A 1,073,712-nucleotide genomic window follows, 5' to 3' on the forward strand; every position below is an offset into this window, starting at 1 on the left:
TTGTAAAATATCACAAAAAATAGGTATGGTCACAATTGAATAACATAATAACTTTGATTCAGAATTTTTATGTGTTATGTACGACTGCTAAAACAATAGTCTGTTGATTGACATCTCTCAGTTTCTCAGACATCTTAGCCTTTGTAAATCAAGACAATGTGAAATTCATTTTAATATAACATTCACATAATTTACCAAGCCACATATTCTTTTAATTAAATATATGCTATTAATGGCCAGGCTTATGACAGAGCCTGTGGAAATAAAAAAAAAAAAAACAAATATATACAGATATAAATACATATTATACATACATACATATCAGGCAGAAAAGACTTAAAAATTCTGTGAGAATAGTAGCTTGCTCATTAGCACACTGACTAGCCCAACACTTGTCAATTCAGTTCAGCGTGGTTAAGTTCATCCTTAGGGTACAATGTAGATTTTTTTTTTTAACTCATTAACCTATAGCTTTCAACACACCATCACCATTCCATTTCTTTACTTAGAGAACATTCCTAGATCCCAGGTAACAAAAAACTGAGGGACGTATTTTTCTTTTTGAGGACAGCAGAACTTCCTAAAATTTAGCAGCAATTTGTCCCGGTAAAAACAAACAAAACCCTACTGTCTATATACTAATTCATCTGTTCTACTCTTGTAAGAAATATAAAAGAAGTTCATGACGTGGTAATTTGTTTGTTTAAATACACAAACAAAAAACTTCTTTAAAGACTTTCACACAGTGCCAGGACAAAGTGCACACAATTCTTACCTTGCCCATTTTGGGGGACAGCTGATAGAAGATTCATTTCATGAAACTTTATTACTTTCTCTATCATGGAAGTAATAATAATAGCAGGTAATGTTTAGAAAGTTCTTCAAATGTTCTAGGCACTGTCTTAGAGTATACAATGTCACATTGAGACATCAAGATTTTCAGTGTTTCATTGAGTTCAGACAACAATTCTGTGAAGACTGGTACAATCATTCCCATTTGACAAATAAGGAAACAAAGATATAGGTTAAGTAACTTACCCAAAGACACATACTTAAGGCAGAAGTGGGAGGCAATGCAAAGAGAAAAAATGAAATTCTCAAAATAAATCAGCAAACCAACACAGAGTTTCTCACTAAAAATCAAAAGAATGCGATAAAACTTTTAGGTGAGTACATTATTCCTTTTGTGCATAACTAATGCTGACCAGTGTGGATTGAAATCACTTGAGTAGACACCTGGTGGATCTTCTACATAGCTAAATGTGTGGCAAATATTAGGAATTAGTAGATTTTTGTTTGTTTGAAAGAATAAATGAATACATGAATCAATAGAAGTATAAATTTGGTTAAACTTTTAGGAAAGAAAATTGTCAACCTGCATTAAAAGTCACTAAAATCTTCATATTCTTTAGTCTAGAAGCTATTGCAAGTAAATAATCCAAAATATGAAAAATGTTATTTACAGTAAGATATTTATCATTTACAAAAGAGAAAAGTGGAGAATATAAATATTCTACAATAGGCAGATTCATAAGCATTATATGGTAGAATATCTCATAGCCACTAGAAATGAAAGTTATGAAAAAAGTAAATTGCAAGATGGAAAAATGCTTACGATCAAATGTTGGGTAAAATCATCAGAAGACAATACAGAGGTTCAGTTTAGAAAGATAAAAAAAGTTCTGGAGAGGGATGGTGGTAATGGTTGCCTAACAACATGAATGGACTCAATGCCACCAAATTATATACTCAAAAATTGTTAAAATGATCAAGTTTATGCTATGTATATTTTACAGCAATAAAAACAGAAGACAAAAGTGTACTATGATCAAGAAAAAAAGGCTAAAAAAATTACAAAACATAATATTAATATAGTTAGCAATAGATGTAGTATACTAAAATTTTATGGCAGCTCTTCTCTATTTTCCTATTGTTTTGGCATATGGTTACAGTATTTCTTTTAAAAGAGGACAGCTTTGTGTTCTGATTGCAGATCTACCACACACTAACTCCAATCATCTTAGATCTGCATTTGGCAAGTGTTTTCTGTAGAATCCCAGTTCTATCAGATTTAAATAAGTATAATTCAAAAATACAGTCTCAAGATTAAATTAGCTTGGAGAACTCTGGACTGAGCAGAGTTTAACAGATTTCTTCAATATAGCAAGCTTCTTTATTATAGGATCTTTCCCATGGTTCCCAATATGGTGTCATACACTCTAAGTCTGTTGGAGAAGGAAAAAGAATGCATTGTTTCTCAAAGTTTTGGACCACAGAACCCTTTAATAGAGGAGTAGGTCTCAGGACCAGGGTTCCAGGGAACAGAATTTGGGAACATTGCCTTAAACAACATTTAATACCACCGTATCTTAATTTCCTTTGTGTGAAAATGAAGTAATAATAATTTTATAGGATTAAATTGTATATATATATTTTTTTTTCTTGTAGAGCTGCAGATTTGCTTGTAAGTATAGACATGAGGCCAGGCACGGTGGCTCACGCCTGTAATCCCAGCACTTTGGGAGGTCGAGGCGGGCGGATCACGAGGTCAGGAGATCAAAACCATGCTGGCCAACATGGTGAAACCCCGTCTCTACTAAAAATACAAAAATTAACTGGGCATGGTGGCATGCACCTGTTGTCCCAGCTACTCGGGAGGCTGAGGCAGGAGAATCACTTGAACCCAGGAAGTGGAAGTTGCAGTGAGCCAAAATCGTGCCACTGCACTCCAGCCTGGCAACAGAGCGAGACTCCATCTCAAAAAAAAATTAAAAAAAAAAAAAAAGCATAGACATGAAAGGGCCTGGTTGATAACAGCTGCTAAATGTTGTTTTCCTTGTCTTGTTCACTAAAGGACTACACACAAACTTGTATTGAGCGGAAGCAAGGTTTTATTTACCCAGTGGCAGATCGTGAGTGTACACACAGCATGTATTTATAAGCAATTAGATAATATTCTCAGCTTGTTAATAATAACTGCTTATATTATGCTTTTTAGTTTGTAAAGCATATTCACCCACATGAATATGATAGATCATGATCTATCCTCATTCCAACTCTGAAGGAGGCAAGGCAGGTATGATTAATTTCACTTAACTGAGGAAGAAAACCAAAGCTTAGAGCAATTAAAATACTTGCCCAAGGTTATGCTGCTAGCTAATAGCAGGATTGTAACTCTGACCTGGGTCTTCGGATTCTAAGTCTCATTTTCTTCCAATTCCTATGTACCTAATTCTTATCTCTAAAAATTTTTATTTGAGTCAGGTGTCCAAATCCTCAAGCCAATTCTTCTTGCAGAGCCTCTTGACCTGGTAAGTGGAAATAAGCTTCTATTTTCTCTTTGAAAGAAGAAAAACACACCTATAAGCACTTTCTTACAGGAAACTTCTTGCATGGGTACGTGTGTTGTCAAGACAATCCCTGGGGACAAGAGGGACAGGGAATTTCTGACAATAAAGCCCATGAATAGAGCAGGGACTTCCAGAGTGGAAAAATTTGCTTTTCATACCCTTAAAAGCTATCACCCTAGATGGGCATTGGGGCCTTGGATTGTAGAACAAAGCCTAACTCCTCCCTGGAGTTGCACTGTGACCTGTCCAGTTAGCTCAGCTCTTAGACCTTGACAACAGAGTATTCAGGAATAAGAGGAATAGTGATGCCTGCATGTCTCAAGAAATTCTCTCTATATGGTCTTAGGCAATTTCTGATCAGATGGAAAGACATACACTGTATTCACGACCAGAGTTATTTTGCAATTCCCTTGAACCCTTAAAATATCCATAACTGAGGATTAGTTCAGAAACACTAGTCAAGAAAATGCATGCTCCAAAGGTTTTATCAAGGGAAGCAGAAAATGTGAGCAGCTTGAGAGCTCAGTATTGCCAATTTGGAAGAGCAATTTGCCTACAGCTGGATATAATTAACAAGCATGGGTCAAAAAGGAAGCCAATCATAAAAGTGTGAATTGGATTGAGGTGGAGGGGTGGGACAGTGACAGTCACTTCCAGAGCTGGTAGGTTCTCACTGGTGAGCCTCTCCCCATTTTCAAAAAGCCTAGTCTAATGATGTTAATAGAAGAATAAACTCTGAGGGAAAAAATGCTTGGTCTTCACAGTAACCCAGTATGTGTTTGACAAATTTTTTTTTCTGGGACAATAAATGGTGCCTTATTCTCCCTTTATGCTAGTGAGTATTTTCTATGCCCACCAAAATGTATGATGTTTTTCACGGCTCAGTATAAAGAGATATAAAGGTACTGGCTAAACAGCCTCCCATTGAATCCTGTTTGAATTCTTTTGGTCTGAATGCATAAATTATCATGGAGTTTTTTTGTTGTTGTTTGTTATTTTAGTAAAACCCAGGAAAGAGGATAACTTAAAACTAAATACATCATGCATTCAATAATAAATATATCTTGTGGGGTTAAGATCTCGAACGCAAAGTTGCAGCCTGATGAGAATTAACAGAGCTGAATAATAAATTCTCTAATGATTATGCTCCTTTCCTCCTCCCACCTACTTCTGAGGGGGGCTGGGGAACTGGCTTCACATATGGAACCCTGTGGATCTTGCCATCTTTCTTCTGTGCTTATTGTGGTCTGGAGACAGAAAGAAATAGAAGTCTGAACACAAGATGCGCTGCTTCCAAAGCTTTGGAGATTTTTCTAATCCTCCAAATGTTCTCCAATAAAATCCTCCCTTTATACTGCTGATGCTGCCACAGCATTCATAACCAGGGGAAGTCAGACAAGAAAATGAACCATTAAAACCTACACACAAACATAGGGGCTCATTTCCATGCTGAAGTCATCTTTAACTAAAGCCAAGAATTCGTTTTGTCATTTGCAAGCATTTATTAAGTGCACAACACAGTGCTAGTTACTCTGTGGGGGATACAGGAGAATTAGTAGTTTACATATGAGTTTAACAGGCAGAAAAAAAAAAAAAGAGACAACAAACCACTTGAGGGAAGAGGAAGATGAATAAATAAATAAATATATATACATATATGTATTTATATATATGTCTGTATATGCGTGTGTGCAAATATATGTACCCTAAATGTGAAGGAGTAGAAAGCAAAGTATTAAGTGGGGAAGAAACTTTGGGATATGGCTAGTTTTGAGCTAGATCTGAAAGAAAGTGATAGTTGTTGCAGGCAGGGAAAAAAGAAAAAAAAAATGGCCTGAGGCGTAAACCACTTTGTGAAGCTTGAACTTCTTCATTGAACAGGCTGTCTGGGAAGTAGCTGGCTGTCAGTATCTGACCAAAGTGTGCCTCTCATTGACTGAACACTTGTTCATCCTGGGGATGAATTCTCATTTTTATTGATAAATGTTTGATAAATGTTTTAAATCATCTAAGAAGCCTTGTTGGAAGATGCATAAAGTACACAACAGATTTCTCATAACATCAGTTTATAAGCATTTAAAGCTTCACAACTGTCTAAATAAGCCCAGAGAAGAGTTCATTAAGAAATAGCTGCACGAGCACAAGTGGAGTATTAAAATCACATGCAATTTCTTTAGGGCCATAATGAAATAGTCAATTAACTTTTTTACTTGTTGACAACTACAGCTGATATAAACTAATGGTCCACTGATCTGAGCAGAAAGTCAAAGAACAACAAGTTAAAACAGTCTGAGAAAAGAATCAGAGGCTGAATTGGTCAAAACATAGTTTTATTTCAGTTTCCACATGATGTAAAATAGCCACTTAACTGTTTCAGATACACGTTAGAGAAGCTTGGTGAACAATGTGAACGTACATAATAAATAATATTAGCTAATATTTAAAAATACTTTACAGGGGTGGTAGGCAGAATAATAACAACATTCCCCACCTCCACTCTCAAAAAGATATCCATGATGTAATCCCTGGAAGCTGTGAATATGTCACCTCACAGGCCAAAGAAACTTTGCAGATGTTATCAAGTTAAGGATCTCGCAACAGCAATAATATCCTGGACTTTTGCATGGGTTCAGTGTAATCCACAAGAGTCCTTACAAGAGGGAGGCAATAGAGTTGGAGTTAGAGAGAGTAGATGTAAGGATAGAAGAGAGGAAATGCTACACTGCTTATTTGAAAAATGGAGAAGGGGGCCATAAGCCAGGGAATACAAGTGTTTTTCAGAAGGTGGATAAGTCAAGAGAATGGATTCTCCCCTACAGCCTCCAGATGGAACACAGCCCTGCTGACTCCTTGACTGTAGTCTAGCAAAATCCATTTCTGACTTCTGACCTCCAGAACTGAAAGACAACAAATTTGTGTAGTTTTAAGCCACTAAATTTGCAGTAATTTGTTAAAATAGCAATCCAAAGCTAATATGCATGGATCACCTCATTTGATCCTTAAAATATAGCCACTTCACAGATGTGAAAACTCTTGCTCAAATAGGTTAAGCAGTTTGCTTAAGTAAATGGTGGAGCTAAACTACAAATCCAGGTGCTCTGACTCCAGAGTGTGTACCCTTAAAAAATACACTTTTAAAAAACACTAATTTAGAATGGCAAGAATATATTGTATTACTCCATAAAGGTAAACTGTGATAGCAAATTTATAAAAAAGATATTGAATATGTTTTCAATCTTCTCTGTACTCACAGTGAATACAATTCTTAATATTCTATTATAGTTCCTTTGCTATGAATGCTAGCAATCTTATATTAGTTTGACATTATATTACTTCATCAGAGGAAGACATAAAATAGGAGATAACCTTTGTCAGTAGTTACCTTGATCATTAGTCATCATTTACATTTGGCATATTTCTTGTCATAACTCTCATTATGATGTTTTCTATAGATTGTAAGCTATTAGATTGTAAGCTGAGACTGTATTTCCTCTATGTTTTACAAGGACCACAGCCCATGTCATTCCATGTACAAGTTTGCATGTGTAGGTCATAATGAGTCTGTTGGTCATTAATGCTGAGGATCATTGCCTCTTTAAGAATCAAACTTTTGTTTCATTGGTTCTGGGCTATCATTCTAATGTCGTGGAAGTTGAGGATTCTGTATTGTTTGTCATTATAACTGCCCATAAAACAGTGGTCATATTAGTTGTCCAGTTAACTGTAGTTGAGAAATGAATGCATGAGCAGACTTTTTAAAGCCAAGTAGCTTTGGAGAAGTCTGGCAGGAGAAGATGTTGAATTTTAAGAAAATGAAGGAAGAAATCCCTTGAAAGAAGGCTTAAGAATGATTGAACAGAGAAAGAAAATCTTAATTTCTACGGCCATTTGAATAGTTTAAAAGTATCATTCTGATTCAAGATGCTGAAGTCCATGTTTTCCTTTATTCTATTTCTAATATTTTTCTTGTTTTATGGCTCTAATACTGATGAAGAATGCAGACTTACTAGTTTTCTTCCTTTTGTATTCTTCCTGCTGTCTGAATATGAAATATTTTCATTCATGCGTAACAAACAGCCATTAACATCATTCATTTACACCTAGAGATATTGAAGACTTATTTTCATAAATCATTGTGTGATACTCAGAACTCAGTATCTGCTGGAGCAATGAGAGTTTTGAGTCTAAATCCAAGGCATCAGGGGCTGGGCGCGGTGGCTCATGCCTGTAATCCCAGCACTTTGAGAGGCCAAGCTGGGCAGATTGCTGGAGCCCAGGAGTTTGGGACCAGCCTGGGAAACACAGCAAAACCCTATCTCTACCAAAATAAATAAATAAATAAATAAATAAATAAATAAACAAACAAACAAACAAACAAAAATTAGCCAGGCATGGCTACAGTTCCAGCTACTTGGGAGGTCGAGGTGGGAAGATTGCTTGAGCCAGGGAGGTAGAGACTACAGTGAGCCAAGATCGCACCACTGCACTACAGCCTGGGTGACACAGCAAGAAAGATCCTGTCTCCATAATAAATAAATAAATACATGATAAATAAATAAATAAATCCAAGGCATCCAGGATAAAGTGAGATTGCATACTAAAACAGTTTAGGGTGGTTTACGTCATCTTAGATCTCAGAGTATTTGAGGTTTTCCCTTTCCTAGATAGCTTCAAGAAGGGAAAGCTAAGTTCACGTCTCTTATTCACTATGCTGTCTTTCAATGGTAAAATACCTTAGCAAACAAATCATGATCAGATTGATGGCCCTAGGATTCAGTTACTGGTTATACACTCTTATTTCAGGGTGGTTTGACTGAGATATGTCTCCTGCCAGCCTGCCCCACACAACCTTATTTCTTCATTTATTTGGCAAATATTCACTGTGTGCCTAACAGGTGCCAGGTACTATTCTAGTTACTGCTTGCATAACAGGGCACCAAGTAGACAAAAATCTTTGCTTGCAGTTACATTCTAGTGGAGGGAGACAGACAATAAACAAATAAGTAAAACCTATAAATGGTTTAGAAAGAATAATTGCTATCATTACAATTAATATTGCAATATCTGAAAAATATCAGAAAAAAGAGGGACTTTTATTGTATTTGCTCCCAAATCAAGATTAGATTCAATGTAACAATGTTATCAAAAGTAACATTTTAACTCAGTATAAGAAAAGAATGTGTTATTAATACATTAAAAATATTTTTTTCGTCCAGTCGCAGTGGCTCACGCCTGTAATCCCAGCACTCTGGGAGACTGAGGTGGGTGGATCACGAGGTCAGGAGATTTAGACCATCCTGGCTAACACGGTGAAACCCCGTCTCTACTAAAAATACAAAAAAAAAAAAAAAATTAGCCGAGCGTGGTGGCGGGTGCCTGTAGTCCCAGCTACTCGGGAGGCTGATGCAGGAGAATGGCTTGAACCCAGGAAGCAGAGCTTGCAGTGGGTCGAGACCGCACCTGGGCGACAGAGTGAGACTTCGCCTCAAAAAAAAAAAAAAAAATTTCTTCTAAATCTTGGGTGCTTATATTTTATAAATTATAGCGTAACTATCTGGGTTTCCTTTTTTACTTTGGGTGTTAGGACATTCAGATCTAAATTTGTAGTCACAGTAATTGCGCACAACTTACTGGTCTGCATTGTTATATACTGAACTTCCAATGGTATTATATTACTATTCTGCCCTCGTTTTTCTTTCATTTTGATTTCTCTATTTATTTGTATTTTAATGTATTGCTTTCATTTTTGCTCACCAAGAACTAAGTCTACTGACCGATAATGAAAACTACCCCAAGAAAACAGGTACTTCAGTTTTTTGTTTTGAGATGGAGTCTCGCTCTGTTGCCCAGGCTGGACTGCTGTGGTGTGATCTCGGCTCACTGCAACCTCCTCCTCCCGAGTTCAAGCAATTCTCCTACTCAGCCTCCTGAGTTGTTGAGATTACAGGCGCCCACCACGCCCAGCTAATTTTTATGTATTTTTAGTAGAGACGGGGTTTCACCATGTTGGCCAGGCTGTTCTCGAACTCCTGACATTGTGATTCACCTGCCTCGGCCTCCCAAAGTGCTGGGATTACAGGTGTAAGTCGGCGAGCCTGGCTGGTACTTCAGTTTTATACATTCACAGAATTAATCGAGAGATTCTGCCTTCCTACTTCTTAAATCTTTTTGGCTGAAAAATGCCAGGTCACAGGAGGGTAGGATGTCTTATCTAAGATTTCAGAGTGAATCCTTAAGCATGGCTTATTAACTACCTGTTAAACAAGTGGCTCATTAACAACTTAGGGTGAAATGGGAGCAAGAGTGGTTTCTGCATTTTGAAGGCTATTGGTTAAAATGTAATCAAAGCTTATTCAGCTCTAACTCACAAAATGATACTAGCTTTTAAGTTTCTATCTGTTCTATGTGACATTCTGCCATTTATCTTTGAGTTCTGATGAGAGAAAGAGATTAGAATGACCAACTGGTTTGGTCATTCTAATTTTTACCAAAACTGTGAATAAGAATAAAATGTAGATACAGAACCTATAAATCATAGCGCATGGATATGCTTGAGAAGACTAGGTATGCCATCAGAAATGCCTTTAAATTATTGCAGCATACTCCTGCATTTAAAAGATATTAATTATGTGATTTAAATCCAAAGGTATGATTTTTCAAAGAAGACAAATGATATCTGAGTTGGTGGTAAGTGACAAGACCTATCACAGAGATATTTTGTCCAGTAGCAACCCAGCTGCTGATCAGTTTACTAAAAAGCCCAAGGGGCAGATTAATTATTTAGCAGTGGAATAAATTGCAAAGTTGGCCTTAATGACTTCAATACAAATTGAAGCACCAGATTCTGCAAAACTCTCAGCAATAATCACAGAAAATATGAGTGAATTTGAAACCAGGTTTTGCAAATGGTCTGACATCATCATCTCCTTTTCTTTTCTCTTAACCCTCAACCTCCATTTTCCCATACTCCAGCTCATCCAATTACCCACTTTCCCCCAACCCCCACTTCCACTAACATTGTACTAACCCATACCTTTCTAGTATGGCAATTCCTCTCTGCATCTTCCATCCCTTCCTTCCTATTCATAATGCTCTATATTGGGCATTGCCTGTACCCCCCTGTACCAAGATAGCATGCAGCATATCATCCTCCAAAAGCATAAGTTACCATCTAATGGCTAGTACAGCAAACATGGAGAATGCTATGTAAAAAAAAACTGGGAATAAATGCAAAAATGATAGGCACAATGGAGGTACAAACAACCTGCTGTGAAAACACAGATGAAGAGGCAATTAATTCCTGTCATTTTCTAGCATGAGTGGGTGACAAATATCTTCACTCTGCGTATTCCCCTCCCATCTGTTTCTCTCACTTCTAATGGGGACAATTTGGGATCTGGGTTGTCAGTTTCTGCTACTGAAATGTGAAACTGGAGGATGAAATTTATTCTGATGTCAACCACAGAAGCTGCTGTATTTAACTTAATATAGTGAAGGAGCAGTTTAGTGACCAATTCTCTATAAGACACAACCAGCCTACATCCCTGTTGTCAATTACTGCTTTAGGACTCCCAATACTAATTGTTTTCAGCCAGGTTTTCTCATTTCTCCCTCTCTCCTCCAACTTCCCAATCTCTTCCCAGGATTTCCCCATGTTTTCCTTTTGCGAACTCACTAGTTTCTCGTACCAGGCTATTCTAGCTGCCTTATACTTCAAGTATAGACCAGTCTGTGTACCAAGATGACCCGTTTGCCTACGTATTATGAGTTTAGAGGCACTCTCCAGAGTCACTTTGCTTAAAATGCCAACACTTTATGTGTCTTAGACATCCAAATGTCCCCGTGAGGACAAAGCAGAAGGTCCATCAGTCATTTACACCTCAGTTAAAATTATTTCATCATATCACTTTTCTTTAAATAACTAGCAGAGATGAGCTACCCTGGGGAGGCTAGTTCACTCATTCAGCCACTATCTACTTAGCATCCTGTTATATGTTAACTTGTTTCTAAAATGAATAAGACTTGCCTGACTCATATGCTGGTTGGGGGAAGAAATACAATTGTAATTTTAATAAGTGATAATTGCATGGAGGAACCGCCAACACTGCCCTGGGCATTGGGTAAAGGCTTAAAAGAGGACCAAAGATTTTAGGTAAATCTTGAAGTGTAATTTGGAGTTGGCCAGAGTGAGGGAAGCAGGGAAAAATAACTAGAATTATGAACACTCTGAAATGGAAAGGGTTTGAGTGAGAGCTGAGGTAAAGATTTCAAGCAACCAAGAATAGCATAAGACATTATGGATAGGTGAGAAGAGGTAGATTCAGTATTTGGAAGAAAATGTCTAAAGGGAGAATGGGATATGGGAGAATTATAAGACGGACTATAATGTTTCAAATTTTTGCCATTAAGAACTTGTTTTAAGAGGCAAAGAAACAACGCAATTAGGATCAGATTAATAGGATAAATCAGAGTACGAATAATGAAACTGACAGTGCATGAATTGTCAACATTCCTTTTAATCAATTCTTTCTCCCAGTCCCTCAGGTCTGTATTTGTTACACATAAACATATTGAAAAGCACAGGCGTCTTGGTTCTATCATTAACTAACTACTCGCAAGTCCTGGTTCTATCATTAACTAACTACTCGCAAGTACCCTAAACACCAAGCAATCCAATTTACATATTTCACAGGAAAGCACCAGAAAAGATGATCCTTAAGATCTCTTTTAGTTCTAAAGACTATTATTATTTTTATATCTTGGAAGAATTGCAGTGTGTATAGCACTATCTAAGTAGACACTATCTCCTCCTACTAGAAGCCTAAGCAGTACCAGATCATTGACATTAAAGAACTCAGGGTTTTATTATTTGAAATTTTAAAAATAACTCTTTTTCTTATTATAAAAGTAATGCCTGTTCATTACAGAAAAATTAGAAAATAAAATTGTAAAACATCAAAACTCCTACACGCTCAGACACAACCATGGTTAATACTTGGTATATAACCTTACTAAGAAGATTATTATTTCATGTAAGATTATATTAAATAATGGTAAATTATTCTCTACTAGAAAAAGGTTGTTGTTTGCTCATTTTTTTTTTTTTTTTTTTTTTTTTTTGAGACAGAGTCTCGCTCCGTCACCCAGACTGGAGTGCAGTGGCGCAGTCTCGGCTCACTGCAAACTCCGCCTCCCGGGTTCACGCCATTCTCCTGCCTCAGCCTCTCCGAGTAGCTGGGACTACAGGCGCCCGCCAACACGCCCGGCTAATTTTTTTGTATTTTTAGTAGAGACGGGGTTTCACCGTGGTCTCGATCTCCTGACCTCGTGATCCGCCCGCCTCGGCCTCCCAAAGTGCTGGGATTACAAGCGTGAGCCACCGCGCCCGGCCTGTTGTTTGCTTATTATAGAGCCAAGTAATTTTCATACAAATAACTATTGAAGATTGCATGGGGTTCAATGAATCTAGGCAGATTTCTTTCTCCCTACAAAGTCAGTCAACACACATTAAGTAAAAATGAATAGAATTACAACTCAGTATAAATGTCTTCCCTGTGGCTTCAGATTTATGCCTCCTAAGGCCATTTCAAATAACACACTCAAACATTAATAGGAGGGGAATTATGGAGTATGTACTAGGCACTGTACAAGGTACTTTCTATGTGCTAACTTGGACCTCATAATAATACTCTAGAGCGGGTTTTTTGATCACAGTTTTACAGATAAGATTCAGTGGCTTAGAGAGGTTAATTGACTTTATTACAGCTACATTGCTAGTAAAGATCTCAAACAAGATTTGAACCCAAAACTGCCTGGTGCCAAATCTCATGTTTTTACCACTATACCAGCATTCACTGAACTGTTTTCCAAATAATACTAGTATTGAGTGAGATAATGTTCCATGAAAAAAAGGGTCCATTGTCAACTATGTTTGGGAAACATATCATTGCAGGAAAGAAATATGTTTTCTCAGTTTAACACTTATTTCTTATTTGACAGTGAAAATTCCTTTTTTTCCTAAAGGCATGAAGTTGGTTATGAAGGACTTGAAAATCTTCCCCACTTCCCACCAACAATACAGAGATAATGAAAAAATACAGCATCTCTTGAGGAAGATCTTTTACAGATTCAACTCCATGGCTTGGAGTTATTGTGGACTGAAAGGAAGGATCTGGAGACCAAAATAAAGTTACTGTTTACCTTTAATTCAAGGGTGATTACAGGTTGCTGAGCCAGATGTAAATCTGTAAAAATGTCTCACAGGGCAATATTTTTCCTAACTGAATGAGCTTCAGACTCCTTGTCTGTAAAATAGGGTGGATGATGTTAATACATAATTAATATTAATCACGGGAGAAAGGTACCAGATTGTAGGACGATCTTAACCGCTTTAAATTCCAAGACAAGAAATGTAGACTTGGCTGCTAAACAACAGGAAGTCATCACACTTTTTTCAAAGCAGGTTAGTTTTAAGAAAATTAGTGTGATGGCAGTGTGCAGCAGAGATTAGAGGAGGTTACTATTTCTGTACCTACAATTCGGGGAGTCTGACAGTACGCCAACTGCCTTCCTCCACTTCAGTGCCACTGACCAGTAGATCACCACTTTTTATTTCAGGATACTCAATTATTGTTTGTCACAAGAATTTAATTCATTGGCTCAAAGCTTACATCCTCACGTTTCACTTTACTGTGCCAGAGAACTTAAAATTTGATGATGTTGTGACTACAATTTTCAGTTGTTTCATAAAGGGGAAGATAAAATGGTCTAGACCAGGAAACTTGAAGTGAGTATCTTTAGAGGTAGCAAGTCCTGTCAATACGAAAGAGCTGGAGGAGAAGGAAAGTTGGTCTTGGCTTTTGGACCCCTTTCCAAAACTCTGGGAAAGCCCTAACAATGTCTTTGTATGATCATATACTTTTGGTAAAATTTGCAAATAAAGATATTGTACCTACAAAAAGACTTTGTCTCTTTCCTCATCAAGTTGTCCTGTGCCATATTTAAGTATGGGAATAGTGGTGGGCATTTTTGATATTTAATTTATCAGATGAGGTGAGACTGTAGTGAGATTTGTATAATATAGTAGTTCTCAACCGAGGGTGATTTTGCCCCCGGGGAGACATTTAGCAATGTCTGGAGAAATTTTGGGGGGTCACAACCAGGGCAGTGGTCAGGGGAGCTACTCGCTTCTAGTGGGTAGAGGACAGGGAGGCTGTAAAACATCCTGGAATTCACAGAATGACTCCTCCTTCAACAAAGAATTCTCTGGCCTTAATGGTCAGTAGTTCCAGGTTGAGAAACCTCAGTTTAATGGAAAGAATTTTAATGGTTTGCAAACAATTTTAGGTGTACTTAAATTTCTGGTTGTCTGGATACAGAAATGTTTACCAGAAATACTCTGTGCTGACTTACCCAATGTCATGATCTGAAGATAGAAGACCAGAGATTGTATCATTATATGCACTTGCTCTACAGTAATTAGCACTAGAGGTCTAATGATGGTGGAGAAAGATTTGAAATGAGCCAGGACCTAGTCTGTGATTATTTTTCCAAACATTAAACGTGTAAAATTAAAGGGAAGATAACTATTCCAAATAGAAGTCCTCTTCTGTCAGGAAAATGCAGCATGTACAATTGTAAATGAACCACATTTTTTTTTCATTTTTGAGATGGAAATTATGCAAAATAGAATTTATGGAACTCTTGCAATGATAGGATACAAATCTATAGCAGTACATTGAACACCACGTATGTCTGTTTTTAAAGTTACATATTTTATGCATGCCAACATATAGAGGAGTCTTGATGTGATTGATATTACCGAAAATGGATTGTGAAGTTGCAAGAAAGTTTTCTAAAGTATCATTTGTTTAAAACATATTTTGATCTATCAGGCTAGAAGACAGACTGAATTATCTTTCTATTGCTGCTATAGAAAATACAAGATTGTCATATAATAAAGTGACCAAAGGTATGCAACGAAAAATGCCATCAAAAAAGTATTAAAGAAGTATATTAGGCAATTAATTAATAAAAACATTATATTATTCTTGATTTTTTGTAATGTTCATTTTGTTGGCTTTAAAAAATGTTTAATGTATTATGATTTCTTTTATCAATTTAAATACTATTAATCTCATTTTGAATTTGTAACTTTAATTTCTTTTTCTTAAAAAGGATCCACAAATTTGTATAAATTTCAGGCTTCACAGAACCTGGATATTCTCCTATATATACATTTTATTTTGAAATGAAGTATTGAACTGAGATTTTCTTTATTTCTTTAAAGACAATGTTTGTTTCCTGCTCATGGCTCATTTCAAAAAGCAGCCCCACTGAGAAATCCATTTTTTCTCTCTTCTGCGCTGTCTTTCTAGGACTAAAATATTCTCTTCCATTTCCCTTACTTACTGGAAAATGAAGAGGCAAGAAAAAAAAATCCTATTACCTCCGTGAAGCCTGCTGCCCTAAAGTCACAAACATAATTTATGGATTCTAGCCATGCTTGCATTCCTTGACATGCCAATAAAGTTTATTGAAATTGGAATTAGAATTTAAAAGCTTAAACCGAAAGAACCAGTCTAGGAATTGGAAAAATATATGTATGTAGCTTATACCCAAATCAGAATATTGTTCTACCCCCAGCCAGACTGTAAAGCAAGTTAGCAAAAAGTAGTCTGTTTGATTTTTAAGCCAATCTAATCATGTTAACATTGAAGAAAATTTTCATTTTGATTTAATATTTTATGATCTAAGACTTGTCATTCCATATTAGAATTAGGGTCCAAGAAAAAGAGCACTTTTTGCCTTATGGTTCAGAGTCCTGGGACTTTAAGATTTAGAGAGAACATGACAAAAAATATCTATGGTAAGACTAAAATTACTAGTCAGGGTGAACATTATAAAACTGTAAGTAAAAATGAATTTAAAAGTGATATGAGTACATTGAATTGGTTGAAACGTAAAATCCTACAGAGAAGTATTTGAGGATTGCTGCAGGAAATCTACATTAAAGTACATTATTTCATGCAGAGAGAATCTGACTGAAATTATAAAGTACTCCTATGGCAAAAAGGAAAGAACAACCCACAGCTTTACAGCAGCAGTCAGAGTAACAGCACACATCTCAAAATAAATCCCTCACACTTTCTGAGGAATAACTACTGCTAATCAAATGTCCCAAAACATCTGGGCACTACTTGCAGTTGCCTGAACATTCTGGCCAAAGAGACAGAAATATAGGTTGCAATAGGGCATAATAATATTTCAAAGACTCTGCTTCCTAAGCATTTCCAACTTCATTCAGTCTCAGAAAGCCCCAGACTAACAGGGAGACAGAAAGGTGATGGGCATCAAGAACCCCCGATTGCAGATGAGGGAATATTTAAAGCTAAAATCCACTTAGAAGGCTGGCTGTGTGTAGATAATCGCACAGATGAAGTGTTTGAGCTCCTCATTCAACTTCCTGTACTCTACTTTGTACAGCTCTGGAATAATCAGATAGGCTTGTTGTCTGAAACCTTTAGGGAGTATCTGTATACTTTGAGTTTTTAGTGGAGAATTTAGTTGAGAATTCTACCAATTGCCTAAGAAAAATATCTAGATGACTCTATACCCTTAATATTTTACAGAATAAAGAAAAAAGAAAGTAGCTTGATACAAAGAAAAAGCTACCAATCCAGAGACAGAGAAACTGTGCATGACTGTAACCTGGCTACATTTCTTAAACTTATCTGCAAAATATTTAAGAGTACACATCTGAGGAATGGTGATGAAGATTAAATAATAGTAATATTATACTGATAATATAATAACATGGGGCCTGGAATAAAGTTGTTTTATTGTTGCTGTGGTTTTAATAGTAATCCTTCCCTTTTTATTTATTTATTTTTCTTTCTTGAGACGGAGTTTCGCTCTTATTGCCCAGGCTGGAGTGCAATGGCACAATCTCGGCTCACCACAACCTCCGCCTACTGGGTTCAAGCAATTCTCCCTGCCTCACCCTCCCAAGTAGCTGGGACTACAGGCATGCGCCCCCACACCCGGCTAATTTTGTATTTTTAGTAGAGACGGGATTTCTCCATGTTGGTCAGGCTGGTCTCGAACTCCCGACCTCAGGTAATCCGCCCGACTTGGCCTCCAAAAGTGCTGGGATTACAGGCGTGAGCCACCACGCCGGGCTCGGCTCCTCTCTTCCTTTCTCCACCCCAACTATTAATGCTTAGGTAATGATGCTTGAGAGAAAGCTGTTTGTCTACTACATTTTGAAGTTAATCATAATTATTTTGTTTCTTCATATGGGTAAATATTTTGAAATTTGAGGGAAAGAATGTTAACAAAATGAGGAGAAAGGTCTGGTTATTAGATGATTCACAGGATATCCTGAGTTCTTATTTGCTGAGAAGTAGGAATAGGAATGCAACATTCTAAAAATACCTTACCTTTATAAATACCCGATCTCTGGCTCACCTCAACCCTTGCCTCCCAGGTTCAAGTGATTCTCATGCCTCAGCCACCCAAATAGCTGAGATTACAGGCCTGCGCCACCATGCCCAGCTAATTTTTGTATTTTTAGTAGAGACTGGGTTTTACCATGTTGGCCAGGCTGGTCTCAAACTCCTGGCCTCAAGTGATCCACCCTCTTCGACCTCTCAAAGTACTGGGATTACAGGTGTAAGGCACCGTGCCTGGACACTCAAACTACTTTGTGTACCCAATATTTCTTTTTTATCATTTTTTTAAAAACAATATTACATATGAAAACCATGCTAAAATTAAGTCAAACTATTGAAAAAATAGGTGCATATTTTAATTTAAGGGAAACTTGGGCTAACAATTTCTACCATCATACATGGAAATGTCTGGTACATTATTCATCAGAATGAAAAACACTTGGATTTCTTTCTTCTTTATTTTATTAACAGGTTTCTGACGGAACAGAAGGCAGTTGGGGCTCAATACAGTGTACTAAGTTTTAGACCTAAAAGATTTCAGTATAATAGCCTTATCTGTAAGGTTGTCCTACACAGACCCTAATCAGAGCATCAAAAGGAGATTCCAATGTAAAAGAAACATAGTATGCTATCTTAAATATAGTGTAGAAAGTATACGTAAAAGTATTCTTAAATATACTATCTGAAATGTTATATTACATTTCTTACAATTCTGCCTAACACACCACTATTCATAATTCTTGAAAGGTTTTCTCTAAAAATAGCAGCACTGGTAGACAGACACTAATTCATCTATATTCTTTGTTGTCTGGTTCCCCTTCAAACCACTAACTAGGCCAGGTGTTATTTGATTTTAATTGTTAATTTAAAATGCACAAAGTAACCAGGAATGGTAGCATATGCCCATAGCCCCAACTACATACGAGACTGAAACAGGAGGATTATTTGAGCACAGGAATTTCAGGCCAGCCTGGGCAACATAGTGAGACCATGTCTCTAAAAAATAAATAATAAATAATAACAAAATATACAAAATATAAACATTGGTTTCATAAATCCATGGCTACGCTTTTCAGAAACTACATGGCCATTCTGGAAAAACGCTGGAAAAACAAAATTGAAACATGATAGTGAAACTCTTAGCTATAATTCTAAATTATTAGAACTTTTAAAGTTAAAAGAATCTGTTGAAATGCGTACATTTTCAAAAAAGGTTTAAACTTTTCCAGTTTTATGCTATGGCTTTCTTCTCTTCTTAAGGTATTAAAATTATAGGTCCACAAAGCCTTATTTGCAAATCTGTAATCCAAAATGATATGAATACTAAATTTTTTCTGAAACTCATTTGATGGCAAACCTGCCATGGCTAAACAGTAGGTTATTTCTAATCTCTTATTTAGCATAGTTATGGGTAACGATGGATGTATATAATCTACAGTATGTGTACAACACTGTTTTAAAATTCTAAAAATTCTTAACTTTGATACACACCTAGACCCATGGAGTTCAGGAGAGATTGTAGATTTGGATTTCCTTTAGAATTGCTCTTGTTTCAACTCAACTTTTTTTCTTTATTTCTACTTTTAAAGATTCAGTAATTTTAATTTCATTAAAAGTCAGCTTTACTTAGAAATTGATCAAGAGTTAATAATTCAGGACATCTTGTGAATTATTACAAGTAGAATTGAAGTTATTTCTGTCAGAGAGGAAGGGCAAACACCAGATACCAAACAGGAGTATCCATTTGAAAACAAACAAAAAGATAAGATTGCTTATCACTGAAGGAAACAGGATGCTAAATGTACGAGTTTTATTTTGTCAACACATCTCAAAAAGCAGATGCCTGTCACTGTATACTAACTGCTAAAAGTCCTGGGCTTTTCTACCATAATCCAACTGTTTTTAAAGTTTTTGATAGATGGCCCTCACTGCTTTGCCATCCTGCTCTATGAATCATGTAATTGTTTACTGTCCCAGTCCATTTAACTCCTATTTAGGACCATACCTCATACATATCTAGAGCGTTTATATTTCCTTTCTTGATCATAAAAGAAAACATTTTATGTTTTCTACATATAGGATTTCAGAAGTCAAGTTATTACTGCAATAAAGTACGTTTTTGGATCTATATTAGAGCTCTCCCTTCCTTCCTTCCTTCCTTCCTTCCTTCCTTCCTCCCTTCCTTCCTTCCTTCCTTCCTTCCTCCCTTCCTCCCTTCCTTCCCTCCTTCCTCCCTTCCTCCCTTCTTTCCTTCCTCCCTCTCTCCCTGCCTCCCTTCCTTTCATTCTCTCTCCCTGCCTCCCTTCCTTCCTTCCTTCCTTCCTTCCTTCCTTCCTTCCTTCCTTCCTTCCTTCTTCCTTTCCTTCCTTCCTCCCTGCCTCCCTCTCTTTCATTCTCCCTTCCTTCCTTCCTGTCTTCCTTCCTCCCTCCCTTCCTCCCTCTCTTTCATTCTTCCTTCCTTCCTTCAAATGAGTAGTATCTTTAAGGAACTTAGATGCATATGGAGCCCTTCTCTTGAAATACAATGCTTTTTTCCCACATGGAAGTTACACGTACATAAATATTGCCCTATTTAAAACAGTTGTAACGAACTTTTGTCTTTATTATGGAAATGCTATAAGAATAGCCCTGGATCTAGTGATAATATGATTATATCAATTAAGCAAATGGAGATCATGTGTTAATAACATTTGGTATGGAAGGAAAAAATAGGAATTTGAAAGAGAACCTTTCTATCTTGGTATAATTTCCAAATTAACTCAGAGAAATGATAAAATATTGCTCAATAAACTGCACAAATTTAAAGTTAGCAATTTCAGAAATGTTGACATATGTATATACCTGTGAAAACATCAACACAATCAAGATCATGAACATATTTATCACCCCCAAAAGTTTCTTCAATATTCAGAATCTTGATTCTCCCATCCCTCCTGGCTCTTTTCCACATCTTGTCCCCAGGCAGCTACTGATCTGCTTTCTGTCCACTATAGAATACTTGGCATTTTCTAGAATTTTATGTAAATGGAATTATACAGTGTATACTTCTGGTTTTTTACTGACTCCATTTGGTATAATTATTTTGAGATCCATCCATGCATTGAGTGCATTGGGAATTTATTTCTTTGTGATGCTGGGTGGTATTACATTTATGGATATGCTACAATTTCTTTATCCATGTACTTATTCATGAATCAATTAGGGTATATTCGGTTTTTGATATTACGAATAAAACTACTGTGAACATTTCTATATAAGGACACATGTTTAAGTAAATATCTTGGAGTAGAACAGATGTATCATATGGTAAGTGTATATTTAACTTTCCAAGAGCCTGCCACACTGCTTTTCAAAGCAGACCATTTTACATTCCCATGAGGAGTCTATGAAACTTCCAGTTAGTCTACATCTTCAACAACATTTGGTATGGTCAGCCTTTTAGTTGGGGACATTCAAATAAGTATATAGTAGTATCTAATTATAGTTTTTATTTATGTTTTTCTAATGACTAATGATGTGTGGATCTTTTTATGTGACTGTTTTACATCTATATATCTTTTTTTGGAGATGCGTCTATTCAAATTTTATACCCATTCCTTAAAAATATACTTTATTTTTTAGAATAGTTTTAGATTTACAGAAAAACTGAGAATACAGTACAAAGAGTTCTCATATATCCTGCACCTAGTTTCCTTTAACATCTTACATTACTATGGTACATTTGTTCTAATTAATGAATCAATATTGATATTTTATCATTAGCTAAAATCTATACTCTATTCATATTTCTTTAGTTTTTACCTGATTTTCTATATTGTTTTCAGGATCCCATCTGGGATACCATATTACACTTAGTCGTTTCTCCATAGGCACCCCTTGTCTGTAACAGCTTCTCAGACTCTGTTTTTGGTGATGATGGCACTGGCAAGTTTTGAGAAGTACAGATCGGGTGTTTTGTAGAATGCTTCTCTAATTGAGTTTGTCTGGTATTTTTCTAATAGTTATACTGGGATTACAGTTGTTTGGGAGGAAGACCACAATGGCAAAGTTCCATTTTCATCGTATCATATTAAGAATTTATACTATCTATTTGACATATCACTGTCAATATGAACATTGATCACTCAATTAAGGTAGTATTTGTCAAGTTTGTCCACTGTAAAGTTACCCTCCTCATTTTTTCTTTCCATAATGTTCTTCTTGTAAAGAAGTCGCTATGTGCATTCCACACCTAATGAATGGGAAGTTATGCACCCCCTCCCTGAGGGTGAAGTAATTACATAAATTATTTGGAATTCTTCTGCACGGGAGTGTTATCATCTCTTTTCCTCTATTATTTATTTGATCATTTATTCATATCAATAGAAACTGATAGATAAAATTTTATTTTACACTCTGGATTATATTTCTTTAAATAATCTAATTTGTTGTTGTTGTTAATACTCAAATTGTTCCAGCTTTACTACTTAGAGCTCTTTCAGTTGGTTCCTGTTTTTCTTTGACACAATTCCATCAATAAAGGATTGTGTTTTGTTTTTGAACACCTTCTTCATTTCTTGTATAAAAGATGTTCCAGCCTTATTTTGCTTACATCTATTTTTAATATGGTTGTTGTTTCCTTATTTATGACATTTGATGACTACATATTCTGTATAGAAGCCCTTTATTAAATATATAATATGCATATATATTCTTGAAGTCTTTGATTTGTCTTTTCATTCTCTTAACAGTGCCATTTGAAGAGCAGAAGTCTTTAATTTGATAAACTCCCATTTTTAATTTTTGTGTTTTGCTTTATGGATGATGCTGTCAGTGTTGAATCTGAGAAATCTTTGTCTAACCCATTGTCACAAATTTTCTACCATGTCTCGTTAGAATTTTTATACTTTTGGGTTTTATATATAGGCCTGTGATTTTCTTTTCATATATGGGATGAGGTGTGGATTGAGGTTAACGTATAATATCATATGGGTATCCAATTGTTTCAACACCATTTGATGAAGAGAGTACAGTAATACCCCCTTATCCACACTTTTGTTTTCTGAAGTTTCAGTTACCCACAGTAAACCAAGTTCCAAAAACAGGTGAGTATGGTATAATAGGATATTTTGACAGAGAGAGATAGAGACCACATTCACATGAATTTTATTACAGTATATTGTTATAACTGTTCTATGTTATTATTCATTATTGTTGTTAATTTCTTACTTTGCCTAATTTATAAATTAAAACTTCATTATAGGTATGTATATATAGGAAAAAACAGTATATATTGGGTTTGGCACTATCCATGCATTTAGGCATCCACTTGGAGTCTTAAAATGTATCTCCTGTGGATAAAGGGGGACTAGTGTATGCTTTCTCCATTAAATTCCTTTTGCATGTTTGCTGAAACACAATTGGTCATATCTATGTGTATTTATTTGCAGACTCTGTATTCTCTTCATTTGATCTATTTTTCTATCTTTATCTCACTGTCTTGATTATTATATCTTTATATTGTCTGGAAATCAGGTGATATAGTTCTCCCAAATTTGTTCTTCTTTCTCAAAATTGTTTTGACTATTCCACGTTCTGTGAATTTCCAGATACATTTTGGAATCAATTTGTCAATTTTTACAAAACGAAGATTGCTGTACCTTTTATTAGAATTGCAATGAATCTATATCTAGATGTGGCGAGTATTGACATCTTAATAATATTAAGCTTCTGATCCATGAACATAGTATATCTTTTCATTTGTGTTGGTCTTTAATTTCACTCAGCAATATTTTGAAGTTTTCAGTGTACAGGTCTTGCATGACTTTTGTCAAATGTATTCCTTATTCTTTTTTATATTTCATCTTATTGTTCATGGTATTTTACAACTTCAACTTCTGATTGTTCATTATTAGCATGTAGAAAAACAATTGTTTATGTATATTGAATTTGTATACCAAATATTTGCTAATCTAACTTATTAGTTCTACTAGATTTTAGAATAAATTTCAAAATATTTCTTCCATATGACCACATCACCTGAGTATAAAGATAATTGTACTTTTTCCTTTCCACACTGGATGCCTTTAATTTTTTGTGCATTACTGTTCTAACTAAAACCTTCAGTATAATATTGAATAGAAGCCATGAGAAGAAGCATCGTAGCCTTGTTTCTGATCTTAGGGAGAAGGAATTCTGTCTTTCTCCATTTAGTATAGTGTTATCATTTTATATTTTAATCAGAAAGCATTCAATGTTTTACTTTAAGTAGCTGTAGGTTAATTGTACATTGTAGTCACCATCAGAAGATTTTTCTCCTTTTGGGAGTGAGGAACAGGGTCTTGTTATGTTGCCCAGGCTAGCCTCAAACTCCTGGGCTCAGGCGATCCTCCTGCCTTAACCTCTCAAGTAGCTGGGATTACAGGCTTGCACTACTGCCCCCAGCAAAACTTTCCCTTCTATTCCAAGTTAATTGAGAGGTTTTATCAGGAATGGATGTTGGATTTTGGCAAATGCTTTTTTTTGTATTTATTGAGATGTTCACAGAGTTTTTCATTTTTAGTCTGTTAATATAGTGAATTACATTAATTTTTATTTACATGTTATTGATTTCAATTTCACTAACATTTATTAAGAATTATTTTATCTATGTCTATCATAAATATTTATCTGGCTGTTATTTACATAGTATTGCTAGAATAGAATGACTTGGAAAGTATTCCTTCTTCTTCAATTTTCTAGGAGATTCTGTGGACAATTGATTTTTTTTCTTCACTTTTGTTTTAAGTTCAAGGGTATATGTACAGGATATATGAGTTTTTTACATAGGTAAATGTGTGCCATGGTGGTTTGCTGCGTAGATTATCCCATCACTTAAGAATTAAGCCCAGCATCCATTAGCTATTCTTCCAACAACTGATATTATATCTTCATTAAAGGTTTAATGGAATTCACCAGTGAAGACATCAAGCACTTGTGCTTTCTTTGTCAGAAAGTTTTTGACTATAAATTAAATTTTTAAAGTAGACATAGGTGACCCAAGAGGATGAGTGAAATCTGACAAGGACAAACCCAAAGAAATTCAGACAAAGCCACATCAATGTCAAACATAGGAAAACTAAAGAAAAAAGAAAAATTTTTGAAGGCAGAGAGAAAGAAATTATAGCTTAACTGTAGGGAAAAAAATTCAAACAAGAGTAGATTTATCTTCAGAAACCATGAAAACCACAGGAAGTAACACAACATTTTTCAAGTGTTAAAGAAGAGGATTGTCAACCAGAAATTCTGTATTCAGCAAAAATATCCTTCAAGGATAAAGTGGAAATAAGGTCATGCTCAGGTAAAGAAAAACTAAGATTTTTTTTTTTCCAGGAGACTTATGCCCAAATAATGGCTAACAACTTTCCTAACAGGAAGGAAATGAAAAATGACAAATCTTAAATATCAGCAAGGAAGAAAGAACAATGTACAGAGAATGTTTAATGGTAATAATTTTTCTTCTCCTCTTGAGTTTTTAAATTGTGTTTGACAGTTAAAGCAATAATTATTATACTGCCTGATGTGGTTTCAAATGTACGTAGAGAAAATACTTAAGACAAGTGTATTATAAATGGGTGAAGGGTTGTTAAGAGAGGTAAAGTTTCTACACTTCATTCAATCAAGTAAAATATCAACACTAGTAAGCTGTGGTAAGTTATAAATATATAATGTGATACCTATCATGGTCACTAAGAAAAATGAATAAAGAAATACACTGAAAAATGTCATACATAAATCAAAATCGATTTTTAAAAAATGTTCAAGCAATCTGCAGAGATAGGAAAAGAAAACAGAGAAATGAAAAAGAGAGAATAAAAAGCAAAGAAAAACTAAAATGGCCAGCTGAAACCCTATTATATTGATAATTACATGAAATTTAAGTTATATACATAAACAGAGGACAGATATTGGCAGAATACATAAAAAGATATGGCCTAACTATACTGTCTACAAGAAACTCATTTCAAATACAGTGATATAGGTGGGTTGGAAAAAAGGATAGAAAAAAATATACCATATAAATCAATTTTTTAAAAAGCAAGAGTAGCTGTATTAACATCAGATAGACTCCAGAGCAAAGAAAGTTACTAGAGATGGAGGAGGACATTATATAATGATAAAACAGTCAATCTACCAAAAGACACAAGAATCTTAATGCACTGAAGAGTGAGCTGCAAAATATGTGAAGCAAATACTCATAGAACTGAAAGGATATACATAATCATAATTAAATTTGGAGTTTTTGACCCCCTCTATCAATAACTTATAGAAAAACTAGGTGGGATTTGGAAAAACTTGACAACACACCCAATCAGTAAGATCAAATTGAGATTTATAGGTCATTCTACCCAACAACAGCAGAATATACACTTTTTACAAATGCCACAGAACATATACCAAAGTATGCCATATCCTGGGCCATAAAACAAACCTCAACAAATTAAAAATAATTGAAACCATATAGAGTATGTTCTCTGACAACAACCAACTCAAACTAGAAATTTTTTTTTTTTTTTAATTATACTTTAGGGTTTTAGGGTACATGTGCACAATGTGCAGGTTTGTTACATATGTATCCATGTGCCATGTTGATTTCCTGCACCCATTAACTCGTCATTTAGCATTAGGTGTATCTCCTAATGCTGTCCCTCCCCCCTCCCCCCACCCCACAACAGTCCCCGGAGAGTGATGTTCCCCTTCCTGTGTCCATGAGTTCTCATTGTTCAATTCCCACCTATGAGTGAGAACATGAGGTGTTTGGCTTTTTGTCCTTGTGATAGTTTACTGAGAATGATGTTTTCCAGTTTCATCCATGTCCCTACAAAGGACACGAACTCATCAGTTTTTATGGCTGCATAGTATTCCATGGTGTATATGTGCCACATTTTCTTAATCCAGTCTATCGTTGTTGGACATTTGGGTTGGTTCCAACTCTTTGCTATTGTGAATAGTGCCGCAATAAACATACGTGTGCATGTGTCTTTATAGCAGCATGATTTATAGTCCTTTGGGTATGTACCCAGTAATGGGATGGCTGGGTCAAATGGTATTTCTAGTTCAAGATCCCTGAGGAATCGCCACACTGACTTCCACAATGGTTGAACTAGTTTACAGTCCCACCAACAATGTAAAAGTGTTCCTATTTATCCACATCCTCTCCAGCACCTGTTGTTTCCAGATTTTTTAATGATGGCCATTCTAACTGGTGTGAGATGGTATCTCACTGTGGTTTTGATTTGCATTTCTCTGATGGCCAGTGATGATGAGCATTTCTTCATGTGTTTTTTGGCTGCATAAATGTCTTCTTTTGAGAAGTGTCTGTTCATGTCCTCTGCCCACTTTTTGATGGGGTTGTTTGTTTTTTTCTTGTAAATTTGTTTGAGTTCATTGTAGATTCTGGATATTAGCCCTTTGTCAGATGAGTAGGTTGCAAAAATTTTCTCCCATTCTGTAGGTTGTCTGTTCACTCTGATGATAGTTTCTTTTGCTGTGCAGAAGCTCTTTAGTTTAATGAGATCCCATTTGTCGATTTTGGCTTTTGTTGCCATTGCTTTTGGTGTTTTAGACATGAAGTCCTTGCCCACGCCTATGTCCTGAATGGTATTGCCTAGGTTTTCTTGTAGGATTTTAATGGTTTTAGGTCTAACATATAAGTCTTTAATCCATCTTGAATTAATTTTTGTATAAGGTGTAAGGAAGGGATCCAGTTTCAGCTTTCTACATATGGCTAGCCAGTTTTCCCAGCACCATTTATTAAATAGGGAATCCTTTCCCCATTTCTTGTTTTTGTCAGGTTTGTCAAAGATCAGATAGTTGTAGCTATGCGGCATCATTTCTGAGGGCTCTGTTCTGTTCCATTGATCTATGTCTCTGTTGTGGTAGCAGTACCATGCTGTTTTGGCTACTGTAGCCTTGTAGTATCGTTTAAAGTCAGGTAGCGTGATGCCTCCAGCTTTGTTCTTTTGGCTTAGGATTGACTTGGCGATGCGGGCTCTTTTTTGGTTCCATATGAACTTTAAAGTAGTTTTTTCCAATTCTGTGAAGAAAGTCACTGGTAGCTTGATGGGGATGGCATTGAATCTATAAATTACCTTGGGCAGTATGGCCATTTTCACGATATTGATTCTTCCAACCTCAAACTAGAAATTAATTACAAAAGAAATTATAAGAAAACCTTCAAAAACTTGAAACTAAACAACACACATTCTACATAATTCATGAGTTGAAGATAAGTCTCATGGGAAATAAAAAATACATGGAACTGAATGAAAATAAAAAACACAACATTTCAAAATGTATGGGACACAGGTAAAGCAGTGTTAAGAGGGAAATTGATAGCAATAAATGCTTATGCAGTTACAGCCTGCCCTTCATATTCATGGGTTCCAAATCTTCGGATTCAACCAACCTTGGATCCAAACTATTTGGGGGGGAAGAAAATGATGGTTGTATCTGTACTGAGCATGTACAGACTTTTTTTTCTTGTCATTATTTCCTAAACGATACAGTATAACATTTACATAGCATTTACATTATATTTTGTATTGTCAGTAATCTATAAATGATTTAAAGGATTTGGGAGAATGTGCGTATGTTATATGCAAATACTATACCATTTTATAAAAGGGACTTGAGTATCTGTGGATTTGGGTATCTATAGGGGGTCCTGGAAACAATCCCCCATGGATACTTAGTGATGATGGTATTAGAAAAAAAGAAAAAGCCTCAAATTAATAATCTAAACTTCTACCTCAAGAACCTAGAAAAAGAGAAAAAATATGCTCAAAGCAAGCAAAAGGAAGGAAATAAGAAAAAATAAAAGATAATAATGAGAAGAACATAAACCAATGAAATTAAAAATATAAAAATAACAGAAAAAGTAAGTGCAGAAAAATCTAGTTCTTTGAAGAGAGCAATCCATTTGACAATATTTGCAGGCTAAGAAGAAATATCATGCAATTTTATCAATTGATACAGTAAATATTTAACAACATTCAACACCTATTCATTATGAAAAGTCTCTGAGAAGTTAGAGTACAAGGGAACATCTTCAAATCGATAAAAAGACATCCATAGAAGACCTACAACAAACATCATATTTAATGGGTGAAAAACTGAATGTTTTTCTCCTAAAATTAGCAACAAGGCAATTATGTCTGCTCTCACCATTGCTATTGAATATGGTGCTGCAAGTTCTAGCCAGGGCAATACATTAAGAAAAGGAAATTTAGCGGCCAGGCGCAGTGGCTCACGCCTGTAATCCCAGCACTTTGGGAGGCCGAGGGGGGCGGATCACGAGGTCAGCAGATCGAGACCATCCCGTCTCTATTAAAAATACAAAAAAATTAGCTGGGCGTGGTGGCGGGCGCCTGTAGTCCCAAACTACTCAGGAGGCTGAGGCAGGAGAATGGCATGGACCCGGGAGGCGGAGCTTGCAGTGAGCCGAGATCGCACCACTGCACTCCAGCCTGGGCGACAGAGCGAGACTCCATCAAAAAGAAGAGGAAATTTAAAACGTACAAATAAAAAATGAATAAATAAATTTTTCATATTCGCAGATGCTATGATGTTCTACATAAAAAGATGAAATGATGACTATATGGACATCGAAATTAGAAATCCATCTTTACAATCACTAAAAATATTAGGTATAAACATAACAAAACATGAACAGGACTTGTATGCCAAAAACTACAAAATGAAGGGAAGAAATTTTTAAAGTTCTAAATAAATGGAGAGATATAATCTGTTCATAGATTGAGTCTTAACACAGTATAGACATTAATTTTCCCAAACAGATGTTCAAATACAACACAATTCCCATCAAAATCCTGTCTTATCAGGATTTGCTTTTGAAGACAAGATTATTCTAAATTCATATGGAAAGGCAAAGAAGCTAAAACAATTTTGAAAAAAAAAAGAATAAAATGGGAGAAATCTCTTTTCCCAATTTCAAGATATATATAACTACATTAATCAAGACTGCATAGTGTCAGTGGAGGGACAGACATATATATCAATAGCATAGAATTGAGAATCCATGCATAGCCCTAACAAGTATGGCCAAACGATTTTTTATAAAAACACAAAAACAATTAAATGAAGGAATGATAGTCTTTTTCACAAATGTTACTGAAGCATTGTCAAAAAAGGTTTCACAGCTTATTGGAAAACTATATGCACTTATCATACATCCTAGTAATTGCACTCCTGGGTATTTATCCCAAAGAAATGAAAATTATGTGCACGTAGAACCTGTACATGATTGTTTATAGCAGCTTTATTTGTAATAGCCCCAAACTGGAAACAACCAAAATGTCTCTCAATAGTTGAATGGTTAAACACACTGTGGTATATCCATTTCACAGAATATTCCTCAGAAATAAAAACGAATAAACCATAGATGCATATGACACTCTAGATGAGTCCCAGAAATATTATGCTGAGTTTAAAGAGCCAAACTGAAAGGTCACATAGCACGTGATCCCATTTATCTAACATTCTCAAAATGAAGAATTATAGAAGCAAAAAGTAAATTAATGGTTACCAAGGACTACGGATGGTAAGGAGATGGAAGTGAATGTGACTATTAAGAGAAAGCAGGAGGGAAATCTTTAAAGTGAGGAAATAGTTCTGTATCTTGATTAAATGATGATTACATGAATCTACATATACAATAAAATGGCATGGACATGTACACACACTTTACACCAATGTCAAGTTCCTAGTTGATACTGTACTACAGTTGTGTTAGAAGTAACCACGAGGAAATTATGTGAATGGTGCACGGGATCTCCCTGTTCTCTCTTTGCAACTTCCTGTGAATCCATAATTGTTTCAAAATTTCAAAAAGTTTTTTAAAGATAGAGACAGTAAGTTTATTTCTGCTATTTGTCATGTTGGCAAGAGTATAGGCTTGTTGAATTTTCTTCTTACAAGGTTTGTAGGTTTTAACCTCCTGAGTTTTAAAATTATTTTCATTGAGACCAAAAGTGAAAATATAAGTAAACAATTACATAGAACATAGGAAAAAATACATTTTGAGCCCAATGAGGAAGGGCTAAATTACCTAATAAATGATATTGAAAAATGGGCTATATTAAAAAGTAAAATATACATAAAAAGTAAATTTGAAATGCGTCAAATTATAACACTATTTGGAGGAATATAAGAAAATATTTGATATAGTGTTGGTGTGGAAAATTGCTAGGTGTTTTTTTCCTTTTAGCAGTACCCACAAGAAAAACAACTTCAGACACTTGATGGACAAATTTGAATACCAAAAAATTAGTTGTCCAAACAGCAATAAACCAACTAATTTGCCAGTATCGAAGTTCAGAAAACAAACAATGGATTGGAGAATAAGACGAATAACTCATATTTCAGAGAATGCAAGGTACTAAAAGCAGAGACTGGAGCCAAATCAACTGGGTTCGGATCGCACCTGTACCACTTTATTGCTTATTAGGCTTTGGATGATTGACATAAACACTCTGCTTCAATCCTTTTTCTAAAAAACTAGTAGTAAGAATACTTTGTAGGACTATGTAGGAGTTAGCTTTTGATACTATGATTTTTATTATGAAGGATATACTAAGTATACCCATTATAGAATTCTCAAAGTTTTGGGAAATCTATTGGAAAGATGACTAATCCACTTGTAAAAAGGGACAAAGAGCATTTAAAAAGCAAATCAGGGAGTAAGGAATACAAATAATAAAAACAAAAAATGCCTCACGTCATTAATAATCTACAAAATTAACATTTGTGAAATAAGATATTTTTCAACTCCTGAAAGAAAAACCATTTTAAATAATTACAAATATCCAAAATTGAAGAGGGCATGGGAAAAAACAGGCATTACCATATGCTCCTGGTGAGAGGGTAAATGGTCAAACTTTGTGTTTTGTTCTCTGTGTTAAATGTTGGAGGTTTTTCCTCAAATGTGTTGGGATTTAATGCTGGTGCTCTTGGACACTGGCAATGGAAGAATTGGTGGTTAGTGAGGTGGGAGTTAGAACTATTCAGCATTTAGCCTTTCACTTAATTGATTTTATTTTTCATCCAATGCCTTCATTTCAATGACTAAACCTAAGGTTTTCTGCTGCCATGGAGGCAGTAATCTGAGTGCCAGCAGGTTCCATGGCATACTGTGGACTGCACCAGTACTGCAGACCTCAATGTTCCTAGTCTTTCTGGGATTCTGAAGAGTGAATCAGCTAGCTCCTTTTTAGTATTCTCCTTTGCAGGTCTTAGATTTCATCTTGCTCCGACAATTTGATTACCACTCTTCCACCTGCTTTTCACATCTCTTGCCAATTAACTACCAGTAGTTCTAAGAAAATGTTAAAATTTGTTCAAATATCTTGCCCACTGTTATCTTGTCCTTGTCCTATCTATCTCTAATTCTCTTGTCCTTATGCTTTTATTCTTTTATTAGCATTATTTTCTATTACTTTCATTTCTAGGGGGAGTGGAAGTAAATGGAAGAGTTCAATCTACCATGCTTGAGTGAAACCTGTTTCCTAAAATTACCACAAGGAATATGATTTGATTTAAAACTTTAAAATGTTATTTTAATATGAATGCTGAATTTGACAGGTAAGACAAGCTCTCTGTGTATATTTCTATGATCCTATAATTAGTCCTGAATAAAACACAAGTAAATTGATTGCCTTACAATGCCCACATCCCATATATTCAACAGAGCTCTATCAAGCATGATATTTTTACAGTTCTCTTTCTGGTTATAGGTTTGATTCTTAATGTGCTGAACGGTTGTTTATATTTGATGCATGCCGGATGTCTGTAGAGTACTTGCATATTGAGGAACTGTCAGCACCTTCGGAAAGAAATCTTCAGGGCTAGATTCAGGGAATGTTTGTCTAGTTTGTATTTTTTAAAGTCCAAATTATGGATGTATTTATGAAATAAATAACTTATTAACCAAATTAGAAATATAAAAGCCAGGAGCAGTGGCTCATGCCTGTAATCCCAGTTGTTTGGAAGGCCAAGGTAGGAGGATCACTTGAGCCAAGACTGCCAGGCTGCCATGAGCTGTGATAAGGCCACTGCAGTTCAGCCTGCGTGAGAGAGTGAGACCTTATCTCAAAAAGAAGAAGGAAGGAAGGAAGGAAGGAAGGAAGGAAGGAAGGAAGGAAGGAAGGGACAAACAGAAAGAAAGAAAAAAGAGAAAGAAAGAAGAAAGGAAAAGAAAACAGAAAAGAAATGTAAAAAAGCCAGATAACTATTAGTAGTTCTAAGAAAATGTTAATTGTAATAATAATTATTTTGAAAAGTCCCTTGACCTATGTATGATGTTGCTGATTTGTTAGCTTGGGTCAGCTTTCACAGAACCTGAGTTGCATTACTTTGTTTCCTACAAAATTTAAAAATTGAAATTAAGTTGAACTAGTGTCATCTGATGTGTAAATGCCTACCTTATATATGTATTTGTCAGTTCTTATCTCTTCATGGACTATAATACAGGACTTTCAATGAAAAGCTTGATCTTTTCTGCTCTATAATTGATTTCATTTCCATTAAAAGAGAAAGGCACAGATAATAGATAGAATGAAAGCATGCAATCTACGTTATGTCAGTAAATCTTTGATTTCTATTAAAACCCCACCTAAACTTGCAATTCCTTTGACAGAGCACGTAGGAAGGCCTTTCTCCAGCTGCTGTTTTTGCTGATGAGATGCCAAGTGTCTTTACAGATACGTCTTCAAAGACAGAGAGAGAGAGAAGGACAAGAGATAGAGATAGAGAGAGTGAGAGAAAGAAAGAGAGAGGTATGGGAATGCAATTACAGAAACTCTGCTTTTAAAAGAAGTGGTTCAGAAAAGGTGAGTGATTTTATTTTATTTTATTTTATTTTATTTTTTTGAGAAGGAGTCTCGCTCTTTCACCCAGGCTGGAGTGCAGTGGCGCGATCTCGGCTCACTGCAGGCTCCGCCCCCCGGGGTTCACGCCATTCTCCTACCTCAGCCTCCCGAGTAGCTGGGACTACAGGCGCCCCGCTACCTCGCTCGGCTAATTTTTTGTATTTTTAGTAGAGACGGGGCTTCACCGTGTTAGCCAGGATGGTCTCGATCTCCTGACCTCGTGATCCGCCCGCCTCGGCCTCCCAAAGTGCTGGGATTACAGGCGTGAGCCACCGCGCCCGGCCAGGTGAGTGATTTTATATTTACTAGATCACCATAAAAGGATGATTTTAAATGATGTTCATTAGCAATAAAGGATAATTTTATCTGATTTTAAACCATTAGTTTATAGCTAATAAATAATGTGTGAAATATCCATCATCTGCCTATGTGGTGCATTATTCCGTCATACTTTTTTCATTAAAAAAACTTTGCAATTTTAAACTTTGTACATTCTTTACATTTACCAGGAATTCCATTTATTTTTACACATCCATATTCCTGAGCTATACTCTGCAGACATGTTGAATATAGAGGCACTTAATGTGTACATATTATTTATTTTCAGGTATATTTCATTTTTACATAAAATAAGGTAACAAGGGAGTAGTGTGGTGTTAAAAATATAAATTCTATAGTTTGAAACATAAATTTCAAAAAATTTCCATTTTCAACTATAAAAATCCAAATAAGTTTCATTACTCCTGCTTCTCATACTACCAACCTTTCAAAGAACTTTCTCCTTATATACAAGGGGTGCTGGTTTGCACCAATATTCATATATGTGAACATATTATTAGCATTAATAGTCTTTGATGAGGATTAGCACATAAAAACTTCTAACTTCACACTTGGGATTTTGGAAGTATTTATTGTTTGTTTATTCCTATATTCTGTAGGAGTTTACAATCAGAGTTATAACAGTACAGTTATGGCACAATAAATAAAAATCTTAACAAAGAGTAAAACGAAATAACAATGTTCCCCATTACTGGTTTTCTTTCTTCTCTTCCTTTTCTGTCTTTCTCTCCCTCTTCTCTTCCTCCCATCCTCCTTTTCCCTCTCTTGTTTTTTTTCTGTAATAGTAAACACAGCAAATTGAGTTCACAGCTATTTGAGATTGGATGATCTTTCTTATTCATCACTTTCTAAGTTAGATTATACATCTGTTCTTCAAAGCATCAAATTGTTACAAAACTGTGTATAAAAAATAAAACTGCCTTTGAGGCCGGGTGATACATTTTTAGTGTTCTTGAATATAGGTGTAAATTGAAATGGAATAAAACAAGTAAGAGCAAACAGGGTAAGAATTAAAAACACTTTATCTTTGTTCTTTCATTTCCTTTACTACGGAGTACAATCAATACTTTACAACAGGGTTAATACACAGTCTTCAAACATGTTATTATTCTCACACAAGAGCACAATAACTTTATTAGTTATGCTGTCTGCAATCTTCCAAAGTGACAGAACTGAGTGGGCGTGCTGATCACAAGCAATTCTTGGTGCCCTCTGTTGGAGTATTTTCAGTGTACACCAACAATAGCAACAAGCACAATACAGCTGCAGGTAATTTTAATGGTAGTAGTTCTAATTTTAATTAGCATAATTAATGGAAAAAATAAAAGAGAGGCTTACCCTTTCTACTCATTGGTTATTGAATATTCAGATCTTACATCTGCTCTCCATTCAAGGGAAATCTGAGTTACATTACTTTGTTTCAAAGCAGTCTTAATTCATTTGAAGATAATAACTAACTTCCAGATATTTTAGCGAGTTCAGTGTAACTTTTTGTAAGTAACAGTCATACATGAGTTGTTGTGTTTCCAAAAATATATTTAAAATAAAAGTGAAATTATTATTTGAGCAACTTATAAGACTTCATTACTAAAATATGTATTTCAACTTGTGTTTTACAGATGAAAGCAGAATAGCCTTTCTCTCTGATGATTATTATTACCATTACTATCAAATGACTAATATTAAAAAGCATTATAAGTATAGCAAGTGAAATCAAATACTTTGAATTAAACATCAATGGTGTATGTAACATCATATTAGATAATTCATCACTGTGATTTCAAATGAAAAAAAAAGGAAAGAAACTTGTTATGAGTTGAATTGTGTCACCAAAAAAGATATGTTGAAGTCCTAATCTTGATACCTACTAACGTGACCTTATTTGGAAACAGGATCTTTGCAGATGTAATCAAGTTAAGATGAGGTTGTATTGATTAGAGGAGACTCTGATCCCAATGCTAGAGTCCTTATAAGGATAAAAAACAGAGACACAGAGACACAGGAATAAGGCTATGAATAGACGGAGACAGAGATTAGAGTTATTTTACCACAAGCCAAGGAAACCCAAGGATAGCCAACTACCACCAGAATCTAGGAAGGGGCAAGAAAGGACCCTTCCCTACAGCCTTCAGAGGTAGCATGGCCCTGCTGACTTCTTAATTTTAGACTTCTAGCCTCCAGAGCTATGAGACAATAAATTTCTGTTGTTTTAAGCCACAAAATTTGTGGTATTTGTTATGGAATACCTAGAAAACTAGTTAAGTATCCTCTGGCCAAGTGAGATTACTCCTACCCAAGAAAGATTCTGTTGTATATTAAGGTCCTTAGAGCCCTAATACTACACAATTTGGCTGGGTGTTCAGGCAATGCTGAGAGAACAGTTTGTAGAAGAGACATATCAACTACTTTTGTGTTAGATTCAAGAGGATAATTACCCAGCACCCAATTATTAAAGTTAATAAATGGTACCACAATAAGAGGGCTCATTCCGACTTTCCTCAAATACTGAGATTCGGAAAAGACAAATTGCAACATGTGCATCATCACTGATACGGTTTGGATGTGTGTCCCCTTCGAATCGCATATTGAAATATGATCTCCATTGTTGGAGATGGGCCTAGTGGGAGGTGTTAGGGTTTTGGGGGCAGATCCCTCATGAATGGCTTGGTGTCCTCCCTTTGGTAATGAGTTCAGGTGAGAGCTGGTTGTTTGGTAGTTCTCTTGCTCCCTCTCATCCCATGTGACACATCTGCTCCCCCTTGGCCTTCCACCATGAGTAAAAGCTTTCTGGGCCTCACCAGAAGCCAAGAAGATGTTGGTGCCATGCTTGTACAACCTGCAGAACCATAAGCCAAATAAACCTCTTCTCTTTATAAATTACCCAGTCTTAGCTATTCCTTGGCAATGCAAACAGACTAACACAATCACCTTATCAACTACTTAGCACAACTGGTGTTCTCTTTTAAAAGCATTCTTTGAGCAATTATCAAAGTAGAGAATCATCAGATATAAAACAGACCATTGAGTGAAAGCTTCAAATAATTTTAGGGCTGGAAATCTTAGAACCAATCCTGTTAACTTATTAACCTGCTTGGCCTTTTTCCCTAGCGGTTGCTCTTTTGCATTCTTACCCTGGCCTATTACAATCCAGAGTCGGCTTGCAGTGTTATCAGGTTGGTGCAAAAGTAATTGGGGTTTTGTCATTACTTTTAATGGCAAAAACCACAATTGCTTTTGCAGCAACCTACTTGTAACTACTAGGAATTCCCTAATATTGAGAGAGCAAAACATAGATAATCCAGAGAGGATCATGGATTAGACTGAGAGAATAGGGGAAGAAGACAGAAACAGAACCTTGTAATTAAAAGATGGTACACTACTTCAAGGAGAGGGAATCAACACTGGAAAAAAGCAGGAGAAAGAAAGAATCAGAAACAGTGTCCTGGAAAAATAGAAGAGATTGAAACTATATTAGCAGCAGAAAAAAAAATCAACCTAAACTGCATTTGAGAGCAATATTTTAGAATAATATATAGGATTATAACTTCACAAATATCTTTAAGAAAGTGATCATTTAATTCCAAACAATTTAATAATTATGTATATGTAGTTTATTTTTAAAAATCAGATGCATTGTTGGAGAGGTATAAAATAGAGAATTGATGTTTAGAGGTCACAACACTATTTGAAATTAGTATTTTACATATACTTGTCAAATCTCAGGATTTGTAGGTTCACTCTATTGTTTCTCTTTAGATATTGTTAGGAGGAGCTTCTGTGATATTTAACTCATGAGTGTTTATAAAATACTCTAATCAATTTCACAAACTATTATCTGAATTTTGTGTATGTGCTGTGTGTGTACACATGTGTGGGATAGTATCCACCAATAAGCAATACAGCACCTTTTTTGCAGAAAGTCTTATTTGCTCAAATAATGTTCACACTCAATTACTCATGTGATGGGAACAAGCTTATCTGCGTTTGTGAACAGATAAGAGGCACAAAGTATGCAACAAGAGAATGGAGTGGGAGAAACGTTTTACAGTTTCTGCTGTCAGTAAGTTATTTTAAAAAACATAAACATTATTATTACAAGACCATTTCATCTCTGTTTGCTTTTCTACCAGCTATGCTGTTTTCCCGTTTGTTCCAATTATTTTCCATTTTCTACATTTTGATAGTTAACTAAACCCTCAAAATCATTAAGTTTCTAAAATGCTGTTAGCCTGGAAAATGTATATTCTCTCTACCCACATTGATCTATTCTACCACATCTCCCCCTTTTAGTCATTTTTTTCCTGCTTCCTAGAAAACTGTCCATCATGTCAGAATTCTTCCTGCTATGTATAATTCCACAAGGTAAGGGCATATCTTTAATTTTATGATAAACAAATCAGGAATGTGGAGTGATGAGGGATGAGAAATCTTAGATTTAATTAAAATCTCTTCAAATTCCTCTACATTATAGGGATATAAAATATTCCTTTGGAAGGGCATGGCAAATACATATTTTTTTTGGGGGGGGGACAGGGTCTCACTCTGTCTCCCAGGCTGCAGTGGCATGATCACAGCTCACTGCAACCTCAGCCTCCCCAGCTGAAACGATCCTCCTACCTCAGCCTCCCAAGTAACTGGGACTACAGGCACATGACACCATGCCCGGCTAATTTTTTTTTCTTTATTTTTTGTAGAGATGGGGTTTTGCCATGTTGCCCAGGCTGGTCTTAAAATCCTGGCTCAAGTGATCCGCCTGCCTTAGCCTCCCAGATTGCTGGGATTACAGGTCAGAGCCACCAAACCCTGGGAGGCTGAGGCAGGTGGATCATTTGAGGTCAGGAGTTCGAGATCAGCCTCACAAACATGGTGAAACCTCGTCTCTACTAAAATACAAAAATTAGCCAGGCCTGGTGGCGGTCACCTGTAATCCCAGCTACTCGGGACGCTGAGGCAGGAGAATCACTTGAACCCGGGAGGCGGAGGTTGCAGTGAGCCAAGATCTTGCCACTGCACTCCAGCATGGGTGACAGAATGAGACTCTTATCTCAAAAAAAAAAAAAAAAAAAAAAAAAAAGCATAAACCTACATATAATCAACTTGCTTAAAGTAAGTGATAAAGAGAAAATCTTAAAAGAAATCAGAGCAAAAATAAGATATTACAACTGAGAAACAAAGATAAGGATGCTAGAAGACTTTGCATTGGCAAATCTGAGAGGATAGTAGAGCAGCATCATTAAAGAATTACGGGAAAAAATAAATGTGTGCACCAGGTGTTCTATGATTAGCAAAAATATATTTCAAAAATAATGTGAAAATACAGATTTTTCAGATTATCTAGGCACAAGAATGAAGAAAACCACAAATAACACTGTAGGTACATATAAAATAATTTTTCTTCTCATCAATATCTCTTCAAAAGATAATTGATGGTTTGAAAAGTTATACCATGCTTTTGGGGGATTTATAACATAGCCATAATTAAAATGCATGTCATCAATTGCATAAAGGTGGAGAGGGAACACATGGAAATATAAGAGCATAAGAGTGTTATATGTAAAGTGGTAAAATATTGCTGGAAGTAGGCTGTAATAAGATAGAAAAAGGCTCAGCTAAAACATAATAACAATCAAAGGTTGGGCATAATGTCGATTAAGAAAAGCAGATGTAGGTATCTTAGGACCAGATAAAATAACATTGAATCATTAGAGATAAAGAGGAGCACTCCATAATGATACAGGCTTTTAAAACATGCTTATACTTAATACAATAGTTTCCAATTATATGAAGCAAAAATCCATTAAAATGCTACAGAAATAAACTGATAAATCCAACATCAAAATGAGAAATTTTAATACACCCCTTTAATTTTTAGTTGGTCAAAGTGAAGAAAATAAAAGCCAGTATATAAAAGAGATGAAAATAAAATCAACAAAGTTGACTTAATCAACACACATGCAATTCTGCATACCACAATTGCAGAATACACGTTGTTCTATTGAAGACACAGAAAGCATATAATAGGCCCTTAAAAAGCCATGCTCTTTCACAAGACAATTAAGTTAAAAGTTGGTAACAAAAACAATAAATTACTAGAAATTAAGAACATTTCAAGAATTTTCTAAGCTTGTAGCTTCGGTGCAAATAAAGCATATTTTGTTTGAAATTTTATAAACAGTGTTTCACCATTTTGGAAAATGACGTCACAATGTCACATTAACTATGTTAACAGTGCGTGAATTAGGGTGAGGCAAGTGAGGCAACAAAGGTGCAAAATTCAAGGAATCAACCACCCATGGAATCATGTAAATACCTCTTTATGTATTTTTGTCCCAGGAGCTTCCTAGGTTTACCCCAGTTCTGGCCCTGGTATTTGAGTCATCTCAACAAGTCACTTGTGTTGGTCTACACTTGTAGCTGTTGCATATAAATATGTTAAATAGGAGATTTGTGGCTCATTTTTAACAGATTTAGAATATCATTAAATTAACAGTGAAACAGCAAAGTCAGGGATGCTATTACATCTCACTAGTAAAGATAACTTTAAAAATATTTCATATTTTTTAACCTACGTATTTTTTATTTATTCTGGAATCCACTGATAAATTAATCTGCTGTGAAAAGAGCACAGTGAAATTATTTATGTAATTTGGGGTTGGCAGTCTTTTTCAAACTAACTCAGATAAATGTCATGGAGGATAATTTTACAATTTCTCTATAGATTCTTATTTTATAGTTGGGCTGTTTGTATATTTTATATTTCCTCTTAATCCATCCTTTCTTCTCCATCTTCAATAGATATACTTCAAGATTTAAGCACCAAAGCCTAATATATGCTTTGACAAGTAGTAGGCTTTCCAGAGATGAGATATGCCTTCTGTCATGATACGTTACTGTCTCATTCCAGGCAGTGATATAAGGAAATATTTTGACTTTATAAAGCTCAGCTCATTTGTGAGGGTATTATATTTTATTTTCCTCCCCTATGTCACTTTGTCATTTGTCTTGACTTATCATCCCTACTTCAGTTAAGGTTATGTCCCACTTTCTTTTATCACAGAAGTAATACTAGTCTGTTTTACTTATTGCATCAATTTTTTTTTATTGCTGCTGTAACAAATATTCACAAACTTGGCTTGAAACAGCAAACATTTATGATCTGATAGTTCTGCAGGTTAGAAGTCTGACACAGGTCTCACTGGGCTAAAATCAAGGTTTTGACAGGACAATGTTCCTTTCTAGAGGCTCTAGGGATGAATCTGTTTCCTTGTGTTTCCTCTAGAGGCTGCCAGCATGCCTTAACGCATGGCCTCCTCCATCCACGAAGCCAGCAAAGGTGAGTCACACCCTTCTCTCATCTGCAGCACTCTCACCTGGCTTCTCTCTCCGCATTTCTTTCTCTGGCTCTGAGTCTCTCTTCCACTTTTAATGACCCTCGTGATTACATGAGGCCCACCCAGACAATCCAGAAGAATCTTTCTTTTTAAGGTCAGCCAATTAACAATCTTAATTCCACCTGTGCAACCTTAAATTCTCTTGGCAGGTAACATAATATATTCACACGTTCCAAGGATTCGGATGTGGATATTTTTTGGTAGGGGCATTATTCTACCTGTAATACATTTTTTCGAACACCAGTTGCTGTTCTAGTGTTCGTGCCCATGTTTGTTGTTTCATTTTCCTAGGCTTCTACAAAAGAGTTCACCTCACTTGTCACAAATTGTATCTTATTCGTTTCCTGTAGGCACATGCGTTTGAAACTTTTATACATCTTCTGGTGTATACAAGTCCTTACATGATGAAATGTAAATTATTTTAAATTATTTTCCTATTATGGCTCTAAAATTGTATAGTTAGGGCAGCCTCCCTCCCTCCCTTCCCCCCTTCCTTGCTTCCTCCCTTGAAATTATGTGTGTTGGTAGGTTGCATTAATCATCAGTTTTATTTCAGGGTCATAAAACGAGTGTAACAAAATAAGTATAATAAAAAAGGAGTGTTGGATATGTTATGACTGAGAGGCACCTTAGCAGAAGCCAAAAGTTGACTCCTTGGACTGTAAGAGAAGCCTCTTCAAGGAAAATTGAAGTGCTCTGTCCATAAAGAACTGTGTAAACACTACCTACCCCCACCTCCAAATACTTTGGATATTCAGGCAGACCCAGAGCTACTGTCAGTGGAAATATTGACCTTAGTATGTCATTTAATTATCTGAGCTCTATCAAGAAACTTGTAGAGCTGTGAGTAGAATATGAAATAGAGCTTCCCTCCTATAGTTTGATAAGAGCTCCACAGAGCCACGGTGGAAAATTAAGCAAATTCCTGGACAATTTCAATAAAATGGTCTATTTTTAAAGTTATTCTAAATAAAAATTAAAAATTTGTGTTAACCTTATTTTGGTTACTAAATGATAATGAGCATACCTTTTCAAAATTAAAATAAAGTTTACATTCTTCTTCTGGAGACACTTTTAATTTCTGCTTAGGTGATTTATAATGGAATTCATTAACAAAAGTTTATTTAATTATATGATGGTAGTTTATATATAAATTAGAAAGTTTTAGGCTGGGCACAGTGGCTCGTGCCTGTAATCCCAGCACTTTGGTAGGCCGAGGAGGGTGGATCATTTGAGGTCAGAAGTTTGAGATCAGCCTGACTAACATGATGACACCCCGCCTCTACTAAAAATACAAAAATTAGCCAGGTGTGGTGGCAATGTGCCTGTAGTCCCAGCTACTTGGAGGGAGGCTGAGGCAGGAGAATCACTTGAGCCTGGGAGGTGGAGGCTGCAGTGAGCCGAAATCACACCACTACACTGCAACCTGGGTGACAGGGGGAGACTCTTTCCCAAAAAAAAAAAAAAAAAAAAAAAAAAAGAAGGTTTTAGGTTTAATTTTTTTTTTTTTTTTTTTTTTTTGAGATGGAGTCTCACTCTGTCACCCAGGCTGGAGTGCAGTGGCACGATCTTGGCTCAGCGCAAGCTCCATCTCCCGGGTTCACACCATTCTCCTGCCTCAGCTAATTTTTTGTACTTTTAGTAGAGACAGGGTTTCACTGTGTTAGCCAGGATGGTCTCGATCTCCTGACTTCGTGATCTGTCTGACTTGGCCTCCGAAAGTGCTGGGATTACAGGTATGAGCCACTGTGCCTGGCCTTAATACTTTTTTTTTAATTCTTTACATTTTCCAATGGAGTAATTATATCCCTGAGTTACAAGTCAAATAGGAGCCTCCATCAGATTTCTTGGCTCCCTTCCTAAAGACAACAGAGCAACTCATTACTCTGCTTCAGAATTTTTCTCCCAACCTTTACGCTTCTCTAGCTATGTAGTGATGGTAGGAGATGTGGTGGTAGGGTGGAGTTGGGCACAAATTCCTATTCCTTTCATGACTGTTTTACAGTTGCTTCCTTGCAGAGACATGCTACAGAAAGAAGACACTACAGGATCCAGAAAGAGTTAAATAAAGATAATTTGTGGAAATCTTATCCCTTAACTATCTTCAGGGAGAAGTATCCTCAGCAATTTCTTCTTTCTATAGGCAAATCATGGCTGGGTAGGTGGTGGTCTTCTGCTTCCAAGAAACTGGCAATCAACAACTCAAGTTGCCTCACTTCTCATATACAAGTCCCAGCAAGAGCCTAGATGGATTCACTAATGCACTTCATCCTCCTGCCCTCTTCCTGGTTTAGGCAATAATAACCATAGATTGCCATTGTCAATTCTTTTTTGTTAGACATGATGCTTTTTAACATTATTTCATCTAATGCTCACGGAATCTCTATGTGGTTAGAAATACTATTACTTTACAAATGAAAGAATGCACAATAATTGAGGGATGTAAATAACTCTCTCGAGATAATGCAGTAAACAAAGGGTAATATCATTTGGCTGTGTCCCCACCCAAATCTCATCTTGAATTGTAGCTCCTATAATTCCACGTGTTGTGGGAGGGACCTGGTAGGAGATAATTAGATTCTGGGGGTGGTTTCCCCTATACTGTTCTTGTGGTAGTGAATAAGTCTTAGGAGACCTGATTGTTTTATAGGGGTTTTCCTCTTTTGCTTGGCTCTCATTTTCTCTCTTGTCTGCTGCCATGTAAGATGTGCCTTTCACCTTTGGCCATGGTTGTAAGGTCTTTCCAGCCATGTGGAACTGTGAGTCCATTAAGCCTCTTTTTCTTTATAAATTACCCTGTCTTGGGTATGCCTTTATTAGCAGTGTGAAAATGGACTAATATAAATGGCAAGGCCCATAAATGAACTCTATTCTCTTTAACACCAGTGTGTATCGTTCATTCATTCAACAAAATAATTCAGTCATTTAATATGTGTCAAGCAGTGAGTTAGGTATTGAAAAGGCAATGATTAACAAGACAGAAGGTACCTTTCTCCTGGGAGGTTCAATTTTACCGAAGGAAATAGAGGGAAGCAAGGAAATAAATTAAGTAGTTACAATATGTAATAATTTTGATGAAGACATCACATAGGGATCCCCAGGAGGGCAGAAAGTTATTTCAAGCAGAAAGTTCAAGGAAGGTCTCTCTGAGTAATGACCATTTAAGCTAAGAAGTCTTTAGGAAGACAAAGGGTGTGGCCCAGAGAGGCTGGTGGGGGCAGAAAGAGCATTCCAGAGATGCACACCAGCCAGTGTAGAGGATGACTCACATGCAGTTTGGTAAAGCTTGAAGGGGTCATAAAAGTAAAGCATTTTTTTGGAGTGTAATTTGGCAATAGCCATCCACATTTTAAGTATATTTAAATTTTCTTTGGGTGCATCAGTTTCTTTTCTTGTGGGCTTTAAAATAAGTGTTGCATATGTGAACTAAGTCACACAATCAGGTAGACATTACACTTTCCTAAGGGGCAGGAAGACATGGGATCTCAGGTTTTTCTTGCTGTTTTCTTTTTTTAATCTTTTCTTCCTCTTCTTGTTTTAATCTTCTGGGCTATAAGTTATAACGCTCCTTTTAGACTTTTTTTTCCTACCCTGCAGGCAGTCACCTGATAGAGAGCTTTCCTGGAATAATAATAGGAAAATAATGCACAGCAAAGCTGACACACCACATGCCGAGCTGTACTGAAGGCACAATCATAACTTTTAATAACAAAAGTTTATTTTGGTAAAATAATATCTTTCCAGCTGTCTTAACAGATAATAATGTGATATGCTCCCTTGGGACAGAATGGTGGAGAGAAGTCACCCCAGTTCCAGAGGGGCATGCCCTTGGTGCAGAACCTCAGAGCACTAACATAATGTAGTACTAAGATTGCAGCGACACCAGTAAAACCTGCTCTGTAGGACTGCACCAGGTTACATTTTTTTTATTTGTGCTTTCGTTTTCTTGTAAATCACTTTTGAGTTTGTTTCTCAAGTCTGGAAGCAGTAGGTGTGTAATTTTGGCAGAACTTTTCCCAGCCATTATCTAGTGGTTTATTGTTTATTTAGAGTGTGGGGGTGAGTTATAATAAAGAGATTGGCCCTGTGGGTTAAGACTGGGCACATTTCTACTTACAGTCCTACCAGGTCTTCACATTCTAGGCAAAACGAAAGCTTAAGCCAGTTATCCAAATAGTTCAGGTGAAAAGGTAAACACAAAGAGAGGATGATTTAGCACTGTCCCACCTCTGGCTTATGCTACTAAGGTAACAACCACAGGGTTCTGCTTTGGTTTGGCAATGGAAATCTGAGTTCTCCTGGCTGTGACTTGTGTTAGGAACATAGACTCTGTCCAGCTCGGTGGCTGTGACATAGAAAACACATGAAGTTAACTTGGGCATAGAGATGGACATGATCCAATTCCCGGTTCAAAACTTACCCCCTATTGCCTTGTTTCTTTTCCTTTTGTGTGCTCTTACATCTCTAGTGAAGTTTGCCATCAATATATTTAGTTCTATTAAAAATTCTCCAGGTTCAGTTAATGCGGCCATTTTGGGTAGACTGTGACATATATCTGCATGGATTTGATCTCCCTCCCTCCCTTCTTTCCCCGCTTCGTTGCTCCCTTATTTCTTTTCTTCCTTTCTTCCTCCCTTCACTCATCACTTCCTTCCTTTCTTCCGCATTTATTTAATGTCTATAACCAGAACCCATGCATCATATTCAAGAAACAAAGTCAAACAAAGCATACATTTATTTTCTAATAAACTAACAGTGTAGTTGTTGGGGAAAAAGAAAAGTAAATGAAAAATTGTAATATTTTGGTTAAAATATACATTGGAAGCTGCTGGAAAATAATTCATGAATACAACTTAGTTGTTTTTAGTTTTACAGAAAGTGAACCTGACATACAAGTATTGGTGGTCTAGAAATACAGATGAACTGGATAAAATAATTTTGAAAACGAGGTTTAATCTTTCTCACTGAAAGTCCATTACAGTATGGAGCATATTTATTTCTTCTTTGAATTATATACATTTCCTAACACATGATAGATGCTTAAATAAAATGTTTGAAAGAAAGGAGATGTAAATGTCACAACTTTAAAAAGTAATGATTTGGCTGGGCACAGTGGCTCATGCCTGTAATCTCAGCACTTTGGGAGGCTGAGATGGGAGGATCGTTCGAGCCCAGGAATTTGAGACCAGCCTGGGCAACAAAGTGAGACCTCGTGTCTACAAAAACAAAAGAATAAAAATAAAAAGTACCCAGGCACAGTGGCTCATTCCTGTAGTCCCAGGTACTCAGGAAACTGAGGCAGGAGGGTTTCTTTCTTTTTTCTTTCTCTTTCTTTCTTTCTTTCTTTCTCTTTATTTCTCTCTCTCTCTTTTTTTTTTTTTTTTTTTTTTGATGGAGTTTTGCTCTTGTCACCAGGCTGGAGTGCAATGGCACCATCTTGGCTCACTGCAACCTCCACCTCCTGGGTTCAAGTGATTCTTCCGCCTCAGCATCCTGAGTAGCTGCCTGCCACCATGCCCAGCTAATTTTTGTATTTTTAGTAGAGACTTGGTTTCACCATGTTGGCCAGGCTGGTCTTGATTTTCCGACCTCAGGTGATCCGCCTGCCTTGGCCTCCCAAAGGGCTAGGATTACAGGCGTGAGCCACCGTGCCTGGCCCCAGGGCTTTTTCAAAGTGTATTTCATAATAACAAGAATGCCTATTCATTAAGGATTTTATAAGATTTTGCAATTGACAATGCTCTTTTAGAGAGTACAATCTCATTGGAATTTCACAGTAACTTGTAAGATACATAGGATAGGTGTTATTATTGTTTTTTTGTAGTGTGCAGATGCAGAACCTGGGTTTAGACAGAATAAATTAGTTCTCAAGATCCCACAGGTGTAAGTAGCAGAGCTAATGCTTGAGTTTAGAATATTTAAAAATTCCAAAACTACCTTAGTACTTTTAAATTTGGAAAATGTTTTTATATTTATTATTTTGTTTGTTCTTCAAAATGATCTGCGTGGTAATTACTGATTCGTTTCTAATCTTCGTACCTGATGATGTGGAATTGTTGCATTATCTGCCCAGATTTATCTAGCTGGTAATGGTAGAACTGAAAATCCAACTATGTTCATTGAAAAAATCAACTGTGGATGCTGAACACAAATATTTTCTTTAATCTTTCTATATTCTTATAGGCAAATGGAATTTTAAAAATTTATTATAAATATGAGATTTTTAAATGCTTTATAAATTAATTTCCCATGAAGTTAATTTTTCTCGTAACATTATATATTCTAAATAACACCCAGGTATACAGTTTGAACAATGAGGTGATGGTGGCAGGCAATAAAATCATAAAACTATTACCTGACACATTCTGCTTTTCAGAGTATTTTCTACAATTTTCTTAAGTCAACCTGTCATTCAGACAAGGTTTAAAAAAGTACATTTCAGCTTCCAAAATAAGGTTAAAACAACTAGAAAAACAAAACAAAACAGAGCTCTAGCACCCCTCCTTGTATGTATAATACATACCTTGTAAATATAGAGCTGGAAATGTACATTATTTTTGACAGATAGAGCTTTCAATAGTGAGGGTTTTATTACATAAAAGACAGCAGGAATGGTATATGCAAAAGCTGTTAAAGTCTTCCTTTCCTTCTTAAACTCAGCAGTTTGTGATTATTACTATTTGGCAAGCAGGAGTAAATTGGACCACAATTTCAACGGCCTTGTAGAAGTATTCCAGGAGACAGTTTTGATAAATGAGTCCTAGAATGCCATATAATTTTCCTGCAGTTTCATTGTTTGATGACTTACTTTTCATGGACACACTCTGCCCTCAGGTTTCATGTCCTGCTGCCAAATGTGAAAGCTGTTTGTCAGAAATCAACGGGCTCAAGTGGCCCATCAAAAGCTTCTGCCTTTTTGTTAATAGGAAACACTTTGTATAGGAATCTCCTTTCTAGAGAACTCATTGCTACCCCTTTTGTATATACCTGAACCTTGTCCTGGCTATTTTTATGGTTTCCTTTGCCAGGGGATTCCCCAGTGAAGGGTGCTCTGCCCAATACTGCTTGGGATACCCTCAAGATGACAACCCCTCCAATACAGCAATGACTGCAAAGCTCCTATGGACAATAGGATTCAGAGTGTCTTCTTCCATCAAAAGCCTGAGCTAAATGTAGCCTAAATATAGCTTTTTGTATTTTGTTCTAGGGGGTCATTGATGTATTTAGAGTAAGGGATAGATAGGTAATTTTCATAGATTGTGAATCTATTATGTAGCAGTCACTGAGGTGCTTCCCATGTTGCTATCTTGTTAAATTGTCACATGAAAACTCTCTGTAAATTATATATTATCCCCATTTTACAGATGAGCAATCTGCTACTCAAGAAAGATAGTATTTGCTGAAAGGCAAATAACAGAGTTGGGATTTCAAATTCAGTTTTATCTCACTCCCAAGATCATGCTCTTTCTGCTTAGCATTTGGTTAACCGGGTTTAATTTGCACTAAGACCAAACGATAGCGAAAGAATTTCTCTTCTGATAGGCAAACTGACACATCAAATCTATGTTTTTGAAAAGTCTGTTACTTCCCATGACTCTGTTTTTTGTTTGTTTTCTATTGGTGAGAATAGAGTACATCAAGTCAAAAGTAAATCTGGTTAAGGTGGGATTTTGAAAGTTGGGTGGAAGTTAAGTGTCTGACTAGTTTTGTCCACTCTTTGTCCCAAATCTCCATTGTGATAGGTAGGATCTCCTCAGTCCAGGTGTCTGTATGTGACAATAGGTTAGAAAGATTCTTGTACTTGAGGCTTTATGAAGTTGACCAAAAGACATTAAGAATGACTAAGTGGGCCAGGTGTGGTGGCTCACACCTGTAATCCTGGTACTTTCAGAGGTCAAGGCAGGCAGATAGCTTGAGGCCAGGAGTTCGAGACCAACCTGGCCAACATGAAGAATCCCTTTCTGTACTAAAAAATACAAAAATACAGGCACATACCTGTATTCCCAGCTACTCAGGAGGCTGAAGCATGAGAATCACCTGAACCCAGGAGGTGGAGGTTGCAGTGAGCCAAGATTGCACCACAGCACTCCAGCCTGGGTAACAGAGTGAGGTTCCATCGAAAAAAAAAAAAAAAAAAAGAATGACTAACTGCACTTAGGAATGGGGACTACATTCATTTTCTGTATAGATACTGGAGGTCTTACTAGGGGGTTGTGGGATTAGTTTCCATATGTAATTGTTCTAAATGCTTTGCAGCCTCACAGTTTTGAGTCTTTTGATCCCTTTGGTGGTTTATCCAGGCTTTACTACCTGGAACTGCCGATATTTGGTTCCAGAACTCTTATTAGCAAGATCTTGGTTAGTCCTTGCATCTACAAATAGCTAAAGTTCACTTTAAGTAGAAAGCTTATCAATAGGTCTCTGTGGAGACTGTGGATCCCTCCAATACGCTTGTGGCTTGATTTATTTACTAGCTCTCATCTCTTCTTGGCTTTATCTCTGCTTGTTTAAGTAGGAGTTTGTTTTCTCTTTTGTTTGTTTTATTTTTTGGTTAAAGCAGCAGAGAACCCAACTCAAATTGGCTTAAAAAGTGAAAGTGATTAAAGTTTTCATGGTATTGTGGGCTTCAGCTTTTAATCTATGAAGAATCTGGCTCTATTTCTCTGCTATCCTTTTGGCTCTGGTTTTGCAGTTGTAGCTTTGCCCTAAGTCTGGCTTGTCCTATGGTTATAAAACGGCTGCCAGCAACTTCTGAAGTGACCCGTTTCTCCATTCAGGTTTATAGAAAAGAAAGAGAGAATTGCTTCTCAAGCCATTGAATTGAAGTTCTAAATTTTTCTCTGAAGGAATCAATCATGGATGCTTGGGGTAAATGAGATTAATCTGATTTATTCTAATCAAGGTGCACCCCTGGATGAGGTCAACTCTTCCAGCAAATGCACGGTTTCTATACAATGAAGAGTGACAAAGACTTGTTTGGAGGTAATCAAAATGCCCACTGCATTCCACCGAACCTAAATATTAAATTTGTCTTCATTTTTTTGTTGTCTGTTTCACGACTAGCAATGGAGCAGAGAAAGTTGGAGGAAGGTTATTGGGATCTTTTTGAAGAGCAAATCACATTCTCATTGGTAACCATGATGAAAACATATTTTCTTCCTTGTGTGGGTCTGAGACAGTGTCATAAACTGCTTTCAGCAATAGTTAGTATGGTCTGAGTGGTTCTCAATCAGTTCTAATCAGTGGCTCTTTCTCCCAGGCCAGCAGCATCAGCATCTCCTGGAAATGTTTAGAAATGCAAATATTGAAACGGAAACTCTGGGGATGGGGCAAATCTGGGTTTCAGTGAACACTGCCGTTGATTCTGATCATGCTGAAGTTTAGAAAACACTGGTCTGATGCTTATTTGCACTATTATACTGTGATTTACATATGGGCTTGACAGGTCCATTTACTTTCATTTACTTGCTATTTGAGATTTTGTCTGGCCAGACAACTGAGCCTCAGATAAATTATTTTCTTACTATATTCTGGTAAATACCAATAAAACCTTGAATACAACCAACATAGGACAGTCAGTTCTGCTATAATGATTTTTAAAATGGGAATTTGTTTCAATACAATTAATATATTGGGAAACAAATTTAGCATAAGGCAAATTTTGTATTTATTTGTGCACTACTTCATCTGCTAGACCAACTAGGTGAATGCAGGAAACCATGAACAGCTGAGCTGAGTCTCATAGGAACACACAAAACACACACACACCTCACAAGGACAATCAGTGGCCTAGACCCATGCACATCTACTGTTACAACTTCTTGTCCATTTCCACCACTTCACTATTATTAATACAAGCTGCAACTCTTCCACAAACAAACTTCAGGTGGTTTTCAAGATAAAGTGCCATATTGCTTGTGGTATTTATGTATTTTTTAATCATTTAATGAATGTAAAACTATGCTACCATTTATTAGCTGCTTCTTTTTAAAAATGTTCCACCGACAAATGTTTTGAGTATTATGCCCCAAGGCCTATGCTTTTTATTGTGTCCTTTTGCATTGCACAGAGATTTTTAGCAATCCCTATGTTGCATTAAAGCAGACTTGAGACTAATTTGAGCAAAACTTAGCAACTTATAACTGTTACAATCCTTATTTCAGGGCAAACTTTTCATTTTATAATCATAATTATTTTGTTTCGTCTTGAGTAGCACACACACACACACAAATCTAAGGTATTCACTATCACAGAATAATAGCCTTTAAAATGTTTACCAGTTTTCATATTGATAAATTTTGTTTGACTCTGTCATTCGGGCTTTAAGTACTAAAATATATTAGTCTTTTTCAGAAAACATTCCAAGAAAAATGTTGAGTTCCTACCTAGTTTCCTCTCTCTTTGATAACCTATTGTCATAGTAATATACAAATACCTGAAAATTGCCCAGATTATTCTTTTCTTCTTGGAACACAGATTTGTTGATAAGTGCCAAAGGATTTTTACGAAAACATGAGAAGTTTGACATCACAGTAAGATTTAAAAGGAAAGGCTGTTTATTGTTATTATCATCATTGCTACTACTATTTCCTTTAGTATATATTTCTTTGTCTTATTTGTCCTTTTCCGAAAGATTTTTGTTCTTATATTTTTAATTAACTCTTTAAAGAAATCAAGAACTGCTGGTTGATTATAGTCATCCTTATTGTATAAAGAAGGAGAAGTTCTTTGGTAATTAGCTGTGTATATGTGCTGTTCAAACAATTGGCTCAAGTGAGGTTGTACAGAAATAACTCTTGTATTTTTTTATTTTTCAGTATATTCTCCACTTCATCACACCTCTTTTTCCAAAGATGCAGTGCAAAGACAGTATAATCTCTGGAGTAATTAAAGCTCAGTGAGGAAATGATATCACCTGATGGCCCTATGAAGCATTCAGCAATAAAAGGTGAGTTGTCCAAAATGAATTTACCCTGAACAGGAATACAATGAAACTACCAAGTTTTATCTTTATAATGATTCGTTGCTTGTTACTTTGTTGTTTGTATATGTTCTGTTTCCCACATCAGTGTTGTCTTAGATTATTATCTGTCTTGACTTAGACTCTGTTTTCTAAATTGCTCTGTGCAATTAAATGCTTTGTGATCATGATAAAAAGCATCATGATAACTTTCAGACTAGAGGTTTCCACACAAAGCTGTATCCCATGGAGAGCAGCTACTGGCACTGAACAATGGCTAGAGACACTCTACATAGGGAAGGGGCTGACAATTATTCAGTTTAAATCAATCACTTGTGCATATATCTCAATAGAACACTAGGCTAGTTTGTTTTGTGTGTGTGCATGCATGTGTGTGTATGTATGTAATTCACTGCTTACTCTGTAACAGAGAGAATACCAATTAAATTGGGCCATATAGGAAGATTGATTAATATATTTGTTAACTGAGGAACTTTTGATGGCCTTGTTGATCTCCTATGGTTTGATCTTTAAATCTGTAGTGTTTATTAGACTCACTATAGACTCTCAGTAAATCATAAGACATTTACATCTATAAATGCATTTTAAAATATCAAAATTTAAATTTTGCAGCACTAAAATGTGTCAGACAATATTCTCAATTAACTTGCATTAATATTTGCTTAGTGTCTGATAAATCACTAGACAAAATTTCCCACATAGTCAATAAAATACTCCTCCAAAATTAAACATAATATTTGTTAAGATGGTCACTTTAAAAAAAAAAAAAGAACACTACTACACAAATCAAGCCAATGAGCCCCAGTCAGTTGACAGAAGTACATATTTGGGACTCCTTCTCTAAATCTTTTATAAAAGCACCTGAAGAAGATGAATAGTCATTTGCTTTCTTATTTTTAAAAGACCTGTCCCCCTAACAAAGTTTTTAATCTTCTACTTGTTACCAAATACAAACTGGACGTTAAAAAGGAGAGGGGGAAAAAAACAGGCACCAATATTTCATTCGTGAATGTAAACTTTGGTTTTTTGGTTTTCTTTTCTTTTTTTGGGGTGGGGGGGGGGACAGGGTCTCACTCTGTCACCTAAGCCGGAGTGCAGTGGAACGATCTCAGCTCACTCACTGCAACCTCCACCTCCCAGCTCAAGCCATCCTCTCACCTCAACCTCCCAAGTAATTGGGACTACAGGCGCAGCCACCACGCCTGGCTATTTTTAGTAGAGAGAGGGTCCACGTTGCCCAAGCTGATCTCTAACTCCTGGGCTCAAGTGATTCACCCACCTCAGCCTCCCAAAGTGCTGGGATTACACATCGCACCTGGCTAAACTTCTGAAATTAATAAACTGCTCCTAAATGAATGAACATCTTGAATGGCAAATTAAGTTTCAAGTGACATATAAGCCAACAAATATTTCTAAATGTCTAAAATAAATTTCCAAATTTGAAGTTATTCTTTCCTTTCTTTTTTTTTTTTGCCGGTCTGTTTTTAATCGTGGCAGCGACTCACACACACATTCAGGGTTGAGATCTTGTTCAAAGCTGTGATGTCGACACTCTGCACGTGCTCCTCAAACTTGGTGATCTCCTCCTCCAGCAAGTCTGTCCCCACCTTGTCGTCCTCCACCACACACTGAATCTGCATCTTCCCGATACCATAGCCCACGGGCACCAGCTTGGAGGTCCCGCTCACCAGCCCATCCAGCTGGATGGAGCGCATGCATGCCTCCAGCTGGGTCATGTCCGTCTCATTGTCCCAAGGCTTGATATCCAGCAGGATGGAGGACTTGGCCACCAGCGAGGGATTCTTGGCCTTCTTGGCGTACAGCCGCAGCCGCTCCTCCCGCAACCGCCTTGCCTCCTTGTCTTCCTCCTTATTGTCGCTGCCAACAGATCAATGTCATCGTCCTCGTTATCCTCTGCTTCTTGGCCGGGGACGTAGTTGGGGGGGGTGGGGCTCTCCACTCGGCGCATGGGAGACACGTGCTGCGTCTGCAGGACTGTGGACCATGGCCGGGCGAGCTCTTCTCTCTTCTCCAGCATGTTCAGCCGGGCCTCCAGGTTGGAGACGGCCTGCTGCAGCTCCTGCACCATGCCGCGCAGGCTCTGGTTCTCCACTTCCAGGCTGGCGATCCGGAGGACGAGCTCGCTGTGGTTTCCGCTGGGGCCGAGCTCTGGCGGGAAGCGCTGGCCACAGGCCCATTCATCCGCTCGTAGAATTTCCTTTCTGTATCTTCATATTTGAATTTATCGAGCCAGATCTTCTCATGTACTAGGAAGTTTGTAGCCATTTTTCTGACGCCAGTCAAGAATGCGGCTACCAGAAATGAGGAATAGATGGACGCGGGATGCCTAAGGGCGAAGTTACTCTTTCATAATGTAGAAAACCCTTAAGTCTTCAACAGAAAGTACTTTTTTTATTTAAAAGAAAATCCTGCAGTTTGCAAATAAAAGTTTGTATTTCAGAGAGTTGGTGAGGAAATAATCCATTAAAGATTGATTTTATAAACATAAACTGCTGGGAATAAAGTAAGATTTTTAAAAGACAATGAAAACATTCTGACATCTCAGCAGGAGTTAGCCTGATGAATCCATCTCATACCAGAAGTCTTTGTTTTCTATTTCTGGCTCCTTCAGGAGCTCAAGGTTTGACCTTGGACAAGTCATTTCATCTCTCAGAGCCTTGTTTCTCTTAAGCCAAAGGAAGACGCTTGTCTGTAAAATCTTTGAAGTTCTTCTTTTTCTCAAATATAAAATTATCATTCAGATAGTCATGGTATAATATTTAAAAATTATTTAAATGTTTACAGAAAAATGTTTTGAATATTTTTCTATATACTGAGCTGCTATGTTGAGAAATCCCAGAGGTATCATTTCAGTGTACTATTGCTCTGATGGCCAGCTACCACTGGAGAAGGGTACTATTTCTTCCTTAAAACTTGTATATTCACCTCAAATACTGATGGAGGAAAAAGTACATGAATCTTTATAGTAAAAGACAATTAGATATAATTGATCTTAATAGATCTGTAGATAATAAGGGCCATTAGCTACAGATCATTTGTTAAATTTAATGCCTTCTAGCGCTGAGCTAAACTAATTGTATTGTGTATGTATATATCTTAAGCAAAGTTTGTTTCATAGATCAGTGCCCCTGGGCTAGACAGGAAAATGTCAAAGCTCTTAAACCAGTCCACCAAAGTATGTCAACTAAAAGCCTCAGAACTAGTAGTATTTCTCGTTAGGTTTTCAGCTGCAGGGTAGAGAAAGAAAGCAAAATCACAAGGCAGGTATTTTTCTACAGCAGTTTGATTTAGCAAATGTTGAACAAATAAACTATTAACTAAATAAAATATTGCATATATATACATATATATGTATATTGTGTTTATTTTGATGTTGTCTGACATCCTGACAACTAAAGGGAAAATAATGTAGAAGTAGGCGAACTTTGTGTCTCTGAGTTTCCTGGGCCTGAAATAATTGGCAGGGTGAATCTGAAATCAGACACAGAAAGTCACTCTTGGTTTGATGCCCTTTTTTTTTTTTTTCCTTTTCATGTTTATATTTTGGTGCATTTCCCTCTGATATCAAATATTACCTTGGTACTAAAAAAACAAGAAGGGAAAATGCAGGCAGGAAAACGAGGACAATCAGCTTGTTACTTCTTTCCTACGTATGATTGGGCTCATGTGATTGGTGCATTAGACATTGTAGTGTCATTTCACTCCTTTCTCTGTAGACATCAATACTAACAAATGAACTGCAAAATCCTAAAGTGTGAGGATAAACACCAATTATTTATGTATGCACATCATTTGTATGGATTTCTAACTATTGATCTTCAGGTAAATGTCTAGACAGAAGTAGATTTAAATGTATAGGTAGTTGTGCTATATTTTTACATTTATAGTAATTAATATCTAGAAAAGCAAGAAGGAAAAGACAAAATATCACTGTTATTATTTTGCCTACTTGTCTCTGCAAAAAAGAAGAAATAAAAGGATTGCCTTCTATCTACCTGAGACAGACATTTAAACTATAGTGAATTCAGAATCTTTAGGCATTCTCCTAAAAGTTTCCTTCAGTGAAAATTGATATGAATCAAAAATTTATGTTAAAAAAAATGGCAGGGCCAATGCTCCTAGCAGAGTTATCTGAATGATTTGCTAGGTCAAGCAATCGGTCGACTATTTTCCTCTAGATCATAGGATTAATATATCAGGCCAGATTCTTATCCTGTGCAATGTTGAGCACAGTTATTTTTGGAATCTAAAAGATCATATGATTTGACACTCCTAAAGGAGACCTTCTAAGACTTTACTTCCAAAAAACTGACTGGATATTATAGTAAAATATAATTCCTATACTAAAATACAGCTGTAAAAACCAAAATGCAGTTTGAATACATTTAGAGGGAGTCTTCAGTGCTTTGTCCATTAGATAAAAAGATTGCAAATTAAAAGTACTCAAAAATTGCAGTTGACATTCAGAAACTCATTAGCTTCATTCTTTTCCAAAATCACCATAGCAATTAGTCTAAACTTTAATTGGTCAAAATTATTCATCATTAAAACACTGATTTCTAAAAGACTATTTTTTTTTCCCTCTGTCTTGGACTTAAATTTTTTAGGAATTTAAATCTTCTTTCTCTACCAGTTTCTGAAATGATTAAGCACATTTGCATTTTATCTGTCTAGAGAAGATATTCCTTCCCTTGAACTCTCTCATTCTGGCCTCTTCTGCTTGGTCAACTGTCTGTGGAAATTCTGTGCTGATCATCTATAGATGACATGCTAATTTATATTTCCTAAGAAAAATAGGAAAAATATGTACACAGGATTCAGTTTATATTTAGAAATCTCAGGATCTTCTGTCGATTCTTACCCAATTTTCATGATAATCCCTACATTTTTTTTCTCAATTTAACTTATCCAGTTTAAGATGTTGCTTCCTTATTAAAGTATTTATCACCTTAAAATTATCCACTACAATTTAATATATACAAGCTTTTATAGTCCTTCCTTCCTTCCTTCATATGTCCAGTCAATTAGTCATTTATTCATTCAGTATCTTCTAGTGCCAGCACTGTGCTAGAAACATGGAATAAGAAGAGGAAAGTGTGTTCAATGATCTAAAAATGTTCCTAAAGGTCAGGTAAACAAATAAGTGCATTTAAATGTTAAGAGAACAAAGACAACAGAATATGCAGGACATGCTGGAGGCCCAGTGGAAGGTGGGAATTTTCCCATCTGGGAGGCAGGTGGTGAACCAGAAGGCTTATAGGTGAAGACGATGCTTGAACTGTGTTCACAGGTGCTTTTTCCCAGATAGTCCAACAGATTAAGGTGCTCTCCCTACAGAGGGAGAACCAGAGGGCTGGAAACTGAAGGATGAATTCAGGGAAAATGACAAGTACTGCAGTCTGGCTAAAGCAGAAAGGCATATCAGTGAGGCAGGGACCAGTTAATGGATAATAACAAGACAGAGAGTTTGGATTTCAAACCACAAAATATGGTCAGGAGAAGAATCAGCAAAGTTACGCCCGAACAATAATGTGATATATATTTTTTCATTTAGACAGAATGCACTGAATATTTAAAGAAATAGAAATAAAACATTTCAGAATCTAGCTTTTGCTTCTCATTGACAAAGTCTTCACTAAGATGGAATAAAAATGGAAGCATGGAACAGAGAGAGAGAGATGTTGTGTTTCTTCATGGGATGACAAGACGGGTAGATGAGGCTCGCCCAAGTACAGTGATGTTTGCAACTAATTGATCACAACCAGTTACAGATTTCTTAGTTCTTTCTCTACCCCCACTCCTTCACTTGACTAGCCTTAGAAATGAAAAAAAGAAAAGAAAAAGGGTGGATTACAGAGCTTAAGATCTGTGCTTTGGTCCCCATATTTCCAGTCCTTTTCACCAATGCTTGGTAAATATGTAGGTTTTAAAAAAATTATATTTAATTAATTAATTAATTATTATTATTTTGAGATGGAGTTTCACTCTTGTTGCCCAGGCTAGAGTGCAGTAGTGCGATCTCAGCTCACTGCAACCTCCACCTCCCGGGTTCAAGTGATTCTCCTGCCTCGGCCTCCCAAGTAGCTGGGATTACAGGCATCCGCCACCACGCCCAGCTAATTTTTTGTATTTTTAGTAGAGACGGGGCTTCGCCATGTTGCCCAGGCTGGTCTTGAACATCTGACCTCAGGTGATACACCCGCCTCAGCCTCCCAATGTGCTGGGATTACAGGTGTGAGCCACCATGCCCGGCCCTTAATTATTTTTTTTAAAGCTATATGACAGTAACCAAAACTATATGATTGAGGAAATATTTGTAGAAATGATATATATGACAACAGTAGCAAAAAGGACAGGAGTAAATAAACAGAAGTCATATTTTTCAAAATTCTTTCACTTTATTAGAAGTATTATAAAATTAACTGTAAGTAGATTGTGGTACTTAATAATGAATGTTGTAAATCCTACAGCATACACTAAAAATAATGTAAAAATGTATATTTAAAAAGTCAATAGAGGAAATCAAACGAATATTTTATAACAACATCAGTTAACCTTATAGAAGACAGAAAATAAGGAAGACAGGAACAAAAATACAGGTGAGACAAACAGAAAAGACACTGCAAGTTATACCTGGGTCTTGATTTTCAAAATCTAGGCTAAGAATTTCCATCTTTTAATGGGGAGAAGTAATCTATTTATAACAAATATAATTGTCAATTAAGTTAGGCTTAAGTCCTATTAAAATATATAGATTTTTAGCCTGGATAAAAATATATGGCTCCATTATATCCTGTCCATAAGAGAAAAACTTTTTGTTAAGAAAATACAGATCGATTGAAGCAAAATAATGGAAAAAATTATACCATGCTTTCAATAAATTTAGGCAATATGGAGTGCCTATATTAATACCAGAAAAAAATAGACCTCTATGCAAACAGTAGTATCAGATATAAAGAAGAATATTACATAATAATAAACTGCTGATTCATTAAGGAAGTATAACAATTATATACGTGGGAAGGTGGAGCAAGATGGCAGAATAGAAGGCTCTACCGATTGTCCCCACCACGCTGCAAGGACACCAAATTAACACCTATCTACACGAAAAAAAAATATCTTCAGAAGAATCAAAAATCAGGTGAGCAACTCAGTACCTGGTTTTAACTTATTGCTGAAAGAGGCACTAAAGAAATAGAAAAAACAGTCCTGAATCCCAATGCCTTCCTCCCTACCCACAGAAACTGGCAGTGTGGTGTGGAGAGCATCTCTCAGTGCTGAGGGAGGAGAATACAGCAATTGTGAGGCATTGAACTCAGTGCTGTTCTTTTAGAGCAGAAAGGAAAATCACACCAAACTTAGCTGATGTCCACCCACAAAGGGAGCATTTAAACCAGCCCCAGCCAGAGGGGAATTGCTGATCCCAACAGTTGAAACTCGAGTTTCTGCAAACCTCGACGCTGAGGTCTACAATGCTCCATGTCTCCAAGTAAACTTGAAAGGCAGTCTAGGCCATAAGGACTGCAACTTTTAGGCAAGTCCTAGTGCTAAACTAGGCTCAGAACGGTGGACTGGGCAGGTGCAGTACATACTGAGACACCAGCTGGGACAGGGCTGCACAGGGTAGAGGTAATGCTAGCACTCCCTGAGCCAGACACCACCACCTCTCCCTTAACCCTAGGCTACACAAGTCTCTCCAAAAGAGACCCCTTTCTTCCACTTGAAGGAGAGGAGAGGACAGAGTGGGGAGGACTTTGTCTTGCAACTTGGATATTAGCTCAGCCACAGCAGGATAGAGCAATGATCAGAGTCAAGAAGCCCTTGTTCTAGGCCCTAGGTCCCAAACACTTCTAGACATACCTTGGGCCAGAAGGGAACTCACTGCCTTAAAGGAAAGGACCCAGTCCTGGCAGCATTCATTATTTGCTAACTGAAGAGTCTTTGAGCCCTGACTGACCATTAGTGATACACAGGTGCTATGTCTTGGGCCTTGGTTGAGTCTCTGAGCCTTTCTGACTTCAGGTGAAACTCATCATCTTACTAGCTTGGATGGCTATGGGTCAAAACTCCCTCTGCTTGAGAAAAGCAGAAGGAAAAGTAAAGTCTTGCACCTTAGGTACAAGCACTGCCACAGGGGGGTAGAGCACCAAGTGGTCTCTTGGGGTCCCTGATTCTAGCACTTGTCTCTTGGATGGCATTTCTGGACCTGCCCTGGGCCACAGAGGAGCTCACTGCCCTGAAGGATAAGTCCCAGGCAAGGCAGCATTCACTACAAGCTGACTTAGAGCCCTTGGGTTTTAAGGGAACATTGGAGATAGTCTGGCAGTACTCCTTGTGGCCTGGGATGGTGGTGACAATGGGGTGAAGCTCCTCTGCCTTTGGAAAGGGGAGGAAAGTGTGAGAAGGACTGCATCTTGTGGTTTGAGTGCCAGCTCAGCCACAGTACAATAGAACACCAGAGAGACTTCTAAGATTTTTGACTCTAGTCCCTGAACTACCAGACTGTAGCTCTGGACCCACGTGGGGCCTAGGGGACCTTGCCATCCTGAAGAAAAGGACACAGCCCTGGTTGGCTTTGCCAGTGGCTGATTGTGTAGTGCCAGGGCCTTGAATGAACATAGGCAGTAGCCAGGGAGTGGCTACAGCAGGCCTTGGGCGAGGACTGGTGCTGTGCTAACTTTAGATCTGACCCAGTGCAGTCATAGTAGTGGTGGCCACAGAGGTGCTTGTGTTATTCCAACTTTAGGTGGCTTAGAACAGAGAGACTCTGTTCGTTTGGAAGAAATTAAGGAAAGAGAACAAGAGTCTCTGCCTGGTAATCCAGAGAATGCTCCTGGATCTTGTCCAAGACCATCAAGGCAGTACTTCTATGAGTCTGCAAGAACCACAGTGTTACTGGGCTTGAGGTGCCCCCTAAATCAGATACAGCTTAGATTATAACACCTAAGCCCTTTGAAATATCTGGAAAGCCTTCCCAAGAAGGACAGGTACAAATATGCCCAGACAGTGAAGACTACAATAAATACTGAGTTCTTCAATGCCCAGACACCAAAGAACATCTGATAGCATCAACACTATCCAGGAAAACATGACCTCACCAAATGAACTAAATAAAGCACCAGGGACCAATCCTGGAGAAACAGAGATATGTGACCTTTCAGAAACAGCATTCAAAATAGCTGTATTGAGGAAATTAAAAAGAAATTCACAATAAGACAGAGAAGGAATTCAGAATTCTATCAGATAAATTTAACAAAGATAATGAAATAATTAAAAAGAATCAAGCAGAAATTCTGAAGCTGAAAAATGCAGTTGGCATACTGAAGAATACATCAGAGTCTTTTAATAGCAGATGTGATCAAGCAGAAGAAAGAATTAGTGAGATTGAAGACAGGGTATTCAAAAATAAACAGTCAGAGGAGATAAAAGAAAAAAAAGAATAAAAAACAATGAAGCACGCTTACAGGATTTAGAAAATAGCTTCAAAAGGATAAATCTAAGAGTTATTGGCCTTAAAGAGGAGGTAGAGAAAGAGACAGGGGTAGAAATTTTATTCAAAGGAATAATTACAGAGAGTTCCCAAACCTAGAAAAATATATACATATCCAAGTACATGAAGGTTATAGAACACCAAGCAGATTTAATCCAAAGACTACCTCAAGGCATCTAATAATGAAACTCTCAATGGTCAAGGATAAAGAAAGAATCCTAAAAGCAGCAAGAAAAGAAACAAATAACATATGATGGAGCGCCAATAAGTCTGGCAGCAGGCTTTTCAGTGGAAATTTGCAGTCCAGGAGAGAGTGGTGTGCCATATTTAAAGTGTTGAAGGAAAAAACTTGTACCCTAGAATACTATATCTGGTGGAAATGTCCTTCAAACACAAATGAGAAATAAATACTTTCTCAGACAAACAAAACCTGAGGGACTTCATCAATATCAGACTTGTCCTACAAGAAGTGCTAAATCAAAAGAAGAAGACATCAGTGATCAATAAGTAATCACCTGAAGGTATAACACTCACTGGTATTAATAAGTATACAGAAAAACAGAATATTATAACACTGTAACTGTGGTGTGTAAGCTACTCTTATCCTAAGTAAAAAGACTCAATGAAGAACCAATCAAAAATAATAACTACAGCAACTTCCCAAGACATAGTCAGCACAATAATATATAAATAGAAACAACAAAAAGTTTAAAAGCAGGGTGGGCAATGAAGTTAAGGCATAGATTTTTTATTTGTTTTCTTCTTGCATGTTTCTTTGTTTATGCAAACAGTGGTAAGTTGTTATAGCTTAAAATAATGGGTTATAAGATAGCATTTGCAAGCCTCATGGTTCCTTCAAGCCAAAAAACATACAATGGAGACACAAAAAATAAAAAGCAAGAAACCAAGTCATAACACCAAAGAAAGTCACCTTCACTAAAGGAAGATGGGAAGGAATGAAAGAAGGAAGACAAGATCACAAAACAACCAGAAAACAATAAACAAAATGGTAGGAGTAGGTCCTTACTTACCAATAATAACATTGAATGTAAATGGACTTAATACTCCAATCAAAAGACATAGACTGGCTGAATGGAAGAAACAAGACCCATTGGTCTTTTGCCTCCAAGAAACACACATCACCTATAACAACATAGACTCAAAATAAAGGGATGGAAAAAGATATTCCATGTTGATGGAAACCATAAAAAAAGTTAGAGTCATACATATATCAGACAAAATAAATTTCAAGACCAACACTTTGAGAAGAGGCAAAGAAGATCACTATATAATGAAGAAGGGGTCAATTCAGCAAGAAAATATAATAATTTTAAATATACATGCAACCAACACTGGAGCACCCAGATATGTAAGGTAAATATTAGAGCTAAAGAGAGATATAGAACCCAATACAATAATAGCTGGAGACTTCGACACCCCACTTTCAGCATTGGACATATCTTCTAGACAGAAATTCAACAAAGAAACATCAGACTTAATCTGCACTATAGACTAAATGTATCTAGTGGATATTTATAGAACATATAATCCAATGGCTGCAGAATACACATTCTTTTCCTCAGCACATGGATTATTCTCAAGGATAGGCCATGTGTTACATCACAAAATAAGTCTTAAAATATTAAAAAATTGAAATAATATCAAGCATCTTCTCTGACCATAATGGAACAAAACTAGAAATTAATAAAAAGAAGAATTTGGGAAGCTATATTAATACAAGGAAATTAAGCAATATGCTCCTGAATGACCAGTGGGTCAATAAAGAAATTAAGAAGGAAATTTAAAAATGTCTTGAAATAAATTATAATAGAAACACAACATACCATAACCTATGAGACACAGCAAAAGCAATACTAAGAGGCAAGTTTATTGCTATAAGTGCCTACATCAAAAAAGAGGAAAAGCTTCAAAAAACAATCTAATAATGCATCCTAAAGAACTAAGAAGCAAGAGCAAGCCAAACTCAAAATTAGTAGAAAAAAAGAAATAATAAAGATCAGAGCAGAAATAAATGAAATTGAAATGAAAAAAAATCCAAAAGATCAATGAAACAAGAAGTTGGTTTTCAAAAAGTTAAACAAAATTGGCAAGACTTTAGTCAAACTAGGAAAAAAAGGAGAGAAGAGCCAAATAAATAAAATCAGAATTGAAAAGTAGACATTACAACTGATACTCCAGAAATTCAAAGGATCATTAGTGGCTACAATGAGAAACTATATGCTCATAAATTTGAAAATTTAGAAGAAATGGACAAACTCCTAGACACATTCAACCTAGCAAGATTGAACCATGAAGAAATCCAAAACCTGAACAGACCAATAACAAGTAATGAAATTAAAGCTGTAATAAAAATATTCCCGGTAAAGAGAAGCCTCAGACCTGATGGCTTCATTACTGAATTCTATCAAACATTTAAAGAACTAATACCAATTCTACTCGTACTCTTATTAATATTCTGAAAAATACAGGAGGTGGGACCACTTCCAAACTCATTCTACAAGGTCAGTGGTTACCCTGAGACCAAAATCAGACAAAAGCACATTAAAAAAGAGAAAACTATAGGTCAATATATCTGATGAATATTGATACAAAAATCCTCAACAAAATACTAGCAAGCAGAATTCAACAATACACAAAAAAGATAATTCATTACGTCCAAGTGAGATTTATCCCTGAGATGCAAGAATGGTTCAACATATGCAAACCAATCATGATACATCATATCAACAAAATGAAGGACAAAAACCATATGATCATTTCAACTGATGCCAAAAAAGCATTTAATAAAATTAAACATCACCACATGATAAAAACTCTAAAAAAAACTGGGGATGGAAGGAACATACGTCAACATAATAAAAGCCATATATATCAGACCCACAGCTAGTATCACACTGAATGGGGAAAAACTGAAAACCTTTCTTCTAAGATCTGGAACATGACAAGGATGCCCACTGTCACCACTGTTACTCAACATAGTATTGGAAGTCCTAGCTAGAGCAATCAGACAAGAGAAAGATATAAAGTGCATCCAAACAGTAAAGGAAGAAGTCAAATTATTCTTGTTTGAAATGATATGATCTTATGTTTGGAAAAACCTACAGACTCCACAAGAAAACTATTAAAACTGATAAGCAAATTCAGTGATATTGCAGGATACAAAATCAACATACAAAAATGAGTAGCATTTCCATATACTAACAGTGAACAATGTGAAAAAGAAATAAAAATATAACCCTATTTGCAATAGCCACACATACAATTAAATAACTAGGAGTTAACAGAAGAAGTGAAAGATCTCTGAAAACTATGAAACACTGATAAAAGAAATTGAAGAGAACACAAAAAATGGAAAAATATTTCACATTTGTGAATTAGAAGAATTGATATTGTTAAAATGGCCACACTCTCCAAATCAATCTACAGATTAAATGCAATCCCTATCAAAATACTAATGACATTCTTTACAGAAATAGAAAAAAAATCCTAAAATTTATATGGAATCACAGAACATGCAGAATAGCCAAATCTATCCTAAGCAAAAAAAAAAAAATAATAAAACTGGAAGAATCACATTACCTGACTTCAAATTATACTACAGAGCTATAGTAATCAAAATAGCATGGTGCTGGCATAAGAACAGATACATAAACCGATGGGACAGAATAGAGAACCCAGAAACAAATCCACACGCCTACAGTGAACTCATTTTTGACAAAAGTGTCAATAACTTACCCTGGGGAAAGGACAGTGTCTTCAATAAATGGTGCTGGGAAAGCTAGATCTTCACAGGCAGAAAATTGAAACTGGACCTCTATCTCTCATCATATACAAAAATCAAGTCAAAATGGATTAAACACTTAAATTTAAGACCTCAAACTCTGAAAGTACTACAGGAAAACTTTGGGGAAAATATCCAGGACATTGGTCTGGGCAAAAATGTCTTGACCAATACCCCAGAAGCATAGGTAACCAAAGCAAAACGGTAAAAATGGAATGACACCAAGTTAAAAAACTTCCACACAGCTAAGCATACAATCAAGAAAGTGAAGAAACAACCCACAGAATGAGAGAAACTATTTGCACACTTCCCATCTGACAGAGGATTAACAACCGGAATATATAAGGTGCTCAAACAGCTCTACAGGAAAAAAATCTAATAATCCAATAAAAAAAATGGGCAAAAGATTTGTATAGACATTTCTCAAAAGAAGACATACCAATGGCAAACAGGCGTATAAAAATGCTCAACATCATTGATCATCAGAGAAATGCAAATCAAAACTGCAGTGAGACATCATCTCACCCCAGTTAAAATGGCTTTTATCCAAAAGACAGGCAATAATGAATGCTGACGAGGATGTGGAGAAAAGGGAACCCTTGTACACTGTTGGTGGGAATGTAAATTAGTACAACCACTATAGAGAACAGTTTGGAGGTTCCTCAAAAAACAAAAAATTGAGCTACCATATCGTCTGGTAATCCCACTGCTGAGTACACAGCCAAAAGAAAGGATATCAGTATACCAAAGATATTTAAACTCCTTTGTTTATTGCAGAACTGTCAATAGGTTGTTGGAAGCAACCTAAGTGTCCACCAACAAATGAATGGATAAAGAAAATGTGGTACATATAGACATCAGAGTATTATTCAGCCATAAAAAGATTGAGATTCAGTTATTTGTAACAACATGGATACAACCGGAGATCATTATGTTAAATGAAATAAACCAGGCACAGAAAGACAAACATCATGTTTTCACTAATTTGTGGGATATAAAATAAAAACAATTGAACTTATTAACATAGAGAGTAGAAGAATGGTTACCAGAGGCTGTGATGAGTGGGGCAAGGCTGCGAAGGGAGGTGGGGATGAATAATGGGTATAAAAATTGTAGTTAGAATGAATAAGACCTGCTATTTGATAGCACAACAGGGTGACTATAGTCAGTACTAACTTAATTGTGCATTTTAAAATAAAAACAGTGCAAATGGATCATTTGTAACTCAAAGGATAAATGCTTGAGGGGATGGATAACCTATTCTCCATGATGTGCTAATTTCACATTGCATGCCTGTATCAAAATATCTTATGTACTCCATAAATATGTACACCTACTATGTTGTGGGTACAACTTTAAAAAAAAATTAAAATATATATGTGTATGTACTAATAACAGAGATTCAAATTCAATGAAAAAAAAAACCCACAAAATTTGACAGAACCAAAAAAAGAAATAGGCAATTCCAATAATTATATCACTTTTCTCTCATTAATGTAGAACAACTAGGCAAAGGAATCAGTAACTGTATGGAATATCAGGACAAAAATATCAGATACTTTCAGCTAACTAACATTAACAGAATACATTCAACAACTGCAGAATATACATTCTTTTTAAGTCAACATGGAACATTCACCAAGTAGTTGATGTGCTAGACATGTCTAAATAAATTTTAAAACCTTGCAGCATTGCTGACTATAATCTCTAACCACAATGGATGTAAATTAGAAAAAAATACGATGTCTAGGGAAGTCTGGAATATTTGAAAATTAAATAAGCAACTCTAAATAACATTAATATATGGGCTAAAGGTGAAATCACAAGAAATATTAAAAAACATTTTGAAGTGAATGATAATGAAAGTACAACAAATAAAAATTTGAGAAATGGAATGGCAAATTCATTTTCTTTCATGAGGGAGTAACTAATATAGAATTGCTCCTTTTCTGTAAATAATTAGAAAACTGGACCAAATATGTAAAACAATTATTTTTAAAGATTAGCCTATAGATAACAAAGGACTATTATTTTCTCAGCAAATGAGTTAAGCCCTACCAGCCAGAGGAAAAACAGGTATGTAAGGATGATCACAGATTTCTCTTCATAGTTCAGCATCAACTATGTGTTGTCTACATGAGATACACTTTTAATGTAATGACCCAGAAATACTTAAAAATAAAAGAATGGGAATATGTGTACCAGGCATTTAAAAACTATTATGAAATACCAAGGAGGCTGCAGCACCACTTCTGTGGTATTCCTGCCAAAAGTATGTATCGTGAATCTAATCATGGGGAAACATCAGACAACCCAAGGTAAGGGAAACCCTACAAAATGACTGACCTGTCCTCTACAGTAGCGTCAAGTTTATAAAAGTCAAGGAAAAACCGAAGAGTTGTTCCAGATGAAGAAAACTAAAGAGACCTTCAAGGGGTGATTCTGAACTGGAGCTTTTAAATATGTCTTGTTGGAACAATGGGTCAAACTTGAATAGGATTCAAAGAGGTGGCCTAAAGAGTTAAAAGACTTAAGTGATAGTATTGCATCAGTGTTAATCTTCTGACTTTGATGGCTGCATTTCATTATTGTGAAAGAATGTTAAATGTTTTTGTTCGTAGGAAATACACACTAAAGTAGTCAGGGTGTTGAGGCTTTAGGTTGATAATTTATTCTCGGATAGTTCAGGAAAAAATTCTTTCTGCTGTTTGTGCAACTTTTGTGTATGTTGGAAAATTTTTATATAAAAATCAACTTCAAAATTGGCCATATAAATGAATACCATTGAAATACCATTTAAATTATCAGTAGTAACATTAGATGCTAGAGATAGTGGAGTAATGCCTTCAAAATTCTCAGGGCAACTGCTGTTCATCACTGAATCATACCCAGATCACCTTTCAATCAAGCATGAGGGTAAAACAGCAACATTTTCAGATATATGAGAACTCAGAGTGCCCATTCCCTCTATCAGAAACTGGAGAATCAACCTTATGCAGATGAGGCGATAAAAAATGCATCCAGTCGTGGAGAGAAACAATAAAATGACAGTGTTCTGTTGGCCTAAGAAGTTAAAAAGAAGGGCCAAAAAGTAGCAGAATGGGTGTGCAGAGATATGTCTGGAAATTAGTATTTTCCAATGTAGATATTTTAAAATAGGTGCATGCATTCCTTTACTGATGATTTAAAAATTATATTTAATATGAATTTAAAGAAGTGAGTGGGGAAATGAAGATGGCAAGTAAAGGCTATTTTTTTTAAACAGCAAAATAAAGGAGAAAGCAGAGAAGGTAGTTAAAAAGGAATCTATGTTTGAGAGACTGTTTTTCCTGCTAAATTAAGAGAAATAAGCACGGTACTGTGATCTGAAGGAAAGCCAGAAACTGGGTGACCAAATAAAATGCACTAGAAAGGGTGCTTTTTCACTAAGGCTGGCAGAAAGGAGGTGATGTACCATGTAGATAGAAATAATTTGTAGTCTAGTGTGCTGCAGAGAGCTTTACTTTTCTTTATGCAAAGGCATATTCTAAGAAAAAATATAGGGCATAGATGGATAAAGAGGACTGCAAAGCTTTGCAAAAAGTTGAAATAACATCCGTGCCTCATAGTTGAGGGAGCTAAAAGAGGTACACACAGAAGAATTGCCCAGCAGCATGGATGGTCCTGCTGAGGAGGTGAACATGAATTTTTAACAGCATTAGCCACACATTTGTATAGTGCTTTTTAAAGTTTTTATTCAAATGTTTTTGGCAGCCTGGGTGTAGCTACTAAATTTACATTTGGGATTTGCCCAGTCTTGCAAACAAGTAATAACCCAGGGTATGGCATAAACTAAAAAGAAAAAAAAGAGAAACTATGCAACTATGTCAGGCAGAATTCAACTGGAGGTCAAAATTTGCTGAAATAGCAGGTAGAGTGGGATTAAAGGAGCCAAAAGTGGGGATTCTGTGAAGTTGTGGTCCACGAAAGAATGAGAGGAGGAGGGGAAGAAATTCAGAATTGAAATTGACTACTCAAAAGACTTGCTGGTGAAAAAAACTGCCAATAAAAAATCAAGCATCCTTGTATACAAAGAAGAAAATCAAAGAGAGATGCCTAGGGACCTTCAGTTGTTTTTAGGAAGTTCAGCTGGCCTAGAGCTTCTCGCTGAGTATCCTTGCATTCGTGGGGATGACAGTTTGCGACAAAGCAAACTTCCACCACATCAAACTACCTGTGGATGATAAACCAACTACGACGAAGTTGGCCTTTTCCAGGTTTCTACCTTGGCACCAATTTAACACTTGCGTCCTTTCTAGCAAGGTTGATTTTATTTATGTTTTTTATTTCCTCTGCATCTCAGTGATAGTTGTCTTGGCACACAGTCCCAGCTGCAGACAGCTTTTATTTTTAGGTTTCTCTATTCAGAAAGAGTAGTCCCTGTTTAGGGATTTCACTGTCATTCTAAGCTTTCCACTGAGCTACAACCCTGCAGCTTTCTTCAAATTCAAGTCACTGGGGAGGGCTTTTGAAATGCTCAAAGAACGAGACAACATTTTGTACAAAGGGGAAAAAGCAACCATAAAGATATTCCAGAAGCAAGTAGATACCATGAAAACGAATGGAAAAGAGAAGACAGTGACAGGAACCAAAAGGACAAAAGACAATATGTTGAATCTGTAATAAGCCAGCCAGAAGCCCCAGGGACAGTGGTAGGAACCTGCAGATAGAGGTTTGCACATAGGGAAAGAAATTCTTACTTCGTAATTCCCAAAAGCACCACCCAAGTTACTAGAGGTGACAAAAATACTTCCTCTTATTAAAATAAGGAAGTTATTTTGGGACCACATTATTAGTGAGCTGGTTAGTTTTAGAGAGCTCTTCTAGAAACTCATTGAGGTATGGATTTTCAAAGTAGTTAGGTAAATTATTTGAGAAAAATAACATTATGTTCAACCTAACTTACAAAAGGAATAGTATAATTAAACAGACTTGTGCCTGGGACTGAAAATATACTTAGTTAAGCATTGTCATATTTTATAAAGGATGTTAGAATCCCTTTACCCCGCATTTAGCAATCCTAGCTGTGATGCAAGATAGATTAATAGATAAGCCACAAAGTAATTGTAATCAAACATAAAGGTACAATTTAGGAAACGGGTAATGTACCTATAGATACCTAATCCAATATATACTTCATATGATGCCCAAATATGCCACATTTTTGGTCTATTAGAGGAGCATGAAACTAGTGATGGTCAGGAAATGATTGAGAAAGCAATTCCTAAGGCAGTTGCAAAGCTGTAGAAGGAAAGTCCTAGAAAGCTTTAATGTTTTGGGCTTGCAAATGGATCTCTTTGTCCTCAAATGTTTTAAGAATAATTTTTCAGTCATCATTTTGTAAAAACCAATGGCATTTTCGTTGAAAATATTTTGGCCTCTTGAGGTGGACTTGCAAAAAACACTGCAACAGCACTTTTGTACCCCCACTAACCATTTCGATGAACTCAGCTGTATCATCTCCTGCCCTCACCCACTGATTCACTCCTGGTTACTGCCCTCTGTTCTTAGCATATATGGTACCCTGCCATGGCTCATTCATTCTCAGCAAGGGGACAAGGAACTCAAGAACTAGCAGCACGAGAGCAAGTTGCCTCAGGCCAGGGTTCAGACCCGGCTATAGGTCTTGCCTTGTCTCCTCTCCACTTTCTCTATTTCTTTGGCTCTCCTGACAATTTCTTATAGCTTCCCTGTTTGAGCACACGTTTTGCTTTTCCCCTTGCATTTCTATTGATCCTCCAGAAGCTGTTTGCTGGGGCCTCTACAACTCCCAGCTTGCAATATTTATGTCCACTCTCTTGATACCTGTGTGTATCCATTTCCCTGACATTTTAAAATGTGTTTCTCTTCAGTTTAACTCTTCTCCTGACTACTACTTTGCCCTGTCCCTAGATATCCTGCCATAATTAATGTTGAATGAAAGAATCTAATCAACCAAGACTCGAAATTCATACAGACTTTGAAATGGGGACAAAATCTTACATTTGTTTCTAATGTGTCCCCATAGATTTGACTATCACCCTTTGTACAGGGGCATCAGTGGCATTAAGTGACAAATTACTTCTGGGAGTTGTAGGATGATTCTGTGTCAAGCTCTCCACTCAGATCCGATGAGTCACTAGTTCTTACTTATGAACGGGTATTAACTTGCTTCATTTGCAAACCCCAGAAAGAATTTTGGTCACAAGCCACAGTTACCATAAGAACCGGCTTTGGAATAAGTTAGGCTTTGGTTCCTATGCCAGCTCTCCCACATCATAACTTTGATCAGGATAGCAATAATAATAACATTTTCTCTCCCAAGACTTACCATAGAGTTTGGTACATAGAAAGTACTTAACTACTATGATGAGGCATAAAAATGTTTAATTAATCACCGAGATTTAAACTGACTTATAGAGGAACTTTCTTAGCAGGTACCCAGTTCCCCAAAGTTTCTCATGTCCATGGCACTCACTATCACCTTAGCAAAGGTTATCAGGATCTTCTTTTGACTGTGCTGTTCTCTCTGTACTTTTGGCTTCTTGGAAACACTGTCCCTCCTAACAGTCCATGCTGATGGTTTCCAGCTGGTGTGATCGTGTCTAGTCAGATGCTAACTTTCTGCTCCCCAGAGGTATGTCTCTCAAAGTTCATACCTGAGGAATCATTTGGAAAGATTCCTTCCTTCAATATTTCTGGCTGAGTCATGCATACCTCCTCATCAAAGACAAATAGAAAACAAGATCAATAGGAAAGCTCACTTATCTTACTGTCTGTACCTTTTCCTATTATGACTAGCCTCATAATCTTTAGGTTAGAATGACTTGCACTAACCTGTTCCTAGAGTCCCTTCCTTGTCCCTTGTAGCACTTGCCACTTGTGATTGCAACTGGTGGTTTTAAACATGTCTCCACTTCAAAACTCCAAGCTTTATGAAAACCAAGAAGATGTATGTACCATTTGACTATTGTTATATCCCCAGTTTCTAGCCCAGGGGTTGGCATTATCACATAGTGGTTAAGAGCTTGTGATCTGGAGCCAGCCTGCTTGGTTCATCTTACAACTCCACTCCATATTATTTATGTGAATTTAGGCAAGTTACTGAAATTACTCCTACTTCAGGTTACTTTCCTAAAAAGTAGGTATTTTCATAATAGTGTTTACCTCTTAGGAGAGATTAAATAAGTTAATATGCATAAGCACTTAGGACAATGCTTGGCACAGAGCAAATAACTATTAAAATAGGTACTCAGTAAATATTTGCTGGATTAACAAATGCCACGATAGGTCCAGTTGTCAGCATTTTGCAGACATCATTTAATCAACCCGAATAGTCCAGCGGCTCTAGAGTCTCTTGATTTCTTTTTTCGTGATTTTTTTTCATTTACTGCCTCTCAGGCTTTATTGCATTTGTGTCAAATCCACTTGTCTAAACATTTAAAAAAGCAAAACAGTGTTACATAGTTTTAAAAACCATTATAATTTGACTCTATGAGTTTCTAAAACTTCATATACAAGTGCTTAATTGTCTCATTCGAGGTTTTACATTGCTGATGAAATCCACTCACTTAAGAGGTAGGTAGTAATCCAGTGTGTGGGGTGTAAAGTGAAATGCTAGGGGTGTGTGTGTGTAGGTATGTTTGTTTATATGTGTGCCTGTGTATATTTTTATGTGTGTGTGTTAGGGGTAGCTGGCTATGCCAAAGGTGAATAAGATGAAGTTCCTGCTCTATAGAATCTTGAAATTTAATAAAAGAGATAACCATGCAAACAACTAACTAAATCACAAGGCACAATCCTCTGTGAGCCTGTGAGTATCTGCATCCTGCTCTGGGAAAGTTAATAATCTCTTTTTGTGTCTACGATTGTACCCAGGCTGGCATCTGAGTTAGATCGTAGGCTCCTAACGTTTCACTTTATCAGTTCGTATAATGCCCCACATCTGTGTGAGCTAAAAAAAAAAAATGTTGCTATTAGCACAATGTGAAAAGAATGTTTTTTTTTTTCCCTGAAAGGACAAAAGTAGTGCCATAAAGCTATAGAATAGGCAAGTCTCTCAGTCAAATGAGTTTCCCTAAAAGGATTTCCTAAGGAACATCTTAAGGTATTTAAATAAACAAACAAATAAGACAACTGAGTAGAGTTTAAGTCTGTGCCTTTTCCTTATTCTCTAGTCCTGGTTCTTTTGACGCAAAGTGAAACATTTTTGGGGTTATTTCCACCCCCGCTCTGTCATAATATTAAGAGAATTCTCAGAGGGGAGACTATAGAAGTCTGTCAGCAGCTGACTATTCTGGCAGGAAGACTATTCTATAAAAAAAAGAAGAAATGGATTTCCTCTCCTTGTAGTTCAATATTTTCTTCCTCTACACATTGGTTAAATTCCTCCATCCCATTTCCTTGAAAATGTCAGGGTTGGGCTGCCCCAATCTCAGACAGCTCTCTTCATTATGATTATCAGTGTTAATGCCATGTCATTAATCCTCATGAGTATATGGAGACCTCACACTGAATGAATGGGGAAGGTCACCATGGAAACATCTGTCTCCATAGATGACTCACGGCACCCCCATAACTGCTGAACCACATCCGGTCTCCCAAATGCACTGGATGAAGCCACAAATTTGGCATTTCCTACAGGACCATATTCTGTTTAAAAGCTATTAAAAATCTATGCCGGGGAAGCATTTTTCAGACTCATGGTAATAATACTCTTTGCAATGTGTTTAAGTGGGTGATGCTATGCAATTAGTTGTTAACACCTTTTAATAAATGCACACAGTAAACATTACCTGTGGTTTTTCAGCTCCCGGTTTCTTTGCAGTGCTGTCATCTCTGGAGACAGGCGCTGGCAGAGAGAAAAGTGCCCATGTAGAAAATAAGCAAAACACCTGCATTCTCACATTTCAGAAATGATCCTCCTTAGGGGTTAGTGTGGTCTATCAACCTGCATCACAGTGAAGTGGAGGGGAATAAAATGGTCTTTGCTGGATTTATTTTTTTGGCTGCCTCAATGAGAAAAGCAAGCAAGATAACTCATGTAGAAAAATTACATTTGAGGATTGCAGACTTCTCACTTAGCCTTATCGTGGAACGGCAGGATATCAACATTTCCTAGATGGAAAATTAGGTCTATATTGGGAGATATCAGGCTTAAGTAAAATCACATGAGAACTACTGTGTATATCCCAGTCACCTTGGCACAGCTACGCTGAGCAATCTTTCTAGGGTTGCTATGTTCAGAGTTGGCCGTAACTACACACACCGTAAGCCCAGTTGGAAAAGCAAACAAGGGAGTGAAAAAGGGAACAGACTATTTCCCAGGCTGTACACATTTGCTGAATCTTCACAGAGGCAGGTTGTCATTTCTTGTTTATTTCTTGAATCCTATATGGAAACCTTGAACTTGAGTGATAATAATAGTAGACATTTGCTAACTCTACATATATTAGCTCATTTGTTTCTGTAAATGATCATATAATGTGGGTAGCATTCTTTACTTCATTTGACAGATTAAGAGACTGAGGCATGGAAAAATTAAGTGATGTTACCATGGTCACATATCTCTTAAGTAGCTGAGGCGGGACATGAACCCAGGCATCTGGCATCCAGAGTTTATTTCCTTTAACTTTAAGCCACATATTTACCTCTTGTAGAGTCATATTTATTCGTTTTCTCTCCTCTTGTTTCCTCTCCTCTTTCTCTCCCTCTCTCTTTCTTACCATTTTTCTACTACTCTTTCACACCTGCCCCCAATCTTTCCCCTCAAGCCCACACCCACTTCCCACTTCTCTCCTCTCTCGTCTCTCTCTCCCTCTCTGTTGATGGAAGTGATGGGCCCCATCTGGGTCCACCAGCTGGCCCGAGACAGGGGATTTTGGCCTCTCCCAAACTAAATCATACTTGTAAAGCAGCAAAAGCTACTCCCTGCTTCCAGATCTCCCCTTCCCACTGACCCTCCCTTGTTCCTCTGTCGCCTTCCTTCTTTTGCATAGGCTTCCAGTTCTCTTGTACTCTTCTCCCACGGTTTTCTCAGGAAAGAATGGGTTTTCTTAAAGTCATCTGATATGGTTTGACTCTGTGCCCCCAACCAAATCTCATCTTCAATTGTAATCCCCAGGTGCCGAGGGAGAGGGTTGATTGCATCATGGGAGTGGTTCCCCCATGCTGTTCTTGTGATCGTAAGTGAGTTCTCACGAGATCTGGTGGTTCTATAAGACAGTTTCCCTGCTCTTGATTGCTTCTCTCTCCTGCCACCGCGTGAAGAAGGTCCTCGCTTCCTCTTGTCTCCTGCCATGATTATAAGTTTCCTGAGGCCTCCCGAGCCATGTGGAACTGTGAGTCAATTAAACCTCTTTTGTTTATAAATTACCAGTCTTAGGTAGTAGCTTTATAGTAGTGAGAGAATGGACTCATGCATTATCGTATAGTAAATTCAGTCTCTTCATTTACATTGAAGTTCCCACTTTATGAACATTTGCTTTTTAAAAAAACTTTGTTATTGAAGTACAGTTTACCATATAAATGGTGTCGTGGATTGAACTCTGTCCCAAAATTCATATGTTGAAGCCTTAACTCACAATGTGACTATATTTGGAGATAGAGCCTTTAAAAAGGTAATTAAAGTTAATTAAGGCCTATAGGGTGGGACCTTAATTGAAGATGACTGGTACCCTTATAAGAAAAGGAAGTGACACATGGACATGTATAAATAAAGAAAAGGCCATGTGAGGACACAGTGAGAAGGTAGTCAGAGACCTCAGGACAAACCAAACCTGTTGACATGTTGATCTTGGAATTCCAGCTTCCAGAATTGTGAGAAAATTAATTTGTTGTTGAAGCCACCTAGTCTATGACATTTTGTTATTGCAACACTAGCAGGTTAATACATATGGGGAAATACACAAAAATACTCAAATCTTAAGTATTCAGCTTTATGGATTTCTACGTATTTATAAACCCATGAAATCACTGCAGATCAAGAAATAGAACATTTCCAGTACCCCAGAAACCTCCCTCCTTGCCCCTTCCCACTCACTTTAGCAGTCTGTGCCCGATTTTCAGATCTGCTTCCCTGCAGAGAGAGTTCACTTAGGCCCTTCTCTCTCATGTGGAAGAGCTTTTCTTCTGCAAGTGCCCCTGTGCCTGGGTCTGGATATGAGAGTCAATTTTGGGAGTCAGGGTTGGCAGGGCCACTTGGCCAAAGAACTAAGGCAACATTTTCCAAGCTATTTTCACAAGTGATAAAGATGACACTATAATCTTCATCTGATTTCTGCATCTATTTCTCAATTGTTTCTGAACTAGGGAGGGGAAAAGGGTATCATTATCCCCTTGATACATAACATCTTGGTGGTTGGCTGTGTTCAAGTTTGGAATTTTTAAAAATAACCTATTTTTATTATAAAACATTTCAAACATTCAAAACATTTCAAACATTCAAAAATGTATATAGTAATGTAATGAACTACCACCTGATTTCAATAAATAAAGACGATTTTCCATATTTGCCTTTGAAAAACATTTTAATTTAAACTACTTTAGTAAATTAGAGTTTCTTCTATTATTCTTGAAACCTAAAGGCTCTGGGTCTTTTGAACAAATAATGCCTCTAACAATCAAATAAAAATCACAACATGACACAAAGCTCTCATAATTAATTCTACTTTTTATCTAATGCACTTTCCATCATGTTGCATACCATCTGTTAACTAATGAAATGCCCTAAGGCTCAAATTGATAAATATAAAAATCTCCCTTTCTTTGATATGTGATGGAGGATTCCACGCTGATTTGGATTAGATCTTTGATGAAGTAGTAGAGGCAACTGAAAGTTTAAGCAAATTTGGGGTTGTCCTACATCACTAACATCATCCCCCTGGCAGGAATGGGTCTTGGGATCCATTTACTTTCCCTTCTCTCCAACCACATATATAGGAAGAGCACCTGATGGATCACACCTTGATGATCAGGCAGCTACACCAAATGGTTACAGAAAATATGAATAGGTTTGAGAGGGGAAGAGCATCATAAATTCCTCAAAGAATTGCTGTATGGGTTTAGAGGTGACAAAGCTATTACTGGTGAAGAGTCATCACGGAAAGTCCTGTGTCCTGAATGAAAATGCTCAAAAAATGAGAAAACTGGGACTTCAAAGATAGGCATAAACAAATGGACGCATATTACAAGTGAACCAGGCAGAACATCAAATTCAGGCCAGGGTTAGTTATTGTTTTGGAGGAATTATCTAATCTAGGGCAGTGAACGTGAACAGCTATGAATGATTTTGAACATAAAGAACTCATTGACTTCATGTGCTCACTCCAGAGATCTAAATAGCATGTTTGAAAAACAAATGGCCAAGTCGGGAGAGAGGGAGAGAGGCAGAGAGGCAGAGAGGGTGGGTGGGAGGGAGGGAGGGAGAGAGAGAGGGAGGATTAAGTACTGAAAGTGGTGAGAGCCCTACATTAGGTTGAGAAGAAACAAGACATATTAAGAAAGAAGTTAAACTGTTAATGGGAACATGTCTTGATTTTCTTGTGTGATTCTTTTAATTCTTTAGAATTATCAATATGAATGATAAACCACATGCATCCAGTAATAAAAAATCCCAGTCTACAGCTGCTGAGGAAGTTCAAACCCCATTTTGGTGTTGGAGTGAGATACTTCTGCCAGCATCATTCAGCAGTAGTTTTGCAAGGACTTACATTGGGGTCACATCCTTAGTCTCAATCCAGCCCTCATATCCACCTACTCTTAGGAGAAGGGGGAACTTACCTGATTGGTGGGTTTAGGATTAGTTAGATATAATCAATGCAGCCCATTCCTCTCTCTTTTTCTTGAGTCTGTATGCTGGGAGAAGGGATGTATTGTGTGCTCTTTACCATTTGATACGACCCTGCTACAGTGTGGTAGGTCTGCCGCTTTCTGGCTGTACTTACGGACAGAAGGGAAGGGGTAAATTTGTTCATTTCAGAGGTGAAGTCTTAGCAAGTTCACACTGCCAGTGTCTAAGCCATAGTCTCCAATCACTTCTGTTAGTAATAAAAGTGTATTTTGTTAGTAATATACCTTTTGTCACTTTTGTTAGTAATAAAGGTATATTTTGATGTTATCCCAAAGTTGAACATGGAGGAAAGATATGTTTTTCAACAATACTTTCAGCAGTATTCTGCTCTATTTCCTAAATGACTGGATGGAATTAAAATAAATTTGCAATGATGTACTAATATAAATAAATGAAGTATCAGTAATGAATATACGAATTAAGTCAGAGCATGTAGCCTTGAACAAGCTGGGGAACAGAATATAAGGTCTTACATAATCATACTAATGGCTAATATTTACTGTTTATTCTGTCCAATTAATTTTGGTAATATTGTGAGCCCCATTTTTTGTGAGTCCCAATATTGTGAGATGACAGCCAAAAAGACGTGGAGACTGGATTCACAATCAAGGGCTTGATCTCAGAGTGGGTTCTCTTAGAATATACTGGAAATTTATTAAGAGAAATTTGTCTCTGAACTTCCTTGAAAATAGAACTTTTGTTACCAGTGCTAATACTTCTTTCCTTTTTCCTTTTTATATTGAGATATATTACCAGGAGAAAAATAAATTATCTGTTAGGACATCCTGCAAAAGTATACTCCAAAAAGTTTCCCCCAATTTATCCTGCCAGTAAGGGGACATAAGTGTACACATTTTAATCCACCTTGGATTAAAATTTGTTTAAATTAAAATGTATTTTAAAATAGGCTGTTGTCACTTTTTATATTTAATTTTAGTCAGGAGAGTCTGTGGTCATCCACAGTATCAAGCAGCCTCAGAACTTCATCGACTTAAAACAACTTAGATGTAAATTTTGCTCAAACTACATATTTTTTTACAGGCTAGATGGGTGCTCTGTCCTCTATCCTTTCTCTAGAATCCCACGCAGAAGAACTGTATAGGGTTTTGCATCTGCTATTCAATGTTCTTTTCCAGAAGTAAAAAATATCACTTAGTTCACAATCCATTAGTCATAACAAGTCATCTGGCTTCACCCACTTACAAGTTGCCTAGAAGTGCAAATCTACCATGTACCAAAAAGGAAGAAAGCTAGACAACACTTTGTGATCAGCACTAGGATTGCTATGTGTTTTTACAAGTTTTATAGCTGGAAAATGGCAACTAGCCTTATCCGGCATTTACATTACAAGAGAGGTTATGCAATTATTTTCTTTTTTTGTGAATTGTTTGTGCATGCCCTTTTTTTGTCTGACATATTAAAATGGGTATGTTGGCAGAGTCCAGTAGAAAAGTTGGTGGAGGAATTTAAGTTGTTCTCAAGTAATCAACAAGGATTATCCATTTCTACTCCCTGCTCCTTACCCGCTGCTGTCTCCCTTATCCTTTGGAACTAAGAAGTTCTATATAGGAAAATATTCTGGAGGGCGGTGGTTACCTCATCTGTAACACACTATAAGCAACATGTCTTAGAATGGTTTCCGTGGGGGCATTGATCATTTAGTGTTTCCTAACCTGTGATTGATTCATAAGTACATCAATATCACATGTCAGGCTACTTCAGGTACTCTGTAAAAGATACCTATTTTTCCAAGGTGTATTTCTTAGGCCTCTCTCAATTTGAAGTGAAATAATTCCAATCTGAACCAGTTAAAAAAAACAAAACAGTGTGTCCTCAAGTAAAAGTTATAGGGGTTTCCTAGGTTTAGGCCTGGCTGGATATGTGAAGTCAAATAATAACATCAGAACTTACTCATTTACCACTAAGACCAAACTGGGAAGTTATTTGAGTCTTCACTTCCTCATCTATATATCGGGGATAATTATTATTTTTCTCCTGTACTTGTTGTGAGGATTCTTTCATTAATTCATGCAAAACTTTATTTTTGAGGTGGAGTTTCACTCTTATTGCCCAGGCTGGAGTGCAATGGTGGTGCAATCTCGGCTCACTGCAACCTCTGCCTCTCGGGTTCAAGCGATTCTCTTGCTTCAGGATCCCAAGTAGCTGGGATTACAGGCGTATGCTACCATGCCTGGCTAATGTTTTGTATTTAGTAGAGATGGGATTTCACCATGTTGGTTAGGATAGTCTGGAACTCCTGACCTCAGTTGATCCACCTGCCTCAGCCTCCCAAAGTGCAGGGATTGCAGGTGTGAGCTACTGCACCCAGCACATGCAAAACTTTTAATACAATGCCTAACATAGTAATAGAAATGGAAGATAACTGCCTACTATTGTTCTTACTACATCTACTATTACTGTTTATTCTTATGTATAGATTGTTCAATACACTGAAATGACCTAACTGCATCTGTCATTTGGAGATTTGAATTTAGCTTAACTATTATCTTTAGACTTTATTATTGACATATAGATGAAGCTGATGGGTATGAAAGATTTGAAATATGTTTTTCAAATATGTCTAAAGCAGATTTCAGGAAGAGACTAGAAAATAGACTTGCCAGATTCCACATATCTCAATGCTGTGTGGAATTTTTTTTTTAATTCTTTTTAAATTTGAGGTGGAGTCTCGCTCTGTCACCAGGCTGGAGTGCAATGGTGTGCTCTTGGCTCACTGCAACCTCTGCCTCCCCGGTTCAAGTGATTCTCCTGCCTCAGCCTCCTGAGTAGCTGGGGCTACAGGTACATGCCACCACACCTGGCTAATTTTTGTCTTTTTAGTAGAGATGGGTTTCACCATGTTGGCCAGGATAGTCTCAATCTCCTGACCTCGTGATCCATGTGCCTCTGCCTCCCAAAGTGCTGGGATTACAGGTGTGAGCCACCGCTCCTGGTCTGAGTGTGTGGAATTTGACACACCTATGTGGTAACAAAATGGATATATACAGTTTACAGCTGGAACTCTGATTCTGTACAGAGGTCATGACAGAGGTCAGGATAATAAATGTTAATTGAAGAGTCATTTGTTTATGTCAGAGATCTGTTATGTGGTATTAAATATATCCATAATGTTATGCAAGAATGGATTGTGTATTTTTTTCCTCCTAAATAGACCTTAATAAATGGGCTGCTTTAAATATTACATAAAAAGAAATTGAATTTTAAAGAATAAATTTGCTTAACATGACAAATATCAAACGGAACTGAGGAGCAGCTACTTCTTTGGCCATTCCAATTCTTCATTCAGTATGTGTGCACACACCTATTCCTCATTTGTTTGGGTCACTTGCTTCCCCTCTGGAGAAATTTGAGCACTGAGTCTGATCAAGGGTAATAGAGTCCTTGACAAAGTTCATGGCTAAGGCCAGAGACCTAAGTGAGGTTGCCATTTGGAAACAGAAGAAAAGGGGGACAATTATGGAAGTGGGGAGAATAGCCATCCAAAGAAACTGAGAAGAATCAGTAAGAACAGTAGGAGAGAGCAGTTTCACCCAAGTCGAGGTAGGAGATAGTGTTATCTTTTTATTTACATTATTATTATTTTTTAATTTTAGAGATGAAATTTTGTCCTGTCGACCAGCTGGAGTGCAGTGGTGGGATCATAGCTCACTGCAGCTGCCTGGGCTCAAGCAATATTCCTGCTTCAGTCTCGGTAGCAACTGGGACTATAGGTGCTCACCACTGTGCCTGGTTAGTTTTTTTAAGTCTCTTTATAGAGAAGAATAATCAGTGCCATGTTCCCAGATAAATCTAATAGACTTAGTGAAAATAATCTATGAATTTCATCAATTAGAAGATAATGACATACAATGAAAGCAGTTTCACTCTTGTGATAGGGCAGAAATGTACAATACTTTCTGTCTATGATTTTGCCTATTCTAAGTAGCTCATGTAAGTGGAATCATATGGTATATGTATTATTGTGAGTGGTTTACTTCATTTAGCACAACACCTTCAAGGTTCATCCATGTTGTAACATATATCAATATTTCCTTTTTAATTTTTTTTAATGTTTTTATAGATGCGGTCTCAGTATGTTGCCTAGGGTGACCTTGAATTTCTGAGCTCAAGCAGTCTTCCCACCACAGCCTCCCTAGGAGCTGGGACTACAGGCATGTACCACATTTTGCTTTTCCATTCATCCCATTGGTGTACACTGGAGTTACTTCTGTGTTTTAGCTATTGTGAATAATGCTGTTGTAACATGGATATGTAAATATCTCTTCAAGATTCTGTTTTCAATTCTTTGGGGTGTATACCAAGAATCGGAACTTCAGGATCATGTGATAATTGTATTTTTAATTTTTGAGGACTTGCCATACTGTTTTCCACAGTGGCTATAACATTTTGCATTCCAGCAACAGTGCAGAAGAGTTTCAATGTCTCCACATTCTTGTCAACATATTATTTTCTATGTTTTTAAAAAGTTTTCCTGTAATCCCAGTACTTTGAGAGGCTGAGATGGGTGGATTGCGAGGTCAGGCATTCAAGACCAGCCTGGCCAACATAGTGAAACCCCGTCTCTACTAAAAATAATAAATAAATAAATTAAATAAATACATAAATAAATAAATAAAAATAAAATAAAAAAAAGCTGGGCATGGTGATGGGGCCTGTAATCCCAGCTACTTGGGAGTCTTAGGCAGGAGAAGTGCTTGAACCTGGGAGGCGGAAGTTGCAGTGAGCCCAGATCATGCCACTGCACTGCAGCCCAGGTGACAGTGCGAGACTCCGTCTCAAAAAAAAAAAAAAAAAATTTTTTATAGTATCCCTCTTAACAGGTGTGGGGTGTTATCTCATTGTAAGTTTTGGTTTGCATTTCCCTAATGATTAGTGATGCTGAGCACTTTTCATGTGCTTATTGGCCGTTTATATATCTTCTTTAGAGAAGTGTCTACTGATGTCCTTTGCCCACTTTTAAATCAAATTGTTCCTTTTTCATTGTTGAGTTTTAGGAGCTCTCTGTATATTAATATCTTATCAGATATATGATTTGCAAATATTTTCTTTTATTCTGTAGTTTGCCTTTTTACTCTGTTGATAGTCTTTAAAAATATATGTTAAAAATTCTAACCAGCTTAATATATTATTGACAAATAAAAGTTATATATATTTGTGGTATGCAACATGATATTTTGATATATGCATACAGTATGAAATGATTAAATCATGTTAATTGACATATCCATTGCTTCACATAATTATTCACAAATTTTTTTCCTTTCCATAAATTTCAATTTGTCTGTTTTTTTCTTTTGTAGCCTGTGCCCTTAGAATCATATCCAAGAAATAATTGCCAAATCCAATGTCATAAAGCTTTGCTGTATGTTTTTTCTTAAGAGTTTTATAGTTTAAGGTTTTAAATGTAGATCTTTGATCCATTTAAATAAATTTTTGTATATGGTGTTAGGCAAGGGTCCAGCTTCATTATTTTGCATGTGGATATTCAGTTTTCCCAGCACCAGTTGTTGCAAAGACTCTTTTCCACATTGAATGGTCTTAGCTCTCTTGTGAAAATCATTTACCATATATATGAGGGTTTATTTCTGAATTATCTATTCTACTCCATTGGTCTATGTCTTCCATTGGTCTATATCTATGTTTGTGACTGTACTACACTGTTGTGATTACTGTAGCTTTGTGGTAAGTTTTAAACTCAGGAACTGTGACTCAGATTTGTTCCTTTTTCAAGATTGTTCTGGCTATTCAGGGAACTTTGATAATTCCATATGAATTTCAGGATGAATTTTTCTATAAAGAGTATCATCAGGATTTTGATAGGATTATATTGAATCTGTAGATCACTTTGGGTAGTATTGCTATCCTAAAAATGTTGTCTTCTACTCCATAAACATAGGATGAGTTTCTATTTTTTTGTGCCTTTAATTTCTTTCAGCAATATTTTGTAGTTTTTCTTGTACGTGTCTTTCATCTCCTTGGTTAATTCCTATGTATTTTATTTTCATTCAGAAATATTTATTAGGTGCCCACTTTGTTCCCCATATTATCCCAGGGAGTTATTACAAAATGATGAGCAAGACAGACAAGGGCTCATGGGGCTTGCTCACGCATGTCTTTTGGTTTCACCAATTTATCTCCTGTGGCCTGTGGCAAATGTATCGTGTAATTATAGTCCATGAGCTTAGTATACCTATTTTCAGGTACTCAACTCAGCTGTACTTGTTGAAAAAAATGCCTGAAACTTGATTTGCTTGTGTGGATATTAAGAGTAAATCAACTATTCCATACATGTAAAGTACATTTTATTCTCCCTGTAAAACTCTCAATGTTTTTCTTCAAAATATACTTTATGATATATATATATTAACTATTATTTTAAGATAGTTGGGAAAATGAAGGGACCATAATTTAAAAGAGATGGAATATTTGATACATTATGTGGCTGCCTGTTTTTATTCTTGTCACCTAGTCTCAGTTTTTCAGGTTTTTAAAAATATTATAAATGCACACACATACACACAATTTCTTCTTAATCTGTGATCTTCCAGGTTTCTATTACATATATTAATCCATGTAAATTTTCCTAGTCTTTTTAAATTAAAGTCAATGACAAAAGGACCATTATGTGGACAACCAGTGGGAATGTTTCATTCACTCTTGTAAGTTACTTGTTTCCAGTGCAAAAGTTTAAAAGAAAGTCTTTTTATTTATTCAAAAGTTGAAGGGTTTTTTCTTTTTTTTTTTTAATCATTTTCTCTTCAGCACTGGAAACTGTCAGGAAAAGCAGTATATACCCCTAATGACTAGTTTAGAAAGAAATGTGTCATTGTTTTTAATAATTTGATACAGTACATAAATGTTGTTTTGTAAAGTCTAAATTCTACTATTAACTGAACAAAATATAAACCAGGAAATTAACATCAAAGAAATAACCACATTCACCTGTTCCTCTCGTCTCTAACATTCTGCTTTTCCTTTGCTCTATAGGGTAACCATGGTGAGAAAGATGTTGATGGCTTGGACGGAGAACAGGTACAAAAACTTCTCATTCTATATTCCGCCTCTACTAGTTTGACATTTACACATGTCATGATTAATCTAGAAACGTAAACATGCATATTTAATGTTTAAACTTTATCTACATTTGTTCTTATCCCAAATATACAAGAACCCTAGAAATCTAACTCGAATCAACCTCTCCCATATTACATTTCTTTCCATCTTATTTTTGTTAAATCTATCACTTAGACATTGTTATTATTATTGTTTTATATAGTCAATGCTTATTTAGCTCTACCATCATATTTCTCCAATTTTCTGGAAGATTAGAGAAGGATTAGTATTCATTCTTTAAATGTTTGGTAGAATTCTCTGAGGAAGCCATCAGGTCCATGGTTTTCTTCAAGAGATTTTTTGATTATTGATTCAATCTTCTTACCATTGATTCAATCTTCTTACCAGTTATAAGTCTATGCATATTTTCTATTTCTTCAGGATTTAGTTTTGCAGGTTCTGTGTTTCTGGAAATTTTTCCATTTTATAAAGGCTACCTACTTGTTGGCATACACTTGTTCTTAGTACTGTCTTATGTTTTATTTTTTATTTTTTTTGAGACCGAGTCTTGCTCTGTTGCCCAGGCTGGAGTGCAGTGGTGTGATCTTGGCTCACTGCAATTTCTGCCTCCTGGGTTCAAGTGATTATTCTGTCTCAGCCTCCTGAATAGCTGGGATTGCAGGTGTAGGCTACCATGTCCACCTAATTTTTGTATTTTTAGTAGAGACAGGGTTTTACCATTTTGGCCAGGTTGGTCTCAATCTCTTGACCTCAAGTGACCTGCCTGCCTTGGCCTCCCAAAGTGCTGGGATTACAGGCATGAGCCACCTCACCCAGCCTATTATTCTTTTTATTTATGTGAAATCATCTCTACTTTCATTTTTGATTTTATTAATTTAAATTTTTCTCTTTTTTCTTAGTTCATGTGGCTAAAATTTCATCAATTTTGCTAATCTTGAGGAATCAATTTTTGGTTTTATTGATTATTTCTCTGTTTATTTTATCTTTGCTCTATATTTCCTACTTTCTGCAAGTTTTGAGTTTAGTTCTTCTTTTTCTAGTTTCTTAAGGTATAAAGTGAAGTTGTTGATTTGAGACCTTTTTTGTTTTTTAATATTAAGTGTTTACAGCTATAGTTTTTTTCCTTTAGCACCACTTTTGCTGTGTACCATAAGTTTTGGTATGATGTAGTTTCATTTTTCATTTGTCTCTAATTATTTTCTAATTTCTTTTGTGATTTCTTTGACCCGTTGGTTGTTGAAGACTGTGCTGTATGATCCTTTTGTAGTTCACAAGCCTGATGATTGGGTTTTCATACACGTGGATGAGATGCACCTCCCTCAAACCTGGTTGTTACAACATAGGCATATTACTTGTCTGACATGAAAAAAAGGAAAAAGGAGTGTGCTGTGCAGTTTCCAGAAATTTGTGACGTTTCTAATTTTACTTGTGTTATTGAGTTCTAATTTCATCCTGTTATAATCAGAGAAGACAATTTGCATAATATTTATCTTTTATAATCCATCAAGAATTTATCACTTAACATATTGTGTCTGGAGTTGGTTCCTCCTGGTGGGTTTGTGGTCTCGCTGACTTCAAGAATGGAGCTGTGGACCTTCGCAGTGAGTGTTACAGCTCTTAAAGATGGCATGGACCCAAAGAGTGAGCACTAGTAATATTTACTGTGAAGAGCAAAAGAACAAAGCTTCCCCAGCATGGAAGGGGACCTGAGTGGGTTGCCGCTGGGGCTGGGGTGCCCAGCTATTATTCCCTTATTTGTCCCCACCCATATCCTGCTGATTGGTCCATTTTTACAGAGTGCTGATTGGTTCACTTTACAGAGCACTGATTGGTCCATTTTACAGTGTGCTGATTAGTTTATTTTACAAACCTCTAGCTACGGAGCTCTGATTGGTGTGTTTTTACAGAGCATTGATTGGTGCATTTTACAAACCTCTAGCTAGCTACAGAGTGCTGATTGGTACATTTTTACAGAGCACTGATTGGTGCATTTTACAAACCTCTCGTAAGACAGAAAAGTTCTCTAAGTCCCCATTCGACCCAGGAAGTCCAGCTGGCTTCACCTCTCAATATGATACATCTTGATAAATATTCCATGTGTACTTGAGAAGAATGTGTATGATGTTGATGTTGAGTAATGCTCTGTATGTGTCTGTTAGATCTAGTTAGTTTGTGTTGTCTTCTATTTTCTTTCTTATCTGTCTGATTGGTGTCTTCATTATTGAGAGGGGAGTACTGAAATCTTTAAGTATTATTGTAGAACTAGATTTATCCCTTCATTTCCGTCAGCTTTTGCCTCATATATTTTGATGGTCAGTTATTAGATGCATGAATGTTTATAGTTTTTATATCTTGCTGTATTGAACATTTTAATTTATAATGTCCTTCTTCATGTCTTTTTCACTTTCTGGATTTAAAGTATATTTTGTCTGATACTGGTATAGCCACTGCTGCTCTCTTTTGGTTACTATTTGCATGGAATTGCTTATTTCTTTTTTTCCTCTTTTTTTTTTTTTTTAATAAACACTTTTTTTTTTCTTTTTTTTTTTTTTTTTTTTTGAGAGACAGAGTCTCCCTCTGTTGTCCAGTCTGGAATGCTGTGGTGCAATCTCAGCTCACTGCTACCTCTGCCTCCTGGGTTCAAGCAATTCTCAGGCCTCAGTCTCCAGAGAAGCTGGGACTACAAGCGCACACCACCACCCCCGGCTAATTTTTTGTATTTTAGTAGAGACAGAGTTTTACCATGTTGCCCAGGCTGATCTTGAATGCCTGGCCTCAAGCAATCTGCCCACCTTGGCCTCCCAAAGTGCTGGGATTATAGGTGTGAGCCACTGTACCCAGCCAGAATAGCTTTTTCTATCATTCCATCTTTTATTTATTTATTTATTTATTTTTTTGAGACAGAGTTTTGCTCTTGTTGCCCAGGCTGGAGTGCAATGGCGCAATCTTGGCTCACTCCAACCTCTGCCTCCCAGGTTCAAGTGATTCTCCTTTCTTAGCCTCCCGAGTAGCTGGGATTACAGGCTTGTGCCACCACCTCAGCTAATTTTTTGTATTTTTAGTAGAGACAGGGTTTCACCATGTTGGCCAGGCTGGTCTCAAACTCCTGACCTCAGGTGATCCACCTGCCTCAGCCTCCCAAAGTGCTGGGATTACAAGCATAAGCCACCATGCCTGGCCTATCATTCCATCTTTTCACTTTCCATCTGTTAGTATTTTTAAATCTAAAATGAGTCTCTTGTAGACAGCATTTAGTTGGATCACGTATTTTTAAATCTATTCTGCCAGTATGTATCTTTCGATTGGAGAGTTTACTCCACATTTATTTAAAGTAATTACTGATAAGGAGGACTTACTTCTGCCAGTTTGCTATTTGTTTTCTATATGCCTTATACTTTATTATCCCTCAGTTCCTGCATTATTGTCATCTTTTGTGTTTAGTTGATTTTTTGTAGGGAAGTGTTTAAATTTATTTCTCATTTCCTTGTATATATTCTGTAGTTATTTTCTTTATGGTTGTCATGAGGATTACATTTAACATCTTAAAGTAATAACACTAATTTAAATTTAAACCAGCTTAACTTTAATACTATACAAAAAGTTTACTCTGTTATAGCTTCATCCCCACTTATTTCAGTGGCTGATGTCATAAAATTACATCTTTATATATTATGCACCCCAAAACATAAACTAATAATTCTTTTAAATACATTAGCCTTTTAAATTATATAGAAAATGAAATGTGAAGTTACCAACCAAATTTACAGTATTAGGTTTTTGAGTAATAATTTTTAAATGTATTTTTCTCTTAAATCATGTAGAAAACAAAAAGTGGAGTTATAAACCATTATTACAATAATACTTGATTTTATGATTGCACATGTATTTACCTTTGCTGAGATAGTTATTTTTTCATATGTCTTTGAATTACTGTCCAGTGTCTTTTCATTTCATGCTACAGGCTTCCCTTGAGCATTTCTTTCGGGGCAGCTCTAGTGCTAATGAACTCCCTCAGTTTTTTTATTTGGGAATATCTTTTTTTTTTTGGCAAGATCTTGGTCTGTCACTCAGGCTGGAGTGCAGTGGCACAACAGTAGCTTACTGCAGCCTCAATCTCCTGGGCTCAAGTGATCCTCCCACTTCAGCCTCCCAAGTAGCCAAGACTACAGGCATGCACCACCATGCCCAGCTAATCTTTTTTAATTATTATTTTTTGTAAGGATGAGGTCTCACCATGTTTCCCATGTTGGTTTTGAATGCTTGGCCTAAGCAATCCTCCTGCTTCAGGCTCCCAAAATGCCAGGATTACAGGTGTGAATCACTATGCCCAGCCATCTGGGAATATGTCTTAATTTCTCATTTTAGAAGGACAGTTTGGCCAGGGATAGAATTTTTGGTTAATAGTTTTTTTCTTTTTTCTTTTTTTTTCACTTGGAATATATTGACCCAATGCCTTTTGGCCTCCAAAGTTTCAAATGAGAAATCTGCTTATGATCTTATTGAAAATCTCTTGTATGTAGTGAGTCTGTCTTTGTTCAATCAAAGGTTTGATTATAATGTATCTTAGTGTGGGTCTCCTTGAGTTCATCATAGTTGGATTTTCTTGAATTTCTTGGATGTTTATATTCATGTCTTTCATCCAGTGTCAGAAGTTTTTCAGCCATTATTTCTCCAAATATTCACTCTACCCCTTTCTCTCTTCTTCTAAAACTTCTGCAATGTGTATGTTGGTCTGCTTGATGATATGCTACAGGTCCCTTAGGCTCTGTTCACTTTTCTTCAACATTTTTTTCTTTCTGTTCCTTAAACTCAATAATTTCCATTGTCTTATCTTCAGGTGTCACTGATTCTTTTGCCTCTTAAAACCTGCCTTTGAATCTCTCTAGGGAATTTTTTTGTTTCAGTTATCATACTTATCATTTCCAGAATTTGTTTTTGGTTTCTTTTTAGGTTTTGATATCTTTATATTTCTATTTTGTTCATTTATCATTTTCTTGATTTCTTTTTTGACATCTTCCTTTAGTTTTTAAAATATATTTAAGGCAGTTGTTTTAAAGACTTTGTCTAGTGGATCTTCCATCTGTGTTACTCAGGGACAGTTTTGGTTGATTTATTTTTCCTTTGAATGAGCCATAGTTTCCATTTCTCTGAATGCCCCATGATTTTTTTTTTTGAAAATTGCATATTTGAACCTAATAAAGTGGTAACTCTAGAAGCCAGATTCTCCTCCCTTTCCCTGTGTTTGCTGTTTTTTTGGTTATAATTTATTGTTTATTGATTTTTTTTAATTTGAGTGTTCTAAGCTATCTCTGTGTCAAGGATCAGAATGAGGTATATACTTAAGGTCTTCTCAGGTATTTTCTGAGTCAGTGCTTTCCCATGGGCTTGTGTGGTGATAAAAGAAAAACTTCAGCTGAATCAAATTTGAAGGCGTTTAATTGAGCAATGAGTATTTTGTAAGTTGGGCAGCCCCCAGAAGCACAGCTGATTCAAAGAGACTCCAGCACAGCCATGTAGTGGAAGAAGATTTATAGACAAAAAATGGGAAATGACCTACGGAAATTGGTGGTGAGGTACAGAAACAGCTGGATTGGTTACAGGTTGGTGTTTGCCTTATGTGAACACAGTTTGAACACTTAGCAGTTTATGAGTGCTTGAAGAATGGACGCTGGGATTGCCCAAGACAGTTATTGTTACAGGTGCATACTCTTAAATCAGGTTTTTAATCTTGTGTGACTATTAAGCTAGGTTACAGTTCATCCACAAGACTAAAATATAGAAGTACGGAGTCCTTCTGAGGCCATATTTAGTTTGCTTTAACAGTGGTCACTTTCTAATTTTCCTCACATATACAGCTGCATTTGAATGTCCCAGCCTTTAATGTCTGACTCCCAAAAAGGCAAAAAGAAAAAAATAAAGGGGAGAGGGAGGAGGCAGTGGCCCTTAAAATCCCCTGGAAGTCAATTCCTTTGGGAGTAGGAGGGAGTAGCAGCAATTTGAGAAGGTACAAAACAATAGCTGCCTGCTTCTTTGCACCTCTGAGATCAAAAACAACAATCAGTAATCAAAGCTCAGGTCTTGATTTGGAGGACCGAGTTCTTTTTGTCACACTGATTTCCACGAGCTGCATCCAAGCTGCTCCAGGAGCATGTGCATTGCTACCTGACAAGGAACTGCGTGTAGGGGATGGGTAGTTCCTCCTGTGCAAACTAAAGTTGACAAAAGTAATAGCAATACACTAAACAAGCCTTCCTTTGGAAGGTGCAAGTCTTCAATAGGATCCACAGTTCCAAAATAGTTACATCAGATAAGTTCTGTCAGTACAATTGTAGTAGGGAGATAGATTTTAGATAGGCAGATAGATCTTAGGTAGGGAGATAGATTTCTGATTCTTCCTACTCTGCCATCCCATCTTCTAAAACTACACCTCATATTATTATCATTATCACTATTATTATTATTTATTTTTGAGACAAAGTCTCGCTCTATTGCCCAGGCTGGAGTGCAGTGATGCAGTCTTGGATCATTACAGCCTTGACCTCCTTGGCTTAGGTGATTCTCCCACCTCTGCCTCCCAAGTAGCAAGGACCACAGGCATGCACCACTATGCCTGGCTAAGTTTTGCATTTTTGTAGAGATGGGGTTTCACCATGTTGCCCAGGCTGGTCTCAAACTGCTGGGCTCAACAGATCTGCCTGATTTGGCCTCCCAAATTGCTGGATTACAGACATGAGCCACTGTGGCCAGCCCTAAATGTATTTTTTAAATAGAAGATTCACAAAAAAATTGACCTCATGATTATAGGTAACTAGATTTTTTGCAAATGAAATTATCTTATTAGAAAGTATATTAGGTATAAGCAGTCATATTTTTGCCCAGAACCACAAGCAGTTCTTTCTATTCAGAGTAAAGAGCGATATTGGGTATATTTCCAAATTCAAATGTCATTCTAAAATATATTTGTATTTTTATCAGTGCCAAGTGCAATGGTAGTTTGTGCAAATGAGTGCTCATAGTAGGAGTGTTTTAGTACTATTGAATAATAACAGTGTAATTTGAAAGGTAATTTCATTATGGCAAGCTTCCTGGGAAAAACAAGTGGCCTGCCTTATAAATTTGGACTCATTGTTAGAAATTACAAGTTCATTGAATAATAAATACAGTAGTCACTGGGCCATTAGAAGTGAAGTTTTAAGTTGGTGATAAAAAGAGGTAGCTTCATAGAATTCCTTTTATACTTGTTTTTTTTTTTTTTTCGTCAAATTATCAAACCTTGCTTTGGATGTAAGGATGTAAGAATGAGTTGCGAGGGGAGCAAAAGGGTAACTGTTCTTCATGCCAAAAGTAATCACTCATTTAGTTTTTTCTAAACATTTTCTTCGTTCCAAGGTAGATAAGATTTTAAATCCACTTTAATTATAATGAATGATTGTTAAAATCATACTGGACAAAAAATGTTATTGTTATTCAGGATTATTCTATTGAGTAGGACACTCAAAAACCTCATCAGTTAAATATTAATACAAGATAAGAGCCTAATAAAAACAGTAGAACAGTTTTATACATGTTAAATAGTTAAAAAATACATCAATGGTTACAATACATTTGACAATTTACCTTGAAATAGTCTACAGTTTGCTTGTGAAAATGAGAGTTGGAAGAATTGCAGCTTGTGAGTTACTACGTAGTAGTGAAAGGAGGGTTGTCAAAATTCGCAGTCTTTTTGCAGCCTTAAAAACTGGGGCATGTTTGTTTTCCCTTTGAGATGCAGTTCCTTGGAAGCATATGTTTACGATAGATACCTATGTCATAAATATTTAAAATTTGATCCAATGCATAGCCTTCTCCTTCAATTAATTTCGGTATCCCTGCTTGAAATCTGTGACTTTCTCATCTACACTCATAGCTTTACTGATATGAAGGCTTTACGAGTTGTAGTGGTGTTTTAAACCACCAAACCTCCCTCTAGTAGCACTGAAAGGTGCAAATTATGCAGGATTTGGTGATAACAGTCTTTGTATAGAGATAGTGCTTTCTCTTTTGTTATGTTTTCTCTTTGATTGTGAGAAAGGTTGTTTTTGATCATTGCACTATTTGGTCTTCATATGCTCAACAATATTTCAATTTCTTGTATTTCCTTCGGCCTTGTTCTTATTGACTTCGTAGCGCTTGAAGTCATTCAAGGCATAGTCATGTATTTTTGCAGAGTTGTCTCTGATGGTCCACCATGTGGATTCCTTTATGCTTGTTGCCCTGAGATATCACATATTCCCTCCTTTCTTTCAAAACACTTTAGTTCAAGATTATCTTCAATATCATCAATACTTAAAGATTTTATTTTACATGCACGGCTTGCTGGTTTTGAACATAGATGCTTAGATATGTTTGAGAGGAGAGATAAAATAATTTTATTTTTTGTAGTGAAAAGTTCATGAGTTCAAAAGAATGGAAAAACAGAACAATGTAGGCTAACACATGCTGTGGACTGAGGTAACTGGTAGATGGCTCAGGTCTGAGCGTGTACGTGTTTTGTCTATTAATTCCCACATGGCTCCATCTAACCATGCAGTTTTCTGCCTTTATCTAGTGTTTCTTAACACTAGAAGAGATTTAGCAGAGATACAAAATTTGTTTTATGCTGAAATCATTCCCTCGTATGTCAATCATGTTGCAACAAATTCATGTTTTAAAACAAGTGCTATAGCAGGAATGACTGTGATAAAAAAGTTTAAAAAGGAATAAAAACTTATGTCTGTCATTATAGTAAGTGTTAATTGACTGAAGTCTCACTTTACAAGACCATCAGATTGAAGTAAAAAAGCACAACTATGTACTGCCTTTACAGGAAATACATAATAACAAGAGATAAGCAGAGATGTATGCCAAATGGAAACAAAATAAAGCAAGTGTGGTATTATAAATATCAGAGAGGCTGATCATAGCAATAATCAGGATAAAGAAAGACATTATACAATAAAATTACTATTAATGAAGGAGATACACTGTTATAAACTTTTATGCACCAAATATAGCAACTAAGCATATAAACTAAAATCTATTAGAACTTAAAATCTATTTGAATTTAATACAATGAAACTTTAGAATACCATTTTAAATTTCAAATATGTCCAGTGGAAAAAAATTTTAAGAGATGCTTCTAATAAAACAATATTAGACAAACACATATACAACACACATACATACGTGAATATGAACATAAATATAACATTTTACAGCCCTTAAGTAGAGAAAATATAGCTTAGTCTTAGATTTTAACATATAGATAAAAAATAAGTTAAATATTAGGAAAAGAATCTTAGAGTTTATCAAACAATTGATATACTATGATAAAGGTTTTATTTTAGAAATGAATGGTGGTTCCTTATCAGGAAGTTTGTCACCAGAATTTTTTTTCATCAACTTTTAAGTTCTGGGATACATATGCAGGATGTACAGGTTTGTTACATAGGTAAATGTTTGCCATGGTGTTTTGCTGCACCTATTAACCCATCACCTAGGTATTAACCCCAATATCCATTAGCTTCCTGATGCTCTCCCTGTCCCTACTCCCCCCACAGGCCTCAGTGTGTGTTGTTCCCCCACCATGTGTCCATGTGTTCTCATTGTTCAGCTCCCACTGATAAGTGAGAACATGCAATGTGATCTTCAGCAAATCTGACAAAAGCAAGCAATGGGGAACAGATTCCCTATTTAACAAATGGTGCTGGAAGAACTGGCTAGCCATATGCAAAAAAATTGAAACTAGACACCTTTCTTACACCTTATACAAAAACTAACTCAAGATGGAATGAAGACTTAAATATAAAACCCAAAACGATAAAAACCCCAGAAGAAAATCTAGTCACCAGAATTTAATACAAAATTTAATGTTAAAGAGAATAAGCATGTGGTCATAACAGCAGATGATGAAAATGACATTTTAAAAATTTATCAGGAATTTCTAATAAAACTTGAATTAGAACAAACAAAAAGACCATTTACCAAAAACACAGTTGAAGTTTTTTTTTCTTTTGTAAGTGATGAAATACTAAAAATGCTTAAAATTCATTGAGGGTATAGTTTCCAAATGAAAAAATGGACAAAGGACAGGAATGGGCAATTCACAGGACAGCAAATCCAAAAGGGCAACAAATACATAAATTGATGTGCAAATAGGCCTGATGCAGGGCTTATGCCTGTAATCCCAGCACTTTGGGAGGCTGAGGTGGGCGGATCACTTGAGGTCAAGAGTTTGAGACCAGCCTGGCCAACATGGCATAACCTCGTCTCTAATAAAAATCCAACAATTAGCTAGACGTGGTGGTGCGTGCCTGCAATCCCACTACACTCTAGCCTGGGTGACAGAGCAAGACTCTGCCTCTAAATAAATAAATAGATGTGCAAACTCACTGGGAGTCAGAGAAGAGTGAATCCGGGAGGCGGAAGTTGCAGTGAGATGAGATCCCACCACTGCATGCCAGTCCGGGTGACAGAATGAAACTCCATCTCTAAATAAATAAACAAACAATTAATTAAATGATACACAAACTCACTGGGAGTCAGGGAAATGTGACTTAAATTGAAAATGACATATTATACACCTAATTAGATTGGCCAAAATGATAAAATACCCATATCTTCCTACTGTTTGTGGTGGCGTAGAGAAAAGTATTTCCAAATATTGCTAGTGGATATATGAGTTACTATATTTTTTGGACAGAACATTTAGCAATAAATATTAAAATAAAAAATTTTAAAAACCCTCATATACCCTTTGATCCAGAAATCCCAAACCAGGTATTTAGGCTATAGAGTTAAAGCACCAGTATGTGAGTATAAGTATATCAGGATGTTTAATAATTATTGTTCATAATAGCAAAAAATGGAAGAAAGTGAATATCCATTGTAATAGTTACCTTATGGTACCTGCATATAATGAATTATTTTGCAGCTATTAAAACTTGTCACTGTTTGCTGACGATATGATTGTATACCTAGAAAACCTTGAAGACTCATCCAAAAAGCTCCTAGATCTGATAAATTCAGTAATGTTTCAGGATACAAAATCAATGTACACAAATCAGTAGCACTGCTATACATCAACAAATGACCAAGCTGAGAATCAAATCAAGAACTCAATCCCCTTTACAACAGCTGCAAAAAAAAAAAAAAAAAAAAAAAAAGAAAAAGAAAATAAAATATTTAGGAGTATACTTAACCAAGCAGGTGAAAGATCTCTACAAGGAAAACTACAAAACACTGCTGAAAAAAATCACAGTTGACACAAATAAATGGAAACACATCCCATACTCATGGATGGGTAGAATCAACATTGTGAAAATGACCATATTGACAAAAGCAATCTACAGATTTAATGTTATTCCATCAAAATACCATCATCATTCTTCACATAACTAGAAAAAACAATTCTAAAATTCATTTGGAACCAAAAAAGAGCCTGCATAACCAAAGCAATACTAAGCAAAAAGAACAAATCTGGAGGCATCACATTACCCAACTTCAAGCTATACTACAAGGCTACAGTTAACCAAAACAGCATGGTATTGGTATAATAATAGGCATGTAGATTAATGGAACAGAATAGAGAACCCAGAAATAAAGCCAAATAGTGAGAACCAACTGATCTTTGAAAAAGCATACAAAAACCTAAAGTGGGGAAAGGACACCCTATTCAATAAATGGTGCTAGGTTAACTGGCAAGCCACATGTAGGAGAATGGAACTGGATCCTCATCTCTCACCTTATACAAAAAGTCAACTCAAGATGGATCAAAGGCTTAAATCTAAGACCTGAAACCATAAAAATTTTAGAAGATAACATCAGAAAAACTCCTCTAGACATTGGCTTAAGCAAAGAATTCATGACTAAGAACCCAAAAGCAAATGCAACAAAATCAAAAATAAACAGGACCTAATTAAACTGAAAAGTTTCTGCACAGCAAAAGAAATAATCAGCAGAATAAATAGACAATCCACAGAGTGGGAGAAAATATTCACAAACTATGCATCTAACACAAGACTGATAAGCAAAAAAGTGTATATAAGATTTTTTATGTTGCAAATAATTGTAAAAGTATACATTTTGCATATATATGCTGAAAATATGGTGGAATAGTTATATTTTAAAAATGTTGGAACATTAAATATGGGGAGGAAAAATCAAATAAATGTTATAAAGTGGGGAGGGGGAAAGTGGAATCAAGAATAGAGAAAAACAAGCAAGTGATAACAGACTGTAAAAGAAAAAACAAAATGTTGGGGAGGCCTAGGCAGGCACATCACTTGAGCCAGGAGTTTGAGACCAGCCTGGGCAAGATGGCAAAGCCCCATTTTTACAAAAAATACAAAAATTAGCAGGGCGTGGTGGTATGAACCTGTAGAACCCAGCTACTTGGGAGGCTGAAGTAGGAGTAATGCTTCTTGAACCCAGGAGGTGGAGGCTGCAGTGAGCTGAGATCATGCCACTGCACTCCAGCCTAGGCAACAGAGTGAGACACTGTCTTGAAACAAAAAAACAAAATGTCTAATATATGGTGGTCTAATTTATGCATTTATGTAAATTAGTATTCTGTTAGTCTTATGCTTTTCAGAAGAGAAAAACTGATATTTAACAATTAATAGGCTTAATTATAAATGCATTAAAAGCCCTAATAATGAACAACCTTAATCTACCAGAATGAGTTCCAAAAATGGACAATTATATGGAAAATTTGGGTTTTAAAATGGTATATTTTGTCTAGGCTACTCTCGTATCCTGCAGACCAGAGAGGGCATAGGCAAGATGCTGACCTTGAGGAAATAGTAGTGATGGCTGGAGGGTTACCGATTTCAAAAGGAAGCAGCAGGATTATATTTAAATGGGGGGTCTCAAACAGGTACTCATGCCTGTAATCCCAGCACTTTGGGAGGCTGAGGCAGGCAGATCACCCGAGGTCAGGAGTTCAAGACTAGTCAGGCCAACATGGTGAAACCTCGTCTTTACTAAAAATACAAAAATTAGCCAGGCATGGTGGTGTGTGCCTGTAATCCCAGCTACTCAGGAGGCTGAGGCAGAAGAATGGCTTGAACCTGGGAGGCGGAGGTTGCAGTGAGCTGAGATTGTGCCACTGCACTCTAGCCTGGGCGACAGAGTAAGACTCTCTCTCCAAAAAAAAAAAAAAAAAAAAAATTAAATGGGGGGGTCTTATTACTCTGCTTTGCCTTCTTCATTGACCACTGGAACCAACTGCTTTGAAGGTTATGGCAGGTAGCCACCTATGTACAGGAATATGAACAATTCCTACCTAACTGAAGGTATCAATTTCTAAGTTTACCAAAAAATTCTGATGCCCAGGTTTTCATTCCTGAGATTCTGATTGAATTGGTATAAGAGATGTGGCTGGTTTTCTGAGGCACAGAGAGAGAGAGAGAGAGAGAGAGAGAGAAATTTACCCTTTCAGGTTTGTTCAGCTAGAATTATAATTCATTTCAAATCTATCTAAAATGTTTGTCATTACAAATGATTCCACATTGTGCTTAGTAACCAGATGAAACAAGAGCCAACAAGGGCTGCATTATTTAATTCTCATCTATTAGTAAACTAGGACAAAATAGAGTAATTAAGTAATTATGATCTCAAAGGCCCTGGAAGTAGGGATAAAAGGGAATGTTATCAAGTGAATATACATGAGGTGAGACACAGACTAGTACAGAAAAAATGAACCTCCCTTGACAGTGCATTGGAATCACCTGGGGAACTTTAAAAAATACTGATCCCCACCCCCACCCACCACTCAAATTCTGATGCAAGTTGTCCTGGGCATAGTGATTTTAAAAGTTACCCATCAGATTCTGTTATGTAGTCAGAGTTGAAAACCAACAACCTAAAAGGAAATAGGATAAAAAAAAAGTGATTCGTGTAGAGGTTCGAAGACCCTTTAAGATGGGTATCATTCATTCATTTATTTATTCAGTTCAGGTATTCAGTTTAGTCATTCTTTTCATTGCATTCAATTAATTCAATATTTATGAAGTACCTACTTTGTATTTGTCACTGAATTAGAGTCCCCAACATCACCACTTGACGGATAAAATGCAAATTTGTTTTCACTAATTTCTTTGTGCCTGGAAGGCATCTCTTATTCTGATTCTGGCTCTATTAGAAAGAGAGGCAAGTTTTCTCCTCTTTTCTCTTCTCTTTCCTTTTTCTTTCTTTCTTTCCTTTTCTTGTTTGGTTTTAGTAAAGTGGGAAGACTAGGGGATTAAGAAAGAAAGAGCCTAGGAAACTTTCATTTAGTTTCTACTGTGTTAGCTACGGATTCGCATTTCACAGGCAAAATCTCACAAATCTGTGACAGAGGCATTATTCATTCCAGTTTACAAATGAGGATTCTGAGACTAAAAATTATTAAGTAACTTGTAATAAGTAAAGCCACTTATTGCAAAACTAGGATGTAAACTGCAAAGTTACTTTCCCCAACATTTTTTCTTCCAGTTTCTCTAAAGTCAAAAAAGTGTATAGCCATGTCCCCCTGCAAATCGTATGTGTATGCATGTATTTGAGGAAGTTGTTCTGGCAATGTTGTTTCTTTGAAATTTCTTCTTATATCTTTAAAACTCACTTGAATTTTTATTTCACCCCCATATGATGATTACAACGCAAAAATTGGGTTTAATTTGCCATTAGGAAAAAAAAATCTGTTTCTGCCTTAAGGGATGCAACTGCATTGAGTTTATCAATTTCAGAAAATTGTGTTGACTAAAGAGAACTGACTCAACATATAAGGCTCAGCAACTAGGAAATTGCTCTGCTCTGGCTTGTAATCACTGAATTTCATAGATCTGGGGATACAAATGGTAACAGCTTTTTCTCTGTGCTTCTTTTTTTTTTTTTTTTTTTCTTGAGATGGAGTCTTGCTCTGTCGCCCAGGCTGGAGTGCAGTGGTGCAATCTCAGCTCACTGCAAGCTCTGCCTCCCAGGTTCATGCCATTCTCCTGCCTCAGCCTCCCGAGTAGCTGGGACTACAAGTGCCTGCCACCATGCCCAGCTAATTTTTTGTATTTTTAGTAGAGACAGGGTTTCACCATGTTAGCCAGGATGGTCTCGATCTCCTGACCTCATGATCCGCCCGCCTTGGTCTCCCAAAGTTCTCCATGCTTCTTAAACCCTCAAATGCTGCCTGAATTGAAAAGGCCTCTGCATCCACTAACCAGTCTCACTTAATTCACTGATGCTGATCTTCCCCCTACCCCCAAATGGTATAATGCTCATCTCATGAATCAAGAATCTCGAGGACAAGGCAGGTGGATCACTTGAAGACAGGCGTTCAAGACCAGTCTGGCCAACATGGCGAAACCCCATCTCTACTAAAAATACAAAAATTAGCAGAGCATGATGGCGCATGCCTGTAATCTCAGCTCCTGGGGAGGCTGAGGCAGGAGAATCACTTGAATACAGGAGGCAGAGATTGCAGTGAGCCGAGATCACACCACTGCACTCCGGCTGAGGAAATAGAGTGAGACTCTATCTCAAAATAATCATCATCATCATCATCATCATCTCAAGTGACTCATAGTCCCTATTAGTAACTCTCTTCAACCAGTGAAATTTCATTTTTTTGGTAGTGATTCTGTGTCTGTTTCAAACACTCATTTAGCAGCAGTTTGTATTCTTGGCAATTATTTATTCAACTCTTGTAAGTATCTGTTTACTTTGCATATTTTCTGCTGTTATAAGCTCTAGGAAGATAGAAACTTAGGCTATCTTTCTAACTAATATATCCTCCACATCTAGCATTTTGCCTGGTATTATATATATTGGGCATTTAGTATTTGTTGAATGATCGCAGCATAGGACTTTCACAGATAATTTACTCCTAAAATATGCTTTTGACATGTCAAGCTTCACTGACCTTGAAGAAAGCCTGAAGTAATTTTTAGTTTAATTGATTTTGCCTTTTTATTGTATTGTTCTATTCATGATTTCATTTCAGTTGCAAAACATTCTGAAAACGTTTCGAGAGATTTGTTTGAAATGTTGCTATAAGAGTGGTTGTCCAGGGATTTTTTTTTTCTTTTTCTTTTTAAAGATAGAGTCTCATTCTGTTGCCCAGGCTGGAGTGCAGTGGTGCAATCTCGGCTCACTGCAACCTCCACCTCCTGAGTTCAAACAATTCTCCTGCCTAAGCCTCCCGAGTAGCTGGGACTACTGGCATGCACCACCACGCCATCTAATTTTTGTGTTTTTTAGTAGAGATATGAGGTTTCACCATATTGACCAGGCTGGTCTTGAACTCCTGACCTCGTGATCCACAGGCCTTAGCCTCCCAAAGTGCTGGAATTACAGGCGTGAGCCACTGTGCTAGGCCTAGGGATTTTTAAAAAACAAAATCTCACTCAATATTCAGGATTATTTATATTTTTACAATAATAAAATTTAAAATATAAATAAGCATCAAAACTCACCAACATGTTTAGTATTGATAGTTTCTATGTTACCATCAATTCACAAGTTTAGGTTAAGAAAATATCCTTTGGTTGTTTCTTCTGTCAAGATCATTTCAGGGACATCTGAAGGGTAACTGACTCCATAATATTAGATTTCTATGCATTTCCATTGTGTTGTATGTTGTTACTGGTTTCAAGTCTATTTTCAAATTACCGGTTTTTAAATCCCACTCAATATTGCCAGTTGAACATGTAACTTAAAACTTATTTTGTTTCTTAAGATATATAAAAGATAACAAATTTGCTTACCTATCTACTGTTATTAGAATTTTCAGCTGGGCGCAGTGGCTCATGCCTGTAATTCCAGCACTTTGGGAGGCCGAGGCAGGTGGATCACGAGGTCAGGAGATCGAGACCATCTTGGCTAACACAGTGAAACCCCGTCTCTACTAAAAATACAAAAAAATTAGCTGGGCATGGTGGCGGGCACCTGTGGTCCCAGCTACTCAGGAGGCTGAGGCAGGAGAATGGCGTGAACTCAGGAGGCGGAGCTTGCAGTGAGCCTAGATCGTGCCACTGCACTCCAGCCTGGGCGACAAAGCAAGACTCCGTCTCAAAACAAACAAACAAAAACAAAAAACAAAACTCATGTAATTAGGGAGCTCATGATATTGGGAATTAGATTAGTCTCAAACTTGCCCTGTGCATATCTAGTATTGAGATATATGCAACTACTATATTTCATTCATGGTATTTTTTATGTATATTCCTTATCAATCACCTGTCAAATTAGGTAATTTTATTACACACACAGGTATTTATATCATTTTTAGTGACACAGGACAATTATATATTATTTCATACTATCCTCACACTGACAGAGAAGATATTTGTTGTTCCTTAAAAAATCAAACAAACAATAGAAAGCAGTTGAGAATATTGAGATTCAGTCTTGCCCAAGGTCACGTATGCTCACACAGAGCTAGAACCAGTCACAGATCTGCTCTTCGTCTGGTGCTGTCTACTCTGATTTTCAAAATAGTGGCTCCTGTTCACTCTCTCCTATTTTAATTTCAAAGTTCTGGCAGAATGGGAAGAATGTAAAGAAAATGGTTCACTGCTTCCTCTGGTATACACTTTATCTTGTAAGCATTTATGGTACATGGTGTTGGGGAACAGTGCCTGCATGGCAATTCTTGCAGCATCTCTGCTGCTGTATATCATCCCGTTTTCTTATTTGCCACATTGTAAATCGGCTTTGCAAATAGCCACTCATACAGGGAAGTAACACTTTAGGCTGGATAGTACAGTACTTTCCAATCTTGTAGAGATTTTAGGAAGCTATATCTGCTGAATATGCCACATTTATTATCACTGGCATCTCAAAACCATAATTAATATTAACCGACAAATGATAATCAAGGTAATGGTCTCAAAACTCTTTGGCAAATAAACAATGCTATTGCAGCACAAGTTTGTTAGGCAGGATGTATATAGGTAATTAATACTTTTAGGATATCTAAATAGCTATTCTGTGGGGCTGAGGAAGAAAACCTTCACCAGGAGAGTGACAATAAAAAAAAAAATGATTCAGTACAGCAAGATGCCGCTGAAAAATAATCTTTGCAGAAAGCAGAACAGGCACAAAGTACATATTTGGAGCTCCTTTCAAGAAAAGTTTTAAGCTGATCCAACTGAGTATAAAGTGGAGTTGTATGCTCAGGGTAAGGCTCTGCAGAAAGCATTGACCAGGTGTGTGTTTATGGTTTTCTTTTTTTTTATTTTTATTTTTATTATACTTTAGGTTTTAGGGTACATGTGCACAATGTGCAGGTTTGTTACATGTGTATCCATGTGCCATGTTGATTTCCTGCACCCATTAACTCATCATTTAGCATTAGGTATATCTCCTAATGCTGTCCCTCCCCCTCCCCCACCCCACAACAGTCCCTGGAGTGTGATGTTCCCTTTCCTGTGTCCATATCTAGAACTAGAAATACCATTTGACCCAGCCATCCCATCACTGAGTATATACCCAAAGGACTATAAATCATGCTGCTATAAAGACACATGCACACGTATGTTTATTGCGGCACTATTCACAATAGCAAAGAGTTGGAACCAACCCAAATGTCCAACAACGATAGACTGGATTAAGAAAATGTGGCACATATACACCATGGAATACTATGCAGCCATAAAAAATGATGAGTTCATGTCCTTTGTAGGGACATGGATGAAGTGTTTATGGTTTTCAAAGCTAGAACTAGCTACTGTGCCAGTGGCTTTTATAGCATCTGGTGGGTAGGAACCAGCATGAGTCATCCGGGGAGCATTGGGCTAGCTGGGGCACCCCAGTACCTGCTAAAGAGCTGACCTAGCCTCTTGCCTGGGGGCTGGGAAGCTGCATTTGGTCTAGATCAAGGTCCTAGGGAGAAACTAAGCAGGTGATTTGATCTGAAATACTTGAACTGGCACAACGTCAAGTAGGCCAGACAGGTAGGGCAGAGGCAGGCATAGCAAGAGCACCATGAACTGGTGACTTAGTAGATGCCTGGCCTCAGTTCTTTTTGGCTAAGTGCTGCTCTGTTGTTCTTTGCCTTTTCTGCTTCCCTGTGGGGTAGAATTTGCAGGTCTAAGATGTTCAAAAAGTTGAGAAAAGCCCTGTTACCTGGAAAAAATATCATATTATTAGTTCCCTAGGAAAAGTCTTCTGATTCTGAATTAGAACTTGTTATTGACCTTTGTCCTCACTGGTAAAATCATTCCCTGGTGTTAGAAAAAGTGAAATTTGTGCTAGGAAAAGAGGAGAATCTTAAAGCCAAGGATGCGTCTGTCCTTAAGCAGTAAAATCCTAACCCGAGAGAATCCATGAGATCTGCAGCTCTCCTTACTTTGCCCTTGATTCTGTCAGCTCGTTTACTTAAAAAGGCAATGTGGGGCAGACTGATAAGATGGGTTCCCCAGAGTGTATCCACCGCCTCTTCAACCTGGCTGCGGGTTGACTGTTTATATAACACTAACTCTGAATATGTGGAATTGACAGTTGTCAAATTAGTATTTATACAGAACTTGCTCCATATGTGAAACCAGTCAGGCTCAAGTTTTAAACAATGGACATTGGTTTTATACTTTCTGATGCTTTAAACGCCATCCTAGTATAACTGAACCTTACCTTGGCATAGAATTGTGGTAGGATAAGCGCCGGGCTACTTTTAGTGCACGGTCATTAAGTACCTCTCACGAGATAACTTTATTATTATCCCTCAAGGGAACTGTGGGTAAAACTATTCTTCTTCTCTCCTGTCGAGTTCCAGTCACAAATTCTCACAGAGAAGAGGCTTAACTAAAATTTCATTTTCCCCATAAGTTTTGTACAACTCTGTTAGAGCTTCAGCATTTGGAATAGGCCCCAAAACTCCCTTTAATCCATTCACTGGCCAAAAGTTTCTCTTCTCTGCATTTACAAAATGAACAATAAGCTAATGGTATCATTTCTGCCAGAAACCGCACAAGCTGAAAATATACATGTTTAAAAAAACATTTTACATACATCTGAGCAATATTTTCGCCATTTGTAAACATCATGGAAGACAATTATTCTCATAGCAGGTCTCAATGACAGTGAAATGGTCAGAACCAGCATACCTGAAAGTTATGAAGATGTTTGAGAAAGAAGGCTTTAGTCAATGGCACCTACTGAAAGATTTCTGAGCGTGGAAGTATATACAACTAAGAGGAAGTAAGAAAGATACTGTAATAAAATGAGGAAGAAAATCCTTTATCACTTCCCCACCAGACATTTTTATCATTTTATATGTTTTTCCCTTATGTAGCACTTGGTAAATTTAGAATTATATATATGTAAGTGAGTCTTTAAAGAATGCCTTATTTCCGCAAATAAAGTATGAGATCCACAAGGGTAAGAACATTGCCCATTTTCCTCATCTTGAATCCCCCATATACTGTGTATGATGCATGGAGCCTGCACAAGGTGAGTGTTCAATTTATTTTTATGAAAGAATAAATGAATTAGTGAAAGAATGAATGAGTCTAGTAGATAATTAGAGGCTTAGACAGTCAAGGAAGTAAGTCCAAGGATGCCACAGAGAGTCAAAAGAGTTGACAGTGAATAATATGACTAAAGAGGTTATGCTCTGTGCCCTGATTTATAGCCTGTTGGGTGCCAATGGCCCTGAGTGCCCAGATATTGACCATGACCAGCAAGCATTGTGAGACCTGAAGGTGATTCTTTTCTCTGATTGTGTTGGGAGCAGCAAGCTGTTATCTTACTCTGGATTCTGATTACATACTATGTATACAGTAATTGTGTAACAGGCCAGGTGAGCATTAAACAAAGGCTGTTTTCATTTCTTAAACTTCTTGTGCAATTCTTTAGCATAAGAGATGATAAACAATTTGGCAGAAAGTCAAATGCTTTAAAAATATTTTCAGGATGGTCATTAAGATATCGTTGTTGTAATTCCTTAAAGTTTACGGTAACTTTTAATTGTATGCTCAATAGGAACAAATCCAAGCTGGCCTATCGAACTGGTTGGTTGTGTAATTAATATGCATAATAAAGACATTACAAGACCATCTTAGCTAACACTAGCAAGCTTATCTTCCTTAAGTGGGCTATTTTTTTCCAAAACAATTTGCAACATAATTTATTTAGGCTAGTTTATGTTCACCAAATTTCTTTACGTACTGTCTACTAGAAGCAATTTGTCTTTTCTTCATAGGCTTATAAATTTGAGTTTTAAAGCCAATTAAAGAAAAAAATCACCAAATGAACTCAGCCTAATTTATTGAACTAAGAGCTTTTACAGAATAAAAATTATATGGAATTTTATGTCTTATTTTGCCTTTAATGACTTTCCTTTTAGTACCTTAGACTTCAATGCCCCATTATATAATTTTTAGAATTGAGTTAATAATTTAACTAATACATCTATATTTATCTTCTGTATATAATAGATGTGTTATAAGCTATAAGCTCCTCTAAACAATATCAAATATGAAAGGTTCAACATAAACCTGTATTAAAGAATTTGTTTTTACCTCTTATTTGGTAAAACATTTTAAAAAGTCTCAATAGTTTTAGAAAACATTTATTCAAATACCAGGCTAGATGTTGAGGATATAGTGTTGAAAATGTAATCTTAAGTTCACTGTGTATTGGGAATATAGATAAAGAAGCCAAGGATTTCATTATAGTGTGATGAGTAATATAACAGAGGAATTCACACAATATTTAAAGATAAGAGTAGAGAATAGAGGCATATTTTTTAACCTAAAAATTGACTTTGTTGTCAAAGAAAATTCTCTATAGGCAACTAAACTTAATCCATTTCTTGAAGGAAAAGATATCAGCCAGGAGGAAACGTGTGTGTGTGTGTGTGTGTGTGCACGAGAGAGTGAGAGAGGTAGTACTTTAGGTATTTTGAGTATGTGCAAAGCATGTGCAAAGATATTATGGCATCAAATAGCAATGTCTCACTTTTAATTCTGTATGGTATTTAGGTTTAGTAACCATTGATGAAAAGTTGGGGGAGATAAACAGGAGACAGATCATGAAGAAACCTTTAAAACGTGCTAAACAAATGGCTCTTTATTTTAAGAATAATGTGGATCCACTAACAAATTTTACACAGAATAGCCTTTTTTTCTTTTAGGCTACATACTGTCCTTCAATATATACATAAAAATAATATGGCTTCCTTTAAAAAATTTTGAAGTGCAAAATAATCATTTTTTTCTAACGCTAAAGCAATTGTAATGTCTATAAGATTTTCTGAATTAATCTATCATATGATTTGTTTAATTAAAGAAGTCTCCTTTCTTTCACCCTACACCTTCCCCAACCTTAGATGGGATTATTATATGATTTCCTTGCAGTCACTCAGTTGAGAATAACAGATTTAGGATCAGTGTGGAATGTGGATAAAGAAATCTCAGAATGAACTGGGGAGATCTGTTAGCAGGCTCTCGGGTATTGCAGGTAAGAGTGATGTGTGCCTGTGCTGACATAGCTGTGGTAGGAACTGAGACAATGGGATTGGTATAAGAGATACTATGGAGGTTGCATCAGTGAGACTTGGTGGTAGATTGAATGGGGGATGGAAAGACAGAATGGTTGAAGTTGACTGCCTAGTTTCTGGCTCAGCCTATTGGGTAGATGGTGACACATACCACAGTATTTTGAATGGACAAAATACCTCTTTGGAAAAGAGGTAGAAAAGATGGTGAGTTCAGTTGCGTATCTATTGACTTAGAGATAAATAATGTGTAATAGGCATATGGAGATAAGGGTTGGAGCTCAGAAGATATATCTGCTCAGCAATTATGAATTTGAAACTCATTGCTGAACAGACAGTTGAAGTTACAGTTTTGGCCATGGTGTTCCAGGACAGAGAGTTTACTGGAATCAGAAGAGTACAAATCAAGAAACTTTGGGGAAAACTCCCATATTTATAAAGAGAAAGAGGAAGATAAAACCTGAAAAAAACTGAGAAAGAGCAACCATATACATAGGAATTAAACCAAGACAGCAAAATCTTGGAAGATGCTACAAGAAATAATCGTAGTGTCAGAAGTGACTGAGAGGTCAAGTAAGAGGAGGAACTGCAGATGTCCATTCAATTAGGATTTAAAAAGTCCTTGGCAGACAGATTGCCTCACTTGTAAAAATTCAGGTGACATTTTAATAATTTTATTAAGCAAAATAATTTATCTTGAAGAGATAAAACCAAGCCAAACCAAAAATACTCTGATAGCATAAAAGCATTTTCTTTACTTATTTTTCTAAATGTTATAAGACACTTTGGTCTTTTGGTTGAAGAGAAAGGAGAGGGAGAGGGAGCATTATATTTATGGCATTAACATCCTTATTATTTAAGTCAATTATAGATTTTAGTAAATCCATATATTCAAAATGACAAAATGTGCCCCTCCAATCTATTTCTCTTTTTTTTTTTTCATGGCAGTACTTGTATTTCCTTTTATAAATTTAAATAATAATTCTGAGTTTCATTTTCTAGAACAGCATTAGCAATTCTAGGTTCACAATGTAGAGATTATAATGTGAAATCTAAACACCATATTAATGCTTTTGGAAAGAGGGTAAGAGATAATATAACTTAAAAAATAAACAGTTATAGCATCCTTATAGCCCTAGGGGGCTATAGGTTTCTTCAAGGTAATTAGTAAATTTAAAAGCATCAAGGAAGATTTATTCCCAGAGTAAGGTTTTTCTCTCTGATGCAGGTTTTCCAGTTTGATCCTTAAACATGGGAAGAAACATACATGAAGTTTGAATCTGGTGACAAGACAGGAAAGAGAAGGGAAATACAGAGACTTACCAGTGTTATTTAACAGTATTGTGAACAACAGGCCAGCTTCTATTTCAAAGTAAAGTGATCACAAAAGCTCAAAATAGCCTTGGGCAGTACAGGAGAGCAGAGAAAGCACTGAACTGGATGCCAAGATGAAATCGATGAGAGAGAACAGGTGAAAAATTGTCAGTAAGAGTTACATTTTGGGCCTAGGAAAGAATGTTATGGTTCCAAAGGGCTACCCACTCTCTGAAACAGGATTGTATGAATTATATTTCCTAGATATATAGCACCTGCAGTGTGGATGGCTAGGAATTTTGGAGAAGTTAAATTGATTGCTTATTTCATTGCGCGTCAATGCAAACATTTTTCAATGAATAGAACATGTCTACAATTAACAAAAGAAAGTTCCAGAAAATGTAGCACTCCCTAAGTCAGAGTCTTCTTGGTGAATAAGTAGGTGTGTTCTTATATCCTTGATCAACAACACCCAAGGGACAGAGATAGGACTGATGAAGATTTCTATTCTCTCAATAAGTTTAGCAGAGCTGATTGGAGTTGTCTGCCGTAGAACATCCACAGAGCAACGATGTCTATATATCTCAGTATCTCTCAGATGTCCTCTAGTTCAGATTGTGAGGGATGGGAGAGCTTTTGTCTCTTCAGAGTCAGAGGGCACTCTAGACAGTTACATGCACAAAAACATTCCAGAAATCCCCCATGGCGCCATGTCTGGAAATGGTAATTTCTTTGCTTATTGATTTAAAAATATCTCAATCTGGAAACTAATTAGAATTTTTACCTAAATATTTCAATAATCTAGCATTGTGTGTCTGATTCAAGACACCTTTGAAAATCACCGCAAGGCTAGGTGAGATGGCTTACGCCTGGAATCCCAGCACTTTGGGAGGCTGAGACAGGTGGATCACTTGAGCCCAGGAGTTCCAGACCAGCCTGGGCAACATGGTGAGACCCCCATTTCTACAAAAAATATAAAAATTAGCTGGGTATGGTGGCAGGGACCTCTGGTCCCACCTTCTCAGGAGGCTGAGACACTCAGGAATCTCCCAGGATCACTTGAGCCTGGGATGCCGAGGCTGCAGTGAGGTGTGATTGCAAACCCTGCACTCCAGCCTAGGTGACAAAGTGAGACACTGTAAAATAAAAAAAAATAAATAAATAAAAGAAAATCACTATATATATCCACATGAGTACATGGACATGGACACACACAAGATTTGGAAATTTGATTGTGGACATGACTCAGGGAAATATGAGATTAAACTCTGCTGTGGAAAATGTTCAAGTCCTGATATTTATGTCTGCACCATAATTTCCATCTTGCTAAATGTGAGAATTTTTTAAAGAACTATATAAAAGTTGCTTGGAAAAGCTGTATACTTTTCTAGAAAGATGATTAACCAAATGCTAACCAAACGTTATCAATGAGGAATAGGTGATTGTTCACATTTCTGTGATCTTTTGAAACATGATAGGAATATTTAACTACTCCATAAAATTTGTTTCCCATTTTATATATGTTAGGGTTGCTGGAAACAAATGAAACACCATTAGAAAGTATGAAATTCTCTCCTTGGAATGAATCAATTTTCCACCAAAGCCACTGAGGCAATTCCTTAGCTCCTGGTTGTCAAACCCTGGCTTCAGAGAGTGACATCTTTCAGAAGTCCAACTCCCACCCCTCTTGTTCAAAAATATTCGCTGACTGCATATTAGTTAGTAAATAACCCTCCCTCCATCTCTCCCTGACAAAAAATCGGACTCATTTTCAGATTCTTTCTGAAATGTCATCTCCTTCCTGAAGTCTTTTCTGAATCTTTTCAACCAAATATACTCTCTCCTTCCTCTGACCTCACACACTATCTCACTCTTCACTTTGTGACATTTATTTGTTTAATTTGTTCATTTGCCACGCTATTTTGTAACTTCCTTGAAGGCAGAGTTTCTTATTCGGGTTTGTATTATCTATCTCATTAGATCAATATTAGATTGATAGATTGATTGATAAATTGATACAGAGCAAGAGAGAGAGAAAAAAAACAGGTAGATAACTCATGTTCGAATATCTTGTTTTTAGTGGAATTAAATTATAGAGAAGAAAAGCAGGCAAACATAAAAGGATTTTGAAAGACAGAAGATACTTTGGCCAAAAACGTATTTATCAGCAGCATACTAATGTGCTTAAACATGGAGGCATTATGGCAACCCAAATACAAACTAGTTCTTTTTCTGTCAACACATTTTTCACTATTGTCACAGTAGCTTGTTTACCATATTTTTCTCTTGACTCACTTGCTTCCTGTTACTGGGTCCTAGAATGATCATGTTCCTGCTGGATAGAGCAAGACATGTTTAGAAGTTTTGCTCATGGAAATCAAAGTTGTTACAATTTCAAGGTCATCTTATCTTTGCACTTTAAATCTACTATTTAGTTCGTCTTAATCTTTAGCTTTTGTCTACTTCCAACCTCTGAAAGTAATGTTGCTTCTCATTTTGAACTCCATCCCTGTGTAGAGTTTCAGGTGGCTCTTGACTCTGCCAGTCCTGCCTCTCAACAACTCACAAACCTGGCATGATCTTTAGTAAGATTCTTCTGAGGTTTTTTTTTTTATTATTATTAAAGGGCAAGGTGGGTAGGGGAATGGCATAGAAGAACACATTTGGTTGTTTTTCAGGGTACCTAAGTTTATGTGATTATCATCAGGTAGCTCTTGCTCTTTACATGATTTGATGGCCGTTTCTCTGCCAAGTGGTCTTGAAGTCTTGTCAGGGACACTTCTGCTTCAGCAATGATTTCTATAGGAAAGTGAAGCCTGTAACTTCAAACTTGAGTTTTTTATCTTCTTGATTACTAATTAGCTCTAACTTCCAATATCCACAAGTAAAACTTCAGAGTCAAGTTAAAAGTCTTTAACTGATTACTTTAAATTTGAAGGGCATGCATACTTATTTCCATGGAATTGCAAGATCAAAGGGGATGAAATTCCTGAAAGCAGTACTGTGGCCCTCAAATCCTCTGATATTAACTGCTCTTAAGGATATGGAGAAATGGGATACTTTGGGATGGTCTGTATCATAGCTCTTAGGAAATAAAAAATAAGAATGGAATGGAAGCTTCAAAATACATTAGGAAGAAGGTAAATTACACATTTAAAAACTTAGATATGTGTGAAAATGATGTTTTTAATAAACTTTAAAATTTGAATAAGTAAAATTAATTTTGAAATAGTTCTACATTTTTTGTAAATTATTTCTTCATGATGATTTAGAGGGACTATCAACAAACCAGTACAAATATTTCATAAATAATATCTGCCTGTTTTCTAATCAATTGAATAATTTGTTGCACAATAAGCCACTTCACATCTTTCTGCAAGAAAAACATTAGCTGGGCCGGGCGCGGTGGCTCACGCCTGTAATCCCAGCACTTTGAGAGGCCGAGGCGGGCGGATCACGAGGTCAGGAGATCGAGACCATCCTGGCTAACATGGTGAAACCCCGTCTCTACTAAAAATACAAAAAAAAAAAATAATAATTAGCCGGGCGTAGTGGCGGGTGCCTGTAGTCCCAGCTACTTGGGAGGCTGAGGCAGGAGAATGGCGTGAACCCGGGAGGCGGAGCTTACAGTGAGCCGAGATCGCGCCACTGCACTCCAGGCTGGGCGACAGAGCGAGACTCCATCTCAAAAAAAAAAAAAAAAGAAAAAAACATTAGCTGTGAATAGTAAAGACATTACACAGTGAATCGGGGAACAATTAAAATTTGATTTAAATATTTCTTTAGGGGAGGGAACACCACACTTCCGCTTAATGAAAAGAAACATTTTTACAGTCCAGAGGTCTTTCGCTTCTTTTACACCTATTATGCCCTGAATGCATAGGGGACAGGTTCCAGCAGCTCAGGCTTTGGTTCTCACAAAGTATGTTTCCCTGGGTGGAGCAGGCTGGTGCTTCAGTTGAACCCAGGAACCTTTCTCTTTGGCTTCTTTCTTTTTCTGACCGTTTTCCTTTATGTGTTTTAGGAAGCTGTCTCGGCACTTAGAGTGCTTAATATGCTCAATATGCACATGAATTCCCTTGGCAAGAATCTTGTCCTTAACTTGTTTACAACAGTGCCAACAGCATGCTGGGTAACACTGTAGACTCTTCCAATTTTGCCATGGTAACACTTGTGGGGCATTCCTTTTTGAACAGGACTCATTCCCTTGATGTCTACAGTATCACCTTTCTTGTAAGTTTGCATGTACATGGCCAAATGAACAACTCCCTGTTTTCCAAATAGCCTAGAGAACATGTATCAGTGCCTATCCTCTTTCCCTGTGTGTTCATCATTTTGGTGAATTACTGAAAGACGGTGGTTCTGGCTGAAAGGCTAATTTTTTAATTTAAAAATTTCTAATGATTCTACTTTTAATAATTTCTAATTAATTTCTAAAAATCAATTGTATAGTATTAAGTAAATTTCACTTTTCAGAAATGATCTAAATTTGTTTTTCTCTAAACATACCAATATAATAATTTCAGATTCAGATTGATTCTGTTTAGCAAGCCATTTAAAATTTGCTTGTAGTTCCCGGTAATAGTATGAGAAGGCAACTTCTTCTTATTTGTTTATTTATCCAAATTCGCAGTACTATTCAATTCATACAGTATTTACTCATATCCCATTTTAGTTTTGGTTAATTTCTCTTTGGAGAAATATGGGAGACAATGAAATCTCACTTTGGAAAAGAAAAAGAGAAACTAATTCTTATTCAGTACTTATTACATGCCAACCACTGTGTCAGATACTTGAATCTCACAACTATTCTTTGAGGTTGCAAAATTTTTGTGCATTTTTATGCAGTTTAAGAAATAAAGTATCAAGAAGTTAAGTAACTAAGTTGCAAATAACCTAAATGACTCAAAGCTAATGGACTGAGTAAACTGTAGTACATTCAGGTGTTACAATGCAAAAAAGCAATGAAAGATTAGTAAGTACGTTATTATTTGATATCATAAAATGCCTACTAGATATTGCCAAATTTAAAAAATAGTACACACAACCATTTATATGTATGTATATGGGTGTGTATACACACACATCTGTTTTTTTAAAAAACATAAAGACATACATACAACACAAGACTCACAGAATCACATAGAATTAAAAAAACCACATTAAAACAGAGAAAACTGGTAAAAGTTGCTTTAGCACTTATATCAGGGTAGTGAGTTACAGATGATTTTCATTCTTTTGTTTATTCACTCTAAATTTCTGACAATGAGTATATCTCAGCTTTATATTTTAAAAAAGCAATGTATCATTTAAAAAATACATATTCCAATGTTACACAACTGTAAACATTAGAGCTCAGCTTTGAAATATAAGGTTATATTCTTTCCTCTATGATCAAAGATAGACTACTCAGACCTAAAGCAAAACACTCAGACACTCGCGTGTGGGGGCTGGGGGGCAGGGAGAGAAAGAGAGAGAGTAAGAAAGAGTCAAAGACACACACACACACACACACACACACACACACACACACGGGGAGGGGGGCGGACATAGAGGAAAGAGCTTGCATTTGGCTGTTCTTGACATTAGACCACCTTCACTCTAATTACTGATCGTACAGTTGTAAAAGCCCTTCCCAATTACATATAAGGATATTTTTGAGTCCTACTGGTTGCTATTGCAAAGCTATAAAGATCTTCATAATTACCTTCAGGCAGTTAAAAATTTAGAGATCCAGAGAAGTCTAGGTATAGATTCTTTTGGAATAGCTGGGCCAGCTGAAATTGTTAGGAGGTTATTATTCAGTACAAGGGAATTTGGCTCTTCCTGTTTAAATGGCAAATTTAACCAATGCACAGGTTAGAAGACTCCAAACCAAATCAATTGTATATAGAGAAGAACCTAGAAAAAAGAAAGGAATCCATTTAAACAGCAGAGTAGGTATAGTAATTGGGCCTATAGATCACAGGCCCAACTAGTAAGATTGTATTACTAAGCCAAAATCATCAATAAAAGAAAATAAAGCCAGGTGACTAAGTTAAGGTCTGGTATGACAATGGTCATGAATCAACACAAATAGTCTTGGCACAAAGGTTTCAGGACAGGCTGTCCAAAAGCAGCTGAGTGGAAGATTCGAGTAAGGTTTTACGTGTGGTATGTTACTCTGATCTTCCTCCCTCGCTTACTTCCTTGCTTTCTCTTTCCCACCTTCTTCCTATTCCTCCCTCCCTCCCTTCCTTCCCTTCCTTAACTTCTTTCTCTCATTTTCCTTCTTTTACAAAAATAATCTCTACTGCATACATTGTTTGAAGCACTTATAATGATGAATAAGATGTATCTCCCACCTAAAAAGAGTTTACGGAATATGTGTGTTGAGGTCATAGGTTAATATTTGTGTTTACTTATTATATCTTGAGTACTCATTTGCAGTGTTTTAGTTGTTCACAATCTAACATGGATTTAATGCTGAACACATGGCTCATGCTGTAGAAAGCTATGGGCCTTTGGGCAGAAACCTACTCCTCACCTTCAAACTGAAACGTCCTAAATGATGTAATGTGTATAGCTAATGATGTTATACAGTAGAACTCATTTGTAATAGTGGTATTGAGAGACTTGGCTAATAGCCACATGTAGTCTTAGTGATATAATGAGAGAAATTCATGATGAAACTTTAAGTAAGAGGACATGATTTTTCTTCCAGTATAACTGAATCTTTGCTATTATAAGAAATATTAGGTTGAAATTTAATAGAATTACACAAAACATATTGAACTACTGTTGGAATAGTATGGAATGTGATATCAAAATCATGCTTCAATAGAATATAAGTTTAGGCTTGAAATGTATTATATTTCAAGTTGAACTTTATGACAGCTGAATAAGGGATATGATATTGCCTTTTAATGAGCTAATTTCTTCCCAATTTTAAGAGTGACCAAAGGTCAGCCCTTTTGGATTGCACAGCACACACTTGTAAGAAACCCTTATAAATCATCCTTATGTTCAAGTGCAAGGCAACTATAACACAAGCCCATGTATTAAATCAAAAGTGCCTTTCAAAATATGAGAGAGAGAAGCAAATGTTCACGGTAACAGTATGCTAAGGGCTTTATGAAATAGAAAATTAACCTTGGAAGTTTCTCAGTGGACAAGGCTTAGATAAAATAAAAAAGTTATTCCTCTGGTATGCTTAGAGCATACCAAACCATGTAGAACAATTTGCATTTTAATGTGGATGTTGTGCCGTCTGTTTATTTCTATGTGTCAGTCCTTCTGCCTTATCCCCATTATTTTCAAAACTGTAAACTACATACAGCATGGCTCTAATGAATCAGGTTGACAGGGGTTGCTAATGCATTGGAACATTTCTGAATGTTCACTCCAGAGAAATTTGAATTTAGCAAGTGCCATATCTGAAACCAGTACAGAACCTGGGGGTGGATAGCTGGTACTGGTGGGTGGTCGGAATTTGACACCCATCCCCAAACTTCAAAAGGGATTCAGAGACGTATTTCTAATAAGATTGAAGTTAAAAGGATATGACAATGTGAATACCGACTGGTTTAAACCTTTTGAATGGCAAATTATTATTAAGAATTAGCTAGCATTAATTTAGTACTTTATGCCAGGAACTATATTTATTTATATACAATTTAATAACTGAATTATTTACTATGTGTAAGGAGTCTTAAAAGTATTAATGGGGCCAGGCGCAATGGCTCAGGCCTATAATCCCAGCACTTTGGGAGGCTGAGGCAGGCGGATCACGAGATCAGGAGATCGAGACCATCCTGGCTAACATGGTGAAACCCCATCTCTACTAAAAATACAAAAAATTAGCCGGGCGAGGTGGCGGGCGCCTGTAGTCCCAGCTACTCGGGAGGCTGAGGCAGGAGAATGACGTGAACCTGGGAGGTGGAGCTTGCAGTGAGCCGAGATCGTGCCACTGCACTCCAGCCTGGGCAACAGAGCGAGATTCCGTCTCAAAAAAAAAACAAAGTATTAATGGTCTTGACCTGGTTTTTCTATATCTAGGAACTTATAGTAATAATTAATGACCCATATAAAGAATTATGCACTAAAATGTTTGCCTCAGCATTATTTACATAGCATAAAGTCTGAAACAAATGTCCAACACTGAAGAATGCTTAGGTAAAGTTACATAAAGGATATTATACAGTCATTGAAATCATGTTTGCAGTGGATACTTAATGGGAAGATGATCTCTATGCAATGTTAAGAGAAAAACAAAGTAGCATGCAAAATAGTATATATAAAATACTTCAAAATATAATAAACAATAAACATTGGAACTTTTATAAAAAGACTTAGAGGGGATAAAGCAAAATATCAATTGTGGTTATATCTGGGTAATGGGAATTATGAATAATTTTAGTTTTTAAAATTTATTTCTGTATTTTCCAAGTTTTTTACAAAAAGTTTACATCAAGTATATAATTTGAAAAATAAGCTTAAACATTTTCTGACTGAAAAGAATTCTTGGCTTCTCTACAGGCAGATTTCCTTAACACATCTTCCTGCCCAACTACTGTGTCAGTGGGACCCCTGCTCATGTGAATATTTCCTTGTGCTAGTTTTTGGACCTCCAGGCTAGAGCAATTTTCTTCTGGGCTTTGGAGCATTTTGTTTCTTACCTCTTAGCAATCCACCCCCAAGAGTTGACTCCTGGTTTTGGCGTCCACCCTTTTATGAAGCCATCCTCAGGTTGGGGTGGTTAAACCATTCCATTCCACCATTAGTTGCTCACTGCCACACCGGCTGGCTACATGCTTCAGTGAAGCTAGTGAAACCTCAAGGGATGTATCAAGTATCCCAAAAGTTACTTACAATTTTGGGATGACCAGGGAGGATATCTAGCTATCTTCAGCCCTCAGAAGCTTGGCTACACCTCTCTACCAATAAGCCTGTTTATACTGAGGACTTTACTGACAAGATGGGTTACAAGAATGTTTTCATGCAAGTCCCTAGGACTCCTTAGTAAATTGGAGCATTACAGATACTCAAGAAGTATTTGATGAAGGAAAGAATACTAGGGGTGATAAAGGTAGTCTTTAATATAATATTTTTACTAATCAAAAGAACAAGTATTTTTTTCAGAGAATAGGAGGTGGGAAAGACATGGAGGAAGCAGGGAAATCAGAGGCAGGGAAAATTGATGGAACGTGTGCCCCATTTTGGGACAAATATTCAGGGTTAATAAGGAAAATTAAGAGAATAGTGTGATATGATATCAATGGACATGTAGATAACTGATATCAGTCCTTTAACAAAGGAAATTGCAAATTGTTTTTTCAAGAGTTTCAAAGAGGTACAATTTTTATGGCCTAGACCTTCTGTGGCTGACTGTCATAGGTGAATAATGGCTGCCCCAAAATATCAAGTCCAAATTGTTGGAATCTGTAAATGTTATCTTCTTTGAAAAAAAAGGTCTTTGCAGATATGACAAAGTTAAGGATTTTGAAATGAATAGATTCTACCTTGGATGACCCAGATGAGCCTTAAATATCATCAAAAGTGTCCTCATAAAATAGAGGCCGAGGTAGATTCCACATCAACACACAGAGGAGACAAACAGAAGAGGAGGGGGCAATGTGACCATGGAGACAAAAATTGGTGTGGCATGGCCACAAAACAAGAAACACTTGGAGTTGCCCAAAGGTGGAAGAGGCAAGAGCAGATACTTCCCTGGATCCTTTGGAGAGACTGCAGTCCTGTTGACGCCTTAATTTCAGACTTTGGGCCTTCAGAGCAGTGAGGGAACATGTTCCTGTTGTTTTTGGCTAGCAAATCTGTGGTAATTTGTTATGGCATCCCTAGAAAACACACACAGTGAATAAAATAACTCTTGCGTGGGAGAACAGCCTCATTCTGATTGGTTGGGGAGGAAAGTGATTGTCAATAGTGTACCTGTAAGATGGTAGAAGGTGAAATCAGCTGTAAAGCATAGGAAGGCAGTGGTGGTAGGTGTCTAGGAGTACGGTGGCCACAATAGCATCTGCTATTGTAAGAGCACTGGGGGGGGAGTGAAGCGGGGAGAATAAGAGTGGAAGGGTCACTTTCCTGAGTGCCCTAATCCCTCTTTTAGTTGACACATCAGACCTAGCCATCCAGATGAGATGACATTGTTCTATTTAAAAGACTGGGTGGGAACTGGAGCCAGGATACTCTATGGGGTTATTTATCCAAATCCGGGGTTATTATTCAAAAGTGCATGGCTGGGCAAATAGGTTTATGCCATAGTTTATCAAGATGGAAACCAAAACAAGGAAAGTTGCCAAACTAATTTTTGGGGGCTTGAAGAACAGTTGTTTGTAAAGAAATGGTTTAAATTACAGATTAAAAAAAAAAATCCGTGCTGCTTCAAAACTCAAACTAGATAACCTCCACAAGCATTCTTTCCTCAAAGCTACCTTGTAGACACCAGACCTAGTAAATTTACATTTGACAGACAAATAGGAAACTTTTTCATGTTACACAAAGGCAACATTATAATCTAGCTGTCAGGCCTTAGCTCCACTGATGCACTGAGATGTGGGCCAGATGAAGATAATTCAGGGAATCTAGCTCCAGCGAGAGTTTCAGGGAGCCCTCCCTCAGTTAGTTGAAATCCCAAACGCTTATCGCAAAAGCAAGAGAAACTTGATAACGACCTGGCAGTAGTGACCAGACTTATTCTTCCTAGAACAAGAAAGTGATATTCAGAGATTGACATACCCTTAAAACGATCAAAAGGGAAAAGCAAGGTTTTCTTTTCAGAGGTTCAAGTCATGCTGAGTTTGGTCAGATAGTGTGAGGGGCCCAGTCGAGTCACTTGTGAGAGTATATAAAATAAAGTTGGGAAACAAAGGAAAAGAGTGAAAAGAATGAGGTATTTATTCACTAAAAGGACCAATGAAACCGATCCCCTCTAAGTGTAAAAGGAGGAGTAGAGATTACTGCGCCTGTTGTTTAAAATGTGTGGACAGAAGATTATTTCTAGAGGACACTTAGTATATATTTACCATGGTATGCATCAAAGGCAACAGAATTTTGTTATGTCGCTTACCATAAAATATTAGAATAAAAAATCAATATTGATGTTTCTGTTTTAAAAAGTAATACATGTTCATTATTTAAAAAAATAAACAAGAGCTGTAATAAAAGTATATAGTATGGAGGGCGACATTCTCAGAGATACCCACTTCTTGGTGTCAGCCACAATTAACTGTTTGGTGTACAGAATCACAGAAATAAGGGCTGATAAATTTGTAGATGCCGTCTAATCCAATTCCCCTATTTCATAGTGGAGGAAGAGGAGGCACAAACATGGCCACAAGGCTATTGAGTTATTGAAGATTGTCCAGTTAGTTAGAAAAAGATGCTGGTTTGCTCTTGTATTACTTACAGATACAGATAATTTTATTCACCTGTTTTTTTTTTTTTTTTCTTTTTTTCTGTTGAGCTGTAAGGGAAACACATCCTAGATATTCAGAACCCCCTACTAGGTTGACTAAAACAAAGCAAGGAAGGAAATTTTAAAAATAGCAGAGGGCCTCTAAAGACAGCTGCTTGAGGCAAGCTAATGAACAGGTGTTTATGATTGAATTATTAGCCTCAATAAATTAAAAAAAAACACCATTTTTTTTCAAACTTGAAGTAAAAACACAATAACAATAGAGTATTTATCACTCTCCAGAACTTTCTTTGTTGAATACAGGAGTATAGTTTTAGCTTTTTCTCTAGGAAATCGACTTCCAGTTTCTGAATCATTTTGGCTAGTTTTTATATGCTTCCAATCCATCCTCTCCAGCACTCCCCCAAGCTGCTTATTTTGTGGCAAATAATAGCAAACAACTTTTTATTTTTTTCAGAGATATCCAGAATTTCACCAAATGCTGATGTTTTTTCCTCTAAAAGAGTCCTTGTGAAAATCCCTTACTTATTTCTGTCTAATAAATGCCATAGTTAATATTTACTTTCTCCAGGGATGATTGTTTCAGTATTATGAAAATCTCAGAAGAGCAACTAGAGTCATTTAACCTACTCTTAATCTGTCCTAATGCCATTTCTCTCTTAAACGTGTCTCCATTTTTTTCAGAATTGTGTGCCTCTTAGTTTTTCAAAGCAGTGAGTAGGTTGAGCAGAGAAAGGGCCAATACAGCATTTGTTCTCCTCATACTGCTGAGCATAGTCATCAAAATGTCCTAAAGTATGTGTATGAATAATCGTCTAAGAATATGTGTATATTCTGTATTCATATAGAGCACATTTATATATGTACACGTTCTCTGATACATATAGGGTTCTCAATTTTTGAATAGGAAAGGGACTTGGACTTTGAGATCTATAGATTTGGGATCAAATATCAATTTCTAGTTCGTGGCTATGTGATCTTGGAAAAGTCATTTAGCTTCTAAAATGTAGTTTTCTCACTTACAAAATGAGGATAATAATAACTATCTTAAGGTGATGTTACAAGGATTGTATATGGTAATGACATAAAAGGTCTGTTTGATAAGTGCTTGACATATCGGGGTCAACAAATGGCAGTTATTATTTTCTCATGTAATCACATATATTTTCAAAAAACTAAACAATACCGCCTGAAAATATTCATCATTTGTCCTTTCTGTGGTCTAGAAAATGCTGCTTCTTTGAGATCATTTGCAAATTGTAGCTTTGTTCAGTCTTTCTCAAACTTACATTTTCTCCCCTGCTCCATATTTGACAGCTATAGCTGCTCTGCTATTATCACTTTCTGGCTCCTCTTTTTCATGCATCATTTCAGATAGGATTGTAACATGCTCTGGAACCACTTCAGGTATTCTGCCCTCTGTGCAATTGCCTTAGAATCAACTTCTCCCACAATTGGTTGTCACTGGTTACATTTTTATCGGTTAACCAAAATGCTTAGTTGAACATAGATTAGGTTGTCATGCCTCTGGAGAGCCTGCAGTTCAGAACTTTTTTACTGGACACTTTCTCTTGTCACTTGATGCTAAGAGGAACATGTCAACAGTGAAACTTATCTGAAAGCTGAATATGAAGTAACTGATAGATTTAGGTGTCACATTATATAGTAGACAGTAGTGTTGCTTGATAGAATATTGTTTGACTCTATGCCAAAAGGCACACTGGGTTCACTATAGCTGTGTAACTTTCCCCATATCAGTATGTCATTTAGAAGCTTGCTAAAAATGTAGCAAGAGGCCAGGATTATTTTTAGTTGGAAAAGCATCATTTACTTCTCACAAGGTAAATAGATCTTTAATAACTTCTTTAATTTAGTCTTGTTTTTAACACATGAAATGGGAATAAATATTCAGTGATTTGAATGATGGATTCTCTATAACAATGAAATATTTAAATGCTCTTACTAGGAGCAGTAATTGACCATAACGTTCCTTTTTGACACTCACAAGTATTTTCTGTTAAGTGGGAGTAATGTTTTAAAACTAAACATAAAATCACAAACAGGGCATTTTAAATTTGAACTTTTAATACTTAGAAGTGAGCCTTTATTCAGAAGGCTCATAGAAGTATTTTCCTTAATTGTTGCATGCATAAGGATCTCTTCTAAATTAACATTAATTTTATGATTAATTTTGAAACAGAAACCTAATTTTTAGTCACTGGCATGAAATGTTTCTTGGAACAGGAAAGAGAAATTTATTTTTGTTTCTTACTAAATCAGTCATTTAATGCCATCTGATATTAAATACCATATTTTCAACAATCTAAAATGATGAATAATTTACAAAATATTTTAATTATATTGTTATGATATTAAATATGGTAGGCTATGTATAGTAACACAAGCTCACCAATAATGAATTTGCTGAGATTAGCTGCGAAATCTGGTTGAGGATATGCCTGTGGAGGATTATCCTCCCATGGTAAGAACCATGAAGGTGGTTCATTCATTTGACTAAAGCTTTGAGCTCATGCTTATATGGTAGACCACTTTTCCTCCATTTCTTTTCAAAAAAAATGTGTAGCCAGAGGAAAACAGTATTTTCAAATATTTCTTACAGTAAATTAAGACAATAGTTGCTATCGTTTGGATGTTTGTTCTCTGCAAATATCATGTTGAAATTTAATTCCTAGTGTGGCAATGCTGGGAGGTGGGGCCTAGGGGGAGATGTTTGGGTCATGGGACACATCCTGCATGAACAGATTAATGTTCTCTCTTGGTGCGGAGTGAGGTTTCATTTTATTATTTCTCATAAGAGCTGGTTGTTAAAAAGAGCTTAGCACCTCCTCCTTCTTTGTCTTGGTTCCTCTCTGTACATGTGATCTCTGCACACTCTGGCTTTCCTTCACCTTCCAACTAGTGGAAGCAGCCTGAGGCCCTCACCAGATGCTCAATCTTGAACGTTCCAGTTCCAGTCAAAACTGTGGGCTACATAAATTTCTTTTCTTTATAAATTACCCAGTCTCAGCTATTTCTTTAGAACAACACTAAGCAGACTAAGCCAATAGCTCTTCTATTTCCCATATATATAGTGCTTGAGATAGATCATTATGTAGCAAAAATTCCTGATCTTTGACTTCACCAGAATTGATGGAGGTGTATTTTGTTGTTGTTGCTGTTATTTTTCTCCCTTTAAATTGTCTAAAGGACTATTTATCAGTCAATTTTTGGCCATTTCAAACTTGTGGTATTTTACTGTATGGGTAGGTTTTAGTCAGGAAACCAGAAGCCACTCTGGATATTCAGATAGGAAAGGTTTCGATACAGTAATTGTAGGTATAATCATTGTTAGGGCTGCAGAGTGAAGGTCAGGAATGTCTCCCTGTTGATTCAAGTAGCCAGTAGACCTACAGAGCATTCTCAAAAGTTCATCCGGGAGCTGCTGTGAATCTTAGGAATCAACATTCCTGCTGCCTGAGGTACTCAAAGTGGCTGATTTGAAAGCTGTCATGCACAGAAGCTCATGCCTGCATGTGCATATTTCCTTAATTGTTGATAGAAAAGAATGTTTTTTTCTGCTTTGATACCTTTAGTACAAGTGTGCTTGTCATTTGCAGAGTAATCTGTAGCCATCCAGTTAAATGGGTCCTGGGGAAGGGAGTTTTGGCTTTCTCTTTGTTGAAGCAGACAAAACGATAAAACAGGCACAGTAATGATGTCAAGTTGAAGACAAATCTGGCATAGCCATGTTTTGTCAACCTAGCATTTGTGTATACTCTTCTACCCACATTCTAACTTCAAAAACAACCATCCAACTTCATGCTTCCACATGATATGATGTAACTATGTCTTATCCAGCCATATATACATATACATATACGTTACACTCTCTCCCTACAGGGGTAGACACAAAGTTCTATAAATCACTGTATGCTATTTTTGGGTGATGTTCATTCTTTTTCAAACTCAGTTCCAATCCTTCTTTGGTATCTTTTAACTTATAGAATAAATTATAAGGTAAATCTCTATAATACACTTTGCATTAGATAAAAGATGAGGATGGTGGCAAAAAAACTGGTTAATATATACAACTATCTACATCATAAATCAGAAAAGGAAATAGGCTTAGCTTTCACATGCTTCGTTTCTACAAGTGAATAAGAGGCCATAATTGGTCTTTATGATTTCGCTTTCTCACTATCCATTTGATTTGTTCTCAGTGGGTGCCTTATTCGGTCATGTTCTTTACTCGATGGGATGATGCAAAACCTCATTTTTGAAGGGCTAGATCCACTAGTAGACTTGCTTTTTTGGGTTGCTCTACTCCTTTGCTAACCTTTTACACTAGGTATACAAGTACTGAGGGGCAATCCAGAGAATCCTTTGAATCCTCTTTGCCTTTATTATGCAGCAGCAACTCTATTTCTTCTGGACAATCAATATTATTCACTCCAGTTAGTACAGCAAGCCCTTCTTTGACTGTTGCCTTAGTGGCATGAAGAATTCAAAGTGATAGTTTAAATTTCACATTCAGTAGAATCATTGTTAGGTCTACTAGTGTAAGCATTCATTTTTTAGAAATTAAGTCCTCTAAACCTACAGAGACAAAAAGTGGTAAAGAGAAGTGATATGGTTTGGATGTGTATACCCACCCAAATCTCATCTGGAATTGTAATCTCCAGGTGTCCAGGTGTCGAGGGAGGGACCTGGTGGGAGGTGATTGGATCATGGGGATGGTTTCCCCATGCTGTTCTTATGAAAGTGAATGAGTTCTCATAAGAGCTGATGGTTATAAAAGTGTTTGGCAGTTCCCCCCACTTTCTCTCGCTCCTGTCACCATGTAAGAGGTGCCTTACTTCCCCTTTGCCTTCTGCCATAATTGTAAGTTTCCTGAGGCTTCCCCAGCCATACGGAACTGTGAGTCAATTAAACTTCTTTCCTTTATAAATTACACTGTCTCAAGTTGTATCTTTACAGCAGTGTGAAAATGGACTAATACAAAAAGCAAAGCTTTTGTGATTGGGTCTTTAAGAATAACAGAGAGAGGAACCACTCCCATTCCCACTTCTTGGCTCCTTTATCCATGTCTTCTGGCCATGGGGAAAGATAGTGTCATGTTGTCATATTGTTTGCTAGTTCAGAACATATATGAAATCTTTCAGGAAAGCACATAGCCAAACAAGGTATTATTACTTAGCCAGTGCCTAAGATGGGTTTTTAATAGGGTATTCCACTGTTACGTCAGGCAGGCCAACTTGAGGTGATGTGGTACACGGTAAGATCAATAAATTCTGCAGATGTGAACATTTCCCTCATTCTTTGCTGGTCAATGTGTTCTTTGTCCAGAAGCAAAGTTATGTGGGCATCATTAAAGAGAATCAGGCATTCCATTAGCCTGTGGATACTGGTACTTTACAAAGGCAGAGCAGACAGGGGTGGCACATTCATATCTACTGTGTTTATTCTGGTAAAACATGCTGCTCTTTCTTTCATGATGGAAGTAGTCAACATGGCTAGCAGATCCCCTCAAGAATAGTGCCACAAAAGGATATCAGCATCAAACTCCACTGACAATATACTAGGTTTTTAGCAACTGTGATAGCTAGAATAGTCTTATTGAAGAGAAGACCCTGCTTTTGAGCTCATGCATAGTCTCTATCACTGACACTTTGACCACTTTATTTATGAGCCCATTGGTCAAGCTCAAATGGCTGGGAAGAGGTTGGCTAATATTCACAGAAAGTGTTATCTCGATTTTATTATTGGGAAAATGCCTTGCAGTTGAAGCCTGTTTATGAGCAATTACTTGGGGCACAAAAAATTTCAAACTCTTACCATTCCCAGAGGTTTACCACTTCTTACTCAGACCTTTGTGTTATCAATCCCTTATTTTATTTTCTTCAAAATCCAGAGAAATGAGAAAAACACTTTCCATTGTCCAGTGTAGAAATGGCATCTCTTTCCAAAAAAGAAAAAAAAAAAAATTGAATGCAGTTCTGCCCACTGGAAAGATTGCCTTTTTCCCCAATCCTTAACAGCCAATCCTTAACCCAATCCTTTTTTCCCAATCCTTAACATAGTGGGACTGAAATGCTACATGGTACAAGACTATTGTGTGGACATATCTACAAACCAGGACTGATTTGTTTTACCTCAGTCACTTGATGATGAACTCCTCCTGAGGTCCCAAATGTGTTGTGTGGTATAGTTGTCAATGCAAGCTTTTGATGCCAAAAGTTCAAATTTTGCCATCAGTTCAAATTCTACCCCGTATCTCATGTTTCTGCTCTGGCTGGTGTGAAGGGGAACTAATGCCAAACTTATCTGAGCTTGCTGAATTTTTCTCTATAACGCAACCCACCTGTGTTTTCAGGACAAATTGAGCTCGGTTGCACATACGCCACTTAAGTTTGATAATGGAATGCTGTTATACACTCTTTAAAAAATTAAATCAATTTTATTGAGATTTAATTTACATACCAAAATGCATTCATTTTAAGTTCACGATTTGATGAGCTTTGGCAGTTGTACTCCCTGTATGACCTTCACAAAACCCAATATATAGAATATTTCCTTTACTCAAAAATTACCCAGTGCCTTTTTGCAGTCAGTACCTGTGCTTATTCCTGGCCCCAAACAAACACTGATCTGATTTTTATCACTATAGATTGGTTTTGCCTATTCTGGATTTTTATATAACTGGAATCATACAGTGTATAGTCTTTTATGCCTGGTTTTATTTCACCATATAATATTTCTGAGATTCATCGATGCCATTGCATATATCAGTAGTTGGTTCTGTTTCACTGCTGAGGAGTATCCCATTGTTTGAATATATCACAATTTGTTTACCCATCACTGTGTTGGATATACTTGTACAAGTTCTTTCTGTAAACAAGCATTACTAATTTTCTTGGGTAAATAAGAATGAAATGACTGGTTCAAATGTTCTGTTCATGTTTCACTTTACAAGGGACTCAAAAAATGTTTTCCAAATGATGGTTGATTATTCTCACCAACATTATAATAGAGTTCTCATTGCTTCACATTTTTGCCAGTATTTTGTATTGTCAGACTTTTAACTTTAGCAATTGCTAACGGGCATTTGGTGGACTTAATTTTGATTTTTCTGTTGATTAATGATGTTTCATATGCTTATTAGCAACTTGTATATCTTTCTATGTGATGCATCAGTTCAACTCTCTGTCCATTTAAAATTTGATTGTTTTTCTTATTATTGAGATGTAAGAGGTCTTTATATATTCTGGAAACTAATCCTTTGTCAGAAATTTGTACTGTAAATGCTTACTCCCAGACTTTATCTTGCCTTTTTATTTTTGTAAAAGTGTCTTTCAAAGGACAGTCATTTTTAATTTTGGTGGAATACAAGCATCAGTTTTTCTTTTATGTTCATGCTTTCTACGTAGTATGTAAAAATAGCACACAAAACAGTATAAACAGTATAGCAAGGTCACAAATATTTTCTACTGTATTTTATTCTAGAAGTTTTACAGTTTTAACTTTCACACTTAGGGCTAGATTTAAGTTAATTTTTATGTATGATTTGAATTAAGCATTAAAGCTTATTTTTACTTTGCTACTTTTATCTCTGGTTTGAGTTAGGTCTTCTTCATGTCATCCATGTCTCTAATTAAAATGCTTAATATTTCCTCTAGGTTCTTGAACACCTGGATATAGTTGTAATTACTGTTTTAATGTCTTTGTTTATACGTTCTATCATCTTCATAATTTCTGGGTCAGTTTTGATTTAATTTTTTCTCTTCGTTGTGAGTCTTATTTTCCTGCTATTTTATGTTTGTATGGCAGGCTTTGTGAAATTTACCTCATTGAATGATGGATATTTTTGTATTACTATAAATGTTGTTGAGCTTTGTTCTGGGACATAGTTAAGTTACTCGGAAACAGATGGGTTGTTTCAGGTCTTGAATTTAATCTTTGTTAGGTGGGATTAGAGCAGCTAATTTTGTCACGCTACTGAAGAAAAGCCATTATGTATATACTACTCAGTGCCCCAATTTCCACTCTCGACTAGTGGGTAGAGAAACTATTCTTAGCCCTGTGAAAACTCTATAAATTTTCTCCTCTAATCCTTTTGGGTTGTTCTTTTTCCATCCTCAGAGAGTTTCCTTACACAAATGCCCGGATTAATACTCAGCCAAAGCCTTGAGGGAAGGGGGATCCTGTGAAGATTTCTGAATCTCTGTGTAACTTTCCCCTCTCTGGTACTCTGACCAGCAAAATGTAGCCTTCTCCAAAGAAACCTGAGCAGTTTGTCAGGGATTAGAGTATACTGGCTCCTGAGTGGTGTTAGCCGGGGAAATGAAATGTTTTGTGGTGATGTCAATCAATTTTAAGGCATCATTTCCTCGTTGTCAGACATATCTCTCACATAGCCAAGGAAGCTCATGTTAGCTGACTAGACATCCTCTCTCCAGGACAACGGTGGAGATTCCCTATGAATCTAGCCCTCTTGGTCTCCTTTTCCTTTTGTTGCATGCCAACATACCTTTGCTTGATAAACCCTCTTTCTTTTGTGGTAAGTTTGTAGCTCTTTCAGTCCCAGTGACATTGCGATCTTTGCTAATTAGTCATCTCACTTGGGGTTTCCAAAACTCTTTATTCACAAATACTGATAGTCCTATGAGTCATTCTTATATATGAGTAATTCAGTAATTTTGTGTTGATTTTTACCAGTTTTATCTTCAAAGATCAATTTCTTTGTAAATGTGGTGACTATAATTACTGTGAATTAAGAATTTTTGAACATATTCCTATTTAAAAAAATCTTTGCTAGGACCTTCTATCTGATTTGTATGAGCTCCTTTATAATCTAGATTTTTAGGTATCATTTATTTGTTAATATCTTCTAGTTTGATCTTGCCCTTATTTTAGTTCTATTTCATTGTCAATAGAATTAAAATATTTTTTTTCATGGTGGATCGGTCGGTGAGGGGAGGCGGTGGCAGACAGGGTCTTGCTCTTTTGCCCAGGCTGGAGCGCAGTGGCTCAATCATAGCTTACTGTAACATCAAACTCCTGGGACTCTATACTCTGTGACTGCACTATGACTGGCTAATTAAAAAAATTATTTTGTAGCAGTGGAATCTTGCTATGTTGCCCAGGCGGGAACAGAATTAAAATTCTAATATAGTAAAAACTATAAAATCTTCACATTTATTGTTTCTTCTCTTTAATGTATATGAATGAATTAATATTTAATCTAGAGACCTGAAAAGCATTAAATTCTATTTTCTGGTAGATTTTTGAATATATATTTTATTTTCGTAGACATATTAGAGTGTTGTTCCATCTCTCATACTTTTCTCCTTCCTGACTACTCCCCTCATCACTTGGCTAATCCATAGCAGCATGGAGGTGGGTCCATAATAGCTCTGTTGGCACAATCTGATTCTTCCTCTTTGAGGATGGTTTATTTTAACCCAGTGACCATCTGAATCAAGATGGCCTAATTAGCATTATTTTCCTGGGACTTTAAATCTGGGATGTACAATTTAAATTGGAAACAAGGAGAGTCACTTGAATGAATAAGATGTAATCTTAGGACACTGTAGAAGAGATGTCTTAGTTACCATATCACTGGGGTGTTCAGAGAAAGAGGTGAATAAATGAACTTAATGCTCACTAAGAAGCAGAAGTGAGAGGAGGAAGGAAATTTTCTGGGATTTTTGTCTTCTGCTTCCTAGTTCTAGCGTTTCTCTAAAACCAGCCTGCATTTCTGTTCTTGGTCATTAATAAAATGTACTTATATCTTTATAATAAATTATCTCTTTCACTTAATTTAGCTAAATTTAGTTTATAGTACTTCTAATTCAGGAGTTTTAACTAATAAAGAATTCAAGTTTTTTCCTTTTTTGTAATAAGTTTGGTGTAAGCTGTCAGATGGAGTATCCAACACTCACCCTAAGAGTAGGAACTAGATAAATTATATACCATCTTCTGGGCAGCATATGAAGGCAGTTCACAAAAGAAAGAGGCTGAGGTCAAGGCAGAAGCTAGTTTTGTATATTACTATCAGATCTTATAATTTCTAAGACAAAAGAGATTAAGCTTGGGCTAGGTTAGAAAACCGTGGGAGAGACTGGTTAAGTATCAACACCTAGACCTGGAGAAGGGGCAGACACAAAATGGAAGAGTAATAAGAGAATACTGGGAGTAATACTTAGTAAAACTAGATAATCCATACAGAATCAATCTAGAAAGAGTCTCATGATTCATAAGTTTAGTTAATCCTTTATTTTTTTCATTTAGCAGCTATATAGGCATAGGGTACTGGACAAAACCAGGATATACAGCAGAAACCAAGGCAAACACAGCTCTTCCATTATGGAGCTCACATTCTTGTGGGATGGAGAAGGAAGGTATTAAATAATTAAGTATACATTTATTCATTCATTATTACTGTAATGAATACTATTAAGGAGAATCATTAAAGTTTAAGCTGAAGGAAATTGATCAGGTCTGGGTGAGAAGGAATGATTCTTTAAGAAAGTGAAATAAAGTATCTTTGCATATGTTTTCTAGGCCAGATGTTTAAAATAGTAGACTTGTTCCAGTGGACATGTGGATTTTTTTTAAATCACTTTATAATTACTTGTAACAAAAACTGGCAGAAATGCAAAAGTGTATGGATTTAAATTTCTGTGTTCTTTTTTTATGCCTTTGACATTAATTTTCTTCTTGAAATAAGTGTTAGTCTTGTGACTTAAAAATGCAGAAAATAATACACATTGTCTAGCTTTGTCAGAGGGATGCAGTGAATGCAAAGAATTATCTTGCCTAAGAAATCTAACATCCTAAATGGAAAGGCTTTAAATATCAAATAAACCTGATGCTACTTTATTTGATACCTCCTTACACCATTTCATTTAGGCTTTTCTTTTTTCTGCTTCCTAACTCACATGCTCAGACTTTTCTCGAAACCTTCAGGCACTGGGAAGGAAAAGAGAACAAGGAAACTAGAAGATTTTAAGCGTGAGCTATGCACCAGGTCCAATAGGAGGTTCTTGGCCATTTTGGGCTGCATCTTTAGCATTAGAAATCCGTTCTTTTCCTCAATGATCTCTTTATGTAATTCTCCAACAGAACAGAGCTTTCTCACCAAGGCCAGGGACCTCTGGACTTATTGTGTGGATTTCAGGGGGTCAGTAAAAACTTGGAAAAAATATATATATTATCATATATTTCTACATTTCTATAATTTACAATCATATTTAATTGTTCTTATAAAGTTTTATTTGTAAAAAACATGTTTAGCTGAATGAACAAGACACATAGAGTTAGTTTATTTTGTTATTACTTGCTATTACTGCACTATTTAGAAAAGGACCTTGTAAATGTCAATTTCTTTTCCTATTATGCATAGTTTTAAAATGTTAAGGTTAGTAGAGTAAATAATATTATTTAACTACTCAGTATGTTGTAGGCAGAATAATGGCCGACAAAGATATCTACCTCCATCTCCCTGAATCTGTGAAGATGTTGTGTTGGCATAACCTCATGGCAAGGGGGTGTGAGGTTGCAGGTGGAATTAAGGTTGCTGATCAATTGACCTCAGAATAAGAATATTTTCCTGTATTATTGAGATGGGTGTAATGTAAACACAAAGGCCCTTAAATATAAAAGAGGAAGGCAGAAGGACTGGAGTCAGAATTATTCAACGTGAGAAAGACTTGCCAGTCTGTCGCTGGCTTTGAAGATGTTAGGAGACCACAAGCAGGTGTTCTCCAGCAGCAAACAAAGGCAAGAAAACAGATTCTCCCCTGAAGCTTTGAGGAAAGTATACAGAAACACCTTGACTTTAGTCTAGCAGGACCTATTTTGAACTTCTTATATCTGGAATTATAAGGTAACAAATCTGTTTTGTTTTAAGCCACTGAATTTGAAGTGGCAACAAGAAACTTACTAATACTATCAGGTAGGAACATTAGATTACTTTTATTGTCCACACATTGTGGGCCAAGTAAATAATTAAGTACTTTACACACAGGTATTTTCAGTTCTATCTGACTCCAAAATATACAGTCTTAACCACTGCGCTATACAACCTCTTTTTTAAATTAATAATTCAATGAATGATTGAAATACGGAACATCAAGTCTGTGCTCATTTGGAGCACATATGAAGTACTCAGCAAATGCTTATAAATGCTTTTCTGAAGAGCGGCTTTTTGGCCCATAGGAATATTCAGCAAGCCAGAGTTATTCTACCTCCCTGGATAGAGGCATCACGGCCAGAGCAACTTTGAGCTTGGCACATTCTATTTGAGCTGTTCATTACATTTATCATTTTAGATATACTCAAGCCTTTGAGAGTTTATTTCTTATAATTCTGAAAATACGAAGATATATGAGCCTCCTAGTACACCCCGGTGAATCATCTTAATCAGGGTGTTTCCCTCAAGGTATTCCAAATAGACAGACATTTTTTATAATATGAGAAAGTGAAAGCATATTGAACCTAAGGCCAAGTTATAGATTTCCTAAATGTAAGCATCACATAAAACAACCGATCCATTTTTTCTTCAACTTTCCAAACTTGTTTTTATCCATTTGCTTGAAATGTTTTCTCTCTTGCTCTATAAATATGTTTTGTGTAGTGCCTGATTCTCCCTATGGTATTTGCTTTCCATTAACTTCCTATTGATTTTCAGTTATGTGTACACAGTACTGCAGGAACATAAACTGCAAACACCAGACTTAAAGAAGTCTGAACTCTAACTGTTTTATCTTGGTGACAGAGTACTACAGCATGAATATTACCTGTGGCCTCTTTTAAAAAATGTATTTAAAGGCAGTTGTGACAAGTAGGATCAAGTCTGAGTAATGATGTATATAAATTACAGTGGGAAAATATCTGGTGTCTCAGGATGAAGGATGTTCAAGTTGAAAGGACAGGTTGGAACAGATAAAGATGAGTTTTTGAAAATATGGCATTACGGAAGGTGAAGCAAAGTGTAAGTCATTGTAAAAAGAAAGTTACCAGAAGATGAGAAAAGTGAGGAGAAGTGGGAAGGAAGTAACACACAGCAAGTTGATATGACACCCAAAAAGGAATACGGTTTTTGAAACAAGTGAAATTTAAAGTTATCTTAACTTAATCTGATTAATAATTTCTCTCACATTTAAAAGCATTCATGTTTTTATTGTTTTGCTTTATAGTAAGCTCGTCCAACCGGCAGCGCACAAACCGCATGCAGCCCAGGACGGCTTTGAATGCGGCCCAACACAAATTTGTAAACTTTCTTAAAACATTATGAGTTTTGCCAAAAACAATTGCAACAAAACACAGAATTGACAAATGGGATCTAATTAAACTAAACAGATACAGCACAGCTAAAGAAACTATCATCAGAGTGAACAGGCAACCTACAGAATGAGAGAAAATTTTTGCAACCTACCCATCTGACAAAGGTCTAATACCCAGAATTTACAAGTCAGGAAACAATATATGCTGGCGAGGCTGTGGAGAAATAGGAATGCTTTTACACTGTTGGTGGGAATGCAAATTAGTTCAACCATTGTGGAAGACAGAATGGCTATTCCTCAAGGATTAGAACCAGAAATACCATTCGACTCAGCAATCCCATTACTGGCTATATACCCAAAATATCAAAATAGTATTCTACTATAGGGACACATACATACGTATGTTTATTGCAGCACTATTTACAATAGCAAGGACATGGAACCAACCCAAATGTCCATCAATGATAGACTGGATAAAGAAACTGTGGTACATATGTACCATGGAATACTATGCAGCCATAAAAAGAAATGAGATCATGTCCTTTGCAGGGACATAAATGAAGCTGGAAGCCATCATCTTCAGCAAACTAACACAAGAATGGAAAACCAAACACTGCATGTTCTCACTAGTAAGTGGGAGTTCAACATTGAGAACACACGGACACAGAGAGGGGAACAACACACACCAGGGCCTGCTGGGGGGTGGGGAGGTGAGGGGAGAGAAGTTAGAGGATGGGTTAGTAGGTGCAGCTAATCACCAAGGCACATGTATACCTATGTAACAAACCTACATGTTCTGCACATGTATCCTGTTTTTTTAAGAAGAAATAAAAAATAATGAATTTTTTGTGATTTTTTTTTTTTAGCTCATCAGCTATCATTAGTGTTAGTGTATTTTATGTGTGGCCCAAGACAGTTCTTCTTCCAACGTGGCCCAGGGAAGGCAAAAGATTGGCACCCCTGCTTTATAATCTCAAACACAGTAGCGCACTTTGAACATCAGAGAGAAAACACCTAACTTCATCAGTCTTGGTTATGTCACCTGTAAGACAGAGATAATAAATATTAACTCAGAAAGTTACTGAATGGCTTATGTGTATGTAGAGAAACTAGTAAAGGGCCTGTGTAGCTTATATATATTTTTAGAGGTGATAAAAATAACCAATAACCATATTTATAATATATTGAAGTTAATTGAAATGAAAAACAATAAATTAACAGGAAAGATTAGTCATAAATAAAATGAGTTGAACTAATCAAGCAAAAAACGTGTTTAATTTCTTTCAATTATTTTATAGATTTTGACTGACGTCCACAGTGCTGTTAAATTTACATCCTCTATTAAGAGGCATTAATAGTATAGAAGAAATAGACAAGCCAAGGAGATTGATGGCAGACATAGGATTACTTTAAGTTGGTGTTCTATGAAAACAATCTTAAATTAAAATATTGAAGTGAGATTCCTTTATATTATAATCTCATGTTTCACAAATTTGTGAGTGTATGATTGTACTGAGCTAAAATTGAAATTGAACATTTTTTCTATTTTCTATATCAAATCGATAACAAGCAATTTTCTAGAATTTCAAGATTGTATTCCTCTTTCATGAGTATTTTTAGAAATGGAACTAAGTTATAAATATAAGAAAATTTTGTCACATTACTGAAAAATGTTTACATAAAAGACCTGAATTTCATGAAGAACCTTTAAACAATGTTCATCTCCATAAACACAATGTCTGCTCTGAAACTTCTTTCTTATTAGAGCCAGGAAGTAAAGAAAGGTTTATTTTTGGAGGAAAGATAAATTGCCTGTGATATCTTAGCTTTATTCCTTTTTTTCTTATACATGATTTATACTAATGAGAATTTTCTATTTATCTTTTATGAGTTGATTGTTTGAAACACTATTTTGTTATTTTTACCATATTTTGTTTGGGGCATTCAAGACTCTTAAGCATGAAGTTTCATTACTGAATATTTTATATTGATCTAGTTTATTTTCTTTCCATCATAAAGTTATTTTTAATTAATTAATTAATTTATTTATTTTTAAGATGGAGTTTCACTCTTCTTGCCCGGGCTGGCATGCAATGGCACGATCTCAGCTCACTGCAACCTCCACCTCCTGGGTTCAAACGATTGTCCTGCCTCAGCCTCCTGAGTAGCTGGGATTACAGGCATGCACCACCATGCCCGGCTAATTGTGTGTTTTTAGTAGAGACGGGGTTTCTCTGTGTTGGCCAGGCTGGTCTCAAACTCCTGACCTCAGGTGATCCACCTGCTTTGGCCTCCCAAAGTGCTGGGATTACAGCTGTGAGCTTCAAGTACAGGAAATAATGCTCAGCTGGGACTGAGTTGGGCTGAGTGGGTTTATGATTAACTGTGGTCTGCCTGAAACAGAAAAAGTGCTGTCTGTAGCAAATGTATCTTGAAGGACTGACGGCTATACCTCCTGTTGCTCTGTTCTTATTCTTACACTAGTTTCATAAGTACCTATAAGATAAATGGAAAATTCTCATTAGTATAAATGATGTAAGTTCCATTTCTAAATGAACACATTATTTTAAAAGAAGAAGTTTTTTTTTTATTTATTGAGTGCCTATTTTCCCAGTCTTACCCTCTTCCAGGAATGTACTTCTAGTTGGGAAAAACATCACCTCTTGATAGGTTACTTGATATTGCTGTAGTATTGAGTTCTCCTTCTAGATCATGGTTCAGTATAGCAGGTCATCATTTTTTCTGACTGGTGAAGAGAAAGTCTAGATTTTCAAGTATCTTGGAAGGGAATGGATTTGCTACTACCTGTGGTAATCCTGTTATTTGATCAGGGCTTAGATCTTTTCAAAGGAGATTTCCTCAAGAATTCTGTCTCTTTTTTTTTTTTTTTTTTTTTTTTTTAAATCTTTATTTTTTTTTTATTATACTTTAGGGTTTTAGGGTACATGTGCACAATGTGCAGGTTTGTTACATATGTATCCATGTGCCATGTTGATTTCCTGCACCCATTAATTCGTCATTTAGCATTAGGTGTATCTCCTAATGCTGTCCCTCCCCCCTCCCCCCACCCCACAACAGTCCCCGGAGCGTGATGTTCCCCTTCCTGTGTCCGTGAGTTCTCATTGTTCAATTCCCACCTATGAGTGAGAACATGCGGTGTTTGGTTTTTTGTCCTTGCGATAGTTTACTGAGAATGATGTTTTCCAGTTTCATCCATGTCCCTACAAAGGACGCGAACTCATCATTTTTTATGGCTGCATAGTATTCCATGGTGTATATGTGCCACATTTTCTTAATCCAGTCTATCGTTGTTGGACATTTGGGTTGGTTCCAACTCTTTGCTATTGTGAATAGTGCCGCAATAAACATACGTGTGCATGTGTCTTTATAGCAGCATGATTTATAGTCCTTTGGGTATATACCCAGTAATGGGATGGCTGGGTCAAATGGTATTTCTAGTTCGAGATCCCTGAGGAATCGCCACACTGACTTCCACAATGGTTGAACTAGTTTACAGTCCCACCAACAGTGTAAAAGTGTTCCTATTTCTCCACATCCTCTCCAGCACCTGTTGTTTCCTGATTTTTTAATGATGGCCATTCTAACTGGTGTGAGATGGTATCTCATTGTGGTTTTGATTTGCATTTCTCTGATGGCCAGTGATGAGGAGCATTTCTTCATGTGTTTTTTGGCTGCATAAATGTCTTCTTTTGAGAAGTGTCTGTTCATGTCCTCTGCCCACTTTTTGATGGGGTTGTTTGTTTTTTTCTTGTAAATTTGTTTGAGTTCATTGTAGATTCTGGATATTAGCCCTTTGTCAGATGAGTAGGTGGCAAAAATTTTCTCCCATTGTGTAGGTTGCCTGTTCACTCTGATGATAGTTTCTTTTGCTGTGCAGAAGCTCTTTAGTTTAATGAGATCCCATTTGTCGATTTTGGCTTTTGTTGCCATTGCTTTTGGTGTTTTAGACATGAAGTCCTTGCCCACGCCTATGTCCTGAATGGTATTGCCTAGGTTTTCTTGTAGGATTTTAATGGTTTTAGGTCTAACATATAAGTCTTTAATCCATACTGCTTCTCTTGATGACTGGTTCACCTTCCATGATACCGTTACATCAGAGGAGAGCCTGGAAGAATTGGGGTAGATTTTGTGTGCATGTGTGTGTATGTGAGCAGTGCATGATTCTTATTGGCTTGTTTCCTCATAATTCAGCTAAAGGAAAGTGTATGGTGACGTTGATCTAATTAGTGATTATTGTCTACCTTATATTTCCAAGAAATCAGAATATTCTCTTGAGTTCCATTTACCAAAGTAAATTTTAAATCATCCTAATTTAGAGCCAAAACGTAGTTACTTTTCAAAATTGCAATTCCATAAATTTTAGCTTTATTTTCCAAGATGAGAAAAACAATAGAGGAAAATTCTCACTCACAACCTAACTCAGTTATCAACAGAACATTCAAGGCTGGATCTCCTAACCAACATTGAAGAAGTAACCCCTACATTGGGAAAATACTCCTGGTCCTGTCTTTACTTCATACTGGGTTATTCTCAGATTGGAAAAGTATATAAGTATGGCAGTTGAATCTATTCCCTTCTCCACATATCCCTCCCTTTGTAGTGAGGTCAAGCTTGGCTCTTTCACTGTGTTCATAATATCAGCATTTTGTGTTAGAAATTTACGATGGGTGTGGGGGCATTACAATGCATCCAACATTTTTTTCAGTACCTTCTATGTGGAAATATGGTGACAAGTGCAGCCAGCACTGAGTAAAAGTTTTAATGGGAGGGGAAACTAGCATAAGAATAGGAACAGAGCAACAGGAGGTGTAGCCGTCAGTCCTTCAAGATACATTTGCTACAGACGGCACTTTTTCTGTTTCAGGCAGACAACAGTTAAGTTAGAAGAAGAAAGACGCAGAGCTGACGCAAAAAAATATATATATGGAGAAAGTTAAGTTGAATGTTGCAGAGTTAACACTCAATAAGTATTTGGAATGTTAGCAGTACAACCTTTATTAGCAGCTACAAAAATGAGGCTACATAGTTTTTTGATAAGAAGATGACCAATTCAAGGTGATACAGAGGCTTGTGCTTGGAGAAGGGTGTCTTGTAGACTACTGACCCATAGGGCAGAATTTCTCTTTGTACAACTTTGTACATTCATCACTGTTCAGGTCTAACTTGCATCCTTTTAAGCACGGACACCTGACCCATCACACCCGCAAAAGTGGATCACATCAATCTCAAGCAATGAACTTACACTGACCAAGCACACAGGAAATGCATATAAAAATAGATTCCTCAAGGCCACATCTGACCAGAGTATTCATTATTTGTTACAGAAGACTCTGGAAAGCATTGAATGGCTATCTTATAATTGTTTTTTCCTCCCCATCTGAAGCTGCAGACACCATTTGAAAAGTGGCTACATCCCAGCCTATGATTGTTCTCAGGTGGCATTTTTGTTCTTTTATTTTCTAAATCTTGATGTGTACCTCACTGTTATTCCCACGTATCACTCACAATATTTATATTATATACTGGTAATTGAATGTGGGTTCCATAGTCTACATTCATTTGCTAGACAAATAATTGAGATTCTACTGTATGCCAAGCACTGGAGTAATCTGTTAATTAGTTAATTCATTTATTAGTTTCTTTAAGACATACTGTATTTACTTTGTATTGGGGACTATGTTAGAAGCTTGAAATATCACAGCGAACAAGTTAGACCATGGCTACTTTCAAAATGTCTACAGAAGAATTGAGAAATCAAGTGAACAATCACAATACTTCTGATAAGAGATAACACAGAGGAGGTAATGGGGTTTTATTTTTAAAGAACAATATATAAATACAGTGGCTTTGGTATTGTAAAATTTAGTGGCAATGTAATTTTATAAAACAAGGGAACCCAAGTGGATGAGGTAGGAAATCAAAATATTAGCTAGTAGTAAAATAATTAAATGACATTCTCTGGTCTGGAAATTTTGCCAAGTCTTTTCAAATGAAAGAAGATAAAAAACAAAAAAAAAAAACTTACTTTGGTTTGTTTCCTAACAAGTCAAAAGGAAAACCACAATCCAACAACAATGCAAGCAACACAAAATCTTTAATGATGCTGAAAGTGTCTTACAACTTTAGTAAGTAAAAGTGGAAATATGGAAATAAACGGAAGTTTGGCAGGAAGAACAGATATAAAAATTTCAAACCTCAGGAGAAAAAGTCGCGATCTTCATGAAACAAAGCTTTAAAAGAGAAAAGTTAGTGTTAGAAAACCACACAAAAGTCTAAAAGCTCACAATGTTCAGATCCCTAAAGAAATAAGGAGAGCATCATATAGATTTTATGGGGCATTTTATTTTCACAGTAGTTGATACTGAAAGTAATTTTTTTTCCAAGGAGAATGTGCCATATAACAACTAGTAAAATAGCAAAAACAACAGGCAAAATTGGATAAAATACTCCATTTTCTAGCAGTCCAGGAGTTTACCCTGTAATTTGTCTTCTAGTTTTTAACTTAGCCCATCCCTGACTGTCTCATGTAACAATGGTTTGTAGATGATCCCATCATTGAGTAGTTTGGCTGTCTCTGAATCACAGGCCAGGTATAGCATTCAAACTTACCTAAAAACGTCACTCTTTTGGTTCTTAAAAAATATTTTGTGAAGGAGATGCCACAAGCTTTCCCTTAGAAGCCCTGTGGAAATCATCCAACTGGTGGGCTATTATTAGGCACATTATCAAAGATCCTGCTTTTTTGCAAGTCTCTTCTTAATACAGTACTAGCACATGATGCCAACAGCCCATGTTATCATTTCATTCTAGTGCTTTAACTAATACGTCCCTGGGAGGAGAAGAATTAGTTTATTCCTTTGAGACTATATATAGATTTTCTTTCTTAATTTTATCTATGGTGTAAACTTACACCTGGATCATGTCTTTTATTTCTTTTGTATTTTATGTAGCACTCTCTTTGCCTTTTGAAAAGGTTTAGAAGAGACAATGAGGAAAGATAGTTTAAAGGGTAGTAGAAATAAGTTGAATTTGAGATGGACGTGAAAGGGCCTGGAGAGGTAGTTGCTGAAGAAGGGGCAAAGTTGGGACTTTGTCTTTGGAGCAGGCTTCTTGCACATGCAGAACAGTGTCTTTGTCAGAGAACATTCTGGACCAGGAAAACTGGGAACAATAATCTCGATTAGTACAGGACTTTGAACGTAGTTGTGACTACCTGACTTGTAAATTGGCATATCTGTATTTTTCCACTGTCCTGAATTAGTTAACTTCGTATTTTAAAATACTCATCTGAATATATCTGCTACTTTTGCCCAGCCAGAACCCATTACCTTTTCTTCAGTGCAGCACTGTTCCCTCCTCACCTTCTTTGGAAAATGATGCTGTTCCAGCTTTTAGGGCTTTTGTTTTGGAAGGGCAGACCACCAACGTAGATCCAGATGTAGCTGTCGTCCAGGCCTACCCAATGACCTTATTCAATTTCCATACCTACAAAGCATGGTTGAGAGGAGGAAAAAACCCCACACTTTTCAGAGGCAATCCTAGGTTTGAACTTTTGAAAAGGAGGAACTCTTTCCACTGTGGTCGTTGAAGGTAGAGGGCTGCCTGGAGGTGCCAGTAGCCATCTTGCCACTCCCTGGGATAAACCTGAATGAATAAAATCCACACAGAGGAAAGCAGAACTGAGAGAAAGAGAGGGACCAAGTCCCTACTGATCTCATTTGACACACTCGATCTACTGCCTTCTGAACATTTCTTGAGCCTATAGATTACTCTACCTCCATTATTTCCCATAAGTCACTATGACTTGCATTTTTTTGTTACAACCAAATCAGTCCTAGGAAATAAAATGTTTGTTTTGCTTCCACACCCACAGTGGGGCTTGGGAGCACCCATATTTCAAAGCTGAGAATTCTCCACAGAATCCAGTTCCCTTCTGTCTTGTTTTACCTTCTGAGGAGAGGATCATGAAGGCAGCGTCAGGCACACTACACAAATGGCAGCCGTGTTTCATCTCTTTTGTGCAGATAGCTTAATAATAAATACCTCCTTCCCTTATTAGGGAACAAAATAGTTTTATTTTACATAGAAATTTCTTCTGTAGTGAGTAGCAGTGAAACACTAATATTTATTAAAGAGAAATTGCCATTAATACCCTTTGGTGGAGCCCAAGAGGATGTAAGAAGAAAAGGAGCAAATGGCACCTATACTCTCTAAGCTGCCTAAGTGGAATCTTAATGTAGAATTTGTTGCTTCGTAGTCTTCTCTTTTTTTAATCTAGCAAGACTAGTGTTACAGAGGATCACAGACATTAGCTACTTGTTCTTGATAACCTTTGAAGAGTTGGATAAAAGAAAGAAACTGCCCCCAGTGAAAAAGGATGATCTGCAGTATCTGAAGAATTATTTCCCTGGAAGACAATGTTATTATAAGACACTGGGATATTATGACTATTTTGGTAGCTTAAAGAAAAATAAATTCAAAATACTAGATATTAATTATATTCGATGATATACATAATTTATAATACTAGGATAGAAAAAATCTTTATTAATTTTCAAGTAGTTACATCATTCTCTCCTCACTTCTTAGCATGAAGGCCATTTATGTATTGGTAGATGAAATGTCAGGTTGAGAAGGCTCTAAGTCATTTCATAGTAGGGAAAGTTGGTTTTTCAACTTGGAAGCAAATTTTATTTTATTATTTTTAGAATATATATATATATAACTTAAAATGGAAAATTGCACAAATCATAAGTGGACAGCTCCATACATTCTCACCAAGAGAACATATCAATGTAATGAACACCCAAATTAAGAAACATTACATGATTAGCTCCCCAATATCCTCCATTCGGCTACTGTCTAGCCAATTCCCTACCAAGGGCAGCTGCCACGCTGACTTCTAACACTGTAAATTAGTCACTGGCAGAGATTTTAAAAGGCAGTATGTCCTGCTGAAATGTGAGGGAAATTCCACTGATGATTTGAAACCTAAAACTATGAATATCTTTAGCAACGAAACCTACTTTCCTCTGGACCACATAAGAACCCACCCATGCCTATGTCATATTTCCTCTGGAGCATTTTTAGGTTAAGTTTTAGATCTTGTAGTCTGGTGATATAGTACACTTTGACGTAACGTGGAGTAAGGATGCCACGGGGATGCCCGACCCATGTAGGGGGTGCCTGGCTGGTCTGTGATAGTCACTGGGAGAAAGAGTTAAGGGAGGAGCTGGCATGTCATTTGCTTCTCCCCCTTATCCTGCTCCATAATGATCGCCACTGTTTATTCTTTAAATAAGTGAAAAGGGAAAGAAATAAATGTGTCATTTAAAGGGTTCCATTTTAAGTCTCCTGCTTTATTCTTAAACTCTGCTTAATCTTCCTTGATTCTACCCTAAGGAGTACAAATCTTTTTTGGTTGATCCACTTTCCTTCAAGGAACCAAAAGCGAACACAGGAAAACAGGTTAAAAGATAGCCCAAGAGCACTGGTCAACATGTGCCCTGTGTGGTTGGATCAAGTAGAGGGAAAACATGATTTGCTTTAAAAGAATAATGGTCATTGCAATGTCCTGCTTCTGTTCTGGGGTTCAGAATGTGATATTTTGCATCCAGTTAAAGTAATCTCTTGGCCATTTACCACAGCTAATAGTGATTAACAGAACCTGCTGAAAATGCAGATGCACCCTCTTCAGACTAGTAAGTGTTACTCATCATGCTGGGATATTGAGAGAGATTTGACTTTGAGAAGCATGGAGAAATGATTTGGTTTAAAACTAGAAACTCTGGATTATACAAATACTCATGGCACTAAGCAAATTCAGAATTAAAAGAATGTGCCTTCAGAGAGACAAATGCCACAGGATCTCTCTCATATGTGAAATCCAGAAAAGCCAAACTCATAGAAGTAGAGATTAGAATGGTGGTTACCAGAAACTGAGGGTGGTGTGTGGATGGAGAAAGGGGAGATGTTGGTTAATGGGTACAAAGTTTCAGTTAGGCAGTAGGCGTAAGTTCTGGTGATCTGTTGCACAGCACAGTGACTGTAATTAATAATAATGTATTGTATATTTCAAAATTGCTAAAACAGAGGATTTTAAATGTTCCTACCACAAGAAATGATAAATATTTGAGGTGATAGATATGCTAATTAGCCTATCAGATCATTTTATGATGTATACATGTATCGAAACAACCTTATACCTCACAAATAGATGCACTTATTATGTCAGTTAAAAATAAAATTAAAAAAAATTTTAAAAGAGTGTGCCTTAAAAAATATTTTGTTCTTTTCATTAAATAATAATCTTAGTAACACTGACAGTGAGAATCTATAAATTTAGCAATTTCCAAAGCAATCATTTTAATTGGATTTAAAAGGGATATTATAGTGGATAAAACCCTCGGAATATTTTATATAGTAGTGCCATGGTTTATTATACAGAATTCATTTAAAGTACACATGCAACACATTGCATTAGCTTCTTACAAACTTTGAAATAAGCAATTATTGAGAAGAGTTGAGAGGGTGATTTTCTGAGTTTAACGAAGAAGGCCTTACATCTAGAAGCTTGCAGTCTTCTTGAAGATAGAGATTCTGAGTTGGTTTTAGCTCAGTGTCACCCTTGCCTGAAATAGTATGTGGAAAGCCACAATAATGGGAATGAGCATAGTGTATCTGGGGGAGGAGTAGACAGTCAGTCCAGCTGAATGCCGTGCATGTGTGTGTTTGTGGGTTTATACACCAAGTGTAAAATAAAGTACAAGTCATAAAATTGGACAAGTTATGGATAGTTTTGTATTGTCATAAACACATTTACACTCAATAAATGTGGAATGAATAAATCAAAGGACAGAAAGCTTTGAATACCTAATGGAACCTGAGGGTGTTCATCTTGAAGGTAACTAGAAGATATGTTATTTCTCTCTTTGTGGCCAGAAAGGCTAGAATTCCTTTTACAGACAGAGCAATGTTGCAAATTTTCAGACAGATGAGAATTGAAACAACTTTTGTCTTTAAAGACAAAATCCTACCCAACATTGCACATATTTAAATTTATGTGAAGTTGCCCACAGGCAGTGGAATGAGTTAATCAAATGATGAAGAAATATCAAAACATCTTATACTTGTATATAAACCTGGTGGTTCAGTATCCTATAAAGTACAACCAATCCATCTGTCCCAAAGCCTGATACCACTTTTTTTGGTAACATTAAATGCTTTAAATTATGTCAGCAAGATTTGTGGCAATGTTAAATACTAGAGTGATCAATATCAAATGCTAGAGTGATAAAACCCAAATATTATTATATATAATTATATGTGTGTATGTATGTAAATATATGCCAAAATGCTATACAAATCTATACACACTTTATATAAGTACTATATGCACACATACACACACATAATTATTAAATAAGGTTAAAAAATTCCACGTGATGAGATTTTTTTTTAAAACTTTAAAAAATATTAGCTCATTAGATTTTGCCTTTTCTTTTTTTTTTCGAGACTGGGTCTTGCTGTGTCGCCCAGGCTGGAGTTCAGTGGCGTGATCTCGGCTCACTGTAGTCTCTGCCTCCTAGGTTCAAGAAATTCTCCTGCCTCAGCCTCCCAAGTAATGAGGATTACAGGCTAATTTTTGTATTTTTAGTAGACACAGGGTTTCACCATGTTGGCCAGGCTGGTCTCGAACCCCTGACCTCAAGTGATCCGCCCACTTTGGCCTCCCAAAGTGCTGGGATTACAGGCATGAGTCACTGCGTCCAGCCAGCTCATAAGGCTTCCTGATAGGATTTCAAATTTTATGTCTTTGTCTGAAGTCAGATCTATAACTTTAAAAATATAAACTAGTTATTTTACTTTGTTTTCATTTGGTTTTCTTCCTGATTTTTAAGTAATGAATTCTAACAAAATGGTCTACTTGGCTGTGCTCATGTGTATAGCTGATGTCAGCATATTAATAGCCAGATGTAGATGACATATCTTGATCTCTGGTCTCATCGCTCTACTGTTACCATCAACATTGTTACCAAGCATGAGCTGGGCAATGCAAGGCAATTATTTTCTGACCCTTGCAGTCTGCATAATTTGGTTATCCCCTAGATACAATCTCTATAAATAGTGTTTGTTGGGTTCTGGAAACTAGAGTGGACAGATGGCATGGGGGACATCATCACCAATCTTACCCAAGTATGTAACAGATCTGAGTATATAAAGAAAGCTTGGGTATTTCTTGTAGTCAGCATGATATTTTGCTCATAAATTTCCAACATAATGTAAATTTTGAAACAAAAAGGTAAGGAAAATAAAGCTTTAGGACTGTTTTCAGCCTGCTATTTTTGAGGAACAAGTGACAGAGTCTGGTCATCATTCCATTCCCTATCTTTGGATTATTTTAATGGATTATGTCCCAGATGGATATTAGCGTATTGGTAGGGCATGGGCAGCTAAGTGGTCAAAATTTTTAAAAAGCAACAGCTACTGGATTGGCTTGAACTGTTTCCTTAAAATGGCAGATTAGTTTTACCCGTGGGGTTTTTAATACAGCTTCACATCAAAGCAGATTTGTGTAATTTGGCCACCTGCTATAAACATCAATTTTAATCAATCACATATATCTTTGCCAATATAATTTATCAGTGGTAAATGTTTAAAGATTTTGAAATAAATTTTATGATAAAATTAAGCAGCCATCTGGAATTGTAATATAGGATTTTTTCTAAATGGTTTGCAAGTCACAAATTTTAAACACTATAGAGAATACACACAGTAACTGTACATTCATTTTGTCCCTGTTTGCAGTATTGTTTATGAGGACATTTCATTGTGAATAATACAGAAAATTTACCTTCTGAACAGAACCTACCAAGAGTCTTGGGCAGAAAGACATTTGAGCTTTGCTGGTCTAGACCTGTGTGCTTAGATAATGAGTCCAGCTATTCTTGCCAGAACTGCTTGGTGATTATGATTCAATCTCTGTAGCTTTTCAGTCAGTGTGAAATTATTGTAAAAAACAAAATCTGCTTTCTGATACATTTATTTCAAGTGATATTGCTTTAATAATGTACCCCCAATCCAAGTATAATTTACAAGAAAAATGTATGTAGCCTGCATATGCAAGTTAGATATCCTCCCCATTAGAGTAGTAACTTCCCAAACTGTTTAGGAAAGATACATCCAAAGAATTTGCGTAATTATTATATTGCAATCTGGATTTGTGAAATCAAAGGTCTTGGATATCTAAATTAGTAGGAATATCTGCACACAACCCCTCAATCCACTTATTTCATTACATGGCTTATTTTAGGTTTTCTTTTCTTAGGTTTATTTTGGAATAATTGATTTATTCATTACCAGTAGTAGGGAATGTGGGGGTTGGTTTTTATCTCCTCTGTTTTATCCCCCTTTTTATACCTCTTTTATTGCTCACTTTAACATGCTACCTGTGGGGGTTTCTCCTTGACATAACTAGTATTCTTCTGGCTAAGACCATATTTTATTAGTTTTATGGCTTGTCTTGCCTTTTTTCAAAACCACAGGTATTGAAAAAGACTGGAAACAAATGTAAAATGTAAAAAAGAACAAAAATATACTTTAAAAAAGACTTTGGATTGCCAATATAAAGTCCATTATTAGCATTCATAAAATAAACTATTTTAGAGCCCACAAGGATGAAATGCTCTACTTTTAATTTCTGTGGCACTATTAAAAATACTGTACATGGGATATATCCTACTTTATAGGGATTAACTTTCAACATGCAAATAAGAATCGTATAACAGGTCTTATGCATTTAAGATTTAATCTAAAATCAAAATATTTTATATATTTGATGTGTATCCTTAGGTTATCACTTTATGTAGATAGATGTGGAAGTCTTTAATACTTAACAAAACACATATAATAGGCTGGGTACTTACCTATATCATCTGATATAAAACTCCTGTGAGGTAACTAGGGCTAACTCTACATAACAAATTATCATCAATATACCGCAAGTATAAGCTATATTTGTGACACAACTTGATGTGTGGTGTAATATTCATAGTTATGAATAAGCATATGTTTGGATAATACAGGAGGATGCAACTCACTCTTCCTTGAATAGTAATGATTACACAGAGAAACTAATATTTATATTGGGACACGAGGAATGCATAGGAATTTATCCAGTCTAATTTAATTCTTATACAACGAAAGTTGAAAAGAGAAAATGTCATTGACTTTGGAAAGTAGGAACTCTTGCTATGAAAGTTGGAGGTGAAGAGTATTCCTACAAAAGGAATGCTATGAAATAATATAGTCAGTTAAGGGAAAGCCAAGAAATTGAAGTTCATAATATTGGGAAAGTAAACAAGATGGTGGAGAAGTAGAGTAAGGGGCTTCGAACTCATCTAAGGTCAGGTTATCAAGGGCATTATTGCCAAGATAAGGAATAATTCTGCAGGCATGGAGAGCTAGCCAATATTTTAAAGCAATAAGACTGACATCAATTTATGAGCTTTTATAAAGAAACAATCAAGTTATATTGTGGAGGTTGTACCAAACAGGAACAGATTGATAGCAGTGCCAATTATACAAAAATGATACTGATCTGTTATTTTTTTAGCAGAAAAGGAAGCCATGAGTTTTCTAGGAAGAGCTCTCTTATATGTAACTAATTAGCATTGGTTTTACTGCTAGATTACAATAAAATATATAAAGATTAGACAACATTTTTCATACTTAATTTTTTGCATTTTTTTATTTTCAACAAGACAGTTTATCAGGATAGTTTATATAATGATTTGAATACATCTTCATTTTTTTCTTCATACTTTTTAAAATAATTTTTTTCACATGTTCAAGTTACTGTTTATCCATGTGGTTGACAGGGGCCCATGAGGTTGATAAATGAACTCCATTGTAACCAAAACGACTGTTTTTAAAAATGTCTCCTTTACCAAGATTTTGAAGACATCTAAAAGCAAAAGCAATTGATCTGTTTTACCTTCCTTACCTGACACTTCCTGCAAAGCAAACACAATGTAAATTGTTACAAAAAGATTCAAAAGGCAGCTGACTGAAAAGGTGAAGAAAGTACATAAATGAGCCACACACCAAAAGACAATTTAATTTTTGTACAACGAAAGTTGAAAAGACAAAATGTCATTGACTTTGGAAAGTAGGAACTCTTGCTATGAAGATTATTATTACTGTTATATATAATGCCTTTATTATTTTTCCTGTCTTGTTTATACTGTTCAAAATCTCTACTGTGATAATTATGAAACAGAGAATATTCTTGTGCCTGGAATTGTTTGTCCATGTCAAATATTGTTTGATGGTTTTGACTTGATTTGACAAGTCAGATCAATCAAAACAATCGAGGCTCTGTACCATATCTAGTCTCATTATACTGTCAAAATTTAGATGTTTTGTAATAGTAAAGCATATTAATTGTTTGCTGCAAGAAGTTCAGCGTCCTTAGCTGTCCTTCTAGCATGGAAAATGTTGTTCATTTTAGTGAATATGTAAAGGAATAGTTGGATTAACTTTTGAGCAAAGCAATTTATTTCCTTACTTAATGCAAGACTAGTACTAATGATTCTTGTAACAATTGTCATAAAGATGATTCATATTTTTCTATGTGGCTTTATAAATGCACCATCTAGCATAAGATAGAAGATTCTAGTTTAATTGCTAACATTTATCTTTTTGGGTCTCATTTTCCCCCTGGAGTAACATTTCTAGAAATGATAAAAAAAATCATTACTTAAAAGATTGGGCTTTAAAATTGGAATTCAAGGTTATTAGATACAAATTTCTATGGGGGAGGAAAGCACATGTATTATCCTAAGTTATATATTATTTTGTCTGTTAAGCCATTGATATAATTAAGGGATTAATTGTTATAATTGTCTTTGGAGATCAAAGTTTAGATTGAATGAGCAGTTGAAACTTGCTATGTTTTAAATGTAAAAAAAGTAGAAATTTGCTTTACAGTTATCCTTTTAAATAAGACCTTACAGGAGAGTTCTTTTCTGTCATTCTCCCTCTCTTGCCCTCTGCCTTCTCCAATCTCCATTACTTCCCTTTTGCCTCTTTTCCCTCCAAAAATATTTATTGAGAGATTACTGAATGAGTATAAAATGTATTAATGTAGTGACAAATATATTGCTGTACAAACAAATGCAGAACTTTCTTAGACTAAAATACTGTTAAGGTTAGTTTTGAGTAATATTTGAAGAAGGAAAGGGCTGCAGTGTTGGAGAGAAGATATCAAGAGTGGACAGTAACTACATCAGGATAAAACTGACCATTTAGGAGCAAGTCCAAAAGTCCAGTTAGGTAGAAGGAGTCTTAGAGGCACGGTAGCACTGGCAGGCAAGAAGTCATGTTCAAGCTAGCAGAGGGGGAAGTTCTATTAGATGATGACTCAAGTAAGGAAATAATAAACAAACTACAGTTCTAGTAGGCCTTCATGAGGGAAAATTGCATGGTACAGAAAGGGGCATTGGCAATGAGAAGGGGGGCACAAGCAGTGTTGGGCTATCAAAGAGGATAGATTCATTTTAAGAGAAACCAAGTCACTTTGGCTTCAATAGTAAACATTTGTTGGTCCACAGTGTGGATCAACAAACAGAGTGAACCTTTGTCAAAAATATTAATTTAAATTGTTTGGTTGGCTCCTACTGTTGTTGTTGTTTTGAGGGGAGATTATGGCTATCATGCAATCAAAATAGTATCTAAGGGGGACAATTTCAGAGAGCATAGTGATTAAGAGCATGTACTTTGGAGTCGGACTGCCTGAATTCAAATCATAGTTTCACTATTTACAAACTTTGTGACTTTGGGCAAATTATTTAACCTCTTTGTATCTCAGTGTTCTTATATTTAAAATGGGGAGAATAGTAGCACATACCTCAAAAGATTGCCATAAACATTAATTGAAATATTTGTAAAGTGCTTAGAATAATACCTGACCAATAGTAAATGGTTGTTAAGTATATATGTATATGAGTGTATATATATATATGTGTGTGTGTGTGTATGTGTTCGTGTGTGTAACAAAGGCTGTATGCTTGAGTAGCTCATGACAGAAATGGTAAACACTACCATTTTAAGGAACAAAAGACAAATGTATGGTAATGTTTGAGCTTGAAGTAAAGCTTGCAGTATGTAAAGGATGGAGTGGATCTAGAGTTTATTTCTTCTGGTTTTACAAGGCCAATCTAGCATGTTCTTGCCCAAACATGCTAAATTAGCCTAGATGTATTGTTAGCTCAGCCAGGTCTAAAGTTTCAAATTTCTGCTTTAGGGAACAAGGACTATTGAGATTCCAAACCACTCTAGAGTTAGCAAAATTGGACCAAGCTTCTCTTTCTAGAAGTCTTGAGAATATTCAGGGCTAGAAACTTTGGTGCTTCTGAAAACACCATACCGCATAGTCTACATAAATCCAGACTCCAAACAAACATGTCAAACACAAGACCTGAAAGGATTTTAGAGCTGGTTCAGAGGCTGTTACCTGTATTTTGCTCATTCATGAATTGTTGGCCCTTGAGATTTGCAAAATTTTTTGTGGGTGGCACCTGGGACTTTTTGACATTTGAAAGTCTCATTCAATATTTCAGTCTATGATGCATCCATTTGGAGAGTCCTAAAAATATGAAGATATTTTGTAGAAATTTTAGGATGATGCACATTAAGAAATGGTTAATTTATGGAACCAAAAAAGAGCCTGCATTGCCAAGTCAATCCTAAGCCAAAAGAACAAAGCTGGAGGTATCATGCTACCTGACTTCAAACTATACTACAAGCTACAGTAACCAAAACAGCATGGTACTGCTACCAAAACAGAGATGTCGACCAATGGAACAGAACAGAGCCCTCAGAAATAATGCTGCATATCTACAACTATCTGATCTTTGGCAAACCTGACAAAAACAAGAAACGGAGAAAGGATTGCCTATTTAACAAATGGTGCTGGAAAAACTGGCTAGCCATATGTAGAAAGCTGAAACTGCATCCCTTCCTTACACCTTATACAAAAATTAATTCAAGATGGATTAAAGACTTAAATGTTAGACCTAAAACCATAAAAACCCTAGAAGAAAACCTAGACAATGCCATTCAGGACATAGGCATGGGCAAGGACTTCCTGTCTAAAACACCAAAAGCAATGGCAACAAAAGCCAAAATTGACAAATGGGATCTAATTAAACTAAAGAGCTTCTGCACAGCAGAAGAAACTACCATCAGAGTGAATAGGCAACCTACAGAATGGGAGAAAATTTTTGCAATCTACTCATCTGACTAAAGGCTAATATCCAGAATCTACAATGAACTCAAATTTACAAGAAAAAAACAACCCCATCAAAAATTAGGGGAAGGATATGAACAGACACTTCTCAAAAGAAGACATTTATGCAGCCAACAGGCACATGAAAAAATGCTCATCATCACTGGCCATCAGAGAAATGCAAATCAAAACCACAATGAGATACCATCTCACACCAGTTAGAATAGCCATCATTAAAAAGTCAGGAAACAACAGGTGCTGGAGAGGATGTGGAGAAATAGGAGCACTTTTACACTGTTGGTGGTGGTGGGACTGTAAACTAGTTCAACTATTGTGGAAGTCTGTGTGGCGATTCCTCAGGGATCTAGAACTAGAAATACCATTTGACCCAGCCATCCCATTACTGGGTATATGCCCAAAGGATTATAAAACATGCTGCAATAAAGACACATGCACACATATGTTTATTGCGTCACTATTCACAATAGCAAAGACTTGGAACCAACCCAGATGTCCAACAATGATAGACTGGATTAAGAAAATGTGGCACATATACACCATGGAATACTATGCAGCCATAAAAAATGATGAGTTCATGTCCTTTGTAGGGACATGGATGAAGCTGGAAACCATCATTCTCAGCAAACTATCACAAGGACAAAAAACCAGGCACCGCATGTTCTCACTCATAGGTGGGAATTGAACAATGAGAACACGTGGACACAGGAAGGGGAACATCACACACCAGGGCCTGCTGTGGGGTGGGGGGATGGGGGGATAGCATTAGGAGATATATCTAATGTTAAATGACGAGTTAATGGGTGCAGCACACCAACGTGGCACATGGATATATATATGTAACAAACCTGCACGTTGTGCACATGTACCCTAAAACTTAAAGTATAAAAAAAAAAGTAGGAATCAGGCAAAAAAAAAAAAAAAAAGAAAAAGAAATGGTTAATTGTCCTGTTGAGAGGTTGATTCAGATTTTCTGTTATTCTAGGGGGAGAGTTCTATTGATGACAAAAATGTAAGTTTCTTTCTATGTCATTTTGCTCAGTCTGGGGAGTAGCAAAGGATTATTCTTTACAGTATGTTTTCTAATGATTTGTCCAAACTGATTTTGTATTCCAGAATCACATACTGCTCTTGGGTTTTTCTCCTCACATTTCCCTTCAGTGGATTATTTATACTTTTAACAAAATGATGAATGGGTCGTTGTATATTCAAAATGTGTTCACTTCCTCTGGAGAATCTGAGTGAAACAAGTACATTCTTGCAGAAGAATCCTAATATGGTTACCTATTCCTTTGACATTGGTTTTATCTTTGATTCTGAGAATTCTCTACAAATTGAATGCTGTATATTAAAAAGCTACAATAGTTCATATTTTTAATAGCAGAGATAAAATTGTAGAAACAAGTTATAATAGAGAAAGGATTTTACTTTCTTCTGGAGAGCAGTATTTCATAACATAAAATAAATCCACTTAGGGATTTATAGAATATTTTCTCTACATATTACTATGAAACTTTTAAGACATAAATTTTTTTTCTCCTTCCTGGAAATCCTTTCTCTCTCTCCTCTCTGTTGCCCTTATCTATCCCCCACCCATTATTGTACTTTAGCACTTAAGCATTTAACTACAGTTTTGACCAACAGATGTATCTGTTTGTTTCCATATAGTAATATATGTTTATTTTAGAGAAGAAAAAATAAGATAAAGTAAAAATATACAGCAACTGAGGCACAAAATTCTGCAGTGACTTGCTTCATTTTTCTCTTCCTATTTAATCAAAGTACTATCAAAAGTTCTATTTAAATTTCTCAAATTAGAATATAGGAAATATCATTCAGATATTTTAAGAAATGTAATCATATACATAAGCATAAGTAATAGTACAGAATGTTGGATGAGGTGAAAATGTATATAAGCTTAGCTGTCATTGATCATACTGAAAATTATTTCTAAGATGGACTTCAATAGACCACAGATTTTTAAGATTTTTAAAATTGTGAGCTCTGATCAAGGCACTGTGTTACTTATAGGGGGATGTAGATGTATGCATGTGCATGACTTGGTCCATACTTTCCAGACATTTATAATTTAGTTGAAGAGAAAAGAAGTAGACACCATGACGATACAATCTAGTTTGTGAGTGGCACAGATTTTGCTATAGCTCAGAAGAATAAAGGCATTTTTTCATTTCAATAGTTTTTGAGGGAACAAGTGGTGCTTTATTACATAGATAAGTTCTTTAGTGGTGATTTCTGAGATTTTGGTGCACCCATCACCTGAGCAGTGTACACTGTACCCAATGTGTAATCTTTTCTCCCTCACTCCCCTGCCACTCTTCCCCCTGAGTCCTCAAAGTCCATGGTATTATTCTTGTGATGCCTAGCTCCCACTTACAAGAGAGAACATAGGATGTTTGGTTTTCCATTCCTGAGTTACTTCACTTAGAATAAGGGTCTCCAACTCCATCCAGGCTGCTGCAAATGCCATTATTTTGTTCCTTTTTATGGCCAAGCAGTATTCCATGATACACATACACACACACACACCACATTTCCTTTATCCATTTGTTGATTGATGGGCATTTGGGCTGGTTCCATATTTTTGGAATTACAAATTGTGCTGCTCTAAACATGCACGTGTTTTTGAAACACATGTCTTTTTCATATAATGGCTTCTTTTCCTCTGGGCAATACCCAGTATTGGGATTGCTGGATCAAATAGTAGACTTACTTTTAGTTCCTTAAGGAATCTTCATACTGTTTTCCATAGTGGCTGTACTAGTTTACATTCGACAAGCAGTGTAAAAGTGGTCCCTTTTCACCACATCCAAGCCAACATCTATTTTTTTTTAATTTTTTAAAATTATGGCCAATTTTTGAATGCGTAAGTTGATATCTCATTGTGGTTTGAATTTGCATTTCCCTGATCATTAGTGATGTTGACCATGACCTATTTTGGGTTCCAGTTTGGCTTTGGGAAGTGCTTTGGAGCTTCTTCTGAGTCCAACCACTGAGCTGGTCATCAACAGTTGTATAAAATCCACTTTTCATTGCGTGTCACAATTCGATCTAGAGATGGTTTGTCGTTTTTGTGTTGAATAAGAGAATATGACACTTCCAAATGATTTTTTTTTTAATTTTCAGTCAGCTCATGAGGCACTCACTTACTGAGCTTTTTCCCCTTTCCAATTTGCTTCAAATACCAGACGACCATAGAATGGTCAATGTTGAGTTCTTCTGAAACTTCTTGTGTAGTTGTAGGAGGATTAGCTTCAATGATGGCTCTCAATTAGTCATTGTCAACTTCTGATGGCTGGCCACTATGCTTCACATCTTCAACACTCTCACCTCCTTTGCAAAACTTCTTGAACCACCGCTGCACTGTATGTCCATTAGCAGTTCCTGGGTCAAAAGCATTGTTGATGTTGTGAGTTATCTCCGCTGCTTTATGACCCATTTTGAACTCAAGTAAGAAAATCGCCTGAATTTGCATTTTGTCTAACATCATTCCATAGTCTAAGATAAATCTAAAATAAACAACAAGTAAGTCATTAGCAAAACAACATAAAGCAAGAAATGCACATTGAAATGATGCATAACATAACAACACTTATTTAAGAATGTGTTTCAGTATCAAACAGCAAATTTCAACAATGCAAAAACTGCAATTATGTTTGCACCAACCTAATAACTGTGAAATATACTTTGCTTTAGGCCGTTCCTGTCAATGAAGCTGACTAGTTACAATCTTACTAGGCACTGAGAATTGAAAGGAAGGTGTTACAGTTGACACAGATCACCAGTCCTACACTATTCAAAATTTTAAATTAAAAAATATTTATTGAGTAGTTTTTATGTTCAAGGGACTGTAAAAGGCAATGGAAATAATTTTCTAGAAGAGTAAAAAACAGATTTGTCTCCAAAAATTTCACCATCCACATACGGAAACAATCAAGCTAAAAAGTCAAACCAAACAAATCAAGCTTTAATGAAACATGGTTAAAGGAACTCAGAAAAAAGGGTATCTAATTCTGTTTTTTTGGGGTGTCTGGTAAGCTATGACCAGAGGAGTAAATCTCAGGATAAGTACCAAAGATAGACCACGTAGGAAAGGGCATTTCAGGCAGAGGAATCTTTATAGGCAGATACACTGAAGTGACGTAAAGTAGAGAATCCTAAGGAAATTGCAGACTAAATAGTAGAGTGCTGATGGAGTTGTCAAAGCCACGATGCCGGAGTGTGGCAAAGGGCAGCTCATGAAATGCCTTGCACATTAGCCCGAAGTAAAGTGTTTTGAAGTGCAGTCGTTCGAGTCATGTAATGTTAGAAGAAATAATGCTGTCATATTCCCTAAACGTATTATGACAAGACATAACACAGATCTATGAAATGTTGTGAAACATGATGGTACAGTCTAATGTGAAACAAGTGGTCATTTTTCAGGATGAATCTAGATTCCCTGGGGTGAAGGAGAGTCAGAGTGTACATAGATACAGAAAGTTTAATGAGCTTTGAAAGGCAATCTTTATCGAGTCAGAAAGTAAAAGAGTCACAAAATGAATAACACAAATGTATTAATTTATCTAATAAATATTTATTAACTGCCTTTAATGTATCCCTGTGGGAGATGAGAGTCTTGCTCTTGAGAATTTCATAACATACCAGAAACATCAAGATCTTTGAGTCTGAAGAACCAAAGTAATAGAATTGGCTGGACAACGTTGTGGCTACTTCTGGCCCCCCAGGTGTCTTGAGTTAATAATATTGCTGATCTGGAAATAGTAGGAAGGTTAATGAACAAGTGCATTTCTTAATGTTCTTGTACGTGTTTCTTTCGTGTACTGAATGTTAGCCTATTTATAAGACATGCCACAAAGTGATCTAGTAGGAACTCTTTAAGCTCATGTTACAAACTTGGGGTTGTGAAAAATAAAGCAAATAAGTTGGTATTTTTAGTACGTAATGAAAGGAGGAAAGTTGTGGATGAGTAGAACAAAGAGATAGGTTTAACAGTCGTAACACACAAAGTCGTTTGGTGGCCTATATCCAAACTTTCATTGATTTTGTTCATGTTTTGTCCTAGAACCTTGAGAATCAGGAGAATCTAGTCTCTTCCCCAACCTCAGGGGTGAAACTTGATTAGTCCAGGCCAGTTATGGTAATTCCATACCATTGTCAAGTGACTCATTCTGTTATGGACACAGGACGACAGAATTTTGGCAAATAAGATATGAGGGAAAATCAACTGGGTAGCTTCTGAGACTGTTTTAGTCATTCTTATTTAGGACAGAAAGATGAGAAAATGCCCTGTTCTGGCTTTTCAGTATTACTGTGTGAGGATGTAATATTTGAAGCTGTTGCAGCCATCTTGCTATCACGAAGGGCCAGAGGACATAGTTATACTTTCTGATGATGGCAGTATGGAAGGGATGGAAAGAACAGGAGTTATTTTTTTTTTATAATGGACTGAGGAATTAACCAGCTAACCATTCTTGCCCTGCCATAGCTCTAAACTCTTACATAACATAGAAAATGTATTTACAAAAGCCAAATTTGTTTTAATTGTTTTTCTTTCCTTGCAGCTGAAAGCATTCTTGGGGAGAAACATGTTTCTTCTATCCTCTTATTTTCAGTATCTGGAAGCCTGCAAATTAAACAAACCACAAAAAAAGGCAGATCTATAGGGGGAAGGGCATATATTTCTTTTCTTCTTAAAATTTCATTGAAGTATGATTGACAAAAAATCTGTACATATTTAATGTACACAACTTTATGATTTTGAAGATAAGTATACATCCATGAAGCCAGCACCACAGTCTATGCCATAAACCTATTCATTACGTACAAGAGTTTACTCCTGACTTCTTATCTATTATTCTTATTTCATATAATACAAAAAAGAGAAAATAATTTAAAAATATTGCCACAAAGAAGCATCAAAACACAAAGATAGACAACATAAGATGAAGAGGGGAACACAACAACTGCAAAAATTCAGAAAAATAATTAACGAGCCGGGCGCGGTGGCTCACGCTTGTAATCCCAGCACTTTGGGAGGCCAAGGCTGGTGGATCATGAGGTCAGGAGATCGAGACCACGGTGAAACCCCGTCTCTACTAAAAATACAAAAAAATTAGCCGGGCGTGGTGGCGGGCACCTGTAGTCCCAGCTACTCGGAGAGGCTGAGGCAGGAGAATGGCGTGAACCCGGGGGGCGGAGCTTGCAGTGAGCCGAGATTGCGCCACTGCACTCCAGCCTGGGGGACAGAGCGAGACTCCATCTCAAAAAAAAAAAAAAAAAAAAAAACAAAAAAAAAAAAACGAAATGGCAATAGTAAGTCCTTACCTATCAATAATTACTTTAAATGCAAGTGGATTAAACTCACCAATAAAAAGACACAGAGTGGCAGAATGGGTTAAAAAATAAACCAGAATGCAACTATATGCAGTCTCCTTTCTTTTTTCTGTATCTGCTGCAAGTTTTTTCTTTGTGGTTACAATGAGGCTTGCATAAAACTCTTTATTACTGTGGCAGTCCATTTTGACTAACGACAACTTCAATTGCGTACAAAAACTATACTTGCACTCCCCTGCCCCACTTTATCTTATTAATGTCAGAATTAACTTATTTTTATACTATGTATTCATTATCCAACTTTCTGTCGTTATATTTCTTTCAATGTTTTGCCTTTTAAGCTCTATGCTAGGGTTAAGAGTGATTTACGCACCCTCATTACTATTTTACATTATTCTGTATTTGTGTATATATTTACCTTTACCATTGAGAGTTATGCTTTCATATATTTTCATATCACTGTTTAGTGTTCTTTAATTTCAATTTGAAGAACTCCTTTTAGCACTTCTTGCATGGCAGGTCTAATGGTAATAAACGCCTTAGTTTTGGTTTCTCTGGGAAAGCCTTTGTATCTTCTTCATCATTAGAGGAAAGATTTTCCAGGTATATTATTATTGGTTAGCAGTTTCTTTCTTTCAGCACATTGAATATATTATCCTATTCTCTCCTAGCCTGGAAAGTTTCTGTTGAAAAATTCATTAATAGTTTCATAGGGATCCTTCCTATGTGATGAGTCACATTTTTCTTACAGCTTTTAAAATTCTCTCTTTGACTTTTAACAATTTAGTGATAATGTGTCTTAGTGTAGACCTCTTTAGTCTTTAAGTTCCACCTGGGGTTTTGGGGGCTTCATAAATCTGGATGTTCATTTTCCTTTTCAGATTTGGGAAGTTTTTACCCATTATTTCTTTAAGTAAGGATTTTGCCCCTTTCTCTTTTTTTTTTCCTGAGGCACCCATAAGGTAAATATTGAATTGCAGGATGTTGTTCTGTAAGTCCTGTAGGCTTTCTCCACTCTTTTTCATTTTTTATCTTTTCATTCCTCTGAACAGATAATTCTAAATGACCTGTATTTGAGCTAATAAATTCATTTTCCTGCATGATAGTCTGCTGTTGAAACTCTCTATACAAATTTTGAATTCAGTTATTTTCTTTGGTGGTAGAATTTCTGTTTGGTTCTCTTTTATGATTTCTATCTCTTTGAGGAACTTCTTGTTTTGTTCCTGTATCATTTTCCTGATTTGTTTATTTGTCTATCTGTGTTCGCTTGTGGCTCATTGAGCTTAAGATGATTATTTTGAATTCTTATCAGGCAGTTCATAGATGTCCATTTCTTCACAGTTGGTTACTGCCATTTTATTTTGTTCCTTTGGTGGTGTCATGTTTCCCTGATTCTTTGTGAATTTTAGGCCTTGTATTTATGTCCATGCATTTGAAAACATCATTTTTTTCCCAATCTTTACAGACTAATCAGTCCAGTCAGAGATTCTGGGTGAGCTGGTTGGTCCAGTGGGAGCAGGACTGCTGTTGATGTCTTTGGGAAGGTAGCCTGTACCCTTGGTTTCTGGGAGCAGGCCTGGTTCTGGTTTCCACTGCAGTAGGTCTGGTTTTGGGGTCATGATAAAGTCTAATATACACTGTTCTCTCCCTTTCTTCCACAGGTGAACTCCTGGGCCAATAAGATCTCTTTGGGCACTTCATTAAGTGGGATAGGGAAATACTGATGAGGAAGTGAAACCATCCTTTCTACTCTGCATATTGTGCCTTTTCTAATTTATGTGCTCTATTTATGTGCTGCAGTCTTTCACCTGGATTCCAGAGTTGTTATTAAGATGTTTTGTCCATGGATGTTTGTTAAATTCATTTCTGTGGGATGACAAGGGCTGGAACCATCTATTCCACCATATTGCTGATGTCATTTCCCCATATGTTGCTTTATTTATATTAATATTTTATATGCTTGAGGTCTCAGAAAAAGAAGTGAAAACCCCAAAAGGCAGTTAGACCCAGAGGCATATATACCACTTTAATGAAGGGCAATAAATTGCAGAGAAGAAATCAGCAATAAAAAAAGGGATTTGGGCTCCTAGGGGCAGTAAATTGTGAAAATGTGACTAGTATTGTAGATAAGGGCTGTTTAGTATGGTTTGTCATACAGATAGGAGTTGTTTACCTCTTCCAGGTACAGGAGAGGAGAACACCTTTGAAAATGGAGATTTATGTCACTTTTACAAAGGAAAATTTATGCTGTGATTTTAGGCAGAAAGTTGACACCAGAGAATTCTTCCTGCTGCTTCTCAATTTCCTTCAGCTCAAAAATGATCCTTATGCCAATATGGAATATTTTTGGGATGGCATATTCTGCTCCTGTTCAGCATCCTTCCTGCTATGTGAATTACCCAACTCTTCTGTTCTCAGAAGTTGGGCTTGAGCCTTTTGTTCGGGCTTATGGGTACATTTTGTACTCTCTAGGAGCTAAAGCAGATGGGAAGGTAGTTTTTAGCTAACATATTTTTACAAATCATAATTTTTATGTCTATAGTAAAACCAAATTTTAAGCATCATTACAGCAAATCTGAAGTGGATAAATGAATTGATAAATTTTTTAAAAAATTAAAATAGTTTTAAGAAATTGACATGTAGGTTCTAAACTAAGATTTAATAGCTAACAAGTAAGACATCTTCCTTATTTTTATGACTGCTGAGAGCAAAAACGCAAAGACCTAAAGCAAGTAATTGAAATAAAAAATGATGGATTGGGCCAGCAGCTATTCTTTAGATATAAAACTAAATGCAGTCTGTCTGGAATTTAAAGGGAGTGGGTGATCCTTAGCCCTTCCTTCAGATAGACATGTAAGAAAAACAAAGTTTAACCCTTAATAAATAAAGCCTGGGAGTAAGGAAATTCAGAAATTTGAATCGTATGACCAATAAAATGTCTCTTTTTATATCACTATTGATATCATTTGTGTAAAGGTTTGAATGGCATTTAAGAACCTCTTGGTTATATGAAATTGAATTTCAGTGAAACTAGGCTGTTGTTTTGTGAAGTAGCTGACTTAGCATGTTTTAAGGAAGATATCATTTTAATTAGTGCATTTGAAGGTCGAGTGGATAGTTTTACTCTTTTTAAGTAGTGATTTTCTTCACAAACTTCAGTTCTGTGTCATATATTACTGATCTTTACAATGTCTCTGAGTTACTGCTCTTTTCCGTTCTTAAATTGGGATAACTTTATTCCTGATTGAGAAGCAAGAACTGAAAATGTCACTTTTCCCTTTGAGGTGTGGAGGAAATCTTTTGGAAATGTTCAGTCTCTAGTTTTGTAATGTGTAACTTATACTTGTATAGAATGTTAGGTCAAAATTTTTTTTACCAGTGGCATTTCTCACATTCAGGTGTAAGGGCTTGATGCTTGTGTAGATACAGGATATCAAACTCACAAAAAGTCTCCACTTGTTTTAGAGAATTCAGTACCCAGCTGAGAGAAATAACAGGCAATATTAATATGTTGGCAAGAAATGTCAGAGTTCAAATGGCCAGTCTGAGTGTTCACTTTTTCCTTTACTTGCTCTGTGATCATGGCTTTGGAAGGTTTTCTTTTTAAAAAGTTGTGACCTCACCTGAATTGGAAGGTGGAAGTAATGTTTCTTATCATGTGTGGCATGGCCTCTGGTCAAGTAAAAATTATTCACTCACTTGGAAAATGTCTTTGGTACAGGAAATGATGTCCTGAAATTCATTAAGGGTTTACCATATGGTTGGATTCTCTAAAGGAAGTGATCACAGAACTTCAAACATCATTCTATTAATAACAGCTTCCTAGACTGCATGGAGAAAAACTTCATTTTCTCAAATATTTATTGGGTACCAACACAGGAGATGGGCCTGTACTAGGTTATTGATGTCTATAGATAGTTAAGAAGTTTCCTTAACTATCTATAGTTTCCTTAACTGTACCTCAACTATATCACCTGCAGCTCATTACGTGTAGGTCTCTCTGCATGTATGATCTATTTCCTTCTACTACTACAGACTAGTAGATATCACAGTTGGCAATTCTACCAAAAGAACCTATAGTCCCAGCTACTCAGGAGGCTGAGGCAGGAGAATCACTTGAACCTGGGATGCAGATGTTGCAGTGAGCCGAGATCGCACTACTGCACTCCAGCCTGGCAACAGAGCAAGACTCAGTCTCAAAAAAGAGAGAGAGAGAGAAAAAAAAAAAAAAAGCTCCTTTTGGTTTCCAATCTGTTTCCTTAGGAAGAAATTATTCCCCTCAAGCTCTCTTTCTAAGAGAGTGGACAGAAATATCTTATCTCTCCAGTGGGTAATTATGACTTATCTGTAAGTCTACTACTACAGACTAGTAGAAGGAAATAGATCATACATGCAGGGATACCTACACGTAATGAGCTGCAGGTGATATAGTTGAGGTACAATTAGATGCGGATAATACAGTTGAGGTAGTTATAGCTGAGGTGCAAGGGACAAAAATTAGACACTATGTGATTAAAAGAAAATCATCCATCATCTGAGCAACAACTATTCATTGAACATCTCTAATGTACCAGGGATCATGCTTTGTACAAGAGTTATGATGGTGAACAAAATAGACTTTTGGAGTTTATTCTTGAATGGTAATGTATTAATTAAAAGGTCTCACTAAATGTTTAATTACAAATTAGATTAAGTATTGTGGTTCAAGTGGACAGCTGGGTCAGAGGTGGAGTATATCTAGGATAGAGAATTTCGGTTCTATATTTTACTAATTAACTGGGAACCAGGAGGTATGTTCTATACTTAGATTTAGCTGTGTGGCCTGTTGTGCTTCAATTTCGTCATCTTCAAAACCAGAAAGAGCTATATTCATCTTATCTCACAAAGCAAATTAACATAAATGAAGGAGCCTTGGAAAATGTTAAGCATTATACAAATGTAAGTTGTATAGAGTTTCACGGTAATTGCTAAAAATACTGAGGCGAAGATAATCTTTTGTGGACAGAGGTTTTGGTTAACTTGTGAGAATAGAGTTAGTAGAATGCTAGACATAGAAAACAGATTTCAGTGATTTCAGGAGAAAATCAGAGGGAAGGAAGAAACATGAGGTGGGGCCAGAAGTGGAAGTCTTCAATTCCTTTAGAAAAAGCACATGTAGCTGGACGCAGTGGCTCACGCCTGTAATCCCAGCACTTTGGGAGGCCGAGGCGGGTGGATGACAAAGTTAAGAGATCGAGATCATCCTGGCCAAGATGGTGAAACCCCGTCTGTACTAAAAATACAAAAATTAGCCGGGCATGGTGGCGGGCGCCTGTAGTCCCAGCTACTCGGGAGGCTGAGGCAGGAGAATGGCGTGAACCCAGGAGGCGGAGCTTGCAGTGAGCTGAGATCGCCCCACTGCACTCCAGCCTGGGCGACACAGCAAGACTCCGTCTCAAAAACAAAACAAAACAAAAAAAGCTCCTTTTGGGTTCCGATCTGTTTCCTTAGGGAGAAATTATTCCCCTCAAGCTCTCTTTCTAAGAGAGTGGACAGAAATGTCTTATCTCTCCAGTGGGTAGTTATGACTTCTCTGTAAGCTATAAATAGGCAAAAAAATTCCCTAAGGATGTATGCCTGGGGTGTTGTAGGTTTTAGTCATACCTGAAAGTGTTGCTCCTTCTTCCTTTTTCAGAGTACTCTGTACTGTTATCTAGTCCTTTCATTTTTTTTCTGAATATTTTCCTGACTTATTTTGTCCACATGTTGTTCTACAGGTAAACCTTAAAGATTACATTTTGTTGACCTTGTGCTTTCTTCATTCTGTCTAACTCCTTGGCACATTGAAACCACATTTGATATTGAATGTTTTAACATAATCTATTTCAGGAAGTAAAAAAAATCCTAGAGCTCCCTCTTATTTTCCTTTATGTTAAATAATCACCCTCTCTGACATTGTAGCTTTTTAAGGAACACATCATGTAGAATTGATAGGTTCTTTTGGTAGAATTCCCAACCGTAATATTTATTTCATGCCTACACATCATCCTCAGCAGGTCAAAAATCATTGTATTATGAACATCTAAATTGGTTCTTTAATATATTTTTGTTAGCAGCAGCACATCTCCTGAAAAGCAACACTTAAGTCGATTCTGCGGACATAAGGATGATTTGGCATTGACATCTGTCAGCCTGTTAATTACTAAGGAAGATTTGGCTGAATTAGTTTGTTTCCTGGTTAGCTCCTTTTCTCCTGCTCCATTATGTCCTTTACTATGTTGCAACCTTGAACAAATTAAAGATACATTCCAAGATATGAGAAGAATTTTCATCAAATGTATGAAAATCAAGTACATAAACATACATGAGAAATTCAGTTTCCAAAATATAGGACATCATTGCTCAGAAGAACAGCCTTTTGAACCTTTCTGTAGAGGAACACTTCCAGTTCTATAACATTTCTTCAGACGTCTAATGACAGTTTCCTCTGTGCCAGGCACTCTCCGTAAGGTGAAAGCTCAGGCTGGGAAGAGGGGTGGGATTAGGGTGAATAGGAAGGGAGTGGGGACAAGGAAATAAACATAAGTGGACACGCACAACAAAAAGGCCCTTTCGGGCCTTTAATTTTGTATCACCTGCCTCTATTTCTATTCAAACACGAAAAATTTTTGAAACAAATTTGAAGGGGGAGTGGTCCTTCACCAACTAAGGCAGGTTATTTTCTCCTTTGTACTTGCAACCATCTTTTCTGTAGTTTATGTTGTGCTCACACTGTATGTGCTTGTTTCCCATCTGAGATAACACTGCCTCTTTTCTGTTTTCATGACCATTATTCAATGGAAAATTGGAATAAAGTAAAACAGGACAAGCCTGAATTACTTTGGGCTCTTTGTTATATCTCATCATTTTTTTTTTGGTCTCTTTTCTCCACTACGTTTAAAACAAAAAATAACCTTTGCCCATGCTTTTCCCTCACTTCTAAATAAGTTTTTTTTAACCTTTTCTTTCTCCTCTTTTGTACTTGCTTTCTTAGTTAACATTATAAATTTTCTGTTTTTTCTAAAGCTAATTTTAAAAGGAGGCCTATAATATTTGTGTGAAGTTTTTCATTCCTCCAGTCATCCCATTTTCTATATGACTTCAATGTGTTATCTGCCAGAACTAAAATAGATATCTCCATTATTTCTGCACAGATGACAGAGTGCACAAGACTTTGTCCTTATAATTTCCATCAACAAAACAAAACCAAACCACTTACTGTATATGTATTGCCATTCATGTTTAAGTGCTGAAAATGGACTTGGAGACTTATCTCAGCACTATCACTTATGTACTCTAACTCTTCTTTATTTGAGTAGGGAATCCTTCTTGTGACTTCCTTCAGGGTGTGGACACATTGAAAGATTAATTATTCACGTATCAGCTGGAAAAAAGTGAGGTGACAAGTGTTGACATTTGCATTTCTGAAAGAGGCACATTTTTACATCAAAAAAAGGATAATGCCAATTAGGATTTCATATGTGTTGTTTCATTTTCACAATTACAATGTTAGAGGAAAGCTCAAAAGTAAAGGCTTTTGTGAAAATGATCAGATGATAAATCTTGATACCTATGTAAGAGGTGAAAGCACCAGAATTTTTGTAGAAGATGAAAAATGAAAAAAAAAAAAAAACTTAATTTGGCATTGTTAGAAATTCAATATTGGGAGTGGAAAAACATGAAATAAAGGGAAAATAGCTTTAATCAACTCCAAATTCCTTCTTTGGAAGTGCTGTGTGTAATCTCCAATAATGCTGGTGTACATTTCCCCCAACTCTATTAAAACCATCATTATCATTGTCATCTTCATCAACATGGTCATCATCATTGAACACACACTCCATACAAAGTAAGATGTTATGTGTTTGTCTTATAAGCAGAGATTAGACAATAACTCTAATCACAAGGATGCTATAACTAGTAGTGTAGATGGTAGATGTGCACAACAGTGAAGGGATGTTTGATCTTATCTAAGTTATGTAATCATTAGGCTTACTTGAAGAGTTTCCCCTAATTTTCTAATTTTCTTTTTTTTTTCTTTTTCTCTCTTTCTTTCTTTCTTTTTTTTGGAAACAGGGTCTTAGTCTGTACCCAGGCTGGAGTGCAGTGGCACAATCATGGCTCACTGGGGTTGCCTCGACCTCCTGGGCTCAAGCAATCCCCCAACCTCAGCCTCCCTAGTAGCTAGGACTATAGGCATGCACCACACCAGTTCGTTTTTTTATTTTTTTCATTTTTTGCAGAAACATAGTCTCACTCTGTTGCCCAGCTGGTCTCAAACTCCAGGGCTCAAGCAATCTTCTGTCCTCAACCTCCCAAAGTGCTGGGACTACAGGTTTGAGACACTGTGCCTGACCAGAATTTTTCTTGAATGTGATATTATCCTTCATTCTATTACATGTAATTTCTCTAATCTTCATAATTTAATTATCATTGAATTTCAGTCTATCTGATTCATATAAAGAAAACCTGTCATTCCAAACATGATTTGTCCTCTTTACAAAACTAATCTGATATGAACTGTATTTGATTCACTAGAGAATACAGTATAGTGATGCCTCAAGTTATTGATACCTGCATTGATCTGGGTAACTAAGGCTTACTACTGGAACAAGCAATGCTGTAAATCTCATGGGCTTAACATAAAGTCTGATATAGGTTTGGGTGGAGTCTTTCCTAGGGGGCTTACCTCTAAGCAATGACAAAGGTTTGTAGGCTTTTTTCAATTGTGTGGCTCTGCCATCTTTAAGTCCATCACTTCCTGCCTCAGCTATAGAAGAGAGAAAGAATGAACTATCAAATGAGACTTTTAGGACTATATCACATGTGGCTTCAACTTAACAGCAAGAGTAGCTGGGAAATATCATCTTCCTGTGTACCTCCCCAAAAAAAATGGGTTTTGTAAATACATAGCATTTTCTTTATTACATTATAGAATATCCAAATAGAGATTGGATATTCTATAGTGTAATAAAGAAATTGGGAAATTAGGAGTTAGGGCTGAATGATAAATATAGCCTTTGAAGACAGTGACAATGATATACAGTTGATTAGTTGGATATTGGATAATAAAACACATCACCTAAAGAAAGAGCATAGCAAATGATTAAAAACAGGATTTAAAGAATGGTTTTTACAGTGAGGGACTATGATAAAAGCTTGTTGTGGTGTGGATTTGTAATTACCTCTTAATTTCCATTTTTTTCTTCCTTTGTAACAGAACTCTGGTTTTTTGCCTAACTAAAAGACTGTTGTGTACCCTTCTTTATAGTAGGGTATAACCACATGACTAATTTCACATATGAAAATGGAGAACGGTTGCACATTAAAGAGTAGGTAGGTGGTCAATACACTTTTTCTCTCTCAATCCTCCCAACCTGCCCTCTTTCCCTCTATCTCTCCAAAATAACATGTTCGTTTTCTAATAGAGATGACATTGTCCTAATCTAAGGCTTAAGATTCCTGTACCTCTGAAGTCACACTTTGCCAAATTTTTATTCAATCACTGAAGGCTCAGGTTGCCTCTGAAAGAAAAAAAAAAAAAAGAGCAAGTGAAATATTTCTGACTGTGAGTGTTCTTATATTGGCATCTTAGTGTGAACTTAGGGGGTACGTTAGCACTGACTGTTTTCTGTATCACCTCAGGTATATTTTGTCTTTCCCCTCTTGACTTCACTTACCCACTCACTCTGACTAATGTCCTAGTAATGGCAAGCATGTAGATGTCCAAAAATGTAGCAATTGTAAGAAAGAGGCTGTTTCAGGGCAACATTTGGAAGTGGCTATTGTGTAGGGCTAACCATCTCTCTCTTCTGCCAGAGGTCATGACCTTGGTGATGGTCTCTAGTCAAGAGCAATCCCATTAGTGGAAAAAAAAAAAAATCAGCACTGACAGTGACTGCTTCCAAATATTCTCCTGTCTGCTACTATAGAATCTCCTAGTGTTTCCCATCTTGTCAATTCCTTTCCCTCACCTTTTTTACACTGAATGAACAACTTTTATTTGAAGTGTTAAGTACTAACCCAGTTCTCTCACCCTTTACTCTGCTTCCTTCCTTTCTTAAATGCTTCCTGTAACCCTCTGCAGCTAGTGATACATTAGTTTATGTTTGTGTTTTCTCAAGAAGTGAAACTGTTGTAGGTTGACCTATTATATAAAAGTACATACTCCTCAGTAGAAGGCAACTTAAGATTGTAGAAACTGGGTGTTTGGTGAGAAGTTGCTACTTAACTGACCAATTAGGAAAAGGGGCGCAGAAATGGTTGAGACTCCCAAGGAGATACAGGTTCATTTAAGTTGAGTGTACTGCTGCAGACATCATTTTGAATATCTGTATTACTAGTAAATGGTGGAAATTCAAAGACAAGTCCATACTTTATGAAAGTAAGAGGACAAGAAATTTGTTTCCCTAAATCTGTAAGCATACTCTATAATTCATCAGAAACAGCAAATTCACAAACACAAAATTGACAGAAATACGTAAAACTTTTCCAACAGTTTACTTCTGAATACATAAGAAAATATGACAGAACATAGTAAATTTCTTGTCATTTTATTTCCCAAGGGAAGTGCTAGGTTTGTAAATCCTAGAATATCATCGAATTATATTTTGAACTATATTTCTTTTTGAGCTAGAATTTTAAAAGATTACATGTTTTTTTGCAGAATACGTTCATCCAGTTACTAATAATGATGCTGAAGGAATGGAAATGTAATTTCTAGAAATCACTTACCACTTTTTAAAGTTTTATAGTTTGTGAACTGGAATAGTGAAGTATGATTTAATATTTGGTGGAAACAGGAGAGTTTATTATTTGTAGCTCTGATATTAGAAATTACTTGAGGTTTCTGTTACCAAACTTCACAAAATATATTTCATAAAAATGATTCTTAACTCAGGTTATACATTTTTAAAAAATTATTCTGAAAGCAATTAGATATTTAACATTGTAGCTGACCTAAATAAATTGGAGAAAGTTTTTAAACAATTATCTTTCATTTTCCCATCAATAAATGGAGCAATAATAATACCTAATTATTTATTGCACAGGAGTCTTGCAATAATTAATTACAGCTTTAAAGTACTTTGAAGATGAAAACAATTTTATAGGCCTCATTATTAAAGGTAATTTTTATGGTAAATATTAACCAGTCAAAATCATTCATTTGGTCTTTTAAACTTGTTTTTAAATGCTCTATTTGGATCCATGTGTTAATTTAAAAATTTAAAAACAACACTTAGGAAACAGATACAAAATCATGCTTTCAATCTTGATGCTTAACTTGTGAAATGATGGGTAAGTTTTTTTTTCTGAATTTTGTTTTTTTCATGTTTATACGCCTCTCTCAAATCCCATTGAGCGAGCAAGTATTGCTCCCAGCTCATTATTACAAAAAGAGGTTTGCTATGTTAAAGCCACTAAGATTTTTCTTTTTCTGAAGCTCTTTACTTAATGCAAAGACAAAGTGTCATCTATGATAACAATCCTGCATATGGAAAACACAAGGTTATTCATCCATTTAAACATTTATTGAGCAAATGCTATAGCTTACAAAAGATATGCCACTCGGTAAATTGGAAAATATAGTAATATGTCACTTGCATGAAATTTTTATCCAATGAAATAATCAAGTAATTAAATTCAAGGTGGAAAGTGATTGGTGTAATACAGGTTAAAAGCCAGTATGGCAAAGGCTGAAACATTATGAAGAGAGGCATCAAATGTGGTTTTGGGAAGCACTCAATTTTTGTGTAGATAATATCCTAGATGTACCTTGTATTTGATAGGAAAGAAGGCAGTAGTGGTATTCTAGAACAGTGGTTCTCAACAAGGGCAATAGTCCCCTATCCCCCATTCCTGGGACATTTATCAATTTCTGGAAATATTTTTGGTTGTCACAACTAGGGAAGCTACTAAACATCCTACAAAACACAGGACAGCCCACCACATCAGAGGATTATCCAGCCCTAAATATCAACAAGACTGAGCTTGAGGAAGTCTGCTCTTGCTGGAAAACACAGAACTATCAAGGCACCAGATGGAGAAAGTATAGGATGTATATCAGGAATAGCTTGGCAGGAGTAGACATTGAAGGTAACATTGAAAATGCTTTAGGTTAGCCTTGATTATTAGATTAGACTATAGAGCTGACTCATTGAATCACTCATGCACTGTGAGTCATTCAATAAACATTTATATCTCAGGCAATAGGGACAGAGAGATAGAAGATATAAATGCTGCTGTAAAGTTTACAATTTAGTTGGAGACAGTCAGATAAACCACCCACTGTGTGAACAAAGTGATATCTGTCAAACACCAATTCTACTGTGTCTTTAAAAAAAGTTCAATTAAAAATAAATTTTGGAAAGAGTATGCACTACATATTTCTGCACACCTTGGGACTATATACAATCTTGTTTTGTGCATCAGTTTGCCTTTATTTCAGCCAGCATTTCTTTTGGTAGTGTACTTTTAATTTCCTTTTATATAACAACTATTAGCAACCCATGATGTATTGGATAGCTTCCCTTCCAGACTCACTCTGGACCCTTCTCTGTGCTATTCCAGGCTCAGGATACTGATCTTCAGGAACTTTATGCTGAGTGTCCCTGTGTTCGGTTCTTGATTGTGTTTGGCGCAAGAGGGACATTTATAGGAGATGAGAGGGTGAGAGGAGACAGGGGTTGGGGCATTTGGTCCCTCAACTCCCTCCTCCAAATAGCCAGGTCACCACAAACTTGCTGCATCCCTCCACTGAAGGCCACACTCCTTTCAGATGCCCTTTCTTATAGAGCTACCCTGTCTGGGTCCTTATAACTTCTTCCTCTCCTTATCCCTTCTATCTAAAGCTGGCAATGCTCCTCATCTGTTGTGAGCTGTATGCTGCGTCACTATCCCTCTTTAGGAAACTGCCTACACATTTGTAAAAATCCTTTATTAAGCACTCCTCAAAGTGCCAGTCTAGGATTCTCATTGTTATGTATGGGGAACATGACTTGGGAAATTCTTGTATGGTAGTTGCTTTTAAAAAGAGTTCTGCAAAGGAAGGAGTCCGAAAAGTTTAAATTTCATTTTATGACTCAGGCATATCTATTGAAGAATGTATCTGTTAGCTTATTTATTCCTGCATGTATGTATGTATCTGTATGTATGTATGTATTCTGAGATGGAGTCTAGCTCTGTCGCCCAGGCTGGAGTGCAGTGGTGTGATCTCAGCTCAGTGCAACCTCCACCTCCTGGCTTCAAGCAATTCTCCTGCCTCAGCCTCCAGAGTAGCTGGGATTATAGGCACCTGCCACCACACCCAGCTAATTTTCTTATGTGTGTGTATTTAGTAGAGACAGGGTTTTGTCATGTTGTCCAGGCTGGTCTCGAACTCCTAATTTCAAGTGATCCACCTGCCTCGGCCTCCCAAAGTGCTGGGATTACAGGAGTGAGCCACCAGGCTCAGCCTCTTTCATTCATTTTTAAATGTGGTTTAGCTGTTCAGCAGGACCATTCTGATGTTCTCTATGTAATTCCATTTTTGCTATATTTGGTTTCAGTGAAAATTTAAGGTTTTGAAAAAGTGAAGTGGCTCAAAAGAGTCATGCTTTATTCTGGTAGATGGATTTCAAAGAAGGGAAGAAGGCATGAGGCAAGGAGACAAGCCCAGATGTACATTTAATACTGAGTAATTAATACTTTATGTTTTCCTTTATTTTATAATTCTAATGAACTGACGCCAATACTTTTAAAAAGCAAGATAATGATTTGAAGAGAGTTAGCCATGGCAGAGAAAGCATGAATGGAAAAGGGATTGTGCTCTTACAGTGACAGTGCCTGGAAACTCATTGAATCTGACAGTGTAGAAAGATGATGTGAGACAGGCAGGGAAAGACAGTAGTAAAAATCCAAAATTTAACGTACAGAAAGAAACTTGTCTGTGGCCATTCCACTCTGAACACACCGATATTGTCTGATCTCAGAGGCTAAGCACCGTCCAGCTTGGTTAGTATTTGGATGGGAAGAAACATCTTCTTCCCCAATTCCTTTTTAGTTACCAATTATGTATATTACTTTTATGAATGTTAAGAGTCTACATTGAGATTAGATTAGCATGCAGGGGTATGACAGCCTTTTAATGGAGAAGGTAACTTCTGGTATCTATAAACTGGAGAAAAGGTGATTCTTCTTACAAGAAATAAACTGCAGATGCAGGCCCTAATAGACTGAAGCAGTAACTGTATTACCCTCTTTTGATCTTTGAAGTATCTATATCAAGAAAATCTTCTTTGTGGTCGGGATATACCACATGGAGATGGGCCAAAGACTACAAAGGGAGACTTAGATAAAATCTTGTCTTTGTATGAGGATTCTACTTGAATTCAATAGGCCTGTGTCCCTGAAGAAAAAAAAATATGTATTTATTGCAAACCAATTTAGCTTAAGTAAAGGTACACATTTTGGGATTTTATTGGTTGTGGTTGTTCAGTTAAATTATACTTACTGGACACCATATATGCCAATCACTGTCACCAATTCTAGGAATGCACAAATGAATAAAATATGGTCCCTGTCTTTTCTTATATTTTCTGTGAACTTTCTACTTACATCACAATGATGCAATGGGAAAAGAAGAAATGGATTATTTATTCAACTTTTGATAAAAGAAAGACCCCTGCTAGTTAGCATGGTGGTAGCAGGGATAATCTGTAAGGAAACGTAAATCCAATGTGAACCTCTGAAGAAAGTGAGGATGGTTAGAGTAATCTAGTCTTGCCTCCACATCAGGACATACTTGCCATGACCAGCCTGGTAATATCTTTATTTTTTTTCCCATTAAGGAGGGTAGCATTTCCTTTCAGTTAATATTGAGATTCCCCCCAGAAGGGTTATAATAACTGTAGTATAACAAAGTTAGTTGTCAGGTTAATGACCACTTTAATGGGAGAATTTCCAAAACTATTATTTTCAGTTTTAATGATACCTTTTTGATTAATGAAATGTCTATTATTCACACAGTTTTTGTTAGCAATCAAAACCAACAAAAATATTTGATGAACCCAGATAAATATTTGAGAAACTTGTATGCTATAACACTTCATTTTTAAATATATGTATTTTGTCATCTCCAAGTTTTCTTTTTAAAATTGTTATTCCAACCCTTCTTCCCCTCAATTTACCAGCATCACTAAATGCCCACCTTATTTCCCAGTAGTTTATGTATTCTCTCATATTTTAAAAAGCTTTCTTGAGGTATAATTTACATATTATAAAATTATTTATTTATTTAATTCATTTTTAAATGTGGTTTAGCTGTTCCGCAGGACCATTCTGATGTTTTCTATGTAATTCCATTTTTGCTATATTTGGTTTCAGTGAAAATTTAAGGTTTTGAAAAAGTGAAGTGGCTCAAAAAGAGTCATGCTTTATTCTGGTATTGTATTCAGGTGTACACCCATTTTAAGTGTACAGTTCAATGAAATTTAGTAAATTTTTATAATTGTGCAACCATCACCACAATCCAGTTATATAACATTTCAGTTATCAAGAAGTTTCCCTCATGCCCCTTTGCAGTTAATTCTTGCTCCCACTGTGGCCCTAACAACAGCCACTAATTTTTCTGTCTCTATAATTTTGCCTTTTCTAGAAATTTTGTATAAAAGGAACCATACAATATGTAGTCTTTTGTGTCTAATTATATTTGTATGTTTTTGAACTATTAACTTGCCGCATGTATTAGTACTATTTTTCCTTTTATTGATGAGTAGCATTCCATGTTTGGATATATTTTGCTTATTCAGTCATCAGTTGATAGATGTTTGGATTGTTTCTAGCATTTGCCTATTACGAATTGTTCTGATCAAGTGGTTATGAACAATGATTCCTCGCACACAAGTGTTATGTAAACATATGTTTTTATTTCTCTTGGGTAGATACCTAGGAATAAAATTTCTGGGTTATATGATAAGTATATTCTTAACTTTTAAAGAAACTACCAAGCTACCACTTTTCCAATGTGTACGTATCATTGTGCATTGCCACCAGCAATGTAAAATGGTTTGTTTTTCTACACTCTTACCAACACTTGATATTGTTGTTTTGATTATAATCACTCTAGTTGGTGTGTTGTGGTATCACCTTGTTCAATACCCATTTTCCCAGTGGTTACTTATGTTGAACATATTTTTATATGCTTTTGCATATGTTTTTCAGTGAAATATCCACATCTTTTGCTCATTTTTATATTGGATTATTGTCCTCTTAGATTGTAAAATTTGTAAAATTTGAATTCTTTTTTTATTCCAAATATAAGCCCTTTCCTAGATATGATTGGCATATATTTTGTCCCAGCCTGAGGCTTGTCTTTTCTTTATCTTAATGGTGTCCTTAAAAGCCATGCTTGTGTAAACATATGTATCCACAAACATAAACACTGTAGGAGTTTTATTTTGTCTTTTTTATCTTATTGAAATGGAACTGACTCTATATACTTTTCAGCATCTTGATTTTCTCATTCAACATTACCTCATAGAAATTCATCCATTAGTTTCAATTTATTTTATTTTATTTTATTTTATTTTATTTTATTTTATTTTTGAGACGGAGTCTTGCTCTGTCACCCAGGCCGGAGTGCAGTGGCTCAATCTCGGCTCACTGCAAGCTCCACCTCCCGGGTTCACGCCATTCTCCTGCCTCAGCCTCTCCGAGTAGCTGGGACTACAGGTGCCCGCCACCACGCCCGGCTAATTTTTTGTATTTTTAGTAGAGACGGGGTTTCACCGTGGTCTCCATCTCCTGACCTCGTCAATTTATTATTTTTAATGACTGCATACTATTTCATGGTATGCATTCCCCCACTGATGAGCATTCAATTTGTTTCTAGGTTTATTCCACACCCCCAACAGCCAGTAAAACAATAACCACATTTGTACCCATTTATAGATCGTTAAGTATGGGTGCTTTTTATTTCTATAGTTTCAAGCCCAGGAGTAAAATTTTTGGCTCAAAGGCTTATATGGTTTTATTTTGATTTATGTTGCCAGATGGCTTTCTGAAATGTATGTGATAATTCACTTTTCTCCCAAATGTGTGGGCATCCTTTCTCCCATCCACGTAAGTCAGGGAGCTGTCCATTTTCAAAGGTTGTTCAGTTAAATGTGACTGGGCATTTGCATTCCTATCATGACTAGCAAATTTGGGCATTTTCATGTGTATGCTAGTTGACTGAATTTGCTCAATTGTTAACTTCAGTTTAACCCTTTATAAATTTTTCCTTTGGGTGTTTTATCTATTTTTCTCAGAATATAAATATATTTGGAATTGTAGATATTGGGTTTGTCATTTGAATTGCAAATATTTCTTCCAGTTGTATTGTTTGACTATTGGTTTTGCTTTTGATCTCCCTTGCTACAAGAAATTTTTAAATTTTATGATTCCTAGTCTTGAAATATTTATAATATCATTACTATATATTTTCTAATTCTTTAAGGTGGATACTAAATTCCTTTATTTTTGTCTTTCTCCTTTAATAAAGTAGTAGTGTCCTGGAAGCGATAACATCCCAGTATCAAACACCTAGAGTCCAGATCTTGGTTTCTGAAGTTCATTTACTTCTAAAAAGAAACAAGAGTCCTTGGAGAAATGGCTGATTACAGGTTGTGGCCAAGAAAAAACAATTGAATTTGAATTATTTGGTGGCGTTAGAAACAAGGAAGTACTCAGAGACTAGTGGAGGGAGTCATGTTAAAAGGACTCAGAAATCACATTGAAGGAGCCACTGCTGGTCTAATCTGGAAAACATTTGAATATCAAAAATAGAGAATAAATAACAGTGATGGTAAAGGATCACAAAATATTTGAATAAAAAAAATCTTGAGTCGACAGAGATATTCCAAAAAAATGAGAGACTAATAAATGTAGGGAAAACATGTATATTTAAGAATCACTATTGCAGCTCCAGTATAACATTTGATTAGGCAAGAACATGGACAGAGGCTAAAACTTTTGGCTATTAGATTGTTGGGGAACACAGTAGTCTCACAAGGATACAATGTTTGATAAGGTTTGGCTGTGTGCCCACCCAAATCTCATCTTGAATTGTAATTCCACGTGTTGTGGGAGGGACTGGATGTAGATAATTGAATCATGGGGGCGGTTTCCCCTATGCTGTTCTTGTGATAGTGAGTGAGTTCTTATGAGATCTGATGGTTTTATAAGCATCTTGCATTTCTCCTGCTATCATTTATTCTCTCTCCTGCTGCCCTGTGAAGAGGTGCCTTCCACCACGATTGTAAGTTTCTTGAGGCCTCTCCAGCCATACAGAAGTACAAGTCAATTAAACCATTTTTCTTTATAAATTATCCAGTCTCAGGTATTTCTTCACAGCAGTGTGAGAACAGACTAATACAGTGTTACTTCATAAATTGCTTACTGAAAAGGGGAAAATGTATTAATACCTTTAAGATAGAAAGATCTGACAAACAAGTAGACAAACTTAACATTGCAAGTAATAGAACAACATAATATTTTGTTTCTCCTCTGCTATGCAATATAAAGTACGTAAATCATTACCAACAAACTATGTTTTCCAAAAATGTTTATTCTAAATAAAGCATCTACCAAACTTCTCATTTATATAATAAGTATAGGAATTAGAGGAACAAATGAAGTATCACCATTACGCATCAATCAGACAAATCCATGATTTGGGACATTCTCTAAGTCAACTAATTTGGCTCTTTTAGAAAGTGAAAGTCAAGAGAAAATAAAAATGTAGGAGGTATGGCATGGTGGCTCACACCTGTAATCCCAACACTTAGGGAGGCAGAGGTAGGTGGATCACTTAAGGCCAGGAGTTTCAGAATAACCTGAGCAACATAGTGAGAACCCATTCTTTTAAACGACAACAACAACGAACTGTTGCCAGAAGTGTGCTATTAAAAAAAAAGTAAAAGAACTATCTAGATTAAAAATGATTTCAGAGAAATAATCTTTATTGCAATATGAGAATTCTTCTTTGAATACTGAAGTTGTTTTAAAGATATAAAATTTATTTTGATGAAAATTGAGGAAACTTTAATATGGACTGAATTAGATGACATGAAATTATTATTAATTTTTAACAATTGTGATAATGGTATTATACTTATGTAGAAGCATGTCCTTATTAGGCTGTGTGTGCTGAATGTAGGCTTTAATTGCTGCAAAAGTCTTCCTCATGTAAAGTCAAAATTTTTTAGATACTACCTGTTGGTCTTCATTCTGCCATCTGGAGTTAAAAGCATCAGTTGATACTGTCACAAGAAAATTATCTTCTTTGTATTAGTAAAATAATTAAAATTAAAGTGTATATATACAAGGCAGAGAATTTCAAAATTTGGGAATCAATACTACTATATTAATTTTATGCTACTATAGTATATGCCCTTTTAGATGTTTAATACCTGCTAACAGATATGTTTAGGTAGAAATGATGTATATCAGCAATTTCTCACCATTTAGATGCCATGAAATTGCTGTAAATTAAATAAACATTTGTTTGGTAAACTGCAATAACCTATTTTAAAGCGTTCTTTAAAAGGTATGTATAGGCCGGGAGCGATGGCTCACACCTATAATCCCGGCACTTTGGGAGGCCGAGGTGGGCAGATCACGAGTTTGGGAGATCGAGACCATCCTGGCTAACACAGTGAAACCACATGTCTATTAAAAATGCAAAAAATTAGCTGGGCATGGTGGTGGGTGCCTGTAGTCCTAGCTACTCAGGAGGCTGAGGCAGGAGAATGGCGTGAACACAGGAGACAGAGCTTGCAGTGAGCCGAGACCGCACCTTTGCCCTCCAGCCTGGGCGACAGAACAAGACTCCATCTAAAAAAAAAAAGGTATGTATATATACATACATGCACAGACACATATATATTTGTGTATCTTTTTTAAGATTATATATATTTTATATGATTATATATTATGATATATTTTTATATAATAATATATTCTATAAAACTAGTTTTTCTTCAATTTATTAAGATATTATTTTCATGTAATCCTGGCACTTTGGGAAGCTGAGGTGGAAGGATTGCTTCAGCTCAGGAGTTTGAGACCAGCCTAGGCAACATAGAGCCCATCTCATAAAAATTAAAAATATGTATATAATCTTTTCGGTTTTATACTTGACAGGCTTTATGAGAATTTCAAGGAGATATAAAAATAACGGAAATTGTCTGGAAGAACTCGTCCTCTCCTCTCCTTACTCCACCCTGCTGTTGGGAAAAAGATTAACTGATGGTGAGTGGTGAGTCCATACCATCACTCCATGCTCCTGGATGTTAAAAGTCACTCACATATGTGACTTCTATCTTTACAACACATGAAGTAGGTAAGGCCAGAATTCTGCTTCCAGCTAACTGGGAGAGGTAGTCTGTTCCCAAAGACTTAAAATATCCTCAGGTCAGGAGTTTCAAAGTCTACACTTAGAGGGAAGAACCAGGAAGTCCATAAAGTCATAGGTTTCAACCGCATCCTTCAATTTAGTATTTCTAACAACAATGCTGGTATTTTGATATCCATCTCTTTAATAACTGCTTCTATTTCCAACTTGTTTAGAACTTGAAGAAGGAGATAAGGCTTAATTTTGTGCCTTCCCCAAGCCCAGCATTTAGGGATGCAGAGATATTATGTATTTTAAGCATGTGCTGTAGTAGCCAATGGGAATCCAGAATGTTGTTGTTTATTTGCATCTTAATTTACTACAGAATTGTTTATTTTAGGCCCTTGGATCCAATGCTAATTTAAATCATTTTCAATAGAACATTGTTTATTTCCCTTCATGCTTTATAACTCTAAATAATAAAAAATACCATCATTCACTTTAAAGTCCATATTCTCCAGGCATTATTTTTGAGCTTCACATAGGCTTAGAAAAAAAACTGATGAATAGTAGTGATGTGGTGGTTGTGGAAGCAGTTGCATAGGCTTAGATAGCTCAGGTTTTAAATCTCAGCTTTGCCTTATATTAACTGTGTGAACAGGTTAAAATTACTTTGATCTCTCTACACCTCTTTCCTTGTATGTAAAATGAGAGTAACAAAAGAGCAGCTGGGAAGATTAGTGAGCTAAGACATGCACAGTGATTACCATGTCTCCTGCCATATACATCTCAAAAATTTAGCTCTTATTATACTTGTTTGGTTCATAGTAGGTGAAGTGTTAGGTAGAAAAATTGGGAATTCATTCCTTTCTTGATTAGAGTGAATGACAATCCATTTGCAGAAAGCTGCAGAAAGACCGCTCCAGAAATAGAATGAGGCAACAGCTCTGGAGAATTCAGAACTAATGGGAGCTACGTTCCACAAAAGATAAGGAAATCAAAATGCCAAGAACAATATTCTGAGAAGAAGGGAAAACAAAAGAACAGAAAAATTATCATTTATATAGCGGGGAAAAATCTGAAAGGAAAAATCTCAAAAGAAGGGGACTAAAGAAGTCTAAAGCTGATTATTCTATATTGATCGACCCATCAATGTGATAATGAAGCAGTAAGCAGAAGGCTGCAGGATGGAAGTATGGATTCTTCTGACCATTCTTTACACAGTAGATGCTTTCTCTACTTAATGACAACAGCAATAGGCAACTGGAAAATGTCACTTAGCCAGCATGTCCAACTCCATCTTCCTTGACTTTCCTAGTGAAAGCTTTGTCTGTGTAGAGACCACATATTTTATTCTAGATATCAGGTTGACCATAGAGGTAAGACATGCAGTGCTTTGGAGTTTGTTTTATTTTATTATTTTATTTTATTATTTTATTTTATTTTATTTTTTTGAGACGGAGTCTTGCTCTGTCGCCCAGGCTAGCGTGCAGTGGCACGACCTCGGCTCACAGCAAGCTCCGCCTCCTGGGTTCACGCCATTCTCCTGCCTCAGCCTCCCGAGTAGCTGGGACTACAGGCACCCGCCACCATGCCTGGCTAATTTTTTGTATATTTAGTAGAGACGGGGTTTCATGGTGTTAGCCAGGATGGTCTTGATCTCCTGACCTGGTGATCCGCCCGCCTTGGCTTCCCAAAGTGCTGGGATTACAGGCGTGAGCTACCGCGTCCGGCCTGGAGTTTGTATTTTCTTAATTCTTTTGGTTGGTACTTTGCAGATTTGGGGAGAAACAATTGGTGAGAAAAACAATAGTATTAACATATGTGAAAATTCAGCTGCTACCTTTTTTATGTAAAAATAATTCAGCTTTTCAACTATATGCTTTCAGGTATAATCTGTTGTTTCTATAGCATCATTAGTGGAAGTATTTAAAAGTCTCTAAGCCTGACAGTTCACTTCGACAAATGCAAAGAACAATGAGCACCGATTTTCAATAAGCTAATAAGAAGTAGTTTAAGAAATAAATTGGCTTAATTTGAGTTTACAATAATCTAAAATTTTGCAAAGATTTATTTATTTACATATCACGGTGTGCTTTTGAATTAGACGTTTCTTAGACTAATATGCTTATTTTCAGAGGGTTACAAGGATGCAATAGACAACATTCCATTTGATGTACATAGCTGCGAATACATTTAACATTGAAAGTTTCAAGCACTTTCTTTTAGAATTTGGATTTTTCATTTCACTCTTTCTAGCAAGATAGCTTAGAGAAATATAAAGTAAATGACAAAATAGAATGCTATATGGAGGAAAATTTGATGAAAATATAATTGATTCAGAGATTTTTGTTGAACAAATGAAACCAACGATTTTTTCCCCATCAGAAACTAATTTCATTTCTTTCTTATTTCCTTGGAGACACATGTGGAATAAAATGTAATAAATACTGTACTTGTGTGTTTACTTACCAGAATGTTCTCTTCAGAAAAAGTAATGATACCCTTTCATTGACATCATCCAAGTGATAATATACTTTTGTTTCTGTCATTGGAGTAATAATAACCTTTCAACCACATCACTGCACAGTGCTTCTTTCTTTTATTGTACATAATGCATAAAAATAAAGAGGGTATATTATTTCTTAAGGAAATAGGTTGTTATTTAAATAAATTCCAAGCATCAGAAAACTACAGTTCTTGCTGATGTGTACTAAAATTTCTATAGATATTTATAACTTTGTATAGAAATTTAATTTTAATATTCTTTCAATTGTCACATCATACTTAACTACAGATCTCCACTATTTCACATCTCAAAATATGACTTAAAACCAGTTATAGTTGTTTATACCCCGATGATAAGGGATTAGAATTTTTTTTTTCCCAAATACTTCTTAGGCTCAGTTTCAAAGTCTGATTTGTATAAAATATTACTAGCAGATAAATAGTTTGTGAATAAAACATCCAAGCTTGTGCTGATGGGTGAATTTGCTATAATTTAATAAAGGCTGACACTACTCATAGTGAGAATTTAACCTTTTCCTCAGAATACCTTATTCAGTTAAATGAACTCACAGGCTTAATGTAAAATATTTGATATATATTTGATACGATCCTGTACAAATTGTTTCCTAGAATAATAAATTGAATACATTGTGAAATAAATTGTGACTCTGTTTTTTTTACTTAGTATCTCTTAAGTTTGAAGAATATAAGTTCTTTATGTTTTTGCTTAAGTTTGATTTACTTTATCATTAATCATAATAATAGGATTTGCGCTGGATGATGGAAATCCAAACGGTGTTACTCTGTATAATAAGAAAAGTGAACTACATATTGAATGTTTAAAATAAAGAATCTTAAAGCAATCAGATTGTTTCATGATGCAGACAGGAATCTCAGGAAATAGGCTTAGTGGAATTTTCTGGCAATTAAGTATAAAATTTTACATGCTTTAAATAAATATTTCTTAAACAAGTGTCTATTTCTGGTCTCATTCCATGCTCCGAAGAGTTTCATCTGAGTTTAATAATGTTGGTTTGAAGGCGTACTTGCAAATAGAGGGAAGAAATGTTAACTCTATTTCCAGATTTCCACTGTTGCAAACAGTCTCTAAGTTAAAGCCAAAGTTGTTGTCTATTTTATTGGAAAAAGGGAAGCCTGATTAAAGGTTTTTTCAGAATACATATTCACTCAGCAGAGCAAGAAAACAACCTCAAGACTGACATAGCTGTTCTAAAAGTCATCTTTTGGTTTTATTGTTGGAAAGAGGGATTGCTCATCAAATCACTGATAATAAGAGTGCTTAGATGACACTGTTATTTAGTTGGTGTTACTTGCATGCCAAGTCTCTTCCTGTACATATTAAAAGTGATACGTTGTTCTCAGCCAAGACTGCCTAATACATTTTTTTCTGGTAAGACCTTTATTGAGATATAATTCACTAAACCATACAATTCACCCACTGAAATTGTACAGTTCAATGGTTTTTACTATATTCACAGTTAACGCAACCATCACTGCAATCAATTTTAGGACATTTTCATCACTCCAAAAAGAAATCTCATATCTATTAGCAATCGCTCCTTATTTCCTCCTAACCACCCCTCATCCAACCTCTCAGCTTTAGGCAACCACTAATTTACTTTCTGTATATATTTGCCTATTGTAGACATTTAATATAATTTCAATTACATTAAATGTCTACAATAGGCAAATATATACAGAAAGTATGTGATCTTTTGTGACTAGTTACTTTCACTTGTCAGTGTTTTCAAACCTCATCCATGTTGTAGTATATATCAGTAGTATATCAGTGTGTTTTATTGACAAGTGATATTCCATCATGTGTATATACCACATTTTATTTAGCTCTTCATCAGTTAAAGGACATTTGCGATGTCTCTACCCTTTGGCTATTATGAGTAATGTCGCTATGAACATTTGTGTACACATTTTTGAGTGGATATATGTTTTCACTTCTCTTTGGTATATGCCAAGGAGTGGAATTGCTGGATTATACAGTAACTCTATGATTACTCCTTTGAGGAACTGCTGGACTGTTTTGCAAAGAGGTTGTGCCATTTTTCATTCCCATGAGTGTTATATGGGGATTCCAGTTTCTACATGCCATCACCAACACTTCTTATTATCTGTCTTTTTTTTTATTATGGCCATACTGATGGGGGTGAAGTAGTGTTTCATTGTGGTTTTGACTTACCTTTCCTTAATGATGCTGACATTCATCTTTCAGTGCTTTATTGGCTGTTTGAATATATTCTAAGATAAATGTCTATTCAGATCCTTTGCCTATCTAAAAAATTGTGTTGTCTTTTTATTGTCATAATAGATCTTTATATATTCTTTTATCAATTTTGCTTTGTGTGGTTTACTAAGGTAAAAACCTTGGGTGTGCAATTAATACATTCAATTGTTAACAAAATTATTAAAACAATAACTTACAATTTTTGGTCCACCTGAAATAGGGAAACTAATTTGACTCAACTTTTCTTTCAATTGTTGTGGAGTCTGGTTGACTACCAAATTTTGTGAATTTTAATATTTTACGCAGTAAAAAACTTATTAAATAATAGGATGTACGATTAGAGGTTACTTTCAAGAAATTAAGTATTTTTGTGTCTTCAGAAAGAGTTCTCCTTTTGGAAAGATACTATATGAATAAAGAAGTAAATTTTAAGTACATATTTTTTTAAAGTGCATCTCAGTTATTTTTTAAAGGAACATTTAAATTTTAGCATTTGAGCAGCTATCTTTCCTTCTTTAAAGTTTTCTCATTATCCTTTCCTTGTACATATTATTATTTATAGGCTGCAAATGAAACCTAAAAGAACATAAATGGTTTTCTATTTCAACAAAAGCAATCACCTCCACGTCTCACTTTCTTATCTTTAATTAAATAAGTAAGATAAAAAGTAAAAATCATGGTTGCCCCCTTGGTTTTGCTGGTCTGACCCATTATTCAAGCACATTGTGGTAGAGATGTAATAAGCCTGCTTTGCATAGAACTTAGGAACAACCAAGGCTTGGGTAAGAAATCAGTTGCCACTACAATGTCAAAGTATCAAGTATTTCTGCATGTGTAACTAGAGGAAAAGGAGAAGACAGCAGTGCTTCTGATGAGGCCCAAGATCTCTGGCATTTGAAAGAAAGGTGACAACTGTTGATGGTCACTTTCTTGGGGTCTCTTTCCTTGGGTAAGGATTGTACATGAAAGTCGCTTTAGATACATTGGCTAGAAAGAATGTGTGTAGCCTAACACAAACGTGACCTACTTTTTATTAAAGGAAGAAATTCTTGGGAGGTATAACTGAAAATTATCGTCCCAATTTACAAACTCACTGGACAGTATGAATTTCTCTTAGGGCTCCTAATGTATTTCTGTCAGACAGTAAGTCTTCACCATGAAAACAAATTGAAATGGACTATAAAACTGAACAGGCTGGGCTTAGTTATAGATCTGATTGTTTGGCTATATTCAGGGAACCAGCATTTAAAATATAATTCCAACTTTAATCTGAAATAAAGCAAAGTCTGAATGTATGGCATAGCTTAATGATAAAATAAGCTCACAAATGTCTATAAATGCATTTATAAATATATTAAATTTTTAAAGCAGATGCAATTCTTTGTCACAAATACGGATGTGATTCTAAATATCAGCAAGTTTCTGCTAACAAAAAGATGCAAATGAAAGTCATGATCCAAAACCTGGGCATAGTAATAATTCTGGTGTCTGGTTTGGGTTTTAGCTCCTTTCTTAGCTGTCAGCAAAATCATCCTCTGAACTTCTCACTCTTTCGCCTGCCCGTCTTTATTTTAACTCATAGACAAGCAGTTGGAATTTTGCCATTTAACAGCCAAGCCCTGTGGCAGGATAATAAGTAACAGTCCACCAACATGAATGCAGAGAAAAGCATATGTTAGGCCAGGAGGGATAAAAATTGTCCACATAGAAGAAAAAATAGAAAAAGCAAGTAAGACAGAAAGGAAAAGATAAATAAAACCTTAAGGGCAAGAATTTTCTGTTTACAAATATGCTCTCCTTTAGCCTAGCTTTTACAAGTGAGTGACTGCATTTTGTAGTCTTAGTAAATCGTGACTGCTTAACCATGCATTTAAAGCTGTTAAGTTACCAACAGCCAATCCCCCAAAACTTATATGCATGAAAAGACATAAAAATAAAACAATAAAGAAAATTTCCTATTTAAAATTTAATGCTGATATGATTAAAAACATATATCAACAGCTTAAAGGCAATCAGACTTCATAATCAAGGAGTAGGCATGTTATAATAAAAACAAGCTCTAGTTTCATTTCTGGTGCAGGTTTAATTTATTATTATTTTTTTAAAAGCTGAAAATGGTAGGAGGTGATTCATTTGTTTGGATTGAGGACTACATCTGGTTCAGAGTTAATAGTCATCTAAATGTAAAGTATGATTTGAGAAGGCTTAGGGGTATGCCTGAAGTTTTAACTTTTACACCATTTGCTAATGTGCTAGTTATCTGAAAGCTATTAAATTAGAATATTTGATTTTGCTGAGATTAAAAAGAAATATTAGACTCATAGTTAATTTTTTGTGCAGTAAGCTTCCTCTATATTCTGCAAAGTTTTAAACATCCAATGTAACAGCCTGTTTTTGTTTTTTTGCTTTAGGAAATGTTCTTCAATTTGCCATATAGGAAATTAAAAAGTATAACATTTGAAGTAGGATAATGTTTTGAGCTTATGTTTTACAAAGCTTTGAACATTAAAACTGTTCATGGTTTAAATAATTTCATGGTTAATATTTGTGCTGTATAAATTCACTGGTTTCCTCTACTACGGCATGTTAAATTCCAGGTAACCTGTATCTGAAGAAGAATTAGTTGTAAGAAAGGTTTTTTTTTAATCTTTCTCTAATGGGAAGATGCATATAGTACAGGAAATTGTGAGAATACTAATGAATTACTCAGAAATAAACTAAAACTGTGAAAAAAGTAAAGAAGTTAGAGATGAGAGAATGTCATGACCAACAATGGATTTACACTTAATTGCGTATTTGGCACATTGAAGTCTAAGTCCATTGTTGGTCATTTATAAATTTTTAGACTGCAATTTTTAATATTTGGTTTTCTCTTCATTTTCCTTTCCTAAAATTATTTCTTCTTCCTTTTCATTTCTTCTTTTAGTCCTTGTTTCCCAGTGAAATTACTTTCTAGCACAACAAGACATGGTTCCACTTTGAGGAGAATTTTAAGATGCTGATGTTTTTCTATTTAGTTTTGCAAGCTCAGGGCACACATGTACGAGTGTGTGGAGTGTGTGTACATATCAAAGAAGTTTTTATTCTAAGAAAATTTTGAATATGAGTTTGAATTTATCACCTTTTTCTTTTGCGTAGTATGTTATACAAATTCTACACAGTTTTAGAGCCAAATTACAGCAATTAGTTCACAATCCCTGTGATCATATTATTTTTTAAAATTTCTTATTTATTTGAAATGACTATATTGACTTATTTTAACTGAAATATAGTCACAAACAGATCCTTTTGTAATACTTTTCTCAAGATTCCAGCTGAGAAACTGCAAATATGAAAATACCACAACTGATTTCTTCAACTACTTATTAAATATCATCTTAAGTTACAGTTCAAGATCAACTTCTTTGGGACAAGCAACTATTTACTTATGTATGAGATTTTTTAAAATATCATTTATGATTGTTTTGGTGTATGAAGGATCCTGTCACCCAGATAGTAAGCATAGTATCCAACCAAAGCTCAGCAACATGCAATTTACCCATGTAACAAATCTGCACATGTACCCCCTGAGCCCCAAAGTCGAAAAATAAAAATAAGTCTTCCAATAACTTGTTCTTTAAAAAAAAGATTGTTTTTAAATTTTGCAAATAATTTTCTATTGCAACAGTATTAAAAGAATGGGACTTGGTCCAAGAATAATCCCCAAACTGGTTGTTTATCTCATAATAAAGCTGAATTGTGGAAATCTAGAATCTAACTTCAATACATTGTTTTCTGGGAAAAAAAATGGGACACTCTTTATTAATTTTCTGATTTATCAGAATTTTGCTCTCCATGTGCAATCCAGTTCTTACCTCTGGATGCATGACTTCACAGGGGAAAAAAATTGTTCATTTCTGGCTCGCCACAATTTCATGCTTATTTTAACTGAGCCCTTACCAGTGCCCTTCTATTTTAATTTATCTGTTGTTGGTTCTCTAACAAAATATCCAAAGGAGTAGCTGCCAGGAATATTTTATCTTTCCAATTCCATATTCTCTTCCTTCTCAACTTCCATTTGTATTCCTCATCAAATGATTATTCTCCCTGTTGATTTGAAAAGATTTAGGACACTTGCCCTCCTCCTCAGCTTGTCAACTTGTAATTTCCTTTGATTTCAGAGAAAGAGATGATTCTACTATAAAACCAACCTATCTCTCTGTCCTTGACCCAGCTTTTCCTGTTTCATAAGAGATATTATTTTTATAGACCTCCTTTTCTAGTCTTTACATACACATTTGTTCCCTCATCCCCCTCTGGCTACTGTCCTCTTTCCTTTTTTCCTTTAGTGAAAAATATCTTCCATGTCCCTTGTATCTATATCACCCTGGATGTAAGTTCATTTAATTGTTTTCTCTTTGCTCCCTTTCTATGGGGATTGCCTTCTCAAGATCAACTTTCTGTCAGCTCTAGCAGCCACATATTCACTCGCAGTCTGGTTAATTCTTTAGTGCATTTTACAACTTAAAATTGCTTTTTTCTTTTTTTTTTCTTTTTTTATTATTATACTTTAGGTTTTAGGGTACATGTGCACAATGTGCAGGTTTGTTACATATGTATCCATGTGCCATGTTGGTTTGCTGCACCCATTAACTCGTCATTTAGCATTAGGTGTATCTCCTAATGCTCTTGCTCTCCCTCCCCCCACCCCACAACAGTCCCCGGAGTGTGATGTTCCCCTTCCTGTGTCCATGAGTTCTCATTGTTCAATTCCCACCTATGAGTGAGAACATGCAGTGTTTGGTTTTTTGTCCTTGTGATAGTTTACTGAGAATGATGGCTTACAGTTTCATCTATGTCCATAAAAAGGACATGAACTCAAAATTTTTTATGGCTGCATAGTATTCCATGGTGTATATGTGCCACATTTTCTTAATCCAGTCTATCGTTGTTGGACATTTGGGTTGGTTCTAAGTCTTTGCTATTGTGAATAGTGCCGCAATAAACATACGTGTGCATGTATCTTTATAGCAGCATGATTTATAGTCCTTTGGGTATATACCCAGTAATGGGATGGCTGGGTCAAATGGTATTTCTAGTTCTAGATCCCCGAGGAATCGCCACACTGTCTTCCACAATGGTTGAACTAGTTTACAGTCCCACCAACAGTGTAAAAGTGTTCCTATTTCTCCACATCCTCTTCAGCACCTGTTGTTTCCTGACTTTTTAATGATGGCCATTCTAACTGGTGTGAGATGGTATCTCATTGTGGTTTTGATTTGCATTTCTCTGATGGCCAGTGATGATGAGCATTTCTTCATGTGTTTTTTGGCTGCATAAATGTCTTCTTTTGAGAAGTGTCTGTTCATGTCCTTCACCCACTTTTTGATGGGGTTGTTTGTTTTTTTCTTGTAAATTTGTTTGAGTTCATTGAAGATTCTGGATATTAGCCCTTTGTCAGATGAGTAGGTTGCGAAAATTTTCTCCCATTTTTTAGGTTGCCTGTTCACTCTGATGGTAGTTTCTTTTGCTGTGCAGAAGCTCTTTAGTTTAATTAGATCCCATTTGTCAATTTTGGCTTTTGTTGCCATTGCTTTTGGTGTTTTAGACATGAAGTCCTTGCCCATGCCTATGTCCTGAATGGTATTGCCTAGGTTTTCTTCTAGGGCTTTTATGGTTTTAGGTCTAACATGTAAGTCTTTAATCCACCTTGAATTAATTTTTATATAAGGTGTAAGGAAGGGATCCAGTTTCAGCTTTCTACATATGGCTAGCCAGTTTTCCCAGCACCATTTATTAAATAGGGAATCATTTCCCCATTTCTTGTTTTTGTCAGGTTTGTCAAAGATCAGATAGTTGTAGATATGTGGCATTATTTCTGAGGGCTCTGTTCTGTTCCATTGATCTATGTCTCTGTTGTGGTACCAGTACCATGCTGTTTTGGTTACTATAGCCTTGTAGTATAGTTTGAAGTCAGGTAGCATGATGCATCCAGCTTTGTTCTTTTGGCTTAGGATTGACTTGGCAATGCGGGCTCTTTTTTGGTTCCATATGAACTTTAAAGTAGTTTTTTCCAATTCTGTGAAGAAAGTTGTTGGTAGCTTGATGGGAATGGCATTGAATCTGTAAATTACCTTGGGCAGTATGGCCATTTTCGTGATATTGATTCTTCCAACCCATGAGCATGGAATGTTCTTCCATTTGTTTGTATCCTCTTTTATTTCATTGAGCAGTGGTTTGTAGTTCTTGAAGAGGTCCTTCACATCCCTTGTAAGTTGGGTTCTAGGTATTTTATTTGCTATGAAGCAATTGTGAATGGGAGTTCACTCATGATTTGGCTCTCTGTTTGTCTGTGATTGGTGTACAAGAATGCTTGTGATTTTTGTACATCGATTTTGTATCCTGAAACTTTGCTGAAGTTGCTAATCAGCTTAAGGAGATTTTGGGCTGAGACAATGGGGTTTTCTAGATATACAATCATGTCATCTGCAAACAGGGACAATTTGACTTCCTCTTTTCCTAATTGAATACCCTTTATTTCCTTCTCCTGCCTGATTGCCCTGGCCAGAACTTCCAGCACTAAGTTGAATAAGAGTGGTGAGAGAGGGCATCCCTGTCTTGTGCCAGTTTTCAAAGGGAATTCTTCCAGTTTTTGCCCATTCAGTATGATATTGGCTGTGGGTTTGTCATAGATAGCTCTTATTATTTTGAGGTACATCCCATCCATACCTAATTTATTGAGAGTTTTTAGCATGAAGCGTTGTTGAATTTTGTCAAAGGCCTTTTCTGCATCTATTGAGATAATCATGTGGTTTTTGTCTTTGGTTCTGTTTATATGATGGATTACATTTATTGATTTGTGTATGTTGAAGCAGCCTTGCATCCCAGGGATGAAGCCCACTTGATCATGGTGTATAAGCTATTTGATGTGCTGCTGGATTCGGTTTGCCAGTATTTTATTGAGGATTTTTGCATCAATGTTCATCAAGGATATTGGTCTGAATTTCTCTTTTTTGGTTGTGTCTCTGCCAGGCTTTGGTATCAGGATGATGCTGGCCTCATAAAATGTGTTAGGGAGGATTCCCTCTTTTTCTATCGATTGGAATAGTTTCAGAAGGAATGGTACCAGTTCCTTCTTGTACCTCTGGTAGAATTCGGCTATGAATCCATCAGGTCCTGGACTCTTTTTGGTTGGTAAGCTATTGATTATTGCCACAATTTCAGAGCCTGTTATTGGTCTATTCAGAGATTGAACTTCTTCCTGGTTTAGTGTTGGGAGGATGTATTTGTCGAGGAATTTAGATTTTCTAGTTTATTTGCAAAGAGGTGTTTGTAGTATTCTCTGATGGTAGATTGTATTTCTGTGGGATCAGTGGTGATATCCCCTTTTTCATTTTGTATTGCATCTATTTGATTCTTCTCTCTTTTCTTTATTAGTCTTACTAGCGGTCTATCAATTTTGTTTATCTTTTCAAAAAACCAGCTCCTGGATTCTTTTTTCTTGACTTCTGAGAAAGTACATTATATTGCCCCACAATACTCAGATTCTTCTCTTCCTACCACCTAAATGCTCAGTATTTTTCATATATTCCTTTTCACTCCTCTCTGTGTTATCTCTACTAAATATGAAATCTCAGCGATCTCATCTACCCCATTATTGCAACTCTCCCTTCTGTGTGAAAAAGCACAAAATAATAATTTCCCATTTTCAAAGAGCTTTTCCTTGGATACTTATATTTAATCTTTAATAAGAATTTATGAGATATACTCATTACACAGGCTACCAAATTCACATTTTCAGTTTCCTATTATTTGGTCATTCTCCATAAGTCAACCAGATATTTACTGCACTTAGGCATTCACTATGGTGTAGTAATATATCAAAAATTAAGTCTATTGTCTTTTTATGTCCCATCTAGTGTCCCTTCACAACTTTCCTACCGGTATTAAATTGGCCAGGCTACTGGCCAAGTCTGTTAGTTCAAAGTCTTAAGAGTAAACTTCATTTCAAACAGTAGAGGCTTCTAATGGAATGAACTTGGATTATTACCTATTGGTGACCCTCCCCACTCTCAACTCATCCTTTAGAAGCCCACTCAAATGCCAGCTCCTTCAAGAGTCATCACCTTATTGCAATGTTCCTAGGAACATTTTCACAACTCTGTTCCTGTGGCACTTTTTGTCCCCATCCTGATATTGCCAAATAGTGTGGCTTTCAGAGCTCTGGGTCTTGGGTCAGACAGGCTCGTGCTCCAGTTTTTGTGCTGCCACTTACAAGGTGGATGACTTGTTGCAAGTCACCTTTTTAAAGCTTCATTTTTCCATATTGGTACACAGTGTTCATGATCATAATGCCTAGTTTGTGGGATGTTTAAAAAGATGACATCAGATAATCATACGCGGAACTGGAACATACTAAGTGCTCAAACAATTGTTAGCTAACTCACTTTCTAAAACATAATATTCTGAACACATGCAGAAACTGACTTTTAAGATCCACTTCCTGGTTTTGTGCCTGAGGCTTTACAAAGCTGTGATGCTGTGATCTGGTCATGACTCAGAATAGTTTGATTATCTCTGCTATACAATGGAATGAATTATAATTTAAATAAGTATTTGTGGGTCTGGATGCGGTGGCTCATGCCTGCAATCCCAGCATTTTGGGAGGCTGAGGTGGGCGGATCATTTGAGATCAGGAATTCGAGACCAGCCTGGCCAACATGACGAAACCCTGTCTCTACTAAAAATACAAAATAAAGCTGGGTGTGGTGGCGTGTGCCTATAACCCCAGCTACTCAGGAGGCTGAGGCAGGAGAATCACTTAAACCCAGGAGGCAGAGGTTGCAGTGACCCAAGGTCGCACCGTTGCACTCTAGCCTGGGTAACAGAATGGGACTCCATCTCAAAAAAAAAAAAAAAAAAAAAATAGTATTTGTGGGATAGATGAGAAAAATTTCTATAAAGATGTTCATAAACTATTCTTGCTAAATTGTACAACAATGATTAAAATCAAGCACCTGAACAGCAGAATCTAGTTTTATACATCTTTGCATTTTGTATATTATATGAGCAAAAACAGAGTGGCTTATATTTTAAATTTTTGGTTATTTGTTGATTGATTTTACTTTGATGTCAATCCTCCATTTCTTATATATATGCACTTTCCAAATCCTATTGATTAAAAAAAAGAAAAATCTAATCTTCATTACTTTACCCCATAACCCAAAGCCACTCCTCTAATCAGACCCCAGCTCCCTTTAAGAATAACCGTAAGTGTCTTCTACTTGGCCCTTATACATCCAGCTTTTAACTCTGTTAATCCATTTATTACAATGATATACAATAAATAATCTTCTGTAAATACTCATTTGACGATACCCTTCCCTTGTTTAAGAACTTGCAATGACTTGCTTTTTCCTAGCACAGCAAAGCTAAATTTCTCCCTTGAATTTTAAAATCCTCCATCTGTTTCTGCTCTTCCTATGCAATATTATTTTCCATTATTCCTTAACAAGCTTCCACTGTCCTACTGAGACAGGTATATTTTTTGTCTCTAGTAAACTAGGCCCTGAAGATAAAAATTTGCATATTCAGTAGCATGTTCCTTATTTTGCTCTCACCTTCTATGCTTTTACACATGCTATTTTAAGTCTCCTGGAATGCCTTCTCCTTTCTCATCATCTGACATACAGTTACCTAAACTCCATGACTCAATACGTATTTTTTCTCTCCTGTCAACTATTTCTTCATGAATCTCCCCCTACTCTTAATGTTGTTACATAGTCTCTAAAAATAATCTAAAATAGATGATTTAGTCACGTGGAATAAGATTCAGAAGATATCCCAGGCCATGTAGTTAAAGTCTCTTAAGCTCAGCAACACGCCTCCCAGATTCTCTCCTTCTCCCAGAGATGTTCTCTATATATTATAGATATTTTTCCTTTATCCCTCTTTCTCCCCTCTTTTTAATACAAATGATGGAAGAAGTATCGAAGCTGTCCCTAAAGAGGTCACATGTAAGCAGAAACCTGAAAGAAATGATTGAGCATGTCAGGTAAGGATCTGGGGAAAGAAGATTCCAGGGAAAGTAAACAGTAATTGCCAAGTCCTTCAGATGGTAGCAAGCTTTACTCCAGGGAGAATAAGCTGGACTGTGTTGTCTGAATGGAGGGTAAAGAGGAGATTGCGGCAGAGCAGGATGGGAAGGTAGGAGGGACCAAACCAAGGAGAGTAATCTAACCCATGGGAAGTTTGGAATTTATTCTAAAGTTGAGGCAAATCTATTATAGAGTTTTGTGGAGAGCATGCTATGAAATATTCATATTCTAAAATGACCGTGTGGATGCTCTGTTGGGATTTTTCAATAGGCAAGTATAAATAAGCAGGGAAGATATTTAGGGATCTTGGAAAAAGATGAAAAATCTCCATAAGAAAGCTGTGAAAACACTTTCCTAAACGGCCAGTGACATTGCAAATCAATTGAAATTACAAATTATTTAGAAATTAATGACATTAAGATTATTATATATTAAAACCTATAGAATATAAGCATAGTGGTACTTGGTGGGGGGACATTCGTAACAGGAGGTGTACTTTTTTTTCAATGTCAAAGGTTAGTAACTAAAAAGAATCCAAACAAAAGTATAAGGATTAACAAAGTAAGGTTAAATAATTTAGTAGAAAGGATGAAACAAACTATAAAGAAGAATTAAATATAAATACAATTAAAATTGGCAAATTTGAAGAAGAAAAAGAGAAGTTACATGAATACCTGTTGTAGGTAACTCTTGTGAGGGTGGTTCAGCTCAAAATTCCACCTTTTCTGGGACTGGTTTCTATTGTACAGCAACTGATGCTTGGTAGCCCCATGTATGATATGTAGTCCTATCCAAGTAACTGTGATTCATAGAGGAAGGATTAGTGAACTCACCTCAAACTGGTGGTCCGGTTTGGGTGAGTTTTTCCTGGAAATTTGACATTTAAAATTGTTAAGAAAAAAAGAGTGGTTAGAGCACAGAGCAGTGGTCATCTGGGGATGTAACTCCAAATGTTACTTGCATTCATAGATATTTTAGCAAGCTTGTCCAACCTGCAGCCCGTGGGCCATCTGCAGCCCTGGATGGCTTTGAGTGTGGTCCAACACAAATTTGTAAATTTCTTAAACCATTATGAGATGATCTTGTAATTTTTTTTTAAAGCTCATCAGCTATCGTTAGTGTATTTTTTATGTGGCCCAAGACAATTCTTCCAATTTGGCCCAGGGAAGCCAAAAGATTGGACACCTCTGCCAGGGAGGTTCGATATTCACATTATTCTTATGTACTTTAGCCTAAAATCCATCTGTTTGAAAGGAGTTCAGTTTTTTAAAAATATGCTTTTCTCACTTTCATTTTCATAGTAACCTTTTTCTTCTTTACAAGAGAGAGGCATATGTCTCCATCAGTATTCTTGAGTATTACAATGGTGCATTGTATTAGTGTGTAAAACTTAACCAGAATGCCGAACAATGGACAAATAGAAATATCGATGTTGGTGCTGAGAAAGTGAATGCCTAATGATTGGGTAACAAATCCTCTTGCAAATCAGCGGATTTCTTTTTCACCGAATTAAATAAAATTTAAAGAGAACCTAATAGAATTTCTATTGATTAATCTTTAAAAATAATTTTTGAAGAAATATCGCTAAGTAATTTTTGTCATATACCCAATAATGAATTCAAAGAACTGAATACCATTGCTGTATCAAAACTCCCTCTAGGACCTATTGTTACTTTATGTGAACAAGCTTTCTCAGCACTTGCATCTAAGACAATGAAAATAGGGATTATATGGATGCTGAACTCTATTTCAATTGACAATAATAACATTCATTGATGAATATGTGAATTAATAGAAAAAATGAGAGAAATCAATAAAGCTTCAGTTCCATCTATTTCATTAAGAAAAACATTTTCAATTAAAGTTTACATTTTCATGATTGAAAATCATCAACATTTGCAAATTGATTTTTTAAGTCACCTGCATACAACTAATAATTATAGAAATAATTTAGTCCAGAAAAAAGTAATTCAGTACTTAGAAACTTATAGTCAAAGGAAATTAAACTTAAATTTTGTATAGTTTTCTTATAAAAATATGTTAAAAGATAATAGAAGATGTCCAAACATAAAAATATGTATTAGCTTAGTATAAAGTTTTATGGGGCAAGTGAAAGATAAATAAAAAGAAAAGAATGCTGTAAAATTTTTACTCAGAAAAGGCTTTTTAAAAATGGATTGTAGTGGGTGTCAAATTATTATGGTATTTAGATTCCCACTACATACAATTTAAAGTGACATGACAGTTTTATTTTTAACATTACATATTTACAATAAGAAAAAAGGTATCTTTTGTAACTTCCTATATTTATAATGAAAATTTTAGTTCTCAACCTAAAAATTCTTATGTAGATATATAAGAAAATGGGGACTTGTTCTAGAGAGAAGACCTGTCCCTGAAACTTGTGCTGCAGAGGTCTTACAAAAGAACTTCTTTCTTTCACAAAGTGAAAGAGTTAGATTTGCAATTGAAAGAACCTAAAGAATTGCCAGCTTTTTGTTGGTATGAGTTAAGGACACAGGCTTTGAGTTCGAACTCTTCTTGTTAGGCCACTTGTTCTCTGTCTGATATTGGACAAGTAACATAATGATTTACCACTCAATTTCCTTATCTGAAAAATGGGAAAAAAATGTGGTACCTATCTCAAAAGGATATTATGAGAGTTAAATTAATACGGTGCCTGACATAGAGATCCGAAATAGAAGTATTGTTATTATGATAAAGAAATAGACTCTAAAAATACGAACAGCAGAGAAAACATTAGAATATTTTAAACAAGTGTTTGACAAAATAACTGCAAAACTGGATTGTTGAATTTGCCTTTTAGAAAATACATATACTGATTTTGACTCATCTAAAGAAGAAAACCTGAACAGAGCAACAATTACAGAAGAAACCAGCATCTAAGAAAGATACCAGGATTATGTGATTTTATGACCAGGCTCTTCTGAATCTTTAGGCAAGGGAAAATTCTTAAGTTTTTAATAACTGCTTCTGAAAACAGGATAAGATGGAAATCTTATTGCTATGTTGACACTAGCAAAACACTGATAAGCTAAACCTGTCCCAGAAAGGAATCATTCATATATACACACACACTCATGACAAATCTTACTTATAAGATGATTTCAAAATCAGTTTTCTTCAAGAATACAGCCATGCTTATGTATTAGAGAAACTATTGTGATAATGGGATAGAAAAATAGAAACCACAACAAAATACCACATCACATACTTATATGAAGAGTCGCTGACCTGAGAAATAGAGACATATAGGATGTTCTAGATGAGGAAACTCAGTATTTACAGCTAGTAATTGTCCTTAAATTAATCTATATATTGAATGTGATTCAAATAAAATTTTCAATAGAATCTTGAATCTCGATTTTATCTGAATTAATCAATGTTTGCAAAGAAATGGGCACTGTCAGTCATGCTTGATGGGAGTGGAATTTCCTGCACGGGTGGGGGGTGCTAGTATGGCATTATATATGTAGCTGCGTAATGTACATATTCTTTGATTCAGCAGTGAGACAGATGTTTATTGATTAATTGGTGAGTGTATTAGTAATGGAAGAAAGCAAGTTGAAAAACTTTAATTTTATTTTGCTAGAAGTCCTTATATATATATTTAGGCATATTTACATATATGGAGAAAGTGTCTCAAAAGATGCGCATCTAAATGTTAACTGATGAAGCATTAAAAACTCTTTACTGCTTCGTACAGTGCTTTAATGTTAGTTTTTTTAAAAAAAGAACACAAAATTTTCATAATTAAAAAAGTCAAGTCTTGGGAGGGATCATAAGATTGGCAGTGGCTACTGGAAAAACCACATGTCACTTAGCTTGGAACTGCAGTCAAAGTGACATAGACTGAAGGAGAGATGTCAGGCTCAGAAAAAGCATTTCCTTACAGCCTCTTTATTATTTGGTAATTAGTGGCAGATCTGCTTTAGAAACCAGATTCACTGTAATTTCAGCTAAACTACACTATCTCTTTTGCAGTTGAATGTTTAGACTTAAGCATAAGACCTCACATTCATCTCATTTAATGTTGTCTTTAAATTACCCTGTTCTCTTAAGCTAATCCAGATGGTTTGGGGATTTTGGTTAAACAAAACAACATAGTCTCTTCATAGTTTTAGGTCGCATTACAGATTTATCTTAGTTATTGCTTAAATGTTTTCATTGTATAGAACAAAGGATAGGATATCAGTCTGAGTTTTTGTATGGAAAGTCTCCTTGTTTTAAGGATATGGATGTTAAAAGAAAGGTAGACAGTCACAAAACTGTGCTGTCAGCCACCTGTCCTTGGGACGTTCCCATGTTCCTATCTTTCCTTTGTTGCTTTGCCTTCCAGTTGTATCTTCCACTCTGAACCCACCCAGAAGCATTAGACTCGCATTCTTCCCCAGCTTTTCCCCATGTGGCTGGACCTACTTTCCCTGTGCAGCCTTTAAATACGGTCCTCATCCTCGTCAAAGTGCTTGCTCTCTCTCAGTCTCTTTCTCCTATCTATCTATCTATCTATCTATCTATCTATCTATCTATCTATCCATCCATCCATCTACCTACCCACCTGTCAATCATCTACTTATCTATCATCTCTCTCTCTCCGCCCCCCCTCTGTCTCTTTTGTCTACACATTTATTCTGTATAGGCAGCTGTTCTTGATTTTCACATGGATATGATGAATATGCTTACAGTTTTATTTAAACAGCTTTATATGTTACCTCTCCCAGGAGAATCTAAATTTGAAAGGAAAATTTGACCTTGAACTTTTCCATAGATTTATTCCAAATAGAAGAATAAGTCTCTATGAACCCAAAGGACTTGGGAAAATAGTTTAAAGCACTCCAGCAAATACTAAATGTCTCTATTTAGTATACATACTAAATATCTTTGGATCCCCATGTTTTGTCTGTATAATTCAAGCATTGCTGAATTATACTTCATAATATGTTTATTTTAATATAAAATTGTGGTTTCAACTATGAAATGAATCATTATTTCACCAAATCTTTAATACGATGGATTCCCCAACAAGGTGTCTTCTGTTATACCATCACTCCTCATGCTTTCTTGCATATCACGCCCCCAAAGCACAGTTATTTACTACTTAACTTTCGTATGCATTTGCGTTGAAAGAGTGTGTGTTTGAGTAGGGTATTATCTTGCGGTATCATTTGGTGAAGAGAGGTTGCCTTCCCGACATTTCTCAGGGACCTGCTATGCTTACTTGTAGGAGTTACATGTAAAGAAAAGCATAATGTGTACATAAGTTCCTTCCTGAGATTTCCATGCACTTTGAAAGCTGAGTTTCTAAGAGACCATTTCAGTGTCTTATGAAATTAGTCACTGGAAGGAATTGATGCAGCTTTTAAAAGAAACAGAAGTTCCCAGAGAGTGCTAATGCTCTGCTAGAATGGGCATCAGTAGGCAGGTAAATCAGTCATACAAAATGAAATTATGTATGCACCTATTAAAGATTGCCTTCTTGCTAAATAAATGAGAAATTTTATGATAGACATATTGCTTGTAATTGAAAGTCCTTGATTGCAGGGGTGCAATGACAACAGGAATTCAAGGGAACCTGCTTGAATGGATTCTTTTTATAAAAAATATTGAAAATGCACATTAAAAGGAGGTATTTTACTTTCTTCCAAATGTTTAAATCAGAAACACAACAGAGTAAAATAAATCTCTTAGTGCTAAATAATCTTAGAGAGTAAAATCTTGTTTTTTGTTAATACAGATAACATTCTTTCAGAGCATTATTTTAAATAATTTAGCAAGTGTGATCTAAATAGTTTACAGTTACAAGATACATAACAGATATTTACTGGGGATCATTCATATGAAATAAAAAAGGGATGCGTTTGCTGATAAAGGTGAGGGGGCCGCTACAGGATAAAGTCAGAGGATATAGGAGAAAAATAAATGGAAAAATCTACTTGGAACAAAATTCAGGGACTTTGGTAAGGCTTGGAGGGTTTAAATGATAACACAAAATGTTTGCTGGTAGAACTGGCACTTAGAAAGCATAAGATACCAACTGTAAAGATCTCACCAAGCAAAAGTCTCTCTTTTCATGGAAGCAGTAGAACAGTGAGAAAATGAATTCAAATCCTAAGAACTAACCATGTTGTATGGATGATGGATGATGTGTCTTCAGTTATTGTTAATATAAAATTTCTATTGTTGTTTTAAATTCTACCTACCATATTAAATTGGCAATTTCATCGCCATATTCCAATTCCTTCTCATCCTTAATTCCCTCATCATTTTGTACTGTTTCTTCTCATGTCCGCACAAGTATAAAGAAGTGGCAGAGCTGTCCTCAGCACAAACTTTGCCTAAGTGTCTCTTATGCCACTTTGGCACCTGAGACTCAAAAGGGGAGCATGAAACGTCTAATTTTTGTTTAGCTCTGTGCTGGTGCCAAGCCAGCTACAGTCAAGAGATTTAGTAAATAATGGCAATAAAACTTACTGAGAAAGAACGTCAGGGCTTTCCTACGTACTGTATTTTTTTATTCTCCAGGAATAATTTCCCTTCAAATGTAAGATTTCCCTGTCCCAGCATGTGCGCTTTTTGCCAAAATCTCCTCTTGTTGAGTGACAAGGGGTTCAAATGATGCAGTAAGTCACTTTTGACCTCTCATTTCATTTCATTTTGTCACAAGTGACAGGTGTTTAAGCTGAACTATTTTCCTGCTTCTGCAGGACTAATGACCTTGAGCTTGTGAAGGTAAATTTTTTGAGGCAAAAACTAGTAAAGAAGTAAATGATTCTCTCAAGATTTCCTTACTAAACACTTCACAGAAGTCTAATGCTGCGGCTTAAGTATGAATTGTCATCTTCAGTACAATGTGGAGTTGATGTTTAGCCTTTATTTTTTTTCCTTGACTAGTTTTCTCTTTGCTCACTCAAGCAAATCTTGTGCCTTTTCCTTTTATGTTATTCATTTTTGATTTGTACACTTTCCATGAGCGAAGGGGAGTTTATGTGGGAGGAATTGTTGTCATTTGAAAGATTCTCTTAAAGCATTTGAATGATATCTTAAATAATAGCGATTTATGTGTCTAAAGGCAATTAAGGTAAATAAATTCAGTATTTTGACTTTTTAAAATAATGCATGTTACTGAATTCTTCCCCACATTGTTGAAACTTTGCATGAATTTGGTTTCTAAAGGCCAACGCTAGGGGTCACCCTTCCTTATTTTAAAGTTTTAGTCATTGTCCAGAACCCACTGACAGCCCATTAATCTCCGAAGAAAGTAAGGGATTTTGTAAAGAAAAGCAAAAGACTTTGGCTCTAAGAGTGCTAGTAACGTTGCTTTTTGTCCTTGCCCTGTCCTGAAGTCCAAATTTGTGACATAATTTTATGAATGAGGAAATGATGTTGAGCTTTTGGGGGGCAAAAATATTCTGAGAATAAAAATTTATTCAGCTTGAAGTAGGACTAAAAAAATAAGCATTTTAGGGTATTATTTATAGGGTATTATTTGAAACCATTAAATTTAAAGATGCATTTTTAATTTAATCTATATTATAGATATGATACTGAGTTTGCGTAAGAAAATAGTACAAATGTCTTCATAAAATGAAATGGGAGGACTTAATGATTATGCATATCAGACTATGGGCTTATAAAAGTTAGCTGAGAATGAAATTTTAGATAAAAAGTGTATGCTGAAATATATAATGTTTGTTCATGCTTTTTTGTTTGGCGTGTGTGTGAGTGTCTGGTTGAAAGAATATTTCCATGCATAATGATGCAAAGAATTTGCATAATAGAAATCACTAGTTCATAGATTTGCTCTGCAGTTAAGTTTTGAAGATAAGTTTAATAATTTTGTCAGGAAGCTTGTGTCTCACTCTGTCCCTATTTCTTCTTAGCTGGATTATTTCACACATAATGTGGCTCTAAAAGAGATCACAATTCTCTCCAACAGTCTTGAGCTGTTTTTGCTTTCATTTAAAAACTGTTACCTCTGCCCTTATACTTTTTCCTTGTTTTGAAAGTGTTCCCATTGATCTTTTATTTCATTCATCCAGATTATAAAGATAATAATCTCAGTTATGAAATGTTTATTTGCTAAGAACAGAGGCTTCACATCTTCATTTTTGATGTGAAGAAACTGAGGCACAGTGGTGTGAATGGAACGCCAGAAGCAGGATCTGAACTGAGGCTGCCAGACACCAGAATATATGAATACATTCCTAAACGTTAGGTTGTACCGAATTGGCTACTCAACCACAAAACTGCATATCAGTTACACAGCACACATGCATAAGTGCCCCAAAAGCACCTAAACATGAGGTGGGAAATGCACAATTACCAGGAATTTTCTGAAGATACTGATGTAATTCCAAATGAGTGATTCTAACAGTGACATTTTGGACACACTAGTGGGATCAGTAGAGTGCCTATCTGAAAAAAGTGGGGATCACGCAACATCCTCAATTTTCCCACAAAGGAAGCACATCAACTAGCAGAGCCAGCAGCCTTTGTAGCAACAACTGGGTATCTCACTCCTTGGGGACAGTGATGTTTGAGTGTGTTGGGAAGACAGGGAATGGTTAAACAGGATATAATGACATTTAATTGGTTCTTTAGGCAGGATCCCCCTCGTCGATAGCTTTCCCCGAATTCAGAGGAACAACAAATTTCTCCTTCCTCTGTGCACCTTAGCAATTTGTATATATGTTATTACTGTAATTTTCTCATTACCTCATAATTATGTCTTTGATTTCCTGCACCTAACCTATACGCTCACGGAAGTTGAGACTATGTCTTGTTCTTTGTGGCATCACCAACATATATCACAGTGTCAAACATATGAGAAACTGAAGACAGTTGTGAAGAAATGAATTCCTAATTTTAAGAGACTCTTTGCCATATTTTGCAATATGAGATTAAAACATTGCACAACAGCATTAAGGTGAGGACTGGGGCTGGGTGTGCAGGGATGCTGTGCTAGACAGATGCAGCAAGTTACAAGTGATTCAGAGAGAGAAAAAGGGAAGGGAAGGGAGGAAAAGGAAAGGTATGGGAGGGAGGGGAGGGGAAGAGGAGGAAAAAGGGAAGGAAAATGATGAGGCTCACCTCATACCTGGACCAAGGTAGCTTTTCTGTGCCAGTTTCCAGGTGGCAGTCTACATATTACACTGGAAAGGTTAAAATAATCCTTTGCCAAACAGAGTTTGGTATAGGCAATTAAATCTGTGCTTCATTCTCAGCATTGACAGAAACTATTTGGGGGCTGAGGAAACATCCTCTTGTCATCTAGATGCCTGATGAGACACCTGTCACTCTGCATCCATACCTGCTGCTCCTGTTTACACCTCATCAGTCTAGTTAAAAAATCTGCCAATTTCCCATGTTTGCCCACAACATTTTTACTCACACTTGATTTTTCTGGAGTTGAGAAACCCTCTTTGAGATTTAAGAAGTCATGGAGAAGACTTAAATCATGGAGATTTAAGAAGTCATGGATTTAAGAAGTCACATGCCCACCTCTATATTGGCTTTGTTCTGTGCACTTAACTCATTCCATCTCTCTCCTCTTTTCTCTGAGCAAATCCTTCTCCTGGCCTCAGGCTGCCTTGGTACTAGCAAGTGGAGGGAAGGGAAGAAATTAGCAAGAAAGTTCTTACTTGACTGATGCTTTCAAGAGCTGACATTGAGCTCTCTGTGTGTTGATCTCGTTTCGAGCTACCTTTTTCCTCTTAAAGCACTTTTGGGGTTCCTTACAGACTCTCCCACTTCCACCGCGTGTTGTAGATGACCTCACACCTGTAGTTCTCTTGAGAGGGAAAGTTTCTTCTCCACCTTTAAATTTAGACATACATTACTCTCTAAATGGTTTCTTCAAAGACCTCTGCTTGGTTTTGAGATCAAGAAGAAAGAACACCTAATTCCATTTCCCTTGTAGAGGAGAAGCACAGCACACAAACTTGCCAAAAATTCTCTACTAAATTCCTCCAAGACTTTTATACACTCAATGGGTGAGGTACTAAAGACTCCCCCAAAGCCAGATCATATCATCATTTTCTGCAAATTTCACTGGTAGTGTTGTATCTGATTTTGATATGTAATCTTAAGGCTTTGGTGGAAAATTTAGATGAAAATAATTATCTCTTAACGTTCTGTTAATCAAGTTATAACTTGGGCCAATATGCTGAAAAAGAACACAAACTCCTTGTAGTTAGAATATTTGCCTCATGTCACAGAGCTGGTCAATGGCAGATCTACTTTTAAAAAAAAAATTGTGGTTAAAATATGCATAACATAAAATTCACCATTTTAACCATTTTTACATGTATAAATCAGTGACATAAAGTACTTTCACATTGTTGTGCATTGAATCGACTTTAAACCAAAGTCTTTCTTCTATGCTATGAGCACATTGTGTGACACCAGCGATTTTTATTCTGTGCTTTGTGGCACTCTGGGCTTCATGAGAGGTGACCACCAGGCTCTTCATACTGTTATTTCTCCAATCTTTCTCTTCAACCTGAGCATCTTCTCTACGATTAATTAGGTTTCTTACATAAATATTTAATTTTAAGCCGGGCACAGTGGCATGTGCTTGTAGTCCCAGCTACGAGGGAGGCTGAGGCAGCAGAATCGCTTGAGTCCAGGAGTTCGAGACCAACGTGGGCAACATTTATTGAGACTCTGTCTCAATAAAATGAACAAATAAGCAATTTAAAAACAGTCTCTACTTTTTTCTCCAGTCCCTCTTTTAAACCCAAGCATCTCTTCTATGATTAATGGGATTTCTTACATAAGTATTTCACTTTTACGTTGTACTCAAAATAAATGTTTAAAAACATCTGTACTATATCTGTCCTCAAGGACCAATTGCTCTATTCCACTAGTCTTTGCTCATTTCTATTAGAATTTTCCTCATGTTTCTTTCAACTCCTGAGATAATAAAAACAACAAACACCCCAAAACAAAACAAAACAAAACAAAAAATCCTCTGAGCCATTTGTAAGAATAAACCTAAGTAATATCAATTTACAAAGTCCAATCCCTAAACCTCACCCCTCCTGAAAGTTTGGCCATGTCTTCGTCTCATAATTAATCCAGGTACTGATTCTATTTTTCCTGCTCTGGCCTGGAGCATCACTCATTAATTTGTATGATATTTGTAAATACATAAGGAAGGAATTAACCATAAAAGAAAAATAGATGCATTTACCATACAAATGAGAAATGTTATTTCAAAAAACAATGTAAACTCATGTGAAATCCAAGTGACAAACTCAAAACGTTTTCACATCTATGTCAGAGCTGGTGAATTCTTATTTTTCTCACTTGATGCTTTTGCTCACCCACTAATATTTCTCCGATTTGAGCTAGCTTCCCGGGACTTCTCATCCTCAGAAGAGTTGCTCCTTGCCCACTTCGTCAGTGTGATTGTCTCAGTGCTTTCAGTCTCTGTGAGTAAAATGATCAAAATGAAAATATAAAAATACGTATTTTTTCTAGTCTTTGAGCAGCAAAGATCTTTCTTACCATGAAAAATTCATAGGAGCCAGAGGGAAAGAGTCAGATTTGGCTGCATAGACATTTAAACAAAATTCGTAGTAGACAATGAGATGAGACAAATATTTGTAATATTTACTGACATAATACAAATATTTTTGAAAAATTGGAATAATTCAATAAAAATGAGAAAAAGACAGTATATAAACAATTGTTAGGATATACAAATGGTAGAAAATATACAAAAGCTAAACTTCACAGTATGTAGATGCTAAGAAAAATAAGATACCCTCTTCTTTGCTCTTTAGACTAGTGATGATCAGAAGATGTGATAACCATCAGTATGACAAGTTTGAAATGAACCAGTACTTTTTAATACACTGTTGATAGGAGGCTAAATTGGTGCAAAATTTCTGAGGATTAGGCAATATAGTTTCATTCATTCACTCAAAAATATTCTGTGTCTGCCATGTGACAAGTATTATACTATTCTAGGCACTGGAGTTAAAACAAGGAGCATGATTGACAAGTCTCTGGCCTCATGGGATTTCATTGTATTAAAACTTAGTGTGCAAACCCTTTGACCCAATAATAGCACTTCTAGAAATTTATCTTACAGAATAGCTTGCAAAAGTGCACGGAGGTTTATGTAAAATGATATTCATTGTAGCACTGTTAGTCATGTGAAAAATTAGTAACAAGCTAAAGTTCATCAACACAGGACTGATTGAATAAATTATGGTACTCATTGTGTAAAAAAGTTTCTGTAGCTATTAAAAATAGCTTAGGTAGATTTAGGTATATGGGTTTAGGCATAAAAATATTTACCTCTATAGACATATTGCACTGAAGAAAATCTGGCAAAAAAAAATCTGACCACAAATGGTTTCCTCTGGAGGTAAAATTATGGCAGACTTTCATTTCTTTGTGCATTTTAGAGTGGTATAATCCTGTTTTCCAAAGGGCTTGTGTTGTTTGTACAATTAAAATTAAAAAAATTACAATCTTATTTCTATTAATAAAAAATGCAAATTAAAGCAACATAAGATATCATTGTTGTCTCTCAAATTGGTTTAAAAAAGAAAAAACAGTGTTGGCAAAGATGTAGAGAAATAGACATCAATATATGGATGTTCTATTGACACCACTTTTCTAGAGGACAGTAATTTAGCAGGGGCTAGCTCATGGCATTAGGCAATACTGCTCCCTAGAGGTCATTATCATTCTCCGGTCACACAAACTTTCAGACATCCCAGGGACTTAGAAATAGATTCCCAGCTAGGATTCTAGGCTTAAACGTCCATGCATGGGGATGTTGCTTGACCATCCAGTAAACCAGCCAGCGGTTTATCTTCAATCCTGCCTTTGTCAACTGAGAAAGAGGTCAGTGATATGAAAGGAGAGATGTGTGTCATCAGAGACCCAATGCTTGGGAAAGAGCAAGGTCTTGGAAAAGGAAGAGGTTTCTTATTGGCTAACAAATGAAAGAAAGCACCAGTATTCAGAGTTTCAGAAGAAGGCAGGGCCTGGTTCTGTGGGAAAGAGCAGGAAGACTGCAAGATAGGGGATAATTCAGCAGGGGGACTACAGAACTGTTCATATCTCCCCGTACTCCTCTAGCCCAGTACTTATATGAGAAACAGTTAGGAGAGTAACAGTAGGAAACACCAAACTCCTACATTTGTATTATCACACTGCAGTACGCTCATTTGGATTTACTAGCAGGGAGGCCAGTGATAAAGATACACATACCAAGGCCAAAAAGCATATCTGTTCACCTAACAATTTCACTGCTAGGAATTTGTCCTAAGGAAAAATACTTGGCATGCCCACAGGTTTATGCACAAGAATGGTTATTGCAAATAGCAGAAATAATCTAAAGTCCAATCATAAGGGATTACTGAAATATATTTATACCATTATCATGTGATTGCATACAAGGGAGCCTTAAAAATAATCTTGAACAATACTTATTGTCAAGGGAAAATGTTAAAACATTTTAAGTAAAAAAATGAGACTGCAAAGCCTGTATCTCCAATGTTGTAAGAATCTAAAATAGAGGAATATATTCATGTGATTAAGAGTATATGTACCAAAATGTTAACAGTTGTTATTCTGGATAGATGGGATTTATTTTTACGAGTGATATTTTCTTCTTTATTCCGTTGTTCACTTCTAAAAAAAAATTTTTTTTGAGAAGACTTGCTCTGTCACCCAGGATGGAGTGCAGTGGCAGGATCTCAGGTCACTACAACCTCTGCCTCCTGAGTTCAAGCAATTCTCCTGCCTCAGGCCCCTGAGTAGCTGGGATTACTGGCGCCCACCACCACACTGGCTAATTTTTGTATTTTTAGTAGAGATGAGGTTTCACCATGTTGGCCAGGCTTGTCTCGAACTTCTGACCTCAGGTGATCCACCCACCTCAGCCTCCCAAAGTGCTGGGATTACAGACGTGAGCCACTGTGCCCAGCCCACTTCTAAAAATTTTTAATAAACATATATTCCTTTTATAGTTAGAAAATATTTAATCCAGAGAAGTATCCCTGCTTGAATTTTAGGTATAATTCAGATTCTTCCTCTTATGTAATTGTTCTCAGAATAGTTATTTACTGGCTTAATTTTAGAGTCAGTGATTTTAGGTAGCCTAATATGTGTCTTTAAGATTGTCCCTGTATTATTTAATCACAGAGAATATAATAATATATATCATATGGCTTTAAAAATGTTCTTTTTTTTAACTAAGAATGTTATATACGAGTTGGAGACATAACTTCCTCTGCAAAGTAGAGCTGATATCACTATCTATTCCATAGGGTCTTTTTGAGAAATAAATGAAATTAATTCACACAAAAAGCTTCATGAAGTGTCATCCTCATAGTAGTCTTTATTTATTACCTATTAGCAGTGCAGCATGTCTATTATGTTACTGTTTCTTCCTTTGCTTTCACCCATCATGCCGGCTTTGCAGAGATTCGTATATATTCAATGTACTTCTGGTTGGTTGGATAGATACTGGTGAGCAACAGGTTCACCATTCTGCAATTTTTTTTTTTGAAAGTGTCTCACTCTGATGCCCAGGCTGGAGTGCAGTGGCACGATCTTGGCTCACTGAAACCTCCACCTCCAGGTTCAAGTGATTCTCATGCCTCAGCCTACCGAGGAGCTGGGATTACAGGTGCATGCCACCAAACCAGCTAATTTTTGTATTTTTAGTGGAGACGGGCTTTCATCATGTTGATCAGGCGGGTCTCAAACTCCTGACCTCAGGTGATCCACCCGCCTCAGCCTCCCAAAGTGTTGGGATTACAGGCGTGAGCCACTGCATCCAGTCCCAACAATTTTTATTCCCCACCTTGCTGAGAAAAACTCTTAAATCTTCAACGATGAGATAAATGAAATCTGTTACCAAAGTTCATATGGCTACCACACTATTAAATGCTGTTTGCCTCGCATTTGTCCTCATTTTCATCAGTAGTTGAAGGGAAAGTGCCATCTTCTTGGCAAAATATTATAAAGTCTGTTGATTTTTATTCATGTATAAGCTTGACATAATCAAATTTTGCTCAAATGTATCAACTAAGTAGAAAGCAATTTTTAATGGCTCTTCATTATACTCACAAGTATACTGTGGATAACACTGGAAAACAGATCAACTAAGGAAAAGATGAGCAAATACAACAGGCACAAACGATGGCTTTACATTTATAGTAAAAGTTTCTCACACCCATACCTATACCCAGGAAATTCAGAGGAAGGCTGGGATTTAACTGTGAAGCATTTCATTTGACATTTCAATATTGCAATATTTCTAAATAAATATCATGTAAGATTCCTATCAATTGCTCTGTGACATCTTACTACCCAGAACTGAGTTGAAAATAAAAAGGATCTCTGAAATCATTTGAGATATACAACCTTAGTTTGAAAAATGATTTTGCATTTATTTTTGCAGTTTTTCTACATCAAAGAAAACTATTGATTAAGCAAACCACACTTATTACAATAGCACAAATGTGCAACATTAAATAGATGTATTAAAATGCAAAACACATACCCTGATATAATTATATAATTACTAGCTTATTAAACCATAGGTAAGAAACATAATTTCAGTGGAAAAATACTAACAGAAAACTTTGTCATGGGAATTAGAATGATCAACTTTTCAGAGTCTGAATTATTTATTAACAAAGAATAATTATCAAATGGCTCTTTGCTGTTCTCATGTTTATAGGGCCATGATGTAAAAAAGAAGCAATATTTAAAGTGTCAAAAGAAGTAGCAAGCTCATCTATACCAAGAATTCAGGATTTTTAACTCATAATTTATGATCTAGTAACTTTTAAAAATCAAAGAGGACAGGAAGTTACACTCCTGGTCTGTGAACATCAAGTTATTAAACTATCCAAGTAGTGTTAGTCTCTCTTCAGAGGCAATACATTAAACTTGCTTACTGATTTGTTATGCACATTTATGCTGCTAACTGAAACTAGTATAGTTATCTCTGGAAATTTCACTTAAAGTTTTTACTGGAAATTCTGAGAAATAAAATAGTAACTAATTGTTCTAAATCATCTTATATAGGTTTGCTACTACTTCCAAAAATAAGGTGGGTAAAATACCTTAAATGACCCTCTCAAATAAAATAATAACACTGTTTTTAAAATATTTAAACATCTTGAAACATATTACGTAGCTGGCAGAAAGGAAAGAAATTTAAAAAAATAAACACAAAATGAAAATAGAAACCCTAGAGGTAAGAAAGAGCCAAAACTTGCTTTCACTCTGAAAGACATGGAGTGCAGGGAATAAGATGTAAAGCCTAGAACCTTTGCAGGATCGATAGTCTTACAGCAGACACTTTCACAAAGCTCAGACTCTATTGTAAAGATTTGAGTGAAGATTAAAGAACCCACAATGCTGAAGGGGACAGCAAGGAAATTTTCCTGTATCAACTTTTGTTCTGGGATGAAGTGAAAAAAGAATATAACAATTTATGTCCATAAACCAACCCTTAAGTAAGTTTGAGGTCCAAATTCCCACTGAGTTGTTCTAAAACACTTAAATGGAGAATTTAGCTTATTCTTGTCCAGGGTTGGTAATGCCTTCAGAAAAAATTTGCAAAAGCTAACTCAATTCTTCTCGGGTGAAATACAACTTCAGATATGCCCTCAAGAATTTACGCATATCAGGTTTTCGACTATATGAGTACAGGTAAAAAAACAACAACTCTCTCTTATAACACACACACACACACACACACACACACACACACACACACACAGAGAGAGAGAGAGAGAGAGAGAGAGAGAGAGAGAGAGAAATAAATAAGAGACTGTTTGAGAGAGCCAGATGAAATAATAGACTTCACAATGAGATTCAACACTTTAGACCTTGTTACAAATGCATCTTAAGTTATTGAGGATAACTAAAAATACGCATACTAAGAGAGTACAATTTTCAAACAAGTAGAAGGAAAAATGTGATGAAGAAAACCCAACTCCAATATCAAAAATACAAGAAATGAGTAAAAGTGAAAAACAAACAGGAAAACAAAAAACTCAGTTCAATAACAAGTACATATAAAGTTGGTATAAATAAATCCAAACACAGCAGTAGTCACGATATAATAAATGGGTTAGTCTCTCAAGTGTATCGTTTCCAAACTAACAGTAGAATGTAATGAAGAAACAAGGCTCTAATCCAAAAGAAGACAAAAATTAGTTACAGCGAAATGAAACAGAAAATATAAACAGAAAACAATAAAATACATAAGAAGGTGCTACAAATAAATCCAAACGCAACTGTAATTGCAATAAATATAAATGGTTGAACTAAACTAGTTTCTAGTTAACAAAAAGTTATCAGATTAGAATAAAAAAATTTGCTTCTTATACAAGATAAACTTCATATTACAAAAACATAAAAGTAAAAGGATGAGAAAAACAGACTAAAAATATACTAAATCAAAAAAAGTGATGTTATTATGAGACAACATAGACTTTTAAAGCAAAAGGCATTATCAGATATAAAAAACACTAAATTAGCTGTAAAAATGATTGAAATGATAGGGGAACAAGTCCACTATTTTAGTAGAAGATTTAAAAATACAACTCTCCAGGAAATGATAGTTCAGGGAGACAAAAAGTGAAGATACAAAGCATTGATATGTTTGATCAAATAGACAGAATGATGCTCCAAACGCATCCTTATGGACCCTGCTTGGACAGACTCAGTATGAGTTCACCACTGATCTGCATTACATGTGTTATATATGTTTTCCATAAGCATGTAGATGTATCTCTAGGCTATTCTCTGTTTACACCTGCATTGAAATAATAGCAACATAATTGTTAACATTTTTAAATAAAAACAGTGGTAGGACAATATTTTCAACAGCCATGGGGCATGACACTTGTAAGTAGGATGCAGCTGAATGAATATATAGGTATATATATTTTTTCATTACTTTATGGATTTGACATGTAAATATTATCTTTTTGTTTATTTCAACATTAGCATAATTAAGGAATGATAATTTAAAATTCAATTCTATAATTTTTAGTATTTGTTTTGCACCACAAAATAATAAAAATCTTAGCATGATTTTCCCATAGAACAATCTACAACATGTCCGTATCTTGTTATTTTAGTTAAGAATTTTGATTTCCCTACTTTTAAAACACAAAATTAGTATTTATACAGTGTAGTTAATTCAATTTACTAGGTTATTTAATCAAATTTACTGCTCTTTTGTTTTCATTTCTTGTGATAATTTTATGTATCAGCTAGACTGCTTTAAGGGATGCCTATGGCTGGTAAAACATGATTTCTGGGTAAGGATGTTTCCAGAAGAGGTTAGCATTTGAATCACTGGAGTAAATAAGGGAGATCTACCCTCAATAAGGTGGGTGGGCATCATCTAATCTGTTAAGGGCCCACCTGAATAGAACAAAAATGTGAAGGCAATGCAAACTCTGGCTTTCTCCTTCAGCTAGGACATTCCCTTTCCCTTGGACATTGAAGCTTCTGGTTTCCTTGGAACTCTACCGGGACATACAAACCACTTTCCTGCCAACTCCACCATCTTTGGCCTCAAACTAGGAGTTAAACCATCAGCTCCCCTGGTTCTCAGGCGTTTGGACTCGGACTGCATTACACCACTGGCTTTCCTGGTTCTCCAGCTTGCACATAGCACATAACGGGACATCTTGGTCTCCATAATCATGTGGGCCTATTCCCATAATAAATTTCCTCTTGTGTATGTGTGTGTGTGTGTGTGTGTGTGTGTGTGTGTATATATATATATATATATATATATATATATATATATGTTCTGTTGTATAGATATATATACACATATATGTGTCATATATTCATGTATGTGTGTGTATGTGTGTTTATATGTATATATATAAAATATCCTGTTGGTTTTGTTTATCTGATAACCCTGACTAATATTCTGACTTACCTCCTTTTTCACTATTCCTTTGATATAGTTCATGGATAAATTTTCTTTTGGAGAGTAACTACTGGGTAAAAGATCTTAGATGTTATATGTCAGAAAACATTTCTATTTTGCCTTCACTCTTGAATAACATTTTAGTTACATATAAATTCTATGTTGATAGTTTTCTTTTTCTCCCTTCCATCTTTCCTTGAATATAATTATTCTGTATAATTTTGAAGTACATTGTTGCAGATGAGAAGTCTACCTTCTATCTGTCATTTGTATATAATTTTTTGTTTGGCTCTGGTAGATTTCAGGATTGTCACTTTTTCCTTCATGTTCTTGTAGGGACAGAAAGGTGCAATACCTTTCCTTGCCCATCAGAAGGATCATAGCCCACACTCCTATGACAAAAGACAGGTTAACAAGAGAAAAGCATAACAAATTTATTTAATCAACGTTTTACGTGACACAGGAGCCTTCAGGAATGCAGAGCTCAAAAGGCCCAGGAAAAACTCTTTTTATGCTTAAGCTTAATGAAGAATAGACAACCATCTAGAAATGTAACTGGAAAAAAGTTATGATCTAGTGATAGCAGACTGAGGGGAAAAGTTCACCAAGGCCTGTCTGTTCAAGTTCTTCTTGGCCTCTCTGTGTAGCGTTTCTTCCTCCTGGGTATGGTGCTGGACTCCTCTGGAATGAGGGTTTTATGATCTATTATCAGACAAGGTAGGTCAGAGAACATTTTTATGGCCAACTTCTACAGAAGAAGGTGGGGGAAGGTTATAGTAATGTTTCTAGGTTTTATGGCTTGCTTTGGAGGAGAAGGGTTCTAGTTTCTATGACTTGCTTTGGAGAAGGGAAACTGGTTTCTATGATTCGCTTTAGGGGAAAGGGAGAGGCAGGAGACAGGAGGTAGTAGAGAGTCAGAGAGAGACTTGGCTGCTTCTGAGGCCCTCCAGTCTCCTTTAGCTCAAAGTACTTGGCAGGCTAAAGTGCCACACTATGGAGTATTATTTTCTCAGCCCCAATACTATAGTATCAGCACACTGTGTATATGCATGGAGTTTGCCAACAAATCAGAATACAGTAGTCCCCTCTTATCTGCAGGGAATATGTCCCAAGACCCCCCGTGGATGCCTGAATGGCAGAGAGTACCGAAGAACCCTATATATACTGTATTTTTTCCTATCACACGTTTCTACAATAAAGTTTAATTCATAAGTTAGGCACAGTAAGAGATCACCAGCAATAATTAATAATGAAATAAAACAATCATAACAATCTTCAGAATGGCATACAATTCTAAAACATAATTTTTTATTTCTGGAATTTTCCATTTAAAGTTTTTGAACTGCAGTTTACTGGCAGTAATTGAAACCACAGAATGCGAAACCATGGAAAATTCTGGAGCATTCTCAAGCAGTTATCGCTTCAATATTACATCTCTACCAGTCTTTCTCATTAAGGAAGAGCTTTAGCCTTTCAACCCACCTTCTATACTTCTCAATTACATTTCTATATTTATTCTAGCTTCTCTGAACTGTATGCCAGGTGAGTTCCATCCTTATGTCACCTCCCTAGTCATTCTGTAGTTGTTACCATTTTTATATTAATCATATGTATTGAATTTTACTTTAATGGCATTATTTCTTATTTTCAGGATGCTTAAATTATCTTTTTATATTCTTGATGTATTTCTTAAGAGTCTCTATTTTTTTCTTTCTTTCTTTTTTTTTTAAGACAGGGTCTCACTCTGTCACTCAGGCTTGAATGCAGTGATGCAATCATGACTCAGTGCAGCCTTGACCTCCTGGCCTCAGGTGACTCTCCTACCTACCCTTCTGGGTAGCTGAGACTACAGGTACATGCCACCACACTAGCTAATTTTTTGCATTTTTGGTAGAGATAGGGTTTTGCCATGTTGCCCAGGCTGGTCCTGAACTCCTGGCCTCAAGCCATCTACCCACCTCAGCCTCACAAAGTGCTGGGATTACAGATATGAACCACCATGCCTGGCCTGGATTTCTAAATTTTATAATTTGTTAAATTTAAAGCAACCTATGCTTCCTTTTTCCCTGGAAAATCTTCAACATATTTATTTTAAAATTCTTGTCCCAGTTTTTTTTTACAAGTTTAAATTAATTAGAATGAATTTACATTTTAATTGTTGACTTTCCTTAGCTGTGTTTTGATATTATGTTTTTATGTGTTTTATAATTTTTACTGTCTCTCTGTCTTTCTCTCTCTTCCCCTGCCTCCCTCGCTTTCCCCTGCCCCACTTCCTCCCACCCTAACCAGCAGTCTGAATTTGCTTCTGGCTAGCCCTCTGATTCTTCAGTTGAGAACCAGGTCAGATAACCAGATAGTTACTGACTGGTGATCTGGTGGAGATATTGGAAATATTAGATAAATTCATAAAGCCAGTGATTGGTATAGTTCAGCTTCTTGTCATAATTCTTGTATATTTTTTGCCTTTTTTTTTTTTTTTTTTTTTTTTTTTGAGACAGAGTCTCGCTCTGTCGCCCAGGCAGGAGTGCAGTGGCGTGATCTCAGCTCACTGCAAGCTCCGCCTCCAGGGTTCACGCCATTCTCCTGCCTCAGCCTCCCGAGTAGCTGGGACTACAGGCGTCCACCACCACACCCAGCTAATTTTTTGTATTTTTTTTTTTAGTAGAGACAGGGTTTCACTGTGTTAGCCAGGATGGTCTCGATCTCCTGACCTTGTGATCTGCCCACATCAGCCTCCCCTGAAACATCAGTGTCTTACAATGTTTTGCGTTTATATTCTATTCCTGGTCAATGGAGATGTTTACTTTGAATTTGAGTTTGGCTATGCCATTTTGTTTATCTATATTTTATCTGCTGATATCATGGAGAAGGGGAGTTTATCAAAGGGTGTATGGATGCTTTGTACTATTTTGACCTGGATATCCATTTATTCATCTTACTATTTGCTTTTTCATCATCCTTTTCTGCCTTGACCCATATTTTGTCTTCTGATATTGTGATAATTTTTGAAAGTTTGCCACAGGTCTTTAAGCTTCTTTTTAATTTGTTTAGTGTCTGGCTATTGAACTGCAAGTTTTTGCCACCCTTCCAGGTGTAGTTCTATTGTTCTTGGAGCTGCTATTGCACTGTTTCTTGGTCTTCTGTATTTTACTGTGCCATAGTCCATTCTTCTCTTGCACTCTTCTGTTATGTTCTGCATTTTTTTCTCAAATGCACTGAAGGGGAGAAAAAAATAATATCTTTTCCTTATCTACTGGTAGGTTAATGACTGAGGCACCTATAATAAAAGCTAGATTAATGAAAAAAACATACAAATTCATTTACTGTTTTACATGACACGGGAGCCTTCAGAAATGACCTGAAGAAACAGGGAAACCTGTATATTATTTTACTCAGATTTTTAATACTCAGGCTTGATGAAGAATGTACAGTTGTAGGGAAGTACGATTGGACAAAGTGGGTATGATTTAATAATAATAAACTGGGAGGAATTTAGCAAGGCCTGTTTGTTCTAATTCTTCTCTGTGTCCCTGTGTCTTCAGATGTAAGTATGGAGTCCTAATTAGGGAAAATGAGTCAGACTGGCAGGAGCAGGGAAAAGCAAAAAGAAAAATAAGATATTCTCTAAGTTGCTTTTCTTCATGGTCCAGAACAAACAGCTCTCCTGCACAAATAATTCACAATCTTCCTGCACCCAAATACTGCCAAACCCTTGGCTGAAAGAAAAATTCAAGTGAACTCACTGCAACCTTGGTGTTAAAAGTATTGCACAAAGCCCTCTTCAGCCCACAGCACAAGCACCATCCTACAAAGTCCTCAGCAAGCCTTTGGTTCCCTGCAGTCAGTTCCTATCTTGCTGACTTGCCCATTACACCCTTGCAACGTATTTCCATACCTCTAATAAGTCTGCCTTTCTTTACATACAACTGTTTTAGTAAATTCTTTTTACTGCCTGTGTGACACTGGCCCCAGATAGTTGTGACCTGCGACAATAAGAATGTTCTTTTCTTCTGGGTATGAGGAGGGCACCCCAGAATGAGGGTCTATGACCTATTTCAAAGGAAGATCAAGAATTATTTCATGGCCTGCTTCAGAGGAAAATGTTGGGAGAAAATCAGACAGACCGTCTTGCTTCTGCTGTTTCCTTAAATGCCACAGTGCCATACTTTTGGGGTAGTGTGTCCTGAACTCCATAAGTACCATTTTTTTTTCTATTGACCACTTAAATGTAGGTATTATCTTTAAAAATCTCGATTCTAGCCATCTGAAAAAAAGGTTCTTGAATTCACAGGATGTGCTCTTGCTATGTGTAACCAGATCTCATGTTGGTTGTTCTAACTTTCACAGATGTTTTTGGTGCCTCATCCATATCCTGTTTGCATTCACTCTAAAGGTTTACGTTTTGCAAATACATGACTCTCCCACTTAGGGCACTCTTCCATTTAGGGAATTTTATGTTTGTAGTAATTTGCTTAGTCCACATACAATACAAATTAGAAGTCCTGGAGGTGTAATACCTCCAAAACAAGTCACCAGAAATTTTGGAGAAGATGTGATGTGTAATTGTGACAGGTTCCTTGCTTCTCATTTGGGATAACTCTGATGCATGTTTTGCACTGTCTCCTGGAGTTCCTTCGTGGTACTTAGTTCCATTTGCTAACAGTAGTAACTTACTTGTAATGTAGCTTCTATTGATTTTATTTCTTTCCCATTTTTTCTGTATTCTTTTGTAGACAATTATCTGGATCACTGAAAAAACAAATTACTTATATTTTAACCTTTTTCACTGGGTTTGCTTCTGGGGAAATTCAAACTCAGATAAAAGTCAGTCTCATCTGCATACTGTATTTGGTGTTTATCCATTTCTATTTGGTCTCAGAACATATTTTGGCTATCTTTTCTGAATGTTTTTATTTTGCTCTCTGTATACATATCTCCTTTTTCTATTGCTGAACTATTCATGTACTCTTTAAGAGAAGTGCTCTTATCGATATAGACAGGAGGCAGGGGAATACTGGGTAGAAGAGGGTGATTCCCTGGCAAAGGCCCCACCCTCAAGCCTGGAAACCCATGGGCCTAAATGGGAATAGGCATTCCTGTTTTGGTGCTGAAATGGTGCCTTTTCCAAGACCACTGTGGCCCACCACATCCCTATCCTGTGCCCGTATAAACCCCAAGTTCCGCTGGCACAGCAGCAGAGTTGTGTGGCAGAGAAAGAGAGGAGTATCAACGTCAAGAGGAATTTGGCTAGGGACTGTGGGAGAGGCGCTCAGCCACAGGATGGCTGAACTCCAGGGGAAGATCATCTTCCCACTCCATCCCCTTTCCAGCTCCCCACCCATCCTGCTGAGAGCCACCTCTAGCACTCAGTAAAATCCCCACATTCACCATCCTTCAAGTCCATGTGACCTGTTTCTTCCTGGATGCCGGACAAGGACCCTGGTACCAAGAGGGCAGGATGTCAAAGGCTGTCACCCTGACTCTCCCCAGAGCTGGTTAACACTGAGCCATCTGCGAATGGTAACTGCAAAAAAGGGCATTAATTGTAACACTCCTAGATACTATCATGGGGCTGGAACCCAAAAGCACTTGCCCTGGTGCTTGCACCTGCCCGTCTGCATGTTCTTCCTCCTGTACGGGAGCAAACGAGCCATGTCCCTGTCGCAAGTCCCATGAAGGGGTCAAGGAACTCTCCTGTTTCATTATTTTTGCAACAGGTGCTAAGATTCCAGCAACATCCTTATAAAAATTCTCCCATATTCACTCCTACGATCTCTTCCTTTTGGTCTTCCTTGTCTCTCTTTGGAAACATAAGCTGCTTTAGAAAACTGCTATATTCACAGTATAGTTTTCACAATCAGGCATAGTTTAGAGTAGGCATAGGCAAGACTTTATCATCCACATAGATACTATGAGTTGGTTCATTTTGTAGCAGCAAAGGTGTGATGGCACAGTGCATCCATAGGAAGCTATACCTGTTTGTTGACTTAAGAATTTAAAAGAGGGGACTGGTAGATGGTATGATTTAAAACTTGGTTTACAGAAATCAGATGTGATGACATCTTATAGTACTACTTCTTTTCTTTCTACTTTTTTGGTATAAAATAATATTTAATAATACTTTATTTGGATAAAATACTTAATACTTAATATTATATAGTATATACTTAATACTTTTATTTGAATAAAATAATTATCTAATGGGTAAAATGGTTAATCTGTGTAAATGTATTCTGGATGCATAACTATCTTTTATAACGCTACAACTAGCAAGAGCTTTCTTGTTTCTTATTTGTTTTTCTTCTTTCCATTTTTTCAGCAGGGAAGTCACATTGATTTCTGCTGTAGAAAGAAGGCTAAAAACAGCCGCAAACTGCTCTATGGGGCAATTTAGTATCAATAATCAGCTAGCAGAATAGATAACATTCAGAGACAAAACACCACCATGCAAATTCAAGAGCATTTAGACCCAACTTACTTTTAATCTCTCCCCAGTTGACAATAAGCAAATATTGATAGTGGGTACTAAAATCTGTAAAACAAAAAAGAATGACTTTCATGGCTATTGAAAAAAGCCACTGGAGTCAGTTTCTTTTCATCTGCCAGTTGCTTCTCCTTTTTATCTCTTTGAATTGGCTTATTATTTCAAGCTTTGTCCCTCACTTAGAGGCAATTTACACAGAAAAGAGGTTTTCATTTGCATATTCCGCTGAGGAATTCGAAGCATGTTTCCTTGGAAACTTTGGTCGTCTGAAACAATTATTTACATAAACAATGTTTTTAATCAAGGCTATTATTTCTAAAGGAAGAAGAGTATTAATAGTTTGCCCCAAATAAAGCATAAATTAAGACTAACATATTTTATCCTGAGATTCATTAGGATTAGCAAAATTTAATTATTTTGTTGTAGGACTCTTGCCTTAGTTCAGCTAAAGACAGGGGTCCTTAACACATGGCCATAAAAAATTAGGCTCACAGAAAAATTTGAAGGGTGAGGAGCACAAGGTTTATTGGGTGAAAAGGAAAAGAGAGAAGCAGGGCCTCTGTGCAAGGCCTGAGTCCCTGCTGGTGTGCTTCTTGCCTGGCAGCTGGAATCCCAGGTTCCACCCAGGAAGAGGAGGGGCCAGGCTCCTCCCTGTTGCAAATGGCATGAACTTCTGTGGTTCTACTCTAGTGTGCACTCTTCCCAGTGTACAGGCTGGTTGGAGTTTCTCTGGGGATCCCTTCCCACCTGGCTGTCTCACATTCATCAACAACTTGAAATAATCACCAAAAACTTTCATAACATATATTAGATTACATGTTCTATACATTATACAACAGTATCCCCTCCTACCCAATTTAGGACCAGTTGGTGAAAAGTTAACTGAAATAGTTGTCTAAAGTGTTATATCAGAAAAAAAAAAAGATAGATACTGTTAAAGAAAAAATATTTATGTCACTTGTTAAAGATGGTAATGCAGACTTTATTCAAAGAGGGCCCTAGAAACATGTATAGGAACCCCTGCAATGGGATTCTGCAGCTGGGGAGAGGGAGTAGACTCAACTCCAACTCCAACTGGGACAATACCATAATTCATGCCAAATTTTAACTTTAAAATAAACACAATAGTGAAGATGTAAAAAATATTTGTATATATAAAGACAATATATGTATATGTACATCACACATATATTCTATCTTTTAAAATAGGAATTCCTAAGCGAATAATAACTTTATGCTTTCTCTTACATTAGCAAATTATTTGTAATGGGGAGGCTGACATTCTGAAATGTTATCAGATGTGTCTTGTAATTTTCCTCTTTTCTCTAAGTGCCAGTTCTGTTCAGACGTTGAAAAACAAATCAAGTATCACCCACCTATTTAACATTGTTGTCAAAATCATTCAACTCCACGTGTAGCTGATCCCCAGATCTTTGCCTGCCAATTATGACAAGATATCTAGTGTTTTCTTTTTCAGTTTCTTACCTTAATCTTTATCTCCATTTTTTGTAGCTTATTTTCTTTCCCCAAATGAAAAGTTATGTCATAACTAATTTATTGCCTTTCTACTCACATATAGTTATATTAAAAATTTAGGCATTGTAAGAAATGATGTAATAGTAGAACAGATAGATTTGGAACTTATTAAACTGAGTACAAGAATAGGGAGTGGATGCACCATTGTCATAAAATCCAGTTTATCTTCCCAGAAAGAAAACCAAATGTCTTGAATATCTTTTACATCAGTCTGAGTTTGGTAGCCTATATATTACTGATAGTTGACAAATATGTATTGAAAGTTTCAAAATTGTAGATGAAAATTGAAAGCTTATTTATTCTGGCAAAACCAACATTCACTTTACTAGAATTTAGGCAGTCATCTCAGCTCTTCATGGACAACATAACCTCAAAATTATGACAGGAATGAAGGAAAAAATCTTCAGTAAATATTCTCAATTCTCAGTTTGGTTCCATGTACTTAGAAGTTCTTCATGTTTTATTTAAATGAATTTTCATTGTCAAATTAAATACCACTCACAAATTTTTCTCTCCAGCCAGATTTTTTCTTGAGTATCAGGTTTGTATATCTGTCTGCAGTTAGTGACTCCCAAACTCAACTCCCAATCTGTCTCCCCACACCCCCTTGCACTTCCCAAACTCCATAAAAGCCATCTTCATTTCAATTAATAGCACATATCCTTCCAAGTGCTTTGGATGAGAGCTTGGGTTCATCACTGACTCCTCTTTTTCTCTCTAATACCACATCTAGTCATCAGGAAATTGTGTTTTCTATAATTTCAAAGTATATATAGCATCTTAACCACTTCTCTGTCTGAATCACCATCTATAGACTAGAAGACTGCAACAGACTTCTATATGTTCCTCCTAGACTTTTAAAAGGTCTTCTAACCACCCGCCTTGCTCCTTTACAATTTATTCACATTAAACCAACCAAGTGAGCTTTTTAAAATGTAATTTTCATGTCATTTCTCTGATGAAATTCTCATTTGGTGCCTCATTTCAATTTAAAAGCTAAAGTTCTCACAATGGCCTATAAGCCCCTTCATGACCTGGCTTACTGTTACCTGTCTTACACAGTAATAGTGATCAAGATCTACCAGAGGAAGGGGCCTGGTGAACACAGCTTGGTGTCAGGGGAAAGCACTGAGGAGATCTTTGACTCCCAGTTATGAGTACAAACTAGGAGTTTGTACTCATAGGAATGAGTACTCAGGAATTGTACCCATAGAAATGAGTACAAACTAAAGGAGCCTCAACAAAATGGGAATCCAGACTTGACTTAATTCAGTCCCTGATTAGTGGTATGAGGATAGCTATGCCTCCCGATTTTATTTGTCAAGCAGCAATTGGTTGGGAAAACTTATCTGGAAGAAGTCAGTATTCTTGGAGTCACCACAACTTTTTACACACAATTTGTTGTGTTTCATTAAATATCACTAGACATGTTATGAGATAGGATAATGTGATCAGAAATACAAAGAAAAATTCCAGACAATATAAGCAAATCCACAGGGTGATTCTGTTATTAGAGTTAGCGGATAGAAACATTAACATAGCTGTAATTAATGCATTCAAGAATTAAGAAAAATGGGAAAAAGATGAAAAGTTAGAGAATGTTATAGAATTACAAATTGAAAAACAAATTGATACTTAAGGCTCAAATTAAGCTCTATAGAAATTTGAAAACAGTAGAAGATAGGATTCAATAGAAAATCTGAGGCCCGAATGCTCAAAAGAGAAAGGACATTAGAGACATATGGAACACGTGGATATGATCGAGAGTTCCAGAAAAAGTAAAAAGTGTAGCAGAAGTAATATATGAAGAGATCACAGCCAGGATTTTTTTTAATAACTGATGAAGGACTCAATGGAAAGACTCAGAGAAGGACTGTGCTAGAAAATATCTCACGTAACAAATACAAATAAATCATACGCAGGCATATAATAGCAAAACTCTGAAAACCAAAGTCAAATAGAAAATCTTAAAAGCAGGAAAAATAAAAAAGACATTTCACCTTCAAAGTCTGACAGCTAAATACTCAGCAGAAATTATGGAAGCCATTCATTAAAAAGTCAAAAAGTAATAGATGCTAGCAAGGTTGTGTCAAAAAGGGAATGCTTAATGCTTATATGCTACTGGTGGGAATATACATTAGTTCAGCCATTACGAAAAGCAGTGTGGCAACTCCTCAAGGAACTCAGAACAAAATTATTTGACCCAGCAATCCATTACTGGGTATATACCCAAAGGGCTATAAATCGTTCTAACATAAAGACACATCCATGTGTATATTCATCTGAGCACTATTCACAATAGCAAAGACATTAAATCAAACTAAATGCCCCTCAATGGTAGATGGATAAAAGAAAATATGGTACATATACAATATAAAATACTATGCAGCCATACAGAGGAACAAGATCATGTCATTTGCAGCAACATACATAGAGCTGGAGGCCATTAGCCTAAGCAAGCTAACATACAGAACATAGGTACAGAAGACCAAATGCCATATGTTCTCACTTATAAGTGAGAGCTGAACACTGAGTACACGTGGTCACAAGGGAACAACAGACACTGGGGCCTGCTTGTGGGTAAAGGGTGGAAATAGGGAGAGGATCAAAAAACCACGTATAGGGTACTAAAAAAATAAAATAGAGAAGCTATAAAATTTAGAAAGAAACAAAAATGTTGTTTCTTTGGTGAGTTTATATAAGTAGAGATTTTTTTTCTTTTTTGTTCAAGTAATAGTTTAATATAGGTGTTCTTGGTTGGTAAGCAGCTTTATGTCCAGTGATTCAAGACCTTAAGCTCTTTCCATTCTGTATCTTCAACATCCTTTAGAACCTTGAAGTCCTCTGAATTTATCTGGCAGGTCGGAAAAGAGTGTGAATAAACCAGAGCTGTTGTTTCTCAGCCTGAAGTGGCATACATCACTTTTATTCACAAAGGATTGGAATTGTAGACTTTGCATAGACAGCTGCTTCCCAATAGAAATGCTTACATTCCTGATCGAAATCATGAATTTTTGTTGGCCAGTTAATCAATTCTGTCACTAAAGGTTTTTTGAATGAATAGAATAATCTGATGGTTTTAAAATTTGTAAACGAAGCTTATCTCCTATCATAATAACCTTATAATGCATTGATAGTTAAATCAACTTGACAAGATATCTATGGTACGGGGAGGGAAATGTTCTGTATTTTGTGCTATTATATAAAATATTTCCGTTAAATTACTCATCTGGGAGTACATACCACTAAAATAAGAAGCATGAGTTGAAAAATCAATGATACAGCCACAATTACATATAATATATTTTGAAAAAATAGATACATTTTATTTGAGAGAAATAGTTTGTATTTTAATCTGTCTACAATGAATTTAACTTAAAGACACTAGAAATTAAGGTATTAGTGAGAGTGTTTTATTTTACTAAGTTTCATAAATGATGATTGTTGTTTACGACAGTTGTTTGAAATGACCTCCCTTAACTGCTGTTTTTTTCCCTTTGCATTTAGATACTTGCTCTTTTATATGTAGAACTTAAATCTATAAGGCACAGGGTTTATTCACTTAAGTTCCTGTTCAAAAGGAACTTTTCAGTATTTTAATTTTGCCTTCAACAACAATGAGTGCTGAAGTCATACAAACTTTAAAGATTTAGGTTAGTCTTTTGAAACTCACTTCTCTTAAACATGGATGGGGTATGAAGCAAATAAAAATGTTCATTGTTCATATTTAAAGCAATTGTGCGGAACTGCTTAATTTCTTAAAATCACTTATCTCTCTACTTTAACAGTGGGAAAAACAAATGATAATTGTGGTCCTCAAATTTGTGACCTAAACCCATACCTCCAAGGGATAGAGATGATTATTTTGACAATATAAATTCAAACTCACAGACTCTTGCATACGTTAGAAACACGCTATAGTATCAAGCAATTGACTGGAAAACAAATTTTGTGAAATGTGATAATATAACACATGAAAATATGCCTGTAATAGTAAATCTAAATTAAATATATACCCTTGATTATTCATATTAACCATTTAATATAGATACTACTTTTGTGTTTTAATTTACTAGTAGCAACATTTAAAACAATTACATTTATCCATTTGAAGCTTAGCATCAGATGAGGTGGCCATTTAGAAACTGCTCAATCTGATAGACTAAGCTTATGCCTTTGATTAGTTTGCTGAGCCCATTTAGATTTAATGAAAATATCTTACCAATTGTCTAATTTTTGAAATTTTTATTAAATAAGAGCTGAAAAATTGTGCCTATAAAGTGCAGGATTATTCACTCAAGTTGAGTCCCTATTCAAAAGGCACCTTCCAATACGACCCAATAAAAACATCACTAAAACATTTTAAATATCATATTAAATGCTAATTAGATCTAGTCAAATATATATTAAATTTTTGTTACGATTCATTTTGTCCTTGGTTATTATTGAATGAAGTAGATACATTTTTTAGCTTGGTAGCAAATGAATTATTTCCAACTTTACAATAATCATTAAAACTGCAAATAATCTGTTGATTTTCCTTTTGTTTGATATAGGTTTTTTATTTAGATTTAACAATGGAGATTTTCAATAGACAAAGTAGATGAAGACCTACCTTTGAGGTATTTATTTTGCCTTCAGGGCCAACACTAGAAAAATTAACATACACATTTTATTGCCAGAATCAAGAAAACTTTGGTCTTTGCAAAGATTGTAAATTACTTGAGAGCAACAATTATGTGTTAGATAATTTTATAGTCTGCAGCTGTGCCAAAGGAAGTGCAGTGGGAAGCAAGGGACATAGAGGCAGAGGAAGGGCAAGGAGAATTCCATGCCATCAGAACCAGGGAAGTGAATAAGAAATTGCCTTGTGGTAGCCTCTCACAACATCACTCACCTCAGTGAACACAGACTATCTTTCTGTTTGTTAATTCTCAGAAAAATTTAGTAGTTTTCATTGTGTAGGACTGTCATATCTTATTTTGAATTTCTTCTCAAGTATTTTGTGTTCTTCAATGCTAACGTTGTCTTTTAATTGTATTTTCACAATTGTTTCTTGCTAATATAGAGAAATAGGATATATTTTTTATATTGGCTTTGTAGACTGTGACTTTGCTAAATTTATTTATTCATTCTAGTATCTTGTTTTGTAGATTCCAGCAAAATTTTGAGTCGAAGTATTGAGAGTGGGCATCTTTGCTTTGTTTCATAGGTTAGGTGAAAGACTTCGATATTTTACTTAAGTAACTACAGCTTTATTGCAGATGTCTTTCTCCAGATTGAAGAATTTCTATTGTATTCCTAGTTGCTGAAAATTAAAAAACTTTTTTTGAGATATTTTAGTTTTGATTTCTAGATTCTTATTTGTTTATATTTCTAAAAGTTATCTATTTTTCTTCTGAAACTCCATTTATCTTCATTTATTATATCCATCTTTTTTTGCAAATCCTTTAACATATTTATGATACTTATTTCAATGTAATACTTCCTAATTAAAAAATCTGGATGGTCTGTGAGTTTGTCTCTATTGACTTTCATTCTTGAATATTATATTTTCGTGTTTCTTAACATATCTCATAATTTCTATCTAACTCTAAACATAGTGTTTGTATCTTAGAGTGGGCAAGCCTAGTGGCTACGGTAAGGGGCTCATCATTCAAATTCCACTGGGGTCATATTGAGCTAGTTTGGGCTACAACTTTCAATAGTTTTGTTTTACCATTGAATTCATTTCCAGCAGGATTCCGGAAGCTTTGCACCCCAAAATGCATAAGACTGCATAAATTTGGTTCCATACCTTTATTTTACTGAGACTTCTCTCCACAAAGTTCAGGAAGTTGTGGGAGAAATTGTCAGGCATATTGATTAGTTTTTGCATCTAGGACTCTTCCAGATTTCAGTACTCTTTGCCAGCCCACACAGATTCTAAAAGTTAGGCTGATTTCTCCTGATTCCTGCAAAGTCTTTCAGTCTATGACAGGTCACTTGCTGCCCACCAATACATAGGCAAGATATGTACTCCTAGGCATGGAAGCTGTCTTGGCTTGCTTCTCCTTCAGGTAAGATTCATTTCTTGATGAGATTTAGCTCCTCAAGGCTTCCAGGCATCCACACCTGTTGATACTCCATAGAATATCATGTACAGTCATGCACTGCCTAGCCATGTTTTGGTCAACAATGGATAGCATTGTTGGTCCCATAAGATTATAATGGAGCTGAAAATTTTCTCCTATTACCTGGTAACATAGTAGCTGTCACAACATCATAGTGCAACACATTACTTACATGTTTGTGGCAACGTTGGTGTAAAACCTATTGTGTTGCTAGTCATATAACAGTATATTGTGTACAATTATGTATAGTACATAATACTTGATAAAGATAATGATGTTACAGATGATATATGTATTTTCTATACTATACTTGTTATCATTATTTTTAAAGTGTATTTCTTCTACCTATAAAAAAATGTTAACTGTAAAACAGCCTCAGGCAGGTCCTTCAGGAGGTCTTATAGAGGAAGGCATTGTTATTATAGGAGATGGCAGCTCCATGTGTGTTATAGCCCTTGACAACATTCCTGTGGCCCAAGATGTGGAAGTGGAAGACAGTGATATTGATCCTGACCCTGTGTAGGCCTAGGCTAATGTGTATGTTTGTGTCTTAGTTTTCAACAAAATCTTTAAAAAATAAAAATAAAAAAACTTTAAATCGAACAAAGCTTATAGAATAAGGATAGAATAATTTTTATTTATAAAAAGGATAAAAAGGATAGCTGAATTTTTGTACAGCTGTTCAATGTGTTTCTGTTTTAAGCTAATCGTTACTTCAAAACAGTCAAAAATTTAAAAATTAGAAATTTTATGAAGTAAAGTTATTGAATAGAAATTTTTTTTTTATAAATTAGTGTAGCTTAAGTGTACAGTGTTTATAAGTCTATAGCAGTAGAGTACAATAATGTCCTAGGCCTTCACATTCACTCATCATTCACTCACTGACTTACCCAGAGCAATTTCCAGTCTTGCAAGCTCCATTTATGGTAATTTTCCTGTATAGGTGTACCATTTTTTTATCTTTTCTATTGTATTTTTCCTGTACCTCTTCCATGTTTCGGTATGTTTAGATATACAAATACTTATTGTGTTACAATAGCCTACAGTATTCAGTACAGTAACATGCTGTACAGGTTGTATGGGTTTGTAGTCTAGGAGCAAAAGGCTATACCATGTAGTCTACATATGTAGTAGACTATACCATCTAAGTATGCACAACAATAAAATCACCTAACGATGCATTTCTCAGAACATCTCCCTGTTGTTAAGGGACACATGTCTGTATATGTTTATTATTTATTATTTTTTGGTGGATATATTTTTACATCCTTCTACATCCTACTCAAAAGCAGAAATTATTTCAACCATCTTATATTGTACCTTCTGTTTGTGGAGACAGAATTATCTCTATTGTCTGTGTTCACCGACAGACCAATTTCTTTCCTACCACACTTTTATTAAGGGTACAGCCATCCCTGAGTGCGGCTACGAGTAGGTCCAAGATTTTGTCTCTTAGTTTCTATCTGCACCTTAAAATACAAACCATTAGTTCATTGAAATAAATAAATAGCTCATGAAGAGTCATGATTAGGTTTTAGTGTACCACACAGGTTTTTAGTGCTTTGTTTCTTTTCTCTATTCTCTCACTCACCCTTTTAGCAACTCATGGGGGAGTTCCCCCATCCTCAACGCACTAAACTATATTTATGAAAGCTTGTTTTCTAGATTTTATTCAGCATTTCTAGGGGCTCCGTGGTTGGACAATATCTACCGTGCCACATTGACAAAAAACAGAAGTCCTTTCTTATGCCTTCACGTAACTTTTAACCTTTCCGCCACACAATCTGGAAATACTATTTTTCTTCTGAAACCCTTCAGAGCTTTACAGTTCCCCTTTAATGACACTTATCATGTTCTCTGTTATGTCACTACTAGTGTGCATGCATGTCCTAGATATACTGTAAGAATGTAAGTTTAATAATGAAATAATTTTCTTATGTTCTTTATATCTTTAGGGCCAGGTGTAATACATTGCAATATACTATGCACTCGATGGAAGAACTGATGTATGGAGAGTATAATAATGTCAATGAATTTCTCCAGACGAAAAGGAAAACATTTCCGTGACCCAGGTAAAATTCTGCAGTTTTTGATCCCTTTAGTTATAGAAACAGACAAGAAAAAAACTCCAAAGGCATGATTTATAATCCTTTGGGTATGTACCCGGGTGGGAATTGAACAAGGAGAACACATGGACACAGGAAGGGGAACATCACACTCCGGGGACTGTTGTGGTGGGGGGAGGGGGGAGGGACAGCATTAGGAGATATACCTAATGCTAAATGACGAGTTAATGGGTGCAGCACACCAACATGGCACATGGATACATATGTAACAAACCTGCATGTTGTGCACATGTACCCTAAAACTTAAAGTATAATAAGAATAAAAAAAAAAAAAAAACTCCAAAGGCAAGAAGACAATGGTGCTTTTCTCAAGCCAGTTACAGCAAACTTATATTGCCTTCATTCTACAGTTGCCAGATTTAGCAAATAATTATAATAACATAAAACTCTCCATTAAATTTGAATTTCAAATAAACAATGAATGTTTTAAGTATATAAGTATGTCTCAAATTGTAATATTTGCTGTTTATCTGGAATTCAAATTTAAATAAGTGTCCTGTATTTTATCTGGTAACCCCATTCACATTACAAGTAGGATGCTCAGAATTGAATCTAAACTTTCAGGTTTAGACTCCTTGGGCTGTAAATCCTACACCCCAGATATCTCTCTGAATGCTATTTCTCTCATGAGGGTAATTTCCTTAGTATTCTTTTTGTTTTTCAAGAGTATGATTAGCAAATTGACAAAATCAAGCTGTGTTGCATGTGAATAATGGTAGGTATATCCTGGAATTTGCAAGGCTCATGTAACAAGTGCCTAAGGTAACAGTGGTCTTTCAGATTCAATAATCCAAATAGATGATTCTATTAATGGAAATCTCAAACCAGAGACAAAAATATCAACAGAAAGCAAGGAAGAAGATTGCCTTCCAAACAACTCAATAAGGTGACTGCTAGTGACACCCATGTTTGGAGATTTTCCTGCCTGTTGGAACCCCTACCATGTAGATTTTGTGATTATTAGCTATCTTGTGTTAACTATAATTGAAAACACTTTTTTGTTTTTTAAAAAGATATTAAAAGTTTCAAATGATCACTTGCAGTCTTGCATTCTAAAAATGTAGTAAAAATCATATTAAAAATACAACCAAAACTAGTCATAAATAGATCTTTTAGACACAAAATTGCACACACCGCCAGGATTTCTCTCCAGATCACATACTACTTACTGCACATCACAACTTCCCCATTACTAAAGTAAGCAGGAAGCCTAGAAATCAAATAGACACATTATTGGAATTATGAACAAATAAACTGCTACCTAAAATTATTATTGTTATTATTATTATGAGAAGAGGGAATAGAATATGGAATTGTTAAATGTTTAAAGTGAAATAAAAAGAAATTGTTGAGTATTTTAAGTACGCGTTTTGTTCTATGAGACAACAGATTTTAAATTACAGCAGAAATGATGGTTACATGGAATATAGGAAATACTTGTAACTGGAGTATAAACCGGGAAGATAACTGACAACTGTGGACAATTTTCAGAGGAACACTTATGATCATCTTTTTGAGGTGGATATCTTCTTCATGATTTTGCACATTCTACAGATTTCTCTGTGGTTTGTGTACACATGATGAGTCATATTTTAGGATTGGAAAGGACCATTTTCTAGTTGTTCTCAACCATTTTCCCCCTACTCAACACACCTGAGGAAAACAACCAACTCCTAAAGGTAACCACTGGAGTGGTTCCCAAAATGGTGGTAGTTTGGAATTCCAGTGAAGGAATGGGAAGCTACAGAGTGACATAAGTAGTTTGATGAAGTCCTCTAAATCATTCTGGTATCCGGCTGGGTGCAGTGGCTCACACCTGTAATCCCAGCACTTTGGGAGGCCTAGGCGGGTGGATCACCTGAGGTCAGGAGTTTGAGACCAGCCTGGCCAACATGGCAAAATCCCATCTCTACCAAAAATACAAAATATTAGCCAAGTATGGTGGTGGGTGCCTGTAATCTCAACTACTCAGGAGGCTGAGGCAGGAGAATCGCTTGAACCTGGGAGGTGGAGGTTGCAGTGAGCTGAGATCGCACCACTGCATTCCAGCCTGGGCGACAGAGCGAGACTCTGTCTCAAAATTATAATAATATAATAATACTACTAATAATAATATTTCCGGTACCCTTTCTCCTTTCTGAAGGATCGTATATCTAATATAAACTTTTTTTAAAAAAATGAGGCAATCGAGAGTCAGTTTTGTCCAACATTGCCCAGAAAATCAGGTGAGAAAACAGAATTGGAAACGATGCCTGTGTCTCCCATTTTTAAATGCAGTGCTCTTTCTAATGCATCATGTTTTACCCTCCTCTTCATATATTTATCTTAGTGACCGTAATGATTTATCAGTTCAGTTCACAAATGCATGTGGATTCTTTGAACTTTTTCTTTTAAAAAAACAACAAGCTGATTTTCTTTAACTGTTTTAAAACAGTGAGTCTCTGGCAGAGAAATACTCAGACATAAATTGCCTTAGTTATTCCTAGTTTGATGCTTCCTGACAAACTCAAAGGCATCAATATAGTTCTACCAGTCTTTAAGCAGATCTTGTCTTCTTGTATTACATAAGGTTTTGGAACACATTGTTAGAATGTTTAATCAGGGATGAAAAATGTCAGAGCTCTTGTCCTAATGATTAATTCTGATTAACTCATTTAACCAATCTGGTTTATACTTCCATCCTGTCGTTTCACTAATTTCATAAGTTCAGACAGTCCTATAACAAGGAGGATAATTTTATGGGACAGTGATGATGCACAGTCCTTTTCTGGTATCAGAGATAAGTGGGTGAAAAGAGGCATTGGCATGCAGCTGAGATCTGTCAGTTCCTGCTCATGGCACCTGGTTCTTGGGTGAGAATCAGAGCCAATTTCATCATGTCAAAATTACTAATCCTATTCCCTATGTGAATTATTTTACATCCATCAATCTAATTTCTGAGCTTTGAGAGATACCCTTTTTTTGTTATGTCTTGAACTTTGTTTTTGTCTATTAAATATCTGCGTACATAAACTCATCAGAATTTTTTTTTAGTATACATTCATTGATTTATGTTAAAAATATATTCATTGAGCTCCTACTATGTGCCAAACATTGTTCTAAATCATGGGCACAGAACAGTCATTACAACAAAGTCTTTGCTCTCATAAAGTTTATAGCCTGGTTGTAACTTATAAGTTTATAGTCTGGCTGGTAAAGATTTTACGCACACTGATACGCATGTGTGTGTGTGTATGTATATATATATGTCCACATAGATATATATATGTCCACATAGATATATGTCCACATATATATGTCCACATATATATATATGTCCACATATATATGTCCGCATATATATGTCCACATATATATATGTCCACATATATATGTCTGCATATATTTATGCATATATATATCCACGTATATCCATATATACATGTTTACAAATATATATGTATATGTGTGTGGGTATATGTTTGGTGATAAGGGGTAATAAAATAAAGTCAGTAAGGGGACAGAATTTCCCAGGGGTGTTATTTTAGCTAGACAGCAAATGCCTCCCATATGTAGTAACATTTAAGTAGAGATATAGATTAAGTGAAGGAGTGAGCCAAAGTGAAATGAGAAAAAAAGGACGTTTCAATTCTTGCTTTGGGAGGAGCATGGTTTGTATGTTTGTAGAATTGCGGAGAGGTGATGTGGTAGGAGCACCATGACAGGAAAGTCAGAGAACCTGGCATCTGCGAAGTTGTCAGGAACCAGGTGATGTAGGGCTTTGTAGGCCTAGTAAAGGCTTTGGACTTTATTCTCTATAAAATGTGCATATACTGGAGGGTTTTGAGTTGATGAAGGACATGATCTTGTTTATGTTTTAAAAAATAGTACAGGAAAACACCAGCAAGATGGGTGATTAGAGATGCCTGGCATTTATCCTCCCAAAAACAAAGGACTAAGGCAGCAAATACACAGCTAAGATTTGACTGGAGTGTTGAAAGGAGAGTGCTGGAGTGCAGGGGGGCAGTAGAGCGGTACCTATGGTGACTGGAGATCCAGGAGGAAAGTGTGGAGGTGCCTCACCTCTGCAGCCCCATCTCCCCAAGCCTGGATCAGACCTGACTGGAGTAAGGATGGATTCTTGTTGAGGGGAAAAGTTGGGCAGAAGAATTCCACCAGCCTCCATTGCCATCACAAACACCTATAGTCCTCATAACAGGAGACTCCCACAGTTTCCCAGGTTGGAGAGCTTCCAGGTTTTCATGCCACTGCATTGCCCTGGATTGGGAGCACAGGGTGTGTACTCCTTACACCCTACCCACTCCCTGTGAGACAACTTGTTTCAGCATGGTGCCATCTTGAGAACGGAACCACCCCTGGAGTGCGCCCTCCTCTGGAGGCCAGTGGCCACTGTAATTCCCCAGCATTGAGACTCCATTTTTGTTCCTGCATGCCCATGTCAATGGTTGAACATCACAACCGCAGTAGCATGGAACCTAAGCCCAGAATTGGTTGTGATGTTGGTCCTAGACAGGAGGGAAGCCAACTCCTGTTACCCTAACTTCCAGTCAGAGAAACAGTCTGGCAGTCCCATCGAGAACCTGCCCTTAAGCTGGTCAAATTGCTGTGTACTCTTCCCACCAAGCGGGAAAGGCCTTCAAGCCTCTGAGCACCTGACCTGCTGCCAGCCATTGTCAGGCTGCAAATTTTCTGAACTTTTATGCCCTGCTTCACTTTTAAATATAAGTTCAAATTCCAAACCATATCGTTGTGAATACATAGATCTGAATGCTTTTAACAGCACCCATCACCTCTTGAATGCTTTGCTGCTTAGAAATTTATTCTGCCAGATATCCTAGATTATCTCTCTGAAGTTCAAAGTTCCATAGATCTCTAGGGCAAGGGGAAAATGCCATGTCTCTTTGCTAAAACATAGCAAAAGTCACCTTTATTCAAGTTTCTAACAAATTTCTCATCTCCATCTGAGACCACTTCAGCTTGGGCTTCATTGTCCATATCACTATCAGCATTTAGTCCAAGCCATTCAATAAGTCTCTAGGGAGTTTCAAACTTTCCCATATCTTCCTGTTCTCTGAGCTTTCCAAGTCTGTAGGAAGTTCCAAACTTTCCCATATCTTCCTATCTTCTTCTGAGCCTGTTACCCAGTTCCAAAGTCACTTACACATTTTCAGGTATGCTTATAGCAGTAACCCACTCTACCAGTACCAATTTACCACATTAGTCCATTTTCATACTGCTATGAAGAAATACCCAAGACTAGGTAATTTATAAAGAAAAAGAGGTTTAAGGGACTGACAGTTCCACATGGCTGGGGAGGCCTCAAAACCATGGCAGAATGTGAAGAAGGAGCAGAGGTACATCTTACATGGTGGCAGGCAAGAGAGCATGTGCAGGGTCACTGCCCTTTATAAAACAATCAGATCTCATGAAACTTATTCACTATCATGAGAACAGCATGGGAAACACCTGCTCCCATTATTCAATTACCTCCTACCAGGTCCCTCCTATGATACATGGGCATTATGGAAGCTACAATTCAAGATGAGATTCTGGTGGGGACACAGCCAGCCAGACCATATCACAGAATTAGAAAAATCTAGGCCAGGCACGGTGGCTCACGCCTGTAATCCCAGCACTTTGGGAGGCCGAGATGGGTGGATCACCTGAGGTAAGGACCTTGAGACCAGCCTTGCCAACATGGTGAAACCCTGTCTCTACTAAAAATACAAAAATGAGCAGGGCATGGTGGCGCATGCCTGTAATTCCAGCTACCCAGGAGGCTGAGGGAAGAGAATAGCTGGAACCCGGGATGAGCCAGGCATGGTGGCATGTGCCTGTAATCCCAGCCATTCGGGAGGGCTGAGGGAGGAGAATAGCTGGAACCTGGGAGGCAGAGGTTGCAGTGAGCTGAGATGGCACCATTGCACTCCAGCCTGGGCTATAAAACAAGACTCCGTCTCAAAGAAAAAAAATCTAAAACTATAAAAACCCTAGAAGACAACCTAGGCAATACCATTCAGGACATAGGCGTGGGCAAAGATTTCATGACAAAAACACCAAAAGGAATTGCAACAAAAGCAAAAATTGACAAACTAGGATCTAATTCAACGAAAGAGCTTCTGCACAGCAAGATAAACTATCAACAGAATAAATAGACTACCTACAGAAAGAGAGAAAATTTTTGCAAACTATACATCTGACAAAGGTCTAATATCCAGCATCTATAAGGAACTTAAACAAATTTACAATACAAAACCAAACAACCCCATTAAAAGGTGGGCAGAGAACATGAACAGCCACTTTTCAAAAGAAGACATATATGCGGCCAACAATTATATTTTTAAAAAGCTCAACATCACTGATCATTAGAGAAATGCAAATCAAAACCACAATGAGATACCATCTTACACCAGTCACAATGGCTATTACTAAAAAGTCAAAAAAAGAAGAGACAGATGCTGGCAAGGTTATAGAGAAAAAGGGATGCTTATACTGTTGATGGGGCTGTAAATTAGTTCAACCATTGTGAAAGACAGCACAGCAATTCCTCGAAGACCTAAAGAAAGAATTACCATTCGACCTAGCAATCTCATTACTGGGTATGTACTCAAAGGAATATAAATCATTGTATTATAAAGACACACACACGCATGTTCATTGCAAAACTATTTATAATAGCAAAGACATGGAATCAACCTAAATGCCCATCAATGATAGACTGGATAAAGAAAATGGTATATAAACACCATGGAATGCAATGCAGCCATAAAAAAGAACGAAATCATGTCCTTTGCAGGGACATGGATAGAGCTAGAGGCCATTATTCTTAGCAAACTAACACAGGAGCAGAAAACCAAATACCGCATGTTCTCACTTATAAATGAGAGCTAAATGTTGAGAACACATGAACACACAGAGGGGAACAACACACACTGTGGCCTATGAGAGGGTGGAGGGTGGGAGGAGGGAGAGGATTTGGAAAAATAACTAATGGGTACTAGACTTAATACCTGAGTGATTAAATAACCTGTACAACAAACCCCCGTGACACACGTTTACCTATGTAACTAATCAGCACATGTACCCATGAATTTAAAAAGTTAAAAAAAATCTTATGTCATTAAAGGGCTTCCCAATTTATGATATTTCTATTGATTGTATGTTTGTTATATTACTGTACAGTTTTACTTTTTAAACTTAAATATTTTAAATTCTCATTGCTTTAATCTGACAGAATTATATTATGCCTCTACTAACAAAATTTTTTTTACTAGTTACAATCTACAGTTGACATTACGTTTATAGAAACAAATGTAGATTGAAAAGTCATGTAAGAGGAAGAAGCGTATGTGAAAGAAAATAACTTTTTTGACTTAAGGATTTGTTTAACTTTGCTCATTTATTAATTTATTCAATCTACAAACATTGTGCTTAGCACCAGCAATATAACACATTACTATATATTGAGGATATGAAGTTATATAAGACCTCTTTAATGTCAATGAAGTCATCTGTTTAAAAGATAAAAATTAATTTGATAACATGTTAAAAGTGATAATATAGATATATAGCATATATACTCAATGAATAGCTACACAATCAGTGCATTTTATAATGTTAATAATAATAACCATGACAATATTATGATTATGTTAGCCTATATTTCCCAGCTTTAAAAATAGTACTTTATTATATTTGCATATAACCCCAGATTAGTTCTAATACCTGTATTGATCACAGTATATTTTTAGTCTTTTAAACTCCTACAGCTTGGAGCAATGGAGTTTTCATGATAAGAAACGAGAGTCTTTTCCAAAAGGTTCTGCATTCAGCGGTTACAAACTTGTGGGATCCCAGAAAGAAAGTTAAGAATATTGTGAATGTGGCATGATGACTTCAGCTGACAGACTGGCTTCTAAGCCTAACTGAAACATCCTTGAATACTACTAGGAGGAAAAATAACCCTGGTGCATAAATGGAGGGAAGCTTATTTCCTACTTAGGCATATAGGAGAGAGGTTGGTGGCCCATATTTAAATATATGTCCATTTTTAAAACCACAGACTAGTAAGGTTTGGGAACACTGGATATAATTAAAATAAATTCCTATCAACTGAGATAACGTCATCATATCCTAAAATGTTAGTTCCAATCTGAGGAAGCTTAACTAATACAATTATATGAGACACTTTTTTCTATACGAAATGAGCACAGGCAGCAGTATTGAGAGTTTTTTTCCTACTGAATTAGTGTGGGGATAGAAAAGACTTAAGAGTTACGTTATTTTTATTTTTTGCTATTTCAAGCCAAAAAGGATTATGATCAAAGAAGAAAACAATGAACTAAGAATAATGTGTTAGAAATTATCTCATAGAAATAGTTGAATTAATTTGTATAATTTAACAAATTATTTATAATTGCTATAACTATTGTTTTTATTCAACTTTGTATTTTGAAAAAAATCATAGGCTTACTAATAGTTGCAAAAATAATACAGAGAGGGTCTGTATATGCATCATCCATTTTCTGCCAAAAGTGGCATCTTATGCAGTGTTATCTAGGTCAGGATATTTATATTGGCAAATTTCAATTAAACTAGACCAATTCCTCAAATGCCACAAACTACCTAAACTCACCCAAGATGAAATAGATAATTTGAATGTTACTGCAACTATTAGAGAAATTGAATTTCTCATATCAAACTTCCGAAAAGTGAATTTCATTGGAGAATTTTACCAAGTACTTACAGAAGAATTAATATCAGCTCTATATAATCTCTCTCAGAAAATAGAAGAGGGTACACTTCCTGACATATTTTTTGAGGCCAGCATTATCATGATACAAAAACTAGATGAAGATTGTACCCAAAAATCAAGCTACAAACCAGTATTTTGCAAGAGCATAGATGCAAAAATCCTCCAGAAAATATTATATTAAATTCAGTAATACATAAAAAATTATATATAATGACCAAGTTAATTTTTTTCCACATGTACAAGGCTAGTTTAATACTAAAATAATCTATCAATGTAGCCACCATATTAAGAGACTAGAGAGGAAAAAATCACATAGTTACATCAATTAATGCAGGAAAAGTATGTGACAGAATGCAAAATTTATTCCTGATAAAAACTTTCAGTTAATTGGGAATAGAAGAAAACACTCTCAACCTGATATAAAACATCTATGAAAAACCTCCATGTAGCATCATCCTCAACACTGAATACACTGGAAACAAGGCAAAAATGTTGCTAAGGTTTGAATATTTGTCCCCTCCAAAACTCATGTTGAAATTTAATCTCCAGTGTGGTATCACTGAGAAGTGGGGCCTTTTTAAGAGGTAACTGGGTCATGAGGGCTTTGCCCTCAGGAATGTATTAACCCATTTGTGGATTAATGGATTAACAGGTTATCAAAGCATTTGGGCTGGTAGCTTTATGAGAGAAGTAAGAGAGACCTGAGCTAGCACACTCAGCCCCCTCACCATACGATGCACTGTGCCACTTTGGGACTCTGTAGAGAGTCTCCACCAGCAGTAATGTCCTCACCAGATCTGGCCCCTTGGCCTTGGATTTCTCAGTCTCCATAACTGTTAAGTAAGAAATAAACTCCTTTTAAAAATAAAGTACCCAGTTTTGGGTATTCTGTTGTAAGCAACAGAAACAGACTAAGACAGATGTCCACTCTCACCATTCTTATTTAACAGAGTATTGAAAGACCCTGACAGTGAAAAACGCAAGAAAATAAAAGTATGTAGGTTGGAAAGGAAGAAGTAAAATTGTCTTCACTTTGAGATTACATGATATTCTATATATAAAACCATAAAAAATCTAAAAAACATTAGAACTACTAAGTAGGCTCAGTAAGGTCAAGGGTACAAGGTCAGCACACAAACTATTTGTATTACTTTATTCTAAAAATAAACTTTTGGAAAACAAAATTTAAAACACAATACCATTTATAATTACTCTGAAAACACATGAACTACTTAGGCATACATTTAACAAAACATGAGCAGAATCTGTATGCTAAAAACTACAAAATCATGATGAAAAAAGGACCTAGATAAATAGACAAACCATGTTCCTGGACTGGAAAGCTCAACATAATAAAGAGGTTAATTCTCCTCATACCAATTTGTGGATTAAACACGTTTCTTGTCAAATTCCCAACAAGATGGAGGAAGGATTGTATGATTGTAGTTTCAAGTGATTTATGCACATTTGAACGTCAGTTGACCAAAAAAAAAAAAAAAAAAGCTTACGCAAAAACCATTTACAGGAATTTGCTTAAAATTAATCATGTATATAAAACATAAAGCTACAAACATTTAAAGGAGAATATTGCAAAAAATCTTCATGATTTAGCATTAGGCAAAGACTTGCTAGACGTAACATCAAAAGAATGATCCATAAGAGAAAAAGTAGATAAATTGAACCTCATAAAAAATTTAACATATTTCCTCTGTAAAGACTCCATTAAATGTCTATTACGTTAAGTTGATTGATAAAATAAAAGCCACTGACTGGGAGAAAATATTTGGAAATCACACATATGACAAAACTTGAATCCAGAAAATAAACTTACAACTCTACAGTCAGAAAAAAAGGAACCCAGTTAGAAAATATTCAAAAATCTTGAGCACTTCACTAAAACAGATATATAAGTAGTAAATAAACACATGAAAGATGTTCAATATCACTAGCCATTAGAGAAATGCAAATTAAAAGCTACCATGATATGCCACTACACACCTATTAGAATGGCTAAAATGAAAAAACAAACAAAAAAACAAAACTAATAATACCAGTGCTGTACAGAATAGTGGAATCTGCTGGTGTGAATGTAAAGTGATATAGCTACTATGGAAATCAGTCTAACTTTTTCTTAAAAAGTTAACCTTACACTTACCATACAACTCAGCAATTACAACCCTGGTTATCTATCCTAGAATAATAAAAATTTATATTACACAAACACCTGAATGGAAATTTTTATAGTAGTTTAGTTTGTTATAGCTACAAACTTGAAACTACCCAGAAGTCTTTGATATGTATGGGTAAATGAACAGTGGTATATCTATACAATGTAACTGCTGTGCAATAAAAATCGATGAACTATTGATACACATGGCAATTTGCATGGATCTCAAGGTCATAATGTTGAAAAAAAAAAAGCCAGCCTCAAAATGTTGTGTGCCATATGACTTCCATGCATTTAAATTAATCAATGTTTATCATCCAGATTATGGTCTATCTTGGTAGATGTTCTGTGTACTTTTGAAAGGAATTTGTATTCTTTTTTGACTAATAATATTCAATATCATTTTAGAGTATTGCATAAATTTCAATTAGGTGAAGCTGGTTGATAGTGTTACTCAATTCTTCTAAAGTTGAACTGATTTTTTTAATCCATTCAATCTATCAGTTATTGAGAGGGGTATTGAAATCTGCCTGTGTAAATGTGTATATGTCTATTTCTCTTGCAATTCTATTCTTTTTACTTCATGTATTTTGAAACTCTAGTATTGTGATGTCCTTTTGATATATTTACTCTTTTATAATTTATGAACTGACTTCCTTTAACCCAAGTTATATTCTGTCCTTCAAAGTCCATTTTATCTAATATTCATACAGCAATTCTACCTTTCTTTTGATTTTTTTTCTATCCTTTATATTTAATGTTTGTGTATTATGTTTAAAAATGATTTTATTACTTGTTAAAGAAGAGAGTAAACTCATGGTTACCAGGGGCTGGTGGGGTGGGTTGGGAGATTGGGGAGATGTTGGTCAAGGGATACAAAATTTCAGTTAGATAAAAATCAGTTCAAGATACAACATGGTGACTATAATTAGTAACAATGTATTCCATGCTTGAAAGTCACTAAGAGAGTAGATTTTGAGTATTCTCAGAACAAAAAAATGATAACCATGTGAGGTAATGCATATGTTAATTAGCTCGATTCAATCATTCCCCAATGTATACATATTTCAAAGCATCATATTGTACACCATAAATATATGCATTCTTTTTTGTCAGTTAAAAAAAAAGAAAAATGTAATTTCTTATAGGCAGCATATAGTAAAGTCTTGCTTTTTATTCCATCTGATTATCTGTACTTTACTTTTCCATTGTAAAGTCATTTATATTTAATGAATTATTAATATGGTTAGGTTTAAATCTACAAACTTGTTATTTGTATTTTATTTTTCCCTTCTGATTGCTGTTCCCTTTTTCCTTTCTTCTGCCTTATTTTTGATTCAGCGATTATTTTATGCAATTGCTTTTGTTGACTTATTAACTAGAATGATTTGTTTAATTATTCTAGTAGTTTAGAGTTTAAGTCTGAAGTTAGAATTTTTTTTTCTGTAAAGGAAGTTACTAAACATCTTAGGCTTTAAAAGTCATATGCAGTCTCTGTGGTATACTCCTCTTTCCCCCCTCCTTCTCTTCTTCCTCTTCCCCCTCCTCTTATTCTTCTGTTTCTTCTTGTTCTTCATCTAATAAACCATTAAAAATGAAAAACATTATTCTTAGCTCATGAACCACACAAAACAACAACAAAAACCAACAACAATTAAAAAAATAGACCATAGGCCATAGTTTACTAGCCTTCAATTTAGAGTTAAATCTTTAACTTATCACAGTCTATTTTCAAGTGCTATTGTACCACTTTATATATAGTATGGGAATCTTACTTACATATTGTAATTGTTTCCACTTCAGTCCTTTATGCTATTGTTATGTATTCACAAACACAAAAGAACAAAGAACACTGAAAATCGAAGCTATGTGGATAAACATTTTTATTCCTACAAATATTATAACCCCATGCTACGTTGTTATTGTCTTTGTTTTAACAATATCATTTGGTTAAATAAGAAAAAATATATTTATCCACGTAGCTTCGATTTTCAGTGTTCTTTGCTCTTTTGTGTTGATTCAGATATTTATCCAGTGCCACTTTTCTTCTGCTTGAATTTCATTAGCATTTCTCATAGTGTGAATTCTGGTGATAATTTTTTTAACTTTTTTATGTCTGGAAAAGTTCGTATTTGTCTTTACTTTTGAAATACATTTTTTGCTTGTGTAAAATTTAAGTTGAGTTTTTTATTTCATTATTTTAAACACATTGCTCTGTTACCTCTTTTGGACTACAATGTTTTCAATGAAATATGTGCTGTCTTCCTTATCTTTGTTGCTTTTCATATAACAAAGTTTTTTTCCATGTGTACTTTCAAGGTTGTTTCTTCCTCACTGGTTTTGAGCAATTAGAATATGATGTGTATTGGTGTAGATTTCCTCATGATTCTCCTACTTTAGATTTTCTTGAGCTTGGTGTACCTTTGAGTTTATAATTTTCATCATATGTGTGGAAAAATTGGCCTTTATTTGTTCAATTAATTTTCTGTCTCATCATAATCTTCTATTTTTTGAGTCCTCCAATTACTCATATGTTAGACTACTTGTAGTTATTTAACAGCTCACAACTCACTAATTCTCTGTTCAGTTTGTTTTAATTCTTTTTATACATCTTTTTTTGTTTCTATTGCTATGTCTTAGAGTTTACTAATATTTCATAATATCTCATATTCAGTTAATCCTATCCAGCATATTCTTCATCTCACATATTTTAGTTTTACCTCTAGAAGTTCAGTTCACACACACACATATATATGTATATGTGTGTGCCTATATATGTGTGTGTATATATATGGGGGGATATATATAATATAAAACTCATATTTCATATGTAATATGACATATATAATATTGAACTTTATAATAGATGTATAGTATACAAGACTTTATTATATATCTTATATATTTTATAGTTTCACATGATATATAAATTCCCCTGTGTGTGTAAATATATGTGTGTATATATATATATATGTGTGTGTATATATATATATCTCTATATATGTATAACCCCCCATGTCTCCATGTCTTTTTGTCCCATGTACTTAATATGTTCAATCCTTCCTCTAGCTTTTGAACATATAAGGAATAATTATAGTGACTGCTTTCATGTCCTGTCTACTAATTTTAATATCTGTTCCTATTCTGGGTCAGTTACAATTGGTTGATTTTTCTCCAATGATGGGCCAGTCATATTTTCCTTGTTCTTTGGATACTTGGTCTTTTTCACTGAATGACAGGCAATGTGAATTTTGCTTGGTTTGGTACAAGATACTTTTGTATTTCTAGAAATGTTCTTTACTTTTAGTCACAATACACTTAAGTTACTCGGAAACACTTTGATCCTTTCTGGTCTTGCTTTAAATTTGTTTGTGAGGACAAAAGCAACATTTTATCGCATTACTGAGGCAAGATCTTTCTCAATACTTTACATCATGTGCCTCAAATGTTGAGGTTTTCTAGTCTGGCTGGTGGGAATAGGCACTTTTTATGGCCCTGGGAGAGTACTAGATACTGGCCCCTCTAATTAATGAGGATAGATTTTTCTTTGACTTGAGTAGTCTCATTACATTCATACAGCAATGAGTATTCTTTTATAGACTAGAGATGAATGCTCCACAGTTCTTTGGGATTTGCACTCTGTGTCGCTTTCTTCTCATTGGTAATCTTTTCTACAACTCTATTCGTTTCTATTGTTACGGATTTTCAGCTGTTTTCTTCACTTATGGAGTCTGCCAGTCTCCTCTGGGTAGTCCCTTCCTGCACAGAAACCTGGAAACTCTTTCAAGACAGGAAGCTCGGGTGGTATGACTCAGCTGTTTGGCTCCCATATCTCAGGGATCACTGTCTTTAATCTGATGTACTGAAAACTATTTTTCCATATATTTTGTCTGCTTTTTTAGTTGTTTCAAGTAGAACAGTTCTTCTAACTCCTTAACCAGATGTGAAAGTCTCCACCGTTCTATTTTACCTACACATCTAAAATATTTCCTACATTCTCTCCCTCCATTTTCACTCTCTTCTAGTAAATTTCCTTTGTTGCAATGGGAGTGATTCTTCTAAAATACATAGTTGATCAAGAAAAACTCGGCTTTAAAATATTCAGGGCTTCTACTAGCATTTAGCGCACACACACACACACACACACACACAGAAAACTAATAAAAACTTAATATGGTTTAGAAAGAAGCTTTTCACTCAAATCTGGCCTCAACTTCTCCAGTCCAGTATCTTTCAAGTCTTCTTCTGTAACCTATATTCCAGCCACACTGAACTTGGAGTTCTTCAAAGGTCCAAGACAGTCTCGCATCTTTTAGATACTGATACATACTTTCCCCTTTCTCCTAGTTATTTCCTACTCTTCTTTAATTATCTCCTACTTATCCTTAAGTGGAGGACATTTAAAGTACACTTCCTGTAGGTTTAACTCAGTGTCTACCACATAACAGGCAAATAAGAAATATTTCCTTTTGCATATTATTATTTGGTGTTGGGGAAGATAGGATGGAGTTAAAAATAGACAAAATCTGAATATTTGTGATATTTTGTTTTTAAAACTAAATGAGTTCTTAAATAAAACTATGTTACTCATGCCTATCTTCTGAAGGTCTTTATTTTTTTTAACTGAATAGTTAGAAGTATGTTTGTTTTCGACAGCTCAAGTTTGCAGCAGAGTTTATCCACCTGCTTCCTGTTCTCATCTCTCTCCTACTGAGTCATCTGGACTTTCTCCAGGGCTCTCCATTTAGTACCAGATTTCACCCAATTTAAGGCCGGCATAATCGTTCAATTTTATTCCAAGAAAAGTTCTTCTACTCCTTCCCCAGGCCAGCTGGAATCTTCTTAAAACCCTTTTTCAATATTCATGGGCTATCTTCTGTTCCAGGTTCCTCTTGACTTGGCTTTTTCTCGTAACACCAGATTCTCTAATGAGGCAAAGGCTATTGGTCTTGACTGGTGGTGGGCAGAATTCCTAGTCCTATTACAAACCACCAAGCAGAAATTATTTAGCTAGTGAGACAAGATGGTATTTAAATTGTTTTTTAAATCAAAGGAAAAAATAAAAGGCAAAATCTTATTTTTACGCTTGAGATGAATGTCTGTAAGACAGCATTCTCACGTAAAACTAAAATGCTTTAAGTTACTAACATGAAACTCTATTTTGCACTGTTTCAGAGGAATTTCTTTTTTCAGTTAAATGACTTGAAAGTATGTGTATGATAATGCTTCAAAAGAAAAAAATAATTACTTTGGTTTTACTTCTTCAGACCTTTTTGAATAGAGACTGCACTTAATTATTTGAATCATATATCCGTCTGTCATAAAATATTAAGCAATGATATATGAAAAACACAATGCTTGATTTTGGGAATATATAAGAGTCAACAATGGACATGCAGTGTCTGCTTTCATGTACCTGTATGTAAACAGATCACTAAAAGACAAGTTATTGGCTCAGAGCTGAACTGTAAAAGTTTAGAGCATCTACATTGCCTAACTATATTCTATACCTTTTTTTAATATTCTGCAGAAACTGATATATTAACCAAATTTGTCTTCTTTTTTCCTTATTGCTTCTTCGTATCCCAGGGGCACAGAATCAGATTAATTATTCCAGGGCACAGAATCAGATTAATATTTATCTTTGTTTTATCCCATACTCTTATTAGTGGTGCTTGTGTACAGTATTTATTAGTCTGTTTTTGTTTATAAGTAATAATGTAACAAACACCAGTTTCTAACCTGATACCCAGTGTAGAAACTGCAACATCTAATGATCTGGTTCTTCTCCTTTGTGTTCTCTATGTACTTTCTCACCAACTTCCAGTCCCTATTTTTCTGAATTACGTTTGGATATTCTCTTGCTTTAAAAAATATGACTTACCCATATGTATCTATAAAAAGTAAATTGCTGTTTTACGAATATATTATGTAGTATTTTAGCTTTTTGGATTTACTTCCCCCACTTAATTTTAAACAGTTTTTATTTATGCATGTCATTGTGTGTAGTATTTATTCATTGTTTAACATTATTGTATTTTGAGAATATAAACGAATGTGTTCATTCATTTGCCTGCCAGTGTGCTTTTGGATTGTTTTCAGATTTTTGCTATTATGAACATTGCCAGTATAAACTGGTATGTACTCATATTCTGTACTTATGCACTGGTCTACCTTTGCAAACAATTATCTTTGGTATAAAGTTGTCTGAATTAACCATGATTTTCCTAAAAGTTATCAGAACAAAACAGGAGTGTTCTAAACTTTGTTGTCATATGATCTCATGGATCTCAGATACATTTTATCTATTATAATGTACGTGTGTGTAGAAATGTAATTTTAATACTTTTCTAAAAGTTAATTTTTTCCGAAATCTCAAATTTTTTGTTCAAGGATTAAATTCAACCTGCAAACGTTTTTGTTTGCCTCACAGAATGTTTTAAAATATTAGATGCAAACATTTACTTATTGGAATATAAAATCAAGTCTTGTTTTTTATCTCCTCTGAACAGTAGAGCAATTTGGCAGCACTGAGTCTTTATTTCATGCAATTAGCAAGAACTGTAGTGACAGACTCCTTGAAACTGGGTATCAGCCCAGAGGCATAAGGCTGTAAGAGAATATTTAACTAAAAGCGAACTAAAGAAAGGTAGTTTAATAATAAATCTCCCTTTACTCCAGAGGTAGATGATTTTAGCAGTTCAGTTTCTCAACAACTCTCTTGGATTTCCCCTCATTGCCACAGGATGACAGCTACATTGCCAAGCATTGTATCTTCAAATGACAGTGTCCAAGGCTGGCGGGAAGAAATTAGCTTTCTCTTCTTTATCAGGAAAGAAAAGTTTTCCAGCTATCTCATCAGGTTCCATTGGTTAGGATTGTGACTGACTGTCTTAGTCTGCTTTGTGCTTACAGAGTACCTGAGACTGGGTAGTTTACCATGAAGAAAAGTTTATTGGCTCATAGTTCTGGAGGCTGTAAAGGCCAATATGAAGGTGCCAGTATCTTACAAGGGCCTTCTTGCTGCATCATCACATAACAGAAGGACAGAGAGAGAACAAGAGGGGACCAAACTTGCCCTTTTATAATGGCACCAATTCCACCCATGAGGGTGGAGCCCTTGTGGTCTAATCACCTCTAAAATGTGATTACTTAATGCTGTTGCAACATCAAATTTCAACATCAGTGTTTGAGGGAACAAACATTCAAACTGCAGCACTGACAGATGGATGCAATGGTCTAGCTGCAAGGGAGGCTGCATAAGTAAATATCTCAATTTTTTAATCTTTCCATCAGGAGGCAAGTTCTGCCAGAAAGGAATAAGGGACTCAGACCGTTTTCCAATGTTTCTGCCTAGAACACTTCACTAATATACAATTTCTTCATGGCCTATGCAGGCATTTGTGAACTTTTCTCAACATAATAATTTATCAGATAATTTTAAAGAGTTCTCAGCCTTATGCAAACTTGAGCAACATTTTTTATTGACCAGAAAATATTGCTGTTTCTTATTTCAATCTATATGTTCCTACTAAAAGTGTAAATACGTTTTGGCAATATGCAGTGACAATGACTTCTTTAATTCAGATCTCAATAAAAAGCAAAAAATAATTAGCAACTAAAATGGAATGGAGTACTTAGAATTTCAGGCTATTTTTTAAGACTTTGGCAAGAGAGTCAGTAATTATTTTCAGATGTAGATTGATCCAATTCTGTTAATAGGATGATTTGCTGCAAATTTTATAGAAAGTATAAAATGCAAATTTTTCTAAATATTTATAGAAAATGTTTATGAAGTGAAATATAATACAAGAAAAAATACTTTCAACTTGTGAATTCTTCTTTTTTCATCTTAGTTTTAAAGGTGAACTGGTGCTCTTTTGCCTAATTAAAAAGAACATGGTAAATACCATGTTGTTTCTCAGTGAGTATATCAGTTAATGTAATTAAAACATCTATTTTTGCACTGGATAACCATTTCTCATGGTTAGCTAAAAAAAGTAAGCCAAGAGCTGTAAATGGATTTTACAAATTGAGAGGAAATAGAAAATATCGTCCTAATACCATTTTCTCATATGATAAAGTGCAGAATTTTTAACAAGTTATTTGGAGTAAAAGAATCCATTGATAGGTGTTCCATATGTTTATGTTATTCAACATCACTTTTAGTGGTCTCTTAAAAACTATTTGATATTTCTTTTTGTCCTAAACCCTTTTATTCTAATTATGTATCTTGTATCTCCTTATCCCAAAGCAAAACTTACACTAAACTTTCTTTTCTGTGGCCAGGTAGGACAGTGGTCAGTGCCCCCTGAAGTTACTGAAGGCATGATTCTTACTTGCTTCTCTTAGGTCTCTTAGGTCTGCTTTTGTATTCAGAACTTATTTCTTAAGGTTGCATTTGTAATTTATTACTTTACCACAAGGGTGCACCAAGAAGCCCGCATAAACACAAGAATCAGCTACTTAATTTGCTATGACTTATTTAACCAGAGCAGTGAAACGTTTTTATTGGATTCACTTGAAAGTGTTGATACTTAAAGAACTTTCCTACATTGTTAGAGATACTGCGCATAGGAGCAATACTATATTTCCCTCAAAAATAAAATACAAAAGATAGAGTGTGTTTCTATAAACTAATCATTAAATATTTAAAATATTTCATAGATTGTTTCAGGCATGAAAATAAATTCAATCAAGGATTTTTTTATGTCTTTGGCAATTAAAAAAATAGTTTCCTCTTGGAAAAAAAATTTAATTATTTGGGAGAAATTGTGATAGGATTCTAGCATATATTCTAATTGTGAACTGTAAAACTTTATATTTTGTTAGCTTCATGTCAATTTTTCTTCATTACTTGAATCGTTACGTAAAATTATCTGTTGGGTTTTTATAAGCCTTACATAAATCAAGAGGCATTTAACATACTGCATATACAATCTGCACTGTTGGAAATGAGGCTATTTCTTTTCAAAAATCAAACATTCACACCAACAATAGTGCCCCAAACCTAATTATGTCTCTATATTAGAAACACATCACATCTGCCATCTTATTGACAAGTGGCAATCATTTTTCTTTTAGATAAAGCTTTGCAATTGTTGACATATAGATCTGACACATCCTTTATTCTGCAGTGAACATTAATAACTGCCTATTGTATGTCAGGCACTGTGATAGATTTTGCAGAATCAAGAATTAATAACAGCAACAACAAAGACCCCTTTAAAGCCTTTCACGATCTATCAGGATAGTAGTGGAGATGGAGTTACTAGAGAGGAGTATGAGAGGTCAAAGCTTTCTTCAATATGCATTGGAGAGTCTGCATTAGCAGAGTGAATTTATTTGCAAGGGACATAATGCGATATTATGTTTTTATGTTGGGTAGTGGAAGAAGCACTAGGTTGAGAAGCAGAAGTTTTCTGAGTTTTAGACTCAGCTCAATCAATAATACCTTGGAAAATTCAAAATATCTCATTTGTAAAATACAAGATGTAGAGTAAATGACCTTTCTAATTTCTCTGAGCTTTAACATGCTTTCATGTCACTTATGTGACTGCATAATTAAAAGATTTGCTCCATTACAATGCAAAAGAAACTGGATTGCAAACAATATTTTGTAGTAACAGAACAATACATATATTGTAAAGTTTTAATTTTGAATATAAAGACATTATTCATTTTTACAGTTTAGTTCAGCAGTGGGCATCTTGCCCATATGATAGGCACAAAATGACCCCTTACATAGAAAATAATCCTTTGAATACCACAACATTCCAGTCCACTGCTATTCATTACTGTAAATTTCTTGGTAGGCTAATTGGCTTGATGATGAAAAAAATGTAGAATACCAGTCCAAGAAGTTATACTTAACATTGAAAATTACATACTGTGGGATTTTTTTTACTCTGTTAACAACTTTTTATTTTTTATCTTTTTATATTTTTATTTTAATTTTTTATTTCAATAGTTTTTGGGAACAGGTGGGTTTTGGTTACATGAATAAGTTCTTTAGTGGTGATTTCCGAGATTTTGGTGCACCCAACACCTGAGCAGTGTACACTGTATCCAAGGTGTAGTCTTTTATCCCTCATCCCATCCCACCCTTCCCCCAGAGTTCTCAGTCTATTATATCATTCTTATGCCTTTGAATCCTCATAGCTTACCTCCCACTTATAAGTGAGAACATGTGATATTTGATTTTCCATTCCTGACTTACTTAGAGTAATGGTCTCCAACTCCATCCAAGTTGCTGCAAATGCCATTATTTCACTTTTTTTAATGGTTCAGTAGTATTCTATGGTGTATATATACCAGATTTTCTTTATTCACTCATTGGCTGATTGGCATTTATGTTGGATCCATATTTTGCAATTCTGAATTGTGCTGCTATAAACCTGTGTGTACAAGTGTGTTTTTCATACAATGACTTCTGTTCCTTTGCATGGATACCTAGTAGTGGGACTGCTGCATTAAATGATGATAGTTCTACTTTTAGTTCTCTAAGGAATTTCTGTAGCATTTCCTATAGTGGTTGTGCTAGTTTACATTCCCACCAGCAGTTAGTGTTCCCTTTTCACCACATCCATGCCAACATCTATTATTTTTTGCTTTTAAAATTATGGCCATTTTTGCAAGAGTAAGGTGATAGCACCTCGTGGTTTTAATCTGCATTTCCTTGAACATTAGTGATGTTAAGCATTTTTTTCATGTTTGTTGGCCATTTGTATATCTTATTTTGAGAATTGTCTATTCATGTCCTTTACCCACTTTTTGATGGGGTTGTTTTTTACTTGCTGATTTGTTTGAGTTCCTTATAGATTCTGGATATTAGTCCTTTGTTGGATGCATAGTTTGCAAATATTTTCTCCCACATTTACTCTGCTGATTATTTCTTTTGCTGTGCAGAAGCTTTTTAGTTTAATTAGGTCCCATTTATTTATTTTTGGTTTTGTTGCATTTGCTTTTGAGTTGTTGGCCATGAATTCTTTGCCTAAGCCAATGTCTAGAGGAGTTTTTCCGACGTTATCCTCCAGAATTTTTAATGGCTTCAGGTCTTAGATTTAGGTCTTTGATCCATCTTGAGCTGATTTTTGTATAAGGTGAGAGATGAGGATCCAGTTTCATTCTTTTACATACGGCTTGCCAGTTTTCCCAGCACCATTTGTTGAATAGGGTGACCTTTCCCTACTTTATGTTTTGTTTGCTTTATCAAAGATCAGTTGGCTGTAAGTATTTGGCCTTAATTCTAGCTTTTCTGTTCTGTTCCATTGGTATTTATACCAGTACCATGCCATTTTGGTAATCACAGCCTTGTAGTATAGCTTGAAGTTGGGTAATGTGATGCCTCCAGATTTGTTCTTTTTGCTTACCATTGCTTTGGCTATCTGGGCTCTTTTTTGGTTTCGTGTGAATTTTAGAATTTTTTTTCTAGTTCTGGGAAGAATGATGATGGTAGTTTGATGGGAATTTCATGGAACTGTAGATTACTTTTGGCAGTGTGGTCATTTTCACAATATTGATTCTACCCATCCATGAGCATGGGATATGTTTCCATTTGTTTGTGTCATCTGTTATTTCTTTCAGCAGTGTGTTGTAGTTTTCCTTGTAGAGATCTTTCACCTCTTTGGTTAGGTATATCCCTAAGTATTTTATATGTTTTTTGCAGCTGTTGTAAAAGGGATTGAGTTTTTGATTTGATTCTCATCTTGGTCCCTGTTGGTGTATAGCAATGTTGTTGACTTGTGCACATTGATTTTCTATCCTGAAACTTTACTGAATTTCTTTATCAGATCTAGGAGCTTTTTGGATGAGATTTTTTTGTTGTTTTTTTTTTTGTTGTTGTTGTTTTTTGTTTTTTTTTTTTTTAGATAGAATCTCGCTCTGTTACCCAGGCTGGAATGCAGTGGCATGATATCTGCTCATTGCAACCTTCCTCTGCCTCTTGGATTCAAGCTATTCTTCTGTCTTAGCCTCCTGAGTAGTAGCTGTGAATAAGTCTTTAGGATTTCCTGTGTATACAATCACAGCATTGGCAAACAGTGACATTTTGACTTCCTCTTTTCCAGTTTGGATGTTCTTTATTTCTTTCTCTTGTCTGATTGCTCTGGGTAGGACTTCCAGTAATATGTTGAATAGAAATGGTAAAAGTGGGCATCCTTGTCTTGTTCCAGTTCTCAGGGGGGAATGCTTTAAACTGTTCCCCATTCAGTATGATGTTGGCTGTGGGTTTTTCATATATGGCTTTTATTACTTTGAGACATGTCTCTTCTAGGCCAATTTTGCTGAGGGTTTTTATCATAAAGGGATGCTGGATTTTGTCAAATGTTTTTTCTGCATCTATGAGATGATCATATGATCTTTGTTTTTAATTCTGTTTATGTGATATATTGCATTTATTGACTGCAAAGATGATACCCACTTGATCGTGATGTATCATCTTTCTGATATGGTGTAGGATTCAGTTAGCTAGTATTTTGTTGAGGATTTTTGCATCTATGTTTGTCAATGATATTTGTCTCTAGTTTTCTTTCTTTTTTTTTTTTGTTATGGCCTTTCCTGGTTTTGGTATTAGGGTGAAACTGGCTTCATAGGATGATTTAGGAAGGGTTTCTTCTTTCTCCATCTTTTGGAATAGTTTCAGTAGGATTGGTACCAATTCTTCTTTGAATGTCTGATGGAATTCAGCTATGAATCCATCTGGTCCTGGACTTCATTTTGTTGACAATTTTTCTATTAGTGTTTCAAACTTGCTACTTGCTGTTGGTGTATTCAGAGTTTCAATATCTTCCTGATTTAATCTAGGAGGGTTGAATATTTCCAGGAATTTATCCATCTCCTCCAGATGTTCTAGTTTGTCCATGTAAAGCTGTTCATAATAGCTTTAGATGATCTTTTGTATTTCTGTGGTATTGGTTGTAATATCTTCGGCTTCATTTCCTGTTGAGCTTAATTGTATCTTCTCTCTTCCTTTCTTGGTTAGTCTTGCTAATGGTCTATCAATTTTGTTTATCTGTTCAAAGAACTAGATTTTTGTTTGATTGATCTTTTGTATTTCTTTTCAATTTTATTCAATTCTGTTCTGATCTTTGTTATTTCTTTTCTTTGATGGTTTGGGGATTGGTTTGTTCTTGTTTCTCTAGTTCCTTGAGGTGTAACTTTAGGTTGTTTATTTGTGTTCTTTCAGACTTTTTTATATATGCATTTAATGCTATGAACTTTCCTCTTAGCACCGCTTTTCCTGTATCTCAGAGGTTTTAATAGGTTGTGTCACTATTATCATTCAGTTCAAATAATTTTTAAATTTCATTTTAATTTCATTATTAACCCTAAGATCATTCAAGAGCAGGTTATTTAATTTCCGTGTATTTGTATAGTTCTCAGGGTTCCTTTTGGAGTTAATTTCTAGTTTTATTTTACTGTGGTCTGAGATGATACTTGATATAATTTTGATTTTATTAAATTTATTGAGACTTGTTTTGTGGCCTATTGTATGGTCTATCTTGGAGAATGTTCCATGTGCTGATGAAAAGAATGTATTCTGTATTGTTGGGTAGAATGTTCTATAAATATCTGTTAGGTCCATTTGTTCTAGGGTATAGCTGAAGTCTATTGTTTCTTTGTTGAATTTCTGTCTTGATGACTTGTCTAGTGCTGTCAGTGGAATTTTGAAGTCACTCAATACTGTAGCGTTTTACTGAGGACTTTATTTCCCATCATACCTATCATCACCTTTATTTTAGATTTAATTTTTTAAATTATAGAAAATGTAAAAATGTAATAAATGAGATAGAATGGTATAATAAATCCCCTGTATTCCTCACACAGCTTTGACAATTATCAACCCATGATCAATCTTTATTACCATATGCCATCCACCCCTGATTATCATGTCATCTGAAAATATAATCACAAAGCAATCCAAACCATTTGTAAACCAGGTTCAGGCTTTTTCCTACTCTTCTCTCCTGCTACATGACCACTGGTGTGAGTTAACATGAGTGATAGGGGATTCATGTGCCTTTTTCATGTACGTTAGCCTTGTTTGGGCTTGATCCTGGATGTATTATTTCCATCTTACAGTGTATGGCTGCCAGGTCTGCCTGACTTTATGACTTAGTGGACCCAATAGTACACAGCCTATGATAGGGTTTTTGAATGGGTTTTCTTCACAATTTTAGAAGCATGTTATATGTTTGTGATATTAACTGTTTTCTGTGACAGAGATTTACTTTTCTCACTTTCTCATTTGATTTCCACTTTGTTCATGACTTTTTTGGTCTCACAGATTTTATGTAATAAAATGTATCCATCTTTTTTCTTATAGTTTTAGAATCTGAAATTTAGAAATATATACAATTTTGGTATAATGGTTATCGTTATACTAATGCCTTTATAAAATATTTTTATTCCTTCCCCGCTGTCTTTTTCCCCACTATTGACTACCAGTGTTCTACTATATTAATGAATTTAGTTATTGTATTTATTTCTTAGGGTTACCATAACAAATTACCACAAACTCAGTGGCTTAAAACAAAAGAAATTTTATTCTTTCATTGTTCTAGAGGCCAGAAGTACAAACTCCACGTGTCAGTAGGGCCATACTCCTTCCAGAGGGTTTAGGGAGATTTATTCCTTACCTCTTTTGGCTTCTGGTGGCATTTCTGGGCATTCCTTTGCTGAATAACCCCAGTCTTTTCTTTCATGATCACATTGCCTCCTGCCTTTCTCTGTTCTCCGCTGTGTGCCTCCTATAAGATTCTTCTCATTGGATTTAGGGCACACTCAATCCAGGATGATCTCCTCTCAAGGTCCTTACCTTAATTACAGCTGTAAAGACTCTTTTTCCAAATTAATATTTACAGGTCCCAAAATATGATATGGGTATCTTTTGGGTGCTGGTTTTTAACTTATCACAGTTAGTATCTGTTCTACTTCCTTCCCATACCCAATATAAAATAATTATAGTGTATGTATTCCTCCACGGAAATACAGCCATTGTGACTGTACTATTTTCTTTATAACTATCATTTAGTTTTAGGTCTATAGGTAAATATATACTTACGCTCATTCCAGAGCTCATGCTGATGGCTCCCAATTTATGTAGGTTGTTGAAACTTCTCCTCTAACAGATTTCTCCACAAGTGCTCATAGAAGCAATATTCTCTGTGCTCTTGATGTTTCTAAGAGTTGAATGCCTTTTATGCCTGTATATATTATATGTTTATAGGCATGTATGGCAGTTAACCTGAATAGAAAATCATTGATTTACATTTTCTTGCATCATGTTTGGAAATGCTTCTTCTTTGTCTTCTGACAGAAAGTACTAATGTCAAATAGTCTAGTAACAGTCCAATTTCCTTTCTCTTTTAAGTGTCTTGGTATTTTGCCTAGACGCTCAAACTCCCCTACATGCTTTTTTCTTTTTCTCCAAATATAATAGTTTTCCTAAAACATGTCTGGATTTTGCCTGTTCTGGATCATTTGTCCATGTATACAGTGTGCCTTACAATATGTACTTTCATGTTCTCCTTTTTTCAGGGAATTTTTGAATTGTGTTATTACTATTTCCTATTTCCTGATCTTGGTTTTTATATGTTGGATCTTGCCTATCTTCCAGCTATGTCTTTCATTTTCTTTTGAATCCCACTTCATCTCTTTCTTCATTTTATGTTGATTTTTAAGCATTGGCTGCTTTCCGTCTTCCTTTTCTCTGAAGTCATTATTTTGTGTGTGTGTGTGTGTGTGTGTGTATGTGTGTGTGTGTGTATGTTTCCCTGCTAGTTTAGTCTTTATTTCTGAAATAATTTTCTCTTATTTATAATTCTAAGTTTTGACAGCTTTCTTTTTTCTGGTAGTCTCCATTATAGGTATGTATAATTCTATTTAAGCTGTTCATTCATGGCTTCTAACATTTTCTTAATTTCTGTGGATTCATTTTTAAAGATTAGGTAACTGGCTTGTAGGAATGTCCTTCTAGTGGGAGATACTGTCTTCATTGTCTATGGAGACATAAACCTTCTCCTTAATCTCCATTTTATTCCAATAATTTTACATGTGATTTGACTATAATTCTTTTTATTGTTCATGCTTGAGATTCATTTTCTTGTATTCTTAGGAGAAAGGCATGGATAATATTATATTTCCAAAGTTCATAATTTTAGGTGTCCTTCTTAGATGTCCTTCTTCTGCTAGCTAGGTGAAGTTTGAAAACAAATACATCTTTGTACTCTCTGAGACCTTATGGCTCTTTTCCTCCCCCCTACATTAAGTGATATTTCTCTTTCTTTGCCCTATTGCTCACCTACTCAGTTTGATTCTACTCCCCAGCAGGTTTTCGAAGACATATTGCTCGAGTTTTGTTTTTTGTTTCTGTTCGTTTTAGTTTTTTAATTTTTTTACTGAGTTCAGAGAGCTCTGACTACTCCAACACCATCTGACCCTACCATGTTTTCTTAGATTGTACCTGCAAATTGAAGCCTGTTAAGTCCTTTTCCAAATCAGTTACTCTTCCAACATTTGCTTTCCACGCTTTCCAAGTCTTGGTGACTTGGGTGTTCTCTAGATCCCGTGGTTCTCAAAAGTCCTTGCGCCTTCCCTCTGCTTCCTCCTGCACAGCCAGCCAGGCCATCTGGGTCTTGTTCTTGCAGTTTATATCCTCACCTATTAGTATTTTAAGGTTTGTGAGGATAACTTACCACCTAGTATTGATGTAGAGGTTGTCCATGGATTTTGATGGTCTTACTCCCAGTGCTCTGTCTGCTTTTATGGGAATATTAGGGAAGATAAAATGCCATACATATTAGTTTGCTAGGGTGCAAAAACAAAGTGCCCAAGACTGGGTGGCTTAAACTCCCCATTCTGGAGGCAGGAAGTCCAAAATCAAGGTGTCAGCAGGTCAGTTCTTTCTGAGGGCTATGATAAAAGAACCTGTTCTAGGCCCCTCTACTTGGCTTGTGGAGAGTCATCTTCTCTCTTGGGGCAGACGTAATTCAAACCACAACACTATATAACAACTGCTGACTTTCAATCTTTATTTTCTTATTTAATTTTTTTATTTATAAATCAAAAATTAATCAAAGCACTTTACTTAATCCATCATATGTAGTTATAAAGTCTATAAAAGAAGATTGCTGTCTTTAAGGAGTTTGCAAACAAACAGAGGGATAGTTGTAATACTGAAATGCATGAAAAACTTAAGTGTTGCACAAATGCTTTAGGAGTTGAAACAAGAGAGCTCAATAAAGGTTTTTATAATCAGGAAAGGTTTTCTTTGAACTGAGAGTTGATCCAAGTGTTGAAGAATAATGAGAAGGATCTGCATAAATGAAAAGAGCATGTTTTCAAAGTGATCAAAGCCTAGATGTGCATGCCTGTACAAATTGTCCAGAGAAGATTTAGAAGTTTATAGTGGGCCTTGGGAAGTAATGGGAAAATGTTGGATGGGAATGGTGTAAGCAGCTTTTGGTGACCTTGAAGGTTAGGCAGAGTAGCTAGATTATCTAAGAAAGGAAACTGAAAGCTGATCAGTTTTGAGGCACATTGTGTGTAAAGCAAATTTAAGGAGAGTGTCAGCAATGTGCTTCATGGAGTCAAATTGAAATTAGTATTTTAATTTATAATATATAAAATAGGTTTACAATTTTTTTTTTTGAGACAGTGTCGCTCTGTTGCCCAGACTGGAGTACAGTGGCGCGATCTCAGCTCACTGCAAGCTCCACCTCCCGAGTTCACGCCATTCTCCTGCCTCAGCCTCCCGAGTAGCTGGGACTACAGGCACCCACCACCCTGCCTGGCTCATTTTTTGTGTTTTTAATAGAGATGGGGTTTCACCGTGTTAGCCAGGATGGTCTCGATCTCCTGACTTCATGATCCACCCTCCTCGGCCTCCCAAAGTGCTGGGATTACAGGTGTGAACCACTGCGCCCAGCCTACATCTTTTTTTTTTTTTTAATGCCGGTGCAAGTTAGGAAATAAAAATTAGCCTTGATAATATCCCAGGAGATTTGCACAATTGTTATCTCATTTACTCTTTGCAAAAACACTTTGATGTATGTGTTAGTGCTCATATATTACAAATAACAAAATTAAGCCCAGAGAGTTGAAGCAACTTCCTCAAACACATGTATTTCATACATGCTTAAGTGAAAATTTGAACCCAGGTTCTTCTGGCTTCAAAGTTCATGCTCTTTTCACTATCCTACACTGCTATATAAGAGGTTACTATGTTTTAGAGGTGTTACAAAATATATGTTAGAGATCTGGCAATAAAATCATAGAGGAAGGGATAGGCATTTTAAAGATCTGGCAATAAAACTGTAGATGAAGGGATAGGCATGAGAAATTTGGGGGAAGGAGGATGAGTTAGAGAGTGATCATGTATGTTTTGAGCTCATTTATGCATTCCATGAACCCAGCCTATTGTGGCAACACATTAGTGTCTTTACAAACTTTTTTTATGAGAATGCAATGGTGAAACTTATTCTCAGTATTATGCAAGTCAGAATAGCATTCTATGATCTTTCCCCGCACCAGAGTAAAAATAATGTTCAGAAAATCAATAGTATCTAATTAATCATTCCTGAATATAATTTTCCTATATTTTAAAAGAAAATATTTCATCGTCATTTTTGCCTTAAGTTAGTGGTCAACTGTCTCCTACTTATTGTGGGTATAATGGTTAATTTTAGTGTCAACTTGACTGGGTTAAAGGATATCTAGATAGCTGATAAAATACTATTTGAGGGTATGTGTATTAGTCCATTCTCACACTGCTATTAAGGACTGCCAGGGACCGAGTATTTTATAAAGGAAAGAGGTTTAATCGATTTACAGTTTCACATGGCTAGGGAGGCCTCAGAAAATTTACAGCCATAGCTAAAGGGGAAGCAAACGTCTCCTTCCCATGGTGGGAAGAAGGAGAAGAATGAGTACCCAGTGAAGGAGAAAGCCCCTTGTAAAATCATCAGTTCTCATGAGAACTAACTATCACAAGAACATGACGTGGGAAACGGCTCCCATGAATCAATTATCTCTACCTGGTCCCTCCCATGACACATGGGGATTGTGAGAGCTACAGTTCAAGATGAGATGTGGGTGGGGACATAGCCATACCATATCAGTATGTCTATGAAAATTTTTCCAGAAGAAATAGGTATTTAAATCAGTGGACTGAGTTAGGAAGATCACCGTCATCCAGTGTGGGCCAGCACTATCAAATTGGTTGAGGGCCCAGATAAAACAAAAAGTCAGAGGAAAGGTAAATTATTTCTGTTTCTCCTGGAACTGAGACACCCTTCTTTTCCTGCCCTTGGACATCACAACTTCAGTTTCTCTGGCCTTTGGACTCTGGTACTTTTACCAGTGGCTTTCCAGTTCTCGGGACTTTGGCTTTATTCTGAGAGTTCATATTTGGTTCTCAGGTGTTTGAATTTGGACTGAGCCAAATGGCTTCTCTGGTTTTCTAGTTTGCAGAGACTATCATAGGACTTTTCAGATTCCATAACCACATGAGCCAATTCTGATATTAAATCATCTCATACATCTTTTTCTATATCCTAAGGGTACTGTTTGTTGAGAGAAATCTTACTAATACAATGGGTCTGAGAGAAGTCTATTTGATAGTTGAAAAAGTACATGAAGAAAATTGAGAGGAGGAAAAGAAGAGCAGGAATCACTAGTTAAGTCTTTCTTTTTGTGGGGATAGCATTTAGCACAATAGCAATTAAATCATGGCATTTTGCCTCCCTCTTCCCTCAGGTCTGGTTTCTGGTCTGTTATATTTCTATGTTCAGAATAAATATTGGACCTCCCTTAATTACATCACATGCTAAATAATTTAAGGATGTTAATGTGTTGTCTACACAAAACAGGGACGTGATACAAGGGATACTAATTCCCATGAAACACGGACAGAGTAAGAAGTTTCTTTCATTTAGTATTTTAAATTATGTTTTATATAATGTTAAAGATGAAGGAATTATATTAGTGCATTGTGATAAAATTTATATTATGTTAAATTATCTTCTGTTAAAATTATGAAATTATGTTAAAGATTAAGGAATATATATTTGATCCTCATTAGCAGTCATTGAATGTTATTTTTAAAAATACTTTTGACATATACAATAAAAACTTTATAAAATTAAACTAACAATCAGGTGATAAAGTCAATGTATTAATTTTTATTATAAAAATAAATTAATATACAGGAATCAGGGAGATGTTGCCTTATGAAACTTTTTTTTTTTTAATTGAGACAGAGTCTCACTCAGTAACCCAGGTTGGAGTGCAGTGGCGCTATCTCAGCTCACTGCAACCTCTCCGTCCCAGGTTCAAGCGATTCTCATGCCTCAGCCTCCCAAGTAGCTGAGACTACAGGCACGTGCTACCAGGCCAGGCTAATTTTTTGTATTTTTAGTAGAGACGGGGGTTTCACCGTGTTGGCCAGGCTGGTCTCGAACTCCTGACCTCAAGTGATCCACCTGCCTCAGCCTCCCAAAGTGCTGGGATTACAGGCGAGAGCCACAGTGCCCGGCCTAATTTTTTTTTTTTTTTTTAACCAAAGAACATTGATTAGAGTTCTGATTCCAGTAACGGTGAGTAACTTTTATCAAACTGACCCTCCTATTGACAACTATTACACCTCTAGTTTTAAAAAACAGTTTGAAGATATTAGAAAGCAATGAAAAGCACCAGAAACTTCATGGGATACAATCTTTTAAAGACAAGAAGTAAAGAAGGTAATACTTTTATGTAGTTGGTCTTCCCCCAAGGGTACTTCCCAATTTCCTGAGACATGTAGAGAAATAGAGGTCAAATAAAAATTTCCATTCTTACTGAATTGAAAGGACAGAGGTTGAAAAGACAAGAGCAGATAGAAATTGAGGGGAAAGTCTCGGGAAGGGGAGAGCCACAGAAAAGGGATACCCGCCGCTAAATTCTGGATACCAATTCTTCCCACACTTCTTTTAAGTCCTTCAATAATTCCTAAAATAGGCACATGACCAGCAAGATTCCAAAGAATCCAGAGGAAAGCAGAGCTGGGAGGCCAAGAAAATGAGAAGAGACTTCAACACCTGCCCCTTGCTCAGGACAAAGTTTGCCATTTAAATGTTGCTAAGTTAAGTCTCTAGACCTGTGAGAGAATAAGTGTCTCTTGTTGAAGTCATCCACTTTGTGTACTTTGTTACGGTAACCCTCGTAAACCAATATAATGAGCAAATCACATGTGGCCATATGTAACCAAGATAATAAATCATTACCAAGGACAGTTTATTCCATAAATGCAAGATTGATTTATTATTTGAAATCAATCAATGTAATTTCACCACATCAAAAAATATTAAAAATATGATCAATAGATGCACAAAAATTATTTAATAAAATTCAACATTAATTCATAAGAAAAAAATATCCCAGCAAACTAGGAGTACACAGAAACATTCTTAACCTGATTGAGGACACCTAAGAAAAACCTACAATTAACATAATATAACTCTTAGTCATTCACTAATATATATATTATTCAAATGAAAAACCAGGCACTCATTGCTCTCAGAACTTCTAGTCAATGTTGAAAGTCCTAGCCAGAAAGTTAAACAAAAAGAATAAAAGCAGGCTATTTCAAGAGAATGAGAAGACAAAGCACAGGCTGGGAGAAAAAATTTTCAAAAGATGTATCTGATTTAAAAAAACTGTTATCCAAACTATGCAAAGAACTCTTAAAACTCAACAACAAGAAAATAAACAATTAGGTTATAAAACAGGCTAAAGACTTTAACAGAAACCTCACCAAAGATGATATACAGATGGCAAACAAGCATATGAAAAGATGCTCCACATTACATGTCATCAGGAAAATGCAAATTAAAACAACTGTGAGATATAACTAGACACCTATTACGATGGCCAAAATCCAGAAGGTTGACAACATCAAATACTGGCAAGGATGTGGAGCAACAAAAACTCTTGTTCATTGTTGATGGGAATCCCAAATGGCATGACCACTGTGGAAGACAATCTGCCAAGTTTCTTACAACAAAACACACTCTTATCATTTGATCCAGCAATTGTGATCCTTGCTGTCTACCCAAAGAAGTTGAAAACTATGTTCACACAAAAACTTGCACTCAGATGTTTACAGCAGCTGTATTTATAATTGCCAAAACTTGGAAACAACCAAAATGTCCTTCAGTAGCTAAATAACTGTGGTACATCCAGACAAAGAGATACTATTAATGGGTAAAAAGAAATGAGGTATCACAACATGAAAAGACATTAAGCAAACTTAAATGCATGTTATTACGTGAAAGAAGCCAATCTGAAAAAGCTACCTACTGTATAAGCCCAACTATATGACATTCTGAAAAGGGCAAAACTAAGGAGACAGAAAAAAAGAAAAGAAAAAAACAGGGAGTAGGGTGGCGATGGGAGAAGGGATGAAAAGGCAAAACACAGAGAATTTGGAGGGCAGTGGAAATATTCTATATGATGCCATAATTGTATTTACATATACAACCCTGGTGTAAACAACTAATTTCTGGTGATAATAATGAGTCAATATAGGTTCATCAACTGTTAACAAAGGTACCATTCTAGTGAAGGATGATGATAAGGTTGAAATCTCTGTACTTTACTCTCAATTTTGCTGTGCACCTGAAACTGCTCAAAAATTAATTTTTTTAAAAGTTTTTTTTAAAAAGTAGGAAGATTATAACGGAAGAAGTAACATTTTATTTGTTGAGGATGACATGACACACTGTATACATAAAAAAATTAAACATTGCAAAAATAAAGCAAAAACAAAAGCAAAAGCCTGCTAGAACTAATGAGTGGATTTAGTATGGTGACACAAATGCTTCCAGAAAACTGAAGAGGAAGGATTTCCAATCTATTCTTTTGAGGCCAGCATTACTCTGACAAATGCGTTACTCTGATAAACCAGACAAATGCATTACAGGGAAAAAATTATAGAACAATATCCCTTGTTAATGTAGATTTTAAAATTATTAACAGAATTGTGGCAAATCAAATATAATATATACAATTAAAGTGATATGAAAAAGTGGTGCTTATGACAGTAATACAAGTTTAGTTTAACATTTGAAAGTAAGAGAATATGACTCATTATATAAACAAACTAAAAAAGAAAAGCCACATGCTTGTCTCAATACATGCAGAAAAAAACATTTAAGAGAATCCAGCTTTTAGTACTATTAGAAACACTCAGCAGGCCGGGCGCCATGGCTCCAGATGCTTTGGGAGGTTGAGGTGGGCAGATTGTTTGAGCCCAGGAGTTCAAGACTAGCCTGGCCCACATGGCAAAATCCTGTCTCCACAAAAATTGCAAAAATTAGCTGGGTGTGATGCTGTACACCTGCAGTGCCAGCTACTTGGGAAGCTTAGGTGGGAAGATCTCTTGAGCCCAAGAAGTCGAGGCTGTGGTGAACCGAGATCGTACCACTACACTCCAGTCTGGGTGACAGAGCAAGACCCTGTCTCAACAAACAAATAAACAAACAAGCAAAGAAACAAACAAAACCATTCAGCAAATAGGAATGGAAGGTGTATTAGTCAATATTCTCCAGAGAAACAGAACTGATGCAGATGGATAGATAGATGAATAAATAGATGGATACAGAAAGGCAGGGATTGAGAGACATTCATTTCAAGGAATTAGTTCATGTGATTGTAGTAGTTAGCAAGTCTGAAATTTGGCAGGCTGATAGGCTGGAATTTCTGGCAAGATGTTGTGGTCTTGAGTGTGAAGGTAGTCTGGAGGCAAAAATTCTTTTGGAGACCTTAGTCTTTTAAGGCCTTCAACTGACCGGATGAGGCCCATTTGCATAATGAAGAGCAGCCTACTTTACTCAGAATCTACTGATTTACATGTTAGTCACATCTGAACAACATGTTTACAGAAATATCTAGACTGGTGTTTGACAAAACAACTGGGCACCATAGCCTAGACAAGTTGACACATAAAATTAACTATCACAGAAAGGAATGTCTTCAACCTGATAAAAATCATCTATGACAAACCTACAGTTAACCTCATATTTAATGGTGAAAGATTAAATGCTATCCCTCAAAGATGAGGAAGAAAGCAAGGATAGTCTGTCTCATCATTTCTATTCAACATTGTATTGCAGATTTAGCCAAAACAACATAGCAAGCAAAAGAAATAAAAAGAATCCAGATTGGAAAAGAAGTTGTATTATTTGTAGCTGACATGATGGTAGAATATCCCATGGAACCTATAATAGGGCTACTCTAACTAACGAGGGAGTCTAGAAATGTTGCAGGATATAGGATCAATATATAAAGTTAATTATGTTTTTACATAGTAGTAATAAATAGGAAAATGGTATAAAATAATACTACTTAAAAATACTACATTAAAAATATAAACTAGGGAAGAACCTGACCAAAAAAGGGACAAGACTTGTATACTGAAAATTATAAAATATTGCTGAGGAAAATTAACCAAAAGCTAAATAAATGGAGAGATACTGTGTTCATGAGTCAGAAGACCAAATATTGTTAAGATGTCAGTTCTCTAAGAATTGATTTACACATTCAATGAATTACGTTCATGTACATGTTGCCCAAAGCTGCTTTAGCACTACAGTAGCCAATTTGAGTAGAAGTTGCCACATGGGATGGTATGGTCCATAAATCCCAAATTATTTACTACCTAGCCTTTAACAGTAAAAGCTTGCTCTATTTCATTTTCCACACTGGTCCTAGTTCTTTTTCTGGCTCCTTCCTGTTTTACCTCTGACTTATACACCAGCATGCCAAACTTCTAACACATTTTCTAATGTACCATGCTGTCTCTCATCTTCTGTTTTCTCTGAAAGATTATAAGTTTTCTCTGAAATCTTCATGAGGAAGGGATTGTGTCTAATTTGTTTACTGGGGACTGGCATATACTATCTTCTCAGTAAGTAACTATTGAATGAATTAATATACAAATGACAGCTTTGGACAAGATAGGTTTGGACCTAGGAAGAATGGTCAAAAAAAGCTTTTGTGAATATTATAATGGCACTTACCATTGTTCTTTTCCAAAAGAACTCTGGCTTGACTAGATTCCAATTTGAGACACAGAGTTACAGTTCTTAGAATCTAACTTTTTTTTTTTTTTAACAAATTGTGGAATCATATCACAAAGAATTCTTATATAAATATTTGTGAAATTAACCTTCCCTCTGATATAACATTGATAGATTTCTGAATTTTATCTTTCAAAATTGCTTTCTGAACATTTTTTCAATCCTATTTTAAATGAAAATAAAAATTAGTTTATTGACTGATATGCTAACACAGGAGGTGAATTCCCTGGGCTCCTTTTTCAGACCAACCACTGACTTATTTTGTATAAAAAGTACACATTTTTATTTGCAGCCCAGCTTTTTCCTATGTAAGGTGGTGAGAGAATTAATTTCCACATAATTCCTTAATATGATTGTCGGGAGAATCAGCATCCCTGTAATATCTTAAACTACAACATTTGGAAGATCTCTGAGTGCCACTTCAGGGGTTATGGAGGAAGAACAGGTAGGCATCAGCAGTTGAGTAGAGAAGACAACAAAAAGTTACACTTTTATTATGTAAGTAAATACTATCTTGATATTCAAAGTAAATAAATGAAGCACTTTAAAGTACAAATGAAACTTGAAACTGTGTGATGGGAACAACCATATGATATTAATAAGTGATGTAGATGTGCCAAAGTTTTACCAGTGAAAGTTACAAATGGAATCTTGAATGAAAATTACTGATTCAAATCACTAGTTACCTAGTTTAACAATTGAAGGATCTTACCTGGGGCAACCACATTTCGATGGAAGGAGAAGGGGCAATACAGCTCTGATACTATGTGTTTGGTAGTTTGGATTAAATACATTAGGAACAACCTTAGGAAGGTAGAAGGTACAGTAAGACATCTAAACAATGAAGGGATGATATTTAGGAAGGAAAAGCAGGTTCATTATTTAGACATTAAAAAGTTAAAAGGATGTTAGACATAGTGCTTTTTTAAGATAAGGATTTATGTCATAACCATGTATTGAATTATAAGGAAATTGGAAAAATAGATTGCAAAATATAGATTTTAAATTGGCTAGAAAGAATACAAAGTGACATCAGTCATGTTGCCCCAGAAAAATAATGTCCTAAAATCTCTCTGTATTTTTTTGGTGCAGAGCATTTGGCTTCCACCTGTGCAGGAAAAAAGGTGATGAGCAGAAGCTGCTATCATCCCTGCAGAACATTTTTGACTCAGCAGCTGAAAGTGACAGCTTAAGTTACAGAAAATTGGTGGAGATACAATTGGACAAATAAAAGTCATTTTTTTCTTTCAGAAGTTAGAGTGTATAAACTAAGAAACAGAAGTTTGCAAAGCCAAAAAATCCAAACCTTAGAGGAGAAGTAAGCAGAAACTGTTGACTTAGAGTAAAAAAATTAAAAAGACAGACAACAAATGAACATATAATAGGATTACTGATGCATTATGTTCTTTTTGGGTCATCTCCTTGTTTCCAGAGACAAAGGAAAGATGTGTGAGAAAATAAGCAAAACAACAGCAATAAAAAAAATACCCAACAACACTGCCAAAAAAAGACAAACCCCAAATTTGAATATTTATGAAGAAAAATATTTATGAGGAAGGACAGACTTGAAATCAATAAATCTGAATTAAGTAATAATTTATCAAGTGATGTATGATGTTTCTTGAATTCATAAAGTACCTACCTTCAGAGGGAATGTGTCCTTAGAAGAAAAACAATAAACTCTTTAGAATTGGGTTTAGAGGATGGAACTTCATTCAAATTTGGAAAACAGAAAGAGCTGTTTCTGAAGAGGTGCTATTATTAAGATAATAACAAAAAATTGTTAAAAAGCCTTTAGATATAGGAAAAAATCAATTTATTCAACATGGTTCCTTCAACATTGACAGATGACAGCATTGCCCATGGATGTTGGGTAGGGAAGTATGGTCCAGGTACTTTTCTGGACACTGGAGATTCTCAAGGAATTCACAGTGTCAGTTATTAAGTGGCTTACAGTATATTGAGAAGGAGATGTGGAAATAAAAAATATACTACCATATATTTTTGGAGAGGTATGCATAGAATACACATGAAATATTGATGAAAGAGCTCTTATGTCTCAAATTTTCAGAATGGATTCTCAATTTGCAGGCCAGAGAAAGATCTTACCTGCTTTATTCAGCACTGTATTTCCAGTTCCTAGACTACCGACTGGCATAGAAGAGTACTCAGCATTTTTTAATAGAAAGAACAAAAATTAAATCTGCCTCGGGATGTTAGGCTAAATTTTACTGTGGAGATGATGCATAAACCAATTCTTTGGGAAAGACAGGAAAAGAATACATCAAGTTACTCAATGGCACAGAAGGACAAAACAGCTTGATAGTCTGGTCAACAGCCAATAGGTCTGAGTGGCTGCCAGCTTTGTTTGGGAGATGAAGTCTCTAAAGCCTGAAAAGCCTGGAGAGGGGAGCAGGGGTTATCATTTTAGATAGATTAGACATGTGGAGGATACTGAAGGTTTGGTATGGAATTAGCTGAGATAATGGAAGAAAAGCACTTGCTTGAAATTTCTTCCTGAAAAAAATAAGTTTCAATACTGTGCTAAATCTGACTGTGGCAAGGTTTGAATGGGTACCTCAACCACAGCAGAGGAAGTTCTGAGACTTGGAAATGACAGAAGCACTTTTGGAGGGTGGACTTTTGGTATGTATGGATTGCCTCTGGCCATGGGAAGGCAGGCCAGGAGAAACAGTCCCAAGGGTTGGACTAGAGCTACTCCATATTGTAGTATAAGTCATTTACTGTTTAATAATTGTCTTCCATTATCACACAATGGTGATATCACCTAGTGGGGTTCATGTCTAAAGTTGTAGCCTGGTCTCAGTTGATGGTAGGATATTAAGATAAAACCTTGGGATACCCTCATGGAAATCTGCAATGAAGCCATTGATGTCTTATGTGGTTGCAGCTTGAATAAGACACTTTGCCACATTATTTGGACATGGGAAGCACACATAAATGTTAGTTGCCTTTATCTTTCTTTGTCCTATATCACGAAAGGCAAATACTTATGATTTCCATGATCACAAGCATTTGCCTTTCACTGCTCTTTATCTGATCTTTTTTTTCTATATAGACAACTTTTATTTATCTCTTTCCTCTTCTTAAAATGCTTACCTACTTTCTCTCCAACAAGTCATGTTAATCAAGTCAATTAAAACCTGATTATTATCTCTGTAGGGATACCTAATATCAACCTAATCTTGTGTATTTATTTCCTATTCTTGCAATTGGTTTTTCTTTATTCTCATCAGATCTTAACCAACACTTAAGGCCTCTAAGTTCCTATCTAGTGCAAAAAGATACCTTCAGCCCTACTGTGTTTGTTTGAATTCAAACTACTGTTGCTTTTAGATCAGTACCACTCATTAGATTTTAATGATTTTGTGTATTAGTGATGATGTCACCAATAGGTTGTAAACTTCTGACCATCAGGCCTTCTGTGTATTTGTATCCCTCACAATGCTAAATCCAAAGCTCAGCGTATACTCTTTAAGTGCTTGCTACTTAAAGAGTCCATGTGTGGGTGGAAAAATGATTCTTAAGTCTCTCTACAGCCCTAACTCGTGCACCTTTTTGATTAATCAGAGTTGGGAGGTGCCTCTCTCGCCACTCTTCTCTTCCAGACATCTTTATGACCTTTCTTTTGACATTCCACTATTTTCTCTCTGCCGTCAATGATTTGCTCAGCTCTGCATCAATGAGATCTTTGTGATTATAAAATAACATGAGGTATGCATGGAAAGAATTTTTTGCATATCACTATAAATGAGATGTTGCTCATATGAGGTAATGTGATATGGCAAGCCCCAATCACTGGAATGTTCTTGGTGTATTATTGAACACAACCAAAATGGAACAGTTACACCATGCACATATGACTTTGCAAATTTATTCTCAGAAATGGTGCAGTAGAAACCCTAAATAGCTGCTTATAGTTTGCTGTGTTATATATAAATACAACTAAGTGTAGACTTATCTCCAGCATCTGGTTTAGTAAACTGGTTATCAGCTATCTAAGGATCTTTGCTATTATATGAATACAAAATTTGAAAATGCTTGGTTGAACTTTTCTTTTGTGCTCCTTAAAGGTAGAAATAGTAAGCAAGAATATTGGAACATTAATGAAGAAAATGAATGTTGCACAAAAAATCTGTATAGAAAATTGGACTGTTGATATAAAATTGCTATCACTCTGAATATTTTCATATCATTATCTCAGAGTTTTTGAATATATCATTTTCTAAGTTATTCCAAATAGCAAATGGGAATCATGTACCCAGTTAATTGACAATTTAATTAGCTGAACTATGATAGTATTTTTCTGATGAGTAACTTGGAATATTAGTTAAGGCAAGCTGATGTATTGTCTGCATTTGTTCTGCAGGCAGAACTGTGTTTTTACTTCTATTGATGATAACAATTTTTTTAACCCCTGATTTGTGACAAAGAAGGTAAGACAGTCATTTTTCTCTAACAATATCTGTGGTTGTTATTCCCAAGAGAAATTGCTTAAAGGCCCTCTTCTCCAGTTATAAGCTTTCTCAAAGACAAAAAAATCAGTCTCTCAAAAGCCATGAAGAGCCATGGGCAAACTAGGCTTTTCCCAGTGGGTTTTCCCATAGCATTCCAGGACTACTGCTTCAGCTGTTCCCCTCACTACTCTTCAATTGGTTCTTATTTAGAAACTGAATAGGGTTATAAATTGTGAGGACAAGAGAGACTATTTGGAAATATTGGTGAGATCAATTTAACAGTGACCAGTATGCAGTCTATGCTCTCTCAATGCTATTTAAAATTAATTAAATATGATGGGAGGCAGAACCCTAGAAGAAAAGAAAATCAATACAGCTAGACATCTTTACTACTGTTTTTGATTGTTTGTTGGTTATTTTATAATGGCAAATGTAATGAAGTGAGGATTATGTGTAGAACTTTTGTGCGTGTACTTACATACGCTTTGTTACGTTAAGAGAACAGTTAGCTTCGGGGCGGTTACAAGAAGGCCAAATAGGAACAGCTCCAGTCTACAGCTCCCAGCGTGAGCAATGCAGAAGATGGGTGATTTCTGCATTTCCAACTGAGGTAGCGGGTTTATCTCACTGGGGCGTGTGTCGGACAGTGGGTAGAGGACAGTGGGTGCAGCACACCGAGTGAGAGCTGAAGCAGGGTGAGGCATTGCCTCACCTGGGAAGTGCAAGCGGTTAGGGAATTCCCTTTACTAGCCAAGGGAAGCCGTGACAGACAGTACCTGGAAAATTGGGTAATTCCCACCCTAATACTGCACTCTTCCAAGGGTCTTAGCAAACAGCACATCAGGAGATTATATCCCGTGCCTGGCTTGGAGGGTCCCATGCCCATGGAGCCTCACTCATTGCTAGCACAGCAGTCTGAGGTCTTACTGCAAGGTGGCTGTAAGGCCGGGGGGCGGGGACGCCTGCCATTGCTGAGGCTTCAGTAGGTAAACACAGTGGCCAGGAAGCTCCAACTGGGTGGAGCCCACTGCAGCTTAAGGAGGCCAGCCTGCCTTTGTAGACTCCACCTCTGGGGGCAGGGCATAGCCAAACAAAAGGCAGCAGAAACCTCTGCAGATTTAAATGTCTCTGTCTGACAGCTTTGAAGAGAGTAGTGGTTCTCCCAGCATGGAGTTGGAGATCTGAGAACAGACAGACTGCCTCCTTAAGTGGGTCCCTGACCCCTGAGTAGCCTAACTGGCAGGCATCCCCCAGTAGGGGCAGACTGACACCCCACATGGCAGGGTACCCCTCTGAGACAAAGCTTCCAGAAGAACGATCAGGCAGCAACATTTGCTGTTCAGCAATATTCACTCTTCTGCAGCCTCTGCTGCTGATACACAGGCAAACAGGGTCTGGAGTGGACCTCCAGCAAACTCCAACAGATCCGCAGCTGAGGGTCCTGACTGTAAGAAGGAAAACTAACAAACAGAAGGGACATCCACACCAAAACCCCATCTGTACATCACCATCATCAAAGACCAAAGGCAGATAAAACCACAAAGATGGGGAAAAAACAGCAGAAAACTGAAAATTCTAAAAATCAGAGTGCCTCTCCCCTACAAAGGAACGCAGCTCCTCACCAGCAACAGAACAAAGCTGGATGGAGAATGACTTTGAGGAGGTGAGAGAAGAAGGCTTCAGACGATCAAACTTCTCCGAGCTAAAGGAAGAAGTTCAAACCCATCGCAAAGAAGCTAAAAACCTTGAAAAAAGATTAAATGAATGGCTAACTAGAATAACCAGTGTAGAGAAGTCCTTAGATGACCTGATGTAGCTGAAAACCATGGCATGAGAACTACGTGACGAATGCACAAGCTTCAGTATTTGATCAAGTGGAAGAAAGGGTATCAGTGGTTGAAGCTCAAATGAATGAAATGAAGCAAGAAGAGAAGTTTGCAGAAAAAAGAGTAAAAAGAAACGAACAAAGCCTCCAAGAAATATGGGACTATGTGAAAAGACCAAATCTACGTCTGATTGGTGTACCTGAAAGTGACGGACAGAATGGAACCAAGTTGGAAAACACTCTTTAGGATATTATCCAGGAGAACTTCCCCCACCTAGCAAGGCAGGCCAACATTCAAATTCAGGAAATACAGAGAACTCCACAAAGATACTCCTCCAGAAGAGCAATTCCAAGACACATAATTGTCAGATTCACCAAAGTTGAAATGAAGGAAAAAAAGTTAAGTGCAGCCAGAGAGAAAGGTCGGGTTACCCACAAAGAGAAGCCCATCAGACTAATAGCAGATTGCTCGGCAGAAACTCTACAAGCCAGAAAAGAGTGGGGCCAATATTCAACATTCTTAAAGAAAAGAATTTTCAACCCAGAATTTCATATCCAGCCAAACTAAGCTTCATAAGTGAAGGAGAAATAAAATCCTTTACAGACAAGCAAATGCTGAAAGATTTTGTCACCACCAGGCCTGCCCTAAAAGAGCTCCTGAAGGAAGCACTAAACATGGAAAGGAACAGCCGGTACCAGCCACTGCAAAAACATGCCAAACTGTAAAGACCATCGATGTTGGAAGAAACTGCATCAACTAATGAGCAAAGTAACCAGCTAACATCATAATGACAGGATCAAATTCATACATAACAATATTAACCTTAAATGTAAATGGGCTAAATGCTCCAATTAAAAGACACAGACTGGCAAATTGGAGAAACAGTCAAGACCCATCAGTGTGCTGTACTCCAGAGACCCATCTCACATGCAGAGACACACATAGGCTCAAAATAAAGGGATGGAGGAAGATCTACCAAGCAAATGGAAAACAAAAAAAGGCAGGGGTTGCAATCCTAGTCTCTGATAAAACTGACTTTAAACCAACAAAGGTCAAAAAAGACAAAAAAAGCCATTACATAATGGTTAAGGGATCAATTCAACAAGAAGAGCTAACTGTCCTAAATATATATGCAGCCAATACAGGAGCACCCAGATTCATAAAGCAAGTCCTTAGAGACTTACAAAGAGACTTAGACTCCCACACAATAATAATGGGAGACTTTAACACCCCACTGTCAACATTAGACAGATCAATGAGACAGAAAGTTAACAAGGATATCCAGGAATTGAACTCAGCTCTGCACCAAGCAGATCTAATAGACATCTACAGAACTCTCCACCCCATATCAACAGAATATACATTATGCTCAGCACCACATCGCACTTATTCCAAAATTGACCACATAGTTGGAAGTAAAGCACTCCTCAGCAAATGTAAAAGAACAGAAATTATAACAAACTGTCTCTCAGACCACAGTGCAATCAAACTAGAACTCAGGATTAAGAAACTCACTCAAAACCGCTCAACTACATGGAAACTGAACAACCTGCTCCTGAATGACTACTGGGTACATAACAAAATGAAGGCAGAAATAAAGATGTTCTTTGAAACCAATGAGAACAAAGACACAACATACCAGAATCTCTGGGACACATTTAAAGCAGGGTGTAGAGGGAAACTTATAGCACTAAATGCCCACAAGAGAAAGTAGGAAAGATCTAAAACTGACACCCTAACATCACAATTAAAAGAACTAGAGAAGCAAGAGCAAACACATTCAAAAGCTAGCAGGAGGCAAGAAATAACTAAGATCAGAACAGAACTGAAGGAGATAGAGACACAAAAAAACCCTTCAAAAAATCAATTAATCCAGGAGCTGGTTTTTGGAAAAGATCAATAAAATTGACAGACTGCTAGCAAGACTAATAAAGAAGAAAAGAGAGAAGAATGAAATAGACGCAATAAAAAATGAAAAAGGGGATATCACTACCGATCCCACAGAAATACAAACTACCATCAGAGAATACTATAAATACCTCTACACAAATAAACTAGAAAATCTAGAAGAAATGGATAAATTCCTGGACACATACACGCTTCCAAGACTAAACCAGGAAGAATTTGAATCCCTGAATAAACCAATAACAGGCTCTGAAATTGAAGCAATCATTAATAGCCTACCAACCAAGAAAAGTCCAGGACCAGAAGGATTCACAGCCAAATTCTACCAGACGTACAACGAGGAGCTGGTACCATTCCTTCTGAAACTATTCCAATCAATAGAAAAAGAGAGAATCCTCCCTAACTCATTTTATGAGGCCAGCATCATCCTGATACCAAAGCCTCGCAGAAACACAACAAAAAAAGAATTTTAGACCAATATCCTTGATGAACATCAGTGCAAAAATCCTCATTAAAATACTGGCAAACCAAATCCAGCAGCACATCAAAAAGCTTATCCACAATGATCTAGTGGGCTTCATCCCTGGGATGCAAGGCTGGTTCAACATACACAAATCAATAAATGTAATCCAGCATATAAACAGAACCAAAGACAAAAACCACGTGATTATCTCAATAGATGCAGAAAAGGCCTTTGACAAAATTCAACAACCCTTCATGCTAAAAACTCTCAATAAATTCGGCATTGATAGGACGTATCTCAAAATAATAAGAACTATTTATGACAAACCCACAGCCCATATCATACTGAATGGGCAAAAACTGGAAGTATTCCCTTGGAAAACTGGTACAAGACAGGGATGCTCTCTCTCACCACTCCTATTCAATATAGTGTTGGAAGTTCTGGCCAGGGCAATCAGGCAAGAGAAAGAAATAATGGGTATTCAATTAGGAAAAGAGGAAGTCAAATTGTCCCTGTTTGCAGATGACGTGATTGTATATTTAGAAAACCCCATCATCTCAGCCCAAAATCTCCTTAAGCTGCTAAGCAACTTCAGCAAAGTCTCAGGATACAAAATCAATGTGCAGAAATCACAAGCATTCTTATACACCAATAACAGACAAACAGAGAGCCAAATCACGAGTGAACTCCCATTCACAATTGCTTCAAAGAGAATAAAATACCTAGGAATCCAACTTACAAGGGACGTGAAGGACCTCTTCAAGGAGAACTACAAACCACTGCTCAACGAAATAAAAGAGGATACAAACAAATGGAAGAACATTCCATGCTCATGGATAGGAAGAATCAATATCGTGAAAATGACCATACTGCCCAAGGTACTTTATAAATTCAATGCCATTCCCATCAAGCTACCAATGACTTTCTTCACAGAATTGGAAAAAACTACTTTAAAGTTCATATGGAACCAAAAAAGAGCCCACATTGCTAAGACAATCCTAAGCCAAAAGAACAAAGCTGGAGGCATCACGCTACCTGACTTCAAACTATACTACAAGGCTACAGTAACCAAAACAGCATGGTACTGGTACCAAAACAGAGATATAGACCAGTGGAACAGAACAGAGACCTCAGAAATAATACCATACATCTACAACCATGTGATCTTTGACAAACCTGACAAACACAAGAAATGGGGAAAGGATTCCCTATTTAATAAATGGTGCTGGGAAAACTGGCTAGCCATATGTAGAAAGCTGAAACTGAATCCCTTCCTTACACCTTATACAAAAATTAATTCAAGATGGACTAAAGACTTAAATGTTAGACCTAAAACCATAAAAACCCTAGAGGAAAACCTAGGCAATACCATTCAGGACACAGGCATGGGCAAAGTCTTCATGTCTAAATCACCAAAAGCAATGGCAACAAAAGCCGAAATTGACAAATGGGATCTAATTAAACTAAAGAGCTTCTGCACAGCAAAAGAAACTACCATCAGAGTGAACAGGCAACCTACGGAATGGGAGAAACTTTTTGCAATCTACTCATCTGACAAAGGGCTAATATCCAGAATCCACAAAGAACTCAAACAAATGTACAAGAAAAAAACAACCTCATCAATAAGTGGGCGAAGTATGTGAACAGACATTTCTGGAAAGAAGACATTGATGCAGCCAACAGACACATGAAAAAATACTCATCATCACTGGCTATCAGAAAAATGCAAATCAAAACCACAATGAGATACCATCTCACACCAGTTAGAATGGCCATCATTAAAAAGTCAGGAAACAACAGGTGCTGGAGAGGATGTGGAGAAATAGGAACACTTTTATATTGTTGGTGGGACTGTAAACTAGTTCAACCATTGTGGAAGACTGTGGTGATTCCTCAAGGATCTAGAACTAGAAATACCATTTGACCCAGCCATCCCATTACTGGGTATATACCGAAAAGATTATAAATCATGCTGCTATAAAGACACATGCACACGTATGTTTATTGCAGCACTATTCACAATAGCAAAGACTTGGAACCAAGCCAAATGTCCAACAATGATAGACTGGATTAAGAAAATGTGGCACATATACACCATGGAATACTATGCAGCCATAAAAAAGGATGAGTTCATGTCCTTTGTAGGGACATGGATGAAGCTGGAAACCATCATTCTCAGCAAAGTATTGCAAGGACAGAAAACCAAACACCGCATGTTTTCACTCATAGGTGGGAATTGAACAATGAGAACACTTGGACACAGGGTGGGTAACATCACACACTGGGGCCTGTCTTGGGGTGGGGGGAGGGAGGAGGGATAGCATTAGGAGATATACCTAACATAAATGATTAGTTAATGGGTGCAGCACACCAACATGGCACATATATACATATGTAACAAACCTGCACATTGTGCACATGTACCCTAGAACTTAAAGTATAATAATAAAAAATAAATAAGAGAACTGTTAGCTTCAATGAAATATAGACTTATCTTTTTTCAAAGAACTGCAGTCACATCACCTTGACTGTCTGTTGATGTATTTGATGAAGCCAGAAAAAAGCCTTACTAAAATGGGAGCCACAGTCTGTACGAAACATGCTAATGCTCGTAATTTATTTCTACTTCCTTTGCCTTTCTTAGTCTTTCCTCAAGACTTGGACCACAGTAGCCTTGAACACAAGTTAAGTTCAGAGTAAGAGCTACAGAGACATCAATCCCTCAGCTCCCATCTGGCACTTTCACAGGTGCCCCATGTCATTCTGCTCACTTAAATACCTATGTTTTCATTTACTTATTTTCTGAAAATCTTCTTTTTTTTTTTTTTTTGAGATGGAGTTTCACTCTTGTTGCCCAGGCGGGAATGCAATGGTGCACTCTTGGCTCGCTGCAACCTCTGCCTCCTGGGTTCAAGCGAATTTCCTGCCTCAGGCTCCCGAGTAGCTGGGACTACAGGTGCCCACCACCAAGCCTGGCTAATTTTTTATATTTGTAGTAGAGACAGGGTTTCATCATGTTGGCCAGGCTGGTCTTGAACTCCTGACCTCAGGTGATCCACCCCCCTCCCCACCCTTGGCCTCCCAGAGTGCTGGGATTACAGGCATGAGTCACCATGCCCAGCCTCTTCTGGTAATCTTTTGCTGTGGCAGTTGATTCCATTATCATTGAGAAGCTCCTAGAGGACTGTGAGGGCTCATCCACCATGTCTATCCTTAGAATATTAATGCAAACTTATTTTTCTCACCAGTACTCACATTTTTTCCTCATCTAAATACTATCACAGAATACTGTAAATTCACAGAATTGGCACAGATTTTCTTGATTGATTTCAGCATGACTGACCAACAATGTGTCATTGTATTTCTCAATGATTACTGCACTTTACTTCAGCTTTATAGTCCTTTTCACTGAGGTTACAAAGACGAAGGGTAGCAAAATATAAGAATTCTCTAAAAAATATTTTCAAAAATGTTCCATTGGCACTCATGTATGTGGGCCTTTTGAATCTCTCTTCAAGAAGAACTTGCTGTTTAACTGTAAGTAGTGTAGTGAGCTGAGAGCCTACAGCTGTGAGCACGTTCAGTATCTTTTGGTCCAAGTCCATACTATTCCCAAACAGCCCCTAGTCAATGACTGAGCATGGTCTGGGCAGTGGTCCTGGTACATCTGCCCACAACAGGACTCCACTAAGGGACAATCTTTGCTCCAGAGTTCCCTGTTGAGTTGGCTGAGATTTCTTCAGATCTGTATCACTGCTGAGAGATATCCCTGCCCAATCTTTCTTATAGCTCATTTTTCCTTTTGTAAGTATGAGATTTTCTTTGTGACCTCAAGCCTCTCTCTGCCAGATTCTGCTTCTTTCAACTCTTATCTTTTATGTGTATTGCCTCTCAATAAAACTCTTGACTGCCTATATTTGTCTCAGAGTCTGCTTCCCAAAGAACATAGTATTTTACCTGATTTGTTTATTGCTTAAAATGTTTGCTGTGATTTATAATCTAATTCCCCTTTTACTCTCTTAAGTTCTTCAAGAAGCAAGTTTGAGACCGGGGCTTACATCTGGACAGCTTATTTGCTAAGTTATTCTAAAGAACAGGAGTGGAAGCTGAACAGAATGAAACAGATAATCCAAGGGTAGTTAGTCAGGTGGTCACTGTGAGCTACTGGAGCAAAGTACTATTAAATACCTGTTGAGGAGGTTGGTCAAACCCTTTCAGAACTGTTTGCTGGAATAATGGAAAGAGGGAGTTGATATGACTTGGATGTCTTTCCTTACCCAAATCTCAGGTTAAATTGTAATCCCCAGTGTTGGAGGAAGGACCTGGTGGAAGGTGATTGGATCATGGGGCTGAATTTCCCCCTTGCTGTTCTCGTGATAGTGAGTGAGTTCTCACCAGATCTGGTTGTTTAAAAGTATGTAGCACCTCCCACTTCACTTTCTTCCTCCTGCTTCTGCCATGCAGGACGTGCCTATTTCTGCTTCGCCTTCTGCCACGATTGTAAGTTTCCTGAGGACTCCCCAGCCATGCCTCCTGTACAGCCTGCAGAACCGTGAGCCAATCAAACCTCTTGTCTTTATAAATTACCCAGTTTCAGGTATTTCCTTCTAGTAGTGCAAGAACAGACTAATACAAGAGTGATTTTCGGCCGGGCGCGGTGGCTCACGCTTGTAATCCCAGCACTTTGGGAGGCCAAGGCGGGCGGATCACAAGGTCAGGAGATCGAGACCACCGTGAAACCCCGTCTCTACTAAAAATACAAAAAATTAGCTGGGCGTGGTGGCGGGTGCCTGTAGTCCCAGCTACTCGGAGAGGCTGAGGCAGGAGAATGGCGTGAACCCGGGAGGCGGAGCTTGCAGTGAGCCGAGATTGTGCCACTGCACTCCAGCCTGGGCGACAGAGCAAGACTCCGTCTCAAAAAAAAGTGATTTTCATGACCCCCTGTCCCTCCTTGGTCAAAGGTTGCCCTTAGGGTGTTAACTCATTTGTGCTGCCTGGTTTAACCTGCGTATCCTTGTATCCAAATGATTGAATGGATTCCTGCTGGCAACCCAGGAGTGGGATAGCAGATAATCCTTTGCTAGGAAGTGACAGAGAGGAGGAACACCTGAAGCAAGATGCTTCATTTATACCTCTGTACAGCTGTTTGCTGCATTAACGGCTAAAATTAAAAGGCAGATCAAGAGAATACGAGGTGTGCCCCAAGAGGTGCCTAATATACCTTCTTTGGAAGCTTCATTACAAGTTAGGTTCAGTTTCTCTTATCTTAAGGACTTCTGGCAATTTTCCATCTTTAAGCCTCTTTTCACTGTATTAAGAAAATTTTGAATAAATAAAATTATAAAAAATGATGTAATAGGACCCTACGTACCCAGCTTTAACAACTGTCAATGTTCTGCCCCTCTTATTTCATCAATTGCTACCTCACCTTTTTGTCTGGCATATTGTAAAGCAAATCCAATGCGATATATTAATTTTTATTTATAAGAACTTTAGTATATATCTCTATTAGATAATAACTTTAAAATCTAATCACAATATCATTGTTACACTTGGCAAAATAAATGTAATCTAATGACAAGTTCATGTTCATTTTTTCCTTTTTCCAAAATGCTTCTTATACAGTTGCTTTATTTGAATTAGGATCTTAACATTGCATTTGGTTTGATTTTTTCCATTTAATATATAATATTGTGTGGGGTGTGTGTGTGTGTGTGTGTGTGTGTGTGTGTGTGTATACCTAACACCCCATTTATTTGTTGAAGCAACAGCAACTGGATCATGTGTCCTGTGGAATTTCCTATACTGTCTCACTGACTGTTAATGATTCCGTGGTATTTGTACAAGATACTCCTCCCTAACAGAGTTTTAAACCTGGGTATCTCAGATCGATAGAACTCAAGGAGTCTCTTACTATGGATTGGATAAAAAGCATCTTTATGTTCCCTGATGACTAACAGAAATTTAGCATTTCCTTTATATTGAATATAGGCAACCAATCACAGAAATATTAGCACTGCTATATAGGCTTCTATTTGTCACAAGTAAACAAGTAAATATTTCCATATAATATTACAGTTGTTGCAGATATCTTGAAATGCTGTTTTCTTTTATTATTATTCTATTGATTATTTTACATCAACATTTAACTGTGGATATTAGATACCCTACTAGAATATAAGTAATCAGTCTTCTTGTCCACAATCCTTGTTAGCCAACTAGGAACCAAACCTGAGCCTAATGATTATTTATTGACAACACCGTGACTTGGCTTGGATAGACTACATGAGAGCAGTCTGTCAACTCTGTTTGTGTTAGTAAAAGGCAGTCTTTTGTTACACAAGCTATGAATGTAGGCTATGCAAGTTCAAACATATCTTACAGTTGAGGTCAATACCATGTTTGATATTTAATGTAACTTTTTATTACTACAATTAGACTGTGTACTTCCAGCTCTAAGCTTTGTGAGTAGTGGAAGCTTTTCTTGTTTATCTTTTTTCTTGAGACCCTTTGAACACTATCTATGTTATGAAACAAAAACTTTCACATACTAAAATATTAGCAGTGAAATTCAATTTCAGGGAGACTCTATATATGTGAGAAAAATCTTGGAAATTTATGTGTTGAAATGGATTCTGATGTATTTCTTTTGACAGGTCTAAATCAACTAAAAATTATTGCACCCAATCTGTGTCGCTTGGAGATGAAGAAAATAAAAAGCAGTGAAAAAACATTCTTTGTTAGAATTCCTTTTTACCATTTTATTTAAAAATTTATAGAAATTCTTAAGTTGTAGAAAATCATTTATCAAGTTATAGGTGGCAAGAAAACATTGGGGATTCTTATTGTACTTGTCTTTCCTTCCATATAGTTCCTAGGTGAGTAATTTTATTTCTTTAGTAAGAAAAATAAAGCATGATAAAATGATGAATTATTTCTACATGATAGTAAGGTAAGTGTATATTTTATCATTTTTTCCTTGTATTTTTAAATTTTCTCAGTACTAAAAAAAACTAAAAAACAATGGCACCATTGCTACCCTCAAAGAGCAATGCAATAAAGAAGAAAAGCAAGTAAAACACCAATTTGGAATGTGTGTGACTCATGCTATGTTAGAAGGACAGACTACGTGCTATGAGAGGAGAGAGGTTGGGTGCCTAACTGATAGGAACTAGGGAACAGCTTCCCAAATGCATGGCCAGCCATTAAGAGATGAGAAGGAGTTGATGAACTGGGAACTGCAGGTTGAGTTTCTGGTGAAGGCAGTAAGAAGAGTATTTACAAAGGGAAGACAGCCAGAGAGAACATGATATTTTGGAGGAACTGGAAGGAATTTTTAATGTCTCGGGTTCAAATGGTGTGTGAAGGAGTTGTGAGAGTGGGGGCTGGAAAGGCAGGCAAGGGTGAGATGCTGGAAGGAAGTAGATTCAACTCTCAGGAGTTTCAAGTTTATCCCGGGTGAGGGAACCCACCAAAGACTTTTCATTAGGGCATAATATTACCAGGTGTAGATTATAGAGAGATCATTGCAAGGAGACCAAATAGCTTGATCTTATAATAGGCTATTTGAGAAGTGATTGTCTGAACTAGGGAGAGAAGCAGTAGGGCATAGGGGAGGAAATCAGACGTAGGAAGCAAAAACTATAGGACCAATTACATGTGACTGTGAGGAACAGAAAGAATAAGCAGATGACTAGGTGAGTAATTTTGAATGAACTAGGATTTTTGTTATTGTTCGACAAGTGTTACTAAAGGTATGCAGTATAAATGTGACCTATTACCCTGCGTATGTTTTGAAAGACTACCTTAAATATTACAAATGTTAACCAAAACTAGATTTTGAAGAAGTTACAACTTATTAATAATTATCAAGTTTTAAGTACTATAATATTAATGAGTTGCTATTTGCTACACTGTAAAATTTAGAATCCGAATGATAATGATAACTTTGCATTTTGACATCAACTGTTATTAAAATAATACCTGAAGGAAATGATTAAATGTATTTATGAGATAAGTAGCTCTTTCTCACCACATACTTTTTCAGTCATTCATTTAATGTTGAAATTCTCAGATTTGTACTGAATCTAAATCAGGGGTTCTCAAACTTTAGCCTGCATCAGGGTCACTTGAAGGCTGTTAAAACTCAGATTGCTGGCCCAGAATTGTTAATCCGATAAATTTGGTGTAGCATTTGGGAATGTGCCTTTCTCAGACGTTCTTACTTGATGTGGATGCTGATGGGCTAGGAACCACACTTGGAGAATCACTGTTGTAAAATGTTATGTGAATTTATTTAGTCGTTAATTCAACCATTGTATACGAATTTAGAATGAGTACCTACTATGTATCAAAACCTAGAGATAAAACAGTGGGAAAGCTACATTTTCTTTACTGGAGGTGACTATTCTGAGTGAGTGTGTAAGTTTGGTTTATATCACAAATTGATCCAGTGTTTAGCTACTACTTGTACTTTCATGTTTCTACAGTGTTTTTATGTCATTCAATATTTTTCTATATGGAATGAATCAGTATTTTATTAAATCAAGACAATCACACTTAAAATGAAATGTAAAGCTATTTCACTAAATCTGAAAAGTGAGATAGATCTGTAGACCTTATATTTATAAATAGTGGTTAAGATACTGTATTAGCTTACTAGGACTTTTATAACAAAATTCCACAAACTGAGTGGTTTCAACAACAGAGACTTATTTCTCAGAGTTCTGAAGATGGAAAGTCTAAGATCAAGGTGTTGGCAGGACTTACCTTCTTGTAAGGCCTCTTCTCTTGGTTGCAGATGGCTGTCTTCATGCTGTGTTGTCACATGGCTTTTTCTCTGTGCCTGTGCCTTCCTGGTGTTTCTTTCTCATCTGATGAGAACATCAGTCATTTTGGATTAGGGCCCCACCCTACTTGCCTCATTTTAACTTCACCCTGTCTTTGAAGGCCCTATCTCAAGTACAGTCACATGGATGAAGGCCCACGCTTATGACCTCATTTCACCTTAATTACCTCTTCAAAGGCCCTATCTCTATACACACTTACATTCTGAGGTACTGCGGGTTGGGACTTCAACATGTGAATTTTGGGTAAATGCAACTCATCCCATAACAGATATTCACAGTTGTTATGAGAAAACATATCCTTGAAGTACAACTTTAAAATTGCCCCCTTTGAATTTGTATCTAAAACATTCTCTTTTCTTTTTCTTACAATCAGTCCTTCTATAGCCATATATTAAGGGCTACTACATTTCCAGGGCTACCACATTTCCAGGGCTACCATAGGAGCCAAGGGAATAAATGAAGCTTATTTTGCCTTCATTTTCCAAGGTTATTTCTAAATATTTATTTGTAAATTTGCCTATTAGTGAATTACAATGCACAGTCCTATAGAAGGCATATTTTGTTAAAGGATCAGTTTCTCAGAAGATCTAAAACAGTACATTTAATTTATAATGAGATTGAACTCTCATATAACTCACAATATAAACCAACCTAATCCCAGTTTGGGCTAAGGATAAATTGGATTTTCTTGATGCAAGTGGTAAAACAATTCACACAAGGTTGCTCAAAGGAAGACTCCTCTGTAAAATAACTATTTGGGGAGATATGGACAGGGTTGAGAAAACAAATGAGATCCACTGAGATGCACCAAGCCTAGCCATTACCACTCTTAGATCAGAAGGTTCAAAGGCAGGAAGTTCTGATATTGGAGCCTGCTAAAAGCTGGAATGAATCATGGAGGAAGGGACACACAGGGGGAGCTGTAGACGGGTGGGTGAGTTAAACTACTCGCAGAAATATGGCCCAAAGCAATGGAGTAGTGAAAATATAACACTTAATTTCTCCTTCTTTCTGCCCTCTATTCCCCTGATGATGCCTTCTTTTATTCAAATCCCATAAGAAGCCAGGCAACAAAGGAACTTGAGTGATGTAGTCCACTGGGATGGGCAAAGAAAGAAGTAGAATACATGAAGACAGGGGAGGGTCAATGAATTACAGCAAATAACCAGTACAGAAGCTGCAGTGGGGCTGAGATTACAGTCAGCACAGCCATTCGGATATGTTATTTACAGACAAGAATATGTGTTTGTCAAGTATTGTTGGTATAAAATAAGCTTATATTCTTCTGCCTCTGAAATTGAATCACGGAGAAGACTAAGAAATATGCACAATAGACTACAAAGCCAAAAAGAATAAACAATCATGAGCTAAGTCATGTACTGAGAAAAAAAAAAAAGTGGAGGCTCAGTCCAGGAGCGATCACTGGGGGTCACAAATTTATATTTTAACAAAAATCAGTTGACCAATTTATTTAATGATGGCTTAACTGGTCTCCTGAGCTTATTAAGCTCATTGTCATGGTAACTCAATGGTTGTTGTAAGATATTTTCCCAATCCTTGTGGAGGATAAGCCCTACTGAAATCTGCTTCTTTGAGAACCCTTTGACAATAAAGTCTTGGCAGTATTCTCAGAGTGACCAAGTCTTTCTATCTTTGGAAAGAGTTACACAGTTTCAGAAACTGCTAAGGTAGCTGTGTGGTACTTGAGCTCTATAGATGGATATTGTAAATTTGTTACTTGACAAGATAAATGAATACCATAGAGTAATAGGAAATCACCAAGTTTTTTTTTTTCTCTAACTTTTAAGTTCAGGGATACATGTGCAGGATGTGCAGGTTTGTTACATGGGTAAATATGTGCCATGGCCACACAAATCATCTCATCACCTAGGCATTAAGCCCAGCATCCATTAGCTATTCTTCCTGATGCTCTCCCTCCTCCCCATCCCCATCCTCCAACAGGTCCCAGTGTTTGTTATTCTCCTCTGTGTGTCCATGTGTTCTCATCATTCAGCTCTCACTTATAAGTAAGAACATGCAGTGTTTGGTTTTCTGTTCCTGCATTAGTTTGCTGAGGATAGTGGCTTCCAGCTCCATCTATGTCCCTGCAAAGGACGTGATCTTGTTCCTTTTTATGGCTACATAGTATTCCATGGCAAATACATTCTACGTTTTCTTTATCCATTCTATCATTGATGGACATTTAGGTTGATCCCATGTCTTTGCTATTGTAAATTGTGCTGCAATAAACACATGTGTGCATGTATCTTTATGATAGAATGATTTGTATTCCTTTGGGTCTATACCCAGTAATGGGATTGCTGGATCAAATGGTATTTCTGCCTCTAGGTCTTCAAGGAAATGCCACACTGTCTTCCACAACATTTGAACTAATATATACTCCCACCAACAGTGTAAAAGTATTCCTTTTTCTCCACAACCTTGCCAGCATCTGTTGTTTTTAGACTTTTTAATAATAGCCATTCTGACCAAGTATTTACGTATATAAAAAAGCAAAAATTAGAAGTATCTTCATAAAATATTTTTACCTCATTTATCAAAATAGTTGGAGCAATTATAAGTAAGAGAAAATCTACCGTCTGATTAATTAACTCTTATCTTTGCAGTTTCCAGGCTTTCTAAAATGCAACATATTATTGACAAAACATTCCATCTTTTAAACAAATTCTACAACTTTATCTCCTCTGACAAATATTTCTAAGTTCAATCTAACTGAACCTATAAGCACTATAACTCATTATTTCCTTAGTGAACCATTTGGACAAATATACATCACTACTGGAAATAATTAGCTAAATTACTACATTTAATTCTATTCATATAATTGTTTGATATCTGTCTCTTCAAATATTTGTAGTAATTATTTTATTTTTATTTTGCTAAGTTTTAAATTGGAAAAGGACAGATATGTTGGGAAGAATCACACAGTGATTAATCCTGTAGGCTTGCAGTAGAGTCCACAGATTTGAGCTTTGGCTCCCTCCTTGCTGTTTACTTTAATGAAGCTTTTAAACTTCTACCAACTTTACTTTCTTTATCTGTAAAGTGAGGAATAATAACAATAGCTCTACAAGAATTATTATGAGGAATGCATGAAAAATATATCTTGTTTGGTCAGCAATTTAAGTATTTAAATTATTGCTATTGTTAGTACATATAGCTGTTATACACATCTAAAATATCAAAATAATGATAATATTTACTTATTTATAAGTATGTAGCTTTTTGATGTTTATATCACTGGATATTATCACAAACACAATATGCAACGTTCTCATACTTTAGACTGACACATTACTTAATTTAGCATATAATATGCCTATGAATAACAGTAAATTAATATTTTAGACTTAATATTTCTGTTTTGCAATTATTGATCTTTTAAAATAATTTATTATTGGTGAATTGAGAGATAAGATTTTAATATTAAATAGTCCATCTTATAAAAAACATATAATAGCTTAGTAATTTGGGTGAAATTTTAGAGAAAATAAATTCCTAAATGTTAAGAGCTTCCTGGCTGGGCATGGTGGCTCACACCTGTAATCCCAGTACTTTAGGAGGCTGAGGTGGGAGGATCACTTGAGGCCAGGGGTTTGAGACCAGCCTGGGCAACATAGCATGACCCCATCTTTACAAAAAATAAAATAGAAAAATTATCCAGGCATGGTGGCACATGGAAGAGGTTTAGGTGGGAAGATCACCTGAGCCCAGGAGTTTGAGGCTGCAGTAAGCTATGATTGCACCATTGCACTCCAGCCTGGGCAACAGTGTTAAGCCCTGTCTCTAAGAAACTTTGTTTAAAAAGTTTCCTCTAGTCAAATTCTGAGGCGTTCTAAAAATTCAACATTTCCATCTGTTCTTTCTATCATTAGTAAAGCAGGTGGTGTATGTAATATCCAAGGTAAAGTAAAAATCATTTTGGCTTTCAAAAACTCTAATATAAGTTTATAAGAAATTAGTACTACTCCTGTACAGAGAAATTTTTTAATGGAAGATAAATAATTATAGTAATAGATATTTTATTTTTCCCCTATAAAAACAGTGGAAGACCTTAGGCCATTTGTGCCTAATCTCATATATTTAAAAAGTAGACCTCCAAGGAAAGATAATTCTAGAGACCAGAAATTCTCATCCACAACTAGTATGCCTTGGCTTTTCTACCATACTTTACTGCATTCCTCATGTTGCACGTAACGTACAGACACAGACACCCAAGAGAAAGTGGCTTAAACATTAAAGGGGATTTATTGGCTTTCATAAGTATGTAACTCTGGAAGCCCCTTAACTTTCTGAGTTGGTTTTGATTCAACAATCTAATGGTATCTTTATGGACCCAGTTTTTTTTTTTTTTTTTTTTGTATTTTTATTTGCCCATAGTCAGCTTTATCTTAGAGCTTTCCTCATGATGACAAAATTGCTGCAGCAATTCTAGCGTTTATAAACGTACATCATCCTGAAATAAGAGTGTTTCTTTCCCAGCATTCTAAGCAAGAGTCCTAAAATTCACTTGTCAAAGTTCAGCTTCTGATTGGATCAGTTAAGATTACCTCCATACCTTTGAAGTAACCACTATGCAGGGGATTAGAAATGTGCTGATTGATTTAGGTCAATCAGATGCCATGCTCTCAAGTTTAACTTTTCTTTTTCTTATAGTATCTGGGCTACATAGTGGAATGGTATATATACAAACTGAAATTCATAATGCTTTTAGGAAGGAGAAAGGAGTCAATAGATGCTGACTAGGTGGCCAACTAATTCACTGCAGGAACATTTTTCAAAGTCAGAAAAAAATCACAAAATTCAAAGAATCCAATCTCAGAGATTTTGCTGATATAACTCATCTTAAATTATATCTAGAAATAAATAAAAACACATCTAAAGAACATGTCTACTAATATTACAGTAATTATTTTACTTTTTTTTTTCTCAAAGCGAGACTGTATTACCAAGGGTTATCTATTTTTTTTAATGTAGATCTTACTGAAGTGTATAGGTCTTGGGATGCAAAAGTCTTAAATGACTGTGGCCAAGTGTATATTGGGCAGTGTGTTGCAATGGATTGTATTATTAGTTACATAAATTGGGTACTTTAAAAAAAACTCCTAATAAATAATAATATAATAGATAAATCTTCTAAAAATATCCATTCCTAATGGCATCTGGGAGACACTTGTCATGTGAATCCATCATGCTCAGTTCAGATACCTTTTCGTCTGGAAACATGATAATATTGGATTTCTAGATCTGGTTTAATACTGGATGGTTTAAGAATGCTAAAGAATAACATATATGAAAATTATATATGATTTTATCTTTCCCATTTCTCTGGTGCCATCAACAACTATACCCCTATTTCAAATAGACCTCCAGGACTGACAACTGTGTATGAAGAGGGAAGGAAGAGTTAACATTCCTCTTCTGTCTTTTTGGTTTTAGCACAACCACTCTGGATGAGTTGAGGCAAAACTTCAGTTAGAAGAGGCTTGAGAATATTGGGCCAATACATAATACATATTAGTCAAGGTTCTCCAGATAGTCAGAACTAATAGGTACTGAATGGAACCTATGAATATTATAAGGAATTGGCTCATGCAGTTATGGAGGCTGATGAGTCCCCAGATCTGTAGGGGGCAAGCTGGATAGTTTTGTTCTAGTTGAGTCTGTAGGCCTGAGAACCAGATATAGTTCTAGTATGAAGGCTAGTAGGTTTCGGACCCAGGAAGATCCAGTGTTTCAATGTGAGTCAGAAGGCAGGAAAAAACCTGTATCCTAACTCAAAGGCAGTCAGGCAAGAACACTTCTCTTACTCAAGACAGCCTCAGCCTTCTTGGTCTACTCAGGACTTCAACTGATTGGGTGAGTCCACTGGGTGGGGACCCACCCACATTATAGGGAGGACAGTCTGATTTTCTCAGTCTACCTATTCAAATGTTAATCTTATCCAGAAACACCCTCATAGACACAATGATGTTTGACCAAATGTCTGGATATCTCATGAGCAAATCAAGTTGACACATAAAATTAACCTTCACACAATATAAGCTCAGGATGGTTTATGTGAAAAGTTAACAGATGCTGTGAATTCTTCTTTAGGGACTGAACAAAGCAATTCTGTTCAATTCAAATGAACAGGAAATAAAGCTTTGCTCGAAATTTTTTAAGGCTTTAGAGCCAAAATTCTTCAGTTCTTTATATATTTTTATCCACATGTAATGACCTACACAGAACAAATAAACATGGGTTTGTATATGACTGCATTTGGAGGAAAGAATTAGGAGGATTAGGAGGATTAAGGGTATAGAAAGCGTTTTTTAGCCTAGAAAGGAGTTCCAAAAAGGACACCTTGAGAATGTGCATGTCTTCAGGCCAAACTATGCTTAAAACTTTCCAGAAAGTTTATTGGTGCTAATATTTCTTAAAATCCTCCAGAAGAGTAGGCTCAGACAATAATTTGAAAACAGGAATTATTGCTAAGTTAGGCCATGCATGAGCTGATTTACGTGAAGAAGAAAGGGCTTGGCGATAGTTTATGCTTGGTTGATGCTGGAGGTTGGAGAAATGCAGAGAAAGACCCCCTTGACTGCATCTCAGCCTCTGCACAGAGAGGCAGCAGCTAGTAATTGAAAGAGCCCTTTTTATAAAGGATTCCATGAAACAAGGGAGGCTTGAACATTGTCAGTTCAGGCCTCTCGTCTGAAATGTGACCGAGAGAGAGCGGTATATTCTACTTGTTTATTTTTTCTAAGCAACACAGCGTGACACAGACATAGAGAAGACTGAAGGAAATTCAGTGTCATTTTGTTCCCTAGTGAGTTTGCAGCTTTGTAAGCAATAGGAGAGGTTACCCTTATCTGGAAATAATATTTTCATGAAGGGCACACACAGCAGCAGCAGTGTGAGAGGCCACCCTCAGAGTGCTTTGGTAGAGAGCGAAATTCAGGGAGATGCTGGACTAAGACCAGAGAATTGTTTGTAAGCTTATACAGGACGAAACACCAGGGGGAGAGGACTGGGTGGGGATGCGGGATATTTTTTATAGACAGATGGAGTCGTAATCCAGTGGTATTTGAGTTGTTGCTATTAATAAGATTACTTCGTATTGGCAAGGGATGTATTCAATAGCCCATTTTTTTGCTTTATGATCGTAAAAACTAAACAAACAAATATAAAAAGAGACAATTAATGAACCTCAAGACAAAGAATACTTGTACTTATGCTATGTATTTCAAGAGAACTCTGTTTTCCTATTACATTACTTCCGTGTCAGTGACTTCTAACGTCAGTTGTAAAAATGATTGTGGATTACTTACCTTCAGTTTAGAGGTTAGTTTGATTGCCTGAGGCATGGAGAATTAAATGAAAAAAAGGAAGACCCAGGAGTTCTCTTTTACACTGTGGGAAGCTAGCATTTGATATGGAAACCTTTAGAGAGTAATTCTTCCGATTGGTTAACACCGTTAGAGGTGAGAAATAGTTACTTATGAGAAAAACATGGAATGTCTTTGATGGATTGGCATAAATGACTTCTCTACATGGCCCTAATTCTGATGTTTTTTGATGTTTTAAGCAGAACTTTTTTTTTTAGTAAATTGCAGTATGTGAACTATACAATAGTCTTTCAACACATTTCTTGTTCTGCTTATATTAGGACTGCGGGTTTCAGGTATTCAGACAAGAACTGTGTCTGGTAAATGGATCATATTTTCTATGGAGTTGCTAAAAGACACATACAGCTTTAACACTTGAGTATAAATAAATTATTGAATTTGATGGTATTTGGTTCAGACTGGTTCTTTAGACTCTGAAAGTTTTCTTTTCTCATGTTCATTGCCTCTTGACTCCATCAACTTTGTTTTAGAACTGGTTTCGACACAAGAGAAGGAAGAGTAAGAACATTTTATTCAGTAGATTGAGGCTCAATATTATCATAATGACCATCAATCTATCTCTCATCTTTTACTTATTTCTGAAAATTGGAATTCTGGCTTGCTCCTGTTAATAGGTTACAGGAATTAATTAAATTAACTCATTTTTCAAGGATGTGAACATGGTCGAACTCCCTACAACAATAACATCGTGGCATCCAAGTAAGTAAGATTGAAACTGTCCTTAACTCTACCTTCTACCTCATACCTTCTATCCCATATTTAGTTGTTTATCAAGTTCTTTGTTTTCAATGTTCTCGTGAACATTGATGGTGTTTTGCCCATATCCCCTTGGGTTTTCCTGTCCTTTCCGTGTAAAGTGACCTGATTTCCAAAGGCTATTTTTGTCTAATGGCAGCCCTTGTGTTGTTGAATTCATTTTGCCCTCCTGCTACTGAATCCACTTCACAAAGTAAGAGTTGGAATGAAGAGATAAAGAATAGAAGTTCCTGGGAATTAGCATCCTTCTGGAAAGAGCCCTTAATTGCTAAGTAGCATATTGGTTCAGGGTCTGCTCTTAAGGGAACTCCAAAGTTACACACTTCTTCACCTGTTTTTCCATAGCACTTTTCCTCTATGTTTCTTAGATTTCATTATAGAACATCTATTAGATCTTATCTCTTTTGCCTCCTCCTCTCGACTGCTCCAGCAAAGGGACTTATCTCTGCATTTCCACGATCTTGGGCTAAACTTGGCTCATGATGGACCTTCAACAAATGGCTACTGAAACGAACTGGGATTATCCTTTGTGTCATTGAAATCCCTCAATCACCCTTTTTAGTCCTCTGATTCCTCTAGAATTGTGGAGTGTTTGACCCTGCATGGACCATAAGCTTCTCTTTCAGGGAATGGACTCTTGTGCCTGAAATTCCAACTCATGACTTTCGCCTTCTAATTGATGACAAGTTTCATTTTGTTTGTTTTTCTGATTTTCGCTTTCCTGGCTAGTCTTTCAAAAAATAATAATAATAATAATAAGAAAACAGAAATGAATTAAGAAGAAAGTGAATGAGAAAAAAGAAAAGGAGAAAATAAATGAACGAAATGAGAGAGAGATGGCAGTGAGAAGGAGGGAGGAAGTAAAATGACAGGAAAATTAAAATACAGAAGAACGTTGAGAGTTCATGTTAGATGTTCTTCTTCTTTTCAATAAAGTTGGAGAGAAAATCAATTGCCAAGATAAAGAGGTAAGAAGATACAGGTTTGAGTGGAGTGGAAAAGGCTTGAGAAACCTGAAGAGGAAAACAGCACAGGTAGATAATCAGCAGTGAAGCACAGTATTGGCATTTCTTCAATCAGTAAAGAATTACAGAACACCTGTTATGTATCCTGTCCCATACTGAGCACGACTGAGATAATACACATCCATTTCTTTATATCCGTATTTTCATTCTATTATTTTGGCCAAGTTTACCCCCCAAAGCATCTAAACAACACTATTAGTCAAAAATATGATAACACTTATTTAAAAAGCAAAACATATATCAAATATTTAAGCCTTGAAACTAAGCATTCCTCCATTACATATAGCTGCTACCAATGTCAGAATCTATTATTTTGCTATTTTGTTGTCCAGTAAAGAGAAAAATACCTCTGGCAATATCACTTTCTTTATTATCTTTGCTGAAGTTATCCAGAAAGCAGGATGTTGAGTCATTGTCCCAAAGCAGAAAAAAATACCTGCTGAGGTCTGCTCAGAGGTTTACAATATATTCTAAAGTAAAGTGTAATTTTATAACTAGAGTCTTTTGACTCAATTTCACAATTCTAAGAACTTTTAGGCCTATGGCAAAAATCTTAATCTACTGGTTCAGGTTTTAAATTCAATCATAATCTTACATTCTTCTTCCATATGACATTTCCTTAGTACTTTATCAGTTTTCCCCAAGAAAGAAGGCAATATTATATGTCAAAATTACTATGTACACTATTTACACTTTAAACCTTGTGCAAAGTTAATTACACAATTATAAAAAATGTACATAATAAGTAAAAGGGTGGAATTGGCATCCGACACACCTGAAATAAATTTTTTTTCTGTCACTTATTAGCTGCGACCTCAAAGAAGCTATGTAATCTTGTTATATTTTAGATTCTGCTCCAAAAATGGGGTAAATGGAGTAATGTAAGAACCAAATGAATTAATAGATAGAAAACTAATAAAAAAGTGGCTGGTAATAGCACAAAGTTGATAAATGTTAACAATTTATACCGAATATTTGCTTTTCTTTTAGTTTGTTTTAAGCTGTTCATTATGTGGTCTACTTTCCTATATACTGAGAATTTCCAACCTAAAACTCTTTGTGAGGGAGTCTACTTTCTTATATAGAAACATAAATGGCAGGCATTTATGATGCTTTCTTGTCTTGCCTCTGGCAGTTAGGCTTGGAAACCAAGTGCCATGTGGCCTATAATTTGAACTGAGATAATGTTGCAAGGAAATACACACAGAAGTGAATCTGTCTTGCAGAAGAAAAAGACAGCCATAGAAGTGACAACCACTTTCCGGGGGCAGCAATAGCAGGAGTCCCAGCAGACATTTAGAATTGTTAGGGTGCTTCCTGTGGCTTTGAATGTGTTTCAGCAGTGGCAACAGTGGCAAGAAAAGTGGCAAGTTCATAGGGTATCATTTTGGCTGCTGGTCTAGCTGTGTGGCTGCTAAGCCTGGTTCGCTAACACCACTAGAATTATTTCAAAACATGCTTTTCTCTTGATTCAGCCAGGGTTATTTTTTGTTGCTTTCAATAAAGAGCCTGGATTCACATAAAATTGGGACCCAAAATAATTGCAAGCAACAAGCCTAAGGGAAAATTAGGGATGGATGTTGGAGGGTTGAGAAGTCTGGGATTTGCTAACTGACTTGGAGGCAGGAAAAAAATCTAGTATTAAAGGAAAGAACTTTGGTTGTCAATGGCATGTGGTACCAAAGCCACTAATTAAATTATCCCCTGTGGTCATCTACTATGAAATAACCATTCAAAGAAAGGCTGTGACAGACCCAGTGGCTATTAAAATATAGTATGAAGGGCAATTCAATTGGTATGGAAGACTTTTTTTCTGGATATATGGACATCCTAAAAAAAGAGAATGGTTTTCTCAAATTCCAAAATTCTTAGCATAAGGCACAGACTGTCAGGGAATTTCTATGTCCATGCTGGTAGAAGAAAAGGTATCTATCATCTTTTGCTACACATAGCTAAGACACTGAAAACAAAATGTAAACTTGAGTTTATGTATTGCTGAATTGTGTTGAGTGAATTCATTGTTCATACTTTTATTAGTGCATGCAAAACACTGTCCAGATAGAAAGATAAATTAAATAGGTCTTGCTTTTCAGTACAGAGAGGCACAAACAACTTAATCATAGTTGTTTAATCACCCAGATGAACCCATCTGTTTTTGTTAGGATTATATTTGCCTGCAAGTAACAAAAGTCCAACTAGTATGGTTTGTACCTAAACCAAGAAGCCCCGAGGTAAGAAGTGGCCAATGCTTTCAAAAGCTCTGTGGTGTCAGGGCCTATGGCTCTGTGTTTCACTTTGATGTTCCCTCATGTCAAAGGATGGCCACTGCAATTCTTACCTCTTCATTCATGTTCAAGGTAGGGCCATGTTAAGAAAAAAGGGGCTAAATCTGCTGTGTATTGCCCCTTTTATCAAGAAAGTAAACATTTTCCAAGAAATACCATCAATCTTACGCACTTCTGCTAAGGTATCATAGTTAGAACTTAGTCATGTGTGTGTCCACCCTGACAATAAGGAAGTATAGAAAAAAACAGGGAAGGTTTGTCATGATGCATTCCATTGGGCTACACACATTGCTCTCTGAATCAAAGTGAGAGTGTTAGCAAGAATGAGGTAAAGAATGAGTATTAAGTTGTCAACTAATATGGTATGCCACATTATCCTGTATTTATTTTGCCAGATTCTGAGTATATGATTGGAATACATATTTTTAGTAACTTGCAGCACCTCCATTTATTCATCGAAACCATGGAATAAAGGTCACTATGATAGAAAGGACCAAATGCAATCTGTGGTGCTTTCCTTTCCTAGCAAGATAATAAATTGAAACCAATACGCTATCCCTGGAGAAAATACCATTATTGAAGACTTGAAAGAAGCTCAAGATACAATAATTTGCCCTGTTCTTTGGAAAGGATCTACTGGCATGCCTCAGACCACTGATATATCCCCCACCTCCACCAAATTTCAGTGATGTGGCAGACCCCTGATTTTTTGTAGAATATATTTTCTCTCTTCTGCAGCTGTTTTTTCTCACCAAGGTTTCCAGCGTGGTTGTCTCTTATTGCTTATCTGGCTTCTTTAGCATAATGTCATTGATGTATAAGTAAACTCAGTTTTGTGCAGTGTCCTGGGGCTTCAGGTCCCCTCAAACTACATTATAAGTGTGGGTGAGAGTTAACAGAGATGAAAGACAAGCATTTAAGTGTATATGTCAGGAGTCACATCAGTGTGCTTACCTATGCTTTGGGTTTGAGGGCCTGATGAACAAGTCACTTGAGTGTTTGTGTGTATGTGTGTTATTATGGGTGTGTTTGCAAAGACAACTCTAATACAGTTACTGGTTTATTTCTAACCATTCTTTCATAAGTTATTTGGGTTTTGGATTACCATTCCTAAAGGGAACACATATTGTGTTTTTAATGAGATTGGTTATTAGGCCAGCCCATATGGGCCAACTTAGTCTTGTTAGACTATGAAGTAGGTATAGTGTGATTGCACTAATGAGCATTTTAGGTCCTATGAAAAGGAAATCATGAACTGCAGTGGAAGAAGAAAAAAGAGGCATCTTTCTGTCTTTAGGACTTTGAAAAAAAATAAAAGAACCAAAACTGTTTCTATTCTACTTCCTGGTTATTGATGCGTGACACTCATCCAACTTTACTGTAAGATACAAAGGTATACACATTCCAAAATTATTGACTTAAAAATTAATTTACACTAATATTTATAGCACTGTATTTGCTAGTAAATATGAAGATGCTTTACGTTTGGGTTTATAAAGCGCTATTTTGGTAGGCCGGCTCTACCTATAGGTCTGCCCCCAAGGTTGGTTCGCCAGACCTCTTCCGCTTTCTGCAGCTTCTTCTTTTCTCCAATTCTAAATACATAGATAATTCTGAAACTTTATCTTCTGGAGGTTCCTTTGGTGGCACAGCTTGGCTTCTAAGAATTGGGACAGTGGATAAAGGTAGATGGTTAAAATTTTGGGATTTTCTGTACATTGAGTTTTAGTGAAACTAAGGCCTGTTTAAAAAGATTACCTTCATTATTAAGCAGATATTGTCATTAGAAAGTCCTAGTAGTTTTATTTAGAGGCCCCAGATGCCCTAGGAGCTGCAAGAAAGCATATTGCGGACCTCTGCAAGGCAAAGATGGAAAAGAGGAAAGAGCTGTTCAGTGGGTAGGGCTCCACCTGTCTTCTTTGCTTAAAGACTTTTGGGAAGCACTAGATGATATTTAATGCCCATTCCAACTCCAAAATTCAATGGCTTGATACTTACAAACTCACCACTTATAAAATCTTAATTTTTTTGAAATGTGTATATTTCGTGAGTATTAAAAATATTTGGTGAATTTGGGAGAATTAAATAAAATGAATTTTAAAGTTTGATTCTTTTTATTTATAATTAAAATCAGTAATAGATAAATACATTGAATTTTAGAACAAAATAAGAGTCTGTTTTTTTCTTCCAAGGCTTGATAGATTAAAGCAGCATTAAATCCCTATTCCACCATTTCCTAGCAGTGTGAACTGGAAAACTGTCTTGAACTTTTTATTCTTTAATTTCCTCATCTGTAAAATGAAGATAATAATGGCATCTATCTAGTGGTAGTAAAAAAATCATAAGACATTTAAAAGCTTTAGGAGAGTGGCTGAAAGATAGCAAGCACTCAATATAAATTATAATTTTTATTATTGCTTATAGTGAAATTATCAACTCGATATGGCTTGACCACTGAAAATTAGAATGACTAATTTATGCAATTGCAAAAAAAATAGGACATCTAGTATAGTTTGAAGTAGAAACGCAAAAAGGAAAACAGATGGGCAATATCCAGTAAGAAAATTTTGCTCGGTATTGCCCATCTGCTTCTCTCTGCCTGCATGCTTTGCAGTAATATAAATTTTCAAAGAGCCAAGTAATATAATTCTCAATCTAGTTTAATTTGTGTTTGCACTTCATTGGCTACTGGCAAGGGAATGGTTAGATTCAGATTTGATGATAATGCCACATAGTCCTCATGTTTATCCCATGACAGGCAAAGCTGTACAAAAGATTACCATTAGTAGGAGGCAATTATTCTCCTTATTAATCAATTCTAGACACATTTGGCAGCTTTTTTCTTGCAACAGAAGTACTATTCAAATAAAGGTGGTAGAGACTCTTCTCAAAAATGTTATTTTAATTGAAAGTGTCAAGCTCCCTTTAGTAGACCATAACCTTCTTTGCCTAAGAATGTGTTAAGATTAGTATTTTTTCATTTGAAAATTACATAGTTTTCTAAAAGCACGATCATTATTCATTTTCTTATTACCTTAAAGCATGCTTCTTCACAGTGAAAATAAATAGAAGCTTATTTGATTCAGGAATTACAAAATAATGCACTTTCCGCCTAACAGGAAAAAGTTGGTATTATTTTGATTTCTTTTAATAAATGGCCATTCATGCAGATCCAGATTAGAAACTGGATGATGGTTTTCCTAAACGCAAGACTGAAATAAACCTTCTATATTTAGTAAGTGGTTGCCAGTTTTTGCAGAAATAAAGACAGAGATTAAGTCTGTAGATTACTAGGGCACATGATCATTTTTCTGTTCTAAGAAGTCGATTCAAGCAGGCACTTGGGAATGAAAAATAAAAGACAGTAATTTTTGGTTTCCTTGTACTCCAGAAGGGGAAAGTGTGCTGAAGGCTTTTCCTCTCCTTTCTCCTGGATAATTCTTAGTAGGGATAGGAATGTAGGGATAGGAAGATAAGGATAGGAATGCTCTACTGCAATCAAAGACCCCAACCTCTCAAGGTCTAATAACAGCAAATGTTTAGATCTTATTTACACTACATGTCACTTAAAACGGCATGGGACCCAGGTACTGCCTTTTCCGGACCATTGCTAGTCTCCATGACAGAGTGGGGAAAAGCATGCTGAAGAACACAGAAGTGACAAATACCACGTTTCTTATTTCACTGGCCAAAACAAGTCACATGGCAAGCCAGGGTTCAAAACAGTGAATTGTAATGTCCCCACTGGTAGGGTCAATGAATTATCCTTTTCAGCATTCATTGCAAATACAACTAAAAGAGACCTTGTCGAATACTCTGCAGATCTGCATCGGAAAAGTAGGAGGAGAGAAAAATTCTAGTTGTGTTAGGTTGGTCATTTTTCTAGTGTGGGAAGAGAGAAAAAAGATCCAATAAGAAGTAAAAGAAACTTAAAATTGAACTTTATCCTGAGTAGTACCTCTAAGCCATCCCCAAATTACTCTAGTTAAGAGTGTTTTGAGATTATATGTCCTGACATGAACAGGGTGCTTCAATTTTTTAAGGGCAATTTACTCACTAACTGAAAATTCAGAGTCCATCAAATGATTTTCTTTCCTAATACCTCTTTTGATACATGTGTTCTTTCAGTTGAAAATTTTTGTAACACTATGCTAGTTACAATGAATCTGTAAGTACCTCATGATTCTTTCTATATTTCTTGTCATGATTTTTGCCTCCATGTAGATAATGGATATATTTTGATCCTGATTGAATTATAATATGGTGTAAGGTAAAATAGGTTGGTGGGACATTTGGCTTCTAAAGAATATTATTTGACACTTAAGTTATAAATTTCAACCCTATTTTTCTCCTTCACAGGAGTGCTGATTCAGGGAGCCATTCTACATTCTTGAACCTCTAAGTCAGGGTTAATGATGTATTTTATGTTCCATACAAGGGTTTTATTTACTGCAGAAGTTTTGTAAAAACATCCGAAAGAAAAGAATTTCCTTTACAATGGTAGAAGCTGTTCTGTGGCATGTGTTATCAATTATATTCATAACTAGGAGCTCATTAATTATTTTTTGAAACGTTTTTGCCTCTTTGTGGCAGCCTTCTCCTAATTAAAAACGAAAATCCTCACTGACTCTTCTGGTACACTTCTGCCTTTCTCAGTTTCCTGACTGTCTTTTCTCCAGAAGAGGAGAAAATTATCTGGTTGATAAACTGAGGAGTAGGAATTGGGCATGTAATGCTGTGGCTTTGCTATTTCTGATATTTGACTGCTTGCCCAGGTCCTCTGCTCCATAAATACACTTTCTTTGGGTGGGGCTCTGTGGAGTGGTGAGGGGGATGCTTGTAATTTCCTGGAATTGACTGCTAGTTGGTAGAAGTGCCTCACTCCGGGATTTGGTATTGAAAAGCTCTCCTGGTTACACAACAATACTATGGTACTTTCCAACAATATGATGGCATATACTGATTTTTTATTTCTTCTCTGCCTGGCTCCTTTGTCTATCTTTTAACAGATACCGAACTCAGGCAAAGAGAAAATTTTTCAAATCCTAAACATCCATTCCTCCTCTAACCAGCCCCATCTTAGTTTCACTGCTACAGATTAGTCCATCCAATTTCCCTGCTACTCTTCACTAATTGAACTGGAATTGCTGGAGGTGGGTCTGGAAATATATATTTTCAGAAAACTCCATATATGTTTTGATATGCTCACAGGTTAATGAAGATGTTGACATATTGATTATATGTGTTGCATATTTTTTCAAGTTTATGTTTATGTTTTCATATTGTTTATGATTTTTGACATAAAGGTTTGAAATTTACCGATAAGGCTATTCCTCTTTATATTTTTCCATTTCTTTCTTTATTTTTATTATTCTTTAAGTTTTAGGGTACATGTGCACAACGTGCATGTTTGTTACATATGTATACATGTGCCATGTTGGTGTGCTGCACCCTAACTCGTCATTTAACATTAGGTATATCTACTAATGCTATCCCTCCCCGCTTCCCCCCACCCCACAACAGGCCCTGGTGTGTGATGTTCCCCTTCCGGTGTCCATGTGTTCTCATTGTTCAATTCCCACCTATAAGTGAGAACATGCGGTGTTTGGTTTTCTGTCCTTGCGATAGTTTGCTGAGAATGATGGTTTCCGGCTTCATCCATGTCCCTACAAAGGAGATGAACTCATCATTTTTTATGGCTGCATAGTATTCCATTGTGTATATGTGCCACATTTTCTTAATCCAGTCTATCATTGTTGGACATTTGGCTTGCTTCCAAGTCTTTGCTATTGTGAATAGTGCCGCAGTAAGCATATGTGTGCATGTGTCTTTATAGCAGCATGTTTTATAATCCTTTGGGTATGTAACCAGTAATGGGATGGCTGGGTCAAATGGTATTTCTAGTTCTAGATCCCTGAGGAATCACCACACTGACTTCCACAATGGTTGAACTAGTTTACAGTCCCACCAACAGTGTAAAAGTGTTCCTATTTCTCCACATCCTCTCCAGCACATGTTGTTTCCTGACTTTTTAATGATGGCCATTCTAACTGGTGTGAGATGGTATCTCATTGTGGTTTTGATTTGCATTTCTCTGATGGCCAGTGATGATGAGCATTTTTTCATGTGCCTGTTGGCTGCATAAATGTCTTCTTTTGAGAAGTGTCTGTTCATGTCCTTCACCCACTTTTTGATGGGGTTGTTTGTTTTTTTCTTGTAAATTTGTTTGAGTTCATTGTAGATTCTGGATATTAGCCCTTTGTCAGATGAGTAGATTGCAAAAAGTTTCTCCCATTCTGTAGGTTGCCTGTTCACTCTGATAGTAGTTTCTTTTGCTGTGCAGAAGCTCTTTAGTTTAATTAGATCCCATTTGTCAATTTTGGCTTTTGTCATTGCTTTTGGTGTTTTAGAAACGAAGTCCTTGCCCATGCCTATGTCCTGAATGGTATTGCCTAGGTTTTCTTCTAGGGTTTTTATGGTTTTAGGTCTAACATGTAAGTCTTTAATCTATCTTGAATTAATTTTTGTATAAGGTGTACGGAAGGGATACAGTTTCAGCTTTCTACATATGGCTAGCCAGTTTTCCTAGCACCATTTATTAAATAGGGAATCCTTTCCCCATTTCTTGTGTTTGTCAGGTTTGTCAAAGATCAGATAATTGTAGATAGGTGGCATTATTTCTGAGGGCTCTGTTCTGTTCCATTGGTCTATATCTCTGTTTTTGTACCAGTACCATGCTGTTTTGGTTACTGTAGCCTTGTAGTATAGTTTGAAGTCAGGTAGCATGATGCCTCCAGCTTTGTTCTTTTGGCTTAGTATTGACTTGGCAATGCAGTATATTTTTCCATTTCTATCTTCCTCTTTTCTGGGAGTTGAATATTTTCGTGTAGATTTTTAGAGTTCGAATTTAAAATAGGTTATTTAAAATCACTACATGAATGCATGCATATTGTTTAAAAAGCTCTAAATTGTATAGAAACATATTTATTAAGACACAAAAATTGCCCATTAGTAACACTTCCAGCCTTATATGCAACCACCAGGAACAATTTGGTACATGCAGATATAGCTTTGTATTTCTAATTTTAATGTTAACATATATATTCCTTAATAACTTTAAAAAGTGTTTTTAATTTTGTCATTATATAGTGGGTATATATATTTATGAAGTACATGAGGTGTTTTGCTTCAGGCATGCAATGAATAATAATCACATCACGGAAAATTGAGGATCCATTTCCTCAAGCATTTATCCTGTGTGTTACAAACAATTCAATTATACTGTTTTAGTTATTTTTAAACATACAGTTAAATTATTGTTGGCTATAGTCTAACTATTTTGTTCTATACATCAACATCTCCATCTCCCCACCCTCCATCACCCCCTACTACTCTTCCAAGCCTCTGGTAATTATCCTTCTATTTTCTACCTCCATGACTTCAATTGTTTTGATTTTTAGACCCCATAAATAAGTGAGAACATGCAAAGTTTGTCTTTCTATGCCTGGCTTATTTCACTTAACTTAATGACCTCCAGTTCTATCCATATTGTTGCAGATGACAGGATCTCATTCTTTTTTATGGATGGATAGTACTCCATTGTGTATCTGTACCATGGTTTCTTTATCCATTCATCTGTCAATGCACACTTTGGTTGCTTCTAAATTTTACCTAGTGTAAACCATCCTTGCATTCCTAGGATAAATCCCACTTGGTCATGATGAATGATTGTTTTAATGTATTGCCGCATTTGGTTTGCTAGTATTTTGTTGAGAATTTTTGCATCAGTGTTTATCAGGGTTATTAGCCTGTACTTTTATTTCTTTGAGATGTCTTTGTCTGGTTTTGGTATGAAGGTAATACTCATGTAAGAATGAGTTTGGAAGTATCACCTCTTCCTCTGTTTTTTGAAACATCTCATACATCAGTATGATTGATATTAGTTCTTTAAGTGTTTGGTAGAAACAGCAGTGAAGCCACATCGGGTCCCAGACTTTTCTTTTTTGGAGAACTTTTATAATGGCTTTATATTCTTGTTACTTGCTATTGGTCTGTTCAGGTTTTGGATTTTATTATGGTCCAATCTTGATAGGTTGTACATGTCTAGGAATTTATCCACTTTTTTTTTATTTTTTATTTTTTTATTTTTTAAATTTATTATTATTATACTTTAAGTTTTAGGGTACATGTGCACAATGTGCAGGTTTGTTACATATGTATCCATGTGCCGTGTTGGTGTGCTGCACCCATTAACTCGTCATTTAGCATTAGGTATATCTCCTAATGCTGTCCCTGCCCCTTCCCCCCACCCCACAACAGTCCCCGGAGTGTGATGTTCTCCTTCCTGTGTCCATGGGTTCTCATTGTTCAATTCCCACCTATGAGTGAGAACATGTGGTGTTTGGTTTTTTGTCCTTGCAATAGTTTACTGAGAATGATGGTTTCTAGTTTCATCCATGTCCCTACAAAGGACATGAACTCATCATTTTTTATGGCTGCATAGTATTCCATGGTGTATATGTGCCACATTTTCTTAATCCAGTCTATCGTTGTTGGACATGTGGGTTGGTTCTGAGTCTTTGCTAATGTGAATAGTGCCTCAATAAACATACGTGTGCATGTGTCTTTATAGCAGCATGATTTATAGTCCTTTGGGTATATACCCAGTAATGGGATGGCTGGGTCAAATGGTATTTCTAGTTCTAGATCCCTGAGGAATCGCCACACTGACTTTCACAATGGTTGAACTAGTTTACAGTCCCACCAACAGTGTAAAAGTGTTCCTATTTCTCCACATCCTCTCCAGCACCTGTTGTTTCCTGACTTTTTAATGATGGCCATTCTAACTGGTGTGAGATGGTATCTCATTGTGGTTTTGATTTGCATTTCTCTGATGGCCAGTGATGATGAGCATTTTTGCATGTGTTTTTTGGCTGCATCAATGCCTTCTTTTGAGAAATGTCTGTTCATATCCTTCGCCCACTTTTTGATGAGGTTGTTTGTTTTTTTCTTGTAAATTTGTTTGAGTTCTTTGTGGATTCTGAATATTAGCCCTTTGTCAGATGAGTAGATTGCAAAAATTTTCTCCCATTTTGTAGGTTGCCTGTTCACACTGATGGTAGTTTCTTTTGCTGTGCAGAGGCTCTTTAGTTTAATTAGGTCCCATTTGCCAATTTTGGCTGTCCTCTCTCACCACTGCTATTCAACATAGTGTTGGAAGTTCTGGCCAGGGCAATCAGGCAGGAGAAGGAAATAAAGGGTATTCAATTAGGAAAAGAGGAAGTCAAATTGTCCCTGTTTGCAGATGACATGATTGTATATCTAGAAAACCCCATTGTATCAGCCCAAAATCTCCTCAAGCTGATAAGCAACTTCAGCAAAGTCTCAGGATACAAAATCAATAAATCACAAGCATTCTTGTACATCAATAACAGACAAACAAAGAGCCAAATCATGAGTGAACTCCCATTCACAATTGCTTCAAAGAGAATAAAATACCTAGGAATCCAACTTACAAGGGATGTGAAGGACCTCTTCAAGGAGAACTACAAACCACTGCTCAACGAAATAAAAGAGGATACAAACAAATGGAAGAACATTCTATGCTCATGGGTTGGAAGAATCAGTATCGTGAAAATGGCCATACTGCCCAAGGTAATTTATAGATTCAATGCCATCCCCATCAAGCTACCAATGACTTTCTTCACAGAATTGGAAAAAACTACTTTAAAGTTCATATGGAACCAAAAAAGAGCCCGCATCGCCAAGTCAATCCTAAGCCAAAAGAACAAAGCTGGAGGCATCATGCTACCTGACTTCAAACTATACTACAAGGCTACAGTAACCAAAACAGCATGGTACTGGTACCACAACAGAGACATAGATCAATGGAACAGAACAGAGCCCTCAGAAATAATTCCACATATCTACAATTATCTGATCTTTGACAAACCTGACAAAAACAAGCAATGGGGAAAGGATTCCCTATTTAATAAATGGTGCTGAGAAAACTGGCTAGCCATATGTAGAAAGCTGAAACTGGATCCCTTCCTTACACCTTATATAAAAATTAATTTAAGATGGATTAAAGACTTACATGTTAGACCTAAAACCATAAAAACCCTAGAAGAAAACCTAGGCAATACCATTCAGGACATAGGCATGGGCAAGGACTTCATGTCTCAAACATCAAAAGCAATGGCAACAAAAGCCAAAATTGACAAATGGAATTTATCCACTTCTATGTTTTCCAATTTATTGGCATATATTTGCACATAGTAGCCACTAATGATCCTTTAAATTTCTGCAGTATCAGTTGTAATGTCTCCTTCATTTCTGATTTTCTTTGTTTGGATCTTCTCTCTTTTTTCTTAATCTGGCTAAAGGTTTGTCAATATTGTTTTCAAAAAACCAACTTTTTATTCATTGATCTTTTATATTGTTTTCATTTCAAATTCATTTATTTCTGTTCTAATTTTATTATTTCTTTTCTTCTACTAATTTTGTATTTGGTTTGCTCTTGCTTTTCTACTTCTTTAGGATTCATCATTAGGTTATTTCTCTGAAGTTTTTCTTTTGTTTTTTTGATGTAGGCACTTACAGATATAAAGTTTCCTCTTAGTACTGCTTTCACTATATCCCATAGGTTTTGGTATGTTGTGTTACCATTCAGTTTTCTTAATTTTTTCATTGACCCACTGGTCATTCCAGATCATATTGTTTAATTTCCATGTATTTGTATAGTTTCCAAAATTACTCGTCTTATTTATTTATAGTTTTACTTCATTGAAGTCAGAGGAGATGCTTGATATTATTTCATGTTTTTGAATCTTTTAAGACTTATTTGTGACCTAATTTATGGTCTATCCTTGAGAATAATTCCTGTGCTGAAGAGAAAAAATGTGTATTATGCATCCATTGGACAAAATGTTCCATAAATATATATCACATCAATTCGTTCTGTAGTACAGATTACGTCCAATGTTTGTTGATTTTCTTTCTTGGAGATCTGTTCAATGCTTAAAGTGGGGTGTTAAAGTCTCCAGCTATTATTGTATTGGGATATATATTTTCTCTCTTTAGTGCTAATAATGTTTGCTTTATATATCTGATTGCGCCAGAGTTGGGGGCACATATATTTAAAATCATTATATCCTCCTGTTGAATTGATCCCTTTATAATTATATAATGACCCTTTTTGTCTCTTCTTGTATAATGACCCACTTTTATCTTGATATCTATTTTTGTCTCATGTAAGTTTAGCTACTCCTGCTCTTTCTTGGTTTCTATTGGCATGGAATATCTTTTCCCCTCCCTTTATTTTAATTCTATGTTCTTCTTTATAGTTGAAGTGTCTTTCTTGTAGGCAACAGATCTTTGGGTCTTTTTTTTTTTTTATCCTTTCAGCATTCTGTCTTTTGGTTGGACAGTATAGTCCATTTATGTTTAATATTGTTATTGATAAATAGGGTCTTACACCTGCCATTTTATTATTTATTTTCTGTTTGTTCTGCAGCCTTCTCTGCTTTCTTTCTTTCCTTCCTGATTTCCTTTAAGTGAAGGTCATTTTCTCTGGTCATATGCTTTCATTTCCTTCTTTTTATTTTGTGTGTCCTTTGGATGTTTTTCAATTTGAGGTTACCATGAGACTTGCAAATATTATCTTATAACCCATTATTTTAAACTGATGAAAATTTAACTCTCATTGCCTAAACAAACATGCAAATTTAAAACTAATAAAACTCTACAGTTTACCTTCATCCCTCCACTTTTTAGCTTTTTGTTTTTTCTCTTTATGTCTTTTTATACTGTCTATGTTTTGAAAAGTTGTTGTTACTATTTTTGATTGTTTCATCATTTAGTTTTTCTGCTTAAGTCAGGAAAAGTTTCCACATCATAATTACAGTGTTATACTACTCTGTGTTTTTACTACTACCAGTGAGTTTTGTACCATCTGATGATTTTTTTGTTGTGTATTAAGATTTTTTCTTTCAGACTGAAGAATTCCTTTTAACATTTCTTATAAGACACGTCTGGTGTTGATAAAATCCCTCAGCATTTGTTTGTTTGGGAAGGTCTTTATTTCTCCTTCATGCTTAAAGGATATTTTTACTGGATATACTACTCTAGAGTACAAGGTTTTTTCTCTCAGCACTTTAAATATGTCATGCCACTCTCTCCTGGCCTGCAAGGTTTTCACTGAAAAGTCTTCTGCCAGATGTATTGTAGCTCCATTGTATGTTATTTGTTTCTTTTCTCTTGCTGCTTTTAGAAGCCTTTCTTTATCTTGACATTTGGGAGTTTGATTATTAAATGCCTTGAGGTAGCCTTTGGGTTAAATCTGCTTCGTGTTCTATACCTTCTTGTACTTAAATGTTGATATTTTTCTCCAGGTTTGGAAAGTTCTCTGATATTATCTCTTGGAATAAACTTCTACCCCTATCTCTTTCTTTACTTCTTCTTTAAGGCCAATAACTCTTAGATTTGCCCTTATGAGGCTATTTTCTAGATCTTATAGACATGCTTCATTGTTTTTTATTCTTTTTTTTTTTTTTTGGTACCCTGTGACTGTATTTTCAAATAGCCTCTCTTCAAGCTCACTAACAGATACAGTTTGGATATGTGTTCCTGCCCAAGTCTCATGATGAATTTTAGTCCCCACTATTGGAGGTGGAGCCTGGTGGGAGCTAATTGGATCATGGGGTAGATTTCTCATGAATGGCTTAGTACCCACTTGGGGTGTCCTCATGATAGTGAGTTACTTCTCATGAGATCTGGCCATTTAAAACCATGTGGTACTTCACTTTCTCTCTCTTGCTCCTGCTTTCACCAGGTGACATGCCTGCTCCCCTTTCACCTTCTGCCATTCTTCCTGAAGCTTCCCTAGAAGCTGAGAAGAAGTTGGCACCATACTTCTTGTAAAGCCTGTAAAACTGTGAACTAATTCAACCTCTTTTTTAAATAAACTACTCAATATTAGATTTTGTATAGTAATACAAGAATGGCCTAATACACTAATTATTTCTTCTGCCTTATCAATTCTGTTAGTAAGAGACTCTGATGCATTCTTCAGCATGTCAGTTGCATTTTTCAACTCCAGAATTTCTGCTTGATTCTTTTTAATTATTTCAATCTCTTTGTTAAATTTATCTGATGGAATTCTGAATTCCTTCTCTGTATTATCTTGAATTTCTTTGAGTTTCCTCAAAACAGCTCTTTCAATTCTCTGTGTATATATCTCTCAGGATCAGTCCCTGATGTCTTATTTATTTCACTGTTGAGGTCTTGTTTTCCTGGCTGGTCTTAATGCTTGTAGACATTCTTCACTGTCCAGGCATTAAAGAGTTGGGTATTGATTGTAGTCTTCACAGTCTGGGCTGTTTGTGCTTGCTCTTCTTACGAATGCTTTCCAGGGTTTTGAAGGGATTTGGACCCAAAGCCCAATAACACAGTGATTTTTGCAGACTTGTAGAGGCCTTAGGGGTCTTACATAAGATCTGGAAGAATTATCTGGATTACATGAATAGACTCTTTTTTTTTTTCCCCTACTTTCTCCTAAACATAAGGAATTTTTCTCTCTGTGCTGAGCCACCTAGAACTGGAGGTGTGGTGATACAAGCACCCCTGTGGCCACCAATACTAGGACTGTACAGGTTCTGACCTGAAGCACAACATTGGGCCTTATCCAAGGTCCTTCCCTTCAGGGTGTCCAGTTCCCCCAGGTCCTGAGCATGTCTAGAGATGCTGTCAGGGAGCCAGGGATTGGAGTCAAAATCCTTAGCAATTTATCTAATGTTCTATTTTATTGTGGCTAAGCCGGCACTCAAGCCACAGTACAAAGTCCTTCCCCCACTCCTCCCTTCCCTTTCTATAGGCAGAGGAGCCTCTTCCTGTGGCCACAACTTGTCCATGGGTTGGGGGGTTTCTGCTAGGCCACCACCAATGTTCACTTAAAGCCCAAAGGCTCTTTTGTCAGCTTCTGGTGAATGATGCCAGGCTTCGGACTCACCCTTTGGGGAGTTGGCATTTTTCTGGCCTAGTACAGGTCCAGAAATGCTGTCCAAGAGCCTAGGTGTGGCCTTGGGAACTCCAAGAGCCTGCTTGTTGCTGTACCCTACTGTGGCTGAGCTGGTATATAGGGTATAAGACAAAGTCCACTTTAATTTTCTCTCTGCTTTTCTCAAACAGAAGGAGTCTTACATCATAGCCACCATAGCTGGGAATGTGCTGGGTCTCCCCTGCAACCAGGAGTTCTCAGAGCCTGTGGCCCATGGCGTTCCCTTCTGGCCCACCAAAGGGAACCCTATTCCTTGAAGGTTCTATCTAGAAATGCATTCTGGGAGTTAGGGCCTGGACTAGAAGTCTCACAACTCTGCCCAGTGCCCTGTCATGCTATGGCTGAGCTGATATCTAAGATGCAAGACAAAGTCCTCTTTACTCTTTGATCTCTTCTCCTTAAGTAGAATCACTTCTATTGCTGCAAGCTGCACTGCCTGGGATTGGAGGAGGGATGACACCAGCCCTCCCTTAGCTGTGCCAGCTAGTGTCTTCCTAGGCCATGTGCCACCCTACTTTGCTGGCTCTAAGCCCAGCCCAGCACTAGGAGTTGCCTAGTTGTCTTTGTGTCCTAGGTTGCCTTTCACGTTTACCTAGAACCACAGATCACTTTGTCCTGCAGTGGAGAGGTTTGCCAAGGTGTGCCAAGAAACTCAAGTTGTGATGGCTGGAATGGACCATTCCTCTCTGGCTAGTGCTGGTTCAAATGCTCTCTCCATGCACAGGCACTGGCTGAGCCCAGTATGGCTTTATTTTCTACTGTGAAAGGGCAGCAATGAGTTCAATATAAAGTCTCCCAGTTGCTGTGATCTCTTGCCCCAAAGAACACAGATTCTCTCTCTGTGTGCCACTGCCTCTGCAGGGAGAGATGGGGAGGGGTGGTGTGGGTGATTCAAGACTGTCTCTCCTGCCTTCCTCAATCCCTGTTTACATGATATGAAGTTAAAACCAGGTACTGTGATTGCTCACCTGATTTTTGGTTCTTGTGACAGTGCTTTCCTGTGTGCAGATAGCTGTTAAACTTTGCTGTTCCAGTGGGGGAGACAAACAGTACAGGCTTCTATTCTACCATCTTGCCTTAGTAACTTTTTAAAATTAGTATATCTTGGTGAAATTTCCATGCCTATAGAACTACTTCCTTTTGATAATGGCATAGTATTCTCTAGAAAGAAAAGACCATAATTTTTAAAAATCCCCCACTGATGGACTCAAGGTTTCCAGATATTTACTATTGCAGACACACATTTTGCAAGTACGAGCTTTTTTCTTTGAGCTCCTAAAAAAAGAGCCTCATGTTCTTCAAATGAGTGCAATTAAGATGACATGGCATAAAATAGGATTGTGGTAGACCACTCAATACCTGTGAGCCTTTGAAACTAGAGCACCAACCAAAACAGAAATGGTACTTGGGGGAGATAATGTGGGCTGCCCAGGCAAAAGAGCTCTTGTGTTTGGAGGCTGTCACAGTGGATATTAAAAATGTACAAAATCACTAAATGGAAATGCTGAAGAGTAGGTGCTGAAAGAGTGCAGTTGAAGAAGAGCTGTGAGCTGGATGGAGGCCCTTAACATGGGCAATGAAACCTTTGTGAGATGAAGGCTACATGAGGCTGAGGGCAGGTCATCATGGGAAGTTGGCTGCAGGCGCTGCTTCTTAATGGAGTCCTGATACTATTGAATCAGCCCAGCTGTAGGCTTTTTCCTTTTATACTGGAGGTTGTATTTCTATTCATGCTTTCTGTACTTCCTTTGGCTGGAAAAAAAACCGTGTATTAACCCTACACAGATTCTATGTGATATTTGCACCCATTATCTTATTTATGAATCAAGTACTGGTAATTCACATTAGAGAAACATGGGCTGAGGTAAAACAGACTGTATTTATGAATCATATGTTTCTACAAGAGGAATAATTAGGACAAAGGAGATGTATGTTTCAAATGTTGTGGATTCTGCCAAATTGTTCCCCAAAACAATGATAATAATTTACAACAGGGTTTGAGAATATTTTTTCTGTATGTTCATCAGCACTAGGTAGGATTAACTTTTAGATTTTGTTTGATCAATTTATTTCACCCACCAGAGTAAAAATAGATACTTTATAATTAAAAAATATCTAAGTAGTTGAAAATTTTTTATGTCTTTTTTCCAATTGAATCTTTGTTCTTGTGAATAATTTATTACTATTCTTTGCCTACTTTTACATTGGCTTGCTTGCTTTCTTCTTTGTAGTTCACAGAAACTTAAAAAAAATGTATATAAACCATGTGTCCATTATATGTTCAAAAAAATTCCTCACAGACTTTGGCCTGTAACTTAACATTACAAGCGGATTATTTTCACATGAAAAAAATTTAACATTTTTATGTGAAAAATTATGCTAATTTTTCTCTGGTGGTTTGGAACTTTGTCATTTGTTTAGGAAGAATTTTCCTACCCCTATATTATTCACATATTCTTTTATAATTTTCATGTAGACTTTTGAAATGCTATCATATCAAAATTTGAATTTATTTGGTATTTATTTTTCTGTAAGATATGCAATAGTCACCTGTTTCCTTTTTTCCCTCAATTGATATGTAGTTAACGGACACAGAGCCAACCTTCCTCCCCTAATTCATAAGGATTTTACCTATAAATCTAAACATACACTTTTAAATTGATTTATTTCCAAATTGCTGAAGTGTTAATGTCTTCCCTGGTTGTTCTTCTTTTTTCAATTGAAATTTTGTTTTGGCTATTTGTAACCCATTTCTCCCCTAAAAGAATTTTTTTAAGGTAACTAAGACCCTCTCCTTGAGCAAACTTTAGTTAGCTTCTTATGAGCCCTCTTCTGGATAAGACCTTGACCCTGGACTTCCATGTCTGTTCTTGCAGAATCCAGGTTTAGCAAGAATCCTGCTAAGTCTGAGTGAATCCCCCACCCTGATATCAGATCACTCTGGCATAACTTTAGCAAGAATCCTGTTAAGTTGGTTTAGCAAGAATCTCCCTGCCCTTGATGTATCCTTTTAGTAAGTTTTCATCCACTGACCCCACAGTCTATTCCTTGGCTATGAATCCCCACTTGTACTTCTTGCATTCAGAATTGAGGCCAATCTCTTTCTCCTATTGCAGCAGCCTTGACACCATACAAACAGTCCTCAGTAAAGTGTTTTTATCTTTTTAACAAATGTCAGAATAATTTTTTTCTTTAACAAGAATCAACTTGTCAGATTTCATAAATAATTCTAGGGTTTTAATTAGTATTGATCAATTTTGAGAATAATACATGTAATATTTGATTTTTGCTTCAGGGCACATAGTCTGTATCTCTATTTTAGCAGGTCTTGAGCTTCTTTAAAACAAAATCTGTTACATGAGTATAATTTTATTTTTATATGTCTAGGTATGTGCATACAAATACACATGTGTAGTTTTAAGCTTTAACAATATCAGAAGTATAGGCATAAACTTACAAAGCATATTTAAACATTCATTTAATTTTTTTACATTTTTTTATTTTTGGGAATTTGAATAATACATTTTTAATTCTTTTTAGTCAATGTTTGCCATCTTTAATCAGAAAGACTAAAACAAAATTAAAAATTAAAAATTTATGATTCATTAAATTGAATGCATATATAGGAAATGTAAACAAATAAACTTTCAAATGATTTTGGGGATAGGTCTGTATAATTTATAAAAAGGTACAACATTTCAAAGTAGAGGGGAAAGGATTTTATTGGCTTTTTATTCTGAAAAAGAGTAAAAATATAAAACAAATATTTATCTTATGAAAATAAAAGATCATTTTAACTGCTCTTATTTATGGCATACTGAAAGAATAAATGAGAGTGTTTTGTTGTAAATTTTTCTGATAATGTGTGAAAATATGATATAAAATTATTTATTTCACATTTGGCATTTGTAACAAGGTCCTTAAGTAGGCTAGTTTTACTTAAGTATGCAAGCTTGGTTTGTTAAGCACTTTGATCTTAAAATCATTCTCTTTTAAAGCATTCATCTTGTTACTATCCTTCTTCATTTTCTCTTCTTTAATTGCTAACTGGACTAATTTCAAATGATCTGGTCTGTACCTTATGTAGTTCCCAAGGTCACTTTCAATGACTTCATGCAACATTATAGTTTTTGCATAATTTTCATTTTCATATTGTAATTGGTTTGTATTGTATTTTTTACTGTACTATTAGAAATAATTTATCAATAAGAGACTGACCAATAATTTAGCGTGACATGCACGGATATGCTTCACTGAAGTTTGGGAACTAATTTTAAAATCGAGCTATTAAAATAGACTATTTTAATGTTATAATGACTTAATAAAGACTTTATTTTTTTCTATCTAATCTGACAACTGTGGAAACTCAGATAACTTTTACCCACACAATCATACCCTTTCATCATGTGAATATTATCCCGTGTTTTTTTCAGTCAACTTCCTTTTCTGGGTAACTTTTATATTACATATCTTTCCATGTTAGGGCCTAAAAATATACTTTATCCTTGTATGTGGTATATATGCTTCATAGGTTTATCAACTCCCCTGTTGGTAGATATTTCGGAGACTTCTCATTTTTCACTAGTACAAAGAACACTGTGCATAGCTTCTTAAAATTATTATTATTTTCATTTTGGAGGGAGCACCCAGATCATAGCTTTTTTTAGTTATATGAGAATATTTCCCGATAATAGACATGAAAGGAACTTGCTGGGTTGAGATGTTAGGTATTTTACATTTAAGCATATTTTGTCAGTCTGTACTCCTCAGTGTGTTTGAAAATTTTGCATTTCCATAGATAGTCCATGAGCATCCCATATTATGCTTTGTCCAACTCTTGAATATTTCCAACTTCTTATTTTTTGTTTCCAGCCTGATGGATGATAACTGGCATTTCATTGTTTTAATTTGTGTTTTCTTACTAACTGGCAAGGGTGAGCATCTTTTTCTATGTGTATTACTCTTCCCATTTTCTCTTTTGTGAATATCCTCAACATATATTTTGCTGATTTTTTCTGTTGAATTATTTGCCTTCTCTTGTTCATTTCTAAGAATGTGATATATGTTTGAAGTACTAATCTTTTATCTCATATATGTTACACATGCTTTCTACCTGTCTGTTGCTTATCTGTTAATTTCATTTATTGTAATGTTAATATTGTTTATGGCTTTTCAATTTTGAGGTGTTAAGAAGGCTTCCATATCTTCAACTATATTTTCTTCTAATGTTTTTATAATTTTATATTTAACAGTTTTAACATTACCTTTAAAACTTAGCTTTAAGTTTAGTTTAGGTTCTTAATGTGCTGGAATTTTGATTTTGTGAAAAATGTGAAGCAAGGAAATCCTGTGGGCTCTATCTTAATATATGCCTAGTATCCATCTCTTCTCTCCACCTCAGCTACCCTCTGGTTCTAGACACCATCACAGTTACAGATTTCTGCAATAGCCTGCTAAGTGATCATCTTTTGTCTGTACTATTGCCTTCAAGCTATTTTAACACAGCAGCCAGAGGTATCTTTTAAAAATGTAAAACACACTTTGGGAGGCTCGGTTGGGCAGATCATGAGATCAGGAGTTTGAGACCAGCCTGCCCAACATGGTGAAACCCTGTCTCTACTAAAAATACAAAAATTAGCCAGGTGTGGTGGTGCACGCCTGTAATCCCAGCTACTCAGGAGGCTGAGGCAGGAGAATTGCTTGAAACCAGGAGGTGGAGGTCGCAGTGAGCCAAGATCACACCACTGCACTCCAGCCTGGGTGACAGAGCGAGACTCTTTCTCAAAAAAAAAAAAAAAAAAAAAAAAAGTAAAATAGCAATAGCTGCTGTTTTCACTCAGAGTAAAACCAGCGTGTTCATAATGACTAACATGATCTGGCCCCATTCTTGCTGACCTGTCTCTTATCATTTTGCCCACCCTTTTCTTCATTCCTCAATGTCTTAAAGTCTGCACTGGCTTTAACTTACACATCACCTCAGCTCTATGCACATATCCCGCTTTCTACGCAGAGTACCTAAGGACAACCTGCTCTGTTCCCATAGGCCTCAAGCTAGGTTGCTGCAATAACAGCTTCTTCTGCTTTAGACTGATTGGCCTGCTCTTGCTGCTGTTCCTGGTCCCTCTTTAACGTAGGAGCACAACCTTTCTTTTGCTTCTTTTTTAGGGTTCCTGTGTTGCCACTAAGTTTCAAGACATGGGTAGCAGCTCTTCGCTTTTCATCTTACTAAGCACCCAAACTTGTGCAACTCAGAAGTGTGGGGGGTAATTCCTAAATGGTGAACTTTGACAAAAGGGTGATGGAGTCAGGGGATAAATTATTTTTCCCTTTTCCTCGTTTTGGAGGCAGAGTAGCTTCATGGAATTTCTGAAAATGTCTTGCATGGCTAAGCAATTGGCTTACTATAAATCTGTGTCCAGCTCAATGATATTTTCCTTTATTGTCTTCTATCTAATTCCCTGCTTTAGTTCATTTTTCCATCATTTCTGCTTCTCTGGGATTGTACTTCATAATAAAATGTTAGCACAAATGTGTTTCCTTCAGGGTCTGTTTTCTACAGCACCATGGCTAAGACACATTTTTCTGCAATGCCATACTTTCACTGAAGCCTATCCCAGCCACCTACTCCAGGCACTCTCACCCCCACAAATCTCTTTGACTTTTTCATTTATTATTATCTAATGTATAATTTACTTAATTATTATAATTATTATTTGTATCTTCCCTCCTTCCCCATAATAAAAGCTTCAGGTTATAGAGAAACAGAGATCTTTGTTTTGTTGATAGCTGTATCCCCAGCACCTAGAACAATGCTGGGCACATAGTAGGCCCTCAGTTAATATCAGTTGAATGATCTGAAATGAGGTCTGGTATTGATACTACTGATGAAGCATCACCACCATTGCCACTATAATAAATTTGAACTAATCTCTGCTTCTTTATACTGTCAGATGTAGGTTATGAGGCCTGTTTGGGCAAGAGCTTCTGATTGGCAATGTTTAACATTCTTTCCCTTATCAGCTTCCAAGAAAGTGGTTTGTTTTCTGTATTGGATGACACGGCTCCTCTTTCTACCAAAAATCAAATAATAGTTGGTTTCCCAAAAGAAGGATGAGCTGAAAAAAAGAAAAAAAAATTCCTTAAAGGATTGCATTAGATTTACAAATTAATTTGGAGGGACTCATTATAACTTTGAATATTCTTATCTAAAAGTATTGAATAACCTTTTATTTATTTAGGTCACCTTTTATGTTACTTGGATGTTTTCAAAATGTTGCTTTATATCTTTGCCTTATGCATTTCTTGTTATATTTATTACTAGATAGAATTTTTCAAAACTAATATGAATAGACTCTCATTTTCTAGTTGATTGTGTTTGGTATATACCACAAATGTTTTCTGTTTCTATAATAACTGTGTATCTATCTTCCTTGCCATACTCATTATCATTGTTTTAAATAATTTGACATTTCTCACATTTAATTACTCAACTTATTTGGAATTTTATGTATGGCATTTAGTGAAGATCTAACTCAATTTTATTTTTCCAATTGCTCACCCAATTGTCTAAGCCATTATAGTTGATACTTCTATTTTCTCCTCATTTATGATGCAAATGAGCATATACTAAACTATTTTGTTTAGGCTAGCTATGTTTTTTAATTATGTCCTCCACATTCATTCCTCAACTTCACAGAGAAATCTATTCCCTTGATTGTGTGCTCTGTCCCTGGACGACTATGAAATGCTTGCATAAGAACTAAAAATAACCATCTGGACATCTCCAATGGCAATTACTTCAACATATCTAACTCACACCTGGCAGTCTTTCTCTATGTCCTATCTCAGTTATTAACACAGCCAGACGGCCAGTTGCTCCAGCCAGAAACTTTAGAATAATCCTTAAATCCCCGTATCCGGTTGGTTAGGAAGTCTTGTGAATTCACTGTCCCAAACATCTCCAAAATATTTTCTCTCCTCTCCACTGACACTGCATTCATTGGAGTCCGGTCGGCTGTCAGATCTCAGCTTAAATGTCACCTCCTGGGAGAGGGTTTCCTGCCACCCTGTTAAGAAGCCTTCACCTTATAGTTACTGTTATATCACCTCATTTCTTTCCTTTATAAATGTTCTAACAGTTTGTAATGACTCATTTAAAACTTTTTATTTTATTAATTTATTATTTATTTCTCCAGTAGAATGTAAGTGGTGTAACAGTGGGCCTCATCTATTTTGTTTTCTATAGTAACAACAGTGTCTAGTTTTTAGCATATAGCAGGCACTATGTAATTACATGAGAATGAATGAATGAAAGAGGGAGTGACACAATGCCCTTTTATTAGGTTTATTTGCTTCCACCTGTCTTAGTTATTTTCTTCCAAACAACCTCTGCACTGATAGAACTGGTTACCAAAATAGAGATCTAATCATGATAAATCTCATCTTAAAAACCCATCACTGTCTCCTAAGTACAAGATAGATACTGCCTTCCTTAGCCTATAAAAAATGATAGAACTGCTTTGAATCTACTTTAAATGAAGTTTTGAGTAGAACTGAATATGTGATATTAGATCAAAATCTTAAAATTCATATTTCTGTATTAAATTCTGTATTTAGAAAAACTGAGTAGTTTTAGAGGGAAAAAAACCAACATGAGTTAATCCAGATTATGTGTATCCTTTTGTCAAAGATGTTTCCAACTTATTTTTTCTCACATATTAAATTCTTTTATTTCTATTCGCCATAGGGATTTTTTGTTTCTATTATTTTTTTTCTATATTTTAGAATCTTAACGCTTAAACACTATTTGTTTTTCTAGGTAGAGCTACAGAAATCCTACAGAAAATAATTGTGTTTTGAGATTAGACGGTGAGGTTGATTTCTCTTATGACATTTTTCCTTCTACAGATAATAAGCCAGCACTGTGTGACAAAACTTTCAGTGACAAGGAAAATAGGCTTTGTTCACAAATACTGTCCACACGTGGCTTTTGAATATCTAAAATGACTAGGTGACTGAAGACTTGAATTATTAGTTTTATTTTATTTTAACTTATTTAAATTTAGCTAATCATGTGTAGCTAGTGGATACTGCATTGGACAGTGCTAAACACTCCAGGAAGAAGGCAGAAATTATCAGCCTGTTTGAAAAAGCAAGACTCAATTATCAGCTGACTATAGGAGACAACTTTTATACATAAAGATGGAGGATGAGAAAAATATGCAAAGCAAAGATTAATTATAAAAAATATAGAGTGGATATATGAATATCATGCAAATGGATTTTAGCAGAAAAAATATTACCAGAGCTAAAGAGAGATATTTAATAGTGATAAAAGATCAGATTTTGAGGACGATATAACAATAGTAATGTGTAGACACTGATAATAGAGCTTCACCATGAGTAGAAATATTATGATGAAGAACTCTTAATCTTAAAATGAAGAAAAATCTTATAAGATTGTGGTGGTTTTAAAATATATTCACATGTTTTCTGACACTCCTCCTTTGTAAGGTGTAACCTAATTTCCTGTTTCTTGAGTGCGATCTGTACTTATTAATCTACTTATAGTAAACAGAACTTGATGGAAGAGGTGATGTGTGACTTCTGTAACTAAGTCACAAATGGCATTATGGATTTCTCCATGCCCTCTTTGTCTCTCATATCCCTTGCTCTAGGTAAGCCAACTGCCACATCATAAGGACACTCAAGTACCCCTATGGTGAAGCACATGTGGCAAGAAGCTAAAGCCTCCTGCCAATGGGCATCTTAGATGTGGATCCTCTAGCCCCATTCTAGCCTTCAGATGACTAACCCTAGCTAACATCTTTATTGCAACCTCATGAGAGACCCCAAGTCAGAACTACCTGAGTAAATTATTTCTGAGTTCTTGATCACAGTAACTCTGAGATAATAAGTGTTCACTTATTTATTTATTTATTTATTTATTTTTATTGTACTTTAGGTTTTAGGGTACATGTGCACAATGTGCAGGTTTGTTACATATGTATCCATGTGCCATGTTGATTTCCTGCACCCATTAACTCGTCATTTAGCATTAGGTGTATCTCCTAATGCTGTCCCTCCGCCCTCCCCCAACCCCACAACAGTCCCCGGAGTGTGATGTTCCCCTTCCTGTGTCCATGAGTTCTCATTGTTCAATTCCCACCTATGAGTGAGAACATGCGGTGTTTGGTTTTTTGTCCTTGCGATAGTTTACTGAGAATGATGTTTTCCAGTTTCATCCATGTCCCTACAAAGGACATGAACTCATCATTTTTTATGGCTGCATAGTATTCCATGGTGTATATGTGCCACATTTTCTTAATCCAGTCTATCGTTGTTGGACATTTGGGTTGGTTCCAATTTTTTGCTATTGTGAATAGTGCCGCAATAAACATTCGTGTGCATGTGTCTTTATAGCAGCATGATATATAGTCCTTTGGGTATATACCCAGTAATGGGATGGCTGGGTCAAATGGTATTTCTAGTTCTAGATCCCTGAGGAATCGCCACACTGACTTCCACAATGGTTGAATTAGTTTACAGTCCCACCAACAGTGTAAAAGTGTTCCTATTTCTCCACATCCTCTCCAGCACCTGTTGTTTCCTGATTTTTTAATGATGGCCATTCTAACTGGTGTGAGATGGTATCTCATTGTGGTTTTGATTTGCATTTCTCTGATGGCCAGTGATGATGAGCATTTCTTCATGTGTTTTTTGGCTGCATAAATGTCTTCTTTTGAGAAGTGTCTGTTCATGTCCTTTGCCCACTTTTTGATGGGGTTGTTTGTTTTTTTCTTGTAAATTTGTTTGAGTTCATTGTAGATTCTGGATATTAGCCCTTTGTCAGATGAGTAGGTTGCAAAAATTTTCTCCCATTCTGTAGGTTGCCTGTTCACTCTGATGGTAGTTTCTTTTGCTGTGCAGAAGCTCTTTAGTTTAATTAGATCCCATTTGTCAATTTTGGCTTTTGTTGCCATTGCTTTTGGTGTTTTAGACATGAAGTCCCTGCCCACGCCTATGTCCTGAATGATATTGCCTAGGTTTTCTTGTAGGATTTTAATGGCTTTAGGTCTAACATGTAAGTCTTTAATCCATCTTGAATTAATTTTCGTATAAGGTGTAAGGAAGGGATCCAGTTTCAGCTTTCTACATATGGCTAGCCAGTTTTCCCAGCACCATTTATTAAATAGGGAATCCTTTCCCCATTGCTTGTTTTTGCCAGGTTTGTCAAAGATCAGATAGTTGTAGATATGCAGCATCATTTCTGAGGGCTCTGTTCTGTTCCATTGATCTATGTCTCTGTTGTGGTACCAGTACCATGCTGTTTTGGTTACTGTAGCCTTGTAGTATAGTTTGAAGTCAGGTATCATGATACCTCTAACTTTGTTCTTTTGGCTTAGGATTGACTTGGCGATGCGGGCTCTTTTTTGGTTCCATATGAACTTTAAAGTAGTTTTTTCCAATTCTGTGAAGAAAGTCATTGGTAGCTTGATGGGGATGGCATTGAATCTATAAATTACCTTGGGCAGTATGGCCATTTTCACGATATTGATTCTTCCAACCCATGAGCATGGAATGTTCTTCCATTTGTTTGTATCCTCTTTTATTTCATTGAGCAATGGTTTGTAGTTCTCCTTGAAGAGGTCCTTCACGTCCCTTGTAAGTTGGATTCCTAGGTATTTTATTCTCTTTGAAGCAATTGTGAATGGGAGTTCCCTCATGATTTGGCTCTCTGTTTGTCTGTGATTGGTGTTCAAGAATGCTTGTGATTTTTGTACATTGATTTTGTATCCTGAGACTTTGCTGAAGTTGCTAATCAGCTTAAGGAGATTTTGGGCTGAGACAATGGGGTTTTCTAGATATACAATCATGTCATCTGCAAACAGGGACAATTTGACTTCCTCTTTTCCTAATTGAATACCCTTTATTTCCTTCTCCTGCCTGATTGCTCTGGCCAGAACTTCCAGCACTATGTTGAATAGGAGCGGTGAGAGAGGGCATCCCTGTCTTGTACCAGTTTTCAGAGGAAATGCTTCCAGTTTTTGCCCATTCAGTATGATATTGGCTGTGGGTTTGTCATAGATAGCTCTTATTATTTTGAGATACGTCCCATCAATACCTAATTTATTGAGAGTTTTATCATGAAGGGTTGTTGAATTTTGTCAAAGGCCTTTTCTGTATCTATTGAGATAATCATGTGGTTTTTGTCTTTGGTTCTGTTTATATGCTGGATGACATTTATTGATTTGTGTATGTTGAACCAGCCTTGCATCCCAGGGATGAAGCCCACTTGATTATGGTGGATAAGCTTTTTGATGTGCTCCTGGATTTGGTTTGCCAGTATTTTATTGAGGATTTTTGCATCAATGTTCATCAAGGATATTGGTCTGAAATTCTCTTTTTTGGTTATGTCTCTGCCAGGCTTTGGTATCAGGACGATGTTGGCTTCATAAAATGTGTTAGGGAGGATTCCCTCTTTTTCTATCGATTGGAATAGTTTCAGAAGGAATGGTACCAGTTCCTCCTTGTACCTCTGGTAGAATTCGGCTGTGAATCCATCAGGTCCTGGACTCTTTTTGGTTGGTAAGCTATTGATTATTGCCACAATTTCAGAACCTGTTATTGGTCTATTCAGAGATTCAACTTCTTCCTGATTTAGTCTTGGGAGGGTGTATTTGTCAAGGAATTTATCCATTTCTTCTAGATTTTCTAGTTTATTTGCATAGAGGTGTTTGTAGTATTCTCTGATGGTAGATTGTATTTCTGTGGGATCGGTGGTGATATCCCCTTTTTCATTTTTTATTGCATCTATTTGATTCTTCTCTCTTTTCTTCTTTATTAGTCTTGCTAGCGATCTATCAATTTTGTTGATCTTTTCAAAAAACCAGCTCCTGGATTCATTAATTTTTTGAAGGGTTTTTTGTGTCTCTATTTCCTTCAGTTCTGCTCTGATTTTAGTTATTTCTAGCCTTGTGCTAGCTTTTGAATGTGTTTGCTCTTGCTTTTCTAGTTCTTTTAATTGTGATGTGAGGGTGTCAATTTTGGATCTTTCCTGCTTTCTCTTGTGGGCATTTAGTGCTATAAATTTCCCTCTACACACTGCTTTGAACGTGTCCCAGAGATTCTGGTATGTTGTGTCTTTGTTCTTGTTGGTTTCAAAGAACATCTTTATTTCTGCCTTCATTTCATTATGTATCCAATAGTCATTCAGGAGCAAGTTGTTCTGTTTCCATGTAGTTGAGCGGTTTTGAGTGAGTTTCTTAATCCTGAGTTCTAATTTGATTGCACTGTGGTCTGAGAGACAGTTTGTTATAATTTCTGTTCTTTTATATTTGCTGAGGAGAGCTTTACTTCCAACTATGTGGTCAATTTTGGAATAGATGTGGTGTGGTGCTGAAAAAAATGTATATTCTGTTGATTTGGGGTGGAGAGTTCTGTAGATGTCTATTAGGTCCACTTTGTGCAGAGCTGAGTTCAATTCCTGGATATCCTTGTTAACTTTCTGTCTCGTTGATCTGTCTAATGTTGACAGTGGGGTGTTAAAATCTCCCATTATTATTGTGTGGGAGTTTAAGTCCCTTTGTAGGTCACTCAGGACTTGCTTTATGAATCTGGGTGCTCCTGTGTTGGGTGCATATATATTTAGGATAGTTAGCTCTTCTGGTTGAATTGATCCCTTTACCATTATGTAATGGCCTTCTTTGTCTCTTTTGATCTTTGTTGGTTTAAAGTCTATTTTATCAGAGACTAGGATTGCAACCCCTGCCTTTTTTTGTTTTCCATTTGCTTGATAGATCTTCCTCCATCCCTTTATTTTGAGTCTATGTGTGTCTCTGCACATGAGATGGGTTTCCTGAATACAGCACACTGATGGGTCCTGACTCCTTATCCAGTTTGCCAGTCTGTGTCTTTTAATTGGAGCATTTAGCCCATTTACATTTAATGTTAATATTGTTATGTGTGAATCTGATCCTGTCATTATGATGTTAGTTGGTTATTTTGCTCGTTAATTGATACAGTTTCTTCCTAGCCTCGATAGTCTTTACAATTTGGCGTGTTTTTGCAGTGGCTGGTACCGGTTGTTCCTTTCCATGTTTAGTGCTTCCTTCAGGAGCTCTTTTAGGGCAGGCCTGGTGGTGAGAAAATCACTCAGCGTTTGCTTGTCTGTAAAGTATTTTATTTCTCCTTCACTTCTGAAGCTTAGTTTGGCTGGATAGGAAATTCTGGGCTGAAAATTCTTTTCTTTAAGAATGTTGAATATCGGCCCCCACTCTCTTCTGGCTTGTAGAGTTTCTGCTGAGAGATCAGCTGTTAGTCTGATGGGCTTCCCTTTGTGGGTAACCCGACCTTTCTCTCTGGCTGCCCTTAACATTTTTTCCTTCATTTCAACTTTGGTGAATCTGACAATTATGTGTCTTGGAGTTGCTCTTCTCGAGGAGTATCTTTGTGGCATTCTCTGTATTTCTTGAATCTGAATGTTGCCCTGCCTTGTTAGATTGGGGAAGTTCTCCTGGATAATACCTTGCAGAGTGTTTTCCAACTTGTTTCCATTCTCCCTGTCATTTTCAGGTATACCAGTCAGACATAGGTTTGGTCTTTTCACATAGTCCCAAATTTCTTGGAGGCTTTGTTCATTTCTTTTTATTCTTTTTTTCTCTAAACTTCCCTTCTCGCTTCATTTCATTCATTACATCTTCCATCAGCGATACCCTTTCTTCCAGTTAATCACATCTGCTACTGAGGCTTCTGCAATCTTCACGTAGTTCTCGAAACTTGGCTTTCAGCTCCATCAGCTCCTTTAAGCCCTTCTCTCCATTGGGTATTCTAGTTATCCATTCTTCTAATTTTTTTCAAAGTTTTTAACTTCTTTGCTATTGTTTTGCATTTCCTCCCGTAGCTGGGAGTAGTTTGATCATCTGAAGCCTTCTTCTCTCAACTCCTCAAAGTCATCCTCCATCCAGCTTTGTTCCGTTGCTGGTGAGGAACTGTGTTCCTTTGGAGGAGGAGAGGTGCTCTGCTTTTTAGAGTTTCCAGTTTTTCTGCCCTGTTTTTTCCCCATCTTTGTGGTTTTATGTACTTTTGGTCTTTGATGATGGTGATGTACAGATGGGTTTTTGGTGTGGATGTCCTTTCTGTTTGTTAGTTTTCCTTCTACCAGACAGGACCCTCAGCTGCAGGTCTGTTGGAGTTTACTAGAGGTCCACTCCAGACCCTGTTTGGCTGGGTGTCAGCAGTGGTGGCTGCAGAACAGCGTATTTTCGTGAGACCACAAATTCAGCTGTCTGATAGTTCCTCTGGAAGTTTTGTCTCAGAGGAGTACCTGGCCGAGTGAGGTGTCAGTCTGTCCCTACTGGGGGGGTGCCTCCCATTGAGGCTGCTCAGGGGTGAGGGACCCACTTTAGGAGGCAGTCTGTCCGTTCTCAGATCTCCAGCTGCATGCTGGGAGAACCACTACTCTCTTCAAAGCTGTCAGTCAGAGAGGGACATTTAAGTCTGTGAAGTTTCCTGCTGACTTTTTGTTTGTCTGTGCCCTGCCCCCAGAGGTGGAGCCTACAGAGGCAGGCAGGCCTCCTTGAGAGGTGGTGGGCTCCACCCAGTTGGAGCTTCCTGGCTGCTTTGTTTACCTAAGCAAGCCTGGGCAATGGCGGGCACCCCTCCCCCAGCCTCGCTACCGCCTTGCAGCTTGATCTCAGACTGCTGTGCTAGCAATCAGTGAGACTCCGTGGGGATAGGACCCTCCGAGCTAGGTGCGGGACACAATCTCCTAGTGTGCCGTTTTCCAGGCCCGTTGGAAAAGCACAGTATTAGGGTGGGACTGACCCGATATTCCAGGTGCTGTCTGTTACCCCTTTCTTTGACTAGGAAAGGGAACTCCCTGACCCCTTGCGCTTCCCGAGTGAGGCAATGCCTCGCCCTGCTTGGGCTCGCGCACAGTGCGCTTCACCGACTGTCCTGCACCCACTGTTTGGCACTCCCTAGTGAGATGAAACCGGTACCTCAAGCAGAAATGCAGAAATCACCCATCTTCTGTGTCGCTCAGGCTGGGAGCTGTAGACTGGAGCTGTTCCTATTTGGCCATCTTGGCTCCACCTCTAAGTGTTCACTTTTTTAAGCTGCTTAACTTGGTAGCAATTTTTTATTAAGCAATAGATAACTAATAGAAGACATAAAAGGTGAAATAGAAATAGCCACAATTATAGTTGGAGATTTCACCATTTATCTCTTAGTAATCAATAGAACAAATTAACAGCAAATGGTAAGTATAAAGAAAAATGCTATAAACAAACTTGACTTAATTAACCTTTATAGAACACTCCACCTAAGAATGGCAGAATACTATTGTTTTCAAGTGAATATAGAATATTCACATGTATAGGTATACCATATGCTAGAATAAAAAACAAGTTTCAGTAAGTTAAAAAGTATTGAAATCATGCAGATTATGTTCTCTGACCATAAATAAATTAATGAGAAATTAATAACAATAAGGTATTGTTATTTCTAGCAAAAGCTCAAAAAACTGAGTATTAACAACATACTTAAAATTAACATGTAGGTCAAAGAAGAAAACACAAAAGAACGATTTCAAGTTTTTCATTGAATAAAAAATTTTTAATTTTCAAATTTGTGTGATATATCTAAGACTCTACGTAGAGGAAAATTTAGTGCTTTAACACTTAGAAAGAAGAACAGTCTACAGTCAATCTAAGCTTCCCCCATAAGAAGCTATAATAAAACGATGAGTGAAGTAATCCCAACATAAGTAGAAGGAAGGAAATTTTAAATATTGAAGTAGAAATTGAAGATACATAAAATTAAAAAACAATAAAATAAAAACTAGTAAAGCCAAAAGCTGATTCTTTGAAGGAATCAACAAAATTGACAAGCCTCTAGTTTGACTGATGTTAAAAAAAAATGAGGAGACTCAAATTACCAAATCAGGAAAAGGGGGTATCATTAAAGATCCTATAGAAATTTAAAGGATAATAAAAAACTATTTTGAACAACTTTTTGCCAATAAATTTGACAACCTAAACAAAATAGATGCATTCCTTAATAGGTACAAATCACTAAAACTGATATAAGAAGAAATAGAAAATCTGAATAAATTCTATGTTTACTTAAAATATCATGATATGATTTGGCTCTGTGTTCCCACTCAAATTTCATTTTGGATTGTAGCTCCCATAATTCCCATGTGTTGTGGAAGGGGCCTGGTGTGAGATAATTGAATCATGGGGCAGTTTTGCCCATACTGTTCTTGAGATAAAGAATAAGTCTCACGAGATCTGATGATTTTATAAGGGGGAGTTTCCCTGCACAGGTGCTGTTTGCCTGCTGCCATCCATGTAAGACATGACTTGCTCCTTTTTGCCTTCTGCCATGATTGTGAGGCCTCCCCAGCCATGTGGAATTGTGAGTTCATTAAACCTCTATCCTGCATAAATTATCTAGTCTCAGGTATGTCTTTATTAGCAGCATGAAAATGGACTAATACAGTAAACTGGTATCAGTAGAATGCAGCACTGCTGAAAAGATATCTGAAAATGTGAAAACGACTTTGGAACTGGGTAACAGGCAGAGATTGGAACAGTTTGAAGGGCTCAAAAGAAGACAGGTAAATGTGGGGAAGTTTGGAACTCCCTAGGGACCTGTTGAATGGCATTGACCAAAATGCTGATAATGATACGGATGACGAAATCCAGGCTAAGGTGGTCTCAGATGAAGATGAGGAACTGCTTGTGAACTGGAGCAAAGGTGATTCTTGTTATATTTTAGCAAAGAAACTGGTGGCATTTTGCTTCTGCCCTAGAAATTTGCAGAACTTTGAACTTGAGAGAGATGATATAGGGTATCTGGTGGAAGAAATTTCTATGCAGCAAAGCATTCAAGGGGTGACTTGGGTGCTGTTAAAGGCATTCAGTTTTAAAAGGGAAGCAGAGCATGAAAGTTTGGAAAATTTGCAGCCTGACAATGCAATAGAAAAGAAAATCCCATCTTCTGTGGAGAAATTCAAGTTGGCTGCAGAAATTAGCATAAGTAACAAGGAGTTAAATATTAATCACCAAGACTATGGAGAAAATGTCTCCAGGGCATGTCAGAGACATTTGCAGCAGTCCCTCCCATCACAGACTGGAAGGCCTAGGAGAAAAAAAATGGTTTGTAGGCAGGGCCCAGGGTCCCTCTGCTGTGTGAAGTCTAGGGAATTGGTGCCCTGTGTTCTGTCTGCTCCAGCTGTGACTAAAAAAGGCCAAGGTACAGCTCAGGCCATGGCTTCGAGCGTGCAAGCCCCAAGCCTTGGCAGCTTCCATGTGGTGTTGAGCCTGCCAGTGCACAGAAGTCAAGAACTAAGGTTTGGGAACCTCTGCCTAAATTTCAGAGGATGTATGGAAGCGCCTGGATGTCCAAGCCAAAGTTTGCTGCAGGGGCAGGGCACTCCTGGAGAACCTCTGCTAGGGCAGTGCGGAAGGGAAATGTGGGGTCAGAGCCCCCACACAGAATCCCTACTGGGGCACTGCCTAGTGGAGATGTGGGAAGAGGACCACTGTCCTCCAGACCCCAGAATGGTAGATCCACTGACAGTTTGCACTGTGTGCCTTGAAAAGCCACAGACGCCCAACACCAGCCTGTGAAAGCAGCCAGGAGGGAGGCTGTACCCTGCAAAGCCACAGGGGCAGAGCTGCCCAAGACCATGGCAGCTCTTCCATCAGTGTGACCTGGATGTGAGACAATCAAAGGAGTCAAAGGAGATAATTTTGGAGCTTTAAGATTTGACTGCCCCTGTGAATTTCTAGCATGGGGCTTGCAGCCCCTTTGTTTTGGCCAATTTCTCCCATTTGGAATGGCTGTATTTTCCCAAAGCCGTACCCTCATTGTATCTAGGAAGTAACTAACTTGCTTTTGGTTTTACAGGCACATAGGTGGAAGGGACTTGCCTTGTCTCAGATAAGACTTTGGACTTTTGAGTTAATGCTGAAATGAGTTAAGAGTTTGGGGGACTGTTGGGAAGGTATGATTGGTTTTGAAATGTGAGGACATGAGATTTGCTAGGGGCCAGGGGTGGAATGATATGGTTTGGCTCTGTGTCTGCATCCAATTCTCATCTTGAGCTGTAGCTCCCATAATTCCCATGTGTTTTGGGAGGGATCTAGTGGGAGATAACTGAATGATGGGATGGTTTCCGCCATACTGTTTTCGAGGTAGTAAATAAGTCTCACTCAGATCTGATGGGTTTTATAAGGGGTTTCTACTTCTGCATCTCTGTCATTCTCTCTTGCCACTGCCATGTAAGAAGAGCTTTTCACTTTCTGCCATGATTGTGAAGCCTCACCAGCCACGTGGAACTGTGAGTCCATTAAACCTATTTTTCTTCCCAGTCCCAGGTATGTCTTTATTGGAAGCATGAAAACGGACTAATACATATTATATTTGAAATTTATAATGAAAAATCTTTCAAAAAAGTAAACTATAGCCCAAAATGGTTTCACTGGTAAATTCTATCCAACACGATGTAGGGAAGGAATTATAGAAACCCTGTATGAACTGTTTCAGGAAGAAGTATGCTCCAACTCATTATGTAAGGTCATCATAACCATGATACCCAAACCAGATAAAGATATTACAAGAAAAATTATGATAGGCTGATATCCCTTATAAATATAGAAACAAACATACTTTTTTAAATAGAAAAAGCTTTATTCAAGTATAATTGATATACAAAACACTGTACATATTTAATTATACAATCTGATGAGAACCAATGCCATAATCAAGGAAATAAACATGTCTATCACCTCTAAAAGTTTCCTCATGTCCCTTTCTTCTGTGTGTGTGGCAAGAACACTTCACACGAGAGCTATATTATAAAATGTTAAGTGCACAGGATAGTATCGTTGACTATTAGATACAAAAATACTTAACAAAATATTAATTAATCTACTCAGGTGCACTCAAAATGGGTGCACTAAAATCTTAGACTTCACCACTATACAATTCATTCATGCAACCAAAAGCGACATGTATTCCAAAAGCTTTTTGAAATAAAAAAATTATTAAGAAAAAAATAGTAAATCTAAACCGGTGATATATAAAGGGATAATACATCATGACTCATTGGGGTTTATTGCAGGACCGTGAATTTGATTTAATGATGAAAATCAGTCACTATAATTCACCATATTAACCAAACAAAGAAAACAAATAATGTTTATTTAAACGGATGCAGAAAAAGCATTTACCAAAATTTAATATTATTTTGTCACAGAAACTCTCAGCAAAAGAAGAGAATTTCCTCCACTTTATACCGAGCATCTATGGAAAACCTAGAGCCATCATCGTAATGGTGAATGAATGTTTTTCCCTCTGATAAGAAATTAGGCAAAAATGTCCACTCTCACCATTTCTATTCAACTTTTTAACTGGAAGTCACAGCCAGAACCAAATAGCAAGAAAAAGTGTAAAAAGCATACAGATTGGAAAGATGGAAATAAAACTGCCTTTATTTTTAGATAGCATAATACTATATATAATAATCCTAAAGAATCAACATATAAACTACTTACAAGTGATTTCAACAAATTTTTAGGATCTGATGTATAGAACCTATATCACTTATATTACTATGAGACTAAATTTATGAAAAACTAAATTGAAAAATATTTACAATAGCACTCAAAAACTTGAAACACAAGTTAAATTTTAGAAATTATGTTGACATGTACATGAATGGGAAGCCAACTTGGGAGGATTGCTTGAGCCCAGGAGTTCGAGACTGGCCTTGGCAACCAAAAAAAAAAAAAAAATTAATTAATTAGCTGGGTATGGTGGCATATGCCTATAGTTCTAGATGCTCAGAAGACTGAAGTGGAAGGATTGATTGAACCCAGGAGGTTGATGCTGCAGTGAGCCATGACTGTGCCACTGCACTAGAGTCTGGGTCATACAGCGAGACTCATCTCAAGAAGTGCGGTGGCTCATGTCTGTAATCCCAGCACTTTGGGAGACCGAGGTGGGTGGATCACTTAAGGTCAGAAGTTCAAGACCAGCCTGGCCAACATGCTGAAACCCTGTCTCTACTAAAAATACAAAAACTAGGTGGGCCTGGTGGCACACATTTGTAATCCCAGCTACTTGGGAGTCTGAGACAAGAGGATGATTTGAATCTAGGCCAGAGTGAGACTCTGTCTCAAAAAAAAAAAAAAAAAAAAAAAAAGAAAGCCAAAAGACATGTACATCCAAAACTATAAGGCACTGCTTAGAATATTAAAGATGTAAATAAATGAAGACGGGCTATATTTGTGAATGGAAGTCTAAATATTGCTAAGATATCAATTATCCCACAATTTATCTGTAGGTCCAACCTCATTACAATCATGTTCCCTACTCTCCTTTTTTGGGTAGAAATTGATAAGTTGATTTTTAAAATTATATGGACTTAAGAAAACTAAACATATTCTTACCATATGATCCAGGCAATTGTGCTTCTGGGTATTTACCCAAAGGAGTTGGAAACTTGTGTCCACACAAAAACCTTCACACATGAAATATGAGAATAGTTATAATCTATAGTGACAAAATTAGATCATCAGTTGCCTTTTTCTGGGAATGGAGGTTGGGGGATTTATTGTAAAAGGTCAGATGTTGACAGCAGTTGTATCAATAATTGTCAAAACTGGGAACCAACCAAGGTGTTTTTCATTAGATGAATGGATGAGTAAACTGTGGTACTTCAAGATAATGAAATATTTTTTCAGTGCTAAAAAGAAATGAGCTATCAAGCCATGAAAAGAGGAAACTTAAATGCATATTACTAAGTGAAAGAAACTAATCTGAAAGGCTATATATTGTATGATTTATGACCTTTTGGAAAAGATAAAACTAAGGGGACAGTAAAAAGATCAGTGGTTGCCAGTGTTTGGAGGTGGGGACAGGGAGGAGGCATGAATAGGTGGAGCACAGAGGAATCTCAGGGCAGTAAAATTACTCTATATGATAGTGTAATGTTGGATACATGTAATTATAAATTACATTAAACCCTAATGTAAACTATGAAATCTGAGTGATAATGATATGTCAATGTAGGTTTTCAGTTGTGACAAATATATCACTCTGATGGGACATGTTGATAAAGGGGGAGGCTATGCATGTGTTGGGTCAGAGGGTGTATGGGAAATCTCTGTACCTTCTGCTCAACTTTGTTGTGAATCTAAAACAGCTCTAAACGATAGTCTATTAAAATTAAAAAATAAAATATTCAACTTTACCAATGAATAGATTTTTACCTAAATATTACATAACATGTGAAGAACCTAAAATAGTAAAGATAATTTTGTTTTGTAAAACAACATGGTAGGATTTACCTTACCTAACTTTGAGGCTCACTATAAAGCTATAGTAATAGAGACTGTGATAGTGGAATAAGGAGATATATATATATATATAGATCTAGATCTATATCTATGCCAATGAAAAGAGAGTCCAAAAATAGACCCACACATGGTCAATTGACTTTTGAAAAGAGATCCAAGGTAATTAGATGAGGAAATTATATCTTTCTCAACAAATAATGATGAAGTGAATGGATATCTACATGGAAAAAGAAAGCCCTTACCTAAGCCTTTACTTCACAGCAAACACCAAAATTTGCTGGAAATAAATCATAGGCCCAACTGTAGAAGCTAAGACTATAAAACCTCTAGAAAAAAAATAAAGAAGATAATGTTCACAACTTTGGTATAGGCAATGATTTCTGAAAGGGACAAAAAATATTAAGCACAATGAATGATTTAATAAATTGCATTTAATCAGAATTAAACACTTCTGCTCTTTGAAAGCGCTCCAAATGGAAAGTCAAGCCACAGATTGAGAACAATACATATTATAGTAAATGTACTTGACAAAGGTCTTTTCTCTAGAATATGTATTTAAATCGTATTAATAATCTGGCAAACAAAGCAAAATGAGAAAAGATTTGAAGAAGAATTTCACAAAATAAGATATACAAATGACCATTAAGCACATTAAAATATGTTCAGCATCATCAAAGAAGTGTAAATGACACCACCAATGAGGTATCACCACACAAGCACTAGAACGGCTAAAATGTAACAATATTAGATGTTAATAAAGCCATAGAGCATCTAGAATTCCTATATATTGCTGTGGGAGGAATGTAAAATGATACAACAACATTGGAAAAGAGGTCCACAGTTTTGTATAGCGCTAATGACATACCTGATAATATAACTCCTAAGACTTGATAGGAATAGAGAAATATAAACATGCCCATGCAAACACTGTGTTTAAATAATCATAGCAATTTTATTCTTCATAGCCCCAAACTGCAACAACCCAAATGTACTTTAATAGTTGAATGTATTAAAAATTGTGATATATCCATATGATATAGAATGACAGATACTATTAGAATGATAGAATATTATTCAGTGATGAAAAGGAATGTACTACTGATATAAGCAACATGACTATACCTCCAAAACATGTTGCAAAGTGAAAGAAGCCAGACACAAAAGATTACTATTTTATTATTGTATTTACATGAAATATGAGAATAGTTATAGTCTATAGTGACAGAATTAGATCAGCAGTTGCCTTTTTCTGGGAATGGAGTTTGGGGGATTTATTGCAAAAGGTCAGAAAGAAAACTTTTTGAGATTATAGAAATAGACTATTTATTGGATACTTTGTCAGATGAGTATTTACATCTAAAAAATGTTTCAAATGAGCATATTTATTGTGTGTAGATTGTACCTTATTTAGGTTTATTTGGAAAAAATATAGCTCTCAATATGCTGGTTCATTTTAATTTGGGTTAAATATTTAAGAATTTTTTCCATGTGCTGAATCAAACAAGTAGAGTCGACAGTGGAGATCATAGTATTATTCTCAAGGCATTTTCATGTAAAATAGGAGCTCAGGTAACTGCAGTAACTGCAGAAAAGCAGGTACAAATATTGATTATAAAATCCTGGGAAAATGTAAAGAGGAAGGGGATAGAGGGAATATGGTATATTTTCATTCCACAATTAGAGTTAGCAGCTGCATCATTCTGATTTTCCTTTTTATTCATTTCAGATTAACTAATTTGAGTTGAAGCCACAACATGGTTGAGTAAAAATAATCATTCTGAGAATAGCAATAGGTTTAGAAGGTTAATTTAGGGTGCCTCTCTGTTATTAGATGTACCTGAAAAACACTTTTAGGCAAAATTAGACCGAATTAAAAACACTGGGGTTTCAATTACAATAAACTCTCAAATATAAGTTTTATTGTTGTTTATTATAATAATAAATAATAAATAACGTATAAGTGTGCAGACATGGGCAGACTACATTTTGCAAATTTCCACAGTAAGGTAAAAGAATTATAAAGCTTTCTGGTATAATATTAACAGAACTAAAAAACATGAATAATATTAAAGAATGGGCTTTGGCTAGTGATTTTCAATCAATTCTCTTCGAAGCAATATTCTCTTAATTTTACTGAAAGAAAATTCAACTTTAATATAATATTTAGATAAATCAATACAACATCTATAAAAAAAGAAAACTATCTATATAAGACAATATGTATTTCAATATATAAATGCTTGGGTAAAACTACCTTAGGAGGCAAAATAAAATAAAAGTTTGCACCTACTCTTAGATGACCCTTATCGATGGGGTGTTGATATTGTGCTGGCGACTCAAGTACCATGGGCAAGGTTGTCATCAGTGATGTGCTTCTCTGAAAACACATTTTACACCCATTGACAAATGGGTGTAAAATCCAAAAACACAAAGTAAATTATCTTCTCAATGTATATAGTAGATGCATCCTGGAAAAAACAAAAACAAACAAACAAAAAAATTTGATGTGGAAACAAACTTAAATTAGGTTTCAAATATAAGGCAAGGTTTTGTTGTTTTGTTTGTTTGTTTACTCACTACATAAATAACCAGTGGCCCATTCAGAGTCCAAGGACGAAATATGTTGTAGGACTGTCCTGACCACTGAGGGACAGCTCACACCCTGACCCCACAGTACACTAAGGCCTGCAGTACCCACCGTTCCTGGTGTAAACCAAAAGACATCCTGCAACTCACAGAATCCATTAAAGAGTTGTTTTAAACCTTACGAGAACCACTGACCTAGGCCATAAAAAACAAACGAAAAAACAACAAAAACTAGGAATGGCAGTAGTTCTGTTGAGTTAAAGAGGAGAAACCAGGACTGGAAGAGATGAAATTGTGAGTCTGGAAGGAAATTATTGTAAAGTCCTTTATTACCTACCTTTAAGTAAATGTCTCCTAACTGAACTGAAAGCCTTCATTCTAACCATTACTTTGATCAGGAACATTTCAGGGACGCCAGGGGGGCTGTTTAATTTTTCACTCCCTTTACTGCCCTCCCGCAGCCTACCTAGCAGTAAGTTCCCCGGCCTGCAGTGTCCCCAGAGGGCACCTTCCCTCGGCTAGTAACTTCTCAGACACTCTGGCCTTGGGGACGTCTTGGATCTTCTAGGTACACAGTGGCTGCACACAGTTTTGCCAGGCCTTTCTCAAGAGGTAAAAGTTCCTAGCTGTTTGCATTTCCCAGAAATAATGTTTTCCATGTGTAGGGATTTTACAGATTTCAAAGTGCTTTCATGTCAATTACTTTCTTTCTTTTTTTTTTTTTTTATTATACTTTAGGTTTTAGGGTACATGTGCACTTTCTTTAATTTAAAAGAAGTTCAGATACCAGGTCAAGCTAGGAATGATCCGGTCTCAGAGGGAAGGAGCGCTCTAGGAAAGGAGGATCCTTTAATAGAGGGCCGTCCTGGGGCCGCGTGCCCGGGGAAGGCGAGAGTGGAGGAGTGTCCTCTTTCTCCCCCACCCTCAGGCGGCGGCCCGGCCAAAGCCAGAGGGGGCTGTCTCCTCCTCTTCTCCAGCAGCTGCTGCTCGCTCAGCTCACAAGCCAAGGCCAGGGGACAGGGCGGCAGCGACTCCTCTGGCTCCTGAGAAGTGGATCCGGTCGGGGCCACTAAGATGCCGGGAGCCGCCGAGGTCCTCCTCCTCCTGCTGCTCTCCGGCCGCCTCGGGGGCGTACAGGCGCAGCGGCCGCAGCAGCAGCGGCAGTCACAGGCACATCAGCAAAGAGGTACAGTCGAGGCATGGGCTTGGGTTGCATCCTTTGCCGGGACCGAGACTCCTCACTTCTTCCACTCTTCCGAGAGTTGCTGTCTGGGGACTGCCGTCTCGCTTCGCCTTCAGAGAGTGCGCTTTGGGGCAAGAGGAACTTGAAGCAAGTTCAAGTTCAATGCCATGAGAGTGTCGTGTAGGGGGAATTACCTAAGTCCTGCAAAAGGAACGGGGAGTGCTTTTCATTGTTCATTCGTTTCGAAGAGGTCTTGCTATCATGATACATCCTGTAAATTGATTTCTGAAATCTTTCCAAGAGGAAAACTTTTTCCAATTGGAAAAAAAAGAATTTCTTCAAATCAGATCCCATCCTGCAGAGAAAGATTTCCCAAGCTGTGTGGTTCATCCTGGGACTTTACGGAGGGTAGCTGATGCATCTAAAAAAAAATTACATACATATATTTAAGTTTACAGAACTTTGTTTTCAACTTTTAAAACAGGATTTCTAAAGAAGTTATGTGGTTTTTTTTTTTCTTTCATGGCAATGGCGCCTCCAGCCTCACCTTTTTCAAACCCACATCTTATCTTCATATCCTATTTTATTGTAGTGAAATCGTGAAATTTCTCCTTTTGCTTAAATACAGAGGAGACTTCTATGTCATGTGTACTTTAAGGCCACAGTGACTAGATAGACACTTTGGGGGACTTTGGAAGATGGCTGTATTTAATGTAACTCAAATAACTTATTCTCCTCAGAGCCTCTTAGTGTTTATGTATATATATCTCTCATTTCTGAAACTTTGGGGAGTCTTTGAAGAGTTATTTTATTATCATGAATTTTACAGGAAGCACATGTGCAGCATTCTAAGACATACTTTGTAACACATTATTTCAGCAAACAATTCTTTAAGTTGGAAAACCTGTATCAAAGTAAAAAAAATTAAGAAATATTTATTATTCGGTTTTAAATATCAAGATGTTTAACCTAAGAGTACAAAATCTGTAGGTTAGAAGCTTTTAAAAGTTTTAATGAGGCTGAATCTGCTTAAGTTTTGAAGTATACTTATCCTTCTTCCAGTTAACTTCTAGCCAAGTCAATAATTCTGATATTTGTTCTTATAATCTAGCATTTTTAGCAGTACTATTTTTTAAGGAGTAAAGAGATATCCCAAGCTCCTTCTATAATAATAACTCCCTGATTAAAATTCTTGGAATAAAAATGACCTTGCATTCACTATACAACTTTTTTTCTTCTATTTTTGCTTTTGCTTCTCTGAGAGGTAAAATGGGGCCAATATGACTTAATTAATAGAATTTATGAGATTGATTTTAAGAGTATCTCTGGCCACTTATTTTTTAAAATTCTACTTTTAACTATTAAACTTTGCTCAATTACAAGATGTGTTTAAACAAGACATAATACTTTAATAATGTTAGGCAGCTGGGAGAAATGAGGGGCCAGGGGCACCAATCCTTATGTCCACTTGGAATGGGGCAGAAACTCAAAGCATGCAGAGTAGGGATCAAGTAAATTGTTGCTAAGAATTATCCTGTGCACACACAGGATTTCTCTTTTTTCCTCTCCCTTCTTATTTGTTCTCTTTTCAAATAAGGTAATATTAACTCTGATTTCTATGACCCAGGCACAAGATGAAGTGAATTCAGGAGAAAGGGTTTATACTACCGTTCTGTCAAGATACCACTTAAATGCTACATACAATAAGGAATTTTATTCAAAAGAGCTACAACATACAATCTACTATAGGCTGCTATAATCTGCATTCTAGTATATATTATTGTCTTTGTCATGGACCATTTACAATATATCTGGAGGTTGGCTCAAGGATAAATGACTTAAACCTGTTAATGTTAAAAGTATGTAAAATTCACGAAACTTTAAAATTGGATAGTGATTTATGATTTAAAAATGCCTTATGTACGTGATCTTTATTCACCTTCACATATTATTATTCTCAAAGTACAAATTTAGAACTTAGGCTTCCAGTAGTTGTAATCTAAGTTTACATAAGAATAACTTCATTTTCAACAACTAAAACACTTCTGGTATTGTTTGTGCTGAATTCCCTTTTTTATGGTTCCAAGGTTTCTTTCCATTAATTTTTTAGGCCGTGTTTTCTTTTCAGTGTTGTTCCATTGAAGCAAGCCCTCTGTGAAAATCATGGGATATGAGTTTGACTGGAGAAGGGTTTTCCTGGCTATGATCAATTTTTCTGTCTTTGATTATACTAGCACTGACCTTTCTATGCAAGTGCTAATTGTGTAGAAGTTCTATTTCCCCTTATAATTCGACACCAATTTATTAAGAATTTTTGACATGAATCAACCATTTTTAGGTGTTGCAATTGAGTTAGAAACATAACCAGACTTTTTGTTTTTTACTTTTTCTTTGAAATCTTATATGGTTTCTATAGCATACTCGATTGTAGTATGAATAGCATTGATTCAGCAAGAATGATATTCCAAGGAAATTCTTTAGCTATATTTAAAATTGATGAAATAGAATGATGTAATCAAAATGATTCTGCATTTCAGCAAGGCAGTGTCTAAAATGTTTTCTGATATTCTTGTGAATAATATGTGGAAACTGAAGCATAATGGTAGGTAAATTGCAACTGATTGAAAAATAGTTCACAAAGAATATTTCATAGTGGATTAAGGTCAATCCGGAAGGAAGTCTCTAGCAGTGCAACAGAGGTTTTCTTATGCTCAACTATCTTGGTAATGGCTTGATGGAAAATGTAAAATCCAAGCTTATCAGAACTGCAGGTGGTCCAAAATTGATACAGGTGGCTAAGCTGGTTACTAGCAAGTTCAGAAATTTTACAGGTATCTATAGCCTGGAACATGAATGGCACCTACATGAAGTTGCTTTTATTATTCATATCCACATGTTAAAAAAAAGTCCATTTGTTCTCTTCTGGAAATTAGTTATATCCTTTATATGTTTAGGAATGAATATGAAGACAGGAAGAGAAAGGCCACTCTGAATTGCAGCAAGTTCGATATGAACATATAGTGTAATATAGTGACAAAAAAGGTTGGCTCACTTTTATACAAAACTCACAGAAGCACATAGGTCTGTTGGTTAACACACATTTGGGTATTTCATTGACAAATGAGTGTAGATTCAGAGAAGGGAGAGCAGAATGGTTAAGAATCTGAGAAGATTTTCAGAAGAGGAATGTCCCAAGTAGAATCTTTCCATCTGAACAAGGAAAGATTTAGGGAAGGCAATCATAAGAAATGTCCTCAAATTTTCAGAAGAGTCGTTATGTTAAAGAGGGACTATTCTAAAGGCTGAACGTGGATCCATAGAAGAACATGACAAACAACAAGGTTTGAATTTTATAATATGGAGAAAATGGCTCCTCTCCTCACTCCCTCCCCACGCCTTTTTGAAATGTTCAGAAATAGCTGAATTGTGTTTGAGCAACTTGCTTCTGGAAATGACCATGCAGTGATCAGATGTACAATTAGTGAGGGATGCTTTATGAGGGAATGCCTCTACTGCGAGGAAGTTAAGACTCATCAACTGTCTAGCCATTTTTCAATTCTAAGATTCTAATATTATAGTCTATTGTTTTTAGAGTGCATACTTGTATTTAAATTTCTGAATTCTTAAAATGTCAAGAAAATGTTAAATATATAAAAATGTGTTTTTAAATCCCTTCTGGGATTTAAAATAAAAACATGTTTGAGACAATCTTCACACATTTTTGGCAAGAATACTTAGATATTTAGCATGGATTTTCCACATCACCGTCAATTGCACAGTTCTGAAACATCTTGTGTTATAACACGCAAGAATACTTTATAAATTACCTGAGCAATTTTCAGGGGACTCATAGTGGCCATAAACCTGGAATTAATTTTTTTAAATATTTTTCTTTGCTGCATACGTAACTTTTTGGTTTGTTTGCCATATACTGACCTAATTGTTTAGTAAAAATGATTCATAACAGATAAAATGCATAGCATTTCAACATATTCAAAATATTTATATGAACATATTCAACACTGAATATTATAGATGTGATAGAATTAATAAAATTTATATAAATTTTATGTTATATTTCACATATCAATGCATACAGATTTCTGGTCTATCTTAAGATTTTTCTACCCTAGGATTTCATGCAAACTAATGAATTGAATCTATATCAAGAGATGCTGGGGGCTGGGCAAGGTGGCTCACTCCTGTAATCGCACTTTGGGAGGCCTTGGTGGGTGGATCATCTGAGGTCAGGAGTGCAAGACCAGCCTGACCAACATAACGGAAACCGTGTCTCTACTAAAAATACAAAAATTAGCCAGGTGTGGTGGCATGTGCCTGTAATCCCAGCTACTCGGGAGGCTGAGGCAGGAGAATCACTTGAACCCTGGAAGCAGAGGTTGCAGTGAGCCGAGATCGTGTCATTGCACTCCAGACTGGGCAAAAGAGGGAGACTCTATCTAAACAAAACAAAACAAAAATTTAAAAAGAATTGCAACTTATCATCTGTCCAGTTTGCAGTAGGGCCTTATTTAGCATCTAGAAACCATGTGAAAAAGATCAGGAAGAAATTATTGTAAATAATTATTGTAAATGGTTGCACAAATGGTTTAACTTCTAATCTGGAAGATTCGGGTTTAGGATTTGTTTATAGTTGCAACTTGAAACTCGATAGCTAAACAGGAATTTAGGCAGAAGCTCAGTTTCAGTAAATGAGAAAACAAGATAGAGTTTAGAGAAAGATAAAAGTAGATTTTCCGGGCTTAGTATATACCAAGCAGATAGGAATAAAACTAACTCTAGGCTTTCCCCATTGGTAAGACTGAATTTAGAGGTCAGAAGTTGTGAAGGAAATTGGTGGGGTTGGGCCTATATGCATTGGAATGTGGTAAATGAATGAATGTTTACAGTGAGTAAAGAAGATAAAAAAATTCCTGCTCTTGTGGAACTAATATTTAGTTGGGATGGAGATGAGCAGACAGGACTATGATGAATATATAATGAAGCGACATAAGAACACCTATATTGTATAAAATATAGTTGATGATAAATGCCCTGGACAAACAAATACAATGGAGTAAGGACAGTCAGGAGTTCTAGGCATGGAGGGAGGTTGATGGCTATTTTAAAGAGTTGGTAAAGGTTGACCTCTTTGAGAGGATCTCACTTGGGCAAACACTTGAAGGTGATATGGGAGTGATTCGTGCAGTTATCAGGGGGAAGAGTACTCTCTGTACAGGGAGCAGGCCTGTGAGGATCTAAGCTTGGAGCATGGTGAGAAGGCTCAGAGGAGAAATGGGAAACTGGAACACATAGCATTGTTGACCTTAATTGTACAGATTTTGCCTTTTTGTCTGAGTGAGACAGGGAGGCATTGGTGAGTTTTAATAGAGTTAAATAAATGAATAAAATCACAGTTTTTTTTTTCTCAAATACGCACTAATCCATGGGACTAGACCAACAGTCCAAGCATAGAATTATTTTAGATTTATCTCTTGTCCCAAACACTCCATTGATAGAACACGTTTAAGTGATTCTACGTTGAAGAGCATTCCACTTCAACCATCTTATCATGGTGAAGCTCAGATGCGTCTTTGTAACACTTCTTTTCTTCCCTTTGGCAACTCAGTGCTATTCCATTATTCAAAATATATCAGTACCTCAGAAACAACTTGTGTGCAGGGAACTTCCGCAGCTTTTAAAAATTTTGCTCCAGTGTAGTTAGAAATATGACAGATTTTTAAGGGTAATTTTAAATAGTATGCACTTTAAAACAAAAATTAATTATTCACAATCCCACATGGACATATAGGTACTTTGGAGTTCCCTTTTTTATTATCTATTTCGATATCAAACGCTGAAGTTTAGACACAATTGTTGAAAATGACATAGTGATGTACTGATCTGATGATTTCTTTTATGATAGGAAATTTCAAATGCTACCTCTTTTACATTCAGAAACTTATTCTATGTTCTATTTCTATTTTTGTTACTGTTTTAACAATCACTTGTAAGCTTTAACAATAACCTTTTGGACTATAGTAATGCAATTTTGGCCTAATTTAATTCTGTCATTTAGAACAAAAAAGGTAAAAAAATTGGATAGCTTTTCCTTTTCTCTCCCTCTCTTCTCTTTCTCCCTTCCTTTCTTCCTTCCTCCCTTTCTTTATTTTCCTTTTCTTTTAGTATTCTTCCTGTGAATAAAATAAGGTAATTAAAATAGATAATTCTAACAAATATAACATTTAGGAAGATAGTAAGGCAAAACTTTACTTAAATCTTCCTTATTAAAAGCCACAGGTAATTACAATCTAAAGATGGTTTGAGACATATTTTCAGGGTGAGTTAAAGCTAAAGACATTTGCTTGTCAAAGATGTATAATATGGGTTTAAAAATGTTTTTCTCCTAAGTAATCTTGAGTGTGGATCTTAATATGGGAACTTTATGCTATTTGGCTTTTATTTGGACACGTGACATTTACAAAAGCTCATTGAGGATTGCCTATTAATGGGTTATTATTCATAATATCGGCCTCTGTGACATGCCTAATCAAGTTCAAATAACAAGTTAATCTATGCAAATTCCTGATGATGAAAACCTCAGGAGCTATTTAGTGCCTGGCACTTAGGAAATGTACCTTGTGCAATGTTAAGTATGTCTCTGTATGTGTAGTCCACTCAACTGACCCCCGAACTGTGTACCTCCCCAAGGCTCTTCATTTAGCTGCGTCTTAAGTGCCAGATGGTTTAGATTGGTATAATAATATGTAGTGCATTGTGAGCATTAACAAATTTACTTACATAGCAGAGCTGTTTAGTAGATTAATATAATTATCCTCAGTTTGTAGAAGGAAAATATGCCCAGCAACTTGTCAAGGACAAATAAAAATTCCAATGCTTGTTTTAGAGTTAGAAATTAAATTACGGTCCTGCTCTTGACTTTGTGGATCCTAACTATCATCTCTTTTGGACTTTTATATATTTATCTTTTATAAAATACCCTGAGAAAAAAAATATATCCATTTCTGAGTTATGTTAGTCTATCAAAACCAGAGACTCATTTGGCATTATGGAAGAACAAAAAATAAAATATGTAATCTTGAAGGGTCTTTTTCATTTAAATATACACACATACACACACACGCACACACACACACGCTGCTTATTACGATGTAGACATATACACATGTGTATTACTTAAAACTATGCATTAATTCAAATGCATTCATCAAATTTTAGTCTTTACATTCTTAGAACTTTGATTACTGGACACTAGGCTATAAGAAAATATTAATTGATTCTTTATTGGCTTTTCTGAAGTCACTTTACAGAAGTTACTTCAGCAAGCTAGAAACACAATGGTATTTATTATACTGCATGATGAACTCTTTAAAAATAGTCAATGTGTAAATGTCAGTGAATGAAAAGAACAAGAACCAAACAGATATACCTAAGAATCAGAGCAAGGTTAATCTCAAAATTCCTTCTGAAAAGATGAAAAACCTTGACATCTTCATAAAAACATTTAAAGACTTTCATTTGAAGTTGAACTCAGTCAAGACAAAAGTTTTCTAATCTCCCAGATTTTGAGAGGGTGTATTTGTGTATGTATGTAATTGCAGCACCAGTGCACATGTACCATTTACAGTCTAGCACTCACAGGACCGAATTCGTATATTTAGTATGTTGTCCGTTTGATTTTTGTTGTCTTAAGGTATTATATTTTGTTTATCAAAATCTTTGAATAAGAAAATCTAAAAATTGAATTTCTAGAAAAGTCTAGTTGCCTTGACAAATGATTATGGACCAAAGAATAAATTATAAAGGAGACAATTATAATATTCCATCCAGTAGCTATACTGTTAAAATTCCAAGGTGTAATCCGTTTAGAGTTGCTTGTAACTTAGAGGGTCCTATTCTATAGAAGAAATAGAGTTAGTAGAGTTTGCTCCATCAAATATATTTTTTCAAATGCCTACATATTATAGTTGACACAATTTCCTGGCTTATTGCCTTCTGTGCAATTTTCAATTACTGGATGAGGCTGAAAGTTTGAAAGAGAATATGAAGCAGTGCAATTGTCATTTCAGTGAGCTACCTCGTCTCATTGGTTTGTCGTGATGCATATGTAAAACACTGAATATAAAACATGAAACATCTAGTAAGGCCTCAATAAATGTTCATTTTCAAAATGCCTCAAAAAATGAATTAAGCCTAACAATCTAACATGACATTCTCTGGCTGAAAGAAACACTCTTCTCCAACATCATGTGGTATACCAAATTCAGTTGAGACTGTTCGTGAAGGAAGGAATTTGCTTATATACTTGAAAACACAAGTGTTTGAATTCTGTTCTAATTAGAATTTGTGCTGCAGTATTTCTTTATTCTCAACTTTATAGCTTAGCCTACAATAAAAACTCTTATCAATACGTACCTCTTTATACCTTTAGTTTCCACATACAGTACTCGGCTTTGGAGGTAACTGAATTGTAGAAAACGTATGGACTTGGGAGAAGACTAGAATCAGATTCATAGCCAAGTCACCACTTTATTAAGATCAAAAGCCTGAGTCCACGGAGTTAAATTTTCTATTTGTAAAACAGGTTGAGGTTAGATAATGAATGTGAAAATACTTGCCAGCTAATCAGTAAATACTAGCTCTTCTTTATTTTATGAGCATAAAACTAAAAAAAAAAAAAAATCCTTTTTGCTTAAGAACAGCAAAATATTCTAAAAATTTCTTTGAGTAGACCCTAAGACACTATAGATGGCAAACTATTTATCTCATTGCCAAGAGATTGAATAATTCTGTCGAGGTTACACAGCAAGTCAGTAACAGAGATAAGAAACACAAGTTCCTATAATTAGCTAACAGTTATGTTAGTAGCTCTGTGTGAGTAGTGATTTAAAACAGGCAACATGATGGAAATTTTTGCAATAATTTGTAGTTATTCATCCTTCAAATGTGATACAATAAACATTTTTTCTAGGAATCTCATTGTTGAATATGTATTTTGTTGATAAACTATTTTTTAAAAACTTCTTTAATACATATAATATGTTTAGATAAATGGCGTATAGTAAGCACTTCATAAAGGTTAGTTATTATTCTTAGTCTATGAAGTATATGTTTTCATTGACACCTGCTTGGGTAGAGATGACAATTTGGCGTGTTTGACACACAATGTAAGTTAATTTCAGCATGGCCTGCAGTGGAAGGTCTAATTGGATTGCAGGAAATCTCTCAATATGGATTGTCTTTATTTGGACTCTCCCTAATTACTATATTAAAAAATATTCTTAGAATACATTATTTAATACAAGTCTGGATAGGGAGGATTTTTAGTGTGTCTACTTGTGTATTAAATTTTTAGTGTGTCTATTTTGTATTAAATCTACTATTAAACAAAAACACCACCAAAAAACAAAACCAAAAAACCTACTTCAGAAAATCATATAGTACTCTAACAAATCTCTAGAGAAAACTGCTTTTCTAAACTTGGGAACACTGGATTTTGAAAATATTTCAGACAAAACACTTCTTAAAGGCCCGTTTACCATCAAAAAGTTTCAATCTTGCCTAACACATAATGTGCAACTATTCATTTTTTCATTCTGATACATTAGAAAAGTCACTGGATTTGTAACTGGAATTCCAGAATATAAATTTTCCCTCTAGCTCTTCCTAAAGAGATTACCTTAAACATGGATAAGTCATTTAACTATTCTGAAATTCAATTTTCCATCTAAAAAATGACAATATAATGTTTGAATCTACTTCATGGGGTTGTTATAAGGGTTAAATAAGGCAGACCATACAAATACCATCATTAATACTATTTGTTATTATAATAAATGACAGAGTTGGCCTTAGGCATCATTGGTTATGAAGATTTGCTCCACCCCCTTTCTTTGTTTTTTTTCCCCAGTGGCTCCTAACCATTTGTTATTAATAATGTTATGTATTCATACACATATATGTATTAATAATGTTGTTAATAATGTTATATATTAATATACTTAGTTCTGTTTTCAAGGACCCATGACACATAGCTTTCAAACATGGCACAAATTATTTGTTTAGTAAACATATACATACTACTACATAAGAAGAAAATATGGTATCTGAAAATGTACTTCAATTTCCTACAAACAAGTAGCAAATAGTAAGTATTCAGTGAAATTATAAAACTATCATAAAAATAGTCTAGGGGCTCTGAAACATTTTGTGTCAAGATTCCTTTTTATCCTCTTAAAAATAATTGAAACTTTGATTTATGGTATATCTACTATTTGATTGTATTAAAATTAAAATTGGGAAATTTAAAAATGTTTACTAATTAATTTAAAATACCAGTAATAAAACAATTACATGTTGACAAAAAGAACATAACTTTATGAAAAATAATTTTATATCCAAAATAAAACTCTTCAATGTCTGGCTTAATAGAAGAGAGCTGGATTCTCATTTCTGCCTCTGCATTCAAATTATTACATGTTATTTTAGTTTAAATTATTTTGGTTTAAGCATATTAAGAAATATATAACAACAAACATAGATAAGCTGTTGGAAAAAAGAGGAGTCTTTCAGTGCCTTTCAAGAGAGCTGTAAATATTCTTTGATTCTATACCAAAACTCAGTAAGTGGTAGTTTTCAAAAGATTGGCTGCAGTGTGGTATCTGAAACTGCATGAATGATATTTTTGTACTCTTTTATATTAAAATCCACAGATCTATCTTGCACTTGGAAAGAATTTTACCCATGTGTGATGTTACAGCATTATTCATAGATCATTTGGAAGATACTGATTTACTAGTTATGCAGATCACCCACAACTTGACAGATTTTCTTATAAAATATTTTTAATCACATTTTTTATCACTATTGATCTCACCGGGAAAGTCCCTAAATATTAGAAGCTGTTAATCTCACAATGGTAGAGACAAGTTTTTCAGAATTTTTATTTTCATTTGTAAGTTCATGTAGTTATTGACAAATTTTGTTATTTTTCTTGAAATACAGTTACTTTATTCATTCTTAAGAAAATGTTTATCAAACAAATGAGTCTTAAAAACCATAGTCAGATACTTTTTGTAGTACATAGGGTATTCCACGAAAAAAGTGGCTAGTTTAGCTTGCAGCTGAAAACAATTGTACAAATGCTTTTCCTCAAATCAACAATCATGCTTCAGTATACAGTTGATGTTAAAAAGATGTACCCAAGATTTAATAAATTTAATCATTGTTACTACTTCATCAAGTACATTCATCTGTGAAACTAGTTGTTTTTTTCTTCTGGGAGTGTGTGGTGGTGAAAAATAAACTGACCACTAGCATGGTTATTACCCCTGCCTTGATTTGTGCTAATATACCATCAGTGTTTCCCACCACTATTGCTTTTGCACCATCAGTGCACATGTCAACACAATGAAAAGGCAGATAATAATTAAATCTTGTTACTAAAAGGATTTTTGAACTTGTGTACCTGTGGATAACGTCTTGTGGACTCCCAGGGATTCACAGATCTTTCTTTGAGCTCTACAGTGTTGGACTATAGTTAAGTTCCTCACTGCCTGCCTCTTCACCAATTCTACAAAATCTATAGCCCTATGAAGGTAAATTTTGCAATCAGAAAAAGCCAACACCACTTCAGTTTTTACCTCAGGTCTAGTCTAGGAGAGTGATACCATTTCTTTTTATGGGGGAAGAAATCCAGAAAAGCTTCTTCTGTGGAAAAAGCAGGAAGGGTTAAAACCAGCCAGACATACATATAGAAATCAAAATCTCTTCCATATCATCTGCCCTTCCTTCTTTCCTTTCACTTGCCCAAACTAGAGTAGAGATAGTGTACTTACCCACAGTTGGACATATGATGTTATTCCTAATAGGTTTAAAAAGTGAACTCATGGCCGGGCACGGTGGCTCACGCCTGTAATCCCAGCACTTTGGGAGGCCGAGGCGGGTGGATCTCGAGGTCAGGAGATTGAGACCATCCTGGCTAACACGGTGAAGCCCCGTCTCTACTAAAAATAAAAAAAATGCAAAAATTAGCCGGGTGTGGTGGCGGGCGCCTGTAGTGCTAGCTACTCTGGAGGCTGAGGCAGGAGAATGGCGTGAACCCGGAAGGTGGAGCTTGCAGTGAGCCGAGATCGCGCCACTGCACTCCAGCTTGGGCGACAGAGTGAGACTCCGTGAACTCATGAGCAAGGCTTAGTACAAAGGAAACATACTAATATCTGTAACTGTGAATATTAGCAGAGGAGATTTTTATTCCTTGCTGAGCTCCTGAACTCACATCAGGAGGGGTCCTTTGTACTTTTCATAGAAAGAATTCCTGTTGGAAGCACTGGATATAGTATTTCTCAAAATATGGAATTTCCTTCGTTTATTTCTAGCCTTTGAAGTTTTGTGATTTCTAAAGCATTTAAAAGGTTTTGTAATGTTGAGAACCTAAAACGTGATCCTTTTCTCTGTGCCCATCTCATACCATTATATGTGTGTGAAATGATGGATCTGGTTTCTTTTTCTTATTTGTTGAGAGATGTCCAGAGACTCAAGGATCTATCCTTTGACCAAATTTTTCACTCTTCAAGGGCCTCATACTGCTCTGATTTCAGATGTATAGATATATTGCTTATCAAACACTGATGGGTCTGAACATGAGTGGTAGTAAGATATTTACAGATTAAGTAGACAAATTGCACAGAACTTTTTAGTATCACAATTTAAATGACTAAATTTTTGAGATTTATGTGTTTCCAGCCCAATATGTCCTCTCCTTATCTAGTATAATTTATCTTTTTTTTTTTTTTTTTTTTTGAGACGGAGTCTCGCTCTTTCACCCAGGCTGGAGTGCAGTGGCGCGATCTCGGCTCACTGCAGGCTCCGCCCCCTGGGGTTCACGCCATTCTCCTGCCTCAGCCTCCCGCGTAGCTGGGACTACAGGCGCCTGCCACCTCGCCCGGCTAATTTTTTGTATTTTTAGTAGAGACGGGGTTTCACCGTGTTAGCCAGGATGGTCTCGATTTCCTGACCTCGTGATCCGCCCGCCTCGGCCTCCCAAAGTGCTGGGATTACAGGCGTGAGCCACCGCGCCCAGCCGTATAATTTATCTTTAAAAATTAGACTGGCTTCGCATATGTCAGATTTTGTATTTAACAGACTTTTTATATATTTCTTTGTTAGGAATTGTTCAATGTTAGACAAAGTGAACAGATTACTTTGGAATCCATGTCCTGGTCCTGCTGAATAACATACCCTCACCCTCCTTCCATTTTATTTTTCTGCCATACACATTCCAGTAACATAGACAGAGTTAATTGATGTGTCCCATCTTTATTGCTTTTGTAAATAGCTATAGATACACTTTATATGTAGATAATGGTATGTTTTAAAATTCTGCAAAAATACCTTTTCAATTCTCTTTATTCTATTTCTCAAGCTTTGATAAAATATTTTTCATTCAACTTTTAGGGAATGATTTTCTCCATAGAGTTCCTGATGTGGTGCTACTGGAGTGATGCTGAGAAAACATTATTCTAAATGTTTTTTAGAAACATTTTTTAGAAAACATCATTCGCCTAGGATCTGAAATTTTATCTTTATTTATTCCTTTGGATAAAACATTGCCCTCACAGGCTATTCTTTTCTAAAATGTTTGCTGTGCTGTTATTATTCACTTTAATGGAAATTAATTTATCTGCTGACCTTTCTTTTTGACAGTTTAGGACTGTATTAAGTTTTCAGATCTGCTTGGTGAGAAATAGTGAAATAAAACTAGTTAACATCTATGGAATACCTAACTATGGGCCAGCACTGCTGTAAGCACGTCTCATGCCTTAATTTATCAAAGGTAGATACTATTAATCTCATTTAACAGAAGAGAAAACTGAAATGCAAAATGTTAAGTAACTTTCCAAAAGTCAAACAACCAGTGAACTGGTAGAGACCAAGATTTGGACCTAGGTAGTTCTACCTTGTGGCCCGTTCACCTACCCATGGCAGCGTGTGACCTCAACCCTGAAAGAGCACAAATTGGTAAGTAAAGGGCTTCCTTTAGTGACATGCTGCAGAGGTGATTTTATTTCCCTTTTTTGTGAGGTTTCCTATGAAAAGATTAACAATTTAAACAATATTTACCATTTAGATTCAGCACTATGTCCTGATACATCAGAAGAGTCTATGAACTTTTTTTTTTAAAGACTCCTTGGAGATAGCAATGAATAAATTCTTAACTGTGTGAGGGATGCCTGAATTTTTTGAGTCATATGAGAGTTTGAGTCATATAACAACTCCTAGAATTGTTAACTTAATTGGAAAGAGTGTGCTTTTTTTCTCCTTGTTGTTGTGTGAAGTGTTAAAGCAAAAATAATCAAGGCCCAGGGCTTTTCCTGGTCAATTAGTGGATATATGACAAGTGATGGCAAAAGGATAGTTTAAGTTATTAACTTAATCATTAATTGGCCCAGGGTATCCCCCAAACCGCAGTTGGAACTGAAGTGCTACAAAAATGACTGTTTTGTTGTTATAGCTTTTCTTTACATAAGGAAATAAATAAGCAAAATGAGGGAGTATCTCATCTATTTGTTGATCAAATATCTTGTAATTCTGCTTATGGTAACCCCCAGAGTAGAGAATATCATCCAGTTGGCCCCCTTTATGAACTTGGATTGCAATGGAAGTCCTATCGGCCAGTTTACTGGTTAACAGGAAATGTAGTACTAGAGCTATGACTGCATCAGAAGTCCAGCAGTGTGGGCACAAAGCAGCGCAGCGCTTTTGAAGTTAGACATTGAGAGTTTGAGTCCTAGATTCACACCTTGCTGGCTGAGTGCTGTTGCAATATTGCTGTTGAGCGAGTTATTTAACTTCTTAAACCTGATCATCCTCACCTTTAAAAGAATGAAAATAGTAGTGCCTTTTTAAGGATTAAATGGAATTAAGTATTTAATTTGTATTCAGAAGAGGATGGAATCATCATTCAAAGACCTTACAATCAGTGGTGTTTTCAGCATGGACAACTGGAGCTTTAACTTAAAAGATCTAGAAACTGGGCTTGTTGGCCATAGTTTTAGTGTGATTAGAAGTGGCCATAGGCTAGTCTAAGTTGCCACTATCCTAGTTATGGATGGTAATAGAACTGCCTATTTATCTGATGTCTTCGCTTAGTTGTCTCCCAGGTCCTTCAAAGCGAACATTTGCCAGGATTGAACATAGGTACCTGCATTTCCTCAACTCTTTTCCCATCAGCTTTTCCCAACTCAGACAATGGTACCATCATTCACCCCTTGAATCAAATTTGATGTCTAGAAGTTACTATTAACTTCTCTCTTTCCTTCACCTCCCAGATTGAAATAATCAGCATGTCTGTCATCCACACCACCAGAGTTTATTCCATAAATATCCACATCTTTTTGTCCCTATTGCCTTCTAGACCACAGCACTCTTTTTTTGCCTATGCAACTTCAGCAGCCTCCCAGCTGTTCTCCCTTCTTTTCTCTTTTCCATTTTGCAGTCAACTTTCCATGCAATAGGCAAAGTGAACTCTGAAAATAGTAAATCAGACTAGATCTTTCCTCTGCTTAAAACCTTTCAATGCGTTTCTATCATAAGAATAAATTCTAAATTCATTAGATTTTAAGGCTATTCATGACAGCTCTTGTATTTTTCTCTGATTTCAAATTATTCTCTTTTTCTGTTATTTTCCAGCAACAGTAAAGACTTTTTTTCCATCTCAAGGCCTTTGTCCTTGCTGTTCCTCTGTCCAGAGCATTGTTGCATTAGATCCCTGATGGCTGTCCCCTTCTCAATATTCCAATCTCATGTCAAATGTCACCTCTTACAGAGGCCTTTCCAGAGGACCACTTCAAATTAGCTTCTGTCAGGCACTCATCTCCCTCTTGTAATTTCTTTGAACAATTAAATGTTTATCTTGAATATCCTCGTTTATTTACTTTTCTTCTTTGTTGTTTGTCTCCCCAGACTGTTGGAATATAAATTTTGTTATAAAATGGCCTTCATCTCCAGAGCTGAGGAGATACATAAATATTTTTTATTTTGAATTAACACATGACTGTGTTCAGGCTCTTCTGAATGTAATTCCATGGAGGAGGTCAAAATTGGATCCCTGTATATAATGAATCTGTCCCATTTATGATTTTCAGTTATATAATGAGTTAGAAGACCAATCCAATCATATTTCAGATAAACCTCAAGAGCAATTGCTATGGCAGAGAACTAGAAGAGTATTTAATCAACTAGTTCCTCTTCCAAGATCTTTAGCTTTTTAACAGTTATAAATTAATAAAGTATGTTATATAATGCTAGGACTCTTTGTCTTTCATTGTTTCTGTTGCTTTATCTCCAGCTTCTAGTCTGACATATGGTAGGCACTCAAAAATTGGATGAAGAAGCAGCTCTTTTTGGACAGACCAAGAGTGTTGCCTTTTAAAACATCTTATGTGTACTTTTTCCCCTTGATCCTTTTATAGTATGAATGAATGTTTGTGTAAGACATAAATTTCTACAAGTACTGAAACACGGTATGGACAGATATGAGTTATTATTATTAATATCACCTAGATAATAGATAAAATATTTTAGAAAGTGAGGCTACCTTAAATTATCTTGCTTCTTGAGTTTTTTTTTTCCCCCTCTAAGGATATTCCAGTAAGAGTTGAGCAGTATTTAAGCTTTGGATAAGGAATGCATATTTCTTGGCTTAGTCAGAACTTTTCTGGATGGAAGGTCTTTTTGGATGAGAATTACACTACATAAGATTAAAATGCCCATTTAAGATGTAAATTCTAGGGATAAAATATAGATAACTCACATGGGGTGATTTGATTGGCATCTGTTTTCATTTTTCTTTGTTTCTTTTTAGATACCACCAAAGTCCTTCCTATTTCAGGCAAAAAGATATGTTTTAAAAATCACTCACAAGGCCTCTACAGGATGTCAGATAACGCATGCACGTGCATGTCCTAAGATGTGTATGGTCTCTTGCTTGAAGTTATCAGCCAACAAAATGGTGAAATACTCAGAATTAATAAAACATCTGGAGGTCAAGAAACACAGTACCTATATTCTTCTCCTTATTTTAGGAATGAAACTAATAAAAAATAAGGCGGAGCTGGCCCTTCAGCAAAGGAGGGATTTTTATTATATGAGTGAATTTGAGAGAAAGGGGGACAAGAAAAGACCTTTGAGATCAGGGCCCAGGCCTGTTTTGTTACTACTGTATCCTTACTGCATAGCACAGTGCCTGGCACCTAGCATGGTCACAGTAAAGATTGAATGATAGAAAAATAGAAAAGGAAGAGCTGACTTTTAGGAAGGAACACTTACTTCCCACTTATAGTTATTGAAAAAAATATGAAGATGGTTAACATTATGATACTGTCAGATGTAGGCAGTTACAATTTCTACTCAATGACAGAAAAAAGAACTAAAGAGAATTTACCAGGACATAAAAGAAAGGTGTAAGATCATGGATTCCTGAAACAGGATGTTCCAATTAAGTATTTAAATTTAAGTGAGGATTGTAGGAGTTTAACAGCTATTTAAAATACGCCCTGCTGCTTTCCTTCCTAGGTTCTCCACACCTTCAAAGCTCATCACTTGGACAAGATTGCCTCTTTACTTTTTCCAAATTAATCTGGTTCATCCATTTTTTGCAAAAATGAAAACTCCCATCTTTCACTATGGTATTTGAGCCATCAAGAACACCCTCCTGCCTAGGCATGGTGGCTCACAGCTGTAATCCCAGCTCTTTGGAAGGCCGAGGCAGGAGGATGGCTTGAGGCCAGGAGTTCAAGACCAGCTTAAGCAAAATAGTGAGATCCCTGCATCTACAAAAATAAAATGAAAAAATTAGCTGCATGGGGTGGCACATGCCAGTGGTCCCAGCTACTCAGGAGGCTGAGATGGGAGGATTACTTGAACCTGGGAGGTCGAGGCTGCAGTGACCCATGATCATACCACTGCACTCTATCCTGGGCAACAGAGCAAGACCCCGTCTAGGAACAATAAACAATTCATTATTCATTATTTAATCCAAAACAAAAACATGTTATAGACTATCTATAGATTCAATTTTCAAAAATCCTATGCTTCTCATCTCTAAATATTGTTATAATGCTGCAATTTTCAAATTAGCTTTCACCTTTAAGAAATGCTACTTTCCATATTGGAATGAATAATTAATATAGAACCAAAATGCATGTCTGGGATTTAGAAAATCTTGGGATTCTGTTTCTACCCTTGCTTATTTTTTATTAAGCTAAGTCATTCATTTTAAGAAATGACCCCCTTTACCCCAACTATAGAGGTATATACTACCTTATGTACTACCTTATATACTACCATACTCAAAAGATTAGTGAAGAGGCATAGAAAGGGTAGTGAAACAGTGAAACCTTCTAGATGCCAGATGCTATACAAATGTGAAGCATATGACACCAGCATGATGAAAAAGGAAGCTAATTAAGACCATCAGATAGTATTTGATTTTATCTCTCCATAGAAATCATGATAACTGTTACATAGTTACTGAAATTTAGACATTAAGTTTGTGGAATCTCTCTGACAGTTATATTAGCTAATCACTAAACAGAAAGTTTAAAAGAAGTATTTAATATTAATTCTCAGTCTTAGGAGAATATTTAGCTAATAATTCTACAGTTGACTGCAGAGTTTATTCATTATTTAATTCATAATGTCTTTTCAATCACTTTACTGTTTCTTGATTCATGAAGAATACATACCAAGTGTATTAGTCTGTTCTCACACTGCTGTAAAGAACTGGCCAAGACTGAGTAATTTACAAAGAGGTTTAATTGACTCAGTTCCACGTGGCTGGGGAGGCCTCGGGAAACTTACAGTCATGGCAGAAGGGCAAGCAAACACATTCTTCTTCATGACGTCAGGAAGGAGAAGTGCAGAGCAAAGTGGGGGAAAAGCCCCTTATAAAACTATCAGATCTCATGAGACTTACTCACTATCCTGAGAACAGCATGGGGGAAGCACTCTCATGATCTAATCACCTTCCAGGAGGTCCCTCCCCCACACATGGGGATTACAATTTGGATTACAATTCAAGATGAGATTTTGTGAGGACACTGAGGCAAACCATATCACCAAGAGAATAAAAATTAACAAAGAATGCCACTTTTCTATTCCCTTTAAATATTTCCAATTGAAAGTATTTCCAATTGAAAGTATTTCCATAACCTGGTGAGTTCTTACAGAATTCAAACACTATTGATGTCCCAACTGGTATAATAAAAGAAGAAAACACGTGATTTTGAGACAAATTCCACCTTTCCCACACTCTCAGCATATAAACACATAATTGAAGCAAGAAAAATGAGAAAAAATTGGCCGGGCGCGGTGGCTTACGCTTGTAATCCCAGCACTTTGGGAGGCTGAGGCGGGCGGATCAGGAGGTGAGGAGATCGAGACCATGGTGAAACCCCGTCTCTACTAAAAATACAAAAAAATTAGCCTGGGCGTGGTGGCAGGCGCCTGTAGTCCCAGCTACTCGGAGAGGCTGAGGCAGGAGAATGGCGTGAACCCGGAAGGCGGAGCTTGCAGTGAGCCGAGATCGCGCCACTGCACTCCAGCCTGGGTGACAGAGCGAGACTCAGTCTCAAAAAAAAAAAAAAAAAAGGAAAATGAGAAAAAATCAAGTATAGAATATGATGAAGAATTTTACACTATTCATTATGATATGTGGGGCCAAAGTGACAAAAGTAATTGGACAAAGGTAGACTCAGCAATGAGGACTTGGAAGAAATGAGCTTTCAGCCCCATTTTAAAGTGGAAGAGAAGGTAGGGTATCAAAAGTAGGGTGTGCTAAGGAAAGTGGAGGGTATGTTTGTTGTTGTTGTTGTTTTTAGAGACAGAGTGTCCCTCTGTCACCCATCTTTGCCCATTGCAGCCTTGAACTACTGGGCTCATGTGATCCTCCTGCCTCAGTCTCCCACAGTGCTGGGATTACAAATGTGAGCTGCCCAACGCCCAATGTTTTCTTGATTGTAAAAGAAAATTGATGGTTTCTCATGTTCACCAGAGGCAAACATCCATTCATTTTATCAATGTGTTTAAAATAATTCTTACTCCTTCTTTCACTTTAAAGTGTTTAATACATTTTTGCATTCTATTCATATATATGACCAGTCACAACTTAGAATATGTATACTGTATTATTTCATATTAACACACACATTTTGTTCTTACATAATAGATTTGTGTATGGTTTCATATATTAGAGTGTTAAATATTGAATTGATTATAATTTACTTAGTGAAATATTGATGTTAACATCTAGTATGTTTATTTGAGGAATATAGGAGGCTTACAGTGAAATCATCCTTTCACCAAGATTTCTTTGTAAGACACTATGACTGGAATTGTGCTTTGTGCATTACATTTCATTGACGTAATTTTAAACTTCCATTCTACTTCACTACAAATGGAATTTCATTATATCTGACTCCACAATAAGTGGGTTCCAGAATCGTTGACATTTAGTAGAATTACAGATCTTAGTGTCTTTGTATATTCTGCATTAAAATGCATTATGTGCGCTTTCAATTCTGTTTTAAAGAAATTGCCATTGATTTACATAGTCATATGGAAGAGTTTTGTTTAAATGCCATTGCCTGATTTACTGGTGGCTTTTATTTTCCTTCTGAAATCATTTACAAATATTTCTTAGGGTGTTGGCTACTGTTGGTTTGAAATGAGATAAAACTTATGGACTATAAATATGTTTGTGTAAATTTTCTCTAGCAGTAAGTCTTTCGAAAACCTTCGTGGACATTAAGCTGTAATTGTAGCTTTCTCTTGCAAGTTTCTTTATTCTCTGCTTTATTATTCCCTTGTAGGAAATTAAGTATTTTATATAATAATGCTTAGAACATCTTTCTCTTTTAAAGAGGGACATTAAGATAAAGAGCTTGGCACATATAGGATCTTTTCCTGGATTGTATGTTTCTGAGATTTGGTGACAGAGCGTCTGCTGTGGAGGATGGGGAAGGACGGATCTGGGCTGAAGGAGTAGACAGAGACGGTGGACTTTGGTTTTAAGAGGCCTGCTGCTGGGATCTTCTCACCCATCCCTAGCAGAGCTCAGAAGTAGGCATCCAGCTGCAGGTAACTGTGTTTTGGGCTCAAAGGAGCCCTTAGAGTGCCAGACCTAAAGAGGCAACTCCCGATAAGAGTTTCAATAGTTTTATCCATTCTAGAACCGCCATTTCCTTAAGAGTCTGAGGCCCAGGGACCAACTCCCAGGACATATATACACTTTGATAGGAGGAACATTTCAAATCCATCCAGGTCAAGATCACTCACTAGGTCTTGTGCACCTCCTCCTCCTCTTTTCTGTCTGGAGTTAGTAACCACCTCAAAAGACAGCTTTCTGACTCGTCATTATACCACCCACGATCTTACTTTTAGCTTGGTTTGAGGGTGTCCTGTTCATAAGTTACAGAAACAGATTTGGAGTGTGAATGCCCTTGACACCAGTTTTAATAAGCATTTTTAATTCTACAATAATGTGATTCAGAGAATTTTTTTTTCATTTGTCTCTATCTCCCTAGATAGAAATATGTGGAGGTTGGATTTCCTTCTGAGTTTCTTTATTTTTTTCCTTTCTTTTTTTTTTTTTTTTTTAAGATGGAGTCTCACCCTGTTGCCCAGGCTGGAGTGCAATGGCGTGATCTTGGCTCACTGCAACCTCTGCCTCCTGGGTTCAAGCGATTCTCCTGCCTCAGCCTCCTGAGTAGCTGGGATTACAGGCGAGCGCCACCATGCCTGACTAATTTATTTTTGTATTTTTAGTAGAGATGGGGTTTCACTATGTTGGCCAGGCTGGTCTCAAACTCATGACCTTGTGATCTGCCTGCCTTGGCCTCCAAAGTTCTGGGATTACAGGTGTGAGCCACAGTGCCCAGCCTTCCTGCTGAGTTTCTTAGCATTATTGCCAGGTAAGAATTTAGGCATAGTAACATGAAACATGTTCTGCATCTAAAGGCCAGAATATAATAAGCATTGTTAATTTAGTTAAAGGAAAAGGCTGCTGTTGAAGGTCAGACTTCTTGTGTATGTGGGGGAGATAACAGAATAATGTCTCTTTTCCAAGATGCATATGGTTTTCTTTTGCTTATGTGCCAATTTTAATCAATGGAGAAATTAATATGTTAAATGAAATAATTAACCATTTTATAATTTTAGTTGGATATTAGTTGACCAGTACTTATATGATGGTATAAAGTTCGAGAAACTGGATAACTTTAAAAATCTTTCCATATAATGCATTATATTCTGGGTCATAGTTTCCTATATTATAACTACTAAACAAGATAAACCAATTTTATTTTCAAAATCAATCTTTGGGGTAACTTCTACTTAGAGCCCTGACCTAATAAATGATGTACGTGTTTATTTCTGACATGTATTTTGATAATCATTTAGATTAGTCTTATTTATGTGGATATGTGTAATAAAGTTTCTTTGGAAAATATGGTTTGTTTATTGAGTTTAAACTCTTATCTCCATTTAGCTTTCCTAAATTTTAACTATTTTTTTTTTCTGTTCTATTGAAGGCGTAGTACCAATTTTGTGTCAGGCATTTTATTCACTTTGTTTCAACTGTTCTTGAGATCCCTGAGGACTAGGACTATTGCAGTTATAAGTCTATAACTGAGGCAAGGAAGCTTATCTGGACAGGAAGATATTTGCAGTATGACATAAAGACACAGTCTCTTTTTAAAAAAAATAACATTTTAAAGGTATAATTTCTATAAAATAAAGTTTTTTTACACATAAATGTATGTGATATTTGACAAATATATATACCCATATAACCATCACTCCACCAACAACAAAAAATAGAACATTTCTCCTTTTCCAGAAAGCCCTCACTGTTTTTTTTTTTTTTTTTTGCTGTCTTCTTCCACAGCCCTGAAGCTCTTATCTGATTAGTTTCATCTGTCCTAGAATTTCCTTTGTATGAATAACCAACTATGTACTTTTTTCTGTCTGCCTTCTTTCACCCAGTCTACTGTCTGTAAAAATCATTCATGTTTTTGCGTCCATCAATATTTTGCTCCTTTTAGTCGCTAACATTTTCCATTGTATGAATGTACCTCCATTTTTATTTTATTGGCCTGTTGATGACATTCAGACTGTTTCCAGTTTTTAATTATTATGAATAAAGTTGCAATATACAAGTCACATACAAGTTTTTTTATGGACATATGTTTTCATTTGTCATATTTATCTAGGAGTAAAATTCCTGGGTTGCATGGAAAAAATGTTCATTTAATTTTATAATAGACCATTTGTTTTCTAAATAAAGGCATGATCTTAGTCTAGTAATATTTATTTACTTCTATCAACATATGCGTTTGGTAAGTTAATTTTTTGGATAATGGATGATACCATAACGGATATTTTTTCTCACTACTTCTTCCTTTCTCCCTCTTTTTACACAATTAAAAAAATAAAGATAAAAGTTGTCTCTATAGGGAAAGATTTTATTTTTTACATTTCTGGAAAATTTGAGATTTCTATAAAATTCTTCATAGGCATATAAAACAGAGTAAGTATATTTTGTTTAACTTTTAAAGCAGGGTATTATTCATTTGTTAGTTAATTGTTTAAAATCTATTATAATTATGGGTAAGGCAGTGATACAAAAGGAAGAAAAGAAAAATCCCAATTTATTCATCACATAAGAATGTGTCAATGCATTTTGAATGAGAAAAGTCATTTTACACTCCAAACACAAAGATGAGCAAGACAATTTTTTAACCTCAGGAATGGCATAGTAGGGAAAAAAGTAAATGTATGTACATCATTAGATTCATGCAGTCAGGCTGAATGTGGAAAAGGCTTTAAGAAAGTTATTAAAATTGTTTTTAAATTCTAGGGAAGTAGAAACATTTCCATCTAATGGGAGTAGGGCATTTTCACAGAGGAGTTGGAATTTGGACTGAGTTTTGAACAGAAGAGAATTTTGATGTGCAGATCAGGAAAAGAGCAGCTCAGGAGGAGGGAATGGTGGGCTGTGGAGCATGGGCGACGAGAAAGGCAGATTAAGTTAAAATAAGGTTGACAAATTGGGAGAACACAGGATTAAGCGACTGGAATTTAAGTTTAGATTTGCTTTAATAAAGAAAAATATTACTTTGTGATGAGAGAAAATAAGCTAAAAATTTAAAATTTAAAAACGTATCCACTCTGAGAGATTAAGAAAAGTAAAGATGGGGTCTGCTAATGTGTTATTGAAGTGAAGTGCAGAGTAAGTCACTGGCATCGATGAGTCTAGATGCTGTGAGAAAGATGATTACCGCACTGACAATTCTAAGTAGCTGGAGACCTTTTAAACTTTCAAATTCCATATTTTTAGTAATTTTTCAAATATGATTAATTTAGCCCATGAAAACACACCATATCATTGATATAACCAATCATTATAATTATTTATTCGACTGATGTACTTTGTCTCTAAATGACACATTTCAATGAAAAAGATCAGTTTCACTAACTCCTCAGGCTTCTGGCTGTGACTTTTCATAAATGTCTGTATGAACGTAAGCTATAACTTTGCTTCATTGTTGTTTAGATGACATTAATAATTGGTTTTACTTACTGACTACAGGCATTTTAATACAAGATTCCATTTTAAAAGTGTGTACTTGTAGCTTATCGCAACATAGTGACCAAAGACACTATATTCTTACTTCTGGAATCAATTTGTGGACGTTGTTAACAGTATCTTCACAACTGCACTAGTCAAGCAATCAGAGCTAAGCTTTCAGAGCAGATTAGAAGCTTATTAGCAATAAAATATAGTCAAAATATACCAGGCATAATCATATTTTTATGCAGTGGAATTACCTCAGCACATAGTGAATCTAAATGAGTTTATAATTGAGGTTTGTGTGCAAGGGAAAAGAAAATTCGTCTGTTATAGAAACTCTATATATTTTTTACATTATAGCCAAAGTCTTAGTTAGCTTTTGAGGGTATCTGTAGTTGCCATTAAATTCAGCTATCCTCCTCTGCTGTGGGTATAAGCATATGGCAAACCCAGGCAAAAATTAGAAAAATAAAAAGGATTGTAGATAAATGGAAGATAAAAATAAGAGAAGAGGCAAGCTAACTTCCTTATCCATTTTTTCCCTCAAGGTTATTAACAGAAATTATTTCCAACATAAATGTCCATAAATAGTTTTGAAAAACTAGAAAGAAATTGCATTTCTACTTTAAAAATAGCTTTCTATGGATGAAGGTTTGCTTCAGTTGTTTTACTGTCACAACTCCCAAAAGCCAGCTGGTTCTGGGGTGTCGTATCAATTTGATACTTCAAACCAATGGTTTGTGCTCATTGGCTCCCTGGTGTAAACAGGGAGATAAATGCTACTTAAATAGTAGGTGAATGTAATTTTGCACTTTAGAAAATGTCTGCATGTTTATTAGAAAAGTGAATGCTGAAATCAGCGAACAAAATGTAAAGTGAACAACTAAGAAATACTACTTACAAGAGCTCACTTGTATTATTTAACTGTGTAATCCTCTATCTCATATATATGTAATACTTGGTTCAAGTTCATTATAGCTCCTGGGCCCAGTACATCTTAGTCCAGTTCCAAGCATGTCTAATTTTAAAATAGCTATGCTCACTTCAAAAGAAGATGTTGCTATAGCTTTATTTTATTTTATAGGCTTGAATTTTAAAGTTGTATCACCTATAGATAACAAAGACAGCTTTCATGGACACCTCAATTTAGAAGAGTCTTACAGGCACTTTGTGAGATAAACTGTAAGTGTAGGTGCTAATCAGATAATTCTTTTACTAGAGTCTTTAGTTGAAGATAGCATATCTTCTAAAACAGACTGGTAATTAAACTCAGTTGATCATTATTGGGTTCATTCTTATCAAATTTAAATATGCTTTATTTTGTAATGTTTAAAATGTGTTCTTAAATTCAGTAGAATATTAATATTATACTTTTCCATTTTTAAATCGTATTAAAAATAGCAAAAATATTACTTCTTCAAAAATGCGTTATACTTCATGTACATTACTGATTTTAAGTAAAAGAACAATTAAGACAATTAGCCAGACCTATTTATGAGTAGCTCTAACTGGAGCAGCTTGTTGCTGGACCCTATTTAGTGGTAGAGATAAGGTTGAGAGGGCTGAATAGTTCATCTAATTTGAAATACTTTGGTGTCACATGGACCTTTTCCTGAATACCATGGCCATGTACTCACTGTCTGGCCAAATGCTGAAAATGAACATATAATTGCCTCCATCAAAATGTTTTGTAAATGTTCACTCAGACATTGACATAAACAAGGCAGAAAGTTTAATGGAAAAAAATTCTTTTTCTTTAAAAAAAATATATACACATACGCATTTTCTCTCTTCTAGTTGCTAGCCTGCTTTTTAGATTAGTCCATGGTTGTCTTGGAAGAGGTGTGGGAGAACAGGGTGAGAACTAAGGAAGGAATTCTACCCAAAGCGTTTCTGATTCTCTTAGTATTTTGTGGAACAGCGTGAGACATGTCTTCCAGTTGTGTAGGATAAGTACAGCCCACTGAAGGCGCTTACCAGCAGTTTACCACAAGCCAGTTATAATGTCAAAAACATCGGAACCCTTTCTTTTCTTCTATATTTGAATAATGATAAATGCCTTCATGCTGTGTGAGCACTATTGAAGTGTGTTTCTCTGCAGGTAAACTTGGCAGTGTCTTATATAACTACACTCGATGGAGTATTACTTAAACAGTGTGAAATACATTGTCTGATAAAAATTGTATCACAATTTAGAATGATGTTTATGCAAGTGGATAGTCTGCCAGTTATTTTATAGTCTAAAAAAATGAACCTGTAAGGCTACAATATAAAATCCAAGTCTTTATAGTTGTATATTTGTAGTGAAAACAACCGTGGGGGAATAATATAAGCTTAATCATTTGGTGATTAGTCTACCAACTATTTATGATGAGAGATTACCTATCTGTTCATTGCTAAAATAAGATGTGTAATACAACTAATTAGTCACTACTTTAAAAGGAATTTAAATATGGTTTTCATTGAAATTCAAATATTTAATTTCATGTGTACCTAATGCCTAATTATTTACATGTTGGCTGATGTTCTGTATTATCTAACTGCTGTGCTGTTCTTAATTGCTGCTAGTTCATCTCCACCCATCTCTCTTGGTGATGATAGTCCTGCATTTCATGGCAATTTTCAATGGCAGTTTAATGGTCCTAAGTGGGCAGCATAATAGCCAGGTGAAAAAAAAAAACAAAACTATTTGACTAATTGGGATATGAGAATTGAGGCCAAAACTTTTAGTCTTTGTCAATTTTTTTAAAAACTTCAATTATCTTGATTCATATTCCCATTTGTTGGGTTGGTAGGCCCTCCAAAATAAATATAATAATCAGAGAGAACACTAACTGTAGGTACTAGTTTTAGCAACTGAAACAACTGGCGTTAAAATCACTGGGCTTCTGTTACATGAATACCTGAGTATTATGTGGCTACTTCTGAAATGGAGTATGCAGTGCTCTTATAATTGGGCATTTCAGTTGAACACTACTTCAGTAAAATAACTGGCATTTCAAGTCTTCCTTCTGTAGTGATTGCTTTGTCTTTATTCGATGATTGCTGTTTTAAGTTAGAATCTGGTTGCATAGTGCTCCATGGTTCTTTCCTATGGAGTGGTGTTTCTCAAATAGTGTTGATGTGGAGAAACCAAGAGACATCCTACAACACTGAGAAGCATTTGATGTTGGCAGCAGTGGCTGTGAGGTTAGCCCATGAACTTAGGGCTAGAGGTGAGTCTTAACCTTCCGATTCAGCATCTTTTCCATCTGAACATTCAAGTCAACTTGGAAACCTGTTGGCCCTCCAGTTGGATCTTTCCACTGTTTTAACTGGAATGAATTGGATAAGTTATAAGGCAGATGGTAAGATTGGATCTGATGGGATGGAGTTTGGCGAAGTGGAAACTTTTAAGCATTAGGTTTGAGATAGCTAGGGAGTGTTGACCTCTCTTTCCCCCCTGACATTACCCTCACATTTGTTTTTATTCCACCATATCTACCTTGATCCACCTGATTCTTGTTTTCATTTTTTTTCTTTCTCTTTGTGCTGGCTTTCTTTCCTTTTTTTAAAATCCCATGGTATCTCATCATCTCTTCTTGTCTTCCCATTCTACAAACAGAACATGAAATTGAAGCCCATCTTTTTTAAAAAAAAAAAAAAAAAACTAGTTACAAAAGTAATATATGTTTACTATGTACTTACTACAATTAGAAACTATACATAAACAAAAAAGAGAGCTTGCCCATCAATCCACATGCAAAATTGGTTGAGTACCTTGAAGATTTGTAATAGTATATAGAGAAGAACATTATTTTTCTTAACTATTTAAAAGTGTATTCTGCATCTCAATTAAAAGTCATTTTATCTTTTTCTTTTATTCTTTTTTAAGCAACAAATGAATTAAATTTCCTTTGTTTTATATATGGCCTATTAACCTCAATGGAGAAATTCCCCTTGCTTGCTTCAGGACTTACATATTATTATAGTTAGTCCTTAGGTAAATGAAATGAGAAGAGCTTCACATCAGCACTAGTCCTTCCCCACGGAATTTTAATTTCTCCACAACCACTTTACTGAATGTGTATAATTATAAGAATTATTTCATTTTCTTACAACTTTTTCTCTTTATTTTATACTCTCACCCTATTATCTGTCCTTTTTCTTTTTTTTTCTTTCCTTCTTTCTTTTTTTGAGACAGGCTTTTACTCTGTTGCCCAGGCTGAAGTGCAGTGGCAGGATCATGGCTTATTGTGCCCTTGACATCTCAATTTCAAGCAATCCTCCCACTTCAGCCTCCCCACTAGCTGGGACTACAGGCTCTTGACACCACACCTGGCTAATTTTTCTATTTTTTTTTTGTAATGATGGTGTTTTGCCATGTTGCTCAGACTGAACTCCTGGGCTCAAACAATCCTCCCCACCTCGGCCTCCCAAAGTGCTAGGATTATAGGCATGAGCCACTGCACCTGGCTTTTATATTCTTAATATTTCTTGTTTCTTCTATTTATTTTCTTTACTTTAAACTCGTTGTTATAAAGTGTTATGGGTTAATCAAGAGTGATGGAAAGATTAGCTATGTTTTTTTGTGTGTGAGTGAAAGATTTAGAAGTAAGAAAATATAATTATTTTTCTTCCCAAAGTGATGATGTTTACCAAAACACTGGTAACATTATTTTAAATTTCCTAAATTTATAATTCAATTTAGTAAAGTAGGACTTCTGAAATGGATTTTTAGATATATTGGGGAAAAACAATTTAGGATCTAAGGTAAACTTTTTAGGATGTATATATATTTGCATGCCATTCATGGTTGTGTTTATCTGAAAACCTAATACATTTTTATCATAAAAATCTACATAATTATAAATCATCTCAAGTGAAATGAGAATTAATATAAAGAAATAAACAAATATTGGAAGTTAAAATTTGCAGATTTATTAGGTGTTAAACTGAATTTTCATCTTCTACTCCTATCCTCCCATAAATACTATCTAGAAAATTGTCACCCAACCTATTGTAGAACTAGAAACCTAGTAGTCTTCCTCATCTTCATTTTCTTCATTATCTCCACTACAGGAAACATTCCCTTTTAACAAATATAATATTCACAGCATTGTGCAAAAAATGTACATTTTAAATTTCTAGTATAAAATTTGATTTGTGACTCTGAGCCCCCAGTTTCCTTAGGGCAAAAAATATGGGTGCTTTCAGTTAATTTTAGTCCAATCCAGTAATTTTTCAGTTACTTTTCCATTTAAAACAGGTCGTTCGAGGCTCAGCCTTCTGATCATTTTCCCGATATGGAATCTGGGAGCAGCAGGGAACATAAGTAATGTCACGGTGTCAGGATTGGGAGGTGTGCATTTTGGATCCTGATTAAATGTATCAACGTAGGTAATATATTGTGATTGTTTCAAATAGTGGAGATCAGAAATCCTTCCTGGTACAAATTCTGCTCCCCACAGTAACCTCAAAATTGACTTCAAACCTACTGACTTCAAATCTGACTCATGATGTTTCTCCTCTCCCATCCCTTTTCACTGTGTTCTGCTGATCTCCATTCTGTTTCCTCAATGATGGGCCCACAAAAATGCTGGAAGTTTTCTTCTATTTCCCTCTTTGAGAATCATGAGGCACTCATTGGGATTGTGGTTATGGGGTTGTTTCCCTCTTTGTGTGTATTTATGTATGAACCGTATACAATCAACCGTTCTCTCAATATCAAGAGGTAGCAATTTTAAGTGTTCTGTGTTTTAAACTTTAATATATAACTTATATCAGTCAATCCTGATAATACCACTGTTCTCACTAGTCATGAACATCATTATCATCATTGTCATCATCATCATGTAACAATTATATAATTGTTAATATTGGCCACAAATCAATCCTAGTTCCTTAAAATCTATTAGTTGAGCCTTATGAAACTGCCCTTTTTGTTGGTTCAGATGGTGAGTAGAAGCAATTTCATATGGTTCAACTTATTATTACTTCAGTTTCCTTACAGGCTTACAACCAACACAGTGATTCAGGCCACCATCATCTCACAACTAGAAATCATCACTGTTGCCTTCTAATGGATATTCTTGCTTGCAGTTTAGCCCTCCCTCATTTGCTTGTTATACTTCAGCTAGGTTAAGCTTTATAAAACACAATAGTATTGAGCTATTCCTCTCTCTAAATTGCTGTCATGGCATCTGATTGACCTTAGTATAAAATCCAAGCTCTGCTAATGTGATTTATAAGTCGCGTAGCCATACATCCCAGTTAGTCTCTGACAGCCCTGGTTTACAACTGCTGCCCCAGCCTAATTAATAGTGGTACTCCCTTTGTTCTCAGAAGTGGACTGGTTTAGATGATGAATTATATGACCACCTTATTTATTAGGTACCTCATGCTCTGGCCTGTGCAGTTCTCTGCAGCCTCATCTCTTACCACTTTTTAAATCATAAAAATGAGCTGTATCCATTCTGAATTCCTTTGGATTTATGGAATATATCACTGTCTCTTTTAGTTCAGAGCCTGTGCCCATAATGTTGCCACTGCCTAAAACATCTCTCTGTTAACCTGACTAATGCATGCCAATTTTCATACTCATTTTTCCTTTTTTTTTTTTTTTGGACGAAGTCTTGCTCTGTCACCCAGGCTGGTGTGCAGTGCTGCGATCTCAGCTCACTGCAACCTCCACCTCCCGGGTTCAAGCGATTCTCCTGCCTCAGCCTCTAGAGTAGCTGGGACTACAGGCGTGTGCCACCATGCCCAGCTAATTTTTGTATTTTTAGTAGAGACAGGATTTCACCATGTTGGCCATGTTGGTCTCGATCTCTTGACCTCGCAATTCGCCCGCCTGGGGCTCCCAAAGTGCTGGGATTATAGGCGTGAGCCACCGTGCCGGGCCCTCATGCTCCATTTTTATAGTTTCTCCAAGAGCATGTACCATTGTTTCTCCAGGGCCTTATAAGTATTTGTTATACAGACACTACATATATATATATATATGAGAGTGTGTGTGCACATGTTGAACAAATTCATGAGACAAAATACAACTTTAGGTTGCTTTTGGACTTTGACATCTGCTCTTGACTTTTTATGTTGAGAAAGGGATGTTGAGAGTATGAAGCACTATAACAAGGGAGAAGAAGAGAAAGAGAGACCAGAAAAGGGCTGATTATTGACTATCAAGAAAGGAACACATAGATAGAAAACAAGTGAGAGGCTTTGAACTGACAATTTGGATGGACAACTACATTCATTTCTGATCATTGATCCTGTCTTTGCACTGTTGCTTGCACTTATCTTAGCAGGGGCACTTAAAAAGCCTCAAATGCATATCTTGCCTGCAATGTACAAACTTATCAGAACATTTTATACAGTAACATAATTTTCAGTATAAGTATAGATAGGAATTATATTTGAATTTGAGTAAGTATTGGACTAAGATTATCTCTCCTTTTTTATTTTTTTGTGGTTTTAAATAATTCTTTTTTTTATTATTATACTTTAGGTTTTAGGGTACATGTGCACAATGTGCAGGTTTGTTACATATGTATCCATGAAGGGGAACATCACACTCCGGGGACTGTTGTGGGGTGGGGGGGAGGGGGGAGGGGGGAGGGACAGTATTAGGAAATATACCTAATGCTAAACGACGAGTTAATGGGTGCAGCAAAACAACATGGCACATGGATACATATCTCTCCTTTTTTAAAAGTTGGTAAGTTATGTTAAACAAAAACAAAACAATTTCTAAAATGATGACTAAAAGTGAGGGTTGTTTAAATCCATTTTATAAGATTTACTTCCAGAAGATGAAAGTGGGAAGCTGAAGTGGCATATCATTTCTAAGCTACTTTTGTAGGTTGAATTGCATCCTTCAAAAAGAAATGTTGAAGTCTTAACCCCAGGTAACTATGAATGTGACCTTATTTGCAAATAGGGTCTTTGCAAATGTAATTAAGTTAAGGTGATGTCATTCTGGTTTAGGGTGGACCCTGATCCAATATGACTGGTATCCTCATAGAAGAGGGGAGGAGATACAGAAATACAGGGAGAAAGCTGTGTAAAGATGGAGGCAGAGATGGTAGTGGTGCATCCACAAGCCAAGTGATGCCAAGGAAAGAAGCATGGACATTTTTTCTTACTGTGTCTAGAAGGAACCAACTAGGCTGACATTTTGGTTTCAGACTTACAGCCTCCTGAACTGTGAAATGAATGTCTGTTGTTTTAAGCCAGCTAGTTTGTGGTCATTTATTATGGCAGTCCTAGAAAACTAAGATAACTAAATTAGGAAACAAATATAACTATTTTAAAAGGGGAAAATATATCCAATATATTTAATACACAAAGGATGAAGATATAGATAGTAGAATGATCAGAGGAATAATAATTTTTTTCCCACTGTTCTCAATATCACTGCTAATTCCTATAAGAACACAATTACTCAATTACTAATCTGCTGTAGTAGTCTGATTGATGCTAAGCCATGCTGCAGGAATGAATAAACCCCCAAATCTTAAAAGCTTAGCATTACAGAGGTTTATTTCTCAATGATGCAATGACAAATACAGGTCCATCTGGTGACTCAGTGTCCCAGTTGTCCTCTGCTTTTGATGTTTCCAACTCAGGAAATGGCTTTTATGGTTGCTATGGCAGAGGAAGAGAGGAATGGGGAGCTGGCACCTAGGTCTTCAGTGCTTCGCTAGAAAGTCATAGTCATGACTCTGCTCCACATTTTTACAACCTAAAAATAGTCAGATGCCCCTCTTAACTGCAAGGGGCTGAGAAGTGTAGGGAACACAAGAATATTTTTTGAGAGCTACTATCTCTGCTTACATATAATGGCAGAAGAAAATATCCTCCAAAATCTATTAAAATCATACTATGTTCTCAAAGATTCTACCTACTCCCTTAATTTGATTTTTTATCCCTGTTATAGTTTTTACAAGCTTCTTTTCATGTATATATATACACACACACATATATATGTATTTGTGTGTGATGTATGTATACATAGCTATTACCCAAGTCTTTCCATTAACATGGTGTTATATTTGTCCTTACCAGAACTACTGACTACTGACAACATAAAACTCTTTTCCATCCAAAATCATTCCTATTTAAACATTTATTAGTGTTCAATTCTAATACCATTGAACTGCTCATAAAGGAGAAAGAGGAAGAGAAGGAGGAGGAGGAGGAGGAGGAGGAGGAGAAGAAGTTTTCCAGTTAAGTCTTTAGAGTAAAGGAAACATCCTGCCATTTTGATTATTTTGAGTTTCGATTAAATTATCAGTTAATAATTCAAGAAAATATATCCCAGGAAAAAAAATTCCCCTATATAGTAAACTAAAGCTTTTTTAACATCCTTCTTAATCCCTCATATGAAAAATTTATACTCTCCTCTTAGTAAGAGCACAATGTACAGGTAGCTAGGGTGCCCCCCCGCCGTCTTCCCCGCTGGATTTGTAGGTCCCGCTCATGCAGAGGGGTTATTTCCCAGCATGTGAATGCTCTATTTGACTCCACTGTAGGCCAACCACCCCTTCTCATCAATCATGTTGCAATTAATCTTTACACAATTACATCTTCTTCTAGAGAAGAGAATTATTTAACCAGAAATAACATCAACAAGCCTTTTACAGAATATACATGCTTAAGTTTCACACCATATTGTTGAGATATTTTAAGTGTTTAAAAAATAGTATGTGAATATATTTCGGTTGTAAAAAATTCAAAGGAAGCTTTATACCCATTAGGATGGCTGCCATAATTTAAAAATGGAAGGTAGAAATTGGTGAGGATGTGAAGGAGTTAGAAGCCTTATGCATTGTTGATGGGAATATAAAATGGTGTGACAACCATGGAAAACAGTACGGAGGGTCCTCAAAACATTACAAATAGAATTACAATAGGCTCCAACAATTCTACTTCTGGGAATATGCCCCAAATAATTAAAAGCAGGCTCCTGAAAAGATATTTATATATCTCTGTCATAGTAGCATTATTTACAATGGCCAAAAGGTGGGAGAAACCTGGCTGTTGACAGAAGAATAGATAAATAAAATGTGCATGTATACGATGGAATATTATTCCGTCTGTAAAAGAGAGGAAATTCTGACACATGCTACCGTATGAATCGACCTTGAGGACATTCTGCTAAATGAAATATACCAGTCACAAAAAGACAAATACTGTTACGATTCTACTTACCTAGAGTAGTCAGAATCATAGAGACAGAAAGCATAATGGTGATTACTAGAGGCTGCAAGGAGAGAGGAACGGAGAGTTTTATTTAATGAGTACCGAGTTTCAGTTTTGCAAGATGAAAAGCATTCTGGATGTGAATGGTGTTGATGGTTGCACAACAATATGAAGGTACTAATACTACTGAACTGTACACTTAAAAATGGTCAAATGATGAATTTTATGTTGTGTGTATTTTACGATACTTCAAAATAATTCAAAATTAACATCCTCACTCCCAGTGCTCTATACAGAGAAAACCAATGTCTTTATTGTTTAGTTCTGCATTTACATAGACACAAATTCTCACATAGCAACATATGGTTTATTCTTTGATTCATTTTGTTTTTCACATAAATGCTATCTTAATGCATATCTTGTTCTGCATGTTCAACAATGTCTCAGTCTTGCTATGAGAAACGGAGCAGGGAAACTTCCTGGACCTAAACTGAATAGGCCATTTTATTCTCTTCTCTGCCACATTCTTTGTGGTTCTGTCACCACTGGATTGGGACTCTCCATTGGTCCTTCACCAATGAGCCATTCTGACAGAATATTCCACCAGATCTAGAATTTCTACATAGTACTTCTGACATTTCAATATTTCTTTGCCCAAAATTTTCCATTCTATTTGAAAATTGTGTGCCTTTTTTCTTTTTCTTTTTATCACCTACATGGGGAGGTAGAGTGTTGGCCTTCAAAGGTGAAATTTCATCTTTCCACAACTCTCAGTTTTCTTAGTTTTGAGTCTGTTCTTAACTTCTTTAAAAAAAAAAACTCTTTGGTCATGGTGGCAATAGAGGTTAGAGTATGAATACCAACTCCTTTCATTTAGGCCTCTGTTCTTTAGATATGGTCATTTTACCGCTTCAAGGATCAGAACATATCATATCCCAAATTTATAATCCCTAGAGGTAACTCAGATATGTATAATTCTTTAATAATAATCTGACTTATTCTCAATATTTAAAGTGAACCCAAGATGAAGAGTTGGAAAAGAAAATTTTTAAAACTCTAATGCTTTAGTAGGCTCTCAAACTGCTGACAGCTCAAATTTTCTGTTTCTTTGGCAACATATAAAAATCCAGAATAACAGGTAAATATTCCATAGCTAACTATTATTTAATGCTAATATTATGTCTTGGTTAATGGAAGATACCATAGACCATATTTTGAATATTTATGCTCCTTTTTAATATTGGTAATCCTCCTTCTGAGATAAATTCAGGAAATCTGACCTTTCTCCTCAGTTCTTTTGAAATAAAGACCACTTTTCCAGTTGGAATATCTAATGTAGTGTTAAAGCTCAGAGTTGAAAAGATGCTTTACTATTCATCAGATATAATGTTGTAGTATTATTGGTAAGGTTGTGAAACAAATTCCAGTACAATTCAGCTCTGCTAACAAAGATGAAATAGAGAATAAAGTAGGTGTATGCTGAATCTTATTAAGATTGACATCCAGTTTGAATACATTCATCCTCTAAGGTATAGTTTTGGGTATAAACCATCGAGCAAGCACGAAATAGTGAAGCTGAGAGCTGCCGAACATAAAGATCTGGTGGATTCTAAAGGACTGAGAATGACCAATGGCTACTGAAATGAAGTGTGAAATGGTATCCATAGCTGATATTTGTCTTTAACTGATAAAATGGCTAAAGCATTTCCTGGTCAACACACCACTCTCCCTCCTCTCTTCTCATTCCTCTAGAACAGTGGCCTTCAAACTCTTTTCTTGATAAGAAATGCACTTAAATTGGAGAATATCACTCTTTCTAACACATACACACATAATACAATGTCATGAGATGTCTTAAAGAAATACTTAGACATTTTACATTCAGTGTACTCCAATATTTCTATTTTATATTCTTTTTTAAATACTGGTTTTGACCTATTAAATGGACTTCAAGAAATTTGCAGTCTCATCTAGGCACATAGATTTAAATATTACTTCTATGTTAGTGACCTCTTCTGAGTAAGCTCCATCTCTAACTTTCTATCCCCTCTGGATATCCTTACTCACATATTCCTTCCAGAACTTACAACTTAACATGGCTTAAACTTAACAGCTAAACATTCTCCCTCTGAAGTATCCCATTCTTTCCACAGTCCTCACCCAACTCCATCAAGTTATTTTCCTCCTATTTCCAAATTTCTGCTGAGGGTCCCATCAGTCTTCCAGGTATAAACCATTAGATTCCTACTAGATCCCTATCTTTCTTCCCATTATTATATCAATGAGCAAGGTTTTGATTCTATTTCTTTTTTTGTCACAATTAATTTTTATTAATAGAAAATAAACACTTATTCCAGTTTCAAAGTTGTTATACTTAAGTTGCTAATTTAAAAAAATGAATTTTAAATAATCACTTAATAATCCTGCTTTGACTAAGACAATGAAATGTGGCTTTAAAAAAAGTAATCAGCACTGTTTGCTCATAGGTCTTTCAGAATTTGTTCTTAAAGTTTCTGGGACTTTCCTCTCTGTAAAGTACAGGAAATACTGAGCTACATTGGAAAGCCTCTCTGGGACAGGCAATGGGGAGTTAAGCAGACATCATAAAGGAATCAACGTACATTCAGCATAGTGACTTAGACTACACAGCAATTCCTTCTCCTCTACGGTAGCTCAAGAGAGACATACTTCTAAGCACAGAGGTATGAGGAGTCTCAGACTGTTATTTGCTGTTAGAATTGGTCTCCCCATCTAACAACAGTAAATCTCTGGCACAGATGCTATTTGTCCTTAATGTCCTGTGATTTTAGGAAATAGTTTGGATTTAGTTTAATTTATTCAGAAATCAAACATGTTTCATTAGGGTCACTACTCTGGCAGAGTAAGTGTATGCTGGTTTAGTGTCTTTATAATATATATATATATATAATGTGTAGGTAAATCGTAGTCTTAAATCATACTTAGAATACTATATTATTTTAACCAATATCTATTTCAACAAAATGTTTATAAATAAAAACAGCTGATGAAACTAAATCCAAAGGTATGACAAAGAGGACTCAGCTCTATGTTGCTTAAAGAACTTTAAAAAGCATGTGCCCATAAAGCCATTCAAGGACAGGGAAGGAGGTCCCCTTCTCCTTATTCTTACTATAGAATTCCTATTGGGGTTGGGCCAGAAATGAGCACTTCTAAGTATTTCAGAGAAGTCCAAAGTGTTAAAAAGTCTTTTATGCAAAAGAACGTCTTTCTGAATCAGTGAATAGTAATGCTCATCAGAATTTCCTAATAACACAAAAACAAAGCCAAGTCCATATATTTGATCAGTTGCCAAAGTAATGGGAGGTGGACTATTATGTCAACCTTAGTCAGAGCTCCTGCTGGCTTCTTCCTATACACCGTTCACCAATTTAAGTAAAGTGGACTTTGTGAGAGCATAGCGTTTGATGGCCAGGACCCCTTTTGAGCATTTCTTCCTAAGTGGAACACACAACAGATAAGGGAGTCAAGGAGGTAATACAGAGAAGCTACTCATTCTAGCTCAGAAGGAGTTGATGAAGCCCATGTATGCATTCAAGAAGCCAATGGCATCCTCTAGCTGTGGATAGTGGCTAATGTGGTCATCCAGAATCGACACTGTGGACCGCGGCAGCGTTTTCCCATACAGCTCCAAAAAGTCTGGACAGGGATTTACAGGATCCAATGGCCCATAGATAAAATGAATGGGGATAGTTACAGAGGCAAGAGCTCCCACCCAGCGCCTTCTGAGCTTCTTCCTCTGATTGATGCACTGTAAGAGACCGTCAATGACTAAGTTCCCACCATTGTTGCGGATCCCTGCCCACATGTCCCACAGCTCACTCTCAGAGGGCCAACTATACGGCCCAAAGACTGGCGTGAGACCTCGAGAGAATACAAAGAAGTTCATCAGTCGTATGAGGATGAGTGATGGCACACCTCCATCTTTGAGTAGCTTTTGGAGAAGGAGTGGACGGTGAGTCTCAGGAAAGATACCTCCATTTGACAGACAGAGACTCTTTATGTTATGCCGACCAGATCGATTCTGCTTGTACCTGTAGAGAAGCTCCTGAGCAACAATTATCTCCATAGTTCTAAGACTTGATCCCGCGGTTCTAGAGACCCAGATGCCGCAAAAGCGCTTCCACGATGCTGACCTGCTCAAATATGGAATAGTGATGTGGTCTCGGTTTGTCACTGAAGCCAACACCTAAGAAATCAAGGGCAATAACCCGATGAAACCTCAAGGTCAGAGCTTCCCAAATCTTGTACCAATCGTAGCTGGATGTTGGAAAATGTGTAAAACCACAACTGTCTCCTGACTTCCAACCACACCCACAGAGTCTTGGTAGAAGATACGCAGTCCCTTGTAAGTGAAAAACCTGCCTGAAGACTTGCATGAGTGAAGATCAGGTGAGAGCTCAGTGAGTGGGATGTGCAGGAACGCATCAAGCAGGAGCACTGCCCACAGACCCACCTGGACCCACCACTCCCTCATCCTGCGGAGACCATCTCTGCGCACAGCAGCGTTATCCCATGCTGCCAGCCGCAGCATTGCAGAGCACGGGGCGCCGGGGCGCCGGGGCTCCCGCAGCCCTGCAGGGCCGGCCGGCAGCGGGGTCTCAATCAGCAGCCCACAGCCCGCACAGGGCGGCGCCGCGCCCGGCAGCTACAGCCACTCTGGCGTGCACGGCGGCACTGCGTTTGCTAGGCGCGACTGCCACAAGGGAAGTGCCCGCGTGTGCTGGTTGCCGTGGCCTCTATTTCTAAAGTATTTCTTATATTTTCCTATTTCTTTTCATTCCTACTGCTTACACCCTCATTGACTAAACCATTGCAACCGCCTCTTGAGGTGATTGAAATATTCATAGATATTCCAGTTATTCTCCTTTTGGGCATATAGTAGGATTACATTTGCTCACCCCTGAAATTAGGCATAGACACAGTCAATGAAATGTGAACAGAACTGACATGCGTTACTCTTAGATTGAGTACGAGTTTTACAAGCCAGTGCATAATTCGCCATGCTATAGAGACAGATGATCTTCCAGATGGATGCCTGAGTGTAGAATATATAGATCAGCTCCCCCCACCCTTCACACATGGGCCCAAAATGTACACGGAGCATGAGCAAGAAATACACGTCCTTGCTATCTTTGTTAGTTTAATCCATAGAGACTTTGGAGTCTGCAGTTATACAGCATCCTAGGCTGTCCTGACTGATATGATCCCTTAATTGATTTCTCTACTCAAAGTCTCTTCTCCCTCCGATTATTCTACATCACCATCATATTAATCTTTCTGAAATAGAAGTCTAATTATATAAATTCCTTATGAAAATCTTTCAATATTTCCCTGTTATCTTCACTGGCTTTCAAGACCATCACAGTGTGCATCGCAACTTCCTTTTAAAACACCCATGGTTTCCCTGCATGGACACACACACTTTCTAACGCGTTCGCTTTTCTGTTCCTATGATTCTAGGATGCTCTCTGCTAGTCCTGTCTAAGTGCTACCTATCCTTAAGTAACAGTTCAAATGCCAGTATCTCTATGAGGCCTTTTCTGGATCTCTGCAAAAAAAAAAAGGGACAAGAAATACCTTCCTCCCAAAGGAACAAAGAAAGGCAATTACTTATAAGTAAGCCAGATTTTATCAATTGGACCATTTTTGTCTTAAATATAACTAACATGTCTCTATAGCTTACAAGGTATTCATAAATTCTTCAAACAAAAGAAATTTATCATAAAGGATATGGGTAAATAAAAGTTCTGTGAAATTGTTTAAAAAATAACTAAATAAATGAATTCCCAAAGGACTTTGATCTTTATTTTAGTTCTCATCACACTTTGCAGTGGCCATTTCTAGTACTTTTCAGGCAGTAAATGGTCTTCTTTCACTTCCGTATTATTGAAAATTCTTTTGCATAATGCCTAGCAAATAGCTTAATGTTGAATATCTGAATGAATGAAATTAAGGTTACATTTTATTTTAAAACTACTGCTTTTTTCTTCAGAAGTCACAACGAGGCAAATGTTGCCAGTAAAATAGTCATTAAGTTAAAAACATAAATATCTGAGAAATGAACTGAGAAAAGGAGAAATCCTTACGGGACATGAATGGTACAGGAGAATAGTACGTATCAAAGGGTGAACTCTGGGTCACAGCTTGTGAGATCAGGCAAGAACATGTCTAGTCATAGTCTTTCAAATAATCTTATTCAAAATTATTTTTTCTAAGATCCACTTTTACTCTTTTCTCTGACTAATTTTATTTGGCTTTCAAGCATTTCTTTGTGACTTCAGTTTTTAAACAATTTAAACAAATAAAAATTACATTACAGAATTGTTACTTTTAAACTCTTTCCACTGGGACTGTTACTGTAAAATCTGTTCTTATTCTTTTAATTTAACTCCATTATTTTGTTTTAAATGTAATGATCATTCATTATATTTTTCTCCAACTGCTTTAAAAGCACCAATCCTTCTTTTCTGTATATGTATCAGTCCATAAATATTCTTTGACATTATCCTAGCCTTGAATAATAAAAGGAAAAAAAAACTCTCACAACTTTTTATTCTACAAAATAATATTAAAATATGCCCCTATTTTTACTGTAAATGTAATCTTCACAGCAACAGTCAAGAGAACAAGACTGAGTCATTCCTCATCACACATTGCAAGGGCTATGTCTTTTCTGTTGTGAGCCCTGAAGCAATATTCTCACAGGTGGAGCTCTGGGTCGTTGACTGCAATTTTGCTAATGAGAAATCTTCAGTAGGAGTGGCCAGGCCTTATGCAAATCTCTCCAGTAGTTTCTTCCACTAGTGATGCCTTAGAGCCTCAGAATCAATCACTCAACAAGTGTTTACTGAAAGCTTACTGATATTCAGACCTTAAACTGTTACTAAACAGAATACCAGATATGGGATATAATTCTTGCCTGAAGAGTTTATGCTCAAGACAAGACTTACATATATTATAGAGAAGCATAACAGAGCAAATAATTAAGTTCTAAATTTCACTATACACCCTAAAAAGAAGGAGAAATTGATATGGAACATGAATAGTGTAGGAAAATGGTCCTTAGGGAGGCCAGATATGAGAGGGTGAGCTCTAGGTGACCGCCTGTAGGATCAAGCAAGAACATGTCTAGTCCTGGAGTTAAGATTTCTATTTTTTTCTAGATTTATAGAGGTATAATTGACAAGTAAAAATTGTATATATTCTAGATACGCATGATGATTTAATATACATATACACTGTGAAATGATTACCACAACCAAATTAATTAATGTGTGTATCACCACACATAGTTATCACTTTGTGTGTGCGTGTTTGTTTATGCATGGAGGACATTTAAGATCTGTGTTTGGAAAATTCCAAATAAACAATACAATATTATTGACTATAGTCACTATTCTGTACATTAGATCCCTAGAACTTATTCATCTTATAACTGAAACTGTACCCTTTGACCTGAACCTCCCATTTACCCCAATTCCTGGCAACCACCATTCATTCCACCATTCTACTCTCTGCTTCTATGAGTTCAACTTTTTAGATTCCACATGTGAGTGAGATCATACTGTATTTGTTTTTCTGTGTGTGGCTTATCTCACCTAGCACAATGCCCTTCAGGCTCATCCATGTCGTTGCAAATAGCAGGATTTCCTTCTCTTTTATGGCTGAATAATATTCCTCTATCTCCCTCTCTCCCTCTCTTTCTGTGTGTGTGTGTGTGTGTGTGTGTGTGTGTGTGTGTCTGTGTGTCTGTGTGTCTGTGTATGTGTGTATACCATATTTACTTCATCCATTCATTCACTGACGGATACTTAGGCCATTTATTTATCTTGACTGTTGTGAATGATGCTGCTATGAACATGTGGATGCAGATATCTCCTTGAGATACTGATATCACCTTTTAAAATATATAGCTAGAAGTGGGATTGCTGGGTCATATTGTAGTACTATTTTTCATTTTTTGAAGAATCTCTATGCTCTGTGCTGTTTTCCATAGCGGCTATGCCTATTTACATTCCCACCAAAAGTGTAGAAGGGTTTCTTTTTCTCTGTTTCCTCATCAACATGTGTTATCTTTTGTCTTTTATATAATAGACATCCTAATAGGTATGAGGTGATATCTCACTGTGGTTTTGATTTGTATTTCCCTGATGATTAATGATGTTGAACACTTTTTAATAAACCTGTTGGCCATTTGTATGTCTCTTTTTGGAAACATGTCTATTTTTTAGATATGTTTAGGTCCTTTGTCCATTTTGAAATTGGCTTATTTTGTGTTTTCTTGCTATTGAGTTGTATGAATTCCTTACATATTTTGAATATTAACTCCTGATCATATATATGGTTTGCCAATATATTATCCCATACCACAACTTGCGTTTTTATTTTGTTGATTGTATCCTCTGCTGTAGAAGTTTTTAGTTTGCTGCAGTTACACTTCTTTGTTTTTGCTTTCATTGCGTGTGCTTCAGGTGTCATACCCCAAAAATCATCACCAAGACTGATGGCAAGGAGGCTTTTCTTTATATTTATTTTAGAAGCTTTATTGTTTCAGATCATACATTTCAGTCTTGAATCCATTTTCAGTTGATTTTTGTATATGGAATAAGATAAACACCCAAAATCATTCCTTTGCATGTGGATATCTAGTTTCCCCAACACAGTTTATTGAAAAGACTATTTGTTCCCCATTGTGTAGTTTTAATGGCCTAGTCAAAGATTAGTTGGCCATATATGTGTGGGTTTATTTCTGGGCTATTCCATTTCATTGGTCTATATGTCTGTTTTTATACAACTACCACACTGTTTTGATTACCATGGCTTTGTAATATAGTTTGAAATCAGGACCCATCATGCTTCTGGTTTTGTCCTTCTTTCTTAAGATTGCTTTGGATATTTTGGGTCATTTGTGATTTCATTTGAATTTTAATTGTTAAAATTCTTATTCTATTTTTCAGAACTGTTTTTTCTACATTTTCTTTCTTTTTTTTGAGGTGGAATTTCCCTCTTTTCGCTCAAGTTGGAGTGCAATGATGCAGTCTCAGCTCACTGCAACCTCCGTCTCCTGGGTTCAAGTGATTCTCCCGCTTCAGCCTCCTGAGTAGCTGAGATTACAGGTGCACACCACCATGCCCAGCTAATTTTTTTTTTGTATTTCTTAGTAGAGATGGGGTTTTGCTATGTTGGCCAGGCCAGTCTCAAACTCCTGACCTCAGGTAATCCACACACCTCAGACTCCCAAAGTGCTGGGATTACAGGCATAAGCCACTACACCCTGCCATTTTTTCTACATTTTCTAAAAAATTGCCATTGAAATGTTGAGTGACTGCATTGACTCTGTAGATCATTTTGGGTAATGTGGACATTTTAACAATATTAGTTCTTCCAATTCATGAACACAGAAAATCTTTCCATTTATTTATGTCTTCTTCCATTTCTTTCTTCAATGTCTTATAGTTTTCAGTGTACAGATCTTTCACCTCCTTGGTTAAATTTATTCATATATATTTCATTATTTTTGATGCTATTGCTTTGGTTTCTTCTTATTATTACAGTTTGAGTTCTAGGGTACATGTGCACAATGTGCATGTTTGTTACATAGGTATACATGTGCCATGTTGGTTTGCTGCACCCATCAACTCATCATTTACATTAGGTATTTCTCCTAACACTATCCCTCCCCCAGCCCCACACCCCCCCAACAGACCCCGGTGTGTAATGTCCCTTCCCTGTGTCCATGTGTTCTCATTGTACAACTCCCACTTATGAGTGAGAACGTACAGTGTTTGGTTTTCTGTCCTTGTGATATTTTGCTGAGAATGATGGTTTCCAGCTTCATCCATGTCCCTGCAAAGGACATAAACTCATCTTTTTTATGACTGCATAGTATTCCATGGTGTATATGTGCCACATTTTCTTTATCCAGTCTATTATTGATGGACATTTTGGTTGGTTCCAAGCCTTTGCTATTGTGAATAGTGCCACAGTAAACATACATGTACATGTGTCTTTATAGTAGCATGATTTATAATCCTTTGGGTACTTAATTCTTTTTTGGATAATTTGTTGTTAATATAGATGCACAACTGATTTTCATATGTTGATTTTGTATCCTGCAACTTTATTGAATTTATTAGCTTCTAATAGCACTTTAGATGGAGTTTAAGGTTTCCTTCATATAAGATCATGTCATCTGCAGACAGAGACAATTTACCTTCTTCCTTTCCAATTCAGATGAATGTTATTTCTTTTTCTTGCCTAATTGCTCTGGCTAGGACTCATAGTACTATGTTGATTGGTAGTGGTAAGACTGGGCACCTGATAAGGTTAGGCTTTATGTCCCCATCCAAATCTCATCTTCAGTTTTAACCCTCATCATCCCCATAATCCCCAAATGCCAAAGGAAACCAGATAAAGGTAATTGAATCATGGAGGCCAGCTTCCCCGATGCTGTTCTTGTGATAGTGAGTTCTCATGAGCTCTGATAGTTTTATAAGGGGCTCTTCCCCCTTCCTTTGGCATTTCTTCCTGCTGCCTTGTGAAGAAGGTGTCTTGCTTCCCCTTGGCCTTCTGCCACGGTTGTAAGCTTCCTGAGGTCTCCCCAGCTGTGCTGAACTGTGATTCAGTTAAAACTTTTTCCTTTATAAATCACCCACTTTCGGGCAGTTCTTTATAGCCTTGTGAAAACTGACTAATACAGCACCCTTATCTTATTCCTAATCTCAGAAAAGCTTTCAACTTTTCACTATTCAGTATGATATCAGCTGTGGACTTGTCATATATCTTCTTTATTATGTTCAGATACATTCTTTCTATACCTAATTTGTTGGGAGCTTTTATCATGACAGGGTGTTGAATTTTGTCAAATGCTTTTTCTGCATCTGAGATGATAGTATGATTTTTATCCTTTATTCTGTGAAAGTGGTATACAGTAGTCCCCCTTTATGCATGGGGGATACATTCCAGGACCCCCAGAGGATGTCTGAAACTGCAGATTGTACTGACACCTACATATAGTATGCTTTTTATTCTATGTATATACCTATGAAAAAGTTTAATTTATGTTAGGCACAGTGAGAGATTAACAACAATAGAGCAATTATAACAATATACTATAATAAGAGTTATGTGAATGTTGTCTCTCTCACTCCCTCTCAAAATATCTTATTGTATTATACTCATCTTTCTTCTTGTGATGATGTGAGATGATAAAATGCCACCATGATTAGATGAAATATGGTGAACGACACAGGCATTGTAACATAAAATTAGGTTATTATTGATTTTCTGATGATGCATCAGAAGGAAGACCACCTGCTTTGAGCAACCCTTGATTATTGAGCTATGACAATGTTGATGGTTGGATGCCAGGTGCATATGATGTCAATGTCCAACAGGTTGGTTGTGATACAGTTTGGATACCCTGGAAAAAGGAATGGTTCATCTCCTGGGTGGGAAGAAACAGGACATGTAAGATTTCATCCTGCTACCCAAAATGCACAGTTCAAAACTTATGAATTGTTTTTCTGAAAGTTTCCATTTAATATTTTCAGACCATGATTGAGTACAGGTAACTGAAACCATGAAAAGTGAAACAAAGCATAATTGAGGATACTATATAACATTTATCGACTCATGTATGTTGAATTACCCATTTATTCCAAGGATAAATCCCTCTTAATCATGGTGATGTTCCTTTTGATATGCTGTTGAATTTGATTTGCTAGTATTTTTTTGAGGATTTTTATATCTGTGTTCTTCAGAGATATTGGCCTGTAATTTTCTTTATTTGTAGTGTCCTTATCTGGGTTAGCATTGTGTAATAGTGACCTCATAGAATGAGATTGGAAGTGTTCCCTCCAAGTGTCTGGTCTTGGACTTTTCTTTATTGGGAGATTTTTTTTCTGATTTATTCTCCTTACTCATTATTGGGTATTCATTATCCAAATTTGTTCAGATTTTCTATTTCTTCATCATTCAGTCTTGACAGATTCTATGTGTCTAGCCTTTATCAACTTCTTGTAGATTATTGTATTTATTGGTGTATAATTGTTTATAGCAGTCTCTATGATCCTTTTTTATTTCTGTTGCAATGTCTCCTCTTTAATTTATAATTTTATTTAGTTGAATCCTCATTCCTTTTTTCTTGGTTTGGCTGAAGGTTTTTCAATTTTGTTTATCTTTAAAAAACAACTCTTAGTTATATTGATCTTTTCTATTCTCTTTCTAGTCACTATTTCATTTATTTATGCTCTAATATGTATTATTCCCTTCCCTTTTCTTTGTCTTAGTTTTTTTTTCCTATTTCCTTGAGGTGTAAAGTTAAGTTGTTCATTTGAGATCTTTTTTTTAAATATAGGCATTTATCAATGTAAACTTCCCTCTTAGAACATCTTTTGCTGCATCTCGGAAGTTTTGGTGTGTTGTATTGTTATTTTCATTTGTCTCAAGATACTTTTGATTTCTCTTTGGATTTCTTCTTTGACCCATTGGTCATTTTGGAGTGTGTTGCTTACTTTCCATATATCTGTGCTGGGATTAATATTTCTGACTTTTTAGCCAGGCTGCCTGTATTCTAATTACAACTTCACCACTTACAAGGTATTTAGCTTTAGGTAAGCCATTTAAACTCTCAGTGCCTCAGTCCTCTTATCTGTAACAATGAGGAAGACAGTGATATTAATAATAGTAAGAGTATCTACCTCCCTGACTGATTGTGAAGATGAAATGAAATAGTCAGTAGAAAGTAGTTAGAATAGTTCACAGCATACAGTATTTATTCTTTTTTTGTATAACTAATGTTTTATGAGGTTCTTAGAGTGCTAGACACTGTTTGCATGAATTATTTTATATGATCTCACCACAACCTTATAAAAAAGTTTTTATTGTCCCATGTTTTAGACAGAGTAGTTATAGGAGTTAGTTTCAGCCACCAGTTAGTATATAGAGAAGCTGCCAGGCAAACATAAGATTTTTTTTTAATCTAGCACAAGGACCTGAACTTTACCACATCTGTCTCCCCTGTTGACTATGAATTCAATGCCTAGATCCCATGAGGGAAGAGTCAAAGCATTTGATGTTAAAATATACAATCATACTTCTCAAAGGATGTCCTTCTGAGAAATATTCTTTCTCTTACTTATGTTTTGTTAATTTTTGCTTGGTTTTGATTGTTTGTGGACATCAGTTTGTAATCAGAAATGAAGGGAAGGTCCCGGGAGTACCAACATTTGAGAGTGACCAAAAGAATGGAAGCCAGCAAAAAGGATAGAATTCTATCATCTTGACGCCAAACCTATTCCATGTTGATAGTCTTAATCTTAGTTAATGATCCCTGTTGCTTGATCCAAACACCTAACAATGACTTCACTCATTTCCCTCCTTCTGCACTGTTGTTACCTCTTCAGAGACAAAGCTTCAATACTTTCCACTTAGACTTTCACTACTGACTTCTAACTCATCTTTTTGCTTTCTCTTATTTTGAGCAGTTATTCAGCTTACCCTCAGTCCAGAGTGAATTTCCAAAAAATCAAAGGTTCTGCAACTTTTCATTTCTCTTCAATTCCAACGCAGGTTCACACGTTTATCACCTAGTCTAGAAGGGCTTTCCTCCACAATTTTGCTTGGCAAACTCCTTTTCATCCTTTAAGACTCAACAAAATTGTTGCCTTTTCATGAAAATGGATACTCTTCCATCCTTCTGATATTAACAATTTTTTGTTCTTGTGTCCATGATAGACTTTGTCATAATGTATTACAGTTTATCCTGGAGGAAAGCACCACAAGACCAAGAATTTCCTTTTTTTTTCATCCCAATGCTTGATACATAGTAGCCATTTGATAAATACATGTTGAATGAAAGCATGAATTTATAACATATTTACCTTCACTTGACTTGAAGTTTCATAAGGAATGCAACAGCTTCCAATTCATGTACTTTCTTTTTGCTTAACAAAGTATCTGACACATAGCACAGAAGTTATAATAAATAAAAAATTAATCGCATAGATATTTTTAAAGGAGACAGAAAAGATTTTAACATCCAGGAATCCCACCCAAAGATGAAAGACCTATAGGTGGTTACAAGTAGGTAAGCAGAGTCCAAAATGTAGGGTCATTTTCAATGGCAGAGAGTAACAGGAGAGTCAATAAGAAGCAAATGCTCAAGGAGCTTGAGTAGAGACTGGAATAGGCATTTCTTTATTATCTTATTGGCTGATGTATACTTCTTGTAAAATAATTAGCTTAAGCTAATTATCTAAGAAACAAGAATCTCTCCTAGGCAGATTAAGTTGCCTTTCCTGGTTCTCCCTGAGTGCTCTGAGTAAGCCCCACCATTGCCTTCTAGAAAAACTTTCTTTCTTCTTTCTTGCCCACTCTAGTCTGATCCCTTCATTGCATCCAGAGTGATGATCCAAAAGTTTGGGTCCAAATGTGATCCAAAAGTTTACAGTGGTCTACCATGTTTCCTTTACAAAAAAAGACCAAAAATGTTCTGCCATTCCTGCTCATCATGATTTTGCCTCAATTTTTCAAGTTATGTTTCGTTCATAATGGATTTTTTTTTTTTTTTTTGGTTTTCTGAATGTGTTCTGTTCCTTCTACTGCCTTAAAAAGCCCTTATCGCTGAGTCTTCCTACTACTTCCTTCACCTCCACTTACCCTAATAATTTTCAAACTGCAAGTCAAATATTACTTCCTTAGGGGAATCTCATCAGACTGTCTCCCTAGACCACCACACCCCACCCAAAAACTAGATCATATCCCTTTATTAGGGATACTGTTTTTTCAGTATAATTGCAATTATAATTATTGACCCATTGAATGAGTTGATTCGTGTCCCTTCCTTCTTTATTATAAGCTTTAAGAGGGCAAAAACTATTTCTGTTTTTCTTAGCATCTTTCCCTCTATAGTGCTTCCACATTGTCTGGTACATTGCAGACACCTAATAAATATTTGTTGGAAGGAATAAATACTAGTGAGAGAATAAAAGAGTAATGCATTCATGAGTGAATAAGGATTATATCATATTTTTATGGTAAATATTTTGTTTACCTCCAATGACTGAAACAAAGAGTTCCATATCCTGAAATATGACCTGAAAGCCATGGAATGAAAGGTTTGATAAGGCTGGGCGTGGTAGCTCACACCTGTGATCCCAGCACTTCTAGAGGCCAGGGTGAGAGAATCGCTTGAGCTCAGAAGTTCAAGGCCAGCCTGGGTAGCACAATACCTTGTCTCTAAAAAAAAGAAACAAAATTAGCTGAGCATGGTGGTACGCACCTGTAGTCCCACCTACTCCAAAGGCTGAAGTGGGAGGATTGCATGAGCCCAGGAGTTCCAGGCTGCAGCGTGCTGAGGTCATGCCACTGTGCTCCAGGCTGGGTGACAGAGCAAGAGCCTGTCCCAAAAAAAATTTTTTTTAAATAAGAAAGTTTTGATAAGCAGAATATTAGTTTAATTATGAATGAGAAGAGATGTATAGCATTTGTAGGGGTACAGAACCATATATTCCATAAAGGAAGAAGTTAAGAGCAATGATGTGGAATAAGCATGGGGCTTTTAAGAACTTGTCTGAGCAGAGGGTATTCTTTGGTCAATAGTTGAAAAAATAAAATAAGGCTTGCTGGAGTGGAGCAAGTCAATGGAAAGCCTTCACAGTTAGGAGGAGCATTTACACTAAATGACTTTATTTCGAACATTCAACAAACACTGACTGATTGTCTATTGGTTACCAGCCATACAATGTTAGGTGCTGGGGAAATAGAAGTAAGTAGAATGCGGTGGGGGAGGTTCATTGTGGCTCTTGGAAAGGAAAATACATAATCAAAGCTTGTGTTAGAAGGGACAATCTGAAGGCTTTTGAAAAATGGGTCTGGGATAAGGAGGATGTTTGTTCAATGAATGAATCAATCAATCCAATTAATCCAATAAACTAATCATGATTTTAGTGAGTATTCTATGAACCCTCACTTAGTTTGATTACCTTGACTGTGACATTTAACTTTGTATTTCACTACTTTTTTACTTCTCTTACATTCAGTTAAAAATATTTTTAAAATACAATTTTCAAGGTTCAGAAACAAAAAAAAGAAATGACATTCTGGAAAAAATAGATGTGCTTAGAACTAAAAAATAAAAATAATGGAGATGGTAAATATATAAGTGAGAAATATGATGATGATTTTCATTAACAACATACACCATTAAATATATTCTCACGTGGTCCAAAGTAATTTCATTCTCTGTGCCCAGCGAGTTGTTATCTACCGATGGTGGTTTTTCAAATGCACCGTGCAGTTAGAGGTCATCACTGAGACCTCAATAATAGACCTCCATCACTGAGAAGTTCAGAGGTAGAAGATGCAGGGGGACAATGTTGGCCTGCATTAATCTTAGCTTGAAAAGAGGATCTTTAGATAACACTATCTAAATTTAGCTGTGTTCAAAATGCTCCACCACAAAAGAGCAGCCAAAAGCAATCTCATTAAAACAAGCTCAGAAAACAATTCAAAGATATATGAGTAAAAGCAAACTAAACAACGGAAGCACAAATAGTATGACCTTCTCTTGACTTCTACTTGCACAGCTCTACTTATTCAAGCTCTGTTTTGGACATTAAGCTTTTTTCATAGCCATAACTTTTGTGTTTTTTCCATCATCCTATTATATTTCCCCTTTTATTTTTTATTGAGTTCTTTTAGGAGAAATTTGAAAAAAAATCTTTATAAATGGAGGTTTTTTACTCAAGAGCTTTTAAAATAACAGTACATAACCAGATCACTTTAAAAACACTTAAAAAGTGTTCTATTGTAGTTAAGTTACTGTTTATTGAAATTTCTCTAGTCTTCCCATTGAAGACTACAGAAATCTCTTTCTTCCAGTTGAGCTCAAAAGGAAAAGCAAAAAAAGATGGACAGAAGCCAGAAATGCTGAATAAATTAGTGTCCTTTTTATTTACTTTTTTAAAACTATGAATTGGCTCATTTAAATAGATTCTAAAAGTATTTGTATGTGGGTCTGAACACTGTTGTCATGGAGATTAAAACATTTTTGTTGTTGTGTACACTGGAGATGGCAGTTTTCTTCTAGTTGATGCTTCTGTAGAATAAAAAAAAAGTTTGGCTGAGAAAGGTAGGTCTTAATGGAATTGTTAATATGTAGTCTTATTTTGGATGACATTTTAAAATCACTTTAAATTTAATCTGTGAATTGTAGAGCATGCTGGGAAGTTATCAATTCCGTTGGTATCTGCCTCAGTTGCAGTTCAGCCTTAAGTACTTACCAAAGGGAACTCATTTGGGGTGGCAGGGGTAACCGAAAAGTGTGGGAGCTGAGGTATTGTTTGAGAGCCTGTGGGCAGTGTGACTGCTCCAATTGTAGTCTCAGTGAGGAAGAGCACCATCTGTGCAAGATTTTCTCAGATGTCCTCTATAAGACTTTCATTGTCATCAGTTCTATGTGCTCTAAAATCATTGCTTTTTCTTCTTTATTTTGAACATATGCTATTTTTTAAGACATATAAGTTTTATTTATGTGTGATCAAAAACCATGTCTCGGGCAACTTCTACTTTTTGGAATTAACAATTATTTTCTTTGTGGTCTTGTGTGTGTATATATATATAAACACACACGCACAAGAAGACTGTCTCTCTCTCTCTCTCTGTTTGTATATATACATATATGCATGTATAAATACACAGAGAGAGTGTATGTATATATACACACACAGAGAGAGACAGAGAGAGAGTCAGTCTTGCTCTGTTAACCAGCTGGGGTGCTGTGGTGCAATTACGGCTCACTGGAGCCTCCACCTCCCAGACTCAAGCAATTCTCATGCCTCAGCCTTCTGAGTGGCTGGGACTACCAGCATGCACCACCACACCCAGTTAGTTATTGTACTTTTTTTTTTGGAAGAGACAGGGTTTTGCTGTGTTGCCCAAGCTGATCTTGAACTTAGGTGCCTCCAGCAATTCTCCTGACATGGCTTCTCAATATGTGAAATTATAGGCGTGAACCACCTTGCATGACCATTGTCCATATATTTTTGAAAATGACCTAGGAACAATGAGACTTTTCGAAGTTTTTTTCCGTTTGCTAACTTATCAGAGAAAACTAGTGGAAATAATATTAAAAAGAAATCACCAAATGCTACCCATGGATAATGTGCAAGAAAACACAGCAAAATTATTTGGCACAGATGGAGAAGAAAAATGTCTGCTTTGTGAGAATACCATAGTAGGCCCTTCAGATAGGAGGTACTTTATTAAGAAGGAGCAATTCTCATTAATAAAGATTTAGAGAGATCACTTATAAGATGTATTTATGGCAGCAAGCTCTTTTGGTACATATATGTATGAGGAAATCAAGATCTGAAAAGATTTTCAACGGTTGGAGTGATACATCTGTTATGATGCAATTAATTGTGATATACTGTCTACTGGAGATTTGTTCTCCCAAACCTGACAATCTAATGCTTTGTAGGAACTAATGTCTATAATCTTAGGGGGCGTAGTGGACAGAAAGTTCATTAGCTGTTGGTATTGTGATAGAGGAAAAAGCGAATGGGACCTTAAATGATATGAATAGACATGGTTTCTCAAAGAATAGTCTATGGTTCACCGAGTACAAATCACAAAGGATGCTGACAATGCAAAGTTAAGGTACCCTACCTAGATTAAATGAATTAATTTTGGACTTGGGTTTAGATATTTACATTTTTATCAGGACTCTTATGTTTACCCCAAAGTTTGCAAAATGCTCATCTAAAATAAGAAAGATGATAGGCCTGATCCATCTTCTGTTTACTAGGTTAAATCTGGAAAATATAAACCTCAGGTGCCAGACTTCAGAGGGATATAGAAAAACAATTACTTTTTGTGTTAGTCCATTCTTGCATTGCTAAAATCCCAAAGACTGGATAATTTCTAAAGAAAAGATGATTAAGGCCAGATGTGGTGGCTCATGCCTGTAATCCCAGGATTTTGGGAAGCCGAGGTGAGCAGATCATGATGTCAGGAGTTCGAGACCAGCCTGGCCAACATGGTAAAACCTGGTCTCTGCTAAAAGTACAAAAAAAAAAAAAAAAAAAAAGAAAGAAAGAAAGAAAAGAAAAAAGACGATTAAGTGGTTCTAGATTCTACAGGCTGTACAGGAAGCACAATAGCATCTGCCTCTGGGGAGGCCTCAGGAAGCTTCCAACCATGGCAGAAGGTTAAGGGGGAGCAGGCACGCCACATTGCATAAACAGGAGCAAGAGAGAGTGGGAAGGTGCTACATACTTTAAAATGACCTCATGAGAACTCACTGTCATGAGGACAGTTCCAAGGGGGATGGTGCTAAACCATTTATGAGAAATCAGCCCCCATTATCCAATCATCTCCCACCAGGCCCCTCCCCTAACATTGGAGATTACATTTCAGTATGAGATTTGGGTAGGGTCACACATCCTATATCATTTTTGGAGAAAGAATGGAGGTAACTCTGAAGGTTTTTTACATCATGGCATTTGAGGAACGGCTGGGGTGATGGCAAATATTTATCATATAGAAGAGCAGGCTCAGAAAAGATATACCAGTTGTTTTCAAATACCTGAGAAAATATCAGTAAGAAGAAGTATAGTCATGAGTGTGCCTCACTTGCCTAAACATTTTGATTAAAAATGCATTTTAGTAGATTTAATTATGCCTTTTTCCTCTGGTGACCATCTGTTAAAATTTTCAAAACCTTGACTTATGAAAAAATTTGTCAGTAAGATGCATTTGTTGTACCAAACTTCTCAGTTCTGGACTTTTTAATCAGTGTAGTTGCCATCGGACTCACTCACCAGCTTGCCTGCTAATCCAACTGATCTGTGTCACTCAAATACAGCAGGGAGTGAAGAACAGCTGCTTTTTCTTATTTCATTCTCCTTCTATCTGTCATAAAATCCAGGTGCCAAGGGATAAGCATTTTACCAAGAGCAGTTATTTCAATAGCTTGAACTTAAATACCAGATTAATTTTCACAGAATAAAAATAATGTTTATTATAAGTTTTAATAATGGCATGTAGATGAAATATTTGGACTTGGTGACTTTAAAGTTGTGGTTGCTTTTTAAATGACTTCTCTGTTTGAGGACTTTGTGTATACACAAAGTCCTATCACATTTGTGGTAGGAAGATTCTAAGATGACCCTCAAGATTCACAACCTCTGGGGTACACATCCTATATGATCCCCTCCTGTTGAGTGTGATTGGAGCCTGTGAATATGATGGGACATCATTCCCATGATTAGGTAACATTTTACAACAAAGTAGAAGATATAATTTGGATATAACTCAGGTCCCTAATTAGTTTTCTTCAAGCTACTCAAAAGGAAGATTATGCTGAGGGCACCCAACTTAATCAAGTGAACTCCTAAAAGAGTGTCTAGTTCTCAGAGAGCTTTTCCTGCTCTTGAAGAAGCGAACAATCATGTTGTGAGAGGGCCACAGAGCAAGAGGCTCAGGAGGCCTCTAGAAGCTGAGAGCAGCACTGGATTGATAATCAGCAAGAAAGCACAGCTGAGCTAACACGGAGACTGCAGCCTTTCTAGGTCGACAGGAACTGTGATTATCAATGAATGTTGTTTTCAGTCACTACGTTTGTGATAATTTATTATACAGCAGTAAAAACCAAATACAAAAGATTAAAAAAAACTTAAGTTGAAGATATCTTAAGCCGAATTGCATTTAATACACCTAACCTACTGAACATCATAGTTTAGCCTAGCCTACCTTTAACATACTCAGAACACTCACATTAGCCCACAGCTGGACAAAATTACCTGGCAACACAGTACACTGTGGAGCATTGGTGGTTCACCCTCATGAACATGTGGTGGACTGGGATCCTCAGCTCGCTGCCCTTGCCCAGCATCACAGAGAGAAATGTGCTTCATATCACGAGCCTGGAAAAATATCAAAATTCAAAATTTGAAGTATGATTTATATTGACTATGTATTGCTTTGGCACTATCACAAAATCGAAAAATATCAAGTTCAACCATTGTAAATCGAGGACTATCTGTACCGCCAAATAGGCCATTACTTAAATCCTCAACTTTTTAATGTATGTGACCTCCATTTATATAGTCAATAGTTCTGATTTGAAAAAGGATTGGATGATAATAGAAGTGAAAAGTTTGAATGATTATACTCATTTTTCTTTTTCTTTATCTATAAACCAGCATCCAGTTGGAACGTTTCCATATTTTAGTTCTAAGGTTGTAAATTGCTGCAAGTTTAGGTTTTCTTATTGATGATTCTCTGCTAACATTTGATAAGTAGGTCTCATTGATATCACAATTAATCTATTTAAGAAGGTTGAGAGATATACTGTTAAACCAAAGGAAAAATGGTACATGAAATTATGATTTATATTTTTCCCCTAATTCATGGGCATTGAATATTAACTTAGTGGTCTGCACTTGTAGCTTGTTAATTGTTTGACATCTAGCTCAAAAGTAAAGTGCTATATCACAGATAGCTTTTCTAATTGCAAACACATCACCTTGTTTATTCATTTGTTCACTAATCTTTAATTAGGTATCTATTCTGTACCAAATGGTATGCCAGGGGTGAGGATACAAAGATAGAATAGAACTTTTTAGTACAGTGTGAAGAAAGAAACATAAAGAAATAAGACTGCTGAAGTATTTTAACTACCAGGTTTGCACATTGACTTCTTTATGCTTCATTTGGATTTTCTGAGGCCTCAACGTTTTCCGTTTTTAAGACTAAGCTCAAGGGTCAACTCTTTCATGAAAATTAATTGCTATTTATGTTTCCATCTATAAGAAGAGTGAAATAAACAATGAAATCTAATGACATTGAAAAGTGCTTTCAATGTACTGTTGAGTGGGAAAAGCCACATTTTTAACTTGTATATTCAGTGTGATCCCAATTTTATAATTCTACTCTCAATCCATATATGTGAATATAATACACAAGAAAGAGGTTGGAAGTAATTCAATCATGAGGTTAACAAGTTTTATCTCAGATGAGATTGTGTGTGATTTTTTAAAATTATATTTATTCTACCTAATAAGCATTTATTACTTTTATAACCTGAGAGATAAACATTATTGAAAAAGAAGAGCATGAATTTAAAGTGAGGATGTGAGACTGTGGTTGTTACATATTTTTTTGGTTTGGACCTTGGTTAGGAAGGCAAAGAGGAGCAGAGATTGTGGGACATAGAGGGAGATGCAGGCCTGAGGACAGTTACAGTGTCATAAAGGGAGAGGCTTAAGTATCATTATAATATGAGCAGAAATTGCAAAGAGTGAGAAGCTAAAATGGAAGGGAGATGATAAATAGCTCAGCAAGGTTTTCAGGGAAGCAGAAATGACTCAGATTTGAAATATAGGTGACAGAATTAGCCCTAAGGAGGAGAAAGAAAAGATCTTTTGAGACTATAAGAAAGGAGGTGAGAGTTGATGTAGCCATAAAAAATACAGAGATGAAGGGGTGGGAAGTTAAAAGAGCCTGTGTATGTAGCCTAAATTCTTGCTATGAACTAGAAAGCCATGTCATTAGCTGAAATTGAGAATGGGATAGGGGTGGTCTTGGGGAGGTTAAGGCTAGAAAAATCCAAGCGAAGCAGGTAACAAGAGAAGGACTTGATTCCAGACTGTGAGCAGATTTGAGGCAGGGTCAGAAAGCCACCCTGAGATTTCAGTGCTATAAACCTGTAGTGGGAACTCTATAGGAATACTAATTTCTCCCTTCATCGACAAAGATATTATACTGGTTCTCTGAAGAGGCTTAGTCACTTCCCAGTTTATGTATTTCAAGATTATATTCCTAAAACACAGAAGTTTTTCAGTTTGTTCCCTAACCTGACCCCAGTCTACCTGTTTCCATCCAAGGCTATCACTACCACTTCTAAACCACCTCTGGCCACACAAAAAACACACACTGTGCTTGAGTCATTCCAAACTACACACCTTCCTCTAAACATTAGCATGAAATTAGGACATTTGGGAAATGTGATTGATATGATTTGCATGTTTGCCCGCTTCAAATCGCATGTTGAAATGGTATTCCCAGTGTTGGACGTGGAGACTGGTGGGAGGTGATTGGATCATGGGGACAGATCCTTCATGAATGGTGTAGCACCATCCCCTTGGTGATAAGTGAGTTCTCCGTTAGTTCCCATGAGATCTGGTTGTTTAAAAGAAATTGGGATCTCCCCCTTCTCTCTCTTGCTCCCACTCCCTCCACGGGACCTGCGTGCTCCAGCTTTATCTTCTGCTATGACTGGAAGCTTCCTGAGGCCCTCACCAGAATCAGATGCCTGCACCATGCTTCCTGTACAGCCTGCAGAACAGAAAACCAATTAAATATCTTTTCTTTATAAATTACCCAGCCTCAAATGTTTCTTAAAAGCAGTGCAAAAAATGGCTTACACTGTGATATTTGCTATTTTCTAGTCCACTAGTGCACATCCCCCTGATGTAGGATAAATATGGTATGAATATTTGAATATTTTTATGAGTAATAATTAAGCTTATTGAATTATCACAACTCCAGTGAGGTAAGTCTAATTTTAATATCATTAGAAAGGTGAAGAAGACAAGACCAATGAGGGCTACTAACTTCTCAAGGACACGCTCCTCCTCATGTGAGAGCTGGAACTCAAAACCAGACCTTGACTTTGTAATATGCACTTTTGGTTCCCAATCTGATATTAGATGCAGATTCTTCTCTCCTTTAACCAAGGGCCAAATAATACACCCTCCCACCCCGCCCTGCCCCAGCTCTCCTTTTAGAACCAAACTGTTGCTCTCTCACTTTAGTGAGGTGGAAGGAAGACTATTTCAAATTGACTGATGAATTAACCCTATCGAAGGTCAGAAAAATGTTAGATAACTTACAGGGGGAAAAAAAGAAAATAAATATCAAAATGTGGAAATGTTTGAAAAAGAAAGACAAGAAGGATAGGGGAAAATAGAGAAGAATAGAGAGAGAAAGGAAGAAAGAAATGAAGAGAGAAGGGAAGGAAGGAGAATGTTTGATGAGCTTATGAAGGATGTCTCTTTGCAACTGAGTATGTGAATTTAGATGGGATTACATAACATGAAACAAAATGAAACGAAGAAAAAAGATACATTCAGTGATTTAAAAATGGGGTAATTCTTTGTTTTTATTTCACAAGTCTTTTGTAACTTATTTTAGAGTTTTAAAACTTTTTAGACATATTTAAAATGTTCAATTTTCACTAAAACAATCACATTTTTAAACATAAGGGCATATATTTGGTGTGACAACCTAACATTTACCACCAAGTGTTAAAGATGAACCAGTTTTAATTTTAACTAGACGATTTGAAACTTTTTTGATATACTTGAGAATTTGGGACTACCAAAAAACCCCAAAATATGATCCTTTATATTTTTTATTATTTCTGAAATATTTTGATTCTAAACAAATACATGTAAATACTACGTGGAGAATTTTAAATACTAAAAATTTAAGTAAAATATTGTTTAAGTACTTACAATATGCCCGGGACTGTACATGATGCTAAAAGTAGCAGGATGCAATGGTTACTGACTTCGAGTGGCGTGTTTTTGAAACAGAGGGCAGAAATGAGTAAATCTAAGATAACATGATGTGAGCTTGTTCCATACTGGTGAATGGGGCACTCAGGGAAAAGAGTGTGTGCAACTGTAGGTGGGGAGAAGCTTTGGATTTGGCACTCCAGGAAGATATGTTCAAAGCAGAAGGGTAGAGGGCACTGAGTATTCAAGAAAAGAGAGTAGTCTGGAAAGGGTCGTTATTTCAGAAGCAACATACCAAGAAGGTGGCAGGAAAACAGAAGACAAAACAGCAGCATGGAAGATGGGTGAGGAGCCAGGCCACGTGGTTAGAACTCGAGTATCATAATGTTTCTCCATCTAAATTCTACTAGGACTAGAAGTCTTATGGACATTTTATTTACTCTACAAAGTGCCCACGTCAGTGACAGATAAAGAGTCAACACCTGGGAGTAGCTTAGGTGGGTTCCACATTGCCCGGGATTGAACCTCTTTCTCTCGCTTTTTAGCTGTTTGACCCTCAGTCAAGTTATGTCACCTCTCATGCCTCTGTTTTCTTGTCTGTAAATTGGGAATAAAAAGGTAATAATAAGTATTGTGAGGATTATATATACATGTATATAATTATACATCATATATAACAATATATATTAACACATATGTATAATCTGCACATATATTTATTATGTATGCCCATATATATATTATGTTATATATTTATATATACATATACATGTAAGGTGCTTAACAGAGTCCCTGGTACCAAATAAGCACTGAATCAACATTAACTATTATTATTTAGTTTACCTGAAACATTCAAATGGTATAGCACTAAGGCCATGTAAAAATATCATGTATCTCAACTATTGAAACTTTTTCAGATTTTTGGGTATCTAGGATAGAGAAGGGGAGGAAGGATCTAGTCACATAATATTTGAGAGTCAGCAAATTGTTTCAAAAATAATGTGATTTATTTGTCTGTATGAGGTTTCTATGATGGTCATTTTCATGGAGCCAGTCAAGCATTGACTTTGAAATTAGGCGGATATGAATTTGAATTGTAGTTTTCCCTCTACTAGCCGTTTGACCTTGTACAAGTGACTTTAACTCGTTTTTTATTATTAAAAAAATAGAGATTTTTCTTTGTAAGATTTTTCAAGAGGTTTCAATGTGATAACAGGTATAAGTGCCTGGTAGAGGGCCTGTCATAGATAAATCCTCAATGAAGGGTAACTGTTACTAAAAGGAAGATATAAGGGGAGATATGACACTACTTCCAAATAAAAACCCTGGTTCAATATTGGAGCAGGGGGACCCCCTTTAAGAGAAGCATCCTCCCAGAATAATGTCCAAAATGAAAATATTTCATTTGTAAGCATAAGAAAGGAGTCATTTTAAGTGAAGTGACCAACTTATCAAGCCAACCCACTGAACTGTAGCTTGGAGTCTGAGTTACAAAGTAACCTATAGTGATCTGAGGGAGTAATACAAACTCCAAGCTAATGATTGTAGAATAAATTCTACTGATATTTGCAGTCTAGTGTCATCAAGGCTAATTCTCCTTTAAAGAGGCAAAAGCTTCTTATTGTCCCCAAAGCTGTTGATACACTATGTAACTCAGCATGTCATAGAAATGTTGTTTATCCACCTTGGCTATTTTGTTTAAAAAAAACTTTTCTACCCTTTTTATTTATTTATTTTTAAATTTCTATATTTCATAAGTAAACCAAGCCTCAACACTCTTTAAAAGACATTTCAGGCCAGGTGTGGTGGCTCACACCTGTAATCACAGCACTTTGGGAGGCTTGTGCAGGAGGATCGCTTGAAGCCAGGAGTTTGAGACTAACCTGTACAACATAGGGAGACCCTGCCTCTAGAGAAAATGAAAAATAATTAGCCAGGCATAGTGGCACATGTCTGTAGTCCCTGATACTTGAGAGGCTGAGGTGGGAGAATTGCTTGAGTCCAGGAGTTTGAGGCTGCAGTGAGCCATGATTTTGCCACTGTGCTCCAGCCTGGGCAATGGAGCAAGACCCTGTCTTGAAAAAAGGAAACAAAAACAAACCATTTCAAATTCAAACATATTTTTCTGAATTAAAAAAGAAAAAATACTTTAAGTATATGAAAAAGTAAATGTCTTTCCTAGAGTATATTACATTTTAACAGCTCTTGAAAATCCTGTTAAGTGGTCTAGTGCTTGTGGTAATCTGGATGTTAGCTAACAAGAATAAAAATGATTCCATACATTATCAACAGCAAAGAATTTTGGAGCAGCTACCATAAATAAGAAACTGCTTTAGATGCTGGAGATCTAAATTCGGTAAGATATAATTTCAACCCTCAAGGATCTAGTTTGTTGAGAAACATAGGCATCATAACAAATAAATGTTCTTGAATTCAACAAAATTAAAGCTTGATTGTTCAGAAAGCAATTTCATCTATATTTAGGAGATGTTTACAGGTGTTATATTTTATAATGCAGTTCTGAGTTCACTTTTTGTACAAGTAGAAGGGTCACACTTTTATATTAATAGTGATAATATTATTAACACTGTTGGATTTCTTCCATGTACTGTCCTAGATATTTTATTTATTCCCAGAATTTTATAGAATAGGTCGTTTTTCTTATGTTAGCCTTCAGTTGCAGGTGATAGAAATCCAAACTGAGCATCTATTGACTCCTCTATTGATCTGTCCAGGGAAGTGCAGAGGAGACCTGCCTTAACCATCTGTTGACCAGAGGATAAATTACATCATCAGGACTCTCCCCTCTCTCCTCTCAGCTTTCCTCTTTGTTGTCTTTATTTTCACTAGGGTTTTCTTTGTAAGGTGCCTAAAATGGCTATTAGTAGCTACAGGTTTAGGACCTGGTCCTTGGCAGTTTAAATCGGAGGAGGAAAAAGACCTCCTGTTCTTAAAGTCCCTATTAATCTCTGTTGGCCTTGCATGGGTGATAGGCCCAACCATGTAGGAACACAGGGCAGCTTAGGTCACATTTCCATAAATATCGGAGAAGTGGTATTGCCTGATACATATTTCATAGCTAACAAATTACAACTGGAATTGAAGTCCATGCTTCTTCCGAGTGATCACTGTCCCTCTATTTGAGTACCTTTCAATTGAAACTGTTTCCTGGCGTTACTTTAATTTTGTGTGAAAAACTATCTTCTTGATTTTAAGTAAAAGCAATGAAAAAAGGCCCTCTAATATTTTCTGCTCACAAAAAAATTAGCTTTACAGATAGTAGACTTCATCAGTAGATACAGTCTTTACGGAAGAAAAACATAGTTTGTATAAAATATTACTATACCCTTTATTATGTAATGTCTCCTGGATTCTATAATAATTGATGGGCTGTGTGATCTGCTTGCCATCTTCCAAGATGTGCCCCTTATTGAAAAATCAAAAACAAAACCTGTGTCTGTAGTATGTATATTTGTGCATTTAAATGTTTGTGCCCATGGACTTGTATGGGTGTGTGTGTGTGTGTGTTTGTGTGTGTGTGTGTGTGTGTGTGAATGTATGTCTATATATATATGTATGGTGTTTGTGTGAGAGGCAAAGAGAAGAGAAAAAAATGATGTTAGCTTATCAGTATATTATAATAAAATTGTGTTAACTAGTTTCTTTATCTTTCTCTTCCAAACTGATAAAAGCACAATTTTTGGTGTGCGGTTTAAAAGAAATGAACCTTCCCCCCTATACTGAAGGCAATTTTAAAAGAAGGTAGTTTTTCAGGTGTTTCTAGTCAAAATGACAAGCCTACAAAGTATATTTGCATTATTTTATGTACACTTTATTGGTAGTGTCCTTTAAATGTTGAGTTCAAACTAATTTTTCTTCACCTTCAAAAAGTTTAGGAATCAAATTGTATCCTGCAGATTTTTGTTATGCTAAATTTCATTTCATCTCTTCTTCTCTAGTTCTATAGAGAAATTAGGTCAAGATTGTTTGAAAGTAGGCTTGAGTCCAGAAACTTGTCTCTTTGACCAGTGGATTATCTACCAATTTAAAAAAAATATAGCATGCATGTGGAAGAAAATGTTACTTTTGCATGTCAGCATGTTGTCATTATTATTAGAAGAACACATCTTTCAAAGAAAGAAAATATAAACTCCATAATGATGTCTGATATTATTCTTGAAGATGGCTATCATTTTAGCTGTTACAAAACAGGAAGGAGCATCATGGAGCATTAGATTATAATATCTATAGTCCCACTAGCACACCATTAAATAAAGTGAAGGTATGAATATTTAAATTAGAATTTGTTTTTTATACTATATTATGTCAGGAAGAAATTGCAAGCTCTGGAAATTCTTTGTGTCTTAGGAAAATAAGATTCTATTTTTTATAGCTCCTTAAAAAAAATACCTGCATCAGCAGACGATTGGTAACAGTCATCATATTTGGTGTTATTTAGCATTTCTCAAAAACATGGCAGTTGTTTTTATGTGGGTGTGGCGTGTTGGCATTTTTACATTATCGATTCCTTGATTCAATTTCTACTCTGTGCTGACCTGTCATATGAGATAAATCTAACTACAGCAAAGCTCTGTTGTTCTTCAGTATAGTACAACAGATAAGTAAGCCAGATATAACACATTTGGGTGAAAAAACTACAAAATCATAGAGGGGGATCTTTTTAAGAGCTTTTAAAACAATCTTTTGGTTTAACGCAGAGAAGTATTCTACAGTGAAACACTAGATTGCATAAGATGAGCCTGTGCATGCTCCATCTTAATTTTCTTTGTTACTCTAAGAACTCTCCATATATATATAAATGTCAGCAGCATTAATGGGCTTTCTTCGGTGTGTCAGAAGAAGATTGTAATTTGTGAACTAGATAAATCTATAAGGCACAGGTGTGAGCAAAAAAAATAGTAAGAATCACTCTTCACAAGGAAGTACTAAATAACAATTATTATTGAGATGGTTCATGCATTTTTTTATCCATAGTAGTAAGTACTACTATCTCTATAAAGAGGAAAAGTTCAATCCAACAGTCATTAAAATTGTTCTATTAAATGTAGTGATAAATCTTTGGTTTGTATTTTTAATGTAAGATCTGAGGGATAATCAAAGCAAAGGCTTACGTGGATAGGGCATTTATTACATACCAGGAAATGTCCTGAACTCTTCACATACGATTCATTAATTTTCTCAATAACACTTGTAGATAGGAACTATTGTTATCTTCATTTTATAGACAAACACACAGAGATAGAGGTTAAGTATCTTTACTGGGGCCACACAGCTAAGAATTGGCAGAACCAGAATTTGGGCACTAAAATCTGTGTACTTAACCACTAGCCTACATGGCCATTGGAAATGACTTATACAGAGATGGAAAGTTTTAGTTATAGATTCCCTCATTGAAACTCAAAAACAGAAGGCAAAATATGTAAAATAACTCAAAACTGAGAATATTTTTAAAAATAGAATAAAATGTCATAGAAAAAAATCACATTTACTAGTTTCTTTCTTCTATTACTTTTACCATCGCAGTTACGGGCATTTGGATACAGTTTGGGTTCAATAAAACCCCCAAGTTTGGTTTTTATTAAAATAAGCCAATCTATCATTGGTCAATACATTACATTTATCTCTCTTTTCTAGTAGTGTCAAATCTGAGGAGCAAATATAGAGCTAATATACAAAAATCAAAGATTTAAAAGTTTTAGCATTGCATTAAGCTATTAATCACTGTAAAAACATTTTAAATGCCTCCATTTTTTAGATGATAGCTACACATTAAAGATGGGATGTAGGTAGGGTGATTGATCAGTTTATCTAAATAGACTATAGTATGCGAAAACATTCAGTAAAAAAATATATCTTAAGCAAGAAGAAAAAATAAAGACAGCTGATCAAAACACATGAATTTATATGACTCAATAATTCTTACATTATCATAAATTTCGCTACCACTTTTATGAAAACAATTCACACAATTCACAATGTGAGGAGCAATTACCATCAAAGATACATAATAATATGCCATGCAGTATATAGAGCCACAGGATGAAGATGGCAGGTTTTCTTGGGCCATCAATTTTACTCAAGGGCATTTTAAAATAATATTTTAATATTAAAGGAAGCATGTCATGCTGTAGAATAAAATTTATTTGAATTTTTAAAATCTCCAACCTGAATCTTCTGTGAAATTTCAGAGTTGTGGCTGTTAAATTGGAACTATGCCACCAGACCCTGGGGTATGCCTATTTATTCTCTGCCTTTAGGGAATTTTTTTAAAAAAGTTTGAGAAGCTGAGAGATAATGCAGCCTTCATAGTTATTCTGTTTGTAGATTGGTAGTAAATTTTTGATACTTATTATGAACCCAAGAGTGGAGGTGAAACATAGCACTGGGTATTTTCATATGTGTTGGTCTATGTCAATCAAATAGGAGAGATAAAATGATAGCCTTGTTAGTGAAAGAAAATAGGGACAATTAATGTGTAATAAAAGTTACATGATATGACAGCATAGAATTAATAATATGTCTGTCTAGTAATTTTTTTCTCCTTGGCAATTATTGCTTTCTTCATAGGCTTTTCCTATTGTTCTCTGTCAAGACACTGCAGTCTGTTTTAATCATTATCATCTACTGCTTCTATTTTACTTGTCATGTCATGCAAATTCATGTTCGGTTCTCAACTGTTTCAAGAGGTCACAAAGAAGGTGCTTTTTTTTTTAAAGGAACACCAAAATCGAATGATGGTATGATGGATTTCATGTGTGACTGAGCTTGTGTGGAGTGAAAAAAAATTCAAAATATATTGCTCTCTGAGACACACTACATGGAAATATCAAAGCAGTGCAATTCTTTCATAAATTAAAGGTTATACTCTCATTCTATTTTGGGTCCATCCAGAAGATGATAATGTTTCGAGAGCAGCAATTTCTCAGGACGCTCTTCTGTGTTTGACTGTGGTACCAAGAAATTTGCCAGGGAAAGAAATGATTTGCCTTTATTCTGTCAATATTATCAAACTAAGAATGTTTTTCCAAAAATTCTTTTAAATTATTGAATGTTTATTATGAGTATTTATGATGTGCAGGGTGCTAGGCTAATTGCTGGTTGTATATAAATGTATTTGGACTCCAGTACTATTCTATTTTTATTTTGTAGTGAATTTATAAACCAGTAAATCTTACAGGTTTAATACTCAAAGCTCCTTTTGTCTTCATTATACCTACCATAGACTGTAAGGGATTATTTCGAGTAGTCAGTTGGGGTTTGATATAGTGTTAGTGCTTTATGCATTTACATCATTCTATCAATTTCAAGTGTGTTCTTTTATTCTTTTTCTTTTTTCTTTAATTTTTCCAGGCTGGAATAGTTATCTTTTAAAGTCTGTGCTACAGCAGCTGCTCCACCACAGTCATTGCCTTTAGCTTTCTCTGGATCGCCATTAGGCCTTCTCCAAGTCGTGCTTATTACAGCTACGTGAGGAGTGCTTTTTTTGGGGGGGGCAGGGGGCAAACAGATGTAGAATAATTCTTTTTTGTTGTTGTTTTTAACACCCTTTTCTATGATGGCCAGTATTTCACTGATCTTGTTGGCTGTCTCCGTGGCTAGATGAGTTGTCTTGAAGAGCAGTTTACACTCAGTAGTGACCAGGTCCTTGAGAGCTCTTAGCTCATCATCCTTTAAGTATAGTTTGGAGTATTCTTTCCAGGCTGTACTACTTCTTGCATTTTTTTTTTTTTTTGCCTATTGTATTTAGAGTTTTTCCTGAAATGAATTTCTCACTATGTATTTGACTATCAAGAAGTGTTGTATCATCTGCAAGTTTGAGGTTTCACTTGAAAATCCTCTAGCCCATACAGGGAATAATTCATTCCAGTAGGTTCTTAATAGCCCTTCCCTGTTTTCTGTTTCTAATCCATTTATTGCTCTTTAAAGGTTACCATATACTCCTTTTTCTTATTATAAAATATTGCATATTCATATTAAAATCTGGAAAACTCATAGAAGCAGAAATAAGTAATCTAATGAATCAAAAACAATGTCAAGTAGTGTTTCTTCATCATTACAATTATTTATGAATTTTGGTTTTAATTTTTCAACATTTGGTCTACTTGATGTGTGGCACACATTGTTCTATGAAATCCAAACAGTGTTATTGTAAAGTCTCTGGGCTTCTTAGAGCAGAAGTTTTAAAACCATCATTTATATGTTTAATATATTTTTATCTATTTCTAGATTTATTTTAAGGGCAGCAAAATAATATAACAGGCTCCTGGGTACCCATGGTGTTTATTATATTATGAAGAAATAAAATATTACTCATATAGTCAAAACCCTGCCATTAAATTCCTTTCCCTCCCTTCAGAGGGAACCTATTATAATTTGTGATTTGTGATCATGAATGATTTCAACTAATTTTTATGATACTTGTATTTATTCTGCACCTTCACCCTCATCATCATCCTTACAATAGGCTTTATCTTCTGGAAATACATATAATATTGATGTGCCCTGGTTTTAATCATCACCTGCCTCTTGCCTTAGCAAGCTCTAGGTTGTATTTTAAAGGAGATTAAATATATTTCCACTGAATTTAATTGTATCTAAGTAATACCTTTTGAAGAGTCAAATAATACAGAAAAGCTCATAACAAAAGTTGCAATTCTTCTATCCCTCCTTCACTCTCAGAGACATGACTGTTCTATCTCAGCTGTTTCTTCTAGCATTTACCCCCGGATTTAAAAATAATACATTTAAACAACTATAACTTAATTTAAACATTTTAGACATTATCTCTTCCTTTCCTAGTATGGAAGACAAAGATTGAGCACTCTCATCTGACCCTCACACATTTCTGCCTACATCCTGCAACATATACTTAAAATGAATATTTAATGCTTACGTTATTAAAACCGTATAAATATTACTCACAGCTGAGCTCTGTGGTGCACTGTGTCTCTCTTTTCTTTTTTGTACATTTGCCTGGCATTAATAATTGCTTTGTTTTTAAAAATTAGTCTTAGTTTACACATTTTACTAATTTTAAACTACACTCTCTGACAGAATTATTAAACTCCCTTCAGTATGTTTCATCACATTTGGAAATCTATTAATTGATGATTTTTGTTATTATTTGTGTTTCATTGTTAAGAAAACCATCCTGATGCTTTTCTCTCCCACATTTTTGTAGCTTCCTTAGAAAGAGTGAAGAAAAGGTAGATGTTTTTAATAAATGACGTGTCTGAAGATGCCTTAATTCCCCCCTCTTTTAGATATCAGCTGACTCTAGAATTCTAGGTAGAAAGCATCTCTTCTCAGAATTTTGAAGATACTGCTTCATGGTTCTCAATTCTTCACTCATCTTACTCGATGAACCCCGGGGTCTTCACATCCCTTGAGGACTGAAGCGTGTTTCCACTTCAGGTCCTTTGCACTGGCTGGTCTTCTGTCTGGAATGCTTCTCCCCAAGATATCTTCTGGCTAACTCTCTTTTCTTCTTAGAAAACTGCTAAGATGTACCATTCCCAATGAGCTGCCTCTTGTCCTTTTATTTATTTTTGCAAACTGCCCCTGCCCACTGCCATTCCTGGTCTCCCTAAACAAGTCTTAGTATTTCTTCCCTTTCTCTTTTCGTGTTGAAATACACTATATAGTTTACTTATGTATTAGGTAAACTTTTTATTGCCTCTCTCTGTACCCCGCAAGCTACTTCTTGACCCTTGAAAAAATGTAGATTCCATGATGGTATACAATTTTTATTACTTTAAAATAATTTTCTAAATTAATAAATTATAAAAAATTAATATATTCAGAGCAACTAGATGTATGCCTAAACACCTAGAAAAGTGCCTGGTGCGTGTTAGAAATTAGAAAGTATTTGTTACGAACAGTTTTATGATTTTCCACATTGAAGTTGAAGAGTCTTGCCAATTTCCCCCATCTTACATGTGTGATCAGATTTTTGCCTCTGTAAACTTTTAGGATTTTATCTTGATCCCAAATGTTCTGCAGTTTGATCACAATATGACCTGTGCTATGAATTTTTTGACCCGGGAGATTCATACCTCTAACTTACGGATTTTAATTTTTCATTATTAATTATTTAACGTGTTATTTATCTATGGAACTCTTCTTAGTTGGATATTGAATTTCATGGATTAATCCACTAGCTTTTTGTCTTTTGTTTATTTTGATTACTCTTTATTTTTTCCTTTTTTTTTTTTTTTTTTTGAGACGAAGTCTCGCTCTTGTTCCCCAGGCTGAAGTGCGATGGTGTGATCTTGGCTCACTGCAAGCTCCGCCTCCCAGGTTCCAGTGATTCTCTGGCCTTGGCCCCCCCACCCCCACCCCCATGAATAGCGGGGATTTCAGGTGCCTGCCACCACACCCGGCTAATTTTTGTATTTTTAGTAGAGATGGGGTTTCACCATGTGGGCCTGACCTCAGGTGATCCACCTGCCTGGTCCTCCCAAAGTGCTGGGATTACAGGTGTCAGCCACCATGCCTGGCCGATTTCTGTTTTCTTTTATTTCCTTTTCTTTATATTCTATTGTTTCCCCTGGGGAGACTTCCTCACCTTTATCTTACAACATTTTTAATATTACCTTAATTTGAATAACTCTTTTGTGCTTTGAATAGCCTTTTAAAAATTAATATCTCATCCTGTTCTTGTTTCGTGCATGCCATATGTTTTGCTAGTTCTCCACGAATGTTGACTCATTTTTGAAGTTTTTAATATTATTTTTGCCTTTGTTTCCTCTGAATGCCTTCATTCTATTTCTCTGTTTTGTTTTCTTTCATGGGAGATATAAAATTTCTGGGAAAATTTTGCTGTCCAATAATGTTTAGCTGAGACACTAAAATTGTTAAATCTCTGTATGTCAGAAAAGCATGTTAACTCAAATATGAACAAGGTATCATTTCATTGGAAGACTCCCAAATATCCTCTCGGTAAGCTATTTTTATGGACAGGTATTTTCCAATCTTTGTCTGCTGGCATTTCTGTTGAGAATGGAGTATGAGCTAAGGATGAGAATAATCACACTCTGCAATATGTAGATTTTCACTTTTTCACTTTTAGTATGAATTCTTATCCTCACCCCTCATCCTTCGCTGCATGGTAATTGGACACTTTTTTTTTTTTTTTTTTTTTTTTTTTGAGACAGAGTCTCGCTCTGTCACCCAGGCTGGAGTGCAGTGGCGCAATCTCGGCTCACTGCAAGCTCCGCCTCCCGGGTTCATGCCATTCTCCTGCCTCAGCCTCCGAGTAGCTGGGACTACAGGCGCCCACCACCGCGCCCGGCTAATTTTTTGTATTTTTTTAGTAGAGACGGGGTTTCACCGTGGTCTCGATCTCCTGACCTCGTGATCCACCCTCCTCGGCCTCCCAAAGTGCTGGGATTACAAGCGTGAGCCACCGCGCCCGGCCAATTGGACACTTTCTTGTTAAATTTCCCTGGAGAATTGTATTAGGGTTCTGTAGAGGGACAGAACTAATATGAGATATATAGAGAGAGATAGATAGATATATAGATAGATATATAGATAGATAGATATATTAGTTTAAGTATTAACTTACACGACTGCATATATATACATATATATATGTATATATACATAGGAGTTTAGTAAGTATTAACTTACACGACTGCATATATATACATATATATATGTATATATACATAGGAGTTTAGTAAGTATTAACTTACACGATCACGAGGTCCCACAATAGGCTGTCTGCAAGCTGAGGAGCAAGGAGAGCCAGTCTGAGTCCCAAAACTGAAGAACTTGGAGTCTGATGTTTGAGGGCAGGAAGCATTCAGCAAGGGAGAAGGATGTAGACTGGGAGGCTACGCCAGTCTCTCCTTTTCACGTTTTCTGCCTGCTTTATATTTGCTGGCAGCTGATTAGATTGTGCCCACCAGATTAAGGGTGGGTCTGCCTTTCCCAGCCCACTGACTCAAATGTTAATCTCCTTTGGCAACACCCTCACAGATATACCCAGGATCAATACTTTGTATTCTTCAATCCAATCAAGTTGACACTCAGTATTAACCATCACAAGAATAAATTCCCAGTGGTCTCTTGCCAGGTCAGCAATGGGATAGTAACTAGGTTTATAGGGTTGGCAGGGGGATCTGGATATCTAACTAAGATTTTGCAGCCTCAACACTTACTCCAGCCTTGTAAGTTATTTGGTACTTCAAATTTCAGAGACATTCTAGGGATCAGCAGCTCAAATAACACTTCTTGCTGTGGTTTGCTCCTCCCGTTTGCAGACACATCCTATCCCCAGCTTCCTCTGCTCTGGGCTAGTACCACTCACTCCATTCGCTTTCCTTCCATCCTATATTAATTTGTTGACACTTCTTTTCTGATGTCATCCTCTGGACCATATATATATATATACGTGTATATATATATGTATATATGTATATATATATATACGTGTATATATATGTATATATATATATACGTGTATATATATATGTATATATATATACACACACACACATATATATATACACACATATATATATACACACATATTTATGACTTAACTCTTGTTTTAGAAGATTTGTAGGTTATAATAGCATTTAAGTGTGTGTGTTCATGGTCAGGTTTAAACAAAGTCCTAGGCCTGAGTATTTCAGTGTGAAGAACAAACAGAATATGATATTGCTTTCGTACCTCTATTTTTGATAGTCTGTGATTCTGAGCCCTATCTATGCTTTCAATCAAATTACCAATGGTATGAAACTCTTTAATTTTGTGTGTCTCACATTTAGACGGTGGCTTAAGAGTTTCTTTAATTGCATGACTATTGTGAGGAGAATACTTATAAGTTGTTCTTCATTTCCATGGGGACAAGGACAATGAAAATACAGTGTAATACATTCAGAGTGTTATTAGAAGTTAGGTAGTACCTTTTAATTGTTAAACAATAAAGTAATAACATTGCTCGTTAGGCATGTGCTTATAAAGACAAAGAGGCCTGATTTACTGATTTAGTGATTTAGTCCAAGGCTTTGACAGCCATACGATGTGGACCTCTGGGTACTAAAGAAGTCTATAAATCCCAGTCACAACTGTGATTAATTACAAAAATCTTATGCATGTATTTCTTTAGCTAAAGACAGAGGTAGAATCAATTAAAAGTTACTCCAAGTTTACTGGCTCTATTTCTCTTCACCTGAAAACAGAATTTTCTCAAAAGGCGAAGGGAAAGTTTGTCATCCACATCTCTTGTTAATGAAAGTGTAACAATCAAATACTCACATTTCTCCTTCTGAATAAAACAAACTATTGATGAGAGACTAAGATAATTATTTTTAGTACCTCTTTTGTCTTTTAAATATTTCTTTTTTGGAAAAGCAAAACAAGACATGATTATACTGGGAGAAGAATGGTGACCCAAGAACTAGATGGCCTTCTTCTGGTATAGTTCTTTCACTATCTGGTATATCTCTGAAGTGCGATCAAAGGTAACTGATCATAACTAGATAATCTTTAAGGCCCCGTCCTCCCTCCCTTTCTGTATTTTTACCTTTCTTCCCTTATTGATACTAAGACCTTAATACCAGGTTGTTCACAACTGGCCCACATTCTAGGGTGAAATGATGGTGCATGTTGGAGACAAATGTACAAATAAATACCATATGGTTATATTACTACTGTGAAAATGTATGGAAAAAATGCTGGGGTAATATGGACTATTTTCTTAATAATCTAATTTCTTACCTAGTAGACAGTCAACATTTCCAATCATGGAAATGAACTAGTGTCCACATAACTGAAATCCTTCACATCTGGCTATCTTTAGGCCCTAAATTATGTGAAATTCACTGAGTATTTTCCACAGAGTGCTTTGTTTACTGTTGTAAAATCTTCAATCAAAATGTTACATCAAAGGAAGAGTTGCATCAAAAGAGCCTCAGCAAAACCTCAAAACAACCAAACACTCCACTTGTCTGTTTAAATTATTAGCAAAAGCAGCTCTGTTATCCCAGCTTCTAAGCTAACCAGACTCATCATTTTGGCCTTTCATGTATGCTTTTCCCATGGCCAAAACGTCCGCAAATCACTAATAAATGCTGGCAAGGAGAGAGGTTAAAACCAGGAAGCCATGCGTTTTAGCTGACAAAACATTCATTGAAATGCTATCTGGGTGAAGCACTGAGAAATTAATCATCTGAATAGTCTAAATTATAGTACATGAAGAATGCAGCTTGGCTAGGGAGACATACCTTCAGCATTATTTGAGGTTAATTTAAACCAACATGTAGATGTTTGTATACTTCATGTGTGGCATCCCAAAAGGTTGTGTTTTCTCTTTTGATCTTTGAATATGCTGATCACCTTTCATGAACAGTGGCATTCAATGCACTTTGAGAAAAACACAATCTTTTACTTTGAAGGGAAGTTGTAAGAAAGAGAAATCATTAAAGCCTGGAGTGTAGAATTGTTGTTGACTGAAATGGTATCAAGTGAGTTGAATGCCCCATATTTTAAAAATAGACATGATCTCTATTATTACTAACAAAAAAATCTGCATTTTATGTGATATCTGACATGGGAAAGGGATGCTTGATGAGTAGCCAATGATGTTGAACTGGCTATATTTTCCGACTGACTTGTTTTTCTTATGAAGGCAGCATTTTAGTAAAATTGTGTTTGTCTTTCTTTCTGATAGGCTCTAATTGAAGTTTGAAGGTTCATTACACAGTGCCTGGGAATATGTTGTCAAATACAATTCACCTCTCCCACAGTGAATGTTGGCATGATTTTATAGGACAGGGTACTCTAGAGCTCAGCTGTCATAATATTTGACTCCAATTTCATTCATAATGGACAGAATATCTACAATGTTTTGAATCCCTACTTTCAAATGGCAGTACACTGGAACAAATATTAAAGAATGGGTTTGAATCTAAGTAGATGAATATTGCCTTCAAGCAGCACGTTATAGGCTAAATGTTGTTTCCTTCAATTATGCTGAAATAATGTAACCTTAAATGTTTCACAGATGTATCACTTGAAATCCAAAACACATACTACTCATCAAAGTCATCTTTATGTAAGCTTAGGAAGAAAAATAAAAGTCTAAAATGTTTGCTCTTCGTCCACACACACTTCTCATCTGGCAGGACATTTCTGAATTTATTTGGGAAACTGAATATATGTCAGGTAGGTTTGGGTTGCTGGGTAAATGAGTGTACTTCAGTGTCAGGACTGTTTTTATTAACAGATTTTATAAACTGGCTTGGTAGTTTCCAGTTCTGTGGCAAGAACAATCTATCATAATAAACCTGTAACATAAATGTACAGAATACATTCCTGTTTCAAGAGTCTGTAAGAGGAGTCCCCTCATTAACAATTTATATGAGAGGATTATAAAATGAAGTTCAGCAGTAGCACAAGCAACTGCAGTGAACGGTGTGTTGTTAAGGTGTTAAGGTCCTTTAAATCATGAAAAAAATATACTTTCAAGGATTTATTAATCTTACTCCAAATATATATATTTTGGTAAATAGCAATTGGAAAGAAGGGTTTGTATTTCTTAGAAGCACTGAGCTGACCAATATATTGGAAAACTAAATAAAGCAGGCCAGTGATCTCTGTTCTGAGTGAAATATTTTGCTTTGTTTGACATCTGGGTGCAATGATGGCTATGTCAGTGTCACTTTATTTTTCTCTTGTGCAAGTTTGATAAAACTCTTTAAATACTAATGTGTATTTTAGAAAACACAAATTCTGTTATATTCCAGGAGGAAGGAAATTGCCTTAGGATATGAATCAGATTTGCTAACGTGATCATAAACTGAACTATCTTATTTATTTAATTATTCTAAATTGAAAACATCATGAAAGATAATTGGGATTTTTCCATTTTTATTTTAGTCTTGTTTCTTGCTTATTTGAATCATTCGTTTTATTCTTCTTTCTACTCAGGCTAAGCTCTCAAAAGGAAAGGAGAAGTAATTCAATGTGTGTAACTTTCTAAGTGTAGGTATTTTTCAACAAACACATAAACAATCATCGATTACATTATTACTTATGTCACATAAAAACTGTGTTTAAACAGATTAAAAATATTTTCTGGTGAGTTTTATTTATTTTACAATGTTTACAAGTGAATCGTCAAGATGTCTCCCAATATTATTTCCTCTCCAGATAGCAATCTTTAAATCCTGCTTAAGTCATCTTTTATTCCAGTTTTCCTTTTTTTGAGTGTAAAGGCAATAAATTATAACAATACAAGACTTACACTCTTTGTCCCATAGTTCCTCTTTTCTGTTGAAGTATAGCTTGCTCTTTGGAATATTAACATGTAAACCTGAGGTTTTTTTTTTTTTTTTTTTTTTTTTTTTTTAACAATCTGACTATTCTAAAACAGTTTTTAGGATATCACTAATTGTCAGTAAGGAATTGAGATCCACAGATAAACTTATCAGGAACAGAAAATTCTTCTGAATACATTTTTAATATTTAAATAGTCACAGATCAGAACTAAATTTTTTTTAAAGATTTTGTTAAATAGGTAGGACTTCACATTGGATTCAACCTGGTATTTAAAATGCAAATATTTTTTGATTTCTCTTTTTGCTAAGTAATACTCTAAGAGTTTAGTCATACATTTTAAAATGTTGTGACTGTTTCTTTGTTTCATGTTTGTATAAATGTAGAGATTAGATACTAAAGATCCTTAAAGATCTGAGGTAAATTATTTTTGAGAAATACAAATTTCTTTCTGTAATTTCTACCTTCTGTGAACAGCTTCTTGAAGACTGTTCTGTTGCTCTTGGTTTATACGCAGTCCCTTAAAATAAAAAAATAAAAAATAAAAAACAATACATAAGGACAAAGACTGGAAATAAAAGAAAAATAATATAAACTCAAGGGATTTTCTTGGGTAAGGCCTCAGAGAATGTTCCAGCTGTTCTTAAGAAAGGCATTGTATATAAAGGCCACATTTAGCTGAATAGATTGAAAAATCCTTATTATTTTGAGAAATGATTCAACTGTTGTCTCAATGCTAAATATTCATAAAAAGTATCCATGCATTAATCCTTTTTAAACTGAAATAATTAGAAAAAGCAGGTCAATGTGCAAAGAAATGGGCTTTTCTTCATCAAATGGTTAATTCTTTATTAAATGGTTATTCTTTAAAATGAGCAAAGATGAGCTCAGCAAATAAGGTACTTGTAATAATGAAAGTACTATATGCAGGAATACTGGCTTTTTGTTTTTAATCTGCAATTAGTTAATTAAATTTCATTGTAGATGAACTGCATAAAATACATTTGAAAGGCACCATTCTTCCTCATAATACAACTAGCGAAGGTCCAAATTTCAGTGACTCAAGTGTAGGTGGGAAAAAGTCCTCACAAACTTTATTTAAATTGCTAGAAAAGCTTATGTAAACATGACTACTATGAATACAGACCAGGGGCATGCCCCAGAGTCATTGGTTTCGATTCACTTGCTGCCACAATGCTTTCAGGCCTAGGCTCTTTGCAGACAGAGAGCAGCATCAGGGAATGGTTATTAACTGTGCCCAGCGGGGTTTGTTCAACTGCTAATGGTCAAGGTAGATTCAAGCCCTCTATCGTTCCCAGAGACATACAAAATCAAATATTGACTTAAAGAGAAATATAAATGAAATAAGTTCTAAAAGGAAAAGAAAACAAAGAAATGTCTTTTACAAGGCACTAAAGAAAGACACAAGGGAACGTTCATATAGATTATTTTATTAAATATTTATTGAGCAAAATATTTGTGCCAGGCACTGTTAGATTGGCCTCATGAGCTTTGCATGGGCACCCAGTTGCTATACATCAGGCTTGGAAACATACTCCTGACCAGCATTTATGCTAGACGTGATTTCTGTCTCATACTGTGCTAAGGGGCTGACTAAAATCTATATTGACCAATACCTGATGAGTATATTTGACAGATGTTTAAAGGTTAACCTTGCTCAAAAATGTAACGAGATCTTTGCTAATCAGGATCATAGGTTTGCATGGGTGCCTAGGAGGAAAAGAATGAGTGGGACCAGTTTATACACCAAGCATGAAAGGACTCCATTCTCACCCTAGGGAAACATGGATTTTACTGCTCAGTGGATGATGAAAATTTGATTCTGAGTTTTACACCTCAGATTATTTCTAAGTTATTCAGTCTTAGCCTAAGATTCCCAGCCCCAGGTCCATCGTTGCTCAAGGGTAAGATCACAGACCTAGTACCTGCATTATTTCCCTTCTGCACAAATTGTGAGGGCCAATTTTGCTCCCTAAAAATTTGCATTCAACAAACCAATCACTAGATTCCTTCTACAGATCAAAATGCATTTATTCAATCAAACAAAAGGGAATCCATGTGAGGCAGCTAAGGAAGGGCTTTCCCTCCAGTCTGGTGAGCAGTGGCTGTGGCTCTGCTGGCTCTATTTTGGGAGGTCTTTATAAATGACCACAATTAAGCTGTAGATGCACTCATGCCCTAGATGTAACCATCTGCTCTGGGGAATATGGCTTGATAAACCCATTGGTGTCTAACACTTATTCATGTCATTCATTCATTCATTCATTCATTTATTCAAACAAATATTTTTGAGCTCTTATGAGGTGCCAGGCACTGTTCTAAGCAATGGGAAAACAGGAGTAAACAAGTCCCCATTCTTATGATGTTTTTATTTTAGAAGGGATAGGAAGAAGGAGAAAAAGCCAATGAATAAGGAAAGAAATAAATCAACAAGATAATTTCATATAATGCTAAGGATGGGAAGAAATGAAAACAGGTGTTGGAATAGATCATGGGGTGGGAGTTAATTGAAGGGGTAGTCAAGAAAGGCCCTGCTAAAGAAGTGTTGGTTTGGTTAGAGCCCAGCGAGGGACTTTCCAGCTCTGGAGATGTTTGTAGAGAAATGCAAAGGACCTAAGATGGGAATGAATATCTCATGTAGGGTATAGCTTTTCATGTTTGAGGAACAGAAACAAGGCCCTAAAGGCTCTAATATTGTGAGCCAGGATAAGGGCAGCCAGGGTAAGGGCAGATGACATCTGGAGACAGGTAGGGGCCAGGTAGGACCTTGTACTGTGTATGTAGGACCTTGTACTGTGTACGTAGGACCTTGTACGTGTAGGAGTCAGATCATGTGGGACCTTGTGCTTCGTTTGAATTTTATTCTAAATGTTGGTAATCGATGAGATGATTTTGAAAATAATACTTGCTTAATACTGTGTCACTCTGCCTACTCTCTGAGAAACAGATCATAAAGAGACAAGGGTTGGAGGCAGGCAATGCTCCTACAGAAGACTTTGATGGGTTCGGTTTCTATAATTTCCAAACTCTGCAGGAGACCACTACAGCTTCCTCAGTTACTCTTACTTACTTATGGGCCCAGACCCCTGAGCAGATAAAATCTGGCATCAATAACACTATCAATTCTGGCTAACACCTTGGCCAGTGAGAAGGGTTAATATAACAGGAGGGAAGATGACAGATGGAAAACCATTTCTTTTACCTCTTTTTTGGTCTCCACAGGTTGACAATAACACATTGTAATAATCACATATATGCAATTTACCAGAAGTTTTGAAATCTTAGATTACCACTAACATTCCAGTTTCTAAAGGCAGTAAACATGAATTCCTGCAGCTCTCTGAGAATAGATTTTAGCTATTAATATTACATTAAAACCACCTACATAGTTTTAAAAATTTAGGTTAATGTTTCCTGTGAATTTGTTTATTTTTATGTTTTTGAAATGGGGTCTCACTCTGTTGCCCAGGCTGGAGTGTAGTGGCATGATCTCAGCTCATTGCAACTTTGTCTGCCAGGCTCAATCGATCCTCCTGCCTCAGCCACGAGAGTAGCTGGGATTACAGATTCATGCCACTACACCCAACAAACTTTTGTATTTTTAGTAGATATGAGGTTTCACCATGTTGCCCAGGCTGTTCTCAAACTCCTGAGCTCAAGTGATCCACCCACCTAGGCCTCCCAAAGTGCTGGGACTACAGGCATGAGCCACCTGTGAATTTAAAGTAAATTAATATTGTGTACACAGAAGTTACAACAAAAATGCTTCTATTTGGATAAAACAAAAGAATTAAAAGTACTATAAAAGTGAAAGATACTACATACTTTAGGAACAACTGGTATTTGTACGCAAGAAGGCCTAAATCTAACGTTGTGTGAAGATCAAAGCCAAGTACAATTGTAGCTCATGTTGCAGTTATTTCGAGGTCTCAAAAGGGATAACAAAAATCTATAATAAAAGGATAACAAAAATCTATAATAGAAAACAGAATCTGGGTTAAAATCAGTGGAAATAATTTTTATTTCAAGATTAAGTAAATTGAGTGAAATGAAGTATCTGGCTCTTGGAGGAAAATATGGTATCTTATTCTTTAAATGTCTTTAAATTTATAAGTCATAAACTGCAAGTCACTAGCATCATTATGTTGATGAATTACCCGGTTTAGTTCTTATAAAAATTGAAATTATCTTCTGAACTCTAAGTCATATTTTAGCCACAGGTATTTTTTTTGTTTTGTCTAATCAGTAATTACTGAAAGAATGAAATTTATTTGACTTTTATTACGTGACAAGGTTTAAAAAAATTTGCTTGAATAAAACATATGGAGTCTGAATTCAAAGCATAAAGGCAGAAAGTAAAGTATGAAGATCTTTCAAACGTCTGTCACTTTTAATAATTTTGTTCTATGTTATATGACCTACGGATGTTAAGAGTCTGTAAGAGTTTCTTCAGCTGCATTTGATTTTACCAACACCCTGTGGGTACAGTTAAGAAGATGACTTATTTGAGGCTTTATAAGTGAAATTGGATATGGTTCAAATGTTCAACAGATATAAACATACTTTAATTAAGAATAAATATTTTTATAAGATTGCTGAAATGACTTCTCTCAAAAATTTATTCCAGAACATCAACAAATAAATTTGCATTATAAAATAGAAAATTCAATTGTGGAAAATCATATTCTAACTTATTCTGATGATGTATTTCCCTTGTCAGGAAGCTTTTTCTTAAAGTGTGTTTTATGATTTGTGATAGAATTACCATCACTAAGTCGATCATTGCCCATTGGTTACTCTACATTTACTGCCTTTTAGTGACATGAGTTCAATTCTAGTTAAGAATGAGAATAGCCTATAACTATGAACACGGATAGTTACATGTGTCTCTAGTGAGAGGTATTAGTCCTCTTTGACATTTCTCTTAAAGCGGAATTTATTTGGGGTAGTGATGGTTTTATTGGTAGCCATGTGGGAAGATAAGAAAAGGAGGCCGAGATATTCATTTCTACTGCTGGCATGTGGAATGCTCTTTTCCTGCTCCATGCCAGTCTCTCACTTGATTCAGAAAGATTTGTGTGTCCTTAGCTTTGACCATCAAGAAGAGTCCACCTCCTTTGCCTTCCTGTGCCTGGTACCTGAAAGACCTAGTGAAGACTGAAAGAAAAGTTTTTATTTTCTTACATAGTGAAAGCACTTCGAAGCATTTTGTTACACCTATCTATAATTTAACATGATACTTACATTGATCATTTACAATTCTACACATTATTTTAGCAAGTAATGAACCGTTCTTAAGTGCTTAGTGTTGTCATAGGTATAAATCAAGTAGGATACCTGCCCTCAAGAAAGTGTATAATTTTATGCATAAAGAGATGAGTACTTTCACAGAAACAAATGAATAATTATATACCAACATGGAGAACTTAGGCTCATAGGTGAATGTGAGAATATGGAGGAGAATGAAAATCATTGCTAGGTGAGTGATCAAAGAGTGCATTCTAGAAAATTTGGTACCTGTACAGGGGTTTGGAGGATGCATTGGGATTAAATAAGAGAGAAATTAGAGGGAAGACAGATCTTCCAGGCAGAGTGTCTAGAAGCAGAGCCAGCAGCAGATTTTAGTGTAAGCAATTTATTGAAAAAGTCCTCTCAGAAGATATCTATGAGAGGGCAAGAAAAGCTGAAAAAGGTAGAGGAGAAAGTCGACAAAGATGTGATCTCCAAAGTTGAGCCTCAGACTGATACATGGCATGGTCTGGAGGGAAAATTGTACCACAGAAGGGGGTACCCCTTAAGGAACAGGATGCCAGGATTTTACACCTCATACCTGTCAGTTATCGGCTACAAGTCCAAGGGGCAGGGAGAAGTGCAAGTGATGTATCTTGCTAGAAGTCTCAGGGTGAGGAGGCTCTCATTCAAAGAGGCAGGTCTCTGGAATGATGCAGCTGCAAGCCATTAGCAGCCAACCCTTGCCTCAGCTGAGAGATGGGTACCAGGATGAAAGGCCTGGTAAAGGGTTATGGCTGTGCCACCAATGGAATTTCCTACACTGGGAATATATACGCTAGGTGCATAGAAGGTTAGGTGTGAGAGGGGAGACCAGCCTGTTGGAAAGTATTCATTAATGCATATTTCTCAAGAATTCTAGCTGGTAACATTTTATTAAACATTAGATACTGCTATTTTATGTCCTTTGAAGCAATTACACTGTTTGAAAAACCTTATTTTATAAAAAAAATCCATTCTATTCACTGTCTCACAGATTTAGGACAGTTTATCAATTAAGAACACTAGATTTCAAGTCAAAACAGACCTGACCTTAAACCTTGACCTCGTTCTTTGCTGAATAAATGGTTTTGTATGAGTTACTTAACCACACTGAGCCTCAAATTCCCATCAGTTATATGTGGATTATAATGTCTGCCTCATGCTTGTTGTGAACACTCAGTGTGATCATTCATATGAAGAAGCAATGAACACAGGGTCTGGTGCACATAAATGTTCAAGAAGTGATAGACATTACTTCCTTCTGGATCAGCAAAACCTTGATGCTTTCAGTAGAAGGTATTTGGAACTATGGTTGAATCTTTTCTGGGGGTTATTGACAAGACTAGAGTCAGGATGAGGTGGATGAAATGCTGGGCACTTTCATTTGTATGACTTGAGAGTGTATGCATCAAATTTTGCACCTTCGAGCACCTCTCTCACCTCAACATTGAAAAAAAATATGCCGGATTAAAAAAAATGAAATTGGAAAGGATGGTTTGTAGAAATGTTAGAGCATCCGTAAAACTCATTACAAAGGAAAATATATTAGTAATAAAATGATTTGAGTAATACCTCGGGAATCACTCTAATTCCAAATCATCTCTATGTCTCTTGTAATGGCTTTCCAATATTCTTTGAAAAATATTGAGGTTATTTTGGTTATGATATTGGTATTTTGATTGAGTTTAAATATCCTTTTATTCTTGAGTTATAAAATTTCAGCTGAATGGCAACAATGATGGAGTTGAAAATGTACAGAAAAAATAAATTACAAATTAGTCAACATATTAATTTAAAAGCAGTTACAAGCAAGTTACTACATTGCAATGAAAAAAAAGTTCCTAAAATTGGTAATTTAACTATTGCTGTCCTAATAGCTGAAGTCATTTTTATGTGTGGCAATCCTAAATCAAAGCCATCATAAGATACTGCAGACCTCTTAATAGCTTGGCTCCAGTGCTAATGAGCCCAGGACATTAGAGCTCATTTGAGAGCAGGATTCATAAATTTTTTTACTGTGCAGTTCTCCTACCTCTGGCTTTGTCTCAAAGACATAGCCACACACGGAGAAAGACACTGATAATAAGAGAGTTTGACATTCTTTATAATTTTTCTTTTGCCAGGATCCTTATAATCCTTGAATGAAAATGATTGAAGCAGTTATTTTTAAAAATAGAAGATAGATTTAAAATGTATTATTTTGTGCCTCTTTCTTTTGACATTATTTTGTTTAGAGCACCTTTAAAAACTCGACTGGTGATTAAAATATTGAAACTATAACAGTATTTATGGCATGATTTTCAAATACTTCTTTCAGCTATATGCTTCTCTAACTTATTGGCTTACTATTTGATTTAATTGTTCTTAGGCAGTATTAATTATGAGAGTTTGCTGAGTTTCTTCTTGGGAATTTGAGAATAAAGGAAGCGGGAAAGAGGAGGTGGGTGGAGGATGGATATAAACTGTTTTTTCAATGTACTGAAGGCATTTCAGATTACCAGAAGAATCACAGAGACAAGGGACCATTTAGCCGAAGGGTTAAACCTGTCACTTTACCTACCCCACGAATAAGTAACTATGGCAACTCACTTAAAGTGCTTAGCCACCATGGGAGTGGATGGAGTTCTTGCTTTGTGGGGACAATGCTGTGGGACCTCTATGCCCCCACCCATAAGGGACCCTGGGAACTGCCTTCTAGCAGAGAGGCCAACTCACATTTCAAATAAATATTTTTCCCTCCTCAACTGCTTTTTTAAGCTTTGCACATTAACACTGGCCTAGTGCACCATTTAAAAGTCCTAAATATATCACACAGTGGCCAGCCCAATCAAGGTAAGTGGTCAGACACCAGCATGCTGTGCACAGTATGCTAGTTGGCCTTTGTGTAATATAGGGTACACCGTTTATGTCCAGTTAACCAGGTGACCCTCTAGTTGCTTTATTAAGCACAGGCTTGACTGTCAAACAGGTCACAAGGAGGACAAAAAGTGTTCTTGTGTCCGATGAAAAGAGTTGCTTGAAATCACAGAATACCCCCTATTAATTGCTAAAATCCAATTTTCACCTGAAGACATGCCTCCATGACTTGTGAGAAAAATCAATTCTTTAGGTAAATAGGATCTGCAACTCAAACACTCAGACCTATTAGAGTATCTAGCAGCATGCCAGGAGATAGACTGACCTGCAAGATAAATATGGAAGCATCTTGTGGAATATGAATTTTAATTAAAGGTTTTAAGTGAGTATATAATAAGGAAAGCATTGTTTTATATTAAAATGTATTCAATTATATTATGGGATGGAACTGAAAGTTCACATGCAGTTTTCAGATGTGTCCCCCAAAGTTAATATATTTCCTGGATACTCATTCACACTCCTCTGCCAATAGTATTAATGCTTTGGGAAATGTTTGAGAAGTGCTGTTCCAGTGGAAATGATCCTGTGTGTTCCCTGATTCATTTATCTGTTCATTCATTTATTCATTCATATAATATATAGCTTTCAAGCCACTTTTATGGACTATTTTATTAACTTTGAATATCACAACCAATAAAATAGGCTTTGTGTCTGCTTTGTGACACAGTTTAATGAGTAACGATTTTTTTTTTTTTTTTTTTTGAGACGGAGTCTCACTCTGTTGCCCAGGCTGGAGTGCGGTGGTGTGATCTTGGCTCACTGCAAGCTCTGCCTCCCGGGTTCACGCCATTCTCCTGCCTCAGCCTCCGGAGTAGCTGGGCCTACAGGCGCCCGCCACCACGCCTGGCTAATTTTTTTGTATTTTTAGTACAGACGGGGTTTCACTGTGTTAGCCAGGATGGTCTCAATCTGCTGACCTCGTGATCCGCCCGCCTCGGCCTCCCAAAGTGCTGGGATTACAGGCGTGAGCCACTGTGCCCGGCCATGAGTAACAATTTTTAAAATAAAAATAAATAGCAAATGATGAGTGAAGTATAACAATAAATCAAACAAAATGCTATTAGGACCATATGGCAGAAAAACAACAGAATCTTAGAAGAGTTAGGGAAAACTTTCCAAAGGAAGTGGCAATTAACCTGAGATTTTTAAGGATGAGCAGGAGAATTTCAGGCAAATAAAACTTGCAGTGGGGCTGGGGGTAGGTGAATAATTGAGCACTTTAGCTTGGGAGGAGGGCCCTAAGTGAGAAAGTATATGACCTATTTCAGGAACTGAAAGAAATTTGGAATGCTTGGAATATAAAGTATGGGGCAAATGATGGAGGACAAAGAGGCAGCAGGAATAATATGGTTTAGCTGTGTCTCCACCCAAATCTCATCTTGAATTTTAGTTCCCACAATTCCCAAGGGTCATGGGAGGGACCTGGAGGGAGGCAATTCAATCATGGGGGCAGGTCTTTCCCATGCTTTTCTCGTGATAGTGAGTAAGTCTCGTGAGATCTGACGATTTTATAAAGGAGGGTTCCCCTGCACATGCCCTCTTGCCTGCCACCATGTAACACGTGACTTTGCTCTTCAATTGCTTTCTGCCATGATTGTGAGGCCTCCCCAGCCATGTGGAATTGTGAGTCAATTAAATCTCTTTCCTTTATAAATTACCCAGTCTTCGGTATGTCTTTATTAGCAGCATGAGAATGGATTAATACAAGGCATTAGAGGAAAAGAGTGGGGAGAGGTAAAGTTGAAAGACAAGCAAGAAGCAAATCATGAACCACTTTGTGAGCCTTGTTAGTGAGTTTCAGGGAAATCCCTCTGACTGCAGTGTGGAAAACGAAGTGGAAGGGTCAGAAGAGGAAAATTCGTTAAAAGGATATGAAGTAATTAAAGGGATTTAGGATAATGGCCTGAACTAAGATGGCGGCAGTGGGAATGAATAATATGAATGGACTGACAGGATTTTTTTTGTATTTTGACTCAGCTGGTGTTGGTAGCATCAGATGTAGAGAGTGGGGAGGAAGAAGGCTTTAGGCATGATACTCAGATTGCTGATTTGGTTAAAAGAAGCACAGAAAGATACATTTGGAGAGGAAACAAGAATCCCCACTTTTTGTTTTGTTTTTTCCAGTTCCCAATAGATAGCCGTGCTCAAGTGTCCGAGTGGCAGTTCAGTATTTAGAGTCAAAGCTCAGGGGAGAACTCTAGCTGGTGATAATGATTTGGGAATTGTAGCATACAAATACTCATTGGAACCCAGGGAAATGGGAGGTAATATCTAGGATAAGCTTGTAGAAGGAAGAGACTGTGTAGTAGGAACACAGAGAAAGATATCAACACCAGAGAGGAAGAGATGCTTTGCTTGAGGGTGTACTCTACATTTAAATTTTTCTCTTTGAGAGAAGAATGACAACAAGAAATTTGATTTATTCCATATTTCAGATTGTTTTGAAAGTGGTGTCTCACTAATGAAAGGTGTGTGAAGTGAATATTGTTGACATTCCTGAGGAATGTATCTGGGGGCCTTAAAATCTGTAAATATCATAAATATCATATGAATCCTAAGAAATTCTGGGATTTAAGGATGAGTGGGAGACTTAGGTTCTTGGTTCTGTGTTATAAGTTATTCTCCAAATATAGCAGGACTATAGCACTGATGAAAATGATTTATACAGTAGTCTTATGATCCAAAGCCCACGTATGAACAAAGGTTACTGTTCCTGTCCTCTAAATTGGGGTTCCCAGTGTAATACAGAAAGACTACCGTGTGCTAGTAAATAGAAAGCACACAATCCACATTTGACCATATTTTCCTCGTTGGATGTGTTTATGGATATATTTTATTCTGCTTTTATCTGTCTGAGATTAATGCCTTATCTGGAGTACCTTTGGTTATAAAGAACTTCGCATTGCTACATTATCAATTTTCAGCGTCTCTTCTTTTTTATTTTTTAGTTTCTTTGCCACCTCCTCTTAACACATAATGCTGTTTCTTCCTTCCTTCCTCCCCCTCTCTCTTTCTTCCTTCCTCTTTTCTTTCTTTCTTTCTTTCTTGCTTTCTTCTTTCTTTTCTTTATTCTTTCTTTTTTTTTTTTTCAAGGTCTTGCTCTATTGCCCAGGCTGGAGTGCAGTAGTGCAATCATGGCTTACTGCAGCCTCAACCTCCTGGGCTCAAGCAATCCTTCCACCTTCACACCCCCAAGCAGCTGGGACTACAGGCAAGGGCCACCACGCCCAACTAATTTATTTTTGTTTTTTGTAGAGATGAGGTCTCACTATGTTGCCTAGGCTGCTCTCAAACTCCTGGACCAAGTGATCCTTCTGCCTCAGCCTTTCAAAGTGCTGGGATTACAGACGTGAGCCACCTCACCCAACCTTTTCTTTTTTTTTTTTGAGAGATTTTTAAACTAGATTGTACTTATGATAAATGTTGATTGATTCATTACCTTCAACAGTGCTTTCAGCCTCTGATGATTCAGAGAAATGATTGTGTATACGTTATATTTCACCTGAATCAGGTTTTGGTTGAGACAATAATTTTCTGAGTATGTCTCCACTTCACAAAATTAATTTATTTTCAGCTTTTCTCTAGTTTTACCACTGTTTTGATAAATAATCTTATAGTGGAAGAAGACTTATTGAAACAATTTCATCGCTTTTTTTTCTCTTGTTTGCCTCAGAGTATGGTTGATTCATTCTCTCCCTAGGTTGGAACCATTGCAAAATCAATATTTTACTTTTAAATGACCTAAAATGTGTACATTCTAGCTAAGTACTCTCAGCACTATGGGTTGTCCTTCTTTTAAAGAGAAATTATTTTTTTAAATGATATCATTAAAAACAAGCCATTCCATGAGTTACTGTATAAGAGAAGATAAGTATGGAGTTGTAAACCTGCAATAAAAAAGTACCCTGGATATCCACCTTCACTGATTAGTTTAACTGACTCATTCTTACCTGTTAATCAAATGCTTTTGAGATTCAAAGGCAGGGTCTGAGGGGAATTATCAATGAATATTTGTAATGAATCATTGAGGCTGCTTGCGAATAGTTGAAACTTCCAATATTAAGGCTATGTAGGCCAAGAATCTAGTTATCCTTTCAGAAAGATTTTTTTTCTGACCACCTATTCTGTGCCTTAAGCAAAAGTACCTGCCTGTCTCTTTTTTTTTTTTTTTTTGAGAGCATGGTGTGGTCTCAGCTAACTGCAACATTCGCCTCCTGGGTTCAAGTGATTCACTTGCCTCAACCTCCTGAGTGGCTGGGATTACAGGCACCTGCCACCAAGCCGGGCTAATTTTTGTGTTTTTAGTAGAGACAGGGTTTCATCACGTTGGCCAGACTGGTCTTGAACTCTTGACCTCATGATCCACCTGCCTGAGCCTCCCAAAGTGCTGGGATTACAAGCGTGAACCACCGTGCCTGGTCAGTACCTCCCCTTCTCTAAAGGCACTTGCTTGCAGTCTTTGGAGGAGATAGGCTTTGATCAACTCATCAACCTAATGGCAAATATCATTTGACATGAGAAAAGATAAGAAACAGGGTTCTTTCGATAGTGTGATCTACAAGATAGACAGCAGTCAGTAGACGCTTGCTTCTCTGAGGAAGTGACTCTTGGAAGAATTAGTAAGAGCTAGGTGGGCAAATTGGGGTAAGATAGAAGGTTGAGAAAGATGTTTTCAGAGAAGTCTCCACAGGAACATAGTTCCTTTCCTGCTGTATTATGGAGAGAACATGGAGCCTTCAGAGGTATAAAAATGTCATTGTGGCTGGAATGCAAAGATGAAAGGAAAGAGTTTGAATTGAGGAAGGGGCCAGAGCATGCAAAGCTTTAAAGGTTACTTTAAGAATTTTGTGCATTATACTCATTAAATGATGTTTACCACTTAGCTCAACAAACATTCTGTAAAGGCTTAGATAGTAAGTATTATAAATATTGCAGATAATATGGTCTCTGTTGCAATTATTCAGCTCTGCTGTTGTAAGGGAGAAGCAGATATAAACAATATGTATGTGTGAGTGGATGTTTCCATAAAGCTTTATTTACAGAAACAAGCCATGACAGTATCTGGCCTAACTCCTGATTAGATAAATCCTAACATTGCTGCCTTATTTCCCAATGTCTCCATTTGAACTAGTGCAGGGATATTTTGGAGACTTTAGCAGTGCCTAGTCAGCAAGCATCAGTGTACTTTGGACATTGAAAATCAGGTTAAGAAAAAAAAATATGGACTCCTTTGATTTTCCTTTGAAGCAACGTCACAAGAAGAAAACAGCAGGCTGGTTCATTTGCCAAGAAAGGAAGAGCATAAAAGACAAGATGAAATGCCACAAACTAGGTACTAGAGGAAAGGAGTGCTAAGAAAATGTTCAAACAGGATCTTGAAAAGCAAAGATCACTTGGTAGGTGAACTTATTCAAAGTGTTCACTAACTCACCTCTTGCTAGAACAAACTATCTTACAAGGCTCTGCTCCAACATGTCTGATACACAGCACCTGCAGTCAGCAGACTCTGTAGTTGCAAAGTATTGAGTTTTGTGCTCAAGCTATAGAAGTTAATGGACTGTCATAACATTGTTCAGATGAAATCCAGCAAAGCTTAAAAGACTAAGGTGGATTTTGCCTCCTCTTTTAATCCAGTACTAATTTCTTTGAGTAATTTCAGAAAACTTTTTTATGCTAAAGTGATTCATTTATAAAGTTCTTGTGAAAACAACCAGTGTATTTAAAGTATTTTGGAATTATAATACAGGACACAAATGAAAGAAGATATTTACTAGGCAGGATGGGCTAGGTTATGCTGCAATAATGAACAACCCCAGAATCTTAGTGGTTGCAAACAACAAACTTTTTTTTCCCCACTCACAATACAGGTTCATCATAGTCAGTAGGGGGCTCCAGGAATCATAATTGCTGATATAGCTACCTGACAGATCAGTAACCTTCTCAGTGTTGCTGGTGGCCATGAGAAAAGGCAATAATCATCTTTCATATCAAATATTAGAACAATGCAAGAGAAATACGGTGATTTTACTCTCTATATCAATATCACACACACTAACATTTGGCATGCATTTTAGAATATCTTGCTGGTTCCCAGTAAATATGTCAACTTTTTGCACTATATACCGCTTGAAATGTCAATACTGCACAAATACGCAAAGTCTGCTGACAGTAACCTGCCAGGTTCTAGACTTTTATATTGATTACTGTTAGCAAAATGTGTAGGTGAAATTTTTGTAGGGTATGCATGTGACCATTCACAGAAGGCAAGAGGTTCTCTTTGGAATTTAATTTTCTGTGTGAAAAAGAAATCACTTTTTTTTGTGTGTGGAACATTTCTCATGGAATAATGGGTCATATTAGGTTAAGTTTAGGAAACTGATGTTTATTGAGCTGTGCACATATCTGCTAAAGGAATTTCACATCTATAAATAAATAAGCTTATTTTTCCATGGTGCCAGAGAGATAATGAGACTTTCATATAAAACTATTTTTGCCAGCTGAAACATCATGATTGTTATTCTAATATTTCCTCCACAAAGACTTAGTGAACTGCATGTCCATTTTAGAAAGTTGGAGTAGATATTTTAATTTTTTCTTGCTTCTTGAGAACTACTATCAACAATAAAAAGCTTTGATTTTAGCGTGTATATCTTAAGATTTCTTTTGATCAATACTAATGAAAATAAATCTGAAATGTGAATCATAGGACAAATGTGAGATTTTTCCTTTAATTTATACATTAATTGATGTAAGATAGTATTTAGAAAGTTTCAGTCCTTTCAGTTACAATTGTAATTGTCACTTACCTCAAACTAAACAAACGGACTCTTTCCCATATTTTTCTACTTGGTGAAGGACATTCTAATCATCTAGATGCCTAAGTCAGAAACCTAGGCGTCATCCCTTCATTCTTTCTGTTCCTCACAGTCACACTTAATTAGCTGAATGGTTTTTGGTCCATACATACTTCCTGATTTCCTCCCCTGTGCCCTACTGCTTCTCTCCCTAATTTAGATAATCATTTCTCGACTATCCCATTTTAAGATCAAGCTATTTTGTCTCCCTGCAGTGATCTCTCTATAACCGGGTAATATCATGCCCTAATGAAAAGTCTTTGGTTGGCTTCTGTCACCCGGGATAAACTTGAAACTCCTGAGAATTGGATCTACTTCCTTTCAGCATCTCACCCTTGCCTGCCTTTTTAGCCTCCACTCTCAAAACTCTTTCACACATCATTTGAACCCGAGACATTAAAAATGCTTTCCAGAGCTCGTTGCAGTGGCACACACCTGTAATCCCAGCACTTCGGGAGGCCAAGGCTAGCAGATCACTTGAGCTCAGGAGTTCAAGACCAGCCTGGGCAATATGCAAAACCCCATTTCTACCAAAAAAAAAAAAAAAAAATTGCTGGGCTTGGTGGTTGAGCCTGTCGTCACAGCTACTCAGGAGGCTGAGGTGGGAGGATCCCTTGAGTTCAGAAGTTAAAGGCTGCAGTGAACAGAGAATGAGCCACTGCACTCCAGCATAGGTGACAGAGCCAGAGCCTGTCTCAAAAAGAAAAAATAATAATAATGATGCCTTCCAGTTCCTCCAAAATAACATGTCTTTCCTTGGTAAATACTCTTCTTACTGCTTTCAGCAGACATTCAACCCTCAGGTCCCAGGTCATTGACTCATTCTCGTCTCTTAATTGCTAGCCAGGCCTTCGGGAAGCCGTTCTCTAGTTCCTACTCAGTTAGGCACCCAACCTGTCTGCTCTCATAGCACATAGGCTGTCCCTCTAACATAGCATGAGTCTCGCGCTTTCCAAACTGGTGTCTACCTGCTTGTCTTTACTGCATTGCTCCTTGAGGCAGCAAGGATGTCTTCCTTATTAGCTTTTTTATACTGAGAAAATTTTAAAATACAGGAAAAGAAACATGATAAAATATATACTCACTTTCCTAACTCTTAGAAATAACTGTTGACATTTTGTCATGTTTTCTTTTCTTACTAGAGAAAGAAAATGAAATAAAACGAACCTTCATTTCTATCCTACTTTTCTGCCTGTCTTAGAGGCAAACACCATCACAGATTTGTTGTCAATTTCCTTCCCATTAAAAATACTTTTACATACTATGTATCTATAGCCAACAAATCTTATATTTATGTGGTGTTTGTGTTTTTCCAATTTTAGAAATGGTTTCCTACCTTTCTTAACCTACGACTTCTGACAATTTTATTTTAAAATTATGCCAATGTATATAGATCTCAAAAACATAATATTGAGTGAATATGCCAGTAGGTAGAATGTCATGTAAAGTTTAATTTTTGTCAATTTTATGAGTGAAAATTTTAATACACTGTTGTTTTTATTTACCTTTTTTGATGAATAATGAGATTTAACTTTTTCCCATTGATCATTCACATATTCCCAACTCTGAATTTCTAGTAAATTCATGTTTTTCCAGAAAATGAAAGAGTGAATGGCCACCGTCTTGAGGAAATGGGAGTATTCTAGATGCATACTCAGGCAGTGTGATTAGTATTGTGCAAGAATGGTAGGAGAGGATGGAGAGGACAATGGGAAAACACCTTGCTAAAAAGTTTGGATTTTATCTTCTAGTGATAGAAATGTACTGATGGTCCCTGACATGGGTAACAGCTGCTTTAGAGCTGAATTTCAAGAATCAGCTTGTTAACAATGCTTTGGAGACTGAGACAGTAGGAAGGAGAAGATTTGAAGCAGTAAAGTGATTTAGAAAACTATTGCAATGGACCAGACAAGAAATGGTAATGGCCTGAAATGAGTGGAGGGAGTGGAAATGAAGTCACATGGCTGCAGTTGCCATTTATTGGAGAAACTGAATTTCAGGGATTTGGATCAGGTCAAGGTATATTATACACATAAACCAAATATTAATGATATTTATTTAGTGTGCACCAGTGATATTTGTTATTTCCTTTGCTAAACTGAAGATTAAGGCAATCAGAACCTAGTAAACATTGCTGAATTCACCATTGTATCCCCCAGTGCTAGTACACGAAAAGTATACAATGAATTCTACTACCTACCTTTTGCAGTGTGGCTATCCTTGTAAATTTCTTCACCCTTTCCCTTCCTTGCAGTCATTCTTGTTTCCCCATGCTCCATATATCAGTTAGCCCCCACATCTTTTTGTGTTATTTTGTTTTCTGCAATGATGCTGGTACAATTCAGAACTACTAGCAAAATCTCATCTCTAGCTTGATGTGATATTTTCCTGCTTATAAACTACCCATGTTCTTGCTGTGCTGTAGTCAATATGTGTAACTCTTCTGAGGCCTCCTCATTCATTGCAGATGTTTGCAAACTTATCTCTCTCCTTAAGGGCCCATTCATGTGTACTTAAATAGGAAGATCATTAGAGGCAAGTATCCACATGTGAACTCCCTTAGCTACTGTTCTTTTCTCTAAATTTCTCATTTTCTCTGTTCAAAACATTTCCATCTTTCAACTTTGTGGACACTTCTGGAAAAAACAAAGTCATGTCTTACCAATTTTGCAGAATTGAATTACAAGTTTCTCATATTAAGACATTTTTCTATGGAAGAAACAAGGTTATTTTGTACAGATGAGAATTTAAATGATTTTTTTTTTTTTTTTTTTTTTTTTTTTTTTTTTTTGCTATGGGAAGCGAGATTTCTCACCAGTCTTACTGGTTTTCATCTGACTGTATAGTTTAAACTTGATAGCCATTTTGATGGCAACAAACATGCTTTAGTTAAATTTTACTCCGTCCTCAGTTTTCCTGAGGGAGTATCAGCTACTGTGTTTTCTTTACAAAACAACATAAATTGCATGTATCCACCCTGGGAATCACTTCACTGCATTGAATCTGGATAGGAAATAAAAATTCATGAATATTTCACAATTTACTAGGAACCATCACTTTCTTGCTCTTCTGTGTAGATTTTCTACTAATTAGTTACTTGGTATGTCTAAGATATGTTATTTTTATTATACAAAGACTGTATCACTTTTTATTCCTTTGATATAAATCATAATATAGTGTCTTATAAGTACAGCTTTTTTAAAACTCTTTTCATAGGCTGCCGTATTCTTTTTAGATTTATGCCCATGATGTGCATGGTCCTGAATGTGGAATGGGTCTCTCTGAAGAAAAGTGGGTCAGATGGTTGCTTGTGCATATTGGAAAGAAACTGATAGCTTCCTGGTCTCTTTTGAAGGGTGCTGTTGTAAAATACAGATTAGTCAAGGTTTACAGTGCTGTTACTAGCCTGAACACTTCAAACCACCATGCAATTTAAAACTATTCAGTGCTTATGGCAAAATTCACGTCTTTTGATGTTGGGGCAGGAGTAGACATTTTATTGGAATGTAAGGCAAAAATAGATATGAAAACATTGGATCATTTTTGGTGGGGGGATTGACTTACCTTAATAATAATTTTTTATACCTTTAAATCAAGAAATGTCAAGAAAATGACACACAAGAACAAAACAAAAAAAAATTCAATTTAGAGCCCGCTTAGGAATCTGACATTGATCTTCCAATGCCTTAAAAATGTTTTTATTATGAAAAAATTTGAACATATAAAAAATGGAAGATATGGTATAAGGGACCCTCAAGTACACATTACTTGCTTAAATAATTATCACCCATCAACTAATTTCTTTTCATCTGTAACCCTACCAACTGTTCTCCTTTCCCACTGGAATATTTCAAAGCAAATCATCATATCATATAATCTGTAGTCTGAAAATATTTAAGAATGCATATCTAAAAGTTAGAATTCTTTTTAAAATCATAATCAGTATAATGACACACTAAAAAAATGAACAATAATTATTTCATCCCGTCAAATATTGACAAGCTATTATTCTTTTACTATATATTGGCTAGAATTTTATGTAAAGAAAAGCTTTTCAACATTGACTCTTGTTTACCTACAGGTAGAATTCAAACAGGAAAGCAGATCAAATACTTGATTCTTTCTTTTATTTCCAAGTTTTTAGAAAAAAGGAGTTGGTTTACTAGTATCCTTTAATGATAACCAGTTTGCTTTTTGTATCTCTATGAACTCATAGATTTTGAATATATTTGATGTGTTTCAATTCATTGCAGTTATTATTCTTTTCAATAATCAAATTGTCTCATCTTTGGTTGGTAGGAGTGTCTTCAACTTGGCTTTCTAGTCCTTTAAACTCAGTTTTCCTTAATGATTCTCATGCTTTTCAGTGTTAAGATGTGGTAGGATTGTTTTGCATATTTCCTGTACTGGTTTTAGAAGCAGTCATTTCTTGGAGGAGCCCTGGTTCCTTATAGTGAAAAAGGGTATTTCAAGACCACAGGTCTGTAGGGCTGTTCACTGGTAATATGTAGGTGGTTTCTAGGTCTCTTCAGTGGATCAGGTGGGAAATACATATTTCAAATAGAGAAAATATATTATAGTTTATTCTGACATGCCCATTTAGGAATATGAGGCTTATAGTTAAATTCATTAATTTCATATTTGTATCTTTTTTCTCATCCACTGAAAGTTTTGATTCCTGATAACTTATTTGCTCTATCATAACTCTCTATATATCATTTCATAATAATAATATAAATATTATCATATACAACATAGTTGCTGAAATGACTGAAAGATTTCTTAACCATGATTTTATATTTCTAGAACATCCCACTAGGCATCTACAATCAAATTACCTTTTTTTAAAAAAAATCACTTGAAAAAATTATTTTATGGTTAAGCCACCAAACAACTTCATTTGCTTCATTTGACTTTTTGCCTGAAAATATTTTAAATATTTGTTTTATAATGATGTAAAAACTTTTACAGAGTTTCAAGGTCAAATTTGCAAAATAAGTTATATTCAGAGACTAGACTCTCTAGATCCATTCATCCTGTTTTCTTCCTCACTGATGTGTAACCATTTTATTTAGGGTTATCTTTCCATTTGTTAGAAATATTATATATAAAAATAGTTTGTTTAAACAGTCCACTTAAGAATAATTTTCTAGTCTTTTGCTGCTACAAATAATCTTGCAATCAGTTGTTTTGTGCATGTGTCTTTTGCTTTTTGTCATTGCATCTTTAGGATAGTTTTTTTTTTTTTTTTTTTGAGGCACAGTCTCGCTCTGTCCCCCAGGCTGGAGTGCAGTGGCAGGATCTCAGCTCACTGCAAACTCTGCCTCCCAGATTCAAGTGAGTCTTCTGCTTCAGCCTCCCTAGTAGCTAAGACTACAGGCATGTGCCCCACGCCTGGCTTTTTTTTTTTTTTTTTTCCTCGTATTTTTGGTAGAGACGGGGTTTCACCATTTTGGCGAGGCTGGTCTCAAACTCCTGACCTTGGGATTCAACCGCCTCGGCCTCCCAAACTGCTGGGATTACAGTTGTGAGCTACCGTGCCCTGCCAGGATAGATTTCTAAAAGTGTGATTACCCAGTCAAAAGGTAAAAGTAGATAAATTTATTAGATGTTGTCAAATTCTTCTTTGGGGGTAATGCCATTTTCCAATCCTAAGATCAGCATGTGAGAATGTGTTGTGTTTCCATAGGTTCTCCAACAAATGTTGGAGAACTTTATGTTCCAAACTTTATGTTCCAAAGCTTTGTGGGGATATGTCTGGTAGTTGATTGGAGCAGGGAAAATGAGAAAAACTTAGTATGAAGAAAAGAGTCTTAGGCTTGAAATTAAAAGACATAGATTTAATTCTTGACCATTGCTGATCACTTGTTTCACCTTAGGCAAGTCAGCTAACTTTTTTCATCTGCTCCATAGATCTGTGGTAAGGATTAAATGAGATGACATCCATGAAACATATGACAGAATACCTTACCATAGTGGCTACTCAGCATGTAATTTTTTTGTTTGTTTGTTTGAGACAGAGTCTCCCTCTGTCGCCGGGCTGGAGTGCAATGGCGAGATCTCTGCTCACTGCAACCTCTGCCTGCTGGATTCAAGTGATTCTCCTGCCTCGGCCTCCTGAGTAGCTGGGATTATAGGCACCTGGCACCAAGCCCGGCTAATTTTTTGTATTTTTAGTAGAGACGGGGTTTCACCATGTTGGCCAGGCTGGTCTCGAACTCCTGACCTCGGGTAATCTGCTCATCTTGGCCTCCCAAAGTGCTGGGATTATAGGCGTGAACCACTGTGCCCAGCCTAGCATGTAGTTTTTAAAAGGCAAAGCAATTGAAATTTGTAAAGCATTTGGATATCTACAAAAGTTGTTTGATGAGAACATACAAGGGGACATCTCTTATGGACTAGTGATTTTAGGATTGTCCACTTGATGTTAACTAAATATCCTTCCTAATGCCAAACCAACACACGGGGTAAGAATATGTGATGCTGGATAAAAAAATTTTTTTGATTTCTCTATCAAATGTACTTTTAGGTAAAAAAAAAAATTATGCAAAGTATAAAATATTTGTATGGGCAAATGTTTTACTAAGGGTGTTTGGGTTATTTTCTATTGAACAAAACCTGCTAAACCAGCATAAGACGCACTGAACTAAAGTGTAGCAGAGATGCTACTGTCAGCAAGAGAAGGACTCAAAGAGACAGGAAGCCCAATCCAAGCATTACCTAGACAATTAAACAGTCAGTTGTTGGGATTTTCACAATTCTTAGAGTTTAGACTAAGTTAGCGTTTTCAACTTTGAGTTTTAAAAATCATATGATGGAGAAAAATTTGGTTCTTAACTTTTATTTTCTGGGCTTGATGAAGATTAAATTTCATCACAGATGAGCTAAACAAATTAAAACTGAAGCTTTTACACTGTTGGTGGGACTGTAAACTAGTTCAACCATTGGGGAAGTCAGTGTGACGATTCCTCAGGGATCTAGAGCTAGAAATACCATTTGCCCCAGCCATCCCATTACTGGTTATATACCCAAAGGATTATAAATCATGCTGCTATAAAGACACATGCACATGTATGTTTATAGCGGCATTATTCACAATAGCAAAGACTTGGAACCAACCCAAATGTCCAACAACGATAGATTGGATTAAGAAAATGTGGCACATATACACCATGGAATACTATGCAGCCATAAAAAATGATGAGTTCATGTCCTTTGTAGGGACATGGAAACTGGAAACCATCATTCTCAGCAAACTATCGCAAGGACAAAAAACCAAACACCGCATGTTCTCACTCATAGGTGGGAATTGAACAATGAGAACACATGGACACAGGAAGGGGAACATCACACTCCAGGGACTGTTGTGGGGTGGGGGGAGGTAGGGAGGGATAGCATTAGGAGATATACCTAATGCTAAATGACCAGTTAATGGGTGCAGCACAGCAACATGGCACATGTATACATATGTAACAAACCTGCACATTGTGCACATGTACCCTAAAACTTAAAGTATAATAATAATAAAATTAAATTAAAGAAAACTCAGAAATTTCTTCAGCCTAAAATTGCTCATTTAAACAAGTTTATTAGATTCTCAAATTAATAGGACACCAAATAAATATGAAATTATTCTTTCCTGGAAAGTTAAATGGAAAAACAGGACAAAATCGCTATTTTATAAATAATATGTCTTAAGTCAAGAAATAGTAAAGGATTATTTGTCTTCAAGAAAACATTCTATGCAGAATAGCAATGTTGGTGGTATATAGATGTAAAATGCTTAAAAAGAATGATTATCTAGAAGATGTCATAGATGTTATAATTATCTGTAAATCTGCCTTCTCTAATTCCGTAAGTTAGTTAAACACAAATGTTGATACTTTAATTTTTAAAATATTTTTTAAAGTAGCTGAAAATGGGGCTCCATCCTTCAAAGTTCTAACAATACAATTTATAGTAAAGAATATGTATGAGAAACATTTGTTCTTAGAAATTCAGAAAAATCAAATATATAATATGAAGATAGAATAATGTAGAGAAGTTAAAGAGGAGAAGGGGGTGACTGATTCTGAATCAAGTGAGTTTTAGCTTCTTTTAAGTGAAATCATGCATGCTCCTCACGTATGCTAATGTATAAAACATCAATCTATAGAATAGTATTTGAATTACCTGCCTAGGCTTTGCAAGCCTAGACCTTTGAATTTGCATTGAAATTCTTGATGTACATTTTCTAGCTGGGGTACTAGAAACCAAGACACTTTCCTTTCAGTACCTTGGGCTCCCCATCTATTAAGTGGAGATCATTAAAATCTGCCTTGCACCGCTGTCCTAAGGATTTGAGATAGAACATACAAAGGGCTAGGCACATAGTAGGTGCTCCTAAACGGTAACTTTATTCTTCACATCAGGCTTTGCTTATACTTATAAAAGCCAGTTTTGTAGATAATATGCTGAATAGAACTAAGAATAGTTATAAATATTGGCTTAGTTTATTTGAGCTGCTATAATAACATACCATAATACATTCACTGGATGGATTATAAGCAACGAAAATTTATTTCTCACAGTCTGGAGGCTGGGAAGTCCAAGACCACAGCAGTGGCAAATTCAGTGTCCAGTGAGTACCTGCTTTCTTGTTCACAGACAGCACACTTTTTTTCTGTAGCCTCACATGATGAAAGGGAGCAAGAGGGACCTCTTTCAGACACTAGTCACCTCTCTGAAACCCCACCTCCTGATATCCTTACATTAGAGATTGGGTTTCAACATATGAATTTTAGGGGGACACAAACATTCATAACATAGAAAATACATATTATTTTAAAATGCTTTCTTATTCTTTATTATGACCACTATTAAAACCAAACAGAAAGCTGTAGAATTAGCCAAGGTATCTTACAGAGATTTGTTTCAGAGGAGTGTTTATTAGATTCTGTGGTATACACTATTTGTTTAGCTTTTTCTGTTTTTTAGGTCCTCGGCCTATGCTATTACGGAAGGAATATTACTCTCTTTTGTATTTACTATTGGTTTCCTGAAGGAAGCAATTATTTTAATTATTGATTATTTATGGTTTAATGGGGAACCATTTTATTCTAACTCACAGGAATAAAACAATAACAAATAGGATGCATGCAAAATATCTCATAAATGTGTACCTAACAAATAAAACATACATCTTCAAATATGAATATGCATTTAGAGCCTGGCTTGCTGTCTGAGGTCTTAACTTGTTCTGTGCTTCAACTCCCTATTGTAATGGATGCTGCACATGGAAGCTCTTGGATCACCATTGGAAGTAATAGCGCCCTATAGAGTTTTGTGTCTGGGAGGAAGAGGACTTTGTGGTTAGGCGATTAAATATTTACCAGTTTGCCTTAAGCCAAGTACATGTTAAAGGACTATTTTGTATTATTATTTTGTTTTTAAATAGGCCCCTTTCTCTCATATTTATCTTGCCTTCATTAGGGAGTTTATTGTTTATTAAAAAGCTTTAATCTGAACCACTTTCATTGTGTGTGTGTGTGTTGTTTGAAACAAATGAACTAAAAATATTTTTAATTGAGCTGCAAGTGAAGACTTGTCAGTACATAAATTATACAGTATTATATATCTCTAGATATGCATAAAGAGGATATTTTAATCAGCACATGTCCCTGTATTTAAAAGTTAAAAGAACCACTCTACAGAGCTAAGAATACAGGTATTTTAATTTTTTAAATGATTATAACGGGGGAAATTCCACTGTTGTTTCTTTGGTGTTTGATGAGATTGTAATCTAATCAGTTTAAACAACTATAAACACAGAGATGATCATTTAAGTTAGATTTTGATTCGAAAAGTAAGTTCTTGGAATTTAGGGTATTGCACAATCTGTCCCATACAGGGTAAAAAAAAAAATCACCTACTTGTGATTTTTACTAATTTTTTTCCCTGAGAATAGAATCCTGCTGGGAAGCTTATTTTATTCTCTTAGATTTGCTTCCTCCTTTTTTTCCCCCTCCTCAGAACGATGACTGGTTTACAAATAGCAATTTACATCAACTGACACAGTCCTTTTTCCTTATACTGTTGATCTCAAAACTGTTCTGCAGTCCTGAAGTATGAAACACTATTGCCATTGTTTGGTACAGCCAGTGCTCTCAAAAACGTAAATGGATGAAAGCGATTCAATCTATTATGGAAGCAGAAACATCTTCCTATTTGCTTTACAAATTTTTCCAAGTAAAATACAGTCAGGTTTGTAACATTGCATAAAAACTTGTTTTAGAATTCTTTACAATAAATTAAAGAAGATAAAGCAATCCGCTTCTCATACTAAACAGTGAAGTGAAAAGCCTTATTTTAAAGAAATATTTCTGTTTTGTTAGTGTACAAAATTCTGTAATAGTGGCTAACTTCTTTAGGAAACTTTTTAAGTGAAACTTATGATTGACTGAAATCTATTTTAGGACAAAATAAAATGAGAATAGAATTATATGTCTAATTAAATGATGAGATATCTAGGCAAACTAACCATTCAAGTTTTAATTTTTATGAATACTTTCTATGTGCCCCTGACATCTGTACATGTGTTTAATTTCCAGTAAACTCAAAATACTTCAAGTGATCTCATTTGAGTATTAACTAGGGAAATACATTCACAGTCTAGCAATTTTCTTTTATGTCTACATTATTTTAAATCATAGCATAGATTTTCCACTGTGCTTTATGACCAGAACATATTTATTTGCAAAGTATTTCACTTATCTTATATTGTAGCATATAGTATAGGACAATTGATATGTTCAACTATTAAAAACTTCAGATGCAATGACAGCCTTGGCATTTATAGATGTAGCATTCACAGTTGCAACTCTTTCAGTTTCAGACATTTGTGAGGAATCTCATAGGTGTGTAATATGGTTTGAAATTTGTAAGGACAGCAATTCGTGCTCTGACTCCAGTCATTGGTGGCCAGTGAGCAAGTGCAACTGATCACCCAGTATCAACTTCACAATGTGGCTTCCACTAATCGGCACCTTACATTAATTTTTATGAAATAATAAAAACCTTATTTCATAGCAGGAGCGGGTACCCAAAAAGTGGTTAAATGGCTAATCCTTTACAGTTTTTATGTTTTTGGAAATTTGTGATCTCAAGATTATCCCTCAAGAATGTCAAGGTTTTGCTGAATTTAAAGACATTTATTATTCTGTGGTCAGATTATTTCAGTAGTTGAGATGTAGTCTCACATTAAAGGAGAAATCTGCAAACTAGAAATGATTTGCAAATGGCAAGGCAAAGCATTCAAATAACTGTTACATGTGATAAAAATCTCTTTTGGGTTTCAGGATGACAAGGTACAGGGCCCAGGGATTGGCATTTAAAGAGAACTCCTATACACACACTTAAATTCAACAAAAAAGTCTATATTCTATAAGATCCAATTACCTTAATTGTGTAGTGGGGAAAATGAAGAGTTGAATTTCTGGTTAGCTAGATTAGGGTAGGAAGACACCAGCTGTTTGTTTGTTTTGTGCTTTGACATTTCAATTTTCCCACTTGGCTTTGTCCTTCTGTCTTCCCTTGCCATTGATGATTTTGTTGTAGGTACGTCACTTCCTTGAATCTACTGATATGAAGAGAAAGCTATAACTAAAGTTAGGACAGTGTTAAAGTGAGGTCCAATTATCAGTTATCTACAGGGCTATCCAAAAGAAAAATGGAAATTTCATTTAAAATAGCTGCATCTTTTAAGTAGGAATATTTTGGGCTATTATATGCCAAACCCATCACTGGTGCTATTTAATTTCTCCTCCCATCAATGAGAGCTCTCCCTGAGAGACACATTGTGAGATCTTTCCGAGGATGAAATCACTTAACCCCAGCAATGCCACTGATTATTTTCAACTACAACACCCACACTTCTATGCACATATATCAATCATGCCAAAAAACATTCTGACTAAAAAGCTCAAAAGAAAATAATTAAGCATTCTCTTTTCCATATGAAGATATTACTGACCAGCAGAAAGTGGACAAATGTATACATAATGTTTATAGATACTGACTTAACAATGAGTGAACAGTTGCGTCTCACAAATTTCAGCAGCGTTGTCTTGACAGTGGTTCATGGTGCTTCTGTGTTGCTAGGCAACCCAAGAGGGGATGGAAAATTTAAACTCAAATTTACTTATATATGTTAGATTTTAGACACATTATATTGAGAGTGTATTACACCTGTCATTACAGGCTAGTTGTACATTTCTATTCTGTCTTTTATGTGAGCTTCTCCGTATGTACGTGAAAGACACTCTGCCTGTATCCTTGCTCCTCTATTTGTGAAAATTAACATAGTTCTAATATGCATTTTTATGGTTGACAGTTGTGGCTATATGAGAGAAAATATGTAGCCTTTGATGTAAAAATGATTGTTTTTAAAAAAGCATAAACCGTACAATATATGCTTGTGTGTGTCAGTCGGTGGGGGAGGTGGAGAGAGGCAGTGTTTCTGAAACAAGAGATCTATGAAAGAAGGGAACAGTCTGTTAGTTCCACCTGGTTCTTCTCATTTAATTACTATAATTAATATATGCAGAAGAAAAATTAATAGGGTTCTTAAATCCAGGCAGATATTAAATGTCAAAAATGTGGATATTTGAATTAAAGACTAATCAACTTGAACAATACATTATAATGTTAAAGAACTGGTAGCATATTAATTTCAAGTGAGAGTTTTAAACTTGATAACTGCAGTGGTTTTGTGAATCCAATTTTAAGAGTTAAATGTTGTGTCAATGCCATGAATCAAAGAATAGATAACAAAAGATCTGTATGAAATGATGCATAATAGATGGTGATGGCTAAAGCTGCTGAAAATTGATGGTCTAAATCAAAAGAATGGATTAGGAATCTTTGCGGAATTATTACACACCTGTAGTTTTGTGAGAAAAGCAGGGAATGTCAAGGTCTTTTACTTCAAGGAGGATTTGAAGAATTTGAGGATATACATTATTGTATTAGCTTAGTCAGTTTTCAGCTAGCTAGACAGTGGAAACTTATAAAGGAGGATGTTTTCAGTATATCACACTAGGATCATGGCACCAGTCCTGAAGAAGTAGATAGAACTTTTGATCTCCCTCATACCATATACACACCCATGTGTGGGAATGCTAATGGGATAGAATCTGATACAGTTAGGGTCTGAAACACTTTGTGTTCCTTATGGTACTTTGAATCGATATTTAGTTGAGTACTTCTTGTTCATTTATTTGTATTATCCTCATTAGATTGAACCTGTATATGTTTATCTTTGAAACTAAAGATTAAATTGAATGTAAGTTCTATTGTATATTTTATCAATATTATTTTAAAAATAGCTTTTATTATAGGAATCCCGAGTTCGTATCTAATACTATCCTCTACTGTGTAGAAATTTAGAGATAATGAAAAAGTATACTCCTGGGTTTGGTTTTCTGGGCAGAGAAAATTAAAAACTTTAAAAAGGTATCATGTAGAATAATATACTCAACATAAATTATTTTGTGGGTGACAATTTTCATAGACATTATATGTCAGAAGAAATAGCTAATTAACATTAATTCTGTTATATTTAGCATAATACCCTATATACCTGGGTGAATAAATAAGATTTCTAAAGGATGAGTTTGAGAGGTATTGATAAGGACCAGATATTTAGTAAAGAAATCCCATGATTCCCTAGATTTGTGACTCTTCAGTGACATATTTGATTAGTTAATGCTTTGTGAATCCCAGAATTCTTTGTATATACTGTGATATACCATATTTTTGTCATATTAACAACAATTTAATTCTGATTCTCCTATAGATGAATCTCTGTGTTCTATCTTTCATGCTACTTTGAGTTCAGTTTTTAAAACTGAATTTAAATATCACAGTACTTATCATATGATATTCAACAACCTGACTGATTTGTTTTCCATTTTATTTTATTTTATCAACTTTTATTTTAGAATCAGGGAGTACATGTGCAGGTATATGTCACACAAGATATATTGTGTGATGCTGAGGTTTGGAGTACAAATGAATCTGTCATCTGGGTAGTGGGTATAGTACCTAAAAGGTAGTTTTGCTTTGAGACGAAGTCTCACTCTGTAACCCAGGCTGGAGTGCAGTGGCACGATCTCGGCTCACTGCAACCTCCACCTCCTGGGTTCAAGCACTTCTCCTGCCTCAGCCTCCATAGTAGCTGGGATTACAGGTGCCTGCCACCACGCCTGGTTAATATTTTTGTATTTTTAGTAGAGACAGGGTTTCGCCATGTTGGCCAGGCTGGTCTTGAACTCCTGACCTCAGGTGATCTGCCTGCCTTGGCCTCCCAAAGTGTTGGGATTACAGGCGTGAGCCACCGTACTTGGCTCCAAGAGGTGGTTTTAAAGCCTTTCTCCTTCTCTCTCTCCCCTCTCTTGTATTCCCTAGTGTCTATTGTTCCCACTTTTATGACCATGTATTTTTCTTTTTTAAATCAGTAATTTTTTATGTTGTGAAAATCAACTTTTGCATAGATAAGAATTTATTTGGCCTAATTTCTCATTCTTAAGTAAAACAAAATAAGGACATAATTAATAGACTTGATATATGCTGATTTTTTGGTATAGATTACTAAATAAGTACTGAACTTTTTTCTTTAGGATGTTGACAGTTTTTGACAGGTATATAGTCAAGCCCTACTCTCTTTTACTTCCTTTTTATTCTCTCTGTATATGAATTCATTCTTTATTGATAATATCAACATGACAAAACATACAAGGCCTTTGTCCTAATGGATCTTATAAATCTAATGCAGGAGGCAGACAGTAAGTAACTAAACAATGCAATTGTATATGTGGTAAGTGCTATGAAGGAATTAAACAAGGTGACACAACAGAAAGTAGTTGTGTTGGGCAATTTTAGATAAAATGGTGAGTGAATGCTGTGCACGGAGGTGACATCTTGCCAGAGACAGGAGGACGAGAGAGAGCTTGGCATGTGAAGATGGGGGAAATGAACACGTTGGGCAGAGTGAGGGAAATGTGAAAAGGCATGATGATGGGGAGTGTTTGGGGGGTAAGAGAAACTATCATCAGAGTAACAGGCAACCTACAGAATGGGAGAAAAATTTTGCAATCTGTCCATCTGACAAAGGGCTAACATCCAGAATCTACAAGGAACTTAAACAAATTCACAAGAAAAAGCAACCCCATCAAAAAGTGGGCAAAGGATATGAACAGACACTTCTCAAAAGAAGACATTTATGTGGCCAACAAACATATGAAAAAAAGCTCATTATCCCTGGTAATTAGAGAAATGCAAATCAAAACCACAATGAGATACCATCTCATGCCAGTTAGAATGACGATCATTAAAAAGTCAGGAAACAACAGATACTGGAGAGGATGTGGAGAAATGCTTTTACACTGTTAGCGTGAGTGTAAATTAGTTCAAACATTTTGGAAGACAGTGTGGTGATTCCTCAAGGATCTAGAACCAGAAATACCATTTGACCCAGCAATCCCATTACTGGGTATTTACCCAAAGGATTATAAATAATTCTGCGATAAAGACACATGCACACGTATGTTTACTGCAGCACTATTCACAATAGCAAAGACTTGGAACCAACCCAAATGCCCATCAATGATAGACTGGATAAAAAAAATGTGGCACATATACACCATGGAACACTAGGCAGCCATGAAAAAGGATGAGTTCATGTCCTTTGCAGGGACATGGATGAAGCTGGAAACCATCATTCTCAGCAAACTAACACAGGAACATAAAACCAACACTGCATGTTCTCACTCATAAGTGGGTGTTGAACAGTAAGAACATATGGACACAGGGAGGAGAACATCACACACCGGGGCCTGTTGGGGGAGGGGTGGGGGGCAAGGGGAGGGATAGCATTAGGAGAAATACCTAATGTAGATGACGGGTTGATGGCTGCAGCAAACCACCATGGACATGTATTCCTATGTAACAAACCTGCACATTTTGCACATGTATCCCAGAACTTAAAGTAGAAAGAAAGAAAAAGAAAGAGAGAGAGAGAGAGGGAGGGAGGGAGAGAGGGAGGGGATGGCCAATGTGACTAGAGTGAAGTAAGGGAGGGGAAGAATAATATGAGTCAAAGTTGAAATTGAAGACACGAACTGGCTATTCAAGACTTTATACCTGTGATGTGGCCAGGCATGGTGGCTCACACCTGTAATTCCAGCACTGTGGGAGGCTGAGGCAGGTGGATCACTTGAGGTCAGGAGTTCCAGACCAGCCTGGCAAACATGGTGAAACCCTGTCTCTACCAAAAATACAAAAAATTGGCCAGGCGTGGTGGCACATGCCTATACTCCCAGCTACTCAGGAGGCTGAGGTAGGAGAATCACTTGAACCTGGGAGGCAGAGGCTGCAGTGAGCCAAGATTGCACCACTGCACTCCAGCCTGGGCAACAGAGTGAGACTCTGTCTCAAAAGAGAAAAAAAGTTTATACCTGTAATGAGATGAGAAGTTCAGATTTTCCAGTGTGTGTTGTATAAATGAAGGACCCAATTTTCTCAGACAGAAGATAAAAGCAGTTGAGGTTCGTAATGAGGTGAGTTTAGGGATGGATCGTAGAATCATCAAGCCAGGAAGGAGAGAGTGAAATCAGGGAGAAGGTGATGGATGGGAGAAAGGACCCTGAGTTATTATAACAGAGTCCGAGAGTCAGAGAGCTGCACAGATGGGGTGGGGTATGCCAGGTCAAGGGAAGAGCCGTGGGAGTGGGTGCCTGATGCGGAGAGGAGGAAAAGAGGTCAGTGAGGAGGTAAAGAGCCTGGGCACAGTCATGTTGGTAGATTTTACAGTTACACAAGGAGAGGTAGAAGGGAAGATGGCAAACCAGAAAGTAAGTCATTAATAATGGCTGGAAGGTGGTTTTATGAGGGATGTGGATTTTCAGAGAGAAAGAGAAAACTGATTAAGAAGTAGCATCAAAGAGGAGCAAAGTTGATGCACGACCTATCTCTAGATCTTGAAGGTCTTATAGAATATTGTTTCTAAGTCAGAAGTATGATGACGAATGGTCATTTTCCTTAAAATAAAATCGTATATCACTACTTACTGACTTGCACCTATATGTACTTCTGGGAAATTTAGCCAGCGTGTATTTCCACAAGAGCAGGGATAGTTTTTGTTCTGTGGACTGCTGAATGATCACAGCCTAATGTATTGCCTTCTCAGTAAACACACATTGACTTAAATCAGTTGGGTAAATTGTAAACTCAATTACTTACTTTGACTTTAGTTTGCAAATTAAGAATAGTGTACTTTTCTTATTTTCAGGCCTTATTTATAATTCCTAATGCTATACACTATTATGTTGCAGCCTGCCCTTGTATTTTGACACTTTCTAATTATTGTCAAATTATAAATACTACTAATTAATATATCCGTGATTCTTCATAATATTCTATTAACCAGCACTTAACACCTTTTTCATAAAACACTTTTCAGGATATATTTATAGTTAGGGCTTGTTGACACTATTTTATCTTGATTTCAATTTATGCAATCCAAATTTTCAAGTAAAACTTCATGGAATTATCAGATTCATCACTAACTTTCAAAACTTTTCTAAAACATCTGCTGAGTTTTCAGACATTTATTCTGGAAAGAAAAAACATGCTGGAAAGAAAAATTTCACTAACTCTAGTGTGTTTTATTTTAAATAAAAAGTCCTATAGGTTATGATTTTACTGTCCTCTTTTTTTTCTGAAAAACATTAAGGTTTCTTTCCCAAAGCTTATTAGTTAATTGTCAGTTTTTATATAAGCCCATGAGGTTACATCTGTGTAAGGCAGTAATTTTTAATTCTCCCTCTCTTCCCACCCTTCCTTTTTTTCCCTTTCTCCTTTATTTTCTTCCTTCTTCTTTATTAGTTTTTAAACATGCATATCTCTTTTTATAGGAGAAAGGATGGATAATGATTGCAGCATTCTCTGACCACTCTAATATCTCATCCTAGAAATTTTAATAAATGATTTACCAACATTCTCATCAGGCTTTTTATTATAAAATAATATCAAAGAAAACTTGCTTTTTAAAAAAATATCTTGAGACTTGTATTTTACCAAATTCATGGGTATTGATAACTTTTTGATTTCTCATTACTTTCAAGTATCTTCTTACTGTAAAATTTTAATCAAATTTCACATCCCATGCTTAACACATAAAAATTAATAAATTGATGTTGAGGGACTATCACATTAATTTATTCTGAAAAGTTGTTCAATTATTCTAAAGTTCTATATATTAATCCAAAGCCGTCTCTACTTGGGGGAAAAATGTGTGTGTGTATGTGTGTGTATAATTTTTTGGATCTATCTCTCTATCTGTCTATCAGGATGACTGCCTTATTACGAGTTTCAGTACAATTTATATATATATGGGTTATATCTACATATATATTTTTTGGTTATATATATTTTTATATATATAAATGCTTGGCCATTTTGTCTATTTATTTACCTATCTACCTATAAACTTAAGCATTTTTTGTTTGGGTAATTAATATTTTGAAGTTTTCTCCCTTGTTTTCCTTCTTGTTTGGACTGATCTGTTTGAGACTGTGTTTTTAACAAAAGTATATGTAAGTTTGATATACTTAACCTTATTTTTTGCTAAACAACAACCAAAAAGACCCCTTAATTTTGAAAAGTGTCCACCAATATCACTGTTTGGCAGTTTATCATAAAGATTCAATCAGTACACAATAAATCTATAATTGAATAAATAATGTTAGCAGCAAATATCACAGGCTAGGATCAGCTTAAGAAATTTCCAAAATGTGAGCCTACATAATTGAGACCAAGCGACAAATTAACATATACTGTGTAAAAATGGTATTATTCTTCACACAACAATATTTTCAGCATTTTAATGTAAATTTTAACATGCTTTCTGATAGTTTAATATCTTTTAACTTGTGCCAATAGATTTTTTTAGCAAGAAATGAGTGATAATCTTAATTTTATTTTACCCGATTCAAACATTCTTGCCTTGATCTTAGAGGCTGGAGAATAGGCAGCATGACCTCTCATCTCTTCCTTTCTTTCCTCAGTCTTAGCGAAGGGTGTCCCATTCACCCATTTATCCACACCATGAGCCATACTGTGGATCATCCACTCAGCCACCAAGTCCTGCAGGTGCTGCCTCTTTCCAATTTTACAGCCACTGCCTTCGTTCAGAATCTAAATATTTCTGCCCTTGATTTCTGAACTGCCTATGCAGTCAGTCATCTGCTGCCCTCTCCTCATTCCTTTCATCTTTCTATCATTCCTGCTTAATACTCTCCTAGGGCTCTCCATCGTGTCCAATATAAAGTTGTACTGAAACTTATAATCAGGCAGGCATCCCCTTTATAATCAGATCTCCATCACCAGTCCAACCTGGTCTTTGACCTCTTCTCACTGACGTTTTATGCTCCTGTCATGCTGGACTCTGCAGTTGCTGGGCAGTGTACCCACATGCTTTCCTGCAGGCTATCCCATCTGACTCTCTTCTCCCAAACCTCACCATATTTGCATGGGTAACGTGTCCTCACCTTTTAAGAATTTCCTGAAGTTCTCCCTGACATCCTGATTCCTGAACAACCACCCCTTTGTGCTCACAAAGGTCTTTGTAGATATATTATTTACCATGCAGTATTTCCACTGAAAGTTTAAGTGCCTGTTCCCCATCGTGGCTCCTGAGTAGCTATGCAGAGGGCGTAGGGGAAGCAATCTGGTGGAATTGGGCCAAGGAGACTTGTCTCTAAGCTACATTGGCAGAGCAATGTTTTACTTAGATTATATCTATTTAAGACGGATTTAGGGAGGCTCAGGGAGATTATTGGAGAGAGGGGAAATATGAGAGACTCTAAGCACCTCTTGGCAGCACTGCTGTGTTTCCTCTACTGTGGAGTGAGCTCCTGGAAAACAGGGACTCTGTCTGTCATCTGTGTGTTCCCTGAGCACCACATAGTGTGTGCCAAATAGATTGTATGCCTGCTACGTAGTAGGCTCTTAATAAATAAGAAGTGAATTCAGGATTCTAGATGCTATTCATCTTCCCATATTAAATTGCTTTCAAAAAGTAAATCCTCTGTGGCACTGAAGTCTATTTAAAATACACTCTTCTTCCAAATAAAATGTCTGCTCCAGGCAATTTGAGGAAGACATGTGGGCTCAAATAAGATTAAACCAAACCATTGTCATGTACATGTAAATACTGTATGAGTAACTAGTCTTACATTTTCTTCACTAATGGGGATTTATTCTAAGGAACCTTTTTGTTCAGTATTTTGTGATGAAGGAATAGTCAAAAATATCAAAAGCCTTCTTACCCCATTTTAGGCTGCCATTTTTTTCCTAAGAGCTGTTATACATTGAGCATACCTAAATTGCCTTTCTGAAATACAGGAACACAGTGTATTGTCAGTAAAATGGTCTGTGTTGATTAATTTGTCTTTGGGGTGTACTGGATTCATCAGATGATGGAGATCCTGCTGGCATTTCATGCAACCTGCTATGGTATGTGGGCTTTATTGGCTTCCCAGCAGCGACACTGACACAAATTGTCAGATTTTATGGGCAGTTTTAAACCTAATGAAATACATCCTTCAGAAGCTTCCTTCACCATTTTAGTAGCTGTACAATTTGAAAGAAAAAAAGTCAATGTGCACCACACAGGGTAGTTCACTATTGAAATCATGAAGGACAATGACAACACGCTTATTTTGCTCTTGAACACGCTGTCATTAACTGCACAATGGGATACTGATGTTGCCTCAGAGGCTGGTATTAATCTTTGTGCCAAACCTTGCAGAAACTCTGTGTGCATTTACTGACGTAAGCATTGCTCTCCATCTCTTTGATCTTAAAATTACTCCTTTGGGGATAGAAGGTAATATAAGGCTGCTGAACTTAAAAAAATGCTCAAAGTGAGTGAAGGTAAGAGATGTTCATTTTCTTCCAGTACTGAAAATTAAGAGTACAGACTCACATGTTATTATACAAGAGAAAGTAGTCCTATGACTGCTGGATAATTTACATACATTATCTAATTTATCATAACCCTAGGAGAGTGGAAATATTGCTATTCCTATTTTACTAGTGAGAGACTAAGTGATTTGCTGGTTTTTGATCCCAGGTCTACATGAATACAAACATAAATCTTTAATTAGTTCTCTGTAGAGTCTCAAAGCAGACATTTTACTAAATTTTTGATCTTTATTAAACATAGATGCAAAAGTAATAATAATATTTCCACAAATAAAGGGATGTTAACCAAAATTAATGTTCAAGAATCATTTCAGTGTTTTTCTACCTCTTTAAATATTCCAGAAATGGTGATACAGTCAGGAGCAATATATTGCCAGGAACTTTGGCAGTATGAGAGATTACTTTTTGGACAGAATCAGTTGCAGGAATTTTCCAAATGATTCACACGGCATCAACTTATTCTTCTGGAAAACATTTTAGGGACCACAAATACATATTGTACCCAGGATGTAGTGTACTTACTGCAGTGTGGTCTATGATTTTTCTTGGCATGCATAATTCAAAGACCCAGATAGAAATGACTGATTTTAGCACTTCTAGCAATAAAACAAAAGCTCTTCTACAGGAGAATATCTTCATTCATGTTAAACATATCAATATCTCAAGTAAGTATAATGAATTCTGAGATAGGGATCATGCCATTGGGGTCTCATCTGGTGGTCATGGGGAAATGGTCCTCTTTCTTGGGTATCTTTGGAGAGTATAGTATTTGACTCTTTAGTCAAACTGAGGGTCAGTATTTTAAAAGTCTATAAAATGCTTAAGCCATCTTGTAGAAATAAATTGTCTTCCCACCCAGACCATAATCTCTCAAATAATTATTAGGAATTTTCTTTTTTCTTTCAAGCACTTTGGAATTATAATTTAGATTCTTTAAAAACTGAGTTTTATGACTGTTTTTTCAAAAAGGCCTCAAAATTTTGGCAAATGTTGCATTTTTTTTTCTAATTAGGATAAGTATTTCAAAAAGTCACAACATGCTTCAGCCAAAAATCCATTGTGAAAGTAGAAATTAGAAATGATCTTCCAAAAAATTAAGAAATCATTTTTTGAAAAAGTGTGGAGTCATTAAGTGTTTGACCTTTTGTGGCTTCTCAAATGTCCATTTTCAAAAAGATAGAAGCAGTTAGAAGGAAAAGACTATGAATGTAGGTTCGGGGCCAGAGGACAAAAACTGTTGAAATTGCCTTGATACAGATTCATAGATTGCAAATGAGCATTTTTTAAAATTTAAACCCTTGAATATGATATCTCAGGCACAGAGTGAGTTCTTTATATATACAAAATGTGATTCTTACCGCCTACCAGCTGTCTTCTGATTTCACCGGATGACCTTCCCTATAACTTTGACATGTAACTCATAAAATGCATGGCTCTGGAGAACAATTATCATGACGGGAGTATGCTTTCTTGATTATGTGGCGGGATCCTCTTTCCCACCTCTGCTTTTGAAGGATATTAAAGGTGAGATGAAAAATGCTCCAGTTGTTCTGCTTGTCTGATTGTAACAGTGTAGGAGACAAAATTGATTCTAGCTTATGGTTCAGTGTTTCAATGTTATTCTGCAGCACTTGTTTGCCAGCAGCTGCTAGGGATTATTGCAGGTTGCTTTGTCAGGAACAGTGTGGCAACAATAATAAATCAGATTTAGACTGGCTACTGAAGGGGTTTGTTTAAAAGATTTAAAAGTCTCTTCAGAGTCAAAGATGTTAATTCTACCTGGTAAACCAGAATGATCCTGTATATATCTCGGGACGGACTTATATTTTCTAAATCTGGGTAATGATCATACATGCACTGAAAAGAAGACCATCTTCTCCCAGAAATATACAACACTGAAAGATTCTCTACCAAACATGCATGAAAAAATAGCAAAGGTACAACATTTCTTTAATTTTTTCCTTTCCTCTTTGGTTTAGGTGAAATAGAGGATACAGTTCTGATCATTAGAATTTCATATGGCAAACGCTCACACACATAGTGGATTTGAGGAAATCAATTTTCACTAATCTAGAAAATTCTCTCCCCAAGAGAAAAGGGATTTAAAATCTTTCATGATGTATTTAAATTCAACATATCTTTTGCCTACTTTAAATAGGGAAAAAGTGACTCTAAGGTCATAACGTGAAATTGACTTTACCTTTCCTGGTATGGAATGGCATTGCACATTGAGAAAAACCAGGGAGAAGCATTGAAAAATTAATGGGCAGTAGGGAGAGAAATGTAGTTCATTACTTTATTATCTGTCATGGTAACACATACTTTATACAGTCTATCACTCCTACTTGTCCAAATATGTGTTACTCCTGAGGTAAAATTTCAAAAATTCTAGATGATGTTTTGGAGGTTCTGCAGAGAAGGTGAATGGTATAGAGCTAAAGCAAATCTTGTATGATTTTCTATTTAATATGTTTACTTCCTATACCTATGCCTTTACTGTGTATACATATACACCCATATCCCTATATATTCGCGTGTTCACTTTTGATTTTGAATTTTATTTGTGAAAAAAGTAGATTTATTCTTTTTTGTCTTTGAGATGGAGTCTTGCTCTGTCACCCCCTGGCTGGAGTGCAGTGGCTCGATCTCGGTTCACTGCAACCTCAGCCTCCCAGGTTCAAGTAATTCTCCTGCCTCAGCCTCCCAAGTAGCTGGGACTAGATTTATTCTTAATCCCATTTATCCATGTGAAGAATATGTCATCCTGCTCATTTCACTTTGCAAACCGACTCACTATTCTTTTTACCTCCCTCCTTCTCTTTCTTTTTGCTCTAAGCTTTCAGCTACTAAGACGCACAGGAGTGCTTTCTAGAGAGTAACTGAAATTAACCAAATACATCATTTTGGTGGCAAACCTCACAGCCACCAGTCATTTATAGTACCAAGTCCCTGCTCTTTGGGTAACAGTGGATAAGAAATGCTACACAAGCTCCTTATGTGGAGAAAAGACTGTTCTCCTATTTGGAAGCCTTGTGCCCACATCCATGCCCTTTGCACATTTATCAAATAACCGTGACTTGTCCTTTATGTTTTTTCAAGCATTTGTATCATTAGGCAAGGCTCTGCCTAATGGAAGAAATTTACTCTTATTCTGTGCCCAGGTGGCTCGTCCATCTCTGGGTATTCTCAAGCATCGGAGGTGGCAATAGTGTGCTTAGCCTCAAGACTGAGCAAAGAAAAGAACTTTCCAGAGATTACTCTTAAAATATCCCATTCTGAGAGCACATGTTTCTCTTAGTACTGTTTACTGAGGACTTTCAGGGTCAGTAGGCAAGCTTTTCAACAAATTTGGTTTCTTTTAAAAACTATTTTTGGTAGTTTTGTTAAATGTGTCTGGTAATTCATTTTAAGTGGAAAAGGGATGGAGATAAAGGGTAGGTAGAATTCTAAATGTCCTAAGGCTCTTCTATCATCCTATGTTTTTAATAAGTTTTATCTGGTAACAGACAAACATTGTAAAAACAAGAATGGGTTTAATGTTGTTAAATAAAGAAAATGTATTAAAAGAGAAAAATGAGGCACTGGGCTCTTCTACTCTTGTTTATATTCTTCACCCTTGCGTTCCTTCTACTCAGGACTCCATTGTAAATGCTCAGGATTAATTTTTTGTCATTTGATGCAGTTCTATACTGTACCTTGTCTTTCTGCAAAGCAAAGATAATATTGTAGTTTAAAAATTGGCTATCCACCACCATGAGGGAATATGCTTCTATTATTTTTCTGTAGAAATATTTAAAATTTCTTCAGCTATATTTTGTACTTACCTGAATTTTAAAAATAGAATATAGATAATACATTTCCCTATTTTTGTGACTCACTCACTGTTATTAATAGTTATTGTTCTAATTTGAATAATATTATGCTTTGTTATTTAGAACCACTTACCTCTATCTGTAAATAATCCCCAACTCCTATACTGTCATCACCTTTGTTTCTTCTAACATACTGTAATGTAAAATCAAAATTATTAAGTTGTTATAATTATTTATGATATAAGAAGTATTCTATGGATAAAGTATACATTTATTTTGGATATTTAGAATAATTTTTGTTTGTTTTTGGCATAATTCCTTTTTCTTGACTATTTACAGGAAATAGCTAGTTGTAGTTTGTACCTAAGTCTCATTCGAGATAATGGATTATGCAAATAAAATTTGCTCACTGAAGGACAAGAATATTTGGTATTTTTTTTCTGGTTCTTCAAGGTGATAGTTCATAAAGAATATGTTCCATTGACAAAGTTAGTTATGTATTTTAGCTTATTGAAGTAATTTAAGGACAAAAAAGAGAAAATAATTTTCAAACCCATTGTGCTTGGCCCTCACTAATTATGTTTTTGCCTGTAAGATATGGATTTTGGAGGCTGTATTTACAATAAGTGACACATACACAATTTATAAATGATCAAATAGAAAATATTTGTCTTAAATAGGGAGATGCTGTAATGTCTCTTTCCCCTCTTCAACGTATCCTATTACAGTGATTCCTCAATGAGCAGCTGAATTTCCACCTCTTCTTGACGTATTACCTATCACCATCAGGCTATGTTATGAAACTCACTTTTAGAGATAAAGCAAATTGTCCAAATGTCACCAGTTAATTGAATCTAAATGTGGGCATACAGATTTTATTTGAAGCAGTCTTTCAGCTTTTCTATATGATTACATTTTTATTTAAAAATTTTGAATAGGCCGGGTGTGGTGGCTCACGCCTGTAATCCCAGCACTTTGGGAGGCTGAGGCGGGTGGATCACGAGGTCAGGAGATCGAGACCATCCTGGCTAACACGGTGAAACCCCGTCTCTACTAAAAATCCAAAAAAAATTAGCCGGGCGTGGTGGCAGGCGCCTGTAGTCCCAGCTACTCAGGAGGCTGAGGCAGGAGAATGGCGTGAACCCAGGAGGCGGAGCCTGCAGTGAGCCGAGATCACGCCACTGCAGTCCGGCCTGGGTGAAAGAGCGAGACTCCTTCTCAAAAAAAAAAAAAAATTGTTTTTGAATAAATAGAATAATGTGATAGCAAATGGCTAGGCAGCTATTGAGGTGGTCAAGGAAAGCCCACTAAAAGAAACCAGCATAGTATTTTGTATGAGCGTAGAAGGTGTGGGTTAGAGAAATCCAATGTCTCTATTTTAGAAAGAAATGTCATCAAGGTGGACAGGGACCAGAACATGTAGCACTTTGTAAGCCAGGAAAGGCATTTTCATTTTATTCTTGTAGATTTTAAGTAGAGATGCAGCTTTCTTCTCACATATTTTAGAAATATTTATTTGGTTACCATATAGAGCCAGTTCTCATATAGAGAATTTATTATTGGGGTGCAAGATTTAAAATAGGAAGACAGGTTATGAGGCTGTTGGATCCCCGTTATAATGGCAGCTTGGATGAAATAGATTTCATGAAAATGGGAAAAAGCAGACATGTGTGGGATGTTTTAGGCAGGTGGAATCAATAGTACTTATTAATGGCCTAGAGGTCTGGGTAGAAAAGGAAAGAGGAGAAACTTTAGATAAGGCAGTTAGAGAAGGAAAATCAAGGATAGATTCTAGATTTTGGTCTTGAGCAATTGCATGGATGGTGATATCATTGAATGTGATGGAATAGATTGGGAGGGGTGCAAGATTTTTCATGGAGGAAAGGCCAGAGAAGAAAGAGTTCTGCTTTAGCCATACTGAATTTTAGGCACCTTTTAGACATCTAAATAGAACTATTGATTTAATATTTGGATATGTAAGTCTCATCTGTATGCCATCTGTTCTGGATATCTTACATTCGGATCCTGTGTATTTTTTACACTGGCTTGGGAAAGCTGGCAAAACCTAGAACTGCATTTGTCCCCTCTGCATTTACCTTTTCAGTTGACAGGTCTAATTTTAAGTTCCACCTTTTCATAATTGATTATTCATTTGTACACAAGTATTTGTTGAGTACCAGAAATAGCATTTAGTCATTTCAAGCTTTAGTTTTTCATCATCCTATTCTCTAGATTTCAGCAGCATCAGAAGCCATATAAACACTGCCTTTGGATGGCCCTTAGATGGCCACCAAGATCCCCTCATTACATTTTCTGAGTACAAAGCAGAAGAAAGATGTCCTTCATTCTGTACACAGTGTGCTACATTGTAGTTTATTATTAAAGAGCATAATTAAAAGAAAAAATATGCTATTTAGGTTTAGATTTCTAATTTTAAGATTAAATGCCTTTATACCATATTTCTTTGAAGCTAGACATGTATTCAAACCTCAGCTCCCCCAATAATTAGATATTTGAACATGGTGGAAATAGTGAACCTATCATCTTTAAAACAAAGAATATAAAATCTAATAGAGTGGATAACATGATTATAATAAAGATATAAAGATTATATTAAAAGTTCAATATTGTCATTAGACTCTAATCAATAATGAGTATATCAGGTATTATATTCTGACATGAAGAACTATCTAGCCTTAGAGCTTTGAAATATAACTAAGAAATCTATTAAAATAAATTAAATAGAATATATTCCAAAGTAACTGTTTTTCCATATTAACTCAGAATAACTTTGTCTGAAATTAATATATATCATTTATAGATACAAGCATAGAGTTTAAATTCAGGTAATCTTATTTGGATGTACAAACCATGAATAGAGACATTAAGGAAAAGTAGTCATAATTAATTATATCGAATCTTCAGAGTTCACACCATTCGTCTTCCTAAAAACACATACAAGTTTAGGCTGATCAAGATATCCATGTCTGCTCTGAGATCATCAAAGTAATGCCTCCATTCTAAGAAGCACTAGTGGCATATAAGATCATGGTAAAAGAGCAAGAAAAGGAGCCCTCACTTAGAAACCCGTAAGACAGGAAAGATACAGCATCAACCTGTCCTCTCCAGTTTATCTGTATTATGGATTGTAAGAGTGTTTTAAAATAATATTTTACTTAGTAAAGTAATATCCACAAGCATTTCACCATGAAAAACATTAAACATTTTAAATATATAATATGAAATATACCATCTCTGATGATTATTTTTATTGACCATATTCTTGCCAACTCTAAAGTACTCTAACACTAGAATTTTAAACTTGTTATATTTTTTGCTTTGGTATGAATGTCAAAGAAAGGTATTCCCTGTAAGTATTAGAGCACTCCTCATTGTTCCTAAACAAAGAACTTCTTTTTATGTAGTCTCTGCACTAGGAATTGGAAATGATGCACATAAAATACAGCTTTTTAATCTGCGAGATTGTTTATGCATCTTAGGTTTGCTTAGTTGTGCAAATGCGTGCATTTAAAATCACCATTTGTATTTTGTACTCTTCTGGCTTTTGACTGTAGTGGAAATTTGAATTGAAGACAATGGAAACCGTGAGGTACAATATATAAACTTGCATCCAACCGAGAAAAACCACTACTTTTATCTGCACTTCAATCAGCAGGAGGTTCTTTTTCAGTTTGTTTAGAAAAAGTAGGGCCTGTCATCTGCATGGCATACAATCTTTGACAGAGAAATTTTCTTTTGCCCTTTGTGTTTTAACTACTGAGTGCTGCAGAAACTCTGTCTAACTGCAAAACAGTTTAAGGTATCAACTATGACAATGTTAAAAGTAAAACCCAATCAAAGTTTATATTATCATGCATAATAGACCAAGCACCATTATCTGAATACCAAACAGGGCCAAATAATTCTCTATGATTCAGATGAGACATAAAAGCACTTTAAAAACAAGTATGTGGTATAAATCACTTTGGAAAACCTTTGGCATTATCTACAGAAATTAATACGTGCCTACTCTACGATGTTGCAATTCAACTTGTAAGCATATACTCAAGAGAAATAGGTGCACATGTGTACAAAGATATATTCAAGAATGCTCATAACAGCACTATTAATAATATCTAAAGCTGGAAATAACCAAATGACATCACTATTGACATGAATAAATATTTTGTAGCATCATCATATTAGGAATACTATAAAGCAGTAAAAATGAACAAACAACTGTTATACCCAACAGCATGGGTGAACTCTTAAACATAATCTTAAGGAGAAGAAATTAGACATAAAAGAGTATACAGTGCCTGATTCCATTCATATAACATTCAAAAATAGATGCAATTCAACTTTCATGCTAGATAGAAGTCAGGATACTAGTTACCTTTGGAAAGGGTAGAGATAGGGAGGATTCTTAGTATGGGCAATATTCTCTTGATCTGTATGATGGTTACATAGGTTTTTATATGTAGGTTGTTAAAATAATATACTGATAATATGATCATACATTAAGGCTTTTATTTATTACAGTAAGTTGAGATTATACAAAGGTACATTTGTTCATTTTTCTATACATATATATTATATATTACATATACATATATATACCAATTTTTAAAATGTTCTAAGAGAAAGAAGAAAAGCTCAATAAATAAAAACACCCCATTTCCTTTTCACTAGAGATGAATTACTATTATGTTCAAATCATATATACAGCATATTTTTTATATATGTATCTTTAAAAATGCTGAATAAGCAAATCAACAACTACGTGTAGACTTCTGCATCGCAAAGCAGAACTACATTTAAATGCATTTTATTTCACACTTAAAGAATTAAAATAAAACTCTTTTCTGAACAATCTTCCAATATATTGACCATAAGTAAATTTAATATGAGTCAATTATTTTAACTGTTTTGTAACTCAAGGTCTGTTGGATTTATCTTGATTTGTATAAAGTTCAGCAATTCAGTTCAATTTCCACATTTTCTTTTGTTTCTATTTTTGTGAGGCACTATAGTTTTTATATAATAAATGTTACTGATATGGCCTCCTAGTTAGAAAATGTTGTTCATGAGAGTATATTGATTTTAGCAAAATTTACATATTTACATATGTACATCCACATGTTTGCATATGTAAAAATATAGATTACTTACTATTGAAAAAGTATATTATGGAAGATAAAAGATTTTCATCCCTGGCATACGACAGCTGAACTTTGGTAACATAAGTCTAGCAAAGTTTTATTACTCCTACATATATATATATATATATAAAATGTTTTTTCATAATTTCATGGGATGCATCATCCAAGAGAATGATCACAGTGATACTAATTACTGCCATTGACTAGCTACCTGCACATGCCAGACACATGGTGACATGGCTGATGATACATGTGATAGGTGTTTCCCAAGAGAGTCCCTTTAAACAAGGTTTTTTTCTTCCTTTCATATTGATGAAGTGTTTTGTCTAAAGCCATTATTTCATTTATTCTATGAAAGACAAAATAGGCATTTTAAAAGTAGAACACGGTCTTTTGATACCTGTCATCTGAGGTACTTAAAGGTTTTTTTTTTAAGTTAGCATCAAGGGTAAATAATAACAAATGCAGTTATTTTATGTTAGATCTTGTAGGTCTAAATATATGCACAGCAGTATTTAACATCCTGAAATCAGAAGTTTTGTTTCTGATGGCATCTCTTTCCATTATGTGATTTGAAACATTTTAGGGATATTTTCCTGTCTACTTTGCATGGAAAAAACTACAGACTTTGTCAAATCTAGTTGCCTTGGAAGAAGAATGAAAAAGAGGAGATGTGTTAACCATTATAAAATATTTTTGCTATTTCAAGTTTGAATTGATTTTGAAATAATAGTTTCAGGCTAAATAATAAACTTTCTTTTAGGAAACAAAAGTGAAGTATTTTAGAAAAAGACATTAAAAAGACTTTATTAAAATAGAGGACATGATGATCTTGTTTGTTGCTTTAAGCAGTTTATGTAGTAACTTTAAGGCAGTAGAAAGTGTCAGGAAATCAATTTGAAGGCAAATCTTCACATATGAAAAGAATCAGAAATGTTAACTCAGGTCTTAAATAAAAAGGAAGAATTAATAGGATATGTTAAAAGTGATATGAAAGTCAAAGGAAAGATTGATGAGACTTCTTATTATGAAATGAGGTTTCTTCAATAAATATATAAGTACAAAAAGTTAAATTGTATTAAGAAGCTTGAGATTAAAAAAAAAAACAAAGTATTTAAACCACCCCTCTTGAGCTCCCAGCCACATTTCTCTTAGTTGTCTAATAATAACACTTCTTGGCTATTTCATTGGATAGTTCTAAATGATAGGGTCCTATTCATATATCTCAACTTGTCAATTTTTGATATCGTCAATTGACATTCATTTTTTAGAAATCATGACTTAGCTTTCTTATACTCCATCTTCATTGCTTATCCTTCTAATGTAATACTATCATAATTTTATTTAAATACTATATGTCTTTTATAATATAAATATTGTCTAATACTAAGACATCTACTATTCCATGTTTATGTGTTTTATCTTGAGAGGTTATTTTTTATTTGTTTATTTTTGCTGGGTTTTTAGTTTTTCTTGTACTTCTTGTCCTATTTGCCATTGTTATATGATTTTTCCACTAACATTTCAAAATATTAGTTATACTAAATAGTCTGACTTTTCTTTAGAGTTCTTCACCCAAAGTCTTCTGTGTTCTGCCCGAACTAGGATTGATTATTCCCTATGCCCACTGTACTGTTTTCCTACATTGGATCTACCTTGTCAGGGATCCACACCTTCCTCTTTCTTGGTTTACTTTCTCATTTTGCTGGAGCACATCCTCAAATGGCTTCTTAAGAAATATTACATGGGCAGTGAATTTTCTGAGTCCTTCTATGTTTAATTCATTGCAATATACAAAATGGTAGGCCCGTTCAATTCAATTTATATACTTATTCCTTCAAGTTTTGGTAATTTATCTGCATTATTATTAAATAATATATTAATATATTATTTAAAATATAAATTCAAATATAAATTCCTTCTAATTTTTCCATTCTATTTTTTTGAAACTGCCAGGAGTCAAATTTTTACCTTTTTGTATTGGTGATTGATATTATCATTTTTCTCATATTTTCAATATTTTTTGTTTCTCTTTTGTGGGTGACGTCTTCAACTTTTTCATCTAAGAGTCATATTAAAACTTTATTTTAAAAGATTTGTATTTTCACTTTTTAATATTATTCTATTTTTCTTCTTGAATCTCTTTAAAAATATTAATTAGCAGTTTGCTTTTAAAAATATTATCAGGTTTTTTTAATTTTATTATTATACTTTAAGTTTTAGGGTACATGTGCACAATGTGCAGGTTTGTCACATATGTATACATGTGCTGTGTTGGTATGCTGCACCCATTAAGTTTTTTTAATAAGCATTTGTCTTCCAGATTTTTTCCCCTGTTTAATCTCGATTCTTCTTTTCCATGAGGGACTATTTACTCAACAATCTACATAGTCTTTATTCCCTATTAACATTTAACTGTGATATCCTAAAATGGCCTGATTGAGGAACTGACTGAGATAATTAAGAGCTGTGTAGCAGGGCACAGTGGCTCACGCCTGTAATCCCAGCACTTTTGGGAGGCTGAGGCAGGCAGATCACCTGAAGTCAGGAGTTCAAGACTAGCCTGGCCAACATGGCAAAACCCCGGTCTCTACTAAAAGTACAAAAATTAGCCTGGTGTGGTGGCGGGCACCTGTAATCCTAGCTACACAGGAGGCTGAGGCAGGAGAATCACTTGAACCTGGGAGACAAGGGTTGCAGTGAGCCAAGATCACACCACTGCACTCCAGCCTGGGTGACAAGAGTGAGACACTGTCTCAAAAAGAAAAAAAAAAAAGAAGTCTGTGTATAGGGCAGGACAAAAGGTGATTTGGTAGAAAGCTAGCTGTTTTGCCAGGCAGCATCAAATGTAAGAATGTGCAGATTTTTTCCTCTGGCATCGTATCATTTCTCCAGAATGGTAATCTCCATACTTATCCCTGGAGGAGAGGTGGTTACAAGTATTCTGGGGCCACAACTATTCTAGGCCTTTTGTCTACCCCTGAAAGTTCCATCACTGGAATAAACTGGACAGTTATACAGATTAACAGGAGAAAAGGCATACACATTCATTACATGCACATGTACCTGGAAGGCAACAAAGTATGAGACTTAAAGAGGGGCCCAGATGGTTGAAATTTAGATAGCATCTGGAGATATGGAAGGAAATAAGGACTTCAAGTCTCTTAGTAGGTGGTGGCAATAAGCTGTGGGAGTGTGAGGAGAGGAACTTCATGGCAAGCAAAGGTTGTCCTATCATGAAGATAAAGTCTCTAAGGTAGCAATCCTCAGAAGAATACATGAAAAGGTGTCCCAGGTGTGGTGTCCCGGGGATTTCCTCTCCTGAGATAGGATTTAATCTTCTCTGGTTCATGTAGATTCCAGGGAAGGAGTTCATGACAATTACATTCCTTCTGGAGGAATTTCCCTTAGATAAGGGGGAACTTCAGAGAAAGCCTCTCCCTGTGCTTGAGGAGAGGCAGAGGGGCGAGAGATGGGAGTGGAAGGCAAGTCAGAGAGACCTTGCTTCTAAGGCGGCTTCTTTAGTCCAAAGTCCTCAGCTCCTCAAAGCGCCATACTTTGGAGTACTATTTTCTGAGCCCTAATAGCCACAAATGGAAGAAGTATTCCCCTGTACAGAAAAGTTTGCATTACTTTTGTCAGATTATGTTTCTTAATATAATCACATTTTATGAATAAGTTTTATTTCACTTAACTGATCTATTTATTTTTTAAAACCATAACTTTAATTCCCAAGTAACTCTTAGAAGTTTCTCCTTTTTGGATTTTCATTTTGATGTTTAGTAGGCTTAAATTCCAGTGTTTGACAAAACCCCCAGCTTTTGAGTCACAGTTTATTTCATTATAGTAGACCCCTGATTGCCAAATTACAATACCTTATGAACTGGGTAAAATGTTGACTTATTTAGGACATTATGTTACCTATTTATTCCAAAATATTTCATTTGAAAATCAGCTACATTCCCATGTAGACTTTTCTTTATACAAAAATTAAAATAATTATAGAAAGGTAAATTATTCTGATGCTAAAATTAGCCTTTCATTGATTTCAAGTAGATTGTAATTGGCTAGGGTCAAATACGTGCTTTATGTAATACCGTTTATTTCTTAAAATGATACAGAAAGTGCACATAATTCTGGAAGTAAAAATGTTCAAAAGCTAAGAAGCTCTCCTGTTATTTTTCTTCAATTTGCTACAAACATATATAGAGTGTAGTTACTTTTCTAGCCATAAGAATTAGCAGAAGCTTTGGAGAGAAAAGGTAGGAGACTGAATGCCCTGAGCATCCCTTTGAATAGCTCAGGCAAGAACAGGTGCTATTATCCCAGGAGGAGACTGTAAGTGACTTTTGTGTAATTGGAAGTATGTCCTACCCTGATAAGGACTTGTGGGTAAGGAAACAAGAGACTAGTAAATAGCCAAAGGGAAGAAAGCCAGAAAAGCTTGCTGTGTTCTTCCACTTAAATATATGTTATTTCTTTAGGGTCTGCAGGTTTTACAAAGAGATGAAGACTAATTTGGAATGCTACTTACCTCTGTTTCCAAAAGAAAAAGACTCCTCCAGAGTGTGGTTTTAAGTAGGCCATGGACCAAAAGTAGGCCACAAGGCATGGCAGGCAGCTTTATGAACTTCAAGGTTCTAGGAAATTTCGTCCATTGGAGAGTTCTCCAGTGCTTTAAACCATATTAGAAAGAAAACAGCGGTACAAATCAACCATGCTAGTAAAAATCTCTGCTGCAAGACATTACTGAGTGGTGAAGACTAAGTGGTTTTGCCATTGTTGTTGTTGTATTGTTGGTTGGCTGGTTTGCCTTAGATATTTTCTTGCTTCTTTTTTGTTGATCTTTAGCATATAAATAAAATTTACAAGCCCAACAAAAGAAAATAAAGCAATCTTTCAAGAGGCTTTAAGATAACATCATGCATTTTTGAGGTTTTTAAGCCTGAGATTCTATTTTGTTTTACTTAAAAGGAATGTTACAATGCTGTTAACATTTTTGCTTATTCTACATTTTTGCTTATTCATGAAACTCAGAAGAAATTCTATTGACAGGCTCTCATTGTGTATTCATCACCACACTAACCACTCATTTACTCCGAAATTAAGTGCTCAGTGATATGCATGTTATAAATTCATTCTCAGTTGCAAAATTTTCTTGGTGCTTAAGAAATTGTACTTTAATCGCTTTTAGCCAAAAAGTTTAGCAAAAATAGTACTTTGACATAGTGCTGACAGCCTGCGTTTAGATTTTGATAAATGTGGACAAAATCAATAGATGCGTAAGGAGTGCCCAGATAAAATCATCATACTTCAAAAGCTTTTTCTAACATAACTCACAGCTGCAGACTTTTCCTTTCAATAATAAGCAAAAACAATTTTCATAGCTAGAAACCGCCGACACAACTTTCTATTCAAAGAGGACTTCTTTGCAGGAGGTAGAATAATAACTCAACAAAATAAATAGAATCTCTAATTTCAAAATACTATTATACCCAAAAGTATGCGAATTTTGAAAATTATTTAGTGTCTCCAGTTTAGATATTTAAGAACACCACTCACATCTACATGCCAATTAAATTGACTCCACCCTCCACCCCTTATATCAGGGCCGCACTCCATCCATTGTCTTTTTTCTTAGTTATATCTTGATGTGTCACCCTATTAGTTTTTTCCTTGCAGCATTTCACTTGCTAACTTCTTGCCTTTTTTAAACAAAAATTTTTACACTACCCTCCCTGCATCCATGTTCCTGCTGCCTCATATTCATTCATTCTTCAGCTGGTGGCAATCAGCATTCAGTTTCTCTCTATAAAACTGTTATTAAATCCAATAAGCCTTTCATTTCTGAATCAAGTGAAGATTTTTCTCTATCTCTGCTGAATTCTTTATGGCATTTAACGTGTCTTTTCGCTCCATCTTTCTTTGGGGACTCTCTTCCATGACTTCTAAGACAACACTTTTTAATTCTCTTCCACTCTTTTAGGTTTGTCCTTGTAGGTAACCTTTGTAGATTCTTCTATATAAGCCTTACATACCAATGTTCTTCTGAATTCCATTCTGCTCCTCTTTTTCCATTCCATAGAGTCTGATTGTGTACTTGCAAACACTTCCATGGTATCTATTTCAAGTGTATTTTGAAAAGTCTAACATCTAGGCTTTCAACCTGATCTGCTGTACTTTCTGTATTCTATACCTGAGTGTCAGCAAAGACGCCTGGGGGCTGTCTTTGAGTCTTGCTTCTCTCTTACCTCCATATTTACTGGATTACCATTCTCATTGATTTTACCTTCTTAATTTCTCTTAAATTGATTTTCTTTCTCTGTACCTAATGTTAGTACGTTTCTGCCATGTTTCTATCTGGTTTACATTGCTGGAACAGCACCTGATTTGCTATCTTGTTCTTAGTCTTGCCATCCCAACTTTGTCCATTCCTCTGATGTCTTTCCCTTTATGCAGTTATCATACCATTTATCAATTTGCATTATATATCTGATTTTATTTACTTATAAGTCATGTTCTTTGTTAGCTCATTAGGTACCAATTTTATATCAATATTATTTTTCCCTTTGTCATTCAGTCCATTTTTGTTGTTGTTGTTGTTTTGTTTTGTTTTGCTTTTAGAGACGAGGCAGGTGAATAAGTATAGACTGAATGCTCCTAAGCTAGATGATAATGACCAAATGATTACCGAGACAGGGATGAGCGATGGTCAGTGAAATTGAAAGGATATTTTAGCAGCTGCTTTAACAAGAATCTGGGAAAAGTTCGGTCTCTTCCTTGCATTTCTGAACGTTAATCTGTATTAAAAGCAGCATGACTCAGAAATTTTATATAAAACTCAAATAAACCTCAGAATTGGATCTTATCAGGTATTGTGTTATATAGAGAATATGTGGGATAAATGAGTCAAATGGTGTGTTAAAAAAAAAGTAGGAAGCATGATAAACTCATTTCTTAATTCCTAGAGGAAATAGAGTTATGTCCAAGGAACAGATTCAACCCAATCACTGTACAGCTGTAGCTTTTTCTTTTCTTTCTTTTTTCTTTCTTTTTTTTTTTGAGATAGAGTCTCAGTCCATTGCCCGGGCTGGTGTGCAATGGCATGATCTCAGCTCACTGCAACCTCTGCCTCCCGGGTTAAAACAATTCTCCTGCCTCAGCCTCCCAAGTAGCTGGGATTACAGGCACCCGCCACCATGCCAGTTAATTTTTATTTTATTTTTTTGTATTTTTAGTAGAGACGAGACTTCGCCATGTTGGCCAGCCTGGTCTCAAACCCCTGACCTCAGTTGATCCTCCCACCTTGGCCTCCCAAAGTGCTGGGATTACAGGCATGAGCCACCATGCCTGGCCAATTTTTCTAAATAAATTAACATTATGATGGTAATAGTATATCCAAATAGCTACCCAGTTTTTGATTAGGCAGAAGTATGCTTATGGTCAGTCAGAATAAAAAGTGAGACCAGCATGGTGGCATGCACACGTAATCCCAGCTACTTGGGAGGTGGAGACAGGAGGACCCTTTGAGCTTAGGAGTCTGAGGGTATAGTGCACTATGATTATGCCTATGAATAGCCACTGCACTCCAGCTTGGGCAATGCAGCAAGACCCTATCTCTGAAAAAAAAAATCAAATGCCTTAAGAAATATTTTATTTGTACCTCAGAAAATTTAAAAATTAACTTAGTGCTAAATAGTTTGGGTTTCATAATGTGTAGAAATGAATCTTGCAACAGTAACAGTTTCCCATTACACATAACAAATATCTGTTTTGAGTAAATTTGTTGAGGAGTCTAATTTAGTTTGAATCACCAGGAAAAGACACAATTGAGGTTTTATAAAATGTAAAAAATCAAATGAACTCTGTACTTCCACTTTTTTACTTAAAGTAGATCTTCCACTTCTAGCTACAAAAAAAATTTTTTTTTCTCACTCTTGAGTTGTTAGTCTGTAGTAAGTAAATTTGGGAAAAGTGCAAGTATTCATATACATTGTTTTGCATTTAAATGAAAAGTGATAATGTTCAAACTCATGCTATTTACAAAAATCAAAAGCTCAAATCATGAATTTTGTTTGTGTTAAGGATTTTAAAAAATAGTGGCATGAGAATGGTTATTGCTCTTTAATAAAGATAGAGATACCACGTTTTTCTTGAACATATCTAGAGGCACCTTTTTCATCGATAGCTTTATTAGTAGGTCAAGGAGAAATCATACCTAAGTAGAAAGGTCCATGGAGAAAAGAGACCATATCAGAGTTAAAATTAAATTGAAAAAACTTAAATCAAGGAAACCATTTTCGCTTCTTTCGATATGATGTGCAAAATCATGCATTTTAAATGGGAAATGGGAAATTTCATAGCTTCTTAGCAATGATGTGAGCTCTGTGGTCTGGGTGGTTGCAGGGATATGGGTGCTTTTGCTCATTTAAGGAAATTGCATTTGAAACATTCTCACTGCGTTATGTAGCCACAAGAAAATTGATAGTGATTTCTTTTTGGTGGAACAAAGTACATGCTCTTTTCCAGCTCAGGATCCTTTTCCAGTCTTCCTACACTTAACAGCCAGTACAAACTTGGTCCATAGAATGTATTTGTTGTGCACAGACCTGCACAAACACACACACATGCAAGGTTTCACGAATCAGGTGTGTATGTATTTTGTGTACGTGTCAAACTTAGCCATCAACTGGAATTTGTGTTTTAGTTTGGATGCTAATTTACCTCATCAGTAAAATGCCCTTCACTTACTCTCCCTAGACATAGACTATTTTCCATAAAATATGTTAGTGATTTCATATTTAATGTGATATGGAATAGAATGAGAGGTTATGTGAAATTAAAATCATGATATCAGTTATCTTTCTGTCATGCAGAATAAAATAAGTGCTTTGACCAGATATAAAAAGTATTTATGGTAATTAAGTACATTCATACTGTATCAGCTAAATTTGTAAAATATTGATTTCTATATTAAATTATGTAACATTTTAGTTAAAACAAATATATTGTCGAGTTGTGAGCAGCACAGTGGTAAGAATATTTTGCATGAAGATGGTTGCATAAATGTGCACTAAAATTGAGTCTAACTGCAAAAAAAAGGAATGCAGTAGCTACACATTTAGAAAGAAGTTCTAAGAATAAAGTAGTTTACAAACAAATAGTATATACACATGTATATGCTTTGTTAGAAGAAAGAGAATTTATTGTGAGTGGGATACTTTAACTCTTTCAGATGTAAGGATTCTATTTCCCAAATAACTTCATTCATGTAAGCAGTATACTTCATGTGAGTCAGGTTTTATTTTCTAGGTGTTTTCTAATGTGGGAAAGTAAAATACTAGGGTTTGAAATGGTTCTGGGGATGCAGTCTTTCCTGTCAGATTCCAGCAGATGCTGATATAATTTAATATTCGTGGAAGACAGGGCAAATATAGAATGGCATCAAATTGATTTTGCAGAGTTTTCAAGCCAGATGTCCCTTGGCATTTACATGGAAGAAGTCTACTGTGTACCAAGTTGCATATTTTTGTGTGTTAAGTTCTCAGCCATGGTATGTAGTCATTGGTGTTTTGACAGCCATCTGCTCAGACCTTTATTTCTCCATTCAGCCATAACTAAAATTGAACATTTTTCAAACGTTCCAGGTAGTTTCAATTTTAAGATAACAGAAAACTAGTATTCAATGGTTAAAAAGAAAAAAAGCAATACCTATCTTTGGCTTAGTAATAACCCCTAAATTGAAAGATAATTTCTTATAAATAGCAGTGCAAAATGAACAAACTTTGAGAATAGAGGCCTCACCTTATTATCAAATGAGTTTGTTTTAATCATGTGGAAGGCTCTCAGCTAGACACTGAGGAAGTTACAGAAATGAGTAATTCCAAGGTGACTGTTCCAAGGATAGCCTTGTCTTATACATAACAAGCACTTCGTCAATATTTGCTGAATGAATGCGTATGTTAGAATCCATATGTAATAGCTTGTCCATTTGCACATATTTTCACCCCACTGATAGTTTTTAATATGTGAAGGTACACATACACATCTCTGTGTGTTTTGTGGGTGAGATATGTAAGCTAACATGTTGCAAGTGAATGAAACTGTGTTTGATAAGAACTGTCAAGCATTGACTATGCACCTATTGATGTGCTAGACATTCTGAAGATTCAGAAGAAGTATACAACATTATTTCTAATGTTATGATTACATCTACAGACAAAGAATCAAACAATGATTCTTTTTAATGGTAAGTTGTGTTTTTTTAATGGTAAAGATATGGACCAAATGATAAAGAACAAGAAATGATGAGTTTTTTTCTCTATCAGAAGGATAGATTTTGAGCTAATCTTGAAAGAAATACTAAATTTAGACTTATGGAGAATAATTTAGGAAAGCAATTGAACACTACCCAGGGGAGGTGGGAAGTGAGATGCTGTGTTTAGAGTGAGATAAGGAAATAATTTGACCACAGCATGGGATTTTAATTGAGAATATTAAGAGATAAAATTATAATAAATGTAGGGAAGGTATATCAGAGTGAAATTATGATATACTACACTTGAAATATCTAAATGAAGTATTTATGTTTACTCTAAAAGTCAAGTGAGAGAGATTCTGGAGTGAGACAAGAATGTGAGGAATGGGGACTTCTGTGGAGTTTAATCTATCGTAATGCACATGAATCTGATAAATTATTATGATCTTTGCTTTTAGTAGAAATGGGGATTTAGAGTACATCAGTACAGGTGGCAAAAAATGTGAATTTAAAACGTATTTTGAAAAACAAGGATAAGAATTAGTGTTTAAAAGCTAAAAGAGAAGAATTTATGTCAGATAGCTGCAAAATAAATACACATACACTACATACATGCTCATAAATTTCGAACTATTTTATCACACTTTGCTGTGTAAGTTTTTCTAGCTCATATTGTATATCAGCCATGTTGTATTCTTGCATTAATTAATGTATTCATTACATATGTCTTCAGTACTTTTTTGGGTCCAGCATTACATTAGGCAGATATATTATTAAGCAAGTTTTCAATTTAGTTCAGAGAAAGAGGGATGATAAATACATATTATTATGAGTGTTTAGAAATATTAAGACCCCAAATCCATTTATCAGTTTCATAACAATGATTTTCAAGCATGTTTCATTTGTCACAGGGTAGACAAAGACAAAATATATATCTCATAAAAGTAATAATTTACCAGGCATGTTTGTTGTAGCCAAGCAAATATATAGAATTCTAAAAATATTGTTTATAGCTCTTGTTTCAACATGCTTGGGACAAGTTAATGTTTACAGTTTTGTGAGTAAATAAATCTATGTACTGAAAACATTTCATTCAATAAGTTGACCTTCTTGAGGTTTGAGTAAATTTTGGAGCCTGAGGGAATCAATATGGTTTTTAACTTAGGTATGTCTAAGTTTAAGCTCTTAATATAATTATCAACCCTTTATTATTTTAATATTTCATTACATTAATTATCTTTTGGAATATTTTCACTGAGCAGTAACTTCTAGTCATAAGCCATTCTGGTACCAATCATCAAATTTCATATTTGTAAGAAAAAACGACTAGCCTTTGGCTGTCTTGACATGCCCAAATCCACCAAGTATATATCTCACTTCCAAAATAGTCTCAGGATATGTTTTCTAGATGTGATCTTAGATGATGGAGTGTATTGTTAAATTAACAAGTAGTACAAAAATAGACAAAATGTTATTAAAAATACAACAAGAAAGGAATATGTTAGAAACAAGTAAGAAGTTCCATATGGAAAACTGATAAGCAATTTTTTAGAAGCAAAAATCTCGTGACGCTAAAACAAGATGATGAAGAAATTACTCTGCGTGCAAGTGTGGAGAAAAAATAGCTTGTGATACCATAGTGATCTTAGAGCTCATTATACTTCAGCAATGAAGAGCTTTAACTACCATGCAATTAAAATACTAGAGAGTATAAATAAGATTGTACCATGTGTATGTGGCAGCATATAAAAACTCAGAAGTGGAAGGAATTTTAGTCAAGTGTTACTCTTGAAAAAGCAAACTGATTAGGAATATTTAATTGGAGAACAACATAGACATCTTCTGTAATATTATTCAAGTAAGAATGTCTCATTTTGGACATCTTACTTATAGTCAGATTGATTCCCCAAACACTTTTCAAATGTCTAGAAATATTTACAATGGTATTTATCCTGAGAAATGCTAAAAAATTAGAAAATGTAAAGGTGACTGAAGTTGGGAAATAACATAAAATTGGTAATAATGAGCAGTTTTCTTAATAGCTGTTTATAATTGGAAAAAAATAGATATGCTCCTAAATATATGAATTGTGAGATAAACTGCAGTAAAAGACCCCAAGAAATTGAGGAAAACTATGGAAATGATTGTAGCGAGTGGTAGCAAGCTATTTTTGTTTGCATTTTGAAAGCAGTTTTTAGAAATTTCTAATTTTGAAAATCTTAAATTGATTTTTAGGAATTCTGGGGCTACTTCCTTCTCAGACCTCTAGGGCAACCAAATGTAGAGACTTCCCCCTTCTGTTAATTGACTCAGATCTGCTTACATATTAAAGGCCACCTCTGGCTCTCAGCTGGAAAAAAGAGTTCCTCCCGTTTGAAGCAGTTGACTCAGAATCAGGTCCTTCCTTTAAGATCCTTATCTTTAATTACTTTGTCTTCAAACCTGGGGTCCTAATCTTTGCCTAGGAATTTAAAGTAAAGATTGGCCGAATCTTATTTCTCTTGACTTGTATCTACCCTTACATTAGCTCACCCTCTGGGCTTGACCTCTAGCCAGTCTCACTTTGAGTATCTTTGAAACTCTGTCCTTATTGTCAACCCCTTACTTTGATTTTTTTTTTAATTTGCTGTTTCCAATGTAGAAATGTATCTTAAAAATTATGCAGAAGTTCTATCATATAATGTTCTTGCATAGGTTTGAAGATCTTTGAAGGCAAGGGGCCTTGCCTGTGTTGTTCCTTGTTGTAATTACTGCCTAGATGAGTGCTTGGAAAGGTGGAGGGATTCAATGAATATGTGTTGCATATAGTTTAAGAAGAACTGGGGCTGGAATTAAAAACACATATTCCATCTTTAGCAAGTCACCCGTCATTACTAACCTTCCATTATTTTATCTATGATATTGAGTAAGTAATTCCTATCCCATCTATGTTATAGCTTTGTTGGGAGGCTCAAGAGATAAAGTGAAAATACTTTGTAGAGTTCAGTGCTACACATTTATTATGGTCAATGAACTGCATTACCCAAACCAACATTAATTGTACATAACATGTGACAAAGAAAGGCTTACGGTTTTGGAGTTTGTTTGTTTCAGAAGACCAGATAAACTAGAACAAATATTTTCCATGAAGAATTTTTTTTCATGTTAGAACTCATGTGATTAAATTGATTTAATTTAAAATTTGAGGTCATTTGTTAATTTTATGAATATTTTACTGAGCACCTATGTGATGTCAGTGACTCTAATTGTCTCTGAAAATAAAAAGATTAATAAATCATGGCTTCTACCTTCAAGGAACTTAGAGTTTAGTGGTTATAGAATGTTGGTTTAAAAAAAAAGGCAAAAATAAAATTCTGACAAAAACTCATTATATCTGAGGGTTTATATGTGCTTGTTAAATGAAAAGAATTATTAGCAATACTATGCTGAATGACTGTAAAATGCTGACTTTTTACTTGAAATATTTACAAGAGGAAACAGAATATTTGTGGGTTTTCCTGCATATTTATGTGTGTGTTCAAACAGCTGCTAGAGAACAAAGTGTTTTGCTATAAACACTGTCAAATCTCACTTTGAAAAAAATTTGTCTATAAAACAAGTATTTTCATAGATATACTAAAGCTGCATAGAATTTGCTTTTATAGCATAAAACAGAATTAGATGCTTGAGTCAGCTATGAAGTACTTTTTCATGCAACACTCATTCTAATTCTTTACTCTATGCATTAGGCTGAGGCCTGGTGTAATTTGAAAGTGATAATGCAATAGAGAAATTCCAGAAGCTGGGGCAGGGGGGAATAGACTGGAATATTACAAAATGCATCAGTTAGTCAATCAAATTCCTAGTTTATCAACCAAACCAACCTAATCCCATAGAGAATTCAAAGTGACTCACGAAAAGACACACAAAAGAAGAAATGTTTTGTTTATTTTCCAAGATGGAAAATGTAAACTATCCAGAGGGTAGTGGTATGGGTTTAGAAAGACAATTCATACAATACATTTTAAGGAAATAATGATTTTATTCTTTGATGCTAACATTATTTCTGGGCTTCCAAGTCACTAAAACAATACATACATCTTTTTAAAATGTTATTTTTGTTGTCTTGTTTGGTTTCTGACAAAAGAAAGTTTGCCATGTCTCCAGAACAGGCACAGAATTTATGTACTAAATCCTGATATGAATTTCTTTTCTTTTTTTTTTTGAAATGGAGTCTTACTCTGTCACCCAGGCTGAAGTACAGTGGCATGATCTCTGCAACCTACCTCCTGTGTTCAAAATGATTCTCCTGCCTTATCCTCCCGAGAGCTGGGATTACACGCACACACCACCATGCCTGGCCAATTTTCATATTTTTGGTAGAGACGGGGTTTGGCCATGTCGGCCAGGCTGGTCTTGAACTCCTACTCAGGTGATCCTCCTGCCTCGGCCTCCCAAAGTGCTGGGATTACAGGAGTGAGCCACCAGGCCCATCCTCTGATATGAATTTCTTATTGGAGAATCCCTTTATGTGTCCAGCCCTGTGGTAGGCTCTGAGAATACAGTAATGAACAAGGTAAACAAAACATGCATAGTCTCTCCCATCATGAAGCTTACATTCCAGCAAGGAAGCTAGACCTTCGATAGATAATTATCATTTAAAATTATACCTTGTAATCAGTGCTATGCAAGAAAAATAAGGCAGAATTAGGGGCTGTAATGAAGGACCTGTTTACAAAGCATTAGGAAAGCCCTCATGGAGGAAATAAGACAAGGAAGAAACACTTGTGAACAACAGGAAGGTATGTGGAGTGAAGGAGAGTTAAGGAACAGAGATTTCTAGACAAGCCCTAAGCAAGGAAAAAGCAGAGCTTTATTCTAGAAATGGACTACAGGCAGTATTCTTTGAATGTGATCAGAGGACATTGTAAGCCAGGATAATCATTTTGAATTTTAACCTAGGTACAATTAGGATCTATTTTTAAGAAGACTGACTTGATCAGATTTGAATCTTAAGAAAACTCATTATGTAAAAAAAGGGCTAAAGAAAGGATAAGGGTAGTCAGCAGGCCATTCAGGAGGCTATTGCAGACGTCCAGATGTTACAAACGCTTGTGACTTGGCCCCAAGTATTGGCAATGACCCTGGAGAGAAGCAGATGGATCTGATATTTATTTTGGAGTTAGCATAATATGAAATGATGCAATGGCATCAGTAATGACCCCCAGTTTTCTCTATGAGACACTGGGTGGGTAAACTAAACTGTGTTGAGCTTGAGAGAATTCAGGAGTAGCTAAATCTGGGTGTCCCTTCGGGTGGGGATTAGAATGCTGAAAACCACGAACTCTACTTTGGAAAGCAATATTAAATTTGTGATGTTCCTGAGACATCTAAAAAAATGGAGATTTAACCAGGCATTTGGATATATAGGTCTGTACTTTCAGAAAGATATCTGGTCTGGAGATAGAACTTGGGAGTTATTGACTCTACAGATGGTGTGTAAATGGGTTGGAAGTGGATAAGATTTGGGGAAGAGAAGAATGAAATAAGAAAATGATCCAGGATTAAGCCCTGAGGAACAATAATAGTTACTGATAAAAAAAAAAAAATGAAAAGAATGAAGTAAATGAATGTGACTTTTCTGTTTCATTTTGTCTAAGCCTTTTAAGCCAGAGAAAACATAATGTGGAACAGTGTTTTTATGTGTGTTTTATCACTAGAGATAAGAAACTGTCAAGCTGTTCTTAAGGAACAGGGAGGGCCCATGGGGAACAGCATCTTTCCTGATGCTGTTCTATTCATCAAAGCGTAGATGAGTCTCTTCTGATATTTTTGTTTGAGGAACATGAATATAAGCTCATGCTCCTAGCATAGCAATTAGTTTAGAGATTTATCATTGTTTTATTTTTATTTTTTGAATTATTAACTGCAGACATAGCCCTAAATTTTTTTTGTTTTCTATATCACAAATACCTTTTTTTGGTTTAAGGTTCTAAATTTCATTTTCCGTGACTTGAAACTGTTTTGCACTTCCTCTCCTTGCTTTATATTTTGAGTTTACACACTAACCTGCCAAAGAGACATCTAGTTTATAGGCTTGATTTTGGAAGGCAGACAGAAGAGAGCAGATACTGAACATATGTTCTGCTGATATTGATGAAGTGAGGTTGGAAGAAGCTTGGAAGCAGTCTATTTCTCTCCAACTGCCACCCCCTCAATGAATATTTTGGGTACCTTTATGCTGGAACATTCCAAATAAGTGCCCCAGCTATGGGTTTTTTTTTTTTCTCATAATGATTCTGAAAGCCTTTGGGATGATTTAGGATTGTTCTACAAGTGGAACATAAACCAAAACAAAGCAGTTCGTGGACTCTGATTTTAAATGGGTGATGGATGAGATTTCAATGCAAATTGTAAAGACTGAAAATGATGTGACCAGAGAAGTGCCCCCTAGATAAAAGTACTCAATAAATGACAGAAGCAGGGTGTAGTATGAACCTGTTTCTTGGGAAAATAGACTTGAAGTTAGACAAGAATCTATTTAATCAAACTCTAGATATGATCTTTTGCTAACTTTTGTTTTTTGTTGCTTTGGTTTTTTGGAGTTTTTTTGCACTTCGAGAAGTCTTTTTGATCTGAGGTAGGGTAGTCAACTCTAATTTATCAAGTATAAAGTGATTGGTTACAGATGTTTTAACAAGTATTTGGAGGAGTTTGGGGAAGTTGAAGTACGAACACATTATCTGAAGTCACTGTTATAGAGGTGCACTATTGTGTCCTTCCTGATATAGCCATTAGTGTTCCTACAAGAAATCTGGATTATCATGACAATTTTTTTTTCCTTTCTCTTTTTTTAATTTTAGATTTAGGGGATACATGTGCAGGTTTGTGACATGGGTATATTGTGTAATGGTGAGGTTTGGGCTTCTAGTGAACCCATCACCCAAATGGTGAACATTGTATTCAGTCAGTAATTTTTCAGTCCTCATTCCTCTCCCAGCGTCTTCCCTTTTGTATTCCTGGGTGTCTATTATTTCCACCTTTGTTTCCATGTGTATCCATTGTTTAGCTCCCACTTAGAAGTGAAAATGTCATATTCAATTTTCTGCTTCTGAGTTATTTCACTTAGGATAATGACCTCCAGCTCCATCCATGTTGCTGCAAAGGACATGATTTCATTATTTTTTATGGCTGCATACTATTCCATGGTGTTCATATACCACACTTTCTTTGTCCAACCAATACATAGATTGTTGAGCACATAGATTGAGTCCATGACTTTGCTATTGTGAATAGTGCTGCAACAAACACACAAACGTAGGTGTCTTCTTGATATAGTTAGTTCTTTTCCTTTGGGTAGATACCCAGTAATGGGATTGCTATATCAAATAGTAGTTCTCTTTTTCGTTCTTTAAGAAATCTCCATATTGATTTCCATAGGGGTTGAACTAATTTACATTCCCACCAGCAGCATATAAGCATTCTCTTTTCTCTGCAACCTCACCAACATCTAATATTTTTTGACTTTTTAATACTAGCTATTCTAATTTGTGTGACTCGGTATCTCATTGTGGTTTTAATTTGCATCTCCCCGATGATTAGTGATATTGAGCATTTTTTCATTTGCCTTTTGGCCACTTGTATGTCTTTTTCTTTTCTTTTCTTTTTTTTTTTTTTTTTTAGACGTGTCTGTTAATTTCCTTTGCCCACTTTTAATGGAGCTATTTGTTTTTTTCTTGTTGATTTGTTTAAGTTTCTTATAGTTTCTGGATATTAGTCATTTGTCAGATGTACAGTTAGCAAATATTTTCTCCCATTCTGCAGTTGTCTGTTTATTTTGTTAATTGTTTCTTTTGCTGTGCAAAATCTGTTTAGTTTAATTAAGTCCCATTTGTTCATTTTTGTTTTTGTTGCATTTGCTTTTGCAATTAGTCTTAGTCATTAATTCTTTACCTAGGCCAATGTCCAGAATAATTTTTCCTAGGTTTTCTTTTTATGGTTTCAGGTCTTGCATTTAAGTCTTTAATTGATCTTGAGTTAATTTTTGTATATGGTGACTCATAGGGTCCAGTTTCATTCTTCTGCATAGTGCTAGCCAGTTATTAAATAGGGTGTCCTTTCCCCATTGCTTATTTTTATTGACTTTGTCGAAGATTAGTTGTAGGAATATGGATTTATTTTTGCATTCTCTTATTTTGTCTCATTGCCTTATGTGCCATTTTTATACCATTACCATGCTGTTTTGGTTACTATAGCCTCATAGTCTCAGAGCATAGTGTGAAGTCAGGTAATGTCATGCCCCCAGCATTGATCTTTTCACTTAGAATTGCTTTGGCTATTTGGGCTCTTTTTTGTTTCCATATTAATTTTAGAATTGTTTTTTCTAATTCTGTGAAAAATGACACTGGTAATTTGATAGGGATTGCACCGAATCTGTAGATTGTTTTGGGTAGCATAGTCATTTTAATGATATTGGTTCTTTCTATCCATGAGCATGGAATGTTTTTCCATTTGTCCATGTCATTTATGATTTCTTTCCTCAGTGTTTTGAAGAAATCATAATCAATTCCTGGTAGAGATATTTTACCTCCTTGGTTAAATGTATTCCTAGGTATTTCACTTTTAACAGTTATTTTCTTATGTATGTCTAAATTTTAATCACAGCAAATTTATGGTGTAATCCTATCTTAATTAGATGAATGGTGTCCTTTGTTGGGAATTTAATAAAATCTAATACTACTTAGCTGGACCAAGTGGATAAGATGACATTTGATTCCATAGTGGACCTTGTAGCCCTTCTCTTATTTGGGGTATCTACTACATAGAGAAAACAGTGGTATTCTATAAACATACCTAAGATCCATTGGAGTATGTATGGTTAGCTCTGTTTGTTTTCTTTTTGGTTATAATAAAAATACTTAACATTTTCACTATAACCTGTTTGGAAGGAAGAGAGTAAGCAATTTTAAAAATTAATTCCACAGAGAAACATGTACTACTTTTTCTTATAAAAAAAAAAAGAGAAGAAGAAGAAAAGAGCCCACAGCAGCTCAGAAGCCTCCAAAAATACTCTTTTATTTTAGAAGCTGAAAAGGGCAGATCTAACTAACAGTACAAGACAAATTGAAAGTCCTATAAACGAGAATAGAATACATAATTGTCTTTGGTTTTGCTTGCTCCTGAACAACTGGATTCAACATTATTTCTTTCCCCCCAGCTCTTAGGCATTGTTTTGTCAGGACAGCTATGGTTCAAATTGGGCTGATTTTCCAATTCTATTAAACCCTTCATCTGCATCGTGGATCAAATACATTAACTTGCTGTCTGCAGTGCACAGCTGGAAATCATTCTCTTCCACATTTTGCTTTGTGCCATTTTTGTTTTATATCAGTATGCTCTGACACACCCACATAGCTCAGGATTTCAGCAGTCAAGTATCTCCTTTTCTTCCTCGATAGGTCTTAGAACATTTTAAATTGGTGTATTCTCTTTTGTCTTTTAAATATTGAATCACTTGCAAACATCTCTGCTTGCATGAATATTTTTCAAAATGCTCCATAGACCTAGAAGCTGAAATGGAAAGTTAGAATCATTCAAACACAAATTTTGATTTTATTCCTTTGAGAGATGATAGGTGCTTGGCATGAACTAGCAGGAGAAATATTGTCTACCAAAAGTAAGATGAGAGAGAGAAGAAGACAGAGAGACAGAGACAGAGAGAAAGAATAAGGATCTGCCATGTATTATTGTAAACAATATATGATATCTTAGAGATTATTTTAAAATGAATATATTGAAGTGAATTGTTGCATTGACTGAATGGCTTTTCCATAGAAAGACTCCAGCTATCATCAGTTATCAATTACATTATTGGTGGTCTTTACAAACTTGACTATAAATGTTGTGACATTTTTCGAGAAATACATACCTATGTGTGTGTATGTGTGTGTATAAGTATCTATTGGTATCTCCACATGTTAGTTAAAAATATAATAATATGCCAGGTACAGACAATGAAGACAGCTACTCTACAATATTCATTTAATTTTTTTTTTTTTTTTTTTTTTTGAGCAGGAGTCTCACTCTGTCACCCAGGCTGGATGGAGTGCAGTGGCACGATCTCTGCTCCCTGCAAGCTCCGCCTCCCAGGTCCACGCCATTCTCCCGCCTCAGCCTCCTGAGTAGCTGCGACTACAGGCACTTGACACCACACCTGGCTAATTTTTTGTATTTTTAGTAGAGATGGGGTTTCACCGTGTTAGCCAGGATGGTCTTGATCTCCTGACCTCATGATTCGCCCGCCTTGGCCTCCCAAAGTGTAGTTAAATATTTAGGCTGATAAAACAAGAAAATATATTAAAAAATTTTTTTTTGCTAGACTACATTAGAAAGATTTTCTTTAAAGATGTGAGCTAGATAGAGGTCATTTTAAAATGATGATTTATCAAATTTTACACAGTTAAAGATAGTGAAAATAAAGAGCACATTGAAAAATAACTAGATGGAAATTTTCACTGTGAAACAGAATTTCTGAAGTGACACTGTGTTCACTTCTGATCATGGTCATTGTACAACCGTTGAGTCTTTGTATAATTGCTGTGAGTAGTGTCACTACCATTTTCCCTTCACTTTTTTTCTGTAGATATTTAAATGAAGCAACTGTATATATATATATATATTTATTCACTTTGTCAGTTATAATCAAGTTATTCTCTCCTAATCTTTCTATCTTCACTCTGTGTGTGTGTCTATGAGTGTGTACATAACATGTGATATTTATATCCATCTTCCTTCTTGATCACGAGCAACAGAAACCACCAATACTATTTTACTTAAGCTGAAATACATTTGAAATATACCATATAACTTGCAGAGTTGATGGGAAAATTTGAAAACCAGGGTGAGAAGATGACAGACATCAAGGTCATCCCTAGGTTTTGATACATGTACAGAATAGTCATTGCTTACTGCTGTCGCTATCACTACTTCCTCTTTCATTCCTCTGATACGACTATCTCTACCACTATCATTATCTGATTTTCCTTATCTCTCTAGTCTGTGCTTCACATGCTTAAGATTCAAATTCCTAGGCCAAAGTCATGTGTACATGCCTTAACTGCTATAGGGCAGGGAGAAGAAAGGTCTCCTCTATTTACATTTCCTTGGCAGGAGGTAGGACACTGCATACCCTCAATAGTAAACACAATGCCAATTACTCAAGAAAAGAAACAGAGGATGAATGTTGGACAGCCAAGAAATGATGAAGGTCTGCCACATTTTTCATATAGGTTGGCTTTTTCTTTGAATGTTTTCACTTAGCTAGTGTACGAAAACAGTTCCACATTTCCACCAAATTAAGGGTCTGATTAGTTTAATGGCCTTCATTTACCATGTTTTTCTCAAGACAGATTATACAGTGCATGAACTCATTCTCATTCAGTACATTTAAATTTGAGTGGCATTATATTCCAGCTAGTGTTATCCATGCTCTCAGTAATTTTATAGACTTGAGAGCCACTGTAAAAAATACTAAAGTTACAGTGTGATGAGGGTTCTACTAAATACCAACTAAGTAATATAGGGACACCAAGAAAGAAACAGAAAATTCTGTGTGGCAAAGTCAGAAAACACTTTCACAGAGCAGGGAATATTTGAGCTATGAAAGATGACCATGCAACAAAAAGGGAGAACATTCTTTGTTGAAGAGACAAGATAATGTCATCACAAAGCATTTTCAAAATGCCTGCTATATTTGTAAATAGGAAGATATCAGTTCACTAGATGTATAAGAAGGAATGAAGGAGGATAGCAACAGATGAGTTCAGACAGGTAGAAAGGGGGGCCTGATTATAAATGTTCAGATCGCAAAGGAGTTTGTCTACGACACTACAGGTGACAGGCAACTCACAAAAGTCTTTAAAAAAGAAAGTGAGTTTTGGGGAAGATAATTTCAACAACAACGGGGAAGATTAATGGGAGTAGAGTCATGCAGGAAGACTGGGAAGGGCAGTGGTGCTCAACCTTTTTGGCACCAAGGACCAGTTTTGTGGAAGACAATTTTTCTATTGACAGGGGTAGGGGTGGACGGTTTCAGGATGAAATTGTTCCACCTCAGATCATCAGGCATTAGATTCTTATAAGTAGCTCACAACCTAGATCCCTCGCATGCACAGTTCACAATATGGTTCATGGTCCTGTGAGAGTCTAATGCTGTTGCTTATCAGACAGGAGGCAGAGCTCAGGTGGTAATGCTTGTTTGCCAGCCACTCACTTCCTGCTGTGCAGCCCTGTTCCTAACAGGCCACAGGCTGGTACTGGTCCGCAGCCCTGGGGATGGGGACCCTGGGCTAGGATGCTACTATAATAAATGTAGAGTAAGGTTAGGATATCTGAATATAAATGTTGATGTGTGTGTGTGGCAGGGAGCAGTGTGTGTAGCTGAATTTGAGGTAGAGACAAAAAGTAATTAAACTGGAAGCAGAAATCTTAGAATGGGGAAAAGTAAGACATATTTGTTCACAAAGTATCTTTTAACATTTTCTGGTTTCTGTGGAGTCACATTTTATGAATGCTGGTTGATGTTTATTTACCTGAAAAAAAATGACAGAAATTTCAGAAACAAAGGTGACTGTGAATTAGGTACCAATATTTTTGTGGATGGTCTTCATGAACTCAGCCAATAATGGAGATGAGTATGTGGAAAGGGTGGATTATTTGGACTTTTTGAAAAGAAGTTATCGGGCGAACATGATGGCTCATGCCTGTAATCTCAACAGTTTGGGAGGTCGAGGTGGGAGGATCACTTGAGGCCAGGAGTTTTAGATCAACTTGGGCAACAGAGCAAGATCCATCTTTACAATAATTAAAAAAAAAAAAAAAAGAAATTAGCTGGATGTGATGGCTTGCACTTGTAGTTCTAGCTACTCAGGATGCTCAGGCAAGAGGATCACTTGAGCCTAGGAGGTAGAGGCTTCAGTGTGCCATGATCATGCCACCACACTCCAGCCTGGGCAACAGAGTGAGACCCTGTCTCAAAAAAATTAAATTAAAAAGAAATGAAGTTATTGAGTGACGATGAAAGAAACTGATTTGCAAGTGGCCTTCAGGAGGCAGAAGGAGGCTACTCGTCTTTCCCCAGTGATGTTATGAATCCATTGAGGAGATCTGCAGAAGTGTTGTCACTGCCGGAGGAAACCAAGGCTTCACTTGCAAAAAGGGGTACTTTCTTAAAATTGAGAAATTTGGAAATATATCATAGGACTTGTAAAGCTATGATGGAAGTTAGCCCATGAGTGTGTTTATAGAAGGCAGAACTAGATGGCATAAGACTCAGGGATGATGCAGGAGGTGATAAATGTTTTTGTTTAGAGTAGGGAGGAGAGTGAAACACAGTAGATCTTTAATAGTAAAATTTTCACTCATTTGGAATTATGAAAATTGTGTTTGAAAACCAGCTGTGCCGTTTAAATTCTGGGCATACGTTTCTTCATTTGTAAAATTCAAGTTTGAACTAGGCTTCTTTGAACTAAATTCTTCTTGCCACCAGACAACAACCTTCTTCATCACCTAGAGGAACATTGCCTGAAGCCTAAGGAAATAGCCTTCCCTATGCCACACAGAAGACCCCTTAATTGTTCAATGAATTTCTCATTGACTTGTATAGTGCTTCAAAAGAAAACACTTACGCATCAAACATGATTCTAAGTCAAAGTTCTTCATTTGTATGAGATTAAAGAACTGGAAAACTCTACAAGAGAAATAGTCACCTGCTGATTGCAGGCTGTGGGTTTCTTGGAAAAACTCAGCAACTTTGCTTATCCAGGACTATCTTTTTGCCCAGTTCCTCTGATTTTGAAGGAAGTTGAAAAGATAGTTTTCCTTTGCTGTATCCAACATCCTTTTCTACATTTGATTTAAGAAATGTCAATTTAACTTTTTATTGATACTGATATTCAAAATAGATAAAATCAAAGAATGAGATAAATCTTACATATGTGTCATATTTCTATAGATTTTTTTGATCAACATTTTATTTAGAAAATTTTCATACACATGGTAAGGTTGAAAGAATCATACAGTGAACACTATGTACTCGAAATCTACATTCTAAAATTAGGCCAAGCATAGTGGCTGATGCCTGTAATCCCAGGGATTTGGGAGGCTGAGGTGGCAGGATTGCCTGAGAGCAGGAGTTTGAGACCAGCATAGGCAACATGGTGAGACCATGTCTCTACCAAAAAGAAAAGTAAGCCTCGCATGGTGCTGCATGCCTGTAGTTACAGTTACTCAGGAAGCTGAGGCAGGAGGATTGCTTGAGCCCAGGAGTTCAAGGTTACAGTGAAGCATTATAATCATGCTATTGCACTCCAGCCTGGGCAACAGAATGAGACCCTGTCTCAAAATTAATAATAATAATTAATGCCAGGCACGGTGACTCATGCCTGTAATCCTAACACTTTCGGAGGATCAGTTGAGGTCAGGAGTTCAAAACCAGCCTGGCCAATATGTCGAAACCTCGTCTCTACTAAAAATACAAAAATTAGCAGGGCGTCGTGGCAGGTGCCTGTAATCCCAGCTACTTGGGAGGCTGAGGCAGGAGAATCACTTGAACCCGAGAGGTGGAGGTTGCAGTGAGTTGAGATCGTACTACTGCACTCCAGCCTGGGCAACAGAGTGAGACTCCATGGCAATAATAATAATAATAATGACAAATTAATTTAACATGTTTGTTTAGAGTAGGGAGGAGATAAGTGCTTTCTCACATATCTATCCATCTGAACATATCTACCCATAAATCCATTTTATCTTTTAATATACTGCAAACCTCATTCCTATACACATGATCATGAATATCATTAACTGGAGTTAAATACTGCTATATTTCTTTTCAAGCTCAAATTTATCTACATTGAAATGCATAAATTATCACCCCGTGTAACATTCACTCACTGAATGTAATATTTAACAAATACATACACCATTATAATACAAACTGCTATCAAGAATATTATCATCATCCCAGAAATTTTCTTTTTTTTTATTATTATACTTTAGGTTTTAGGGTACATGTGCACAATGTGCAGGTTTGTTACATATGTATCCATGTGCCATGTTGTTTTGCTACACCCATTAATTCGTCATTTAGCATTAGGTATATCTCCTAATGCTGTCCCTCCCCCCTCCCCCCACCCCACAACAGTCCCCGGAGTGTGATGTTCCCTGTCCTGTGTCCATGAGTTCTCAATGTTCAATTCCCGCCTATGAGTGAGAACATGCGGTGTTTGGTTTTTTGTCCTTGCGATAGTTTACTGAGAATGATGTTTTCCAGTTTCATCCATGTCCCTACAAAGGACATGAACTCATCATTTTTTATGGCTGCATAGTATTCCATGGTGTATATGTGCCACATTTTCTTAATCCAGTCTATTGTTGTTGGACATTTGGGTTGGTTCCAAGTCTTTGCTATTGTGAATAGTGCGGCAATAAAATACGTGTGCATGTGTCTTTATAGCAGCATGATTTATAGTCCTTTGGGTATATACCCAGTAATGGGATGGCTGGGTCAAATGGTATTTCTAGTTCTAGATCCCTGAGGAATCGCCACACTGACTTCCACAATGGTTGAACTAGTTTACAGTCCCACCAACAGTGTAAAAGTGTTCCTATTTCTCCACATCCTCTCCAGCACCTGTTGTTTCCTGACTTTTTAATGATGACCATTCTAACTGGTGCGAGATGATATCTCACTGTGGTTTTGATTTGCATTTCTCCGATGGCCAGTGATCATGCGCATTTTTTCATGTGTTTTTTGTCTGCATAAATGTCTTCTTTTGAGAAGTGTCTGTTCATGTCCTTTGCCCACTTTTTGATGGGGTTGTTTTTTTTCTTGTAAATTTGTTTGAGTTCATTGTAGATTCTGGATATTAGCCCTTTGTCAGATGAGTAGGTTGCAAAAATTTTCTCCCATTCTGTAGGTTGCCTGTTCACGCTGATGGTAGTTTCTTTTGCTGTGCAGAAGCTCTTTAGTTTAATTAGATCCCATTTGTCAATTTTGGCTTTTGTTGCCATTGCTTTTGGTGTTTTAGACATGAAGTCCTTGCCCACGCCTATGTCCTGAATGGTATTGCCTAGGTTTTCTTGTAGGATTTTAATGGTTTTAGGTCTAACATTTAAGTTTTTAATCCATCTTGAATTAATTTTTGTATAAGGTGTAAGGAAGGGATCCAGTTTCAGCTTTCTACATATGGCTAGCCAGTTTTCCCAGCACCATTTATTAAATAGGGAATCATTTCCCCATTTCTTGTTTTTGTCAGGTTTGTCAAAGATCAGATAACTGTAGATATGTGGCATCATTTCTGAGGGCTCTGTTCTGCTCCATTGATCTATGTCTCTGTTGTGGTACCAGTACCATGCTGTTTTGGTTACCGTAGCCTTGTAGTATAGTTTGAAGTCATGATGCCTCCAGCTTTGTTCTTTTGGCTTAGGATTGACTTGGCGATGCAGGCTCTTTTTTGGTTCCACATGAACTTTAAAGTAGTTTTTTCCAATTCTGTGAAGAAAGTCTTTGGTAGCTTGAATGGGGATGGCATTGAATCTATAAATTACCTTGGGCAGTATGGCCATTTTCATGATATTGATTCTTCCAACCCATGAGCATGGAATGTTCTTCCATTTGTTTGTATCCTCTTTGATTTCATTGGGCAGTGGTTTGTAGTTCTCCTTGAAGTGGTCCTTCACATCCCTTGTAAGTTGGATTCCTAGGTATTTTATTCTCTTTGAAGCAATTGTGAATGGGAGTTCACTCATGATTTGGTTCTCTGTTTGTCTGTGATTGGTGTACAAGAATGCTTGCAATTTTTGTACATTGATTTTGTATCCTGAGACTTTGCTGAAGTTGCTAATCACCTTAAGGAGATTTTGGGCTGAGACGATGGGGTTTTCTAGATATACAATCATGTCACCTGCAAACAGGGACAATTTGACTTCCTCTTTTCCTAATTGAATACCCTTTATTTCCTTCTCCTGCCTGATTGCTCTGGCCAGAACTTCCAGCACTATGTTGAATAGGAGTGGTGAGAGAGGGCATCCCTGTCTTGTGCCAGTTTTCAAAGGGAATGCTTCCAGTTTTTGCCCATTCAGTATGATATTGGCTGTGCGTTTGTCATAGATAGCTCTTATTATATTGAGGTATGTCCCGTCAATACCTAATTTATTGAGAGTTTTTAGTATGAAGGGCTGTTGAATTTTGTCAAAGGCCTTTTCTGCATCTATTGAGATAATTATGTGGTTTTTGTCTTTGGTTCTGTTTATATGCTGGATTACATTTATTGATTTGTGTATGTTGAACCAGCCTTGCATCCCAGGGATGAAGCCCACTAGATCATGGTGGATAAGCTCTTTGATGTGCTGCTGGATTCAGTTTGCCAGTATTTTATTGAGGATTTTTGCATCAGTGTTCATCAAGGATATTGGTCTAAGATTCTCTTTTTTGGTTATGTCTCTGCCAGGCTTTGGTATCAGGACAATGCTAGCTTCATAAAATGTGTTAGGGAGGATTCCCTCTTTTTCTATCGATTGGAATAGTTTCAGAAGGAATGGTACCAGTTCCTCCTTGTACCTCTGGTAGAATTTGGCTGTGAATCCATCAGGTCCTGGACTCTTTTTGGTTGGTAAGCTATTGATTGTTGCCACAATTTCAGAGCCTGTTATTGGTCTATTCAGAGGTTCAACTTCTTCCTGGTTTAGTCTGGGGAGGGTGTATTTGTCGAGGAATTTATCCATTTCTTCTAGATTTTCTAGTTTATTTGCATAGAGGTGTTTGTAGTATTCTCTGATGGTAGATTGTATTTCTGTGGGATCGGTGGTGATATCCCCTTTTTCATTTTTTTATTGCATCTATTTGATTCTTCTCTCTTTTCTTCTTTATTAGTCTTGCTAGCGGTCTATCAATTTTGTTGATCTTTTCCAAAAACCAGCTCCTGGATTCATTAATTTTTTGAAGGGTTTTTTGTGTCTCTATTTCCTTCAGTTCTGCTCTGATTTTAGTTATTTCTAGCCTTGTGCTAGCTTTTGAATGTGTTTGCTCTTGCTTTTCTAGTTCTTTTAATTGTGATGTGAGGGTGTCAATTTTGGATCTTTCCTGCTTTCTCTTGTGGGTATTTAGTGCTATAAATTTCCCTCTACACACTGCTTTGAATGTGTCCCAGAGATTCTGGTATGTTGTGTCTGTGTTCTCGTTGGTTTCAAAGAACATCTTTATTTCTGCCTTCATTTCATTATGTACCCAGTAGTCATTCAGGAGCAGGTTGTTCAGTTTCCATGTAGTTGAGTGGTTTTGAGTGAGTTTCTTAATCCTGAGTTCTAGTTTGATTGCACTGTGGTCTGAGAGACGGTTTGTTGTAATTTCTGTTCTTTTACATTTGCTGAGGAGAGCTTTACTTCCAACTATGTGGTCAATTTTGGAGTAGGTGTGGTGTGGTGCTGAAAAAATGTATATTCTGTTGATTTGGGGTGGAGAGTTCTGTAGATGTCTATTAGATCCACTTTGTGTAGAGCTGAGTTCAATTCCTGGATATCCTTGTTAACTTTCTGTCTCGTTGATCTGTCTAATGTGGACAGTGGGGTGTTAAAATCTCCCATTATTATTGTGTGGGAGTTTAAGTCCCTTTGTAGGTCGCTGAGGACTTGCTTTATGAATCTGGGTGCTCCTGTGTTGGGTGCATACATATTTAGGATAGTTAGCTCTTCTTGTTGAATTGATCCCTTTACCATTATGTAATGGCCTTCTTTGTCTCTTTTGATCTTTGTTGGTTTAAAGTCTATTTTATCAGAGACTAGGATTGCAACCCCTGCCTTTTTTTGTTTTCCATTTGCTTGATAGGTCTTCCTCCATCCCTTTATTTTGAGCCTATGTGTGTCTCTGCACGTGAGATGGGTTTCCTGAATACAGCACACTGATGGGTCCTGACTCCTTATCCAGTTTGCCAGTCTGTGTCTTTTAATTGGAGCATTTAGCCCATTTACATTTAACGTTAATATTGTTATGTGTGAATCTGATCCTGTCATTATGACGTTAGTTGGTTATTTTCTCGTTAGTTGATGCAGTTTCTTCCTAGCCTCGAAGGTCTTTACAATTTGGCATGTTTTTGCAGGGGCTGGTTCCGGTTGTTCCTTTCCTTGTTTAGTGCTTCCTTCAGGAGCTCTTTTAGGGCAGGCCTGGTGGTGACAAAATCACTCAGCGTTTGCTCGTCTGTAAAGTATTTTATTTCTCCTTCACTTATGAAGCTTAGTTTGGCTGGATATGAAATTCTGGATTGAAAATTCTTTTCTTTAAGAATGTTGAATATCGGCCCCCACTCTCTTCTGGCTTGTAGAGTTTCTGCTGAGAGATCAGCTGTTAGTCTGATGGGCTTCCCTTTGTGGGTAACCCGACCTTTCTCTCTGGCTGCCCTTAACGTTTTTTCCTTCATTTCAACTTTGGCGAATCTGACAATTATGTGTCTTGGAGTTGCTCTTCTCGAGGAGTATCTTTGTGGCGTTCTCTGTATTTCCTGAATCTGAATGTTGGCCTGCCTTGCTAGATTGGGGAAGTTCTCCTGGATAATATCTTGCAGAGTGTTTTCCAACTTGGTTCCATTCTCCCCGTCATTTTCAGGTACACCAATCAGACATAGGTTTGGTCTTTTCACATAGTCCCAAATTTCTTGGAGGCTTTGTTCGTTTCTTTTTATTCTTTTTTCTCTAAACTTCCCTTCTCGCTTCATTTCATTCATTTCATCTTCCATCAGCGATACCCTTTCTTCCAGTTGATCGCATCGGCTACCGAGGCTTCTGCAATCTTCGCATAGTTCTCGAAACTTGGCTTTCAGCTCCATCAGCTCCTTTAAGCCCTTCTCTCCATTGGTTATTCTAGTTATCCGTTCGTCTAGTTTTTTTTTTCAAAGTTTTTAACTTCTTTGCTATTGTTTTGAATTTCCTCCCGTAGCTCAGAGTAGTTTGATCATCTGAAGCCTTCTTCTCTCAACTCGTCAAAGTCATTCTCCATCCAGCTTTGTTCCATTGCTGGTGAGGAACTGCGTTCCTTTGGAGGAGGAGAGGTGCTCTGCTTTTTAGAGTTTCCAGTTTTTCTGCTCTGTTTTTTCCCCATCTTTGTGGTTTTATCTACTTTTCGTCTTTGATGATGGTGGTGTACAGATGGGTTTTTGGTGTGGATGTCCTTTCTGTTTGTTAGTTTTCCTTCTACCAGACAGGACCCTCAGCTGTAGGTCTGTTGGAGTTTGCTAGAGGTCCACTCCAGACCCTGTTTGGCTGGGCGTCAGCAGCGGTGGCTGCAGAACAGCGGATTTTCGTGAGACCACAAATTCAGCTGTCTGATAGTTCCTCTGGAAGTTTTGTCTCAGAGGAGTATCTGGCCAAGTGAGGTGTCAGTCTGTCCCTACTGGGGGGTGCCTCCCAGTTAGGCTGCTCGGGGGTGAGGGACCCACTTTAGGAGGCAGTCTGCCCGTTCTCAGATCTCCAGCTGCATGCTGGGAGAACCACTACTCTCTTCAAAGCTGTCAGTCAGACAGGGACATTTAAGTCTGCAGAGGTTCCTGCTGAATTTTTGTTTGTCTGTGCCCTGCCCCCAGAGGTGGAGCCTACAGAGGCAGGCAGGCCTCCTTGAGCTGTGGTGGGCTCCACCCAGTTCGAGCTTCCTGGCTGCTTTGTTTACCTAAGCAAGCCTGGGCAATGGTGGGCGCCCCTCCCCCAGCCTCTCTGCCACCTTGCAGCTTGATCTCAGACTGCTGTGCTGGCAATCAGTGAGACTCCGTGGGCATAGGACCCTCTGAGCCAGGTGCGGGACACAATCTCCTGGTGTGCCGTTTTCCAGGCCCGTTGGAAAAGCGCAGTATTAGGGTGGGACTGACCTGATTTTCCAGGTGCCGTGTGTTACCCCTTTCTTTGACTAGGAAAGGGAACTCCCTGACCCCTTGTGCTTCCTGAGTGAGGCAATGCCTCGCCCTGCTTCGGCTCACGCACAGTGCACTGCACCAACTGTCCTGCACCCACTGTTTGGCACTCCCTAGTGAGATGAAACCGGTACCTCAAACAGAAATGCAGAAATCACCCGTCTTCTGTGTCGCTCAGGCTGGGAGCTGTAGACCAGAGCTGTTCCTATTTGGCCATCTTGGCTCCCAATACCAGAAATTTTCTTTATGCCTCTTCCCAGTCAGTCTCTGCCCCCAAGCTCCCAAAGGCAACCATTTTTCCTGTTTTATTTTCCCTAAAGATTAGGTATGTTTAAAAAGATCATATAAATGAATAATAGAGTATCCACTCTTTGGTGTAAATTTATATTATGTGGCATAATCCTTTTTGGAGTCATCAGCATTGTTGCGTGTATCAGTAATTTGTTCCATTTTTATGTTGAATAGTATTTCATTGTTTAAATACACCACAGTTTTTGTATCATTTCTCCCATTCATGGAAACCTAAGGTGTTTCCAGGTTTGGCTATTATGATAAAAACTTGTTTAGGTCTTTTTATGGACATATAATGTCATTTATCTTGGATATGTACTTAACAGGGGAAAATGTGAAGGACTTTTATATTTATTAAAAACTACCTGTTTTCTAAAAGGGTTGTGATAATTTACATTCCCAACAGCAATGCAGCAGACTTTCAGCTGTTCTACAAACTTTTTAATATTTGGTATTGTCAATCTTTTTAATATAATGCCATTTAATCTAAAACATGAGAACTTTTTCAATATATAGGTCCAGTTACTGTGATCTCTCACCCACCATTTCTTTATTATAGTTGTCATATATATTCTATTTACAAACATAGGCAATGATGTGATTTTTGCCTCAAATATTAATATGCATTTAAAAGAATTTAACAGGGAAAAATTATATTGACTTCAAATGTACTTATACTGTCTTTTATCATCTCCAATTTGCTATTAATCACATGTAGTAGATTTTTTTTTTCATTCTAGATACTGTGTTACACTTTTCATTTACAGAATTTGTATTCAATATTTTTTGTTGGTACCGTTTCTTTTTTGCTACAAGAATTTTGGTATGTGTGTGTGTCCTTGAGTATAGTTTAAAAGCTACTTGAAGATGCTTGTTTGCTTATTCCAACATCTAGTTGATCTCAGTACAATCTCCGTTGATTGCTTTTTCTCATAAGTTACTTTTTATTGTTTCCTTGTATGTCTAGTATTTTTTTTTAATTGCAACCTGGATGTCATGAATAGTACATTGTAGAAACTCTGGGTTTTGTTATGTTCCTCTGAAGAGCACTCACCCATTCTTTTTTGTTGTCACATCAGTTGGTTAACTTGACTGGGCTCAAAGTCCAGACTTTTTTCCTTCCTGTAGAATGCAGGACCTAAAATCTGTTCAGTTTTGCAGCCCTAGCTGGGCTACTTGGAATCTGCCTAGAGCAGATGTAGGTCTAGCATCAGTGAGCAATTTGGACAGAGTTTATGCACAGATTGAGGCTCCCTTTCTGTGGCCCTCTCTTTACACCTGCTGTGGCTATTTTTAGTTTTGTTCACTAGTTCTTCAAGCTAGTAAAACTGTGGGTTTCTATTTGAGTTTTAGCCATTCTGGAGCTCATCCAGTGCCTTTTCCTTCTAAGTATTCATAGCCTTCCTGGCTTACCTGTTCTTAGGTGCACTCCAGGTATCTGATGTTTGCTGTGTGTATATATATGTATATATATATACACACACACACACACACCAATATATACACAGAATTTATAGCTGTTATCTATGGGAGCTTTGCTCCAATAAAAGCTACTTCACAATTATTAAAAATAGAACCTCCATAAGTAGATTTTAAAATGTTTCTGCCATTTGAAACCAAAAAGTGGGATTTTGAGAATGTAGATCATCAAAATCATGCCAACATGTGTGAACATACTACATTATTTGAGAAAGCAAATATAGTAGAAACACATCCAAATAAAAACAGTGGAAATTTGGTGATTTTTTTCCAATGTTTGCCATATTGTAGCAGAATTTCAATTTTTCAATTTTTCACGATATACACTTAGCCTTTTTCTAGATATTCTATTACCATATATATACACACTATAGAGCAGAATATATTATTCTATATATAATATGAATATTCTAATCTCTAATAAAATATGTAGTATAAACAGAATATTGTTTGATTTTTTTTTTTTTTTTTTTTGAGACGGAGTCTGGCTTTTTCACCCAGGCTGGAGTGCAGTGGCTCAATCTCGGCTCACTGCAAGCTCCGCCTCCCAGGTTCACGCCATTCTCCTGCCTCAGCCTCTCCGAGTAGCTGGGACTATAGGTGCCCGCCACCACGCCCAGCTAATTTTTTTGTATTTTTTTAGTAGAGACGGGGTTTCACCATGTTAGCCAGGATGGTCTCGATCTCCTGACCTCGTGATCCTCCCACCTCGGCCTCCCAAAGTGCTGGGATTACAAGTGTGAGCCACCGCGCCCGGCCATATTGTTTGATTTTTGTTCGGACATTGTTCCTTATAACCAGAACTCCAACTAAACTTTTTTAGTCTAGTGCTATTCAGTAAAAAAAAGTCAATCATAGTTGTATGGATAATGATCACTGGCTTTTATGTCATTAACATTACAGGACCTTAAATTTAGTTAAGAAGCTGTAAGTCAATACTCTCTAAAGGTTCATCAGCTATTTATAGTTAATTTACACTCCTAATGTTTACATAATCTTAACCAAGTAACACATATTGAATATGGAAATAAATATTGCCCTGGTGCTTTTGAATGGGAATAAGTAGGCACAGCATAATAGATTTAACATATAATGAAAATGGGTTGCAATCTATAATAAGACATGCTGAAGATTCAATAAAAGCTCAGATATTGATTCATTCTTCAAATTGGTCATTAGCAACTAATTGGAGACCTTTGCTGACCAATATGCTTAACTGATTTTTAAAAATAAACGGCAAAATAGCTGATGAAATTTCATAAAGCAACTGTTCCCTGACCATAAAACAAGGCAATTACATTGTGCAAAGGTTAATTTTGAGCACATAATCAGTAACTGTAATAGAAACAAATCAAAGAAAAGAATTGAAGGATCCTAAATGTAAATTTCATTAGTATCTTTATTTAGTTTTATGGTTAGAAAACTCTATGAAGCAGCGATAGAATGGTGAGGGATAAGTTATTTATTTTATTAAAGATTTAAATAAACTTTGCCAAGGACCAAATTTTGGTTCTACTTTAGGCCCTGACAAGAAGTCTTGTAAGCTTTTTAAAGAGCTCACTTCAAATCATAGTTATCAGTCTTACTAATTCATAACTTTGTACTTATCATTTATCTTCTCTGAGCTGCACTTCCTTCATTTTTATAAAGTGGAAAGAATTAATGAAATTTATACAATGGGTTATATGGGAATTAAATAATATGAAGCATATAGAATAGCTGCGGAATCAATGTTTCTTCTACTCTGTAATCCCTTTGTAGCTGTATGCTTTTGCTTTCTTTATTTATTTAATTATGTGGGATAATTATATAATCCAATTCTATATTTTCTGAACATACAACATAAAGAAAATGCTTTTTCCCTGGTCTCTTTTCTTCTTGGCTTCCTCCCATGATTGCTCAGGCCTGGGAAAGTACAGGCCTGGCCTGCTCCAATCAGGTCTTTCAGGGCAGACCAAAGCAGGGCACGGGGAGACTTACCCATAAATGCAAAACAGGAATGAGGCCATGGTCAGGGTCAGAACTAGTTAGTGCTGAGGGAGGAGGCAAAAATCCAAGCGAAAAACTGACAATGCTCTGGCGAAGTTTTAGAAATGTTAGCACCGTCCTGAGATGGCTTTTGTGTAAGTAAGCTGGCTGTCTTTGAAGGGGGCAGATGGAGCTAGACTGCTTAAACTCATCATATAAGCCAGCAAGAGAAGTATAATTTTGCTCTCCTGAAAACAGAATTCCCAGCATGTCTCTTTGTTCTTACTACTTATTTTTCTATACTGTAAATTAAATTTTTAAAGAACTGGAGAGAAGTCCACTAAAACAAATTACTAACAGTGACAAATAAGCAGTGGTTTATGTTAATATGTAAGTGCACCATTGTATTACTCCATTCTGATGCTACTAATAAAGACATACCCAAGACTGGATAATTTATAGAGAAAAATAGGTTTAATAGACTCACAGTTCCACATGGCTGGGGAAGTCTCACAATCATGGTGGAAGGCAAAGAAGTAGCAAAGGCAGGCCTTACATGGTGGCAGGCAAGAGAGCATGTGCAGGGGAACTGCACTTTATAAAATCGCCAGATGTTATGAGACTTATTTACTATCACATCACTAGAACAGCATGAGAAAAACCTGCCCTCGTGATTCAAATACCTCCAAACATGTCCCTCCCACAACACACGGGGATTACAGGAGCTACAATTCAAGATGAGATTTGGGTAGGGACACAGCCAAACCATATCAACCATTATGTATATTCAATGTGTAACCTATCTGTATCTATATCCACACCTATATCCAGACAATTACATAATCTTATATGTTGAAACAATTACAGATTCAAGTACTCTGACTCACTCATCATTTACATAAGCTTTCAGCATAGAGGCCATACTTATATGCCATTCCCTCTGCCTGATATGTTTGTTTTTTCTTTCTTCATTTTCCCTAACAGATAAACTTCTATTTCTCCTTGAAAATTCAGTTCAAGATTACTTTCCATGATAAGCCCATCTTAGTAATATTTTTATTCTCAGATCCTCTACTGTCTGGCATAATATGTGCTCAAAACATATTTGATGAAGGAATAGTTGTACAGTTAAATGCAAAATGGTGATGAATGACAAAGGAGAAAGATATACAGACAAACTTTATTTAATCGCATATCATTTATTAGCCTAGAAAATAAAATGTCTAAGACAGATATGGCGTGGAGACCGTGTAATTATTTTTAAATTTGTAACCTGACAAATGTCACAAAATTGTTGGAAAGTTTTCACTAAGCCTTATATCATGGAAAAGGTTAAAAAAAAATAAGCTAAAAACTTTTAATGGTACTCTACTTTTTAGAAAACATTACATTTTCTAATGAAATAAATAATAGTTTATGAATGTTTAATATTTCTCTAACCAATGATTACATTAGCTTTTCTTATGTCACACTGACAGAATGTCTCATTGTGTTGGGGCCAGAGAGCACAGAGATGCGGGGGGGATAAATTTATCAGGAACAATAAATGAGATAGTGATTAAGTGAAAAAGTAAGTACCATTGGCAAATCAGGAAAAATTGGGAACCTCAACTTTCAGCTGGAGAAAAACACAAGGCAGGAGGCCAGATGAGAGTTGGGGGGCACTATTTTGGAGGAACAGGATCAAGGGATTTTAAAGATATATATACGGGAAGGGAGAAAAGAAAGAAAAGATTGTTTGAGTGCAGAATTTTGGGAGATCTTAAGAATGACTGAGACAAGAACTGAGTTGTCACTTGATCTTTTGAATTCATTTACCTGTGGAATTTTTTGGAGTGATTACAATAAAGATTTAAACTATTTATAATTGCAATTTTTACTGTACTATTATCTTTTTAGCAGAAATCTTAATAATCAATACATACAAGTCTAATAATCAAATATTATAAATATCTTCCTAATTTACTTTTTTAAAAAATTTTTTGTTTCTTTCAATGCAATTCTAAGGCCAACCAGGTCTGAAAGGTAGCACTAGATCTATGCTGGTTTCATACAACATTGTGGATGCCATTCAGTGGAGTGATTAAGAGGATAGACTCTGGAGCCAGATTGCTTTGGTTCAAGTCATAGCTCTGCTACTTGCTAGCTGTAATCATGGGCAAGTTACTTAACACCTCCCTGCCTTCTTAATAAAATAGAGATAATAGTGGTATGAAGCTCATGTGGATGTTTCGTGTAGCAAATCAGTTCATGCAGAAAAATAATGTAGGAAAAGTGTCTGACAATAGTGCTTGGCACATTGCAAACATTCAACGATGCTGGCTATTATGATTATAATCATTATTATTATATGCAGATGATACAGACAAACATTTATGGGTCCAATATTTATAATCTAATTATTCATTTATTTTACAAATACATTGAGTGCTTACTCTGTCCTTACTATGTGCCAAGCTTTGAAGATAAGGCAGAAAACACAAATTCAAGATCTAGGGATCTTGGTAAAAAAGGCAGAAAACACAAACTCAAGATCTAGGGATCTCAGTAAAATATCAAGCCATGAGATTTAGTCAGGAAGGTTTCTTTCTTTCTTTCTCTCTCTCTCTCTTTCTTTCTTTCTTTCTTTCTTTCTTTCTTTCTTTCTTTCTTTCTTTCTTTTTCTTTCTTTCTCCTTCCTTCCTTCCTTTCTCTTTCTCTCTCTCTTTCTTGACAGAGTCTTCCTCTGTCTCCCAGGCTAGAGTGCAGTGATGTGATCTCAGCTCACCACAACCTCCACCTCCGGAGCTCAAGCAATTCTCCTGCCTCAGGTTCCCGAGTAGCTGGGATTACAGGTGCCCACCACCACGCCCTGCTAATTTTTGTACTTTTAGTAGAGACAGGATTTCACCATGTTGGCCAAGCTGGTCTTGAACTCCTGACCTCAAGTGATTTGCCCACCTCAGCCTCCCAAAGTGCTGGGATTACAGGCGTGAGTCACCACACCCGGTGAGGAATGACTTTCTATCAGAAGTTGAATTGATATAGACCTACTTGGCACATATATAGAGCTGAAACAACCTAGATGGTTGGCATATTTTCTCCATAAATAGAGTCAAATTATCTGTAATTTCAAATGTACTTTCTCCAAGAACAGATTTTTCAGTTAAAGAGTGGCTTTTGATGAGTGACTTTGCTATACCATTATTGAAAAAGGGTCTATAATATGCAAATGCTAGACATGTATAAAGCACAATTGACATTAACTTACAGGAAGAAAAGAGACTGAATTTGGTTCTCAGAGGGAATAAAAAAATCTCCCCAGCCCTACACTTAGATGGACCTCTGAGATTGTATCTATGAAAGTCAAAAACTTCTATTATATCTAAGACATAATTACTGGTGTATGATCATGGACTACTATAATGGCTTGTTTCTGGCAATATATTGCTTTATAATATTGCTCGATAGCATGGAAAGCAGTAAAAATTGGTTTTCCAAAATAAACATTATCTATCTTTTCTAGTCTGGGATAAAGAAGATTTAATAATTATTTACACTAAAGGATAATTGGAGCATGAAATGACCATGAAAAAACATATTTGCATAGTTGTGCAGAAACATTAACATGCAATTATGTCTTAATACTAGATATAAAATATCTGAAATGGAAGATGGAAGATTTAGTGAGATCTTTCACCAATAACTTCAACATAAGATTTGTGTTTTAGAATGTGTCCTGGAGACAGGACCTTCTTCCTAGCTAAACATTAGAGACAAAAAATTAAAAAGAGCCTTAAAGTCCATACTTAAGACCCAGAAAGAAAAATAATATTCTTTTCATAACACATAGTATTTATGTAGTATACTGAATTGCCAGGTATTTATCATTAATTATCTCATGTTGGGTTACTTTAATGCTCCGAAAAATATTGTATCTCAATTGCTTTTAAAATGCATCAAAATCATAACTTTGTTTCTGGTCTACACACCTTCATTTGTCCATCTTTTGCAGGTTTATTCCCTGCTGTCCTGAATCTTGCTTCTAATGCTCTTATCACGACCAATGCAACATGTGGAGAAAAAGGACCTGAAATGTACTGCAAATTGGTAGAACATGTCCCTGGGCAGCCTGTGAGGAACCCGCAGTGTCGAATCTGCAATCAAAACAGCAGCAATCCAAACCGTATGTATTTTAGTGTGTATGTGTGTGGCGCTGGGTAGGATCTATAATTGTGAGATGTTGAGGCCAAGTTGCATTAAATTCAAGGGTTTGTAATCCTAAGAATTCCTGGAATTCTTTTTTCCACTAAGAGCTTCTTCCTGGCCCCTCTCTGTCATTCAGCAAACATTATTGGACTTCCTGCTATGTGCTAAGTACAGTGATGGAGATGATTCGCCAGCTGAAGGCCTGTGGCAGTCATTAGGTTTACTAACCCCAGATACCAGAGTGGTTTCTGAGGATGTGGTTATTAACTCAGGCTATCGTCATTCATTGGTAATTTATGTGCCAGGTATTGTGCCTGAGATCCAGGAGGAATAAGGTAGGATATGGTCTTTGAGCTACTGATATATAGTGTGGTAAGTACAAAGGAAAGAATGAGCACAGGGTTCTGCAGAAGAGAGAGGATGGCCACAAAGTCAGTCTTGGTGTAAGTAAAGGCTTGCTAGAAGGAGTGACATCCAAGCTGATAACCAAGGACATGAGCTAAACAAGGGTATGAGATAAACAGGTAAAGAGGTGAGGGAGGGGAAGAGGAGAGGTCATGCCAGGAAGAGAAATCAGAATTAGACAGAAAATTCTAGTTACTCAGGGAGCTACAAGTAGGAATGACTAGAACTGAAAGTGCCAAAGGGCAGAGAGTAGAGATGAGACTAGAGCAGAAGGCTGGAGCCAGATTATGAAGGCATTTAACAACCACGGGAGAAGTGATTTAGGGAGAGGCACCATGTAAAGCCCTCTTTCCGGCCTCTATGAACCACAATGATACCTCAGACTTATTGATGTATTTATTCAACAGGCCTTTGAACACCTCCTACTAGCAATGCATTGTATTGGAGCATAATGTTAAATTACACATAACTCCTGAATCAGAGGACTTAGAGGGCAAATAGAGGCAAAAGAAAAGTAAATTCAGTGCTAAAGGAACATGAATGCTCCATGTAGATGCTAAAGTCATCTAAAGATTCCTGGCTAAGAAATCTTTCTATCTATATATCTCTATCCCTATCTCTATCTGTCTTTCTGACATGCCTTCTTCTCTTCTCCTCCCTTACCTCTCTGTCTCTGTATATATATATATAATATATATAAAATATATATAGAAGGTGGATATATACTTATATGTAATCTACATAAAAGTAAATATATATATTATTTATATTATTTTTATTTATATTATTTTTAATAAAAAGATATATTTTTTATTTTTATTTTTGAGGCAGAATCTCACTCTGTCACCCAGGCTGGAGTGCAGTGGTGTGATCTCAGCTCACTGCAACGGCCATCTCCCGGGTTCAAGCGATTCTACTGCCTCAGCCTCCCGAGTAGCTGAGATTACAGGCACGTGACACCATGCCTGACTATTTTTTGTATTTTAAGTAGAGATGGGGTTTTGCCATGTTGGCCAGGCCGGTCTCAAACCCCTGGCCTCAAGTGATCCACCTGCCTTAGCCTCCCAATAGATATATTTTTTGTTAATATTATTTTATATATAATATATAAAAAGTTAGCTATATATTATATCTATATATATAGATATATAGATAGATAGATATAGGCCAGAAAGTAAATGGATTGATGGATTATTAGTTTCAGGTTCATTAGGCAAGATGATGAAGCCTGATGGAGGGAAACCACCATTGGTTCAGGGACTGGTGGCCTTGAAAATTTCATGCAGAATATGAGAAAGCCCAGGGGCATGAACGGAGTTGTGGGGAGGAGGTGCGAGTGTGTAGATGTGTGTTTAGGATGGGCCGTGCAGACAGGGAGAATTAGAGAGATAAAATATGTAAAACTATAAGTGTGTGTATATCTATGCAGGTATATGTATATATGTAGAGAGAGAGAGAGAAAAGAGGTTAATAAAGTGAATACTTCAAGTGAGGTGAACTATGATTGGGGTAAAACTTCACAATTATATTATTTTAAAATTTGCTTAGTATTTCTTCCCCGCTTTTTTTTTAAGACGGAGTTTCGCTCTGTCGCCCAGGCTGGAGTGCAGTGGCGCGATCTCGGCTCACTGCAAGCTCCGCCTCCCGGGTTCACGACATTCTCCTCCCTCAGCCTCCCCAGCAGCTGGGACTGCAGGCGCACTCTGCCACGCCCAGCTAATTTTTTTTTTGTATTTTTAGTTGAGACGGGGTTTCACCGTGTTAGCCAGCGTGGTCTCAATCTCCTGATCTCGTGATTCGCCCGCCTCGGCCTCCCAAAGTGCTGGGATTACAGGCGTGAGCCAACGCGCCCGGCCTCGTCTCTATCTTTTTAAATAGACCTTATTTTTGGAGCAGTTCGAGGTTCACAGCAAAATTAAGAGGAAAGTACAGAAATTCTCCATATTTCCCCCACCCCAACACATGTGTGGACTTCTCCATTACCAATATCCCCCTCCAGAGTGCTACACTTGTTACAGTCCATGAACCTACATTGACAACAGCATCACCCAAAGTTCATAGACTGCATTAGGGTTTACTCTTGGTGTTGTACATTTTATGGGTTTGGACAAACTTATAATGATATGTATCTACCATTAGAGTATCATGCAAAGTAGTTTCATTGCTCTTTTTTTAAATTATAAAATGTATAAAATGAGAGCTTTTTCTCACAATTTACATTTTTTATCCCAAAAAGAAAATTGAAAGGCATTGTGCCTTTTTTCTTGGAGCTGGTTAGAGAGAGGCATGCATAGTCCCCTCATTATGTAATTTAGGAATGCAGAAAACATTATTATATTTGAGCAATTGACACTTGTTTGATTAAAATTAGTGTCATGTATATCACAGAATATTAGAAAACATGTTAAGACACCAAAGAAGGCAACCACCAGAAACCTTTCATATTAATAATTCTGGTTAATTTCTTTCTTTTTTGTTTTGTTTTATTTTGAGACGGAGTTTTGCTCTTGTTGCCCAGGCTGGAGTGCAATGGCATGACCTCGGCTCACTGCAACCTCCGCCTCCCGGGTTCAAGAGATTCTCCTGCCTCAGCCTCCTGAGAGGCTGGAATTACAGGCATGCGCCACTATGCCCGGCTAATTTTGTATTTTTAGTAGAGACGAGGTTTCTCCATGTTGGTTAGGCTGGTCCTGAACTCCGGACCTCAGTTGATCTAACTGCCTTGGCCTCCCAAAGTGCTGAGGTTACAGGCATGAGCCACTGCGCCCGGCTGACTCTGGTGAATTTCTCAGATGTAAATTGTTATGGTATGTGTGTAGGAGTGGGGAGTATAGTTGCATACCCGTGTGTTTGCTAGCGCTTGTATAGAATGTAAGAGGAAAGGACATATGTCAGAGCCCTTTGCTGTTATGTAAAAGCCAAGGGAGTTCAGGTAAATGGAGTCAAGGAAGGCAATAAAGGGAAACAGATTTCAAGGAAAAAAAAATCAGGAAAATGAGGCATTAGGTATGTGATGAAGGAAAGAATTTTTAGGAAGAAAAAGTAACAGTTTTAAATGCTTCCAAAATAATTGAGTAAGAAAAGCATAAAATAGGTTTCCCTTGCTTTTGACAACAAGGCCATCCATTGATCACCTTTCTAAAGTACTCAGCAGATTTATGGTGGCAAGAGGCAGACTGAAGAGGTAATAAATGAATGATGAAGAAGAAGAGGGGACTATAGAAATATTCTCTCAAGTATCCTTGATGTGAAAGAGAATGAAGGACAGAGGAGGTGGTGGAGTTGCAAAGGTTTTCAAAGATAAGAGACATTTGAGTTGGTTTAGATGCTTAGGGGGAAGGGCAGGGAAGTTGAAGACCAAGCAGTGGTGGGTGTGATGTCTCTCTAGAAGTAAAAACATATGGGTCATTAAGCATAGGCAAAAACCTTATATTAGAAGATACATGCTTTTAACTCACCAAATCAGAAAGAAGGAAGAATGAATAGCAGCAGTCAGCAGAAAGTATTGGGAGAAATTTCTTATTTGATGATCTTGGTTTCTTCATTAAGATGTAAATCTAGGTTACCTGCTGAGGAAAGAAGCAAACATTTAGATTATGAGCCTCTCAGGGGAATAGAAGGGGATCACTGAGCCATAATCAGAATAAAGTGGCAATTCCATATGCAGTGATATAAAGAATCAAATATGTGGACTAATACTCTTGGAGCATTACAGGGAAAGTAGAATGGAAAGAGAAGATGGCAAGAAAATTGAAGAAAAGGCCAGCAAGTAAATGAATTGATGGATTATTAGTTTCAGGTTCATTAGGCAAGATGATAAAGCCTGATGGAGGGAAACCACCATTGGTTCAGGGACTGGTGGCCTTGAAAATTTCATGGAGAATGTGAGAAAGCCCAGGGGCATGAACAGAGTTGTGGGGAGGAGGTGCGAGTGTGTAGATGTGTGTTTAGGATGGGCTGTGCAGACAGGGAGAATTAGAGAGATAAAATTTGTAAAGCTGTAAATGTGTGTATATGTATGCACGTATATAAATATACTTATGTATTTATTATTTACATTAAACATGAAATATATGATATGTTATATAATTATATAATTATATTAAATAAATTTATATAAATAGTATTAATGTACATATATAAGTATAAATATTATGCATATATAATATGTACATATGTGTATATAATATTTACACCAGAAAGGCTAGAAATAAGAAAATGTGTCCAATCAAAAAATGATACAAAGATTGGGGTAGAAAATAATTGAGTTCTCCACTCAATTATTTTTATTCTTGGTTGGAAAAATGGATGAGGTGCATTTGTCAAATTGAGTCCAAGAGCTATTCTGTTTTTCGCCCTCTTGAAAGTTCTGTATTCAGAGTGTCTTTTATCTCCTGGAAGATACATATACTCAGCCAATACTATCCATGTTTTCACACTGAAACAAAAAAGGAATAAATTATTTCAGTAAAGCAAGATGTATATAAGTTATGATTTGTATTTTCCCATTTTTATTTACCTGTAGTGTTTTTTAAACCCATCACAGTCTGGATTTACTTTACATTATTATTATTAATTATTATTATTATTATTTGAGATGGAGTCTCACTCTGTCACCCAGGCTGGAGTGCAGTGGCGTGATCTCGGCTCACTGCAACCTCCGTCTCCCAGGTTCAAGTGATTCTCAAGCCTCAGCCTCCTGAGTAGCTGGGACTACAGGCATGCACCACTGCATCTGGCTAATTTTTATGGATTTTTCGAAGAGATAGGGTTTCACCATGTTGGCCAGGCTGGTCTTGAACTCCTGACCTCACGTGATCTGCCTGCCTTGGCCTCCCAAAGTGCTGGGATTACAGGCGTGAGCCACTGCGCCTGGCCTGCATGATTATTTTTAAATGACCAGATTCATTCCACATTTCCAGATTATGCTTTGGTACTAGAAATTTAGAAAGAATAAAACCCCACAAGAATAAAAATCTAGCAGTCAACTGCATGAATATATTTTAGTAAAAGTTGGAGCAACAGATGATAAAATTCCACAAATTCAGTGAACTCTGAGATTAAATATGGAAGGTCCGCAGTTAATTACCCTGCAAAGAAAACGAACCTTGAACTTTCTGACTGTTAATAGACTTTGCTTCCCAATTAAAAACTAGCAGTTTGAAAGGTTTACCTCATCAGCGATTCCCTATCCAGTTTTCAGATGCAGTTAGCCCTTGGATTGACTTGCATATTTATCCCTGTTGAGGATGTTATACGTTTCTATCGCCTTTTAAATAAGGGAACTTTGCCAACAATTCATCAGTGTTTGCAAATTAATTATGATTAAACTTTCGTAATAGGGATTATGGTTAATTGTTGATTCATCTCCCAGTCCTCCTTTTCGTGACTAATTCTCTTATCAATTTGACCTGAGGTGGCAGATATCAAAATTTCCAATTAGGCAACTTCTCTCACAATTACCTAAGAGCCATGAATTTGATTTAGAAATGGGGTTGTATGTGTGTGTTTTTCTATCACATATTAAACACACAATCTGTAAAAAAGATTCAGGAGGATGTTTGGGAAATGTTTTCTGTGATATTTATTTTTCTTCAGAAGAAGTGCCAACAATATTTCATTTATGGTTTTGATTCCCCATATGCCAATTTCAGCACCCCCTTATGTCACCAGGGTCATTTATTTGGTATTTAGTTATGCTTCTGGTATTTGCTGTCGTCATAAAGACCTGACATCTTCCCTAGCTTCGAAAGAACAATTTAACTAACGCTAACATTTAAATATATTCAGAAATTTTACTTTTCATTAATGAGACAGGAAGCCTCATCTCTGTGGACGGCTAACATGATGATTTGGTGGAAAATAAAGTCCAGCCAGCTGTTAAGTTGAATTAAAAAATTTACCAATAACAATGGAATATTTTTGCCCTGTCTTGTACAGTCATATTAAGATTTGCAATATGAATATCCATATCTGGAATAGGACTATCATACCATAAATAGCTCAAAACATAGCCTTTTTGCTTTCACTAAATGTTATGACAGTTTATTATACGTTAATTATAAGTTAATATATTATAAAAATCTTCACAAATCTGAAAATGCCAAATTTAGTGAATATTCAGCTTTCTTATTTTTGAAATGGAGTCTTACTTTGTCACCTAGGCTGGAGTGCAATGGCATGATCTCGGCTCACTGCAACCTGTACCTCCTGGGTTCAAGTGATTCTCCTGCCTCAGCCTCCCAAGTAGCTGGGAATACAGGCGCCTGCCACCACGCCCGTGCTATTTTTTTTTTTTTTTTTTTTTTTCGTAGAGATGGGGTTTCACTGTGTTGGCCAGGCTGGTCTTGAACTCCTGACCTCAGGTGACCTGCCCACCTCAGCCTCCCAAAGTGCTGGGATTACAGGCGTGAGCCACTGCACCTGGCCAATATTCAGCTTTTAATAAAATTTTTCTTTTAAAGATGATTTTATTTTCCATAAGATTCCTATTGCATTGAGGACTTAGTTTTGCTTTATTTTTATTGTTTTTTCAAATGTTTTACCAAGTGCAACTTGTCTCTAATTAAGATTCAGAACAGTGTACATTTCGAATAGATGTATCATTTATTTTATGTATGTGCATAATAATGGTTAGAACGCTCACAGTTATACTGTTCATCAGTAACCCTGTGAATAAAGGGTTCACATCCAAGATGTTCTTATTGGTCCATGGCAAAGTAAGAAAATGAGAACAACTTTCCACATTTTTCATATAAATACAAAGGGTACAATTTAAATAATTGTCCTCCATTTTGATATTATGGTTTTTAAAAACTACTGATGGTTTTTAAATGCTCTTTGTTTCATGAAATAATAATGATGCTTTATTAAATGATAGAAATATATTGGAGGTTATTATTACTTGGAAAAACTAAGAGCTAGAACTCCTATATCAATTTCACAAATCTGTCACACACTTATTTTTAATTTCACATTTTTTTCTGAAAATTATGAATCTGGAAACCACTGCTGTGAGCGGAATTTTGTTATTCCTAGATCAGAGATGACACATAGTGCTGAAGTGATTTGTCTGTGGTCAGTAACGTACTAAGTGGTGGAGCCGGGAGGAATATCTAGCTACCCGTGTGCCAGCACCTCATGGTCCCCCTCTCTTTCATCACCATTATTATTAGAATACATGGCTAGATTGCAATATTAGGTAGGAAAATTGAGAGTCCATGTTTGTTCCTCATAGCGATGTGATTTCTTCATTATGTGAGATATTCCTTCAAATTTAAAAAGGATTGTGTTCTAAGCTAAAAGGTCATTCATAAGCCACTCATTTGAAACATCTTTCCAGATAATTAGTTTTATGAAATTCTCAAGACTGACACCCCAAAGTGTCTTTAATCTATAATAAACACAGGAGTACAGGGAAGCTCACCTCCACTTTGTTTACATTTCTATGGGCAAATGTGCTGACTTTCCAGTGAGATGTGAGGAATTTAAGTGCCCTTACTGCAGCCTTGGGAATAGAAACAGGATCATCAACAACCTCCACTCCTGCCATCCTCACCCTTGCGTGAGCAAGGCCTATTTAGAGAGGGAGAAAGAAAAAGACCTTATATTACTTAGAAAATGAGAAGCAAAGATTTTAGACAAGAACCAATGACTGGGAACCAAAATGCAATGAGGGCTTGGCAGCCCAGGAGGAGTGGCTGCTGTTGTGAGACACGTGGAGCTAAAATGGGAGAGATGAGAAACTGTGAGCTTTGAGGATTGTAAGAAGGAAGGGAGCTGCAACAAAGGTCACAGGTCTGTGGGGCTGCCATGCCTCCTATTTTCCATCTCTAATCTCCCTTTTGATTTTCACAACTGGTCCTGTTCTCATATGTCTGGAGTGAAAGTAAGGGAAGATCTGTGGTTTTTTAGTAGGAAGGAGTTTCATGTGCCATCACCTCCTTCCTTGCCATTATTGTAAAGATTCCTCCACTAGATTTAGTGATGATGGCAACAGACAAATGCTGGATGAGAGGTTTGAGTTATCTCTCATATTATTAAATAGTGATAGAAAATTGGCAAGTTAAAGACTGGCTGCAAAAAGCTTCTGTAAGGGCCAAGGGAAAACTTCCCTTTTGTCCTCTGGGGTTTGCTGAAAAATCAACTGAAAAAATTTAGCTTGGTAGGTGAAAGGCATACAAAATGTATTTTAACATGCATAGCATGGAAGAATCACAGGAGGATTATTACCCAATAACCCAAGGGGCATAGATGTAGATATACCCTTCTTCACAGGGGAGGGGAGATGGGGAAAATATGGCAATTTGGAAAATAGTGAATGATTTTTAGGGGAAGAACATACAATGGCCTGGGACGAAGTCTGCTGGGCCCACAGAGCAGATAGTGGTTTGTAACAAAAGTCTGTTCAGGTGTGCTGACAGGCTTCAGTCTCTCTTCATGTGAAATGAGTTAAATTAATGAAAACTTAGCAAGAGGGCCAGAGGAAACTTCTTCCCGGTGGGATCAGACTGTAAGTAGATACGGGAGTACCAGACTAAAACTTATTTCAGCATTTGCTGGTCTCCAACAGCCTTTAATTTAAAATAATCAGCATACCAGGATGCTATATTTTCAGGTATTGATTTCTGAGCCTTAATATCTCATAGAATGAATTTAACAGCATTTTATGTTAAAACCAGATACGTATTGGACTCGTACGTCTTAATAATAGTGAATGTGTCAGAAGGGCAAGTGTTCAAGTATCTTTCAACCACAAGTCAGGATTTTATGTTTCTGTTAAGAAGGTTGATGGCATACTAGAGCTGTCTCAGTTAGTTGTTGCTTTTTTGAATGATTGACAAGTCAATTAGATTTTAATGTTATATCTTTACACTTGATTTCTGAGTTACCTTTAAAGTCGCCCATTTTGGTTGATGGCCAGAATACTGATCAGCTCATTCCCCTGCAGCCTAAGCATTTAAACATTTCCTGCTACCTTGTATGGTGCTATGAGACAGCTGTCATTGAAGAAATTCTGTTGAGAATCTGAATTACTCTCCTTTTGTATTATTTTAATGTTTGATATTCACATGATGATTGTTTTAACAGTTTTTTTTTTTTTAACTTTAAAGAAAAAGCTATGAATTAGTTATATGATCTTTTCTTCCTCCTTTCACATGGTGCTGCTAACTCAATAGAGAGACACCCGATTACAAATGCTATTGATGGAAAGAACACTTGGTGGCAGAGTCCCAGTATTAAGAATGGAATCGAATACCATTATGTGACAATTACACTGGATTTACAGCAGGTATAGTTCCTCTTTTTTTTGTCATTTCCACTTTTGAAATTGCATTTTACATTTGCTATTTGTTTAGTTAGTGGTTTGTGAGTGAAAGGATACTCTTTCTTATCACTCTGTATTGTTTTCTTGATAAAATGAACAAAGGGTCCTATTCATATGGCATATTGTTATTTAAAAGTATTTGGCATTTAATTCTAAAGCACAACTCAAATGGAAGCATGTGAAGAGCTTAGAAATGAATTAGGTGCTAACTCTGTTTTAGCCAGCTGGACTTAATGATGAAAATATGGATCCATAAAATTTTACATAACAAAAATATAATAGTATCATTTTTAACTTTTAAAATAATACAGCGCTCCCACTGTGCTGATGGTGTGTGCACTTAAAGGTTCTTGGATAACAAGGCTCTTGAGCAAATTGCCTCTCATTACTGAGAGTTGAGAAAGCTGTGACAGTTGCTTTCAAATTAAACTTGGGTGACTAAATGAAGTAAACAAGCTTTGTAGTTACACCAAATTGATGCCAGAAGTTGTTCAAGTTTGTCTTGCATAGGCCTGGGTGCCTTCTATGCTTAATCTCTTTCTTCCTTCTCTTCACAATATTCAGGTCAGGCTGAAATTATTAATCAGGAATTGCCAGCACCTCAAATTATTTAGACTTGCAATTAGGATGGAAAGTGGACAAATGCCACATTCCATCCTATTTGTATGCCTAAATAATGTTCAGGGGTGATGGTCAGGATAGTTAATGACAGACACCATACATTGTAAAGGTCATGGTTTTTATAAGTTGTCACTGTGTGGGGAAGCCCCAGCCAGTGGGCTAGATCAGCACAAGACATTTTCTTAATGGATGCCATTTGCCACCAGCATGAGTACAATATCCCTCATCCAGTGTCTAGGTTCATTTTGGTGAGGGCTGCATATATTCAAGAGCCACAAAAAGCTGGCTGGAGCAAACAAGCTGGCAGGTTACACAGTAGACCTGCCTTCCACCCATATGGGCCTCCTTGGGGTATGAGGAACTGGTGGCAGCAGGGGCTCAGTGCTGCAGCTTATATCACCAACTGGCATGGACTTATTTCTACCCTCACTAGTATACAGCAGCTGAGTGTCAGTCCTGAGTTAATAATATTTCTCAGGAAGTCTCAGAGCACTATCAGAGAATGGCAGGGCAAGCTACCACACTGATCAATCATGCTTTAGGAAAATTAATCCTGTGCATGAATCCCTTAGGGATCTTAGCCTTAAAATGGACTGCATACCACTCCTGATAAATATAACTTGGTCTTTTATTGGTCACAAGAGCTCTCCCCCTTCATGTGATCATTGAAAGTCTAGTCTCCCAATCAAGAGTGAGTCTGCTGTGCATTGACTCAGGTCATCTCCAGGGACAGGCAATCAATAAATAGTGATGCTTTATTGTTCTGGTTTACTCTCCATTTATTCTTTTAGATTGCACATAGAACAATGGAGTCGATTATTAATATAATTTGCACAAATCACTTATACTACTCTTTGAGCTCAACAGTAATATTATTTACCTGTTATCAAACATGGCAGCATTTTTCTCCTCCTAATTTACAACTAGATAGTGTAACCACAAGTTTTTACTAAATCGTTTCTAACTTGCCTATTTTTATCAATTCAGCAAGTCAAAGAGTTTACCTGAAAGCCTATTTTTCAGTGATGTCATTGATATTTTCCTAAATTTGCTTTGCATACTCACTCATCCATTCCCACACAGTATCTTAAGAATTATGTGGATTTGTCTCTCTGTTTTCTCTTCCTCCCATTTAGTTTAATGGAGGTAAGATGAGTGAATATGCCAAGACATATTTTATGCTTCATTCATCATAACAAAGTGCCAGAATTCTGTATGTAACCCAGGTGTACTTGACTCCAAATTCTGAAATTCACCAAGTGGAATTGGTACAGAGGATATGTGTTCAAATGGTCCCATATTCCAGGATGGTGTCCATCCATATCCTTATTTATTCCAGCTTTCTATTTCCTGAAAATCAACCTACTGTGTGTGTAAAAGAAGAGGAATTCAAGTAATCTATAAAATGTAATAAATCCTTATTTCTACTTGACCGGAGATTTTAATTTAGTCATTTATTTAATGATGTGAAAAGTTAAACACGTTTTGTAATCAAGTTTTGTGATGCAGCTTCTCAGACAAGAAAGAGCTTCAGACTTCTCATTTGGCCTCAGGCTTTGGAATAACAAGCTGTGAGCCATGTTTATAATACTTATTCAGCTATGGATGGTATATTGTACTGCATTGGCAACAGAGAAAATGTGGACATTCTTATTATGTAACTCCTCACAATAATCCTGAATAAGCCAGCTAATATTAATATTCCTATTGCATAGTTGAAGAACACTGTGCTTTAGAAAAGTTCAGTGAGTTGGCCTTCTTTCTAAAGCTTATTATGGGCAGAGCTGGGACAACATGAATAGTCTGAATCCAGACCCAAAGTACACTAGTCTTTTCTAATGGGGATCTGAAGACATAATCGTAGGAAGCTCAGGACAATTTTTATTATATATTTTCAGGGGCTCCAAATATAGTTCAGGTTCAAGAAATATTGCATTATCTTCTCCTCGCTTCTATGGGATAATATAGCCAACAACCTGTTTTGTTATAAAGCAGGGGACTAGAACTCTCATTTTCTAGTATACTTTAGTGTGCCTCTAAAATGGCAAAGCTTCTGTCTTTTCTACCTACAGCATGAAGGATGAATAGGTTACTCGAAATAAGATGAGCGATTATCCAGCTGGGAGTAAAGGGCAGTAAAGTTATAATGAATAGGTAAATATCACTAAACGTTTGTTTGTCATTGATTCAGCAAGAGGCTTGATCAGTTATTAGTTCTTCTTTTGTATAAATCTCAACAAGTGCCAGTATTGTTGTTGATAAATGCTTGGCTCCTCTGTGACACATTTTTATAAATTAGTATCTTAAACATAACAGAAACTATTGCATTTATTTGATTAAATCACTATAGATTACAGTGGGATTTTTTTTTTTTTACATTTTAACATTCAAGATAAGCACTAGAAAAAATAACAATTCGTTTGGAAGAAAGTAGCTACTTATTTTATAAGTAGATTGTTCTTAGATATGTATTACTAAGGGATTATTAACTTTTCTCATTATATTTACTCATAGCATATTTTGAGCAAGTGATTTAATCATGCTGTGCCTCAACTTCTAGATTAGCAGACTAAATATTACAGTATCTTGGCAAGAAAATGAAAATAGTGATAATGGCAATATAGCAACTAAATTCCATCTCACAATTACAGCTATTAAAAGGACCTAGAGTCAGCATGAACTTAAAGAAAAGCTTAACTGTTCCAGTGATGTGTGTAGAAAAACTCAATGTAATCGTGAGCAAAAATATACAACAACTTAAAGGAGATAGTAATAGGGACTCAAACATTAATAAGATGTCTAAAACATTCTATTTTAGTCTTTTTCCTACCAGATTTCACCAGAATATGTCATTATGTCTGATTTTATTTATTTCTTTTAAAATCTGCCCATTATCTCCATCGTGCCCTTTGATTTGTTTCAGAAGAAAGCTGATTGGCAGGTGGGGTAAAACAGAGGGGAAGCTTTTCAGTAGACTTTTCAAACATATATTGAGGTCATAGTCACTCCTGGCTAATCCAGGAATGCCATTAATTGGTTAAGCTCATGTCTTAACTAGGAGTCTTCTTCTCCTCAATAAGCAATTCCCTTCTCTTCCTGGTCTATCCCTCAAAACTAAGAATGCATTTACCAAACAAGATTATCTTACAGCTACAGAGATCACATTCCACATATTCTTAACCTAAATATTTTATTCACTGACCTTGCAGAGAAAAATTTGGTTGGACAAGTTAACAGTTTTAACTGGAAGTTATGTTTTAGGAGAAGGATAAACTAGTATTTCTATGCAAATATTACTATACTTTTAGAATCCATGTGAATAGTATAAAATGATTTTTTTCTAAAGCCTAGAATCATTGATGTAATGGTTAAACATTTCTGCAATAATAAAACATAAAATACATGGAAATACTTCATATATTCAAGTTTTAACAGTCATTTAAACATATTAAAGGTGATCCAATTTTCAGTCTTGAAGGAAGGACATTCTTCTTTCATATCAATTCTTTCCTCATGCTCTTCTTACTGATTCCTGATTACTGATTAAAGGATGTGTTGTACAAGGAGGGAATTTTGGAAAATTCACAAATACATGGAAATTAAACAACATACTCCCCAAACAACCAATGGATAAAGAAAAAATTAAAAGAGAAATTTAAAAATAACTTGACACAAATGAGAATGGACACACTAACACTGATAAGAGGAAGCAAAAGCAATTCTAAGAAGAAAGGCTACAGTAATAAATACCTACATCAAAAAGAAGAAAGATCTAAAATTAACAACCTAAGGTTACACTTCAAGAAACCAAAAAAAAATGAAGAAAAGAAAAAAGAAAGAACAAACTAGGCCTAGAAGTAGCAGAAAGAAGGAAATAATAAAGGTCTGGGTAGAAATAAATGAAATAGAGACTAGGGAAACAATGGAAGAGATTAGCAAAACTGTCACTTGGGTTTTGGAAAAGATAAGCTAAATTGACAAAACTTTAGCTAAACTTTCTAAGAAAAAAAGATCAGAATTGAAAGAGGAGACATTACTACTGATACTTCAGAAATGCAAAGGATCATAAGTGACTACTCTCAACAATTATATGCCAACAAACTGGATAACCTAGAAAAAATGGACAAATTCCTAGACACATAACCTACCAACACTGAATCATGAAGAAATAGATAACATGAGCAGATCAATGAAGAGTAAGGAGATTGAATCAGAAATAAGAAAGATCCTATCCAAGAAAAGCCCAGAACCTGATGGTTTTACTGCTGAATTCTACCAAACATTTAAGGAACTAATACCAATCCTTCTCAAAATCCTCCAAATAAGTGAAGATGAGGGAATACTTCCAAACTTATTTTATGAGGCCAGCCATTAGCCTGATACCAAAGCCAAAGACACTACAAGAAAAGAACATTACAGATCAATATTTTTGATGAACATAGATGCAAAACTCCTCAACAAAATATTAACAAACCAAATTCAACAGCACATTAAAAGGATCATTCACTGTGATCAAGTGGGATTACTCCCAGGGGTGCCACGGTTTAACCTTTGCAAATCTATAAATGTGATATCTTACATTAGTAGAATGAAGGACAAAAATCATATGATCATCTCAATAGATGCAGAAAAAGCATTTGACAAAATTCAACATTCTTTAATGATAAAAGTTGTCAACAAATTAGCTATAGAAGGAATGTACGTCAACATAATAAAGACTGTATATGACAAATCCTCAGCTAACATCATACTCATTGGTGAAAAGCTGAAAGATTTTTCTCTAAGATCAGGAGTAAGACAAGGATATCCACTTGCACCACTTCTATTTGGCATAATACTGGAAGACCTAGCCAGAGAAATCAGGCAAGAAAAGAAATGAAATTGGCATCAAAATTGAAAAAGAAAAAGGTAAAGTGTCTCTTTTTGCAGATGACATAATCTTATATATAGAAAATCCTGACTTCACCAAAATAACTGTTAGAACTAATAAACAAATTCTGTAAATTAGCAGGATACAAAATCAACATACAAAAATTAGCAACATTTCCATACACTAACAAGAAACTATCTTAAAAAAAAAATCAGTAAAATAATCCCATTCACCGTAGCTAAAAGAAAAATAAAAAACTTGGTAATAAATTTAAGCAAGAGGATTGCTATGATTTGGCTCTGTGTCCCCACCCAAATTTCATCTTGAATTGTACTCCAATAATTCCCATGTGTTGTGGGAGGGACCTGGTGGGAGATGATTGAATCACGGGAGTGTTTTCCCCCATGCTGTTCTCGTGGTAGTGAAAAGTCTCACGAGATCTGGTAGTTTTATCAGGGATTTCCGCTTTTGCATTTTCCTCATTCTCTCTTTGCCAGCTGCCATCCATGTAAGACAGGACTCCTCCTTGCCTTCCACCATGATTGTGAGGCTTCCGCAACCACGTGGAACTATAAGTCCAATTAAACCGCTTTCTTTTGTAAATTACCCAGTCTCAGGTATGTCTTTATCAGCAGTGTAAAAACAGACTAATACAGAGATGAAAGACCGGTACACTGAAAACCGTAAAACAGTGATGAAAGAAATTGAAGACACAAATAAATGGGAAAACATCCTGTGTTCATAGGTTGGAATAACTAATATTATTAAAATGTCCATACTACTCAATGTGATCCATAGATTCATTGCAATTCTTATCAAAATTCCAATGACATTTTTCACAGAAATAAAAATAAATCCTAAATATTTTATGGAACCACTAAAGGTGCTGAATAGCCAAAGCAATCTTGAGCAAAAAGAACAAAGCTGGAAGCATCACACTATCTGATGTTAAAATATACTACAAAGCTGTAGTAATCAAAACATTATGCTGCTAACTTAAAAACAGATACATAGACCAACAGAGCAGAATAAGAGCCCAGAAATAAATCTAAGCATTTATGGTCAGTTTATTTTTGACAAAGATGCCAAGAACACACAATGGGATTGAACTGTCTCTCCAATGAAGGGTGTTGGGAGCAGTAGATGTCCACATGCAGAATAATGAATATAGACTCTTGTCTCACACCATATAAAAAATCCATTCAAATTCTAAATGAATTAAAGACTGAAACTGTAAAACTACTGAAAGAAAACACAGGGGAAAAGTTCCATGACATTGGTCTGGGCAATGATTTTTTAAAGATATAACCCCAAAGCACAGGAAACACAATAAAAAATAGACAAATGAGATTACATTAAACTGAAACACATCTGGATAACCAGGGAAACAATCAACATGGCTGCTTTTCAAATCACTGAATTTGTTTTGTAGGTACTATTTGGGTCACTGCTAAATTGGTGAATACAAAACTAACACAGAAGAGATTATAATACACATGTTGAAAATGTAGATTATACCTTACCTGGATATACCTTAAGTACAACAGAATATAATTAAAATCACAGTTCTTTACCTGCTTTAGTTGTATATATATTTTTAAGATCATTTGTTCAGTATCACAAGTAGAATCTGTGGTTAATTAGAAAATATATTTTCCCTTTAAATGAGTTTGTGCTGACATTTAAAATCATTAATAAAGGTGACAGCCAGCTTTGGTGTCTATATAGAAGAAAATGTTAATCCTAATTGGTTTCCATTTGTCTACCCTTTGGTCTGCTTTCAACATAGCAGTCACAGCAATCTCATTAGTACAGATCACATAACACTTTCCACTAAAAGTGGAAATCTTATTAGTACAGATCACACAATACTTTCCGCTAAAAGTCTCTACTGGTTTTCCATCACATTCAGTGGGAAAAGCACAATGACCTACAAGGCCTTAAGGACCTTTTCCTCACTTCTTTTCATCTCTGGCCTCATCTGATCTCTCTTCCTCAGTTGCCCAGCTGGTCGTCCCACTATGTCTTGAACACTCACACCTGCCTCAGGGCCTTTGCACTTTATATTTCTTATGTCTAGAATTATTTTCTGCAATTTCAATGTAGCCTGTTTCCTCACCTCCTTTTGGTTTTTATTCAAGTGTTACCTTCTCACCAAGGACCTCCTTGACAACTCTATTTAAAATTGCAGCCCCCAGCCTGTCCACTTCCTAAACCACTTTCCTGCTTTATTTTTCTCCATAAAATATATCACCATCTAACTTACTATGTACATTTTACTGTTTAGTTGAATATTTATCTTTCTAAATGCAATTTTTATGTGTGTGGAGCTATTTGTTGTTGTAATCATTGCTTTCTAAGCACTTAGAATAGTGCCCAACATATAGGAAGCATTCAATGCATTCGTATTAAGTTAATAAATGATTGAATGAATAACTAGTACAAACCACCAATCCATAATTCAAGAATCTTATTGAATCTGAGAATTAAAGGATTAAGTGATTTCACTGTGCTTCTTATGATAAAACACACTGCACTTTTTCTGATTTGTGAAATTTCCTTTAAGGTTGAATGGCATTGTTTTAGTCTGTTTGGGCTATTATAACAAAGTACCAGATGAGGTGGCTTATAAACTGCAGCAATTTATTTCTCAAAGTTCTGGAGGCTTGATGTCCAAGATCAAAGCACTGGCAGATTCAATGTCTGGTGAGGGTCTGCGTCCTGATTCATAGATGTCCTTCTTCTTGCTATAGCCTCACATGGCAGGAGGGGCAAATAAGCTTTCTGGGATTTCATTTATAAGGGTACTAATTCCATTCTTGGGGGCTCTGTCCTCATGACCTAATTACCTCCCCGATCCCCATCACCTAATACCATCACATTAGGGGTTAGGATTTCAACATATGAATTTTAGGGGAACAGAAACATTCAGTCTACAGAAAACATGAAGTAAATTTTCCCCCAGTTCCTACGCATGTTCTTACTCTGCTTTTAAGCATATTCTAAATTTCAGTCATATCTGTCACTATATGACTTTACCACACTTACAGCTTTATTTGGGAAAAGAGATGTTGGTTATTTTAACTCTCCTTTTGTAACAGAAGTCTGGGGCTGTCATTTTTTGTTTTTTGCTTGACATTTTATTTTTTCCTCATAGAACAAAAGTTAGTATAAAAGAAAGGGAAAAAAGGCCATACAGTGATGCTGTTTAAACGAGAGTGTAAATATAGGATGTGTATTTTGATCTAAAATGTTGATAAACCAAATTCTAGCAATATCATGAAAATGTAAACATTTTGGAAACCCAGATCCTGTTTCAAATAGAGTCAAGATGACTGCCCTAGAAAATGCTTCTTGAAGTCATGGAATAAATTAGATGATTGTTTATTTAAAAACAGGAACAATAATACATAGAGAGGAGATCTGTTAAAAAATCTGTGAGGAAAGAGCTGTTAAAATGTTGAAACCACATGAATTCTGTTATGGAAAGTCTGAACAAGACTTTCTAAAATAGATTGAATGTGGGCAGTTTTCACAGCTGCCTGATGACTTCCACACACAAAACATCCACATTTCATCCTTTTGGTGGAATACTGTGTATTTTCCAATTTTATTCTTAGAGTTTAAATTTTTACTTACATATTATGCTTATGTGTATCGTATTTGTTATATATATTATATATAACTAATATACAATTATATTATTATTTAGAAATAAGGAATTAAAAACAATTATATTATTTATTTTTAAATAAGGAATTAAAAAATAAGGAAGAGACCATATTTATTATAGATCTTGAAACTGCGACTAAAAACCCCATGCACAGAGAAAATTCTTGAGTCAAATGGCTTCACTGGTGAATAGAAGTCAGAATACCGGTTATTGTTACAAGGAGAGGGAAGATAATGACTGGGAGAGGGTATGAGGAAAGTTTCATTTCTTATTTTTTATTATATATATAATTGTACAATAATAATGTGTTAATACATAGAACTAATATAATTGTAAATAAGTATGTTTATATTATATAATAAAATATAATATACAAATGTATATAATATATTGTATAATATATAATTACATACACTATAATAAAATATAAATAATATTGTATAATATATAATTATATTAATTATATTAATTATATGTACTATTAGCTTATATGTATTTATAAGTACCTATATATAAGATTTTTTCTAGAAATTGACTACATATTTGAATTGTGAGACAGCATGTATGTTTTGATTCATAGATAAGATATGTTTCCAATATTACCCGAATCTCTAAAATACAAATATGGCAAAAAAGGCTGGAGTGAGACTAAGGAGAAAGGAGGAGGTGTAATTGTGCCCAGATTCCATTTCTTTACCTATGACTTATGCGTTAGTACATTTACCTTAGGTAACTTGTCCCACTTTTATGCTCTTCAATTTGGTCATGTGTAAAATGGAGCCAATAGGCCCATTGCCTTATTATGAGGGATATTATAAGGATAAAGTGACGTGATATAGGCAAAGAGCATAGCACACTGCTGCACTTCAGGTGATACTCAGAAAATATTACTTTTGGTTTTCCACATTGGAAATAATGGTGAATGGAGAATAAATGGGCTAGAGTTGTAATGGAAAAAATGGAAAATAACAAAACAAAAGCTCAAACATTACTGGATATTTAAATGATACCTACCAGGTTCACTTTGTATATCACCTAAGAACATTATTTTACTCAATATATTTTTAGTACTTTATGGACATTAATATTTCTATGGAGAAAGCTTAAAAAGTGTCACTTGTGCATTGAAACTCTTTTGTAACAGCTTCTTTGCTCTTCTGTTGTTGTTCTATCCTCCAGATTACTTAAGTTTTTAACCAAGAAGTAACCTTACTTATTACTAGTATGCTCTTTACTTAAAAGCTTTTCTGATTGATATTATTTTAATTATATCAATCTTGTTTTGTTATTATTTACAGTTTTTAATTCTTTTAATAATTTCAACCTTTCTGCAACTTTCCATTTTAGATAGGTCTCATTAATAGCATGTAGTGAAGTTTTGATGTTTTGTCCAGTTTGGCAGTGTTGATCTTTTAATGAAACATGCATTTTCAGTGGATCTGTGTGTATCTAAGTGAAGCATGTACACAGAAAAGGTGACAAATAAAAGTCTGATAGAATTTTCGCTAAAGGAACCTTCCCAAGTAACTACTACTCAGATAAAGATAACCAGCAACCCAGAAACTTCCCTCATGCCTTTTCCAATCACTATCTTGCCTTCTCCCCTAATAGTAACCAGTATTCTGACTTCTATTCACCAGTGAAGCCATTTGATCTAGGAGTTTTTTCTGTGCATGGGTTTTAGTCACAGATTCCATATCCATAATAAATGTGGGACTCACTGGAGTTTTCATTTCTTATATTTTCAGTTTAGTTGAGTTGGGCTTTTCAAGAAATTGGTCCACTTCCCTAATTTTTCAAATACATCAACATGAGTTGTTAGTGATATATCATTATCATCTTTTAATTTACAAAGATCTGTAGTGATGCCCTTTTTTTATTCCAGATATTGTTGTGTAACCTTTGTTTTTCCTTTACAACTTTAATAGGTCTTCATAATTTCATTAGTCTTTTCAAATAGCCAGTTTTGGGCTTGATTGATTTTCTCTATCGTGAAATTGTTATATTGTATTGAATCCTGCTCTTATATGTCTTGTTTTTTACTTCTAGTTATTTTTTTTATTTTAGTTTACTACATTTTCTTAGCTTCTTGAAATGGATGACTATGTTATTAATATTTCAGTTCTTCTTTCCTAATATATTTATTAAAGCCTACAATTTGCCTCTACATAGGGCTTTAGTTGCATCCTACAAGTTTGATATATTGTATTTTTCATTATCATTTATTTTAAAATATATTCTAATTTTGATAGTAAATTTTTCTGTGGCCTCTGAGTTATATAGAAGTGAAGTGCTTAATTTCTGAACTATTGAGTGTTTTTCTAATCTTTTTGTTCTTGTTGTTATTCCTTTCCTCACTACTATGGTCAGTATATTTTCAATTCTTTGAGACTAAACTTTTTGAGACTGTTTTCATCCAACATATGGCAGTGACTTGAAAATAATGTGGACCATTTGCCCTGGCTCACTCCTGTAATCCCAGCACTTTGGGAGGCCAAGGCAGGCAGATGGCTTGAGCCCAGAAGTTCAAGACCAGCATGGGCAATGTGGCAAAACCTCATCTCTACCAAAAAAAAACAAAACGAAAAACACAAAAACAAATTAGCCGGGTGTGCGCCTGTAGTCCCAGCTATTCTGGAATCTGAGGTGGGAGAATCACTTGAACCCAGGAGGTAGAGGTTGTGGTGAGCCGAGATTACACCACGGCACTCCAGCCTGGGTGACAGAGCTGGACTTCAGACCCTGTCTCAAACAAAGCAAACAGGCCGGGCGCGGTGGCTCACGCCTGTAATCCCAGCACTTTGGGAGGCCGAGGCGGGTGGATCACGAGGTCAGGAGATCGAGACCACGGTGAAACCCCGTCTCTACTAAAAATGCAAAAAATTAGCCGGGCGCGGTGGAGGGTGCCTGTAGTCCCAGCTACTCGGAGAGGCTGAGGCAGGAGAATGGCGTGAACCCGGGAGGCGGAGCTTGCAGTGAGCCGAGATCGCGCCACTGCACTCCAGCCTGGGCGACAGAGCGAGACTCTGTCTCAAAAAAAAAAAAAAAGCAAGCGAAAGAATACAGATGTTGGTTGCAGTACTACAAATATATCAGTGAGTTATATTTATATATATTGAGACTTTTTAATTAGAGACATACAAATTTAGGATTAGTAAATTTAATAATTTAAATTTTGTATTAACTCTTTTGTATTAAATTTTGTATTAACCATTTTTTAATACTACTGCCAGCAGTACTTCTATCTTTAGAGCATACTTTTGTATGTAGATTCAATAGCTTCCTTTTTTTTTCTGTGTTTCCATGATATAGGTTTTCTCATATGTTGGGTGTACTTATATTTAAGGTGTATCTTCTGTGAGCAGCATAAATTTGAATTGTTTATTTAACTAATCTAACAATCTTTTCCTTTAAATTGGATACTTAATTCATTAACATTTGGTGTTACTATACTGATACATGGGTTCAAATTACGATATTCTCATCTGTTTTCTGTTTATCTTTTGTTAATTTTTCATCCTCATAACTTTCTTACTTTTGGAATACTAAAGGTTTTTCCCTATTTAATTATTCCATTTCTTCTTTCATTAGCTTGTCTTCTGTGAAGTCTTTTATTACTCATACTAATTACCATAAATAGGGTAACCTGCATCCTTCATATATCAGAACTTTGTAATATTTTACCTCAGTCCCACCTCCCCATCAGATTTAATTCTATAGTTCTCATATGTTTAATTCTATTATATATTAAACTCCATAGGAAGTAATTGTTACCATCATAAACATGCAGTATTCATCTAGTTTTAAACATCTTTAAGTTTTTTGTTTATTTTTTGTTAGTATACTTTATTTATTTATTTCTGTTAGTATACTTCCATCAAGAAAGTATCCTGTTTCTTTTCTGCCTTTTTTAAATGAAGGCCTGCTAGTGATAAATCTCTCATCTTTTGTTTGTTTGTTTTTTCACTTTTCTTTACTTTTGAGACTTATTTTCCACTGAGTATAAAGTAGAATTTCTTGCCTGGTTGGAATTTTGTTTTGTTTTGTTTTGTTTCCAGCACTCTAAATATATCCTATCATTATTACTCGGTTTTCATTATTTCTATCATGAAGTAAGTGGAAAGTCTTATTGCTGGTTCTTAGAAACAAGATCATTTTTCCTTTCACTACACTGAAGGCTCTTTTTTTTTAATTTTGCCTTCGGTGTTCAGGGGTTTACCACAATGTACTTAGGAAGGATTTTATTTGTATAAATACTGCTTGGGATTCAAAAGCTTCTAGATTCTGTGGATTAATGTCTTTCACCTATTTGGGAAAATTCTTAGCCGATATTTTCTCGAATGTTGTTCCTGTCCATTCTTTCTCTTCACTCTCCCTGAGACCTCAGTCACATCCCTGCTAGACTGTTTGCCGTGCTCATTATGTATTCTATAGCTTCTTTTCATTTGTCTTCTCTTCTTTTGAGGTTTCTCAGTCTGTACATTTTCTGGGTGACCTGTTGTTTGGTATATATAATCCTTTTTTTCTGCTAGATTCAATCTTCTATTACATACATTTACTGGATTCTTAATTTTTGTATTTTTATTTTTTAGTTTTAGAATGTCCATTTGATACTTAAAAAAATTAGATTCCAAATACCTCTCCACTTAGTCATCTGGAACATATTAATAACAGTTATTTTAAATTATATGTCTGATAACTCTAACGTTGGAAACAACTGGGAGTCTCTTTCTATTGTCTTTTCATGCATTCATGTTTTACTGTTTTATGACAAGCTTGGTAGTTTTTGATTAAATAATGTATGTCTCAAAATGCATAAAAATTCTGGAAGATGTTATTTTTCTCTTAAAATGATTTATTTTTATTCTGTCAAGAGTTAGCGTAGAGGCAAGTTGCTTTGATTCAGTCAGCAACTTAAATGTTTTGTAGCTTAGTTAGAGATTCTGATGGTTGTTTCTAGTTTACCCTTAGTTCTAGAAACCCCAACTTGTTTACCACACTCTTTCCTTCTTGGCTAACTCTGAACTCCAAAGTTTGTCTTCCCAACTCTGTGAGACTTCCCAAGGATCTTCTTAATTTTTCACTTCTCATGAGTTCATTTTTGCATGATGTTTATCTTCTGGCTCCTTCACCACTTAGAAATTGGCAAATCTCTTGAAGGCAAAAGCTGTGAAGAATGTAGGTCTCATTTCTCTATGAATTATAGTCCCTCGCATCCTAGCTGACTTCATAGCCCTGAATTCTAATGTTTATCTTCTTATCCTGTGAGATTGCTGAACACGCTAAGATGTAGCTTTCTCTATGACCTCCTATTCAACTGTCAGCAAATCAGTAAAAGTACCCTGAGAGGAAAATGGCTAACTTACCTTAATTTGCTTCCCTTTACTTAAGTCTGGCTGCCTTGGTTGCTTGCTGATGCCTTCAAACAGCTGTTTTTAGTATTTTATCCAGCTTTTATGGTTGCTGTCTTTGAGAGAAAATGGAAAGGGAAAAATATTTATTTTATTTACAGTTTTAAAAACAAAAATCAGCATATTATCTGATAAAATTGTTATTGCTTTTTGTGAATTTAAGGAACGTTCTGAATTATTGCTTCAATATTAAAACAGTAACTATTGGAATATTTTGATGGATTATGAAGAAAGAATATATAAAATTGGGATCATGTGGAAAATCTGATATGCATGAAATTGGCATATAAAGTAGGCCTAAACAAAGTAGGTACTATTCTTAGTAAGAAGCATCATGCCCCTTATGGCATATCTGCCCTGAATAATACGTAAAGAAAATAATTTAACAACAATGCATTTGAAAAATATTTATTGAGCAACTACTATTTTTTAAGCAGTGTTCTAAGCCTGTAGGTCTGCCCATGAGGGAGACAGGAGTCCTTGCATTCCAGGGTTTTCAAGTAAACAATTTAGAATAGTGCAAGTTCATGAAAAAAAAAAAACAAAACAGCATAAGATTATAGACGGTGATGAAAGAGGTAATTTACATCTACGTTCTATGTATACATTTTTGAGGAAGTAGTATTTGAGCTGAGAATTAAAAACCAGAAAATACCAGTCATAGAAAAATCTGGGTAAAGTTTATTACCAGCAGGAATAAATGTGGGGTGCTGAGGAAAGGAAAGAAGGCCAATGTGGCTGGAACCTAGTGATCAAGAGCAAAGGTGGCATGAGATGCTGTCACGGAGGTCTCCAGCTCTTCTTAGCTCCTGAAGGGAGTAGTCAGTGATGATAAAGAGTTTATATTGCATTCTGGGTATAATGAGAAACCTACAGTGGTATTTAAGCAGGTGTACCATGATTTCCTTTATCTCATTAGAAGTACCATTCTGCTAAATGGAGAATGATTATAGTGAGATAAGTGTGAAAACTAGGTGGCAGTCAGGAAACCGTAGTACTTTTTTATCGAAGAGATGGTAACTTGGACTAGAGTGGTAGTAGCAGAGAGAAGTGGCAGGCTGAGATTTATGTGGAGTTCGGCATCACCCGACTTGATGGTGGAACAAATGTGGAGAGTGGGGCCGAAATGTTGACTCCTAGGAGTTTGGCCTGAAGAAATTTTCCTGAAATAGTATGGATTGAAGGAGGAGCAGAATGGAGATACTGGGTGGCAATTAAGGGTCTGTTTTAACATGTTATGTTTGAAACACTCGAGTGGTGCCGGCCATGGTGGCTCACTCCTGTAAGCCCAGCACTTTGGGAGGTTGAGGTGGGAGGATTGCTTAAGCCCAGGTATTTGAGACTAGCAAACAGCCCGGACAACAAAGTGAGACCCCCATCTCTACAAAAAAAATCAAAAAATTAGCCAGGCATAGTAGTCCCAGCTACTCAGGAGGTTGAGGGAGGAGAATCACTTGGGTCCAGGAGGTCAAGGCTGCAGTGAGCCATATTCACATCACTGCACTCCAGCCTGGGAGACAGAGCAAGACCCTGTCTCAAAACAAAACAAAAAAATTATTCAAGTGGAAATATTAAAGGGACAATTGGATTTATCAGTCTGGAGTTGAGTGATACGCATTGGGAAAGAGACTGTACTTAACAGTAAAGGCCTGTTTACGATCATTTAGAAAGCAAAGTATAGAGATAAAAAGAGAGCCTATAATTGAATCCTAGGCACTTCAAATTTAAAGGTGGTAAGATCAAATACATCAAGAAAGAGGGTATCTTCAGCTATGGCAATGCAGGTGCTGTGAGGTACAAATTAAACCACTCAGGTCTTGGAAATACCTAAACATAGAGGGAAAAAACACCTAAATTGTAATGAGTATATATTAAATTAGAGAATCTTTAATAAGAGGTGAATGGCTCCAAACACAGATTTAATTTGGAAGCTGCCACCCTAGTAATACCTGCTGGTGTTCATTTTATTTATGTAAACACACAAATGTTGACTATGTAATTTTTCAATTAAGGAAATAGCCAATAAAATTGTGTGGAAAAAAGATAGTGGTAGCAGATAATAACATCTTCTACTTACTAAAGAGATTGTGTCTAAATATTAAAAGTAATACATTCCCTTGCCAAAACACATCATTTTTGTTTGTTTTCACAAATATTTTAATGTGGATTTTGAGTCAGATTTTCTTTAGGAAGGTCATGGTAGATTAATGTCAAATTTGCTGAAACAATAAACACAACAAAAAGAAAAATCAACCTTGTAATATAGTACAACTAAAGAGATCAGTTTTAAACACTAATGAGGAGTTGCCTCTCGGCACTGGGTCATTATGATTATACAAATATAGTAAGTTAGGTTCATGTTAGAAAGCAAAGATGAATAATCTTCAAAAGGCACAGTAAATAGTCAATTTAGTTGTCTACCTTCATAGTATTTACTATTTCCATACTAAAAGCTTACAGTGTGGGCTAGAATATATGATATTCATGTAATAATATTTAAATTGAATTTCATTTTTTTGCGTCTTCATTATCCTTACCTCCACCCTCCTCAATGAATTCATCTCACATGATAAGCTTTTCCATCCATCATTGTGAAGAATAATTTATTTACTTAATGATTCTGGAAACAGGGGAATGTTTATAAAATGAAATACAAATATTAAGAAATGGAATGGGCAAGTAAAAATACGTTTTCCCACTGATTTTAGAATATACTCAAGAAAATTAACCTAGTGACAAAATAGATTTAACTTATAAGCTAATTCGTAAATTAATTGCAAAATTTATCATAGTACACATAACTGAGATTTTGCAGATTTTTTTGTAAATAGATAACATCCTGTTACAATTAACAGATCTCCATCAGCTGCATTCGATTTCAAGTTGCCCTGCTGCCATTGTATACATGCACATAGATAAATATGTATATGTAGTGCAACACAGATGAGAAGATATAAAGTTGTTTTATTTTGTTTGAATATGTAATACAGAGAACCCTATGTAATGTATAGCACCTTGTATATCTTTCTTTCAAGAGAACCTCATAGGATTTCCAAATTCTTCACTGAAATAGCTCCTACTTCTTATATTACCTTTTGATATGTCAGAAAGATTCCTTTTCTGGAAGCTGTTGTTCTCATCCACATCATTGCACAGGCTGACAATCAAGACACTATTTCTCACTTTCTTTAAAACTAAATCAGGATTTGGGGGAGTGGAGGGATGACTAGGCAGAGCAAAAGGATTTTTAAGGCAGTGAAAATACTCTGTAGGATACTATAATGATGGGTACATGTCCAAACCCACAGGACGTGCAAGGCCAAGAGTGAAGCCTAATGTAAACTATAGGCTTTGGGTAATTTTGATGTGTCAATGTCGTTTCATCAGTCATTACAAATGTACTACTCTATTGGGGGATAGTGATAATAGGGGAGGTTATACGTTTATGGGGGCAGTGAGTGTATGGGAAATCTCTGTATTTTTGTTTTTCTTTTTTGAGACAAAGTCTCGCTGTGTTGCTCAGACTGGAGTGCAGTGGCACAATCTCGGCTCACTGCAGCCTCCGCCTCCAGCATTCAAGTGATTCTCCTGCCTCAGCTTCCTGAGTACCTGGGACTACAGGTGCGCGCCACCATACCCAGCTAATTTTTGTGTTTTTAGTAGAGACAAGGTTTCACCGTGTTGCCCAGGCTGGTCTCAAACTCCTGACCTTAAGTGATCTGCCCACCTCAGCCTCCCAAAATGCTAGGATTACAGGTATGAGCCACTGCACCTGGCCAAAATCTCTGTATCTTCCTTTCAATTTTGCTTTGAACCTAAAATTCTCCCTAAAAAATAAAATATTAAAAAATAAAAGAAACCCTATGTACCCTACTGACTCTTTGTCAAAGATTATCTATTTTTTTTCTCAACTCATGCAATGTTTAACACTTTGGACCACATTATCGCTTATGGTTAGCCTCTTATAATATGCTATGGCTATTTTTTAAAAAGTCATGGTAAAATTACATAACAAGCAACTTTTTATCTTAGCCACTTTAAAGTGTACATTGTTGTGCAACCATCATCACCATTCAGCTCTACAATGCTTTTCATCTTGTAAAACTTGAAATACTGCACCCATTAAATAATAACTCCCCATTCTCTCCCCTCAGCCCCTGGCAAACACTATTCTACCTTCTGTCTCTATAAATTTGATCATTCTAGGCATGTCATACAAGTGGAACCACACAGTATTTGTCCTTTTGTGACTGGCTTATTTCATTCAACATAGTGTCTTCGAGATTCTTTCATGTTGTAGCATGTATCAGAATTTCCTTCATTTTTAAGGCTGAATAATATTCCAATGTGTATGTATAAGTAGACTCACACACACGTTCATATATGGTACATTTTTTATCCATTAATCCATCGATGAACACAGGTTAATTCCACCTTCTGGCTATTGTTATTAATGCTATGAACATGGGCATGTGGGCTTCAATCTTTAAGGTTTCAGTTACTCATGGTAAACTGAAGTCTGAAAATATTACGTACAAAAACAATTTTAAGAGAGAGAGAGAGAGGCTACATTCACATAACTTTTATTATATTATATTATTCTATTCTATTTTTTATTAGTTATTGTTAAATCTCTTACGATGCCTATTTTATAAATTAAACTTTATCAAAGATGTGTATGTATAGAAAAATACATTGTGTGTATGGGCTTCACGCATTGAATGAGGGTCTTAGGATGTATCCCCTGAGGATAAGGAGGAACCACTATAATTCTACTGTTAATTTTTTGAGGAACCACCATATTGTTTTCCATAGTGGCTGCACCATTTTACATTCCCATCGGCCATACACGAGGATTCTAATTTCTCCACACCCTCGCCAACACTTTTTTTTCTGTTTTTTTTTTTTTTTTTTCTTTTTAAATAGTTAGCATCAAATGAGTGTGAAGTGGTAGCGGTTCATATTTTCAGTCATCGTTTTCCAATATTTCTTGAGACAATTTTGAAAAATTGTAAGAGATACAAAATAACTTTGATGTTGGAAATAATAGCAGTGAAGAATGCCCATGTAAAATTTGAGACTCTTGAAAAATGAGAGATACAACATTGCATTAAAGGAAATTAAATCCTGGACAATTTTACTTAGCTTATAAGTACATATATAACACATATACAAATACATGTGCCTATAGGTACATATAAAATACATCCTTTCTAAATTAGGCTATATTGTCAGATACCTGAGAAAATTATTATCTTTATAGCCTCTGTGATATGTCGCCAATGCAAGTCCCATGATAACTCAAAAAGAGTCAGTTAGTAAATGAACTCTTTTATTATTTGGATAAATTACAGATTTTATAATATAAATGTAACTTATGAATGCTTGTGTCTGGAATTACAATAGACACATTTTTATCTCCAGGGAGTTACTACTGGCACTTTTTGAAATCCTGTTTTGTCCTAGACACTGGACAAAATATTTTAAATTATCTTATAGAAATTTTCAACTCCGTAAGAAAGTTACTATTATAATTAGAACATTTTGTATCACAGAAATTAAACAACTTCCTCAAAATGACACAGTTAGAAAACAATAGAGCACAAGCTAAATCCAGTTCTTTCTGATGTCAAAGCTTGCCCTGTATACTCCAGATGACCTGAACCTTAGAGCAACTAAAAGCATCAGGGTCTGTCTGATGTATAATTGTGAGAATCTCACTAAAAACAAAATTAAATTACTACAGAAGAGTCTTAGGATTTAAAACTCTAAAAAGTGAAACTTAGGATTTACCAAAAATGTTTCTAACTTCTCAAATACATGTATGGATATAACCTGAAGTGCTGGGTTGACTACTAAAATGTCCATATGAACTTACAAATTTACAAGAAAAAAATCAAAGTACCCCATCAAAAAGTGGGTGAAGGATGTGAACAGACACTTCTCAAGAGAAGACATTTATACAGTGAACAGACACATGAAAAAATGCTCATCATCACTGGCCATCAGAGAAATGCAAATCAAAACCACGATGAGATACCATCTCACACCAGTTAGAATGGTGATCATTAAAAAGTCAGGAAACAACAGGTGCTGGAGAGGATGTGGAGAAATAGGAACACTTTTATACTGTTGGTGGGACTGTAAACTAGTTCATCCATTGTGGAAGACAGTGTGGCAGCGACTCCTCAAGGATCTGGAACTAGAAATACCATTTGACTCAGCGATCCCATTACTGGGTATATACCCAAAGGATTATAAATCATGCTGCTATAAAGACACATGCACACCTATGTTTATTGTGGCACTATTCACAATAGCAAAGACTTGGAACCAACCCAAATGTCCATCAATGATAGACTGGATTAAGAAAATGTGGCACATATACACCATGGAATACTCTGCAGCCATAAGAAAGGATGAGTTCATGTCCTTTGTAGGGACATGGATGAAGCTGGAAACCATCATTCTGAGCAAACTATCGCAAGGACAAAAAACCAAACACTGCATGTTCTCACTCATAGGTGAGAACTGAACAATGAGAACACTTGGACACAGGGTGGGTGACATCACACACCGGGGCCTGTCTTGGGGTGGGGGGAGTGGGGAGGGATAGCATTAGGAGATATACCTAATGTAAATGACGAGTTAATGGGTGCAGCACACCAACATGACACGTATACATATGTAACAAACCTTCACGTTGTGCACATGTATCCTGTAACTTAAAGCATAATAATAAAAAAAGAAACAAAAACAATGAAATGTCCGTATGTTTTCTTGATTTTTTCCAAATGTTTTGAAGAAAGTTATTGTATTATTAAATGCTATTCATTGGTCAATTTAAGTAATCTTCTTTTAAGAAATCATTCAGAAATTGTGGGTCCTTGATCATAATTCTTTTTGGGTAATTTCAATTGCAATAGGCTAAACACTGTGCTGGAAGATTTGAGAAAGATTATCATTGATCCATTTTGTCAAAATCATTTCCGGAAGTTTAAGCCCTTTTTTCTTCATTTTTAGTGTGATTCATTGATTTTCCTAAGGAAGAACATTTAACTTCTCTCAGTAATCACAAGGAATACCTGCCTGAATGTTTAAGTACCAACAGAGGATTCAAAGTTCTTATTACTTATAAGCATTAAATGAATTCAATACTCCGAATTTTATAGAAGAAGGATTTCTGAAGATAGAAAATAAGGATAATTTTTAAACACAAGAAGTCACATGCTTTTCGTATCATTATCAATGTGGAAAATGCTGAAACAACTTGCTATTAAAAACCATTTATCAGAAACTTGTTTAATTAATATGTCAAATATCTAGGTTTTTAAGTCGTATATAGCAAAATATTCCTAAAAACATATTGAGAACTTTAACAATACATTTTACATTTGAAATGAAATTAGTACTGGATGATTGGATTAAAAGCCAGTAGAAATTATGTATTATCCTATTTAAATGTAGGACTATATGAGTTCTTGGTAATCCTTTTTCATATTTTTATTACTTTTTCCAGTACCTAAGTGGATACTGGTGACTGGCATATAATAAGTAACCAATGAATAGATATTGAATAATGCATTGCTTTGCTCAATTTTCTCATCTCTGAGCTTTCCTGTCTGTGTTACTGTAACATTACTTTCTTAATTATATTCTCTCATTCCACTACAATAATATTACAGAAGTTATTCCCTGATTAAGAATAGTATAAATTGACAATCCAACCCTCAAATGAAATTTTTTGGTAATCCGAACGTTTTAAACATCCAATAAAGATATAACATGCTAGTTCTCCAGCAGGCACCCATTTTCAAGTTTCCAAAAGTTTCAACAAAAGCATTTATATGTTTCTCTATCGATTGCATAACGTGGGGATTCTGTTTTGGGAATGCACATAAAGTATATTATATTCTGAACTGTAACAAAATAAGACTCTAATTTATTCACAGTCCTTTTTAAAGTTGTCTGTATTTTTGTTTTCCTGAGAAAAGTCTTATCTTTATAGCCTCTCTGTATATTGAATATCTTGAGACTAGCTGATTCTCTTGATTTTTTATTAAAACTTCGAATTCCAACTTCATTCGTGAACTGCATTCTTATATTAAATTGCATTTCATCAAACAGCTTTCTCTTTATCTCTTTAAAATCATTACCTTTTATTATTTTCAGTATGCTTTAAAATTAATGCTTTTAAATTTTATTCTTGAAACATTTGGTTTTTCCTATTGATTGTTTTCCTCATATATATCTTGAGATTTTAGTCTAGGTTTTATAACAAGCATAGCTATATTTACAAATATTTTTTCTATAAAGTTTTTAATATAGATTCTGATTTTTTTGTCTTATAAAAAATAGTTAACACCATTAACATTTGGATTTATTTCCGTCTAGTTCTCCTCTGCATACACACACACACACACACACATACACACACACACGTGTACACACAAATACATATATATATAATGGGCAGCACACCAATAAAGATAAAAATAAACTTTATAACGTTTTACATTTTTTAACTGGATATTATATTGTGAACATCCCCATGTAACTGCATAGTATTTGAAACTTAGTTATTTAAAAATTAAATTGCAAACGTATGATCTTATAGAGTATTTTCCTGCTTCCAAGACTTCTTTGGAACTGTGGACTCCCTGAAATGCCAGGGTAACATAAGCGAGACAGAACAGCTAGCAGAACCTCAGGGAACACCACTGACTTTATGGTGTTAGCCAGTATCATGAGAGCCCACAATGTTGCCTTTCAAACCAAGTGATACATTTCTGTCAATAATTAAATTAATTTGAAAGTACACTGCCATTGCATTTGCAATCTTCTTTCTTTGTCCTTTATTCATTGCAATAATAAAAACAAACAAACAAAAACAACACCAAATCAAATGACTGTTGGTGGGGGAATTATAAGAATAGATGGGAGTGAAGACCCAAACTGACTTTACCTCCAATTCGAAGATTTTTATCCACTAATCTAATCTCTCTCTCTGTTTTTGTTAAAAGTTTCAAAGTAGATGTAGGTTCTCTTGCCAACTTGATACTCGTGTTCTTTCCTTTTCAAGATTACATAAAAAGTATAGCTTAGATCCGACGTATCAACCTGGAATAGATGAAAATATCACTACTGATTATAACTAGTATTTAACAAGGCTTAATGTGGACCAAACACTGATCCTAGGTATTTCATATGTATTATGTTTTGTAATCCTCACAACTTTATGAGGGAACTATACGATTATTTCCATTGTCCAGATGGAAATAAGCTGGGTCACAGAAAGGTTAAGAAACTTGCCTAAGTGACAGAGCCCATTTAACAATACGCTGCAACAGTCTCTCAACCAGCAGTTCCACTTGAATGTCTTTCTGATGCAGCATCACAAAATTTATAGCTCAAAACAGAATCCTTATTTCCTTCCTCAAAACATGCACTTCTCTCAGTGAATAGCACCATTCTTAAGCCAGTTGTTCAGACAAATAAAAACAAACAACCCTGGGAATCATCCTGGATTATTCTTTTCTTTTCTTGCCTTTTAGTCAGGCCCTGTGAACTCTACCTACAAAATATACCCCGAAACTGACTACTTATCTGAACCGCTATTATCTTTATCTAAGCCACCATCATCTCTCTCACCAGAGTCACTAGTATCACCACATATCTGGTATCTCTGTTTCCACATCCCCTCTCTATAGCCCACTCACCAAACAGCAGCCAGAGTAATCTTTTAAAAATATACATTAGATATCATCACCCCTCTGCTCTAAATCTCCAAATCCTCCAATGGCATCTCAGTATATGTAGTCTGAAACCTATACATACAACATCCTGTACAGCCCACATTACCTGACCCTTGTGTGATTCGCCAATGTCATAACTGACCACAATCTGTTGCTCCTATTTTATTCCGGCCACATTGGCTTTCTTGAGATGAACTAAGTTTATTCCTGCATCAGGGTCTTTATACTTGTTCTTTTCTCTGCCTTAAATGCCATTTCCCAATATCTTGACATGGCTTCATCACTTGAGTCACTAAGGTCACTGCTCAAATGTTACCTTCTCAGAAGGTCACCATTTTTTATAGAAACGTCCACCTAAAATTGTATTACCTATTCATTTTCCTTGTTTGTCATTGCAGCGTTATCCTGAAAAATGTTTAACAACTTGTTCTCTCCAGAGGATTTAAAAAAATAAAAATAAACATGATTTAAAGTGTTAGCCACTTTCCATGGTGTAAATACTCCCTTCATGACTGATTTCAAGGACCAATATGATGTTATTGGACAAGGAGTTGAGAAAAGATACACACGATTAGATTTTGAGAGCCAGTGCAAACTGCACCGCAGGTGTAGTGCCTGTTCAAATTTTTCTTTACCACTCTATATTAACACCTAAGTTAAAGTCCGGCACAGTAAGTAATGTGTTGCTTGATAATATTTGTAAAATAAATGGATTAGTGAACAAGTTAATATGTCACTCTGTGGTCTTTAAAATATATATGGAAATGCAGAATATTAAAATCTGTAATACATATTTTGAAAAACAAAGGTGAGAGTAATGCTAGCCAAAGTAGGTTTGACTGCAGGCACAACTGTCCTTCCCATTCTTCTTAATTGAAGGGTCACCTCAGTCCCCATTTGAATGTTCTCTTTTCAACCTCCTAAAAAGATTACTGAGAATGTAGATATTTAAATGTATTCTGTTTATCTTTAAATAATTTCATTTATGTTTAAGCTGCAAAAATTGATCTGAAGTTAGTCTGGTATATTGTGTACTTTAAGCATTTGATACATTTCTAAAATGTTGTTCATGTCAAGAATATCTACAATTCAAATCATGACCTTCTTTTGGCTTGTGTTCTAATTTTGAAGTTTCTGACCTAGACACAAAAAAGATTAACTCAAGGATTTTAATAGTCGTACTGTTGTTCTTCACTTCTATCAGTGATGATATTTGATAGTGTAATATGCTGAGCAGGCAAACAATGAAAAAGTCCCCTCCATGCAAAATGTATGTAAAATCAGCTTTCAATAAGTGAACAGTATTTACTACCTGCTGTTCCTTTTCACTATTTGCAGTACCATTCTTAGACTCACTGCAGGCATAAACCCTGGGATAAGGAAAAGTTAAGCCTCCATTCTTCATACCTCTAATAAGGCTTTGCCAATAGCTGCAATCATTTTACAACCATCCACTTATGTTTAGGTTTAACAGAATCTTGGCTTCATAATGAAACACTTCATTAAAGTATTTTTATGATATCTGTTTACATATATGTTCATAGTAGAATTGCATGGTGTTCTGTTATCCAGTCTTTGCCATTCACATGGACTCAGTTTATAGCGTCTGGTTATGCTACTGAAGATCTTTCTGCTTTACCATTTGCTGTTAAGTAATTGTAGTCAGACAGACTGCCCAGGAAGCCCTATGGACTCAGTTTTATCCCTTGGGTATCACAAATGAGGAAGAGTTTGATTCCATATTGGTGAAATACTACTTCTGTTTCCTAAAGATATGTTGTTTTCTAAGATTTGCTTCTAGATTTTGTGATTAAATGTTTTATTGGACAGGGATTTCAGAATCAGAATTTCATGACATTTTGTCCTACTTTAAATGGAAATGTCTATAGGCTTTTCTAGTGAAGGCTTTTACAAATCATGTTAAGGGATGATTGAATGCTCACAGCAGGACACCTGGCATTACAGAAAGTCTCCAAAATTATTCACCCTTTTGGGGACAACTATAACCATGATTTTTTGTGACACTCATAACCTGTTGAATTGGAAAAATATTAATGTTAGAAATCTGTTCTCATGTCACTTTTAAAATTCTTTTTCTTTTTTGCCTCCTGTAGCATGAGTCCTAGTTTGGCTAAACTAGACACTTGATTTTATCCAGTGGTGACATTTTTTTTTTTTTTTTTTTTTTTTTTGAGACGGAGTCTCACTCTGTCGCCCAGGCTGGAGTGCAGTGGCGCGATCTCGGCTCACTGCAAGCTCCGCCTCCCGGGTTTACGCCATTCTCCTGCCTCAGCCTCTCCGAGTAGCTGGGACTACAGGCGCCCGCCACCACGCCCAGCTAATTTTTTGTATTTTTAGTAGAGACGGGGTTTTACCGTGTTAGCCAGGATGGTCTCGATCTCCTGACCTTGTGATCCACTCGCCTTGGCCTCCCAAAGTGCTGGGATTACAGGCGTGAGCCACCGCGCCCAGCCGGTAACATATTTTTTAAAAAGGACTTTTACTCTGTTGGAACCAATTAGGCCAATGTGAGGAACTTTGGAAGGACCATAAGCAGCCAAACTTGCTAACAGCAAAACGTATTTTTCTGAAGGCAGCATGAAAAGGACGGAGGAGTTCTCTAAGTAGTGTGAGTTCCACGGGTCCTTCTGAGCTTCAGAAATTCAGCTCTCAGCACTTCATAAATTATTTCTGACCTGATGTCACTGAAGTTGTATTATTATGTGGTTAGTATCAAATTCGGAAAAATCGAGAGAAAATACAAAGAGAAGAATTTGAAGGGTGATTCTTGTAAGAATTTTATCATGTCCTCTTAAAAATGGTAGCTTTTCAGAAATATTTGTTAACTTTTGCATTCCATCTTGAGAAAATGTCTGTATAGTTAGATGAGCGTCATCTCCTATCCTTGTTTTTAAATCACATCCAAAATGACATCAGGCTTGCAGCCGCCTCGTTTTTTCCTTTCATTTGTACTCTTCACACTTCATTGGCAATTGAGGTCACCACTTTAAATTTAGGGTGAAGGCTAAAGGCCAGCTTGACAAACAGTTGGCAGAATGCTCTCTTTTGCAAGTCTTCGTTTTAAAGAAAGAATGTGTGATTTAGAAATATTTAAGATTGTCATTTTGGTAGAATTTTCTATCTATCAATGCAGGGTGCAGCATCCCTATTTATTAATGTTGTGCTGGTTAGATATGTTCACCCATTAGGTATGTGCAGAGGTACCTCAAACCATCTGAGAGGTGGCATCCCATTTTTCATAATCTATTCAATTGAATTTTTAAAATAACTGAGCATCTTTTATATACAAGACATTAACAATATTCTATGGTATCTACTGCTAGCAACTTATAACAGTTTTGGTGGTAAAGGCAAACTTGCTTCATAACAGAACAAAATTAAATTATCAAAAAGAAATGCTCAGTTGTTAATTTAAAATATAAAATGAGACATGAGAATAACCTTAGGTTAGAAATTCAGATGTAGAAAATATCTGTATAAAGAAGTTAGCTGAAATACTCATACGCATGAAAGGTATTTTGCAAAAAGCAAAAGTAGACAAAACTGGATCTATGAAGTTGCTCTATAATGTACTAGTCAGGTGAAGTAGCACAAGTTACCTAGTGTGTCAGTTTTCTTTTGTTAACACAACATATTACCACAAACTTAATGGCTTAAAACCTCACAAATTTATTATCTCACAGTTTAATAGGTTAGTAGTCTGACACAAGTCTCACTGAGCTAAAGTCCAGGTGTGGGCAGTATTGCATTTCTTTCTGGAGGCTCTAAGGTAGAATTCATTTTCTAAAATCCATTCATTTAGGAGAGAAGCTGGAAGAATCAGTTTCTACAGGCTACCGCCATCCCTTGGCTTATGACCCCTTCCTCCATCTTCAAAACCAGGAACAGGTTGAATCCTCTGTTGTACCACCCTAACCTCTTCTTTTGCCTCCCTCTTTTCATCCAGGATTATCCTTTCACCTCAAGGTCTTTAACTGAATCATATCTACAAAGTTCCCTTTGCCATATAAAGGGTCATGTTAACAGGTTCCAAGAATTAAATATAGATGTCTTTGAGGGACCATTGTTCACTCTACCATAACTAGCCTATCTCATTTCAATTTTCTAATCAGTTAATACCTGTCTCTTAGAGTTCTTGTTAGCAGAAACAAATTTCTGTGTAATAAAGTGCCTGGCAAAAAATAGATCCTAAATAAAATGTTATTTTCCCCAAGGAAAAGATTATTAGGAACTAGAACATTGGGACACACCTTTGTTTAAAAAGCTCTAATTAACAGGAACCACAGCAGGGGCACACAAACAGGGGTTGGAGAGAAATTCAGTTAGTGCTGTCTTCTGGACACTCCTTCTATCTTCATTCTCTCCTGTGCCATTGTTAACCTTCCATTTTAGGCAAGGAGCTGTATTAGGAAAATGTGGTTTCCTTTTATTAAAAGAAAATCTCTAAATTATTAATAGATATTACTTTTCCAAAGAAAGTTTCAGAAAGGAGAAGAACAACATAATCAAGATCTGTGGACATTTTAAAGATGAGGATGATGGAGAAAGACTGAATTTTGCAAGCAGGTTATAATAACTCCTGAGAGTGATTATAATAGGGCGATTAGGTCATGCATGGGCTACAAGGGATTAAATAGAAAAGGAGTGGGAAAGTAATAAACAGCAGAGGATACAGGCTACTCTTAAGAAATTCCCTAGAGAAGGATAAGAAATTGGGGCAATACATAAGCTTGAAAATAGATGATATTTCATTTGCAATAGCTAAAATTGACTAAGAGTTAACTGACTCTGATCTGTTGAAAGAATTCATGAACCAAGATCAGAAACTTTCTTCTGTCTTTGATTTGTTATTCTACTCTGTTAACATTATACTTCTAACACTTCCCATTACTACAAATCTTTGCTATTATTCCCCAAATGCTTTGAACTAGAGTGATTCATTTATGTGTGTAATGTCATAAATTGGAGAATGTGTAGGTTCTTCTTACCTTGGTAACTACGGAAGAACAAAAAACAAAGGCAATGCCGGGTATTTCTCCAGGGTGAATAAATTTTAGAAGGCAAATTTAAACTGTCATATTTCTGATTGCCTGTGATTCACACCATTGTTGTACTCTGTGACGGTTTCATTGAAAGGACTGTCATGATCCATGAGGGACTCAGCCTACCTGCTCTTTTACCAGTAGCTGGTGGGAAAGCCGTGCTGTGCCAAGGACTTATTCACAGGAGGCAGGTCAATCTTTTGAAACCATGGATTGTTTCAAATGAGAGAAAAATATGTGAGAAGAGAATAGATGTCAAGGGTAGTGCTAAAGACAAGGAAAATGCTTGCCTGGGTTTTCCCTGCAGCTAACGTTGTTAAAAATGATAGCAACTTAATGAAGCATGGAGTACTAAATGCATTAATAAGCCGAGGGAGGACCTTATTCATTCCAATTTGGACTCTGCTCACTCGTGTTACTCGTTTTCTTAAGACTGGACTAAAATTGTGAGACCTTATGGGCCAACAATACACTTTAGAGCTGATAATTAATTTGAAAGAATTATTAAAGCATATTTCTTGAGCAAAGAATGCAGTGTATTCACAGTAAGAGGCAGAGTTAACCATTTAACAAGATAATTAAGAAAATGCATTAAATGTTTGCTCTGTAAGAGCAAGCACTAAATTACCAGTAGTAGTAATATTATTATGTGAAAGGGAATCAATAGTTTGTTTATTAAAATGAGATGTATTAGCGAGCTTTTTTATTCTGATATAAAAATTTTCAAATATACACAAAAGTATAGAGAATACAATGGACTCAAATGTACCCAACACCCATCCATAAGTATTAACTCAGGACCCCTCTTGTATCAGTTTTCAACTCATCCACATCCTACTCCACCTCTCCAGATTATTGGGAAGCAAATTCCATATGTATTACTCGCTTCGTAACTACTTCATTATGTATCTCTGAAGGATAAGACTTTTATAAAGGAAACCATTGTCGCATCTAAAAATTAATACTATTACTACTGATCCTTTAATATTAACAAATATTTACTCAGTATTAAAATTCATAGACCTGCTTCCAAGTTTTTTAAAAACAGTTGAATCAGGATTCACAAGAAGTCACATACTGCATTTGTTCGATGTATCTAGGTCTCTCAGTCAATAACATTTTTACTTCCTTGCAACTTATTTTTTTGACGAAACCGCGTTGTTTGTCCAATAGTGTTTCTTACATCCTGCATTTTGCTACTTAGGGTTCCTGTAGTACTGTTTGCATATTTCTCTACTACTATATTTCCTGAAAACTGATAGGTAAATTTAGAGAGTTACTCTGATTCAGGGTTCATATTTTTGGCACAACCACTTTATAGATTGTGCTATGTGCTTCCATCACACTGCAGAAAATACCTGGGTGTCTCTTTTTTGGGGATGTTTCTGGTCACTGATCAGCATTAATGGCCACAGGTCCATCATTTTATGGGGGCTCCCTTCATAGTAAACTGCATAGTAAACTATACACAGTGAACCTTGTGGTAAACTGTAGCATCCTGTGTACTATAGCAATTTACTCCATGTTGCTTTTTTCATTTAACAGTAAATCCCGCTATTCATTGCTCTTCCATCTCAGGGTTTTCTTGCTTATTATTGCTTGTTAAAATTCTTCCAAATCACATTTATAATCAAGTTGTTCGGCACTATGGAAAAAAAACTAACCTTTTCATGAAAAAATGAAATTGCATTACATTTATATGTTCTCTTAGGGACATTGAAAATAACTCTTGCTATTTTTCAGAGCTAGACTTTGAGATTTGCTTTCTTGCAGAGTGAGATAGAGAAGTCCTTCAAATACTGTCCCTTGAAGAGTTAGGCATTGATTTAAACCCTTTAGAAAAACAATTTCAACAAATAATTGAAAATGCTCTCTTCAAAGGATTATCATTAGTCATCCAGTTAGATTATTATTATTAGGAATTCTGGGGTGGTGGAATAATTCATTTTCCAATGTGTTACCTTCTCATGAGTTTAATGTGAGTATAAAAAGTCTGTTTTAATTGAGGGCAGAGTATTTCTTTTTCTCTTATAATACAGGAGCCGGTTACAACACAGGAGGTGAAATGGCCTGTTTGCTTACCTGCAACTTCAGAAATTTCATGCTTAGCAATTAATTGCAGTAAACACTTGCAGGGGTAGGGGTAGGAAGTTGGATAAGTGGGTTGCACTTAGTAATTCAGTGACAATTACAAATCGTTTCACTATGTGAAAGTATTTGAAGTAAATTTACCAGAAAATATGGGTGGGCAATCTCCTCCTGAACTCCCCACCACATTATTCTAGGTTTATTGAAGTAAATGTAAACTTATAAGGGGACATAAAACTCACACAGAAAATAATAATTAGACATATTTCCACATTAATGTTTTCAAGTTTAAAACATCATTTAAAAATTTTATCACTGATGCTTGACTTAAACAAGTCCAGTTATAGCATTGTCAGAATCTGTATAAGTATCTCTTCAGGGAATTTTTAAGATGAGAGTGAACAACAATTTTCTGAGATTGCCTAGACATTTTTGTTACAGAGTAAGAGCCAGGTTCTATGTGGCTTAGGTAGGGATGGGGCTTTAAGTGAATCCTCTGTTGTACACAGACTTAATACATTCTCCATTTTAGCCCACTTTTCACCTCTGCTTTCATCAGACCTACCTCGGTGAGGTTCTAGACTTCTGCTCTGCTGCAACCACTCAGTACTTTAGGCCATGACCTCCGCTCTCCTTCCTCAGCAACTCACCATAGACTTTCTGGAAAAATGCTAAACCCTTGTCATCCTTTTCTTGTTATTGGTTTCTATTTTCTTTCTTTCTTTTTTCTTTAGCGTCACAGGGGAAGAGCTGATAATCACATTGGCTATATGTATCAACTCAAACAGAGAGACATTACCTGCAGTTCTATAAAGATTCCCAGATTATTCCAATGGGTATTAAGCTTGAACACATGATGTCTATGATCCTTTCTGGTTCTGATATTGTATAACTCTCATCACTTAATGAAAGCCACCATTCCTATTTGGATAAATAAGATAATTGAAAAACACACTATTAGAACTAAGAGTACAGATGGGCTTTCCAAATATATTAGAGATGGCATCACAGTACATGGAAATGTTAAAATCCATAACATGGGCAAGAGCACATACTAGAAAAGTGCAGAGCCTCTTTAGAAGTGAAGCATTTTTGTTCCATGTACATCAATTTGCTATAGGAGTTCAGGTACAGAGAGCAATGTGGGAAGGAGACGGAGCTCAACATTGAGCAGAAATTAGACACATGATGTTCTCTTGAGAGGTTAAGAGAGAATAAATAGAAGAGAGCAATTCAGGTCCTATGAGAAGGATAAAGCATTGTCTTCTGTAGAGAGTGACCTTCATTAATATTTTTATGGCTTTTATGGAGATCAGCCTAAGGAAACAAGTCCTATGGCCTTATTACATCATTACAGAATCACACTTTGGCTGGGTCTCTTAACTGCGTTAACAGTGGTGCTCAAAAGTCTCTGTAAATCTCCAAAATACAATACTCTTTAGTAGCATTTCTTAGATTTGTGATTCTTCTGGGGAAAACGGATCTGGGATACAATGGGTTCCCGAGAATCGTAGTAGAGGATTTTTTTTTTTTTTTTTTTTTTGCTCTTGTTGCCCAGGCTGGAGTGCAGTGGTGCGATCTTGGCTCACTGCAACCTCCGCCTTCTGGTTTTCAAGCGATTCTCCTGCCTCAGCCTCCGGAGTAGCTGGGATTACAGGCGTCCACCACCATCCCCGGCTAATTTTGTTTGTATTTTTTAGTAGAGACAAAGTTTCACCATGTTGGCCAGGCTGGTCTCGAACCCCTGACCTCGTGATCTGCCTGCCCCAGCCTCCCAAAGTGCTGGGATTACAGGCGAGAGCCACCGCGCCTGGCCGACGATTTTATTATTATTATTTTTTAATCAAGACTTAGCAATGCATGTGCTAGAAACTGGTTCTGGTTTTCAGGCATGACATGGGTATAGGTGAGCTAAGATATTCAGCTGCAGGGAAAGGTCTAGAGTAGCTAGAGTTCCTGGGCTGCTCACTTCCAGCTATGAGGGCTCCTGCACACTGGTAAAAACCCCAGTGCTATAGAAATATCATTTTATCTTAGCCATGATGTTCAAAAGATTGGAAAGCATAACTCTATGTGATGATCATTGTCTGTTGCTTATTATTTTGAGACTAAAGGATTCTTTAGAAAGACCCTATTCTCCATTTCCACACTAAATGAGATCAAGTTCTTAATACTCTTCTTATTATAGGAGGAACATCTAATTCAATGCTACATCAGTAATTAAATGATATTTTGTTAGATGACATGCAAATGAGTAACAAATGGAATATGAAATAGAAAGTTCCCTTTGTTACATAAATTGTCAAACACTAGGTATTGTTTTTAAAGTTATTTGGGATTTTTTTAAGCCACCAAGTTTGTAACAAGTGCCCTTCAACAGAAAAGACACTTGGATGTCATGAGATGTTCTCTTAGGTTCCTCAAAGCCTAGCAGTCATAGCATTTTAATACTTATTAATGGGGTGTCTGCCTTCCTTGCTGCACACCAGAACAGATTGGGGTGGGGGTTAATCATCTGGAAATGAGGTATTGTAGCTACTGATTTTGAAGGGTCTTTATAATGAAAACAAGACACAGTTAATAAAAGTAGCATAGAAAACGTTAGAGAGTTATTTTATTAGGGCCATTAAATATTTGGAGCACAGTACTTAGAAAACCGCTGTTAAAATTTTTACAGTTACTCTCTGAAGCCTGCTAAGAATACTGCTATTTATTACATTTTTAATAATGCTATTCACTACATTTTAAAAGTTTACTCAAAAACTACATGACTTTCAAGTCATTTAAGAAGTCCGAAAGAAATTCCATCCCACAAATTTAATTAATTTTGTATGGAATGTGAAAGAACCCATAGAAAATAAATGAAAGAGGGATATTGTTTTGAAATGGGACTCATTCAGTGTTCTTTAAGGCGGTGACTGCTTTTCCATGTCACTTACTGCTGGCAGTTATGTTGAATTATAGAAAGAGTCTGTGGGGTCTCTAGTAGAACTTCTCTTCGTGGATTATTTTTATCTATTATTCCAGAGCCAACACAGGAGCTATGAAGTCATAAATCCATATTGTAGCTGCATGAGAACTTGGCCTTATCCCATATTTGCATGCTGAGTGCTTTCTAAGCAAAGTTCTTTATCCATAACCTTAGTGTAGTCTTATTTTTCTTAGTGAGTACCTGTGATCTCTAATATGCTTTGTTGTCTCTCTTTTTGTTTTATATCTTTAAAAAATATCTCTAAGTTTTTATTTTTTCTGGAAGGAAACAGGTTCACTTGGAATATTTACCTAGATTCTCTCTTTCGCAAGAACACGCAGTATTTTGTATTCATTATCTCATTATCTCCTCCCTGGTTGTGTCTTTAGAAAAGAAACAGTGGACAACAGAGGGTAAAAGAGTTTAAGTAATTTTCTCAGCTCACAGAGACCTAATAGGGCAAACACTCCAGGAATGTATGCCTTAGTTCCTGCAGATGACAATATATACTAATTGGGATTCAAGCTCTAACAAACAGGAAAGACCAGTGTCAAACTAATAACCGTAACATGTAAGCACATTACTGTGCTTTTGGCTATCCAACTAAATGTAATAAATATCAAATGCCCACCGTTTCAGAAGAATTATAATAAGGAATATAGCATCTTTAACCCATTTCTCATTTGCCCGAAGAATACTTGCAGACGGCACTTGTGGCTGTAGTGTTTACCCCGAAATAACTTGTGGTTTACTGTCCTAACCTTATCCCCAAAGTTTGCCACAAAATATCTCACTTATATTATTCTTTTTGCATTGCTCTAGCATACTGACTTTGGAAACAAAAGACATCATTCTATTTATAGCATTCTGTGTTTGATAGTAGTATTTCCATATACAAAATATAGTAATTATTGATTGCTGAAATCAAATACTAGAAAATACAGCATTGCTATATAAAAATTATTAAATTCTGATCATCATATACATTTCTGTTACATTAGGATTAGAGATAAATTTTATTTAGAAATAACTCTAAGAACAGTTTTTATATTTTGTTTTCACATTGAAAATAAGTCAGATTTGCTTCAGCCTCAAAAAAACGTGTTTATGTAAAATTAAATGAGTGCTGGCAGTGATTTGTACGTTTTTTTTCCTAATGGGAAATGGGTTATGGGTTAAAGATGTACAAGCTGGCCAGGCACGGTGGCTCACGCCTGTAATCCCAACACTTTGCGAGGCTGAGGCAGGTGGATCACCTAAGGTTAGGAGTTCGAGACCAGCCTTACCAATATGGTGAAACTCCATCTCTACTAAATACAAAAAAAAAAAAAAATTAGCCAGGTGCAGTGGCACCTGCCTGTAATCCCAGCTACTCGGGAGGCTGAGGCAGGAGAATTGCTTGAACCTGGGAGGCAGAGGTTGCAGTGAGCCAAGCTTGTGCCATTGCACTCCAGCCTGGACAACAGAGCAAGACGCAGTCTGGAAGAAAAAAATTTAAAAAAGGTGTAAAAGCTAGAGGCCCTGGCCTCTACAAGTCCACAATTTAGTTATTCTTCTTCTTTATCATTTTAAGACCTTGTCAGGAATACTTTGGGATTACCAGTAGTTAGGACCAGGATATTTCATATTTTATAGTAGAGACAACTCTATCTGTGCATTTTATAAGATTAATCAATTGGTATGTTTCTTGGTGAATTTCTATATAAAGACATTCTACATGATGAGTTGTTCAATATGAACTGTCTAAAAAACAATTCCTTATGAATGATACCTAAAAATGCATAAGTAGCAGATATCTTTTATAAAGGTTGATGTAACATGTTCTGTGTTGTTCCTACTTTTGCCCTTTCTCTGTTACTTATTTTACTTTGTCTTTATTTTAAAGATAATTTTATTTAAAAGTAAAACATTTGTGTTCATACAAAAAATATAGCAGAATGCGGGACGGAAAATAAAAGTCCTCCTCTTTCCTTGACTTCTAAAGGTGGCAGCTTTAATATGTTCACATAGTTCCTCTCCCAAAATGTCTTGGCGTTTCAAGCAGTTACAGACACATACATAGATACGTGTGTATATCTGCAGTTATACTTATCTATATGCCTTTGTAAATATAAGTTCATCAGTATTTCTCACCTGCAGTGATACTCAATAAAACAGAACGCTCAAAGCCCAGACCCCTCAGGACAAATATCTTGGCTGTCCTTGCTATGCTGGGGTCAATCAGATGGTCTCAAGGGAGAGGAGGCATTTGGGAGGTTGGGCAGCAGTGATTTGTCAACAAGTGCAGAAGCATTTCAGTATTTTATCCACTAGTTGTTCCACAACTGTGCCTAAAAGGCTAATACTAACCCTACTTTGACTCATTCGATGGGTGATTTCCCCTCCATGGCTCTCGAGCATGCATGCATTCAAGTAAACATCTCAAAGGACTAGCATCAGAGCCACCTGTATTACCCCATTCCATACCAATTTTTATATTTTTAAATCTAGTCCCTTAGGGTATACCATATATCCTATACATGTGTGCATGAGCTACCATGTCAAAACTATGAAGCAGATAAAATGTATTTCTAGAGCATCCCTTTCAGGATCCCCTCTGTAGCTCAGCAGGCCTTTTCATCACATTGTAGTGAGCCTGTCCTCCCAATTGTGCCCCACCAGTGACCTCATCCACTTAGAGCTTAGAGCTGCCAAGCTCTGATACCTCATAGCATTTTCTAGTCAAGAACATATCATACTGTTTTATTATTATAGCACTTTTCATTTATCTCACTATTACAATATATTAACAACCCATTGATGGTGGAATAGTAATTTAAACTAATTCATATCTGTCTTTCTACCTAGAACATTGTACATGAATATCATTCCATAATGTTTCTTCACTATTCTTTTGAACTACATTGGTAAAGACACAGATATGCACTACCACAAAACATCTAGAATATTTCTTTTTTTACATCTTCAAATTCTATACAAATTTGTAAATAGAGCATTGCCACATTCCTCTCATTGTCACTCTGTTGACAGTAACAATACCTCTTTATTTCACCCCTTTTCTTGCATGTTTACCTTTTGTAAAGAGAAGGTACAGAAACCCTTCATTTAGTGTGTTTCAGGTTCAATCCGTTGTCTTCATAACACTGGAATTTCTCCTCCATTATTTTCTATTTGGGGTTGTAAAGGAATGGACATTTATTGAGGATTTACTGCCACAATGCTAGAACCACAATCTGAACATAGGAATGTGTTTATGTTGTTTTTGCTGTACCATACTAACTCCCTCTAAATGGCACTTTTTTGAGGATTATGTGATATAAGTAAACATGTTTTCTAAACTGTCAAGCACTATTCACATTGGGAATTTCTAGCTTGTATTTTACAGTCTTTAACACAGTAAGGTGAGTAAATTGGTATGTACTATTAATAAATGTTTTAGGTGGTAATAATTATAATGGAACTTTAAACATCAGGTGAAATGTTGCCAATGAGTTGTTACTAAAATCCAGTCTTAATCCATTTCTTTTAAAGCCATGGTTGTCAAAACAAAACATCACTTCTTAGCAAAAAAAGTTATTAAATATGAGCCTGTAATAGTAAAATCATTTCAGAGAACATTATAAGATTATAGGATAAAATCGGAAATAAAATCTACTGTAGCATTTAGACTTATATTTGACATAAAATGATGAGAATATTTGGGAATTCAATGTTACTGTTGTTATTCTTCCCTAGGTGTTCCAGATCGCATATGTGATTGTGAAGGCAGCTAACTCCCCCCGGCCTGGAAACTGGATTTTGGAACGCTCTCTTGATGATGTTGAATACAAGCCCTGGCAGTATCATGCTGTGACAGACACGGAGTGCCTAACCCTTTACAATATTTATCCCCGCACTGGGCCACCGTCATATGCCAAAGACGATGAGGTCATCTGCACTTCGTTTTACTCCAAGATACACCCCTTAGAAAATGGAGAGGTAAGATGAGAAAACTCACCATTTAAGCACATTTAAGACGGTGAAATAGGCCTGTCAGAAAGACCTGAATATATCAGTAAGTAATGTCAGGGAGATTTTAAAATAGGATTTAGCAAAAGTACATTTAAATGAGTTATTAAATAAAAAAGAAAAACCCGAGGTGATTAGAATTTTAACTACCTTCATGTGTCTCCCATCTCCAGTAAAGATCAGAGAAGAGGAAATAGGTTTAATCTGGAAAGTTAATGATTAATTTTACATATAAAGAGACTTTCTCAACAATGAGGATTGCTAATGATTAGAGAAGGACTGGAGACCTTAAAGGTGGCCTTACATTTGAGTGTACTTTGGTCTGAAGATTGGAGACAAAAGAAATGAATTTGTGAAGAAATGTAATCCACATGAAAGACCCAAATGGAAAGTAATTCTTTCAATCTTTTGATGTTTTTCTGCTGTCACCACATACGGCTACAGTGGGGTTTCTTCCCTGGGTCAGGCTTTGTGGAACAGTAATGTGCAGGAAGTCTTAGGTTCTCAGTGATGTGCAAGCTAGGTTATATGCTTAGTTCAAATATGTTCTACTTCTCCAGTGTCTTTCATCCTGTGGTTAAGATTTTAGATTCATTCATTGATTTTAAGCCTCATATTCTAACCATGGCTTCACTTGTTATTAGTTTATTAGTTGTGTGTGGGGGCGGGGGGGTTGGTTTTTTTTTTCTGTTTTCTGGCTTAGTTGTGTGTTCTTGATCCAGTTACTTAAATTCTCTGCACCGCAGTGTCATCGCCCATAAATCAGGAATAATAATAGTTCTTACCTCATATAATTGTCAAGAAGATTAAATGCATTATTGTATTTAAAGCATTAGAACAATGCTGAAATGCACACTAAATACTCTGTGCTGTATTTATTGTTTTGTTGCCATTAAGGAAATAATAACCATTACTACTATTATTTTTATTATTATCCTTAGTCTTCTCTCAAATACCCAAACTTTGACTTAGTGACTCTCTTGGATTATCCAATACTTCTTTAGTATATTTCCCTAACTTGTCTCCCTTTAGTATATGTGACCCACCTCCTTTCATCCTACCTAATTATGTACATCTCCATTGATACTCATGTCTGATATTCTCTCCCACATAGTCCACACATCTGAAGCTTGTATCATCATTTATATTTACATTTTCAGAAGACCCATATTCACATTCTATCATGCCCACGCCAGCCAATCTAGGGTTATCTCTAAACAATTCTAGGGAAAATTAGGTTTTTGGCATAAATCTGTCAGACCCTTATTAGGCACTATTTTTATATTAATGTATACCAGTGCTTCACTATATTTCAAATTCCATGTTCAAAAATACCAGTTTTGGGGAAAAACATTCCAAATGGTACTCTCAGCAGAAATCTCAATCTGCCAAATGACAAGGACTCAAATGTAGTGAGTCAAACAGCTGTTCAACTTGCTTTGTGCCTGGAGGCATCCAATTCCTGGCCAGTTGGGCCTGAGGATATGGGAGTAGGGAGTGCAGAAAGAGTTTTGAGTAGAATTTTTATTGTTTTTTGTCCTAGATTCAGTTTACTTGAGACTATTAATTCTCTAATATTTTAAGACTATTCTATACCTTTAAAAATGATTCAATTCAGAAATTTATTAAGCAATATAACATACACTTAGGCAGGTATGTAACATGCATGTCACAAGCATATACCCTTCCCATTCTCTCCCTTCATTAATAATGGTTCTCCATTCCTCAAACCAAGTCAGCCTGCCCATATGAAACAAAAGACGTGTTTGTTAGTTAATTAGTTTCTTTAATTGGCTATATTGTTTTCACTCCTAAACAACACTTACTAAAAACTACTTATTGATGGTAACTATTAGGAGCAACTGACTGAACTATCTCTGTGACATGTTTCCTTACATCTATTTGTCACTCATGGGGAAGTGGATGAAATAAGGAACAGAAAGTAATTCAAAATATTTGCAATAGAATGATAAGATTGAAGAATAAGAATTAAATTCACACCTCTCCTAGGCTATCTATTCATTTTATATAGCTTACTTTGTGGAATATGTTACTTTTTTGAATAGACAGGTGATACTCTCCAAGACTCTCAGCTCAATGATAATATAACTGAAATAATAATTGAGTTCTCTGATTCTCAGGTAAATATTTCATCCATAATCTGGTAAAGACTAGAAGTTGACTTTTAAAAGTTGACAATCGCTAAACTTAAAAATGGTTCAGAGGAGATACAGTGTTGCTGGATCTAATGTAAGTAGAAAGAATCCTAATTCTGAGATATCATGGCATAGAAAAAGATACATGGAATTAGAAGACCTGGATTCTGGTACTGGTTCCAGTTATTTGTGGGACCTTGGTCAAATGATTTAATCTCTCTAGGATTAAATTTCTTTAATAGGTGAATTAGTTCAATGCCTAAATTGTTCTAAGGCAGCATGATATATTCTAAAATAATATATAGCTTTGGCTATCATACAACATTTGAGGATATTCTAAAAGTTTTGGATACTTTTCTCTAACATTATCCAGACGAAGTAGCTGTGGAATAAATCTCACTCGTCAGCTTTAGTTTTAAAATTATGTACTTTCACGTAATCCCTGGAATACAATTATTGTTTATGTTCAAAACTTTACAGAGAAGTGACAGTCAAATAAGAGAAACAAACATATAAACCAGTAAATAAAACATGATAGTATAAGTACTATAAAAGTAGTGTGTACAGAGAACGATAAATCACCCCCTACTTGAGTGGAAGGAGGCACATTGAGAAGATAACTTCTCAGAATATGGGAAAACCAGCAACAACTCTTATCTCAAAAGTCTCAAAGCCAATATGCAAATTCATCTCCAATAATACCTATGCGTTAAACTCAGTACATACAGAATTTACCTCCATTGTTGAGGGATGTTGTTGTCAGATATAGAATTCTAGGTTTGCAGTTATTTTCTTTTGGCACATTTTATTGTTTTCTGATTTCCATTGCTTATGTAGAGAATGCAGCTATCTGATTACTATCTTTTGGAGTGACTTTTCTCTGATTTATTTAAATATTTTTTATTTATCTTTGTTCTTCAGTAGTTTTACTATGATGCTTCAGATCTTCCCTGCCCACTACAATAGCCACTAGCCATATGTGGCAATTCAAATCTAAATTTCAGTTAATCAAAATTAAATTAAAATTCCATTTCCCCATTGCACTAGCCACATTTCAAGTGCTCAGTAGCCACATGGGACTAGCAGCCACCACACTGGATTGGGCAGAAAGGAACATTGCCATTATTGCACAAAGTTCTGTTGGGCAATGCTACTTTAGATTGTACCTTTTTATTTTCTACATATCTGCAGAGTGATGTCTTTTATCAGTTCAGAAAACTGTTCAGTCATTACCTCTCTAAATATTGCTTCTTCCGCATTTCCTCTGCTCTATGATTCTAATTAAAAATGACTTGGAATTTTTTACTGTATACACTATGTATTTTAAACTCTCTTCTTTAGTTTTCATCCTTTTGTCTTTCTGTATCTTCATTCTAGGTATTTTCTTCTGGATTACTTCTAGTTCATTAATTCTCTTCTCAGCTATGTAAATATTGCTATTAAGGTTATTCATAGGATTCTTAATTTCATATATTTTTCAGTTTCTACATTTCTCTGGTTCATTTTCTTTTTTTCTTTCTTTCTTTTTTTTTTTTTTTTTTTTTTTTTTGAGACAGAGTCTCACTCTGTCACCCAGGCTGGAGTGCAGTGGCGCCATCTCAGCTCACTGCAACCTCCGCCTCCCAGGTTCAAGTGATTCTCCTTCCTCAGCCTCCTGAGTAGCTGGGATTACAGATACGTGCCACCATGTCCACTTGATTTTTGTGTTTTCAGTACAGACAGGGTTTCACCATGTTAGTCAGGATAGTCTCGATCCCTTGACCTCATGATCCGCCCACCTTGGCCTCCCAAAGTGCTAGGATTACAGGCATGAGCCACCGTGCCCAGCCTGGTTCATTGTCAAATTGAAGTTTTTTCTCATTTTACTTTGAAATTTTATATTTATAGAAAAATTTTAATTTAATAATATGATTTATTCTAAAATTTTCAATATTCTATTTTTAATCTCCTTGAGCATAAAGTAAAAATTATTTTTAAAAGTTTTTGTCTGATAATTCTAATATATGGCCTTTTTGGATATATTTTATTTTCTGTTTCATCTGCTGATTCTTTTTATGCTGTCTTACATTCTTATGTGCCTGATTATCTTTGTATAACAGAAGTTGTATTTGAAAGAGAATGTGTAGAAATACTTTGAGAGCTAGTATGTTGTCTTCATCCTGTGTGAATTTTCTGATGCTACTGCCAGGCAATGGAAATCTGGATCATCTTAATTCAATTTTAGGGGTTCAAATTTCTGGGACATTCAGATGATTCAAAGTGTTGCTATAACCCAGTGACAGCTGCTTTAATTCCAGTATATGCTCATTCCCATGCTGCTTGTCTTTGGAGTCCAAGCCAGCATGTGGGAATTACCAAAGTCCCACCCATGTAGTCCTGGAATCCAGCTTTTGTCCTCCTAATACAGCAGGGCTGTCAAAAGTGCTGCTAAGTCTCTCAGCCATGTCTCTGGACAGGAAAATGCTCACAGGACAAAAGCTGTCACAACGTACCAATCACCTGTCTAGACATCTCTTTTGTCCTTGATGTTGAGAAGGTTATCTTCACCCTCTTGATAGCTCTCACATGGCTTTAAACATGTGTTTTTGTATATTTATCCAGTTTGTCTAGTTGTTATCATTGAGAGTGTTGACTCTTACTGTATAACCTACCATAAATAGAAGCGAAGTTGCACATGCATTTAATTTTTTTTCTTTTGGAATTATGTTAAGTTTACACACAGGTATGAAGATTATAGAGAATCCTCACATTCCCTCATCCAGCTATCCCTAGGAATAATATCTTAAATAATGACAATACACATGTTAAAACTAAGAAGTTAGCATTGATACATTATTGTTAACTAAACCACAGACCTTATTCAGGTTTCATTCATTTTACCAATTTCATTTTTTCTCTTCTGGGATCCAATTCAGGTACTATTTTGCATGTAGTCACTGATCTGTGACAGTTTTAAGAGATATTTTAAGAGATATTTAGAGATATTTTATAGACTATTATTCAATTTGGGTTTGCCTGATGTTTTTTCATAGTTAAACTGGGCTTCTGGATTTTGGGAACCAATACTACAGAGGAAACAGTTTCTTATTGCATCAATCATTTTTTATTAATATATGCATATATTTTTTCTTTTTTATTGGTTTATGGGGCTTGTGTTTCTATTAATAGGTATATTTTTAAAATGTTTTTAATTTTTATAGTTACATAGTAGGTATATATATTTTAGATAGATTTTTAACGTGGACAACAGTATCTAAATATTTACTGTGATTTGTAATGTATATTTTGACTAAGCATTGAATGGTAATTTTCTTCCAGACCTTCAAAATATTCCTTAAATATGTCAGAAATAAGAAAAACAAGTCCCTCCCTCCCTCCCTTCCTTCCTTCCTTCCTTCCTTTTTTTAATTTCTTCTTTACAAACAGGTTCTCATTGTGTTGATCAAGCTAGAGTCCAGTGGCATGATTATAGCTCACTGCAGCCTCAAACTCCTAGGCTCAAGAAGTCTTCCTACCTAAAAAATCAGCCTCCAGCTAATTTTAAAAAATTTTTTGTAGAGACAGGGTCTTGCTATGTTTCCCAGGCCGTTCTCAAACTCCTGGCCTCAAGTGATCTTTCCACCTTAGTCTTCTAAAGTTACAATCTTCTGAGATTACAGACATGAGCCACCATGCCTGGCCCAGAGGAATTTTTAAGGCCCACCCATGTAACAAGGCATTATGAAATAAACATGTCTCAATTGTTATACACTAGTTAGACAACAATGTTCATGTTTTAGGCTTAGAACATTAATAGGAAATAGTTTTCTTGTGACTAATGCCAAATCTACTGACTCTAAAGTTTATTACATTTCCACTTGTCTAGAGAATTTTTGAGACGTGCCAAAATCTTTAGAACATTAGAGCTGAAAGATACCTTAGGTAAATTTCTCATCAATCTATTAAAGGCTATTCAAGCCCTCAATTTCAGCCTCTGTATCCAAACTTCAATACTGCCCTATGTCCATATCATCACTGGAGAGGTCTAGCCTTTCCTTGTGGCCTCTTTAATCTTAATTGCATCATCTCTGATGTTTTATTTGGCTTTGTTTGTTACTCCAGCTACTTCCACCTGTTTCCCTCCATGGTTTGGTTTGGCCCCTTCTCTGCCGTCCACTCCACATTGATTTCAAGAGATCAACAAAGGTTAATCATGTGGATTTGCCAGTGCCCTAGAGGACTAGGTTCAACTACTACCAAGAAAGAGCTTAACCCTGAAGCCTAGCATCCTAGGCCTGCACCTAAAGGGAGAAGAGAAGCTCATTCTGAGGTATGAGATAATCGTAAGGTATCAAGTCTCAGGGCCTGGCAAAGGAGGGATAACGGAGGATATAGGCGAGATAATAATATGACTGGGTATGTCGTTATCCAGGCTGCAAATAGAAGGAGGCTTTCAGCAAAAGCCTTAAAACAGTTTTATTTTAGAAGGGCAATTTTCTATCATCAATGACAAGAGAAGGCTCAGCAGGGACCCTACTTTGTCCTGCTTTGAGCAAATGATACTGAGCTCCCTAATAGGAGTTGCAGGGTATGAAGCAACAGACTGCAGGGGCCTCCATTACTTTGAGGCCAACCACAGGGTAGAGCTCTTGTGGGAACAGCTATATAACATGCATGTCCAGCAGTGCCCCAGGGAACCAAGCCATCGAGAGCTACTATCACAGCCCAAGTGCTGCCTCTGCAGAAAGCAGTAGCCCAGATGCTATTGAGAACTGCTTACAAGAACTGCCACTTGGAAGCACCCCGAGAACTTGGCTTTACTTGGAAATCACCTAGGAGCATTTGAAAAATAGCTACTCCTGAGACTAGAACTTTTAATTCATTAGATTTGTCAGAGGCTCAGGAAGCCCTATGTATATTTTAAACAAGTACTCTTGGTGATTCTTAAGTCTGTATTCCTGGCTTAATGTTCAGCTATTTCCAGCCTTTTAAACCCTGTAGGAGAACAGGGCACCAGTTATTTAGGGAAAGAATATTGGTCATTCTAACTACTTCCAGCTGAAGAAAGAGACTAAGTTTTTCTGTCAACAAATGTGATAGGTTTTGGTGGACTGAGTCTCCTGGCAGGTTTGAATTGAGCAAATAAACTTAGAACTAAAACTAGGTTATTGATGGTCAAAGGGGTAGCTGAGAGAAGAATCACAGTAATAATATTGAGGAGGACAAACTGTCTAGATGGCACTGCTTTGGAGATCCTAGAATTAAAATTATATTTTTCTGTTGTATGAGGCTTTTCCCTTTCTTTGACTCACATTATTGCTTTTAATTTATTTGGATTGTCACTAGACTGCTAACTAAATATTCATGGTTACCATAGTGATTTTGCTTCCATTTCCTCATACAGAGGCCTTTAAGTTATTTACATATGATTTCCTTTCCTTCTTACCGCCACCTTCTCACTCTCCTGGACTGCAGCTCAATGGAACTTAGATTCACTTTGATTCTGCTTTGAAACATGGCAGGCTTGTATAAAAATCCCTGGAGAAACCATCATTAAATCTTGAAGACACTTTTTTTTTTTGTAAACTGTATGTAGAGCTTTGATATTATTTTGATTTCCTATGTGACAGAATTTTATATATACAGACAGAATATTTTTCTTCCTCTTTTCATCATCTGACATTATGGTGATCCTTAGAATTGCAAATACAGGAGAAGGATGACACAAACCCAAGACTGTATTAAAAAATGTTTCAGAAATTCTCCTTTGATATAACATTGTTAAGGTTATAACATGATTTCGCATGTGAGTTTGTATGGAAATGAGGGAATGGAAATGAAGACCTAGCCTTTCTCAATTACCCTTGCAATTGTTCCTTTAGGGAGAAACAGTGGAGTATTACTAATTTGTATTGGTTTTCAATAGAAATTTAGGTAAATAATATTTGGGGTTTCAGGCTTCCTTTCTCTAAAAATAATTCTTTTTAGACCAATGTGGGGCCAGTCAGTACCTGGAGCAACAATATTAAAGTACCACCTTACAATGAGGTTTATATGGAGTCCTCTAAAAAATGAAATGTTTCAACTCTGGTTGGAATACACAGAGCAGCTGAAATATTTTGGAATGACACACACATAAAATACATAATTTATTTAAGGTAATTTATTGTTATATTTTAAAAATACATCTTATAAAATAAATATAAAATTAAGAGGATTATATTCCTCCTTTTTCTCTGTTGATCAGTTACTAGACTCCCTTACTCCTCCAAAAAAATATATATATATTATGCCCAGAAAGTATCCACAAATCCCTGTTAAATTAATGCAGTATTGTTGAAAAACAAAGATGGCTGGAGAAACTGAATGAGAATGGAATCCTGAGGAGAAAACACCAATATTTAAGAGACCTGGTTCTCTCAGTGTTGTGGAACAGGATCCACTGAGATGGAACAGAAAGGTAAGCTTCTGTTAAGCTAGGTAAGGAAGCTTAGGGTTGTGAAAGAAGGTACAAAGACACTGCACACTGACTTTTGGGGAATTACCTGGATTTGGCTTTCAAGTAGCTCTGCCAAGGATTAACAATAGGGTTCAGAAAGAAGAGTAAACCATCTAATATGTGCCCCAGCCAGTTTACGTGGTTATAATAACGATCAAATTAGATTTTTATGGCAACACTCTCTTTAACCTCTATGATATGATAGTATTTCCAGCCTTTTTATTCTCAAGGTTCAGTAGCTAACATTGGCTTAAGCCCACTCCTAACTATGAAATGACTGAGCTGGCTCAGTCTGGAATGCGAGTGGGGAGCATGAGAGGGACACAGCCATACCACATGAGGCCATGGCTAGGGAAGGCAGAGGCTACTGAACAAGACTGAAGGAATAAGCAAAGCAAAAAACCACAAGCTTGCTGAAGTTGGAGGACCAGAAGGAATAGGTGAGGGTCTCAGTGCTAATGTAGGGTTAGTCCAGGGCCAAGTAGACAAAAATAGTAATGAAACCATAACAATAATAATAACAATAACAAATGATGGCTAGCATTTGTTGCACATTTATTTTATGGAGGGTGTTAATCTAAGAATTTCCCGTGTATAAATTCATATATACTAATACTCGTCCCATTTTACAGTTGAGAAACAGGTATTACAGAGAGGTCAAATAACTTTCCCAGGGTTCCACAGCTAGTAATTTTTGGAGCCGTGATTTGAATTCTGTGTATTCTCAGAGCACCAGAAAGGTACAAAGCTAAAAGTTTCCTTCTGTGTCTAGGGTTTCTTGGAAATCTGCTCTGCCCTATAAGCTCGGGAGTCCCCTCTCCTAGCAGGTCCTGCTGAAGCTCTATGTGAGATTGCACAGGCCTGAGTTTGAGCTGTTGCTTATTTTTTATTTTGGGGTTTTAGTATTTTCATGTTTTAGATTAAAAAAATTCTTTACCTTTTAGCTGTGATGAATTACTTCATTTTTATATCTGATAGGTTTTTTTAACCTTCACTTTAATTGATTTCTTAACCTCTTTATCTTGCTCATTTTTTAATCTTTTTAATGATTTTAAATTGCTGATTTTAATAATTTTATCTTGGTATATTTATATTTATCAGTTTTTCTGCTTCAAGCTTTATTCTGGCAAATGACGTATATTTATATTTCTTTTGTGTTGTTTTTTAAATATTTTTTAATTTTGTTTCTGGAATTTAATGTATTTCAATTGTGCTATATACTTGTCAGAATTTTGTCTGCTTTAATAATTTTTAAAGTGACTTTTTGCATTACTTTTGATCATTTTACTCTTAGCCTATTCTGAGCTTTTGATGTCCAAATATAACTTTGTTTGTCTAGTGTTTCAGTGTCTTTATTCATTGCTTCTACATGGCTATAGGAAATATGACCATAAAAACCTCAGTGAAAGTAACCCACATTTAGAGAGGGCTTGTATTCCTTAATCCCGCCCCCCTACACACCCCACCCATTCGACCCATCTGTAGCCTCCCTTTCAGCTGTTCTTAAAAGAACTTCCCTTTTAAGGGAACTTACATTTTCCCTTCAACACTAAATCCCAAAAGCTAATAGCAATACAGAAGATCCACTGACCAGCATTTCTTCCCAAGACAATAATAATAACTTATATGCATAATTGTTAAAGCAATTTTAAGATTTTGTTTTGTTTTTTGCTATCCAAGTTCCTAAGACATGTTATTCCTCTAAAAGTTTACTATATGAAATGATTGACTAATGGTTGAACAAATACTATAAACATATAAGGAAGGTGATATGGGTTTTACTCACAGAAGAATCCTCAAAACGCATACCTGATTTGGTTTTAATAAGGATCACATTACAGGAGATCCAATAGCAGCTACTTAAAAAGGGTTTTAGAAAATGTTTTTAAATATTAATTTGCATCCACTATAGCATTACTATTTGAATTTAACTTCCTTCCAATATACCTGTAGAATGAGCTATTAAGTTTAACTTCTTTCCAGGCATGGTTATGGAGCCTGCTAGTGTGTGGGTGTCCTAGGGGCCACACCGTATTAAATAGGCTAGTGATAAAATGGATAGGACAAGATTTCTCATCAGGAACAGTTTAAACACAGAATCTGTTGATTCTATGTTGGGGGCAGAGGCTGGGAGAAATAGGGAGATATTAGTCAATACACTACTTTTATAAGTGGGCAACAGAACCCATGTTGTGTGGTCAAAGTATTGCAGAACTTCTCAAGCATTGTACACGTTTCAGTTTTTCACTACGACTTTAATGCTCCACAAGGAAGCCCTCTAAGAATCTTTTTCTTGTCCATTTCTATGAGAACAAAATGCTGTGTTAGACATAGTTGAGACCCATTATAATAATGTGACTAGATTTTGAAATAAAATTCTGAAATGGCTTAATACATAAATCCTTTTATGAAGTCTTTAAAATTGGCTGCTAAAACCAATAAAATTATATTTTTGGAACATAGTTAACCACTTTGTGTACTTAAGTGAGGTTGTAGAAACTAGGGTTTTAAATGACTTATAAGAGATATATTTCTCCAAACTATAGGTAATTATATCAATATTACTTTGACAGAGATATAGTAATTCTCCATCTTATAGTAAAATTTATGAAAACATTAAGTAAACCAACAGGTAAATACATTTTTGGTCAAACAAAACTTTAAAAATTACGTTTTTCTTTTATTTGGCTCAAGCTAATTCTTTCTGTTATTTTTATTATTAATTGACTACTCAGGTAAAATTCTATCTGAATTGAATTGACATCATCGATCCCATTGTCAGAAAAGACAGCCCTCTATCCCATTCAATTTATTAAACTGCTAATCTTCTGGACTTTTCTTCAAAGCTTGTCAGTTTTGATCCAAATAAACTTCAGATTTCATTGTGTAGACCTCTTCTTGTATGAAAGACAGTATGGTTTCATAGAATCCACTCTTGGCCATTGTTAATATTGTACAGATAGGCACACAAGCATTTAAATATGCTAGCGCCTTATTGCAAGAAAAAAGTTCTACTTGTATTCATTGCAATTTATTATAGAAAATGTTTTCTGAACTGAAAATTATAAACTGTTGTCAATAATTCAGGTCCCAATTCTGAAGTGTTTTGAGATGACCAAACTGTGAAGCAGGAACAATATTTATTCTCGACATCAAGAAAGAAAAGAACTGTTAAATGAACTTGATATTATAAGAAGCACTTTAGGTTGTCAAAACTCATATTATGACATCTATAATCATTAAGCCTAAAATCACAAGCGAACATTCCATGATGGAATGGCAGATTTGCTGGTTATTATCAGTTTTATTTTACGTTACCTAAGTAGAGTTTAAGGCTTTCAGTTAAAATATGACTCCCAAGCAAAAAGAAGGGATTAATGGATTAACTATTGTTTGTGTTATCAATAATATTGGCAATAACCATTTGTCTATGGTGCTGTGTCAGTTACAAGGCACTCTGCCATGCATTCTTCCATCTGATCCTCACCAAAGCCTTGGAGATGCTTGAAGCCAAAATTGTTATTATTCTCATTTTACAGATGGAGGTGAAGGAACTGATTTGAGGTCACATTGTGGTAAATGTTCAACACTAATCTCTGGTCCAGGTCCAGTCCAGATCTTCTGATGGCAAACCTTATAATCATTCCACTTCATAAATGGAACAGTTAGGTCCAATCAGTCATTTTCTAAATGTGTATTTACCATTGGTCACAAGAGTTTGTGTGACACTGTGTGGATAATTAAATGCCATCCACCATCTCTACTCGGAAAAACTCAAGGGTGTGTCAGTTAATCAGTCTTACACAGGAAAGATAATGTACTATTATCATTATGGCAAAAGTATACTTGCAAATACAACAAAGGATATTGAAGCTATTAAAATAAGCTTCTGATCCTTAGGGAAACTATTTCAACACTAGAGCTATCATCAAAAGTCCTTGAGACAAGTAACTAAGGAGTGGAATTGTTATGATTACACTTTATAAGCAAACTTAAAAAGATTATCAGGAGCTGCCTTACTAGGCCCCCTGCTATGAAGTGAAAACTGGAGAAAAATCTACAGCAAAGCATTCTAGCCTGAGGATGTGTACTATTTTGCACCATAGCAGACTGACTACAGCCAAATATTTTCATTGGAAAAATGTAAATGAAAAATGTTGCTCAATTCTGCTACCTGGGTAGTACATAAGACGTATAATTTAAATTCGAATCATGGATAACAAAAATCCCATGATACTTATTTTGCAAAGGAAAATGGGAGTCCTGGTAAGATTATAAGTTAGAAAATTATATTTCCTTTGCGTAAATTTGTTCTTTAGCTTCATTCAGTAATCAGAATTATTTATTTCCTTATTCAAATTGTAAGTGCCTTCTAAACCCGAGCCATGGGAAATTGCCAATATTTGACTATTTCAGTCAATTAAAATGCAGTTTCATGTGGTTTAAACTAATATCTGCCAAAGCATGAATAGAAATACTTGCAGGAATACTGTCCTAAGTATAACCTCAGAGGTACACAATATTTTAGCAAAAGCATCAATGGGAAATCAGGCAAGTCCTTTCACTGAAACAATTTATAAGTATAATAATTTATTTTGTGAAGGCCTTTTCTTTACCAAATTAGTAATATGGTGAATATTAAACTAAACCTGAGTCATACTACATTTGTTTTTAAATTTTGTAGGGAAGGGGGGAATAGCAAATAATATTTTATGCTAGTAATCAGGCATTATATCAGTTGTTATAAGGAACTACATGAAAGTTGGTGGTATGCAGGTTACCAGTAGTAAGTTTGGGAACTGTGTTGTTTTGGCTCACAGAATATAAAGCATGTATGTATATACCTGTGTTTCCACATAGAGACACTCTGTTACCCTTATATGTATTGTATAATCACATGCATAGATGTTCATTGTATCTGGAGTGACAGTTGACACCTTTTAGGGGCATTTTACACATTTTAAAACCTGACATCCACTTACAGCACTTATCTACTACTCTCTTCAGGATAAACTACCTTTATTGCAAGACTGTTGATAAAAATTCTTAGATTATGTCAAGGGAAAAAAATTCTCTATTGCTTTTTAAAGAAAAAATTATCAGAATGATTTAATTTTGCGTTATTTTTTATCTCTACATTAGTTTGTTATTTCAGTGGATTAAAGACATTTTTCTCTTCCATTATTTCAATTTGTTACGTTGCATCCATTTATCTTATAGAAAGATAAACTTTTGTGTTGAGTTAGCTGTGGATGACCAGCTCACACATTAATCACTACTAAGCAAATGCGTTACCAAAAAGAGAGGACAACAAAAATGAGCTGGAATACAGCTTCAGTTCAACCACCAAATGATTTGATATCATGAATAAATTTCTTGGGTATATGTAGCCAGTGAGTAGACCTCAACATTTAGCTATTTTTTTTTTTTTCAAAAAATAAATATTGAGCAGTGTCTTTATGGCAAACACTGTCTTAGGTGCAGGGGATAATGGACATTATGCTTTGGGGGGATTAGATAAGAGATGAAATAAGTCAGAGAAAAGATCTCTAGCACAGAAAAGTCTTGGTTACAAGATTACAGAGAGAGAGAGAAAAAAAATGTAGTGACCTGTCTAGGGAACTGTGTGGTTGCCACATAGAAAATGTGGAAGGGAGTGATGGGAGACAGGCTATGTTCCTAGCAATTGCCTTGACTCACCATAATTATTTCACCTACTGAATAACTGAATAAATTGAGTAGAGAGGCTGCTTGTACCGAACTGTAAAACAGTTTCAGGATGAGAAAATTACATTTTAAACATACACTTAGGGAAAACAAAAACAAAAACAAAACACCTACCTTGCAGAAACATTTCATAGAAACAGATTTTAGGCAGAATTATTTCCCTGTACAACAATTGTGATTAAGTAAAAAAAAAGAAGTAAAATAAAAAGAAGTAAAAGTATTTTACTTTTATTAAGTAAAATAAAAAGAAGGATGTTTAGCAGCATAAGGAATAAAAACATTTGGAGTTTTAGCTTTAGTTTATACAATGCATCCTGTTTTATAATTGTTTTCCAACAATGTTTACATAATGTGGGGGTCACTCTTTAGCATGAGTGGCTCTGTCGCTAGAGTTGCAGTGTGTTAGCCCCACATTTTCTCCAGTGTTTTTGTAAATCTTTCCATTGACAATCTTTTAATAATTCCCAAAACAATCGGGGGTAATGTTCGAATTCTAAGTTCTTGTCATAAATGAATCAATCCAGTTGGCAGGAGATGGATGTACTCTTTTTGCTGGTGTTCCATGCTAAGAAAAGCACACACGTTTTTCTTGAGAGTATGGCTAGCCGAAAAGCATCTGAGAACTGACGGAGTCCTAAGGCAGACAGAAAAGCCAAAAGCCAAGTAACTGGTTTTGTCTTCAGCACTTATGGTTTGTTGTCTGGGTGCCATGACATACCCTCTACTAGTTAATTCCATTAAGCAACATGGGCCATTTAAATATAGGCGAAACAACAACAAAACAAAGCAAACAAATAAAAACTCTGTGACCACAGAAAAAGCCTGTAACATAGACAGAAGACTACAAATAGTGTTCTTAGGAAGATAAATCGTTAAGACAGTAGCAAAATGAGAAGGAATGGTGTCCTGGGCAACATAAAATGTTTATACCCTTCTACCTGCACAAACACTCAACTGAAATTTGCCAAGGCTCACTAGTGTCTTTGAGGCACCCTAGAGAGGGGAGGCTAGAAATAACCATCGTCCTCAGCCGTTCCATGGTAAGGCCCTACGCTAGGACTCAGAGGAGAGAGAGTTCGGAACATTTTATCCCTATCACTGGAAAATAGCACAGCTGGTGCCTAACTTCCTTTTGTTGAAAATAACATGGGTAATTTCTTAATCAAATGAGATTTTTATCAAAAAAGCAAACAAAGGCAGAATGTGGAAAGGAGCTGATATCAGTAATTCCAAGGATACTAAAATTTGTTTTAAATAATAAAGAAATAGCATCTTCAGGCCCTTTAGACTTTGGACTCCAAAAATTGGATGCAGATCAAATAGGATATTTATATATTAAAAAATCCCAAGAGAACTTGTACAGCATAAGGTAAATACAAATCAAGGTTGAACAGATATAAAATAATTAGGTCAAGAGTAATCAGCAAAATATATGCAGAACCAAACAATACTTTGATATTCTGGTCTGGAAAGAGGATTTGGGGTTATTCTGAAAAATAACGTCACTACAACTCTGTCCAGAACCCACAGCTGCAGAAACGAGTAAACAAGTCATCTTATTAGAAGACTGCAAGGTTAAAGAACAGCTAAAGATTCAAAACTAATGACATTCTTGTTAGTTCCCATTGATACGATTATAACTCATACAATTCCCCAAAGGAAAACTACAAAAAGGATGTTTCTTGAGATAGGAATACAAATAAACTTTTGCTTGTGTTTTTGTTTTCTTTTAAATCCAGTGATAAGAATGAATGTTTTCTGTATTTGCTTTTTTTAAAAAAACTCTATATTTTACGTGCGGACATTTAACATAAAATCTTTTCCCAATGTCTTTTCTTAGATGATTAGGTAGTTGAAAGATGCTACTGTTTACCAGGCATTGCTAAAAGCTTTTGAGTTCCATGAGGGAGGGGGCCATGACCTACTCCTTTGTACATTTCCCCACTCCTCAGTTTACATCACATAAACATATATGTATGGTCTTCCATGCAGTCAGCTAAATCAGACAAATCATGCCTGGGAGTTGAAAGTGGGAACTGATTTGTCTAGTTTGACTATTCTGATTAGTGAACTAGCTAGCTTAGAATTTTGTGGTATTTGCATATGTCATTCATTTATGTACCACAGCTATACCTAAATCCCAGAAAAATCGATAACAAAATAACCTATTATTTTAGATTCAAATTTTAAAATCCACATAAGAGTATTAATAACACAAATTATTTGTATGACACTGACTTCTATTTTTTTCATTTCACCCTCAGAGATCTATATACTTCCTCTATCCAAAAACAATACAGAAGCAAAATATTACAGAGACACCAGAATGTTGCCCAGAAAACCGTGCATTAATTACTCAAGCCAGGAAACTCCCAATTTTGCAACTCTATTTTATAATTTAAGAGAGATCTTTCCACATGTGTGTTCTAAAAAAGAACAGAGAAATAACCAGTCTTCTGTAACTTAGCAAAAATACAAATTGGTGTCTCCACTTTGATTTCTCTTTTTGAAATCAATTTTCAGCTTGGCTTTCTTTTGCCTCCGGTATTCTGGATGATCATTTTGTAGCATCTGGATAATTTTACATTAACATCTGGAGCTGAGGGTCTTTTTATTTGTCGGATGCATATAGAGTACTTCTGTAAGAAATGTATTTTCCCAGCTGCTGTTTATTCAGTTTAAAGAGACATGGTTAAGTGAGTGTAACAGCCTTCATAGGAAATTCAATTCCTAAATTCCTTAGGAAACACAAACCATGTTTAATCTGAAGTCCTGCCAGTCTGTTTTCTCTCCTACCAGCTTTTCCCATGGCAGATTTGGTTGAGATCTGTACAGAAGGAGGACTTTAGTCTGGTAACAGGTGGCGTTGCTGAGTGCAAGCACCTTTGAAATCAGGCCTGGTTTGGAATCTTGGTCCGGCAATCAATAGCTGTGTAATCTTGAGTAACTCTTTGACATTTAGTTTCCACATCTAAGAATGAGGAAGTATAAATACATATCTGCCCACGTTGGTTGTATTAAATGAGATAATTTACATAACACATCCGGCTAAGGTGCAGATGTAATAAATGACAGCTGTTATTATCATTTATTTCAGCACGTTGCAGAAAGCAACTTACAATATCTTCTTTTCCTGACCTCCTAGGGCTTTTATGCATGCAATTAGCAATTTGGGATTTGCACAAGGCTTTTCCAGAGTACAAGATTTTTGAGAGCTGTGACTGAATCTTATTCTTTAGAAACTTGCTCTTTGAGTGGAGGACAAGGAAGAAACTAAGTTGACTAATGACATTATAAAAGCAGGTAGAGAATCATTTCTTTCTGCGCTTCTGTAGCACGGGCTATGAGGTGTGCTAGTAAAGTAAATACAATTTTAAGCAAAGTTTCCGAAATCACCATAATAAAATAAAGTCTGTAAGTCCTAGCTATTAAACTGGCAGGGACCTACATTCACTAAATTAAATGCAACATGCAATGTTGTTCGAAAGTTGTTCAAAATGTTTTTAGAATTTTTCTCGGAGTTGATTGTTTTTATAACGATGACTTTACGTCTTGACTCTCAATGATTTTGTTTGTCTCTTTAGCCCCAAAATTATTCACCTTAAAAGATGAAATTTGGTAATATTAAGACAGTCAAAGGCATGTCCTGAAGTTCTGATCACAGCTATGAATAGTTCTAAAATCTTCTAAATATTTTTGGGATATGTATAGAACCAAGATGATTTGTGTGAAAGGTTTTTCCATTCACTTAGTTGTATTATATTTTAATATAATTGTTTAAAAAAGATTCATGTTATAGTCACAGATTAAAAGGCAATTTTTAAAGGAGATGAATTAACAGAGTTTCAGAGAAACAATTTTAATAACATGCATTTTATACCTTTATTCTGAAAACCGTAATTTTCAATATACTATTTTCTTATAACCACTTTAAAGAAATTAAGGACTTGCAGGTTGTCTAGTTTTTTACTATTTTGCTTATACATAGCAAGGTTGGTGCTCAATAATACTAGATGAGCAACTGAATGAAGAGATGACAAAAATAAGTGAATTTATTACCACTGAATGTTAAAGAAGTGTACTTTTTTATGCTTGTCTTTGAGAAAAGTGTCAAGGTGGCATACATGACAAAACACAACTTTAAAATGACAACAAAAAATTAAAATTTCACTGAAAAAAGAAAAATGCATACTAGCTGCTCATCTGGGATGAGTTAGTTATTGCAATTCAACTCGTAATTTAATGCAGAATTTTCAGACAATTAGGGCCAAAAAAGAAAATGTTAAATTAGCTAGTGTCTGACAAAGAAGAAAGCTTTCAAATTTTCAAGACGAACATTTTATTGGCAATGAATTCTCAGAGCAAATTTAATGCGGTCCTTATGTAAGGACGTCAGACAGAAAAAAGTGTAAGGATTTCAAGCATCACTAGTGCAAAGGACAATATTACTTGCTTATTTCTGCAGCATAAGAAAGCTGAAGATATTCTCTTAAATTTTTTACTCAATGGTGATTCATGTGTCTCTGAGGAACTAAGATAATATGATTTAATTCTGTACTTTTGGGACAGTCTAACTTAATTCATGAAGGAGTACAGGGGATGGGTGCTTTGTGTGTCCACTTTGTTGACACTCTCAAATATCAGATGTGCAGGCAAATTCTCAGAGTTAAATTACTTGACAGGAACTTAAGCATCCGTATTTGTTGCCAGGTAGTCTTCCGTGTGGTTAAAGTACAGAATGTACTCCTACGAAAGCGGAGAGAGGCGGCCCATTGCCACACAAAAGTGTTTTTTTCAGATGGCTTATGGTTAGAACCAACATATTTTTCTAGCATGCAGTTTGAGTGATAATAGCTCACATTCCCTGATCACATGCCATGTGCCAAGTACCATTCTAAATGCCTTGCATCTTGTAACTCATTAAACCTTTACAGTAACCTCATGCAATGTACACTCTTATTGTTCCCATTTTGCAAATAAGAAAACTGATGGGCGATATTACCTTGCCCAAGTTTATACAGCCAGTAAGTGGCAGAGTCAGGAGTTGAACCCAGGCTGATGGTACAGTCTGCGTGCTTAGCCACAGTCATGAACTTACCCTCAAACTGCCTGTGTTTGCATAAGCATGTGGATACTACAGGATAGATACTTTAGACTCATCTTATGTAGGAGGAATAGTGACATGAACCACCATAAGAGGAGCATTAACTAAACTTTGCTTGTCTTACCCATGAAAGAACATCAATGTGATTCCCTGCCAAATATCTGATAATGAAAAGAAATGCGTTGTGATCAGCAGGATAAAATGAAGAAAATAAAAATGTACACTGAGATAGCTGAAAGAATGAATTAACAACCTATTTTATAGCATTGTGCTGGAGAAGAATGCTCATCTTACAGAGGTGACTGTGTCTAATAAAAACTGCACTGGATTTGAAGTAAAAAATAAAAAATAAAAACTGGATCTAATTTCCAGTTCTATCACTGGTAGTCTCTGTAACCTCCTAGTCTCTTTCACTGGGATCTTAGATGTGCCTTCTTAGAAGCTAAATTTTCTTATCTGTGAGTTGGTTTAGGATTCCTTCTTCCTCTATCCGCTCACTTTATTGTGATATCAAAATAAGATAGCATATGTGCATATCGTTGGAGATTTTAAAGCTATCTGAAAATGTGCCATATTTAAACATACTGAACATAGTTAAAAGACATGCATCCGAATAATGTAAAAACTATACCAATTTATTATAGTCCAGTTGGAAAGACAAGTAGCTTACCTAAAGGTCTATTTTGTTGCATTTAAAGTTGGAGATTCACCTGATATAAATCTCTTCCCAACTACTGTGATTCTGTCTTTAATACAACTTTAATAGACTGGAACATATGCCAAGAGTATACAGTCAGAATCTCTCTAAGAATCAAAGACTGATGAGAAACCTCTGAAAGCTGTGAAAAGTGTGTTTTTGTTTTTAATTGCTTCCCTAAAGAATGAGAGAAGGCGAAGCCGGGACCCTAGTGGTGTTGATGGGCTGTTGCTCCTTATCCATGATGCGTAAGAGTGAGGAACTAAGTCTGAAAACTTTTTAAGGGGAAAATAGCAGTATAGCATACTGAAAGTTTCGTTGTAGTATTTAAAAATGCCGGCCGGGCGCGGTGGCTCACGCCTGTAATCCCAGCACTTTGGGAGGCCAAGGAGGGTGGATCACGAGGTCAGGAGATCGAGACCATCCTGGCTAACACGGTGAAACCCCGTCTCTACTAAAAATACAAAAAATTAGCCGGGCGCGGTGGCGGGCGCCTGTAGTCCCAGCTACTCGGGAGGCTGAGGCAGGAAAATGGCGTGAACCCGGGAGTCAGAGCTTGCAGTGAGCCGAGATCCCGCCACTGCACTCCAGCCTGGGCGACAGAGCGAAACTCTGTCTCAAAAAAAAAAAAAAAAAAAAAATGCCAATTAAAAAATAAATAGTACAAAATTGTACAAAGCAATTATATGAGAATTGTTTTGGGATCAGCGGTCCAAAGATAAAGAAAGTCCCCTCTTCTCCCCATGTTCTTTTCACTGCTAGCAGCGATTAACATTTGGCATATATCCTCCTAGATTTTATTTTCTATGCAAAAGTGAAGACATATGAATAAAATGTGTTCTTGTTATATTATGTAGTTCTTGTTTTAACATAAGTGGAATTATCCTCTACATGGTGTTTACGATTTGCTTTTGCACTTATGAGGTTGTGTTTAAAATGTACATTTTTTAAATTTTAGCATTGGTAAATTTACTTTGTTTTTATTTTAACATAGTATTCCATTGAAATGTAAGTATACTGCAACTTATTTATCATATCTCCACTGATGGTCCTTCAGGTTATTTCTAACTTTTCTTGGTTATAAGCAATGTTGTAATCACTATCTTGTACAAGTATGTTTATACTCTTCCATTAATACTTACATAAATAAATCTGATAAGGGAAATTGTAGGCTAAAGGATATATTATATATTTTATTTTATTTATTATTATTTATTTATTTATTTATTTATTTTTGAGACGGAGTCTCGATCTCTCGCCCAGGCTGGAGTGCAGGGGCTCGATCTTGGCTCACTGCAAGCTCCACCTCCTGGGTTCACGCCAGTCTCCTGCCTCAGCCTCCTGAGTAGCTGGGACTACAGGCGCCCGCCACCACGCCCGGCTAATTTTTTGTATTTTTAGTAGAGACGGGGTTTCACCGTGTTAGCCAGGATGGTCTCGATCTCCTGACCTTGTGATCCGCCCACCTCGGCCTCCTAAAGTGCTGAGATTACAGGTGTGAGCCACAGCGCCCGGCCCACATTTTATTTTTGATATGCAGTGGCACAAAATTATGTGAAGAACCAGTTAATAAATATGTCTAAGGAATATAGTTTCCATTGTTTTAATTATCAAAAAATTATCACTTACTTGGGCTCTAGTTATACACATGATATGACCAATTTAAGAAACTTAAAAATATAATTTCTAGCACGTGTATACTAATGCGAGATAGAGAAGTTTTATTTATAACCAGAAATTGTTGGGTCCATAAAAGAAACAAATATGTCTAGAACGTTTTAAAGTTGCCAGAGCAGATTTCAAGATATTCCAGCCTGAGTCCCTCAGATAGGTATTTTGGTGGTTACGAAAATAGCAAAAGAAATTATTTGTGTCCGAAAGTCACAATATGTGCGAGTCATCAACACAATAAGATAAGGCTAAAATTGAGTGTCAGATATTTTGGGATTTCTGAAAAAAAATTATAAAAATCCATAATGTAATCATTTGTAAAATTTTAAAGTTTATCATTACAAAAAGGAAAGTCAAAATCAAATGAAATAAAACAAGCTTTGTTCCATGGGATATTCTCAGTCATAAAGGCTTACTAGTTAGGTGCTAATTCATTTTGAGCTTACAGTGTTTTATTAGGATCAGACTGAGTAAAAATGTATAATTATTTTATAAATAAAAATGTTTTGGGGTTTCAGATTTAAAAATCAAGAGTGAGAAGTTTTACAATATTTACTAAAGATAATGATTAGTATACCACAAAACATCTGAACTTTAGATATAATTTATATGACCTTAAAAGTCATACATTTCCCTGCCAATGACTTAACTTCTGTCTTTAGTGCTATTTTGTTTGAAGGTTTATTTATCTGCCATGAAGTGATTTTTCTACGACTTTCTATGTGTCTCTTCACATTGGGTTAGGAAATCTTCAAGGAAATTAATATCCTCAGGTATACACAAACTTTTGCTATCGTATTTGCTCTGACATGGAACAAAGGCAAAAGATACAGGAAAATGTCGAAGTGGGCGTTGTAGAAGAATCCAAATGTATCTAATGTCTTCTTCATACTAATTCCTTCTGGCCTTTATTTAAAAAATGGTCTCTGAACTGCAAGGATATTTTTAAGCCACATGAATCAGTATGCCCCTACAGCTGGACTTTTCAAGGAGACTGTGAATGCTGAAATGATTAACATTATGTGAAGCTAAATTGCACTGAACCATGGAACCATGTGGTGTGGCAATAGTGGGTGGGAAGACGTATTAGTCTAGAGGTCCCTGCTGAGCAAAAGACAAAGACCTCCTTCTCCATTGTCCCGCACTGATGGTGGGCTTGGGATGTATTTTCAGAAATAATTATTTGCAGGAAACTTATAAGAACAAATGAATCACCCTCATCACTATGCTTGTTCCGTTTTGGGATGTTTGTCTACTAGACTTTCTAAATTGGGAGATTTAGAAATTCAGTAAGAAAGATATTTAAAAAATTGTTTTTGAGGTCCTCAGTGTCTTCTGCAAATACACTTTCAATTTTTATTACAGACAGACTCTGTTGATGCTGTTGTTTACCATTGCATTTTTATTTAACTTGAATATTTTAATTTAGCATGAGTCATTCCCATGGATTAGCAACTTTGTACGCTAGCATATCTAGTTGTATCTTCTGTGTGTTTTCAGTGATGTGTCTGCTACTCCAAAGATCTTCCTGAATTTTACATGTTAGAAGTGGCATAGCGTCCTGACATTTTATATCAAGCAGGAAGTTCTGGAAGGTGATGCTAACAAATACCTCAAATCTGGAAATTGTGTGCTTTAGAAAAATAAAGTCATCTTGTTAGTGAATCTCTATATTAGACTTTCTAATACCTTATAAACAGGTTTTCAGAAATTAGTTATATTGATAGCCTCAAAAAACTAGGGGAAAAAGCTGCATCTCAAAGACATTACAAAGCAGTAGTAAATTATAAACAATATATTTTGAATTCATAATTAAAATTAACGAGTCAATTTTCTGAGGCATTGACCTATTAAAGATTTATGAGTTACCTAAAACCCCAAATCTTCCCTGAGGTAATAGCTTCATTTGAGATAAAGGGAAGGTATCTTATTTGTCGCTTCACTGCAGGAAAAAATAAAATTTGTGATTATGACTCATTATCATGATGCCTATTGCAAAATTACAGCTCACTCTTAAAATTATATGAAAAAAGATCATTAAATGTTTTAGACCTTTCTTAAAACTTACAAGCAAAACTTTCAAGTTTTTTAAACCGATTTACTGGTTGTATATGCAGCTAATTGTCTATCAAAACTTGAAGCTTAACTCTTTGTAGACCTTCCATCATACCATTGCTTTATAAATTATTACCAGAATATTGAAGGAAATAGACTTTTTTCTAACTATATTTATGCAATCAATATTTATTAGGTAGTTTTTGAAAAAATCTTGTATGAGAACTTATTCCTTATATGCCAAAGGTTTCTTCATGGAACACCACCAGCATAGACATTTTTGTTTCCTCTGTGCAACTGGATTTCGTTCCGGGGAGCTTTGGTTTGTACATGAGCTCATCTTCACAAGCCATCTTACCAATACTTAGAGTCCAAAGTGAAATTCAGGGAACTATGGCCCAGCAAGCCTTCATGTGCTATTCTTTGCTTCATGACTTTGGAAATCTATGGGAGACCCTGTATCACTAGACAGACTACTGAAAAGCAGGATTACATATGAAGTTTACCATCTGATTTTTTTCCTAAGGGTTTTTGCATGAACGTTTATTCCTTGTCTTTTTGTGTGGATTCAGCAATCTCCAGGTTTACTGAACAGGGGTTGTGAAGGGCAGTTGTTCACAACTGAGCTCGTTCCCACTGTGTTGATAGACTCCGGTTCCCTCACATAGCTCCACCCCACTAACTCCCAACCTCATGCATAGCTCCACCACACTACTGGGCTTCAGTCTAGGCTCTGACACTTCCTAGCTGATTCTTGAGCAAGTTCTTCAACCCCTCTGAGCCTGTTTCCTCATCCACAAAAAGGATGAAGAACAAAAAGGATGAGCCGATACCTTCTTAACACTGATAATTAAATAAGATAAGCTTAAATTATAAAATCAGCACAGAGGGAATGTAAATTGGTGCAACCATTATGGAAGGAAAAAAAGTAGGAAGGTTCCTCAAAAAATTCAAAATGGGACTGCGAGGCCGGGCGTGGTGGCTCACGCCTGTAATCTCAGCACTTTGGGAGGCTGAGGCAGGCAGAGCATTTTGAGGTCAGGAGTTTGAGAGCAGCCTGGCCAACATGGTAAAACCCCGTCTCTACTAAAAAACATCCAAAAGTTAGCCGGGCATAGTGGTGAATGCCTGTAATCCCAGCTATGTGGGAGGCTGAGGCAGGAGAATTGTGTGAACCAGGGAGGCAGAGGTAGCCGTGAGCTGAGATTGTGCCACTGCACTTCAGCCTGTGCGATAGAGTAAGACTCTGTCTCAAAAAAAGAAAAAAAAAAAGAAACTACCGTATGATCCAGCCTTCTCACTTCTGCATATATATACATATATGTATATATATATTCAAGGCAATTGAAATCAGGATCTCAAAGAGATATCTGCATTTCCATGTTCATTTTAGCATTGTTCACAATAGTCAAGATATGGAAGCAACCTAAGTATCTGTTGACATATGAATAAATAAGGAAAATGTGGTATATACATACAATGGGATATTACTTAGCCTTACAAAAAGAAGGAAATCCTGCCATTTCAGACAATGTGGACAAATTTCAGACAATGTGGACAACATGAAGGACATTATGCTAAGTGTAATAAGCTGGAAGTGGAAGGACAAATATTACATTATATTATTTATATAAGGAAACTAAAATAGTCAAAACTCAGAAACATGAGAGTAGAATGGTAGTTACCAGGGTCTAGGGTGGAGAGGGAAATAGGAAAGTATTAGTGAAAGGGTAAAAAGTTTTATTTATACAAGATGAATTAAGTCCTCGAGATCTACTGTACTGCATAGTGCCTAGACTTAACATTACTGTATCTTATGCTTTAAATTTTCCTAACAAAATCAATCTTACAAATGTTCTTATCACAAAATAATAATAATAAATAAAGAATGACAGAAAACTTTTGGAGGTTATGGATATATTTGTGGCGGAGACAGTGGTGATGGTTTCTCTAGTGCATACTTATCTCCAAACTCATTAGGTTGTATACATCAAATACGTAAGTCTTTTTGTATGTCAATCAACCTCAGCATGTTTTTTTTTTTTTTTTGAGACAGAGTCTCGCTGTCGCCTAGGCTGGAGTGCAGTGGCGCGATCTCAGCTCACTGCAGGCTCTGCCCGCCCGGGTTCACGCCATTCTCCTGCCTCAGCCTCCCGAGTAGCTGGGACTACAGGTGCCCGCCACCTCGCCCGGCTAATTTTTTTTTTGTATTTTTAGTAGAGACGGGGTTTCACTGTGTTAGCCAGGATGGTCTCGATCTCCTGACCTCGTGATCCGCCCGCCTCGGCCTCCCAAAGTGCTGGGATTACAGGCGTGAGCCACCGCGCCCGGCCAACATGTTTTTTTTAAAGCAGTATAGAAATACCTATTTTTTTAAAATTATTACAACTTAAAGCCTTCTAACTCGTGGTGTTTTCTTGAAATAATAATCGTATCTTGGTTAATATTTGAGATCGAAAAGCTTAGGCCTAAATTCAGATAGAAACCTTGGCACATCTGTTGTAAGTTTTGAAACCAGGTGCACAGACCATCTTTGTTACAGACCATCTTCTCAGGGATGTTTGTAAAGTGAACAGTCTTGGAAGGTAGAGATGGTGTCTCCCTGGGAAGCAAAGTGTAGGTTTACTCATAGTTTGGGAAGAGAGAGATTGTGTCGCCCTCCAGATGAAGGGAATTTGTTTACCACCCATAAGAAAAGATTTGAACCCCTTAATCTGAGGGTTCCTCTTCTGTAACACCACCCACTGTGAGTGCAGGCATCAGCTGGCCCGCTTTCTATCTCTCTGCAGGAAGCAGAGCCCAGGCAACTAGCACCAAATATGGCAAAGCTTATGCTGCTTCCTGGGCTGTGAGTAATAAAGTCCCTTTTCCCTCTTTTAGAAGTCTCATATGTTCTGCCAGCAGCCACCAAGCTGTGTCAGGCTAAATTGTTGTCTTGCAAGTAGAATAAAATCCCAGACCCTTTGCAATCTTTTTCATAAAAAAATATTTTAAATACCATATATTTACCGCATACAGTTCAGAATTATTTATTAATAGTATATTCACAGAGTCGTGCAACCACCACCACAATCCAATTTTAGATCATTTCAACAACTCAAAAAGAAACCTTGTATACGTTAAGTGTCATTCCTGTACCCACTCCCTGAAAAATCTACTTGCTCTAGCTGTGTTGGATTGATGTCAGAACACAGGAGGGAAGGGCAAATGCAAGGGAGCAGGTAAGAGGCTTTCACAGCAACTCGGGACAAATGATAGGGGCTTGGAGCAGGGTAGCAGCATGAAAGTAGTGAGAAGTGGCGGAATAGAAGATACATTTTCAAAGTGGAACCAATAGTATTTCCTGACCAATTAGCTCTGCCAAGAGGATGTGCTGATCAATTTTCCGTGAGGTGTGAGAATGAGATGGCTGAGGGATGAGTCCACGGTTTTGGCATGAGCAAAGGGAAGGATTGAGTTGCTTTGAAATGAGTTGGGGAAGACTATGGGCATAGCAGGTTTTGACAGAGAAGAATAGGAGTTCAGCATTGCATATGTTAACTTGAAATGTCTATTAGACATTTTGGGGAAGCTGAATAGACAGTATATAGTATTCTGGAATTCAGATGAGAAATGCTGCTTAAAGATACGGATTAGAGAATTTAAAGTCATGAGACTGCATAAGATCACCCAGGAAGTACAAGAAGACCTACAAAAGTAACAGTCCGAGAACTGAGCTCTAAGGGACATCTACCCTTAGAGGTCAGAGAGATGAAGTAGAGCTAATAAAACCAAGGAGCAAACACACACAGTTTTGGACAGAGAGATTTCCTATAAGAACATTGCAAGCGTTACATATTCTCTTTGTTGGATGTGAATATAATCTTTTGGGAAATGTGTGCTTAGACCTTGATGTGATGCATACGATAAGCAAGGGACAAATTGCTAATTCTATTTGCTTCCTAAGAAAATGAAATGTTACTAAATAAACAGTGTCAGGGCAAGGAGTCCAGGTCCATAAAGAAAAACTTGACCATGATTTTCCAGGTTTGATATACAGTAAAAGCCAACAAACTAGCATATGCTGTTTTATGGTCCTGAGGATCCATATTCAAAATTATCATATCAGATTTTTTTTTTCTTTTGAGACAGGGTCTGCCTCTGTCATTCAGGCTGAAGTGCAGTAGCACAGTCTCAGCTCACTGCAACCTCTGCCTACCAGGCTCAAGCAATCCTCCCACCTCAACCTCCCAAGTTGCTGGGACTACAGGTGCACACCACTGCACTTGGCTAATTTTTGCATTTTTTTGTAGAGCTCGTGGCGCTTCACCATGTTGCCCATGCTGGTCTCAAACTCCTGAGCTCAAGCAATCCACCTGCCTCAGCCTCACAAAACTGGTGTGAGCAATCGTCCCCAGTCCCTATCAGATCTTAAATATATATTTAAGGATATGTCACTATGATATATGCTTGAAATAACATCTGAGGGATAAACTCTGAATTTACAGACTTACTTTTAAAAAATTTGTAATTTATGATATATTCAGTTTCTGATATTCATATTTAACACTTGATATTCAAAATTAGGTTTTGATTCTGGCTTTCTTTGTATTTGTAAAAGTTTGAAAGACATTTATTTTAAAGTACAATTTTATTTATGATATTGTAAAAGTCTTATCAGTAGAACTGTACACATCGAGAAAAAAATAAACCATTCTGCTTCATTCATATTAGTTTCCTCCCCATTATGATAAGCCAGACTCAAGAAACATTTTATTTTTATGTAAAACTAAGGTGGTGTCTTACGTGATGCCAAACATCTGGGTGAAACTGAAAAATATAGTTAGTCATCAACATTTATTACTATCTGGATATTTGATGTCATGGAAATGATAAATCATAATTAGCATTTCAATTTGTCAAACAGATGTTCATTGAAAAACAAACACAACCTATTCCACAAGCTGGAAGGACATTTTAGATGGCCCATCTAAGTATAATTGTTTTTCTGGTTCTCAAAAAAAGAAACAAAATTTGTCAGCATAGTTCATTTAATGATGTGTAAAGATAAGGTATGGTTTGTTTTATTCAAAATATGAGATTTTACACTGAAATGATACTATGTTGAAATTTGATTTTACCTGTGCTTTCTTAATGATATTAATTACTGAAAACAGCAGCAGGCAGAATTATAAATTTAAATATAATTTATGGTATAGGTTTAAATATGGGTATATCACATATTTTTGCCTGGTGTTTTTTGATGGCTTTTTATTTTTTATTGTAAATTGACAATTTCTAATTATATAAATTTATGGGGTACAAAGTGATGTTATAATATATGAATGCAATGTGGAATAATTCAATTGAGCTAGTAACATACCCATTCCCTCAAATACTAATATTTTTTATGATGAGAGCATTTGAAATTTACTCTTTTAGCAATTTTGAAATCTGCGATACACCATTATTAATTTTATTCACCATGCTGTGCACTAAAAGTAAAAAAATAAAAAATAAGGCCCATTTTTTTTAACTGAGATTTTGTACCCTTTGACATCATCTCTCCATTCCCACAGCCCTCAGCCTCTGTAACTTCCATTCCACTCACTCCTTCTAAGAATTTGATTGTTTTAGATTTCACATGCAAGGGAGAACATGCAATCTTTCCAAATAACAGAATTTTCTTTTTTAAAGCTAAATAGTATTTCATTGTGTATGTGTACGACATTCTCTTTATCCATTCATCTGTTGATGGACAGGTTGATTTCAAAACATGGCTATTGTGAAGTGCTGCAGTGAACATGGGAGTGCAGATATCTTTTCGGCAAAACTGATTTCACATCTTTTGGGTAAATACCCGGAAGTGAGATTGCTAGATCCCATCATGATTCGACGTTTAGTTTTTTTAGAAAACTCCATGTAGTTTTCCATAATGGCTGTACTAATTTACATTCCCACCAACAGTGTACAAGGATTCTGTTTTTTCCATATTCTAGCCAACATTTGTTATTTTCTTTTTGATAATACCTATTCTGACAGGTATGAGATGATATCTCATTGTAATTTTAATTTGCATTTGCCTAACGGTTAGTGATCTTTTCATTTATCTCTTGGCCATTTGTTAGTCTTCTTTTGAGCAATGTCTATTCAGCTTCCTTGCTCATTTTTAATTTTTTTTCTTCCTCTTAAGTTGATGGAACTTTTTATATATTTGTGGATATTAACTCTTTATTGAATGTGTGGCTTACAAATATTTTCTCCACATTCATAGTTTGTCTCTTCACATTGTTGCTTCCTTTGTTGTGCAGAAGCTTTTTAGTTTGATATGACCCAATTGTTTATTTTTACTTTTGTGGCCTATACTTTGGGGGTCAAATTCAAAAAATTATTACCCAGACCAATGTCATATAGTTTCTCCCCTGTGTTTTCTTCCAGCAATTCGGAGTTGCTGGCCTTATGCTTAAGGCTTTAATTCATTTTGAATTGAGTTTTGTATATGATGTGAAATAAAGGGCCAATTTTATTCTTCTGCGTGTGGATATCTAGTTTCCCCAACACCATTCATTGAAGAGACTATCCTTTTCCTATTATGTATTCTTAGCATCTTTGTCAAAAATAAATTGATTGTGCATGCATGAGTTGATTTCTGGGCTACTATGCTGCATTGACCCATATGTCTTTTTTGCCAGTACCATGCTGTTTTAATTAATACTACAATAGCTTTGTAGTATTGTTTGAAGTCAAGTAGTGTGATGTCTTTATTTTTGTTTTGTTTGCTCATGATGGTTTTGACTGTTCCGGGATTTTGTGGTTCCATGTGATTTTAAAACTGTTTTTTCTGTATCTTTGAAAAATGACATCAAAATCTTGATAGGGATTGCACTGAATCTATAGATTGCTTTGGGTATTATGAACATTTTAACAATATTAAATTCTTCCAATCCGTGAACACAGGATATCTTTCTATTTATTCGTGTCTTCTTCAATTTCTTTCATCAACATTTTACAGTTTGCAGTGTATGCAGGTCTTTTCAACTCCTTGGTTAAATTTATTCCTAAGCATTTAATCTTTTTTATAGCTATTGTAAATGGGATTTTTTAACTCTAAGTTTATTTCATAGATGGCATTGATATAGTAAAGTCCTTTATTCTATAAATGGCATTTATATAGTAAAATCTTTTCCGTGGTGAATTATTATCAGTCTTAAATGAAATACAAGGATTTGATTCTATAAGTGAAAATATTTCTTAAGTAAACTATCCTTGGTTGCCAGTTTCTTTCTTAAAACTTTATTATTTCCCAGCAGCTTCCTGTGGTTGATTCTTAAGGAATACTGAAGCTGAAAGGAGCCCAGCAATTCTGGGTGATGGAGGAAATATGTGGCCAGGCTCTGCTCTCTGTATCTTCCTCAATTTTCAGCTTGAATTTTATACGTCTACTCTGACCTTTAATTTTTGTGATCTAATTTCCTTTTCCCCAATAATATTTGTTTTTGAACTAGTCTTCCTCATGCCATTAAAAGAAAAATTTCAGGAATAAAGAAAAACACGGGAGTATTAAAATGGAGAAACATCAATATTGTTATAAACAGAGCACCCCAAAATAATTATTTTGAGAGATGCACTCATTTGAATTTGTAAACTCTGGAATGCTTATTTTAAAATTGTTAACTAATGTGTTAACCTACGTACAAGTTTGTATTTTTACTTGAAGGAAAAGCAGGATTGCTGGTAGTGTACATGTGCTTCTGTACAGATTGTACACATTGAGGATGATGTTTATGCCATAAGAGAATCATTTCCTCTCTTTTTATCGGGACCATTACATCATTTCTCAAATAGACCACTGTTAGGAAGTAGGGATATATAAGTATAAGGGAAGAGACTCAAGTAAAAACAGAGTGGTGCATATCCTACAAATTGAGAATAAGGCATATTTTATCTTTTAAAATAACATATTTTAGAGACTCAGTAAAATAATTTTAAAGGGGCAGAAGTACAGATGTGGCTGTTAGGAGGAAGCATTATTTCAGCTACAGCACATTATTGGAGGATAGGAAGAGCATGTGGTATTCCAGTGAAAGAGCTTAATTATAATAGAGCAGAAAGGATTAGAAACAGAAAAGAAGGTGGATTATCAGGAATAAAGTCAAAGAAGGGACTGAATATTGATCAGATTTTCAGAAAAACCTACAAACAAACCCCACCACATACTAGCACCAGTCATAGGACTGAGATTTGTCAAAGCTAGCTCTCTTGGGGTGCACTCTGGTTCACTGTGAATATAAGTGGGCCATAGAGTGTGACCATTGTGGTCTCTGGCCCTAGGCCATGGAGTGAGATAATAATTGAGACAAGAGAAGTCTGTATATCATCTCTCCACATAAGCAATAGAGCTCATTGGGCTGCCTGTAAACAAGATTTTAGAGATTCACTTTTCTTTTTCTTAAAAGACTGCCACACTTAGCCATCTGATACGGAATGGCATCTCCTCTTAATGAGCCTGTGTCATCATTTGCACCTTATCAAACTGGGAGATACTGAAGATGGCAGTGATGCTGATAGTGGTGAGACATGGAAGATGTAGAGGAAAGCTACAAGGAAGCCTGAGATGGGAGAGAAAGGGTAATTTTTAGAAGTAGATTGGGAGAATTGCATTCTGGGCAATAAATATTCACTGGACTTACAGTGTATTCCTTTTTTTAAGGAACCAAGTTCACAGTTATTAGAACTACAAGAGCACAACATTAGATAATCATGACATCAAATAAGCATAAAAATAATGCTTATTTTTAATTTTTACAGGTGTCATTTTATAAACTATCTCTATAAAGAGATTAATGTTAGCTTCTTGTTTTGGAAATAAGATAATGGGAGGGAAGGATAAATGAAACAGTTTTGTTGCCATCTCTCATTGTGAGCCAGTTTAGAAATGAAAACAAACAAACAAAACAACTCTTAAGCCCAACAGCAACATTCATTATAATTTGCCTAATTACACTCCCTTTTCTTTTTGCTAAGAAGGAACGGTTGTATTTTTGTCATTAATAGAAAAGGGAACAGTGCCTAAACAACCTATTATAAATTCTTCTGGGAAAGCATATTACAAATAATTGAAAACAACCCTGATTCTGTGAACTTGGCAGCAAATGTATAAAAGAAAGGAATTCAGCTCTGGCCCCTGGATGATTGATTAAATGTTTTATTCTTTTTACGTTTCATTCATGCTGTGTTTGTTAAGAGGAAAGAGAAAAGGCATGTTGTGAAACAAAGTCCACTTTAGACAAATAACTTACAATAATGATCAATGACCTCTCATCAGCTGTTTATTCATTTTTCTTAAGTTGTAATGTTTCTTAATATTACCTATCCTTCATGGACCCGGCAGAAAATAAGGTCCTGAGTTTTAGCTTGTCCCCAACTCCCTGCCAGCTAACCAGCAACACAAGCTGTATCCGAGCTTCTTTGAGGGCATGGCCCTGCAGCTCCCTGTGGTCAGTTATTAGTCTGAGTCCAGGAAAGGAACAAGAACACTGTGTGCTCGGTAAATCTACAGAAAACTTCATCTTCTGGTTGTGTGGGAGGAGAGATCCCTTTGTGTACTCTGTTTCTTTGAAGGAACTAGGGATCTGTTGGTGCTGTACAGATGTCGAGGTGCACAGAGCCAACATCCTACAAACCCAGTAAATAAATGATTAAGATCCAACTCTGTACAGAATAATGGTAGGAACCTAAACTTTGGGATACTGTTTTCTTGTATCAAAATTGTTGTCCTATAAGCCATGTAAAATTAACTGCAAACCTCCTCAATGAACTTTAGAACTTTCTTAGAACTTTAATATTTTTAAATGATATCTAGCCTTCTGTGTGCATCACAATGTTGAGCTGCAAATGTGGTGGCTCTAACAAAATTTTAAGTATGAAGTCAGATGTATAGAGGATCCCTTCTCCATCACGTTCTTCTGTTTTTCACTTCCTGCTTCTCACAAACTACTGCCCAGATGTCAATAATTCTACAATCTCCTCCTCCCGCAACCTTTGTGTTGGTCCTTGGTCATCTACTCTGATCTCAACCGCAAAAGTCAGGGGATGATACTATAGGCCATGCCCAGAGCAACAGCCACGGTACCTCAGCACAGATCTGGAGGGGATTTGAGCTAGAAAGAGCTCTGACCTTACCTTTTTTTTTTTTTTGAGACGGAGTCTCACTCTGTCGCCCAGGCTGGAGTGCAGTGGCACGATCTTGGCCCACTGCAAGCTCTGCCTCCCAGGTTCATGCCATTCTCCTGCCTCAGCCTCCTGAGTAGCTGGGACTACAGGTGCCCGCCACCACACCCGGCGAATTTTTTGTATTGTTAGTAGAGACGGGATTTCACTGTTAGCCAGGATGGTCTCGATCTCCTGACCTCGTGATCTGCCTGCCTCGGCTTCCCAAAGTGCTGGGATTACAGGCGTGAGCCACCGCGCCCGGCCTCTGACCTTACTCTTAATTGCTTGCATGAAAATTGGATATGGATAAGAATACAAACCCAAGAACATGCCCTGCTTTCCTTGATGCACATTCTCCTATTGATGTTCAGTGACCTTAGCATTTCCAGAAGCACCTCTTTATTGTGGATGGAAACTTACTTATTCATGTTGTCTCAGGCTGTCCAGGTTGGTAACAGGTAACTGCTATAAAGGGTGGAGCACATCCTGCTAAATGGAGAGATCCAGTGTCATTTACATTTTTTTTAACTCTTTCAAGGGTAATGGCAACTAGCAATAGTTTCTCCTGTGTGCTAGATATTGTTCTAATGATTTCACATAAATTATTTCTTTTAATCCACCAAACAGCACTATAAGATAGATATTATTTTTATTTACCTTTGTTAGAGAAAATTGAGGTATAGAGAGATTAAGTAAATTGTCTAAATTCGCACAGATAGTAAGTGGAGGAGCCAGAATTTGAACACAAGCAATTTGTCTCCAACAAATTTGATCTTAAACTATGGTTAACCCTCTGAACACACACACAAACACACATACGTACATGCAATCACACAAAGTATCAGGCACATGGGGATAGACAATATTAGAAAAGCATATATATACAAACATCCCTACAGTCGTACACATAGACTCAGGTTTATAAACCCACTGAAATGAAGACTCATCATTTATGAAAATATATAATTTTGTTCTGCAAAATAATTTAATTTTTAAAAATTCCTTGTGCAATGAGAAAAGATCAGAGAGGCCTGCAGTTTCCTTTTACAGAGCTAGGCTAGGGGCTATATTTAGAGTAATTGAACACATGATTTCACTTGAAAGCAGAGAAACTTGACCAACTGTGAATATGCAATTTCACTCTACAGATGAAATAAAATTAAACAGGGCAAAAGTAAAGAAGAATGGAGACTAGGTAAAGTGATGGAAAGAGACACCAAAAAAATAGTCATGTGAAAACAAAACTAAGAGGAGAGGGAAAAGTGGCAAAAGAAGGGAACATTCAGAAAATGTTGATATATTGAGAGGTGAGAGTAGGGAGTTGGTAGGCAAGTGTCAGAGTGTGGGAGGATGGTGACAGTCACTAGGAACTCCAGTTTGCATACACACAATGTTAAGAACATTAGAAATTAGCTAGCCAATGGAATGCTCAGTCTTGAAGAGCTTGTGTCTCTGCTTAAACTCCTGTATGCATTAGTATGATTCCATAAATTTAAAGTCTCTGACATCTTGAGTTTTAAGCTTTCTGAATGTTAAATCAATTGGGGCTGCTAGTAGCTATCCCGAAATTCTGCTTCTATACATATGAGTAAAAATCCAAATTAATGTATTTATACAGCTTTTAATTTATGTACTCATAAAATACACAAACACACACAGACAATTCAACACACACACACACACACACACACAAAATTCAGTTTTTCTCTGAAGAACCTTTGAGTCAGAGAATGAGAATGAAGGAGACTGAATTTCTCTTTTAAGTTCCTGTCTAGGTTTTGTTCCAATCTAATGACACAGGATCTGGCACTGTATTTAGACCTTCTGCTCCAAGATTTTATTTTTATTTTAAACAAGTGTTCCCACACGGGGACTGAAAACAAAACAGGAAAATGTTGCTTAAGTTTTCCTTTGAGCTGTTGTTATCTGACTTTCAAGTGTACTGATTGTTCTGTCTCACCAATGTAGGTCATTGTACTCTCAGTTACTTTGTTTTCTATCAGAACTTTCTCTAACAGCTCTCCACATTAAGGGAGATCATGTTATTTTACAGATATTTATTTTTGTTATTAGCACATTTTCTTCATCTCCCTATAATTTGAGGTTTTAGCACTTTCTTCTTTGTAGAATTTACCATAAAGCATATGTGTTTTTGAAAACTAGGGAATGGCTTTTACTTACTAAAGTACTTAAGTACTAAACCTATCATAACCAATTTCATTTATTAGGATGTTAGTAAGACTTCAGGAATTGTTGGTTCTTTTCTGGAGAATAATGCTTTAGCCCAGCAGTCCCCAACCTTTTTGGTACCAGGGACTGGTTTTGTGGAAGACAATTTTTCCATGGAATTGGCAAGGGGGATGGAGAGTGGTGATGGGTTTCCAGATGAAACTGTTCTACCTCGTATCATCAAGCATTAGTTAGAGTCCCATAAGGAGCCTGCAAGCTAGGTCCCTCAAATGCACAGTTCACAATAGGGTTTGTGCTTCTTTGAGAATCTAATGCCACAGCTGCTGATCTGACAGGAAGTGGAGCTCAGACACCTCCTTCTGTGCAGCCTGGTTCCTAACAGGCCACAGATGGTACTGGTCCATGGCCCAGCGGTTGGGGACTCCTGCTTTAGCCCTCAACTCTTAGGCATGTTTCAGTTCTGATTTTGCTCAGCATAGAGCTTTGCTTCTGTTTACCAGGAGGGTCTCTATTGATACGGATCAATGGCAGGAGGTGATATTGGGTCTGAAACTATCCTTTGGCTTAGTGACATTTGTACTCTAATCTGCCTCACTTCTGCCCCTTCTCAGGGGACCTGGGCACCATCAGATCCCATGACAGGTCCTACAAGGTGACGTAGGGCATGGTAAAAAGTCTACCCCAGGAAGCCTAGAATGGATAGAATACAAATTCATCCAACACAAATTCATGAAGAAAAGCCAAGATCTGCAGAAAATCAAACAGTAAAGACTATTCCAGAAGAGCAACAGCAGGGCAATAAAGAGGAGATGGAGTTAAAATACTGGGTCTGTCATAGACAGGATTGGAATGAAATCCCAAATCAGATGATAGAATGAAGGGAAGGTACATGGAATAGACTCTCACTAGTGGTGAGCTTTCTGTCACTACAAGTCTTCAAAAGGGGCCTAGATGACCAGTTCTTTTTCATCCAACAAATGCTTATTGAACCCTTCCTCTGTGGGTAGTGATGAGCACATTCAGTGAATTCAGACTGGAATCGAACACATTGTAACCATTAAATGAGTTAATCTTATATGAGTTCATACATACAGATCACATGCAAGAGTGTCTCATATCCAGTAAGTTTGCAAGAATACTATTGTTTTTGTGTACAAGATCTTGTGTATTGTAATTTCTGAAATAGCAATGAGGTTGGAATACATGACTAATGATTCTATTCTCTTATGATATCTCTGGTTGGGGCACACCCAAAACAAAATTTGGAGCAATGCAAATGTTTGAGGAGAGTGAGAGAACTTCCTTCTGGTATTTTTCCCTCATGACTTGCTCTGAAGCTACTCCTCTTAGATTCTTTCCTAGCTGTGTATTCCTATATAGTCTTAGCTTAACAGCACAAAGATTTAACAATAGTGTCTGCATTTGATAAAATGTAAATGAGAAGCTCCCAAAAGAGATTGAGAAGCCCTATTTTTACAACTCTTCTTTTATCTGTGTAATTATTATATACTTTAACTGAACAAAGAAAAACACAAAGATAAATACAATATTTCAACTTTGAGTACTTTTTAAAAATTATTTGAAAGCATTTAAAAATATATATAAAATGAACTCCTGTATGTCAAATTCCTTTCAGAGAAAAAAAAAAGTGAGAGGGAAGGGGGAAATTTGCATTTAGTATTTTTTTGTTTGTTTTTTTGAAAATTTCAGGCACTTAGTAATCACTGTTCCTTTTGTACGTCATGCCCAATGGGAATGATACCAGGATCTTTCACTCAGTTCTGTGGATTACAGGTCACCCACCTGGGCATGTTTCAGATGAAACTAACCTAAGCTCATCTTGAATAAGGGGCTTAGAAGTAAATGCTTTGTTGGTTGCTTTGAGTTGTACAAAGCAGGACGACCACCAGAGGCTTTCTAAGAAAAAGAATCATAGAGACTTTGATAAAATTGGAACTCCTAAAGCAGCTGAGGCTTTGCTTCTATTTTTGATCGTTTTTAAAAACTTAGTTCTTCCGGTGTGTGGTACTTCCATAGTAGTTAGCACTGCCACATGAAATCCGCTATTGGTACAAAAAGAAAATGTTGCAGCCAACTCTGATACAACATGAGAGAGAGAGAGAGAGAGAGAGAGAAAGGGAGAGAAGAGACGTGTTCTTCTTTGACCAGCAGGAAAAAAAAAAAAAAAAAAAAAAAAAGCTGCACAAACCTTTTAACTAGTTTCACTAGGAGAAAAGAAAAATAAAAATATAAAATAGCAAATACTCTTTACAGAAAACTGATTTTCTTGTTATGCTGAAATATATTGAAAACTATTGCATTGACTGAAGAATATGTTTAAATATTTTGTGGAAGGCAAAACTTTCATTCAGGAATGACAAGTGCAAGGACTGTAATTCTAAAGAAATTAAAGAAAAGAAGAATGGCAATTTAAGTTCAGGGACAATTGGAATCAAGCAGTAATGATTTACAGCTTTTTAAAATTTTCAGGTACTTAGTGGTCAGTGTCCCTTTTATGCGTTATGACCAGTGGGAAGGATACCAGGATCTTCCATTCAGTTATTATGGGTTACAGGTCACCCATCAGTGACCTGTGGTCACAGTGTAAGGTATCAAAAGCATAATACCTTCTTATGTAAGAGAGAAATACCTGTTAAGTCTAAGCTTAGGGGTAGAGTTGTCAACGATACAGTCATATTTGTTGAACAGTTCAAGTTGCCATTTCCTCGTATTCTTGGAAGAGGTAAGTTAAAGAAGGTTGTGCACAGTTCTTGACATTTTATTATTACAGCACTACCTTTCAAGCCACTCAGTAGTCATCGAACATGTAAGAGTAGTTGTTCTGTTTGGTCATGTAAATTTCTAGTGACAGTAGGAAAAAAAAAGACCTTTATTAAAGACCTTCCAAACTAATTCAGTGCCCTACATGCTGCATGAAAACGAGGTCTTTCCAGTTCTGAGTAGAAGGAATATTAAGGCACCTGAAGGGACAAATCCATTTATAAAATTATTTTTCTCTTTGTGATAAAAATATAAATGGCTCTGCTAGTATACTAAAAAATACAAATGGCTCTGCTAGTGTATTTAATAATCATTTATTGATTTACCTAAAGGTATGAAGATACCCATATAATATTTTTTAAAATACTGTTATTGTAGCTCTAAAATAATTTATTAGACTAGAGTAAATAAATTTGTACTAGAATTTATCATGAGCAGTCAATAAATGGAATTAAAAATATAGGTAAAATACAGTTAAAATATATACAAATTTTAAGTGATACATGCAATGCACAAATTGTAAATGTTTGATTGAGGAAAGAGTTAATTCATTGGAAGCTCTATTCCAGTCTATAGTATTTGGGGACTGCTATTGATATGTTCATTCAACAAGTAATTACTGATAATATAGTATGTACTGAAATCATTATGCTAAACACTGAGGGTATACAATAAATAAGAAAATGTATACCCTCATTGAACTTAAATCTAGTAGCAGACACAAGCAAGTAAATTGGCAATAAAAATAGGGAGGAGTCAAGGGAGTTTGGATAAATTACAGAATGAGCTCCTAGACAGTCCATGGAGGTATTTGTGGGAGGATGGAATTGGCAACACAGTTGGGATTTTAAAGATATGTAAAGTACATCTGTGTAAATGGCAAGCAGTGAGAACACAGAAAAGGTGTTTGAGGAAAGGGCAAAAAGATAAGATAGACCACGACACAGAAAGGAAAGTAAAAATGATTCAGTGATCATCTAGTAGATATCCAATACATATATTTGAGTGAATGAGTGATAGACTGACTATATGAATGGGAAATATTGAAATATAAAGAGGAAGGCCAGAGATAAAGCTCTGAGAGGTAAGCATATGTTTTAAGCCTTCAGAGTACCTAATTTTCTGAATATGCAAATGAGCAGTGTTAGAATTAATAAAAATAACTCTAAAAATGAGAACTCTTGGTTGGAGAAAATAACAAAATATGAAGTAAAGGAAAATTGACAGAATACTTCAAAAACTGTGCCTGATATAATTGGAAATAATGCCTGGAAACAGATTGAGTCCATAATCCTGTATGTGTTCATTAAGGCCAGGAAGATTCTTGATAAGGAAATGTCTAGTCTGAAAGGTCTAAAGACTTTATTAATCTGTATAATAAATTATATCTTATGAAACTCTTGTCATTTATGCAGTATATTTGAATTACCCGTGCATTACTGTTTCATATATTCATGGTATTTTCATATTTTATAACATTTAAAAATATTTCAACATTCCATTGATTTGAATAAGATTTTTTAAATTACAGTGAAAGCTTTCTGATAAGGTATGGTAAGATTATTTTTCAGTAACTATACTGATACATATAATAAAGCTACTGACAATTCATAAAGCTAATACACTTAGTACAAACTGAGCTTCAATGGGATTACTAAATGAGTATGTGAGGACAGAGCAGAGGAAAAGGCCAAGGATTGAGCACTGTGTTGATCTATTACAAGAAAGTTAGGAAGGATTAAAGGTAGCAGTGAAGGGGATTGAGAAGGGGTAGCTGAAGCGGTAGAAGGAAAACAAGAACAATGTGTCCTGGAAGTCAATGGAGTAATCAGTTGTCTCAAATGCTGCTAATAGGTCAAATATGGTGGGGACTGAGAATTGGACATTTCAGTTAGTAATGTGAAGGACATTGGTGAGTTTCCCAAGAGCAGTTTCAGTGGAATGGAGGAAGACCAATGGAATAATAGGAGCATTGTGGAAGAATAAACCAAAATGTACCTATTTACCATCCAGAGCCAGACTCAGAGCCTTTACTCTGTGCTAGAAACACAATGACCAATTGTTGCATCGTTCCCTTTCCTTGAGCTTTCTACAGCTCACCTCGTTTCTTCAAACGTATACAGTCAGACCTCTGAATCTGTGGATTCCACATCCATGGATTCAACTGACTGCAGAAGAAAAATATTAGAAAAAAACCTGCACCTGTACTGAACATGTGCAGACTTTTTTCTTGTCATTATTCCCTAAATAATGCAGTATAACAACTATTTACATAGCCTTTACATTGTATTAGGTATTTAGAGTAATGTAGATGTGATTTAAATAATTTTGAAGTATGTGTGTAGGTTATATGCACATACTATGCCATTTTATATCAAGGACTTGAGCATCCTCAGATTTTGATATACACAGGAAGTCCTGGAACCAGTTGCCACAAATCCCCTGAAACTACAACTGATGAGGGGTGATGGTACTTCTTTTTTTACACAGTCAAAATAAAAGAGATTAGGCTTATTTTTGAAAGTTCTCTGTATAATCTTATTATTTCTCCGCAAATCATACCATATAGAGCATGACTGGATTTAAGAGGTTCCCAGATGTCTCAGCCACTCATTTACATACAAATTCTTTGTCCATATCTGTACATCCTTAATCTCAAACTACACATATGGATTTACTGTTCTGTCTCCTGGGTTCAGCTTACTTTCAATTTGTTCTACCTATTTCATTGGCACACTTGTAGAGATTGATAATACAAAAATGTTTTAAGAGAGAGCATACCACACATCAAGTTGTCAACTTTATCCACTTCTGCTACTTATTTCAAAGTTTCTGATACTTATTGATGATCTTTCAGTAGCCTTCATTCTCCCATCCATCCATTCACTCAAGAAACTTGTATTGTTAGGGAAGGTATTAGAATTATAGCTCTTCCAGCTTTCCAAAACAAACACAGCAACATAAATAGACAAACATAATAATGGAAAATCATCTATACAAGAAATCTAATTATTTGTGGTGTAAATCATTTTAAAAATGTATTCTAAAATAAAAATGCCATAGAGGCACAGAAGTCTTACTAATCTGTAAAGAAAACATGATTTATATTGTATGCTTACATTAGTAAAAACAGGATTATTTGGGTGAACAGAGTATAATATTGATATAGTTATTTGGTTATAAAAAGAGATGTTTCTGATAAGGTTTTCCCCCCTTTATTTGCCTTGGAAAACAAATTTCAAAGAAGAGTGTCATTTTAAACTCTAAAAAACCAGTTGATACCCATAGTCTGATATTTTCAGTTGGAATGAATTCCTGTGACAGCATGAACATACACCCACCAACACGTCTGTAATAGAAACCACTTTGGAAGACACTAGAGGCTGCCACAGATTTCTCAGGTCCTCACAGCAAGACAGTGGTGGTCTTGGGGATGGATACGTTTCATCGTTTCATCTTCCTTGAAGACAGATACCACCCTCTGGTTGTCACCCCATAGGAAATAAGGAAGTATGCTAAGCTATCCAGTGGACTTGGAATTACACTGTGCTGTGCTAGTGGAAATATCCTATCCAACATTATGATTTATTTTGAAGGAGAATGAAAAAAAATACACACAAAACAGTGGAAGGAAGCTGCACACAACATCGCCAAACAGCTGGCTTGTTTTATATCCCAGAAACAGCTTGGGACTAACTATATTCACAAGATCTCTTGGCAGAGTAGCTTGATGAAAATACCAAAGCTGTGAGAAGTGTTCTTTTGCTGAATCCTTCATGTAGCTTTCATACGGTTTATTAACCTAAATGAGAATATGTACACCTTTTTTCCAAAAAAGTCCTTTGTATGTTTAAGTGAGAAACTTACTGATTCTTCATACAGCACAAACATGATTCACCACAGCATTCACACCAAGTAAACTCTAATAATGTTCAGCAACTATAATCCTAGACATGTAGTGATTTCCTCCTTTCTTTCAAGTAGTATTTTTGGGGACAGTAAAGGGAGAATTTGATAGAAATATAAGCATGAGTTCAATGGCACTGGTGACTTTTTTGGGTGCCAAGGTTAATCTCAGTGGGAAATTAGTTTTAATGGCTTCATCCATGTATTTATCCATTCTTTTAACATTTAACTCTAACCTCCTTAAGCCAAAAATATAGCTCAATTCTAAACACATTTCTGGCTCACCTGCTAGATGCCAGAAATGTGGATCTTGAGGAATATACAAGATCTGCTTCACTTTTTTAGAATCCCTGCATTAGAGGGGATTCAGTATTTTCAGATTCAGTATTTTAGAAGACCTTGCATTCTATTCCTTACTAAGTATCCCAGGTAGATTCAATTAGCTGGAACATATTCATATTTTTATCATGAGGCATTTTGAGTCTATTCTTTGTGACACGAGAATTAGTTTCTCATCTCAGAGTTTGCTCTATTTCTCTGGTGACTCAAGTAGTTTATTGGCAGTCAGTTTGTAAAAGGCTCCCTGGGATTATCTAAATGCAGGATGTTAGGAATGGAAATACATATCATTGCCTCTCCTGTCAAAAAATGTAATTAACACACATGATATATCGTCTTACAAAGTGGATGAAAATTCCAGTGGGTGACCTTGAGTCACAGCTCCCCAGTGCACACACTGTCCTGTACCCAAGCATCTCCCAGACAGCACAGAACTCCCACTTCCTGCATCCCTGTACCTTTAGCACTGTGTGCATGTTTGTGTGTGTATGTGTGTCTGAGTGTGAGTGTGTATGTGTATTTTCAGTTCAAAATCAACCACTCAATTTCACTTTCTTTAACAATTTTGGTTTGATTCAATTTGTTGCATAGGTAATAATAATCCACTTACAGAATACAAAAATAGTTTAAGTACTATCTGTATGTTGAAAGATTCCTCATTCTTTTTTATGGTTGCACGTAATTCATTATGCAGATATACAATTTATTTAACCAGTCCCATATTGATGGATATTAGGTTATTTCCAGTCCTTTGATGTGACCAAAAAAGATTATAATCAAAAATGCTGAAAGAATAATATTGTCTTTGTCAGTTTGGGCGGCTATAAGAAAGTTCCATAGACTAGGTGGGTTGTAAACAAGAGAAATTTATTTCCCACAGTACTGGAGGCTGAAAATCTGAGATCAGGGTGTCTGCATGGTTATGCTTTGGTGAGGACTCTTTTGGGGCTTGCAGACTGCTGATTTCTTGTAGCCTCACATGGTGGAAAGAGAGCTAGCTAGCTCTCTGGCCTCTTTTTATTAGGTCACTAATCTCATTCATGAGTGCTCCACCCTCAGTATCTAATTACCTACCAAACGCCTTGCCCCCAAATATCATCACATTTGGGATTAGGGTTTCAACATATGAATTTTAGTAAGGGGGATGCAAACATTCAGTTCATTAGCCATATTCGGTTCACCTGCAATATAGAATATGTATTATTTTATATCTGTAGAATAACTCCTAGAAGTGGAATTGCTAGGTCAGAATTACTGTGTTTTTCTAATTTTGATAGTTACTGCTCAATTGACTTTCTTGAAATTTTGTATCATTTTACACTTATATCTGTAAATGTAAGAGCCAGGTATCTACTCTCTTAGTCTTACCATCAGAGAGTATTACCAATATTTGTGGGGTTTGCCAACCTGAAAAAATGGGAAGTTTATCAGTGTGTTTTTAATTAACATTTATCCTATTATGAGGGAGGATCAGTATCTTATAAACATTTAACAGTCATTTTAATTTTCTTTTCTTTGAATAGGGCCCTCATATGTTTGTGCATTTTGTTATGCTGTTGGTGCGTTTCTTTGTTGATTTACAAGAGTTCTTTGGGTATTAGGAGCATCCTTTATCTGTGCCAACAGTACGTTTTATTTTATCACACAGTTTATTCTTCATCAGAATTCTTTGCTCTTGAGAAGTCCCTGTGAGAGCCTGCCAGCCTTGTACACCTTTAAAGGGCAGTTTGTTGGCAATTTCTCAATTTTTCTTTTACATGGAAAATGATCTGACTGAATTATATTTCTCTTGGTGTCAACTGTGCTGAATTATTGTCCTAAAAAATTCACCATTCCATTCAGGTTTAACATATTTTTTAGAGTGTGATTTTCATAGAGTATGTTACATTCTTGGTGAATTTTTGTCTTCTTGACCTATCAATTACTAAAAAAATATAGATAACGACAACCTAAAACAACCTATTGAAATATCTCACTGTGATGACAGATTTGTCTAGTTTTCCTTGTAATTTTTGTTCTCCACATTTTAAGGCTATATAATGTGATGTTTTCAAGTACAGAATTATTTTAAGTTCCTAATGGGTTCCTTTTATAATCTGATATTTTATAACTTTTTTCCCAAGTTTTCTGGTTTCCCACCATACCCCAGATTCTTAAATAATTTAGGGCACAATAATTTTCAGAGAAAGAATGATTAAGAATTTATGGAAATCTTAGGAAGGTCAAGTTGACGCAGTGCGTTGGAAGAGAGAAATACAGGTAGTTCAAGTATATAGAGAAATGCCTATGATATAAACAAACAAATTGCATGTACATGTATTAAGAAGACTATAACATATATCAATTACTTTACTAGATGCCAGTGCACAGGCATGTACCTGAATCTGCCTAATTGGGAGAATGGGAAGTTAATTTTACTTTTCCAAGAAAAAGAAACAAAATCAATATTTAAATTTTGGAAAACATAATTGTTAAATTATTTTTCATATTGTGTAGATTCACATCTCTTTAATCAATGGGAGACCAAGTGCCGATGATCCTTCTCCAGAACTGCTGGAATTTACCTCTGCTCGCTATATTCGCCTGAGATTTCAGAGGATCCGCACATTGAATGCTGACTTGATGATGTTTGCTCACAAAGACCCAAGAGAAATTGACCCCATTGTCACCAGAAGGGTAAGTTATGTTCAATCATATTAGAGCCTACAAATGATATCCCACTTATCTTTTTGTCTGTTAAATACTTTAAAAATGTTTTCAGTGATTTATAGGAGTGGTTATTATCAAATTTTTATTTTAGAATTGTAAATTATTTTTATTATTATTATTTGAAATTTGGCAGACATTGTTCAGATCCAAGCTGTGCCACTTATTACATGTGTAACATTTATCAAACATTTTAGCCTTCTCAAACTTTAATTTCTTCTTTTGTAAAATGAGAATCATAACGTCTACTTAATAATCTTATTTTTCAGAATAAAATTAGCCTTTGTCACTTCAGGCGATCTGTACTACTATTATAATTGGCTTTGGCGAGTTACTACTGGAAGTGCAGGGGCTTTGATTTTTTTGCCACAACTGAGCCAGTATACACACATGCACACATACAGAGAGCAGTATGTCTTAAACCTTAATGTGCATGGGATTAGCCAGTGATCTTGTGGAAATACAGGTTATGATTCAGTAGGGCAGAGCTGAGACACTGCACTTCAAAAACTTTCCAGGTGATGCTGATGTTGCTGGTTTGTGGGCCGTCAAGTAATTTGGTTTTATGCCTGATTAATGAATCACAAGCCATAGTTTTAAAAATGCACTGCTATAGGAGAAAACTGATTCTACATACTGTTTTATTTTCCTTTACAAATAAAATATTAGGAAAAAAGTTTAAAGCATCTTTTCAAAAGCTTTTTGAACATAAGAGCTGACAGAAGTGCTGTCTTCCAGTGTTAAACAGGAATTTGTGGGATTACAAGATAGGTGATCAACCCAGATTGCTATGAGTGATAATCGTGCTTCCTCCTGTCTGCCTTCTACCATATTCACTGGTTTATGTCACCTCCCACATATGCTGCTACATTACCAAGACATTATTACGAGTGAAGTCAATTCAGCCATAACTCTATAAAGCAAACTCCTGTGAATAGAGTGTCTACTGTATGACTAGAGGTATAGCTAAGAAAAAGGACTATAGGGAGAAATTAATATTGTAGGACAAAGCACTTAATTCTAGAATGATCCTACTAAGGTAAGACCACTATCATTGGTTGCAAAATTGCTGAATCACTAGGGTTAATAGTTACAGATCCTAAATACTCCTCACATGTTTTCTTCCCTCGTTACTTAACTTCCCAACACCCAACCTCGCCATCATCACAAGATAACTTTTAAGGCTTTAGTTAGTCCCATGCAACATATGTCAGATATTTTAGTGCCCTGTATTTTCCAAACTTGAAATAATTTCCCCTTGTATTATATCTCAACATATTGTCAATTGTCTCATGCATAACTAATCATTATTTTATAGCAATGTTTAGATTTTTCACTTGTTTAAGAAAACATTTTCAATTCTAATTTTGGCATGACTTAAAAATATACACCAAGGAAGACTGGTGTGAAATTGGAGTGAAATTTAATCTTTCTTGACAGTGTATCTATCAGAGAAAAAAAAATCAATGAAAATAAATTAGTGTTCTTTCTATCATCTTTTGCAGGAGGTAGAGTGGGGGTTGGGGTACACATCTATTATTTATAACTTTATCGTACATGAGTCTTTAAACTAGTGCAATGTAAGTCAATATATAAATATGTTTTTTGAAAGTACTCAAGTTCAATAAACACTACCTTTAAATATATAAAAATAAGATAGCAAATTTCAGCTCTTATTCATGACTCAAAAGCAAAGCATTATACATTTATATTTAAAATAGATTTCCCAGTTTTAAAAGCATTTACAAATACTACTGTATCAGCTTTTTAAGCAAATATCTCTATTTGTATCTATATTATTAAGTGATGAGGTTAAATGAAAAAAATATTTTTATACTATCCAAACTCCCTAGCCAGTTCCATTAGTTCAAGGTCTAGGTATATCAAATAAGATAACATAACAAAAATATTTTCAAACACACTATATGTATGTAACAAAAACAAATAAAAGGAAAAAGAAACAAAGAAGTAAATTGGAAAAAGGGGATTTTTAGTCAGAGAACTGAGATATGTGTCCACCTACATATTCTAGCTAAATCTGTTTTTTTCTTTTGTGTGTATAATTGGAATAATAGAACTATCTAACACTAAGATGGTTATTTGAATATGATAATGTAAAGTGCTCTGACAATTATAAAATGTTATACACATATTAATTAAAATTTTAAAAATAGTCCAGCCTCCATAATTATCCTTAAAAAATAGCTGGGTAGATTAAAATAATTAGTAACATAGCTCTATGTTAACTTCATATATAAAGGTAATTGTATGGACTATATTACATAGTAATATAAAAATGCCAATGTTCTGCACAATAAACTTAGAGTTAATGACGTTTCAATTTTCTTCTTAATATGGTTAAGGAATATATTGTTATGAGCACAATTTCTCCCTAAATTTTGTTGGTTCTTTTCAAATCCATCAAGTAAAACAGTGTGCATATGATTTGTGAATACTGCAGTTCCTATAATCACAATAAAAGAGGGTTTTTTGTATGAAACTATGTAAAACAACTTTTATGAAGAATAGCTGTCCTTAGCCCCAGATAAAAACTACTGTCAGCCACAGGTACTCTAGCGTGGACTTGGTACTGACTGGGAAAAAGATATTTCTAAAATGCCCAACTAGCTTAAATTAAAGGCCACTCTTCCTTTGGGCTAAGATGACAATGCTAGGAGTTACTTTGTCAGTTTTGTGGGTCCTCACTTGTCCTCAAGAAACACAAATGTCCTTCACACTAAGGATAAAAGCAGAAAATAAAGTTTTTACTGAATGTCCCCTTTTGTTACTTTCACCTTGCAGTCATCTTAACAGGATTTCTCTCTGGATTGCTTTTTGCAGTATTACTACTCGGTCAAGGATATTTCGGTTGGAGGGATGTGCATCTGCTATGGTCATGCCAGGGCTTGTCCACTTGATCCAGCGACAAATGTATGTATATTTATAGGATGCTTAGGCAAAATGAAGCCCTGAGCTGTAAAATGTTTCATGAGAGTCTTTGCTGACAGAGAACGCTGTAAATGGGTGTCAGGTCCCCACTTAGACAGTGTAACAGAAATCCATGCCAGGGTGAAATAAGAGCTGGCAGTTAGGATGATAGACTTTGAAATCAGCCATCACGGTATCAGAAAACAGATCAGTTTTTCTTTTTTTTTTTTTTTTTTTTTTTTTTTTTCAAAAAGGCTCCAAACTGGTCTATCTATTTTGAAACCTCTCTAGCTATGACAGCCTGCCTCATGATTTAGCTTTAGAGAATGCCTGCCATCAATCAACCTGACCATTTCTTTTAAAGTTTTTAATCAAAAAATTAATGCAAATGAGTAAAAAAATGTGCAGGGAAGTAAATACATAAGTGGCAATGGAACAGGAGGATAAAATAGGGCAGGGGCAGTAAGGGGGGTGGAGGGGGTGGAGTGGATGAGAGAATCAAGACAGCACTGATAGTGGCAAGCCGGAAAATGCCAGAATGCTTTGGGATAGAATTTTTTCATTAATGACAATGAATTAAGTGAACATAACATAAAGGAGAAGATGAATGAGCATCTATTTTTCCTGTCATAGACAAACTGGTGAAATTCAAACTCATCTCCTGTATAGTATATGGAAAAATACATTGAATAGTAAGATCAGTGAATGTAAATCGGGCCACAAATTTTTTTTCTCAAATATTGTAATGCAAATGACATTATACTCAAAGCTAGTTTTCTGATTATTGGATTATAATGTTATCTCCTAGGAAGATTAAAGTACACTAGCATATGTTTATGGGCAAAGCTGCAGTGCTGCTTTCTGCCTGGTATGAGTGCTTTCTTCTTTTTTTTTTTTCCATTTTTTAAAATTTTACTTTAAATCCTGGGATGGTCATGCACAACTTGCAGGTTTGTTACATATGTAAGTGTCTGTCACAGTCGTTTGCTGCCACTATCGAGCTGTCACCTAGGCATAATTTTCCACAGGCTTTACAGAGTCCCTTTGTCTCACTGGCTTTCTGCATTTTAAAAATCCCTTTACGGTTATTTTATTTGGAGGAAGTGAAAACATGCGTATGCCACCATGGAATACTATGCTGCCATAAAAAGGAATGAGATCATGTCCTTTGCAGGGACATGGGTGAAGCTGGAAACCATCATCCTCAGGAAGCTAACACAGGAACAGAAAACCAAACACTGTATGTTCTCACTCATAAGTGAGAGCTAAACAATGAGAACACATGGACTCAAGGAGGGGAACAACACACACCAGGGCCTATCAGATGGAGGGAGGCAAAGGGAGGGAGAGCATCAGGACAAATAGTTAATGCATGCAGGGTGCTTTCTATCAGGTGTACAGATGAGCAGTGTTTCTCATGCTTTGAAAGTCCACAAGACAGCCTTGGAAGTCCAATTCCACGTGGTAAATTGAGACTGTATTCAGAGCATGCACAGACAGGAGATTTAGTCCTAGAGACATTAGATTTCTGATTTACCTGCACCCCTAGAGGCCTAGGAATCAACTCCCTCCTTTTTGCCACATCCAAAAATATTAACATTTTGAGGGGAGCCTTAAAACAAGTTAATCGACCCCAAAAAACACATAGATCCCAGGCATCAGAGAAGGAGAATTCAGTTTTCAAGACCACTCCCAGCTGGACCTTCCTGCTTTCTTCTGAGCCTAAACCCAGTGATTCCAGAACCAGCCTGGACTTCCTTAAGCTGATGTTGATCAAATACACCCACTTCAAGCCTGGCACCATTTTCTTCCCAGCTGGCTAGTTTTACATGTTAGTACATAGTCCAGATGTTTTCTCTTTTCTTCATAGTACCTTTAGAGAGGGGCTTCCTTCGTAGTTCTAAATGAGGCTAAAATTTGTGCTTCCTCCCTCTTTTTGACTAGAAATCTCGCTGTGAGTGTGAGCATAACACATGTGGCGATAGCTGTGATCAGTGCTGTCCAGGATTCCATCAGAAACCCTGGAGAGCTGGAACTTTTCTAACTAAAACTGAATGTGAAGGTATGTTTTTTAGAAGCCAACAAAATACGTCATTCTTCCTTTCCAAGAAAAAAAGCCAGTAATGAAAAATAGTGAAATGGCTGGTTATGCAAATGTGTCAACAAATACTCATTTATATTATCACTTCGAAGACAACCCATATGTCTAGCTTTTCCTAAAGGGAAATATCTAAGAAATGTAGCAGATGACTTTATAGCCTAATAGTGACAACTGGAATATTTAGGTGACAGGTGTCATGGAGAAACCTGTGTTTCTGGAGATTTTCTCAACCCAAGAAAAGACCTAAAAATAGTCTTGGGCTGAACTGCAAACCTAAACTAGTATAAAGTCCAATTCAACTGAATTCAAATATTAATATTACAGTAAATCAGCCCTAACCACATTTTTTTTTCAGCTCACTAAGTATATATGGCCTTCAAAAACAGCTTGATAGACATTTTAAATTAATACCAACACTATATATTCTTTGAATAACAAATTAACTCAACTCACATTTATCATGTACAACACTGTCAGACATGACAGGTCTTTAAAACTATTGAATCATAACACACGTTAATCATAAAATGTTCCCCAGCTATAAGATATAAAGTCAGCCTTCCATATCCAGGGTTTCTCCATCCATGGGTCTAACCAACTGCAGATCAAAAATGTTTGAAAAAAAGTTGCATCTGTACTGAACTTGTAAAGACGTTTTTCTTATTATTATTTCCTAAACAATAGAATATAACAACTATTTATATAGCATTTACATTTTGTTAGGTATTATAAGTAATCTAGAGATGATTTAAAGTATACAGGAGGATGTGCATAGGCTGCATGCAAATACTATGCCACTGTATAACAGGAACTTCAGTATCCTTGAATCTTGGTGTTTGAGGGAGGTCCTGGAACCATTCCCATGGATATTGAGGGATGGCTGTATTTTATTTTTAGTTTGAGATTCTGCATATATGCTATTAGCTCTCCTTATTTTCTGCACTCACTTCATTTGCTTTTGGATTTGTGTCTGCCTGCTTATAAAGATGTTATGGATTAGAAATCTCCCATTATTACAGAAGCATATCTGGAGGCATGAGCCACCATTGGATCATCACTCACCATGCATGGTAGGGGACCATTGGAAGCCCAGCCTTTGTTTCCTTCAGCTACTTCCAGCCGTGTTCTGGCTAATCCCTTAGTTCTCCACAACTTCTCCATAGAGAACAGACATTTGTTCTTAAGAGTAACTTTAAATGTAATGCCGCCCAGGGATGTTTGCCCTCGAGCGCCTTTAAATTTTAATTAAATTTCTCTTCTGTTTGTGGAATATCAGTAATCATAAGTGGGAGCAGCACTTGAAGGTAGGGGTCTTCCTGTTGCCACTGACAAGCTTTCACACAGTGATAATTATGTAATGTTAAGTGGCTCTGCAAAATCCTTTACCACTCTTTACTTGTGTTTCTATGTTTAAGTACAAAACAAAAAGAATAGAGCAACTTGTTAGCAATAGAGGTAGACTAAGCAAAGCAAGACATTTCAAACTGCTACTGTACACGTTTTTAAAATAGTGGACTTGTGAAACATTTTTTTTTCTTTCCCTGTAGGGAAGAGGGGAGGTCATATTTCCAAACTGAAAAACAAATATTTTTAAAACCCAGAAATTCAAGATGGGGATCTTAGCCATAAAGCCATACATAAAAATCACACTTTCAGCAGTGAATACATTCCTAAAAGCTTAAGTAAAAATTTTCTTTTCCAAGTTGAATCATATTCCAATCACCTTAATATTTAGAAAAATCCTTCCGTGACATGACAAATCCCTCCATAAAATGAATAATCACATTCTAATTCATTTGAGTTTAATTTGGATTTTCATCAATCTAGCTTACATAAGGCAAGATAATATCCCTAAAAAGCATAGAATATTCATTCAGTTGCTAAGCCTTTAGTAAAGAACAGTTTCATATGATATATCTTGGACATTCTGTCAAATAGTAAGTTGCTGATGATAGAGCAAAAACATGGCTTTGTGATCAGTTACTAGCCATATTCTTTAAGTTTACAGACAAAGCGGGGTAGGCTGCAGCCTACAGACAGAAAGTGGGGCTGTAGGTGTAGGGTCCTGGCTGCACAGTGTGTGTGAAGGACCATTTCTTTGGCATCAGGGTTTTAACTATAGTAGCTCATAGTTCTAAATACTCTTGACAACACCAATTCTAAATAGTGTAAGAGTAAGTCTATGTTACTTTATGTTTTCCTCTGCTTATACTGGCAGCAGAAGTTTTGACTGTTTCTTGAAATATGCTATTACAACAAAGCTTTTAAGGATTCATAGCCAGGTCCAGTGGCATGCTCCTATAATCTCAGCTACTAGAAAGAAGCTATGGTGGGAGGATCTCTTGAGCCCAGGAGTTTGAGGCCAGCCTGGGCCACATAGTGAGACCCTGTCTGTATTACTCCGTTTTCACACTGCTGTAAAGATACTACCCGAGACTGGGTAATTTATAAAGGAAAGAGGTTTAGTTGACTCACCCTTCTGCATGGCTAGGAGGCCTCAGGAAACTTACAATCAAGGGGGAAGAGGGAGCAGGCATGTCTTACATGGTACAGGAGAGACAGGAGAAAGTGAAGAGGGAAGAGCCCCTTATAAAACCATCAGATCTTGTAAGAACTAACTCACTATCACGAGGACAGCATGGGGGAGCTGTCCCCTTGATCCATTCTCCTCCCTCCCTCCATATGTGGAGATTACAATTTGAAATGAGATTTGGGTGGGGACACAGAGCCAAACCATATCACTGTCTTTCTGAAGAAAAAAAAAGAATTCTTGTATGTTGTCCTAAAGATATAAAACTGCTTACAATGCCTAGTGATTTGTGTTTATTACTATGTGTTCCCTAAAGTTTGAAATTCTCCATTAACATAGCAAAACTACTATATTCTAAATCAAATGTCAGCAGGTTGGGAAAGGTATTTACAACAAACACGACAAGGGGATAATAACCTTTCTATATTAAGAGATCTTACATATCAATAAGAAAAAAGTTAATTAACCTGTTAGAAAGATCAAAACAGGTATTCCTCAGAAATGACATATAACTTTGTAAAAAGATAATAACACTCATAATGAAGGAAGTATCAATTAAAACAATGACATATTATTTTTCACTTATCAAAGTGTTTATTCTTCTACTCAACAAATATTTGAATGCTTATTATGTCCAGGAATTGTATTCAAGGGTTGATAACACACAAGGTTGGTGGCTATGGAGAAACTGTTTTATCATATCTACTAGAGGAAAAGTCATTTGTCATAGCATTCCTGGAGGGGAATTATTTTAAGTGATTAAAATTTAAATTTTACATATCCTTTGACTAGAAATTATGCCTCCAGGAATTTAGCCTATAGATATATTCATATAGGTGTACGGGGCATATTATCATGATCCTCATCATTATTATACAAGTGCTACCACTACTGCTACTAACATTTATTGAGCTCAGTATTTAGCATGTTTCAGGCATTCTGCTAAGCATTCTCAAAACATGTATGAGTAATAAAGTGATGCTAGGACTTGAGTTTTTGCCTCAAAGTCACTGAACTGGCAAATAGGAAACTTTTCTAACATTAGAGCCCCTCCCTCCACCCGGCATCCTTGTCCTCCCAGTATGTGTGCAGTGTTATTTGTAAAAGGAGAAACATGGAAACTGTGTAACTGTTCATTAGTAGGGACCTGATAAATACCTTCATTCAAGTAGTACCCTGTGTACCCTTAGGGGATACACATGCTAATATGGAAAGGGCTCCAAGATTTACTGTTAGTAAAAAGAAATGGTTCTAAACAGTATACAAATGCCCCTTCCCTTTTGTAGAATAAATAAAAAGATTGAGCCGTATGCGTACAACCACACCTACACACACACACACATACACACACACACACACACACACACGTGGAAATTAAGTACTCCTAAGAAACTCAACATGTCAGGTAGGAAGGAGACTGCATCAGTATATTTCCCTGGTTCTATCCTAATATAAATTCTTCATATTTAGAAAAGTCTTACCCAATCCTTTCTGGAGAAAGTGATTTTTCACTTCTTTGAATTTTTCTAATGTAACATGAAAAAGACAAGGAGGAAGAAGAGTAGAAAAATCAATTGTGAACTTCTTTATAAGACATTGTGCTGCTGATTTCACATGCATTTTCTCACTTGTGCTTTTAAATATCCCAGTCTAGTAATTACTATTGACCACTCCATGTTTTATATGGAAACTGAGCCTTCGTGAAATTAAGAAGTTTCCAATGTCATATGACTGCTGAGTAGGGGAGAGCACACCCACATCCAAGACAGTTGGGTGCAAAATAGCATGATCTTAGCCACTAGTAAACTAGCTTTCAGTTTGTCTTAATTCCTTGGCACCTGCCATGTATCTTATTTCATTCACCAGGTAGAATGTGAAGGGATTCTGGCAGTCTTTAGCAGTGCAGACTCTGGAGTCTGGCTTCCGAGGTTGGTTTCCAATACTGATTAGAATATCTTTTACACGTTATTTCACTTCTCTGGACTCAGGTTTCTAGTATACAAAAATAGGTTAATAATAATAATGCCTAATTCCTAAAAGCATTTTTGAGGATTAAAATCAGTAGCAACAAATATGGAGCATTTAGAACAGTGTCTGGCATTGAAAAAAAACAATATGTTTTAGTTGTTATTAGTATTAAAAGAAAGGAATTATATTATACATATTTTTCTTTACCCATAGGCTCTAATACAGAAATTTCCATGTGCTAATAATTCATTACAGATTACCTAGCGGTTAATCATTCAGTGCCATCATTCAATAATTTATTATTTGTTATTATAGGAAATTGTAAGTTGAACCATATAAAACTGCACGTTAGTCAAAATCAAATATTGTCAATTGCATATGATTGAGCTTAATTTATGTGTTTTAATTATTTCAAATTCCATTAAAATGTGTGAATTTATTAATACCTCCAATACATCCAGATACTTTCTAGATACCTTTGTGTGTGTGTATGCTAAATATAATTTCCCGTATGGTATAAAAGTCTAGGCCGGGCGCAGTGGCTCACGCCTGTAATCCCAGCACTTTGAGAGGCCAAGGCGGGTGGATCACGGGTCAGGAGTTTAAGACCAGCCTGGCCCACATGGTGAAACCTCATCTCTACTAAAAATACAAAAATTAGCTGGGTGTGGTGGTGCATGCCTGTAGTCCCAGCTACTTAGGAGGCTGAGACAGGAGGATTGCTTTAACCTGAGAGGCAGAGGTTGCAGTGAGCCGAGATCGTGCCACTATGCACTCCAGCCTGGGCGACAGAGTGAGACTCTGTCTCAAAAAAAAAATCTATTATATATAACAGAAATGATTTTTAAATGTATCTGAAATCTGAAATTAATGTTTATTAATTTATTTTTCCTTAATGCAGCATGCAATTGTCATGGAAAAGCTGAAGAATGCTATTATGATGAAAATGTTGCCAGAAGAAATCTGAGTTTGAATATACATGGAAAGTACATTGGAGGGGGTGTCTGCATTAATTGTACCCAAAACACTGCTGGTATAAACTGTGAGACATGTATTGATGGCTTCTTCAGACCCAAAGGGGTAAAGTATGCTTTTTCTTTCATAAAGAGCTATTCTTTTACTTTTTCATACAAAGATGTTTTATACAAAATAATAGTAATTTTGAAAGCTTCTGTAAACAGTTGAACTTCAAATTAAAAGGTAAGTAGGAACATTTCGTAGTTGAAACTGACCTAAATCTTTGAGGATGTAAGATAAAACATCTCCATCACTCCAGAAAGTTTTATCATGGCTCCTTCCAGTCAAGGAGTGGACCCCTAGGCAAACTCTGTTCTGATTTTTAGAACATAAATTAGTTGTGCATCTTAGAGAATTTCATAAAAATGAAATCATACAGTACATACTAGTCTGTCTTTTTTCACTCAACATAATATTTTAAGATTTATCCATGTTGTTTGTGCATCTGTAGTTCTTTTTTTTTTTGAAAGAAATTGCTGAGTAGCATTTCTCTGCATGAACATATCAAAATTTTAAATCCATTCTCCTGTTGATAGAAATTAGGACCATTTCCAGTTTTAGCTTAGCTCCTACAAATAATTTTATACTAGTTATTTTATAGTCATGTTTTTATTTACCTTGTGTAAATACTTAGGAATAGAATGCTTTTTTCATAGGATAGGTAGATGCTTAACTTTGTAAGAAACTGTCAACATTTTGCCAAATTAGTAATAATGTATAATGTGTTCAACAAAAAGTTATATGAGTTTCAGTTGTCCCATATCATCTCTAATATTTGATGTTGACTATCTTTTTGGATTTTAGTCATCTACTGGGTGTGAAATGGCATCTGATTATGGATTTAATTTTAATTGTTAGGGCTGATTGACTGTTCCTATATCTTCTCTTATGAAGTAGATGTTCAAATTCTAAATTTTTTTTATCCTAAAAACCAAAATTTTAACTTATAGAGCTATTGCCCATATCAAGTAAATGTGTGTGGTGCGAAATAAGTAACCAGATTTATATAGTTAACCTGAAGTTCTAGCACCATTTGATGAAAAATCAATTGATCATATTACATGGATCAATTTCTAGAACCTCAGTTATCTATTTCTCCAAGCATCTATTTTTCCCTCTATGTGCTAATACCATACTATCTTCATTGCTTTAATAAGTCTAGAATTTAGGTAATATACTGTACCAACTTTATTCTTTATTTTCAAGATTGTTTTGTCTATAGTAGGGGCTTTTTTTATGTGTTTCTATACAATTTTAGAATCAATTTGTCTATTACAGAAAATATTAGGATTATTGCTTAGAATCTATATACAAATATGGAAAATGGAGCTTGAGGAGATGTTGGTCAAAGAATATAAAATTTCAGTTAGATAGTAGGAATACCTTGAAGATATTTATTGCACAGCATGGTGACTGTAGTTAATAACAATATATTTATTCTTGAAAAATGCTGAGAGTAGATTTTAAGTGTTCTTACCAAAAAATTGATAATTATGTTAGGTGATATGTTAATTAGCTTGATATAACCATTTCACAATTTGTATATATATAATATATATATACAGTGATATTCAAAATATCATGTCACACATAAATATATAGAATTGCATCAAAAAAAGAAATTAAACTTTAAAAGAAAACAAGTATTGAGGAAAATAACATCATAATAATATTGAATCATTTAATCAATGAACATATCATATCTCTCCATTTATTTCTATCTTCTTTATTCATGTCAGTGTTCCGGTAGAGAATCTTGCATGTCTTTTGTTAAATTAATCTTTGGTATTTTGCTTTGCATGATTGTAAAAAAATTGTTTTTTTGAATAGTTTTCCAATTATTTAATGTAATTATTTAAGAATTTTGAATATTGACTTTATGTCCTGTAGCCATCCTTAATTTCTTTATTAATTCTAGTAGTTTTAAACTACACGCTTTAGGAACATACACATAAACAATCATTTTACCTGCAAGTACATTCAGGCTTACTTCTTCCTTTGCAATCTTTATGCCAAGGTTAACTAAAAATGGCGAGAGCTGACATCTTCACTTTGTTCTGAATTTTAAAGGGAAACCTAATATTTCACTATAGAGTATGATGTGAACTGCAGATTTTTTATGGACACCCTTTATCAGATCCAGTAGGTCCCCTACTATTCCTAAGTTGCAGAGAGTTTTTGTAACAAAATGGTTTTGCATTTTGTCATATGCTTTTCAAAACCTACAGAAATGAACATAAGGATTTTCTCCTTTATTCTGTTAACGTGGACAATTTACGCAAATTGAATTTTAAAATATGAAGGCAGCTTTGCATTTGTGAATTAGTCTCCATTTGGTTATATTATCATTTTTATATATTGGATGATTCAATTGACTAATGTTTGGTTAAGAATTTTGACATCCTCTCATAAAAGATATTGGTCTATAATTTTATTTTCTTATAATGTCTTTGTCAGGTTTTTTATTGGGGTATACTGGCATCAACAAATGATCTGGGAAATGCACTTCCTCTTCTTCTGTTTTCTAAAGTAATGTCAGATTAAAATTAATTCTCTTTAAAATGCTTGATAAAATTTCCTAGTGAAACTATCTGAGCCTCTAGTTTTCTTTGTGCATTGCATTGGCTATTTTTTATTAGACATAGGGCTGGATAGGTTTTGTATTAATATCTTTGGGGAGGGTCAATTTTTGATATATTGTATTTTTCAAGTAATTTGTTCAATTCATCTAAATTGTCAAATCATTGGCAACTGGCAGTTTTAAAAATTCCCTTATTATCTTCTTGAAGTCTATAGCATCTATATAGATATCCCCTCTGAAATTTTTTAAATGATTAAGTTGTGCTTTTCTCCTTTGATTGATCACTTATGTTAGGTGTTTATCAATTTTCCTAATCTTTTAAAAAAAACTTCTGCCTTTTTATTTTTTGTATTTTTATTGATTCTGTTCTATTTATTATATTATTCATTTGACCTGTTTTGGTTTTAAATTTCATTTTCTTTTTCTACCTATCAATTTGGAAAGTTAAATTATGATTTTAAACCTTTCTTCTTTTATCATAATACTTTTAAATATAAATTTCCTTCTAGCAGTTCTTTAGCTGCGTCTCATGAATTCAGAAATGCTTTATGTTCATTATCATTTATTTAACATAATTTCTAATTTCTCTTGTGATTTATTTTTTGTTAATTTCCAAATATTTGAGCTTTATTAAATATTATATTTTTTCTTTCTACACTGTATGTTTATGATCTGAGAACATACTCTCTAAGATGTCAAACTTTAGAAGTTTATTGAAATTTAACTTATGGCTCAGTGCATGGTCTCTCTTGGCAAACGAATAAATGTGGATTTTTCCAAACTGCGATTATGGATTCCTACCTTTCTTTCATTTTTTTCAGTATTTCTTCCTGTTCTTTGAAGCACTGTTATGAGGCACATACATATTTAGAATATTTTGAATCTTTAGATTTTTATATCTTATAAATTGTTATTTTAATAACTGTGAAGAACTCCACTTAATCTCAGATATCACTTTTTGTCATAAAGTCTACTTTATTTTTTATTAATATTGCTACAGCAGTTTTCATATGCCTACTCTGTATGGTATGCTTTTTCTGATTTTGTTTAACTTTCAACCTATCTTTATTTTCATTTAAAAGATTTCTTATAAAAAGTAAAATAGATGGATTTTTTATCCTGACAATTACTGTGTGTTTAGTCCATTAATTTAATATAGTTAATAATATGATTGGGTTTTGCTATTTGTTTCCTATTTTGTCACAAAATTTTTGTTCCCATTCTTCCTTTTCTGTCTACTTTTATGTTAAACAAATATTTTTCAGTATTCTGTTTTATTTCCTTTATTATCTTTTTAGCAGTACTTCTTTGTATAATTTTTTTTCCATTCCAACTTTTATTTTAGGTTCAGGAAGTACATGGGTAAATTATGTGTCATGGGATTTGGTGCACAGATTCTTTCATCACCCAGATAATTAACATAATAAGTTTTTCAATCTTCACCCCCTTCCCACCCTTCTCAAGTAGGCCCTGGTGTCTATTGTTGCCTTCTTTGTGTCCATGTGTACTCAATGTTTAGCTCCCACTTGTAAGAGAGAACATGCAGTATCTGGTTTTCTATTCTTGCATTAATTCACTTAGGATAATGGCCTTCTGCTCCATCCATGTTGCTTCAAAGGACAGGATTTTATTCTTTTTTATGGCTGTGTAGTATTCCATGGTGTATATGTACTACATTTTCTTTATTCAACCCACCGATGATGGTACCTAGGTTGAATCCGTGTCTGTTATTGTGAATAGGGCTGCAATGAACATATGAAAGCATGTGACTTTATGGTAGAATGATATATATTCCTTTGAGTATATACCCAGTAATGGGATTGCTGAGTTAAGTGCTAGTTCTGTTTTAAGTTTTTTGAGAAATCTCCCAACTGCTTCCCACAGTGGCTGAACTAATTTACATTCCCACCAGCAGTCTATAAGTGTTCCCTTTCTCTGCAATCTCACCAGTATCTGTTATTTTTGACTTTCAGTAATAGCCGTTCTGACCAGTGTGAGATGGTAGTATTTTAAGCTCTTGATATAGTGATAGATACAATTCTATCTTTTGGACTATTGTTTTCATATATTGCACATAATTTGTAAGCCAACAATACAATTTTGTAGTTTTTGTTTGAAGTCACAAAACTACAAAAACAGTCTTAAAGAAATGAAAAGAAGGAAAAAAATTTACATTAACCATGCCTTTCTCATTTTCCATACTCTGTGGTTTTATCTTATGTATATTGCCCTCCTGCTTGAAAAATTTCCTTTAGCTTTTTTTTTTTTTTTGGTGGTGCAGAGCCGCTGGTGACCAATTTTCTCAACTTCCCTTTATCTGAAAATGTCTTTAATCTACTTTCATTATTGAAGGATATTTTCATCATAGTTACAGAGGTGTGCGTTTTCTTCTTTGTTTAGCACTTTAAAGATGTGGCACCATTATTTTCTGGATTTCATTCATTCTCATGACAACATAGCCATTTTTTTTTCTTTGTTCTATATATATCTTTAATCCACTTGATGATTTCAAATTTTTTTATATCTGCCTTTTGACAGTTATACCATGTATGAAAAAAGTTTGGCCTGTAGACCAAATCTGACTCATGGCCTATATTTATGTGACCTGTAAGCAAAGGATGTTTTTACATTTGTAAAGGTTTGTTAAAAGAAGAAGTAGAAGAATGGGAGAATGAAGAGAACTAGCAGGGAGAAGAAGAGGAGGAGGAATGAAGAGAGTCTTTATATGGCTTATTTTACTATCTGGCCCTTTACAGAAAAGTTTTCCAACCTCAGAGTTAAACTATGATGTGTCTATGTTTGGCTTTCAAGCTTACCTTGCTTGATTCACAAAGCTTCTAGGAACTACAAATTGAGATTTTATTCCACATTTAGGAAATTTTAGGCTATTTTTTTATTTTTATTTTTTTTTTTAGGCTATTTTTTTAAAACCTGTTTTTTGACCAATGTTTTTCCTTCTCTTTCTAGGACTCCAACTGCATGTGTGCTAGGGTGTTGATTGTATCTGAGGCAGTGCTAATTAATTATTTTTTCTTTCTCTGTCCTTTAGATTGGATCATTTCCCGTTTATCTGTCATTACACTTTGGTCTACATATAATGTATCTTTAATTTACTAGCTGATTTTAAAATATTCTCATTAGGCTGGGCACAGTGTCTCACACCTGTAATCCCAGTACTTTGGAAGGCCAAGGCGGGCGAGTCACTTGTGGTCAGGTGTTCAAGACCAACCTGGTCAACACAGTGAAACCCCGTCTCTATTAAAAATACAAAATTTAGCCAGGCATGGTGGCAGGCAGCTGTAATATCACCTACTCAGGAGACTGAGGCAGGAGAATAGCTTGAACCCAGGAAGTGAGGTTGCAGTGGGTCAAGCTTGCACCAGTGCACTTCAGCCTGGGCGAGAGAGCGAGACCCTATCTCAAAAATAAATAAAAATAAATAAATAAATAAATTCTCATTATATTTACTTTTAACAATTGCACCATGTTTGAGAAAACTTTGGCCTGTGGACCAAATCCTGGCCTATGGCCAGATGACTACAAAAGTAGTCATTAGGTTGACTACTCTTCCTCCTATCATCTCTACCTGATGTTAAGCGTATCCAGTGAATTATTAAATTGAGGTATTTTACTTTTCAGCTTTCTGAAGTTCTTATGTTCCTTAGAGCTTCCATTTCTCCCTGAAATACTCCATGCCTTCACTCATTATAAACATTGTTTCCTTTATATTCTTGGACATATTTACAGAACTTACGTTGACTTCCTTGTATGCTAATTTCAATATCTGGGTCACCTCAGGATCTGCTTTTATCAACTTCTTTTTTTAATAAGGACAACATTTTCCTGTTTCTTTCCTGTATATCTAATACAGTAGTCCTCCTTTATTCACAGAGGATATGTTCCAGGAACCCCAGTTGATACCTGAAATCACAGATAGTACCAAACCTATATATACTATGTTTTTTCTATCTGGTACCTATGATGAGACTGAGTGATTAACAGGAGGGTAGTGTCTATACAGCATAGATATGCTGGACAAGGGGATGATTCATATCCCTGGTGAGACAGAGCAAGATGGCCCAAGATTTCACCACACTATTCAAAAAGGCATGCAAATTAAAACTTTTCAATTATTTATTTCTGGAGTTTTCCTTTAATATTTTTGAACTGTGGTTAACCATGATAACTGAAACCTCAGACAGCAAAACTACAGATGAGGTGAGGACTACTGTAAATTATCATCTCTACAGGACATTTTGGAGAATACAATGCAGAGACACTGGTTTCTGTTATGCTCCTCTGAAGATTTTGAATTGGTTCTAATTAGTAATAAACTTGCTGAGTGATCACCATGAAGTCATGAAAGTTTACTTTCATACTTTGTTAGGACAGATTAATGGAAAACTCCAGGTATTCGGCAAACATTTCTAATGTAGTTAACTTAAAGTCCAAATTCTCTTTACTTTATGGTTGGTAGCACCTAAAAACTCTTCTCACCTTGTTCAGTTTACCAGCAGTTGCTTTCCACTGAATTTCCTAGAATCTCCTGAGTGAATATACAATAAAGGGATCAGTTAAGCCTGGGAAGGGTATTGTTATGCAAATTTTGTGAATTGCAGTTTAACAGCTAAAGAATTTATCTGTATGATGTTCATAAAATTATTGTCTTAAAATTTGATTTTAGATTTTTCCACTTAATAACATTTAATTTATATGTGTATATAAAATATGCCTTGCCTATTCTGTGCACAGTCCTAACTTCATAATGGGGGAATGAATGAATGTGTCTTAAACAAATGATGATTTTGAAACTGATCTGTGAACTTAGTTAATTGAGATTCGGTCAGGTATATAAATAAGTCTAATTTTAACACTCTGATTTGTAGTAGCAAACAAGTTTTCATTTGTAAATTAAGCCTAGATATATATACATATGAAAGCTATATTTAATAGGTGGGCATTTCTTGGGCAAATAATTTGTTTTTTTTGTTTTTTTCCTATTACATCTGGAAAATAAATCTTGTATATACAGTATATGAACACAGTGTAGGCTTGTTTAAGTAAACTAGCTGTGTTGATATACTATATATACAAGATAAGAAGGAATAAAACATGAAAATATCAATAATTATTGAATCTAAGTACAAATATATAGGAGTTTATTATTCTACTATCTTTACTTTTGTGTAAGCATGTGAAAGAACTGGATTTTAGAAATTATAAACATGTATTAAAGGTAATTTTTATAATTTTCTCAATAATTTGCTGCTTTGTATTATTAAAACTACTTTGTCATAAAAGTTTGCTGAAATGAAAAATATTGCTGTTTTTATTACACTTGGTTAAATTCATTTTAATGTTTTTGTTAGGTATCTCCAAATTATCCAAGGCCATGCCAGCCATGTCATTGCGATCCAATTGGTTCTTCAAATGAAGTCTGTGTCAAGGATGAGAAACATGCTCGACGAGGTGAGAGCTGCAGCAGAATGTCACTGCTCTGATAAAAGGAAAACTAAAACCCAAATATGATTATTTTCAGAAGAATATTTTGCAGTAAATGTCATTCATGTAATAAATTTATTCTTTAATCTATCAGTGTATTAGCGTTCCCTCCAGGAAGCAGTTTTTAAATTCATCTCAATAATTAATTTCATGTTTAATTATAATGTTTTCATAGCAAGAAGAGTTGAATTATTTATTTTGAGATACACACACACACACACACGCACATACACAGAAAGAGAGAGAGAGTGAATCACAAATCTGTGGTATATGTCATTTTTTCATATCGTGTTATTTATTAGATTGTTTGTAGCTTCTATGAGTTCTAGCACGAAATGCCAGCATTCACTGAGGAATATGTGTGCTGTAGTGGGAAAAGCAAATAGAACTCACACATTGAGATGTAGGCAATAATATAGAAAGCAAGAAGTGTTCATAAAGGACTAAGAAGGTAGTAATCATGAATTAATGAACAGAAAGAGGCTGACACTAATTTAAGCTAAACACTTCCTTTGAGGAATGAAATTCATGAACTCCAAACATTAAGGAATCAAATGCCAACATAACTCCTTGATATAAAGCGTTTGGGAGCTACTTCCAGGGCAGTTGCTCACCAAGTTTAAGTAGGAAATTCATAGAATGCACTGGGACACTTCTCTAGAAAGACTAAAATTAATCAAGGCTACAATATAGTTTTTTTTTCCCTAATGACTTTAGCGTTAAAACACCAGCAATGTTTCTTAGGTACAATTCTTATTACCTGCTTTCTTTATAAAACTGTAGGTTTATCAATCTGAGCATTACATGTAGACTAAATTTTGAAATATTAAAAAACGGATAAGTTTTGATAGTCAAATGATGAATTACTGAGCTCACTTTTCGTTTTAAGCCTTCTTTTCTTTTTGTGGTTACAAGTAAATCACAATGTTGTTTTCATTAATACCATTTAACTCTTCCCTACCCTTTTTTGAATAATGAGTATGTGATCACAGAATAAAAATGGAAAAGTAGAAAAATAAATATACAATTCAGTGGTAATTCAGGAGAGATACCACTATTAACATTTTCATATATTTCTGTCATAATGCATACAAAAATTTCTGATATTGCTCCTCTTAACTTTATGTGATGAGTTTCCCCAAAAATCTATGAAAACTTTCTCTGAAGTCTGGTTTCAGCACCTAAATAACACATTATTATATGGTCGTGCCATAATTATTTACCCTCTCAACTTTATATGGACATTAAGATTGTTTCAAATTTTTGTTTATTGTAACCAATCCTTTAATAATAATTTTTCCATATAATTGTTTTTCAATTATTATAAAAACAATACATAGCAAAATAAATTCTTAATAGTAAAGAAATAAAATAATAAGTGTCTTCTTCAACCTATTTATCCCAGTGTTACTTCCAAATTTAAAAATATTGAGCCTTTTTTCTAATTCAGTTTTTTAGTGAGTTACCTTTAATATCTAAATGATATTCTTATCAGTACTTTCATCACCATTACATATTGCCTATTGACTCTCCGTCTTGAAAGGTGAAGAAATGTATCATTCACAACACCTCCCTCCTTCCTTCTGCCATCCATACATTTTTATTATGGTTTCTTCTATGATATCTTTATCATGTTCAAGAGAGCTTACATGTCTATTTCATCATTGACTACATTTAGACTTTCTCTTGAGGTCCTACTATATAAGATGTGAAAAGACTATCATCCCTACATTCTTCGCCACTTGTCAGTGTCTGTCAATTACATGTCTTCGAAATCTTTTCAAAGATTTTCACAGTTATAGCTCCGGACCAATAATTAATGCTTATAATTTAAAAATAGAAATATAATAATCAAGATTGTAATACTGTAATTAGAGACATATTATTTGATACGGGCTCGAATTGCAAAATTGGACACATATTTGTAGGTCATTTTTATCTTCATGCTTACTCTGATAACTTATTTAGGAAAGAGTGTAAGATGTGGTCTTATGGTTTGCACTTCCTCATCAGATTACATAACTAGATAGTAGAAAAGGATATTTTAGTGTATTACTGGCATTAATTTGATTACCAGGAAAATACAATGTATTTCTTTTCTGATTTTTCTTTTAGTTTTCTTCATTTTCTTTTGGTAGAAGGAAGTTTTCTCCCTCGTAGATTTGTAAAAGCGCTTTAAATATTAAAAACAGTGATAGTATGTCGTTTTTTAATAATCAGTTTTCAGATTTGCTTTGTGTCTCACTACTGTTGATAATTTCTAATGCACAAAACTTCAACAATTTTATGTAATCAGCTATCAAAGTTCAGGTAAAATTCTTTACTTGTAATAATGATACCATGCCATGATTATTATATATTTTGATATTTTTGTTGTATTTCTTACATGCTTTATAATCCTAGAACTCTCATCTAGCCCAAGATTAGAAAAATGTATTTGTTTTCTTTATTTGTATGATTTCATTTTATAATGCTTAATTTTTTAACCCATCTAGAATTTATTTTGTTATATTTCATAAGGAAATTTTCAAACTACAGTTTGTTTTCCAATACTCTTTTTTACTCATTTACATTTAGTATTACTTTCAGCTCTTTAGACATATTAAATATATTTATTTTATTTTCTGAATCTGGTAGAAGCACTCTGTTATCTGAGTCTGAGTCTGCATTTTTATTTCTCTTCTAACTCTTTTTCATATGTACTTCATTTTCTTATGTGTTTCATAAGTGTGTATGTGTGTGTTTTCTGGATGTATGCGTGCATATGTATTTCTTAGTTTGTTCTTTCAGAAGCGTTGAATTTACATGAAGTTATGTGATAATGACCTACGTTATATAGGACCTAGAATTTTTTGTTGTGCTTCTGTAAAACCATGCTCCATGAACTGTAGTCTAGTCATCAGAATTTGCCAGTCAACTCCAGGAAAGACATTGTTTTAAAGAATGACGTAACCTTTCTAGAAGTCAATTTTGTAGTTTCTCATCTCCGAGGGGTTTCCTTATTCATACCAGCGCAACCATTCTATTATCTGCCATCTATCTTTCGATCTGTCTACCTACCTACCTACCTATCTATTTTTCTACGTTTAATTTTATTCTGTATCTTCAAGTGTTCTGAACAGGAGGGGTTTTTTGGACATCTAGTCTACAGTACTTCCAGAAATAAAAGTTAAGATAGGCATTGTTTAATACATGAAGTACTTCTACATTTAGCCTCAATTTCTGGAAATTTTAATATCAGAAATAAATGTTAAACTATTTAATGCCTTTGCAAACTTTATTAAAATTATCAGATTTATTTTCCATTTGGTCTATTGGGTAATCTATTAGAAATGAACTTATTAGTATCAAACAATATTTATATTACCAGAGTATGCTCTACTTGGACATCATAGAGGATCCTTTTAATGTACTTTAGGATTCAGTTTGGTGTTTTGCTCATCTGGATTCATAAGTTAAATTGCCTGTGACTCAGACACCCACCAGTTGTGCTCCTTTGGCAAATCATTTAATTTCTCCGTGCCTTGGTTACCTCATCTGTGAAACGGAAGAAATGATAATGTCTATCTCATATACATGTTTTGAGTACTAACTGAATTAACCCCTGTGTTTTGTGTAATGCTAAGTATAATGACTACCATAAGATAAGTGCTATTTGAATCTTAGCAGTTTTGTTCATTTTGGGTTATCGTTTTTCACATTTGGGTATCAAGTTAAAATTAGCTTCATAAATTGAATTACATAGCTCTCCATTTTTATATGACCATAAGAGTTTCAAGTTTTGAAAACAGTCTGTAAAAATTAACTAGCATTACAGAAAACCAAACACTGCATGTCCTCACTCCTAAGTGGGAGCTGAACAATGAGAACACATGAACACAGGGAGGGGAACATCACACACCAGGGCCTGTTGGTGGGTGGGGGTCTAGGGGAGGAACAGCATTAGAAGAAATACCTAATGTAGATGACAGGTTGATGGCTGCAGCAAACCACCATGGCACGTGCATACCTATGTGACAAACCTGGATGTTCTGCACATGTATTCCAGAACTTAAAGTATAATAATAAAAAAAATTAACTAGCATTAAAACATGTTTGTGGTAGTTCTTTGATAATTTGTCCTCTTTTGATACCCTTGATTAGCTTTGTTTACAGTTTCCTTTTGCTTGCTTTTCTTTTTTTTTTAAATCTCTTTATTTCCTGTGGTGTTTATAGTTTCTCTTTTTATACTTAAATGAATTAAATTTTAATTTATCTGTATTTTTTAAAGTGATAGACTATTTAAGCCTGTAAGTTTACTTTTGGGTACAGTTTTTCGATACCCAACAAACATTAAGTTCCTTTTTTACTGCTATTATATTCTACCTAGATAGCAATTTATTTTTAATTGAAGTCTTGATTTTTTCTTTAACCCAAGATTTATTAAAGAGAAATATTTAGGCATTAATTTTTAGAATAGTTGAATTTTGCTTAAAATTCTCTCATCATGTTTGATATTCAGAATTAATTTATTCCTGATTTTTGTGGCATTTGATACACTAAAAGTAGTAATTTATGTTAAGAAAATAAGCCTTAGATAATTTCTGCTTTGATAATTGAATATTTTTTGTAGATTAGTCAATCATAAACTTTGGTAAATATTAGTTATATACCACATAATATGTAATTTGACGTTATTAGATTATTCAAATTTTCTGTTTTTTCTTACTTCATCTGTAAATACTTAAGATGAGTTAGCATCATTTTCAGCCATTGACTTTTAAACTTTTTGTTTCCAATATATTTTGTTGTCTACATATTTTTGTACTGATAATTAGTGCTTATTTGAAGCATGAACATAATAATTTAAGTCATGTTTTTATTATATTTTTATCAACGTAAAATGAGAGCTTGTCTTATTGAACCTAGTTTATTTGAGTTTTACTTTGGCCCTAATTAATATTTCACAACTTTTTTCTTTCTTTTCCATATGCTTTCTTGACACACATTCATTTTCTTTTATTTGTGATATTCCTGTTCATTTTGTGTGTCTCTTGTGCACATTACATGTTTATGTTTTTAATAAGAACAGTAAGACTGCTTAACTCATTAGTATATATTTAATATGCATTTCTGACACTAATTCTGTCATTCTGCTTTTTGCTTTCTCTCCCTAATGTTTCCTTGCCTTTTTTTCCCTCCTCCTTTCTTCTTTCTGATGGACTATATATATTACTGATTTGCTTTTATCTCTCTCCAGATTTTGAATGTCTGTTAGTTGTATTCATCCTGTATTATTTCTATTTTTTAATCAAAGACATGAATAAACATTGTGTTTTGTATTTCTCTTTGTTAAAAAGGTAAATTTAAACTTTTCATTCCCCTCATCTATTGCTTCTTATCCCCAAAATATCAATTCCAATGAACACCTTTATTTTCTTTAGTAATACTGCCAGTGGCATGTTCTTAGAGTATCATTGTTAAACTGTTATTTTAAGTAATATGTCTTTATTCCCAGGCTGTGATAGTCTGGTGGAGCAGGCTTGTTTCGTGAGCCACTAGTTTTGCATTCGTTACTGCTTATTCTTCTCAATGTCGCGTCATCAGCATTAGTGTTTGTGGAAATTACTCGTTGGTCATTGTTTTCTATAGCCGTAATTTGGTAGATGCTTTGAGATTTCATCTTTCTTGTTTACATTTTTAATATTTTTATTGACACTTAGAAGATGCTATGTTCACCTAATCATAGAAAGCTTTTAATTAAACCCTCTGCTCTTTGCTTTTAACTTTTCTTTATTGGTGTATATCAAAAATCTATTTTTGTGTCAAAATAGCCTTTTAAAGGTTACTATCATTAAAACTTTACGAACTAAATTATGTACTTGTTTTAGAAATGTTGATATGTGGCTCATCTTTCTTTAGGTTTGGCACCTGGATCCTGTCATTGCAAAACTGGTTTTGGAGGTGTGAGCTGTGATCGGTGTGCCAGGGGCTACGCTGGCTACCCAGACTGCAAAGCCTGTAACTGCAGTGGGTTAGGGAGCAAAAATGAGGATCCTTGTTTTGGCCCCTGTATCTGCAAGGTACATTGTTTATTCCAGTAATGTCCCACTGTCAAGATAGAAGGTTATTTTTCTTGGCTTCTCTGTTGATTTCCTTGGCATTAAGCAATTTTAATGACTTCTGGAAGTATCCATTATCTAGTCTATATGTGGTGACCCTATAAACGTCTTTAAATGCCCACCAGGTTCACTGTAGCCGGATGTTTATAAGGCACTTATCTAAAAGCCTACAAATGCACAGAGGATAAACCACATTTAAAGGCTTTTTATTTTATAACAGAAACACTTTCACCCCATTGCCCAACTAGTGTGTTAATTTAAAAATATACAGCACTAGAAATAGCAACCCTTTAAAACTAAAGTGCGTTCAGATCCACCTTTGCATCTAATTCAGAAATGAATTCTGTCAAGGGTTTTATTCTGAATTTTTAAATAATCTAAAGTTTGAACCCAGATAAGTCTTAAAATACTCACTATATTCAAATTTTTCTGTTTAATTATAAAAAATGTACAAAGCCCTAATGAAATTAATTAAAGTCTCAATATTTTCTTCCAAGTTTATTTTTAGAAATGCAACTTTATTTGTTGTACATGCTCACCTAATAACAAATCATGTTAACACCAAGGGATGCATTACATCTGTAGCTTATAAATATTATGAAACATAGAGGCATGCACAAGTGAAAAATGAAAAGACTGATTTACTTTAGCTATAGTAATGAGTTCTATAACATTCTGACCAAATGGTGTATAACTACATTAGCTGAGAGAATGAACCATTCTTTGAAAAAGTTAGCATACTATACTAATGTAAAAATGAAAGTTAATACTTTTTTCTTTATTTTCAATTAAAGAGGGACCCTTATTAAAAATATGTTTATTAACCTCTTAGTCTTATCTGGGCAGTTATAAAATATTATATAGTTATATTTGATACATGTGAACATATGTGTACATATACAACCATTAAGCCATAATATAAGTAGCAAATATTAGTTTTAATGAAGTGTTTATGAATTGGGACAAGAATGTCTGGAAATATCAAGCTAAATATAATAATAATAGTTACATAATAGGTGTATGTTACATCAGGGGCAATTTAGGTTCCTATTTTGAACTACCGAAATAATAAAACTCCTGTGGACACAGTAAGCAGAAAAGTCTACAAGCCCATAGTAAAAAGTTGCCATGTCCTGGAATATAGTAAATTTTCTAATCTATTACATTTCATTCCAATATTGTCTGAAATGAAAAATTGCTCGAGTCGACCAAGATTGTGTAGCAGTGTGTGAGTGATTGCTTGCTTAAGGACACCTCCCCTCTCCATCTTGTATGTCTCTGTGGGCAATTCTGCAGGCTCTTAGTGCATCTTCTCTAGTATTTATCAAAACATGTCTTGTGTGTGCTTTATTCTCTTTTCAGAACTCCACAGAAATCTCTAACCTTTACCATTCGCTCAAATAAAGGACAGGCAAAACTAAGCTTAAAATGGAAAAGAAACCTCCTGAGTTTCTAGAATATATAACATCAAACAGGGAAGAAAAAGAAGTGTTTTTCTACACCTACCACTCATACAATGGTGATGTCTGGTATTTGCAAGGGAAGGGAGTAACAAGCGAGTTCATTTTCTTTGGTAAATATAGCGAGAAAGGCTAGAGCAAGAGAGCTGTAGTGATTAGCAGGGCTCCAAGGGAAAGCCCCTTGAGGTACTTACTGCCTGCTCTCAGCCGAACTCAATATTGTACTGAGAATGATTATAATCCTAACAAGAAAGATGCCTCCTGTGTAGACACTTGAAGCTCTACACAGACAATTAAAATGCAACAATAAACAGCAATTAAGAAATCATAAAAGAGAATGAAAATTAAGTAAATAGCATTATTAAAATAAATGCCTTTCTACCATGTGATATCTTAAATAGAAAACTGTTAAGTTATTATAAACTAAATTGTTTCAGGACTAAAAACTTGCAGAAAGCAAGTTTCATAAAACATCTACATAATTATAAAAATCACAAATTATATGAATATAACATGAATTACATCACAAAATTATATCGTATCTCAATAATATCACAATATGCCACGATGAGTTACATCAAAATGTGCATGCAGTGTACTACAATTAAGTGCCTACAGTCTCTTGTTTAAAAAATAATAAATAACCTAGCATTTCAACAAAATATACATACAATTTAAATACTGAAAAGACACTTAGTGTAGTGTATTTAAATACTGAAAAGACACTTAATGTAACAGTTCATAGTGTTTCACAAAAACATGATTTGACATAGATATGTCAACTGATTGTAAAAACAGCATGGATCAAAATGCTGCTTAAGAAGCAAAATTTTATTGAGAGACTAAAATATTGGAGATATAAATTCAAATCAAATGACAGATTTTTAGCAGAAGGGGAAGAATATATACATAAGTGTCCATATATTTCTATCCAAGTTAGTAACTTTAAATAAGTATTTATCTGTAAATAGAAATAATATAAATCACATATAAAATAATGTGTATGTAAGTATTCATCTCTAAAATGCTTAACCTTAAACATTTGTACCTTTATTCTCTTATACTATAACATGTGAGTTTTTAAATAATTTTTTTATCAGAAAGAAATACCTCACTGAAGTGTGACATTTTTAAAAAGGGCTTCATTAGGAAGTCTTGGGCCTAATTGTTTTTTGTTTTATAAATTTTAAATGACTGCTCTGTGATGAGCCCGTTTCAGTTGAGGCTGTATTATTTTTCCTGTGGGTAAAATGACATACTGAGCTGATATGGACATCACTTCTCCTACTTTTGCTATTTTAAAAACACAGATATGCTGCATAAACATAGCAAATAGATTTATAAACATTCAGATTCAAGAAAGAAAGGGAAATTCCTAGATGTCAGACCGAAGAGGGAAATCTAAGTTAAGCATAAGCAAAAGCTCAAGCTAAACTGAGCAGCTGGGGTCATGGGGTGGAGGGTGGGAGGCAAGTCTTAGTTCTAAGATCAGGGCTTAAGTTTGGAGTTTTAATGCCCTCACTAGGACTTGACACTAGGATTTGGACCCGCAGAAGGAAATTGCAGCTGAACTCACTGAAGCAGGGACACTAGAAATGCTTTCAGACAGTGAAATGGGGGCTAGAAAACGCTTCCTGCAAGCCTACAGAGGCAGCTAGAAAACTTTTCTCTTAGGGGCTCTGGGTGGGTAAAAGTTACTACCTTGTGTAGGACCAAATCCCCAAACCTGTGTGCCACATGGGAATGGGATCCATTTTTATTCTCCCTTTATGTGCTGGCATTCTTCAAAAAGTCAAGGAGATGGTATTCCCATAGGAAAAATAATACAGCCTCAACTGAAAATGATCTCATCACAAAGCAAGTAAAGTACACAAAAGGAAAATAACTACAAAAGGAAACCAGTAGCCACAAAAATGAGAATATTTGTACACAAAGAACCAGAAAGGGTAGTCTGAAATAAATTTTGTATTCATAAAAATCTGTGATCATATTCTTATCACATAAATCATAAAAATATGTTTAAAATGTACAATTGTAAAAGCATGATTAGAAGATTGAAGAATAAACAAAGAAGGAATAGAAAAAATAATATAAAATAGATGCTATATTAAAATTCAAAAGTAACCAGGTTTGGAAAAGAAACATGTATAATTTACTTCCAGAAATGAAAAAAATATATAGTCATTGAAACTAAAAATCCAATGATTGGGTTAAACAGGAGATGAGAAACTGCAGGATAGAAAATCAGAAATACAGACCTGAAAAAATTACCTATAAATTGACATAGGGAAGTAAATAAATATGATGCTAACTGACTCACAGAATGATAAAATTGAATGGAAGTTTAGCAGAAGTTGCCAAAGAAGAGATTAGAAGAAGTTGAGGAGAAACAATATTCAAAAAAATAATGAAAGAGAAAAGAATGATCATGAGTTAAAAACTATTATAAATCCTCAGATTGAGGATGATAAAAAATAAGTCTACCCATAGTAGAAAACCTGTCAACCAACAAAACAAAGAGAAAAATATTAAAACTGGGGGCAAATATCTTTATTGTGAGTGTTTACCACTCACAGTCCAACTTCATGGAAAGAATATTAAATAATATATGTCCTTTAGTAAGAATATTGAACCCATAAGACAGTTTCACTAGATTATAGTCTAGAAGTATCAATCTATAAAAAGCAGTAGTATTTCTGTATGTCAGTGACAAGCAAATAGAAAATGTAATAAAAATATTTAGAATAGCAACAAAAACTTTGTGATACCTAAAAATAAGTGTTTGTAAAATTGAGATAATTTTTAAAGGTTATTGAAGAACATAAAATTCTAAATGAGGAGACAGCTGACCATCACCAAGTACCAGTGAAAATCTGTGAAGTTTGAAATGTTTACCATTTCTATTAATAGAGTTAATTAGTACCACAATTTAGGAGGGCAATATGGCATTATCTAGTGTCTTTGAAGGTGATAAAACCCTGTCAACCAACAATTCCACATCCGAGCATTTACCCTAAAAACTCTTACAATATGTACAGAAAAACCATCTAAAATGTGCTCAACGTAGATGTACTTACTATGATGAAAATTAGAAAAATAAATAGCAAAAATAAATTGTAATATTTCCTTTAATCTGATAAAAGAAACAGTTAAAGTGGTTGAAATAGATCTTCATATATAAACAATGATAAATTTCAGAAACTTCAGGTGGAAAAAACAATGCCATTATGGTATTATTTATGTGAAGTTGTAAAACATAAAACAATGCTACATTGTTTGTGAACACATACATTATAATTAAAAAATTTAAATACACTTGTAGGGTAAGTACTAATTTCAGAATAGTAGTTACCTCTAGAGAAACAGGAAAGGGAATAAAACAGAAGTGAAATGAGATTCATTTGTATCTAAGTATCATTGCTTTAAAAATATATCTGAGGCAAATATAAAATATAAATGTTTTGTTACCTCCAGGTTGCATGGGTAATGCATGTTGTATGTGCTTTTCAAATGTCTTAAAATAATTTCTAATTTAAAATTTCTTTAATTGAATGTAAAAAAGAATTCCAGATTTAAAAAGAGGTGAATGAAATTTTTAATACAGTGTCAACTACATTATTACATTTTACACATAAGATTTTTTCTTCAACGATGATATTAATGAACATTATCATCATTATATTTCAAAATGTGAAAGCAGTGCTAGCTCAAGACACTCAAATGTTTATAATATTTTTGCATTATTAAAAATTTTGAAATTTCTGTCTCTTATGAATTACAAGAGGCAAGTCAATCTCAGATATATGACAAGTCATTGACTGTAAGTGCTGTCTGACTCTCAGTATTTGTTTATTTCAAGTACCATATGCTAGAAATTGGCTCTTTCGCAGTTTGGTGTCATATTATTTATGCAAAATCAGTTGGTTTGTAGAATCTCACACATAATATAAATTGACCTTGATCTAGGTAGGAACATGTGCTTTTATTTTTATCAAAGTCTTATAATAGAAAGATAAATAGTGAAGTAGAAGACTAGAAATCAAAGTCTGTATTTTCATCTTGTTTTGCTTTGTTTTTATTGCATTTTCCATTAATTCCTTACAGGCCCACGAGACTATGTGATCTGGCCTTGGCTTACCTCTCCAGAATGTTCTTGAGTTTCAGTCACGTTTTTCAGCTTTGCTTAAATTTCTTGAGTCTCTTAGTTCTTTGTAGCATCTGGAATTTTATAAGTTCTATTCAGATTGCTTGGGAAACCTCATTTCTAGCCCTATTTCTTTGCTTAGTCAGGCATTTTTAATGGCTCGGCTTAACTTCAACTTTCTCAGGAAAGCTGCCCCTGCATCCTCACATCATATCGTTCTCATGGCATAATCACTTTTCAAACCTTTTCTTTTATAATCTCATAATTAGTAATTCTGTTTTATGTCTATGTTACCTCTGGTGATGATATGGACCCTATATATTTTCTTTATCATTGCACAATAACAAGATAACACAATGACTCATACAAAAGAAAGAAGGAAGGAAGAGAACTAAAATCTCGTGAAGCTTTGACAGTCATTTAGCCTTTCCGATTCTATTTTATAATGAAATGGTGTTATTGAATCTTTTCTGCCTCTCAATAGGTATAAGTATAACATTGAAGCCCTGTACAAGCCTAAAGTATAACCATAAATACCTACTGGATTACTTTTTGTTGTTGTTTATACTGCTTTTCCCAAGTAGAGATAAGTTTCTGTTCTTTTTCCCTGAAAGGATTTTTACGGTGTGTTAACATTTTTATTGGTTTTGGATTTCCCTCTTCTTTTTCATTTGTGTACAGGAATGGTCACTTCATTAACTTGTAGACTTGATTTCCGGGCATTTTTACAAATGGCCTTCGATGTGTACATTTAATCCTGAATCTAAATTACAGATGTAGAATTGTTGGCATAAAAGATTCACGCATGAATGAATTTATCTCTTGCAACAGCTACAGTTCAAATAATATTATGTTAGTCAGTTTTTTACATTGACAGACTCTCTCCTTGACCAAACTTTGGAAAGCCTTCTCTGAGTCCTCTTTTTGATGAGGCCTCATCGTTGAGGCTTGTCCTCAAACCTAGCTTGGTTATAGCAAGAATTCTGCTAAGTCAGTGTGTTAAGAACCCCTTACCCTTGGTATCTGATCCCTCTGGCCTGTCTTCAACAAGAATCCTGTTAATTTGGTTTAGCAAGAATCCCCCCTACCTACCCCTGATGTCTCCTCTTAATGATTGTTTGCCCCCGATCCTTGTTCGTGGCTATAAATCTCCACCCTGTTGCTCGGCACTGAATCTCTACTTGTTCATGTTGTATTGGGAATGGATGCTAGTTCTTTACTAAGGTCGCTTTTTCCCTATTGCAATGGTTTCTCACTGAAGCCTATTTTCATCGTTTTAACTACTGTCCAGCTCTGGTTCTCTTTCACAATATTAAAAGCTAAGCTCGTGAAAATTGAGAACTAATGTTTATGTATTTCCTTCTCCCTCCCTAACCCATCAACTATTATCTAGCCTTGGAAAGGTGTGTTTTAGGAGTAAGTCCTCAACAAATACTGCTAATTAACTAATTATCCTTCTTTTGTTAACTTCTTTTAATACTAGGATGCATTAGTCTAAAGGTCACAACAGAAGAAAACCTGTAATTAACTATAAACTACCAAAAAACCAAGCATGACTGAGAAATTCCTGAAGCAATTATCACACGCAAAAAAATAACTTAAATGTCACTGGAGCTATTCCTGGTAACTTTGTCAGTAGTACTCCCGGCTGACTAACAATCACAGTTCAGTATGTACTGCTGAAGTTGTACCTAATTTATAAGGCGGTAGCTTCTATGAGAAAGAATACAAGTAAACTACAGTGACTATTTCTCCAGAGAAAAACTATACTGACGAAACTATAGCAAAAAGAAAATTGATGTCAACACGATAGTATCTCATTTCAAGAAATCAAAAGCAGAAGAATTTAGTAAAATTTTTCTAATTCAACTTTGTTTTTAAACGGAAAAGAGAACTATAGAAAAAAAGGCAGCCATGATAAGTTTTTTGTAGGGTAGGCCACAACATTGAACTATGTTCAACAGAAATAGATGTCTAAAGCACACATTTCTTCCTAAAAGAATGAAAATAGGTTCTTGGGGAACAAAAATATCATATCGATTTTATGTAAAGGCAAACATTCACATGGTGCATCTGTACATAAAATATATCTGGAGTATTAAAGTTTCATGGTAGGGATGATTATGAAAAAATGACTATATAGGCTCCGTAGGGACATGATAATAAAAAATAGATTAAGTAGATTGAAAACACTAGTCTAAAGTGAAGTGACATGTTTTAATATCATAATATGTGAGAATATAAAAGTATTTATGTATGAATTATTTACAATGGAAAAATGTAAATAATTTTTACATTCATATTTCATTTTATTAATGTAATTCAGTAGAATAATGGTATAGAAATAGCAAAAGTAGAATATTTGGTTTTAAGAAAATATGGTGATACAAGGGAATGAATATTAATTTCTTGAGTGGAAGTCTGCAGCGTTCTATAAATTACCGTGTTTTATAGTCTGTAGTGTGAAAATTATCGTTAAATATGCAAATTGAAAAGAATCACTAATGGACTCTATACAAATAAAGTGTTAAAAGGAACTTATTGGATCAATAGGAGCTTGCCAGTAGGAATGCTGAGAGATTTAATGGATTAGACTCCATTTTGTTTAGATTAACAGTTAAAACAACTTTAAAAATTTTTATTAAATTATGTTTTTTGCAACCATTGAAGTACAGATAAAAAAGAAAAAATTAATTATATGTTAATAACTTTTTAAAATTCATCAGTACAAATAAGTTATAGAATTATAAAGGAAAATAGAAATCTCATGATGATTAAAATAACATTCAATCTTGAAGATACAAAACTTTTACCATCATCATTCGATATTTAGGGTCACTTATATTCCCATCTGTGCTTTAGGGACTGAATTGGATGGTGGTAATAAGGTATAATATATGGTCTGTGCCAATCTTATGAATGGCAAGAAAAGAATAAAATTATGGTTTTACTGTGTGTATTTATTTGTTTATTTATTTCAATAAATGCCCTTTAGTAGATATTTTTACATCTGGAGACATTCTTACATCTGGAAGAGGACACTGCAGCAGTAGCATATTTTAATCTTATCATGAAAATCTTGGGATACATCTTTTTTGCTCAACTCCATGGTTTTTCTGTCTTATTTTTTTCTTCAGGGGCATAGTGGACTCTGGTGATGAATTCGGTGTCAGATCCAGAACATGTTGTCTGTACCCCCCTTACAGCAGTGATGTTCTTCCACCTTGTAATATACTTATCTGAAGTCAGCCTCATCAGAAAGCACATAGGGAAACTATCGTGACTCTATTTCTCCAGGTAGAAACTGTGCTAAGGGAACTACAGCAAAAAAGAAAATTCCTACTTCCTTTGCTATAATCCTCTTGAGGGCATTTTTATATTCCCTCTGATATCTCATATGTCTTTTATATAGTAGTTCAGCTATGAGTTGATGAATGAATAATATAAAGAATAAAGCAACAATAAGAAATAATGAACAGACCATTTATCAATAATTTGATATTGATAACAGAGGAAGTTAAATTATTCAAAGAGCTCAACCATAAAGTGGATGGCTTCACTTTCAAGCTGGGAATCAAAAAAATTTAAGTCCTAGAATATTCATGTCAAGAGGATCTTCCAAGAATAAGCCAGGAATGCAATTCGGGGCTGACTCGTGGATGACAATGGTTGATGAGTCACAAGGAAATTTTGAAAAAACAGTGATGTCCCTGGGGACACATAGAAAGAATTGGAACTAGACTGTCAAGATCATGTATATTAACAAGCTAATAGAAGGTGGGAAACTTTGGCTTCTATGAAGGTGTGCACAAAAGTCCCAGAACACTGTACTTCTGTGTTTGAATTGTGCTACTCTAAATTATATAAAATATACTCTATAATGTAGTAAAGAAAGATTTCTTTATGCCAATGTCTCACATTTCATAGATATTTTACCTGCTACTGCCAACTTAAGTGACTCAAGTATAGTTCTGTTGATTTATCTCCTAATGAACAACCGCTAATGACTTACCAATTCCTAAGGAATATCTCTTAGGATGGCCTTTCTGAGGGCAGGGCCCTGGATCTCAAGTACCAAGTGAAGTTCTAGCATATAGGAAGTATTAAATACAGGCTGAGTATCCCTTATCCAAAATGCTTGAGACCAGAAATATTTCAGATTTTGGATTTTTTCGGATTTTGGAATATTTGCAGAATATATACTGGCTGATCATTCCTAATCAGAAAATCCAAAATCTGAAGTGCTCCAATGAACATTCCTTTTGAGCATCATATAAGTGCCCTCAAAGTTTCAAATTTTGAAACATTTAAGATTTTGGATTCTCTGATTAGGGATGCTCAACCTGCACATTTGTCTTGAAAAATAAATAATGAATAAACTTCCAACTTTTAAAATGAATTCTTGTTCCCAATGTCTTTGCTAACATCAGTCTCTCATTCTATCTATGTCCACAAGTTGAATTTTTAAACCATGCTTCAAGGATCAGGTCAAACTCCACTCCTGTCATAAAGCTTCCTTAAGCCTTATAGCAGAAATTAGTGCTTCCTCTATGTTCCCGTAATTATTTATTTCTCAGATGCACTTACCATATTCTGCCTTGCATTATAGTTGATTGTGAGTATATCTTTTTACCGAACTAGATATTGGCTTTTAAAGACAGAGACCTTGACTTATTTATCTTCATAGTGCCTAGAATTCCTACCCTAATGTGTTGCTTCAGGTTATTAAATAAAATTGAATATGAAATTATTTAATCATATTTTTTCAAGGTCATTTTACTAGGCTAAAATGGAGCTAAGGAAAATGTAGCTAATGTCTGCAAATTTCTAATTGTTGAACTTAGTCTGAATCTCAGAATAGTGGCATTATAAGCTTCCAAATTAGAGTAAATGAAAAGTAGATTAGACCAAGCACATAAGAACACAGTGTACAGAACAGCTGTACTGTGTCCTCAACGGGATAAACTAAATCATAATTACAGATATGTTTCATCTTTCTTGCCTTTATACTCTTTTGAGGATGCTCTCAACTTCAGTGCTTTGGGGATTTATTTGTCACTATAAGTCTGAAATTAGTTTGATTAGTTTTGCTGATACCTATCATTTCAAAATGTCTGCAATCTGCCTTAAAAAGTAAGCGGCAAAAATCTTGGGGCAGTGCTTATTAAGGTTCCCACATAGAAGTGGCTGAGTTTGTAAATGAGTCATAGAAATTCAGTATCAAAAAGTTAATTTAAAACAAATTATTCTCTTGGATATAAGGAGGACCGCTTTGTTTATTCTTAAAATGTTCTCCTTAATTCTTCATGCTATTCTTCTCTTCTCTTCTGATTTTCCTTATATGTTCTCAGATTTTATCATCCCTATCTTCTGCTCAATCTGGGTTTGTTTAAAGATGTTTTTATTCAGCTCGTACTATGCGTACAGCACTTTGCTATGCATGAAAAACATGACTGCCAAGAGATTTATTTGAACTTAATAAATTTTATGAAGCTAATGCTCAATGCTGTACCACGAGCCATGTTATTTTCTCAGACTATAAAGTTCATAAGACAGAATTTCTACTTCTGAATAGATTAGGGTAGATAGCTAGAGAGAACAATCTTTGAACAACACTTTTTTGTGGTTGTGATAGGGTAATGTATAAATGGCCACGAAAACGACATTGAGAGAGAAGTTAGTTGACCAAGGGAATTTTTTTAAAAGCCTCAGAATTCATAATAAGGGAATTCAAGGAAGAGGGGAGATGTAGAGAAAATGCGTATGTAGGGAATATTACAAATCTGTTTCCTGGAAAGCAGGATGCCTTCATTTAGAAGTATTCATCAAGATTAACTGCTCTTTAAATTGAGAGATTACATCCTTCCCTGTTTTTCGTTATATGGTCAGCTTTCACTGGCCTGAGTCCACATTTTAAGCTTAACTATATACAAATAATTTTTCAGTATACTGAGATTAATGAAACCAGTCTGGAGAGCAGTCACAGAATGAGAATAGATCTTTCCCATAGTATCACTATGTGACTAACTGATTGTACTGATGTGTTACAGAAAACACTGTAAAAAGTTAACCAGGGGAAAACTTTGCTACCCTTCTACTTTATCTGATCTTTACCCCAGTTTCTCTACCTGTCAAGTTCCTATGCCTGCCTCAAATGTACATATTTTTAATCTGAAATGTGAAAAGTATTTATAACTGGTGTAATGTCAATGTTCTGTTATACATCCATGTATTAATGTCTTTAATTTTACTGTAAAATTAAATGAAGTACCTCAATAACAGAACGGTGAACTTTAAATAAAGTAGCTCAATAACTGAACAGTGAACCTAACTGGCCCCATTTTAGTCAATCCAATGCATTCCTGCACAGGTATTTATCATGACATTTACACTCAACCTACATGAAGATCAAAATAGTCACTTTTACGAGAGTAGATATGCATCCAATAATCTTTCTCACCAGCGTAATTAGAAAGGATACAGCTTAACACAGAGCTTTTGAGCAGATTTTTAAAAATATCGTTATACATTAAATATAGTTGAGAGGGTAAAATGAAGAATGCACAGTTAATATTTTCCTTATACAGACATGGACACACCTCGTAATGTTGAAGGATACCTCTGTTGCTGATATATCTTTATATTTGCAGGAGAATGTTGAAGGAGGAGACTGTAGTCGTTGCAAATCTGGCTTCTTCAATTTGCAAGAGGATAATTGGAAAGGCTGCGATGAGTGTTTCTGTTCAGGGGTTTCAAACAGATGTCAGAGTTCCTACTGGACCTATGGCAAAGTAAGCGAGCACCATTTGGTTCTGTTTGCTGCCCCATCAGCCTTCTTTGTTGCTTTCATTGTTTTTTTTTGTATGAAATTTTTATATATTTTTTTCTGATAGGGAACTTCTACATAAAGTTGCATGAAGAAGTAATGGAATTTTCCTCAAATGCTGTTGTGTATTTTTGCTCAAAGCCTTTGAGGTTGTATTTGCAATATTGTGTAGACTGGAATTTCTTAGAATAGGTAGACATAGTCTTTTTAGTGTCCATGGTTACTCTATGAAACAATAGCGCAATTAAGGTTTCAACTCCAAGGGTGCATGATTTAAGAGAGAAAACACGACATTGTGATATGAATTATATTTTCCATTTACTAGTATGTTTGTATACAAGTTGAGCAAAACTCTTTATCATCTATATACATTATGCATATTATCCACCAACCCTTTAGTTACTATTTGATGTTGCCTAGGCTCTTTCATTATTAAAAGGGGACATTAAATATAAGCAATACCTTCATTCTGAGTTGGTTTGAAAAATTATTACTTAAACTATTTAATAGCCACTGAAATTTTCTTTCTTTAACATAAATGTGTTTACCTTTCTAACTTCACTGCCTACACTACCCACTGCCTTTTCAACTCTGTGCAAAGAGCACGTTGTCTCCCTATACAGAAGAGTGTCAGAGGAAAATGGGACCTTCTGGGAATTTCACACAGCCTGTGTGGCTGGACTTAAGAGTGCAGAATGGTAGGAAATGGGCTGGAGAGAGAGAGAGAAGTCTAGAGGGGGGAATGAGAATCTAGAACTTACAGGGTTGAATATGCTAAGAATTTGAGATATTTTACTTAGAGTGTCACTGAAGAATTTTAAGCTAAAGTCTGACATTATCAGAGTTGTGTTTTATAAAGGCTACTATTTAGATAAACTATTTCCTAAACACTTCTTCCTTTCAACTTTAATCAGCGAACTAATCCTGAACAGAGCTATAAAATATTTTCTCTGCTTGCATTGCTTTTAAGTCAAGCCTCATATTATGGAATATTATCTATACTTTATCAACTATATTGCTTTCAGAGCAGACTTCAAAGAATCAACCACAGATGGACATCTAGTCTAACTTCCTCTTTTGTTTATAAAGTCTCACCCCACCCTCCAGACTGCTCCGCTGATAGATCAAAGTTTCATAGCCAGCCAAGGGACAGAGCTGGTACTCAAGCTTTGATCATCAGATGCTAGAGACACAGAATCCCACTCAACTGTCTTAGAATGCCTCAAGGGTGACGTTAGATAGGGAAGAAGAGCAAGGAATATATTACTTGTTGTCTAGCAAGTCAACAGGTTGTACCTGGTTTCTATTTCTCATTTAACCAAGAGAATCGCAGTGATTTCACAGCTTTGGGATAAGCAGAGTCAAATAATCTATGAAGAAATTTTAAAAAATATTTCAGCCACATAGAGTCACCCTTAGCATTCTGCTTCCCGTCACCCACAACATGAAGCAGTTCATGCATGTCTAATATATTACTTGTTGTCTAGCAAGTCAACAGGTTGTACCTGGTTTCTATTTCTCATTTAACCAAGAGAATCGCAGTGATTTCACAGCTTTGGGATAAGCAGAGTCAAATAATCTATGAAGAAATTTTAAAAAATATTTCAGCCACATAGAGTCACCCTTAGCATTCTGCTTCCCGTCACCCACAACATGAAGCAGTTCATGCATGTCTAATAGGCTCCTGGTAGCTGGTACCCTAAGCCCTCAGTAATCAGTGTTTTGTCCTGACTAGGTAGGATGCTTTAAATTATACGTGTAGCTGTGGGCCTGACCTTGGCTGGAGCGTAAAGATGTAAAAACAAATCATTATGCGTTCCCTGATTCCTCTTTTAAGGTTCCTTCCATTTCTGGGCCAGGGATCTAGGTTGTGGGTCCCCACAGCACTTCTGACCCCATTTGAAGGAATACATACAGTATTGCCAGGTGTTGTCATAGCACCAAGGCTGGTGGGTTCAAATATCCTTAAGCCTCAAAGTAGAAATTTTAAAAAGTGGGAGAGGTGGAAATACTGAATGAAAAACCACCTTTCAGGTACTTGCATGGTTTCTTTCTTTTTCCTTCTGCATTACAAATACATATGCAACACTTTTTCAAGTCGTTTTTTCCAAAAGCAACAATAAATTACTAGTGGAGTAAAAAATACAGAACTGAAAGTCCAACTGTTTGATTAAGTGTATGTTATAACCGTTGTATGAATTTGAGTGAATTTCTATTTTTAAGAAAGTGGTATTTGGAACCACAATTTTTTAAAAAGCATAGGTTCAATGAAAACAGATTATTACAGAATACCTCCGAACCTCCTAGAAACATCAAGGAAAAAAAATAAACAACGGAAGCCTATGTGAGTACATATAATATGTCTAATGATATTCATAATGCTCAGGTTTTTTCTAAATCTTTGTAGTTTTTTTTTTTTTTTAATTTCCAAAAGTGGACACGACCAGGAACATGAAAGAGAAAAGAAGCTGATAGATATTTTTTAAAAATTAATGATGACTGTGTGTTTTCTCTAAGATACAAGATATGAGTGGCTGGTATCTGACTGACCTTTCTGGCCGCATTCGAGTGGCTCCCCAGCAGGACGACTTGGACTCACCTCAGCAGATCAGCATCAGTAACGCGGATGCCCGGCAAGCCCTGCCGCACAGCTACTACTGGAGCGCGCCGGCTCCCTATCTGGGAAACAAGGTAAGTCCATGCTTGCTTCCCGCTATTCTGCTTTAACTGACTGATCGTGAGAATGGGTTTTAGTTAATTCTTTTAAAGAAAGACAAAATCAAATACACACTGAATTGGATTTCCAGAACCAGCTAAATCACATTGAGTTGGGTGTTTCTTCCATGTTGCACAAGACCTTAAAGAGCCACAGCATCCTTAATATGCAACTTTGTGTAGCTGATGTTCTATGTAAACTTTTTGAATGGGCAAATAAATTCATGAAGCCTCTAGCGTATTTTCGTAAAGCAAATTACAGCTATTGGAAGAAACCGTGTTGTGTTTATGTGAAAAGAGCTGTTTTCTGGAGTTGTCTATGGTGATTTACTTACTGAAGTTTTTCTCATCGGTTTCTATTTCATTTCAAAATTGATACTCAAGAGATTTACTTTTCCTTCTACCTGATATGAATGCTAATTGGAAAAGAAATGTATTACATAACTAATTAAATGCTTGCTATGAGGCTCATGTAAACAACATATTTCCTGGAGCTCAGACAGAAACTACCCTAAAAGTGCCAGATTGGAAGCACATGTTTGTTTTAAAGCCCACACATATGTAAAAACATACACAGATAAACAAATGTAGGAGCCTCAGAAATACAGGCTTGTTTTTTTCTGTTGTGGATTGCATCTATCTAGATAGATATCCTAGGGTTTAGAATTTTATTTTATCTTGGCTAATACTTTGTTGGAAACAAAATTTGGTGACTTATTTATAAACGTGAATACTTGCTTGTTCTGTGAAAGTTAATGCCTTCTCAGCTGATAGTTAAAATACCTGATCACACCAGAAGCTGTGATGGGAAAATCCCTTCCTAAATTGATGCTGTTTAAGCCTAGTTTATACCTAACAAAATGTAGCATTATTTATGAAGAAATCATCATTGATTAAGCAAATAAAAATATGTTTATAGTCAGTGGTTTTCTTGCATGACATGTGAGTATTGAAACAGAAAAACTTGGTATCTCATATGCTACTGAGTGAATGGGAACTGGTGGTGTTGGCTGGTTGAAACATTTTTAACTCATGGCCAGTTTCTTATATTTAATAGACCTCTGAATGCTATTACAAAAAAATGTGTAAATGTCTAAAACACATTTTCAACGAACATGTATTTTAAGAGACAGCGTATGTTGCATAAAATTCAATACCTGTAATAAAAATCTAATTAAACTTTTATTTGCAAGGCCTTTTACAGCAAGAAGCCATTTTATCCTATTCTATTTAGGAAACTCTGGTATTCCCAAAAAGAACAAAATAGCACATAAGACTTGAATTTCTCTGCTTAAAATTGCCAGAAAAAAATATAAAAATGTACTGTCAATTTTTTTAAAAAAACTACCCTGAGGAGCTCCAAGAAGAGCCTTAGGCCAAAATTGGATGAATTTCAGAGGCCTTATTTCTTATATGATGGCAACACTTATTTAAAGTAGCTTATAATAGAAATATTATTTACCAGATTTTCCATCCTTTCTTCTTTGGTCATATGCATTTTTTTTTCTGTTGGCTGACAATCAAACTGACAGAAGGAAAGCAAGCAAATGGAATATTGGATTGAATCCAAACAAAGAATTTGGAAACACCATTAGTACTTGTTGGTTCCCGAAGATAACTTCCCTTATCCTGGCTGAAATGTTTCTTTCTTATAACCCACAGTGAGGCTCTTCATATTCCCCTAACGATCATTTTCACACCAAAACGCTGTTCTTGCCTGTGCTGCTGTTTCCATTCAGTGAACAAAATAACAGTAACAGGGTGTGCAAATTGTTTGAATACGGAGGACATTTTTAATGTAACGTGGAAGCCCTTGGTGGTTTACTGTCAGGCATCTCAGTATGAATGAAACAATTTGCCTTAATAACTGAACCATATAAATTTTTGATACTACAATAATACTGCAAGCTCTCAGAAATTACCACAGTACATCTTAACTGTCATGTCACATCACGTAAATTATAGTCATGATGACATGCTCAGCTTGGTTGATTTAATATCTTGCTAAGGAAATGGAAAATTGTAGGGCCTTGTTGGTAAATTCAATAAAGCCACTTTTCTAAATAGTTGAGGCTAAATTCTTTACCAGTAATTGCTGTTCGAATCAGAACCATTGCCAGAATTTGACAGAAATAGCGTATCAAGATACAAGTGCATCTGCTTAAATATTGAATTTTATTTACATCCATGACCAGGAGTCTATGGTACATAATCCTTCTTCTGCTTTTTTAGTGTTATTTCCTAATTGGAAAAAATTATGAGATGCTATTAGCTTTTCCTAAATATTTATATACAGACTTTCAAACATTTTCCAAGTTGCTTGGTTATAAGGTTTCTTCTAACAGAAGGGAGATATGCTGTGCATGTTCTCTTATAATGGAGATGCCACATGCCGTTATTCTTTTTTAGGAGCCTAATCCCAAATAATAAAAGTGTGCTCACATGGGACACACTTTTGCTAACATGGATGTCTGCCTGGTTGTAATAAAACTCAAGAATACTAGCCAATTTAGCAAAGGAGTGCTTTGTATCCTGTGAAACATTTTTCACATTTTTACTCTTTTGGAATAATGAAGTATAAGTGAGTGATTATAAGTGTATGTGTGGATAATGGATGAGGCCTAGGAAAACTTAGCACGTTTTTATACTTTCTATTTTTGAAATTCCCACAATCTCAGCTAGGAATTATTCCTCAAATTTTTTCCCTTATGTACCAGTGAATATTTGGCACCACTGGCAGAATCAAGTGTTAATTTTCCCGTCTCGTTCTCGATAGTCAAAGAGAATTAAATCAGGCACCCACAGGGCTATCCTAGGTGCATTTCATTTTCAAAATGCTTGGCAAATGTTAATGCTTGGTTTTAGGGCATTTGTTTAAGCAACGAGGCAGCAGTGGAAAGAGCGAGAGGACAAAGAATCCTGCTGGTTTGCTGCAGGCTACAGCTATTCAGAAACAGTTTGGGAATTTCCGAGTTGGGATAATTTACTGCCTTAGTAAACTAAGTGCTACTGGAACATTGCAACAGTCATTTGCTTAAGGTTACCCTAGTGGTCTGAAATAGTTAATGCAGCTTCCAAAAGCAATTCTTTTTGCATCTGTAAAGTTCTGAAAGAAGCTAGCTTGGCTTGTCTGCTGTTACTGCATTACCATAAAGGTTTGAAATTCTGTCTCTGAATATTATTAAATTAATCTTATGTGATTTGTTCTTTACCAAAACATGCTTATTTTCTACAGCATTATGCTGTCTTTCTGTTTCTAGCTTAGAGAAGCCTGTAAATTTGTTCATATAGTTGCCAAGAATACCTATAGCCTAGTTTAAAATGCACATTAGGAGAGTCTGCTGACATAATAGCATCTGGCTTCTAAAAGTAATCTCTGGTAAACTCTTTTGTTGTTCTTGCTTGACTTTCAGTTCTACTTCACGGATCTCAAATTAAAGCTGTAGATCTGAAGAAGGAAACTGATATTTGAGATTTGTAGGACAGGGTAGATCTCATCACATAAAAGAAGCTCAACAAGTACCTTGTAATTGATGCTACATGCTTAACACAAACAAACAAAATTCTAAGAAATCGTTTTTTTTAGGTTGCTCAGAAATGCCCACTGAGTTGGATTTGTGGGAGTTGAAAGATGAATTCTGTCTTGCTTTACAAAATAATTAAAAACTCTCTAACAAATATGTTCCACTCTCCTTTGAGCAGCATGTTTTGTATTTGTGACTTCTTTGCTCCATAGTCCTCAAAATTATTCAAAAGTGGAGTTCAAACCCCTCCTCCCCATCCCTAACTTCGTCCTATTTAAATCTTGGATTAAATGGGTTAATTAAGAAGATCATTGTGCAAGTGAAGAATGGCATGGCTATAAAAGTAAATAGGATAAATCAACTGTGGTTGATTTTTTATTCCATAAATCAGATCCCATCAAGACTGACTTGGCAATGGAGTAGAACCAGGAAGAAGGTTTGCTGCCTAGAATAAACTGAATGAATTTGTAAACCAAAAATAAAATTCTAAGCCCCCTGACTGAACGGACCCCATTCTTGGCCAAGGGAATCCCAAAGAAACCTAAAGAAACCTGAACATCATGGGAAGGGACGATTACACATTACTCATTATACCCTGCTCCCTTTGGAGTTTAGACACAACAGACCAACAGTAACATTAAAACAGAGATTTTAAAACTGACTAGACAGACGCTTTACAGCAACAAGATACCAAATTCCAACCTCATTCTGGTATAGCATAACATAACAGATAGCAGGCCCTAAAAGAAATCAAAGTATTTTATACCAAAATATATTTCTTTGACATATTCTGAAATGACCTTGCAAAGCTGTCTCTTGGGGAAATTTGCATTCTATAGAGAATCTCCTTCCCTTACTAAGTCTTTTCTGGAGAGTCAGATACCTTTTAAGGTCTGGTAAGAGACATTCACCATCAGCCTGCTACTTCAGCCTACTACCTTGAGGCTTCATCTACATGACAAGGACCATGGCTTCCACAACCCACCCTCTTAACTCAAGCTGACTTCAACTGTTCAGGCAGAATTTTACTCTTTCGACCAATTGCCAGTCAGAAAATCTTTGAATCCATCAATGACTTGGAAGCCCCCACCTCGCTTCGAGATGTCCTACCTTTCCGGGCCGAACCAATGTATAACTTACATGCTCTGGTGTATGTCTTTGCCTGCAACTTTCGTCTCCGTAAAATATATAAAGCCAAGCTGTAACCCAGTCATCTTGGGCACATATTCTCAGGACCTCCTGAGGCTGTGTCACAGCCCGTGGATGAGTTCTTGCGAGGCATTGTTCTTGGAATAGAGATGCTGAAGCAGCTTATTCGAAAGAAAGGGAACAACAAAGATATGAATTTATATAAATACAAATGAATGAGATGAATAACAAATGTCAATAGAGAGGACACAAATCCAACAAATTTTCGAAATGGTTTCAAAGCCCTGGCAAGATTAATCAAGCAAACAGTGGGTAAAGCACACGTAAACAATTTTAGAAATGTAAAAATGGGCATAACTGCTATTACTTCAAAAATAAACAAATAAGGAAGTATCAGAAAATAAACAAATTAAGAGTATTATGAAAATTTACACACAATAAATTAGAATACAATTTAGAAAAAAGAATATCCTTCTAGGAAAATGCAACTTAATAAAACTGACTCAAAGGAAAAAAATCTATAATGTCAGATAAACATTAAAGTAATTGAATCAGCAGTGAAATAAACCTTCCAATGAAGTTAACTCCAGGTCTATTTATTTGGAAGTAAGATCAATCAAAATTCAAAATTTTTTAAAAATGCAAAATTATACAAACTTTCCGGAGAATAGAACAATTATGACCTACTCCTCGAGTAATTTTATGTGGCTTGATATAAAATCTTGACAAGAGGACTATGAAGAAGAAAACCCCTACCCAAAGTCACTCATGAATATAGATGAAAATATCCTAAATAAAACATTAACAACCCAAATCCATCAGTTTATAAAAATAGTCAGGCTAAATTGGCCAAGTGGACTTTATCATCAGTGTTTAATGTTACTTTAAAATTAGAAAACCAGTTTAAGTAATTGACCATATTGACTGATTAAAAGAGAAGAAAATCAATTATCTCAATAGATACAGAAAAATAAATGGGTAAAATTAAACATTCTTCATGTCTGAAAAATTTTGAAAACTAAAATTGGAAAAGCACTTTAACTGATGAAGGCTATCTACATAAAAATCAATAGCAAATATTTAATATAAAATGTTTAAAGTATTGTTTAAGACCACAAACATGAAACAATTCTCACTATCACAACTCCCATTTAACATTGTGCTAGAAGATCTGGACAGTGCAGTAGATAGGAAATAAAATATATAGGGATCGGAAAGGAAGAAATAAAACTCACTTGTAGATGATATAATTATCTGCTTTGTAAAATCAAAAGAATCTACAGACAAATTCTTAATCAGTGAGTCAATACGGGGACTATATGCAAAATTAATATACAAAAGTAAATCGTGTTTCTTTATATCAACAACACTTTTCAAAAAAAGTTTTTAAGAGGCCATGTATAATAGCAATAAGTATAAATAGTACCAAGGATTAAATTTGTAGGGAAAAGCCAACGGCCAAGGATAATCAAAAGAAATTATAGGCGGGGCGCGATGGCTCACATCTGTAATCCCAGCACTTGGGAGGCCAAGGCGGGTGGATCACTTGAGGTCAGAAGTTCGAGACCACCCTGGCCAACATGGCAAAACCCTGTCTCTACTAAAAATACAAAAATTAACCACGTGTGGTGACAAGCGCCTGTAATCTCAGCTACTTGGGAGGCTGAGGCAAGAGAATTGCTGGAACCCAGGAGGCAGAGGCTGCAGTGAGCCGAGATCGGGCCATTGCACTCCAGCCTGGGGCACAGAGCGAGACTCTCCAAAAAAAAAAAAAATATATATATATATATAGAAATTCTAAAGGAAAGAGGCGGGGCTTTTTGGAAAGTGATTAGGTCATGAGGGTTCTAATCTCCATGAATGGAATTAATGACCTTATAAAAATCTTATCTGATATAAAGAGTGAGGACTTACTTTTAAAGATATAATGATTTAGGCAAAATGCTATTAGTGTGAAAATAAACCAATAGATCTGAAAAAATAGCCCATAGACATCACATACATATATGAATACTTAATTTTTAATGAAATAGGCATTGCAGATCAATGACAATGGGATAGACCCTATACAGTAAATGGTCTGGTACACTGATTATCTAGAGAAAAAAATTAAAATTTCTGCATCTTTACTCCACATTATACATAAAAATAAACTCCCCTTGAAACAAATCATAAATTTTCAAAAATTATGCTAAAGACAAACCTTTCTAAAGACAACACATTGGGATTTCTGCTCCTGACCATAATTGAATAATAGTATCTAGATTTCCTTATCTACCTTAAACAACAAGAAAACCTTGTGGGAAAAAATGTGGAACAACAGTTTTTAGGCACTGTTCCACAGATAGCATAAAACTGTGATCTCTGAAAAAAGAGAAACAAATGAGGTGAGGTTTACAATTGCCCCAAGATTATTGCCTGGGGACAGTCTCCAGGGTGAAGTGCATTGGTATATTGAGAAAAAAGCCAAACACAGCCTGGCCTTGACAAATTGAAAGACAGAGGTTAGGGTTCATGCAGGCCAAGGCAGCTAGCATTTGTGAGGCAGCATACAAGGGAAGAGGAACCTGACCTGCATAGAGAGAGAGACAAGGAGAGAGCTGCAGATACCTGCAAAGAGAAACCAGAGTACTGAGTTGCAAATATGTGAGAGAAAACTACCTAAGGCTAATGAAAGAATCACTAAAAAGTAGTAAGAGAAACAATTCCTGAGCTGATACAGGGCTGCTAATAGTTTATTTTCCTAACACCCAAAGTGGAATGTCTTCATAAGAGGGACTAAATTAGCTCCAAACTACAAGCTACTCTAGGTTCACCCCAACAAATCTTGAAAACAAGCCTTAAAAGAAATCAACTTATTCCAAATAAATTAGCTGCATGCCAGAACAAAGTCCAGTACTATTTAATTACAACAAAATCCAGCACTCAACAATGTAGAATTCATGATGTTTGGCATCAAATCAAAAATTACCAGGTATATAAACAAGCAGAGCATATAAGCCACAACCAGGAGGAAAATCAATCAATGGAAACAGAACCCCAAATGGCAAGAAAATCATGTCAAGATATATCAGAATCAAATTATTAAAAAGACAGATAACTGGAAAATTGGAAAAGCAATCAGAAAAAACTAACATGGCCAGGCGCGGTGGCTCATGCCTGTAATCCCACCACTTTGGGAGGCCAACGCAGGTGGATCATGAAGTCAGGAGTTCAAGACCAGCCTGGCCAATATGGTGAAACCCCATCTCTACTAAAAATACAAAAATTAGCTGGGCGTGGTGGTGCACACCTGTAGTCCCAGCTGCTTGGGAGGCTGAGGCAGGAGAATCACTTGAACCTGGGAGGCGGTGGTTGCAGTGAGCCGATATCACACCACTGTACTCCAGCCTAGGCAACAGAGCGAGGCTCCGTCTCAAAAAAAAAAAAGAAAGAAAAGAAAAGAAAAAAAAAAAAATAACAGGTGCAGAGGAACAAAGATAAGGAAGAGCACAGTCTCTTGTCAGGCACTATATGCTATGGTCTGAATGTTGGTGTCCCCCTAAAACTTATATGCTGGAACCTAATGCCTAATGTCATAGTATTAAGAGGTGGGGCTTTTGGGGAAGTGATTAAGTCATGAGGGCTCTAATCTCCATGAATGGGATGAATGTCCTTATAAAAGAGGTTGAGGATGTTGCCTTGCCCTTTCCTTTACGTGAAGGGGCAGCAAGGAGGTATCACCTTGGAAGCAGAGAGCAAGCCCTCACCAGACATCAAATCTGCTGATGCCTGGATCTTAGATTTCCCAGTCTCCAGCACTGTGAGCAATATATTTTTAATGCTTAAAAACCACCTACTCTGTGTTATTTTGTTGTAGCAGCCTGAATGGACCAGTACACTTTGCAAGCTAGAATACAATACAGAGATATGTTAAAGTATTAGGAAAAAACAACGCAAGCAATCAAACAAACAAAACGAATACTATCAGTCTATAATTCTTTACCATGCAAAAATGTCTTCCAAAAATGAAGAAAAAACAAAGATTGTTTCAGAGAAATAGAAGTTGAAAGAATGTATCACAGACTGATGTACACTAGAAGAAATGTAGAAAGTTCTTCAGGCAAAAGAAAAATGATACCAGATGGAAATTTTCTCCAACAAATAGAAATTAAGTGTATCAAAAAGGTGAATAGCAACGCTTTATCACCAGTGCTAGCTATCACAAGACCTCTAGCCAGTCATGTTTTTAGCTGTAGGGCCTAACACCATGGTTAAGGAATGAATACCTAAATACACGAACTTAAAGTAGAACTTCAAATACTTCCTGTATAAAATTTTCTCTCTGAAGTTTTAAAAAGAAAGACTGGATTGTAAGAAGAGTATAAAAAAGGCTTGCTTCTCCAGCTCTCATTTCTCATTTCAAACCTAAAGACAGAAAACCAGCACCAATTTGAAAGTGTTTCAATCAACTCTCAATGTAAAACTTCACGTTGTTTTCTGTAGCTTTTCAGTAACTTCTTACACTCACATTCTATGTGCGGTTCAGTGGAGAACTATTTGGATCCAGTGGATTGTTGGTTCTGACACACTAGCCTACGTGCATGTAGGGCAACCCCCAACACGCTGGCCCCTGCCACTTGCAGTAGATCAGACCCACCCCTTGTGATTGAGTGAGGCAGTATTACGCCAATTCTAAAACTGGCTTTTGGTTTACTGTTGTTGAGTGTTGTTGGTAGTGGGAGAAGAAAATGGGTCACAGACAGTGTGAAGACACAAGGAGAAGACAGCCATCTACAAGCTAAGGAGAGAGGGCTGCAACAGCTTAATTCCTTGTAGAGTTCATAAAGAACCAATCCTGCTGACAGCTTGATCTCACGCTAGCAAAATAATACATGACTTTTTTTTCCTCCATTTCCATGAGAATTGGGTGAAAGCTATTATTCATATAAGCGGATGACCTGATTCTCTTATTTTTGTTGTTACCTTTGATTAGTGTTTTGGTCTTTATGCATTTCACAGACCTGATTCAAATGCTGGATCTCTGCTTTATTAGCTTTGTGATCTCGGACATATCCCTTAATCTAGTTGAGCCAGACTCTCATTATCTGCAAAATGAGGGTTCTAGCACCCCTCAGAATTGTACAAAGCTCTCGAAAATGTCCTTAGCACACAGAAGCTGTCCGATAAATGCCAATTGCTTTATGAATTTCTGTAGTTGTATGCTGCAGTAATTTATTTTGGAGATCATCCTTATATCAGTAAAAGACATTTGTTAAAAAAACACTTTGTCACCTGTCTGACATAGCATCTGGTGGTAGTAAGGATAAGACATCATTAAAAATAAAAACGGACAATCAGAGAGAGTTAATTTTAGCAAGTAAGTAGATTATATGCCCTTAATGGCAGCTTTGCAGCAAAGTGTAAAACATAAATAAATCAGTTAACCAGCTTTGTGAAATACCCGCAGCGTTTTAGACTTTATTTTGCAGGTGCCAAATTAGAGCTAACATGCATTGCTTCATGTCTTCCCAAGAAAATTACATGATAAATATCTAACTATCTCTGTTTCACTGACAAAGTAGCAGTGAAAGGGATTTGAGGTTTGTGCCCATCAGTAACTAATTAGAGAAGTAAATGTTATAACTAGTCAGTATTCTGTGTCTACACTGTGGCAAGTTAAAATAAGATCCTTAAGGTGGGCACTAACCCAACATGACTGGTATCCTTATGAAAAAAAAAAGGACAGTTTGGAGATAAACACACAGACAGGGTAAACACCATGTGAACATGATGATGGCCATTCACAAGCGAAGGAGAGAGGCCTGGAACAGATTCCTCTTAGCCCTCAGAGGGAACTAACCCTGCCAATACCTTGATTTCAGACTTGTAGACTCTAGAACTGTGAAGCAATACATTTCTGTTGTATAAGCCACCCAGTCTGTGGTATTTTATTATGGCAGCCCCAGCAAACCAATACAAATCATAAAATATCAATTATTTTTAAAATCTCATAATTTTCATTCTTGTTATATATATATATAAAACAAATAAAAGGTGAATCTCTCTAATATATAAAGAAGTTAATGAAATTGATAACAGAAAGGCCAGCAGTCCAACAAAAATGAATGAGCAGTTTATAGAGAAGGAAATTTAAATGGCTCTTAAATGTATGAAACAGTACTCAACCTGACTCATAGTATGCGAACTGCACTGAGAAATCATTGTCTTCTAACATATAGGAAAGTCAACCAAGTGAATAACATATGCCATTACTGTGGCTTCTTCAGGAACAAAGGTCCTCATAAGTTGGTAGTGGGAATATACATTGATGCAATAAAAAAAAAATCCAAAGTTATAGCCGGGCGGGGTGGCTCACGCCTGTAATCCCAGCACTTTGGGAGGCTGAGGCAGATGGATCACGACGTCAGGAGATGGAAACCATCCTGGCTAACACGGTGAAACCCCATCTCTACTAAAAAAAATACAAAAAATTAGCTGGGCCTAGTGGCACACGCCTGTAGTCCCTGCTACTTGAGAGGCTGAGGCAGGTGAATCGCTTGAATCCAGGAGGCAGAGGTTGCAGTGAGCAGAGATCACGCCAGAGATCAGCACTCCAGCCTGGGTGACAGAGCAAGAGATTCCATCTCAAAAAAGAAAAAAAAAAATCCAAAGTTATAAATTCACATAGTCTTACATGCTTCTCTTCTGAGAATTTATTCTGTAAGTATATATATATATACATATATACACACACACGTGTGAAATGACATATATGCAAAGTGATTCATTCCAGAAATGTTTGTGATAGTCCCCACAAAGCTGTCAATCACTGAGAGACTGATTAAATGACTTTTGGTACACTCGTGCAATCAAACACTATAAAATTATAAAAAAAAGGAAAGAAGATTTTGTATAATAATATGGAATGATCCAAGGTGTATTTTAAATAAATTAAACCTAGGAGGCCAGTTGCACTGGCTCACACCTGTAATCCCAACACTTTTGGTGGTTGAGACAGGCAGATCACTGGAGGCCAGGAGTTCAAGACCAGCCTGGCCAACATGGTGAAACCCCACTCTACTAAAAATACAAAAATTAGCGAGCGTGGTGGCGTGTGCATGTAGTCCCCACTACTAGGGAGGCTGAGGCATGAGAATCACCTGAACCTAGGAGGTGGAGATTGCAGTGAGCCAAGATTGTGCCACTGCACTCCAGCCTGGGTGACAGAGTGAGACTCCATCTCAAGAAAAAAAAGAAAGGAAAAGAAAAAAAAAGAAGGAAAGGAAAAGAAAGGAGGAAGGAGGGAAGGAAGGAAGGAAGGAAGGAAGGAAGGAAGGAAGGAAAGAAAGAAAAACCTAGGAACAAAGTAGTTTATCTATCTAATCTACATGTATGACTACTATTTGTCTTTTAAAGTGGAGAAACGAATATGTCCTTGTAATTATAAGGTGACTTAGCTACTTAGAGTCACATCTAGCATTTGCGTCAAGGTGAGTTTGTCTCAAAAGCTCTGTTTTACGGCCCCACTCAAGAACAGATACTGTCAAATTTGTAAAATAGATATTTTAACTAGAATAGACTTGATTTTTATTGCTGATTTAATCTATTACAAACTGTTACTTTTCTATTCTAAGCTGTTGTAAAAATTATTGCTGTAATATGATCACTTAATAAGTATTAAATGCCCCAATCCTATCTGCTAAAAATTGTTTGGCATGTTTAATTGATCACAAGGATTTGAATAGCACTCTTACTTTTTAAGTATCTTCAAAAAATTCTTATTTTCAGCAGGGCATGTTGAGCAAACATAAAGCTTACATTTTTTATTCCTGATGTCTTCTCATCACTTCCAACAGTAGCCACTGAATCAAAGCAGGTACTCTCTTTCCTTACTTTTTCTAAAGCTCTCCCTCTATATTAGCTGTGTTTGAGATTGCAGGCAGTTAAAATTCAACATTTGGCACACTGAAAAAGGGGCTATGTGATAGAGCCTCAAACTGAAATGTGATGAATTATTAAACAGGTAGTTTGTTGGGTAATTGAAAATTACCTGCGAAAGAGTGCTTATCTCCTTGAGGCACATCGAAAGCTAACGGAATTGAGCCAATTAGACTGACTGTCTCTTCAATGAGTTGTGACCTATCAATGGTAATAGCTTATTATGATGATAAATGAACCCATCTCTCAAACTGAAGCCTGAGTACACACTTCAGCAGTTTCCTTGAATCATGAGGCCATTACCTCTCAACTTCAGATCGACAGCAGTGACAGCTACAGGAGCAGAGACCATGCATGACTAGACACAGATGATTGTTTTACTCCGATGAATATATTTACAGCTATTTCCAAAGAAACAGGCCCTTCTTTTGCATTGCGTAATCATATCTGAAATAGTTACCATATGACGTTTCCTTCATTAGGAAGACAACCCCTCCCTGGCTGTAGCATTCTGAAATAACTGGATTTTGAAGGTCTTTTTTTCTTTCACTTTTTGTTTATTGTTTACAATGTTTTAATTTCTCATTCTTGTGAGTAGTAACTCAACTCCTGGTTGAGTAAAATTTCAGAATAAAAATATTGTTTTATAGTAAAGATGCTTGTAATATCAAAACAACTGTGTTTTTAAAAAATTAATTTCATACTATTACATTTCACATTTTATATTTGATGTGGGTTGGAGCCACCCCTTAGAGATTCTTTTTTCTTTGTAGAGAAGTTTTGTAGTGATCAGTAGTGTAAGAATCATACAAGTGTAAATAGTTTCGTTTCCTTTTAATTTTTTAAAAAATTTTGAAAATTCTTTAAGTAGTTACTGAATTTGGTAAGTTCCATGTGCTGCTATATTGATATATTTTGTTTTAGGAGAATTAGGAGCAAAAGGGTTATTTTTTATAATGAAATACAATCTTCTAGTTCCTAATAAGTATTAGACACCTGTTAGCTGCCAACTTCCCAAAAATACCCCTGAAAAAAAAAACCTATTGGTCAAGAAAGTTTATGAAGTTATTACAGTAAAGAAGAACATCACCTTGATATTCTTAGTAATGTCTCAGAAGATGAAGGTCAGGGGAAGATATTTATAGGTTTTAGGGAAAAGGCTGGGTGATTTCAAGGCAAATCTTGCATGAGAGGGAACTGCTTAGGATTCTGCAGGGTTTATTATATAATAGTTTTGGATTTGTCACCAGAGTGAAGCAAGGATCTTGAATCAAACATTGAAGAACATGTTATGAGTCTATAAGGAAGTTAGCTTAGATGGATCACAGAGCAGACAAGATTTTCGTGGAGATTGCTCACAGCATTCTTAAAATAGGGGGTGGAAATTTTGCTTACTCCCAGAATTATTTAGCACAGGAAAGGAAATTGTGTTAGCGTTACAAGAAATTGTGTTTGCTTTAGTTCTTACAGACATATGTTTACTTAATCTTCTGTGCCACTGTTTCCTAATGTATAAAATGAAAATAATATGAATACCTACTTTATAGTGTTATTGCGAGGGTTAAATGAATTAACACATATGCAGTACTCAAGATGGTGTCTGAAAATGATAAGCATTTGGTATTAGCTATGATTATTAACTCCAACTGGGCTTAATTTGAGGTCAGGCATTATTTTGTTGAAATTTTAGAAAGGCTCCCTTCACACATAGAAAGAGAGAGAGGAAGAAAGAAGAAAAGACAGAGAAAGAGAGAGAGATAGAGAGAGGCAGAAAGAGAAAAAGAAAGAAAGAAAAGGAAGAAGAAAGAAAAAGAAAGAAAGAGAAAGGAAGAAAAAGAAAGAAGGAAGAAGAAAGGAAAGGAGAGGGAGAGAGAGAGAGAGAAAGAAAAGAAAGAGAAAAAGAAAGAAAGAAAGAGAAAGAAAAAGAAAGAAAGAGAAAGAAAAAGAGAGAAAGAAAGAAAGAAAAAGAAAGAGAAAGAAAGAAAAGAAAAAGAAAAAAGAAAAAGGAAGGGAGGAAGGAAGGAAAAGGGAGAGAGGGAAGGAAGGAGGGAGAGAGGAAGGAAGGAAGAGGAAGCAGGGAGGGAAAGGAAAGGAAAAAATGGAAAGAATAAAGAAATAAATACAGCAGGAAAGGAAAAAGAATAGAAAGAATTTGCTCATATATGTTTAATTTTTAGGGTATTTTGATATACAAAGTAACTGACTATCAGGACCTGTCTTAGAGATGATCTGGTGGGACAGTAAATGGCTTTTCTTTCCAGTTTTCATCTGGGGCTGGGTTTGAAGTGATCATCAGCTTCAGTGTTCTGGAAATAAGTCATTTATAATGAAATGGAACTGGAAATAACCCACAGACAAAAAACTTTGCAAGCCATTGAAGTTCCCCTAGGCCATTTACTACCTTAAGCTTGTTTTTACTCATACTGCAGGAAAAAAAGAATGAGTAGGGAGATGGTGTTCTTATATCACATAATTTTAAATTAAGATGTGATGATTTTATATAAAAGTAAAAATGCTTTATTTTGCTTTTTTGTTCAAGACAAGTACAAGGATGAAATGTAAATATGTTAATATCTAATCTTAAGTCTGCTCTTGATCTGAAACTCTTTTGAACCTTTACCTAGAAAATGATAGAGCAATTTAATGTGTCTCACAATCTAGCAGAGATTTGGAGGTTGATGGATAGAATAAGGGCTTAACATGAGAAATAATTTCTATTGTACCAAGCTCATGAGCTTTATGCATGGTGAAAGATATTTAGGCTAAAGGAAATGTTAACTATGCAGGGAATGAAGCTCGTGACAGCTTGATCCCATAAGACTCAGCAAGGATGAGGGTTGACTCTGCGTCCCTGACTTATATAGTACAGTATGTTTATTTAAAGGAGATAAACCGGGTTAAGGGGTTCAGCAAAACTGTTAAATTAACTCCTTTAAAAATCTAGTTATTGCTCTGAAAGTCTCTCAAGTGCGGTGCTCAGGCTTTTTTGCATCAGTCATCTGGAGTCTTTATTTAAAATGTTTATTATTGGCCCGGCGCGGTGGCTCATGCCTGTAATCCCAGCACTTTGGGAGGCCGAGGTGGGTGGATCACGATGTCAGGAGATCGAGACCATCCTGGCTAACGCGATGAAACCCCATCTCTACTAAAAATACAAAAAAATTAGCCAGGCGTGGTGGCAGGCACCTGTAGTCCCAGTTACTCAGGAGGCTGAGGCAGGAGAATGACGTGAAGCCGGGAGGCGGAGCTTGCAGTGAGCCGTGATCGCGCCACTGCACTCCAGCCTGGGCGACAGAGCAAGACTCCGTCTCAAAAAAAAAAAAGTTTATTGTTGACCATTACTCTGGATTCACTTACCCAGAAGATCTGGGGAAATCTACGTTTTTAATCAGCTCCCCAAGTGATTCTTCACCCATAAGAATTTGGGGGGCACTCTTTTAGGACTACTTTTTTAAATTACTGATGATTAATTATCTGCAGATAGTTCCCTAGACTTTGACTTTCCAAGACTTTAAAAAAACAAACAAACAAAAAAGCCTGCAGTATGCTTTTAGTCTGAATTCAGGGATTGACTTTCTTATCCAATAGTCTGTCTTGTACAAGGGAACCCTAAAATAACCTCTTCTTAGCCACCACCAAAGAATATGTAAATACAAATTTATTTATCAATCTCATTAGAAACCGAACCACGCATGTGCGCGCGCACACACACACACACACACACACCACAACAACCACACATTTACATTGGAATAAAATGAATCTTAGAAAGCAGCTACTTTTTTAAAACAGGAAGTCTAACATGTACTGCCATTAACATTTGGAATGGGAGAGAAAGGAAACTTTGCATAACCAGAATATTGTGTGAGGACTGGAGATAGCTTCAGATTCTAGAAGAGTTTCTAGCTCTTCCTGAATATGTGTTAACAGTTTCGCTGTTTGAGCTCTGCTACCCACTAGCCAGGTATAAACACAGGTAAGACCCTTAACTTCACAGGGCCTGTTGGGAAGAGGTTATAATTTTTTAGCAACAGAACCTGTTTTTCAAACAAAATCCTAATTACAATACCCAAAAACAAAAGATTCAAATGGGTGACATGGCCAGTCCTGGTTACAGTATGAGAGAGATGCCGGTTACAGTGGGCAACAGAACAGATGCTGGCTACAGTGGTTGACAGAGTTCATTTTGGTTCAAGCAGAAGGTAGGGCTGGTGCTTGTTACAGTGGCCAGTAGGGCTGGTTTCTGGTTATAGCACAAGGCAGAGTTAGGAGCTCTACCTACATTAGGTCCCCATGGCCCCATCTGTGGTTTCCCCATAAGAAAACTACCTTTTGGGAAAACATGTTATGAATACAAACAGATCAGATAAATTAGAAGGTCTCCTGCAGATTTGAAATTTTATGAATATAATGCCAAATATGATCTTATACTCAGTTGACTAATAATAATAAATAACGCTACAAAATATGGTAAAGTGACTCCATGACCACAATTTAAAAGAAAATAATTGCACTCAGCTGAGCTATTGTCCATATCTAGATGCACTGATGATACATAAACCCAGCCACAGAAAATGTGGAATATGTCAGAGCAAAGCAACTAGAATGATTCAAGACCCTGAACAGCCAGTGTTCAAGCTACGTAATTTCTTACCTATATTATAGGAAAAAACAATCTAACTTTTTTCTACTTCCAACCTCCCTCCTCTGAAATGTTATTCGCATACCTGGTGGAGAAGAATCTTTATAAAACTCAAATTTGATTACCTTAGTCCTCTGTTTAAAATTTCAGTGTCTTTCAATGAAAGCTCAGAGACCATTCTGGACTTGTCACTCCCTTGCAGCTCAGAAGGGACCTGTGGTCCAGTAATTAAAATGCCCGTGGTAAGTGTTCAGTGCTCTCTCATGCTTTTCTTCCCACAATGTCCTTTCAGTACAGGATTTCTTTCTACCATTTTCCTTAGTAATTACCTTCTAGTCATCATTCAAAAAGCATTTAAGCATTGAATTATACAGGAAATGTTTCTGATCACCCTATCCCCCAGCTCTGGCTGAGTTAGGCCTTCTCTGCACAATTCCCATGAAACCACCTACCACCCAGCAGGCAGAAATATCCCTCTTTGACTTTCTCACTAAACTGCAAATTCCTGGTGAGTGATAACTGGATTCTATTCTTCTTCTAACCTCTAGAACCTAGCAGATTGCTTTGGAGACCTTAGGAACTTAATAGTTCTTTGTTGAGTGAATAAAGGGATGCTTTTTGTGGACAGCAGTTATTTCTGTTTCCACAAAAGATAAACAAGAGAAAATACAGGTAAAATTATCCTAGATTTTAAAAAATTTGAAACTTAGAAAAAGTGTTGGATTTAAGTTCCTTTGTCTGGATTTCTGAAATATTTTTAAAATATTTTTTCTGGGATCATTTAAGGCCACATCTGTTCAGAACCAAGGGGAGGACCGAAATAGTATGCCAAATTCTTTTCCAGCCCTCAAATTTTATGAGCCTGAGCTGCGTTGTGTGGGTAAATGTCTTGTGCTCTGTGGATCAGGAGGAAGTTAGATGTTTTGGATATTTACATAGAAACAAAGAATTTGAAGACTGGAAAGAACTTGAGCAGGACTCTATTAAATGTGTTTTGTGTGAGATGGTTTTCACCCTGTGTTCTTGTGGTTCCTCCATGCTAGGGGCAGGAGGTAGGATGAAGCAGATAGGGAGTCTCTTTTCCTCTTAAACTAGGATATTTATTTTTAAATCAGTTTTATATTTTGAGAGTCCATGGAGTGGAATGTGGAAACTGAGACCCTGAAAGATTAAGTCACTTGAACAAAGATATACAGCTTTTCCAGAGACCAGGCAGACATTAGATTTATGATTTCCTGACTTCCACTGCAGATGTCTTACCATTTTTCTATGCAAGACATAAAAAAAGAATCAGCTATTTACTTTCTAGTCAAGGTGGGTTAAAATCGAGCCACTTGTTTTCAAACATCGATTTCGGGTTCATGCCATCAAATTAAAAAATTCACTTAACTGAGTTTAATTTGCTTTCACTTAGGAAGCAGCTGCCTTTCAAGATAATAAAATAAACAGATACAATAATATTTGGTCAGCTGTGGCTTTTAATTTAAATGTTTAATTTAATGTTGTTTAGTTTGCTGGATTCCAAAATATTCTCTGCAAGAGACGCATACACATTCTAAAGCATTTCAAATGTTTATTATGATGTCCTAGAGGTGGCTGTCTTTCTGTTGCTGTGCATACCCTGAGCAGACTTGACATTGCTTTGGAAGCACATATTTTCTGATAGACATATTACTCTCATAATCTAAAATTTTTCAGAAGTGACAAAAGTGGGGTTGGCCATTTTCTTCTTCACTGTCTCCATGATTTTGCTTTTTCCAAGATGTCATGTAGTTAGAATCATACAAGGTGTTATCTTTTCAGATTGGCTTCTTTCACTTAGCAATATGCCTGTAAGGTTCCTCCATGTCTTTTCTTGCCTTGACAATTCATTTCTTTTTAGCTCTGAATACTATTTTGTTGTCTGGATATAACCACAGTTGAATTATCCATTTACCTCCTGAAAAACGTCCTGCTTGCTACCATGTTCTGGCAATATGAATCAAACTGCTATAAAGACTTGTGTGATAAGTCTTGTGTGGATATAAGTATTCAACTTACTTGGGTAAATACCAAAGAGTGCAATTGCTGGATCATGTGGTCAGGGTATGCTAGTTTTGTAAGAAACTGCCAAACCATCTTACAATATGGTTGTATAATGTTGCATTCTCACCAGCAATGAATGAGAGTTCCTGTTTCTCCACATTCTCACCAGCATTTGATATTGTCAATGTTTTAGACATCAGCTATTCTAATAGGTATGTAGTGGTATATCATTGTTGTTTTAATTTGAAATTTTCTAATGATGTAAGATGATGAGTATCTTTTCATGTGCTTATTTTTCATCTGTATATAAGCTTTGCTGAGCTATCTGTTTAGATTTTTTCCAATTTTTAAATTGGGTCATTTATTTTTTTGTTGAGATTTAAGAGTTCTTTGTATGTTTTGGACCATATCAGGTCATTCTCTTCACAGTGTCTTTCATAGAGAAGATGACTTTTAATTTTAATAAAATCTAAAATGAATTTTTATTTCATGGATCTTGACTTTAGTGTTATATATAAAGAGTTACTGCAAACTCAGGGTTATTTAGATTTTCTTCTATGTTATCTTCCAAGAGTCATAGTTCTGCATTTTATATGATCCATTTTGAGGTCTATGATCCATTTTGTGTTAATTTTTGTGAAGATCTGAATCTGGATTTACTTATTTTTTCACAAGTTATCTCAGTCAGTTTTCTGTTGCTATTGTGTCCGGAATTGGTGGGTTCTTGGTCTCACTGACTTCAAGAATGAAGCTGCGGACCCTCGCGGTGAGTGTTACAGTTCTAAAGGCAGTGTGTCCGGAGTTTGTTCCTTCTGATGTTCGGATGTGTTCGGAGTTTCCTCCTTCTGGTGGGCTCGTGGTCTCTCTGGCTTCAGGAGTGAAGCTGCAGACCTTCGCAGTGAGTGTTACAGCTCTTAAGGCGGCACGTCTGGAGTTGTTCGTTCCTCCCGGTAGGCTCGTGGTCTCGCTGGCTTCAGGAGTGAAGCTGCAGACCTTCGTGGTGAGTGTTACAGCTCATAAAAGCAGTGTGGACCCAAAGAGTGAGCAGTAGCAAGATTTATTGCAAAGAGCGAAAAAACAAAGCTTCCACACTGTGGAAGGGGACCTGAGCGGGTTGCCACTGCTGGCTCGGGCAGCCTGCTTTTATTCTCTTATCTGGCCCCCTCCACGTCCTGCTGATTGGTAGAGCCGAGTGGTCTGTTTTGACAGGGCGCTGGTTGGTGCATTTACCATCCCTGAGCTAGACAAAAAAGTCCTCCACATCCCCATCAGATCAGTTAGATAAAGAGTATGGACACAAAGGTTCTCCAAGGCCCCACCAGAGCAGCCAGACACAGAGTGTCGATTGGTGCATCCACAAACCTCGAGCTAGACACAGGGTGCTGATTGGTGTGTTTACAATCCCTGAGCTAGACATAAAGGTTCTCCACATCTCCACCAGACTCAGGAGCCCAGCTGGCTTCACCCAGTGGATCCCGCACCGGGGCTGCAGGTGGAGCTGCCTGCCAGTCCTGAGCCGTGCACTCGCACTCCTCAGCCCTTGGGTGGTCGATGGGACTGGGCGCCGTGGAGCAGCGGGTGGTGCTCGTCGGGGAGGCTTGGGCCGCACAGGAGCCCATGGAGAGGGTGGGAGGCTCAGGCATGGCGGGCTGCAGGTCCTGAGCCCTGCCCCGCGGGAAGGCAGCTAAGGCCCGGTGAGAAATCGAGCACAGTGCCAGTGGGTCGTCACTGCTGGGGGATCCAGTACACCCTCCGCAGCCACTGGCCTGGGTGCTAAGCCCCTCACTGCCCAGGGCCAGCAGGGCCGGCCGGCTGCTCCGAGTGGGGGAGGGCCCGCCAAGCCCACGCCCACCCGGAACTCCAGCTGTCCCGCAAGCGCAGAGCGCAGCCCCGGTTCCCGCTCACGCCTCTGCCTCCACACCTCCCTGCAAGCTGAGGGAGCCGGCTCCCGCCTTGGCCAGCCCAGAAAGGGGCTCCCACAGTGCAGCGGTGGGCTGAAGGGCTCCTCAAGTGCCACCAAAGTGGGAGCCCAGGCAGAGGAGGCGCCGAGAGCGAGCGAGGGCTGTGAGGACTGCCAGCATGCTGTCACCTCTCACTATAACAGAATACCTGAGACTGGGTAATTTATAAAGGAGAGAGTTCTATTTAGCTTGTGATCCTGGGAGCTTGACTAGGAGATCCAAGTTAGGACAGCTTCATTTGGTCAAGTTCTGCTGAGAGTCTTGTGCTGCATCTTATCATGGTGGAGAAGTGGAAGAAAAAGTGGGCATATGCAAAACGACCAAACACAAGAGGGAGCCTTCCTTTTTAACAACCACCCTCAAGGTAACTAATCCAGTCCTGCAAGAGCAAGAACTCACTCTAAGAAAGGTATTAATTCCTTTTTAAAAACTTAATCACCTCTCCAAAGCACCACCTCTCAACATCACCCCATTGGGAACCAAGCCTCACTATGAGTTTTGATTGGGACAAACCATATTCTAACCATAACACAAATGATGTCCAGTTTTTCTAGTGCCAAAATTTGTTGAAAACACTTTCCTTTCTTCATTGAATTCCCTTTGCTCCTTTGTGAAAGATCAGATGACCATATTCATGTGGGTGTATTTCTGGGCTTGCTATTCTGTTCCATTGATCTAAGTGTCTTTTTTCTCACCAGTACTATATTGTCTTGATTATTATAGTTTTATACTAAATCTTGAAGTGGGGTAGTGTTAGCTTTACAAGTTTGTTCAATATTATTCAAAGTTGTGTTGGCTGTTCTTGGTCTTTCCTCTCCATATAAATTTTAGAATCAGTGTGTTGATATCCGAAAAATAACTTGCTGCAATTTTGACTGGGATTACCTTGAATCTACACAAATTGGGAAGAACTGACATCCCACCTTGAGTCTTCCTATTTATGGACATGGAATACCTCTCCATTTATTTAGTTTTTCTTTGATTTCTTTCATTGGAGTTTTACAGTTTTCCTCATATAGATTTTGTACATAATTTGTTAGATTTATATTGAAGTGTTTTGCAGGGCATGCTAGTATAAATGGTCTTGTGTTTTTAACTTCACATTCCAATTTTCTTTGCTAATATATAGGAAAGCAATTGACTTTTATACCACCTTTTTCTTCAGACATATGGAATCAAGTGACTTAGAAATTGGCTTTGTTGCTCTGCCTGAGTATCTTGAAAATTCTCATCTTCCTTCTGAAAACCATAACCTACATATCTCAAGGTTATAGATAAAATGCTACCTACAAAATCCTTGTAATGCTTGTGGTCTAAAAGGCCTCAAGAGATTATTCAAAATCAGAGTTGTTGATTCCCAGTAGATTAATAAAGGGCTGTGTTATGTTAGCTGCAATTCTAATCCAATATCAAAGCTTCTACTTCCACTCCCCCATATCTAGGGAGGTTTCCCTCAACAGTTAAAAAATAACTGCAGATACTGCTTTGCAATTCCACGCCACAAAAATGCATTTCTGAAGGATGCTACAGAGAGATATATATTTCTCAAGCTCATATCTATTTCTCAAGGCTGTGTGATATCAGAAAGAATGATGGAGACAAATAAATATTCATTTATTTATCAGTAAAATAAATCTGACTTAATTTTTTGGAACTTAACATTTAGTAGCTGTGAGATCTTACAGAAATTTCTTCACCTTGTATCCTTTGTCACTTTATCTATAAAATGGAGAGTGTAAATACTACTTCTTAGAGTTATCACGATTCTTTAATAACACATGAGACACTGGATATGTAATAGGAACTGAATAATTCTTAACCCCTTTGCTTTCCCTTGACATTTCCAGAAAATAAAACTTGATTGAGTATCTAAGATTATATGATAGATCCCACTAGACTAAGTGAATCTGAGGGAAGAAGTATTTGTCAGTTTTCTCCTCTTCTTTGGTTTTTAAAAAGTACCATTAGAAATAGAATCAGTAACTATAAACAGATTTCTGCATACTGATCCAGTATTAACAGAAAAAATAATGGTTGACTGTGCCTTACTGTGCAAAGCAAAAATGAGCTCAAGATATTATCAAAGTCATGAATCAGAAGGAAAATTTCACTTTACAAATGATGGATAGCCACAAAACAACTAGGACGTATAATTTCTGATTACACAACTACAGTCTATAGCTACATTCTGCAGATTAAACACCATTGTAGAGATGGAAACTTTATTGTTTATATTTTATGAAAACTGTTCTCTTTTGTTTTTATGTCAGTTTGAGAGTAGAAGAATATCCTGGAGGGCAAAACATGCCTTTCATACATTAGAGCTGCCTAGAGCATAGTCTGGCACATTATATAAATATTAAATAATTCCTATAATTAAACTGATGTTCTTTGGAATGAGGATGGAGACACATAGTTATCTGAATTGCCTTAAGCTAGTTTTGCAATAAGTAGATTTTTACTGTTCTAGAATATGTAATGAATGAATCATGCTATGTTACAAGTAAGTATTAATTAATGGTTGAAATATGAAAACATCTTCCTTGAATTATGTGATAATCTACATCACAGTGAAAGGAATTTATCATGATAAATGCTAGTCAATGTTGAATCACAGAGGGCTATATGACATCCATTTTCATTCTTAAAGAGAATTATTATATCTTTGTATTAATATGGGGAATATTAACTCAGTAAATAAAGAAAACTAATATAAAGTGCAATTTGTAATATTCTATTTATGATGCATGATTTTTGTTGCATAATTAGAAAATACTTAAGTTCTTGAGAGTAGTTGGAAGGGGTTGTAATGATCAGAAACAAATATTATACCTAAACATGTATTAGGACCTTGTTTTAAAAATTAGATCTTGGAGCAAGAAGGTAAGCTGTATAATTATGTTCTTAGAATACAGGGTCGGGCGTGGGGGCTCATGCCTGTAATCACAGCACTCTGGGAGGCTGAGGCGGGTGGATCACAAGGTCAGGAGATCAAGACCATCCTGGCCAACATGACGAAACCCTGTCTCTACTAAAAATACAAAAATTAGCTGGGTATGGTGGCGTGTGCCTGTAATCCCAGCTACTCGGGAGGCTGAGGTAGGAGAATCGCTTGAACCCAGGAGGCGGAGGTTGCAGTGAGCTGAGATCGTGCCACTGCACTCCAGCCTGGTGACAGAGCGAGACTCCATCTCAAAAAATAATAATAATAATAATAGGGTACATACAAGGAGTGTGTTTTGAATACAAAATAACTGTTTTTAGAATCTCAAACCCATGAGTTACTTTCTTCCATACATAAGTCCCAACATCTGTTTTCTATAATCAGTCTATGCCTATTAGATGTGTAATTATATTAATTTTGTTAATGCACATGAATACCAAATTATTTGGTTAATCTTCGAATTTCTTTTAGCAATTATATACTCTCCTCCGGGTTAGATTGAGCTTTCCCTTCAACTCAGAGAAATCAGTGTCAACAGGCTACCTTCTATAAGACTACCAGAGAGCTATGCTTTACTCTGTACAAAGGATATTCCTCCTATAAATGTTCCCGTAGTGCTTTCAATAGAGAAAATCTGTTATCATGTTGTCAGTAAATTCAAATATTTTCTCTTTCAGAATACTCTGTTCCTATTAAAACAAGAGCTGTTTCCTTCTTTGAAACAAGATATTGAGATTTATCTGGTTAAGATATCCTATCTTAAACCATAAGACCTTTTTGAATACATAGAGAAAAATGAAAAAAATTAAACAAATGTCGAGTTGCTGGGAACCCCAGGATATAATCTACTGTGGATTGTCATTCATAGACAAAGACACCTCCTATTTATAGGCTTGGGACAGTTCATCTTCTCCAACTTGAAGAGAGTTTTGAAGATCAAATACAAAAGGGTCTTGTGAAGTTTCAAAAAATGTTTCTCAAAGTCCTTTGAGAAAAATAAACTTGGGCCTGTAGCCAATAGTTTGTATTCCAGGCTTTTAAAAAAATTTAAATACAGAAACATCAGATTTTCATTGCCATAGGGGTCATGACATATTTTAACGTAAGTGCAGAAACTATCTGTAATGAATCAAAACTTAAATCAGATGACATTAAGACCAGCTTTGCTATTACCACAGATGGCATCACAATTAACTTTTAATATATCAAAAATATGAGTGTACTCATATATTATCAGTCATTTAATCATGATATTCCAACATTAACATCTTAGTGTATTGTGAAAATGATTGATTTGTACAATATTTTTCCTCTTCTAGACTTTCAAATTCTTGAAGGAAGGAACAGTATTTTACTTATATTGTGGTGACCCTCCCTGTATCTGTTGCCTGAGACATAGTAACTATTCAAAAATGTTTACAGTATTCAATCAAATTATATAAATCGTGGTTTAAAAAGTTTGATATACAACGAAACATACTTGGGCAAATTATAAAGCTGTTCCTGAAAATGAGCTAATACATATTTAGTTGTTAAAATTCTGAGGGGAAAATGTAAATTAGATGTGAACTACCTCTACAATATAAAATAGCAGTAGGCTGTAAGTTAAAATAATGGTTTTTCTCATTTTTCAGTAACATTCATTAAATGCCTGATACAATTCTGTACTTTCTGAAAATTGACTATAATGAAGAAATCCTGGCCATTATAAAATTGTCATCCACTTATAGGTAGAATAAATGAGAGAATTATGGTGATCTAAATATAGAAAGCATTTAAATTGGAGAACAGATGAAATTGTGCTTCTAAAACATTTCAATGTTCATTTTCTATATGTTATATTGAAAAAAGTAATATGGAAATGTAATGTTTTCATTTGCAGATGCTTAAATTTAGATACATGTTTAATACTGTAATCATTTTGATCAAACGGCAGCTATTATTTATTATTCAATATTTATATGTAAAACCTGAAACTTTCATCTACCTTAATGATGGTATTGTGATAAAAGTACCCATGTATCACCAAGATTTGCCAATTCTTTTTATTCCTTAAAGAATATCTGACAATCTGCTGGTTTATATAAGTTTGAGTTAAGACACCGTAATAATGTCCTGCAGTGTATATGTCAAAATACATGGGTCAAAAAGACACTCTAAGATAGCAGTCTCCAAGAACCCAGGAAGTATGTGATCCATAGGAGTGTACATATTTTATTTTCTTTAAAAAATAAGACCATTAAAAGTTCATTGTATGGATTGACACTGGCCTGCTCCCTGGTGGAGTACCAGCTCAAGATGTTTTGAGGAAAAAATCTGCATTTACCAAGTGGGAGGATTTATAGTGCTGATTTCTCTTGTTCATTGATTTAGACATATGAAATATTATATTTTTTGCACAACTAAGTTGGCTTTCAAATTATATGACCATATTTTTAACTAAATGAAGCTTTACTGAATCAATACGTGAGTTAATATATTCCTTCAAAAAACTTATAGTGAAATAATATTAACTACACAAAGATAAGCAATGAACAAAAAAACACTAGTGCTTACCACTGCTCTTGGTAAGAGCTTTCCTTCAGGCACAAAATGAGATAAAAGTAATGACAGCATAAAACTGGATGAAAAGTTGGTCAACAAGTGAGGAATTAACTGCCTTGCAAAGCAGTTTTTATTATGCAGAAACCATTTTGAAAGCAGTTATTCAGAAAGTTTCTATCAGTATATGATTTGAGCTATATTTTGTTGGTCTATCAATCACAGATACTATTTTCTGCATAATAAAACTAGAAAATATAATTATCTAACCTATTTTTAAAGTCTTCTAAACATGAAGTTTCAGTGAGCTCTGAAGCTTTTTGTTAAATATGTTAAAATGCCATACTTTCCAAATAGTTTCCAATTATAACCAATTAGCATCAGAAAATTTATTAGCCAAATTTCACCAAGAACCTAATTTGTGAGAGAATTGATAAATGAGTATCATAATTTAGTATGCTCAGCAACTGATGTAATTCTTATAATGGGACCTGTGTATTTTTTGTCTGTGCAGTATCTCTTTTCAGCTGTGAAAAACATTATTACTAAGTATTAAAACAAACTGAGGGCAAGGCACAGTGGTTCATGCCCGTATTCCCAGCACGTTGGGAGGCCGAGGCAGGTGGATCACTTGAGATCAGGAGTTCAAGACCAGCCTGGCCAATGCGGTGAAATACTCTACTAAAAATACAAAAATTAGCCGGGCATGGTGACACATGCCTGTAATCCCAGCTACTCGGGAGGCTAAGGCAGGAGAATCGCTTGAACCTGGGAGACAGAGGTTGCAGTGAGCAGAGATCGCACCACTGCACTCCAGCCTGGGAAACAGAGCAAGACTCCATCTCAAAAAAAAGAGCCTGCACCTAGAAACAGACCTACAAATGTCAATACTTAGTAATATTTTTAATTATTAAGCCAAGATTTTCAAAAATAAGGAAAGCATAAATGAGTATACTGGTTTCTTTTCTTTTTTATTTTCATCTGGAACATATAATTGAGAAAGGTTTAGTATCAAGCATATGTAAAGACTCATAAAATAATAAGGAACGGCCAAACCGCTCGATAGAACAACAACAAAAAAATCAACAATAAACATTTTACAGAGGAGAAACAGAAGGAGAAACATATACAGCTAAAAACATATGGAAGGATCTTGAGTCTTATAGCAATATTGATGCGCAAATCAATATATAGAATAGCAAATCAATATCATTATCAAAGAGATAATGGATATCTCTTTATACTCAATTTATTGGCAATAATTAAGAATTTACAGAAAAATTGAAAAGTGTTTGGATCAACCATATTTCTTATATAGTGCTGGTATAAATTGGTTAACCACTTGACATTATCTTTTAAAGTTTAATATTCACACACCCTATGACCCAACAATTTTCTAGGTGTAGATACTAAAGGAAATTATTACATTTGTGCACCCAGATAAACACATAAAAGTGTTCATAAAAGTACTGTTTATAATAACAAGAGCCGATAGCAAATGCCTATCCAGAGGTAAACAAATTGTAGTATATCTGGAATAACTTATTGCAATGGAAATAAATGAACGACAGGTATACGTGATAATATGATGCTTAGTGATAGCAGGTTCTCAGATGATCACAGCATGATAGTCTTTATAAGCAATATCATTTTTGAGCAAACATATTTGCTAAAATTATCTTTTTAAAAATGCAAGAAAATAATATAAACACAAAATTCAGCATGTCACGGTTATGCAGCAGGGTAACGGGATGGCGAGGATTGTATAGGTGCAAACATTGCTCATGTTCAAATTGTTGCATTGGGTAGTTGACATTTATCACTAACAATGAGCCAGGGAATACAATGGGTGAATGAAAAAATAAAATAGAGTCACGATTAGACCAATGATGATAGTATATCGTAAATCAAGTCTTCTCATCTTTAAAATGGAATTAGTAGGAGTACTTAGCTTCCTAGTGTTTTTATGAAGGTTGAAATTCTTAGAATAATGCCCGGTACATAGTAAGTTGATTTTTTTTTTTATACTTTAAGTTCTAGGGTACATGTGCACAATGTGCAGGTGTGTTACATATGCATACGTGTGCCATGTTGGTGTGCTGCACCATTGACTCGTCATTTATGTTAGGTATATCTCCCAATGCTATCCCTCCCCCCTCCCCCCACCCCCCACCGCACGACAGGCCCCGCTGTGTGATGTTCCCCTTCCTGTGTCCAAGTGTTCTCATTGTTCAATTCCCACCTATGAGTGAGAATATGCGATGTTTGGTTTGTTGTCCTCGTGATAGTTTGCTGAGAATGATGGTTTCCGGCTTCATCCATGTCCCTACAAAGGACGTGAACTCATCCTTTTTTATGGCTGCATAGTATTCCATGGTGTATATGTGCCACATTTTCTTAATACAGTCTATCGTTGATGGACATATGGGTTGGTTCCAAGTCTTTGCTATTGTGAATAGTGCTGCAATAAACATATGTGTGCATGTGTCTTTATAGCAGCATGATTTATAATCCTTTGGGTATATACCCAGTAATGGGATGGCTGGGTCAAATGATATTTCTAGTTCTAGATCCTTGAGGAATCGCCATACTGACTTCCACAATGATTGAACTAGTTTACAACCCCAACAACAGTGTAAAAGTGTTCCTATTTCTCCACATCCTCTACAGCACCTGTTGTTGCCTGACTTTTTAATGATGGCCATTCTGACTGGTGTGAGATGGTATCTCACTGTGGTTTTGATTTGCATTTCTCTGATGGCCAGTGATGATGAGCATTTATTCATGTGTCTGCTGGCTGCATAAATGTCTTCTTTTGAGAAGTATCTGTTCATATCTTTGCCCACTTTTTGATGAGGTTGTTTGTTTTTTTTCTTGTAAGTTCGTTTGAGTTCTTTGTAGATTCTGGATATTAGCCCTTTGTCAGATGAGGAGATTGCAAAAATTTTCTCCCATTCTGTAGGTTGCCTGTTTACTCAGATGGTAGTTTCTTTTGCTGTGCAGAAGCTCTTTAGTTTAATTAGATCCCATTTGTCAATTTTGGCTTTTGTTGCCATTGCTTTTGATGTTTTAGACAAAAAGTGCTTGCCCATACCTATGTCCTGAATGGTATTGCCTAGGTTTTCTTCTAGGGTTTTTATGGTTTTAGGACTAACATTTAAGTCTTTAATCCATCTTGAATTAATTTTTGTATAAGGTGTAAGGAAGGCATCCAATTTCAGCTTTCTACATATCGCTAGTGAGTTTTCCCAGCAACATTTATTAAATAGGGAATCCATTCCCCATTGCTTGTTTTTGTTATGTTTGTCAAAGATCAGATGGTTGTAGATGCGTGGTATTATTTCTGAGGGCGCTGTTCTGTTCCATTGGTCTATATCTCTGTTTTGGTACCAGTACCATTCTGTTTTGGTTACTATAGCCTTGTAGTATAGTTTGAAGTCAGGTAGCGTGATGCCTCCAGATTTGTTCTTTTGGCTTAGGATTGTCTTGGCAATGTGGGCTCTTTTTTGGTTCCATATGAACTTTAAAGTAGTTTTTTCCAATTCTGTGAAGAAAGTCATTGGTAGCTTGATAGGGATGGCATTGAATCTATGAATTATCTTGGGCAGTATGGCCATTTTCATGATATTGATTCTTCCTACCCATGAGCATGGAATGTTCTTCCATTTGTTTGTGTCCTCTTTTATTTTGTTGAGCAGTAGTTTGTAGTTCTCCTTGAAGAGGTCCTTCACATCCTTTGTAAGTTGGATTCCTAGGTATTTTATTCTCTTTGAAGCAATTGTGAATGGGAGTTCACTCATGATTTGGCTCTCTGCTTGTCTGTTATTGGTGTATAAGAATGCTTGTAGGCCAGGCGCAGTGGCTCACACTTGTAATCCCAGCACTTTGGGAGGCCGAGGCGGGCGGATCACGAGGTCAGGAGATCGAGACCACGGTGAAACCCCATCTCTACTAAAAATACGAAAAAATTAGCTGGGCGTGGTGGCGGGCGCCTGTAGTCCCAGCTACTCGGAGAGGCTGAGGCAGGAGAATTGCTTGAACCCAGGAGGCAGAGCTTGCAGTGAGCCGAGATTGCACCACTGCACTCCAGCCTGGGCCACAGAGCAAGACTCCGTCTCAAAAAAAAAAAAAAAAAAAAAGAATGCTTGTGATTTTTGCACATTGATTTTGTATCCTGAGACTTTGCTGAAGTTGCTTATCAGCTTAAGGAGATTTTGGGCTGAGACAATGGGGTTTTCTAAATATACAATCATGTCATCTGCAAACAGGGACAATTTGACTTCCTGTTTTCCTAATTGAATACCCTTTATTTCTTTCTCCTGCCTGATTGCCCTGGCCAGAACTTCCAACACTATGTTGAATAGGAGTGGTGAGAGAGTGCATCCCTGTCGTGTGCCAGTTTCCAAAGGGAATGCTTCCAGTTTTTGCCCATTCAGTATGATATTGGCTGTGGGTTTGTCATAGATAGCTCTTATTATTTTGAGATACATCCCATCAATACCTAATTTATTGAGAGTTTTTAGCATGAATGGCTGTTGAATTTTGTCAAAGGCCTTTTCTGCATCTATTGAGATAATCATGTGGTTTTTTTCTTTGGTTCTGTTTATATGATGGATTACGTTTATTGATTTGCATATGTTGAACCAGCCTTGCATCCCATGGATGAAGCCCACTTGATCGTGGTGGATAAGCTTTTTGATGTGCTGCTGGATGCGGTTTGCCAGTATTTTATTGAGGATTTTTGCATTGATGTTCATCAGGAATATTGGTCTAAAATTCTCTTTTTTTGTTGTGTCTCTGCCGGGCTTTGGTATCAGGATGATGCTGGCCTCATAAAATGAGTTAGGGAGGATTCCGTCTTTTTCTATTGATTGGAATAGTCTCAGAAGGAATGGTGCCAGCTCCTCCTTGTACCTCTGGTAGAATTCAGGTGTGAATCCATCTGGTCCTGGACTTTTTTTGGTTGGTAGGCTATTAATTATTGCCTCAATTTCAGAGCCTGTTATTGGTCTATTCAGGGATTCAACTTATTCCGGGTTTAGTCTGGGGAGGGTGTATGTGTCCAGGAATTTATTCATTTCTTCTAGATTTCCTAGTTGATTTGCATAAAGGTGTTTATAGTATTCTCTGATGGTAGTTTGTATGTCCGTGGGATCGGTGGTGATATCCCCTTTATCATTTTTTATTGCATCTATTTTATTTTTCTCTCTTTTCTTCTTTATTAGTCTTGCTAGTGGTCTATCAATTTTGTTGATCTTTTCAAAAACCAGCTCCTGGATTCATTAATTTTTTGAAGGGTTTTTTGTGTCTCCATTTCCTTCAGTTCTGCTCTGATCTTAGTTATTTCTTGCCTTCTGCTAGCTTTTGAATGTGTTTGCTCTTGCTTCTCTAGTTCTTTTAATTGTGATGTTTGGGTGTCAATTTTAGATCTTTCCTGCTTTCTCGTGTGGGCATTTAGTGCTATAAATTTCCCTCTACACACTGCTTTGAATGTGTCCCAGAGATTCTGGTATGTTGTGTCTTTGTTCTCGTTGGTTTCAAAGAACATCTTTATTTCTGCCTTCATTTCGTTATGTACCCAGTAGTCATTCAGGAACAGGTTGTTCAGTTTCCATGTAGTTGAGCGGTTTTGAGTGAGTTTCTTAATCCTGAGTTCTAGTTTGATTGCACTGTGGTCTGAGAGACAGTTTGTTATAATTTCTGTTCTTTTACATTTGCTGAGGAGTGCTTTACTTCCAACTATGTGGTCAATTTTGGAATAAGTGTGATGTGGTGCTAAGCATAATGTATATTCTGTTGATTTGGGGTGGAGAGTTCAGTATATGCCTATTAGATCTGCTTGGTGCAGAGCTGAGTTCAATTCCTGGATATCCTTTTTAACTTTCTGTCTCGTTGATCTGTTTAATGTTGACAGTGGGGTGTTAAAGTCTCCCATTATTATTGTGTGGGAGTCTAAGTCTCTTTGTAGTCACTCAGGACTTGCTTTATGAATCTGGGTGCTCCTGTATTGGGTGCATATATATTTAGGATAGTTAGCTCATCTTGTTGAATTGATCCCTTTACCATTATGTAATGGCCTTCTTTGTCTCTTTTGATCTTTGTTGGTTTAAAGTCTGTTTTGTCAGAGGCTAGGATTGCAACCCCTGCCTTTTTTTGTTTTCCATTTGCTTGGTAGATCTTCTTCCATCCCTTTATTTTGAGTCTATGTGTGTCTCTGCACGTGAGTTGGGTCTCCTGAATACAGCACACTGATGGGTCTTGACTCTTTATCCAATTTGCCAGTCTGTGTCTTTTAATTGGAGCATTTAGCCCATTTACATTTAAGGTTAATATTGTTATGTGTGAATTTGATCCTGTCATTGTGATGTTATGTGGTTATTTTGCTCATTAGTTGATGCAGTTTCTTCCCAGCCTCCATGGTCTTTACAATTTGGCATGTTTTTGCAGTGGCTGGTACTAGTTGTTCCTTTCCATGTTTAGTGCTTCTTTCAGGAGCTCTTGTAGGACAGGCCTGATGGGGACAAAATCTCTCAGCATTTGCTTGTCTGTAAAGGATTTTATTTCTCCCTCACTTATGAAGCTTAGTTTGGCTGGATATGAAATTCTGGGTTGAAAATTCTTTTCTTTAAGATTGTTGAATATTGGCTCCACTCTCTTCTGGCTTGTAGAGTTTCTGCCGAGCAATCTGCTGTTAGTCTGATGGGCTTCTCTTTGTGGGTAACCCGACCTTTCTCTCTGGCTGCACTTAACTTTTTTTCCTTCATTTCAACTTTGGTGAATCTGACAATTATATGTCTTGAAGTTGATCTTCTCGTGGAGTATCTTTGTGGTGTTCTCTGTATTTCCTGAATTTGAATGTTGGCCTACCTTGCTAGTTTGGGGAAATTCTCCTGGATAATATCCTGCAGAGTGTTTTCCCACTTGGTTCCATTCTCCCTGTCACTTTCAGGTACACCAATCAGACGTAGATTTGGTCTTTTCACATAGTCCCATATTTCTTGCAGGCTTTGTTCATTTATTTTTACTCTTTTTTCTCTAAACTTCTCTTCTTGCTTCATTTCATTCATTTGATCTTCAATCACTGATACCCTTTCTTCCAGTTGATCGAATCAGCTACTGAAGCTTGTACATTTGTCACGTAGTTCTCATGCCATAGTTTTCAGCTCCATCAGGTCATTTAAGGACTTCTATACACTGGTTATTCTAGTTAGCCATTCGTCTAATCTGTTTTCAAGGTTTTTAGCTTCTTTGTAATGGGTTCAAACTTCCTCCTTTAGCTCGGAGAAGTTTCATCATCTGAAGCCTTCTTCTCTCAACTCGTTGAAGTCATTCTCCATCCAGCTTTGTTCCATTGCTGGCGAGGAGCTGCGTTCCTTTGGAGGGGGAGAGGTGCTCTGATTTTTAGAGTTTTCAGCTTTTCTGCTCTGTTTTTTCCCCATCTTTGTGGTTTTATCTCCCTTTGGTCTTTGATGATGGTGACGTACAGATGGGTTTTGCTGTGGATGTCCTTTCTGTTTGTTAGTTTTCCTTCTAACAGTCAGGACCCTCAGCTGCAGGTCTGTTGGAGTTTGCTGGAGGTCCACTCCAGACCCTGTTTGCCTGGGTTTCAGAAGCAGAGGCTGCAGAACAGCGAATATTGCTGAACGGTAAATGTTGCTGCCTGATCGTTCGTCTGGAAGCTTTGTCTCAGAGGGGTACCTGGCCATGTAGCGTGTCAGTCTGCCCCTACTTGGGGGTGCCTCCCAGTTAGGCTACTTGGGTATCAGGGACCCACTTGAGGAGGCAGTGTGTCCATTCTCAGATCTCAAACTCCATGCTGGGAGAACCACTACTCTCTTCAAAGCTGTCAGACAGAGACATTTAAGTCTGCAGAGGTTTCTTCTGTCTTTTGTTCGGCTATGCCCTGCTCCCAGACGTGGCGTCTACAGAGGCAGGCAGTCCTCCTTGAGCCGCAGTGGGCTTCACCCAGTTCAAGCTTCCGGGCCACTTTGTTTTCCTACTCAAGCCTCAGCAATGGCAGGCGCGCCTGCCCGAGCCTCACTGCTACCTTGCGGTTCAATCTCAGACTGCTGTGCTAGCAATGAGCAAGGCTCCGTGGGCATGGGACCCTCCAAGCCAGGCGCAGGATATAATCTCCTGGTGTGCCGTTTGCTAAGACCATTGGAAAAGCACAGTATTAGGGTGGGAGTGACCCAATTTACCAGGTGCCATCTGTCACAGCTTCCCTTGGCTATGAAAGGGAATTCCCTGACCCCTTGCACTTCCGGGGTGAGGTGATGCCTCGCCCTGCTTCAGCTCACACTTGGTGGGCTGCACCCACTGTCCGACAAGCCCCAGTGAGATGAACCCGGTACCTCAGTTGGAAATACAGAAATCACCCGTCTTCTGTGTCGCTCATGCTGGGAGTTGTAGACTGGAGCTGTTCCTATTCCGATTATGCTGGTTTCTAAAAAAGATTGTAATATATTATTGAGAGTAAAAAGGAGTTTTATATCAATAACTAAATTATTTTGAAAGTGTTTATTTCATTTCTCATACTTTAAATTACTTATTTACATTTTAATAATATATTAATATCATAACACATGTATATAATACAGGTAGAAAGAGAGAGCATATAAAACCTGAAAGCATTTTTAATTATAATATTGTAAGACCAAACTCTAAAGACTCCTGTTCTAGGTAATTGATTAGTCTAGTAAATGCAGGCATAAGAAAAATGTATGAAATAGATGATGTTAATCTTTCATGCACAATAACACCTTTCTCCAGCTGTAGCTCTGACTCTCCTGATGGATTCTTTACTGCTCTCAACTAATCCATTATATGGTTTTAGGCATTCAGGATAGACACTGAAAGGAATAACTATTACAAAAGTAATTTTAAGAGGAGCATTTGAATGACTGATGCTCCTCTTATGTATTCATTGTATGTATGTATTGAGTGTGTGTATTCATTGTATGTATTCAATATTCAATGTATGTATTCATTGATCCTGCATATACTTGATGATTTGATTGGTGATTTGATTCCAGTTATATTAACTTGCCAGAAACTTTCTAGTTTCCAAACAGTGAATACAACTTAAGCCTCATGAAGCTTACATTCTAGTTAGAAGACAGAATATTAATTAGATAAGCACATAAAATATACAGTGTGTTAGATAGCAATAAATGACAAGAAAAAAAGTAGAGCATGGAGGGCCTAGGAAGGATGATAGTTGTTGAATAGACTTTAATTTTAGATAGAATATTAGGTCAGAGAACTGAAGGTGACTAGGAAAGAATTATGTGAGTATCTGGAGCAAGAGTGTCTTAGGAGAAAGAGAAAGTAAGTGCAAAGGCTCTAAGATATGAATATGCCTGGCATGTTCAAAGAACCTCAAGGATGGGGTAAGAGTGAGGAAGAGTTGAAGGATGTGGGGAAGGGGAAAATATTGCAGGCCTCTGGCACATTGTAGTTAATGTCTTCACATTTTTCTTGCAGTGCAGTGAGAAGCACAGACATGTAATGATCTGAGTTATGTTTTAATAGGGTTAGTATGATTGTTACCTTGAGAACTGATTGAATGAGGACAAACAGATAGACCAGTTAAGAGACTTGGCATTCATCCAGTCATTAGTTATGAAGGCTTGGACCACAGTGATAATGGTGAACATGATCAAGTGTGGTTTGATTCCAGATGCATTTTGAACGTAATGCTAAAAAGATATGCTAATAGTTTGGCTGTGGAACATGAAAGAAAGAGAAGAGTTGAGCATTATTTCCCAACTATGGACCTGAGCAACTAAAAGGCTTGTCATTGACTTAGATAGGGAAGACTGTGGTAAAAACAAATTTTTTAAGGAAGATGATGAACTCAGCTTAGCTAATTATATAAAGTTAGAGATGCCTATTATATATCGAGGTGTAAATGTTAAGGTGATAGCTAGTATACAAGTCTGAAGTTCAGTGGGTCAGGGGCATATGAACTGAAGATGAAAAATGTTTGAATTATCAATACAGATGTCATTTAAACCAGGAGACTAGATGTGATAACCAAGAATATGAATAACAAGAGACAAAATATGAGATCTAAGGATTGGGCCCTATAGCACCCCAACATTTAGAGGTTAGGAAACTGAGGACGAACTAGAAAGGAGACTAAGAATCAGTGGCCAAAAAAGTAGAAGGAAAACCACAGAAGTCGTGTATTGAAAGTCATTTGAATGAATCGAGTGATCAACTTTGTCAAATACTGTTGATGGGCCAAATAAGGTGAGAAATGAGAATTGACCATTGGATATAGCAATGCATTCGACCAATGACCTTGAGAAGAGAGTATTTCAGTGGAATGAAGGGCAACGTGGGAACTGGAGTGGATTTAAGAGAGAATAAGAAGAAAGAACATGCAGACAGCAAGTGTAGACTTGTCTTTTTCTAGAAAGAAAATAAGGGCATAGATAAATTTTTGGGGGGTGGAATGGTGCTGGGACATGTGGACATCTCTTCTATTGGTCTTTATATTCTTAGAAAATAGAAAATAATTGAGTATGAGAATATGGCAGGAGAATGCTGAAGATTCAAGGAGAAAGGAGAAAGTATGAAACAGTATCCAGGAACATAGCAAAGAACATGGACCAGACAGCATTAGGGATCTTTATGAGTTTAGTAATCATGGATTCGAGGCAAGATCAGTCAACAGGTACTATGAGTTTCTTCAGATATATCCAGCTCAGCAGTTGCAGGTATGGAGAAGACAGAGATTAGATTTAACTGACATTGTGGTTAAGCCAAGTGAGTACAGTAAAACTAGAGATTAAAATAATTGACCATGGAATCTAAGACAGTGATGAGAAACCCTCAAGCTACAGCAATTTCCCATTGTCTCCCTAAATGCTATCGGTACTGTAGTCAAGACAAGTCTTTGTTTTATAGGACTATACAAGGCCTTAGAGGATATTTAGTATCCTTGGCCTAAAGGATAAAGGTAAAGTGGTGAAGTACACATTTAGTGTGCTGTATACTAAATATCAGTAGCACTTTGCCACAAATTAAAGGAACAGTATAATCCTTGACGTGCTTTAACTCCATTGCATTTCCTTCTTTTTTAGAATGGAGTTTTTTTCTATATGTTCCCCAAAGCAAGGCTAGCTTATATAACATTAAATTACTTATGCAAATGCAAAAATTAATCTGAACATGTATTTATTATATCCAGCACAAAACATAGAAACAAAGAAGGCATAGGTTAATGTTTTGAAATTATGCTTTACTGAACAGGTAGGAATTACTATCAATCATTTAAATGGTCGCCTTATTTCTTAGACAAATAGTAACCGAAATGTATGGAGCATTCATGTGTATATTTGGAATGTATTAAGTGTTCATGTGTATACCTGGCACAGTGTTAATTGTTTTGCCTGCATTATCTGATTTGATTTTCCCACAGTGCTCTGAAGTATGAATTATCATTATCACTATTATATAGTAAACAGTATAAAAATGTGCCTATGACTTGGAGAATGGAAAAGTGTTTTACAATATTACATTCTGGTTGTTCACTTTCGTTCCATTCGTGTTGACATTGAATTGTTCTAGGATGCTAAGGCAGCACCGTCAGAAGCCACATTTTTTCTCGGCATAAACACACTTTATTCCTTTGTCCTTTAGTTCCTTAAACTACCCATGCACTTTCCTCCTCTTTCTTTTTACACTGATGATTAAAATAGTGAGCCTAAATTTTTTTTAATAAAAACCAACTGAGTGGAACATATGCCCTCCAAAATATCATTTAGTGCATCTTAGACATAAAACGATTTAACTGCTTGAAGAAAATGTCCAGCTTCTGAAATGGCATGCCATTAGGTATTAGTGACATTTATTTATAAACAAATAAATGTCTTCAACCTCTATGTAGTTACTATCAATATAGCCATGCAATATATATGGAGTTCCAAATACATTTCAAAAAGTAATATAGATACAATAGTGATCACTTATGTCCCTTTGATTGAAACTGCATTATACGAAGTTCTTTCCTTTCAGCACAATAACCTGAAGAATATAGCTGTCTATTTAAAGAAGACATTTTCTTGTTTGGCAGAATATTATCATCATACAGCATATGTACAATATGGTCCTAATTTGTGTCGATATGTGCTAGGCTTAGAAAACTCACTTTAAGTTTTACTAAATGTATTTTGGAGTTTAACTCTTACTTTTGACATGATTTATATTCTAAGGGATCTCAGCTTCTTCCTACTTAAATTACATTACATAAATAGAAAGGTATATATTCTTATTATAGCAGTGTCTGCCAGGGCTGCAGTCCTGTTGTTAGAAGGCCATCAAAATTTTAAATGTAAGCCTTCCTTTCCTAGGTGTTATAATTTAATCTGCTAACTCCTATTAATTTCTGAAGACTGTGCGGCCATCCTGTCTCTTAGAACAAAATCTAGATACGTACATTCCTGATTTTTTTCTCCATATTTACCTTCCCCCAATGTTTTAATCTTATTATTTCAAAATTATAATAATAGCAATGGATTTCAAATTAAAATTCTGGCTAGTGAATCCTTCAGGTATTTCTTTATATTGACTGATTTATATGTTGTAGGCTAAATAATGCCCTCCTCCAAGATACCCATAGCTGAATTTTCAGAACCTGTAAATATGTTCCCTCTTACATGGCAAAAGGGACTTTGCAAATGTGACTAAGTTTAAGAACCTTAAGGTGGGAAGATAATCCTGCGTTACCCAGGTGGACTGAATCCAGTCACATGAGACCTTAAAAGTAGAAGAGGATGAGTGATGAAACAATGGAAGAAGAGGAAGGAGAAGTTTGAAGCATGAAAAATATTTCATTCATCATTGCTGGCTTTAAGATGGAGAGTCCCTTGGACCAAGGAATGTGAATGACCTCTAGAACCTGGAAAAGAGCATTGGCTGACAAACAGCAAGGAAATGGGAACCTCAGTTCCACAACCACAAGAAATGATTTCTGCCAACAATCTGAATGAACAAGGAAATAGATTCTCCTCTAGAGCCGCCAGAAAGGAATGTATCCATGCCGACACCATCATTTTAGTCATTTTAGCTAAAGGAGACCCGTGTTGGAATATTCACCTACAGAACAATATTCCAACAAGGAGGCCCATGTTGGAATATTCACCTACAGAACCATGAGATAACATATTTGTGTTGCTTTCAATTGCTAAGTTTGTTATGGTAGCAATAGGAAACTAATACAATGTACAGTTGACCCTTGCACAATGCAGGGATTAGGGATGCTGACCTCTACACAGTTGAAAATTTGTTTATAATTTTTAGCTCTCTAAAAACATAACTACTAAGAGTCTACTGTTGAACAGAAACCTTACTGATAACACAAGCAATTTATTAACATATTTTGTATTTCATATGTATATATACTGTATTCTTATAATAAAGTGTGTTAGAGAAAAGAAAATAGAAAATAATAAGGAAGATAAAATATATTTTGTTAATCAAGTGAAAGTGGATCATCTTAAAGGTCTTCATCTGCATCATCTTCATGTTGAAAAGGCTAAGGAGGAGGAAGAAGAGGAGGGGTTGGCCTTGCTGCCTCAGGGGCGGCAGAGACAGAAGAAAATCCGCGTATAAGTGGACCGGACCTGCACAGTTCAAACTTGTGTTGTTCAGGTGTCAACTGTATATGAAGGCTTTCTTCTTTAAACAGAAAGGAAGTATTTTGTGCCCAAGATTTGGAGAAAACAATGGGATAAAAATATCATGGAGATTTCATGGTATTTGTCCTTTTTTTCCTTTTCCCCTTCACTACGGGTCTTGAAAAACTGTTTTGAAACTACGCTCCAGTAGAGCAAAAAGAAGAACTGAAAGTTAAGATATTTTTGTGGAAAACGTTGTGAGATAAATTTTGACACAGAGTTGAAGAACTCTTTTTTTCTGCATCTGATCAAGAGCAGGCTTGATATCCTGAGGGTTAAGGGCAGTTTTGCCTGAAGCAAAGTTCTCACTATGGGAAGTAGTGAAGAGTTATCTTGATGGGAGGCCAGAACAAATTTGCTTTGGAGACGTAAAGGGGCCTAAGAACTATTCTTACTGGACTCCAATATGAGACTTTATTTCTATCCATTGGTTTGCAAGGCCTGGAGATACATGCATTAGATAAAAAGACTGTATTTGTAATTAGAAAAGCCTCCCAGTAATTAATGTCCAAGTATGCAACCAATTTAAATGATGTCTACATAATACCACACATAGATGAAAATCCAAAAAGTCAAACATTCATTATAATAATTCTTCCAATCTAGTTGTTATTACGTAGAAGCCCCTCAGAGGTCACCCCATTTTGCTGAATTTCTTGAGTTTTTTACTTATATCACAGAATCAGGATGTTCAAAGTATAACAAAGATGAGAGGTAAGTTGAAAAAAGAATTAATAGTGATATTTCTTCTACCATATACATGTTATCTTGGAATTTTTTTGTAATAAGAAATCCATTAACATAAATACAGTTTAAATTGAATAAGTAAATTTCATTAAAAACAAAATATTTATTTGGGGGTACATTTTATAAATAGCTGCAAAATCAAAGCTGCATTTTTAAAATGTAAACCATATTGATGCTAGTAAGTCAATATGCTCATTATCAATTGTGTATGTACTTTTATGTTATTTAGAAAATTTAATTACATGTAGGTATTTTAAGTATTCAATAGATAAACCACCTAGGAATATAATAGGGGCATAAAATATATCATCGACTCTGTGTCTTTATGAAACCAGATAAAGGAAAGAAAAATCTGTCAATTACTCAGCCAGTTTCATCTTAGTAGCCTACTGTAAATTGAGGTCTATGTTTTTGAGTGAATGAAATCTAGTAAATTAAGTTCATCAGGTCTTATTCTAGTTTATTTTAGATATAAATGTATGATTTTTAAAAGTGGGAGTAAAATCTTACACATATTTCTGAAATGCTAAGATGATAATTTCATAATTCAAGCCTGTACAAGAACTTAGTTTGCCTATCTGAGCAAATTTTACATTCACTATTGAATGCCCATGTGAAAGACAAGCAGGAAACTTCCAGGGGCCAAGGGGCTTAGAACCAACTGCACTGGAACAAAATAAACATTAGGTATTTCAGTACGTAGAGTTTGTGGACAAAAAGAATAGGCTCTTACCAATTACTATGCTACTAGAATATCCAATTTTGCTTTTACCAAGCCTTAGTGAGAAGTGAATGAATTCTAACAAGAAGACTCAAAGACACTAGTGCTCCTGTGTTTCCCTTCACTTATTCTGCATGGTCAGCACCTCTTCAAAAGACCAAACTTTGCTTCACCCCGACATTTTCCATTCGTTGATAGGGCTACCGGGCTTTTCTATCTTCCTACCATGATATAAAAGAGATTTATATTTTCATGAATTGTACCAAAATAGAAATGTATTGATTCTCTTTGCTATATTCTTAGATTTATACATGCTTTGGATAGGACCAAGCTTAACACCAAGCCATATATAAAAATATGCCTATGGAATTACCTAATAATAACTAAAATTATAATGGAATTTTATTTGGTCCAGAAAGATTGTCAAATTTTCTTGAATGTCAGATATATTATTAGAAAATTTAATAATATGATATATGTGCTTGCCTAATGATTATTATACACATTAACATTTCTTCAGTTCTCATTAGCTAAATATAATGTAACTCTAAAAATGTTTATTATCACATTAATTTGCTGAAAATTTATTATGCAACTTACCTTGCATGAAGAATATTTTGCCTGGATGTTCTTTCCTCTTTCTTTTTGAACTTCTATTAATTAATTTAAAGTATATTCCTAGATTTATCACTTTTTTAGAAATAGTGAAATTTCTTGTTTTTGTGTTGTTTAATTATTTGATTCTTAATTATTTTAAATAAATAAATTACACAATTATACAGGAAAATTTTTAAAGAAATTTGACTAAAAAAGTAAAGGCAAAGTCACTCTATTCTGGGATCACAAAAATAATATATGAAAAAGATGGAATAATTATAGGCCCCAAAGAAAGATTAGGAAATAAAGCTATAGAACAGCCTAACTTTTGACCAGTGGTGGCTGAATTCATTAAACTAGCCAGGTACACTGCATCAAACCTAAGAATGTACCCATTATCTATTGCCAACTTGATTAACAAACAACATCAAAATTAGCAGTGTAAAACAGCTATTTTAATATGCTCACAGATTTTGCAGGTAAAGAATTTGGACAGTGCATTGTAGAAATGGCTTGTCTTTACTCCATAGTATCTGGAGTCTCAGCCAGGCAAACTTAAATGGTAGGGGTGAATTGAATGGCTGGAGGCTTCTTCACTGGCATGTCTGGTGCCTGAGCTACAAAAACTCAAAGGCTGAGCTCAGCTGAGATAGATAACCAGGCATCCCACGCATGACCTAGATATGTAGCTTGGGCTTCCTCAAAACATGGTGGCCTGAGGTAGCTTCCTTTAGGGCTCCAAAAGAATAGGTACTCAGAACACAAGGCAAAAGCTCAGTGGTCTTTTATAACCTTACCTCAGAAGCTGCAGATCGTCACTTCCACACTATTTCATTGGTCAAAGCAATCACAAGCCCATTCAGATTCAAGAGACAGGACGAAGACTCACTGGAATGAGCATCAGAGAATTTGGGACCATATTTTAAAACCATAATAATGAAATAAAATGGAATATAAAATATGTTGTCCCAAACAAATAGTATTTATGAACACATGTGGAGACACAGAACTGAAAGCCAAGACCAAGACCCTCTGCCATTATTTGCAATTTGACTTTGGGCATATTGTATTTCTTTCCTAGCACCATTTTTTCTTTCTTTCTTTCTTTCTTTTTAATTATACTTTAAGTTCTAGGGTACATGTGCACAATGTGCAGGTGTGTTACATCTGTATACATGTGCCATGTTGGTGTACTGTACCCATTAACTCGTTATTTACATTAGGTATATCTCCTAATGCTATCCCTCCTCCCTCCTCCCCGCACCCCACAACAGGCCCTGCTGTGTGATGTTCCCCTTCCTGTGTCCAAGTGTTCTTATTGTTCAATTCCCACCTATGAGTGAGAACATGCGGTGTTTGGTTTTTTGTTCTTGCGTTAGTCTGCTGAGAATGATGGTTTCCGGCTTCATCCATGTCCCTACAAAGGACATGAACTCATCATTTTTTATGGCTGCATAGTATTCCATGGTGTATATGTGCCACATTTTCTTAATCCAGTCTATCGTTGTTGGACATTTGGGTTGGTTCCAAGTCTTTGCTATTGTGAATAGTGCCACTGTAAACATACGTGTGCATGTGTCTTTATAGCAGCATGATTTATAATCCTTTGGGTATATACCCAATAATGGGATGGCTGGGTCAAATGATATTTCTAGTTCTAGATCCTTGAGGAATCGCCACACTGTCTTCCACAATGGTTAAACTAGTTTACAGTCCCACCAACAGTGTAAAAGTGTTCCTATTTCTCCACATCCTCTCCAGCACCTGTCGTTTCCTGACTTTTTAATGATGGCCATTCTAACTGGTGTAAGATGGTATCTCATTGTGGTTTTGATTTGCATTTCTCTGATGGCCAGTGATGATGAGCATTTTTTCATGTGTCTGTTGGCTGCATAAATGTCTTTTTTTCTTAATGACAAAATAAAGTAAGTGGTTTGGGGTTTTAAAATATATAAAATGCTTTGACAGCTGAGGAAATAAATGTAATCAATAAGATTTTCTGGGAACTTTTTAATACATGATTGCTTTCAGAATTTAAGCTGCAGATTCTGAAGTGATAAAAAGTCATTCATTTGTCAGGCTACTGCTTATTCATCATTGAATACATGTCTACCAAAGATCAGATGGTGGTACATATAGGTTTTCTTTATAATTCACTTTTAGTGAATTTCTTTATAATTTCTATATAATTTAGTGGATTTCTTTATAATTTCTATATAATTTCTTTATAATTCACTTTTAGTGAATTTCTTTGTAATTCACTGATATTTTCAATTATAAAATGATCACTTCAAAGAATTAGAAGTGGCCTAAGTTTAGGAGACAGTTAAAGGTCAGTATTTTTATGTCTCAGCAGTTAGGGTATGGGTTAACAGAAGGAGGTGTTTTCCTTCTCCCTCAGTGGGAGGCGACATTTTTGTTAAATGAACCAGAAAGCTTATGGAGCTTTGAATTAGGAAAACCTTTGCTGTTGCCATTTCCACGCAAGTACGTGGGACATTATACATTTAACTGGAAATGTTTTATATTAGTCGTTAGTAGCCAGAGATAGCCCTCTGTTTTAACTGATAACACAAGTCCCATGTATTTTCACATAGCAAGATCTAAATGGTAGCTCAAAGAGAAAAATTAATGAGGAGGCTGAAAATCAATGATACGTAAAAGCTTTTGACTATGACCTTGAGATGTAATTTGGTATTTATGATGTTAAATTACTTGCCTTCTTTTAAATACAGAAACAGCTGGTCTGTGTGGGAGGGATGTTCAGTTAAGATTGAGCAAAAAGGGAGAAACGAGAAATTCTAAGTTCTTCAAAAAATACTATATAAAATAAAGTAAATACTACAAAATCCAATGCAATATGTTAAAGTTCACAAAATACATAAAGGTTGTACCCTGCAAGAAGTATACAATTGCTCCTCTGATGTGAAAGCATATGAAGAAAATAAGTGTCCAAAGCTGCATAAATATTTGCACCCCTGTGAGAGTGTGAGAAAGTGTGTGTTTTATGTAGTGATTGATAGGACAGCTTTCATGGCCCACTTTGAACTCTTAGCAGGAACTTTGGAATGTCCTGAGGGTCTGTCTGCCTTTGTATGGCAGGAACTCTGTTTTCTTAGAAAATAGTAAAGAGTAGTTTGTACTCCTTTGTTCTAAAAGGGTACCTATAGTTTGTGGGAATTGGGGAACTTAGTAGAAAAATCACCAACTTTCTCATATTTCTCATAAAAAATGCTCAGCTTTATTTGGAAACTTTGGCCATTGTTTTCTTTTTCTTCTTTCTTCTTCTCCTTCTTCTTTTGAGTTAAAAAGGCCACAGTCTGACCTACTTATATTTGTGATGAAATGTGCAGACTCTGCCAAGGCTATTTATTCTAATGATTTATCTACTCAAGATAAAAAGTGAAGACAAATCTAAAATACTGTGTAATGTACCTACTTGAAAGCAGTAAGTTCTCATGTTAGAAAATTTCCCTATTAAACAAGAAATTTGAACACTTCATTGAAGTCATATGATCTGATTTTTATTATCATTTAAGTCAGGGAATTTTAGAACTAAATGTGTCAATTATAAAACTGCACATATGTATAGCCTTCAAAATGTGTTAAACATTACTTCATATGAATCTCAAAATACTATAACACAGTAAAATGAGCAAGAACATTTTTGAAATTTTCACAGTAGAGATGATGCTTTTAATGTTCACTGAGGTAAATAATTTGTCCAAAGTTGTATTTCTGTGAGATACTCAACTGAGACATAATCTCAGCTTTTTTCACTTCCATATTCTATATTTTGGTTTTCGTTTTGTTCTTAAGAAACAAATATTTTTAAAATGAAACATCTGGTTTCAGCAGTGCTGGCTAATACTCAGAACTCCCTTCCCTTGTTTTCTTCAATGTCACCCTTCTATAAAAACCTCTGAATATCTGAATACGTTTTAAAAGAGCACCCCTTATAAAACACTTTTTGCTTCGTTATAAGTTTCATTTTGCAGGTGCCAAAGTCACAAATATTTCGTCTCATTCAGATATTCCAGGTGGTAATGCTGATATTTTTATGAGTCATTTCATCTGGCAAAATTAATTTAAGAATAAATAACATTGAAATAGTAAGTAGCATGTATTTTGGACTTAACTCTTATTTTCCCTATTTCTATTCTGCCATGTTTTTATAGATTAGTATATACTCATATGTATATATGTATATGCACACTCACATACACACATATAAGTATCATATATTTATTTTTCCTCATCTTATACAAGTGGAAACATGCTATACACATTATAAGAGCACAATATAATTTTTATGTAATATAATTTGAAGTTAATTACATATTGGATAGTTTCTTCATTATGCGTGTAAGTATATGTAATATATCATATGTATCTATGATTGTGTATTTCACTGAATGAATGCACTCAAATGTGTTCAGCAATCAGCATAGAGGTTAAACATTGACTCTAGTACTAGACTGTGAAGGTTCAAATCCTGCTTTCACCCCCTGTCATCTTTGTAACCTTGAACAAGTTATGTAAGTACTCAATGCTTCAATTACCTTCTCTTTAAAATCAATGTAACAGTTATAAGATTCTTACCGCATAAGGTTGTGTGTGTTGTTTTGAGAATTTAATGAATGAATATATCCAAAGCCACATTGTAGAGTGTTTAGCACTTACAAAGCATAATGTCAGTGTTAGCTGTCATTTCCATCATCATTTTTAGCATGTTTAATTGCAACCCCATTGATGGACGTAAGGACATTTTCAATATTTTTTTACTACAAACATTGTTAAACATTGTTTTTCTGTTGTTGTTGTTGTTGTTGTTGTTGTTGTTGTTGTTTGAGATAGAGTCTCGCTCTGTCACCCAGGCTGGAGGGCAGTGGTGCGATCTCGGCTCACTGCAACCTCCCCCTCCCCCCGCTGCCTCAGCCTCCTGAGTAGCTGGGATTACAGGTGCTTGCCACCATGCCCGGCTAATTTTTGTATTTTTAGTAGAGACAGGGTTTCACCATCTTGGCCAGGCTGGTCTTCAACTCCTGAACTCGTGATTCACCCTTCTCAGCCCCGCGAAGTGCTGGGATTACAAGCGTGTTTCAATGAATAGCCATGTGCCCAGCTATTTCTCACATGCACCCTTATAACTGTGGGATAAATCTCTGAAGGTGAAACTGCTATGTCAAAGTATATATGCATTTATAATTTTAACAGATATTGCCAAATTGAACCCATATATTTTAGACATGCTACCACCAAAGCATGAGAGTACTTGCTTCCCTAAACCCCTCTCTAATAAGAGTATATTATCAAACTTTTGGGACTTTGGCAATCCAATGGGTGAAAAATGACATTTTGGGCTGGGTGTGGTGGTTCACGCCTGTAATCCCACCACTTTGGGAGAATGAGGCAGGCGAATCCTTGAAGCCATGAGTTTGAGACCAGCCCAGCCTGGCCAACATGGTGAAGCCCTGTGTTTACTAAAAATACAAAAAAAAAAAAAAAAGCCAGGCATGGTGGTGCACACCTGTAATTCCAGCTACTTGGGAGGCTGAGGCATGAGAATCACTTAATTGCTTGAACCTGGGAGGCAGAGGCTGCAGTGAGCCAAGATAGTGCCATTGCACTCCAGCCTGGGCAACAGAGTGAGACTCCATCTCAAAACAAAAAAAAAAAAAGAGAGAGAGAGACAGTTATATTTTTTTCCACACAAGCATTTAAAATATAATTCAAAAATCTATTTTGAACTTACCGAATCCCAAGAATAATTAGGAGAGGAAAAGAGATAATGTTTAAATAAATTCTATCTGCCTGGTACTATAGAATATGAAGAATGGGTTCTGTGTTCCTCTTACGAATTTCTTTTTTAAACCCTTCAAAGTAGGTATTTTCATGCCCTTTTAGACAAAACATAACTTATAATTCAGAGTTGAATTAATTTTCCCAAAATCACACAGTAAATATGTAGACTACAATTAGAAAGTCGTTAAGTCTCATCTTAAACACATAACTTTGCATTATAGTCACATGAAACCACTGAGCATGTACATGTATGTGTGTGTGTGTGTGTGTGAGAGAGAGAGAGAGAGAGAAAGAGACAGATAGAGAGAAAGAAAGGGAGAGAGAAAGAGGGAGAGGGAGAGAGAGAGAGAAGGAGAGAGAAAGCCCAAGAGTGAAAGTTTGCCTTGAGGAGAAGTGTTTAAAAGGTAAACATAAATCAAGGATGCACTACAGTATCACCAAAGTAACGATGTGAACTTGAACAATTTAACCTCTTAGAACCACGATTGCTCCATCTATACAATAGAATAATAATAATAAACCTACCTTATACAATTTCTGGAGATTAAATGAGGATGAAGAGTACTTTTGAAATTCTAAAGTTCCATGAAAATGTTAGCTTTGATTACGTATGGTTCAGCAATTGGGTCTCCTTATTTTTTGAGATCTACCTTTTTTTTTTTTTGTATTATCCGTATCTTGCTAAAATAACATACCAGATGTTTTTGTTTTCAGATTTTAAAAATCCAGATCATACTGATTTGTCACAATGGTATAATAGTCAGAGAATCTTGTTCTGGGCAGTTACAATATTTTGGAGATTGTTTTACATAATAGCAACAATAACAAGAACAATGATAACTGCTAACTTGTTTACATTTACAAAATGTGAAACACTATTCTAGATTATTCAATTGAATCATCACAACAACCCTATGAGGTAGTTACTGTTATATTGTTTTGATGGAGACTTGACACAAAGAGAGACTAAGTAATTCACTCCTGTCACACACAGCTAAAAAGTGGCAGAGCTGAGTGTTTTAACCCAGGTAGTGCAGTTCTAGAACTGTACTCTTTTCCACTATGCTCTACTATCTTCCTAATACTATCTGTACAAGAAATTTTCTCCTAATGAAATGTGTTGCTGTACCCTATATAAGCTTTAACTCTAAAATTGCAGAGCAGGAAGCAGGCGGATAAAGCTAATGGCTATTCTATTACCTTACAATAGAAATTGCAGTGGACTAACTCTAATATTTAAATAACCCACTGTTAATAAACTGGCATGGTGCAATTGCATGTTTCCCAGTGAGATCAGATCTAGTTCAATGTCTCAGCAGATACAGGAATTCCTTTTCTATCACCCCAGACAGGTGGATCTCTACTCATGTATCTTCAGAGAAATGGATACCCTACAAAGCAGCACATTCCATTTTCAACAGCTCTAGATATTATTTTATTTATTTATTTATTTTAGATGAAGTTCTGCTGTGTTGTCCAAGCTGGTCTCAAACCCCTGGGCTCAAGCAATCCTCTTGCCTCAGCCTCCCAAGTAGCTGGAATTATAGTTGTGTGCCACTGCATCTAGCTCTAGTTCCAGATGTTAGAAGTTAATTCTTACACAGGGTTCTCTGGAGGGACAGAACTAATAGGATTGATGTATATATGAAGAGGAGTTTGTTAGGAGAATTGACTCACATGATCACAAGGTGAAGTCCCACAATAGACCATCTGCAAGCAGAGTAGCAAGAAAGCCAGTTCGATTCCCAGAACCTCAAAAGTAGGGAAGCCAGCGGTGCAGCCTTCAGTCTGTGGCCGAAGGCCCGAGAGCCCCTGGCAAATTACTGGTGTAAGTGCAAGGGTCCAAAAGCTGAAAAACTTGGAATCTGATGTTCGAGGGCAGGAAGCATCCAGCATAGGAGAAAGATGAAGACTAGAAGACTGCGCAATTCTAGACCTTCCATGTTCTTCTGCCTGCTTTATCCTAGCCAAGCTGGCAGCTGATTAAATGGTACCTACCCAGAATGAGGGTGGTTCTGTCTTTCCCAGCCCACTGACTCAAATGTTAATCTCCTTTGGCAACACCCTCACAGACACGTCCAGGTACAATACTTTGCAAACTTCAATCCAATGAAGTAGACAGTCAATATTAACCATCACATTCTCCAACACTTTCTCATACAGGTTCTATTTCTGCACTATGAACAGTGAGAATTTTTTCTGCTACACTTGATAGGCCTTCAAATGTTCCAAGAAAACAATCATGATTTTCCTAAGTCTTCTCTTTTTAAATACTCCCATTACCTTTCCAAACCTTTTGTTCAGCTGTTGGGACCATCAACATCCTGTTCACACCTGTATGGATGAACTCTAATTTGTCAACTACTCTCTTAAATGGTGGTGTCATGAATTGATCACAGTGCTCTGGATGTGCTCTGACTAGCTATGACTGCTCCTGGGTCGCCGCTTCCATTAATCTGTACACTATGTGTCTTCCTAATACAGAGAGTATGTTGTTTGCCTATATATCATAACAAATTGAAAATGCATTTATAACTTATAAAGTATATATTACTAGGTGCTAGAATTTACACTATTATCCTAATATACAGAAGCTGGGAAAAGTAATGCCGTATAATTGATTTATGTGTGTAAATGTCTAAATGACTTAAATATTGATTTTTCTCTTTCAACTGCAGATCAAACTTCCCAAACGCTAAAGCTTCCTTATTTTAAAACAAATGCGTTTGTGGTTCACCAGTCTGCAGTACAGTAAGCTTTTTATAAGTAAGCTCAAATCACTGAAAAGCTCAAATAGACACATCTCCTTTAGCCTATTTTTAGGACTGATAAAGCTCAGAACAGAGAAACCAATAAAGACGTATTTTAATGACGGCAAGGTATCTCATGGGGTAGTACAAATTTATCCCAGTTTTTTATGCCTTCTGTATGTGTAACACATTGAAGTGATATATGGTGTTGAAGGTGATTAAAATTCAGCAGATACTTATGCAAGATCTACTGTCTATAAGATGCTTATGCAAAATTCCATAGGGAAACATTAAGACGTGAATAAAATCTGAATTGGGCCATCACTATGATTTCTCCCCAAAACATGGGATTTTCAAGTTCATTTAGAATTATGAAATAAACCACTAGGTTTTTAGTGTGAAATGTTTACAGTATTTTAATTTTGAAAACCTATACTTATTAAAACAGTATGACAACCTTTATTGAATACATGTTATGTGCTAGGTACCAAGTGAGGAGTTTTATGTTTATTTTCTCATTTCATCCTAAGAACAAACTTCTGAGGTAGGTGTGATTCATATCATTTTAGTGAAAATTCACTGATGCTCTGAAAGCAAAATTAACTGTCCCAATGGCCTTGTAGTGCTTAAAGGCAGAATCAAAATCCACAACCAGCTCTGGAAAATCTCCAGAAATGAGCTTAATTTTTTGTGTGATTTATATATGACTCCAGTATTAATAGACATGTCAAACAACTAACACAACCCTTTACCTGTTTATTTTGGAAGAAGATGCTTAAAATGTATTTTATTACCCTGTTGATTCTCCTCTGGAGTGTGACTTAGTATCCATTGCACCTTTGAGATTCTTATCTTCTAAAATTCACAACCACTTTCTACTGCTGCAATAAAGAATCACCTGCAGAGTTCACAAATGAGGGAAGAGTGAAAAGGGAATAGTGGCAGATCAATACCACTTAGCATCACATCAAAATAGTATTCCAAGGTTGGTGTTCTGGCTTCTGCTTTTGTGGGAAATATGTTGTCTGCTATTTCAAAATGCCCTCCATCTGAATAATGTAACCTGAGATTCATTCAACTCATATTTAGCACTTTAAGCCATATCCAGCGTTGTGGAAGGTGTAAGTAAGTAATGAAGATTGCCTACAAGGCAAGATGAGAACTCTGTTTTCTATACTTTCTATTGTTCCTCCCTTTGCAACAGAAGTAGAAAGGGCCATACCATAGCCATCTGCTGTCCAACATGATGAACATCCTTAAAGACAAAATCTTTAAGCAGTAAGTGAAAGGTTAACTACAATTCTCATTTAAAAAGAAAATTGCATTGCTGATGGTCTGTTACAGCATTCCCATAAATTTTCCACAAGGATTATACATTTTCTTTTTATTCATTTGTTATTTATTTGACAATAGTAAGCCTGTTTCTCTTTAGCTTAAAGGAACTTGGATTAAAATTTTTTCTGTTATTTTAATCAGCATTGATGTCGTATATTATGAGCCTGTGGCTTTTTGTTTTCTTGGCAGAGACCTTGAAAAAATTTTGAACCCTAATCAATAAGAAATGTCTGTATTAATATAAAACCATAACTTATGGTTTATTTGATTAGATCAATGTTTAATTATGGATAACATGTATTTTTTGCACTGAATATTTACACATAAATTAATCTAGCCCATAGTAAGAGTGCTAATGGAATGTTTCATCCAAACATAAGTTAGTAAATGGAAAACAAGCAGCTGTTGCAAAAACCCTGTTTCTGGGTCTGGGCCTAATAGCACAAAGCACTTCAAAGAATTTCACCACTACCATTTACTCACATCTGTTGAGATTGTACTATTTCAACTCAAGATCTGATCAGTGTATGTCATAAAGTAACAAGTAGTACTCTAAGTCAGAAAACTTAAAGGAAACATTAAATACTCATTTCCTATATGGAATGTTGCCTTTCTAAGCACGTCATCTTCTTCTATGTGATGTTTTGCAAATCTATTCATGGGAGATTTACATTTTCAAGTGTGCCCAAATGGATCTAAGTGTTGGGGAAAGATATGTGGAATAAGAAAATTTAAAAAAGCTAATCCATTTGTTTTAAAATTTTGTCTGCCTACCACATTTTGTTGGACTTCTTGTTATATGAGAACTCCTAATTGTCTGGTTTTCAATTGCAGCCAAAAGCATTCTTACCTGATCAAACTCTTCAAATTCTGTTTACTTTGAATTATAACTGAGTACATGGAAAGTATAATTGGGCCTTACTTTGTTACACAGCAGACAAAACATATGCTCAAGATAGGTCAGTGCTATTCAAGTGAATAAACATTTTAACAAAAATTTGTATGAGAAATTCATGTTGGCCTCTCATTCCTCTCTATATGTCTTTCACAGTTATTCTTTTCCCCCCTGCCGATCAAAACACTATAATGAATATCTCTTGGCCTTAACAATAAGAAACATTGTATATAAATATTGACTAGGCTGTATTTTATGAGAATGTGGAGTTATATGAAATGTGGGAAGGAAAATATGAGTGAGTAATCCTGTGGGCAATGGAAGGGCTGAGCTTCTAGGACACTGATAAGCAATCAGTGTTAGTTACACTTGAGGCAGTATCTCTGGTGGTCTGTTCCAGAACTATGTCCTTGACCCTGTCACATTCATACTTTTCATCACTACTTTTTATGCTTCTGCAATTTAGGTCACCCAATACAGATTATCTTATCAGGTTAAACTGATTGTAGTGGTCACATTGAAAAAGAAAAAACAAATCCCAACTTCAGGACTTTTCCCAACCAGTTCTAATTACTGCACCTGTAAAAGGACATAGTTATTGTGAAAAGAAATGCTATCAAAACAGTCTAATGGCTACAAGAGGAAGAAGAAAAGAAGAAGAAGAAGGAGGAAGAGGAGAAGGAGACGAAGAAGAAAGCTAAGGAGAAGATGGATAACAGGAAAAAAAAAGAGGGCAGGAAAAGCAGATAGGAAGGGAAAAAAAAGGAAGAAGAGAGAAATGAATGCAGGCAGGCAGGATGTTTTCCTCGAGGTTTTTTATTTATATCCGCTGGACTGCATAACTCAGTTTATTCCCTTCTAAACCAACTTTTCTAGAATATGTTGTCTCTGTTTGACACCTACAACTCTGGTTCATTTTCTGTGCATTAAGGATGATGTAACTTTAAAACCTCTCGTGTAAATTCTGCCTCTTCTCTAACTCTACAATCCTCTTGTTTATGTTCCATTCTAATAATTATCGAGCTTTTAAAGAAGAGAAATCTGTTCTTAACTCAAATTTATACATACACTGAAGGAAATAACAAAACCTTGAAGTGAAACACTGTTTCTATGATAAAAGAGAGCTCTACAAATAGACGCATGAATAAACACTTTTATGGGAGGGATACCTTTTCGGAGTTTAAGGCTCGGGGGGCTGTGGGATCTGAGAAGATGAATCGCTTGCCCTGTTTGTGATCCTAAATGGAAATTGACAGATATGTTTAATTTATCCTGCTCGGTATTATAAAGCCTTTTTCTCATTTGATTTTTGTGTATCCCTCCTGAAATATTTGCTCTGGTAAGCAAAAGCAAATATTAGGTTTTACACCCCATTTAGTGAAATAACAGTGATGATAATCTGACATCAGAGAACCAAACGTTCCAGGCTTATTTCATGAAAAGGATTTCCTCTCCAGATACATTGTCCTCAATAGGTTATCCCATCCTTCATTCCTCAATTCATATTTCTTGAGATTGAGAGGAAAAAAAAAAGAGGCCAGACCACAAGTAGCCTACCGCTAAATTCTTTTATGAAGCTTACTTAGTTTTATGAATTACCTTTTAGCCTTCTCCAGTCAGGTGGGAAAACTTTCCTGCCTCATTAAATCTTTAATGCAATGTGCACCATGCACACTATATTGTTATTTGTGACATTAGGTTATATATTGCATAGTAACTATAATATTACTTGCAAGCAAGCTGGTTTTTCCCCCTGAAGGTAGAATTAAAACAGGTACTCATGGGAAACAGCTACTTGTGTTGTTCTTTTCTTAATGGGGTGAAGCTGAAGAACAGGAGAGTGAATGGCTTAGCCCAGAACCATCTCTGGGAATGGAGGTAAATTTTTTCCTGCAGTGCCTTCTCAATTTGATATCTGAATCTCCCTGAAGAGAATTTGCCTTAGTAGATACGGAGAAAGAGGGAAAAGGCCAAGCCTTTGGAGACCCTTATGAAATGGAATGAACTGCTGTCACTAAAATCACTTTCTCTTTGTATTGAATAGTGATATAATTTTCATCTCTAGTAAATACAGTCTAATCCATCCAGTAATATAAGAATTGCCTCAAAGTGAACTAAAATTGCACTTACTCCTACCTGTGGAAAACCGTATTTCTCTAGACAATAGAACAATGACAGCTTAGTTCCTAAATAGCAGGAGAAAATGAAATGTTCTATTGGCTGAACACACAGTGCTCTGTAAAATCAGAGAAATCAATATTGCCCCCAAAATGAACTAATTTGAAAGTCTCAAAGATGTTCAATTTTATGAAAGACTCATAAAATTAATAAATGAGTCTGCAAAGTCTAAAAATGTGGAAAATTACAGTTATTTACAGTACATATAACTTACCAAGACCACTTATATTTTGTTAGAATTTTTCAATGAATGTTAATGGATGAATTTTTTTATACGGAGTTCTCCCTGTTTGGAAACTTTTAGTTCCCTTATTTACTGTGGTTACCACTGACTCCGCATCAGGCTTTGGAAATATCACTAAAATACTTTTTCCTTTAGTCTTCTTACTAGTCAAACATCAGCTAAGCAAACAAAGAAAATAAGCATTTGAATGGTCAGAGAGCTATAAGAATGAGAATTCTGGCAGGAAAATTCATTTTCAAAAATCTAAGTCACAGAATGGATAAACATAAAAAGAGGCTAGATCAGACATACCCAAACATTCTCAGTTCAGAATGTTCATAGCGCATTCATAATTTTTTCATAGTGCCCCCTTGACCAACAGAAATAAGCCGCAGTTCTATTTCTTAAGTAGTTAGTGCCAAACAACTTAATAAATATTCATGTTTTAACAACCTAGCAATTGTTTAAAAAGAAAATGAACAGAAAATAATATTTTTTTTACGTAAATAACCAGAATTACTTACTGATGGGATGTGGTACTTTTGGGATAGTATATACCTTCTCAAACTTGAGTATCAGATTGGATAATGCTATCCTTATTTCCTTTTCCACATTGACTTTTGTGCAGTTCTTGCTTTTAATTACAGTCTCCTCTGAAAACATTTCTTAATAAAGATATAAAGTGGCCTAAAGTACAAGTAAGCAAAAACGTGGCTCAAAATGTTGAGAACATTCTTAAATGGAATATAGCATGTTCTAAGGTTTCAACTTGTGAACCACCTTGAATTAGTTATTGCAGTGCCCAGCAGATATTTAGTATTGCTGTGTTTCCTTCAAATGTTTACAATATTCCACTCTGCCTTTGTGAGTTTACTGCAGCACCCTGGGGCACCTCTACACACAGTTTGTGAACACGGGGGTAGATAGATCTTAGAGACATTGAAACTACACAGAAACTTGAATGACGTTAGGAATCCCAGAGCCACTGGGGAATCTTCATTAGGGAAGTGCAACAATGTATGTAATAGCTGATTAAACTTTCCCTATCAAAAAAACTGAAGTCAGAGAGATGAATTCAGATGCTTGATGAGAACCTACTTGGTGTGATATGGCATTGGGAATGGAAAGTTAGACTAGAAATATTTCAAGAGAATAGATTGAAGGACTAATCTGATATAAATAATAAAGTTAATAAAATAAGATGCACTTATGAGTTTTCTAATTTAAAATAGAGAAATAAAGCATTTGGTTTGACCCAATCATGGAGGTTGAGAAAATGACCAAGTTTGGCTCCCAGAAAGATCTAGATAATGAGATTAACTTAGGGTATGTTGAGTGTTTGAGACATTATTGGAAAGTAATTCAGTATAAGACTGTTATGGGCTAGATTGCATTCCCTCAAAAGTCATATGTTGAAGTGTTAATCTTCAGTACCTCCAAATATGACTCTGTTCGGAGATAGGATCTTTTAAGAGGTAATTAAGTTAAAATGACATCATTAGAGTGGGCCCTGATCCAATATGACTGGTGTTCTTATAACAAGACACAATTAGAGCACAGACACACTCAGAGGGAAGACCCTGTGAAGAAACAGAGAATGCAGCCATCCATGAGCTAAGGTGGGAGGCCTCAAAAGAAACCAACTCTGCTGACACCTTGATCTTGGACTTCTAGTTTCTAATACTGTGAGAAAATAAATTTCTGTTGTTTAAGTCACTTCATCTCTGGTACTTTTTTATAGAGGCAAGAGAAAATTAACAGAGAGACACAGGACTGGCCAGAAGATATAGATTGGTGGACCGGGTATAAATGTAGAAGTTAATCTATGAGAATAGAATCCATATGAAATGATAATCAAAACAGAGTGAGAAAGGTCTTAGAGATATCAATCACTGAGCGGAGAATAAGAAAAAAAAGTGTCTATAAGTGAGACAGAGGTATGACCAGGGCGGGGAAAGGAATACCAGGAAAATTTAGTGTAATGAAAGACAAGGGAGTCAAGAATCATAAGAATCATATATCATATAAAGATCAAGAATAAAACTCAACCAAAGGGCCATTAGTGGTTGCTACACAGAATTTATAAATGACCTTTCAAGACGCACTTCTAATGGAGTACCAAAGGTAGTCAACAGGATACAGAAGATAAAATTAGAAAACATGGATGTATGGGAATACAGAAACTGAGTGTAATGCCCCATATCTCTAAGTTTGATAGTGAAACTAATAAATAACCATAGATAAGAGCTAGAGGAAACAATAAAGATTGGCAGCCCTGTGCACGTTGGATTTGAAGGAGAGAGTAAACGTTAGGATACTGAAGGGATTCTAAGAGAGTGCAGAAGCGAGGGCAAGGAGGCGCCAGAGGTGGCACCTGGAACATGAAGGAGTGGACAGATGGAGAAGAGGCAGAGAATTCTTCATCTAAAGCAAGAGGAGAGGACAACGTATACTCAGAATATTCTCAAAGCTTTTTCCCTGGATAATAGCATCCTTCAGAAAAGAAGTCTTGTAACTGACTCATTGCAAAGTCTCTTATACAATGGTATGTACTCTTTGGGGAAGACACAACTGGAAACAACACCAGGAAAAGCTTGATTTTACAGCTTATGGAAAGATTGTGGAGTTGAAGGAAAAATAGAAGGAAAGAAATTTTAAAAAGAATAAGTTAATATTCCTAGGGGTACATCCTCTAAATTGCAGAGTGGTATCTTAAGCAGTCCTTTTAAGAATTACTTAAGTGCCTGAGCATGGTGGCTCACACCTGTAACCCCAGCACTTTGGGAGACGGAGGCCAGTAGATTGCTTGAGGTTAGGAGTTCAAGACCAGCCTGGCCAACATGGCGAAATCCCATCTCTACAAAAAATACAAAAAATTATCCAGTCATGATGGCACACACCTGTAGTCCCAGATACTCGGGAGGCTGAGGCACAAGAACTGCTTAAGCCTGGGAGGAGGAGGTTACGGTGAGCTAAGATTGTGCCACTCCACATCAGCCTGAATGACAGAGCAAGACTCTAGGTCAAAAAATAAAGAAAGAATTACTTAAGTAAGTACTTGACTAACTGGTTATATAAATGTGATCATAAACACATACCTTTAGGGTAAATGAAAAAGACATTGATTCTAATATTGTGTAAATGGGTACTTGTGGCTTGGGAAAAAAACATCTAGTAACAGTATCCTGAAAATTTTTAAATGGTCTGTGTTTCACACAACTTAAATGGAAGTAAAACAGCTTCACTCATGACAATTTTCAGGCAATTCAAAATATGTTGTAATAATGGCAAACATGAGTATCAGAGATACACAAAAGAGTTTAGAAAAAAATCATATGAAGTATGAGCTAAGACAATGTTTTACTATTATTGCTATTATTATTAGCCCTCAGCAGAATAGGGTAAATTATTTCTATTCCTTAGTTTATGTTTTATATTATCGCTGACCTGCATGAGGAGCCCCTATTTTTCTGCCTATTTATTTGTTCCTCTTTCCCACCTCTAATTCCTCTCTCACAGTATTTTAGTTTATGTCAGGGATCCCCAGCTCCCGAGCTATACATGTCTGTGGCCTGTTAAGAATTGGGCCACACAACAGGTGGTAAGCATCAGGTAAGTGAGCGTCACTGCCTGAGCTCTACCCCCCGTCAGATCAGCGGCGGTATTAGATTCTCACAGGAGCAGGAATCTTATTGTGAACTGTGCATGTGAGGGATCTAGGTTGCATGCTCCTTATGAGAATCTAATGCCTGATGATCTGATGTGGAACAGTTTTATCCCAAAACCCCTCCTCTGTGTCCATGGAAAAATTATCTTTCATGAAACCAATCCCTGATGCCAAAAAGGTGGGGACTGCTGCAAGTTTCTATTATATGTGACTTTATTATAAATAGGTATGAAAAACACATTAGCAAATCAAATATCATAGGTGATCTTTTTCTACTTCATCTATAGTCTTAACAGCTTTGACATTCAAATTACACACAGTTTGACTCTTTTTATTGACAAAATGGAAAATTATCCTTAATTCAAAATGTATTTTATTTGGGCATATATGGTGATTTCATATATTAAGTTGGTATTTTTCTTTCCTTTTTAGAGAAGCCATATTCAAGAAAATAGCATGTAATTCAAATTTTAAATAATCAGAATAGATTTGGAAGCTCAAAATTTTGGAACCTTATAGGCCTATGTCCCAATATTCTTCCCAAACCTTCTTTCAAAAGTATTTATTAATTTAGAAAATTCTAAATAGTTCAGTCCTTTTTTGAAATACATACAACATAAAACTTTTTTTCTCCTGCCTTTCTAGAATCCTTTTATTGAGAAAATGTGTAGCCGATCTGAAGAAGCATGCTATGTGAAATTTTGAATGTTTATCTTAATAGAACCTAAAATCTTCTACGTAGGTTCACCCCTCATTACTCACAATAATGGCAGGTGCTGTAGTCCAGGCAGATATTTATTATTTTATATGTGAAAAGACATTCAAATAAGGCCATTTCTCAGTGGATTAGGGGAATCAGAGTTTTCTGAATTTAAGTTCCTTATAGAGCCCCACGTAATGAGCTCCTAGAAGACATTGCAGAGCTGCAATTTAAAATCCTGTTTAATCAGCCATAGCGAGCTATGTGCCATTCTCTGTGGAACACTAAGAGGAATCAGAGTTCCTCCTCCTCCATCCAGTGCACTCCCAGCCAGGAGTTGCTTTCTGGTCAGGGTTGGCCATGAAAGGCCATAGAGAGCCAACCCTGCAAAGCCAAGTCTCCGCATGTCAGCACAGAGCAAGCAACAGAATATAGATCATCAGCTTTGTTTTATGAATGTCTCTATTTACAGTGCTGGAGTGGAATTTTAAAAAAAGGATTGCAACATTTGCATTGAGTCTGTCACTCACAACTTCAATTTTGATTCCTGTCCTATAAATGATCTTGCTTTCCCATTTTTTTCTTAATTTCTACAAGGTGACTGTCAATGTCAAAAAATGTAAACCTCAAGTGTACATTGCATGAGGCTTGGCATGTATATTAGAAGGAAATAAGTTTGCTTAATGAAAAGAGGGTAATATTTATTCAAACTAAGCCTATTAAATTGCACAGAGGAAAGTATACCTTCTTTGGCAGTTTTGTTTGAATTTGAATGTAAAATAAAATTTACTGCTAGCCTTTTGTTTTTCTTTGACCAATAACATTTCTCAGCTTAGTGTATGGGCTATGTAAAGTGCCTGTCAAATGGAGGGATGTCTTTGTTGAAAGAATCCAGACTCGCAGAAAGTGAGTGACTTTCTGGGCAGATGTGTAGAAATCTCCCAATTGTGACAAAGATCGTTCTCTGTTTGGGATTTGTAAGGCTCAAACTATAGACTAAGAAGATGACAGGAGGATCTGGTGTTTGGCTTCACGGAACTTAACCTATTTCAGCAAGCCTGCAATACTGGGGAAAATAATACATACATTTATGTTTATGTCAGTCTTGCAGTTGATGGGTAAGTTTCGTAAAAGGTTACTCCTAAATAAATGCCTATCATTCCTACTCCGTACTCCAGTGATTTCTGCTTCTTGCAAATACTGCCCTATAGAACAATAAAATTCTTACACAACAATAAGTAAAATATGATTTAATAGCCCATCTCCTATCTTGTAATGATTATGCATCTTCTGTCTTGTAGCTCCCAGCAGTAGGAGGACAGTTGACATTTACCATATCATATGACCTTGAAGAAGAGGAAGAAGATACAGAACATGTTCTCCAGCTTATGATTATCTTAGAGGTAGAGTACTGAGAGCATGTTCACCTGTGTTACTTCTGATGTTACTTGAGGTTCCCAGTACTGTATTTTTTACCTGCCTGGTTTGGCATTGACTTACATGACTACTAACAAAAATATACCTTAGGAGTTTTTTATGCCACTCTTGTGTTTCACTCTGAGACATATCTAGAAGATTGAGTATATTTGTTGGGTTTGAATGATAAAGGAGAACTTTAGACCAGACTGGAAATTAAATTTCAAGCATAAGGACCGTATTTCCAAAATATAAATATTATGAAAGTGTTTAGGTACATGCTAATTTACATGGTTGTGTTTTTCCCATTTTCTCTTGCTTCCAGATAGATTTTATTGTCTACTCCCTTGTTTATATTAGATAAAATAAAATGAAACAGGAAACTTGTTTATTTAGCTATAGTTAAATCTTGACTTCAGAATCCTGTTTTAGGTAAGAAAGGTACAGGAGAAACTGCTTTCAAGATTTGAAAGGCCATAGGCGATTTCAAAATGCTCGAAGCCTGAAGTTTCCTTAGAGGCTGTCTGCCACCCTTTCTTATCATATCCATTCTTTCCAATAATGTATCCCCTCCCCTTGACATTGATACATATTCAGAGGCACACACATGCATGCATGTTCATTATTCCAAATGGGTAGATGTTAATTTAGCATGAGGCTCTGTTGTTTTCTGTCTTGAAACTTTCATGCATGTGAATCTCTGACAAAATAAAAAATTCTTTTCTCAAAATGGACATTTTTCAGTATTGGATGAAGTGGTCTGCTCTCTCTCTCTCTGTCTGTCTGTCTGTCTCTATCTATCTATATACATATATATGGCAACTAGATGTATACTTTGGAATCCCTTTTAGAAGAAAGAAGTTCTCTAAATGTAAAGTGTTGAGTGAAATTATGTAGCATTCATGTGAATGAACTAAGACAAGAAGGATTACCTAAATGTCATAGGTCATTCAATATACTCCTTAGATGCCATTATCCTATTTTGAGAATTAGACTGCAGTCTTTTTTATTGTTTGTTTTTCCCCATGTAGAAAGTTCCTTTAAAATAATAGCTTAATTCGGTTTTAAGTTTCTTTCCCTGTTGTTCTACACAAGCCACATCCATCATAAAATAATATATTTGAAATATATAACTTTCGTGCACTTTTGTCAGTTCAAGGTGTTTGTAATCACATATATGTTTATGAGTTGTCAGGTAGCTATTATTTTAGTTAACAGGGAACTAAGGTCATGCCAAACCAAGAAGCATATGCTCCATAATGCATTTGGCTAAGGCTAATATTGAAATTGCATTGCCTTCCCTTCATGTATACCACAAATATATTCCCTGAATGACAGGGAAAGCCAACCTGAAAATAAAAGTCTACTAAGGCTGGGTGTGGTGGCTCACGCCTGTAATCCCAGCACTTTGGGAGGCTGAGGCAGGTGGATCACCTGACGTCAGGAGTTTGAGACCAGACTGGCCAACATGGCAAAACCCCCACCTCTTCTACAAATACAAAAAATTAGCCGGGCTTGGTGGCAGGCGCCTGTAATCTCAGCTACTAGGGAGGCTGAGCATGAGAATCGCTTGAACCTGGGAGGCAGAGGTGGCAGTGAGATGCCACTGCACTCTAGCCTGAGGGATAGAGCGAGACTCTGTCTCCAAAAATAAATAAATAAATAAATAAATAAATAATAAACATAAATTTTAAAAGTTAAAAGTCTATTGAGGGTGGAGGATCCAAATATAGATATGTTTGACACTTTTGTACCCTCTTTTCAGTTTTTACCCTTTTTTATTTCTTTTTTTTTCCCCCTTTAGGGTAATGACTTAAGAATCAGCACAGCCCAAGATGAGGTGTACCTGCACCCATCTGAAGAACATATTAATGTGTTGTTACTTAAAGAAGAATCATTTACCATACATGGCACACATTTTCCAGTCAATAGAAGGGAATTTATGACAGTGCTTGCGAATTTGAAGAGAGTCCTCCTACAAATCACATACAGCTTTGGGATGGATGCCATCTTCAGGTAAAATCAAGAACTGCAGCCCCAACGTTCACACATTCATTTACTTTCGGGCAAAGGTGCAGGAGCCGCCCTAGGAGTGAATTTTTTAAGGCACCTAGGATTTGCTGTCTTCAAACAGCAGATAAGAACGGAGCCCTAGTTTTCTGAAAGGCTTTCCCCTTAAACCTTTACAGTTGTAAATACCCAGAATAAATTTGTCTCGGTTTTTATTATTATTGATGATTCTTTCACAATTCTGTCAGAACCTGTGATCAATAACGATTCCTATATTGAGAAACGTTATAGTGGAAAATAAAGTCTCCTTTATGACGGCTCACAGAGTGGGAAGCTAAAAAGATATAAATTCCAGGGCACCCCTATTTGGAAAGTGGTTTTTAAAATATTTCCTTCCAGTAGTTGTTAACTAGTTTCTGGCTTAATAGTATATAGATTGTAATAAGAAAAGTAAGTCTTTTCATTTAAGTAACCACCCATCTCACTATAAAACACTTTAAGACTATAACAACCATATGGTATAAAGGAAAGAATATGAACTTTGGAGCCAAACTGAATAGAAATTCAATAAGCTTTATTGCTTATTGTATGTGTGACCTTTGGCAAGTGATTAAGTCTTGAGGAACGTTTCTTTTCAGTGTAAAGTGGATATACTAATGCCTACTTTTCAGGGTCTTTGTTAACATGAGATGTGATAATTAGGAAAGTACTCATCACCTAGAACACTTTCAGTTTTTTCCTTGTTCTCCCCGCCCCCTTTTTTTTAAAGAGTGAACTCCCTGACTTGAACCAAATATGCTCGTGTCTGATTAACTGCTGTAAGCTGCTTTGTTTTTTTATTTTTAAAACAATGACATTTTTATCTGACAGAATTTTAACTTCAACTGTGTCTGAATGAGCTCTTTACCCTTCTCGTTTTCTACTCTAATAATAAATAACACAAGATGTCATAGGAACTTCCTTCTAAATCAGGTTAAGTTAGACATTCAAATGTGACCCCAGCCTGACACCCCGGTATACCTTTAATGAAAGCAATGTCTCCAATATTGGAGTTTTTATTGCTGACACCACCACCTCTCACCTCCCTGTCCCCCAACATTTCCCTGTGCTGCCTAGTTTGCCTTTCACTGGTAATATTTCAACTTAGTCTAATCATCATTACCATTTCCCAAAGGAGAGAACTGCAGAATCATAAACAGAACCATTGCCAAACAATGTACCTCTTTTGCATAGACAATTCTTCTAGAAGCTGGGTTAAAATGCTATGGAGATGAGAAACAGCACTTAGGAATTAATTATGTTTTTCCCATTTAGTAAATAGAGATTGTCATGATGTTTAAACAGTACAAAGAGATGAGTCCTCCAGCTTTCAAAATGACTGACAACCAAATTGACAAAAAAAGTGGCTAGGGGGCTTATTTATTTTTGTCAGCATTGCTTTTCAGGCTAATTAATACAAAGACATTTCCCCCTGATTTATATTGGACAGTTTCAGTGTCTACCCATCTTAAAATCACTGGTTTCATTTGCAGTCTTCTGAGGTTTCACCATACAGGAGGAATGCATTCACAGTGTGGCTCTGTGAAATGACACAAGAGCTAATCCAAGTAGGTGGCTACTTTCTGTCACCTACACTACCTAAAGCACTGTGGTTCAATAAGTAAAAGCCAATGTCAGATTTGAAACTCCTACCCACTCAGGTGAGCTGAAAGTCGGCATGAATCCAGAGTCAGTCAGTAAGCTTGTTATATTTTATGTTTGATCTACTAGTAGATTGAGTCATATTTGTAAAACATCACTTGAATTGATTTCAACTTGTCTTGCACAGTAGGCTTCTGACTTGGTATACTGTTTGTGTGCAAGCACCAGTAAATTGAAGCTCAACAAAAATTCATATTTAGACTTATTTACAGTGGATTTACTTCCGTGGCAGTTCTTTCAGCAAATGGGCTTAGGTTCCTCCAGTTATATGGTTAGATGGAATTGTATAACAGAAGGAGAACTGGACTACGGGTCAAGGATTTTGACTTTTGTTTTCAAGTCAGCTATTTAATAGTTGTAAACATAAGTATGGCTTTGACCTCTTTGGACTTCAATCACTTCATCTGTAAAATAAGGAGGAGGACAATTGCTCTGCCAGCTTCAAAAGGTCGCCGCAAGAATTGAATTAGAGAGCTGCAAAAGCGCTTGGCTAGTGGTAACCCAGCACACAAATATAAAGCATTTCTATCTTATTTACTTCATCCCAAAGGATCATATTTTCTTCAAATACCATTAAGACTTAGAGACCTCTAGAGAAAGGCACGTACTGATATTTCCATACATATGACAGTTCTTACTATAATTTTTTTCCAGAATGCTGAGACGCATTAGATAAAATTAATTTATTTTCTTCTCGCTGTCCTCACTAGGAAGATGAAGGCACAAGTAGAAAACTTTTCATTCTTCTTTTAATAATATAAGAGAAATCAACCTAACTGAACTGTGCATCTTTCACCTTTAAATTCTCCAAGTCTTGGATTTAGTAACATCCTTGGTCTTTAAATCAAGAAAGGCTTTTATGAAGCACCTATATTAGATATAGAACTCTGCACAAAGTGTATTTTCCTCTTACTTTACAGTAGACATTAGTAGAGTTCACCAAATTTCCAATCTCATCCATAGGGGATATTGCATTTCTGTAATCCTGGAGGGTAGATGTGTCACATGACTTGGTTTAGCCAATGAAACGTGGCAGAAATGATGTATATTTTTTTTCCTAAGGTAAACATTGAATTTCCAATGTGAGACTTTCTGCAGCTTACTCAGCAACCAGAAGATTAAAAAACAGCCTGGGCCCGGGCATGGTGGCTCATGCCTGTAATCCCAGCAATTTGGGAGGCTGAGGCAGGCGGATCACGAGGTCAGGAGTTTGAGACCAGCCTGACCAACATGGTGAAACCCCATCTCTACTAAAAACACCAAAATTAGCCAGACATGGTGGCATGTGTCAGTAATCCCAGCTACTCAGGAGGCTGAGGCAGTAGAATCGCTTGAACCCGGGATGTGGAGGTTGCAGTGAGCCGAGATCCCGCCATTGCACTCCAGCCTGGGTGACAGAGGGAGACTCTGTCTCAGAAAAAAAAAAAAAAAAAAAAAGAGCCTGGAATACTGATTTAGCACACACAGGTCAGCTGCCCTAACAGTCACCCAGGCCTGTAGAGGATTTTACATGAGTAAGCCTTTGTTTTCTGTTAAGCCATTGAGATTTCGGAGTTGCTACCACAGCATAACCGAGTTCATCGTGGCTTTATCATGATACAACTCATGAGTATTGCTGGAAAATAAATACAAAATCCTTTCAAGGCAAGATATTTTTACACAACTTTTAGTGTAAATTTTGGGGTTTGGGATCAAAAAAGATTATACAGAATTTATATAATAAATAATCTAGAAAAATTCTTGTAAACAAAGGAGTCTTTGATAATCATAGAAATAGTATTGATAGGTACAGAGTATACCTCTGCCTTCTGAAGTTAATGATTTGGGTAACTACATTTTGAAGACATTTTACTGATAACACTAGGACTTAAAAAGATTTTTGCAGCTCCCTTGGCATCCGGCTATTGGTAAGAGGTGCAGCCAATATTTTACCCTACGTTTCCCTCCCGTTATCTTTGACTACCTCCCAATGCTATTCTGTAAGTGTTGGATTTGTTCAGTCTGCAAATATTCACTGGGCACCTTCCATGATTATCTCTCTAAATCTCAGTTCCTCTTCTATACAAGGGCAGAAACAATGTCTAAATTTCAAGATTGACAATTAAGCGAAAACATAATGTATGTTAAGCACCTGAAATAGTATCCAACATATGTTGGGAGGCAATGCAGGGTAACAAGGAGATCTCTGGTTTTGGAGTCATGCTTAGGTTTGAATCTATGCTGCACCCTTTGCTAATGGTATTGTGTTGGACAAGGCTCTTTACTCCTCTGAGCCTCAGATTCTTCATTTGTAAATGTGAATAGACATGGGTTGTTACATTGTTTATTGATACTTAAATGAAATGTCTTTCCAGCCTGTATCATAATGCACAGAAGATAGTAGACAGTAAGTAGTAACTATTAAGAAGCAGTCATTCTAGGCTAGGCTATAAGGATACAAAGGTGGACAAATGATTATTCAATTCAAATAAGGCATTGTACAGTAGAGAAGACAGATATACATATACATACTGTACATTTATGATAACATAAATAGTGCAGAAGAAGTGTGCACAGTGCATATAAATAGTGCAGAAGAAGTGTGCACAGTGCATACTGGTAGAACAAAGAAGGAAGAGATGAATTCTTGTGTTAGCGTTTAATACACTTTTAATAAATGGCTGCAAAATATCAGTTTCTGTCAGTTACTGCTCATACTTGATGTGGGATTGAAAACGTTTGGACAAAATATCTTGCTATATATATATAAAGCAAATATATATAATTATATATAAAGCAAATATATATAGTGGGTAGAAAAAAGACAATTGTAACATCAAGGGCATTTTTGTTGTTTTAAAGTATAATATTCCGTACTGGTTGTTTTACTGTAATATAGCATATCTTACTCTGGTGGGAAATATAGTAAAACAAAAATATTGAGTTTAAGGCAGCACCAAGACAATGTTTCTGAAATAGTTCCAATATTATTCATAGTAGCTTGTATAATTACGTCCTCTCTCTTCATCCATCATCTTTTCCGTATTTTCAAGGCATAAAAATAAGAAGGAGTAGTCAGCTAAAGCATTTGACTTAGTTGACAATTCTTTGGTAGCTCATGCATCTCTAAAATTTAGTACTTTATTATTGCCAACATTATGTATTTAAATGAATGCAGCTTGATATCAAGAAAATGACCATATTGAAGGAAAAAAAATAAACTACAGCCTTCTTCATGAGTAACACTTGAAACTGTTAAACACATTAAAATCCCATTTAACAAATAGCAGAACCTAATGAACACTGGGATTGCTCAGTGAATACTAATGTGGAATATTACTGGGAAAGATGTTTGAGTGTTGAAGTTTCTCATAGCTCAAAATGGTTACACAGATTAAGGAGAGGAACATCTGTTGTTCAAAAGACAAATGAAATTTGTCAGTTCACTGAAAATATTTTTGTTTTTGTATCTTTTTTAAAACTGTTTCTTAAAGTAGTCAACTGCTCATTCTTCTATTTTGAAATTTCCAGAACTCTTTATTTAAGTTTTGCATGTCAATTTTATATCAGAAATTCTTGGACTGTATCTAGATACAGTTAATCAATCTGCTGTTTAGTAAATTGTGGTGATCTATTGTATGATAATCAACTAGTATATCAACCATGAAATCATCTAATTCTGAAATTAAAATGATCAGAATTATAGGTTTATCAAGTGACAGTCCATTAATTCCAGGCAGTTAGATTTCACAGTACATTCAGGTGAGTTCTGATCTCTGGCCTCAAGTTCTAATGAGAACGGTTTCCATTTATTTTCTATGTCAAATCAAACAAGTAATTTGTATTTTACTTATCTGATTTTATTCATCTGAAGTGTGGCTAGTAGGCTTTATTGTATCCTTTGCCATGGAGTTTGTTAGTCATTGTTTGTAATAGAACTGTTTTCCATTCATCTATTCATTTATTATTTAAGTATTTAGTCAGTTACTTTTGTATGCATCTGTCCATCTATCTACCCATCCACCCATCCATCCATCCATCCATCCATCCATTCATCAATTCACCCATTCAACAAAAGTCTACTGAACATGTATGGAGATGATCATGCTGCATATAGATGGCAAGATAGGTTTCTGTTCTCAAGGAGTAGCCCATAAGCTCATGCCAATATAAGTACTGTCTTTAGTAACTCTTCAAAACCCTGTTGTGTTAAGGAGACTTATCAGGCCCAGAAATTCTGTTTCTAGATATACATCCAAAAGAATTGAAAATAGGTATTATGTGTTTATGAATATGAATAGCAATATTATTTATGATAGCTCAAAGGTAGAAACAATCCAAATATTCATCAACTGATGAATGAATAAACAAAGTGTGGCATGTACATGCAGTGAATATTAGTCATTAAAAGGAATGAAATACTGATACATGCTACAATGAAGTTATCTAGAATAGGTAACTTCATAGTGACAAAAGCAGATTGTTAGTTTACAGGGGTTAGAGGAAGAGGGGAACAGAGAATGACTGCCTAATTGATTCTGGGTTTTCTTTTGGGCTGATAAAATGTCTTAGAATTAGATATATGTCATAGTTGCACAACATTGTAAATGTACTAAATCACGGAATTCTACAGTTTATTTTTTAAATTTTAAATAGGTTTGAAAATTTTCATCCTACCCCAAATGTCCAAGTTCCTCTCTATGTACAACTTAAAATGCTTAATTTTATGTGATGTGAATTTCACCTAAACTAATGACAAGAAAAATAAATGCCTGTGACACTGCATTTTTCATTGACAGGGTTCCTTGGTGAAGGGGGAAAAAAAAGCATTTAATGATTTTCAAATGACACATGTAACTTAAACACTAGAGCAGTGATATTTGCCTATTCTAGTACCTTCTACCAGGTTGTCCAAGATGTGCCCCTAGAGAATATAGCATTCGATTAATAGCGTTGGATGAGTTTATTTACAGGTAAAGATAATTTGCTTGTCTTTAGAGGGTACCATCTAGCACTCAGCAGCTAGGATGATCTCATCCAACTGCCTATATTTGGTGATTTCAAGGTTAATTTCCTTTTCTGCTTCCTGATCATATATGAGCTCATACATATTCAAAAGTACTGTCAAGTGTCTAGGATTAGCAAAGTGGGGGTAAAAGCAATGAAAATTTTAGAAATCTGTTGCTGAAAAGCTTGCAATTTGGATAAAGATCATCACTTTTGAAGATACGTTTACACCTTGTAATAAGCCTTTTAGCTTTGCTCTCTGGCTTGATTCCCAAATTCCCAGCATTGATTCCCAAATCTAAAAAGTTATTTGGTAAGTGTGAATCACTGATCAACAAAAATCTACCATCATTCCTGAGAAAGGAACTGAAAATGCAGGCCATAGCAAGAATCAGTTGTTTCTTTCTTATGGTTACAAGATGCCATATCGTATGCTATAAAATGTCTATCAGTAATTTTTAAAACTGTAATTATTATGAGTCAATAGTAGTCATTTAATTATATGCTCTTAGAGCTTATTTAAAATTTATTTTCATACACTAAAATGATTTGGAGATACAAATAGTGAAAAGTATATTTCTTGTAATGTTCTTGTAGTCATTTTTATTTGGTTTCAACAATGAAAATAGGTTAATAAAATGTCTAGTATTTCATAATAACCTACTATGTGTTACATATTATACCAAGAAGTTTATATTCATTTTTCTTTTAAATCAAGCTCATGGTGTATGGACTATCATATTATCTCCATTGTATAGAAGAAAAAATTCAGGCCTAGAAGGAATAAGTTATTTTCTTCTAGGCTACAAGGCTGGTAAATATCAGAGACAGGATATAAATCTTGGTCTATTTGACTCACAAAACTGTATTCTTAATAATTAAGCTTTTAAAATGTCCTTTTACACAAAAATAGAAAAAGCAAGTAAGATACCAATAACATTTATTTAAAATGTGAATGCATAATAAGAAAAGAAATATGTGTGTGTCAGCATTTTTTTCCAATTTTCCATTTGGCCAAACCAGCTTTTATCTAAAATAATGAGTTATGCCAAATCACTCTGGTAAAATCACCAGATTGTACAAAAGCACCAATGAAGTGAAGGCCATAGATACAGAGAACAATGGATTTAATTTAGGCCAAAAACAAATTCCAGAGATCATTCTAAGTCAGTCAACTGAGCACTTTGAGAAAGTTTAGCTTATACCAACTACAAACAAGCAGGTTTATCTCTAAGAAAAAGAAAACAAAATTGTTTCCATCTTTTATTTCAATTTAAAAGCTAAGATGGAATATTAATATTGTCTACTTCTGCTTTCCTTGTTTAAGCACTAAAAGAAATCAAGCAGTCATTGGAATGTTTTCTGTTTTAAAAGACCCTTTAACTATATGATTTTAAAAATGTCTATCTCCAAAAAATGAAAATCAAAACACATAGCCAAGAGCCAAGAGACGAGGAAGAACATTCTCATGTCTGTTCAGCATTTGGAGGTGGTGGTGATTGTCAGCACTTTAGACTGAGCCAACTTGACCTAATGTGACAAACGACCAGAGCTTTTGGTTATGGTATTCATCAGCTTCCTTTCTCAGCATACATAATTGGCTTATATTTATGTCATTGTTGCTATACGATTCCTACAGCAGTATAATACCTAAGAACTTTACTTATTCACCATCTCTTTTTTCCTCTGCCATAGGTTGAGCTCTGTTAACCTTGAATCCGCTGTCTCCTCTCCTACTGATGGAAGCGTTGCAGCAGCTGTAGAAGTGTGTCAGTGCCCACCAGGGTATACTGGCTCCTCTTGTGAAGTAAGCTTGCGAGAATGTATCCTTAGTGCATTCAAAGTTCCCTCAACATTGCTTTCAATAACCTATTCTAATAAGAGCTGTTTTTTCCCATCAATAATTACACAAATAATGTGTATCACTTAAAAACAAAACTTGAATGTCTACCAAAAGCCGTGGCTTTCAACTAGAGTATTAACCACATAATTTCATCTTGTAACTCTTTCTCTCTGAGATATTTTGCCTGTAACTGAAAATCTGATGTTGCTGTCTTTACTACATATTTGATCTATTGTATGCTGGATGGTAGCAGAATAGCACTTCAAAATATTTTCTCTTCGTTTTCATCATAATGTTATCCAAAATTTAGCACTCTATTTTTTTACTTTTCTCTCATTTTTTAATTCTGTATCACACTTTTCCTCTACTTCATTTCTAAGAATACAACCAAATCACAATCATCTGAAGCATACAATCTTCAGAATGTCAAGAATATAATATATGGAAAAAATACCTTGATATAGAAAATTGCCTACAGGTCTTTGATTTGTTTAGCACCTAATGTTTGAGATATTTATTGTTGTCTCAATATCCTAGATTTATAATAAGATTAATGGTTCTTACTTAATACCACAGTGTGTCATCTTAAGGTAACAATTTTTATTTGCTTCTGTGTATTTTCTTTTAGGTTGTGTGAAAACTGGTTTTACTTGAAACCTGGTCAAAAAATGTGAACACTATTTCCTTGACAGAGGGCATGGCTTGCAGATAAATAGGAGCTTAGTTTCTTTAAAATGGTGCCTTTAAGGAATCATTTGAGTGTACTGAGATGTTCCACTTCAGAACACTACCTCATTATGCCATTTATAGAAATACTCTAGACATTGCTTTGTCAGTTCTCTCGTACTTTTAAAATAATGCATACATCTAGAGATACGCAGTCATATTCATGACAGCTGTGTTTCCTTTAACTGAGCTCAGATTCACCTTTCTAGAAATAAAACTAGATATAACTTATAGAAGTACTTGCTTTTCCAAAATTCATGTAGATAAGAGAAAGGTAATTATGGATATCAATTAGCTATGTCAACTCAAATTTGATTTTACATATAAAATACACAATATATTTGATGAAACAAGAGCCTTTCGCTCTTGATTCCAACCAGACTGCTCTATTTGAACTTTTAAGATCCTCTCTCAATTGGCATAATAAATAACTTAATTCTACTCTTGATTTAAGGCTTGCTTCCACATACTTTATTCTCATCCTTTGCATTATCTTTTATACAAGTTCTAAATGCCCATTGAATACAAAATTGCTTGAATATTGCAATTGCTTAATTGGCTATGCTTTTAGTCTCCTCCTTCTCACCTTCAAAAATATTTTTGATACATTCTAGATATGTTTGATAAATTCTGTAAATTTACCTGTATAAATTATCAATAAGTACATACAACATAATCCCTGTCCTTATGGAGCTAACAATCTGTTTAGGGAGGCAATAAATACCTATGAAAAATGGGATCTCAGCACTATATAATTAAGGGAGCAGTATGTTCCACAGAACACACATGCAATAATCATTCAGAGGGATGAGCTACTGCAGTGGAGAGAGATGTAAAGTGTCCTGGAGTGGAGAAATCTTAAATTGGATGCTAAATAATGGTAATAGATAGATAGAAGCATGTGAGTGTGAAAAAAAAAGGAGAGATAATAAAAACTTCCTGTATCTGTCACACAATAATTGTTTGATAAATAAAGTTACTTTGTAATCCATAAAAGAACTTAATTGAATCCAGAGGCAATGAATTTTGAAACTTTGGATTTTCTGTCTGACTTCTTCATTTCTTCTACTCTCTGAAATTAATTCATTTTTTTCTTTATCAAAATTTCTGTCCCTAAATTCACTATTATTCAGTCCTATCCTTTCATTATTTCATTTGCTTTTCAGTTAAGTGTGGTTTGTAAGGCCAGTCATTCTAGCCTTGTTATCACTAATATCCTGGGATCCCTTAAAAGCTGAGTAAACGCCAAAGACCATTAATGTCTTAATTCCAGCTTGCTGAGAACCTCTAGCCAAAAGCAGATCAAATGACTCCATTGTAGACATTCTCTTTTACTTCATTTGGGGCCACAGTGTTGATTCAGAATCTTTTTTCTCATTTCTACTTGACTTCTTATAAAGTGTTCTACAGTTAAATCTTACAAAAATTTTCTTACTTTCATAGTGCTGTCATCATAGATTTCACTTGACAGATGAGACAGGTGGTATACTATTAAAAAGAGTTTTAGGCAATCTCAGTTTCTTCTTCTATGTAATGGAAATAATATTAACCACCTCATAGAATTGTTTGTTTGTTCATACTTTCATTTAGCTGACTAGTATTTGATGAGCATGTATTTTGAGACAACAAGACCCTACACATGGAAAATAATGCCATTAACAATACAGATATTGTCCCTGTCCTCAAGGACGTTGCATTGAGTGGTAGCATTAACGATATGCCAGAAAGCAAATATAAATAAATGTGACAAATTCTAAGAAGGAAATAAACAGGATGAAATAAACAGGGTTCTATGATAAAGTTACTCCAATTGGTTGTATGAAGGTTAGAAAGTCTACTTTGTAAAAGTTTGTCAGGAAAGGCTTCCTGAGGTGGTGACAGCTAAACGGAGTGTTGAAGAATGAGAGGGACAACGATGTAAAAAGAGCTGCTAAGGAAGAAGTGTAGATCGTGGAGTCTGTAAGGACTGGAAAGAAGGAGCATGGCTGGAGCTTTGTAAGCAAGGGGAAAAGTGGGACAAGATGTAACTGGAAAAGCCAGGCCATTAGGAGCTTTGCACATATGATAAGAACTGAGCATTTTATTCTCATGGCATGGAACATCATTACAAGCCTTTTAGCAGAGTAGTGGAGTAATGTAATGATCTGATTTACATTTTTGGGTTTTGGGGTGTTTTTTGTTGTTTGAGACAGGGTCTTGCTCTGTCACCCAGGGTGGAGTGCAGTGATGCTGTCATAGCTTACTGCAGCCTCAAACTCCTGAGCTCAAGTGATCCTCCTGCCTCAGCCTCCTGAGTAGCTGGGACTACAGATGTATATCACCGTGCCCAGCTATTTTTGTTTGTTTTAACAGAGACAAGATCTCAATATGTTGCATAGGCTGGTCTCGAACTCCTGAGCTCAAGCAATCCTCCCAACTCAGCCTCCCAAAGTTCTGGGGTTACAGGCATGAGCCAACGCACCCAGCCTGAGTTACATTTTTTTGAAGAAGGCATTATGGCTACAGTAGGAAGAATGTGTCTTAGGAGGGCATGAATGATAGGAAAGAGAAGGGTTAATATGTAGTTGCAGTGGAACACAGCAATGACAGTGGTTGCTGTTAGGATCATGGCAGGGGATATAAAAAGAGTTAGCATATTCTGTGTATATTTTGATAGTAGAACAAATAGGACTTACTGATTCAAGACTGTATGTCAGGGGAGAGATTAAAGAAATAAAGAGTTTAAGAATGAGTCATAGATGACTAGTTTGAATGATTGATCAGTTGGTTGTGGTGTCATTTACTGAGCTGAGGAATAGTTGGTGGGGGTGGAAGAGGGGCATGGAATCCATAGTCCAGTTTAGAAATTTTCCGTTTGAAAAGGCTGTGAAGTGTAAATGTCAATGTGTGTTTATAATATTCAGGTCTTAAATTCAGCATGTCTGTCTGGTCTAGAGATGTGTTTTTGGAAGGCATCATAAACTGTGGAACTGAATAAAATTACCCAGGAGAAAGTGCAATTGATTTAAAAAAGAGAGAAAAATAACCCAGCCCAAGCCCTGAGGAGCTCCTGACATTAAGAAGCAGGGTCAAAGCAGAGGAGACAGCAAAGAAATATGGTAGAAATTTGGGAAGTGTGATGTCATGGAAGTTGAGAAAAGAAATTGTGGGAGGAAAAGGAGTCAGCTAGGCCCAAGGCTGATGAAAGGTCGGATAAAATGCAATTGCAGAATCGTCCATCGAATTTGGCTGCATGGAATTTGGTGACAAAGACAAGAGCAGTTTTAATTGAGAGGTGGTGACACAAAACAGATTAGTATGGAATGAAGTGTGAAAAAGAGGTGAGGAATATAATACTTGTTAAGTGTCGTGTTACTGAAAAGAAAAACATAGATGACTAGAAAAGTTATATGAGGCTAAGAGGACAGTTTTGTCATTTGTGTTTTGTTTATTTTTGATGGAGACACTAGATCATATTTTTTTGTGCTGATAGTAATGACCCAGTAGAAAAGAAAGTTATTACTAATGCATCAGAAAGAGTGAATATTGAGAAGACATCAGATGCTGGAATCAGATGACAAGTGGAATAATATTCCTTTAGGAGGAAGGACCCCACATTCCCCACATCACTTGTTTGGAATGGGAATATGGCAACAAGGTTTGGAAATATATGCTTAGATCTCTGGACTTGTTAGTGCAAAGACAGCTTTAATTTTTTCTGTGAGTAATAAGATAAAATCACTGGCTAAAAGAGAGGTGTAAGGAGTTGGGAAGTTTGAAGAAAGAAGACGTGGTATGAGTACTGCATTTGCAGAGTATTAAAACAAAAAAAAACTTATTAAGGAAAACTTCATGAATATCTGTCTGAAAACAGTAGATTAGTTCTCTCCCTTTTCTCAACATCCTTAATTTCTACCCCCTTATGAATATGTAGCTTCACCATCTTTTAAAAATGTATATTACAGAAGGAAATCACTTCTATAGTGAATCTAGGGAGGCAAAAAATTTAGTGGGGAGAAAGGGGAAGGGATTTAATTGGGAGAAATGGAAACGGAACAGGATAGAAATTTGACAATTTTGGATTGGTTGTGGGGGTTGAACAATGAGAACACACGGACACAGGGAGGGGAACATTATACACTGGGGCCTGTTGGGGGCTGGGGGGCTAAGGGAAGGATAGCATTAGGAGAAATATCTAATGTAGATGATGGGTTGATGGGTTCAGGAAACCCCCATGGCACGTGTACACCTATGTAACAAACCTGCACGTTCTGCACATGTATCCCAGAACTTAAAGTATGATAATAATTTTAAAAAGAAATTTGACACTTTTTTTGGTACTGCTCAAATTAAGGGGAAAGTTTATTTTATTTTCAGATATGAAGTATCAGTACATAAATTTTTTTATGTGTTTGTTATTGATGTTCAAATTTGAGAGTCCTCATATCCTGAGGCAGAAGGAACATTTCCACGGACACATAACACAATTCTATATCCTTTATTACTTCAGTGGTTTCTCTTTTGTTTCCTTTTTCAACTGGAAAAGAAGGGCTTTTCATGATATATGATGTTGTACTCAACCATCCAGAAATATAGTAAATAACCCACAAGATGCAATTTCACTGGAGGGGGATCATAAGCTCTTAGAGGGCAGCAGTATTTGCCTCGCGCTTATTTTGCATCTCATCCACTTTGTAGTAATCCCCACAGATGGAAAACTTAATTAAGGATGATGGGGAACTTAGAGCAGGCACTGACACAGGGAATCTAAGACTCAAATACCCTGTTTTAATCAGAATTCAGTTTTTATATAATAAAGTTTCACGTTTTAAACAAGGAATGAAAAATACAAGCAAAGTTATAGAAGAATGCCATAAAATAAGCTATCAAGAATGTGGGAAATAAATCATAAACTTTTTGTGTAAATTTAAGAAAGCATAATAGGATGGAGGAAATTTAGCATGAAATACATGAATTATATATGTGTAGAAATTAGCTGTGTACATGGTCAAATATAAATGTGAGTGCTGCCTTTCTTCCAAATCATGTCAAAGACTTTTTGGAAATGATGAAGTTAAGAGCAATTAGTCTGTGGGCAAGTGAACACATTCCAGAGAATCAAAATTGCTTGGGATGACATTGGGTACTCTCTTAGGCTAAGATTATATGATGAGTCCTTTTATATCAGCTGCTTTTTTTACAGTACTTTTTCTTCTATTTCCTGTCTGTGCCTTTTACTTTAAGACTGTCACATTTCAATTCTTTATATCTCTGCTTTATTTTACCATTTCAGAAGCGACACCAAGCTAATGCTTCCTCTAATCTCATACCTGCCAATAACACTAAGGTCAGTGCAAAGCCCCAATGTCAGGAGGAATAGCTCTGTCGCAATGTTTCAATAATGGCAATGCTTTGACAAGCACATTTGATGAGTTTCCTACCTGTTATTTTCTATTATCAGAAAACAAACACAAACAAACAAGAACACCTTTTTGTTTTAATCTCCAAGACTGACTAAAGCCTTATCTTTCTTTCAGTCTTGTTGGCCTAGGCACAGGCGAGTGAACGGCACTATTTTTGGTGGCATCTGTGAGCCATGTCAGTGCTTTGGTCATGCGGAGTCCTGTGATGATGTCACTGGAGAATGCCTGGTAAGTGCTGTCTTCTTTGGGGGTGCTGATTGACAAGGCTGAAATCACCTCAACAGATGCTACAATTCAGTTACTACCCTGGGGACCTTAAACACTTGAGTCAAGAAGTGCTTTAACAAAGATCTTTGTATTGAATTGAATTGGAACTGAGAATGCTCTTTCATATGTGATCTCCCTAATGAGTATGAGGAAGTGTTTATTCATATTAATCCAAGAATTAAATTAAAATCAGATATATTTTTATAAGGCATAACTTATGATTGGAGATATAACTACCATGAATATATATGGTTTCACTTCCTTCCATAAATCTATGAAAAGTACAGTGTACTTTTAAAATAGAAAATAATTTATATCCCCATAATATGAAAAGTGTAAAATATAACCTTTATAGTAAACATAATTAAGGTTCCCTCATGTTGAAAATGAAAACATACTACATATTTTTATTTAAAATGTTCAGAATTTAACTAAACACATAGTGTCATTTGTAATTTAAAAATAAAAACAATATGTAATACATACTCACCAGAGCTGCTTCTCCTTTACAATTAAGTCTAAGCTTTAACCAGAAAATAGGCTTTATAAAGTGCAAAGCACTTTCCATCCTGCTAAGAAGCCTTAGGATTGGAGAATTACACTGAATAGACCATTCTGATTAACTCAAGGGCACATTAGTTTTATATTGTCTGACATGGCATGAAGCTTGAAACAACACTTCTCATTTCATTAGTCTTGCAGAAACACAATTTAAAATGGTGCCAATTTAGGAGGATATCATACTCTCATTTCCCTGAAGAATTTAAGGCGGACTCTGTTATCTGTAATTCTTAATGTTCTATCTTTCTCTTGCTCATTTTCTCCCATTTCTCTTCTACTTAAAAGCTTCTGGGAAAAATCCAAAATGAAAATTCAGGGCTTTTGTTTCAGTGTAATTTGGCATTTCGGTTTATTGATGCTCTTTCTCTTTTCTCTATATAAGATTTTGTTTAATTGCATTGCATTATAAAGCATGAGAGCCTTAATTTGTGGATCAGTAGATTTTTGACATGACATTTTTATGAATAGAAAGACTAAGTGATTTTCATTTTAATTATGCCATAAGTCTTTTAAAACGTACTTTGGGAAAAATATTGGGTTACCTTTAAACACTTTACTAACATGCAGTAGGAAATAATACTCAGCCCAAAACTGACATGGAATTGTTTTACTTACCCTAAGAAGACAAAAATAAGTATGTCATAATACCAAACTCATAATGTTCCCTATAGTCATATTTCATGTTGAATTCATTAGGATAAAATCAAATCAAATTTTCATGCTGAATTCATTAGGATGAAAGCAAATTAGCCCATTTGGTGATGTGATATTTCTAAAACTTTTTTAACTAATAAAACAGTGTCATTCAGCATAATTTTGAGAGAAAGAAGGGAGAGAACAGACCCTACTAATGACACCTAGTTTACTAATTTTGTTTCATGAACAGAGAGATATGAGGTCTCCTTCAAATAAGAGAGTGATCTGGAGGAAACAGTGGACATCTTGATGATAAAGACAGAGTCTGATGTTTCCTGAATTTTCCATCATAGCTAGTAAATAAGTAATCATGTAGGATATACTGACTTTCATGTGCCCTTTCTTCAAAATAGTATTGATAACTAAGTGCTGATATTCCATTTTGAGTATATGGGTTCTGATATAATACACAAAGAGAAGAATATTTGAATGTTGCTCATCAAGGGCATTCTTACTGTTCAGTTGACCCTGCATTTTAGCTTCTTGTTTGTTTTTCATGGTTTTTACCCAGCATTAAATAGCATGGTTTTTACCATGAAAAATAAATTTATAAATTTATAAAGCTTAGCTTGCTTTAAAATTTGATTATAAATTATCTGAAAAATATTTTTGGCACCAGAACAAAATCTAAACTTCTGCAATAGTGTAGGTCTATATTAAAAAGACATTTTAACTCAAAGTGCATTTGAAGTAAGCCAGGAAGTATTCAATGTCACATGGAAAGATTGCATGCTTGCTTCTTCTCATGGTTCTTGTGATATGTAATGTGAGCAAAATTTTGTAAAGCACTTTTGTAACAGGACACCTGTAAAAATAACCAATCCATCAGAGTGAGTGAAGCTTCCATCTTTTTGTTTTGATTTCCGTTATATAGGTTGTCTGATGCAGTTTTCTGGTTTCCACTCCAAAAGTACTTGAGTTTTAAGATGATTTTTATTTAATGAAACATGACATTAGAAAATGTAAGAACTACATGTTATTTCTCTTTTAAATCAATAATTGGAAATAAAAAACCCTCTCAATTATGCAAGATTTTCAGTTGAATGTTAGAAATACCATTTTCAACATGTTTAAGGCAAAATTAATTTTTGATTCAATTTTTTAAAACCCTTAAGTATTTGAAGACATAATTTTAGTTGTATCAGTGAGATAACATGCAAATAATTTTACAAAAAAACAAACAATTCTTTAGTAATAGCTTAGTTTAGCTAAACTTAAAAATTGAAAGGAAGTAAAACAAAAATCAAATCGAGGAAAAATCTTTCTTCAAATGGATCTTTTAATGCACATTAAATCCCAATATACTGCATTATTAAGGCAACTATTCATAGTGAAGCTGACCTTAATGCTATCTTTTAAAAAGTTTTGTTAAAAATAAATTTGAGAAAGAATTTTAAATAACTTAGAGAAAAGCCTGTTTTCAAATATCACGTTACTACAGAAATACATATTCACATTTAGTTGATGAAACTGGCATGTGATGTTTAAAATTTTTAATTTTCTCAATGTTTAATTATGAGTCAAGTAAGCTTCTCACAGATGTAATATAGTAGTGCATTGTCCAAACCATCAGAGTCCACTGAGGCCGAAATTAATGTCTGAGCTAAGAGGGCATAGCCCCGGAGGATTTGTATGATTAGCCACAGTTCCCATTAAATCAGCAATTTCAAGCTGAACAATTGATTTTTACCTAGAATCAGCTACAATTTCCATTAAACATATGTTATTAGTGCTCTATGACTACACACACACACACACACACACACACACACACACATGCTCGCGCGTGCAATATCATGTATTTTCTTAAGGAAAATAAAGAAAAAATGAAGTAAGATTTGCATAATGAAAAACATTAAAATGAATTTCAATCATCTTTTTGTAAGTATGCATATGCTGAAACTACTGTGTTGTTTATAAGCTAGATATTAAATTAACTTTCAGTGCTATTTCCCTGCTGTAAAATTGACCATTTAACATGGAAAAATTGTTCTTGCTGGCAGGGAGCAGACTAATGACTTCGTAGACCTATTTTTGGCAAAATGTTGATCCCTGACACCCAAATAATAAACTCTGGTGCTCATTTCTTTCTCAGAACTGTAAGGATCACACAGGTGGCCCATACTGTGATAAATGTCTTCCTGGTTTCTATGGCGATCCTACTAAAGGAACCCCTGAAGACTGTCAACCTTGTGCCTGTCCACTCAATATCCCATCCAATAAGTAAGTAACAAACTTACCCCTTGAATAAGTTCAGCATCCATTTCTGCAAGTACACTTTTCATAGCAAATATACACTTCCTCTTATCCCATGTAAATAAATAATAAACACAGACATGAATTTTTTCAGGAAAATAATACGAATTTTTTCAAACCTAAGCTATTTAAAACTATGAGGATTTCTAAGAATTTGTAATTTTTTTAGCTCTAGTTTTGGTGATTTAATTTCTAAGAGTAGAACTCAAATAGAATTTCTACACCAATTCCAAAGAACATAAATATTTTATACAAACACATACATGTGCATGCATGTACACACCTACACACAGACACATACCCATCTTCATACCTTAATAAAAGGATACAAATACAGCTAATTTGGGTTCTACCCATACACTATTTTTTTGTGAATCTTGGACAAGTCATAAACCTCTCAAAAAGTAAAATGAAGGGACTGATTTAACTGACTTTTAAGCACCCATTCTATCCCTTCTTTTTAGAAAAATTCGTTGCTCACCTAGAACAACCACCTCTTAGAGCAGATTTAAGAAAACAAACAACAACAAGAAAGAACGCTTTACTTCCTCATTTCCTTACCTTTTAGGGGAATGCTATATCTGGCCACTTGAATTCACATTCCCTCAGGGCAGCCATCTCTCAGTAAACAGCTAAGCACACCCCAACCAAAAATGTTGTTTTGTTTTTAAGTTGGGATACTGTGTTGAATAAAAATCAACAATTTTTACTCAAAAGTGATTATAAATAACTATACTTTTAAATAAAAGGAAATTCTTTTCTGAAGAACTCTCTTAAAGGTGAGCTTAGGGCTTAATAAAGTTCAAATCGTATTGTACAGTTTCCAGCTATCTCTAGGCACTGTGACAACACTGACGGAGCAAAAATTTTCAATGATCTTGAAGGGAAATCTGTCAGCTATAGTCTTTTAATGTGAAGATGTGATCAAGTAGGTCATACTTCAAACTCTTACTCAGAATGCACTAATTAAAATGGTCTTTTGTTAGATTCGATGAATACTGTAAGCTAAAGACTTTGAGATAATTCTAACATTAAGTTTAAATGTTCTCCTTGGAACTGTGCTTCCTACTGTTAATCCACATGAAATCCTTATCCTCCCAATGACCTTCTTTACTCAGAATTTTTTACCTTACTCATTGTTTGGAAAAGAAGAGAAAGCACTACTATTTAATAAAAGCAGACTACTATATTCTAGGCCAAACACTATATTTGGTATTATTTCACCTTCAACTATAACTCAGTAAGGTAGATATTATTATCCTCATTGTATAGATTAAGAAATGAAGGCCATCAGTAGAAAAATGGCATTATGGTGCCAATTCTAGAGCCAGACTCTTTGGTTTAAGTGCTGAGTTCCATACTTTCCAGCTGTGCAACTTTAGGCAAGTCACTGAAACTCTCTGTGCCTCAATTCTGTCATCATTAGTTATAATAATAGGACTCTCATAGGGTTGATGTGGGAAAGACATAATTAAAATGTGTAAACCATCTGAACTGTGACTGGATATGATGAACCCAATCTAAGAGCTGATTGTTATTAACCTGCTCAGAGTCATAAAGCATTAAAGTGTCAGAGCTGGAATTTTAGTTTTAAAATCCATGTGCTTTCCAAATCTCTATGGTCTACAATGAAGACTTCTATAAAAAAAAAAATACACACTGCATTTTAAGTGATAACACTAAAAGCAATAATTAATTCATTGGATAAGTCAATTTATCTAGCAAAGTTTTGAGAAAATAAGACATTGGTTGAATGCAGGTGTCCTCAACCATCTACGGCCTGTTAGGAACTGGGCCGCCTAGCAGGAAGTGAGTCGTGGGCATTACTACCTGAGCTCCGCCTCCTAACAGATCAGGCAGGCATTAGATTCTCATAGCAGCTCGAACCCTATTGCGAACTGCACCCCCGAGGGATCTAGGTTGCATGCTGCTTATGAGAGTCTAACTAATGCCTGATGATCTGACGTGGAACAGTGTTATCCCAAAACTCCTCCCCTGCGTCTGTGGAAAAATTGTCTCCAACAAAATGAGTACCTGGTGCCAAAAATGTTGGGGACCACTGGTTAATGTATAGTAGTGATCATTTCCAGGGCCTAAGGCATCAGCCTAAATGGGCTCAAAACTGGAGATTCTTTAACAACCAAGGATGTTAGAGAAGAGGAAGAAGGCAAGAGAGAAACCTGTTGGAAAATAATTAATATAGGAGAACAAATGAAATATATTCCTTCATAATTAAAGGCTACTCAAGCCTATGATAGTCATAACATGATACAAAACCTGCACTTTGGTATATATGCGAAGGGTTAGATCACTCAGTGGAAGACCTACTCGTTTGCCATGGCTGAATGGCATTCTCTTAACCATCTTCATTTACATGAAACTCATTGTTCATGACTAACTTGCATTTGAGGAAAGCAAAAGGATTGCATCTGGCCACTGGTATTGCATCTCCTTCTCAGCCAAGATGTCATGAACATTAGCACCACTATCAATCCAGCAGAGCTGGCTGCCCATTGCACCACATGAATTCCAGCTGAATACATATTAGAATTATATAATTGATTGAATATGTAAACCCTATGGATTTACCCTCAAGTCTGACCAACATTACTATAAATGCAGAGGAAACAGGGAGATAATTTTGCTTGGATAATTATAGGCATTCATGACCCATTGTTGTCTCTTTATTTGTTGTGCATTTACTTGGATAATGGGTTCTAATTGTTGTTACTGAAAAAGAAAGAAAGTCTGCAAGCATTAAAACACAATCCATCAGTGCCAAAGGGATTGGGGTTCCAGTGTCCAATAATGTTATTTCCTAAAAGATGTGTATTCCAATTTGGTATAATTATGTTGATCCTGATTTTTAAAAATGCATATAACACAGTGATAACAATACCAGTAACACCAAGTATTTAATGATTCTTTCATTTTCAAAGTGCTTTCACTTAGAGTAATTAATAATTATTAGTAAATATTAATTAGCAAATTATCAAATATTAATATAAAATATTAAAATTAGCAAATTACTAAATAATAATTTTACTTTTAGTAGTAGAATTGGGACTAGAGTAGCAATCTATTTTAAATTCCAGCTTTCGATGTGGCATTTTAACAAGTAGAAAGAGAGGGCAGTGATAATTCACTTAGTTTATAAATCCTAGAAGTTTTGTGAGAGGGTTATAATGTCTTTTACATTTAAAACAATTTTACATTTAAAACAACTAGAAAATTATCATAGTTTAGCTGCACAACTGTGAAGAGAAAAATCCATTTTCATCCAACAACCTGAAATGTTTAAAAAAAAATCACTAAACAAGATACTTAATGACCTAGGGAAACTACCTTTTTAAAAAGGTTTTATAAAAAACATTACTGTTATAATGTGAGCTAGAAACTCTGACATATGAATTGAATATTTGCATATAATCATGAAGATGGGATTTTAATTTCCATGGGTTATTCAGAGAAAAAAAAAAAGGGGGGGGAGCTAAAGGTTGCCACAACCTTCAAGGGAAGTCTAAAGCTTAGTGATAGTTTTACCTTGGTGATTTATCTATTTAATCCCTGGTCATAAATCTTATAGATCACAAGCATTTTGGCTCCAAATTTCTTAGATAATATTGCTAAATAAATCAAATATGTAAGAAGATGGAGATAGATTGGTATAATTATTATGATGTATGAATACAGAGAAGCATATAATATTTAAATGATACATATATATCAACTTCATCAACTATTTACGGTGATCACTGTGCTTGGCCTTCTCATCTTGTTGATGTATATATTCTAGCTATAGATTGTAACTAGGCAGTAAAATTTATCTGGAGAGAAGCAAATAACAATGTAACTATTTCAAATCTTTATATTCATTAATTTTTGACATCACATAGCTTATAGGTTAAATAAAATATGAAAGAGATATGTGAATCTCTGCCTTTGAATACTTAGGATGTGTTTGAATATATAATATTATTGAAGTTGTTATAGAGTTTCATCAGTTATATAATAAACTATATTATTGGCACAAGGCTGGACAGAGACAGGCCCTCAATAAGTTCTATCTACTATTATCATTGTAAACACTAGTGGTTTGTGTGGGTCAGGAATGCTGAAATTCAAGTTTTTGAAAGAATGAAACTCAAATTCGAGTTGACCTTTGGGCTCATTCAATAGATTGTTTGAATGCACATTGTTACAATTAATATAGAGAAATATATTCCAAGACAATAGGTAAACTTAAGGAAACTTTCAATTCAACCATATTCTCTAGAAAATTGAGAATGCTCTAGATGTTTTAGTGCTCTTTCCTACACATTGTTTTACGTCCACATGGGAGATTAGGATGGGTCTTCCTGGTTCCATATACCAAAGGAAAAAACTAAAGTTCAGAGAAATTAAGTGCCTTGATAGTGATTATACAGCTTGCTTGTGGCAGAACCAATATTGGAGCTCATATATTTTGTCTCACCTCTCTGTGCTTCTTCCAATGGGGCTACAGTAATAGAAACAATTACAGAAACATTGAAAAGAAGCAAAAAAAATCAATAGAATTTAATATCAGACAAACTGTAAATGTTCACTGTAAAAATCAGTAAATCCTCACTGTTTGGCAAGAGTTATGTTAATTAACTATGCTACATAGTTACAGTTACATCAACAGCTATGTTAATGTAAGGGACTAAAGCAGGATGAGAAACCTGCAGATTTAATTCTTTATTAACTAAATACCTTTAACGTTAAATCAACATACCTTAATTTGTTTAAAAATTTGTAAAAAAAAAAAGGAAAGTTTTTAAAAAATTAATAAATTGTATCTATAATTTATTATGACACTATGCTGTCATACTTTTTCAGTATAAAAGGGTTTATCAAATCAATCATATTATTCCATTTTGCAGAATGGGAAACAGGTTTAGAGAAATATATCGTTCAAAGACATACTTAGAAAATAAATCAAGTCTAATTAAAAAATGTAATTGTGGAGATTAAATCAGATTTCATAGTACTTAAAGGTAATTAAAGAAATAAGTGTTTGCTTAATGATTCTCCTGAGAATAAGTAGGAGAGATCATTGAACTGAAGAAGAAAAACTTAGAAACTTCAGAAATTTATGAAGCTAACACCAAAATCATGAAGTAAATGAATTTTTTCTTTTCCTCCTCTTCCTCTCAGTCCCTGCCCCTTTTCAGTTACGTGTGAATATTCTCATTACACTCATCTCCAGCTTCTCCACTGACACTGTGTAGCCACTCAAAATGGTTTCTCTTATCCTACCCAACTGTTCAAGATAATAATTAGTTGAAAGCAGTCCTGATCCCCTGTCGTGTATGCAAATACAAAACATGCCCTGATTTTCTAACCCTAATGATGGAAGTTTTAATTTTATACCCATGATTAAAGGAGTGCTTGTTTTATATCACATACAATCCCAAGAAGCAATTCATTATGTTTTATTTCAAATGCATGACAGTTAAAGACACACAAAATATTCTCACACATTGACTTAATATGTGTTTAATTTTATTTTAGAGTATTGGATTAACTCTCTGTGGGAGCATTTTACGTTAGAACTGAATCTCAGGACCCACAGGAGAACTTTCCCTAATGTCTGATAATCAGGAATTGTTGAGCTTCTATTGAGCAATTGTTTTGCTTTTGGCTTCTGGCTGCTCTGAATCAGGCCAGATGCCAGCAGGGATGGGGAGAAATTCTACCCAAAATCCGGTGGGTACAGAAACACATCTACTCATGCCTAATAATTTTTTAATTTGTTTCACTCCTAGGACTTTGGTCTACCTGATGCTTTCCAAAAACTAACACAGATCCTCAGTCACCATTCCCAGTACATTATTCCCCTGCCCACCCTCTTTTCACCTGCTGGACAACCTTATTTACCTGTTGATTGTTCCCTTTTGCATTAGCTGTGAAAAACCTCAAAGCCAAATGTTGATCCACCATTATCAAATGAACACAGGTTATAACATGCATTTTGAATTCTAAATATACCCTTGAGTTTATCTTTTTTTTAGTATTTTTTTCTCTTTAACCTTGCTTTATTCTTAATAAACATATTTTGACAGATAGAATTAAATTCTTTTTAGAACAAGATTAATTGTTTCTGTATGTATGCATTCACCTACATAAACATATATAGATTGTTGACATAGTCACATGTATACACATGTATGTACACATATATATGCATACATATATACATGCTCATAAGTAGATCATTACAAAAATAAAAGTATATATTCAGCCATTAAGAGGGATTATTTTCATGTCCAGCTTTTTATTGGTTATCCCAATAACAGCTTCCCTTCCTCGCCTGTTTGTGGAAAATGCCTGCTGCTCTTGGCTTTCTCGTGTTTCCTGTGGCGTGGTTTGGATAATCCAGGATGAAGAACATTTTCTGCTGGTGTGGAGCTAGCCAAATAGAGTTAAATGACATAATCTTGGAATCACTTGAGGTCAATGATGATCTCACAATTTCCTCTTTGTGTCACCGAACAATTAGCTTCATGTCTTGGCCAAAATCAGTTCTAAGTCACTGCATTTGCCAATGCAAATTCTGTAGACGTTTTTTATTGTGCATGTTTATTTCCCACTCTAATTTTATTTTTGTTGTTGAATACCATCTTCTGCCGTAGCTGTAACTGCAATTATAGCAATAAGAGAGTGAATCTTCAGTTTATGTTGTTGAAAGAATATCAAAGCACAAATACAGATATATTTTATGAGAAAGTTTTATTTGGATGCATTATGTCGAGTATCTATATTACTAGAAACTTAAACTTACTTAATTCTTACCAGTAGGTTTCAATGACAATTGGTTATAGGAAGAAGAGAATATCACACTAAGAATCTAAAGTCCTAGATCCCATACTAAATTCTCCTGGAAATTTTGTATATGACCTTGGTTAAGAAAAACTGTGCCTGCCCCAACCAGCTCATAGGATTTTGTGAAACTGGTGATAAAATTGTAAAAGTGTTCTAAACTGTAAGGAGCTAGTCAAATCTAACATATTTTTATTGCCTAATTTTTTCTTGAAAAAGTGTTGATTTTTGTCAGTGAGCACCTTTTACTTTACTTATGTTGGTTTTAACTGACATGTGAGTGTATTTAAGAATCTGAAATCTATTTTATGAATAGCTTTAAAGTGTCAAGGCCAGGTGCAATGGCTCATGCCTGTAATCCTAGCACTTTGGGAAGCCAAGGCAGGTGGATCACTTGAGGTCAGGAGTTCAAGACCAGCCTGGCCAATATGGTGAGACCCCATTTCTACTAAAAATACAAAAATGAGCCAGGCCTGGTAGCACCTGCTTGCAATCCCAGCTACTCAGGAGGCCGAGATATGAGAATTGCTTGAACCCAGTAGGCAGAAGTTTCAGTGAGCCAAGATCACGCCACTGCACTCCAGCCTGGGCAACAGAGCAAGACTCTGTCTCAAATAAAATAAAATATTTTTAAAAAATGTCAGAAGCCTTGTCAACCACCACTGACAAGAGTTATGATAAACTGATTTAGGATTATAAAAAATAATTGGTATGGTTTTCTTTCAATCAGTGTAGTCCCACAGAGGTGGGAAACCCAGGGCTTCCGGTTGGAGTCAGTTTCTCAGCAGATGAGATAGTTACAGAATGCCAGGTTTCAAAGAAGACATATATATGCTACAGAGATTGGTCAAAATGCAGTTCTCACTTTTATGTCTGAAAACAATAACAGCAAATCACTGGATGTGGATGAGAGGAAATCCTTTTTTTTTAATTATTTTAACCTGTGCATCTTCAGTGCAATCACAATCCTGTCAAGAAAATCACCCATAGTGAACTGTCTTTGGGTACAGGATGCTTTATAAAAGGAGGTTCTTTACTCGCAGTGCACACACGGGGTATGTCTTGTCTGCTGTTCATGACAGCTACCAGAACTCCTTAATGTGGAATCTTTGATCCAGATAATATTTATAAATTCAAAGCATCCCAGACCAGGCTTTATCTCCTTGACCCAGCAGATTCATTTAGACTTTCCACTGAGTTGAAATGTTTAAAATGATAGACTTACCTGGTCCTAATATCTTGCTAGTATCCCAAAAATAGGAAGAACTATTAAATCTTTACAGAACTACCCTGAGTTAAGCCAGAGAAATATTATTCAGAAATAGTGTTCATGATCTGATCTGCACCAAAGTTGAGAAAGTATTTCAAAGTAATTCAAGTGTCAGGAGCAGGATGAAATCAGGACTTGCAATGTTTAATTTGTTGTTATTTCTTTAATTCATTTAGCCATCAAGCAAGTCTCTATTGAATTGCCCTGTCATATATAATAGAAAATAAACCTACTTAGGGAAAACATAATAGAAAGATTAATTGAGGGCATTTCCGTTTAAAATGGTAGCTCATCAGACCTTACAGAATTCAAAATGGTTGATGGCCCTTCAGAGAGCCAGTCAAGAATCGCATTACCGTGTGTCAGTCTTGGGGTAGGGGTTCATGTATGAGAGGTCCCTCTCACAAGGCAAGCATGGCTGCAGTGAAACATGTTGTTGAAGGCTAAAGCTAGCACCTGAGTTCTCTGTTGGTTCTTCATCTGGTGTTCAGCTCTATTACTTCAGACCCAAATTAGAAACATGTGCAAAGAGAGAAGTGAACTTTAAAACATACCAGAAGCTATGAGATGGCAAGGTTGCTTTTGTTTGGTTAGGTTTATGATAAGTTTAGGTAGAATATGCACACTTGATCTCTTCTGAAAGCTTTCCCGAGGATCCCATCAGTGTGAGGGCATACCTGCAAGGAAGCACATGCCGCAGCCTGCGCACAGGCACGCCCCACTATGGCAGTAGCTGAAGAAGGAGGCACTGCTACCACCACTACCACATACTGAGATTTCCAAAATTGCTAGCTAATTTCTCCAGGCTGCTTCAAATTCAGAGGGATTTGGCTACAGAAGAAAGTATGTGAGGCTGCATATGTGCCAGGCCTGGAGGAATTTCTAAAAAGCAGCTGTATATTTCCACTTGTTACTGATGATCACGACCCAGAGCAGTCGAAAGTCAGTTAATAACATGTCACAGGGATACTGCTCTCCATTGGGCTATATTCACGTCTGCAGAAATAGCAATGTCACTTCATCCTCCATTGCAGACGCTAATCTCCGTCTCTGGGGCGAGAATGACCAGCCTGTAGTCTTTGGTCAGAGCAGTGGTGGAGAGAGAGAAATGAGAAAATGCTAATGACTTTGTGTATGTGCTTCTTCCTTGTCCCTGTTTTCCGCACCAACATCAACATAGCTTTAGCCCAACGTGCCATTTAGACCGGAGTCTTGGATTGATCTGTGATGGATGCCCTGTCGGGTACACAGGACCACGCTGTGAGAGGTAAGCGTGTACTACACTGTCTTGCAAAATGATTTCTACCTTGGGAGTTATAAAACCACAGATACAATCATCCTTTGCATCATCCTTTGGAGAAAAATGGCCACACTCAATGAGGTGAAATAAAGTTTCTCAACACACTTGTCAAACAAATGCATTATATTTTGTAATTTATTTATTTTTCAGAAATTGCTTCATAAATCTTCATTCACTCAGAGAATATCTGATTAATGTTTTAATCTTGAAGGTTAAGTATTAACCTACAATCTTTGTAGAAAGTATTGCTCAAGTGGAAAGTCATGCACTTTAAGATTTATCTTGCTGTCTATGTAGGTACCATTTATTTTTCATAATTAGCTTTTTGTCCTTAAAATGTAGCTTAAATGCATAGTTCATAGTTCAGCAAGTGGTTCATAATTTACTTTAAATATACTTGAAAATAGAAACAAAATGTAATTTATTATCATGATTTATATCCTCTTCTAATTACTTCTAAACCAGTATTTTAATTCCTGTTGATTTTACTGGGTTGCTTTGCAGTGGAAACAAGAGTATTATTTTTTTTTTTTTTTTTTTTTTTTTTTTTTTTGAGACGGAGTCTCGCTCTGTCACCCAGGCTGGAGTACAGTGGTGCGATCTCCGCTCACTGCAAGCTCCGCCTCCCGGGTTCACGCCATTCTCCTGCCTCAGCCTCTCCGAGTAGCTGGGACTACAGGCGTCCGCCACCACGCCCGGCTAATTTTTTTTGTATTTTTAGTAGAGACGGGGTTTCACCGTGGTCTCGATCTCCTGACCTCGTGATCCGCCCGCCTCGGCCTCCCAAAGTGCTGGGATTACAAGCGTGAGCCACCGCGCCCGGCCAAGAGTATTATTTTATGTAATTTGTGTGATTATATTTCCTCCCGAAATGTTTTTGAAGAAATAATTCTTCTATATATTCAGCCTCAGCATAAAAATGATACAAACTTCCCCCTTGACATCATTGCCAAAAACAAAAACCTCCCTCTGGTTTCAGCACTGGAAATAGTCCCTGCTGCTACCCTTCCTGGGAGGGAGGGGTGCAAAGGAAGTGACCTGCTTTCACTCATTATCACTGAGGCTAACCCTGAAGAGGGCTGTTTCTGCCCGTCTTTTCCTGTCATCTTGGCAGCTATCACCCCTGTTTCAACCAAGATGCATAAAATTAATGAAGCAGGAGCCTATCACCCAGAGAGAATTTAGCTAGCAACTAGCAGTCTGTGGACAAAGTGCCAATGACAGTTCCTAGCAGTAACAAGTACTATTTGTGAGTATGGAAGCATCTGTAAATTAGGAATGGAAGAAAAAAAAAATGAGACAAGCAGCATTTATTTGCAATCAAGAAACTAGATATCTTTAATTGTGTGTGTGTGTCTGTGTGTGTGTTTAAAGAAAGGCATGTGCATATTACTTACTATAATAGGAGAACGTATCATTGCCAAGACAGATTTACATCAAGTGCCTAAACCCCCCAGTTCACTACAGGCAACCTTTTTTTAGCAACTGGAAAATGACAGCTGCTCTGTCATACAAGGCTATTAAATCCACTTATCTAGGTGAGCATTATCTCTGATGTATTTATATTGCTTTACTTTATGTACTATACTCCCTATACATGTTAGACAATAGTTTCTGAACCATCTATAATTTAAAACCCTACATTTTATTTAACATCTGTTTAGCAACTACCACGTGCTGGGTACAGGGCTAGACATTGGATATAAATAGATGCATTTTCCCATCCTTGCCCTCAGCACCTCACATCTTTCTTTAATGCAAGTGAGGATGGTTGCTTGTATTCTTGGGAGAATTCTATTTGAATAGTAAAAATCACCAAGGAGAGAAATACCTGACAGAAAGTATGATTTCGTGTCTAAAATCTGTATTAATCTGATTCCGAAGATGGCAACATGCATAGCAGTGTAATGAATGCCATATCTAATCTCCAGCTCAAGTTTTTCCACAGTTGATACCATATTTTTCTAGCCAGAATTTAGATTAGGGTTTTCTAGGAATATTTAAGATTTATAATTTCATTGTATTTATGTAAGCCAAAAGAACCCCTTAGATAGATCTAAAATATGAGGGAAACATTTTTTGTTTGAGATGTGCCTGTTGAAGTAGAAGAGAGGGAAGATAAGGGTCAGGGTAAGGAGGAGATACTGGTTGCATTAAAAATCTTGTAATCAAAACCATTCTGTAAGTGATTTATGTGATCAGCTTATGCACATCATCTAAATAAGACCAGAATTTAAAAACTAAAGCAACATTTCCCAAATTGTAGATGTTCCTGGAATAAAGAAGTCTGTGATCACATAAGTTTGGGAAGCATCCATTTGCATGTTAAAAGTTCTGGCATGTCCTACAGTGTGTAATTAAGAAATCTGTTCAATTTGTTTAGCTCAGCATTTCCTAAACTTATGTGGCCATAAACCCTCTGCTTTAACTATATAGCAAGAATATATCTCAGACTACAGCTCAGGTGGGACAAGAATTATAACTTTACAGTCTTTATCACAATTTAATTTCTATTTTGAGACCCCTTTCTCCATATGTGGGACCTGTGAGGTCTTAGAAACATAATCTGAGCCCATTTCAAGTTGTTTTCTTCTCCTCTATCCAAGCTTGAATCAAAGTTCTATTAAGCTTACCTAGTACCAAAGGCCTTATATGCAAGGGTAGAGGGGAGGGTATAATGTCTGTGTGTATGTGTTGAGCAAGGGGACGTGTGATAGGGCCAGCCAATGCTGAGTATTTCACCCAAGCATGTTTCTGCTGACTTATGCCTTTTTCTCTGTCTTCCTAATTACCTTTCCTTTCAGGTCTAGAAAGTCTCTCAACTACTTTCATTCCATTCTTGGAGGCACAGGAATCGTTCAGCCTCTTTCATTCCATGCTAAGACCCACCGACATCTCTACCATCGTCATTTTTCCATCTGCCTTTCCAACTCCATCCCATTTTCTATTTGAAAAAGGATGAGCTACATTTGTGGAACTGGTGTTCCACAGAGCTCGGGGTCTGGCAGATTCCTATGTCTCTGCCTTTTGCCCTGTCAAATCCCTTCATTCAGACATGTAGCACAAGATGGCCTTGCTTCTTGAATCGAGGGGGTGAAGAAAAACAGTGAACAGGGGAATGGCCAAACAAGATACAACAAAACATGGACTGGTATTCTGTCACAAGTAGAACACTAGTTACAGCTTGGAAAACATTCACTTAGGGCCAAAACACCACTATTTTTGAGGTATCACTGCTTTGCTGGGAAATGACTTAAATAAAGGAAAAAGAAGAGTCAGAGAGTGAAGGGAGAAGGTATTCATGATGATACCTTTGCTAAGATTCTAGACTTTTATCATCTGGACAAGAGGAGAACAAGAATAACAAAGAGACGAATCTTGAAGGGCTAAAAGGGATTAAGTAAGCAGTGGAATATCAAGAGCAATTAAAAAGACTATTGAGCTAAAAGTGAGTTAAATGCTGAGGATACCTGCCTGATCGGACACTAAGTTACTTTCAGAATAAGTTTGTAACCTGAGCAACATGTCATACATTATGGAGAAGGCATTTCAAAAAGACAGGCAAGTTCATCTGGTGGATGCTATAGGACAACATGAAACTTAATGGGATACATAGACTTCTTAGGCCCTCCCCGCTCTCCAGCTGGCAAATTTTTAACAACTCCTCCTTAAGTGATGAGAGAGGGGTCAAAAGCCAGGACTAATCTCACAATTGCCACTGAAAATGTGGAAGGTATTTGAATCTAATTGCTTAATATTTTGAAAATTCATCTACAGTTTTATCCCCAAGATTCATACTAGATACCAAAGAAATTCCTTTTTGTTTCTTAAATTTCATTTCCAAAATCCCATTTAGATTTTGTCTGCTTCAGAATGTCTGAATTCGAATCAAGCCTAATCACCCCTCTGATTACTATACTCATGAGACCTTCTATTCACTTCTGAGTCTCTTTGTGCCTTTGGGTCCTGAATGCAGAGCGTGGGCTACAGAAATAACAGAGGAGGGGCAGTTATACCTACTTGTAGTACCGTTAGCAAAATTGTGACTCCAATTGAGGTGTCAAGAGGCCACTCATATGTGGTTGTGCAGTTTCTACACTGCACAAAGGCACTCAGGGAAGGGGAAGATTGAGGGCTTGAATCCAGTTTGCCCTCTTCTTTTCCATGAAGTTCCTGGGTGTCTAGTCTCTTTACTTTTTCTGCATATGTCTAGAGAGGACACTTTCTTCCAACTTGCAAAAGGCACCACTTGAGCAGGGAAACACTCTCAGTCTTTTGCTGATTATGTCAAATGGGAGGAAGTAAGAATACAGCGTTACAGCCACGCCTCTTTATACAGCAGCCACGCTCTTCTGTGTCTTTGCCAATACTGTTCCCTCTGCCTGGAAGATTGCAGCCCTTTCACTCCTCCACCCGAGACTAATCCCTGTTCAGCTCTCAAAAGTCGGCACTATCATCTTGAAAATGTCCTTGATTAGGCCTAATCTGAGTTGGTTGCCCTTTTCTGTGCTGCCATAATAGCATTTGCATATCTCCAGTTGTTCTACTGCTACATTTTAAAATGTGTGTTCATTCTCCATGGACTGTAGTATGAAGACTACCTTATTTGTATTAGTACTGTGTAAAAGTGCTCAGCTGATTTTTTTTTTAATGGGGTGGGAGAAACAAGAGCTTTTCTAATTTGCTTGGCTAGATTAAGCTAGCATTATATTGTTTCATTGTTTTCAGTGTATAGATAATAGAAATGTAGGCCATGATTTTAGCCAAAAGTTGCTGAAAAAATGATGGGGCGGAATAAGATAAAAGTCTCATCAGTGCGGTTGCTTTCTTCTCATTGTTGCTTCTCTGCACGTCCGCTCTTTTTCTACCTCTCCCTCTCTCTCTTCCTCTCTCCCTCCCTCCCTCTAACATTGTTCCTAAATTATCAATAGCAGCAAGTGTAACAAATAACTGCATGTGTTATCTGGAGTCTTATTTACATTTAAGCGGTCCTTTTTCAAAATATTGCAATTTGATTTGAAAAAGTTAACAGATGTGGAAAGGAACAATGCCTTTGTTATGTCAAGATGTCCGTTTCTAGCAAGGCATTCATTCGATAAACTATTTTTAAAATGCACTCATTCTGCCTTGCATATGAAAATGAGAGGGCTTGACATTTAACATTACAATTATTTTTGGTGGAGTGAAAAACCAAAGGACTGTGATTTAAACTAATTTTAATTAGGTGAATCCAACTTGATCAGACTCTTAACGCACTATTTTTATTAATAAAAGTTATATGATTAGCAGTATTATATTCTCTGACCCTCAAATTACTTTTTAATTCCTAATGGAACACCTTCAGAAATCTCTAATACTGTTCTCTGTATAGAAACACACACCCATACACCAGTAATGTGCTGAAGTGCAGAAAACAGTCCCACTTTCAGTAACATGGCATATGAATTTTCTATCACATATATTCACAAATTTTCCTTACATGTCCTGCAAGAAAAAATAAATAAAAGACAGATTTATCTTTAGTTATTCTATTTAATTATAGTTATTTTCCTCCCGAAATGAGTTTTTTTTTATTATGGAGAATTTCAGTCTTATTAAGTGCTGTCTAAGTTAAGAAAAATTCCCAGAGCTCGTTATAGAAAGCCATCTCTCCTAAGGGCAATAAGTCATCTTGAGGAAAGTGAGCTGAAAATAATAGGTTTTCATTTGCTGTGATAATGATCATTGTATATCCTTATTCCAGTGGCACAAAGTCACTCTCTTAGTGGTAAACAAAATGAGATGTGAATATATGTGGATGTGATCATAAGCTCTGAATATTAAATAAGGCAAGAAGAATCAGGTTAAAATTCAAAAGAATCTTCTTCTTATCTTTATCAAATGCCTCTCTTGAAGGGATTTTGGGGGAATTTTATGCACTCAAATTTTATTGCGTATTTTATAATAGAGAATTAATGAACAATTATATCTGTGGTTGGCAATATTCTTCTAAACAGTATTTATACAACTCATAAGTGTATAAAATCTTTTGTGAATATAAGTAATTTCATTTTAAAAATTATGATAAAAGATCACATCTGTGAATTATAGTACCTAAGTACCTGTACATTTTCTAGAAAACTTAGAATCGTCAATGTATCTGCACCAAATTAATGACTCTGTCCCAGAATTGTGATTTGTTAAAGTACTCTCAATATAATGTACTGGATTTAAACCATTTTTATTTCAAATGGTAGAGAGCCTTTCTCTAAATAATGACTGCATATCTGTGAGTAGATGAGCATAAAAGTGGTGTACTACTGAGGAAATTATATTCTCCCACATTGTTTTTGATCCCCTTCAATTTTGACACTTGCTGCAAAAGACTTTATCTTGATAAGATGGCAAAGATAACAGAGCTAGCCTGACCATGAGATTCAGATGCCCTGTTCTGTTTCTCCTTTGGCAAATGTGGCTTAGTATAAAGTGTGAGCAAATGTCATTGAAAGAGAAGACAGAGCAGAATATAAATAGGCGCTGCCTATAAGGATGTTTCTGCACACCTGTAGCAGTAAGTTGCATTTTAAAACATAACATTTAGGTCAGAGAAAATTTGCTGCTATAGTTTTTAAAAATCTTCTTTGCCACGCCCTATAAACAAACTTTTGTTTTTCCAATAATATGTAAATAGTTTTTGGTAAGAATGAAAGAGAGAAAGAGAGAGAGAAAGAGCAAAGAAAGAAAGAAGAAAGAAAGAAAGGAAGAGAGAGAGAGGAAGGAAGGAAGGAAGGAAGTAAAGAAAGAAAGAGAGGAAGGAAGGAAGGAAGGAAGGAAGGAAGGAAGGAAGGAAGGAAGTAAAGAAAGAAAGAGGAAGGAAGGAAGGAAGGAGGGAGGGAGGGAGGGAGGGAAGGACAAAAGAAGGAAAGAAGGAAGGAAGGAAGGAAGAGAGAGAGAAAGAAAGAGAGAAAGACCTGGAGTTTGCTAATAGAGTTGGCAGGCACAGTTCAGTATCACCTTATGGCATATTCCCATAATATGCAGGCACGCTTTCTCAGACTTCCCTTTAGTAAAGCCTTCAATGAAAATTTGCCTCTGAATTCATATGCAAATACCTACAAATAGATTATTAATTCAGATATACCCACAGCTCCCACCCAATTAATAGGAATCTTCTGAGTCACAGTTTCTAGTTAATAAATTCTGAACTCTTATTACTGAATTTCCTTGCGAGTCTGTTTCCCCATAACAAGTTCTGGCTGCAACAACAACAAAAAATGTGAACCTTACATATTTGTAGAGAAAATAACCAACTGGAGTAGAGACATATGATTTGTTGTACTACAAAGGCTTTCCAACATGGACCTGGATTCCTCCAGAGTGCCAGCAGCAGATTCTTATTATGCTTTGGTCTCATTTTTAGTGCCAGTGACAAGACTATATTTTTTTTCAGGCTGAAATCTAATTACTAGTGGGCTGGCAGGATATCATCTTGTATCTACACTGCAGTTGTAGAAAAACATTTTTTTAATCACTTTGCGTTTGAGAAAAGGAACACTTAAAAGGAAAATCCATCATCCTGGGAGAAGGGTAGAATGAAAAATATGTAAACATTGCCCCAACTGAGGTCCCCCTAAAGGCTCACTGATGAAATTTCTTGCCTTAGGTGTGCGGAAGGCTATTTTGGACAACCCTCTGTACCTGGAGGATCATGTCAGCCATGCCAATGCAATGACAACCTTGACTTCTCCATCCCTGGCAGCTGTGACAGCTTGTCTGGCTCCTGTCTGATATGTAAACCAGGTACAACAGGCCGGTACTGTGAGCTCTGTGCTGATGGATATTTTGGAGACGCAGTTGATGCAAAGAACTGTCAGCGTAAGTCCTGAACTATTGATGCCCCTGACAGAATTGATGCATTGTACCTCAGAGTAGCCGATGAGTTCTTGAGTGTGGATTGAAGAGTAGGAAATTATGTGGAATACATGGTTGATAGATGCACAGAATATACAGAGTCTGCATATTCCAGAACATTTCCTTGTACTAAGAGTAAATCCTTTTAAAATTGCTGTGGTATTGAGGTGTCACTGTTTTCCAAATGATAAACATGTTTTTATTTACATGCGGAAGGAAGATTTTTTTAATGAACTTATGTCCACAGCAGGAAAGAAAAATTTGCATATTAAATAGACACCATGTATCTTTTTTTGTTGTTTATCTCAATTCTAATCACTTGCTTTAAATAATTTTTTCTGCCCATGATATTTCAGTAGTAGCCATCAGAAGGTGTTAATCAGTTATGCTTTCATATGTTAACTTTACAGTGTCGTATTTTGTAATAGGTATAAAATTCTGCCAATATTTTCACACATGGGCATTAGTCATTGTTGAATGATTAACCTCATTTTAGTTTCATAATAGTCATTTAAGGACTATTTCTAGAATGCTCTTTCAGTGTTTTCCTTCCACAAAATTAGCTACTCTAGGGCTTCATCCATATTAGTATAATACATTTCTCCCCTCTTTACCTTTTTAGCTGTATTAATACTACATAGAATTTCCAAATCCTTAATGTCAGTGGGATTATAATATGAAGGCGGATCTTGTTGCAGAAGATCAAATGGAATGTGAATCCAATGTTAGCATTTGGCCATCATCAGCTTCATCTACTATCATAACGTTTAAGCAGAGTAGGTTATGAGACCAGCCTATCCATTCATTTCTGTCAAATTTATGTGAGAGACTCTTCCAATTATTCAGGTGGGTCCCAGGACATGCAGAATTATAGAAACCACTGTAAATGTAGCCTATCATCAACTCTACTGTAAGCACCAAAGACCCAGAAGGGTACCCTAGTTCATTAAGAAATGTGTCTCTCTCATCACAGGTTTAGAAGATGAGTTCTAGCTTTTTGTTATTTAATAATGATAATTTGTTGAATCAAAACCAAATCACTCTCTGGACCAACTGGCACCTGTTAATATAACCTGTAAATTGATCTTTTTTTAAAGCAAAATTTCCAACAGCTCAGTGCCTTTAAACACTGGATTCTTGACAAATGTGTAAAATCATAGAGAGCCTAAGAAATTCTTCCTTTCCCACAGATCATCTGGGATCTACATTTTCTAGCTGTGTGCTCCTGAGCAAGACATTTGACCTCCTTGAGACACAGTTTTCTAGTCTACAAAAAGAGTCATGAATTTTCTGTGGGGACTAAAGGATTTGGCACATAGAGGGTATCCAGTGAGTTCCCAAGTCCTGGAGATGCTCACACATGGTAGCTGTCTTTGGTAGCAGTGCTCATAGTAGCTGTGCGTATCAGTTGTTCACCAGTGAATTTTAAGGCTAAGTTAGTCATTTACTGACATTTTATCCTGTCTTCCAATAACCCCCACCCCCATAAAGTTAGGGATATTATTCCACTTATTTTATTATGGTAAACTAGGGATCTGTGGCATGAAGTCTTAAGAACATAAAAAGAATGTGAGAATAAAAACATTTTGACCATTACCAGTTTTCATACTACTTGCCGTGAGTATAGATGTGATTATAATTTTTAATGCTGTTTGCCATATAATCACAATTAAAATTATAAGAAGCACATTTATTACTTATTTTTATAATTTTTCATGGATACAATGTCACTTCTATGCATAGGTGGTAAAACCTCAAGGAAAGAAAGTTCATGAAAATACATTATTTTGGTTACCTATAGATTTGTTCAAGAAAAGTACACCATTACAAAGAAATATATTTTGCATTTTAAATTTGTGTATATTGTTGGTGTCATATTTTTCCATTAAAATGACACTTTAGCAAAACTTTATATTGCTTTGTTATTTTTAAGATAACATTAATTAATTACCATCATATTTATGTTAAATTTAATTTTGTAGTTTACACTCTGAGAAAAAGTGCCTTCTAAAGTCTAAATAATTTGATATTTTTAAAATGTATGTATGATATGCATAAGAAACTTTCATAAAATAATAAAAGTATATACAAATTTGATAAATCAGATGAAAATGGATATTTAAAGGAAAAATTTTCAGCCTTTCCTTATATTTCAGCTATAGACTATCCGTAGGCTCTTTCAGTTTCTCAATGGCCCTTACTCTAGTATCCCCTTGGCAGACACTGAAGACAAACTTTGCTGGAAGATAAATTAAGCAGTTTTTAGAAAAGCAGTTGTTTATTTGTTTGTTTTTTAAAAGGAGAACCTAGAGCCAGGAGAATAAAATATTAGCATAGGCTGATAGAGTACCTGTTTATAACATAGTTTTAGGTGGTGTTCAAATCAAAGTATTCAGAAATTTAACAAAATCATCTATGAGTAGCCTAAATTCCCATGTCATCTCCTCCTTGTATTTTTATTCTGATATAAATGCAATTATATGTACCATTAAAAATATAGGGTACATAGTAAACAATTAATTACTATTCTATTTGTAAAAAGGCCACTTAAGCTTTAGACTGATTTACTCTACGTTTTAGAATAACCTCAGACAGCTTTATAACAAAGAAAAAAAGACAGAAGATTACTTAAATTAAATATGCTTTCTATGTTTGGAGATAGCATATAAACTGTAAAATAAAAGTGATTCTTAAATGCTATAATGCTATAGTCTTAAGATACTTGAAATGATGTTTTTGTTGTCTTTTAAACTTTTGAATCTTAAAAAAGGCATAAATATTTATTTCACCTCAAACCATTTTTTAAACTTAACACAAAAACTGGCACATAGTAAATCATTAAATCAAAAAAAGTAACTAAATTTTTCTAGATTAATAGTAACGTTAAAATTATGCCAGGGGTGCTATTAATTTTGATAATTCCTTAAAATTATTTTAGTTCTAAAGTCAGTATGCATTACTTACAATGGGATAATAGTATTTTAAGTGTTACCCCGATGTATCTGTAAAGAACTAAAACAGCATTACACCTTGAGTCAAGAACTCCAAGTTCCTGTCACGTTCTGGACTCACCTATATGACACAACAGGCATGTGGACTTGCATAAGCTATGGCTTCTTTGAATTTCAGTGTCTTCATGCTCAAAATTGGAATGATGATGATAACATTAATATTTTAATGGCATATGATGGGCCAGACATGGTGCTAAAGCCTTTATGTGAATTATCTCTACAGCTTGTAGAGTTGTTATAGGGATTAATTGATAGAATGCCTAACGGGGCACTTAACAAATCAGAAAACATTCTGTTACTGAACTTAGGTGTCCATGTTACCATGTGGGGTATATTATTATTTAACAAGCCTGTTAAGACTATTAGAAAGTTTTCCTGACCACAGATCTCTCTTCTCTTTGCAGCCTGTCGCTGTAATGCCAATGGCTCTTTCTCTGAGGTTTGCCACAGTCAAACTGGACAGTGTGAGTGCAGAGCCAACGTGCAGGGTCAGAGATGTGACAAATGCAAGGTAAGGAGTAGAGGCTGACCCATAAATTACTTTCTCCTAGCAGATTTTCACTGGCTTTTCATGACATGTTTTGTATACCTTCATATATTAAAAGGAAGGTTTGGGATTATCTAATTCTACAATTGAAATGACTGTTATCAGTGAAAAGTTTTTTTCAAACTAGAACAAAATTCATTGTACATTACCATTTGATCTTAAACATTGTTTTGGCAGTGAATGTGTATTATATTCGCTTTAATTCAGACATTTCTGAAACAAATAGCAGGCAAATTTAATCAATCTGTGGAGATACTCTTTCCTTTGCCTTTACATTTTTGGCAGAATAAAATGTTACTCTTGGGGCTGGGCACGGTGGCTCACGCCTGTAATCCCAGCACTTTGGGAGGCCAAGGCAGGTGGATCACAAGCTCAGGAGTTCAAGAACAGCCTGGCCAAGATGGTGAAACCCCGTCTCTGCTAAAAACTACAAAAATTAGCCAGGCGCGGTGGCAGGTGCCTGTAATCCCAGCTACTCGGGAGGCTGAGGCGGGAGAATCGCTTGAACCCGGGTGGCAGAGGTTGCCGTGAGCCGAGATCACGCCACTGCACTCCAGCCTGGGCAACTGAGTGAGACTCCGTCTCAAAAAAAACAAAACAAACCAAAATGTTACTCCCTTTGCTTTTTAGCAAACACCTTCTTCTAGTTCCATCATTTAAAAGCTACTTCCTGTGAGCAGTCTACCTAATAGAAGTTTCAGTAGAGAAGTTAATCAAGATATTTTAAAGATGCATTATTTTGCTAAAACCAAAATATTCAATTAAAATAGAGCATGTTGTTCTCAGTCCCTGAACATACCGATTGCCCTGCTTTCAGTATGGCAAGCAACTTCAGATTCCTCCATGAGGGCGGACAGATTTGCTCTAGCTCTTTCACAATAATACATCGTATTTGTGATAAAGACAGTTAAGCAGAAGCAAACATTTCTCCGATGTCAAACTGGCCTTACTGTAGGAAGTTTGAAAATATCATCTGCTTCTATCTCTTGAATAATATCATTGCTGTGTTTTGTTTTTATTTTATTTTATGGTTGGTTTTTAAAGCCCAATATGTGGTGGGCTCCAGAGAAGCGATTCTGTGTGCTATGTGACTGCGATCCCGTTGGCGCTGTGTCACCGCAATGTGATATTACAGGAAGATGTGTCTGTAAATCAGGCTTCGTAGGGAAACAGTGCAACCTCCGCAGGCAGGTGCACCAACAGGAGGAGCAGCTGCGGAGAGTGCAACAGGTGCTGGGTTCTCCTCAGAGGTGGGCTATCGGCAGCTCCAACGGGTGCCCTCGGGGAGCCTATCGGGCCCCAGCTCCGGTAATCCCAGAGGCGCTGCATGGCTCATGCCTCTGCATGTTGTGTTCTGTGTGCTGTGGCTGAAGTTCCCTGGTGGCATTTTACCAAATAACAGTTGCTAAGTGTGCAAATTCAAATGCAAAAATTAGATAATTCCTAATTGAACCCTTGCCCTTTTAAAAATAACCATCCATATACTTTAAAAAGCATACTCAAGTTCATAGGGTCATAAAATTTCAATTAACCAAACTTTCAATTAACCATGAATATGTAGAAATCAAATAAAAATCTACTTGTGAGAACCTATAATCTTAGAAATGGAAGGAACTTCAGGCATCCTTTGGAGAAAGCTAACTTTTATAAATGAACAAATGAAGGAAGATCTAGCAGAGAAAGTGAGTTGTCCAAGAAAACTCAGCCCATTTATCTGGTATTTTATCATAATTAAGAATTTTGTTAATTTCCACATCAATTGTGCTTATGTGTATGACAAACACAAGAAACACATTTTCACACACCATAAATGGATAAATACCAAAAACAGGGAAAGTTGTTTCTAATAGAGGGAGGGAAGAAGAGGTCCCAGGCTGAGCTTCAGAAGAGTAGGAGACAAGACTTACCAGTATAGAGCCAGGACCTGTAGGGAATTAAGAATAGGGCATAGAAGAAGGAGAGAGGGAAATAAACAGTAAAGAAGAAGAAGTGAAAAATAATTCATGGTTTTATTTCTTGGCTCATTATCACAAATTTTTTAAAAAACAAATTTTGATGTCAGACTACCTTAGATCAAATCCTGGCCTCATTACTTCCTAGCTATAAATTCCTTGAATCTTTCTGTAATTCAGCTTCTTCATCTGTAGTAAGATCCACTTCAGAGGGCTTATGTCTGCTTACATACTCCAAGAAGCAAATGCCAAGAGGTTCCTGGGGGAAAGGCCAATGAAGCATGAAGTGAGAGACAGCATAGCCTTCTGCTGTAATGGGGTTCTGACTCCTGGGAAAACACAGAAAGAAAGACTGGGTAGGAAAAGCCTTGTTTGGTGCATTATGTCAAATCTTAAATTCTTGGCCAAGCCAATGGGATGTACCCAAGCAAATTTTACCCACTAAAGGAATCCTGAATTGGTCAGGAAGGTTCTAGTTTACCGTAATCAGCCTGAGAGAAGGATAATCTTGTGGAAGCTCATCTTAGTTCATTCAGAGTTCTGTAAGAGCATAGCATAGACTAAGTGGCATGTAAACAACGGAAATTCATTTCTCACAATTCTGGAGGCTGGGAAGTACAAGATCCAGGCGCTGGCAGATTTCCTGTCTGGTGAGGGCCCTCTTTCTCTAGACAGTCATTTACCCACTGGAACCTCAGATGGTGGAGGAACCTCTCTAGGGCCTCTTTTATAAGTGCAGTGATCCCATTCATGAGAGCTCCGTTCTCATGACCTAATCACCTCCCAAAGGCCCCACCTCCTGTCCATACCACCACCTTGAGGGTTAAGATTTCTACATATGAATTTGGGGGGACATAAACATTCAGTACATTACAGAGCACCTCTGGTGGATCCAAAAGACAAGAAACTGGAGGCTTCCAGTCAGTAAAATTCTGCACTGTAGGTTGTCTTGCAGGTAGATCGGATGAGGCACCTCCAAGGCTGTCTCAGGGTAGCAGTGAGAACAGTGCATCAGGCAGGAGCATAGAGAGTTTTTACTAAATGTTAGGTCTGATTACTGTTATTATTACCAGTGTTGTTAAATGAAGAAATCTTTAAAATAATTTTTTTCAAAAACATGCATACATTTACAATAAAAGAAAAAGATAATAACTGATTAAAATGTCTCCAAAATATAAATTTAGCAGAAAACCGACGTTCATTCAAGCCCTACATATCTTACAGTACTATTGTATGAAGCAGGGTTTTGTCCTGAGACTATTTTTTCCTCTGCAGCAGTATCTGTGAGAGCTAAGAGCGCAGACTCGGGAGCCAACCTAGCTGATCTGGAATCTTGACTCCACAATTGGTTAGCTCATGACCTTAGGCAACTTACTTAACCTTTCTGTGCCTCAGTTTCACCACTCAATAAAAAAGTGGTGAGAATGACAACTGTCTGCCAGGGTTGTCCTGAGGAGTAAATGAGTACATACTTGTAAAGAGCTTAGATTTGTAAAGGGTTTAGAATTGTGCTTTGCAAAAACGAAGCACAATATATGAATGCTAGTTCTTATTACCCCGAGAGAGACACATTTATGGGAACCCATCCAATTTCCCACTGGGTCTGGATAGACACTCTCTCCCGTATTTATTTTAACTCATTAATCTCAATTACTGACCACGAATGTCTGCTCCTTAAGTTTGTTTACTAGTGGGGTTTTCTTTAGCCTTTGAAATAAATTTTTGAACAAATTTGCAAGCATTTTATTACTGAAATTTGGTAGTATTTATTTTGCTACAACTTAGCCTTTAAAGCTATATTATTTAAATATTTGAAAAGTGAGGTAGAGCCATTTCTTCTTGTATATTTCCTTACATAATCGACTTTGGAATTTTTAAAATTATAGCTATAATTTGGAATTTCATTTGATATTTGATTGATTTAAAGGGGTGTACACACATCCCTTTAATGAGTAAATCAATGAGTGTGTGGATATAGATATAGATGTAGATATATATGAGTATATGTATATATATACGAGTGTGTATATATATGTGTTTATACATTTATCAGCATAGATATATGAGTGAAGACAATTCCTGAAATAAAGATGAATACAAAGTATTATTTCTATGACTCAGATATTTTTCAATACTGTTTTAATATATTCTGTTTAGTCTTTTTGTCTATGTATTTCTGTTTCTGTTTGTGTGTCTGGTGGTATGGGTATGTAATTGAAATTTACAGAGTATTTATATAATTTCGTATTTTTGTTTAATTTCTACTTCATGCTATATCCTAAGCATATTTATGTCATTAAAACTGCCTCAAAACAGGATTTTAATTCTTGCATATTATTTCATAATGTGGATGTCATCATTTAATTTATTCAACAATTTTTATAACATTGTACAGTTAAGTGCCTGCATAGTTGTTCACCATGATAAATACAATTGTAATGGGCATGCTTTTGCTTTAATAATTATTCCAGTTTCTGATTATTTCTCTAAGCCAGGTATCTAAAATTTTATGTGAATTTCTTTTTACCAATAATAATATTATATGGTTAGTTTTTTTTATATAGGTGAATTTAATTTCAAAGTCATGTCATCTGTTGGAACTGTTACATGCTTTTTTCTTTAATCATATATGACAATCTGAATTAGAACTAGAAATAAAAATAAAACCCACAGTAAATGTAAAGATGAGAATGATTGTCAAAGTCAGTCAACCCATTTTACATTTTAAAAATAAAACTTTTCTTAGCTACAGTCATTTTAAAAATCTAATTTTCATTGTGATTTCATTTTTAAAACTTATTTTTAAAACTACTAACATAAATATCTAAAATATATAATGAGGCTAATTAATTTCTCTTTGGGTGGCTCATGTTAAGTGGTGAGATTTTATTTTTTACCAAGAAGCAATTATTAAGTCTAATTTTCCAAAATAAGAATTATTTTTACAAAGAAGTAATTACTGAGACTAATTTTCCAGATTAAAATATCATAAAAATGTGACATGCTTTATATTTTTAAAAAATAACCCTGAAGTACTTTAAGCAGGATAGATGCTTTTCATTTTTCTGCTAGGAGTGATTTTTTAATCCATCAGCATTTTCTAACATTGTCATTTTAAGCCTGATAACATGCATTTCAAGAAAGTCAGCCAAAGCTGGTAATGCAAACTTGACCGTAAAAGATTATTTGTTATACATAGATAAGAGATATGCGTATGAATAACTCATCAGAGAATGAAAGTTTCCTTTACTTACCTGATCTGGTGCTTTAATAAGTGTTCTCACTAATCAATTTCAATTGTTAGAATGAAACCCAAGAAATCAAAGGTTTGTTGAACCAATTATTTGATCAGTGTAAGCATAACCTGAAAATTATATTTATAATGTGAACACTATAGCAATGATTAAAAGTATTTATGGATATGTGACAAAATTCTATCAAATATTAGGGCGAAAAGGATTATTTTAACTTTAGGCTGCTGGTCAATAATGTTGAAAGTATTTTTACCAAGTAGGAGTGCATAGATCTGAAAGTAATCAATTCAGATTACTAAAAATTAAGCAAGTAAAATTTTAAATTAAGACTAGAAATACCACCTATAGGTCCTTTCCATATTGCTATTGGAATCTTGAGAAGTACTGGGACAGGCTGGTGAAAATACAATAGACAGTAAAGGAAGCACCTAATTCTGCAGTTAATTTTGATAAAATTTCAGAATAATTGAACTTTTCTCTTTGGATATCATAGAAAAGGTCCATTTGATTGAATGAAAACCCAGTTGTCATAACATCAGTGAGGAATCCTGATAACTCCTAACTTCCTCTTTTCCCACCCGATCTTTGGTATTGTGCATCTTGCTTCACTTTGAGTTAACTGATTTAAATTTAATTTTTCTCTCCTCTTCCATTTCCAGGCTGGGACCTTTGGCCTACAATCAGCAAGGGGCTGTGTTCCCTGCAACTGCAATTCTTTTGGGTCTAAGTCGTTCGACTGTGAAGAGAGTGGACAATGTTGGTGCCAACCTGGAGTCACAGGGAAGAAATGTGACCGCTGTGCCCACGGCTATTTCAACTTCCAAGAAGGAGGCTGCACAGGTCTGTAAATGTGACTTAAGTCCTACATATTCACTCTGATAGTTTTAGGGTCTGACTTCTGTAATGGTTTGTTCTTTTAAAGGAAGCACAGATTGATACAACATATTTAACATAATGAGTAATGTCTGCTTATTTTTACATTACTTAAAAAATAAAATGCATGTCAGTTTGAAACACTGCCTTAATAACTGTGTGCAAGTACTCAATAAAAATCAGCAGATGCTCATTTGGTTGTGTCCCTCCCTGTCTGTGACTTTGATTCAGCCAGTCACTCAAACACTGCTACAGCTTGAAAGTTAAATGTTCGATTTTTCTGGTACCAATCTTATCTTAGTTTAAGCTCAAACCCCACGCCAATGCATTTCAACTTTCCCTTTTTCCTATTGCAAAATTGGTATGCAGATCAAGAAAAGTCAAGGTGTTTTTTTTTTCTGGTATGCCAAAAACATCTTTTTGTCTACTTTTGGCTGCCTTGAAAACTATGATGTTCTAAGAGAGAAATAGGTTGGCTCTCGATCTTTAGATCATCAAAAAATGCAGGCAGAGGTTTCTAACCATGATTCCCTCAAGCAGTATTCTTATACATCCAGCCACAGCCTTCACCCAAATCATGAGCTAAGAAAATATCACTTAGCATTCTGCAGATGAAAATAAAGATTGAACATTAGCCTTGATTTATATGCCGCTAATTTCGAAATGACCCTTATTCCAACAATCACTAGTTTGAATATTACCTTTGCTTACTAATGTCATGGATTCAACCTGGATAATGCTCACATACTCTCAGCACCATGGTAAGATTTTAAAACATTATTATTCACTGTTGTGGCAAATTTAAGTAGGAAGCAGTAGGAATAATATTTAAAACTATTTAAAGAACCAGTATCTTTCAGACATTCGCCAGCACTTTAGAGATGTGGATTTTACCATAAATTAAGCCTTGATAAGTTATTCTAATTGATAAGTTATTCTAAATGATAAGTTTATAATTGTAGATCCTCTAAGAATCTGTATATCTCTAAGCCAATATCTGTATAACTTAAAAATTACAAAGCTGTATTTTAAAATATACTCTGTTCTTAAATCCAAAGCTCACTGACATTTTTACTTAATATGAATTAATGAGGTAGTATTATACATTTAAATACATATAGTAACAAATTATAGATCAGACCAAGAATATTATTTTAAATTACAGACAGATGACAGCATTTAAGAAATGCAGACCTACTAGCATTCTGGCCCAAAGAAACACCATAGGAAAAAAAAGCACAAAACAGGAAGAATAGTAATATGACTGAGAACATAACTTGCACAAGATAGCCTGGATTTGTCTAATGGCTCCCTCAGTAACTAGTTCTGGGACCTTGACTGAGTGATTTTATTTCACTTTCCACCTGCGAAATTCATCTATTAAATTAAGATAATAATAGTATCTACCACACATGGTTTTTGTTACAATTAGTTGAGTTAGTGGCTATAAAATATTTAGAGTAATGCCTAGCATGTAAGTGCTATGGAAGCATTTATCATTATTATTATTATCTTTATTAGTTTTATTAATTTTGGTATACATTGTGCTTTGGCACAGGAAAACTAGCTAATTACTCACGTCTTCTTTCTATTTACTGTTATGATTCCACTGAAGAACTATTTAAGATAATTTCTGTTTGCAAGTAATGATTTGGACTGTCCCATGACATTTTTTAGCATATAAATTTAAACATAATGGTAACTATTTTTCTTCTTAATGAAGGACACATCTAAAATATATCATTTGGCTTAAAATTAGCAACAGCAATAACCAAAACATCAATGACTAACATTTATTTAGTGTTTACTTGTTGTAAAGTATTTTTCTAAACACCTTTCACAGCTGGTATGTAATGCTCTGAGCAATGATTATTGTAATCTCATAAAAAGTGAATTTAGTCAAATATTCTAAATATATACAATGAAAATGATTTAGTCATCATATAACAAATTAAAAGTTTACTCATAACATTAGTCTTCCATTTGAATTCAAGTATTTGGGTTTCTTACCCCACTTTCTTTGACATGAAACGCTGCACTAGAAATATTCTTAGTAGCTGGGTCAACTACCACTATGTGGCATGCATTCCTTGTCTTGGATGGCTTTGAAGATATTCTCAAACATTATTTTTGCAATCTTTGAAAAAGTACAAAAGGTAGATAACTTTGTACCCTTTGAATATTGCATGATAGCAACAAAAATGAAAAATCTATAGAAAAAAGTCAGATGGTAAATAAAAATCAAAAGTATCTTTATATATAAACAGTGTCCATAATTCAACCATTTTAAAGTATTTGCAAAATTGGAATATTCTGTTGTGTGCATTTCTAACTACATATATGATGTACCGAACTTAAGAAGCTTATTAAGCTTATTGGTTTTTACTGCAGATTGGGCTCATCAACAAGGAAAAACTAATCCATACAGCATAAACAAATTAGAAATGAACTTAAAATAAATATACAAACAAAATAGTAAACTTTGTAGCACCTGAATATAAGATATTACAATTAACATGGAATCTGATAACACCAGTTCTTTCCTTTTTTAAACTTCATAGGAAAGCTAAAAATACTTTAACTTTTGAAATTAATAAATGAAATACATCTTATAGTTATTGAACAGCTCCTTTCTGAAATACATTGTACTATAATATAAAAGATGAATGAGGTAAGTTTTTATTTCCAAATATCCTTAAGTATAGAACTGAAAAGAAAATAAGACGAACCCACACAATATAAAACTCAACACTTTGTATCAAATTTTTACTATTTTTCCCCTTCTTTGTTTTCCCTATTACACCGGTGAAGCTTGTGAATGTTCTCATCTGGGGAATAATTGTGACCCAAAGACTGGGCAATGCATTTGCCCTCCCAATACCATTGGAGAGAAATGTTCTAAATGTGCACCCAATACCTGGGGCCACAGCATTACCACTGGATGTAAGGTGAGTGAACCACTTTTTTGCTCTGATAATTTTTTGGAGAGATTTTTGTTTTGTAGAGCTCTATAATTTGGCATTTCAAAATTCAATATTATATCACAAAATAATGTAGAAGTATTACTATAATGTGATTGCAGATATTAATCAGTATCTTACAGTTTACTTGTAGGAAAGATGATGAAGCAAGTACATATTTATGCAGCTGAACCCTTGAAATCTACAAGAGGGGCAAAAAGAACAAAAATTCTATAATAATACCAGAAAAGAGCTATAACCTGATACCTAGGCACAAGGGACATACATCTGCTAAGTATGAGGATATGAGGAACTAATTAATTTTCCAAAAATCTATAGAAATTGCCCCTGAATTATGACTAGGTTTTAGGTTTCAGGAAGTAGTTGAGATCATTCTGAAGAGTCATTTTAACAACATTTAGCTTGGAAAATAATCATTTTTTCCCATTGGTAGACCACAGAAAGTGACATGGCCAGAGTCATGTTCAGAGAGATCTATCTGGCATCAGCAGGGATGGTAACAATTTATAAGCCTGTTGAAGAAATATTAATAAGAGATGCCAGAAGCTTGGACCCAGTCAATGAGCATCAATGAACATATACAGAGAGCGAGTTACATTTTAGAACTCAGGCACAGCCTGGCGACTTCGTTGATTTGGGGAATAAGAAACAGAAGGCTTAAGGATGACTCCCAGGTTTTGCTTTGCAATGGAGTAGATGATAATAAGTACCATTTACGGATATAGGAATTATAGGAGGAGGAGCAAGTTCAGGAAGGAAAGATAATCACTTTGGATTTTTATCAGCTTTTTGTGAGGTATTAATAAAATAAAATTCACCCATTTAAAGTCATGAATTTTAACCAATGATTACAGTGGTGTAATCATCCCTTGTGCCCCATTGTAGTGAACTCCCCATCACCCACCATGCACCTACTGTTTTGCCTTCTAGCATTGTAATTTTGCAATTTCTACAACTTCTTAAAAATAGAATCATAGTCTGTTTTTTTGAGGCGGGGTTGTTTATTTCTTTGTTTGGCTTCCTTCACTTGGTGTTATGTTTTTGTGATTCATCCATATTGTTGCATATATCAGCAGTTTGTTCTAAAAATTGCTTAATAATATTCCATTTGTATAATGTACAGTGACTAACTGTTTACCATTTGATGGGTGTTTGGGTCATTTCCAGTTTGGGGTTACAATTTTGCTATGAACATTAGCATACAAGTCAAAAGCATATTTATAGACAAATGTTTTCTCTTTTTTTCATAAGAACACTCCACATCTTTGCCAACCCAACTCTTGGAATTTTTTTTTTTTTTTTTTTTTTTTTTTTTTGAGACGGAGTCTTGCTCTGTCGCCCAGGCTGGAGTGCAGTGGCAGGATCTCGGCTCACTGCAAGCTCCGCCTCCCAGGTTCACGCCATTCTCCTGCCTCAGCCTCCTGAGTAGCTGGGACTACAGGCACCTGCCACCACGCCCGGCTAATTTTTTCTATTTTTAGTAGAGACGGGGTTTCACCATGTTAGCTAGGATGGTCTAGATCTCCTGACCTCGTGATCTACCCACCTCGGCCTCCCAAAGTGCTGGGATTACAGGCGTGAGCCACCGCCCCCGGCCAACTCTTGGAATTTTAACCCTTTTTTAATTTTAAGAATTCTGATGCATGTGTATTTCTCTTGTTTGCATTTATTTAATGCCCAATAATATTGGGAATCCTTTCATTTATTTATTTGTCATTTATACATCTTTTATGAAGTGTTTACAAAGCTTATGCCCATTTCTATTTTGAGTTGTTTGTTTCCTTAGTAATGCGTTGCAAGAATTATTTATATATTCTGGATACACGTTCTTTAACGTAAGTTAAAGCTTGCTTTTCATATAGATTGCTTTTTACCTAGTTTCATCATTTAATTTTTATAAACACTAGCTTATTATCTTTTTCTTTTATAGTCCATACTTTTTTATGTTCTACCCAAGAAAGACAAGGTCCAAAGATTTCTCTCCCATGTTTTCTTCAAGAAGTTTTATAGTTTTAGCTCTTAAATGTAGGTTTGTATTCCATTTTGAGTATTAATTTTTCTATATATCAGGTAATGGTCAAAGCTTACTTTTTATGGATATCCGATTTTTCAAACATTATTTGTTGAAAAGACTATCCTTTTTCCCACTGAATTACTTAGACTCCTTTCTCAAAATCTATCAACTATGCATTTCTGAGGCCGGGCGCGGTGACTCACGCTTGTAATCCCAGCACTTTGGGAGGCTGAGGTGGGCGGATCACGAGGTCAGGAGATCGAGACCACAGTGAAACCCCGTCTCTACTAAAAAATACAAAAAATTAGCCGGGCGTGGTGGTGGGCCCCTGTAGTCCCAGCTACTCGGAGAGGCTGAGGCAGGAGAATGGCGTGAACTCGGGAGGTGGAGGTTGCAGTGAGCCGAGATTGCGCCACTGCACTCCAGCCTGGGCGACAGAGCAAGACTCCGTCTCAAAAAAAAAAAAAAAAAAAAAAAAAAAAAAAAGGCCGGGCGCGGTGGCTCACGCCTGTAATCCCAGCACTTTGGGAGGCCGAGGCGGGTGGATCACGAGGTCAGGAGATCGAGACCATCCTGGCTAACACGGTGAAACCCCGTCTCTACTAAAAATACAAAAAATTAGCCGGGCGAGGTGGCGGGCGCCTGTAGTCCCAGCTACGCGGGAGACTGAGGCAGGAGAATGGCGTGAACCCCCGGGGGCGGAGGCTGCAGTGAGCCGAGATCGCGCCACTGCACTCCAGCCTGGGTGAAAGAGCGAGACTCCGTCTCAAAAAAAAAAAAAACACAAAAACTATGCATTTCTGGACTCTTTTCTGCTTCACCGATCTATTCTTATGTTAATACTAGTTAATATGTTAATTATGGTAGCTTTCCAGCGAGTCGTTAAATCAGGTATTGTAAACTCTTCAACCTCATTCATCGTTTCCAATACCTTTTAAGTACTTTAGCTCCTTTACATTTCCACATAACTTTTAAATTTAGCATGTCAATTCTTTACCAAAAATCCTGCTAGGATTTGGCTGAAATTATATTGAATTGATAGATCAATTTGGGAAGAATTGACATCTTAAAAGTATTAGATATCCCAATGTATGAACATGGCATAACTCTGCATTTTTTTAGGTTGTTATAATTTTTTTCTCAGAAATGTTTTGTAGTTTTTGATATGCAAGCCTTGCATATATATTGTTAAATGTATCAGTGTTTCATATTTTTGATCAAAAGCAAATGCTACTGTGTTCCATTTCAGTTTTAAATTGTTTGTTACTAGAATGGAAAAATACAATTATTTTTATACATTATCCTTCTATACTGTAATCTTGCTAAACTTACTAGTTCTAGTTACTTTTTGGTCCATTTAGTGGGATTTTCTTGTAGATAATCATGTCATCTGCAAAGACAGATTTACTTCCTTTCTAATCTGTGTAACTTCTGTGGCATTTTCTTGTCCTATTGCAGTCAACTATTGACTAGAAGTGGTGGAAGCAAATATCCTTGCCTTATTCCTTATGTTAAGTGGAAAGCATTGTCTTTTACAATTGAAAATGATGTTGGCTATATTTTACCTACAGGTGCTTTTTATTAGTTTGAGGATGCCCCCTCATATTTTTAGTTTGCTAAGAGCTTTTATCAAGAATATGTGTTCAATTTTGTTAAATGACTTTTCTGCATCTATTGAGATGACCATATGATATTTCTTCTTAAGCCGTTAATATGACAAATTATACTGATTGATTTTCAACATATCAATCCAGTCTTACAATCCTCAGATTAATCCTGCTTGGCCATGGGGATTATCCTTTTAAAATTATGTTGAATCCTGTTTGCTAGCATTTTCTTAATGATTTTGGATCTATGTTTATAAGAAACATTGGTATGAACTTATTTTTCTTGTAGCGTTGTTGTCAGGATGAGGTACTGCAAGCTTCATGAAATGGACTCAGAAGTATTCCCTCCTCATAATTTCTAAAAGGGTTTTCACAATCAATGAAGTAGAAAACAGAAATACTTTAGAGGAACCCAAAAGCTTGTTATTTGAAAAGATCAATAAAGTTGATAATATTCTAGAAAGGTTGATCAAGAAAAAAGAAAGAAGAAACAAGCAATCAAAATCATAAATAAAAAGGGGACATCACTACAGATCCTATAGACATTAAAATAATAATATGGTAGTAATAGGAACAACTTTTGCCTAATATTCCAATAAAACATTTTAAAGTAAGGAAAAAAAAAGAAAAAAATGTAATAACTTGTATGAAAAGAACATTCCTTCTTTTTGCTTACTTTAATTTTCTCTTGTGTTCCAAGTTTCTTAAGGTGAAACCTTAGATCATTGATTTGCAATCTTTTTTTCTCTACTAATATAGGCATTTTATACATTTTTTTCCCAGAAACTACTTTGTTTGCACTCCACATATTTTGATATGTTGTGTTTCAATTTTCACTCGGTTTCATATAATCTTTAATTTATTTTGGGGATAATGCTTAGTTTCTAAATATTTGGGGAATTTTCAAGGTATCTTTACTGTTACTAGTATCTAGTTTAATTCTAAATTGGTCTGAGAACATAATTTGCATTATTTCAGACCTTTTGAAAATTATTAAGATTTGTTTTATGGCCCAGAATAGTGTTCAGTTTGTTTATTATAACATGTGCACTTGAAAATAATGTGTATTCTGGAGTTGTTGGATGAAAACTTCTATATAGGTCAATTATCCTTTATGGTTTTTAGATCTACATGTTCTCTCAGTTACTGAGAGTGTTGGACTATAACTTTGTCTGTTTCTTCTTTCACTTCTCTCAGGTTTTATTCACATGTATTTTTGAGCAGTGATATTAGGTGCATGAACATTTAGGATTGCTATGTCTTTTTGAAAAGTTGATGCCTTTTGACATTGTGAAATGTCCCTCTTTATTCCCGGTAACATTCCTTGTTCAGAAGTGCGCTTTTTCTGTTATTTATATAGCTATTGCAACTTTCTTTTTAATGGTGTTTGTGTGGTATATATTTTTCACACCATCATCTATTTCGTCTCCCTTTTTAATATTTTAATGTGTGCTTTTTTTTTCTTTGCTGAGACAGAGTCTCACTCCATTGCCCAGGCTGGAGTGTAGTGGTGTGATCTCAGCTCACTGCACCCTCCACCTTCTGGGCTCAAGAAATCCTCTCACCTCAGCCTCCAGAGTAGCTGGGACTACAGGCACATGCCACCATGCTTGGCTAATTTTAAATTTTTTGTAGAAATGAGGTCTCACTATATTGCCCATGCTTGTTTCAAATTCCTGTGCTCAAGTGATCCTTCTGCAAAGTTCTGGGATTACAGGTGTATACCACCACGCCCAGCTTAATGTGTGTGTGTGTGTGTGTGTGAGGGAGAGAGAGAGAGTGTGTGTGTGTGTAAATAACATATATTTAGATCTTTATTTTTCAAACAATCTTAATAATTTGGCCTTTTAATTTGAGGAGTTAAATCATTTCCATTTAATGTAAATACTGGTATGATTGGATTAAGCCTGCACTTTGCTATTTGCTTTTGCTTGCCTTATCTGCTCTTGCTTTCTTTTTTTTTTTTTTCTTATTGTCCTGCCTTCTTTTGCATTAATTTGTATAACATCTTCTCTTGACTTTTGGATTATTGAAGATACCTACTCATTTTATTTCTTTGGTTTTGTCTAGGAATATATGTCTTTAACGTTCCAAAATGTACATTAAAATAATATTATACCACTTTAGATTTAGCATAAGAACCTTACAACAGTAAACCTCCAATCCCCTTTCCTATCCTTTGTACTATGTTATCATATATTTTTACTTCTATATATTATACATCTGACAATATAAGCTTATGATTTTGATTTCAATAGTCAATTATCTTTTTAAACAAGAAAAATTTATCCTATAACTATTTTCCATGTATATATCCATTCTAATGCTTTAAATTCCTTTGTGTACATTAAAATTTTCATTTCATATCATTTTTCTTCTTCCATTAACTACTTCCCTAATCTTTATCATTTTATTCCTGTTATTTCAGGTCTGCTGACAATAATTTTTTCCTTTTCTTTTTTTTTTTTTTGGTTCCAGAAAAGTTGTTTTTTGTTTTTTTTTTCCCGAAGATGTTTTTGCAGAGTATATAATCCTAAATACTGGTTTTCAGCAATTTAATTATGCTTTTTGTTTTCTTTTTGTGTGTTTAATAATTATTTTTTCATGGGAATAGTTAGATCTGTTGGCCCTGTAGGATTATAGTTTTCATCAAATTTGGAAATGAAAGTTGTCAGCCATTGTATCTTTAAATATTTTTTCGTTCTTCATTCTTATTGTCTCTTTCTGGAAATCATTTTTTGTATGTTGGGCCAATTGATATTTTCCCCCATCTCACTCAGGTTCTTATTTTTTTTTATTATTTTTGTATCTGTATTTTTTATTTCTGATAGTTCCTATTGTTAAGTGTCCAAAGTCACTGATATTTTAATGCAGCCTAACCTGTTTTTAATCCAATTGATTCTATTTTTTATTTGAAACACTGTATTTTTTTATCTTTTAAATTTCCTTTTGGACATTGTATATCTTTTATTTCTCTACTATATTCACATTTTTTCATTTATTCTTGAAAATACAATGTTTATAAACATTAGCATTTTTTAAATGGTCGTCTGCTAATTCCATCTTTTTTATTGCAAGACTATTCCTATTGACTGACTTTTTTCCTGTTTATGAGTCGTATTTTCTTGATTCTTTACATGCCTGATAATTTTTATTTGGATGCCAGACATTATATACTTTTCATTGTTGTGTATTGGATTTTATTGTATTTCTTTAAAGAATGTTGAACTTTATTCTGGCAAACAGTTTAGATAGTCACGGGTCACTTGGATTCTTTTGAAGCTTGCTTTTAAGTTTTGTTAGGGAAGATGCAGCAAAACAGTCTGAAAGCCCTTCTACTAAGCTGTGAAACTTCTGAGAATACTACCTAGTTGGTTACTATGTCCTTTACTCTGGCTGTTGAAAATATGGCTTATTCCAAGCTTTCTCTGGGCTCTAAGAATTTTTGCAGCCTGGGGTTTTCCAATGCCGTTTTCCTTCATCCCATGCATGCATCTATCAGCATTCAGCCAGTGACTCAAGGGAACGCTTCTGCACATCTCTGGAATTACCTTTCTATCTAACTTCTTTCTTTTTGAACACGTATTCTATTTGCCGTCATAAGTTTCAGCAGCCTCAGCTTCCTCAAACTCCACTCTTTGTCTCTCAACTCAGCTATAATGCGGGCTTTGGGTTTACCCTCTCTGTATTGCAGCCTAGAAATTGCCTCTGTACACTGCTTGATGTTTTTTTCCTTCTCTCAGAAATCACAGTCCTGTGCTTCCTATAATTCAATATCTAAAAACAATTGTTTCTTGGTTTGTATTTTTGCTTTATTTGGTTGTGTACTTTAACAGCTTAACAAATTTTAATTTAATCTGGGTTTGATTCCATTGGGTTGTGAAATTGGGTTTGATTCCATTGGGTTTGATTCCATTGGGTTGTGAAATATTGGAACATGATGACCAAGTGTGGTCCTGTTTGACCCTATAGCAGTACCCTATAGAGATGTAAACCTTTTTTTCCGCTGAGTTAGCACAGATGAAATGATAGATTCTAACCATCTTCACATGTATGATAAAACATTTGAACCTGGTCTAGAATATGCTGACCTAGAGGAAAACAAGCATATTGATGATTCTTCAAGGAAGTTCAGATGTCTATTGTCAATAGCATTATTAAGTTTAAAATTCAAGAGACCTACATTTTTAGAAACAAAACAATAACTCCTCAGAATTTCAAAGTGTTCTGATGAGTATGAACAATGCTATAAAGCCTATGACTGACTTTTGCATTTTCAGCTTCAAATCCAAGCATCCACTCTATCACTTGGACCCAGGAGTAAGCCCTAGGGAAACTTACTAGAGTTCCATTTTATCCACAAAATGCTGTGATATAGCCAAACTCTAATTAAACTCTTGAAATCGAAGTGGAACCTCATGTTCAAGATATAAATCAGGATAAAATACATTCCAAGTTGCTATAAAAACATAGTTATATGTTTGGTACTATCATTTTTACTGATCATTAGATAATTATTCAGTTGACTAAAGTTGATTGAATTTTTTTGATTACTTTAAAATCACCATTAACAGTCTAGATTTCTTAATCGAGAAACACTTCAGCATTATGAAGAATTACAAACAAAAAAAAAAACTCATAGAGCCTGTATCAGACAATTCTTGCATTGCTATAAAGAAATACCTGAGACTGATTAATTTATAAGAAAACAGGTTTAATTGGCTCACAGTTCTGGAGGGTGTACAGGAAGCATAGTGGCATCTGTTTCTGCTGAAGGCCTCAGGAAGCTTCCAATCACGATGGAAGGCCAAGAAAGGACAGGCTTCCACATGGCAGGATGGGGAGAAAAGCAGGGATGCCATGCACTTAAACAACCAGATCTTGCCAGTAGGCACTCACTGTCACGAGGACAGCACCAAGCCCTGAGGGATCAGCCCCCATGATCCAAACACCTCCCACCAGGCTCCACCTCCAACACTGGGGATTATATTTTAACACGAGAATTAGTGGGGACATATCCAACTGTATCAGAGTCCTCTCAAGTAATTTATTTGTGAGCATGTGTTTTACTGTTTTTAAAACTAGGATGACTTTAATTTAAATGAACAGTGATTTGAGATTTATGGCTTCCATTTATTTGTGTCATGGATAATTTCTCTGTGCTAAGGTGTGAGCATACACATCATTTGAGCTGTTATTGAAGTAGAATACGAAGCCTGCCTTCTTTCACTAGCAGGGGAATAGTGAGTAAATTCTCTATTGCTAAACAAATATTACCTCTAATTATGATTTAAGTTTGATTTTGGCCATAGTGTCATCTAAACACATGGTTAATGGTCTGATTTATTCTCCACTATAACTTCCTGAATAAACTTCCTGATTTGGAAAGGTCTCAATGTCTATTTGTACTGTCAACAATTTTGTAAAAATTCATCCTTTGATTTTATACAATTATTTGGATAATTTCATATTTTAGTTAAAGATAAAGATTCCTCACAGGATAATTTAAATTTATTATATGATTATAGTTTTGATAACATATCATAATTTTCTATTAATACCCGATTATGGCCTATTTTGTTTAAGTGAGTTAATACATACTCAAAGCAGTTGGCAAAGAAAAACTATGTAAGTGAATATGTAAGTCATCCTAATTTTGAAATTTTATTCTACATCTGATGTTCTTTATGTTACTTGGGGGTGAGGTTAGTGGGTTATTCTATGCCTTAGAAGCTTTGTCCATATTTATAATATACAAATAGTCACATTTAGATCTTTGGGTTTAAAATATCTTCTAGTAGCAGCCCCTATTGCAGCCTTTCTACTGAATAATTAGATAGAAATAATTAGCAATAATTAGATAGAAAAATACTTACCTATAAAGATAAGAAATAAAGCTAATCCTGATAATTATTTTAATATCAGAATCCAGGAAGATTTTTAACCAAATATTTGGGCATGAAAGACAATAGAGTAGGAACTGGTGATCTTAGAAATGATAATCTCATAAGCAAACTACTGTTAGCAGGAACAGAAACATAATACCCCTGATAGCGGTGGATATAAGAATTAAGCTGAGGAGGGAAAGTGTGAGATACACAGTAAGATGCAGCCAGACTTGGATCTAGGAGTTTGGCAAGGTGCTATGCATGACTTTACCACTGAGCTGTAGATCTGAGAAGGATAATAGAACAGTACCAAAAAGAGTTAAGTCACATACAAAGTGCATAAACTATATGGTGGCAAACTCAGACAGAGAGAGGTGATACCCTTTGTAATGCCAAGTCATGCTCTGCTTGGGAGACAGAAACCACACTGATTTTTTAAACAGTGAAATGGAATTGTTAACTGGTAAAAGGTTGTTGGTCACTAAAAAAGGATAAAAGAAAGCTATAAGGGGTCCCGAGTACAGGCACAGAAGAACAGCTACTCCCTCTAGGCTGAGGGAGGGAAGACATTGAGGGAGTTAAGGGCTAAGAGAGGGCATGCTCCTTCTCCCCACTTGCAGCAAATCTGAGGTTCAGAGGTCTTTGAAGAGGGCGTTGCTGTCATAGGAATGTACGGCCTATGGGTGGTCAAACAAAACCAAAAACAAACATGTCGGAGTTTGTAGGCAAATGCATGTCTATAGAAGCTGCCCACCGTTCTTGGAGGATGGGAGCATGCTGGGCTACTGAGAAGCAGACTTCAAGGTCAGAGCGTGTGTGCAGACCAAAGCTAGTCAGAAGGGTGCCTATGGAGAGACAGTGTGCCCTCCCAACTAAGGGCACAGCTGGGATTCTTTCTGGGCCACTGGGCTTCCGTGCTAAATAATATAAAAATAATGATGAAGATTTTTTTTTGTGTGTGACAGAGTCTCGCTCTGTCACCCAGGCTGGAGTGCAGTGGCCCAATCTCAGCTCACTGCAAGCTCCACCTCCTGGGTTCACGCCATTCTCCTGCCTCAGCTTCCCGAGTAGCTGGACTACAGGCGCCCGCCACCACGCCCGGCTAATTTTTTGTGTTTTTAGTAGAGACGGGGTTTCACCGTGTTAGCCAGGATGGTCTCGATCTCCTGACCTTGTGATCTGCCCGCCTCGGCCTCCCAAAGTGTTGGGATTGCAGGCGTGAGCCACCGTGCCCGGCCTAATGATGAAAATGTTAATGAAGAACCAGAACTCAGTTTGGAAGTGTGGTGGGCCGCCATTATGGACTTATTGGGTCCTTCCAGGGCCCTCTATTGACTAAGCCTATCATTCTGCCACCCCATACGGAGAAATGTCTACAGGGTCTACCTACTGTATCACAAAGCAGGGTGAATTTGGAGCTCGGAAACAGTAGATGTAAAATTGGCACAGCTGGTCCCTGGAATGACTTATTCCAAGATCCTAAATGACATTTTAGAAATTCACTTGGCATTTTTATTAAATTGCAAGAAGATATGAGCTCTGTAAATCAAGAGCAGAAACCTTTAAAGGGAGAATATAAGACAAAAAGACAAATGCATAAGCAGAAATTAAAGATGAGAGAAATAAAATAAAATTATTCAAAAGAAGTTAAGATTGCACTAGGGTAATGAAAATAAGCATTGGTGGTATGTGTATACAATAAAACTTTTCCTGTAAAACAGGAGCTGTAAAAGTAGGATACCAGTTTGAGAGGTAAATACAGCAAGAAACGTAAAACAAAGGAAAATGATCGCAGAAGACATTAGGATATTATAGACTTGGCAGAGAAACCAGAGTGATGTGCTTTAAGAATTATAGATGATCCTGAAAAAGAAAATTGATTAATTAGAACAGATGTAAAAATCAAAAACAAATCTGAAGAAGAAACAGTACTGAATCAAAACACGATTATGTTCCCAAACTGAAAGAACTCACTATGTTCCAGCAAATTGATGGAAAAAAAAAAAAAACCCCAAGCTTCAGAAAATTCTAGCAAAAATGTGAATTATGTAAATAAAGAGAAAATCGTGTATACATCTTGGGCAAGGAAAAACGTTACTAACAAAGACCTCAAATCAGAATTGTATGCAAGAATAAATGCCAAAAAACAATATACTAGATGTTACTTCTCTTCAAGCTCTCCTTGGATTCCCCAAGTCTAGTTTGGTGCCCTTTGTATGTTCACATAGCATTTTGGACTTCTCCTATTATATAATGCTTATTCTATCATGTTATGCTAACATATTTACTTGTCTCCCTCTACTAGACCGTAAGGTATGTCTCCAAAGAAATGTTTAAATGCCACAATTATAAGATAATAAGGTAAAATAACTTTGTCTAAAATTTAATCTTTGAGACAAAGAGCAGTTGGAAAAAACCCATACCCAGCCCCTCTCTACCTCAAAAAGAGAGAAAACACATTTTCTTTCTAATTCACATAGCATTATGGTTTCTGGACGATCATATATTTCCATAAATGCAGGAAGCAATTTTAATGTTTATGTTCACTGATGTTTCCCAAGTGACTAAACTATAATAGTACAAAGCCTATAACAGATACATGATTAATACGTGTTTAATGGAAGCATAGAAACATTAGAATTAAAATTTTAAGATATTTCCCATAAAGTTGTGTTAATGGTTGCTGTTTTTATCTCCTCCATAGGCTTGTAACTGCAGCACAGTGGGATCCTTGGATTTCCAATGCAATGTAAATACAGGCCAATGCAACTGTCATCCAAAATTCTCTGGTGCAAAATGTACAGAGTGCAGTCGAGGTCACTGGAACTACCCTCGCTGCAATCTCTGTGACTGCTTCCTCCCTGGGACGGAGGCCGCAACCTGTGATTCAGAGACTAAAAAGTGCTCCTGCAGTGATCAAACTGGGCAGTGCGCTTGTAAGGTATGTGCTGCTGACATGCAGCTAGGGAAAACCTCCCTCAATTCTGTTTCCATTGCTCAGTTTTAACTTCATTCAGTGTTTGTTATACCTGTTTCATTAAGCTAAACAAACAGATGGACAAAATCTCATTGCCAGACATGGAGTTTTCATTGATATGCATTTGTTGGCATAACGATAAACACTGCTTTTCTAGAACTTATTTCCAACCCAAACCCACCATTTTTTCTAGTTGGTAGAGATGATGTATTTTCAATGGTAAAGTGATTTTTTAAAAAATATATTACTTTTGCTTTGATAAGGACAATCTGGGAGGGGTGGCAGGGAAGACAGTTCTTTTAAGCATCATCAAAGAAAATCACAGCTAAATAATAAGGCTTATAAAAGCCATTTCTCCAAAAATTAATCTGCGATCGCTGTATACTAGAAAATATATTTACTGCTGTGGAAGTTTAGTAAAATTTCAACACGTATAAACGCTGTCATTACAAACAGTGACTACGTGCAAATTTCAGCCCTCATTAATATGGTTAAATGATGTAGAAAAAGAGCCAATTAAAAAGGATAAAAAGGATTTTTCCCCTCAGATAGTTCTGAAAAATCAATTCCAGGATAAATGCAGTTTAAACTGTGTCAGAGGTATCTTTTCAAGATAAAATCTATGCAAAGAGGGACAGAGGAAACAGGAGGATAAAATCTGGGGAGTGGTTGTTAAAATGGCCTTGAGAATTGAGGAAAATGGCAGTTTCTACCATCAAGGGCTTCGGCCAATACCGAGTACAATGCTGCAGTATTATATCTTGCAATTATGATCATATATTTAATACGTGTTATGTATGTATATATATTACAATAATTATATAAATTGATATTTTAACCGGCTGCCTATTTCTTACAGCTTATAATAGTACCACTGTTTAAGACTCAATGTTTTTATGTTGCTTTTGAAATTTTCATGAGTCTTTCATATAGCTCAGAGCAGAATTGTAGGAAATGTACCGGTTACATTTAAGAAACAATGTACAGGCCGGTGGCTCAGGCCTGTAATCCCAGCACTTTGGGAGGCTGAGGCGGGCGAATCACGAGGTCAGGAGATGGAGACCATCCTGGCTAACACGGTGAAACCTGCGTCTCTACTAAAAATACAACAATTAGCTGGACGCGGTGGCGGGCGCCTGTAGTCCCAGCTACTCAGGAGGCTGAGGCAGGAGAATGGTGTGAACCCAGGAAGCGGAGCTTGCAGTGAGCCGAGATAGGGCCACTGCACTCTGGCCTGGGTGAAAGAGGGAGACTCCGTCTCAAAAAAAAAAAAAAAGAAAGAAAGAAACAATGTACAATACCTTTAGTCTTATATCTGTTTAAAAATAAAGCATTTTTAAAAGACCCATGAACTCCTAACAATGAGGTTAACTACATGTGCCATTTATGTGCCATTTGAGAAGTGAGTCTAATACTCAGTGTTCTTTTGTTTTGTTTTAAAATTTTAAAAAGAGTTTGCTCCTGTTATGCATTCTCAGGGTGATTTCTCCCCTAACTTTGCCGTTATAAACTCTGAGGGTCTCTTGTCTTTCCTCAGGTGAATGTGGAAGGCATCCACTGTGACAGATGCCGACCTGGCAAATTCGGACTCGATGCCAAGAATCCACTTGGCTGCAGCAGCTGCTATTGCTTCGGCACTACTACCCAGTGCTCTGAAGCAAAAGGACTGATCCGGACGTGGGTGAGTAGGGAACTGCTGAGCCATGTAATGCTATAATGTTAGTTCCTGCTGGTGTCTTTAAGTCAGGCACTGAGGGGTAGTAGGAAATGGCAAAACATTTAAGTAACCTTTTCCTCTGTGAACATTTAGGAACAGCAAAGGGGTCACGTGCCATTAGACAGTTGGAGTAAATGTCTTTCTTATTTGTTCTTAAAAGTAGTTCACTTATTATTGATAAGGAAATAGATGCCAAGTGAAAAAGAGGAACCTTGTCTGGGAAGCATTATATTTTGGGATGGGAAGAGTGAGGGCACCAGAGCATGAATGTTGATGTGAGCTAACACACCAGTGAGAACCAGGACTTGTCACACATTGGTTCCAACCAACCTTAGGCAATCATGATTTTTGGAGTGGAAACATGTTCATTTTTTATTTTCCTTTAACTCTTTCTACATTGAAATTCAATTTGTGTTAGTGTGAAAGGCTCCAGTGTTCACAGATGTTGTGGTTTTCACTATGTGAATTAGTCAAAAAGATTTATGTCCTGCCATGCTTGCCCACTATGTGTGAGTTCTGTTGCTTGTGAGAACATCATTAGAATGGGGATACGAACTGCAGATAGACATGCAGTTCGTAACTTAGTTTTAAAGAAATGTCCAAAAGCATAAATTCAGCCTTCTGCTGTATTTTGACCCCTTGCAGGTGACTCTGAAGGCTGAGCAGACCATTCTACCCCTGGTAGATGAGGCTCTGCAGCACACCACTACCAAGGGCATTGTTTTTCAACATCCAGAGATTGTTGCCCACATGGACCTGATGAGAGAAGATCTCCATTTGGAACCTTTTTATTGGAAACTTCCAGAACAATTTGAAGGAAAGAAGGTAAGCACAAGAACTTTAATGTCAAGTGAGAACAAGATAAAATCTTGTTTTTAGAATCACACCATTTGGAGATTTATCCAATTCCTCATTCTTCTTTTTATTTTGTCAGTTGATGGCCTATGGGGGCAAACTCAAGTATGCAATCTATTTCGAGGCTCGGGAAGAAACAGGTTTCTCTACATATAATCCTCAAGTGATCATTCGAGGTGGGACACCTACTCATGCTAGAATTATCGTCAGGCATATGGCTGCTCCTCTGATTGGCCAATTGACAAGGCATGAAATTGAAATGACAGAGGTAAAGTTATTCGTTGTTTGGTGCAAAGATGCCAATGGTTTTGCATTCAGTTTCGTCAGAGTGATTTCTCTTCTTGTTAACAGAAAGAATGGAAATATTATGGGGACGATCCTCGAGTCCATAGAACTGTGACCCGAGAAGACTTCTTGGATATACTATATGATATTCATTACATTCTTATCAAAGCTACTTATGGAAATTTCATGCGACAAAGCAGGTAAACTCTAATAGAAAATATTCAAGCTCTTATTTTAGAGTCTGTAAGTAAGGTTATTGACCTACAGATATCAGATAAGAAAGATTGGTAGGTGGTTGGTTTTGCAGTACAATGATAGAAGATAAACCATGGTGGCTTCCCTGTGACCTGGAAGAAGCTACTGCCATTCATCAGAAAAGAAAAATAGCAATGAGAAGCAAGTTAAAGGGAAAAAAAAATAAGGAATTCACTGCAGACATAGTGAGTTTAAGATGCCAGTCATAAATTCAGGAGATCATGTACTGTAGGTCAGGTAAAATTAACTGTTGTGCTATAAATGGATTATAAGAGTGCTGAGAAAGCGACCTTCTTCACCCATCAAGGGAACCAGGCAGGGCCAACTTGGTCCAGTGTCCTCCAACTGTGAGCATTCTTATCTGTTCACCCCAGTGTGCCATACAATGTTGTCATTTTCCCTATGCATCATGATGAGAAATGATTCTGAATCACTTTGAAAAAATCACACAGAACAGCAAGAATGAATGCAATGTTGTCAAACCTACATGATGGGAATACTTCAAGGGAGTATTCCATGTTTTCTCATGACCCAAATTGGCAATTGAAATGAGGCTTGTTAGGTCTGACACTTAGGACCACACTGGTAACATTCATGATACCAGTGTCAGTGTCCTGGGGCAGAATTAATCTCAAACTTTTAAAGAAAGAATGTGACACATGAGCCCAATATTATGAGTGTAAACTATTATTTTCCATGAATATAATTGTAAAAAGAAGGAATAACAGTGTCAAAAGTAAAAAGATCATTGTTTAATTTGAAAGAGTATGTTTACAGAACATGGGAAAGGATTAGTAACAAGAAAAATATTAAAATATAAAATAAAGAGAGAATAACTGATAGAGGAACCAGGAGACTTCCACATCATGGGCCCTCATGGTCATATTCCTTGAGTAGAAGGTTCACCTTATCCAATGGGATAAAATGAGAAATCATACAGATTTAGGTAAGTTTCATACCATGGAGGCAGAAAGTTGAACTGAGCTCATATATGAGACCTCAATTTCTCTTTCATGTCAGTTTCTGTTACATTCTGTGAGAATATAGAATCGATATATGTTTGTAAATAGTCTTATATAATAAATTATTAGACCTGCCTAGGAAAGCAAAACAGAAAAATTATGAAGTCTCTCAATGGCCAACTAATGAATATAAAAATACTATTTTTCAAATGTTTATACCAGAATAAGCACACAAGACAGAAGAAAATCTTTTATTTCATGCAGAAGATCCATAATGCTTTTCTGATTTATGTAGAGACTTTTAGCAAAAGAGTAAATCAAGGACCAAAATTCACTTTCATATCTGTATTCCTTTGGTTTCCTTTTGATATTTCTCACTATAACAGGAGATTATTTTTATGTGAAATAATAAAAAAGCATATACTTAAAAAACGCTGTCAGCTATACTGTTAATTATTTTAGAATATCAAATGTAAATTAGGTGGCAGAAGCCATAGCAGATTTGCATGTCTTAGAAAATAGCAGGTAATTTCGTGAGTTTGCAAATAGATTATTTTGCAAATGGTTCTGTACTGCAGTAAAAGTTTGGTAGTAAACAGAACATCTTGTTAGTGGAACTGATAGAAACAATATTGTCATTCATCTTTAATTATACTTTCTTTGCTTCTCTCACACCAATTTCACCTTCCTATACTGTGACACTTTGTCTTTTTCTTTCCCCCCGTGTCTTTTTCTTTTGTCACACTGTTTTACATACCTCATCAAATGAGATCCTTTGGTTTAAGTGATCATTTTTTTGAAATTTTAGAATACATTTTTCCTAATCTCAGTAAAAACTGGGGTCATAGTCTCACAATGCTAAGAACAAATAAAGCATGTCATCAGCATTTGATTTTGTAAGGCAGTGGAATTGTGGCAAAGGTTTTTATTTTATTTTATTCTATTATTATACTTTAAGTTTTAGGGTACATGTGCACAATGTGCAGGTTTGTTACATATGTATCCATGTGCCATGTTGTTGTGCTGCACCCATTAACTCGTCATTTAGCATTAGGTATATCTCCTAATGCTATCCCTCCCCACTCCCCCCATCCCACAACCGTCCCAGGAGTGTGATGTTCCCCTTCCTGTTTCCATGTGTTCTCATTGTTCAATTCCCACCTATGAGTGAGAACATGTGGTGTTTGGTTTTTTGTCCTTGCGATAGTTTGCTGAGAATGATGGTTTCCAGTTTCATCCATGTCCCTACAAAGGACATGAACTCATCATTTTTTATGGCTGCATAGTATTCCATGGTGTATATGTGCCACATTTTCTTAATCCAGTCTGTCGTTGTTGGACATTTGGGTTGGTTCCAAGTCTTTGCTATTGTGAATAGTGCCACAATAAACATACGTGTGCATGTGTCTTTATAGCAGCATGATTTATAGTCCTTTGGGTATATGCCCAGTAATGGGATGGCTGGGTCAAATGGTATTTCTAGTTCTGGATCCCTGAGGAATCACCACACTGACTTCCACAATGGTTGATCTAGTTTACAGTCCCACCAACAGTGTAAAAGTGTTCCTATTTCTCCACATCCTCTCCAGCACCTGTTGTTTCCTGACTTTTTAATGATGGCCATTATAACTGGCGTGAGATGGTATCTCATTGTGGTTTTGATTTGCATTTCTCTGATGGCCAGTGATGATGAGCATTTTTTCATGTTTTTTGGCTGCATAAATGTCTTCTTTTGAGAAGTGTCTGTTCATGTCCTTTGCCCACTTTTTGATGGGGTTGTTTGTTTTTTTCTTGTAAATTTGTTTGAGTTCATTGCAGATTCTGGATATTAGCCCTTTGTCAGATGAGTAGGTTGCGAAAATTTTCTCCCATTTTGTAGGTTGCCTGTTCACTCTGATGGTAGTTTCTTTTGTTGTGCAGAAGCTCTTTAGTTTAATTAGATCCTATTTGTCAATTTTGGCTTTTGTTGCCATTGCTCTTGGTGTTTTAGACATGAAGTCCTTGCCCATGCCTGTGTCCTGAATGGTATTGCCTAGGTTTCCTTCTAGTGTTTTTATGGTTTTAGGTCTAACATTTAAGTCTTTAATCCATCTTGAATTAATTTTTGTATAAGGTGTAAGGAAGGGATCTAGTTTCAGCTTTCTACATATGGCTAGCCAGTTTTCCCAGCACCATTTATTAAATAGGAAATCCTTTCCCCATTGCTTGTTTTTGTCAGGTTTGTCAAAAATCAGATGGTTGTAGATATGCGGCATTATTTCTGAGGGCTCTGTTCTGTTCCATTGATCTATATCTGTGTTTTGGTACCAGTACCATGCTGTTTTGGTTACTGTAGCCTTGCAGTATAGTTTGAAGTCAGGTAGCATGATGCCTCCAGCTTTGTTCTTTTGGCTTAGGATTGACTTGGCGATGCGGGCTCTTTTTTGGTTCCATATGAACTTTAAAGTAGTTTTTTCCAATTCTGTGAAGAAAGTCATTGGTAGCTTGATGGGGATGGCATTGAATCTATAAATTACCTTGGGCAGTATGGCCATTTTCATGATATTGATTCTTCCTACCCATGAGCATGGAATGTTCTTCCATTTGTTTGTATCCTCTTTTATTTCATTGAGCAGTGGTTTGTAGTTCTCCTTGAAGAGGACCTTCACATCCCTTGTAAGTTGAATTCCTAGATATTTTATTCTCTTTGAAGCAATTGTGAATGGGAGTTCACTCATGATTTGGCACTCTGTTTGTCTGTTATTGGTATATAAGAATGCTTGTGATTTTTGCACATTCATTTTGTATCCTGAGACTTTGCTGAAGTTGCTTATCAGCTTAAGGAGATTTGGGGCTGAGGCAATGGGGTTTTCTAGAAATACAATCATGTCATCTGCAAACAGGGACAATTTGCCTTCCTCTTTTCCTAATTGAATACCCTTTATTTCCTTCTCCTGCCTGATTGCCCTGGCCAGAACTTCCAACACTATGTTGAATAGGAGTGGTGAGAGAGGGCATCCCTCTCTTGTGTCAGTTTTCAAAGGGAATGCTTCCAGTTTTTGCCCATTCAGTATGATATTGGCTGTGGGTTTGTCATAGATAGCTCTTATTAATTTGAGATACGTCCCATCAGTATCTAATTTATTGAGAGTTTTTAGCATGAAGGGTTGTTGAATTTTGTCAAAGGCCTTTTCTGCATCTATTGAGATAATCATGTGGTTTTTGTCTTTGGTTCTGTTTATATGCTGGATTACATTTATTGATTTGCGTATGTTGAACCAGCCTTGCATCCCAGGGATGAAGCCCACTAGATCATGGTGGATAAGCTCTTTGATGTGCTGCTGGATTCAGTTTGCCAGTATTTTATTGAGGATTTTTGCATCAATGTTGATCAAGGATATTGGTCTGAAATTCTCTTTTTTTGTTGTGTCTCTGCCAGACTTTGGTATCAGGACGATGCTGTCCTCATAAAATGAGTTAGGGAGGAGTCCCTCTTTTTCTATTGATTGGAATAGTTTCAGAAGGAATGGTACCAGCTTCTCCTTGCACCCCTGGTGGAATTCGGCTGTGAATCCATCTGGTTCTGGACTTTTTTTGGTTGGTAAGCTATTGATTATTGCCACAATTTCAGAACCTGTTATTGGTCTATTCAGAGATTCAACTTCTTCCTGGTTTAGTCTTGGGAGGGGGTATGTGTCGAGGAATTTATCCATTTCTTGTAGATTTTCTAGTTTATTTGCGTAGAGGTGTTTGTAGTATTCTGTGATGGTAGTTTGTATTTCTGGGGGATCGGTGGTGATAACCCCTTTATTATTTTTTATTGCGTCTATTTGATTCTTCTCTCTTTTCTTCTTTATTAGTCTTGCTAGTGGCCTATCAATTTTGTTGATCTTTTCAAAAAACCAGCTCCTGGATTCATTAATTTTTTGAAGGGTTTTTCGTGTCTCCATTTCCTTCAGTTCTGCTCTGATTTTAGTTATTTCTTGCCTTCTGCTAGCTTTTGAATGTGTTTGCTCTTGCTTTTCTAGTTCTTTTAATTGTGATGTTAGGGTGTCAATTTTGGATCTTTCCTGCTTTCTCTTGTGGGCATTTAGTGCTATAAATTTCCCTCTACACACTGCTTTGAATGTGTCCCAGAGATTCTGGTATGTTGTGTCTTTGTTCTCATTGGTTTCAAAGAACATCTTTATTTCTGCCTTCATTTTGTTATGTACCCAATAGTCATTTAGGAGCAGGTTGTTCAGTTTCCATGTAGTTGAAGGGTTTTGAGTGAGTTTCTTAATCCTGAGTTCTAGTTTGATTGCACTGTGGTCTGAGGGACAGTTTGTTATAATTTCTGTTCTTTTACATTTGCTGAGGAGTGCTTTACTTCCAACTATGTGGTCAATTTTGGAATAGGTGTGGTATGGTGCTGAAAAAAATGTATATTCTGTTTATTTGGGGTGGAGAGTTCTGTAGATGTCTATTAGGTCCACGTTGTGCAGAGCTGAGTTCAATTCCTGGATATCCTTGTTAACTTTCTGTCTCGTTGATCTGTCTATTGTTGACAGTGGGGTGTTAAAGTCTCCCATTATTATTGTGTGGGAGTCTAAGTCTCTTTGTAGTCACTCAGGACTTGCTTTATGAATCTGGGTGCTCCTGTATTGGGTGCATATATATTTAGGATAGTTAGCTCTTCTTGTTGAATTGATCCCTTTACCACTATGTAATGGCCTTCTTTGTCTCTTTTGATCTTTGTTGGTTTAAAGTCTGTTTTATCAGAGACTAGGATTGCAACCCCTGCCTTTTTTTGTTTTCCATTTGCTTGGTAGATCTTCCTCCATCCCTTTATTCTGAGTCTATGTGTGTCTCTGCATGTGAGATGGGTTTCCTGAATACAGCACACTGATGGGTCTTGACTCTTCATCCAATTTGCCAGTCTGTGTCCTTTAATTGGAGCATTTAGCCCATTTACATTTAAAGTTAATATTGTTATGTGTGAATTTGGTCCTGTCATTATGATGTTAGCTGGTTATTTTGCTCATTAGTTGATGCAGTTTCTTCCTAGCCTTGATGGTCTTTACATTTTTGCATGTTTTTGCAGTGGCTGGTACCAGTTGTTCCTTTCCATGTTTAGTGCTTCCTTCAGGAGCTCTTTTAGGGCAGGCCTGGTGGTGACAAAATCTCTCAGCATTTGCTTTTCTGTAAAGTATTTTATTTCTCCTTCACTTATGAAGCTTAGTTTGGCTGGATATGAAATTCTGGATTGAAAATTCTTTTCTTTAAGAATGTTGAATATTGGCCCCCACTCTCTTCTGGCTTGTAGACTTTCTGCCGAGAGATCCACTGTTAGTCTGATGGGCTTCCCTTTGTGGGTAACCCGATATTTCTCTCTGGCTGCCCTTAACATTTTTTCCTTCATTTCAACTTTGGTGAATCTGACAATTATGTGTCTTGGAGTTGCTCTTCTCGAGGAGTATCTCTGTGGCGTTCTCTGTATTTATGGCAAAGGTTTTTAAAAGGTTTGAATAGTCCCCCTAAAGTAATTAAAATAACCTTGTATCTTTATTTATTCAATTATAAATTTAAATCTCAAAAGCAGAGAGTTTAAGAGTTTATATGCCATTTGAGATTTGAACTTTGTACATTGTATCAGTGCTGGCATTATCTTTTTTCTTTGCTTTTGTTTCCTTTTATAAAGTTTAATTTAAGGAAATAGCAACTTTTGCATTTCAGTATTTATTTAAATGGAAGCTGGAGTTTGGCCAAATCTCTGATGCAATCAAAGCCATTGCTCTCTAATCCCCTGAAAAAACATGGTGTATTGCAAAAATATTTGTTGTTGCTGCCATTCAAGCTTCACTTGATTTGTAAACACTTGCGGGTCTGTTATATGCATTTGTGTGCAAGAGAAAGGAGAATGAAGCCAGTAGCTCCTGGGGCTATAAAATTCCATGGAGATGCCAATGCAAAGTTACCTTCTTACTCCCACAAAGAGCCCAGAGAACATAAGGGAGAAAGAAGTCTTTCTTGCAGGAGGGGAGTGGTTTGTTTACAGCTCACCACCACCGTGTGTACTTACCGGGAGCAGAGAGTGAAACCTGAATTTTAATTGAATGTGTGTTTCATCAAGACCAATCTTCAGAGTGCAGATTACAATGCTAGCAAAGCCAGAACATGCATTCATAATTCAGTTTCAATAAAACCTACCTATGCTTGTTATAAAGTTTATGTTTCAAACTCCTTAAACTCCTGGAGGTAACTTTTATTTAAAGCAAAACTATTCATTGTCACATTTTAAAGTTTATTTCCCAAATATGTTTATGTTACCAGTTAGTCCATCATAAAATAGTCCCAGTTTATGGACTACATGTATTTTTTAATGAAAAGAGTATTAATATATTATTTTCAATTATGATTTTCTTTTCAATTATAATGACTATTTCACCATCAGGAAAGATGAGTTAAGTTACTTGAAGGAATTATTTAATAAAGTTAAGAAAATATTATTTTGAAACATTATCTGCAGAAAAAGATCAATATTATTAGATTATGTGTGATTACTATTTTCTAGGTGATTTTCTAAAGTTCTTGAAAGGTCGTTCAGAGCATTGGGAAGAAGAAATTTGGGACAGCAGTAAATTAAAAGCAATTTCACCAGTGCCTATGCGAAGTAATTGAATGGGGAATGACCTTGGGTTGTCTGTTTGCAAGAATATAAATGTCTAATTAATTGGCCATGTCTACCTGAAGCCACTCACATTTTAAAGTGGGGGAAAAATCTTTATAATAACTTCTCAACAGGATATCAGACATCCAATATACTGAACTTCTTATGATTTATGTGAATATTTTGCTAATATGTACTGTTAACATTTGAGGAAGCAAAAATGCAATATTAGGATGTGGTACATGAGCCCCAGAAATTTAAACAGCTTCAAAACAATGTTAATTATCTTGATTTAATCATCCCACAACTTATCTAAGTATCAAAATATCACATTGTATCAATAAATGTTGTTGACCCTTGAACAACATGGTGGTTAGGAGCATCAACCCCGCCTCACGCAGTCAGAAATCCACATATAACTTTTGATACCTTCAAAACTTAACTACTAATAGCCTCCTGTTGGACAGAAGCCATACTGATAACATAGTAGATTTACATATATTTGTGTGGGTATTATATACTGTATTCTTATAATAAAGTGAGCTAGAGAAAATAAAATGTTATTAAGAAAATAATAAGGGCTGGGCTCAGTGGCTCATGCCTGTAATTCCAGCACTTTGGGAGACCAAAGCAGGCAGATCACTTGAGGTCAACAGTTTGAGACCAGCCTGGCCAACATGATGAAACCCCGTTTCTACTAAAAATACAATAATTAGCTGGGTGTGGTGTTGCACACCTGTTATTCCAGCTACTCAGGAGGCTGAGGCAGGAGAATCACTTGAACCTGGTAGGCAGAGCTTGTAGTGAGCCAAGATTATGCCACTATACTCCAGCCTGGGCGACAGAGTGAGACTCTGTCTCAAAAAAAAAAAAAAAGAAAGAAAGAAAGAAAAAGAAAAATGGAAAGAAAAGAATAGGAAGAGAAAATATATTAAGTGGAAGTGGATCATTGTAAAGGTCTTCATCCTCATTGTCTTCATTTTGAGCAGACTAAAGAGGAGGAGGAAGAAGAGGAGGGATTGGTCCTGCTATCTCGGGGTAGCAGACGTGGAAGAAAATCCCCATACAAGTGAACCCATGTAGTTCAAGCCCATATTGTTCAAGGGTCAACTTATGTACAATTATTATTTGTCAATTAAAAACAAAAAGGCAATAGAACATACTTGAGGTTGACAAAAATGTGAGAAGGATATTGCTGTAGGATTGATTGTTTACTAGGTGATCTTTTTTTTTTTTTGAAACGGAGTCTCGCTGTTGCCCAGGCTGGAGTGCAATGGCGCGATCTCGGCTCACTGCAGGCTCCGCCCCCCGGGGTTCACACCGTTCTCCCGCCTCAGCCTCCCGAGTAGCTGGGACTACAGGCGCCCGCCACCTCGCCTGGCTAATTTTTTGTATTTTTAGTAGAGACGGGGTTTCACTGTGTTAGCCAGGATGGTCTCGATCTCCTGACCTCGTGATCCGCCCGCCTCGGCCTCCCAAAGTGCTGGGATTACAGGCATGAGCCACCGCGCCCGGGCCTACTAGGTGATCTTAACTGACTGTCATTGTAATCTAAGTACATTCTCGCTGTTTCTAGGATTTCTGAAATCTCAATGGAGGTAGCTGAACAAGGACGTAGAACAGCAGTGACTCCTCCAGCTCACTTGATTGAAAAATGTGATTGTCCCCTGGGCTATTCTGGCCTGTCCTGTGAGGTAAGCTACCTCCTATTAACCTGCTTAATCTCAACTCACTTCAGGAGCTAAATGGAAATACTCCCAGAAGTACCTTTACTGCATACATATTCTTAATCGATTTTATTTAATCTTCCACTCACAGTGTGAGACACACAGTGGCAAGAGGATAATGTTATTGATACTTAGAACAAATCACACCTGAAGGGAAATAGTTGATCAAAAATTTAAAGATTTGTGAAAATATTTAACAATCAGGAATTAAGAATGTTTTAATAAGCCTATTTATTATAGCTGACCTATTTTCTTGGACCACTTCTGAAGAGTTAGAGACATTTAAACTGCAATGATTAGGAGATAGGATTATACTGGTTTTTGAAAATATTTTTATATAGAACACAACAAAACTTGTACACTAAATAGCAGGCTGTTCCCTTTAACATAAGCTTCTCAGGGAAACATATCTTTGTTCCAACAGTGCTGCTGTGAGTCATTACAGTTATAAAACTATCTTTTTTTTTACATTTTAAAAATAATTTTAAAACTGCTTTTTAATAAACTTTCTGGGATATTCTCTTGTCTGCCTTCAAGATCGTCAAATTTCTTAGGATCTTCACCTTCTGAAGGTTGATTTAATTTCTATAATTATGAAATATTAATAGGAACAGTACGATTTAAGGGAGGTGGAATGAATAGATGAGAAACTGGCTTGGGTTTGAATCTCAACTTCACCGTATAGTAAGCCTGAGACCCTGCACAGGGTGCTACACCTCTTTAGGCTTTAGCAGGTAAACAACCAAGTCCCTGAGTAACTACCACGACACTTTCACCTCTCCTGCAGACCCCCAGTCTGAAGCCTGGCATGCATGGGGCCTCAAGGACTGCTCCAGCCCTACAGCTGGGATTCTTTCTCATTAGTCAGGCTGGCTGGTGCTCACAGAATACCAGTTAGATATTATTAATATCTCCCTCACCTACAGCCTGAGTCTTATGAAGACTAAATGAGCTGTGAATGTTAAGGATTCATCACAGCACCTGGTGTGTAGATGATGTAAGTTTTGATGGTTAATATTATTATTAATGTAATCACTAGTTATATACCCATGTATTGATTCAGTTATAAATAATTTTATACATCTTATTTTGTAAATAGGATTTGAGAAGTTTTATTAAGTATGGTACATGAGACAGACGATAACACTAGGTCAAAACTGAAGTGCAACTTAAAAATAATGAGTATACATTTCCTAAGAGGGACGTGGCATCATGAAAATAAAAAGGAATTTGGTTTCAGTGAATCCTACCTAGCTGCACTACTTGGACAGGATACTTGCTCTGTTTCTTGCTAAATCTTGGGTTTTTACCTATACATCCTAAGGATTGATTTAAATGGAAACGTATGTGTGAAAGTCCCGTTACAAACTGACATGCCATTCAGCTTAGTTACCATCACATGGATTCCACATGGTTCAAGGAAAAATTTTATGGAATAACTGCAACTGCTTTGTGACACATGCTTAAAATAATTTTCTAGCCTTACCTGTGACTGCTCTGAAGGGCAATATTTATTTACATGTGTCCATTTTGAGCTAATAAATAAGTAATCCATCTCCTTATTAAATCGTATCTCCTACATCTGTTTATACACACACTAGTAAACTTATACTGGTAAGCACTGCTTATACAGTAAGCACTGCTCTTTCCAATATACATATGTACACATAGTGTATGGGTGAAAACTGAGACCGTGTGGCACATATGAAATGAGTGACCTTTCCAGTGAGCACTGAAGATTTTAAAATGGAGGACAGAAAGAATGTGAGATTTTTCTAGACAAGAGATGGAATTTCCTTTATCCCGGGTAGTGTTTGGTTTTACTTTTAACTCTGTGCACTTGATCAATGCTCTTAATTGCTATAGACCTTCGTTATTATATAGCCATCCAATCTATAAAATGACAGATTGAGTTGAAGTTCTAAAATTCTCTGATTCTGCAATATTATTTTGCTATAGAAAATATTCAGTAAGTATTCAAGGTTGACCTTTAGATATCTTGAAGAGAAGGTTATTACAGCTATATTTTTCTGCATTTATTTGACATAACACTGTTCATTTGTGAACAAAAATGTTAGTAGAATAGCAAATTATTTTCATGCAACCAACCTTCCATTCTGGATTTAAAATGTTAAAAACCTTTCTTCATATGATTGATAGACTTTTTGAATAGTACATTCAAATACATGCTTTCCCATTAATTTGAGTCATTTTCCATCATTATATGAAAATGTAAATGAGCACAAATAAAACAAATGATAAATGAAAATCAAGAAAAACTAAGAATATGTACAAATTGTCATCGGCATTAGTGGCCTCACCGTCCCATGACTTTCACTTAAGCATCTATTTACAGACAGTAATTGCAGTAATATCTTAGTAGAGAGATTACAGAGATAAAGGCTTATCTCTCATAATAAGGTACCTGAAGTGTTTTCCACAACCCATGGCCTCTAATCCATTATACATCTTATTTATAATTCATCTTGATTCCTATGTGTAGGAAGTGTAATTACCCAGGCATAAAATCTTATCATCAAAGCAAGTGTAAGTGTAATTACCCAGGCATAAAATCTTATCATCAAAGCAAGAGCTAAGGGCAGTTTTGAAACAATACATCCCATTCCAGTAACATATGCTTTGGGTCATGAATACACAAAGCAATTCCTCTACAATATTTTTACAAAATGTATAGTATTCTAGAGATGTCTGCATCTACAGGCTATTTTATTTCATGTTTTTATCCACAATATGGTTGCAAGTAAACAAAATTAAGTATCAGTTACTGCTAAAATATAGCCAGTTGTAAAGACTCTTAGCCTTTGCCTGTTACCTGTACTGTTATGACAGTGCAGCCCTTGTCATTAAAAATGTTAGTTTTAGAAATGCCTAATTATTATAATTTACTATTTGCAGAAGGGGCCAGATTACCTTCAGGAGTCAAACAAAGGACACCATTTCCTCACCAAATTTCTTGGTGTTGGAGCCATTGAGTTTGTTATACTTTATTTAACCTGTCTTTGAGTTACATTAAATGTAGGTTATTGCCCAAACTGACCTAAACTGAGCTTTATGCAGTTGAAAGGTTATATGCAGGTACCATTCTTACTTATGACTTTCTTTCTTAAATATGGAAAATATTCAGCCTTGCATGTGCAGCTCTCTGCAGTAATATGGAAATCAGAAATTTGTCAATGATCTCTAGGTCATGTTTTGATAGTTTCAGCTTCTATCCTGTCTTCCCGTATTTTAATAGGGCTTTAGGCTCGCAGTTGAATGGCCAGTGTCTATTGGATCGCCACTCAGAAGCTGTCCCTTGTGGCTATTAAAACTGATTTTTTTAAATCTTCAAATAATTTATACCTATCATCAACACATAAAGCCCAAAAGGCAAAATGTGAAAATAGTCTTAGCTACTTACACATGCACACATCTATCTTTTATCACGTCTGTTGCACACCAGAGACCCAAAGTCTCTGTTTTCATGTACAGACAAGTGTTGAGGAACATGGCATGAGTAAGTTATATTATAATTTTGTTTACAAATATAACCTACAACAGTCATCGTGTCTTTATTTTTAGTTTATTTCCAACAAACATAGAAAAAACTATTTGAGATAGAGAAACCTATTGATTTATGTATGTCAATTATGAAACATGCTTTATCTCAGATAATCCTCAGATCAACCCTATGAGAAACAGAACCTACCATTGATTGAGTGCTTACTATCTCCTGTACACTTCCCAATACAGTTACACCAACATCATCGACTATAATTTATGATCCCCATTTTACGGGTGAGAGAATTGAGGCCCATGATCACACACCTACACAGCAATTCAAACCTCAATGAGTCTGTTTCCAAAACCTAGGTAAACTTGTACTCAACTATTATATTATGCAGTCATGTGCTGCTTAACGACAAGGATACGTTCTGAGAAATGTGCCAATGGGTGATTTCCTCATTGTGCAAACATCATAGAGTGTACATACACAAACCTAAAGGTGCAGCCTACTACACACCTAGGCTACATGGGATAGCCTGTTGCTCCTAGGCTACAAACCTGCACAGCATGTTATTGGTATTGAATACAGTAGGCATTTGTAGCATAATGGTAAGTATTTGCGTATCTAAACATATTTAAACATAGCAAAGGTACATTAAAAATATAGTTTTATAATCTTATGGGACCACTGTCGTATACATGGTCCTATCATTGACCAAAATGTCATTATGCAGCAGCACATGACTGTACAATATTCCTACATTCCAGGTGAGGAAACTGAGGCACACAGTATTCAGAACCTTACCACATACAAAGTGGTGGAACAGGAATTAAACTTGGGTCTGCCTGATTGCAAAATCCATGCAAAGATACAAGATAGAGTGTTTTTATGAGCTCCAGCACAAGTATCTTTTTTTATTACTAAACTCTGAAGAAAGAAAGGAGTGCAGGGTGCAGCCCTGAGCCTAGGATATGATGGGTCTCTACTGTCTGCTTTATTCTCTCCTCTCTACCCTCCCACATTTTTGTGTACATTTGATCTAATTTTTTGATGAAACAATGTATTATGAAAATAAATTAAAGATAGAGGAGAGCAGAAGAAAATTGAGCCATGAATAATTTCAACAGTGGGGAAGAGAACTTTGGAAAAGTTTATATTAGAGTAGAAATGGGTAAGAGGAGCTCAGGAAAGTATTTATTTACTTTTCTTTAATTCCCCATTGTGTTCCAGAAACGATTTTAGATGGGACTCAAAAAGTAACTTTTTTGCTTCCTATTCCAACATAATCATTCTCATGAACTTTCTCTCAGTTCACCAAGAGGAAAAACATTCAATATTGACAAACAACCTAAAAATTTTTTAAATTGAAAGAATAATGCAAAATAATCAAGGAAAAGAGAGAATTTCTGGTTTTTTTTTTTTTAAAAAAAAACATTTTAAGTTTCTAATCTTTGTGTTGTCAAATACTCTCTCTCTCTCTCTCTCTCTCTTTTGCTATCTCATAGAATTTTAATCTATCAGGACACAAAATAAATCAAAACTAATCTAAAATGTTAAAATTAAAAGACGCTTTAGAAGTCATCTGAGTTAACCTACTCATTTGTGGGATGAGGAAACTGGGTCTCAAAGTAACTTGCCTATATCTCTCAGACAAAACTAACATAAAATCAAAGCTTCCCTATTCATTCCTTTTATATTACCAAGGAATGGGAGTGGTATGCACTTTTTTTTTTTTTTTTTTTTTTGAGATGGAGTCTCGCTTTGTCACTCAGGCTGGAGTACAGTGGCCATATCTCAGCTTACTGCAACTTCCACTTCCCAGGTTCAAGTGATGCTCATGACTCAGCCTCCAGAGTAGTTGGGACTGTAGACACACGTCACCACACCTGGCTAATTTTTGTATTTTTAGTCAAGACATGGTTTCACCATGTTGGCCAGGCTGGTCTGGAACTCCTGACCTCAAGTGATCCAGCCACCTCAGCCTCCCAAAATGCTGGGATTACAGGCGTGAGCCACCATGTCTTGCCTTGTCCATATGCCCTTTTAAATGCACACATGCACAACAGAGAATAAGGAGCTTGCCAGTGATGCTGCGTTCTAATTGTCTGTTAGACTCTCCTAAGAGTTTTAAAACAAACTCGGGCCTCAGCTCTCCCCGAAAGGAATTGACTCCACCTCCTCTAGGGCCGGACTGGACCACTGACTCCCACTATGGGTGCTTGTCTATTGTGTCAGGCTGTCTGTCCAGGAAAACCACAGTAATAGGAAAAATGTGCTGTGCGTTAGAGTAGACTTCACCTTAGGACTCACCTTCACATTTGGACCCACAATGCTAAACTTTGTACAATTCCTCGGTGAGGAGTATTACTTCTTGTCTTTTTGTTTCTTCTAAGATTTATTTTAAACTTTTGTTTGAGTTTAAAGTGGAGCTAGAAACTTCCTCTCAATTTGTGTGATTTTTTACACAAATTTTTACAGATAGTAATTACAGTAATAACTTAGTAGAGAGATTACAGAGATAAAGGCCTATCTGTCATAATAACACACATGCATGCACCTAGCAAGTTTGTCAATAACACAAGAATTTTACATATATATATATATTTATATATATAAATATATATAAATCTATATATAAATATATATATATTCAAGGATCAAATCCATGCACAGAAAATCCAGTTTTATTCAGTGGTCAGCTTGCTAAAGAATTGGAATAACCCATACTATGAACCACTTTTAAATAGATCTTGGTTTATTTCTTCAGTTATGCTTAAACTAATTCCTCAACCATCATTTCCAGGACTTATTCAATAATAATGGCAAAAATGAGCCCTGCTTTTTAAATAATATGTATAAACTTTATTAAATTATATGATTATGTCCACCATAAGACAAATAAGACTCAAAATATCTTGAATACTATTCTCAGTTTTATCAGCTTGCTCAAAGTTGGAACATTATTAAATCTCATTAGAATTTCTTTTAGGCTGTGATAAAAGCAGAGAGTCTCTTGATTAAGTGCTTAATTGAGGTACTTTTGCATTATCCAAATCAAAATAAACAAGGAGGGTGCTGGCTATTAAGCTAGATCTTTTTATAAGGAGCTTCTTTGTATATTTGTCTCTGTACTGTCTAGGCCAGAACCAAAGGGATGTGGAGGCACTAGAAAGTTCTTAATCTGATATTTTTTCTTGCTTAGTCAGCAATCACTTTTCTTTCATCAATGGGCATAAGATTTTTAAGTGAAAAAAAAATGCTACTTAACCAAGGTGGTGAAATAGTCCCCTTGTAATTCTCCATGGGATTTGAAAAACTGACTCCTACCTTTTATTCATAAATCAAGCAATGTCTGCAGCTATGCATGAGGAGAGGACTGAGCCTGAAACACAAGACAGTTCTAATCTTTGTTCCAGAGCTGTGGACTACCTTCCAGAAAGCCAGAGATGTTTGTTGATACATTTTCATAATAAACCCAAATGAATATGGAAGTCTTGATTTTGCATATGTCAGCTTCACTAGAAGTTTTCTGTTTGCTTTCAGATTTTTATTGCAAAAGGAAAAAAATTATATCAGGGAAAGATAAATTTTATTGGTGGTCTAATAGTCCCAAGACATGTAGAGCTTTTATTATTTTGGATTTCTTACTTTTATAGTCTTTAAATTATATCAGTATAAATAATGCATCCTTAACACTTTTTATTTATTTTTTTTGCTGTGTTTCGTTGGACATTTGCTAGTTATCCACCAAGCACAGTAAAAGCAGATTTTAGGTGTTAAAGACATTGGAATTATCTTTATTCCATATGACAATGTTATTTAAAAACAAACATCTTTTTCAAGAAAAATACTCCTTGGAGCTTTTTCAGGCTGAATTGTATCTACAAATAAAAGCTTTCCTTGGTTAAAGTCTGATTACACATGGATGCTGCCCTAACACCTTGGAGACCAGGAAGAAATACACATTAGGTATCAAAATCGGCACTTGTGTTTGTAAGTGATGTTGTCCCTGCCGCAGGTAGGGGAAGGCTAGTCTGTCTTTGTAGCCACTGAAGAGCTCAAGCGTTGCTAATGCAAGATTTCTGACTTTGCTGTCCTAATTGGCCTCCTTTTCTTTCAGGCATGCTTGCCAGGATTTTATCGACTGCGTTCCCAACCAGGTGGCCGCACCCCTGGACCAACCCTGGGCACCTGTGTTCCATGTCAATGTAACGGACACAGCAGCCTGTGTGACCCTGAAACATCGATATGCCAGGTAGTCCTCCGAGCCTTCCTTGAACAAGGTCCATGTGCTCATTTCTCTTTACACATGCTCAGCATCTGCATGCAGAGGCCGGCTAAACTGCAAGGGAATGCAACTGTGTGTGTGAAATAAAATATGTAAGGGAAAAAGATATTCACAGATTCTACATTTTAAAAAGTAAGGAAAAAATAACTGGGAGAACCACTGAGCATGTCAAGAAATAGAATTTTAGCAGCATCTTAGAAGAGCACCAGAAGACATACCTATTTAAAAATTACATGTGCCTTTTTTTCTGATTATTTTCTTATAAATAAACTTTCTATAAAATTTGGAAATTACAGAAAAGAATTAAGAAGAAAAAATTCACCCGAAATGCAACATAAGATAAAATTTTAATATTTTAAGTATTTCCCACCAATTTTTACATGTGTTTATGAATAAGATTTATATAACACCATTGATGCAGTGTTATGTCATGTCCTTTACATTCTTACCTATCATGAGGTTGTATTATGTTGTTACATATTATTTAAAATCTTTATGATCTTTGTTTGGATGTCTCATAATTTACCCATTTCCCTTAGAATTGAGGTAGCTCTTATTTTTTTATGTTTCTGCTAGCACCCTGCACTCTCTACCACCACTATCTGCATTAGAACAATCAGAAAAATCATGTGTTCCACCCTTTTTATTGTAGTAGTCACTGTAAGAAATTCAGGTTGCCCCTGTCACCACTTGTCCCTCAAGCTGTAATCTGCCCACAGCTCATCTTTGTTAAGCCCATCTCCCACCTCTGCTCATCTTCTGAAACCATTCTACTGAGCCTTGTGGAACTCATGGTCAAAACAGGCAAAATCCCCCTCAGAATCCTCCTCTTCCCTCAATGTTCTCTTCATTGTGCTCTGACTGAAACCCAACTCTCACTTTGAGTGCTGCTGCCCAGGCAGCCCTCTTAAGGAGTAGCCATCACTTTTTTTTTTTTTTTCCTGAGATGCTGACTCACTCTCTCGTGCAGGCTGGAGGGCAGTGGCGATCTTAGCTCACTGCAACCTCTGCCTCCCGGGTTCAAGTGATTCTCATGCCTCAGCCTCCTGAGTAGCTGGGACTACAGGCTCACGCCACCACATCTGGCTAATTTTTTTTATTTTTAGTAGAGACGGGGTTTCACCATGTTGTCTAGGCTGGTCTCGAACTCCTAACCTCAGGTAATCCACCCACATTGGCTTCCCAAAGTGCTGGGATTACAGGCATGAGCCACCGCGCCCAGCTGCAGTCGCCATCACTTTCTTTCACTCTCTTCATTCTCATGAGTCTGAAGATGGGGGCAGGTTTTCCTGCTCCTCGCTGCCAGTTTCATATTATCCATCCTCCTCTACATCAGGGTCCACAACCCCTGGGCCACAGGAGGATATTGGTCCGTGGCCTTTTAGAAACCAGACCACACAGCAGGAGGCAAGCACAGCTTCATTAGCATTTACAGCTGCTCTTCATTCCTGGTATTACTGTACTGCCTGAGCTCCACCCCCTGTCAGATCAGAGACAGCATTAGATTCTCACAGGAGCACAAACCCTGTTGTGAACTGCGCATGCCAGGGATCTAGGTTGTGCACTCCTGAGAATCTAATGCCTAATGATCAATGATCTGTCACTGTCTCCCATCACCCCAAGATGGAACTATCTAGTTGCAGGAAAACAAGCTTAGGGCTTCCACTGATTCTACGTTATGCTGAGTTGTATAATTATTTCATCATATATTACAATGTAATAATAATAGATAGTAATAATACTAATAGATAATAAAGTGCACAGTAAATATAACATGCTTGCATCATCACAAAACCATCCCCCAATCCTAGTCCTGGAAAAATTGCCTTCCACGAAACCAGTCCCTGGTGCCAAAAACATTGGAGACACTGCTCTACAGCACCCAGCTTTGACTCTCACGCTTCCCTCTATGTGCCCCCTCTCCATCTGCTTGTCGAAGTCACCTACTAACCTTTAAATACCCCACGTCATTCCTTGCTGATTTTCCCTGTCTCATTGTCATTTTCCCTAGCACTACTCCTGTCATCATTCTTAGTGATTTTAATGTCCATGAACTTAACTCTTCCATACTCTTCACTTTCAGTTTCTTGTGCTTGTTTTTTTGCCACTGTGTCGTTTCTCTCTAGTTCACTTCTAAATACTTCCACTTCAACGTGTGTAATCACTATTGATGCACACACTTTTTTCTTGTTCCTTATCTCATGCTTTCACTGTAGTAACCAGCTTAATAGTAATGATCTTTCATTGGTATTACTGCTTTGCAACGCTCATTTCCCTGGCTACTCCTTTACTTATTTTTTACTCAAGTGAACTCCAACACTGTGAGAATCCTACCATCTTCTCCATACCTGCACCTTCTTTTTTTTTTTTTTTGAGACGGAGTCTTGCTCTGTCACCCAGGCTGGAGTGCAGTGGCACGATCTCAGCTCACTGCAAGCTCTGCCTCCCGGGTTCATTCTTCTGCCTCAGCCTCCTGAGTAGCTGGGACTACCGGTGCCCACCACCATGCCTGGCTACTTTTTTTGTATTTTTAATAGAGACGGGGTTTCACTGTGTTAGCCAGGATGGACTCGATCTCCTGACCTCGTGATCCATGATCCACCTCCTTCGGCCTCCCAAAGTGCTGGAACTACAGGCGTAAGCCACTGCGTCCGGCCACCTGCACCTTCTAAGCTGAACGTGGCTATAGAAAAAGACAATTGTGCCATCTAATCTCACCTTAAATTCATGATCACTCTCTTCAAATGGACCCTTTGTGCTGTTCTGCAATCATGCCACTTTTCTCTCATCCTTTTTCTTTTCCACATTCCTAGGTAATGATTTCATACCTTCCCCTCCATCCTCAAGCCTAAACCTCTCCTCTCACCCCCTCCCATCCTTACCCTCAGTTGATGGTGTTGTCTCTTATTTCACTGAGAGTTTAGAAGCTGTCAGAAGAGAGGTAACAAGCTCCCACTATTGCATGCACCCACTTTTCTGCATCTATGCCCAATTATTATGACTCTTCTCTATTACTTTGGATGAATTATTCTTGTTTCCAGAAAAGATCACATCTTCCCCATATGTTATCAGTTCTACTCCTCTCCCACTTGATGACATCACTCTGGCTAATCTCTCCTCCTTCTTATATTGTCACTTTTTTTTTCCACCTTAAAAGCAAAAGCAAACTCTCCTGACTCATGTCCCTTCTAAGTAACCACTTCATTCTTCTCCTTCCATTCAATGGAGAGCTGTCTATCCCCTGTCTGTAATTTATCTTCATCCATTCTCCTTTGAATTACTAAAAGCAGGCTATCACCTCCTCTTCTGTACTGGAACCAATGGCTAATATACAGCCACCAGTGTTCACCTTACTATATCTAACAGCCATGTTTGCCACTGTGAATCATCCCATTCTTCTTGAAACCCTTTGCTCAATTTGTTTTCCAGCCCATGGCATTCTGGAGATGTTCAAATTCAATGGCTGCGCCTTCTCAGTTTTCTTCATTACTCTGAAATCTACATAGTGGTATTCCTGAGACTCAATCCTTGGAGCAATTTGTTTCTGTAATTACATTCATTCAGATGGTGATCTTACCCAGTCACGTGGCTTTCTGTACTGAGATATTTTGATATTGACATCCCACAGTATTTACTATTAAGTTTATGATTTAATTTTACATCCACTCATTACTATGGTGTGGGGAGGTAATTTTTCTGCAGATATATATTACCACTGTAAAGAAACATTTACTGATTAATATTTCCTTTTCCCCTTGATATATTTTTGTATCTGAACATACACAAATTTATTTCGTCCATATTAAGATATATTTCAGTATAATCCATTTTGTTTTACTTACCTTTTAGCTCTTATTACAATGTTCTGCTTACCTTCATTTTATGTTAACATATCTGTAAAGCGAGGTCTTTTATTTCTCTTCTCTTCTAATTAACTAGATGCTCTTACATATTCTTCCAGTTGACATTTTTATGCACTATTTCAGTCTCTTCCCCAAACATGTCACTGGAATTTTGATTGTAATTAAATTAGCCTATTTGTGAAGAATTGCTATATTTACACTAGTCACTCTATTCAGATATTTTATGTCTTACAGTAAACTGTTTTAAAGTTGTCTCTATTGAGCACGCATTTCTCATATAAAAATACTTTCTATGTATCTTACATTTTCATTTTAATGGTAGTAAACATTAGCTGTTTTGTTTCAACATAGTAAATGTACTAACTGGTCATTATTGGTAAACCTTAACTATTAGAATAGGTGTTTTTACATGTATTTGATATCCAATAACTTTTATTTTAGTTCTAGAAGTTTATCAGTTGATTCAGTTATTGTTATGTTTATAAGTTTTTTTTTTTTTTTTTTTGAGAGGGAGTCTTGCTCTGTCGCCCAGGCTAAAGTGCAGTGGTGCTATCATGGCTCATTGCAACCTCCACCTCCCAGGTTCAAGCGATTTTCCTGCCTCAGCCTCCTGAGTAGCTGGAATTACAGGCACCTGCCACCATAACTGGCTAATTTTTGCATTTTAGTAGAGATGGGGTTTCACCATTTTAGCCAGGCTGATTTCAAACTCCTGACCTCAAGTGATCTGCCTGCCTCGGCCTCCCAAAGTTCTGGGATTACAGGTGTGAGCCACCACGCCTGGCCTATAATACTATTATTTGCAAATATTATAATTGTGCTTTTACTTGTCAAAAGCCATATCTGTTATAATAATAATTTCATGTTTTTAAATTGTCTCCCAAAATAATAAACTTTCTATTTTATTATTGATTTTAATATGATTGCCTTAAGTCTTTCACCATTAAGTATGATGCTGATGGTTAGTATAAGAAAAACATTTCTTGTCATGTTAAGAAAACTGCTTTCTATTCCTAGCTTCTTAAAGATATCCTCTTTCAATCAGGATAAGATATTTAAATTACTCATATGCTTAATTGTGGAGAGTGGAGTGGGAATGTAGATGCGTTTAAGAGGTGATCATATATAGGTTTTTCACCTTAAACAGAACCATAAGTGATATTACTGACTAAATAAATAACTAATATTAGCCATCCATGAATTCCAGAAATAATTACTATCTTGCTTTGGTGTGCTATTTTTTCATCAACTGCTTGCCTGAAAAATTCAATAGGCAATTTGGGAGGAAGGGGTTAATCTATAAACATTCTTAAGCAAGAATTAAATGTATTTTTCTTATGCAATCTTCACTGGCATTTTTGGCGCGGTTATATTTGCTTTACATGATTAATTTAGAAGCATTTATAAAGAATGCAGTTTAATTTCATTTTTGTTAGGATTAAAATTACCTTCTTTACACTGTCCTCTTTTGACCAATTGACTATTATGACTATTTTTGTTCCCTAAGAATTCTAAAAGCATGTCTAGTTTCTGAGAAATCCCTAGATGAAGTAAAAAATAAATACTTCCATTAAACAAACACAGCTGGTATAAACCGTTATGCTCCAAATTTTTACATTTTCTTTCATGGAACTCACAACTTTTGAATTTAGGCAACTCTGTTCATCTTTGAAATGGCCTCATGAGGCAAATAAGAAATAGCTGTTATTACTCCCACATTGTAACTGAGGAAACTGAAGCATACTGATTTCTCTTTTATGTGTAATATGGATCTCAGTTTCATATCATATCCATTATACAGTGCAATGCCCTCTACCTTGGTATAGTGGCAAGCATGAACTCTGCAGTCAGAGTGCCTTGATTCAAATCCTGGCTTCACCACTTACTGGTAGTGTGAGCCTACTCAATTTATTTAACCTTAATGAGGTCTTAATTTCTTCATTTATATAATGAAAATAATAATAGTGCCTACTCACAGAGTTTTTGTAAGGATTTGGTGAAATACTCAATAAAAGGCTTAGAACATTACTTAGTGCATGGTATGCTTCATAAAAGCAATTATGATAATGATGATCATAAAGATGATAAGGGGTACCATACAAATTATCTACCATTTATAGTCGAAGAACCAGTCGATAATTAATCAAAAAAGAAGTAAAAAATATTTATGTCTAGCACTATGCTAGATTTTCTTACTGTGTTAGTCCATTTAATATGTTGTAACAAAATATCATAAACTGGGTAGCTTATAAATAGCAGAAACTTATTTCCCACAGTTCTGAAGGCTGGGAAGTCCAAGATCAAGTCTCCAGCAAAGTCAGTGTCTGGGGAAGGCTTCTTTCCTGGTCATAGATGACCCCTTCTTTCTTTGTCTTCACATGTTGGAAGGCACTAGATAGCTCTCTGGGGTCTCTTTTGTAAAGGCCCTAAACCCACTCCTGAGGCTCCAGGCTCACGATGTAATCACCTCCCAAAGGCCCTATCTCCTATTACTATCACATTGGGAGACAGGACTTCAACGCGCAAATTTTTGGAGAACACTATTGTTCGGGCCATAGCAAGCCTTAACCCCCAACATGATGATATTTGGAGATGGGCACTCACGTATCTTGTTTTTCTTTTTCTTCACACTTTTCCCTGAAAATATAAAGTGCATAGGAAAGAAAACTGTAGAAAGCTTTATAGACTAAATATTTTAAAGAAACCCAGATCACCTTGTAACTATGCTCTTCATCACACCTAATGATACTTGCAAGATAATTGTTGCTTCATCCTAGGCATTAATAAATCCTATACATAGGCATGTTATTATGAGTAGCTCAGTGACTATTGCTCCTTAAGAAAAAAAAGTTTTTTGAAGACTAAAACCGATGTGATACTGAATCCAAGGGGAGAGGGGGAGGTAAGTAAACTAACAGTAACTAATACACACACATAGATAGTAAGTAGGTAGGTAGATAGATAGATAGAGGAAGATATTTTCATTTAATCATTGCTACCCCCTGTAGACAGATTATTTCTCCTATTTTTTTTTCACATGGGAATATTGAAGACTTAGCTAGCTCAAACAACTTTTTAAAGATAAAATAATTTGTGGAAATATTATTTTCACTCTATCTTAATTCTTATTTTAAAAAGAAAATAATAAAATAAATCTCTATAACTGGTCATTGCTGTTGCCTGAAACATTTAACCAATTAACCCTATCTTCAGTAAATAGACAGATTTGTAACTAGAATTCACTATTTTTTTGTTTTGTAAACCTTATTTAATCTACCTAACAACCTTGCCAAAATAGAGATTGTTAGCATTATACTAAGTTCTGAAAATTAATGCTAAGAAAATGTAAGCAACCTATAAAGCCTTGACCAAAAAGTATTAGAAGCAGGTTTCAAATCCACCACAAACTGCATTCTCCAGACGGTGAGAGAGTGTAAACACGCTCTGCTGATTAAATGAGTTTGATTTTGCAAGCTCAAGTGAATTATATCTTAGAGTCTGGACAGAATCTGCAAAAGTGACTAGGGGTCATATATGGAAAACACTTGAGAAATTGTGAGAACATAAAATTTGTCACAGGATAGTAAGCAATAAAACGTCTTACCAGGCTTTATAAAGGAAAATAAAATGTAGGAAACTGATTGTGATCTCCAATGAAACTTAAGTATTGTTTACTTAACAAATATCTGTCAACTGTGGAAAAAATAAACAGTGCTCATTAGGAATCAGAATAGGTTCACTTTGTCAGAGGCAATGGCGCATGCCTGTAATCCCAGCACTTTTGGAGGCCAAGATAAGAGGATCCAGGAGTTCGAGACCAGCATGGTCAACAAAGGCCCCGTGTCTACAAAAAATTAAAAATTAAAAAAAGGAATAGGTTCACTCAAAATAACACATATCAAACTAAGTGCTAGGTTTACTGTATATATAATATCTGAAAACCTGGTTTTCTAAATCCCAGTAAAATAGCAGGTTTATCAATGTGATACATCATATCTCAAATTCAGCAAAAATAATAACTGCTATTGTCCAAACCTGTGTGTGTACCAGAACCAAAACTGGTCACTGTACAGAGATTTTCTCATTTATTGTTACAATAAACTGATGAGATAGACAAGATTATTTCTTCTTTTATAGTTGATGAACTGATGCTAGAGAAATTAAATAACTTGCTTAAGTCATAAAACAGCAGAGGCTATATCCATGTTTCAAATGCTGGTTTATTTAAATAGATGTTTCATGAGCTATTTCATAGTATCCTTGCACACAAGATTGAAAATATGAGCCAGATGTTAGCCAGCTGATAGGTTGATGGGCATATACGTTGCTAAAAAAATGTGACCCAGAGTACGCTCTAGTGATATCTCCAATGATGAGGCATAAGCTTTGTATTTGACCTTGTTGTGTTCAAAATATCTGTAAATGCTTTGGATGATATCTATCAAATATTCAGATAACATAAAGCTGAAAGTATTATCTAATGTGTTGGATGGTGGGAAAAGATCCTGACAGATGACACTATGAATTACAGTTAACAAGATGAGATTAATAGAAAAGATTTGAACTCAGGTAAGCTCACTTGTTTGTTGATTCCTGTGGCATCTGTTAATTATGTTTCCAACATGCAGATCTGTGGCCTATGGTAGATAGTAAGAATATGAAGACTGCATGGGTCTTGCCCTCTAGGAGCTTATTTTCTAGTTTAGGGGAAAGAACAGAGGAAATGACACATATTAGCAATTCATGTGAAGTAAGAGTCCTTACTTGATTCCAGATTCACTAGGTGCCAACACAGGGCATTGCTACTTGTATAAGATCCAAATCAAGGGAGGAAGTACATTTAATATATTTGCAAGTCACAGCTAGAGACTTACAATCTGCTATATTTTGAAAGAAACCCTGAGTAAGATTGCTAAATGTTTAGCTTGAAACAAAGATTTAGGAAGTAATAGTATTCTTAGATATTTGAGGACCTTCCCTAGGAAAAGGGAATTAGACTTAATTTTCATAGCTTCAGAAGGCAGAACTTGGATCACTGACTGAAAATTAGAATGCAACAAATTTTTATTCACTGTAAGGAAAAACCTCACAGCTTATGCAAGACGAAAAAAAGCTGTCTTATAAGAATTCACGCATTTAATGATATCTCAAGGAAAGTATAGAAGGCATTCCTGTATGGCAAGAAGGTTAGATTAAGTAATTTCTCACCTTAGGCCTGAGATACTATAATATTAATGTTATATTCATTTGATTTTGTAGAAGGAATATATACCAACAGTTTTCCAGTGTGCAAAAAAACCTAACAAATCTAATATATTCTGACGTATTATTGAAGAAATACTAGCACATACCACTCTTGAGAATATAATTAAACTTCTCATTAGGCATCCAAAATATTGAAATTTTCTCTAAAGGTTAATTTTTGTATAAGAAAAAATATTATGTACACTATTTCAAAGCAGACAGGAAAGTCATATGAAAGGGGTACGTCCAAAAAGTTTCAAAAAGAGGCTCCTGATTTATGTGTTGTGTGTTTGTGGACCTAACCAGGACATTTGATTCAATTAACCAAGTTTAGTATGTCAGCAACCCTCTGAAAGATTGACAAGATTGACTGTCCAGAGAAGATTACAATATTTGCTTTCTCTGTTGAAGAAATTATGTAGACTTACAGGTATAAGAGAAACAAAATCATATTTTTGAATCTCTGTCTTTTTAGTAATGATTATTGGCTTTAAGGATTTTAATTCAGTTACTAATGTTATATTTAGGTTACATAAAATAATTCATTATGCAATTACTTTACTGCAAAAGCAAAATGCTGAAAATTATTGTTGAAGATCCCATGTATTTTTGGAACATTCATCTCTATAACTATAAAATATGTTCTTAAAACACTCCCCAGTTAACACTTATTCATCAGCATGACACCTTGCTGAATGACTTGAAGTTAGAATTCATAGATAATTATTTTATCTTGGAGCCATTATCTCTCATAATGCTACTGTTAAATATGGAATGGCTCTTTTATTGCTAAAAAATGGTGGTTCCTTTGGATGGTTGAATAAAAGAGGATTATGGCACTTAAATCAATGGCAAAATATGACAAATCATTTTGCCCTGCTAACCACTTTTCTGCAATGACACTTGAAATTTGGGCTTTTTCATTTGAAAAAGCCTGACCAGTTTCATCTATACTTCCTGGAACATGCATTCATTCATTCAGCCATTCAAAATAGTCATCGAATGCCTCCCATGTTTGATGCCCTTAAAGGAGCATTTAAGGAGTTTTAGGTCATCGGGGAATGTTTCTCAGAGAAAGTGACATTTAAAATGAGAGCTGAAATGAATAAGTGCTAGCCCGATATACACTGTAGAGCTAAGGATTTGCAAATGAAAAGTCCCAGCAGTGATAAAGAGTATCCGCATAATTTGAGAATTTCAGATGGCCCCATGTGGCTACGGCATTATGTGCAAAGAAAGCACTGGCTATAGCTACATATGGAGGGGTAAGCACAGTGGTGGAGAAGGCGGGGGTGGGGGGGTGGGGGGGTGGGAGATAATGAAGCTCTTTCTTGTCATGCTAATGATTTGTTATTCATCCTGACTGCATTTGGGAACTAGTGTAGGCTTTCAAGCAAGAGAAGGGCATGGTTTGATATGTTCATAGGATGATCACTTTGATTGCAGTGTGGAGAAATCACCAGATAAGAAAATATGGAGACAGGATCTTTAGCTAAGAGACTATTCTAATAATCCAAATAAAATATGGCAGTGGCCAGATGAAAATAGTAGCAACAAGAAAGTCAAGAAACAGAGAGTAATAGACTCATGGAACTGATGATCTAATGGATACCTCAGATAAGAGAGGCCTCTAGGTTGCTGACCTTGGCAATTGAGTGAATGACAGTGACCTCAGATGAAATGAGAAATACAGGAGTATTTAGAAGGTTTAGCTAGAGATGAACTCCATTGTTGTCATTTCAAATTTAAGGCGCTTCTGTGTTATACAATATTTATTCAAGAAGCAATTAGAAGCGGAAGTCTGGAACCAATTAGAGATATCCAGGCTGAATACATAAAATGCAGAGTTTTGGGCACACCGTTAACTGAAGCCATAATAATGGATGAAATCACCTAGGTAAATGTGGAGGAGAAAAAAGAGATGAGGACCAAAGTTAGAATTAAGGGCATCGATTATATTAAACAGAGAGGGAAGGAAGAGTCAATAAAGGAGAATTAGAGTAGCCTCAGAAGTAGGAGAAACATCAACTGGCTTGCTCTTAAAGAAACTACGGGGGACGGGCACGGCAGCTCTCGCCTGTAATCCCAAAACTTTGGGAGGCCAAGGCGGGCGGATCACGGGGTCAAGAGATGGAGACAATCCTGGCCAGCATGGTGAAACCCCGTCTTTACTGAAAATACAAAAATTAACTGGGCATGGTGATGCACGCCTGTAATCCCAGCTACTCAGGAGGCTGAGGCAGGAGAATCGCTTGAACCCGGGAGGCAGAGGTTGCAGTAAGATGAGATCGTGCCACTGCTCTCTAGCCTGACTACAGAGCGAGACTGTCTCAAAAAGAAAAAATTTAAAAAAAAGGAAAGAAAGAAACCATGGGAAGAGGATCCAGAAATATCAATGGCTACAGAAAACTTACATATCATGAGGCCTGATGATTGTAAGTTTTGCTTTAGCAACAAAGATCTTATGGGTCATCCTGGTATTATGTTTAATGGTGAAACCAGAAACCTGTTTAAAGGGTGAATGGGAGATGGAGAAGTAGAGACCAGGAACGTAAACAATGTCTTTTTAAAAGCTTATCAAAAATAGGATAGAAATCGTCAAGCAATTTGAGACCTCACAGATTTTTTTTTTTAAGACAGGAAAGGCTTGACCAATTTCAAGTATTAATGAGAATGAGCCTACAAAGGAGGGAATAAAGATGCTGGAGAAAATGGGGAGGCAGGAGGAAAGGAAACCAATTTAGGAGTGGAGTAGCTTCAGACAAAGGACGGAAACAAATGTCAAAGGGATGGAAAATAATGTGGCAAGATACTGAATTGTTTGCCAGGAAACCAAGGGAGCATCCAAATGAGAGCTTTCTTATCTCTTAAAATAGGGGTCCATCATTGACCAAGGGTGAGGTGTAGAAGTAGAAGATTTGAGATTGGCTGGGCACGTTGGGAGGCTGAGGTGGGTGGATCACCTGAGGTCAGGAGTTCAAGACCAACCTGGCCAACATGGTGAAACCCCATCTCTACTAAAAATACAAAATATTAGCTGGGCGTGGTGGCATGTGCTTGTAGTACCACCTACTCGGGAGGATGAGGCAGGAGAATCCCTTTACTCAAGAGGCAGAGGTTGCAGTGAGCCAAGATGGTGCCACTGCACTCCAGCCTGGGCGACAGAGCTCTGTCTCAAAAAAAAAAAGAAAAAGAAAAAGAAGGAAGAAAAGACTTGTACCTTTTCATATTGGAAAACCGGATTCATTTCACATTGTTATAAAATCTGTAAATGTCACAATATATTTTCAAATATAACACCAAAAATGTAAAAAAATAAATGGTCTAAAATTCACTGTGGCAATGTCATAGTTTCACTGCAAGAAATAGCATAAACTCTCAAAAGGAGTTAATAGAAGTTTTAAACAAACATTAATTCCATGGCAATATCTGTGGTGGAAGTAAATTTCTAGAAGGTAGGATATTCTTTCATTGCCTGTTTCAGTGCATTCCATGTAGCTCTTCCTAACTCCTTATTGCATAATTGATTATTGTGTTAAATATAATTCTGCTTCATGAAAATTTTAATTTGAAGCTATTTACACACTATTCTGAAGCTATTCTCATTTCTTTGTGGAAAGGTGTTAAAGGATATCACCCCAATGTCTCTCATTTTGCAAGCATAAGAAAGAAGATATTGATCTGAGATTGCTAGTTTTAGACTGACTCCTCTGTATTTATGAAGAACCACCTACATCTATGCTCTCCACCTTGAGGTGGTTTCAGAAAGCCCACTAGTGGGCATGTGCCAAGGCCACAGTATTTGTAGCATCTTTTTCTAACATCTCATAGAGCTAAAACCTGGGATATGAAGAAACATAAATGCCTAGAAGAAATAATAAATTTTAGAGACTCTTGAAGTCTATTCCCCAATTTAGAGTAGGAGAAAAATTTACATAGAGATTGATTCAGGGAAAAGAGAATAGCAACTCTTATTGTCAGTGTAGCTACAATAGCACAGTATTAGTTTCTCAAATCAAAGAGCTTCTTTAAAAATATATCAAAGACTGAGTTCTCTGTCAGTGATAAAGTGAGTGTGTGTGTGTGTGTGTGTGTGTGTGTAAGAAAGTATATGTGTTCATAGACACACATTCATAGCTAGGGACTGTATGATAAATTACATTCTAACTCTCACTAAATTAAAAACAAACTTCTTCTCCCTTTTCCTTTACAGAATTGTCAACATCACACTGCTGGTGACTTCTGTGAACGATGTGCTCTTGGATACTATGGAATTGTCAAGGGATTGCCAAATGACTGTCAGCAATGTGCCTGCCCTCTGATTTCTTCCAGTAACAAGTGAGATTGAGAAATATAACCATATTTCCCAATCAGAAATGCCATCTGTCTAGCACATGGGCTGTCTATGATTTGGCTATTTTTTCCATGTAGACAAAAATCTCAATTTAAGATAGAGATATTTTTAATGATATAAAAACATGACAAAAGTGAGTATATAATGCTCTATGGTTCATTTTTCCTTTGAAACTCTGTTCCAAGTATATAATACTTATTAATTAAAATTTAAGTACCAATATTAATGTAAGATATGTTTATAAAACAAGTGATATATATATACAAATATGCATGGTTTCATAAACATACCAGTCTAATGTTTGCATATAGCTCTGCCCATAATATCAGCTGTGAAGGATTGTTCGGGTGCATATTATATAATTTTTGTGGCTATTTCCATTTATTTTATGTGTTTAACTCAAGATTGGGAAACAATTATCAAGAAAACATTGAAAAATTGTACAATTAAAGCAGGTGACTTATTGTTACGCTCCAGAAAAAGTCATCTCCCGGAATCACAGCCTCCTTTTTCTTAAGATGGTCTGAGCTTGGTACCATGGAAACACAGCCCTAAGAAGAAACAAAAGCTAGAATATCTTATTTCAGTGCTGTCTGAACATTCTGTACTGGTTTATATATTGATGAAAACCCTAGGTGTTTTCATTTACCTTTTTGCCCAGACTACCTGCACTTTCTGTTAAGTGATTTATAGACTTCAGTAAGGCAGGGTAGTTTTACTCTAAGAATTTGCTTTTGAAAATAATGTATGGCAGTTTGTTCAGAATTAGAATTCTGGACACTTTATCTTGAGTGTTAAACAGCCACAGAGCAATTCGGACAACGTGATCTTTGCACCTGTACCTACTCACTTTCTTCTTCATCTTCGGCTTTGTATGCATTCTGAAAACATTTCCTGTAAATCATCTCCTTTTCCTCTGAAAGCTCCTCTTTTTTGTTGGCTGGAATCACAAGCCTTTTACAGGGTGTCAAATGTAAATTTTTAGGTAAGCTGGATATTGAAGAGGATGATATACATGGTCTTATTGTTCATCCAGGGACCAAATAGTAGGCGTATGAAAAATAATATTATTTTTGTCTCTCTTTCCCTAATTTCTCCTTGATGCCCCGACTTATTTAATTGTTTTAAAAAGTAAGCCATTTGGATTAGAAAAATTTAGTAATTAATTGATAATTCCCTGGTGAGTACACTATAATAAAAGCTACAGGAGATATACAAGAGAAGCATGCCATTTTTTGGAGGAGCTCACTGTAAAACCTGTGTGTTAAGGGGTGTCAACTTAAATGTAAAGAAAATTCAAAGGCACAAAACACCACACTTAATATTGGAAGCTTCAAGAACATATGAAAAGGCATAGTAGCATGTATAATGGATCTTAAACAATTAATGTAAGGATTTTCACTGGTGGGAATAGTAGGAAATTATATGCGCAAATGCTTAGAAAATACAAGGCGTGTGCAAAACCTAATAAGTAACAGAATTTGGAACATGGCATTCAGATACAATTTCATGATCACAGATGAAAATGAATGGGAGAATAAAGACCATATTGTAGAAATCCTTAAATACGAGTCTAAGAAATAGTTATTTAATTTTCTATGTAATAAGGAAACACTACAAGTTTTTATTTTGAAAAAAAGGTTAATACGATTATAGCCACATTTTAGGAAAACTATTATCATAGAATTGAGTATAATGAATTGAAACAGGCAAATGAGAAAAGCATAGAGACCAATTAAAAGGCTAGTATACTAGTGTGGGCAAAAGATAATTAGAACCAGAAGTAGGTAATAGTAACAAGAATGGAGACAAAGGAATGAATGTGAGAAAATGGTTTAACACAACTCTACAGATTTGAAAACTAATTAGATGTGAGGGGTGAGGATCCGGGCAGAAGGTGAAGACAGGTTTTTAGGCAGGTTGTCCCCAAAAATGGTGGTGCTATTAACTGAAATGGAGAAACCAGGAGAGAGCCGTTAGAGAAGAAAGATAATTTACGTTTCAAATAGGTTCAGATTGATAGAACATATCTGTCTGAATGGAAATATGCAAATAGCTGCAGGAAATGGAAATCTGAAAATTGCAGGAGCAGATGAAGGAAGAGATATGTTAATAAGTGAATTAAAGTTGGATAAGATTTCCCAGGCTAATGTTATCCAAGGCGAGTATATAGAAAAAACGAAAGACAGGACTTTATGTTGGGAAAGGAGAAAAAGAACAGTCAAGGCAGGAGCAGTCAGAAGAGAGGGAACCCAGGCGGCACTGCCATTGACACCAAGGGAGGGAAGAGCAGTGAACAGCATCAATTGCTGCTCTCACAAGGGAGACCCAATGAATATGGTGGCAATTGACTATTGTAATTGAGCAAATAAATGGGCTTGCTGCCTGAAGCACATAGGAGCCAATAAGGTTGGCACTGGCTTTGGAGTAAAGAAAGGCTTTATTGCAAAATTGGTCAGCAAGGCGGCAAGAGTCAGGTTCAAATCTGTCTCCCTGATTTGGGATATGGGGAAAGTTGCAAGGGATCAGAAGGCAAGGCGAAGGATTTAGAATTGCTGGCTTGGCAAAATCTGATTGGAGGGCTTCAAATTTGATCACTTCCAGTAAGGTATATTGACGCAGATTTTAGCCCTGGATCTTCTGGGCCAATGGACCCCTCATTTCTGAAGGAGTTCCAATGTTCAGGTTTTAATTTTGTCCCTGTCTTGTTGGTTCAAGGGGAGGAATAGTTGGTTCCTGGTGTTGTTAGAGGTCAAAATTTTTCTATTGAGCATGGCTGGGCTACATGACTTGCAGCTTTTGGCTCTGTTATACCTAAAAGTAACTTGACATTTTGTTATCAACAGGGTAGGCCCAGTTTTGGTTGGTCCTGTGGTTACACTATAAGAGTCATTGATGAATTTTGACCATCAATAATGAAAGCAGAATTTGAATTTACAGTTTTAAGAAATTTCAAGAATAAAATGATAGAATACTACCCTGATTGGTTAGCAGGATCAATAACAGGGTGTGTTTTCATTTTTGTTTCATTGTTGTTTTATATGATTTGTATAATTTGAGTAAATTTTTATGCAAAAGACCCTGAAAGAATCAAAATACTAAATTAAAATGGCAAGTTCAGTGGCTTTCAAACTTTATTGATTGCAACCACTGTAAGAAACATTTTTTATATCATAAGCCAGAAACACACAAAAACTTGTGTGTGTAGATATCTAAATATATGTATTATACACCATGCCATTTATTTAATTTTGTTATTTTACATTTTTAGAAAAAAAATTTTAGCCAAAACCTACTAAATGGATTTCATGAGTCACTTATATCACCATCTAAAGCTTGGGACATATTAGGCTAATTAACAAAGTGAAGAACTATAAATGGTGAGAAGAGAAGAATTAGAATGTGAAGCAAAGAAACCAGCCAGGGCAAAGAAAAGAGGCACTTCTCCCCAAGACATAAAAACAGATTCTGAGGAATAGATGGAGGAGGCTGAGATATCTCAATTTATGACTTCAATCTGTGCAGTCAGTGAGAAATATGGAGGCATGATGAGTGATTACTGACTCATTTCCACGGCATTAGTTCAAGTCCTCATTATCTCTTACCAAAACAAATATGGTAGAAATTTAACTCTTATGACAGAGTGGCAGGGCTCACACACCCTTAGAAGTTTCCAGTGCCTTCCCAAGGAAAGATCAGACTCTTTGAGCATTAGAAACCCTCTGTAATCTGACTACCTTTCCAGGCTCCATGCCCTCAACTCCATTCTATATAATGCCAAGTTTGGCATTTCTTGCGCTTATCTAGACATCGTTAGCAGTCTGCTCTTGCTACTCCCTGAGACAATCCCTGTGAAATCTAATATATTTTTAAAGGCATTTTTCAAACCCTACCTCTGCCACAAAACCTATCCATAGCTCAGCATTTATTTTGTACATTTTATATACAACTAACACATTTTACTATACAGAATGATTTCAATCATTCTTTCAGGAGATGAACATTTACTAAGCATATACTTCATCCCAACACTATGAATAAAAGATAAAAGATATGTGTCCTGTCCTATATGTGTACATATGTGTCTCTCACACAGAATTGTAAATTATTTGAAGGTAAACATAATGTTTTATTTATTTCTTTATTCAAGAAAAAGTTAATGAGGGCCCAACTCAATGCTAGGCATGGCTCTTCACACTGGGAATATATAAGTGAACCAAGGCCCGTGTTTCCTAGCCTTCTGGAGCTTATATTTTTTATAAGAAAGTAAGATAAAGAAATAGATATATAATGTAATATAAGGTAATGACAAGTACTACCAGGAGAAATAAAGGAGCCTCAAGGAACTTAGAGTGATGAAAGTATGATTTTAGATGAAGTGGTCAATGATTTTCACAAACAGATGAGACTTGTGTAGAAATTTGAATGGTGTTAGCCATGTGAATACCTGCAGGAAGAACAGTCCCCTCAGAGAAAAAAGTCACTGCACTGGCCCTGAGACAGGCCCATGCTTGGCAGACAACAGGAGGCCAGGGTGGTTGGAACAGAGTGAATGAGAAGAGGGCGCTAGGAGATGAAGTCAGCAAAGCTCTAATGAATATCTAAATGTCCTGAAGGCTAAAAATCTTCCAGTGGCAAGAGGTGGCTTTGTACAGGATAATCCAGTGGTGTTATTGATGGAAGCACCAGCAGCATTTGCAGATAGGAGATTAGTGGAGTGTGAGAGAGGAGACATGGTTGACACCATGGTTTTTGGCAGAGCAAATGGAAACATGGAGTGGCTGTTGACTGGGATGGGGAAAATTAGGGAAAGGTCTGGTGTATTTTTGGAGGGGGAGAAACTTACTTTTAGATCTGTGAAGGTAGGCACAATATTTAAAGCCCTTAGGACTAAGTGAGATCATTTAGAGGAGAGAGGAGAAGGGAGCAGAAATCAGAAAACTGAATTGTGAAGCACGTTAAGAGATCAAGGACATGCGATAGATCCAACAAAGGAAACTGAAAAGGAACAACCAATGAACTGGGACAAAAACCAGAAGGAAATGGTTTCCAGGAAGCCTATTTATCTCTGCAGTGTCCATAGGAGATGACACAGAGAGCAGGCTCTGCAAATTTTAAAAATTCTGTTGAGGGGAATTTGGAATTAGCAGCCATGGGAAATGTAAAAGATGGTCACCATGAGAAAAGCACAAGGATTTCTGAGTAGCCCTGCAGGCGAAATGAGAATTGAGAGCAGATTAGGGAGTTGTGAACAGAAAGAATAAACTCAAGCTTCAAGTGAGATGGAATCCCTACTCCCTCCAGAAGACTTTTTATGTGATACAAGGAAACAGTGCAATCCACCATAATATCATAATTTGAAAAAAATTATATCAACTATTCAAGAATTACTACATTTCTATACAGTAAACACTTTATTATTTTTTATTGACATTTCATTATTTTACTATAAAGAAATGTAATCATACTGGCTCTTTAGAGTTTCACTTGAGATGTCTAAAATCTTTCTTAGAGCCCATATATGTATAAGAGTGTGTGTGTGTGTGTGTGCGCATATGCATGCATGTGCGTGAGTGCACATGCACAGATGCACTCAGTATCAGGCTTTAAATGAGCTAAAAATTTGGCAGAGTGTGTCAGTTATAAGTTTATTTTTTGTGAAGGCAAAAATAAATTTGTTGGATGATGAGTTTGTGAGTAGTAGATCAATTTGTTCACATATTTTGCAAAAGTTAGACCCTATTACTCTTTCATGTACTATTGATGTAACGCATTAGAAGACAGTTAACATTAGGTCCTAATGGCACCTGACCAAAAGGAGCTGTGGGCCTGGCCTATACACCTTATTGCGTTCTGCATCAACTGATTTAGTGAAGCAGCAAAAAGAAAAATGGTGTGTGCAGCATTGTCGTTCTGCCACGGATACATGTTTTTAATTTCCAAGTTTCCAATGCATCACTCAGTTTTATCTAATGGGAATGCAGCTGAGAGAAGTTTGTAACAACCCAAAACTACATGCTAATATAGTTTAGTTTTCAAGTCTTGTGGAGTCTTTTTTTTAATGGAATAAGATCATCAGAAATCCTGGAGCAAGACAGACTGGCCGTGGTCTACCAGCATTGTAGTAAAAACATTGGGGAAGTTATATAAGACCTAATTATTAGAAAATACCATAAAATAGTCATTTTCATAGAAAAAGCTTTCCTTTCTTTCCTCACACTAAATCACATTACTTTGTGTTCAAAGTAAAATGTAGTTTGAAATCTGGATGTAAGTTAGAAAAGATATTATTTTATTCCAAGTGAAACATTTATTCAGTGGCCATTTGGGCTGAGTTTTCAAGAAAAAAAAATTATATAGATTTTTATCCCCTTTTTTAACCTAAAAGATATTAAGTAGTAGCTATTCCACTATCAGACACTGCATAAATTCTAGTCAGATTTTTCTTTTGATTAGTGAACAATAGGACAATTTTGCTGGATGTTTAGTATATTCATGGCTGTCACATCATTATTAAATTCCAGAATATTAACATGCTTTGTGTGATGCATTTTTAATCCATCATAAACCAAACAATATACATTTGTTTACTATTATTAATGGTTTTTCATTGTGATGTCCTAGCTTTAAGTAAGAACTTCAGCAATAATTATAAAGATGGTATTTATCGCTACTTAAAAGTATGTCCCAATAACCTTGATAATGGATAGGAATACTATTTTGTACTTTTTTTGCAATCCTTTTCTTTCTGATTCAGTTTCAGCCCCTCTTGTGTCGCAGAAGGCCTTGATGACTACCGCTGCATGGCTTGTCCACGGGGATATGAAGGCCAGTACTGTGAAAGGTACCAACAGCCATGAAACGTACAGAGTAATGATATGTAGGGATTATATGGTAAAGGGTCACAAAAGGAAAACATTCATTATTTGAAGAACTTCAATATTTGCATATCCTTTAGTAGTTTAAATTATAATACTTTCAAAACCACTTGTGTATCTTAGAATTTGTCCAAAGAAAGTTTATTTCCACCGTATGTTTAGACTTTATCAAAGATTCCAAACTATTTCACAATTGTCTAACTTATGCTTTAGTACATATATGTATATATATATAATTTTATATGTAAATATATAATTTTATAAGAATAAATCCATTTTCAAAAGTTTAGCAGTAGTTACTACTAATAAAAAACTGGCTACACTTTTCTTATTTTAATGCACTGGAAAATATTGTCTGGAAGTAACTGCATTCACGTCATTGTTCTGAACACTATGGCACTACACCAGCAAGTGTATACGTAACTCAAAATATAATAATATCAAGAATTTTTAATTAGTACCCAGGTAATAAATTATTTGTTATTCAGTTTTCCTTTTCAATGGGCAAACAATATTATTTAAATGTTTTCTCTTACCATATTGCTTATGAAATCTCATAATGCATGTATACAGCTGTTAAATTGAATTCTCAATGTAATCCAAATGGTAAATTAAGGAGTACAATTCCAAACTGGCTGTCTAGAAAAGTTGCAATTAATATCTTCCAGATACGTATTTTCTGTAAGATCAGTATCCTGGATATTCAAACTTGTCACCACCACTTTTGGTACATTTTAGGTATTATCTTTAATATAACAAAGAGTTACTAATGTTAACTACGAACATTATACACATATGATAATTTTAGCATAATTGATAGCAGTATAAAAGTTTTATAAAGATCCATAGACTTTGCTCAATTCCAACAGTCTAGCTACATTCCATTTTCCTCATCTATAATCTCAGGAATCATTGATAGGCCACCTACTTTACACTAATATTGTGACAATAAGTGTGTAAAGGACACTGTTGGTGCCCTGCCTAGGCACCTACACTGAATCCTTCTCTCCAACAGAAGAAGCAGAAAGGCCTGAGTGCTTACCCTACCTTCCTGCAGTGGCCCATGACTAACCAGTGTGAGAGTACAAAAGTCCAGCTCTTTGGCCCCTAAGTGGAACAAGTTTTGAGATCTTATTTTATGCTCCAGAGCACTCCATGGAATCAGGCTAAGACTGGGACATCACCTGAAATCACACCCTTGATTAGAGTTTTTCTTTTCCACGTCCTGCTTCACCCACTCCATTGCTAGATTCTCCTAGGAACACTTAAATGATAAGCTTCTTTGTAAATATAAACTAATACTAATTATCTGCACCCACTTAAGAGTCTTGTTTTATATAACCAGCAACAGCTGTATTAATCATGGCAATATGTAACTAAATAATTAAGCTTAAGCTTTATAAATCCCAATGCAATTTTTATACATTTGTAAAATATATTTCTAAATAAATCCATATGTGGTAACTCTAAACACAGTATCCAATATTTGCATATATATAAAACAGTGGATTCACAATTTCCATGCCAACAGAAATTAGCAGCAATTAAATAACTCACAGCAACACCAAATCTAAAAATATTTCCATTTGTTCTGAAGATATGTACATCTTTTGGATATAGATATAGGTGATACAAGTACATACTTGTTAATACCCACCAGTGAGTTTTGGTATTCGTTGTTAGACTAATATTTATTTCCTGTACCTTTAAACACCAGTAGGATGGTGACTAAAAGCATTGCTGGACACGAAAAAGATTATCTACAGTAATTCATGAAAAAAAAAAATTATAGTATAGCTACATTTATACACTGTAGTTACCATTTTCTACAAAAGCATGTGTATAGAAAAGGCTAGAAGGGCACACTAAAATAACAATTATTGTGTTAAAGCAGAATGATTACAGAAAATTTATTTTTTAATATCCAGTAGTATTTAATCGATAAAAGCTGTCAGTTTGTATAGCATAGAGATGAGCAGGTCCATACAGTATCAAATGTGAGTGACTTAAATTGTTTTTCCAGTCCTCAAACATTGTTATAGCTTTGCATTCATCATCTCTAACATATAAATGATCAGGTTATATTTCTCTGAAAAATTGCTTTATTCAGCTATATTAAACCAAAGTTCTTGGTTAAATTTTTATTGTAACCTTCCAAATAAATTTGTTCCAGTGCTGAGAGCTTCTTAAATCATTTAAATCATCTTTTGACCTGCCCAGACTGATCAGGTTAGGTCTAAAAGTGCTTAAATTTCTTGAGTATCCCTGTAATATAGAAACTTCTCCCCATACTGTATTTTCAATGCTCTTGTAATAAACTCTTTGAACATTTAATCAATCTGAATCTGCTTGGAATACAATTATTTTACCTATAAATGTTAAGAAGCCATTTAAGTGGACTTACTTAAATGCTACTTTCAGTATTTGTAATCTTTCATTGAAAAAAATAATCAAAAACATAAATGTATAAAAGCCTAATGTCACAAATCGTTTTCTTCATGTTTTGCGTTTTCTAACCAGCACAGGGTGAATTAACTTTCACAGTCAGCCATGCAGATTTCACAGTCTCAGGCAGCTAAAGATGGTCTATGATTATCTCACCAGTATTTATAGCTTTTGGCTCCAATCCCCTACTGTCTCTCAACTTCCTCACATACTTGCCTGTTAAACAAAAATTCTAACTGTTGGTTATATTTACACTGACCATATATAAAACTTGTTGTCCAATCTGGGACACTATATTATAAACAGGAAGTGTTTTTGGCAATTAAGCCAGAACAACAGGTAATAGGAAATTGTCCTGGGCAAACCAGAATGTATGGCCCTGCTAGCATTGTGTAAAGTTACCAAACTTCCAGTGTCATAACCCGGAGTGAAATACACTTAGGTGAATGGATGCATAGATAGGTGGAAGAGTCAATTAATGGACTGCATTTAGGGTTCATCCAGTTGGATTCTCTTTCTGATTTTCCAAATCAGTGTTGTATATTTTGTTTGCGTATCATTAACCCACTTCCACAGATACACATGAAAAATCTATCTTGAGGAAGACATGGTAAAATGAAAAGATGAATAAAATTAAACAAAATCTGAGTAGCCTATTGCCACTTAACTTGCCTCTTTTGCCTCATTAGTAAAATTAATGGGTTGTATTATTTGGTTATTTTGAGATCTGAAATTCATGAGTATAGGGAAGCCCAGAAGTCAATATAGAATTGCATTCATCTCTAATTATACAAGAGGACTTAACAAAAAAGTTTATGATCTAGAGCAGTCACAGACAAACTATCACCCACAGGCCAAATTTGGCCCATTTCTGATTCTGTATGGCACTCAATTAAGAACTGTTGTTACAGGTCAGCATTTACAATCAATTTGATGACAGGAGGCACTAAATTATAACACAGATGAAGGATAATTTCAAACCTCAGGAAGAATCCAATTCTTCTCATTAGTAGCCTGATATTACAAAGTAATTTGACATTATTATTATTATGTTTTCAATTCCATCAACAACAACAGCAGAATGCTTTAGAATTTTATTTCTTTTTCATGGCATAATCTTGATTTTTCCTATGTCCTGCAAAGCCTGCTATTTACTATCTGACCTTTTACAGGAAAAGTTAACTAATGTATGGACTGTTGCTATCAGTTTTGTTTCATCAAAACAAAAGACCACACATAACAATGTGGAGACATGACTTGCTATTAACCTCTTTTGCTTTGTCACTGTTTCAATTCAGGTGTGCCCCTGGCTATACTGGCAGTCCAAGCAGCCCTGGAGGCTCCTGCCAAGAATGTGAGTGTGATCCCTATGGCTCACTGCCTGTGCCCTGTGACCCTGTCACAGGATTCTGCACGTGCCGACCCGGAGCCATGGGAAGGAAGTGTGATGGCTGCAAGCGCTGGCATGCACGCGAGGGCTGGGAGTGTGTTTGTACGTATACTAAGTTTGCTGTTAGTTTTGGAGGCCTTGATTCTAGTTCTGTCTCATTTCCAATGAGAAAGACTGACTCTCCCCACCCGCCTTTTTTTTTTTTTTTTTTTGCAATAGTTAGTTCTACTCTTCATTCTTTCTGACACTATCTATCCACCTTCTGCTGTTCACCTGCTGATTTCGTGTCCATCCTGCTGAGCCAAGAACAGCTGAGAAAATCCTCAGTGTGCTTTAGTCAGTTCATTGAAAGACCTACAGTGAAGCTCCTGGAGGCATTTTATTTGATTTGTCCATCTCAGGGTTTCCAGTTTTGCCTCAAGTTGGCATTGCCTTTGTGACAGATTAAAGATCTGAGTATATTAAAAAATTTAGAATCCTCCTAAATTTGTAATCGACTGGACAGATACTTTAAGCCTTGAATGACAACTGACGTTTCTTTTCCCAGCTTTTATGAAAATCCATGGGCATACTGCTTCATAATTTTCTCTTGAACTACAAAACCCATAAGCAGTAACAATGAAGTCAAGTATTTTTACTCATGTACAATAAGTGGAGAGCAGTTTGCTCTCTTGCTGTCTCTCTTTTTTCTTACTGATTCTGGATTCGGTAGTGCCATATTGAAAGTACATTGAAATCAGTAGCTAAATATAATTCTTGGATCTTGCATATATTCAAATCCAAAATAGATTATTTATAAATTGAAGGAAGGAGTGCTGTTCTATAGTATTCTTTTCCTCAAGGAAATTTATTTTAGCACCTTTTATTTCAACATTTACCTATTTTAATAGTATTTGTGCATGTCAATATTTCTTGTTTTAGCATATTGTTTGAGTCTAAATCTTAATAGTATCTTAAATAGAAGAATTTTTGTTTATGTTCTAGTTTTATAAGAGTTAACCTCAGAAGCTAAGGCTGGATTAAAAAATACACCAAAAAGTTAAGACTGGGTGTTATTTGGGAAAATAGATTTTAAAATCATTTTTTCTTTGTATTTTAACCATCTTTAATGAAAATGTATTACACTGAAAATAAATGTGAAGGTAGCTGAGAGGGGAGAGATTAAATGTACTGTCAAATACATTTATATTGTCATATTTAGTTGATAGTATATACACACTCATTCTTCCCAAGTATAATGAGGTATTTTAATGATAATTAAAGAAGTAGACTATCCAAGTATTTTATAATATTGCTTTCAAGTTAAATAAATTATTAACATGTACATAATTAACTAGATAATATATAGCTATTCTTAATGTAAACATGAAACAGTCCTTGAATTATTAATCATCACTTTTATTAATTATCCAGAAGCAAACTTGAAATTAAAAGATCATATTAATGTTAAGCACAAAAATTAAACAATAGCACATTAAAATCTGGGATAGATAATATAATGGGATTATTTGGGGAACATTTCTCTTAAAGAGAATTGGCATTCTGCCCATCAACAACAATGGCTTTAAGTTTTCATTTATTGTTGATGATCAATACTTTTGAATACATTTATCATTAGAAATCTTAAGTCATCTTTTCCCTGTCACATATGTGGGTTTCTAACCTCCACTTGTCCCATGCGACAGTAACAAAAGGGCCAATCCTCCAGTTACAAAGCTACACCAGTTTTGTAATGCCTATTTGCTTTATTCTTGCCCCACAAGGAAATGTATTTGCAGGGGTTATACATGGTATTTAGTTCAGTTGCTGGACTGGAAGTGTTTATATTCTTTTTAAATAATAGCAATTTTTCTTCCAGAAAAAATTATTAAATTATAGGATTTTTTTCATATCTAGACCCTTTTTCTAAAGCACAATTAATTATCTTATAATTATGCTGTATAGATTTTCCATATACTGCTCTTAAGCATTAGTGATTTCCACTTACTTCTAGGAATGTTTTCTCTTCACCTTTCATTAAGCTAACTCTAAGAATTATTACACAGAGTATCTTTAGACTTTTCATCTTTTCTCTTCTTCTAAAATTTCTCCATTTATGGAAAAATATGCCATGATTCTATGATCTTGGCCTTTCCCGGGATTCAGTTTCTACTTCTACTCCTAGTTTTGAAATGAGATAAAATAAGACACAAGTGAGGATGTAATTCTGACTTATTCTCAATTCTCCTTTTAATATACTTCTGTATCCTTAAGCTAAATTAGTGCGAGAGACCAAAAAATGGATTCACCTGGCGTGTTTGATCTGCAGGACCTGTTTTAGCACATGTGATCATGGTGGAATTGTATAAGGCCTGGGGGTGAGAGTAAGGGAGGCAGCTTGGTTCTAGCAAGAGAATTTAGATGTAGTAAGAGAAATGTCTGCAGTGCTTGTTGTTAATATAGTACTGACTACAGAAAATAAACTTTCCCCTATTACTTAGAATAAGTAAACATTCAGTTTAGTAGCTGTATTGTACAAGAGTTAATTTTGCTTCCTTTAGTTACTTCCCTGGGAAATATAATTTAGACTAATCCACATCATGGATTTGTGTATTTCAAAAAAAAAGAAAAAGAAAAAAAGAAAAGAAAGAGAGAGAAATGCATGATAAATGACCTAAGCCTGATCATTGCATAATCTCAGATAATTTGCATATTGGTGAAAGGAATCTATACACTCACTATAAATTTAGATTAGGCTCTTATTTCACAAAGTATATAAAATTCTGCTGAAGAGATCAGGCAAAACAAACCAATGCAGGAACTGTGAAAGGACTTCCCTTGGATACCTTGGTCCCTAAAAGATACTTATAGCTTCTGGGGACAGTTGCCAGTGAACAGGCCTGGATTTTACTGGATCCAAAATGGAATTTTTTGCAGCACACAGGCCTTTTATATGTGGATTTTCACTACTATCATGAAGAATTTATACAAATAATCTGGGTCCACATTAGGAACTATTTAGACATCACAGTCTCTCATAGTTAGTGACCTAAATTCAGCCCCACCAAGCAGAGTCAGTTCCTGGGCATAACTAAGCAATTTCAATCACCCTCAAATTCCAGGCATTCTCTAAAGTCCGTTTTACCACTCAGGGTTCATCATAATAGTAATTTTATTTAAAGGCTCACCTTGACTGAGAACCTGCCATTTGCCAGGCACTATATTAAGCATTTTACATGTGGTTCTTTTCATTCTTGTAACATTCTCGTTCCTTATCATCCCCACTGTGTGATAAGAAAACTGAATTTAGGTAGGTTAAGTCATTTTCTCAGTGACTTTTCAGTAGATCCGTGATTTCAGCATGGGTCGCTCTTACAAATCTTACTTTCTTAACCTCTATGCTGGCTACTGATAAACAGAGAAAGCAAACGTGGTTTAGCCAATATATTCAACATTAATGAATTCAGCCCTTTCTTCATTTACTGCTTCCATGTTTACAGCCCATTCTACCTCTATTAAAAATAATATAAAATGAGCTAAAATTATAAAATGAGAAATTTTAAGTATATATAAGCTCAATAATGACATTTATTTTCTGCTAATCATTGAGACTCCTCTAAGATTTAAAACATTATGGCGTATATGGTAGATTCTTTTTCATCAGGGATTGTCAAGTAGAGACTGTCTTCTATGCAGAAGAAAAGATACTAGCTGGGTGCCCAGATTAACTTCACAGCCTCTTTTTTTTCTAAAAGGAATTATTTGGGACAGCTTTACCATGTTATGTATGTTGGTGAGTTCTGAAGAGATATTTTATTAATTTCCCAAATTAAGATTTCTTCTTAATAAGTTAATACAGATCCATCCTCTTCTTTCAACTGTCATTCATAGTTCACATGTCATTTTATAAAATGAGAGCGACTAACCTGCCTTCAAGAAACTTAAAAATGAACAAAGAAGCCATTATTTGCTTAACAGTAAAGTTTAGTATTTTGAAACACAAAACTTGGATTTGTTCATATCCTATTTTCTGTAAACCCATAAAATTAACACAGAATAACTCATGTGATGTTTAAAATAGATTATGAGTGGCATAGTAAAATGTATTACTCTCCTAGAGAACAGAAATTAAAATTAGTATCTGTTGGCAAGATATTACTTCATAAAAATTGCCTGAAATAGCATTTTATAAATATCAAATTGATGTTGCCTATTTTTAATCACTGCAGAGTGGGATTTTTGGGATATATCAGCTTTTATTATTTATAGTCACGATTTACTTAAATTTTAACATGTATTTATTTAAAATAAAACATACACTTTGCTTGCCAATTTGCAAAAGTGATCACAAAGTATGTTTTCTACTTGCAACCTGAAATAAGCCTAGCTAAATGTGGTAATTTACCTTAACTCTGTAAAATAGGCAACTTCCAACCACTTGGTGAAACCCGAAGTCTGAAGTTTTATCCTATCTTGATCTACAGAGATATAATCAACATTGTTGTTTTTAATAGCCAGTTGCCACCAAAGATCTGATCACAATAATGCAGAGACCTTTATATATTATCACTAGAACACTATTGTACATTTATAATCAAAAATGATTAATAATGGCAGTTATTGCTCCCTATATATGGGAGCAGAAACAAAATAGAATGTGGTTATCACTGTAATGAAAACAGGACTTACTATTCTAAAAGATGATGATAAACATCAGTTGATCTCCAGATGCTGATTATTGATGTAACACTTTGCTTGTTGTACCCCCTAAATGTCGTCCTCTCTCTGCTCCTACTCACTGCTCAAGTAAGTTCTTATTTGAAAGGACAGTAAGTAAGTTATAGTTCTCTATAGTCTAAGCTGTGTCATGTTGTTCACATCCAGGTGTTAGGCAATCTATAAAACATTTTCTGTTCACCTTGTTTGCACCTTCTACTCATTTGTTTTGTTAGTAAAAGATATTTGAGTTTCTTGTTGTCAATCTTAGCATTGGTCCAGGCTAACAGTGTGTGGAATGGCAACTATCACTGTGATTCTAGATGATTTTCCTAGTTGTTAGCGATCAGTCTAAGTGGTTTGTATATTATTGAGGAAGCTGTTCTGTTAGCTGATTAAGGAGTTGCACAGTTGTATTGTCGTATGGAGACAGCTGATCACTGTTGCCTTTGTTTTCAGCAAGTTTTATTTGAAGAGTAAACTAAACTCTACTTTGATCGCAATTTCTACTCTGGCAAGGCCCAGGAGGTTTTATTGACCTTGAAAGACAAACTGAAATCTCATAATCTTAAAGTGGGAAGAAATAAGTAAACTAGTCTAGCCTTCTCCTTTTCTGTGACATCCACAAAATAGACAGTATCCTAATGCAAGGAAGCATGGTGTTATGAAGTGGCTACAGAAGGTTTGAAACCTAGCTTGCAATTTGTGTGACATTATTTAATTTCCTAAACCTCATTTTCATCCTCTGTAAAATGGATGTAGAATACTACATACATGTATGTGAAGTATCTAAGCATAATAGTTGCTCAATAAATTCTAGGCATTGCTATCATCATTGTTATTATGTGACCATTTTTTTCCCCAAAGACCTGATGTTTTGTGCAACTCATCAGTTTCTGATGAAATATTTTCTTTAGTTTAGGCCGACTTTCAGTTTCCTGTTATTATCTCTAATTCTAGGCTCTTCAAGTCACTGAAAACCACTTTTATGGCCACCTTACATTTCTCCAGTCTTTAAGCCCTTCACATGCATTATTTATAGATTCGTAAACACTCTGGTTGTGACTATTTTTCTCATCTGTAAAATGAGGATATGAATGGTACTTACCTCACAGAATTGCTGTAAATATTGAGTTAATGATGGCAAAATATAATACATTGCCAGTCATGTAGTGACTGTTGTGTAGATAAAAACTATTCTCCCATTATTATTTATAGTACTTTCAAAGTTTCCGTTAGTGTTTTGAAGAGTCACGCCATCTTTGAACCACATTGAACTTGTTTTCCTATGTATTATATATATAATTTTATTTAATATATATAAAACACATATATCAATATTTAATATATAAAAACATGTATATAAAACATATACATATAAAACACATATATCATAAAACATACATATAAAACATAAATATCATTACTTGGTATGTCAACAAATCCATCAGTCTCAGCTGAAGTCTATAGCTTTCCTCTCTATTCAAAGAAATGACAGGCTAAAAGGCTTTCTTAATGACTCTGGAATCAAATTTTTATTTGAGAAGATATTTATTTTAAAATAGAATAACTAAATACATCTTAATAAGCCCTAAATATATGCTAATGTAAACGTTTCTTTTTGAAGGGGATAAAGGGAAGTGAGAAATAGAAAATTCAGATCCAGGGAACCATCAATGGCATTCATCTAGGAGAGTTAATTTAACATACACACATTAACACATAATTTTATCTTTTGTTAAAAATGTGTATTTACTCATTTTATTCCTATTTGATTAGAGCAGAGAATTTATGTATCTCTACCTAAAATTGGTTAATAGCTTTGGCCCTTTCAAAACTACTCGGTGTCGTCATTTTAGCTTCAGCTTGTTTGGTTTGGATGCAGTGTGTGATTTTTTTTGTGACAGTAAGCCAGTAGTTATTATGCATGGGGAATCCTGGTAGAAATGCAGTATTTTGTACTAATTGCTAACAGAAAGATCTGTAGTACTGGCTGCATGATTTGTCCCTTACATGTGCCCAGCTATACCAATCTGAATTTAGTACTGTGTTTGTTAATATTAGACACAAATTTATCCTGACACTTTTATAGGCAAAGCCTCGGAAACATTTAGTCATGTAAAATATAATCATGGTCTTGAAATATTTGCTTTTGCTCCTGTGTATTTTAGGCAGGATTTCACTTTGTAACCTTATTAGTATTGCTGAATTTGGAGAATGGTTTGGAAAGATTCTTTGAGGTCCTGATTGTAAGATAGGTGTTAATTTACACTAAGCCATTACTGCACTTTATCAAAGAACAGTTGTTTACAGAATGTGAATATTCCGTGTCTCTACACACTCTTCAGATCTTCCCTGTGATAGTAAATTAAATTTGGTTTTAATTTGCATTCCATTTCCAATGTTTGTTGCCAGACACTTTGGACTTTTTGAGGGCAAATAAAAGTAGCTTCTGGTGTAAGTGAAATATTTTATGTCAGAATAAAATAGCAAACCATTATGTAAAGGGCACTTTCCCCATGTGTTTACCTTATAACTTCATGAGCTAGACTTGTACAGAAGCTTTGAAAAAATCCCCATGGCTGTCGTATGCATAAGTGTCTCTGACCCATTCAGACAGATGTTAGTATATTGCTTGTAGCATACTATAAAACTTACCTTTCACTTATGGAAATGTTCTTGTACTTTGTTCCCCAAAAAGCAAATACAGATACCATAAGACATGGGATAATAATAAACCTTTGGACACAGAAACATAAAATGGAATGTATGAGCCCTTGAAAGAGCAATTAAATACATTTTCATTTCAACAGCTGAAGATAAGGAACCAAAACAGATGGGCAGGGGATAGAATAAATGAGAGAAAAATCAGTATTCATCATGCCTCTTGGCATTCTAGTACACCAATTTACTCCGTAGCATATTACAGTACATCAGCTCTAGCTCTGCATTCCAGTCCATGATTTATTCTTGTATGAAGTAAAAACTGAGAAAACAATAGGTACTTTCCCTGGAAATTTCTGGAACCATCTAGTAAGGAGTATCTAGCCATGCTATTATCAACAAACTGATTCAATTCCTTCTTGGAAGTAGGTTATATATTATTAAATAAATTAAAGAATAATTTAGTGTTTGCTATCAAAGGCACACACTGCCCTAAAAAGCATGGTGAAACATCCTATTATCATTATCAAGTATCTTTCAAGATCTTGGAGGTGAAAAAAAGCAAATTGCTTGCTTACATCCTAGGAACATCTGCCCAAAATACATCTTCACTAGAGGTCAAATGGAACTTTTAAAACAATGATGAACTTGGGCTCAGTGGGAGAAGAACCTTCCTATTCTTCATAATTCCTAATGAAATTATAATTGTTACTACTGCTGTTTTTAACCTATGAATGGCAACTTGAAAGTCTCTGATCTGAATCACATGTGCAAAACTTGAAAAAGGTGTCAGTTATCGATTGTATCAGTTATACATTCCAAAGTTTAGTAGCTTAAAACAACAAGTACATACACTGTCATGATTCTGTAGGCTGGCAATTTGGGCTGAGCTCAGTTGGACAGATCTTCCACTGTCATGCCTAGGGGCTCCCAGATGGCCTCAAGCCCAAGTTGGGGCCTCAACTGCCCTTTCCTCTCTCACGTTGCCTCCTTTCCTCAAGGAGGCTAACCTGGGATTGTTCTGAAGGCAGCAGGGGTCCAAGAGTGTGAAAGCAGAAGCTGCAAATTTCAATATGTTGCTCTGCCACATTCTGTTGGTCAGAGTATGTTGCAAAGCTAACCCAGAATCAAGGGGAAGGGAAGTAGACTTCACATCTTAATGGGAGGTGCAGCAAAGAAGTATCAACAGTAACTTTTTTTTTTTTTTTTGAGACGGAGTCTCACTCTGTCACCCAGGTTGGAGTGCAGTGGCATGATCTAGGCTCACTGCAGCCTCTATGTCCTGGGTTCAAGTGATACTCCTCCCACAGCCTCCCGAGTAGCTGGGACTAGAGGCACATGCCACCACACCTGGCTAATTTTTGTATTTTTAGTAGAGACGAGGTTTCACCATTTTGGCCAGGCTGGTCTCAAATTTCTCACCTCAAGTGATCTGCCTGTCTCAAGCCTCCCATACTGCTTGGATTACAGGCCTGAGCCACCACACCCAGCCAATAGTAACCGTTTTTAATTCTCCCCAGAAATGAGCATCGCTTTGATCTGTCAGTCGTGGTGTTATTTCTTTCCTCCCGAAGTTTTGTGCTGATTTTCTTCCCCTCCATCTCTCCATTACAACATCCCTTTCCTGAGTCAAAACTGAATTCCTTCAGGCAGGTATCTGAATCGTCATTCTTGTTGATCGGACAGCCTCTGCCTCTGCAATTACAATGTAGTTCTCTTTCTCTCTCTAAACCATTGTTTTTAATGTATTCTCCTGTTCCTCACACATCTGTGAGGTTTTCTATCTTGTTCTCACATTCAGAAGTTTTCTTCTGGCCAACCCCGACCTCTTCGCTCTTGCCCTCTCTCTTCTCTCCTAACGTTCTACCTCCCTGATCTTCTCACCATTTCATGTACTTGGGCACGTGCCATGCGCAAACATTAACCCCTGCCATTCTCTTTGTCCAAAATGTTTTGATGCTCTTCTTTCACAAAAAATATTAGCCAACAAATATTTACTAAATGTTAACTGTGTACAAGACCCTTTCCTAGGCACCATAACCAAGGTGTTTAAGGTCCCTTCTTTAATGAGGGAGAAAGAATATATAAATAAATACAGTAATAATGTAGCCCGAACAGGCATGAGTGTTAAGAAAGCAAAGGAAATGCAGTAGTGACTGGCACAGGGTATGGGGTAGGGGGTGGTGGGGAGTTTTAGGTAACAGTAATTTTAGAATCATCAGGGACTTGCCCTCTGAAAAAGTGACACTTGAGCACTTGACCTGAACACCCAGGAACCAGGTGAGAGAAGACCAAGGAAGAAGAATTCTAGGTAGAGAAGACAGCAAGCAAAAGGACCTCTTCCAAATCCTTGCTCCCTTGAAGATTGAGCATCCCTATAATTTGTTACCCGGTCCAGTGGTTTTATCCTTTGGCTACATGGTTTTTCAAATACTGGAATATTTTTAAAATACAGTGGCTCCTGCCTATGATCCCAGCACTTGGGGAAGCTGAGGTGGGAGGATCACTTGAGGCCAGGAGTCTGACATCAGCCAGGGCAACACAGCAAGACCCCATCTCTACATTAAAAAAAATAGCTGGATGTGGTGGGATCTGCCTGTAGTCCCAGCCACTCGGGAGGCTGAGGCAGGAGGATCACTTTAGCCCAGGAGTTTGAGGCTGCAGTGAGTCATGATCACACCACTGTACTCCAGCATGGGTGGCAGAGCAAGACCCTGTCTCAGAAAAAAATAAAAATAGAAATACTGATGCTTAGACCTTACCACAGACCCATCAAATCACATTCTGTGGTGGTGAGGAGGGAAAGAGCTCAGGCATCTGTATTTTGTAAATTTTCATGTGATTCCAATGGGCAGCCAAAGGTGAGAACCACTGATCCACACCAATGTTGTCACATTCTAATGTGCAGAGATAACGTGGGATGCAAATTCTGATTTCCTAGATCTGGGGTAGAGCCCAATTATACATTTCTAATAAGCTTCCAGGTGGTGCCAAAACTGTTGGTCTGATTGCTACTCAAAGTGTGGTGCACAGACCAACAGTATCAGCATCACCTGGGAGCTTGTTAGAAAAGCACATTCTCAATCAGAGACTAAGAGAAACCAGGTGATAAAATCACCTCCTGATTCAGAAATACTGGGGGGTGTGGACCAGCCCTCTAGGATTTCCGAAAGTCCTACAGGTGATTCTGAGGCCCACTAAAGCTTGAGAACCAGACTGGGGATCTTGGTGTTTAGACACAGCCAATTTGGCCTTAATTGAGTTCTATGTTGTGTTTTCTGTAATTGTTTAATGTAGACAAGTTTGTTGAAGTTTGCATTGAACGGGGCTATGAAGCCAAAATAATCTTTTCCTTTTACTTGGTTTCCATGCAGTGCAAATTCTGTTTCATTCTGGCTAGGAGAAGAGTAAGAGATATAACCCTAGTTCCAGACTTCTGCTCTTGCCTCCAAAGCCTCTTTGTTCACTCAGCTTGTGAAGCATCAGGAGCTTGCAAAGCCCCTGCAGGTGACGCTCTACAGTTGCAGGTGTCACCTGCAAGAAGCTGATTTATTAAAAGCCCTGCCAGGGTAGTTTAATCCCTGTGAAGTGATACTGTAACTCACCTCTAGCTGCTGTCCTATCAAAAAATCACCCTCCATCCTCCTTCTCTTTGTTTACAAGCACCAGTTAATGGTTTTCTCTCCATTAAGCAGCTTAGGGGACTGCTGTTTAGAGAACTAATTGAATTCTTGCCAAGTTTGGGCATGATCCAGAGCTGCTCCAATTCTCCGTATTTTCCATGCTGTGTATTTTCCCCTATTCTAACATGTATATAGCGTTGATACCTCTATCTGCAGAATGTAATAAATTGTAACTGTATACGTGAGAGTATATTATAAATGCGGTAGTTCCTGCTCCTTGGCATGCAGATACACCTCATTACTCTGCAATGCAAAACTAAAAATATACATGTTTTTTAAATCTGCCAAAAGAATCAATATATGTTAATTTTGGAAATTATACTACTATTTATGAGATCTATTCCATAGTGAAGAGTCAACAATCCATTTGTCTTTCTACCAATTCTACCACCTATCCTGACCCCTACCACCAGATTTGAATAGCACCTCTTTGATGGCCAAAAATATTATGGTGAGTGTATTAGTCCATTCTCGTATTGCTATAAAGAAATGCCTGAGACTGGGTAATTTGTAAAGAAAAGAGGTATAATTGGCTCATGTTTCCATCAGGCTGTACAGGAAGCATGACTGGGGTGGCCTCAGGGAACTTTCACTCATGGCAGAAGGCAAAGCTGGAGCAGGCATCTTCACACAGCCAGAGCAGGAGGAAATGGGGGCTGGAGGTGGCACACACTTTTAAATAACTAGGTCTCATGAGAACTCCGTCATGAGAACAGCACTAGGGGGGTGGTGCTAAGCCATTAAAACCACTCCAGTGATTCAATACCTCCCGCGAGGCCCCATATCCAGTACTGGGGATTACATTTCAATATGAGATTTGGATGGGGACACAGATCCAAACCATATCTGGTAGAATATTAGCATTCTTGGCTACTTAAAGAATACAGTTTTTCTAGCCTTTAGCAATTATTTATCTATAAGACCGAAAGAGGTTAATCATCAAAGTAGGGATTTGTGAGACTGCATCTAACCATGGGTGGTAATAGACTGAAGGGATAAAGAGGAAGAGTTGGCAAATAAATAAGTCAATAAATATTTTCATAAGAAAAAAAACACTATAGAAAGAAAAGTTATTTTTATTTTGACTTTTTTTTTTTTTTTTTGAGGTAGAATCTCAGTCTGTCGCCCAGGCTGGAGTGCAGTGGCGCAATCTTGGCTCACTGCAACCTCCGCCTCCCAGTTTCAAGCGATTCTCCTGCCTCAGCCTTCCAGGTAGCTGAGACTACAGGGGCCCACCACCACGCCTGGCTAATTTTTGCATTTTTAGTAGAGACAGGGTTTCACCATGTTGGTCAGGCTGGTCTTGAACTCCTGACCTCAGGTGATCCACCTGCCTCGGCCTCTCAAAGTGCTGGGATTACAGGCATGAGCCACCACACCTGGCCTTCTTTAGACTTTTTTTTTTTTTTAATTATTCTACTCAATAGATACCAAGCTAAAAATTTATATACTTTTTGAATGTGTAATACATAAAGCATGTGGAGGTCAAATTACTATGATTTTCTCCAGTGCAATCTAATGGAGCACCACACATTTAGACTCTGGAGCATGTTTCATTCCCTGTGGACAGGTTCCTTTGGATTGCTCATGTAGGGACTTAGGGGGTATTTTTAATGTTTTATTCTATGCCTTAAAGGAAATCTTCAATACTTGTGCAATACACTTTTTCTCCCCACATCTATTTGCTCCTCCTCTTTGGTCCCTCAGTTTATATTATCGCCTCTATTTCAGGTTCTGGGAGACATGCATATCTGTTCTTTTGTTGTTGTTCTTATCTTTTTCAACCATCATCCATTTGATAGCATTAATGTTCTGAGATGAGTAGTTTCATCTTCCATGGAATTATTCTTGGACCATAAAATATTTCATAGCTGAATTCTTTGAACATCTGCCTGGTATGTTTAGCAGAAGTAACTACTCTTTGTCGCTTCTCTTTCACAGTTTGTGGAGATGAGTGCACTGGCCTTCTTCTCGGTGACTTGGCTCGCCTGGAGCAGATGGTAATGAGCATCAACCTCACTGGTCCTCTGCCTGCGCCATATAAAATGCTGTATGGTCTTGAAAATATGACTCAGGAGCTAAAGGTAGGTTGGTGCCGTCACAAGCAAGGGCCAGGGACAAGGTGACAGAAGCTTCACAAGCGGTATTGGCCGTAATTGGTAAATGTTCTTCCCACAGCCCCAAATCAAGGGACACAGCTGTTAGGGAAATTCAGAGACTTTCTTAACCAGTGTTTTTCAAACTCAAGAACTATAATATACAGATTTCTATTAAGGGAAAAGAGTCTCATGTACCCCCCAGCGTCTGGCCTAAATCAGTTTTATTATGTCACTTAAATATGTGCAAACATAAAATCAGGTATAAACTCTTTATACTTATAGCTCTATAAAATTAAAACCAATTAATCCTTATAAAACCAATAAAATTCAAATTAAAAACATTAATATAAAGTAACATGATTTTGGCTGAATGGAAATTGCTGCTTGCAACAAGAATAGGTTATTGACTATTTCCACACAGTTCTTCCACCAGAGGTGATGTGGTAACTCATTTCTCCTACCTTACCACACATGAACCAGAGAGTCCCCTGCAAAGGATCCTGAAATGAATGTGGGCATCACTTGACAAGTTTATGTGACTAACGTGCTCAGTCTGCCATAGGATCAAACACAGGCAAATGTAGACACTGAGATCACGTGGCCATATTCATCTCTCAGGTGCCTAGCCTGGGATCCAGAAATGCTTACATTAATATTTAAGGTTATCATCAAAATGAAAACACATGATTAGAATCTTGTACTAGAGAGCTAGAACTAGTAGACCTTTAAAAGTTCTTCAACAAGCACCAGTTTGATAAACACTGTTCTAAATTGTGGTTAAAGCTTTTGGTAGTTAACGAGGTAGGAGAAAACATTAAGGAAATTGGGGTTGTCTCACCTGATGAAAAATGATGAAAGGTGTCAACTTACTATCAGTCAATTATCAGATATTTATTAAGAAATTATAGAACACCTCAGCATTGCACTTGGTTCCCTGGGGATTTCATGACTCTTTTAATATCTTCACTACCCTTAGGAAATGTAGATTCTATGTGCTTTAAAAATAATCATTAAACAATAATCAAGCAATTAGCAAAAATACATAATGACCATGTGTTTTACAAACATTCGAAGTACATTAGAGTACAGAGACTGGAGAAATCAGTAAGATTCAGAGTAACCAGGGAATGTACTATTACTGAGAGTTTAATTTCTGTTGGAATTTGAAGTGTAGACACAATTTTAATAGAGAAGTATTTGTTGCTTTAGAGGAAGGCACCTAAGATTTATTCACTAGGCATTGGTAGATATTCTTTCAGGAAATATATTCTTTAATTCTGACCGTAACCTTTAAGGTAAGTATTATTATCCCTATTTTCCAGAAGAAGAAACCAATAATGATGATAACAAGAATAACTAACATTTATCGAAAAGGTAGGCAATTGACTGAAGTCTTAAATGGATTACCATACATAGCTTTTACAGAAACTCCAAGAAATAGGAAAGAAGTTGTCATGGTCTGAATATTTACATCTCCCCAAATTTATATGTTGAAAGTCTGTCACAGTCCATTGGAGCTGCTATGACAAATACCATAAACTGATTAGCTTATAAACAATAGAAATATATCTCTCACAGTTCTAAGGCTAGGAAGCCCAAGATCAAGGTACCAGCAATGTTCAATGTCTAGTGAAGGCCTGTTCCTCATAGAGGGTGACTTCTTGCTATGACCCCACATTTAATTCATTTAATATCTGGATACTAAGGAAAAGGATAGCTAGCTCTCTGGGGTCTCTTTAATAAGGGCACTAATCCCAATCATGAAGGCTACGTTCTCATGACTTAATCACTTCCCAAAGGCTCCACGTCCTAATATCATCACATTGGGAACTAGGATGTCAACACATGGATATTGGAAGGATGCAAACATTCTGACTACAGCAAGCCCTAGCCCCCACTGTAATGGTATTTGGAGATCCCTCTGCCATGTGAGGACACAGGGAGAAGGCAGCTGTGCTTAACAGAGCCATGTGAGCGGAGGCAGTGGTGTGAATTAGATCTGTCTGGCAGATATTAAAAGTCAGACCTGCTAGTGAAAGCTAAGGCTGGAGACTTCAGTGAGGCAGGGTGATATGATGGACAATCTTGAAAGCCAGGCAGAGGAACCTGAGTTTACCCCGTGGTCCCAGTATTCAGGGAAGTGAAGAGTTTTAGTGAAAAGAATGCTGATCAGTTATTTTCCTTGTGTATGGAGAGAATACAGAAAAATAAATTAAACTAGAAAAGCAAACATTTTAGTTGAACATAAAACATTTTAAAACTAGTAAGTAATGGATGATGAAGTAAAGAGGATCCTATAGAAGAGGCTCCAATCTGTGAACATCATCTAAGCCAAGGGATTCAGTGACCCATCAACTTCTGGCTGGATATTGATCCAGATGACCTGGATTATCCTTAAATTCTAGTCTTTCTTGATTCTTTATTTTGTTTTTCTTCCATCATTCACTTGACATCTGTATACTGAGGATCACCTTTTGATATTATAAAAATTTAAGTTATTTCACCTCTTTGCTCGATTTCTTTAACTATGTCAGTGCTCCCCAAGCTTCAGCCAAAGACCATCAAGGACACACATGTGATGGAACAAAGTAGGATTTATTAACTTGTTGCAACAAGGGACACTGAACACCATGGTGGAATTGTGGGCTGTCTCAATAAGAAGGTGTTAGGAATAACTTCTAGTATCTGAGGTTGTGCTAGATAACTTAAGGTTAGCACTCAACTGGGTGCTATTTGGAAGTGGGAGTAATTCTGTGAGTATTTTATGAATCCTATCTAGAGGGAAGGAAGAACAGAAGGAAGATAAAGCTATGATTAATAAGGAGGCAGTGGTCATTAATATTAGCCAGCAAATGGGAGGTTGGGGTAGTTTTGTGGTCTGCACAAAACCCGCTATGGTTTTGTCTGCGCTTAGACATTACAGGGTAGTCTCTTTTTTTCTGTTTCATTCATCACTTGTTCTGAGTGACCTTGTCTAATGTTAGTATCCTATGAGATTATTTATGTTCCATAGGAAAAAAAATATGGCCCTGCTGTTAGGCCAGTTCCTAGCAACACCGAGGACAGGCCAGTTAGTTAGCGCCTAGCCAGGTCTCTATGTTAAGGCCTGCCGTTCTCTTTTTTACCCGCGATCTGTGTCTCTGTTAATTGGAATGGGAGCCTTAAATGGGCCAGGCAAGGAGTTTATCTTAACTCTACCCCTTACAGACTGTGTGATCTCACGCACATTTTTAACTGTCTTCAAGACAGTTTGCTCTTTCATGAAATGGAATAATACCCCCCATAGAGCTCTTGTGAAAATTAAATGAAAAAACAAAACAAAACATAAAAAGCCTGGCACATAATAATTTCTCAATAAGTCATTGCAATTTTTATTATTTGCCTGAATATTTGGCATGACACTCAATGTGTAAGTGCCCAGTTGAAATAGTTTCCTTATCTTTTCTTTGAAGGTGAGAAGGCTAAGTTCCTTTTATATACACAAAAATGTGTTCTGTTAAACACTGATCACTGCAAGGCCATTTACTAAAAATGTTTATGGGATGGAATCTTTTTCAGCACTTGGTCTCACCTCAGCGGGCCCCAGAGAGGCTTATTCAGCTGGCAGAGGGCAATCTGAATACACTCGTGACCGAAATGAACGAGCTGCTGACCAGGGTAAGTTGGCAAAATTATGAATCTTCTGAAAGCAGATAGATTTTGTCAATGAAGGAAAATTACTTCGAAGTTCTGAAATGCAAATCACCTTCTTCCTAATTCCCAATATGGTATATAAAATAGATGTATTCTGACTTGCTACTTCTGCTTCAAATCAAATCATAGAAACCAGTAGCACGCAGAAAAGTTGGGGATACCTGGAAATTGTCAAGAACAATGGCTAAAAAGTCCAGAATGACAGTGTATTTTGAGAACTTCATTCAGTAGCCTCCATGGTAAAGTTTTTATCTGTTCCGATTTCCAAAAGCACTATCTTTGATTGTGTAAAGAGAAAGAAAAACAAATGAAAATACTTGTGGTCTCTTTCATCTCATCGTGGAATTTTTGCATTTGTATAGAAATACTGTGTAAATCAGTCTTTCTACACAAAAGAGGAAATATTCTCTATTGTGAGACTCCAAAGCACTTAAGACACTTTTTAATGTCAGAATGTAAAGTCCATGTTGCATTTATCAGGCTTTTTAAAGAATTGGAAATTTTAAATTTTCAAAACTGCGTTGGTATTAAAAACATTTGCCGTTAGAGAATGAAGAAAACAACATAAAGCCCGCCATCTTGTGGCCAGAAATATGCATGAAGCGAGAAACGGGGCTGCAAAGTAGGCATTTAATTTGATTATCTAAGAGCTTTAAATGATAAAGAATATTAGAGCTAGAAGGTTCCTGGGGATTATCTAGTCCATTTTGTATTTTAAAGAAGAGCTGCCTCGGGCCATGACAGTGAAACGAATTAACAATGGCCATACAATTTGCTAAACCCAGGGACTTAAGCAGGACCCAGTCTCAAGATTCCCACTGACCCAGTACTTTTTCTACATAGCCTGCTGTCGGTTTAGGAAAATATCCACAGGGAAATCAAATAGGCTTCTGAGCACATAATGCTAAACAATGGCCCTGATGTTACAATAGCATAGTAAACACTTTTTCAGAATCTCATAGCAACAATATAGAACGTACAGATACAACACGGAGTTTCTTGCCAAACGTATGTAGACATCAGATTAAATCGAGTGCATTTATCTCATATTAATTTAATATGAAATAATTCATATTTGTTATGTGGCTACTAATAAATAAGAATTTTCTAACAGGTCATGGCAGAATAAATCAATTTAACAAGCACACATAAATGCTCATAACATACAAAGCCTAAGTTAAGTGTTGGCAGGTGAAAAATATGAATGAGGCTCAATCTGCCTTCAAAGAACTTTGAGATTGTGTGTGTGTGTGTGTGTGTGTGTACATCAGCATTTAAGTGTATGGAGGACAATATTAGACAACTGCATGAAGGTATATAATAAAACATGAAATAAAAGAAAGTTGGAAGAAATTCTTGAGAAATATTTAGTAATAGAACAATTTCATCTGCTTAGGGGTAATTGGAAAAAATTCCGTGTAATAAATGGCATTTCATTCATTCATTCACTTAAATAATACTTATTGGGGGTCTCTCATGTTCTAGGAATTATGACAGACACTGAGGATAGAGAAGTATAGTCTAATGATCTGACCTTAGAGACCCAAGAAGTATTTCTTTTTTTTTGAGACAGAGTCTTGCTTGCTCTGTCACCCAAGCTGGAGTGCAGTGGTGCGATCTCGGCTCACTGCAACCTCCGCCTCCCGGGTTCAAGCGATTCTCCTGCTTCAGCCTCCCGAGTAGCTGGGATTACAGGTGTGTGCCACCACACCTGGCTAATTTTTTTTGTATTTTTAGTAGAGACAGGTTTCACTATGTTGGTCAGGCTGGTCTTGAACTCCTGACCTTGTGATTGGCCTACCTCGGCCTCCCAAAGTACTGGGATTACAGGCATGAGCCACTACACCTGGCCACAAGAAGTATTTCATTAAGAGTGTCAGATCTTTATTATGTCTCAGCCTATACTCTTTACTCTTTCCGGCAGATTCTCTCACACTGTGTTTTTTAAACAGACTTTATTTTTTAGAACAGCTTAAAGTTCAAAGAAAAATTGAGTGTAAAGTTCAGAGAGTTCTCATATCTACTCCCTGCCCCCACAAACTTCTCCACCAGAATGGTACATTTATTATAATCGATAAACCTAAGTTGACACCTCCTCATCACCCAAAGTCCATAGTTTACATTAGGGTTCACTCTTGGTATTGTACATTCTATGGGTTTGGAAAAATGCATTATGACATGTGTCCACCATTGTAGTAAAATATAGAAAAGTTTTACTGCCCGAAAACTCCTCTATGCTTCACCTATTCATACCTCCCTGCTCCTTGACCCCTGGCAACCACTCATATTTTTACTACATCCATAGTTTTGCCTTTTTTGGAATATATAGCTGGAATCATACAGTGTGGTGCTTTTTCATATCGGCTTCTTTCCCTTGGTAATATACGCTTAAGGTTTCTCCAAATTCTTTCATGACTTTATAGCTCATTTCTTTGTAGTGTTGAATAATATTTCATTGTCTAGACATATCACTGTTTATTTATTCATTCCCCTACTGAAGGACATCTTGGTTGCTTCCAAATTTTCTCAGCGTGAATCAAGTTGCTGTAAACATCTTTGTGCAGACTTTTGTGTGGACACTAATTTTCAACCTATTTGGGTGAATATAAAGGAGCATGATTGCTGGATGGTATGGTAAGAGTATATTTAGTTTTGAAAGAAATTGCCAAAATGTATTCCAAATGGTCTTTTCTATTTTGCATTCCTACCAGCAATAAATGAGAGTTTCTGTTGCTCCACATCCTCACTGGCATTTGGTGTTTTTAGTGTTTGGATTTTGTCATTCTAATAAGTGTGTATGGTATCTCATTCTTGTTTTAGTTTGCAATTCCTTAATGACATATGATGTCGCGCATCTTTTCGTATGCTTATTTGCCATCTGTATATCTTCTTTGGTAAGGTGTCTATTTAGGTCTTTTTCCATTTTTTCATTGGGTTGCTTTCTTGTCGAATTCAGAGTTTTTTGTGTATTTTGGGTAATAGTCCTTTATCAGATATGTCTTTTGCCATTATTTTCTTCCCCTCTGTGGCTTGCCTTGTTCTCTTGAGAAGTGTCTTTCACAGAGCAGAAGTTTTTAATTGTAATGAAGCTCAGCTTATCAATTAGGTTTCTCCTGGTTGAGGCTTTGGTGTTGTATCTAAAAAGTCATTGCCATATCCACAGTCATCTAGATTTTCTCCTATGCTATCTTCTAGGAGCGTTACAGTTTTGCATTTTACACTTAGGTCTATAATCCATGTTTAGTTAATTCCAATACTATTTTAAAATAAACTTTTTACTTTACAATAGTTTTAGATTTCAGAAAACTTGCAAAGAGAGTACCAAGAGCCTTCACATACTCCATTCCCAGTTTCCCCCATTGTTAACATCTTACATTAGCATGGTACATGTGTCATAGCTGATGAGCTAATAATATTGATATATTACCATTAACTCTAGACCATATTCATATTTTTTCAGTGTTTACTGAATGTTTTTTACTGTTTCAGGATCCCATGCAGGATACTACATTTAGCCATTGTGTCTTCTTAGGGTTCCTCTAGACTGTGACAACCCTGTCAAAAATACTATAACAGTGTTTCTGATGACTTTGACAGTTTGGACAGGTTCGTGTGTTTGGTAAGCTGTCCCTCAACTGGGGTTTGTCTCATACCTTTCTCATGATTAGAATGGAATTATGAGTTTTTGTGGGCAAAACTTCAGAGGTAAAGTATCATTTTCATCACGTCAAGAACCCATGTGACCAATATGACTTATTACTGTGTATATTGACCCAGATCACCTGACTAACGTAGTGTTTGCCAGATTTGTCCACTGTAAAGTTACTATTTTATGCTCTTTTCATACTCTAATACTATTTTTATCTGCCCGTTCTTCAGATTCAGTAACATAAAAGGCATAGAAATTGGACTGCTGAAAGCAAAGATCACTTTGATGGGTTGAGAAGGAGGAGGAAATGTACTCATTCATTACTTTTTTCCTACCATATTTATAATTAGAAATATATCTTCCATGCAGACCGTAAATACTTAAGTCAACATGACCAATTCTGTCTTTCCCTGTGGTCAAGCTGCATGACAATCAAACGGTGAATTAATACAGATGGAATTATAATTAGAGAGTTAGATGGTTTCATTATCCAAAATCAGGCTAAGTACGCTAATGCCTCTATTTCAGAGTCATGAATGATGCTGCACTTGTGACCAGGGTATGAGAAATGCAGTGGCCACAACTTCCAATTACCCACGACTACATTAGAGGAGACAGTGCCCTAGACCAGGACTGCACATTGGAAATACCAGGAGCCCTTTCTCACACCCACAGGTTGTGATGCAGTTGGTCTGGGGTAGAGTCAGACCACTGGGATATTCAAGAACTCCCCAGATTATATTGATAAAGAATTACTGTGATCCTGTAGTTACCTAATAGTTAAGACTCTCTTCCCTCTGGAAAATGCGTTAATTGGTACTGCCAATCATTTTTTTTTTTTTTTTTTTTTTTTTGAAACAGAGTTTCACCCTTGTTGTCCAGGCTGGAGTACAATGGCGTGAACTCAGCTCACTGCAACCTCCACCTCGTAGGTTCAAGCAATTCTCCTGCTTCAGCCTCCCAAGTAGCTGGGATTACAGGCACCCACTACCACGCCCAGCTAATTTTTTTTTTTTTTTTTTTTTTTTTTAGTAGAGACGGGGTTTCATCATTTTAGCCAGGCTGGTCTCGAGTCCCTGACCTCGGGTGATCCACCCGCCTCGGCCTCCCAAAGTGCTGGGATTACAGGCGTGAGCCACCGCACCTGGCAGTACTGCCAATCTTTGTTATGCTCCTTTTTCTCTGCTTGGTTGGCTCACCAGTCACTTGATACAGTCTTTAGATTTGTTAAGAGCACATGGCAAGGTTGATCCTGCATGACGGCTGTAGGAGCTGCCCTCTCTTCTTTAAGGGCTTTTGTATTTTATACTCACTGTTTTTAAATGGAGAAATCTAATTCCCTAATATCCCTGGGTAAAGAAGATATTATTCCACCCAAGAACTCACATTTAAAATGTATTTTGATATATTTTAATTAATGTTTAAAGTAAAAAAAATTACATAATCATATATCTCTTTCAATGCATTTTGATTTGTTGCCATTTTATTTTACTCACTGGAAGAACCCAAGTTCCTCACATGTGAGAATCATGTTTAACATATTCAAACTGCCCTACAATATGTGTGGAATATTAAGATGCTTTTTGATGATGACTCTACTTACCTTTATAGCTATCATCCTTAGCTCCTTTCTTTTTTCAGAGCCAAAATTTTTGAAAGACTTGGAGACAAGTCTGTATTTATTTCTCACTCCACTGCTGCCTGGATTTTCACTCCCAGCCCACTACTGAAACTGCTTTTATAAGATAACCAATGACGATCTGGTAACTAAATCCACTGGATACTTATTAATTTTACTTGAAATCTCTGCAGCTTTGATCTTTCCTTCCTTCTTAACATACTGTCCTCTCTCTGTTTTTCTCTTAATTCTCCACCCTTTCACTTTAAGGCTCTTCCTCTCATCATCCCTTCAAAGTTGGTGTTCCTTGGGGACTAAGCCTCAGTCCATGTTTCCCCTCACTGTATAACTCTTTCTTTGGTCTTCAATTGCCATGTATAAGCTATTAATTCATAAATCTGTATTTTCAAGGCTGACTTCATTCTCGTTCTTTGGCCCTATATGCCTTACTATGGATTGGACATCTCAAACTAAACTCATCATTTCCTCTTAAAGCCCATTATTTCTCCTGTTTAGACCATCTCAGTGTTTTATCCTCCAATATATGCCCAGTCTCCCAAAGAGAAATTAGCAGGTTGCCCTTCACTCTACTCCCTCTTTCACCCTTCATCAAATTCAGTTTCCTTCTATGGTGGCTCTCTGTAAGACTTATCCAACTATAACCAGTTGTCATTTATATGGCAGAGTGAACATTCTAAATTACAGATCCTATCATGTCATTCTCTTCCTTAAATTGTACTATGGCTTTCCACTTTTATCGGGATGACATACAGTGCTCTCCCACCATGATCTAATCTCTGCTTCTCTCTCATCTCTCCCCACTACTCATAGTCTGGTCATCTGGACCCCTATGGATTGAGGGTATAAGCCAGAAACCTATAAATTTTCTTTGGTGCCTCTTTCTTCCTCATGATGCTCCTGCTTATCCAATTCATTACCACACACTGGGCTTCCACTTGTGTGTATGGCATTCATCTCTACTACCCCACTCTCATCCAATCTCATATTGTGTAGTTTGGGATTACCACATTTGTTTTTTAGCTGGTCTCTCTGCTTTTACTCTTGTTCTCCTGCAAATCTGTTCTCCGTAATGTAGCCAGAATGAATGTTTGCTATTCCAAATGTGAATACGTCATCACAGTGCTTACAAACTCTTCCCCTGACTTCCCTTAGGCTCGTAGGATAAAGACCAAAATTCTCCCCTTGGCCACATCTCCCACCACTTGTGCCCCTGGCCATCTGCACTCCAGCCATACTGTCCGCCAGCCACTTTGTCCCACCACAAAGCATTGCCACACATTTCTTTATTTTGCCTTAAAGGTAATCTACCTCTCCCTACATTTTGTTAATTTCTGTTAACTCCAATTTACCTTTCAAATCTCAGCTCGTGAAAGCTCTCTGTGCCATCGCAGGGGTTCCAAGATTCCTCCTGTGCTTATCTTATACCACTATTTTTCCTCTAGTTTGTAGTTATAAATTTATCTACATGATCATTTGACAAATAAGTATCTAGTCCACCAGACTATGGACTCCAAATGGGCAAGAAACCTTTTTGTTTCTTATCAGAGTATCACCAATATTATATACATGATAGGTGTTGAGTCAATATTTGTTTAATTAATTGTGAATAATTTTAAAAGCATTTGAACAACAAGATGAAATGTAGACAAACCCAAAATAAACATTGATTTTGCATTCTTTAAAATGCATTAAAATCAGGCATATACTTATAATTATATTGTTGAATATTTTGTTTTCATTGATAAACACCTCTTAACTGTTTATATTCTGTAAGGGGAGAATGCTCTGTAGTAGATTGAACTGTATAAAATATTAAAATTTAGTTTCACTTATATTTTATTGCCTATTGAATATCAAATTTAATGAAAATGAAGCATTTCCAAAAGCATTTTAAATGATTTAAGTGCCAATATTATGTTTACAAGATTTTATTTATAGTTTTTAAAAGATTTCAACTGCTAACAGTCTTATTTCTCCTTTTATATTTTTAAAAGATATATAATATAAAACAAGTCATATCTTTTTGGTTTGGAACTTTTAAAATTGGCACGTGAAATACTTAGGAAGAAATTCCACATGAAACTGGCTCATTGTCATTCCACGGGGTCAGCTGGTTGCTCCTTCTTTCCTTGTGTGTTGTTGGTCCTTACGGCTTGCCTGATGAGTGCTTCACTACCACTTAGACATATGGAGCTGGTAATATTGGAAGATGACCCTTGAGAGTATCATATAAATGATTTGATCTGAAATTTAATTTTAGCAGGAAACCATATGAGTCCTCAAATGCAAAGGTGGACGGTATCTAAGCAATGTTATCTATTCAGTAGTTAAGTTTGCTCCATTAGATTCTAGTTTTAACATAAAGAAGGCAGAAAATGAAACACGCTGGTAATATCCAACCAAGAAAATTATGTGCAGATTTTAAGAGGTGCAGTAAGAACTGCTTGAGCTAAAGCGGGAAAGTAACAGCTACATTGTTCAGAAGTAAATTAATGTATGCCTAATGGTAATGCATGCTGCCTAGATATAAATACTCTAAAAAACAAAACAAGAAAAAATAGAAAAAGAAATGGGAAAAAAAAACCTAGTTGAGTGAATGTCAACATAAAAAAAAGGTAATCAAAGGCAAGAGAGATACAAGATACTGTGTAAGGCATCATTTACAAAGGAACACTGTAAAGATTGCAGAATAGAGGTAAGAGGATGTTAACATAAGAAAATCCAAGGTAGAGAATGAAAGGAAGATTGTACAACATATTAGGATAAATGAGAAGTTATTTGTCAACTACTCAAAGGACAAGATAATAGTGAATAAGAAGAAGGATGACTGAGAGATGGAGATGGTAATTTAATAAAACACAGAAAGAGCCAAACTGAATCAGACAGATAGTTCCTATCATGTAGTATTTAGCATTCATTCATAACATTATCAATAGCCTGTCCTGGATGAGACTGATTTTTGTGAATTTTGCTTGGACAGTGATCATACTGTCTATCACCACTACCCATTGGTGATAGTGCATTTGTCATAGGCTTCTTTATGAAGTCTCTCGTGAGTATTTTTGACAAGGGTGACTCTTCAACTTAATTACTGTGTAATGAGACGTGATTTTTAAAAATATATCTAGATGATGTTCTGATATTATTTTGAGATGCATTAATTCACTGAAAGCCAACGTTTATGTACTTAAAGTATACATTAACTGGAGCAGTGTCCTCTCCTCACCTAGAATACTTCAGTTTTTCATGTATTTTACTACTCTTTCTGGATGTTAGCCAAACACAAAATAGTGTTGGGTACAAACAAAATATAAGTCTGTGAGACAAAAAAAAAAGCGTATTTCATCTCCAATTCCCTGTACATGTAAGTTCAGATAAGTTACTTAACCTCCTCATACCTTCCTTTTCACCTGTGTAAAAAGAGGGATGATGCCTTCTATATATCTCTAAATTCAGGAAGAGTAAATGAGACACACAAGAGTGCTGTAAGCCTTTGCAAACATGTATATAAATTTGACATAACTATTCACAATAGCAAAGACATGGAATCAACCTAAGTGCCCATCAATGATAGACTGGCTAAAGAAAATGTGGTACATATACACCATGGAATATTATGCAGGCATAAAAAAGAATGAGTTCATGTCCTTTGCAGGGACGTGGATGGAGCTGGAGGACATTACCCTCAGCAAGCTAATATAGGAACAGAAAATCAAATACTGCATGTCCCACTTATAAATGGGAGTTAAATGATGAGAACACATAGACATGTAGAAGGGAACAACGTACACTGGGGCCTACCAGAGGGCGGAGGGTGGGCAGGATGAGAGGATGGAGAGGATCAGGAAGAATAACTTATGGGCACTGGGCTTAATACCTGGGTGATGAAATAATCTGTGCAACAAACCCCATTACGCACATTTACCTGTGTAACAAATCTGCACATCCTGCACATGTACCCCTGAACTTAAAAGTTAAAAAATATAAAAAATACAAGTTATTCTGAGGTACAGCTGAGCCTGACTGTGTGTAACTCATCTTTCAGCATGCTAACCCACATTAAGTCGATGCTTTTGGTGCCAGGAACCTCACATCTCCTCTTTTGGAATGTAGCCTAGAGAGGAAGCTCTTCTTCTGTGTTTAGAGGGAAGGTATCTCCTTCAGTAAGCACTGTACTGGCCCTGAAGAGTCTTCCTACCCTACTTCCACTCCCACCCCACCAGCGTGGAACTTGGTGTGTATTCAAAGGCCCAGTTTGAATTACTGTGAGGCCAGTGGCTAGGAAGCAGTGTAGTTGGGACTGGAGATTCTCATGCCTGGCTCTCCTCCCAAGCTTCAGCTGTAGCTCTTGAGCAGCAGCTTCCTCTGAGCTTCTAAAAAATGCCCAGAAAACTGTCCAGCCAGCCACATTTGCTGGCAAGCGTAGCACCAGGCATATGGTCAGTTTGAGTGCTATTAGATAGGCTTTAGAACTTCCAAGGATCGTTGGTTTGATTGTCATTGTATCCGCCAATCACCCAATGTCTTTGACCCATGACAATTTGCCAGACACTATGCCTGGCACTCTGAGGAATAAAAAGAGTAAGACAGAGCCCTAGACTTTTCTAATCTATCTATCTAATGGAGATATGGCAAAGCACCTAACAAAGTTACTACCCATTAGAGTTGTGAATAGTGGTAATAATAATTATTTTTGAAAATCTAAGAAAAGAGAGCATGTGCTAGAATAGATAAGAAGGGCTTCACTGAGAAGATGGAGTTGGAATTGAATCTCGAAGGCTGGATTTATTTTGGATAAGTAGAGAAGAGTTAAGAAGCAAAAGTATGAACAAAATCTTTTTTTGAGAATGTTCCAAAAGAAAGTAGACAAGAAGAATGGTAATAAGGTTGGCAAGATTGGTTAGGAAAATTGTTGTTTAGTCCTGTATATAACAACGTTAGAGAATATTTACTATAAGTTAGGCATCATACTACGAGCTGGATATAATATGATGAACAAAACAGACCAAGTTCTCACCCCCTTAGAGCTTACCTTTCAGTTGGAGAGGTTGTCGATAAATAGGTGAGCCAATTACTAAGTAATTCTGAAATCCATGGTGCTATGAAGGAAAAGTCCTGCTGCAGGAAGTGTGGGTCTCAGTGCTAATTTTTTGAACTTCTTTTTTATCATGGAGTTTGTAGGATTCTTGACAATTTAGTATTGAAGTAATCATATAATTAATACTAAGAATAAAATGCATGTGAGTGATGACTCTTACACATTACTATGTAAATGAAATAACCTGTACAACAGATTATAAGCCAGAGGAAGTTAAGACAATGAATACGATCTTGATCATTCAGAATTTAAAAGAGACAGTGTATGATATATATTTACTTTTTAAAATTTAGACACTTTGAGTTATTAATAAGAATTGGTCCACTTGGTGTGAAATTATGATCTTTTGGTAATACAGAAAATATATTGATGAAGCAAAAGAATATATTTTAAGTTCAAATTATAATGTACGTTTTCTGTATCATAAGAGACACTGGTGGTATTGATACATTAATCCTTAAGGTAAGATATTAGAAGATGACCGAAATATAGATCAAATTCCTTATTATGGTGTTCGGTAATATGTGAAAGTAGGAGTGGTACCATAAAGTTCAGTCAAGTCTAGACTAGAAAAATATCCAAAGCAGTTTAGACTACCTTTTTTTTTTTTTTTTTTTTTTTTTTTTTTTGAGACAGAGGTTCGCCCTGTCGCCAGGCTGGAGTGCAGTGGCGTGATCTCGGCTCACTGCCAAGCTGTTGACCTTAGTTAGTGATTCAAAAGTAACATTTAAATAATTAGGTATGAGTATGTGTGTGTGTATGTGAATGTGTTTATGTATATGTGTCTGTGTGTAAAAATTTATTTGACCTATCAGACCTTTGAGTGCAAACATGTGCAGGAAACCAAGTTTAAGGAAATTAATGGAACATAATTACAACACTCACCACAAAAGCAAGGATTTGAGTAACCTAGGGATTGGATGCACAGTTTATCCCAAAAAATTTTTTAAATCTAAAAGTGAAAATAATTCCATTATTAATATTTTAGAAGAATAAATCCAGAGCATTATAATACATTAGTTAATACTCTCCAAATTATTGTGTGTATGTACTGCAAATTATACAGAAAAAAATTTTAGTTTTCCAATGGATTCTTATCCTTTCATCCTTTCATTTGTGATGTTAACACTTGCAGGTTGAGAAGTTAGATGATAATAGTTGGACTTTATATTCCTTCATTTGTGCAAAACCTTGAAAACTTTCATAAATTAAACCTCTTGCTGCCCTTGGAAAATCACAAAAGGCAGTACAATTTCTCTAGCGTCTTTTACCATGTTCTGTGCTGGCCAGACATTTAGTTCCATTTAAAATCCACTTACGTGTATTTTAAATATTAATTCTCTGGCCATGCCTAGTACGCAAGCACTCTGGTACAAGATTCTAGAGTATTAATATGCTGCCAACTTGGACCTTGTTCAAAATTATATTGAGACAGTTGGTGATTCTCTAATTCATTATCTGTAGTTAGACTATCTGTATCTTTTTAGTAAAAGAGAAGAAGGCTTCTATATTAGCATATGCAACACATAGAAAAATGAAGTGTAAACCTTTCACGGTACTCTAAACCTTGTAATTTTTAAAGAAACAATGTTCTACACACGCCATTTTTGTTTGACTAAATATGGTACATTTTAACCGTGAACACACTGAATGCATTCCAGTGTGTCAAATGATATTTTAAATGTGAATAGAGGTGAATGTGCCTGAGAATACTTTTTGGGAGGTGGGGCTGTTTTGGGGTTCTGTTTTACTTTGCTGACAGTGCTGCATGATTCTGTGATTAACAAGCATATTTCTGGTGCTATCATATGGAAAAAGTTAGCATTTATTCTCCCTTAACATTTTATTGGCATCTTTGATGTGTTATAAAACAGGCATTTACTACTGAGTAGCTAAGCATTTCCCCCTCTTTGTTTCTTTAATTAACGTATTGATCTAAAACAAATCTATAGGATCAAGCTTATTGAAGTAGACAGCCTGTTCGTCTCTCAAGAGACCACTGCTGCACTCCACACGCTTTTTCAGTAAATAAAATATGGACAAAACTGCAACATGTGGAGGCTGAAGATTCCATTAAGGACTTTTGGCAACTGTACCTTAAAGATATTTCAAAAAATAATTGTGCTTTATTGCTTCTTCTGTGCCATAGCATATAATGAGGGTTTTTTAAAAGACCAAATACAGCTCTCTGATTTCCATTTAATGGAAAAAGTAATAAAGTTTAATTGTATACTTGAGCATGGGGCATCATTTCCAATACATCTGATCAATAATTCATCGATTGCCGTTGGCTCAAAGTAATATTTGAAAGAAAATGCAGCCAGTGGGAGCTTATCTAGCTGTAGCTTCATCATCTCTATTAATTATGCTTTTCCCGAATTTGGATCATTAGGCTACCAAAGTGACAGCAGATGGTGAGCAGACCGGACAGGATGCTGAGAGGACCAACACAAGAGCAAAGTCCCTGGGAGAATTCATTAAGGAGCTTGCCCAGGATGCAGAAGGTATTAGAAAGAATCACATTTTAATCATCATTTCTCCCAACAGAAAAATACAGAAAGGGATGACACAGGACTGGAATTTCTCTAGTTATAAGTGACATCTGTAAAATCAAAGGTTGAGTTTCAAAAAGTAGTGTGGTTAAGATATTCAAGGGTATTATCTGCTGAGAACCTGTGACCTACAGTGTTAAATTAGCAACAATAGTCAGTGAATTAGTGACAATGAAGGCAGAATAGCAGAAAATTCTTGAAACGTGGCTATTATAATTACATAAGAATAGGCAACTTTTGTTTTGTTATTGTTTTTTTTTTTTTATTTGAAAGTATTTAAAGTATTTTTCATTTTCAAGCAAGCTAATGTCATCATTTCACTTGATACATTAAAGCAGCACTTTAGTTTCTCAAAATGGCTTTTCAAATACTGGGGACTGGTTTTTTTGTTTGTTTTTTTGTTTGTTTTTTGAGACAGAGTCTCGCTCTGTCACCCAGGCTGGAGTGCAGTAGCACAATCTCGGCTCACTGCAAGCTCCGCCTCCCGGGTTCACGCCATTCTCCTGCCTCAGCCTCCCGAGTAGCTGGGACTACAGGCGCCCGCCACCACGCTCGGCTAATTTTTGTATTTTTAGTAGAGACAGAGTTTCACCGTGTTAACCAGGATGGTCTCAATCTCCTGACCTCGTGATCCGCCCGCCTCGGCCTCCCAAAGTGCTGGGATTACAGGCGTGAGCCACTGCGCCCGGCCTGGGGACTGGTTTTTAATGAACATCTGTTGCTTGGGATTTGGATGTGCTACTTTATGAGAAGCTCTGGTGCATTTAGCTCACAATTCTCTAGGAGTTAGTTCTTGCCGTCTACTAACATGAGTGAGAAAGTGGAAGCCATTTTTTGGCAAAAGCCCAAATTAAGAAACTCAAAGAATACAGATAATGCCCCTCTGCACTCGCCCCCCCCCCAAAAAAACCTAGTCCTTAAATATCTGTTAAAATATAATAAACATGCATGCATGTTTAGAAATTGGGAAAAATGCTTTTTGTTGTTTTTTGCTTGAAGCAGTAAAACATTTTTCTTGCTCTGCAATATTATGCATTTTAGATACTTTGCTTCATAATCTAGCCAAATACATAAGGATGTGAGATCAACTTCAAGGCAGATTCTGACTGATAATTCTTAGGCATCACCGGCCAAGAAGAGACAAACTCCCCAATATTCACCACTGCAAGAAGCAACAGGGTTTTAATTTGAGAGCTAATTTGAGGCAAAGGTGTGACGTTCTGAAACGGAAATTATTTCTGCCAGAAAAATCTCAGTTAATTCATTGTGGTTTATCCTCTTCTAGAAGAAGCTGTTGTACTTTCCCTAGTATTATTTTCCATTAATGCTACTTGAAGTGCCCCCCTCCAACCCAAAACAACAGCAACAACAAATTCCACTGCAGGTAGAGCATCTTCACTCTGAGCGGATCCCCAAAGGCCCTAGTCAATGCTCCAGGAACTTTCCTTTTCTTTCCATTGACATTTCAAACACCCAACACCCAGCAGCCCATCCTGGGGACTCATTTTCAATTTGTTTCGATCAAACACTGGTATGAGAATAAATGCTAGCATATGTTTTAATAGATCCTATTATCAACACTGCTTACTTTATTCTCTGCATTGAACCTTCCATCTCCCACCAAAGAGAGATGCTTACTCATGGTTACCTCTTTGGTCAATATGAATATTTGCTTCTTCTGGGTGCCTAGGGCCTCTAGGTACTATTTGTACAATTTGTGGACCAACAGGGGGCAGACTGGAGATGAGATGTATCCCAGGCTTGCTCACCACCCCAAATCCCAAGTCTATACACCAGAGAAAGGATTACCCATCACCAAAGGTGTCTCTCATTCCCTAAATTATGCATAGATCAGGTGGTCTGATTGTGTCTGTCCAGATAGGGCACCCTTTTCTAATTTATGTGAAGTGCCATGTGGGATAGCTATACTTTAGGGAAATAAGAACACTACTCACTTTTGCCTGCAGGCACTATTTGGTAGAATTAATTCAACTGTTAAAATTGAATGAAAGTTCAAATTTAAATTGTACCAGAGCAACACTAAATGTTCATTGAGATGTAATACAAAGCTTGGCAGTTTAACGGAGAAAAAAAGAGAAGGTGGGGGAAGGAAGGGAGGGGAGGCAAGGAAGGGAGGGGAGGGAAGGAAAGGAGAGGAGGGAGGAAAAAGGAAAGAAGGAAGGAAGGAAGGGAGGGAGGGAGGGAGTGGGGAGAGGGAAGGAAGGGAGGGGAGGGAGGAAAAAGGAAGGAAGGGAGGGGAGGGAAGGGAGGGAGGAAAAAGGAAGGAAGGAAGAAAGAAAGGAAGGGAGGGTGGGTAAGGGAGGGAGGGGGAAGGAAAGGAGGAAAGGAGGAAGAGAGGGATGAAGGGAGAAAGGAAGGAAGGAAGGGGAAGGAAGGAGGAAGGAAGGAAGTGAGGGAAGGAGGGAAGAAGGGAGGGAGGGAAGGAGGGAGGGTGGAAGGAAGGAAGGAAGAAAAAGGAAGGAGGGAGAGAGGGAGGAAGGAAGGAAGGAAATGGAAGGAAAGAAGGAACAGCGGGAGGAAGGGGGAAGGGAGAGAGGAAAGAAGGAAGGGAAAGGAGGGAGGAAGGAAGAAAGGAAATGGAAAGAAGGAAGGAAAGAGGAAGGGAGGTGGGAAAGAAGGAAGGGAAAGGAGGGAGGGAGGAAGAAAAGAAGAAAAGGGAAGGAAGGAAGGAAGGTAGGAAGGAAGGAAGGGGAAATAAGAAAGGGAGGGAGGGAAGGAAGGACTCACCAAAGGCTTTAAAGTAGGTTATACTACATATCCACACCTCTTTTTTTCTCTCTCTAAACTATAATAATGAAGGATAACCATCAGTTCTGTTACGTTTTTGTTAGTTGTAATAAATTGCTGTAGGAAAAGTAAATGCTTCAGGCTGACATTTATCTATTTCAGCTTTATGTTTGGATAGATGTACTATTCATCCTATCTTTCATTATGAGTCATGGCCTCTTTATAGATAATCAACTTCTATTCATCTAAGGCATTCTTATCTCACTATAATTTTATAATATATACCATGCTATGACTCCTGATTAGTTCATAAATAAACTTTTATTCCACACATTATTAGAATTAATGAGTGGACATAGGTAAACCCATTAGTCTTTATTTCCTGACATACAATAGGACTTAATCAATGATAGACACCTTTCCTTCCTGTTTCTCAGATCAGAGTATCACTTTCTATTCTTAATAAATTTACCCATCAGAGGATTTTTTTTTCAGACTTAGTATGAAAACAGTTTTGCTTCTCCTGAGGAATTTTTACTTATATTTATAGATACTGTATACCTCTTAAGAATCCTATTTGTATTCCCTGCTATGCGTAGGCTACCAAGATGCTTAGTAGTGGACTTAGGGTGCACTACATTGAATGTTATGGCATGGTTTTCTGTCTACTAATTCTTTCCCTAATTTACACAATTTTTTTTTTACCTGTAGCACTGTTTCCTTTTATTTTAATTTTATTTGATATTAGGATTTTTAAAAATTACCTAAATCCTCCTTTGAATTAAGTTGGAAATAAATAAGTAAATTCCAAAGATATATCTTTTACAATCATTTTCAATACTTTGGGAAAGAAAATATATTGAAGTGATAGTGCATACTTTTGAATAAGAGATGAAAATCACATTCATCTTTAAGAATGCTCAGAGAAGTTCCAAATCCTATATATACATAGGATCTGGAACTATATATGTATATAAACATAAAAATGTATGTTTATGTATGTCTATAAAGAGTGAAACGAACTTCTATTAAAATGATGCTTCCTTTCCTTTTTTGGTGGGGGGGATTTCTAAGAAAATCATATTGCCTAGCATGTGATAGATGCCTATGAGAGAAATGGAAAATGACAGCATTTTTAAATTTAACTTTCAGTAAAAAAAAAAAAAATGGAAATAAAAATTAAACTACAGTTCACCATACAAAAAGAACGTTAAATGAGGGTAAGTAAAGCGCAGTGAAATAATCTGGAAAATAACTATAAAACTTTAAAACACTAATAATAAATAAATGTTATCCAAATTAACCTGACAAGTTTTAATGGGCCGTATGTAATTTATCTGTGTCCCAGTGAGGCCATATTTTTCTCCAAAACCCATGTCTAAAATTTATTTTTCATAATGAAGATAAAGTAGCACACATACCAAAAACCCATTTGAAAGATGCTATCATTTAATCCAAAAAGATACTGAAGGCCCGTGTCCGTTTTGGGGAGCTTGTATTTTTTTTACATAACATGGGTTGCAACAAAAAGCTGGCCATGGAATAGCAGTTTATTCCATAAGCAGCCAATATATTTGCTAAAATGTTTGTTCTTTTGGTCCTAATCACATTGCAATCTTCTGGGACTATTTCAATAACAGTAATTGCAACAACTGATAATATCCAACTGGAAAAAAAAAAAACAGCCTCATGACTGAACTGCAGTGATGTCCTATAGAAACTTTATGGGGTATGTGTTATATGTTTTGATGTTTTTCTTTTTTTTTCTCATGTTTTTATTTTCCTTTATACTTTAAGTTCTGGGATGCATGTGCAGAATGTTCAGGTTTGTTACATAGGTATACCTGTGCCATGGTGGTTTGCTGCACCTATCAACCCATCAAAAGAACACATTTATGCAGCCAACATACATATTGAAAAGCTCATCATCACTGATCATTAGAGAAATGCAAGTCAAAACCACAATGAGATAACATATGACACTAGTCAGAATGGCAATTATTAAAAAGTCGGAAAACAATAGATGCTGGCGAGGCTGTGGAGAAATAGGAACACTTTTACACTGTTGGTGGGAATGCAAATTAGTTTAACCATTGTGGAAGACAGTGTGGCGATTCCTCAAGAATCCAGAACCAGAAATACCATTTGACTCAGCAACCCCATAGCTGGGTATATACCCAAAAGAATATAAATCATTCTACTATAAAGACACATGCACATGTATGTTTATTGCAGCACTATTTATGCAAAGAGATGGAACCAACCCAAATGCCCATCAGTGATAGATTGGGTAAAGAAAATGTGGTACATATACACCATGGAATACTATGTAACCATAAAAAAGAATGATATCATGTCCTTTGCAGGGATATGGATGAAGCTGAAAGCTTCAGCATCCTCAGCAAACTAACCCGGGAATGGAAACCCAAACACCACATATTCTCACTCATAAGTGGGAGTTGAACAGTGAGAACACATGGACAGGGAGGGGAACAACACACACTGGAGTCTATTGGGGGTTGTGGGGAGAGGAAAAGGAAAGCATTAGGACAAATAGTTAATGCATGAGGGGCTTAAAACCTAGATGATGGGCTGGGCGTGGTGACTCACTCCTGTAATCCCAGCACTTTGAGAGGCCGAGGCGGTCAGATCACCTGAGGTCAGGCGTTCAAGACCAGCCTGGCCAACATGGCAAAACCCCATCTCTACTAAAAATACAAAAATCAGCTGGGCACAGTGGCATGCGCTGTAATTCAGCTACTCAGGAGGCTGAGACAGTAGAATCACTTGAACCCAGGAGGTGAGGTCGCAGTGAGCAGAAATCGTGCCACTGCACTCCAGCCTGGGCGACAGAGCAAGACTCCATCTCAAAAAAAACAAAAAAACAAAAAACTGGTTGACGGGTTGGTAGGTGCAGCAAACCACCATGGCATATGTATACCTATGTAACAAAGCCTGCTTTCTTAATACGTGATCATTTTGCTAAAGCCATTTTTGTGCACCTTAATGATTTCTTCTACTTGTTTACAAATGGTTTTAATTTAAAGAAATTATGTATGTCATCCAAAAGATACAGCCATATTTGCCTTTTCCCTTTCTCTATCTGATGTCATTCTTTTTCCACCAGATTCTTCTCTGTAGAAGTTTAGCTTTGAGACTAGAGCACAAGAGAAATAGTGAGACTCTGTCTCTCATTTTTCCCTTCCTCTATACTGCCCAGGCCCAGAACCTAAATTAGATCAAATTTCAAAAAATATCTCTTATGAAAGCTGATTTATACACACACACACCCACACATATTTATTTAACAAAGAAAAAACATACAGCTTTAGCAGGTTGGGAAGTGTCATTTTTTTAATATCATCTTCATTTTAAAAAGTGAGTACAAATTATATCAGTAGTTACTTACATGCTACAATTGGTTAAAGTCAACTATACAGATAGCATGCACTCAGACTAACGGATGAGATAGTACCATAGGTAGAGCCAAATCTGCTACTGCTTTCTTGAAATCTAAGAAGCAGAACGCTTCTTACATTTAATCATTGGTACTCTGGAAGCCTTCCCGCCTAGTTTGCTGGACCAGGGAACTTTCAAACTAATCAGCCTATGGTTACTGTGGTTCCGTAACAAAATTGAGACACAGCCTAGGTGACGTATCTTACTGACAATAGTGGCGAAATCTTGGGAGGGTTCTTTGACATATGTTAAGGTATAACTGTTAGGCAGTGGATCAAGAAAGAGCCACCCTCACTAACTTCTAGGAATACAGCACCTGACAATAACTTCTACCACAGGGCTAGGAATGGCCATATTTGTTCTTCAAGACATGTGATTCAAATATTTCTGCTAATTAAACCATGGCTATCTTAGCCCATTTGGGTTGCTATAATGGAAATATCGTAGATTTTATGCCTTATAAGCAACTGAAATGCATTTCTCATTTCTGAAGGCTGAGAGGTCCAAGATCAACGTGCTGGCTGGTTTGGTGCCTGGTAAGGAGCTGCTTACTGGTTCAGAGATGGCTGTCTCCTTGTTATAGTTTCATATGGTAGAAAGGGCAAGGGAGTTATCTGGCATCCCTTTTATAAGAGCACTAATTTCATTCTCGTCCTTATGACGTAATCGCCTCTCAAAGGCTCTGTATTAATCTCTTCTCACACTGCTATAAAGAACTACCTGAGACTGGGTAACTTATGAAGAAAAGACGTATAATTGACCACAGTTCTGCAAGCTTAACAAGAAGCATGACTAGGAGGCCTCAGGAAATTTACAATCATGGCAGAAGGCAAAGGGGAAGCAAGGACCTTCTTCACATAGTGGCAGGAAAGAGAGAGAATGAAGGGAGAAGTGCCACACACCTTCGAACAACCAGATCTTGTGAGAATTCACTCACTGTCACAAGAACAGCAAGGGGGGAGGTTTGCTCCCATGATTCAGTCAACCCCCACCAGGCCCCTCCCTCAACATGTGGGTATTACAACTTGAGATGAGATTTGAGGTGGTGGGGGGGACACAGAGAAAAACCATATCAGGCTCTGCCTCCAAATACCATCACATTGGGAATTAGATTTCAACATATGAATTTGAGGAGAACATAAACATTCAATCTACAGCATTGGCTCTCAGGGTTAAAGTATTGACTACAGGAACTTTTAAACCAAAGACATATATAATGAAAAAAGAATTATAAAGATGCATTGTGGAAAGGGTGTATTAGACATTGAAACTCAATTCTTTCTGCTCTCCCAGTGTTTCTCAAGCTCTAGGGTACATCAGAAGCTCTGAGAAGGCTTGTTAAAGCCCAGATTACTGGTCCTCACCCCCAGAATTTCTGAGTCTGTAGGTTTGTGGCAGGGCCTGAGAATCTGCATTTCTAATGGGCTCCAAGGTGGTGATGCTGCCGCTGCTTATTGGGGACCACATTTTAGAACCGCTGTGCTGACCCACCTTCTCACATACCCCTCTGCCTGCTCTGCTTGTCCTGACTATGTACACCTGTTTCAGGAGCTCTGCCCAGTCCAAAACTCTCTCCAAGAATAGAAATTAATTTTCAGGAATCTCTATGTCATAAGGAGATCTTCAAATACACCCTTGAATGGTAGAAAATGCCTCTTGGCCAACCCAGACCCCTTATTCTAGGAGTTTTCAAAGGTGATATTATAGAAATAAGTATTCAGCTGACAAAAGAGTTTGAGAAAACATCTCTCTTAAACTCACCAAAAAAATGTCCTATAGAACGCACTCCAGGAAACTTTAGTCTAAAACTAATAATATAACTGTGTAAATGTTTCAATTCACCATTTTAAACTTTTATTTCACGTAGAATTCTTTTTTCAAATGAAATCCTGCCCAGAACATCAGCCTATAAAGCAGATTCTTGGCAGAATAGACATCATTTGTAGAAAACCTGAAGCACCTGGAGAATCCTACGATTCCAAGGGGCACAGTTTGAAACCCCATTTAATGCATAATAAACACAGACCCTTGTGAAGGATGCTATTGCTGGAAGGTGTCGTTGAAGCCTAATTTATAACCCTTCTCCTAGAAGGGTTATAAGCCTAGACCAGTGCTTCTTTCTTCACTCCTTTAAAAAATGAACACAGGAGAACTATGTGGAAATACAAGGGCAGGTTCATTTTCAGAGATCTCATCACTGAGTGTATTTCCACACTTAGTATTTTTAAACTGACTGATAGCCACTGCTATGACCATCTTATCAGCAATGCAGAGCTTGTGTTTCCAGCCTCCAAGTGTTATGCTACAGGTCACTGTTTTTTTTTAAACTCTTACCTGAATATGCTTCGACCTACTTCTTTATTTGTAATTCTTTCTTTCTTTTGAGGTTAGAAACACCATGCTTTAATTGCTGTAACCCCCAAAAGGAATATAATATTGAGAAACATATTATATTTCCCTGTTTGTTACTGATTGTTGTCTTAACTGCCTCTGTGTTTCCCAGCAGGAACACTCACGGCAAAATACTCTTCATCTGGAGATGCTGGTGCCCAGCAGATGCTGAATACCATATTTTCATGTGGCATTTTTGCTTACTAATTTACAAAATTTGTTTTACCCCCTGCAGCTGTAAATGAAAAAGCTATAAAACTAAATGAAACCCTAGGAACTCGAGACGAGGTCTTTGAGAGAAATTTGGAAGGGCTTCAGAAAGAGATTGACCAGATGATTAAAGAACTGAGGAGGAAAAATCTAGAGACACAAAAGGAAATTGCTGAAGATGAGTTGGTGTGAGTAGATGAGTTATTACTTTTTCATTTGACAAACAAGATTTCCAGATAATTTACAGTTTTCTAAATTTTTATCACACATATAAGTAAAAGATGCTTTGTTTTTCCAACCTGGAGATATTTGCTGTGTTATCTATCCTCTATCTATCTATCTATTTATCTATCTATCTACCATCTATTATTTATTCATTTACTTACTTAATTGTACTTTACCATTGTTCCAAAATGAATCAAAAGCATATTCTTGCCTACATATAATCAAGTAAATGATCTTTTCTGGTGCTGCTCCTTCTATAATTAGGCAAATGAGTTTGTTTTGTTAATCACCTGCATTAGGGACTTTTGGACTATCAGTTGATTTTTGTTTTAATAAAAATACCTTTGGATAAACAAAGTTATGACTTTACCATTCATGTATTGGCCAACCTATACATTTTATCATCTTAAGAAATGCTGAAAAGAAAAGTCATCAAATAATAAACACCTAATACTTTCAAATAAGAGTTGCGAATATGAGGGTTGGGAAAAGTGATAGTGATTTTACTCATGCTAAAGAACTTTTATGATAACACACTCAATAAAATAGATATATCTCTACATTCATAGTCAGCTAACTTCAAAGTGGTAGTATTACTAATACTTAAATAATTTATACTAAACCAGCAATATCAGCACACCACAGAACTTGTTAAAAATACAGATTGTCAGACCCCATCCCAGACCTCCTGAATCAGAAACTTTGGGGATGGGACCCAGCAAACCATGTGTTAACAAGCCCTTCAGGGGATTATGAGGCATGTTAGTTTGAGAATTACTCTTTCAAGTATTTAGAGTTTCTTAATGACTTGGAAATTATCACTTTATAAAAACTAGGTAAGTTAAATCCAAAAAAACTTCCAGATCAGTCAGTTGGAAGAAAAAGAAACATAGATTAAAATTATGCTAGTCTACTAGTATGACAATGACCTAGAATTCTGTTCACAGTTTCTGAGCAAACATATCAATATCCATCATTACATTCAAAGTAATAGAGAAAAGGTCTCAGTACGATGAAACAAGTGGATTGTTTGATTTTGGTATGTGAAGTGAATCTTAAAACTCATTTCATCAGTCAGATTCCTAGAATGACATGAGACCCCATCTGATTCAAAATGTTATTTTACTTACAAATTTAAAAGTTTTCTTAAAAATCTGTTTGGCTTTTATTTTAATTAATTATAAATGTTCTCAGGTGCCAGTTTTCAACTTGATTTAGCACACAGTGAATCTATTTTACATGTTTTCTTATTTTCTCATTCTTTTCATGTTAGCATCTCTTTGTAACATGGTTTAATACCAATAAACCCTAAGGCAGTGACATGAGCTCATTGTCTGTTATTGGGCTGGGGGTGGTTGCAGAGCTGCAGAAGCCCTTCTGAAAAAAGTGAAGAAGCTGTTTGGAGAGTCCCGGAGGGACAATGAAGAAATGGAGAAGGATCTCCGGGAAAAACTGGCTGACTACAAAAACAAAGTTGATGATGCTTGGGACCTGTTGAGAGAAGCCACAGATAAAATCAGAGAAGCTAATCGCCTATTTGCAGTAAACCAGAAAAACATGACTGCATTGGAGGTGAGTCTTAGGGGCACTTTTATCTTAATCTCAGAAGGTTGGGGACTGTGGGGGCAGTGTTGAACATGGCTGGACTATTCAAGTTGACGCACATTTACTAAAGTCAAGAGTGACAGCTCTGAAAGGGGGCTTCTAAGAAACAGAACAAGAAATGACTTTTGTTTTGTTTTGTTTTTAATGACCAGTTACCATCGCCCAAAGAATCAAATAAAATTTCAATAAATTAAACTTTTGAAGATATTTAAGAACATTGTGATACAGTGGAAGAAGTTCTTTACAGGGAGTCAGGCGACCTTGGTCTCAATGACTACTGTGCCACTAACTAGACATACGAATTGGGCAAGTCAATTAACATCCGTAAGCATCAGTTCCCCAAATCTACAATGAGTGCATTATACTATAGCATATAGGGTATCTTCAAATATTCGTATCATATTATTTTGCAGCTTTCCCAAACTAATTCACAAACCTTGTTCAGATATCTTGCTGCCAAAAATCATAGAAGTTCCCTACACTTTCAAATTCAATCTGAGCACATGACAAATAGCTCAATGAATTGAGACCAGAGCTTGGAAAAAGTTTGGTTCCCCTTTTTCTATGCACTGTGTTCTGTGCAAATGATCTTTTAAAAGGAACTAATATGAATAGATCAGGTCTGGGTTATTTTCTCCTCCTTTTCCACACAGATAACAGTTACTTCTCAACTCAAGAAATTATGGGCAGCCTCTATCTTTTTAAGAGTGCTGATGGAACTAGAACTAAAACAGATTCCTCCATTATTTTTTTTCTTCTTTTTTTTCCAATTCTTTCTTAATCTTAACATAGTAAATAATCACTTTTCCTAAGAGTAAATTCAACACATATAACAGCAGAACCCTGTATTTGATATTAATATTTAAACAACAACAACTTTCTCCCCAGAGACAAATTTACCTTTGCTGTTTTCGAAGTATCTGATTCCAACAGGTCAGAAAACAGCAGCAGACCTATACATCTTCTAACACATAATTTCACCTTCAACAGTAACTCAACACCCTCTGGCATACAGTATGTATGTAGAAATGTTTGTTGAATGACAGTAACAATTGAATACAATGAACCAGGATTTTTTTTTAATCTACTCATTTCTATTTTCCTTTGTATTAAGTAGTAAGAGGATGAATTACATTTTTTTAATATATTTTATTTCTGGGTCCCTCTTCTGGGACTTAGCCTTGTCATTCTGGTAGAATATTGAAGAGGCTTACTTTTTTTCTTTACTGATACACCTAACCAATTTGGAGTCTACTGACATGCTAGCAGTATTCCAGAAATACTGCTGTGAGGCAGGATGCTGGGCCACTGTCCTGTCACAGGCTCCAGCATGATTCGCCCTGCTCGGTGACACACCAGCCGTGTGACTTACCCGAAGGTGCACCTCTCTATTTTATGGCAACAGTTTGAGAAATGAAAATTACCTGTGTGGGAAGCATAGTAAGTATTTGAGAAATATTTCAAGAAGAGTTATATGGCACAGTCAATAGTACCTTTAGCTATTCGTTTCTTTTAGTGATGTTTAAAACCAGAAGTCATCATTCTTGGTCACCCCTACAAATACCTGGGGCTTATGTATCGTCAGTATTGAAATTCTAAGTGGTCCTTTTAGGATTTTCCTTGTATGTGCCACGCTTAACTAAAGGCTTGTTAAAAAGTTACTGGATAAAATAGATAAACTAACTGAATCAATATGAATAAGGCATAGATTGTTTACGGTTGCTTAAACCAAATAAATAATTTGGTTGCTGCCAAAATGGCTGAAAATCACGTGGAGTGTTTGTTAAGCCAACAGGTTTCATGGGCTGCCACCTAGAGAGTCTGTGTAGGCTGCTCTGGGGTTTGGCCCCGTGTCTACATTCTAACACTCTCCCTGGGCTAATCTGATGCCTATACAGGTTCGAGGAAAACTGACACATTGCATCTATTTGATTGAATAATAAGCTGCATTTTAAATAAATAACTCCCTTATGACTGTGCCCACAATGAAGGTAATATAATTAAGACCCAACTCAAAAACTTTTAATTTATTTTAAGGTGATATGTAATTTTCTTTTTAAAAATGTTATCAAGCCTCTAATTCATTCAGGAAATGTGCTAGACACCAAAATTGATTGTGTCAATGATGAGGCCCCTTAGAGCAGCAGCCTCAGTGTAACCTGGAAACTTGTCAAAAAGACAAATTTTTGGACCCCATCCCCAAATGATCAACTCAGAAACTCTGAGAATGGGGCCCAGAAATCTGTGATTTAAAAATCCCTCCAGTGATTCAGATGCAGCCTCAAGGTTGAGAACCACTGGTATAAACACTAAAACACCATCTCTGATTACTTCAAGTAACTTGTATTTAGTGGGAGGTACGCATAAGCAAACCACTCCATACATGACCATAATTATCACAGGGGTAAGCAAAGGAGGGAGTCTAAGTCACCCCTGAGTTTAGGAAGAGCTTTGTAGAGGCCCTGACACTTGTGCTAGATCCTAAAGGGTAAGCACTGGGCCAACAGAAGAAGAAAGAGAAGAACATTCCAGAAACTGGGAAAAACATATACAAAGGCATGGAGGAAAGAAAATGATATTTTGGGAGAAAGTTCAGTGGTTTGATAGGCTTGGAAAGAAGACTGTGTGTGATCGACTGAAGGGATAGAAAGACAGAGAAGACAGGCAGAGTGCAGACCTTCAGTTATAAGAGAATCGCATTGTGAGACTAAGCTAAGGAATTGGTTTTTATCCTGAAAGCTATAGGAAGCAATTGAAATATTGCAGTCATGGGTTAAAATAAAACGTTGTGGAATTTGAGTGGCTCACTTAAACTGAAGAAATGGTTTTTTATTGGAAAATAGCGTGATATTAGGCTAGAAAAGTAGGCTGAGATAATGTTTATCTAAATGTCTGTCAGGTACCTACTACATCAAGGTACTGTTGGTAACCAGGGTATCTGAGGTTGAATAGAAATGATTCCTGGTCTCAAAGAACTTACAATCTCCTGAAAAATTCAGACATGTTAACCTTTCATTCTACACAATAGTATGATAATATTGACTGGGAGATTCAGCAAAAGTTTCACAAAAATGACAGCACCATAGCAGAAGTGGAGAGGAATTGGAAGAAAGACAGAGCAGCAGGAACCCCAGCCAGAGCTTTGGAAGTGTAAGGTGATCTTAGGAAGTGTTCAGTACAGCAGAAAAACTTTCAAAAGCTACATAAGAATCTGTAGCAGAGAAGCCTCTGGAATTTGGAGCCAGATCATAGAAGGCTTTGAATGCAGCCTACTAGATGGTGATGGAGTTGGAAAGGCATTTCCAGCAATGGAGAGAGGGCTAAGGGAACTGGGGACCTCATGGGCAGAAAAGAGAAGACGAATAATTCAGTGAAGCAAAAGAATATGTATTGAACAGTCTATCCCCAAATCTACCATTATAACCTTGCCAAAGAAGGCAGTGCAGATCAAGTAAAGAGTAAGTTGCTACATAAAGAATACACAGGCCAGCCTGAGCAACATGGTGACACCCTATCTCTATGGAAAAACACAAAAATTAGTCGGGCATGGTGGTGCATGCCTGTGGTCCCAGCTACTTGGAGGCTGAAGTGGGAGGATTGCTTGAGCCCAGAAGTTTGAGCCTGCAGTGAGCTGTGATCATGCCACTGCACTCCAGCCTGGATGACAGTGAGACCCTGTCTCAAAAAAAAAAAAAGAAAACAAGAATAGACAGGAAGACAGCTTTTGCAGGTTCCTGAAGAATCTACCACACCAATACACCAAAAAAAAAAAAGAGAGAGAAAGAAAGAAAAAGAAAGTGTTCAATTTGCAAAGCTCTGGAATAAATAAAGATCTAATTAATTACAAGTTAAAAGTAGAAATATAATCAACCTTCATATCCAAACAGAATAAATGAGCAATTATACTTATGCCATACTTTTCGTAGAATAATTCTCCCTATACATAGGCCTTCTTTCTGTTTTTTAAATACTCTAAGTTTCCTATCTTAGGTATTTTATATGCTACATCATTTTCTATCTGTGCCTCTCTGTTTTTATTGCACTCATCTAACCTTTCTTTAAGAATATATTATACATTAATTTACTCATTCATTTTATCTCTCCTCCAGACAAGCCATGAGGAACATGTGTTCTTCCTCACTTCATTCCCCAATCCTAGAGCAGTATCTAGCAAAGGCAAAACAGATTTTTTTTAGTGAATAAATAAAGTGCCATAGAACAAACCCAAATACTCTATATACTTTTATCAATATTTGTGAGCTCCAAATTTTCATCTTTTCTCGGTTCAAAGCTAGAACCCATCAGTATCTAATCGGAAAATAAGACACCTCTAAAATTTCTTTAACCTCATCCCAGCACTTTGGGAGGCCGAGGCAGGAGGATCACAAGGTCAGGAGATCAAGACCATCCTGGCTAACATGGTGAAACCCCGTCTCTACTGAAAATACAAAAAAAAAAAAAAAAAATTAGCCAGGCGTGGTGGCAGGCACCTGTAGTCCCAGCTACTCAGGAGGCTGAGGCAGGAGAATGGTGTGAACCCAGGAGGCGTAGCTTGCAGTGAGCTGAGATTGCGCCACTGCACTCCAGCCTGGGCGACAGAGCGAGACTCTGTCTCAGAAAAAAAAAAAAAAAATTCTTTAACCTCTTGATCATCATTTCTGATGGAGTATGATAAGAAGCACATTTTGATCTTTGCATGACAATTGACTCCCTAAAGTGACTCAGTTAGAGCTTTTACAAAAGATTCTAACTACTTTATTGAAATCAAAATATATATAGCTCTTCAATTAACACACGTGTGGAAATATTTTCCCTGTTTCCAGTGGCACAGCATCTTAAATTACCTTGATCCATTAATTCAAACAAGCCAAGTTGTAAAAGATTCTTGTGTTTCTGTACATGCTATACTTTAAGTCAGTTCATACAAAAGCTAAGGGCTAAAATTGGCAGTTGTGTAAAAGAATGTTAGAACCTTGGAAGATAAGATATGACTTGTAATCAGGGACATTGTAATCAGGGACATTGGGACTGTTCCTACATTTGTTGTGAAGAGTGAATGACATATCAAAACTTCCCCTGAATTAGTGATGGGAGTAGCTGAATGAGCCAAGTGTCACCAGCACAAGTCCCAGGAATGGACATCATTTTCTTTTTCCTTTCTTTTCTTTTTTTTTTTTTTTTTTTTTTTTTGAGACAGAGTTTCGGTCTTGTCAGCCAGGCTGGACTGCAGTGGTGCAATCTTGGCTCACTTTAACCTCCACCTGTCGGGTCAAGCAATTCTCCTGCCTCAGCCTCCTGAGTAGCTGGGATTACAGGCATGCACCACCACACTCAGCTAATTTTGTGTTTTAGTAGAGACGAAGTTTCACCATGTTGACCAAGCTAGTCTCGGACTCCTCACCTCAGGTGACCCACCTGCCTCGGTCTCCCAAAGTGCTGGGATAACAGGCATGAGCCACCGTGCCTGACCCATTTTTGTTTATTTATTAAAAAATATTTATTGAGGAAACTCATCTAGGTACTAGAGATAGTGATACATAAGACTGTCTTTATGGAATTTGTGTTACAGTGCAGGAGACAGTCACTAAACCAATAAACAAGTATAAGATACGACCATAAAGTCTGGATGCATGGGCTGATATACATATGTTGTTTATTGATATGTAATACATGGCATGTTGCATGATATTGCGTAATACATTCAATGTATTGTCCTTCATTAACAATGTATAGTTCAACAGGCTGTGCCTTTCTGCTAGTCCCTGTATATGTATCTGTGATGCATTGGTATTTCTGATTTTTATTACATGATTTTTGTTTTTAGCAACTCCCAGCAAAAGTAATCAAGACAAATCAATCTATATAAAAAAGAAAATAATATTATCTATGTTTCTATAGTTTTTGACCACTCTGTAGAATATAATTCAGATAAGTGGATTCTAAGAAGAGCAAAATAAGGTAATTATAATAGTTAAAATTACAGTGTTACTGTGTGCTAGGCAGTGTTCTAAGCTAATTCTTCTCTAACTTTACAATGTCTATCAATCACTTGGGGTTCTTGTTAAAATGCAGATTCTGAGTTAGTAGTTCCCAAGAGTGGATTGAGATTATGCATTTCTAATGAGCTTCCAGGTGACTCTGATGCTGCTGGTGAATGGGCTGCACATCGAGTAGGGAGGGACTAAACATTTTATATGAAGGTAAATTACTTCCTTAAGGTTTCATAGCTTGGGAGTGAGCAGAGCTGTGCTCCCAAACCAGAAGCGCTGTCACTTGGATGTAGCTTTTAATCACTGTGCCCTAGTATATAGAGAATGATTGAGACAAGGATGGGTGCTATTTTAGATAGGTAATCAGAGGAGTGGCTATTACCAGAATGGAGGGAGGAAACAAGCCAAAGAGTAGGAAGAGCACATAGTGGGAAGATCTGCAAGTGCAAAGGCTTAGGGGCAGGAACTAGATGTATGTACCTGGCAACATACTGAATTGGTTGGTGAAGGGAAGGAAAGAAGGGTATGAAATTAGCACTAGCCCAGTGCAAATTTTAAAACTGTGATTTCTATAATAGAAGAGATAGTATTTTCATAGTCAAGGACCTAGGATCTATCATTAAGTGGACAGGGGTTTAAATCTTATTCACACTGTACTATGTGACCTTAAGGGAATCATTTATTGTCTTAGTTCATCTGAGCTGCTATAGCAAGAGACCAAAAACTGAGTGGCTTATATGCAATCAAAACTTATTTCTTATGGTTCTGGAGGCTGAGAAATCCAAGATCAAAGTATTGGCAGATTTGGTGTCTGATGAGGGACCACTTTCTGGTTCATAGACACCATTTTCACTGTGTCCTCACATGGTAAAAGGATGAGCAAGCTCCTTCAGGTCTCTTTTATAAGGGCAGTAATCCCATTTATGAAGTCTCTGCTTCATGACCTGGTCACCTCCAAAGGCCCCACTTCCTAATCCTAACACCTTGAGGATTAGGATTTCAACATATGAATTTTCAGGGGACACAAACATTCAGACCACTGCCCTTTACTTGTTCAATTTCCCACTTATGTAAAAAGTGATCAACATAGGATCCAAAGATTGGAATAACAAAATGCTAACAAACTGTCTGGCACATATTGAGATCTATATGAATTAGCATTATTGTCTATAGAAAAAGACTATAAGTGGTTAAAGCTTAAAATTATAATTGATGCAGTTAAATCTGCAGGTAGAATGGTGATTTCAGGAATAGGAATGAATCAGAAGTATAAAGAATAAAATAAGTAAAAAATATGCCCCAAATGGAGAAATAGCAATATTTGTCTCTCGTTGATTTTACTTTTCTGGGCCAGGATTGAGTTTCATGTAGTTTTGAGACAAGCTATATGTTCCAAAGAAAAATTATAATCTATTCTCTCATGAAACAGTCCATTAGGTTGATTCTTCCATGTGATAGTTTCTCTATTTCTTAAAAAGTATTTTCCCTAAGTTTCCTTAAAAATCTCACTTCAAACTTCACAGAACTCCCATTGAATGCATCTGCTTATGTTTATGCTCACAAAGTACTCATTTGTATATAGATTCTAGAATTCAATATGTAGTACCAATGTAACTATTCAGCACTTACATTGTAGTTAGAAATGGATGCTCCATCTTTCTTTAAAAGTAGTTTTAATTCCTCGACTAGTATCGCATAACTTTTCTTCACTTGGATGACTTTCTCACAATGAGAAGGAGAAATAACCTGTACAAGCCTCTACATAGAAGAACTCTTCAAGGACTGGCTAAGTAGTTTATATTATTCTCATCTAGCCACATTGTCAACATGATGTACCTTTTTTGCCAAGCTTTTATTCAAACAGCTCAGGAAAGTCAGGAATACAAGGGGTAGGATTTTGCGAAAATGCAATTTTGATGTCTTGTTCATAATGGTCTACAGAAAAAGAAGGAGGCTGTTGAAAGTGGCAAACGACAAATTGAGAACACTTTAAAAGAGGGCAATGACATACTCGATGAAGCCAACCGTCTTGCAGATGAAATCAACTCCATCATAGACGTGAGTATTTGGTAAAACTCGAAAGAGAGATGATAATGAAAAAATGGGAGCCGATGATAAATCTCAGTAATACAGGCAAATACTAGTATTTGTTTTCTTGTGGAGATAAAATTATTTTTGCATTATTCTGCTGTGACCATGCCTATCTATTGGTGACAACTGGAATGTCACTTTGTTCTCCCAATGGACATGAGTGTTTGTGTAAGGGTACTCACACATTCACACAAATCTGTTTTTGTCCACAGTGATGAAGGACATTTCTTGTTCCTAGAGCAGCACTTACAATCTGCTTCAATATTGATATAACATTAGTTAAAAGAGAAATGTAAATTTATAAACAGGCTTTTAACATGTAATGTCTAATGCATTACACAGAGTGATATGTGGTCATAGAAATGCAAATGGCCTAAGAGATCCTAATGACATGTATACCTATGAAGTGGCATTGTTTAAATAGATAGGCTTTTCTTGGTGTAAGTTGGCTTCTTAAATTTCCTAGTCTATTCCATTAAATAATGACTTTAATTCTCTATTCTTTTTGCTATGTTAGTAAGTTTGAAGTTTCATTTTAAAACTAAACATGTGGGCCAGGCGCAGTGGCTCACGCCTGTAATCCCAGCACTTTGGGAGGCCGAGGCGGTCGGATTGCCTGAGCTCAGATGTTCAAAACCAGCCTGGGCAACATGGCAAAACCCCATTTCTACTAAATATTAAAAAAATTAGCCGGGTATGGTGGTGGGCACCTGTAATCCCAGCTACTCAGGAGGCTGAGGCAGGAGAATTGCTTGAAGCGGGGAGGCAGAGGTTGCAGTGAGCCGAGATCACACCACTGCCTTCCAGCCTGAGCAACAGAGCCAGACTGTCTCAAAAAAAAAAAAAAAAAAAAAAAAACTGAACTAAACGTGTAGTTATGTCTCATAGAGAAATTAGTAAAAGGAAGGAGGCTTGAATTCACTTGCTTAAAATGCCCTCTTCTCTACATATCAGTATGTTGAAGACATCCAAACTAAATTGCCACCTATGTCTGAGGAGCTTAATGATAAAATAGATGACCTCTCCCAAGAAATAAAGGACAGGAAGCTTGCCGAGAAGGTGTCCCAGGCTGAGAGCCACGCAGCTCAGTTGAATGACTCATCTGCTGTCCTTGATGGGTATGTCATTTGTTGTTGGAAATGTTTGCGTATTTTGATGCTTGTCCAAAGGTTTTGACTAGCATAAATAGTAGAGAATCATTTTCAAATCCTGATTTCTGTTAACTGTGAACACACTAGCTGTATGGCCTTTCTGTGGATAGGCTTAATTAGGAGGGTCTGGTCGAAGCTTTGCTACAGCAGCATCAAAAGTCTGAGTTACAAGTAGATTCAAATATGGCTTAGTAGGAAGTGAACATAGCCCTAGGCTACACTTAGAAAAAATTATTTTCTGTTCTTCATTAGAAAGCACAGTGGTTGCCTTATTAGCATTTTAAATAACATATATAAAGACACATTCTGTTTCAAATTTCAGTTTTATGTTTCTAATGGAATCATAACAATTTATTGTTAAAAGATGGCTTTTGAAAATTTGGTTCCATACATAGCCTTTAAGTCTTTTTTTTTTTCGTCTTTTAAGCTCCAGGGAGATATTATATTTTCTCCTGTAAAATAGCAGCTTATTCTAGCTGGGATTATTACATAGGTCATAGGAGGGAGAGTAAAGAGGGAAGTATATATTTGACTTACAAACAGCCTTCTGTGTATAACTGATACGCTTCTCCTACAATTTTGGGATTGTCGTAATTAATAGAGGTGCTATTAGCCCTGAGAATAATTTGCCCAAATAAATCTACATCACATGCAAGGCTTTGTTCTCATACTTAATACTTACTGTTATAAAGAAAAAGTACTAATGTTTGAAGACCTTGGACAATATATGAACTATCATTTTATTTTATGTCAAACTTTTGCCACTTTATAATGAAGGGTGGGTGGTAGATGAAACACAAAGCTAGATATCATCAGATCCAGGCTCTAAGTCCTTACTTGGGGACATATTGGTCATTTGACTTGAAACAGACCATTTAACCTTCTGAAATTCACTTAGTCTCTTCCAGGAAGTGCACCTACCCCAGAAAGATTTTGTGAAATTAATTCCAGTAATGTAGTACAAGTGCTCTGACTCTCACAGCATGCTTCACAAATAAAGTGAAGAATTGTCTCATATCACACACCTGCTAGAGCACATGGTTGCAGAGACTTTTGGAGGATGCTACGGGTATTTAAGATGTGTTGGTAGTATTTCATAGCTGAATTATTTAGAAATACATGTTTAGGCCAGGCGCGGTGGCTCACGCCTGTAATCCCAGCACTTTGGGAGGCCGAGGCGGGCAGATCACGAGGTCGGGAGATCGAGACCATCCTGGCTAACACGGTGAAACCTCATCTCCACTAAAAATACAAAAAATTCTCTGGGCGTGGTGGGGGGGCGCCTGTAGTCCTAGCTACTCAGGAGGCTGAGGCAGGAGAATGGCGTGAGCCCGGGAGGCGGAGCTTGCAGTGAGCTGAGACTGCACCACTGTGCTCCAGCCTGGGCGAGAGAGCGAGACTCCGTCTCAAAAAAAAAAAGAAAAAGAAAAAGAAATATATGTTTAGGTTGTAGAAAACTACAAGACAATATAATAAGTAGATACTGCACTATGATTTGGAATTGTCATAGATATATTGGCCATGATCATTTGGAAGCCAGATTTCTTATAATTAGGACGTTCTTCATTTGAGTACCATTGAGTGCCCTGACATTCTTTTTTTGAATCATCCCACCAGAATCCTTGATGAGGCTAAAAACATCTCCTTCAATGCCACTGCAGCCTTCAAAGCTTACAGCAATATTAAGGACTATATTGATGAAGCTGAGAAAGTTGCCAAAGAAGCCAAAGATCTCGCACATGAAGCTACAAAACTGGTAAGAAACAAATGGCACATGTGCTGGGAATGGAAGTCAACCTTTCTGAATTTTTCAAATGTAAGTCAGTCTGGAAAATCCCAGTAAATTGGCATATTTGTTTTGGGTTATTTTTGAAGACCTCTTTTAAAATTTACCTAAAATAAATTCTCAGTATGCTATAATTATAGCAGAACTCTTTTCTCAGTCACCCACTACCACTGTTAGGGTCTTAAAATTATCACAGAAACCAAGCAAGTTTGTGCTACCAACTCACAAAATAAAACAGGCAAAGAGAACACTCTGGATAGGGAATTTTATCACCATTCTCTCAAATGGCACTAGTTAAAAAGAAAAAAAAGTAACCATTGCATATAATCACATACGAGTTGGTTACATATGAAGTTTGGCTATAAAATGCACTTTTTTATAAAACATACTGGATCATATGCTTCTAAACAATTTATACCATGTTTATGAATTAATGACTTTTTATGAATTTTTGAATTGAAAAGCTCTTAACCTTTGGCTACAGTCATTGTTCATAATACATTTGGAACAAGTATTTTAGAGTTTGGGCATTCCAAGTTCTGTCACATTATTTCAATGCCTTCAATGGTGACAAATCTTTATTCTTTAGATGTAAAACAACATTTTGTACATAAGTTGTGTGATAGTAAGTTGGTAGTACTATTTAAGGTTAAAAAAAATCTCATAGGAATCATCCTGAATATAATGTTCAGAACCATCATTTATTTATTTTGTTTCACATAGAACCTACCAAACACATGAGAATTTTTTGGGGGGGAAACCTGATTGGACATTTGACTGTGAGTGAAATACACAGAAGCAATGGTGTTAAAGAAACCAATCAATATTTTCTTTGCTTCGGTGTTGGACAAAAATGCTTTCTAGGATTTCGGGGATATTAGAGATACCACAGTCTTAGCAGGTTCATTTTCTGGTCATAATGAAACATCATATTCTATGAGCAATTAGTACTGTTTTTGGTTTCTCTTGAATGAACTCTACTAATGCCGTATGTTCTGTTTACTTCTTATTCAAAATAGTGGCATGATCATTGCAGAAGCATTTCTATGTTCAGTTATCCTTTCAAAATGAATCTGCTTTTCTTTTTTTTTCTCCTTTAGTTTCTTTTTTAAATTTTATTATTATTATACTTTAAGTTTTAGGGTACATGTGCACAACGTGCAGGTTTGTTACATATGTATACATGTGCCATGTTGGTGTGCTGCACCCATTAACTCGTCATTTAGCATTAGGTGTATCTCCTAATGCTATCCCTCCCCCCTCCCCCTACCCCATAACAGTCCCCGCTGTGTGATGTTCCCCTTCCTGTGTCCATGTGTTCTCATTGTTCAAATCCCACCTATGAGTGAGAACATGCAGTGTTTGGTTTTTTGTCCTTGCGATAGTTTGCTGAGAATGATGGTTTCCAGTATGAATCTGCTTTTCAAATCTAAACTAAATTTTAATCCATCTTCTGATAGACAATTTTCTATTTTAAAGGCCCTAATTTCAAGTTCACCATTTTCTTTTTTTTTTTTTTTTTAATTATACTTTAGGTTTTAGGGTACACGTGCACAATGTGCAGGTTTGTTACATATGTATCCATGTGCCACGTTGATTTCCTGCACCCATTAACTCATCATTTAGCATTAGGTATATCTCCTAATGCTGTCCCTCCACCCTCCCCCAACCCCACAACAGTCCCCAGAGTGTGATGTTCCCCTTCCTGTGTCCGTGAGTTCTCATTGTTCAATTCCCACCTATGAGTGAGAACATGCGGTGTTTGGTTTTTTGTCCTTGCGATAGTTTACTGAGAATGATGTTTTCCAGTTTCATCCATGTCCCTACAAAGGATATGAACTCATCCTTTTTTATGGCTGGATAGTATTCCATGGTGTATATGTGCCACATTTTCTTAATCCAGTCTATCGTTGTTGGACATTTGGGTTGGTTCCAACTCTTTGCTATTGTGAATAGTGCCGCAATAAACATACGTGTGCATGTGTCTTTATAGCAGCATGATTTATAGTCCTTTGGGTATATACCCAGTAATGGGATGGCTAGGTCAAATGGTATTTCTAGTTCTAGATCCCTGAGGAATCGCCACACTGATTTCCACAATGGTTGAACTAGTTTACAGTCCCACCAACAGTGTAAAGCTGTTCCTATTTCTCCACATCCTCTCCAGCACCTGTTGTTTCCTGATTTTTTAATGATGGCCATTCTAACTGGTATGAGATGGTATCTCACTGTGGTTTTGATTTGCATTTCTCTGATGGCCAGTGATGATGAGCATTTCTTCATGTGTTTTTTGGCTGCATAAATGTCTTCTTTTGAGAAGTGTCTGTTCATGTCCTTTGCCCACTTTTTGATGGGGTTGTTTGTTTTTTTCTTGTAAATATGTTTGAGTTCATTGTAGATTCTGCATATTAGTCCTTTGTCAGATGAGTAGCTTGCAAAAATTTTCTCCCATTCTGTAGTTGCCTGTTCACTCTGATGGTAGTTTCTTTTGCTGTGCGGAAGCTCTTTAGTTTAATTAGATCCCATTTGTCAATTTTAGCTTTTGTTGCCATTGCTTTTGGTGTTTTAGACATGAAGTCCTTGCCCACGCCTATGTCCTGAATGGTATTGCCTAGGTTTTCTTGTAGGATTTTAATGGTTTTAGGTCTAACATTTAAGTCTTTAATCCATCTTGAATTAATTTTTGTATAAGGTGTAAGGAAGGGATCCAGTTTCAGCTTTCTACATATGGCTAGCCAGTTTTCCCAGCACCATTTATTAAATAGGGAATCCTTTCCCCATTTCTTGTTTTTGTCAGGTTTGTCAAAGATCAGATAGTTGTAGATATGCGGCATCATTTCTGAGGGCTCTGTTCTGTTCCATTGATCTATGTCTCTGTTGTGGTACCAGTACCATGCTGTTTTGGTTACTGTAGCCTTGTAGTATAGTTTGAAGTCAGGTAGGGTGATGCCTCCAGCTTTGTTCTTTTGGCTTAGGATTGACTTGGCGATGCGGGCTCTTTTTTGGTTCCATATGAACTTTAAAGTAGTTTTTTCCAATTCTGTGAAGAAAGTCATTGGTAGCTTGATGAGGAGGGCATTGAATCTATAAATTACCTTGGACAGTATGGCCATTTTCACGATACTGATTCTTCCTACCCATGAGCATGGAATGTTCTTCCATTTGTTTGTATCCTCTTTTATTTCATTGAGCAGTGGTTTGTAGTTCTCCTTGAAGAGGTCCTTCACATCCCTTGTAAGTTGGATTCCTAGGTATTTTATTCTCTTTGAAGCAATTGTGAATGGGAGTTCACTCATGATTTGGCTCTCTGTTTGTCTGTTATTGATGTACAAGAATGCTTGTGATTTTTGTACATTGATTTTGTATCCTGAGACTTTGCTGAAGTTGCTAATCAGCTTAAGGAGATTTTGGGCTGAGACGATGGGGTTTTCTAGATATACAATCATGTCATCTGCAAACAGGGACAATTTGACTTCCTCTTTTCCTAATTGAGTACCCTTTATTTCCTTCTCCTGCCTGATTGCTCTGGCCAGAACTTCCAGCACTATGTTGAATAGGAGCGGTGAGAGAGGGCATCCCTGTCTTGTGCCAGTTTTCAGAGGGAATGCTTCCAGTTTTTGCCCATTCAGTATGATATTGGCTGTGGGTTTGTTGTAGATAGCTCTTATTATTTTGAGATACGTCCCATCAATACCTAATTTATTGAGAGTTTTTAGCATGAAGGGTTGTTGAATTTTGTCAAAGGCCTTTTCTGCATCTATTGAGATAATCATGTGGTTTTTGTCTTTGGTTCTGTTTATATGTTGTATTACATTTATTGATTTGCATATGTTGAACCAGCCTTGCATCCCAGGGATGAAGCCCTCTTGATCATGGTGGATAAGCTTTTTGATGTGCTGCTGGATTCGGTTTGCCAGTATTTTATTGAGGATTTTTGCATCAATGTTGATCAAGGATATTGGTCTGAAATTCTCTTTTTTGGTTATGTCTCTGCCAGGCTTTGGTATCAGGACGATGCTGGCTTCATAAAATGTGTTAGGGAGGATTCCCTCTTTTTCTATCGATTGGAATAGTTTCAGAAGGAATGGTACCAGTTCCTCCTTGTACCTCTGGTAGAACTCGGCTGTGAATCCATCAGGTCCTGGACTCTTTTTGGTTGGTAAGCTATTGATTATTGCCACAATTTCAGAACCTGTTATTGGTCTATTCAGAGATTCAACTTCTTCCTGATTTAGTCTTGGGAGGGTGTATCTATTGAGGAATTTATCCATTTCTTCTAGATTTTCTAGTTTATTTGCGTAGAGGTGTTTGTAGTATTCTCTGATGGTAGATTTTATTTCTGTGGGATTGGTGGTGATATCCCCTTTTTCATTTTTTATTGCATCTATTTGATTCTTCTCTCTTTTCTTCTTTATTAGTCTTGCTAGCGGTCTATCAATTTTGTTGATCTTTTCAAAAAACCAGCTCCTGGATTCATTAATTTTTTGAAGGGTTTTTTGTGTCTCCATTTCCTTCAGTTCTGCTCTGATTTTAGTTATTTCTAGCCTTCTGCTAGCTTTTGAATGTGTTTGCTCTTGCTTTTCTAGTTCTTTTAATTGTGATGTTAGGGTGTCAATTTTGGATCTTTCCTGCTTTCTCTTGTGGGCATTTAGTGCTATAAATTTCCCTCTACACACTGCTTTGAACGTGTCCCAGAGATTCTGGTATGTTGTGTCTTTGTTCTCGTTGGTTTCAAAGAACATCTTTATTTCTGCCTTCATTTCGTTATGTACCCAGTAGTCATTCAGGAGCAGGTTGTTCAGTTTCCATGTAGTTGAGCGGTTTTGAGTGAGTTTCTTAATCCTGAGTTCTAGTTTGATTGCACTGTGGTCTGAGAGACAGTTTGTTATAATTTCTGTTCTTTTACATTTGCTGAGGAGAGCTTCGCTTCCAACTATGTGGTCAATTTTGGAATAGGTGTGGTGTGGTGCTGAAAAAAATGTATATTCTGTTGATTTGGGGTGGAGAGTTCTGTAGATGTCTATTAGGTCCACTTTATGTAGAGCTGAGTTCAATTCCTGGATATCCTTGTTAACTTTCTGTCTCATTGATATGTCTAATGTTGACAGTGGGGTGTTAAAATCTCCCGTTATTATTGTGAGGGAGTTTGAGTCCCTTTGTAGGTCACTCAGGACTTGCTTTATGAATCTAGGTGCTCCTGTGTTGGGTGCATATATATTTAGGATAGTTAGCTCTTCTTGTTGAATTGATCCCTTTACCATTATGTAATGGCCTTCTTTGTCTCTTTTGATCTTTGTTGGTTTAAGGTCTATTTTATCAGAGACTAGGATTGCAACCCCTGCCTTTTTTTGTTTTCCATTTGCTTGATAGATCTTCCTCCATCCCTTTATTCTGAGTCTATGTGTGTCTCTGCATGTGAGATGGGTTTCCTGAATACAGCACACTGATGGGTCCTGACACCTTATCCAGTTTTCCAGGCTGTGTCTTTTAAGTGGAGCATTTAGCCCATTTACATTTAACGTTAATATTGTTATGTGTGAATCTGATCCTGTCATTATGATGTTAGTTGGTTATTTTGCTCGTTAGTTGATGCAGTTTCTTCCTAGCCTCGATGGTCTTTACCATTTGGCATGTTTTTGCAGTGGCTGGTATCGGTTGTTCCTTTCCATGTTTAGTGCTTCCTTCAGGAGCTCTTATAGGGCAGGCCTGGTGGTGACAAAATCACTCAGCGTTTGCTTGTCTGCAAAGTATTTTATTTCTCCTTCACTTATGAAGCTTAGTTTGGCTAGATATGAAATTGTGGGTTGAAAATTCTTTTCTTTAAGAATGTTGAATATCGGCCCCCACTCTCTTCTGGCTTGTAGAATTTCTGCCGAGAGATCAGCTGTTAGTCTGATGGGATTCCCTTTGTGGGTAACCCGACCTTTCTCTCTGGCTGCCCTTAACATTTTTTCCTTCATTTCAACTTTGGTGAATCTGACAATTATGTGACTTGGAGTTGCTCTTCTCGAGGAGTATCTTTGTGGCGTTCTCTGTATTTCCTGAATCTGAATGTTGGCCTGCCTTGCTAGATTGGGGAAGTTCTCCTGGATAATATCTTGCAGAGTGTTTTCCAACTTGGTTCCATTCTCCCCGTCATTTTCAGGTACACCAATCAGATGTAGGTTTGGTCTTTTCACATAGTCCCAAATTTCTTGGAGTTTTTGTTCATTTCTTTTAATTCTTTTTTCTCTAAACTTCCTTTCTCGCTTCGTTTCATTCATTTCATCTTCCATCAGCGATGCCCTTTCTTCTAGTTGATCGCATCTGCTACTGAGGCTTCTGCAATCTTCGCGTAGTTCTCGAAACTTGGCTTTCAGCTCCATCAGCTCCTTTAAGCCCTTCTCTCCATTGGTTATTCTAGTTATCCATTCTTCTAATTTTTTTTCAAAGTTTTTAACTTCTTTGCTATTGTTTTGAATTTCCTCCCGTAGCTCAGAGTAGTTTGATCGTCTGAAGACTTCTTCTCTCAACTCATCAAAGTCATCCTCCATCCAGCTTTGTTCCGTTGCTTGTGAGGAATTGCGTTCCTTTGGAGGAGGAGAGGTGCTCTGCTTTTTAGAGTTTCTAGTTTTTCGGATTTTTTCCCCATCTTTGTGGTTTTATCTACTTTTGGTCTTTGATGATGGTGATGTACAGATGGGTTTTTGGTGTGGATGTCCTTTCTGTTTGTTAGTTTTCCTTCTACCAGACAGGACCCTCAGCTGCAGGTCTGTTGGAGTTTACTAGAGGTCCACTCCAGACCCTGTTTGGCTGGGTGTCAGCAGCGGTGGCTGCAGAACAGCGGATTTTTGTGAGACCACAAATTCAGCTGTCTGATAGTTCCCCTGGAAGTTTTGTCTCAGAGGAGTATCCAGCCAAGTGAGGTGTCAGTCTGTCCCTACTGGGGGGTGCCTCCCAGTTAGGCTGCTCGGGGGTGAGGGATCCACTTTAGGAGGCAGTCTGTCCGTTCTCAGATCTCCAGCTGCGTGCTGGGAGGACCACTACTCTCTTCAAAGCTGTCAGTCAGACAGGGACATTTAAGTCTGCAGAGGTTCCTGCTGACTTTTTGTTTGTCTGTGCCCTGCCCCCAGAGGTGGAGCCTACAGAGGCAGGCAGGCCTCCTTGAGCTGTGGTGGGCTCCACCCAGTTCGAGCTTCCTGGCTGCTTTGTCTACCTAAGCAAGCCTGGGCAATGGCGGGCGCCCCTCCCCCAGCCTCGCTGCCTCCTTGCAGTTTGATCTCAGACTGCTGTGCTAGCAATCAGCGAGACTCCGTGGGTGTAGGACCCTCCGAGCCAGGTGCGGGACACAATCTCCTAGTGTGCCGTTTTCCAAGCCTGTTGGAAAAGCGCAGTATTAGGGTGGGACTGACCCGATATTCCAGGTGCCGTCTGTTACCCCTTTCTTTGACTAGGAAAGGGAACTCCCTGACCCCTTGCGCTTCCCGAGTGAGGCAATGCCTCGCCCTGCTTCGGCTCACACACAGTGAGCTTCACCGACTGTCCTGCACCCACTGTTTGGCACTCCCTAGTGAGATGAAACTGGTACCTCAAACAGAAATGCAGAAATCACCCATCTTCTGTGTCGCTCAGGCTGGGAGCTGGAGACCGGAGTTGTTCCTATTCGGCCATCTTGGCTCCCTAAATTTCTTTCTTTTTCTAAATTCATGACGCATACATGTTTTAATTTCTTTTAAATGATCAGAGGCTGATAATTGCAAGCAACAATCCCCTAACCTAACTTTTCTCTCAACTAAGCTCACAGCTCCAGGATCAACAATTCCAAATCTTTCAAATATTTCTTTTTTTACAACATCTCTTAGTAATATTATTGTGCCATCACGTATTTCATTAAGTGGGGCATTATCTATTTAATTACTGCTATGATGAAGGAGATGTAGTTCACTTACAGAATATCACATCACATTTTCCCACCCATCAGTTTCCCAATATAGGTACATTACTATGCTTAGATTCTTCATTTTTAACCTAATATACTGAGACCATTATTTCCTGTATAAATGATAGACTCTACACTCTTTAAGATGAAGCTATTTATGTCCTCATTCTTCCCTTAGCTTCCTTTTTTCCTCGTCCTCTCAGCTTCTACCTCTTTAACTTTGATATTGTGATGGTCAATAACATTTACATTTTATCTATAACCATAATTGTGCCATGGCAGAATACAGAAGTCCCTTCTCTGAAGTCATTTTATTCCTTAAAGGATTCCCTTTGATTTTTTTTCAGTGGGCCATTTGATGCTTGATTGCCAGTTGCTCTGTGCAGGAGAGAAGGGGTATTTTGTTCCATAAAATAACTTGCAGTGAATTATTCCTTTTTATTCTCACAACTGACTCTCATTCTCTACCTTACCTGTTCTTTCTGAGGCCTGGCCTTCTCCAAATTTTTTCTACCTCCTTGCTGGTATATACCCTATAGTGCAAGTTGTGGGTACAACAACTGCAAAAGATAGAGGAGCAGGAACTATCTAAATAACCATGGTGGCTGGGTGCAGTGACTCATGCTGGTAATCCCAGCAGTTTGGGAGGCTGAGATGGGAAGATTGCTTGAGCCCAGGAGTTTGAGACCAGCCTGGACAAAATGGCGAAATCCCATCTCTACTAAAAATACAAAAATTAGCCAGGCATGGTGGCACATGCCTGTAATCCAAGCTACTCAGGAGGCTGAGGTGGGAGGATCCCCTGAACCTGGGAGGTCAAGGCTGCAGTGAGCCAAGATCATGCCACTGCACTCCAGCCTGCATGACAGAGCAAGACCTTGTCTCACAAAAAAGAAAATAAAAGGCCCATGGTGGTGTGGCTAGGAAAGAGTGCCAACCTTGTCCAAACGGAAGCTTTCTTTGCTGAAATTATACACTTTCTTTGATCAACTTCTTTTTACTCCATCATAGTTTTATTCCCCACCAATCTCCCCCGGACAGTCACTCCATTTTAGTTAGTATCTTGGTACTATTCTCAGAATTCAAATTTTAAATTAATTAATCTATATTTCTGAAGAGCTGTTTGTTTCCTTACTGTATATTTTGCTTTCTCCATGGGAAAGATTTGCTTGGGAGCCTCATGCAGTCTTGGTGGGAGTTATGTAACCACTGGGCTAGATATCTCAGGGCACACAGCATGGTGAGCCATTCCCTGGCGAGTTCCATCACCCAGAGCCAGACCTTTTGGGCCCTACACAGACTGTACAGCCCCAGCATGTGGGGGCTTGTATAAGGGAAGTTCTGATGTCACAGGATCCTTGGGGTGTTGCTTCACCAGCTGGAAACCTCTGTGGCCGGTGGCATCTTTGCCCAAGTTTTGCTCAGGTCCACTGGGCACATTCCGCCCACTCAGCCTGGCAGGCTACACTTGGCTCACACTACCACTACTGGGCTGGATCCCACACCTGCCAAGGGTGATTCAGGGCAGGGTGGTGAGGGGTGTGTGAGTGAGCGTGGGGTCCAGCCACTGTGCACAGCTAAGCATGCCAGCTGCAGTGGGCTGCGCAGCTCCAGGTCCTGGCTCTATGTGAGGCTGTGGCTGAACCAGACATACTACAAGTGGCTTCCACCACTGGTACCAGGGAATGCTGTGGCACCCAGGAGCTTGGAGATGCCAGGAACCACAGAGTCTGAAAGAGGGTTTCACAGCCCTGGCTCAGGGAGCCGTTAGGTCTCAGCTGCCCAAAAGGCCACAGCCCTTCTCTCCTGCTCATTGTTGTCAACATGGTGAGCTGGGGAAGGGGGTGTGTTTCAGCCCTGTTTGTGTTACAGCTCTCTCATTTCCACCATTTGCGGGAGTCCCAAGTTCTTGTCCCACATCCAGGAAGAATGAGGTTTGCAGACAACTGGAGGGTGAGCAAGGTGAAGAGGTGCTTTATTGAGTGACAGTGCAACTCTCAGGAGGCCTGAAATGGGTAGCTCCTTTCCACAGGCAGGTAATCCCAGCATCTGTGCAGCACCCTCAACAGAGGTGAGACACACAGTAGGTAGCCCCTATCCACAGGTAGATCATCCTGTTGTCTGCCCATGTCTGGCTGAGTCCAGGGTTTTTTATGGGCTTCAGAGGGGAGGAAGTGTATGCTGATTGGTCCATGGGTGGCCATGAGCTGGCCCAAAAAAAGCACCATAAGTTCTCACTCCAGTTTGTGGAACTGACAGTCCAGCCCCATTCCTTCAGGCAGTCCCTGGCTTGAAGGTAGAGCTTCACTGAGGGCCCACCCCTTTCCACCCAGGAGCCTGTATGCCTCCTGCCACCACCAACCTGCCATCCACTGTGCCCACTGGCACTCAGGCTGTTCATGCTGAGGGTCACCTTCAGGCCCATGCAGAGCCACCCTCAACTCCCCCTTGGCCTCCCTAATGTGCTCCTTGGCACCCAAAATCCAGAAGGGCCAAGATAGCAGGGGGCTACAGTGTCAGTGCTACCCCGAACATATGCACACCTGGCTGGGTTGCAACAGCCTCAACTTTGCTCTGAAATCAGCATGGGTGCCGGGAACAGGGAGAGGCCAGGAAGAAGGAGCAGGCACTTCTGAGCCTGTAGGGGAAGGGAGGTGGCCCGAGAACACAGGGATGCCTGGGTCTGCAGCTAGCTGGGTGGCTGCAGCTGCACCCAGTAGGGCAGGGCTCCCCCGCCTTCAACTCGGAAGGGGACATGGCTCCCACTTGTTCCTGGCTCCCACCAGCTCTGTGGAGCACAAAGCCAGACAGGCTGACACTGCCTTTACTGAGACCCTCTTGCTCTCAGGAGAGTTTTCATGGCCTGCTGCCTCTATTTTCACTGCTTGGTGACTGTGGTGTTTTGTTTTGTTCTTACTTCCTTTTCTCAGAAAAGAAAGTCTTTAGAATTAAAATTTAAGCTGACAAGAGATCCCCTCTCCCCAGGGAGCGGAAATATGGATATCCCTAAAGGTCTTGAGTGTTTCAGTCTTTCACTATTTTACACTCAATATTCCATGATTTTTATCTAGATATGCCTGGTGGACAACAGGTGATTGCCAACTATAGGTTGTCCCTCTCATCTCCAAATTCTGATGCTAGAAATCAGGAATGGCTATGATAGTCCAGATTTTCAGAATTGATAAGATATTTATATTACCCTAAGAGATATGGAAGTTGAACAGAATAAAAAAATTCAAAATAAAAGTAAATAAAATTACTATCTTTCCCTGTTTAGTTTGAGATCATGTGTAAATATCAGTGAATGTGGTGTCATATAGGATTTCTTTTTATTGATCAGAATTAGGTTCAAGTTGTATTCTGGAAACTTCTAATCAAATTGAGGGAAGATGCTAGCAGGTTAGAATTTGAGAATTAGATGATCTGGCTCCAAATTCAATACATATTGTCTATGTAATTAGCTGTGTCACCTAATGTGGTAACCAATAATGCCATTTCAAGAAACATTGTGCAGTCTGTTCTGATTCCTCCATTGGCTTAATTCCTATAATAAATATAGTTTCCAAAGTTTATAACTTAATTTTCAGAATTTATTTATTTTAATTGACAGATAAAAGTGATATATATTTATCATGTACAACATGATGCTTTGAAATAAGTATACATTGTGGAATGGCTAAATTGAGCTATTTAAAAATATGCACTACCTCACATACTGGTCATTTTTTTGTGTTGACAACACTTAAAATCTACTCTCTTAGCAAATCCACGCTGGCTTTGGTGATTTTTTTTTTTTTTTTGTACATGATACACTCATTTGGGTCAATAATTTTTTTAAAAGTCCATTGGAAGCAGAGAAGCAAATTTTTTGACCCAGCCTTAGATGTATTTAAAAGTTCAGGGCATAAAATGATAGATGTCTCAGGGTTTGTCTCATCAGTCAGAAACACAGAAACTCTTTTGAACAATGCCACAATGCAATCTAAGTTTGATCTAATTTTCTTCAAGACAACCATGCTCTTGGTGCCATCCTACCTGTTCTTTATGATTTCTATCCGTAAGTAGAATAATCAAGAGGTGAGATTGATGTTGTATTTGATTCTGGACATTAACTAGAGGGAAAACTCAAAGCCCTCTAAGAATGGTATCTAACTTAATAGACACCTCTTCATTACCTTTACTCAAAACTAAGACTCTTTGTGGTATCTGCCCACCCCACCTCTAATAGCCAGCTGCTAGTCCAGTGTCTGTCTCATTGAAGCAGTCTAGTGAGGTGCTGAGCAATTATGTCTGTCACGCTGTAATTGAGGAAAACCATCCTTACTTAGTTTTATATTTTTGAATGCTCCCTTGATTTTCCTTCTTGGTGTTCCCATCAAGCTAAAAATTCGCACTCACAAATTTTAAATTATCATGAGCATTTGGGGGATTTCCTATTTCATCACTGAGTCTCCTTTGCGTGCTCAGCAGCTTTCAATCTTGACAGAGACTCATCTGACCCATCTACCACCCTTAGGATATGCTATGCAATGCCAGGGACCTACAGCCTCTTAAGAGATTTTTGACCAAGGCCATCTCTTTGGGGTGTTTCTTGACTCATTTTGTACTCATTATTTAATTTTAATAACCTATAGTACTTAAAAATGTACAGTACTATATAAAGCACCTTAAAAATGGATGCATGGTGATTTTCTTATTTTAAAGTTGTGTATGATTTTTAAAATTATTACAAAAGCAGCTTATGTCTATTATAGAAAATAGGAAATACAGAAAAGCAAGAAGGAGAAAATATAAAATGTGCATACGAATAATTACTTTTGTAATATCATTGTATATCTACTCATATCTTTTCCTATGCAAATAGTTTTTGTACAAATGGGTGATATTTGTATAACTGTTTCATAACTTACTATAGGAATTAACATCACGTACATATTTTAAAAAATATTCTCAAAAATATATTTTTAAAATGTATATTGAACTAGATTCCACTATTTATTCTGAGAATTTACATTATTATAGTAAGAACATTATCCTTGATTTTAATTCACAGTCTAACATACCAAACTCTAAATTTCTTCTGTTACTCACTTTACATAAACACATTGCAGCCAGTCACCAACCCTTACATATATCCCTTCACAGTTTGAGCAGTTTTCTTTATTGAAAATATTTTTAATTTAAAATCATCTAAGTTTTATATTATCTTGGCACATTAACCCCTGTGGAAATGTGTAAGGCTTCTCTTCTAAAATAAATTATTTCATAAAGAGAGAGAGTAATAGAGTAAGTCATAAACCATGCTGATGAATTTTTAGTTACTACTGTCTTTAAAAAGTAAACAAAAAAATAAATAAATATTTTACATCTTCTTTTAGAGCCAACTCTTTCAATGAATTCAAAAAATTCATCTCTAATAAAAAAGTAATTTGAGGAACATTTAGGAAAAAAGCATAATATATAAAGCAACGTAAACAATAACTTTTAAACTTGCTTGTTTAGAAAATCACTGGGTACAGGTTAGTCAGCCTGATAAACTCTAACTTGCCTTCACGTCTCATCATCACACCTCCCTCCTCCAACAGAGCCTCCTCTGACAGCCAGACATCTAGGCATTTCTGTGCTCCATTATGGTAATGATCGTCTTTTTTTATAAGTGACTATATTTGTTTGTCTTTCCCCTTCCCTCCACTCCATTTCCATTAGGGAAGGCATAGTCTTTCCATTTTGAATATTTGGTGCTTAAGACAAATCAAAAGTTTTGTTGGGTAAATAAATCAATTCACTTATCTATTAATCAATGGCAGTATGCTTTAGCAAGAGTAATTATGAATATCTAATAAATAGTAGGAAGAGGAAAACTGACATGTATTAAAATGCAATTAAATGACAAGCCATCTGTTGAATCCTAACAGACTTTATAATTTCATTTTTTCCTACTATAATGACGTTTTAAATTATCTCACATTTTCATAAACAATTATTAATAAAAACATACAGTAACTTACATAAAAATAGACTGTTTTGCATGATATAGTTGAAATTTTTATATAACATGTATATCCATATATATGAATACATATGTATGTATACAGACACAGAAAGAGAATACCAAGAATTTATTGTTTAAAAAAAAACCTCTAAAAAGCAAGAAACAAAATATCTTGCAACTCAAAGAATCTCATTTATATTTCACATAGGCTGTAGACACAGCTCAGGAACTCAGATGTGATGCTTATGAATATGTATAAAGTATAATTAGCTTAGAAAATGCTGCTTCATCACCTGTCCCGATATTGTTGATGTGCTTCAATAACTTACCAAGCAGTGCTGGAAAGTGTTCTCTCCAAATTCCAGTGAGTTGAAACGGTGCTTTTCACCCATAACATGTTAGTGTTTTCCATTCCCTTATCATATGAAAAGCCTGTCCTTTAAACCCGGATTGCTGGCAGATTGCTTGTAACTGACAGTTGTACGCCATAAGCTCTTTAATATTTTAGAGAGCTTCTTGAAACATTGAGGCATGTCTTTTCCTCCAAATCTCTTGATTTTTAACCTCTCAATTCCACAGTGCTTGCATGAGGTGACTACTCTCTTTTCTCTGGCCTATACTATTACAATAACCAATTGATGGCTCCTTTTTTCCCACACAGCTGCCCAATTCATCTTACTGGACTACAGCTCTGATCACACTCTCCTACTCAGAAACTTTCAATGCCTCCAAATTGCTCATTGCCCAGTTTCCTTACTCGCACATTCAAACCTTCCAGAAATTGACTCTGACCTGTCTAATAGTCTCACTTCTCCACATTGCCCTTGACGAACCCTACAATCTTAGGAAGCTGAAATACTCGCTCTCACATCCACGCATCAAAAGTCCCTGCCTGCCTCCCTGCCTTTCCTTATACTATTTCTACTGTATCTTCTACATTCCTGTATATACTACCTGTCTCCTTTCATCTGAGCAAGGAGTGGTTGACTAAGGATCCAGGAAGAAATCACTGACTTCCTAAAAAGCAGGAAAGAAAAAAATTGCCTGGAAGCAAAGAGCAGCTGATATTCAGAAATGCAAAAAGATAGAAAATTAGCAACACAGAGGTCTGTATCGGTAGATAGCCTTCAGTCAGGGCTGTAATGTTTCTGGATGAAGGTGCCAGTGGAAAATCAATACATTGATAATCATCCAGCCAGACTAATCAGAAAAAAATCAGAAAAGTCACCAACTACCAACATCAGGAATACAAGAGGTGAAATCACTACAACTTCTGCAGATAGTAAAGGATGTTAAAAGGATATTATAAACAATTTGATGGCAATAATGCAACAATTTAGATAAAAAGGGCAAATTCTTTGAAAATCACAAACTACCAAAACTCACAAATAAATAATCTGAATAGTTCTATATTCATTAGAGAATTTAATTTGTAGTTCAAAACCTTCACACACACAAATTCAGTTCCAGATGAGTTTACTTGTGAATTCCACCGAACATTTAATGAAGAAATAATAAACTCTTTCAGAAAACCGAAGAGGAGAAAATACATCCAACCTCATTCTACGAGGCCAGTATTACTCTGATACCAATGTCAGACAAAGATAGTTTTTAAAAAAGAAAATTATATTATATAACAATATCCTTCCATGAACATAGATGCAAAAGTTCATGGCAAAGATAACAAATCAAATCTAAAGATTTATTCAAAGGATTATACATTATCACTAAATGAGATTAATGCCAGGATGTAAGATTGGTTTAATATTTGAAATTAGTCAGTGTAATTTACCATATAGCAAACTATATAATCACCTCAATTGATACAGCAAAGGCATTTGACAAAATGCATCTATTTTTCTTTTAAAAACTGCCTACTAAGAGTAGGGGAACTTCACTACCTGATCACTATAAAAACTTATTTTTTAAAAAAACCTAACAGCTAAAATCATACTTAGCACAAGACTAAGATTAGGAAGAAGACAAGGATATCTGCTTCCATTACTTCCATTTAACATTGTACTAGAGAGGCTAGCCAGTACAAGGGGCAAGAAAAAGGAAATAAATGGCATCCAGATTGAAAAATAAGTACAATTGTTTTTATTCACAGATGCTATAGAATCTAAGCATAAAATCCTGGTGGTTCATGCCTGTAACCCTAGTGCTTTAGGAGGCTGAGGCAGGTGGATCGCTTGAGGCCAAGAGTTTGAGACTAGCTGGGCAACATAGCAAGACCTCATCTCTACAACCAAAAAAAAGTTTAAAAAGCATAAAATAAAATGCTATCTATTAAAAAAAGTTACTAGAACTAATAAGTGAGCTTACCAATGTTATAAGGTACAACATCTATATGTGAAAATCAATCATTTCAAAGACTGGCAAGGATACGTTGGAAGTTGAAATTAAAAGGTTACAGTTTATGATAGCATTAAAAATGTGAAAGACCCCCTACACTGAATACTCTGGAGATAAATTAAAGAAAATCTAAATAAATCAAGAGATATACCATGTTCATAGATCAGAAGATTCAATATTCCTATAATCCTAGTTTATACGTATTGACCTACATATTCAATGCAATCCCAGTAAAAATCCTAGCAAGGTTTTTTCCTAAAAATTGACAGGTATGTTTTAGAATTCATATGGAATTGGAAAGGAGAAAAATGTTGGAAAGGTTATACTACCTGACTTCAACACTTACTACCAAGCTATGGTAATCAAAAAGTGTGGTGTTGGTATCAATATTGACAAATAGATTATTAGAATAGATTAAAGAGTCCAGGCCGGGTGCGGTGGCTCACACCTGTAATCCCAGCACTTTGGGAGGCCAAGGCAGGTGGATCACGAGGCCAGGAGATCGAGACCATCCTGGCTAACACGGTGAAACCCGGTCTCTACTAAAAATACAAAAAATTAGCCAGGCGTGTTGGCAGGTGCCTGTAGTCCCAGCTACCCGGGAGGCTGAGTCAGGAGAATGGCATGAACCTGGGAGGTGGAGCCTGCAGTGAGCAGAGATCGCACCACTGCACTCCAGCCTGGAAGACAGTGAGACTTCGTCTCAAAAAAAAAAAAAAAAAAAAAAGAGTCCAGATATAGATCCAGACATGTATGGTCAAATGATTATGACAAAAATGCAAAAGCATACAAAGTATATTTAACAAATTCTACTAGAGGAATTGAATATCCATGAACAACAACAAAAAAATGAACTTCAGTCTGTATCTTGCACCATATTCCAAAATTAACTCAAAAGAGATGCGAGACCTAATTGTAAAACATGAAAATATAAAACATCTAAAAATATATAAGAGAAATCTTTGTGATCTTGGGTAAAGCAAAGATTCTTAGATACAACACCAAAAGCATATCCTCAAAAGGAAAACAAAATTAACAACTTAAACTTCATCAAAATTGAGAACTTCTTCCCTTCAAAAAAAAAAAAAAAGCACTTTTAAGAAAATGAAAAGATAACTACAAACTAGTAGAATATATTTCCAAATTACATATCTGATAAAGGACCCACATCCAGATTATTCATATATATCATTCAAAACTCAAAAATAAGAGCAAATAACCCAAGAAAATTTAAACAAAAGATTTAAACAGGTCACCAAAGAAGGTGGAAAATAAGCATGTGAAAAGATGCTCAATGTTATTAGTCATAAGGAAAACACAAAGCAAAACCAAAATGATGACCAGATAGAATGTCTAAAATTTTAAAAGACAGGTTATACCAAATATCAACAAAGATGTAGGCACATGCAGCTCTCATACACTGGTGGTGGAAATATAAATAGTTCAGATACTTTAGAAAACGGGTTGATAATTTCTTAAAAACGTAAACATAAATTACCGTATGATCCAGCCATTCTGCTTCTATGTATTCACTCCAAGATAAATGATGGCATACGTTCACCCAAAAGTTTGTACACAGATGTGTACATATCCCTATGATGAAATACTAACCAATAAAAAGGATCAAATATGGATACACACACAACATGGATAAATGTCGAAACTATGTTGAGTGAAAGAAGCCAGACAAAAAGAGAGTACATGCAGAATAGTTCCATTTATATAAAATTTTATGAAATGCAAACCTACAGTGATGGAAAGCAGATCAGTATTTGTCTGGGGACAGAGGGAAGAGAAGGAAGGATAGAAGGAAGAGATTCAAAAGAAATGATGGATATATTCTCTACCATGGTTGTGGTAATGGTCTCACGGGTGTATATATTCAAAACTTATCCAATTGTAAATTGGTTTGCATGGTTTATGCCCGTTTTACCTGAATAAAAGCATTAAACAGTGTTAGTCATCTCTGGTCATAGTCCCTCCACAATTTCCACAGCTAAGATTTTAGCCTCTTTCACTGTTGTTCGGGCCATCTTCCTCTTTTCTCTCTTACCAATTCCATTTATTTTCTTTTTTTAATTCTTTTTACTTTTTTAAATTTTTGAAACTTGTATTTTAGGTTCAAAGGTACATGTGCAGGTTTGTTATATAGGTAAACTCTTATCATGGAGGTTTGTTGTATAGATTTCATCACGCAGGAACTAAGTCTACTACCCAATAGTTATTTTTCTCTGATTCTCTCCCTCCTCCCACTAGCTGCCCTCAAGTAGGCCTCGGTGTATGTTGTTCTCCTCTTTGTGTCCATATGTTCTTATCATTTAGCTCCCACTTATAAGTGAGAACATGCTGTATTTGATTTTCTGTTCCTGTATTAGTTTGCTAAGAATAATGGCCTCCAACTCCATCCATGTTCCTGCAAAAGACATGATTGCATTCATTTCATGACTGCGTGGTATTCCATGGTGTATATGTACCACATTTTACTTATCCAGTCTGCCACTGGTGCTATTCCTTATTTTCTTATGCTCAGCAAATCAACCTTTTCTCCCCACTTTAATCCTGTGCCTCACTTTGCACACCTGAAGTTAGCTTTAAAATTATGACTTTTAAATGCTTGTCAGATTACACTCTTACAAAAAGGTATTCACACTCCAAGGCCCTGGGGAAAGCTGTTTTCTTTTTTTGTCTAGTTTCATCTAGTACTATAAATGGCCCATATTATCTTGACAATTCAGGATTGTATTATCATCCTTGGTTATTTTACTACAATAAGTTTGGCATCTACTGAGACCTACTTTACCTCTATACATTTTATCTCTTTCCAAATTGACTCAGACTCCTGAGCTTCAAAAATTCTTCTCTCCACTTTTTAGAGTTTTCTCTTGTCTTTGCTCATTGTCAGACAGATTGTCAGCTGTCACTTCTGCTGTTTTCATGTGTTTGTTTAGAGAATCTTCACACATTCTTTCATTGTAATTTCCTGTCTCTAAACTGTTTTGATTCAGAAAACCTATAACCAAGGGAGTAAAAATGATGTGTAAATTTGGAACAAATATAGAATCTGAGTGGGTAACCTGAGGCTTACTTTGTGAGTTAAAGTGCATTGCATCTGTCCCATTAATTTTGACACTCTTTTTTTTTCCAAGATAAATGACACTTATGTGATGTTACTGTATCTAATTCCCAAGAGAACTGTAGCAGTGAGAATTCCTGTTTTTCCCAGCAGAAAACATCATCAGTTTTCTGGAGAATAATTTGCCAAGGCTGTCTTTTGCAAGAACTATGTTCAGTGTTCTTTTTTATTTATGTAGATGTTTCCAATATATCTTTTTGTAGATATCATAGTATTTTACAATCAATCTGTTCTATGAGCAATCGATTATTTACCTGAAAGCTATTAGAATAATACATTAAAATAAATTTGACCACAGCCATACCAAGTTCTGTAATCTTTTCTAGTTTAATGTTCAAATAATGTGACTGATAAAAATAATGTAACTAAGGCAGTCCAGATGCCTTTAACGAGTGTTATGTCTGTGATAATCTGAGTTCAGATTTATATCTTCAACAGTATTTAGCATTCTCCAACCCTTCTTGCACTTGCAATACTTTTCCAATTTAAAATTTACACATAAGATCCTATTTGATTTATCTCTTGGTATATATGAATTATGTAATGATTGCTGAGGAGCAAACACTATTAAAATGGGTAACTAGACATTCAAGTTAAACATTCCTTTTCCCATATCATTCTATTAACTTTGTGTCACCTTTTTTAATCTAAGTCTAAACAAATATATCTTTGATTGCAGATAATTGTGGCTCAGAGATGGTCATTTAGAAGATTGTGTTTTGCCATACTGCTTCAAGATGCGTTTTTTAAAAGGAGCAGTGTTCTTTCTCATTTCAGCACTTGGGAGATACAGGAAATGCTTCCCTCTCCCTCCACAACTAGAGTGAAATTTGCTTAAGGATAAAATCAGGGGAAGTGTTTAGTTCTTAATTTGCTTGACTTCTGCAGCACGTCGTAATGCTGCTCAGTTATGTCCTTGCAACACCGCCAGTTATCATGCATTGAGTCACTTCTGCATCTCTGAATTTCCATAGTGTCATGCTCTCCTAATTTCTCCTTTTCCTCTGTGGAATGCCAGTCACCTTGCCAGCTCCACTTTCTCTGCCTACTCCCTAAACATTGAAGTTCCTAAGAACTCCGTTCCAGATCTTCTTCTCATACCATAGTAAACAGTCTCCTAACTTTAACTACCAAATATGTGCTAATAATTTACAATTCTGTATCTGCAGCCCAGAGCTCTTTCCCAAAGGCAAACTCTGTGTACCCACTGCCTTCTGGATCCCTCCACTCCATTATTCTCTGGTTTTGGATGTATGACATTTGTTTTTCTGTCCACAGGCAACAGGTCCTCGGGGGTTATTAAAGGAAGATGCCAAAGGCTCTCTTCAGAAAAGCTTCAGGATTCTTAACGAAGCCAAGAAGTTAGCAAATGATGTAAAAGGTCAGTGTGGCCATAGTTTTTATTATATTCCAGTTAATCGGGTTATTACTGATAAGATATTCTATCACACTATTGGAGAATATAATTTCTTTAGCATGATTTTTGTGATGATTCTATAATCTATTTAATGCAAGTAAACTTTCTCACTAGTTTTACAAAATGTTGCCTACTTATCTCACTTCAAGTAGGGTAATATTCCATAATTTGTAAGTCTTATTTCTATAGCATCACTTCACCTATATCTAATGTATAGTAACTTTTAGTGTAATAAGTTTTTAAGAGTATCAAACCCAGGCCAGCCATAGTGGCTCACACATGTGATCCTGGTGCTTAGGGAGGCCGAGGCAGGAGGATCCCTTGGTGCCAAGAATTTGAGACCAGCCAGCGAAGCATAGCAAGATCCTTTCTCTACAAAACATTTTTTAAAAATTTAGTCAGGTGTAGCAGTGTGAGCTCATAGGCATAGCTACTTGGAAGGCTGAGCCAGGATGATCACTTTAGCCCACGGGCGTGAAGTTACCATGAGTTGTGATCACACTACTGTACACCAGCCTGGGTAACAGAGTAAGACCCTGTCTCTAAAAAGAAAAACAAAATTAAATACATTTTCCTTTTTCTGAGATGAAGTCTCGCTCTGTCAACCAGGCTGGAGTGCAGTGGTGCAATCTTGGCTCAGTGCAGCCTCTTTCTCCCAGGTTCAAGTGATTCTCCTGCCTCAGCCTCCTGAGTATCTGGGATTACAGGTGCATGCCACCACACCTGGCTAATCTTTGCATTTTGAGTAGAGACAGGGTCTCACCACGTTGACGAGGCTGGTCTCGAACTCCTGACCTCAAGTGATCTTCCCGCCTCGGCCTCCCAAAGTGCTGGGATTACAGGTGTGAGCCACCGTGCCCAGCCCTAAATACATTTTTCTTGTATTTTATTTCTGATTCAGGAATCAAAATGCACAAAATATCTACTGCTATATTAAGAGTTTTATGTTAAGAATATGTCATTAAACATGGTTGCTCTCTATACGAGCCATTACATTTATTATTTCATGTACATATCTCTTGTCTCCCATTTGAATTGCCACCTGTTTCTCTCTCCAGTTTCATTCCCTACCATTTTCTGTCTTATATCTGTCTCCCTAACCTTACCTAAGTATTCATAATTCCTCCCAAACATGCTACTCTTCCAAGCCTTCATGTTTTCAGTATTATTTCTTCCCCTTGGAATGCCTCATCCTTCACCTCTCTTCTTTGTCTAACTGCTTTCTTCCAGACCTTCAGGATTTAGTTCAAATGCCATCATTTCCAGGAAACCTAACACCTCATCTGATTTACATGCCCCCTCTCTGGTATAGTTTTCTCATAGACTTGTCAAACCACCACAATCATGGACTAATTAATATGCCATCTTCTTTTTAAATTTTTAAAATTTTTGTATTGATACATAATAGATGTATAAATTTTTGACATTCCATCTTCTTGAGGAAAGACATGGGGTTTTGCTAACTGTGTATTTCTAGTATGCATAATAATGACTAGCTCAAATGAGGAAATACTTATTTTTTACAATAAATGGTGTTGGCTTATCTTACTTATCTTAGAAAGAGAAGAGGTTTTAAAATCATTTATATTTGGCATGTTTTGGTCTCAGTAGAGGCTGATATGGAATTACAAGTTCTATCTCCATTATAAGTAAAATTTTAATAGTACAATTCTTCAGGCTGTGTATTACAGGTGAAATAAAACTCCCTACACACATAATTCTGCTCAGCAGGTACCTCTTATTACAATCTGAAGAATGACTATAAAAAGCCAAAACCTGTGTTCCTATTGGACAAATAGACTATTGGAAAATTGGACAAAATTCAATCCTGTGACTTTGTGGTCACTCCTTCCTATCTCACACCCTTTCCCAGGGCTGGGAATAGGGAGGAAGGGAGTGAGGTGATTCATGCAAGTGCAGGAACCAATCCTGTCTTTAAGATTTTAATAGTACCAGGGCCGTGCCCTTGCCTCTGTTTCCCCACAAACACTGGTATTATAAAAATGAAGATTGAGTCCACTTGTCCAATAGGAATACAGGTTTTAGCTTTCTATAGTGACTCTTCAGATTGCAATAAGAGCTCTTTGCTGTGCAGAATTATGTATTTTATTTCACCTGTAGTACACAGTCCAAAGGATTTACTATTAAAGTGCCATTTATAATGGAGATCAAATTTGTTCATCATGTATCTTGTTTATTGCACTAATATTGATTTTTTACATATTGCATGAAAATATTTTTATCTTGACTGCAGAATTTTTTAATGCACCTTTAAATTTTGCACCTGAGCTGAGTGCTTTAATCACCTCATTCTGCTTCCAACCCTGCCCTTGCCTCTATTTCCCCACATACACTGGTATTATAAAAATGAAGAAAGAATTTTATTTTTAGGCATTTTTTTTTCCAAGAGAAAAAGAAATCTAAAGACAAGCATTGTAGGAAGGGTTAGGAGACAGAAATGTTCATTAGTTTGAATTTCTTTTTTTTTTTTTTTGTAGTTCAGGTAGTACATTATTTAAAGTAATGAAAACCCACAAACTACTCAAGTAATAATTCCTCTAGAAAACCAAGCCAAGGCTATGACGGAGATGGGAATGTTTTCTTGCTACATTATGACATCTCTCTGATTTGTGGCCAATTACAGAGGTTATAAAATGGCTGTTAATCAGGGAAATGCCATATATTACCACCAGGAACTGCTGAAATAGGCCCTACAGAGCAAAACTCTTGACAGCAGCTATTAAAATAGAGATTTAGTCATTTCTCTCTCTATGGTGCCTGGAGTTAGAAGGAATAAAAATGGTGAGGCCAGTATACCCTCCATATTTCTAATTTGTTGCTTGGTTCAGTTCAGTACAGTTCAGTTAGTTCGTGAGCTTCAGTCATGAATGACTTAGTGCTGCTACCTGCCATTTTTATGCTGTCCTTGCCTTGAGGGAGTCTGAACTTGCCAGGAGCAATTTGTTTTGCTTTTTAATTTTTGAATATACATCTGTTTAAAAGTAAATTTGCACTTGTGTGAGTTTGAGATTTGAAGCTTGTCTACATTGCACTGATCGAATGTTTGTGGAGATAAAAAGTATTTTGTTGATGGGTATGAGGCTTGGTACAAATTGATGACTGAAAGAGTGAAAAGATGAATTAGTACCACCAGGTGAATGAATACTACTTTGCAGATGGACAAGAAATTTTTTTAGGCCGGGTACAGTGGCTCATGCCCTGTAATTTTAGCATTTTGGGAGGCCGAGGCAGGCAGATTATTTGAGACCGGGAGTTCAAGAACAGCCTGGGCCACATGGTGAAACCCCATCTATACAAAAAAAAATTAAAAAGAATCAAAACTTAGCTGGGCGTGGTGGTGTGCACTTGTAGTTCCAGCTACTCAGCTACTTGGGAAGCTGAAGTGGGAGAATAACTTGAGCCCAGGAGGCAGAGGTTGCAGTGAGCCAAGATCGTTCCATTGCACTCCAGCCTGGGTCTCAGAGTGAGAGCCTGTCTCAAATAATAATTAATTAATTAATAATAAAAATTAAAAAGAACTTTTTTCAGTAAAATGCCAACTTCAGGTTCTCATGGAATGTGTACAAGGCAAGGAAGAAGTAGACCTTGGTTTATTAAAAGTTTGAGAATATTAAGATTTTAAAATTATACATCTTACCTTATATTGACTAACTTTTCGGTTTTATTTCCTTCTTAATTTATCCCCAATTTTTGTCTTTGCCCAATATAAATGAAATTATTTAATTACTTAGAAAAATAATAGGTAACACGTTGGCCAGGTGCGGTGGCTCGCACCTGTAATCCTAACACTTTGGGAGGCCGAGGCGGGCAGATCACCTGAGGTAAGGAGTTTGAGACCAGCACGGCCAACGTGGTGAAACCCTGTCTCTACTAAAAATGATAAAATTAGCTGGGCATGGTGGTGGGTGCCTGTAATCCCAGCTACTCGGGAGGCTGAGGTAGGAGAATTGCTGGAACCCAGGAGATGGAGGTTACAGTGAGCTGAGATTGCGCCACTGCACTTCAGCCTGGGCAACAGAGCGAGACTCTGTTTAAAAAAAAAAAAAAAAAAGGGTAACATACCTATAAAATAGATAACACAGGAAATAAAAAGACCTATTCCCTGGAGATCTGTGACAGCTCATTTTAAAAGAGGCGGTTTGTCTCATAGCACTGTAGCCTGTGGTATATAATTACAGTTAACCTTTGAACAATGTGGGGATTGGAGAGCATGGATCCCCTGCACAGTTGAAAATCCATGTATAACATTAGACTCTTCATAAACTTGACTAAAAAAAAAATCTATTCCCAAGCCCAAGAATAATGAATCAGTGCATTGCTTGACATATGGTGCTGTCCCACACAGAGAACAGTATGAAACATTATTCCAATCATTAAGTTTTATCAAACCAATTGAAGCCATCCTTCTACACAATGGTCCTCCAAACACTCAGTCATTCTGTTCAGACAAGTGGGTCATGAAGATTCTGAGATCATGGATGTAATACACTTGCAAATGCTAACCTGTTGAGATTCTGTATTATTATTTTATATTTTAAAAATAAGAGAATAAACTGGAATACTGCAGTGCTGCTAAACCAAAGTATGATATAGGAGTGCAATTGTGACTAAAGGATCCTTTTATTATTAAAGATATACTCCTTTTGAATTTGCATATTACCCTTTGCCTGAATCAGCCTTTCCATAGGAGGCATGTAAAAGACAAGCAAAATCTGCTCTATTGACAACAATTTTAGACTAAAAGGATGAAATTAAGCCTGGGTCTCCTGGCCTACTGTGGTCTGGAGAACAAAGCAGTCTTTTCCAGGTGAAATTGCTGATCTCTCACACAAAGTTGTGATTCCTCCTTTAGAGTGTGAATGGTGGAAATAAAAAAATAAAACCAGGGTGGACTTCGATTAGAGAAAAAATGAAAAGTGGCAAAATAGTGGCAAATACAGAGGGGCAGGTTCTATCGGAAAGATTATCCCTAAGAGTGAGACGTAGCTTGTCATATCCAACCCCACCATGTGAGTAGAAGACAAGAAACAAACATTCAGAACACTCCTGTATATCATCTCAGCAAGAGACAAAGGCCCGTGCAATAAAAATGGGGCTTAGAGCTAAAAACTCATCTGGGCTTTGTTGTGTGTTCAGAATCAGAGTCTGAGATTCTGTGGCGTTTTTTGCAAGTAAGTTAATTTAGACCAGAGATAAACAGAAATGCCTTCAAGAGACTTACAGATAACATAAAGGGATGGTGGGGCCTGTGTTAAACCAAAGAGTATTTGTCTTATTTAAAGGTATTCAAACTCAATTTTCTTGCTGGGCAAAAGAAAACAAGCCTGCAAGCCCACAGTCAGCATGTCCTAGAGGAGCCAAATGCGGGTGTTGATGTCTGGTGGTTTTAGTTTTTCATTCCACTCACTGCAGAGGGGACTCCCTTTCATCCCAATATCCTAAATCTTTGCAGAACCTGCTACCAGACAAGTACACCTTCCCTCCTTTCCTGAAGCTCCTACTATGACCCCCTAGTGGGAGGAAGAGCATATGCAAGCATGGTGCTTATTGTGAACAAGATCTAATCTCTTAATCCGGTCTAAGAAATTAGATCTTGTTCACAATAAGCACCATGCTTGCATATGCTCTTCCTCCCACTAGGGGGTCATGAAAATGTAGCACATATATACCATGGAATACTATGCAGCCATAAAAAATGATGAGTTCATGTCCTTTGTAGGGACATGGATGGAACTGGAAACCATCATTCTCAGTAAACTATCACAAGGACAAAAAACCAAACACCGCATGTTCTCACTCATAGGTGGGAATCGAACAATGAGAACACATGGACACAGGAAGGGGAACATCACACTCCAGGGACTGTTGTGGGGTGGGGGGAGGGAGGAGGGACAGCATTAGGAGATATACCTAATGCTAAATGATGAGTTAATGGGTGCAGCAAAACAACATGGCACATGGATACGTATGTAACAAACCTGCACATTGTGCACATGTACCCTAAAACTTAAAGTATAATAATAATAAAAAAAAAGATCTAATTTCTTACTTTCAGATCAGAAGAGGGTTTCTCCATAACCTGACTCCCTGTGAAACAGTCATCTCTGAGGTTCCCATATGTGGTCACTCTAGTATGTATGTCTGTCTGTGCAAAATAAGTAATCAGATATAGAGCACATCCCAAACTTGTGACAGCTACTGGGGAAAGGGAAGCACAGGAGTAATAATCATGAAAGAAAGCTAGAAATATAAAGGTTCAGAAAACGATACCATTCCGAATCATTGTCACCAAACTCAGTGATTGCCTGCATAATGCAGAAAACTGGAGGGATTTTTCTAAAAAGTACAAAGATTGGGTGTAGCAACCTTATCAAATCAATTTGCTGGAGAACTAGGAGAGAAATACAGTTGCAGATTTTACCTTCTATTCTTCCTCACTCGGGTGCTCTTCTTTCCTACCCAGGTCTCAAGGTCCTGCACTGGGTATTTAGGTTGACTTAGGGGACAGGGTCTTTAGAAATCTCAAGAAGCCAAAATCTGAACACAGTCGCTTATGCCTGTAATCCCAGGTCCTTTCAAAAGTAATCACATTTCCATGAATTTCACCCTTGTGAATGGGGCATTCTTTCAGGGCATTTATTTGTGCCCTATTCATATTAATAAAAAATAAAAATTCCATTTCAGAAACTCAACTGGATGAAATTTGAATAGTCAAATTAAACATTTCCATTAAAATTTATAATAATCATCCTGATATTTAGTTGAAAAGTGAGGAATATATACATAGGTATACATATGCTTAGGAAATATAAAAAGGAAATAAACTTAGGTTCTGGACCAAGTAATTTAAATAAAAAAGAAATAAAGTCATAAATAACATTATTGTAATAAAAACTGGTAAAACACACCAGGACAATTTTCAAACCAATGTCAGTGTTTTACCTTTTACTTACTGCCTATGGCAAATCCAGCACTTTCTCATACATCTCCCAGTTTATTTCTCATATCAGTCACATGAAGGAAGATATTGTCTTTATTTGCCATATGTAAAAAGGGACAGAAATGACGTTTGAACCCACATCTTCCAACTCTGTGTCCTATAATGATTTCATTGTACCGGACTAGATTTCAGAGAAATACTGTGTAGCAGCTTTATTTTGAGATCGTACATAGTTAGTTCTAATATAACTAAGCCCTAATTTATATTTAGCATCATGTCAGAAACATGATAAACAAGAGTAACTGCTCATTATTAATGCAAGTGACTTGCAACTCTGCCCTGCGATTTTTATTCTGGATATATCTATCTTGTGCCATTTCAATGGGCATGTGACAAAGGAAAATTACACTGTCAGTGTGTTCCCAGTCGACCCTTGCTACTCTGCTTCTTCCATTCCCTCATTGTGAGTCCTGCTTTTGCCAAACTAATTCTCGGACATTTTTCTTCTACCCTATGAGGAGGAGATGAGAAAGGGAGAGCCAGACTTAAAGACGTATGTGTGTGTAGCCTTTGAGTTTTGGTGGATGTGATCTTTAGAGAGAAAATAGAGAGAATGACTAGGCTTCTGTTATTGGGTTTCAGAGCTGAAGGAATAAGGAGAGGGAATCTAGAAAATATAACTATGGATTATAAATTAAATCTTGTTCTCCAGAAATCACAAGTAAAAAATTCAGTTGGATTTTCTTTTAACTATCGATAATTCTGTTTCTTCACCCTTGTTACAATCCAAACTGAACCACAAGATTTCTTTCTTACTTTTAGTTATGGATACTCTATGCCTCCTCTGTCTTTTAGTTAAAATCAGCCCAGGAGTGCTTATTTGTCTAGGTTTTCCTCGCTATTATTTTGTAAGTTCCATTTTGAAATCGGCAATTCTTCTCTGAATAGCTTCTACTCGTCTAATTCTATCACCAAAGCTACAAAATGTTTAGATGTAGTTCAAGAAATTCCAGAAACTACTTTAGAAAAAAGTGATCAGCATAAGAAAGGGCAAATTAAGAAGAATCAGAGTCAAGCAGCTGAAACATTAAAAAAAAATCAGAACAGGGTTGGAATATATACATTGTAACTTGCTAGTACAAAAAAAGTGCAGAGAATCAAAATTAGTGCTTTGGAACTTGAGAGGCAGCAGTAACAATATTCTTCAGGTCAGTCTTCTGAATAATTGGCCCAGTTGTTCAGCCAGTACTTTGCTGTCAGAATGCAGAAAGTGGTATAAATCCAGGGATGCCCTTCAAATTAATTATCTTTTTCACCATACATGAATATCTTGCTTGCCAGAACATTTGAATGCTTCATTATTTTAAAAACTAAATCCAATCAAGAAGCTAAGAAATGAAATTTCTACAGTTCCATTTTCTTAAGTGTTGAAGACTTCCAAGCTAATATCAAAAGAGCAGCCCTTTATTCTCAAAGAATTTGTATAGATATCACAGTCATAATCAGACTGGCTTTATTTCAGAGAGTATGCTTTTGGTAGCCTATCCAAAGATTTTATTTTAGTATAAACAGTAAAAATAACAGAAGTATTATAAGAAAGATGAATTGTGATTGACAGAGGAGAAAATTCAATTACTTGGAAAGTGTATTTTGTGGGATTAGAATTGAAAATAATAATATGTCAGTGACTGAAGTAGACATATTGATGTTTTAGAGCCATGCTTTGCTGCAATATTTTATGCTTTGTTTTTCAGTGATGTCAGGTCTTTGGCTTGGAATTTAACAACAGACACTTTAAACAATGTTATGTGCTTATATTAGTATAATCTGTAGTATAACAGAAGTTTAAGATGTCTGCCTATAAAACTCTTTATATGAAATGGAGTGAATCATTAATTAATATGTCCAGTACTCTCCTTCACATCCAGACACCGATAGTTCAGAATCCTCCATCTATCCACCTTTCCCTTTACTATTCTTCACAGATGCAGGCCAACAAAGACGAGGATAGTTCTCCAGCTGCCCGTGGCCTGCACAGCTCCTCTAATGAGCTACATGCACAACCTCTGAGAGGGGTGTGCACACAATCAAATTAAGACTGCTGTAGCTCTATTCTATGGGGCATATTCTCTCCCACCTGCCTTCTCTGGGTATCAGGAAAGTGATGAAAATCAGTCTTGGTGTTGACAAATAACACGAAGATGGCAAATAACATTCTTCCCCAGTTAGGTGGTTTAAGTTTTTTAAAAAATTGAAAAACAGAAATATATGCACACAGAAAGCAATTTAGCCAGCACAACCAGGTATAAAATGAGAAGTTTTAGTACATTGTCCCTCATGGCACTGTTAACTGCCTCATTCGTTCCCAGTTTCTACTCACTATTAATTACTGTAAAGGTTTTTGGCATGTTCTTCTCTACCCAGCTCCCACCAGCCCCTACCATGCCAAATGCTTGTATATGTGTTAGCATATATATGGTGCATCTTGCTTATTTTCATGGAAAGGTCTTAAGGTTTATTTCACGTCCACATCCGCTCATCTACTTCTTTTTATAGATTGCACATGTACCATTGTATGAACATGCTATGTAGATATAAACAGTACTTTAATCTTGTTAGGGTATTTTTATTCCCCCCTCCTTTTTTTATTACAAATGAAGAGCTAGTGAGTATCCCCAAAGATAAATCTTTTACAAGTATATTGTAGGGTAAATTTCCATCAATAGAATTGCCAAACCAAATACATGTCTCTTTAAAATTCTAATAAACGTATTAACTTGCTGTTCAAACAATGGAATCAATCTGCACTTCCACTAGCACTCTTGTGAACACTTGACATTATCATACATTTAATTTTCCCCAATCTCAAAAATAAGAAATGACATCTTACTGCTGCTTAGTTTTACAGTTCTTTATGATCATCTTGAGTGCTTTTTAAGAATTTCATAATTGATTATGTATGTTTATTTTATTGTGAACTACCTATTCTTATATTTTCCTCATTATCCTTAAAAATATGGAACACTTTGCATATTTGCCTGCCAGTTTTGCACATAGACAATGCTATTCCACTCTGAATAATTACAATTTGGTTATATATGTTGCTTAGGTGAGGCTTCTCTGATTTCTGTAACTGTGACCAATTTCTTTAAGACAACAAAGGAGAAAATGAGAGCAAGACAAAGGAAAGGAGGGGGACAGGAAGAAAAGGTTGAGGGTGATGGTGGGAGGAGGATTACTACCCAAAATGCTCTACTAATCCCTAGTTTTGACTATCAATCCCTGGTAGAGTGTAGTAGTTAGCATTGTTTATGGAATGAGACTGTGGATTTGAATACCACCACTGCCACTTATTAACCATGCAAGCTTAGGAAATTTACTCAACTTCTCTAAGTCTCAATTTCCTCATTTGTAAATTGGAGATAGTAATAGTATATACATCATCATATACATCATGCATCAATGTTATTGTAAGGATTAAGTAAAACAACCCACTGAAACTGAAGAACACTAAATGCGTGTAACATACACACTCAATGCTTGTCAGGCATTACTCTTACTAAATACTGGTCCATCCTATCCAGGAGGGACTAGAACAGCTTCTCTTTCTTGGTCCTTTCTCAGTGGCCCTCCTTACTTGGGGACTCTGTCTTGTATTTACATGTTGCATTTCTGTGGAGCTAATTTAAACAATTAGTATGCATGTCCCAAGACAATTTTTATGGCATAAGAAGCTATTAAAAATTTACCTAAAAAATGATCTGTTGTATCCAGTCAAGAGAGGTAAGTAATATTGTGGGAAGTATAGGATTTTTCATATTTTTTTTTTTCAATTTGATTTTCACTAATAAATGATGTAAGAAAAAGAAGACAGATGAACTCCATTTCAGTCTTAAGATATATTTGCAGTTTAATGCATACCTGAGTAAGATTTCTAAACTTATATCAACAGATTGGATCTTTATTTTCTTTCCCCTTGATGATTTCAGATTTTACTGTTTGTATTGTTGTACTCGAATTTAAACTGCTTAGTTACTATTACAATATAAATTAAAGTTTAGAGAATATTAAAAAGCTAGTGGAAAGCAGCTAGAAAACTTATATATGTAATATTAAATTATCTTTAGCAAACAGCATTTTTGAATATTAATGATAACATTGCTAAAGTAGCAAGAGAAAAAAATCTATATAAAGTTTATTGGACCCAATTTGTAAAAATATTGTTTTCTTTATGAGAAAAATGACTACTGTCAGATATGTGCTAAACGTTGTTTTTCCATTTCTTTAATTTGCATTTTTGTCCAAATAAATATTAACAAATATTATTGTACTGAAGTTGGAGGATTCTGCTATCTGAGATTTTGAAAATCTAATCCAATGATTCATTTTGGTAATAAAAGTTTTTAAATAAGTGGAATCAATGGTAGTGATAACAAGAGGGCATAATTACAAATGGAATAAAAGACTAATTCTTTGGAGGTTTCTTCTCTATAGGAAGATATCAAATTAAGTCAGATAAAGATCAGATACCAGGAAGAAAACGTCATTGTTCAACAATGATAATAAAAACACATATTTTTTATTATGATTGGAAATATATTTATGTATAGATGCCAATAAATTAAATACATTTTCTTGCTTTTAATTAATTTTATATTAAAATAACCTGAAATTGCACATCCAAGTGTAAGCTCAGAGATGATAAAACTTATTTAATCCTTTTTTTTGTTTTTTATTCACAGAAAATGAAGACCATCTAAATGGCTTAAAAACCAGGATAGAAAATGCTGATGCTAGAAATGGGGATCTCTTGAGAGCTTTGAATGACACTTTGGGAAAGTTATCAGCTATTCCAAATGGTAAGCATTCAGGACACTACCAACTGTGTCAGTTGACCTGAAGTTTTGAAGACTATTGTTAACTTTTACCGTTTTTTTCTAAGATTATTCTGGTACTATTATCTGGAAATTAGATACTGGTTTTCTTACTTATGAATTCTTCTTTGTGAGAATGAGAAACTAAACCATACTTTTCATTATGGTATTTTTTATCTTTTATTGCTTTTAGCCAGTATCCTTAGGAATGTGTTACAGAAAGGAAGATATAGACATCTTATTATTAAAAAACTCATCCTTCAGTATTGGCAGGGGATTGGTTCCAGGACCCCCCCACAGATATCAAAATTATCGAATACTCAAGTCCCTTTTATAAAATGGCACAGTATCTGCATATAACCTACGCATAGCCTCCCATATACTTTTAATCCCTAGATTATTTATAATACCTAATATAATGTAAATGCTATGTAAATTCTTACAGTGTATTGTTTAGGAAATAATGACAAGAAAAAAGTTTGTCTATTTTCAGTACAGACACAACCATTTTTTTCCCCTAAATATCCAACTCTCCAAGGTTGGTTGAATTTACAGATACAGAGCCCACTGACACAGAGGGACAACTGTATTGTCTTCTGTGTTTCAGCCCAAGAAATCGTGTATTAGTGAGATAGAATAAATCACATAGACACTATTCTCTGAAATACTGATGTACCACCACAACGGCACGGTTTATTAAAGTACCTGCAGTAATAGGTGAGAGCCCACTGTATTCTCTCTTGATAAAATTCAATTTCTTTAGCTATTTCAACTTTCAAAAACATTAGTGGTCAAACGATGTCTATAATATCTTTCTACCTATTAGAACTGCTGGAAATTTTTGCATGGTATTAGTTCCTGAAAGCCCACGTTATTTTAAAGATACTACTTTCACTATTCTTATATTGTTAAAACATGATATAATAGCAACAAAGATTATAAACACTTATCGAGTACTTAATATACTTATGTTAAGTTTATGTAATTTTCATACCAATTGGAGCAAAAAAATTTGCTTCATTTGCTCACATCAATTGGTGTGAGGATTACATATACTTAACATAAGTATACTGAATATAGATAACGTAAGTATATCATACATAAGTATAATATAGATAACATAAGTATAGATAACATAAGTAACATTTAGAATAGTCACTTCACTACTTTAAGAGCTAAACAGGTATTCATACAGATACAGAACCCACTGACACAGAAGGACAACTTGTCTTCCGTGTATAACGTAAGTTAGCACTAACACTTAACATCAGTTAAGATACTGTTATTATCCCCACTTTACAGGTGAGAAACAGACACAGGATACTGAAGGCCATTGTTAAAAGTGGCACATAGGAAACTTAAACCCCACAGTTTGATTTCAGAGCCTGTGATCTTAACCACTAACCTATACGCACTAGTAGTCATCTATAGGTACAATATACAAATCAGGATCAGGAGACAAATGCACATATTTATACAACACAGTTAATATTAAAATCTAAGTGGTTTTTACTTTTTTAACATTGAAAAACCTGAGTAACTTTTCAGATTTTCATGTCACTTCTTCAGTAGTAAGTATATAGAAAATTTCCAGTGCTGAAAACAAATATAAATACACGAATGCGTGGCCTAACATACCTGAAAATGTTTCTCTATCCTAAAATGAAAATACGTTAATTTCCCTCCAACCCCCACCCCAACCCCTGCCCCGCTTTGGAAATGCAGATTAAATCTTAAGCCTCGTTTTCATGAAGCTCACATGGATAAATTTATCTCGTTAATAAGTTCAGCAGCAAATCACAATATGACCTTATACAATGAATATTTAGAATAGTCACTTCACTACTTTAAGAGCTAATCAGGTATTCATAGCAAAAGTCCCCGAGAAAATTTAATTTAGCTAAAAAATTTGCTTCATTTGCTACATCTGAATGAGACAAAGTTCAGCCTTTTCCCTTTGCAAATGTGTCCGAGGTCAGCCAGCCCCAGCCTGGCTTTGACAAGCATGGATTAAGCCACTAATTCCAGACCCTTTGTTTTGTTTTTCATACCCTCATCTGCTGACAGACACAGCTGCTAAACTGCAAGCTGTTAAGGACAAAGCCAGACAAGCCAACGACACAGCTAAAGATGTACTGGCACAAATTAAAGAGCTCCACCAGAACCTCGATGGCCTGAAGAAGAATTACAATAAACTAGCAGACAGCGTCGCCAAAACGAATGCTGTGGTTAAAGATCCTTCCAAGAACAGTAAGATCTCCTTTTTCATTGTGATGATGTAATTTATTTCCTCTCACCGTAAAAGTATCCCAGACTCGTAAATGCTCAAGTTGGAAAGACCCTCACAGTGGTGTAGTCTGCCTTCCTTGTTTCATAGATCGGCCTCAGGAATCGAGTGTCATGCAGTTCCAAAACTAGAATCCAAGTCTTCCAGCTCTGCCCCAGTGCTTTTTTCTTCTGAATTTTTTCCAGTCAAGAAGAGATTAGGAATTCTCAAGGTGTGCCTAACATTAGGCAGAGAGATGCCACTTTTCAATCCGTGTGTGTAATTAAAAATATAGTTGTACTTGGGTAATTATATCCTCAGAATTGGCGAAGTGTCATGGAACATAGAGGTTAAGGGGCCCGTTCATTAGCAGACTTGTTAGAACAGGGTAGGAAAATGATATCAACTTGAAATGCATTAAAATTTGAAAATCTTGATGTTTTATTACTTAGATTCCAGTTATTTCACATTTCCAGGAAATAAAAATAAAGCATTTATCTAGTTGCTAAAGACTATTCACATCTTTTATATATTGTATCAAATTATATTGACTTAAGGATTTACTGAGAAAACCTGAGAGAAAATATCATAATCTATATTATTAGTTAAATACAGTCAAAATATTAAGATTTTCAAATGCATTTTTCCTTTTCTGTCAAATGATACAAAGCTATATTGGGCCAGGTACAGTGGCTAACACCTGTAACCTTTGCACTTTAGGAGCCTGAGGCGGGAGGATCACTTGAGCCTGGGAATTCGAGACCAGCCTGGGCACCATAGCAAGACCCCATCTTTACAAAAAATTTAAAAAATAGCCAGGCATGGTAGTGACATTGCACCTGTATTCCCAGCCACTTGGGAGTCTGAGGCTGGAGGATCCCTTGAACCCAGAAGGGTGAGGCTGCAGTGAGCTGTGATCATGCCACTGCACTCCAGCCTGGGTGGCAGATTGAGATGCTGTCTCAAAAAAAAAAAGGGTTATCTTGGTACCCTTGTTACATGGTTTCACCAAAGGAGATGCTTGGGTAATTTGTGCTTTTCACTTTCAAGAGACTAGCCCTCTTTATATGCCAACATTTTTGGGGGGGTATCAAAATATTTGGAGTATAAAAACAAAAGCACTGTAATTGGTGTTATATGCCATACAATTCAAATGCTGTTTGAGTGGGGAATGGAGCCTGATTTCAGCATCCTAGCCTCAAATCAAATCCTATGGATGCTATGATATAATAGACATTATTAATATGACTCCTTCATGAGCAAGGAAGAGTACAAACACATATAACATAAACTTCAGGGCCAGGGAGAAAAAGGGGAGATAAAAACATTTTAAAAAATTTTTTAATGTAAGCCCAGAAATGGCTTCTCTTGTACCTCAAGGATTCCATAATAACTTCTTATGATTTATGCCAAATCACAATATTCCCACTAAAAATGAATGAAAACAGAATTTTAATCAAATATTGCTATCTCTGCTGCTTACTTCATAATTTAAGATATATTTTTAACTTTTATTTTAAGTTCAGGCGTGTAAGTGCAGGTTTGTTACATAGGTAAACCTGTGTCATGGGTGTTTGTTTTATGAATTATTTATTTCATCACGCACGTATTAAGCCTAGTACCCATTAGTTATTTTTCCTGACCCTCTCCCTCCACCTGCACTCCACCCTCCAAAAGAATTCCATTCTGTTTTAGATTGATTCTCAACTGGTAGTGGCCTTTCATAATATCTCTGTTTTAATCCTATCCTCTATTATGAGAAATAGTTAATTATCTATAAATATTAATTAAATTGGGTCTGTTTTCTATCTTACTAAAACATAGAAATAATTTTTAAAATACAAATAGTGGCCACTAAATTATACATTTTGTGTACTTTTATTTGGTAACATTTGTTTGAGTTAAAATGGGGTGCATTTATAATTAGTACCTGTTATGAAAAATACCATTTTTTATAGTCACTACTTTATAATATTTATAGAAAATACTTCCTCATGAATTTTCTAATTTTTTTGTTTTGTTTCCACGGGAAATTGCCTGCAGAAATCAGTATGTATATGTTTACTTATATACCTTTTAGTAACGCTCATGCTTCATTGCTTATTGCAAAACGTCTCAGCTTTGCATGTACTATATTTTGGTTTTGCTTTAAACATTGCATAGCTATTCTTTCCACTGTCACAGTATTAATGGTAGATATGTAAAAGGAATCTTCCTTTATAAAAAGGTCATATGTGGATAAAGGTGATATCAAATGTTTTTAATAGTGTTATAAAAAGTTTGGTCAGGCGAAGTGGCTCATACTCTAACCCCAGAACTTTGGGAGGTCAAGGTGGGAGGATCACTTGAGGCCAGGAGTTTGAGATCAGCCTGGGAAACATAGCAAGACTCTATCTCTACAAAAAGGAAAAGTGAGTGAAATATCTGTATGATAGCCACATAAAAGTGGAAAACTGAACTTCTCTATAGAATTAACTAGATTATGCTGTTTCTGATAACACAAATTCACTCCTTGACACACAAATGACTTAATTGCAAGAGGATTAAAATAGATTAGGTCTACATTGCTGTTGTTTTTACCCTGCGAAGCTCACTTTTTCCTCTCCTTGTGATTATTCTCAACTTCTGTAGAATTATATTTGGAGAAACACATAATAAAACTAGGCCTTAACAAATGAGCAGCTACTGGGATATCAAAATGTTCTCTCTTAAACATCCCATAGTTTAAGTTGAAAGTCAAGATAAAACTGAAAAAATAGCTACAAAAACAAATAACAAAATTTAATATATCACTATTTGAAAAATATGACCAAGAGTGTCCTCAGTGGAAAATGAGAGCAACTACATTACTAAACCATCATTGAAATAACAATTTTAAACAATCAACTTTGGTGACTTAGAAAAAGCAGAGTTAAAGAATGGAAAAGACTGAAAAATTAATGAATTTGAAGACAGAAAATAATAGACCTGATAAATCTAAAAGGTGACTCCTTAGGAGTATAGATTAAAAATTAAGTGATTGTCAAGTTTCATCAAGAAAAATAAAGGACAAATAGGCAAAGCTCTAAAAGAGGTTATCACTAGACAAGGGAGGAAATTTAACACATAAGAGATTACTTGGGAAAACTTCAACTGCTCCAGAGGACAGAGGAAAAAGAGGGGAGAAGAGGAGCTTCCAAGTTCCATTTTGAAACATTTGGCAAAAACTTCTGAGAACTCGTGAATAAAAGAGTCTGTAATTTGCCTACGTCTAAGTAGTCTTTAACTACTTTTACTCTTTCTCATTAATCTAAATCTAAATCATTTTGCCTCCGTTTTAGAATAATTTGTAGAATGTCAGAATAACAATGGCGAATTAAAGGAAGGGAAAAATGAACAAACGGTTTATTAAAAGTATACAAAATAAAGGGATCACTGTGTTTACGCTATCTGCATGATGATATAACAAACATTTCTATCCAGATAACATGCATTTCAGGAAGAAAATACTGCACTCAGTTCTTGATATAGCAAATCTATTAGTTAAATTTAATAATAGACCTATGTTCTTTTTAAATGCCGCTAGCAGCATAAGTCATATTTATGAGTTCAAAATACCTACTTCAAAACCTAATTTAAAAAAAAAATAATTTACTTCCCTTTGAGCACATGTGATTCGTTCCTGAGGGTTAGTTCTCAGTGGTTGTATGTCAGCCGCAGAGCAGATCATTCAGAGTCTAACACGGCATGTAGCCTTGAACCTTAAGCAATTTAGCTTTTTCATCAGAGTCACAATGACAGAAAGTTGAACAATACACACTTAATCAGATAATGAATGACATAGTGTGGATGAGACTGCCAGCATCCCAGCAATAGAATAAGTGGTTTACCCCACAGTGAGATACCATCTCACACCAGTTAGAATGGCCATCATTAAAAAATCAGGAAACAACAGGTGCTGGAGAGGATGTGGAGAAATAGGAACACTTTTACACTGTTGGTGGGACTGTAAACTAGTTCAACCATTGTGGAAGTCAGTGTGGCGATTCCTCAGGGATCTAGAACTAGAAATACCATTTGACCCAGCCATCCCATTACTGGGTATATACCCAAAGGACTATAAATCATGCTGCTATAAAGACACATGCACACGTATGTTTATTGCGGCACTATTCACAATAGCAAAGAGTTGGAACCAACCCAAATGTCCAACAACGATAGACTGGATTAAGAAAATGTGGCACATATACACCATGGAATACTATGCAGCCATAAAAAATGATGAGTTCGTGTCCTTTGTAGGGACATGGATGAAACTGGAAAACATCATTCTCAGTAAACTATCGCAAGGACAAAAAACCAAACACAGCATGTTCTCACTCATAGGTGGGAATTGAACAATGAGAACTCATGGACACAGGAAGGGGAACATCACACTCCGGGGACTGTTGTGGGGTGGGGGGAGGGGGGAGGGACAGCATTAGGAGATGCACCTAATGCTAAATGACGAGTTAATGGGTGCAGGAAATCAACATGGATACATATGTAACAAACCTGCACATTGTGCACATGTACCCTAAAACCCTAAAGTATATTAAAAAAAAAAAAAAAAAAAAGAATAAGTGGTTTACCACGTGGCATAGGCCCTCCCTTGAAAAGCACATACTGAAAGTCTATGGATCAGTGATGACCTTCAACTATTTTAGGGTTGAAACTTTGAAATTGCCAATATGTAACCCTTTATTTTTTTTAACCTACAAAAACAGCTGTTTAATATGGGTCAACCTAATATACAACATAGGATAATCAACTATTCTTCAAAATGAAATTGAACTGCACCATGAAAGATTTAATTAAATATAGGCCTTTAGTCTAAGGGTTTTTCAACATCAAAATTTCTTCAAAAGACATTTTGATAGCTTCTCTCTTTAAGATGTGCAAAAAAAGACGGTGAGAAAAAGAAAGAAAACCAATTTTGTGTAAAAACCCTGATTTAAATACAGTTCTGGCTTGGACAGACTAGGTGACATTTTAAAGATGCTTTCATTTCCTTGCTTCTGTGACTAAAGTTCTATTCTGTAAATGTTAACTTTTTGGCTGAAATTAGAAATTAAGCAATGAATTAAGTTCTTCATATTCTCTACCTTCAATGCTAATTTTTACCTTAATCACAAAGAAAAAGTGGCGGCCCTCTGTCCTAATATCTACTCCCCTGGCCTGCTTGAGTCTCAACTAAAATATTCACATTTGCCATCACACATTTCGCTTTAGCTGTTACGGCCATGATTTGTCACATTAATAAGATGAAATTGTTTGGTTAAGCATACTGCTATTCTAATTCTGTGTGTGCACGCATATACGTGCACACTAATTTTGTTCTATGCAGTTGCCGATGCAGATGCCACTGTCAAAAATTTGGAACAGGAAGCTGACCGGCTAATAGATAAACTCAAACCCATCAAGGAACTTGAGGATAACCTAAAGAAAAACATCTCTGAGATAAAGGAATTGATAAACCAAGCTCGGAAACAAGCCAATTCTGTAAGTTCTTTTTATCGTCAGTATCAGTAACTGATTGTAATTGTTGGATTATTCCTAGAGGGAATGTCTTTCCCCAGGATTCCCCGTTGAATTATCTTAGGTTCTTTTCCTTTAACTTGAAGAGATTTGGGGTAGGAGGGGTTGGAGTGGGGAAGAGGTTAGTTTTGTTTTGTTTGTAAATTTCAAAAGACATTTCATGAGAACAATAATCACCACTTATTGTTTTAAAACTGGGAATTCTGGTATATTCTATTACTATTTGCATAGAATAATACAAATAGCAAAAAGAAAACCTTATTATTGTATACTAAAAAGCCATGGATGAGAGTATCTTCCTCTTGCTAAAAACAAACCAAAAAAAAGGCCAACTAATGGGGTTATGGCAGGAATGAAGGAACAATATATGGAATAAGAGCAAAGAGAAACAAACATTTTATATATATATTCTTTTGTCTGGTATAAACAACAATAAAAATGGCTTTGGTTATACTTTTTACATTTATTTTTTGTTTTGGAGTAGATAGGAAATAGCTGATTTGTCTCAAAATTTTGCTCTTTATTTACCCAATTAGAACTTTACTAGGATAGAGACAGAGCTTTCTAGAAGGTAGCATGCTAACGAGCCAGGGCAGAGTTGTTAAGTGCCAACGTGAAACTTTAGTCAAAGGAAGGAAGGAAGGGAAGGGGAGGAGAGGTGAGGGGAGCTAAGGGGAGGGGAGGCGAAGGGAGGGGTGGTAGAAAGAAAGAAAGGAAGGGCAGTTTTCTTATTTTCAGGCTTGAACTCAAACCTTGTTAGATACCTCAGTTTTCCATGTGAAAAATTCTGTTTTTTGAACAACTTTGGAGCTAGGATGATCAGAAAAGCCCTTCTTAGTCCATCAATTTATATTTTTAGTAGTATTTAAAAATATGATGCTCCAGTAACAGTATATTCTTTTTCCTCCTTATTCACATCTAACACTTCTAAACAACGCCAAGACAATAAGTTCAAGGTGAACATTGAAAAGGAATTCACGACTGACTGAAAAAAAGCTTAGAAAACAACAAAAAGATTAGTGAAGATGATGTTACATAAGATCAGAGTAATAAATCAGTGAAAAGATCTGAGAAAACATATATTCAGCTAGAATATGAAAGCCAGGCAGTATCGGTGACAGGTGATCATTATGTATGTAAAGCACAAGATTAAAAGAAACCAGATGTTACTTCAAGGTTTGAAGTTTTATCTAAGATTTAGCCAACATGGAAAAAGCCTCTACCATGTTCAGTGTTACTTTCTGTAAGGTACACAAAGACAAATAAAGGAGTTCTTTCACTCACAAAGTTTATAAAATAGTAGGGAAAATAAAATATGTACATGTACCTTGTCACATAATGCAGAATGTTATGCCACATTATAGGAGCCGTGAGAAGTGACATAAAAGTTCTAGAAGGAACAATCACCTCTAGTAGGGCCTGAAGATTTCCTGAAGGGAAGGATTTGAGCCAGGCATTGAGGTGGGATAGTGCTGGGGAGTTGGGGGTGGAGTCAGGAGACAGGGAGAGTATTCTGAGAAGAGAGAATGACTTAAACCAAGGCAGTGGGAGAAGGAAGTTTTAGGGTCCATTTAGGAAAAAGAAGTCCAGCTTGCCCAGAGTAATTGATAAAGGAAACACATAACCAGAAAGACCAACAGAGGCCAGGTCTTGTCAGGCCTTCAATAATCAGTTAAGCAATTTCGTTTAACAACACTTGTACTTGGGATAAGCCTCACTGGATAGGATAAGCTGAAAGCTCTGAGCATGGAACACAGTATAATCAGAGCTGTGCTTTTTAAATATAAATCCAGAAGCAGTTTGTGGGGTAGATGAAAGAAAGAAGAATGAAGGACCCAACTATAGCTGTGGCAAGAGAAAAGAAGAACGTGATGTACCACTCCTATATTTTGCAGTGTTAACTTGGAAGAAGCAATAAGAGTAAATATTATTTTGTGAATCTCACATTTAGCCACATTTTCTGACTTAGTCATCAAGTGGAGAAATCTAGACATTTTTATTATTTCTTCATTGTAAAGATTTCTCAGTGCTTTTCCCCTCCTCACAAAACGGTGAAATTCAGACATGTAAGCATATAAAACCTGTCTTAAAGTACAAAATAAAAGAAAGGTATAGGCCGGGCATGGTGGCTCACACCTGTCATCCCAACACTTTGGGAGGCCGAGGTGGGCAGATCGCATGAACTCAGGAGTTTGAGACCACCCTGGGCAATGTCACAAAACCACATCTCTACAAAAAAATGAAAAATTACCTGGGCATGGTGGTGCATGCCTATAGTCCCAGCTACTTGGGGGGATGAGGTGGGAGGATCACTTGCTCCGGAGGATGAGGCTGCAGTGAGCCATGTTCACACCATGGCACTCCAGCCTGGGTGGCAAATAGAAACCCTGTCCCAAAAGAAAAAGAAAAGAAAAGAAAAAAAGAAAGGTACAAAAGTAATGTAAGAAAAAGTAATCATTGTCCATGCATTTCAAAGAAATTCCCAATCACTTTTGGAAATGGAATTACAACACAATGCCTTATTTTTTGTAAGACATTAGAAATATGCAACTAGCCAATTTTTTTCCAAATGAGTTTTGTGCTAAATGAATATTATATTTTCTGATTTGTAAATATAGATATCTGGATATGACCTTAACACATACTTGACATGACCAAAATATTAAAGACATTTATTTTAAAGTAGCTTTCTCTGGGTTTGTTGATTCTGAAATTGAGTGGCTGATACTCCTTTAAATGAATGACCTACTTACTGGATGAAAAATACAGTGAAAATCCAATAGATATAATAATGGGATACTCAATAATGTTTGAGTTCATGATGATTAACTGGTAAATAATGTTGTATTATTGAGATGCCTTAAAGATACTTAATGCTTAGTGATTTTTCTTTAGATGTCTTACTAAGGATCTGCATTCAAAATAACAATAATTGATAGAGCCAAACATTCTAAAAGGATGTTTGAATTTCAGAAATTTCTTTCCTTTTATAAGAGGGATATATCCTAAAGATTTCCTCTAGAGATATAGTATTTAGATTTACCTGATTTCTTCTAGAGATACAGTATTTAGATTTACCTGTTTTAAGTTGGTTAAAAGAAATACCTATAATTGAAAATCAAAACACAAAATATTCAAAAGGAAAAGACTACTAGTTATATACTGGCTGTCGACAGTTTGGGCTAAGTGAATGTTTCAGTTTCTGAGAGTATATTCAAAACCAGAAAACAGAAAGCAGATAATCCAAGAGTATTTTCTATATGAATGTGTGAGAGCTGGGCAATAGGTTACTGTCTAGTCCACCTCACGCTGCTGTGACAGAATATTGCAGACTGGGTAATTTATAAAGAAAAGAAATTTATTCTCACAGTTCTGGAGACTGGGAAGTCCAAAATTAAGGTGCTGGCAGGTTAGGGACCTGTTTTTCTGCTTCCAAGATGGCACTTTGAATCCTCAGGAGAGGAGGAACAATGTATCCTCACATGGCAGAAGAGCAAGAGAGAGAGAGCTCTCACCCCTGTAAGCCTTTTTAATAGTGGCATCAATTCATTCATGAGGACAGAGCCCTCATGACCGAAAAACTTCCCAAAAGGCCCCCCTCCCAACACTGTTGCACTGAGAATTAAATTTCAAACACATGAATTTTGTTGGACACATTCAAACCATAGCAGTTACTCTATAGGATTAATTGCTGGCATATTGGGTATAACAACATCATTTTGCTCCAAGAATCATATTTGTTAGACATGTATTCTATACAATAGATTGGTTGTAACCTCTAGTGACATTAGATACTCAGTTTTAAAATGGCTTCTCTCTTAGACTTGGAGTTCTCAGAGCAGTTAGATTTTAGTGCTGCTGCTCTGTCTGCTACACTTTTTTTGTTTGTTTGTTTGTTTTTTTTTTTGAGATGGAATCTCACTCTGTGGCCAGGCTGGAGTGCAGTGGAGCAATCTCGGCTCACTACAGCCTCCACCTCCCAGGTTCAAGCAATTCTCCTGCCTCACCCTCCTGAGTAGCTGTGACTACAGGCACGTGTCACCACGCCCAGCTAATTGTTTTGTATTTTTAGTTGATACAGGACTTCACCATGTTGGCCAGGATTGTCTCGATCTCTTGACCTCATGATCCGCCCGCCTCGGCCTCCCGAAGTGCTGGGATTACGGGTGTGAGCCACCGTACCCGGCTCTGACTGTTACACTTTGGCAACCCCCTTTTCAACACACTAATCATGGAATCCCCTGTTTTTTTCACCAGGCTTAGCTAAGCAAGGACTGAAATTCGTTGTGTGACCAAATGATCACACATTACATTTATATTGTCATCTCTTCTCTAAATAATAACTGAGGGATATTATTCAATTGTTTTGTTTGGTTTTGTTTTGTTTTGTTTTGTTTTGTTTTGACATGGAGTCTCGCTCTGTCACCCAGGCTGGAGTACAGTGGCACAATCTCGGCTCACTGCAACCTCTGCCTCTCGGGTTCAAGCAATTCTCCTGCCTCAGCCTCCTGAGTAGCTGGGACTACAGGCATGTGGCACCACCATGGCCAGCTAATTTTTGTATTTTTAGTAGAGACAGGGTTTCACCGTGTTGGCCAGGATGGTCTCGATCTGCTGACCTCGTGATCCACCCATCTCAGCCTCCCAAAGTGCTGGGATTACAGATGTGAGCCATCGCACCCAGCCTCAATTGTGTTTTTTAAACAAAACTGATGTATTAGGAATTAAATTAGCGATAATACAGCCATAGGTCCAAGCTATAAAGCGTTTATGAAATAAAAATGAAGTAAACTACATACAGTCACTTTGACTACTAATTCAGCCCCATTCGGAATTGGATATGATTGTCTGCCGGGGATAACGCACTATGCTATTCAGTTCTACTCATGAATTCCAGTCAGATCTTGATTTCTTGTTCGCTTTGATCCTCTTATGATGTCAATGGTACTTATAGCCTGCCTCAGATATTAAATTTTCTCAATGCCAAGGTCTTCTCTGATAATGATTTTGGTTCACTTTCAGCAAATTGCTAAAAAATCACTATATATGACACCATTTCCTGAACATTAAAAATATCTGAAGACCATATTTTTCCCACCTGCCCTCTACTGTGCCGTCTTTCTCTTGCTTCTCTCTTTTTATCTCTAATCTCTCGGATGACCCTTGGTATAGCTGCCATTCTATCACAGAACACCCTTTGCCTACTCCCATTGCTCATCTGCTTTGCCATATTAACATCCAAGTAAAAATTGTACATTTCCTACCTCCATTGTTTTGCAATTCATTTTCACTCACCTACTCTCAACACTGTATGTAGAAGGGAAATTCCATGATTTGTGAAGCAGGAGCTAACTTCCCAACTGAAAACCACCCTATCCAGAAGACTGTTTCCCTAGGACACAGAACAAACACTCTGAGGACCATAGGTGGCCCAGAGTCCTGCACCCAGCAGTTGGCAGGCTGGCCCCACCTTTTTGGGGAAGGCAAGAATAAGAAAGTGGTTTAAGCAGTAGGCTTCCTGGAGTGTCCAGCCCCAGGCCACCACACTCAGGCCTCCAGGAGTCACCCTCATCTGGGTGGTGGAGGAAACAGCCCCTGTTTCTCTCCAGAACACAGTTTCCTCTCCATGGAGATACAATTTGATTAGCAGATCAGGTGAGGCAACAACGATAAACAAACAAATGACTTATGCAGGTCTGTGGGAGACGTAACAGATCTTCTGTATCCCCAGAAGGTCTCAAATCTATATGAATTTACCTATTGCAAAAATCCCTCTTTAGCCTTCTCTTTTGAATCCAACCAATTTGGCACCCAACCTTTGCAGTATACTTTCATGACCCTTGGAGAAGGGCCACAGTTCTGCCCATACTCAAACACAAATGAGGCTCTTGGAGACACCTCCTGGTGTCATGATCATATGGAGGCTGTTTTGGTTTCTAGGCTCTCTTGTTGGGAGTCTGCACGGCCCTTCCATGGGGGTAATGATGATGCTAGTTGGTTTTCTTCCAAATGTGCAAATTACACGAGTAGCACAAAATGCTAGAATAAATGAAAAAATGGAAATTCACTGCTAGTGAAGGCCAAGAGGGCATTTGAACAAATGACAAAGAGCGGTTTTACATCTTCCCCTCTCTCTGCCTCCTTCTTGAGCGCTATCAGTGAGCAGTTACAGATTCTCTCTGAGTCCAAGCAGCTATTTTGCTATCCTGAAAGTAACCCTTTGATAGTGATTTTCCATCTGACCCTACAGAAATTAGATCAAATAATCAACTAGTGTTATTTATGATTGAAGGAAGGCTCTCTAAATGTAAGTAAAAATTGGTATGAACAGTGTTACTCTATTCATATAGGCATGCCTTTTTTAGCAATTTATAGTAATTTTTAAGGTATTATTCAAAAGAAAAGGGAGCTGTTAAATACATTAGTAGTGATAGCCATTGGAAATTATTTCCATTTCATTTCCTGACAACTTCATGAAAAGGTATAATTTATTCTGAAATGTATGTTCTGAGTGGAATGATTAATATTCTTCTTATTGTTAGAACATCTAGAACAAAATCTATTTGTCCTCTTTCAACTGTAAGAGTATAGGAGAGTTGGTAATTTCCTCTTGAAAACTAAAAGAAAAATAATTCTTAGTTTAAGTGATACCAAAACCGCTGAAATTTCAATTGTAAAATTTCATTAAACAACCTTAATGAAGATCATTCTCATTAGCTGCATGTAAAATCACCTGCCTAAAATGTTCCCATATTCATAACGGAGAAAGGTATGACGTTAGAAGTTTGTTAGTTGCATGCTTCAAAAAATAGTAGCTAACAAGACATGGAACTGTGAACAGCTCATTGTCAAAATTCTAGTGGAAAACTGCTCTTCTGTGCCCTCATTAATGAGTATAATGGTGTCTGCGTATGGGTGTTTAATGATAGTATTTGATGATAGAAAATAACTTCAAAGAAGAAACGATAATGGCTTTGTGGTTGTATGGAAGCTACTTCAAACTTTCTGAGAGATTTACTCTTGGTTCTTTGTACCTTGTTTTCTTAAAGATCAAAGTATCTGTGTCTTCAGGAGGTGACTGCATTCGAACATACAAGCCAGAAATCAAGAAAGGAAGTTACAATAATATTGTTGTCAACGTAAAGACAGCTGTTGCTGATAACCTCCTCTTTTATCTTGGAAGTGCCAAATTTGTAAGTCTAGTATTCAACTTTTCATTAGGCTGCTGTATGTGTATAGCTAGAGGTTAATCCGAAAATGTATAGAATCCAATAACATGGTCCCCAAATGGTCTAACTTAGGCTTTCAGATTTGAAAACCTCAACATCTTACCTTACAAAATTCTGAAGTGTCAAATTAAGTTAGAAGTCAAATGAAAGGAAGAAAACTACAGTGTTTAGTCACATTTACTTTCATTTGTCAGTATATCATCATTTCTGTTAAATTATACTTTCAGATCCAGCGATTTAAGAATGCTAATGAGAATAAAGCTATTTTATTTACTTCTTATTTATCTTATTTACTGTTCAATAAACTCTTCTGTTAATGAAATGAAAATAGCAAAGTGTGTACTGTTTTTTTTACCAATGAGAACTCTTCTAACTTGTGTTGAATTTATGACCTGAACTGAAATAACACAGATTATATCTACAAAAGCCCACCCATAAAGTTCTGATTTCTTCCATTTGAACTATTTGACTTTGCATGCGTGGGGCTCTTCCAAAATGAATATGACTTCTTAACAAATCATTCATGGCATAAGTCAATATTTGCCATTTGGGTAAGGAATTCTGGGTCAATTTGGGAAATAAAATCATAGCTGCCCCCTCAAAAATGTCAGTGTCCTTGGTGAAAATAATAATGGATTCCAAATTTAAATACTTGTTTTTATCTTTACCACAAGTATCAGAGTGAGAAAGGCTTTGGTCTCAAAATTAGACTTAATTAGAATTGGTAAAATTAACAAACATGCTTGAGCATTATGGACTTTTTTTTTGCTTTAAGGATATAAAAATAAAATATTATTCTAATAATGTATAATAATAAATAATATTATTTGACAAGTATTATCATGAAGCTCCTAATTATTTCACATGTCTGCAAATGGCACTTATTGAAAAACACTCTGCTGGTCTCCTCTTTAAAGGTGCTTTATATCTGATATCTCTTGTTTTTGTATTTCTCTGAACTAGATTGACTTTCTGGCTATAGAAATGCGTAAAGGCAAAGTCAGCTTCCTCTGGGATGTTGGATCTGGAGTTGGACGTGTAGAGTACCCAGATTTGACTATTGATGACTCATATTGGTACCGTATTGTAGCATCAAGGTAACCAACTTAATAAAGATTAAGATAATTAAATGATAGAATTTTGAAGTAGTTTCCCAGTTTATAAGAAAACTCCTATTTCTATTTCAATAAGGTAACTGCGTATGCATGTAGACACATGTGTATGAATTTTATACATGTCTGGGAGTGGCTATGTTTGTCATACTTCTTAGGAACTGACAAACCTTCCAGGTATTGACCAGAGGAACAACTCCATTTCTGACCCCTTCATCTTGTATCTGGTAGGAATTTGGGGGTGTCGCTCTTTCAGTCTTCCTATTTCACCTGAAGAAAGTACTGCCACTTATTCTTATGCAATACAAGCCAAAGCATAAGAGCACAATCATTGCCTGTCTTTGTTGTACACAGCTCCTCCTTTAGTCTACATAGCCACCATAGAAAAACGTAGTTTCAAAACACTGAAATTCTTATGTAACATACCAGATCCACCCTACTTAAAATGGGAAGTAACTGAGAACTGATTCAGTTATTCTATCTTTGGAGCTTTAATGCAATTATCAACATCTAGTACCACATAGATTACTTATAGAACTATCCCCGTCTTCAGCCATTCCCTCCCATTTTCTCTTCTTGTTTTCCCAATTCTCAAATCCCTGTTAAACCCAAAGCAGCTAACAGTTGAAAGGTATGGTTAAGGGCCTAGGGCTAGACATGAAGCTGATCAGAGATAGAGAAGACTTAAAGAACTGGTAACTGTTGACTCTGGATGATACATAGAGTTTCATGCTGTTTGTAGATACTTAATTTTTTCCATAATAAAAAGTTTAAAAGAAAGAGCCATGTGCAATGGCATGTGCTGTAGTCCCAGCTACTTGGGAGGCTGAGGCAGGAGGATCACTTCAGCCCAGGAATTCAAGGCTGTGGTCCATGATGATCATGCCTGTGAATAACCACTGCAGTCCAGCCTGGGCAGCATAGCAAGACTTCATCTCTTAAAAAAAAAGTTATAAACAAAATGAGAAGCAATATTTTTAGTTCTTTTTAAGCAAGTTCTTCAGCAAAAGTGTGTGTGCATGTGTGAGAAAGAGTGACAGAGTGCTTGCGTGTTTGGTGGTGTTGAGGGAATTAAGTACTTAACCGGGTTTAAGGACATTTATACTCATAAAGTACAGTTCTTCTTTCAGAAAAAATAAATTCTGTTAAAGAAGGTGAACCTTATTTGATAAATTCATTCTTTTGTTACCATGTATTTCACTTAACACTGCATCCTCAAAGAAAAAAAAGATTACCAAAATGAGACAGCAGGGAGAGAAATATGACATCGAAGTTTTGTTATGACTGCTTGTCTCAAAAGAGAGACCAGATTTTCATATTTAACAGCTCATGGAAATCAATCACTTAGAAAAGAAAATGAAATAAAATGATAATAGCTTTCAAAATTCTGTTAATTGAATTTAAAAGTGAACTTCTATGCAATTTGTACACTGAAATCTGAAGGGTGGATATTGTACTATATACATTAAGATGCTGTGCCAAACAATAAAAGATATACCATTCTAGGAAGACTACGTCAACAAACTGGGATCCAAGATATTATAAAGAATTTTAGAAGAAATCATGCAGCTTATGATATGGAAGGGTAGCTCATTTGGGGTCCACTTGCTGAATTAAATTAGACAAAATGCTGAATAAAGTAATATAAACTTGCATAAATTGTATGTGTTGGTAAATAGTAAATTATTATGTAAGCCATAGGAAAAAGGCTTTCCACTTAACCAATAGCAATTCCATCAGTTAACTGCTGCTGTGTCATTTCATGTCAGTGAACACACACAGAATCAGGATATGGTGCTCACTGGTTCTGGTTGAAACTGACGTAAATGTTGAGCCAAGATCAGACTCTGATTATTGATTTGAGATCTAATGAATTTGGAATGTCAGAAACTAAACAGCCAGTTTTCTCTTAAATTCTTAAAAATAAGTCTCTGCATTTTATATCTTTTAAATCTGGAATTACCAGAAATGTGATGCATATTTCATTTTCTGTATGTTCCTCCCCTTCACTTCAACACGTACCCTTGAAGAACTGGGAGAAATGGAACTATTTCTGTGAGAGCCCTGGATGGACCCAAAGCCAGCATTGTGCCCAGCACATATCATTCGACATCTCCTCCAGGGTACACTATTCTAGATGTGGATGCAAATGCAATGCTGTTTGTTGGTGGCCTGACTGGGAAATTAAAGGTAATGTGTTCATCCTCCTCCTGTTCTATTTCATCTTTGTTGACATCTCCTGACATAATTACTTCAGGAGAAGTTATGATAAAGCTCTGTAAAACTTGATCACGTTTTACTTAACTTGAACTTATGAAAACATGAATTTATTTTGAGTACGAACTTTCTTCTTTGAAGATTCAACCTGGAAACACAATATTTTTAAGCCTATGTGTATTTATTTAAACAGCTGTTGTTTTGTCTTTATCTGTGGCATCAGTTTTTTGTATATTCTTGTTTTAGTTGCCTCAGGAGCAAAGTGTTTTTTAAGTATACCTCATCTTCTGAATCGATTTATGATTTATAGATATGAAGTGATACTCACGTCTAATTAAAAGATTTATAAATACTTTGGGAAATATCACAGGAGCTATAAGCTTTCAAAATATGATCTGGTTTTTAAAGTTTTCCAGTTGCTTTTATTCTTATAGGGTGATGCACTTAATATTCATAATTGCTTCATGACAGTCCTCGCGCATTTCAAATTGCAGAATGCCTGCCTTTTAAAGAAGCTTGTGTTGATTAAATGGAATTAGGTGTTGGGAAACCACTATGGGTGAGATGCAGGAGCACAACCAAATATAATGGATAATCCTGGGCTTGTCAGAATCACCCTGAGATGAGATTAGTCAGAAAATGTGAAAAGCCAGGGTGACCCCAAATTTATGAGGACTCAACCTTCATGTAGAATGAGGTTATTTTATTTGCTTTGAGTACGAGATGTGACTCTAAAGTATGAGAATTTATTCCAAAACCACAAGCCGAAGTTATCCTCATTTCTTAGAACTTCATATAAATGTATATGGTACATAGTAATATATAGTCATATTATCAACTTTCTCTCCTTCACAGATAGATAAATATAGGGATAGCACACAGTAATACAAAAGCCATGAATTTTGAAATCAAATCCAGGTTGGATTTCTTCCTCTTCCACTTACTAAAATATGACCTTAGACAAGTCACTTAACCCTTTGGGCTTTGGTTATCTCAACTAGAAAAGAATGATAAAAATATCTACTTTGCTTGCATATTGTAGGACACAATAATACATTTTTAATATTCTTATAACTCTTCCTATATGCTAAGTAATGTTCTCAGTAATTTACATGAATTAATTGTTTAATTTTTACAACAACCCCAAAATGTATGTCTTAGTCCATTAAGGCTGCTATGAGAAAAATACCATGAAACTGGGTAGTTTATAAATAAACAAACATTTATTTCTCACAATTCTTGAATCTAAGAAGTCTGAGATCAGGGTACTGGCAGATTTGGTGTTTACTGAGGGCCAGTTTTTCATAGAAGGAGTCTTCTTGCTGTTCTCACATAGTAAAAAGAGTGAACAAGCTCCTTTGGACCTATTTTATAAGGGCACTAATTCCATTCATGAAGGCCTTGCCCCTCACCATCTAAAACACACCTCTCAAATGCCCTGCCTCCTAATACCATCACTTTGGTGGGTAGGATTTTAACATATGAATTTTGGGAGGGACACAAACATTCACACTATAGCAAGGTAGACACTAATATTCTCCTCATCCTATAGTTAAGGAATCTGAAGAAGAGAGACATTAAATGTCTTGACCATGGTCACACAGTAATTAGCAGAGCTGGGATTTGAACATAGGTTAATAGGCACAGTGGTCTTCACTCTCAACATCTTGCTTCACTTCCACAATGAATAGTGAGACTGTGTATAAAATATATGGCAAATAGCTGAGATGTGGTAGTCACACCTTAAATTGTACCTTAATTATTATTATGCAAATGTAATTGGCACAAAAGCAGCATTCTGTCAGTCTCAGAAAAAGAAAGAAAACATGAACAAATGAAATCTATAGAAATCCCTAAGAAATCATTTTGGCCAAGAATTTCAAGGCTCCTGCCACACCAGAATATGAACCAAAAGCTGAAAACAACTAAATGAACTTGCTGATGAGAATTCAAATGAGCAGGAAAATCTCTCAAATATAGCTTTTCAGGATGCGAGAAGAAGCAAAAAGCAAGCAGAATTCACAAGTAGGATAATCGATCTCTAGAAAATTAAGAGGTTCAGACTGATGACAGAGCATTGCAAGGACGACTCCAATGTGCAAGTCAGGGGCTCCGATCAACAATCTTTCTATGCGGCTGTGCAACACGTGATCACAGCAGTGGGAAATGTGCATTTTGATGGGTTTAACCTAAAACCATAGCAGTAGGCTATACCATTGAGCCTAGGTGTGTAGTAGGCTATACCATCTAGATTTGTGCAAGTACTGTACAGTCTATGCTTTTAATTATTCAGTAACTGATTTTAATATTTAAAATTTTAACTATTCAGTAACTGTTTTCTTATGTGTGTTCTAAAAACCAAATGAGTCAATGCACTGTTTTTCCCAGATAATCTGAGTATATATGAGTTCACTTTGGCACAGAGTTTTTAAAGTTATAGACACCAGAATATAGTACAGTCATGTGTCACTCAATGACAGGAATGCATTCTGAGAAAGATGGAATTAGACAATTTCCTCAATGTGCAAACATCATAGAGTGTACAGTACTTGCACAAATCTAGATGGTACAGCCTACTACACACCTAGGCTCTATGGTATAGCCTACTGCTCCAAGGCTACAGCCTGTACAGCATGTTCCTCCACTGAATGCTGTAGGCAATTGTAACTCAATGGTAAGTATTTGTGTATCTGAACATAAACAAGGTACAGTAAAAATACAGTATTATAATTTTATGGAAGCACCATCATATATGTGATCTGTCATTTACCAAAACATTTGTAATATGTCAATGCCAAAACAGTTGTTTAAATTTACAACAAACTTCTCTAAGAGGGACAAGGTCGTTCTCTTTCTTCATGATTGTGTATCAAGCCTAAGACCTTTCCTGTGAAAATGACAGCAGGATTGAATTTGATCAGATTATTTATCGATTCTCTCTTTGACTCCAGGCCCTGCGCTGTGTATACAAGCAAACGACACCAGCATGGTCTCATTTCCTACAAAGTTGCTTACTTTTTCTTTATTCCCTTGAACTTGAAATCTTCTTGGCTGTGAACAGAAATTTAAAAATTTAGAGCAGCACTACCATAGAGTGATTTATACAAGTGCTTTTAAAAAATCTCTTCTATGTCATCAGCATGTCCCCTTTCTTCTGATCTCAGGGGAAAAAGCTTTGTGTATGCATGGCCCAAATTTGCCCAAAGAAAATTATGTAGGAGCACTAGCATTTATTGAACACCTTCTGTATGTCAGGCACTGAGATTGGTGCCATAAATAAATTATCTAACTTTATTCTCACAAAAATTCCACGTTACAGACAAAAGAATAGAATTGTGGAGAAGGTCAGCAGCTCACCTAAAGTAAGAAGCTAGGAAGTGTTTATTTACTGATGATGAAAACTGGTATAGCAAAAAGTAATCAGCATTTGTGGATTAAATAGTTGAGCTTTTCCCCTGTTGACTCATCCTAGAGTAGCTCTAAGGATGTAGATATAATATGATGAAAAGATGAATACGTACATATGCCAAAATATCAGAAAGAATGGATAATGATAACTTTAGCTTCTGCTGATAATAGCTGTCATGGATAAACCAAGATTATTTGTGAAATTCCAAATTCTAGCAAATACGGTATTTCTTTCTGCAGAAGGCTGATGCTGTACGTGTGATTACATTCACCGGCTGCATGGGAGAAACATACTTTGACAACAAACCTATAGGTTTGTGGAATTTCCGAGAAAAAGAAGGTGACTGCAAAGGATGCACTGTCAGGTTAGTTGAGATGAGAACTCTCCCAGGGTCTGTCCTGTGCATAATAAAAGCTTCGATTTTATTGCATAATATTCTATTATCGTGTGGATGATGTGGAGCAGGTTTGAAATGATTATGCTCAGAGGTGGAATTACCACAAAACTAATGAATCTTCAAGTCCCTGCCTGCATTTGCGCAGGCATTTTTCAAGGCCCTGGGAGGTACACTAGCAGTACATTTGCATAGTCATATGTTTTTATAAAATTTGCAAAGTTAAGAGATTTTGACTATAATCAGTTAAGTTTCCACTCCAATGTTCCTTCATGTCGAGGGGGTTTTTTGTGTCTGTGAGTACCTCATTGTTATAATTTTTTTTTCCTAAAGAGAGCCTTCCCCAAACTGATTAAGTTTCAGGTCTTGCTGAGCATGAATTCACTCTATTTATGTTTATAACAAAATTAGAACCCCAGCCCAGGTTTTATCTCTTACAGGATTTTTTTTTAATTGACACATAGGATCCTACAAGTGCTTCAACTGGAAACCTATGGGATTTAATGATTCTGCTTCAAGAGAGAAGGAGAACAAGGGGCCGAGATAGTCCAGGAGGAAAGTTCCTAATACGTGACCTCAATTCTAAGATAGAGGGTAGAATGAATAAGAATTTGAAAATATTTAGCATCCTATCATACTAAGCATGTGTAGAGAATAAACATTTTTATATAAAAATGAATAGAGGATATAAAATATTTAGCTAGAAGTAGAGGATTTCTCAGCATAAAAATCTTAGAGCCCACTGATCACCCAAGCCTAAAGCAATTTTATTAAATTAAAACTATAAAACATACTTTAAATACCTGCAAACTTAACATGTCATAACAGCAACTCAAAAACCATGAAGTGCTAAGGAGTTTGTGTTATTTTCCATTTAAAGGATATACATACGTTTCTAGGACCCAAATCCTAGCAGAGTACACTTCACATTTCTTTCTCTACATCTCTAGAGTTTCATAGAAGAAAGTAGCCCCAAAATATTATCCCTCTAAAAGTCTTAACTTCCAACTCTTTGTTTCTTTTTGACATCATGGACTTGTCAACATGAAATTGAGGATAATTTGAAAGCCTGACCCATTCATTGTTTAAAATGGTTTTGTCAATAAGCTTCAACAAAATCTAACATGGAAGGTTGTCTGTAAAATTCTTTCAATACATGAAAGACAATGAAGCCCACATTAATATTCTGCTACTCACAAACACCAACTTTTCCCTAAGCATTTCTCTGGTAAACTTCTAAGTAGGATTTTCAAAAGCCTATTATCAACAGAACATCTAAGGCATTTAAATGTCCATTCAGCAATGCATGTCATGTGAAACTGTAACATCACTAATTATAAGTTCTGCAAAGATTTTGCGCTTCAACATATAAAGTGTTATGCTAATTTATAAGAGTATTCCTGTATATACATACGGTGTTTTGTAGGTTGCAGAGATTCACGTTTACAACTTCCTGATACTAGAATGAATACAGCCTAGTCCTGGCCATGAAGAGACATCACCAGGAAGGGGAGAAAAAACAAATACTAAAATAGTTCAAATATCAGGCATAATAAAAATCCCTTTAAAAAGGCACATTTGGAGTATACTACAATTACCCACATCAGATTAAGGGCATCATGATCTGCTTCACAGAGGAGGTGACATTTGAAATGGGTCTTGACCTGAGGTAAGAGTCCGAAAAGAGGAGATAGCAGATGAAATGTGAAGAACATTCTAATTCCTGAAACCAGTAAGAGCAAAGGGAGGAAGATTGGGAAGCCAGAGTGTTTTTAGAAAAGAACAAGTGTGAATTCACTCATACAAGATTGGCAAATGGGAGAATGATTCGGGTAAGATGCAGTGGCCACATAGGTTCATACACAGTCCTTCCCAGCATAATCATGTTTTTTTTTCTACCCCCTAACGGTAGCTGAATCCAAAGTAAACCAACATAGCTGAAGACGCCAACCTCAAGGTACTGTGCCACAACACAGCCTGTACACAGTGCCCATTCACCCATATGCCTGCCTTCAGCTTGATTTAGCCAAGCACTCTATCTCGGAAATGTTCGTGGCCCACGTCTTTTCCGTCTGTGCATTTTTGCCCCATCGCTAACACTCGGCAGTGTCAACCCTTTCTTGTACCCCTTGTCATCAAACTATCTTCACATTTTCCTTTTAAGGTGAAGTGATATGTATACTGAAATAATCCTGTATTTTTTAATGTTTTAGTGTATCTTTTTGAGCTGTGCTAATACTTTGATCAGGATTGTTGTTGTTTTGTGAGTTCTCTAATTACACAGTTGTGTAAGTTTTTAGCAGTCGGCCCCAACCCTATTTTCCCATAGGCCCTGTTATTTGTAAGAATAATTTTTATAGAACTCCTGGTGTATGTTTGTTTGTTTATTTGTTGTTTTCAGGAAAACACTTATCAAATTTGAACATAAAGAGCAATCATTCCTACTAAAGAGCAGGAGTGATTTTATGGAGAAGATGTAAAAATGAGGCTAAAAGAGGTAGACTAAGAACATGTCATAAAGACCTTAGAATGTCAGTTTTAGAAATTTGCATTTATTCAATAGTCAGTAGAAGAGATAAAATTGTTGTTATGCTTTAGAAAGAGTAATCTGTCAAAGATATTTTTAAAAGTGTATCTTATTTTTCTCATGCTTCTAAAATTCACATTAAGATTAAAGTAAGGGGAAAAAAAAGCTGCCACAAGTAAAATGTAGTTAGCTGAGCATTGAAATGATGATATTTTAATAGACTAAGCCCCAATATTCACCTAGAACATAGCTGCTCAAAAATAGCATAATTAATCTATACTAACTTTACCAGACATCAAGGTTCAAAAGAGAAACAAAAGGCAAGTTAAGAAGCCTAGCATTTATTAATTATGAAAGAGTAGGGGCTTTTTTAGTAAATGTATTCAGAATGAATAGGATAACTCTATTCTATTCTATGTCGAAATATTATAGAGTATACCTGGAAGGACTCCTATTTTTTCTCATCCCATAGTCACCAATTCAAAGCCAGACTTACCTTGTTTCTCCTAGTGTTTGCTAATGAATTAAATGAACTGGGGGGATCTACAGCTCTGTGTTTAGCCACTCCCAACCCACAACTCTTTCCCGCAGATATCTTCACAATCGCAGTAACATCAGACAGATAGGTACGTAGACAGAGAGATACATAAAAATAGTCTCATATTTGGGAAAAATATTTTAAATGTATTCACAAGACTTATCTTAGATATTCATTAATTATGCATCCAATATTGATTAAACATATATTCTCTGTGAGGCAATTTGCTATACTAAAATCTTTTTCATCCTACAAACATCAACTGGATTCTAGGATCCAAGTATTGTACTGTATGTACTAGATGTTTTGAGTTTGTGCCTGACATAGGACCTAGCCCATAATCTCTTAGATGGTCTCATGAAATTTACATTCTAGTGAAGGAGACAGAAAAAAAACATACAAATAAATACAGGCCTCCTTAATTGTCTGAATCTAATTTGTTCCAGAAAAATTTGTTGGAAGGCAAATATTCAGAGTAGGATCCTATATATAAGAAATGTAATAATGTATTCTCAGCCCATCCAGAAACCCCGCCCCTTTGCCCAAATACCACTAAGTCACCCTTAAGCATCAATATAACTATCTACTACCAAGTACTTCTACAAAACATAAAGCACTTAAAAAAACTAATGACTTAGTTATTGCACACCTCATGAAAGGTGAGAGATGGTTTTTACTTATTCTAGCATGGTGGCAGTAGAGATGGAGATAAGTGGAAGGAACGAAGATATATTTAGGGTATTTCCTGCCCTACAACAGCCTATAGTCTCATTGCTATTCAGTGATGCATTGAATAATGACAGACCAAATAGATATGATCTGATTCATGTGAAACGTCTCTCTTCTCAGTCCTCAGGTGGAAGATAGTGAGGGGACTATTCAATTTGATGGAGAAGGTTATGCATTGGTCAGCCGCCCCATTCGCTGGTACCCCAACATCTCCACCGTCATGTTCAAGTTCAGAACATTTTCTTCGAGTGCTCTTCTGATGTATCTTGCCACACGAGACCTGGTAAAGATCATATGCATAGCAGAGTTTCCGTGACTAAAATGTGTTTGCTTCTTTTATCAGTTATTGGTAAAATTATCAGTTATTTTCTAAAAAGCTTGGGATGGTTGTCTGGCGGCCAAGAATGGGTGATACAGATAGTGCTTATATATTTTAAATAATAACTTTAATCACAGATACAATTTAATTACTATTTATTTTCAATACAACTCCCCACATAATCCTTTAAGCAATACATCCGGTAATAATTTTTCCCAGCATGGAGCCATACAGCAGCAAAATGCTTCCTTAATCTTCTTTCAGAGACCTAAGTTGAAAAGGTGATTCTAAATATTCTTTGGCCTCATTTTTTTCTGGTCAGTATTTCTTAATGAATTCTTTCAGGGAACATACCTTTTGGTTCACTTAATATGTTTTCAAATGAACTCACATTTTACTACTGTAATAAAAGAGTATGTCTTAGAAATTTGGTTGTGACCGTGTGCATCATAATATCACAGCCACAAAAATTCAGAAAATAGTAACACCAATTCTATTTTCAAAATGGATTTCTGCAACAGAGTGACATATTCAGCAATTTAGCCACAAGACCCTAATATAAACCACACAAGAAAAGCGAACACTCATATAATTCTCTGTGTATCTAATCACTGGTATATGTTTACTCTATTAATAGAGAGATTTCATGAGTGTGGAGCTCACTGATGGGCACATAAAAGTCAGTTATGATCTGGGCTCAGGAATGGCTTCCGTTGTCAGCAATCAAAACCATAATGATGGGAAATGGAAATCATTCACTCTGTCAAGAATTCAAAAACAAGGTGAGTTTTTACCGTAATAATGCAATATGGGCCTTAATCATGAAATCCAAAGTGCACATGTACCTGATCAAGAGGAAGACTCCGTCTGTAATTTTAGCTACTCACGAGTTCAGTGAAAAATTTATACAGTCATTTTTTTGGCTTAGATTATAGGTGATTTGGGTTAGACATGACTGATTGAAGAGCCAAATGCTTCTCTATCATTTTCTTTTGAAACTGAGAGCTTAATTTGAAAGCATAAAACTGTCTTACAACTTGCAAAATTATATCCTGTAATATGTTTGAAAAATGTTGGGTGCTTTTCTTTTCTCCCTATTTTGTCAAGATGTTTCCTTTAAAGTGGCCCACAGTGGAATCTGTAGGGGTGGTAGGGCATAGTTATCAGTTATTTGCTCATTTAAATTGCCAGACATTTGTATGCCTGCAAGTAAATAATTGATCAATAGTAACATGACATGTTTATGATTCGGGGACATTTTAAAACACTTTCACAAAGATTGGTTTATCTGATCACATAAGTAGGTATTTTGTTTCAGTGTTAGAAAAAGTAAAATATACACTCAAACTTTTATGTGGTCACAGACATATATATAAAAGATCTCACAACCAAGACAGAAATCCAAGTCTATTAGTTCCGAGTGTGGTGCTATTGCTTTTTAAGTATATAATTGCACTAATTCTGTGTAGTATGGCATTCCCAATATCTGCAAATGAGACTTTGTTACTTCTGCTAATATAAATAGACTTAATTAATGTTGCCAATGCCAATGTGACATTTCATGAAAATTTAAATTTAAATTTGTACCGTCTTTCATTTCTGCATTTAATACATATCTGCCAAGCACCTTCTAAGTACCACATAAGAACTAAATGAAGTTCTAAGTTCTTGCCTTCAAGGAACTTGCATCAAATTGGGGAGATAGACAAGTATCATGGTTAGAGGGTAGAGAGCTAATTGCTGTGATAGAGATGTATGTAGCCAGCGAGCAATCTCAGAAGAGAGACACTTGAGTCAAACAGAAGGGTCAGTTTCCACTGGAGTGCCCCTGAGGCACAAGCTGGATGAGGAGTTAGCTGGATGAAAAGCATGTATGGACGTTTCAGAGTAGTGAAAGTTGTGTAAAAGCCTGGAGTCATCAGAGAGCGTAACACATCCTTTTCCAGCTGCATTTCCAACAGGAAACTCTAGAGAAACCTCTCATATGGGACAAAAACTGGCTTTGCAATTCTTTATTTTGGAGTGCTGCTGCATACATTGTTCCTGTGTAAGAGAGGCACAATGCACATTTGCGTGTCAGAAGCTCTGTGTAGTTAGTTGTTCAGTAAGAAGAATGTTTAGCTGTTTAACCCAACATTTCCCAAATTTCTTTAATCAGAGAAATCCTTCCATTCCGCTGAACACACTTTGGGGAATGCTTTAGTAACTACAAGTGAATCCATAGCCTACATGAATGAATGTTGGCAGGAAATTATCAGTAGGGGCCAAGAGATAACAAAACCAGTGCATAAGGGGACATATGAGCTAAGTGAGTGAGTTTCAACTTTATCCTGAAAGCCATAGGGATACGGAGAACTCTAAGAGTTTTAAGAAAGGGTGTGATATCATAAGACTTGTGCTTTAGTAAAGTTTCTTTAGCAGCAGTTTGGAGATGTGTAACAATTTAGGATGCTACGGAGTCTGGTGAGCCTAGTGTCTCCCCACCAACTTCTCTTCTATAGTAGTAGAATAACAGATTTGAAGAAAGAAGGAGAAGATGGATATGCATTATAAAAGAAAAAAAGACAACCTAAATGTCCATCAACAGATGACTGAGAAAAGAAAATGTGGTATATAGACACCACGGAATACTATGCAGCCATAAAAAAGAAGGAAATCATGTCTTTTGCAGCAACAGGAATGGAGCTGGAGGTCATTATCCTAGGTGACATAACCCAGAAATAGAAAATCCAATACCACATGTTCTCACTTACAAGGTGAGAAGCTAAACAATGGATACACGAAGACATGAAGATGGAAACAATAGACACTGGGGACTCCAAAAAGGAGGAGGGAGGAAAAGGGGTGAAGGTTTAAAAATCGCCTATTGGGTGCAGTGTTCACTGTGTGGGTGATGGGTCCACTAGAAGCCCAAACTTCACTCTTATGCAATATATCCATGAAACAAACCTTCATATGCACCACGTGAATCTAAAATTTTAAAATAATAAAAATAAAGACATTCAGAACACTAAGCTGAATTGGCTAATGCTATAAACTCTAAAGATAATAATATGCTTGGTAGATGTATAGTGTAACAAACAGGGATAAAATGATTCAACAACTTAGGAGAACAATTTTTATAAATGGTCACCTTGGAAACGCTAACTTCCATAATTAGTCCGCTATCTCAACTTTTATTCTATCCATTAAAACAAATAAACAAAAGATCTGTGCTCTGAATCAATGTTAGTCAAAGGTCAAGTTACAGAATCATATAAATTTGAAAGTAGTTAAAAATATGTTTTAGGTTTACTGTAACTACAACATTCCATCAATTCAGAAAGTTCTTCCCCCAGTAGGTCTAATTTTTCCAGATTTTACTAGAGCTACTGACTGTTACTGTTACTGTTACTACTCTGTGGTCCAGAAATCAGAAGGAATTTTCCTTTATCTCAGACTACTCAGTATCTTCTGTTACATTTCTGGTTTCTAGTTCAATCCCTTTGACACGGTTGGCTGATACTTTCTCATTTATAAGTCTTCTCCTTGGCTTTCAAATTGACTCTAGACTCACATTGCTTTTTGCCTTTCTGAATACTCCTGTCAAATGCACCAAGCAGTCATTCTCACTTTTATTTTGGGTATTAATGACATGAACCATTCTCCTTACTTCTCTAATGTATCTCTATGTTATCACCATTAAAAAGAAATTAAGCCCTATGAGGTTTAGTTGTTCAGAATTTTGATTCTTAAATTAGACTGGGAACTTCTACCTTCTGCCCATGGTTGTTACCCATTCTCTATTATCTCTGGTGTCTCACCACAAATTTCTCAATTAAACAGGTGAAATTTTTTATTATAATAAAACTATAGCTGTTCTGTTTTTCCACATGTATTCTCATATATCCAATATATTTTCTCTGATACTTTTAAAGTATTTTATTACTATAGCAGGTCAGTTAATATGTATTAATTTTTCCTTATAAAAAGAAAAGCATTGAAGCCACAACGGAAAAAGCAAATGTTATAAACAAATAATTCACAAAAGAAAAATGCAAACTTCTTACATAAAGTTGAAAAATGCAATCTCAATAGATTACAAGCATATGGTCATTGACCTGCAGTAGCAATATCCAAAGATCACACTTAAAGCAGTAAAATCTACATCTAGAAGGAAAAGAAGAAAGGCTTGGCAAAATAACCTTACTACCTGCTTTGATAAGATTAGCTCTTACAGGACACATTTATTAAATACCAACTATGCATCAGATGCTGTGCTGGATCAGTGAAGATGCATGCGGTTCCTACCCTTGAGTAACTTACCTGCTGCACAAGTAGCAAATTACTGTATCTGTTTAGGGTACAGTAAACACCAAGGGAGATATATGGAGGGAGAGAAATAAGGCACTAACTGAGCCCTAAGTCCTTTTATGGTTGGGGGGGTAGGAGGGATGGAAGCAGTTGCAGGGTGATCCAGGCCAAAAAGCATCATATGAAAAGATAAAGATGTATGAAAACATGGATTATTTGGGCAGATGTTGTAATCAGTTTGAATTACTGGAGTTTAAATTTCAAAAGAGTGATAGAAGATAACGCTGGGCGTGTTGGCAAGGGCCAGGGCACAGGAAGCTGTTTAAACTATGTTGAGGAGTTTGCAGTTCATCTTGATGAACTTGATTTTAAGTAGAGATGTGACGGGGTAATTTCAATTTAAGTATATTAGTCGAGGTGTCAGTGTGGAAGATATATTGTCAGAAGACCAAACTGAAGACAAAGTGAACAATTGGGTTCAATAATAGTCTAGGCAGGAGGTAAATTATGCTTGAAGTAAGAGATGCAGTGGGAATTGACATCAAAGAAATGCAGAATAAATCCACCATGTGATACGGCTACACAGCTATTAGAATGACTAAAATTAAAAAGACTGACCATACTCAGTGCTGGCAGAAGGTGGAGACACTGGAACTCATACACTGCTGCTGAGGATATAGAGTGGCATAACGTTGGAAGAGGTTGGCCATTTCTTAAAAGACTAAATATACATCTACCATACAAACCAGTCATTTCACACCTAATTATTCACCCAAGACACATGAAAGCATATTTTTATACAAAGACTTGTACCAAAATGCTCACATTACTTTTATCTGTGTTACTCAAAAACTGAAAACAACTCAAATATCCATCGACAGCTAAATAGATATACATAAATTGTGGTATACTCATACAATGGAATACTACTCAGCAATAAAAAATAAGAAAGTATAAATATAGGTACAAAATGGATGAATATCCAAATAGGCAGACAAAAAGGCAAATTTTGGCAGACAAAAAAAGAGTACATTTGTATAAAATTACATAGAAAATGTAAACTACAGTCACAGAAAGCAGATGGATGCTACTTGTGAATGGTATATGTATGAAAAGGCAAAAAGTAGGGATTACAAATGAGCATAAAGAAACTTCTGGGGTGATGACTATGTTCATTGAGTGTGGTGGTGGTTCAGCAGGTGTATACAATTGCACGTTACAAACATGGTTTAAATTATAGCATGTTAATTATTCCTCAGTAAAACTGTTTTAAAAATAGGACAGCTATTAGAGGTATTTAGGATAAGAAATTAGTGAAGCTGTTGATTGATTAGATGTGGTGAGGAGAAAGTCAGGATGACTCTCTAGTTTAGTAGATTGGGTGGGGGGTCATAAGACCAACAACAAAAAAGTAAGTTAAGTAATATAGATTTGGGAGTTAGATGATAATTATTTTGATTTGGAATGTTTAGCTTAAAGTACGCAAGGAAAATATAGATGATGGTGTCTCACCTGTTGAATGTGGACTTTTAGGCAAAAATCAGGTCCAAGCATACATACATTTAAGTCATCAATACATTGTAAGTAGATATAAACCTGAGTTTGCCCAGATGGCTAAAACCTGAGATGTGGGCAAAGCAAGGGATATTATAAAACATCAACATTTTAGAAGTGTTCAAAAATAGACACCGGGGTAGGAGATTGAGAATGAAAGGTAAAAGAAGCCAGAGAGCTTGACATTATGGAAGCCAGAAGAAATTTCCTATAAGGAAGGAAATGCTAACAGCATTGAATATTGTACAAACATGGATTCAGATAAAGTTTAAAAGAACTCCGAGTTTGGTTATAGGCAGGTCCCTGAGGACTTTAGCAAGACCAGAGTTCACAGAGTAGTGGGAGAGGAATTGAAATAAGGCTCCAGCAATGTGGATCATTGCTCCTTTTCAGTGACCAGATTATTTGTTTTATATGAATTATTCTCAACTAGTTGGCAAGAGCACTGTCGTCTTGAAATTCAAGTACAGTCCTTCAGGAACGTTCCCCATCTTCCTTGAGTCAGTTACAGAACCACAGTCCCTGACAGAAGTGTGCCCTATCCCCTAAATGCATCGATTAGGATGCAAGGTTGAGAACACTCAATTAGATTTTCAGTGGATCAAGAAAGAGAACAAAAGAATAATAGCCAAAGTAAAAACACTTAGCTTATAAAAACTCAGCATTGTTTATAAAATATTTGTTAAGTCCCTACTCTGTGTCTATTATTTAATAAAATCCTTATTTCCCTACCTACTTATAAATCACATCTGAACTCATCAACTGTGAAATTTTGTGTCAATAGCCTACTTTTCTATTCTGTAAAGAAAAGAAATAGGGCAGGAAATAAAAGCAAGCATTAGCATTTACTAGCATTTCCTGGTAGAACCCACTTCATCGCTATCACTCATGAAGGATAGAGTAAAGCACTTCCTTTAAGTCAGTAAAAATATGCCATCCTGTCTCTCTGCCAGTTACCTTTTGGGCCAATGAATTTCAATTCAATTGTGTTGCTGCTCTTTAATCATTTTTTCTTAGAATGATTTCTAAATATGCATATATTCATTCATGGATAAGGATAAAAACCACCTCCAGTCACTGGCTTGCCTGTGATAGAGAGGCAGAATCTCATTTTCAGACATCATTAAAATACCCACCAAGTTTGTAGAAAGAGGCTATTTTCATCTTCCAGTCAACAGCCCCATATGAAAATATCTTTGCCAATCTAGATAAAAAGGAATGTGTAGGAAAAAGTCTTGAAAACAGTTTTATATGTCTATTTTCTTTTAGCCCCCAGTCCAGTCAAGGAGATATATGTGTATGAAACTAGTTATGTATATAAAAATAATAAAATAGGTGTGTGAAAGTAATTCAATTTTAAAATCTTAACTTGCTAACTATATTTAATAGGACAATTATTCTTTTAGGTATTTTTCTTGTTTGTTTTTACAAAAGTCTGGTTTGAGGTGTCCATTGGTATGTGTATTTTGGTCCTTTTTTAATAAGGCAATTGTGTTTGATTTTATTGAAGATACATCTTTTTTAAATGATAGGGCTATAAACTTCAAGGGAATTTTGGAATTTGATGTTTCTCTGTGTTTTCCAAAGAACACTGATTCTGAAAGATGATGGGTTGAGTGAAAATAACAATATTTCAGGATCAAATAAATTTGGGAAATACTTTTTGCTCTATGTCCTTCTCTAGGAACATTGCATTGTATATTAGCATGCTGAAAGATCTGGGCAGCCATAAAATTAAGAAGATACATGTTCAACTTTGTATAACCCGGTATTTGTCATATTTATTTGAGCCAGGAACATCCAAGAAACTAGCATCCTAAAGAATAAACATTTAGAAATTCCCTTATAACCCACTGGTTCAAATGCCCATTTTCAAACCCTTGCTAATTCAGGTCCTACATCAGACAAAGGTTTAGAGGCCAAATCTATCATCTTAAGGAACTGATGTCAATATGCATCAAGGATGCATATGAAGTAGTTAAAGGCTGGATCTAAGGAAATGTGGTAGAAAAGCATGTAATTCAGAAAAAAGCCTAGCTTGACCCCTAAGAAGGGGGCGGTAGTGAGGGGGATCAATGAGATAAGGAGTTCCTGTCTGCTTTCTAAACAATGCAGTTTGAACAGAGAAGTGCCTCGTCTTTCCTTTTTCTATCTATTTCTGAATTCTTATCTTCATCACATTAAAAATTCCTTGAGAGACCCAAAAGAAAAGCAAGAAGGCATGAGGACTGTATCTCTGTCACAACACTTAGCATCCCAGTCTAAAATGTAATTTACGGTGTACCTGGATCTCACCACTTCCTTGTATAACATCCCCTTCCACTTCCATGTACAATCATATTTTACAACAGTGACTTTGCAGATGAGTCTAAATCCCAGTAGTTCCTGTGGATGGTAAAACTTACAGAAAGAGCCATAGATTAGGCATGTTTCTAATTAATTATCTGATTCCTAATTAGATATCTTTGTTATTTAGCATTTTTAATCTTGCTTTATTTTCTAACTACTTATCTAGATTATAGAAAACTACATCAAATGGATCTTTGATGTCCATTTATAATTATCTCTTTTATCTTCATTGGTTTGCCTTCATTGGTGTTTAAGCTATTATTTTCATGCTCTTTGGGGGACAGTTTAATAATGTATTTTATTGATGTTATTTCTGTAATTATTAAATTGCTAAATATAGTGCAAGTGCTTGAGAAAGTCAATGTTAATTCTCGAATTAAACCAAATTTGTCTTGAAGTATTAATGATGATATAGATGTGGTTGATATTGCTCAAATAAAATGTTAAACTTTCTATCTCCTTTACAGCCAATATATCAATTGTAGATATAGATACTAATCAGGAGGAGAACATAGCAACTTCGTCTTCTGGAAACAACTTTGGTCTTGACTTGAAAGCAGATGACAAAATATATTTTGGTGGCCTGCCAACGCTGAGAAACTTGAGGTAATTTAGTTTATATGTAAAGCTAAGGATTAGGTTTTAATTAAATGACCACTATGCTCACTAGAGTTCTGAAGTTTAATTACAATAGGAATGTCATATAACCCTTGGTTGCAGAAAGGCCTAATCAAAAACATCATGTTGCATGTTAGAACAACACCAGGATTTAGAAACCAAAGGACTAATTTGACATCTTTGTTGAAGAGATGGATTGGAGTTGCTGTTTCCTTTATATGCACCTGCTGAAAAGAATTATGAAAGTAATTAAAGGTAGAAGCCAGAGTTGAATGTGGATCTTGTAATTGCTGTTCTCCTTGTACATTCACTGGAGATAATGGCACTCTGACATTGCTTAGTGTTCTGAAAATTGGTCAGTGTTCCAGGATGCTATGAGTATAACCTATTTTATTGCTAAGCATTAGCATCATAATGGCGTGTTGGAGCTTTCCCATATGCCTAATACAAGAACTGTATTAGTTGTTCTCCTGCCCATGCCAACATTTTTTTTTAATTTCACATATGCTTTTTAGCTAGCAGTATGGGGAGACACATTTGCTTCCTAATTTAGTTAGTTCAAAAAATAAAGTAACTAAAAAGTGTCAGAAAATACTCACGTGCTATGTAGTTAATTTACTGCTCATTATAAAACATAAGATAGTCTATAAGGATGGCACTTGGTGCTCAATAAATGTTAATTAAACTCTAATTAGAATGGGATTAATTGATTTGGTTAAACCATAAGAGTTTATTACAGACTACCATGTTTTTAATTTTTTGTTTTAATTGGTTTGGTAGTTTTTAAAGGGTATAAAAGTTCTGTCTAGGTGTTTCTACTCCAAAAAGAGAGATTATGTTTGGAAAGATCCCAGAATAGCTGAAAAGTGTGATGGTCAGTTATTTTCATATTTCTAAATGAGCAGCGAAAGTTCAGTCTCATTCTATGACAGCTAGTGTGCAGGCTGAAATTGCTTCTACCCATATCTAAACTCATAGATGAAGCAACTGTCTAATTATCTGATGAGCTTCATGGTGCAAATAAATTGGCTCTGCATTCATTGTAATGTATTTGTGTTAGAAAAATAAATTTAAAGTGTCAAGTCAGAAAAACATTACAAATCAAATTTGAATAGTACCACAGTTATTACCTAGAAATTCATTTACCAGTCATTCACCAAAAGTTTGTTGAGTATCTACTATGTGACAGGCTCCATACTAAAAACTAGGAATCCAGTGGTTGTTCAAATATAAGATTTGCTTTACAAGATCATGAACCATATATTATTGAGTGAATTAAATACAGCCAAACCTAAGGTTATTCAAATCTAGCTTCATTTATTCTAGTGATGATTTTAATTATCATAAAATAATTTTTAGGAATTATCTATAAAGGCGTGCCTGTTAAATTCTATAAAATCTGTTAAAATCTGAATCTGTTAAATGAATCTTTATCACTAAAATGTTTTTACTTTCATGGTACAGCGTTGCATAATTACAGTATACTATTTCCATAGTATGGAGCATTATTTCAAAACAGCCATTAGAGGTATATTTGTGATTGATAAAGGAAACAAACATTCATAGTTACCTGTTATTTTGCCTGCAGACAGGTCCTCAGTATGACAAAGTGCAAAAGATGTGGTAAACATAAATTATTTTCACATGCGTTGTTAAGCTCAAGCTCTTTGAGAGGCAATATTTATAAGCCATTCATGAACACTACAGAATAGTGACATTGTACATTTTCCCATTTATTAGATTGATAAGAACAAGTACTTTAAATTCATATTTTAAAGTAAAAATTTTCCAAGTTGATAGTGTGAGCTACGGTCATATTTTGATTCTAATTTCACTGCCGTCAAGGGCATATGTCTATTTTTAGTTCTATTGGGGCTTTTGCATTTCTTTCCTTTATAGATCCCTGTGAAATGATTTTTTAAAGATTTATGATTAAAGTTTATTGTTTTACTAAATGAAAATGTAATTATAAGTAAATTGTTTTTATTTTTGTTTTTTTTTTTCTCTCTTTCCCGTTACCTAGTATGAAAGCAAGGTAAAATTTAAATTTATGCATGCCTTCGTCGAGTGCATGGGTTGGGTAAATGTGGCTTCTTAGATAAAGCAGCCATGCAGAAGCAGGGCAACACCAGTACAGCTTTGTTCATAGTATGTTTCACGAGCAAGCCGTGCGTTCTGTGAGAGTTCTCCTGCTGCCCCTTGCTGGCCTACATTCTGCTGCTTACCTACCATCAGTTGGGCTGCGATCTGAGTTGTCTCGCCAACAGTGATGAGATTTGCTCTGCTCACTTGTTCAACCATCTGCACACAGTGCCCCTGGTGACCAGCAGCACACACTCAAAAGGCAGCCGGTCAATTTCTGGTACACAGTCTAGTTCTGGGGAACACAGTAAAGTGGTCTCTTGAGTTGAACCCTGGGCCCTGGCCTCCCTAGTGCCATGCTGTCTGCTGAGGAATCAAACTGTGCTCTCACATGCTTACCACTGCCTTCTTGCTTTTTGCAGGCCTGCAGATATGCAAACATTTACACAGCCTTTGCACCTCTTGTCAAAGCTGTTTATCTATTGACATGTTTATTTAAAACTAGCTATGGTGCCAGATGAAGGAATCTCTGGAAATACTATATTTAAAATAAGTATTTGCGTTAGTAGTAAAGAAGTGTGAGATAGTTCTCCTAGCTTCTCAGGAGCATTTTAATTCTTACTTGCATTAGCATAAAAGCTGTGAGCAATGGGCCGCCATAAATGGCTGAACAGACCTCAGAGATGTGCAGGGCTGGTATCCTCTGGCTAGAGCTAAAGCCTGGTGTTTTGGCATTTCAGAGCCCAGCTGTGCCAGATTTCTGGAAAGAAGATAATAAAGCCGAACTGATCCAAGAAATTTTTAAAACCAAGGCTAGATTTTTAATAAGAGAAATAGAATATACAGAAATGAAAGTAGGGAAAAATAAACCATGCGTTTTATCATGATACAGTTGTAAGACCACCAGTTGTGCTACGTTTGCTGAGATGGCTAAAAAGCAAAGGCTGGCTTTCATAGAAATATATGTTAATAAAACTCTGGGACGGCACTGTGTAGGTTTGTAATTTTGCCTTTGAGTGGTGACCCTCAAGAAACAGGGAACCGTGGTTACCATTGAGTCCAGTCACCTTATGTGACTATTTATCCCCTGTAATTGTCCTAATACTGAGGTTGCTAAATCATATTTTGGAATGGTTCTTTGTGTTTCCATGAAACAATGAACTATATAACTTGTAGGAGTGATTTACTTTATTAACAAGACCTCTGAAAAAAATGGTGGTAAGTCAGTCTTTCCATAAAGGAAAATATGGAAGCAAGTGAACACTGTTAGTGAAATTCACCTTCTCTTTGCATTATGCAAGAAAAATATAAGCGAAATTCTCGCCCTACATTTGGGCATGTTCTTTATAACAACCAACTGACTGAATGGAAAGAAAACCTTGGGAACAAGGAAAAATTATCAATGAAAGTAAAGAAGTTCCAGAAAGGAGTGGGGGCGGTGGAAACAGACAGATATCTGACATGAAATAAATCACCTGATATACACTGCCAAGGTCTAATTTGTTTTTCCACCTGTTTTTCCTCATGCCATGTGTTTTTCATTAAGATAAAAAAAGAAACTTGGCATCATGGGACAATGAGGAGAGAATTAATCATCACCCTATCAACTACAGTATATTGATGCCGACTGGACAGTTTTTACTGATGCTGATTAACACCACATAAAGAATTATCTTTTTCACTTCTATATACTTTCACTATTCAAAATAGTAGCCACAAGTCACAGTAGCTATTTAATTGTAAATTAAATCAAATTAAATAACAATAAATATTCAGTTTCTCACTGAGACAAGCTACATTTCAAGTCCTAATAGCCACATGTGGCTAGTAAGTACTGATTTGGACAGTGAAGAATTGACAATATCCATCATCACAAGAAGTTCTGTGGAACAGCACTGTTATAATTAAAGAAGTATCATCATCACTGACATTCTGATAGCCTTTGTTTGTTGAGCACTTACTGTGTGCAATGCTATTCCTTAATTTATTAAACCTTTGCAATTTGATTATGTAGATACTATGATTGTTATTATCGTGCCCATTTCACATACAAGAACACCGAGTCTTGGAGAACTTAGATCACTTTCAACATCTGGACTCAAGGGCAAGACTTCATTTCCTAATCTGCTGGCACACTTGCCCCATTTTATGAAGTAGTATGCAAAAGTAAACATTCAAGTGTAGTTTGAGTATAAAAGTCATTTTTCAATTTTATTGAAAATATAAAATGTATTGGTTTTTGCATTTGGTTGCTTTATTTTGTTATTGTTCTAATATAGAATACAGACTTTGGGGTCAATCCATAAACTAAACTAATCTGTTAAAAAAAAAACATTTTTTTATTTTGAGACAGGGATCTCACTCTGTAGCCCAGGCTGGAGTGCAGTGGCACAACCATAACTCACTGCAGCCTCGGCCTCCTGGGCTCAAAAGATCCTCTCTCCTCAGCATCTCCAAGTAGCTGGGACTCAAGGCACACACCAACACGCCCAGCTACTTTTTTTGGAGGGGAGGGCAAAGACAGGGTCTCACTATGTTGCCTCAGGCTGGTCTTGAACTCCTGGCCTCAAGCAATCCTCCCTCTTCGGCCTCCCAAAATGCAGGGACTACAGGAATGAGCCACTACACCCGTCCAGTAAACCTAATTTTTAAACATCTGTTTTTTAGACTATATAATCCAAAAGAATGTTTCTTAGACTTCGTTTTACTTAAAAGCCTTAAAGAGATATGTAATATTATCTTATTTTTTAGCTATCTCCCAAGAAAAAGCCTCAAATAAAAAAAATCTTTTTCAAAATAAACATTTTCAGTTTTTTTCTAACTTTTGAGCAAGGTTTTTAAAAACTTTTTGGTATATAGTTTGTTTATGCTGCCTACGCAATTATCTTCTCTTTGGTGAAAAAAATAAAACTTATTTCATTACACATATGAAGCATTAATAAGAAGTCAGTTAATTCCTGTTTAAATGCTGTGGGTGAGATTATTGTTAAAGGGGAGAAGAAGGACTACAAAAAGATTCCTTCTGCAGGATAACATTAACATCCACTTAGACCAACCAGTAGACGATGGAAACCAGAGTTTGCTGGGTACACGTGTGCACAGTTTGATAGACATGTGCCGGCATGTGTCTGCTCCATAAGGCTTCCTTCTAGTAGTCAGAGACTACACTACCATCACCCTAATGATAATGCTTTTGCTTTCCATTTGACTATTCAATAGGCCAGAAGTAAATTTGAAGAAATATTCCGGCTGCCTCAAAGATATTGAAATTTCAAGAACTCCGTACAATATACTCAGTAGTCCCGATTATGTTGGTGTTACCAAAGGATGTTCCCTGGAGGTTGGTCTGTTTTTGATGGTTCTCTAAACACATTTATATCAGATTTCACTTACTTAGTGTGGCTGCTCCTACAAGGATCAGTCTTTTGTTAACATATTTTACATTTCTACTGATCCTACTCTTAAACGATAAAGCAAGATTAAAGCATTCTCTAAATTACCATGATAAAAAATGGTATTATGAAGTCCTAGAATTGTGATCCAATTTCCCAAATGTATAGCTCTTCATAGCACATATCATTAATACTTATCTCTTTTCTGTTTTTCTCTTTTTTTCCAACACTACTTTTCCCTTTTCCTCATTTTTGTCATCCATTTTAAATGTATTTTACTTTTATGTGTTGCATATAGCTTTATTAGCAGCCTTAAATTTTTTCTGGAACCATTCGAGTTTAACACAAGTAGCAAGTAGTAATTTACACCGTAACCGTTAGTGCATAGTCTGTTGTCTACAACCTTGAAGTCTAGCCCCGCTGTCTTTGAAATAACATAGACTGGGACCTGTGTCAATCAACTCTGCAAAGACTTGTGTTTGACATGCCTGCAAAGTCCTTTGTTAGCTGATATCCTCAGTAACTCTTCTTTGATGCTAAAGCATCCTAGCATTCCCCTATTTTCATTTAACTATTTTGCAGTTTCTTCAGTTGACACTGACCCATATGTGAGAAAGACCCCGGCCATAGCTCTACTCTCTTAAAATATCGATAAGCAAGAGTCAATAGTCAACAGCAAATATTAGCAAGAATTTTATAGAAACTCAATAGTGATGAGCTTGTTTTTAAAATAAAAATGTTAAATGTGTCATTCCCATACATTTTTAATTACCCTACTGTAATACAATCATTCATTTTGGCTGCTGCTTCTAATTAAAATTATCTTAAACCACTCCAATAGAATTAGGGAAATGAAGGGAAAATGTGGGTAAAGAAAAAGTAAATCCACCACTTGAATGATGAGGTTTAAAGACTGGAACAGAACTTTCAGGATCTTCATTGTTCATAGCTACAGGCTCCAGTTTGGAATTGGCCATAGACACCCACTCTGAGAAGTATGGGAACAAGAAAAGAGAAAATACATTAAGAACTAAAACTGTAAGGGCCCATACTGGCTTCTTAAAGGAAGTTTTACTGAGAATTTTAATCTTCAAAGCCTAACTCTCATTCACATTCAAAAGATACATACATGAGGATGGAAACTGTCCGGAAAATGAATAGCCTCTGCACATGGAAATTATGATTCTGTAAAGGCACTTTTCAGTAACCAGGAATTATTTTGCAACTAAAATATGAGGCAGAAATTTGATGTGGATAAATATTGAAAAGTCTGCACAGTAGTTTTATCTGAACTATCTAAAACTACATGATTTGAAAATTGGAATAGAAAACAGATTATACATTTTACCAGCTCTTGTGTCATTTAACTGGTCTTGAAACACTGTGGGAGGAAAATAGCCTACATTAAAGGATTCTTTGCTTTTACTCCTACAAAATCTAGGACTTTAAAAATGAATATTTTAAGCACTTTAAATTCCTAACTACATGGGCTTGCTTAAATAAATACTAGCAAATTCATACAGTGGAAAGTCCTCCTGTCATTAAAAGTGACTATCTACACTTACAGAGAGAGTGATATCTTCCACATATGTAAGAAAAAAAAGTCATTAGGAATGAACATGTCTATCAAGATTCATTTTAAATATAGGGAGGAGGAGAGAGGAAGATGGCAAGGTTGTGAAAGAGTAAATGAATGAATGAATGAATTATAGAAAGCTATATGCTTCTGCACAGCCTTGAGATTGAGATGCAGAGCTGATTTTCTCCCTTTTGCACCTTATTTACATTTCTACTTGAAATGTAACTGTTTTAATTTTATACTGAGCAAGGACAATGGTATTACTTTAATATTGAGAAAAACCTGGACTATGCGGTGTTTGGTTTATTTATTTTTAAGGTTTGGTCTTATCACTGGGGAAAAATGCAGACACAGATAATGGTCATACCCATCTGTAAAACATAAACAATTAAGTGATAGAGTTTATTCAAGAGATATTAATTATAGTGTTTTCAAAGGAAACTTAGGGACAATCTCCCTGGACGTGTACCTGCTTGTGTGTCAGTTTGGCTTAAATCTTTGGTTTAAACAAACAAACAAAAAAAAAGTTACCTAACAGTGATAATCTTCTATATTTAAAATCAAAAGCTCTAGAATAAAAGTAGAGGCTATAATTCTGATTTTAACACAAGTTGCTCAGAAGATTTGAAGTTATCATATAACTAGAAATAATATTTCTTCAACTGCTCTTAAGCTTTCCATGTAATTGTGGGTTTTCCTGCTTTCTAAAACTATGATCTATTTCATAATCACATTAATTGCATCGAGGAGGGTGAGTGAGATGGAGAACTTATTTAAATTTTCATTTCTAATGGTTTCTACTCTTCTTTTCCTTTACTCACAGAATGTTTACACAGTCAGCTTTCCTAAGCCTGGTTTTGTGGAGCTCTCCCCTGTGCCAATTGATGTAGGAACAGAAATCAACCTGTCATTCAGCACCAAGAATGAGTCCGGCATCATTCTTTTGGGAAGTGGAGGGACATCAGCACCACCTAGGAGAAAACGAAGGCAGACTGGACAGGTACCCTCACACCTAGCTGATAATGCATTTTCCCTAATGCTTATATAAAGCAGTTAACTTACTTTTATATTTTTAGTTTTGCATCATTTATTTCTGCTCTCATCTTGGCTAGCAAGGACTGAACATTCCATTTTTTCATCCTGGCCTCCTATTTCACTCGCATCATCTCCCCAGTACAATTGTCTTCTCTAGGATGTTCCTGTTGATCAATTGCAGGTGCAAAGTCACCCTCATATTTGCACCTATATTTCCTATGGGTTTAACATATGCATATGTAAAGAGGACAGCTTAAAATATATTCACATTATCTTAATTTCTACTGTCTGCAAGTCCGACTCCTTACCAAATCTGTAGACAGTCAGCTTCGGTCCCTTAAATTTAAATGTAAATTCCTCTAAGATCATTTTCCCAGTTGCACGAGCTGAAGTAATAGTCTGTTGGGCCTGACTCATCCCATGCTCTCTGGACACAAAGAAGGACAGAAAATGGATCTGGGAGAAAGCAAGTAGAACACAACCAACACAGACAAGGACAACTGTATCCCAATAGCATTCAAGGATGTTAAAGCCTAAAGAATATCAACCAGCCGGGTGTAGTGGCCCATGTCTGCAATCCCAGCACTTTGGCAGGTCAAAGCAGGAGGATCGCTTGAGCCCAGGAGTTTGAAACTAGGCTAGGCAGCATGAAAAGACCCTGTCTCTACAAAAAAATTTTAAAAATTAACTGGGCATGGCGGCGCACGACTGTGGTCCCAGCTATTCAGGACTGCTATTCAGCTGTTCACGCCACCACACTCTAGCCTGGATGACAGAGTGAGACTCTGTCTCAAAAATTTTTTTTAAAAAGAGTATCAATTTTGCAAGGACATAAACTTTAGTATTTATATCCCCTGCCCATTTGATTCTGTTAAAAGCAATCCCTCAACTGCCCAGATTTAAGCATCATACCTCTTATTGCCTTGGTATTCTTTAATATCTTCAACCACATTTTTTAAAATGTAATTTTCCGTTTAATCTAGTTTTTCTCAGTGAAAGGGTTCATAGGAATTATTTTGTCTGCCTTGACCAAAAGAACACAATGCTCTACAAATATATCCTTAAGTACGCACATACCCTTCTAAACCAGATCATGTTATTTGTGATTACGTTTTAAAAATCAATTTTAGTATGTAACATTAAGTGTTCAATCATATTATGTAACAAATCTTATTTATTTTTCTAAAAAATACAAAGCCCACACAAAATATTCACAAATAGAACCCAAAGATGTATAACCACGAGTAACTTGGATTATTTCAGGAATGCAGAAGTGGTTTAATATTGGAAAATCAAAATATTGGCCAGGCACAGTGGCTCACGCCTGTAATCCCAGCATTTTGGGAGGCCAAGGTGGGTAGATCACAAGGTCAGGATTTCGAGACCAACCTGGCCAACATAGTGAAACCTTGTCTAATTTGTATACTAAAAATACAAAAAATTAGCCGGGCATGGTGGCAGGCGCCTATAATCCCAGCTACTTGGGAGGCTGAGGCAGGAGAATTGCTTGAACCTGGGAGGCCGAGGTTGCAGTGAGCCAAGATTGTGCCATTGCACTCCAGCCTGCGCGACAATGCGAGACTCTGACTCGAAGAGAAAAAAAAAAAGAAAATCTAAAAATAATATAATCTGTCAATAGATAGTAAAAACATTTGGTAAAATTTAACAGTCATTCATGATTTTAAAAAAATACCTAAGTAAACTAAGAGGAAGGAACTTCCTTAGCCAGCTATAAAAAAAAAAAACTATAAGTATTCCTGATTTAAAAAAAAGACATTATAAACATTTGCTATAAAATCAAGCCCAAGAAACAGATGACTATTTTAACTGCACTGATCTTAGCTAGCATAGTAAGAAAAGAACAAGTAAATATAGCACAAGAACAAGAACAAATATATAATTTAAGAGTTATTATAACAAAATAGACATAAAGCCCATATGGAGAAAATTATGAAATTTCATTGAATGATACCAAAGTATTTCTCAATGATTATAGTCAATAAATTGGTATAGTCAACATGTTAATGAAGATATTAAAGACTCAATATTAAAAATGTCATTTCTCCCTAAAATGATATGTAGATTCAATTATAATAAAAATATCACCTTATTTTTCTATGAATCATGACAGCTTATTCTAAAATTTATATCAAAGATGAAATTCCTAGAATAGAAGAATAGCATAGTTGGGGCTATCAGCCCCAGATATCAGCACATTAGAAGGTAAAGTTTTGTATTGTGGAACCATCATGTTAATTCATGTATAACTGTGCAAACAGAAAAGAATTGAGAACCCTGAAAATACACAAGCATAGATAGAAACAACATTTGACAATAAGTGGCATTGCATTTCATTAAAAAAAAAAAACAGTGAACTGTTCAGTGAATGATTTCAGGGCAATTGGTTATTCATATGGAAAAGGTGAAACTAAATTTCTTTTTCATATCAAACCAAAAAATAAATTCACAATAAATTAAAGTCTTAAATATGGAAGGATAAAAATCTTTAAAATTCTTAGAAGAAAATATACCAGGATTAACTTTTGACCTTTGGGAAAAGAAGACTTGATTGAACAAAGCAAGATTATAAGTGGAACTGCATTAAAATTAAACTTTTTGGTCATCAAACAACACAAAACACAAGCCTCAGTTTGGAAATGTACAGTATGTATAATCTACAGGGAATACAGTCCTTGTCCCCAAAAGGGGAAAAGCTCACTGCAGTTTATAATGGGATGTCAAAACCATACTGGTTGCTATAGTATTAGAAAGAACATTATTGGAAAGATGTGAATCAAAGAGTGCCCTTGATCACTGCTGGTAGAAAAAGTAAATTTCTAAAGCCACTTTGGAAAACAATTTGGCACTATCTTCTACAGTTGAACATGTGCATACTCTCTACAAGCCAGCAATTCCACTCCTGGGTACAGACCCAGATTTTTGCACATGTGCATAATAAGACATGTACAAGAATGTTTATAGAAGTATTCTTTATAATAGCAGAGAAACTAGAAACAACCCAAATGTTCATCAGCTGGAGAACAGAGAGGCAAACTGTGGCACTTTTGCATAATGGGATATCAAACAATAAGAAAAAGGAATAAATTATAACTAAATATAACAACATAATAAATAGAAAATAAATAAAAATGAAAAATGTGTTATATGGCACCATTTTTGTAGATTTCTCATACAAGTAGCACTAAACAACATATTGTTTACAGACACATGTGAATTTCAAAAATATTTTTTAAAAGTGAGGTAATGATAAACATAAAATCCACATTTGTGGTTACCTCTGAGATGGAGAAGCAAGGAGATGGTATTAGAAAGAAACTCATAAGAGATGCAATGGTATTGTTTCTGAAATTTGGTGGTAGATTTACAGGTATTCATTTTATTGCACAGTGTTAACGCAGCTTCATCGTTTACATGTATATCACTCATACTGTGAAGAATATATCAAATAGTCATAATAAAAATATTTTTGAAGAGTAGAGGGAGAAAAGTGTTATTTCATTTCTTACTACACATGTTAAGCACTAAATAAATATAAAATACAAATGCCCTCGTAAATTTTTTTGTTTATCTTGAAAAATAAACTTTTTTCTCATATTGCAAATGATAAGCTAGTTATAATAAGAATACCAGATCAAATATTCTGAAATAGATTTCCACTAAAGGACACTTGATTCCTTCATCATTGCCAGATATTTAAACACTACCTACTGGCTCCAAATTTCTCCTCTTCAAGACAAAAGAAATGAATGTGAATCACCAGCTTTCAGGATAGTGCTTAAAATAAAACAGATTCCTATTAAAACAATTACAATAAGAAAACACTAAGTAGTATAGTATAAAGTAAGTTAAAATGACATTTTAATGTTTTAACATTTTAATAACTCATATCTAGTTTATAAAATGTCATAGTATATGCTATCTGAAGGAGGAACCAATGTTAAATAGTGTAAGTCTGTTAGACATAATTAGATTTAGATTCAGTGCTGGTTAAATTGACAAGTTTTATATTTCAAAGCTAACAGTTTCGATACCCATAGAGTTATTTGTGATTCCTTTCTGCTAAATGGGTTTGATATGTCAAACCATCCATGAGCTAAGGAATTTTTCATTGAGTGAGTAGTTTGTGATTTCCCTTTGACAGATGGTGAGCACTTATCCAGATCCTCAAAATGTTTCGTGGTGGACACGTAACTACATACATGATTTAGTAAATTATTGGAACATGGTAATGTTTGATGGAAACTGTCTCTACCACCATAGAGGACTCATGGAGATCTGAGCCATCACTGTGTGGCAGGTGCCCCCACACTCCACAAGAAAGGGAGAGCACGTGGCATCAGCTCTAGGGACAAGGACTGCATTCAGGCTCCCTGGGGTTCATGATGGGATATCAAAACCACACTGGTTGCTATAGTAACAGTAGCAAGAAGAAAGCAGGCATGTTTGTGGATGAAAAATTATCCCCCTTCTTTCTAAATGTGGGAGGCAGGTTACATGTTTGTGATAGCAATCTATTCCACCAGCTCAGAGAACAAATTGAAGTCTAAATACTCAGAATGCCACAAGGTTGAGAGTCAGGCCTGATTCTCAGAAGCTAGCTGTCCACTTGTGAATATAAGGGAGAGGGATTTTGTTGACACCCTTTGTCTCCTGATGGGTTTTATAAGTTAGAGGACCAACGCAAGCACAGCTGTTACTTTCAGCATCACAAATCTGCTTTGCAGAGAACTGCTATATTAATATATCCACTTTCCAGATCATCTCACAAGCAAAAATGGTAAATGATTAGAAAGATATTTCCAGCTGTTTTCAAAACCGTTTGAGAAAATAAAGTCTTAATTTCTCAGGTAAGATCTCAGAGCAGACGAACCTGTGGTTCTGCCAGGGAATCTCTAAAGCTAAGCCATAAATGAGACTTCTGTTTAATTTTCAATAACCACTTGCTGTTGCAGGCCTATTATGCAATACTCCTCAACAGGGGCCGTCTGGAAGTGCATCTCTCCACAGGGGCACGAACAATGAGGAAAATTGTCGTCAGACCAGAGCCGAATCTGTTTCATGATGGAAGAGAACATTCCGTTCATGTAGAGCGAACTAGAGGGTAACAATAGCACTAAAATATTTATTATTGTAACTCAGGTGAACTTCCTTTGCTAGCATCGGTATCCATCAGTATCTGCCTGAACCTCTGTGTGTGTGGACCTACTATGCGTTGCAAAAGGATACCGTAGCTTAATTCCCTCTTCTTTACTTTTCATACTTCGGGAACCTCATTTGCCTCAGCCCTTAGGCGTTCTACCCTTAACATTTTTATTCGCGCAGTTATCTCCACCTTTGGAAAAACCAAATGCATTTTCTGAAGCTATAAGTAAGAAAAATCCCTCCCTCTGCCCCTCTCAAATATTACCTCCTCAAATAAGGTACGCACACAGCGAAACACACAAATCAGCTCCACTGGAGCCAGCAGGTTTTGGCGGTTTCTATCTCATTCAGGTTCCAAAGCAGTTATGGCAGCTGCTTAGCTGTCACAGATACAGAGTGTGGCAGCAGCTGCAGGACCTACTGAGCCTATTAAGTTCATATCTTGTCCCTGTCCCCCTTCCCAAGGTTTGCAGGGTCGCTGCAGAGTGGCTTTCTGAGGGAACAGAATCAAGGGAGGGGAGGAAAATGACTGCTGCCCTGAGACTGGCCACCTTTCTACAAATCTACCAGAGCGCTTGCCCCCAGCCCTGGGCCAGGGAATTGGCTTTACTCATGACTTCCTTTAGAATGCTGCAATACTTTATACTTACTTTATTAGGAAAGTCATCTGTATTTTTCATCAAAATATTGTATGACAACTCAGAGAGATAATTAGTTTAGAAGGACAATTAGAGAAAAAGGAAACAGAAGCCCAGAGACTTCAGGGGTTCAGACCTCCAAGCCAGCAATCCATTTATCAGACCGAAGACATAGAAAAGAACTGGAAATCCAATTTGCTGAGGCCTCAAAACACAGAGGATACTTTTAAATGCAACGAGTATGAATATGTAGCAGTAGTTCAGTCAAGCCGATACTATCCTGCAGTGAAAGACCTACATTTACTAATTATCCTCTTGTGGAAAACATTTAGATAAGTAATAAAGATTTCTTAACTTCTAAGTAAATAACAAAGCTTTCCTCAGTTTTTATTATTATTATTATTATTATTATTTAGAGGATTAGGCTGTAGGATGAATTGATACAAAGCATTCATGCAGAATGGCTACTGAGATGTTTAGAAACCATGATTGAGACAAATGAGGGATCAATATTTGGACAAACTGAGAACTTTTTACTAATCTAATAGCCAGATATTGTAGTCATGTTCTCTGAGGAGAAATGCAAACTGAATGTTCTCATTTGAATCTTAGAATGCTTTAGAATCCTGGTTTCACATGTCTTCTAGATTAGATGTTAGGCCCTTTGACAAACTTTAATCCTTTTCATTGTGGAAAGGACTTTTTAAAAGATTTAAACTTTAGCCGGGCATGGTGGTTCATGCCTGTAATCCCAGCACTTTGGGAGGCCAAGGCAGGTGGATCATGAGGTCAGGAGTTCAAGACCAGCCTGGCCAACATGGTGAAACCCCGTCTCTACTAAAAATACAAAAACATTAGCCAGACATGGTGGTGGGCGCCTGTAATCACAGCTACTCTGGAGGCTGAGGCAGGAGAATTGCTTAAACCAGGGGTACAGAGGTTTCAGTGAGCCGAGATCGCACCACTGCTTTCCAGCCTGGGCAACAGAGCAAGACTCTATCTCGGAAAAAAACAAAACAAAACAAAAACATTTAAACTTTAAGGAATTTCAATAAGTAACTGCAGATTTGAGAAATTAGTAGACCAAAATCACTCAAAATGTGTTATTTTGTTGAGAAAGAATTCTGGAATTCCCAAATGCATTACACTGTTTTACCACTATGTCCTTTTAACAGGTGCTTCTTCAAGAAGGGCCTTTTATTATGCCAACTTCACAGCTGTTGACCATCAATCTAACCTTTATTTGATTAAGCTCAGTATATAGTACATCACTGGAAACTAGTCATTTAGTTAATTGGCCATATAAACAAACAGTTTTGCCATTCATTGTTAATTACAGGATAATATATTAGACATATTAGTGTGTAGTCACTGAACTCTGTGCCAAAACAAGAATACATTTGCTACCATAATGGCTCATTCGGCACTCTAAGGTTAAAATGCAATCTACTCTATAAGCAAGTGCCACATTAAACTGATTAACCAGAGATCGCAAGTGACCATGAGAACTTCACCCAGAAAAAATTGTTAATGCTTTATATGCCTATTCTATGGCATGATTTGTGTCACATACTAGACAAAGATGATTTGTTTTAATTGTTCTGAATGTATGTGAGATCTGTAATAACATTCTGTCATCACAGGTGAGAAAATATTAACTAACTTGCCCAAAATCATATACTACAAATAACAGGACCAGGTATTAAATGAGATATATTTGACTTAAATACCTCCATCTATGCACAGCCAATAGATTATTCTTGCGTTTTTGTGTGACCATAAAGGTTTACATTACTAAATGTTGATTATGATGTATGATTATTAATTTGGAGATATTTGCATTATCCCAACACTTTTCAGACTATGCATTTCAATCATCATTTCTTTTCCTAAAATCCTAGACAAAATGATAGCTTTAATACCGCCTCACAAAATAATTGGATTTTTACCAAATTGGGGGCCAAGCTTCTCAAGAAGCTCCTTCTCCCTTGTCCTCTGCCTCTCTTTACTCTTTCTCTCTCTTTCCTCATTCTTTTCCTCATTCTCTCTTTCCTCATTCTCTCTCCCTTCCACCCCTTCGTCTGGAAAAATCTCCCTTCAGTCACTTTGGTATCTAATTTCTTGGCACTCCAGTGACCTCTGCCTCCTATATCTGCTTTGTCCTCTGATCCTTCTCCTGGCGTCCTCCTTGGTGGCCAGCAGTTCTTACTGTACAAAAACATCAAATCCTAAGAGCCTGAAGTAGTTACTTAAGCAAATAGAACAAGCAACTGAACTGAGTTTTTCTTCTGGGAAAGCTTTCTTCACACAGGTACAGAAATAGGCTAAAGGTCAGGAAGTAGGGTGAGATAGTTTAGGAGTCATCTGGGGTTTCCAAAATAAGATAAAGATTTTAACACTGAAACCTAAATATTTTCTTTCTTAACATCCAAAGTATGTTCAAACAGAAAAAAGATTAGATTTTATTTATTATGTAAATTACAAACGTTTGGACACTTACTTCTCTTAATATCTTCTTCCATGTATGCAATCCAATTGATATGGTTTTAAAAAAAATCTTAAACCCACATTCCAAACAAATAAGAAATAGGGTATAAGTAATCAAGTAATTATGAAACTCTAAGAATCAGCCATTGAAACTGTAAAAAAAAAAAAAAAACTGACCTATTACAATACTAAAGTAATACAAAGTTTAATGTACCTTTTTGCATATAGTAGGCCTCAGTAAAAAGCTGTTAAATAAATACTTTTTAAAAATGGAAAACACATCAGAATCATAATGGGCATATTGGCAACATCCTCCTCAATAAAAACTAAATAAGTGATCTAGATTTGATGTTCCTAAAAGGTAAAATAGGAGCAGGATTTAGCTATAGTTTTCTAGCAATGCCCTTATTAAGTAATACAGCCTCAGGGCAATCCCTTAATTAATATTTTCCGCTGTTTGAAGTAGGTATTTTTATCTCCATCTTATAAATGAATGAAATGGACCTGAGCATGATTAAATAACTTGCCCAAGGTCACACAGCTAGTAAGCTTCCACACTAGTACTTAATTCCAGTATGTTCCTCCTGAAAGCCCACACTCATTCTCCATCACCACCCTGTGAATCGGTTTAAAAAAAAAAGGGGGGGGTCACTATGATGGTCCTTGTGGCAGAACCAGACTACAGAGAGAGGCTACACCAGAAAGAGGAAGGCCTCTAGCTTTTTAAAATTCTAATCAAGAACAGAGATTTACTCTCCTTGGACAATCTTTAGTAGAGGCTTATATCCCTCATTAAAACCCTTAGGAGCCCTGTGATATCATGTTGCTAAGAGGCTGCTTTCAGCTAAAGGGGAAAAAGAGTGTAGGGAAGGGGCTTCTCAGTGAGTCACACATACCCGGAAGTGAGTGGTTTTCTGAAATTCTCGTCTCAGAAAACCACCGACACTCTTAGCAAGGAAGCTGAACCTCCTGGGTTTTGCCAACACATTTTTCCATAGTTTGGTAAAGAAAGAAACCTCAAAAGTATGTCATTTCCCCCTATTTTCTCTTTGAAACTAAATTTTACCGGTCCCTTCTTCACCCCCTTAACAGTGACATTTTGAGCCACAGCGAAATCCATTTTTTGTCCCTTTCTCTTACTTTTGAATTCTCTTACTTGTAAAGTGCCAATTCAGAGCATCTTTACCCTGGCTTATTGTTTTTTCCAGTTCTACATGTGGTTTTTCTTCTTTATAAAATCAAGTAAGAGGGCACTTTAGGACTGAGGTTTCCACCCAAGTACTTTGGTTTTCTCTCCAGATATGAAGTAAGTTTTCGGTAATCCATTCATGATCCTCGGGCTAGTGACTAATGCTTATGACTAATAGCACCATGATGACTGTTAAGACCGAAACTCAAAACTTGCTTCCAGAACAAGAGAGAAAATGTCTTTGGTCATTTTCATCAGAACTCTTTGTCTCCTTCCGATTCTTGGCCCAGGGATCCAAGGATTGTTGTAAATAAGTAGCATGAGGTTCTCAATTAGCAATGTGTGAGTTATCTCTCACAAGCAAATTAGGGAAATTAATGAAACAGCCACTAAGAAAAATCATTGCAAGCAACAATTAGCAGGGTGTTCTTGCCTGCCTCTTCTATTCAAAAGCCATCAGCTACATTCTTTATAAAATGTGCTTTAAGTATTTGCTGTTGATTCCTGCAATCTAAGCTCTCAGGAGCATGGTTTGTCCCCTAGCAAGAAGATAATAGCCAGCACAGCCCAAGAAAGACCCCATGCTATGCTAAACCCACCGATCCTTATACAATTAGACATTACTGCACACTACAGAAGCCTCAGTTCTCACAGGCTCATGCTTTGGGCTGCACAGTGCTGTTGTCAGCTCCACCAGAGGCTAATGTTGCAGCACACCACGACCTGGTTTCAGTAAACTTTCAGGAAGAGTGAACGAGGGAGTCATGGGATGAGATCCTGAGAACAGCATTTGCTTAGTGTAGAATTCCTAACCGTCCAATTTTGGCTCCCTTAAAAGCTATGGTTGAGAGGGGTGAAGGCTGGTAGGAAAGAATTTGATTTCCGACTGTATTGAATGAGATGCGATTTATACTTGATTATTTTTAATATTTTATCAGCATCTTTACAGTTCAAGTCGATGAAAACAGAAGATATATGCAAAACCTGACAGTTGAACAGCCTATTGAAGTTAAAAAGCTTTTCGTTGGGGGTGCTCCACCTGAATTTCAACCTTCCCCACTCAGAAATATTCCTCCTTTTGAAGGCTGTGTATGGAATCTTGTTATTAACTCTGTGTAAGTGGATCTCCTCATTACTACTATTGATTTTTTATTTTTATTTTTATTTCTTGGTATCGGGGTCCCAATGCATCTACATTGTCTACAGCTATGCAGGGGAGGAGGGAAACAGTGAGGATCTTCAATTTAGACTGAGAAAAGCACACTAATGGACTTAAAAAGGCATGCGGGGAGCGGGCTTAATTGGAAGGAAGCAAAAAAATGAAAGTAAAAAAATCTTATTTTATTACATTCTGTTAGCCCCATGGACTTTGCAAGGCCTGTGTCCTTCAAAAACGCTGACATTGGTCGCTGTGCCCATCAGAAACTCCGTGAAGATGAAGATGGAGCAGCTCCAGCTGAAATAGTTACCCAGCCTGAGCCAGTTCCCACCCCAGCCTTTCCTACGCCTACCCCAGTTCTGACACGTGTAAGTGTTTATATTATCCCCATTACTTTCTAATTTTTACCCAGTATTCTGAGTCATTTCAGAAGGAAGATTATTCAGGATATCTAGTACACTCTGATATTAGAATTGAAAGAAATATAACCTGTCTATCAAAACCTGTTCTTACATCTTCGTTGAATGACTTACCTATATTTCCTCCTTCAATTTTGTTTACAAAACAGTACATTTTCAGTTGAAATGTTGGAAAACACAGAAATATCCAGAATCATGAATAAAAGCCACCTCCATAATACCATGACAGAGTCAACCATGTTGGTTTTCAGGCCCTTTTATCTGCATAGCAGATGTCCTACCTTGTATACAATTTGGTGTCCTGTTTTTAGAAACTAGTAATACACCACTAAAACGATTTCTAGGCCAGGCACGGTGGCTCACGCCTATAATCCTAGCACTTTGGGAGGCCAAGGCAGGCACATTGCCTGAGCTCAGGAGTTCGAGACCAGCCTGGGCAACCACAGTGAAACCCCGTCTCTACTAAAATACAAAAAAAATAGCTTGGCATGGTGGCATGTGCCTGTAGTCCCAGCTACTCAGGAGGCTGAGGCAGGAGAATTGCTTGAACCCGGGAGGCAGAGGTTGCAGTGAGCCGAGATCACGCCACTGTACTCCAGCCTGGGCAACAGAGCGAGACTGCATCTCCAAAAAATAAAAATAAATAAATAAATAAAAACTGTATCTAAACATCATATAAATGTGTATATCTAATATGATTTTATGTTAAGTATATACACACACAGAGACACACAAGTATTTTATAGTATTGGAGGTCATATAGCCTTGATTAGAGCATGGGCTCAAGTCAGACTGCTGGTGTTCAAATCCCAGCACTGTAACCGACCATCTGTGTGAATTTGGGAAAGCTACCTATCCAATCTATTTCTCAGTTTCCCATCCAAGTACTAGCCAGGCCTAACCCGGCTTAGCTTTCGAGATCAGAAAAGATTGGATGCTTTCAGGGTGGTTTGGCCGTAGACTATTTCTGTTACCTCCTTTTTCAAATGAGGATATTAACAGCACAGACATCAAAGACTTTGTATCAGAGTTTTAAAAGATAATGTTTGTTAAATGACTCAGATATACTGAACATTTAATAAATGGCATAAGTACTATATAGTAATGATAATAATGAGTACTTTCACCAGCCCAGGGCTAAACAATTTTCATTCAATATTATATGTAATTCTCATAACAGCTCTGTAAAATATAGTCTTTCTACTTTTAGTCGAATTAATAAGAATTAGCTATCTTAAGCAACCAACCCACTCACACCACTAGTAAAAGGCAGAGTAAGAATTTTATTCTAGCGAGTCAGACTCCAAAGTCTGACTCCTTATCTCTGGAACACTCTGCCTTTCCAATTTATTCTACTTTTAATGGACCATGGTAGGCTATTGAGAGTGTTTCCAGTTTTTCACTATTAGAAACTATTCTCGGATGAGCTCCTCTATGCATCAAACTTTTTCATTATTTCCAGTTATTCTTAAAATAGATAAGTAGTTAGGAAATCATAAGGCCAAAAGATGAATATGTCTAAGGTTTTCAATACACATACCTGAATTGTTTCTTCCACAGGCTATGCCAATTTACATTCTTATCACCAACACAACAAAGATGGTCACGGTCACTACACTCTTTACAGCTCATGTGTTGTGGTTATATTTCATACCAGTAATGGGTGGGAAATGTTGTCTTGAGTGCAGATCTTGAAAACTCTTGAATATCTCATTCTCTTCCTTAGTGTCCGTGATGGAATTGGTTGAGCAATGTGCTCAACCAATAGTTATTCAATGAGAGGCCAAATAACCATCATTCAAGAAAACTGGTTATTTACTCCAAGCATCCTTTCATCCTTTGTGAAATAGGGATATTTCATCTATCTTGCCTACAACATAGAGTTATTATGAAAAATCAAATGGGATAATGTATGTGGTAGTTATTTGAAAACTGGAAAAAGCATACCCACATAGACACTCTGAGGAATCCCTGCATTTGCTGAATAACTACTATGTGTCCAGTACTCTGCCAGGCATTTCATATCTGTTATTTCATTTGATCCCCACCCTATTAATTGTTTTATTTACATTTATTTATATTGCCGGAAGTATTATATTTCACAAAGGAAAATACCTAAGAGCACACAACTAGCAAGTGGAAAGCTGTCAGTCATGTGGGTGTTAGTTCCAGGAGCTGATTTCGTCCTAAAGCATTCCTGAGATCTGCCACATGGATTTCAGAATGTCTCCTCAGCTCTTTCATAATTCAGCCACAGGCTAGATCTTTGCTTAGCAAAGGTAAGGTTAATGATCCTCCTCTTCACCATTATATACCTGAAAATCATGTGTTTCTCAGACTCATAAATGAGTTTTCAGTTGAAGAATTAGAAAACATCATGAGCTGAATAAACTTTTTTGACCTTGGATCCTAATGTCCACTTATAAAAATGTTTCTAGGAGAAAACAGAGCCTAATTTCTAAGTGACTAACTTAAAATTATAAACTAAAATTGGCAAGAGCCCTAAAGATCATCTGGTCCAATCACCATCTTAATGCATGGGTTCCTTTTGTATGATACTTACAGCCTTTGCTTGAACATTTCATTGACAAGATTTTCCAGTGTTATGACAAGGCAGGCTCAAGTTGTTAGAAAGCCATTGGTTACATTAAGTTAAAACTGAGTCCCTAAAATTTCTATGTAATGATTGTATTTCTATAGGCAAACACATTACATTTATGTGTCCTCTGTCTAACATCCCTTCAAGAATTTGAAAACAGCTAAGTCTTCTCCTTCCCTAGGCTAACCATTTCCCTAGCTTAGGTATTCTTTGTATTATCTCATTTCTAATTGTTATCCCCTCCATGATCAGTATTCTTAAATTTGAAATATTCCCTTCATAATATGGCACCTACTGCTCAAAAGGAAGTCACCAGCTCAGGAGACAGTGTGACCCCTCCCTCCCTTAATTGTTACCATATTTCTGTTAATGCACCTAAGAATGTTTTAATGTTTTTCATAGATATATCATGCTACTAATTCCAAATCGGGTACCATATTCAATCAAGCAGAACCTCATGGACCTTCTTATCTACCACTAGAATGTCCTCCAGGCAGGTCTTTCAGCCTGTGCTGATTTGGATTTTTAGGGATAACCCTGCCAGCCTCCATGGATCACCTTACTTTTCTAAGTACTTACACAAACTTCATTTTATAGGGCCTCTCAAGCACATTTTTCTGTGGTATTTAGAGATCACACTTTTTCCTTTTTTCTCAAAATAAAGATACTTGCCCATCTGGGAATGGAGATTTTTACTCATTTAAGGTTCTTTTTTTTTTTTTTATAACCTTCTGTTCTAATTTCGATTTCCATTTCCTCTCAGCAGTGTATGTTTTAACTTTTCTGAAAACAGAGCATTCCACTTAGTAGATGAGACAGAAGCAAAAAGTTGAGTCGCATGCCAAACTGGTTGGTTTAGAAAGAATCACAGAACATTAGAGCTAGAAGACACCCTAAAGATTCCAACTCTTAACTTGCACATGAGGAAAGAAAGCCCTCAAACTTACAGCATGGCCCGGGGGTTACATACATGAGCGATAGTTGGCACTAAAACCCAGATATCTAAATTCCAACTGCTATTTCCCCTTCTTTTTTTTTTTTTTTTTTTTTTTTTTTTGAGATGGAGTTTCACTCTTGTTGCCCAGGCTGGAGTGTAATGTCACAATCTCGTCTCACTGCAACCTCCACCTCCTGGGTTCAAGCAATTCTCCTGCTTCAGCCTCCTGAGTAGCTGGGATTACGGGCATGCACCACCACTCCTAGCTAATTTTGTATTTTTAGTAGACGGGATTTTTCCATGTTGGTCAGGCTGGTCTCGAACTCCCGACTTCAGGTGATCTGCCCACCTCAGCCCCCCAAAGTGCTGGGATTACAGGCATGAGACACTGTGCCCGGCCTATTTCCCGTTCTTTTGCACATTATAATTAGTTATGACTGTGTGGTCAGAATTAGATTTTTTAGAACTTTCTATCTCTATTAATCGTATTATATTTTAGAGTTCAGATCATGGAGCCACATATATCTTCTGTTTTAATTTGATTCCTTATGTTCTTTTTGTGTGTGTAGGGGGAAAAGGGTGTCTTCTTTTTAAAGGTTACTAAAAGTTAAAAGTTTTACAATTTATTTTATAACAAATGTTTATTAAGCATCTACTAAGTGCAAAGATGAATATGATACCATCATTGCTAGTCAGAGAAAAAGAGGTAGAGTTGCTTTTTCTGCCATAGCCCTCCCACTTTTATTCCATGAATTCTGGCAGGTTACTTGTCCTTTCTAAATGTAAAATAATTAACGGACAAATAAGATAATAATATCTTCCTTCTAGGATTACTATTATGAGGGAATAAGTTGTACATTTTATGCAAAGCACCCAGCACCATGCCTGGCTCAAAGTAACATTCCATCTCTCTATTTATTCTTCTGTTAGTTTAACTTTAACTTCTGTGTTTCTTTAACTTAATTATTCTAGTTAGTTTAACTTTTCACATTTTTAGGGTGGGTGGCAGGTGCTGGAAAAAAAGGGATGTGGTGAGTATTCAATTTTTAAGCAATTCCAAACCCTTTTATTGGTTTGATATGTAATGATACATACCTTGTAATGATGTGGTTATTAAATATGTCCTCTATAATTTTCAATTCTCACCATTTTCCATTTTTGTATCAGAATTTAGATTATTTTTTTTTTCTTGCTCTGTCGCCCAGGCTGGTGTGCAGTGGTGCAATCATGGCTCACTGCAGCATCAACCTCCCAGGCTCAGGCGATCCTCATGCCTCAGCCTCCTGAGTAGCTGGGACTACAGGTGCATTCAACCATGCCCGGCTAATTTTCGTATTTTTAATAGAGATGGGATTTCACCATGTTGGCCAGGCTGGTCTCGAACTCTTGGGAAGTGATCCACCTGCCTCAGCCTGCCAAAGTGTTGAGATTACAGGCATAAGCCACCACGCCTGGCCCAGAATTTAGCTTTTTAAGAGTTATTTAAGAACTAAGACTTAAAAGTTAACTCCTGAAGTGAGAACTGCCTATTTATGAGCTCCATATTTGTGCTAGCACAGTTGACAGAAAAGATCTCCTATTCTCAGTGCCCTTCTTTTTCTTCTTTACACCCATCACACCCAATCCTGCCAGCAACTTACAGCATGAGGACAACATTCACTATACTACAGGGCAATGTAAGGATGTCTTGAGAAAGCCCTGCCCTGTGAAATGGATTATGTCAATCTTATGATTAATTCATGTTGAACACGCTAGATTAAAGAGCATTTCATGCATATTATCTCATTTGATATTACGGTAGCTTGTCTTCTCTTTATACTTCTCTCTTATTCTTTAGCCCATTGAGAGCTAGAGAAAACATTTCTACATGTTCTATTTGTGGATATTTTTCATGGAGGATGGCAGGAGGCAGAGGTAGATAAGAGGCTGAACTTCAAGTATACAGAAATTTGTTGACATGTGGAAACGTGACAAGTTCTCTGCAAGTATGTGAGCTGTTTATACCAAGTCTTTTTAACAAGGATAGCCTGTGTGGATTTGTAGATAATGAGCTGGCTGCATTCTTTTACTTGAATTTTATTGAAGAGTTCAGCCGTAAACCTCACAGTTTAAAATGTGAAAACTAAGAAAAACAATACAAGTAGCCATGGAGAATTCCTGTACTGATGATCTCTCCTTGGGATTTGGGGAAAAGAAGTGAGCAGAGAAGGAAAGAATAGAGGAAAGGAAAGTGATATCCCTAGCAGCTTTAGTGCTACACCTTTAAGAGCTAAGTACAGTCAAGGCCAAAGGATAAACTGATTGGATACTAATATGTATTTAAAGAGAAAACATACATTTTCCACTTATCAAGGAATCCCTGTTTAGACATTAATGTATAAATATTACTGTAAGTGCCCAAGACCCACCAAAAGAGTTTAAGTGCAGTATTAACAATAATTCAGTTTCTCAATAAACATCTTGAGTAGGGCTTTTATATTTTAGAAGATTAAAGTCAGTGCTATAAAAAGTATCTTCCACTTATTCATCCATAAAGAAAATCATGACAAATAAGCATCAGATGTGATTTTAGCCCACATTTATTAGAGGAATTAGTGACTCATGAAAGAAGAAAATTATGCAATTTCTATGATGATTCATTGTTTGGTGCTTTCGAGAACAAAGATGCCAGTTTTGATGAATGTAATATAAATCTCTGCTCAGGACCTAGGAAATTCAAGAGATGCTTATCAACGAATCATACACACTCCTGAATCTAAGAACTCATTTCCAAATGTCAGCCACCAATCTGCAGTTAGAAAAGACCATTGCTTTATTCTGACCTGAAGTTAAATGAGTGACAGTGTGAGGGTGAAAACGTTTTAGCCCCGTTACTAATTTGGTGCACTATTTACTTCCCTAAACAAGGCTTTGGGAAGCATGGCTTCCTCCATAATTATTCCTAACCACATCACTGCTCTAATCGACAGGTGCACCACCACGTAAGACTCCCCACCCAAGTCCTGTCTGCCTGCAACTTGTAACCTACCAAGCAAAGGCAAATGAAAAACAAGCATATCTGTCCTCCTTTCATACCCCATTTTCCCCATTATCTATTTCTGGTACTTTAAAAAGTCCCCACAAGGTGGCAGAATTGTAACACGTTGAGATTGATGAGCCTCTACTGAGACGGTGAATTTTTTTTTTATTATTATTGTTGTTTTAACACATTTAAGAGATTAGTGTGTCCAAAACAACACAGGTAAAGCATCACATCCATAGAGATGAGGACGCCTTCAAGTATACACTAGCTTAGAAAAGGATGATTCATCTTGCAGTGACCATTCTTTAAAAGTTCCTTAAAATTACCTCATTAGATCTTTTCTCTTACCCTTTTTTCTTAGCTTAGATTTCAGGGGCAAGCAGAGTTGAAAACATCCTTAATGATAAGATCATTTTATTTCTGAGCAAAGCACAGGGCAGTTTCTGTTCCATCTCACTTGCTCCCCCTTTAAAATGCTAGAAGGAAAAAAGAAGCTTGAGCAGCTGTATGAGCAGCTCCACCCACTGTGGGACATGAGGCAGAAGGAAGAGAAGAGGAAGCCACACCAGGCAAAGCAGTAAACTGGTGCTGCCCTGAAACCATCACGTTTTTTTCTTTTTGAGACAGGTTCTTGCTCTACTGTCCAGGCTGGAGTGCAGTGATGCAGTCATAGCTCCCTCTAACCTTGAACTCCTGGGCTCAAGCGATTCTCCTGCCTTAGCCTCCCGAGTAGCTGGGGCTTTCAGCATGCAACAACATGCCCGGCTAATTTTTTATTTTTTTAATTTTGTTGTTGTTGTTGTTCTTTTGGAGAGATGGAGGGGGCAGGGGTCCTCACTTTGTTGCCCAGGCTGCTCTCAAACTACTAGCCTCAAGCGATCTTCCTGCCTCGGCTTTCCAAATGCTGGGATTACAAACATGAGCCACCACGCCCATCCCTTACACCCATCAGACTTGGTTTCAGTTTACCCAAGGAAAAGTGATGCAAGGAAGACATCCTTTAACCAAGCAAGGGGGAGATCGAGATTTGTACAAAACACTATCAAATTAGAGGGTGGGGAATTTTTGTCCCATTGAAATTCTAAGGTATATATTTTTTAAAACCCTCTTACACCAGCACTTCTCAGTCCTTTTCCAACTGCCAGTTTAATAAAGGAAGGTGATAGAAGTTTTATTAAAACAATATCCATCCTGTTGCAAATCAATGATAGTAAACGTCACCTTGGATGTCCTCAAAAACAAAGGACTATACACCATAATGGCTTTAAACTTTGAGGTTACGTGTTAGAGTGATCAGTTTGGTGCAACTCTTTTCCGTAACACTGGCTCATCTGAGAACACCGTTTTATTAAGCACTGCTTCTGCCTGCTTCTCGAGGGCTGCCCGTTGCAGAAATGGAGGATCTAATCCAGGAGGTGCTCTTCTTCCTAAATTTCAAGTGGATGTATCCTGTAATGATTCTTAAAAGAACTTCAACAAAGTCCCTGTCCTTTTCTGGTCAAAGGTTTTTTTCTAAAATGGCTTGACCAGTGCCTTGTCCATCTAGAAAATCTCATCGTATACGACGAAACAACAACAAAATAAAAACAAAGCAAAAAACTGCTGCTTAGCTCAGGACCAGTTTTGGATACACCTGTCCAGTCTACCAGCAATCAAAAAGTTCCCCATAACATACAGCTGCTACCAGGAGTGTACAACTGCCACCTTGAAAAATTTTTAAATTTTAATAGAGAAGTTATATTGACATTTACATACAGTAATTAGACGAGTGACTGTAACCGCAATATGTACATAACCCACTGGTGGTTCTCTTTGAAGCTACATGTAATTGTTTCCTAATTCCGCAGCATCCATTCACATTTTTTAATCCTTCAATTTTCAGAGCTGAGGGTGTAAAGATGTTTCAGTGAAATTCTGCCCCCAGTGGACTCACAGCAGATAGGATTACCTTAGCGATTTCTGAGGAAGACTGCAGGCTGCACATGTTTCTCGAGGTGGTCCTCTGTCCGGGAAATATCGTGAGAGGCTGATAAAAGATCCCAATTCTATTAATAGGAGTATTCATGACCGAGATCTTAAGCTACCGAGGCCTCTCCATTCGGGCTCTTTTTGCAGGCAGCGTAATAAGAAAGGTGCCACATGCTGACTCTAAAAGAGGCCATTCAGCTGTGCGAATGAATAGCATTTTCCTGTCCTACCCACGGGGTTTTGCATAGCTGTGTGAATTTCGGCCACAGTCTGCTCTTTGTAACTGACCATCTCCTGGGAAGCCAGAAGGGAAATACTTCCATGAAGACCAATTTTACAGCATTTCAAAACACTTCAAGCCTTTTACCTGCTGTGGCAGAGTGCTTCGTTTGACTAAGATCAAGAGAAAAGAGAACAAGGCTTTTCCTCATCAAGTAAAAATTTCCTGTGTGCTGATGAGTCATCTCTGAGGTACACTCTTCGGGAAGAACACTGTGCATCAAGAGCCTGCGTTGGGCTGCTTGAGAGCCTCTGCTGAGTCAGCACTCACTGGGGCAGTGGCCCAGCCAGAGCTATTAAGTGCAGATCTTAAAAACAGATGTGTTGGTGAGAGTGTGCAGGTTATTTTCTCATGTACTGTGTGTTCTAAGAGACGTCATAAGCAGCCTGTATATCGACCTATCTTGTGAAAATAGAGAACAGGGAAAGGAATTGTGGCTTTGGTAATTTAAGGAGCCTTGATTATTTATGGAGCTGTGTGTTATGGTAGCCAAATGTGATCTACTTAGCCAGGACTGCTGTATGCTTTGCAAGGCCCAGTGCAAAATTGAAAATGCAGGGCCCCTCACTGAAAAATTATTAAGAATTTCAAGATGGTGACAGCAGAGCATTAAACCATGTGACTGCACAGCCCCGTACCTAGCTCTCCCCCTCAGCACCCTAGGAAGCTGATCTTTGAACAGTGGCAGTTGAAATGGCGTACGGTGGGTTACATTTTTAAAATGTGCTGGGTTGCCTAGCAACTGGCAAGGGCCTGAATGGGCTGACGTGCAGGTTTAGATACACCATCTTGAAAGTCTAAATTCATGGAAACCTTCTAGTGGACTGATAATTTTCAAGAAAAAGTAATATAGTGGGAGATGGAAATGGGGAGGGCAAGAAAAAACACATTTTTCTACTCTTATAACCCAAGTGGCTAGCTTGTCATTTTCCCTGTTCGATCTTCTAAGAATAGAACTCTTCATACGTGAAGGAAAAATGAAAGGGAAATTCCAGTTTTCTCCAAAATATAAATAAATTTTTAGAGGATAATGAAACTATGAGTTAATCAATAAATATGTCTGAGCAATTCCTTTAGCAATTCAAGGGTGTGATATAAGAAAACCGATTCACACTCACTGAGCACTCGATAATAAGTACTTACTATGCAGTAGACTACAGAGATGAATAATGTATAGTTTTTATTCTGAAAGAATTATGCTAATATGTAAGAAACAATTAGACAGACAGCATCATTACCTTTTTAAAGAACAGTCCATAATCTCCTGTCTTTCTCTCCTGGGTGTGTATTTCACAGGGTCCTTGTGCTGCAGAATCAGAACCAGCTCTTTTGATAGGGAGCAAGCAGTTCGGGCTTTCAAGAAACAGTCACATTGCAATTGCATTTGATGACACCAAAGTTAAAAACCGGTATGTATCATCCTGAGACACTGGGAAAGAACCGATAAATGAGGAACTGAGTATTCGTGTTTAATCAAGTTGAATCTACTACACTTACTAATTAATGAAGTTAGCTTTTCTTTTAATTCACTGAGTACAATAGAGAATAGAATTTTATTTGTCTGAGCCTGAGGAGCCCAATTTAGGAAATCAGTAGCCCGGTAAATTCCTCATCTCTGAGAAGGTTTTACTCTCCTTTATGAAAATGCAGCCACGATCTGATACCGCTCTATTTTAGCATGAGAATGCTGTTATTTTTCTGTTTGACTTTGCGTGCTTTTGTTTCACAGTCTCACAATTGAGTTGGAAGTAAGAACCGAAGCTGAATCCGGCTTGCTTTTTTACATGGCTCGCATCAATCATGCTGATTTTGCAACAGTTCAGCTGAGAAATGGATTGCCCTACTTCAGCTATGACTTGGGGAGTGGGGACACCCACACCATGATCCCCACCAAAATCAATGATGGCCAGTGGCACAAGGTAATAGTCCCCTGGATATTGGCAGTACCCTAAGGGAATTACTGAGTGGCAGCCATCAGCATTCTCCTGGTGCCAGTATATTTTGCCAGGGCAGACACTGACTCTGGCAGAAGCTAAAAATAAAATGAGTGCCATATACAACTACCACAATCTTGGGAAATGTGCTCAGACCTGTGTAGGTTTACATTTGACCACTGACATGCCTCATCATGGTTCCATCACTGCTATATGGCTGTGGTTCTCAAACATCTACCCATAAACTGAGGCCAGGTGGCTGAAGACATTTCCACTGCTTTAAGTGAGAAACGTAGAACAACAGAGTGTGTTCACCATCAAGCTCGATGTATTCAATTTTAAGGAATAATATTTATTCTGAGATTATATTATAGCATTTTTATGGTGACTAAAAGGCCTTTCTATTATGAAATAGTATTTGCCAAAAGCAAAAGTTGGCAACACTAAAATGGGTCCCAACCCCCGGGTTTTCACAGACCACCTAACCACACAGTGGTCTGTGAAAACCAGGAATCCAGGAATCTCTGGTTGATCGTGTTTAAAGGGCTCTAAGGTATCATTTCTACTGACAGTTATTTGGAACAACTTTAAAAACGTTGGCCTTACACCCAGAAACTGGTACTATTGTGGGCACAGAAGGCTCGTTTGCCAGCTTACTGTCCTCTTTGGCATGACTGCAAATAGATAATATACTGCCTGATTAAAACAAAATTTCAACATTTGTCACTGCACCTGCGATAGCCTATTAAAGTAAAGTTTCCCTAGGTAGACCAATAAAATTTTTAATTTTCAGAGTACGATATTATTAGATGTTAGATTTGGTTAATGTTAACATACTTTGACTTGTCATATTCTAGAAAGCCAAAGAACCTTAAAAAACGCAAAGCCAACCAATTTGTTATCATGGAAATAAGAAAAGGAATCTTCATTTTTGCCAGGAGCTTATGACTAGCAAATACGGATCCAAACGAAGGAGCTCTCATTAAGATTTCTTCCATCTCTAGCTAAAAGAATAATAAATATGACATTTGAGAAAAAGACATATTGTTGAACCACAATGAGGCTGGGATTAAGAAAGGGAACTTAAATACTCTAATTAGTCAAAGTAATAATGGATTTTATTTTTGATGGTTTTTAAAAATTACTTCCCAAACCAGGATAGATACATGTAAAATGAAGTGTTAAATTACTCTAATCCTGACCCAGACTCATTTTTAAACCATCATGGTACTTTAGCATTTCACAGGCTTTCACGCTCCTTTACCTAAATTCAGACTCAAGGTTTTTATACTCCAGCCAGTCTTTACACCCCTTACTTCATTCTGTCTCAGAAGATAATTCACTCCACTGCCCTAATTTCAGCCTCAGTCAGTTCTCTATCTTCTTCCCCCACTTTGTACTAATCAGATTCTGCAGAAAGAAGTGCAGCTTATTTGTACCACTCTTTCTTTAATTCTGCACAAGAAAGGCCTGTTAGGCAAAGGGATGTAGCGTATCTGAAATCGTGTTGGGAGCCCAGGCTCTTTGCTCAATCAAACTAATGCACTTTTGAAACTGTACATGAATTTTGCTGCCCACTTAATTCATGAAAGTGCTATTAGTCTGCAGGATTCCTTACAACATTCCTCCCTGTCCACACATATCCACACTTAGCAACCTACCGAGGAGACTTCAACCTAAAACTGACCCAGGAAAATTTGGTATTCTTTTGGTGATAGTAGTCACGGAAAAGACAGAATTTGAGATATTCTGTAAAATGGGTTTAACTTTCCCATAGATAATGGGCTTAGCACATACTAAGCACTGTGTAAATTGTTTCAATTTTTCTTGGTAACATCGTTAAAGTCCTTATGTCTTATACTCTGCATATTTGAAATTTGTTCAGGATTGGCATTAATGACTCCTTTCTTTTTTGTAGATTACAATAATGAGAAGTAAGCAAGAAGGAATTCTTTATGTAGATGGGGCTTCCAACAGAACCATCAGTCCCAAAAAAGCTGACATCCTGGATGTCGTGGGAATGCTGTATGTTGGTGGGTTACCCATCAACTACACTACCCGAAGAATTGGTCCAGTAAATATCTGATTTCTTCTTTATTACTTAAATATGTGGCTGATTCATTTACTGATATATTTTGACTTATTAGGTCACATGGGCCCATGAAAACTGATACGTGAGTAGGAAGTCATCTTTTCTGATAAGGGACAGAAGGGTTGTTTGATTGTTTGTTTGTTTGTTTGTTTTGAGACAGAGTCTCGCTCTGTCGCCCAGGCTGGAGTGCAGTGGTGCGATCTTGGCTCACTGCAAGCTCTCCCTCCCGGGTACACGCCATTCTCCTGCCTCAGCCCGGGGACTGTAGTCCCGAGTAGCTGGGACTACAGGCACCCACCACCATGCCTGGCTAATTTTTTGTACTTTTAATAGAGACGGTGTGTACTTTTAATAGAGACAGGGTTTCACCGTGTTAGCCAGGATGGTCTCAATCTCCTGACCTCATGATCCACCTGCCTCGGCCTCCCGAAGTGCTGGGATTACAGGCATGAGCCACTGCGCCCGGCCGACCGAAGGTTTTTTAGACAGATTAGATTACGAGAGACAATGCCATGGAACACTGAGTGGAGAACCTGGAGCCAGACTGTCTTGGTTTGAATACCTATTTAACTATTGACTGGCTGTGTGTTTTGGAGCAAGTTAATCTTTTTTTAACAAAGATTTCTCTTTTGCACAATAGGGTAATGATAATACTAAACAAAAAGGATTGCATAAAGATTAAATGAGGTAATTTATTTAAAGTGATTGGGTTGGGCGTGGTGGCTCACCCCTGTAATCCCAGCACTTTGGGAGGCCAAGGCAGGCAGATCACTTGAGACCAGAAGTTCAAGACGAGCCTGGCCAACATAGCAAAACCCTGTCTCTACTAAAAATACAAAAAATTAGCCAAGTGTGGTGGTGTGTGTCTGTAGTCCCAGCTACTTCGGGGGCTGAGGCACGAGAATCACTTGAACCCGAGGGGCAGAGGTTGCAGTGAGCTGTAATAGCACCACTGCATTCCAGCCTGGGCAACAGAGCGAGACCATGTCTCAAAAAATAAATAAATAAATAAATAAATATAAAAATAAAGTGACTGGAAGAGTAGCAGGCACATAAAAAGCACTGAAAGATGAAAATGACGGTATGTATTCATGGTGTCTCAGGTATAGAGATTTAGCAAATATTGAGAGATGCAGTAGTCAGAGTACAGTTATCCAATTTTGGATTCAGAATTTAAAGCCCTCACAGTTTTGTAAATCAATAGTCACAAAATAATTTTTTATCAGACCGTGTATCCTAGTTTCCTTTGGAAAGTGTTACTCTGAGAGAAGCACGGGGGATTGATTGGTGCTTTTGGAGAACACACTAGATACAAATGTGATACATTTCTATACTCAAATTAGAACACGTGATAATGTAGATTTGTTCATTCATCAAAGACAATCACCCATTATAGTTGTAATTCTCAGTATTTGGCTTCTCTTGTGGATGATCAGTATTACTGTCCTTTCATGGCTATTGAATATGCTTTTTAGGTCTATCAAAAACAAAAGTCTCTGAAGTGACACTGGTACAAGCAATTCACTTGAATTTCTAAAAACAGATAAAATATAATGGACCAGAGTGTGATTGAGTTACTTCTAAATTCCTTGAATCCCCAATGTTTCATGCAAACTTTCAAGTTTTACGCATATTTGCATTTTCTTAGGGGAGGGTCTGCTGCTTTCATTAGATATTCAAAAGGAAGAAGCACTGAACCAAACCTAATTATCTTTTCAAATAGAAATTGAACATAGGCTATGACAAAATGGGTATATAGTAAGGTTAATAAACTATTAATAGAAACATAAAATCAGGAACATAAGAGACCAATTAAAACTTATGATACCCACATGGGGCCCATAGCTCTGTCAAACCAATGGAGACATAGTGTGCAGTATTTAGACTATGAGAACAGTCATATTCCAGGTTAGATACATACAAGTTGAGAAGCACAACACAGGATTTTCTGCATCCATGCCAGGAAACCTGGTGGTTAACAGAGAACCCAGGCAGCTTTGGGGGATGTCCTATCCTAAGACAACTGGCCAATAACTACACACATAGAGCACCTCACAAATGATTGTATTTTTTTTTTTTTCTTTTTTTTGAGACGGAGTCTTGCTCTCTCACCCAGGCTGGAGTGCAGTGGCGCGATCTTGGCTCACTGCAGGCTCCGCCCCACGGGGTTCACGCCATTCTCCTGCCTCAGCCTCCCGCGTAGCTGGGACTACAGGCGCCCGCCACCTCGCCCGGCTAATTTTTTGTATTTTTAATAGAGACGGGGTTTCACCGTGTTAGCCAGGATGGTCTCAATCTCCTGACCTCGTGATCCGCCCGCCTCGGCCTCCCAAAGTGCTAGGATTAGAGGCGTGAGCCACCGCGCCCGGCCCAAATGATTGTATTCTACATAAAGACAAAGTTCTGCTAAAACCTGACATTTGTTTCTTCTGATCTGAATGTTTAGGTGACCTATAGCATTGATGGCTGCATCAGGAATCTCCACATGGCAGAGGCCCCTGCCGATCTGGAACAGCCCACCTCCAGCTTCCATGTTGGGACATGTTTTGCAAATGCTCAGAAGGGAACATATTTTGACGGAACTGGTTTTGCCAAAGCAGGTAAGGCCTTTCATTTCCTTCCTGTTGATTATTAACTAGATACAAATACTAACTTCTTGCTAGTACCAAATAATAAAAGTTCCTAGAGTCCTAAACTAGTATCCTTTATTTAAGCCAAAAACAAACTTATGGAAGTAATTAATTTCAAAAATGCCTCTTAAAAATTCATGGATCTGATCCTGATAAGAATTACTAGAAGAGATAAAGTAAAGGTCTATTTAGAGAATTTATCCTATCTCCTTCACTGGAGATTAAGAACAGCAAAATAAATAATTTTGCAGGAACACTCATGTTTATACTATGTTGTTTTTCTACCTTCCAGTTTCTGGAGATGAGATATGATTTTTTTCTTCTTTTCAATTCCCTGCAAGGCTGTATTTCATAATCTCCTCCCCATCAACACACACTCATACACACAATGCATACCCGTGTCCCTTTCTTGTTGATGGTGACAATGACTGGCATCTTTCCTGGCTTTCTCCACTCCGTTTCCAATGAACATTTCCAGTATGGTTTTATATCACTGGTCATGAAGGTACAGTTAGGAAAAAGAAATAGGAAATAACCTCTACATAATAATTTTTTAATCCTTTAATTTTTAATTTTTGTGGGTACACAGTGGGTGTATATATTTATGGGTGACCTGAGATATTTTGATGTAGGCATGCAATGCATAATAATCATATCAGAGTAAATGGGGTGTCCATCACCTCAAACATGTATCCTTTATGTTTCAAACAATCTAATTATACTCTTTTAGTTATTTTTAAATGTACAATTAATTTTTTTTTTTTTTTTACTGTAGTTACCTTGTGCTAGCGAATACTAAATCTTATTCAAACTATTTTTGTATCATTAACCATCCCTACTCCTCCCTGCCACTAACCTTCCCAACCTCTGGTAACTATCCTTCTACTTTCTATCTCCATGAGTTCAATTGCTTTAATTTTTAGCTCCCACAGATAAATGAGAACATGTGATGTTTGCCTTTGTGTGCCTGGCTTATTTCGCTTAACATAATGACCTCGAGAACCACCCATGTTGTTGCAGATGGCAGGATCTCATTCTTTCTTATGGCTTATTCATATCCATTATGTATATGTACCACATTTTCTTTATCCATTCATCTGCTGATGGACACTTAGGTGGCTTCCAAATCTTGGCTATTGTAAATAGTGCTGCAGTAAACGTGGGAGTGCATAATATCTCTTCGATATTCTTTTGGGTATGTATGTTAGAGTGGAATTGATGGATCATATGGTAGCTCTATTTCTGGTGTTTTGAGGAACCTCCAAACTGTTCTACATAGCAGTTGCATTAGTTTACACTCCCACCAACAGTGTACAAGGGTTCCCTTTTCTCCACATCCTCGTCAGCATTCGTTATTGCCTGTCTTTTGGATAAAGCCATTTTAACTTGGGTGACAGGATAGCTCATTGTAGTTTTGATTGGCATTTTTCCGATGATCAGTGATGTTGAGCACCTTTTCATGTACCTGTTTGCCATCTGAATATCTTCGTTTGAGAAATGTCTATCCAAATCTTGTACCCATTTTTAGATTGGATTATTAGATTTTTTTCCCATAGAATTGTTTGAATTCTTTTTATATTCTGGTTATTAATCCCTTCTCAGATGGGTAGTTTGCAAATATTTTATCCCATTCTGTGGGTTGTCACTTCACTTTGTTGATTGTTTACTTTGCTGTGCAGAAGCTTTTTAACTTGATGTGATCCCATTTGTCTATTTTTACTTTGGTTGCCTGTGCTTGTGGGTATTACTCAGGAAGTCTTTGCCCATTTCAATGTCCTGGAGAATTTCCCCAGTGTTTTATTGTAATAGTTTCATAGTTGGATCTCTTAGATTCAAGTCTCTAATCCACTTTGATTTGATTTTTGTATATGGCGAGAGATAGGAATCTAGTTTCATTCTTCCGCATATGAATATCCAGTTTTCCCAGCACCATTTATTGAAGAGACTGTCCTTTCCCTAATGTATGTTCTTAGAACCTCTATGGAAAATGAGTTCACTGTAGATGTATGGATTTATTTCTGGCTTCTCTATTCTTTTGCACTGGTCTATGTGCCTGTTTTTATGCCAGTACTATGCCGTTTGGGTTACTATCGTTCTGTGGTATAATTTGAAGTCCGGTAATGTAATAATTCTTCCAATTTTGTTCTTTTTGCATAGGATAGCTGTGGCTATTCTGGGTTTCACATGAATTTTAGGAATTTTTTCTATTTCTGTGAAGAATCTCATTGGTATTTTAATAGGGATTATATTAAATCTGCAGATTGCTCTGGGTAGTATGGACATTTTAACAATATTGATTCTTCCAATCCATTAACATGGAATATCTTATTTTTGTGCCCTCTTGAATTTCTTGCATCACTGTTTTATAGTTTTTATTGTACTTGCCTCTAAGATCTGGAACACGACAAGGATGCCCACTCCCACCACTGTTATTCAACATAGTATTGGAAGTCCTAGCTAGAGCAGTCAGACAAGAGAAAAAAGTAAACGACATCCAAGGAAGAAGTCAAATTATCCTTGTTGGCAAATGATATGATTTTGTATTTGGAAAAGCCTAAAGACCCCACCAAAAAGCCATTAGGACGGATAAATTCAGTAAAGCTGCAGGATACAAAGTCAACCTACAAAAATCAGTAACATTTCTATATGCCAACAGCAAACAATCAGAAAAAGAAATCAAGAAAGTAATCCCATTTACAGTAGCTACAAATAAAATAAAATACTAAGAAATTAACCAAAGAAGTGAAAGATCTCTACAATGAAAACTGCATAATAATTTTTAAAATGTGTAATTAATATACTTTAAGATAGAACATTCAGTCCCATGGTATCATAGAAATATGTGTATGTTCATTGGAAATAAACTAATAAGCACATAATATGTGGAGATTATGATGGGAAACAGAGAAATAAGAAACATAGTTCTTTCTATCAAGAATATATTATCAACTGGTAAGAAATGGAAAGAAGGCAAGTAAAAATGATTAAAGACAAAAAAAGTTCTGTAGATACTTAGAAAAAAAGATTAATTTTGTTTGGAGAAATCAGGAAACGTTTCATGGAGGAATCAGCATTTGAGCAAGGCTTCAGGTGATTTTAACACTCCCATACAAAGTAGTGGGTGATAGAAGAGTAAGACCCTCCACCAAAATATAGGTAGGAAACCTCACCTACACAGAAGCAGAAAACAGAAAAACACAGGATATGTTAAATATTGAAACATTACAGGTTAGGCTGAACCCTGAATTCCATGTGCTATGAAAGTCTAAAAGCTTCCCCCAAGATTTCTGCAAATTCACAGATGGCTGGCGTTCTCTTAGTCAAATTTTATGACAAGTTTCAGCTTCAGCTTTTGCACTTAATGGATTGACTTGCCATCCTGCCTGGGCTCTTATAATTCTGGATCAAACCAAACCAGAAAATTCTTACTCACTTCCTCTGTTTCTAATGGCCCTTGCCATCCCCTGAACACACAGTGTAATACAATTTACATAAGACTTGGGTGGTCAGAAGAGATCACTTCACTGGAAGACATACAGTTCATCTTAACCTTTGACATCTTTGTTCTTAAAAGTTTTCCAGCGACCCAATCACTGGGGCTTTTTATTGGCCTCTTCATTCCTTCTGTCCTCAGCCGAACTTCCTCATGTCGTTCCTCTCTTCTCCTTACTTCTCCCTTTTTGTTTTATTTTGCAGAACAATTCAGCTTCTTCTACCCTTTACTTTACTTTTTTATTTATTTACAGAAGGGGTGTCCCTATGTTGCCCAGGCACAACTGGCTAGCTTTTATTCATAAAATCTGCTATAAACCCACCTTTGCCAATCCAAACCCATCAAGGTTCTCAGTAGAACGAAAGTCTTTCACGTAACAGCTACCATCCTTCATTGGAGACAGCCGTGGCTACACATAGCATTTATTTCTTGCCTAATAAATAGAAGCCCTGGAGAAAATTCCCCTGAGTATTTCCCTGATACTCAGTTCAGGTGGTGTGGTCTAGACAGATCTTAACATATCACTTTGTTCCTAAGTGGCGTATCTTAAATACTTGCTCAAAGATTAAAAAAAAAAAAAAATCAAAGAGTCAAATATGGAAAATCATAGAGAAAATTAACTGGATGAACAAGATAAGTCTATTTATGTCCCAGAAGCTTCCCATCAACATTGTACTTACAGTTTCTCTCTTTATTAATAAAATATGTGGCAACTTTTGAACCCTTTCAGATGATTGTGGCACCATTTAGTGTGCCCCACTAAAACTTTACTGAAAAATAACTGAAATGTTTTTCTTAACCCAACAGAGAGACTTCTAAGATATTAATACCTGACAGTGAGATTATTTGAGTCAATCTCAGTGTGTATCCATTTATTCAAATAATATATATTAAACCTTCATGTTGTGCCAGATACCTTGGTAAGCACAGGGATGAACTGGTGAAAAATATAGACAATGCCCCTGATCTCATAGCATGTACATTCTAAAAGGGAAGGTAGCCCAGAAAATAAGCAATAACTATGGAGTGTGTTACACGATGCAATGGTGGAAGATAGGCCGGGCAGGATCTGAAACTTACAGCTCTCATTAGAATTAGCTAGCATTTGAATTGAAATATAATAAAAAGTCATGCATTGTACACGTTTGAATTAACAATCCCCATACTCTAATCCACAATATTTTAAAATCTTCATTTTACAGTTAGTGGATTCAAAGTGGGATTGGACCTTCTTGTAGAATTTGAATTCCGCACAAGTAGAACAACTGGAGTTCTTCTGGGGATCAGTAGTCAAAAAATGGATGGAATGGGTATTGAAATGATTGATGAAAAGGTGAGTGTCAGCAATCCAAACATTTCTGATTTCTTCATGATATTGTTGATGTGTAGATATCGTTCATGTGTGGGGAACTCGAATATTTCGAAGCCCGGCTGTATTCTTTGTTGGGAGAAAGCTAAATTGTATGTTTTCATCCTTCTGGATTATTTCAATTTGTGTATGTTTTCAGCATGTTGCAGGCCAGTATAAACTTTAAATGCATTAATTCTACAGCAAGCCAATTATATTGACTAATAATGAACCAAATAGTTTGAGATCTCAAGTACTTACTGTGTTGCTGTAAATACACTCTTATACTCCTCTTAAGGAACACACAATCTATGAAACTATTGACTCCAGTGGGAGAAAAGGCGGAGGTGTGGATCATCTAAAATTAGTCTGCCTCTTTTAACAGGCTAGGCATCTCTTAGAAGTCAAGGTAGCCAACTGACATATCAGTTTCTCAATTTTTTTTAAAAAGCATCCAGCTACCATTTCAAAAAACAGCAAATTTATAAAAGTAGTGTGTCAGTTTGATAATAATTGATAATCAAATTCTAAACACCTCTTTCAGCCCTGCAGTGAGACAACTTTGCACTACAGACAGCAGGTAAAAAGAGAAGGCAAAACAAGAAATTTCACAAGTTTTCTATTTGGTTATTAAATAGGAATCATACTTCAACTCAGTTCATGTTTCCACCCTTAGTGTTGCCTCCCAAGAAGAAAAATCACATAGTGACCTAAAATATTTTTTTCTTGCTTTCTTCCTCCTGCTCAATTTTCAAACTGTCCTCCAACAAAGGTAATATAGGAAAAAAGATCCACCAGCTTAGAGGTAAAAAAGAGTGAACAAATAAGTAACACAATAGTTTTACCAAATTTTCAAAACACACTTTTACTACATCTTTTTCAAGTAAGCTTCTTTTCATCACATGCTCTTAAGGGCAGTTACCATCAATATGTCACTATCATGTGCATTTCTCACCAAGCTCCTTTTACATGCAAAAGCCTGTTATGCAAACTCCACCCAATATAGTAAACATTTCAGTAATAATTACATCAGTAGAGTTTACAAACTTTTCACCTATTTACTTGCATTTTTAATCTTCTTTTTTAAGACTTCATTTCTTTTCTTTTACCTTGTCAAATGTGCTGCCAAACTGACTAATGTTTTTAATGTTTCAATATGTTTCGTTTCTTCACCAGCTTCAAAAGAATTCTGTCATCTCAAATTTCAGGGGCCTTGCCACATTACTAAAAACAGATTTTTCTCATTTAGACCAGAACTTCTAATCTAAGTTCTTCATTGTTAGGAATTTAACTGGCCTTCTGGCTCAGGTCTTTGGCACCTGTGACATGAAACGGGCTCCAAAATGTAATTTATGTAACTCTCAATCTTGTATATAAAACGAAATCCATGAAGGAAAAAAATATGATTAAAACATCAAAAGTTTAAAATTTAAAAAATCCTTTACTTTGAATTTGTAAACCAAATTAATCAGTCACTTTAAACAGTATCTTTTAAGAAAATTTTATAAGGTTCAGTAAGAACTCTCACATTCTAAAAAGATCTGAGGTAGAATTTTTCCCTGTGTACACTAGGTCCTTTTCTTGTCACCTGGCCTCAAATTTTTCTGAAAGCAGAATTATTACCAGCTTTACGTGTCTTGCCTATTAACTCCCAACAATGCCCCAAAGCAAAGAACATAATTTGTGACTCCTGGTGATTAGATTTATACTTTAATTTCTGTCGTTTTAAATTTTTTTTTCAATATGCCCAGTTACATCCATTTCAAGTGATTCTGGCAGATGTCTTTCCTAGAGACCTGATAATTTGTATGTGTGAACCATCATGATACTTCTTTAATGAAACCATCTGTGACTGTTCTATTTCCTACTTTCTAGTTGATGTTTCATGTGGACAATGGCGCGGGCAGATTCACCGCTGTCTATGATGCTGGGGTTCCAGGGCATTTGTGTGATGGACAATGGCATAAAGTCACTGCCAACAAGATCAAACACCGCATTGAGCTCACAGTCGATGGGAACCAGGTGGAAGCCCAAAGCCCAAACCCAGCATCTACATCAGCTGACACAAATGACCCTCTGTTTATTGGAGGCTTCCCAGGTGAGTGTTGGCTATCCCAGCAACAATTTCTTTGCTCTCTTATGTTAGTGGTTTTGAAAACATTTATATTTACATGTGTCTAAGAATGTGTGTTTATGTGTACTTGCTTCCTAGCTTTAGAATCTGCTTAGAATCTGTACCTTACCTAAAATTTCCAGTGTGTGAAATGAACATATTACTTATATAAACCACATGGGACTGAACTTTTCATGAGAGCCCCCAAAGTTTCCTTCGTGGAGAGATTGAAGCTAGAGGAAATGAATTTGGCTTATAAAAGATATGAAGCATTTAACAGCAATTGGAGCCAAACTTGGTGTTCTTTCTGATTTTTTTAAAATTAATATACCAGAGGAATCATAAAATGTTATGGAACTTATTTCCTCAAGTTCTGGAAATCATTGGGTTAAACATAGCTAATTTCCCCCTTATGTTATTATAGAGTTTATATTTATATTACAAAGAAACCCAAGCAATAAATCCTCATTCAAAGTCCTTCTCTAGCACATTAAATATAGCATGTGAACTGTAGAGATTTACCTAAAGTGCCCATAAACAAGAGTGGCCAACTTGATGAGAAGTAAGCCAAGTGCCTCTTAATAAGTACTGTAATAACATAGCCTCCTGGAATGGTCTTTCATCATTTTGTTAAGAGGGACTTTTGTCCCTGTTTATATAAAGCTCCTTTGCTTAATGAAACAAGCAAAATAAATGTATATTCAGCAATTGTTGACGGAGCAATGTTGATAGAAATGCAATGGGGGCCCAATGACAGCTCCTCTTTCCAAAGTGGCTTCTCGTTTTAAAAATATCTATCTTTTGCTTCAATCAATCAGGATAAATTCCAAGATATTATGAAGGAGGTAATGTACTTCTCCATTCAGTCTATGAAATGGGATCCTAATTAACACCTAGTAGGCCTACTGAAACAAGCACCTCTATAATAAGAGGAAGATTCTACATGAATATCCAACCTACTTAACTTTTAGGGATTTATTTTTACAATATAAGTAAGTGATAAAGTCACCTTCAGAAAGTTCTAAGTCAGTACTTAAAACTATTTGATCAATTGCTTTGTTTCATGAAGCAACATTTGACAATTTTAAGTCACAACTGTAAATTTGTTCATCCCAAACCAAGTTATTTCATGTCTTAAGATGTATAATTCTAGATGTTTTCATATTTTATAACTATTAAAAAGTTGAGGCTGGGCATGGTGGCTTATGCCTGTAATCCCAACACTTTGGAATTACACTTTGGGCATAGATGGGCAGATCTCTTGAGCCCAGGAGTTGGAGAGCAGCCTGGGCAACACGGCGAAGGAAGGATCGCTTGAGCCCAGGAGGTTGAGGCTGCAGTAAGCCTTGATTGCGCCATTGCACTCCAGCCTAGGCAACAGAGCAAGAACCTGTCTCAAAAAATATTTAAGTTGATCTTTCTCTACAATTGTATTAGTAAGGCTAAAAACAAAACCACTAACTTGGCATAAAACAGCATTCCAATTTAATCTCAAGCTAACAGTCGACTTTGAAACATGCTCTTAATATTTGGTGTAGGAGCATTTCAAAGCTGAGCCCTCTTGTGTTGCCTTTTTCAGATGACCTCAAGCAGTTTGGCCTGACAACCAGCATTCGGTTCCGAGGTTGCATCAGATCCCTGAAGCTCACTAAAGGCACGGGCAAGCCACTGGAGGTTAATTTTGCCAAGGCCCTGGAACTGAGGGGCGTTCAACCTGTATCATGCCCAGCCAACTAATAAAAATAAGTAAGTGTAACCCCAGGAAGAGTCTGTCAAAACAAGTATATCAAGTAAAACAAATATATTTTACCTATATATGTTAATTAAACTAATTTGTGCATGTACATAGAATTCTTTCTGTATTCAGATGGTGCTAATTCAGACTCCAGACTGAATTTTAATTCAAGTTCTTTCTCAAGTCTATAAATATTAAACTGATTATTTCATTCATTCTAAATAATTGCCTGTTTTGTGTGATTTTAAGGATAAAAGGTAACTGGCCATAAATTGTTGAATTTGCAACATGCCCTCCAGTCATCTCAAGGAAAGAGTTCAGATGTAATTTATGGAGGCAATTTTTTTTTAACTTTTACTCCTATTAATACTTCTTTTATCATCCTTTACCATGTATGACAGCTTTGGCCTTCTGTCCAAGCCACTGACAGCAAGTGAATTTGGCATGTGTGATTGGGAGGAAATCAGTTCCCTTACTCTATTTATGAAAGAATTAGCACATCATTTTCCTGACCCAAGTTCATTATTAGAGAGTTTAACTAGCCGTATGAGTGAATAGCTTTTTATGCTGAAGGTAGAGGGTATAGATCAGATTCAGGCCAGAAAGCTTAATTACTTGATTTTCTTATTTGATAATGATTTATGGGCTTTGGGGAGATGCCAGAACCAAGCTTATGAATGACAACTAAGCACACATTTGATACTACAGTACTAAGATTTGGGGCTCTCTAAGCCTACAGTGAATATCACAATTTACACCTACGTGGAGAGGAATAATGCTGAAATGCATTTGTACTTATCAGGAAACAATAAACCAGAACTTAAAAGGCATACTTCATTGAGTCTTTTGGAGTTGTAATTTGACCTAACAAATTCATTTTCTAAATACGTTCTGTGTTTTGTTCTCCTTTTACCCATTACATCAATCAGTCATCTTCAAAGAGCTCTGTGAGAAGACTGGCCTTGATTTTATTCACCAGCTTAAAAAGGAAACGTTTCATTTGCCATCTTTAGTAGACAATACTTGCAGTCTAATAATTCAGAACATGTAAAAGAACAGGAAACTTCTTTCTCCTATAGAAATTTTAGCAAAAAAGAATAATCATCTCTGACAACGTTATCCAGTAGGGGAAGGAAGGTGCTGTTTCCAATCGAGGTGATGGCTGATGGGTGACATACATACTCACTATTTCACCACCATCCTGTTGCTTAATACAATTTGTACACACAACTTTATTCTAGAGAAGCAATTCTCAAGCTTGGCTCAGTGTTTGTTTTTAAAAACCTGCCTATGCTTTAGAAAAGTGCCTAGGGAGTTTTAAAAAATCTAGTACCTGGTCCAGTGATTCTGATTTTGTCTAGGACATAGCCAGAGCATAATGTTTTGTTTTGTTTTTTTTTTTGAGACGGGGTCTTATGTTGTCACCCAGGCAGGAGTGCAATGGCATCATCTTGGCTCACTGCAGCCTCAACCTCCCAGTTCAAGTGATCCTCCTGCCTCACTCCCCAAGTAGCTGGGACTACAGGTGGGCACTACCACGCCCAGCTAATTTTTATATTTTTAGTAGAGAAGGGTTTCAACATGTTGCCCAGGCTGGTCTCGAACTCCTGAGCTCAAGTAATCTGCCTGCCTCAGCCTCCCAAAGTGCTAGGATTACTGGCATGAACCACTGTGCCCAGTCAAGCATGAGGATTTTTAAAAACATTCCCAGGCAATTCTAATGTGTTGTTAAGGATGAGAAGAACTATTCTAAAAAGAAACATTATCCTCCATGCCAACAAAGAGTTTTATAGTCATTTGAGAATTCTACTATTAGCTTTGTCTTGGCCATTTCCACACCCATTAAAAATAATTAATAATATTATAGGCCAGGTGCAGTAGGTCACACCTGTAATCCCAGCACTTTGGGAGGCTGAGGCAAGAGGATCACTGGAACCCAGGAGTTTGAGACCAGCCTGGGCAACATAGGGAGACCCTGTCTCTACCAAAAATTTAAAAATTAGCCAGGCATAGTGGCATGCACCTATAGTGCTAGCTACCCCAGGAGGCTGATGCAGGAGGATTGCTTGAGCCTATGAGGTCAAAGCTGCAGTGAGCTGGTGATCATGCCACTGCACTCCAGCCTGGGCAACAGAGCAAGACCCTGTCTCAAATAAAAGATATATCTTTCTATATCAAATATTGAATCTAGTGAATTTAATATATAAAACATTGAATCTAGTGAATATCTATCTTTTAACCAAACTTTAAGAAATAAAACTTTTTGAAAACCAATGTGTTTTAAAAGTGGAAACATACATCTGTACTAAACACTGACATGACTTTTTGGGCTTAATCTGGACACTGAGTGGGATAAACAGGAATAAAGATGTTGGGTTCCTTAGATTAAAAGCTAAAGCCTTCCTTTCTTGAGTCCTGCACAGAAAGATACGTAACAAAACGGAAATCAAAGGTACTTAAATTGGCACTCCTATCAAAATAAAGTCCTCCTTCAGTCAATTTGTAGGTAGATGCCTTAGAATGATAGAATGATAGAACTGGATGTGAATTGAGATCAGCGAATACAGTGATTCTCTAGCTAGATATTAAAAGTGCTTTGGGTGCTTAAAAAATCTACATTTGGGCTGGGCACAGTAGCTCACGCCTGTAATCCCAACACTCTGGGAGGCCAAGGCAGGAGGATCGCTTAAGCCCAGGAGTTTGAGACCAGCCTGAACCACATAGAGAGAACTTATCTCTACAAAAAAAAAAAAAATTAGCCTGGTGTGGTGGTGCATGCCTGTGGTCCCGATGACTTGGGAAGCTGAGGCAGGAGGTTCACTTGAGCAGGATGGGTTGAGGCTGCAGTGAGCCAGTGATCGTGACACTATGCTGCAGCCTGGGCAACAAAGCAATGTCCTGTCTCAAAAAAGAAAAAAAAAATTGACATCTGGGTGTCACTCCAGCCCAATTAAACTATAATCTCTGGGTAGGGCCCAGGCATTGGCATTTTCTAAAAATCCCCACTTGATTCAAATGTGAAACCAAGACTGAAAACCCCTGGGCTCCTGTCACCTCCACATTTTATGGGGAGGAACTAGAAGGAACTCAAGGATATTTTGATAACTGTGCTCAAAGTCCCACCTTAGTAAAGTTTCCCAATGTAGTCCAGACAGTTGCATCTGGATCCAAGCAGAATTCACTGAATTAGGGTTGGGCAAAACTTGTACCATGCAAAATTCATACTCCAGAGTGAACCATGAATTTGGATAACCAAAAATTGTCCAAATTTTAAGGTTAGAAATAAGGACATTTTGGTTAGGCACGGTGGCTCACGCCTGTAATCCCAGCACTTTGGGAGGCTGAAGCAGGTGGATCACCTGAGGTCAGGAGTTCGAGACCAGCCTGGCCAACATGGTGAAACCCCGTCTCTACTAACAATACAAAAATTAACCAGGTGTGGTGGCAGGCCCTGTAATCCCAGCTACTCGGGAGGCTGAGGCAGGAGAATCGCTTGAACCCAAGGGGCGGAGGTTGCAGTGAGCCAAGATTATGTTACTGCACTCCAGCCTGGGCGACAGAGTGAGAATCTGTCTCAAAAATAAATAAATAAATAATAAATAAGGACGTTTTATGAAAGGGAAAAGTTTCTTCTCTAGTATTTTTAAATTAATTTCTGACCTCAAAAATCAAATTAGTTCTTATCCCAAAACAAGATAAAATATTTTCTCCATCCAGCCTTGTCCCCTCAATGATTTCCTCTCCTCCTGCCACCCACAGCAATTATGAAGAAAGCAGAAGACTTTTCATTTATTTTCCAAATACCCACTCCTACCAGGTTGTCAGCCTTCTTCTTTAAAAAGGTGCTTTGCACTTTAGAAGAAAAACATTTGTGAGGGGACTTTTATTGAAGTTACCATGGTGAACACCACTGACTAAAGAACAGAGCAGATTTCAGCCCCAAAGCACCAGAACACTGGCAGACACTTAAGGCTTCAATTAGCACTTTAAAAAAATCATCACTATTTTCTCCCACTTTGATTTAACCTATTGTCCCCAACTACAGAACTCTTCTAGATTTCCTACTTAATGACAGAGGAAAAGAGGACTTTGACAAATTGAAAATCTCTTGATGTGATATGAATTATTTGCTGAATTATTTTGTGTATAATATAATCTATGATTAACATGAAAACAAAACACAATATCATAATCCATTTTTGCAAGCCCTGAATATAGTCTTTTTTACTACCACTTGCAAAGGATATGACTTAACTGCTAATGCTACTTTTTAATCTCATTTTTAAAGTCTTTTAATCTAAGTTAAATTAAGAGAGATACAAAAACATATGCACTTCTTTTCCTTTGCTCAACTGAGATTAATACATGCCTCACACCCAAAGTGAACCTGGAGGGAAGAAATGCCCCAGGCTGGACCCTAAGTTCCAACATGATTTAGGAATCTTGGCATGCAGGGTGGTGGCTCAGACTCATTCTTTGGCCTTTGTGCCAGTTACCTAACTGAGCATGATGTTTGTGCCCATTATTGATATGAGGGTGTTATGGGCTGAACCGTGTCCCCGCAAAACTCATGTGTCAAAGTTCTAAACCCCAGTACTTCAAAAAGTGACTCTATTTGGAGACAGGACCTTTAAAGAGGTAATTAAGGTGAAATGAGGTCACATGGATGGGCCCTGATTCAATATGACTGATATAAGAATTTGAGAAGAGATTGGGACACAGATAGGCATAGAGAGAAAACCACGTGAAGGTGAAGAGAGAAGACGGCCATCCACAAGCCAAAGAGAGAAGCCTCCAGAAGAAACTGACCTTTCCAACACCTTGATGTCAAACTTCTAGCCTCCAGAATTATGAAAAAATAAATCTCCATTGTTTATGCCACCCAGTCTGTGTTACTTCATAATGGTGGCCCTAGAAAACTAATATGGAGTGTTTCTTCACTAAAAAAATACAAATAATAATATTTTAAAATTTTAAAGTATCAGCACATTTCAGGTTCTCTGAAGAGTGACATGTAGATCATAGAAATCCATTATTTTGAACAGTGACCATTATCACTTATGCAATGATTAGAAAAACTTTGAGAATAAAAAAATAAAGGCACATTCATAACATACTTAAGAAAGTTGTTTCATATATTCTTGGGGATATTAGAAATAGCTACATTCAGTTATAAATCAGAGAATTAATACTATCACTTTTTGAATGTTTTGGTAGAATGGGCTCTCTTGAGAGCTGGTTTTGCATCTTCAGGTTTGAAGAACTGCTCATTCACCCCTGGACAAATTAAGGCCCTGTTTTATTTAGAAAAGTTATCTCCCTGAAGCTCTACACTTCTGCAGGAACTCACCTAGAGATAGAAAAGGTGGTAGCAGTAGAAGAAGTGAGAAGTAGTTAGACACTGATTTATTTTGAAGGTTGACTTAGGCTATTTTTGCATCACTATAAAGAAATATATGAGGCTGGGTAATTTATAAAGGAAAGAGGTTTAATTGGCTCACAGTTCTGCAGGCTGTACAAGAAGCATGGTGCCAACATCTGCTCGGCTTCTGCTGAGGGCTTCGGGAAGCTTACAGTCACGATGTAAGGCGACAGGAAGACAGCCCATCACATGGCGAGAATGGGGAGCAAGAGAGAGAGAAGAAGGAGGTCTCAGACTCTTAAACAACCAGATCTCCATGAACTAACTGAGCAAGAGCTCACATGTCACCAACGGGGTGGTGCTAAACCATGCATGATGGATCTGCCCCCATGATCCAATCACCTCCCATGAGGCCCCACCTTCAACATTGCAAATCACATTTCAACATGAGATTTGAAGGGGACAAACGTCCAAACCATATCAAAGGTGGACTAGTGCTTCCTGTAGGATCGCCTATGGAGTGTGGCAAAATAAGGTACTGATAACTTGTGATCATCTGGAAGGATAGAGTAGGTATTACTGGGGGATGTGAGTGGAGTAGGCTTTTTGTGGAAAACATAACACAGAATTTAGTTTTAGACATGTTTAATTTAAACTACTCAGTAGGTATCTAAGTGCATCATGCCACAGGCAGTTGAACATAAGGGTCTGCAGTTCAAGAAAAAGATCCAAACTACAGATATAAATATGGGAATCATGAGAATATTGATGTTACTTATAACCACAAGACTGAGCGCGATCACTAAGGGAGAGAGTGTAGAGGGAGGACTATGGATACACTCCTACATTAAGAGTATTAAGAGTATGGGTATAAGAAACATTATTCAGAACTTAGAAATAGGCAAAATAAATATCTGGATATTCTTTCAGTGCAGTACTTACCGGGCTTGTCTTTCTATCAACTGGTCGGTTTTACAACTCCATACAGGCAAAGGTTAACTTGCAGGTTTTTGTCTAGTACGGATGCAAACAAGTTCTGTCTGGCAGAGAGATAACCCCAAAGGTAACAGTTTTGTATTGAGAAATCTTATCCTAATATCCTTTTATGAAATGTGTGAGACTGCATGCGTGCGCGTGTGCGTGTGTGTGTGTGTGTGTGTGTGTGTAGCTTCTCAAATTCTTATACAAGTTTTAACATTTTATTGGTTCCCTCATGGATTAAGTTAAATAAAATCTTTGACATGAGTTCACACTATCTTTGCCTGAGAGTCATAAATTTTTTAACTTTGAAAACTGGGAAAAAGGGAAAAGGAGTAACCAGCTGAATTTGCCCAGGTTAATTTCAAAATTAAAAACCAGTTCACACAATGTGTTTATTTGTGATTGAATTTTCTCAACACCCCGACCTTATGTTTCCACTGCTACATTTCTTATGAAGTAAATAGCACTTTCGAAAGTTACTTTAACGCTAAGGAGGGAAAAAAGCTTAAGCTTAAGAGAAGAATTTTGGCTTTTTATTTCACTTTTATGGGCAATTACCCTCTCCTGTTAGCCTCAGCTTCTAGACTCACACAAGCACACATATCCAGTCATGTGTTTAGTAATGTTGGAGCCAAGAACAGATTACCTGTAGCCAAATACACCACTGATTTTTATATTTCTTTACAGAAGCGTAGACTGACTTTGACACTCAAACTCTTGAATAATAATAAAGGATTGAAAAAACAGAATTTTTAAATCATTTTGTTACTTTTGAATTACATAGGACAAGAGTTTTAAGTAAAAAAAATTATGTCAGCATATTATTTAAGATCATTTTATGTAATTAATTTATATAATATTTAAAGTCTATTATCTTCCATGTAACTTAAATAAAATTATTGACTTTAACATCACAAAAGAAATATCTGAAAAGATGTTCACCGAATTTGGAGAACGTGCTTTGGATTAGCTGAATTAAAATGCAAACTATAAAACATTACAGAATTCATTGGGGCACCCTAATGGGCACCTCAGGGAGATGGGCAATCATCCCTGAAACTGAAGTATCCACATTAGAAACTGTTAACTGCTTATGGAGGAAAATACACCATACATATTAACACATGGTGAACAGAAGAGAAACACAATATCAAGTACAAGTTCCAAATCAAAATTTACCAAGCAGATGCTACAAATTTTAGGTGCTGATGAGTCATTGTGCTATATTTTGCATTGGCAACTCTATAGAGTACGTTCCAGGGTTAGAACCACCAAGGACTTATTTAAATAAATAAATGATGGTTCATACATCTTTCAAGAGGTATAGAATAGGCCAGTTAACTTCTTTGTACATAAACAGATGGAGATGGAGGACGGAAGAGTAGAAGGATGGGAAGGAGAGGCAGAAAGAAAGAGAGATTTAGGCCTTTCCCATTTTAAAGGTGATAGTCCCTTTTATTTAAATATGTAAATAAAAGAAAATATTTATAAATTTATTTTGTTTGGTCTTATACCAAATGCATATTAATATTTTCATTGACATTTTAACAATGTGTTGTGGAATCAAAAATGGACCAAAACTAACTTTATGATCTGATGTTTATAATTCTTATATTTTTATTCCTTAAAATATCAATTGGATTATTTACTCTTCATTTTTTGATTCTTAATAATTAAATGTTTACACTACTATGTATAGACACTTCCCAAAAATAACACGTTGTTGCTATGAAGAGTATAGTCCCAGTAAATAAAATGTAAACTGAATATAATTTAAAATTTTATTTTCTTTTATAAATTGGTTTTTAATGTATTAGTGGTAATCATGATACCTCATATAATGAGATGAATGTAAATTATGGATCTGGTGAGGCAGCTGAATGTAAATTATGGATCTGGTGAGGCAGATGTGCAGAAATTACTTCAAAACAGTCAAAACAATCAAGGTGTTCTGCATCACTGTGTTGGGTAGTTAACAAAATGAGTAACTGAATCATAAAATTTATCTGGTTTTCATTAATTGGCGTGCATACTCACTTGATGTGCTTCCCGTGGGCTCTAAACAGTGCAGCTATTAAGTGGAAAGTTTTAATAATTTTATTTCGTATAATGCTCTTTTAAATGGAAATAGACATATTTGCCCTTTTTGCCTTACAAAGACAAGAATTCTCTTGAACACAATCATAAACCCTAGATGTACAATATCACTAGTGAGAAAGTACAGTTTAGCAGTAATTTTCAAATGGTATGTTGAGACATGTCAGTGGGTCATAAGATCAAATTACAGATTTGTAAAAGAGCAACTTTTATAACATAGTAGGATGGAAGAAAATGAATAGAACAGAACACAATAACAACACCAAAATGCACTGTACAGAGGAAGTATTGTTTTGTGAAACTTGTTTTCTGTATGAGTATGTTTCTGTGAGTATACACACTGGGTCATAATGTAAAATGTATTTATTCCTATGGGTTATAATTTTTAAAAGTTGAAGTAGAGGATATCAGAAAATATGGGAAAATAAAATGGGGGAAAAAGAAAGGGATCAATAAGGAAATTATTTCTTCGGAGAGATTAGAATAACAAATTTGTAAAACGTATATACTAACCCAATAAAATCGGCTTAGCAATGTGATATAGACCATCAGGCTGTACTCTCAAACCTCACTAGGATGTTCCATTAAAAAGTGTAGCTTAATGAAGAGTCCCCAATTGTGATGACTCTGACTCTACCAGATAGCAAGGGCTTCAGTTGAATCCGAAAACTCGTCTCTGAAAAGAACAGAAAAAATGTGGTAACAATAAAGAAGAGTCATGGGAGAACAAAGTTATTGAAGGAATAATGGAACAGGAATATAATGGAAACTAAAGACAACCAGATCCAGCACAGTAAAACTAGGAGTTCTTTTTTTGAATTAAAACATTGCCAAAATCTCATTTCCTTAGCAGACTCTGAAGAGTAGAGCCCCCATAAAAGAATTTTTTTAAAGGCAAATAAAATACAAAGAAAGATTTGTTCAGATCGACCTTTGGGTTAAGAATAAGACATTTCTTCAGATCCATTTGTAAAAATCACATTCAGACATAAACTAACAAAAATGTATGCAGCAATTGTAGTAGCTCATGCATAATTATAATACTGGATAAAATAATATACTATTTTGTATGGGTTCTCAAAAAAATCCTTTTTAAGGTAAAAGAAAGGTACATTTCTTGAATGTTTTGCACTGCAGAAGACAACTGCCTCAAATCTATTCTCTTTACTTCTGGAAAGAGTTCCTTATATTTTCTTTTTTTTTTTTTTTTTTTTTTTGAGATGGAGTTTCGCTCTTGTTGCCCAGGCTGGAGTGAAATGGTGCAATCTCAGCTCACCGCAACCTCTGCCTCCTGGGTTCAAGTGATTCTCCTGCCTCAGCCTCCCTAGTAGCTGGGATTACAGGCATGTGCCACCACGCCCAACTAATTTTTGTATTTTTAGTAGAGACGGGGTTTCTCCATGTTGGTCAGGCTGGTCTTGAACTCCCGACCTCAGGTGATCTGCCCGCCTCGGCCTCCCAAAGTGCTGGGATTACAGGCATGAGCCACCCTTAGGGACCTATTCCTTTCACCATCCCTATGCCAGAACTGGGTGCTAGTAATTCAATAAGTGAATTCCATTCCGCCTCCTGCCTACAATGCTTGAGGTGATAAGGAATCTAATCAGAGCCAGTGAGGTTTTGGTAAGGCTTATTTGAAATGATGCACCCCTCTCCTGAGCTAAAGCATAGTGTGCATAAGGATGTGACAGTTGGAACTGTTGTATCTGATTTGCTACTAAGTAGGGACAGCCCAGATCTGCCAAAGGACCATGGGATGCATCCTGAGGATGAAGATGACATTGCAAAAGGCAGAACGAAGAAACTATATCTCCGGTAAAACCTCATCTGAAGCCTATGATAACTCCGCCCTTTTCACCTACGTGCACCAGGATAGTTATTTTGTTGTTAAAGCCAATATTGGGTTCTAACTGATAGATCTGCGAGCCATGTGCCAGGCCCTGTACTGTGCCTAGCAGACACAGTTTCCTAGTAAATGCCCTCAACAGTCCTTTGTGACAGCACTCTTATCATTCCCATTTTAGATATGAAAAAACAGAGGCTTAAAACAATTAAGTGACTTGTCCAAAGTCACCAAGCCAGGAGGTCCTGAAAACATACATTTTAAATTTAAAACATTCTCATTAGGTTCAATACTTTCCAAAAGTAAAATCCTATATTACTTTTCTAACTTTTCAATTATTTTAAAAACTAGAACTTGCAGGATAAAGGTTAAGTAGTGATTGGGAGCCCAGTGCTGTTCTCATTGAGAAGAGAGGTAAAACCGACGTTCCTGACCTTTCTTTCCACATACACTTACTAAAATCCTAAAATATACAGGCACTCTTGAGACAAGAAGTATATCTTGTCCACAGTTCTTTAGTTTGTAAGTAAAATCTTCAAACCAGGCAAAGCAACACAATGTTTATTATCAAAATATCAGGGTTTTTCATGGAACCCAAAGGAAAAACAGAGAAACCTGAGATCCTAAGGACATGCAATCAAGGACTGAAACTATCAGGGCTCGTGGCAGCTATTCTACCTCCATCTTTGCTTCCTTCCCATTGTGTTTCTGCTTCAGTCTTCTCTCTCTCCAGATGGGATGCCTGGCTTTGGCTGCATGGAAATAGACAACCTCTGATTATAACAGTTATTTTCAAAGGGCCTATGGAGAAGAACTAGCTGCTCTTTATTCAAATTTTAAATTCCCTAAGAAGGAAGCATGATTGGCTGGACATGAATCAAGTGTTGACCTCTTGTGATCCCAGCACTATCGCAGGATCAGGTGGCACGAATAACCACTCTCAAGTGGCTGAGAGGCGAGGTGATCCTAGAGAGGAGGAGATTGGCTACACAGAAATCCAAAAAGCTGTTTGACTCTAGGATTAGCATTAAAACAAACCAAGACAAAGTCGCAGCTAAATTCAGGATGCACAGAAGTTCAGGGGAGAAGGAATTCTGTGGGGCTGTAAGGTAAGGGTTTGAGTCCCCAGGGAAAGTTGAACTTGGTCATAAGAGATTTGGCAAGAAGAAGGGAAGGTAATCCAAATAGGGAAATCTGAAACCTGAACAACAGAACGTGATCTGATGAATGAATGAATCATTTTTTAAATAAAATATGTAACAACAGAAGCAGACATTGAAAAAAAAATGAACTGACATGTTAAAAGTGGAGCTTTTTTGATATCCCTAAAGAGGTAGTAAGAATTATGTGGTGTCTCTTCGAATTCTTCCAAAAAGACAAGACGATAAATGAATTTCTTGACTAAGTGCTGGTTTTGAAGTGAAAGCTTTATCACCACAACTAAAAAATATTAGCCATTGATTAAATGATAATGAGTTTTTAAAATCTTTCTTCTTTCTCCCCCTGCTTCTAAACAACCCCATCTGCCTGATAGATCGATATAAATTGCTCCGTAATTTAAAGGCCTAGTGTTTACTCAGAATGTTTGGTTTGTGTGTCTATTGCAGTCCACATAGTGCACATATGAAAAAATATCTAATTTTCTTAATAGAAAGTCTACAAGTGATTCAATCTAATGTATTTCTGAAAGATTAATAAAGCTGCTTTTCCTCACGGCAATAAGACAAACATTAAACAAAAACTTCTCTCAGGAGTGAATGGTAACCGCAGTGGCCTCCTTCTCATGATCTGCAAGCACTTTATAAACACATCCAAGTGGGATGTGATGGCTGGATCCACAGTCATCTCTCCTGAACTAAACTAGATTGCTTTCCCACTGTAATAAAAATGTAAAACTCAAATAATGACCTTTATTTATGCTTTCTAGATCAAACATTATGATTCTCAGAAATGATTTTTCAATTAATTCTAAAACAAGGTTATTAATATTAGTAACTTGATAAATTATAAAATGCCTCTTTCTCTTCCTCTGTCTTCTCCCTTTTTCTTTGCCTTTCCATTATGTCAATCTCTTGTTTAAAAAAAAAAATCTAATCTTGGTGAATGCCTGATTGAGATCAACAGACATGGCTATGAAAAATGAGAACAAGAAAAGTTATCACTCATCTTTCATCTGGCACCTAAGTTTGAGAGCCTCCTATATGTAATGCACTGATTAGGTGCCAGAGACACAATGTTGAATAATTAAGACAGAATCCCTTGTCTCTTCTCTTCCTCTGGGATAGGCAGGTAAGTAGAGCAGTGAATAAAATAGAATTTTGTTGGGAGTGCTATAAAGGAAACAAGGGACTAAAACAGAGAGAAATGGGAAAACCAACTTTAGAATGTATGCTCAGGAAAGCCTTGTCTCATTTTAGGTGATATCTAAATGGTATCTCATTTCAGACATCATTTGGGTGATACCTAAAATGAGAAGAAGCCAATTATCTGAAAAGTATGTTCATGTGTGTGGGCAAGGCAGGGTGTCACCCCTCAGAAGGCAGTTTGAGCAGAACTAGAACATGGAGACTCTGAGCTGGGACAGGATAGATGTCTTCTAGGAAGCAGAAGAAGATCAGTGTGGCCAGAGGTTAACAAGCCAGTGGAAGGATGGCATGAACTGAGTTGGACAGAGGTTCAGGGCCACACCATGCAGGGTTTTATGCGTTATGGGGATGAATTTGGGTATTGGTTTTAAGAGCAGTGAGAAGCCACTGAAAAGATTTAATCACAGGGCCTGATTCAGTTTCTGTTGCTGCTACCTGAATACAGGATTGGAAGGGCACGAGAGCAAAAGCAGAAAGACCCCTAAAGTAATTGTGGCAAAAAGGTGATAGTGGCCTGGACTACAGTGTGTTTGCAGAAATATAGAGAAGAGGATAAATTAAAGAGTATTTTGAAGACAGAGCTAGACCTAAGATGGATTGGGTGCAGAGGAGGTATTTGAGGAATAGGCAAGAAGGGAGATTTCAAGGACAACTTTTAGATTCGGGACTCGAATGATCATGTAGATGATGACGATGTTATTTATAAGACTAACAAAAACTAGGGAGGTGAGAGGTGAGTAACAACTAGGATGCTTTGGGCTACAGAAAGTCCAGGCTTAATGTGCTTTAAATCTTATGAAAATATGTCATTTAACGTAACTAAGAGGTACACAGCAGCGCAGGATCCAAGTGCTGGACTTTAGGGCTCTGAGTCCACTTCTCTTTGGTTCTCTTAAATCTGCCCTGTTCAGTATGGGTCTATCCTCAGGCACAACAGCTGCGACAGTTTCAAGTATCAGTATATTTTTAGACAGAGGTGGCCATCTTGACCACTGTCTCCTTCCTATAAGTGAAGAAAGATTTTCTAAAAGATTTTCTACTCATCTGACAAAGGGCTAATATCCAGAATCTACAATGAACTCAAACAAATTTACAAGAAAAAAACAAACAACCCCATCAAAAAGTGGGCAAAGGACACGAGCAGACACTTCTCAAAAGAAGACATTTATGCAGCCAAAAAACATATGAAGAAATGCTCATCATCACTGGCCATCAGAGAAATGCAAATCAAAACCACAATGAGATACCATCTCACACCAGTTAGAATGGCCATCATTAAAAAATCAGGAAACAACAGGTACTGGAGAGGATGTGGAGAAATAGGAACACTTTTACACTGTTGGTGGGACTGTAAACTAGTTCAACCATTGTGGAAGTCAGTGTGGGGATCCCTCAGGGATCTAGAACTAGAAATACCATTTGACCCAGCCATCCCATTACTGGGTATATACCCAAAGGACTATAAATCATGCTGCTATAAAGACACATGCACACGTATGTTTATTGTGGCACTATTCACAATAACAAAGAGTTGGAACCAACCCAAATGTCCAACAACAATAGACTGGATTAAGAAAATGTGGCACATATACACCATGGAATACTATGCAGCCATAAAAAATGATGAGTTCATGTCCTTTGTAGGGACATGGATGAAACCGGAAAACATCATTCTCAGTAAACTATCGCAAGGACAAAAAACCAAACACCGCATGTTCTCACTCATAGGTGGGAATTGAACAATGAGAACTCATGGACACAGGAAGGGGAACATCACACTCCGGGGACTGTTGTGGGGTTGGGGGAGGGGGGAGGGACAGCATTAGGAGATATACCTAATGCTAAATGACGCGTTAATGGGTGCAGGAAATCAACATGGCACATGGATACATATGTAACAAACCTGCACATTGTGCACATGTACCCTAAAACCTAAAGTATAATAATAAAAATAAAAATTTAAAAAAAAAGAACAATAGAATTAAAAAAAAATAAAAAATAAAAAATAAAAGTTTTTTTTTTTTTTTGAGACGGATTTTGCAGAAGTCTTTACTCAGTTCTTATCGGCAGAATATAACTATCCCCAACCAACTGTATGCAGGAAAAAAGAGATCTTCCTATTTTCTTGTATCAATAAGGATATTTTTCCCAAACTGAAGATAGAATTCTCTTCCCAAAATATGTTAGGAAATTGCAAATAATAAAATAAAATCAGGATTTAGGTATTTACCCAAATGTATTGAAAATGTATGTCCACTCAAAAACCTGCACACAGATGTTTATAGCAGCATTATTAATAATTGCCAAATTGAGAGCATCCAAGATGTCCTTTAATAGGTGAATGGATAAACAAACAGTGGTATATCCATATGATGGAATATTATTCAGTGATAAAAAGAAATAAGCTATCATGCAACGAGAAGACATGGAGGAAACCTAAACGTACATTTCTTTTTTTAACCATCTAGCTTAAAATGTGATACATGCATGTTTCTAAGTGAAAGAAGCCACTCTGAAAAGACAACATACTGTATGATTTTAACCATATGACATTCCGAAAAAGGGCAAAGCTACAAAGACAATAAAAGGAATACTGGTGTCCAAGGGGCCAGTGGGGAAGAAGGGGAGAAATGAGTAGGCAGAGCACAGAGGATTTTTAGGGCAGTGAAACTATTCTGCATGATACTGTCACGGTGGATACATGACATTATGCATTGGTCAAAATCCACTCTGTACAACACAAACAGTGAAATTTAATGTAAACTATGGACTTTAGTTAATCATAATTTATCAGGATTGGTTCATCAGTTGTTACAAATGTACCACACTAATGTAAGTTAATGGTGAAATAGAGGAAACTCTGTAGGGGTTGGCAGTGGAAAGGAGTTTATGGTTTCTGCTCAATTTGTCTGTAAACCTACAATTTTTTTTTGAGACAGAGTCTCACTCCGTCACCCATGCTGGAGTGCAGTGATGCAATCTTGGCTCACTGCAACCTCTGCCTCCCGGGTTCAAGTGATTCTCGTGCCTCAGCCTTCCTAGTGGTTGGAACTACAGGTGTGTCCCACCACACCTGACTAATTTTTGTACTATATGTAGAGACAGAGTTCCACCATCTTGGCCAGGCTGGTCTCAACTCCTGGCCTCAAGTGATCCACCTACCTTGGCCTGACAAAGTGCTGGGATTACAGGTGTGAGCCACCATGCCCAGCCCCTACAATTACTTTTAAAAGATAGTCTATTAAAATAAAATCAGGACTCTGCCAACAAGAAATACAGGATAAACAGAGTTGCATAGGTGGCTAATGATGTCTACAATGGGTGAGGGAAAGAACTAGTTTCTTTTTAAACATCTTGAATTTGAAGTGTGAAGTATCATGTTGAATGTGTCAGGTAGGCAGTCAAATGTGTGAATCTGACACTCAAAGGATAGGCCTGGGCAAGAGATATGAATTTTGAAGGCGAGGGGTCAAAAACTCATGGGAATTAGTAAGACCTCTGTATTAGTCCATTCTCATGCTGCTATGAAGAAATACCTGAGACTGGGTAATTTATAAATAAAAGAGATTTAATTGACTCACAGTTTCTTATGGCTGGGGAGGCCTCAGGAAACTTATAATCATGACTGAAGGCACCTCTTCCCAGGGCAGCAGGAGAGAGAATGAGTGCAAGCAGGGGAAATGCCAGACACTTATAAAACCATCAGATTCTCACGAGACTCACTCATTATCACGAAAACAGCATGGGGGAAACTGCCCCCATGATCCAATTACCTCTACCTGGTCCCACCCATGACACGTGGGGATTATTATAATTCAAGGTGAGATTTGGGTGGGGACACAGACCCAAACCATATTAACCTTCTAGGGAGAGAGAGAAAAACAGACGGTTCCAGGACAAGGTTTGAGAAACTGTGGCAGGAGAATAGGGTCTGGAGGCAGGGAACCCAGGCTGATTCACACTGACTACCTAGAACTGAATGAAAAGGAAAACCCCACCTCTGCACACCCAAGTAACAAAAGAATCAGAGCTTACTCCCTTTGCAACCCACCCCCGACCTTTTTTCTGCCTTGCAGGTGAAAAATTAAAGTACCTCTGATTGGTCCCTTCCTGCAACCAATCAGACTGGTCATAGGCCAAGTCTTCATGTGTAACTTTGTGACTTCACTTCAGCCTCTGATTGGTCACCTTCTACAACCTATCAGACTGGTTGCAGGCCACTACTTCATTTACATAGGGTGTAAACCAAGTAACCAATGGGAAACCTCTATAGGGTATTTAAACCCCAGAAAATTGTGTAACAGCCTTTCTTGAGCTGCTTGCTGGAGCCCACTCCTGCTCTGTGGAGTGTACTTTTGTTTCAATAATTCTGTGTTTTTCTTTTGTTGGTTTATGCATTTTGTCTAATTCTTTGTTCAAAACACCAAGAACCTGGACACCTTCTACCAGTAACAGAACTACCACATTCAGAGGTTGAACTTGAAGGTGATGTCAGCGAAGGACATTGAGAAGGAGCAGGCGATGAGATTTTAGGAAAATGTGATGTCAAGAAAGCTAAGAGAGGAGAGTGCTTCAGGACACAGGGAGTGTCAAATCTTATATTATTTCTGTTTAGTGTTTTAGTTCTATTAAACTAACCATAATTGGTTGTTGTTGGGGTTGTTTTTGTTTTTGGGGTTTTGTTTGTTTGCTTGCTTGTTTTTGTGGACAATACTTATTTTGGTTTAACTCCTTTTTTTGCTTACTATCCTTTCTTGAATTCCACGTCTTCCATCTGACTTATTTTGTTTGTTTTTTGTTTTGTTTTGTTTTGCTCAGGAATTAGATAAATAACTCATTTAGTGAGGGTGAACTTCTTGGTTTGTAAGTGTCAGAAAATGTGTTTGTTCAGCTCTTAATCTTGAGTGATTGTTTTGGGTATAAAATTCTAGGTGGACATTTTCCTTCAGCATTTGATGATACGATTACACTGTCCTTCTACACCAATTAACGCTAATAAAAAGTCTACTTTTATTTTGATTAGTATCTTTATAGGTTTTCTTTCTTTGGTAGTTTTTAAGAGTTTTTCTTTGTTTATGATAATCTGTAATTTCATTACGATGTATTTAGGTGAAGATTTTGGTTTTGCACTATTCAGAACTTAATGTACTTTTTTCAACTTAAGATTTAAGTCTTGCAATTTGAGAAAATTTTCTAACATATCTCTTTAAATATTGTCTCTTCCAAATTTTTTTATTCTCATTTGAATCTTAGTTAACTTAAATTGGAGCTTCTCATTTTATCTTCCATGTGTCAACCTGTCTTTCATACTTCCCGAGACAGATCCAGGTTTTTTGGGACCTGCAGTTTAGACAATCTGGGAGTCTTTAAACTTAGACTCCCAGAAAAGATCTGGGAAAGAATACAAAAGTACGAGTAGAAAATTAGATATGAAGTACATATTTCTTTAGAATGAGAAAAGTAAATCACACAAATTATAAACTGAAACAAAACAAACAAATTCTACAAACATAATAAACTCCAGAAAAATATTGTAATATGTATATTAACTACTGGAATACCTCCATAATAGTTTTATTCTTCTTCATCTTTGGGTGCATATTTTCCTGTGACAATAATTATGTAATATGTTTTTCAATTGAGGGAATGAAAAATATTTAATCTCTCCTCTAGCTTGGTTATTATTGTCAGTGTTTTTTAGTGCCACAAGTCATCATTGGTCAAAAAATGTGCATGGCCTCTTCAATGCTATCTAACATAAGAAAAGTATGACAGAAGCCAAGTGGAATGAAAAAATTCTGCAGTCTTCATCAATTGCAGTTAAAAATCTCACCTTGCAAATTTTTTTAGCAACATATATCAATATAAACACACTGCTAAGGAGGAGCATATGCTGAAGGGTCTATGCAATTGAGGGGCCTAGAGCTTAAGCATCATTACTTCATTATAAATCTGGTAAATCAGTCTCTGTATATTTCCTGTTTCTTTATTTCTTTCTGCTGTATTCTTATTTCTTCAATTCTATTTTGCATTTCATTAATTCTCTTTTCAATGAAGTTAGTCTACCATTTAGCCCATCTATTGACTTTTTAACTTCAATGACTTTTTTTAATCTCTGAAATCGTTTTTTCTTTTTCATGCCTTCCTATAATTTTCAAAAAATAATATCTATTATTCAGTTTATTCTTTGTATATTCTAAACATTTTAAAGATGCTGGTATTTTAATTTATCCTAAGTTGCTCTATTATCTATAATTCCAGTCATTGGAATGCTTCCAATCATTATAAGGGCAAAAAATCACAGGGTGGTAGACTGCCTTGGTGTTTTGTAGTTTTTGATTGTGTGCTAATTATGATGACAGTCTTATATGTGCCCTGGCTTACGAAGGCATCTCCATGGAGCACTTTGCTGTTTATCTTTATGAATACAGCCCAGATCTGATACTTTGTCATACATAGGGCCTGCAGTTTCGACACCATCTCTGCACTAGTATTAAAATCCCATCCCCTTGTTGAAAACAGATGTAAGGTAATTTGCTCATTCAGGAAATAGCAGATTTAGGAGGATAAATATTGTTATTTTTCTATGGATAGAGGTGGAAGTTGATACCACTCACCAACACAAACACACATAGAACTGGAAAGATGGTCACTAGCAGCTCCCAGTATCACTTTCCAACAGCTTTATGACTGGAGAGAGAAATAAACTTCTATCTTCCAGTTTCAGTTTGCAAATTCCAGTGTACAATGCTCCTCTTGAATGTGGTGTTCAGAATCAAATAGCCTGATGTAAGCCAAACATCATTTAAAAAATAATAACTCTTATACCATTGAGATTGACATTCTAATTCTGTTTACATGATTGCAGAGTTTTCTTGCAGCTATTGACTGATGTTGTTTTTAATCACCTGTTATTTTTCACACGTGGACACAAGTACTCAACATAGGAATCCTCCATTCTGTAATTGTATGATTAATTTTTTACACTTAAATTTAGGGATTATATGTATCCCTTTTACATTTAATCTTACAACTTTCCCCACATAATATCCAAGGTTTTTTTTAGAATATTTATTCTACCATCTGGGTGAACAGATGGATGGATGGATAAAACATCTAACATTACTCCACTCAGTAGAGCTGACTGTTTTACAGTCAGCAGTGCTGTTCTAAAACTATTTCAAGCTCTGGATCCTGCTTCTATTATTTCCCTATCATTGCCCCACTTTCTCATTTTTTTTTTTGGATATTGCAAGCAGCCACCACTAGCAGCCAAGGAAATTGCAACTGAAGAGAAAAGCTTATCATGAAGAAATAGTAATTTATGAAGAGGTACCCCAGTGGCCTGGATTATTAAAGGCTCCCAATGAGCCTAACTCCCTTTGGAGGAGCAGTTTATGCAGTAGGAGAAGCTGATTCAACACATTTCTGATTCTGTAGCCCCTCCTGGTATTGGGTATGCTATCACCAACCCTGCTAAGTGATCAAGTTTCATGGCACATGTAATGATAGCACAGCGGGACTTCAGTAAACAACAAAAATTAAGAGGTAGCTAGAGAAAGCAAACAATTATGGAAGAGAAGACTTAAGGATGGGGAGAGGTGGCTGCTAAGGCAGAAAATTCTTCCTGTTTCAGGCTTAAGTCTAGGGAAACATAAATACGGTAGCCTATTGTACAACTGTCCAATCAGAATGGGTTTTGGCCACTATCAGCCTGGGAATGTTTGTAACAAGCAATTGTAAGAGTTATTTGGCTGATTATTAGTCCCTGAAACCATTCTGTCATTCTGTGCTAAATAATAATAGTAATAATCATCATAATAATTTCAAATTCTTTCACACAATGATCTTTTAAAAACTCAGCACACTCTAATTCCTAGCAAAACATTATTTGATAAGAGATATGGCATCATATTACTAATCTCTCAAAAGCTCTTGAGGGATATCATGTTATCCCATTGGGTATCTCTGACTATAGTCTTGGTTAAATGAATGATCTCCCTGGAGATGATGAGTCTAACAGGTATAAAAGACTTGATTCTTTTATTAAATGATTTTTTTTTCTCAAAACTGTAAAGTCCTCTGTGTGTATACTTAAACCCTAGAATTGATTGTATTTCCCCTTATATAAATAACTCCCCTAAAGAAAAAAAGTCTATAAACCTATCAGAGTTCTCTTTTGGGGGATCTTCACTCGTGTTAATGTTTCTGCCATGCCTCCAAAAGCTCCCTTCCACATTCCAAACTTTCCCTTCATTGTATCTTCATTTTTTTATTGACTTATTCATAGAAGGAAAATCTGTTTCTTGGTTTTCTGGTGGTGCTTAACCTATATTTTCTTTCAATAAAGTGAATATTTACAATGAGACTTATTATAGATTTTAAAATGCTGACAACACAAATATCATAAAATCCGGAAAATAACAAAATAATTAACTACTTGGTAATCGCCATAATCCTTTTGCTGTTGTCGTTGTTGTTACCTACACTTTGTTTTGTTTTGTTTTGTTTTGTAAAGTACATGTAGCAGAAAATGCATCATACTTTAAAATGCTAAAGATCAGCATTTGTGATTCACTCTATGCTGATTGTTTTGAAAAGCTCCTTCATGGGTCCTATTTCACGTTTGAAAGATGCTAGCCAAAATCCCTCTTAAGCAAAGAGGAAATTGCTTCTTCTGCCTTGATTCTGGATGGTCTTCTTCATCCTCTTCAGGAACAGAGAAAGTAAGGAGGCTGGGCAAGTCAGTGAATCCCAATTCCCATGTAGCTGTCAGCTGCAGCCCTGACAAAGCCTCTGCAATGTCTTTCCTAGGGGGCTTAGCTGAGCAGTGCCTAAGCTGTGCAGCCCTCCCTTGGTAGCAAACGTCTGCATGTGCTGATTTCTTGTCAGGGTAATGATTGCCCAGGATGGTGATTTCTTGTACAGGGTCGCTGTTGTGTTTCGTGAATACGTGAGTATGTTGGAGTGGGGTGTTGGAGGAAAGATCTTTAGCTCAGCAAACAACAAATTAGCAAATCTACCAAACTCTCAGTCTCTGCCCCAAGATAGCGAAGAAGTGTAAATTCTGGTTTGATTTTAATTGACTAGAATTAGATTTAAAAAGACAGATTTCAGTTTTTCTGTGTTAAGACTAAGTGCCTTTTCATTTATGTTGTTTGTTAAGTAATATACACAGAAAATAAACACAGATGAAAACTATGCTGACCTAAATAACTATTTGCCTTGTCTTCTTCAGATGTAATTTGAAAGCCTGGATAAAGAAAATAAAGTTCCTTTCATGTGATTACAAAGGAAACACTCCAGAAAACTAAAATGGCAAATATATTTAAGGTAATCCTCAGTGAATAGACTTGGGTTGCCACGATCCATTTTATTATTGCTTTTCTAAATTGCTTTCTTACCGTTCTCTACCAGAGCCTCAGATCAATCTCTAGGAACTGTTGTGAGAACTCGTCCAGTGTAATGACACCAGGCACAGAGCTATAATTATTTTACGTGCAGGGCATGTTATGCTGTGCAGTAGGTCTTTTGCTTCATTAAAAGACTTCGAGTCTCAGAGTAAGCTTTAAGCACAAAAGAGGGCACCATACGACATATGTTTTAGGTTAAGTAGAATTTCTCCAGAAAGCAAGGAGCACAAGGTCATGGGCATTTGGGAAATGAGAGGTGGTGGGGAGGCATCTAGAGCCCAGCATGTGTTATTGATTTATTGCCTCTCAGCTCCAAATCCTCCTTTCTTTCCATGGAGCTGAATTCTGTAAATACCTTCCCATCACCAGCTGGCCCAATGTTCAGCTCTGTCAGTGGAGGAGCACTGGAGGAAAGAGTGTTTTCTCTTACTCTGTTGTACTCACCTTGTTGGGCTCCTGCAGAGGGTCCAGTTGTTTCAACAGTGCCTAGGGGCCAGCAGCAAGTGCTCCCACCTGTGGCAGCTTCCCCAGCATACCCTTGGGATCTGAAGCGCCTCACTGCAGCCAGCTTTCCAGCACTCTCCTTTTGGGCAGCTTCCTAGGGGAAGGTCCACTCCAGTTCTCTGCACACTTCCCGAGGAGGCTTTGTAATAGAGTATTAGTGAGCATGGTTTCTCCCCTAAAACAGTTTCCCCAGCTTCCCACAGTCTGTAGAGTTCTGAGGCACAGCACCTTCATGAGGACAGCTTCCCTCGAACTCCAGGGGGAGGATTTCCAGCAAGTCCCACCAGAGTGGTGCCACAGTGACCTGCTCCATGCCTCTCCACAGTCGGCATCTCAGCCCCTGGAGGAGCGGCCTCTTTCTTGGGTGCTCTATCCCAGCCCCAGGGTTGCGGCTCTCCCTGTGCCTACTGTTCTTTACTTGTTTGCATTCTCCATGCTTCTGTCAGCCGATTCCTCATTACTGAAATCCCCTGTTAGTTATTTATGTTACACTTTCCCTATTTGTATGTGATTTCTGTCTCCTGTTGGACTCTGACTGATAGAACCCCTCAGTGTTGAAGAAGAGAGAAAGGTTCTCAGTGCTTCACAGAAAGAAATGCTGCTTTTCCCCTGAGCATTTCTGTTCCATTTACCCATCTTCCTAACAACACCCTCCCTGCTCTCTGTGCTTGGTCATCAATGGCTTAACCCCATTGAATATTCTTCCCATTAAGGTCTCCTACTTCCCTCACTCCCAATTTCCCCAAATCTGTGCCTGTCTTAGACAAAATCTTGGGGGGAATAGTAAGAAAAATCACTTTAATTTCTCCATGAAATGTACCAAAGTAAAACCTGCACCTTGACCTTTAAGAAAATTCCCAACTTTATATTCTGTAACAGATACTTGAATAAGATTCTGACTTGATCAATATTGCAAACTGCCAAGTACGTGAAAGTTCCTGAAAATCATGCTGAGAAACAGCAGAAATTTGTTCATAATATGAAGGTCAGTTGAGAATTTCTGAATTGCACTGGACAGGATCAGAGCCACGATGGCCTGGTTTGACATTATAATCTGTCTCAACCATGGCACACAGAAAATCGGTGTTCATTATATAATTTTCCAGTGCATGACCAGAGTAGTGACAAATTTACTTCCCACGATGATTATAAATAAAAGAAATGCACTGTAAGTGAAAGTTAGAGATGCTGAAATATACACTACACTTACTTCTTTGATCTGATTCCTCTACTGGCCTTTATCCTCTTGGCCCAAATAGACATGTGCTCCAATTATTTCTGTAGGTGTAGGTAACTTTAATGTCACCTACAAAAAGAAAGATTCATTTGAAAAATTAGCATCTGAGCATAAAATATGAAACAAACAATGGACTTTTGTCCAATAACAGAAATACATGACCAGATTCCATTTCACAAGCATGCTGCAAAGAGTACAGAGCTATTCATTTTATATCTGAAACCCATTCATTTAAGAATATGACATAAAACCCAGTTCGCAAAACCTGCATAAATATTGTACTGAGGCTCAGCCTAGGTAGTGGTTGGCCTTGCAAGTTTCATTTTGATATACATTATGGTCTGTTCACCTCTTCAATTAGTCTCAGAGGTGAAAGACATAGAGGATTTTTCTCTTGAAGCACTATGAATCTCAGAGGGTATAGTAGCAGAAGAGTTTTAGGGGGTGGAAAAGGGTAAGAGCTGGATCGGGCCCATATAGGGGATGTGCAGAGTGTCGTGTGGATTAGGGTGCTAAAGATGAGGACGGCCTTGGGGTCTGGGGCCTCTGGAGGTAATCAGCATATATAGAGATGAATGACACCATGATATTAATCCTGGCCGACCCTAGTCAGATAGCAGAAACAAGACTTTGGGTGCTGAGGAGTAGAGAAGTCAAAATACAGAAAATGCTAGAAAAAGACCTTAACAAAAATAAATGTGGAGAGTGGGATGAGTGGTGTAGAGGACTGCTATTTTTTTAAGCCATTAATTTGTTAAAAAGTAAAATGGTCTGAAAGGCATCATTTTGATAATAATTTTTAAAACTAATTTTGAGTGACAGATAAAGATCCAATGAAGCCTCTCAAACCCTGTCAACATCTCTGAAAGCCTAAGGCCCTATAACTATGAGTTACAGTGCTTGTTACATTCCAAATGTTTATCTAAAACCCAGACCTCCCTCTCAGTCTCCTATCCCACATATCCAAATGCCTTTTCAAAATATCTACTTGTATGTCTAATAGGCACCTCAAATTTTATATGTCCAGAACCCAAATCCTGATCTTTTTCTCCCTATTATCACCAAAACTAAAACTAAAACAAACTCCTTCATAGAAGTTATACATAACCAAATTGCTCAGATCATTTCATTGCATAATTCTCTCCAAATCCTTTGCCCCCTCTCGCTTTGTTTGTGGTCTTATGTTTTTTATGCTTTTTAAAATTTTTTGAAGAAATACATGTAACATAAAATTTATGATTAACATTTTTAAGTGTATAATTCCATAGTATTAAGTACATTCACATTGTTGTGCAACCATAACCATTATCCATCTCCAGAACTCTTTTCATCTTGCAAATCTGAAACTCTGTACACCTTAAACAACAAATACCTTCAGCCCCTGGCAACCACCATCTAATTTCTGTCTCTATGAATTTAACTACTCTTGGTATCTCATATAAGTGGAACCATACAGAATGCATCCTTTTGTGACTGGCTTATTTCTAACATACTGTCCTCAACGTTCATTCATGTATCAGAATTTCCTTCCTTTTTAAGGCTAAATAATATTCTATTGTATGTATACACCACATTTTGTTTATCCATTCATCTGTCAATCGACACTTGTAATGCCTCCATCTTTGGCTATTTGAATAATGCTTCTCTAAACACAAGTGTACAAATATCTGCTTGAGACTCTTCTTTTAATTCTTTTGGATATATACCCAGAAGTGAAATGGTTGGATCAAATTGTTTGGTGTATTCTTTGGCAAAACTACAACCCTGGTCAAATTCTCTCCCTCTCTCTCTCTCTCTTCCCCCGCCCCCACCCGCCCCCATCTCTCACTCTCTCTCTCTGTGCCTAATTTAACCCTGCACTCCTGCAGCTGTTCATGGCAGCAGAAGAAACAAAAACATTAAATTCTCTCAATTCACGACTAAAAACTAGTATGACCAACCATCCTGGTTTGCCCAGGACTATTCCATTTTTAGCACTGCAAGTCTAAATCCCAGAAAACCCATGAATTGCAAGCAAACTGGGACAGTGTGTCACTCTACCAGCAACCTGAAACAGGCCTTTGATGGCACCTTACAATCACATTGTACTTTCCTAGGCCTTTTATCCTCCTACTCCCTCCATCTCCCCAATCCTTTCCCTGCCAACTCCTGGTAACCACCATTCGACCCTCTGCTACCATGAGTTAAACATTTTAACTTTTCGAATTTCTACATATATGTGAGATCATGTTGTATTTGTCATTTCATTCACACCTTCTACTCACTCCTTAAGCCTCCAGCACATCTCCTCTCTTCACTCTTAGCTGATTATCTTGATTCCTATTCCAATGATTAAACAGAAGCATCCAGAAATTAACTTTCCAGATTCCTACCACCATCTACCCACTTGCCATGGGTACTCTCCGTGTTCCTCTCTAAAACCACTTCCTTGTTTTGTGAACGACATCCCATTCCTTCTCATCTACTGAAGAAACTCTTTCTAGCAATTATCCCTTCATTTTAAACATCAATTTCTCCTTTACTGGGTTATTTCCAAAAACAATAAAATATTCTGTTATTACTCCTGTGATTAAAAAAAAAAAAAGAAAAACAACCCCACTTCCCCTGTCAGCTGTTAAACCAGGTCTCTAATCTTCTTTACAAGCAAAACTCTCTGAAAGCATTTTCACATATTTTCTCCAATTCTTCTCCTCTCAGTCTCTCTTAAACCCTCATGAACCCAGCTTTTTGTTCCCACACGATATTAAATCTGCTCCTGTCAAAATCACCAATGATCTTTATGTTGCTAAATTCAATGATTGATTTTCAGCCCTCCTCTTACTTGTTAATAACATTTGATAAGTTAGATGAGTTACATCTGATAGGTTGATATACTTGGTCAGTCCTTGTTATCTAATACATTGCTGGGTCTTCCTCCTGTCTCCTCATTTCCTTTTCTTCTCTTTCTTGACTTCTGAAAATCTGGTGTGCCGTGTATCTGTTTTTGGCCCTTATCTCTTTTAGATTCATACTTTTTAAGAAAAAGTTTTTAATTTTAAAAAGTTGAAAAAATGTAGATATTTATGGTGTACATGATGTTTGAAAACATACATATATATATATGTAGTGGAATGGCTAAATCAACCTAATTAACATATGTATTATCTCACATATTTGTGATGATAAAATTTTCTTATCAATTTTCAAGCATATAATACATTGTTATTTTTGTACAATAGATTTCTTGAATTTGTTCCTCCTGTCTAACCAAAATTTCATAAACTTTAACGAACATCTCCCCAATCCCTTCCCTGCCAACCCCTGGTAACCACCGTTCGACCCTCTGCTACTACGAGTTAAACATTTTAACCTTTTGAATTTCTACATACATGTGAGATCATGTTGTATTTGTCATTTCATTCTTGGCTTATTTCACTTAAAATAATGTTCTTTAGCTTCATCCATGTTGTCACAAATGGCAGAAATTTTCTGTTTGTAAGGCTGTATAGTATTCCATTGTATATATATCCCACATTTTCTTTATCCACTCATCCACTGATGGACACTTAGGGTGATTCCATATCTTTATCTTGGCTATTGTGAATTGTGCTGCAATGAACATGTGAGTGCAGGTGTCTCTTCAATATACTGATCTCATTTTCTTTGGATATATGCCCAGTAATGGGATTGCTGGATCACATGGTAGTTCTATTTTTTATTTTTTGAGAAACCTCAATACCAGTTTCCATAATGACTGTGTGATTCCCACCAACAGTGTGCAAGGGTTCCCTCTCTTCCACATTCTCACCCACACTTGTTATCTTTTGTCTTTTTGATAACAGTCATTCTAACAGCTGTAAGGTGATAGCTCACTGTGGTTTTAATTTGTATCTCTCTGATGATTAGTCATGTTGAAGATTTCTTCTATATCTGCTGGCCATTTGTATGTCTTCTTTTGAAAGATGTCTATTGATGGGGTTCAGGACATGCTACCTCAAAATATGACATGTTGGCATTTTGAAACCACCCTTACAAGGCTGATGAGAATTATAAGCCAAGATTTCAGCAGAATTATAGTTAGGCATTAACCAGGGTGCATTGGTGCACCTAGATCCACTTTCTTACAGCTGCTGACTAAGAATCTACGTAGAGCATGCTGACCCGGCTCCTGCATTGTTCCTGTAGATAAGAATTGTGATATAAAATTATAAAACCTTTTGTACTCAATAATTGCCTAAGGTATTTTTTAATTTTATTTTATATTTTTTATTGAGATGGAGTCTCACTCTGCTGTCCAAGCTGGAGTGCACAGGCACGATCTTGGCTCACTGCAACCTCCACCTCCTGGGTTCAAGCCATTCTCTTGTATCAGCCTTCTGAGTAGCAGGGATTACAGATGCACGCCACACATGGCCGGCTAATTTTTGTATTTTTTAGTAGAGATGGGGTTTTGCCACGTTAGCCAGGTTGGTCTCGAACTCCTGACCTCAAGTGATCCTGCCTCAACCTCCTAGAGAGCTGAGATTACAGGCATGAGACACTGCACTCAGCCAAGAATTGCTTAAGGTATTTTTAAATCCTTAATTCCAGCAGAATGGCTGATGCTAACCAGTCTAAAGACTCCCCTTACAAGGGAACTGACTCAGCACAAGAATGAAGTTTCTACATCACCCTGTCCGATGATTTCACATCTCACTTCTTGACCAACTGGCAATCCCCACACTTCAGCCCATTCCCCATCCAGACTCCTTAAAACCCCTACCCTCAAACCTCTTGGGAAGGTAGATTTGAGGTTTCTTCTTGTTAAGCTGCCCTACAATTATTAAACTTTTTTTCTGTTGCAACCCCTGGTGTCTCGGTATATTTACTCACTGTGCATTAAGCAATGAACCTATTACAGTTACAATTTGAGAAAACAGCAGAAGCAGGAAGGTCTCTCTGACTGTCTTCCACCCTCCTGCCCTGAATAAGGCCTTCATTCCAGAGGCGCCCATCCTATACACAGAGAAAAGGAATGTTCTTATCTCTGAAGACATACAGAAACAGAGAAGAATCTGAACAAACAGGCCTTGTTAAGTTTCTCCTAGTTTATTACCATTAGATCATACCCTTTTTATCCAATTATACTTCTCTGTAGCTATCTGCTTTTTCATCAAATTTAGCATAAAAATACACATTCTCTGTTTCTTTGGGAGTTTATTTCCAAAGGCTCCCAAGTCACATAAAACTTATTTTAAATAAATTTGTAATTTTTAAATTAATCTGTCTTTTGTTATAGGAGCCACAATCATGTACCTTGTGATGAGTAAAGAAAATATATTTCTTTTCCTTTACTATTCAGGGTTTTTGCCCATTTTTAAGTGGGGTTATTTATTTTCTTGCTATTGTGTTGTCTGAGTTATTTATATATTTAGTATATTAATCCCGTTTCAGATGTATCATTTGCAGATATTTCCTCCCATTCCAAAAGTTGTCCTTTCACTCTGTCGATTGTTTCCTTTGCTGTGCAGAAGAATTTTTAATTTGATATGATCCCATTTGTCTATTTTTGCTTTTGTTACCTAACCTTTTGTTAGGCATTATTTGATCCACACTCATTCTTTTGGTGATCACGCCCAGCTTCCTGCCTTTAAAGATGCTGACTGCCCTCAAATCTACATCTCTAACCCAAACCTCTCTCCTGAACTTCAGCTTCGCACACTATAGTTGCCTAACTAGCATCTCCACTTGGAAGTTAAATAGATATCTCAAATATATCCCAAAACTGAAATTTATGATCTTTATTATCTCATTCCGAGCTTTTTCTCCCTAAAGGCTTCCCTATCATAAGTGATGGTAAATGAATATTTTCAGTCTCTCAAGCCAAAATATTTGGAACCATCCTTGAGTCTTATATATTTCTTTCACAGTTTATATCCAAATTATCAGAAAATGCTATTTGGTCTACCTTCAAAATACACCATGTTGCAGTTGGTGTTTTGCTGGTGTTTCTGCTGTTCGGTAAGGGGTGGCTGTGACATTTTCCTGGCAGTTTTTCTGCTTCAGCTTGGGTAATTTCAAAATAACAGAAAAATAGAGCAAGCTAATGAATCAAAGGGTATAGCATGGGTGTGATACTCTAATTGCTTCTAAGAATTTCCTTTTTTTCCAAGAAGTTATGCTTAGAAACACATACACGTAGCTGAAGAAAGATGAAAAGTAAAGTAAGACTATAGCTCTGGTACAATGGTTTAATATGTTCTGTACAGGGTCTATCACATTCAGTGCTTAATGATTACTCACTGACACAAATAATACTATATTACATTTATATAGTGGCTTTCTATGTGCCCAGTGTTATTATATGCATCTCATTCAACACACTTACTCTTTACAACAATCCTACCAGACACTGAAGTCCTTGAGGGCAGAGAGTGCTTTGCATCCCCAAATGCTAGCAAAGGGCGTGGCGCTCAGTTATTGTCCAGGAAATGTTTGTTGAAGGGGTTGACTCACTGACATCGGCTTATTATCCTCGTTTTACAGCTGATAAAATAAGACTCAAAGAGATAGAATGACGTATTCAATATCATCAAGCTAATAACTGGGAGTCAGCCATCTTCTAATTCCCAAGTGAGTGTTCTCCACAATAATCACAAGCTATAATTACTTTGGAATGAGTTATGGCATCTCCGTAAAGTGGGATATAACACATTAGAGTAATAATCTAACACAGTATGATTGCTAAAGATTTAGTGCAGATCTCTGAAACAAAAGCAAAGCTAAATGTTGGGGCAATATTTTGCCAGAGATCTTAGTTATTTGCTTTTGCAACAAAGAGTCCACAAAATGAGAGAATGCTATGGGGCTTCCAGAAAGATGGTCATCTCACCACTACTTGAATACTGCTCCCGGACAGCCCACTCAATATTGGAATTCTTTATTGTTAGAAAGATATTCTTATTTAATATAACAAATATCTACTGAATTTCTACTGTCACTGAATCAAAGCTAGGTCTACGCACTCAGTGCAGTACAGTGCACTAAAGCCAAACATCCACAGACAGGTTTTACAGCAAGAGAAAGGAGGGTGTTTACTTGCAGGACACCAAAAAAGGAGAATCAGGAAGCTCATGCTTAAGACTCAACCTCCCTGGTGATTTACAAGCAAGGGTTTTTAAAGGCAGGGGTACATTTAAGGAAAGCAGAAGTTAAAGGCAAAATCATGAATCAATACATGGAGGTTATACACTGATTTGGCCTAAAAAGGCGGGATATCTCGAAGTGGAGGCTAACAGGTCATAGGGAGATTCAAAGATTCTCTGAATCGTCCTTGGTTAAAGAAGAGAAACTTTGTCTAAAAACTTGGGGTCAGCAGAAATGAATGTTAGGGTCTGGCCTGTGGGAATGTCTTTCTCCAGGCCTCTCAGGAAGAAATTTAGAACTTAGAACCGCCATCGGAGTTCAGTCCTCAGTTCCCCCTTGTCTGAGGTGTATGTGCCAGCAGATGGCATTGTCTATTTGGTGGGGTCTAGGTTTCTGAAAAACAACTCAAGGACATATGTTAAGATGTTATCTTTAGTTTCTACAGAAAAACAAACATCTTGTGACTCTAACTTCCTTGGCTATTTTCTTAAGTTATTATTACTTGCTTGCTTATCAGGTTGCCTATTTCCTTCTCAAGGCTAGGCAGTTGCTGAAACTTTCCTTGAAGGAACTCAAGATTGTCCTTTATTTCTGTGCTTGGTGGTTGAGGGAGCAGCAGGCCCCCAAGAGTGGTGGCTGCTCTAACTACTATCAGTCGTTTGGAGTTTTCTACTCCATATGTTTAATCTTTGTCTGCCTCCCTACCCTACTCCACCTACCTTTTTAAATCTTTGAAGACTACTATCATACCTACTCTAACTAGCCCCATTCCTTCCTTCTGGGTTATTTTCAACCATGTTTCATGTGACGTCATGTCCATATTTCTCATCATCTTGGTCCTCATGCTCTGAATAAAAATAAGACTATCATGAGTTCTCTTAAAATGTACTTAGCTGAACTTGATATAATTCCTCAGGATAATTTGAAAATGCAGGATTTAGAGGCTAGGTCTTCTCTTGCTTGACTTTCCCTAACTTTAGTTGACAGAATTTCAAATAATTGCCTTTTTTTTCCCCAAATGTATTGCTTCATGTAGAGTATACTAAATGTGTGTTCAACTGAAGAACAATTTTTTCAATTCACAGAAAGTTTTGCCCAGAGAGCTGCACCAAGCCTGTGCACTCACAATTTTTTAAAGATTCTAATAAACAACTTCATAATTTTCTTGAAGTTCATCTTCATTGTTTCTGTATAGCTTTTGACATTGAAGGCTAAACACACCGAGTTTGCAGGCCAAGTTTACCTACACAGTAATTCTTCCTCAACCACAGGTAAAGTCCTGGGCTTGGGCTATTCTACCCTTGGTAAACTACACATTACTCAGCCCATCCTTGAAACGTCATGTCCCACAGGCTTTGCCGTAGTCCCCTAAGTAGGACCCATTGGACAGAAGCACTTTCCCCACAAGCCCTCCAGAAATCAGCATTTGCATTACTGGGTTTGACCTTAGTTTTCTGATTGCTAGCCACCTCTGTATAACGGCTTGACCTGATTTTCTTTATGTTTAGCTATTGGCCAGGGTCATGTTCTAACTGGGTAGAACACTTGGCATCTCAACTTCATTCTATCACCTTCTATATGAAAATTTCACTGGCTCTGTTCTGCCCACCAGATTGGGCTACCACAGATATTGATAGCTCCTCAATCAAGCTGAGGTTCACAGTATCCTTTTGGACAGGTATCTGGACTGCAGGTCTCCCTTTTCGAAGAGTGGCCTTACAGCTGGATCAAGTCCCCTAAGTCCTGGCTTCATCCCAAGTTCTAGCCTCCATCTCTCCTAATATGCTTGTGTACATCTATGATTTCAGCAAGCCTCAGTCCAAAACCAAGCCTGCTAAAACTCCTGTAATAATCTTTCACTTGACCTTTTCTCTCATAAACAGTTGTCTACACTTTGATTTGATAAGCTTATTTTTTTCTTCACTCAACTTGTGAACAACATCAACAAAAAATGTTGTTCAGTCTTTTCCAGTACAAGAAGAAAGAAAAAAAAATGTTGACTTGAGCTATGTCAGCCTGCGTGAGGCTTCTCTCTAGTTTTTAAAACAATCACCAATCGAAACTGTTTGGGTAAGGTTGCTTAAGCATACTATAATTGAACTTACATTTTACAATTTTATAGTGGAAACAAGAAAGATGTAGTCAAATATTTGCCTAATTTAATGCTATTTCTAGGACAGTCTCTTAATCCACTAATCCTAGTTTAAAAAGAGAAGAAAGTGAGATTTATTTGGCGTGTGCTCTTCCTAGTGAACCTATTTTAGTCCCTCATACACATGCTTACCGATTTATAGTTATTGCAACTACAAACAGGTGGAAACAGCCTGGGATTAGTTAAAATAGTGGCAAGAGATGACTCCTACAGGTAACAGCTTCCCTTGACAGAGAATCACAGCACCTTTTTTTTTGACCTTTTTGAAATACGTTCCTTAAGTAGTTTAATAAATAAACAACAAGGGTAATGTAGAATTTTTAAACAGAGTTTTACATCTTCTCTCAGAATGAAAAGAAAGACGAATTTTGGCATTTGTCAGAACTGGTTTAAACCTACAACTAGACAGCTACATGACCTGAACGTCTTTAATTTTGAATTTCCCTGTGTGTCAATGAGAGCATAGCATCTTACAACTTGATTGCCAGGATTAAACTAAAATGTAAAGCAACTAATACGTAAGAATTTAATAAAGGTAAAATCCCTTTCTCTTCATTCTCTTCAAAATGTTAATCTAAAGTTTCTTATACAATTAATTTTCCTCTTTAAGATTTAGTTTCCTATTCTATATAACAGAACAAAACTTTTATAAAACATATTGTCACCATTATCTCCTTTCAATATCTTCCAACTTACCCTAAGTGTATGCTAGTTTCCAACTTTCTTCAGCCATATAGAAACGTGGGAAAAATTAGTAAAATAGGTATATGCTCCCCACTTACTAAAAGGGTAATGAAGTGCTCATACTAATGCTTTTGAGAATATCTTATTTTATTTAGACTGGGTATATATGATTATATTAAATAAGCAGTATTCTTTTAAAACACGTAGACCTTGCACATAACTCTCCATATTTGGGGGTGGAAGGTCAGCTTTCCGAATGCTCCCCTCTCCACCAGCCCATGTCTCCCAGACTACTCTCTTTAATGGGTTATTCCTGTCACACATTACTAAACTTCCTGACATCGCCATTTTTTTCACATGGAAGCATCTAGTTAAATCTGCTACTCCTGCTGCCATTTAGGGGATATTGTTTCATCTCCACCTATATGTGTATCTTATTTAAAAAAACCATTGTTTTCATTTTCCAACTACTGTCTGCAGTCATCCTCTGATGCCTTCCACATAGTGGGGACTCAGCAATCAGGACCAGCTTATTCTGTCTGGGAACTTTTGCTCCCCAAAATCCCCCCCTATTTTTTCAGTGCTCTCAGGTGGTCCCACACTTGATGCTTCTGAAGCCAAAGTCTCATTCATGGCAACAAATAACCAAGCAAGCTCCATGCCATGTCAGCCAGCCAGGGCACCCAAACTGTCTTCTTCAATGGCCATGGCATGACTTTCCAGGTTCAACCAATCTCAAGGCAGCTTTGGAACAATCAAGAAACAGTTATGCCCTAGGTTCCAACTAATCTGTGGGAGGCCAGCACACAAGAAATAAGAAAGAAATTGCCAAAGAGTATACTATTTACAATTATTTTCTTTATGTTACATTTTATACAACCTTACAGAGCTTTGTAATGGCTAGAATGTCTAACAAGCCCAGAAAATATTCTCTACTTCCTCTCTTACCTTGAGCTGAGATTTTTTAAAAACAAGCAATAAGTTGAAAGACTCTCAAGTACCTAAAAGAAGCAGGGAAAGAACTGGGAGCCCTGTGTTTGAGTCAAATTCAAAATTTGCTTAATGACCTTGGGTAAATTGCTTTGCCTCTTTGAGTCTGTTTCCTCATCTATAAATGAGAATGACATTATCTTCTTCCTAAGACTATTGTGAGGGATAAATGAGAGTATATTTGAAAGGATTTCAGAAAATATAAAGTGCCAAACATATGGTAAGTGCTATCATCCAATTCCAGCAAAATAACAGAGTAGAACCACCCATCAGATGAGGGGGAAGCTACAAAATGTGCAATTTGGATCAGGGCACGAATTTCATTCCCCAAACCACAAAATTATCATCCCTGCTTCAAGTCACCATACTGGTCTCTCACATCTTATAGAATGTATATTTTCAGAGACAATGTGTAGAGATTTCCAGGGCTCTAGAAAATGGAATTGTTACCCCTGGGAGTTTAAGAAGAGAAATACAAATATTGATCTTAAAATAAGCTCATTATGTGGCATTTTGTTAGTGTTGAATAGAGAAATAACAAAAAGATTTGATGTAAATGTGATTTAATCTCTCATGGAGAATTAATGTCTTCTCTTATGTAGACATAGATAATTTTCTAAGGTAAACTATATTTTTCCTACTTACTTTGCAATCATTTCTAACATATTTCCCAATTGCCCCTCACCTCCTCCACTCTAATCCTATGGGAAAGCCTTTGCCCATCCCTGTCCATTCGTTTGCCTTATCAGTTTGCCTTATCAGTTTGCCATCTATTCGTTGTCAACCCCCAAATATATATCTCCAGCGCAGACCCCTCTCTTGATGGACAGACTTTGATTTCTGACTGCCACTCAATGCCTCTACTTAAATGTCAAACACGTCTCAAATTGAACTCCTGATCTGTGCTCTCTCTCTGTACCCATAGTTTTCTCCGTCTTAGTTAATGGGTACTCCATTTTTCGGTTGGTTAGGCCAAACACTTTAGAGTCACATTTCCACGTTCATTCTATCAGGAAATCTTATTAGCCCTACTCTTCAAAACAAATACCAATCTAACCACTTCTCACTGATGCTACAGCTACCATTTTCGTCATAGCCACCAACATCTATTGCCTAGGATACACAATAGCCTTTTGAAACTTGCATCAGTATATGCCATGGCTCTGCTCAAAACCCTCCAGTGGTAACCCATAGTACTCCAGGGAGAGCCTGACAAGAGCTGGTTCTACTGGTACCTCTATGACCTCATTATCCTATTCTTCTAACCCAGCTCACCCTGCCTCAGCCACACTGGCCTTTTTACTGTTCTGTGAATATCCAGGCACATCCCCTTCTTATGACCTCTGTACTAGTTTTTTTATCTGCCTGGTGAATGCCCTAAGAGATCCATATAGCTCACTCCTTCACATTGCTCACTTTCTGAAGGAGGCCTGCACCGACCATCCTATTTAAAATTGCAATTCCCCTCTCTGGCACTACAGATCCATCATATCTTCTTCTTATTCCTTTTTTTTTATCTTCTCTAAATGTATAGTACTAATAACTCCAATATGATCTTTATTTTTTTTCTGTCTTTCTGTATTCAAAAATAAAACCACAAGGGCAATGTCTCAGGTAGAGTACCTGGCACTCAAAAGATATTTGTTAAATAAATGACTTCAGTCTCTTGGTTTTCTAGAATCTTGAAAGTTGAGTCATGGGATGTATTTGTTTCCTGCTGCTATTCTAACAAGTGACAAGTAATTTTGTGTCATAAAACAAGACAAATTTATCCTCCGACAATTCTGAAGATTGGAAGTCTAAAATAAGATTTTCAGCAGGATGTCTTCCTTCTGGGGACTTCAGGTCTCTGTTTCTTTGCCTTTTTCAGTCCTAGAGATTCCCTGTACTCCTTGGCTCATAGTCCCTTCTTATCACTCCACCTTCTCGCTTCTGTTGTCACATTTCCTACTACTCTTGCTCTGATCTCCTGCCTCCCTCTTAAAGTATCTTAAAGAAGCAGTAAAAGGTTGAGGTGATTAGGGCCATTAGTAGGGCCATTATTAGAGCCATTAGACTTGTGATTAACATCAGGCCCACACAGATAATCCAGGATAACTTTCTCATCTCAAGATCCTTAATTTATTCACACCTGCAAAATCCCTTTTGCCATATAAAATAACATTCGCAAGTCCCAGGACTTAGGACTTGAACATCTTTTGGGTGGAAGGATAATATTCAACCTACCAGGTTGAATATGAGAAACAGCTAAAACTACAACAGCTGAACAGATGTGAATGAAACTACTACAAAACTGTATTTGCCAGTGGAGCAGGCACAATAATGAATAGCCAAATTGGGGTTCAAGGTTTATTCAAATAACCTGGGAGACAGATAATACAATTTATATTTAGGCACCTACTGAAGATAGAAAGAAAACCAGTAGATTTGGGTTAGAGAAGTTTTGATCAAAGAGCTAAGAGACAAGAGTGAGAACTTGGTCCAGGGTGAAACATGGCAATTCTCCTAAGCCACATAAAGGATTTTGGACTTGGTTCTAAGGGACATTGGAAACCACTGACAGGGCTTACATAGGAAAGTGGCCTAATAAGAAGTACATTTTGAAACATATCACTCTTGCAATAATGTGAGAAAAGAGTGAAGAGCAAGAGGATATGTGAAAAGACCACTTGGGAGAATAATGCAGTAGTCAAGGTGATAGAGGCTTGCTATTGTATTGAGTCTTAGTTTCCTCTCTGTCAAATGAAGATCATATTATTATCAACCTCACCTAGCTTTTGCAATGATTCAGTAAGAATACACATAAATCACCACATTGACTACATAAACGGTGCTGGCTACTGGCATTGTAACTCTGTGTTATCTATTCATAACACAAAATTACAGAGCTACTGCTTAAAAGGAAATAAGATATTGATTATATCTAAAACAAGGTATTTAAAAACTGATAAAACATTGACCTAAGCACAACAGGATAAGAAGCTGCCCTCTGCACTGTCCAAATAGGTTGAGAAGATAGGTCTTTCCACACCTCTTGCTAATAGAAGAGATGATAACGAGCTCAGAGGGAACTTTGGGCCCTGGATGTTAGTAACAGGGAAACAGGGAGAAACAAAATCACCACAGTGACATTTGGTTGCCAAAGATGCAATATTATGAAAATGAACAATGTTGAGGGTCTCAGAAGTGCTTTTCCTTGTGTCTCCAAGCAATGAGGTCGAATAGTATTGAGTATAGGAATAGACTTGGGCATGGCAAGTGAGCTCAAGTTGTGGCTCTATCATTTACTAGGCTTACCATTGGGAAAGTAATGTAAACTCTCTGAGCTTCAGTTACCACTTCTGAAATTAAGATAACAACAGAAATATATTACATAATGACTTTTCATCAGAATTTAATGAGAAAATGCTTGCAAAGTGCTAACACAGTGCATGACACAAAGTACTCAGATAGTTGTTATTATATTATTTATGCTGTAGCCTTTTTCTTTTCTTATATCTTGTTCAGTCCAGTATCTTTCAAGAAATTGTGAAATAGCATCCTGAAAGTTATGGGAGGCAGAAAAGAGACCAGAAAGGAAGCAGCAGAGAGAATGCTAGGGTCAATATCAAGTCATCTTTACCAAGCAGAGAACACACTCGCCTATGACTCAAGCAAGGATGGGGAATTGTGTTGCAGTCGAAGTGTGTCAGCAAAGAGCAGACTAAGAGCCAGCAAGGGAAGATACAGGCCAGAGCCAAGGGGAAGACAGAATGACAGTATCGACAAGAAGAGGTCATCTCCTGGAGTGTCCGGCTCACTGTCGCCAGGAATCCGACAGCCCACAGGAGGAAGAGGATAAACGAGAACACCGGGCATACTCTTGAACTGCAGCTGCCTTCTCTGAAAACACAGGTACATTAACTCTCCTTAGATGAAAAGGGGAAAGAAACTCTTCACAGTCTATTCGAAAGGATTGAGTGCCTCCTATTGGAGTGCGAAAAAGAACCACTTAAAACAAGACTGCTGTTGTCAACAAATAAAATTAGGAAGACAAATCTCATTAGATACTATCAAGACTAAGAGAGATTAGTACTTCTGAGCTTTCCAATAGATTTGGACTGCCAAGGTTTATAAGTTGCATATGGCTAGGAAAATAAAATAGGTAATCTAATTTTCCAAAAGCCAAGCGAGTGTGAGTCGAAGATAAGAAAAGAAGGCTTACATAAATAAGCCTCCTCAGAAGGAGAATGGGAGAGTTGCCTAATCCACATTCTTCCCTTTTGATGTCCCATGAACTCAGGCTGAGAAGAACATATTTAATGCTATGGGAAGGAAGAACTTGGATTTTTGTCTCAGCAAAGTACGTACAACAGGCACTTGGAATAGCTGCCATAAGATGAATTTAGAAATTTTCAGTAAAGTATAAGATGTCTTCAGCAAACTAGATGTGATTGGTTACAGGTTATGCCCACACAAAAAAAAATATTTCAATGGCTCCCCATTGCCTAATGATTACAAGATCCTCCCCCTGGTTTTGAAAAACCTTCCCTTTCTCTGTTCAGTCCCTATGGTGGGATAAGGAAACCCTGGGTGTTCCAAGTGCCATTTCACCTGTGTGTGAAGACTGACAAGAGGATGCCCAGTCCGAATTCTAAATTCCCAAGACAAAAAGACTGTCCATCTCAAGGCAAGCATCCACTCTTGGTCCAATTACACATAGTGAGCCCCACACCACAAACATGGCTCCCAGAACATGTGCAATGGGGGAAGGAAACTGTGGATTTGTTAGAGATCCTAAAGTGTGTCCGATTACTTTTCCCTCTCTTTATCTCCTGATTGCTACACTCAATCACATTAGACCTGTTGGAAGAATAAATTACACAGGATTTCAAGGCCAAGGTTTGGAAAATGGTCAGTATATGTGCTCAGGCTCATAAATCTTAACTTATATTGTATCTTCCTAAGCTTAAAGGGCATGGGTCTTAGTAAAAGTGACAAAATCACATCAAGGTGGGGATGTTCAGGGTGCAGCTTCTCTGGTATGTGCTGGTTCTTTACCAGGGAACAGGTGTAGCTGCCAGTGTACATGTCATGGAAGCCTGGCACTGGGGTATTTCGAGTCTCTTTTAGATCTATGTCCCTTTGAAATGATAGTGTTATTACCTTAAAAAGATCATTAGTGCCATATGGTTGAATTAGTCTCAGTTGATTTTTGCGTAAGTCTCATGCCTGTAGCTACAGAATAGCACCTAGTTCTCACAGATGAGTGATTATTCATCTGCAGAGCCACAGGGCCCAGGAGGTACTGAGCATGACAGACTTGGCCATGGCCTGTCACACAGGTCCCACTCAGTGCCCCCACAGAAAGAAGCCTCTTCCTTATCCTTCCAAGTGGTGCAGTATCTCCCTCTTTCCCATCACTAGAACACTGTGGTTTTGTCTCCCGGATTAGGTTGTAAACATTATGGCACTGCTTTGCTGTCAGTTTGAATCCTGGCTCAGCCACTTAACCATGTGACCTGGGAGAGAGAGTTGCCAACTGAGAAAAGGAGATAAAAATATCACCCTCTTAGGTGTGCTGTGAAAATTAAAAGGCAATGTATATAAAGCACATAACATGCTGCCTGGTACAAAGGAACTGCCCAATAAAGGTGAATAACATCATTATTATTTTCTGAAAGAAGAGTATCTTACTGCTATTTGCGTGCAATGCCTGTACCTAAGTACAAAAACAATAAATAGAAAAATGGCCACGCCAGGACAATGCCTCCAGCCACCTGACACAGAGACTTGCCAAATGCCTAAAGTGAAGACACAGCATTGGCAGGTTGCTAGACTTGCCTATCTTCTTTGAATCCCTCTTTGGTTGCTAGACTTGCCTGAGTTTTTCAAATCCCTTTAGAATCCTACCTATCTGTGAATGCTAGACTTGCCTCTGTGTTTGCTAGACTTGCCTGTCTTCTTTGAATCCCTTTAGAATCCTATCTATCACATGTGGGTAAGTTCTAGGAGTGTATTAGCCACAAATATCCACTGAGCACCTATTATGTGCGAATTACTGGCTTTTAAACATTGGAGACACCTGATGAGAAAAAAAAAAGACCCTGTTCTCAAGGTGCCAACCATCTCATTCCTGAATGCATTATCTACTTTAACTCTTAATGTTCACCTCGTGTTCACTAATCCAAAAATTTGCACAATTCCATGGTTTGCAATGATTTCAGATTTTCCAGCTGAAGCAGCAGCATCTTTTCCAGTTGACAGCATCCCTCAGGCCACCGCTATCAGCCCTACTCTTGCTCTGGTTCTATTACAACAGCATCAGGGCCACTGCTGTCATCATTAACAAACATTTACAAATGATGGGTACAATTTAGAAAGTATTTTGTGTAAATTATCTCATTTATTGTATCCAGATGGGATACATATGGGTTGCTTTACCATAGCTCTATACAGTACAGTCTCTGCTGGTTTTTAGCATCTTTTTAAATAAGCCTAGATGCTTAGTTTTCTTTTTGTCCAAAACAGGTCGCTGAGTCTTTGTCTTTATGTAACAATTTATATGTTATCCACCAAGCTTCTCTTCTAGGTTCAGACTCAGGGTAACACATTTTGTGTTTGAAATTTTGTGTTTCTCCCAAATCCATGGCTTTGTACTTACCATCCTTTGAAGGCCATCCGCTACCTTTGCACCCATTCAGAGTTTGATCATTCTTACAGTCCAAAGTCAGATCCCAAAGCATCTTCATTCTGAAACGATCTTATGCTGCCCTGGGAAGGAAAGTTTCTTATTTTTATTAATTTTTATCCACTAAACATGTATCTTAGTCATAACATTTAAAATCTTAGTCATTACATTTCTCTACCTAGAGAATTCATTTTCCTTATTTTCTTCTGTGGGTAGTTTCCTAACTAAATGACTCTGACAGAGCCATAGAAGTTGCATGTGTACCAGGATATATTTTGGTGTAAAAGTTTAAGAAATAATTTTAAAATCTCAAACACATCTATCAGTTTCCCTCTACCTAAATGCTTCTTCACTCTCACTCAGGATGATGCAATAGTGCTCTGTGGTGAATTACCATGCCATTCTGGTGGGTCAGTGCTCATGCCACATTAGTGATTGAAATTTGACTATCACTCATGTGTCCATAAGTTTATGTGTATATATTTTGACATAAATAGACCATTTTTAAATATCATTTAACTTCTTAGGGAAAAAAAACTGATATGAAATCTCAAGTTAAAAATGGCTAAAAGAAAATTCTATTCACCTAGTAATTCCTATGCATAAATCAACATGTTCAAGGACAGGATGAGGATCAACATTATTTGTAACTATACCAACTTTCCAAGGACAAATAGTTCATAATTTCTAAGGAAGCCTTCTATAGTAATCATCTCAGGCTACCATAACAGAATGCCAAATGGATGATTTAAACAACAGAAATTTATCCTCACAGTTGTGGAGACTAGGAAGCATGAGATAAAGGTGCTGGATAATTCAGTTCCTGGTGAGGACTCTTTCCCTGGCTTGCAGACAGCTGCCTTCTTACTTTACCTTTCCTCCTTAATGCATACACATTAAGAAGAAGGGAGATCTCTCTTTCTTCCCATCATAAGGCCACTAATTCATGATGAAATCTTGCATATTAAAAAGAAAAGCCACTAGTCCTAAGAGACCCACCCTTATAACCTCACCTAACCCTAATTATCTCCCAAAGCCCTCATCTCCAAATTAACAAATGAATATTGGGGAAACAAAAACAGTTCATAACACCTTCTTTATTGAATAACAATCTCTCAGCTCAGAAGAACTCTGGAACACCAAGGCAAAAAAAAAAAAAAAAAAGGCAGCATTATGTTAAAATAAAAGCATGTAAAGTCAAATTGGAAGAAATATTTATCATTGTAATAACAATGCTGCTGAGTTTGGTTGACTTATACATTATTTACTGTGGGCCAGGTGCTCTTCTATAACATTCTTATTCTCTATTATATATACTCATTCAATGTGCAAATATGATAAATCTAAGGGTCCTAAATATACAGTTTATATATTTGTTATAGAGTACATAGAGTATACATAACTAGTACTGTAACAGAGAAACAAATAATATAAAAAGATATCTCTCCTTGTTTTATGAATTCACTAACAAACATATGAGACATTATTAGCCTCATTAGTTATCCATGAAATGCAAATTAAAACAGCAAATGTCATTTCTTCACCCATGAAATTAATGAATATTAAAGAAAATGATGGTGAGAAGACATTGAGATTATCACTCAACTGCCATTGATGGAAGTATAAATTAGTATGACTTTCCTAAAAAGCAATTTGATATATGCAACAAGAGCTTTACAGATTTTTTTCCTCATCAAGCCAGTAATCATTTTCTGGCATACTTCTCAGAAATTAAAAAATGAATGATTATAACAGCTGAGTAATAAATCCTTATATAAGTCAGATTGTTTCAAAAAATACAAAGAAGGACCTAATAATTTTGAGACAGAGATCTATGATTTTTTTGGCATATAATGAACTTTTTAAAAATTCAAAAAATGGAGTATCTCTGAGTATCACTAAAATAATTGCAATTTACATTTGATTGTGAAAAAGTTTCTTGGTGTCTACACATATATAATTGAGAAAGAGGACTACATTGATGCTGAATTTATTAGGATTAACATCTATCCATTGATAACTAAATTTTTTAAAAACTGAAACCCTTTCTCAGAACCTAATTTTCAATAAAACTTAAATGTTTTATTAGCTTTATCAAAATGTGTGATATATTTTTGTTTCATCAACAATAACTTCAACATATATACTTATTTTGCTGTAGAGAAACATAATTGCTTTGTATCATTGATACATTACTTTAGGATAAACGTCTAAGGAAGAAAGTCTAATAAAAATAGGAGTTCGAGGGGAAAAAATGTAGAAGTTCTTGCTATTAATGATGAGCTTCCATGCATTTTTTAAAACAGACAACAGGGTATCAAATCACTATGGTATTGATGTTATTCTTGAAATAATTTAAAGTATTAGAATGTCCTTTGCACTTATTTAAACTTAGGATGAAAAATGTTAGATTTTAATGAAAAAAATATTCAAGATAATACAACCTTGTAATAATCATCTTAGGGGACATGTAAGTGGAAAACTTTGAATAACATTATTATAGTGTACTCGGTGTATTGTTTACCATTCAATAATTAGGATTTGGAATCAAAGCCTTCTGTAACACTTGCCCTAAGTCTTGTTTTACAGGGCATCATATTTTTCAATGCATCTAGTCTATGTTCCTTGGGTTTTGCTATATAAATTATAGTAGGCAGAGCAAAACTCTTGTTATATGTGGAGTGAGAATCAGGGTAGCAGCTCCCAACCAAGGATATTTTTTAAAAAGCTGCTAATATGGAACAAGCTTTAGTGTCTCACAGTTATCAGCCCTTCTTTAACACCAGCTCCCAAACACGTTTAATTTAAAATCATTTGATTTAAACGTGGAAAAGTTTCTTCAAGGTAGAAATCATAAAAAGAAAATTTAAATTAATGGTCTTCCTTAAGGACTGGCAAAATTCTTGGAGAAGGAGGCTTTTTCACCTTTAGCTCAATTTTCTTCAGAAGTTACTCTGAGTGATCTTTTAGATACTTTAGCACAGTCAATTTTCTTCAAAAGTTAATCATTTTGAGTAATATTTTAGATAAGAGGAACCAAGAAGCTCTTGAATTAACTAAAAATAGAAATACAGATAATTCAGATATTAGAAATTAGATGTGAAAACTATTTTATGATCAAGTTTCCCTCTGCAAAATATCCAAGTGGGGAAAAAAAGCCTTGATAAACCTTATTCCTCTGCCTTTTCCCCCAACAATCCCAACTAAATTCATAGGTCTCAATTCCTATTTACATGTTGGCTTATGGCAATAGGCATCTGTTCCCATCACTCCAAAATACTCTTGACCTGCTCTCTAGGTCAGCCCTGAACTTGTAGACTTCAGCTCCAGTGGTTTCTACTTAACTTTTGTCTGGTTCACTTCTCTCAATTATTTGACATAGTTGATCATTTCCTTTTTGTTAAACCTGTTGTCAACCCTGACATCTGTGATTTTTACTCTTCTGACACTACTACTATGGTTTGAACTGTTCCTTCTAAGGTATCGCTCCCTTTATGCATCCTGTAAGTGGTGAAAGGCATTCCTCAAAGTTGTTCTTAGCCTTCTCTTGGCCCTTTGCTCTCAATGGACCATTTGTTTTGCTTCTATAGCTTTAAATATCACCTCCCTGCAAAGTATTTTCTAAATATATATTTTCAAAGAAATCTTACCTAAAAGATGTCTCAGTTCTAACTGTTCAGCCTCTTCAACACTGTAAGCTCAACATATCCTCATCTTCTCTCCTTTCACACCCATAATACTTCCCCCTCTCTTGCCCCAATCCCTTCATTTCAAATCAGTACTTCTCCCTGTTCTGGGAGTCAGTGAAAAGCACCATCATCTTCTAAAGGTCTTTAAACTCCACTCCCTAACTTCTCTGCATCCAATGGAATCATCAAGTCCTTTTGACCTCATTCTGCGACATCTGTCTGCCCCGTTCTCACTTTTCACTGCCACAACCCTAATTCTGAGCCTCATCATTTCTGACCTGATCTAGTCTTCAATATTCTAACTGCACTTCCAGCTTAAGTACCACTATCTCCATTAACAATTACCCAACTAAGTGTCCTTTCTCTATCCTCCCATTACATTTTACCCATACAATCAGTTGTACCCATATCTGCTTCCCTCAGATCAAAGCCCATTTGCTAGGGATACATTCTCCATCAATCCTATTCACAAATCTAAATCCAATCTCCTTGTGGAAATGCACATACAATGGATTTTTACATCATCGCAACCTAACTTGTGGTATAGCACATAGCAAGCACTAAAATGCTAAGAAAAACAAATGGATAGCCATTTTTCTTTCAGAAACTTTAGAGTATTCCTTATCAAAATAACATTGTCTAATGAACTCGGTATACTTTGATGTATTACCTAGTTATGCCTAACAGTTTCTTAAGAATAAAGAATCTTAATTCCTTTTTTTATTTTTTATTTTTTTATTTTTGAGACAAAGTTTCACTCTTGTCACCCAGCCTGGAGTGCAATGGTGCAGTCTCGGCTCACTGCAACTTCCGCCTCCCAGGTTCAAGCAATTCTCCTGCCTTAGCCTCCCAAGTAGCTGGGATTACAGGTGCACACCACTATGCCTGGCTAATTTTTGTATTTTTAGTAGAGATGGGGTTTCACCATGTTGGCCAGGTTGGTCTTGAACTCCTGACCTCTAGCGATCTACCCACCTCAGCCTTCCAAACTGCTGAGATTACAGGCATGAGCCACCATGCCTGGCTCCTTCCCGCTTCTTAATATTGTAATTAGCATGAGGATGAATGAAGCATGTCCTAGAACATGTTTCAGGATTCTTCGACAAATGGAGACGCACAATCTCTTACTTAATTCTTCATGTTCTCAGTAAAACTCCTTTTGTTTTTGTCAAATATTTGACAAAAAAGTGACAAATATAAGAAGTCATGTTTACTTGCCAACGTAATTTTAGTCTCCCTGATTCTGTTACTAAGTATGGATCTCCAAAATAATGCCTTAAAGACATAAACAAGATAGGGCACATAGCTCCCCACATCTCTTGCCTAAGACATTATATTCCTTAAAAAATAAATGAACTTGGAATTTAGGGGGTGGAGCCAAGATGGCCAAATAGGAACAGATCCAGTCTACAGCTCCCAGCATGAGCGATGCAGAAGACGGGTGATTTCTGCATTTCCAGCTGAGGTACCAGGTTCATCTCACTAGGGAGTGCCAGACAGTGGGCGCAGGACAGTGGGTGCAGCGCACCATGCGTGAGCTGAAGCAGGGCGAGGCATTGCCTCACTCAGGAAGCGCAAGGGGGCAGGGAGTTCCCTCTCCTAGTCAAAGAAAGGGGTGACAGACAGCACCTGGAAAATCGGGTCACTCCCACACTAATACTGCGCTTTTCCAACAGGCTTGGAAAACGGCACAACAGGAGATTGTGTCCCGCACCTGGCTCGGGGGGTCCTGGAGTCTCACTGATTGCTAGCACAGCAATCTGAGATCAAACTGCAAGGCGGCAGCGAGGCTGGGGGAGGGGCGCCCACGATTGCCCAGGCTTGCTTAGGTAAACAAAGCAGCCAGGAAGCTCGAACTGAGTGGAGCCCACCACAGCTCAAGGAGGCCTGCCTGCCTCTGTAGGCTCCACCTCTGGGGGCAGGACACAGACAAACAAAAAGTCAGCAGTAACCTCTGCAGACTTAAATGTCCCTGTCCGACAGCTTTGAAGAGAGTAGTGGTTCTCCCAGCACGCAGCTGGAGATCTGAGAACGGGCAGACTGACTCCTCAAGTGGGTCCCTGACCCCCCAGCAACCTAACTGGGAGGCACCCCCAAGTAGGGGCAGACTGACATCTCACATGGCCAGGTACTCCTCTGAGACAAAACTTCCAGAGGAACGATCAGACAGCAGCATTCACGGTTCACGAAAATCCACTATTCTGCAGCCACTGCTGCTGACACCCAGGAAAACAGGGTCTGGAGTGGACCTCTAGCAAACTCCAACAGACCTGCAGCTGAGGGTCCTGTCTGTTAGAAGGAAAACTAACAAACAGAAAGGACATCCACACCAAAAACCCATCTGTACATCACCATCATCAAAGACCAAAAGTAGATAAAACCACAAAGATGGGGAAAAAACAGAGCAGAAAAACTGGAAATTCTAAAAAGCAGAGCACCTCTCCTCCTCCAAAGGAATGCAGCTCCCCACCAGCAGCGGAACAAAGCTGGACAGAGAATGACTTTGACGAGTTGAGAGAAGAAGGCTTCAGATGATCAAACTACTCTGAGCTACAGGAGGAAATTGAAGCCAAAGGCAAAGAAGTTAAAAACTTTGAAAAAGAATTAGACAAATGTATAACTAGAATAACCAATACAGAGAAGTGCATAAAGGAGCTGATGGAGCTGAAAGCCAAGGCTTGAGAACTACGTGAAGAATGCAGAAGCCTCAGGAGCCGATGCGATCAACTGGAAGAAAGGGTATCAGCGATGGAAGATGAAATGAATGAAATGAAGTGAGAAGGGAAGTTTAGAGAAAAAAGAATAAAAAGAAATGAACAAAGCCTCCAAGAAATATGGGACTATCTGAAAAGACCAAATCTACATCTGATTGGTGTACCTGAAAGTGACGGAGAGAATGGAACCAAGGTGGAAAACACTCTGCAGGATATTATCCAGGAGAACTTCCCCAATGTAGCAAGGCAGGCCAACATTCAGATTCAGGAAATACAGAGAAGGCCACAAAGATACTCCTCGAGAAGAGCAACTCCAAGATGCATAATTGTCAGATTCACCAAAGTTGAAATGAAGGAATAAATGTTAAGAGCAGCCAGAGAGAAAGGTCGGGTTACCCACAAAGGGAAGGCCATCAGACTAACAGCTGATCTCTCGGCGGAAATTCTACAAGCCAGAAGAGAGTGGGGGCCAATATTCAACATTCTTAAAGAAAAGAATTTTCAACCCAGAATTTCATATCCAGCCAAACTAACCTTCATAAGTGAAGGAGAAATAAAATACTTCACAGACAAGCAAATGCTGAGTGATTTTGTCACCACCAGGCCTGTCCTAAAAGAGCTCCTGAAGGAAGCACTAAACATGGAAAGGAGCAACCGGTACCGGCCACTGCATAATCATGCCAAATTGTAAAGACCATCGAGGCTAGGAAGAAACTGCATCAACTAATGAGCAAAATAACCAGCTAACAACATAATGACAGGATCAAATTCACACATAACAATATTAACTTTAAATGTCAAAGTTAATGGACTAAATGCTCCAATTAAAAGACACACACTGGCAAATTGGATAAAGAGTCAAGACCCATCAGTGTGTTGTATTCAGGAAACCCATCTCACGTGCAGAGACACACATAGGCTCAAAATAAAGGGATGGAGGAAGATCTACCAAGCAAACGGAAAACAAAAAAAGGCAGGGGTTGCAATCCTAGTCTCTGATAAAACAGACTTTAAACCAACAAAGATCAGAAGAGACAAAGAAGGCCATTACATAATGGTAAAGGGATCAATTCAACAAGAAGAGCTAACTATCCTAAATATATATGCACCCAATACAGGAGCACCCAGATTCATAAAGCAAGTCCTGAGTGACCCACAAAGAGACTTAGACTCCCACACAATAATAATGGGAGACTTTAACACCCCACTGTCAACATTTGACAGATCAATGAGACAGAAAGTTAACAAGGATACCCAGGAATTGAACTCAGCTCTGCACCAAGTGGACCTAATAGACATCTACAGAACTCTCCACCCCAAATCAACAGAATATACATTTTTTTCAGCACCGTACCACATCTATTCCAAAATTGACCACATAGTTGGAAGTAAAGCACTCCTCAGCAAATGTAAAAGAACAGAAATTATAACAAACTGTCTCTCAGACCACAATGCAATCAAACTAGAACTCAGGATTAAGAAACTCACTCAAAACTGCTCAACTACAGGGAAACTGAACAACCTGCTCCTGAATGACTACTGGGGACATAACGAAATGAAGGCAGAAATAAAGCTGTTCTTTGAAACCAACGAGAACAAAGACACAACATACCAGAATCTCTGGGATACATTCAAAGCAGTGTGTAGAGGGAAATTTATAGCACTAAATGCCCACAAGAGAAAGCAGGAAAGATCCAAAATTGACACCCTAACATCACAATTAAAAGAACTAGAAAAGCAAGAGCAAATACATTCAAAAGCTAGCAGAAGGCTAGAAATAACTAAAATCAGAGCAGAATTGAAGGAAATAGAGACACAAAAAACCCTTCAAAAAATTAATGAATCCAGGAGCTGGTTTTTTGAAAAGATCAACAAAATTGATGGACCGCTAGCAAGACTAATAAAGAAGAAAAGAGAGAAGAATCAAATAGATGCAATAAAAAATGATAAAGGGGATATCACCACTGATCCTACAGAAATACAAACTACCATCAGAGAATACTACAAACACCTCTACGCAAATAAACTAGAAAATCTAGAAGAAATGGATAGATAAATTCCTCGACACATACACCCTCCCCAGACTAAACCAGGAAGAAGTTGAATCTCTGAATAGACCAATAACAGGCTCTGAAATTGTGGCAATAATCAATAGCTTACCAACCAAAAAGAGTCCAGGACCAGATGGATTCACAGCCGAATTCTACCAGAGGTACAAGGAGGAACTGGTACCATTCCTTCTGAAACTATTCCAATCAATAGAAAAAGAGGGAATCCTCCCTAACACATTTTATGAGGCCAGCATCATCCTGATACCAAAGCCTGGCAGAGACACAACCAAAAAAACAGAATTTTAGACCAATATCCTTGATGAACATTGATGCAAAAATCCTCAATAAAATACTGGCAAACTGAATCCAGCAGCACATCAAAAAGCTTATCCACCATGATCCAAGTGGGCTTCATCCCTGGGATGCAAGGCTGGTTCAACATACGCAAATCAATAAATGTAATCCAGCATATAAACAGAACCAAAGACAAAAACCACATGATTATCTCAATAGATGCAGAAAAGGCCTTTGACAAAATTCAACAACCCTTCAGGCTAAAAACTCTGAATAAATTAGGTATTGATGGGACCTATCTCAAAATAATAAGAGCTATCTATGACAAACCCACAGCCAATATCATACTGAATGGGCAAAAACTGGAAGCATTCTCTTTGAAAACTGGTGCAAGACAGGGATGCCCTCTCTCACCACTCCTATTCAACATAGTGCTGGAAGTTCTGGCCAGGGCAATCAGGCAGGAGAAGGAAATAAAGGGTATTCAATTAGGAAAAGAGGAAGTCAAATTATCCCTGTTTGCAGATGACATGATTGTATATCTAGAAAACCCCATTGTCTCAGCCCAAAATCTCCTTAAGCTGATAAGCAACTTCAGCAAAGTCTCAGGATACAAAATCAATGTGCAAAAATCACAAGCATTCTTATACACCAATAACAGACAAACAGAGAGCCAAATCATGAGTGAACTCCCATTCGCAATTGCTTCAAAGAGAATAAAATACCTAGGAATCCAACTTACAAGGGATGTGAAGGACCTCTTCAAGAAGAACTACAAACCACTGCTCAATGAAATAAAAGAGGATACAAACAAATGGAAGAACATTCCATGCTCATGGGTTGGAAGAATCAGTATCGTGAAAATGGCCATACTGCCCAAGGTAATTTATAGATTCAATGCCATCCCCATCAAGCTACCAATGACTTTCTTCACACAATTGGAAAAAACTACTTTAAAGTTCATATGGAACCAAAAAAGAGCCCGCATCATCAAGTCAATCCTAACCCAAAAGAACAAAGCTGGAGGCATCATGCTACCTGACTTCAAACTATACTACAAGGCTACAGTAACCAAAACAGCATGGTACTGGTACCAAAACAGAGATATAGATCAATGGAACAGAACAGAGCCCTCAGAAATAATGCTGCATAACTACAACTATCTGATCTTTGACAAACCTGATAAAAACAAGCAATGGGGAAAGGATTCTCTATTTAATAAATAGTGCTGGGAAAACTGGCTAGCCATATATAGAAAGCTGAAACTGGATCACTTCCTTACACCTTATACAAAAATTAATTCAAGATGGATTAAAGACTTAATGTTAGACCTAAAACCATAAAAACCCTAGAAGAAAACCTAGGCATTACCATTCAGGACATAGGCATGGGCAAGGACTTCATGTCTAAAACACCAAAAGCAATGGCAACAAAAGCCAAAATTGACAAATGCGATCTAATTAAACTAAAGAGCTTCTGCACAGCAAAAGAAACTACCATCAGAGTGAACAGGCAACCTACAAAATGGGAGAAAGTTTTCACAACCTACTCATCTGACAAAGGACTAATATCCAGAATCTACAATGAACTCAAACAAATTTACAAGAAAAAAAACAAACAACCCCATCAAAAAGTGGGTGAAGGACGTGAACAGACACTTCTCAAAAGAAGAAATTTATGCAGCCAAAAAACACATGCAAAAATGCTCATCATCACTGGCCATCAGAGAAACGCAAATCAAAACCACAATGAGATACCATCTCACACCAGTTAGAATGGCCATCATTAAAAAGTCAGGAAACAACAGGTGCTGGAGAGGATGTGGAGAAATAGGAACACTTTTACACTGTTGGTGGGACTGTAAACTAGTTCAACCATTGTGGAAGACAGTGTGGTGATTCCTCAGGGATCTAGAACTAGAAATACCATTTGACCCAGCCATCCCATTACTGGGTATATACCCAAAGGACTATAAATCATGCTGCTATAAAGACACATGCACACGTATGTTTATTGCGGCACTATCACTATTCACAATAACAAAGACTTGGAACCAACCCAAATGTCCAACAACAATAGACTGGATTAAGAAAATGTGGCACATATACACCATGGAATACTATGCAGCCATAAAAAATGATGAGTTCGTGTCCTTTGTAGGGACATGGATGAAACTGGAAATCATCATTCTCAGTAAACTATCACAAGGACAAAAAAACAAACACCACATGTTCTCACTCATAGGTGGGAATTGAACAATGAGAACACATGGACACAGCAAAGGGAACATCACACTCCAGGGACTGTTGTGGGATGGGGGGAGGGGGGAGGGATAGCATTAGGAGATACACCTAATGCTAAATGACGAGTTAATGGGTGCAGCAAAACAACATGGCACATGGATACATATGTAACAAACCTGCACATTGTGCACATGTACCCTAAAACTTAAAGTACAATTAAAAAAATGGAAAAAAAAAATAATAATAAATGAACTTGGTCCTTACCTGGTCTTACACATAAAATCATGCCTTCCAAAATTAACAATTATGCCCCCACAAACTATAACCAAATATACTTAGGCCCAAATTTTAATATAATTTTATATATACTGGATCTTCACTCCCTATATAAAAACTATAATTTAAGCTGCATTAAAACAGTCTAACAAAATGTATCTCTAGATAATTTTTCCAAAATATAATCCTCAATAAGACTCTAAATAAATTTTAATTCTTTAAACATCTAGTATTTCTTTAGTCAATACAAACTGGGTGATACAAGCAACCAAAGCTAAGACACCCCAAGATTTTCCCCATTGAAATGAGAGTTGTGAAGGCACAAGTAATGATTAAATCACTCCCTTTTTGTGATTGTAACAAAGCTACACTCAGGTGAAAGAAAAATTTAACTGATCAGAATTGGGCCACTGTCTGTGACTCTCCTTACAAACTTCCCTCCAGGGGAAATTCCTTGTTCACTTTGGCCCTTGCTGGAGGGGAAGGTGACTTGCAGCAGAGATTACATGAAAGCTGTTATTTTGTAAAAGTTACAGGAGATGCAACAAGAGGCAGCGCTGAGCTACCCAGGTGCAGTGAGAGGAGAACATCAAAAGAGGAGGAGACAGCACACAGTGGAGCTGCTTTCTCTGAAGCTTATCTGAGCTCCTTCAGTTGAGAAATCAAGACTTGCAATCTCAAGATAAAAAGCTGGCTGGTGACAAAGCCAGTGTTTCTTAAGTTGGAAGTACCATAGAAGCAGTTTTTCTTGCAACCAATCTATTTCTCATATACAGTATGCAGCTACATGTGAAAATAACTCATGAAACTCTTCCAAGAAATCTTAAGGACTTGAAGAAATGCTTGTATGGAAGGAGGGGGTTCTAATGTTTCATCTGGAATCCTTTCTACCAGAGCCAACCAACTGCATACACAACTTTAGGACACAAGTGAAAAAGAGAAGCTGGATGCCAAGTCCAGATTCCAAGAAGTGAGGCCAATTGAAATGGGAGGGAAATTATTATTGCCATTTAATATGTATTAAATATAACATGTGAGAGATCACAGACCCAGAAACACCAGGGCAAAGAATTGGAACTTCTGCCAGCAGGAGCAGCTAATGCCAACTGAAAGAGCCCAGGATTGTCCCAGAAGTGCACAATGTATCAAGACAGAAAATGAACTGGATAAGAGTTTTTCTTCCTAGACCTTCTGGTCTGAAATGCAGGGAGAGAACTCTGTCTTTATGCCAGTTTATTTAACTTAAATGAAACAAATAATATTCAAAGTTGAGCTGAGCTCACGGAAGTAGAAAAAAGGTGTTCTCACAAAATTATTTCTATGCCCCACGGTGCCACCGATACTCCAAGGAAGAGTTACTAGCACTGATTTCCAGGTGAGATAGTATGGCATTGGAACCAATAACTCCAAATGAGATAAAGAGGGACATTCCATAAATATCCAATAAATGACTCCTAACTTGGGGAAAGGAATGTTCATGGGGGATGCTATCAGAATTACTCTTCTAGGGAGGGCTGGTTATTTCTAAATATAGGTGCTGCCCACCCTTCCGCCATTCTCTCATCTGTTTATTGGGATCTATTACTGATAGGTCTGTTACATCTTTTCTCTGTATTGATGGGAAAAATAGAATATGGCAGAATCATATATATATATATATATATTTTTTTTTTTTTTTTTTTTGAGATGGAGTCTCACTCTGTCCCCAGGCTAGAGTGCAGTGGTGCCATCTCAGCTCACTGCAACCTCCAACTCCCTTGGTTCAAGCAATTCTCTTACCTCAGCCTTCCGAGTAGCTGGGATTACAGGCACACACCACCACTGCCAGCTACTTTTTGTATTTTTAGTAGAGATGGGGATTCACCATGTTGGCCAGGATGGTCTTGATCTCCTGACCTCGTGATCTGCCCGCCTCAGCCTCCCAAAGTGCTGGGATTACAGGCGTAAGCCACCACGCTGGGCCTAGAATATATTTTAAAATTATTAAGGTACAGCTCTGATAAAATATTGAGCATAATAACAAATAATAAAAATGCATTTATCAAATACTATCAGGCAAGTATGCTGCTGAGCCCTTTGTATGGATTATTTAATTCTAGTAAGCTGCTAAGAAGTAAATATTCCTATTATTATCTTTACACAAAGTATAAAATGAGGCACAGGTAAGCAACTTGTCCAAGATCACATTCGTTAACACAGGTAGTCTGGCTCCAGTATCCGTATCATCTCTTCTCAAAATGTTAAATTTGAAAAAAAAAAATGCTTAAAATTAAAAAAACTCTTTTGCCCAGCATGAAAGGCCCTATGTAAAGCACTTCCAACTCTTTCTTCTGCTAGTGCCTTGTTTATTTGCTCCCTTGTGTAGCAGGAGAGCTCCTTCTAAGTGCTGTCCATACTCACAGTCCCCAATTCTCATTCTCTTAACCCTGCTGTAAGCATCCTTATGACTTTACCAAAACTGCTCAGCAAGGTCTACTAAGACCTCCACATAGGTAAAGCCAGTGGTTAACTTCTGCCCTTTAACTCATTTGAACTATAAGTAGTATCTGATACACAATCACTCCCCCTGCAGTTGGCTTCTGGGACACCACTGTCTCTCAGTTATCTATAAGGTTACTTATTTTCAACCTCTTTGCTAGTTCCTTCTTTTCTAACCACTAATGTTGGGTAGCTCCAGGACCGAGTTCTTGGTAATTTTATTTATTATACCCAAACTCACTCGCTTGGTGATCTCATGCAAGGTCATGGTTTAAAAGTCCATATGCATGCTGATGAATCCAGCCCAGACTTCTCTCCTTAATGCCTGATCATGTAACTGCCTACAAAATATTGCCACTTGGATATCTAACAGGCACTTCAAATTCCATACATCTGTGACTGAACTCCTGAATCCCTGCTAATAGTACGTGATTTACCTCCACTTCCCTATTTCTCTTGATGGAAAATCCATCCTTGCAATGGCTCAAGTCAAAAGTCTTGTGGTTATCCTTGATTAAAAATCCTCTCGTATAAGAAAAAATCCTACAGGCTCTACCTTCAAAAATATATCTAGCATCTGGTTACTTATCACTCCACAGTTACCGCCCTCACCAACAGTGCCCTGCTTCACTCTCAGAAATGTCCTGATTTGAACAATAATCACCCTAACACAAAGCCCTCCATGATCTCATTCCCCATCATGTTACTTCTCTGCCCTGCCCTGTTTCTATCACCGGCCCTGAGCCCACTCCAGCCACACAACCTTTGGTAACAGGCACATATCTGCTTTGCACCTTTGTTCTAGTTGTTTTCTTTGCATAGAATATTCTTCCAGGTACGTACATGGCAAGTTCCTTGAAGACTTGCTTCCAGTCTTTGCTTAGTTGTTAATTATTCAGTGAGACTCCTTGTGGAATGCTGCAATGACCCTATCCCTCCACACCTTGTCCTATTTGCTCTGCTCATCTTTTTTGTCTCCATTGCACTTACCACCTTTCAATATGCTATAGAATTTTATTTGCTCATTAATATTTCATTATCAGTCTCCCTCCACTAGAATGTAAGCTCTATGAAATAAGGGCTTTTTGTTACTTTGTTCACTGATGCATCTCAAGGGTAGAACACTTCTGGCATATATGCAGGTGCCCAATAAATATTTGTTGAATGAACACATATACACTAAAAAGTCAGAGTTCACAGTGGCTGGCAAGATGGCCAAATAGGAACAGCTCCTGTCTGCAGCTCCCAGCAAGATCGACATAGAAGGCAGGTGATTTCTGCATTTTCAACTGAGGTACCCTACTCATCTCATTGGAACTGGTTAGACAGTGGTACAGCCCATGGAGGGCGAGCTGAAGCAGGGTGAGGCATTGCCCCACCCAGGAAGTGTAAGGGGTCAGGGAACTCCCTCCCCTAGCCAAGGTAAGCTGTGAGGAACTGGGCCGTGAGGAACAGTGCATTCCAGCCCAAATACTATGCTTTTACCAGGGTCTTCACAACCCACAGACCAGGAGATTCCCTCAGGTGCCTATACCACCAGGGCCTGGGGTTTCAAGCACAAAACGGGGCGGCCATTTGGGCAGACACCAAGCTAGCTGCAGTTTTTTTTTTTTTTCGTACCCCAGTGATGCCTGCAATGCTAGTAAGACAGAACTGTTCACTCACCTGGAAAGGGGGCTGAAGCCAGGGAGCCAAGTGGTCTAGCTTAGTGGATTCCACCCCCACAAAGCCCAGCAAGCTAAGATCCAGTGGCTTGAACTTCTTGCTGCCAGAACAGCAGTCTGAAGTCGACCTGGGAGGCTCGAACTTGGTGTGAGGAGGGGCGTCTGCCATTTCTGAGGCTTGAGTAGGCTTTACCCTTACGGTGTATACAAAGCTGCCGGGAAGTACTAACTGGGGGAAGCCCACCACAGCTCGGCAAAGCCACCATAGCCAGCCTGCCTCTCTAGATTCCTCCTCTCTGGGCAGGACATCTCTGACAGAAAGGCAGTAGCCTTATAAAACTCCCATCCCCATGGGACAGAGCACCTGGGGGAAGGGGCAGCTGTGGGCGCAGCTTCAGCAGACTTAAACATTCCTGCCTGCCAGCTCTGGAGAGAGCAGTGGATTGCCCAGCACAGCACTCAAGCTCTGCTAAGGGACAGACTGCCTCCTCAAGTGGGTCCCTGACTCCTTTGCCTCCTGACTGGGAGACACCTCCCAGCAGGGGTTGACACCTCATACAAGAGAGCTCTGGCTGGCATCTGGCGGGTGCCCCTCTGGGATGAAGCTTCCAGAGGAAGGAACAGGCAACAATCTCTGCTCTTCTGTAGCCTCTTCTGGTGATACCCAGGCAAACAGGGTCTGGAATGGACCTCCAGAAGACAGCAGCAGACCTGCAGCAGACTATTAGAAGGAAAACTAACAAACAGAAAGGAATAGCATCAACATCAACAAAAAGGACGTTCACACAAAAAGCCCATCTGAAGGCCACCAACATCAAAGACCAAAGGTAGATAAATCCACGAAGATGAGAAAAAAACAGCGCAAAAAGGCTGAAAATTCCAAAAACCAGAACACCTCTTCTCCTCCAAAGGATCACAACTCCTCACCAACAAGGGAACAAAACTGGATGGAGAATAAGTTTGATGAATTGACAGAAGTAGGCTTCAGAAGGTGGGTAATCATAAACTCCTCCAATCTAAAGGAGCATGTTTTAACCCCACACAAGGAAGAACCTTGAAAAAAAGTTAGAAGAATTGCTAACTAGAATAACCAATTTAGAGAAGAACATAAATGACCTGATGCAGCTAACAAACACAGCACAAGAACTTCACGAAGCATACACAAGTATCAATAGCAGAATCGATCAAGTGGAAGAAAGGATATCAGAGATTGAAGATCAACTTAATGAAATAAACAGTGAAGACAAGATTTGAGAAAAAAGGATGAAAAGGAATGAACAAAGCCTCTAAGAAATATGGGACTATGTGAAAAGACCAAAAAGACCAAACCTACGTTTGACTGGTATACCTGAAAGGGATGGGGAGAATGGAACCAAGTTGGAAAACACAGTTCAAGATACTATCCAGCAGAACTTCCCCAGCCTAGCAAGGCAGGCCAACATTCAAATTCAGAAAATACAGAGAATACCACAAAGATACTCCTCAAGAAGAGCAACCCAAAACACATAATTGTCAGACTCACCAGGGCTGGAATGAAGGAAAAAATGTTAAGGGCAGCCAGAGAGAAAGGTCGGGTTACCCACAAAGGGAAGCCCATCAGACTAACAGCAGATCTTTCTGCAGAAACCCTACAAGCCAGAAGAGAGTGGGGGCCAATATTCAACATTATTAAAGAAAAGAATTTTCAACCCAGAATTTCATATCCAGCCAAACTAAGCTTCATAAGCGAAGGAGAAATAAAATCCTTTACAGACAAGCAAATGCTGAGAGATTTTGTCACCACCAGGCCTGCCTTACAAGAGCTCCTGAATATGGAAAGGAAAAACTGGTACCAGCCACTGCAAAACATACCAAATTTTAATGACCATTGACACTATGAAGAAACTGCATCAATGAATTGGCAGAATAATCAGCTATCATCATAATGACAGGATCAAATTCACACATAACAATATTAACCTTAAATGTAAACGGGCTAAATTCCCCAATTAAAAGACACAGACTGGCAAATTGGATAAGGAGTCAAGACCCATCAGTGTGCTGTATTCAGGAGACCCATCGCACACGCAAAGACACACTTAGGCTCAAAATAAAGGGATGGAAGAATATTTACCAAGCAAATGGAAAGCAAAAAGGAAAATAAAAGTAGGGGTTGCAATCCTAGTCTCTGATAAAACGAACCAACAAAGATTTTAAAAAAATGCAAAGAAGGGCATTACATAATGGTAAAGGGATCAATTCAACAAGAAGAGCTAACTATCCTAAATATGTATGTACACAACACAAGATCACCCAGATTCATAAAGCAAGTTCTTAGATACCTACCATTAGACTTAGACTCCTACACAATAATAGTGGGAGACTTTAACACCCCACTGTCAATATTAGATCAATGAGACAGAAAATTAACAAAGATATTCAGGACTCGAACTCAGCTCTGGACCAAGTGGTCCTAATAGACATCTATAGAACTCTCCACCCTAAATCAGCAGAATATACATTCTTCTCAGCACCACATTGCACTTATTCTAAAATTGACCACATAATTGGAAGTAAGACCCTTCTCAGCAAATGCAAAATAACTGAAATCATAACCAATAGTCTCTCAGACTACAGTGAAATCAAATTAGAACTCAGGATTAAGAAACTCACTCAAAACCACACAACTACATGGAAACTAAACAATCTGCTCCTGAATGACTACTGGGCAAATAATGAAATTAAAGCAGAAATAGATAAGTTATTTGAAATCAATGCGAACAATGACACAACATACCGGAATCTCTGGGACACAGCTAAAGCAGTGTTTAGAGGGAAATTTATAGCACTAAATGCCCACTGGAGAAAACTGGATAAATCTAAAATTGACACCCTAACATCGCAATTAAAAGAACTAGAGAAGCAAGAGCAAACAAATTCAAAAGATAGCAGAAGACAAGAAATAACTAAGATCAGGGCAGAACTGAAGGAGATAGAGACATGAAAAACCCTTCAAGAATCAACAAATCCAGGAGCTGGTTTTTTTTGAAAAGATTAACAAAATAGACCACTAGCCAGACTACTAAAGAAAAAAAGAGAGGAGAATCAAATAGACACATTAAAACATGATGAAGGGGATATCACCACTGATTCCACAGAAATACAAACTACCATCAGAGAATACTATAAACACCTCTACGCAAATAAACTAGAAAATCTAGAAGAAATGGATAAATTCCTGGACACATACACCCTCCCAAGACTAAACCAGGAAGAAGTAGAATCCCTGAATAGACCAGTAACAAGTTCTGAAATTGACACAGTAATTAATAGCCTACCAACCAAAAAAAGCTCAGTACCAGACGGATTCACAGCCAAATTCTGCAAGAGCTACAAAGAGGAGCTGGTACTATTCCTTCTGAAACTATTCCAAACAAGAGAAAAAGAGGGACTCCTCCCTAACTCATTTTATGAGGCTAGCATCATCCTAATACCAAAACCTGGCAGAGACACAACAACAAAATAAAATTTCAGGCCAATATCCCTGATTAACATCGATGTGAAAGTCCTCAATAAAATACTGGCAAACTGAATCCAGCAGCACATCAAAAAGCTTATCCACCACGATCAAGTTTGCTTCATCCCTGGGATGCAAGTCTGCTTCAAGATATGCAAATCAATAAACATAATCCATCACATAAACAGAACCAATGACAAAATCCACATGATTATCACAATAGATTCAGATAAGGCCTTTGATAAAATTCAACATGCCTTCATGCTAAAAACTCTCAATAAACTAGGTATTGATGGAACATATCTCAAAATAATAAGAGCCATTTATGACAAACCCACAGCCAATATCATATTGAATAGGCAAAAGCTGGAAGCATTCCCTTTGAAAACCAGCATAAGACAAGGATGTCCTCTCTCACCACTCCTATTCAACGTAATATTGGAAGTTCTGGCCAGGGCAATCAGGCAAGAGAAAGAAATAAAGAGTATTTAAATAGGAAGAGAGGAAGTCAAATTGTCTCTGTTTGCAGATGACATGATTGTATATTTAGAAAAGCCCATCATCTCAGCCCAAAATATCCTTAAGCTGATAAGCAACTTCAACAAAGTCTCAGGATACAAAATCAGTGTGTGAAAATCACAAACCTTCCTATACACCAATAATAGACAAACAGAGAGCCAAATCATGAATGAACTCCCATTCACAATTGCTATAAACAGAATAAAATACCTAGGAATACAACTTACAATGGATATGAAGGACCTCTTCAGGGAGAACTACAAACCACTGCTCAAGGAAATGAGAGAACACAAACAAATGGAAAAACATTCCATGCTCATGGATTGGAAGAATCAGTATCGTGAAAATGGCCATACTGCCCAAAGTAATTTATAGATTCAATGCTATCCCCATCAAGCTATCATTGACTTTCTTCACAGAATTAGAAAAAACTACTTTAAATTTCCTATGAAACCAACAAAGAGCCCGTATAGCCAAGACAATCCTAAGCAAAAAGAACAAAGCTGGAGGCGTCATGCTACCTGACTTCAAACTGTACTACAAGTCTACAGTAACCAAAACAGCATGGTACTGGTACCAAAACAGATATATAGACCAATGAAACAGAACAGAGGCATCAGAAATAATGCTACACATCTACAACCATCTGATCTTTGACAAACCTGACAAAAACAAGCAATGGGGAAAGGGTTCGTTATTTAATAGTGTTGGGAAAACTGGCTAGCCATATGCAGAAAACTGAAACTGGACGCCTACCTTACACCTTATACAAAAATTAACTTGATGGATTAAAGACTTAAACACAAGATCTAAAACCATAAAAACCGTAGAGGAAAGCCTAGGCAATACCATTCAGGACATAGGCATGGGTGAAGACTTCATGACTAAAACACCAAAAGCAATGGCAATAAAAGCCAAAATTGACAAATGGGATCTAATTAAACTAAAGAGTTCTGCACAGCAAAAGAAACTACCATCAGAGTAAACAGGCAACCTACAGAATGGGAGAAAATTTTTGCAGTCTATCCATCTGACAAAGGGCTAACATCCAGAATCTTCAAGGAACTTAAACAAATTTACAAGAAAAAATCAACCCCATCAAAATGTGGGTGAAGGTTATGAACAGACATTTCTCAAAAGAAGACATTTATACAGCCAACAAACATGAAAAAAAGCTCATCATCACTGGTCATTAGAGAAATGAAAATCAAAACCACAATGAGATACTATCTCATGCCAGTTAGAATGGCGATCATTAAGAAGTCAGGGAACAACAGATGCTAGGGAGGATGTGGAGAAATAGGAACACTTTACACTGTTGGTGGGAGTGTAAATTAGTTCAACCATTGTGGAAGACAGTGTGGCGATTCCTCAAGGATCTGGAACCAGAAATACCATTTGACCCAGCAATCCCATTACTGCGTATATGCCCAAAGGATTATAAACCATTCTACTATAAAGACACATGTACACGTGTGTTTACTGCAGCACTGCTCACAATAGCAAAGACTTGGAACCAACCCAAATGCCCATCAATGATAGACTGGATAAAGAAAATGTGGCACATATACACCATGGAATACTATGCAGCCATAAAAAAGGATGAGTTCATGTTCTTTGCAGGGACATGGATAAAGCTGAAAACCATCATTCTCAGCAAACTAACACAGGAACAGAAAACCAAACACCGCATGTTCTCACTCCTAAGTGGGAGTTGAATAACGAGAACACATGGAGACAGGGAGTGGAACATCACACACCAGCGCCTGTCAGAGGCTGGGGGGCTAGGGGAGGGATAGCATTAGGAGAAATACCTAATGTATATGACAGGTTAATGGGTGCAGCAAAACACCATGGTACATGTATACCTGTGTAACAAACCTGCACGTTCTGCACATGTATCCCAGAACTTAAACTATATATAAAAAACAAAAAGAGTTAATTATGCCTTCTTACCTTAGACATCCCTTCGCTTACTTTCCCGGTTCACTGCCTTCCTTCTTGTCATAATCCTTCTGCTTGAAATAGATGTTGTCAAAAGCCTAATTTCAGTTTAGAAAAATGTCCTCTTCTACTGCCCTTCCTATTCAATGGATTAAGGATAAAAGCAGACAAACAGATTGAACATAGAAACTCTGAGATTATTTACAATTTCAGAATCGGTAATCAAAGCAAGAGCTCCACAGTGTTCTTACCTAACTGCCTTGCAGATGCCTGGCACTGAGTCTTAGCAACTTCCCTATGAACTCAGGTTCATTTTAAAAACTTCCCGTACTTTCTATTCAAAGGAATCCCTGACCAATACTGCCACCTACTGATGAGTAGGTGAGAAACCAGGACAATCAGATGGAGCGTGTAAACCAGTTTAATGAAAACGAAGACAGACAATAATGAAAAATTCCTTGAAGTCGGTAAAATAATCTGCCTTTCCCAAAGAGTACTAGTAAGGAATTTACATAGAATCCTACAGCAGCATTAAGCAAAGATTGTATAAGTGCAAAGAATTACAATGACCTCTGATATAGTCTGGCTGTCCCCACCTGAATCTTATCTTGAATTGTAATCTGAATTGTAATCCCCATATGTTGGGGGAGGCACCTTGTGGGAAGTGACTGAATCATGGGGGCAGTTCCCTGTGCTGTTCTTGTGATTGTGAGTTCTCACAAGATCTAATGGTTTTGTGAGGGGCTTTTCCCTCCTTCACCCTGCGCTTCTCATTCTTCTCCTTCCTGGCACCATGTGAAGGACATGTTTGCTTATCCTTCTGCCATGATTGTAAGTTTCCTGAGGCTTCCCCAGCTATGTAAGTCAATTAAACCTCTTTATAAATGACCCAGTCTCAGGTATTTCTTCATAGCAGTGTGAGAACAGATTAATGAAGCCTCTTTCAGAAAAGAGCATCACCAACGTTAACAGGACAACCAGTCCTCCTTTAAGAGTTCAAATGTTTCAAACTCAAGGCAAATATATTTGTTTTTATTTTGTCTCATACACACACAGAAAAACAAATAAAAATCTAGCCTGAGATTTAAAACCCACTAAGGAAAAAAAATCACAGCAAAAGCAGTAGGTTAACATCAGGATATTTATATTCAAGGCTCTATGGTCTCAAGTTTTTTTTCTCTTTAGAGCCAGGCATGGTGGCATGCACCTGTGGTCCTAGCTACTCACAAGGCTGAGGCAGGAGGTTTGCTTGAGCCCCAGAGCTTGAGGCTGCAGTTAGCTGCGAATGCACTACTGTACTCCAATCTGGACAGCAGAGCAAGACCCTGTCTCTAAAAAATTTAAGATTTTTTAAAGTCCATATTTTTGGGTTATTTAAATGTGATATTATTCAACAATGATGAACTTGGGTCGTGAGTTCTAAAAGGGATTCAAAATAAAATGGCATTTTCAGTTTTTTAAAAGTAAGATACTTTTTCATGATCAAAAATATGTTGTGTCTCCCTCTTGACCTCCTTTTCAGGTAGGTAGCAAACGTTGTGAAATTTAGTTGGCATATGCTTCAGACAACCTTTTACTTCAATCATTATCCTTACTGCTATCTCTTTTTTTGAAGTTGTATACTCCTAAAATGTTTTAAGCACTTAATTTTTCTTTTATGTTGTTAATTGTTTTCAACCCACTAATAAGTACCATTTTGCTAATTGGGAAATTAATACATACTGTCAAAGAAACAGACTAAACTGTATTTTGAAAATCCTAAAGAATAAAAATTTGTAAAAGGAAAAAAACTAAAGATGAAAACATATTTATATCTCCGACATCTTCCTACTTTTTTTTTTTTTTTTTTTTGAGCCAGAGTCTTGTTGTCACCCAGGCTGGAGTGCAGTGGTGCGATCTTGGCTCACTGCAGGCTCCGCCTCCCGGGTTCACGCCATTCTCCTGCCTCAGCCTCCCAAGTAGCTGGGACTACAGGCGGCCGCCACTTCGCCCGGCTAATCTTTTGTATTTTTAGTAGAGACGGGGTTTCACTGTGTTAGCCAGGATGGTCTCGATCTCCTGACCTCGTGATCTTCCTACTTTAAAAATTACAAAGAAAATAGCAGAAATAAAATAGAGGTGACTTTTAATAACAAAAAGAGTCCATTTCTCAATATTAATAAAGAAAAAGCAAAAATACTCATAAACACATAGGATTAAAAGTAATGATTCCAAGAGAAGATAATTTAGAAAAAGGCATTTAATTACAAAATTTTCTTTTAAATAAAAAAGCAATGGCACGAATCACCACAAAATTATTTAAGTGATCATATCCACAGGCTGTTCTTGTAATTATATGCTAAAAATTTATGACTGTTCTCATTAACAGCATTCCCCCCTTCATTAGAGACATCAAGAGCTTCTGAGAATGTGTAATTTTTCCTAAAGTACTACTAAAAGTATCATAAACACCGTTTATGCAGCATTCATTTACATCACACCTTTTATTTACTACATTCTAAACCCATAAAATATTTAACATTTCTCTACTTCATTTCTCTTATTTACAGTACAGAGGCTCATCTCTTGTCACAATATGGTTTGTGCATTAAAATCCCTGGGAATAGTACTTTCAAGAACATTTTAATAAATTGACTCCGATTATTTAAAATAAGAACACAAACAAAAGCTTTTTCACCCAGAAGAATAATTCTTCCAGTAGACTTATTCAGGGCTTAAAAAAAATCCCTCTTTAAGTAGAATACATTCTTCAACCATTACTGGATTATACTATCATGCATATTTATAATGCTAATATGACAACACGTAAAGCCAGCTATGACTTTTAAAATTCCATTTAGAAGAGTACAGTAGACAGAAAGTGCTTTGGCTTTCACTCTCTTGTTATCCATAATCCAGTTATTATTTCACATGGGTATATTTTATTTATTCTTAGTATATAAGTATTTAATGGTTCAGTAATAACTGGCAGCTTCTGACAGTCCTATTTTCTTGATCGCTGATACAGTTCTGTGAACATAAGTCAGATGAACTGGAAAAAAAATGCAAATCACTTCCTGTGATACAGCAGGAAAAGGTGGAATGTTATTATTTGAGCAAATGATTCAAAGAGATGAATACTACCATTCTGTCGTGACAGGAATACTGTGAAATTAGGTATGTTTTAATGTGCTGTCTTCACAACTTGCCATACCTGGTATTTGTTATCTTTTTGGTCAAAAAGCAAACCTAACTGGGAAAGGGCAGATGTGAGTAGGTAATAGAAGTGAGAGAGCATATATTACAGTATATATGATTTTAGGAGAAAAGAGTGGGAAGAGAATATATTTTCACATATTAAAAAAAAAACTATGTCACATCTGGACACATTTCACAGAGCATATGAAAACTACCCATAAGCTAATTAAGCCTTTTTACTCTCACTCCAGAAATTTTTTTTCTAATAATAACATTAATAATAATTAATATAATTCTGGCAGCAGCACAAATCTATGACTTTTTAAGGCTTGAGAGAGTCATTTTTAAATAGTTGGGTACAACTGAATAATAAGAGTCCTGCCATTTCTTTTATTTACACTCTTGACTCAGCAAGAATTATGACAGAAATCCACATGGTTATCTGAAGCTTGTTAAGTCTTCTACAATGGCTTTGACTTTATAACCCACTCAGCATTTGGGTTAAGCTGATATAAATCCTTCATGTAAGTGTCATCATCAAGGCAGCGTTCCCCTGTTAAAATAGATGTTGTGTTAGTTTAATACAGCAGGTAGATTGGTATGCAATTTTAAACTTAAGCTTAATTATTTAACTCTTAAGTCTTGGACTTCAAAATACTTATTCTACTTTGGGAGGCCAAGGTGGGCAGATTGATTGATATCAGGAGTTTGAGGCCAGCCTGGGCAACATAATGAAACTCCGTCTCTACAAAAAATACAAAAATTAGCTAGGCATGGTGGCTTGCACCTGTAGTCCCAGCTACTCAGGGGGCTGAGGTGGGAGGATGGCTTGAACTCAGGAGGTGGAGGTTGCAGTGAGCTGAGGTTGCACCACCGCACTTCAGCATGGGTGACAGAGGCAGACACTGTCTCCAAAACAAATAAAAAAAAAAAAACTTCTCATTCTTTCCTGTTTCTCAAAATATTGTAAGAATTGGCCAACAATTGGAAAAATAAATTTGGTAGTCTTTCTCCAAATGAATAGGTTTCAAACTAATTTAGGAACCTGAAAATATTTTGTATGATAGGCTTTTAAATGGTTCCTTAAAAGCTTAATCACCTTATTAGGAGGGGCAATGGTTTTGAATCCACCTAAGAAACTACATTTAATTCCCAAGATCTAAAAGTAAAATAAGAAATCAAATATATTAATATTTAAATAACCTTTACTAATAGAGTTAACAATTCCAGGTTTCTAGTGTCATTGCCTATTTAAATTTAAGAATAAACCTTCACATTCCTATATTTAACTTTTAATATTTACTAACATTTTTAATTCCCACAAAAACATTCTACAAAATTTATTGCAAAATTATTTTTAATTACTATTTTGAACTTAACATTATTTCATTTATTTCTTAATAATTTTACCCTTACCATTTCCGAGAGTCAAAAAAGAGAAAAAGATTATTTTAAATTTTTAAAAAGAGATGGGTAAGACTCACTGATAATTACAAAAGGGTAAAATATAAAACATGGTCAAAATTAATTCATTCCATTTTTTAAATTACTAATGTGAATTTGAGTGTGTGTGCATGTGTACAAAATTTAGCAGGAAATCAACCATGGCAAAAGTAAATCTGATTTTACTAAAAATATCTAATACTGTACTATAATAAAGTGTTATCTTAGCCTTATATAAGCTCAACTACTTCCTTTACTATGTGACATGAGTATATTAAAAAGAAGAGAGTTTTGAAAAACTTGCATCATTAAGCATTCCAGGAGTTATTCCTACTGTATAGGGAACTTGCCTTTGCTGAAATTGAACATAGATGGGCATTTGTACAGGAGCTCAAACAGAGCCTGAAGAGAAAGGTCAAACCATTAAAGAAATCCACAATATTCAGCAACTTATCTAAAGCATGGTATATTTTACTTCTAATTTCTTGTTCTTCCTCCAAAGACATAAATAATAACCACTGGCAACATCAAAACAGCATATGAAATGCAAAGAGAAAAAAATGTGCTTACCAATATTTCCTCCAATTTCATACAAAAAAACTTCTCCTTTCTTGAGAGTCTGGGCAACCCCACTATGAGGGACAAAACAAACCGATTAGTTGTATCATCAAACAGCTTGCAAGTAAATCACTTTAATGTGCTTGGGGAATTCTGGCTGGTATGGAAAATTCATAACTTAGACACACTGTAATTATCTACACGTTTGTATTTTCCCATCTGTTAAATGTACCCAATAGGTAATAAAAGTGTCACACCTGTAAATTAAAATAAACAAACGGAATTATACATCTGAAGGCAAAATAGTAAATCAGTATCTAAATCTGTAAAATTCAAAGGAAAAGTGAATGTAACCTTTCAGCTGCCAATCAAATTATTAATATGATTATCCACTTTGTATACAAGCCGAAATGGTCCTCATAAAACTATTAAAAGAAATGTTTCCACCTTAGTTTTCACATTATGCTTATTCAATAAGTATTTATCATAGGTTTGCTGTGCTGACAACTCCAGTAGTGTGCAAGATGCATGTAAGGAATAAGACATGCTTCTGGCTGGATGTGAAGGCTCATGCCTGTAATCCCAGCACTTTGGGAGGCCAAAGCAGGTAGATCGCTTGAGCCCAGTCTGGGCAACATGGCAAAACCCCGTTTCTACCCAAAAATACAAAAAATGTAGCCGTGCATGGTGGTGAGTGCCTGTGATCCTAGCTACTCAGGAAACTGAGGTGGGAGGACTGCTTGAGCCCAGGAGATGGATGTTGCAGTGAGCTGAGATTGTGCCACTGCACTCCAGCCTGGGTGACAGAATGAGATCCTGTCTCCAAAAAGAAAAAAAAAAAAAATAAGCCATGCTCCTCTGTCAGTTGTGCAGATGAGGGCAGCACAGACCCTCAGAGTGGAAGCAAATTATGTTATTATCTTTTTGTAAAAGAATTACCTGAGAAACCTGCTAAAAATTCAGATCGAGAGCTCTAGAAACTCAGATTTAGCTGGTCTAGGATAAAGCCCAAGAAACTGCTTTTCAAATGCTCTGTAGTGGATTCTGAAGCATGGCAAGGTTAGTGGACCACTGAGATAAGGCCCTGAAGACACACTCTCTGGAACTGAGAAGAGAAAATCAGGTCTGACTTGTATTCAAGCCATTAGGAAGAGCATGGTGTGGCAGCAGCGCTCCTCACCACCCATGGAATGGCTCATCTGGTTCTCCTCCTTTCTCTCCCTGCCCTGTGTCCCTGGCACACTGGACATTCAGGGCTCTCTGGGCCCTCATGCTATGTTTCACCTGCTGCACTGCATCTGATCCACTTTGTTTCCAACTACAGTATAGGTTTAGCTTTTAAATAATTTAATCATTATTATTTTTGTTTTTAATCTAGTACATAACACAATCAACTATGGATCTAAAGAGAATCCCTGTTTCTGTGAAACCCAAATTGAATGTTTCAGGAGACTTGATTTAAAGAAAAACATCTAGTTAGATATTGCTCTCAGACTGATTCTCAAGTACCTGTGTTCCACTTTAAAGAAACAGGAACTAGATTTCCTGGTATATTCAGATTTTTGCATAATGCTAATCAACAAATTCATCATTAAAGGCAACAATCCTTTACCAAAGAAAGAATGAATGTGCGATTTATTATACATATATTGTATATCATTCATGTGTCCATTGGCTTCAGTTGAGGAGGTGGGGGAGAAAAAGAATGGAAGGATATAGAGTTTCTACCTGCCCCAACACAGGTGGAATACAAATGGAAGAAGCACAGGAATGTGGTGGAAGAAATACATAAACATTTACTGATAATTTCACTTACTATGCGGCCCAGACAGACAGTGCCATATGCTGCATGGTCATTTTCCTAGTTAATTACAACAATAGATGCTATTCTGGTCCATTCTTATAAATGAGGAACTTGATACTTAAAGAGATGATAAAAACTAGCTGAAGGTGAAACAGAAACAGTTAGCTTTGAAATCCAGACTGCGTCCCGAAGCATAAGGAAAGGGGTCGAGGACTGGGGGCAGAAGTGAGGTAAATGGAGAAGTTTACCAGACTTCCATCTAGGTGGAGAAGGAATAGGAGGAAGAGCGGGAAGAGGATACTCTGCTCCAGGGGTAGCAAATGCTTATTGAATACAAACACCACAAGCAGAAAATCCAAATTTGTCAGAGGATAGTTGTCACAAGCTGGTGCTTTCTATAACAATATAACTATAATTGTTTCATGCTATACCTTAAATATTAAAGCCACAGTTGAATGTGGGGTACAGCTTCATAGTCTCATATCACTAGCAAGTAGAAGAACAAAAGTACAGACTACATTGAGCACTTGGGTCCTGAAAGTAAATGTAAATTAACTGTGTCTGGCTGGAAAGAGCTGCTTATATGTGAAGTCTGGCCAGGTCTTCAGGTACACGTTCTGGGAGAGAATGAGAACATGGCTGGTGGGAAGAATGGCAAAAGTTAGTATCTACTAAGTCAAGGTAGGGAGCAGAGAGGAAGTGGACTGACTTTGCAGAAGCTGCAAGACACTATAGGGAGCAAAGACATCTGAGATCTTCCAACTGCCTCCAGGACATAATCCCCAAAAATCCATCTACTGTCAGACTCTGCACTACTGGTTCCCAGATCTATGACGCTCTGTAGATCCTCCAGCCAGGAGTGAAACCACAGATTTAGAATTCCAGCTCTAGCACCTATGAAAAATGTGTGACCTTGCAAATCTCTTTTCTTATCAGTGAAACAGACGTAATAATAGCACTTACTTCAGAGTGCTGTTCTGAGGGAAGTTTACGCTGGCTTATTGAAGCCTAGATATTACCAATAAGCCTGTCTCTCATTTCATCACCATCTGCTAGCTGCACAGATTCACCCTTTCTCCCAATTTATAAACCCTGAGGGAAGGTACTTTAAAATATATGTTTATATCTCCCCTTCCAATTATGGTACTAGAAGTATTTAATATGTTTCTGTTCTGTTTAAGGCCCTGTCCTAGAACAGAAACATATTAAATACTTCTAATACCATATATTAAAATTGCAGAGGCTTTGGCAGAAAGCTTGATTGAAGCCCCCAAATGTTAGAATGAGGAGGTTAAATTCAATGAAAGACCAAGACAGAGTATTCATAAACTGAGATGCCAATGCCCTGGATGTCCCTCTGTTTTTAAACATTTAGTTTATTTCAGTGACTGAAAATGAGGCTGGAGGAGGCATGAAAACATGACTTCAGCTAAAAGAAAGAATTCAAAGGGCAAAACCTGAAAATTCAATATACTTGTTAGAATCTCTAAAGTATAAGAAAAGACACTGCGAAGTGTTCTGGAAAGGGCATACTCTAATATAGTGAGAGGGATGCTAGCAGCTTTCAAATGACTCTCCCTGCCCCGTCAACTCCAAAATATAGATGAAGGGCCTGTTGTCCTTAATGAGGATGGTATGTTCTCCCCTTGAGACTCCAGCGCTCAAAGGCCTGGTTTTCCTTTTTCAATTCTTTATGGTTTGTTTTTAAATTTGACCATTTTGAAATTCATTATATTTCAAAGAAAAAGTTGTGTCTTTTCTTTATTTTAATGCCACTGCATCCTAATTAGTAATTTTCCTTACAGCCTACAAACAGTAATTAACATATAATTCCAATCAACATATCCTGGAAAGAATATTGAGTGGTCTTGCTTGGCAAGCCCATCATAGGCCCAGTGAAGCAACACTCAGAAATCCTGCTTGAATCAGGCTCAACCTGAACACAAGCCACATCAAATGAACTAAACTCATTCCAACAGTCTAATGGTTAAGTCTGCTGTTCTCTTCTGCTGGGAAGACAATATTTTTAAGCATTTCATACTACCCCCCAATTAAAACAGAAAAAAAAGAAGAAGAAGCGAAGGCGAGAGAGAGAGCAAGTGACTTAAGCCATGGAATAATTAACACAAAACAGGCCTCTACCTTTCTTGGCTGAGAAACCTGGCAAGTACATCACTGGCTTTTAGCTCTTCAGTTAGCTGTATTGCCATGGAAACTTTCGAAAGATGGGGAGCTTGCACTCGAATCACTCCCTGAGGAACGTCAGCCTGCAAAGCAATAATGACACTGGAACAAAGCTGGCAGCAGCTGGAACGTGTAACTCTACAATGCATTATATAGTAAGTGTGCTTAACTACCACGCATTTTACTTCACTACATAAAAACCTTAACTACTGTATAATGTAATTTGCTAAATTACATCAAACCTCAAATATCCTCTTAATGGTGATAGGGGAACTTTATAATGCCTGTGCAGTAATGCTTAATTATTTTTAAAGATGTAAAGAATGACAGCAATAACCATTACTGCCATATTAAGTGCTGATTTCTGAGTATTATCTACTAGAGGGTGCTTCTTCATGTAGCAATTTATGAAATTGAATCAGAAAGAAGTTACTCTGTGTGCTATTGCAGTATGTGCATTTGAAAAATCTTTCTGGACATTCACAAAATTTCACAAAATTTTTTTGTCTCTGAATGTTTTATAAAAAAGAAACACACTTTTCTATTTATATTATGTCTGTTCCCCATTTGGTTAACGAGCTCATGCTTTTTGGCTATACACTTTGAACTTACGATGACCCCATTCTAAATCTTTTGCCCATGGATGTGAAAAACATTTTATGGATTCGAGGATACCAGTGAAAGTTTATGAGGTTTGTAATACCAAAATGTCAGCTATAGCATTAGAAATATTAGGCTTCATTAATTCCTAAATGGTTTTGCCAAAATAAATACTATTATTTATAACCATTATGACTTGGACCTTAGAATAAACAGCACACACAAATCATGTTCAAAAGATAATGCTTTAAATAATACAAATACCCTTTTCAATTGAACCAAAATTTATTAAGCATCTACTGAGTACTAGATATTGTACTAGGTTTACTTACCCAGTAATAAATAAGAAACAAGTCCTTTACTGCATAATATTATTTTGTGCCCACAATATCATGTCCTTTTTTTTTTAAATGTACATGGTCTTGAATTGTTTTTTTAAAAAATATACAGCTCAGGAGTTTGAGACTAGCCTGGCCAACATGGCGAAACCCTGTTTCTACTAAAAATACAAAAATTAGCTGGGTGTGGTGGTGCCCATCTGTAATCCCAGCTACTTGGGAGGCTGAGGTAGGAGAATTGCTTGAACCCAGGAGGCTGAGGTTGCAGTGAGCTGAGATGCACTCCAGCCTGGGAGACAGAGTGAGACTCCATCTCAAAAAATAAATAAATAAATAAAAATAAAATAAAATAAACGTCGAGCAGAGATATACAACAGATGCCATTAATTTGATTTCTTTCAAAGTTCCACAAAAATAATATACCTTTAGAATCAGGCTCTATAAAAATGTAGGTATCCGGTCGGGCGCGGTGGCTCACGCTTGTAATCCCAGCACTTTGGGAGGCCGAGGCGGGCGGATCACGAGGTCAGGAGATCGAGACCACGGTGAAACCCCGTCTCTACTAAAAATACAAAAAAATTAGCCGGGCGTGGTGGCGGGCGCCTGTAGTCCCAGCTACTCGGAGAGGCTGAGGCAGGAGAATGGCGTGAACCCGGGAGGCGGAGCTTGCAATGAGCCGAGATTGCGCCACTGCACTCCAGCCTGGGTGACAGAGCAAGACTCCATCTCAAAAAATAAATTAATTAATTAATAATAAAAAAATAAAAATGTAGGTATCCTAAAAGATTTAATATTGCTTCTCAGTAATATCAGAGATTTAGTGTGGGAATAACAAGGAAAAGAAGCAACACGGTATAAGACTGTACAGTGAGTATGGGATTGTGGAAGGCCACGGACTGCAAACAACAGCTAGACCTGCAAAGGTATCACAAAGGACCTGACCATCAACCTCAGAAATCCTGCTGCAGAGTGGGTGGTGCCCCACCCGCCTCCTTCCTCTGACCAATCAGTGAAAGGCCACAGAACACATTACTCCAAACCTGAACAAAAATGGACAAAGCCTTCCAGGGCCTTACACTCATGACTCTGCTGGGCTAACCTTGGTCATAGCATCCTCCTCTAACTTCTCTTGCAGGACATATTATGCTCAATTCAATTTGAAGGACAACCTAATCCCAATCTCCCAGTTCCAAGCCCCCAATTCCAACCTGTGCCCACACCCCTCAATTCCTGCTTCATCTTTCTATCCAGCCTGAATCCTTGGCTTGGTTTTTTGACTTATTGATACTTTAGTCTATGACCTTGACCTCATCCCTAGGATACAAGTATAATTTCCCTTTGTCCTTGATTCTGTGACAGGCTTTATTTTCACTTATAACACTTCGGAACACGTGCTGCTTCTTGCAATGGATGGGGCATTTCGTGTGGCACAAAGCAGTTATTAAATCAATGGTGTAACATACAACTCAGCAACTCCATGAACTTCTCCCTTGGGTTTGAACTCTAGGTTATTTTCCACTATGGCCATTTAACCTGTTCGCATGGCCTCACCTATTTGTTGCCTCACAGGAGGTGGAAAATAATAAGTGGCAGGGACACCTATAACATTAGACTGAAAATTGTAATAGCAACATCTGAAGCACTGAGACTATGCTCATAAAACCCTAATCCACCTTGTCTACTCAGTAAGCACAACAATATTGGTATTTTGGATTCTGTTAGTTTATCACTATTATTATTACTATTGTTTTGTGGAGGGACTTGAACAGCAGGCTAGAGCTTGCAGATAGCCATGTGCTTTATATTGAGGTTAAAAGTTAGGAAATCCTGGTTAAGTCATAGTGTCAAATATCCTTATATACAGGTTTATCAGGGACAGAAATTGCTCCCATAATCACATCTTACCCAGCCCTAGAATATCAAGAAGGCAGCCAAATTTACACTGACATTTAAAGTGAGGATGACTGGATTAAGTTTTTATATAGAGAAAGTCCATAATAAATGAGTTGCAAAATCAAAATGATTCAGAAAGTAATATGTTACCATAGAGAGTTCAGGGATATGGCAATCTTAGTCAGCTCCGTGCCTTTTCCCCCACTATTTCTTGTAGAACCTTCTACTGTTTGGATAAAAAAGCCCATCAGCACTCCAAGCTTTCCTATCTTTGTGTACATTCTACTCCCCCTCCCAAATATCTGCTGACCATTTTCAAGGCTCAGCTTAAATACCTCAAACTCCATGGAACCTTCCATGCTCCACAGAGTCAAAAGGAATCTCTTCATTCCACTGACTGTCCTTCATAAGGGTCCTACTATATGACCTGTATTCTGGTTGTATGCCACATATCTGACTCATATCTGTAGCCACCCATCAATGTTTATTGATTAAATGAATCATTCAAAATTACTTATTTTTTGTTTTTACTAACAATGATAACATAAACAAAGTAAAATTTCTCTAGAATAAAAGAAAGTATGCCAAAGGATATTTCCTTAATGGCAAAAACTCATCTTAGGAACATTGTCTAAAAGAAACAAGTTAAGGTGCCTCTATCCACCATATGGTATTCCCTCCACTACCAAGAAAAGACAGGAAGGGAAAGAAAGCAGAGAAAAGGAATTAAGTACGTTACAAGAGATAATTCAGTCACTTACTTCTGTAGAGAGCCAAAGAGAAAAGCCAGAGTTACTAACATTAGCATGTACCTGCTTGGGGATGTAGTCTCTTTTCCCCTCCAACACATCTCATGAAGAGCTGAATGTATTAGTCTCTTCTTGTGCTGCTATGAAGAAATACCCAAGACTAGGTAATTTATAAAGAAAAGAGGTTTAATTGATTCATAGTTCCTCATGGCTAGGGAGGCCTCAGGAAACTTACAATCATGGCAGAAGGCACCTCTTCACAGGGCAGCAGGAGAGATAAATGTCAAGCAAAAGGGGAAGAGCCCCTTATAAAACCATCAGATCTCATGAGAACTCACTCACTATCACAAGAACAGCAGCATAAGGGTTACCACCCCCATGATTCAATTACCTCCTACCAGGTGCCTCCCACAACACATGGGGATTACGGGAACTAGAATTCAAGATGAGATTTGGGTGGGGACACAGCCAAACCATATCATTCCATCCCTAGCCTTCCAAAATCTCATGTCCTCACATTTCAAAACATAATCATGCCTTTCCAACAGTCCCCCAAAGTCTTAACTCATTCCAGCATTTACCCAAAAGTCCAAGTCCAAGGCCTCATCTGAGACAAGGCAAGTCTCTTCCACCTATGAGCCTGCAAAATCAAAAGCAAGTTAGTTACTTCCTAGATACAATGGGGGTACAGGCATTGAGCAAATGCACCCATTCCAAATGGGAGAAATTGGCCAAAACAAGGGGGCTACAGGCCCCCATGCAAGTCCGTAATCCAATAGGGAAGTCACCAAATCTTTTTTTTTTTTTTTTTTTTTGCAATGGATTCTTGCTTTGTCACCCAGGCTGGAGTGTAGTGGTGTGATCTCAGCTCACTGCAACCTCTGCCACCCGGGTTCAAGCGATTCTTCTGCCTCATCCTCCTGAGTAGCTGAGATTATAGGTGCGTGCCACCATGCCCAGTTATTTTTGTATTTTTAGTAGAAACGGGGTTTCACCATGTTGGCTGCTGGTCTTGAACCCCTGACCTCAAGTGATCCACCCGCCTTGGCCTCCCAGAGTGCTGGGATAACAGGCATGAGCCACCATGCCCAGCCTAACCAAATCTTAAAAGTTCTAAAATGATCTTCTTTGACTCCATGTCTCACATTCAGGTCATGCTGATACAAGAGGTAGGCTCCTACAGCCTTGGGCAGCTCTGCCTCTGTGGCTTTGCAGGGTACAGACCCCCTCCTGGCTGCTTTCACAGGCTGGTGTTGAGTGTCTGCAGCCTTTCCAGGCACATAGCAACAGCTGTCAGCGGATCTACCATCCTGGGGTCTGAAGGACAATGGCCCTCCTCTTATAGCTCCACTAGGCAGTGTCCCAGTGGGGACTCTGTGTGGGGGCTCCAACCCCACATCTCCCTTTTGCACTGCCTTAGCAGCAGTTCTCCATGAGGGTTCTGCCCCTGCAGCAAATTTTGCCTGGACATCCAGGCATTTCTACGCATCCTCTGAAATCTAGGTGGAGGTTCCCAAACCTCAATTCTTGACTTCTGTGGACCTACAGACTAAACACCACATGTAAACTTGCCAGGCTTGGGGTTTGCACCCTCTGAAGTAATGGCCCGAGCTGTACCTTGGCCCCTTTTAGCCATGGCTGGAGCTGAAGCAGCTGGGATTCAGGGCACCATGTCCTGAGGCTGTGTAGAGCTGGGGTGCCCTGGGCCTGGCACAGCAAACCAGTTCTCCCTCCTAGGCCTTTCTGACTGTGATGGGAAGGGCTGCCTTGAAGGTCTCTGACATGCCTTGGAGACATTTTTCCCATTGTCTTGGTGATTAACATTTAGCTCCTTGTTACTTATGCAAATTTCTGCAGTGGGATTGAACTTCTCCCCAGAAAATGGGTTTTTCTATCACATTGTTAGGCTGCAAATTTTCCAAACTTTTATGTTCTGCTTCCCCTTCAATGCTTTGCCGCTTAGAAATTTCATCCACCAGATACCCTAAATCATCTCTCTCAAGTTCAAAGTTCCACAGATCTCTAGGGCAGAGTCAAATTGCCACCAGTTTCTTTGCTAAAGCATAGCAAGAATCACCCTTATTCCAATTGCCAACAAGTTCCTCATCTCCATCTGTGACCACTTCAGCATGGACTTCTTTGTCCATAATACTATCAGCATTTTGGTCAAGGCCATTCAATTAGTCTCTAGGAAGTTCGAAACTTTCCCACATCTTCCTGTCTTCTGAGCCCTCCAAGTCTCTAGTTCCAAACTCTTTCACATTTTCTTATCTTCTTCTGAGCCCTCCAAACAGTTCCAACCTCTGCCTGTTACCCAGTTCCAAAATCACTTCCACATTTTCAGGTATCTTTATAGCAGCATCCCACTCTATCGGTACCTATATCTGTATTAGTCATGGTTCTCTAAAAGGACAGAACTCATAGCATAGATGAGTTTATTAAGGAGTATTGACTCACACGATCACAAGGTGAAGTCCCACAATAGGCCATCTGTAAGCTGAGGAGCAAGGAAGCCAGTCCAAGTCCCAAAATCTCAAAAGTGGGGAAGCTGACAGTGGAGCCTTCAGTCTGTGGCTGAAGGTCAGACAGCCCCCTGGTAAACCACTGGTGTAAGTCCAAGAGTCCAAACGTTGAAGAACTTGGAGTCCAATGTTCCAGAGCAGGAAGCATCCAGCCAGGAGAAAGATGAAGGCCAAAGGACTCAGCAAGTCTGTCCTTTCCACTTTCTTCTGCCTGCTTTTATTCTAGCCATGCTGGCAGCTGATTAGATGGTGCCCACCAAGCCTCTCCCAGTCCACTGACCCAAATGTTAATCTCCTTTGGCAACACCCTCACAGACACACCCAGGAACAATACTTTGCCTCCTTTAATCAAGTTGACACTCAGTATTGACCATCACACGAAGAAGGCCTCTAATAATATGACCATAAGCCCATGCTTTCTAAATGAGCTCAGGTACCATAGCTTTGGGGAGTATGACCATGCCATGCTTCCTTATGAAATGAGGTATTGAGTTCAGGGTGGTAAAAGGACTTGCACAGAAAGCACCACATCTGACCCAGGAATCTAGGATCTTTCTGATAATTAAGAGTTTTAATAGAAGAGTCCCAAGATACTAGCTTCTGGGGGCAATTGGGAGTTTTCACATAGATGTGTAATGTTAGGTAATTGACATATTATGGGGTACACAGGCTGGTTTTTGCCAAGATGGGAAGCAGCATGAGTACTCTCCTACAGATTCCTTCTGGCTATGAAATAAAAACATTTCCCACATCCCTTTCCCTCAATGAGCGGGGGATGAGGTTAAGCCACCTTTGAGCTCAGCAAGAACCCTTCCCAAGCTACAAACTGTAATCATTTTGACTCATTTCACAAAGAGCTGGAATATCAATATCCTTGGAAAGCATTTCATTAAACCAACAATGGTACATGGTTTTCATTAAACCTTCCTAGGCTGACATTCTCTGACCACTAGAGAACCTGTATTCTACGGCAGGGAGAGAGTCTGTGTGGTTTGTGTGTCTACAGGATATGAACATTTCTCAGCTTGTTTATTTCTGTAGTGATTCATCCCATCCAAATTCTTACAACAATACAGAGGTTGAGAGTTTGACTCAATATGGATATACAACGCTCTTTATCTCTGAAGAAGAAACGAGTTTAACCAGTATATATAATGGTAAAGCTAAAGAGTTAAAGTTGTTTCTGGGAAGTTTTTGCTGGATATCTTGACAAGGAAGGCCAAATGATATTTACAAAGATGATAAACAATAAATTATGCCAAAGCCATCATTTAAATGGTGTATGACAACCACTATTAAGTACTAGCATCATGCTGTATCGAATACTGAAGTTATTAGTATACTAATTACATTGAGCTGCCAAGCTTTGAAAACACACAACATGCCTGATCGTTAAGCCAAACAGTCCATTCTTAACTTGAGCCATAATAATAACTGAATCTGTACACAGTATGATCTTTATAACCCTTCTCTTTCACATGTTTTAATCTAAAATTGTCACTCTGTCCCCTGCTTTTTTTTTTTCCCATTGAGATAGGGGAGGAGTGCGCTTGTGAACTGCAGTTAAGTGAGGTACAGCAGGACTGGAGAAGGGCAGTATTTGACTAACACACCATCAAAGAAAAGTCACAAAGGATTTTACAACTTCGAGAGTGTTAATTTCTTATGCATGCTAAGATTATTAAAATAGAGAAAATAACCTCATATGGTCTTCACATGTTTTACATATTGAACTAAAGTTTATATTTCTAAACCTGATTTTATTATTATCTGGTTAAATAACAATTTTAGCATTTTTTCATAAGGTATATAAAAACACTGCATTGCTCATATTTTTGCACTCTAGAGATTAGAAATTTAATGTCAGACCCGTAGAAGAGGTCTCTTTCTTTTTCATTAAAAGCTAATTTAAATGTAAAGCTGACATTTTTTATGCTACAGAAAACCCTTTTTATCTTCAAAAGGGCAAATTGGAAATACAGCTTTTTCAAAAAGAAGGCCAGATATAACACATATTTTAGAAAATTAAACAGGGACATTTTAGCAAGGTATCTTAAACTAAAATGGTATATTCATCACCTTAGTCTGAACTGACTATACTGGGAAGTGGTGATATAAAAGGAATTCGCTACTATCTTGAACTATGTGCTAATTATAATTGGATCTTTGTTATCCAAATGCCTTAAACTTTTATCCAACTCACAGATTCAAAGGATTTTAAAGAAAAGCTTAAAATAACTTCCGTAGTTAATAAGCATTTAATTTCCAATGACATAAGTTCTAATATTTTTTCTTGTAATGTGGTATTTTTATGCACTATTAAAAATCAGGGAATGTCATAAAAAGAAATAAGATTTTGTGCTTGATATTGTAATCTGATTTTCCACTTGGGTCCCCAAGTAAATCCAGACACTATTTCCAGACCTAAAGCAGATGCTTGAAACAATACCTGAACAATGCTTTGCAGCAAGAACCGTTAAATGTAATCAGAGATGCAATTCTAAGCAGAGCTGTGCATAAAGGCACGCAACCCTGGCCACAAACGACACAGCATCTACACCGCACTGATGCCAATACCAGGATTCTTCTAGTAGTAGCAACAGATTTCTTTTTCACATCCATAGCCCTACACTTTAAAATGTGACAGCATTATTCTGGAACTTTCAGCAAGTCACGTAAGCTCTCCAAAGCTTGAGTTCCTCCCTGGTAAATTAAGGATGTGATACTAGCATGTCCCAAGTTAACACTAACATTAACCCTATGAGAGAAAGCCTTTTGTTTCCTTGACCTATGAGGTCAGATGTGGTGAGCAGCATGGCGTCTTTGACAGAATCTCACAGAGCCACTCTGTACCCTCACTCTCATAAATGAACAGCCTCCCTTTAAGAGGTGAGCTTGAATGACAGAAGAAACATCCTACAAACCTAAGTCACAATAACCCTGAGGCCTGGATGAGTCAACAAATCATAACCAATTGTTCATCAAAGCTGCCCCCACATTCTTAGTAGGCAGAGATGCAATCTGAGGTAATTATAAGATATCTGGGATTTCCTTTAAAATTCTAAAAGGAAAAAAACGTGGGAGACAGGATGCAACAAGATCAGAAAAATGTGTTCAATTATTGATGATAAAGGTTTGGGGGGCTCATGTACTATTCTTTCTGCTCGTGTGTGTTAAAAAAGTTTCATGATAAAATTAAATATACATGTTCATACACACACACAAACACACCAATAGGAAGAGGGAATTACTCTTCCAGTTTTTAGACAATACACACGCCCAAGTCCTGCCCTGGGAGTGTCTGACTCAGTGGGTCTAACGAGTCACCCACTCATGGTTTGCTTTTTGCTTTGTTCTAAAATAATATTACCAGGCCAGGTGCAGTGGCTCACACCTGTAATCCCAGGTGTGAGAGGCTGAGGAGGATTGCTTGAGGCCAGGAGTTTGAGACCAGCCTGTGCAACATAGCAAGACCCTGCCTCTACAAAATAGTTTAAAAATTAACCAGGCATGGTGATGCATGCCTGTAGTCCCACCTACTCGTGAGGCTGAGGGGGAAAGATCCCCTGAGCCTGCGACTTTGAGGTTACAATGAGCCATGATTGCACCATTGCACTTCGGCCTGGGTGACAAAGCAAGACCTTATCTCCAGAAATGAACAAACCTTTAAAAAATTAAATATTACAGATGCCTCTATTGTGAACTTCTGGTTAAACACCATTAACCTGATCCTACCCTATCATTTTATAAAAGAAACTGAAGCCCACAGAGGTAAAATGACTTGTCACACTCACTCATGGCAGAGCTGGGGCTATATCCTCAGGCCACATGACTTCTGAGGTGTATGTGTGGATGTAGGTGTGTGTGTTATCAATCCCAACAAGTTAAAGGCTATCAGAAAATGATTATTATTAATGGTCTACAATTTTCTTATTTTTCCTCCAACTGTTTCTTCCTAGTATAATTAATGGATAAGACATACTAGTATTTAAGAACATCTACATTTGGACCAAACACTCAGTATGCTATAGTCACTAAAAACATTTGCCTTATGAGGTAAATTGAGTACATCTTAAAACCTGGCTCAAATTATTAATTACCTAGTCTAGCACATCTTAATAATACAAATGCCCAATTATAAACAGTTGGCTTTAATAGCATACGAAATTTTATTTTTTTAAGAGGGGTGTCACTGTGTTACCCAGGCTGGCATCTAACTCTGGGCACAAGTGATCCTCCTGTTCAGCCTCCCAAGTAGCTGGGACTACAGGTGCATGCCACTGCATTGAGCCAAAGCCTCTTAAAAATATTACCTTGAAGAATGTTTATGATCTATAATCTCTTTCACTCTTCAGTCCCTGGCAATCTAGCTTTTTCCATAAATTATTGACAATGCTTTGGGGAAAGTAATAATTAAACTTCAAATTCAAAAACCTTTGTCCAATGTTAACCTTACTCAGTCTCTCTGCAGCATTTGGCACTATAACCAAGCTCTTTTTACTTACTCTACTCTTCCTGCCTGGGCTGCAGAGAAACTATACATCCTTCAACTTTCTCTTACTTCCTATTATTTCCTAGCCTCCTTCACCAGCTCTTCTTGAACGGCCCATACTTAAATATTGGAATCTCCTAGAGATCTCTCTGCCTCTTTATTTTCTTACTCCATATATCCACCTTGTGTAATATGAACCGCTCTATGGCTTCAACGACAATCTCTAGGCTAATCCCAAAGGTGTGCCTCCAACGCTGGATGCTCCTTGAAATTCCGGCCTGTAGCCGACTCTCACACAGGCACGTTAACCCGAAGTGTCAAAAACTCACTTTTAAGTCTGTCCGCCTTTTGCTTGATGCTAAAGTCACCCAAGGCAAAATTTGGCAAGTCATTCTAGATTCCCTTCTTCTTCCACACCCTTCACATGCAGCCAGTATCCATATCTTGCAGGGTTCCTATTGGCTCACATTCTAAACTTCTTTCCATTCTCAACTGGGCCTTGGCTCTAGCCCAGGACCATTTTAAGAACTACATATAGAACATATTTTATAACAGCAGTAATTCATGTTCATTGTATTACCACCCATAAGCCCAGAGTTTTGGTATATATCCTTCTTAGAGTCCTTCTGTGATCTATGGAGAAACAGAGGATAATGGTAAAGAGTCCATGGATTTAAAGTCATATAGATTTGGTTTCAAATTCCAGCTCCACTAATTCCTATCTAGATAACCTTAGTAACTTTAAGATTGCTAATTCTCAATTTCCTCATCTGAAAAAAATTAGACAATAATACACTCCAATTAGACTACCATAAATATTACATGAGACAATGTTTGTAAAATGTTTAGCATGTCTGACCTCTGCAAAGCATTAAAATCATATTTATTACCACCTAAAAATATAGCACTACACCATTCACTGATTCATAACTTCTTTTTTCACATAGTAGCATATTACGAATCTCTTCAATGTCAAGATATGCATTTGTACACTTTCATGGTATTTCTCTGTATAGATATGCCATAACATATTTAACTAGCCACCTCTATTCTTTTGGATTATCTCTAATTTTGGTCAGTGTAAGAAAATGGCAATGAACTTAACCATAAATATTTGCATGTTCATGCTATTACCCTCTTTGGAGGAATTTCTGAGTCCAGCGAAGAGCATGGCTTTCAGGACTTTGCCACATGCCACCATTCTCTGGAAGGACTCTACCAATTTATATACTCCCATCAACAAGGAAATTACCTACCATCTCCTACCCACCCTCCAATCTTACACTCCCTCAATCTTTCCTTCACCTTTCAGCAGTTCCCTGTCATGCACAGAATAGAAACTTTGCTCTTTATCTCTCTTGAGGCTCACTCCTACTTCCCCTCTGCCCCTGTCTCTCTATGAACCTAAGTGGCCAGTTAGTATGACCTGATTTTCTCTCCAAACATTTCAAATATCCCCACTTAAATGTCTAATAGACATCATATTCAATATGTCCTAAATTGAAACCATGAAATTGAAAGCAATACCATCCTTCCTATTTCTCAGGCCAAAAATCAGAGTCATTTTTGACCTCTTTTGTTCTCCTACATGATTCCCATCAGGAAATCTCAATGGCTCTAACTTCAAAACAAAATCCAGAATCCAACCATTTCTCCACTTTCCAATGCTGATACCCTGGTCTGAACCACCATTATCTCTTACCTGGATTACAAGAATCTCCCAAACGATCTCCCTATTTTTCTTTGCTCCCTTATAGTCTATTCTCAACACAACAGCCTAAGGAATCATTTTAAAACATAGTATAGATTTTCAAGCCTTTGCTTTAAGCCCCATTTCACTCAGAGTAAATCCGAGTTTCTAATGATGGTCTGTCTACAAGGCCCTATGCAATCTTGTCCCATTGGCCGTCTGAACTCATTTCACACTACCATTCCCTCTGCTGGCTTCACTCCAGCTACACTCACGCCTTAAGGTAAGTTCCTGTCTTGAGGTTTTTGCACAGACTGTTCTTTCTGCCTGGACTGAGTTTCCTGAGATATACACGCAGCTCAACTCCCTGCCCTTCTTCTTGTTTTTGCTTAAATGAATAATATCCAGACTATCTCAACTTAATAGTGCCAGGGGATCTCCTTCCCAATTCCCCTTGTTCTGTTGTTTTTATTACTTTTGGAGGATAAATCACATACTAACACATTATATGAATTACTTCCTAGATTTGCTTTTATTTTTAGAATTTAAGATCTAGAAGAGCAGTGATCTTTATATGTTTTGTCCAATAATTTATATTTCAAGTACCCAGTAATTCCTGGCACACAGTAGGCACATATCAAATAACTGTTTAACAAATGAAAAAAGCTACCGCCAGGCAATTTCATGCCCTATAGTTTCATACTGCATATTTAAATGATTTGGAGGAGAGTCAAGAAACTACAGCAACCAGACAGAATGAAGGAGGGGGCGTGGCTTACAGCAAAGTAGATGGTCCATGTTCCATGCAAAAGGAACAGCTTCTGCTCAAATCCAGGCAATTGCTACCCTGCTGGAAAGCAGGCCCCTTACTGCCAGAAGATGAGGGGTGCCCCAACATCCATTTGTCATTAAGACGGTGGTTCAAACTTTCACATTAAATCTTTTAGTTTTAGAATTCTGGCAGTTGCCAGTTGGAAGCAACATGCAAAAAACTCTTGTTACTTAGTAACTTACCACATATCCACAGTATTTGAACTTAGCTTGCACCTCTACTTGTTCTGTAATTGCTTTCTGTGTCTATTTACTCTCCCTAATAAAATGACATAATTTTTTTAAAAAAATTTTGGATACCGATTAGATTTTTTTTTTTTTTTTTGAGATGAAGTCTTACTCTGTCACCCAAACTGGAGTGCAGTGGCACAAACTCAGCTCACTGCCTCCCAGGTTCAAGTGATTCTCCTGCCTTAGCTTCTCAAGTAGCTGGACTACAGGTGTGTGCCACCACGGCCAGCTAATTTTTATATTTTTAGCAGAAACGAGGTTCCACTGTCTTGGCCAGGCTGGAGATTAGAATTTTTCTACCAAAATGACAGGCCAAATGGGCCTCCACCATGGGCTGTGATGTCAGAAAGCTTCCACTACAGGTTAAATGGCTCTTCTCTAGTGACACCTGAACAACATTGATTTATTTTTCACATCTCGGCTTGACTCCCCAGTGAAGCCTCTCTCATGCTTACTTCCTGTTTTGTAGATTATGGTACCCTGGTCAGGCTTCAATCACATACCTCTGAGCTACATCCCTTCTACATCCCTTCTCCTGGCTCCTCGAGGGTGAGCACCCAGCTCCCTGACTCCCTGGGAACACCTAACATAAAGTGGGGGCCTAGCACCAAGGTGGCAGTAGCATTTTGTTAGATGAGTAACTGAATTTCACATAAGGAAAAAAAAAAAAAAAAACTCAAAGAGGTAAAGTTACAGCCAATATGTGATGAAACTGATATTTAAATCCCAAGCTTTAAAATGACAATAGTTTTTAAATAGTACAGAGATCATTCTCAGACCAGATCACGTCTAACTATGCCAAAGTGCAAACTAAAGAAGTTAATGCTTTTTTCCATAAATGACAAAATTACGAAAATATTCCATCTCCAAAAAGTAAACATTTCAGTTTTTCTAAATATTATTAAAAAGGTACACCCCAAATGTTTCCTTAAGTAGATCCTGAGCTTCAGAGTATCATGGCTAAATGCCCTATAAAAAGACAAGACTATAAAGTCACTTAATATGAATGAGAAGGGCTATAAAACAGACTTAAGTCACATATTTACAATGGTCTTAGAGGTAACAGAACATTCTAAAGTTAACCAAAAGCCAAAAAAATGCTTTCTAAAAGCCTTTAGGATAATATCAAGGCCTTTCTAAAAAAATAAGCATATTTACAACTTCTCTTTATGTTTTTAAAGATATTTAAAACATGATTTAAAATGTTTTACAATGCCAAGAAAGTATTATTTTTTAAGAGTGAGAGCTAAAAATAAATCTAAGAGAAAAACTTTGTTTTTATGGTTACCAGATCCATAAGCAGGCCAAAACCGAAAATTCAGACAAAGGCAGATAACTGCATTTTCACATTATTCCACAAGATGTCAGCATGTAACTGAACAACTTCAGTGGTGGTGGTAGTAGGGAGGAGGTGGATTCACTTAAATAGAACAATAGAAACCCTTTCATTTCATGATCTTACGCTACAGCTTTGGTAACTAACTTCGTAAACGTATATCCATGTATATTTTATTATTGTAAACCCAGTTCTTAATATATTCTTACAGTAGTTTATACAGATATTTAGGTATTTCTTTTTCGAAACACCTTAATTTTTTTCTTTCCAATTTAGCTCTCAAAATTCTTCTGATCAAATTAAGAACCTTCAAATACTTAATAAAGTCCAGGAATAATCCTAGGCACAACACAAACATCAACCTATTTGTCTGTCTGGATTAGTTATTTTTCCCCATTCTACAGATGAGAAAAATTTAGAAAAAAATGTCAGTGGTTCACATGAGGTTATTTACTCACTATGGATTATATATTCAGTAGGCGACTAGAGTTTCTGCAGGAGAGGTAGGGGTAGTGGTGTGTGTGTGTGTGTGTGTGTTTTCAGTCTTGTCTTGATATCTTCCTTTGTTCCCCATTAACAACTCACATGCTGAGTCACCAACACCTGACCAAGTATCAATACTGATCATTAGCAGCAGTAGTAGGAAGACAGTTACTGATGTCTTTCACTTACAAGTAGCACCACAGCCTAATAAGTAGCAGAAAGTCATACTACGAAAACATTAAATAAAAAATTTTGGTATTAAAAAAATACTTAAAATCTGAATAAATACATATCTCCACTATTTTCTTACATCATTTGTACTCTTATCTTGCTTTTCATATTTTTCTCGGTCATAAGCCATTTTCTTCAGCAATTTCTTCATGGCTCTTTTATCCTTTTTATGATTTTCCGTGTTTTGCTTCCTCACTTGGTTTACAATAAACTTGGGAATCTACAGAGAAAAGGAATTAAGCTTAGAGAGGAAAAAGAAACGCCACCATTTTAAATTACAAAAAAAAATTATATTTTTTAAATTTCAAAAAGAGTAAAGAGTTTCTCTTTTTGATAAGACTGCCATTTTACATGCACTATTCATTAAATCTGTGAAAAGAAAATGCTTCATATTATTCACTTACCAGGTGTACAGGGCATCCACGTGGTGTAATTTACCACCCACTGTGGAAGGTTCCAAAAGAGGCTTTGTGAAGTTCAAGGACATAGTGGCTGTCTTCCATGCCACACTGGAGACCCCCTGAGGTGACGAGCAGTAGAAGCCACCTCCATAGGTCTTTCCTTTTGCAGCCTCCTACCTACAGCCCTGCTAGCTAACCTCAAGTCCCCTTCTAATAACCAGCTAGCCGCTGCTGTCATGAGAGAAAGAACTCCCCCAAGAAACAAGAGCTGATAGGTAGCTAGCAAAAATCCAGGACAAATTGATCCTAAGAAATCACATTAGCAAAAACAAAATATTTTAAGGTATCAAAATGTAACCATGAAATAATGTTGACATTTGAAACATTGAGACTTAATAAATGGACGTTAATTTTTTATTTAAAAAACACATTCGAAATCATCTACATCAGTTGTCTTTTTATGGATTATAAAAATAAAGACTTCAGGATCTAAATATCATCACTCTGTCTTTTTAACAAATTAATGTTTGGAAGTTCCTCAAATAAGAGATTGAAATATTCAATACTATAATTTTGCTTGGAATCCCTTTAGGTCATTTTTTCCTAAATGCTTACAAGATGCCTCCTGAAAAATTATAAATTTCATTGGAAAATCAGCACCTAATCAACGAAGCCTCTCATCCACTACCATCCTCTGATAAGCTGTCAAAACAAGCTCCAAATAAGTGTAAAACAGAGAAAACCATTTTTAAAGATGTTCTCAGTAATAAGGATACAAAATGCATGCATCCCTTTCAATAAAGGGTCTATGAAAAAGAACTGAATAATCTGAAACCAAGATAGCATGGGCTTTTAAAAATACAGCAGGCCTAAACACTGAGAAATGGGAAAATAGGCAGAAGTAAATAAAAAGTACTTCTTACAAGGCATGTTTTGACATAATTTTAAGACAGAAATTCACAGGGCCCTCCTTATCTATATGAATAAAATGTCTAATATTTTCTGCACTCACAAATTTTAAATGTAAATTAATAAAGCTAATAACAAACATGCAATTTGTTTTTTAAACTACTAAGACCAAAGCATATGATATATACTTACTGTCCACAGAAGTTTTTGGTACCTAATCAATAAGTGCATGGTGTTTGCTGTCCCAGCTGCCATTACAAATTCTCGCTGTTCACTGGACTTCAATCCCAATGCATGACACATAAAGAGATTTGGGGCCATGACCATTGCTACATTCATGACTGTCATTTTATTTTTTTCTTTATTATCTATTACTCTTTGGAGAAATTCAAGAAGGGCCTGAAACAGAAACGACTCTTTGAGATTTGTATCACATACGAAGATAAAAGATTAAAGCACTGTAGCATATGCAACTTTTATTTCATTAAAAAAACAAGTTGTGTATAAGCACAGTCAACTAAACACATCCAACAGGCCCTGTTACCAAAGCTTCTCCACTTGGTTGATGCTCCCTGAGATAGAAATTTGCTTCTACTAAGGACCACAGCGCTGGGGAATGAAGCAGAGATGGCACACAGCTGAACTAAGGAGCAGAGAGAGGAGTGGGGAAGTGTCAGACCTCTGGCCTATGGGAGTCATGGAGAGCTGAAAAGTAATGTAAAACATCATACAAACATTTGCTTATTTCAGGAAATGCTGCACTTTCCTACGTAGAGATCTTTAAAAATTCCCTCAAAAAGGGTCATTCAACTTCAGTTTCATTTATTTAAGGCAATCAGTATCTGGCTGACGTGGAACTTATAAAGAATGAGCCAGGCACTGGGCATGATGGTGCATACCTGTAGTCCCAGGCACTGGGCATGATGGTGCATACCTGTAGTCCCAGATCGGTGGGAGGATCATCTGAGCTTAGGAGTCTCAGTCCAGCCTAGGCAAGAGAGAGAAACCCTCTCTCAAAAAAAGAAAAGAGAAGAGAAGAGAAAAACAGAAAAGAGAGAAGAGAGAAAAGAGAAAAAAGAAAAGAGAGAAGAAAAGAGAAAAGAAAAGAGAGGTGAGGGAATATTGTGATACAGAAAGCGGGCAAATGAGGAAAGACCAAAGAGAATCTTTCTTTTTTTTTGAGACCAGGTCTCTCTCTGTTGCCCAGGCTGGTGTGCAGTGAGAGATCATAGCTCACTACAGCCTCAAACTCCTGGGCTCAAGTGATCCTCCTGCCTCAGTCTCCAGAGTAGCTGGGACCACAGGTGCATGCCACCACGCCTGGCTAATTTTTTTGATTTTTCATAGAGGCAAATTCTTGCAATGTTGCCCAGGCTGGTCTTGAACTCGAGTTCAAGAAACACTTCCACCTCATCTTTCCAAAGTGCTAGGATTACACAGGTGTAAGCCACCATACCCAGCTGAGAATTTTTTTTTAAATGAATGAAAAGGAACTTTTCATCAGAACAGGTTAGGTTATGCTCAGCTTGATGCCACATACATCCACCCCTATTGCAGACACTCATTGTCCTCTGAAACTACCTTCTCCCAAAGGCAAAGGCAGCTGAGGTCACTCTCACAGGACTTAAGGCTTCAGATTTTTCTTTTGCCTTCTTCTTTTGTTCTAGAACAACAGTAACTATAACTGCACAGGTATTCAATGTTCTCTGTGAATGAGGCAGTTTATGAAGCACGATAGAGATTACTTAATCCTAACTTGGAGACAGCTGCTCTAATTACCTCCATTTTACAGATCAGAAAACAATGTTTGGAGAATGTAAGTAACTTCCTGGTGGTCATACAGCTAACAAATCCTGAGAAAGAATTTCATTACAGGTCTATCTGGCTTTTGTTTCTAAATTTTTAACTATTAAAAGAATCATTTTTTCATAGGTAGCCTAAAATCCCTACCCTAAAAAGGCCAAATATACTATACTAAAATGGAAAAAGGAAAAAAAGTATCTATCTTCCAAAGAATTTCAGGAAAAAAAAAAAATTCCTGTAAGTGCTAACAGGTTGCTTTTGAATCAAGTGTAACTGCTATATAGACCTTGAAAATTTGAAACAAATTAAGGACAGAGCTTTAATATATAACAATGATATTTATGTATCTAATTTCTAGTACAGTGCTCAGGAAGTTAAATTGTAATCCAAGCATAAAGTTATATAAAACAAGATGTTCTCAAATGAGGACAAAAGATTAATTGAAGTTTGGAAAAAATATTTAATTTTGTTCCACAGAGACCAGAGTAACTGTTCAGGGACCAGTGTATCTCTTTCTTTATGAGCATAAATTACAGAGATTAGGTAATAAACCGTTTTAATTGCGGTGTGCATATGTAATAACGTTACTCAAAATATTACTATCAGAATACTAGAGAATGAGAGAGCTGACATAAAATTAACGAGATGTTAGCCCAGCCCTTTGCTGAAGGAATTGCAGAATTTTCTATCTGAACCTTAAGAATTTCATATATAATATATATATATATATAATTTCAATAGTTTTGGGGATATAGGTGATTTTTGCTTACATGGATAAGTTCTTTTGTGGTGATTTCTAAGATTTTGGTGTGCCTGTCACCTGAGCAGTGTATAAGCTACCCAATATGCAGTCTTTTATCTCTCACCCTTCTCCTACGCTTCCGCTGAATTCCCAAAGTCCAGTGTATCATTCTTATGCCTTTGCATCCTCATAGCTTAGCTCCTACTTCTAAGTGAGAACATGCAATATTTGGTTTCTCATTCCTGGTTTACTTCACTTAGAATAACGGCTTCCGGTTCCATCCAAGTTGTTGCAAAGGCCATTATTTCATTCTGTCTTATGGCTGAGTAGTATTACATGGTGTGTGTGTGTATGTGTGTGTGTGTCTGTGTGTATGTATCTATCACATTTTATTTATACACTCATGAGAACTTCTCCTGTTTCAAAAAGTATTGACTTTATCACCGGCCTGGTGGTATCAATCTATCACGGGGTTCACTCTCTGAAAAGCCAGGTTTGAGTCCCAGCACATTTACTTATTAGCTGGGTATGATGTTAAATCTTTATATACCTCTGCTCTTTAAAGTTTTCTGATTTGTAAAATGGGAATACTTATCTCTCAGCCTGGAAGGATTGAGACAATGTATATAATGAGCTTCTTAAAACTACAAAAAAGATAAATGTCAAGAATTATATTAACATGGATCCCCTCTTGCTATCTTAAAATCAGTCTTCACTATTGTTCCAAGTCAAAGGTAGGTGTGATCATTGGTCCTAATGCACCATAATTCAAAGTAAAAAATGACTGTAGTTAAGCAGCTTGCCCAAACACACCTGTCACTTTACTACCACACCAAGATGTGGTATTTAACATGGTGCCTCCTAACCCTTAGACTTGCTGTAGCAATATTCCAAACAATCATGCACATGATTCTGTCCTTCAAATGACAACTGAAGGCGTGTTGCTAGCACTAGGTAAGTCAGGGAATTTTGCGTTAGACTTCCTGAAATTATATTGCATTGGAGTTTCCCTTCCCTTTTACAGAACTAAATTTATGGCTTATTCTTTGCACATATGGCATTCTTGTTAAAATGTTCTATTATTAAAGTTCTAGTTTGAAACCTTCAGCAGAGCTGGCTAATTAAGTCACTAAAGCTTAAGTAAACATGTAAAATTACTTGTTTGCATCTTCCAGTTTTTTACCAAAAATAGTACTCCCCCCCCTTAATTATAAAATTATGTTTCCAATAGCCTCATACACAAAATGTAAGAACCATCCTATAATTTTAAAAGTATTTTTTAACAGAATTTTTAAAAGAATATGCCTGGGACTTTGAGGGCAAAGTCCAAAGAAGAGTTCCAGATCAGCCACACCCAAAGCAGCCATATTGAATTGAGTGCTTCCTCCCACAACTACTTGAACTCATTTGAATGTAGAGGTATCTTAAGTAAATCATAAGTTTTCCGGTACCCACCGCACACTGGGCATTGATAGGGCGGTCAATGAGTAAGAAAAAGATGTTCCTCCCTATTTCTGAGTAGTTGAAGCCCTGTGTCGGGAGCACTGCTGACAAGCAGAGGACATGTTGGATCATTAGCCCCACTTTGTCCTGGGCCATATGTCCCTGTCTCAGCCACAATCTACACACATTTACATAGTAGCCCTGGGCACACACTCTTCGAATATAACCCTTTCTGAGTTGACCTCTGTCTCAAAAGCAAATTGAAATAAAACCTAATGCTGTCTTCTGGGTTATTCATCCGACAACCAGTGAAGCAAAAGGCTTTTTTTCTGACTTAGGAAAAGGAATAACCCTTTGGAAGTTCTCCTGTAGCGGACGTAGTGTTTTACCTCCAGTAATCCCCATAAGCTGCTTCATCAAGAAAAGTTGAGTATTAATATTCATTCCATGGGCATTAAAGAACTATCACTCATGCAATTACAATTCGAAGAGTTTTAATGAATTACGGGAAAAAAATTCCAAGATATACCAACTAGTAAATTTGTTTTCTTAACTTGAAAGCTCTTGTCATGAGATTTCATCTTAAATAGAAAAAAATGAGGAGGGTAAAGAAGCCCTCTACCCACATAAAAAATATTTTTAAGGCAAGGGCAAAACTTAAGATAATACTTTTACTAAGTTAATTTTTTTCCCATTTTCTGAGAGTTTATAATTAAACCTTTTACAACTACTCTATAAACTCTGCTGTTAAGGAAAATAAATCAGTGTGGCAAAATCCCTGATTATAAGAGCTTCTGACAACACTTAAAATAGATGATATTAAGTTATATAAACATTAGAGCAAATCACTTCAAAATGCTGACATAAATCAGAAACTCCGGATGAACCCTTAGAGAAATAACTAGAATTTGTTTGAGTTGGTCTATCTTTTGGCTAACAAATGTATCAAATCACCATTATGACTTACTTCAAAATCTACCATTTCAAACTACAAACTGTCATATCTTTAGGTAGTAGTGGGTTATATTTGGTAAGACTTAGGATTTTTGTTTTAAACATTTATATTTTACCTTACTGCTACCTGCTTATTAAATATAATTTCATAACTGCAAAAAATAAATAAGAAGGAGAAAAAAAACTAAAAACCACCCACGCTTCTATTAACCAATGAACCTCAATCATCTGGTTTGGAAGAAGAAATGTTATAGTGAATATTTAAAAAAAAAAACAAAAACTTAATAATATTAGTAACATAACAACCTCATAAAGAGTTAAAGACTTTTACCCTCTGTCCTTAAAAGTAGGCTTTTTCTTTATAGACTTTTATGACCATGTCCAAGATACACATCTTATTGTTTTGCCACAAATAATGAAAAATTAGTGTGCTTAGTTCTAAGGCATATTTAATGTAAATTAACCAAACTGACCTTCAGTGTGTCCCTGTTTGCATCAGGTAGGAGGATGACAAGAAGGTTCAAAGCCTGTAGTTGCTGCTTCTTGGTTGGAAGATCTGCAGACAAATTAAATAAATCTGAACTCTTTTCTTTAGTGAACATTTTCCTTTACTTTCTTTTTTCACTTTTTAAGAAAAAAGTTATTTGGCATAAACATGACTGTAAAATGTAAGACACAACGACTGAGCAGCAAGCCTTGTTGAGAGTGTGTTTGTGGGAGATCAGCAGAAGCAGCTGCTGTTAGGAGCTTCCTCTCTCTCAGAATGCTCACTTCCAACTGTGATCATATGACGCGCAGCCTTATGTTTGCAGACACACAACAGTGCTTTGGAAATAATTTTAACTTTTGCGTGATAATTATTCCCCAATGAAAAGACATAGAGGATTGGACCTTCCATGATACAGTACCAGGGTGCGTCTGTAACAGTGGTTTGTTTCTTTTAATGGTGAGCAAACAAATGCATGGTAAGAGTCCATTAATTCCAACAGGAATATGTAAAATGGAGCCTGGAACACAATAGGTGCTTATAAATGCCTGTGGAATAAATTAGAAAACCAAGCAGCAACTCAACAGTCTAAGAGGTGCATTATTATCATTGATGCTATCATTTTCAGCAGCCATTACCCCATTTAAGTAATACTCATGGATATTTAGAATCATTCCAGCATTTCTTTTTCTGCAATAAATTTGGTCCTTTAATCCACATCCAGGAAATGTATGCAACGTAGCACAATTTAAACATTAAAAAGTATTTCCAACAGAAGGTGATTTATTCTGTTTAAAGAAGAAACATGTGAAGAAAAAATACTTTAAACAGAAGAGATTTCAGTTCCATCTCTCCTAGAAATTCTGAAGAAATGTCATGATACAAGGTGACTCATGAAACCATCTCAATATTGTATATGTTAAGAATAGCCTGGCAGAGTTCTGGTTGAAACTGTAGCTCACCGCAATTTTTTGTTTTTTTGTTTTTTTGAGTCAGACTCTCACTCTGTCTCCCAGGCTGGAGTACAGTGGTGCGATTTCAGCTCACTGCAACCTCCACCTCTCAGATTCAAGCAATTCTCTGCCTCAGCCTCCCGGATAGCAGGGATCACAGGTGTGCACCACTACGCCTGGCTAATTTTTGTATTTTTAGTAGAAACGGGATTTCACCATTTTGGCCAGGTTGGTCTCGAACTCTTGACCTCAAGTGATCTGCCCGCCTCAGCCTCCCAAAGTGCTGGGAGTTCACCATAATGATTAATAGTGCCACTCTTTCATTAGTATAAGTGTCCCTGTTTAAAAGATAGAGTTACTTAAAGGCAGTGATGGCATTTTTACTTTTCTTCATGGCCTCTAGGTGTAAAGTGGATAATTAGGCCGCTAGATAAACCTTATAAGATCTGGGTTCACTGGAAAAAGAATCGAGAACTATTAGCGACACTAATGTGTAGCTTGCCCAAGACGACAAAATGGCAGTACATAAGAAGCAGCTTGTGACCTTCCACCAATGAGGCAGCAAAATGCTTTGCTCCACGTTTCTGCACGACAACCTCAGAATTTAATTTTTCAAGAAGTGCTCACAGACCTTACCACTTCTCCTTGTGCTTTTATGATAACTGTTCATCCACAGCTTCTCCAGTAAGTGTTGCTTTTTAACACTTGGCAAGAAAATTGTATCAGAGATCTTATGTGACTCATTCTATTATAAGAGAAACGTGAAGTGTCCAGGTTTTAACACTGAAATATATTGTATTGCTTAAATGTCATGCAATTAATCTGTACCCAAAGAGAACATTCTGTTATCTGTTTACTCAGAAATGCATATTTATAAGAAAAACGGAAAACAATGCATGGCAGCTGAGCACCCACTGACATCAGTTGAGTCAATATGTCCACCCAAATACGTCTGGTTGCGTTCTTTGTGATGCCAAATGTCATTAAAACAATTAACATAGATGGCACCAGCAGAAGGACTGCTTCAAAGAGGGGTAGCACTTACTCTGGACAGCCTGAAAGGCTTTGAGATACTCCACACTGAGCAGTGGCTGGGGCAACTCCCGAATGAAGAGCTTCAGCAGGCTGGCGGCATCATGCTGTTTGACACTTTCCCAATTAAAAGTCCCTTCATAAAACTTTGCTTCTAGCTCTTGGCAAAGATTCTGATAGGCACAGGAAAAAAAAAAAAAAAAAAGCAGCAGCTATAAGTGCCTTTTTTTTCTTGCTGAGAGTATGATACATTTTCACTTTCAAGAGATTCTGCTCTTTAGACAAGACAAATCAGACTACCAAAAGTCAATATTTCTTTTACTCAGAAAAAAAACTACTCCTCTCATCTAATCCGAACGTACTTTACCAACAAAAAACTGTACCTAAGGCCAAAAAAAATTTTAAAATTTATACTTTTTCCTGGACACTCCACAAACTGTAAGTAATAAAGTTTTAATTAAGAGACTGGTTAAAATAATTGTTCCATTTGGGGAGCTTCATCTACATATTATAAATCTTCATTAAATTAAGAAAAAAATCATTAAAAAAGAAGTATATGTTTTAAATTTAGAATTATATTACATAAAAAAATACATAATCAATCTCTGGGCCTAAAACAGAAGGCTACCTCTGATTAGTCACCTATGGGAAGTGGAAAACCCAATTTTATAGTAAACGAGGCAAGAAAATACATCAATATACCTGTCTTTAATGCACAGCCATCCTGCTGCCAGCTGCGGAAAACAGTCTGAGTCCATGCAGAATTAGAAATATCTAGTTCACTTACCTCAGAACTCTACAAAATTTGTCAGGCAAATTATTACTAATAAATCAATTGAGTTTTGTAATTACTATTTTTTGTATACTTCTTCACTATACATAAATCCTATCATGTTAAAAACCATCACAAGTTTCTGTCACTTTCCTCTATTACATGAAACCATTCTCCCAAAGTATGTTCTTTGTTTTCTTGTAAGGCAAATTACCACATTTTCTCTTCCTAACACAACAACCATTCTCTACCCCCAATTATTTTTGTAACTGATGAAATAGGTGAAGGGGAGTGGGCAAAGACAGAAAAAGAAATAGGGAGGAGGGAAGAGGGAGGGAGAAAAGGAGGAAGAAGAAAAAAAAAGAGGAGGGAGGAAAAGATAGAAAAAGGGAGTGGGAGATAGGGAGGGAAGGAAGAGGAGAGAGAGGGGGCGTGGAGGAAAAGAATGAGGGAGGAAAAGAATGAGGGAGGAAAAGAATGAGGGGGGAAAGAAGGAGGGGGGAAAGAAGGAGGGGGGAAAGAAGGAGGGGGGAAAGAATGAGGGGGGAAAGAATGAGGGGGGAAAGAAGGAGGGGGGAAAGAAGGAGGGGGGAAAGGACAACAGAGGAAGATCCAGAGAAGAGAGGCAGAAAGAATGCAGGGAGAGGGAGAGAGAATAGTACAGAGAAATTTGGTGGGACCAGGGGGAAAAGACACAACCAAAATTTTGCATATTATCTTTTAAATTATTTATAATGGACCAGCTGCTGCATAATTTGGCATATGACAACAGGCTGGGTTGAAGAGTTGAGCCAGCTGAATCCACTTAATTGGCCTTCTTAGAAATTACACTTAGTTAAACTTGTCCTTCTGCCAGCCTTCTCGCTGCAAAGTAAAATCTGCATTATATTCACTATTCTGTACTAAAGTAAATGTATTTTTGCCTCCTGTGAGCTGGCCACTGCAGTCTGCTAGTGAGGGCCCGAGTGCTTTGAACGGTGAATTGAGGACTATCTTGCCAATATGGGTAATATGAAGTTATGTTTGTTACCTGTTTCTGAGGAATTATATCTTTGTTAGTGAATGTACTTAAAAGAACTTGCCTCAGAATCACACAATGTCCATGACTGACTAGTGGCAAACGTGCCGTAGGTGTTACATGAAGTGAGACAACGACAAGCTATGAAACTTACAAACAGCACAGTTTCAGGGACCTCTAAGTACCAGACACCAAACCCAGGTGACACTAGTGGAAAATTATGATCAGAATATATCAGGCTACTCGAATCCTATTAAAATGAGATCACTATATAGTAAGAGCCAAGGAGGCCGAAACTGGTGTCCTAAATGAAGGCAACTTATCAAAATAAGCAGGCGATGCAAACTGTGAAATGTATAAAGAGTAATTCCAATCCTGGCAACACCACAGCCCATTAGAAGCAGGCCAGGACAGTGTGCACTCCCCAAGAAACCCTTAGCCCTGATCCAGCTCTAAAGATTTCATAAAGAATGGGGTTATGAAAATGAAGAGAGATTATCTCTCTTCTCTCCTATTTTCTCTTGGATTTTCAAATTCAGGAAGACAATGTATTGGATGTGGGCAGTGGTTACTTGTGCTATCTCAGTGCAGAGCTAAAGGTGAATTTGGAAGATAGGGTAAAAGTTAATAGTTAATGGCTGCTTCCAGATACAGCTACAATTCCAAGTATGAGTCCCCTTTACATTTAAATCCGCTGAGGGGATATGTAGTATGCATCCCCTGTAGGGTAATTCCATCTTTATCATGCATTCATTGGAAGCTTTATCCCCCAGAGCAAAAAGTGAGGCACAAAGATGACAGCAGGAGGACACGTGGTACCCTGGAACAGTGGGAAGGAAATGTCATCCAGAGAGAAGAAAAGGCAAGGGAGAAGGGAGGGCTCAAATTGGGAAGTCTAGGAATTATTATTTCATCAGCGAGACTCAGGCTACCCTGGATACAGCAAGACAGGGAACTGTGTGAATCAGGAAGGTGGTTGAGAGTGTCTTGTCTGGCCGGCTCACTATGACTAATTATGCATAGGATGTCAAGGCCCCCCATCTGCTGGAGTCTATGATCCTGGCCTTTTTTTTTTTCTTTTGAGATGAAGTCTCGCACTGTTGCCCGGGCTGGAGTGCAATGGTGCGATCTTGGCTCACTGCAACCTCTGCCTCCCAGGTTCAAGCAATTCTCCTGCCTCAGCCTCCTGAGTAGCTGGCATTACAGGTGCCCAACACCATGCCCGGCTAATTTTTTGTATTTTTAGTAGAGACGGTGTTTCACTATTTTGTCCAGGCTGGTCTCTAACTCCTGACCTTGTGATCTGCCCACCTTGGCCTCCCAAAGTGTTTTTTATTTTTAAGAAACAGGGTCTTATTGCTCTGTCACCCAGGCTGGAGTGCAGGGGGACAATGACAGCTCACTGCCACATGGGACTCCTGGGTTCAGGCAATCCTCTCTACTCAGCTTCCTGAGTAGCTGGAACTCCAGGTGAGCACCACGATGCCTGGCTAATTTTTTAAATTATTTTTTGTAGAGACAGGGTCTCACTTTGTTGCCCAGGGTGGTCTTGAATTCCTAATCTCAAGCAATCCTCCCGCCTTGGCCTCCCAAAGTGCTAGGATTACAAGTGTGAACCACCACACCCAGCCCTGACTTTGGTAAACTCAATTGCTACTACTCATCCTGGCTAAATCTATCACAACTATCCCCAGGCCATTAATATTTTAACTCATCACATACTTTTGTCATACTATTATTATGGGTAATATGGTGATTTTGAAAAAAAAAAAACTTAGCAAAAACCAGAAGGGACTGTAGAAAAACTAAACTGAATGCTAAAAGGTTTTATTGTTTTATTTTATCTACTTTACTAACAATGGAAAAAGGGGGTAGAGAGGACAAGTTAGCTTTTAAAATGCATAAGTGTAAATAAACAATAAAATGTTTACATTAGTAGAACCCAGAGATTACCTTGATTCTAATAGCAGCTCCAGGGATTCGTAAGAGACCTTCAGTTTCCAAACCTCCCTCTTCAATTCGAGAAATCAGCTGTGCACAAACAGAGAAACATTCTAATTTCGATATTTGTAACAGGTACAATTCCAAATTTAACATCTGTTTCACATATAAATAAAACTGATTACAATGACATGTAAACTGGATTTTATGAGGTTTTGAATGCTATTTCACTACCACTGTCCTTCAAAACAGTAAGTCCAGAAACTTTTGTTATAATTTAGAAAAAGTTGGGCCTTATGCTACTTTATAACAGAAGTGTGTAATTTCACACAACAGCTGTGGTACTCCAAACAAACAGAATAAAGATGTTCATTGTTTAAAAGCAACTAAGAACATCTATTTATTCTGCTTTTCCAGAAACCTACATTCTGCAATCAAATAAATCTTATGAAAATCTAGCATTTGCATATTTACATCTCATTTTTAGCTTGTTCCAAGAAAGAATTATTTATGACATGCAGAAAAAAAACTGTTTGCAAATATTCATTTTTAAGCCTTTGGCATTAAACAAAGAAAAATGTCCTTGTATATGGCCTCTAAGTCATACCTGATGCCCAATGAATACACTGATCTAACTCCAGATTCCCACAAAAAGCATTTTTTTTGTTTTTGTTTTTTAAAAAGGCAGAAACCCGCAAAAAGAAGGCAAATGGAGAAATTACAATGACTATTGGAGGCTAAGAAGAAGATAAGAGTGGTCAGATTCTTAAGTGGTCTTCTTGGAGTAGGCATTCCCTGAGCAGTACACAAAGGCTTTATAGAATATATTCTGCTATTTTAAGAAAATCAGTTTTCATGTCCTCAGTTTAAATATGAGGCATTTCCTGGCATCATAGAGGTTTTCCTCCCTGGCACCCACTCTCATTTCACAATTGCCTTCTCTACTTTATAAAAGACAGACCTATTCTTCACTCATCCACAACCTTACTATAATATTCTCTGCATGCCCTAAGGCATAAAATCTTCTAGAGTATCAAAAGAATGTTAAAAAGAAAAATTTTCAGGGAAGCCTCCTTTAATGATTAAACAAGGCTCTATAAACTACCTAGAACTTACTGTTTTTCCCTTGCACAGAAAAGTGTCTGTTAGGAGCAAAGCATCATAAATGAGGTCTTTTGACCTTTGTCTCGATATTCTGAAGTTAGATATATTGTAGTATGTGGACACTGGAAGAGATGTCAACTTTTCTTTAAAGACTTCACCTCTTCTCTTCCTGGGTTATATTATGGCCAAAGATGCACTGATATTGAGGAAATCAGATAAGAACTAAGCACAGTAGTCTCAAAATTCTCCTAAGGATTTATTATTAGGAAAAGAGAAGCATCTTTGGTCAAAGCAGTACAGGATTTTTAAAAATTCTTCTGGAATATTTTCCAAGACCACATTTTTCAAGTAACACTGGATAAAATCTCACAGCAAAAATTTTAGGTGAATTATTTTAGATCAGATAGGCGTTATTCAAAATAAAGCATTTAAAACCAAATTTAACCAATATTCAATGTATAGCCAATTTTCATTTTATTTGATCTTATAAAATGTTTAAAATGTTTCCAGTCCTATTAACAAAAAGTACGATTGTATGCTAGCTGCTGGAGCAAATTAGTTTTCAGCAATATATGCCTTTCACTTTCATTAAGTACACAGGAAAAAGTGATTGTGACTTCTAAATAACTGAATGAGCGCAATTTCTGCATTTTAATATTTGAGTTCTCCTTTTCATTATTCTCTAAGGCTAAAAACCAGCACCCAATAGAGTTATACACATATATCGTCAGAAGGAATGCCATGTGTTTTCTCATATATCTCACTCTGAAAATAACATTTTTGGCTACCACATTATATTGCATTATTAAAATATAAATAATACTTTATAGCATTCCTTTTATTATCAGGATTAAAATAGAGATGAAAAATAACTATATTGACCCATACATTTTAATGATGCTGTTTTTACTAATTTATCTATGTTCTGTAATTTATCAGTAATTTTCATAACATTTCTCAAAATACATATTACATACTTATGTGAATTGAAAAATGAAAACACAGACTCTTTGACACAAAGTATGGCTGAGTTGGCTGATTCATTTGACAGTGAAAACACTAGATTTGATAATTAAGTTATAAGGGGGGCCGGGCGCGGTGGCTCACGCCTGTAATCCCAGCACTATGGGAGGCTGAGGCAGGTGGATCACGAGGTCAGGAGATCGAGACCATCCTGGCTAACACAGTGAAACCCCGTCTCTACTAAAAATACAAAAAATTAGCCGGGCGAGGTGGCGGGCGCCTGTAGTCCCAGCTACTCAGGAGGCTGAGGCAGGAGAATGGCCTGAACCCCAGGGGGCGGAGCCTGCAGTGAGCCGAAATCGCGCCACTGCAGTCCAGCCTGGGCGACAGCGAGACTCCTTCTCAAAAAAAAAAAAAAAAAAAAAAAAAAGTTATAAGGCAGACTTTTTTCATAGATTAAAATTAACAATATTTCTATTTCCCTCACCCTTCTGAGAATACAAGGTTTAAACAATGTACCTCTGAGTAAAATAATAATATAACAGGTACAGGTTCATAGATATTAGATAAGCTTTTTTAGTGTCCTTTTTGAGTATATAAGCTCAAAAATTAAATTATAGTCCTCTAAAGACTGGTAATGAATCTTCCTGCAAATCAGTCGTTTCTAACTTTTTCCATTTTACAAAATAGAGATATGACCTAATTTGAGTTGTCAGCTGATAAATCAAAACTTTGTGATAGATCACTGTGATTTTTTGGTTATAATTCACAGGGGATGCAAACAGATGAATGTTATCTACAAGTAAACTTTTTATATGCTCCTTTATTTTTTATAGAAACAAAAATACTTTAGGGCCATTCTCCAATCCTTCAAACAGATAGACAGCCAGAGTCTGCAGAATGTTAAGGGACCAAAAATGTAAAATAACCAACTAAATAAATTAAAAAAAAAAAAAAACTTCAAGAGAAAATGACAAAGGGAGATTTTTCTTAATAGACTGGATGCAATCCTCAGCCGGATCTCATGGCATCATTGAACCTCCACAGAAACTGAAGCTCACTGTATTTCTGTGGTGTGATGGTGAATTTTTTGTGCCAATTTGGCTAGGCTATAGCGCCCAGGTGTTCAGTCAAACAGCAGTCTACATGTTGCAGTGACAGATTTTTTGTTTTTTTGGTTATAACAGTAGACTTTGAGTAATGAAAATTATTTAATACTCTCTATAATGTAGTGGGCCTCATCCAAACAGTTGAAGGCCTAAAAGATCGTGGTTTCCCAAAGAAGCAGCAATTTCGCTTCAAGATTGCAACAAAGAAACACTGCCTAAGTTTCAGCCTGCAGAGTTTGGACTCAAGATGGTAGCATCAACTCTTGCCTGAGCTTCCAGTCTGCTAGCCTGCTCTACATATTTCAGACTTGTGAGCCCCACAATTGTGTGAGCCAATTAAAAAATAAATCTCTTCATCTCACTCTAAATATATCCTATTGCTTCTGTTTCTCTGGAGAACTTTGACTAATACCCGAGGAAAGGATGCTGCTGAGATCCCTGCTTTGTATAGGCTTTGGTGTATAGTAAATTGCAACTGCTACTGACAGAAGAATTTGAATATGTCGCCTGTATTTGTCAGCCTCCTCCTGCTAATCACAGGTACTGCTGACAGCTCTCCATAGATACATGTTCTGCATGCAGTGGCTAAAAGAGGCTGATGGGTGGGATAAGCTGTATAGAACAAAGTTTGTCAGGAGAAATAATGAGATGCAGGTTTGAATGTAGTGGTAGATATGAGGGGAAAAAAGCACCAAAGTTTAGTAGGTAAGACAGGGAATTAATTGACTGGTTTGGAAGAGGGGAAGAATAAGTGCCAAGTAGATTGAGCCTTAGTACTGGATGAGTTTGCTGAGCCAATTAACTGCAAATCAATTTCTACTGTCCCAAGAAATTTCAGAAACGGTGATAAGCCTGGGCTGCTGCAAAGAATCTACAGCTTGGGTAGTTCACAACTGAGCTGACCTGTCTTCCTCACTGTGCATTCTTTAGCTTTTCTCAAATGTAATCTGTGTTTCTGAACAATGATGGCTCAGAGGTTGGATGGAAATTTTTATATTGCCACAGATAATCCCCTTATGAATAATTGAGTGTTGACTACACAGTGACTTAATAGTTTAGCAATCATTTTCTAATTCTACTTTATGGTTTCTTTGCCTACTTTGGAAATAGGCACTGGTAAATTAAATTGGACATCCTCACTGTAAATAGAAAAGCTGAGGAAATATACACTGGCATGAAATATTCATGAGGATGCAATTCCCTAGAAATTTATAAGCAGTTCCCACTCCTATGTATTATAGAATTGAAATCTCAATTATACAAAGCCAGCTAATATAAGACAGGAAAATGATGCCAGGTAATCACAGTTACAGTAATAACACAGAAAGCATCACCATGAATATAAAACTTATGAGCCCTTGAAACAAATTTGCTTCCTGAATAGAAAATCAAAGTACAAAACATGACAGTATATCAATTGGAAAACTGTATTATAATAATATGAATACAAAAACCACTATTAGCTTAAGTATGTTCTCTCTATGCTGACCAATCCAAGCCTACTTACTTTTTGAAAGATCAAGGGTATTCGCATTCCTGGTACTTTCCTCTGATCTTGTTCTAATAGCACTGTCAATGGAACGCAAAAAAGACCAGAATCTGCAAGAAAAAAAATGAAATTTCCTCACTTTTGTCAACCTATAAAATATTAATATAAAAATGTTAAAGCATAAGATTTCTGATACTGTCAATCAGACAACTATTTATTTAGCAACTACTAAGTGAATGACAGCTTCTCAACATTATATATATGGTGGCCAATAGCAAAATCCCAGCCCTGCCTTATAGAGGAATGTAGCAGGGAAAGACAACTAAACAAATGATTGCAAATAATTACCAACATAATTAGAAAAGTGCAAACTGCTGCATAAGAGAAATAGAGGGCTGTGAGAGCATGCAAATTATCCAAATAATTTACTAAATGTAATCAAATTAAAAATTCTTACTTAAAAGCAAATATTGGCCAGGTGCAGTGGCTTATGTCTGTAACTCCAGCACTTTGGGAAGCCAAGGTGGGAGGATTGCTTGAGCCCAAGAGTTCAAGACCAGCCTAAGCCTGGGCAACATAGTGAGACTCTATCTTTATGAAAAATAAAAAAAAATTAGGCAGGTATGATGGCAGGCTCCTATAGTCCCAGCTACTGGGGGTGTTGAGGTTGGAGGATAGCTTGAGCCTGGGAGGTTGAGGCTATGGTAAGCCGTGACTGCACCACTGCACTGTAGCCTCAGTGACAGAGCTGTCACCTTTTTTATCACCAAAAAAAACAATAATCATTCATCTTTTCCATACTAAATAGACATTGAACACTTTACAATACAGCAAAATATAAATATTTGCTTTCTAAGAAATCAGACAAGATCATGATCTTGTTCTACAAATGTTTCTCTTTACAAAATAGATACTTGCTACTCTTAAATTTAACTTTGTGATTGTATATACCTAGAAATAGCTCCAGAAAAAAATGATGGTAATAATTTACAATTTTTCTAAATTAAAATCATATGCCTTGAGTCTGGTATGAACATGGCTTCTACCAGCACTTCCACCCTGCCCCCATCACTGAGTGGACGGTTAGCACCAAAGTGATAACTTTTTCCTTTATGACACACATCAGCATGGAAATGAAAATCATCTGTGAATATGAAAAAGGGGATTATCTTGTGGTATGAGGACAGACATTGGATATTGTGACACTTAATCGAGATGCCATTCAAAAGAACGCCAGTAACCCAGGAAATAACTTTTCAGTTTGGGAATTCAGAAAAGATGCAATCTCAAGGATGCCAAGGGTCTAGGGTATAACATAAAATCAGTATCTTGGATGAGACAAACAGGTATTAAATAAAAATCGAAAGAAAGTCTATTAACAGTGATAGCCTTGATATAAACAACTTAATGTTTCTTTGCCAGGATGCAAATCTAAAACATAACATTAAAAAAAAAAAAAAAAAAAAAAAAAAAAAAACGCTCTGAGCCACTTTAAAAATCTTGGGCACTGACCCACAACTATTTAAATTGTATTTCTATTTTATGTTTGGAGAAGGCTTTGTGATGAGCTTCTCAGAAAGCGTCTTAAGTCTTCATTATCCACAATGGACTTATGAAAAAACAGAGCACCATTTAACTCAGAAATTCACCATCCTAGGCTTTAAGCCAAAATACTCAAAGGAACTAAGCACAGAATGAGGTCTTCTGGGGCCCAGCATGACAGGACCAGAAGGGAAGGTACACTTCAGTCCTACAGAGTAATTGCCTCCAAAACCTAAATCAGGTGAATACTTGTCTTTGTGAATGTTACCATAGCAATTCAATAATCCTCATTCTTTGTTTCTCTTTAGGAGATACTTCTAAGGTTAAACAAGAGGACAAAGATTCCTAAAGTAAAGCCTTGTCAACAGAGAATTATGTGGATTTCAAGACCAATAAATTACTGGAGAAACAAAAACTGAAGAGGTGTCTGTTCTCTATTATATCATTAAAAATAAACTGTTTATTTAATGGGTAAAGCAAGGTACTTACAAAAAAAACAAAAAAAAAACCACTCCATATTTCCATGAAGAGTACAATCTAGTGGTATTGTTTTGTCACAATGGTGGTATTTTCTTAATAGGGGAAAGAATGTCTTTTCAAAATAGGTAAAATTAGAATGTCCAGGAACAAAGGGGCAGACTACTAACTAGCCCATTTATTTGCTATCCAATGAATAACCAAAAGTAGTCACTTAGAATCAACAGTCTTAAAGTCATTTTTCAAGATCTGATTCTGGAAATAAATGTGTACCAAATATGTATATTTTTAAATATATAGATTTAAAGGAGAAAGCAAATGAGTTAAGAGTCCTTGCTTCACAATTTCCTTCTATGAGAATTAAATTATTTGACTATGCCTTTATTCTCTATAGTCTAGGATACAGTGTATCTCTATCCAGTTATAAAACTTTTGAAGGCAACATCTTAGGATATAAACTTTAGATGTATTCAAGTGTTGGTTTATTTTGTAGGTGATTTCCCTGCTCCCAGAAATACTGCTAAAAAGCCAGGTCCATCCTTGCTATTTTAGAAGTAAATCCAAGGGTTTATCATTTCATGATTACCTTTTGTTTTGATTTTCACAGCTTTTTGTTGTTTCAGCTCAATGCCCAATACATCATAGAGGGCAGTCAGCTCAATTAGGGCTAAATGGCAAACTTTCTTCATGTCCTGGGGTGCAAGGTCACCAATCCTTGTGGTACCTGTTTTGTCTTTTGGCAATCTGAAACTCTAAAATAAACATCATTAATATAGTAAAAGCTTACAGTACCTAACCTCTATTATAATGCAGGAAGGAAAAACCAACTACAGAAAGAAGTTATACTCAGAATAAGTGATAAGAAAAGCCACAGAATTTCTCCAGTCAGAATGAAGAGTGATCCTGTCATGATGACGACCCTTAAAGCTGTGGAGTGTTCGGGAGTCAACATCCAAAGTCTGACAGACAATGGGACCAGACCGCAAATTCGGAGTATTAATACCAGTGGCTCAGAGGACAAGAGAGACAGTGAACTAGGAGAAAAAGACTTCCAGTTAAGTGACCTTCAGAAAAGGAAGACTAGAAGTCAAGCACAATCCATGAGGGGGAAGGGGAAGAAGAGGGGGGAAGGGAAGGGGAGAGAGAGGGGGAGGGGAGGGGGAAAAGAAAGAAAAGAAAGAGAGGGAGGGGGAGGGGAGGAGGGAGGGGGAGGGGAGAGGGGAGGAAAGGGGGAGGGGAGAGGGGAGGAAAAGGGGAGGGGAAAAGGGGAGGAAAAGGGGAGGGGAAAAGGGGAGAAAGGGGGGAAGGGAAAAGGGGGAGAGGAAAAGGGGTGGAAAAGGGGAGGGAAAAGGGGAGGAAAAGGGGGAGGAAAGGGGGGAGGGGAGGGAAAAAGAAGAAAAAGGGGAGGAAAGGGGGGAGGGGAGGGAGAGGGGGGAGGGAGAGGGAAAAAGGGGAGGGAGAGGGGGGAGGGAGAGGGAAAAAGGGGAGGGGAAAGGGGCGGGGAAAAAGGAGAGGAAAAGGAGAAGGAAAAGGGGAAGGAAAAGGGGAAGGAAAAGGGGAAGGGAAAGGGGAGGGGAAAAGGGAGGGGAAAAAGGAGGGGGAAAACAGAGGGGGAGGGTGGAGGGGAGGCGAAGGGGAAGGGGGAGGGGGATGGGGAAGGGGGGATGGGGAGGGGAAGGGGGAGGGAAAAGGAGATGGGAAGGGGGAGGGAAAAGGAAGGGGAGCGGGGGAGAGGGAAAAGGAAGGGGAGCAGGGGAGAGGGAAAAGGAAGGGGAGCAGGGGAGAGGGAAAAGGAAGGGGAGCAGGGGAGAGGGAAAAGGAAGGGGAGCGGGGGAGAGGGAAAAGGAAGGGGAGCGGGGGAGAGGGAAAAGGAAGGGGAGCGGGGAAGAGGGAAAAGGAAGGGGAGGGAAGGGGATGGGGGAAGGGAATGGGGGAAGGGGATGGGGGAAGGGGATGGGGGAAGGGGATGGGGGAAGGGGATGGGGGAGGGGGAAGGGGAGGGGGAAACAGAGGAAGATGACATGAAGAAGACAAGTAGGGGGAAGAGAAAGAGGAATAGTAGCCATGAGTGTATGCTTAGAATGTGCCAGGTACACTTCACATACACTTATGTATCTTTTAATTGTCACAAAAGCCAAGTAAGATTGGTCCAGAAAGGCTGCAGCCCATTGGGGTAAGAGGGACACAGGGGAAATGAAGAGCATGGACTTCGGAGCTTACTAGTCACCTATCTACTTACTAGTTGTGTGACTTATGGCAATGGCTTAACCTTTACTTCTGTAAAATGGGAGATGGAGAGGGAGGGAAAGGAGGAGAAGGGTAACAAAAAGAAGGAAGAAGAGGATGGGCCACTGAATTCAGAGGGCTGTTGTGAGATTTAGTGCCCAGCACTGCCCAAGTGCTTTTATGTGGTTGCTACTGCAGGTTGAGTACACCTCATCCAAAATGCTTGAGACCGGAAGTGCTCTGGATTTCAGATTTTAAAATATTTGTATATACACAATGAGACATCTTGGGATGGGTCCCAAGTCTAAACACAAAATTCATTTATGTTTCATATACACATAGCCTGAAGGCAATTTTACAAAATATTTTAACTAATTTGCATGAAACTAATTTTGTGTTAAGTACTTATGTGTGGGATTTTTCACTTGTGGCATCATGCCAGTGCTCAAAACGGTTCTGATTTTGGAACATTTAGGATTTTGGATTTTTGGATTAGGGATACTCAACTTGTATATTACTTTCACTGCTGAATAAAGTGAGACTAAGATGTTACTTCATAATCACAAGCACATAGTGGTGTGTTTTTCTGCCTTTCCCAAATATCATCTTTTAATATTAAACACATTAAACATAAGAAAGCAAACCACAAGATAAAAAGTCAAATTTCACTAGTGTGTACATTTAATACAAATTACAATCCCATTGTGTTTACCTATTACTCAAACTGATCATTCTCTTACAGTTTGGGTTTACCTTTGAATTTTTCATTTAATTCAATTGCTGATTAGCTGATTTAACTGCATCTATTTTATTCCCTTTGCTTTGGTACTTCTTGCATCTTATCATTAAGACTTCATCGTCTAAATACTAGGGCAAAAGACATGTCGTAAAGCCGTAATTCTCAAAGTGTAGTCCAGGGACCACTGGGAGTATCCAATATCCTTCCAAAACATCCAGGACTATTTTAATAATTAGTAATGAGGCATTATTTTGCCTTTTACACTCTGATTCTCTCTTGAGTACACAGTACAGTTTTCCAGATGTAAATGAGTGCTACTGCAACAGACTGAATGCAAACGTAAATATGATAATCCAGCTGACTTCAACTAAAGCCAGACATTAGAGACTTGCTAAAATTAAAACCATAACTTATTTTTTTTTTTAGAAAATATGGCTATTTTCCACTTTGAAAAAAAGATATTTATGTTAACTATATTGTTACATTAAATGGATTAATATTTTTTCAATTTCTCAATTTTATTTTCAGATATGGTAAGTGTCCATAGGTATAACCCACGTAAACAGAAGGTGTTTGAGGCCCTTAATAATTTTTAAGTGTATGAAGGAGTTGTGAGATGAAAATGTTGGAGTCACTCTCCTAGAGCAGTTCGTAAAACCTATGACTTTTAGTAAGTGAGAAGCTAATTCCCTTTAAGCAAACTCAATTCAAAAGAGAGCCTTCAAGTCCACTGTAAGAGGAAAGGGGTCTTTCTTAACTGTTTGTAATGTGTTTTTTTTTCCTAGGAGAACATCAAATAAACAGCAATGAACATCACTGAAGGTGGGGCCTAAGCAAATTTCCAGCAGGGGGCAGGATGGCCTCCATGGGGCACTGCACAGGGTTCAAGAGAGTGGAGCCAGACTACAGGTTTTCATCACTTACTATGTGACCTTTGGCAAACAATGTCCCCTTCTGTGCCTTAGCCTCCTCATCTGTAAAATGAGAACAACTGAACCTAACTTATAAGGTTGTGGTGAAGATCAAATGATAAATAGCACTCAAAAATATTACATGTTTTTTTCATGGAGCTTTTAAAATAATAACAACATTTCATGGTCTTCCTTTATTCTTATGTGTCATGGCAAGGTAAGAAAAAAATGATAACAATAATTCTCTTATCGAAAAACAGTTCATTTAATCCTGCAAAAGTCCTAATAAGAATTATTACAGCATCTTTTAGGTGGGGAAACTGAGAGACTCAGTTAACCAGTGATGCCATGAAGATGCAAATTTCAGTTCTCCTAAATCCTAAGTTTTGTAACCATTCTGTTCTACTCCATTTTTCCCATCTACCAGAGTAGGCAGGGAGATATCTAGGTTGATAGGTGTTGATGTGGTACTGTGAGCCCCTCAAGGAGAGGAGCCACTTCTTAATCACTTCTGTAGCCCTGTTGTACCACAGACCTGGCACACTACGGGTGATCTGTCACGATCCACTAAATGAATGGAGACACACATCGTACAGGGAGGAGGGCACAGAATCAAACTCAGTGAGGTGGAGGGCCACTGGCTTCGTGTTCCCCTGATTTTCTGTGATTTCTACTGAGTTTTCCTTCTTAAAAATCACACAAAACTGGTCACATTTTTCCCATGTTTGGTCCTATATTTCTGCTAATTGCTTCATTTTCTGAATGCTGAACCAATCATATTTACTTTTTTTAAGCCCTAAATGTTTCATTAAAATCAGTTGCTTTGGGTCTAATAAGCCAAACACATGTAATACAGCCGTTTAAAGCATTACCCAAGGTAAATGTTTACAGAATCCTGAAATATTATTAATTCAAACATTTGATTTACCTAGCGATATATGTCATGGGCTTATTTATTTATTTATTTAAACATTGTGCTTAATGAAGGAGTTAGTTCTTTATCCCAATGTTTAATTCATAGCAGCAGCTTTAAATATTTATGAAGTTTCCTGTCTTTTTTTGTTTAGTTAATAGATTGAATGGTTCTGTTCATTGGCTAAGTGAAATTTCAGCAAGAGAAAAGTTCTCTACCTCTTCAAAAATGTGTTTAAAGAAAAGAGTAAGACCAGGCATGGTGGCTTACGCCTGTAATCCCAGCATTTTGGGAGGCTGAGGCGGGTGGATCGCCTAAGGTCAGGAGTTCGAGACCAGCCTGACCAACATGGTGAAACCCCATCTCTACTAAAAATACAAAAACTAGCCAGGCGTGGTGGCAGGTACCTGTAATCTTAGTTACTCAGGAGGCCGAGGAAGGAGAATCATTTGAACCCAGGAGATGGAGGTTGCAGTGAGCCGAGATCACGCCATTGCACTCTAGCCTGGGCAACAAGAGTGAAACTCCGTCTCAAAACAAACAAACAAAAAGAAATAAAGAATAAAATAAAAATTTTCAAAAAAAAAAATATAAGGTCATTGATTCCCATGTGTTACCATAAATTAACTAGGTAGCTTTCCCTGGCTGTGTTGCTCTTTTGTAGGATTTGCATGAGGGGGCCCTTAGGCATTTCATCACTAATAATAAACCTGACTTTTTTACTCATCAAATCACTCTAGCTTTGACTTGGAAAGCAAGAGAAAGGCTTCAAAAGCATAGTCATTAATGTCAAGCCTCAGAATGTCAAGTTACCTCTCTGACATGTTTCCATGTGTGAAAAATAGGGGTGTCTACCTCCTAGAGGTCATCTAATAAATAAAATAATTACAGAGCATAATTTCTGAGATATAATGTGTATACACCAAGTAGCTAAATTTTCAAACTAAAGCAAATTAAAGGTTATAAAACCTGATCTCCTAATTTAAGAGGAGAAATTTGAATCCACAGTGAGAGATCAAAAAGAATTAACAAAGACTGCTCGATGCTGTGAGGAAAAGGAAGTGAATATGAAATGAGGAGAACAATAGTAAAGCCTACTGCTTATTTACAGAAGTAGAAGAGCATAGAACAGAAATGGAACTTAAGGTTGATATCTACTTAGACACCTGCCTCAGAGTAGTGAATACAAATCTTACTTTTTCAACCATGGGAAAGACTTGTAGAAATTTAACAATGAGTCCATACCTTCTAGAAGACAAACGGACTAAAAAAAAGTTTGTATAGATGAGTATATGCATATTTGCATAAAAAAATACAAGGACAGATTAACAATAATGTCTAAAGCATGCAACCTAAATCAAAGGTGATTTCATATATTTATTTGATCTAATATAAGTTCACGATCAGGAAAGACTGAACAGGAAAACTGATCTTGAGCTAGTCTTTGAAGAATAGATTAAAGTTTCCTTGGCAAATATGGAACAACAGAGGGGTAGAAATGGAGGTCATTTTAAACTTTGGGCACAACGTGAATATAATTAAGAAGGTAGGTGAAGGTAAATTAGTTAAACAGAGAAGAAAATGGCAGAGGGAGTTTTTGTTTTGAAAGCTCTCAAGTGGAGATGAATTATATTTCATTCCACTGTTTGAGTCAACAACTTAAAAGCCAACAATGTCTTCATTTTGTTTAATTAGATTCTACTGTCCTTCAACTTAAACCCTTTCCATATTTTGTGATGAAGACTGTCACTTTGAAAACATACTTATCGGCCAGGCACAGTGGCTCACACCTGTAATCCCAGTACTTTGGGAGGCCGAGGCAGGCAGATCACAAGGCCAGGAGTTCGAGACCAGCCTGGCCAACGTGGAAGCCCCATCTCTACTAAAAATATAAAAAATTAGCCAGGCATGGTGGCGTGTGCCTGCAATCCCTGCTACTCGGGAGGCTGAGGCAGGAGACTCACTTAAACCCAAGAGGCGGAGGTTGCAGTGAGCCAAGATGGTGCCTGGGTGACAGAGCAAGATTCCATCTCGAGAAAAACAAAAAACAAACACACACACAAAAAAACCATACTTTTCCTGAGGATAGTCTGGCAGAGTGGATCATCATTTTAGGCCACATTTGCATACTCTTTTACTTTTCCCATTAGGTGTAAACACAGATTTTTAAAAATATACAAGAAGGCCAGGCACGGTGGCTCATGCCTGTAATCCTAGCGTTTTGGAAGGCCGAGGCAGGTGGATCACCTGAGGAGAGGAGTTCAAGACCAGCCTGGCCAACATGGTGAAACCCCGTCTCTACCAAAAATACAAAAATCAGCTGGGCCTGGTGGCAGGCACCTATAATCCCAGCTATTTGGGAGGCTAAGGCAGGAGAATTGCTTGTATCCAGGAGGCGGAGGTTGCAGTGAGCTGAGATCGCGCCACTGCACTCCAGCCTGGGAGACAAGAGTGAAACTCCATTTCAAAAATATATATATATATAATATATATATTTATATATTATATATACATAAATTTATATATTACATATATATGTAATATAGAAATATATATTAATATGTAATGTGTAAATATATAAAATATATATTTATATCTGTAATGTGTAAATATATAAAATATATATTTATATCTGTAATGTGTAAATATATAAAATATATATTTATATCTGTAATGTGTAAATATATAAAATATATATTTATATCTGTAATGTGTAAATATATAAAATATATATTTATATCTGTAATGTGTAAATATATAAAATATATATTTATATCTGTA

The 1,073,712-nt window shown here is 36.4% G+C and overlaps 2 protein-coding genes, 1 long non-coding RNA gene, 1 other non-coding gene and 2 pseudogenes across 5 annotated transcripts in view; 2 read left to right on the top strand and 4 right to left on the bottom strand.

The window, feature by feature from the left end:
• Positions 1-53,903: 53,903 nt before the first annotated feature.
• Positions 53,904-54,757, bottom strand: LOC129462310 (elongation factor 1-delta-like; annotated as a pseudogene).
• A 32,193-nt stretch (positions 54,758-86,950) lies between these two features.
• Positions 86,951-87,057, top strand: LOC129478188 (small nucleolar RNA U13). The gene has a single exon (XR_008656342.1). It is a non-coding gene; the product is annotated as a small nucleolar RNA U13 (small nucleolar RNA).
• Positions 87,058-334,337: 247,280 nt separating this feature from the next.
• On the top strand, positions 334,338-959,884 carry LAMA2 (laminin subunit alpha 2). Of its 2 annotated transcripts, XM_055263701.2 has the most exons (65): positions 334,338-334,557; positions 494,246-494,416; positions 504,024-504,136; positions 542,360-542,602; positions 588,424-588,603; positions 591,475-591,564; positions 593,506-593,623; positions 599,062-599,240; positions 607,128-607,227; positions 613,162-613,322; positions 625,616-625,756; positions 628,309-628,482; positions 689,820-689,921; positions 691,739-691,950; positions 700,327-700,438; positions 706,717-706,830; positions 710,222-710,349; positions 719,676-719,762; positions 727,438-727,649; positions 731,101-731,207; positions 737,109-737,289; positions 740,134-740,270; positions 752,517-752,753; positions 754,327-754,470; positions 755,152-755,331; positions 755,441-755,629; positions 755,713-755,846; positions 765,068-765,185; positions 772,847-772,981; positions 786,335-786,459; positions 793,233-793,319; positions 797,097-797,290; positions 810,172-810,314; positions 813,888-813,986; positions 826,801-826,912; positions 835,794-835,956; positions 837,355-837,565; positions 845,530-845,646; positions 846,634-846,797; positions 848,448-848,586; positions 869,293-869,395; positions 881,135-881,251; positions 883,334-883,516; positions 885,576-885,581; positions 888,898-889,052; positions 896,138-896,281; positions 897,281-897,414; positions 899,460-899,619; positions 903,295-903,419; positions 907,364-907,526; positions 908,200-908,344; positions 916,226-916,364; positions 918,400-918,411; positions 921,678-921,798; positions 924,253-924,429; positions 929,438-929,586; positions 934,880-935,056; positions 935,300-935,468; positions 945,622-945,734; positions 946,055-946,244; positions 948,178-948,333; positions 950,798-950,951; positions 955,677-955,807; positions 957,698-957,920; positions 959,515-959,884. In XM_055263701.2, the coding sequence occupies exons 1-65, from the start codon at positions 334,446-334,448 to the stop codon at positions 959,670-959,672; spliced, it is 9,369 nt and encodes a 3,122-aa protein (XP_055119676.2). In that variant the 5' UTR covers positions 334,338-334,445; the 3' UTR covers positions 959,673-959,884. The 2 variants fall into 2 exon arrangements, with proteins under 2 accessions (XP_055119676.2, XP_055119684.2); XM_055263709.2 differs by lacking the exon at positions 918,400-918,411.
• LOC129473329 (mesoderm-specific transcript homolog protein-like) lies at positions 372,566-373,922 on the bottom strand (annotated as a pseudogene).
• Positions 959,885-964,961: 5,077 nt separating the features above from the next.
• Positions 964,962-989,698, bottom strand: LOC134733217 (uncharacterized). The gene is made up of 7 exons (XR_010116739.1): positions 989,400-989,698; positions 988,396-988,447; positions 983,447-983,542; positions 982,177-982,375; positions 970,632-970,705; positions 968,624-968,786; positions 964,962-966,072 (listed from the first exon to the last, which is right to left on the bottom strand). It is a non-coding gene; the product is annotated as an uncharacterized lncRNA (long non-coding RNA).
• Positions 989,699-1,024,662: 34,964 nt separating this feature from the next.
• Positions 1,024,663-1,073,712, bottom strand: part of ARHGAP18 (Rho GTPase activating protein 18) — a 136,882-nt gene continuing 87,832 nt past the window's right edge. Inside the window, exons 6-15 of the mRNA XM_055263749.2 lie at positions 1,066,729-1,066,894; positions 1,064,142-1,064,233; positions 1,059,471-1,059,548; positions 1,055,741-1,055,900; positions 1,053,729-1,053,811; positions 1,048,506-1,048,712; positions 1,047,083-1,047,223; positions 1,031,566-1,031,690; positions 1,027,632-1,027,693; positions 1,024,663-1,026,171 (exon numbers count right to left, since the gene is read on the bottom strand). Of these exons, the coding sequence (XP_055119724.2) occupies positions 1,026,080-1,026,171; positions 1,027,632-1,027,693; positions 1,031,566-1,031,690; positions 1,047,083-1,047,223; positions 1,048,506-1,048,712; positions 1,053,729-1,053,811; positions 1,055,741-1,055,900; positions 1,059,471-1,059,548; positions 1,064,142-1,064,233; positions 1,066,729-1,066,894 (1,206 nt within the window). The 3' untranslated portion in view covers positions 1,024,663-1,026,079. The remainder of the gene's footprint in view (positions 1,026,172-1,027,631; positions 1,027,694-1,031,565; positions 1,031,691-1,047,082; positions 1,047,224-1,048,505; positions 1,048,713-1,053,728; positions 1,053,812-1,055,740; positions 1,055,901-1,059,470; positions 1,059,549-1,064,141; positions 1,064,234-1,066,728; positions 1,066,895-1,073,712) is intronic.

Source organism: Symphalangus syndactylus, chromosome 2 (assembly GCF_028878055.3).
Source record: "Symphalangus syndactylus isolate Jambi chromosome 2, NHGRI_mSymSyn1-v2.1_pri, whole genome shotgun sequence".
In the NCBI taxonomy this organism is placed as follows: Eukaryota; Metazoa; Chordata; class Mammalia; order Primates; family Hylobatidae; genus Symphalangus; species Symphalangus syndactylus.

Bases quoted from the DNA above. Each gene is read 5' to 3' on its own strand.
- LAMA2 (XM_055263701.2), top strand. From the start codon at position 334,446: ATGCCGGGAGCCGCCGAGGTCCTCCTCCTCCTGCTGCTCTCCGGCCGC. The intron at 591,565-593,505 runs GTATGTATATTT...CTTTTTGACTAG, and splicing joins CACTTGATCCAGCGACAAAT to AAATCTCGCTGTGAGTGTGA. The intron at 752,754-754,326 runs GTATGTGCTGCT...GTCTTTCCTCAG, and splicing joins CTGGGCAGTGCGCTTGTAAG to GTGAATGTGGAAGGCATCCA.